The following is a 990,513-nucleotide window of genomic DNA, read 5'->3' as shown; positions in this document are numbered from 1 at the left end:
AGGACCCGATGGCGCCGCCCGCGGAGGCAGCGGGGAGGGGGTGGGGCGGCTCTCGGGCTTGATTTATTTTTCGTGTCTCCCTTTGCAGCCATGCCCCGAGGGCTGGGTGTTTACTCTCTTCCCTCCCGGCCTCCAGCTGTGAAGTAGCGGGGCCCCCCGCTCGCCCGCCAGAAAGGACGCCCTGCGCCCATGGCTGAGCGCGAAGGCCTCTCAGCATCCTGGCAGCGCAGCCCGACCCCCTGGAGTCCTGGGCTCCAAGCCAGCTATAATCGCAACGCGGCACTGATAAACCCGGCTTTAAAAAGCCCCTGTCCTGGAGCCCGCTCCGCTCAGGCTTTCACAGCAGCCACCTGCATTAATTGCAGAACCGCACCAGGAGCCTGAGCCCCGACGGCCGGACACCACGTCCGGTACCCAGGCGCCAGGCCCCAACCCGGAACTTGAGGTGCTGTACCTTCGCTTCCGGTCGGGTGGACACTGCCCGGGACCCCTACCTCCACGCGAGCGCCTCCTCCCGGCTTCCTCTGCCATCTTTGCCCTTTCAGTTTCCTCCGGGCCCTGCGGTCCTGAGTGGACGCAGGTGAAAACAGGGGCTAAAACGGGTACTGTTAGGTACCTTGATTTCAGGTGTGTGTGCATGCGTGTGCGTGCGTGTGCGTGTATACATTTCCCTAAGAAGCAAGATCAAAGAAGACTTCTGTAAGTGTCTAAAATTTGAGTCATTTCATTGCTAGGCGTACTTTCTACGCAACCCTATTTCCCCTGTCACTCATTATTGTGGACAGTATGTGTTGCAGTTTTATTTCAATCAGATAACGAATAATAAAGAAAATAGAAACTTTTGTGCGTGTGTGTGAGAATACATAAAATGCTCTATGGTAATAACCATGGGTTAGGATTAGTCATCCCTCGCCGATTAGTCATGGCTATCCCAATCTTGAAGCTTTCCCTCCACTTTTCTCTTCAGGGCATTAGAGCCAGCACACATATACTATAGGCTTCTCTGGTGGCTCAGACCCGTAAAGAATCCATCTACAATGCAGGAGAACCAGGTTCAATCCCTGGGTCTGGAAGATCCTCTGGAAAAGGGAATGGCTACCCACTCCAGTATTCTTGCCTGGAGAATTTCATGGACAGAGGAGCCTGGTGGGTACAGTCCCTGGGGTTGCAAAGAGTTGGACTAAGCAACTAGAATAATAGATATCAATAGGTAGATAGTTAGATATGTGTATGTCTCCATACACACAGATATAGGATGTGTGTATGGAGACACACACAATTAGATATGCGGATTTAGAAGAGCATACAGAAGATCCTTCTGTTCCTATGACTGTCCCCTAAGCATGAAAGCAATAAATTAAGTGATCTGTTGATTTGGGGGCAAACCAAGAAAAGCATTTCAGATGTAAGACTTTCAGCTAGGTATTATTCTCATCAAGAGATACAGGATATTTTTTAGCTTTTCTTAAAAAAATTATTTTTAATTGAAAGATGATTGCTTTACAATATTCATTGGTTTCTGCCATACATCAACAGAGATACAGGAATTTTGTTATTTATTCCCTTCAGCATTAAGTGGTGAAAACTTTACACATTTATCCCAAGAAACTTGGACCAGTTCCCCCAGTTTTTAGGCCTAGGAATCTGGGGGAGGTGGAGGAGAAAAATCTATTGTGATAGGTAATGTTAAGGAGATGACTTCAGTTCTTTCTTCCTTCATTTTCTTTTCTTTTGTTTTTTTCTCTCCTCTTTTTGTCTTACACAGTAACATCCTGAATACAGCTTACATTAAAACATGTACTTACTTTTATGAAGACTTTACGGTTTTCATTTACATCAAAAAGGATGTAAAACATTGACTTGCAGATATTCTGGATCTCTAATAAAGAGGTCTATGGGTAACACTAATCTTTAGATGAGTTATCAAACTCCAAATCTGTATTACAAATTGTCAAGGAATGGATGACTTCTCCCCTGCACCCTACCCCACATTTTATTAACTTATTAAAGAATGGATCTGAATCTTGGTGACCTAGACATTTACAGTGTGGTGTTATTTAAGTCACCTTTTATAGAGTCTCTTTTGTAACATCAAGTAGAGGTTTCATCTTCGTCCTCAATATGACATGCTAGTCCACACCTGGAGGACTGCTGTGCTTCCTTTGCTCATTACCACGTGTTTAGAAATACTGGGGAGAGAAAGGTATTTATACTGGCTAAGGATGGCAGTGCCTTAGATTTTACAGATTAACAATTTGAGTAAGAGTTTAACATAGCATGCATGACCAGAATAAGTTATATGTAGGTATAGCTATTTGGCGGAGAAGGCAATGGCACCCCACTCCAGTACTCCTGCCTGGAAAATCCCATGGACGGAGGAGCCTGGTAGGCTGCAGTCCATGGGGTTGCTGAGGGTCGGACACGACCGAGCGACTTCACTTTCACTTTTCACTTTCATGAATTGGAGAAGGAAATGGCAACCCACTCCAGTGTTCTTGCCTGGAGAATCCCAGGGACGGGGAGCCTGGTGGGCTGCCGTCTATGGGGTCGCACAGAGTCGGACACGACTGAAGCGACTTAGCAGCAGCAGCATAGCTATCTGGGAATTAATTTTTACAACATTTTGAGGACTTCAGAGTAAACACATTCTGGACTCAATGTAAGAACTATTCTGTGAGTAACAATGTGTTCAAAATAACCACCAAAAAAGCTTTAATTCCGACATATAAAGAATTATATGACTTCAGGTGAGCAGGGTGCCATAGGATGGATGAATTACTAAATAAAAAATATCATGATTTTCATGTAGGTATCTTCGATCATGAAGCAAAATTAGGAGGGAAGGAAATGTAAAGCATTTCAGTAGAAGTGAGAATTCAATGTTACCTATAGTGCAACCCCAGAGCATATTTTAGCCCAGAGATTCACTGCCTGGGACTCCAGTACATGGTAAGAGGAAAGATGGATTTTCTGTTTTCTATTCTACGCACCTGTGAGTTTACTCCCCTCAGAGTTTTCCCAAATCAAGTCCAGAATATATTTAAATGTAAGAACTGAAGAACTTCCACTTCTTGAGTTTATCAGTGTATTGGAGAAGCACTATATTTCAATGCAAGACATCTTGCCAACAGAATATTTTCTCTGATATTTTCGACTTACATTTTAAATGAGCTTCTTGGAAGATCCATTTTCATTCAGCCTTAAACCTTTTCAGATACTTGGATATTTATGTCTCTATTTATGTAACCAATCTATACACATTTACTTTCTCTAATTCTTGCCTAAGATTGGTCCAAATAAAGTGTCCCAGGTGAGAAAGCACCTTTAACAAGTATGAGCATTTGACTTTCTATTCTTAATACTGAAAGGGGAAAAATAAAGTTAAACCTCAGCAATTCCTTTCAATTATACCAGCATTATAAACAGGAAACTTGGTCCATTTGTGAATGCCATCCAAATCATGCAGCTACAGCATGCAGCTTCTTCATCTTTATGTATGACTATTGTAAGAAGTAGGCTTCCTGGTGGCTCAGTGGTAAAGAATCTGCCAATGCATGAGACATGGACTCAGTCCCTGGGTCAGGAATATCCCTGGAGAAGGAAACAGCAACCCACTCCAGTATTCTTGCCTGGGAAATCCCATGGACAGAGGAGCCTGGCGGGCTACGGTCCGTGGGGTTGCAAAAGAATTGGACACGACTTAGCAACTAAATAACAACAAATTGTAAGAGGTAAAAGAACTTCAGTTTCTCAAAACGTGTTAAGTTCTTAATTTATAAGAACAAAATCAAGAAACCAATCTGGAGGTTGGTTCATTTAAAAGAAATACTGTTCCTCGGACTAGAGAAAGTTTAGAGTATTTGTTAATCTGTGGTACACAGATTTACATGTGACCTACCAGGAATATATTATGTCAGAGTTTTCTTTAATAAAGACACTGAGGAAGTTCATTATTAAACTTCTAAAGAGAAGTTAAACTTTTAAATTTCACTTTCAGAGAATCCAGATTCTAGGTTCCCAAGGCTCTGAAGGAGTCACCACTTTCTCTACAGTGACCACTGCTCCATGCTTTGCCAAGAATTAACACTCCAGACTATACGTGTCTCTCAAGTTACAACATCTCTACTGAGTCAGGCAATTAGAAACGAGATACTTATTGAATTTGACTGATAATTCACTTTGGAAGTATAATCATAGTAAGAACAGATTGAGGGTTAAGTAGGGAGGAAAAAAATGAGAAATGAAAAATGATTTCTACTACATTCCACTCACCTCCATCATCTTATAAAATAGAATAGTGAAAGGGAAAATTGGAATTGTAATAAAAGTGAAAGGTTTTAAGGCCTGTGATGACTCAAAAAGTAACAGTAAGAAGTTGTGTAATAATATTATTATCTATGTAAATGTATTGAATGCAAAATTCCAATGATACCATCTTCTCCCAAGTTGTCTGTTGGTTTCTGAGATGGACAAGTTCTACCCAATTCTTGTTTCATATGGTATAACAAGTTACAGTGTTGGGTTTTATTTAAGTCTCTGGATTTGGTATAATCTTAAAAATATTTACATAGCCTTCTTAAATGAAGTGGGGTCTGCCTTTTTTTCAGGATATATTTAAAATCTCACATTCACTTAGAGTTGTTATCAGATGATGTGGTTTGTGAGAAAACCTTAGATTTTAATAATAAGCAGAAATTTACAGAGTACCATAGACCTTTTTCTTTTAGCCTTATCTTCAGCAACAGAAAGCATGATATAGTAGCCAGTGTCCAACCTGAAAAATTAAAAAAAAAAAATGTAGCACATAGTGAAATCCTTCTTGACTATACTCAAAACCCCCAGAATGGATTCCTCATGAGGGGTAATAAACATGACTACCATGCTGGGATCAAAGAAACAAATTTTTTTTTTTCTTAATGTTTGCAGTTCAGGAGGTAAACATGTTCTCAAGAGAAACAAGAAAATAGAGTGTCAGGAATGTGTGAGGGAAGAAAAGATAAGGGAAAGGGAGGAAGGGAGAGGTTCCATAGCTGAAAAAGCAAAGTACTGGGGCTTCTATTGACTCACAGACTAAGAGACCGAAGGAATAAGAGATGATATGGAGGCAAATTAATAGCTGGAGAGAGCCAGAGAGTGTGTGCTGAGGAAGGGCCAGGACTGAAAAGATTTTGTGTCGTCATAGCAACGGGCTCAGCCCTGCTCCCCCTGAAGCCCATTCAGCTCTGAGCTGCCGGAACACGTTTTTAATTAAAGCGTATAAAAGTTGTTTTGTAAGGACTTCTCCTCATCCGATAGATTTCAAAATGGTTAATCAGGCTTCATCTCCTTTTGATGCTCACAAGAGCATGGGCTCCTTCAAGCATAGAAACTGATGCTGCTGCCACTGCCCCTGAGTAAGTCATCTCCCAGTCGCACCTAATACTGCGAGTGAGCAAAACATCTAGCTATTTAGACGCACATAATCAGAGAATTCAAGAGGGAGTGGGGGGACCGTTTTATGATTATAAGTGCAAATGTTGATTTTCTTTGCTCTGGATACTATAGAATCCATCCTTCTGGATGATGGTCATCTCTGGTTGATGTTCTATTTAGCTTTGGAAAACAGCAAGCTTATCCCCCCCTTGGGAGCTACAGTCCAAAAACCAAAATTAAAAGTTACAAATTATTTGTGTCAAAAAATATTTAATCTCATATGGGTCTCCTATAAAAGAGTTTTGTTGTACCTTGTACATCTTGTGTAAAAAGATGTTAACCCATTCTTTTTTTTTCTTTTTAGGGAATAAAAGGGCTTTTACTTCTAAATCCTCTACCACTTCACAATACACAGCAACAGTTGCATTTTCTGTAGTAAAATGGATGACAATAGAAAGCAGCATCTTTTGTTGAGTCACTAAACAACTTCTTAGCAGATGACTCAAACCTTCTCCAAACTTTTCATCTCTTTTTCTCCAAACCCCTGGCAGATGATCTTATTTCTAATTTCACTGAAAAGGAAAAAAAAACAACAACAAAGATAATTTTGCCTGTCATCCATTCCTTCATCTACCCTATATTCCAGCTCAGCCTTTCTGTTCTGTACCAACACATTCTCTGCTGGTCCCGGAGGAGAAGAGTCCCGCCTCCCTTCCAGAGCAAACACATTCATTGAAGTTCTTAGTCCTAGACTGTCTTTTCCGTTTTTACTGTCACTGGATTTTTTTCTATGTCCAGGGAGTCTTCTCCTCAGCCTTGAATATGTTTTTCTATTTCTGGGGTGGGGAGGGGGAGTCCAATTGGTTTTTCAAAATCCTCTAGTTAACATTCCTTTGCTTTCTTTCTCACTGCCAAACTTTTCAAGTGAGTGGCCATCACCCACAGTCTCTACTTATCCACAGCCTTGCAGTGTGATCCCTGAAACTTCCTTCTTGAAGATCATCAGTGGTAGCTTGCTCAATTCTGTTTTTACTCTATTTCTTTTGCTAAGTCTCAACAGCCTCAAGAGTTCTGAATATTCTTAGCAGCGTTGAACGCTCTCCTTCCAGAGATCCCCTGGCACCAACCTATCCTTAATGTCTATTTCTTCTCAGCTGCCCTTCTGTTTCTATAACTGTCTTCCCTGTCTACTCAAACCTTCACTATAGTTCCCTGAGGCTAAGTATGTTAGCCTGAGACAGCAAAACAGACCCTCATGTTTGGAAACTGGCTTGACACTTCCGAGTAGCCTAGGATGTTCTTAGGAGTTGGTCTGGCACTCACAGATAGACCTAGGTGCTCTTCTGTCAAACATCAGCCACTTTACTGAACATCATGAGGAGACAAGGCCACCTTATAACTATAGAAAAAGTGAGACAAAAAGAAGACCACTTTATAACTTTTTCTAAGCACAGATATAAACAAAGTCACTACAAATCACAAAAATGGCAAACATTCCTTCCACGTGAGTTAGGATTGGTAACTGCTGCCTCTTTTTAAAGTACAGCTTGACTTTTTAGTCTTTCCTCCTTCTAGGTAAGATTTTTTTCTTTTTTTAAGCCTTTATTGAATTTGTTACAATACTGCTTCTGTTTTATGTTTTGATTGATGGCCCCAAGGCATGTGGGACCTTAACTCCCTGAGTGGGGATCAAACCTGTATACCCTGCATTGGAAAGTAAAGTTTTAACCATCAGACCGCCAGGGTAGTCCCAAGATTTCTTTTTTTTTTTAATTTAAATTTATTTATTTTAATTAGAGGCTAATTATTTTACAATATTATATTGGTTTTGCCATACATCGACATGAATCCGCCACAGGTGTACACGTGTTCCCAATCCTGAACCCCCCTCCCACTCCCCATACCATCCCTCTGGGTCATCTCAGTGCACCAGCCCCAAGCTTCCTGTATTCTGCATCGAACCTGGACTGGCGATTCGTTTCTTATATGATATACATGTTTCAATGCCATTCTCCCAAATCATCCCCCTCTCCCTCTCCCACCAAGATTTCTTAAGATACTCAACTGTAAAATTATCTTCAAAGCCTGACAGCATCCCACTTCACAGCCTGACGTCCCACTTTCTTGAACTCTCCCTTAAACCACCTAGCAGAAGCCCCAATACTCTAAGTCCTTTCTAACAACCCTCTTACTGAAATATCACACAGCCCTTAGGATGTGTGGTCTCTCTTGCTGGCAACAAGCAAGAAACTCAACTTGTTCAACTATAGGTATATCCCTGTACCAAGCTAAAACTCCATCCATATCTGTCCCCAACAAGATCTCCCATCTCATACCAACACCAGTTACGAGGTATTTCCATGAGTATTTAATCCATTTAAATGACAGCAACACAATTGTTTCAGTACCAACGCATGCCTCTTGATATCCATATTTCTCTCATTCTCTTTGTCACAGGCTTGAAAATTCATAGTCTTTGACTCATCCCTCTTATGGCCTATACATCTGTACTTAATTAATATGCTCTTTCAATAACCCCCATTCTCCAATCGTTTATTTCTTAACATTCTAAAGGTCACAACTTTCATACTAATGTCTAGTACCTGTTGAAATAGCCTCTGAATCTCTTTGCCTGTATACCGTTTCTAGCCTAATATTCCTGAGCAATACCTTTCAGTGAACCCAAGGAAGTCCTGCCTCTTGAGGCCAGAGTTTTAAGAGGTTAAATCGGGAATTACATATGAATGAGTAGCATGATTCCCCTCCCCCCTGCCCCTTATGAAAGATAAATGCCATCAGTGTACACAGGGAGGGATGGCAAGAATGCTCTGGTCGCCACAGAATCATTCCAGATCTATTCCAGATCTGATCTTTGAGAAATATTTGAAAAGTGAGGTGCAGTTAAAAGATTCTGGATTAGATGGGAACTGGACCATGCTTTGTGAAGGAATGTTGGATTGGGGCTGTTTGACCACAGAATAAAACTTTTCCATTACATTGGAGGATAATTTAGTTATTTCAAGCATGTGTGAAAGAAATTAGAATACATATTGCATATGTTTCTAGAAGGCAAAATTAGAGCCAGAAGGTGGCAATTTGAGAGCATTACAGATTATGCTGCTGCTAAGTCACTTCAGTCGTGTCCGACTCTGTGTGACCCCAGAGACGTCAGCCCACGAGGCTCCCCCGTCCCTGGGATTCTCCAGGCAAGAACACTGGAGTGGGTTGCCATTTCCTTCTCCAATGCAGGAAAGTGAAAAGTGGGAGTGAATTCGCTCAGTCGTGTCCGACTCTTAGCGACCCCATGGACTGCAGCCCACCAGGCTCCTTCGTCCATGGGATTTTCCAGGCAAGAGTACTGGAGTGGGGTGCCACTGCCTTCTCCAATTACAGAGTATAGCTCAATATAAAAACACGTGTAGCATGGGGACAGATAGAATAGGCTACCTCAGGAAATATTGAGCTTCTCAATGTTGAACATTCAGGGGTGGACTAGATGAACACTTGGGTAAACACGTCCCTCAAATTTGTGCTTTATTTATTTAGCTGTGAGCATTAGACTGTCAATTACAGTAGATTTATTTCTTTTAAACAAAATGGACTTTATATTACACGCATGCTCTTATTTCTTAAATAGCTAGCACGCACACGTTTACCCTGCCAGGTGCTGGTGTTCTTCCCAGTGTTCCTGCGATTCCATCTGTGATCACTTTTCATTTGCCTAATCAACTCCCTTGAAGATTTTTTTAAATTAGTGTTCTGCTTGTAACATTCTGTAATTTTTTCAGGAGCAATTAATTGTAGGTGTTTTTTGTTTGTTTGTTTGACTTTCAGCTCTTTAAAGATACTACTTCATTTTATTTTGGATTCTGTTTCTTAGAGAAGTTCTCTCTTATTGTTACCATTTTGAAATTAATATGTGCTTTTATTCTTTTTTTCCATCTTTTAAAAGTTTCTGATAATTTCAACATCTGGGTCATCACTAGATCTGGTTCCATCACCTATTTTATATTTTCACATGGCTCTTCTTTCTTTTTAGTGTGTCTTGTATTTTTTAAAAATTAAGTGCCAGATACTGTGTGTAAAGTCTTCCCAGGTGGCTCAGTGGTAAAGAATCCACCTGCCAATTCGGGAAACACAGGAGACGCAGGTTCCACCCCTGAGTTGGGAAGATCCCCTGGAGGAGGAAATGGCAACCTGCTCCAGTATTCTTGCCTGGAAAATCCCAAGGAGAGAGGAGCTTGGCGGGCTATAATCCATGGGGTCGCAGAGTCAGACATGACGGAGCATGCACATGCTACCCATTGTGTATAAAATAACATGGAACTGAGGTAAGTGCCCAAGATGAGAATAATTCGTTCACTAAAGGAGATCTGTTAACATTTGAAATGAGTTTGGTTTTGTGGTTGCTATAGTTTCCTTTAACATACCACAGATTTGAAATTCCCCCAATGATGAGCTCAGTTCAGTTCAGTTCAGTTGCTCAGTCGTGTCCAACTCTTTGCGACCCCATGAATCGCAGCACACCAGGCCTCCCTGTCCATCACCAACTCCCGGAGTTCACTGAGACTCATGTCCATCGAGTCAGTGATGCCATCCAGCCATCTCATCCTCTGTTGTCCCCTTCTCCTCCTGCCCCCAATCCCTCCCAGCATCAGGGTCTTTTCCAATGAGTCAACTCTTCACATGAGGTGGCCAAAGTACTGGAGTTTCAGCTTTAGCATCATTCCTTCCAAAGAAATCCCAGGGCTGATCTCCTTCAGAATGGACTGGCTGGATCTCCTTGCAGTCCAAGGGACCCTCAAGAGTCTTCTCCAACACCACAGTTCAAAAGCATCAATTCTTCGGTGCTCAGCCTTCTTCACAGTCCAACTCTCACATCCATATATGACCACAGGAAAAACCATAGCCTTGACTAGACAGACCTTTGTTGGCAAAGTAACGTCTCTGCTTTTGAATATGCTATCTAGGTTGGTCATAACTTTCCTTCCAAGGAGTAAGCGTCTTTTAATTTCACGGCTGTAGTCACCATCTGCAGTGATTTTGGAGCCTAGAAAAGTAAAGTCGGACACTGTTTCCACTGTTTCCCCATCTATTTCCCATGAAGTGATGGGACCGGATGCCATGATCTTCATTTTCTGAATGTTGAGCTTTAAGCCAACTTTTTCACTCTCCATTTTCACTTTCTTCAAGAGGCTTTTTAGTTCCTCTTCACTTTCTGCCATAAGGGTGGTGTCATCTGCATATCTGAGGTTATTGATATTTCTCCTAGCAATCTTGATTCCAGCTTGTGTTTCTTCCAGTCTAGCGTTTCTCATGATGTACTCTGCATATAAGTTAAATAAGCAGGGTGACAATATACAGCCTTGACATACTCCTTTTCCTATTTGGAACCAGTCTGTTGTTCCATGTCCAGTTCGAACTGTTGCTTCCTGACCTGCATACAGATTTCTCAAGAGGCAGGTCAGGTGGTCTGGGATTCCCATCTCTTTCAGAATTTTCCACAGTTTATTGTGATCCACACAGTCAAAGGCTTTGGCATAGTCAATAAAGTAGAAATAGATGTTTTTCTGGAACTCTCTTGCTTTTTCCATGATCTAGTGGATGTTGGCAATTTGATCTCTGGTTCCTCTGCCTTTTCTGAAACCAGCTTGAACATCAGGAAGTGTGAGCTGGATTTCCACTATTCTGGGTTTAGTGTAAGGCTTGGAGAACTGGAGGGTGGTTTTCTGTTTCCCTGCTCCACCCTAAGATTACAGCAGGATCTCTAGGCCGGCAACATTGAGACTGTCTCTTTCCATGTTTTTGATCCCCCCACCAGTACATGGCTATTATATGAACCAGTACAGGGCTTCCCTTGTGGCTCAGCTGGTAAAGAATCCACCTGTAATGCAGGAGACCTGGGTTCGATCCTTGGGTTCGGAAGATCCCCTGGAGAACAGAAAGGCTACACACTCCATTATTCTGGCCTGAAGAATTCCATGGACTGTATAGTCCATGGGATTGCAAAGAGTCAGACACGACTGAGAGACTTTCACATGGCTATTACCTGTTACAAGATACAAGTTTCACTGGGGCAGAGAAGGTTGCTCAGCTTTCCAGCTCCCATCTCCGTCTTAGGCAGGCTGTATGCACCTCCTCCAGCGGCGGACAGTCTCTGCCTCCTATTCAGCGCAGGGTCTAGAGCACAGGGAAGTTCCCAAATTCTACTTCAGTGTTGGTGGGACCATCTTAGGTGTGAGTGAGTTTGGGTAGATCAACCTGATACAGTTGAAGCTGGTCTATTTACCCTTTACCCTTACTTCTTTGGCAGAACTTTCCCAGAGTCTAAGTTAAAAGCTGAGTCTTTCCTCCTCTTTGGTGAGACTTCACCCCAATTTTTTGTCTCCTTAGCATCATAGGACTAATTCTCTTCTTAGTTATTTTTTAAATCTTCTTAGCAATTGTTTGTTTTTTTTTTTTAACTCGGTTTCTCTGTGTTTTGTCCTGAATTTAAGCCTCTAAGAAATCAGAAAATGCCTTTAGGGAAAAATTGTACACAGCACATTGGTCTCCAGTCTGTAGCTCTCTTCTCCTAATCATGGCTCCTCCTAGCATAGCTGTTTAATTAGTTCTAAACTCCATTTTTGTTTCTCCAGCTCAAACTGCCACAAACTGGAGAAGCTGCTTTTGCTATACTTCTGTGTCCCAAACCTTGACTAGGCAAACACCCTGAGGGAAAAACACAGCTGCGAAGGCAGGGCTCACCTCGTGTATTTTCCTTCTCTCCGGGACCCTGGCCCCTCGGGTCTCGCCTGCACTGGTTGTGCTTCAGTGCCTTCAGATTTTGTTTTGTTTGACTTTGCATTTTGTCCAAGTTTTGTAGTTATTCTCTTGATCTCATTCTATCAACTCTGTTACAGCCAGAAGTGAGACACGTTTCCTATTTATATTCTAAACCCTGGTCCCGAACGATCAAGTCTCGGTGAGTCTTATGAGACCCTCTTAATTATCTTGTGTTCAAGGCTCATATGCACCCTCTTACTCATAATTTGTGGATTGACGTATATTTGAGATCACATTATGGTAGCATTATTGTTCTGTAAATTTTGGTTGTTTAGACAAAAAAGATCATGTCATTATATATGGTAATTCTAGAAGAATTGAATATCTTGATATTATTTAATCTAGTATGTTTGTTTTACCAAAAGGGCAGAGAGCCACAGATTAACATCATCATGAAGAGCAAGCCTTCACACTTAAAATTCAGATCAGTGTACAGGATTCCTATTGGAGTTTAATTTACACTTTGAATAAGACAATGTCCTTAACAGAGGACACTCATGGAAAGTTAGATAAATACATAACTGATTTAAAGCAATACAGTAGTTGAACAATATATAGAAAATAAGTACAGTAATACTTGAATCTAGGTTAATCCAAAAATTCCCTTGAAAATGAATTTTAAGCTTGATTGCAGATAGCTGGAGTGATAGTAAACTGTGTTGGTGGAAGTGAATAGGTAGAATATTCCAGGGGTGAAGGACATTTTAAGCTAAAGACGGTTGGCAAATAGCAAGAAGATGAAACATTATGGTAGAAATGGAAGTGTATTAGTATTAAGCAGTTTTATAATGTCTACGGAAACAGGAAAGATATGAAAAGGCATATAATCTGAGTTTATATAAGCTAAGTCATGTAGGATGGACTGAAAGGAGGAAATGACTGATATTGAATGATCCTTTTAAGGGAGTTGTAGTATGGTCACCACCTAAATGAGGTAGTGATGTAGACAAAGTGGAAGGATTTAATTAATACTATTACTTGTGGACTCTTTCAGTGGAATGGATGGAGCTGAAGATAGGGAAGAGTTTAAGAGAATAAATATAAGGAAATCAAATACCATTTAAAAAAACGCTATTTAAGGTGGTTAAACTGAGGAAGTGACAAACTGTTCTTGCAGATAATATGGTAGGATGGAATTTCATGACAGGGAGGATAAAATATTTGGGTGCTGTCTTTGTCTAATTGAATTTCAGGGGGTGAGTCTCTGTTTGAGATTAATAATTAATTTTTGTTGAATAATTGCTACATGTAAAACATTGCAATAGTTATAGAGCTATTTCAGATCGTTTTTGGTCTCAAAGAATGTATAGTCTGATAGGAGTGATGAGATAAAACAGTTTCTCCACCATGGGAAAAAACAGTAGAAAATGACAATTTCAGTTCCTAGCACATAGTAGGTGGATGCTGAATAAAGGTTTGTTGAATGAATGAATGAAAGGCATAGAGAGGCACATATAAATACAAGAGTTGAGAAGAAAATCTATATTTGGGAAAATTTTAAGAAAGGCTTTTACACAGAATATGACAACCCAGACCATAAGTGTCTGACAGTATTTAGATAGATTTCAGGGAGAGGGTAGTTCCAAGTGGAAGTAACAGTGTCAGGAAATGGAAGATAGAAAGTTCAGAGTGCAGAGAGAGCAAGGTGAAGTTGAAGCCTGAGAGAGGAAGCTATGGGAATAAAAAGTTGAGAAAGTAGGCTGGCAAAAAAAGTCTGGAGGGCCTTGAATGCTCAAAAGAATTTGGAGTTTATTCAGTAGGTAATATTTGGTGTTAGAAAGATACTGTATAGACAGTAAAATATTTGAACTGCTTGAGGATATATGGTTAGAGGTATAAAGAAAAATTATATGAAAGATGGAAGAGAGGAAAGAAAGAAACAGTTTCATCCAGGTACACTTTGCAAATAAGAAGTTCCTGAAAAGAAAACAGGAATAGAATTAGGGATCAAAGACATTCATAATACAAAGGTATAGATATGACCCTCCTTCAGTGCTAAGACTCTTGCCAGAAGGATTGATGCTTGAGCTTGTACATGTGGAATGGAATTTATTTACTAACACAGAAAAAACTCCACTATATCACTAGCACTTAATTGTGCTATGCAATGTGAAATTCCTTATTGAATCTTTTCAGAGGTAGTAAGTAAGAAGAGTTAGGAGGTAATCCTGGCAAAAGTAGTCTATATTCACTGTCTATTTCTGGATTTTTCTCTCATTATAGTAGAAACTGCTCTCATTAAAGTCATCATGGACTCTTTAGTTGCCAATTCCAATGGCACTTAGCTCCAAACTATCTCCTCTGGGAAGCCTTCCCTAATCTCACAGAGAGGACAAGGTACCCTTTCACCTGTTCTACCAAAGCATCCTGAGCCTACCCCTGTTATGGTACCTATGATACTGTGTTGTAATTATTTAGTTTTGTCATTCTCTCTGGATGTGATTTCCATGATAGAAACTGTATCTTATTCTGTATCCTCAGTACCTAGGATGGTGTTGTTTGAATTAATGATAAAAAAATAAATAATAATGCCCCCTCTATTACCCATTTCAATTCTTTCATGAAGATATACTTTTAGAGAAATACTGAAACCTTCCAAATATAATCAGCAAAAATATCCTCTGAGAATACTACTTTTACCTTCACTTGTACTGTAAATTATGTGCATGATATTAAATAACTAATTTATTAACAGGGCTTAGATGTTTTACATTTTACAGTTGTCTCTTGTGATCTATCCCTTACCCATTGCCACAGTACATTATCCATAATTCTTGTGACTCTATCATGATTTCATTGGTTAAGGACATTTTAATTTTAGCTAAATACTTTAAGGGAGAAGGCAATGGCACCCCACTCCAGTACTGTTGCCTGGCCAGTCCATGGGGTCGCTAAGAGTCGGACACGACTGAGCGACTTCACTTTCACTTTCCACTTTCATGCACTGGAGAAGGAAATGGCAACCCACTCCAGTATTCTTGCCTGGAGAATCCCATGGATGGAGAAGCCTGGTAGGCTGCAGTCCATGGGGTTGCACCGAGTCGGACACGACTAAAGCGACTTAGCAGCAGCAAATACTTTAAAGTATCTCCTATGGTCAGTATGTTCTAATTGGTGCTGGATATAAGAAGATAAAATTAGAATTAATAAAAATTATACATTGCATGAACAAACTCATTATTATTTCTAATTTCATCAGACACGGCTTTTTTTCTAGAAATGGAGTTCATGGTCGGTAAAGACGCTCAGTATTTTATTATTTTGTTTTACCACACCCTTATACCATTAAAACATAATATGTGAAGACCATTCTTGTCTACATTTTTATAAATACAGACATGCACACAACCTTTTTAAATCCAATTTTGCAAATACTTTGGGATTCATCAAAATTGACACATGTGGCAGTTTGGAATTATCTTTGGTTCTTTCTCTTCCTTTTGCTCCTTTATTTTTGCCAAAGTGTTTCTCCTTATCATTTACAAAGTCCACACTTTTCATTGTTTTTTGTTTGTTTCTGGTTAACATCTGCCTCTTCAGTCTTATACTTCACTATTATCACTTCTCCCATGATCTTGTTTGTCTATCATTTTGACCATTTTACTGCTGTAGAAGATCTTTTGGCTGTCTTATGGTAGTAGTTTTTTGTTGTTTCATCACTAAGTCATGTCTGACTATATGAGACCCCATGGACTATTGGGTTGGCACTTCCTTCTCCAGGGGATCTTCCCAACCCAGGGACTGAACCCATGTCTCCTGCTTAGCAGGTGGATTCTTTACCACCAGGGAAGCCTGCATCTTATGGTACGACCATGAATAAATAATATACTATACAGGCATCTATATATGCCATGAAGAGGTGTAGCGCTATTATAAGAAAATTTGTATCAAACTAGTATCTAGTATTGGAGAAGGTAATGGCAACCCACTCCAGTACTCTTGCCTGGAGAGTCCCATGGGTAGAGGAACCTGGTAGGCTGCAGTCCATGGGGTCGCTAAGAGTCAGACACGACCGAGTGACTTCACTTTCACTTTCCACTTTCATACATTGGAGAAGGAAATGGCAACCCACTCCAGTGTTCTTGCCTGGAGAACCCCAGGGACGGCGGAGCCTGGTGGGCTGCCGTCTATGGGGTTGCACAGAGTCGGACACGACTGAAGTGACTTGGCAGCAGCAGCAGCAGCAGTATCTAATATAGTGTGAAGTCCAAGAGAAACAAGGATTTGAGTCTAAGAGGTAAATTAAAGTATTCCAGTTGTCCACTCATTATTATTCTGAGTTTATAATTTCCATGAAAAAGCAATAAAAATTACGAATTCAAATAGCAGTCATAGTATATAATCAAGTGCTAACAAGTGGTAGAAACTAAGCTTCAATAAATGTCATATGAGGGTTGGTTGGAACTAGTAAATGTAGGCAGGGCTGAGGAGGAGAACAATGATGGCTTGATTTGATATTACTTGTGATAAATGTCCTAACGCCCTAAATGTATTATTCATATATCCCATTTTTAAAAAAACATATTTATCAAACTAATTTCAATGTTATTGTTTAAATGAAACATACTATATAATAAGGAATGTGTGACTGCAGGAATCTGTAAATGTTTTGTTATTAATTTTTTGATAAGAAATTTTCAATTTAATAATGCTGAAGATAGTTATTTTAAGTAGAATTGAGCAATGTTAATTTAAAAATCTTATGTGTATATTTTAAATGAATATCTAAGTTTATATTCAAATTTAGTTTGTTATTTTTTTCTTAACTTAATAAAAGATAATGAAAGGGGACTTCCTGGTGGTCCAGTGGTTAAGACTCCGTGCTGCTAATGCAGGGGGCACAGGTTTGATTTCTGGTCGGGGAATTATGCTCCCATATGCAGTGTGGCATGGCCAAAGGATAAAAAAAAAAGAAGAAAAGTTATTTGAATAATTACAAGTTTGTTGGTAGATACTATCAAAGAAAATTTATGTATTCATATAAGCAGAATTTTTTAAAATGAAAACTTAATATTTAAAAGATACTCCCTTTGCTGCTTATAAACTCATCTGCATGAGGGTGGATAGCAGCTATGGAAGCTTTGCTTTTACTTTTAAAAAGCATTGGTGCATCTATGGATTTAAATACATTGAAAGCAATACCAGACTATGCAAACAGACTGAAGGAAAAGAGAGGTCGAAATTAGTTCTTTCAAATACATCTTCTCATCATTCCTAATGTACACTTTTCTTCTAATTATTCTTTACTTCGAATAAAGTATGAACAATGCATACATGACAATGCTTCCTAACAAGTGAACCTTAGAGAAGATTTTCAGGAAATAAAATATCCTTTACAATGTACCATTTGTTAAAACAACATAATGAACAATAAGACCTGCAAGCATAACTGGCTATATATTTAACATATTTAATTTTAAATATCAGAATTAATATATTACATAAAACCACTCATACCTAAAAAGGCATAATTGTTTGTCACAATTATTTGGATATACTTCTAAGATTAAGTTCAGGAAAGCAAGGTTTGGAATGTGAAGAGTTAAAAAACGCAGAGCAACAGTAACCCCATTTAGATAAGGGAATAGAGGGGTGGGGCAAAGGGAACAATGCACTAAAGTGCTTTTCTTTCACAGATCTTGGTTCAAATTAAGGTTAAATTCCACAGGAGGATATGTTTTCCCCATACGGAGTCTTAAAGGACGTGCCTTTGTTTCCAACTTCCCAGAGAAGATATATGTTAACACAAACAAAGCATTTCATAATAAATTTAACTTTTATAGAGTGACTAATGCCCTGTGGAGATAAGGTAGACTCTCAGTCACCTGTGTTTAATCCAGGCTGAAGAAATTACGCCAAGGGCACACTGAGAAAATTCTATTCCTTTGGAGAGAATGGCAGTAACTTGGTAGGGAGCAGAAAGGGTCTTGATTTTAAGTCTCATTGGAATGACTCTTCCTTCCTCACTGTGAACACAGTTTAGCATTTATGTACTTTGGAAGGACAAAGAGGTGAGGTAAGCCTGCCAAAATTTGAACCTGGATTTCTGGGAACCTGTTAGTAGGTCAGCTGTCATAAATGTAAGAGAAGCTGCGAAGGAGCGGCGGATCCTAGATAGTTGGAAGTTGGACTACAGCTTGGTTAAAGCCTGCATACTTTTTCTTCTTCTAGATCTCCAGTTAGGTGACATAGTGTTTAAAACGCCACGGAGGACCACTATCATTCAATCAAACCAGCCTTTGGTGAAGAGCTGGGGAAGAGGTGGAACAACAAAGAAACAAACAACTCTTTCTGCTAGAAATATTTATACTTAGCAGATAGAAAGAGGTTTTTCAAACATTAATTGGGGTCTTATTGACAATAATTTAGCAATCTATTTCTTCCAAGAAAGACAAACTATTTCTGTAAATAGTGCTTTTCTTTCATCTCCCATTTTCTTTCATCTGCACATTATTCTTTATTGACTAGATGCCTAATTCTTATCATTCTTGAAAATATCTCTGAATTTGTGTCTAGATAATTCCCTCATTGATATATCATCCCTTTCCCATGTGATTTCAATACTGACTTCAATTGAGGATGTAAAAATTAGTTCTATGGCATGTAAAAAAATTCCATTTTTCAGAGAGAGACGTGTCAAATATCATATTGTATACATTTATTTTTTATATTTATGAATTCATCCTTGATGAGAGGTTTAGGAAATCTATAGAAAATTTAAATAAAATGGAGTAACATTTTCCTCTAACATTAATCAAAAAAGGAGACATTCACATAGAAAAAATTTCATTTTAAGTTGCTTTATGAGAACCTTGGAAACATCTCTTTAGTTTATCAATCTGCAGGTCACTAATATAGATTCCAGACAAAGTTCTTATCATCATCTCTGATCATAGTTTCTTTATAGTGCTCAATTTCCTTCTTGTGCTCTAAATTAAATTTAAAAAATAAACTTCTTTAATCTTTGTATGTTAGCCAGTGACTAACAGAAGAAAAGTTTTCTGGTCTTAGAGTGTTGGACAAGAGTAAAGAGGTTTATCTTCTCAGGCTAAGTAATACCAAATCCAAATTTCAGAAATCAATTAAATTCAGAAAGGAATATTCAGAAAGGAATACCACAAGGGGGCAGGTGAATCCAGGCTAGGTCCTAGGTGAGAGGGTCTCAGTTTTAGGAATTCTGGTCAAAGGAGGGAGAGGATGAAATGAAAACCAGCAACAACTCTAAAGAGAATATTTCTCCAGGAACTTCAGCATTGTGTCTGTGTCGTCCAAGTAAAACTTTATTTAAAATGTATCCAGATACATTTTCTTATCATATACCAAGAAAATGAATTAAAGAAACCAAACCAATGTAGTCACACGCTGCAAGTGCCTGCTGTATACACAGAGGCCAATAGCATGCTTTTATCAAGAAGAGAAAAGTTATACACAAACTGAGAAGAAATCCAAAATTTACTACAGAGCAATTAGGGTATTCTTTGAAAATAAACTACAACCAGAGAAAATCTATCAAATTATTAAAAAGATATGAAAAGAAACTTTGCCTCAAAGTCATCTGAATGATCAACAATTTCATAACAGAGGCATAAACTTTGAATAATAGAGGAATACCAATTTTTTTCCCCCATAGAAAAATTGAGATATTAATTTCAGACATTTTAGGAAAAATAAAAGCTGCTGCTTAAAAGAATCTGCTTTGATTTTCATGAGAAACTAAACTTAGTCTACCAATAGGAAGCAAAATTAACAGAAAACTAGTTCTCCTAAACAAATATTTTTAAATTGACATTAGACATCTCCCATGAGAATGTCAATGACAATATCATCAGTCACCAACATATATATATATATATTAATATGTACCTTGTATGCAAAGTAGCCAGGATTAATTCTACTTGATAAAACTGGAACCTTTTACTAATAGTCTCCTTTTTATACTTCACATTTAGTTATTTGGTGGGGGTAGATAGTGGATTATTTTATCTTTTATAGATAGTAAAATGAAATGCATAGATCATTGTAGCATAAAATATAATATATAGCATAAAAGACTATAATATATAACATAGTATAAAGTATACAAGATTTATCTCATAACTGGTAGATTTATTTAGTTTCTGATAAAAAAGCTCTTTGAAGTGAGCTTTTAAGTAGCTTCTCTTATTTATGATAAAATTAACTTTATATTTAGGCCTCTACAGTAATTTTTTATAGTAACATTTTAGAAGTCACTTCTTCTATTACAAATCTATTGACTGATGAAGTCATCTCCTAATAGACTTTAGGGAAATCTAGGTGTTAGAACCTGGGGGGCCAAGTTGAGTAATCTTTCTGTTATGATTTATTTGGTTTTGTCCTACCATAGAACTTAACACTGGCCAAACTATTATTAAGCTTATTTTTATTTTTTATTTTTTTTCTTTTTTTAATTTAATTTTATTTTTAAACTTTACAACATTGTATTAGTTTTGCCAAACATCAAAATGAATCCGCCACAGGTATACCCGTGCTCCCCATCCTGAACTCTCTCAAATATAAATTTTTATGTCACCTTAACAAAGTCTATTTTTCTCAAATTCATTCTTCTCTTTGTGTGTATATACACATATACATAATACATGCTCATACACATAAACTCATAAACACACATACATACATGATGCAATCTGTTGGTGGTATTTTAGGTTATCCTTTCTTCTCTTCTCAGTCTGTCAATTAGCTTCCTCTTCCCCTCCTGTCTTCATCCTAAGTAATTGCAGGATCCTCAGAAGTTTTGTCACCTAAAGGACATGGAAGCAGCCTCTGCGATACTTAAAAATAATAATGCTTTGATTTGTCAATGTGAGAAGTTGGATGGCTTTTAAAAGCTGACCAGTCAGGGCTATTTGCACATAGTAGACATTCAATAAATATTTGTTGATTTGATTTATTCTAGGGTAAAGACTGGGTTACAACTCTTTTTTTTCTTCACTGATATGCTATGATTTAGCCTGTGTACAAATGAGTTTATGAGTAAACATTAATGGTCATGGTCATTGAAGATGTTTTAGAGGGAAAAAATTCTAGATCTGCAGGAGTTAGGAATAGCAATGATGGGAGTATGTTTAATAAAACACTCCAAGTAGTTATAGAATAGATGATAGACACCATAGATAGGTTCTAACTGAACTGCATTCTGACAAATTATTTGAAAACAAAGTAGCTACTTCATCATTTTTGACTCAATCACATGTTGAGGGTTTAAATTTTTGACTCTATACAATAAAGCAAAGGACCTTTTCATTAAAAAAAATTAGGGATAGTATTTTGGTGATGAAATTTAGTGAGCACATTAAAGCTGTGTAATATTTTCTTTGGTATATTCTCCTTTGTGAGAATCACAAAAGTGTTTATGCATGTTTTATTGACAACTGAGAGGTCGTAGAATAAAAAATGAGAACATTTCTCAAATTTCAAGTAACTTTTAAAGAGTTAAACTCTCTACTCCTATCCTTCAAAAGAGCATAATTGATTTCCTCTTTTGGTCACTAACAGCAAAAACTGTTTCTGAGCTTACAACATGTTAATTTTGGCTCAAGGCAAATGTACAACAGCAAGGTTTATGATAAAATCTGTCAAAACATTAACCATGATGGCACAAGCTTCAGCTCTTAACAGCAACAGGGAAGCAGAAGTTTAGGAATAGACACACAGTTGTACATCTAGCTCTGAAAATGCCTGCCTGTGTCACATTATGAAACTTATTCAATTCCTTTTTTCTCATTTCTAATGTGAAAGTTCTATAAGGTGATTATCTGTTTTAATTAACTGGTTTCAAAGAGATGAGAGATCCTAGGATTAAAGATATAAATCTAAGTAAAAAATTACTAAGAGGACTTCAGATGTTCAAGACAAAAGCCAAGATTCTATAGCATTTTCACTTCTTGTCTGATGAGTTTCATGAAAATTAAGTCTTAACATAAGTGGTGTCTTACCCTTTTTGCTACTTTAAGACAAAGATGATTCATTTGGCTATGTACCAGCATTTGAGCACTATAAATTTTTACTTTTTCAACATGGTAGACAATGTTGGTAGTTTGGGTTTACTATTCCTTGGTGAGGAAAGAAGCTGTATTTCCTAGAAAATTATGAACAAAATAATGTTATCAAAAGTGAGCCTCTCTGCTGACAGCCAATTATAACCAAGACAGTTAACTTTGTGTGTGAGGTATATATAAGAAACAATTTCAGAGAAGGGCATACTGTCTTGAAAAATGTAATTTGATTAGACACAGCTAGCAAAGATTTATGAAAGTCTTCTTTAGGGAATTCAAAGGTTTTCAGTGTGTTAATGTCATGGTCATACAAGTAGTATGCAGTGAATATTCTATGCTTAAGCATTTCAAAAAGCCTTTGATATAATTAACTTATTTATTGAAGAAAGGTAGGTATTTTTTAAGCTTTAGGATCTTCACTCAACAAGGTTCATGATGAAAATTGGTGGAGACTAGAGATAAAATTAGTAACTAAATATAAATTTTTGAAGCTCTAGCTTGTGGGTAATGTTCACACACAATTTAGTTTTGCTCTCAAAACTATATCTTAGAATAGGGCTTAGGTATTGAAAGAATAATAAAGCACCAGAAAATAAAACATCAGGAAAACTTAACAAAATAATTGGAATTCAGAAGACTTCAGTTACTTTTAGGAAATAAGGAATTATTGAATTTGAAATCATTATTTAAAGTAGTTTGAAGCAATATCAGAAAGCATCTGAGAATGCCCTGGTTTATACACTGCTTGCCTTCTTCTTTTTGCATTCTAACATACTTGGTTCCAGAAAACAACTTAGTTATTACTGTTGTTCAAAAAGATTTAAATGACCTCTCTTGTGGTCTGGAAATTTTGTGTAAACATCGCAAGACAATAAAACCTCATCTTCACTTTATCATGGAGTGAAATTTCAAATGTTGGATTGTATGGGACCAAAATTGAACAATAATGCAAGAAATTCTGATTAAAAAACAAATCTAACCAAATAAAACAAGCAAATACCCCTCCACCCCCAAAACTCTTCACTTTAAATCGATTATGATAAAAAGTTAAAATCTTCAGGTAAACCCAATGTCTCACCTGGTAATGGGGCTAGGTGTTAGATAATTTGACATAACAGTATATTTTATCAGCACTATTTTTTAAAAAGGTGCTCAAATCTTAATCTTCCATTGCATGTATTTTTTAGAAAGACAGATTACATAGATGTTTATAAAAACAAAAATATAGTTTGAAAATTTAGGCTTCATTATTAACAAAAATGATTAAGTATTTACCTGTGCAAAGAAATACAAGACTGAATTTTTGACTTCCAGAAGCTATATGCTAATGGGAGATAGTACAGGGATAATGAAACAAGATGAAACTTATTAACTGCCCTAATAGAGATGAAGGAAGACCTATAAATTATACAGAAAAGAGACTGACTTCTACTTGGTGGTGGGGTAGAAGCGGGGAATTAGGGAAAGCTTCATGTTAGGAGGTGGTATAAAAGTGTTCTTGAAAGATAAATTAGGTTAAACTTGTGAAGGTGACTTTGACTGAGCAGAGGACTAAAAATGGCAAATGAATTAAATAATAACAGTACAGAGTAGGAACTAGAATGGAGAGGAGCACAGGGTCTAAGGTATTAGTATGAATGAGTCACTTTCATTAATTTTATTGCTATCCAAAGAAAAACAAAATAACATATCAAAACTTTAAAGTATGATTTGGGCCCTTAGTTCTTTTAGAAAATCCAAAAATGGGTCCAGAAAACTTTCCTAAAACCTAAAAAAATAAAAAGCACACACATGCTCACTTCATTGCTTCTAGAAATGATAAAACCACTGTTTGTCTTATTGCAACTTAAAGACAATAATATCTGTAATATTTAGACTTACAGTACACAGGGTAGCTATAATTCTTGAAAAAGTTGTTACAATTTTTATAAAAGGAGAAATAAGTAATTATATGATATGCTTGAGGTCTTCATTGAAAGGAAGCTTCTGATTTCAAAAGATTGTCTTCACTTCTATTTCACAAACAACATTACATATTCACGTTCGTCTGTCATCTAAATAAAAGCAAGAATTACTCTTTGTAGTGTGACCACAACTTAAGAAGATAAGATGCAAAAAGCAAATCTAATTTTGTAAAGTGGGAAGACTATGATGTAAGACATTACTAATTAGTGTGCATACACATTCAAGCAGAGTGATTCTTCAAAGCAATAACACTGAGACATTTTATGTAAAATTATTATATCGCTGTTCAAACTATATTTGAATTTTCTCCTCTAGAATTATCTTCAGAACTTGTTTTTAAGTTGGAAAAAAAAATTCAGTCACCTGGCTTTTGTTTCAAAAAAAGTATGTTTAGAAGCAAAATGAAGCTTAGAGATTTAAAATCAAACCTGTCTTTAAGAAGCCAATGTGTACATAATCTATATAGTTTGAGAAACATTCTTTGTTTCAGGAGGATCTCCCTAAGCAACAAAAACTGTTGGCATGGAAGAAAAGTCCACACAAGACAAAGTCTATTTGACTGCTGCATTTGGCAGCTCTTACCTTTGCAAATATTATGTAATTTTGGTTTCTCAATTTTATGCAAAGTTCCTAAGTTTTAAAATAGGCATACATTTTGAAACTTCCATTTTTTTTTCTTTTAAATAAAAGCCACTTCTTAATTTAAGCTTCCTTAGGTGCTACCTTGGTTTATTTTTATTTTTTCATATATATCATAAAGGCTACTTTTGGGCGTGGTTCAGTTGGAATAGACAGGCAGTAGCATCTTACTTTCCTAAACACATAGCCTATGGTTTTATTTATAATGCCAGAAATGTTGACTGCTGCTGTTTTCTAAGTCTTACCTTACATGGAACCAGTGTTAAAAGTTCGTTAGCTAGAGCTTAACAACACAATGGCTGAAGGAATGGGGTTACCACACAAGTGTTTAAATTCCATGCCGGATCCCTAGCTACAACAGAGAAGAAAGTTCAAACAACAAAAACAGAGTTGCAAGGTCTGAACTTGTGTGTCACGGATACCTCTTACTCATCACCAGGCAGCTCTTATTCAGGGCAACCAAGCCCTCCCAAGCAACATGGTTAATTGAATAAGGATTCTGAACCTTTTGGCTGCAGATAAACCAAAGTGGCACATGGCTCATAACTCAAACGTTTCATTTTAGGCAGCTGTTAGTTTTCTTGCCCAGGCTAATTTGGATTATTCAATCATTTTCTTTTCTTTAATGAAAAACTGCTTGTAGTTACTGGTGGGGACAAAGAGCTGCAATTATGGATCTTGGAAGGTAAATTTATTACCTACTCATTTTAATCATGTATACAAGTGATACTAAATTCAGAACATTTTATTAGCAATATAATTATACCTGTGTGTGTGTGTGTGTGTGTAAATTTAATAACATTCAGCCCTGGCTACTGTTTCCTACTACGAAGGACCTGGAACCTCCCATACTGAACAACTAAAAATGTTGTACAGAAAATGAGAAACATCTTCTTAAATGCATCATTACATTGGCAAGTAGGTAAGGAATACATAGAGTAAATCTAAGTACAACTGGGAACCCTTAATGGTATGTGAAGCATGAAGGGCAAGGTTTTTACCTTAAGAGCATTTGACTTATGATCGAGGTGAGGTTGAGCTCTGGTTTTCCATGGCCTCCTAATGGAGCAGGGGACAAAGTCCAGGGCCCACACACGAAGAGAAATCTTAAACTCAGACTATGAATAGAAGATAGAAAAAAAAAATCCCTTATGAATTTTATCAACACAAGCTAGGCTTCATATGAATTTTCATCCCAAATTATTTAAGCAGCCCAATAAAATTCAAATTAAGCTCTTAAAGTATGCTAAGGCCTGTACTTATTCCCAGGCAGAAGCAAATGCAAAGCCTCTATGAAGGAATCTACCTTCAATTAAGGCGTGAAAACTCCCATAGGAACTAATTCTAAGACATATAAGCTCATATTCACGAATCAGTAAACATCAAAAGAGGCAAGTTAAATGTAGCTAGCAGAAATAATATTAAAATTGGAGCAATAAATATTTGAGATTGTAAAATAGTCAAAAGTATAGAATTGTTGTTCTTGTTTAGTTGCTAAGTTGTGTCTGAGCCTTTTGTGATCACATGGACTGCAGGCTTCCAGGCTGCTTTGTCCCTGCAGTTCTCCAGGCAAGAATCCTGGAGTGCGTTGCCATTTCCTTCTTCAGGGGATCCTCCCAACCCAGGGATTGAACCCATGTCTCCTCCATTGGCAGGTGGATTCTTTACCACTGACCCACCAGGGAAGCCCTAAGTATAGAATAAGCATGTTTAAAATGTACAAGAAAATTAAAAAGGGGTTGAAAATATGATAGAGAAACAAGAGACCACAAGAATGATCAAACAGATTTGGGGATGAACAAAATATAATTTCCTGAAATGAAAAATATAATAACAAAAATTAAAAACGCACTGGAATTCTGCTTCCAGACAGAACAGAGTCATTTGTGGCAGATCAATGCTTTGCAAGAACAACTAGTAAAGCTGGATGAAATACAAAACATATTTGTTTAAAAGTATCAGAGAAGGGCTGAAACAAAGACAGCTAGAGGAATGAAGACTCCAAAGGCGAGAGCTGAGAGGCAAGCTAATGGTCTGCAGCTGCTCTTCCCCTGGAAGCATTTGCTGGCGCTGGGTTTGTCCTGGCAGAAGGCTGCTGTTAGAGACAAGAAACCAGCAGAACTTTGGGAAACCTCTCAGGGTTGGAGTGAGAGCCCTAGAAAACCAAAGGGGCCTGAGACACACGCCTTGTTGTTTAGTTGCTAAGTTGTGCCTGACTCTCTGCAACCCCGTGGACAACAGCATGCCAGCCTTCCCGTTCCTTCCCTATCTGCTGGAGCTTGCTCAAACTCATGTCCCTTGAGTTGGTGATGCCATCCAACCATCTCATCCTCTGTCGTCCCCTTCTCCTCCTGCCCCAGCATCAGCGTCTTTTCTAATAAGTTTGCTCTTTGCATCAAGTATTGGCCAAAGTATTGGAACTTTATGCCTAGTTTCCCCTTCAAAGTATTTGGCAAATTCTGGGCTCTCCTAGGTGGAAGATTAAAAAAGCTCATATAAGAATATCTAAAGGACTCAAGTGAAGATATTACTTTCAGCACTGAAAGCCTAGTGAGCTACCCCATAGGAAAAGGGGCAAACCAGAGAAAACTGAGCCTTATTCAAACTGCAACTCAGCTTCAACTCAGCATACTTGACTGGATTAAGGTGGACGTCTACCCAATCTTTCCAATAGAGGAAAGATGAAGCTCTCTCTAGTGGAAAGCAAAAGTACCTGGCAGGCTCAGGATGTCTTATATTAAATAAACAATTAATAGGCATGCCAAGAGAGGACCATGGATCTAGACACCTAGAAATGAAACAGATATTAAGGACTCAGGGGTGATTCAGATATTGGAGTTAATAGGTATGGACTTTTAATTACTAATTTATAGAAACTAAGTTACTATAGTTTCTTATAGTTATAAGCAATGGGGAGACAATATATTTAGAAAGATGAGTATTTCACCAGAGAATTGAAATGCACCAAAAACACCAAGAGGAAGACTGTAAATTAAAAAACAAAATATCTGAAATTAAGAATTGAATAGATGGCTTTAACAGCAGAAAACAAGATTAGTGAAATAAAAGACAGGTAATTTTGAAAATTTAAAACTAATGCACATGAAAAAAAAAGGCAAACACAGAAGAGATATGTGGGAACAGTGAAAAAATATATATAGTTGGAGTCACAAAAGGAAGGAGAAAAATATACTAAGCAAAGATTTCCTAAAATTGACAACAGATATGAAGTCAGAGATTCAATAGGTCTACAAACTCAAGCAAAGACCATAAAAAAAAAAAAAACCTGCCAAACAAAATAAAACACCCTGTCCGCAAAACCCAACAATGAAAAAGATCTAAAAAACAATCAGAGAAAACAGACATTTTACTTTCAGAAGAACATTAAGACTGGATGGTTGATTTCTCAACAGGGGTGAGGGAAGCCAGACATTAAGAGGATGACATTTTAGAAAGAGTTATAGGAGAACGTATACTTCTGGTCATGATGGAATAACAGGGACCACGTTTACCCTCTCCACCTTAAAAAAAAAAAAAAAAGCAAATGACCAAACGACCAAATAACCAACCAACCAAACAAAAAACAAAAGAAAAATCCCCCAAACCTCAAAACAAAACAAAAAGACCCACCAAAAGCAAAACAACAACAAAAACAGGTGGAAATACGTGAATCAAAGTCTTTGTACTTGGGACAACAGGCAAACAGGACAGTGATCCCAGAGAGAAGGGGAAGAAAGGGAGTCCAAAGATGATTCCAGCGCATCACATGGTGAGTTTACCGAGCAGAGTGCAGGAGAAAGACCAAAACAGAGTCTGGGAGCTTCCCTGAATTGAGAAGATAGAGTTGAGACTTGGGGGAGGTCAAAGTGGTTAGAATTTGCAGTCAGAGTACTAGAGAGGGTAGATTCTGGAACAAAAATTGCTGTACAGAAAGAGAGTGAGAGCAAGTGGGCTCAGAAGAGCTACAGAGCATTCCTTGAGTCTTCCTCTGAGTATGGACCAGCAGACTTGCGTAAGTAAACTACCAAGGCTAAGGTTAGAACTTTAGAGAGGTGCAGGCAGAACGACGACCCAAACTCACACATAGGTGTGACTAGTCAGAGCAGAGTCAACTCACACTGCACAGGGCATCAGGTATTCAGAAGGGGATGGCCTAAGCGGAGGGGGAGAATGAGCCCTAGACTTAAGTTTCTCTGGTCCTACCGACTGAAGCTTAAAACCTACTAGCAAGGATCAAAACTGTTTCCAAATCATGTAACTGCATCCCTGAACACACTTCAAAATTTTTAATGAAAAACAAAAATATCTAACACCCAACAAGATAAAATTTACAATGACTTGCGTCTAAAACAAGTTATCAAGCATACAAAGCAGAAAAATACAACTCATGATTGTACAGCACAGGGAAATAGCTATTATTTTGTGTTAACTTTAAATGGAATATAATCTATAAAATATTGAACCACTATGATGTACACCTGAAACTAATATAATATTGTAAATCAACTAACAGTTCAGTTCAGTTTAGTTGTTCAGTCGTGTCCGACTCTTTGCGACCCCATGGACTGCAGCACACCAGGCTTCCCTGTTCATCACCAACTTCCAGAGTTTGCTCAAACTCCATGTCCATTGTGTCGGTGATGCCATCCAACCATCTCATCCTCTGTTGTCCCCTTCTCCTCCTGTCTTCAATCTTTCCCAGCATCAGGGTCTTTTCCAATGAGTCAGTTCTTTGCATCAGGTGGCCAAAGTATTGGAGTTTCAGCTCCAGCATCAGTCCTTCCAATGAATATTCAGGACTGATTTCCTTTAGGATGGACTGGTTGGATCTCCTTGCAGTTCAAGGGACTCTCAAGAGTCTTCTCCAACCCTACAGTTCAAAAACATCAATTCTTTGGCTCTCAGCCTTATTTATGGTTCAACTCTCACATCCATACATGACTACTAGAAATACCATAGCTTTGACTAGACTGAACTTTTTTTGCAAAGTAATATCTCTGCTTTTTAATATGCTGTTTAGGTTTGTCATATATTTTCTTCCAAGGAGCAAGCATCCTTTAATTTCATGGCTACAGTTACCATCTGCAGTGATTCTGGAACCCAAGAAAATAAAGTCTCTCACTGTTTCCATTGTTTTCCTGTCTATTTGCCATGAAGTGATGGGACCAGATGCCATGATCTTAGTTTTCTGAATGTTAAGTTTTAAGTCAATTTTTTCACTTTGCTCTTTCACTTTCATCAAGAGGCTCTTTTGTTCTTCTTCACTTTCTGCCATAAGGGTGGTGTCATCTATATATCTGAAGTTATTGATATTTCTTCTGCCAATCTTGATTCCAGCTTGTGCTTCATCCAGCCTGGCATTTCACATAATGTACTCTGCATGTAAGTTAAGTAAGCAGGGTGACAATATACAGCCTTGATGTACTCCTTTCCCGATTTGGAACCAATCCATTGTTCCATGTCCAGTTCTAACAGTTGCTTCTTGACCTGCATACAGACTTCTCAGGAGGTAGGTAAGCTGGTCTGCTATTCCCGTCTCTTTCAGAATTTTCCACAGTTTGCTGTGATCCACACAGTCAAAGGCTTTGGTGTAGTCAATAAAACAGAAATATATATTTTTCTGGAACTCTCTTGCTTTTTTGATGATCCAATGGATGTTGGCAATTTTGATCTCTGGTTCCTCGCCTTTTCTAAATCCAGCTTGAACATCTGGAAGTTCATGGTTCACATACTGTTGAAGCCTGGCTTGTATCAGGCTTCAACTATAAAGTATCAAATATACTTCAACTTTACTTCAATTAAAAAAAAAACAACTTATGATAAGGAAATCAATAGAAATAGACTTGGAAATAGAATAGATAATAGAATTAACAGACAAGCACAGTATTCCAGAAAATAGTTCGAAGCATGAAAAAATTAAGGAGATTTGAAAGACATTAAAAAGACCCCAATTTAAAATTTTAGAGATGAGAAGTATATTTGTGATGTAAAAGGCTCTAGGTGGAATTAAGAAGAGTAAATTAGATACTCCAAAAGAAAAGGTCGGTAACTTTAAAGACAAAATAATAGAAAGTATTCAAAATAAAACACCCAGAGGAAAAAGAAACACTCCTCTGCCACTGGCAAAATGAACGAAGAATGAATGAGCCGTAGGACAACCTCAAGTGGCCTAATATATATTTAGCAGTTCTAGAGGGGGAGGAAAGAGTTTGAGGACAAATGGTATTGGGGGAAAAAGCCAAAATTTAAAAAAATTGATGAAGATTATAAACTTATAGTCCAAGAAGTTCAACAAATATGCACAGGAACATGCAGAAATCTGTAACACATCACAATCAAGTGGGCTAAAACGAGTAATGAAGGTAAAATCCTTAAAGCAGCCAGAGGACATATGTGCAGAGAACAAAAATTAAAATGACAGTAGCCAGAGACGGTGGAATAACATCTTGAAAATATTTTCCCAAAAGGTTAACCTAGAATTCTATAACCAGAAAAAAAACTTTCTTCGCCCAACAAAATGAAGGCTAAAAAAAGACAGAGACATTTTCAAACATACAAAAGCTGAAAGAATTCATTATTTACAGCCCAGCGTTGTATAAAAGATACATACTTCAGGAAGGAAGAAAATGGTAGCAGGTGGAAACTTGGATCTACAAGAAGAGTACTAGAAATGTAAATACGTGGGTAAATAGAAAATAATGTTGTTCTTACTTTTTGAGTCACTTTAAAAGTAGTTAATTATTCAAAGCAAAAACAATAATTAAATTATTATTGTATACCTATGTAAAAGTAAAATGCATGACAACAATATCACAAAGGTCATACATGGTGAGACAATTTTTTTAAACAGCAATCTGACTGTTTAGATATTATCAGTTTATAGAAACTTCACCCCAACAATTCCTACTGCCCACCCCACCCTAGTCCTCTTGTAGCCATGCACCTTAAGCTTTAAATCCTAAGTTCACTACAGGTGACACTGTGTTACACAGTCTGCTTATATTTACCTTATCTTGATTGAATAACCAAACACAACAGAAGCAGTGTTCTTTGATTTCAGCTGTTGGCTACAGCAAAATTCCACATACGAATTTCAAAATTAGTAGAGGTGCTTTGTCATAGTTTCAAATCATTTTTTTATTAAGAGAATTTGATTGCCTGTCTTAGGTTCTTTCTAACCAAAATACAATTTCTTGATTAAAGACAATCTCTTTAACAAGTGGTGCTGGGAAAACTGGTCAACCACTTGTAAAAGAATGAAACTAGAACACTTTCTAACACCTTACACAAAAATAAACTCAAAATGGATTAAAGATCTAAACGTAAGACCAGAAACTATAAAACTCCTAGAGGAGAACATAGGCAAAACACTCTCCGACATACATCACAGCAGGATCCTCTATGACCCACCTCCCAGAATATTGGAAATAAAAGCAAAAATAAACAAATGGGACCTAATTAAACTTAAAAGCTTCTGCACAACAAAGGAAACTATTAGCAAGGTGAAAAGGCAGCCTTCAGAATGGGAGAAAATAATAACAAATGAAGCAACTGACAAAAAACTAATCTCAAAAATATACAAGCAACTCCTACAGCTCAACTCCAGAAAAATAAACGACCCAATCAAAAAATGGGCCAAAGAACTAAATAGACATTTCTCCAAAGAAGACATACAGATGGCTAACAAACACATGAAAAGATGCTCAACATCACTCATTATCAGAGAAATGCAAATCAAAACCACTATGAGGTACCATTTCACGCCAGTCAGAATGGCTGCGATCCAAAAGTCTACAAGCAATAAATGCTGGAGAGGGTGTGGAGAAAAGGCAACCCTCTTACACTGTTGGTGGGAATGCAAACTAGTACAGCCACTATGGAGAACAGTGTGGAGATTACTTAAAAAACTGGAAATAGAACTGCCTTATGATCCAGCAATCCCACTGCTGGGCATACACACTGAGGAAACCAGAAGGGAAAGAGACACGTGTACCCCAGTGTTCATCGCAGAACTGTTTATAATAGCCAGGACATGGAAGCAACCTAGATGCCCATCAGCAGATGAATGGATAAGAAAGCTGTGGTACATATACACAATGGAGTATTACTCAGCCATTAAAAAGAATACATTTGAATCAGTTCTAATGAGATGGATGAAACCGGAACCTATTATACAGAGTGAAGTAAGCCAGAAAGAAAAACACCAATACAGTATACTAACACATATATATGGAATTTAGAAAGATGGTAACAATAACCCTGTGTACGAGACAGCAAAAGAGACACTGATGTATAGATCAGTCTTATGGACTCTGTGGGAGAGGGAGAGGGTGGGGAGATTTGGGAGAATAGCATTGAAACATGTATAATATCGTGTATGAAATGAGTCGCCAGTCCAGGTTCGATGTACGGTACTGGATGCTTTGGGGCTGGTGCACTGGGACGACCTAGAGGGAGGGGAGGGGAGGGAGGAGGGAGGAGGGTTCAGGATGGGGAACGTGGGTATACCTGTGGCGGATTCATTTCGATATTTGGCAAAACTAATACAATATTGTAAAGTTTAAAAATAAAATAAAATTAAAAAAAAAAAACAAAAAAACAAAATACAATTTCTCTTTTATATTTTACTAGTGCCAGTAGTAAAGTACCTAATAAATCTGTCCTTAATGACTTTTAACTTTATTAAACTTGTAAGACAGTCAGACAGGTTGACAGTGGACGTCATCTGTTTCCTTACTGTCGTGTATTTTATAGGCATATTCCGTACAGTGCCTTCAGGACTGAACACTTATAAAAGCTTGATTAAATGTCTAAATAACTGTATTGAAATGTATAAAATTTGCAGTAGAGAGCTTATATGACTGAAAAGTAAATATATATTTCAGATTTTGGAGTTTGTGCATTAAAATACACCTTTCTTAATAATCTGACCATCAAGAAACTGGTCACATCGAAAGTACCAGCATTCTCCAAAACTATGTTGAGAAAACAGTAACATTAAAAATAAGTATATTTCAATGCATGATGCTGGATGCCTGGGGCTGGTGCACTGGGACGACCCAGAGGGATGGTATGGGGAGGGAGGAGGGTTCAGGATGGGGAACACATGTATAATTTGTTTTAATTAAAATTGAAAAAAAAAAAAGTATATTAAGATTTCTGCAAAGAAGTGTCAATAGTACACAATAATTTAATGAGTCTTAAAAATACACATTCATCACTGTCCAATTCTATTTATGAAATCCTACATTAAAAATAACTTCAACATTTATCGATTTAACTTAAAGTACATAACAAAAAAGAAAAGAAAACCTTTTCAAAGAAGGTTATTCTAGTAAAAGGATTACAAAAAATCTGGTAACCTGAGATGCTATTCTGGAACGTATGCTGCTAGTTCAAATGTGCAAGCTCCAACTTAACAAATGTTTAAAATATTTGAGTTTTTAAAACAGTGCCAAAATAAACCACATCTTTTCTAGAGATGACATATTTAGCTGAGCTCAAGCAATATAAATCTTTCAACCATTTCATGTATTTGTTTAAAAGCCTCAGAAACCACGTGCATTTGTAATAAAATGAACAAAATGCTGAAGTCACTGGAGCCTAACAATTGACTTATAAATCAATTTTTTAGAAAGGCAAATATATTTATATGCATATGTGTCTGTGTATTTATATATCTATATATCTCTCTTGATATTACTAGATAGATAGCATAGCTGTATATAGTAGTTATCAACACAATAATTGTCTTGCGAAAAATTTGGGTTCCATATAAACCATATGTGCGAAGACAAATGTATAGGACATGGCTATTTTATCATTATAATGCCTCACTTGTCAAGAGTATTTAATGATAGAAACTTCACTAATTATCTTTAAAAATATACTATCTATAAAAATGGCTTTTTATGCAATGTTAATCAATATTAAAACTATAAAATTTTAATATTCTAACATTTTTGTCCAATAAACTAATTCTATTGGTAAGTGATCTGATGAGAAGATTTATCCGTTTATTTGAATAAGGACATCTACAAAGGATCAAGTTTCTCACTGAAAAAGAAAGATATTTTAAATAATTTTAACACAATGGTTAAACATAATATAGAAGTAGAATGAGTTTCTCCCATATTATTAACTAATAACTTTGCTTTATACTTTGTTTATAACTTGCCTATAACTGGTTGTATCTTTAACAGATGCTCCAGGAGGTACAGTGAGCCTTTAAGTTTAGACTGTCATTTGCTAGAAATATATTGTCAGGTTCTAACATCAAGCCAAATTAAAGAGTACAGAAGAACTCTGGTTATTTTTAATCAACAATGAATTGTCACAATATTCCTAATTAGTGAAAGTAAGGCTAAGGTTGCTACTGTAACACTATAGAGAGGTAGTAATAATGTGATGCTGTTCACATATGCAGCTCACATTACTGTACTTAATTGAAAGATATGTGCAGAAAATTCATACATATATGCATAAAAGAAATGGCACAATAATAAAAGAAATTGCAACAGTTAGAATCTTTGATTTTTAATTTTTGTAAATGAAAGTTCTGGAGACCTGTGGTTGCATGGAGTTGAGTCATAAGACCTCAGCTGTAAGCCCTAGCCAGTTCTTGCCAAATTCCTAGTTCCATTGAGTGTGTTTCCTCATTTACAAAATGTATTACTAATACTACTACTAATGGTAATACTAAAACTACTAGCATCATTATCATTATTACGTGGTAGACAAAAATATTGGTATTATATTACTGTCCATAGAATCACATAAAAATGCAGATGAGAAAGGGCTTTGTTAATCAAGTGCTACACGTTTGTATGATCTTTTCTGCTTTTCCTCTGAACTACTTATTTTTAACAAGGAAAAGTAAATTATCATTTCACTGTAGGAATTAGACTTGATGTTTAAAGTAAACTCAAAGCAACCTCTTTTCTGAAGTGTGGAACACTTCAGAAGTTGCATTATAATTGAATATATAGAGAACTGATCTTCAGCAGGCAAGATTATTCCTTCACACCCCCTTGCCCTGTCCAAAAATAAGTACTACTTGACGCATCTGTAATTGTGCAGACAATTCATTTTCAAGGGGATGTGGTAATCTGGGGGAGATTACCTACACTGAGCAATAGTAGATGCTAGAACTATTTTGTAAATTTAATGTCAAGGTATCAAATTCTTTAAAGGTTCTGTATATTGATTATAGGAATTAGTTGTGCTAATCTGATTGGCTAGTTATAGAAAGAGATGTTTGGAAATTGTAAAATGCCTTTTTTCTACACTTTGTGTTTTACAAAACCTCAAGCAAAATAACTCAATAAATTTTGTCTGTTATTCAGGAATAAATTGAAAACTCAAGTTACTTGCAATTTATTTGAAGAGGTTTCAGGAATGGACTATTTTGTGATGAGAACTGTTTTTCTTCACTTACCTGCATGACTTAAAAGGGGCTGTTCCTTCACATAGGGAGCTGTTACATGTTAGAGAAAACTACATGCATGATGAAACTATTCTAAATTTCTATAGTAAGATAGTCGCAGTTTAGAGAGCCTATAATTCTCTTTAGGACTGTAGAATAAATCCAGTTAATTTTGAACCCCTATTCTTCCTTATTTTTCACATAGTTTAAGCAAAATTAAAAGCAGGCAACATGAGTAAATTCTAAATTTGAATCAATGGGATGATTCTGTCAGTTAATTCAACGGGGTTAATAAGAAACAAATAGAGCTTGCTTGCATCACAATTCTTTTGTCACCCTGTGATAAAGCACCTTACATTTTTCTGCAGAGTAAAAAAAATTCAAAAGCATAATTTCCAATGGTGTATGCAATAAATGATTCTGTACTTGTCCTGAAAATAGGCAATGGTAAATAATTTAGCTCAGTCTTAAAGATAAAAGATTATATGGACTTAGAAAATTTTTCACTTGCCTACTTAATTTTCACTAATTCCATCTCTACTTATCTATTTCATCCTATTCTGGTCATATTTATTTTCTATTTGCTTCTCATCTAGTCAATCTTAAAAAAAAGATTTTTTCCTGTAGCTAAATACATGAATCTTAGTTTTATCCATAAAATTTAAAAAAGTAGGTTTCCTGAACCAAATCACAGGTTTACTTTTTCCCCCAAGTCTTTATATTTTTACATTATAATTTTATTATATATTATAATTAGATTCCCATCTTCCATAACAAAAATTCAAATGACTGTCTAAATATAGGCATTAGAAAAAAGAATACTTCGTATGTTTCATGGGCACTTGCCTTTTCGTGTCATGGTGACACATGCTCATTTTCAAGCCAAAAGTATCCCACCTGAGTAGACAGACTTGGCAATTACTATGGCTCAAATAGAGTTTAGATCATTATTCAGACCCAACATTAAAAAATACCAACACCATGAATTTATAAGTACACATTAACAATACTTTCTTTTTATTGAAAACAGTGTGCATTATTTGTAGTGAAAAAAATCATGCTTTGATTAACGTTATTTTAATATGCCAAGCTCTTATTAAAGCAAATTATACATTTGATTCTTGGTATCCATACTTAATATTCTTTAATACTATAAAAGATTACATGTATGCATCGAAGGAAGACTATACATGCTTCTTATGTATGTGCTTCTCTCATTGGTTAAGAAATAAACTCTATATTGAAAAATGCATGTATTTGAAGTTTTGACCTAACACAGTGGATTAAGGTTTAGACAATATTTACTTTGCTGCATTTGACTCAGAAAGGGCCATATGTGAAGATATGATCCTGACCAACTTTACTATGTTTCTATAATGGTCTTCCAGCAAAAATATTTATATTAAATACAGTGAGATATAAAATAATTACAAATAAGCTGCAACTTTACAGCTATTCATTGGTAAAAGTCTGTAGTTAATACATTTGGATAAATAACTCAAGTCAGCAGCAAAGTGGTTAAACATTTGTGATTTGATTTTATCTCAGCTTGGAATGTGGTTGGAGTGTCCCACTTCTAACAACTGTTTGCTAAGTTAAGGCTTTAGTGTTTACACAGTGTTGAATGAAGCAGCCTGGTCACCAGATGTGATTGCTTCCCCAGACTGTCGTTTTTTTTTTTTTTTTCAGTTCAGATCACTGTCCTCATGGTCCCTGTTCCAACCTTCTTCCTCAGGACGTCCACCAGCCTTTCCAACCTAAGTTGAGGGCAGTGGGGTGGGAGGGGAAAAAAATAAAGAACACAGAAAGTGCAATTATTGTCAGGAATGTTTTGACTGAAAAAGGACAGTATTTACCTGTGATCAAGCACTTCTGGTCGTCATGTGAAGAAACAAAGCATGACTGGAAGTGAGAGACATGGGTGCAGAGTGCCAAGTATTTGAGGTTAAAAAAACAGCAAAAACATACACTTAAACCCAATCTTCAGATTACGGCAGTTTTAGAGGCTACATGAAAAACACAAGCTACTAGTTTTAATACATCTACCTACTTGCATCAAAGTTATGAATGAATCACTATTATGCCATGACAAGATGGCATATTAAATGTTGAGCAGTTTCAAACCGAATTTTCACCCAAGAAGTTCATTTTTCAATATAGAAATACTATAATTCTTAGACCTGTTACTGAGCTTAATAAGTGATATGTTGGTATACTGTATAATTGTTATGCATTACATTTCTTCTTTTTAAAGCCAGGTGTTAGGTGGCTAGGTTGGAAAAACGATGTCTCAGTGGCATCAAAACAATTTAAATATATATAAATGGTTTGATGCTAATAAAGCCAGATTTTCTGTACTACATTTTAAAAGTTTCTATTCCTGAGTAATATAAATAGGCTAGCACTGACTCTATATACTTCTGAGTCAAATATATGTGATTTTTCAGTTGATTAAAAATTCACCAACTAAACTGAAAATAGGAGTCCAAAGTTCAGAGGTCATTCTGTAGCGTTCTTAGACTGCTCTAAGGGAGAGAGATCCATTCATTGAATCAGTAAGGGTTTTGCGTCTCAAAAGATGATGGAATTAGATCATCAATTGCCTTTTTCTTACTATTTTATTCACAGTAAGCATAAAACCTCAACCAAAAATCTTGCTTGATGTCACACACACAGAAATCTTCTCTATAAGGGAAGCTCATACCCAGCAGCTTTCATATACACAATTCTCCCTCCTCAAAGACTGGTGAGCGACACAGTCTAGTCTGCTCCAGCTTTTCTCATTTATATGGATCCATGCATGAGGGTCCTTTGCAAATAAACACAGCACCGAGCCAGACACTAAAGGAATGAGGGTATTCTTAGAGTCATACACACTGGTTTAGATGGACTCATCAGCTGCATGCAACATTGAAAACAGCTCAAGTTAAATGGATGACTCTGCATATATCAAGAGTTTTGTTAATAGAAAGTAGGGACATGAAACAACTCGGGGCATAAAAAAATCTTTGCTTTGAGAAATGTAGTTATGATCTCATAGTGAAAAAGGAAAATCTTGCTTAAATTTATTACCACAAATTTCTCTAATGTAAATTTTACACAAGTATTATACATCCATTAAAACAGCTTTAAGCTAGTGATGCAAATACTTGAACTAGAAGATTTATTAGAAAATTCACTGTATTTACAGATGACTCTGTTGGACTTTCCCTAGTGATAAGAACCAGTGCTCTGTTATACTCTCTGAAGAGTATGATTCCTAGGATCGCATAGATTCTTTAAGACAAAGTTTTACTAAGGTTAACTGTGGAGGAAGGGGAGGAAAAATGTCACCGTGAAATTTTAACTGCATTGTAAAATATGCTAATAACCTGAATTAACAGCTAACAACTAGAAACCTTGTAGAAGCCAGTAGAAACCTTGATATGCCATTAATAGAATTTCTCAGCATAGACCGTAAAAAGCTAAGACAATACACATATTTTTGGCTGCATTGGGTCTTTCTTGCTGTGTGCAGGTTTCTCCAGTCGCCGTGCAGGGGCTTCTCCCGCTGTGAAGCATGGGTTCTAGAGAGTATGGTCTCAGTAGTTGCAGCGTGCAAGCTCTGTAGTTGTGGCATGCAGGGTTAGTTTCTCTGTGGCACGTGGGATCTTAGTTCCCTGACTAGGGATTGAACCCGCATCCCCTGCATTGGAAGGTAGATTCTCAACCAGTGGACCACCAACGAAGTCCCGAAAGTTAGAAAATAGTACTTTCAGGTTAGTTAACTATATCTCTCTCCCACAGTATCATTTGCTCTACTATTAAAAAAACTTCCTCATAATGTAAAAGTAAGCTCTACTTTGCACAGTTATTATCAGTATGAATTCTGAATCAGTGGAATGCTAAATTACTGAGATGAGTCTGTACTGTGCTTCTTTGGGTTTTTTCTTTACAGATGGACTCATCTTACTTTAGTTTCTTCATACATTAGGATATCTTTCCATTTAGAACTCTTACATCTTGTGAAGGCAAGAAGTTAGGAGGAAATACTTAAATATCATGTTTTGCAATGTCTTTATTATATTTCAACAACTACTAGATCAGCCACATTCTCAGTTTATCCAGGTTGAATGATTTATGAAAATTTGATCTCAGAAACGAGAAATATGTCAATTACATCGTTTTGTAAAAGCTTACTGACTTTTGAAACACAATGAAGCATCTATTCCTTCCTGTAAGGAATGGACTATACCTGCCAAACACGGACTGTGCTGACAGGAAGGTAGGTGTGTCTGTTGAACCACCTTGCAGGATCTGCCTGCAGGTTATTCTTTACTGTCCTAATCAATAATATCCTTAAAAAATTACATAGTTTAATAAAATAGGCTCCAACTGCTTTACATGTTGCTCAATGATAGCTTCTCACAAAATTCATGAAATAGGAAAAGAGTCAGATTAGAATTCTAGGATTAGAATTTCTCTCTTCTAAATGAAGAAACAGAAGCCCAGACAAGGAAATCCTTGTACAAGGTCCTAAGATAAGACAGTAACAAATGTGGGCCTGGTTTCCTTGTTCTTATTTCAGTTACTTCCACTAGAGTTTGGGCTAATAGAAAGCTACAGATTTTAGATTATAGGTTACTGTATTATTTGTCTTAATAAGTACATTAAACTGTTTCCTCGAGTTATTACTTAAGTCAAATTGGTAAGCATTTACTGGCATATTTTATCTGCTAGTTTAGTAACAATTATAGGAAAGTAAACTGATAATGCTGTATATAATTAGGAAATAAGACAGTTTATTTGCTATAACACAAATGTTTTGTCAACTTGAAAAATACATTTACAGCTATATTTTAGACAGAAATTCTAGCTTTTTCAAATAATACCACTTTTATATTTTCTTTATGTCTATATAAAGTGTACATACTACAATGAAATACATAGCTTTCCATCAAGTAGATGATCATAAGTTATTTACCAATTTTCTGAGTTGGTTTACTCTCATTTTTCACTCTTAATGAATATTTTGATACATTTTAAAAGGCAAGTAATACTTAATGAATACTGACTATGTGTCAGCATTCTGAGAAGTACTTTATGCACATATTTAATTTTCATTACAACTCCATGGAGTAGATATTATCATTAGATGACAAACCAAAGCATATAGAAGGTAATCTGACCAAAGTTGCACTGCTATTGAGTTCTGAAGCTGGCGTACGCTGCAAGGCGTAATTACCACATCCCTGATCTCTCTGATGATGTGTTCCACTGCTTCCAAAAATACTGTAACTTTTAAGGTTTAGTTTTGATTTTTTATGGCCTTGGACTACTCTTACTGACTAGATAATTTTTTTTGCAAAGTGAGAGAAAGGACTGAAAACAGAACAAATTCCTCATCTTCAGTTGAACTGTAGTGAAGCAAAAATTTCACTATAGATAAACAAGCTGTAGATTCCATTAAAAATTTTTTTTTTAGATTTCATTTTTTTTTTTTTTAGATTTCATTTTTGAGAGAGAGTTTTGTTTTATCTGTCAAGGTGAGAGAATTCTTATTAGCAGGAGAATTTCCTTTTTAGAAAAAAATTCCATTTCTACTATTTAGGCAACAAAATTATCTCATCCAACATATCTGGCTTCTTAATTATTATTTTTTTTCCCAAGGAGACAGAATCAGGGAAATTCAAGAGAGATGGATAAAAATCATCCTTCCAGTAGAGAAGACAGCAAAGCCACTAAAAATGCTTTGGGTTGGCCATTAGTGCCAAAGATCTTGCTCTCTTTAAACCACGGCAGCGGGACAAGAAAGAGATGTAGTTTTTTCTTTTACTATTATGGCTGTTCTTTCTATGCTAGTTCTTAAATGTTGTTTTATCACCTTTAAACACTTTTTCTGTTTTCCTAAAAGATGTTATTTGTTCCCCTGATTTCATTTAAATGCTTATGGTACAGATTATCATCCCAAAACTCTCCTCTGAGTTTCACCCTCATATATCCAACTGCCTTCAAGATAGCTCCTCTTGCTTATTTCACAGGCATATGACAGTGAGCATATCTAAAATAAAGCTTATTTTACCTCCCATGCATATTTCAGTATTTCTTATTCTGATTACTGTTGCCATTCATTAACCAACTTTAAGTTGAAAAAATTTAGAAAACCTTGGTTCATTGATTTTTTTTTCTCACTGCAGCTTGGATCTAAGAAAAGACTGTGATAAAACCACTAATGTAGACAGTGGGAAGCAATAAAAGGGTTTACCTCATCTAGTAACGTCATTTACATTTTAGAAAGATTCCCCCCTGGCAAGAATATAGAGATGAGATGGAGGTAAGTTGGCCTACAGGTAGGGAGTCCAGATAACTTCTTAGGAGCACAACAATGTGGATGTACTTATGGTCACAAAACTGCATACCTAAAAAGCTTGTGATACGGATTTTAGTTCAATCGACAAACATTTATTTAGTAATTCCTATGAACTAGTTACTATTCGAGGCATTGATTATTCAAAGACTAGGACATGGCTTGATCATAGGAGCAGTAAGATGGAGAAACATCTTTATATGGTAACTTCAATCAGTTATTGGTAAATGCTGTAATAAAAGGGTAAGCATGGATATTACACAGAACCTAGCTTGGGCAGGGAAAAAGAAGGGCCTGTAAAGGCTTTCTGATGATGCCTGAGTTAAGTTTTGAAGGATAAGAAGGAGACAGTCACCTCAAGAAAGGTGGGAATGGAGAGGGGGTAGGATGGGAATTTCAGACAAAGGAAATAATATGTGTACAGGCACTGAGGTATGAAAAGCATGATGTGTGTCAAGTCCTACCAGTAGGATGGTTTCGCAGGTTTCTCAGGATCATGGAGGATGTTGGGAAATGAGACTGCAGTGGTTGGTCATGACTAGGTCTTGCCCTAGGTGGTAACTAAAGCCACAGGAGTGGATGGAAATGCTAAGAGAGACATAAGAAAGGAGGAGCAGGGGGGATGGGGGGTGGGAAGAAGAAAGAACCAAAATGAAAACAAACACTTTAAGGAAAAGGACTGACAAAAGAATTTGAGAAAACAGTCGGGAAGCAAAAGACAAACCAAGCGTAGGTGCTGTCACAGAAAGTAGAGAAGAGAATTTCAGGAAGAGAGTCATCACCAGGGTTAAATACTTAAATAAGATGAAAGTGACAAATGAACATTAGGAAATGACAACCTTCTCTGTGCAGCTTTAATAGCATGATAGAAGTAGGATGATGTGAAAAAGTGAAGATGAAGTATAGGCTTGGTTAGAAAATATAAGATCTTGGGTAGAAACTAAAGAGGATTATAGTTGCAGGAAAACGTATGGCTGAGGAAGTCCTTAAAGAAATGGATGGCATGTGATTATGTTTATGGACTATAGAAGAGAAGACTACAGGAAGAAGCTAAAGTAAAAGGGAGGAAGACAATATATTTTAAGGAGGGTCTCAGAGAATGGAATTGTAAGCACAACTTGCAGCATTATCACTAAAAATATGACTGGAAAACTTTTCCTTGGAGATTAGAGGGTATAGAGGCGGGGGGAATAGAGCTGTGGATAACTCTGTAGAGGTGGAGCCATTTAACTGACAGAACTCATCATTGCTGGATTCAATTTTCCCCATTGAGTAAGAGGCCGAGTTCTCTACTGAGAGCACAGGGTAAAGAAAAAGGCTGGGAAGGGGGCGGGAAATAGTAAAGGTTTAATGGGACAAGAAAGGGAGGTGATATTGGACATGTAAAAGGAATGCTAGTGGGATTGATGGGCCACTGATATTGAAGTTTCTTAGCAGGGAAGGGGGAGCCTGGTGGGCTGCCATCTATGGGGTCACACAGAGTCGGACATGACTGAAGTGACTTAGCAGCAGCAGCATGAATGCAGAGGTTGGGTGGAGAGGAAGATACTGAACCAGGTACTTGAAATGCACATTAAAGGAACCTCAAGGATCTCACATTTATGGACATAAGTAGATATCACTGGAGAGGAGACAGACATAGTGATAATAAATTTGGATGATATAAATCCCAAAGAAGGGAGGGTTTTCATGTGGATGCAGAAGGTATGAAAATAGCAACAGGGAACCAGAGAACTCTTCTTTCTAGTCTACAGGGTATGGGGAAAAGACTGGTGTCTGATGGGCTACAAGCAAAGAAGTGTCCTTGGTAAATTCAAGTTTCAGGTAGAACGTATGTGTGAAACATTCAGTGCAGAAGTTGTGGAAAGATGCAATGTAGCAGGGCTTCCAAGGTGGTACACTGATAAAGAATCCTCCTGCCAACGACAGGAGGCACAAGACATGTATGTGGGTTTGATCCCTGGGTCAGGAAGATCCCTGGAGTAGGAAATGGCAACCCACTCCAGTATTCTAGCCTGGGAAATCCTGTGGACAGAGGAGCCTGGTGGGCTACAGTCCATGGGGTTGCAAAGAGTTGGACACGACTCTATGACTGAACAACAAAACCCACCCTCCCAGGCATAAATTGTAAACAATGAAACAAAAAGTTCTTTCTCAGTCTCAGGCACACTATGTAACTGAAAGATACAGATTAAAATACACACAGATGCGTTTAAAAAATATATATATATACACATTTATAAATCTGTAAAGACACAACATATAAATATGAACACACATATGTGCATAAAAGTACGTGTAAGAAATAAAGGAAGATCAATCAAAGAGAATAAAATGGAGAAAAGAAAGACTATTCACATATGAAATAGAATGGAAAAAGAAATTCTAAGTGAAAAGGTGAATGCAGAAGTATATGGGAGAGTGGGGTGAAAAGTCATGGTGAACACATTAATAATTTGAAAGATAAAAACCATATGATTATCTCAATAGATGCAGAGAAAGCCTTTGACAAAATTCAACATCCATTTATGATAAAAACCCTCCAGAAAGCAGGCATAGAAGGAACATACCTCAACATAATAAAAGCCATATATGATAAACCCACAGCAAACATTAACCTCAATGGTGAAAAATTGAAAGCACTTCCCCTAAAGTCAGGAACAAGACAAGGGTGCCCACTCTCACCACTACTATTCAACATAGTTTTGGAAGTTTTAGCCATAGCAATCAGAGAAGAAAAGGAAATAAAAGGAATCCAGATTGGAAAAGAAGAAGTAAACCTCTCACTGTTTACAGATGACATGATCCTCTACATAGAAAACCCTAAAGACTCTACCAGAAAATTACTAGAGCTAATCAATGTAGTAAAGTTTCAGGATATAAAATTCACACACAGAAATCCCTTGCATTCCTATACACTAACAATGAGAAAACAGAAAGAGAAATTAAGGAAACAATTCCATTCACCATTGCAATGAAAAGAATAAAATACTTAGGAATAAATCTACCTAAAGAAACAAAAGACCTATATATAGAAAACTATAAAACACTGATGAAAGAAATCAAAGATGACACAAATAGATGGAGAAATATACCATGTTCATGGATTGGAAGAATCAGTATAGTGAAAATGAGTATACTACCCAAAGCAATCTATAGATTCAATGCAATCCCTATCAAGCTACCAATGGTATTTTTCAGAGAACTAGAACAAATAATTTCCCAATTTGTACGGAAATACAAAAATCCTCGAATAGCCAAAGCAATCTTGAGAAAGAAGAATGGAACTGGAGAAATCAACCTGCCTGACATCAGACTATACTACAAAGCTACAGTCATCAAGACAGTACGGTACTGGCACAAAGACAGAAAAATAGATTAATTTAGCTCTTCAGATATGTCATTATATCAAGTACTATCATTCATTCATTCATAAATACTTCTTGAGTATTTATTTTGTGAATGCACCTTCTAAACAGTTGTGTTCAAAAGAGTTTTTAATGTGTCTACTGTAGGTGTTATATCAAGTTTTTTTTTTTAATACAAAATCCTCTGTAAAGATGTGCCATAAAAGGAATTTTCAGCTATGTCATGATATAATGAGTTCAGGCTATATCTTTTGCAAATAGTTCTAAGATTATAAGTATTGTGAACAAGAGGTGTATTAATTAGAAGATAATGAGAAAGTAGGAATAAGATGTTCTTAGACACCACAATTTTGGGTCATTTAATTTTCAGTACTTCATTTAGCTCCACTTTTAGATGTACATTAATAGTAAGAAACTGTTTTTTACCTTGAAATTAAATAATAAACTTGGATTTATCTTTGAGATAAAACAGAGCATAGAAAAAACTTAGTACATGTAAATACAACAGTGCTTAGATTAGATATATGACATTCCTTATTCAACGCCACTAATACATAAGATGAAGTGAAAAGTGAAGTGAAGTGAAAGTGAAAGTTGCTCAGTTGTATCTGACTCTGCGACCCCATAGACTATACAGTCCATGGAATTTTCCAGGCCAGAATACTGGAGTGGATAGCCTTTCCCTTCTCAAGGGGATCTTCCCAACCCAGGGATTGTAACCCAGGTCTATCGCATTGCAGGCGGATTCTTTACCAGATGAGCCACAAGGGAAGCCCAAGAATACTGGAGTGGGTAGCCTATCCCTTCTCCAGTGGATCTTCCTGACCCAGAAATCGAACCGGGGTCTCCTGCATTGCAGGCAGATTTTTTACCAACTGAGCTATCAGGGTAGACAAGGCAATGAAAAGTTACCTATATTTTAAACACAGACTAATATTTGCTATTTTCTATGTAACCTTGAAAAATTAGTTTCACTAAACAATCATTATAGCAATTAGCATCAATTTAGATGACTAATAAACATAAAAGTTGGAAATAAAACAACCAAATTACATAAAGCTTGGCCTTATTTTTATTTCATCCCACTTAAAAATTAAAACAGGGAGAAGAATTAAAGCTATATTTCCTTCTTTACAGGATCTCTAAGGTAATTCTACTTCAAGTTTTGGATTTTAAATTGATAATTTTGGTATAATTTTATCCAGGGCTTAATTAAGTTAGTAAGTTAGATGTCTAGATAGCCTGCTAGATTCCAACTGTCCAAAGCAGTGCTAGTGCAGTGGATGATACTATTAGGAAAGTACTTACTGAAGATAATAGAGTTATTTTGCTTAAGCCTCTAACTTAACATAATAAAGTGATTGAGATAATAGAATGAATTAAGATCAAGTGACAATTTTATTGGGCTCTTTAACTGTCTATCAGAGGATATTTAAACCACATGTAAGATTCCCAAGAAAACTCAACGCCAGTAACAACCTCATAAAGCTCCATGAGGGCTGGGACATTATGTGTTTTGTTCATAAATATATTTTTGTAACTAGCAGAACAGGCTCTCAAAAATCAACAGGACATTATTTGTTTGTGAATAAGTATTATACACACATGCATATGTTAAGGGTCTCTGCAGAAGCATACTGAATGATAAAATAGTTATTTGAAAAGAATGTAGGGAGTTTGGGGGCTTGGTGGGAAAGATGTTAAATGAAATTTCACTCTTAGTGAGAACCAAGGTTATGCTTTTTGTATCAGGAGGGATTTTGTCAATGTGATAAGAATAAATTATTAATTCCCCAAACCAGCAACTCCAGCTCTTCTTTTTGACTTCATAACTTACAAGGAGAAAAAACATGAAGCATACAAAGGAATAAAATTGCTATTGATGCACCTTCTATGCATCTTCTATGGGAGAAGCATCACAGTCAAAAACAAGCAGGTGCATGACAATGTAGGGATTGACAAACTGAAAATACGGTAAACCATTTTTAACTGTTCCATTAAAAACTCTTGATTTAGAAGAACTGAAAAAGGGATATGTTAGCGGTATTTTTAAAAAGAACACAAATTTCGGCCAGTTCCTTTTCTGATTCTTGTGTTTTGCCCCTGCTCTGCAGCTTCTAGGATAGTCCTAGTGATGGAACCAGATGCCATGATCTTAGTTTTTTGCATGTTGAATTTTAAGCCAGTTTTTTCACTCTCTTCTTTCACCTTCATCAAAAGATACTTCAGCTCCTCTTCACTTTCTGCCATTAGGGTGGAGTCATCTGCATATTGGAGAAGGAAATGGCAACCCACTCCAGTGTTCTTGCCTGGAGAATCCCAGGGACTGGGGAGCCTGGTGGGCTGCCCTCTATGGGGTCGCACAGAGTTGGACACGACTGAAGCGACTTAGCAAGCAAGTAGCAAGTATCTGCATATATGAGGTTACTGATATTTCTCCCAGCAGTCTTGACTCCAAATTGAGCTTCAACCAGCCCAGGAGTTCACATGAACTACTGTTCACAGATGTTTTTTTCTGGAACTCCTTTGCTTTCTCCAAGATCCAGCGAATGTTGGCAATTTGGATCTCTGATCCCTTTGCCTTTTCGAAACTCAGCTTGTATATCTAGAAGTTTTTGGTTTACATACTTCTGAAGATCAGCTTGAAGAATTTTGAGCATAATCTTGCTAGCATGTGAAATGATTGCAATTGTACGGTAATTTGGGCTTTCTTTGGCACTGCCTTTCTTTGGGACTGGAATGAAAACTGACCGTTTCCAGTCCTGTGGCTATTGCTGCGTTTTCCAAATTTTCTGACATATTGATTGCAGCACTTTAACAGCATCATCTTTTAGGATTTGAAATAGTTCAGTTGGATTTCCATCACCTCTATTAGCTTTGTTCATAGTAATGCATTCTAAGCCCCACTTGACTTCACACTCCAGGACGTCCAGCTATAGGTGAGTGATCACACTATTGTGATTATCTGGGTCATTAAGACCTTTTTTGTATAGCTCTTCAGTGAATTCTTGCCACCTCTTCCTAGTTTCTTCTTCTTCTGTTACGTCCTTATCATTTCTGTCCTTTATCATGCCCATCTTCACATGAAATGCTCCTTTGATATCTCCAGTTCCCCTGAAGAGATCGCTAGTCGTCTCCATTCTATTGTTTTCCTCTATTTCTTTGCATTGTTCATTTAGGATAGCCTTCTTATCTCTCTGTGCTACTCTCTGGAACTCTGCATTTGGCTGGGTATGTCTTTGCCTTTCTCCCTTGCTTTTTGCTTTTCTTCTCTCCTCAGCTGTGTGTAAAGCCTCCTCACACAGCCACTTTGCCTCTGTGCATTTCTTTTTCTTTGGGATGATTTTGGTCACTGCCTCCTGTACAATATTACAAACCTTCGTTCATAGTTCTTCAGGCACTCTGTCTACCAGATCGAATCCCCTGAAACCACTTGTCACTTCCACTGTATAGTAATAAGGGGTGTGATTTAGGTCATACCTGAATAGCGGTTTTCCCTACTTTCTTCAATTTAAGCTTGAATTTTGCATTAAGGAGCTCATGATCTTAGCCACAGTCAACTCCTGGCATTGTTTTTGCTGACTATATAGAGTTTCTCCATTTCAGCTGCAAAGTACATATCAATCTGGTTTCGGTACTCAGCATCTGGTGATGTCCATGTGTACAGTCATCTCCTGTGTTGTTGGAAGAGGGTGTTCGCTATGACCAGCGTGTTCTATTAACAGACGTTTTCTGTTAGCCTTTGCCCTGCTTTATTTTGTACACCAAGGTCAAACTGCCTGTTATTCCGGGTATCTCTTGACTTCCTACTTTTGCATTCCAATCCCCTATGATGCAAAGGACATCTTTTTTTTTGGTGCTGGGTCTAGAAGGTGTTGTAGGTCTTCCTAGAATTGGTGAACTTAAGCTTCTTTGGCATCAGTGGTTGGGGCACAGACTTAGATTACTATGATGGTGAATGGTGTGTCTTGGAAACAAAACCAAGATCATGCTGTTGTTTTTGAGACTGCATGCAGGTACTGTATTTTGGACATTTTTGGTTGACTATGAGGGTGTCTCCATTTCTTCTAAGGGATTCTTGTCCGAAATAATAGATATTGTGCTCATCTGAATTAAATTCACCCATTCCTATCCACTTTAGTTCAGTTCAGTTGCTCAGTCGTGTCCGACTCTTTGCAACCCCATGAATCACAGCACGTCAGGCCTCCCTGTCCATCACCAACTCCCGGAGCTCACTCAGACTCATGTCCATTGAGTCAGTGATGCCATCCAGTCATCGCATCCTCTGTCGTCCCCTTCTCCTCCTGCCCTCAATCCCTCCCAGCATCAGAGTCTTTTCCAATGAGTCAACTCTCCGCATGAGGTGGCCAAACTATTGGAGTTTCAGCTTTAGCATCAGTCCTTCCAAAGAACACCCAAGGCTGATCTCCTTTAGAACGGACTGGCTGGATCTCCTTGCAGTCCAAGGGACCCTCAAGAGTCTTCTCCAACACCACAGTTCAAAAGCATCAATTCTTCTTCGGCACTCAGCTTTCTTCACGGTCCAACTCTCACATCCATACATGACCACAGGAAAAACCATAGCCTTGACTAGACGGACCTTTGTTGGCAAAGTAATGTCTCTGCTTTTCAATATGCTATCTAGGTTGGTCATAACTTTCCTTCCAAGGAGTAAGCGTCTTTTAATTTCATGGCTACAGTCACCATCTGCAGTGATTTTGGAGTCCAAAAATATAAAGTCTGACACTGTTTCCACTGTTTCCCCATCTATTTCCCATGAAGTGATGGGACCAGATGCCACGATTTTCATTTTCTGAATGTTTAGCTTTAAGCCAACTTTTGCACTCTCCTCTTTCACTTTCATCAAGAGGTTTTTTAGTTCCTCTTCACTTTCTGCCATAAGGGTGGTGTCATCTGCATATCTGAGGTTATTGATATTTCTCCCGGCAATCTTGATTCCAGCTTGTGCTTCTTCCAGCCCAGCCTTTCTCATGATGTACTCTGCATAGAAGTTAAATAAGCAGGGTGATAATATACAGCCTTGACGTACTCCTTTTCCTATTTGGAACCAGTCTGTTGTTCCATGTCCAGTTCTAACTGTTGCTTCCTGACCTGCATATAGGTTTCTCAAGAGGCAGGTCAGGTGGTCTGGGATTCTCATCTCTTTCAGAATTTTCCACAGTTTCTTGTGATCCACACAGTCAAAGGCTTTGGTATAGTCAATAAAGCAGAAATAGATGTTTTTTCTGGAACTCTCTTGCTTTTTCGATGATCCAGCGGATGTTGGCAATTTGATCTCTGGTTCTTCTGCCTTTTCTAAAACCAGCTTGAACATCTGGACTTTAGTTCACTGATCCCTAAAATGAAAATATTGCCACCTCCTGCTTGACTATGTCCAATTTACCTTGATTCATGGACCGAACATTCCAGGTTCCTATGCAATATTGTTTTTTACAGCATCGGACTTTACTTTCACTACCAGACACATTCACAACTGAGAGTCGTTTCTGCTTTGGTCCAAATGCTACATTCTTTCTGGAGTTAGTAGTAACTGCCCTCCACTCTTCCCCTGTAGCATATTGGACACTTTCCATCCTGGGGGGCTCATCTTCTGGTGTAATATCTTTTTGCCTTTATATACTGTTCATGGGGTTTTCTAGGCAAGAATATTGGAGTGGGTGCCACTTTCTTCTCCAGCGGACCACATTTAGTCAGAGCTCTTTACTATCATCCATCTGTCCTGGGTGCCCCTGCACAGCATGGCTCGCAGCTTCATTGTTACGTAAGTGCCTTCACCATGACAAGGCCGTGATCCATGAAGGGGAAGGCACACAGAAGACCTTTATTTCTTTTAGATGAAAGACTACTGATTACATCACTCTTCTGTTTAAAATATCATAGTTTCACTATTTTTAGAGTGTCTTTTGTTAAAAATTAAGGATGTTAAGTCATTTTCTTCTTCAATACTGTTTTAAAAACTTCAATTATATTCTCCTAAAAGTTTTTTTTTTCCCCTATGAAGAAACTGATCCTTGGTTTCAAGATAAGGATACAGTAAATAAAAGTTTGAAGTTAATCTCATTCATGATATCATTAGATAGCTAGACAGTCACTGCTTCTGTCAGTTTAAAATTGTATGTTACAATACTTAGGTATTTTATATACAGTCTAATTTTAATATGAATGAGAAAAATTAATCTTTCTAAAATATCAAAATTTAGCTATGTAATATAATCATGAAAAAGAAGATTTCTCTGAAAAGTTTATGATGTATACTGGTCATAAAACATACACTATTTACTTAGAGTTGCCATGAGAACATATTAAAGGAAAATGTTTATAAAGATTTATACTAATACATATATAAAAGCGGTTTATATTTTCATCTATCTCAAAAGAGTGTCTATCCCAACCATATACACATTTTTTGGGTAATTTATGGATAAGGAATTCCGAATGCCTTCAAAGAGAGCATTTATAAGTTTCATTTCTTCCTGATTTTTGATTTTTATATGCCATTTGTAAATGTAATTACTATTCTTTAATATCCATTCACTTCACAGCTAATACTTTCAAGCACCAGAGAAGACAAAATTAAATTGCATGTATCTTTCTTTTACTTATTAAAGTGTTAGTTTTAACGATGAATGAACTTTATTCTCAGTATCTAGATTAGTCACTGGTGGCAAGTTAGTGACTTATATGCAGAGTACACCATGTGAAATGCGAGACTGGATGAATCACAAGTTAGAATCAAGATTGCTGGAAGAAATATCAACAACCTCAGATATGCAGATGATACCACTCTAATGGTAAAAAGTGAAGAGGAACTAAAGAGCCTTTTGATGAGGGTGAAAGAGGAGAGTGAAAAAGCTGGCTTGAAATTCAACATTCAAAAAACGAAGATCATGTCATCTGGTCCCATCACATCAAGGCAAACAGAAGGGGAAAAAGTAGAAGTATTTCTTGGCCTACAGACCTGGCCATGAAATTAAAAGACACTTGCTCCTTGGAACGAAAGCTATGGCAAACCTAAACAGCATACTAAAAAGCAGAGACATCATTTTGCTGACAAAGGTCTGCATAGTCAAAACTATGGTTTTTCCAGTAGTCAGGTATGGATGTAAGAGTTGAACCATAAAGAAAGCTGAAGGCTAAAGAACTGATGCTTTTGAACTGTGGTGCTGGAGAAGACTCTTGAGAGTCCCTTGGACAGCAAGGATATGAAATCAGTCAATACTAAAGGAAATCAACCCTGAATATTCATTGGAAGGCCTGTTGCTGAAGCTGATGCTTCAATACTTCAGTCACCTGATAGGGAGAGCTGACTCACTGGAAAAGACTCTGATGCTGGAAAAGACTGAAGGAAGAAGAGGGCAGCAGAGAATGAGATGGTTAGATAGCATCATTGACTCAATGGACATTAATTTGAGCAAACTCTGGAAGGTAGTGGAGAACAGAGGAGCCTGGTGTGCTACCTAGTCTAAGGGGTCTCAAAGAATTGGACACCACTTACTGACTGAACAACATCAATAAGTTAGTTATATAGACACACATCCACTCTTTCGAGCTGTGTCTGTGTCTGTGTGTGCTTAGTCACTCAGTCATGTCTAACTCTTTGGTATCCCATGGACTGTAGCCCACTAGGCTCCTCTGTCCCTGGGATTCTCCAGGCAAGAATACTGGAGTGGGTCGCCATTTCCCACTCCAGGGGATCTTCCCCACCCACAGATCTAACCTATGTCTCTTGTCTCTCCTGCATTGGCAGGTGGATTCCAGGTGGTGCTAGTGGTTAAAGAATCTGCCTGCCAGTGCAGGAGACCATAAAGGAAGTGGGTTTGATCCCTGGGTTGGGAAGATCCTGGTGGAGGAAGTGAGCTGACAGAACACTATTAAATTGTAACAGGGACTGAGTTACAAAGATCTGAAATGTGAATTGTTCTTATGTTCAGATTTGCTTACAATGAGTAATTCATTCACTGAGGTGGATTTTTTTTTACATAATTTTCTTTAGACTTGCAGTATTTGTAGTGTTAATAATACATACAGATTTTTATATTCTAGAAACTACCTTGAACTTGTCACAAATAACAACAAATAAGGCCTCATATATTTATAATGATTTTGATTTACAGAGTCTTAGAGGGAAATGTGGGCTTCCCAGGCAGTGCTAGTGGTAAAGAACCCACCTACCAATGCAGGAGACATAAGAAACATGGGTTTGATCCCTGGATCAGGAAGATCCCCTGGAGGAAGGCACGGCAACCCACTCCAGTATTCTTGCCTGGAGAATCCCAGGGACAGAGGAGCCTGGCAGGCTACATTCCATAGGATTGCAAAGAGTCAGAAGGACTGACTCGACTTAGCATACATGCATGCAGAGGGAAATTTGTATGGTCAGTAAAAACTATTCCCTTATCTTAATTGGTAGAGCAATTCCCATCTGGTTGTGAAGAGCTGATCCTTAAACCTGCCTTCTGATAAAGTCCTAAAGGTTTTTCTAATAGTCTATAAGATATCATACATGAAAAGTATCATTTGTTACTTTCCCTTAAACTAGGTTTGGGTAATACAGTAATGTTTATATCTTCTTGTGTGTGTTTTGTTACTTAAATTTAGTGGAACTACTTCTTTGAGTAAATAATCCAGCTGGTATTAATGAATAATTGCTGTAAATCTTTGCTAGTAGCCTGCCACCATCACATGCCTTTTAAAACAAAACAATTATAAAAATTCTTCTATATCTGCTTTCTGCCCCATATATCTGGACTTTTAAATATTCACCCACCAGCTCGGTTCAGACAGTTCTTCCCAATACTACCAGCTCAGGAACTGATCTGCTGTTTGCCCAGTAGAGGAGTTACATATTGCCTTTTGAAGAATGACACCTCAGACCACAGCCTTGACATCTGGCCTATCTTTGAATGGCTTCAGATTCAGCTCTTAAGAATAATCATTATCATCCGGAATGACTTTGGGCATTCTGACTTTTAGCACTAAACTCCACAGAAAGAGTTTAATTAGGTGGGAAAGTTATATAATTTAAACTGCTATCATTCTAAAGACATTCTCATGGGTATTTCTGCTCTTCCCAGAGATGATTCCTTAGAAGCCTTTTCCTTCCTTTGCTCTTCAGTTACTGGAAGCCAGTTTTGATGAGTTTTATATCTGCCATCTGACAGCACTGTTCTCAAACACTAGTTTTTCTCCTAAGTTTATAAGTTAGGGTTACACAAAAAGAAAATGAAATTCGTTTTCAGTGCTGAACTAAAGACATTCTATTAATGGCACTGTGTTGCTCCTATCTCTTGGGAAGAAAATCTTAAAATATCGACTACTTCTTTACCCTTCACATCTCTTCAGTCACCAAATTACATTGTTTTCCTCTGTGGTGTTCTTGCTATGAATTCCTTCCTCCTTCTCACTGCTACCAGCCCATATCAGCATATCAGTTCTCTATACTATTAAATTGTAGTGCTTCTTGGCTGGTACTCCTATCTCTAAAACCAACCTGCTGCCATTAATCTTCTACAATACTAAGCGGGACTGATGTTCTGAAATGCTAGTTCCATCACGTAACCTTTGCTGCTTTCAAAACTCTACAGCGGTTTCTTATTCCCTATCACCTGAAATCTAAATGCCTTTGCATACTTTTGAAGGCTCTCAGTAGTTCAGCCTTGCCTCGCCCACGTGACGTCATCCCACAGGAACCTCCGCTCCGGCGGGGCTGACCTTTAGACTGGCTGCTCTCCAGTACTCCACTCACACTTGTACCTTTGCTTCATTTATGCTCTTTCCTCTTTTACCCTTTCTTCTTTCCTCTCTGTTTATGTGTCTCCCACTCATTCCTCAGGTCTTCCTTTTCTCTGTATTATCTGCACTGAACAATTAACAAGCTCTTCCAAGTTCTTCGATACCAATGAAATAATAAAAAAGGGAAATAAATATATAAATATGTTATTAGCTTTATATACAGATGCAAGATGGCAGATACCCTCACAATTTCACGTCTAGGAATCTGTGCCCTCTCCAAGGCATTTAGCTATAAGGGCTTCCGTCATGGCTCAGTGGCAAAGAATCCAGCTGCCAAGCAGGAGACGCTGGTTCGATCCCTGGGTCGGGAAGATCCACTGGAGAAAGAAATTGCAACCCACTCTAGTACTCTTGCCTGGGAAATCCCAAGCAGAGGAGACTGGTGGGCTAAAGTCTGTGGGGTCGCAAAAGAGTCAGACACAACAGACAAGTCAGTCAGTCCTTAGCAACTGAACAACACCAACAATATATTCACTGCAGCAGCATTTGGAAACAACTTAAACAACTTAATACCAATGCTCTAAATGTCTTGTGGGCAAGAGCTGTACAGCATATTTTTCATTTATTCCACCAAATCTGAGCGGTAAATACAGAAAACAATTTTTTGGTGAGGTGTCTTTCTCTGTATCTTATAATAACGTGTGCTCAGTTGCTCAGCTGTGTTCACGGAATTTTCCAGGCAAGAATACTGGAGCGGGTTGCCATTTCCTACTCCAGGGGCTCTTCCCCACCCAGGGACTGAACCACATCTTTTGTATCTTCTCCCCTGGCAGGCTGATTCTTTACCACCGTGCCATCTGGGAAGCCCATATCCTGACAGTAACAGAGATGAAAATAAAATTCAAACTCATTGATTCCTCCCTATTACTGGTCTGTATTTCTCACTCAAATCCCATATCTTTACTTTCCAAGAAAAGATAAAATAATTTAAATTTCATATGGTAGTCTGACTAACAAGAAACACAAGAAACTATTTGCATTAATGCCTCAAGGAAATGGCTAGAAGAAAAAGTATTACCAGATATAAAGAAACAAGTTGAAAGAATTAATCTTACTCATAATTGTTATCTTCTCCAAAAAGTCCCCATAGGCAGCGTGCTTCTAATGCTATGTGCATGAGTGCATGCTCAGGCGCCAAGTCGTGTCTGACTCTTTGTGACCCCATGGACGCTAGGCTGCCAGGCTCCTCTGTCCATGGGATTTCCCAGGCAAGAACACCAGAGTGTGCTGCCATTTCCTTCTCCAGGGGAATGTTCCCAACCTAGGGACTGAACCCACGTCTCCTGCATTAGCAGGCAGATTCTTTACCACTGAGTCACCAGGGAAGCCTCTACTGATATGTATATACACTCAAAGACTTAAATCCCTCATATGTACCTGTCAAAAGTGCACTATTTTGACATGCTTACTGAGAACAGAGGATAACTTACTATCCTCAGAGCAAGCTAACTCCCGTCTGAACTTTCTCTCTCAATCTGAACTACTATAGGATGGCTCTTTGATGGGAAGCATACTCTGCCTTTTCCAACTTCACATTATCCTGCTCTATTACATGCCAGTGTCTCTGAAGGCTATATAAAGAGCCATATTAACAAAGTATAGATATTTTGAATAAAAAGATTCTCAGTCCTTTATCTGAAAATCTAGTTATCACTACATATGTGGGGCTTCCCTCATAACTCAGTCAGTAAAGAATCTACCTGCAATGCAGGAGACCCGGGTTCGAGTCTTAGGTTGGGAAGATCCCCTGGAGAAGGAAATGGCAACCCACTCCAGTACTCTTACCTGGAGAATCCCATGGACAGAGGAGCTTGGCAGGTTGCAGTCTATGGGGTCACAAGAGTTGGACATGACTTAGTGACTAAACCACCACCACCACATATACTTATGATTGTGCTTGGTTACTCAGTTGTGACTAACTCTGCAACATGCCAGGTCTGCAGGCACCTGGTCTGCAGCCTGCCAGAGTCCTCTGTCCATGGAATTTTCCAGGCAATAATACAAGAGTGGGGTGCCATTTTCTACTCCAGGCAATCTTCCCAACCCAGGGATTGAACCTGCATCTCTTGTGTCTCTTGCATTTGCAGGTGGGTTCTTTACCACAGTGTCCCCTGGAAAGCCCTGTATTCTCTTATATATAGCTTTTAAACAATTTAGGTTATCATTATAGTAGAAGGTATTAAAATGTGTTTTATAATTAGAGGGCAAGATGAAGTATTACCTGTATACTATTAAAAAAACCCTAGTACTATATTTCTCTTTTTGATACAACTGAAGAAATTTAAAATCTGCTGCTAGTCCTCAATGGCATCTCTACAAATGACCTAACTATATTCTTAATTAACAGAAACCTTTTCTAGCAATTCTAAACACTTTTAAATTCAACAATTCCACTTCTAGGAATTTATGTCTCCTACAATAACTACAGATATGTGCAAACATTTAGATGTGAGTAGGTTCACTGCAGCAGTACTTTAAAATAGTAACAACAGATTTAAAGTCATTTGAATTACTTAGTAAAACACTATGTATAATGACATAGAAAGTTAATCATGACATATCAAGTGAATCAGGTTACAAATCTGTATGTACTACATAAAAACATTTTTTAAAAATGTCAAGTTGTTTAGTAATATTTTAAAAATTGTCTAAAAATTAGTGTATATTAGTTTAGTAATTTATATATCTATATCTATATCTCATGGTTATAAAGCATTTAAAAATATTTGGCCTAAAACAATATCATGTAATATTTCTCTTGATAAAAATGACACATGTACTTAACTACTAAAATGAACAAGGGGTCATTAAAAAGCAAAAAAATGCAAACTGTCTCTATTTCCAGTCTTATTTTTTGTTGAGCTGTCCACAGGTTTGAGGATCCAATAAGGTTGACAGACAGCTTATGAGGCTTAAAAGTTACCTGTGGCTATAAAGTAGTTTTATTCAGTATGTATGTGTATTTTGCAGGTTTAAAAGTTTTACTTCTTACTAGCTAGACACTTCTCAGAAAAATAAATGAAGGGGACATAAGGTACACAAAGATGGAATAACTATTATTTCACTGTTTCTTAATGTCATAAATCAAGGTCATACAATTTTGCCAATTAAGTTTTTACAATATTTAAAAATATTATTTGAACTGAAGGAGACTTTTTTACATAGTCAAGGCTTCCTCAGGTACTTTCCTTTAATCTCCCACACCCAAATGAGGCCAATCCAGCAACTAAGAGCTCAAACCTCTCATTGTGTTTTGATCCTGTTTGTTCTATCCTTGCAGGATATTTGCTTTGGAAGAGGAGATTTATAGCTGAAGAACTATGACTTAAACAGCTTATTTGCTAAGATAAACCAACGTGCATTAGTATTAAGGTTAAAAAAAAAAACTATTACCTACTGGACTGCTAATTAATAAAAACAACCCTTTCTTTAAAAGAAAAAAAAAGTACACAGAGATCAAGTTTAAATAATTCTAATGCTTTTTCTAGACAGATAATCACAAGTAATAATTTAAAAAAATCCTCCAATAAACAAGATAATAAACCTGAACTGTAAAAGAAAAAAAAGTCTTTGTTAAAAAAAAAAATAAAAGCAAAGTTTTAAACAGAAAAATGTTCACTATACATATAATAAAAAGCTTATTTACTACCCAAAGAGTTCTTACACATCAATAAAAAGTGATTAACAGTTCAATATAAAAATAGGAAAAAGGTCATGAACAACAGTTAACATAAAAAGAAAAATAAACTTCAATAAATATTAAAATTTGCTTAACTTTATTCATAATTAATAGAAGACATATTAAAATGAGATATTTTTCATCTTTCAGAGTGGAAGGCTAAAAGCTTTGATAATACTAAATAGTGTATTAAATACACTATTTAAATACTAATTAGCTTAGGGAATAAGCATTCTCACAGATTATTAGTTGCTGACTTAACTTCTTAACAGAACAATTTGGCAATATTTAGAATTAAAAGGGGATGAGGGGGTGACAGAGGATGAGATGGTTGGATGGCATCACCAACTCGATGGACAGGAGTCTGAGCAAGCTCCGGGAGCTGGTGATGAACAGGGAAGCCTGGTGTGCTGCAGTCCATGGGGTCGCAAAGAGTTGGACACGACTGAGCGACTGAACTGACTGACTGAGTTAAAAAGGCACATTTTTTTAACCTTAAAATTTTGATTTCTAGAAATTTATCCTCTAAATCTAGCTAAAGGACTATACAGAAATCTGCTTAAGGAAGGCCGAACACTTGTAGCATAGTTTGTAACAGCAAATTTTAACAACTCAAGTAAACAAATTCAAATTCTTTTCTCACAGAAATTGCACCCTAGTCTACAAAAGACATATGTATACAGTAATTTTTTTTAAGCCTCAAAGTATTATTTCACAATGTTCTGTATTGGCTGGGAATTAGCAATTAATGTTTCTTTTTTGGAAAATCTGTAAGGAAGCTGATAATACTTTGGAGACTGAAAATTCAAAGTTAATTTATTTTTAGTACTAAGCAGAGACATTATTTTGCCAACAAAGGTCCGTCTAGTCAAGGCTATGGTTTTTCCTGTGGTCATGTATGGATGTGAGAGTTGGACTGTGAAGAAGGCTGAGCACCAAAGAATTGATGCTTTTGAACTGTGGTGTTGGAGAAGACTCTTGAGAGTCCCTTGGACTGCAAGATCTAACCAGTCCATTCTAAAGGAGATCAGCCCTGGGATTTCTTTGGAAGGAATGATGCTAAAGCTGAAACTCCAGTACTTTGGCCACCTCATGCGAAGAGTTGACTCATTGGAAAAGACTCTGATGCTGGGAGGGATTGGGGGCAGGAGGAGAAGGGGACGACAGAGGATGAGATGGCTGGATGGCATCACTGACTCGATGGACGTGAGTCTGAGTGAACTCTGGGAGTTGGTGATGGACAGGGAGGCCTGGCGTGCTGCGATTCATGGGGTCGCAGAGTCGGATACGACTGAGTGACTGAACTGAACTGAACTGAACTATTAAGATACATACATTTGCCTTTTTATTGGACACATCAGTATACATCCTTCTTCATGGGTAGGCAAAATGCTTTGCTTAAAACAGGGATCGTGTTCACAGAACTGCAGTGGAGAAGATCAAAACAACTTAAATATGGGCTCTTGTGAGAACTTGATGCTCTAAAATAATTTGAATTGTTTCTAGCTTCTCTTTTAGTAACTCAACCCTCAAAAGCTAGCTGGAGCTTGTAATAAAAGGACATCTTTTCCAGGGAAAACCACAGAACCCTGTTTCAAAAAAAATCCCTTAGGTGTGGCATTTGACTTTTTCTTTTTACTGAACCCAATAGGTGGTTATGCATCTCAGTAAACAAAAAACTTCACTGACTTGTAAGATTGCAGAAAAAAAATGAGCAACAAGGAATAAAGTCTTAGGAAAATGTTGAAATAAAGAAAGCTCCCACTTGTGACAAATCCTTCTCAATAAACTCAGCCTAGTTCACTAGGTTACCACATCATCTGATATTATAAAGATATATACAACTATCCTGACCAGAGGCCTGACATAAATATTAGCTTGGAGAAGCTAACATTTAATAAAGTTATTAAAACTTCTATTTAAAAATATTTATCACATTTTTGTGATTCTTATATCCCTAAAATTTAAACAACTTTGTCTATGATGCCATAATCTCTTAGAAATACTACTATTAAAGAAGTCAGTAGGAACAGTCACTTTTTCCCACTGATCCTTCCAATCACCGAGGGGTAGTCAATATACTATCATAGAGGAAGGAGTGTAATCTTTCCTTTAAATTTCAATAACTAATATTATGAGCACAAGCATAATGCAAAGTCTTCACTGGGTAACCTTTTGTTAATTTATCAATTCCAATTTTTTTTCTTATACAAAAGGAGGCTTCATTTATAATTCTTTAATGTGCAATTTGAAAACTGAGAAAGCTGAAAAACCAGAAGTATTTTTGTTTGTTGTAACTCTTGTAACAGCAAAACCTGAACAAGGGTGATAATTCATATATTTCACTGCAGAAATATTCATGCTTGATTACAGTATGTTTCTTTACAACAACTGAAGATATTAACTAATAAAGAGAATATACATCATATTACCTTTATGAAATTTGAAAAATTCTCAATTCTGAAACACTAATAGCCCCCAAGCAGGGTTAAATGAAGGGTGTGGATTTGATTAGATTCTGTTTTGTTATTTCTTTAGTAGGTGAATATAGTACATATGCTATAGCATATTCAATATTTAAAAATAAAAATTCGAGAAGGCCTAAATCTTAGACCTTTTTTTTGTGGCACGCTGTAACAGGTAACCAAGACCGCTAGCAACATAACCCACAAAATTAATGAAACATTATGCTTTCACAACTATGAAACCTCCCCTAATTGATCCAAGTCTGATAGAGTATCTTCCTTAAGTGTTCCCTGAGTACCTCAAACTTCTTCTTTAGAGCTGTTTACCTGTCAATATCCTTTGCTACATTGTAAGCTCAGTGATGGCTAGTACTGCTGTCTTTAATTTTATCTACCAGTGATGCTCAGTGTCTACCTCAATGCTTGGTGAATCATACGTACTTGATTAAAATAATAATTGAATTGAAGAGCAGAAAAGTTTCAAAGAATTTTCTAAAGGCCTCCACATGGTTCACTGGAAGTCTCTCAGTCGTGTCTGACTCTTTGTGACCCCTTGGACTATACAGTCCATGGAATTCTCTAGGCCAGAATACCAGAGTGGGTAGCCTTTCCCTTCTCCACGGGATCTTTCTAATCCAGGGATTGAACCCAGGTCTCCTGCACTGCAGGAGGATTCTTTACCAACTGAGCTATCAGGGAAGCCCCGACATAGTTCAAGATACTTAGAAATGGGCAGGCACTCTCTCATTCAACTTCTATCTTGTGTGTGTGTTCAGTCACTCAGTCATGTCCAACTCTTTGTGACCCCATGAACTGTAGCTACCCAGGCTTCTCTGTCCAAGGAATTCTCCAGGCAAGAATACTGGAGTGGGTTGTCATTTCCTACTCTAGGAGATCTTCCTGACCCAGAGAACGAACCTGAGTCTCCTGCATTGGCAGGCAGATCCTTTGCCATTGAGCCACCTGGGAAGCCCAACTTTTATCTTATCATTATTTAATAGTTCTTTTTCATCTTATTTTACCAAAATATTTTAACACCTATCCATTCACTGACATTTCTATTGTAGGACAATCATGTTTATTATTATTTTATTTATTTTTTGGTAATCTTTCATGTTAATGATTGCAATTACTTGTCTTTTTAAGTTAAATATTTTAAATACTTATATTTGGTAACTTAAATTTTTGCTGAATCTTCATTGCTATTGACTTTTTTTTAAACAGTGTACAATTATTAATAGGATCAATATCAACAATGAACAGATCTGAAGTCCTAATAACACTGCTACACTTCAGTATATAGTCAGCTGAGCATTCCCCTTTCCCATTATTTTATTTTTCTCATTTTTATCGGTAGGACTGGCTTAAATCTTGACTCAGATTCTCTGTATTCATTTATATTTGAAAGAGATAAAAATCTAACTCCTCTTTCCTTATTTCTTACACCAGCTAGTGGCACTTTGAAGTTTAAAATTCCTATTTCTAAAATAAGTAGGAACTGGGAGCACCATAGACAGATCGAGCTAACTGCCCTGTTTGTGATCTTTTATGTTTCTGAATATGCATGATTCCTGCTACTTAATTTTGGCTCAGGCTTTGGTTTCTTTAGAAGTTTTGACCTTGCCATGACCTTTGGTTTCTTTAAATAGGATTCTGTACATTTTCAGAGGATTGAGATGATTTCCTAAGGTCAGAATGTGGTTGGGCATTTTACCACTGCTCATGAAGCAATATGAGCAACTGAATGTCATCAGATCAGATCAGATCAGATCAGTTCCTCAGTCGTGTCTGACTCTCTGCAACCCCATGAATGGCAGCACCCCAGGCCTCCCTGTCCATCATCAACTCCCGGAGTTCACTGAGACTCACGTCCATCGAGTCAGTGATGCCATCCAGCCGTCTCATCCTCTGTCGTCCCCTTCTCCTCCTGCCCTCAATCCCTCCCAGCATCAGAGTCTTTTCCAATGAGTCAACTCTTCGCATGAGGTGGCCAAAGTACTGGAGTTTCAGCTTTAGCATCATTCCTTCCAAAGAACACCCAGGGCTGATCTGCTTCAGAATGGACTGGTTGGATCTCCTTGCAGTCCAAGGGACTCTCAAGAGTCTTCTTCAACACCACAGTTCAAAAGCATCAATTCTTTGGCGCTCAGCCTTCTTCACAGTCTAACTCTCACATCCATACATGACCACAGGAAAAACCATAGCCTTGACTAGACGAACCTTTGTTGGCAAAGTCATGTCTCTGCTTTTGAATATGCTATCTAGGTTGGTCATAACTTTCCTTCCAAGGAGTAAGCGTCTTTTAATTTCATGGCTGCAGTCACCATCTGTAGTGATTTTGGAGCCTAGAAAAATAAAGTCTGACACTGTTTCCACTGTTTCCCCATCTATTTCCCATGAACTGATGGGACCGGATGCCATGATCTTCGTTTTCTGAATGTTGAGCTTTAAGCCAACTTTTTCACTCTCCACTTTCACTTTCATCAAGAGGGTTTTTAGTTCCTCTTCACTTTCTGCCATAAGGGTGGTATAATCTGCATATCTGAGGTGATTGATATTTCTCCTGGCAATCTTGATTCCAGCTTGTGTTTCTTCCAGTCCACCGTTAACTGTTGCTTTCTGACCTGCATACAAATTTCTTAAGAGGCAGATCAGGTAGTCTGGTATTCCCATCTCTTTCAGAATTTTCCACAGTTTATTGTGATCCACACAGTCAAAGGCTTTGGCATAGTCAATAAAGCAGAAATAGATGTTTTTCTGGAACTCTCTTGCTTTTTCCATGATCCAGCAGATGTTGGCGATTTGATCTCTGGTTCCTCTGCCTTTTCTAAAACCAGCTTGAACATCTGGAAGTTCACGGTTCACGTACTCCTGAAGCCTGGCTTGGAGAATTTTGAGCACTACTTTATTAGCATGTGAGATGAGTGCAATTGTGCGGTAGTTTGAGCATTCTTTGGCATTGCCTTTCTTTGGGATTGGAATGAAAACTGACCTTTTCCAGTCCTGTGGCCACTGCTGAGTTTTCCAAATTTGCTGGCATATTGAATGCAATACTTTCACAGCATCATCTTTCAGGATTTGAAATAGCTCAACTGGAATTCCATCACCTCCACTAGCTTTGTTTGTAGTGATGCTTTCTAAGGCCCACTTGACTTCACATTCCAGGATGTCTGGCTATAGGTGAGTGATCATACCGTTGTGATTATCTTAGCTCCCTAAGGCCCAATAAAAATAACCTTCTGAAAACTTTGAGGAAGGTGGCTTCTGACACGGCTTCCAATGAGGCTTGCCTTCTGGTATTTATACCATTGTGTAATCCCCTCCCCATTGGTGGGGACTGGACCCAAGGATTTGGTTCTAACGAACAGAACATGGCAAAAGTGATGGAATGTCACTTCTAAGACTGCTAGAAAAGGCTGTGGCTTCCATTCTGCTAGTGTACTCTCTCTCTGTCTTCCTTGGCCATTCCAGTGAAGCTACCTGTCAAGTTCTGAGATGCTACATGGAGAGACCCACATAGCAAGGAACTAAAGAAAGCTGAGGCCTTGAGTGTGAGAAGAACTGAGTAGCTTTAGTTTAACAGCTTGTGAGATCCGAATCCTGACAACAACCATGTGGGTCACCTAGAAAGTAGATCCTTCCCAGTCAGGCCATGAGATTACTGCAGCTTGCGACACACCTGGAACCACAGGACTCAGCTAAGCTCTACTGAGGTCCTTTATCCAAAGAAATGAAAATAATAATGAAAGTGAAAAGAAAGTGTTAGTTGCTCAGTCATGTCTGACTCTTTGCGACCCCATGGACTGTATGTAGCCTGCCAGGCTCCTCTGTCCATGGAATTTTCCAGGCAAGAATACTGGAATGGATTGCCATTCCTTTCTCCAGGGGATCTTCCCAATCCAAGGATCAAACCAGCCTCCCACATTTCAGTTCGATTCTTTACCATTTGAGCCACAGGGAAGCCCAGGGTAATAATAATAGTTTTAAGCTATTACGTTTTGGAGTAATTTGTTAGAGAGAAGATGATAACTAGGCTAATATAAAACCTCAAAAGCAAAATATTTTTGTCTTACAAAATATGACAAAATTATGTTTTCAAATTATGTACCTAGCTGGTTAATATGTATCTTTTTTAAAAGGCACAGAGTGTGTAAGATGTTTTATTTATTTTTATTTTTTGGCTTGCAGGATCCTAGTTCCTCATCCATGGATGGAACCTGTGCAGTGGAAGTGTGTAGTCTTAACCACTGGACAACTAAGAAATTCCTTTGTCAATGTGTATTCATTATATCTTTTAATATGATACAAGTACATTATTAGCAGGAAATAAATATATATAGTAAGGAAGAGTTCTGGAACAAAATAGTGACACATATGTATAAGTAATGTAATTTTAACACTTAAAGTGATTCTTGGCAAGATGGTTCAATGAAAATTTTTGGATAAAAATGATATATTCTATGGGAAGGAAAAATATACTAACTAAATAATGTTCTTAGGTTATATCTGTTATTGTAGACATCAATCATATCACAGAATGTTATCTGGTCTCCTCATATAGCCTATTGGTATGATTATCATGCAAGAAAACTGCAGGTTATCCTCTTTTCATTAGAATTTTAAACTCACTTTTCATTAGAATTTTAAACTCTAAATATAACTGATCACTTAATATTTAAGGGACATAAATGTCAAATATTTTCTTAAATGGAGTGTGTATGCATGCTCAGTTGTGTCCAATTCTTTGCAACCCATGGACTGTAGCCCTCCAGGCTCCTCTGTCCATGGAATTTTCCAGGCAAGAATACTGGGGCAGGTTGCCATTTCCTACTCCAGGGGATCTTCCCAACCCAGGGCTTGAACCTGCATCTCTTGTATCTCCTGTATTGACAGGCAGATTCTTTACCAGCTGGACCACCTGGGAAGCCCTTCTTAAATGGACTAACAATTCTGAAGGATTATCTGTTAATAAGTGAAAGCCTCTTCCTTGAGAAATTAAGATCCCAAGATGGACAGCTATTAGGATGTCCTGCATACAACTCAAACTCTTAGAAATGTCCTTCTCTTTCATCTCTGTTCTTCCTCTGGTTTTGTCAATCTCAACAAAAGGTATTACTGTCTATCAGGTTGCTCAAGACAAAAGTTTGGGCATTCTCCAAAACACTCCACATCATTATACAGGAAGTTTATTGCTCGGATTTCATGTACATCTCAAGTTCCCACCGGTCCAAGTCATCACAGTGTCTCATGACTGCTATTTCTTCCTAGTGAGTCTCTCTCCTTCTTTTCTTATTCAAATTCATCCTCCACAGAGCATTCAGGGTTAATCTTTTAAATATGCAAATAAGAACATGTACTCTTATTAAAACAGATCAAGGAATTCTACTGTTTAAATTAAAAAATGGAAACTAACAGACAAAAACCTTGACGAGGGTTACAAGGTTCCTCAAGATCTGACTCTACAAGACTACTCCATCCTTCTTTTTTGTTCCAAGCTGCCCTCTGCTCACAAAGATCTTTCTTCAGTTTCTCCCACGCACCAATTTCTTTGCTTTGGCTTACACACAGAAGGGTTTCCCCCTGGCTAATTCCAATTTATACTTTCAGCCCCAGCTTAGTAAAACCATCCTCCCTTTAACACAAATCTGAATTAGATCTGTTTTATTCTCTTACGGTTTGTAGAGAATTTTCCCTCATCATATTAAGTACAAATTATAGCAATACACTTATTTGTATGCATGTTTACTACTATCTCTTCTGAAGGAAGGTTTGCTTCGTGAACTCAATGTACAGGTTGTCTTCGTTCACCCATGCCTGACACTATGTGCTTTTAAAATATTTGTAGAATAAAACACGAATAAAATTGTTCAAGATCTGGCTTATTATTATTGGTGAAATATTTAAATTACAGCCTTTCATCCATTAAGGAACTTTCTCATTTATCTTTTTATTTATAATAAAATGCATTAATTTCTGAGAAATGAAAAGATTCTAATATTTATATTGACATGACTATTCACTTCCTCAATCAATTCAGCTGTAATGATTTATATTTACTTTTTCACTTTACAGTAACTAATTAGGACGTCTATATCAACTAATTATGAATACAAATAATCCCTGTCTAATAGTCAAAAGGGCTATTTCTTAAAGTGACAAAATCTGTCAGGAAAAGAGTGTCAAAGCTATGTTTTATCATGAAAGTACAGTTTCTTTAAAGAATTGGACAACTGAATGGGTTAGCTATTTAAAACAACAAAATTTTAACAGGTAATGAAGCATTACGTTAAGCAGGAACTATTATATTAATTTGGCTGCACTGGCTCTTAGTTGCAGCATGCAGGATCTAGTTCCTTGACCAGGGATTGAACTTACACTCCTGCTTTTGGACTGTGAAGTCTTAGCCACTGGGCCACAAGGGAAGTCCCAGGAATTATTTTAAAATGAGCAAGACAACATGATTATAAAGGAACTTTTTTGATGCATTCATTTTATTCTCAGCTTTATAACACAGTTATTTAATCAATGTAGAGTTTACTGTGTTAAATTGTATTTAAATGTATTCAAAGTTTTTAATGCATTAAAAAAAATCCATTTTGGGGGCTTCCCTGTGGCTCAGATGGCCAAGAATTCACCTCCAATGCACGAGACCTGGGTTTGATCTCTGGGTTGGGAAGATCCTCTGGAGAAGGGAATGGCAACCCATTCTAGTATTCTTGCCTGGGAAATCCCATGGACAGAGGAGTCTAGTGGGCTACAGACTGTGGGGTTGCAAACAGTCAGACATGACTGAGCGACTAACACACTTTCAATGCATTTTTGCGATCTATTATAATATGATAATAGAAAATTTATGAAACCAATATAAAATTCAATGACTAAAGATAAAAATTTTATTAACAGGTGCCAGTTTCATTCCCTAAATAAGAAATATGATTCATTAATTTGCTTAAAGATCACTAATATGTAGCTTTTCAGAATACTTAAAATGTATTCCCATGATATAAACATTTTGTTTTACTATTAACTGGATTTATTATTCAAAAACTTATAATCAGTGCTACAACCAATTTATACCATACAATAAATGACGTATATTGTTAAAATCAAATGTTCTCAGAGTCAGTCTCATTGAAACATACCTTTTTGATTCATGCATTCACTTACAGTTTGCTTACAATTGCTTCATAGAGATAGGAATATGTACATTACAAGATTTTATTGATTTATTATAGAATATATTAAGCATACTCAGACTGAAAAAGCTAGCTGTGGGGCTAGTATCATGTAACAGCAAATTGCAGAGTATTTTAGAGCAAAATTAGTGTTGGCATAAAAGCTAAATGCATAAACTGGACCAGTAAAGATAATATTTAGTACGTTCACTAACAAATCAGGTCTTGGAGTTGTATACTTTGCTCATGATGAAAGGAATATTACATAAAATAATGAAAAAAAGAAAGTGAAAGTTGCTCAGTTGAGTCCTACTCTCTGAAACCCCATGGATTACAGTCCATGGAATTCTCCAGGCCAGAATACTGGAGTAGATAGCCATTCCATTCTTCAGGGGATCTTGGGGATCTTCCCAATTCAGGGATAGAACCCAGGTATCCTGCATTGCAGGAGGATTCTTTACCACTGAGCCACTGGGGAAGCCATAATATATAATAATATTTAATTTAGCTTTACATACATTGGAGTACAGACCCAAAACAATCATAATGTGCTACCTGTGGAAATATTTCAGCAAACAAAGGTTGAAAAACCACTGTTATTTCATTTTAAAAGTAAAATGCTAAGAATTTCAAATATTATCTCACAGGCAGTTATTTAATGCCATAAGACATTATGAAATTTTAATCTATTAATACTTCCTTATATGTATGTGAAATACCATGTGATGTTACATATGAATACTAAAGAGTGTACTTAACATAAAACTTAAAAAACAATCAATGCAAATTAACTTCTTTATCTTATACCAAGCAAGAAGGATACTTAAAACTCTGCCTAGTGAATATGTATTACTACTAAAGGGAATTAAGAGTCAAGAAAGGTTAGGAAACATTGCTATAACATTGCTGAGGTTTTTTGATCATTTTAAACCCAGAAAAGTTTCAATTAATGATGGAGGAAGTAAAGTCATTGATTTTTATACTGCCAAGTGAAATGCAGCAAGCTAGAATAACTGGTTAGTTTTATTAAGGTATCTTATTAAGATGGCTTATTAACTACTCACTATTGTTTTCACAGGGCTTTATGCTGATACTAAACTTTAAAATGTAGGATTCTTTCCTTCCTAACTTTCATGAAAGTCATATATAATTAGCACTGAATGAAATTTTCTAATGTCAACATTTCAAATTTTGATTAAGAGGGAATACAAATCAACCTTATTCAAGTTTAATTCAAAAGACTGGCAACATCCGTTGGGAGACTAGAAGAGATAATATATCAATGTACCTTCAAACTTCAGACTAAGCCAGGGGCCTACAAAGTAAAAGTAATATTCAACTTATTAAGCAGAATCAGCACAGTCATTTTCTCTATCCGATTTATCTTTGATTCATAAAAACCAAATATTCTCAAATTGAAATAAACAGGGGCTAGAATACAATCACAGCCTTACTGTTGATAGATATAATAACCCATCTACCCAGATGATTGAAATAAAGACAAAGCAACAGTTGAAAAAAGTGGTGCAGGTAATGACCATAAAGTAAGACACAGAAATTCAGAGAGTGGTAGGCTTACTGGACAGTATATAATTAAAAACCTGGTCAATTTCCACAGAATGGGAAGAACCACAGTTTTTCAGCTCCACTGTATGACTATTATTTCTGAACATGAAACACCATTCAATAGAAATCATACAAACTAGGAAAACTAAGTAAGCTGTTCTTATTTTTGAATAAGGGTAAACGAGAAGTGCACTCTGAGAGTGTCTTTTTCATCTATAGAGTATTCAGGGCTAAATCTAGGGAGAGGTGAATGGGACACTCAATTCAGATGAACAATTGAAAGAGGTGTAAAAACGCTCATTATGAAGATAAATAATATTTTAATGCAACATTTCAAAAAATAAAAAGTAACACAAAAACCCCATGATAAAAAAACCCCCAAAATTTAAATAAAAGATCAGTACCTAGTCTAAGATTGATAAAATCTCTAAGGCAAAACTTCTTTATAGTGAGTTTCTTTAAAAGATCAATTTTGATAAAAGGTTGAATGGTTTAGGTCTATCTTCTATGATTTACATAAGCACAGAATATTTGAGTAAGAAAAATTTCTAAAGTAAATTTTAATAATAAATCCCTAAATATTGTTTGAAGGCACTTGACATCTTAAATCCCCATGTCTAAGCCCTCTCTGATTTTTAAGCTCTAAACTCTTTGGTATATGCTAAGTAGGTTTCCCCAAACTAGACTGACTGACTCTAGTGCCAAAGTAGCTTCTTTTAACTCATTACATGGCTGATGGAATGGTCTTCGCTTGAATTAATTACAGTAGGGGTTACAAGATGGTAGTTTTCTGATTCTATTACTCCATGTTAACTCCCATTCTCCTTCCATGGGGCTTCCCAGGTGGTACGGTGGTAAAAGAATCCACCTGCCAAAACAGGAGACACAAGAGATGCAGGTTCAAGCCTTGGGTTGGGAAGATCCCCTGGAGTAGAAAATGGCAACCCACTCCAGTATTCTTGCTTGGAAAATTCCAAGGACAGAGGAGCCTGGCGGGCCACAGTCCACGCAGTCACAGAGTGGGACGCGACTGAGCACAATAGCACAGCACATTCTTCTTTACAAAAGGCATTCTTCCTTTCTAACTTCCATCTTTTTTTAAAAAAAAGTATCTTTATAGATCCTAAGTGTAACAATTAAGGATTTTATAATCAAATACACTTCTTTTGATGCATACATTGTTTCAATTTTGGTCTATGGGAACTTTGTCAAGCTGTTCCTGTGCCCTTTCTACATGACTCTATTAGTCTCTGAGCAAAACCCAGAAAGTTCTTGCTTTCTGGTACAAAATGATAATCTAGACTCACTGTACTTTCCATGATCCAGACCCAGAAGCTTTGATACCCTTTAATAAGAAATGTAGTCAGAAACCAAAATTTGGGTGTTTAGGTGTATCCCTTGCTTCTAAGGCCTTTTCAATAAATAAAGCTAAGGAAAAATATACATTTTTTTAAATCAAAATTCATACTGATAGTTTCAACTCAAATTGAGTATTACAGTTTCTTTTTCTTAATGCCATTTATTTTACAGTGTAAATTTTGGCTCCTAATAATATTTACATAGCTCCTTAGTCCAACAATATAAAGAAAAGTTTTAAGATTTTAATAACCAGTAGTACAACTAAGTATGAATATACTGAGCAAAGTTTAAGATTACTTTGCATTTCTTCTTGTCCTTAAAACATACGCCTTTAATGATGCATAGTCAGTCTAACAGTCAAAAGACACTTGAGTTAATTATTTTCTCTCTATAAGAATCTAACCAATCTGATATAGTCAGGTATATTTATTTCTATTTGTATTCGTTTTCATGGGTGCTTTTTAATTTTTTCATTTGATTTTAATTTCTAAATATTTAAAACACACACACGGTTCAAAAGTCAAACTATACAAAAAGACATAGTTCAAAAAGTTGCATTACCATCCTATGCCTGTGTCTCTTTCCTATCTACCTCCAAAGGATAAACATCCCTCCTGTTCTTTTTATCCTTATTTCTCACTTATATTATAAATACTTGATTTTTTTTCCAATTAGCAATATGTCAATCAATATTCATTTATAGACAGCTTCCTTACTATTTTCCCTGGTGGCTCAGACAGTAAAGCATCTGCCTATGATGTGGGAGATTCGGGTTCCATCCCTGGGTCAGGAAGATCCTCTGGAGAAGGAAATGGCAACCCACTCCAGTATTCTTACCTGGAAAATCCCGTGGATGGAGGAGCCTGGTAGGCTACAGTCCATGGGGTCGCAGAGTTGGAAATGACTGAGCAACTAAACTTTCACTTTCACTTACTATTGTATCTTTTTTTTACAGTTGCACTGTATCACACTAAGCACTACCCCAGGTGGTGCAGTGGTACAGAATCTGCCTGCAATGCAGGAGACTCAGGAGATGCAGGATTGATTCTTGGATCGGGAAGATCCCCTGGAGTAGGAAATGGCAACCCACTCCAGTGTGCTCGCCTGTAAAATTCCATGGACAGAGCCACCTGACAGGCCACAGTCATGGGGTTGCAAAGAGGCAGACATGACTAAGTAAGCACATGTATTACACTATGCAAATATATGCACGGTTTATTCATCTACTCTCCGATTTGGGTTGTTTCTGCTTGCTATTAAAAATAATACTGTAGGGGTTCTCTGATGGTCCATTGGTTAAGACTGTGCTTCCACTGCAGGGGGCACAGGTTTGATCCCTGATCAGTGAACTAGGATCTCACATGCCACTCAGTGCATTCACTAAATAACAGTAATGATGATAATAATACTACAGTTCTTAGGAGGAATTCCTTAGAAGGAATTCCTAAAAGTGATTTTCCTTAGTCAAAGGGCAAATGTAATTTTGTTGTGTGTGCGTGCTAAGTTGCTTCAGTAGCATCCAACTCTTTGTGACCCTATAGACTGCAGCCTGCCAGGTTTCCCGGTCCATGGGATTCTCCAGGCAAGAATACTGGAGTGGTTGCCATGTCTTCATCCAGGGGATCTTCCTGACCTTGGAATAAAACTGGCATCTCATATTTCTCCTGCATTGGTAGGCTATTTCTTTACCACTAGCGCCACCTGGGAATCCCGTGATTTTGTTAGATACCATCAAATTCTCCACCATAGGGCTTTTTTTTTTTCTCCCACTATTTTGCAATCCCACCTGTAATGTATGAGAAAGCACAGAATCCTCTTTACTTTTAGTTTCCAAGATCTGTATGGAGAATCACTTTTTCCAGTTACATGACATCTACAACATCTCTGAGGCTAAAATATTATTTTTCTAACTCACTCATTTCTGGTTCCAAAGAGGTAATAATAATTTTTAATCTAAAATGTATATTATAAGTAGAAGATATTCTTCAGTCTATGGCTTGCATTTATAAAGCGTATATTTTTCAAAGTACTTCTATATACATGCATATTATTTCATTCTCACAATTACGTTTAGAAGTAGTTACAGCAAGTCTATCAGCTCCATCTTCCAGATGAGGAAACTGAGAAGAAACACAATCTAATTAATTTGTACGCACCCAGTTAATGACAGCCAAGGGCCCTTAGTTTACTGGTATTTCTACTAAATACTTGGTTGCCTTCCTCTTAACTTTCAACTCTAGTATTTTATTATATGTTCAAATCAGATCAGATCAGATCAGTTGCTCAGTCGTGTCCGACTCTTTGCGACCCCATGAATCGCAGCATGCCATCACCAACTCCTGGAGTTCACTGAGACTCACTTCCATTGAGTCAGTGATGCCATCCAGCCATCTCATCCTCTGTCGTCCCCTTCTCCTCTTGCCCCCAATCCCTCCCATCATCAGAGTCTTTTCCAATGAGTCAACTCTTCGCATGAGGTGGCCAAAGTACTGGAGTTTCAGCTTTAGTATCATTCCTTCCAAAGAAATCCCAGGGCTGATCTCCTTCAGAATGGACTGGTTGGATCTCCTTGCAGTCCAAGGGACTCTCAAGAGTCTTCTCCAACACCACAGTTCAAAAGCATCAATTCTTCAGCGCTCAGCCTTCTTCACAGTCCAACTCTCACATCCATACATGACCACAGGGAAAACCATAGCCTTGACTAGACGAACCTTTCTTGGCAAAGTAATGTCTCTGCTTTTCAATATGCTATCTAGGTTGGTCCTAACTTTCCTTCTAAGGAGTAAGCGTCTTAATTTCATGGCTGCAGTCACCATCTGCAGTGATTTTGGAGCCCCCAAAATAAAGTCTGACACTGTTTCCACTGTTTCCCCATCTATTTCCCATGAACTGATGGGACTGGATGCCATGATCTTCGTTTTCTGAATGTTGGGCTTTAAGCCAACTTTTTCACTCTCCACTTTCACTTTCATCCAGAGGCTTTTTAGTTCCTCTTCACTTTCTGCCGTAAGGGTGGTGTCATCTGCCTATCTGAGGTTATTGATATTTCTCCTGGCAATCTTGATTCCAGCTTGTGCTTCTTCCAGCCCAGCCTTTCTCATGATGTACTCTGCATAGAAGTTAAATAAACAGGGTGACAACATACAGCCTTGACGTACTTCTTTTCCTATTTGGAACCAGTCTGTTGTTCCATGTCCAGTTCTAACTGTTGCTTCCTGACCTGCATATAGGTTTATCAAGAGGCAGGTCAGGTGGTCTGGGATTCCCATCTCTTTCAGAATTTTCCACAGTTTATTGTGATCCACACAAAGGTTTTGGCATAGTCAATAAAGCAGAAATAGATGTTTTTCTGGAACTCTCTTGCTTTTTCCATGATCCAGCGGATGTTGGCAATTTGATCTCTGGTTCCTCTGCCTTTTCTAAAACCAGCTTGAACATCTGGAAGTTCACGGTTCACGTACTCCTGAAGCCTGGCTTGGAGAATTTTGAGCATTAGTTTACTAGCGTGTGAGATGAGTGCAATTGTGCGGTAGTTTGAGCATTCTTTGGGACTGGAATGAAAACTGACCTTTTCCAGTCCTGTGGCCACTGCTGAGTTTTCCAAATTTGCTGGCATATTGAGTGCAGCACTTTCACAGCATCATCTTTCAGGATTTGGAATAGCTCAACTAGAATTCTATCACCTCCACTAGCTTTGTTCATAGTGATGCTTTCTAAGACCTACTTGACTTCACATTCCAGGATGTCTGGCTCTAGGTCAGTGATCACACCATCGTGATTATCTGGGTCGTGAAGATCTTTTTTGTACAGTTCTTCTGTGTATTCTTGCCATCTCTTCTTAATATCTTCTGCTTCTGTTAGGTGCATACCATTTCTGTCCTTTATCAAGCCCATCTTTGCATGAAATGTTCCTTTGGTATCTCTGATTTTCTTGAAGAGATCTCTCGTCTTTCCCATTCTGTTGTTTTCCTCTATTTCTTTGCATTGATCGCTGAAGAAGGCTTTCTTATCTCTTCTTTGGAACTCTGCATTCAGATGCTTATATCTTTCCTTTTCTCCTTTGCTTTTCACTTCTCTTCTTTTCACAGCTATTTGTAAGGCCTCCTCAGACAGCCATTTTGCTTTTTTGCATTTCTTTTCCATGGGCATGGTCTTGATCCCTATCTCCTGTACAATGTCACAAACCTCCGTCCATAGTTCATCAGGCACTCTATCTATCAGATCTAGGCCCTTAAATCTATTTCTCACTTCCACTGTAAGAGAAACCCAAGTAAGATGGTAGGTGTTGCAAGAGGGCATCAGAGGGAAACACACTGAAACCATACTCACAGGAAACTAGTCAATCTAATCACACTAGGACCACAACCTTGTCTAACTCAATGAAACTAAGCCATGCCCGTGGGGCAACCCAAGATGGGCGGGTCATGGTGGAGAGATCTGACAGGACGTGGTCCACTGGAGAAGGGAATGGCAAACCACTTCAGTATTCTTGCCTTGAGAACCCCATGAACAGTATGAAAAGACAAAATGATAGGATACTGAAAGAGAAACTCCCCAGGTCAGTAGGTGCCCAATATGCTACTGGAGATCAGTGGAGAAATAACTCCAGAAAGAATGAAGGGATAGAGCCAAAGCAAAAGAATAACCAGCTGTGGATGTGACTGGTGATAGAAGCAAGGTCCGATGCTGTGAAGAGCAATATTGCATAGGAACCTGGAATGTCAGGTCCATGAATCAGGGCAAATTGGAAGTGGTCAAACAAGAGATGGCAAGAGTGAATGTCGACATTCTAGGAGTCAGCGAACTGAAATGGACTGGAATGGGTGAATTTTATTACATGCTAGTGTCACTTATTAGATAAAAGTATTAGGAACACAGACTTATTCATTATATTTACTTCACATATAATAGAAATATGAAGGCTATTAATTAGTCATGTTCATCTTTTAAGCATATTTAAGAAAATAAAGCTTACTTGTTTGGGTTTAGCTCAAGACTTTTATAAACTGTAAAGTGCTGAACAAGTCTAGTAATAAAATTCGTTCTGGAAAAATACACCATATTTTAATTTAAAGTAAGATTCAGTTATGTAAGCATTAGTAACAGATGAGTATAGTGAATTACCTCTTGACTAAATATACAATTATGAACTTCTAAAATCTTACAAAATCAAATGCAAAGTACCTTTCAAGAATGCATTAAAGTTCAAAGCCTCCTTTGTACTAAACAATGTTTCTTTGCATTTTCTAAAAAGGCAATAAAAAAGTTCTATTCCAGTTGTAAAATATTTTGGCCTAAATTAATTAGACTGATTAATCCTTGAGAATGGCAACACAGATTTGCCCTATCAAGTGAGTTTCAAGAAAATATTAAAGGATGACATTAACAAATGTTATAAATTGAGAGTCCTCAAACGAAAGTAGTGAAATCAATGTGTAAATATAAACTCTGATTTTGGTCTGTTTCATAATGTAAACTGTTTTCCATAAAACACAATCTGTACATTTGTCATTTAGTTTTGAAGATAAATGTCATTTATTTTTGAAGTTGAAAAATAACAAAAAGACTTTAGACCCACATATAAAAGGTATTCTTTTTATCCTTTTCTGAGACGCTGACCTGTATATTCATTTAAAAATGAACACCACATCTTTACGTTATTAAATCTTTGTTTTGATCTATTAGTATTCACCAAAGTGCCATTTTATAAAACCTCACACTGAATAGACAAGGCTGGAGGTGACCATCTGCAGCTTTAGAGTCTGTGTTTGAATTGATGAAAAGAGCTTTGTGTTTTCATTGCCAAGTTTGATTCTTCCAGTCATTAGGCATTCCCCTCAGATCACATCAATGAAGCCGTACTCTCTTACACCCATGTGTTAAATTCTCTTCTCCTCATGGTTTCCTTTGCCAGCTCTACTCAAGAATGACTACTGGGCCTTAGCCACATTCTTCTCACAGCTGTGTCAAAAAGAGCATCAGAAAGTCTTCTTAAAACCCATATGTGTATCTGGTCAGTTCTCAGTCTTAGGGTCACCTCACATTGTGGTGTGATTATACCGAGATTCATTCTTGTTCTTGAACTGTGCTACTCCCATCATTCTGGGAAAGATTAGGCCCTCCAGTCAGTAGTAGAGAACTTCTTGGGACACTGATGTGAAATACACATAGCTCAGAAAGCAGATTAGTAAACTAAAGAAGGTGACATTTCAAGATTTTGAGCATGTTTATGTTATTTTTACCATTATGTAGCTTGTCAAATGGTGGAACACAAAAAGAAAGAAGACACACTTTCATTATGCTTTTGGATACTATTGTATGTGAAGGAAAAAGTTGAATGATGATGCTGTTCCAAGAACTATTAGTTTGAATGCTATACATGTCAAAGTAATTTAAAAAATTAAAATAGTTAAGTTCAGTAATAGGTTCCAAAATACTATTTACTATATAAAAATTTCACTTCTGGTTAGTCTTTCCATAGGAACACCTAATGAAGTAATCTATAGTAGCAAAATTATTCTTTTCTTTATACTTAGGTTAAGAACTGAAGAAAAAAATGATATTTGTTGAGTTGCTCAGGAATATATTAATAAAACAATATAAGAAAGAAAGGAGGAGGATTTTAGCTGCTATTATACACTATATTGCTACAGAATGCATTCTTTTCTCTGTAAATGTAAATGATGAAGAATGAAGTTTATGCGAGGACTGTGTTTATGATTTCACTATCAGACAGAGTTACCGTGAAAGAAACAATATTCTTTCATTTATAGAGGGCCAAATGTGCACTTGGGAAAAATCCTTTAGTGGGGGATATAGACAAACACGAAATAATGGGAAGAAAGAATCAAACATGGAATCTTACAATCCAAGTAAAATTTGTATTTCTAGTTGTTCTTGGGTTCAATTTAGAATTTTTCAATTATATTCTGGGAATAAATCCTATATCTAGTAAAGCAGTATACAGCAGGCTTTAGATGAATACACTGACAATTTATTAAAAAAAAAACAGACCTTGATTTATGCAAGCATGTAAACATTCTCTGTATCAATAGATAGATACATTATATCCAATCATCTGTGCTTTTAAGAATAGAGAAAGCAAAAGAGGAATTTCTGAATGAGTTTTCAAGTATAACCAGGTTGAGCAACATACAGGCAGGACGATGAAAACTTTAAAAAATCGAATTTCTACAATAGCTTCCTTTTTTTCCTTGAGTACAAAAGAAGTATGTAAAATATTTAGTGGTTGGTGATATTAAGTACCTTTCCTAGGAAGTTCAAATCACTTTATATATCTTATTTTTATCAATTCTAAAACTATTTTCAGGTAAGATAGATGAGTTCTCCTATCTTTATGAAGTACCCTGGGGTCAAGGGTTAAACAATTAAGAAGGCTTTTAACTGGAGCTAAGAATAGAAACCTAGGAAAATGGTACTGATTAGAGCATAAGACCACTCTAAGGAATTTACATTTCATGTATATGCATGAAAATCACAATAGGACATCTCTGCAGTGTAAGAACTCTCGTACTTTTTTCAGCTTGTCAAGTTTCAGTTAAAGTGTACTTGATCATCATTAAGTGTGTCCTATAATTTCTCTAATAAAGGTCCATATAGTCAAAGCTATGGTTTTTCCAGTAGTCATGTACAGACATGAGAGTTGGACCATAAAGAAGGCTGAGCATCAAAGAATTGATGCTTTCAAATTATGGAGCTTGAGGAGACTTTTGGGAGGCCCTTGGACAGCAAGGAGATTTAACCAGTCAATCCTAAAGGAAATCAACCCTGAATATTCATGGGAAGGACTGATGCTGGAGTTGAAGCTCCAATACTTTGGCTATCTGATGCAGAGCCAACTGACTGGAAAAGAGCCTGATGCTGAAGAAAAGACCTGAAGAAAAGACCCTGAAGGCAAAAGAAGCGGGCAGAAGAGGATGAGATGGTTAGATGCATCACTGACTCAATGGACATGAATTTGAGCAAACTCTGGGAGATAGTGGAAGACAGAGGAGCCTGGTGTACTGCAGTGCATGGGGTCGTAAAGAGTCAGACATGACTTAGTGACTGAACACTAATAAATAATTTCCCTAAAATAATAGGAACTCGTATTTTTTATTTCAATTACTGTAACACTGGGATTAATAAAAAACAATAAAAATTCCTGCATTTTAGTCTTAAAAAGAAACTATATGAGTCTCTTATTCAACAGTTCTAGTCTTTTTCTCTCATTCCTCTCATGATCACCTGAAACGTGTTTGATCTATCTTAGTAGGCTGAGATGAATACTAGTCCAACTCTAGATCACCTAGTGAAGACAGACTCCGAAATGAAGAAGCCAATTAAACGTAAGAAGTCATGTTGTGATTTAACTTTTTAGGCCCTACTTTCAGGCTGTTTATGATTCATTCCATAAAATTAACTATAAAAGGGAACTTAACAGGGACAGGGCAGATACTTAGGTTTAGAGAATCCCTCTTCTTCTTTACCCTGGATCTTTTACTTTCCACTTCATTGGAATTTCTCAATTTTAATAATCACAGATTAATCCTTCCCTGGTAGAAAGAAATGAGCTAGACAATTAAAACTATGTTTCTTTTTCATGTCAAAGTGAGACGTTCCTTGAAGATCAAGGTATAAGCCTCAATTCTCTAGTTTTATAAAGAAATGAATATAATCATATCACCTATCAAACATGGTAGGTATTTCTGTATATAATAAAAGTAGCTCTAAGGAAAGCTACTTTATGTACTCAGTGTGTAAGAGAGGGGATCACTATACAAATATATAATGGAATTAAAGTTTTTATAAAATACATACTTGTTTGATAGAGTACAAGATGTATTTCATAAGTTAAATAGGTATTTAATTTAAAAACATGTGTTATGATTAAAAAACCCAGAACATTAAATTCTTAAAAAGCATATCATGTGTTCAAGAATAAAAATTAAGCATGTTAGATCATGTATATTTTGTGATGACTGTTTAGGAAGCATCTGAGTCCATTTTCCATATATAAAGGACATTAAAAAAACTATATCTAATTACTTCTAGATTTAGAAGGTGTTGTCCAAAGCTGATGGGGGTGTTCAGTTGTACATAAACTATAAAATAAATTAACTATTTGACTTATTATTTGCTGAGGTACATATCATACTTCACAGAGCTTTTAAAATCTCAAATATAAAAACGATTGTGAAGAAATTTCCAGAAAAGTTTCAAATCCTCATTTACTAATAATACTAATAAATCCAAGTAAACTTTCAACATTTTATTAAATATGGATTTAAACCTTATGCTGAGTTGAGAATTTAAGAAGTGTACTCCTTGATTCAATTAACAAGTATCATATTTACAAAGCATTCACAGTACATCTAGTATTGCTTTGCAACTTGTAGTCCAACCAAGAATTTACAGGGAAAATAGCAAGATAAAGTTGGCAAGAAGTAGAATAATTTTAATGAAAACACAGTATTAATGCAACTATGTAAAAAATTCATTGACGCTTTTCACATTAAACTTTGTAAAACTATTTGAGCAGAATCACTTACCATTATAGTTAATATCAGATTCTGGAACTAGCAACAAAACTATAAAGTTTAGTGGTCTTTTGATGAAAATTGTAGGTTTTTTTTTTTTAAATAATAGTATGCTTTAAAAAAAAAAAAAAGTCAAGAAACTGGAAATGCTCTGTTCCCCTTCCCAGCGCCCAGAGTCATCTACCCTGTTTTATAATTCAACCTGCAAACAGATTAAGCAGCTAAGTTTGTGGAAAGTATGTTTGCTCTCCGCTAAGAACCGTTGTGTGACACTATGGCGACTCCCCTGATACCTCAAAGTGAACTACAGACTGCTCTCACTCATCAGCAGGGAAACCAGGCTGAGAATTCACAACTTCTTTGTAACTTCAACTTCTTCATAGAAATCAGTATTTGGCCAACGGCAGGAAAGACTTTTATTAGCTTTACATGCTCTTTTCTTTTCTTTTTTTAAATAGCATTCAAAAGCCACAGGATGCCCTATATTTCAGAAAGAAATGTTTTATGCTGATTTTTGAAATTTTAATTATGCAATTAAAAATTAGAATGCCTGCAAATGTTAAGTAACTGATTTTTTTAAAGTACAGAAAGAAAATTCTAAATAGTTGATACATTTTTCTTCTTGAAGATATATTAAAAGTTTACAATTTTAGTCCAACCTATTCATTATATAGTTATAGTTTATGAGGAAATAAACATCAGTGTAAATTTGGCCCACAGTAAAGATGGTACGTGATGAAAGTTATTTCATTTTAAAACCTAGATCTTTGAGAGGTTTTCTAACCACATCAGTCTGGCTGTAAATACTTTTAGGTAACTGTGTAGCTTAAATACGTTAATTACAGTAAAATATATTAAAAAATCCCTTTGGGAACTTTTGCTCTAGGCCAGAAGAAGCGTATCTGTAGATGGAAAGACAGGTGGAAAAATACAGCACAAAGAATCAGATTTTATAATCGCTTGTGATAAAAACATCATTTAGTGGACTAGTGCATCAGTTTTCTTTTAAATAAATGAGGACTATGGAAGGTCTAGGCAAAACTATTAAGAGAAGTTTTTTATAACAAAGATTTCATGTTCTTAACCTTTTTTTTAGCCTCCATGTAAATCTCTGCATCCAGGATTGGCAAAAAAAAAAAAAAAAAAAACCCTAAAAGGCAAATCACTATGTGCTCTTCTTCCACGAACACATACATTTAAAAGAGACCTACCTAAGGAGAGTAATGTTGAAGGCAAAGGAATGGATTTCCACTGGTGAAATTTTAGGTATCACCCAGATACCTGGGCCAAGAAGTTATTTTTGGTTTGTGAAGTCTGGCATTCATCACATTTTACCCTCTAAGTGACTATCTGCCTATAAATATTGGCTACTTTATGGATAGTAATTCTGTACAACTTTCCTTTCCAAATATACTCAGGTTAAAAAACTTAAGAAAAATATTTACTCAAACAAATAAAATATACATTTAAAATACAATTATTAGAAATAGTGGTCTCTCTGTCCTATTTACTGAAGATTTCAGGTCTTTTAAATGTAATTAAACTTGATGGAAGTCTGTGGTTAGAACAAGCTGATCACTAGCAAGTGTGTGTGCTCAATCACTCAGTTGTGTCTGACTCTTCTGTGACCCATGGACTGTAGCCTGCCAGGTGCCTCTGTCCATGGGATTCTCCAGATAAGAATACTGGAGTGGTTTCCATTTCCTCCTCTAGGAGATCTTCCTGATCCAGGGATCAAATAAATCCCTGTCTCTGTGTTTCCTGCATTGGCAGGTGGATTCTTTACTACTATGCTACCAGGGAAACCCTTTTCTGTCATTATATCAAACTATTAAATTGTTCTGGTCTAGCAAGCCACTCCAGTACTCTTGCCTAGAAAATCCCATGGATGGAGGAGCCTGGTAGGCTGCAGTCCATGGGGTCGCTACAAGTCGGATGCAACTGAGCGACTTCACTTTCACTTTTCACTTTCATGCATTGGAGAAGGAAATGGCAACCCACTCCAGTGTTCTTGCCTGGAGAATCCCAGGGACAGAGGAGCCTGGTGGGCTGCTGTCTATGGGGTTGCACAGAGTCAGACACGACTGAAGTGACTTAGCAGCAGCAGCAGTAGTCTATATGTTCATAAGCATTTATAGAGTATCCACTTAACAGCTGGCATCTGTGCCAAGTATTTGGAGGCAATGGGGATACAAAGATGAACAGAACACCATCTATGGCTTGGAAAAGCTCCATGATGACTAATTTTGCAGCGATCAGAGTAGATAGGATACAGATATAAAAAGCAATTTTAACACCTAGCTGATTAAGACTTCTAATAAGGGTATGGACTGAGTATTACGAAAGCATTAAAGAATGGAAATATAAAAAAGCATCATAGGGGTAACATCTAGATCAGAATTTAAGGAATAACAAAAATCTGGCAAGGCACTAAAAGGGAGGAATATTTTCTAAGAAGATGAAATGGCATGAGCAGAGATACTGTGGTAGGGCATCATGGGGGAAGATGATACTAAAACAATGGGAGAAGCCCAGTGATAGGCCTCCGGCACCCCACTCCAGTACTCTTCTTGCCTGGAAAATCCCATGGATGGAGGAGCCTGGTAGGCTGCAGTCCATGGGGTCGCTAGAGTCGGACATGACTGAGTGACTTCATTTTCACTTTTCACTTTCACGCATTGGAGAAGGAAATGGCAACCCAATCCAGTGTTCTTGTCTGGAGAATTCCAGGGATGGCGGAGCCTGGTGGGCTGCCGTCTATGGGATCGCACAGAGTCAGACATGACTGGAGCGACTTAGCAGCAGCAGCAGCATAACATGCTAAGTTGTTTACACTTTAACTTGCAGGGGTTGATGAGTCCCTGAAAGATTTAAAATAGGGAAATAATATAACCTGATTTGTGTTTTAGAAAAATTAACTCTGGTGGCGGTAAGGAAGACAAATTTTGAGAGAGCTACAGGCAGGTAAACTAGTTCTAAGATTATTTCAATAGTCTAGAGGAATAATTATTTCAACAGCCATGAGGGATGATGAGGGCCTGAATTAATGACATTAACAAGGGAAGAGTGGTGGGAATCAGAAGACACTTAGGCAGTAGACAACAGAGACTGATGGCAACGTGAACGTGAATGACAAGAAAGAGTGAGGGAAGAAGGAAAGGGCTGAAACTTTTGAGGACTATGATGGAGACAGGAAATACAGAATGGGAGGGCTTTCTTTTCAGAGGAGTAATTTTTCACCAAAAATATCTATGACACAGAAGACTGTGATTTAATTTTCTAGGATGTTGGAGAAGACTTGGTAGAGAAAAGGCAGTTGATGGGTTTGATAAATGTGGTGATACTAATGATATAATTTGCAGAATGCTACAGTAACTGATTACAAACTAGGCAATTTTACATACTATCCAGTTTATTCTTCACATACTCTCCCTGTGAAGTCAGTGTAACTGTCCAAATTTTTTCACTGAAAAAATTTTGCTTCAGGGGTTAAGTAATCTGCCCCAAATCTGACAGGAAATAAGTAGAAAAGCAGGGACTCAAACACAGGTCTGTCTGATTTGACTACAAATCTTGACTATCTTCTACACTGCAGCGAGTCTCATAGGACGAATACAGTTCTCATGAAGGAAAAGGGCCAAAGGCTCCAAGGAGAGAGGCCAACATATATAAAGGCATTTAGCCCTGAAAAGGTAGTGCCCTTCTGAAGAGTGAGACAGCGCAGTGTGAGTGAAATGACAAGTGGAGGGACTATGCAATACACATTGTTTTAAAAGCATCACATGTATTACCTCATCTAATTCTTACAACATTATGAGGTAGGAGTATTACTATCCACATTTTATTGTCCACATCAGCATAATGTTTTAAAATAAAATGTCCTAGTTCACATACCTATACATTCTGAATCCAGAGCCTGAGATTTTAGATTAACATGTTGAAGACGTATGAGCATTTTTACTTATTTTACCATGATCATATACTAGTTTTATAATAGTTAGGAATGAGCTGGTGAATTTAATATTTCGGAAATTACTGGTGATCTTAAGAAGAACAATTTTGGTATAAGAGCTAACCATAGTGTATTGAGTAGTAGACGAGCTAATGGGAATTGAAAAATTAGAGTGAATACAGATCAGCTATTTAAGAAATTTAGTTATGAAGGGAAAGGGAAAATGTGAACATTTTTAGTTTAAATTTTGATTATTGCCTCGAATACTGATATATTTACAAAGGACCTTCAAAAATAATTGCTAGTAACAGTAATTCAGATTATATAGAGGACACTAATACCATCTAATAACATCTTACAAGTTGGCTTCCTGGAAAGTTATCATCTTATATCCAATAAAATAGGCTGATGCCCACCATAATGTGATGAAGATACACTGCACACTTGAGGGCAACTAGAGATGAAAGACAGTGTGTAAAATATGAAAAGGAAAGCCTGATAATACTTCCTCTAGGTCTGATTGCTAGAAATCAGAATAAAAGATTTAACATTTAAATTAAAATTTAACGTTTAACTCTGGTAACTGACATAATTATTGCACTTAAACCCTGTCCATGGTTGGTGCCATTTCCAAGTCTTGATTTGTCTGTTGTTAAATGTGAAAAATAAGGGCAATATCACTAGTTTTTCAAAAGGTTAAGCATTATAAGAGAAAATGTTATTTCTACTTCTTGGGGTACAAAGTTATTTCTTTTTTTTTTTTTACTGTATTTTTTTAAATTTAAATTTATTTATTTTAATTAGAGGCTAATTACTTTACAATATTGTATTGGTTTTGCCATACATCAACATGAATCCGCCACGGGTGTACACATGTTCCCAATCCTGAACCCCCCTCCCACCTCCCTCCCCATACCATCCCTCTGGGTCATCCCAGTGCACCAGCCCCAAGCTTCCTGTATCCTGCATCAAACCTGGACTGGCGATTCGTTTCTTATATGATATTACACATGTTTCGGTGCCATTCTCCCAAATCATCCCCACCCCCCTCTCCCACAGAGTCCAAAAGACTGTTCTGTACATCTGTGTCTCTTTTGCTGTCTCACATACAGGGTTATCGTTACCATCTTTCTAAATTCCATATATATGCGTTACTATACTGTATTGGTGTTTTTCTTTCTGGCTTACTTCACTCTGTATAATCGGCTCTAGTTTCATCCACCTCTACAAAATAATAAGATAGCTGATGAGATTTAAAATGAAAGCTGACAACATTTCCAAATATTTTAGAAATCTAATGCTCTTTGGGAAACACAATTTTAGGGAATTTTAGTTATGTAAAGAAATTGAAGGATTGCATGTAAAGAAAACTTTGAAATTTAAAGTATTTGTAGCTTTTAAGCAAGTTGATCCAAAATAGATCTTGACTGTCAAAAGTTACTGATTTGTAATTGACAATGAAATGAGATAGACCTAAATATCTATCTTGGTGTTCTTAGAACATTAATATTTCATTGTGAATAATTATAGACAGTTGCTGGTCAAATATAAACTTAATCTTTAAACCTATAAAAATATAATATTATAAATCATAAGTTTCAAGGTAGAAGACATTGCTTTAAAGATTAATATGCAAAATTCCTAATCTGTTTTAAAAAAGTCTTGACTGCATATGTACCTGACCTTGGGCTATGAATCAAGATATAAGATATAATTTCAGGAGTGTGAGGGAAATGTTTGAGACCTATTTTCAAATAAGAAGTAGTGAGAAGAAAGAAATCTTGAAGTTAGCACTTACACTTCATACTGTAAAAATGAAAAAAACTGCTAAGGAAAAAGGTATGTTTTAGAACTCTTTGTCTTAGAATTTAGTGTCTTAGAATTGAATGCGACTAGGTGTGTAAATGATGCAATGCTGTTCGCAATACATAAAAAAAAGGCTCTGTTAAAATGACAAAGTTCTATTACTTTAAAGCTGCCTAAGAAAATTCTGCTACAGTGTTCAAGTCTCATCAATTAACAAGCGATTTCATTATATGGTAAGTTATTTGTTATCATTTTGCTAGCCATCATTAAAGACTGACTGATTATGCAGCTTTATTTAAATCTGAATAAAAATGCAAACATTATTTAAAATAAATATCATGCACTATGAAAGCTGTATTGAATTCTTCAGAGGAACAACACAAGAAAACGAATTTCACTGTACTGGATTCTATATATCTAGAGGTCTCAAACTGCAAGATCATAGAAAATTTCAGCTCAGGCAGGATTACTTTGATGCTAAATGAATAAAACTGGTAACTTGCCCATCTCTTCCCTTTGCTAATAACTTCATGTAGTACCTATGAAATGATTTTTATCGTATGGCCTCCATGAACTCACAAAGATCAATTACTAAGTTAAAAAAAGTTAAAAACAAACAAAAATAAAAGTTGTTTGCCCTAAACAGTAACCACGATTCCCAAGTAAATGACTTTTTGACCCCAAATTTAAATACAACACGTAGTCTAAACACGTGCATTTGGCTCAATCCACTTCTGTCTGAAACTATTAATAGCATGAATACATATTACTTAGTTGCCAAAACAAAGTGCTTTTGCCTCATTTTGTTTCGTACTTTTGAAATAATACAAGATCATTTTACTTACTTCTGAACTTTATCATTGGCCGTTCGGGAGGCCTCTACAGCATGCTGAAGCTCTAATTCCATGTTTGCTCGATCTGTCAGAGCTTGCTGCAGTTGGGTAGCCAGTTCCTCATTTTGTTGTTGAGTGATGGAAACAATGTTCTCTCTATTTTTTAAAGCTTCTTCATAGGTACTAAGTGTAAGATTAAACCGATCCTTCAGATTTTCTTCTTGGGATAAAGATTTGTGTAAACTGAGAAAATATAAAAATAAAAAAATTTAAACATAAATATGTAGGCTTACAGACCAATAATCTATTAAACAAAAAGCTCCAGTTAGAAAGATCCATTTCTAAAAATCAATAAAGGCACACTTAAATGGATAAATTAAAGTAATTTTTATATCATAATATTATACTTGATAATTATCCATTTCTCTGCTTCTAAGCTGAAAGCTACCCAGACAAATGATTATCTTTGCTACCAAAGCATACAAAAAGATGCTGTAAGATGTTAATTTAATTATATCAGTGTAAATATTACATTCAATTTTCTTTAAAAGGAATAGCAAAGAATTGGAAAATAAAGTATCTCTAGGTAAATAAAAGAATGTAATAAGCTGACTGCAAAGAAGTGAGAAGTAAGAGAATGGGCATCAGTTTAGTAGATCCAGGGTCTAATTCAGCTGAACACTTAATGAGAATGAATGAGGTTTGTACAAATACTGATCAGCCTTATACACAGCATTTTCTACTTGTCACAGTTGAGATATGAATGAGGTTAAGATTACCAGTCAGACCGCACAGAAATAATATGTATTCAGATATATTTTCTTTTTGTTAATGAATCTTACTCCAAATACACCCACTCATTAAGTCATACAGAGAAACAGCATATAAATTAAGACCAAATGAATGCAGAAGAAAACGCAGACAAATAGAATCCTAAAATGCTAAAGGTCAAATCTTTGATATGTCATTACATCTACCACCTGAGGTTATTTTGAAATGGCACCAAGCACCTCACTCAATTAAATAAAGACATTTTGAAAATATAAATATTTAATAAGGGGAAATTTAAAATCCACACAGGAGATGTTCTTTTTTTATTAAATAAAATCATTTCAGTATATGCATACAAAAGAAATGTCGATGGGAGACTCGAAGTAAAACAACCCAACTATATAATACAGATTGATAATGTTGAAAGAAAGTAATCTAATCCTTAAAGCTGCAGAAAGCTTGTCAGGGAACTTTAACTCTGGCTGAATATCTAGCCTAGTACTTTATCTAAAACTTTTCAAACTAAAGTAATTATAAATTTCTTCTTCTTGATTTCGCAACCTATACACCTCTCCAAGGTGCTCACTTTGGACAAGGTGTCACAAGGAAATAAGATGGACCTGAGGCAGGGACAGTTAGCACACCAAAAGAAATCATTCCAGAATTCAACTTAATCTGGAAGAGAGAATGCTGCTACACTGTGGTCTAATGATCGATTACTGTGTATGAATAGAAATGGTGCATGGTGCCAGATTGGCGGAGTGCAAGCAAAGTGCCTTCCTTTGTGCTTTTTCACCTCCTTATTTATGTATCTAACTCTTATTTCATTCTTCTTTCTACCAATCCATGTACTTAAAGACTTCTGTCTCTTGCTCATTTTCCTATTCTTTCTCTGTCCTCTCATACTTTCTACATTCTTCCAACTTCCAATTTCTTTCAATCCACTCTTTTTGTTTACTTGAAAGATCCAAGAAAGGAACTAAAAACAAAACAAAACCAAACCGCTAAAAGGTCTATGTTCTTTACTTTTAAATGTCAATTACATTTTAAATTATATACTGTGCACAAATCTAAAACATTCAGCTTTGACAAAATGTAAAGAACAAAACACAGAACAAATACAGAAGACTCCAGTCCTTACCGTTGATCCCCTTCCCAAAGGTAATCACTAATTCAACCTCTATCAAGATTAATATTGCCTGTTTTTGAACTTTTTGTCTGACTTACTTTAGCTAACATAAAGTTTATGAGATTCATCCTGTTGTTGCATGTAGTTCGCTTTTTTAAAAAATTCTATTAAGTTTTCTGTTACATAAATACACAGCAACTTATTTCACCACCCCACTGTTGCTGCCGTGAATAAGTTCTTGTACGTGTCTTTTGATGGACCTACGTACTTGCTTCTTCTTTGTTTTGGTTTTTGTTTCCAGGTTTACTGAGATATAAGTGACATAAGCACTCATACCTGGAACAGAATTTCTCCTTAGGGTATATGTATGTCCAGATTTAGCAGACACTGCAAAGTTTCCCAAAGTGGTCACGCCAGTGTATGCTCCCATCACAAGGGAGTTCCAGTTGCTCTATGTGCAACCTTAGAGTGGGACTACCAGTCCTTTAAACTGGCCATTTTAATAGGGGTACAGTGATATTTCATTCTCTTAATGTTGTCTTTTGATGAATACAAGTTCTTCATGCTAATGAAATCCAGTTTATTATTATTCCACTTATGGCAGTGTTTTCTTGTGTCCTATTTAAAAAAATCTTAGCCTATCCAGTTCCTTTGTATTTTAATCTTACATATATGTTCCTCATTTAAAACTTAAAGTCAGTCAGGTTATTTTGGGAATTCTGCATTTCTTTATGATACCTAAAACACTCTCTAGTATATTATAAACAATTAACTATTAAGAATCAATGACTCAGTTTTAAAAATTATACCATTATTAAAGTCAATGTTATCCCAATTTAATTCCCTAATCATTCATCATTTATTAGTCTTCTATCATTTAATTTTTTCCTTTTGGGGAGTAAGTTTATACTAGCAGATTTTAATTTTTCTCTCAGATGGACCTGTGACTGGGACCCTTTATTCTCAAGCTCAAAAAGCTACTCATCATTCAGTGTGTTTTGGAAACCTTTAAATCCCCATCAAGGGTTTCTCAGACTGAAGTAGTAGCTGGAGTGATCTCATAAAAAGATGAATTAGATAATGTCACTCAAAACCCTATAATAGTTCCTTGCTGAATTCAGAATAAATCTCTGATGATAATAATGAACTACATATTTTAACTAAACCTCACAACAACTTGGAAAGTCCTATTAAATATTACTTTTTTACTAATAAAAAAACTGAAGCAAAGACATAAGTAATATAATTAATCTCACCCCTAGCAGAGCCAGGATCTGGCTTTTACACCCATCACAGCCTTTTATGTGGGCTGGAATCCTCCCCTACTTGCCATGGGCTGCAAAGCCTTCTGTCACCTGGTCTCTCTACGCACCACCTTCTAGCAGACATTCCATTTCTCAGGTGCAGCAAGCTTTTCCTGCTTGAAGCATTTGTTTGGAATGCCTTTCTCGCCATGCTTCTGTGTGACTAAGCTCCTAGGGCTCAGCATAAGTACTGCTTTCTCAGATAAAACTTTTATGTCTCTTCATTTAAATTTATATGTTCCCTCATAGAACCTCTTTTCCTTCTTAGAACTTACAATACTTTGCAGTTTTTTTCAGTATCATATGATTTACTTTCTAATTCCAACATATTAACTTACATAGGGAAATTTTATGGGAAGAATATATTCATAAACTTCAATAAATCAGAATGTTTATAATTTAGGGAAATTTTCTTAGAGGAATAAAGGTGAAGTAGAGTGGATATATTCCTAGTGTGTATAAATCTATAACCACTGAAGTAAGTTTTTGTTTTAGTGCTGTTCTTCCGCGGCCCCATGGACTGTATCTCGCCAGGCTCCTCTGTCCTTGGGATTCTCCAGGCAAGAACACTGGATTGGATAGCCATTCCCTTCTCCAGGGGATCTTCCAGACCCAGGGATGGAACCCGGGTCTCCTGCACTGCAGGCAGATTCTTTACCATCTGAGTCACCAGGAAAGCCTGCACTAACACTTTTCTTCAGAAAGTTCTTCCCTAAATTGACAAGAGGGTCACATTGGTTAGTTTTCTTCAGAGTCTTATCACATTTAACCTCTGTTTCAAGTTGATTGAGATGCATTGCTTTTCAGATGCATCTTTTCCCATACAGCAGCATTACAATTTAATGGCACTTAAATGACATTGTACAGGAAAATATTTTAAGTCGCAGTAAGAATAAATGATAAAACAAGAGCAGAAAAGCTGTTAATCACCCCCAGAAAGAGTGTGGCTTACAGGGCATTAACACCGGAGGGTAACGAACCCTATTTATTATGAAGGTAATGAAGTAACATAAAAAATTAAATTAACTCTTTCAGTTTTGAAACTATGTAATTCTTAGCGAATGTCTCTATAGAAAGTGAGCCTTTAAAAATATTTTTACCAGCATTTAATGAGTAGAGGCCAGAGATGTTGCTAAACATCCTACATTGCAGAGGACAGATCCCCACGACAAAGAATTATCCGATCTAATACGTCAAGAACGTCAAATCTGGTAAACAAAAAGAGACTGGATTTGGATTTTGAAGAAGGAGATTCAAATTTCAGTCTTGCTGTTCACTCTGTCTGAAAAATACAGTACCCCTTTGACTGTTATCTTCAACTCTAAAATAATGAGAAAAACCTCATTAAGTTTATATGAGAAAAAATGAGGTAATCTATCTATATGAAAATATCTAGCACAACACCTGGAAGAAACCAGCTATTTATACACTATATAATTTTTTACATTATATAATTTTAAAGAAATAATTTATATCTAATTATTTTGTATAAGATATCATATAAGACTTAGATATTTTATAAATACTATGATTAAAAAAACCTACTTGTTGCTACAGATTTTTCATGAATTGGGAGAAGTAACTTAGTTTTCCTAACCTTATCACTCACTGATAACATTATTAAATCATTAAAAAAAAAAAAACAACAGGCAGGTTTGGCTTGTTTTACTGAATAAAAATAAATAAAGACAAAGCCAGTATGGAAAGCAGAAGTATGAGCTATGCTGTCCTAACTACATTTTCTGAGAAAACAGAGCCTCTTTTTTACTTCCCAGTTTATTTCATCAATTAATTTAATCTGAGTTGCTAACTTACTGTCAGTATCTTTTCTCTGAATAACTTCTTTTAACATTTCCTGCAAGGCAGGTGTTTTGGTGACAAGCTCCCTCAGGTTCTGTCTGTCTAAGAAAGTCTTTACTTCTCCTTCACTTTTGGAGGGTAAGTTCCCTGGATGTAGAATTCTAGGCTGATGTCCCAAGGTTTAGTCTGACAATTCAAGGTGCTCCAGAACTCTGTTCTGCTTTTCTTTTCAGGCTTCATCCTACCTATGCTATCAAAAATTTTTAATTCTAGTCAAATGGTAACATAAACTATTCTTTAAAAACACCCTCACACTTTTCACTATAGATTACTGCTCACACTGTTGCCTCTACTATGAATGCCTGATCACTACACTTTAAGACCCAGATGAATAGTCACAACCATCATGAAGTCACTCTCCCATATCCTGCCAAGGAGACACAACTTCATCACTTTCCACTATCTTTCATACCTACTTTATGCTTGTCTTATCTTTTCTACTTTAATACTTTTGCTCTTCTTTATTTCCTTCTATGGCCAAGCACAGTGGCTTTTCTGTAAGAGGCTGGCAAAAATTATCTATTGAACATTGTTGCTTAAATGCTCCATTTGAACAAGTGGACTCTAGCGTTCTACAAGAGTCATATCAGTTTTACTTCCCTTCCTTTTGTCCTTATGTTTGTGCGAAGCCTCATTCTCCACTGCATTCCCTCATCCCGACTCCATTCCACTTCATTTTTGAGGAATATTTAAAAAGTTACTTTTTTGTTTTGAGATAATTACACATTCATATGGAGTTGCAAGAAATAATACAGAAGATGCCTGGTATCCTTAACCACCTTCCTCCCAACAGTAACATTTTGTAAAATTATAGCATAATAGCACCACCAAGATGTTGACATGGATACAGACAAGATACAAAACAGTTATTTCACCACAAAGATTCCTTCTTTTTCCCTATTTCCTTACCACTCCACCCTCTCCTTAAATCTAATAACTACTAATCCGTTTACCATTTGTATAATGTCATTTCAAGAGGGTTATACAAATAGAAAGGTTTGGGGATTTTCTCTTTTCACACAGCATAGTGCCCCAGGAATTCATCCAGGTTGTTGCACGTATCAATAACGGAATAATAGTTTTTTCTGAGGAAATGGTCTGTCACTTCTAAGTTTCCATTTTTATGTATGTAAACTGCCGCACAATTGCCCTCATCTCACACATTAGTAAAGTAATGCTCAAAATTCTCCAAGCCAGGTTTGAGCAATATGTGAACCGTGAACTTCCAGATGTTCAAGCTGGTTTCAGAAAAGGCAGAGGGACCAGAGATCAAATTGCCAACATCTGCTGGATCATCGAAAAAGCAAGAGAGTTCCAGAAAAACATCTATTTCTGCTTTATTGACTATGCCAAAGCCTTTGACTGTGTGGATCACAATAAACTGTAGAAAATTCTGAAAGAGATGAGAATACCAGACCACCTGACCTGCCTCTTGAGAAATCTGTATGCAGGTCAGGAAGCAACAGTTAGAACTGGGCGTGGAACAACAGACTGGTTCCAAATAGGAAAAGAAGTACGTCAAGGCTGTATATATATGTCACCCTGCTTATTTAACTTCTATGCAGAGTACATTATGAGAAATGCTGGGCTGGAAGAAGCACAAGCTGGAATCAAATTGCTGGGAGAAATATCAATAACCTCAGATATGCAGATGACACCACCCTTATGGCAGCAAGTGAAGAGGAATTAAAGAGCCTCTTGATGAAAGTGAAAGAGGAAAGTGAAAAATTTGGCTTATAGCTCAACATTCAGAAAACGAAGATCATGGCATCTGGTCCCATCACTTCATGGGAAATAGATGGGGAAACAGTGTCAGACTTTATCTTTTGGGGCTCCAAAATCACTGCAGATGGTGATTACAGCCATGAAATTAAAAGACATTTACTCCTTGGAAGAAAAGTTACGACCAACCTAGACAGCATATTGAAAAGCAGAGACATTACTTTGCCAACAAAGGTCCATTTAGTCAAGGCTCTGGTTTTTCCAGTGGTCATGTATGGATGCGAGAGTTGAACTGTGAAGAAAGCTGAGCACTGAAGAATTGATGCTTTTGAACTGTGGTGTTGGAGAAGACTCTTGAGAGTCCCTTGGACTGCAAGGAGATCTAACCAGTCCATCCTGAAGGAGATCAGCCCTGGGTGTTCTTTGGAAGGAATGATGCTAAAGCTGAAACTCCAGTACTTTGGCCACCTCATGCGAAGAGTTGACTCATTGGAAAAGACTCTGATGCTGGGAGGGATTGGGGGCAGGAGGAGAAGGGGACAACAGAGGATGAGATGGCTGGATGGCGTCACCGACTCGATGGACATGAGTTTGAGTGAACTCCGGGAGATGGTGATGGACAGGGAGGCCTGGCGTGCTGCGATTCATGGGGTCGCAAAGAATCGGACACGACTGAATGATTGAACTGAACTGAACTGAGAGCTGTTCATAGTAATCTCTTATTGTTTTTATTTCTGGAAAGTCCATAATGATATCCTGTCATTCCTGATATCATCATGTGTCTTCTCTCTGCTCTTATGTGCTTCTTTCTGTTCCTATTTTTAATATTTCCTCCTTCTGCTTGGTTTGTATTTATTTTAATGTTCTTTTTCCATTTTCTTGAGGTAGGACCTTAGATTGTTAATTTGATACATTTCAAATTTCCCTAAGGTATGAATTTAGTGCTAAAAATTTCCCTCTCAGCATTGCCTTAGCTGTGTCTCAGAAATTTTGCTATGTTGCAGTTTTATTTTCATTCACTTCCACATGTGTGTGTATACATATATATACACACATATATACATACATATATATATTCTAATTTCCCTTGACATTCTCCTTTGACTTTTGATTATTTAGAAATGTGTTGTTTAGTTCCCAAGTGTTTGGAACTTTCTTGTATCTCCTTGCCACATAAGGTAACACTTAAAGGTTCCAGTGATTTAATGTGGATATCTTTGAGAAGAGGCATTTTTGGCCTATCGCAATTAATAAAATCAATAAACCTCTAGCCAGGCTAACCAAGAAAAAGAAGATAAAAATTACTAATAGCAAAATGAAAAAGAGGTCCTCACTGATCCCAGGCATGTTAAAAGTAACATTATGAACAACTCTATGTCCACAAATTTAATAACTTAGATAAAATGGACCAAATTCCTTGTAAGATACAAACTAACAAAACTCATACAAGGAGAAATAGACAGTTTGAATAAGTCTTTAGCTATTAAATGAATTAACAGTCAATGATATACCAAAAAAGAAAGCACAAGGCCCAGATGAATTAATTAAACATTTAAGGAAGAAGTGATACCAATTCTTTTTCTTTTGATATCAATTAGCTCTTCATAATCTCTTCCAGAAAGCACAAACAGAAGAAATATTTCCAAACTCAATCTATGAGTCCTGGGATTATCCCAAAACCAAAATCAGATAAAGATATCATGAGAAAAAAACCCCTACAGAATATTATCTCCCATGTATATAGATGCAACAATCTTCAGCAAAATATTAGTAAATCAACCCCAACACAGTACACAAAGAATTATGCACTCCAACACGTAAGATTTATTCTAGGTATAAAACATTAAAAAGTTGATTATTGTCATCCATCATAAAACAATCTAAGAAAAAAAATCATTTGATTATATCAATAAATGCAGAAGAAGCAATGGCAAAATCTAAGATCCATTCATAATAAAAAGTCTCAGCTAACTAGAGGGAGAAGAAATTACTTAACTTGATACAGAAATCTGCCAAAAAAACTCTAAAGCTAACATCATACTTAATGGTAAGAAATTAGATACTTTCTCCCAAAGATCACAGCAAAAGCAAACATATTTCTCCTTACCTCTCTGTTCAACACAGTACTGGAAGTTGTAGCTAATGCAGTTAGACAAGAAAATAAAATGTATACAGGTTAAGAAGGAAGAAATAAAACTCTCTTTGTTCACAGATGACATGATTGTCTATGTAGAAAATCTCAAAGACTCAACAGAAACAAAACAACAAAACTCCTGGAACTAATAAGTGACTATAACTAGGCTGCAGGATCGAAGGTTAATATAAAGTTGATTGCTTGCCTATCTTGCAGCAGTGAACAGTTCCAATTTAAAATGAAAACATACTACCACTTATATTACCACTCCCTCAAATGAAATATTTAGATACAAATCCAACAGGAAGAAAACTGGAATAAAAGAAATCAAAGACCTAAATAAATGGAGAGATATTCCATGTACATGATTAAAAAGACTCAATACCGTTCGTTAAATGTCAATTCTTCCTAACTTGTCCTATAGATTCAAAGAAATTCCAATCAAAGGACCAGAACATTATTTTATATATTGACAAACTGATTCTAAAGTTTACATGGTGAGGCAAAAGATTTAGGACCACCAACTCAATACTGAAGAATAGTCAGAAGAATGACATCACCCAACTTTAGGACTTAAAGCCACAGCAATCAAGACAGCATTATGCTGGCAAAAGAAGAGACAAACAGATCAGTGGAAGAGAACAGAAAGTCTTGAAATAGATTCATACAAACGTGGCCAACTGATCTTGACAAAAGAGGAAAGGCACTTCCATGGACAAGGAATAGCCTTTTCTCAAAGTGCTGGAACAAATGAACATTCAGACAAGAAAAGAATCTAGACAGAGAATTGACACCTTTCACAAAAAGTAACTAAAAATGTTTTATAGGCCTGAAGAGCAAAATGCAAAACAATATGTATCTAGAAGATAACATAAGAGAAAACATATAAGATCTTGGGTTTACCAATGAGCTTTTAGATACAACACCAAAGACATAATCCATGAAAAAAATAGACATAAAACCTTATTAAAATTAAAAATTGTATGCTGCAAGACACACGGTTAAGAGAATGAAAAGACAATCCACAGACTGAGAGAAAATCTTCACAGCAACATGGATGGACTAGAGCTGATCATATTTAACCATATTTTAGTAGGAATCCAAAGTGACACGAGAAAGGAATTAAAAAAAGGCAAGCATGGCCAGCCATGGCATAATATCCAAATCAGACCTAACCACACCTGAATTCAGCCATGTCTAAGTTATAAATCGAAGCACCTTATCAGGTAAGATAAGCCCTACCTGTGATCAGATATCATATTTATGTAGACACTAGATAACTAAGCTATTAGAAATGGTGTAGAAGAAATCCCTGCATAATGTAGAAGATTGGTGTCAGTCAGCTTTAGACAAGAGTGATCTCACAGTGCTGAGGCCTAATTAAATGTCAGTGATCATAATTTGTCATCCTCCTTCTACTGAGATGGGGCACTCTATCTACGAACTGTCACAAAGGAAGAGCATCACCCACATAAGGGTCAGTTCTAAACAAAAGGTTTTGAGGAGCCTGGCCACACTCTTACTAGCCTATTTCTTAGCAAATGGCTGAGAATTATGTTCAACTATTGAAAAGCTATGCTCCATACCATCTGCATGAATAAATCATTCTACTAAAAATGTAAAAACAGCAGACCAACTGTTCTTACATAGGATAAATATTTTTCAATTTTATTAATGATCCTAAATGACTCCCTTAGGAAAAGTAAATTAAGTCCTATTAGATATATAGTTTTATTTCACATTATAGAAAGCCTAGGATAAGCACTGATGCTGATCTCAGCTATGAAGTTTAAATAAATTCATTTTATGAGACCATTACAAAGGCACAGTGCTTGATACACAGCTGTTGCTGTACCGTTGTTTGTTTAATTGAGTTGTTGAGTAGGGTTCAGTCAGTACACACAGACTGGAAGCATGTGCTTTGCTTTACTTGGAATTGGGCGGCTGCATGGTGACATGTCAGGCCCTGCTTCCCCTCCTCACGTAAATGAATGACTAGTGTGTGCTGGGGCACTTTGCTAGAGCTAGAATAGTGACTAAACACACATTTCAAATGATTGCAAGTGCTATCAAGGAAGGAATGTGACATTTGAGTTGAAATTTAAAGGTAAGAGTAGCACTAACTAGAAGAGAGGTGATGGAAACATTTCAGGCACAGGTAAGAGCATATACCAAGGCTTCATAATAACACAATGCTCTTATTACATAGTAAGTAAGTAAGCAAGTAAGTAAGTGTTAGCCGCTCAGTCATGTCCGACTCTGCAATCTCATGGACTGTACCCCACCAGGTTCCTCTGACCATGAAATTCTCCAGACAAGAATACTGGAGTGGGTTGCCATTTCCTTCTCTTATTACATAAGGATATATTATATATTTATCTATTTATCTGTACTTTATATATATAATAAGGATGGCTGATGAGCTCAATGAAGCCCAGCTACAACCAGTGTTTGTATCACTGAACAAGTGGTTGGGACTAGATCACAGAGGGCCTTTTCAGAACATGAGGAGGATTTTGCTTCTTTTCCTAAGGCAAATGAGAAACTCCTGAAGGATTTTAAAGAGAGGGGAACAAGATTTACCTTTTAAAACAATTGCTCTAGTCTGGGTAGGGTGTGTTTTGTGTCTGTTCATTACCTTATATGACAAACAGCCTCTAACTGCTCAGATGCACCTTGCTTCTTCTCTGAGTGCAATTTCAAGGGCATGGAATTATATTGAGGCTTCCCTGGTGGCACAGACAGTAAAGCGTCTGCCTGCAACGCGGGAAACCCGGGTTCAATTTCTGGGTTGGGAAGATCCTCTGGAGAAGGAATGGCAATCCACTCCTGTATTCTTGCCTGGAAAATCCCACGGATGAAGGAGCCTCGTAGGCTACAGTCCATGTGGTAGCAAAGAGTCAGACACAACTGAGTGACTCCACTTTCTTTTCAAATCTGGGAAATAAAGTTCTAGAACTCACATTTTATTTATTTCCTTGGGCCAGATATTCCATTTATGAAGTTTTTTGTTTCGTTCTGTTTTCTACCAGAGATTTTGACTAAGTTCAAAGGTATGCTAGTTTGGTCTAAAAGATGAGATTTTTCTTGGACTTACTTTGGGATCATCTCATTTAGAATCAAACTGTCTGTGCTTCCTATCTTCACCTCAAATTCTATTCAAGGCTCTGCTATCTGCTCTATCCACAACTGCTCCAACGATGGTATTGCTCATTTTTCAATCTCTATGTTTTATTATCTAATAGAAGCCAAGTCTTTCTGAAAATGCTTTCTATAAAAATACACTTCGGCTCTTCTGCTTCATCAAAAGTATTTCTTGACACTTCTTAATCTCCTCTGGGAGCTTCTTTTTCTTTACCCAACTTTTAACTGTTGGTGTCTTCTCACTTCTAGTCACTCTCCCTTGATTTTAGCTCAGTCCCATGGTGTCACTCAATCATTTATTTTGCTAATGACTCCTAACTCAGAAGTCTTTCTCTCCAACTCAGATTTCTATCCTGAGCAGCAGATCTACACAACCACCTAGCAGACATCTTCACTTGGCCATCCTACAAATATCTACAACTCAGTATATCTAAAAACTAAACTCATGATCTCATTTTCTATTCCTCTACAAATCAGCCCTTTCTTTCCCTCTCCTCTCACTGGGTACTGCTTCTACTCAGTGCTCATGCTCAAAACCTATGCATCATCCTTGACATCTATTTCTCACACACAATCTAATCAATCCTTTTGACTTAAACTTAAATGTCCCTTGTATCTTTCCAGTATTTCTTTCTAGCCCCATTACCATTATCACAATTTAGCGTGTCTGCCATTATTTTCTTTAGTGGATTACTGCAGTAGTCTTCACTTGTTCTTTGCCTTGAGTGAGTTTTCTAAAGCACAAATGTGAATGTACGACTACATGGATTAAAACTCTTCAATGACTCCTCACTGCTCTGAGGGTAAAGTCCAAATTCCTTAAGCATCATTTACAAAGCTCCTCATGCCTCTCTTTCTAGCTCATTTCTCATTATTCACCTATTTAATCTCTATACTCCAGGCCAGAATGAACAACTTTCATATCTCCCAGAACACTGACCTTATTCTCTGTTACTTATCTAGCCCCTACTCATCCTTTAGATCTCAGCATGGATATGAGTTTCTCTAAGAAATCTGACCTGTTGTCCAGATTAGCTGATCCTCTCACGTGCTCCTATAGTACTCTGACCTTTCAACTGGATAGTTGTGAAGCAATTTTTTTCCCCACCATTTGATCTCTAGTGCCCAGAAAAGGATTTAATAAATATTTGTGGAACTGACGGCCTGCTTCATGTGGTTCTTAATTTTTTTTTTAATGTTTTAATGGCTGACTCGAATCTCTGTGATTGGTGTGTGCTCTGCAGAATCTAAGTTATGGATATGTACTGGTCTATAGTTAACCAATGTGGCTTCCAGGTTGATTGCTTTGTGAACACTAACAATAAGAAAAAGCCTAAGATTTAAAAAGAAAATGAAAGAAAGAAAAGCAAGCAAAAATAGCTCCAATGACTTACTCTCCTCCGGAGGGGGATTTCACCTGACTCTCATCTACTACGGTACCACTGTGGATTTCAGCAGTTTTCCTGGAATACCAGATACAGTGCTACTGGACTCCCCTCTGGTGGATGAGTGAATATTTGCTCATAATGAAATAATGTCTGAAAGGAGTCGTTCATTTAATAAATATTTATTGAGCAACTAAACATATAGAGTACCGAGTATACATTAAAAGCTTGGGGATATAATAGTAACCAAAGCAGATAAAAATGTCTGATCATACAGAGATTTTGCTCACTACCTTTATCTTTAGTATTGAATGTTGCTTAAGGCCTGCTTCTAATCTGAATCATTCTGCATTTTCTTGCATCTTAATGGCCTTGCATCCTAGATGAGGGATTATAAGGCAGATGCATAGAAAAGGAAGGAGGGCTGTAACACAATTCTTCTGGTGGGTAATCATTTTGTCTCCCTTACTTTCTTTTATATCTTTAATTTTGAAATCAATTTTACCATAATATAGCATAATCAACAAATGCTAGCTTGTGAAATTTAAAACAGTTCCCTTTATAATGAATAGAGTTATAAGAAAATATCTTTTTTCATAATTTTGCTGATGATTTTGGCTATGGTAACTGTAGAGAAATGTTACTCATATACAGGGCTTCCCAGGTGGCACAGTGGTAAAGAATATGCCTGGGAATGCAGGAAACACAAAAGATGTGGGTTCTATCCCTGGGTTGGGAAGATTCCCTGGAGTAGGAAATGGCAACCCACTCCAGTATTTCTGTCTGGGAAATTCCATGGACAGAGGACCTGGTGGGCATGGTCACAAAGAGTCGGACACGACTAGGTATGTGCATACTACACAGACTCACATACACCAGAATGATTCCCTTAATGTTATTAAATTACACATATGCTCTATTTAACTTATTTAAAAGGAAATCAATGTGGTAATTATTGTTATATTTTTAGCAGTTTCTCTGTACAATATGTGAAAATTGAAGACATGAATAAAATCAGTCCAAGCTATTATCAGACTGCTTTATCTACATGTTTTAGGGATTAGAGAGATAAATGTAAGGTTATTGTTCTTTGAGAGTTAAAGAACTCAGTAAAGCACTCATTCAGGTTTCTTCAGAAGGGAATATGTGATTTATCAGCAGTCCAATAAACACTAAACGTGCCTTATATCACATTTACAGGCATCAGAATTCTTTTTAAAAAAATGTAGCTAATAATCAGGTTGAATGTCATTTACTTTTGTTTTGGTCTCCAGGAAATATTGTTTACTTTGCTTTAAAATTTATGTGAGTCATTTTGGTTATATGCCTTTTTTAATTAGCTTGAAGGAAGCAATCACTGGGGAGAAAGCAGAAATCAATTCTGATCCGATATTGATAGCTACTGTGCTGTAAACTGTGTGTCCTTTCTAATTAAATGTAAACATGTTCAGTTCTAAAGTCCAGCGGCAATGACAACAGTCACTAGGAAAGATTGCCTAAGTACTTACTGCTCAACTGATTCGCCTGGCCTTTCTTTCTTTCATGGTTGTGCTTGTGCAATCATCGCTGGGGTGAATGCTGGTTGTAACTGACTTTTTTTAGGCCATCTTCAGAGAAAATATTTGACAAGAATGTAGAGTGCTCTGTAATACCTAAAGTTATTTATTAACTATGCCCTTCTGATAGCTAATCAATGGCATTGCACAGAGTCAAATCTGTTGCACCAAACTGCCTCCCTGCCCAAAGCTGAGTCTTGGTAAATATTTAATGGCAGTAGAGGTGTTTTGCTAGTTATCAAACTGATATGCTAAAGGACTCTTAAAAGCAACTTTATCTTGCCTTCTCTTCCATAAATGATTTGCTCAGCAATATAGTATGTAGGTGTAAAAGCATCTGGATTTCATTTTACTGGGTATCCTGCTCAGAAAAAAGACCAAATGAGAATATGAAAAAATGCTCATTTTAATCACTACTCTGTCACTTAAACATAAGAGGGGAAAACAAACCACCAACAAACTTCTCTCCTTGGGAAAATGCCAACTCAAAGCATAAAACCACCTAGCCCATTCATTGTAAACACTGCACCAGACTTTTTCAAAACTCATTGTAGGCTGCTGTCATCAGAAAATGTTATAAAGTTTCCGTTGCTACAGAGTTGCTATATGCCCTGTAAAAATCAGAAGGGATTTGGATTTTTGCTTTCTATTCAACACAATAAAGGTTGAGTTTTACACCTTTACCTTTTTAATTTCTGAATTCTTAGGCCCTCCTGTTTCACTTATTCTAACTTGTGGTTGGGCAAAAACAAACAAATAAACCCGATAACTTTTTTAAATTTGGAAGAAATCTTTGCAGGTTTAAATTTTATTGGAATATTGATAACTGTTTAGAATCTTTCTAGAAATGAGATTTCTAGAAATCTTTCTAAAAATTTTTATCAGTCTAAAAATTTGACACTAAATTTACTACTAAATACTGTTTTACGAAGTATGAATTTTAATAGTCTAACTACAGAAAGCCACAAATTATTCTCCTAAGTATCAAATAAGAACCTGTGACTCAAAGCATTGTATTAAATTAATGGCCTTTTAAGACGCATCCTACATCAAAAGGGTTAAAATTGAAAATAAAAAAGTGTGAAAGCAGAAAAAGTTTAAAGTTAAGCTTTAAAAATGAAAACATTTTACAAATGTGCCAGATTTGAGGTGGCAACACTGGGTTTAACAATACCTGGATGATCTGTTTATTTTACTTTGTGGTGGTCTGAAAGGAATGTTTATACATTTTTTTTTGGCCTGACATGGCTAGTGCATAGAACAGAAATAGCCACCTACTATCAGTGACATATGAAGTTAATTTTTAAAGATATTATTAGATGAACCAATTACTATGAAAGAAAGGTTTCTGAATCTTTTCTGAAACCGTTTCTAAGAGTTCTTTAATAATACGGTGCTTTAAGAGAGTAAGGTACTATTCAGTTCAGTTCATTTGCTCAGTTGTGTCCGACTCTTTGCGACCCCATGAACTGCAGCACGCCAGGCCTCCCTGTCCATCACCAACTCCTGGAGTACACCCAAATCCATGTCCATTGAGTGAGTGATGCCATCCAACCATCTTATCCTCTGTTGTCCCCTTCTCCTCCTGCCCTCAATCTTTCCCAGTATCAGGGTCTTCAAATGAGTCAGCTCTTCACATCAGGTGGCCAAAGTATTGGAGTTTCAGCTTCAACATTGGTCCTTCCAATGAACACCCAGGACTGATCTCCTTTAGGATGGACTGGATGGATCTCCTTGCAGTCCAAGGGACTCTCAACAGTCTTCTCCAACACCACAGTTCAAAAGCATCCATTCTTCGGTGCTCAGCTTTCTTTATAGTCCAACTCTCACATCCATACATACCACTGGAAAAACCATAGCCTTGACTAGATGGACCTATACTCCAACTATAAGGCACTATATTCCAACTTTAAAAGGAGTTCATTTTTACATTGCTAACCTCTATATATTACAGTTTGGAAAGATGGCATAGAATATGTATGCTTTAAAATTAGTATTTCTGTTTATGTCTCTTGAAAATATGTCTATATTCATTTTGATATACATTATGTGATATAATGGTATTGCCCTACTTCTCAGAATTTGGCCAGGGACGCAGATCAGACAAGAATTAGGGGCAGGCCAGTAGGTACACGTCATGGGCCTCAATTTTAAATGGTCACAAAAAACTCACTGGAATAAATTTAAAATATGGAGGTCATTAACTCAAGTTGCACAGGTGACCAATGACTCACATAAATGCAAAAAAGTAAACTGGGTTACTTCCCTAAATAGATGAGTAACTTACCTAGAAATTTAGAATATTTTTTTTTGCCAGCTCTGATACATAATTGCATATTATAAAGTATGATAAATAGCACCAATTACACTTCACCAGACAACTAACTTCTGAAACCAAAACATATGATGTGATGCCATTAAGGGATTCAATTCTAATATGTTCAAAACTGTCTGGTTGGGAAATTTAAAAAGACAAGAAGCTGTGGCAGTACCTAGTAGGGGCACCCAGCTCAGACAGACTGAAGGGTAGGGAGTATAGGAGCTTCTTAGAAGACATTGAGTCTTGAAAAAGGAATAGGATTTGTTTATTCAAACAAAGACCTATAGAGGATGTTGTAGCTAATGAAGGTTGTGTGTTTCAGCACACACTATGTGTGTATCATGGTGGTATGAGAGAAACTTTGTGGAAAATATTTAACTCATTACAGGCTTGCATAGTTGGCTAGTGCTAAAAAGAAACCGTCAGATCTTTGTAAAGTAGGTGAGGGAGAGACTATTTAGTGTTCTCTTACTGACAAGTGTTTTCTGAATCTAAGAGAGAGAATAACATGATCTGACTGCTGAAAGGCCAATGTGTGGAAACTCTGGTCTGGTTGAGGACAGGCTCGTTTTCAATGTCATCACTCATTCATTCAACAAACATTTATACAATATCTACTTTGTGCTAGACACAGTCCTAGGCACTATGGAGAGAGCAATGAATAAAACAGACCAAGATTCCTACTCTTCTGGAAAGTTTGAGAATGAAGTTTACTCAACTTTATTTAGCAAAGACACATCTGACAGCTGAGGTCCCTTTCTGGAGAACTAACCTACAGCCCTAGTCTGAGAGGCTCTTATCTCTCACCTATTTTCCACTCTATCCTCTATGTTAAGACTCCCCAGATACAAATTCTTCAGTTTTTAAAACTAATGCTTTATTTCAAATTTTATATTTTCATAATGAGTCCACTTTTTGTATTATATGTATCTCCAGAATACATTTTCAGTCAACAAAGTATACCTTATTGTAGTATTTTTTTTTATGGTAAAAGTATATGTAAATATTATGCAAATACACAAAAGAACATTAGTTACAATTTTTTTTTTATATTTTTATTTATTTATTTGGCTGTATCAGGTTGCAGATGTGGGATCTAGTTAGCTGACCAGGGATCAAACCCAGACCCCCTGCATTGGGAGTGCAAAATCTTAGTCACTGGACCACCAGGGAAGTCCCATTAGTCATAATTTTTAAGAATAATTCGACTGTAAAGACAATTCCTTGAAGGTAGCCTATAAAGAGAGTTTTCATATACTCATGCTTATTTTCAAAAAGATTTTATATTCTTATAAGACATTAGGATAAACTGAAATATTTTCAGATAATAAGAAAAGGTTTGAAATCATAAGTACTAGATTTTGTAGTACTTCAACAGCCATCTATATGCTGATAATCACTGCCTATAAGAGGTTTACTTTGGAGAGTGACAAATATAACTTCTAGATCTCTTTGAAGCAAGTAAATCATCAAAACAAACAAACCAACCAGTCCAACAAACTGCCAGTTAAATGACATAGCAGGGAAATTTTTATTGTCCTTACAATCCAATATTTAGCTAGCTTTGGATTGAAATAGTGGATTAGGATAAGATGTACTGCCGCTGAGTATACTATAACAAAGAATGTTAGGCTCCTTTCAATAAGCAAGATTGTATTTCCTTTATCTGAAAAATTCATAGCTGCAACATGCTTGTTTTTCATTTAATAAGTTTTCATTGTAGGTATGTATAGAACTTATCTGTAATACAAATATAAACACGGGCCTAACTATAATTTGTTCTTCACTTGGGGAATAAGTATCTGATCTTGTTCACTACTCAAGAAAATATCTGCTAACTGGAAAGCAGATTCAACTAGAAAAAAAATATAAAAAAGACTGATTTGGATGGGTAAAGGACTGAAAGCTGGTCTTCAGCTTATTTATTTTATTTAGTTTGTTTCCTGCTATGGGTATGATAAATTCATAAATGAAAAGCTACCAATATTAACATAATAGAGAAGAAACCTATATTTTCATCTACATGAGACAGGGCTTCTGCAATATTATCAGCATATGTTACTTTTTTATAATTTATTGAAACATGTAACAAAAGAGAATATAATAACAAATTATTATTTTAATGAAAAAATGACATGTATATGGATTAAATCTAACTTGGTAAACATGAATTACCAAATTTGACCTACTAAAGAGATCATTCACAACAAAATGAAATAAATTTAAAAACTTAAAAACATGTAGTTTTCAAGAACATGACATTTCTAAAAGCACGCCCATTTCAAAACTATCTGAGTGTCTGAAAGTAAAAAGTGAAAGTCGCTCAGTGGTGTCCGACTCTTTGCTACCCCATGGACTATACGGTCCATGGAATTCTCTAGGCTGGCACTGGAGTGGGTAGCCTTTCCCTTCTCCAGGGGATCTTCCCAACCCAGGGATCGAACCCAGGTCTCCCGCATTGCAGGAGGATTTTTTTTTACCAACTAGGCTATAAGGGAAGCCCAAATCTGAGTGTCTATAATATGCCAAATACACTATTAGCCCAAGTGTTATAAACTGCAGAGTGCAGTTGATAAGACAGATAATTACAATACGAATAGAGTGGAAGCACACCTAATTTGGCTCGTGAATGGGAGATGAGAATGGTAATAGATTTTTAAGAAGAGAACAATTCCTTAAAATAAAAAAAAAAAAAAGCATAAGCAAAAGCTTTTTGGGGAGAAAAAAGAATGGCATACGGGCAACTATAAGCAGTTGGTGTATATGCGGCCTCAGCTAAACAGCAGGGAAAGGGCAAAGATGAAGTGGAAGAGGCAGTCATGGGGGAGCTCCTGATGGAAGCCTTAAGAACTATGATGTTATCCTGTGGGAATGGAGGACTATTATTGAAAGGCTTTAAAAAGGGAAATGGCAGTCAGGAGTGGGGAATGAATCTGAAGATAACAAAACTGGCTACAGAGAAATTATTTAGGAGGCTATCACAGTAGTTCAGGGCTTCCCTGGTGGCTTGCTGCTGCTGCTAAGTCGCTTCAGTCATGTCCGACTCTGTGCGACCCCATAGACGGCAGCCCCCTGGCTCCCCCGTCCCTGGGATTCTCCAGCAAAAACACTGGAGTGGGTTGCCATTGCCTTCTCCAATGCATGAAAGTGAAAAGTGAAAGTGAAGTTGCTCAGTCGTGTCCGACTCATAGCGACCCCATGGACTGCAGCCCACCAGGCTCCTCCATCCATGGGACTTCCCAGGAAAGAGTACTGGAGTGGGGTGCCATTGTCCCTGGTGGCTTAGACATGGATTCAATCCCTGGGCCAGGAAGATCCTCTGGAGGAGGGAATGGCAACCTACTCCAGTATTCTTGCCTGGAGAATCCCATGGACAGAGGAACCTGATGGGCTACAGTCTGTGGGGTTGCAAAGAGTTGGACACGACTGAGCAACCAACACTTTCTCAGTAGTTCAAGTGAGATATAATGAGAGACTGAATAGGGTACTGGTAATCAAGATAAAGGGAGAAGGCAATGGCACCCCACTCCAGGACTCTTGCCTGGAAAATCCCATGGACGGAGGAGCCTGGTACGCTGAAGTCCATGGGGTTGCTGAGGGTCGGACATGACTGAGCGACTTCACTTTCACTTTTCACTTTCATGCATTGGAGAAGGAAATGGCAACCCACTCCAGTGTTCTTGCCTGGAGAATCCCAGGGATGGGGGAGCCTGGTGGGCTGCCGTCTACGGGGTCGCACAGAGTCGGACACGACTCAAGTGACTTAGCAGCAATCAAGATAAAAGAGAGGAAACAGATTCCAGAAGTATTTGAAGGGAAAGAGATAAATATGTTGACTCAGGCACTTAGAAGGAAGAGCAGTTTTTATTTTAAAGAAAGTTGTTGTCTTCAGTTTCAGAAGTTGGGATACCCATTCTGAATTGGAGTGCCCATGAAATATCATCTGGAAACGCCCAGCAGATAGTTTTCATACAATGACCGAAGCTGAGAAGTCTGGGCTGTGTATCTGCATTTAGGAGTCATCAGCATATACGTAGCAGCATATACGTAGGTGATAAAATCAGAGGAATAAGTGGAGGCAGTCCAGGAAAATGATTTATAGAATTGCTATCGCAAACAATGAAAAAATTGCTGAGAGACTTTTTCCCCTAGAAGAGACAGTGTCTTTTTCAATGATATTCTAAGTGAAATAATAATCAAAAAAATTTAGCGGCTATCTCCCATATGCTCAGTTTTGAGAGAAATAAAAGAACTGTAAGACTTACTCCTTAGTTAACACTGCCAATACTTTATTTCTCATATAGATTCGTATATAAGATGCTTCTTCCAGTAGCTTTCATATCCCAACATAATACTTTAACTGTACATTTTCATTCGGTTATTATATTGGTGCACTTTTGGTTATCTCGGGGCACCTGGGGTACAATTTGCCAGCAAAGGATCATAAGCAGTGATTGAGAGGTGAAAAGAGCATGGGGTTTGTGGTCAAAGGCCCTGGGCCCTTCTGTTCATGATTTACATGACTTTGGGCAAATTACTTAATTGAATTTCAGATTCCTCAATTGTAAGACAGACAATTTACGTACTTCACACAGTTGTTATGAGGATCAACTTAGATTATGGTTGTGAAAGAAACTCTGCCAAAAGTAAAGCTCTATGTAAGTATTAGCCAACATCATCACTACACCTCTGTGGTAGAACAGTTAGACAGCATGGGAAGTGAGGAGTGGAAGGTCCACATCACAGATGGCAAAGAAAACTGGTCCAGGAAAAGGTCAAACCTGGGGGGCACCCTGAAACCTATAATCCAGGAGGAGTAAGAGATCTAGAGCTCTGAACATTGTTCTGGTCTGAGAGCATGAAGTCCATGAAAAGCCAGCAGACAGAATACAAAGTGCCATGTATCAGCAGGTATCAGCAGGTATATTGGCAATTGTGACTAAGACTAGAAACTGTATGACTTAGAATAGAAACGTCTTATGTTATTTATTATAGGTCATGGCTAACTAGACTCATTTTCCAGATTCTAAAAACTGGCCGTTGAAAAAACTCTCTTGTTTCTAACAGAATTTGAAAGTATTTGTTTAAAAATAATAGGATTCTTTAAATCACACATACATGAAAAAAAAAATCTGGGTTTCTGGCCTTAATGACAGATATTCAAATCTTGAATTGTAGGGAAACGAAAGAAAGTGATGATACTATTGAGTAACATGCTGCTGTTGTTATTTTTGTGTCACTCAGTCATGACTGACTCTTTGCAACTCCATGGACTGTAGCCCCACCAGGCTCCTCTGCCCATGGGATTTCCCAGGCAAGAATACTGGAGTAGGTTGCCATTTCCTTCTCTAGGGGATCTTCCCAACCCAGGAATTGAACCTGTGTCTCCCGCACGTCTCCTGCATTGCAGGTGGCTTTATCATTGAGCCACCGGGGAAGACTCATTGAGTAACAGGAGTATCCACCAGTGAATAATCCTGACTAAAAAGACTGCTGCTGTTGCTGCTGCTGCTGCGAAGTCACTTCAGTCGTATCCGACTTTGTGCGACCCCATAGACGGCAGCCCAACAGGCTCCTCTGTCCCTGGGATTCTCCAGGCAAGAATACTGGACTGGGTTCCATAACAATTTCAATAATTAAGAGATAACATTGCATATGCAAAGAACACTGGATTTGGTTAGAGCACCTTGGTTCTAAACTCCATCCTTGCCACTAACAGGCCATGATACCTTGGTAAATTCTATTTTAACTTTTCTAGGACTGATTTCAAATCTTCAGATAAAAATGAACATGATGCCTATTGTTTTGAGTGCTTTCAACATGTATTTGGGCATTTTACATACACTATATCTAATTTACACAAAAAAGCTGAAAGGTAGTTATTATTTCCATTTAAAATGAGAAAATGGAGGGTAAAGAGGCTGAGTAATCTATCCAGGCTAGTAAATGGCTGAGTAAGGGTTCCAATCACAATATATGTTCCTCCAAAAATTATGTCATTTTTGTTTTCTAAAACGTGATTTTCTCAGGACTCTTTCCGGAGAAGGCAGTGGCACCCAACTCCAGTACTCTTGCCTGGAAAATCCCATGGACAGAGGAGCCTGGTAGGCTGCAGTCCATGGGGTTGTGAAGAATCGGACACCACTGAGCAACTTCACTTTCACCTTTCACTTTCATGCATTGGAGAAGGAAATGGCAACCCACTCCAGTGTTGCCTGGAGAATCCCAGGGACGGGGGAGCCTGGTGGGCTGCCGTCTATGGGGTCGTGCAGAGTCGGACACGACTGAAGCGACTTAGCAGCAGCAGCAGCAGGACTCTTCCAGGCTTACTATTTTATGAGACCAACGTTTAATCAAGTAAAATGAGTACAAGTATACATTCTAAGTCCTACTAGGTAGTATATCAAAGGTTAGTCCTGGGATCCAAAGAAACCATCAAGCATCTCCTTGTTTCACTTTCGAAACCATTTTTATATAGATAATAATTTATGATATCAATTATCTCACAAGAGGTGGGAAATAAAAACTGCTTATGACCTTGGAAGATACAAAGACCATGGATAATAACATTATAATTGCCTATCGTGTATCTAAGAAGCCTTTTCAAATTTTTTAAAAATAAAAATAAAGTCAGTTTTAATACTCTGTGTATGACTTAAAAGTTATCAGTTGAGGATTGAAGGAAATTTCTTCTAGTGGTAAGCAAAAATGTACATGCTAACAACATTCACTTTCCAACCCATTACTGCAACTTCTTAATACCACTCCCTGGTTTCTGAAATGGAATTCATTAGAAGGCCATTTCACCAAAAATACCTAAGGAATAAAGCTTAAGGAATAAAGAATGAACATCCTGCTACTTGACATTAATCACATTAACTCAGAGAACCTAACAGACAGCTATAGCATTACTCCTAACTGGAAGACACTGAAATTAGAGCGCAGGGCTTTAAAGTTAATGGGAGTTGCACAACAGAAATCACTGTATGTCAGCTTCACAATATGCCCCTAAGTTACTGTTCATGGATAGTGCCATTCCTCTGTTTAATCAAGAGTTAAAGCATGTGCAGCAATTCCCTATTTTCACAATATTCTTTCTGACAATAAAGATAACAACTACGAGAACAGTTTTCAGCTGGCTAAACCTGATGTACTGGTTCTGTTAATAAAAAATTCGTGACAATTAATGAAATGGATCTATTAAGACAGTCCCCCAAAGTAGCACAACTGCCCCACCTACAAATGAACTTCTCATGACCTATATTATTCAGAAAGAACTGTAGTAACTTGCTCTAAAAATTGTTACATACAAAAGGTTCAAATCAAATCAAAGCATTACTCAGAAGCTGGCAAGATAATTCAAGAGAAGAAATGTTTGATATGGCCACCTTTAATCAAGTTTTCATTTGCTGTTCATATTCATGAGACTATTTCTCTAATTAATGCTTTTCTACTATATTAAATTATAATAAATGCAAATCTACATTTAAAAATCATCCAAAGATATTAATAACTAACACTTGGCTGAATTCCAGATTTCATGCTTTGCTATTCCAACTGCACTGACAGACTATTGAGTAGCCGTATCTCTTTCTTTTCATCTCAAGCCCTTAGTGGTCAAGTGCCGGGCAAAGAGAACAGACAAAAGAACTTTAAGATTCATAATGATTTGCTTGATATGCTTTGACAAATACAACTCAGCAGAACATTTATTTCTTCGTTTTCCCCTTAAAAATAATCCTTTGCTTTAACTAAGTCATGCTTTGTGCTTAAAATCTATTGATTGTTAGTGCTTTTTCTAACACACACACATATGTATATGTGTATCTGTATACATCTTTCATTAGGAAAATTTATGACTATCAGGGAGATAATTCAGGAAGATCCCCTGGAGGAGGGCATGGCAACCCATTCCAGTGTTCTTGCCTGGAGAATCCCATGGACAGAGGAGCCTGGTGGGCTATGGTCCCTAGGGTTGCACAGAGTTGGAAACGACCAAAGGGACTTAGCTTGCAGCATGCAGGGAGATAATTAACTCCATTTCCATATACAAAAGTCCGAGTCTACACAATGAAGTTCACTGTACAAGAATGACAGATTTGTACAAAAAGGCAGGTGATGTCCACGATGAAGATATGGAAAGCTTATGACACACAATCTTTTCTAAACCAAAGAAGCCTCATCATATTTAATCTATCTTTAATTTAGAAATTAAAATTATTTAAAAATTTCTACTTATACAATAGTTAATGAAGTCCACATCGGATACTAAGCCTTTTGTTTTTAACTATGAAAAGACATATGACGAGAGCCACAGTATGAAAAAGAATAAAACAAGGTAAATAAACAGAAAACCTGATCCCTAAAAAAAAAAATAAAACAGTTTAATGCTAAAACAAAAAGAAATAAAAAAATATACACAGAGAGACATGACAAGACAAGACAATATGTTATCTTACAATATAGGATCGGGATGCTATGGAAAAGGAATAAAATGTAAGAAAGCAATTTTAGAGAATAAAGATTTCACTGACTAAATTAAAAGTAAGTAGAAAGATGTAATAGTACAATGTGACTGTATAATGCCACTGAATTGCCCAGTTAAAAAATGGTTAAAATGGTAAATTTTGTTATATATGTTTTATGACCAAAAAAATAAAAAAAAAAGAAAGTGTGAACTTTTATGTAGTTTAGTAAATGGGAGACTATTTTCCAGAAAAACTCCTTGTAGCCAATAGCTGTGGTGGAAATTTTGTACTACAAACAACTTATTTTTGTTCTTGGAAATGGAAAGCTACTTAAAGAAACAATGAGGAAGTAGACTGCATTGTTTATACAAATAAATGTTTTAAATCCACTGACAAAAAAGATAACCTGAAGTAAAGTTGGGGAAATTTCTAAAACTATGTATTAGAAAAAATATACAAAGAAAAACATGAGTCAGTCCAGAAAGTACAACATCTGGGAATTAGGAAAATAGAAAGAGACATCATAAAGAAACAAAAAAGAGAGGAAACTCTCAGATAATCTTAAGGAGCATTTCTCAGAGATGAAAGATAAGAATCTTCAAATTAAAAGCATCTATAAGTACAGAACACAATAAAAGAAAGAAGATCCACTCTCAGAACCTCCTTATGAGATTTCAGAACGCTAAGGTGAAAAAAATTAATATTTTTCATGAGAAAAAAATCTGCAAAGGAAGACTGATTTGAATCATCCTGGAATCAGTTACTAGAAACAGAAAAAGAGAAGAGAAATATCTTAAAAGTTTCAAAGGCATATAAACTTCAAATTTAAGTTCTACATTCAAAGAATGGCATATAAACTTCAAATTTAAGTTCTACATTCAAAGAACCTCTCTATCATCTACCCTTTGTTTGGAAGTTACTTGAACAGTCAATAAAGCAAGAAAGAAGACATGGAATCCTAGAAACAGTGAAACCAACCCAGATATGAAGAGAAATCTTAGGAAGACAGCTGCGAGGAAGCCTAGAGAGCAACCAACAGGTCTAATTATAGCAGGAGGACAGGGGGCTCTGGTGAAAAGGAAACTACAGAAAACAAAATGAGAGCATCAAGACGGACAAAGCTGAAATAATAAAGTACAAGATCCAAGAAAAAGAAAGGTAATTAGAAATTTCAGACAAGATGAAACAATTGTACAAGAAAGTCATGGCTTAAGTAAGAAAAAGACACAAAATATGGTATGATTTTAAGTACTTGATGGAGTATTTTTCTTTTTAATCCTTTTGTCTTGATCCAAAGAACATTCTCCTTTGGCACAGGGACTGAAAAATTCAACCCAACGAAAGGGACTATAATTCTTGAACATCACATGGCCAATACAGTCAATTACGTTGCTTTCTGTTTTTCAAACAGGAAAAATTTTAAATCTTAACATCAATCTGTGTATAAAGCAATAAACATTACTAATTCCACCGAAGGACAGGTGGAGAAAAGAGGAGAAAGTCAAATTCAGAGTCTTCACCTTCATCCAATTTGTTGAACAATTTTTAGGACAACTGTAACAATAAGAGTTCTTTACAGATCTATATATTTGCTATTTCAATGCCTTCTAGAAGTCTACATTTTGTCAATTTTTATACTGATAAATGGGCTTCCCAGGTGGTGCTAGTGGTAAAGAACTTGCCTGCCAATGCAGGAGACATAAGAGACACAGGCTCGATCCCTGCATCGGGAAGATCCCCTGGAGGAAGGCATGGTAACCCACTCCAGTATTACTGCCTGGAGAATCCCATGGACAGAGGAGCCTGGCAAGGCTAAGGTCCATATGGTAGCAAAGAGTCAGATACAACTGAATGGCTGAGCATGCATACTGATAAACATAATTATTCAAAACATAATCTGAGTTTATGTTTGTTTTAATATTTTAACAATTGTAGATTACCTCTGCCAAAGAGTCCTTTCATTTTTAAAACTGATAACATTAATAGTAGAGCCCATTAACAGGGAGATTAAAAGAAAATGAAGTAGAGCTCTTAATTGTTAGAGATGACTTTGACATGGCAAAAATTTCAGCAACCTGTCTGATCAAGTATCGATGTATGAAATAAGACAAATACTCCTCAGGTGATAAAAAGAAGAATGTGATCTTGCTGCTATTCCCTTCTTTGCTGGCATAAACCAGATCTCTTTTAAGATGGTCTTTGAGAATATCTATTAGAAAATAAATATGTAAGAATAAATACTTTGAGGAATAACTAAAGGAACACATCTGTCATGAAATTTGAACTTAGCATATATTAATAAATATGGACAAGTGATCTTCACATAACATTAAAGAGTCAGCAGGATATCGATTTTGACATCTGAGATCCTTTGGCTCTTTTAGTATAATAAGCAGTGTAAAGGAAGACCATCAGTTCTCTAAGATCCCTTTAGGAAGCTTTCTGCCCCTTGCACTCCTGATTAACCCCATCCCACTGATTTTAAAAGGCCACAGCATAGCAAACAATATTAACTTCCTTGGAAAGATTTTAAGACTATTCAATATGTAAGGGATAAAACGAACTAATAAGACTCTGGAAACTGCTAATGATTTTGCTGGCTGTTTTTAACAAGTATTTACTGGCAAATCAAACAATCTTTTAGAAAAAATGATCAATATAGTTCAGTCAAAAAGAATTTTGTGATGTATCAGAACTTATTCATAATGTCATCAACATCAATAACATAAAAATAACTTCTTGCCAGTGATACTATGGGCAGTTTAGTTTAAATAAACTACTATAATACTACATCTTAGACCAGTTTTAGAAAAGCAGCATGTATAGGACACCTTGACTCAACTTCCTGTTTCAGAACATAAGCTGCCTTCTGCGATGACACCTCTGTCATGCATCAGCCCACACTGCTTATTGCTGCTATTGCTGTAGAACAGAGTCTGTCCCCTTTAAAAGGAAGGTTTGGCAGTCTTGAAGTTATGAGGGACTATTAGGGCTTCCCTTGTGGCTCAGCTGGTAAAGAATCTGCTTGCAGTGTGTGAGACCTGGGTTTGAATCCTGGGTTGGGAAGATCCCCTGGAGAAGGGAAAGGCTACGCACTCCAGTATTCTGGCCTAGAGAAGTCCATGGACTGTATAGTCCGTGAGGTCACAAAGAGCTGGACATGACTGAACAATTTTCACTTCATTAGAACCTAATGGGTTTTCTCTCTTGTGAGTAATCGAAGTAGTATCCTTAAACATAGCTTTGAAGAGAAGTATTTATTTTTCTGTGGCTCAGACTATTTTTTGGTTTTGCTTTTAATTTAAGAGCATTCCCAGTTTGCAACCAAGTGATGAGGTATTCTATAATACAGCCTACTCCTTTAAGAATCATTTTATAAAATCAGCCATCAGGAGTCCTGAACTTTACCTGAGAGCTTTCTCTTTCATGTCAATGGTCAAGTTATCTTACTCTCTAGTTCATCTACCAACATTAGTCACTGATTATCTACCCATATATTGAAAGTATGGGTACCATTATCCTTTAATTTCTTTGAGCAAAAAATTAAGTCACACTGGATCTATATTATTTTTTTAAAGACAGCTCACTGGAATTAAATGTTAGCATAAATGAATATATCATGTTGACTCTAGCTGCCAGTGGGAGTAAAATTCAAGTCAGTAGCATCAACAAACAGTACTGAATTATCCATAGGCACATATCATTGTTCTGTTTCTTGTTACTTTAAGTTTAACAAGTTCTTATGCTTGCCACTTCTAATAAATACAAATGCAATGACACAAAGAAATATCTATAAAACTGTTAAACATTTCAGAGTCAGGTCAGTGTACCTGGAAGTTATGAAGGAAAGTTACCCAGACTGACTCAGTGAAATAAAGGAACTAGAATCTGGGTTATATCTTATTGAAACTGAGTTATAGCTTATTGAAGCTAAAACAAAGTTTGTATAGCCTTCCAAAAGTGTGGTAAACATCTCTCACTTAGAGTTAGAAACCAAGACAACTATTCTAATCATTTATTCATTACACAGGTAATTATTTAGCACCTATACTACCAGACAGATGGGCGTCCCTGGTAGCTTAGCTGGTAAAAGAATCTGCCTGCAATGCAGGAGACCCCAGTTCGATTCCTGGGTCGGGAAGATCCCCTGGAAAATGGATAGGCTACCCACTTTAGTATTCTTGGGCTTCCCTGGTGGCTCAGATGGTAAAGAATCCACTTGCAATGCAGGAGACCTGGGTTTGATCCCTGGGCTGGGAAGATCCCCTGGAGGAGGGCATGGCAAACCCCTCCAGTATTCATGCCTGGAGAACCCACATGGACAAAGGAGCCTGGTAGGCTACAGTCCATGGGATCGCAAAGAGTTGGACATGCCTGAGCAACTGAGTACAACAGACACACAGTACATAAGATGCTGGAATAAAACTTCATTACGTTGTTAACATGGTGAATTACATTGATTTTTAAATGTTAAATCAAACTTGCACTGCCAGCTGGTCACAATGTGGTGTCATTTTTATATACTGTTGGGTTTGAGTTTCTGATTTTTGTTAAAGATTTGGGCTGTGGATTGGTTTTTCATAATGCCTTCACCTGGTTTTTACAATAATATAAAACTGGCATCATCAACTAAATTAGAATGTAGTCCCATCTCTTACACTTTCTGAGAGTTTATGTTAAGATTGCTTACTGTTTTCCTTAAATGGCTGACAAAATTAACCGTTAAAACACTTGGGCCTAGCACTGTTTAAGCTATGAATGTTTTAAACTGTGAATTCAATGTCTTTAAAAGACATAAAATTTGGCCTTGGAATAGGGAATGAAGCAGGGCAAAGGCTAATAGAGTTTTGCCAAGAGAACGCACTGGTCATAGCAAACACCCTCTTCTAACAACACAAGAGAAGACTCTACACATGGACATCACCAGATAGTCAACACTGAAATTAGACTGATTATATTCTTTGCAGCCATAGATGGAGAAGCTCTATACAGTCAACAAAAACAAGACCGGGAGCTGACTGTGGCTCAGATCATGAGCTCCTTATTGCCAAATTCAGACTTAAACTGAAAGTAGGGAAAACCACTAGACCATTCAGGTATGACCTAAATCAAATCCCTTATGATTATACAGTGGAAGTGAGAAATAGATTTAAGGGCCTAGATCTGATAGATAGAGTGCCTGATGAACTATGGACTGAGGTTCGTGACACTGTACAGGAGACAGGTATCAAGACCATCCCCATGGAAAATAAACGCAAAAAGGAAAATGGCTGTCTAGGGAGGCCTTACAAATAGCTGTGAAAAGAAGAGAAGTGAAAAGCAAAGGAGAAAAGGAAAGATATAAGCATCTGAATGCAGAGTTCCAAAGAATAGCAAGGAGAGATAAGAAAGCCTTCCTCAGTGATCAATGCAAAGAAATAGAGGAAAATAACAGAATGGGAAAGACTAGAGATCTCTTCAAGAAAATGAGAGATACCAAGGGAACATTTCATGCAAAGATGGGCTCAATAAAGGACAGAAATGGTATGGACCTAACAGAAGCAGTAGATATTAAGGAGAGGTGGCAAGAATACACAGAAGAACTGTACAAAAAAGATCTTCACAACTAAGATAATTACGATGGTGTGATCATTCACCCAGAGCCAGACATCCTGGAATGTGAAGTCAAGTAGGCCTTAGAAAGCATCTCTACAAACAAAGCTAGTGGAGGTGATGGAATTTCAGTTGAGCTGTTTCAAATCCTGAAAGATAATGCTGTGAAAGTGCTGCACTCAACGTGCCAGCAAATTTGGAAAACTCAGCAGTGGCCACAGGACTGGAAAAGGTCAGTTTTCATTTCAATCCCAAAGAAAGGCAATGCCAAAGAATACTCAAACTACAGCACAGTTGCACTTATCTCACATGCCAGTAAAGTAATGCTCAAAATTCTCCAAGCCAGGCTTCAGCAATATGTGAACCGTGAACTTCCAGATGTTCAAGCTGGTTTTAGAAAAGGCAGAGGAACCAGAGATCAAATTGCCAACATCTGCTGGATCATTGAAAAAGCAAGAGAGTTCCAGAAAAACATCTATTTCTGCTTTATTGACTATGCCAAAGCCTTTGACTGTGTGGATCACAATAAACTGGAAAATTCTGAAAGAGATGGGAATACCAGACCACTTGACCTTCTTGAGAAACCTATATGCAGGTCAGGAAGCAACAGTTAGAACTGGACACGGAACAACAGACTGGTTCCAAATAGGAAAAGGAGTATGTCAAGGCTGTATATTGTCACCTTGCTTATTTAACTTCTATGCAGAGTACATCATGAGAAACACTGGGCTGGAAGAAGCACAAGCTGGAATCAAGATTGCCGGGAGAAATATCAATCACCTCAGATATGCAGATAACACCACCCTTATGGCAGCAAGTGAAGAGGAACTAAAAAGCCTCTTGATGAAAGTGAAAGAGGAGAGTGAAAAAGTTGACTTAAAGCTCAACATTCAGAAAATGAAGATCATGGCATCTGGTCCCATCACTTCATGGGAAATAAATGGGGAAACAGTGGAAACAGTGTCAGACTTTATTTTTGGGGCTCCAAAATCACTACAGATGGTGACCGCAGCCATGAAATTAAAAGATGTTTACTCCTTGGAAGGAAAGTTATGACCAACCTAGATAGCATACTGAAAAGCAGAGACATTACTTTGCCAACAAAGGTCTGTCTAGTTAAGGCTATGGTTTTTCCAGTGGTCATGTATGGATGTGAGAGTTGGACTATGAAGAAAGCTGAGTGCCGAAGAATTGATGCTTTTGAACTGTGGTGTTGGAGAAGACTCTTGAGAGTCCCTTGGACTGCAAGGACATCCAACCAGTCCATTCTAAAGATCAGTCCTGGGTGTTCTTTGGAAGGAATGATGCTAAAGCTGAGACTCCAGTACTTTGGCCACCTCATGAGAAGAGTTGACTCATTGGAAAAGACTCTGATGCTGGGAGGGATTGGGGGCAGGAGGAGAAGGGGACAACAGAGGATGAGATGGCTGGATGGCATCACCAACTTGATGGACTGAGTTTGAGTGGACTCTGCAAGTTGGTGATGGACAGGGAGGCCTGGCGTGCTGCAATTTATGGGGTCACAAAGAGTTGGACACGACCGAGCGACTGAACTGAACTGAAAAGACACAGGGCCATTCAGTTTTCGTTTCTTACTATGTCAAGTATGAGTTTACTTCTAGAGTCTCAATTCTGTTGAATATCTAGATATCTACTCTAATGCTAGTACCACAATCTTTTAACTAATGTAGCTTTGTAGTGAGTTTTAAAATCAGGAAGTGTGAGTTTGCCTACTTTGTTTTTTTCAAGACCGTTTTTACTATTCTTGTTCCTTGCCATTTGACATGCAATTTCAATACAGAAATCAAAATTCTGACAGGAATTATGTTGAGTCTGTATCCAGTCTGGGAAGTGTTACCAACTGCGTGGTAACATGGTAACAAATTACCAACTTCTTATCCCCGCAAATGGATGTTTTCCATTTATCTTCTTTAATTTCTTTTAAGAATGTTTTATAGTTTTCAAAGTATATGAAATACATTCCTAACTATATTACTCTCTTTGATGTTATTATAAATGTTATTTACTTGATTTCATTTTTGGATTGATCACTGCAAATAAGAAATACAATTAATTTCTACATATTGAGTTTGTGTTCTGTAACCTTACTAATCTTAGTTCTAACATCTTTTTAATGAATTTCAAATAATTTCCAAAATTATGATCATATAATGTGTACAGAGATACTTTTATGACTTATTTTCCAATCTGGAAGCCTTTTTATTATATTTTCCTGTCTAAATGCCCTTGCTACAACACACAGCACAATTTTAAGCAGAAGTGGTGAGAGTGGACATCTTTGTCTCGTTTGCGATTTGAGGGAGAAGGCAGCCAATCTTTCATTATTAAGTATGATGTTATCTGTGGGTTTTTCATAGATGCCCCTTTTCAGATTGAGAATATTCCTTTCTATACCTATTCTGTTGGAGTCTTTTTTTTTAAATCACAAAAAGTTGTTGGATATTGTCAAATGCTTTTTCTGCATCTACTGAGGTAATCACATGGGTTTGTTTTTTATTCATTTAACATTATTTTGTTTATATTTACTTTTATATTAATGCATATATATGTGGATATGATGGCTAACTTTACATGTCAACAGTGCTCAAATAGTTGATCAGACTTCCTAGGCTTTATGTAACAGTGGTTTCTGAATGAGACTAACATTTAAATTGGTTAGGTTTGAGTAAAAGCAGACCGCCTTCAATAATGTGGATGGGACTCACCCAATCAGGTGAAGGTCTTACTAGAACAAAGCAAGAAGGAATTCTAGCAGTAGATCACCTTTGGAACTAAACTGCAACCTTGACCTTTCCCTCGTTCTTTAGCCTAATGGCCTTTGTACTTGAATTGCAATATCAGCTCTTCCCTAGATCTCCAAACTACTGGGTCACCTGAAGATTCTGTATTTGTCTGTCTCCATAATCACATAATCCAATGAGCTTCCTTAAATTAAATCTTTCTATATATGTACATATTGTATTGGTTCTGTTTCTTTATAATTAATATAGATTTTGGTATCAGAATCTATAACTAATACAGATTTTGGTACCTAAAAATGTGGATGTGGCTTTGGAACCGGAAAAAAGGTGGAGGCTAAAAGAGTTTTGAGATGTTAAATAGAAAAACCTACATTGCTCTGAAGAGACAGTTGGAAAAAAACATGGATGTTAAAAGATGATTTTGGTGAGGTCTCAGATGGATTCGAAGAATGTGTCATTAGAAACTGGAAGAGAGTTGATCTTTGTTTTAAACTGGCAACCAACTTGGCTGAATTGCATTCTAATAACATGGAAAGTAAAAATTTTAAGTGGTGAACTTGGATATTTAATTAAAGATATTTCTAATACTGAAGGTGTGGCCTGGTTTCTCCTCACTACTTGGAGTAAAATATAAGAGGAATCAGTTGAAGAAATTGTTTAAGTAAAAGGCACCAGAACTTGAAGATTTAGAAAATTCACAGCCTATCCATACTGCTAAAACTGAGGAAGTGTCTTCTGGAGAGAACAATGAGATGGGACAGAAATGCCATAAAGTGATTACAGGTGTGACTCATGGTCTAATCAGCCACATCTGCAGAAGCCAGGAATAAACATGGGGTTACATCAGGAGAAACACTGTCAGTCTGGACTAAAGGGAACAGAGCCAAACAAAATGAAGTGTGGTGGTCGGACTTCTGGAACTCTGTAGGATGGGATAATAGATATATCCATCTTGCTGCACATGTGCCATCTTCAAGAAAGAGAAGAGTGACCCTGGAGGTGGTTCAGGTATCAGGACGGCCTCTACTTGCACCACAGGTCCAGGGCGCACCACTGTCTCCTCTTTAGCTTAGGGGGACCAGGTTCCCACCCAGGGTGAAGTGGTGACCTTGCCATCCTAGAGGGCCTGGAGGTTGGGCTGTTACTGCACTAGGCCTGAAGGATAGAGCACTGAGTCAAAGAAGATTCTTCTGGAGCCTCAAAGCCTGTTTTGGACTTAACTGGGACCCGTGATCCCCTTTCTTCTTTCAGGAATGGAAATGTCTACCTTATGCTTGTCCCACCACTGTATTTTGGAAGCAGATAACCTGTGTGTTTTCAGTTTCATAGCTGGAGAGGAATTTTGCCTTGGGCTGAATCATACCTCAAGTTTTGTTCACCATTGATTTATAAGAAGCTTAGAATGATGATGTAATGAGTTAAGACTTTGGGGCTATTGAGATGGGGATGAATGAGTTTTGAATGGGAGAAGAACAAATTTTGGAATGTGATGACTGAAATCTATACCCTCCAAATTCACATGTTGAAGCCCTAACTCCCACCAAACTTCCAATGCCTCAGAATGTGACTGTATGGGCGACAGAGTTTTTAATGAGATAATTATGATGAGGATGTTATGGTAGCCTCTAATATGACCTGACTGGTGACCTTATAAAAAGAGATCAGGACATACAGAGATAGACATCATGGATGTGAACAAAAGAGAAAGCCCATGTGAGAACTCAGCAAGGTGGACACTGCAAGTCAAGGAGGTAGAGCTCAGAAGAAATCAGACCTCTGACACCCTTATCCTAAACTTCTGGTCTCCAAAACTGACATAAAATAAATTTTCATTGTTTAAGCTACCTAACCTAAGGTACAGGAGAAGGAAATGGCAACCCACTCCAGTATTCTTGCCTAGAGAATCCTGTGGACAGAGGAGCCTGGTGGGCTGCTGTCCACAGGGTAGCACAGAGTCAGACACGATTGAAGTGACTTTGCATGCATGCACTGGAGAAGGAAATGGCAACCCACTCTAGTATTCTTGCTTGGAGAATCCCAGGGACAGAGAAGCCTGCCGTCCATGGGGTCACACAGAGTCGGACACGACTGAAGCGACTTAGCAGCAGCAGCAGCAGCAGCAACAACCTAAGGTATTTTGTTATGGCTGCTGCTGCTGCTGCTGCTGCTAAGTCACTTTAGTCGTGTCTGACTCTGTGCGACCTCATAGACGGCAGCCCACCAGGCTTCCCCGTCCCTGGGATTCTCCAGGCAAGAACACTGGAGTGGGTTGTATGGCAGTCCTACCAAAATAATAAAGCATATTCCATTTATCGATTTTCAAGTGTTAAACCAACTTTGCTTGTGTGTGTGTGTGTTAAGTTGCTTTAGTTGTGTCCGACTCTATGACCCTATGGTCCACCAGGCTCCTCTGTCCGTGGGATTCTCCTGATAAGAATACTAGAATGCCTTGCACCAGGAGGAGAGAACCTATGTTTCTTACGTCTCCTGCATCAGCAGGCGAGTTCTTTACCAGTAGCATCACCTGGGAAGCCCACCTTTGCTTGGTCATGATAAAGAATTCTTTTTATAGGTTGCTGGTTTCAGTCTGCGAGTGTTTGGGTTTTTCTTAGAACAAACATAACATGAAATACACTATTAGTGATATTTAGTATAGTCACAATGTTGTATAACCATCTCACTATTTAGTTCCAGAACACGTTTATCATCCCCAAGGAAATCCTGTACTCATTAAGCAGTTACTTTCCATTCCTCACTATTTCCAGTCCCACTCATCTGCTTTCTGGTTCCATAAATTTGGATAATTCTTGTCCAAAAAATTATGCAATGTGTACCTTAGTATGTGGCGTTCTTCACATAGCATATTCATTCATATTGTAGCATGTACCTGCATCCCATTCCTCTTTATGGCTGAAGAATATTGTATGGATATGCCACATACTGTCTATTAGGTGATGGACATTTCAGATGTTTCTACTCTTTGGCTATTGTGAACAATTCTGCTATATAAATTCACATACTAGCTTTTGTTTGACTATCTGTTTTCAATTATTTTGGGTATATACTCAGGAATACTGGGCAATATGCTAATTCTATAATCAACTTACTAAGCAACCACCCAACTATTTTCCAGTTGTTGTACCATTTTACATTCCTACTAACAAAGCATAAAAGGTGTTTTTTTCTGTATCCTTGCTAATATTTGTTATTTTCCATTAAAAAAATTATAGCCATCCTGGTGGCTATAAATGTTAACTTTAATGATAATTAAAACTTTGCTGTATTTTGAGTTAGTTTATTAGGAGTAATAGCTCTGTGGCTCTATAAACTTGGAGGGCCTAATTTCTATCTGTATATTCCCATGCCTGAAATGAATTCATTGTATTTATCTTTATGGCACATCTCAGAGATGATTATATGAAACCGTTCTATGATTCCATATTATAAGGAAACTTGTATGACAGTCTTGTGAATGGGAGCTAAGATATCTCTCTTATGTGATTCTAAACTCTAGTTTCAGTTCCTAGTGGATCAAATTTTAAATAGGTTTACTTTTTATCAACTGTGAGGAACATGAAAGAAGCTAAGAATTAGTGTTATTATACAGATCAAGATGTATGACAGAAGTAACAGATAATGTAAGAATTATAGTATAATATATACTGTAAGAAATTGGCATAGAAATATTAACTAAAACATTTTGAAAAAAAGTACTGTGTAGCTAGTGACAGGAGAAATGTTTAGAATTATACATTCCAAAATATGAAAAGAGTAGTGGAACTGAAGCTCACTTCTATTTTTATAGTTTTGGATTTTCTACTATAAATATTAGTAACCAATAAAAAGGAGCATGTGAAAACTGAAGTGAATGATTCATGTTCTAAAAAAACAGACAATATACATACACACATATTAAAAGTATAACAAATTGTAACTTCAAGAAAATTGGAGATATCAAGAGAACATTTCATGCACATTTGAGCACAATAAAGGACAGAAATGGCAAGGACCTAACAGAGCAGACGAGATTAAGAAGAGGTGGCAAGAATACACAGAAGAACTATACAAAAAATGTCTTAATGATCTGGATAACCATGATGGTGTGGTCACTCACCTAAAGCCAGACAGCCTGGAGTGCAAAGTCAAGTGGGCCTTAGGAAGCATCACTATGAACAAAGCTAGCAGAGGTGATGGAATTCCAGCTGAGCTATTTCAAATCCTAAAAGATGATGCTGTTAATGTGCTGCACTCAATATGTCAGCAAGTTTGGAAAACTCAGCAGTGGCCACAGAACTGGAAAAGGTCAGTTTTCATTCCAATTCCAAAGAAAGCAATGCCAAAGGATGTTAAAACTACTACACAATTGTACTCATTTCATGTGCTAGCAAGGTTAATGCCCCAAATCCTTCAATCTAGGCTTCAACAGCATGAACCCAGAACTTCCAGATGTAGAAGCAGGATTTAGAAAGGGCAGATGAACCAGAGATCAAATTGTCAACATCCATTGGATCATATAAAAAGCAATGGCATTCCAAAAACCCATCTACTTACTTCTGCTTTATTGACCATGTTAAAGCCTTTGACTGTGTGGATCACAACGAACTGTGGAAAATTCTGAAAGAGATGGAAACACCTTACCTGTACGCAGGACAAGAAGCAACAGTTAGAACCAGACATGGAGTAACAGATTGGTTCAAAATTGGGAAAGGAGTATGTCAAGGCTGTATATTGTCACCCTGCTTATTTTTCTTATAAGCAGAGTACATCATGCAAAATGCCGGTCTGGATGAAGCACAAGCTGAAATCAAGATTGAGGGAGAAGTATCAATAACCTCAGATATGCAGATGACACTACCCTTATGGTAAAAGTAAAGAGGAACTAAAGAGCCTCTTAATGAAAGTGAAATAGGAGAGTGAAAAAGCTGGCTGAAAACTCAACATTCAAAACACCAAGATCATGGTATCCGGTCCCATCACTTCATGGCAAATAGATGGGAAAACAATGGAAACAGTGAGAGACTTTATTTTCTTGGGCTCCAAAATCGCTGCAGATGCTGACTGCAGCCATGAAATTAAAAGACACTTTCTCCTTGGAAGAAAAGCTATGACAAACCTACACAGTATATTAAAAAGCAGAGACATTATTTTACTGAAAAAGGTCCTTCTAGTCAAAGCTATGGTTTTTCCAATAGTCATGTATGGATGTAAGAGCTGGGCTATAAAGAAAGCTGAGTGCCAAAGAACTGATACTTTTGAACTGTGGTGTTGGAGAAGATTCTTGAGAGTCCCTTGGACTCCAAGGAGATCAAATCAGTCAATCCTAAGGGAAATTAGTCCTGAATATTTATTGGAAGGATTGATGCTGAAGCTCCAATACTTTGGCCACCTGATGTGAAGAACTGACTCATTGGAAAAGACCCTGATGCTGGGAAAGATTGAAGGCAGGAGGAGGAGGGGACGGCAGAGGATGAGATGGTTGGATGGCATCATCGACTTTATGGACATCAGTTTGAGTAAGCTCCAGGAATTGGTGATGGACAGGGAGGCCTATGTGCTGCAGTCCATGGGGTTGCAAACAGTCGGACACGACTGAATGATGGAACTGAACTGAATGCTCATTACACCTTGTTCAGTTTTGCTTATACTGTTCTTCTAGGCTAGAATGCCCTTTTTCTTTCTCCTCTCCTTCTTTCAGAATCGTATTTATTCATATCTCAATTTCCAGACATTTCATAAAACTTCATTTTAGTCTGCAAAAATTTCTCACTTCACTTTCTATGGCAATGTCCAATCACTTTATTTAAAAGTTTATAATCCTATATGCTCATTTTCTTTTTTCTATCTAATTATATTTGTGGGTGATAATTGTATGTTACCCTTTGCTACTCTATTTATTATAGGAGACTACACAATCCTCTGAAGGATTTCAGTAGGGTCCTGAAACTGAAAATGACTATTTGGTTAATGTCAGTGATTGTGCTAGGGCTCTGATAAAATAACAATACCACAACATATAAATAAAAATAAATGTTTGGATAAAATTACTTTCAGGCACAGTATTACCTTTGTTGTCTGACATATGATATACTGCAAGAGCTTAAAGGTTCTCAAAAAAAAATTCAGAGGTAGTCTATTTATAAATCCAGACACTGACTGCGGTTGTAATTTGCAGAGTTTGGCTGAACACTGACAAAGACTGTTGAACTCCACAGCAGGTCAGGTTCTTTTACCATTTTAACGTGTCCTTAATGTGGGCTTTGAGGCATGTTTTATGTGATAAACATACCAAGCGTATCCAAATCAGAAAAATAATGCTGAAGTACCAGTTCTACCTTAGCATTATTTCTGAGAGGCAAGGGTGGGGGAAGCTGTCTGGCAGATAGTGCAGAGGCCCAAGTATAAGGTGGTTTATGTAATATTTATACTTCCATTACTGGCCCTGATGTGACCTAGGGCATGTTAGTTTATAGCTCTGTATTTCAGTTTCCTCATCTGTAAAAAGCAATAATACCTCACAAGGATGTTCAAGGGATTCAAGAATATAATGTTTGTATTGAACTCCAAGATACAAGATAGAATTAGGAACATAGCTTTAAAAGCACATCCTGATTATTTTCTGGAGTAGATTCTAAAACAGAAAACATGGTATATTTTGAATGTGTACTACATGAAATGTATGTTTTTAACAGAGTAGAAAAAATGAAAAAATTATTAAATTCTCAATAGATTTCTGAACTTTAAAATTCTGGAGACGGCTGGATGGCATCGCCGACACGATGGACGTGAGTTTGAGTGAACTTCAGGGAGTTGGTGATGGACAGGGAGGCCTGGCGTGCTGCGATTCATGGGGTCACAAACAGTCAGACACAGCTGAGGGGATGAACTGAACTGAAGTTTAAAATAAAGTTAATTAGGTTTACCTTTTAAGTAAAAAAATAAATAAATAAATAAAATTCTGTGTGAACAACACCTGAAAATAAACTGCTAATCAAAAAGGGCCAAATCTAAATTGAAACATAACACTTTGACTAAATATTTTTTAAATGTCCTGTAACGAAAAAAAAAATTAACCTTTTAATTCCAGTGAAAACTTGTTCCCAAAGAAAAAAACAAATAACTCCATACTGCAGTCAGAATATTGCATTTTGAGCCAAAACACTAAAAATATTTAATATCCATTAATAGATTCTCAAAGAAAAGTGAATGCTGGATCACTATAAACTCAGCATAGGCATCATAACAACAATCAGTTCAGTTCAGTCGCTCAGTTGTGTCTGACTCTTTGAGACCCCATGAACCACAGCACGCCAGGTCTCCCTGTCCATCACCAACTCCTGGAGTCCACCCAAACCCATGTCCATTGAGTCAGTGATGCCATCCAACCGTCTCATCCTCTGTCGTCCCCTTCTCCTCCTGCCCTCAACCTTTCCCAGCATCAGGGTCTTTCCAAATGAGTCAGCTCTTCGTATCAGGTGGCCAAAGTATTGGAATTTCAGCTTCAACATCAGTCCTTCCAATGAACACCCAGGGCTGATGTCCTTTAGGATGGATTGGTTAGATCTCCTTGCAGTCCAAGGGACTCTCAAGAGTCTTCTCCAACACCACAATTCAAAAGCATCAATTCTTCGGTGTTCAGTTTTCTTTATAGTCCAACTCTCACATCCATACATGACTACTGGAAAAATCATAGCTTTGACTAGACAGACCTTTGTTGACAAAGTGGTTCACACTTATTACTTAAAATCTGTACTCAGGTATGATACAAAGCATTTGACAACTATTATTTTATTTTGATTTTTCTCAAAAATAATATAAGCAGCTATTAGTATAATTTCAATTTTACAGGTCAGGAAATTGAGGCTTACAGAGGTTATTACCTATCAAAGGTCATCTTGGCTAGGAAGTCAGAATCTACACCATCTGTCTTATTACAGTGTTAGCTAGGAATTAAAACACTATTGTTGTACTAAAACAATAACTGCAAAACACAAACTTTACAAATAAAAAAGATAAACACGGGTCCAATTAACTGAGATTTAGAAATAAATGGTTTTCTTTATATAAATTATAATTGAAGTCAATTTATATCACCTTTTAGCATATTACCAATTATTAATGAAAACAAAAAAGCAAATATCCATTAAAGTCAGAAGTTAATCTTGACTCCCTGGTTTCACTTAGTTTTCAAGTAACAGAGTAGAATGAGTGATTATTTCAATTTCAAACCATATACAACAAAACAAAGAACAAATGAAACCAATCAGAAATGTATACTCCTCAATTATGAGCCAACAGTGTGACTTTCCAGATTAAAATCTCAATTCTCACATTTTTCCATATAATTGATATTTTAGAAAAATTTTATATTTTACAGTTCAGATTAGTTAACCAAGCCTGTTTGTAGCTGTTTAGTTGCTAAGTCATGTCTGACTCTTTTGTGACCCCATGGACTGTAGCACGCCAGGCTCCTCTCTCCATGGGATTTCCCAGGCAAGAATCCTGGAGTGGGTTTTACCATTTCCTTCTCCAGGGGATCTTCCTGGCCCAGGGAGGAACTCTGTCTACTGCATCAGCAGGCAGCTTCTTTACCACTGAGCCACCAGGGAAGCCCTAACCAAGCCTGACAGGACAGCTAAACTTTCTATGGATTAAAACAAATTTAAATACTTATCAGATCAATGATGTCTAATAAAACTAAATTTAAAAATATTAATACCTAGGATTTTGATTTCTTCCTTGTTTCATGAAATAACAGAATATTGTTTATTTCTGATCTAATCTGAACCAGTTATTTGGGGAAAAAATTGGAACTATGATAGAATACTGACAATAACATAACTATTAAAAGCCCAAAGGGAACAAGATACAGGGTATAACAACATTTAAAACTTAGCAACTAAAGCAAATAGTAAATTAGATCCTAATAAATTTGGAAGTTTCATGAATATCTGAAGTCTAAAATAGTAAAGGGAACAAAATATTTTAATATTGACCTGAGTTCATAAAACACATTTTGGCTTGGAATTACAGAAAAACATTCAATTGGGCCTTTTTTGACCTTTGCAAAGTTTTGGAACATCACCGTCAACTTCAGAGAACAACTACTTCATGCTATAAAGAGTGAAGACTCTAACTACTTCATATATATTTAAGACTGGAATATTTACACATTTAAATGCTTAACTGCAAGTAAACATTTGTCCTTTTGGGAGAGGCCCAGGTGGAAGGGCCCCATGGCAAAATGACAATGTAAGTCCCGGATATCTGACTGTACTGCCAGTGCCACCCAGTCTTAAAAGTATTGCCATATCATCATTATCATCCTCAGTCAATATTTACTAAGCTCTTTATGACAGCAGTGGCATTAGAAAGTTTATAAAAATCAAGAGTAGCTCAAAGATCTCAGTTTATTGTAACTGGTTATCATGTAAGTTAACCTTGATATTTGGGGGTTTTTTTGCAATTAATGAATCAAATTGTTTCTGAACAAAGGCCTTTGTTATTAGCTATTATTTCCATTTATTTTCAATATTTCAAAGTAGATTCAGTAAAACTTTAATACATTCAATAATATATATGTCACATGTAGTGAGAGAAAATGTTTATAATACAACTATGTTAAATTATGGAGAAGGAAATGGCAACCCACTCCAGTGTTCTTGCCTGGAGAATCCCAGGGATGGGGGAGCCAGGTGGAGGGGGCTGTCGCACAGAGTCGGACACAACTGAAGCTACTTAGCAGCAGCATGCTAAATTAATCTAATTGCACTGAGCAAAGTCTCTGGAAATATGAAGGAATTCTCTCCTTTCATTGTCATTTCTGGCCAGAACCCAATGTTCACAGGACTGAATTTTTTGAAAAGGTATCCTTTCCCTCACTAACTGTCCTGGGCCCCCACCTCTACCAAATGGCAGAAGAATGTTATAACAGGCTAATACTTCTTTTAAAATTGCTAATATTTTTTTCTTTTTTTTTTTTTTTTATAAAAGTGATTGAATTTCTGCAGTGTAAAGTACTTTAAAAATAGTTTAAAATATTTGGCAAACTTAAAACATAAGTGAGGTTATCGTGTATATACACATCTATTTCATAAGGTAAGTGAATCCACTTTGAGGTGTCATTCCCTTATATATCTCATTGTTTTTTAAAGCACAACACTAATAAACTAAAGAGATGAAATTCACTGATATAATAAATAAATTATACACACACATATGTATGTATTATAGACCTATTTTTCATAGAAGCTTATTTACTTCTGCTGCTGCTAAGTCGCTTCAGTCGTGTCCAACTCTGTGCGACCCCATAGACGGCAGCCCACCAGGCTCCCCCGTCCCTGGGATTCTCCAGGCAAGAACACTGGAGTGGGTTGCCATTTCCTTCTCCAATGCATGAAAATGAAAAATGAAAGTGAAGTTGCTCAGTCGTGTCTGACTCTTCTCGACCCCATGGACTGCAGCCCACCAGGCTCCTCCGCCCATGGGATTTTCCAGGCAAGAGTACTGGAGTGGGGTGCCATCGCCTTCTCCGTATTTACTTCTAGGCATCAAATTTAATTTGTGCAGGTTACTATGAATAAAGTTGCAAAACTTTATCAAATTTTGCAAACTCATTTTTATATAAAAGTAACACATATATACATAAAGAATTCAAACACTTAATTAGGTTATGAATGCAAGTTAAAATTTCCTTTCCTCTCATTCATCACATACATATAATAAACTTAACTGTTAAACATACTCCCACTTTCCAGAAAACATGCTGTTGAGTTTCCGGGGTATCAGAAAAATTTTTATTGACTCTTACAGATGCTCCAAGCACTGATTCAGGTACAAGATGCAGTGGTAAATAAACAAAATCCTTGTCCTTGCAGAACTTAATTTCTAGAGGACAATGCACAAATACAATTATAGTATCATGCAGGCTTGTCCATTATTAAGAAAAATATAGGAGAGTAACAAATAGTGTGATGCAGCAAGGAGGTAGACTATTTTAGATAATGTGGCCAGGAACATTTCAGCAGAAAGTTGAGCAAAGTGAACAGTTGACTCGTGACACTATAGTGGTGGTGGTGGGCTTATAGATTAGGCAGAGAAAAAAGAAAGTTGAGGTTTTGTGATGGGAGCATTCTTAGAATGTTGGCGATAATAAGAAATCTGGTGTGGCTGGACCAAAGCAAGAGTAGACACCTGTTAAGAAACAAAGTTGGAAAGGTAGCAGGGGCCGGTGCATATGTGTACAAACACTCCTTTTATAATTAAATAAGAAAGGACAAATATCTGGAGTCACTATATGATTTAGGCAGCTGTTGTTAAATGCATGAAGTAAGCAGGATACTGTTGACTCTTCAGTGTCCCGTGGGCAGCAAGGAGATCAAACCAGTCAATCCTAAAGGAAATCAACCCTGAATATTCATTGGAAAGACAATGCCAAAGCTGAAGCTCAAGACTTTGGTCACCTGATGGGAACGGACAACTCATTAAAAAAACACAAAAACCTGATGTTGTGAAAGACTGAGGGCAGGAAGAGAAGAGGGCAAGAGAGGATAAGATGGTTGGCTGGCATCACCGACTCAATGGACATGAGTTTGAGCAAACTCTGGGAGATACTGAAGGACAAGGAAGCCTGGCGTGCTGCAGTCCATTGGGTCACAAAGAGTCGGACATGACTGAGCAACAGAAAACAACAAAAGCAGGATGGAAAATGTGGTCAAATGGTAAATGCCAGCCCCTTTTAGGAAAGGTAGCCTCTACTCAGCCTCAGCTAACTGCTGAAAAGCAGAGGTATAATGGTTAATTTTATGTGTTAATGCAGCTAGACCATGGTGCTCAGCTGTTTGTTCATCGAGCGGTCTAGATATTGCTGTAAAGGTATATTTTATATATGATTAATATTTAGATCAGTAGGCTTTGAGGAAAGCAGATTAGTCTCCATAATACGGATGGGCCTCAGCCAATCAGTTGAAGGCTTTAAGAGAAAGACTGAGATCTCCCGAGGAAGAAGGAATTCTGCATCTTGGGACTTAAAACCACAACAACTTATTCCTGGTTCTCTAGCCAGCTGACTTGCCCTGCAGATTTTTGACTTACCAGTACCCACAATTGTATGAGCTACCAGTTGGCATTAGTGGTAAAGAATTCGCCTGCCAAGAGACATAAGAGATGGGGGTTTAATCCTTGGGTTGGGAAAATCCCCCAGAGGAGGGCATGGCAACCCACTCCAGTAGTCTTGCCTGGAGAATCCCATGGACAGAGGAACCTGGTAGGCTTACTGGTAGGCATAACTGAAGTGACTGAGTACAGCACACAATTCTTTAAAATAAATCTCCCTCCCTGTATATAAACAGTGTATTGGTTCTGTTTCTCTGGAGAACCCTAACACACTTGCCATGCTAAGGATCCCACATGGGCAGATCTTCAGCTTTTTTTTTTTCACCTTGGAAACAATGTTGCAAATGAATATGGAATAATGCTACTGTTTCCTACACATTTTTTTAATTGGACCTGTGAGAATTTAGTCAAGGAATATACACAGGTGCCAAATTTCTAGGTAATGGATAATGCTCTCCAGAATGGCTTTAGAAGTTTACACTCTTATTTCAATGCATGCAGGGTCTTCTCTATTTACAGTCTGCCTAAGCACCCCCCCTTTTTTTAATTCTAAATTTTAAGAAAGGTAAAATCCAAACAAATGCTACTGATAATTGTTTTCAAATTTGAACACTGTTGGCCTAAAAGAAAAGAAACTTTGTTGGCAGATAAGATACTTTATCATATAAAGACCTTGTTTTGCCTACAGCCCTACAAATCACTAACTGAAAAGCTGAACTAGGTCCATGTTATTTCCAATCAATTTACTCATCACTGAGTTCTTATTATGTGCATTGCACACACTATCACTCTACAGAAGAAAGTTTTAATCTGAAGAGACTTTCAATCTAGTGTTAAATTTGACTGCCTATTCATTTGCTTGGCAAATATTTACTGAAGGCTTGTAATATATAAAAAATACAAGCTTTAGAAGGGAAATTAAGAGAAATATTCATAAAGGTGTTATACCGGTGAGCATGAGGTATGTATGATGAGAGAGCACTACATATAATTACGGTAATGTTAGGTAGAATGAGATCACTTCTGGTTGAGAAGATCAGAAAAAGATTACCAGAATAGTTCTTAAATTGTGTTTTGAAGGCTCAGTAAGAATCTGATAGGCAGAGATTGGGAGAATTCCAGGAGTAAGATGTAATAAAAAGAAAGCAGTGAAGTGGGAAATTTGGGGTATGGCCAGGAAACAGTGAATAATTCATTTTGAAAGTATAAATAATAGTCAATTTAGTATAACAAATATTTGTTGGGTGCTTATTATGTGTGAGGTAGTGTACTAGCACCAGTGACACAAATATGAATGAAACCAGAAGATAAAAGGATGATTGGTGGAACACTAAACCAGAGATAGCTACTGCTACTGCTAAGTCACTTCAGTCATGTCCGACTCTGTGCGACCCCATAGACAGCAGCCTACCAGGCTCCCCCGTCCGTGAGATTCTCCAGGCAAGAACACTGGAGTGGGTTGCCATTTCCTTCTCCAATGCGTGAAAGTGAAAAGTGAAAGTGAAGTCACTTAGTCGTGTCCGACTCTGTGCGACCCCATGGACTGCTGCCTACCAGGCTCCTTTGTCCATGGGATTTTCCAGGCAAGAGTACTGGAGTGGGGTGCCATTGCCTTCTCCGAAACCAGAGATAGAGGTGGCAGCAATATCAAAGGTTCATAAGTGTTTTAGGTAAAAGGGTCTGGAATTTATTGTACAGGTAATATGGTATTTCCCAGGTGGTGCAGTGGTACAGAATCTGCCTGCTAATGCAAGAGGCGTAAGAGACAAGGGTTCGATCCCTGGGTTGGGAAGATCTTCTGGAGGAGGGCATGGGAACCCACTCCAGTATTCTTGTCTGGAAAATTCTATGGACAGAAGAGCCTGGTGGGTTGCAAAGAGTTGGACATGACTGAGTGCGTGCGCGCGCGCACACACACGCACACACACAATGTGGTATTATTAAATACTGCTGATATCTGATTTAGAGGTTGAGAATAATGTTTCAGGAGTCTTAAGAGGAGGGAGAAATGGAGACAAGTGGATGATGTAGCTAGAAAAACCTGGGCATGAAATTATACAAGACTGGTCTAAGGTAGGAATTTTGTAAAGGAAGGAGACATTGCAAGGAAAAATCTAGCAAAATTTGTTTACTAATTAAATTTTAAAAAGGGACAAATCAAAGATTACCTATGCAGAAGGCAACAAGCATATGCAGAACTCTAATAATAGTGTCAAGACCAAGAGAAACACTTTACTTTTTTATTTACTAAAATACAAAATTAATTTTTTCTCAAGCTGATGAAAATGATGTTAATAGATGGCAGACTCCAGGATCTATAATTAGCAGGCCCATTCTAAGTCTGGATCTTTTGCTATCCATGATAATTAAATGGCAAAATATTTTGTTAAATGCTCTTCAAAGAGGAAGCTGAACCATTTTACAGAATAAAAAGGAGCAGTTGAGAGCTATACATGTTGAACTTTCATGTTAAAATAAGGCACAGAAAACAGTGAAAGTAATGCAAAAAAAAAAAAAAAGTCTTTCTAAATTCAAAGTCATAGAAGACATAAAATATTTTGGTAGCCTCTGTAGTTATTTAATTGTCTTATATGTCAATAAAGCAAAAACATTTAAAGTATTTTGATCAATGATACTATTAATACATTTCTTTGGCACAGTACTTTATAGTTTTCAAAAACATTAAAAAAAAATCATCTCCCTAATTGTCATAGTAAGTGGCTTAGATTATTCACAAACAGGTGCAACTCACTGGTATAAGAAGCTAGTTCTTAATTCCAAATATTACTAAACAAAAAAATCTAATCTACTTCATACAAAATGGTTAGAAATGTCACAGAATATTAGAACTAGAGAAATCCCCAAGTCCAAGTTAAAGAACTTGAAGCCTAGAAAGCCTGGAGCTTGTCTATATCAGAAAAAAATTTGGTTAATGGCAAAGATGCTCTTTTGATTTTTTATTACTGTTTTGGCAGTATGGTTCCATAAAACAGTTCCACGAAAATTAATTCCAATAAAAATACAGATATAACAAAATGTTTGTGTCACTGGGTAGTCCAATTAGAACACAGAACTAAGAGTTCAGGATTGAGTGTTCAACTCCTCTTGATGAGGGATTTGCATTGAGAAAAATGTTGCTTCATGGCTAGAGTTTGCATGCCGTTGACTCTTATTGATGTATAGTTCTCACTACTGAATGAGAAACCATAACCATCACCATCACCATCACCATCACACACACACATCCCAAACCCAGCCAGAGCCTAGTGACAGTCAGTAATATTTCTGATTACGAAGGACAGGATATATAAAGACCAGAAAATATATATATAAGTAGTAAAAGGGACCCATACTAAATAAAATTTATAAAAAGAATGTAGGGAAAAAAAAAGCATCCCACCCTCTTTTTGAGTATATTTGACATGGTTTCTGCCTTTGTGGCTTTTATGACTTAGAAATGTAGTATATCATGAACCCAGTAAGTAGGATTTATTTTTAATCCAGTATTTACTATGCCAAACATTCAAGCATTCTATTTAATTTTTTACAAAAATACTATTACAATCAGAGGAAACATACCACCTTAAAATATGAAGCAGACTATTCAATATTTGTGATGTTGTAGAATGTCAAATCTGCCATGTTCTGAAAGGCATCACAACTTCTCACTTGGAATTGAACAAAACAACAAAAATTTAAAATATAATCTGCTGCTATTATGAGTATATTAAATCCTAGTCTACTGGCACTGAACAACAGGATCTAATTCCTATCTACACACTTGAATTTACACTTTTTTAAAGCAGAAGTAAATACAGAAGTACTATAAAATCAGCAAACATTGAAACTTAGGGTTTCTCTCGATTAGAAAACAGTTTGTTATTATTATGCCTCCTGAGCTTAGGAATGCAGCACTACAGGTTTAAAGAACAGGAAAAAATCATTACTAAATACAAATCTAACTCCTACAAGTTTAAGATTCTTCCCTGATGAAAATTTAGATTTACACTAATGAAGCTGTTAGATGAATTCAGTATTTGGCAGAAAGGAAGGCACTAACACTTTACTAATAGCACTTTTGTAATAATAACATTTATTTGAAACCTTCACATTGATTCCTCTCCTGCTATCCTCTCTGCTTTAATGTGAAGGAGCCATCACTTATACTGGTAAGTTTACTATCGCTACCCATTCACCTCACCTGCCCCGTCCCTAACTGTGCCAAAGGACACAGGCCAACATTTCCTTTTCTCAGTATTCAAAGTCTTCTAGGACTCAAAGGAAACAAACAGAATAGAAAAATCTCCTAATACATACTTCCATATTTCTATTCCCACTCGGGGAAATGAAACGCTTATAGTAAACAGTAGCTCTTGGTGTAACCCAGCTAAAAAAACAACTTTTTAGAAAAAAAATTAGAAAGAATAAGGTCAATATCTTATGGGCTTCCCTGGTGGCTTAGACGGTAAAGCGTCTGTCTGCAATGCAGGAGACCCGGTTCGATCCCTGGGTTGGGAAGATCCCCTGGAGAAGGAAATGGCAGCCCACTCCAGTATTCTTGCCTGGAAAATCCCACGGACGGCAGAGCCTGGTAGGCTACTGTCTATGGGGTCACAAGGAGTTGGGCACAACTGAGTGACTTCACTTCAAGGTCAGTATCAGGAAGAATAAAAGTCATTAGCATATTTTAATATGCCCCTAACACTAATGACTGATCACATATCCTCTATTGCTTTGGCTGACGGAAAGTTTAAGACAGAATTATTCTTGAGGCTTATTCTTTTGCCGTTTCATGGTAAATATGCAAGCTGACTTACTCCTGGCTCTAGCTTCTTGTCCTATTCCTATATTTTTCTTAGTGTATTTTTTCTTAGTTATTGATAAGCAACTTTCTTTGATATGACCATACACATGTATGTGTATATATATATGTATATATATTTATGTGTAAAACTGATTTGAATAACTAAAAGTGCATTTTTTCTTAAACTTTTTTTAAAAAATACATTACCTGTTATGACATACATATACACATGCAAACATACATGAAAACTAGAGTCAGTCTTAGCTTTCTTCACAATAAATAAGAAACTCTTCCCCCTGTCTTCTATAGCAGAGGAAACTTTGAAGAAAAAAAAAAAAGAGTACTACTTCTATGAGCTAGTTGTGTTTCATGTATGGATCTGTAACCACCATCTATTTGGGTGTGTAAGAAATACTGTTTACTTTCACCTAAATTAGAATCTGGGATTCCAGGAAATTTAAACTTTATTGTTTTTGGAAATTGCCTCTCTCTTCCTAGAGTTCTACATTCCAGGGATCTTATTCCTATTCTATTTAAAATAAATTCCTGAATATCCTCACAGAATGTTTTCTATACCTTGAAAAGGAAACTTAACTGTGAGCTTAAATTTATTTATATTCATAGCTATTCTTATCTCCTTTACTCCTGTCTATAAACACAAGGTGACCATCTTCCTGCTCAAGGCAAACCCTTCTACAGATTCTTAATTCCATCTCTTTTTAAATTTGGGGGGATGTTGTTCTAGAACAATTCTCTCTTGGCTCTTTCCAATGAGTCATAAACATGTTCAAATGTCTGCCATTTTTCAAAAATAAGAGACATAATCCTTAACCCACTTTCCTTTCTTCTTAGCTATAACATCTTTCTTATTCAGGTTTCTTCAAGGATCACTCAAACTGATAGTTCTTCTCTCCCTCAAGTCACTCTTGAACTTACAAAAAAATTGGCTTCTATACTTAATACTCTATTAAAACTACTCTTATAGATGTCAATAATGGCCACCTCGTTTCAAACAAAGGGGATACTTTTTGCTCATATCTTAACCATTTAGAAACATTTGACTTTTTAAAATTTTTTAAATTAAAATCTCCTTCCTTGGCTTCAGTGATATTGTTTTTAATTCTATTCTTACCTCACTGACCTCTTGTTGTAAAAAGAAATTTAACATTCAGTTCAGTTCAGTTCAGTCACTCAGTCATGTCCGACTCTTTGGAGCCCATGAATTGCAGCACGCCAGGCCTCCCTGTCCATCACCATCTCCCGGAACTCACCCAAACTCACGTCCATCGAGTCGGTGATGCCATCCAGCCATCTCATCCTCTGTCGTCCCTTTCTCCTCCTGCCCCCAATCCCTCCCAGCATCAGAGTCTTTTCCAATGAGTCAACTCTTCGCATGAAGTGGACAAAGTACTGGAGTTTCAGCTTTAGCATCATTCCTTCCAAGAACACCCAGGACTGATCTCCTTTAGAACAGATTGGTTGGATCTCCTTGCAGTCCAAGGGACTCTCAAGAGTCTTCTCCAACACCACAGTTCAAAACCATCAATTCTTCAATGCTCAGTTTTCTTCACACTCCAACTCTCACATCCATACACGACTATTGGAAAAACCATAGCCTTGCCTAGATGGACCTTTGTTGGCAAAGTAATGTCTCTGCTTTTGAATATGCTGTCTAGGTTGGTCATAACTTTCCTTCCAAGGAGTAAGCGTCTTTTAATTTCATGGCTGCAGTCACCATCTGCAGTGATTTTGGAGCCCCCCAAAATAAAGTCTGACACTGTTTCCACTGTTTCCTCGTCTATTTCCCATGAAGTGATGGGACCAGATGCCATGATCTTAGTTTTCTGAATTTAACATTGGTTGAACACTAATAATCAGCCAAACACTGTGTGAAGGGTTGCAAGTACTTAAAACAGTTCTAGAAAATTCCCTGGTGGTCCAGTGGTTAGAACTCTGTGCTTTCACTGATGAGGGCATGGGTTTGATCCCTGGTCAGGGAACTAAGATCCTGCAAGCTGTGTGGCCTGGCCATAAAAAATAAAACAACACAAAACCTCTATGTGGTAGGTACTATAATTCTCATTTTATAAAATGAAAATGGTATTGGAGAGGTTCATTTATATAAGGTTACACAAGGCAGGGCTGTCTAACTGAAAATCTCTGTAGCTTTACCACATTATCAGCAATTAAAAAAAAAAGTAGCAGTGAGAGGGGTCTTTGTGAAGCTTATCTTTGAGCCAATAATTGTTAACTATTTAAAAGAGGTTATGTAGCTCTGTTAGATTCATGTAGATTTTAAAAAGTCTTTGAAAGATAAATGTTTAATCCACATAATTTTCAAAAATCTTTCAATAATCCTCTGCAATTCAGCAAAGAGAAGGAGTATCAAGGTTTGTTTTTCAGTAAGTAAGGTCAACTTATGCAAGATTAGCACATCACCCTCAGCATTCTTGGACACTGTTGCTTTAACGACAGAACACCTGCTGACCTACCTCATGGCAGGAGAGGGTGCCATAAAAACTCTCCCTATCAATGGGGTGAAAAGACTACATACCATACACAACAGCCAAGGTCTAAGCACAAACCACACAGTATTCATAAGTCTTAATAAAGGCTTCTGTTATTCTCCCAAGAAGTAACCCTAACTTAATGCAGCTAACTGAAGTGTGCATTTAAACTGGCAGCCTTCAAACTTGGATGCACATGGGAATTTCTAAGGAGCTTTAAACACACCAAAGCAGAGTCTTACTCCAACAGACTCTGAAGTAATCAGTCAGGGATGGGATGGGGATCAGGATTTTTAGAGGCTCCTCAAGTGATCCTATTGCATAATTACAGCTGAGAATCCACTAGTGTAAAATATACAATTGTGTACTAAGTTGCTTCAGTTGTGCGACCCTATGGACTGTAGCCTGCCAGTCTCCTCTGTCCATGGGGACTCTACAGGCAAGAATACTGGAGTGGTTTGCCATTTCCTCCTCCAGGGGATCTTCCCAACCAGGGATCGGACCGGCATCTCTTATGTCTCTTGCATTGGCAGGCAGGTTCTTTACCCCTAGCACCACCTGGGAGGAAAGACTGTTATATTCATGCTCTTAAAAAAAAAAAATAAGGATTTGACATCTTCAACTACTACCAGGGTTCTGCTTGCCCACGTACCTACTGATTCTAATTGCAAGCAAATGATTCCCCACGGTCAGTCATCAACCAAACATACTTGGAATTTGGTAACTTAGTTTCCTGAGCTGCTGTAACAAAGTACCCAAACTAGGGGGCTTAAAACAACAGAAATTTATTGTCTCACAGTTCTGGAGGCTACAAGTCCAAAATCACGGTTTCAGCTGGATTGTGTTTTCCATGAAGGCTGTAAGGGAGAACCCTCCTGGTGCCTCTTCTGGCTTTGGGCGTTTGCTCCAATCCTTGGTATTCACGTGCTTGTAGATATCTCACATCTCCCCAAGCACAAGGCTGTGTTTGCCCTGGGTCTTCACATAGTCTTTCCTTTATGCCTGTGTCTCTGTGGCTAACTTTCTACTTTTTATAAAAACTTCAGTCATATTGGGTTAGAGCCCATGCTAATGATCTCATTTTAACTTGATTAGCTCTGTTAAACACCTTGCTGCTGCTGCTGCTGCTAAGTCGCTCAGTTGTGTCCAACTCTATGTGACCCCATAGACGGCAGCCCAACAGGCTCTCCCATCCCTGGGATTCTCCAGGCAAGAACACTGGAGTGGGTTGCCATTTCCTCCTCCAATGCATGAAAGTGAAAAGTGAAAGTGAAGTCGCTCAGTTGTGTCCGATTCTTAGCGACCCCATGGACTGCAGCCTACCAGGCTCCTCCATCCATGGGATTCTCCAGGCAAGAGTACTGGAGTGGGGTGCCATCGACTTCTCCGGTTAAACACCTTGCTGCTGCTGCTGCTGCTGCTATCGCTTCGGTCGTGTCCAACTCTGTGCGACCCCGTAGATGGCAGCCCACCAGGCTCCCCCGTCCCCGGGATTCTCCAGGCAAGAACACTGGAGTGGGTTGCCATTTCCTCCTCCAATGCATGAAAGTGAAAAGTGAAAGTGAAGTCGCTCAGTCGTGTCCGACTCTGTGCAACCCCATGGACTGCAGCCTACCAGGCTCCTCCGTCCATGGGATTTTCCAGGCAAGAGTACTGGAGTGGGGTGCCATTGCCTTCTCCATTAAACACCTTATTTAGACCCAAATAAGAGCACATTCTGAGGCACTAGGGGTTAAGACTTCAATATATTTTTGTGAGGAACACAATTCAACCCATAACAATAACCACTTAGCATTTACATCAAATAACACTGTTTCAAAGCATGGATTCTTAACATGAAGATGGGAAAAAATTTTTATCTTTATTTTTCACTCTTCATGTAAATACAGTATTTCTTATGATTATGAACACAGGCAATAATCTTCAGTAGTATTATTAGTGGTTCTTGAGACTTTGTGTCCATAGAAACCATTGGTATTTTCAGGTCACATTTCAGTGTTTGCAGTCATCTTCAAAATATTATTTATAGTTATCACTACTTAGAAATTACAGTTTTTAACAGACTTGCTGTTAGTTATTTACTGTGTTAGTGCATTAATATATCATGATGTAATACCTTCATAATTTTATTTCAATAAAACTGATTTTGATTTAATTGAATTTTATGCACTGAACGTTATCTTGAGAAGGGGATCAAAATTTAAAAAAAATCTTTCAATAACCTACAGCTCTAGTTAGTGAATTCTTCCATTTCATACTTGAGGATTTTTTAATCTTCATAAGTATTTAAAAATATGCAGTGCCTTGTACATCATTTTCAAACCTTTTACAAAAAAAAACTATGATCCACCATGAAAATATATATTTTACATGTAGCTCAAGACACAATCCGGAGAAGGCAATGGCACCCCACTCCAGTACTCTTGCCTGGAAAATCCCATGGGTGGAGGAGCCTGGTGGGCTGCAATCCATGGGGTTGCTAAGAGTCGGACATGACTGAGTGACTTCACTTTCACTTTTCACTTTCGTGCACTGGAGAAGGAAATGGCAACCCACTCCAGTGTTCTTGCCTGGAGAATCCCAGGGACGGGGGAGCCTGGTGGGCTGCCATCTATGGGGTTGCACAGAGTCGGACAGGACTGAAGTGACTTAGCAGCAAGACACAATCGTCTCTCTCACACACAACACAAAACTGAAACAAAAATGTCACAAAACAATATTTACCCTTACTGCACTCTTGACATTTTCTATTCTATCTCTATTCATTAAAAAATGCCAGTGTGACCTACTGAATTAATTTGACAACTAATCTTGGAGCATAAATTAGTCTTAAAAATCCTTTAGTGGAGTTCCTTTAGAAACTTCTTATACTGTGATAGTTGAAAGGCTGTTATTACAGGTATTCATGTACTATTTTAAAAATATATGCCTTCATTTCAGAGGTGCCATTTAGATGAGCAAATAATTCAAGAGCTAAGCAGGCTCCATTTAGACAACTGGTTTAGAGTTACATAAACTTTATAATTCCCATTTTATAATGGGAGGCTCAACTTAAACTTTACCAAATACCAGAAGGAAACAAGGTAGAATAATAAATATTTCATGCCTGAATCATTTTAAAATTACAAAAATGTCTTAAGTGTATGATGTTTAATTTCACTGAGGTATTTCCTCATTCACCACTATAAAATTGGGTAGAAACATTTTCCAAACTAACATTTATTTATGCCCAGGATAAAAAGAATTTTACCTGTAGTAAACTCGAAGTGTCTGGATTTCTTCTTCCAGTTTTTTGTACTGCTGAACTGCGGTTTCTCTGGCTTGTTGCATAGCTAACAACTTTGCCTGCAAGTAATTAACATTTTAAGAAATTTAATAGCAGTTTGGTACCTTTAAATACACTACTATAGTATGAATAGAAGTCTTTAATTTCTGGGAGTTTAAAAACCCATCAGTATTTTTAGTAGTGGTTCATAATTTCCCACAAAATAATTCGATTATATTAATAACAGAAATATTAAAGACATGAACATATTTAATTTACCAACTTCGCTCATTACTAAACTTCAATCTTATTCATCTGTATCATCAGATATATGCCTTTCTGCAATGTTTAACTTTACACACAGAATTCAGAATGTGGAACATGGGTTCAGAGCACTATCTAGAGTAGAGATAAGCACAATGGGTGTTTCACATATAAATTTTATGTGGCTCCACTGCCTGATCGCTAGATTTTCTTTTAACTTTATTAATAGAAACACCGAAAATTCTAAATATGTTAAGCCATATTTGATATGTAACATGAAAAAAATTGCACAAGACTACAACCTGATTTTTACAGATATGATTTAACCTCTTCAATTCCTTTTCTGCAGGGAAAAAAAAATCTCTAAAGGGAGAATGGCAGTAATTTTGAATGTTGGAGATATTTTACTCAAGGGTTGCTATTGTTCATCTTGGCTTATAATAATCAAATTTTAAAGAGTCTTAATCAGTTTTTCAATAGAGTTTAATAGTAATTTTAAAAGAATTGTACCTTCCAAACATCATTCCCAAAATTTCCAGCATAGTCAAAAAAAGTTATCAACCTGCCTTTTAAAGTATGGTACTGGTAAGTCAGACTTTAATTTTGCTTATTTAAAGCTTAATTTGCATGAAAAAGGCTGTCTTTTACTTTAAATGTGTTTGATAGATAACATGAAGCAAATTGTAATCATACATGTCACAAACTGCACTAACGGAAATAATTAAAAAGTAATCAAAAGTTGGAGGTTGAATGAAATTCATTAATTTTGCTGAACTCACATGATTTCACTGAAATTATTTTCTTGCATAAGAATGAAGTCATAAGATAAACTGTGAAATCTGATCATAGGAAAATTAATGAGTGTAATATAAATAAACATTAAACAGTGCCACTTTTCTATTTTAATAATGCAGAATTATAAAAAATAGCAGTTTAAATTTTTATATAAAAATTAAGCACCAAATTAATTAGCTATCTGCACTAGCAAATCCTAACAAAGAGTTACTTTTAATTAAATTTAAGATGTTCAAGTACTTGCTTTAACATGTCACATTCTAGAATTATGGATGAAATAGTCTCAAAAATTATTTTTAAAAAAGCATTTAAAGCTGGTTCTTGATGCCAATAATAACAGCTTTGCTAATTTTCAGTATACTATAAAATGTAATTGAAAGGGTAACTTGCATGACCGAATACCCACTGTGATTAATAAGAAACCAAAAAGAATTGCCCCCCAAATATTTCACATTCAACTTACAAAACATCAGATATCCTGTTGCATGTAATTTAAGAAATATCAACTATTTGACAGGTAATTGAGAATGTGATAAATAACAATGGGACAGTGTTAAGAACCTGAGATGATTATTTTTAAGCTTTTGTACCCGGTACTTCTGCAGAAAACCAAAAAACAAACCTAAACACAAAGCAAAAAACAAAACCAGCAATGTTGTAGCATGAAAAAGACATAACAAAGATTATGCCTAAGAAATTTTTGCAATGAAAATGGGATGTGAGAACTGTACTTAAATTCCCTTGCTTTGTGTAAAAATGAACATTTTATTCCTCTTCCTACACTCAGTTCACCATGAAGATTTGGTGTTGCTTCATGGCAACCCATTTGATTTATTACTTCCAAATGTCTGATCTTATATCTAGGCACTGGAGACTATGTTCAAAGCTATTATAAACCTTCTGGCCTTACAAGCTCCTTCCGCTACTTTATCAGATACACATTTATCTGGTCAACTTTTTTTAGGGGTGAGTAAATACCATTACCTTATGGCACAGTGATCCTGTTTGGCAGCTGGGATGAACTTCCTTTCCCACTACCTCAGGTACTCAATTATATGTGATCTAGAATTTTTTAAAAATATTTATTTATTTATTTAGTTGTGCCGGTCTTAGTTGCAGCACGCGGGATCTTTGACCTTCATTGCGACATGTGGGATCTTTTTTTTTTTTTTAAGCTTTGGTACACAGGATGTTTTAGCTGTGGCACGCAAAAGCTAGTTGCAGCATATGGGATCCAGTTCCTGACCAGGGATTGAACCCAGGTCCCCTGCACTGGGCATGTGCAGTCCCAGCCACTGGGCCACTGGAGGCGTCCTTATATGGTCTAGATTGTTCAAACAGAGTAGTCCATCCTGATAGCCCCAGAAGAAAACTGAACCTTGAAGACATCATTTGTATCCTGGTTCCCTGTACACCAGACAGATCCAGATTCATTTCTTGGACACATGAGTTTCTTCTTTTTTTGCACAGGCTCGTTTTGAGTTGGATTTATGGTATATGCAATGTAATGTCCCTGGTGGCTCAGAAGGTAAAGAATTTGCCTGCAAGCAGGAGACCTGGGTTCGATCCCTGGGTTGGGAAGATCCCCTGGAGAAGGGAATGGCTATCCACTCCAGTATTCTTGTCTGGAGAATTCCATGGACAGAGGAGCCTGGTGGGCTACAGTCCATGGGGTCACAAAGAGTATAAGCAATGTAAGAAAATTTAATTAATTTACATGTGCTGTTTATACCTATTGTATTTCCTAGTTTCATTATTGAAAGAAAAGTGAGTGTTAGTCACTCAGTCGTGTTGATTCTTTCCATCACATTGCAAGTCAAAAATATATTTAATCTCAAAAACAATAAAAATTAGCAAACATTTTTCCTGTTTCTCTGCCATTATATTTCCCATATTTCTGGTAATTACTTGTCAATCTCCCACCCCCAATCTTCAAACTACAAATATTCTGAGATTTCAAGTTACCTGTTTGTTGTATATCCTTCTAGAAATATATATACAAACATATATATATATATATTTACAACCAAATAAATCTATTTACAATATTGATGGTATCTTTATACACTATTAAAAACTTTGTTTTAGGTTTAAAAGAAGTTTTGCTATTTCGCTTTCTATTAAAAAAGAAATCTTTTATCCTAACCCATGTGTTGCACTCACTAATCACATTTCCTTCCTTCCCTCCAACCCCAAAGTGAAATATTTCCATGAATTTGGGTTCATCATTTTCAAGAGTATTTTATACTTTTACAATATAGTTACGTACTTACAGATAATGTATGTGATTGTTTATACATTTCTAAACTTTATATAACTCTGGGAGATAGCAGAAGACAGTGAAGCCTGGCATGATACAGTCCATGGGGTCACAAAGAGTCAGACACAACTTAGTGAGTGAACAACACAATGACAAGCTTTATATAAATGATACTCTCTACATTCACAGACAATTGCTAATAATTACCTTCACACATGGTGAACATACACTTTAAAATATATTTTTGAGCAAAGCCTACAGTGAGTCAAAATTTCTAAGTATTGCTGGCTCTCCCTATCTACAGGTTCCATATATGCAGATACTGGAGGGCCAATTAAGGAACTTGAACACTGCAGATTTTGGTATCTGTGGGGCTCCTAGAACTAATCTCTTCTGGATAACAAGGGACGATTATATGGTCATAGATTTAGACAAACATTGTACAAAAGTATAACATCTTTTTTAAACTTACATTTTCAGGTAAAAATTTTATTGAAGTAAAACATTCATAACATATACAAATTATACATACATGAATTTTTTAGGTGGGCTTGTTGAGTTATAATTGAGGCAAAGTAAAAATTCACCCATTTTTTTGGTGTACAGTTGTATACATTGTCAGAAGTTTATATAGTTATGTAATAACAATGACAATCAAGACACAGAATATTGTCATTATCCCAAAATGTTCCCTTGTGCAATAATGCAATCAATGTCCTTTCTTTACATGTAGTTCCTGGCAACCAGAGATGTGATTTTTATTTTTACTGCTATAGTCTTCCCATTTCTATAACATCATATAAATATTATATAGTCGACAGACTTTTGAATTTGGCTTCTTTTACTTAATGCTTTTAAAGATTCATTCATATTATTACCCGGATTAGTAGTTCATTCCTTTGTATCACTGAGCAGTACTCCATTGCATGGATGTACTATAATCTGTATATTCATTCACCAGTTGATGGACAGTTGGATTGTTTCCAGTTTTTGGTAGTTTTAATAAAGCTGCTATAAACATTTGTTTATAGATAATTTTGTGGAAATATGCTTTCATTTCTCTTACTTAGGTAAACACCATGGAGTGGAATTGCTGGGTCCCATGATAAGTGTGTGTGTTTATATACTTTAAAAGTTATGTACTCTATTAAGTTATATACATTATAAAGAAACTGCCAAACATGCTGCCTAAATTGATAAAACTTAAAAACATCTGTGCTTCAGCAAAGGAAACCATACGCAAAATGAAAATACAACCAACAGAATGGGAGAAAAGATTTGCAAACAATGTAACTGACAAAGGATTCATTTTCAAAATACACAAACAACTCATACAACTCAACAACAAAAAAAATCCCAAACAATTCAATCAAAAAATGGGCAGAAATAAATAGGCATTTCTCCAAAGAAGACATACAGATGACCAACAGGCATATGAAAAGATGCTCAACATCGCTAATTATCAGAGAAATGCAAATCAAAACCACAAAGAGGTATCACCACACATCAGTCAGATGGACCACCATTAAAAAGTCTACGAATAACAAATACTGGAGAGGGTGTGGAGAAAAGGGAATCCTCCTACACTGTTGGGAGGATAAACTGGTCCAACCATTATGGACAACAATATGGAGATTCCTCTAAAAACTAAAAATAGAGTTGACATATGATCCAGCAATCCTACTCCTGGGCATATACCCAGATAAAACTATAATTCAAAAAGACACACGTCCAAAGCAGCACTATTCACCATGGCCAAAACATGGAAACCTAAATGTCCATCAACAGATGAATAAAAAACAATGATGTGACACATACGTATAATACAATGCAATACTATTCAGTGATAAAACAGAACAAAATAATGCCATTTGTAGCAGCATGGATGGAACTAGAGATTATCACACTAAGTAAAGTAAATCAGAAAGAGAAAGACAAATACCATAATACCATATCGCTTATATGTGGAACCTGTAATGTGACATACACAAACTTATCTATGAAAGAGAAGCAGATTCACAGACATAGAAAACAGACTTGTGGTTGCCAAGATGGGGGCGTGTAGGGGAGGGACTGAGTGGGAGTTTGGGGTTTGCAGATGCAAACTATTAAATATACAGCATCAATAAACAACAAGGTCCTATTGTATAGCACAGAGAATTATATTCAATGTACTGAATATAAAAAAGATTGTGTTTGCGAGTGTGTGCGTGTGTATATATATATGAATCATTTTGCTACACAGCAGAATTTACCAGAACATTGTAAATCAACTAGATTTCAATAAAAAACAAAACAAAACCATCTGCGGTTAACCACAATAGCAATGCCATTTGTTGAATGCCCTCTATGGGTTGGACATTGTACTGAGTATTTGAAATGCCAGGCTGGATGAAGCACAAGCTGGAATCAAGATTACCAGGAGAAATATCAACAACCTCAGATATGCAGATGATACCACTCTGATGGAAGAAAGCAAAGAGAACTAAAGAGCCTCTTGATGAAAGTGAAAGAGGAGAGTGAAAAAGCTGGCTTAAAACTCAACATTCAAAAAACTAAGACCATGATATCTGGTCCCATTACTTCATGGCAAATAGATGGGGGAAAAGTGGAAACAGTGTCAGATTTCATTTTCTTGGGCTCCAAAATCACTGTGGACAGTGACTGTAGCCATGAAATTAAAAGATGCTTGCTCCTTGGAAGAAAAACTATTACAAACCTAGACAGCATATTAAAAAGCAGAGACATCACTTTGCTGACAAAGGTTGGTATATTCAAAGCTATGGTTTTTCCAGTAGTCAGGTACAGATGTAAGAGGTGGACCATAAAGAAGACTGAGCGCCAAACTGAGGCTTCTGAATTGTGGTTCTTGAGAAGATTCTCTTGAGAGTCCCTGGACTGCAAGGAGATCAAACCAGTCAATTCTAAAGGACATTGATCCTGAATATTCATTGTAAGGACTGATGCTGAAGCTGAAGCTGCAGTACTTTGGTCACCTGATGTGAAGAGCCAGCTCATTGGAAAAGACCCTGACAGTGGGAAAGATTGAGGGCAAGAGGAGAAGGGGGTAAAAGAAGATGAGATGTTTCGATGGCATCACTGACTCAATGGACATGAGTTTGAGCAAGCTCCAGGAGTGAGTGAAGGACAGGGAAACCTGGTGTGCTGCAGTTCATGGGGTCGCAAAGAGTCAGACATAACTTAGCGACTGAACAACAACTATATTCACACATCAGTGAGATAATTCCCAGTATCCCTATTTTACAGATGATTAAACTGAGGTCCATGAACATTAATCAACTTGTAAATGTAACAGAGCTAGTGACTGACAGAACTCAAGCACATATTCAAGCCTGTTTGGAACAAAATACATATTTCTCCCTTAAACCTCAACATACTAGCATTCTGGGCTGTGTGTGGGGTATCTTTTCTCTTTGTTTCCAGGTTTTAAAGTTATAACTGACTTATAACATTATATTAATTTTAGGTGTACAACATCATGATTTTATATATATATATACACACATATATATACACACATGGTGGTGGTTTAGTCACTAAGTTGTGTCCGACTCTTGCGACCCCATGGACTGCAGCCCACCAGGCTCCTCTGCCCGTGGGATTCTCCAGGCAAGAATACTGGAGTGGGTTGCCATTTCCTTCTCCAGGGGATCTTTTCAACCCAGGAATCAAACCCGGGACTCCTGCACCGCAAGCAGATTTTTTTTACCAATTGAGCTATGAGGGAAGTCCTATATATACATACTGCAAAATAAATACCACAGTAAGTTAACATCCATCACCTCACATGATCACATTTTTTTTTCCTGTGATGAGAAGTTTTAAGATTTACTCTCCCAGCAACTTTCAAATACATAATACGGTATTGTTACTATTCTGTACATTAGTACTTCTCCAGAACTTATTTACCTTAAGTGAAAACATGTTGGTTAATTAATGTTGCTGCTAAGCAACTTCAGTCGTGTCCGACTCTGTGCGACCCCATAGATGGCAGCCCACCAGGCTCCCCGTCCCTGGGATTCTCCAGGCAAGAACACTGGAGTGGGTTGCCATTTCCTTCTCCAATGCATGAAAGTGAAAAGTGAAGTGAAGTCACTCAGTCATGTCCGACTCTTCGCGACCCCATGGACCGCAGCCCACCAGGCTCCTCCGTCCATGGGATTTTCCAGGCAGGAGTACTGGAGTGGGGTGCCGTTGCCTTCTCCGTAATTAAAGTTAGGTTAACCTTAAAAGTATCTCATTAAACTGTATCTATCTTGAGCAATATCATCTAAACAAGACCACCGTTTGTACTATTAATGCTACTCTTCAAAATCAACTGCATTATTTCCTTAGAGTTTTATCTAATAATGTAGAATCACAAAGAAAAGCCTACACTTTTCACATCAGTGAACACTATTTGTATGGATATTGTGGAGAAACGACTTTTATCTTACCTTAAAATCTTGTTATGTTTGGTTTTGAATGTGTTTTAAATAGTAATAGTCTGATACAGTTAAACCTTTCTTTGGTAGCTCCAAGATCATAAAATGGAAATCTCCATAAATGGAGAACAGAGGCATCTGATCTTATGTACGATATCTACTAAAGAAAGAATATATAGTACAAATCAAATCATAGAACCAAATCCTGAAAAGGATTTCAGAGGTAATATAGTCCTCTACTTTTATAGGTGAGGAAATTGTTGTTAACATTATACAATATGTTTAGAGAAACATTTAGGAACTGTTTAAAGTTTCATGGCTGGTTAGAAGTTTGAACTAGCATAAAACTATTCAGAAAATATTGCTTATTTTTAACAAGCAATTAATATATATGTTATTTGTTTTAATATAAGTATTTTACAGAGTAAGCACAAATATATGGACTGTGCTATGTTATTAAACACATCTGTAAGGTACCTAATTAGAGATTTTCAAACAATATGTCTGATTGCACAATTGCTCAAACATAAATGAGCAATTTATGTTTGCTCATTTATATATGAGTATAACCATTCCAGTATTTGACTCTTTAAGCTCAGAAGCTTATTAAGAAGCTCGTAAAGAAACACTGCAAAAGGATATCTAAAAAATTAGAAGCTACTATATTAGAAAGATACAAATGACTGATTTTAATTACATCTCCCCTTGATAAGAAGACTGGGATTACAGCAGTATATTACTGGAGTGCATTGCTCTTTCAAAGGTTATTCCTCAGAGGTTATCTTTTGTCCTCATGTCAAATTTCTTAGGCCAAGCATCATCAGCATCTAGACTCAAAAGCAGTCGTAATGCACTGTCTAGTGATCTATGGTTTGAAATGGAAGCAGAAATAAAAATATATACAGGCAGAGAGTGATCTATGAGCAGTGAGAAGAAACCACAAAGCTGAGAAAGGAAGGGTAGAGAGAAGTATAGCAGAAAGAGAGCACAGCACATTGAGTAAGAATAAACTTGGGATTCACTTGCCGTAATTAGTGCTATGAATGAGTAAGTTACACCCTGTGAGCCTCTATTTTCTTTTTAGTAAAATAAGCATAATGCCACATCTCACAGGATTACGATACAATGATAAAATAAATTCCCATACAATATAGCCATATCAAAGTGAATAAATATATAAACTGCGCAATAACAACTGTTGAACTTTTGATGTGAAGTTACTGTGGAAAGAACTATGTCCGTAAGGAATAGCATTGTATAAAGTAACAGGTCAATAAGGTGAGAAGGAACTGGGCTTAAAGTACAAGTTCAAGCCATGTGGCCATCAAGAGAATGGTTGTTAAGAACTACAGTTCTTAAACATTTTAAAAATGTGAACTGTAAAGATCGTGTTGCAACTATTCAATTATTGTTGTAGAGTGAAAGCCGCCATAGACAATACAAATGAACAAGCATGGCTGTATTTTTTTGTATTGTTTTTATTATTATTTTTTTTTTACTTTACAATATTGTATTGGTTTTGCCATACATTAACATGAATCTGCCATCGGTGTACATGTGTTCCCCATCCTGAATCCCCCTCCCACCTCCCTCCCATCCCATCCCTCTGGGTCATCCCAGTGCACCAGCCCCGAGCACCCTGTATCATGCATCGAACCTGGACTGGCAATTTGTTTCACATATGATAATTTACATGTTTCAATGAGCATGGCTGTATTAAAAAAAAACCTTTATTTACAAAAAAAAAAAGGAGCCTGTCCAAAGGCCATTGTTTGCCAACTATGTATCTGGAAAGCCAGATACATAGAATCTAAAATATTTCTTGGTCTTTATAAGCTATTGGCTAATGCTGTCAGATACCTGGGGAAATGAAAGAAAATGTTGCCCTGTCTAGACGAACATGTTTCTGGGTGCAATGAAACAAAACACGTGAAATTCACAGTGTTCTAGACAGATTTGCCAGGACACATAACGATAGAAAGGAAAAAAGGAGTTAATGGTTGTATGGTGAACACTGTGTGCATAGGACACTGTGTTGTGACAGGAACCACTCTGTCAGTGAGCTTTGACGTCACCTACTGTATACCAAGCAAGACAAATGAAAAACCTTGCAGCTTCAAATTCTATTTTCCCTGATGTCAGTAGAGTTTTAATAGCATTCTTTTTATTAGTGTTTGCATGGCATATCTTTTTTATATCCTGTTAATGTCAATCTTTTTGACATGCCTAGGTTTAGATGTGACTACTGGAATCAGCATAAAGGCAGAACTCAGGTATTGCAAGTTCAGTTCCAGAGCACTGGAATAAAACGAAGACTGCAATGAACTGAGTGACATGAATTTTCTAGCTGCCCAGAATGTATGTGCTATGTTTATACTAGAGTGTAGTCTATTAAGTGTGCAATAGCAGTATGTCTATAAAATCAACGTGCTTATCTTAATTAAAAATACTTTATTGCTAAAAAATGTTAATCATCATATGAACCCTTAGTGAGTCATAATCCTTTTGTAATAGTAATATCAGAGATCCCTGATCACAGATAACCATAATAAAGAAAATGAAAAAGTTTGAAATAGTGAGAATTATTAAAATGTGAGAGACACACAGTGAACAAATGTTGTTGGAAGAACTGTACTGAAGACTTGCTTGACAAAGGGTTGCCACAAACCTCTTGTAAGAAACTCACTGAGAAGCACAATAAAGCGACATATGACAAAATGAGGTTTGCCTGTATTTTTTTCAGTCTAAAAATCTTTGTCTTTTAATTAGGACATTTTATCTCTTTACAATTAATGTAATTACCACTAGATTTGGGCTTAAGTATACATTCTTATTTCCTGGTGGCTCAGATCGTAAAGAATCTGTCTGCAAACAGGGAGACTGAAGTTTGATTCCTGGGTCGGGAAAAGCTCCTGGAAAAGGGAATGGCATCCCATTTCAGTATTCTTGTCTGGAGAATCCCATGGACAGAGGAGCTTGATGGGCTACAGTTCATGGGATTGCAAAGAGTCAGACACACTGAGCGATTAACACTTCCATATATTCTTATCTTGTGTTTTCTATTTGGCCTGTTAGCTCTGCTACATTTTTCTTTTAAAATCATCTTTTCTTGTTATATTTTGGGTTCTTGTATTACCCCATTTCTGCTTCTTCATCTAATGTAATAATTCTTTCACATTCTTTTAATGATTATCCCAGAAATTACAAGATTCAATTTGATTTAGCATAAATATAACATTAATCCTCCTGGACAATGAGAGGACCCATAACCCTTTAACCCTTTTTACTTTCATTCCAATTTATTTATTACTGTTTTTAAAAAGTATTATAATTCATCTTAGTTAGGTTTAATTCCCCCAAAACATTATTAATATTATTTTCTTGAGTAAATGTATATTTATATTTGTCACTTTTTTGTATTTCATTCCTTCCTCTTTGGGAAGTTCCTTACAGAATCACATTCCTTCTACCTAAACGCAGCTCTTGGAAGTTTATTTAATACAAGGCTGAAAATGACTAAAACAAGTTAGTTGTGAATTCATATCTTCCAGAAAGTTCAGTTCAGTTCAGTTCAGTCGCTCAGTCGTGTCCAACTCTTTGCGACCCCATGAATCGCAGCACGCCAGGCCTCCCTGTCCATCACAAACTCCCGGAGTTCACTCAGACTCATGTCCATCGAGTCAGTGATGCCATCCAGCCATCTCATCCTCTGTTGTCCCCTTCTCCTCCTGCCCCCAATCTCTCCCAGCATCAGAGTCTTTTCCAATGAGTCAACTCTTCGCATGAGATGGCCAAAGTACTGGAGTTTTCAGCTTTAGCACCACTCCTTCCAAAGAACACACAGGACTGATCTCCTTTAGGACGGACTGGTTGGATCTCCTTGCAGTCCAAGGGACTCTCAAGAGTCTTCTCCAACACCACAGTTCAAAACCATCAATTCTTTGGCACTCAGCTTTCTTCACACTCCAACTCTCACATCCATACATGACCACTGGAAAAACCATAGCCTTGACTAGATGGACCTTTGTTGGCAAAGTAATGTCTCTGCTTTTCAATATGCTATCTAGGTTGGTCATAACTTTCCTTCCAAGGAGTAAACGTCTTTTAATTTCATGGCTGCACTCACCATCTGCAGTGATTTGGGAGCCCCAAAAATAAAGTCTGACACTGTTTCCACTGTTTCCCCATTTATTTCCTATGAAGTGATGGGACCAGATGCCATGATCTTCGTTTTCTGAATGTTGAGCTTTAAGCCAACTTTTTCACTCTCCTCTTTCACTTTCATCAAGAGGCTTTTGAGTTCCTCTTCACTTTCTGCCATAAGGGTGGTGTCATCTGCATATCTGAGGTGATTGATATTCCTCCCGGCAATCTTGATTCCAGCTTGTGCTTCTTCCAGCCCAGCCTTTATCATGATGTACTCTGCATAGAAATTAAATAAGCAGGGTGACAACATACAGCCTTGATGTACTCCTTTTCCTATTTGGAACCAGTCTGTTGTTCCATGTCCAGTTCTAACTGTTGCTTCCTGACCTGCATATAGGTTTCTCAAGAGGCAGGTCAGGTGGTCTGGGATTCCCAGCTCTGTCAGAATTTTCCACAGTTTATTGTGATCCACACAGTCAAAGGCTTTGGCATAGTCAATAAAGCAGAAATACATGTTTTTCTGGAACTCTCTTGCTTTTTCAATGATTCAGCGAATGTTGGCAATTTGATCTCTGGTCCCTCTGCCTTTTCTGAAACCAGCTTGAACATCTGGAAGTTCATGGTTCACGTATTGCTGAAGCCTGGCTTGGAGAATTTTGAGTATTACTTGACTAGCGTGTGAGATGAGTGTAATTTATGGGAATTATGTTGGACTACATTGGCAATATCTTTCTCTGAGGAGAACTTGTGTCTGTTTCATTAGGGAGTCAGAGGAGACAATTCCTAGATAAAGTTCAAGAAGTCTAGATTAATATTGTTTCTGGCTCAGATGGGGATCCCAAGTGAAGATCAAAGTACTTCTATAGATGTCTGCCTCTGGTACTTCTGGGGACCATTGATTTGCCTATTTTTGGACAGGGGAATGTTTCTGGTTCAACTCTCAGTTTTTTGGTAAAGTAAAATCTTTGGAAAATTTCCTCTATTTTTTTGTGAGTCTAGCAATGCATGAATTAGATTTTGTCCAGAACTTAGCAGGTTGGAAGCAGAAGGGTCCCCATAGTATGTTTTTGTTACACTTCAAGAAGAAAAAGCCGATACTGAAATTTAACATGTATTATGCCATCAAAAATAGACTAAACTATTTTTATAATTTAATATTTGGAATTCTCAGATTTGGTACATTAACTAGACTTAATTATTTTAATAATTTAATAATTTTTTTGATTAGAAAAGATATAAGAGAAAGTTTCAGATCACCATCTGCAAGCTCTTCTCTGTGAACAGCCTGCTATGTGGAGGTCTAGTCTAAAATCCAAATACCTGAAACATAAAGTAAAATTTTGAACATAGTCATCCTAACAGTATTTCTAATATCATCACTTTTAAGCTGTATATTAACTACTGTATCATCATTAGTATCTTTTTTTTGCTTTCTGTTTAAAAACAACAGCTTCTCTGTTCTACAATAAACACATTGTAAGAATGAAAGCTATTTAAAACAGATTAATGGTCAATCACTATAGCAGCTAGTACGGTTCATGTTCATAGTTCATGCTAGCTGCTAGTTGAGTGATACATTGTGTCATAAGCTTGTCATGTCTGATCTCCAGTAACTGCCACATATTCTAATTAAACAAATAGAAATTATCATAGTCTCACTTATTTTAAAGGGAAAAGTATATATAAACTATTATTTAATTGATATTATTTTGAAAAGCAGAAATTGAAACATTCCCCTAACCACACTTAACAATGTGAATCCTTCTGGAAAAAAAATTCCTTGGGGTGGAAGAACTGCTTGTTAGGAAATTATTTACTTAAACCCTCTCAGTTTTTAAGGTTATAAATAAAGGTTAGTGTCAGAACCAGACTTTGAGTACAGAATTCTTAACTACCTATTCAATAAACAATGCTGAGTTTATGCATTAACTACTTTGTCAACCTCTTCTCCAACTTTAAAGAAGCCATTATATCCTATTGGGATGACAATAAAGAACATAGTTTACTCCAATTTCTCTCTTTTTCTGTTCACTGTCATTTAAAGTTGTTTTTTTTTGTATTTTTAATTTTAGTGTATGATATTATTCAATTTTAAAGCCATAAGTAATTCAACATATTTATTTTGAAGCATTTGTCCATGAATTCAGACTGTGGAGGCTCTATCTTTTCCACTGAATGAACTCTTAGAAGATACTACCTTGACCTTAAATTTGTTGCCAGTTAGATCCCATTAGATATCTGGCTCCCAGGACTTCCTGACCATACCTCTGAAAGTCATTTATACTGATACATACAAAACCACTGACCACCTCACTGGCTTCACTAAGAAATCTTTTCATCATTAAATGAGATTTGCTTTTTTAGAAAACAGGTTAATCAAGCAGTAGTCACAGTCTTCAGAGAATATCCACTAAATTATTGATTTCCTGTCTATCACACCACTTGTTCTTGAAGTTATTTTCTCTGGAAAAAAAATCTATATGCAAGGAAACACTTAAAGCATCAGCTGGAATGTGAGTTCCCTCCAAAACGTCCATTCTCCTTTTTCATGGCATGATACATTCCTTTCTCTAAGCTTGCTCTCTCTGGTACTACCTAAGAACATGAGCACACAGAGAAAATTAAATTCTTATTTAAACTCAAGAAGCAAACATTTCCCAAAATGACAGTGTTCTCCTCCTTTACAGATGAGTCGTAAACACTTTTCTACATGCCGCTGTTCTTCTACTTAGTTAGAACTTTAGTCAGCAGTATTTTGTTTATTTGTTCAGGATCATGTATGTTTTTTCACTACGTCTATAATACACTTCACCACCTGAACACCTGTTGAACTAATCTTAAACTTGTCTTGCCAGCAAAAAAGTTTGAAATTATGCAATCTGCAATTCAGTCCATTGCAAGCACTTAGATAGAATTTCTTCTATACCTTCCAACATACCTAATGACAATTAAAGAACTGCCTGCATAGAAATACTGCCAACTGAAAAGTCAGTGAAGTGAGTTTAACCAAGGGAACTTGAGCAACATTTTAGCTAAGGAATTTTCTGATACTCAAATAAGTACCATGATCACTGTCTATCAGATTAACCTTAACATTAAGTTAAAAGGTACATCAGTATGATTATGTAATCTCTAATTATTAAAAATAAAAACTTTACTCATTACAAAGTTTACACATATATAGACTATAAAGAAAGCATAAGACTATGGAAAAGCCTCTTGAAAAAATCAGCCATGATAACTGAAAAATATATTCTTACAAAGGAAAACAAGTTAATAAGCTACACTTTACATGGAAAATTTTAAGATATGAGAAAAGCAAATTTAAAAATATGTAAACATTAATCTATAACTAGCAAAAATTACAATGATAATACAAATATAAAGCTTTATAACTGAGGTTATATGGAATATATTTTTACTGAAATAGTTCATAATTAGAGTACTAAAATTTTTCAAATAAAAGAAATGCTAAATTTATAAGTCTTTCATTTGTGAAACCATTTTACTCAGATCTCTATCACTAAGCCAGTAAATTTCCAGTTCATCTTAAAAATCAACAAGAAATAACTGAAGTTATCTGATTAAAGGCAAAGTTTTTAAAAGACCAAACACGTTTTAAAGAAAAACAGATGAAGTAAGATTTCATATATAAATTAAAAGTTTTCTTAAATACTTTAAGTTAACATACAGGCATTAAACACAGCAACTAAAGTTGTTAAGAAATGACAAAACGAAGAGAAATCACTAAACTGGACTTCACTTGTGTTAATCAATAAAAACATGAATTTAAACAAAAATTCTGTAAATGAATGTGGAATTATTTGGGAGTTGTGTTTAAGCATGTGAAAAGCGTAAGAAAAGAGAATTCCCTGTTTCCTTTTGGATGCTGCAGACAACAGCAAAACAGCCCAGGGCACGCTGCTGCGGATTTTAACTGTTGTATGGAACTACTCAAAATGCTTTTGATCCATTTTATCTTGCAAGTTAGCAAAGAAATGTTGCAATAAGAAACACCAACAAAGATCTGAAAAAGTTAAGCTCTGGATTACCATATTGTGTTCTCCTGCCATTCAATGCTTCATACAAAGGCAGTGGTGTTCAAAGTAAGGGAAAAAAAGTGGAGGGAGAGAGAAAAGAGAAACTGGTCTCAGAGAGCGCAAAGCACAAAGTAAATAATATTCCTCTACATCCTTTCTTTTTCACAGATTGGATGTTAAAAGAGTTGCAGCAATTAGGCTTTTGTTAATTACCAGCTGTTGAAACAGATGTGTTGACTATCCTTATTAGCCAACAGCTGGGTGAGAAGAACAATTGATGCTCCCTAAAACCAACAGCCAGCTGCTCTGCAGTAATTATCTCCAATTAATAATACAGGTGATAAAGGCAAAAAGCTCCTATCCCTCTGTTTCAATAACTTTGGTAGTTTCAATAACTATGGCTTTACCATTACACAGTGATAGAGAATACATTTATTACAACAAATAAGGCTGTATATTTGACTCCCATTAATTCTTTGGTAGTTTCCATGATGCAATTCCTGGAGAAGGAATCAGACAAGTGCTAAAAGTAGAAGCAGACATTTGACAGGCTTTTATTTATCATATTTCAAATGACACTGCCAGCTTACTTCTCCAGTACTAACAATAATAGCTAAGTACTTAAGTTCTTTGAAAAGGAGAAGCATAACTAAAATCTGTTCTTTCTGATTTCCAGGTGTTTTCACTGATCGTGTTTTATATTCAGTTCACTGAAGAAATATATTTCCTCTTGGTATGCCTAAATATCAGTGTCTTGTTCCCTCGCTTACATTTCCTAGGTGACGAGTAGAAGCAATTTTACCAAACCCAAAAAGAATTTACTTCATAGCAGTAAACATTATTTTATGTACACAGAGATCAGCAAAGCAAACCACCAAGCAGGAAGTCAAAACAGAAAACCCTACTTTTATTTTGCCGTGATCATCTCATATGATATTCAAGTTTCTAATTGTGATGATGTTAAAAAAGAAAGATCACAATGGAGCATACTAATAAAAAAGGAATAATTATATGTATAAAGTTACTTTTCCTATTCTCCATTGTCAAATGTTCAATATCAAAATTTCACTTAAATGTAAAACAAAGATTTAAACAAGCCAGGCATCCATCTCTGTCCTACAAAAGAGGTGTCTACAAGAATTTACAACCATATCTATTCACTAATTAGAGAACACTTAAAGACACTGTCTTTCTGAAAACAAGGATTAGAGCAGGATGAATACACCCCTTTCACAAACCTTCCTCATGTCTCTGTTGGGTCATCATAAGCAGCTTGTTCCTCCAGCGTTAAATAGAAAAGCCTACTGATTATCAGTTCTGAAAGCCCTCAGTTAGGCATCAAGACAGTTAATAGGACAGAAACTTAAAAAAAAAACCATGTAAATAAATCACTTCACCAAAAAAGGCTGTAATAAAAAAAAATAATGAATAAAGGCAAACTTCCTACAGAAATATTTAGGTTTCCACTTGGGCACCCTGGCTTTCCAATATGAAAGATTGGAAGCTTACCACATTTCATAATCACAGTAACTTCAGTATTTATATAATTACAAACATGAGAGATAAATACATTACAAAAAAAAAAGAAAGATGGTCCATTTCCAGGAAACCAAATTCCCATGAGTGTTAGGACCCTTTCCCTCCGCACTAAGCTGGAAAACTGGAAAAGTACACAAGTGACATGATGATGCTCTTTCCTTTGCAAACCATCACTTCTATACTGGAAAGGTGTTAACATTTTCTCTTCCCCAACAGGTATTTTAGCCAGATATATCTATACATTCAACATATGTATATAAATTTATATAAGTAATAAAACATTTATTCTACCCCATCCTTGTGATATACTATCATTTTGATAACTTGAGTTTTTCTTTGGTTCAAGTGTTCAGTTCAGCCGCTCAGTCGTGTCCGACTCTGTGACCCCATGGACTGCAGCACGCCAGGCCTCCCTGTCTATCACCGACTCCCAGAGTTTAGTCAAACTCATGTCCACTGAGTCGGTGAGGCCATCCAACCACCTCATCCTCTGTCGACCCTTGGTTCAGGTGAGTTTTTGCCTGTTACTCTTTTGAATATGGTTTCCCTTACATCTACTCCTTTCATTTCTAAAAGTTACTCCTGTTTTCACACACTAGGTTTTGTCTAGCAGTTCACACCGTTCTTCATTTTCTCCTTTTGTTCTTCCAGATCACTAGAATTTTGTCCTTGATCATTCTGTTCAAATCTCCTATGCTATCTTTTTAAAAATGCAGGTCTATTTTGATCACTCCCTCAAAATATGCCTGACTAGCCATATGAAGTCTTATTTTCATTTAAAAATTTTCCTTTTGCACTACAACAGCTTCAGTTGGAGCCAATAGGGTAAATGGAATATGGCCTTTCTCCATGAAGCAATCAAATTCTCTAAATGACACTCTCAAGCCTATTCATATTAGCTCATATGGGTTCCCTTTAGTACATTTGAAAACTAATGTATTTGGACGAGTAGTGATGAGCAAGATTGAGTAGTAAGTAGTTTTATCATTAGGTAGATTGGCAAGTTTCTCATAGTGCATGATCATGAGTTGGACAGAGATAGCTTCTTTCCAAGATAAGAGGACATACTAGAGCTGTTATTCAGGGCAGAAACAACTTTTATTCCACCACTTCTTTTCCTATCATCCATTCAAACTTTTAAAAGTTATATGTTTTCCTTTTGTACAAATGGCAAATACTCTTTTTAAATCATAATATTTACTCCATAGGGAGTCAGTATTGATCCTGCTGCTGCTGCTGCTGTTAAGTCACTTCAGTCGTGTCTGACTCTGTGCGACCCCACAGATGGAAGCCCACCAGGCTCCGCTGTCCCTGGGATTCTCCAGACAAGAACACTGGAGTGGGTTGCCATTTCCTTCTCCAATGCATGAAAGTGAAAAGTGAAAGAGAAGTTGCTCACTCGTGTCCGACTCTTATCGACCCCATGGACTACAGCCTACCAGGCTCCTCCGTCCATGGGATTTTCCAGGCAGTGTTCACTAAACTTTGTCCTATCCTTATCAATGACCTCCAGTTCCAGTAATTTGAACTTATGTACTTCATTCATTGATGTGATCATCCAATTCACTGGAAAAGACCCTGATACTGGGAGACTGAAGGCAGGAGAAGGGGATGACAGAGAATGAGATGGTTGGATGGTATCACCAGTTCAGTGGACATGAACTTGGGCAAACTTCAGGAGATGGTGAGGGACAGAGAGGCCTGGCATGCCGCAGTCCATGGGGTCACAAAGTCGGACATGATATGGCAACTGAACAACAACATCATTCATGAAATACTTCAATAGCCTCCAAGTCAGTCTTTCCTACCTTCCTATACCTGCCCTGCTGCTGCTGCTAAGTCGCTTCAGTCATGTCCGACTCTGTGCGACCCCATAGATGGCAACCCACCAGGCTCCACCTTCCCTGGGATTCTCCAGGCAAGAACACTGGAGTGGGTTGCCATTTCCTTCTCTAATGCATGAAAGTGAAAAGTGAAAGTGAAGTCGCTCAGTTGTGTCCGACTCTTAGCAACCCCATGGACTGCAGCCTACCAGGTTCCTCCGTCCATGGGATTCTCCAGGCAAGAGTACTGGAGTGGGTTGCCATTACCTTTTCCAATACCTGCCCTAGTTAATTCAATTAAAACCAGTGAGATTACTTTCCTCCAACTCTGATATTATCAAGTCATACATTTTATCACTCCTCCAGAAAATGGACTTCAGAGTTTGCCAAATTTTTAACAGACCAAGTACAATCTCCTTTGTGTCACTTTCAAGAGCTCACTGTCTGACATCAGAGTTGTCCACAGAGTGACCAACCATTTTGGGAAACCACTCCATGTAATGTAAAATGTTCTGGTCTTTGGCAATGGGTATAGAAGTTTGGCAGGGGGAGTACAAACTCTTATGGTAGTCCAAAAAATAGGGCTCAAAGCAATACTGGTTTCAGTATCTGATGGATACAGCAAAATATCTGCCTGCTGCAATTGCTCTTTTTTCCTCTGGCCACTAACTTACAAGTGGTTCACAATCATGGATCGTTCATCACTGCATCCCTCCGAGTGATGCAACTTAAGTTCAACAAATATACACTGTCAGTGTTAAGAGTTAACAGTTCACCTCTGACTTTCTCTGTACACTAACTGTTGTGCTTTGTATCAAGACAGGGCTAGTTTAATGTTTACAACTGTGGATATTATGAACACGGTTTCTAAGAGTTTCAGATAATGAAAATGGTAATACTGACAAGACCAATGTCGGCATGACCCAGGTATCACAAAAAATGAAGGCTAAATGACAGGACACATATACAGGTGGATTATGCAGATAAATAATCAAAACAATATACAGCAAAATACATGGAGAATGTGTGGTTGGGCATGCTGGAGAGGGAGACGTGAAAGTACATATGGAAAGTGAATCTCCCAAGTCTGGGGTGAAACAGGCATGTGCTTCTGAACCAATCAAAGGGGGTGTTTTTGTTTCTTCACATCACACCAATGATAATAAATTACACCAGGCTGCACTAGCCTGGGCAAACTATACAGAACAGACAAAAATTAGTTTTGTTTCCTTGACTGTTCTATGAAACTGAGTAAAATTACCTATTTTGGCTCAGAGGTTACAACTATGGATAAACAAAAAGGGATTTTGATAAAGACTTGTGCTGGCCCCTTATAGTATACAGCTGACTCTGTCAGCACTTAAGAATAATAACATTTTTCAAAACATATCAAGCAATGTGCCAAATCAGAGCAACAAAAATCATTACCCTCTACCTATTAGGTACTTTCATTTGAAAAATGAGGTTTCAAATTGTTTTCTTGATTTCTATAAGGGTTTTAAACTGTAAAAAACATAAAACAAAAGAATGTTGATATTGTGTCCAAATATACATTAGACTTTTCTCATTTATCTGGATATTAGGCCAACAGTGCAAATAAAACTTAGGCGGTTTCTTTTCTATAAATTTCTTACCAAAGAAAATGAAATGTCTTGCACAGCTTGTATGCAATACTTCTAAGAAAGTGGTATGATCTGTTTACCTGTGATACTGAGGCTTTAATAATGAAAGTTTTTGTTCTACTTTTGACCCTCTCAAAACATGCAAAATTATTTAATGAGATATTTTTACTTTAAAAAATGGAGGTAGACAGCCTCCTCAGATATGAGCCTATGATGGCTATCATTGTTGCTCGTCATAGAAAAGATATTAAAAGGCTGGCCTACAATAAAATCATATTTTCAAAGTGCAGAACAAAAAGAATATCCTTCTGTGATTTGGAAACATAATGAGCATATTATATGCTTTTCTCTAAAACTGTTTGAAGATCACTGAGAAAACTATTAAGAAATCTAAGAATGACGAATAGCCTACCTGAGTTGTTTGATGTTATGTGTAGGTTGTGAAAAATATGTATACAACCCCAAAACAAACAAAGACTTATTTTTTGGAATAAAACCGTTTTGGAACTCAAAAAAAGTCACCAGAAAGTGGCAGTATATTACTGAGCCGGCCAAAAAATTCATTTGGGTTTTTCTGTAAGATGCTATGGAAAAACCTGAATGAATTTTCTGATAGTAGTTTCCTAGGACTACTAGAATGAATTACCAGAGACTGGGTGAGTTAAAACCACAGGAATTTATTCTCTCACAGTTCTGAGGCCAGAAGTTCAAAATCAAGGTGTGGATAGGGTTGTTTCCTTCCAGAAACTCTGTTTCATGCCTTTCTCCAGGCTTCTGGTGGTTGCTAGCAATCCTTAGCATCCCTTAGCTTGTGTACACATCACTCCAATCTCTGCCTCTGTCATTACATGGTCTTCTTTGAAGTGTCTCCTGCGTTTGTGTCCAAATTTTCCTTTTATAAGGACACCAGTCATTAGATTAGGGTCCACCTTTATGCAGTATAATCTCATTTTAACTTGATTACATTTGTGAAGATTTCCAAATAAGGTCACATTTATAGGTACTAGGGATTAGAACTTAAAGATCTTATTAGGAAGACGAAATTCTACCCACATTAGACAGATAAGTTAACTTCTGTAGTAACTTAAAATTATTTGGATCCAATTTTGAATCCATAAGTTCCAACTACCTCTGTGTCCAACTGATGCTGAAAAAGTCTTTGAGAAAATTCAACATCCATTCATAATAAAAACTCCATGGAAGGTCTTTGTTGTGATAAAGAGTATCTACAAAAAATCATAGCTAACAACATACTTAAAGATGAAAGACCGAATGCTTTTCCCCAAGATTGGGAATAAGGCAATGATGCCCTTCCTCACTTCTCTTATTCAGCACAGTGCTCAGAGTTCCAGTCAGCGCAATAAAGAAGGAAGAGGAAAGAAAAAGCATACATGGGTGAAAGGAAGACCTAGTAATGTCCCTATTTAGAGACAAATGATTGTCTATGTTGAAAATCCCAAGGAACTTTAAAACAACAATAACAACACTTGAACCAATAAGTGAATTCATGAAGGCTGCAGGAAACAAGACAAACAAATAGAAATAAACTGTATTTCTGTACACTGGTAACATACAACTGGAAAAACAAAATTAAAAACAATATTACTTACAATATTGATCATTAATACTTAAGTGTAAATCTAATAAAGCTTGTACAGGATCTGTATGCTCAAAACTCGAACTGCTATTAAAGGAATCAAAGAAACATAAATAAATGAAGACACATATCCTATTCATGGATTGTAAGATTCACCATTGTAAAGAAGTCAATTATCCTTTAATTGATCTATAAGTCGATTCCTATCAAAATCTCAGCAGGATCTCTTGTAGAAGTAGATAAGCTGATTTAAACATTTATACAAGGGAATGAAAGTAGAATAAAATAATAATGAAAATAAAGTTGGAGTAATCAAACTATTTAACTATAAGACTTCCTATAAAGCCACAGAAATCAAGATAGCCTGGTATTGGTGAAGGAATAGATAGATCAACAGAATAGATTGGTTTAGTCCATAAGTGGAGTCACACTAATGTGGTTAATTTTTTTCTTGATAAAGGCGCAAAGCAGTTCAACAGAGATAGTAGAGTCCTTTAACAAGTGGTTTTGGAACAACTGAACATCCATATGCAAAAAAAAAAAAAAAAGAAAAAAAGACTTCCACCTGAGTATCCTTGTTACACAAATAAATCAAAATGAATGTCTAAATGTAAAACTATGTAACTTTTAGAAGAATGCAGAATATCTTCATGACCTAGGGATATAGAGTTCTTAGGATGATGCCAAAAATACAATCCATTGATGAAACAATTAATTCAATAATTAATTCACTAATAATTGAATTCAAAAAAATTAAAAATATTTGCCCCACAAAAACACTAAAAAATACCTAATAGATCAAAATTCCATCCATCAAATGGTTCCCACAACTGATAACATATGAGAATCACCTGGAGAAGTTTTTAAAAACATGAATTTTCAGGTCCTATCATAGACCCACTGAATCAGATCCTCTGACGAAGGGGTTTAGAATCTGTACTTTTAAAAAAACTCTATAGGTAATTTTCGTACACAGCTGATCTAAAGACTATCATTTAGAAACAGCTGTTATAACAAGACAATACAGGAAATAAAGGCTTGCCAGCATAGCAAATGGAATAGTTCTTAATACAGAAGGAGGGAGGTCACTTCCTCTGAGAAAGCAAATAAGGATGAAGTAGACAGATCATACTTACTAGATCCATTTTCTCTGTGAAGCTTATCTCTGCAAGCTTATCTTCTCAGAGAGACAGGGGAAGAGCATCAGAGTAAGATCTCCAAAAGAACAGTAGAAGTTAAAAATGGTTGCTGTAAGAGATCATGCTGAAAGAATTGCTAGGAGGCACTGAAAAGTAATGCTGAAGATAAAGCCACAGTCATAGCAATTGACTCAACTGGGTAATTACTTTTTCTTCCTAAAGTAAAATCTTAAGAATATTTGCTTCTGGCCTTTTAGCTATTCTAATAAATATTTTAAGTATATCACTTTCCCTTCTATGGACTGAGTTGCAGTGGTCTCTATCATCCCCTTCTGACCTCCCACTGTGTGTATATTATATTGTTAACTATATGGTTCATCTTCTGTATCATTTCTGATTCGTTTGTTCTATTAATTACTGAGAAAGATGTGCTAAAACCTACCGCGTGATTTAAGTTTACCTAGTTCTTTCTGGTTCATCAATTTTTGCCATATATATTCTTAAACTAGTACTACAGCATATAGATTTAGAATTGCTATATCTTCTTTATATTTATCAGTGTTCAGTTCAGTTCAGTTCAGTCACTCAGTCGTGTCCGACTCTTTGCTACCCCATGGACTGCAGCACGCCAGGCCTCCCTGTCCATCGCCAACTCCCAGAATTTACTCAAACTCATGTCCATTGAGTCGGTGATGCGATCCAACTATCATATCCTCTGTTGTTCCCTTCTCTTCCTGCCTTCAATCCTTCCCAGCATTAGGGCTCTTTTCAAATGAGTCAGTTCTTCACATCAAGTGGCCAAAGTATTGGAGTTTCAGCTTCAGCAACAGTCCTTCCAATGAATATTCAGGACTGATGTCCTTTAGGATGGAAAGCTGGACCTCTTTGCCATCCAAGGCACTCTCAAGAGTCTTCTCCAACACCACAGTTCAAAAGCATCAATTCTTTGGCGCTCAGCTTTCTTTATAGTCCAACTCTCACATCCATACATGACTACTGGAAAAACCATAGCTTTGACTAGATGGACCTTTGTTGGCAAAGTCATGTCTCTACTTTTTAATTCTGTCTAGGTTGGTAATAACTTTTCTTTCAAGGACTAAGCATCTTTAAATTTCATGGCTGCAGTCACCATCTGCAGTGATTATGGAGCACAGAAAAATAAAGCCTCTCACTGTTTCCACTGTTTGCCCATCTATTTGCCATGAAGTGATGGGACCGGATGGCATGATGTTAGTTTTCTGAATGTTGAGTTTTAAGCCAACTTTTTCATTCTCCTCTTTCATTTTCATCAAGAGGATCTTTAGTTCTTCGCTTTCTGCATTAAGGGTGGAGCCATCTGCATATCTGAGGTTATTGATATTTCTCCGGGCAATCTTGATTCCAGCTTGTGCTTCATCCAGCCCAGAGTTTCTCATGATGTACTCTGCATAGAAGTTAAATAAGCAGGGTGACAACATACAGCCTTGATGTACTCCCTTCCCGATTTGGAAACTGTCTGTTGTTTCATGTCCAGTTCTAACTGTTGCTTCCTGACCTGCATATAGGTTTCTCAGGAGGCAGGTCAGGTGGTCTGGGAGTCCCATCTCTTTCAGAGTTTTGCACAGTCTGTTGTGATCCACACAAAGGTTTTGGCGTAGTCCATAAAGCAGAAATAGATGTTTATCTGGAACTCTCTTGCTTTTTCAATGATCCAGCGGATGTTAGCAATTTGATCTCTGATTCCTCTGCCTTTTCTAAATCCAGCTTGAACATCTGGAAGTTCACGGTTCACATACTGTTGAAGCCTGGCTTGGAGAATTTTGAGCATCACTTTGCTAGCATGTGAGATGAGTGAAATTGTGCGGGAGTTTGAGCATTCTTTGGCATTGCCTTTCTTTGGGATTGGAATGAAAACTGACCTTTTCCAGTCCTGTGGCCGCTGCTAAGTTTTCCAGATTTGCTGCCATATTGAGTGCAGCACTTTCACAGCATCATCTTTCAGGATGTGAAATAGCTCAACTGGAATTCCATCACCTCCACTAGCTTTGTTTGTACTGATGCTTCCTAAGGTCCACTTGACTTCGCATTCCAGGATGTCTGGCTCTAGGTGAGTGATCACACCATTGTGATTATCTGAGTCATGGAGATCTTTTTTTGTATAATTTTTTTGTGTATTCTTGCCACCTCTTCTTAATATCTTCTGCTTCAGTTAGATCCATACCATTTCTGTCCTTTATTGTGCCCATCTTTGCATGAAATGTTCCCTTGGTATCTCCAATTTTTTGAAGAGATCTCTAGTCTTTCTCATTTTACTGTTTTCCTCTATTTCTTTGCATTGATCACTGAGGAAGGCTTTCTTTTCTCTCCTTGCTATTCCTTGGAACTCTGCATTCAAATGGGTATATCTTTCCTTTTCTCCTTTTCCTTTCACTTCTCTTCTTTTCCACAGCTATCTGTAAGGCCTCCTGAGAGAACCATTTTTGCCTTTCTGGCATTTCTTTTTCTTGGGGATGGTCTTGATCATTGCCTCCTGTATAATGTCATGAACCTCATCCATAGTTCTTCAGGCACTCTATCAGATCTAATCCCTTGAATCTATTTCTCACTTCCACTGTATAATCATAAGGGATTTGATTTAGGTCATACCTGAATGGTCTAGTGGTTTTCCCTACTTCCTTCAATTTAAGTCTGAATTTGGTGATAAGGAGTCTGAGCCACAGTCACCTCCTGGTCTTGTTTTTGCTGACTGTATAGAGCTCCTCCATCTTATGCTGCAAAGAATATAATCAATCTGACTTCGGTATTGACTATCTGGTAACGTCCATGTGTAGAGTCTTCTCTTGTGTTGATGGAAGAGGGTGTTTGCTATGACCAGTATGTTCTCTTGGCAAAACGCTACTAGTCTTTGCCCTACTTTATTCTGTACTCAAGGCCAAATTTGCCTGTTATTCCAGGTATCTCTTGACTTCCTACTTTTGTATTCCAGTCCCCTGTAATGCAAAGGACATCTTTCTTGGGTGTTAGTTCTACAAGGCCTTGTAGGTCTTCATAGAACCATTCAGCTTCAGCTTCTTCAAGCCTGTGCCCCAACCAGTAATGCTGAAGAAGCTGAAGTTGAATGGTTCTATGAAGACCTACAAGATCTTCTAGAAATAAAACCCAAAAAAGTTATTATTGTGATACTGAATGTTTTGCCTTGGAAGCAACAGAGATCATTCTGTCGTTTTTGAGACTGCATCCTAGTACTGCATTTCAGAGTCTTTTGCTGACTATGATGGTTACTCCATTTCTTCTAAAGGATTCTTGCCCACAGTAGTAGATATAATGGTCATCTGAGTTAAATTCACCCATTCCAGTCCATTTTAGTTTGCTGATTCCTAAAATGTCGATGTTTATGCTTGCCATCTCCTATTTGACTACTTCCAATTTACCTTGATTCATGGACCTAACATTCCAGGTTCCTATGTAATATTGCTCTTTACAGCATCAGACTTGACTTCCATCACCAGTCACATCCACAACTGGGTGTTGTTTTTGCTTTGGGTCCATCTCTTCATTCTTTCTGGAGTTATTTCTCCACTGATCTCCAGTAGCATACTGGGCACCTACTGACCTGGGGAGTTCATCTTTCAGTGTCCTATGTTTTTGCCTTTTCATACTGTTCATGGGGTTCTCAAGGCAAGAATAGTGAACTGGTTTGCCATTCCTTTCTCCAGTACACCATGTTTTATCAGTGTTCAGTTCAGTTCAGTTGCTCAGTCATGTCCGACTCTTTGTGACCCCATGAATTGCAGCACACCAGGCCTCCCAGTCCATCACCAACTCCCGCAGTTCACTCAGACTCATGTCCATCGAGTCAGTGATGCCATCCAGCCATCTCATCCTCTGTTGTCCCCTTCTCCTCCTGCACCCAATCCGTCCCAGCATCAGAGTCTTTTCCAATGAGTCAACTCTTCGCATGAGGTGGCCAAAGTACTGGAGTTTCAGCTTTAGCATCATTCCTTCCAAAGAACACCCAGGGCTGATCTCCTTCAGAATAGTCTGGTTGGATTTCCCTGCAGTCCAAGGGACTCTCAAGAGTCTTCTCCAACACCACAGTTCAAAAGCATCAATTCTTCAGCGCTCAGTCTTCTTCACAGTCCAACTCTCACATCCATACATGACCACTGGAAAAACCATAGCCTTGACTAGACGGACCTTTGTTGAGAAAGTAATGTCTGCTTTTGAATATGCTATCTAATTTGGTCATAACTTTCCTTCCAAGGAGTAAGCGTCTTTTAATTTCATGGCTGCAGTCACCATCTGCAGTGATTTTGGAGCCCCAAAATATAAAGTCTGACACTGTTTCCCCATCTATTTCCCATGAAGTGATGGGACCGGATGCCATGATCTTTGTTTTCTGAATGTGGAGCTTTAAGCCAACTTTTTCACTCTCCTCTTTCACTTTCATCAAGAGGCTTTTGAGTTCCTCTTCACTTTCTGCCATAAGGGTGGTGTCATCTGCATATCTGAGGTGATTGATATTCCTCCTGGCAATCTTGATTCCAGCTTGTGCTTCTTCCAGCCCAGCCTTTCTCATGAGGTACTCTGCATAGAAGTTAAATAAGCAGGGTGATAATATACAGCCTTGATGTACTCCTTTTCCTATTTGGAACCAGTCTGTTGTTCCATGTCCAGTTCTAACTGTTGCTTCCTGACCTGCATATAGGTTTCTCAAGAGGCAGGTCAGGTGTTCTGGTATTTCCATCTCTTTCAGAATTTTCCACAGTTTATTGTGATCCACACAGTCAAAGGCTTTGGCATAGTCAAGAGATGTCCTGAAGGCACTACTAAATGTATGCTTGAGTCCCTCCTTCCCTCAACATCACCACCGAAAATCTGCTTGTTTTTCTGAGTCCTACCAATCACACTCCATGAGTATAAAGCTGGAATTTTCATATTTCTACCTGCAAATAATGAACAAATGCGTACAGAGTAAAAGTGACTGAAGAAATCAGTTTTCTTTTAGATTTTTTGCTACCACTATCTTGACCACTTTAGTTCTCATTTTCCTGGCAGTTCTCTTTTCCCTTGAAATTATTTTTTTTTTTTTCCAGTTGTTCTTGAAAGGAGTGCTGGGATGCTGCAAACCACTCAATCACACTCAGAAGCAGAAGTTAAAGCCTTTTATTTTATAACACACAGTATTTTTGTGAATAAATAACTCTCAAGAATAAAAAATCAAGGGTCAAAAGACAGAACATAGAAAATATACTATAAAAATAAATGAAAAAAAGAATAAAGAATGACCTATATTTCTAAGCTGTCAATGCTCCAATTAAAAAAACACAGATATAGCCCATGTAAATCATGTGATCAGCCTCAATAGGTATGTGTGTATATGCATAAATATATGAATGTAAACACACATGTGCTGTGCTGTTCTTAGTCGCTCAGTCATGTCCAACTCTTTGCAACCTCATGGACTGTAGCCCACCAGGCTCCTCTGTCCATGGGGATTCTCCAGGCAAGAATCCTGGAGTAGGTTGCCATACCCTCCTCCAGGGGATGTTTCCAACACAGGGATCCAACCCAGGTCTCCTGCACTGCAGATTCTTTACCAGCTAAGCTACTAGGGAAGCCCTTTAGTACAGTAAGCAAATATACTAATACATTTTTGAAAGATAGTTAACACTGGTGGAACAAAAGGACTTAAGATGCTTAGTGACTCAGCTTTTAAATAAAAACACAACTCTCCAATACTGCTGATTAAATCAAGTTTTATTTTTACTGATTTACTAAGTTTTTGGCAATACCACACAGCTTGCAGAACTTCCCTAACCAGGAATCAAACTTGTGTCTCCTGCATTGGGAGTGAGAGTCGTAACCACTGGATCACCAGGGAAGTCTTCAAGTTTTATTTTTAATCCTAAGAAGTGAGTCCAAGAAAGTTTCTTCAGGTGTTACATAGTTTCATAGTTGTTACTTAATGCTTTTCCTGATCATTGATTCAGTATTTTTTCTCTTCACGTTTACTTCAAAATTGAACATGAGATAATGTGTAATTCTCCAAATTATATTATATATTTGCATAGTTCTAAGCCATATCTCTGGCTTTCATTTCAGTTGTCTTAATTTCTATATTAAGTCTCATTTAATTTTTAGAAATCTTTTGGATCTTAAAGTTTTCCCATTTCCCCTTTAAAATTATATTGGAAAATATTAGTTGTAGAGAAATATGAATTTTAAAACACCCAGTGCTTTATAATAAAAACATTCTAAACACAGGACTGATAGCTTAAGATTCAGGAAGAGAGAGAGAGAGAGGGAGGCAGAGAGAGAATTGTGGTCTTAACAACTAGGGACGTTGGAAGTGTGCTTGAGACAGATACACACATAAAGTTTTTATTAAAGAATTATAAATCTTATATAATACAAAGAGTGGCTACACGTGAATTATGCTGAAACTTACGTCAGAGACAGGTAACTACTATCTAACAAGAACTACCACCAAGACAAACTGACACACCCAGTGGAAATCCTGTATCAAGTTTCAGGAGTTAAGTTAAGCAATTTGAGAGTTTCTGGAAACAAATGTACTTACAGCATTAAGAGAATCTTTTTTCCTTTTTACTTCCTTATCAGTAGTCACAGAAAATAAAAATAAAAGATTTTAAATAAAATTATCCTTTCTCTCAGCAGTTTTATCTGACCAAAACAGTTTTCCTGATCTAGGTAAAACCATACACAATACAGTCTTATTATAAATCATTATTAAAATATTTTAGTTATTTGTCATATAACTCACCAACTCAATGAACATGAATTAGAGCAAACTCTGGGAGACAGTGGAGGACAGAGGAGCCTGGCATGCTGCAGTCAACCCTGCCTGTGCTGGGTCAGAGTCAGACACAAGTTAGCGACTGAACACGTAACTTAACGCCACTTAAAATAACGTTGCTGCTTTTCCTCTGTTTCAAGCATTTTAAATTACCTCTTTCTGGATTCTTTCATATTTAACAACTCAATTATTAGTTATTTTCCTCAAGTTTTCATTATCTTTCAGGTGATACACACTATTACATGTATTCCTTTAGTATACTGTCTACAGCTAAGCATTAGCCACCTAGAGGGATGCCTACCCTTTTGAAGTACAGTATCATTTTTTTTTTTTTGCAGCTTTTATGTGATGATATTAGTTGACTTATCTTTCAGTAAAGTAATAGGTATATTGTGAACTGCTTATATCTATAAAAATGAGGCAATTATCATTTTTATTTTATCATTTTCCTGAGGTACTGGGATTAGGACATTAACATGTAGCCATCATAAGATTTGGAGTATATCATTAAAATACTATTTATATTTAAAGCTGGTAAAATCAATGTTTGCTTTATGTTTTTCAATTTCTAACATAGTGATTTGTACTAAGTACTTAATACTTTTCTGACTGTGATTCTCTGATATTCTGGGTTAACAACCGTCTATACCACTATCTAGAGAAAATAAGACCTAGAATAAGGTTCTTATCCAGGGGCACATGGATGGGGTTGGGTGAGAAATAAACTTGAACCTATATGCAAATTTCTGTGCATGCGTATTTTTCAAGGGAAAATATTCAAAACTGGCATTGGCTTCTCAAAAGGGTTTAAGTACATAAAATGTTAAAAACCAGTTATATGGAGAAACAAAGAACACCTATCTCTTACCAAAAGACAAAATTATTTCCTTTATACACTACTGAGGCTTGATATTAACTGTAATATCATGGAAATGTCTTGATACTACAATTAAGAAGTTGAATATTATAGGAATGCATCACAGAGTATATGATATCTGATAATTAAGTTTGAAAACAAAAAAATACTGAAACAAACAAAAAAATTTAAACTCTGTTAAATTAAATTCTCATAGTTAAGAATATCTCAATTGGAGAATAATAAAGATTATACAATATGTAGATGTCATTTGAAATACTACAAAATTATAAGAAATGTACAAAATCATTTAAAAAGCACATGTTCCTAAACTGGAAACAGTGACTAGCTAAGAAATGATGGGCAAATTGAAACATCAACCTATATTCAAACCACTAAAGATAAAAACAAAATAATGTAACACACATTAGGCCACATTCATTTCTCTCCAAAAAAGTATTTTCATGAACTTCTTTAAATCGTGAATGGAAATACAACTGTATAATATACTGAAGACTTTTTCGCCAACCTTTATCAATCAGTGAACAAAAAGCAAAACGTATCTATAAAAACAAATGGCTTTGATACAGTATAATCTATACATTATATAGATTATAAATCATGCATTATCTGCTGGACATCTGTAAGTATATGAAGGGATAAAATATATAAAATAAGAGAAGTAAATGCCAGGAACAGAACATCGAAGTATAAAGTGTAGTTCTGTTTCTGCATTATAAAAAACCCTAGCCATCATGAAGGCCTGCGCCATTCTTAGGCCACTTTCAGGCAGACTCTGAAAAGCTCTAAAGTAAACACAGGTGTTTTAAAACTAGAGCTGCTGTCACGGACAACCACAAACACCCTTAACTCTGATGTGGCAACGCCTCTTTCCCGCCCTCTGTTTTTTAAAGCAATGCCCGAAAAGAAAATGTCAAATGTTTCACCTTTCAACACCTCAAAATAAGTTAGAGCTTAAAGTATTGTTTTGCAAATCTCTAGCAAATAGATCATTTTTTTACTACTTTTAAATGTAGCCAATTAAACATTACTTGCATAAAATAAAAATAAAATTTCATAAAGAATGATCACCCTTCCTCACTTTAAACTGCTTCGCTACCATCATATTTCAGAGTACTTTAGTTTCTGAGAGCAAGATCTTTTGTTTGACCACATTAGAGAGTTTGTTCTGTTGTATAATTTTACAGAAAGTATGTGACCTTCTGTAAGGTTTAACAGACAAATCAGAAATAAATAAGAATCTTAAAAAAAAAAGTCAAGTATCTTTGGTACAAGGGAAGATTTTTCTTAAGAAATATTCAAAGCTTAAAAATCTGTATTCTCTTTTAGAAAATTGTCTTAATGGATATCTAAAAAGGGTAGATATTGTTTACAGAGAAAAACAGAAAGGAAAATAATTTCCAAACTGCTATAGATACGGAACTCTTATTCATAAAAGAAATAAATTTTCTAACACTGAAATATTTAGTATTAAAAGTCCCCCCATAATTGTATAAAAGAGACCCCAAAGCAAAGATAACACATTAAGAATTGATTAGCGACTACCTAACTACTGAATATAAAAATTAAGTGAATGCATTTTTACGTTTTACCATAATCATCAAGAAATAGGTGCTCTTAAAAGAGTGGCCTAGTTTCTATCACTTTCCAAATAAATCCTGGAGGTTACTTTGAGAGGTTTCGTTCTACTCTAGAAGTAGATATTCCACATATAATTCTTTTCTGCAACTCATATTAGAACTCTCTGTGAAATCATACTTGTATACTTGAGTATTTATAATAAAACACTAGTAGTTTCTCATCGCCCTAACAGAGAGATAGCTGCCTTTCAAGATGACAAGAAAATGATAAAAAGTAATCAATGGGAAAAAAATTAAGAATAAATAACATTTTTAAAATCAGTAACTACATTTTTTAAAAATGTCCTGATACTTTATAATTTTTTTATTACCTTTTTTCACAATTTAAAGAACTATATTAGAGCAGCATGATAATGGTTAATCAGAGGCAATCAACTGTAAATGAGAGAAAAGCAAACAAACTTTTCCATTTTGTTCAGATGCACCCATGCATTGCTTCATCTCACATGTGAAGGACATTATATAGTATTAAGGGACAAAATAATATTAAGTTGTGACATAAACCAACAAAGTAAAGAAATTTAGAATTATGTTTGACAGTTCTGAACTGAGTCCATGGTACTTTGGTATTACAACACATTCATGATATCTACAGCACAAAGGAGCAAGGAAAGGGCACTGTGTCAGCCTTAGAAGTTAATTTCCTTGCTTTTGTTGGTTTATATTACCATCTAATATTACGTAAACAATCTGTTTCTAGGCAATTTATTTTTCCCATGATGAGCTGAGCTCATTTGGACGCTACCTTCCAGCATATAAAAATCCAGTTTAATAGCAACAGCACAAAAGCCCACCATGGACTACTATTTAAAAATCAATTTACAAAAATATAAGATAAGCGATATCCCCTAACTGGAAAGAATACAATTATTTATATTTTACACACTTTCAAAAGGTAAAGGTAATTGACACAACATAATTTATTAAAAAATGATATAACTTAGAATACTTTAGGTTTATTAATAATTATCTCTTGGTCTTTATAAAGTAAATTGACTACTTGAAAACTTATAGATCTAGATAAATTCAACATAAGTGACAACTATCAGAAGATAGGTTCCAGAATCTTTTAAGAATAATAAGTAAATTCTTTAAGAGGGAACACAGAGTTAAAAGCTGATCACCACATAATGAAACAACAAATACAGGGGACAAATGTACTTTTTGATCACTGTAATCATGACTCCATTTCATTATCCTCTTATTATAATAAAAATGAATTGCTGTTCTATCTTTAAATGAGTAATTATGTATCAAAATTCAAATTTAAAAACTAGCACTTTTACCAAGAAGGACAGAAAAGCTCATATATAGTCAGAGTAAAATGCACAAAAATGATTCTGGACTTAATATAGCGAGTATCAAAAGAAGTAAAGATTTAACAAAATAGTTATAAACTACAAATAATACTGGAAATAGGACACTAGATTACATCGGAAAGACTTCTATGGAATATATAAAATCACACTGCATGATTTTGTGAAATTATTAAGGAAACAGAAATAAAAGAAAATATATGTCATTCAGATATAGTTATGGTTGTGCAATATTCAAAGTTAATATTTTCTAAAGAAAGGGTTACAAGTTTTCAAAACTTCTGAAGCTGCTATTTATCTAAAAATACTCGAGTTTTTTCAAGACTATGAAATATATATTAAAACACATATTTTAATATGAATATAAGAGAATATATGAATATGAATATATAATTTTGTATTGTATTCAACTTTAAACACTAAGCAATAAATTATGGATCTTTTAAATGTGTCTATGAGGCACTAGGCAAGAGTGATTCTTCAAGATGCTTTTTTTTTGTTTCAGTTAAAATTAAAATCCATGCTGTCTAATCCTTGGAGTCAATTTGTAATTAAGGGGATTTGATGAGAGACCAGGCACTGAATTAATGATAAAATTTAATATCTGTTTTAATGCATCAACATAACAGAAAAACTAGCCAACACTGAACAACACAATAAAGTTATTTTGATATAGAAGACATACTGTAGCTATGTCAATTTATATAAAATGTTAGTTTTTAAAATATTAGTAATAAGTTAAATATGCCAACATTCTGTAGCTGCATTACACTAAAAACTATGTGTCTAAAAACCACTCAAGCCAAAGATGCTAATACAATAACGATTTGCTTGGTACAGAAAACTACACTGTTAAAAATACTTATATTGAGAATTGTATGTAATCTCTCATGAAGGACTTAACTGCTTTCCAGCATCACGTCTGAAATTAGAAACAACTTCCTCTGTAGCCAGAGTACATTAATTCTATTTGATAATTTAATGTTTTAATATATATATATTCTAGTTTAGAAAGAACATGTAATACTGAAAATCCATCAAATTAAATTTCACAGTATTTAAAAAACCATCTGGATTTTTCACTACACTTTTCACAGTATTACTACACTGCAATTCACAAGAGAATCTAATAAGTCATTCATTTCAAATCACTATTAGGTACAATCTTGTGTAGAACTTGATTGCTGGAAATGCAAAAACTGAAACAGAAAAATTTTATTTGGCCAGCAGTCTCTCTGTAGTCTCATCTAGCTTATCCCTAAAATACCAAAAAACACATTTATAAAAGATATAAAACTGATAATGCCACAGAAACACTGATACCAGCCCAATCCTGAAATCAATTAGAAAATTAAACAGAACTAACATTAAACAAGAGCAGAAGGGGGCAACAGAGTATGAGATGGTTGGATGGCATCCCTGACTCAATGGACATGCTGCTGCTGCTGCTAAGTCGCTTCAGTCGTGTCCGACTCTGTGCGACCCCATAGACGGTAGCCCACCAGGCTCCTCCGTCCCTGGGATTCTCCAGGCAAGAACACTAGAGTGGGTTGCCATTGCCTTCTCCAAGGCATGAAAGTGAGAAATGAAAGTGAAGTCGCTCAGTCATGTCCGACTCCTAGCGACCCCATGGACTGCAGCCCACCAGACTCCTCCATCCGTGGGACTTTCCAGGCAAGAGCACTGGAGTGGGATGCCATTGCCTTCTCCTCAATGGACATGAGTTTGAGCAAATTCAGGGAGAAGATGAAGGAATGGAAGCCTGGCATGCTGCAGTTTATGGGGTTGCAAAGAGTCAGACACGACTTAGGGACTGACCAACAATGAACAACAACATTAAAACACACAATTGGTAGAAAATAAATACTATCTTCAGAAATAAAGAAATCCACAGGCATAAGAGAAGGTTGGGGAAATATTTTGTCCCTAGTTTATGTCTAAACACCAAGTCTATGACAGTAAGTTTTCAAACACCATGTAAGATATTCCAATTCAGCATGCTTTATGTCAGGCCCAGATTTAAATAACAACCATTTTTCTTATGATTCTGATACACGCCTCTGTTATGAACCTATACTCAGTACCAATTAACCTATACTCAGTACCTAACAGCCAATGAATAGGACCTTCATTGCCTTTAAAGGTACCCAGGGTACTGTTTCCAAGAAAGTACTGTGGACATCTGCTCTTTTACACCTTCTTGGTCACCGTAATACCAAAGGCCAATAGGTAAGGAAAAAAAGGGAGGAGATGATGAGGGAGAGCTGGGGACAAGGGGAAAGGAGGACTGCTGACGTGGACAGCCTTAGGAAAGACCGGGAAGGAAGTCCTGGGAGCCCTGAACGGTTTCTCACATATTACGTTTCTTTTCAGGTCAGTACTTATTCTGTTATTAAAACAATTTCATTCTACTACACATCCAGTCCCATCACTTGATGGCAAATAGATGGGGAAACAATGGAAACAGTGAGAGACTTAATTTTCTTGGGTGCCAAAATCACTGCAGATGGTGACTGCAGCCATGAAATTAAAGACGCTTGCTCCTTGGAAGAAAAGCTATGACCAACACAGCATACTAAAAAGCAGAGACATGACTTTGCTGACAAAGGTCCATCTAGTCAAAGCTCTGGTTTTTTCCAGTAGTCATGTATGGATGTGAGAGTTGGACTATAAAGAAAGTTGAGTGCCGAAGAATTGATGCTTTTGAACTGTGGTGTTGGAGAAGACTCTTGAGAGTCCCTTAGACAGAAAGGAGATCCAACCAGTCCTGAAATATTCAGGATATATATTCAGATCCAACCAGATATGAAAGGAAATCAGTCCTGAATATTCATTGGAAGGACTGACGCTGAAGCTGAAACTCCAATACTTTGGCCACCTGATGTGAAGAACTGACTCAATGGAAAAGACCCTGATGCTGGGAAAGATTGAGGGCAGGAGGAGAAGGGGACAACAGAGGATGAGATGGTTGGATGGCATTACCAACTTGATGGACATCACCAACTCCAAGAGTTGGTGAAAGACAGGGAAGCCTGGCGTGCTGCAGTCCATGGGGTTGCAAAGAGTCGGACCTGACTGAGCGACTGAACTGAACTGATTCTATTACCCAAATCTTTCTCCAGTTTGGCTACAGATAAGAGGACTGTGGCCAAACTGAAGTTGGTATGAGTAGGTATTATTTGGGCAAAGGAAATAGGGCAATAGGTGATGCAGAGCATTTTTTCAGTCAGGGAAATACTAGGTCCAAAGTCTGGAGAAAGACTCCAGGATCTATCTAAACCCAGCTCCCATAATGATGAGTCTGCCTGTGTGCCTAAAGTTCAGTCTTCTACTGAAAGTGTATGTCTTCACTCAAATGCTCATTTTGATTAATTTTTTTTATCATATTACAAAATGTATAAAACAATAGGAAAGCATGCAAGGTAATTTTATATTTCTATCATTTTTTGTCAAAATAATATCTTCAAATTGTTAAAATAGTACTATGAACATAAAAATTACAAAAACATTAGTAACCAATATTAGGAGCAATTAAATGTAAATATTTACAAGTATTATTTGGACAAGACTCTGATGCTGGGATGGATTGGGGGCAGGAGGAGAAGGGGACAACAGAGGATGAGATGGCTGGCATCACCGACTCGATGGACGTGAGTCTGAGTGAACTCCGGGAGTTAGGGATGGACAGGGAGGCCTGGTGTGGTATGATTCATGGGGTCACAAAGAGTCGGACATGACTGAGCGACTGAACTGAACTGAACTGAACAAGTATTATATTTGGGGTTTGCCTCTGACAAACTCCACAGAAGTTTCCCACAGTAATTCAGTATTCCTTTTATGGAAGAGGGAACAGTTCACAGTTGTTTCATCTGAATCTCATCAGTTTTATTGTGTCTTGGTGTACTTGATGAACTTACACAGGCTTTGATGATTTGGCTATACCTGGTGCAGTAATCCACAGAGTCACCCTTTAATGCAATCATTCCTTTCAGAGAGCCTATAATGAATGCATCATGGCAATTCTCCATTTGGCATGCAGACTTTAAACCCGGTCTAGCTGAGAGTCTTGCCCATTATAAAGAAAGAAAACATTTATTGTGTGGAAAAGAAAGCCTACATGGAAATAGAATACTATTAGGAACCAGGATAAAATCTATTTTCACCTCTCTTCTTCAGAATTTCATACTTTTTATTGACATATTGGCTCCAACTTTTCCAACTGTCTATTTCATAACTTCAGAGTACCCATGGCCTACAGCAGTCTGCTGCTGTTGCTGCGTAGCCACTTCAGGAGTGTCTGGCTCTGTGCAACCCTATGGACCTCAGCCTGCCAGCCTCCTCTGTCCATGGGATTCTCTAGGCAAGAATACTAGAGTGGGTAGCCATGCCCACCTCCAGGGGATCTTCTCTACCCGGGGATTGAACCCGGGTCTCCTGCACTGCAGGCAGATTCTTTACCGCTGAGCTACCAGGGAAGCGCACAGCAGTCTGCCTGGCCCTAAACCTACCTTGGGATCTTTTGGCTCAGATTTCAAAGCTCACTGTTGTGTTCTCTCTCAGTTTCCTGATTCCAAATGATTAAATTATCATCTAACCACTAGCAAAGTAACACTCAAAATTCTCCAAGCCAGGTTTCAACAGTACATGAACCATGAACTTCCAGATGTTCAAGATGGATTTAGAAAAGGCAGAGGAACCAGAGATCAAATTGCCAACATCCGCTGGATCATCAAAAAAGCAAGAGTTTCCAGAAAAACATCTACTTCTGCTTTATTGACTACGTCAAAACCTTTCACTGTGTGGATCACAACAAACTGTGGAAAATTCTGAAAGAGATGGGAATACCAGACCACCTGACCTGTATCCCAAGAAATCTGTATGCAGGTCAAGAAGCAACAGTTAGAACTGGGTATGGAACAACAGACTGGTTCCAAATCAGGAAAGGAGTACGTCAAAGCTGTATATTGCCTGCTTATTTAACTTATATGCAGAGTATATATCATGAGAAATGCTGGGCTGGATGAAGCACAAGCTGGAATCAAGATTGCCAGGAGAAATATCAATAACCTCAGGTATGCAGATGACACCAAACTTACGGTAGAATGTGAAGAAGAATTAAAGAGTCTCTTGATGAAAGTGAAAGAGGAAAGTGAAAAAGTTGGCTTAAAACTCAACATTCAGAAAACTAAGATCATGGCATCTGGTTGTATCACTTCATGGCAAACAGATGGGGAAACAAAGGAAACAGTGACAGACTTTATTTTTTTGGGCTCCAAAATCACTGCAGATGGTGACTGCAGTCATGAAATTAAAGACATTTGCTCCTTGGAAGAAAAGTTATGACCAACCTAGAAAGCATATTAAAAAGTAGAGACCTTGCCAACAAAAGTCCATCTAGTCAAAGCTATAGTTTTCCCAGTAGTCATGTATGGATGTGAGAGTTGGACTAGAAAGAAAGGTGAGCACTGAAGATGATGGTTTTAAACTGTGGTGTTTGAGAAGACTCCTGAGAGTCCCTTAGACGGCAAGGAGATCCAACCAGTCCATCCTAAAGGAAATCAGTCCTGAATATTCATTGGAAGGACTGATGCTGAAGCTGAAACTATAATACTTTGGCCACCTGATGGGAAGAGTTGACTCATTGGAAAAGACTCTGATGCTGGGAAAGATTGAAGGCAAGAGAAGGGGACAACAGAGGATGAGATGGTTGGATGGCATCACCAACTCGATGGACATGAGTTTGAGTAAGCTCCAGGAGTTGGTGAAAGACAGGGAAGCCTGGTGGGCTGCAGTCCATGGGGTTGCAAAGAGTCAGACACAACTGAGTGACTGAACTAAAGTGAACCTACCAATCTTTTTGAACTGGATGAGATGGTCAGATAGCATCAGCAAACTCTAGGAGATAGCTGAGGACAGAGGAGCCTGGGGTCACAGAGTAGGACACAACTTAGCAACTGAACAACAACAAATACAGATCATTATTAGCTAGCTTTGGGCTAGACAGGCACACATCAGATTTCTTATAAAAGGAGAATGCTTGAGGATATGTTAACTGATCTTCTCTCCATTCTTTAAATCTTCCTCCAGGTTATATTCATATAATCCTTACACTTACACTTCACAGAAAAGCTCCTCAAAAAATAATCTACCTTTTCCCCACTTTTAAATGTATTAACTGCAATTTACTAGATTGAAGGCTACCATCAGAACCACTGAACTGCAGCTGCAACAACAAAGGTACCATTGCCTTCCTAGTTGTCAGATCAAATGGACACTTGTGATTATATTTGACTTTGTAGAATTTGACCCTGTGAACTACTCCATACACAGAACTTTATTCTATTCTGAATCTATGATAACACAACCTCTTGGTAATCTTTCTGACTCGCTTCTCAGTCTCTTTTGTGAACCATTTATTTCTGTGCATCAGTAGTGAGATTCTGGAATACTCTTGTTTCATGTATCTTTTCTTCTAAATCTGACCTCTGAATACTCTCATATACTTCAGAGATTTGAACTGCAACCTGTACAAAATCTGGTATCATTCTCCCCCTTCTCCAGTAATTTCCTGCCACTATACTTCCCACAGTATGGTCACATGCTCTAAGAGAAAGATGTACATGTAAGAGTATTTTTCAAAGTTTTGCTTATGATATCGAATAGCTTGAATGAAGATGCTCTAAACAGAAGACAGAAAATTACAAGGTATGTATCAAGCACAGGGATTTATAGAGTCAACAAATTGATGATGCAGATCTGTACTTACAGAGGCAGAAAGATCTTTTTATTTGGTGAGTTACTTCATTTCTGTTTATATTAAATCCATAACAACACAGAGAAAAAAGGCCTGGAATGGAATCACTGGCTTTATGTGGTACACGTGCCTGATTCTGAAGCAACTGCTGTGGCCAGGAGAATCTGACATTCTGATCTGTCAGACCTGAGGCCACAGAGGTATTATCACCAGCCAAACTACATGCGAGGAATAAGGACAGTCTGTTTCTTACAAGAGAACAAAGGTTATAAAAATCAGGTGAAGGATGAAAAAATTCTGAGTAGCAAAATTACTGTTGAACACTACCATTACACTAGGCAAATGTAAAAACAAAAGAAAGAAAAACTAGTTGCTATGGTCTGAATTTCTGTCACTCCAAAATTTCAATGTTGAAATCTTAACCCTTAAAGATGATGGTATTAGAAAGGTGACCTTTGAAATGGGAGGTGATTAGGTCACGAGTATAGAGAGTTCATGGTATTGATGTAGACCCCACAGTGATCCCTTGCCCCTTTCACCACGAGAAGACACAGTGAGAGGTGCTAGCTACGAAGAAAAGAGAAGGCCCTTACCAGATCCTTACCATACCGGTATCTTGATCTTGGACTTTCCAGCCTCCAGAATTGTGAGAAATAAATATCTGCTATTTATAAGGTACTCGGTCTGTGATATTTTGGATATAGAAGTCGGAATGAACCAAGATAATGGCACTAATACATATATCAGAAAAGTATACTTAAAGGTATGAAGCTGTAAGCAGTCTGAAAAGGAACAGTATATAATAATGTAATGTATATGCATAGCCTGAGAGAGTTATAAATATCTATATAACAAAGAATAGAGCAGACAAATGTATAAAGCAAGAAATTCCTAGCAATATGAGAAAATTATAAGAATGGAATTATAGTGGAAGCATAAATTGAGTTCAACTGAATATATATTGACCTCATACACTGAACAGAGACTGTAATTTATTTATTTAGTCAATGATATCTTTCAAAGTGGATTATTTACATGGTAAGAAATAAAACATTAATATATTTTAAAATATAAGTGTTTAAATTATATTCTCTAAATTATCCTGGATCAAACAAAAAAAATCAAAACAGAACCAACTCGTGAAAAAAATGAACATTTGATCCCTCCCAAAACTATAGACATAGCTGGACTTATAGTCAAGAGTAAAGTGTATAGCCTTACAATTTTATTTTTTAAAAAAAGACTGAGATAAGCTAATTAACTTATAAAAATTAGAATAAAACAGAATAAAGAGTGAAAAGGGAAACAGAAATGGAAACTTTAGCAAGTTGAAAGGATATATAAAACCAAGAATTTATTAAAAGAAAATAAAATGCATAAAGCCCAGGAAAGACTTTATAAGAAAAAAGAGAAAGGGAGAGAGAAAGCAGATATATGCCACAATACAGATGAAAGAGTGAATACAGAGAAACAGAAGAAATTCAAAAACTGAGAAAATTATCTACAATTCTAAAATATCAAATCTGAGACGTGAAAAGGGTATTTCCTAGAAAAAAAATACAGACCAATAAAACTGACTTATGAAAAATAAAAATTAGATATAGTGAAACTACTGAAAAAGCAATTTACAAATTCACTGTAATAAAAAGTTACCAAGAGTACATGGTTTTAAAAATTGATTCTACTTAATACTTAAGGCAAGATCATTCTCATGCAATTTTAAAGCTGCCAAGATTTCTGCTGAAGGCAGTAATTTTGGTCATTCTCTAAGCTAGTAACATTAACATCAAAACAGGTGCAACCAAATAAGCCAAAACAAACTCGAGAATTCAGGTCTAGATGACATGCCTACTACAAAGCTAGTGATCAACAGAGTGGTACCATCATAGAGACAGATATGTTAGATCAATAGAACAGAACTAAGAGTCCTGAGCTAAACTCTCAAATTTATGATCACGGACTTTTGAGAAGGTGTCAAGATAATTCTGTAGGGAGGAAAACAGTCTTTCAAATAGTGCAGAGAAAACTGGATACACACATGTAGAAAAAGTATTTGGACTCCTACCTTATACAATACCTAAAAATTCATTAAAAATTGGTCAAAGGTCTAAATGTTTAACCTAAATGTCCATCAGCTAATAATCTGATAATCAGATTATAGTATATCTGTACAATGATTATGCATCAAAGAAAAAGGAAGGATGATACATGCTATAATATGAACAAACTTTGAAAATATTATGCAAAGTGAAAGAAGCCAGTCACAAAGAATCACATATCCTATAATTTCATTTATAAAAAATCTCCAGAATGGCACATCTATAGAGAGAGAAAGTAGCTTAGTGGTTGCTTGAGACTGAGGAGAGGATGTTAGCAGGAATGAGGAATGATAGTTAAAAATGTACAGGATGTTTTAGGTGAATGTTGAAATGTTCTAAAATTACGATTGTGGTTATGTTATGTCTGCACAAATATGCAAATACACCAAAAAACACGGAATTGTAAACTGTAAACAAGTGAATTTTATTGTATATGAAATACTTATCAATAAAGCTGTAAGATGCAAAACAAAACAAAACAGCACAAAACAAAACAAGACTGATGGACAAAGGACCAAAAGAAAGCAAAGAAAAACCAACAGAAAAAAAATGACAAAAAACATGAACAAATACACCTAATTATTTATATTCTCACATATAATCCCTTGGATATATGAAAAAAAATTTACACTCACTAACGAACAAACAAAACAGGTAATTTTCATTTATATTTGAGAACGTGAACTTTGGAGATCAATAGCCTTGGTTCAGACCTAAGGTACACCACTAACTACTCCTCCTAATATGGGTCACGTTAATTAACACATGTTGCTTAGTTTATTACCCTATAAAATTAGAAACAGCTGTACGTGCTATCTCAACGGTCTAAATACTTTACCACTGTAAGTAAATTCCTTACTACTATATGGAGTAAGAGTACCTGACACTCAGTTACGTACTACATGAGGGCAGACGATTATAACTTTTAAAATTCCCAGGAAAACAATGACAAAACAAATCCAACAGTTTATTCAAGGAGTTGTTCAACATCCAAGAACTCAATAAAATACATCTTACTAATAAGAACTTTTAAAAAATTCTAGAAAGAAGCTACTTAAATATGACAAAGCAATATCAAAGTCCAACAGTAGATGTAATGCTTATGCCTAGGTTGCAGAAAGCTGGAACAAGCTGTCACTCCACTTTGACAGTAAGAAAAGCTAAATAAGGCACAAAGCCATACCTTTTCTTGAGCTCATCAGACAACTAAGCTCAGCAGAAAACCAGTTTTAACTTCAAGGAGGGAGAAGCATGCAAAGCAAATGGGATACACAGTCTAGCTGACTGAGAGCAGACCACAGGAAGAAGGGTTAGCTATCTATCGCACAGAATCTTCGGAAATTCCTGACAAAAGGTGATTTGCAACTACGGGTAGATATTTCCCCATAGATCTCCATCAGGTGCTCATGAGAAATATTAAGGACCAGAAATATTAAGAAAACCAGAGAGAGCTTCCCTCAGTGATGTAGGCATGCAGGGGATGTGGGGGAGGGAACTGCTGCTATGGAAAGGAACAAACCACCCCACCCCTCTATCCCAACACCAGCCCTTTCTGTAAACAGATCAAAAGCCATATACAGCTAAAAGAAGGACAGTAAACTTCAGGACACAGGAAAAAAAAAAAACAAAACACACTCTGCATGGGAGTGGTAGAAGAAAGAACTCTTTCTATTCCTGGGTGAGCAGCAAGAAATAGATCCAGGCCCAGGATCCTACACCAATATCATTAGATAGGTAGATTCTACATTGAGAAAGGGGCATGAATGTCTCTCTTTTACAATACCTGTCACAGATACAAGTCAGAGTTTGGATTCCATGGAGAGGAATCCTGAGAAAGCCTGACCCCAAAGTCCAATCACAAAGGGACTGTGTAAGATAGAAGCAGAAAAACTCTTCAGTTCTTCAATACCAGATGGTAAAAATCAGCATCCAAATGCTAGACAAGCGCAGGAGTGTACAGTGAGACACCCTCGAGGTATAAGTACATAGGATCAACTGAAAATGAAGGGTGGAAGATGAACACTGAGAAAGTCCTCCAGCACTGCACCTCTATCCTTAGAAAAAGGCCAACAGCAATTCATTCTGAGAACAGCTGGAAACTTAGGATGCACTAACAGTGACCATAACAACAAAACCCAAATCCAGACCAACTCCTCAGTAGATCAACTCAATACTCACACTACTGGCCTGATAGAAGAAGCACCATTCTACCCACAATGTCTAGCATTTAAACAATAAAAAATTATGAGATACACGAAAAGCAAAAGCAAAACAACAAACATGTCAAAAGACAAAGCAACCACAAAACCAGACTCAGGGATGATCTATATATTGGAACTATTCAGTGAGACTCTAAATTATGAAAGGAAATATAAAATCCCATGGTAAGTATCACAACTAGTTGGTGTAATGTAGAATCCATTCTCATTAAAATTAGGTAAAAGTCAAGCAGGGTATCTATTGCAATTCCTAGTCAAGATTAATTTGGCAGGTCTAGAAACTGTGAGAGAGGAGAGGAAATATTATTAACATTTCATTTACATACCTTAGCACTTTTTCACTGGCTACAATGAACATATAAAATTTTTTAACAATGTATTATTTTGAAATAATTCAAGACCACAAAATCTTGCAGAGCAGGGAGGAAGAAGACAGTGGGATAAATGGAGAGAGTACATGGAAACATATACATGACCATATGTAAAATAGATAGCCAATGGGAATTTGCTATATGACTCAGGGAATTCAAACCAGGGCTCTGTAACAACCTAGAGGGGTGGGAGGTGGGAGGGAAGTTATAGAGAGAGGGGATATAGGTATATCAATGGCTGATTCATGTTGTTGTATGGCAGAAACCAAAACAGACAATGAAAAGCAAATGAAGTTCTTTTATTTATCCAATGATTATTTCACCCTTGTTTTCAACAGCTGCTTTCTCTCTGTATATTTAAGGAATTATTCCCCCTTTTGCTTTCAGTATATTTAAGATGATATACCATTATTACTGTCAGGAAGTCAGATAGCAAGAATTCAGGCAACAGGTGTGATCCTAAACCAGCTGTAAAGCTAACTGTAGAAGAATGAATTCTTGAGACTTTTTATGAGCTTCTCCACAGTAAGAAAATCAAGTTTTCTTACTTTCATATTTTGCATGAAGGGCTTGACTCTTGTTCACCTAAACAGTGATGGTGTGATCATCTAAGACACCAGCTTCAGGAAAAGATCTTCATTACATTCTGGTTTAAATAGGCCCTTGGCTCTGTTTTCTGTTTGTCTTGTCCTTGTAGTCCTTAAAATTCAAAGTTCAAATTCACCACCATTTGACAAACGCACTGAGGGGGCAAGATGACTTCAGGCAATCACTTATTTCCCATGTTTGTTCATTTGTTTTTCTATTTCCATGTTGCTTTAAGCCTTTTCAGATTCCTTGTCTTCTCAGTCATTTTGTAAAATATTCTTAAAGTAATAGGCAACCTTTTTATTGTTTTTATTAAGAAAGTTATTCAGAATATCTGTCTTCTTTCATTGCTGAAAATGTTAGACTTACTAAACGTTTTGGGGTAGAAAAGGGTCACTTGTGTTTTAGAATGACAGCTAATAGAAGTGTGACAATGATTACAAAGGTGAGAAACTGAGGGGGAAAAAGTTAGATTGGAAGGTACTATTACCTTCTAGATCATGAACTTGACATAGAGCCAAGGCATAATAATACAAAAGAGAGTAAAATAGAAAAGAAGTCACTGTTGCAGAATTGACAGGACTGGATGTTCTGTCACTGTGTAGTAGGTGAGAGTTTGAAAGGACATGAAGAGCATGTCAATTACATATTAGGCTACAAGTCTAGGAGATTGGGAATGCCATTAATTAAAAGATGTTAACTGACCAATAAGGAGAAGGCAATGGCACCCCACTCCAGTACTCTTGCCTGGGAAATCCCATGGATGGAGGAGCCTGGTAGGCTACAGTCCATGGGGTTGTGAAGAGTCGGATACGACTGAGTGACTTCACTTTCACTTTTCACTTTCATGGACTGGAGAAGAAAATGGCAACCCACTCCAGTATTGTTGCCTGGAGAATCCCAGGGACGGGAGCCTGGTGGGCTGCCATCTATGGGGTCGCACAGAGTCGGACACGACTGACGTGACTTAGCAGCAGATCAATAAAGTTAAGAGGAACTAAAGAACCTCTTGATGAAGGTGAAAGAGAAGAGTGAAAAAGCTAGCTTAAAACTCAACATTCAAAAAACTAAGACACTAGCATCAGGTCCCATCACTTTATGGCAAATAGACAGGAAAAATTGGAAACAGTGACAGACTTTATTTTCTTGGGCTCCAAAAATCACTGCAGATGGTGACTGCACCCTGGAAGTTAAAAGACACTTGCTCCTTGGAAGAAACACTATGATAAACCTAGACAGCATATGGAAAAAGCAGAGACATCACTTTGCTGAAAAAGGTCCATATAGTCAAAGTTATGGTTTTTCCAGTAGTCATATATGGATGTGAGAGTTGGACCATAAAGAAGGCTGAGCATCACAGAATTGACGTTTTTGAACTGTCGTACTGGAGAAGATGCTTGAGAGTCCCTTGAACAGCAAGGAGATCAAACCAGTCAATCCTAAAGGAAATCAACCCTGGTATTCATTGAAAGGACTGATGCTGACACTGAAGCTCCAATACTTTGGCCACCTGAAGTGAAGAGCCAACTCATCGGAAAAGACCCTCATGCTGGGAAAGATTGAGAGCAAAAGGAGGAGAAGAGGGTGATAGAGGATGAGATGTTGCATAGCATCATCAACTCAATGGACATGAGTTTGGGCAAACTCACAGAGATGGTGAAAGACAGGGAAGCCTGGTGTGCTGCAGTCCATGGGGTTGCAAAGAGTCACACATGACTGAACAACTAAACAACAACAAACTGATCAATTTGGAAGTAAATAGAAAATTGTTAAGAATGATTTAAAATATATAGCATTATGTCACTAGAAAAATAAGTCAGGGCATAGATGACCACATAGGGACTTAAAAGTTCTCCAAGTGGCTCACTTGCTAAAAGGCTCAATGATGTTAAAGGCCAGCTTCCCTGCTCATGCAGATAGTAAAGAATCTGCCTGCAAGGCAGGAGACCCAGTTTCACTCCCCGGGTTGGAAAGTTCCCCTGGAGAAGTATTTCCAAGAATAATCCAGTATTCTTGTCTGGAGAATTCCGCAGACAGAGGAGCCTGATGGGCTGTCATCCATGGGGGCGCAAAAGGTCAGACATGACTGATTAACATATTTTTCTCTTGGCATTTGTGTGTTTGTGTGTGAGAGTGCTCAGTTGCACATGTCCGACTCCTTGCGACTCCATGGACAGTAGCCCGCCAGGCTCCTCTGTCCATGGAATTTTTCAGGCAAGAATACTGGAGTGCGTTGCCATTCTGTACTCCAGGGCTCTTCCTGACCCAAGGATTGAACCCACATCTCTGTGTCTCCTGCATCAGCAGATGGATTCTTTACCACTGCATCACCTAGGAAGCCCCAACTTCACACCTATAAAATTGAGATTCTTCCTTCTTCTGTCATCCCCACTGTAGAATTCCTCTTATGTCTCACTGGCAAAAAGAAAAGCTTACAAAGTGTTTAACTTTTCCAGCTTCTATAAAGCTGTAAAGGTAAACAAAGGAGAATATAACTGAGAATAAATGTTAAGTTATAGAGTCAACAGAGTTTGGCTCAGGTCCTGACTTCCTCCCAGGTTGAAGAGAGGACTTAGGAAGTCAAATTCAGGGTTTCGTTTCAAGTTTACTGAAGTAAAGGAGACACTAAGATATCCAAGTGGAAGGGCAAAGCAGTCGTTAGGACACAAATGACAGATGATGTTGCAGGAACGGATGAAATTAGAAAAGACAAGCCTACAATAAACAAAACACCAAATGCTGGCAAGAATATGGAGCAACAAAAACTGTCATTCATAACTAGCAAATCCAAAATGGTACAGCCATTTGGGAAAACAGCTTGGCATCTCCTCAAAAATTAAATATACTTTTACCATACGATTCAGCAATCATGGTTCTTTGCATTTACTGAAATGAGTTGAAAACTTACATCCACAGAAAAACATGCATGTGGATGCTTACAGCAGATTTATTCATAAATAAATGCCCAAATTTGGAAGCAACCAAAAGATGCCTCAATAGGTGGGTGAATAAATAAATTGCAGTATATTCAAATAATGGAAATTTATTCAATACTAAAAAGGAATGTAGTATAAAGCCATCAAAAGATATGGATGAACTTTAAATGATTATTAAGTGAAAGAAACCTATGTGCACAGAACTACTACATGACATTCTAGAAAAGACAAAATTATGGACACACTAAAATGATTAATGGTTGGGTAGGTGCTGAGGTGAAGGAGAGATAAATAGGTGGAATGCAGAGGATTTTTAGAGTGAAACTCTTCTGTATACTTTTTCACAGTGAAACTCTTCTGTAATACTACAATCATATTAGTAAATATTTGTTATTTACATTTCTCAAAATCAACAGAATGTGCAACACTAAGTGAACCCTAATGTAAACTATAGACTGTGGGTTACACTGATGTAGGTTATGGATTGCAATAAATGTACCTTTCCTGTACTGGATGCTGGGGGCATCTGAACGTATGGAACACTGAGTGTGAAGGAGTTCTAGTTTGTTTGATTTTGCTGTGCAGCTAAAACGTCTCTAAAATAAAAAATCTGTTTTTTTGGGTTTTTTTTAAGAAACAAAAAGTAGGGGACTAATCACATAACTTAGGGGAATATTTACACTTTAGGAACTGGTAGAAAAAAGGCACAAGCTAAAGAATAACAATCAAAGAAAAGAAAAATGATGAGGATATGGAAGCAAAGAATTATAGGAAGGTAATTCATGAAGGCAGGGGCTAGTAAGATGAAAATGTGTTCCAGTTAGGCTTACCGGGATACTAAGCAGGATATGCAATGATAAGTTTCATGGGTTTAACCATCAGAGGTTACATATAATTTAAGAAAGAGTATGTTTCAATGGAATTACAGTGGTGAAGTCCAATTGTAGGAGGTTAAAGATATGTGATAAGGGAAGTAAATGAAATCAAACAGGAAAGAAAGGCAGTTTATATGACATTTCTTATTAAATCTAATGCCTGAATATTTATGCCTAATCTAAATTTACTTTAAAATCATTAGATGTTCAAAATTGTGTTCATTGAGAAATAAATTTAATAGTGGATAAAATTTATTTTAAATGAAGGAATGAACTATCTTTTTAATTTACGTAACTTTCAGGGTATAGATTAGTATCAGTATAAATTTAGCCTTTCATCCTATATGTATCACTGTGTTCTACTTATTATTAGGGAAAATTTTAAATATTGTAAAAGTAGGGAAACAGTGTCATGCTGCCAAATTTAACTAGTACGTATTCCATGCTTGGACTTCCCTTGTAGCTTAGTCATTAAGCAATCTTCCTGCAATGCAGGAGAACAGGGTTCGATCCCTGGATTGGGAAGATTCCCTAGAGAAGGAAATGGCAACCCACTCCAATATTCTTGCCTAGAGAATCCCATGGACAGAGGAGTCTGGCAGGCTATAGTCCTTGGGGTCGCAAGAGTTGGACACGAGTTGGTGACTAAACCACCACCATTCTATACTACTTCAAAAACAATGCATTTAAAGATCAACAAAATTCTTATTTTATGCTTTATCACAAAAAATAATTTACAAAGCATTTCCTGGTTATTAGGATAAACAAAGATATCATTCAAATGGCACTAGATTACTAAAAAGTATCCACATATAATGTATCCATGTATAATAATCATGTTATTTCCCACAGTCATCACTTTGGAAAGTTCTATGTAATGTAGAACCATTAACTTTGATTTTTTCCAACATACCTGTAGGACTGTTTCCTTTAAGAATTATAGCATAATGCAATGTAATAAAGCACAAAAACTTCAGCTATCATCCTATTCAAATTTATATTACCTTTATCAGTGATATTAATAATAGTACCACTTATGTTAAAATACTAGAAATATTATTGGCAGACTGAAATCTACTAGAGACAGATTCTGTTTAAAAATTCTTCCTCAACTTCATTAGATACTAGTCAAATATTTACAGTTAACATTTTTTTAAAATGACACCTATAAATGTATTTTAAGAGATAAGCATATTGCTTAGAAAGGAGAAAGTTTGTTCACCAAACAGCTTGGTAATAAACTTATTATTATCCATATCTTATATGGCAATTTAAAGACATGAAGTGTAATAATAAAAGGACTAAATAAAGAATAAAGACCCTGAAAGGTAAGAAAAATTTAAAAAAATGATTCAGAATAAAGCGGATATATTATAAATGACCTAATTTTAATAATAAACTTAAAGGTTTTCTATGAGGAATTATGGCACAAGATAACTAAAGAATGATTTTATGGGGGTTTATTTTTATTTTGTGTTGAATTTACAGGTTTCTTTTGGTCTACAATTTGCCTTCTAATTTTAATAATCTCTTGGAACTATGCATCTTTTTCTCTCTACACATAGTGGCTATCATTTAATTCAATTTAACATAAATACACAAACAAAAATGCCAGAATAAATATCATGCAATTATTATTAACTTAACAAACTAGAATTCTTATTTTAGGTCCTATTTTAAATACTGATAGCCATGTCAAACAGAGCACATAATACCTGTCCCTTAAGGCTGATAAACTAACACTCATGATGGAGGCTCTCTCTAAAAGAACTTTACCTTTGATTTGCAAATATACATCTAAGTAATTATATGCTTAATTTTACTCATACAATAGACAATTCCTTGGGTAACTGAAAAATAATCATAGCAATCTACAGTTCTTTTCTTTCTCATTTATTGTTCTGGTCTGTCTATAAATTCGAGAGAAAAAAGAAAAGTGCATTAAATAGTAATAGCAAAGTTATTACACACACACACTGCTGAGAACGAAGCTAAATACACTTTGTAGAAAATCCATCTTCAACCAAACCTCATACTTCATAAACAGATTAAAAATATTTCTACATCAAATGTCACCATTTTCCTCAACGTTGGTTGATGATTCTGGTTTACTGACTTACCCTTCTAATGACATGATGTTCTTTTGTAATCTGCAGCAAGAAACTAATTTAAGACAACAAGATACAATACAAACTTGACAGCACATCTTTCTTTAACTGTGCCATTAACAACAACGATGAACATTTTGTTTCCTGTGGCTATGCTGTGTTTTTATTTTTAACCCGTTAATGAGAACGTAAGCACCTTGAGGGCAGGGGCCTCTACTATGTCACAGGCATTATGCTAGGAACCAGGGCAAAGACAAAAAAGAGAATGAAAAGTATCTTAAGAAAAAAAGATAATTAGTTAAATTGAAATAATGTCCTTTTTCATAACTATAGGATCTATATTAAAATCAAACAGAATTTTTGTCATGATATATACTCTACTTGTTTCAAGTTCTAATAGAATATATTTTCTTTCTTTCATTTTTTGCTGTAGGTAACATTTTAAGTATTCTTTCAATTCCCAAACATATTCATGTACCTTTCAAGGAGCGTCAATTCTGTGGGTCACTAATAATATAAGTAATTTAGAAAATTACTGTAATAATTACTGATGCAAAGAAAAAGCCCATTATATATTTTTTTCTTTCAGAGTGGCCACTTTTTCTTAACTACTAAAGGTAACAACGTACTTTGAAATCACAATGAGCATGAACCTAAAGTTGTTAATATACCACTACTTGAAATTCAGAAAATCTGTTGTTTTCATGTACACATACACGAAATAAAATAATACCGTGACAGAAGGGTGCTGTATCTGTGTTTAAAGAGGGGGCTGTTGGCAAACACCACAGCTCACTTCTGCTGAAATGTACACAACCGATATATGCAGCACAGAAAGCTGGCACCAAGGGCTTACAGCCTTAATTTGCCTGCAAGAAGGAATGGAGATTTACCTTCAATGCACGTTCTTGATTGTTTTCAGCAGTCAGATGTCTCATGTTGTTTGCTGAAGTCTGCTTCTGCTCTTTCAGATGATGAAGCTCCTGCTCCAGCCGTTTGCACTGCCACAGGGAAAGAATCCCATTAAGTAAAGGAGTCACGGCATTTTTTTCACAAACCCACATGAATTGATGTAAATAATACCATCTTACTCTCCCAAAAAGTATCCTTTGCAATAAGAATAGTAAGTGAAAAGCACTGTTGAAAATGAACAAAATAATATTGCGTACAGTACTCTGGCACATTCAATTGCAATTTTCAGTTTTGATTTTTATTAATCTAAATGCTACCATATAAATTAGAAAAATACCCATTTCTTGTAAAATTAAGATTAAATTATTATTTTCTTCATTGACCAAATGATTTTCACTGTGTATCTGCTGGCTGAATTAAAAATATACTTCTAAAAATGATAGTAGGTTCTAAATAAACTATGATATAATACTCTGTGAGGAACTTTTATTAATTTTTAAAATAAAAATTATCATAAAAATATATATGAGATTTTCATATTTTTAGAAATATCTAAAGAAACAGTTGAGAAAAAACAACAGCTACAGAGTGCTACATGACTTGGAAACAACTAAGGAAACAATTGTTTTTAATCCTATTTTGACTAAACCTTACTTGTAAGTAAAACAAGTGATAAAATAGATGTGAAACGACATTGACCTATTGGGAATACATAAAAATGTAAGTAAAAAGGAAATGATAAAAGCATAAATGAACTAACAGAAGCATCTACATTCAAAAAAATCATTAAAATGTTATGTCATTTAAAAATGAGATTGTAATATAAATATGTCAAACATTTTCACAATGACTGTATAGGATATAAAACTGATATGCTGCATATTAAAACCATATGATGATACAAAGGTGATTTGTAAAGAAATAAATTACTAAATCTATTGTTCAGTAAAATATTTTAAAAAATCACTCCTTAGTTTATCTAGTTTTAAAGGAGGATATTTAATAACCAATAAGTAAGTACACCTATTAGTTTGAGAGTTAGACAGTTACTTCTGCATTACCCAGCAAGTGTTAGATGTCATAATGAATTAAAAATCATTATTATGATACAAAATCAAGATGCAGTCATAATCCAAATGAGTATTTCTTCTAATATTTTCTGCCTCTGATCTCAATATTATTCAGCAATCTGTATCAGTATTTCCCAACTTTGAGTAACATATAAATTCTTTTAAAAGAAAAAGTCTTACCAAACTCTTGATATTCACTTATTTACTGCTATTTATTAAGCACTTATCCTGTGCTAGGTTTAATTATAAATGGTGGGGGATATGGCATTTAACAAAATAGATAAAAATCCCTGCCCACATGGAACTCATATTCCAGATGGGAAAAGAGACAATAAAATAAATGAAATACATAGTATGATAGAAGGTGAAAATGTTATGGACAAAAATAAATATAGGGAATACCAAAAGAGTAGGAAGGAAATCTTTTATGACTTTAAATAGGAGAAATTTTAATTGAGAGAAAGATACTTGAATAAAGACACTAAGAAGACAAAGAAGTAAGTCTTCAGATCTTTGGAAGCAGTGGTTCAAGCAAAAGGAACAATTGAGTGCAAAGGCTCTGAAGTAGAAGCTTGTCTAGCATATTCGAGTTTTAACAAGGGGAAGAATACAGCAGGAGTGAAATAAGCAAGGGACAGAATACTGGGAGATGAGATCAGAAGAGCCTTGAGATATTATAGACCAGGGTTTTTACTCTGAGTGTGCGGGAAAGTTGCTGGAGGGCTTAGAACAAAGAAGTACCACGATTTGCCTCAATGTAGGCTCACTCCTTCTGCAATGTAAAGAATAGATTCTAAGGAAGGCAAGGACAGAAGCAGGAAGTCTCGCTGAGAGGCTACTGAGCAGTGCAGGAGAGAGATGATGTGTCTCAGACTAGGATGGTAGGGAGCAGTGGAGGTAGTGTGCAGCAGTTGGACTTTGGATGTATTTCAGATGTAGCCAGAAAAAAAAAAGTGGTGGTTATTCTTCCGCTCTTGCTCGTGACCTTAAAAGGAATGCTTCTATCATATAACCACTTAGACGAATTTTGTTACATATTATTTACATTCATGTGAATGTGTATATGCGTATGAAAATATATATGTTAAATGGGTTTCCAAGGATTTTATATTAATATATCAGATTGTGGGGTACATATTCTTAAATGAAACTGACCTGTATCTTTCCTTCTCTGGGCTATCCTTTCCAGTTTTGTTATCAAGGTTGGATTACTCTCACAAAGTTTCCTTATTTTATTTTTGGAAATAGCTTATATAAAATTATCTATTCATACAAGAATAGGTGTAAGTCCCCTATCAAACCCTCTGAGCTTTCCTTCTGGGTTCAAGTCCCTATTTGAAGAGGCATAGCTTTTAAAAATCTCTTAGTGAGACATTCTGCCTGAAAAGGTGATTATTTTGTTTTCATGACACTCTTTACTGGATAGAACTGTTACGACAAAAGTTGTATCTTCAGTACTCTGACGATGCTGTTGTGCCTCAGTCTGGCATCTATTGTTGCTAATGTGAGGTCAATATTAGTCTAATAATCATTCTTGTATACGTTTGTCTTTACTCAATGGTTGCTTTAAAATCTGTAGTTTAATTTTAGAGTTCAATTCTATAGTTGAAGAGATGGATTTATTTAAATCATTTAGATATTCTCTATGCTTCTCAAACCTGAAAAACTCATAGCTGTTATATCTTGAATTGTTACCCAGTTCCCATTTTGAAATTCTTATAGGTCATATATTGGGTTTATTCACTTTCCTTTCATATCTTTTAATATCCATTTCTCTGTGTGTGTGTGAATTCTGAGCGTCTATCATCCATTAGTGAATTGAGACTCCTGATTCTATCTCCAATTCTGTCTATATCTTTGTTCACTTATCTTTTAATGTCAATGACTAGTTTTCAGTTCTAAATATTTCCTTGTATGCTTCTTCAATTCTGTCCATCTACTTTTCATAGTGCTCTTCTTTTATATGTATTACTTGATGATGTCTCTGTTTAAACATGCAAGTGTCATACTCTTTCATTTTTTCCTATTATCTCAAATTCTAAATGGTCTAACTCTTTTAATTGTGTTTCATAGTAGACTGTTTCCTTACATGGAGAATTCTTTTTTGTAGAAGTTTTGTCCACCTGTGTGTGGAAGAACGTCCACACTGGTTTTGCATTTGTTTCTTGCAAGGTGACCCAAAGTTTTACTCAACTAGTGCAGACGTTTATCTAAATGTCTTAGTTTGTGAATTCTCATCATGATGGTTATTACGCTGAGTGTCCAACCCTTTGATTTCTCAGGATGCTTGAGCCCTTTGCTCAGTCAAGACCAAAGACAAACCTCCTTATCCTTTCCTAAACCAGTGAGTGGTTTTTTCCCCCTAGATTCTTTTTTACTAAAAAGAGGGTCTTTCTATGATTTTGGAAATACATGCAAGGGTCTGGTCCCATCACAAGTAGTTCAATCATCAACCCTTGTAAGGGCAATAAAATTGAAGTTTTTAGCCTTGGAGTTCTATACCTGGTCTTAGATCCCTAGTTAACTGGTATGTTTGTAACTATTTAGGTTTCCTTTCTTTCTTTTTCGGTTTCCTCTAAATTTTTATTCTTCATAGATTTTCCCACTTTCTGAAAAGACTGGGGAGGGGAGGGGAAGGGTACTTGTAGGCCAAAGTTTATATGAAAAACTGTAACCAAAACGATAAATATAATAAAGCTATTTTTGTGCTGAGGACATTTATTCACATTTTGTACCTGGGCTCAGCATTCACTGCCACGCAGTATAAGAGGGACAGAAGGTAAGGCCCAGGGACCACTCCATGTGGCAAGTGTCCCAAAGTGTTACACTTTCAGGTGTTAATAATTTTCCCTAATTTAATGAATGAAAAGAAACAAAACAAGTGCTAGGGAAGAAGAATGTCCCTAAATTAAGTAATACGTAATTTCTTCTATGGTTTTAGACAGCTTCATTTCGAACTGACACAATTAATAATAAATAACACAATATCTTCTCTGTTCATATTGTGCCAAACAATGTTCTTAAAAGTTCTAGTGCATAAATTAAGACCTAGGAGGATTTTTAAACATTTTTTTATACTTCAAATGTTTTAATACTTAAAAGGAACTTAATGAAATACTATCTGTATATTGTCACAGTTTCATTGCAGCACTATTGATAACAGCCAGGACATGGATACAACCTAAATGTCCATCGGCAGAGGAACGGATAAGGAAGTGCTGTGTATACACAAAGGAATATTACTCAGCCATAAAGAGGAATGAAACTGTGCCATTTGCAAAGACATGGATGGACCTAGCGATTATCATACAGAGCGAAGTCAGTCAGAAAGAGAAAAACAACTATTATATATTAACACATACATGTGGAATCCAGAAAAATGGTACAGATGAATTGATCTGTCAAACAGAAATAGAAACAGAAGTAAAGAACAAACATTTGGACACCTGGGGGGAAGCAGGGGCCGTTGAACTGGGAGATTGGGACTGACTTACACTGCTATATATAAAACAGATAACTAATGAGAACCTATTGTATAGTACAGAGAACTCTACTTAATGCTCTGTGGTGACCTAACTGGGAAGGAAATCCAAAAAAGAGGGGATATAAGTATACATATAGCTGATTTACTTCGCTGTACAGCAGAAACTAACACAACATTGTAAAGCAACTGTACTACAAAAAAAATTTAAGTCCTAAGAGTCAAGTCAATCATTTGCAACATGTGATTCTTATTTTAGATACAGATTCAAAACAAAGAGGAAAAGACTATTGGAATTTGAAAACTAATTGAATGTTTTACAATATTAAAGAACTGTTAATATTTTTGGTATGATAATTGTGCTGTAATTATGTTTTACACAAAAGTCCACATCTTTAGGGCTTTCCAGGTGGGGCATGAGATGCAGGTTCAATCGCTAGGTCAGGAAGATCCCCTGGAGTAGGAAATGGCAACCCACTCCAGTATTCTTGCCCAGAAAATTCCATGGACAGTGGAGTCTGGTGGACTACAGCCTGGTGGACAGACAGTTGGACACGCCTGAGTGACTGAGCATGCACTCATGTGCTTGGGTATATATGTGCCACATCTTTAAGAGATACACAATAAAAGTTATAGATGAAAAGGACATTATGTCTGGGATTCCCTGCAAGATAAAATGAGGAGGAGTAAATGAGTGGGGGATATAGATAAAAAAAGATGGACAGCTGTTGTAATAGGGTGAAATGATCTCAGAGGCTCATGATTCTATAGTATCACTAATAAAAAGAAAAGAATTAAATTTGCCACTGCAAACAAAACTAATTCTATACATAAGTGAACTAAAGACATAAAGTATATAAAAAATTAATGAAAAATTTTTATTAAAGGATTTGATCCATATTTACTATAAGACATTATATTCACCAGTAATTTCCTTTTACTCATTACCCCGAATTGTGAAGAATTGTATCAAACAGAAAATATATTGCTATGATTCTGTCTCACCTCATGTTTATTTCCTGAAAGAGTTTTTTTTTTTTTTTTTAAGAATTCTCTAATACTGTCTAGGTTTTTAACAGCTGCTGTTTCTCTTCCTGTACAATCTGCTTTCACTCACAAATCATGTTGATTGCATTACAATCAAACATCTTCCCACTTGGATGTTATACAACTCTTTCCCTTGCAGACAAAAAAATAATACCAGACTCTTCCAGTCAAAACAGAAATTACACTTTGGTGTCAATGTGAATTATGAACTTTGAGCTGTAGATGTTTGGAAGCACTTAGGATTATATAAATAACTTTATTCCTTTTCATTTAGGAGAATTTTAAAACAACACTTCATTTTGGATTTAAAAATAATAACTAGAATGCTTTTCTCACAGCAAAATAACTTGGAATAGTTTTCCAATTCAAAAAGGTAACTTGTTTCTTCTTCAAAGCCCTGGCAAAATATCAGCAGTTTGGTTAAATGAATAATGTATACAATACTCAGAGTTTAAAAAAAAAACAAAGATTAAAAAAAGAAAAACAATAATTATGTGAGTCTCTGAAAACACTTATGTTACAGGCGATACACACCTGTGTGCGTGCACACGCACATACACATACAGACGAATCATAAATTACTCAGTAAACACTCATCAAGCAATATACCGGCAATTACCAGGCAACATGCCAGACAGTGACATGTTTGTACATATTTATACATATATATCTTAATTATATTTACATGTAACATTTCAAAAACATGTGAAAGTAAATAAGGATTTAATAGCAAATACAGTAATTTATACTCATTTTAAACAACTAAATTGCTCAAAAAAGATTAAAATCACAATGTAAAAAGATTATTAGTAAACATAATAATTACTTAAAAAGATGTCAACATGTATATAGGTATTTAGTAAGCTATGCTATCAAAATATCATTTTTGTAATACTGGTTAAGATTATTTTGTTAGCTGTATTCATAAAACGTATTCATTTGAAAAATCATGATTTGCATCTCTGTTTCAAGATAAAGGTTAACACATGTTATTAATGATAGTCAACGAACCCTCAATGAGAAATCAGTATGTGCCAGAAACTTTACATGTATTAAATCAGTCAATCTTCATGTGGACCCTATAGATTATATATTTAACCATTTGACAGAGAAGGAAACAGAAACAGAGTAAAAATACCTCCTTTAAACTCATGCAACTAATAAGGAGGATTCAATTGCAGGCAGAATAAATGTTTATCAACAAAATTTATAATATATACACATAGGAAAATAGTAAAAGCAATGTAATAGCTAGAATTACAGAAAAAGTTAATGATGATGATGTTTTAGAATTTGAACTTTAAGTAAATATGTAACATAGATCAGAATGGAAGGTGAACTAGCTACCATTCAGGATTACTACATTTAACTCAGTTCATTGAACCTAAGCGAAACTGATAAAAACCTAGGCAATTATTTCTCAACTTTTAATAGCATATTCTAACAGTAACATTATATCTAAAATCATAATGTTCTCTTTAGGAATATAAAACAGAAAAATTGCTATTCTTTTATTAACATTGGAATTGTTTTAAATGAAGGCCTTATAAAAGCTACATACACATATATATGGATACATATATATATATATATACACATACATACACATATTTTTATACCTATGTTATATAACAAATATATTTATGTATGAATTTACAAAAAGATCTGAAATCATCAGGCCTTCACATGCAAATATCTATTTCTACTTTGTATAAACTGTAAACTCCAAGAAAGTAGAGCCCAAAGTCTCTGTTCATTGCTACATAGCAGGGTACCTAAAAATTAGGTGATATTAAATATGTATTTCCTATTTTACTGGATTCCCTGCTTATAAATGGCATTTAACCAATCATCCTTACTAAACCTGAAAGTCACCTTAAGCTTCCTCCTATCTTTATCCTAAAGTTGGAGGAAGTCTTAGTCCTTCAACATGCTTTATTTTTTATCCCCAATGTCATGCCTTTCATTCAGCTTCTGACTTTTTCATTAACTGTGAGAGCAAGTGTCACGTCTTCAGTCTCAAGTTCTTTCAAATTATCCTCTAATCTGGTAGTTCTCAAAGCAGACTGCAAATCAATATCATCAAGAGAGTTTAAAAAAGAATGTTCTAGTACCACACTGCTTTGATGACTATGTCTTTGCAGTATAGTCTGAAGTCTCAAGAACAGAAACATAGATCACTGGAACAGGGTACAAAGCCCAGAAATAAACCCATACGCTTACAGTCAATTAATCTATGACAAAGGAGGCAAGATCACACAGTAGAAGAGTCTCTTCAATAAATGGTGCTGGGAAAACTGGACAGCCACATGAAAAAAATGAAGTTAGAACACTCTAACACCATACACAAAAATAAACTCAAAATGGATTAATGACCTATATGTGACTGCATACTATAAAACTCTTAGAGGAAAACAAGGAAAATGTTCTCTGATATAAGTTGTAGCAGTATCTTTTTTCAGTCCATTTCCTAGAGTAATAAAAATAAAAATAAAAAAATGGGACCTAATTAAATTCAAACGTTTTTGGAAAGCAAAGGAAACCATAAATAAAACGAAAGGACAATCCAAAGAAAGGGAGAAAATACTTGCAAACGATGAGGTCAACAATGAATTAGTCTCTAAAATTTACAAATAGCACATGTGGCTCAATACCATAAAAACAAACAACCCAATAAAAAAATGGGCAGAAGACATAAATAGACATTTCTCCAAAGAAGTCATATAGATGGCTGAGGCATATCAAAAGATGCTCAACACTGCTAATTATTCAAGAAATGCAAATCAAAACTACAATGAGATCCCACCTCACACCAGTCAGAACGGTCACTATAGAAATATCTGCAAACAATAAATAGCAATGAGGATGTGGAAGAAAGGGAACCCTTCTACACTATTGGTGGGAATGTAAATTGGTAGAGCCACTACGAATAACAGTATGGATGGCCCTTAAGAAACTAAAAACAGACCTACCATATGATCCAACAATCCCACTCCTGGGAATATAGCTGGAGAAAACCATGGTTTGAAAGCATACATGCAACCTAAATGGAGGCAACCTATCTGCCTATCAACAGATGAATGGATAAGGAAGATGGGGTACATAAGTACAATGGAGTATTACTCAGCCATCAAAAAGAATGAAATAATGCCATTTGCAGCAACATGGATAAATCTGGAGATTATCATCCTAAGTGAAGTAAGTCATACAAAGACAAATATTATATGATACTACTTATATGTGGTATGTAAAAAAGTAAATACATATGAATTTATTTACAAAACAGAAAAAGACTCACAGACTTACAGAACAAACTTATAGTTATAGGTAGGGATGGCTGTAGGGAAGGATAGATTAGGAGTTTGGGATTAACATGTATGCACTGGTATATTTAAAATAGATAACCCGTAAGAACCTACTCTATGGCACAGGGGACTCTGCTTCAATATTCTGTAATAACCTAAATAGGAGAAGAACTTGAAAAAGAATAGACACATGTGTATATATATACCTAACTGAATCATTTTGCTATACACTTGAAACACAACATGGTTAATCAACTATACTCCAATGATAATAAAAAAAAAGAATGGCTATGTGTGCATGCACGTGTTTTCAGGCTGGATCTCAGAACTAACAAATACTCCAGAAAGGTGTTTCTAAAATACAACTCTAATCACACTAATTCCTACTTGCCCTATCTTGATATTGTATATTGGTTTTCTCATTGCTTAAAGAATTAAAATTAAGTGTCATATCTCATTCCTCAATTGTATACCTGCTCTAGTTCAGACATGATAAATTATCCACAGTCCCCAAGATATGAATATTCCTTTCAACTTTCATGCCTTTCAACACATTTTTGTACATATATGATTTATCCACACAACACCAGGCCCACTGGGAAGCCCTCTTGAGGAATACCATCCCCTCCTTCCCTCTCTGAATTCACTGGCCTTTATGTTCTCATCTACAACCATCTGCTTGTCATTCTCCCTCACAGCCACCTACAATCCCAGGGACAAATCCAGCACCTGCTTCACTGAAGCTATATAATACATGCTTAAGAATAAATGATGTGATTTTTTTTAAAAGAAATCTTATTTTTCTATATTAATTTTGATCTAAAATTAAAAGTATATACCAGTAATCAATATTTAGGCTATTGTATACATATAAGCATGAATGCAGCATAATATAAAAACTGAAAAAAATTATACTTAAAGAAAATAATTTTAAAATACAGGAATATACAAAATCTTTGGATGATGATATATAATATTTACATCACACCAGAGAGGTCTTGGTGCTCCCAATCTGTCGTTTCCTTCTCCAGGGGATCTTCCCAAAATAGGAACTGAACCCAGGTCTCCAGCATTGCAGGTGGATTCTTTACTATTTGAGCCACCAGGGAAGCCCATTCATAGCCATAGGCTACCATTGTTCTGATTTGTAGTATCTGAGGAGGTTGACAAGATAATGGAGGAGTAGGTGGACGTGGAGTACAACTCTCTCCATGGTGCATCAAGAATACATCTATAAATGCAGCAGTTCTCACAAACACCAGTTAAATACTGGCAGAAGTCCTTGACCAGTGGAAAAGAATATTTGGAATTTTCTTTAATACCATGAGTAATTTCACTTGTTTTTTAATTTTGTAAAAATACAATAAAATCTTTAGTTGCAATCCTTTGACTTCTTTCAATCAACATATGTATTTCAGAGTCACCTAAGCTTTTGTGTGCCTGAGTATGTCATTCTTTTCGTGTAAAATATTAATAATATTCCACTGTATGGAATTGTATGTATTTGTCCATATTCTTCCTAAGGAAATGACAGTTGAATTGTCTTTAGTATTTAAATATTACAAATGAGCTCCTATAAATGTTTCTCTAAAATTCTTACAGCATTATATATATATATATTTTTTTTCATTTTCCTTGGATAAATACATAGAAACGGACTTGCTAGGTCACAAAGTATATCTTGTTCAAGTGTCTAAGAAACTGTCAAGTAGTTTTCAAAACTGGTTGTTCCATTTTACATTCCAATTAGCAATGGGTCCTTGTTTCAGGTGCTATACACTCTCGCCAACATTTACTGTTGTTGGTCTTTTTAATTTCAGATGTCATTGTGTATGTGAGGTGGTATCACATTTAACTTTGTGTTTCCCTGTTCACAAATTATATCTTTTCGTGTGTTCACTGAACATCTGTGAAGCTTTTCTTCCAGTCTTTGGTCAATTTTTTTCTTGGGTTCTTTTTATTCACATGGAGAAGGCAATGGCACCCCACTCCGGTGCTCTTGCCTGGAAAGTCCCATGGATGGAGGAGCCTGGTGGGCTACAGTCTACGGGGTGGCTAAGAGTCGGACATGACTGAGCGACTTCACTTTCACTTTTCCCTTTCATGCATTGGAGAAGGAAATGGCACCCCACTCCAGTGTTCTTGCCTGGAGAATCCCAGGGACGGGGGAGCCTGGTGGGCTGCCGTCTATGGGGTCGCACAGAGTCGGACACGACTGAAGCGACTTAGCAGCAACAGCAGCGGTAATGCAAGTCCTGTGTCAGACACATGAATTGCAAATATTTTCTCCTAGGCTATGGCTTATCTTTTGTTGTTTGTTTACTTGGCTTTGGCAGGTGAACTCTTGGTTGCAGCATGTGGGATCTAGTCCCCTGACCAGGGACAGAACTAGGTCCTTGCATTGGAAGCACAAAAATCTCAGCCACTGGACCACCAGGGAAGTCCCACCTTTCATAGTCTTAAAGTTGGCTTTTGACAAGCATTAGCTTTTAATTCTGTCAAAGTTAAATTTATCACTTTTTTTTTGTTTTTGCTATGGTTGGAGCTCTTTCTGTCCTTTCTGACAAGTTTACCTCCCTTGAGGTAATAAAGATATTTACCCCTGGTGTCTTATAACATCTTTAAGGTTTAAGTTTTCTTGTGTAAGTTTATAATCCACCTTGACTTTATTTTTGAGTATGGTGTAAGGAGAGAGTTAAGGTTCCTTTTAATTCTAGTGATATTAATTCTTTTAATTAATAGTGATACTGAGCTGTTGTTCCACCATTACTTGCTGTAAATCTATCCTTCCACAGTGGACTGGCCTGATGCCTTGGTCAAATGTCAAGTGTGTCACAAGCAAAATAATAAAGTTAGACAACGTTCTTAGTACATACAGAAAAATTAACTTAGATTTGATCACAGATCTGAATGTAAGAAATAAAAGTATAAAAATCTTAGGGAAGAACAGGAGTAAATTTAGTGATATTGGGTTCAGCATAACCTTTTAAGCCTTCAAATAACAAAAGAAAAAAAATAAATGGGACTTGACTATGCTAAACAACTTGTGTGTTGCACATGGTTGCTCATATAATTAAGAGGGGAAAAGACAACCCACAGAAAGGGAAAAATATTTTATAAATGATGTATCTGATTAAAAAGAAAAATCTTGTATCTACAATACAAAAAGAATTCTTACTACTTAATAACAAAAGGAAGAATAAAAATGTAACTAAACAATGGGCAAAGGACCAAAATAGATATTTCTCAAAAAACATATATAAATGGCCAGTAAGCACAAGAAAAGATAGTCAATATCAGTAGCCATTAGGGAAATGTAAATCAAAATGACAATGAGCAGAATGACACCTGCAAGACGGTGGACAAATAAGCTCCTCAATGGAAACAAAAAGTAAACAACATATGGACTAAAGCTTTGTGGAAATTCTAGAAAACAATTACGGATCTACAGCAACCAAATGAACCCCCAACCAATTTGACACTCTCAATTGGTAGGAACATTCATGGCATATTTAGTTGACCTTCCTGGACTGTTTCCATGACTCACCACAATGACATCAGTTGGAAAGAGACGGCCACTTTTCAGTTATAGTTGCCATATGACACAGAAATTCCACTTCCAGATACATTCTCAAGAAAGTGAAAAAAAATACATTCACACAAAAAGTTGTAAATGAACAGAGAAGAATTATTTGCAATAACCACAAAGTAGAAATAAACTATCTATCAACTGACAAGCAAAATGTGATATATCCATATTATTATTTGGCAATTTAAAAAGGATTAATTTAGCTATAAAAGTACTGATACATGCTACCACATGGGTGAACTGTAAATGCATTGTATAAAGTCAAAGAAATTAGTCACTAAAGATCACAATTTGTGTGATTCCACTACATAAAATGTCCCAAAGAGTAAATCTATGGAGATAGACAATACATTAGAGGTTGCCTAGGGCTGGTGGAGGGGTGCTTTGCAGGACTGAATGGGAATAACTAATAATGGGTATAAAGTTTCTTCTGGGGTGATGAAAATGTTCCAAAATTTTGAGAACATACAATCCTGTGAAAACAATAAAAATGCTGAATTATAACTTTAAATGTATTTATGGCTTCCCTGGTGGCTCAGATGGTAAAGAATCTGCCTGCAGTGCGGGAGACCCAGGTTCAATTCTTGGGTTGGGAAGATCCTCTGGAGAAGGAAATGGCAACCCACTCCAGTATTCCTGCCTGGAAAATTTCATGGACACAGGAGCCTGGGAGGCTATAGTACATGGGGCTGCAAAGAGTCAGACACAACTGAGCGTGTCTACTGAGACTACTATTACTATGGCATGTAAGTCTCAATAAATCTATTAAAAATGTAAAAAAAAAATTAAGGAACTATACACAAGATCTGGGGCTTTCCTGGTAAAGAATTTGCCTGCAATGCAGGGAGACCCAGGTTCTATCCCTGGGCCAGGAAGATCCCCTGGAGAAGGAAATGGCTACCAACTCCAGTATTCTTGCCAGGAGAATTCCATGGACAGAGGAGCCTGGTGGGTTATACAGTCCATGGGGTTGCAAAGAGTTGGACATGACTGAGCAACTAACACTACACACAATAGACACCTGTTTCTGGGCTTGCTACACTCTTCTACTGATTTGTGCATGTGCAAAGCACGGTCTTGATTATTGTAGTTTTAGAGCAAGTCTTGAAATCAGATAGCACGAGTGCTCAAATTTCATTCTTTTACACTATTCAGCAATCATAATTGGTTCTAACTGCGAGACAATCTAGACAAAATCATTAACATTGTAGAAGGCTTGACTTTTACTTTTCATTGTTTGACCTAATACACATTCTTCTCAATGGAAAGAAAAAACTATGTGCTCAACCTTAAAATAGATCACAATAAATGTGAAAAGACTGAAATCATAGAGCATGTTTCTGCTCACAAGGGAACTAAATGAGAAATTAACAAGAATAAGATATCTAGAATATCCCTAAATATCTGGAAATTAAACATTGTTAGAATGCTTGATACTGTTCCACACATCACAGAGATTATATTCTTTTATAATCATTTTTTCCTTTTCTTCAGGTTAGATAAATTCTACTGATCTGTCTTCAAGCTCACCAATCTTTTACTGTACAGTCTCTAAACCACTATTAAGTATGTCCACCGAAGTTTTAATATCAGATGTTACAACTTTAGTTTTACAATTAAGTTCTTTCTAGAGTTTCGCTTCCTTGCTGATATTGCCCAGCAGTTCACACACTGGGAACACTTTTCTTTTAAGTCTTGGAAGAAAGTTAGAATAACTTCTTCAAAGCACTGTTCTGAACGTGTAATATATTGAGTATGTCAAGATTTGTTTCTGCTAACTATGTGTTCTCTGGACTGAGGCTCACATTTATCTACTTCTAGTATTTTTAATTATACGCTGGTCAATGTGGGTGGTTCACTGTAAGGTATCTATATTATGCTGTCTTTCTTTGAAGAGTGTGGATTTTTCCTCCAGAAAAGAGTGAAGTTATTGCTTAATTCCTTTGCACCTATCAAACTTATTTTTGTAATTTATTTTATCAGGTCTATTCCAGTTCTGAACTTAATCTGAGGTCCTGAATCTTTACCTAGAGCTGTTCTGACAGATATATAGACAGAAGGCATATGTGGCTATTCAGATTTAACTGTACATTAATTAAAATTAAATAAAATTTAAAATAAATTATTCTTTTGCACTAGCCACATTTAAAGTGCTCAGGAACCAAATGTAGTTCATGGCTACCAAACTGAACAATGTAGAAATATTTCCATTATTATAGAATATTGTATTAAATAGCACTGCATTCAGGCTTGGTCCTTAATCTAAGGAAGAATCAAGTGAATGTCCAAGGTTCTCATCAAGCTTTCTCTGCTTCAGGTAGACCAGATCTCCAACTTCTCCCTTTAACTCACAGTACTCTGGCAGTGCTTTTAAGCCACTTGCATGCAAGCCCTGCGCATGAATTGCCAAACTCTTGGATGAGGACTGAAAAGTCTAACTAAATGGAGAGTTTTGAAATCACCTTTTCTGGATTCTAACAGAACATATCTAGAAATGATTATTAACGTTGAGTTGTTAATAAAATAAGAAACTAAAAAAGATAAAAAATGCAAGTAATACTTCCCTGAATAGAAAAGTAAGCAAAAGCTAACTTATCATTTGTCCATTCAATCCATCCCTCTTTGATCTCTCTTCCCTACCATCCTAATTCTCAGTGTATTCTAACTGGCTGTGTATGGATTAGACACACACTGTTCTAGGAGTAAAAGACGAGAAGGGCAGGATGATAAATCAAGGGGAGTAATCTGAACAGGCTGCCCAAAAAAGAAGAGAAAAACAAAAGTCACAGAAACCCTTGATTTCAGCAGTATCTGTTGTATCCTGGGAAGAGGCACCACTTCCACTATGCCACAGCTTCTAAGGATCTCAATCTGTCGGTCCAGCCTTCAGGTCTAACAAGAAGAAAATGACAGTTTAACACTGAGGCTATTATATTTCACATCTAATGTATGAATCATTTATTTTATCAATGCTTATAATTATACTTACTACACTGATGCTGAATTATAAATATGTTTATATACAGTTTAAGAAAACTTAGTTTGCAATTTCCAGATTTTAGGATGATCACCTAAAATATTAAATAGATTTGAAATTATAATTCTAGCAGTTAAATTAAAAGCTACAGTTCAAACCTAATAACACTTCCTCTTCAATTTCATTAATAAAAACTATAGAACTGCTTTGAGTTTTTGTTATGAATTATATCAGAAAAGTATTGCATTTCAATAGTTTACTATGAACAATCAGAACTAATTAACAGTATAACAATATTTTACAACTGAAATAATTAAAATAAACTATAAAATTACTACATAAAACAGGTCTAATCTAGCTTATTCACTTTCTATAATCTCTTCAGTGCTGCAAAACCATTTATTTCTAAGATGATGACTTTACTTCTCTGGTTAATTCAACTACTAGGCTGTGGTACTCTGATCCTTTCTGTACAGTCATAACCTTGTAATGCTGAACCTTGTACTTAGCTAATGGTCAGGAACACAAAATTCAGTAAATAATACCATTGTAATGAATTGGTGCTTGAGTAAACTTCAGTGGATTTTCTCAAAATCCATAAACAAACAACAGTATAACCTAAATGTTAAGTTGACAGTTATTGCACAAAAGGATAGAGATGCTTCTTATACTATTGTAAGACACAAAGCAGAGTTCAGGAAATAGTATTAGTACTGACTGGATGACAGCCATGGTTTAATAGTTTATTAAGCTCTTTTTCAGTTATTGTATTCCTGGAATCACAGATGCCTCCTTCTCTTGGTTTGCAAACTTTGTTTGTTTGCTATTATAAATGTTGTAATCTCAATACAGCTGTCAATTACTTAAGTTCTCATTCTTAATTTTCTTATTGTATAATGTGTGTTGCCCAAACATAGTGATATCCTAACAGACAGCCACTTCAACTTCTAAGATTACAAGAGAAAAACTAAAAAATTGTGTGATAAATCAAAGTATCAACAAGTTGAGAAAGAGTCATTCTCTTGGAGAGATAAGACTCTAATTATTTTTGAACATGTAACTATAACTAGCATTCTCCAAAGGAAAGCAGTAAATTACTTGTGGTCTGATTTAGTGACTGCCATTTAGCAAACACTTTGTAAATTTAGGCACTTTCTAGTTTTTCAACAGAGTCAATCATTTCACCTATTTTTATTTATTTATTTGGCTGTACCACATGGCTTGCCAGATCTTAGTTCCCTGGCCAGGGATCAAACCCATGCCCCATGCGTAGAAGCACAACGTCTCAAACACTGGGCCAGGGAATTCTCTATTTCACCTATTTTTAAAAAAATATTTGTACATTTTTTATACTGTTTTCATTTTATACATATTCAGAACTTTCCTGGTGGCACAGTGGATAAGAATCCACCTGCCAATGCAGTAGATGTGGGTTCGACCCCTGGCCCGGAAAAATTTCACGTGCCATGGGGCAACTAAGTCCATAGACCACAACCTCTGAGTCTGCACTCTAGAGCCCATGAGCTGACTACTGAAGCCTGTATGCCCTAGAGCACATTCTTCACAAGAGAAGACACTGCAACGACAAGCCCACACACACACCACACTGAAGAGTAGTCCCTGCTCACCACAACTAGAGACTGCTAAGTAGCTTCAGTCATGTCCGACTCTGTATGACCCCACAGACAGCAGCCCATCACGCTCTACCGTCCCTGGGATTTTCCAGGCAAGAACACTGGAGTAGGTTGCCATTTCCTTCTCCAATGCATGAAAATGAAAAGTGAAAGTGAAGTCGCTCAGTTGTGTCCGACTCTTAGTGACCCCATGGACTGCAGCCTACCAGGCTCCTCCGTCCATGGGATTTTCCAGGCAAGAGTACTGGAGTGGGGTGCCATTGCCTTCTCCGACAACTAGAGAAAGCCCATGCAAAGCAAGGAAAACCCAGTGCAGCCAAAAATTAATTAATTAATTAAAAATAATATATATATGCAAACCCATGAACATCATCCAAACCATTTGACAGGAATCAAGAGCAATTTCAGTAGAAAAGTAAGTCAACACTGTATTTAGCTCCCTCAAGTCACCTAAAACTTGCATTCTCTCCTGCCTTAATTCTTTCTCTTACCTACCTTTCCTGCACTTTTGATGCTGGGGACTTTGGAAGTACTTTTCATTGCCAAAATACTTCCATACATTCTTAAGCTTAATCCCTTTATTTCCTCAGCTTGATAAAAAAAAAAAAAAAACTAGTCACTTCCAGTGACATCTTCATCTGCACCCTCTCTAGTAGAGCCTACTCTATGTTCAAATACTGTAATGTCAGACAGGAAAAAAGACCATGTAATTTTCCTGGTTCCCAACTGTTATTTCCAGTCCACTAATCCTTCATTAAACAACCCTTTCACTTTTGAAGTTTCTGTTATCCATTCAAAGTGTGTGGTCCATGGGCTAGTAGTGGTCCGAAACTGACACTGCCATGAAGCTGGTACTAAAATTCAGAAGGAACTAAATTCAGAAGGTACTAAAATTTTACAGGAATTTCACAGAGCAACTTTCATGGCTTTGAACTCATTAAAAGAATGTTTGCTTGAATTCTGCATGTCTATATATTTTTTATTTCATCTTTTGATAAGTCATTTTTATTGTATGTTAAAAAAGTAGTGGTCCATAACACATTGGAAAAATATTTTTTTAAAAACTAGTTTTCACCACAGACAGTTTGAGAAGCAATGATTTGGATGACTTGCTTCGTATCTGTAACACTGTGATGTGAAAACCAAGGTTATTTTCCCACATTAAAAAACATTTTTGCTTGCCAATATTCTAGAAAGAAGCAAGAATCACCCACACAACACTCTAGCTTTACAATTTCTTGACTCATTTATTCCAATAAAATTTACCTTCAAACAATATCCTCAGCCAGCATCTTGTTTTTAGTCCTCCTTAATCCTTAACTCTGAAATTCTACTCTTGGATCACAACCTTTCATTTTCCTACCTTCTTACTAAAACTACTCTTTACTCTTCTTACCAGAATACACACTTTGTCTGGATGTGGACTTGCCTTCTCTGAATGCAACGCTTCTGCAAAAACAGCAACCCATGAACTTATAGAAGGCCTCACATGAGATTCCACACAGCACTGTTCTTATGAAGGAATTCACTTCATAGCACATGAAACGTGGTACTGGGCTCATGCTCCTAAAAACTGATCTTACCAAGTTCCACAACATCATGAAGCAGCTGACTTGATACAACAGTGAAAACAGAATTTTGAAGACTTAAATATAGTGCCAGGTACCTGGCAATATCTTTTGGAGCTAGGATAAGGTTCTCTGTGACAATGTTTATGTTCCAAATCATAGTCCAACATATGGTACTTTTTCATTCACAGTCAATATTCATGGGTCTAGGAATCAAGGGGTTGATATGGGAATGGCTTTATTATTACCCAGGGTGATCCAATAGCAAGATTTTTGCTTCCCATCTTGGCAAACTGAGATTCTGCTAATCCACAGGTGGTAGTTCCAAAGGGGGAGAAAAATTCTACTTAGTGATCTAACAAAAATCCCATTATGCTGGAAGTTGAAACTGTTACCTGGCCATGTAGAGGTCCTCATGCCTCTCAATCAATATGTAAGGAAGGAGGTAAATGTACAGGCTACGGAAACTAATTCTGACTACCTTGGGGAAGCAGAGTTGCTATTATACATTGAGGGTAAGGAGGAATATATCCAGAATACAGGAGACCACTCACAACATCTCTCACAGACATCTTATTCATCACATCCACCAATACCCTTAAAAATGAGGGTGAAATAAAAATATATGGAGATAAATAAGAATGGAACTAAAGAAGAGCAGATGTATATTAGAGAAGAGAAAGAGAGAAAGAAAGGAAAAATGAAGGAACAAATGAAAGAAGTGAGAAAAGGAGAAAGGGCAGGGAGGGAAGGAAGAAAAGAAGAAAGGAGGTGTGGAAAGAAGAATGGAAGGAAAGAAAGAAGGGCTAAAAGATGTCATTTGGGTAAAGAAAAATAACAAATAAGGAAAATTCATTCCAACATGAACAAATAGGGAATACTGAAAATCAATAATGGACAGACATAGAGTTTATTTTTAATTCTCATAATTTCTTTTAAAAACAATTTATTTCAATCAAAATAAATAAAAATGTCAATACATTAAGAAGGGTGATAGTAAATGAAATTTTACTCTTTTAAGATTCTTCAATTTAAACCATGTAATACACTATTAATATCAAGAAGATTGTGAGAAATACCATGGATTAAAAAAAAACCTAAAAATTGTTAAGATGTCAATCTCCCTCCATTTCAATGATCTACTAATTCAACACAATCTAATTATAATCCCACCAGGCTTTTTATAGAAGCTGAAAATCTGGTTTTAATATTTATAGAAAAATACAAAGAATCTATAACAACAAAAACAATCTTAAAAAAAGAACAAAGTTGGAGGACAAGCAATGCCTGACATCACTGATTTACAGCAATCAGTGTAGTGTGCCACTGGCATAAGCATAGGAAAACATCATTAAAATAGAATAGTATGTTCATAAACAGGTACGAGGCAAAGAATTCGCCTGCCAATGCAGGAGATGCAAGAGACACGGGCTCAGTTCCTCGTCGGGAAGATCTGACAGAGGTAGAAATGACAACCCACTCCAGTATTCTTGCCTGGGAAATCCCATGAAAAGAGGAGTCTGGCGGGCTACAGTTCATGGAGTCACAAAGAGCTGGACACGTCTTAGCAATGGAGCACGCATGGATGGCCAATTAATTTTCAAAACACGTCACTAAAGCCATTCAACGGGGTAAAAAACACCTTTTCAACAAACAGTGCTGGAACAACTGAATATTAACCTGTTTAGAAAACGATCCTGAATCTAATATCATACACAATAGTTCACTCAAAGTAAATCACAGATAAGAAGTAAAAACTAAAATAATAAAGCTTGTAGAGGAAAACAGGACAATATCTTTGTAATTTGGGGTGAGGACACATTTCCTAGACAAGGTACATTAAAATATTGCTATACCATCATATATGAATGCATATATATGGAATATAGCCGATGGGGTTGCAAAGAGACATGACTAAGCAACAGAACAACAACACATGGGATCTAGAAAAATTGTACAGATGAATCTATTTGCAGGGTAGGAAGGAGAGGGTGGGAAGGACGGAGGACACTACCCTGTGTAAAACAGCTAGTGGCAAGCTACTGTATAACACAGGGAACTCAGCTAGGTGCTCTGCGATGACCTAAAGGGGGTGGAAAGGCGGGTGGGTTGAGAGGGAGCACCGAGAGGGAGGTGGCATATGTATACATATGGCTGATTCACGATGTTGTACAGTAGAGACTAACACAACAATGTAAAGCAATTCTATTCCAATAAAAAATATGGTATCTCAGATTTCATCAAAATTTAAAACTTGGTCCATCAAAGAACAGAATTAAGAAAATAAGCAATCAAGAGAAGACTAGGAATAAATATTTTTACTATATATATCAAATAACTGACTTTATATAGAATATACAAATCAATAAAAAAGTCAAATAAAAGATAGGTAAAAGACTTGAACACATGTTCAAAAAGGTAAGTATATAAATGCAATAAGCACATGAAAAACTGCTATTAGTCACTAAGAAATATGTAGTAGAACCACAATGATATACATATTATTGCACAACTAATAAAAGTTATAATTAAAAATACTGACAATTGTTGGTAAGTCTATAAATTGCTGCTGAGACTGTAAAATGATAGAGCAACTTCAGTGAGCAATTTGTGATCCCACAATTTCATTTTTAGATTTGTAACCAAGAGAATGAAAACTTACGTCCACAAAAAGGCTTATACAAGAATTCTCATAGTAGCCTTAATGATAATGAACAAAAACGGGACAAATCCAACTTTCCTGTTCCATCAACAGGAAAATGAATAAGAAATGCAAGATTATACACAATGGAATACTTATCAATAAAAAGGAAAGAAGTACTTGGTAGAAAGAGCAATATGAATGAATATAAATATTGTGCTGCCAATTGTGTAATTGTTTAATCTACTTGCACGAAGTTCTAGAATATGCAAAATAAATCTATGGTTAAAAACAGAAAAGTCTGTAGGGTGATACTTCGGGATCTTATGTTCCCCAAAGTGGTTTCCCTCAATGGTTTTGGGGTCCATGGATGGTCTGCACCTGAATTAATCATTACATTTTCCAATTCTATCTTTGCTTAGACATATCAGCTGGAATTATTCAGAAACAATGGTCCCCGGCCCTCAGTCATCTTTTTAAAAAATAATTAATTAATTTTGAAAAAACAAAAACAAAACAGAAAAGTCATTTGGGTGGGGCAGATGTGATTGGTAGGGAAGGGAAATAAATGAGGGGACTTTCCTGGGATATGGAAATGTTCCTATCTTCAGAGGGATGTGGTCATGTGGGTGAAAATATTTGTCACAACTTGTCAAATTGCTGATTTAATACTTAACGTATTTCATTTGTGTGTAAATTGCATTTGAAATAAAAATTGTAAATAAAAAGTAAATATATTAATAGCAAAAAACATTCCATTTTCAAGGATATCTAAACCAAAATAACACTCATGAAGATCTAGTAATATATTTATGACTTACAGACATATTTATTGAAAAAGTTTCCAGATGAATTATAACTTAGAAATATATTTCATTATATATTCTAACCTACTAATAAAGACTATGATAATTTTTTACTGCAACAGGTTAAATAATGTTAACAAGGAGTTAATATATAACTTCAGAATTTTTTTCTAGTTACAGGCTACTATTACTACTACTACTAAGTCACTTCAGTCGTGTCCGACTCTGTGCGACCTCATAGACGGCAGCCCATCAGGCTCCCCCATCCCTGGGATTCTCCAGGCAAGAACACTGGAGTGGGTTGCCATTTCCTTCTCCAACGCATGAAAGCGAAAAGTGAAAGGGAAGTCACTCAGTCGTGTCCGACTCTCCGAGACCCCATGGACTGCAGCCCACCAGGCTCCTCCATCCATGGGACTCTCCAGGCAAGAGTACTGGAGTGGGGTGCCATTGCCTTCTCCGACAGGCTACTAGTAACAGCAAAAACCATTATCCCCTGAATCATTGCAAGTATCAACATTAGATATTTAAATTAATTCTAGGAGGTGATTTGAGAATCTGATCTTTTGTGATCCCAGAGCTTAGTATTATGATAGATGAGTCAAGTAGCAATTAATCAAACAAACCTGTAGGTAAATGTACAGGCACAGCCACAGAGTCATTTTCAACAGTGAAGACCTTGATGTTGAGAAAGAAAGTTTTATTTTAAAAAGTGCCCTAATACTTTGGACTAAAGACTTACATTTTATAGTGAATGATACATTCAGGTATCTTTATGTTACTCCTGCACTACTTGTGTAAACAAGTCAAATAATTTTACTACATATTTGGTTGCATGTTCCTGTGTTTTTGAAAATAAAATTTAGCAGAAATATAATTAACCAAAATGCTAACTGAAAATTTTCCTTATGAAATCAGAGATGTAATGAAGAAACAAAATCACAGCAGTTTGAATTTCTGTGCCCAAATGGCAGTTTATGAAACTATAAAGTAGTTTTCCAAGATTACTACAAAATATGGGATTTTTAAAAATCATAAATTTATAACTTACACAAAAAATGTCACAAAGTCTTTAGAATAAAGATGCTTTCATGCTAAAACTTTATAATACAGGCTCCTCAAAACTTCTGCTAATTATCAAATGTGTTCATGGCTTAAATTCACACTCCCTTCAATCTTGCCTAACACTGCTTTTTCTGGAAAATAAGGATAGGTTTACTATTACACTAAACAACAATGTATCAGAGAAAATGGTACTGCACACTTAACATGGCCTATTCTATTTTAAAAAGTATTAGTTGCAAAGCTGGTGAAGACTAATTTTTAAGGAAATAATTTCAGTTTTTGATATTTTAAGATGGTAAAATTACATGTGGACCTTTAGGAATGATATGCTGAAATGCAGTTTTAACAGAATGACCCATAGGAATTAGCACAGAAAAAGAATAATAGAAATTCTAGATCTACTTCAAAAAAGATGAAGAAAATCTTAAAGAAAAAAAAAAATCAGTCCTCAACAGCAAGAGGCAAGCTTAGAAAAATATGTATTTTCTACCCAACAAGCTATATTGTGATCTCAAGCATATAACTTTCTAGAGAAAGTAAAACTAATTAATGATGTAAAAATACCAGATTGGTGATTGCTACTGGAGAACAGCAAGGGCATGGGTTAACTGAACAGAGAACGGGGGGAATTTCTGGAGTGATAACTAATGATATGCTGTGCTGAAGAATTCAGAGGACAAAGTACCAATGCCTGCCTTCACCTGAAATTCATAAAGTGAGTGAGGTGAACTGATGGATAGAGGAAAGGATGGATAATGCAGAGATAATATAACAAATCAAGCTTCAGTGGGTCTTGATATACGCAGAACTCCTGGAACCAGTCCCCTGTAAATACCCTCAGGATGACTGGAGTTGTCCCAGTTTGTGTGTAAAAATAAACTTTAGCAAATCTCCTTGAAGAGCAAACCCAGATTCCTGGCCAGTGATGTGACCATCAAAGGTAATGTTCCACATGAGCAGAGGAAAGTATAACCAAGTTTCCAGATTTCCCCATTGTTAAGTGTTGCTTTCACTTTGTAGCCCTTGTAATTCACATAACTAGCACCTAATAAATGCAAAATAATGATCTGTTAAATTATTAGAAGTTTGCCAAAAAACTCATACTTGAAAAGAAAATAAATCATAACATTTAGAGTTTCATTTTTCAAGAAAAGTAGGAGACATGTTTAACATTGTTATTGTGACTAAAAATTTTTATTAATTTTTTCCCCTGTCAGTTTGTTAATTTGCTTTCCTGTCTGTCATACAATTATTTGCCTGTGCATTTTTTCCAGTCCATCTTGCTGAAATTTATTGTTGATATTTGATCTGTTCTAATAACTTCCTTTCTTCTTATTACAACATTTTTACAACTTTTTGAAACTATAAATAACTTTGGACAAGTACAGATAAGCAAGAAGGGAAACACTCATGCACAGATCCTTTGTCTTATTTTCAATGCATATCAAATATACTACTTGATAACCTGATTTTTCACTTTGATTTTATATTTTGTCAGATATTTGTATATTTTTCTAAATGTTTATATTAAGATTTATTGAACTCATGCTGTTTGGGGAGGTAGTTATGTTTTTTCTCTTCTTTTCATACCAGGAGCATTTTTGTAGGTAAATTTTTATGTACATCCATGTTTATTTCCTTAGGGAAAATTCTCAGAAGTAGAAATACTAAATCAAAGAGTATAAACATTTTAAATAAATATAGATTTTTGTACTGCCTTCATAGAAAAATTGTACACAGAAATGTTGAGATTTCATCCAAGGGGAATTTGGATGAATAAAATACTCAGGAACTTAGACTTTATTTTCTAGGCAGTTGGGTCTCCTGAAATTTTTTTTAGTTTTCTGGTAATAAAGAAAGTACGTTCTTGAACAAGATTTCTGGACAGCACTGCATAAAGTAAATTATATACTATAAGTCCAAGGCTGAGGAAATAGTTGGGATCCTATTGTAATAATTCAGGCAAGAGATAATGAGGGTCGAAACAAGAAAAATGATAGAGGAATAGATATGAAAGCTAAACTTGCATTTAAAAGAAAAACAGTTTAAATCATGTATGACTTATAGGAAAGAACACACATCTTAAGTAAAAATTTGGTGGATATTGATCCCATTTTATAGTACAGAAGCAGCACTCCAGAGGGTTCCTCCATGCCTCTTCCTAATCAGAATTCCTTTCCAAGAGTAGTCATTACTCTCACTTCTAACACTGTCTAACTTCTAACACCTAGGTCATTTTGCATGTTTTAAACTTGATATAAAAGGAATCGTGCTATGTACTCTTTATCTTAATCTATAACCAATAGAGTTACAAAGCAACAGATCACCTGTACTTGTGGTAAACTGTTCAGCTGTCTTCTTAGAATTTTCTTCACTGTAATCCTGTACTGGATTCACATCTTCCTCTTAACTAGTTTATTTTTCATTTTGCTAGAGCTTCAGTTCAGTTCAGTTCAGTCACTCAGTCGTGTCCAACTTTTGGCGACCCCATGAATCCCAGCACGCCAGGCCTCCCTGTCGCTCACCAACTCCCGGAGTTCACTCAAACTCACGTCCATCGAGTCAGTGATGCCATCCAGCCATCTCATCCTCTGTCGTCCCCTTTTCCTCCTGCCCCCCAATCCCTCCCAGCATCAGAGTCTTTTCCAACAAGTCAACTCTTCGCATGAGTTGGCCAAAGTACTGGAGTTTCATCTTTAGCATCATTCCTTCCAAAGAAATCCCAGGGCTGATCTCCTTCAGAATGGACTGGTTAGTGCATGGTATATCAACAGCTTGCAAGCTATAGAGAAGGAGGAACCTGACTAGTGAAATGTTTAGCTGAATTTCTTTAATTACCCTGATATTTACTCCGTGGTCCTCCCTGCTTTTTATATTTGTCAACTGTGGACCTGAAAGATCTCAGGATCTATAGTTTTCATTACAGCATTTGACAGAAGTAAGTAACTATCAAAAAAAGATAAATTATATTTTGGGTAAAAGAGGCACATAAATGTTTTAAAAATATTTTCAACAACAAACACAATAAAGAAAAGTACACAGATGAAAAAGGGTTACTACTGAATTTAGGGATTTGGAATGACTCTTTTCCAGAAAACAGTGATGAGTTAAGATTCTCTGCATGGTGTTCAGGTAATAGAAATTTATGATCATTCAGCCTTGATAGGCCAAGATGGAAAATTAACAACTAGAAGACGACAAAGGAAAAGGAAGCTCAGGGAAAGGACTCGGAGACACTTCACCTGGGGAAAGAGAAAATAGTGCTAATTATGATGACATTTCTGTGGTATTCTTTCCAAAGACTCAAAATCTCATTCTAACCATAAGAAAAAGGTATAGTTTCAGCTTTAGTCCAAAGGCATGAAAACCAGGAAAGTCAATGATTTAAGATTCAGATGTTAATGTCATCCAGAAACACCCTCACAGACACAATCAGAAATAATGTCTAACCAAAAAGCTGGACACCCCATGGTCCAGTCAAGTTTTCACACAATTAGCATACTATTCCTTGGGGTTCTGGCTAAATTAGACTGGTTCTAGGATAGTTTTGATTTCCCAAGATACGCATAGATGGTTAGAGCCTCGAAGGAGAAGGCTTCAGGCCTCACTGATAGTTGTAGTCCATAGAATAATATCATATTTTCATTGATTGGAACTCAGCTGGTTCCCAGTGCAGTAGGTAAAGGGCCTAGCTTCTAAGCACTGAATAAGTAAGGACTGGGAATGAAGACTGGAGTATGGACTTTTGCCAAAAGGGTTACGGGGGTTGGTATATAAAATATATCCAAAACACAAAAGCAAAGACCTTATAATAAAGACTTGGAATATAGCAGGGATAAAGAAAGAAAGTGGTCAGTTCTTTATGTACATGGATGTTTTAGTTAACAAAATAAATGATTTCTAAAACATCCTAAGCTGGAGTTTATACCTGTAATTGTTGTTAAGCTCATAAAAATAGTTTTGACTCTCTCTTTAACAATATAGGGCTTCCCTGGTGGTTCACATAGTAAAGAATCTGCCTGCAATGCAGAAGACCTGGGTTTGATCCCTGAGCTAGGAAGATCCCCTGGAGAAGGGAATGCTACCCAGTACTCTTGCCTGCGGAATTCCATGGACAGAGGGGCCTGGCAGGCTACAATCCATGGGGTCACAAAGAGTCAGACACAACTGAGCCACTAACACTTCACTTTTTTTAAAACAATATGCTGAATGATCCAAGATTGAATACAATTGGTAGGGTACAAAATGCTAAAAAAAAAAAAAAAAAAAAAGTTGCTCATTTAAAAAGTTTAAATTAAACTTTTCCCAATTCTAATCTGAAGATAAATGATAAATGTCAGATTTCCACATTGAGATAGGATAGAATTGTTTGTGGCAGAACAGTGCTCCAGCCAAGAAAAAAGAAAGCTAGATTAAAATTTAAAAATCATGTTTAAGACAGCAGAAGACTGCTACTGCAACAATGACTTGAGCAGCTAGAATTCTGAAGAGGGTTTAGCTGGAGACAGGTGATTGGAAGACTGGAAGTTGTTTTTTTCCTCCTAAGTTTTAAAGGCTCAAGGAATGGGCAAGAGGCTGAGAAATCAGGCTGTGACTACATAGAAGACTCTGGCTGGAGAACAGAGAAGTCATCTAAGCCTCTGGCATTTATGCAGGGCTGAAGTGACAAAACTAGAGATTTGAGACTTGTTTCCATCTCAGATCATTTGCTAAATCCCAAACCTGTACAGGGCTCGAAGTTAAAGAGCTAAGCCCTAAGCCCTGTGAAAAGAATACTGGCATTTCCAACAGTCTTAAAATGCTGAGAAGACAAACAACAGACTAGAGGATTCTCCAGGAGTAGGTCCCTAGTGAATACTCAGCTCTCAGTTTAGGAAGCCTCCCCAAAAGCACAGGGGTAAACCACAGGTAGACCAAGATGTGCCAAAACTCACCCAGCCTTCAAGGATATAGTAAAGAATGTCAGATACTGGTAGAAATGAACTAATAGGAAATATTTTATGAAGTATAAAAGGCACAGCTGGTTAAGTGACAATCTGAAGCAAGCAAGAAAAGAGGTCCACTAGTGTGAAATAGAGCAGTTGTCCACTAACCGAAATATGTAAGAAAGATACAAAGTAGAAAAGGCGGAGTATATGGGTGCCACATGCAGGTAGGCCAGTCACTGATATGATGGAGACAAGCAGAAATTTCTCTTTCTATTGGTGAGAAGAGGTTGGATAGTTGCGGGGACAGGAAGAAGATAAAAAAGAGTCCTCCAGAGGGGGAGAGTGAGTGGACTAGCAAAAGGCAAGAAGGTTATCAGGCAACACCAGGGGTCTACTTGAAGACAACTGTCATGAACAGTTGAGGCATCAAATGTGTGATAGACTCTTGCCATATAAAGCTTTGAAGGTATACAACAGGCAGAAAGTTAAATTTATAAAACCTAGGTTTTGTTAGGTGAGCAGGACAAAGGAAGAGGGTCAGGACAACTGAGGTTATCTTACATGCAAGTAGGAGCTACTTACGGTGACCCAAGGAATCTAAGCTAGATAAAGAGAGAAGAGAGGACATGAAGGGGTTAAAGGAAAGGAAAAGAGGTGATAAGATCAATATAATCAGGCGCCAGTAGAGTTGAAAATTTGCTAGAATTTTAGAACAGGCTGGAAAGATAGTAAGTGGATGCTTGAAATTGAGACTGATAATGACCAAGAATAAGGTATGATCGTAGGGTGGATAGCAGAACAGGTAAAGAGCATCTGGAAGACTGGAGGAGAGAGATTCAGAGAGATGAGATGGCTATTGAAAGAATCATCCACACAGATATTTAAATCACCAAGAATTGTGACAGGAGTAAGCTAAAGAAAGAGACAGTAAAATAGATCCTAACATCTTTAAGAGATGAAGGAAGCTATATGGGAGTGTATATATGACTGCAACAGGAGTGTGTAATGGGTGGTACAATCTGATGCATGGGTCTCAAAGCTGGAGGTGTTTAGAGAGAAAAAAGGAAGAATGATTGAAACGCACTAATCGAACAAGCCTCCAAGGCCAGTGGCCCAACTGCTGGGGGAGGGAATACATTCACACTTGAGAGGACTGCAGTGGAAGCTGCATCCTCAGGGTGGTGATCAAGTTTCAGCTGGAGCAGGAAGGTGTAAGTAATGTTCAGAAAGGAATACCCTAATAATTTGATTCATTTATCCATGTTTACTAAAAGGCACTGAATTAGGCACTGGGAATAAAACAGTAATAAAGACATAATCTCAGCCCTCCCAAAACTGTGACTCAAGTAAGAAGTCTCATATAAAAGCGATTACTTTAAAGAATTGAACTAAATTTTTATAAAAAGCTAACAGTTTTATTAAGAAATGAGGATGCATATATTTGAAGAATGATATAACAAAATATGTGATTATCTTAATATAGCTAATCATTGTGGTATTAATTATAAGCTAAAAACTAATTTGAATTAAGAATAAGTGGGGGAAAGTCATTTTTTAATGTAAAGAAAGAGGGAAAAATGGTAGACAGCTTTTTATAGATACATGCAGGTACCTGAGACAAAGCAGCATCTCGTTCTTCAATCACTGCGTTCATTTCTTCTGCAGTTATTCTCTTTTTACATTCCTTGGTCTTGTAGATTCTATCCACAATTATAGCTCCATTCTTCTGAATAGCTACCCCTGTGTCTGCATTGTTTATTCTGTTCAGTAATTCCTGTAATGTCTACCAACACCATTATATGTTAGTCAGACATGAAGTTTTAATATATTTTATTTAATATAGGGTTTTAATTAATAGGCACATGTGAATTGTAAATTGACTGAGTGAAGTTATTGAATTTTCATATTGCAGCAAAGATGTACATTATTAGTGTGTCAATTCTTCTTTTTCCCACATCTTAGTTCTTGAAACCCACTCAATTGAACTTAAGCCTCTAAGATATAAGACTGACATCAAGAAATCTCCTCGGAGAATGGCTTACCATGTCATTTTCTTCAGGGTTAATATTTTCTAGCCTAGAAAAAAGGGACACAGAAAGCCTGATCAGTAGCATTTCCTTAGTGCAGCAAAATGAGTTCGCTTTTTAAATCTTTAGAACCTCAAGTAATTTCATTCGACTAGTCTTTAGAGTCAACCATGACACTGAACATATTAAAGTGCCACCTGCTCGACTCCATCTTTCAATAATGCTCCATATCTTCTGCACTGACTTCAGACTGTTAAGTTATTAATGTTTACTGCTATATATGACTACAAGGATCAATTGTTCATATGTGCTTAGATGAAGAAAGTTCCCCAGTGATAGAAGCACTCATTCTCATCATTATATTTATTTCTGGACTTTCAATTCTTACCAGAAACTGTATTTCCTCTCCTTTTTGGACATCATCACAAGTAAAACAAGGCAAGTATTTTTACTACAGAGTTAAACAATGTTCCCTCAAAAAGCAACAACAAATAATTACCACTAAATTTGACCTGACAATCTCCTGCTGCTACCTATTTGGTAAAACAAATATGCTGTATAGAAATGCTGACCAAAACTGGGCCACATTTTTAGATGTCTAATATTATTTTCTCTTCTGCATAACATAGATAGAATTATTCAAATTAAGGGCAAAAAAGGTAAACTGGTTCCCGTCATAAATGCATTTTTGTCTTACAAGAGTCATAGTGCTGGGGGAGGATGGGATGGGAGGTAGGAGGGAAGCTCAAGAGGGAGGGGACATATGTATACATATGTATACCAAAGTATACATATGTATACCATGTTGATGTATGGCAGAAAGTAACACAGTATTGTAAAAGCAATTATCCTCCAATTAAAAATAAATTTTAAAGAATGAAAAAAAAGAAAAGAGTCTTAGTGCTCACTGAAAAGTTTGCTGATGTTGGTAAACTGAAGAAATGCAGTAAAAGTAAAGAAAGAAGTTCTAAATCACATATTTAGAAAATATCTATTATATAACTTAGGCAATAATTAAATTTGGTAGATTAAATGAAACTTTATCATGGATACCAGTGAAATTACTTAGATTTTAGAAATGATTTCAATTATTTAAAAACTGTACTAGGGAATTCCCTGGTGGTCTAGTGGTTAGGGCTTTGTGCTTCCACTGAAGGGGGCATGGGTTCAATCCCTGGTCGGGGAACTAAGATCAGACATGATGTGCAGTGCAACCAAAAACAAAAGGTAAAATAAAAATTGGACTAAAAATTTTAGATATCCAAATTTGTTTTGATTTTTTCCCCTTGATTTCTTTACTCCTATGATTTAACATTTACCGCCAAAAAAAAAAAAAAAAAAGGATACTAGGAAAAAATAAAAGATACTTAATAAATTTATTACAAAATTGTTCCAAACTCCACAGTTCAAACTACTACATTCATAGAGAGGAAGTAAAGATGAACATATATAAAAAAACTATTCCTACCCATATTTAAATAGTATTTAAGTTAACAAGTAGGTGAAGCAATTTTGAATTATATGTATTTAATGTATTATATCTCAAACTGCTAATGTCCCCTTGGATTCACATTTCAATAAGGGTAAATATGTACTCTTTTATCTTTTTCTCCCAAAATCAATCCAAAGTTTTCAAATATTCTGCTTCATAGAAGCTTAGTTTATAAGAACTATGAAGATAATCACTTCTTTTACTCAATTAAAAAATACAGTGGAAAAGTATAAGATAAAATTCTTACACTTAAGATCATGTAAAAACATTTTAAAAACATGAGCAGCTTTAACCATCAGTTACTGGTTGGCTAAATATGATTTTTAGAAAGCCATAGGTGGTGAGAAATATTTACCTTAATATTGTTCTTTATAGATGAAATCAAACTAAGAGCTGATTAACGACAGTTTCCAAAGAAGCTTAAATTTTTATAAATTTAACAATTTATTAAACTTGATCATTTAAAATGGGAAAAGACACGTGGAAATTAAGTGTTTAGATTTACAGATTACTGGAAACAAAAAAATTTATTTCTCAGTATTACACATCTCCCTTTTTTTGTTTTGTTTTAAAGAATTACATATGGACAAAAAGAAAACGGCAGTAGAGACAGGTTAACGAATTCCTATGTTCCAAATAATCAACACAATAAAAAGTGCGTGGAATTCCTGTGTAATATCTGTACATTTTTTTCAGGCACTGCAAAGTGAAGAATTATTACTTTAAGGAAAATCAAATTAAGAGTTTAAATGATTTAAATTAACAGTTTTCAACAGGAAGGGTTAAGATAACTGTATCTAATCTCATATTAAATTCCCTGCTAACAACTAAAATTTAAGAAAAAATATTAAAATCAAATTTTCTTAGCAGATGTTATATACTGGATCCTCAGTATATGAATTCAGCATTCTGATTATAAATAACTTGTGTGGTTGTCTTTAAAACTCCATGACATACAGTGACTTATCACTTTCTGATAAATGAATCTGAACCATGTTTTAGTGAGTGAGTGTGTCAGGTCTGAAATGCAGGGGATAAGTGAGTGAGCCAAGTCAGCCACTTAGCATGTGAATCTCCATTTTGCTTTATTATGACCCTTTAAAACTGATATAAGTATAAAGATAAATGGCCACTAAGAGAAAAATAAAATGTGAAAAGAAAAACTTAAAAACTCTCGTATAAAACAACAACGAGGTATCACCTAATACCTGTTAGAATGGCTGTTATCAAAAGGACAAAACTATATTTGACACATTTTTCTGAGATGGATCATTCAATATCTACTTAAAGATTAAAAATCAACAAAAGTGGCTTCTAGAAGATTAAATATAGTTCTACGGTAAGTACATAATATACTGTATCACTAATGAAAACAAAAATTAAACAAACAACTTACCTTTAAAAAACTGAAGCAATCTGAAATAGTTATGTAAGACATTCAACTTTCTATGTAAAATGACTTTTTAGGCTTAGCAGCGTGTACAACATAAAAGTTTTATTTGCTTAATAAAGACAAAATAATAGTTGTCATATGAAATATATCTGACAAATTATACATTATATTTTAATAGGAAGTTTACAGTTAAACAAAAGAACCTCAACCTTTCATAAACTCTAAATTATTCCTATAACAGTCTAATTAGAGAGTCATGATAATCAGTAAGAATATTGCTGAAGTAAATGTCCATGGGCTCAAGTTTCAATTGATTTCCTATACCATGCAAATTCTGACTGACAACCTTGCACTCTAAGTGGAAAGACTCATGCACGAAATGTCACATTTCTTGATTTATCCCTAAATCAGTCAATATAACATCTTTTCCTTCTGAACCTGGAGTCATTTACCTTGTTCAATGGGAAGAAGCAAAACTTTGACCCCAAATGATAAAACTAATTAATGATCAGCTTATCAGAAAATCCTAAAGTATTTGCTTTTTTCTCTAAGTCTTATTTTTTACACAGTGCCACCTTTAATATGGTACAAAAAAATACACCAATAATAACAGATTGAAAAAAGATATCATGATCTCAAAAGCTGGAATGTTCATATGCACGCATGTCTATATTGGCATGCTACAAAAGTCATTTTACCTTGAATCCTTTTTATTTTTTCCTAGTTTTGGATAGAAGCAAAAGAGACAAAAAAGCATTAAAAATTCAGGGAGTAAGGGAAAGCAGAGAGACAAGACAAACATTATACAGAAAGATGCAAAGTAGATCAGAAGTGAAAATATGGTTAAGAGAAAAGAGAAGGAAAGAATTTCCAGATTACAGGAATCAAGAAATGAGGAATTAAAAAAGAAATGTTGGAGAAGGAAATGGAAATGGCAACCCACTCCAGTATTCTTGCCTAGGAAATTCCATGGACAGAGGAGTCTGCCATGCTACAGTTCATGGGGTCACAAAGAGTCAGACACAACTGAGCAACAGAGCATATACGCTATTATGAGACCAAAGGAAAGAGAAAGTTCAAATTGAGAATAACTATCATATCTCAATGATATGGGATAAATTATATGGGATACTTTGCTACACAAAGTAGAGCACTATCTCTCAAATCAAGGAAAAAGGTCGTTGTTTAGAGAAATAAAGATGTAAAACCCTTTTTAAAAAAGAGATGTAAAATAATTCATATATTTTCTTCTTATACACAATGCTTCTAAATATGCCTTTCAGTCAAGCAAAGCTCCGTTATAAATTGGTTCTATCTTAACAAAGATTTAGTCTAAAATGCACTATTGAGGTTCAGAGTTCATAGACCTCAGCTAACTAGAAAGGAACCTCCACAGCACCATAAAACTGTACTGGCATGCTATTTGTTGCTGCTGTTGTTCTTACTTCTTATGTATTTGTCCTGATCCCCTTACCTGAAACCCTAGAGTGTAATAAAGCAGGAACTGTCTATAAACTTTTCCTAGGAACTAACAATTCTTTATCACTTGAAATTATTTTAAATATTTATGTAATTATTTACTTGATGCTGATCTTAACTGAGACCATAATGCTGTGTTCCCAGCAACTAGCAGTGTACCTGACACTTAGCACATATTCAATAAGTATTTATTGAATGGATTAAGTAACTAAGAGAAGGCTTAGGATAGGACTGTTTTCCTTTACTCCCTTCCCCATTCTTCCCTCAATATGAACTCTACCTAGAACAAAATGAAAAAGGTTGTACCTCAAAGAAGCCTAATTTTCATGTATTGTAATAAAAACTATAACAAAACATATATACAAGTGAAAATAGACAACGGAGGCTAAAAAATTTAAAGAAGGTTCAATTTAGATCCATCTTTTAAAGAGACAAAATGAACTGACTATCTCCTAGTCCATAAAGCAAGTCATATTTCCAAGGGAAAAAAAGAGATAGAATGAACAAAACTAAGAGACCAATCTAAGAGGAATTCTGAGGAAGAAGTTCTGGTTTGGATATGTGGGAGAGTGGTTATGCCACTGATTGGTAGAGGGAATTAAGGAGAATCAGGTTTTAAAAATAAATTAATAATTCCATTTTTGGATATGATGAGTTTGAGTTGCCTGAAGAGATCTGAGGTATCTACAACATGTGACTTACTATGACTCCTTAGGCAGGTAGGCGATCACTCTTAAGTTTGCTCACCTATAAAGCTTGAATATCACCTACCTCAATGAGTTGTGACACTACATAAAAAATTGATTTGTAATCTTTGTCAGGCAAATTTCATTTCAAAAAACACTCAAATCTATTTATAAGCAAAATTCATGATTAAAATTGGTGATCTCCTGGAGGAGGAAACAGCAACCCACTCCAGTATTCTTGCCTGGAAAATTTCACGAACAGAGGAGTCTGGTGGGCTACAGTCCCTGGGGTCGCTGAGTTGGACATGATCGAGCACACACAGCAGAGCACATATGTGTATGTATAACAGATTCATTCTGCTGTACACCTGAAACTAACACAACATTGTAAATCAACAATGCACAAATAAAAATGATATAAAAAACTGATGATCAATCTACATAAAAGATTTATGGTCATAAATTATATGTGAAGTGTAATACTGTGAATGGTTGATAAGCTGAAGCTAATAATACTTACAAATCCCTAAAGAAGAGTTCTAAAGGTATTAATAGCTGCATTATTGAAATAAGAAAAAAGGTATCTATTTGAAGAGTATGTTTAAACACATTCGGCCCCAACAACTGTTTTTGTAGATAAAATCAAACTGATTCTGCAAGGTATATGGAAAGGCAAATGTACCAGAATAGTCAAAATAATTCTGTATAAAAAGAGCAAGGTTTAGAAGGATGCCATCTGATTTCAAGATTTAGCAATCAAGAATGTGTGGTACTGGCAATGACAGTGACAGACTCAGATCAATGGAACAGAAAAGAAAGTCCTGAAATTAACCCACATGAATACAGTCGATTGATTTTTGGCAAAGATGCAAAGGAAATTAGTGGAGAAATGATACCCTTTTCACAAATGGTGCTGGAATAAATAAATGTCCTGATGTAAAACTATATGTACCATGTACCACCTTACACAAAAATCAATTAAAAATGAATTATAGACCTACATGTAAAACATGAAATTTATAAATTCTAGAAGAAAACACAGGAGAAAATTTGGTGTGACCTAACATGTGGCACTGAGTTTTAGATTCAATACCAAAAGTACAAAACATAAAAGAAAAACCAATAAGTTGGATTTTATCAAAATTTAAACTTATATTCTGCTAAACACATTGTTGAGAGACCAGAAATATGGACTGCAAGAAAATATTTGAAAACCACCTATCTGAAAAAGGACTCACATACAGAATGCATAAAGAACACTTAAAATTAACAAAAGAAAACAATACAACTTCAAAAACTGGTCAAATATCTGAACAGACACTTTACCAAAGAAGATACACAGCTGGTAAATAAACATTTACCAGCTCAGTATCATCTGTTATTAGAGAATGGCTAAATGTCCAAAATAGGAAACCTAACCAAACAAAAAGGACAATTACAAATGCTGGCAAGGATGGTAAGCAATGAGAATTCTGACTCATTGCTGGGTGGGCACATCCCTTTCATAAAACATTTTATATGTTTTATAATGCTAGAAAGTAAGAAAATGTTCAAAAACCAAAAGGATGAGAACAAGCCAAAGGCATACAGGAATCACCTGAGAGAGTTTCCAATGTCAAAACTGGAACACCCCAAGAAACAGAATAACACAGAATTTGATTACAAGTCAAAGTATTAAATGAATGTCAATGAGTCCATACTGACATAACTAAACACATAAATGAGGGATAAAAATCTCCTATATTGAAGAATCACAAATAATTTATATAGATATTCTCCACTAAGAAAGGCAAACTCAATTAACCAGGACTTCCCTGGTGGTTCAGTGGTTAAGAATCTGCCTTCCAATGCAGGGCTGGATCCCTGGTCATGGCACTAAGACCCCACATGCTACGGTGCAACTAAGCCCATGCACCACAACCAGAGACGCCTGCACGCCGCAACAAGACCCAGCACAACCAAAGAAACTTAACCTCCTAGCCCACACTCTCCAGCCCCACCACTGAGTACAGGCTGCACTTTAGTGATCTGCTTCAAAGAGTTTAAAAGAGGAATAAAGGTATAAAAGAGGATAAAAGAGGAATGTGGGTAACTTTGCAGTAAAGAAACACAGCAAGCACTACCTTGACTGGGAGACCAAAATTAACATCCCCGGCTGCAAGTCACGTTGACAGAATATAATCTTGAAATGATGTGATTAAACATGGCATTTCACTTCTGTACTATCTGTCCCATAAAACCATTACATCAGTCTAATCATGAGAAAAACTTCAGAAAAACTGAAATTGAGGAACATTCTATAAAATACCTGACCAGTACTCCAAAAAACTGTCACATCATCAAAAACAAGGAAAGTCTGAGAAAATGTCACAGACCAGAGTAGGCAATGGAGACACAGTAACTAAATGCCTATGGAATCCTAGATAGGATCATGGAAAATAAAAAGGACATTAGAGAAAGTAGTGAAATCTGAATAAAGTATGAAGTGAAGTGAAGTCGCTCAGTCGTATCCGACTCTTTGTGACCCCATGGACTGTAGCCTACCAAGCTTCTCCGTCCATGGGATTTTCCAGGCAAGGGTACTGGAGTGGGTTGCCATTTCCTTCTCGAGGGGCTCTTCCTGACCCAGGAATTGAACCCGGGTCTCCTGCATTGCAGGCAAACGCTTCACCCTCTGAGCCACCAGGGAAGCCGATATGGCCTATAGTAAATAGTTCTATAACAATGTTGATTTCTCTCCTGTGACATATATATCATAGTAATACAAAAGGTAGCAATAAAAGAAACTGGGTGAGCTTTATATAAACTTTGCATTATCTTCACAACTTTTCTATAAATCTGAAAGTATTCTAAAATGAAAAGTTTATTATAAAAAAAGTCCAAGTAAAGACAGTGGAAATGGCACCCCACTCCAGTACTCTTGCCTGGAAAATCCCATGGATGGAGGAGCCTGGTGGGCTGCAGTCCATAAGGTCGCTAAGAGTCAGACATGACTGAGCAACTTCACTTTCACTTTTCACTTTCATGCACTGGAGAAGGAAATGGCAACCCACTCCAGTGTTCTTGCCTGGAGAATCCCAGGGACGGGGGAGCCTGGTGGGCTGCTGTCTATGAGGTCGCACAGAGTCGGACACAACTGAAGCGACTTAGCAGCAGCAAAGACAGTGGAGTGAAATCTGAACACAAATCCATCTACTCCATCACATACCACTTGAACAGAAGATAAAAATTAATCAAACTGTAGAGGAAGCAGGACATCATGTAGTAATTTTTTAAAGGAAGGACAAGGTGGAGGGTGGAAAAATGATTTTGAACTGGTTCAACTAACTTATCTTTTTACACATGAAAATAGGTATTGAGAAAAGACAGTGACCTTACCAAATCCTAGGAATTTTTCACTAATACCACACAGCTTAGAAATAACCTTAGAGACCAATGGGTTGAGTAGACAGCCCAAAGAAAAGTTAAGAAATCTTTCTGTATTACTAAGAATCTTTATAGATGAAGCAAAAATCACCAGGGCTGGCCATTTTGTTTGCCTGTTTCTTTTTACTACACTGGTGTAACAAATAAAAGCCCCAAAGTACTACTCCATGGAATCAGGATATTCACAAGAAGAGACAGAGTGGCCCCTCAGTGCAGCGCAAGACACCAAACAAAACTCCACAGCAGGGGACAGGATCTCAAACAAAATGTAGAAAGGTGGCCCAGAAGCAACACCTAACCAAGAGTCAGAGGAGAAGGCAAACAGGTGTCAAATAATATGAAATATTTATCAAGGAAAATTCATTTGCACCATATCAAAACAGATAAAAGTTCTTGACGATTTAAGTATGAGCAAGATAAAAGAGAAATGACAAGTCAACTATGAATTTACCACAAACACATGACCAAGTATCATGCAGATGAGATAAAGATCACAATATAACAGATAACACTGACCAAGAAGGAAGTTGACCCATTAATGGGTTGGCATTCTAGAAAAGCATAAAAACATGAATTCAATAAAACAAATTTCAAAGAGAAGATGCCAAAACAAAAGAGCAGATGAAGAGGAAAACTGAAAACTAAAGGACAGACCTGAAACTGATATAATTTTAAAAAGAAAGAAAAGAAAGCCTGAGGAAACATTGAGAATAAATAAACAGACAAATATTTAATAAATGAAGTAGAAAGAACAGGCGATGGGATTGTAAAACTGGAAGTACTAACATATAGGAAAGGCTTGAGACTGTCACAATGAATGCACAGGAAAAAAACAGAAATTAAAATAATTATTGAATTCATAATAGATGAGAACCAAAGTGCCTATAATAATAACCAAAGTCTCTAAAATAGAAAACCACAAAGCTAATGCTGCTGCTGCTGCTAAGTCACTTCAGTCGTGTCCGACTCTGTGCGACCCCATAGACGGCAGCCCACCAGGCTCTGCCATCCCTGGGATTCTCCAGGCAAGAACACTGGAGTGGGTTGCCATTTCCTTCTCCAATGCATGAAAGTGAAAAGTGAAAGGGAAGTCACTCAGTCGTGTCTGACTTCGCGACCTCATGGACCGAAGCCTACCAGGCTCCTCTGTCCATGGGATTTTCCAGGCAAGAGTACTGGAGTGGGTTGCCATTGCCTTTTCCAATAAAGCTAATACAATACTGTAAAATAATTAGCCTCCAATTAAAATAAATAAATTTATATTAAAAAATTAAAAAAAAAGAAAACCGAAAATAAAATAAAATTAAAAAATCTAAAATTTCCCTGAAATAAAGGAAGAATCAAATAATCTTAAGAAAAGGCATGCTGTGATTCTAAAAATATTATTACATAATAATCAACACAAACATCCTGATTAAGTTGTTCTACTTCAAGAATAAAGGAAAATCCTTCTGGTATCCAGGCAGGAAAAAATAAACTACCTTTAAGTGAGGAAAAAGGAATATGATTGACACTAGACTTCTTTTCAGACAAACTTGATGTCAGAAAAGTCAGTAACATTTTTTACAATGTTTAGAATGAAAAATACTTGAGCAAAGAATTTTATTCATAACCACTTTGAATATAAGGATAATAAACAGCCAGTCTGGAGCATATTAAAGTTTAGAATAAAGTATTTATAAACCCCTCCTTAAAAGACTATTTGAAAATGAAATCTGGTTACCCAGGAATTTCCCACAATAAAGAACTCAGGTGGTGGAGTTTCCTTGCTGTGGGTGGGGTTGTATCGGTCAAGGTTTCTTGGTTAGGGAAGTTTGTGTCGGGGTTCTGGTGGGTGGAGCTGGATTTCTTCTCTCTGGAGTGCAATGAAGTGTCTAGTAACGAGTTATGAGATGTCAATGGATTTGGAGTAACTTTGGGCAGCCTGTATATTGAAGCTCAGGGTTGTGTTCCTGTGTTGCTGGAGAATTTGCGTGGTATGCCTTGCTCTGGAACTTGTTGGCCTTTGGGTGGTGCTTGGTTTCAGTGCAGGTACGTTTGATGAGCTCCTATTGCTTAATGTTCCCTAGAGTCAGGTGTTCTATGACGTTCTCAGGATAAAAGCGAAAATAAACAAATGGGATCTAATTAAAATTAAAAGCTTCTGCACAACAAAAGAAACTATAAGCAAGGTGAAAAGACAGGCTTCAGAATGGGAGAAAATAATAGCAAATGAAGCAATTGATAAACAACTAATCTCAAAAATATACAAGCAACTCCTACACCTCAATTCCAGAAAAATAAATGACCCAATCAAAAAATGTGCCAAAGAACTAAATAGACATTTCTCCAAAGAAGACATACAGATGGCTAACAAACACATGAAAAGATGCTCAACACCACTCATTATCAGAGAAATGCAAATCAAAACCACAATGAGGTACCATTTCCTGCCAATGGCTACGATCCAAGTCTACAAGCAATAAATGCTGGAGAGGATGTGGAGTAAAGGGAACCCTCTTACACTGTTGGTGCGAATGCAAACTAGTACAGCCACTATGGAGAACAGTGTGGAGATTCCTTAAAAAACTGGACGTAGAACTGCCATACGACCCATCAATCCCACTGCTGGGCATACACACCGAGGAAACCAGAATTGAAAGAGACACGTGTATCCCAATGTTCATCGCAGCACTGTTTATAATAGCCAGGACATGGAAGCAACCTAGATGCCCATCAGCAGATGAATGGTACATATACAAATGGAGTATTACTCAGCCATTAAAAAGAATACATTTGCATCAGTTCTAATGAGGTGGATGAAACTGGAGCCTACTATACAGAGTGAAGTAAGCCAGAAAGAAAAACACCAATACAGTATGCTAACACATATATATGGAATTTAAAAAGATGGTAACGACAACCCTGTATGCGAGACAGCAAAAGAGACACAGATGTATAGAACTGTCTTTTGGACTCTGTGGAGTGGGGGGGGATGATTTGGGAGAATGGCATTAAAACATGTATAGTATCATATAAGAAATGAATCGCCAGTCCAGGTTCGATGCAGGATACAGGAGGCTTGGGGCTGGTGCACTGGGATGACCCGGAGGGATGGTATGGGGAGGGAGGTGGGAGGGGGGTTCAGGATGGGGAACACATGTACACCTGTGGAGGATGCATGTTGATGTATGGCAAAACCAACACAATATTGTAAAGTAAAAAAAAATAATAATAATAAAAATAAATAAAGAGAAAAATAAATAAAATAAAAAAAGAACTCAGGTGTAAAAATGCCACATATGATAAAAGTTTCAGCAATGATTCTTAATTCTTTAAACTAGAAAATTAAGGTTAAACCCAGAGAAGCACTTTGGCTATTGTATCCAATGTAACTTTATAAAATTTTGGAAAGTAGAATTCATAAAGAAAAAGAAAAAAAGGAGTTTAAAATTATTATTTCATAGCTGAGTCAAATAATATTGTTTAACTAAAACACTACATAAGAAATATTTATGAGAACGTTTTTCAGTCTCTTTTTTTAAATTTAAAAGGATCCTTAGGGAATTGATATATCTTAGTGAGAGAAAATGGGGCTTCCGTGGTGTCTCAGATGGTAAAGAATCTGCCTGCAATGCAGAAGACCTGGGTTCAATCTCTGGGAGAAAATAGTGCCTCAGGTTCAAAATTTTCTTCAGTTTCACAACTGATTATTATTCTTAAATTCAAGTAATATTTATACAGAACCGCTACAAGTACTTTTCAATACTTATTAAATCATTTAGTCCTCATAACAACCAATATAAAAACAGCCACTACTTCCACATTTTGTAGTTTCAGAAACCGAATAGTTTGTCCATGGTTGTACAGCTAGGAAGCAGAGTGAAAATTCAAAGGCAGGTAACTGGGTGTGGAATCTATGCTCCTCACCTTGATAATATAATGCCTCTCATGTAAAACAGAAAGTAGAAAATAACTAATTTTTATCAAATTAATTCTATTGGGCTTCCCTGGTTGCTCAGTGGTAAAGAATCTGCCTGTGATGCAGGAGACACAGGGGATACAGGTTCAATTCCTGGGTCAGGAAGATCCTCTGAAGAAGGAAATGGTAACCCACTCCAGTATTCTTGCATGGAGAATTACACGGACAGCAAGCCAGACGGGCTACAATCCATAGGGCTGCAAAGAGTTGGATACAACTTTAGGAACTTAGCATGTTGCAAGCATCTATTCAATTATCAACCATCTATCCTTCCAGACAGTAGTTTATATAAGCAAAGAAAAATGTTTGGAATAATGTTTCCCTATTGATAAAGATAGTTTTTTGGGAGTAGGCAGTGTAGAATTTACCTAATATTTTTTCCTTTATTTGACAGTGAATTTAATGTTTATAACGAGTCTATCTACTTTTTGAATGAGCCTTCAAAAAACATAAACAAAAAATAATATAAACAAAAACCAAATCATGCTATCTAGTCACAACCTGAGCACTGCAATATTAATTATTTAATGCTTGCTGTCAAATAAACCACCACTTTTTTTGTACCTTTTTGGCTTTTTCGTCCACACCATGTGGCTTGTGGGATCTTAGATCACCAACCAGGGATCAAACATGTGCCTCCTGCAGTGGAAGCATAGAGTCCTATCCACCAGACTGCTAGGGAACTTCCCCATGTTTTAATTAGTATTTGACTGTGATCCCTCAGAGAGTCTAGAACAACGCTGGGCAAAAGAAACATTCAATAAATATACGGAGGGATCAACATAAAATACTAGATTATTATAGTCTATAGATGCTCTAGGGCCTTTCTACCCAAAGTGGACTTCTTAGATTAGCATCATTTGCATGATCTGGGAGCTTGGCAAAGTTGCAGAATCTCAGGTCCTGCTCCAGACCTATCTATCAAGAATCTGCATTTTAACAATATTCCCCCATGATTGTAGGGCACATTAAAATTGAAGTACTTCTTTCCAGTGCACTGTTTCTCTAAAAAAGTGAAAGTTAGTTGCTAGGTCGTGTCTGACTCTTTGTGACCCTATGGACTATGGCCTGACAGGCTCCTCTGTCCATAGGATTCTCCAGGCAAGAATACTGGAGTGGGTAGCCATTCCCTTCTCCAGGGGATCTTCCTGACCCAAGTTTCTCTAAGTGTGGTCCAGTATTTATCTATATCAGAATCACCCGGATTGCCTGCTAAAAATGTAGATTCTCAGGCTCTACCCTATTTCAGGTGTCATTAAGTTTAAGACTCAGAACTGAAAGAAGTAAAAAGTACTGGAGACTATAAATGAGCACAATAAGCAGAAAACAGTAAAAAAAAAACCCCAGAGAGCTGAAATAAATTAAGAAGGAGATAATAAGGAGAGGAAGAAAAAAGGAGTCACAAAAGAAAGCAGAGTAAGGGCATCAACAACAGCACTGTGAAGAAATACAGTCACTTTACTGAATGTTTCCCTTTCTTCATCCCTCTCTGCTTTTCGTTTAGTGACTGAAAGCTACTAGCATGACAAAAGTCCTAGAGAAAGACCGGGGATATGGAATTTACCACTGTAATTATAACATTTTTGAACATGTAACCATCACATAATTCATGCACTTTATAAATGCTCCTGATGTCATATGTGGTTTTACAAGCATACGTACAATTTTAGAGACATTTCCATATGCTTGGCTCGTGCAATTGCTTCATCTCTCTCCTCATTGGCTAACTGCAGTCGAGACATAATAGCTTCATCACGTTCTTTCTGTGCAAGATACACCTCTTCAACCAGAGCTACCAAAATACATAATTCAAAATTAGAGAATACAGAAGAAAAAGCATACTTTTAGCAAAAATAAAAAAAATTTTTATTCAACTGAATTAGTGTCAATTAACCACTTGAGAAAACATTCTTTTAAAGCTACTGCAAAAGTGAGATACCATTTCATACGCATAAAATAAAAAATTAAAACATTAAATAATAAAAAATATTGAGCTTGTGAAATAACGGAAACACTCAACTATATTGCAGATAGGCGTATATATTTCTATAACCATCTGAAGAGCAATTTGGCAATGCTGAAGCTGTTCCTCGTTTATAACCTGGCTAATCTCCTCTTTGGTATGAAGCACATGAAAAATTCTTGCACATGAACGCAAGGAAAGAAGTATAAAAATGTTTAGGAAGCATGTATAAAAATGTTTATCTCAACATTATATAATAACAAAAACTTACAAATAACCTAATGTAGAATAATTGGAGCAGGAATAAATTTCTATGCATTAAAAGTGGAATACAATGCAGCATTTAAAATGAATGGGTTTAAAATGAGGGTTGCCATTTCCTTCTCCATACAATGAATTAACTATAGACAAATGGACAAATCTCAAAAATGAAAATCTGAAAAATACAAGAAGTTGCAAAATAAAGCAAATCTAACTATTGTGGATAGACACAATTAGTAAAAATATTCAAACGAACATGAAAATGATAAACACCAAGTTCAGGACAGTAGTTACCTCAGTAAGATGATAAAAGAAGAGGAAAGAGGTGAGGACATGGGTGCACACTAGTTTCGCACGGCACATCTCCAGAGGCACCATTTATATTGATTACGATACAAATGACTTCATTTAAATTTCTGCAGCACTATCGAAGGAGCTCATATGTTATCTGAAATTGTCATTTCTCAAGCTGAATTTCTACTTGAAATCTTACATAACTTAAAATATCACTGCAATTTTAGAAAGGGGCTCAAATACTTATATCACTGAAGCACATTTATTTATACTGTCAAACCACAAAATAAACTTAGGAAAGACATTTGAAACATTCCTTTAGGTCACAGAATACTGAGTTTTGTACCAAGATTTGTCATAGATTAATATACTTTTAACCAAGATAGTTACTTTTATATTACTTAAAATATAAGGGGTAAAAAAGAAACCCTGAGAAAAAAAGCAACTATATCTTTTCCATAATAGAGTGTAAAATGGAACATGCAATGGTAAAACAAAAGGCACAACCATTTCTAAGAAGCTGAGCCTGAGGCAAGATAAATATTCAATAAATTAATTAACTCATCAAATATTTATATAGTTCCTGTGGCAGTCATCAATCCAGTTTTAAGGAATATGAATATAGTGGTCCTAGAAGTCCTTATCACCCTGCAGTATACATTCCATTACAGGAAAACAGACAATAGTGAGAAAAACAGACCAAAAATTAGATAGGTAGGTATGGAGACATATTGCTTTAAAGGAAAATATATAGAAAAAGAGTGATGTGGTACATGTGGATTAGAGCAGACTATTTTAGAAAGAGTGGTCAGAAAAGATCTTTTTAAATAAGTGACATTTCAGTACATTCAAATAAAGGAAGAAAACCATATTTATATTTGAAAGTAGATGAAGTTGAAGAAAAACTGCGACTAAGGCCCTAGAATATTGGTGAAACAACATCAATATGACTGGAGCACAGTGAGAGAGGGTGAGAGTTCTTGGGGATCACACTGTAAGTCATAGCAGGGAATTCAGATCTGTTACAAAGCATTGGACATGACTTAGAGACTAAACAACAAAATATGACGGTAGCAATGGAGGTTTACGAGCAAGGAAATGACAGACTCACATATATGTTTAAAAAGGAATTCTGGCTTCTGGGTGAGAAATTGTTCATAGGTGGGGCAACATGGAAGCAGATTCCAGTAAAGAGACATAGGAGTGATCTATGAAAGAATTCACATCAATAACCCACAAGAATAACCCTTTCCCTGAAACTTAAAGCTCAGTTCAGTTCAGTTCAGTCGCTCAGTCGTGTCCGACTCTTTGTGACCCCATGAATCGCAGCACGCCAGGCCTCCCTGTCCATCACCAACTCCCGGAACTTAAAGCTACCCAGAAGTAAATATGCCACCCTAGAGAAATGACTTCTAGAAAAATAGGCACAAATTGATCAGATCTGTGTTTTAGAGGGAAAACCCAGAGATTAGCATTCAGAGTATCTGAAACAGCAATCAGAGAAAAGCTGTTGGATTGTACATGCCCCTTAATCCAACATTAGATTTTATGAGTCCAGGTGAGAAATAATGAAATCCCGAATTAAGGCAAGGGCAACAGAAAAGAGAAAGAAAACTGATTCAATTCATAACAAAAACTTAAGCACGTATCAAATTTTCAAGGAGAGAAAAATAGGACAGGTGACTTCACTAAGGTACCCCTCCATCTATCAAAAGATAATCTTCATAAAACTCTGAGGAAAACCGGTTACTCTTCTTCCTGCTGCCACATCGATTCCAAGGGGGACGGGGAGTCTTAGTCCAACATTTAAGGAAAACTGGAGTCTAGTTCTAGCCTACCTTCCTGCATCCTCTACCATTATATTTCTTCTAGGTCAGTAGTTCACAAAATATAGGATGTGAAATACATTTTTAATAGTTATATGTCATTTTAATGTATGTTATAAAAATATAACTAGCACATTAAACCTATACCTTATCCTTTATATGTGAAATCTAAAAAAAAATTCAATTTAATTCAATTAAGAATTTCCAATCTTCAAAGATGCTGATAAGGAAAAAAAAAAAGAGAGAAGCCACAGACTGGAAGAAAATAACTGCAAAGTATGTATATGATAAAAGACTTGCATCTAGAATGTAATTTTAAAAACTGTCAAAGTTCAATAACAAGGAAAAGAAACAAAATTGGGAAAAAAAACTTGAAGACTTTTTATCAGATATACTGATGGTAATAAGCACAAGAAAAGGTGTTCAACATGTTCAGTCATTAGAGAAAATTCAGCTACTCCATTCAAAAGTATTTACCCCCCAAAAAATTAAAGATTATGTCCATGCAAAGACTTAAACACAAATATTCACGGCATCTTTATTTATAATAGTAAAAACTCAGAAACACCTCAGACTTCTAGTAACAGATGAATGGATAAGCAAACTACATAACAAATTGTGCTAGAACAACTGGATATCCACATGCATAAAATTAAATGCTTTTAAACAACAGTTTAGATAAAGTTAAGAAATTCTTGCTATAAACATAGCTTTTGGAAGATCTACTACTTTTGAGTATAATTTTCATATAGTTTTTAAGTCTATATCATTTCTGTTAACTGCTTGTTTGTGGCCATACTATTCTGCTTGTATGCATCAATTCATCACGCTATTTTGAAAAAAACTTTTGCCTATAATATAGTACACAATAGTGAATTTTATTTCCCCCTGTTAGTTGTATATAATTTCTGGTTAGCTGTATACAATCTCCAGTTAGTTGTATACAATCCTAGAAAGGGATTAGAGAAAACAATATGAGATATTATGAAGAATATGGGCTTTGATTCAGATCCAAGGTGTTACCACTATAAAGTTAGGCAACGTGGCTTTTTTGTATTTCTTAAATTATTTTAGTCACAGTTCAGATGTATAAAATGAATAGAATATCATCATTTTATGGTTATTAGGGAAAATGAAATGAGATGATATATAAAAGCTCTTGGTCATATAAAATGGATTCTCAACAAACATATCCATGCCACCACTACCATCATCACCTTCAACCCACAGTCTCACAATTTAGCTTCATTTCTAGACACATTAAAAATGCAATTTTGATTAATTTGGATCATTGCTATCTATAATCATTTCAAAATTTCTTACTTTTTTGGCTTTTTCATTGATATAGAAAAAGTACAAATGGGAATTGAGTAAGATTTTATTCAGAACACATTCTATATTATACAATATACTATAAAATCACATTTGTACAAAATATGATACTCTATTTTTTAATTTTTACATTATAAAATACTTCTAATTTGTGGGTCAGATAAGATGAATAAAATGATGCTAAACAGTGACCTAGGTACCGATGAACATGTATGTTTTATTGCCCTGTAATATTCTGGCATATCAAAAGGTCAAAACACAATTTGTGTGTGTGTGAAGTCATTTCAGTCGTCTCCAACTCTTTGCCACCCTGTGGACTGTAGCCCGTCAGGCTCCTCAGTCCCTGGGATTCTCCAGCCAAGAGTACTGAAGCAGGCTGCCATGCCCTCCCCTCCAGGAGATCTTCCTGATGCAAGGATTGAACCTCTTTTGTCTCCTGCAGTGGCAGGCAGGTTCTTTACTACTTAGCTCCACCTGGAAAGTCCCAAAGCAGTATTTACTAAATTTTTAATGCAACAGGCTTCTATCACTTCTGTATAATGTGATGAGATCTTTATAAAGTGACATTTAATGTAAGCTGTGTTCTACTTTATATACAATAACACTTGATTGAAAAGGTAAGGCTGTGACTATTAAGGGCTTTTAATGTCTAGTTTGGAGAAGGAAATGGCAACCCACTCCAGTAGGCTTGCCTGGGAAATCCCATGGACAGAGGAGCCTGACGGACTACAGTCCAAGGGGTCACAAGAGTCAGACATGACTTAGTGACTAAATGACAACATGAAAACCCCAGAGTTCCAAAATATTAACTCTTATATTCAGCATCTGCATAGACTTACTTAACATACTTGGTTGCCTTATGACCATCAGAGTTCTTTCATGCCCACCTGTCTTTAGTTTGCTTCCTGATATTTGTGGCTTGCCTCAGCAATTCCCAACTTACTGTGACATTAGAACATTATTTCAGTGGCTTAATTCTACTTTATTAAAATTTAATGGGGTAAATAGCACACTTACTTAATACATTATTGGGCTTTCCTTGTGGCTCAGCTGGTAGAGAATCTGCCTGCAACGCAGGAGACCTGGGTTCGATCCCTGGGTTGGGAAGATCCCCTGGAGAAGAGAAAGGCTACCCACTCCAATATTCTGGCCTGGAGAATTCCATGGACTCTATAGTCCATGAGGTCGCAAAGAGTTGGACACAACTGAGTGACTTTCACTATCTCTATGCTTAAGGATAAATGCTTTACATCAAGAGTTTATTTGGTCCTATGTGATAAAGAGAAACCGTTTTTTTCCCTCTATAATGCTGTATCAATTCTAAATATATGAATAATGTGTGCATTTAAAGGAATATTCTAAGGTTAAAATTTAAAATACCATAAAACACACACGCACACAAAATCTGATTATGCATTTTATAAATGTTATGAAAAGTTTCCCAAAAGTATTACAAAATAATAATTTCAACAACTATACTAGTTTATATGTGAAATTTGTTGATTATGAAAAACCTGACTCTTTTTCTAGAATTCAGTACTTTTAAAGAATCAATATGCAACTCTCAAACATTTTTAGTAAAGAAAACTTAATTGTAAACACAGAGCTTTTCCAAGGTAGATGACTATTACAAAGTTCACTAGAAAATCAATATAGCATTTTAGTTGGAATTTGCTCATTAAACACCCACAGCTCTAATGCAAATTATGATGGAATGAATAAAGCAAATACGTATGCTTCTTTCTTTTTATTAAATGTAAAATCTACTGTTAATTGCATCTCGTATGTCATACAAACTTTTCTCCTTAACTATTAAATAGAAGCTTTAACAAAAGTCATTAGAGATTCTCTTTCTTTGACTTGAATAAATTTCAATATTTGTTCAGTAAAGGTTCACAGCAGTTAAATTACATTAACAAATATTATTAGCTACTATGTAAGCCAACCAAGTAAAATACTTGTATTGTAGGTAAAACAAATCATTGGGTGTTTACAATAATATTTGGATATCTCCATTTTTAAACATGGTTATCAAATATCCTATAATTCTTAGTCAAATGAGAAAGATTCAGAGAGGATCACCCCAGTCCCCACCCCTAAATACTCAAATTTGTTTAGTAAGCTAATTGTTTTCTAATATGGGCAAAAGTAAATATGAAGAAGCTGAACCAAACTAAGTATGAGTTTATTGAGTCAAGACAGAGTACATATTTTCTTAGTAGAACCCAAGTCTATTGACAAACCCATATTCTACACTTCTCAAACTACTTTTAAAATACAGTAGAAGACGGTTTATTGGAAAACATTCTAGTTTAAACATCAAATCATAATTTTCTAAATAACATAATTTGGAAGACAGACATTTCCCAAGAAAAAGAATCCATTTAACATCCTCAAGGTAGTTATTTAAATAGAAAAGGCTGAACTGCAGAGAGGGAATAAGAAATCATTAGGATTTGAATTTGAAACATATGAAATAATCACTGATTATAATTCAAATTCCAAAATTCTAAGCAATAAATATAGGTAATAGTTTGGTTAAAGATTACCAAATTTCATATTGTATGAATATTTTTTATTATTGCTTTACATGAGGTTACATGAATTCCTTGCAAATAATATTTAATGTTTTATGAAATCACAATATGTATACATTCCAGAACCACAAATATTACACTATATCTTAATTTCCTTAACATTTATAATTTCTCTTTCTTGGCATGAGTTGTTTATTGTAAATTAAACACAGGTGGTAAATATCACACACCACTAGGGAACTAACCAACATACTTCAAGTAGTTTGATGGTTCTGTTCTTGGCATTACATTGCTGAATTCAACTTATTTCTTCAGAATTTCTTTAATAAACCAGAATATTATTTTTCTAAAACTGGGATAAATGTTCAACATTTTACACGATTATTCTGTAAATAACCTTTTTTGATTGAAAAATAATACACTCACTGTAAAAATGTGGAGACAGAAATATTTTGCATAGTTTTGTAATTTTCTGTGTATATTTAAGATAAATAGAACATGTTTTCATATTCTTTAGTATTCATCAAAGGTATAAAATAGAGACTTTTATCATAAGGACATGACATATTTGACTGAACCAGGATGCTCCTAAAATAAGATTTTACACCATTTCCAATTATTCACTATATGAACCACAGTGTAATGACCATCTTTCTACACAAATCTTTATGTATGTACATAGACAGTGACTTAGGAAAATTCCTACAAGTATGATTACTACATTAAAAATCAGCTTTTTAAGCTTTTTACTATATTTTAAAATTTTCCTCTGTAAACTTGCTATAAATTTATACTTCCCAAGAGTATAGAAACTGCCAAAGATTAATTAGAAAATTATACAAAATACTAAGTTTAAGGAGCAAAACTATTAAAACAGCAACTTTCTGGCAAAACCTGCCATCATTACATACACGTATTTAGTACAAATAATGCCAAGACTATATAAAACACTTTCTAAAAATGTGATCTTTACATTCAAACCTTCAATATATCTGATATTAGCTATAATTTTTAATGTGAAAGAGATAAGCTTATCTCTGAAGTATTAAAATCAATTATTTTATGCACTTTTGAGATATAATTTTAAGGGGTATTTAACCTATTTTCTGCACAGAATATACACTTTAAATTTTAATAGATACCAATGGGAAAATTCTGTGAAATATAATTGTTACCTAAACATTTTCCTCTTTAGAATTAATTAAACATATGCAAAAAGTCAGGAATCATTTTTTGAGAAGTCTTTTGTTATTTTTGTTTTAAATACCCAAATTGCATGATAAGCTCTCAAATGCTTGATATCATGCTAAAGTCCATAGCATGCCATACCTAGTAAAATATTTCCAATTGTTGGTCATTGTTATGTATAATGGTTTTTGTTTTCTCATGTTCATTTTGTTGTTTCCAGAAAAATACAAACTTTTCTAGGGAGGGAGGTTATAAAATTGGCCGTACTCTACCTGTAAGCATTATCTGACCTACCTCTCATTACAATTTTAATACTCAAAGGATTCTACAGCCAAAGATAGTAATATAATTTGCATTCTATCAATATTTCTACTTGCTGCATTTCACAGATATGGACCTTTTTGTTTTAATCTGAAATAACTAGCCATATTCTTGAAATCCTTTTTTCTTCCAAATTAATAAATATGCAACAGAGATATATGTGGTGTTCGGTTCAGTTCAGTTAAGTTCAGTCATTCAGTCGTGTCTGACTCTTTGAGACCCCATGAATCGCAGCAGCCAGGCCTCCCTGTCCATCACCATCTCCCGGAGTTCACTCAGACTCATGTCCATTGAGTCAGTGATGTCATCCAGCCATCTCATCCTCTGTATCATTATATTAATACTGTTACAGCATTTAGGTTTTAGGTTAAAGGCTAGCATATTTTATTAATGCCCTATGCACACGTGCATGCTAAGTCGCTTTTGTCGTATCCAACTCTTTGTGAACCTATGGCGTGGAGACTGCCAGGCTCCTCTGTTCATGAGATTCTCCATGCAAAAATACTGCAGTGGGTTGTCATGCCTTCCTCCAGGGATCTTCCTGACCCAGGGACTGAACCTGCACCTCTTTCGTCTCCTGCATTGGCAGGTGGGTTCTTTACCTCTAGTGCCACCTGGGAAGTCCAATGCCCATTATATACACAGAGAAATGGAATTCCAATGTGTATTATTTCTTAAAAGTAAGAGTATGTTATTTACTGTTCTTCTGATATACCAAACTAAATGACTCTTGTTCTTCTTAATCATTATATGATCAGCATCATCAGAGATACGGTATATAGTAAATAATTTTTTTTACAAGAGAACAATGTACATATTTTCTTACAACAATTTTTATTTTTATGTGTTAATTAGTTGGGTATCTTAATATATTTGCTACAACAGTAGATGATATATCTACACTTTTAACATTTACATATTAGTCTGAATAGAAAAACATAAGTTACATATTTCAGGGATTCTATGTTCTGATGCTTTGGACAATAAACTTATTTTGTCTCTACCAAAAATAAATGAGAATTCTCTGTAATAAGAAAGACTTAATTGTTTTTACTAGCAGTCTAAATTTGGATGCACAGAAAAGAATTTGTTTACCAAGAAAAGGTGGATTAAATGCTTGCAGAATCAGTATGGTATGCTAACTAATAAGCAAACTACATAACCACCAAATTATATGTAAAATGTAACTAAGAAACAGATAGATTTATATAAGGAACTAAGGAGTTCTTTTGGCTAAAACCCAATATTGGCCTTATTTCAGTTTAATTGGAAGAGGATCTCAAATTCATCTTCTCCATGAGATATCAGGAACCTGGATTTCTCTTTGTACCAAAGGTTAATAAGAAATGTGTCTGCAAAAGTCAAACAGCATTAAATACCAAAAACTGATTATTATTCTACAGCAGTTGTTCTGTCATTCATAATCTCTCCATGCTCCAACCTTCCACAGCTAATCTTTAATGGATGACATGCAAGAAAGAAAAATAACATATAGAGGAAAGATTCTAAAGATAGGGTTTAAGAAATAGAAAAATAAGGCTTTTAAAGAAATATAAATATTCTAAATGTCACAAAAATAACTTAAAAAACTAAATAAATATTCTTTGTGCAAAAATTCACACATCATCTGTATACTATAAATGCAATAGGTTAATAAAAATTAAGATATTAAACACTAAAAAATGTCCACTGAGATTGTTTCAGAAAAATGAAAGGTTTATTAACAAATTATTTTTAAAAGTAATAACATCACTCACCTAAGAGAAATTAAATTAAGTGGATGCAAATAAGGTAATACAATACTATCTCTGTCAAAATCAATTTAAATAAATGAAATTTTGAAGTGTTTGTGATTTAATCACTTTTATTTAGATGAGAAAAGATACTTACTTAAAGGACAATGTTTTAGTTGTGCTTCTCTGAAATATCTCCTAGTATCTGAAGGTCATACACGCCAATAATTTACATCATATTATCCACATGTATAATTTAATGAATTAAAACACAGTAAGACCTATGTAGCATATATTTTCCTTTATTTTCTTCTTGGTAGAGATTTTAAAAATTTTCATATTTTCAAACTTTCCAAACAAATTTAATTCTGAAAAGTCAGGGAAAACTAAAATCTATGTGGATAAAATGAAGTAAGTAAAATATATATTTTTAACATGGAATATAAAAAACAAAACTATATATAAGTAACTATGAAATAGTTATTTATATTAGCTACACTTGATATGCCCCCTATTAGATCAAGAAGTCTTAAGGAAACAAGATGCTAATATCATCTCCTTATCATCATAATTACCACTTATTGAGTGCTTTCTAATGGGTTAACTACTTCATAAACATTATTTCACTTAAATGTCACAGCAACCTATTAAGTAGGTTTTAACCAAATCTTAGAGAGGCTGTCACTTACACATGATAAGTAGTAAAAAGATTAGAACAAAGGTCTGAATCCAAAGTCTAAGTAAGCATTTACCACCATCTACTACAATGACGTATTATGAATAAGAAGTGACTGCAAACAAAAAGACATGTCTGAAATACCAAATCTGTCTTATTTGCTGATGCATATTTAGTGCCTAGCACAGTGTCTAGTACATACAAACCCTTCAATAAATATTCCTTGTTTAACTTTTAAAGAAGTTAGCATAGTTCCAATTAAATGCCTACTAAAAGTATCAATGGCAGTGATGCTGCTGCTGCTGTCAAAAAAGAAGGGGAAGGTAAAAAGTCAACCATTTGAGATTTTATCGATACAGGATACAACTGCACTTCAAACTCATGAAATCACTTTACAATGATAGTACATTATTCACATGAAAAACTAACAGAGAAGCAAAGGAAACAGTAACAGTCTACATGAAGGTTTACCATAAGTATATATCAGATTAAAACCCAAAACTTGTGCATCCTATTTCATTTCAGATCCATATTTAAGTAAAATGTATTAGTGATAATACATTTTTCAGTAATTTTTCTCATCATCCAATCCTGGTTTCCAAACCTTCTTCTTTCACTTTTCTCTTTATTTCCCTCTTAAAATCTATTAATAGTAAACTATAAATTCTAACTGAAATCTAAACAGAATAAAAATATTATCATGACTTCTGACATTATCAAAGGTTTAAGAATTTCATAAAGATAAAAGTAACCAAATATTAATATTAGCTACAATTTACTGAGTACCAGTTATACTCTAGGTGCTTCTATACATTATCTCTAATCCTTAAAATAATCTGGTAAATTAGTTAATATTTACATCTGACATGGGAGAAAGTAAACCAGGAGAGGCTAATAAGTAACTTGCCCAAAGGCACATGGTTGGTATTAAGGGTCAAAGCTGTGATTTGAACCTTAGTCCATCTGATTTGAAAGCTTATAGTCTTCCTGTTGCTTCAGTCTGTCTCACAGAGTACTGGGAACGTTTTGCTTTTATATGGTTTTGACTATACAAGATTCTTATTCTTATGAATTATACTATCAACTGGGGGGGAGATAAGATGAACTAAAAAAATACATATATGTTACATAATAGAGACATAAAAATAAATAAGGGGAAAATCAGAAAGACAAGAAAAACAGCACAGGTAAAATGGCAAGATTTGATCAAAGCCATTACATGGATTTCATAGAATTTTGGTTTATATAATCTTTATGTGTCAAACCTATCGCAGGAATGATTTTAAGATTAGAGAGCAAGTAACAAAAAAAAAAAAATCACATCTTTTAAAAGTAACATTTACTTTTTCTAATAGTAAATCTAATCCACGCTCAATGCAAAAAACCTGAAAAGGCAGAAAACTGGTAACTGAAGCATTTACACATCCATTCACAAAACCAAAATTTGACTCTAATTTTATATTACATATATGTATATATAGTTTTTTTTAACAAAAATTATATCAAGAATACAGCTTACCCCTAATTTTCACTTAACTTTGAGTCATAAAGTTTTTCTCATATCATTAAATATTCTTCATAAATGGTTTTAAATTATTGCATGATGTCTCATACCATAAATGTACCTAAATTTATTGCTATCATAACTGATACTGATACAAATATTCTTATTTATATAAATATTTACAAATCATATACTTAAAGAAAATGGCTATTTCCTTAGAATATCACATATTTTAATTATCATTTTATTTGAAAAAACTATAGATGTACATTTTTGTATCCTATTTGCAATTTTCAATGTCCAGATGTTTTAGCATGTATTTCTTTTAATATGGAATATTTTGATTTAAAACAGTATTACTTAGCTCCAGAGAAACTATATAGCACTTTCATTTTCATCAACTTAGGACGTTATAGAAATATACTAAACATCTTTCAAACATTCAACATTAAAGTATTTTGTCATTAATGAGAAAATTTGATTAACAAGAATCATAAAGCAATCAAATTCTTTCCATCTTATGCAGGCATGACTCATACTGTTTAGTAATAGGGAATCCTTAAATATATACCAATAAATAAATATTTAAAGTATACGATTAGCTATACTATACAAAAGTTTAAAGAATAAATATGCTTAATCAGTTTTCCCCTCTAAGAGATAAATGAGCTATGTAGACATATTAATTCATGATTTTCAATAAATCACAATGGCTTAAACCTTAATAAATTATATCTGAAAGACATATACAAAGTTAAATTATAACGCAAACACTAAAAACAGATGTATTTCTTATAATACCATTCTAGCAATTAGTACACATATTTGATTATAAAAAGCCAAGAAACTTAAGTGTTCTAAATTTATATTTGAACTATCCATTTTAACATACTGTTAATTTTCCTTAAAATACATTACTTTCATATTTTCCCACTAAAAAAGAAACAAAAAATTCACAGTAGTTTAACATTAATCGAAAAACAAATATCTGGTATTTGGCTGGAATATTTATTTCTCATCATCTTTGTTATATTTTCTTAGTGATGTTCTACTTTGCACAGTAATGTTTTGAAGACATATTATACCTGTTAATTGTATCTCTGACCTAAAATACCAGAATTATTTCATATAAGGCAACCAGGGTAAGTGATTCATAAAGTGATTTAGGGAAGGAGAGAAAGCAAGAGAAAGAGTACATCAGAGATAATTGACCATATCTGTAACACATCACAGATACATTTAAAAAATTTTCTCCTCACAAAGACTCATGAATGAACATAGACTCCAAAACATATTTTAGGCAGTCATTTATAATCTTCAACTCAGGCAATCTTTTACTTTAATCTTTTCAGAGAATACATTATCTTCATCATCATCCATGTCATCAGATGAAAATTAAATTCACAAAACAGATTTTTGAATCAAATGTAGGTTTCCACTGGCAATGAATATATGACTATCTTCATACAAAGAAGTATTTCCTCTCAACAAGCTAAAACAATAAGTGGTATCTGAACCGCTGGGATGAAAGGTAGAGGCACTGGTAATCATTATTCCCCCTTGTTTGTTCAGGCCCTTCCAACAAAACAAACAACCTTTTTGTGATTGGATTGACATGGTGTTAACAATGCATTTAATGCCCAAATCAGTATGAATACAGGTAAAGCTCTCACTAATACCAGTACCAGGATGTTAAAGCCACCTATTTTCTAAGCAGCCCCCCCAAAAAAAAAAGAGCCAGAGCTTTCCCTCCTTTGGCAAATAAGTTAGCATGCTAGTATTCACCAAGCCACATCAGATAACAGCTTTGCGTATGATTTTTAATGCCATATGTTAATACTCATATGCAATACCTGCTGTCTTTTCAGCAATTTGAGCTTCTGTTGCTTTTTCTTGGAGTTCCAGTTTAAGCTTCAGTTTTCTATGTTCTTTATCTTCTTTACTCAGTTTTTCTTGAAGCTAAAAAACATTGAAAAAAACATGGATTCTTACAAATATATCCCTTGCACAAATATAATTAATCCCAGTGTTAATTTTTACTTTCTCTAAACCCTTATAGAATAACATATTAACTTTATGAATATATAACTCTTGGGAAAAAACAATCTTTAAGGTTTTAAGATAATTTACAAAATAGTAATTACCTGAAATGACATAATAATTATAAAAACATTTTAATATACACTTAATAGGCAAATTAAATTAAAGAAGGAACATTATTATTATTAAATATACTGTGACAAAAAGCAATCTGATAAATTCTTTTGTCTTAAAGCAAAAGGCTTGGAAGGGATCATTGTAATAAAATAAAGGATAGCACAAATTACAGCTTCTCTTAGTAATTCTAATATTTTGAAACAAAATTAATTAAGATAATAATCTTAATATTTGATACAAATCTCCCTTTGAGAATGCTATGCCATCAACTTCCATTTAAGTTGGCACTGGCACCTGATTCATAATTGGTATGCAATAAATAACTGCTAGATGAAAGTACAGAAAATATCTCATGCTTTCATATGGAGTCCTTCCAAATGTTTTATTTTTAATTTCTCCCTCAGCTTTTGTCGTTTGTGTTGTTTTCCATCAGACATGATCGACACTCCTAACATCATGTTTCAGTTTGATTAGGTCAAACAAATAGAATATTAGAATCAGAAAAGTATATAGAGGTTAAAAAAAAAAAACCAGCAAGCATAGAAAATGAACATTATTTAATAACATTACTTAAAGCTCAAAGGAATGTAACTAGAAAAAGAGTCAGAAGTGACATGATAAATTAGATTGGACAAAATACAGCAATATAAGATAACACAAGGTAAATGACAATATTTCCAAGCCTTGCTACTTTAAAGTTTACATATAGTACTGAGCACAGGGCACAGATACTACAAAGAAAAAAAGTTAAGAAAGTAACATGAAACCAATGAAGTAAAACTTGAATTTTATAGGCACCTATGCAAAGTACTACAGATTATGAAAAAGCGAGTGATATTGCAAGCCACCAAGGCAGGAAACAAAAGAAACTGCTCTTCATAGCCCATGTCTCAATTCAATCATACCCTGAATGGCATGGTATGGCAACGGCATAAAGCTACTGTTCCAGGATTAAAGTACACAATAAAACTGAATTATGATGAGTGACAGCAAACTTAGAAGGCCAATAACTAAAAGTATGCTCTACAATTATCAGACTTTCTATACTGTACCTTTTTATTGCTTGCTTTGAGAATGTTCAATTCTTTTAGAAGCAACGCTATTGTCTCCTCTTTACTGAAATCTGAAGTAACCTGACAAGGATTCGTACATTCGCAATGCAAATCATTACTTCTGTGGTCCATGATGCTGTAATGAAGAAAACTATTAAAACAATATACACATAATTTCCACTCTACAGGATCTGTACATTTTATACTTCAAACAGGGAAACAAGTTTAACAATAAATGTGTAAAATTACTTAATATAAAATTTCTCTTAAGAAAATACTATGGATGAAAAAGCATAAACATCACAAATTCACAGAGGTACTAATACACCAATCTCACAAGGAAGAGTTAAATCTGTGAAAAACATTTGGTAATAACTATAAAGATTCATGCAGGAGACCCAGGTTTGATCCCCGGGTCAGGAAGATCCGAGAGAGAAGGAAATGCCAACCCATTGCAGTACTCTTGCCTGGGAAATCCCACAGACAGAGGAGCCTGGAGTCTGTGGGGTAGCAAGAGTTGGACAAAACTTAGCGACTAAACCACCACCACCATAGAGATGCATACTACTACTACTGCTACTACTACTACTGCTACTACTACTACTACTACTACTACTTCTAAGTCACTTCAGTCATGTCCGACTCTGTGTGACCCCATAGACGGCAGCCCACCAGGCTCCTCCGTCCCTGGGATTCTCCAGGCAAGAACACTGGAGTGGGTTGCCATTTCCTTCTCCAATGCATGAAAGTGAAAAGTGAAAGTGAAGTTGCTCAGTCGTATCCGACTCTTAGCGACCCCATGGACTGCAGCCCACCAGGCTCCTCCATCCATGGGATTTTCCAGGCAAAAGTACTGGAGTGGGGTGCCATTGATGGTTCAGTACAATTAAAGAATTCAGTTTTTAATGGGTTATGAATATTAATTCAATTCGTACTTTTGGTCAGGACTCCAGATACATTCTTACTTTTCTGAAACTGGGAACAACAAATAATTTTTCATTATAAATGACAGAATATCATATTTTCATTATTAAAGTCACAGCATATTAAAAATGAAAACCTATTCCTGTGACACTTAGGGGTAAGCAAAATAAATTTTTGACAATGTGTATGCTATTTGAGAACAATAATTAACTTGTTAGCAAGTACTATAAAGGATGGGAAGGAAAAAGTAGATGACTTTAGCCCAGTCTCTACTATTTACCTTTCCTATGTGGTTATAAAGTTTATCACCTTTTCATTCATCCCTACTTCCCAAAAATATACTCCAATCTGTACTTTCATAAGACTATAACTGACTGCCAAGAGGGTGGAACATATTAACATTATCTACTTCATTATATATCAATATTCATTAACATACCTATTTCATAATTTTTAAGTAAATAGAAACAGGTATTCCTACATAAAACTCTGTTAAAAAGTATTCCATAAATATGACTTTGTCTAGACTGAAAATACAATATTTATATTTCAATATAATTATAAATTAGTCATTGAGAATCTTTAAATGTAGCAATATTTTCATAGTACATGACTAATTATCAAAGTATTTTACTCTTTTAAGGAAAAAGTCACAGGTGTCACAAATTCAAATCTCTTCATAAAATAGGTAGATAAAGTGAATGGGTATAAACTACAAAATGTAAAATATCAAGGAATGTAAACAGGAGAGTAGGTGACCCTTCTAAAAGAAGTCAAACTCATTTAAATGAAGAACAGTGCTGACCAAAAGCAAAACATATCTTTGGGCTTGTCTTTTCGTGGAGCTGCCACGTTATGGTTCTGATGAAAAATATACCATTTTCATCAATGTAATAGTTATTTCCAGATCCTTAATGAAAGGTCACTTAAAACAATACTCAACAAAATATAAAACCTCAGGACCAAACAAACAAAAACCAAACAATTACAAAAAAAATCCTCATGACCTTCATTCAGGCTCATCCTGTGCTTTTTCACTCAGTGACTTAGATACATTATATTAACGTAATGAAAATAGCAGAAAACTCCCCAAATTCTAATAAGTTAACCATACATCAAATTAGGGCCACATTAAAAAGAAAGGGAGCAACAGAGGGAAGAAGAGAGGAAGGAAAAGTTCTCCCAATTCTTACTTTCTAAATCTAAGGGTGCTAGCACTCACTTGGATTTTCCTGCAGTGCAGTAAGCTGTCTCGTCACCTGGATGAGGGCTGACGACTTGAAAATTCCTTGATCTCTGCTCTGGCAGTTCTGTGCTCTCATATGTAGCTTCATTAACTAATTCATTGGATTTCTGATGCATGCTTCCCTTAGAATTCACAGGCAGTTGCTCATCTGGCTGGGTATTTTTATTTCTGCCTGTAGTCTCTTGTTCAAGGTAACTATGGGTTATGTCTGCATTTAAAACAAAATAAAAACATGATATTTAAAACATCGTTACATATTAAACAGATCAAAAGAGTATTTTTCTGTAAATAAGTGGTCTCGTAGCTTTAAACATGCACTTACTAACCTTACTCCTATTGTAATCAGACAAACATGTACAGGGTGATCTTGCTATTAATGCTTCCATTTCCAGTCAGACAGCAGAGTAGGATGGTGGTTTACAACCTCAAGTGTACATCAGCTGCGTGTGTGTTTAGCCACTTGGTCGTGCCCAAATCTTTGCAACCCTATGAACTGTAGCCTCTGTCCATGGGATTTCCCAGGCAAGAAATACTGGAATGGGTTGCCATTCCCTTCTCCAGTGGATCTTCCTGATCCAGGGATTGAACTTGTGTCTCCTGCATTGCAGGCAAATTCTTTACCGGCTTAGCCAGCAGGGAAGTCTACATCAGCTGAAGAGTTTCTAAAAATCCTAAAGCTCAGGTTCACCTTATACTAACTAAATCAAGATCCCTGGGTGTGATCACAGGAGTCTAGTATAAAATCAAGGCTGGGAACCACTGATTTAGGTTATTATTTTATACATTACTTTTTTTTCTAGAATTTGAAAAACAGGATATGGTAAGTTAACTGATTACAGTGAAGTGATAATGTGCATGGGATTCTGGTGTCAGACTGAGTTAGAATCTCGTCTTTGCCAAACATATAACTTTGGGCAAGTTACTTTACCCATCTGTGCCTCAGACTTTGTTAAATGGAAACATAATACTGCTTACTTGAGTTGCTGCAAGGATTAACTGAATTAATGAAGACAAAGTACTTGGCCTACTGTTTGGCCCATCAATAAATGTTAGCTATTATTTTGATAATAAGCATCATCATATTAAAAGGGAAATAATACAAGGAGAATTATTTTTAACTTACCTTTCATCAGATATGTATAATAAATTACAGAATATTTTGAAAAGCTTGGCTATCTCATAAAAATGAGTTACCTCAAGCTGTAACTATTAAATAGCTATTCAAAGGAACAGTGTATATCTGATTTATAGTGAAATTCCGGGGAGAAAATGACACATAGACAAGTGAACAAAACAAACTCTCTTAACCAATAAATCAGATCAATGACCACAAATACTGATTGAAACCAGTACTTTATTATTTCCAATAGAAACAATTCGTCAATTTTAAAAAGCAGGTGAATCGCACCTGCTTGTTTATGATGCCTTCTTTAATTTGTCACACTTAAAATCCTTTTGAGGCAGAAGAGTAGTTTTACAATAAAAATAAAATAGAGAAACATAAATAAGGTACCCCTCACAAAGCACTCATTCTTCCAGAAGAAATTCTTTGCTTATATATATATATGCTGAAATTAGGTATAGCCAGTCATACACTCCAAGTCCTGGACATTGTCTATTGGTGGCTGAATGCTAAACCAGAAAATATTCATTTTTGGTCAATTACTCTTAAATTCACTGAGGGCATAAACTGGGAAAATATGCTATCATAATTACATATCTATGATATTTCATTATATTCTGTTTTAAACTTTAACAATTATATGTATCTGAAGGTTATTTGTTGGTTCTTGAAATTTCAAAACACCTGATCTGCTGTAGATGTTCATCATGCTACATTTCTAGAATAGGCTGGTATTAGTACCCCCAAATATGAAAGAGGTATTATAAAATTTTATAAATGGACACTATGGAATATCACTAGATAATATCATTAACAGACCAGGCTTTTTAGCACCTATGACTTTTTTTTTTAACTTTATTTTATTTTTAAACTTTACATAATTGTATTAGTTTTGCCAAATATCAAAATGAATCCACCACAGGTATACATGTGTTCCCCATCCTGAACACCTATGACTTTTAAAGTAATTTAAAGAAAATTACAGCTATAGAAAACAATATCAAAACAACAAAAATTGTCTCCAGAGGCATATCAGAAGACAACAATTTATATTAGGCCCTATGCTATTCTTCAGTTTATGAAGTACAAAGATTCTTCAACAGGTAAAAGGATAAGCCAAGGAGCATAGCCAGTAAGGAAAAGCCCCCAGTTCCCCACTGTTACTGTTGCTGTTCAGTCGCTCAGGTGCGTCCAACTCTTTGCGACCCCATGGATTGCAGCACACAAGGTTTCTGCGTGCCCCATGGCAACACCTTATCAATTGCTTCAGAATCTTAAGTCTTGACTCTCTGACCTGTTTTTGAGAACAAACATATCGTTATCTGCAACTTGTCCCAGGTTTTCACCTCTGTATTTCTGGATGTAATGTAACATCTCTCTTCATTTAGTTTTTATTTCTAACTCTGAGTGCTGACTTCACCTCATCCCTGATATCTATATTACTTTTCATTACCACATTTATAGCTCTCTTTCTTACTTCAGCTTCTCTCTCGTGTGCTCAGTCATGCACTGAGTACACAGGCACTCACAAGCACTCACTCTTTGCAACCCCACTGACTGTAGCCCACCAGCATCCTCTGTCCACAGAACTTTCCAGGCAAGAATACTGGAGCAGGTTGCCATTTCCTACTCCAGGGATTGAACCCATGTCTTCTGCACTGGCAGGTGGATTCTTTACCACTGTGCCACCTGGGAAGCCCCCACTTCAGCTTCAGTTCAGTTCAGTTCAATCGCTCAGTCATGTCCAACTCTTTGCGACCCCGTGATTCGCAGCACGCCAGGCCTTCCTGTCCATCACCAACTCCCGGAGATCACTCAGACTCATGTCCATCGAGTCAGTGATGCCATCCAGCCATCTCATCCTCTGGTGTCCCCTTTTCCTCCTGCCCCCAATCCCTCCCAGCATCAGAGTCCTGTCCAATGAGTCAACTCTTCGCATGAGGTGACCAAAGTACTGGAGTTTCAACTTTAGCACCATTCCTTCCAAAGAAATCCCAGGGCTGATCTCCTTCAGAATGGACTGGTTGCATCTCCTTGCAGTCCAAGGGACTCTCAAGAGTCTTCTCCAACACCACAGTTCAAAAACATCAATTCTTCGGCACTCAGCTTTCTTCACAGTCCAACTCTCACATTCATACATGACCATTGGAAAAACCATAGCCTTGACTAGACGACCTTTGTTGGCAAAGTAATGTCTCTGCCTTTCAATATGCTATCTAGGTTGGTCATAACTTTCCTTCCAAGCAGTAAGCGTCTTTTAATTTCTTGGTTGCAGTCACCATCTGCAGTGATTTTGGAGCCCAAAAAAATAAAGTCTGACACTATTTCCACTGTTTCCCCATCTATTTCCTATGAACTGATGGGACCAGATGCCACGATCTTTGTTTTCTGAATGTTGAACTTTAAGCCAACTTTTTCACTCTCCACTTTCACTTTCATCAAGAGGCTTTTGAGTTCCTCTTCACTTTCTGCCATAAGGGTGGTGTCATCTGCATATCTGAGGTGATTGATATTCCTCCCGGCAATCTTGATTCCAGCTTGTGCTTCTTCCAGCCCAGCCTTTATCATGATGTACTCTGCATAGAAGTTAAATAAGCAGGGTGACAATATACAGCCTTGACATACTCCTTTTCCTATTTGGAACCAGTCTGTTGTTCCGTGTCCAGTTCTAACTGTTGCTTCCTGACCTGCATGTAGGTTTCTCAAGAGGCAGGTCAGGTGGTCTGGGATTCCCATCTCTTTCAGAATTTTCCACAGTTTATTGTGATCCACAAAGTCAAAGGCTTTGGCATAGTCAATAAAGCAGAAATCGATGTTTTTCTGGAACTCTCTTGCTTTTTCCATGATCCAGTGGATGTTGGCAATTTGATCTCTGGTTCCTCTGCCTTTTCTAAAACCAGCTTGAACATCAGGAAGTTCACGGTTCACATATTGCTGAAGCCTGGCTTGGAGAATTTTGAGCATTACTTTACCAGTGTGTGAGATGAGTGCAATTGTGCGGTAGTTTGAGCATTCTTTGGCATTGCCTTTCTTTGGGATTGGAATGAAAACTGACCTTTTCCAGTCCTGTGGCCACTGCTGAGTTTTCCAAATTTGCTGGCATATTGAGTACAGCACTTTCAGAGCATCATCTTTCAGGATGTGAAATAGCTCAACTGGAATTCCATCACCTCCACTAGCTTTGTTCGTAGTGATGCTTTCTAAGGCCCACTTGACTTCACATTCCAGGATGTCTGGCTCTAGGTCAGTGATCACACCATCGTGCTTCTCTTGGTCATGAAGATCTTTTTTGTACAGTTCTTCTGTGTATTCCTGCCACCTCTTCTTAATATCTACTGCTTCTGTTAGGTCCATACCATTTCTGTCCTTTATCGAGCCCATCTTTGCATGAAATGTTCCCTTGTTATCTCTAATTTTCTTGAAGAGATCTCTAGTCTTTCCCATTCTGTTGTTTTCGTCTATTTCTTGGCACTGATCACTGAGGAAGGCTTTCTTATCTCTCCTTGATATTCTTTGGAACTCTGCATTGAGATGCTTGTATCTTTCCTTTTCTCCTTTGCTTTTCGCTTCTCTTCTTTTCACAGCTACTTGTAAGACCTCCTCAGACAGCCATTTTGCTTTTTTGCATTTCTTTTCCACTTCAGCTTACCTAACGTCAAATTTTGTGATCCCTGAACTCTTGGTAAATTAGGTCTTTTCACCTGTGAATGTGATATCTTCTTCAAACAGAGCAGACATGGAACCTTGCCAATAAGAGGGTTCTTGACTGATCCCTCCTGGATCCGAGTAATCATTAACTCTTGAAGTATTATCAAAATAAACTCATAAACTTCTAATGCACTTCTGGGTTTTAATTCTAAATGTTTAATACTTCTGAAGAATTCATACTATGTGATTTGGCTCTATTTCTGGATGTTTCTAATCTTGTTCTGTAGTAAAAGGTTTTAGATTCCTAACTGCAACTGTTCATCAGATATTTGGAGACTGATCTGAAACTATCCATATTCTTCTAATGAGAATTTAATTTTACTTTAAAGTAAACAAGGTGACTTATAAAATTTTCCTTCCTGTCTGCTTTTTACCTTTTTTTTTTTTTTCGGACAAACTATTTTAGCAAATCTTCCTTAAATCCTCTGAATGGTCTCAACAGTCCTGTACTCTGCCATACTGCATTACCTTATATCAGAATTTGATCATTTGTATAGAAAGTTTGACCCCATTATTTATTAATTAATGACTTCCCTGGTGGCTCAGATGGTAAAGCATCTGCCTACAATGTGGGAGACCTGGGTTCAATCCCTGGGTTGGGAAATCTCCTGGAGAAGGAAATGGCAACCCACTCCAGTATTCTTGCCTGGAAAATCCCATGGATGGAGGAGCCTGGTAGACTACAGTCTATGGGGTCGCAAAGAGTCGGACATGACTGGGTGACTTCACTTTCACTTAGTAATCATCCATGGAAATGCCACAGTGTGATATGTCCTGTGGTAAGTACTGGGAAAACAAAGACGGGTAAGAAACAGATTCTCCCCTCAAAGACTCTACAGTCCAGTGAAGAAGACAAACTGATCTAATAATTTGAAGACAATGTACTAAGGAGCATGCTAGGGCTACAAAGACCACAAACAAAACATACTAGACATCCTGATGCTCAGCTGGAAGACTGTGGGATGATTTCACAAAGGCATTTATTCCAAACCATGACAAACAGAAATATGCAAAGTAATGGACTATCAAGGGTTTGAGTTCAGTAAAGAAAAAGCGGACAGACTGTAAGAATAAGAGAACAGGAAGAACGAGTACAAAAGAGAAGGAATAGCTTTAGGAAAAACAAAGACATTTGGTGTTTTGAAAGGACTAGATGCTATAGTCGAGGAGTGAAAACTTGTAAAATGTGTAACATTGTAAAGACAAGATGTGGTAGATCTGGGAATGTGTTGATTAAATAGACTGATGATGAAGTACTTGGAGAGGAATAAATGAAGGTATCAAGGTACAGGGAATGCTACCTTTCAAGACACTGAAGTCATTCAGAAAAAAGGCAGGCAATGGAGACCAGAGATGAAAGACAAATGCAAAAGACTTCACTGGCTGCATAAACATGCTAAAGAAGACAGAACCTGATGAGAAAGCTGACTGATGGTAGACAATAGTCATGTCTTTCTACCTTTTTACTTTGAAATAATTCCAGTCTTATTAAAATGTTGCAAATATAGTACAAAGGGTTCCTATATAACCTTCATGCAGATTCCTCAAATGTTAACATTTTACCACACTTGCTTTATTATTTATTCTATGTCAGTCTACCTACACATATATATTTTTTTCTGAAACATTTCAAAGTAAGTTGCAGGCATAATTCACTTTGACTTTTCAGGTCAAATATCAAGATGGTGCTGTACCATACTTCAGTTTACCAAATTTTCTTTACCTTATTCAAAGGTCAACTTAAATTCAATTTCTGAGTTAATACCTTCACCAACCAAGAGAAAACTGCATTTAGTCACTCTAATTCAGTCTTCAGTTACTTTTCCTAAACTTTGCAGGCCCAACAGAAAAATTTTTACCAAGTAATAACAGGTTGATGCTACCAAAAACTTTAGTTGAGATGTTGTCTTACCCCCATCACTTGCAAAAAATATTGAATTAGCAATATATCAATAAAGTGTAGCAACAGTGAAGTTATGGGTCTGTTTCATACACTATTCAAGTTGAAAGATGAGATAAATGTTTAAAAGAACTCACTTCTGATTCAAATTTACCTCTAGGCAGATGAAAACACTCTATTCTGTTGATGCCTCTCTCTCATGGTCTGAAATGGAAACTCTATAACTTTCTTTAATAATTTGCTTCAGTGTTGAATCAACGTCATTGTCAATTGTTTCATCATTAGGACTAACAGAATTAAAACTATTTAAATTCATTTCTTCATATGAACTTAAGAATGTTACCAATCTTTTCTTCATAATTCATGTCTATGAAATCTAACTTTCCTCAAATAACATGAAATTTTTTGTGATGACTAATAAATCCCTTTATTTATTTGCTCTTCTGTGGGCATGCTGTATTAATTGGACATATGAATTTTAACTACTTAAAACAAATATATTCTCCAATTTTTACAATACAATATTTTTACATGCTACCTAATGTAATCACTGCCATGTAAACCTATCCTGTCACCATTGAAAATAATGCTATAGAAGATTATTACTCAGTATGCTTCAAATGCCACCTACTGCTATTGTTAGAGCCAGTTTATTCATCTGGGCAAACTGGGTGAATTTAGTAACAACTTTTTAAAACTCTTAATGCATGTGTGTTGGCCGGCTGTATGATATGGTGTGAAGACCCTGTATCTTCCTAGTGACTTTCATATTGTTTCAGTGGATCATTTTCATGATCTAACAAATTCTCCCCTTACCGCTGGAGGTATCGGTATTGTCAACTATTTCAGTGTTCGTATTGCTATCACATTCTCAACTCCTTAGTCTAGAAAATTAACAGCATCATACTATTTCCTAACCTAGAAAAGAACGCTTTGGGATCCCCTTTGACATCAGTTCTCCAGACAATTATACATTAATGTATAATATACTCAGCTACATTGATGCCATCCAAGAAATCATAACTCAGGGCCAAAAATAACTGTTACTTCACAACTACTATACAGAAGTGAGGAGGCAGTTAGAATCAAATAGGGATTCTTAGAGGCTGGGAAATTCCGTCCTGTCTGGCTTTGTAAATAGTTTGTGACAACTGGTATCTGTGTAAATGGATTTGATGGTCCCCTGGGGGGTCAATACTGTTTACAGAGCTGTTTCTTCAGAGTGGTTGAGCTAGAATTGTCTCTAGGGATCTTACAGGGGTTACTCAGAATAGCAACATCACAGGTACCTGAGAGCTCAGTGGCAGAAAAGAGAAAGAAGGATGGAAGTGTAACAGGCAAGTGCATTCAAATAAATGTATTTCTTGCTCCTTCACATGCAGGTGCTCCTCAAGGGCACTGACTATCTAAAATGAACCATAAAAGAAGCAATTTGTAATTATGTTGTCTGACACTTGCTAACATAATTGGTCATCACTTCTTTATACTCCATCTTTCTTTTTTTGAAAAGGTTGTTACTTTGATTGTAGCATTAGATTTTATAAATATAAAAAGAATGAAAATCTCATGTTTATCGCTTCTTTCTTTTGTATACTGTCACTACATTATGTAAAAACATCAAAATGATAAGATTTTTTTTTTTTACTGTTGAATAAGTATAAATGTGATTTCATGATGGATTTACTATAGTCCCACATTTTAAACAGAATATGTCTTTTTTTCCAATGGTTAAGAATTTTTCTAAACAAACATTAGTTTCAACATAGCCCCTAATAACTTCTATCAATTCCTTGGATAAATTACATGTAGATCATCTATCTCTATATGTATACAAATACTCTTTACTCCCTTTACTAAATATTTTGGACTATTTGCTTCCTATTATGTGTGGGGTGATTAGTTTTCCATATAGATGCATATATGAGCTTTTCTCTCCCCAGACATAAAAGACATCAGAAACTTCTGCCATATTATAGTAACTCCACTTAACATGAGTGAGTACAAGAGCAAAGTTCAGACCTTCCAAGTAGAATATTGGTGTATTTAGAGTTTCCAAGCAAAACCAGAGTGCATGGGCTCTGAAGACAGACCACAGAGTTTGAATTCCAGCTCTACAACATAGCTGTATGACCTTTACCAAATTAATAAACTTCTCATCAATTTCCCTATCAGTAAAAAGCACACAAAAAAAGCACCTACTCAAAAGGTTATTATGAGAATTAAATTATTTAAATTATATAATCTCTTAGAAAAGTATCAGCATAGAAAACACACAATAAATTTTAGCTATTATTATTTGCAAGTATCTACTTGGCTAAAAGCAAAATATTTTCTTATTAAACTGTAGTAAGAATACATAAAAATACAATTGAGAAAAAAATTTCTATTAAAATCAAAAGGCATCAACGTGGAAAATAAATAAAATGCTACTTTGTTCAATGAGATACATACAAATAAGAGAAAATACTTAACAAGCTTAATTACAACTTGTAGTTAATACATAATGGTTTAATAAAGTTTGTATGAGATTATAAAGCTGAAAAATTACAAAAATAACAGAACTTCAAAACTCAGAAATCCTGACATTAGGAAAAGATCCTGAAAGAAAAGTCCATCTCATAGCAAGAAAATTAAGAGGATATTTCTGTAAATGCACTCCCACAGCAGGAAAATAAGGAATTTAAATAGCATGTTTCTGTAACATAATTTGAACACTACTATACTGGCACATGAAATTAGATATGATCAGGACCATAGGTAATAGATCACAGGTACTTATTCTTCAGAGATTCTAATTTAGGAGTCACAAGAAATTAGGTAACTTCTGGATCTTTGGCTTAAAAACTGCAAACTTGTTACCTGCATATTGTATACTCTCTTGAGGTGTTTTTAATTTATTTTTTGGCTTAACCAGCCTTATGAAGAAGAAGAAGAAGATACTATAACTTTAATTTTCATTGTTTTGTATTCTAATTGCTCATATTTCAAGCATTCAAAGCACATGGAGCCATTGGCTATTATGTTGAAAAGCACAGATACACAGTTTTGTGTAATTCTAATAAGGTGTATCATATATACTGAGGGGAGGTCAAAAACATATGATGGGGGAGAGGCTGGACATAGCTCTAAGATTTTAAAATAAGGCTTCATAAAAGTTTATTAACCTGAAAAATCATGAAACCTAGGAATGTCACATAATTTATTCACTTGTACATGAATTCAAAATAAACTATGTCCTTTCATTCCATTACATGGTTGTATCTCTAAATAAACATGTCAAAAAGAACTAGTGAGGTTATTTCTTCTTTGATTAAGATAATTCAATGGCTTAGTATACCACATTTCAAGTTATCCAATGACTAGACATATAAATCACCTTACTGGAATTTTGCTTTATTATTTAAAAAAGCTTTTGAAGTGGTGGTCCTAAACAAATTTTTTAAAGTTTTTGTTTCAAGCCTGAAACAGTCATGAACACATCGATATTCATTCAACACATTTCTGCAAAAACTGTTCTATTATAGTATTTCAGCTTTTAAATTTTAACATTTTCACCATATGAAGACCATGAACACAGTACAATTACCTAAAGCTTATACTACCTAACTTATGAAACTATCACATAAATTAAAGCTTTGTAAAAATTATATCATCCTACTTAAACCATTGCAAATATTATTTAAGCTAAAATGATTGTGAAAACTATCATAAAATTAGATTAACTAGCAGAATAGTACTCTATATTCTCTTTATTCCCCCGTGACATGAACTATTTGGCTACTTACTATATTTCTAATCTTTTCAACCTTTTCAATTTTTCCTAAGAATAATTTATATAAAGTAATTAAATATATGAATCAACTAGGTAAGTCTTACATTTCTACCACTGCAAGTAAAATGGGTTTTTTAATTATATATTTTTTGTTTGCTAAGTATGAACACATACTAATTGTCTATGAATTCAACAATCCCATAAAGCATTTATGGAAGGTAACCTTTTTAATAGCAATTGTAAAAAGGAGAAAAAATGATTTCGTTACATGTGCCTTTCATTTTATTTAAGATCATCTTTAGATTTGGAAAATAAAACAGGAGAATCACCAGTCAGATACTAAGTGGAAATCACTGAAACACAATGTTAGTTCTAATGGATGGATGATTGTATTTGGTCTTTTGAAACTTTGAAGTATAGGTAAGTCTTGATCACACAAATTAATAAATCCTAAAGCTGGAGTTAACAATAACCATTACACCCAAATTCTGCAGCTTAGCCCAGCCAATTTTTCAAAAGGTCAGGTTGTGAACTGGAGAAGATCAGGGAGGTCCACCGCATAGCTTTGTTGCCAGGCATCTCTCGTCTGGATTGTTGCAGGCATTTATTAGTATTCGTCAGCAGACTCAACAGAGCAAACAAGAAATTCAAGCACGAATAATAAAATGAAATGCTGCTATATAACCCTTTGTCATTCAGCAAATATGGGACTTTTTAGCTACATTGTTCCTAAACCTGGGTTACTACTTTAATTTTTCTCCCCAGTGCTGACTGAATGAGTATGCATGTGTGTTAAATGCAGAGCTCCCCTAACAACTGCAGGACTGCCATTTAATCTGTTGGTAGATGGACCATTTCCTGTGGGAACCCTAGCTATGATTTCCAGATCCACCAAATAAATCTCAGATTAAGATTCCAAATGAAACCTGCCTTTGGCAGATAAAAAATGTCAAGATGGATATAAACAGTAAAATTATAAATTATCTAGGTGTTGCATGACAAACTAATGTTCATTTTTTTTGTTGACATGTGCCTAGATATCAAAACTATATGAGACATTCATCAAATGTCACACTTTCATAATATTGGAGGCATCATTAAAACTGTTTGACTAAGGACCTCAAAGTGTTTAAGCAGTAGCTCAAAAGTATATTTGTGCAAAGTAGAAGAATAAATTTACATATCAGCAGCAGCTCATAAGGGATGGGTAAATATTCTGTTTATCTCTCATTGTAATTCAGGTTACTTTAAATACAAGGTTTTAGGAAATCATTACACTCTATATGGCATCATTACATAACTTTCTATGCAAATGATGTATGTTTTATTCAAATTCACCATTTATTTGGTGGGGGAGGGAACAAAAGGAAAAGGTAGGGACTCTCATTTTATTAATCAACTGTGACTACTATACTAATGTACATCATCATCACCATCTTGTTAGTATTTTTTAACTTTTAAAAAAAGCATTAAATACCTGAGACAAAAAAAGCCTGAGAAAAGTAAGAATTATCTATGTATATAATCTATTCATTTCAAATGACTGTGGTGAGAGGCAGAGACTTTTAAAAAAGAAAAAGGTAAAGAAGGACCAATATAGAACCTATTAGAGACCAATGGTCTATTAAAAATGCAGAGGAAGTCTCCGACGCTAGTCTTCACTGCATTCTCAGGAGATCTAGGACTTCTTTTTTAACGAAAATTTTTGTTTTGTCTTCGCTCTTCTTACCTGGACTAATGCAGCACTGTCCTGATGCTGAAATATATCGACTGATTATAAAATAGAGACAATGAAGGTTTCTGAAAGGAAAAAAATCAGATTTGCTGAACCGAAATATTACTCTTTTTAACTTTAAACTCTTAAAAGCAATTGAATAAAAGCCTTCAGTGACTCCAAATTCTGCAACATTTGGTTTCCTGATAAAGATTCAAAAATCATTTAATCTACTTAAAATAACAATTCCTTGAAATTTGTAAAATCTTTACACTTAATTTAATCCATGGAAAGGATACAAAATAGTCTGCATTCCATACTCAAAATGCTAGAATTTATTCACAATCCTGATTCTTTCAGAATTATGGATTTCTCTAGTTCTTCCTATCAGATTTCCTCCAATACGTGTTGTGGATTCAAGGAAACTAAGGCTAAATAAACCTTACCTATCTTAATCTGTTAGGGATCAACATTAATCTGAAAATTAATCTGAAACAGAGAGGATAAAACTTAAATAGGATATTAAGGAAGGAAATAAGAGTATTTTTTGCTTAATTTTGAATATATTTCTAAACTCAAAATCAAAGAATGTTACCATGTTTTAGAGTACATCACATTATTTTAAGTATAGCCAGTGAAACTATTAAAAAAGAGTATTTGATTTTTAACTTCAAACATTTAATTTGCAAAAACTAACATATTCAGTATCTATACAAGTATAATTTTTACCAATGTGAACAGATTACTTTTAGCTTTTCATTCACTAGCATCCTGATTTTAAAGCACAGAAAAGTTTCAATATGTGAAGACAAAATAAATTAAAAATGAAGTCAAAATATAATTTTCTGAAATAATTACTTTTACCTTACATCTTATCAGCACAATTATACCATTTGGCAAAATTTATCAATTTTACCACAAAGCTACAGATTAGAATTTTTAATTCAATCATTCAGACTATGAAATAATCTATGCAACCAATTTCAAAATTTTATAGCTTGATCTTCTAAATATGTTTTTTATTCCCCAAGAAAAAACAAAGTCACAAAAGGCAAAACATGAAGAAAATTTGTATCTGAAACTTCCTCCCAGAAGATAATGATGTCTTACATGACAGGTAGTTTTGATTAAAACACAAATATATACACATACTAAACCCCAAATTTTATATTCAACTTCCAGATATATTTACAACCAAAAACAGAATAAATGTAGTCACATCAGTCCTACTCTACAGTCAGTCAGTCAACCTGAACCAACTGTGTAAATGGTCATAAATTCAGTCTATACACCACTGTATATTGATTCAGATCAACAAAATCAACAAAATGCCAATGCACACTCAGGACAATCATGCTAAGGTGACAAATGCAGCCACTATGGAGACCATAATAATCATCTTAAGTATGATCCACTGAAATTGCAATTTCTAAAAAATTTAAGATTCATAAAATAATAAAAAAAAAAAAAATAAAAAATTTAAGATTCAATAATATTATATTGAGATTTGTGTCATAAATATGTGTTCCAGGAAGTGCTCTGGTATGAAAGGGCCCTAACCAGAAATGAATGAGGACTTTTATCAAAGAGCTCAGATTCTTAAGAATGGAAAAGTTAAAGCCAAAAACTTTTGAAAAATTCAAGTAGTTTTTTTCTATTAAAAAAAATGTATTTTCATGGTCACAAATATATTTAAAACAGCTCTTTAAAAGCAGAATTGCATTTCCTTAAATCAAAGAAATAGTTCCAAGTTGTAAAAAGAGAGGATCATACTAATAGCATAGAAATGGAGAAGTAGTCCCATTAAAAAAAAATTACCATTTTTCATGCTTAGTCTTCTTAGTGATTATCATTTTTACAAAATGAAGGACTGAAAGGGTAGTAAGAATTCCATGTGAAGAGTATAGGCTGAAAAACACTCTAAAAGACTCTAAATTTAGTTTTAAAAAAAAGAAAGAAAGAAAAGAAATAAAGAGTCCTATTATCTCCCCAAATTTTCCCTCATTAGGAATTTATGGGCAGGTTTATCAACTCTAGCAAATGCACCACTATACTCAGCTGTTGTTGTGTGGGGTTAGGTAGTAGGGGTGCAATGGGAACTCTGTACTTTTTGCTCAGTTTTGCTGAGAACTTAAAGCTATTCTCCAAAATAAAGTCTTTTTAAAAAACTGCCCACTAAAGTAAAAAATATATATGACATATATTCATAAATGTGAATTACTAAGAGCAGAAATGATAAATCCCAAAACACGGTTTATAATAAACTTCATTACCAGCTAGAAGACTAAGTTGTCCTTAGAAAAATTTTTTGGTTTTCCATTACATTTTTCTAGTGAGGCCAGGAATCGTGACAGAATCATTCATATCAACCCTAAAAAACAAGGACACTCAGAATCTCATTTATTTTTATAAACTTATTTTTTTAAAAAAAGAAATTATTTTTTTTCTAAAAGAGTATAACCTCAATCATGCTTTTAAGGGTATCTTAGCATTTCCTCTGGAAATGAATCAATCCTTGTTGGCTCACTGCCAGCAGTCCTAAAACCACTTTCAAATATTCTCAATGGTCATGTGTAAGAAACCACCAGAACTCTATTAAGTTAGAACCTATGGAGATAAATAGTAAATTTAGGCAGACCTTGACATGCTCTTTTTTTAACCCTTCTATGGCAAAACAAAAATTAGAAATGCGTTCTTATATTCACCCTTGCCAAAAGAAAAAGGCAAATTGTATAATGTCACTAGTGTGAAGATTATTACTGCAATTGCAATTTCAATACAGACACAATTAGATTTTACCCTAAATGATTATTATTGATTTTATATTCTATTCTAAAAAATATAAATATACTAAATATAAACTATACTACTTTGAAAAATATCAAGTTTTTGATATTGTGAACATTATATCTAAAGAGAATAACTTCCTATAAAACTAATAATAACCATTTCAAATACTATTATTTGTGTTCTTAATACTTCCGAAACTTTTTTATAGACTATCTTTCACAGCTGGGTGGAAGAACAATGATGCAACCACCACCACTTATCTAGGCCCTATAAAAAATGTCAACAATCTATTTTTTAAGCATCTGTAAAGACTATTACTACCACTACATTATTGAAAATAATTGTTCTGGTATATGAAATTCATATAAAACTTGTTTCCTATTTCAGGTATTGTAGGTATATATGTGTGCTTTTACATACACAATCTCTCATCTTCCAAACTCTCCAAAAGGAAGTATCTCCCTGTTCCATAAACAAGAAAACTCTGGTTTGAAAATAATTATGAAACTTGCACCTAAGTCCAGGTAGGCAGTCAGTAGAAGATTGAAAAATTAAAACACAGGTCAATCTAGTTCCCAAACTTACATTCTTTCTACTATAACATGATATTAAAATTATTAAATGCATTGGTTCTCCAGTGTAATTTTCCTTTAAATTTAAACAAAATTAATAAAAACAAATTGTGTTACTCATTCAGGGAAAATAAACCATTACTAACTAGAATGACAATTATTAAGTACAATTCAAATCCTGTAATTCAACACAGAATAAATAATTATGTGGACAGTTCCAACACCTTGAATTTCAAGGAGTGTCTAATCATAATGTCTAGGGGATTCATTTTTTCCTACCAGCTATCTTGCTGGTAGAAATGGATGTCCATTTTACATAAGTTGCTGTTTCCTTCCTCTCTACTTTGAAACAGTTTATGAAGATGACATGAAATTCTAATATTTTTATCATAATGATCAAAGACATTTAAAAGCATCCGGGTTGTTTTTCTATAGATGTCTACTCTTATAAAATGTTTACAAATCATACAATAGTTTTAGACGTAAAAAACACATAAAAAGAACACATAATTTGTGAAAAGAGAGAAAGATAAAAGAACCAATAATAAAAGAGGTTGAAGGTGGCACATAGGTTCCAAATGCCAAGCAAAATTAAACAGTATTCTGACTCAAGAAGAAACTAACAAACTACTTATAGGTTACCTTTTGCTAGGTTTTAGTCCTTGTTATCTGACAGAAAAACCACAAAAATCATGGTAACAAAATCATGTCCTCTTTACATATAAAGAAGACAGTTGCTTTTTACTTAGAGCAGCAAGATAAAATTTTTAAAAATATTTGCTAACCTCCAATAAACTGCAACATGTAAGAAATCTATTGACTTAAGCAGTTCTAGAAGGCTTTCAACTCAAGTTTCAATTGAGACAATGATTTAGAATTATGCTCACTTTTTAAAATTATGCTTAAAATAGTTTTTAAAATGTGCTTCACATTTAAATTGAGATAATACATAAGTGAAAATAACTACTCTGTGTATAAAACAAATATTAAATATAACTCCTAAAATACAAAACCTAAAAATATTAAAGAAACTCATAAAATTGAAAGGTTTTTGTCTAAAAATTCTTCAAGCTGTATGATTCCTACCATTTCTTACCCTCAATTGGTAAGAAATATTTAAAACACAGCAGACAGTGTTTAATTTGGGTAGGCACAATAACCTTCTTTAACCTTTCTTAGGGAACACTGACCCCTAAAGGTTCTAAATTTAAACAAGTTTAACAATATTCTAAATTTAACTGGTATCCAGACCTCATTTTTACCATTACTGTAGGTATATATTCTTATGGCACACATGTTTATTCATAAATCACACTTAAAATTATTTCCAACAGACTGTTGTGCACTACAAAACAACCGTGTTTCTGCTAATTTAATAAAAATCACCAAAATTTAAGAACTATCCAGTAATTTAACATACTATTCCCAATAATTATTCATAAGAGATTTCTGATCCCCAAGACTTTTTTCTTAAATTGTTAAGTAAATAATAAGTAAATGCTTAAGACAGGCTAAACAGTCAATCTTATAGTAACTGGTTCTTTCTGAGGGTTAACTTTACATATGCCCTTTGACTGTGCCATTTCATTTTTTTCTTCAAAAGCAGGGAGGAAAAAGGAATATTGAAAAAGAGAAGGCTTTTCTGAAAGGACAAAAACATCATTTACTTCTTAAGTAAGCCAGAAGATGTTATCAATGTTCACTACACAACACACAAATGTTGTCACCTATTGCTTCCACAACCTAAAATTTCATTCATTCAGGGCAGGGTACAAAGAAGCTTGTACAGTCTATAGATGTCTTCACTTATCCTGCCTATCAATCTCAGCTTTACATTTTCTAAACTGAGAATAATGATAAAAACCAAGAAAAATGTAAAACATTTCACCAGTTAACATTGTTTACCTCATCAAATCTTTGATGTCAAATATTTCAGCAATGTTTCTAAAATAAAGCTAGGAAAAGAATAACCACTTCAGCATTCCTTATAATGAAACTTGTAAGATGATGCAAAGTATAATAAAAGTTATTAATTAGCTCCATTTCCTTAAAAATTAAGATAACTTTAAATAAAATAACTATAAGAATAGCCTAGCTTTGAAGCAATCTGTGCTTTATGAAAAATCCCATGAACCTTGATAACAAAAAAGTAACCATATGTTTAAATGTATTGGTTATCACAAAACTCAAAAGATACTCCATTTACCTGTTTAACTTTATTTGTTAATAATGTTTCATTAATAGGTCCTTAAGGAATGTCTTAGTCCTATTTCCACTGTCCAAAAAATGTCTGTAAAAATGCAAATTTTCTTAATGATGTTTCAGTCACGTCTCCTGCAGTCTGTGCCTGCTGCAAACTATTTATGCATCTGTCTTCAGCCCTAAAACCCTCCTCTCCACAAGTGTCCTAGAGCTTCAGCAGTTCCCTTCCTTAACATTTCTCATGGTTGTTTCACATTTATGAGAAGTATTTCCTCTACGGTCCCTACTCTTTAGAGATATTAAAAATAATTCCTTTGGCTCCTTAAAGATCCTTTGGTCTATAATGTGAACCACATGGCTTTCATAGCAATGTGACCTCTGAAAAGGGAACAAAAGCAAGAAGGGCATTGTTATTTACTTCCTCTTTTCTTATTTTGCACATACATTGAGTAAGAACTGCTTTGAGTTTTTCAAGAGTGTTTGCCTGCTTATCTGCATAAATGAATAAAAACAGCTACAACAAATAGTTTCCTGCTTCACACCAATACATCATTATCACAAGTTGAATATAAAGAGAGTAGACTAAAATCAAGTGCCACAAAATCCTTCCACTAAAGCTATTAACTTTTCATTAAAACCTTTAACTATATACATTACTCAGGTATTACTTGCTATTCCTTTATACACAATGCAATCGGTTACGTGGATTCTAAACTCAGAACAGTAGCCTAGAATCACAAATAGAAAGGTTGCTAATGGTACACATAAATGACAAGAAAATCGATAATAGTATAGAAATCAAAAACAAATGGAGAAATCAAAAAAGATATACTCAGTGCAGCATCTTTCTGTATCTCAAAAGAATGTGTAGCTATTAACTGATTTAGTTCAAGGATGACAGAAGAGTTCCCTCAGATGGCCTTTAACCTTCTGAAAAAGGTAACAGTGTGGTTGGTAAATGGTGAAGAAAGCCCTGTTGAAGGAGAGGGGAAAGAGAGATATGTGCAATGTTTCGATAATAAGTCTATTTGGAAAAATTCAAAGGACATAAAAATGACGAACATAAAATTTCAAGTTTTCAACTATATGTCATACTATATTCAGAATGATTTGTTATCCAAGCATTTCAGATTTGCAACTGTATCCAGATTTAGTGTAAAAGATCTCAAATAAAAACCAAACATTTTTAAAACCCGTCTGTGTGGTGCTTATTCTACCTTGCTCTACACACAGATGGGTGTCCTATACTTATCTACCTATGTTTGTACCCATCCATCCATCCATTCTTCCACTATTTCTCCCTTTGGCAGGACCTCTCTTTGTCTGTCTTTCAAACTGTATTTCTCTCTGACAGCTCTCTCCCTCTGCCTGTGCACATCTGTGCTTTTCTCTTTCTGTTTCTCTCCTTGTCTCTGACTCATTTCATGTCTCTGTCTCTTTTTCGAAGTATTTCTTCCGCTTTCCTCTACACACCTCTGCGAGTGTCTGTGGCTCTGACTCTAGGGAGAGTCCCCCTTTGACTATTCTTCTGTGGTTGTCTCTGAGTGTCTTTAGTGTACAAGTGTCTCTGTATGTCTCTGTGCCTGTATGTCTTTGTTTTTCTGTGTATGTGTCTCCTCTCCATACATGTCTGTCTGTGTCTGCATGTGTGTGTATCTTCTGTCTCTTTAACTTTGTGTCTCATCTCTGTCTCTGTCTGAGAGTGTCTGTGTGCACACAGGTGCCTCTCTCTCCGTATGTCTCTTTCCCGTCTCCGCCCAACCCTTCTCTCTCTGTCAGTCTGTCTGTCTCCTCATTGTGTTTCTCTTACTCTGGTACTTGTCCTCCATGAGTCTCAGGATGTGTGTCTTTTTGTGTGTATCTATGCATGCGTCTCTCTGTGTATGCCTCTATATATGTATCTGTGTCTTTTTCATTGAGTTTACCATCTCCCCCTTATATCTGTGTCTCCTTTCTCTGTTTGGGTTTCTTTCTCTGAGCTTACCTCTCGTATGCATTTCTCTACTAGTCGTTCTCTCAATCTCCTCTATCACTTTGTGGGTGTGTGTCTTTCTCTCTCTGTGTGTCTGCTTTCCTTTTTCTCTTCAGTATCTCTTGCTCTGTGCCTTTTTCTCTTTCTCCTTGTGTCTCTTATGCAGAATGTGGGTCTTTTTGTGTATACTTCCTTCCTTGTGTGTGTGCGTGCATGCATGTGTGCTTGTGCTTATCTGCTTCTGTCTAATACACTGGTTAGAACAAACACACTTCATTCAGTGCCTTAAAGGAGCACATCACCTGGGGTTTGGTATTAATACCTTAAAAGTCCTTACCTTTTGACCAGTCCTCCATTTGCACTTCTGTTCTTGTTTGCTCTGGCAATGTCTCTGGTTTTTGCGCCAAGATTTGAGGCTAAAATAAAGCCAACTCTAGATAAATAAACTTAAAACAATATATCAGAACACACCTAAATCTTACCTTTGTTTAACAGAGAATTTACAGGATAACTGGTTTTCTAAAACACTTATAATAGGACAATTAACTGTATATTTCAACACGTGAAATTAAATCTTTTTTCTCAGGAAAAAAGTTCTTTCATTCACACTTACATTTTAGTAAATACGGTTCAAGGGTAAGCGTCTAGACATTCTTGCTCCTTTGGTTAGGGAACTATTCAATTTATTTAACTTAAGTCTTTTCCAACTATTAACACAACTTCAACAATTTAAGAAAAATAAAAATTTTACTCTATTTGTCATAAGTTTATAGCAAAAATTTCAAACTTATTTATTTGAATGTATATTTTCACATAAATATTTCATAGTGTGTAATTTTAAAATGTTACTCTAATTTTTTAAAAGGTTATTTTCAGCTTGTGGAATTGTTGGTATTTCTCTCTTTTGTTTTCATAATAAATATGATCAAAACTATGCAAGTTCACTTTTTTGCATGCTTTTAAAGAGAATAATAAAATTAGATTCACCTCACAGCTAGAACTCTGCGTTCTTTAAAAAGTCCTCAAATAGAGCTGTAGCAAGCTTCTCCTATTCCAATTTTCTCTAAATATGTTGATCTGGAGTTGGCAATCTTTTTCTAAGTTCCTCATTTACTTTTGGATTAACTGAAAATATAGGAAGTTATTAATATCAAAGAAATATGTTCCAGTCAATGAAGCCATTTCCCTCCATATTGCCCAAAAAGGTTAATAATAATTGCACTCTTTTAATAAGAGATTCATATAGCAAGACATGTAGAAAATACAGTCTTTAATAACCTCTGGAGTATTTTAAAACATGCCTTACAGGCCTTAATGTGCTTAGTAATATACTATTTAAAACCATAATTTTATCCCTTTGCGATATACAGTCACTCTTCCTCATCATTTACCCAGCTAATGAATGCCAGCAATTAGTAAAATGTAATCCCATTGCACAATCATTTTAATGCTTTTAGCACTCAGAAAAGTAAACACCAAATTAATACTGCTCAAGCCATATCAGATCCTAGTTGGAAGCAAGCAATTATAGTTCAGCTCCTCAGGTGTAATTAAATGATTGGAATGATTTAGTTCCATAAATGCAAGTTAATTCATAAGCAAGCAACAAATATACTGGGAGTAATTACAAGAAACACTGACAGTCTAAGTAGGGCTAATTCTTTTATGAGACTGATATAGTAAAATGCTGCCCTCTCCTGGGCATATAAGTGAATTCTTCAGAGCCAAAAACAAAACATTTACCCCTACCCAAAATCTAAGTTTTAAAAGGACACTAAAAAGGGGAAAAAAAAAAAAAAAAATATATATATATATATATATATAAAAATTTATATATAAGTTTTATTTCATTCCTTAAGCAAAAATTTTTCATTTATGGCTTATTGTGATAATTTCTTCACGCCCTAGTAATTAGTGGTTTTGCCATTCAAGTTCTTTTTTTTTTTTTCCTTTGTTTTTTATTTTATTTTTTTTTATTTGCTATTTTATTTTTTTTTTAAGAAAATAAAGTTTTGCCAAAAATCAAAATGAATCCACCACAGGTATACATGTGCTCCCCATCCTGAACCCCGCTCCCCCCTCCCTCCCCACACCATCCCTCTACGAGTCCCAAAACATACCAGGCAATTCCTATAATCTAATGAAAGTAAATCATTCAGATAGGACACTGGTTGCAAGTGAAACTTCTAGTTCCCTCTTGGACTGTCAGACCAACACCTATATTCTCTCACTGGTAAACCCTAACTAGACTGCTAGAGATTTAAGCTATGTTTTTATAAGTACTAAAATGGATAAGAAAAATGATCTCTGATGGATATAAAACAAAACACTCAGTATTACTGTGACTATACAAAATGGTCTAAAACTAAATGTTTTTAATGAACTCCAATAACAACAACAAGAAAAAGACCTACAGCACTGGTATATCATTACAAGCACATTTTAAAACATAAAGAATAGCAGGCAGTACACAAAATAAAACACCCCAGTTTTACATAAGCCATTCCCAACTTTTTACTTTTTTAGGCTAACATTCAGAACAAATTTACTTGAATACTACCTGATGCGTATCAACTAAATTTCTTATACTAGACTTTTAGAAATGTATTTATTATATATTTAAGTTATGATATAATCAGTAAGACTGTTACACATATGTATTTGTATCACTAAGCCTATTCAGAATCATCTCTTTAACTTTCTGCAAAATTGAACATATTCTCAAATATAAACAATGGTATAACAAGTGGTTAATTAATTCTCCAATAAATGCAATAGATACTTGCAGGGGATAATGCTTAACAGTACCAATTTTTTTAGTCAGGGAGGGAACATTATTCCTTTCTACTATGTTTTCAAATGCAGTAAAATAACTATATTCTAAGTCACAGCCTATGCAAGCTATAAAAATAAAACGAAATATTAAAAAGTCCTGCCACTAAGTTTAAAATGTACAGCACATTTGCTTTGCCCTTGATGTCACAGTCTTATTTTTCAATTCATATCTTGTACACTGTAAGTTAATTGCTTTTGGAAAGTACTTATTATTCATGTAAAAATTAATGTGCCAATGTGTTTAAATCCTCTTAAATGACCATTCATGCATCTTTCTTCTTTAAGTACCAATGAAATCTGTCAAAAGACATCAATGCAAAATGGTCTTAAAGAAAGTTCTAATAGAGATTTTTTTTCTGCTAACACAAGATTTTCATATTCACCAACTTTACTTCAATTTCATTAATTTTTTAAGCTACTTTTAATAAATTCACCAAGTAAAATTTTTAGGCCCCATAGTCTGTCATTTGTGTTCCAGCTGACATTATGAATATTAATAACAGTGTTATCCTGATTAAATAGGCTTCATATGAAATCCCTGTGAATCCTATAGCTCAGACATCTCATTTTTCCAACTCTTTATGAATTTGGATTCAGACATTAAACTGGAAAAATCTTAAAAAACAGATTTAATGGCACATTTGCATATTGTCAAGCAAAAATTAGATGTTCTAATGATTCAAATAATTACAACTTATAGATCTACATATTGTAATAGAATAGAAGATTTTTGTAAACATGCAACATATTTTACACATCTATTCATTTTAGGACAAAGGATAAGACTAATAAGATTCTGATTCCTTTCCTCACACTCACCTTAAAGATGGATATCAAGAACTTGTTTAAATCAGAAATTATATCTTCATGTTAAAATTAGTGGGATGATTTCAGAGTAGATACATAAACTAGGCTACTTAATCAAAGTGCTAAATCATTATGTCACAGACAAAATATGTTAAATGCTTTACTATTACTAATGTTACCAGGTTCGAGCAACAAAGCAAAACCTAACTGAAGTTCATCTTTAAGTGATGTGGGAAAAAATTACCCGCATAAAAAAGAAAAATAAAATCTTCACTGTAACAGAACATATCATATCAGCATGTGTTAAAATGACATCTTCTCCATCACAGAGGCCTAACCTCATTCCTCCAAGTTGTTTTTAAGTCTTGGAATAAGTGAAAAAAGAAAAAACAAATTATAGTTAAGGAAACCACATACCACCTCTAACTACACTGGAATTTGAATGTATCTGCCTATATTTCCTACTTTCATGCTATCAAAAAATGGAGACTGAAAAAAATTAAACAAACATCTCCATGCTCTGAAATGGGACTTGACTCTCCTTGTTTACTCAGCAGTAAAACACTTGATGAAACAAAATTTGTTCTTTGACCAGTCTAAAATTTCTAATCTGCCTAAAAAAGAATGAGTAATTCTGACATTTATCCTTCAAAATGAAGCAATGCTTTTTGGATAGAAAGGCATTTAAAGATGGGACTTCACACCCCAAAGAAACAACACCCAGGATTTTTTAAAACATATTTTAAATAGGAGATATCTGTCTACTTTCTTCCACAAAAACCACACATGGCAAAGGTGTTCAGCTGACTTCGTTTAACGGCTTTGCTTTTTCATAATGTTTCCTTAGTTTAATCACAGATTTGTGTAATTTGAATCCAGAGTATAAAGCTAAGTATCATTTCTAACTATAACTTAAATTATATGCAACTATAACAATGCCAAATTTTGGATTTTCTAGATTGAGAAATGTTGATAATTTCTGCACTGGGATGGTTTCATTAAGTGGCTAAAGAAGAGCAGTGTATTTCTGAAAGCCAAATATTATATCAGGTAACTCAACACATACAATATATGCATATGTTCTACTGATGGATTTCCATCTTACTAGACAAAAGTCTCTCAAATATTCACGTTCTCTCACAAAAAAGAATTCCTTTCACTGACTATCTCACATCACAGCCCACTCCCTACCAGCTCCAGATAATCCAAGTTTCCCACAGCCTGGGTAATTAAGAAAAGGTTTAGGGAAAGGGAGAAAGGATAAAAGTAGCCAGATGCCATAGCTATCAAGATTTTAAATGCATATACTATTTGATCCCTCAGTCTACTACAAGTCTTTTAAAAACATGTAGAACATATTTTTATGTACAAAAGATACACCTTGAAGCAATATTTATTTGGTATGAGACAGTACTTATGCTCTAGTCATTCTGAACTTCTTCCTGTTCCTTGAACTCACTAAGCTTGTTCTTGCCTCAGAACTTTTATACTTCTCTTCTCTAGATTGCTAAACCATTTTTTCCCATCATTTAGGCCTTGCTCAAAATTCATCTCTTCAAAAGGTTTTGCCTGGCCATCCTATCTAAAGCAGAAACTCCTCTCTCATCACATTACCTGTGCTACTACTTTCATGAAGCCATCATTGTTTATGATATACATCCGCCAAGGAGGTATATGGAAGTTACATTCAGGCACAGCCCTTGTTTTTGTCTTTCATCTGTATCCTTAGAAGGGTGTTTGGCATAGAGTAAGTAAGTATTTCAGTATGTACTTGATGATCAGACAGGTGGACAGAAGATGTGCAGATTTTCTCAACAAGCATCTGTTATGCACCTATATATTATTTGTCAGTCAACCGTTTTAGGGATTAAATATAAAATAAATAGATAAGGCAAATAAATTTCCTACCCCAAATAAATTTTTAGCTAAAACAACATAGGTACAGAACATGGATAAATTAAAGACAGAAAAAACTGTAAAATTACACTCGTATATGCATACATGCTTGAATAGGATACACACAGCAATCACAGCAATCTATTATCAGCAGTTACTCTGAAGAAAGGGCCTAAGAGTTGAGGTAGAGAGACTGAGAAAATGAGGAAGAGAAGTATTTCTGTTTCATACCTACCTACCTGTATAATCTGATTTTTTCTTTTTACTATGTGCATGTATTCTTTTTTAACTTAATAACAAAATATTTATTAATAACCTTGGCATTTTACAAGAAACTCTGAAAGAAGTCACATTACATCAAAGAGATTCAAAATGAACTGAAAGAAAGCTTTATGACTCCCTTGAAACTCTGAACAAATAATTAGACTAATTAACTTTTATAATTATACTTTGTCATGGCTGTTTGCTTGCTTGGTTTATGCAGAGTGAAAAGTTCTAATTTAACTAATATATGGTAGAAATATATTTTAGTATAGAAAAATTTAAATGGATGAATTTCCTGAGAATTAAGCTTTTTTTTTTTTTTTTAAAAATCACATTTCTTTGTTCAATTAAGGACTATTTATAACAGTCATAGTGTTCAGGATTCTAATATTTAAGAGTTTATAACAGAAATTACTATCAAAAAAAGACTAATTACTTACATCATTTGATATCATGGAGGGTGTCAAATTAAAAGGAAATAAATATTTAATGTTTCAAATATATGGTTTTCATGCAACTAAGACCGGACATAGCCAAACAAATAAATATACCTGAACACTGCAACAGCTTTCACTGTCAGTTACAAATGACACTTTGACTATGAATCCTGTATTGCACAGCCTACTGATAAAATTTTAAAAAGAAAAACTTGAAAACTGGTTATTATTTTCAGAAGGTTAATCAGATACAGGATTTTCTAAAATAACCTGAAATGTTTTGCCCCAGGCCAAACCAAACTAAATCATTTAATCTAGGACAGAATATAAAAACAAAGTCATTTTATAGAATAGCTTCTCTAGGGAACAAACAGCATGTTTTCTTAAGATTCATGTGATTGCCAAGTTCTGATGCAATGACACACTCCTTCACACTAAGGCTTACATTTCCATACAACCAACTGAAGTTCTTGGCACATCAAAGGTAAAAAAGTATTAGAGCAAGTTAAATCGATCTGTAATGACAACTGGTATGACAAATAAAAGAACAGCTGTCAGAAAACGTCCTTCTAAAATAAAGTAAAAACTATAAGTTCTTAATTCATCACATATCATAATGCTTTACTAACAGATTTTATCCCCCCAAAATTGCTTAATAATTCTCTATAGTTTATACAGTTAAATTATAAGCAGTAATAGGGACACTAACAAATAACATCAATATATTCTAATGATAGCAGTTATGCTTTTGAACACTTTTAGTATGAATTTTTTTCCTTTTTTTGTTAACATAGTTGATTTACAATGTTGTGTTAGTTTATATTTTAAATACTAAATAACAATTCATGCATATAATTAGTATAAAGTTTATCTATGCAATTTGCTAAAATTATAGCACTTAATCATTCCCAGTGAACAGTATGCAACATGAAAGCTATGTATTTCACTTTTTAAACAGTAATGTTAAAGGTAACTAGGTTGTAAAATACAATTACTAGAAACAAAAACTTTGAAGAAAGTAAAGCAAATGTTAGGCTTACAGTTCTAACTCCTTATCCAATATTAAGAAAGTCACAGCCATCAGTTTCATTAATCTGAGGACCTACCAAAGCTCATTTAATTTCTTAAGAGTCATTCTTAATAAATGTATCTGTTAATAAAAAATATGTAATAAGACTATGATCCTAAAGTAGATAATCTATAACTGATGTAGAATAAAATACTATATGAAATGGAAAAATATAAGAAGCCAACTATATAGAGAAATTTCCTTCAATGATTGTATTCTTCCTGCATCTAAAATAAGATGTCAACTACAAATTATATGTAAGGATGGTACTAGCTCTTTTGTTCACCATACCATAAAGAGTTTCCTAAGATTTAGAAGTATATGTTCCCTAAAAATCTGTTTCAGGAAAGTTATTTTTTAAAACATATCAAGATGGCAAAATGACTGAGTTTAAAATATTATTAATACTTACAAAATTAATATTTAGTAAAACAACTGCACAGTGTTTCACAGTACTAAATTAAACAACATATGCTATAACTTTTAAGACATTTTCCATAAGAAAATACTCTTTCATTTTAAAAGAATTTTCTTTCTTTTAAGAAGCTGCATGGCTAGGATGTGTTGATTTATATTATAATCACGTTGAAGCTGGGTTATGAGTACATAGGGGCTCATTATTCCATTTCTCTACTCTTGTATGTTTGTAATTTTCCATAATAGCTTAAAATACATATTATAATATAAAAGAGTATATACACTATCATTTACTTTCACAGAACTAGCAATGAGTACTTCATTTTATAATAGAACATATCAAACTTTTATCAGTTTCATGCCTGATATATGTATCCACAAACATATTATGTAACAAATATTGCACATGGTTCACGAATATATCATACATACACACCTTACATGGATTCTATATTGCACGTCATTTAGCGAAAAGCCTAAAAGTTTTATCTTATCATATAGGAACTGAACAGAAAATATAATCTGCTGAGAAATATGTACTTTATTAAAATGCTTTGGAATTTTTCCCTGACCTTATACTTAATAACTTCCTGAAGCTAAGACCTTATGTTACCAATGACCTAGTGCATATGCTGAATAGGTACACTCTGTCACCTTTAGCAAACATTCTCCTCACCAGAGGCCAGCTGCTGCACCCTGAAGCAATATCCTAGTTAGTTACTGCTACAGACATGTGATATAAGTAACCAAGTTTATCATTTGTTGGAGTCAAAGCTACATGAATCTGAAACATTTCCTAATTTTATCTTACAAGATATGTATTTTCACTGATGGAAATATTTCTCATTTGTAGAACAGTGATAGTTCTTTGTATGTGCACAGTAATTATCTCTTAATTAACAAAGATGGTGATATAGAAGAATCATAAGCAGAAATAGTGACAATGACTTGTTTAGTTGCTAAGTTGTGTCTAACTCTTTTGCAACCCCATGTACTACAGCCCACCAGGCTCCTCTGTCCATGGGATTTCCCAGACAAGAATACCGGAGTGGGTTTCCATTTTCTTCTCCAGGGAATCTTCCCAACCCAGGTTTCCCGCATTGCCAGGCGGCTTCTTTACCAGCTGAGCCACAAGGGAAGCCAAAGTAGATTTCTTTTTGGAATTCCCTTGCTTTTTCTATGATCCAGCAGATGCTGGCAATTTGATCTCTGGCTCCTTCACCTTTTCTAAATTCAGCTTGCACATCTGGAATTTCTTGGCTCACATACTGCTGAAGCCTAGCTTGAAGGATTTTAAGCCTAACCTTGCTACCATGTGAAATGAGTGCAATTGTATGGTACTATGAACATTCTTTGGCGTTGCCTTTCTTTGGGACTGGAATGAAAACTGACCTTTTCCAATCCTGTGGACACTGCTGAGTTTTCCAAATTTGCTGTTATATTAAGTGCAGCACTTTAACAGCATCATCTTTTAGAATTTTAAATAGCTCAACTGGAATTCCATCACCTCCACTATCTTTGTTCATAGCAAAGCTTCCTAAGGCCCACTTGACTGCACTCCAAGATGTCTGCTCTAGGTGAGTGACACACCCTTTCCTCTTTTTCCAACCACTTGCTCAATATCTGAGCCAGACACAAGGCACCCACCAAATTAGGTAGAAAAGTGAACTACCTAAGATCAAAACCCAAAGTCTTTGCCATGGTGGGGCAAGGAATACAAACTTGTACTTAAGCCAATCAATTAATGTAAACTGGTTAGCAATCTGAGACTATACAGTCCAGCCAGAAATTTTAAAGAAAAAAAAAAAAAAAAGTTAGGTCACGAACTACATTTCTTTACAAGATAATTTCTTTTGAAAATACGCTCACAGCCACAAGAAAAACTATAACATATATCAAAGAATTTAACATAAAGAAAAGCAGTACAGGCATACGAAAGACAGAGGTGGAGATTCAGACTTGAACTAAAGAAAACTAGGCAACCTGAAATCAATCTTCACAACAGGTATAATTTTCAAACTGCCACATAGAGAAATCAATACAGCCCATTAAGTAAAAGCAATCAGTTTCTAAAGAAGCATAGATAGATATAAAAATGAATCAAGTAGAAATTATTCAGAAATAAGAAATGTTAATTCAAGTTGAAACTCTATAGATGAAGTAAAAACTATAAAACAGTTGAGCACAGAATTAAAGATTTGCAGGCAGAAAGGAAGATATTCCTCAGAATGCTGCATAGAATAATACTTTAAAAATATGAAAAAGAAGTCAAGCAACGTGGAAGATAAAATATTAATAAGATGTTCTAACACATGCCCAGTAAGGGACTGAGTAGGGGAAAAGCATAAAAAGAAATGAAAAGTAAATTAATTACATATACTCCAAATAGGACAGAAAATGTGTCCCTGGAAAAGAGTAACTGAATCAGAGTTCTATAGTATCAACATCCCATAATTCCCCTGGAGATGCAGTCCCAGCATCACATTCTGGCAGTGATCCTTCATTTTCTTCAAATTTCCTGAAATTTCGGCACAACTACATTATTTTGTTACCTGCAAATCACAGTGATGCATATACTACCCTTCATAATACCAAGAGATGTTTAAAAATACTAAGTCTGTTGATCTTTATCCTGGTTCCTCACCCTTTCCATCAAGGCACAAGGAGTCACCAATATAACTGCTTGTTAATATCCAATGCAATATTATTTCTTTATTTTTTTATAATCCAGCATTATCACTTACACATCTCCTGTCACCAACTTGGTCAAAACTGCTTGCCAAAAATCAAAATAAATGGCAGAATGCCAAGCCACACTTAAAGGCTGAGAGCATATAGTACAATCTGCAATCTTGGTTCTCATGGGCTAAAATGATGCTGCTGCTGCTACTGCTAAGTCACGTCAGTCGTGTCTGACTCTGTGCGACCCCAGAGACGGCAGCCCACCAACCTCCCCCGTCCCTGGGATTCTCCAGGCAAGAACACTGGAGTGGGTTGCCATTTCCTTCTCTCTGCTCTTGAAACATAGGAAAAATATGTATTAGCAATGTTCTACAAAGTTTTTCTTTATATACACAGAAATAAATACAATTCAAAAAATAAAACCACCTCGCCCTGTATCTATATTCTTTCTCAGAAAGCTAGCTAAGAATGTGCTCCATCAACGCGTGGGAGTAAAGTATGAAAGAGGTGAAAAGAATAACCATGGTCATGGCGAGAAAAATCACAGGATAATAGCTATACACCAGACATAGATAATAGCCATGCAAAGTTGACAGCATTAAGAAAACTTCAGGAGTAATTTGTTCAAGAAAGAGTAATTTGAGAAGAGATTGAAATAAATGAAAAGAGAGTTTGGAGTTGAATCAATAATAAATATACAGAAAATCAAGCAAATAAAGCAAAATAGCAGTAAAGTATGGAGGTGAGGGGGAGGAGAAAATAGTAAAAATATACTACATGTATTAATCGTGAATAGCATCCACATTACCATAACAACATAAAGACTATATATTTTTCCTTAACAAAGTTACAATATAGTTATACTGGAACAGAAAGGGAGCATGTGTGTTGGGACAGAGGTATCAAAGAGACCTATATCCTTGTCTTAGTTACCAGGACCTCCCTCATTTCAGTCTGCCTTTCTGTTTGAAATAGGTTAACATCTAGAACTTATATTTTCCAGTCTCTTTGCAGTTCATGTTTGAATGTAAAAAAAAAGTTCTACCAATGAGAAGTTCTCTAGTAAGATATGGAAGAAGAAAGGAAAGCAAAGGTTACCCATCTGCTTTCAGCATGTAAGGTCAGACAGACTTAAGTGTTTCTAGTGATAGAGACCCTGAAGTTTAATGAGGCGCATAAGCCTCCTAGATATGACAGCAAGTAGGGGTGCCAGCCACAAAAACAGCTTTCTGACCTCTAGATTGCAACAATATCACAATCCTGAACCATGGTCTAGAGGTAGTCCCTGACTACTGTTCCAGCACTTGGAGTAAGTTTGTAAGCTGTTAATTCCCTATATAAAGGACCTTTCTGCTTGAAACACCTAGAGTTGTTTTTTCCCGCCATCCCATAATGTAACTGATATCTTCATAAGTCCATGAATTATAACAAAACTGGGATGAGAATCAAGAAGTTGAAATATAAGCATGCCATACAGAAATATTTCAGATCTGTTCCTTTCATGGCCTCAACAAAGCTACAAATACATGCAGAGTAACTCTTCCTCAGTTCAGTTCAGTTCAGTTGCTCAGTCTTGTCCAGCTCTTTGCGACCCTATGAATCACAGCACGCCAGGCCTCCCTGTCCATCACCAATTCCCGGAGTTCACTCAAACTCATGTCCATCGAGTCCGTGATGCCATACAGCCATCTCATCCTCTGTCGTCCCCTTCTCCTCCTGCCCCCAATCCCTCCCAGCATCAGAGTCCTTTCCAATGAGTCAAATCTTCGTATGAGGTGGCCAAAGTACTGGAGTTTCAGCTTTAGCATCAGTCCTTCCAAAAACACCCAGGACTGATCTCCTTTAGGATGGACTGGTTGGATCTCCTTGCAGTCCAAGGGACTCTCAAGAGTCTTCTCCAACACCACAGTTCAAAAGCATCAATTCTTTGACGCTCAGCTTTCTACACAGTCCAACTCACATCCACACATGACCACTGGAAAAACCATAGCCTTGACTAGACGGACCTTTGTTGGCAAAGTAATATCTCTGCCTTTCAATATGCTATCTAGGTTGGTCGTAACTTTCCTTCCAAGGAGTAAGCTTCTTTTAATTTCATGGCTGCAATCACCATCTGCAGTGATTTGGGAGCCCAAAAAAATAAAGTCTGACACTGTTTCCACTGTTTGCCCATCTATTTCCCATGAAGTGATGGGACCGGATGCCATGATCTTCGTTTTCTGAATGTTGAGCTTTAAGCCAACTTTTTCACTCTCCTCTTTCACTTTCATTAAGAGGCTTTTTAGTTCCTCTTCACTTTCTGCCATAAGGGTGGTGACATCTGCATATCTGAGGTTATTGATATTTCTCCCAGCAATCTTCATTCCAGCTTGTGCTTCTTCCAGCCCAGCCTTTCTCATGATGTACTCTGCATAGAAGTTAAATAAGCAGGGTGACAATATACAGCCTTGACGTACTCCTTTTCCTATTTGGAACCAGTCTGTTGTTCCATGTCCAGTTCTAACTGTTGCTTCCTGACCTGCATATAGGTTTTTCAAGAGGCAGGCCAGGTGGTCTGATACTCCCATCTCTTTCAGAATTTTCCACAGTTTATTGTGATCCACACAGTCAAAGGCTTTGGCATAGTCAATAAAGCAGAAATAGCTGTTTTTCTGGAACTCTCTTGCTTTTCGGTGATCCATTGGATGTTGGCAATTTGATCTCTGGTTCCTCTGCCTTTTCTAAAACCAGCTTGAACATCTGGAAGTTCACAGTTAACGTATTGCTGAAGCCTGGCTTGGAGAATTGACTTCCCTAGTGGCTCAGATGGTAAAACTCTCCCTAACAGGAACCTAAAAGCTAGATGGACAGAGTCTCCACAACAAAAAGTAAAAAAGGACAACAACAAGGCAGGTAGGAGACGTAGAGATGGTTTCTGCAAGGGAAAGAAAACACATCGCAACTTCAGCCATCCACAGACAGGAGAGATTGCAAAGGTATACTTATTTCCCCTGGGAGCAGAGGAGTCAAGCTCCACATCAGGCACCCAACCTCCTAGATCCTGCACAAGAGAGATAAGCCTCCAACAGCTGGCTTTGAAAACCAATGAGGAATATGCCCAGGAAACCTACAGAACTGCAGAAAATGGAAAACCTGCTCTTAAAAGGCTTGAACACAGTCTCATTCCACACAAAAACACCAGGTTGAAAAGCACATGGAATGAAGTGTGAAGGGAATCCACCCACTAATCTTGAAGAGTGTGCTGGAGAGACAGGAACAGTTGGGATGCTCCCTGGGGCCTGAGAAACTGGCGAGAACAACTTTTGCAATCTCAGGCTACCTACAGATGCCATTGTGAAATTCTCCCTCTAGTCTGTTAGTTCCAGAGGGTACACCTTGTTGGGAGCCTTGCCCACCTCGGTCTCCACTGGGTTTCACAGCCAGAAGTGTGACTACTGCACCTGCCAGCTCACTGCAGCAGCCACCATCAGGTCCTGAAGTCAGTCAGAGGGCCAGCTCCACCCACCAACACTCCATAGCAACAGCCATAGCCCCACCCAACATGAAAGAACGCAAAAATACAAAGAACTGTAAGAGACTACTATGAACAATTATATACAAACAAATTGGACAACTTAGAAGAAATGGGTAAATTCCTAGAAGCATATAATCTTCCAGGAGTGAATCATGAAACAATAGAAAATCTGAATAGATCAATTACTAGCAAGTAGATGGAAACCATAATCAACAATTTCCCAAAAAAGCAAAAGCCCAGAACCAGACATTTCACAAGAAAATTCTATAAAACATTCAAAGAGGATTTAATACCTATTCTTTTCAAGCTCTTCCATTTGAAGAGGGAAATCTTCCAAAGACATTTTATAAAACCAGCATACCAAACCAGACACCACAACAAGAAAATATAATAGGCTAACATCCTTGATGATCATAGGTGCAAAAATCCTCAACAAAATACTGAATCCAATGATATATTAAAATGATCAAACACTAAAATCAAGTGGCATTTATTTCAGGGAATCAACGATGATTCAACATCTGCAAGTCAATCTACATGATACATCACATTTTAAAAAATGAAAAATAAAAATCATGATTATCTCAATGGATGTAGAAAATGCATTTGACAAAACCCAACATCCATTTATGATAAAAACTCTCAACAAAGTAGGTACAGAGGGAACAAACCTTAACGAAATGAAGGTCATATATGACAAATCCACAGCTGACATCGTTTTCAGTAGTTAAAAAATGAAAACTTTTCCTCCAAGACCAGAACAAGACAAGTATGCTCACTCTCACCACTTTCATTCAGTAGAGTACTGGACGTACTATTCACAGCAATTACACAAGAAAAAGAAATAAAAGGCATCCAAATCAGAAAGAAAGAAGTGTAAAACTGTCACTACTTGCTGATGACATGATACTATATATAGAAATTTATAAAGATTTCACCAAAAAATTGGTTAGAATAAATGAATAAAGTGTAGGATACAAATCAACATACAGAATCTGTGGCATTTCTATACACTAATAACAAACTATTAGAAAAGGCAAATTTAAAAAATCTCATTTACAGCTGCATCAAAAAGTTTAAAACACTTAGAAATAAATTTAACCAATGAGGTGAAAACCTGTACACTAAAAACTATAAGACACCGATAAAAGAAATTGAAGACACCAAAAAAAAAAAAAAAAAAAAAGGAAAGATATTCTGTACTGGTGGACTGGAAGAATTAAAACTGTTCAAATGTCCATACTTCCCAAAGAAATCTACAGATTCAGTGCAATCCCTATCAAAATCCCAATGGCATATTTAGCAGAACTTGGACATATAATTCTAAAATTTGTATGGAAGCACAAAAGATCCTGAGTCACAAAAGCAATCTTGAGAAAGAAAAACAAAGCTGGAGGTATCACACCCTCTGACTCCAAACTACAGTTAACCTTTTCAACAACTCAGGGTTTACGAGTATTGACCTCTCATGTAGCTGAAAACACATATATAAGTTTACAGTCAGTGCTCCATATCCAAGGGTTTGAATCTTTGGATTCAACCAACTGTGGATACTGTAGTACTGTAGTGTGTTTTTACTGAAAAAAATTCTGCTGTAATGGACATACTTAGATCAAATCCATGTTGTTCAAGGATCATTTGTATACTACAAAGTAATCAAAACAGTATGGTTTGGGCACAGAACCAGATATACAGATGAATGGAACAGAACTGAGAGCCCAAAATTAAGCCATACATATATGGAAAATTAATCTATAACAAAGGAATAAAGAACATACAATGGAGAAAGGACAGTCTTCTAAATCAGGAGCACGGGAACACTGGACAGCCACATGCAAAAGAATGACACTAGAGCACATCACACCATATACAAACATTGACTCAAAAGGATTAGAATTGAATGTAAGACCAGAAATCATAAAATTCCTAATAGAAAACAAAGGAAGTAAACCTACTGACATTGGCCTTAGGCAATGTTTTGTGGATGAAACCAAAAGGCAAGCGAAACAAAAGCAAAAATAAACAAACAGGACCACATCAAACTAAAAAGCATTTATACAGCAAAGTAAACCATAATCAAAATGAAAAGGCAACCTACTGAATGGAAGAATCTATTTGCAAACTATATATCTAATAAAGGGTTAATATCCAAAATATATAAAGACAACAACAACAAAATACAAACAACCTGATTTAAAAAGTGGACAGAGGGTCTGAGTAGATATTTTTCCAAAGAAGACACACAGATGGTAAAATAGAAAGAAATGATAGAGATCACTATTAATTGGGGAAATGCAAATCAAAACCAAAATGAGATATTATCTCATACCTGTTGGAATGGTTATTATTGAAAAGACAAGAAATAACAACATGTTGGAGAAGATATGAAGAAAAAGGGAAAAAGTGGAAGCAGTGCAGATTTTATTTTCTTGGGTTCCAAAATCACTGCGGACGGTGACTGCAGCCATGAAATTAAAAGACGCTTGCTCCTTGGAAGGAAAGCTATGACAAACCTAGACAGTGTATTAAAAAGCAAAGACATCACTTTGCCCACAAAGGTCTGTGTAGTCAAAGCTAAGGTCTTTTCAGTAGTCATGTACCAATGTGAAAGTTGGATCATAAAGAAGGCTGAGCGCCAAAGAACTGATGCCTTTGAATTGTGGTGCTGGAGAAGACTCTTGAAAGTCCCTTAGACAGCAAAGAGATCCAACCAGTCAATCCTAAAGGAAATCAACCCTGTATTTTCATTGGAAGGACTGATGCTGAAGCTGAGGTTCCAAAACTTTGGCCACCTGATACAAAGAGTCAATTCATTGCAAAGACCCTGATGCTGGGCAAGATTCAAGGCAAAAGGAGAAAGAGGCAGAGGATGAGATGGTTGGATAGAAGCACCGACTCAATGGACATAAATTTGAGCAAACTCTGGGAGACAGTGAAGGACAGGGGAGCCTGGCGTGCTGCAGTCCATGGGGTCGCCAAAGAACTGGACATGATTTAGTGACTGAACACCAACAATACAGACTGTTGGCAGGACTGTAAACTGGTACAGCCACTATGGAAAACAGTATGGAGAGTCCTCAAAAAACTACAAACAGAACTACCTTATAACCCAGCTATTCTATTTAATAGTAATTTAAATAGTAATCATGATTCTACATTCACTTTCTTTTCAGTGGCTTGGATAAAGCCATACACAAAATTCACCCGACTTTACCAACCCATACAGGTTCACATTTTATATTTACACTATAGTCCTATTCATAATATATAGTTGAAAATTTTGAGTTGCAGTAAGCACACTAGTATTTTTACCACTAAGAATTCGACTAAAACTTTATTTTCTTCACTTTAAAAATCAATTTTGAGGCATCCATTTCAACTCTACACTTGGTAAATTAAGTTTTAACAATTTTCTACAATGGTATAATTTTTAAAAATGCATTAAGGGACTTCCCTGGTGGTCCAGTGGTTAAGAATTCACCTTCCAATGCAAGGGGTGAGGGTTCAATCCCTGGTTGGGGAGCCAAGATCCCACATGCCTTGCAGCCAAGAAAACAACACATAAAACAAGCAACATTGTAACAAATTCAATAAAGACTTTAAAAAAAAAAGGTCCACATCCCCCCCCCAAAAAAAATCTTAAAAAAAAAAATTAAAAAGTTGTTCCTTTGCAATAGATCTAATCCAATCTTGCTCAATCCTGCTGCTGCTGCTGCTAAGTCGCTTCAGTCGTGTCCGACTCTGTGCGACCCCATAGATGGCAGCCCACCAGGCTCACCCGTCCCTGGGCTTCTCCAGACAAGCACACTGGAGTGGGTTGCCATTTCCTTCTCCAATGCTCAATCCTAGGCAAATACTAATATATGTTCCTTTACTATACAAATTCAATGCTACTTCTAGAATCTGTATGAATGGGATCAAACAATGTATACTTGAGGAACCCAGCTCCTGTGTGTGATTTTTCACATAAGCAATTACAACCATATTATGCTGTCAACCATAAGCAATTACAAAAGCTTTATCTGGCCGATGTCACAGAACAACACTGCGTTCCCCATACCAGACTTTGCACAACCGATGGACCGCAGTTTCTAAAGTGAGTTGCAGTCAAGGACTCAAGTCCCCCTGTCTAGCCAAGCTCTTATGTGTATCTTCATTCCAAGCCATTAAGAGGTCCCTTTATCTACAGCCTCCCTCAGAAGCAGACCTCCTTGGAGGTGGTGGGAGGAGAACACTTTTCTAAACTCTGAGTCACTAAACAGTACTTTTCCATTCCTAGCCCTTTACTCTCTCTGTCCTCCTTGCAGTACCCTTTAACCCCCAAACTAGGCCCAAAATAATGCAGTGACTTTTTGTTAGGGTTTCCCCAAGTAGTAAGATGACCCCCACATTTGTGCTGATTCACCTCACCCTCAGACTTCCCTGACAGTCCAGTGGTTAAGACTCGATGCTCCCAACATGAGTGGTGCAGGTTTGATCCCAGGTCAGAGAACTAGGATCCACATGACTCATCACACAGCCAAAAACAAACAAAAAGAAACACTCAATACGAGGAATGTCAGCAAAATGGCGGGCTAGAAAGTGCCAAGCTCTCATTACTGCAGAACAATTTTAAAAAGAAACAGGAACTGCCTAAGCCAACTTTGTTGAAGCTCTGGAAAACAGTCAAAAGTTAACACCAGCCAAGCAAACACCAAATCAAGAAAAAGTCATCTTTAAAATGGCAGAAGAGTTCTGTAGTATTTCCCCTCACTGTTCCCACCCCTTCTCCAATGTCAGCTCCTGAAGCAGCAACAGCAGCCTGGTTCCCAGTTTCCAGGGAACAGGGAAGACTTGATATGGAAATTATTATATAATTCTGTTCTAACCTGTCTGGAGGGTACCTGAAGGACTGACATAAGGCACTTGCCTTTTTATCACCTAGTTTGGAACTTCAGTACTTGGGAAAGCTACAAGAAAACTAGAGACCCACACCCAGGACAAACTACACCCAGGGCAAGAAAGATGGAGACATACACGAGACCATCTAAGGCCTGGAAGAGAAGCCGGAGAGACTCTGGGAAATTAACACAAGTAAAAGCAGTCAAAAATATGGGGGAATTTAGAGAGTGACCTAGGCTTTCCTGGTGGCTCAGGTAAAGAATCTGCCTGCTCTGCAAGAAGCATGGGTTTGATCCCTGGGTCAGGAAGATCCCCTGGAGGAAATGGCAACCCACTCCAGTACTCTTGCCTGGGAAATTCCATGGACAGAGGAACCTGGTGGGCTATAGCCCATGAGGTCGCCAAGAGTCCACATAACTTAGCAACTAAACCACCACCTCCACAGAAAGTTACCTGTATACTGAGAAAGGAAGACCTTAAGCTTTTACCTCAGGCTGAACACTATACTCAAAGAAGCCTAGCTAAGGGTTGAAGGAGTACCAAAGCACAGAGGTAATCTGCAAAGACTGGAAGAGCTAGCATTCAAGGAAGTATCTGTAAACTTATTAGCTGAGTAAGTGAATTAAAGGAACAGAGACTTCAGGAACCACACACAAAGAGGAACATTCTGCAAAAACAATTTGGAAAAGTCTCAAACTACTACAGTCTTCAAAAGTATATATAAAAAAAAAAGGACAAAGAATTTGAATAGACATTTCATCAAAGAAGAGACACAAGTTGCCCAAAAATACATAAAAAGATGTTCGGCATCACTAACCATTAGGAAAATCCAAATCAAAACTACTTTGCATATAACAGAATGGCTGGTATCAAAAAACTGAAAATACCAAGAGCAAGGACGTAGAGGAATTGGAACCCTGGCACACTGTAGGTAGAAATGTAAAATGATGCAACTGCTGTAGAAAACAGTTTGGCAGCTTCTCAGAGTTAGAATTACCCAAGGCTCAGCAACCCTACTACTAGGTATACATCCCAAAGAATTGACATCAGAGACTCAAACACGTACTTGTAAGCCAACATTCACAGCAGCATAATTTACAAAGCTAAAAGGTGGAGACAACCCAAGTGCCCACTGACAGATGAATGAATAAACAAAAAGTGGCATACATATACAATGGAATAACTTTTAATCTTAAAAAGAAGAGAATGTTAACACATGCTACAATGTGGATGAACCTGGAAGGCATGCTAATAAGCCAAACATAAAAGGACAAAAACTGTATGATCCCAGTTACATAAGGTACTGGAAGTAGGCAAATTCAGAGAGAGAGAAAGCAGAATAGAGATTACCAGGAGGTGGAGGAGGAGAGATTCAGGAGTTACTGTTTAATGCGTACAGAGTTTGTTTCTATTTGGGATGATGAAAGTTCTGGAAATGGGTAATGGTGATGATTACACAATACTGTGAATGTACTTAATGACACTGAAAGGTCAACTTAAAAATGGTTAATGAGCCATGTGGCAGGGATGTCTTCCTGGGTTTCTTCTTTACCCTTCTCCTCTCTGCCTGCATGCCCTTCCCAATAAAGTCTCTTGCTTTGTCAACATGTGTGTCTCCTTGGACAACACATTTCTGAGTGTTAGACAAGAGCCTACTCAGAGGCCCTGGAAGGGGTCCACTGCCCTGTAACAAAAATGTCACTATAACGGCATAAAAAAAAGATTGGGGAACTTCCACTTTAAGAATGCAGTTGTAAGTGGACAACACTAGAGCTCTACCAGTACTGCAGAGACCTACAAATGAGTCGTGACTGAAATTGACACTTATTTTTTTCTAGAATTTACTTTGTTATTGCTGTTCAGTCACCAAGTTGTGTCTGACTCTTTGCGACCCCATGGACTGCAGCACACTTTAACAAAAGTATTTAACAGGCAAAGATTTAATTAAAAGTTTGGAACAGAGAATCACTTATTAATTTGAACTGCCTGAATATGTTTCCACTGATTGTTACCTACGTACAAAGATGGGCAAAGAAATAAAATATTACATGGACAGGACACATTCCTTACCACTCTCAAAGTAATGATCTCATTAAAAATCGGAATGAGCAATTAAAATATGTTATTTAAAATGATAGGAGATAAGGAATCAAGATTGCCAGGAGAAATATCAATAACCTCAGATATGCAGATGACACCACCCTTATGGCAGAAAGTGAAGAGGAACTAAAAAGCCTCTTGATGAAAGTGAAAGAGGAGAGTGAAAAAGTTGGCTTAAAGCTCAACATTCAGAAAACGAAGATCAGGCATCTGGTCCCATCACTTCATAGGAAATAGATGGGGAAACAGTGGAAACAGTGTCAGACTTTATTTTGGGGGCCTCCAAAATCACTGCAGATGGTGATTGCAGCCATGAAATTAAAAGACGCTTACTCCTTGGAAGAAAAGTTATGACCAACCTAGATAGCATATTCAAAAGCAGAGACATTACTTTGCCAGCAAAGGTGCGTCTAGTCAAGGCTATTGTTTTTCCTGTGGTCATGTGTGGATATGAGAGTTGGACTGTGAAGAAGGCTGAGCACTGAAGAATTGATGCTTTTGAACTGTGGTGTTGGAGAAGACTCTTGAGAGTCCCTTGGACTGCAAGGAGATCCAAGCAGTCCATTCTGAAGGAGATCAGTCCTGGGTGTTCTTTGGAAGGACCGATGTTGAAGCTGAAACTCCAATACTCTGGCCACCTCATGCGGAGAGCTGACTCATTGGAAAAGACTCTGATGCTGGGAGGGATTAGGGGCAGGAGGAGAAGGGGACGACAGAGGATGAGATGGCTGGATGGCATCACGGACTCGATGGACATGAGTTTGAGTGAACTCTGGGAGTTGGTGATGGACAGGGAGGCCTGGCGTGCTGCGATTCACGGGGTCGCAGAGAGTCGGACACGACTGAGCGACTGAACTGAACTGAACTGAAGGCATTGAGGGCTCGCTAACTCAAGTTGGCCACTGGGTTAAAAGGTTAAATACGAGAGGAAGTAAGAGGGGACACCACCAGAAACATTTCTAATGTCAACTTAAAAAATATTTACAACCTTAAAGCTGAGTTGTTGTTGTTGTTCCGTTGTTCAGTCGTGTCCAACTCTTTGTGACCCCATGGACTGCAGCACGTCAGGCTTCCCTGTCCTTCACTGTCTCCTGGAGTTTGCTCAGACTCATGTCCATACAGTCAGTGATACCATCCAACCATCTCTTCCTCTGTTCCCCCTTCTCCTCCTGCCCTCAACCATTCCCAGCATCAGGGTCTTTTCCAGTGTTGGCTCTTTGCATCAGGTGGCCAAAATTTTGGAGCTTCAGCATCAGTCGTTCTAATGAATATTCAGAGTTTATTTCCTTTAAGATTGGAAATGCAAGAGTCTGGGCTCACTGAAATCATTCCTTTCAAATGCACCTCACCTATCTGGAGCCAGTAACCTATTTTCACATCCTGAGCTTCCTTTCCTCAGGGCTCACTACAGGGAGTGGCTGTAGTCTGATGGCTGCCGGATTAGCAGGCATGCTTCTCCTTCCTGAGTTCCCCTAGGGCTCATTGGCTCACATTGAAAGCTGCAATCCATGATGACGGTGACATCTTTGTTTACCAACACAGCAAGGAAATATTCCACTTCTCACTAGCAACTGGAGTGGCAGTTAAGGGGATGGTGGTGATGCAATTCACAATTTTCGGTATTTCTCACCTCACAAATTTTTCGTTCATCCTGCGAGACCCAGCTGTGCCAAGACCAGAAGAGCAGTGTCAACAGAGATGTTGCTGCACAGGACACATTGTCCATAATATACAATCTGATCGGACATATTCCTAAGGAATGGAGGAGGAAATGGCAACCCACTCCAGTATTTTAGTGTGGAGAAAACCCATGGAAAGAGGAGTCTGGTGGGCATGGGGTCGCAAAGAGTCAGACAGGGCTGAGGGACTAAGAACATTCCTAAGGAAACATATATAAATGTATTAATTTTTGGTTGTGCTGAGTCTTTGTTGTTGCACAGACTTTCTCTGGTTGCGGTGAGCTGGGGCCACTCCTCCTTGTGATGCACAGGCTTCTCACTGCAGTAGCTTCTCTTGTTGCGGAGCATAGATTCTGGGCACAGGTTCTCCAGTAGCTGCAGCACTCGGCCTAGGAGTTGTGGCACAGGGGCTTTAGTTGCCCGTGGCATGTGGAATCTTCCCAGACCAGGGATCAGACCCACGTTCCCTGCCTTGGCAGGCGGATTCTTGTCCACTGTACCGCCAGCAAAGTCCCCGAAGGGAACTTTTGACTTCACCCCATGTAGTTAAATTAAGATTAACTCTAAGTGCTCCTTCATTACTAAGAAGAAGACAGTCCTTTACTTCTTTGTCAAACTGCACAAAATTTTCCCAGGAATAAATAAAAAGCAGAGGTTCTGGCAAGGCTGCTGTAATTGCCTGCCACGTGGACAGGCATGGGGCCAAATCAGAGCACTGCACTAGAGGGGGAAAAGTGAGGTTAAAATGAATAATAAATGGAAGCCAAAATAAATATTGGCCAATAGTAAGGGAACAGAGAAATGGGGTATGACACAAGGAAAAATGCTATTTTTCTTTTTCCACAGGAATTTTTCAGAGCAAAGTAATAAGAATGACTGGGGCTGGGAAAAAGCAGTTAACCCATTATCTCTAGAGTATGAAAACTCAACTAATACTGACTGATGACAACTACCTCAAGTGATTTAGAGAAAGGATACCAAAGATAATCCTTTTAACGAATCACCTAAATGGGAGGACATCAGAATCATAATTGAAGTCACATTCTTGTTGGTAGTATTTTTATCACACTGGTTCCTTTGCAGTGCTTAACAAAAATTCTACCTTTCAACCAAGTGGAATGAATCATTAAGAGGCAGCAGATAACTGGGGTATTGTATTGCCCCCATCAAAATCACTCTGAGAAAACGACTTGGGTATGAGGGCAAAGTACTGCTGCTCCTTTGGTTACAAAAGGCATGAATACAAATGAAATAGCATCCATAGGATTAAAGTGGTCTCTAGAAGAGTGAGTCTGAAACATGATGGCTACTTATCACTCACAGATTCACCTCTGGAATTCAGAAAAGGGCTACTGCATTAAACCTTGTGGCTGACAAAGACTAAATTTAACCCGAAAGTGAAATGAATACGCTTTATTGACTATTTATTGGGACACAAAAAATATATTTGGGTGTGCACATTATATTTAAGTCACATTCAGACCACAGGTACTCAATGCCAACAGGTTTTATGGAGGCTCTATCAACACTGGCCCCGACAACCAAGAGGCAAGTGGGGAGCCTCAGGAACAAACTTGGATTACTGAACCAAGCCCAAAAGGGGCTCCGAGAAGCACTTCATCAGGTAAAACAACACTTGTTACCACGAAAAGGGACACTAGAGGGTGCTTTATTTCAGAAGATTGGTCAAGACTAGCAGTCAGATTAGAAAGCCAAAGCTATACATGAGTGAATCAGACACCTCACTAAGCCAGTAAAACAGTATACATCTCAGTTACACTAGAGAAGGCTTATACACCTACCTAGGAAGGACTAATCATCATGGAATCTGGCAGTTCTAAATTGGTCATGAGATTTTCATCTTTCAGCCATAGTAGTATGATATAACAATGAGATTATAGGTTCATTAACAGAATTAAATAAAATCACACATTTGAATTTCCAGGATTAAAAAAAAAAGAGGAGACAAGATTTAAGGTCCTCATTTGATACATTATTTACAGAAAATGGACCCAAAAAATAAGAGAATTTGGCTTTAGAAAAATTACGCATGGGCTTCCCAGGTGGCTCTAGTGGTAAAGAACCTGTCTGACAATGCAGAAGACGTAAGAGATGTGGGTTTGATCCATGGGTTGGGAAGATCCCCTGGAGAAGGGCATGACAACCCACTCCAATAATCTTGCCTGGACAATCCCATGGACAGGGAAGCCTGACAGGCTACAATCCATAGGGTTGCAAAGAGTTGGACATGACTGAAGCAAGCATACATGCACACACGCACACATGCAAGTAAATACTTCCATCAACACATATAAAAAGGTACAAGTATCTGTTGATGGAAGAGGAAAAAGAACAATCAAAAAGACAAGAGTATATTTTAAAAAACCTGTGAAGGATATAGCTGCAATTAATATATCTTGCAGAGCAAATTTCATTTCCCACTGGATGGCTCCTCCTGGTGATATCAGGATATTAGTGTGCTTCCCCTTTTATAAAGAGTGAACTTATGGTCAATGGTAGATAGATGAGAGGAAAGGATAGTTAGGAAGTTTGGGATGGACATGTACACACTGCTGTATTTTAAATGGATAACCAACAAGGACCTACTGTATAACATATGGAACTCTGCTCAATGAATGCTATGTGCAGTCTGGATGGGAGGGGAGGTGGATATTTGTATATGTATGGCTGAGTCCCTTCCATAGGACTCCTCCCTCCTAAGAAATGCCTGAGGCAATCATGACTTTAACCAGAACTACTTACAAACTACAGTGGACAGAATTTATTAGCTAAAAGAAATCTCTGGTCAGTAAGTGACTTTTTCTTTTAACTGTTCAATATTTATTTTCTAAGAATGCAGTTCAGTTCAGGCACTCAGTCATGTACGACTCTTTGCGACCCTATGGACTGCAGTATACCAGGCTTCCCTGTCCCTGACCAACAACTCCTTGAGTTTACTCAAACTCAAGTCCATTGAGTCAGAGATGCCATCCAACCACCTCATCCTCTGTCATCCCCTTTTCCTCCCGCCTTCAATCTTTCCCAGCATCAGGGTCTTTTCCAATGAGTAAGTTCTTCGCATCAGGTGGCCAAAGTATTGGAGTTTCAGCTTCAGCATCAGTCCTTCCAATGAATATTCAGGGTTTATTTCCTTTTGGATTGACTGGCTGGATTTCCTGGCAGTCCAAGGGACTCTCAAGAGTCTTCTCCAACACCACAGTTCAAAAGTTTCTAAGTAGTACCTGTATTCATAGTGTATTACAAAGCAGTACACATTAGGTACACTGTACAAGGTAGAATATTACATACTGTATATGTGTATGTATATGTATCAGTTCAGTTCAGTTGCTCAGTCGTGTCCGACTGACTCTGCGACCCCATGAATTGCAACACGCCAGGCCTCCCTGTCCATCACCAACTCCTGGAGTTCACCCAGACTCACGTCCATCGAGTCAGTGATGCCATCCAGCCATCTCATCCTCTGTCGTCCCCTTCTCCTCCTGCCCCCAATCCCTCCCAGCATCAAAGTCTTTTCCAATGAGTCAACTCTTCGCATGAGGTGGCCAAAGTACTGGAGTTTCAGCTTTAACATCATTCCTTCCAAAGAAATCCCAGGGCTGATCTCCTTCAGAATGGACTGGTTGGATCTCCTTGCAGTCCAAGGGACTCTCAAGAGTCTCCTCCAACACCTCAGTTCAAAAGCATCAATTCATCGGCGCTCAGCCTTCTTCACAGTCCAACTCTCACATCCATACACGACCACTGGAAAAACCATAGCCTTGACTAGATGGACCTTTGTTGGCAAAGTGATGTCTCTGCTTTTGAATATGCCATCTAGGTTGGACATAACTTTCCTTCCAAGGAGTAAGCGTCTTTTAATTTCATGGCTGCAGTCACCATCTGCAGTGATTTTGGAACCCAAAAAATAAAGTCTGACACTGTTTCCACTGTTTCTTCAAAAACTCAGCAGTGGCCACAGAACTGGAAAAGGTTAGTTTTCATTCCGATCCCAAAGAAAGGCAATGCCAAAGAATGCTCAAACTACCGCACAGTTGCACTTATCTCACATGCTAGTAAAGTAATGCTCAAAATTCTCCAAGCCAGGCTTCAGCAATACGTAAACCGTGAACTTCCTGATGTTCAAGCTGGTTTTAGAAAAGGCAGAGGAACCAGAGATCAAATCGCCAACATCTGCTGGATCATGGAAAAAGCAAGAGAGTTCCAGAAAAACATCTATTTCTGCTTTATTGACTATGTCAAGGCCTCTGACTGTGTGGATCACAATAAATTGTGGAAAATTCTGAAAGAGATGGGAATACCAGACCACCTGACCCGCCTCTTGAGAAATCTGTATGCAGGTCAGGAAGCAACAGTTAGAACTGGACATGGAACAACAGACTGGTTCCAAATAGGAAAAGGAGTATGTCAAGGGTGTATATTGTCACCCTGCTTATTTAACTTCTATGTAGAGTACATCATGAGAAATGCTGGACTGGAAGAAACACAAGCTGGAATCAAGATTGCCGGGAGAAATATCAATAACCTCAGATATGCAGATGACACCAGCCTTATGGCAGAAAGTGAAGAGGAACTAAAAAGCCTATGGATGAAAGTGAAAGTGGAGAGTAAAGAAGTTGGCTTAAAGCTCAACACTCAGAAAACGAAGATCATGGCATCTGGTCCCATCACTTCATGTATATGTATATAAATATATATTACATACCAAACTAATACATACATATACACTAATGAGTTCATTAGGAATTATATAATTAGGCATCAGTATTTTGGGCTTCCCTGGTGACTCAGATGGTAAAGAATCTGCTTGCAATGTAGGAGTTCGATCCCAAGTTCAATCCCTGAGTCAAGATTTCCCTGGAGAACGGAATGGCTACTCACTTCAGTATTCTTGACTGGAGAACTCTATGGACAGAGGAGTCTGGTGGGTCACAGTCCACGGGATCACAAAAAGTTGGACACGACTGAGCAACTTTCATTTCACTTTACATCAGTATTTTAAATGTCATACTATGATAACAACTATATATGATTATATAGATGTGGAAGAGTGTTTCAGTGATACTTAGAAAACGACTGGTTAGGGTTTGGGGATAAGCTCATAACAGTTCATTACTCTTCTATTTAACACAATGGAACATAGGTCTTCACAGTATCCAAAAAAAATCCCTATTTAATACATTTTCACGATGGAATTACACTGGCACAATAAAGATTCCTGTATTTATTAAATTGAAGGGAAAAAACCTCTGTATCACCTTCATTTTCTGGTCCATATATATATTCATTTTATTGCTATTGTTGTTTAGTCACTAAGTCGTGTCTGATTCTTTATGACTATAGCCCACCAGGCTCTTCTGTCCATGGGATTTCCCAGGCAAGAATACTGGAGTGGGTTTCCCATTTCTTTCTCCAGGGGATCTTCCTGACTCAAGGATAGAACCCACATCTAACACTTGGCAAGTGGATTCTTTACCACTGAGCCACCTGGTAACCCCACTTATTTTATACCTATTTTATATCTATATTATATATAGATATACTGATTATGTCATGTCCAACTCTTTGGTACCTTATGGACTGAAGCACACCAAGCTTCCCTGTCCATCACCATCCCCCGGAGCTTGCTCAAACTCACGTCCATTGAGTCAGTGATGCCATCCAACCATCTCATCTTCTGTCACCCCCTTCTCCTCCTGTTTTCAATTCTTCCCAGGATCAGGGTCTTTTTCAATGAGTTGGCTCTTCACATCAGGTGGCCAAAGTAATGGAGTTTCAGCTTCAGTATCAGTCCTTCCAGTGAATATTCAGGACTGATTGCCTTTAGGATGGACTGGTTGGATCTCCTTACTGTCCAAGGGACTCTCAAGAGTCTTCTCCAACACCACAATTCAAAAGCATCAATTCTTCGGCACTCAACTTTCTTTATGGTCCAACTCTCACATCCATACATGACTACTGGGAAAAATCATAGCTTTGACTAGACAGACCTTTGTTGGCAAAGTAATGTCTCTGCTTTTTAATATACTGTCTAAGTTGGTCATAGCTTTTCTTCCAAGGAGCAAGCATCTTTTAATTTCATGGCTGCAATCCCCATCTGCAGTGATTTTGGAGCCCAAGAAAAGAAAGTCTGTCACTGTTTCCATTGTTTCCCCATCTATTTGCCAAGAAGTGATGAGATTGGATGCCACGATCTTAGTTTTTTGAATGTTGAGTTTTAAACCAGCTTTTTCACTCTCCTCTTTCACTTTCATCAAAATGCTCTTCAGTTCCTCTTTACATTCTGCCATAAAGGTGATATTATCTGCATATCTGAGGTTGCTGATATTTCTCCCAGCAATCTTGATTCCAGCTTGTGCTTCATCCAGCCTGGCATTTCTCATGATGTACTCTGCATATAAGTTAAATAAGCAGGGTGACAATATACAACCTTGACATACTCCTTTCCCAATTTTGAACCAGTCCATTGTTCCATGTCCAGTTCTGTTGCTTCTTGACCTGCATTTATATTTGTATTTATTCTAAATATATATCTATATATATCTGTATTTATTATATACAAATATATATCTGTATTTATTCCAAATTCCTTTCAAAATCTTTGTGTTACACAGTTTCTCAGAACCTCAGAGTTAGAAAGATCCTCAAAAATCATTCGGTTATGTTCCTTCTTACAGAAAAAGAAACTTAGGGTTTAAGAAGAGAAAGCAATTTCCTCCAAAGTCAAAGAAACAAAGTCAAAGGTACATTAGAATTTCTGACTAGTTTCAGCATGTGAGTACTATATCAATTACTGGCCAATATCTAATACTCATCTAAAGCAGCAGTCAGCAAACGTTTTCTGTAATGAATGAGAGAATGAACAATTTAGGCCTTATTTGGAAGGAATGATGCTGAAGCTGAAACTCCAGTACTTTGGCCACCTCATGCGAAGAGTTGACTCATTGGAAAAGACTCTGATGCTGGGAGGGATTGGGGGCAGGAGGAGAAGGGGACGACAGAGGATGAGATGGCTGGATGGCATCACTGACTCGATGGACATGAGTCTGGGTGAACTCCGGGAGTTGGTGATGGACAGGGAGGCCTGGCGTGCTGCAATTCATGGGGTCGCAAAGAGTCGGACATGACTGAGCGACTGATCTGATCTGATCTGATCTCATATGCCACTGGTCTCTGTTGCAACTATTCAACTCTGCCACGATAGCAATAAAGTAGTCACAAACAACACATAAATGCACATGCTATGTTTCAGTAAAATTTTATTTACAAAAACAGACAGCAGGCCAGTTTCGTCCCATCAGCCAAAATTTACCAACTCCTGTTTAAAGACCTGACTCAGATACTAAGAAAAATATGACTCACAATAAATATGGAAATAAGGAAGGTTGTCCATACTGTAATCCTTCTAGAAAAGTTTAAAGATCCCAGAGAAAATAAATCTGTTGACTCCAAAGACAGAGATATTAATTATATTTACTAAATTATTATTATTTCAAAAGGTCCTTCATTTGCTAATAATTTATCTAAAAACCAAGAGACTCATGAGAGAAAAAAGTTACCCCATAAGAAATATCTTAAAAGAAAAGGCAAAGATTAGACCAGAATGCTAGAAGGTATCTGAAAGCCACTCTGTAAGTAAGTGGCTAAATAAAGTTTGGTACATCCGGAGCATATCATCATCATAATAACAGCAAATCATGGCCAGTATTTTCTGAGTGCCTGTTATATAAAAGGCAAAGTACTAACATAAAACAGATTATAAAAGTCATTCATTAAATTATATAGATCAATATGTATTGACATAAAAATATATCTATGATACAGTGAAAAATGAAATATCAGAAAAGTATTATAACATGACTGCATTTATTTTTTAAACTAAAAACTATACACATATATCGATATTCTATGTGTGTTTGAATAAGTGAATACACAGAAGTCAATCTGATAAAATACCCAGCTACTTTTAACAGGGATTAACATAAAAAGGAGGACTGAGATTGGCAATAAGGTAAAATGCAAAACACTTTTAAAAGGTGACAAATTTGGGTAGCTCAATAGACCACCTATTATTCTTTATGCTCTTCTGTATACATGATACACTTTGTAACAAAAACAGGAAATTAAAGAAATAATACCATATATAATAGCTAGAAAAAAATTAGGTAATACAGGATCTATGTGCTGAAAACAAACACTGATGAAAGAAAGCAAGGTCTACATAAATGGAAAGGCATATTCAACTCACAAAAGATGACTCAACATAGTAAAGATGTCAATTCTCCCCTAAAGTAACCAATGTATTTAATGCAATACCAATCAAAATCACAGCAAGATAGTTTACAGATAAAACATGATTCTAAAAATTAAATGAAAACTCAAAGGAATGAGAATTGCTAAAACAATTTTAAAAAGAAAGAACAAAACCGGAAAACATACACTACCCAACATTAAGATTTACTACGAAGGTAAAGTAACCATGATAGCATGGTATTAAACTCTAAATCAAAAGAAATAACTAGGGAGCCCAGAGATAAACCCAGAGATAAACAAACATGACCATTTGATCTCTACCTACCAAAGGTATACAAGCAATTCAAGAAAAGCTAATTTTTCAACAAACACTGTTGGAATGCCCAGATGTTTAAAAAAAAAAAATTTTTTTTAATCATAAAAGCTAAACCTACATCATATGCAAAGATTGGGTCATAGATGTAAATGAAAGCAGTAGGGACTTCCCTGGTGGCCCAATGCTTAAGACTCCATGCTTCCAATGCAGGGGGCACGGGTACTCCTGGTTGGGGAACTAAGATCCTACATGCCACATGACACAACACCCCCCCCAAAAAAAAGGCAGTAAATCTATAAAACGTTTAGAAGAAACATAAAAATATACCAGCAATGAACAATTATATTTGAAATTAGGCATACATCAAATAAAATATAGACAAGATATACAAGAGGAAAACTACAAAATTGTGGTTAAAAAAAAATCAAAGATCTAAATAAATGGAGAGATATTACATGCACACGGGAAAGAAGACTCAATATTTTCAAGATATCGGCTCCTTCAAACTTGATCTATAGATTCAATGTGATTTCAATCAAAACCCAAGCAAGTTTTGTTGCTGATACTAACAAACTATTCTAAAATTGAAAGAGACAAAAGATACAGAAGAGCAAACCCAATATTGAAGAGGAACAACGTCAGAATATTAACACTATACAATTTCAAGACTCAATATAAAGCTACTGCAATCAAGACAGCGTGGTATTAGCGAAAGAATAGACAAACAGGTCAATAGAAATAGACTTGGACCCACACAAACAGAGTCAACTGATCTTTGACAAAGGAGAAAAGGCAATTCAATGGAGAAAGAATAATCTTTTCAACAACTGGAACCTGACCAACTGGACATCCACATGCAAAAAATGAATCTAGACTGCATATCTTTCACTAAAGTTAACTCTAAACAGATCACAGATTTAAATGTAATACAAGATGTGATAAAAACTCCTATACTATAACATAGGTACAAGAGAATATTATTGTCTTAAAAAGGAATGAAATACTGATACATGCCACACATGCTTGAATCTTGAAAATGTTATACTAATAAAACAAGCCAAATACAAAAGGATACATACCGCATGGTCTACTTATACAAGATACCTAGAATATTCAGCTTCGTAGAGAAAGTACAGTAATAACCAGTGGTTGGGAGAGGGAAGACTAAGAGTTATTGCTTAATGAGTATAAACGTTCTGTTTGGAACAAGGGAAAAGTTACAGAGATAGATAGTGGTAATGGTTACTGTTGTTGTTTAGTCGCTAAGTTGTGTCTGACTCTTTGCAACCCCATGGACTGCAACACGCCAAGCTTCCCTGTCCTTCACTATCTTCTAGAGTTTGCTCAAACTCACATCCACTGAATCGATGATGCCATCCAACCATCTCATCCTCTGTTGACCCCTTCTCCTCCTGCCCTCAATCTTTACCGGCATCAGGGGCATGGTCCGTTGGAGAAGGGATTGGCAAACCACTTCAGTATTCTTGCCTTGACTGGTAATGGTGCATACTGTGAATGCAGCTCATGCTACTATATTGGCCGCATAAAACGGGTTAAAATTTTACATTAAACATACTTTTACATTAAGCACACTTTTTCTTGGTCCCAATATTTTTTTGGTCCCCAGCCTTGTGGGATCTTAGTTACCTTAGTAGGGATTAAACCTGGGCCCTTGGCCGTGAAACAGCTGAGTCTTAACCACTAAACTGCCAGGGAATTCCCTACACTTAACCACAATAAAAGTAATTCATAGGAACATACACAAATGAAAAAGAAGTCTTTTATATAATACTTTTAAATGTAAAGTTAAAAAGAAACTGTCAAACTTGACTTTTTGTAGTCTGTCTATATGTTGACTCACCCAAAATGAAGAGGATCAGAACAACAAAATGATGTAAATGTAAATATTAAGCAAACAATCTTAAGTTGCTATGCTGCTACTGCTGCTGCTAAGTCGCTTCAGTCGTGTCCGACTCTGTGCGACCCCATAGACGGCAGCCCACCAGGCTCCCCTGTCCCAAAACAGATTTTAAGCAGAAAGAAAGTCCCTTCATAATAAGTTTCAGTTTGCAAGGAAAATACAAAAATTCTAAGTGCATACAAGCCTAACAACATCCTCTACACATATGCAATGTAGAAACCAACAGAACTTTGAACAGAAAATGGATAAATCCACAATGATGGAACAACACCAGAAACTCAGTAAGAATACAGATTTACACAATGTCATTAACAAACCTGACCCAACAAATCTGAATAAATTAATAAATTAATGTTCTACAACATCCAGAATATGCACTCTTGCTAAGTACATACAATATCAACCATATTCTGGGAGCAAGTAGAATCAAATTTCAAAGAATTAAAACTCAATAGAGCACCTTCTCTAATCACAAAATAAGATTAGAAACAGGTAACAAAAAGAAAATTTTCGTATGTTTAAAATTTTAAATTCTTATATATTCAGAAATTAATATAGTTCCTATGTTTAGAAAGTAAGAAATAAGTCAGTGAAAATATCATGATTACATTTAGAAAATACTTTGAACTCTACAGTAACAAATTTCACAAAGCCAAACTGTGAGGTACAACTTAAGTACCACTTGGAGGCAACTTCATATCATAAAATCCACATATTAGGAAAGGAAACCGAAACTTAATGTGTTTGAGCTAAGAATCTAGAAAAAAACAATTAGAACTAAAGCAAAATAAGCTCAAAGATATAAGAAGGAAAAAAAGTAAGAGAAGAAATTAAATAGGAAATAAAACATCAACTGAGAGAATTAACAAAGCCAAAAGTTGGCTCTTTGAAGAGAATTAAAAACTGACAAATCTGGTAAAACTGATCAAGAAGAAAAGACAAAATATACAAATAAACAATTCAGGAATAATAATATAAATTGTATATGTGTATAATACAACACTATAAACCAACTATACTTCAAAAAAAGAAGAATAGAATATTATTGACATTTCTATGGCAATACATTTGAAAATTGAGATGCAGCAAATTCCCAGAAAAACATAAATTTCAAAACTGATTTAGTAGAATAAAAACTTGACTAATCCTATAATTTCAAAGAAATTAATCAGGAGTGGAAATATGCCTGGGAAGTAACATATTTCAGAAATTATTATTCCAATCTTATTTGGAATTATTCCAATCTTACTTTAAAATTTTCAGTGAGGAAAAAGACAGCAAAATCTTACAAGGGCAGCAGAATCTTGATAACCAACCCACACAGGAAAGTATAGGAAGACTCTTGGGACCCCATGGACTGTAGCCTGCCAGGCTTCTCTGTCCATAGGGTTCTGAAGGCAGAATACTGGAGCGGATTGCCATTTCCTTCTCCAGGGGAATCTTCCCAATTCAGGGATACAACCAGGGTCTCCTGCACTGCAGGCAGATTCTTTACCAACTGAGCTACGAGGGAAGCCCTAAAAAAAAGGCAAATCTCATTAATGAACACAGATGTAAAACTTATCAACAAAATACTAACAAGTAGAAACCAACAATATAGGAAAAGCAATAATGTACTGTGACTAAGTTGTGTTTATCTCAATATAGATTTATTCAATATTTGAAAAGAAATTAATGCATTCATTACTAACATCAAAGGACAGACAAACATCTATAGATAGATATGAAGCATCTGGTAATATTCAACAGCATTTCTTAAAATACTCTTTGCATTCTAAAAATATAATAACCTGATAACAGGTGTCTTAAAACAAACAACAAACAAGAAAAAAATCCTCTAAGAATGGTGAAACATTAAAAATTGTCCCCTTGCTACTGGAACAAATCAAGAATCTTGGCTATTCATGCTTCTTTCAACATCTATACTTAAGGTTCTTGCCATTACAACAATGCAAAATCCCGACGGAGAAAATAATACAAGTTTATTGAGAGATACAGATCTGTGGTCATGGACTGGAAAACTTAAAATTCTAAAGTGTCAATCTGTTCAAACTAAATGCAACAGAAAGCCAGTTAGGATACAAGGGCAGAGTGAATGGCTACGAGGGCCACTAAAACCTCACTGGAATGAATTAGAAGTATGATGTCAGTAAACTGGGGTTTCTGTATGTCACTCTTAACTGGAAGTTTTATAACATCCCTCAACAATACCTCCTACACGTGTAGTTAAACTGAGTTAAAAATTCAAACAGCACTTTTCTGGTGACTTACGTTACCCAATTTTGAAACTCAAATATGCTTCCCAAGAAGCAAACTGTTGGTTCAGAAGTGAAAAGAGCTATAGAAAACTGAAAAATATTTTACAAAATCTTTTTCAGAAATGTTTTCTTCAACGAGTGAAAGTTAACGCTTTCATTGTTTCCATATAATAGCTATAAGAAAAAAAAATCAGTTTTCCCTACACCAACAAAGTAAATGTTCAAACAGTACCTACAGGTTTAAAAGGGCTATCTCCTTGTCTCTTCCCAGTTCTATCCATACATAGCTTCATCAGAGCACTTGTCAACTTTTCAAAGTACATATTATTTACTTATGTGATCCTACCATTAAGCAATTTGATCAAAAGGAGGCTTATATTTCTCATTTTTGCCTGACTCATAATACTGAAGAAATGTGTGTTGAATTAATAAAATTACATTTTATAGATAAGGATCTAAGAAAGGTTAACTGACTGGGTTATAATCTTACAACTCATACGGAACACCAGAGAAGGTGATGGCACCCCACTCCAGTACCCTTGCCTGAAAAATCCCACGGACAGAGGAGCCTGGTAGGCTGCAGTCCATGGGGTCACAAAGAGTCGGACACAACTGAGCGACTTCACTTTCACTTTTCACTTTCATGCACTGGAGAAGGAAATGGCAATCCACTCCGGTATTCTTGCCTGAAGAATCCCAGGGATGGAGGAGCCTGGTGGGCTGCTGTCTATGGGGTCGCACAGAGTCAGACATGACTGAAGCGACTTAGCAGCACCAGCAGCTTGTGGAACATGCTACTCATTTATTATCTGTATTGAGCAAATATTTATTGTTCTAGGTCCTAAATTCTAGGACTAAAACCTAGATCTTCTGACTCCTAGAACAGTGTTCTTTTCAAAAAAAGTTGAAAAAAAATCTACCATTTCTCAGTAATGAAATTGCTCTCAGAGGATTATAGTGGGGAAGAAAAACCATATTATAGCCAAACTGACTCACCACTGAACTAAAACTGCCTCTTTTATATACCTGGAGGAAAACAATCCCTTCTTAGTTAAACATGAAGAGGCCAGAGAACTGAGGGACCAAAATTCAAACTTTTGGCTGAAAAACAATTCAGCAACAAATCATAAAATCTATAATTATAAAAAGACAGGATCTATACATTCACTCAACAGCAAGACTGCAAAGACTATGTTATTTGCAAAACTATCTTTCTGAAGCCTTTGATAAGTATTAATTTTCTCCTATCTAAACACATTGTTTTCTAATACCTTCTATGTAGATGTACCTTGGAGAAGGAAATGGCGGCCCACTCCAGTGTTCTTGCCTGGAGAATCCCAGGGACGGCAGAGCCTGGTGGGCTGCCATCTATGGGATCACACAGAGTCAGACACGACTGAAGTGACTTAGCAGATGTACCTAAATAACAATCACTTAAATCAACCATATAAACTATAGCAAGAGAGTAATATTAAGAGATAAACAAACTTTAAAATTATTAAGCACTTAAGTAAAGGCTTTAAATAATTTTCATCCAGGACATTCAACATCTTCAAGTAAAAACTTTGTGGAGAGTTATCTCTCAGTTGTAAGCATCAAAATGTGAAACTTCTACATTTGTAATCACTCTGTTAAATAAAAGCACCTTTAGTACAGAATTCACAGAATTCTAAGCATTCTTCTCTCCCATAAATAAGTGCATAATCTAAGTTTTTCGCATAGCTTCCTCACATCTATTTTGATAGTAATTTTTTTTTAGCAACTCACCTAACTTGAGTGGTGCTAAATGTTAACTTGGTTTTCTCAGGAAGAACATTTTTTATAAAGATATTTCCATTAGCTTACCTAGATTTCATTTAAATAATATGACAGAGATACAACTGGTATAAACAGGTTTGGGGACAAATACTAGTCATTCTTGGTATGTAAATAAATCAACTAAACTAGTAGGAGCAAAAACATCAACAAGAGATCAATACTAGTCCATGCATTAAGCATAGCACAGGCACCAGTTGGTATGTTTATACCAAAGGAAATGAAGAACTTTATTTATTCTGGAAAATCATCAAGTGGAAATCATTTAAGATCATTTCAACTGTATACTGAATTTTTAAAATATTTTTGGCCATTAAGATGCTGACAAAACATAAGGATAGACTAACAAAAAATCAGCAATCCTATCAAAAAAAATCAAAATTACACATTCCTCTCAGATGACTGCTAAATAACATTTTATATATAACAAAGTTATATTTTTCCCTTAGTTATACAACAAATAGATCAATTATTTATTTCTATTAATATACAGGCTGCTACTGCTGCTGCTGCTGCTGCTAAGTCGCTTCAATCCTGTCTGACTCTGTGCGACCCCATAGACGGCAGCCCACCAGGCTCCCCCGTCCCTGGGATTCTCCAGGCAAGAACACTGGAGTGGGCTGCCATTGCCTTCTCCGATATACAGGCTACTACAGTTTAACCTTAGTATTACGTGATCGGGTAACTGGCCTTGTTTGCTATAGAGAAATAACAAGTAAACAGCACCATCTAGTGGGAAAATAGACAAATGTTTCCAGAGCCTATGTTTCAGTCCTAATTTCACAATAAGTCTACCAAAATTGGCTTTTAAAAAGGCCAACTTTTCACTCATAGGCTTCCCTGGTGGCTCAGACCGTAAAGCGTCTGCCTGCAATGTGGGAGACCTGGGTTCGATCCCTGGGTCGGGAAGATCCCGTGGAGAAGGAAATGGCAACCCATCCAGTACAGTACTTTTGCCTGGAAAATCCCATGGATGGAGGAGCCTGGTAGGCTACAGTCCATGGGGTCGCAAAGAGTCGGACACGACTGAGTGACTTCACTTCTTCACTCATAACAAGTAATTACATACTTTTTCCTAATCAATATTCTAACCAACATTTTTGCATTTGATCAGTGATATTTATGAATATATGAGATTTCTTCAACATCTTCTAATGAAGTTTTCTATAGGAAGAAAAGAATAGTGACGACTGATTTTGCAAACAAAAAACTTAGAAATCCCTGTTCCTTTAAAGAGAATAAAACACACAAAAGTCATAACCGAAACATACAATTACTGAGTAATATTCTGCAAGCAAATACAAATGTAAAATGCTCTTCCAAGTTTCCATGGTCATAATAACAGGTAGAGAGATATGGACAAAACACCAGTAAGGTTTCTAAATACTTTTTTGACCTTTCCCCACTTTTAAATGGGCCTCCCTTGTGGCTCAGCTAGTAAAGAATCCGCCTGCAATGCAGGAGACCTGGGTTCGATCCTTGGGTTGGGAAGATCCCCTGGAGAAGGGAAAGGCTACCCACTTCAGTATTCTGGTCTGGAGAATTCGATGGACTATAGACCATGGGGTCGCAAAGAGTCGGACACAACTGAACAACTTTCACTTCACGCTATTAAATAACATAATAAAAAAAAATCATAATAACAAATCTGCTTTGCAAAAGCCCTTTCATTGTGCCCTAAGTAGAACAGAAAGTCTAAGTTATTCCTTACACCTTAAGAACATAATATTTCATATTAAATTTGAAGACTGACCAAGAGCCACATGGCACGGTAATTACATACACAATATAAGTACGTGGTTGAAATCATTAACAGGCTTTCATTTGCATTCACATCCTGGCCTCAACTCACCGGCTGCCTGACTCTTGCTATATTATCTAATTTCTCTAAGTCTCAGTGTTTTCATCTACGAAAGCCTGCTCCATATGGTACCTGCTCCATACCATTATTGTGTGAGTTAAATACTTGCTTGATGTGCCTGACACATAGTAGACCTTTTGGAAAAGTAATTGGTAGTAGTAATAATGAGAGTATAAATGGCTTAAATACTTCAATCACCAACTAAAAAAAAAAAAAAAATCTCACATGTTTTAAAAGTTTGATGCAAAATTTTAATGTTATAGCAATTTTAAAGAACTATGAAAATTCCTCCTTATTAAAGTTGTTAAACTACTTTAAATACATATATTTTCAAACTATAAAAACTTTCTAATCATTAATGTAACTAAACTCAAATCAAACTCAGTTATTTCTGAATCATGATGCAATGTATTTAACTTAATATAAAAGCCAACTATCAGGTACCAGGCATGAAGAGGTATACAAATGCAGTACTAACAGATCTAATACTCACTTCCACACCTCTGCATAAACTCAATACAGAATTTAACTGTACTTCTCTTTATGTTGTTGATTTTAACTAGAACTGTTTAGTCTATTACTCTGTGATGTTAATTCGTAAGAATAATATGGCTAGCAAACGTTAATCTCAGATGACACCACCCTTATGGCAGAAAGTGAAGAGGAACTCAAAAGCCTCTTGATGAAAGTGAAAGAGGAGAGTGAAAAAGTTGGCTTAAAGCTCAACATTCAGAAAATGAAGATCATGGCATCTGGTCCCATCACTTCATGGGAAATAGATGGGGAAACAGTGTCAGACTTTATTTTTTGGGGCTCCAAAATCACTGCAGATGGTGACTGCAGCCATGAAATCAAAAGACGCCTACTCCTTGGAAGGAAAATTATGACCAACCTAGATAGCATATTCAAAAGTAGAGACGTTACTTCGCCAACAAAGGTCCGTCTAGTCAAGGCTATGGTTTTTCCTGTGGTCATGTATGGATGTGAGAGTTGGACTGTGAAGAAGGCTGAGCGCCGAAGAAGTGATGCTTTTGAACTGTGGTGTTGGAGAAGACTCTTGAGAGTCCCTTGGACTGCAAGGAGATCCAACCAGTCCATTCTGAAGAAGATCAGCCCTGGGATTTCTTTGGAAGGAATGATGCTAAAGCTGAAACTCCAAGACTTTGGCCACCTCATGTGAAGAGTTGACTCATTGGAAAAGACTCTGATGCTGGGAGGGATTGGGGGCAGGAGGAGAAGGGGACAACAGAGGATGAGATGGCTGGATGGCATCAATGACTCGATGGACGTGAGTTTGAGTGAACTCCGGGAGTTGGTGATGGACAGGGAGACCTGGCGTGCTGCAATTCATGGGGTCGCAAAGAGTCGGACACGACTGAGCGACTGAACTGAAGGATTTAACACTGCCCTAATTCATATCTCCAGTGCCTGTTGAGCACAGAACCTAGCAGAAGAGTAAAATTATTCATATTTTAAATGAACAATCTAATATAAAGACTTTTTATGAGAATGTTGACTTATTTTAGGGAACCTTAACAACAACAACACTATCAATCTTTTAACTCTTCTTTATTGGTCAGGGTGATATTTTATCAAATCAAATTGCTTTAATATTTTCTTCCTTTTGGATGCCATGAGAGGCTAAAAATTTGAAGCAATGTAATTGCTTTGATAAACTGGCTTTAAAATTACTATTTCGGACCTCCAACCTGACCTGAGCAGGTGGGTAAGGATAGTATGAACAGTTAAAAGAAAGAATCCACTTGCTAAAACGGGAATCATATCCACAAATAACCTAATACAGAGTTTCCTGCTATCCTTGGTCAGGTCATTATCATCTAATAAACTTTTCCATAGGAAAAGTTCAGTTCAGTTCAGTTCAGTCATTCAGTTGTGTCTGACTCTCTGCGACCCCATGAATCACAGCACACCAGGCCTCCCTGTCCATAACCAACTCCTGGAGTTCACTCAGACTCAGGTCCATCCAGTTGGTGATGCCATCCAGCCATCTCATCCTCTGTCGTCCCCTTCTCCTCCTGCCCCAAATCCCTCCCAGCATCAGGGTCTTTCCAATGAGTCAACTAAAGTATTGGAGTTTCAGCTTCAGCATCAGTCCTTCCAGTGAACACCCAGGACTGATCTCCTTTAGGATGGACTGGTTGGATCTCCTTGTAGTCCAAGGGACTCTCAAAAGTCTTCTCCAACACCACAGTTCAAAGGCATCAATTCTTCAGTGCTCAGGTTTCTTCACAGTCCAACTCTCACATCCATACATGACCACTGGAAAAACCATAGCCTTGACTAAATGGACCTTTGTTGGCAAAGTTACTAGCTTATTAAAATTATCCTTTTACTTAGGTCCAAGGAATAAATTGTTTATTCTATTTATTATGAACAAAAAAATGAAACTGTTTCCTTATCAGTTAAGACGAGGTTCGAGTTTTTTCCCAAGGATGTTTTATTCAGAAATTAGGAAGGCTTCCAGTTGTTCAGAAACTAGGAAGGGCCGACACAGCAAACTATCAAGATTGCTGGCTCTCTTCCCCAAATCAACCTAGACAAACTAGAAAAGTAAGGGAATCAGGTACCTGAGGAACCAACCAAAACCTTCAAGAAATCCATGTCAGCTGCTTTGAAAGAAGACTAGGAAAGAGGACTATAGCCTTGGGTGAACAAAAAGACACTGATGATGCAGAAAGAATAGATGAGAGAAAAATTTACATGGTTCTAACCTCCCCCATGGCCTTTCCTGGTGCCTGAGCAGTAAACAATCCACCTGCAATGCAGGAGAAGCAGATTCGATCCCTGGGTCAGGAAGATCCCCTGGAGAAGGAAACGGCAACCCACTCCAGAATTCTTGCCTGGGAAATCCATGGACAGAGGAGTCTGGCGGCTTACAGTCCATGGGGCTGCAAAAGAGTCGGACATGACTCAGCAACTAAAGAACGACAACCACCCCATGCCGCATTAGAACAATTCTTGCCTGTTTCACCAACACAGAAATCAGCAGCAATAACCCAAGTTGCAAGTGCCATGGGGTAATCAGGCAGCACAGAAATTCCACTGGGTCAGGAAAAGAGATTTATCTTCGTCCATTTGGGCTGCTCCAACAAAAATAGTACAGACTGGATGGCTCACAAACAACAGAAATTTCTTTCCCACAGTTCCAGATGCTAGAAGTCTGAGATAAGGGTGTCAGCCAGCGTGGCTGAGTTCTGGTGCAAGTCCTCTTTTGGGCTGCAGATTACCAACTTCTCACTGTACTCACAAGGTAGAGAGCAGAGTGGGGAAGCAATTGTCAAGTGATTCTTATAAGGGAACTTATATAATCCCATTCACAAGGACATTGCCCCTGTTACCTTACTAAATCCTAATTACATCCCAAAGTACTCACCTGGCACACCATCACGTTTCAGAATAAAGTTTCAACATATGAATTTGGGGGACACAAATACATTCAGTTCATAACAAGAATTAAACATTATTTATTTACTTTTCTATCTTCTCCCCTTCCAAACGCTAGACTGGGTGGATTATAAACCACAGCACTTCCTATTCCTGAATATACAAGATAAGTGCATTTCCTAAACTTCTTTACATTTAGGTCATATAACTGAGTTGTAGCCAAAGCAGTGTAGGCAGAAGAGATACTCTAGCTTTCTCTTCCCCTCCTGCAAAAACCTTAAAAACCACATTTGAGATGGTGGCATCACAATACAGAAGGAACCTCGATCTCTAAGCCAAACTCTATATGGGCAAGAAATAAACTTGTGTTGTATTAAGTCACAATTTGACAGTTGTCAGTCCCTTCAACTGCAAGGAGAGCAAACCAGTCAATCCTAAAGGAAATCAACCCTGATTATTCACTGGAAGGACTGATGCTAAAGCTGACGCTCCAATACTTTGGCCACCTGATGCAAAGAGCCAACTCACAGGAAAAGACCCTGATGCTAGGAAAGATTGAAAGCAAATGGAGAAGGAGGAGGCAGAGGATGAGGTGACTAGATAGCATCACCGACTCAATGGATACGAATTTGTCACAAACTCTGGGAGACAGTGCAGGACAAGGGAGCCTGGCATGCTGAAGTTCATGGAGTCCCAAAGAGTCAGACATAACTAAACAACAACAAAATACAACAGAGCTCTCTTATCCTAATAAACAACTTAAGAGATTGCCACCCTCCCTCCTTCAATTCTCACCAAGGAGTTTCTTGGTGCAGTACCAACAAATGTCAACAGTGAATATACCCCAAACTCTTTCACTGCAAGCTCATCCAGTACCCTCTTCTGAAAATACACGCACACATACACTCACATTCTCTCTTCCTCTCACACGCATTTCATATTTTTAGATCATGGATATACCTGTTCAGCTCCATCACCATTTTCAACCCCCAGATATGAGGAGAGATAATAGACAGTGACTGTTTATTGGTTAAATGAAATAAATTGCACTAAATAAGTTCAAAGAACCAAATACATGATTAGACTATAAAATGTTAACCCTGATCACCTCCTTGGGGAAATCCATTTCAGTTGTTAAAAAGCAGGACTCCCTCTAAAGTAGGAAAAGAGGAAAAAAGAACCTCCCTTGGAGAGTCTACAAAGGAATGCAGTCCTAGTAACATCTTTTTAGGGCAGTGGGGATCATGCAAGATTTCTAACCTCCAGAACTGTGAGATAATAAATGTGTGTTGTTTTAAGCCACTAGATTTGTGCTGATTCGTTACAGCTGTTGCAGCAGCAATAGAAACTAAATACACACGTCTTGTTCGTCTCCTAGCGCTCATACCACCTATGTTTAGAGGCATTTTCAGCTTCTCTTACAGAACAAATTTAAAAGAGGAATCACAGTCATGAGTCAACTGGAAACTGAGTTCATAATTATCAGAGCCTGCCAAAAAGCATATCTCCCTCTCCCTAGATAGGTTGCTTCTCATACCATCCAGAAGAGAGTCCTAACTCAGTACAACCACATATTAGCTAAAGGCTAAAACACTTTCTAAACAGTGTTCACTTTCATGCAGTCACTTCTTGCAACTAATTTAGGGCTGATTATTATGGAATCATAAAATGAATGTTTAGACTCTGATGCTGTCACTCATTAATGCTGTAGCCTTTGACAAGTCACTTATTTTTTCTGTTTCAGGGAATCGAGAAATTAAGTGGTCACTAAAACATTTGATTTCACAGGCCAGTCAAGTTTCCAAAACAAAAATTGTTTCTAGACTTGTATTTTATAAAATAAAGAACATCTTAACGGAATGTATCTTCAAAACAGACAACCTTTTAAACTGAATAAATTTAACTTTGTGAGAAAACTAAGAACATTCTGGAAAGGCCATGGTAGAAGCTGCATAATTTTTGAATCTCTTCAAATATTTCCATAAAAACAGAAAGACCAGGAGAGCAAAAACAACCCCCCCCCCCCAAAAAAAGAGAGAGAGAGACAAAATATCAACCTCAAAACTAGGTAAACACAAAAAAACACCACAAATGACTATAAGACCTGCATGGTACTCAACATCTGTGCAGGAAGAGAGGGGAATGACATGGAGCAAAGTGGTATCTGAGAGCCACGAGCATCTCTCTGCACAGCAGTTATTCTCAGCAAGCAAAGGGCCTCAACAAGGTCTCAAGTGGGGGCCTAGAGCGGTCAAAGCCCTGTCAACTCTCAAAACATCTCGTAGTTTCTTGCACATGGAGAAACTGAAAACAGTCTAAATCAGTAGGGAAGATACAACATGGACAAAATAAAAACAAAAGTCCAGGAAATTCCCTGGCGGCACAGTGGTTAGGACTCTGCACTTCACTGTCCAGGGCCTAGGTTCAATTCCCAGTAGGGGAACTAAAATCCCACAAGTCATGTGGCAGAGCCAAAAACACTAAAAAATAAAGCAACATGGACAACACACAGAAATTAGTTAAAAAAAAAAAAAAGTATAGACAAAAGCTAGAGAAGGGAAGGTGACACACACAGATGATCTTAGAAAATTATTTCTCAAAAACAGGAAACAGTTTTCCAAATAATCACTTTAAAAAAATTTGACAGCTCATTTGGGAGATTTCAAAGGGCTTAAAAATCATTATATTCTTAAAACAAATACACTGGTTACAATCAACAATAATCTTTAGAAGTCAGGGTGAATCCAACACTAATGTTAAAAGATGCTGGATTCTTGATTTGGTAGAAATTACTGATAGAGAAAAAAAAATAGAGATAGAAATTCTAGCACTGCCCAAATGACCACATTCTATAAAAAAAATCCAGAATACACAAAAATAGGAAGAAGGAAAAAAGAGATAATCCCTTCCATTCAACAACAAAATATAAAATTAAAATTGTGTTTCGTCACTTTTGTTTTACATATTTATATATGTGCAACCAAAGGCTACAAATACTTGTTTTTCACAAATTATATCATAAGTATTTTTCTTCAAACTACTTCAATGGTTATTTAATTCCATTGGATGGCAGTATCATAATCTCCTGTTAGGGATATTACTAGAAGGAACAACGTTTTGGCAACTTAAAAGTCTCATTAAAATGAAATGTGGCGATATTAAAGAGCAGTCCAAATTTCTATCCACTAACAGGCAAATAATACAGTCTTTTGTTTCTCATAAAGTAATTCCTAATATTTTAAAGCATGTTTTAGAAGAAAAACGATTCCAAAAACTTCAGTGGAGAAAATAATTAATTTCTCTAATTTAAAGATATATTTAACAGGCAGGTCAAAAGCTTCCAAAGCTACCAAAACCAAGCAGTTAATAATCATGTAACAAAATATTTTAAAAGCGATCTTAATTCTAAGATGTCTAACAAACAAAAATATAGGCATTTTAAAGATGTGGATGAAGATTTTAAACTAAAATGAAAATTAATCATCTGCCAGAAATAAAGGCAATAGAAATTAAGCCACTGAAATCCTAAGCGGAGTTTCTGAACCAGTAAAGAATCACAAAGAAACTCAGACAATGAGTTTTTGTATACGAACTTCCTAAGTTCAGTTCACCTACCCAAATGAATTAGAATAATCTTGCCCACTGCGCCAGCTCATGCCACTGAATAAAATGTTCTACTTTGGGTTATCTTAAGCTACATCACACAGTATCTGCAGCTCCCATGCTGGTAACAAGCTGTTTGACATAAATTAAGGAAATAGCTTCGATTTACATTAAATTTCAAAGATAATAAAGTATTAAACTACTAATTAGTTTCAAGACATGCTGCTTAAAGAAGTCTGCCATACTTCAGAAAATATATCATTAAAAAAATGAATTATTTTTTTTAAATTTTCGGTTGTATGTTTATGATTGAGACAATGCAAAACAGCATTTCAACACCCAAACACAAATAGTATCTGTAAGAAATTACCATTTAAATTCCATCCGAGAATTAGAATAATAATGCAAAAATTTTTTCTAATTGTGTTTGAACACTTATATCCTTATACCTTAACATAAATTATCAATATATGATCTTACCAAAACATTATTTAAAATAAATACATAAATAACAAAATGCACTGTTGGAGTGAAAAACTTCCTTGATCCTCTTAGGATACCTGGCAGGGGTCTGAATATTAAACTGACGAAGACAGATTAACAAAAGAAAAGCAGACAAATTTAATTAATCTAAGTTTTACATGACAGGGGAGCCTTTACAAAGAAATGAAGATGTGAAGACAGGTCTAAGCATTCTTATACAAGGTATGATGAACAGTTGAGAGTCATGGAAAAAATGCCATAGGACAAAAGAGTATGAGCCAATGGGTAGTAAACTGGGAAAAACTTAGCAAGGCCTGTTCGTTCAGATTCCTCTTGGTATCCTCCAGCTCTGAAGACAAGGATGTTCCTTTCCTCCAGATTTAGGGAGGAGGGACCCTCTCACAGATCTTATGATCTGCTTTAGTGAAGAAAGGGGAGGGCTGAGAGTCCTTCCTGCACCTGCCATTTCTCAAAATCCTTCAGCTTTAAAATATTCAATATGCCAAGGGATCATATTTGGGGGGTAGTGCGTTCTAAACCCTGCCAATACAAAATGAAATATCCTGCAAATCACCCTTTCATAAACTATATGTTTAGGCTTCCCTGGTAGTTCAGCTGGTAAAGAATCTGCCTGCAATGCAGGAGACCCCAGTTCAATTCCTGGGTCGGGAAGATCCCCTGGAGAAGGGATAGGTTATGCACTCCAGTATTCTTGGGTTTCCCTGGTGGCTCAGATGGTAAGGAATCTGCCTGCAATGTGGGAGACCTGGGTTCAATTCTTGGGTTAGGAAGATCCCCTGGAGGAGGGCATGGCAACCCACTGCAGTATTCTTGCCTGGAGAATCCTCATGACAGAGGAGCCCAGCAGGCTACAGTCCATGGGGTTGCAAAAGTAGGACATGACTGAGCAACTAAGCACAGCACACAGCAAACCATGTTATTTAGGATAAAGGCCACAGTGGGAAAAAACAGGCAAATACTAATCAAAGGAAAGAGGAGTAGCTATATTAACATGAGACAAAGTGAAACAAGAAACATGACCAAGACTAAGGACATTGCAGGGTTTAGATCACTAATAAGACACAAATAATTTTAAATATGTAAGCACTTCACAACAAAATGTCAAAATAGAGGAGGTGAGAACTGATAAAAGGAATAACAGACAAATCCATGATTATACCTGAAAACTGAGGAATCAGGACAACAAATACTCAGAAAATCAGCAAAGATACAGAGGACTCAGTGTTATCAACCAACTTGACCTATTTGACATTCACAGACAACTCTACACAGCAGAGGAAAATACACAATCTTTTCAAGTGCACATGGCAGATTTACCATCAAAGACCCTACTCTGACCCATTAAAAAAAAGATCTCAACACATTGATGAGAACTGAAATCATACAATGCTATCTTATCACAACAAAATAAACCAGAAATCATTAACAGAAAGGTATCTTGAAAATGCCTAAAGACTTCTAAATAGTACATGATACAAAAAAGAAGAGTAAAGGGAAAATTTTAAATATTTCAAACTATATGCTTTTGAACTGTGGTATTGGAGAAGACTCTTGAGAGTCCTTTGGACTGCAAGGAGATCCAACCAGTCCATCCTAAAGGAAATCAGCCCTGGGTGTTCATCGGAAGGACTGATGTTGAAGGTGAAACTCCAATATTTTGGCCACCTGATGCAAAGAGCTGACTCATTTGAAAAGACCCTGATGTTGAGAAAGATTTAAGGCAGGAGGACAAGGGGACAATAGAGGATGAGATGGTTGGATGGCATCACTGACTCAATGGACATGAGTTTGGGTAAACTCCAGGAGTTGGTGATAGACAGGGAGGCCTGGCGTGCTAAGGTTCATGGGGTTGCAAAGAGTTGGACACGACTCAACGACTGAACTGAACGGATATAAAAATGGAAACACAACATACCAAAATTGGTGGGATGTGGCTAGATCAGCGTGGCTGTTGTTTAGTTGCTCAGTCATGTCCAACTCTTTTGTGACCCCATGAACTGTAGCCCACCAGGGTCCTCTGTCCATGGGATTTCCCAGGCAAGGATACCCGAGTGGGTTGCCATTTTCTTCTCCAAGGGATCTTTCTGACTCAGGGATCGAACCTGCGTCCCCTTCATTGGGAGGCAGATTCTTTACCACTGAGCCACAAGGGAAGACCAAGATCAGTGTTTAGAGGGAATTTATAGTATTAAACACATACATTAAAAAAGGGAGGTGGATTCCCTTCTCACCACACCCTCTCCAGCATTTATAGATTTTTTGATGTTGGCCATTCTGACTAGTGTGATGTAATACCTCATTGTAGTCTTGATGTGCATTTCTCAAATACTTAGTGATGTTGACCATCTTTTCATGTGCCTTTTGGCCATCTGTATGTCTTCTTTGGAGAAAAGTCTATTTTGATCTTCTGCCCATTTTTTGATTGGGTTATTTTTTTTTGGATACTGAGCTGCTCAAATTGTATATTTTGGAGATTAAATCCTTGTTGGTTGCTTCACTTGTAAATATTGGTGGAAATGTAAATTGGTGCAGCCACTATGGAGAACAATACAGATGTTCATTAGGGATAAAAGAACTTTATTCCTATAATTCTTAAAAACAACAACAACAACTTAGGAGCTTTTTTAGGGATTAAAAAAAACTAAAAACAGAACTACCATACCATACAACTACCATAACAATCCTATTCTTAGGCATACAGCTGAAGAAAACCATAACTTGAAAAGATATATGTACTTCAATGTCCACTGCAGCACTACTTACAATAGCCAGGACATGGAAGCAACCTAAATGTCCATCAACAGAGGAATGGATAAAGAGGATGTGGTACATATATACAATAAAATAATGTTGTTTGTTGTTGTTAAGTTGCTAAATTGTATCTGACTCTTTTGTGACCCCACAGACTGCAACCTGCAAGTTCCTCTGTCCACAGGATTTCCCAGGAAGGATACTGGAGTGGGTTGCCATTTGCTTCTCCAGGGAAATTTTCCCAACCCAGAGATCAAACCCACATCTCCTGCATTGGCAGGCAAATTCTTTACCACTGAGCCACTAGGGAAGCCCCAATGGAATATTACTCAGCTATCAAAAAAGAAAAAAATAATGCCATTTACAGTAAAATGGATGGACCTAGAGATCATCACTGGAGAAGGAAATGGCAACCCACTCTAGCGTTCTTGCCTTGAGAATCCCAGGGACAGGGGAGCCTGGTGGGTTGCTGTCTATGGGGTCGTACAGAGTTGGACACAACTGAATCGACTTAGCAGCAGCAGCAGCAGAGATCATCATACTGAGTGAAGTAAGTCAGACACAGAAAGACAAATTGATCATATAATATTGCTTATATGTGGACTCTAAGAAAACAAGGGTACAAGTGAATTTATTTACAAAACAGAAAAAGAATTACAGGTGTAGAAAACAAACTTATAGTTAGCAGGAGATAAGGAGAGGAGGGATAAACTGCGATAAACTGACATATGCAAACTATCAGCACAAGAAACTCGAGTCGGTACTCTGTACTGGCCTACATGGGAAAAGAACCTAAAAAAAAAAAAGGAGTGGATATATGTACATGTATGACAGCCTCTCATTAATACTTGCACCCTTAAAAAAGATGCAAAATTAAGAGAAAATTAAACAAAACGATGAAAATGGTAAAGAGCAAAAATTAACAAAACTGAAAATGTAAAATCAACATAGAAAAATCAATGAAACCAAAGGCTGGTTCTGAGAGCAATGAAACTGATAATCCCTTTGGCCAGACTAATCAAGATAAAAATAAAGATCCCATGCATTGCCAATATCAGAAAGAAGAGAAGGCTATTAAAACAATTACATATACATTAAAAAGACTAAAAGGGAATATTACAATTTAACACCTATAAATTCAACAAATTCTTTGAAAGATAAAATCTACCAAAGCTAACTCAGTAAGAACAGCTAATCAAAATAGGCCCATATCTATTAAAGAAATTGAATTCATAGATTAAAAAACTTTCCAACAGAGAAAACTCCAGCCCAGAGGATATCAGATCAGATCAGATCAGTCCCTCAGTCGTGTCCAACTCTTTGCAACCCCATGAATCGCAGCACGCCAGGCCTCCCTGTCCATCACCAACTCCCGGAATTCACTGAGACTCATGTCCATCGAGTCAGTGATGCCATCCAGCCATCTCATCCTCTGTCGTCCCCTTCTCCTCTTGCCCCCAATCCCTCCCAGCATCAGAGTCTTTTCCAGTGAGTCAACTCTTCGCATGAGGTGGCCAAAGTACTGGAGTTTCAGCTTCAGCGTCATTCCCTCCAAAGAAATCCTAGGACTGATCTCCTTCAGAATGGACTGGTTGGATTTCCTTGCAGTCCAGTGGACTCTCAAGAGTCTTCTCCAACACCACAGTTCAAAAGCATCAATTCTTCGGCACTCAGCCTTCTTCACAGTCCAACTCTCATATCCATAGGATCTCTTAAATCCCCATTTCTTTCCTGGAAACTTCCTATCTGAGGATTCTCTCAAATTGGACCATCTGCTCTCTAGGCCTGCTATATAGCCCTCCCACCTGGAACATCATTTCACTGTTCTCCTGGGTTGAATCTACTATTTCCTGCACCCCAGGTCTTTTTTTCACTTCTTTATTTTTCGACAGCAGGATTTCTGAGGCCTTTTCAGATCTGAAAACTTCTTTATTCTAACTTCCATGCTTTACATATTGTTAGTTAACTAGCCATTCTGCTGATCAAGAAGACTGATGCTGATATATTCAATTTTTTTTCTTATTAGGTTTTCTCTCTGGAAATCTTCAGAAAAATTTTTTTAATTCCTGGTGCTGTGAAATTTCGCAAACACATGCCTATGGCTAAGCTTTTTAATTTTTTTTTTTTTTAATTGAGCACTCCTAAGCCTCTTGATGAAAGAGAAAGAGGAGAGTGAAAAAGTTGGCTTAAAGCTCAACATTCAGAAAATGAAGATCATGGCATCTGGTCCCATCACTTCATGGGAAATAGATGGGGAAACAGTGTCAGACTTTATTTTTCGGGGCTCCAAAATCACTGCGGATGGTGACTGCAGCCATGAAATTAAAAGATGCTTACTCCTTGGAAGGAAAGTTATGACCAACCTAGATAGCATATTCAAAAGCAGAGACATTACTTTGCCAACAAAGGTCCATCTAGTCAAGGCTACGGTTTTTCCTGTGGTCATGTATGGATGTGAGAGTTGGACCATGAAGAAAGCTGAGCACCAAAGAATTAATGCTTTTGAACTGTGGTGTTGGAGAGGACTCTTGAGAGTCCCTTGGACTGCAAGGAGATCCAACCAGTCCATTCTGAAGGAGATCAGCCCTGGGTGTTCTTTGGAAGGAATGATGCTGAAGCTGAAACTCCAATACTTTGGCCACCTCATGCAAAGAGTTGACTCATTGGAAAAGACTCTGATGCTGGGAGGGATTGGGGGCAGGAGGAGAAGGGGATGACAGAGAATGAGATGGCTGGATGGCATCACGGACTCGATGGATGTGAGTCTGAGTGAACTCCGGGAGTTGGTGATGGACAGGGAGGCCTGGTGTGCTGCAATTCATGGGGTCGCAAAGAGTCGGACACAACTGAGTGACTGAACTGAACTGAACTGAAGGAACAGACACACAAAATGCTGTATACCTGGTTTTTAACGAAGGTTATTTTTGCTGGGATAGAATCTGGGGTAATGTTTTGCTGTCAACTTTTTATAGATTTATGTTGCTTGAAAGAGTTTATAACAATTATGCATTTATTTTTTTAATAAATGCAAAGAAGTAGTCATAAAATAATACAGTAGGACCATTGTTACATTAAGGGAAAAAAAGCAAACAAAGCAAAACTATGTGGTTGGGTACATATACAGACATAAGGAAATGCATTAAAATCTGAAAAGACGCATTCCAGGATTCTATAGTTTTTATAAGAGTCACTAAAAGAATTATAAGGCATGTATAATTTCCAAAATAACAGGGTAAAAAAAAAAACCCACAAAATACGAATGGATTAAATGATCCAACCACCAAATGCTCCAATTTTAAGACAAAGATGTCCCACTGGATTTTTAAAAACCAATTCTAAGTACACATTAACCAAAAAAAAAGGCTGATATAGTTAAACCAAAATCATAAAGAGGTCACAGATTGGATAAGACACAGTAAACATGACAACTAAATACAGTGTGGGATCTGGATTGAGTCCTGGAACAAAAAAAGAATACTACTGTTACGAGAAAACTAATGATAAACTATATAATTTAGTGACTAGCATTGTAACAATATTAATTTCTTGGCTTTGAGAATTATACTGATTATGCATCGTGTTAACATTAAAAGAAGATTGAAGAGTTTACAGAAACTCTCTGTGCTATTTTTGCAACTTTTCAGGAAGTCTAAAATTATTTCAAAAAGTTTTTAAAAAGTCAGATTAGACATTAAAACGAAGCGCATTACTAGGGATAAATAGGGACACTTTCATGGAACAAAAGTTCAATTCATAGGAAGACAGATAAGTTAGAAAATTGAATATGCTTCTAATAACATGACTTCAAAATAAATAAACCAAAAATTGGCAGAAAACTACTAGGAGAAAATAAAATCCAACATTACAAAGGGAGATATAACACACAGTAAATTATCAGTAACAGACAGGCAAGCACATGTGAGTGCACACACACACACACACACACACACACACACACACAAATCAATACGGAAAGAGAAGACTTTAACAAAAGCATTAACAAATTTCATGTAATAGACACAAAGTACTGTACCTGTTAACTGCAGAAGTTATTAAGACATCACTAACACAGTCACATAACACTTTAAAAAGGACATTTCAATGATTCTTCAATTCAGATATCTGATGGTAGTTACATAGATATTAACTTTTTATTTATTCATTGAACTGTCCATATATATTTACATACTTTTTTAACATGTATTAACTTTTGCAATAAATATTTTTTAAAGTTAACTGAACTATATCATTTAATTACATACTCTTTTATTTTTGAGTTTTTCAAAACTTGTTTTATCTTGAACAGCAGAAACCCCAAGATAAAACTATGAAGATGGAAAGCTCAAAAGCTCCAACAGAAAAATTAAAAAAAAAAAAAAGATTCAGGATAAGGGCTTCCAATAAAATCATCCCTGCTGTATTCTTAGTTTTCAAAACTTATAAACCAAGGAAGGGATACTACAGGCAATTCTCAAAAAAATATTTATAATGCTCAAATCACTCTAATGCAAAACTGCAGATAAATAAGAGCAGACTATCTGGCTATCTACATCCCAAGCAGCATAAAATCTAAATTAAAAACACCTTCAATACTGACAATATCTGAATCAGAGGTGCTCATACCAATTGCCAAAAGCAGTTCTATGGTAAGTGTCTCCCATGATTATCTAATTTAATGAAACCCCAAACCAACCTTCAAAATAATCATCTCTTTATGTTGCCATTTTTGAGATAAAACAAATACTCAGTAATTAAGATAAAACAATTACAGAAGAGTTAAATGGTTAATATTTTACTTTGCAAAAAAGTAAAAAGGGCAATGCCAAAGAATCCTCAAACTACTGTACAATTGTGCTTATTTCACATGCTAGCAAGGTTATGCTTAAAATCCGTCAAGTTAGGCTTCAGTAATATGTGAACAGAGAATTTTCAGATGTACAAGCTGGATTTAGAAAAGACAGAAGAACCAGAGATCAAATTCCCAACATTCACTGGATCATGGAGAAAGCAAGGGAATTACAGAAAAACACCTACACCTACATCATTGACTGTGCTAAAGTCTTTGACTATGTGGATCACAATATACTGTGAAAAATTTTTTAAGAGATGGGAGTACCAGACCACCTTACCTGTCTCCTGAGAAACCTGTATGTGGGTCAAGAAGCAAAAGAACCAGACATGAACAACTGACCAGCTCGAAATTGGGAAAAAGAGTATGACAAGGCTGTATACTGTCACCCTGCTTATGTAACTTACTGCAGAGTACATTATGGAAAAGGCTGGGCTGGATGAAACACAAGGTGGAATCAGTATTGCTGGGGGAAAAACCTGATGCCAAGAAAGATTGAAGGCAAAAGAAGAGGATGTCAGAGGAAGAGATGGTTAGATAGCATCACCGACTCAATGGACATGAATCTGAGCAAACACTGGAGACAGTAGAGGACAGAGGAGCCTGGAGTGCTACAGTCCACGGAGTCACAAAGAGTCAGACATGACTTAGCAACTGAACAACAACTGACACCTAACAAGTCACCCCAAAACTTAGCAGCTTAAAACAACGAACATTTATTATCTCAAAGTTTCTGATCAATTAGGTCCTCAGTTCAGAGTCTCTCAAAAGGCTGAGGCCACAGTGTTAACGGAGGGCGACAGTCATCTCAAAGTTTAACTGGAACATGATCTCCAACTTCCGTCAGTGGCTGTTGGGAGAATTCAGTTCTTAAGGGGTTTAGCTCGGTTCAGTCCCTCAGTCAAGTCTGACTCTTTGCGACCGCATGGACAGCAGCACTCCAGGCTTCCCTGTCCTTCACCAACCCCTGGAGTTTACTCAAATTCATGTCCATTGAGTCGGGGGTGCCATCCAACCATCACATCCTCTCTCGTCCCCTTCTCCCACCTTCAATCTTTCCCAGCATCAGGGTCTTTTCCAATGAGTCAGTTCTTTGCATCAGGTAACCACAGTACAGGAGTTTCAGCTTCAGCATCAGTCCTTCCAATGAATATTCGGACTGACTTCCTTTAGGGTGGACTGGTTGGATCCCCTTGCAGTCCAAGGGATTCTCAAGTCTTCTCCAACACCACAGTTCAAAAGCATCAATTCTTGGGAGCTCAGCTTTCTTCATAGTCCAACTCTCACATCCATACATGACCTCTGGAAAAACCATAGCCTTGACTAGGCAGATCTTTGTCGGCAAAGTAATGTCTCTGATTTTTAATATTTACTGTCTAAGTGGGTCATAACTTTTCTTCCAAGGAGTAAGCGTCTTTTAATTTCATGGCTGCAGTCACCATCTGCAGTGATTTTGGAGCCCCCCAAAATAAAGTCTGTCACTGTTTCCCCAATTATTTCCCATGAAGTGATGGGACCAGATGCCATGATCTTAGTTTTCTGAATGTTGAGTTTTAAGCCAACTTTTTCACTCTCCTCTTTCACTTTCATCAAGAGGCTCTTTAGTTCTTCTTTGCTTTCTGCCGTAAGGGTGGTGTCATCTGCATATCTGACGTTATTGATATTTCTCCCAGCAGTCTTGATTCCAACTTGTGCTTCATCCTGCCCAGCATTTCTCATGATGTATTCTGCATATAAGTTAAATAAGCAGGGTGACAATATGCAGCCTTGAAGTACTCCTTTCCCGGTTTGGAACCAGTCTGTTGTTCCATGTCCAGTTCTAACTGTTGCTTCCTGACCTGCATACAGATTTCTCAGGAGGCAGGTCAGGTGGTCTGGTATTCCCATCTCTCTTCAGAATTTTTCATAGTTTATCGTGATCCACACAGTCAAAGGCTTTGGCATAGTCAATAAAGCAGAAGTAGATGTTTTTCTGGAACTCCCTTGCTTTTTTGATGATCCAACGGATTTTGGCAATTTGATCTCTGGTTCCTCTGCCTGTTCTAAATCCAGCTTGAACATCTGGAAGTTCATGGCTCACATACTGTTGGAGCCTGGCTTGGAGAATTTTGAGTATTACTTTGCTATGAGTGTGAGATGAGTGCAATTGTGTGGTAGTTTGAGCATTGTTTGGCATTGCCTTTCTTTGGGATTGGAATAAAAACTGACCTTTTCTGGTCCTGTGACTGCTGAGTTTTCCAAATTTGCTGGCATATTGAGTGCAGCACTTTCATAGCATCATCTTGTAGGATTTGAAACAGCTCAACTGGAATTGCATCACCTCCACTACCTTTCTTTGTAGTGATGCTTCCTAAGGCCCACCTGACTTCACATTCTAGGATGTCTGGCTATAGGTGAGTGATCACACCATCGTGATTATCTGGGATGTGATGATCTTTTGTGTACGGTTCTTCCGTGTATTCTTGCCACCTCATCTTAATATCTTCTGCTTTTGTTACATCCATACCATTTCTGTCTTTATTGTGCCCATCTTTGCATAAAATGTTCCCTTATTGTCTCTAATGTTCTTGAAGAGATCTCTAGTGTTTCCCATTCTATTGTTTTCCTCTATTTCTTTGCACTGATCAATGAAGAAGGCTTTCTTATCTCTTCTTGCTATTCTTTGGAACTCTGTATTCAGATGTTTATATAGTTCCTTTTCTCCTTTGCCTTTAGCTTCTCTTCTTTTCACAGCTATTTGTAAGGCCTTCTCAGACAGCTTTTTGCTTTTTTGCATTTCTTTTTCTTGGGGATGGTCTTGTTCCCTGTCTCCTGTACAATGTCCTGATCCTTCATCCATAGTTTTTCGGGCACTCTGTATCAGATCTAATCCCTTGAATCTACTTGTCACTTCCACTGTATAATCTAAGGGATTTGATTTAGGTCGTACCTGAATGGTCTAGTGGTTTTCCCTATACTCTTCAATTTAAGTCTGAATTTGGGAATAAGGAATTCATGATCTGAGCCACAGTCAGCTCCTGGTCTTGTTTTTGCTGACTGTATAGAGCTTCTCCATCTTTGGATGCAAGGAATATAATCAGTCTAATTTCAGTATTGACCATCTGGTGATATCCATGTGTAGTCTTCTCATGTGTTTTTGGAGGAGGGTGTGTGCTATGACCAGTGTGTTCTCTTGGCAAAACTCTATTAGCATTTGCCCTGCTTCATTCTGTATTCCAAGGCCAAATTTTCCTGTTAGTCCAGGTGTTTCTTGACTTCCTACTTTTGAATTTCAGTCCCCTATAATGAAAAGGACATTTTTGGCGGGTTAGTTTTAGAAGGTCTTATAGGTCTTCATAGAACCATTCAACTTCAGCTTCTTCAGCATTACTGGTTGGGGCATAGACTTGGATTACTGTGATATTGAATTGCTTGCCTTGGAAGTGAATAGAGATTATTCTGCTGTTTTTGAGATTGCATCCAAGTACTGCATTTTGGACTCTTTTGTTGCCTTTGATGGCTACTCCATTTCTTCCAAGGGGTTCTTGTCCACAATGGTAGATGTAATAGTCATCTGAGTTAAATTCACCCATTCTAGTCCATTTTAGTTCCTTGATTCCTAAAATGTTCATTTTAGGATGTTCATTTTTGTTATCTCCTGTTTGACCACCTCTAATTTGCCTTGATTGATGGTCCTAACATTTCAGGTTCCTATGAAATATTACTGTTTATAGCATCAGACTTTGCTTATATCACTAGACACATCCACAACTGGGTGTTGTTTTTGCTTTGGCTCCATCTTTTCATTCTATCTGGAGTTATTTCTCCAGTGATCTCCAGTAGCATATTGGGCACCTACCAACCTGGGGAGTTCATCTTTCAGTGTCCTATCTTTTTGCCTTTTCATACTGTTCATGGCATTCTCAAGGCAAGAATACTGAAGTGGTTTGCCATTCCCTTCTCCAGTGGACCACATTTTGTTAGAACTCTCCACCATGACCTGTCTGTCTTGGATGGCCCTACATGGCATGGCTCATAGGTTCATTGAGTTAGACATCATTTGATGGGGCTATTTGTAAAAGTATACTTCCTGATGCTGAAGAAAAGCTCTGATACTTTGGCAACCTGATGCAAAGAGTCAACTCACTGGAAAAGACCTTGATGATGGGAAAGATTGAGGGCAGGAGGAAAAGGGGGCAGCAGACGATCAGATGGTTAGATGGCATCATTGATTCAACGGACATGAGTCTGAGGAAATTCTGGGAGATAATGAAGGACAGGGAAGCCTGGCATGCTATAGTCCATGTGGTCACAAAGAGTTGGACACGACTGAGCAACTGAACAATAGCAATGTGTGACTGTAATGTTTTGGTGTTAAATATCTCTTATTCCCTTTAAACCTGAGGAATAAAAGAGAGGAAAGAAGTGAGAAAAGAAAGGAAATACAACCTTTGTTGATTTACATAAAAGGCTATGAAAGAGATGGATATCCAGGCAGTTGTCGACATTGAGTAAAAAAAGTATCAAAAAGCATAAACTTTTTGCCATACTTTGAGATGGATATTGTCTTTTGAGCTGTTCCATCTTGGGAAGGCTTGGTTGAAACTTGTATCTACATGATTGAGTACACTCATAATATAGGAGGTAATTAATGATTACTTCCACAAGGGCTTCCCTTTTGGCTCTGCTGGTAAAGAATCTGCCTGCAATGCAGGAGACGTAGGTTCAATTCCTGGGTTGGGAAGATCCCCTGGAGAAGAGAAAGGCTACCTACTCCAGTATTCTGGCCTGGAGAATTCCATGGACTGTACAGTCCATAGGGTTGCAAAGAGTCGGACACGACTGAGAGACTTTCACTTTCAATTACCAATAACTTGGCCCATGAAACTCAACTGTGGCACCCCTCCCTGACTTCAAGGTCCTGTCTTCCTTAAATGCTTCATTGGGCTGTGCAGTTCATCTCTTATTTTTAGTCCCCTGCCTTTCACTTAGCACTAAAAATATAAAAAAAAAAAAAAAAAACTTTTTAAAAGTATGTTAACATATTTAGCTAACAACTCTTTTTTTAGGTGGTTTATAGAAGTGATTTAGGTATTTACTTGAATATATACTAATACTAACTCAGCAGTGGCCACAGGACCGGAAAAGGTCAGTTTTCATTGCAATCCCAAAAAAAGGCAATGCCAAACAATGCTCAAACTACCACACAATTGTACTCATCTCACACACTAGCAAAGTAATGCTCAAAATTCTCCAAGCCAGGCTCCAACAGTATGTGAGCCATGAACTTCCAGATGTTCAAGCTGGATTTAGAACAGGCAGAGGAACCAGATCAAATTGCCAACATCTGTTGGATCATCGAAAAAGCAAGAGAGTTCCAGAAAAACAGCTATTTCTGCTTTTTTGACTATGCCAAAGCCTTTGACTGTGTGGATCACAATAAACTGTGAAAAATTCTGAAGAGAGATGGGAATACCAGACCACCTGACCTGCCTCCTGAGAAATCTGTATGCAGGTCAGGAAGCAACAGTTAGAACTGGACATGGAACAACAGACTGATTCCCAATCGGGAAAGGAGTACATCAAGGCTGCATGTTGTCACCCTGCTTATTTAACTTATATGCAGAATACATCATGAGAAATGCTGGGCAGGATGAAGCACAAGTTGGAATCAAGACTGCTGGGAGAAATATCAATAACGTCAGATATGCAGATGACACCACCCTTATGGCAGAAAGCAAAGAAGAACTAAAGAGCCTCTTGATGAAAGTGAAAGAGGAGAGTGAAAAAGTTGGCTTAAAACTCAACATTCAGAAAACTAAGATCATGGCATCTGGTCCCATCACTTCATGGGAAATAATTGGGGAAACAGTGGCAACAGTGACAGACTTTATTTTGGGGGGCTCCAAAATCACTGCAGATGGTGACTGCAGCCATGAAATTAAAAGACGCTTACTCCTTGGAAGAAAAGTTATGACCCACTTAGACAGCAAATATTAAAAATCAGAGACATTACTTTGCCGACAAAGATCTGCCTAGTCAAGGCTATGGTTTTTCCAGAGGTCATGTATGGATGTGAGAGTTGTACTATGAAGAAAGCTGAGCTCCCAAGAATTGATGCTTTTGAACTGTGGTGTTGGAGAAGACTCTTGATAATCCCTTGGACTGCAAGGAGAGCCAACCAGTCAATCCTAAAGGAAATCAGTCTTGAATAGTCATTGGAAGGACTGATGCTAAAGCTGAAACTCCAATACTACTATGGTCATCTGATGCGAAGAACTGACTCATTGGAAAAGACCCTGATGCTGGGAAAGACTGAAGGCAGGAGAAGGGGACGACATAGGATAAGATGGTTGGATGGCATCACCAACTCAACAGACATGAGCTTGAGCAAGCTCCAGGAGTTGGTGATGAACAGGGAGGCCTGGCGTGCTGTAGTCCATGGGGTCGCAAAGAGTCGGACACGACTGAGTGACTGAACTGAACTGAATGATGTCATCATCAACAATGAGCAGGAGATCAAATGGTCATTTCAACACAGTAATGGTTAGTGAAGTACAAAGTGAAGGAAGGAAGGAAGGAGAAAAGAAAATTAAAGAGAAAAATGAGAGGGAGAGATGAAGGACGAAAAGGAGGGGAGAAAGGAGGTAAGGTAGACAGGGAAGCAAGCAAACAGGCAGGCAAAATAAGAAAGGAAAGAAGAAAATACAAACTATATGAAATAGACACTATGTGGCCTGCAAAACCTAAAATACAAGTAGTCCTAGCCTCACACAGTATTGCTTTAACTGAAACTCTACAAAGCAAGATGCCTCTATTAACTATCCAGCCCTTTACAGAAAATTTGATGACCCCTGCCACTGGAGATACCCAAATGGCCAACAGACATACAGAGAGGTGTAAATATTCATCAGCAGAGAAATTAGGGAAAAACCACAATGTGATATCACTACCCAACAGAATGGGTAAAATGAAAAGAATGATGCTAAATGTTTCAAGCATGTGGAAACTCATTTGAACAATTTTTTAGTAATGTATACCAGAAATGGCAGAAAGCAAATAAGAACAAAAGAGCCTCCTGATGAAGGTGAAAGAGGACAGTGAAAAGGCTGGCTTAAAACTCAACATTCAAAACTCTAAAATCATGGTATCCCTGTACCACCACTTCAGGACAAATAGATTGGGAAAAGTGGAAACAGTAACAGATTTTATTTTCTTGGGCTCCAAAGCCACTGCAGACAGTGACTGGAGACATGAAATTAAAAGATGCATGCTCCTTGGAAGAAAAGTTATAACCAACGTAGACAGCATATTAAAAAGTAGAGACATCACTTTGCCAACAAAGGTCCGTCTAGACAAAGCTATGGCTTTTCTAGTTGTCATGTATGGATGTAGGCGTTGAACAATAATTGATCCAACTGAGCATGGAAAAATTGATGCTTTTGAACTGTGCTGTTGGAGAAGACTCTTGAGAGTACCTTGGACTGCAAGGAGATCCAATCGGTCAAAAGGAAATCAGTCCTGAACATTCATTGGAAGGACTGATGCTGAAGCTCCAACACTTTGGCCACCTGATGCGAAAAACTGACTCATTAGATAAGACCCTGATGATAGGAAAGATTGAAGGCAGGAGGAGAAGGGGATGACAGAGGACAAAATGGTTGGATGGCATAACTGACTCAATGGACATGAGTTTGAGTAAGCTCCGGGAGTTGGTGATGGACGACAGGGAAGCATGGCATGCTGCAGGTCATAGGGTCACAAAGAGTCGGACAGGACTGAGCAACTGAACAACATACCAGAAATGGGTTTCCAGGTGGCTTAGTGGTAAAGAACCGGCCTGCCAATGCAAGAGATGTAGGTTCAATCCTTGCGTTGGGAAGATCCCATGGAGAATAGAATGGCAACCCACTCTAGTACTCTTGCCTGGGAAATCCCATGGACAGAGGAACCTGGCATGCTACAGTCTGTGGGGTGGCAAGAGTCGGACGCTACTTAGCTATTAAACAACAACAACAATATTAGAAAGACATATACGCATAGCCTATAATATAGTCATTTCACCAGTGGGTATATATCCAACAGAAATGTATACATACGTTCACCAAAATACTTACAAAAAAATGTTCACACCAGACCTATTAGTAATAGCCAAAAGCTGGATAAGATACTGCACAGCATTAAGAACAAACAACTGCTACATAACTTGTATAAATCCCGCAAATATTAAGCAAAAGTGAGACACAAAAGACTATACACTGTATGTTTCCATTTATATAAAGTCAATAATCAGTAAATTTATTGATGATGTCAGAAACTGAAAAGTGGGGCTTCTAGGATGTGAGTAACGCTCTTTCTTGGATATACACACTTGGTGAAAATTCAGTGAACTGTACACTTATGATTCATGCACTTTTCTGTGTGTCTATTAACCTTTAATAATTATCACAGCAAAAACGTTTCATATTTACAAACTCTATGCCTTTGAAGGAAAATTGTGTACATCTTCTGTTCACTTTTCTGATTTGCCATCCTTACAACTAGTGAGCTATCTTAACCCCTGTTATCTTACATAGAAGGTAGTTTTGTTTTAATTAATTCTCTTGGTGTGCTACTGCACAGGATACCCACATGTTTATGTAACTGTCATTTCAGGTTAGTTCCACAATAGATCCCAAGGAGAAACTTTGAAAAGCCAGTAACTTGTCATTGTTGTCAGAAAGTTGTCTGGGAAAGAAGGGGGGCGGGGGGAGCTCCTTAAAACGTACTTTTGTTTGGCCCTTTGTTTTGGCTCACCTTTATCTACTACCATTGTGATTTAATCTGCATAAAATGTTCAAAGGAGCCTTTCAAAAAGCCTCTTCTGGTGGAAAAGTTTTTTTCCCACGACATCCTAATAATGTTGTTATCTTGTGTTCATCCAGTTCCTTCCACCCACGGTGCTTAAAGTAAATACTTCACAAATAGCATCGGGTGGTGTCACCTTCCAGCCAGGACGAAAAATGTGGGCCCAGAGACACTACGAACTCAAAAATTTTTAACAGTATCTTTCTACAGCATGGCTCCGCCTACCGAAAGAATCACCGTATTCTTTGCCGAAACTTAAAGTGTGAGAACTGAAATACAAACCAGTGAGTGACTCTCAAGGGCACGGAATCAATCCTAGGTTGAGCCAGGACCTCCAACTCACTGCCTCTTAAGGGAAAAGCAAACCAACAACAACAACAAAAAAACCTCGAATAAAAAACTCAGCTGCAGCATTCTTGTAATAAGAAACAGGGCAAGATGCCGAAATCCTGCCGAGAAAGTAGACCAGGGGACCACACAAAGCTGACCTTCGAGGGAGCCCCATCATTCCCGGCCGCACGGGGCCAGCATTCACCCGGTGCAGCTCCTGGGGGGCCCCTTGCCGTTCTCCAACGAGGCTGCGGCCGGAAATTCCAGGGCTGGTCTCAACCCACCCCTCCTTTTCTCGGATTGCCCAAACCTCCCACCCTACCCGTTTACCTGAGATGCGCCCTGCACAGCCCCGGGAGCAGACTCTGCGCTCTCGCCCAGAGTTTCTCAGGCCAGACGCGCAGCCTCCACGTCAGCCAATCGCAGCTCGCTCGGAGCCTCCCAACCCCGGGTTCCTCTGTGCGAGGAGGTGCGCGCGCTCGTGAATGTCCCCGCGGGGCGCAACGGAGGAGGGGGCCAGACGCGCCCGGCGCGCGAGGATCCACGGCGATCAGGGGAGGAGCAGACGCCGGGCAGGGGCAGGCGGCGCGCACCGGGCATGCGCATTTCGCGCCACTGGGGCGGTGGGGCGGGGCCCCTGGGCAACAGAGCAAGCTTGGGAAATCTTCGCTGGAGTTTGGAGTAGACAGTTTTCGTAGTTAAGGTTGTCAGGTATGAGGTGAACGGCGCATTCTGTGAGACCAAATATTCCCCAGACAAAAGTTAATCTCGTTAGGGGAGGGAAACCACGTCCATAAAAACGTGTCTTGTGGCCTCAACTTGAGCGTTGTAGAGTTTCCACAGAAACTGGCGGAAATGGGATTTCCGGTTCTGTTTTTGTCTTGAGGTGAGAGGGAGAGTGGGGATGGGACTCCAGGGAGAGAAGAGGGACGTGTTGGGAAGGAATGGTTGAATGAAAAAAGCTGCAGTCGGACTCCAGTTGGGCTAGCAAAAACCAGTACCCACCTCTTAGACAAAGAACGCTTCAGACTAAAACTAGGAGGTACTTAAGAAAAAGATATGGATGCTTAACGTTCAATATATGGATTCTTTAAGACAAAAGGTTGAACTTTCCAGAATTAAAAAATTAAGTCCTCAATTCCTGTACCTCTGTGTTGAAACAAGAAAGGATTATAGCTGATAGTAATTCAAATGTGGTTTTCCTGTACCGCAGATAAGTGTTGCTTTTATAAATCTCACGTTAATTCCTTCAGACGCCACATAGTTCTTGAGAACATACCATGTGCCAGGTACTCCTCTGGGTTTGGATAATAAGCAATAGTGATGATTTCTTAAATATCCCCGAAGAATATGTATAAAATAAAGTCTTGACGGTCTCCTAAGTTAGTCGTTAAAGTTAATAAAAGAAACTTACACTTTAGTAAAAAAGAGGAGTGGGGGGAAAATTAAAAAAACAATGTTAATTAGTTGGAACACAGTTGTAATACAAGCTCCTGGTTATTACATTGTAATGAATGCACAGGGCTCTGAAGAAATTTTCTTTTTTTATAGCTTCAGCTTTGAAATCCATTTTTATTTACTTCAGTCAAGGTCTGAATCAGATATAGACGGACAAAAAGTACCATAAAAATATAGGAGGCAAAAAGGAGAACGGGTCAGAGTAGCTGGGAAGAGCACCCTAATCGGGAAAAAAGGTTTGACTTGTGAAAAGCTTTAAGGGCAACTCAAATTTATGTTATAAAAAAAAAAAAAAAGAGGGAGAGTTGGTTTTCCTAGCTAGAGTAGCAAGAAATAAGAGAGAATAGTTATCGTAACACTGAGAAAAGTCAAACCAAATAATGAATTTATAAGTTAAATTTAAAAACTGTGATTATGCTATTTTTCTTTGGCTAAGGGTACATTCAGTTCAGTTCAGTTGCTCAGTCCTGTCCAACTCTTTGCAACCCCATTAATTGCAGCATGACTCTTTGCAACCCCATGAATCGCAGCATGCCAGGCCTCCCTGTTCATCACCAACTCCTGGAATTCACTCAAACTCAGGTCCATCTAAGGCTTGAATAACACAATCAACCACAACAGTACTAACCAACTTATCTAATTGACATTTATAGAATAGCTATTAACAACAGGATACACTTTCTTTTCAAGTATGCATAAGATATTCCAAGACAGGCCATAATTTATATCATAAATACAAATTCATTGAAAAAGATTCAAATCAGGAGTGACATTAAGAAGATGGTGGAATAGGCAACCCCAGACTCTCCTTCTCCCATGGAGACACAAATTTAACAATAATACATGGGCCAATTGCCTTTATGAGAAATCCAGAAACGTTAAGTGTGTCCCGCACCCCAGGTTAATGTGAAACCAACTGCATCAGTACCCAGTAAGAAATCTTGTAGCACTCACTTGCAAGTGACTCACCCCCAATAAAGCATGATTGGGAGGAAACTCTCAACTCCCATCTTCTCACTGAGAAGAAAAAGGAGAACATATATTCAGTGATCTGAATTTTCAAGAAGGTGCCTGGGGGACTGGTTTCTATCTTCCTTGAATCTAAAAACTGACAGGAACGGGCAGCCAGTTTGGGGCTGCTAAGAACAAAAGCAATCAGTGTGCCCCAGAGTCCACTGTACTACAGGCAGAAGTTAGATGGGAGACAAGTACCACAGCTTACTACTGCATCACAGAGGCCACAATAAGGCAGAAAGATCCAAAAGGAGAGTCTCAGTAGAAATTGGCAAACCTCTTCAATTATTAGATTGCACACACAAGCCCAAAGTGCATGTGAGGCTTAAGATGTCTCTAGGATCTCTAGCCGGATTGATTATAGACAGTTCTTCCTGTATGAAGCCAGATCACAAAAACTGGGAGAGGTGGGTGATTTTGCAAATGTTGAAGTCCCAACAGAAGATGACAGGACATACAAAGAATAGGGAAACATTACCCATTGAAAGGAGCAAATTAAATTTGATACCTACCCTAAAGAAATGGAGATATATGAATTACAAAAAAATTCAAAATAACCATCATATGGATGCTCAGTGAATTAAGACAGCACAGATAGATAACTAGTGCAGTCAGGAAAACATTATGCTAACAAACAACAACACTAACAAAGATAAACTATGAAGAAGATCTAAACAGAAATTCTGAAATTGAATTCTTGACCAGAAAGAAGAAAGAATCAATGAAATTGAATACAGAACTTTCAGAATCACTCAGGCAAGAAGAAAAAGAAGGAAGAAAACTTAAGAGAGGCTAAGGGACTTATGGAACACCATCATGTGAAACAACATAAGCATAATGAGAGTTCCAGAAGGAAAAGAAAAAGAAAGCAGAGAGCCTATTTGAAGGAATAATGACTGTAAACTCACCAAATAGGAGGAGAGAAACTGACATAAAATTCAGCAGGCTCCAAAATTCTGGAAAAAGATTTTTCCAGATAAAGTAAATCTATAGGCTTTCATCACCATTACTCCTGCCCTTCAAAAAATGCTGAAGGGAACTCTTTAAGTTGAAATGAAAGAATGGTAAACAGCAATACAAAGCCATAAGAAAAAATAAAGCTCCCTGATAAAGGTAAATTGATAGACAAATATAGAATTCTATAGTATTTGTAATCTATATGCATGAATCGCTTTTAAATGTATAAAATTTAAAACACAAAAGCATGAAAACTACAAATCTGTTAATGGATTTGCAGCATAAAAAGTCATTTTTTATGTGTGTGTCATCAACATAAAGGGTAGGACAGATGTAACCAAAGGAAAATATATTCTATATATGCATATGCATAATGGGAAAGGAGAAAGGAATCAAAACAGTTCACTATGAAAAATCCATTGATTTAAAATTTAAAAGTGACAACAATAAAGAAAAGAATAGGAAGAAAAACTACACAGCATACAAAAAGCAGCTGAGAAAATGGCAATAGTAAATCTTATCCTGTCAGTAATAATTTTTTTTAACAATTACTTTAAACGTGATCAGATCAGATCAGATCAGTCGCTCAGTCGTGTCCAACTCTTTGCCACCCCATGAATCGCAGCACGCCAGGCCTCCCTGTCCATCACCAACTCCTGGAGTTCACTGAAACTCACGTCCATCGAGTCAGTGATGCCATCCAGCCATCTCATCCTCTGTCATCCCCTTCTCCTCCTGCCCCCAATCCCTCTCAGCATCAGAGTCTTTTCCAATGAGTCAACTCTTCGCATGAGGTGGCCAAAGTACTGGAGTTTCAGCTTTAGCATCATTCCTTCCAAAGAAATCCCAGGGCTGATCTCCTTCAGAATGGACTGATTGGATCTCATTGCAGTCCAAGGGACTCTCAAGAGTCTTCTCCAACACCACAGTTCAAAAGCATCAATTCTTCGGCGCTCAGCCTTCTTCACAGTCCAACTCTCACATCCATACATGCTGCTGCTGCTGCTGCTAAGTCGCTTCAGTCGTGTCCAACTCTGTGCGACCCCATAGACGGCAGTCCACCAGGCTCCCCCATCCCTGGGATTCTCCAGGCAAGAACACTGGAGTGGGTTGCCATTTCCTTCTCCATTGCATGAAAGGGAAAAGTGAAAGTGAAGTCGCTCAGTCGTGTCCGACTCTTCACGACCCCATGGTCTACAGCTTACCAGGCTCCTCTGTCCATGCAATTTTCCTGGCAAGAGTACTGGAGTGGGGTGCCATTGCCTTCTCCATACATGACCACAGGAAAAACCATAGCTTTGACTAGATGAAACTTTGTTGGCAAAGTAATGTCTCTGCTTTTGAATATGCTATCTAGGCTGGTCATAAGTTTCCTTCCAAGGGGTAAGCATCTTTTAATTTCATGGCTGCAGTCACCATCTGTAGTGATTTTGGAGCCCAGAAAAATAAAGTCTGACCCTGTTTCCACTGTTTCCCCATCTATTTCCCATGAAGTGGTGGGACCGGATGCCATGATCTTCGTTTTCTGAATGTTGAGCTTTAAGCCAACTTTTTCACTCTCCACTTTCACTTTCATCAAGAGGCTTTTGAGTTCCTCTTCACTTTCTGCCTTAAGGGCAGTGTCATCTGCATATCTGACGTTATTGATATTTCTCCCGGCAATCTTGATTCCAGCTTGTGTTTCTTCCAGTCCAGCGTTTCTCATGATGTACTCTGCATATAAGTTAAATAAACAGGGTGACAATATACAGCCTTGACGAACTCCTTTTCCTATTTGGAACCAGTCTGTTGTTCCATGTCCAGTTCTAACTGTTGCTTCCTGACCTGCATACAGATTTCTCAAGAGGCATGTCCAGTGGTCTGGTATTCCCATCTCTTTCAGAATTTTCCACAGTTTATTGTGATCCACACAGTCAAAGGCCTTGGCATAGTCAATAAAGCAGAAATAGATCTTTTTCTGGAACTCTCTTGCTTTTTCCATGATCCAGCAGATGTTGGCGATTTGATCTCTGGTTCCTCTGCCTTTTCTAAAACCAGCTTGAACATCAGGAAGTTCATGGTTCACGTATTGCTGAAGCCTGGCTTGGAGAATTTTGAGCATTACTTTACTAGCACGTGAGATGAGTGCAATTGTGCGGTAGTTTGAGCATTCTTTAGCATTGCCTTTATTTGGGATTGGAATGAAAACTGACCTTTTCCAGTCCTGTGGCCACTGCTGAGTTTTCCCAATTTGCTGGCATATTGAGTGCAGCTCTTTCACAGCATCATCATTCAGGATTTGGAATAGCTCAACTGGAATTCCATCACCTCCACTAGCTTTGTTCGTAGTGATGCTTTCTAAGGCGCACTTGACTTCATATTCCAGGATGTCTGGGTCTAGGTCAGTGATCACACCATCATGATTATCTGGGTTGGGAAGATCTTTTTTGTACAGTTCTTCTGTGTATTCTTGCCACCTCTTCTTAATATCTTCTGCTTCTGTTAGGTCCATACCATTTCTGTCCTTTATCGAGCTCATCTTTTCATGAAATGTTCCTTTGGTATCTCTGATTTTCTTAAAGAGATCCCTAGTCTTTCCCATTCTGTTGTTTTCTTCTATTTCTTTTATTGATCGCTGAAGAAGTCTGTCTTATCTCTTCTTGCTATTCTTTGGAACTCTGCATTCAGATGTTTATATCTTTCCTTTTCTCCTTTGCTTTTCGCTTCTCTATATTCAAATATGTAGATTGGCTAAGTGGATGAGGAAACAAGATCAACTATATGTTGCCTACAAGAGACTCCCTTTAGAGCTAAGGAAACATTAAAAGTGAAAGGAAGAGAAAAGATACTGCTTACAATCAGAACTTGCAGAGAGCAGGAATGGCAAACTTCTGTCCGATAAAATAGTTCTAAGACAGAAACTGTCACAAGAGACAAAGATGGACGTTGTATAATAATAAAAGTGTCAATTCACCAACAAGATTTAACAATTTATAAATATAAATTTGATCATCGAAAAAGCAAGAGAGTTCCTGTGGATGTTGGCAATTTGATCTCTGGTTCCTCTGCCCTTTCTAAATCCAGCTTGAACAACTGGAATTTCACAGTTCACGTACTGTAGAAGCCTGGCTTGAAGAATTTTGAGCATTACTTTGCTAGTGTGTGAGATGAGTGCAGTTGTGCAGTAATTTTAACATTCTTTGGCAGAGTTCCAGAAAAACATCTATTTCTGCTTTATTGACTATGCCAAGGCCTTTGACTGTGTGGATCACAATAAACTGTGGAAAATTCTGAAAGAGATGGGAATACCAGACCATTGGACATGCCTCTTGAGAAATCTGTATGCAGGTCAGGAAGCAACAGTTAGAACTGGACATGGAACAACAGACTGGTTCCAAATAGGAAAAGGAGTTCGTCAAGGCTGTATATTGTCACCCTGTTTATTTAACTTATATGCAGAGTACATCATGAGAAACGCTGGACTGGAAGAAACACAAACTGGAATCAAGATTGCCGGGAGAAATATCAATAACGTCAGATATGCAGATGACACCGCCCTTAAGGCAGAAAGTGAAGAGGAACTCAAAAGCCTCTTGATGAAAGTGAAAGTGGAGAGTGAAAAAGTTGGCTTAAAGCTCAACATTCAGAAAACGAAGATCATAGCATCCGGTCCCACCACTTCATGGGAAATAGATGGGGAAACAGTGGAAACAGGGTCAGACTTTATTTTTCTGGGCTCCAAAATCACTACAGATGGTGACTGCAGCCATGAAATTAAAAGATGCTTACCCCTTGAAAGGAAAGTTATGACCAGCCTAGATAGCATATTCAAAAGCAGAGACATTACTTTGCCAACAAAGGTCCATCTAGTCAAGGCTATGGTTTTTCCTGTGGTCATGTATGGATGTGAGAGTTGGACTGTGAAGAAGGCTGAGCACCGAAGAATTGATGCTTTTGAACTGTGGTGTTGGAGAAGACTCTTGAGAGTCCCTTGGACTGCAAGGAGATCCAACCAGTCCATTCTGAAGGAGATCAGCCCTGGGATTTCTTTGGAAGGAATGATGTTAAAGCTGAAACTCCAGTACTTTGGCCACCCCATGGGAAGAGTTGACTCATTGGAAAAGACTCTGATGCTGAGAGGGATTGGGGGCAGGAGGAGAAGGGGATGACAGAGGATGAGATGGCTGGATGGCATCACTGACTCGATGGATGTGAGTCTGAGTGAACTCCGGGAGTTGGTGATGGACAGGGAGGTCTGGCATGCTGCGATTCATGGGGTCACAGAGTCAGACACGACTGAGTGACTGAACTGAACTGAACTGAACTGAACCCCTATGGCAGAAAGCCATGAGGAACTAAAAAGCCTCTTGATGAAAGTGAAAGAGGAGAGTAAAATAGGTGGCTTAAAGCTCAACATTCGGAAAACTAAGATCATGACATCTGGTCCCATCACTTCATGGGAAATAGATGGGGAAACAGTGGAAACAGTGTCAGACTTTATTTTTGGGGGGCTCCAAAATTATTGCAGATGGTGACTGCAGCCATGAAATTAAAAGATGCTTACTCCTTGGAAGGAAAGTTATGACCAACCTAGATAGCATATTCAAAAGCAGAGCTATTACTTTGCCAACAAAGCTCCTTCTAGTCAAGGCTATTTTTTGTCCCGTGGTCATGTATGGATGTGAGAGTTGGACTGTGAAGAAAGCTGAGTGCCAAAAAATTGATGCTTTTGAACTGTGGTGTTGGAGAAGACTCTTGAGAGTCCCCTGGACTGCAAGGAGATCCAACCAGTCCATTCGAAAGGAGATCAGTCCTGAGTGTTCATTGGAAGGACTGATGCTAAAGCTGAAACTCCAATATCTTGGCCACCTCATGGGGAGAGTTGACTCATTGGAAAAGACTCTGATGCTGGGAGGAATTGAGATGGCTGGATGGCATCACCGACTTGATGGACGTGAGGGGGAGTTGGTGATGAACAGGGAGGCTTGGCGTGCTGCGATTCATGGGGTCGCAAAGAGTCAGGCACTACTGAGCGACTGAACTGAACTGAACTGAACATTAGAATGCCTTAATATATGCAGCAAACATTTATAGAACTGAAGGGAGAAATAGATTGCAATATAGTAATAGGAGACTTTAATGCCCAACTTTCAACTACAGGTAGGACAGCAAAACAGTAGATCAAATAAGGAAACAGAAAACAGAAAACTTGAACAACACTATAGACCAACCTAGAAGACATATGACGGAGAAGGCAATGGCACCCCACTCCAGTACTTTTGCCTGGAAAATTCTATGGACTGAGGAGCCTGGTAGGCTGCAGTCCATGGGGTCACAAAGAGTCGGACATGACTGAGGAACTTCACTTTCACTTTTCACTTTCATGCATTGGAGAAGGAAATGGCAACCCACTCCAGTGTTTTTGCCTGGAGAATCCCAGGGACGGGGGAGCCTGGTGGGCTGCCATCTATGGGGTCGCACAGAGTTGGACACGACTGAAGTGACTTAGCAGCAGCAGCAGCAGCAGACATATGAACAACATTATACCCAACAACGGGGCTTCCCTGGTGGCTCAGTGGTAAAGAGTTTGCCTGTTAATGCAGATGATTTGATCCCTGGTCCAGTAAGATCCCCTAGAGAAGGAAATGGCAACCTACTCCATCTTCTTGCCTGGAAAATCTCATGGACAGGGGAACCTGGCAGGCTTCAAGTCCATGGAGTCACAAAGAGTCAGAAATGTTCCATTTCCAAGATATGTTAAGTCAGAAAACAAGTCTTAATAAATTTAAGAAGTTTGAAATAAAGTACCTTCTCCAATCACAAATGAAGCTAGAAATCAACAACAAAGAAAATAGGAAAATCTGCAAAGTATGAACCACTTTTAAGTAAATCCCATGGACAGAGGAGCCTGGCAGGCTACAGTCCTGGAGTCAGACTTGACTGAAAGGACTGAGCATGAGCACAATACCAAAACTATGCGATGCTGCAAATGGAGTACTAATTGGGAAGTTTATAGTAGTAAATGCTTCCATCAAAAAAAACCCAAAAACCTCAAGTTGACAACCTAACTTTAGACCTCAGGGAACTAGGAAAATGAAGCCAAACTAAGTCCAAAGTTCAAAAAAGAGAAGAAATAATAAAGATTAGAACAAAGATAAATGAAATAGACTAGAAAGACAGCTTTTAAAAAAATCAATGAATCCAAAGTTGATTTTTTTTTAAAGATCAACAAAATTGATAAGCTTTTACCTAAACTCAGAAAGAAAAAAGAAGAGGACTCATAACTAAAATTAGAAATGAAATAGAAGACATTGCCACTGATGTGACAGAATTAAAAATGACCACAAGAGCTCATGGTTTCATTGGGGGGAAAAGGAGGAAGCAGGGAGAGGGGTGGTTGAGGGAGGACCTGCCGCAGCTTCTGCTACTGCTGCCCTAAATCCTGACCTGCAGCTGCGGTGGAGCCTCTGCGAGAAGGTTAGCGACGGGAAGGCGAAGGCGGATATAAATAAACTCAATATTGGTGGTAACATCTAACTGCTGCTGTAAGTGAGAGAGTCCAAGCCTAGTAAGAATGTCTAGCTACAGGAGAATGAAATCAGAGGACTGTGCTTAAAGTCCCAAGAGAGCTTTCTCAATCAGTCTTATCCTGCTAGAACTTGAAGCACCACTCAAGATACGTGGTGATATCCATGGGCAATACTACGATTTGCTTCGAGTTTTTGAGTAGAGTGGTGCCATCCGGCCAGAAAGCAATTACCTGTTTACTGGGGACTATGCACATAGGGGAAAGCAGTCATTGGAGACTATCAGCCTCTTGTTGGCTTACAAAATCAATTATCCTGAGAAATTTTTTCTTCTCAGGGGAAACCATGAATGTGCCAGCATCAATAGAATTTATGGATTTTATGGTGAGTGTAAAAGAAGATATAACATTAAACTATGGAAAACTTTCACAGCCTGCTTTAACTGTTTATTGATAGCAGACATTGCGGATGAGAAAATATTCTGCTGTCATGGAGGTTTATCACCAAATCTTCAATCCATGAAACAGATTTGGCGAATTATGTGACCAACTGATGTACAAGATCAAGGTCTTCTTTGTGATCTTTTGTGGTCTGACCCCGATAAAGATGTCTTAAGCTGGGGTGAAAATGACAGAGGAGTGTCCACATTTGATGCAGAAGTGGTTGTAAAATTTCTCCATAGGCATAATTTGGATCTTATATGTAAAGCCCATTAAGTGGTTGAAGATGGATATGAATTTTTTGCAAAGAGGCAGTTGGTCACTCTGTTTTCCGTGCCCAATTATTGTAGGGAGTTTGACAATGCAGGTACCATGATAAGTGTGGACGAAACACATCTGATGTGTTCTTTTCAGATTTTAAAGCCTACAGAGATGGCAACCCACTCCAGTACTCTTGCCTGGACAATCCCATGGACGGAGGAGCCTGGTAGGCTGCAGTCCATGGGGTCGCTAAGAGTTGGACATGACTAAGCATCTTCATTTTCACTTTTCACTTTCATAAATTGGAGAAGGAAATGGCAACCCACTCCAGTATTCTTGCCTGGAGAATCCCAGGGACGGGGGAGCCTGGTGGGCTGCCATCTATGGGGTCGCACAGAGTGGAACATGACTGAAGCGACTTAGCAGCAGCAGCAGCAGCAGCAGAGAAAAAGAAGCCAAATGCCACGAGACCCGTAACACCTCCAAGGGGTATGATCACAAAGCAAACAAAGAAATTGATGTCATTTTGACACTGCTTAGTTGGGACTTGTAACATATAGTATATAACCTTCATTTTTTAAAACTGTAATGTGTATTGGTCAACTTGCTCAAACAGTGTTTTGGGGGCCCCCCCTTCACCATTTTTTACTTAAGGAATGGTATTTGCTGGTTATAACAGCAAATGAAAGACTCTCCACTCCCAAGGAAAAATGTTTTGTTTTGTTTCTGTTCCTTTTGAAAACAACTTTAATGAGGGTGTAAAAGCTGTACACTTAGAACAGTGTACCCTAAGTGGTGAGTGTACAACTGATATTTTTTAATTCAGTACAGCCCCTGAATAATGTAAATGCTCATTTTCTTTAGGATATCAAGAGCTCTAGGGTGCTCAGTCTGTACATGTTACTGTCATAAAATGCATACTGTTGGATACAAACCACTGTGAACTTTTTTGTTTCAAAGGGACTGTTTTTTTTTTTTTTTTCCTTCTCATTGTCTTATCATGTAAAACTACTTTTTATAGCTATCAACATAAGGAGTAACTTTCAACTTGCCAGCATCACTGGTATGTATATTTAATTAAAGCACACTTTCCCCTGTGGTATACTTAAAATGACGGTTAAAGCCATTATTTTTTTTAAAATGACGGTAAGAGACAAATATGAACAGTTATGTGCCAACAAAATGGATAACCTAAAAGAAGTTGATAAATTCCTAGAAAAACACAACCTACCAAGATTGAATTATGAAGAAATAAAAAAATCTGAACAGATCTATAACTAGTAAGGAGATTGAAGCAGTAATCAAACCTCCACAAAGAAAAGTTCTGGACCAGAAGGCTTCACTGGAGAATTCTACTAAACATTTAAGAATTAGCACCAATCCTCCTCAAAATTCCAAAGAATAAAAGAGGAAGGAACACTTGCAAACTCATCCTGTTAGGCCAGAAGTACTTTGATACTAAAACTAGATAAAAAGAGGAAACAACAGGCTAACATCCCTAATGAACAATGATGAAAAAAATCCTCAGCAGAATACTCCCAAATTGAATCCAACAGCACATTAAAATGATTATTTACCATGACCACGTGGGATTTTTATCTGGAACAAAGGCTCTATTCAACATATCGAAATCAATCAACATTAACGAAAGACAAAAATCACATGAGTATCTCAACTGAAATGAGAGAAAGCATTTGACAAAACTTGACACTCTTTCATTATTTAAAAAAAGACAACAAACTAAGAATAGAAGAAAGTTATTTCAACATAATGGGCTTCCCAGATGACTCAGGGGTAAAGAATCAGCCTGCCAATGCAGGAGGCTCAGGAGACAGAGGTTCAATCCCAGTCAGGAGATCCCCTGGAGAAGGAAATGGCAACCACTCCACTATTATTGCCTTGAAAATGTCATGAACAGAGAAGCCTGTATAACTATAGTCCATGGGGTCACAAGGAGTCATATGTGACTGAACTTGCATGCACACATCTCAATATAATAAAAACCATGTATAAAAACCTGCAGCAAACATCATATTCAATGGTGAATACCTAAAAGCTTTTCCCTTAAGATCAGGAACACAGCAAGGATGCCCACTGTCACCATTACTATTCAACATAACATGGGATTCCTAGTCAGTTCAATTAGGCAGAAAAAATCAATATAGGCATTCAAATTGGAAATAAAGAGGTAAAATTAACTCTTTCTGTAGATGATATTATTTTAGATGAAAATCCTAAAAGTTCCACAATGAAATTACTACAGGTAATAAAAAATTTCAGCAAAGTTTCAGGATATTAAAATCAATGCACAGAAATCAGTTATATTTCTGTACACTACCATTCTAAAGGAGATCAGCCCTGGGTGTTCTTTGGAAGGAATGATCCTAAAGCTGAAACTCCAGTACTTGGCCACCTCATGCGAAGAGTTAATTCATTGGAAAAGACTGATGCTGGGAGGGATTGGGGGCAGGAGGAGAAGGGGACAACAGAGGATGAGATGGCTGGATGGCATCACCAACTCGATGGACATGAGTTTGAGTGAACTCCCGGAGTTGGTGATGGACAGGGAGGCCTGGCGTGCTGTGATTCATGGGGTTGCAAAGAGTCGGACATGACTGAGCAACTGAACTGAACTGAACAATGACCAACGTGAAAAGGAAATTAAGAAAATGATTGCACTTAGTATGGCATGAAAAAGGATAAAATAATTAGCAATAAACTTAGCTGAAGAGGTGAAAAACTTGTATACTGAAAACTGTAAGACATTTCTAAAGAAATTAAGAAGATGCAAATAAATGGAAAGACATTCATGTTTGTGAACTGGAAGACAGTACTGTTTAAATGTCCATACTACCCAAAGTGATATACAGATTCAGTTCAATCCTTATTAAAGTCCTATGACATTTTTTACAGAAGTAGGGAAAACCTAAAATTCATATGAAACCACAAAAACCTCTGAAGCAATCTTGAGAAAGAAGGACAAGGTAGAAGCCTCACACTTCCTGAACTCAAAGCATACTATAGACAACTGTAATTAAGTGGCATTGTCTGTGTCTCTTCACACAGTCTTCCTTCTATGCATGTCTTCCTGTGTCTAAATTTCCCCTTTTTATAAGAATACACATTGTACTAGGGTCATCCTAATGAGCTTATTTTAATTTGATTATTCTATAAATACCCCGTTTCCAAATGAGGTCATATTCTGAGGTACTTGGAGTTAGGGCTTCAATTCATCTTTTCTGGAGGAGACAATTCAGCCCATAACAATAACTTGAGAAACATCAAAATGAAAACACAACATGCCATGGTTATGGGATGCAACAAAAGCAGTGCTCAGGACATTCACAGCTGTAGATGACCATATTAAAAAAGAAAACATCTCCAATCAATAGCTTAACCTTACACCTTAGGAAATTAGAAAAAGGAGAGAAAACAAAACCAGCAGAAGGAAAGAAATATTATAGCAGAGGTGAATGAAATAGGGAATAGGGAAAATAATAGAATTGGCTAAACCAAAAGTTTGGTTCTTGGAAAATGTTTAAAAAATTTCAGAACTTTACCTACATTGACTAAGAAAAAGATAGAAGATGTTATTAAAATCAGAAATGAAAGTGAAAACATCAAAACTAGTTACATTGACTAAGAAAAAACCGATGTGATAAAATCAGAAATGAAAGTGGGGACATTATTACTGGCCTTACAGAAACTGAAAGAATTTTAAGGGAATATAATTGGCATACAATTGTATGCCAACAAATTAAATAATTTAGATGAAGTGAACACATTCATCAAAATATACACATTACCAAAACTTACTCTAGAATAGAAAATATCAACAGACCTATAATAAGTAAGCAAAGTGAATCAGTAATTAAAATCAATCCATTAAAACAAGTTCAAGACCAGATGGCTTCACAGGTGAATTCTACCAAATATTTAAAGAATCAACAGTGATTCTACTCAAACTTTTTCCAAAAATAGGAGAAAATACTTCCTAATACATTCTATGAGACCAACATTTCCTTGATACTAAAGCCAGAAAAAGATATCACAAGAAAAGTACAGACCAATATCCTTTATGATGCAAATATACTAGCAAACTAAATTCAAAAGCATATTAAAAGGAGTAAGCACCCTGAACAAACAGAATTTATCCCAGGAATAAAAAGGTGTTAAGACATGATAGAATCAATCCATATAGTACATTTCATATTAATATGACAAAGGAAAAATACCTACATGATTATCTTAATAGATGTAGAAAAAGCACCTGACAAAATTCCACCTCATTTCATGTTAAAACACTCAGCAAAATAGGAATAGAAGGAACACTTCCTTAACCTGATAAAAAGCACTTATGAAAATTTCACAGGTAACATATTCATGTCAGGAACAAGACAAGGACACCTAGTTTCATCACTGCTATTCAGCATTGTACTGGAATTCCTAGAGAGAACAATTATGTAAGAAAGAAATAAAAGTTCTCCAAATTGGAAGAGAAATAAAACTATTTCTATTTGCAAATGACATGATTCTATGTACGAAAAAAATCACAAAAAATCCACCAAAAATTAATATATGAATTCAGCAGAGTTGCAGGTTACAGGATCAAAATACAAAAATCAGTAGTGTTTCCATATACCAGCAGTGAATTATCCAAATAGGAAATTCTGAAAAATCCTCTTCCTACAGCATCCAAAATAATAAAATACCTAGTAATAAATTTAACCAAGGAAGTGAAAGGTGTGCATACTAAAGACTACAATGCAATGTTGAAAGAAACTAAAGACATAGTTAAATGGAAAGGCATCCCATATTCATAGATCATAAGATTTAATATTGTTAAAATGGCACTTCTGTCCAAAGTCATCTGCAGATTCAAAGCAATCCCTATCAAAATTCCAGTGGCCTTTCTTGCATAAATCAGTAAGCTGATCCTCAAGTTCATATAGAATTGCAAGGGGCCTCAAATAGTCAAGGCAATTTTGGAAAAGAAAAAGAAAGTTGGAGAACTTATGTGTTCTGATTTCAAAGCTTTCAAAGCTATATTAATTAAATAGTGAGGTTGGGGCATAAGAAGAGACATACTGACCAGCAGAAAGAATAGAGAATCCAGAAAGAAACCCAAGTATCTATGGCCAATTGATTTTCAACAAGCATTCCAGACCATATAATGATTATCTTCAACTCTTGGACTTCATCAAGATTAAAAACTTGTGCATCAAAGGATACTATCAAGAAAGTAAAAAATGGAAGAAACATTTGCAAATCATATATCAAATAGAGCTTAATATTCAGGATGCACAAACAACTCTTACAATTTAATAACAAAATACAAACAGTCCAACCAAAAAAATGAACAATGGGCTTTAATAGACTTTTTTTTTAAAAGACTTACACATGGCCAATAATCACATGAAAAGATGGCCAACTTCATCCATCATTGAAGAAAAGCAAATCAAAGCCACTATGTGATACCACTTCACATCCTCTGGCCTAGGATGACTACAATTTTTTTTCAAATGGAAAATAACAAGTTTGGGGAGGAATATAGAGGCATATATATGTATACTTAGGTTCTAATAATATCTAAAGTATTCAGAATGAATTCAGGCAAAAGTCACTTAACTTCTGTGCCAGAATTTCCTCATTTGTGAAAGTGAAAGTGTTAGTCGCTCAGTCGTGTGTCTGACTCCTTGCAACCCTGCCAGGCTCCTCTGTCCATGGGATTTCCCAGGCAAGAATACTCAAGTGGGTTGCCATTTCCTTCTCCAGAGTATCTTCCAGACCCAGGGATCGAACCCAGTTCTCTTGCATTGCAGGCAGATTCTTTACCATCTGAGTTACCAGGGAAGCCCAAAATGTATCTGAGAGTAAGCAACAGCTTTTCTAGGAATTATTTTTAAATTTATATTCATTATAAACAGCCCTGTGTGTGTGCTGTGTTCAGTCATATCTGACACTTGGTGATCCTCCTCATTTGTAAGATGAGAATATTTCAGGACTTCCCTCATGGCCAAATGCTTAAGAACCTGCCTGCCAATGCAGGGGACTCAGATTTCATCCTTAGTCCCATAAGACCCCACATGCTGCAGAACAACCAAGCCCACGTGCCTAGAGCTTGTGTTCCACCACAAGATAAGTCACTGCAATGAGAAGCCCAAGCACAGGGATAGTGTGAATGAGATAGTGGTTTGTAAAAATCTTAGCCTAGTGCCTTGCATAAGTAAGTATTACATGAATATTGTAATTACTACAATTTGCTAGGCAGTCTGACTATGGCCTGAAGGTTGCAGATTGCTCTTCACTTTTCTAGAATCTCCCTGATTTCCCTCTGGTCTATTCTCTTATTTATTTTTTCTAATTTGTTGTGAACCAAAATATTAGATGTCCATCCTATCAACCTTTCTAGAACTGGGTCTAAAATTAGTTCTAAGTGAAGGCCTGGGAAGCTTCCAGGTGCAAGTAAAAGGATTTCTGCATGTTGATGGCTCATAGGTTTTAACTGTACATTCACAGTTACCTCTTAAGTAACAGAACTCTGTAAATAAATGGCCTCTAAGTGTTGTTCTTATCATATTACAATAATATATTGAAAAAAGCTTCCCAAGTAATTATTTTGCTCATACAGCCCAGTTAAAGTCCCTTGGAACTTAGAACTGCTCTGTTAGGCGATAGAATAATCTAATGCATCAGAACCTAGGATCGGTCTTAAATAAAATGTTGCTTTGGTATCTGTAAACTATAAATCACTGAGGACTTAGAGCAGTGATACTCAGACCCGCAGATTTTAAAGCACCTTTCATTTGCACACAGCGTTTCTTTAATATTTCTGCAAAAGAATACCTGAGAATAATATAGGTCTTTTGAATCATTTGAGAGTTGAAATCTCTTCTACTGGTCAAGATTTCTTAACGTGGTATCCACAGAACATTCTTCCCAACTTCCCACCCCATTCCATGAATGGGCTCTATGCATGCCAAATTCTGCATTTGTATGTCTGTGTGTATATACAGTGTGTTTTAACATCTAAAGAAGAGTCTCTAGCCTACAATGTCTATGTATCTTTTAAGGAATAGTATTTGTAAATGTGGCTCCAGTCACAGTACATTGAATACCATGGGATTATATTGCATTTTCTAGTCAGAAACTGATGAAGGTAAACTTTAGACTTGAGGAAAACAGAATCTTTCAAACTGAGAAATACTATAATTTTAAAGTATAGCTCTTGGTTCCTAAACTTTTTCCCAAACTGTGGTTGACACTGCCAGTTGTTTAATGTTTTTCCCTTTTTCCCATAATAGTGTATAAATATATATATATATATATATATTTTTTCATAGACACATTGTCACCCAGCAAAATAAATACTACCTTTCCCAACCTCCCTCATACTTAGGCATAGCCCTTGTGGCCAAGTTCTAACCAATGAGATTTATGTAATTTGGAGGGTTTTCTTTATCCATTTTACTTTTTTCCTCTCTGCAGGCCTGAGCTTTATTTTGGCTTACAATTGTGTCATTACCTGAGAGGGAAATAAATTTCTATCTCATTTAAGTCACTATTATTTTGGCCTTGAACAGTAGCTGATCCTATGGCACAATACAAAAACTTTATTCCAAAAAGACATTGAAGAAATTGTCAGATACTTAAGTTCAGTATCTATTTTTTAATCTTTATTGAATTTGTCACAATATTATTTATGTTTTGGCCCCCAGGTGTATGGGATCCTGGCTCCCCGATCAGGGATGGAACCCTTACCCCCTTCATTGAAAGTCTTAATCACTGGACCATCAAGGAAGTCCCTTCAGTAAGTATTTTAAGGTTCCTAAAAGTTTAGTTTCTAGTCACTTGGCAAACTGATAAATCCATAATTTAGCTATGTAGTTCTCAACCAAGATCAAGTAAATAAATCAATAATTAAAAAATATAAGCTTGATACTTTGGCAGTTTTACTCTAATATCAGGACATTACACCATTATTTAAAATAATAATAGAAAGAGTAATGTGATGGATTGTGTCTAGGGAATCTGAAATGGTAGGTCAAGTAAACTTTGCTTTTCCCACTGCTAACCTCCCAGGGTTCCACTACTGGCCATGGGCAACTTTGGCTGCAGGTAAGAGCTACGCCCCATTATCAGAGCTCTGAGCATAGTGGGTACTTGTTGACTGTGGATTACCACTGGCTGACTCCTAAACTCCAGAATGTTCTTATACCCAGGTCCTATCTTCTCAGCTCATCTAGAGGTATAGGATTAGACCACCTGTGATATCAGGTCTTTTTTTACTCAAAGAAATCTATTCTAATGCAGAGAGGTTAAAAAGAGATAGCAATTTTCTAAAAGGATATTTGGAAAGAGAGAATCTGGGAGTCTCATGACTGAATCCTTGGGATCCTGAAAGATTGAGGTCTGAGTGAGACCTCAAACTTGCATCTACCTCCTCAAGGTAAAATATTCATAGATTATGATATTTATGAAAAAAAAAAAGATATTCATGGAAATGATGAATGATGTCAAAAAGCTGTCTTTAAATCTTGACCTGGGAGTACTGCTGTATTTCCTGAAATAATCTAGGGAAGGGAAAAATTTACTTACATTGCAACATGATGTGATCTCTTTCATTAGATTATATACTCTAGGGGGGATTTTAACTGTAATATTGTCAGAGCATAATGCTGACACGTAGAAAACTCTCAATGAATGAATGTAGGATTTGCTTCCCTGTGTGCCTTGGGGTTTAATAGTATGTAATAATCCAAAAAATTTATTTAATTGAAAAAATTATCTACTTATATACAAAATTAATTTTGGTAGCATTTAATTATTTTAGGTTTCAGTATGACCAAAGGTAATTTGGCCTGTGATTAACATTTAAATCTATAATCCCATGGCTCTTAGAAGAAGGAATCCTGGAATTGAATCCATCTATACCAATAACTTCTGGTGTGATCTTGGGAAACTTAGTTTCCTCAATGGAAAATGAGGGAAATATTTTCTCTGAACTCTGAAATTCTGATTTTAGTGCTTAGTATATAATAGGTTCTAAGTATTTACTGAATGAGTGATTCTATGTTATACTTAAGGCCTCATATTTAATTAGTAAGAAATTGAAACATTGCTTAAAAGCTTTTACTATATCTAAATAGCAAATATTTCTGAAAACTACTTCTTGGTAAGCATATTCAAACTAGGTAATTTTAATTAAATATGAGAAAATTTGTTTTTGTACATCTGACCACAGAAGTAATAAGTCTCTCCAATTGCTCACTGTCATTATTATCAGCTTTTAATAGTTCAACCTAAGAATTAAAGACAAAATATAAAACCAATTACTGTATTTTGTACATTTAATTGGAAATCATATATATTAAACCTTGTTACATATACTGATATTCAATGGCCTTCAAAAATAGCAATTTTATATGGTTCAAACTGAATATATTTAGTACTGAATACCGTGTTTAAGAAATAATATGACAAAAGGGTTCCAAAGTTTCTCCTCCCTTTTAGGCCTATCATTTCCTGCCTGTTAGGGGTGTGGCAGGTACTTTCCTAAAATTTGAGAATCTTGTCTCTCCTACATAGCATCAACTTGTGGTTTAAAAATAGTATATATATCCTAGTATTTTTGTTTTGCTAACTATCCTAAGGAGAAGGCAATGGCAACCCACTCCAGTACTTTTGCCTGGAAAATCCCATGGATGGAGCGGCCTGGTGGGCTGCAGTCCATGGGGTCGCTAGGAGTCGGACACGACTGAAGTCATTTAGCAGCAGCAGCAACTACCCTTAAAGGCTAGTATGAATAATTAATCGCTTTATAGAGAGAATATACTGGGAGTTCCTTAATGTTCCTTGATTATTTAGGTCAGTGGTTCACCAACTTTAGCATACATAATAATCATTGGAGAACTTATTCAAACAAAGTTTTCTGAGCCCTATACCACAGATTGTGATTCAGTGGGTCAGGACTGGAACATGAATCTGCTTTTCTTACACACACATTACACGGATGCTCACGGATATTAGGTATAGAAGCGACTTATTTGTAATAAGGCCTTCCCCCCACCCCTTTGGTCTTTCAGTAAATAAAACTCAAGTTGATGAGGTATGAGATAAATTCCCTTAAGCCAAAACCGCTTCTTAGAAAAGTACTACATTAACTCAATTGGAAGATAACCGTAAACTGGATTTATTTTGACTTAGTTGCTGTCAATTTCAGTTCTACAGTTTCAGGACAACTAACTCCAAGGAATTCAGTCACCTGTTCCTTCTTTAGAACTGCACTGTGTTCTGGCTTTCCAGAGGGCAAGGGTCGCCGGGGCCCTGCCGATGAAGTTCTAGGCCACAGTCACTTTTTTTACTTGCCTTATCAGAGGCAGAGCGTCCAGCTTGACAAACTCTGCAGAAGGCTCCCGATAGGGAAACCCGTGAGCGCCAATCTAGGAGACCAAACCGACCCGCTGCGGTCGACCAACCCAACCCCGGGGTCCCTGGGTCGTCCTCGGAGCCCAGAGAGACAGGAGTGGGGAGAGGGAGCCCCTGAAGGAGAGCCACAGGCAGGTCTCAACACGCCGGAGATCACGCTGCTAATCTGTGGTCCAAACCGCCCGCCGCCTCCGAGCAGTCGTCGGATTGCCGCCCCCCAGGGAGCCACTCGGCCCAAGAAGCAACACAGCCCCAGCTCTCTTGCTCCAGAGAGGCCCTGCAGGCCGGCATCGAGGCAGGCGAGCTCGCCCCGGCATCTCAGCCCACGCCGTGGTCCACTGTCTTGCGAAGATGTCGGCTAAGCCCTCTGTCGGCTTCGTGAACGAGGCTTCTCGGCAGATCCTGGCCGGTGGCTCTGCTGGTAAGGCCGCCCCGCCCGGCCGGGGGCTAGTCGCCTTTCCTTTCGCGTGTTCCGAAAAACCTTTCTCCGACAAGTCTCCCCACCATAGTAAACTTCTTCCTATGCCTTCCGCGCTCCGGGTTCAGAGCCTGAGTAGCCCGAGCCCGCGGAGCGCGGGAGTAAAGAAAACCGGGATCAGGCGGCGGGCCCCGGGTGTCCCAGGTCAAGTCGCCGCGGCGCCCGCGCCGGCCGCTCTCGAGTTCCCCGCATTCTGTGTTCCTAGCCTGGAAAGCAAGGTAGGCAGCAGTCCCGAGGCCTGCCGCTTTGAGGAGGTCTTTTAGCCTGGCTGGCTATTGTATTTGAAATGATTCAGTTTGCGTTAGACTGAGTGGTGCTGTCCACTATAGCCTCTTTTTCCCCCAGCTAACTCAGATCTTACAGATTTCTACCTCCCTCGTTAAAGTATGTGCCTCGGGACTCCACAGGTTTTCTTACTGCATCCTGTTTCTTGCTTGCAGCTATTCCTGCCTTAATAAGCATATTAAAATTAAATGAAAATGTTGACGCGTATAAACACCTTTGATATAATAGGCTCACAGTAATTTATGGAGAGTTATGCTGTAGGGAAGAATCTTTAGGAAGAAATCTGTTATAACTAATCATGGAAGTAATTACTAAGTGTGGCTAAGAGAAAGTTACTAACTCACTAGTTACATTATGTGAATGTATTTTAAAGATATTTTAAAATATGAATTATGAATTGATTGAAAATTTAATCTTACAAATTGTGATACATATTATTATGAATATATAAAATAATTACTGTAATTCACTCATCACCATAAGACATTTTTTAAAACGTACTTATTTATTTATTTAGCTGCTCTGGACCTTAGCTGCTGCATGTGAATCTTTAATTGTGGCAAGGGACTTCATTATTTGCAGCAAGTGAAACCTAATTCCCTGACCAGGCATGGGACTTGCGCCCCCTGCATTGGGAGCACCAAGTCTTAGCCACTGGACCACCAGGGAAGTCCTAAAACATTTTTATAAATGTAAATATCCCTTAATAAATTATGGTAATGCTAGTAAATCATATTAAGATGACTGAATGTCTAATATCTACCTTTGACTAGCAAATTTTATTTTCAAAAAAATTTGAACTTTGTATAAAGGACTGTTACAAATTATGACTATTTATCATCCTGTCACAAGTTCCTTGCATCTAGGAGGACCACAAGCAGATGTATCACTTACAATCCACACTTTTCTAACGATGACATTTCATTAATATGGCAATCAAGGCATTCATTTCTTATATGTTATTATACTGTGTCTATTCATTATGTTGTCAGTACCCCCACTTTCTACTTTTTAGTTGTTCCCGGTAGTGATAATGAATTTGCACCAATTTACTCACCATTTTGGTCAAATTCCACAATGTCCAAGACTGTCAGCTGTCCTTGATTTGCTTGATTCAGAGTCCACAACCCTTATTAAATAAAACTCAGCTGGCCCAGGAGAGAAATATAGTTAATTGGTGAACATCCTAACTTGTGACTAGTGATTCATACGTGCATTTGTGCATGCTCAGTTGCTTCAGTTGTGTCCAACTCTTTGCAACCCCACGGACTGTAGCCCGCCAGGCTCCTCTGTCCATGGGATTCTCCAGGCAAGGACACAGGAGTGGGTCGCCATGCCCTCCTCCAGGCGATCTTCCCTACCCAGGGATCGAATCTGGGTCTCCTGGGTCTTCTGCGTTGCAGGCGATTTCTTTACTACTCAGCCACCAGGGAAACAGGAGACTGACTTGCTTTTTTTCAATTCCAGTGTACGATGCTGGGGTGAGACTCAAAATAATCCAGTATTGGGTAGGGGCCCACCTCTGTACCAATCAGTTGTAGCCAATCCCCACTAGGAGGGGTGAGAATCTCAGGGCAAATTATTTTCCAAAGAAGTTGAAACACATCATGAGATGGGCAATTGGTGTCTTTTGTAATGATATATGTGTGTCTTTTGTTAAAAGATGTTTATAATATTTGCATTTAAAAAACCAAATGATGCACTGGCAGTTGCTTGGATAATACATATCTGAAGACTTGTCTTAAGTTTGTAGCTATAGCTATTATATTGTTACCAATGGCAACTTTGTTTTACATGATGAAAAGTGAAAGTGAAAGTGAAGTTGCTCAGTCCCGCCTGACTCTTTGCGACCCCATGGACTGTAACCTGTCAGGCTCCTCCATCCATGGATTTTCCAGGCAAGAGTGCTGGAGTGGACTGCCATTTCCTTCTCCAGGGGGGTCTTCCCGACCCAGGGATTGAACCCGGGTCTCCTGCACTGCGGGCAGATGCATTACCATCTGAGCCACCAGGGAAGCCCAGTGATGAAAGCTGTGCTCAAGACAGTATACACAGAGTAGGCTCCTAGTTTGCCTTCTCAGCTTCAAGTAATAGCCTAAAATTGAGGTGAGGGAATATAAGCCAGTGATGATAGCTTCAGGAAGATCAGCAAGGCTAACACTTCAGAGAGGTTAAGGATGAGATGGAGAAGAGGCCATTGGATTAGTATTCAAAGTGTGATCCATGGATGAGCAGGAAGGAGGAACCTGGTAGTACTTGGAAGCATGTTAAAAATGTAGGACCTCAGGCTAAGCTTATTGCAGACATACCATATCAGAAGCTGAGTTTTAGGAAAGTCCTCAAGTCACTAGTTTATTCTTTCAGGTTTTAGAAGCACTGCTTTAGAAGACTTGAAAAAAGAGATTCCATAGAGTTGGAGCCAGGTTGAAGTAGGTTGCAAGTTAAATCTTTCTTGGCTTTCATTGCTGACCGTAAAGAGAAGAACAAGTTCTGTCCTCCTTACTTGTGTGCTGTCAGTTTAGCTTTCAGTCTTATTTTCCTGTCCTCTGCCATACGTTCCATTTGGTTTCTGCTCAGTAGATCTGCTCACCATACTTGAATGCTGCCTATACCTTTGCACCTTTATTCCCAATGCCTGGAATGTCTTTTCCTAATTTTATCTACCTATTTAAACTCTGTGAAACTCTCTGACAGAATGTGGTCCACTGGAGAAGGGAATGGCAAACCACTTCAGTATTCTTGCCTTGAGAACCCCATGAACAGTATGAAAAGGCAAAATGATAGGATACTGAAAGAGGAACTCCCCAGGTCAGTAGGTGCCCAATATGTTACTGCAGATTAGTGAATAACTCCAGAAAGAATGAAGGGATGGAGCCAAAGCAAAAACAATACCCAGTTGTGGATGTGACTGGTGATAGAAGCAAGGTCCGATGCTGTAAAGAGCAATATTGCATAGGAACCTGGAATGTCAGGTCCACGAGTCAAGGCAAATTGGAAGTGGTCAAACAGGAGATGGCAAGAGTGAACGTCGACGTTCTAGGAATCAGTGAACTAAAATGGACTGGAATGGGTGAATTTAACTCAGATGACCATTATATCTACTACTGCAGGCAGGAATCCTAAAACTGAAACTCCGATACTTTGGCCATCTCACGCAAAGAGTTGACTCATTGGAAAAGACTCTGATGTTGGGAGGGGTTGGGGGCAGGAGGAGAAGGGGACAACAGAGGATGAGATGGCTGGATGGCATCACCGACTCGATGGACGTGAGTTTGAGTGAACTCCGGGAGATGTTGATGGACGGGGAGGCCTGGTGTGCTGCGATTCATGGGGTCGCAAAGAGTCAGACACGACTGAGCGACTGAACTGAACTGAACTGATTGAAACTCTGCCCATTTTCAAGGCCTGACTTGAAAATCATTTTCTGCATAAATGCTCCCAGATGGCCTTGAGGCCACATCCAGTTTTAACATTCTCATTAGCATTGAATGATACAAGTAATAAAAATAGCTAACATTTCTGGAATAAATACAAGGGCCATGCCCAATGTGAAGCTTTACATGTATCAACATTTTAAATCCTCACCACACCTTCAGAATGAAGAAACTGATACCCAGAGGGCATAATTCACTTGCCTGTGGTTGCACAAGCATGCAATCATTTCTAAAGGAATAGGATAAGAGAGGAACTAGGAAAATACTATTCTCACTGGCAGATATTTTTAGAAGTTGGAGAGATCAATTCTGCTATCCTTTATTATCTATCTTTTATTAGTTTACATCCCTTGAAACAACTTTTATCTACAAATACAATCCTTCTAGTCTTTCTGCTGCATCATAATATCTTGCTCTCTCCAAATAATTCCATGTGTACAGGCACAAGATTATCATTTCTCATTGCATTTAGGGCCTCTATGTGCAGTAGGGCAGATTGTGGCCTGAAAAAGGCTTTGTCCACTTGAGCAAGTGGGAGCTGAAATCGGGCCTGTGGTCTGAGTCATAATCTGTGTATCCAAGAGCAGAGATGAGCCCAGTCCCCTGGGGCCCCCATCATTCCATGGTTTGCTCCCAGTGTGGCTCTGGGAAGTTTCCCTTTTATCTCTTTTTTGAAGCCAGGAGCATGGTTCCATCTCAGACCTTCCCCTTTTCCCATGTGGGCACTTCCATGTGTTTCCAAAGCTTATGGGGTTTTTATTTCCCATGTCATGTGAGTGCCTTTTAGGCCCCCTCAAATGGGTATTCTACCCAAGTTCTCACAGGGCTCTGGCATTCAACTTTACAATTCTCCCAGATCTCTAACGAAGTCCCCTGGCCCCTGAGAAACCCTGCTCTTGCCCAGACCTATCAGGCTCCCCCCAGAGGGCACACCTAGATCCTGTCCACACTGAATTTTCTTCATGGTGGCATCACTAGGACCCTTCTCCTCCTGCCTCCCCAAATCTGACACTCATATTCCTTGACCTCTGCAGGTCTCACTCAGAATTCTTCTTAAGAATTCCTAAGTCTCCTCCATCTGTCTTTTACATGATCACCATTCCAGCAGAACCCTGATTTATTTCCCCAAATTTCCAGGCTGTTGTTTCTTCCTCTCCAGCATCATCCTAGTCCTCTGTATCTTGTAAGCAAACATCCTACCACAGCTTCAATCACTGTTTTTATTTTGTTCATCGTGCTGGAGATGTTTGAGTCAAATTGTTTAGTCAAAGTATCACAGAAATAAGTTTTCCAGTTTTGCACTAAACACAGTTCAACTACTTTGTGTAGTTTATCTCATTAATCATCTTCAAGGGATCAAGTGAGAAAATGAAATGAGAGACTTTTTCTGGAGGAGAGAAACCTGGGATTCATAGATAGACTCCTGGGAGATAAACTATTGAGCGTATATGTAAAATGTACTTTATATTGATGGAAGAGAGTTCAAGGCTTTCAACCCAAAAAGGTCACTAAAAAGGTAGAATAATTTCAAATCTTATTTTCAAAACTCCTAATCTTATATACCTTACATATCTCCATTTTCACAAGATTTCTACCTTTCTACCTTTCTACCCTAACCCCAAACAGTTAAAATACAGTTAAAAGAAATGCCTTAATAGGCAGTGTGTATACTAGTAGTTCTCTGGATTTTAATTTGGACTTGGTAATAAAAGGGCTGATGCACTGGGGGGGTAATCAAGGTTAAAATTTTGATCAAGGAGAATTCTTTTTCAGCATGGGTGCAAAGGGGATACACATGTGATTTGGATAAATGGCACCTTTGGAAATTCAGGATTTGGCAAACTGCATTTGCTTGATAATAAATAGCAGGTTGTAGAGAAACAGGTGAACCTTTATGACACATCAAAGGGAGGCTGGAACCCATTATCTGGGTAATTAGGGAGGAAAAATTCCCCTTATTTCAACCACATAGGAGGAAGCAACTCTATTGCTCAAATTAATTATGAAATACCTTTAAAGGATATGTTTTAATTGAAATATAGTCTGTCTCAAAGAAAATCTAGTTCTCAAAAATATGAACTTAAGAGCCAATAAAATATGAATTACATGGGACATTTCAGAGGGTTTATTTTACTGTCCTTCACTGAAACATGTTTTAAAACTATAAGTATTGTATGTGGGCACAAGTGATATAAGAACATAAAACAACTTTACACATTTTAGATACGCCTTGTTAACCAGGCCTTCCTCACCTCCCTGCCCCCCGCCCTGTGTCCCACCACTGTCTTGACGACAGCATCTCAGACCATTGAGAAGCTATGTTTTAGGTATAGTACAGTAGGTGCTCAGAAATGTTTGTTGACTGTATTAATGAATAGATATCAGAAGCCCAAGCCATAGAATATTATTCTTGGGGTCCTACTCTGAAGAAAGATAAGTATTCTGGGATTCTAATAATCAGACAACTGATATTGCAACAATATTTTCTTTCAACAATATTTTATTTTATAGTAGTTGTTTGATAAATGACGTGAAAACATTCAGGTCTGCACTCTCTGCCACCTTTTTTTTGGCTAAGAGGCCCATGATCACTTTTAATTTTTATTTATTTTATTTTTGTCTGTGTTGGGTCTTTGTTGCTTTGGATGGGCTTTATCTAGTTATGGCAAATGGGGGCTACTCTCTAGTTTGCAACTCTCTATAGTTGGCTGCTCTCTAGGGGCACTCTCTAGGGCTTCTTACTGTGATGGCTTCTCTTGTTGTTGAGCACAGGCTCTAGGTGGGAGGGCTTCTAGTTGTGGCTTGAGGGCTCAATGGTTACAGCTCGAGGGCTCTGGAGCACGGGCTCAGTAGTTGAGGCATAGGGTCTTAGTTGCTCCACAGCTTGTGGAATCTTCCCAGACCAGTCATGGAACCCGTGTGCCCAGATTCTTATTCTCTGCACTACCAAGGAAGTCCCGTGATCACTTTTAAAATTTATGTATCATCTTTCGTTTCAGGACCCCAAACTGAAAAGAGATGCACCAATCATTTTCAAACACCTTTATGATTTAAGTGTGCAGTATCTTAAAATGGCAATGAGTGAAACCAGGTTAAGGGACTTCTACAGGATTCTTTATAATTGTTTCAGATTTTAACTCTTTCTCCTTACCAGTTTTCTTTTGCTTTTAAACTATCATGTTTGTGTCAGTTATTTCCCTATTTTGATGTGATCATGATTTATACACCTTATAAATATTCTTGCCTGGGAAATTCCTTGGACAGAGGAGCCTGGTGGGCTACAGTCCATGGGGTTGCAAAGAGTTGGACAGAACTTAGAGACTAAACAACAACAGCAACAGCAGATACTCTAGTAGGTCTGTATCTTTGGATTGTTGTCAGTAGTTTTTGTTTATTAGTTTGCTAGCGGTTTGAATGATGTACCACGAACTGGGTGGCACAAAACACCGGCAATTCATGGTCGTGTGGTTCTGGAGGTTAGAAGTCTGAAATCAAAGTGTGGGCGGGGAATCTGAGAGAGAATCTGTTGTCTGCCTCTCACCTAGCTTCTGCAGTTGCCCACAGTCCTTGTGCTCTTTGACTGTTGTCACATCGCTTTCTCCCTATTTGCCTCAGTGTCTGTATCCAAATTTCTCTCTTGTTATAAGAACATCACTCATTGGATTGTGGCCCACTACATTCCATTATGACCTTATTTTAACTTGATAATGTTTGCAAAGATGCTATTTCCAAATAAGGTCACATTCTTAGGTACTAGGGGTTAGGATTTGAACATATCTTTTCAGGGGTGGGGGAACACAGTTCAAGTCACAACAAACAATCGATTGTATTTTTCTCTTCATATTGTGTTTCTCAAATTCAAGCTATGGTCCTGTATTTTTCTTCCTTTCATTGTCAACTTTTGTGAAAAGTTCCTCACTCAGTTTGACTACCCACTATAACTGGCATATCTGAATTTACCTTTTTGCTGGAACTGTTAACTACTGGCTTTTATTCCTAATTTTACCTAATCTTGGTGGAATTTCACATCTGTAACCAATTTTTCTCTTTAAAGTTGTCTCTGCTATTGATTTTCACCCCCTTCTCCATACATGATCACTTGTGTACCAGCAACAAAGAACTGCTGGTTCCTCTGTCTTTTTTCCATTTCTTCAAAAATTGATGTTCTGCAGGATTCTGAGTTCTCTACCCATTCCCACTCTGCTGTGTTCTTGCTCTCTGGCTTCTATACTATCCAGGTGCAGGTAACTCTCTGATCTGTATTTCTAACTTCTCTGTGCCCTGAAGACTTAAATTTCTAAATTATACAGTAAAAATAATGTGGAAATCAAGAGTCATGTGGATTCTAATGATTTAAAAAATATTTTGGAGCTAAAATTTGAAACTGATATTAGATCCTCAAATACCATTTTTCCTTTGTTATATAGTTGTGTCCATCCTTATTTTGAGTCTAGTTTTTCTCACTAATTCTGTTTGTTAAGAAGTTGCAAATGAATTTCTCTGGGTACTTGTTTAGGTTGGGTGGATCCTACGTAATTATCTAGTCAATAATTATAATAAGACAAACAGGAAATGCTAAGATACATCTTCAATGCTCTTGAATGCCTGCCTACTATGTGTATGCTGCTGCTGCTGCTGCTAAGTCGCTTCAGTCGTGTCCGACTCTGTGCGACCCCATAGACGGCAGCCCACCAGGCTCCCCCGTCCCTGGGATTCTCCAGACAAGAACACAGGAGTGGGTTGCCATTTCCTTCTCCAATGCATGAAAGTGAAAAGTGAAAGTGGAGTCGCTCAGTTGTGTCCGACTCTTCACGACCCCATGGACTGCAGCCCAACAGGCTCCTCCGTCCATGGGATTCTCCAGGCAAGAGTACTGGAGTGGGGTGCCATTGCCTTACTATTCAATATATCAATGCTTTACTTAAAATCCTTACTTTGGTTAAATCATCAATATTAATCTGTAACTTCTTGAGGATGAGGGAAATAAAGCTTAGAGAAATTAAGTAACTTGCTCAAGACCAGTGACAGAGTATAGGCTCAAGCTCTGTTCTCTTTGCTTTCAGAGTTTATATTCCTACCCACTATCCCACCCTGCCTTGTAATATACAGAATGAGATATCAGGTTATCAGCCCCATACAGAGTACTACCTTCATCAGGCCTCTTTTATTCCAGTTGGGTTAAATACTGTAGGTTGAGTATTGATGAACAAACAGAGTCTACCTTTGGTGCAACCAGCCATTTCTTGTTTTTGCTAGATCTTTAAGTGCTAGCCCCAGCACTTTATGAAATTCTCCATACTACCCACAGGGGGCTCAGCATCTTTGGGGCTACATCATTTCTGCCAGTCCCTACCAGCAATAATTAGGAATGATCTGACCCTCGGTGCTCAGGTTATCATTTATTCAACCCTTATACAATCACCTTAGGCTCTAGAATGACTCACTGGAGTGAGAGCGACCCCAGAGCCGACTGGACAAGCTTATCGTGAAGGAGGATATTTAAGTTGCATAAAACATTGATTTGTCTTGAGCCTTTTCCTTTGTTTGAGTCTGGTAGCCTTAGGTTAGACACAATGGTAAATTTAGTTGAATGTCTATAGAAACTAGAGTGGACTGTTATAAGGAGAAGATGTAACTTTGGAGAAAGAATAATTAAATATGTGTTTCAGTAGAATTCAGTGACACCTAAAATAGAATTGTCACCACAAAGTTTTACATTTTGTGTGTGTGTGAGTGTGTGTGTGTGTGTATTTGTGTGTGTGTGAGAGAGAGAGAGAGAGAGAGGGAGAGGAAAATGCCAGTGCCCTAATAGTTCCTGAAAACTTGCCTATTTATGAATCATCAAATCTATCAAAATCAAAATAATGCAATTATGGGAAACTTTGGTTTTAGTTCTTATTGCTGTGACTGTTGTTGTGATTATTACAATTATTATCCTGGAGGGTGGTTGTAGAGATAGAGTAAAATGCTTTGGAGAGTGTCAAGAATAAACAGGGTTATTTTGGAACTTCCTTCTGGGGTAGTACATTTGGTTGGCTACTGTATCACAGTGAGCAGTAACATCTAATAACTTCATTCTGTACCTGGGCAGACCTATAGATGGTGCTGTCTTCCTATAATTTTGGTGATTTGCTCAAAAAGGAAAAAAAAAAAAGTAAAACTTTCTGATGACAAGAGTTAGATGTAGAAGTGTCCTGACTTTTAATTAGATTCCACCATTGTAAAACACTTGCAACAGGTGTCTTGCATAGATTACAGAAGACCACATACTTGAAAAATATAGAGGACTGTACTTATAAAATTAATTTTTCCATTTAAGTATAATTCTTAGCTATATATGGAAAAACAGGTTGCTATACATAAGTAAATTCCTGTATTCTTGCCTGGGGAACCCCATAGACAGAGGAGCCTGGTGGGCTACAGTCCATGAGATCGCAAGAGTTGGATACAATTTAGTGACTAAATCACCACTACCATATATAAGAGGGATGGAAGAAAGTATTTCTGTTGCTATATTGTTTATTTTATCTGTGCTACTGCTGCTAAGTCACTTCAGTCGTGTCTGACTCTGTGCGACTCCATAGACGGCAGCCCACCAGGCTCCCCTGTCCCTGGGATTCTCCAGGCAAGAACACTGGAGTGGATTGCCATTTCATTCTCCGAGTTTATCTGTAGTGCTTTTGAATTTAGGGTCCTAGGTCCAAAAAAAAATTATTTATAAGCTTAGCATAAATGTCACATTAGTTGCTTGTAGGTCTTGGAGATTACTTTGTGAAACAGTGGTCCTAGATTCCATATTTTTGTTTCTCTAAATTCTCAGGGTTAGAGTGTGTGTTACACTGAAAGTGAAGGATCAACTACTGTGAGTAGGATCTAGAGGGCCAAATGCACATCTGAGGCTGCCACTCAAAATGCCATTTCTGCTTTAACTTAGTGGGATTTAACATAAGAAAGTGAGAGAGATGTACGAAAAGTATATTTTTCTTAAAGATAACTTCCAAACAGTAAATTATTTTTCTTTAGATTAATACATAATGTACTGTGGAGTTAATGGGAAATACCAGTAAGTCCTTGTTGTTGTAAATGAATCTTTAACCACAAGATGGCAGTATCACTTTCCCACGTCCTATAAGCTATTTCTAAAATGATGACTCAAATTATTTTTTAATGAGAAATGTATACAGCTATGAAATTTTAGGAAAATAATGAAGAAGGTGAATATTTAAAGTAAATTAATATAAGAAGTACTAAAGACTAGTTTTTTTTTTGTTTTGATTGAGCAAGTTTTCATTACATTTATTTTATATTCTTTTAAGTTGAAAGTAGGAATGTGATGATATAAAAATTGTAAAGTCATATCAGCAACTTTCTTTCACAGTGAAACATAGTCTCATGTTTGCCTGATGCTGCATCAAGAAATAAGACTTTTGTTTCCTTCATATTTTCGTGAAGATCTGCATTGGCCTATACCTTCTAGTCTTTCAACCACACATATACTAGAGATTAGAAGGCCAATAGAGAAGCAAAGGGAAAGAAAGGAATGAAAAGTAGAGATGTTGGCACTTAAGTATAAAAAGGCGGGACCCTTGCTGGATTTATATATTCTGTAGTCTAAAATTGTATCATCTTTCCATTCAACATTGGGTTTTTAAATAGTTATTATACGGTAGTATCTGTATTTTTAATGTTTTCATTGGTATGTTTATATATTATATAGTATTATGTTTCACCCTACATAGATCCTTTTCACAATTACTTTAGTTTTGTGTGTGATTAATTTAAAAGATTACACTGGGTCTATGTCTTGTTTTTTAAGTCTTACAAAGCACCTTTTAGGTAGAGACCCTCATAAAGAATCTCCTGCAATGCAGGAGACACTAGAGACGCAAGTTTGATCCCTGGGTGGGGAAGATCCCCTGGAGGTGGAAATGGCAACACACTCCATGATTCTTGCCTGAAAAATCTCATGGACAGAGGAGCCTGATGGGCTACAGTCCAAACGGTCGCACAGAGACACTGGGATCTATATATGGGTCCCTGTATATGTCGCACAGGGACACATACACTCAAGTCTTACTGATTTTATATCTCTAGGCCCACTACAGAGAAGGCGATGGCACCCCACTCCAGTACTCTTGCCTGGAAAATCCCATGGACAGAGGAGCCTGGTAGGCTGCAGTCCATGGGGTCGCTAACAGTCGGACACGGCTGAGCAACTTCACTTTCACTTTTCACTTTCATGCACTGGAGAAGGGAATGGCAACCCACTCCAGTGTTCTTGCCTGGAGAATCCCAGGGACGGGGGAGCCTGGTGGGCTGCCGTCTATGGGGTCACACAGAGTCGGACATGACTGAAGTGACTTAGCAGCAGCAGCAGCAGCAGCAGGCCCACTACAGTGGTTAGAATGTCATAGCCACTCAGTAAATCTGTTTTTCTTTAAATTGCATTTGCCACAAATCAGTACAATTCTGCTGAGATCTATTTTGCTTTTGTGCCTCTTGTGGCCTAAGTAGCCCTCAGTGTGGCAGAGGTAAAGAAAAGACCTTTTAGGGACTTCCTTGGTGGTCCAGTGGTTAAGACACTGCCCTTCCACTGCAGGGGGTGTGGGTCTGACCCCTGGTCAGGGAATTAAGATCCCCACATGCCATGTTCAGCACAGCCAAAAAAACCAAAAAAAAGACCTTTTAGAAGTCAAGTGATTTGAATTTTTTCATGATATCCTTCGTTTTCCCAGTGGTGGAGGGAATGTTCCTTGTAGTAGTGATAGTTTGTCAGGACAGCACTGAAAATAAACTTTTATGTTTTTTCTCCAAAGTGTCTAAATGATAATAGTCCTATGTGAACAGTATGATTTGCTTTCTGTAATGGCATATTTGACATTTAATCAGTATAAGTTGCATACTTGCTGCTTGTGCGTAGCTATATACAGAAATATTTTATATTGTAAACTCAAAAAGGAGGTCTGTTATTTCCCATTATTTACATAAGTTATAAATGGATGGCAAGTTTTTTTTCTTTTTTTTGAATGGCAAGTTTTTTGTTTTTTTTTTTTGAATGGCAAGTTTTAAGGGCAAGTTAAAATTTAAAAAGACAGTTATCATGTATGGGAAGAACATATAAATAGGCAAGAAAAGAAGAAATGCAGTTACCATGTTTGAGAAAATATAGAATTTCATGTAATACCCTAAATGTGTAGGTCATATTCCAAAAATTTATAATTTTTAAGTTAATTTTTTTGCAATAAGGTGCATTTCCTTCTAGAACAATGGTATGAAATTTGTAGGTGAGCCACAAAAATCCTTTTAAACCTGTAATAGGTGCGAGATATCACTATCAGGAGCCCTAGGATAGTTAGGAATTTTAAGCCCAAATACAGGATCCTGTGCCCTTCTGAGGTCCAAGGGCTATGTGCAGTAGGGAGTGAGAATGAGACAGTCATAAATGGAGACAGCCTGGTGGCCTCTTCTTAACAATGAGACAGAAATGTGCCAGCCGGATAAGGGGGGCCCTTGGAAGGCAGTTTCAAGTTCACGGAGGACCTTGTAAATGTAAACCTTTGGCATTCCTTTCAAATAAAGCTAGACATGAAGTCATTGCTTCTGTCATTGCGATTATGTTTTTTAAAAGCTTTACTCTGTGAAATTTAAGCATTTAAGATCAGCTATATTTTAATAACTCTGTTAGTTGCCATTTCTTTACTTTTTAATAAAGTAAACTGAGAGTCTCAAAAAAAAAAAAAAAAAAATAGAAGACCTTAGGTCTTTTTCACCTTCTGAGAAATTCTGATCCTAAAGGACAAGGGCAAGTGGATTCTAGAGGTTCTCACTTCAATTGTTTCTGGACATATTTGTGCAATAAATAAATAAATGGGTGGATAAATGGATTTTGAGTAGTTGGATAGCAGGGGAGGACCAAAGGGAAAGTGCAAACCAAAGAACTGTAATAAGGGAAGCTTCAAGATTGGAGTAAAATAAGTGTTGTTGTGGTCATTAATATGCATAGGTTGTTAGGACATTAGCTTTTTCTGCGTTGGAAAATGTCTGCATTTTTTTGTTATGATTTGTGCAGTCTATGTGAATTTATGTATGCTTGCATTTGAGTGAACATGAGGAAATCACACTTTTAATATATATTTTATTAACATTACATAGCTGGGAAGATAGCCATATATTAAATTAAAAGAAAATATCCTTTATATTTTATTGATCTGTAAGTAACATTGACATATTTATTCTTTATTTAAATGTAAGAATTTTTAATATTAATCATTAGATAAACTTGATGTAGAACAATGACATATTAAAACATGCTCTTATTTCTCTCAGGAAACAATAAGCTCCCTGAAGATAAGAATCTTGACTGTTTGGTATCCTGGTGTACCCCCAGGGCCTAAAATAAAATCTGGTACAGGATAGATACTCAGTGAACATTTGTTCACTGAATGAATAGATGACTGAATGAATGAATGTCACATTTATTTTGGTTTTCAATTTTGAATGTTAATTTGAAAAATTCTAAACGTGTCATCAAGATGCTAGAGTTTATATTGCTACTTAACGACCTGAAGGAGTTGGTTGAGTTCCTGCCAGGCCCAATACACGTCACTGATGGTGAGAAAAATCATTGCTGCTCTCCTGCCACCAAAGTGAGACATTACCCCAGGAACCATGCACTACCTAAGATGCACTGTTCCATTTTATTCCTAACAGCTGCAGAGGAAGAAAAAGGAAATCCAAGGAGGCTTAGTTTTCCTGCCCTGATTGCTGTAAGTAGGAGTCAATCTTGGAGGGACTTTAATCCTAGATACTGTAAATCCCATTGATTCTGGGATATGTGTCTTCCTGGATCTTGACTGTGCATAGGTGTAGACTGGTTTCTTCCCAATACCTGGTTTCCCAGGAATGACTATAACAAGTGTGGACTGTCTGATTGTTATTTACTTTTCGGAAGTTAGTTTGTTTTCTAAGCTCAAGGGCCGCTGTGTTGGTCGTGTTTTTCCAGTCAGTCTTCTCCCTACTTGTCCCACACTCCCTCAGGAACTGGTGAGTTACTCCCACATAATTTGTAGACACAGAGAGATGCATGGAGTCACATGACAGGGGATTTCTTCAGTGGGGTCAGAGCAAACTAATCTTAATTTTCTCTTCTGCTCTATTAAGTTTATACTCTCGTGTCCCAAAGAATTATTTGACACATTTGTGTGTGTGTGTGTGTTTATGAAATATATATTTGGAAAAAAATATATATGGAAACATCAATCTGCCTCACTTTTGTTGTTGGGTCTTTGTTTTGAAATTACATCATTTTCCAAAATTGATTACATAGATGGCAAACTTTTCGGTACACTATGGAAGGTACAACAAAAAGAAGAAAATAGGACACCCCATCAAGGGGCATCTGTTGTAAGGTTAGTGAACTTTACCTAATGAAGAGAGTAGAGGCAGTACTGGAAGGAAGTGCCTGTGGGGATTCCGATGCTTTACACCTGGCGTTAGATCCCAATTCGCATGCTCACTAGGTGTGTTACTGTGGGCAGGCAGTTTAACATGTCTGTGCTTCATCTATGAAATACAGAGCCATTGCAGTACTTCATAAGGCTGTTGGAAGGGTCAGATGGGCTGATCCCTGTCAAGTGCTTATAAATGTACTTAGCACTAAGTAAGCACTCTGTAAGTGTAGTTATTATTAATGGAGAGGGAATTCATGGAAGTATTTAGGTGAATTCTAAACATTTTAGAAACTCTTCATAGGTGAGTGACACATTATATGAATATATGCTAACTATAATTCTGTTCTACAATTTATAATGTAAACTCTATTTTTCTGTTTACCTTTTAGAAATCTAATCTTATTTTGCTTAACTCTACTGATTTGGGGGGATAGAGTTTTGTTCTCAAACCTGGATATCATTAACATAATCCTATTTTTCATCATATGAAGTGGTCTTTTTATTCCCCAGATGGAGTCATTAGGTTGCTTCTGGAAGTCTTTTTTCTAGTATTCCATAGTGGGCCTTCAGTTCAGTTCAGTCGCTCAGTCATATCCGACTCTTTGCAACCCCATGGGTGTAGAGGAGTGATTATTCTCAGTTCATAATCCAGTGGTCTCCTTATCAAATAGCTTGGGTTATTCCCTTATCCCAAGACTTACTTTTTTGTAAGAGAAGGGCATTTATATTTTTGTAGTTATTCTATTATATTTATCTTTCATAAAAACTTTGGCATCTTAAAATTGTATAGTAATGTTTGGAATAAATTTTGTCAAGCATTACTAATCAAGACAAGTAATAAAGACCTTGTCTTTAATGTAGTTATTTCCATATCCCACCAGTGATAAAGAGACCACCAGATCGACAACTCCCAACTTCTGATTTATAGGTTAATTAGGTTCTGTTAGTCATTTTCCCAGGAAACAGTATTGTCCAAGTTTGTAATTAATGGTTCTTTTCTCATTAGTTTCTGTGTTTTTTTCCAGTCCCTCAACTCCAAGGTTCAGTGTACTCACTCAGGGCCTGTCCAGGGCTTCCCATCAAATCTCCCTGTATTTTCTAACTCTCATCAATAGTGGCCTTATCTGACTTTTTAAAACCCTGGTTTTATTCTAGGAAAATTTTATTCTAGTAGCTAAGTTTAATTAACTGTGCTTTGTACCATGGGATAGTCTCCATACTGTGCCTTTGCCCCAGAAAACGTTTAACTTATGATAAGCCAAGCAGGGAAAGTGTTTTGAGCCACCTGTAAAATAAACCCACTCCATCTGCTTCTACAAAGCATAGATGGTGCCTTTCATAGAACCCCCAGTTTCTGATCCTTAATACTAATGGTTATGGAATTATTTAGTCAAATGCCTTCTCTTTTCAACTTTGTCTCTCCCAAAAAACAACACATAAACACACACACACACACACACACATACACACACACACAGAGGCAAATAAACATACACATCGGAATACTTTCTAGCTGGACTTTAAGCAGCTGTTCATTTACACACTGATATTATTATTATTCACTGTGTATATAATCTGCTGTTTAAGAATATTTTTTGAATTAGTTCTCCCTAGTGTCCATGAATTCATTCAGAAAACATCTCTTAAGTGTCTTATATATACCAGGCTCTGTGATAACAGGTACATGTGTCTGATCTGACTTTAACCATGAGGAGTGTGTGGCATAGAAAGGGTGGTAACAGTTAATTAACTGAGGACTTCCTTGGTGGCTCAGATGGTAAAGAATCTGCCTGCAGTACAGGAGACCCAGGTTCAATTCCTGGGTTAGGAAGATCCCCTGGAGAAGGGAATGGCAACCCACTCCTGTATTTGGCCTGATGAATTCCATGGACGGCAAAGCCTGGTGGGCCATAGTCCATGGAGGTTCAGAGTCAGACATGACTGAGCGACTAACACCATAACACTAACCGTTAACTGAATCCATTTACCAGAAGGCCAGAGCTTAGTTCACCAAGCGTCACTAAAATTTGATATTCTGCTTTTGCAAGCTGGTTAGAAGCTTTGCATTAAAATACTGCCAAATTTTGTCCCTTTATATCCAAACTTTTTTAACTTGCAAAAGGAATTTCAGTGTGTAAAACTTTCCATTATAAGGCCACCTGTAAACTTAAAACAGTCAAACTGTTTTTTCAGCTGCCTGCAGCTCTGTTTCTCAACTGACTAATACTGACAGATAAAGATGGCTTTCCCCTGAGAAGGATTGTTTTGTTTGTGGTTATTCTGTCACTACCAGGAGGGACAGCTCCCCTGATCCGCAGGGAGTACAGAGATGCAGTTTACAGACGGAATCATATGCTGACTAGCAACTGAAAAATAATCGTCAAATAATGATTTCATTGTTCCTTCTTGTGTCCATGACAACTGAGAGGTATGCAGCTAGATCAAGACACTGCCTGGGAGTGGTTTCTTTTTTCCCTTCAATACAACAATTTTGAGAACATTTTCAGTTTATTCTGACAATCAGGCTAAGGAGAAAAATGCACATTTTCAATATCTTGGTAATTTTACTGTTTTTATATCCTCAAAAGTAATTCTTCTGTCACTTCTTTTCACTAGTACTCTGACTTGATTCTTTAAAAGATCGGGTTTATGACAGTTTCTACCATGATAGTACTTCCCTCTCTGGATTTGGAGTTAAGGATAGCTGTCTTTGAGTTCTCTCTCAGTCAATTAACAGTGGTGGAACCTTGGGAGAGCTTCTTAATCTTTTTAATCTACATGTCCTTATTCATAAAGTAGGAATTAGTAACAGAATCTTTTCTTATTAGTTTGTTGTGAGTTAAATGAGATATTGCATATAAGAGCTTAGCCTGTTGCTTGTCACAAGGAAGCACCCCATACATGTGTTTGTTGCTGTTATTAGTAATCTCCCCTACAAGACTGTGAACTTCCAAAGCAGTGATTCTCAGCCCTTGATTACACATTAGAATCACCTGTGTAACCTTAAAAGCTCCTGATGCCAGGGCCACACACCCAGATAGACTAAATCAGCATCTTTGGGAGTTGAGACTAGGACTTATTAGCATTTTAAAAATTGCTTTCAGCTGATTTCAATGTGCAGTTAAAATTGAGAAATATGGTCCCTGAAATTCGGGACTGTGTCATATTAAAGAACTTAGATGAATGTTTGAAAATATTGCTAATATGGATATTTTGAAAAATAAAAGTCAGTATGATTTAGAAAAAAAAGACACATAGTACTTTGCATGAATTGAGTAACTGAATGCAGAAAAGCCAAATAAAGTGATTTTTCAAGGAGCCACTTACTAGCAACATCATTCTAGAGCAAATCTACTAAGAAAGAAATGGAAATTTATATGTAGGAACCTAAAGTTCAAATGTTAGAAAATTATACAAATAGAAACTATAGTGAGGCAAAATTATTTTTATACTTTAGTGTTTTTTTTAATGGAATTAACAGCAATGATTGTAAAGATAAGTCTGTGCTATTTTAATACAAAGATGAATGTAAATTCAAATTCTTCCCAGTTAGGTCACATCTGTGTTTGTTTAAATTTTGAAGAAAACCACTGGCAACATAAGAATTATAACTTTATATTGCTTATGCTGAATCAACATCTTTAGGCATCTATTATAGTATTAAACCTTTTGAATGAGAAGGCTAATATATAGGATAAACTCATTTGTATTAACTATATAAGAAAACCTGAATTTCTGGGTAATCCAGAAGACATTAATTATAAAGTTTTCAACATCCTATAAAGTTAAACAAAATGATACAAGGCAAATTTTCCCAAGGGATTTCTTAGCTCCCAGTTTTTAAACTGCATTTCTAAAGTGAATTTGTTTATATTTTGACATATCACATTATTTTGGTAAACAAATTATTTTAATTTTAGCCTTCAAAAAATCTTTGTTTTTATAAATACTCTATCTCACATTCAGTATCTGTTTCTCTGTGTATACAGTTTAAACCTACATAGATTGTTGAGAATCATCATAATAATTATACTTGTTTACTACTGTTAGTTCTGGGAATACTTTTGTATATATGTTTTTATTCAGTTCTCATAATACCTCATTGAGGGTCAAAAATTAGTGTTGTTTTATAGGTGGGAAAGCTAAGGCAGTTTATTATTAATAGAAGGCTGTTCCAGCTGACCCAGGGCAAAATTCTTGGTTTTTAGTCAGGTGTTCCTTTCATTAGCTAATTCATGCATTTACAAAGCATTGTCAAGCTGTATGTGTCTGATGAAGCTGTAGGCAGTGGGCATCCAAGATGAGTAAGACACACTTCTTGCCTTTAAGGAGTTCCACACACAGTGTCAAAAATGCATTTTAAAGTTCTTAGCCCATGCACCAAAGTAGAATACACAATCTGAAATTACCATGACGAAAGCTGTCAGCTTTTCTGAGACATAGGCAGGAAGAAGAAAAGAATTGTGGGAGTTCCAAAATCCATACCTACCGCCTTCTACATTTATATTTTGTCACAGCCTATTAGGTGCATGATCAGCCCGGACATTAACATCCTTTACATCCCTCGTGGCTGAATTTTTTCTAGTGATTTCTGCTACATTAAGGAAATGTTATAGTGCTTTTCTAAGAATGTATTATTCAGTGATGCTTCAATTTGCCTTTCTCCAGCTTTTCAAGTGCTAACATTCATTTTAGTTTTGGCAGAAACTGTTTTGAAGATTAAACATTTGGTTTATTTTTAATACTAATTCATCTGAAGTATTTATTGAATAGCTGGTTTTTAAAGTAATCCTGTTGCTGAATTAAAATACATAATCATGCTTACTAGACACAAATTCTACAATAAGGTATAGACTTTGTTTTAATTAAACTCTTTAAAATAATCCTTTTTTTCCTGCTAGTTGTAAAGTTTTGAAGGGAACTTTTTGCCTTGTCTTTTGTAATTAGACATATTCATTTTATTTTAATGTATAAAGTGTGAGTCAGTTAAATGGATAGACCTATTTTAGTCCTTTTTGAGGATTCATAGTTGCCCTAAAGGAAGAAAAGTTCAGAAAGAATATTATTAGTTTTTCAGTTACTGAGTGGAAACATTTTATGTCTTGAAAATTTTCCTTGAATATTTTGCAGTTAAAAATACATGAAGAGATAAAGGAACAGTGTATAATGTTGAAAAGTTAAAATATTAAGTATTGTTAAACAGAAAATAAATGAAATATACCTCTTTTGTATGAAACTATTTTAACTTAATGTCAATAAAGTTTAAATTAGTTCAGACTTTTCTTATTAGAATAAATGTTTCCTTTTAAAATGCATGATAATCATAATCAAGACAAAATTTGTCCTGTTATTTATTTTCAAAATGATTGTACATGTTTAGCAGACTTTTGATTTAAATCCCCAGTGATATATTGGAGACAGATGTTTAGATGACCTCATGTTTAAAGTAATGTTATATTTGGACACAAGATTAAATTTTCCTTAAAATCTTTCCTTATAAGTTAAACTGTGTGGTAGTATACAAAAACTAATCAATGATTTGCAGTGGATTAATGCAATTCCTGTATTTTAAATAAAATTTTCTATCTTTTATGGAATTCCACATAGTACAAAAGAGCTGATTATGAAACAGCTGTTTACAAATGAAAATATTGTTTTTGGCTGGTCAGCTAAATGGGAAACAGATTTGAAAAGTTCCATGAATTTGAATGCAAATTTACCATATCATTTATACTGAACCAAACAACGTACCATAGTTTACCAAAAAAAAAATTCGTTGAAGACTGTTTTGTAGAGTATTATATAAACATTTAAAATAGTTTTTCCTTTTTCAAAATCAAAATTATATTGAATACTTATGAAAATCAATGTAACTATAATATATAGCTAGTTTTGGGGGAAGATTTTTAAGGAGCTCGTAATATTTAACATTTCAATGAAGAGAAATTAGCAGAGGGAGCTACTAGAAATGTATAGGCAATTGAGTAGAATAAAATAGATAAAAGATAAGATATATTGTCTGAAGATAATAATGTATGTGACAAATATGTTTAAGGCAGAGCTATGTAGGAATAAGCATATTTTCATTTTTATCATCAGCTAGAATGTTATCCTGGAAATCACATTGCTGTGGACGTTATAATTTAAAAAACATGGTCTGCAATGAAAACCTTTACATTTCCCCTCAAATTTTAAACAGTTATTAAGGATTATTTCTTTTAGAAATTATTTTACAAATAAGTTAGATTTAAAGCCCTTATCATGTGAATTTTGAATATGACTCTTTTAAATGCCAAAGTATATAGTTGACTTGAGGTAGTTCATGAGTTAAAAATTCTAGAAGAACTATTGTTTCTTTTCTTTATCTTTTCTATTGTCTTTCTGCTTGTCTCAGTTTTCTGAAATTGAGACTATGCTGCTTCTATTGCTTTTTAAAAATCACATGGGCAATAAATGCCATTTTGGGGGTGGGATCTTATATCTGCTTTTTTGTCAGTGTAACAGAGTGGGTCTTATTTCCCTAAGTGGTTTATATTCACTTGAGAGAAAAGCAACTAGAATATGTGGAAACTATTTTAAGAAAAAAGTTTTGGGACAAAATGAAGACAAGAAGAATCTAGGAATGCAAGCATCATAAGTAAAAACACTTAAAGACTATTTTATTGACATTGATGAATAATACAATGAAAAAATAATGGAGGATCCATCTTTATCATCCTTGAATTGTTTTCTACATATTTTGTTGAGTGTCAATAGTTAATGAATATCTGTAAAATGAGTTCATTGACATATAGACATGTTAAACTATAGTAGACTGTAAGTTTACAGAAGGGTCAATGCCTGTGGACCCTTTAATGATGTAGCCTTTGTTTTCACTTTTGAGAATAGTGCTTGTAATTGCCACTTCCTAAATAAGGCAGACTACACGGTAGTGATAGCTTATACTACATCATACCATTGCTTTTGGCTTTACTTGTGATTCTGTAACATAGTGATGTATAAAAACCAGGCAGCTGACATCTCAAATGAAGATGCATTTGAGAGCCACTCATATTGAAAAGCAGAGACATTACTTTGCCAACAAAGGTCCGTCTAGTCAAGGCTATGGTTTTTCCAGTGGTCATGTATGGATGTGAGAGTTGGACTATGAAGAAAGCTGAGCGTCGAAGAATTGATGCATTTGAACTGTGGTGTTGGAGAAGACTCTTGAGAGTCCCTTGGACTGCAAGGAGATCCAACCAGTCCATCCTAAAGGAGATCAGTCCTGGGTGTTCTTTGGAAGGACTGATTCTAAAGCTGAAACTCCAGTACTTTGGCCACCTCATGCGAAGAGTTGACTCATTGGAAAAGACTCTGATGCTGGGAGGGATTGGGGGCAGGAGGAGAAGAGGATGACAGAGGATGAGATGGCTGGATGGCATCACGGACTCGATGGACGTGAGTTTGAGTGAACTCCAGGAGTTGGTGATGGACAGGGAGGCCTGGTGTGCTGCAATTCATGGGGTTGCAGAGTCAGGCACGACTGAGTGACTGAACTGAACTGAACTGAAAGGAAATTTTCTTATTTACTTGTATTTCAGCTTATATATATCCACACAGTTGACATTTTAAAGAAAATCAGCTGGTGTCTATTCTTGTAACAGGGAACTAAAATTGGGATTTTTGCCTATGGGTAAAATTAAATTTTGGGAAGAAATGTAAATGATACAGGTAAGTAAACAGTAATACTTAAACATAAATATAACCTTTTAAAACTGGTGTTTAAAAATTCATGCCATATTATGGATTTTGCCAATAATGTCATATATATCTACCATCACTGAACTGTACAGATAATTTCACTGCCCTAAAAATCCTGGAGAAGGAAATGGCAACCCACTCCAGTATTCTTGCCTGGAGAATCCCATGGACGGAGGAGCCTGGTGGGCTACAGTCCACGGGGTCGCAAAGAGTTGAACATGACTGAGCGAGTGACTTGACTTAACTTAAAAATCCCTTGTGTTCCACCTATTTATCCCTCCTTCTACAACCCGAGACAGTAGTGACCTTTTTATTATCTCTATAGTTTTTCCTTTTCAAGAATGTCATGTAGTTGGAATCATACAGTATATAGCCTTTGCAGACTGGCTTCTTTCAATAAGCTATATACAATTAAGTTTCCCCATATCTTTTCATGGATGGATATCCTTCATTGTATGGAGTGCACCACAGTTTCCTATGGAAGGACATCTTCGTTGCTTTCAAGTTTGACAGTTATGAATAAAGCTACTATAAATGTTTATGTGCAGATTTTTGTGTGAATAGACATTTTCAACTCATTTGTGTAGGAGTGTGATTTCTGAATAATTGAAGTATTTTTAAATGAATTTACCTGTAGCAATATCTCGATATATAAAAATATCCATATCTTTTTATTTTAAAACTTAATTAAAAATTATTTTTAATTGAAATAGAGTTGATTTACAATATTTCAGGTGTACAGCAAAATAATCCAGTTTTATATATATATATATATATATTCTTTTTTTTAAATTTTATTTTATTTTTAAACTTTACAATATTGTATTGGTTTTACCAAATATCGAAATGAATCTGCCACAGGTATACATGTGTTCCCCATCCTGAACCCTCCTCCCTCCTTCCTCCCCATACCATCCCTCTGGGTCATCCCAGTGCACTAGCCCCAAGCATCCAGTATCGTGCATCGAACCTGGACTGGCGACTCATTTCGTACATGATAGTATACGTGTTTCAATGCCATTCTCCCAAATCTTCCCACCCTCTCCCTCTCCCACAGAGTCCATAAGACTGTTCTATACATCAGTGTCTCTTTTGCTGTCTCATATACAGAGTTATTGTTACCATCTTTTAAATTCCATATATATGTGTTAGTATACTGTATTGGTGTTTTTCTTTCTGGCTTACTTCACTCTGTATAATAGGCTCCAGTTTCATCCATCTCATTAGAACTGATTCAAATGTATTCTTTTTAATGGCTGAGTAATACTCCATTGTGTATATGTACCACAGCTTTCTTATCCATTCATCTGCTGATGGACATCTAGGTCGCTTCCATGTCCTGGCTATTATAAACAGTGCTGCGATGAACATTGGGGTACACGTGTCTCTTTCCCTTCTGGTTTCCTTGGTGTGTATGCCCAGCAGTGGGATTGCTGGATCATAAGGCAGTTCTATTTCCAGTTTTTTAAGGAATCTCCACCTTGTTCTCCATAGTGGCTGTACTAGTTTGCATTCCCCCCGACAGTGTAAGAGGGTTCCCTTTTCTCCACACCCTCTCCAGCATTTATTGCTTGTAGACTTTTGGATCGCAGCCATTCTGACTGGTGGGAAATGGTACCTCATAGTGGTTTTGATTTGCATTTCTCTGATAATGAGTGATGTTGAGCATCTTTTCATGTGTTTGTTAGCCATCTGTATGTCTTCTTTGGAGAAATGTCGATTTAGTTCTTTGGCCCATTTTTTGATTGGGTCATTTATTTTTCTGGAATTGAGGTGTAGGAGTTGCTTGTATATTTTTGAGATTAGTTGTTTGTCAGTTGCTTCATTTGCTATTATTTTCTCCCATTCTGAAGGCTGTCTTTTCACCTTGCTGATAGTTTCCTTTGTTGTGCAGAAGCTTTTAAGTTTAATTAGGTCCCATTTGTTTATTTTTGCTTTTATTTCCAATATTCTGGGAGGTGGGTCATAGAGGATCCTGCTGTGATGTATGTCGGAGAGTGTTTTGCCTATGTTCTCCTCCAGGAGTTTTATAGTTTCTGGTCTTACGTTTAGATCTTTAATCCATTTTGAGTTTATTTTTGTGTATGGTGTTAGAAAGTGTTCTAGTTTCATTCTTTTACAAGTGGTTGACCAGTTTTCCCAGCACCACTTGTTAAAGAGACTGTCTTTAATCCATTGTATATTCTTGCCTCCTTTGTCAAAGATAAGGTGTCCATATGTGCGTGGATTAATCTCTGGGCTTTCTATTTTGTTTTTTTTTTTGTTTGTGTTGTCCCATTTATATATATATTCTTAAAAAATTTTTTTTTCCTTTTTAGGTTATTGCAAGATACTGAATATAGTCTCTTGTGCTATACAGTGGGCCCTTGTTGTTTCTGTTTTTTATATATAGGAGTATATATCTGTTAATCTCAAATTCCCAATTTATCCCTATCTTGGTAATCATAAGTTTGTTTTCTATGTCTATGGGTATATTTCTGTTTTGTAAATAAGTTCATTTGTATCATTTTTTTAGATTCTACATGTAAGTGATATCATATGATATTTGTCTTTCTCTGACTTACTTCACTTAGTATGATAATCTGTAGGTCCATCCATGTTGCTGCAAATGAAACACTTTTCTTCCTTTTTATGGCTGAGTAATATTCCACTGTATATATAAACTGTGTCTTTATCCTTTTGTTTGATGATGGGAACTTGAGTTGCTTGCATGTCTTGGTTATTGTAAATAGTGCTGGTATGAACATTGAGGAAGAATATATGTATATATTTTAAGCTAATATATTAGGAAAGATAAAAATGTATTTCCTGGATTCTTATAGTTGAATTCAGGATAAATAAATCTTCACTTTCTTCTTCCTGCATAGTATGCAGTAGGCATGAAAAGCTATTCAAATCCATGTTTGTTGATTTTTGATAAGATTTCAAGTTGAGATAAACTCATAATTTGATAAGACCATTAATTAACCCTTGAGGGTGGGTCATCTCAAAGACAGTGGAAAACATAGCCCATAAAAGATGAGAACTAGAATATAGTCAGGAGATTGGAGTGTCCCCCTTGGTTACTGATGGTCTGCTTCTAAATTAGTTATAGAATTTGATTCCATGCTAGGTATCATTCAAAACCTTTGATTGTATGTGCATCCTTCTACTTGGACCAACCAAGGACTTTTTAAGCTACAGTAGATAATATAAATACAAATATTCAAGGAGTATCACAACTGTATAAATGATATAACAATAGTTACCATCATAGTGCCTAGCACCGGGTGGCGCTCGTGGTAAAGAGTCAGCCTACCAGTGAAGGAGCACGAGATGTGGGTTCAATCCCTAGGTCAGGAAGATTCCCCTGGAGTAGGAAATGGCAACCCACTCCAGTATTCTTGCCTGGGAAATCCTATGGATAGAGGAGTGTGGCGGGCTACAGTCCATGGGGCTGCAAAGAGTCAGACACGACTGAGCACACACTACGCTACTAAGTGCCAGGTACTATTCTGAGATGAGAGCTGAATCAGATTTTGCCGGCACCTGTCAACAAAGTTCAACAACTTCATTTTACAAATAGGGAAACTGAGGAAGAGAGAAAGTTAAGTAACTCTTGCTCATGTTGTTAGTGGCAGCACTGGAAAGCAAACTCAGATGGTTTGGTTCCAGAGCTCTCACTCAGAAGCACAAAACATTACTATTTTGCCTGTTAAGCTAAGTTATTAAATTATGTGCAGAAAGAGTTAAGTATATATATTTTTTGAATCAGTGAAGAGGGTGCTATAAGATTCAAGCTTGGAGAAGGCTTTCAATTGGGAGGGAGGAGATCCAAAAAAATGATGTTGAGTAAATTTGCCAAGGGACAAAAGGGTAGGAATTATTAAATTTGATTATGAATCTCCCTTTCAAGGGAACTAACTGTTTGATAACTCCTTGTGCTTAGATATTTATTTCTGGACTATTCAGTTTTCAAGCTCAGAACATTAAGCTGATCTAAAGAGTCAGTGTACTACAGGTGGAAGAAATTTGGAATGTCAGGATGCTTGGTTTTTGGTAACATTCTGCCATTGAGGACCTCAGGAAAATTATTTTACCTAAGGATTCTCTTAACTCTAGGATTGAAATTTGAAAAATTTAAAACTTGAACATTAAAACAATTTATTTAGTTATTTATTTTGGTTGGCCTGGGTCTTCGTTGCTACATGGGCTTTTCTCTAGTTGCAACAAGCAAGGGCTACTCTCTCGTTGTGGTGCACAGGCTTCTCATTGCCATGGGGTCTCTAGTTTCAGAGCACAGGCTCTCGGGTGCATGGGCTTCAGTAGTTGTGGCTCCGGGGTTCTAGAGCACAGGCTCAATAGTTGCCAACGCATGGACTTAGTTGCTCTGCTATCATGTGGGACCTACCCGGATTAGGGAACGAACCTGTGTCTCCTGCATTGGCAGGTGGATTCTTTACTACTGAACCACCAAGGAAGCTCAAAACCATGAACATTTTTTCATATATTTTTCACATAAATTAAAATTGGATTTGGTGTGAAACCCATCAAAGGGAACAAAGTGTATTTCATCCTTTAATTTTTCTACTATTGCTGCTTTGTGCCCCCCTCATCAAAACTTTGCTAATCACTCTGGCTTACCTCCTCTCTATTTTGACCACTATTGTTTTGGTTTATTATAGTTTCTTGGCTAGATGACCTCAATAATTATTTAACTTCCTAGGTCAAATTTCTCAGGTCATGGTTTAATAAACATTGAGTGTACTGAGTGTCTGCCTGATGCCAGGTGCATTGCTTGGACATGAGAAAACAAATGAGTCCTCGGCTTGGAGGAGTACACCAGTTCTGTGAGACCTCAAAGAAGGAGCCAGGAACAATTTTACTGGGGAAGTAAATGATTATGTTGGGTATTGAAAGGTGAGTAGGAATTTTCTGTGAGAGCAAGGACATTCTAGGCAGAGGAAGTAGTAGTTGCAGTGGCATGGAAGCTTGAAGAATCAATTTTATTTAGTAGGAGATTGAAATGGGAAGACAAATGAGAAAAGGCCTCATGGTTATAGACTGGGTAAAGCTGATGTCTGATGCCATTAAAGATGATAGGGAATATCAGAAGAAGAACTCAGCAATAGTGAGCTATGTTTTATATATGTGAGGTTTGAATTATTCATGCAGTTGTTGGAAAATAGATGGGCTGTCTATGAAGTTTTGAGAGTTATCAGCATATTTATTATTCTTACATTGTGTGTATGTTGGGATGAAGAAAAGTGAAAGTGAAAGTCACTCAGTCATGTCCAACTCTTGTGACCCCATAGACTGTACAATTCATGAAATTCTCCAGGCCAGAATACTGGAGTGGGTAGCCTTTCCCTTCTCCAGGGGATCTTCCCAACCTAGGGATTAAACCCAGGTCTCCTGCATTGCAGGACGGATTCTTTACCAGCTGAGCCACAAGAGAAGCCCAAGAATACTGGAGTGGGTAGCCTATTCCTCCTCCTGGAATCTTCCTGACCCAGAAATCGAACTGGGGTCTCCTGCATTGCAGGTGGATTCTTTACCAACTGAGCTCTCAGGGAAGCTGTGTTGTATGTTGGGGTAGGGTATGTGTATCAGAATCACTTGAGGGGATTAAAAAGTACATCTCTTTTTTGAGATACTTAAAAATTCCATACCTCTGTGGCCACAACTATTAGAGAAGCCAGAAGATCGGAAGAGCAGTACATTCAGAAATCAGAGTAAGTGAACAAAGAGAGGAAGAGGAAAGGGCAGCAGCTGTATTAAACGAGTCTAAAGAAATGAATCATCAGAGAGATCGAAAGTGAACCAGAAGAGTGCCCTGAGAGCTAAAGAACTTTTCGAGGAAGTCAATAGTGTCAAATGCTCTTCCAATTAATCCAAAAATAGTTGCCTGAACATTTTTTTTTTACATTTCATTCCATGTGCATATGTCACCAGTAAGTTAAAATTCTGTGTCCTGGTGTTTAAAATTTTCATCTTTAAATTTGTACCTCCTACAACCCATACTCTACCAGCTCACTTGTGGGTATAGTGGAATGAAAGACAATCAGTGTCTGGCTTTGAATCCCAGCTTCTCCAATTATTGATGGATGACCTTGCCAAGTTCTACTTCACCAGGGTTCAGTTTTTGCATTTTGGGATTCAGTTCAGTTCAGTCGCTCAGTTGTGTCCAACTGTTTGCGACCCCATGAATTGCAGCATGCCAGGTCTCCCTGTCCGTCACCAACTCCTGGAGTTCACTCAGACTCACGTCCATCGAGTCCGTGATGCCATCCAGCCATCTCATCCTCTGTCGTCTCCTTCTTCTCCTGCCCCAAATCCCTCCCAGCATCAGGGTCTTTCCAATGAGTCAACTCTTCGCATGAGGTGGCCAAAGTACTGGAGTTTCAGCTTTAGCATCATTCCTTCCAAAGAAATCCCAGGGCTGATCTCCTTCAGAATAGACTGGTTGGATCTCCTTGCAGTCCAAGGGACTCTCAAGAGTCTTTTCCAACACCACAGTTCAAAAGCATCAATTCTTCAGCGCTCAGCCTTCTTCACAGTCCAACTCTCACATCCATACATGACCACAGGAAAAACCATAGCCTTGACTAGACGGACCTTTGTTGGCAAAGTAATGTCTCTGCTTTTGAATATGCTATCTAGGTTGGTCATAACTTTCCTTCCAAGGAGTAAGCGTCTTTTAATTTCATGGCTGCAGTCACCATTTGCAGTGATTTTGGAGCCCCCCAAAATAAAGTCTGACACTGTTTCCACTGTTTCCCCATCTATTTTGGGATTAGGATAGCTATCAGTCTCATAGGGCTGCTGTGAAGGTTACATGAGTTAATGCAATTAATGTGCCTGAGTCAATTATTTCTATGTGTCAAAACTAAAAACATTGGTAGAATGATATTGTCCTAAATACAATTAGCATGTACCAAAACACTTCACTAGCAACATAGTATCCTTAATATCTCCATCATTTAAGGCCGGGAAGAAAATAAAAGCACTATTCTGGACTAACATTGTGATTTTCCCTCTCAGAAATCACAGATAGCTACAACCAAGATGAATGATACTGGTCTTCCTAAGCCTAAATGGCTACTCCAAAAGAAACAAAAAGGAGTTCTTGTTTTTTTGTTACCCTAGGGCAGAAACTGCCTGAGACTTTGTGAACCACTGATTTAACCTGATCTTTCAATATGAACCTTTGTCTCAGGTCAAGTATGCTGGCTCTTCTGAATCACAGGACCTTTCTACTCATTCTCATGTTTCTCTACATGATGTTACTCTTACATGAAATGGCTTTGCAGTAGGCTATCAACCTACGTCCCAGCCTGAGCTGTAGTTTTCATCCTTGGCTTCACATTAGAATTGTCTGGAGAGTTCAAACCAGACCTATGGCTGAATCACACCCAAGACTAATTAAATCAGAATCTCTGGAGGTGGAACCGAAGCGTCAGTCTTTTTAAAAATTCCCCAGGTGATTCCACTGAGCAGCCAAGTTTAAGATCATTGTCCTAAACTAGTTAACTGAGATCTTCTTTGATTCAAGTAGTCTAAATGCTTAATCATTCTCCCATTAGCACTTAAAATCCATGTGAATCAGCAACTTGCTGATGTATTACTTATGGGGAAAAAAGATCAGTCATTTTTATTTCACTGTGGGCATAATATCTCTCTTACCAGTATAGGCAGTGCTATGCACCTCTGAGGTCTTCTACATAACGTCTGCTGGCTGACAACCGCATCAGTTAGTACCAAACAGTCAAACATAAAATTCTTGTGGAGTATGCACCAATGAACTTGGACTGATGCCACACCAAAAGGTTCACAACGGGACCTCAGAAGATGAAATGTCACCACAACGTGTGTCTAACTCAGTGACATGCCCTAGTGTTACATTAAACAAATTCCTTTCGTTGCTTCTTTCATAGAAACCCACGAAGATTCTGAGGTTAGTTGGTTTGACTCTCTGTTGAGGAGTGGGAGATGTTTTAACTTCTTTACATTTAAAATTTTTTTGTGTGTAACAGACACCCGTAGAAAAATACAAATTTTAAGAATAGAGCTTGACAAATCATTCAAAGTAAACACACTTGTGTAGCCAACACCCTAGTTGATAAATAGAATATCACCAGCAACCTAGAAGCCCCCTTACTCTTCCCTCCAATTACCTTCTTCCTCCCCTGCAACAGTAGGGCATTTAACTTTGGCTTTTCCTTTATAGTGGCCAGATCCCCTCAAACTTCTTTTTCAATGAGGTGTGTTTTGCTTGCCCATTAGGAGAACCCTTTTACAATCTGACCAAAGCCAGCAGCTTTTTTTCTATGATTATTTTCCCCATCTGTTTAGAATTCACATCCACATTGTATTGTTGCCTCATCTAATCAAGCGAGAGAATGTCTCAGGAGTATGTGCTCCATAAACTACTTAATTTTCTGAAATACTCACTGCCAGGGGCTTAATGAGAAACCACCAAATCTTCTTTGGCTGTAAGTTTCTCTCCGGACCCTTGTTTTTCAAAAGAGCCGTGCCGTGCACATGAACTGCTGTGAGTTAACTTTTTTTTTTTTCCTTTAATTTTTGCTTAGGTCAGAGTTCCCATCATATTTCTAGTTTTAGTGATATACTTTATTATTTTTCTTCAATTTATGCATTAAGCAATGTAACATATTGTAGTGCATATGCTTGTTATAAGTAGAAAAGTTAATAATTGGAGGATAGATCCAGCTTACATGTTAATGCGGAGCAAACATGTCTTGCTGCTGTTTCAGGATTTATATCATGAATCTCTGTGGACTCTTACTGGGGACAACCTGTTATAAAAATGGATCTTCTTGTTGTTGAGTTGCTAAGTTATATCCAACTCTTTTATGACCCCTTGGACTGTAGCCTGCCAGGCTTCTCTGTCCATAGGATTTCCTGGGCAAGAATACTGGAGTGGGTTGCTATATCCTTCTTCAGGGGATCTTCCCTAACCTGAGATTGAACCTGCATCTCCAGCATGGGAAGTGGATTCTATACCACTGCATCACATCGGAAGCCCATAAAATGGGTATGCTGCTGCTGCTGCTGCTAAGTTGCTTCAGTCGTGTCCAACTCTGTGCAACCCCATGGACTGCAGCCCACCAGGCTTCTCCGTCCATGGGATTCTCCAGGCAAGAACACTGGAGTGGGTTGCCATTTCCTTCTCCAATGCATGAAAAATGCATGAAAAATGGGTATAGACTGCCTTAATAGTAGGACTCAGCTTTGTTTTTAATCTTTGTCATTCTAGTAGGATACTATGTATGCTTAGTCCTTTTTTTTTTTTTTTTAAAGACTTTTAAAAGTTTTTGATACTGTCAAAGCAACTGGTCTTGAGAAAAATTACTGGAATAATTCTCAAGTGTATTTGGAGACTAATTTAGGCAAGAAATAAATATAGATTCCTTATATTTATGAGAATTTTGAAACTGTATAATGTAATTTAAAAAGACTACTTATTTCAAGAGCTACATGTAAGCACATTATGGAATATTGATTGTCTACTTTCTGGGTGGACTGTTCTGAGCACTCTTATGTAAAATGTATTTAACACATTGTTTCTATCTCAATGATAGAATATGGGACCTGGGGAAATGCACAGCTTTCCTGTATCCAAGATCAATCTTTTGTTATCTTGAGAGCTTACTGTGGTTTTTGAAAAGTGCAGGACTGTTGCTTGTGTAAATGTACTTCATAGTCACTTAGGAACGGTCCTGAAAAGAACACTGGGTGCGTCTGGGTTGTTGCTGAAGGGGTAGTGTCATGTTTTCCATTTTCTCACCCAGCTGCCTTCTAATCCAGACAAGTGGAACTGCACAGATAACTCTTGCCAACAGAAAGGTCAGGACAATAGCATCTCCAAACTAGATGTTGAGCTGCCACCGTGTATAATAAAGTGCCAGTTGTTGGGTTTCTCTAGGATGTAAATCCAGGAAAGTGATGTTTATGGGATTGTGGAGTATAGCTGTTGTTTGTGTGAGTGTTATGAAGTCAGTGTTGGATGCGAAGCCAGAAATTTCTTGAAACAGAAGCAGTGGCTGTCACAATGGTTCTCTATTCTCTGTCGCACTCTTCTCTACCAGCACCTTTTAGTGGATCTTTCTGTGCTGATGGAAATGTTCTATAATGTGCCATCCATTACAGTAGCGACCAGCCACAGGTGACTGTTGAACATTTGAAATGTGGCCAGTGGGATTGAAGAAATTCATTTTTAATTTTATTTAACTATAATTAGTTTATATTTAAATGGTTGTATGTGGTTTGCAGCTACTGTATTGTACAGCACCATTTAGGTTATGGGTTTGTGTAAACCAAAAGATAACATTTAAAATGTAAAAGAATGGACCATATTGATCTGTGTATTTACTTTGGAGTGGGAGGATTGTTTTGTGTTCACTTCAGTTCAGTTCAGTCGCTCAGTCGTGTCCAACTCTTTGCGACCCCATGAATCACAGCACGCCAGGCCTCCCTGTCCATCACCAATTCCCGGAGTTCACTCAGACTCATGTCCATCAGGTCAGTGATGCCATCCAGCCATCTCACCTCTATTGTCTCCTTCTCCTCCTGCCTCCAATCCCTCCCAGCATCAGAGTCTTTTCCAATGAGTCAACTCTTCGCATGAGGTGGCCAATGTACTGGAGTTTCAGCTTTAGCATAATTCCTTCCAAAGAAATCCCAGGGCTGATCTCCTTCAGAATGGACTTGTTGGATCTCCTTACAGTCCAAGGAACTCTCAAGAGTCTTCTCCAACACCACAGTTCAAAAGCATCAATTCTTTGGCACTCAGCCTTCTTCACAGTCCAACTCTCACATCCATACGTGACCACTGGAAGAACCATAGCCTTGACTAGACGGACCTTTGTTGGCAAAGTAACGTCTCTGCTTTTGAATATGCTATCTAGGTTGGTCATAACTTTCCTTCCAAAGAGTAAGCGTCTTTTAATTTCATGGCTGCAGTTACCTTCTGCAGTGACTTTGGAGACCCAAAAAATAAAGTCTGACACTGTTTCCACTGTTTCCCCATCTATTTCCCATGAAGTGATGGGACCCGATGCCATGATCTTCATTTTCTGAGCTTTAAGCCAACTTTTTCAGTCTCCACTTTCACTTTCATCAAGAGGCTTTTGAGTTCCTCTTCACTTTCTGCCTTAAGGATGGTGTCATCTGCATATCTGAGGTTATTGATATTTCTCCCAGCAATCTTGATTCCAGCTTGTGTTTCTTCCAGTCCAGCGTTTCTCATGATGTACTCTGCATATAAGTTAAATAAGCAGGGTGAGAATATACAGCCTTAATGTACTCCTTTTCCTATTTGGAACCAGTATGTTGTTCCATATCCAGTTCTAACTGTTACTTCCTGACCTGCATACAGATTTCTCAAGAGGCAGGTCAGGTGGTCTGATATTCCATCTCTTTCAGAATTTTCCACCGTTTATTATGATCCACACAGTCAAAGGCCTTGGCATAGTCAATAAAGCAGAAATAGATGTTTTTCTGGAACTCTCTTGCTTTTTCCATGATCCAGTGGATGTTGGCAATTTGATCTCTGGTTCCTCTGCCTTTTCTAAAACCAGCTTGAACATCAGGAAGTTCACGGTTCATGTATTGCTGAAGCCTGGCTTGGAGAATTTTGAGCATTACTTTACTAGCGTGTGAGATGAGTGCAATTGTGCGGTAGTTTGAGCATTCTTTGGCATTGCCTTTCTTTGGGATTAGCACATCAAAATGTTAATAGTTCAGTCTAACTTATGGTTCACTTTAAGAGATAAAATTCTTCCTAAACAACATAATGTTGTGGGGCTTAAAATAACAGATATGTATTGTCTCTTAGTTCTGGAAGCTAGAAGTTCAAAATCAAGGTGTCAGCAGGGTTAGTTCTTTGTGGGGGTTCTGAGGGAGAATCTAGCCTCTGTCTCCTAGCTTCTGGAAGTTGCTGATAGTGCTAGGCTTTCCTTGGCTTAAACAACACAATATTTTAAAATCTTTGTAGTGTGGGCATTTCTTAAAGATGAATGTCTGTTGACATGAGAATAAGGAGGTGATGAATGGGCATTTCTGTTTTTATAGGCATGGCTGTGTTTAGCACACAACAGACAAGAAAGCTGGCACCTAACTGTTAAATATAGATTGTAACATAACTTTTTTCTTGGAAAGTTTGTGTTTTGAATTCATAGGTCCCTTTGAGTCACATTATCATAGCATTTTGATTAATAGCAAAATATTTGGCTTTTCTTAGTTCTTAAAAATTTTAATAACCTCTTCTTATTTGACAGTTGGACATGGCCTTTACCAAGTGTCAATCTATCCCATCTTTACCAAAATAATTCCACCATCATTTGAAGTAAGAAATTATGTTGGTTTTAGGCTACTTCTAGCTTCCTCACCAGGTTTTTAGTTTTCCATATGTGTGTATTATTTGAGAAGAACAATTGAATGTAGCAGCTAGAGAACTGGTCTTTTTGCTTTTGAAGCTTTACTTTGCATTTGTTCAGTGAAGATACTGGATTTTAGGTTTGTACAAGTTAAAAAGAACAATTCGAGACCCACTCTGATTCTGTGCCAACAGTTAGTAATTACCACACCCTCTTTCAGGCTTTCTTCATTGAGAGAAAAAAGGTAGAAAAGCACTAGAAGTCAAAGACAAGATCTGGCTACAGAGGAGGGAAAAACTGAGAGGGTGCTGGAAATGCACTGTGCAGCACTTAGGTCAAGTTCAGGTCAAAGACATTTGTTTTGGCCAAATGGTAGATATCCAGTAGGTATTTATAGAGGTATCTCTCTGTGGAGGCAGCTGATGAAATTCCTGGTGTTTGAAGTGAGACATTCCTGGCTTAGAATCCTGGTTATGCCACTCTTCATTATGTGACCTCACACAGAATCCCCAAGGCCTTTGAGCCCTAGTTTCTCCATCTGCAAAACAAGGTTAAAAGTGCCCACTTTGCTGGGTTAGTAGGATAATGTTTGCAATGTACTTGGGACTTGATTGGCACTTATTAAATGATATTTATTATTAGTCCTGCCTAACCTAGGGCTGTCTTTTTATAAAAGCACTACCTTTATTATTCTCTTGTTTTTCTTTTTAGTTTTACCTTAATGGAATTTGGTGTTTTCAGAACAAGTATGGGCAAACAATATTCCTTTAATATTTAGTGTTTTGGAAACATGTGTTTCAGGAATTTCCAGTAGATCTTGCTATTTTCTTTCAAGTCATCAGTTGCATCTTCTGAAGAACAGGCCTGTAGCAAAACTATAATTCATTAACTTCCAGAAAAACCTCTTCCTGGGAACTCTGTTAAAGAATAAAAAGAAACATTAATTTTCTAGGACTTTCTTTATAAGGGAGATTAAAATGTCCTTATAAACTCCTTGAAGGCAGGGAGGTGATAACACATCTTGGATGTCGCTTTGTGCCCTGAATCCAGCAGCCATGAAAATGGTTGTTAAAGCCATGTAACAACCTTTGTAAATGCTTGTTAATTTGGATCAGACTGACATGTTCATATAATCTTTTTGCTGTAATTGAACTATCATGTTGAGATTATGGAAATCAACATGGTGACAAATAGCCTTTTATTTTTTACATTTCATTGCATGTGTCATATAATTTTGCCAAAAACATAAAATTATGCACGATCTTCCTTGGTGAATATTCTTTTTTATAGTCTCAATAACTTGTATGTGAAATGTAATCTGGTATTACAAATATGAAATGAAAGATGAATACTAATACATATTTGGGTTGGCCAGAAAGTTTTTTCTAGTTTTTCCATTATATAGAAAAACCCAATGAACTTCCTGGCTAACTCAATAGTATTAAATAAATTCTACAAATGAGTTTCCTTTTCCTCCTCTAATTTAGGTGTATAATGATAAGGGCATTGATACTGGTAATTCTGTTTCAGTGGTTCTAGTAAAGTACTCATGCTGCCAAACTGTGGCTGATGATTTTGTAATGATGTCTTGTTGAGCCAGAGTTAGTAAACTGCCACTTCTGTGGCAGTCAGAACAAGTAATGCTCACTTCAGTACTTATTACTACAAAGTTGTTCAGCTCCTGATTGTAGTATACACATAGCACATGTGTAGGGAAGAAAGCCATTGGCCAGGCCATGGTGGGAAAAATGCCCTGACTTATGATTAAAATAAAAATATAGACAGTATATTTAACCTAAGTGGTGTGTAGGTTAATAAGAGATGTGGTGAAAGACTGTAGGACCACATCTTTATATATTATCCATTTTTTAAAAAAAGTCATTTGTCAGACTCTAGGTTGAAAAATATAATTGCTCCTAATTTATATGAGCAAAGAATATTTCTTTTGAATTGTTAGGTACCCTGAGTTCCTTTTGACCCTCAATACAATGAGATCTTGCCACAGGATTTGGATAGCCTTCAAAGTAACAGAAATACTGTATGTCCCGGTTGACTCCTTCTCACTGTGATAGACCATAAACACATAATGGGTGTTTAATGGGTCCAAAGACTTGGAGTCTTTTGAAACAGAAAGGAAAGGGATTTCTAAACACTAGAATCCTCCACTTAAGGCCGCCTGTTTCTAGTCTGTCTTCACTCAAGTAGAACAATAGTAATTGTGACTTATATAGTAAATATGAAGTACTTTCTAGTTGCCAAAAAGTGTAAGATGGTTCTGCCTCCTGAAGCAAATTATTAGTATATATCAATATATAGAACTTATTTTCTGCCTCTTAACCTAATCATAATTGTTATGTTTTATTTTTTTTGTTTGTTTTTAATTAATTTATTTTAACTGGAGGCTAATTACTTTACAATATTGTGGTGGTTTTTGCCATACATATTTATTTTTTAAAATAATTTCTATCTTACCATCAACTAGTATGTTACTCCCACTGATCCCTCCACCAAATAACAGAATTAAAGAAAATCTAACCGGGTTTAGAAACAAGAAAGTTAGAGAGAATTTCAGTCCTTTTTTTTTTTTTTAACCTGTTTGTCTTCTCTAGACTCATATTTGAATTCCAAATGATAGATTTTAGAGGTTGAATGGAACTTAAAGATCATCTAGTCCCCTCACCTGAGTTTTGTAATGGCCTAAAGAGATTCCCTGGTGGTTCAGATGATGAAGAATCTGCTTGCAATGGAGGAGACTCAAGTTTGATCCTTGGGTTGGGAAGATCCCCTGAGAAGGAAATGGCAGCCCACTCCAGTGTTCTTGCCTGGAGAATCCCAGGGACAGCGGAGCCTGGTGGGTTGCCATCTATGGGGTTGTACAGAGTCAGACACAACTGAAGCGACTTAGCAGCAGCAGCAGCAGCAGCAGCAACATTTTCATTTTCAAAGAGATCATATGAATTTCAGAAAATCATACAGCTAGCTAGTGGCAGACCAGGAATTATAGATTCTGGACCACTAGAGAATCTCTTCATACCTGTTTGTATTGACCTAAGTGTCACCCTGTTCTGTAAGTGACTGTCTAGTGTTTATGCATTTGCAGCCCCCTTTTCAGCAGAGTCCTTCCTTGAACAAGTCAATTGTGTAATTCCGCAATTTTACACATGTGGAAACTGACACTTTAAGAAGTTGTGATTTGTCCAAGGGTCACATAGCTTTTTAGTAGCATAACCAGGACAGGAATCTTGATGTCCTGACTTAGTGCACAGCTCTTTCTGTTGGGCGGCCATCCATCCAGATCCCATTCAGAGTTTACCCTATATTTGCATATGAAAGTGAAAGTGAAACCTCAGTTGTGTCTGACTCTTTGAGACCCCATGGACTATGCAGTCCGTGGAATTCTCCAGGCCAGAATACTAGAGTGGGTAGCCATTCCCTTTTCCAGGGGATCTTTCCAACGCAGGGATCAAACCCATGTCTCCCACATTGCAGGTGGATTCTTTACCAGCTGAGCTACCAGGGAAGCCCATATATGCATATAAGTAACATCTATCTATAACCAAGAGGGGTCTTACTGATAATTTCAGCCTTGGAAATCAAACCCTTCAGCTTAAGAAAAGAATCAGTATAAGAAGATCATATGTTCAGGAGTTGATTTTTATCTTTGCTGCAGGTAACAATAATATACTGGGAAAGCCTGCATATAGTGTCATATATGCTTGGTAGGCTGCAGTCCATGGGGTCGCTAAGAGTCGGACACAACTAAGCGACTTCACTTTCACTTTTCGCTTTCATGAATTGGAGGAGGAAATGGCAACCCACTCCTCTGTTCTTGCCTGGAGAATCCCAGGGACGGCAAGGCCCAGTGGGCTGCCATCTATGGGGTCGCACAGAGTCAGACATGACTGAAGCGACTTAGCAGCAGCAGCAGCAGCCCTGTTATATAACCCTAGGTGTTCTTCTCAGATCTGCAGTCTTTAAGCCGAATACTCTATTTACAGGATTGTTGACAGATGTCCTTGGGCAAAGGTTATAAATGGAAAATTCTGTTATTGTTCAAAGTCCTAAGTCAGTGCCCCAGTAGAGAAATAAAATTAGAAGGAAGTATCTTTAAGAGACTATCATTATTTTTCTCTCTTTTAAAACCAATCGAACTTAATTTGGAGAATTTAAAAAATATTGAAAAATATAATGAAGAAAATGAAAATCACTAATAACTTTCCAACCCACTGATAATCATAGTTATCTTGATTTATTTCTTAATGGTCTTTTCTTTAGTTTCTTTTAGTTTGTGTTTATTATGATATATATAATATTCTCATGATATATTTTACAAAATTTTGTATTTTAATTTTAAGGACATTTCTGTCATTTTCTGAATGCAAATACTACTTTTTAATGTGGGCATTTCACAATTTATTTAATCAATCTCCCATTGTTGGCTATATGTTCTTTCTAGCTTTTTTACTGTTTACAAAGCACATCATTGTATTAAACAGGAAAATTTCAGAGTCTAGTCAGAGAGAGTGTCTCATGGGGCAACAGAATTAAGTGGCATGTTGATATGCAGAATTTGTTTTTTTTTTTTTTTTAGTTTTTAAAAATTGCTTCATAACAAGGAAAATCACATTCTTTACTTTGTATACACCTGAACATTCTTATTTGTTATATGTGCTTGTTTTCGTTTAGTTGTTAATGATTGAAAGTGAGAAATTGGAAGGATGGTCCAAAGCTGGCTCACCAAGCCTGGGTCTGTTTATCTACTTTAAAGGATTCTTGTGAGGATTAAATGACCTAAAACATAAAAAGTGCATGGACGATGTCTGGTACATGCTATATGCTCAATTAACGTAAGTTGTTATTTGTTTACTATTTGCTATACACTCTGGAAAACAGTGATTCACAGATAGTTGTTTGAGGGAGTTCTATAGGATTCTCTGACCTTGGTCTAGTCTTACTAAGTTGTTTTACTGATTATCTTTATTGGTGACTTCTCGGATGATTGTTTCTTCCACTGTACTTCTGTGCTGCTGCTGCTAAGTCGCTTCAGTCATGTCCGACTCTGTGTGACCCCAGAGATGACAGCCCACCAGGCTCCCCCGTCCCTGGGATTCTCCAGGCAAGAACACTGGAGTGGGTTGCCATTTCCTTCTCCAATGCATGAAAGTGAAAAGGGAAAGTGAAGTCACTCAGTTGTGTCCGACTCTTAGCGACCCCATGGACTGCAGCCTACCAGGCTCCTCCGTCCATGGGATTTTCCAGGCAAGAGTACTGGAGTGGGGTGCTATAGTATTGTGTTATTTTATATACTTGTCCTTTTATTTTCTCTTATATGTCTTCTTTTCTTATTTCTTATGGAAAGATTTTTAAGGGTATCAATGAAATGGAAGACAAATTCAAATGAGTGACAAAGATGATGAAGGATCTAGAAGCCATTTCTTTTGGGACACTGCGTTTAGTCTAGAAATAATACATACTGAAGGATTATACCATGACAGTTAGATTAGGCTTTTGTATAACTCTAGAATGTATAATTTGGACTTATAGGTAAGAGTTACAAAGTGATTTAACATAAGGAAGGACTTGTAAACAATTAAAGAATTCAACAAGAAATAAAAAATTATTTCTTATCACAAGAGACATTCTCAGAAATGTTAGGAAGGAGTTTGAAGACCTATTAGGGTAAGACATCATCCTAGTTGTCCTGGGGATAGCCAAGATGGCTAAGTTCTTCAAGAAAGAAAACAGTGCTCATCATAAGAAAAAAAATGCTTACTATGAGATGATGGGTATTAACTAAACTTACTGTGGTAATCATTCCATGATACATACATATATCAAATCACTGTGTTGTATACATTAAACTAATGCAATGTTACCTGTCAACTGTATCTCAATAAAATGGGAGAGACAAGGAAAGAAAACTGTAAGATATAGAACATGATAAGGGGAATAGAAAGACTATTTTCATTAGAGATCAGAAGAGTTTACCTTTGTTTCTGGGCTTTCAGGGACATGCTGAGGGCATGACCTTTGAGCTAATTTTTGAAAGAGATAAAAATTGGAACATGAGAGGAGATGGGGCATACGGAACGGTATCAACTTCTCTACCATGAATTTTCTTCTCATGGTGTTTAATGAAGTCAGTACTTTTTTAGTTAAAACAGATTGCATGCTGGTATTCATGTATTGCTTAATCATTATGTGCCTCTCTTACTTTTTTATTTTTTAAAATTTTATTTGTTTATTTATATTTGGCAGTCCTGGGTCTTTGTTGCTGTGTGGGCTTTTCTCCAATTGTGGCAAGTGGGGGCTACTCCCTCGTTGTGGTGCATGGGCTTCTCATTGCAGTGGGTCTCTCTTGTTGTGGAGCACAGGATCAATAGTTGTGGCTCTGAGGCTTAGTTGCTCCATGGCATGTAGGATCCTCCTGGATTAGGGGAAAATATCAGTAAGATTAAGAACACTGAATTAATTGAGCTCACATTCACACAACTTACCCCAAGGTAAAAATCATACCCCATTATGTAATCAGCCAAAAGAAAGGACCAAATAACTGAAGACATGATCAATCTCTCCAATAAGGATATCATGAACATTAAAGCTAATCTTTAATAATTTTGTTGAGCTGTATCTGAGAGAAAGTGAGGTTATTAAACTTTTTGCCCAGCACAAGGAGTCTGGGGTTCTGAAAAAGTTTGAAAATCACTTTTAAAGGGTATGTGGCCACCTGCTATGCCCTTTGGGTGTTCACTGAAGTCACTAAGGTTAAAAGACCTTGGCCAGGATACTTTTTGCAGAGAAATGTTTATTTGGCCCTTTTATAAGCTTCAGACTGTCCTGTCCTCATTTAACAGGGGACTTCAGTTCTGTAACACCACAACAGCTCTCTCAATTTTCCCTTTATGAAAGGAACTAATAAAAGGATGAGGCTGTTAGTGCTTATACTAATTAGAATATTTTCTCTCTTTGAGGTGTGGAACATATTTTTTCTACTAATTTATATATGGAAAGCTTCTGTGTAGTGTTGCTGGGCCTGCTGGAAATGCTGCCATGTAGTAACACCAAGAAGACAGCCTTAGAAAAAACATCACAGCTCTGAATGTTTTTCCTTGACAGTTTTTTTTTAATCCCCCAAATTGAGCCAACATACCTGGTAATGAAACTTAAGTAGGGATGGCAGACCTACTTTAGTGTGCAGCATCTTTTTATTCAAGAGGTCAAGGGAAAGTGGTCAGTGATGGTGCTCCTTGCTCTGCATCAGTGGCCTCACCTATCCTACAGAGATGGCGGTCGTGCTTGGTGTCCTTTGTTTCTAACTCTCGATGAAAAGAGAGAGGACTTAAAATTGACATTGCTTTCTCAGAGAACTAAAGGCAGTACTGGTGAAGTCCTTTTTGGTCATTTAAAAACATTTGTCATCAGGCTTCCCTGGTGGCTCAGTGGTAAAGAATCCGCCTGCCAATGCAGGAGACACGGATTTGACCCTTGGTCCGGGAAGATCCCACATGATGAGAAGCAGCTAAGCCTGTGTGCCGCAACTAATAAGCCTTCTAGAGCTGGAGAACTGCCACTAACGAGCCCATGTGACACAACTGCTGAAGCTTGCGCCCCCTAGAGCCTGTGTTCTGCAACGAGAAGCCACTGCAATGAGAAGCTGTGTACTGGAACGAAGAGTAGCCCCAGCTCACTGAAGCTAGAGGAAACCTCACACACCAATGAAGACCCAACACATCCAAAAATAAATAAATAATAATAAATAAACAATAAATATACATATATAATTTTATTTATTTATATAAATAAATTTATATTTATTATGCACACACACTTTCTGTAACACAAAGGCTTCCTAGATGGCTTATGGGTAAAGAATCCTCCTGCAATGCAGGAGCAGAGAAGGCAATGGCACCCCACTGCAGTACTCTTGCCTGGAAAATCCCATGGACAGAGGAGCCTGGTAGGCTGCAGTCCATGGGGTCGCCAAGAGTCAGACACGACTGAGCGACTTCACTTTCACGCATTGGAGAAGGAAATGGCAACCCACTCCGGTGTTATTGCCTAGAGAATCCCAGGGACGGGGGAGCCTGGTTGGCTTCCATCTATGGAATCGCACAGGGTCAGACACGACTGAAGCGACTTAGCAGCAGCAGCAGCAGCAAAGCAGGAGTCGCTGGAGACACTGGTTCGATCTCTGGGTTGGGAAGATCCCCTGGAGGAGGGCCTGGCAACCCACTCCAGTATTCTTGCCTGGAGAACTCCATGGACAGAGAAGCTTGGCAGGCTACAGTCCATAGGATTGCAAAGAGTCTGACATGACTGAAGTGACTGAGCATGCATGTAACACATTTTATAATAACTTTTCAAGACATTTTCTTTCCAAAGACATTATGCTAAGTTGCATCAGTCGTGTCCAACTCTGTGTGACCCCATAGATGGCACCCAACAGATTCCTCTGTCCCTGGGATTCTCCAGGCAAGAGTACTGGAGTGGGTTGCCCAAAGACATTAAATGCATGTAAAATATATGTTGTTGTTGTTTAGATGCTAAGTCATGTCTGATTCTTTTGTGACTCTATGGACTATAGCCCGCCAGGCTCCTTTCTCCTTGGGATTTCCCAGGCAAGAATACTGAAGGGTTGCCATTTCCTTCTCCAGGGGATCTTCCCAACCCAGGGATTCAGCTCATATCTCCTGTGTTGGTAGGCAGCTTCTTTACCACTGAGCTACCTGGGAAGTCCATGCTTCTTATCCAAAGGTCTAAAGCCTAGATGTTTAAAACACAGATTGATTGAACTTGGAGGTGGTAGATGAGGTAATAATTTGCTCCACCAACTTTTATGTAAAAATTCTAAGTTATTAGAAGAAGGGAAAACGTTTCTTTATTCTGATTCATTTCATAGCCAGTTTGTTTATAGAAAAACTTTCTTGAAATTTGAGTAATTAAATTTACAAGGTGTAAAAATATCTATTACTATATTTTTGTGGTTAAATTTTAATATAATTCTTATAGCTTACAGAAGTGTGTTCTTCATTGGATAGAGTCATGGCAATGTTTCTATCTTGTTTTCTACTTTCTTAATTTTGTATTTTTACTTTTGGCTGCGCCAAGAGTCTTGGTGGATCTTAGTTCCTCAACCAGGGATTGAACCTGCACCCTTAGCAGTGAAAGTGCAAGGTCCTCTTAATGACTGGACCACCAGGGAATTCCCCTTATTTTGTACTTTCTACTTCTTAGTCTCAACACTGAATCTCCTATTAGTTATGTATTAGAAGTAATACATTCTTCAGTAATAGTAATACTCCTTCTATGACATAGAGTATTGGTGTGTTATGACTACTTCAGTAAGAGTAAGCTCATCCTCTTTTTCCCCCTTGGGTCAATGGCCCTTCTTGAGCTTGAACCCCACCTTTGAGGATGTGGGCCTTTGGTGTGTCAGCCATGGCAACAGAGCTGTTCTGTCAGTGAGTAGCCTAACAGCTGACAAGATGGTAACTTACCTTGTCCTTTCTAGACATCTCTTGCAGATCTCAATATTCCAGAGGGAGAAAAGATATTTTTCTAGACAGGATAAGGGTACATATGGTGGAGCAGTGCCTTCTCCAAGCCTCTGAATCTCTCATGCTGGTTCTGAATATATTCAGTAATCTGTTCACTTTAGAAGGGAGAGATTCTAAATTATCATTTTTGTTCTTTTGAAAAAGATAAATTGCTCAAGAAGTTATTGATGGAACCAGTATGGTGCTTTAACATTTATTTTAGCTAAATACATTCTTTACCATTGTTAATTAAGGTTGTGTTGCATTTCATACTACATGGATTTTCCTTCTTATGTCCCATAAATGTGATACCTAAATAACTCCCTGAGAAGCACTCTTACCCTCAACCTTCCCATTCTATTTACTCTTCACCCACTTGCTTTGATAGTAGCCCCCCACTTGCCACAGAGGCCTCATCTCTTCTGCTAAACCCTACCCTTCAGAAGGATCTAAGACTAGGATAACCATATACTTTATCAAGTTTGATAAGGCAGAGTTTTAAATCATTACTGTAGGACAAGCGGTATCAACTGGTACTGTCTAGGAACTTAACTCTTACCCTGTGTGAGAACAATGCACAATAAGTTCTACGCACTTGATAATACTTTACAGTGAGCTCTTTGCATTTTCAGTTCAGTTCAGTTCAGTCACTCAGTCGTGTCCAACTCTTTGCGATCCCATGAATCACAGCACGCCAGGCCTCCATGTCCATCACCAACTCCCGGAGTTCACTCAGACTCATGTCCATCGAGTCAGTGATGACATCCAGCCATCTCATCCTCTGTCCCCTTCTCCTCCTGCCCCCAATCCCTCCCAGTATCACAGTCTTTTCCAATGAGTCAACTCTTCGCATGAGGTGGCCAAAGTACTGGAGTTTCAGCTTTAGCATCATTCCTTCCAAAGAAATCCCAGGGCTGATCTCCTTCAAAATAGACTGGTTGGATCTCCTTGCAGTCCAAGGGACTCTCAAGAGTCTTCTCCAACACCACAGTTCAAAAGCATTTTAGTAGAGCCCAAATCTTTAAGTTAAAAGAGCATCCTAATGGTAGATTTTCAGATATCAGTTTCTAAGTAAGGAGACTATTAGAGTCAAAGAAACCATAGTCAAAGAATAAGTAGGAAATTGTGTATGTGTTAGTCATTCAGTCATGTCTGACTCTTTGCGACCCCATGGATTGTAGCCCACCAGACTCCTCTGTCCGTGGGATTCTCCAGGTAAGAATACTGGAGTGGGTTGCCATTTCCTTCTCCAGGGTATCTGCCCAACCCAGGGATCGAACCCAGGTGTTCTGCTTTGCAGGTGGATGCTTTACTCTCTGAACTACGAGGAAGCTACTAGGGCAGTAGGAAATTACTCTGCCAACATTCAAGGCTGGCTTTATTGACTTCTTGGTAGTTGTCTCAATCCTTATCCTCAAAATAAGAAAAATAAGTTGGACTGTCATCAATAATAGGATGGATAAATTAATTGTATATACGGCCTTTTGGGCGGGGGGAATCCGCAAAACATTAGTCATTTTGTAGTTAAAAATGTTTGCTAATTTAGTAAAACGTATATACTATCTTTAGTGACTGAATCTTCCCTCCAAGATGCCAAGCATAAAAATTATGTATTTGGTGTGTTTTATGTGTTCATCGCTATTTCCTTTTGCTTTGTTATCCTGTATTTTTATCTTGAGATTGCTCCTTGTATTTCAACATTTAAGAAGGAGATGGCAGTATTGAGCCTTAGCTCTCTCTTAACATTTTTTGAAAGAGTTTAAAATTCTTCCTAAGAAGTATCACTTTAGCTAAATTCAGTTTCATCTCTTGGGATTTCATTTTCTACCCACATTCCCCTTTGTAATTCCATATGGAGAATGAAAGAGTACTCTAATATATGTTATATTAGGTCTGCATACAAAGACACTATTAAATTACTTATTCTCATTTCTGCACATCTAAGAACACTGATTTATGGGACACATAGAAACAACCTTCTTCCAAAATAAAACGAGGGCCAGCTCTTAAGTGCAAATATGTTTACAAAGTGCCTGTTTTCCTAAGGCTTTGACAGGAAGAATTAACTTTACATTTCCAGAACACAAAACCTTTGCTGAGCCACATCTTATGGTAAATAAACTGCTCTCTGTGAACAAATTTTTCACCATTTCTTTCTTTAGGGCAATAGGCTACTGCTAAGAAAATGACTTTTTTTTTTTTTTCAGGGCTGATGCCCTAAAAAAAAGTTTAGATGATGAGAGGAATTATTTGCTTAGTCTCCATTCACATCCACTGTTTTGCCTGCATTCCAGGTTTCAAAAGGGTGATTCATATACCTTTTAGCTCTATGTTGAAAAATAAAATGAGTAACAGTGCCCTTTGTCAATATCAAAAGCAATTTAACAGTGCATTTTCAGGTTATAAACTATGAGAAAGATAGAATGCTACCACAGAAAACTGGAATAAGTTGTTTTTAAAAGTATAAGCCAAGATTAGCAAACTAAGCTGCCATGTCAACGGATCTGAAACAGCAGTTGAAATGGCACCCAATACTACCAGTTATATTTTGAAAAGCTGTCCTGCCATGCTTAAAATATGTAAAAGCAATATTTTAACACATGAGATTATGTGGTTTTCTTTGAAATCTGGGTAATTAAGCCACATGCCAAAAGATGTGTAATTGTTGTTTGATTATCATTGATAGTGGGATTTTCTTTTGTGCCTTAATTTTTATATGCTTAAAATTATTGTTGAAATGTTACGTGACGAATAATTTATGGATATAACTAAGCCAACAAGCCTATTTGGTTTCCATTATAAGTGAAGGACCCAACAACAACATCTTCATTTCATATTGTTCCGATAAATTTAATGACATTATTATTTTTTTGAACCAAAAGGAAATTTCTTCTCAGCTGGATTCTTTCACTGTAGGTTGTAATCGCAAACTTTGAAAATGAGAACATAGCTATTATTTTTTATTAAAAGGATATGTTCTGGTTAGTTTGGAAAGGTCTGCTGAGTAAAGGCTTCCAATAACATGTCTAAGGACTTAAAATGTAATGCTAAAGTTAGAGGATGTAACATATATCTTTAGTACCAATGTGTCTTGTGTTTTGTAAGCTGTACAACACAGTGAATGCATAAGCCTAGTAAGGGAGTTTATATTAATACTACCCTCAGAACTCCAATTAAGAGTAGCCTACTTAAAGATTTGCTACTTTGGAAGGGCTAAGGTCTATACATTCAGTACCAAACCCATCCTGTGAGGTGGGTAGAAGTGACATATTGTATCTTGTGTGCCATGATACTTGAAACACAGTGTCTTAAGCATAACATGTGGTCACTTAATGTTTTCTGGCTGTTTTAAATTTTATGACTATTCTCTCTCAAAAATTTCAACTTTTTTTTTTAAAGCAGCTCCTTTAAAAAAAATCTTTTTGAACTTATCTTTTGTGTTACAGTAGGATCATTTTTCTAGACAAGTTCTATTTTAGATAAATAAATTTATGAGTTTCATTAAAATGTATTTCTACTACATGAATTTTTATGTTTTAATTTTTTTTTTGTCTGTACTGCATGGGTTACAGAATCTTAGTTTTCCCACCAGGAATTGAGCCCATACCCTCTGTAATGAGAGTGAGGAGTCCTCACTACTGGACCATGAGGGAATTCCTTTATATTTTAATTCTTCATGTACTTATTAAGTAGAAGAAACACTTGAAATCTTTAAATATTTTAGTTGAAGTGCTGAATAGCTACAGTTAGAATATCTGAAGCGTTCATTGGTTTTTAGGTCAATTAGAATGTGCTTTATACTTGCTAGATATGATATACTGATATACCATGAAGCAATTCACTGGAATTGATGTTTCAGTCATGCTTTAGTTGTCTCACCTGTATTATAATCTTTTATTTTATTTTTTAAAATTTTAATTGGAGGTTAATTACTGTACAATATTGTGTTGATTTTGCCATACATCAACATGAATCTGCCACAGGTATACATGTGTTCCCCATCCCAAACCCCCTCCCTCCTCCCTCCCCGTACCATCCCTCTGGGTGGTCCCAGTGCACCAGCCCCAAGCAACCAGTATCATTTGAGACTAAATGCTGTTATCAGGAGAATCTCCTTAACTTTTCCTAGCAAACTGAATAGACACAATGTTGTTATTGTTGGTGTTGTTTAGTCACTAAGTTGTGTCCAACTCTTTTGAAACCCAATGGACTGTAGCCCACCAGGATCCTCTGTCCATGGGATTTCCCAGGCAAGAATACTGGTGTGGTTTGCCATTTCCTTCTTCAGGGAATCTTCCCAGCCCAGGAATCGAACCTGCATCTCCTGCATTGCAGGTGGATTCTTTACTGAGCTATCAGGGAAGCCCTAAATGTCTTTTACATCCATGAAATTCTCCAGGCCCGAATACTGGAGTGGGTAGTCTTTCCCTTCTCCAGGGGATCTTCCCAACCCAGGGGTTGAACCAAGGTCTCCCACATTGCAGGAGAATTCTTTACCAACTGAGCCACCAGGGACCCAAGAATACTGGAGTGGGTAGCCTATCCCTTCTTCAGCAGATCTTCCCAACCCAGGCGTCAAACCGGGGTCTCTGGCGTGGCAGGTGGATTCTTTACCAGCTGAGCTACCAGGGAAGCCCAAATAGGTACAATATCAAAGTCAAATACATGCTCCTAACCCTAGATGGCGGAGAAGGCAATGGCACCCCACTCCAGTACTCTTGCCTGGAAAATCCCATATACGGAGGAACCTGGTGGGCTGTAGTCCATGGGATCGCTAAGAGTCAGACACAACTGAGTGACTCCACTTTCACTTTTCACTTTCATACATTAGAGAAGGAAATGGCAACCCACTCCAGTGTTCTTGCCTGGAGAATCCCAGGGACAGGGGAACCTGGTGGGCTCATGTCCGCACAGAGTCGGACATGACTGAAGCGACTTAGCAGCAGCAACCCTAGATGGATCTCTAAGAGGAATGCGAAGTGTTAGGAAAATGCTATGCACTGAATTGTTAGTGTTTCTACATAAGATGAAGAAGCCCTGAGGAGAGCCTTTCAGTACTTTGAAGTTATGTAGTAATGCAGTTAAGTAATTGATGCATGTTCTACTTTTCCTACCAGTCCTTCCGGTATCTTCCACACTAGGGCAGGCTTATATCCTTTGCTTGTGATGTGTGATCCTTATTTAAAATAATCCTCTTGATCTTTATTTATTCAAGTGTTCATCAGGCTTTTCTATAAACTAGTGATGCAGAGAGGAGAACTAAAAATGGTCCTGTCCTGTTTTCAATACGCTGTACAGTTCCTGGCAGACTTCAGTGGGGCCTTGGCAGTGCTGCCCTCACGGACATGTACTTCATTATGGTGTGTAAAGAGCCACCTCTCTTAGCCAGGCTTGTCAGGATATAGCCCAAGGGAGAAGACGCCAGAGAGTCTAGGACACTTGGTCTTAAAGAAACTCTCCTTGATTGAGTGGTCAGGGTCCATATATTAGCCAAAGACTTGATGATATGCTGGTATCTGGCCATCCCGCATTTGGAGCAGAATATTGTTCTGGATAGAAACATCATTATTTCAATCTCTTTGGAGCCAGAACAATTGTTATCTTCAGATGAAGTGCGTATTGTGTTTAGATATGTACCCAAAAGAACTCACTTGACATAATTTTACCAGAATACTGTAGAAACTTGATTTGGATACAAAGGAGAAAGCGTCAAAATTCAGTTTTTCTGAAAACAAAAGTGAAAATCAACAATACCCCCCACAATAAAAAGACATTCTGTTTAAGTTGTCCCACACTTCCTTACAGCTACTTCCTTTCATATGTGGCTAATTAGAATGAAATTCTGTGATATATTGATAATGTAAAATTAAATAGATTGTTTACTCACTCTTAAAAATAGCATGTTTTATTAGAACAACCTCAGAGGGCCATTAAAGAAACTTATTTAAGTATTATGCAGCAACAAATAATAGTGTCTAGTAAAATTGGTGTTTTTTTTTTTAACCTTCTAATATACTTGGTCTATTTAGAAAACAAATGTATTTAATTGTTTCCATCTCTTAAATATGTCTGGTGAGTTCACTTTTTAGTTGCTGTACAAATAAATTGGTCCTAGTTGCCTTGCTTTCTTTCAAACATCATTTCAAATTAGGGCTTAATGTGGTTTGAACATTTTGCCAGAACAGTCATCCTGCTTTTGTCTGAGGGTGGTTGATTACATCTATCTTTTCCCACTTATAAATGCCAATATATTTGGAAGAATGCAAACTCAACCCGGAGACCATTTGTCATCACACATGAATTGTAACTATGTTTTATTATCATACGTAGGAGGAAATAGTAAAGAGTCTGAGGAAAAATGTAATGTCAAGACATGCTAAATATTTTTATTACATCATCATGTTCAACCTATTTTCCTCTACCACTTTTAATGCTTAAGTCCCTGGATTATTAAAATATATATAAATACCTTTTAATGTTGGATTCAAAAATAGTTTTCATGTGTCTTAGTAGCAGATAGTCAAGCAGGTATAAAATATACTGAATGGAAGAGCAAAGTTTAGCATTATTATTTCAAAACAAAAGTTTCAGTAATTATATATGGTATTCTCCAAATAACTAGAGAAAAGGCTCTGAGGAAAGAAGGCAATGACAGTGATAAAATAACATATAATTGGTTTGTGCCTGCATATATTCTGGGTGCTGTGTCTGTATTCGCCCAGTTTGTATACACTCTCTATCACTGTTTTATTGTCACAAGGAATGGAATTAAAGAGTAAAAAGAGACTAGAAATATTTAGTCAGTTCCACCCCAAATCCATCCCTCAAAAAGGTACAGATGTTTGTGTGATAGGGAAAAAAAGGTGTGTTTTTAAGCACCTTGTAATAGGAAACTAGCAGACAGCCATAGTGAACATAGGAGCATGGTGAATGATTCTCCTGCTGAAGTATCTTTTGGTCTGTTGAAATTTGACCTAGCTGAAGTGTCCATGGAAACCCTCAAGTCACTTTACAAAGCTTTCTTAGGGTGACTTGACACTCTAGAAACTAAGACTCCTTGGTGATTTTAGCCCTCATAACATCAAGGCAGAGCCACTTGTTGGGTGTTATCTCTTTGCATCTATCCCTGTATTTTTGTTTCTGTTTTTTAATCATAACAAAGGAGAAGGAAATTACATTAATTAGAGTATATTCTAAGATGCTGTAACAAAGAGATTTTAAAATACAGAGACTCAAAAAGGAAGGCATACAGGAGTTTCTGTTCTGTAAGGTCAAGGAATATAGGTTACTTCATTTTTTCCTGGTTTCCTTAGAATATGATCCCTATCTGCATAGTAAAAGCATGATTACCAGCACTGTCTTCATCTCAGCCTGAACTGGTGATGGGGTGGTCATAAGTAAGGAGAAGAAGCAACTGCCTTAATAAAGATATGACCTGAATTACTTACATTACTTTCTTTCACATCCCATTGACTGGAACTTAGTCATATGGCCACTCCTAGCTGCAAAGGACTCTGGGAAGTGTAGTTGGAAATAGACAATTGTGTGTCCAGCTAAAAGTAAGTGGTAAAGGTGGGGTTTTCTGTTACCAAAAGGAAAGAAGAGTATATAGAATGAGTATTGGAGTGGTCTCTGTTAGAATGGTCTCTAACAGTTTTGATCTTCTCTAGTTCAGATTCCTGATTTTATTTCTTCTCCTCTTTACTTTTCTCTCTCCCTCTTTATTCTTTTTCTTCTTTGCTTATTGCTTCCTTTCCCTTATTTTAATCTACAGTAATGACAATGCTAATATTCAATGTAAATAGCTAGTGTTCATAAGTAGCCTGTGCTCTGTAAGAAGTTGGTAGAAAAGAAAAGAATTGAAAGAGAAAGAGAAAAACGGCAGGAGAGAGAGGAAGAAAGATGGAAATAAGAAAGAAGGAAGGAAGGAAAGATAGAGAAAAAGAGAAAAAGAAATAAAAAGAAAATTAAGGAAATGAGAATGTAAGCCTTAGGAAAACTGGAATTTTTGTCTGTTTTGTTCACAGCTATATCTCTACAATATGGAATATTGCCCAGCTCATTGTTAGTACTCAAAAAACTTTGTTAAATGAACAAATAAATGGGTTTATTTTTCCATCTCAGGATTTGTCTTCAGACTTCCAGCTTATCCAACATATGCACTAGTTTTCCATTTGAAAAATCTTTGCTGAGTGCAATGTAGTAGGAATTTACTGCCTGCAAATTCAACTTAGTATTGTCTTTAACTGCCACATAATAGTCAGACTTAACTTTGTTTTAGTTTGGATTTCATCTTTGAATAAGATTATAATCAGTTGTTTCTCTAAGGGATAGTTGACATAGAATTATTTTGTAAAAGAAAATGTACAGGAGGCAACCTGTACCTTAAACATAATTTGGCTTTTCTTTGACGGGAAGGTGGTTGGTAAAACTTGGGTTTCCTGCCCTCTTTTCAAGCAGAGCAGATTCACTCATCATTTTAGCAGATTGGGTTCATTAATAAATTTTCTTGAAAAAAAGTGGTCTTATTCTAACAAAAGTTTAGAGTCCTTCCATTGAACCCAACTTCCTTAATTTATAGCTGAAAACATAAAGGCCTAGAGAGAATTAATTTTTCAGAGATTTCTAAAGCAGAGCCTGGTCCAGAATTCAAGTCTCCTTACTCCTGGGCTGGATATCTTCCTACTGTGCAAGTTTTGGCTCCAAAATATCCTTATATCAGTGATTTAGCGACTTGGTTCAAAAAGTGAGTAGTTATCTTTTTTGGAATTATATGATGAAATTTGGCATAAAATAGGAAACCAAGTTCTTCCAATAGTTATTGTCTTGTAAAAACCAGATAACATGTATGATAAATATTGGTTCAAACATGTTATTCCTCCATTGTTTTATATTATCAATTATTATTATTATTGATGAATGGTTGTTTGAGAATGAAGTATTTTCATTGTCATGGCTTTAACTGACAATTTAAAAAAATATTTCTTTCTTTATTTCATTTGGCTGCACCAGGTCTTAGCTGTGGCAAGCAGAATCTCCCATCTTCATTGCAGCATGAGGGGTCGTTTGGTTGTGGTATTGCCTGGCAGTTGTTGAGTGCAGTATGGTGTAGTCCCTTATATCACTGAATCATGGTTCTGTAGAGGTTGTGTGGGTGGAGATGACCCAGGCCCAGCATAGGGACTGACCTCCAGAGAAATGAGTGGCCCCATCACTTTCTGTTCTGAACTCTTCAACCCAAGCAACAGGTACCTTCCTTGTGTCTTTATCATAGAAAATGATCTCCACATCCTGTGATTTGGGTTCTGAGAAATAAAAGATGAAGACTCCTTCATACTTTGAAGGCCCTGTTGTTTAGTTGCTAAGTCATGTCTGACTCTTCTGTGACCCAGTGGACTGTGACCTAGCAGGGTCCTTTGTCCATGGGATTTTCCAGGCAAAAATACTGGAGTGGGTTGCCATTTCCTTCTCCAGGGAATCTTCCTGACCCAGGGATCAAACTCATGTCTCCTGAATTACAGGTGGATTCTTTACCACAGATCCACCTGGGAAGCCCCTTGAAGGCCCTGCAAGTGCCGTATTTTGAATGGATGAACTTAATACTTCAGAATTGAATGACACTCACCTGTTCTCTATGAGCTTATTAGGTAATTTAGGCGTTAAATAAATGTGAAAGTTACCTTCATCCTACTATTTACTATTTGATTTTGCATTTAATAATAAAGCAAGTTCTCTAGGGACTAGTTTTCTGGCTAACTAATGCCTTTGCAAACCAATATAACCTCTTAACATAAAACATAAGTAATAGAACTTCAGAGGAAATGAGCTCTTGGATTCCCTGGAGCATGATTAGAAAGTCTGAAGTAGTGTTCACAAACTATTGTTTTACAGCAATTTTACATTTTTTTTTCACAAGTGTGAAAATGTTCTTCATGGAAAGCACAGGTCAACTTAAAGTCAGAAGTACTGGTTCTTGTAATATGATGTTATAAAGAAACCTCATAAGATATTTAATAAAATTGTAATAGTTTACTTCATTATATACATTTAAGCTGTTTTGATTTTAGACATGCAGTGTTAATTTTCACATGAGAAATCAAACTAGAAAAATATTATTTATCAAATTTTTGTTTTTATTTTCTTTTATAAAGACCTCAGATTATAAAAAGAATCAATTCTGTGGCAGTTTTGCAATGTGAAAAAAAATTGTGATGCACCAAAGGTATAATCCTTATCGTTATTTCCCTCTCTGAGAGATGCCTCAGGAACCATGACAAAATCCAGGCTGGAAAAAACCAAGTGACTTGGAAAGTTGGTTAGAAATAGAGCTGAGGCTAGCAGATGAGTTTCCTAACTAATGACATTGTTTACTTTCACAACCACTCTTTATGACAGGTAAAGATAAAACAATTTTTCAAAAAGCCAAAGTTGCATTTATGTATCTTGGCTTCATGTTCCACATGCTAATGACTAACAGATCATATTTCACTGGAGCAAAAAATTAAGGGAATGCCACAAATCTGACCCATGTTTTTATGTACCTAGAGGTTTTTTCCTCCCCTCCTTCTTTCCTGTTCTCTCTTCCTTTCTCCTTTCCTTCTTTCCCTTAGTCCTTTCTTTTTTCTGTTTAACCAGAGATTTATTGCTTAATTGAAGCAGAGTTAGTTGTTATGGCAATTTTTCTTCCCAAAGAAAGATAGAATAATTCACACCACTGTAATTTCTATCCTTGTCTCAGTTTGAAGCATTTATTAAACTCCCCCCACTCATGCAATATATTGTGAACTGCAAAGCTGTAAATGTCATGGGGATCAACTAAATGAAACATTTCAATTTATAGTTAAGGAAACTATAACCCAAACTCTGCTTTTACAAAGTGGGACAAAATGTAAGAAAAAAATACAATGAATATACTTATTTTCTTCCCTTATTTACAAAGAACTGAGTACATTTAGTGAGATAATAAAGAGGAGCAAAGGAAAGTGATAGACTGATAAAATGACCAATAAGTCAGAAAGTAGCATGTGGCAAAGTGAATGGATAGAAATCAGGGAACAAAAACTTGAAAACTGGGGAGAATTACAAAAAGATAAAAAGGATTTAATACCTTTATCCATTTTAGATGATTTTTCTCTTGTTTTTGTGAATTTCCATACCAAAAAGCCAGAACACAAAGGAATATGCTGTCTCTCTCCCCTTTCACACACATGATAGAACTCATATCTAATTAAAAATAGGTTAATTCCTCCTATGTGCGTTATTTTCCTGAATTTCAACTTATTTTTGTAGCAGCAAGGTCACAGTATACTTTTTCTTATTTTTAAAAAAACCATAGATTTTCTTTCTGATGAATTACTTAGCAGTACTAGCTTTTTAAACTGAATTTTAAATAACGAAACAGTTTATTCTTTTCTTCCGCTCATTTTTCTTGCTTATATGGGAATAATGAGTCAGCCATAAAGTGAATATTATATAATGAAATTAGCAAAGCTTCCTTTTCAAGTTTCTTGTCACAGTTTCCAGTTCAGTAATGATGGTTAAGAGTGACAATGGTTTGTTTGTACTCTATCCTGACACCAAGGTTTCTATCACAAATGTTTGTTTTATAAGAATAAAAAAGGCATTATGTACTCAAGGACAATGAGTCCTCTAACAAATCTAAAGCGTCTACCTTCATGCTCTGTTCATGATGGGAGTTCCACAGTTATAGAAACTCCCTAGGCAGCTCTCTGATGTCTGTAACACTGCAAAATATCTTACATTTATACTCTTATTATAATGCCTTCATAATATCATCTTGGGAGGCAAAAAAAGAGCATTCCCATTTTACAGATGGAATTATGGATATCAAAGCATAAGAGCCTTGCTTATGGAAGTGGAATAGGGCTTTTCTAAAAGTTTGACCCTATAGTTTATTGCCCAAACTTAGATACTATTGATAATGAAAGGATTACTATTAATAATTACTGAGACAATAGTTATGAGCTTGGACTGTCCTGAGGGACCTATCATCACTTTTACTAGGATCCAACACTGATTCTCACGTATGTCCATTTCTCAGTGTTTCTCAGACTTCCTCTCTGTTCTCACTAAGTATGTGCAAATAAATATAATAGTTACATTATGAGAGGGAATGGCAGAGTTTGAACTTCATTTAATAACTTGGGCTCTGGGTGTACCTTGAGCATCTTAGCATTTCTCTGCTTCAGTTTCTTCCTCAGTGAAATGGGGATGGTAATAATAATACTCACATTTTAGGGACGTTATATGGATTGAATGAGTAAAATTCTTGGACTAGTGTCTAGTACTTACTAAGTACCATGTTGTTGTTCAGTTTCTACATCGTTTCTGACTCTGTGACCCGATGGACTGTAGCACACCAGGCTCCCCTGTCCTCCACTATCTCCTAGAGTTTGCTCAAAGTCATGTCCATTGAGTTGGTGATGTTATCTAACCAACTTATCCCCTGCCATTCTCTTCTCCTTTTGCCTTCAATCTTTCCCAGCATCAGGGTCTTTTCAAATGAGTCAGCTGTTTGCATCAGGTGGCCAAAGTATTGGAGCTTCAGCTTCAGTATCAGTCTTTCCAATGAATATTCAGAGTTGATTTCCTTTAGTATTGACTGGTTTGATCTCCTTGCAGTCCAGTGGACTCTCAAGCGTCTTCTCCAACACCACAGTTCAAAAGCATCAGTTCTTTGGCACTCAGCCTTTTTATGGTTGAGTTCTTACATCTGTACATAACTACTAGAAAAACCATAGATTTGACTATACAGACCTTTGTTGGCAAGTGATGTCTCTGTTTTTTAATACACTGTCTAGATTGGTCATAGCTTTCCTTCCAAATAGATGGAAAGCATCTCTTATAATAATGCCGTAGCTGTAGTCACTGTCTGCAGTGATTTTGGAGCCCAAGAAAATAAAATCTGCCACTACTTCCACTTTTTCATCAAAATTACAATATATACAATACTTACACTATTTTGATCAGGAATATAAATAAATAATTGTAGTGATAAAAAAAGAAGATATACAGTGCAATATTTGGAGTTGGTCACACTTAGATTCTTATCAACTATATGATTTTTGCAAATTAATCTCTCAGAGCTTTGAATTCTGAATCTGGAAAAATAGGAAAAAAATATGCTTACTTCAATGTGAAGGTTAAAGAAGATACAGAGAAATTCCTAGTATAGAACCTGTCATTATTGATGCCCAGCAAATAGTAATTATTAACACCCTGATTATATAACTAAAAGAATGTAAAAAGCATCTTAGAACAAAACTTTCTTACCTAAGGGGAGGAAAAGAAGCCTGCAAGGTCTACCAAAATAAGTGAGGAATAATAAGGATAAAGCACTGTCCTTCTGGAGTTCAAATTCCATTTATGACTGTTGAACCGAGACTGCTAAGAATAAAAGGCCTTAAAAAGACTCGAGAGAATTCTTGGGACAACAAATGACTGTTACAACGGAATATTGTGATGTGTTAAGTGTAAATTACTGAGAAGCATATGGATTAAATTTCCTTTCAGCAATGCACTGGTTTCAACATTAATGGGAAAGAGAAATGAGAACAGGGTCCTCCCGAGTTAAGCAGTCTCTGATGTTTGCCCCAGCAGGGTTTTAGGTGGACTCACAAAGCAAAGACTGAGAAGTGCGTCCTGGGGAAGGTCAGGAATAGAAGAATCAAGGATGCACATTGTACCCTCAGCCCCAACTTTGGTGAAGTCCAAAGATTACATGTCAGTGTGGCCTCAACTCCAGCATATGAAAAACATTTTAAGTCCCATTAGGAGGAGTTTGGGAGAAGGAAATGGCAACCCACTCCAGTATTCTTGCCTAGAGAATCCCATGGACAGAGGAGCCTGGTGGGCTGCTGTCCTTGGGGTCTCAAAGAGTTGGACATGACTGAAGCGACTTAGCACGCATGCAGCATTGGAGAAGGAAATGGCAACCCACTCCAGTATTCTTGCCTGGAGAATCCCAGGGACAGAGGAGCCTCATGGGCTGCCATCTGTGGGGTCGCACAGAGTCAGACACGACTGAAGCGACTTAGCACGCATGCAGCATTGGAGAAGGAAATGGCAACCCACTCCAGTATTCTTGTCTGGAGAATCCCAGGGACAGAGGAGCCTCATGGGCTGCCATCTATGGGGTCGCACAGAGTCAGACACGACTGAAGCGACTTAGCAGCAGCAGCAGCAGGAGGAGTTTAGGTAATAGCCATCGGCCCAGAAGATGGTTGATCATCTTTTCTTCATGTGAATGGTAAAATTAAAAACTCTTCCTGTTAAAGAAGCTAGAGGATTCCCCAGATAGCCAAAAGCAAAGAGTTCCTATGAAACCTTTCCTAAGTGTTGTAAAGTGAAAGAAGCAATTACCTTAGGACACACCTTGCTAAAGGTTGCACACAAATAATTGAGATAAGGCTCAGATACTCACAGACACAACACTTCAAGGCTGAGTCTAGTTCCCTGGGAAGGAGCTTGGCGGTGACATTCTCCTCACTCGGGGGTGCTGTTACACTTCCTGCAAAACCAACGATGAATGCTATTTTTGCTTTTCATCTTTTTGAATAAAAGCAAAAGTCTTTGGATTTCTTTCAGTTAGCGAAAACAGGTACTGATATAGGTCTTTGATAATAGCGAAGACGAGTATTGAGGAAGTTTGAAAAGCAGGGGTTAATGGTAATGTCCTGAAAATCCAAACCTCTTTGCAGCAAAAATGAACTTGAAAAGAAATATGGTTGTGTTCTGTCCTTTTATAGATAAGAGATTTGAGACTCAAGTAGGTGAGATGGCATGCTTAATATTCCCCAGTTGATTAGTGACAGAGCTGTGACAAGAAACCAGGTCATCTAAGGAATTTCACAGTCAAGAAAATTACTTGACTTCATCAAGGCCACACCCAAGGTAAAGTGGGCACTGAGGGGATTTCAACCAACATCTGTCTGGCTCCAGAGACTACACACTTTCTATAACTCCACACTGTTGCTTTAGATTAATTAGATGCTAAAGCTGAAACTCCAGTACTTTGGCCACCTCATGCGAAGAGTTGACTCATTGGAAAAGACTCTGATGCTGGGAGGAATTGGGGGCAGGAGGAGAAGGGGACGACAGAGGATGAGATGGCTGGATGGCATCACTGACTTGATGGACATGAGTTTGGGTGAACTCTGGGAGTTGGTGATGGACAGGGAGGCCTGGCGTGCTGTGATTCATGGAGTCTCAAAGAGTCGGACACGACTGGGCGACTGAACTAAACTGATGACCAAGGTATCATATGTTCATGTTAAATTATGACAGTAGAGAAGCATACTAAATGAAAGCAGAGTCCTCCTCCTTTTCAGTGACCTTATGCTGTCTGTCCCCCCAAAGCCCTCTATTTACATGTCCTAGAGGTAAATGCATAAACATTTCTTAGTATTTACTTTCAGAAACTGTAAGTATATCTTTTAAAAATGTTTTTATTTGAAAAAAAGCTCAGACTTTCAAAAAAATTGCAAGAATGATAGAAATTTTATCCAGATTCAATGCGATTGACGTTTTGGCTAAGTTTCTTTATCATCTATTCTCTATGTCCATCTCTCAGTCTATCTGTCTACCTATTTATCTATCTATCTGTCCATCCATCCATCAACTGATACTATTTTTGTCTGAACCAATTGAGAGTAAGTAGTTAACACCCTGGCCCTTTACTTTCTGTCTTAGTCTGTTGGGTTGTTGTAACAGAATACCATAGACTAGGCGGCTTATAGATAACAGAAATTTATTTCTCACAATTCTGGAGCTGAAAAGTCCAAAATCAAAATGTCTGCTGATTCAGTGTCTGGTGAGGGCCTGCTTCCTGGTTCATAGATGATTTTCTGTCTTCTTACTCTGTCCTCACAAAGCAGGAAGGGATGAGGGAGTCCTCTGGATCTCTTTTGTAAGAGAACTGATCCCACTCATGAGAGCTCTGTCCTCATGACCTCCATCCTCATGACCTCTTCCCAAAGGCCACCAATGCAGAGACGCAAGTTCGATCTCTGGGTTGGGAAGATCCCTTGGAGGAGGACATGGCAACCCACTTCTGTATTCTTGCCTGGAGAATACCATGGACAGAGAAGTCTAGTGGGCTACAGCTCATGGGGTTGCAAAGTTGAACATGACTTAGCACACATGCGTGCACCATGCTGCTATAGCACCCTGCAATGTAGTATACTTATCTAGTTGCATGTGTGTGTGTGTATGTACATCTGTGCATATATATGAATGTTTGTGTGTATTTATGGTTATGTGTGAATGTTTCAGCAAGCATGTATATCTGTGTATAAACTTGTTTATCTGTGGAATAATTCCTTAAAAGAGAACTTATGAGTCAAACAAATTTGTTTTTTATGTTCTTACAGATGTTACGATTTCCCTCTTGTTTTTGTTTTCAGTGCAGTGTATTTTGTCTTCAGTATAGTGCTTATATCTCCCAGTCCTCATCAACTGGACACAGTCAAAGGTTTTCATATTTTCTATACTAGTAGGGATCATCTTAGGGCTTCCCTGATGGTCAGTGGTAAAGAATCTGCCTGCTAATACAGGAGATGCAAGAGACGCAGGTTCAATGTCTGCATTGGGAAGATCCCCTGGAATAGGAAATGGCAACCCACTCCAGTATTTTTGACTAGAAAATTTCACAGACAGAGGAACCTGGTGGGCTATAGTCCATGGGGTGGCAGAGTCCAATGCAACTGAGCATGTAGCATGTAGGGATCATCTCAGCTGGATGGCAATGAGGTGTATCCAGCTTTTTCCAAGTCTGGCATGTAAAGTATCTGTTTTGTTTGATTGTTGCAGTTCTACTAGTATTGTCCTTCATGAGACCTGCCTCTGGTGAATGGAGAGACTGATCACAAGGTGGTTACTTATATCTTTAGGGAAAAAATACCAAATCAGTTTCTCCTACCTTTATTGAGGTATAATTGACAAACAGAAATTGTACATACTTAAGATGTATGATGTAATGTTCTGATATATGTGAATGGTTACCACAATCATGCTAATGAACACATCTGCTACCTCACACAGTTAACTTTTTTTGTGTGTGAGAGTAACTGAGATCTACTCTCTTAGCAAATATCAAGTATTCAATACAATATTGTTAACTGTGTTCATCACGTTGTACATTAGAACTCCAAAACTTGTTTATGTTGCATATCTGAAGCTTTGTACCCTTTGAACATTTCCCCATTTCCCTCACCCTGTAGTCTCTGGAAACCACTTCTCTACTCCTAAGTGGTATACTTTTTTAGATTCCACTTATAAGTGAGAACATGCAGTATTTGTCTTTCTGTATCTGGCTTATTTCACTTAGTATAATGTCCTTCATGTTCATCCATGTTGTCACAAGTGACAAGATTTTCTCTTCTTAAAGGCTGGATATTATTCCATTGAGTATTATTCTATTCTTTTTAAAGGCTGAATATTATTCCATTCCATTTCACAATGGAATAATATATAATATGTCACATTTTCTTTATCCATTCATCTATTGATGAATGCTTAGGTTGTTTCCTTTTCTTAGCTATTTGAATAATACTGCAGTGAACATGGGTATTCAGATATCTCTTCAAGATACTGATTTCATTTCCTTTGGATATATACCCAGTGGTGGGATTGCTGGGTCATATGGTAGTTCTATTTTCAAGTTTTTAAGGAACTACCCTACTGTTTTCATAGCAGCATCATTTTGCATTCCCACCAACAGTGTACAGGGGTTCTAGTTTCTCTGCAATCTCACCAACACTTATCCTTTAATTTTTAAAATAATAGCCATTCTGATAGATGTAACGTGATATCTCATTGTGGTTTTGATTTGCACTTCTCTAATGAATACTAATGTTGAGCATTTTTTCATATACTTGTATCTTCCTTTGAGAAATATCTATTCAGATCATTTGCCCATATTTTAATTGGATTATTTGTTTTCTTGTTATTGAGTTCTTTGAGTTCCTTATATATCGGGTTAGTCAAAAAGTTCATTTGCAGTTTTTCCATAAGATGTTATAGGAAAAACTGCAAATGAACTATTTGGCCAACTCAATATTTTAGATATTGGTCTCCTATCAGATGGTTTACAGATATTTTCTCTCATTCCTTATATTGTCTTTTCACTTTGTTGTTTCCTTTGCTGTGCAAAGCTTTTTAGTTAGATTCAGTTCCATTTTTTATTTTTGCTTTTGTTGCCTGTGCTCAGGGGTTCATATTCAAAAAATGATTTCCTAGACCAATGTCAAGAAACTTTTTCTCTATATTTTCTAGTGGTTTTACAGTTTCAGTGCTTACATTTAAGTCTTTAATCCATTTTGAATTGATTTTTGTGCATGGTATGAAATGAGTCCAGTTTCATTCTTCTGCATATGAATATCCAGTTTTCTCAACACCATTTATTGAAGAGACGGTCCTTAACTTTCTGTGTGTTCTTGGCACCTTTGTCAAAGATTAGGTGACTGTAGATTTGTAGATTTGTTTTTAGGCTCTCTATTCTGTTCCATTGATGTACATAATCTATGTTTAGGCTCGTACCATACTGTTTTGATTACTATGACTTTGTAGTATGCATTGAAATCAGGCAGAAGAATAACGTCTCTAGCTTTGTTCTTGCTCAAGATTGCTTTGTCTAGTCAGGGTCCTCTCTGATACCATGTGAATTTTAGGATCGACTTTTCTGGTTTTATAAAAGAATGCTTTTAGAATTTTGTTAGGAATTGCATTGAATATGTAGATTGCTTTGGGTAGTATGAATATTTTAAACATGTAATTCTTGATTGAAGTCTGTTAGGAGAGAAATCTTTAAAATCTAAATTCCAGGACTTCTCTGATGGCTCAGTGGTAAAGAATCTACCTGCCGATGCAGGAGACATGAGATCGATCTCCAATCCTGGAGGAGTCCACATGCCACGAAGCAATTAAGCCTACGCACCAGAACTATTGACCCTGTGCTGTAGAGCCTGTGATCCACAACTACTGAGTCCATGTGCTGCAACTACTGAAGCTGATGTTTTCAAGAGCCTGTGCTCTGCAACAGGAGAAACTACTGCAATGAGAAGCCTCCACACTGCAACTGGAGAAAAGCCTGTGTACCAGCGAAGACCCAGCACAGCCAAAAGTAAAAATAAATAAATAAATTTTTAAAAAGCTAAATTCCCCTCTTGACTATGTTGTTGTGGTATGGGAATGTTATCTAGGATCTTGAGACATTTTAGTAGAAAGCTATGTATGGATGTGAGAGTTGGACTGTGAAGAAAGCTGAGTGCCGAAGAATTGATGCTTTTAAACTGTGGTGTTGGAGAAGACTCTTGAGAGTCCCTTGGACTGCAAGGAGATCCAACCGGTCCATTCTGAAGGAGATCAGCCCTGGGATTTCTTTGGAAAGAATGGTGCTAAAGCTGAAACTCCAGTACTTTGGCCACCTCATGCGAAGAGTTGACTCATTGGAAAAGACCCTGATGCTGGGAGGGATTGGGGGCAGGAGGAGAAGGGGACGACAGAGGATGAGATGGCTGGATGGTATCACTGACTCGATGGACGTGAGTCTGAGTGAACTTCGGGAGTTGGTAATGGACAGGGAGGCCTGGCATGCTGCAATTCATGGGGTCGCAAAGAGTCGGACATGACTGAGCGACTGAACTGAACTGAACTGAATGATATATAGTATAAACATAGATTAATAAAAAATGTACATTTAGATACAAATCTTTTATGGGCTATTGCTATATTCTGTGAAGAATGGGCTATAACAGAGTCTCCAAAACTGCTACAGTATCACTCAAACATTTCTGAGACATATAATAAACTCAAGAGGAAATATTTGTTCATGGCAAATGGCCTTATAATTATTTTAAATATTTAGCTAGATGGCTTGATTTCTTTTTAAAATTATTACTGAAGTTATTTTGGAAGAAGATGGTTAGGTAGAATTCCACCATCTTGGGAGAGAACTTCAGATTAATTTTTTTTTTTCATTGTTGAAGAAACCATTAATTTTTCCATTTATCCCTTAACCCTGCTTCCCCATACTGCCCACCCCCACCCCCAACGTGTAGTCCTCTTCCCTCCTTTCCTCCTCCAGAAAAGAGGTGTGGATATTTTGAAAAGGAAGCCTCTTTTTCCATGCCATGAATTTTGCCCACAATGGGCTAATTGCCAAAGCAGTTGGCCACCTGTGGGAGTAATTAGTCACTTGTCAGTCCTTCTGAGGTTAGTCAATTGCAGTTGCAATTTATTATATGCAGTTTTGCATCCACAAATAACCATGGCTGTTAAAACCACCCATAGAGAAAAAAAAAAGGTGGACAGAAATTTTTTTTTAAGTTGGCATTTTGCTTAGCATTTATGAATGAAGCTTGGGTAACATTCAGTCCTATTCATTTTATCCCAATCTTCAGAAACTGGAGTTAGGGAGACTGAAGAAAATGTATTCCAAAGTCCTATTGGGAGGGGTGGACAGGAAATATGATTGTGTTTCTTTGTAATTTTCCTTGATAAAGTTAAAAGGTGATTCTTGTTGGTTGTTTTAAGATTTTAGCCTTCTATGGTACAGATTGGAAAAGGCGATGGCACCCCACTCCAGTACTCTTGCCTGGAAAATCCCATGGACAGAGAAGCCTGGAAGGCTGCAGTCCATGGGGTCACTGAGTCAGACATGACAGCGACTTCACTTTCACTTTATACTTTCATGCATTGGAGAAGGAAATGGCAACCCACTCCAGTGTTCTTGCCTGGAGAATCCCAGGGATGGCGGAGCCTTGTAGGCTGCCGTCTGTGAGGTCGCACAGAGTCAGACACGACTGATGTGACTTAGCAGCAGCAGCAGCATGGTACAGATATGTATAATGTAAAGTGAATAACTTTATGTTTAAGGTGATCATAGCAAGAGCTCTGTTCTCATTGGTGAGCAGCAATGTGATGGCAGCCATCTTGGTTAACCATTGTGCAGTTAATGTGGTTTACTGGTGGGGGGAGAAGGAGATGACAGAGGATGAGATGGTTGGATGGCATCACCAACTCAATGGACATGCGTTTGAGTAAACTCTGGGAGTTGGTGATGGACGGGGAGGCCTGGAGTGCTGCAGTCCATGGGATTGCAGAGTTGGACGTGACTGAGTGAACTGAACTGTTATGATTATATCCATGGGAAGAATTCTCCATTCTAATAATTGAATTCTATATATTGAATTGTCATAAAAAGTACCTTATGTGTTCCATAACACCTTATGGAAAAATCGAAATGAATTTTTTGGGCAACCCAATATTTATCAATGGCTGCTATTATCAGTCATGATGCCAGGAAGTAAAGAGTATATGGAAAGATGAGCAAAAAATAATTCAGGTCACTAATGTTTCTGTGTGTGTGTGTGTGTGTGTGTGTGTGTGTGTGTGTGTATTAGGAGCAGGGGAAATAAAAAATAGCATGTAAAAATATCAGGATTCTTTTGGGTACCAGGAAAACAGAACCTCACCCAAGTTGTCTTAAACAATGAAGTATATTTTTAGTATTTATTAGTTATTGAATTGAAATGTTAAAAAATAGAGTGGGATAAATGTGAGACTTTTTTTCCAGGAGCACAACACTGTCACCAAGGACCCAGATTCTTTGCATTTCTCTGCTCTGCTTTTTGTAGTGCCTGCTTCATCCTGAGGCTGGTTCCCACCATGGCTATAACAGGAACTGTTTTTCCCAGATGAACTCAGCAAATATCTCCTTGTGTGTCATTAGCCCAGACTGAGTCATGTACTTATTCCTAAAGAAATTACTGTGGCCAAGGGGATGGATGCACTAACTGGCTTAAAGGCCAGTGTTCTAGTCCTAGAGACAACTCCACTTAAATATCAGTTCAGTTCAGTTCAGTCGCTCAGTCGTGTCCGACTCTTTGCAACCCCATGAACTGCAGCACGCCAGTCCTCCCTGTCCGTCACCAACTCCTGGAGTCCACCCAAACCCATGTCCATTGAGTTGGTGGTGCCATCCAACCATCTCATGCTTTGTTGTCCCCTTCTCCTCCTGCCTTCAATCTTTCCCAACATCATGGTCTTTTCCAGTGAGTCAGTTCTTCACATCAGGTGGCCAAAGTATTGGAGTTTCACCTTCAGCATCAGGCCTTCCAATGTATATTCAGGACTGATTTCCTTTAGGATGGACTGGTTGGATCTCCTTGCAGTACAAGGGACTCTCAAGAGACTTCTCCAACACCACAGTTCAAAAGCATCAGTTCTTCGGCGCTCAGTTTTCTTTATGGTCCAACTCTCACATCTATATATGACTACTGGAAAAGCCATACCTTTGACTAGATGAACCTTTGTTGGCAAAGTAGTGTCTCTGCTTTTTAATATGCTGTCTAGGTTGGTCGTAGCTTTTCTTTCAAGGAAGAAGCGTCTTTTAATTTCATGACTGCAGTCATCATCTGCAGTGATTTTGGAGTCCAAGAAAAGAACATCTGTCATTGTTTCCCCATCTATTTGCCATGAAGTGATGGGACCGGATGCCATGATCTTCATTTTTTGAATGTTGAGTTTTAAGCCAGCTTTTTCACTCTCCACTTTCACTTTCATCAAGACGCTCTTTAATTCCTGTTTGCTTTCTGCCATTAGGGTGGTGTCATCTGCATATCTGAGGTTATTGATATTTCTCCTGGCAATCTTAATTTCAGCTGTGCTTCATCCAGCCCAGCATTTCACATGATGTACTTTGCATGTAAGTTAAATAAGCAAGGTGACAATATACAGCCTTGTTGTACTCCTTTCCCAATTTGGAACCAGTCCATTGTTCCATGTCGGGTTCTATACTTCTATACTGTAGAAGTATCAGTTCAGTCCAGTTCAGTCGCTCAGTCGTGTCTGACTCTTTGCGACCCCATGAATTGCAGCACGCCAGGCCTCCCTGTCCATCACCAACTCCCAGAGTTCACTCAAACTCACGTGGTGCCATCAATATTCATGTTTCTATGATGCTAAAGAACAGAAACATATTTGAAAGGCTTTCTTGCTTATCATATAATTAGGAATGTGGCCACCTGCTCTATCAGTTAGCTCATGAAATGCTTTGCTTGACTTTAGGCTATGACTCTTGCTTACTAAGAGAAAAAAACTCAGAGACCTTCCGTGAGAAATCTGAAGATAAAAAAAGTGTATGAATGTATACACATTTGATCCTCATTATTTGCAGATTTAGTATTTGTGAATTTGTCTACTTGCTAAAATTTGTTTGGAACCTCAAAATCAGTGCTCGTGCTTTCACGGTCATTTGCAGACATGTGCAGCATGGTGAACAATCTGAGCCATCTGAAGCCCACGTTCCCAGCTGAGTCAAGTGAGAAGATACTCTGCCTTCCTGTTTCAGCTCTCGTGCTGTAAACACATGTCCCTTTCACAGTCTATTTAGTGCCACGTTCTTCACATTTTTTGTGCCTTTTTTTGGTGATTTCACTGTTTGAAATGGCCTCCAAGCATGGTGCTGAAGCGCTGTCTAGTGTTCCTAAATGCAAGAGGGCTGTGATGTGCCTTCTGAGAAAATACATCTGTTAGGTAAGCTGTGTTCAGGCATGAGTTATAATGCTGTTGGTTGTGAGGTCAATATTAATAAATCAACTGTATATTAAGTAAAGTGTGTTTAAACTGAGGCACACATAAAGTAATGTACTGATTGGTTGATGAAAAAGTTGTGATCCAAAGGCTCTCAGGAACTTAGCCTTGTTATTTCCCCTAGGAGTAATGGGTTCAGTATTCACTAATTCAGTGCTCACAGTGACTTTGTAGAATATAACTACTGCAAGCAATAAGGATTGACTGTATATATGTGATTTCATTTAAACAAATGAAGAAAATATCTTAGTCCAATATCCAGGCAAGGATTCAGTCACAGAATTCTAGTATGTAAAACACTTTATTTTTAATTCCTGTTAGTTAAAAGGAGAGTTCAGAGTTTCTAAGTAGTCCACTTGAGGAGACATACACAACCTATCTGCAATTTACGTTTCTCTCCACCTGGGCTCTTCTATCTGTGTCCTCTCTACCTTCTCTGAAATGCAAGGTCCTGATTTACAGGCTTCCACTGACCATAGTTTCAGCCTCATTCACTGGATGTAATGAACAATAACACATGATGAAATCCACTGTCTTGTCTAAGACTACCTTTGTTACCTTCCTTTCTCTAATGCTCCCAAACCAAACTTTGCAAAACTTTGTGCTGCCACTGGAGATCATGAGTTGAGGCCCACTAAGTCAGTTGTGATGGGTAGGATGAGGAGGTGTCCTCTGCATCTAGGATTCTGTGTGCATCATTCCGTTTGACTTTTGTTTCGCTCAAGCTTGGGCTGTGTTGCCAGCAGCAAGTATGCTGACTGAAAACTGTCACAACAGCGATCATTACAATCCGGGAGTTAAGTTTGACTGGAACATATGTCTTCAATTTTAATAGCTCAGCTTCCCAGATGCCCTAAAGGAGAATATTGCCTGAGAAGGAGCTTTTCATGTAAGAATAATTTGTGTTAAGTAGCTCAGTGATCTGTTTGTTAGGTTAGAGCTGACAGTTTGTTTATATTTCTAAAGGGGTATGATGAATGGGGGAGAAGTTGATGCTAATTAGCCTAAATTGTTCCTAAGAATGTAGAGGGCTTTGCCAGTTTCATTGTTTCTGTTTCTTTGCACATTTTAAATAATTGAATGGAGCTCAGACCATTCATCATAATTTCAGGCAAGATGGAAATAAATGAATTTAGCACGGGTCTGCATGTGTAATGGAAGATATCACTTTAAACGGCAATTAGATAAGACATCAACTTGGGACTAATGCAGACTATTCTAATCCATTTGCATAAAAATATCAAACATGAACGTTTTCGTTTATTCCATTAATTATCTCTGTCATCATAGGAGGATGCAGACTTTCTTTTTGAAAAATCCATCTATCTCCATTACAGAAATTGTGCTGTGGTATAAAATTGGGGCTCATGGCCTCTGAACAAAAGATCTGTGGCCATCTTGCTAAGAAAGTTCCTTCCCCTCCCCTGATGTCATCATACGCCTCTCTGAAACCTGTTTGAGGATGGACTCCATGCCCGGCCAGGTAGATAATGAAAAAGGCAGGAGAGAAATATTTTTGAAACTTAGGATTCATATAATGGTTTGAGTTCTACAGTAAGAGTTAATATACTAGTGGGGGAATATTTTCATTATTTCTCAGGAGTCCTCAAACATGTATTTCTCATGTGTGCTGGGTTACATAGTGATATGATGCTAAGCCTAAGCCTACAATGTAACTTCCTATCTGAGTCAATTCAGCATTTCCTCTAGGTAATAAGGTTAACATAAATCGATTATTTTGTAAGAGTATAGGAAAATATATATATTTTGTTAACACACATTTTGAGAGTTAAAATAAAAAATGAAACTAAATTTGGAAAGTCTATGATTTTTTTCAACCTTTTAATCCTCATTGGAGGCCATTCTTTTTTAATTTATGCACATAAAATACCACAGGAAGAGATGGTATAAATTTGTGGACTGTGGAGAATGAGTGAACATTTTTGAATCAGGATCTTTAAAAGGGGTGAAATTTGAGTATGATTAAGTTAGGAAAAAGCCTCGCTTACGGCGGAAGTCGGAGACTCTGTATACATTATGGGCATGTCATGGCTTTTAAAAAGTTATGTTAGACTTCTATACAAATTGTGAAGGAATTTGTATAACCCCAAACAAAATTCTGTGTGGTTCTGAACTTTTCCAAAGTTGAAAAAAAGAGAGAGAAATAATGCTGGTTATTATTCCTATCAGGAGCAAACCTTACTTTCGGTGGGCTGGTTGCTTATACTGCCTGGGTGTTTTCCTGGTCACTAGTTTTCTCGGAAGGAAATGATCCTCAAGCTTAGGCTAGCCACGTTTGTGCATATGTGCCCTATAATTGGCATTTATTAAGGAGACCTTCAGTTTGATGGATGACTGTCAGAGCTGAGCCTGCCGCTTTGAAGAGAGTTGACTCTGCCGAGTTTTGTTACATTAACTCATTAGAACTCTGCACTGCTTCAACCCGCTCTTTGTTTACTTTCTTATAATTAAGATTTTTGAGCAATCGATTTTCAGAGACTTGGCAGGGGCCCATTCCCAACTTGGAGACTTTGCCTGACAGAAAAGTATTCAACAGAACAAATATTCACAATAAGAACCTGAGGATTAAAAGTGAGGTTTTTGTATTCTCTTTAGTTAGCTGCCAGTTAATGAATTGCTTTTAAACATAAAAATGGTTTATTAAGTATCTATATTTCATTAACGGCATTATTCCTCAGCTTTAAAAAAAAGGGATTCCTACAAAAGCAACAGCTGTAGAAATATTTTCAAACCAGGGTATTAATAATTGCAGCTTGTATGTATTGTGATATTTTAGCAACAGCGTAAGCAAGTAATTAAGAAATAATTAGGGAAACAAAAAAAAGTAATCGGAATTTAAAGATATATTTTCAAGAGAAAAAATGTATCATAGGTGCATTTAAACATTTTACTGTGAATAATTAGTACATCCCAGTTGTGTTTTTTACTTTTATAATGTGAAAAATCCCCAAAGTTGTGATGACATGTTTAAACCTAAAACTGATGTTTCACTTTCTCTTTTGAAACTCCAAAGAAAGTACACATGAAAATGCTGAAAATGAGGATCTTTTCCAATGTGTGTTGGTGAGATGAACCATATTTCCCGTATGCTTGGTGTCCCACACATACATTATCTGGAGAGGCACAAAATCGTGATGTGGTGTTTGGTGTGCGTGTAGTTTGAAATCTTTTCAGTTGACATCTATAAAAACTAAACACTTGAGGAGAAAGGATGTGCTTTTACAAAAAGCAAACATAGTTGGAGAGTGTTTGCGCTAAGATTTCAGACTCATTCATGGTTGTCTCTCTTCTGACTTGTTATAACTAGTTGATAAGGTGATTATCTTTGAGGTCTCTTTACCAAAGATAATGACTTGAGGAGTATGCATTCATCATGCCGTCCCGATATCTAGATGAGTGAAAAAGGAAAATAATGAATGAATGAGGAAGGAAAAATAAACAGCATCTATTTATGAAAATGAAGACTGTGCTGGATCATAATTTATAGGCAGCTCTCTAATGAGTTCTTAGAGTAATTTTATGTGGAGCGCTACTGTGAAACAGTACTAGGTCACTTGACTGATGTTCACAGAAGGCAAGGGAAAATGAAACTTGGTTGTTTTTAGGTCACAGATAATTCAACTTTCTTTATTCTCTTAAAAGAACTTGAGTTAGCAGAAAATAGTTAGACTTCTTTGCCAATGAAGACAACCTTTTAAGTTTAGTGATGAAGTTGGTTCATTTGTATTTTATTCAGAGGATGGAAAATACAAGTAATTGACTCCTTATTTGGTCCACAATGTTCAGTTAATGTATTCAAAGTTATTACTAGATTAAAAAAATGAATTCACAGGTCAAAACTTCCTTTATTGTGGAGGAAACTGGCAGTCATCAAAAAGGCCATTAAAAACAGTTTAATGAAGAAATATGTGACTGTTTAAGAAAACCGTCTAGTCTAAACTTAGCAGGAGGGCCATGGGTCCTTTTCCTACTAGGCTGCAACAGTATAAGAAAATAATCTTGCATCTTTTAGGCTTCTGCATAAGTGTTCACTTCAGAAAGTTATTACTTTAGCTGAACAGATAAAATACAATTTTACATGGAAAACCTGAAGCTAAAATAAAGTTCCTGCTAATTTTATATTAAAATGTGTGGAATTATATTTTAAACTTTAAATGGATACTTTAGTGGTAACTAAGACTTTAAATGCTTTTCCCTTTCAACCTAAAAATGATGGTGTCCTGTGTCCTAAGCACAGTTCTAAGTACTATACATGATTAACATTTAATCATCATAGCCCCTTGAGGTGGGTGCTGTTATTACCTTCACTTTAAAGTTTATAAAACTGAGGTATAGAGAGGATAAGTAACTTGAGCAATGTCACACAGCTAAAAAGTAGTAGATTAGGGATTTGAACATAGGCATTCTGACTCCAGATTCAAGGCTCTTAACCATTCTGCAGTGCAGTCATTAGTTTAAGTTGTTGGAAGATCTATACACAAATATCTAAATCCACCAAATTTATTATTCAAAAGACTTCAGGAATGGTATTCCAAAGATTATTTCACTATGTTTGGAGAAACTGTTCCAGAGGAATATTATGTTAATATACTTATATACATAGTAATATCCTTTTTTCTTAGCTTTCATATCCCAGAACATGACTAACAAAAGGGTTATAGGCTTAACAGTGTGGTTAGGTTTTTACCATGTGTGGTTGTTGCATTTTGGGAGGGACAGAATTTGACTTATGGCCTACCCAAGCAGTTGTAATATTGAGCCATATTATAACAGGGTTCTGCTTTGTTTTAAAAACACAACTATTATTTTGAAAAGGAGATAGAAACAATAGTAAAAAAAAAAAAAAATCTAGGCTCTAAGAAGTAGTTGCTATAAAAATTTGCCAAGTTTTCAGAAGTGAGTGTTTTGAAGTCTGTTTAACAAAGTCCAGCAATATTTAGGTTCAATAAAGGAGACTGGTTTTTATCACTAAAGTTGAGTAATGAATTCTGGGATAATCTAAGCTGATTAAACTTAAAAAATTATACTTTTTTGATAACTTTAAGAAAGAACGTTGCAAATTTGGCTGAACTACAGCTCATAAACCTTGTTGAAGATAATTCAGAGGTATAAAATGCTATGTGTAATTTTGGGGAGATTTCAAATTCCTAGACAAAGAAATTTTGATTGCCAGACATCTCTGAATTATCTAGCAGAATACAATGTCCATATAGGAAATACTCTGATGAGGAGACTGGTGAGAACCAATGCTTTCATCTCAAAGTAAAAAACAGAAAGTGTGTACAAGGATAAAATGTATGTGAAGAAATTTAAGCAGTAGATAAAATTTTGTGTGTTTTTTTATTCACCAAAACTGATTGAATGTGTTCTGTGGTTTGAGTATGCAAGAGTGAGCAAGACAGAGGGGAACTAACATTCTAGTGAAGGAGACAGAAATAAACAAATAATATAATGTCAGATAATTTTAAGTTATAAAGAATGTAAAGTTGAGTAAGGGGAGAGAAAGTGATGTCTTTGGGGACATGCAGTGGACTCTTTTAAACAAAGTGGTTAGGAGAAGGCTTCCCTGAGATACAATTTGAGCAAAACTCTTAAGTAATCTAAATACATAGTACATTAGTGGCATTTGTCACCTAGGATAAGTAATTTTTAACATTTCTATCCTCTTTAGATAAAATTATTTTTAGTAATATTAATGTAATGAAAAGAATGATAATAATGGCTAGAGAAAACAGCAGACAATGAAAAAATGTTATCAAGCTTTATGGTAGTATCATGCCAGTAACAAATTAATTTAAAAAATAAAATAAACATACTGTAGAAAAGAGGGAGGGAATAATGGATTAGTACTTTTAAATTACATCATTGTATTTTTTCTGTAAAATGATAAAAATAGCATAACTATATCATATGCAGTTTGCACTGTTTCACATTATAAATCCTTTTTTGAACAGCTTTAGTGAGATACACGTGCCATAAAATTCGCCTATTTAAAATGTATAATTCAGTGGTTTTTAGTATACACATAGTGTTGTACAGTTATCTTCACCGTCAATGTTAGGACATTTTCATCACCCCAAAAGAAAAATCTCGTTCTCTTTAAAATCACCTCTTGTTTCCCTGTGTCACCACTTCTCCTGCCCAGGGGTAGGAAGGCACTAATCCACTTTTGGGGTCTATAGATTTGCTTGTTTTGGACTTTTCATATAAATGAAATCATAAATATGTTCTTTTGTGACCAGTTTCTTTTATTTTGCATCTTGTTTTTAATGTTCATCTATGTTATAGCATTTATTAATACTTCATTTTTTAAATTGCTGAATAATATATCATTGTATGGATATACCACATTTCATTTATCTATTTATCAGTTGATGGACATTTGATTTGTTTCTACTGTTTTTATATTACAAATGATGTTGATATGAATATTCATGTGCAATATTTTATTTGAACATATGTTTATATTTTGTGGAGTATATTCCTAGGGCTTCCCTGATAACTCAACTGGTAAAAAATCTGCCTGCAATGCAGGAGATCCTGGTTCAATTCCTGGTTTGGGAAGATCCACTGGAGAAGAGATAGGCTACCCACTCTAGTATTCTTGGACTTCCCTGGTGGCTCAGATGGTAAAGAATCTGCCTGCAATGTGGGAGACCTGGGTTTGATCCCTGGGTTGGGAAGATCCCCGGAGAAGGGAAAGGCTACCCACTCCAGTACTCTTGCCTGTAGAATTCCATGGACAGAGGAGCCTGGCAGGCTACAGTCCAGTGAATCACAAAGAGTAGGACATGACTGAGCGACCTTCATACTCACACATATTCCTAGGAGTGCAATAGTATCTGGTGGCTTACTGGTAAAGAATCCACCTGCAATGCAGGAGACGCAGATTCAATCCCTGGATCAGGAAGTTCCCTGGAGAAGGACATGGCAACTCACTCCAGTATTCTTGCCTGGAAAATCCCATGGACAGAGGAGTCTGGCGGGCTACAGTCCATGGGATCTCAAAAGAGTCAGACTCGACTTAGTGACTCGACAGCAACAACAACAACAGCATGGCAACTCTTATGTTGAGTCTTTTGAGGAGCTATCATACTGTTTTCCAAAGTGGCTGCATCAGTTTGCATACCCACTAGCAACGAATGAGGCATCTAACTTCTCCAGCACTCCTTGCCAACACGTTATTATCTAAAATTTTGATTCTGTCCTTCTTTGTGAGTGTGAGGTGGTAGTTATTTTGCAATTTTGATTTGTATTTCCCTAATGGCTAATGATGCTAACATCTTTTCATTTTTTTATTGGCTATTTGTATGTTTTCTTTGCCCATTAAATTTTTTAAATTTAATTTTTATTTGGAATATAATTGCTATACAATGTTGTGTTAGTTTATGCTGTACAACAACATGAATCAGCTATGACATATACAGATGTATACACAGGCATATACATATATCCCCTCCCTTTTGAGCCTCTCTCTCACCCATCCCCCGTCCCACCCACCATCCCACGCATCTCAGTCACCACAGAGTGCTCAGCTGAGCTCCCCAGGCTATATAGCAGCTTCTCACTAGCTATCTATTTTACACATGGTATTGTATATATGTCAATTCTACTCTCTCAATTTGTCCCACCCTCTCCTTCCCCCACTATGTCCACAAGTCCTTTCTCTACATCTGTGTCTCTATTCCTACCCTTCAAATAGGTTTGTCAGTACCATTTTTATAAATTCCATATATATGTGTTAATATACAATATTTGTTTTTCCTTTCTGACTTACATTCACTCTGTATGACAGACTTTAGGTTCATCCATGTCACTACAAATGACCCAATTTTGTTTCTTTTTATGGCTGAGTAATATTCCATTGTATATATGTACCACATCTTACTTATCCATTCCTCTGTTGAAGGATATTTAGTTGCTTCCATGTCCTGGGTATTGTAAATAGCGTAACAATGAACATTGGGGTACATGTATCTTTGAATTGTAGTTCAAATGCCCAGGAGCAGGATTGCTGGGTCATATGGCAGCTCTATTTTTAGTTTTTTTTCAGGACCTCCACTCCAGTGTTCTTGCCTGGAGAATCCCAGGGACTGGGGAACCTGGTGGCTTGCCATCTATGGGGTCGCACAGATTTGGACACAACGGAAGGACTTGGCAGCAGCAGCAGCAGCACATTGTCCTCCATAGTGGCTATACCAGTTTACATTCCCACCAACAGCATAGGAGGATTCCCTTCCCCCACACTCTCTGCAGCATTTATTGTTTGTAGATTTTTTGATGTTGGCCATTCTGACCAGTGTGAGCTGATACCTCATTGTAGTTTTGATTTGCATTGCTCTAATAATTAGTGATGTTGAGCATCATTTCCTGTGTTTGTTGGCCATCTGCTTCTTTTCTTTTTTTTTTCAATAGTTTGTTGTATTTTTTAGATTCCACAGATAGGTAATATAATATCATGTTTGTCTTTCTCTCTCTGATGTATTTCACTTGGCATAATGCCCTCCAAGTCCATCCATGTTGCTCCTGCTGCTGCTGCTAAGTCGCTTCAGTCGTGTCCGACTCTGTGCAACCCCATAGACGGCAGCCCACCAAGCTTCCCCGTCCCTGGGATTCTCCAGGCAAGAACACTGGAGTGGGTTGCCATTTCCTTCTCCAATGCATGAAAGTGAAAAGTGAAAGTGAAGTCGCTCAGTCGTGTCCGACTATAGCGACCCCATGGACTGCAGCCTACCAGGCTCCTCCGTCCATGGGATTTTCCAGGCAAAAGTACTGGAGTGGGGTGCCATTGCCTTCTCCGATCCATGTTGCTACAAATGGCAAAATTTTGTTCTTTTTTTTAAATGGCCAAATAGTATTTTATTATATATGTATTACCACATCTTCTTTATCCATTCATCTACTGATAGACACTTAGATTGTTTCCATACCTTGGAAATTATAAATAATACTGCTGTGAACATTGGGGCACATGTATCTTTTTGACTTGGTGTTTTGTTTGGATATATACCCAGGAGTAGAATTGCCGGGTCTGTTTTTAGTTTTCAGTTGTTTGAGAAACCTCCATATGGTAGTTCTGTTTTTAGTTGTTTGAAAAGCCTCCATACTGTTTTCACAGTTCTTTGCCCATTTTAATTGCTTTGTCTTTTTTCCACAAACTTTAAACTTTTTATTTTGCACTGGAGTATAGCTGAATAACAATGTTGTGGTAGTTTCAGGTGAATAGCAAAAGGATTCAGCCATGCATATACATGTATCCAGTCTCTGCCAAACACCCATCCCATCTGGAATTGCTTTGTCTTTTTATTATTGAGTTGTAAGAATTCTTTATATATTCTAGCTATGTCCTTTATCAGATTTGATTTGCAAATATTTTTTCACATGCTATGGGTTATCTTTTCATTTTCTTGATGGTTTCCTTTGAAGCACAAAAGTTTTTAATTTTGATGAAGTCCAGTTCCTAGTTTTCTTTTGTTGTTTGTGCTGTTGGCATTATCTAAAAAACTATGGCCTGATGTGGGCTTCCCTCATAGCTCAGTTGGTAAATAATCCACCTACAATGCAGAAGACCCTGGTTCAATTCCTGAGTCGGAAAGATCCGCTGGAGAAGGAATAGGCTACCCACTCCAGTATTTTGGGCTTCCCTTGTGGCTCAGCTGGTAAAGAATCTGCCTGCAATATGGGAGACCTGGGTTCCAAGATCCCTTGGAGAAGAGAAAGGCTACCCACTCCGGTATTCTGGCCTGGAGAATTCCATGGACTGTATGGTCCATGGGGTCGCAAAGAGTCAGACATGACTGAATGACTTAAAAAAAAAAAATGGATGATGCAAGTTTACAAAGACTTACACTTATATTTTTCCTACAAGTCTTACTGTTTCAGCTCTTGAACTTAGGTCCTTGGTACATTTTGAGTTAGTATCAGATGAGGGCTTAACTTTTTTCTTTTGCGTATGGATATCTAGTTGTCCTAACACCATGTATTAAAAAGGCTTTTTCCCCTACTGAATTGTTTTGGCACTTTTGTTGAAAGCTAACTGATTTAGAGGTGAACATTTATTTCTGGACTCTAGAGTGTATTTCACTGATATATGTGACTGTCCTTATGCCAGTACCAGACTGTCTTGATTACTGTATCTTTGCAGTGATTATTTAAGCTGAGGTGTGTGAAACCTTCATCTTTATTCTTTTTGAAGACTGCTTTGGCTACTCTGGCCCACTGAATTTCCCTATGCTTAAAATCTTAAATACAAATCAAAATTCCAGGAAACCAAATACGATGAAAATTGAAATGAGTCAAGTTCTATTTCTTCATCTTTATAATCATTACCACAATTTACTTCAAGTCTACTGTTTAAAGAAATATGTAGTAACACAGGATTTGGAAACACAAACTACCCCCAATAAACTATGACTGTCCTGAAACTATTAGGAATTTATTGTTGAAATGAATGCAAGATAAATATCTGTGTTTGTGTCTGTTGGGGGCCACCTATGTACCTGAGAGTTCTCCTTATTAACTTCGCTGTAGAATACAATGTTTATTAAAAGACAAATCACAAAGTATTTTTTGGGGAGAGTAGTGTTTTATCATTAACATTGTTTACAATTGCTGGTACATGGTGATAAATAAAAAGTAGGCTGACTTTTAGTTGGCTTTACTATTGTTTTAAAATTCTCAAAATTGCCTGTATGCGGTGCAGACTACTTTACCAGCCCACCCTCGGGATGCCACTGAGGAGGAACAAATTATTCTGAAATCTAGAGGAAGAGTCTTCCAGGAAGGGGAAACAAATGTTAAGGCCTTGCATGAGTTTGAGATCTCTAAGGAACTGAAAGAAGGCCATTACTGTAGCTAAAGAATAGAAGTTAGGGGTGAGGTTAGAGACACTGGCAGCCAGGGTAAGTAGTGTTTTATAGCTGGGACTGCCATGTGACTCAGAGAAGGCAATGGCACCCCACTCCAGTACTTTTGCCTGGAAAATCCATGGATGGAGGAGCCTGGAAGGCTGCAGTCCATGGGGTCGCTGAGGGTCGGACATGACTGAGCGACTTCACTTTTCACTTTCATGCACTGGAGAAGGAAATGGCAACCCACTCCAGTGTTCTTGCCTGGAGAATCCCAGGGATGGGGGAGCCTGGTGGGCTGCCGTCTATGGGGTCGCACAGAGTTGGACACGACTGAAGTGACTTAGCAGTAGCCACGGGACTTGTGGTCTGACCATAGCACTTCTGAGAGTGAAAGAGGCTGCTGTTAATTATATCATGACCACTGTTAATTAATGGGATTTTCCTAGGAGAATTAGGAGGAATCACCACTTTGCTTAAAGGATATGGCACAGAGTTGTTTTTCAACTACCCAAGAGAACACCTATGATGAGAGTTAAAAATTCTTAAATACAAGTGAGTAGTAATCTGACCTGATACCATTAGTGTACTGTGAATTAGGAAGACTGATAGTGGATTATGTAGTGGTTTAGAGTAATGTTTACCAAACTTTAGCATCGAGGGCTTATGCCCCGCTCCACCAAATTATGATCCAAATTATGATTGAGTAGTTTCTGTATTTCTGAGAAGCTCCCAGGTGCTGCTGATACTGCCAGTCCATGGAGGACCATACTTTGAGTAGCACTGGTTTAGACTTTAGGGAATGGATTCTAGTATCAGACAGACTTGGTTTGAATTTCAGATTTTTTGGTTACCAACTGGGTGGGCTTGGTAAGTTAAACATTATTTCCATAGCTCTTTTCTTCATCTGGTAAAATAAGGATTGTAATAATCCTTGTTTTTATATGAGTGTTGTGAAGAGTAAATGGCAACCCACTCCAGTACTCTTGCCTGGAAAATCCCATGGACGGAGGAGCCTGGTAGGCTTCAGTCCACAGGGTCATAAAGAGTCAGACACGACTGAGCGATTTCACTTTCACTTTCACTTTGTGAAGAGTAAATGGGATAAAGCACTTGTACTGTGTCTAACATTATTACAAGCACTTAGCATATGTTATTACTATAGTTAGAAAGAAGATAATACTCATGAGATAAAACTAGGAACGTGAATTAGTGCCACATTGTGAATCAGCACTAGAAGTATATACCTGCAACTGTATGTATACCCTATAACAGTGGCATATAGCAGCCTCTTCATAGTAGTTGGCTGGATAAACAAACTGTGAACCCATTTAACAGTACTGTGTGAACTGAAATAATTACTTCCATCCTGTCACACCTCTCTTGTTCTTAGAGTCTACCTTACCTGCTGCTAAGTGTAAGAATAAGAAACATAAGCATAAGAAAATAAGAAAACATAAGAAAATTCTGCCTCGTAGCTGCAAACAGTTTGACGTATTAAGCTAGTTAGGATAGATTTAAGCTTGAAATTGATGAGATATGTTGGGAGTTTCTTGGTATTTCGGTATACAATAAATTTTAGACTTATTATACTATCTTCAAATTAAAGGTAGTTGTAGAATTATATACTTTAAAATTAGTTTTATTTAGATTTTTGTGCAAAATTATAGCTGAGTTAAACACAAAAGTAAAAAATGCACCTCAACAATCCTATTTCTAGAGGACAAATGATAGATCAAATTACTGTGAAAAGATACCTAGAGAATAGGACCTGCTAATATCAGGTTGGAATGGTTTCTGTTTTGCTCAGTGACTGTGTGATTCCCACAGCATTAAGTAGGTACCTGAGTGTGGGTGGGGAAAGGAAGAAGGAAGGGAGCTAAATTTTTTGAATACTTGTTATTAGCCAGGTACTTCACCATGTGCTAGGAAATTTACATGTACTAATTCATTGCTTAGAGCTATTGTGTGAGATAGGTATCATTACTCCTTTTTCATTTCTGAGACCTGAAACTTTTAAAGAGACAAAAGGAGAAAAAGGTGGAGCCAAATTTCTTCTCCAGATGTCTCTATAAACACCGTTCTCTTTTTTTACTACTACCTTTGGAAAGGGTGCTTCTATAGAAAGTCACCGTATGGTTTTCCAACAAAGTTGCTGCATTGTCACAGTTTCCTGGCCTGTTTCTAACAATGACTGAAGTACTTCAGAGATTCTAGTACAGTAATTGAATAGCATTATTCTTGCTAAACCTTTATGGTTTATCCAGAGTTGATCTAATTCATTTCATTTCATTAGTTTTCTCTACTATGCAGCATCTTACTTTATGCAATACCCAGTGATGGGATTTGAAGCATGAGTTGAGGGGCTTCCCTGGTGGCTCAGATAGTTAAGAATCCACATGCAATGCAGGAGGCACCAGTTTGATTCCTGGGTTGGGAAGTTCCCCTGGAGAAGGAATAGGCTATCCACTCCAGTATTCTTACCTGGAGAATCCCCATGGACAGAGAAGCCTGACAGGCTGCAGTCCATGGGGTTGCAAAGAGTCAGGCATGACTGAGCGGCTAAGAAAAGCACAGCACAGCATTCTTGCTAAGCCTTTATGTTTATCCAGAGTTGATCTAATTCATTCTATTTCATAGTTTTCTATATGGCATCTTACTTTATGCAATATCCAGTGCTGGGGTTTGAAGCATGTCTTGCTGACTTGCAGAATTATAGAGACCACTGAAGATATTTTAATTTCTAATTATGATTGTATTTCATCACCCTAAGAAATTATAGAGTGATAAAACTGTCAAGCCAATAATGATTTTGACATAATGTAGCATTCTATCAGTAAACCTTAAGAATAAATAAGACAGTAAGAAATTCCTGTTTGGTGTAACACTGGAGAGACAGGGATCATTTCTTTGGAGAAGACAGCAGCAAGGAGCAGAACATAAGTGAACTGAGCCCTTGTCGTGAGGTGAGACACTGCAGGTGGCATACCTCTTGTTGGATCATGTCTTCTGTCCCAGCTTTGGCACAATTGTGTCATTTTCCACAATATATCACTAACATTGCATCTTCTGTCAGTTAAACTATCTCAAGAGATCATACCTGATATTTTATATGATATCAGGGGAAACATAGGCAAGGGTTAGAGAGAGTTAAAATGGCCCTTAAAAAATCTTCTTCTGATTGAGGTATCAGTGTAATACCTGTATAAACTCATGATTTTTCTCATATTCTCAGGGTTGAAGAAGTTCACAAGAGTGCCTTACTGGCAACATGCTCAGGGTCTAAGTGGTATTTGGAACTAAGTGGTCATTGGTAGTAACTATCAGTTGTACTCAGGGGATAGATAAAATATTCCTCCAGCTTAATAACATCTTGGGTTGCCATTTCCTTCTCTGTGAATAACTCCCTACTTTTCTCTAAACTAGGTGACAGGATCAAGGAGAATAAATAAAGGTAGTAATAACCATTTAACAACCTGATTTATTTATTTCACTCTTGACTTTTGAATTAGCCAAAGGTAAGCAAGTATTTGGGTCTGGCTAAGCAAGTGGGCCTTAGAAAGCATCACTATGAACAAAGCTAGTGGAGGTGATGGAATTCCAGTTGAGCTATTTCAAATCCTGAAAGATGATGCTGTGAAAGTGCTGCACTCAATGTGCCAGCAAATTTGGAAAACTCAGCAGTGGCCACAGGACTGGAAAAGGTCAGTTTTCATTCCAATCCCAAAGAAAGGCAATGCCAAAGAATGCTCAAACTACCGCACAATTGCACTCATCTCACACGCTAGTAAAGGAATGCTCAAAATTCTCCAAGCCAGGCTTCAGCAATACGTGAACCGTGAACTTCCTGATGTTCAAGCTGGTTTTAGAAAAGGTAGAGGAACCAGAGATCAAATTGCCAACATCCGCTGGATCATGGAAAAAGCAAGAGAGTTCCAGAAAAAGATCTATTTCTGCTTTATTGACTATGCCAAAGCCTTTGACTGTGTGGATCACAGTAAACTGTGGAAAATTCTGAAAGAGATGGGAATACCAGACCACCTGATCTGCCTCTTGAGAAATTTGTATGCAGGTCAGGAAGCAACAGTTAGAACTGGACATGGAACAACAGACTGGTTCCAAATAGGAAAAGGAGTACATCAAGGCTGTATATTGTCACCCTGCTTATTTAACTTATATGCAGAGTACATCATGAGAAATGCTGGACTGGAAGAAACACAAGCTGGAATCAAGACTGCCGGGAGAAATATCAATAACCTCAGATATGCAGATGACACCACCCTTATGGCAGAAAGTGAAGAGGAACTAAAGACCCTCTTGATGAAAGTGAAAGAGGAAAGTGAAAAAGTTGGTTTAAAGCTCAACATTCAGAAAACGAAGATCATGGCATCTGGTCCCATCACTTCATGGGAAATAGATGGGGAAACAGTGGAAACAGTGTCAGACTTTATTTTTCTGGGCTCCAAAATCACTGCAGATGGTGATTGCATCCATGAAATTCAAGGACGCTTACTCCTTGGAAAGAAAGTTATGACTAACCTAGATAGCATATTCAAAAGCAGAGACATTACTTTGCCAACAAAGGTCTGTCTAGTCAAGGTTATTGTTTTTCCAGTGGTCATGTATGGATGTGAGAGCTGGACTGTGAAGAAAGCTGAGCGCTGAAGAATTGATGCTTTTGAACTGTGGTGTTGGAGAAGACTCTTGAGAGTCCCTTGGACTGCAAGGAGATCCAACCAGTCCATTCTGAAGGAGATCAGCCCTAGGATTTCTTTGGAAGGAATGATGCTAAAGCTGAAACTCCAGTACTCTGGCCACCTCATGCGAAGAGTTGACTCATTGGAAAAGACTCTGATGCTGGGAGAGATTGGGGGCAAGAGGAGAAGGGGACGACAGAGGATGAGATGGCTGGATGGCATCGCCAACTCGATGAACTTGAGTTTGAGTGAACTCCGGGAGATGGTGATGGACAGGGAGGCCTGGCGTGCTGCGATTCATGGGGTCGCAAAGAGTCGGACACAACCGAGCGACTGAACTGAACTGAACTGAAGCTTAGATGAAACTGCTACTGTCCTATTAACTAGGCAGAATTTGGGGCAAGTGATACCTATAAATTCTATGTGATGTCTTGATTATGGAGCATCCTGGATATACGATGGTTCGTGCTCCCTTTGTGGTGAATGAGCCAGTCACTGGTAAGTTTATAGCAGGTAATGTGGCCTGATGTACCAATGAAGAAAGAAATATACATGTACATACATTCAATGAATATTTATTAAATAGCTTCCAAGTACCAGGTGCTGAGTAGTAATTAAGACAAATGTGGTCTCTGCCCTCAGGGAACATATAGTAACATGGAGGAGACATTGCTCAATATTAAATAGAATATGATGAATGTTGCACTAGAAGTTAGGGTGTTTTACCAACAAAGCTGGGTCCTGGATCTATTTTAGGTTAAGAATATGTCCCTAGGGAACTGACATTTGAATTAAAAATGGGCAGTGCAAACTACATGTTCCAACCGAAAACATGGTGGGTTCTAGGGACAAAAAGACGCTCAGTGTGACTGGAAGGAGAAGTGAAACTCTTCAGTGGAGAAGTAGAAATAGATTAGATAGTAAGAGTCTTTTACGTTAAGGTGTTTAGACTTGATTATAGGAATGATGAGAATTATTTGTGGATTTTAATCTGGTATGTATGATCATATTTGTGTCTTATGGGGACCACTTCAAGAAGGATTACTGAGGGCTGTGTAGAGGGAAAATGAACAGGGTAGGAGTAAATAGAGGTAAGGAGACTGGTTAGGATACTGTTTAAGCAAAATTTGTCAGAGATAACAATGACTTAGGGTTGTGGTAGAGATGGAGATAAAGGATATTAATGTGATACTGGGGAGGCATTTTGACAGGACTTTGTCTTTAGTTGGATGAGACAGAAGAGTTGGAGAGATCCTTGGATTAATTATATGGGCTCCCTGGGTAGACTCTAAAGCCACAGAGGAAAAGCTTAGAGAGCAAAGAAGAGCAATAACTTCATTTCTGAACGTGATGCACTGGAGGGCTTATGAGATACCACGTAGGCTGTTGTTCATCAGGCAGTTACATAAGTGAGTCCAAAGAGCAGCAGATATGAACTGAGATGAAATATAGGGGTGACCAGTACATGGATGCCAACTGAGGCTCTATAAGTTAATGCTTTTAGTTACGCAGACCTGGAATGGGAACAACGGAGGACCTATGATGGACCTTCAGAGAAACACTGACATTGACTGTTTCAAAATGTGATGGTTTAAAGATAACATTGGATAAAAACATCTTAAAAATGTTTTTAAAGAATAAAGGAAAGCTTGCAAGCCTGAGAGTTTTCTTTTTCAGAACTGATTTCCCGGTTTACTTGCACCTCAAGTGAAGTCATACAAATTCCAATCACAGTCTCTTCTGTTGTGGTTAAATTGATTCTTGAACACAAACCATTTTAAAACATGCAATGAAAAAAAATGAGAATAAAGTAAAATCAAAGCATCAAATTATCCATGGCTAAAACTTTTGAATTTAGCGCATAATGAAAGCAACCATAAAATGCAGTGTTGCCAACATTCAGTGATGGCCAAAGAAGAATCTTGCTTCCTTTCCCTCTTTTCACCACTGACTTACAGTATCTTGCCATTTTTTAAATCCTTTAGAGATATGGATCTTTTTGTATTCTCTCTCCCATCTTGATCTCATAGGTGTGTGGAAAAACCAAGAATAATGGCTCCCAACTTACTCTTTAACTGCTTGTAAAGGACCTTTGAGTAATTGGCAGAGACACTCTTCTTTTTTATGTGGACAAACCCATGTCCACAAAACTTTGATTTTTGGTAAGATTATAGTAGAACTCTTCCTCCTTCTTAAACACATGGTGGACGTATTCCTTATCCTGACATATCATCCAACTTTGTTTCTGTTTTCCCCTTTGGGGAAGATAATGTGGTTTACATTCTTTTAGAAGTCTTGGACACCAAGAATGTTGAGGTCAGCCTAACTGGGGAAGTGAAGGAAAGAATGTCAGTTAACCCAGCACTGAAACCTCAGGAGTGTGCTCCGTAAAGGCCATTTCTCCTTGTTTTTCTTTTTTCCTTTTGTATATTAAGCACAAATAACCCATAGCCTTTAAATCAGCTTCACAAAAAGCCACCAACAAATGTTTAAGGCATCTCAACAAGGTTTCCAAGAAAGTCTTAAATAAAATTGTGTTTGTATGATGAGCAATATATCAACTTCTTTTTTTTACCCACTGTCTCCTATTGATGCAAAATTTACTGAAATCTCAAATTTTAAGAAATCAGGGATGTAGCAGAATAAATCATTATATTTCTCTAAGGTAACTACTTTTAAATGAAATAAATGAATGTGTAGTTAGGGAAAGGTCAAGGAGTGAGAGACCTACATGCCCTCCAAAATAGTTGGATGCTAGTGTTTTTTATGGGCAATTCTCAGTCAGTATAGAGAAATACCTTTCTTTAAAAATAAATTAGAAAACATTTCTAAAATGTCTTTGGATTTAAGTTCTTTTAATTTGGGAAGAAGGAAAGCAAAAACCCAATGGAGTAGATTAACATTGAGGTTATTTTCCTGGCAGATTTTAGTGGCTTTTTTTTCCCCCCAAAACCTGTGGATTTACTGAATATTATATTAATACTTTTATTTAGATTTGGGGAAAACACACACACATACTCAAGTATACATATATATGTAAAAGTCCTTTCTTTTCCTTTAGGAAACAGTTTTAATATTATCCAGCAAAGATTATGAATGACATGTAAATAACCAATGTTGGATGGTATGAGAAAGAATAATACAGACTTTTGAATATTTTTATAGAGGGATCTGCTCCTGCACACCTGGTCTTTCTTCTGAGGCATATTTCCATGTAGTGTATTACATATTCTAAAATTCCTTTGTTATTCATGCCACAGAAATTTCCATGGGTTCATATACTGTGCCTGGATGTGTAATGTAGTATGGAGATAGTCAAGTAAAGGAATAGACAAAGAGAAAGCAAAGTAATTCACTTGAAATCCACAGACCTTTACAATGCTGAAAAGTAAGTAAAAGCAGATGTTGTAAAGTTTAGAAAATCAAGACATTATTTTCCTGTTTCCATTGAATTTTTTCTAAACACATTATGAGTAAGCTTTGAAGTAATACAAAGTCCTCTGTTTGTTTTGCTGATAGCATCTTTTGTAAAAAACTTTATCAATGCTTGTTTAAGTTGTAGACTAAATGATATCTCAGTTGGTGAAAGAACTGACTGTATCTCCTGGCAAATACAATACTGCAATGCTGAAATTACTTACAGTGTCTGAGTCACTCAGATATATAGATGATTAGATCTTTGGAGTTTAATGTTAAACAGTTCAGATACTTTGCTATGAAAGTACAAACATTGATCCCCAATATTTCATTATTCATACACTTTGCATTTTATATTTTATGGAGATATATAAAATATTTTATATTTTATGGAGACTTTGTTTTACTGTGTAATAGGGAGAACCTGCTTTGTGAATCTTTGGAATTATTCTGAAGGTGACCTCGGAATTTGAAAATAAGGCTATTTATGTCGCTCCCCTCCTCCCTTCTACTCTTCTCTAATGTGGACGCTTATTAAACTTTAAAAAGTCTTACAGTGTGGTCTCTAGATATGAAGGTTATTTCAAATGAACTGTCATCCTTCGATTTGGTTCTGAAACTTAATACCTAAAAGAGCCCGAGGGAGAGTTCATTGCCAGAGCAAGGTGCTTGCCAGCTCAGGGAAGCTCCAGGACAGGTGCCCATCCTCACATGCTCCCGGTGGCTCTCATCATTTGGAGTCACTGAATGTCTTCCAGCTGTTAGAGAATGTCCTGGGCTCAAAACAGCATCCCTGCTGAGGTTGTTTTCAGGGTCTAAGCCAATTCTGGAAATGACTGGCTGCTAAAATATGGAACGAGGGAAATCAGTTTCTATCAACAACATAAACCATCATCTGTCTGTTATTACATCCATTCAGCTGGGTCACATATGACTCAATAATCAAATTACCACCCTATATATCTTAAATCTGTATGTTCATTTGACCACCATATGGACGTGGAAAAGCAAAAATAATTTAGGCAGTCTTCTCTTTATTTTGTTTCTGCATATACAAGTAAAATGGCTGTAAAATTTTGAACATTATATAATATGAATAGCTAAAATCTCCAGTGGGGGCCTCCCCTCCTCCCTGTCACTTGACATGTTAACAGTTTGGTGTGTATCAACTACTTCTTAACCATTCATGGAATTTTCTATTGTTGATATTTTACTAATGCAATTTTGGCCTTTTAAAATTAATTTAAGTGAAAAATTAGCTGGATCAATCAATAAAGAACTTCAAAAGTAGATAAAATTTAAGTGGGAAAAAATAAAGCAGTTTGTTTTGTTTTGTTATTCATGCTTCAACTTTTTTCAAGAAGCATTTGAAACAGCTTACAATAAAAACCAGGGCAAAGGAAAATACAAGCAAGAACTACTCATAAAGTGTAAATAAGAGAAACAAAGGGGAAATAGAGAAGAGGGGAATGGTAAGTCAAAAAGTTGGAGTGGTAGAAAGCTGTGCTGCTTGATAAACAAAACAAAAAAAACATTGCCCAACGTTTCAAAGTGATCTTCCCAGTTCTTCCTGGGTTGCAATAGGAAACCAGTTCTTTCAAGATGAATTTGCATAGGAATCCACCTATGGTCAAAATATGACCCTCACAGGGTCCTTGTAATTAACAATGTCACTTTCAGGTAGGGACAATGCTTCATATAAATTTGTGTTTCTAGGACCTAGCACCCGAAGAAGGCAATGGCACCCCACTCCAGTATTCTTGCCTGGAAAATCCCATGGATGGAGGAGCCTGGTAGGCTGCAGTCCATGGGGTCGAGAAGAGTCGGACACGACTGAGTGACTTCACTTTCACTTTTCACTTTCATGCATTGGAGAAGGAAATGGCAACCCATTCCAGTGTTCTTGACTGGAGAATCCCAGGGACAGGGGAGCCTGGTGGGCTGCTATCTATGGGGTCGCACAGAATCAGACACAACTGAAGCGACTTAGTAGCAGCAGCAGCAGCAGCAGGACATAGCACCATGCTGTCCAATTGTTGTTTAGTGGCAAGTAATGCCCAACTCTTTTGTGACCTCATGAACTTTGGCACTGCCAGGTTCCTCTTGCTCATGGGCTTTCCAGGCAACCCCTGGAGTGGGTTGCCATTTCCTCTCCAGGGAATCTTCCCAACCCAGGGACTGAACCCAAGTCTCATGCGTTGGTAGGTGGATTCTTTACCACTGAGCCACTAGGGAAGTCCCTATGCCGTCTAATAGCAGACCCTAAACACATTTAATAGAACAGCAAATGAATGAAACAGTGAATGAAGCAATGAGAGAGTGACCACAGTACTTGTTAGCAGTTTATTTATAATGCATTTGTGTTCCACCTATGATTGTTTTGTGTTATTATGTCAGATCAGATTAGATCAGATCAGTCGCTCAGTCGTGTCTGACTCTTTGCGACCCCGTGAATTGCAGCACGCCAGGCCTCCCTGTCCGTCACCAACTCCCGGAGTTCACTCAGACTCACGTCCATCGAGTCAGTGATGCCATCCAGCCATCTCATCCTCTGTCGTCCCCTTCTCCTCTTGCCCCCAATCCCTCCCAGCATCAGAGTCTCCCAATGAGTCAACTCTTCGCATGAGGTGGCCAAAGTACTGGAGTTTCAGCTTTAGCATCATTCCTTCCAAAGAAATCCCAGGGCTGATCTCCTTCAGAATGGACTGGTTGGATCTCCTTGCAGTCCAAGGGACTCTCAAGAGTCTTCTCCAACACCACAGTTCAAAAGCATCAATTCTTCGGCGCTCAGCCTTCTTCACAGTCCAACTCTCACATCCATACATGACTACAGGAAAAACCATAGCCTTGACTAGACGAACCTTTGTTGGCAAAGGAATGTCTCTGCTTTTGAATATGCTATCTAGGTTGGTCATAACTTTCTTTCCAAGGAGTAAGCGTCTTTTAATTTCATGGCTGCAGTCACCATCTGCAGTGATTTTGGAGCCCAGAAAAATAAAGTCTGACATTGTTTCCACTGTTTCCCCATCTATTTGCCATGAAGTGATGGGACCAGATGCCATGATCTTCGTTTTCTGAATGTTGAGCTTTACACCAACTTTTTCACTCTCCACTTTCACTTTCATCAAGAGGCTTTTTAGTTCCTCTTCACTTTCTGCCATAAGGGTGGTGTCATCTGCATATCTGAGGTTATTGATATTTCTCCCGGCAGTCTTGATTCCAGCTTGTGTTTCTTCCAGTCCAGCATTTCTCATGATGTACTCTGCATATAAGTTAAATAAGCAGGGTGACAATATACAGCCTTGACGTACTCCTTTTCCTATTTGGAACCAGTCTGTTGTTCCATGTCCAATTCTAACTGTTGCTTCCTGACCTGCAAATTCAAAAGCATAATGTTCAGTTCATTCTTTTTTTTTTTTTTAAACAAGTATTAGCAGATGCCTAGTGGCATGATTTTAGAAGCTGTAAATTCTGAAGGAGATCAGCCCTGGGATTTCTTTGGAAGGAATGATGCTAAAGCTGAAACTCCAGTACTTTGGCCACCTCATGCGAAGAGTTGACTCATTGGGAAAGACTCTGATGCTGGGAGGGATTGGGGGCAAGAGGAGAAGGGGACGACAGAGGATGAGATGGCTGGATGGCATCACTGACTTGATGGACATGAGTCTGAGTGAACTCCGGGAGTTGGTGATGGACAGTGAGGCCTGGCGTGCTGCAATTCACGGGGTTGCAAAGAGTCGGACACGACTGAGTGACTGAACTGAACTGAGTGGCATAATTTTAGAAGCTGTAAATATTAAAGTGAGTTAAGACAGTTTGTGCTTTCACAGAGCTTATAATCAAATGGGGCAGATAGAGAAATAAAATTTAGAAGAAAAAAAAAAAGAGTTGCAATACAGAGAATCAGATAGATAAGTTCAGGATGCTGTGAGAGCCCACAGGAAGAATACCTATTGCAGACCAAAGAAATGGGAGAGATGAAATCCTTTGAGACCAGAACAGGGCTGTAGGGTGTGTACAGAGAGGCATGGTTGAGGTATGTAGCTGCCCTTTGATCTGGCCTAAAACAGGGGTAACACTTGGGCTCTTGAAGAGAGAGTGGTTAATATAGTCTATCCTCTTGACTGTCAGATATTTCAGGCAAGATTTGACAGTAAAAGAATAAAGCTCTTTTAATTTTTAAAAATTGAGATTATTAGCAAGTGTCTGAGGAAGAGATATCCTTAGCTTTAGACTGAAGGACAGAGGCACACTAAATGTTAGGTAGCATGGATTATTGTAAAAGCTGATGTGTCTGTTAAGTCCCAGCAGGAAATGGCTCATGGAAAAGGCATAATTGAAGAGAGATGAATGGAAGAACTATTGAAAAGACTGGGTACGTTTAAGGAAGGGAGAGTGAAGCACCAGGATTTGGCAACCATGGGACACCACTATCAACCCTGGCCATAGCTGAAGCAGGAGAAGGCTGCCTTATAGGCTTTCTGGCCTTAACCAGCAGAAACAGTTCTAAGTTAGGCTTGGAAAGGAGGAAGCTGGGAAAGAAATATTCAACTCTCTCTCCCCTCCTGCCTTTGAATTCTTATCAGTATCTCCCTTTGGTCGAACCTAACTGGATGTCAGAAGGCAAAAAGGAAGTACAGTTGATGTAGTTCTTAGAAATTAGCCTCTTGGGAAACAGGTGGAAAAGAGAGGAAGCAAAGGGGCAAATGAAGAATATGTAGCATAATTAAGATCTTGATTTCTAATTCAACAATGGGGCTCTGTCCAAATTCATTCAATAATGGATATAAGTTATGTGTTATGAAATATAGAAAACATTGGTTTCAACCTTGGAAAAGAATACCAAGTCAGTAGAAACAATGTTCTTTGTTTTAGAAAACACAGTTTTTCTTTTTTTTTTTGCAGCATATGAGATGTTTTGTTGTTGGCAATGCTACAGAAAAAATTAAATATTTATTAAATGAGTGATGTATTAAGTTGTCTTTGGAATAATTGCTCTTTCTTCTTTCCATTTTCTAAAGGAAGATGTTACCTGATTGATTTAGACAGAGGTCAACTGGGGAGATAAGGAGACTAGAGAGGATTGAAGGGCCAGATTTCTGAGCCTCTTTCTAGAACTTTCTAGGAATTTTATATCTCAGCTGCACAAACAGTTTTTTTTTTTTTAATGTAGAAGAAAGCCAGGAGGTGATTTGAATGCTATAGATATGCTTCAAGACTATATTGTTGTTTAGTTGCTAAGTTGTGTCCAACTCTTGTGACCACATGAACTGTAGCCTACCAGGCTCCTCTGTCCATGGGATTTTTGGGTAAGAATACTGGAGTGAGTTGCCATTCCCTTCTCCAGGGGATCTTCCCTACCCAGGGATTGAACCCACATCTGCTGTATTGGTAGGTGGATTCTTTACCACTGAGCCACCAGGAAAGCCCTAAAGTCTAGTGTAATGATTAAGTTCCATGGTCAACCAATAAGTAATGTGTTCCCAGGAGGCTGGGTTTTGCTCAACTAAGACAGGTTCGCACTTTATTCTGAACCCATGCCAGAGTGCACAGTAGCAGAGCATTTAACCTGGGCACTAAGAAAGCCTGTTGGCTTCAGGAACGATGCCAGGAGAGAGCCTGGGAAACAGGGACGGGCTGTATTGAATGAACCTGGGAACCAAGCTCAAGAATTATGCCTTGTCCCAGGACTAAGTTGTCACCTAAGTGTGTATGGTTTTTATTATTGTTGTTGGTATTTAAAGGTTATATACCTGATGGTGACTGTGTTTTCTACATATGCATGTGTGACTGGAAGGTCTACTTCATAAGCAAGGCTGCTAGACCATTTCCTGGCTTCTCATTTTAAACAGTATTTCCAGAAACTCTTCTTATGACTCTTGCTCTTTGGTTTGCAGTCAACCAGAATCCTTACCTCAAATAAAACCCTTGCTTGTCCCCTACTTATGACTGAGTGTGGGAGGCTACTGACAGTGCTGCCGTTTCCCAGAATTCACTAATTTGAAGCGGCCTTTAGGACAGCTTTGGAAATCAGAGCATGGGGCCTGGATGAAGAGTGCTCTCAAAATTTGGGACTGGTTTGAGAAAAATATGAAAATGAAAGTACTGTATTAAATAGATTTCAAGATACATTTCCCCCACACTGTAACAGCTCTGAAACTAGGGTATATTGTATAATTGCTGTAGCCTTACAAAGGGCTTCCCTGGTGTCTCAGCTGTAAAGAATCTGCCTGCCAATGCAGGAGACGTAAGAGAGGCAGGTTTGATCCCTAGGTCAAGGAAATCTCTGGAGAAGGAAATGGCAGCCCACTCCAGTAATCCCATGGACAGACGAGCCTGGCGGGCTACAGTCTGTGCGGTCTCGAAAGAGTCAGACTCGACTTAGCAACTAACCACCACCAACAACAAGCCTTACAAATACTTAGCAGTATTTTCCTTTTGCTACATAAAAACAATGGTGCATTTGATGATTGATGGCCTCTTAGAGTCCTTGAAAAACTGAGCCTTGGAAGGATGTTTGTAAATATAATTTGGGTATTTTTCTATCTTCAATAACTGGAATGTATCTCTGGCACTAAAATGTAACCCCCCAAAACAGTAACCTAGTAATAATTTTGTAATGATTACCAGAAATACTGAATTGAGACATTCTGAGACTGCATTCTGACTCAGAGCCTATGCCATTTATAAGGGTGGGGGTTAGAAAGATGGCTGCATATGAGCCAGGCATTTTTGTTCTTTCCTATAAAGTAATTGGAAAGGAATTGTCTACCTGGGGCTTATATTTAAAAGGAAATTGCAAATTGCTAGCTTATAACTGTTTATCTGGCATTGTCCAGGTCTCTGAAAAATAGTAGCTGATGGGCACAAGTTGTCTGTATCACTGTCATGATAGTGATGTATTCTGCAGTAGGATCAATGTAACATGCTTTTCCATTTTCATCAATACCGTGTAAACATCTTTGCTTTTATTCTCTACTTGCCAAGAAACCTTCTGAATTAGCTTTCCAGGGGATTTATGCCCTTGAAGATCTGTTGGACGTTTTATAAATGGGTAATCACTTTGGAATGTGGCTTAATATGAGCACGAACAGACAAATATCCTGGTACCTTTCTGCATGTATGGTACAGCACTTCATCTTGTCTTATAAAATTACTTGAAAGTTGTACTTTCAAGGCAACTCTTGATGTTTCAGAGCCTTGTGTGGAAAGGCCTTATCCTGGAGACATTGGTGTGATGGCTTGTCCAGTGAGTAAGGCAGCCCAGGATTAAGAGGTGGTGAGCCTGACAAGGGTAGCTTGCTTCCCCCCTCTGTGCCCTATCTTCACTGACAAGCACCATTTCACCCAAAGCCCTTCTTGATTCCAGTGTGGTGGTATGTGGTGATTCCACAAGTGTCTTAATCATTTCCAGGCTTGCTTATAAATTGTTTTAGAATAAACAATCTCTCTTTGTGCCTCATTATGCAGTGTACCAGGAACATGGTGTGCAGTTCTGGTGAGCAATTCTCAACGAAGATGTGATTAAAGCGAGCGGGTCCAGAGAAAATTAACTAACATGGGCAGAAGAATAGGCCTCTATATTGATTAATTAGCTTAAATTGGTGAATTCATTCACTAAATATTTTTCCACATGTAGCGTAAAAAGAGGAGGACTCTATGTACAAAAGAAGAAGGTTGAGATAGAAGATGTGATTAAAATCTATAAAATTATGAAAGCTATGCTTTCTTATTTATTGAATTCTGGTATACTAGGACTCAGAGCACTCTCAGAAACTTAAAAGAGGTCTACAATGAATAGAGACTTGTGGAATGCATTATCCCAGGATGTGGTGCAGATTGAAAATATAAATAGATTTATTAAAAGTTAGATAAGCTCATGAATAACAGATTGGGGAAACAATGACACTTTGGGGGTATGTCCACAACTCTTAAAAGGGATCAGACATACTCTTCTATTCTATGTCCCTGGTGTGCCCATCAGAGAAGGAATATCATGATGAAATGGACCATGGGGAATGTATATATAACAGTTGGTTTAGGCAGGTAAGACAACTGCAAAAATGTGGGTGAAATTGGGCTCATTAAATTATCCAGGTTCCAAAGACATGTAAATAAAAGAGCTGCCTATGAATTCTAGAGCATTTGGTGGTGGAAAACCTCTGTGAAAGAGTGTACTTTATATGCTAGGAGCATCTGATCTTTGTTATCAGAGGAGCGAACAATAATGTGCATATGTTGGACACAGGCAGAATTAGGGATCATGTAACCTTCTGTTTCATAGACCACCATGTTGCTTGTGTCAAGCCTCGTTTTGCAGAGAACTAAGATTTTGCCTGCAATTAATGCATAATAAATGAGACCCAGCCAAATATATATAAAAAAAGAAATGAAAGTTTCCTTTAAGCTATATCCTTTTAAAATGTTCCTGGAAGGGGGCCTCTATTCTTTTATTTAAAACAAAACGGGAAATGCGGTAGAAATATTTTTGTAGTATTTTTTTTTTTTTGCAAATAAATTTTATTGGCATTCTTTGTTGTCTCTCCCAGTATGAATTAGTTCCTTACATGATTTACTTCTGTTTTCAACAAAGAAGGCTGAAACTAATTTAAATTAAAACAGCCTGCAGTTCTATTAGGATGCATGTGGTACTGTTTCTCACCTTCTATCTTCACTGATGATAATAATGTATTTTTTCTTTAACCAATTTGCTGTCATGTTTTAAAAAAACATCTCCACATGTGTTCATAAGTACATATTTGTACATGCATGAAGGACAGAGGCATTTAAAAATTAGGAGGGCATAATCTGTTATTGCCACAGATAATGCTCTCAGCACTTTGTGTTATGAGATGGTGGATGCAGATAGATGCTATTGAAAGCCATATCCTTGAGTCTGAAAAATGATCAACTAATATGATCATAGAGTTAAGTATTAATAAGAGAAGCACATAAGTTTTTTTTTTTTTTTTTAAAGACTTGAAATGCTTGATTTAGCTCCTAATGTTTTGGTAGTCTCAAAAATTAAAAGAAAATTATGTTTACAGATCTTTTTCTGCTGTATTATTTCTTTATGGCCTTTGTATGTCTTTTACATGGGATATGCATGCTAGGTGTTAATAAGAAGTCAATGCCTAAACAATATATTTTTAAACAGAGGAGCATCATTTGTAACTGAACAGGCAAATAAATTACACTGGATATTAGCATCTGGAAGTATTTTTCCAGGCAAGTAACTATTGAGTTTAAGTCAATTAATACAGTTAAATTGCATCTAAAATTAGATGGTACTAAATGATTTCAATATAGCTATGTGATATTAATACAATATGTATTAGTATCAAAGAATGCAGGCCAAACTGAGAGAACAAAACATATATAACTCTTTGTGAAGCTTTCATTTAATGAAAATCTACTGCAAGTAAAAACATCATACCTTAATTTGTTATAGTGCTTTTACATTTAAGACACACTTTATTACACGTTATTTTATTTGGCCCACAAAATAACACTGTGTAAATTGTCACAGGGAAACTGGTCTCAGAGAAAGCACTTTAATCAACATCATAGAAGAAAATCTCCTAATGTCTCCCTTTTCTGACCTCTGTTCTTTTTACATCATGGCTACTAGAGTGACCTTTCTCCTGCTTAAATTCCTTTGAGTACTTGGCATTGCCTGTGTGTTTCTGTCCATATTGTAGTGACTTACGAGCCTATGCCTCCCTTGTACCCATCCGTATTCAAGCCCAGGGTTTGGAGACTTTCTGTAAGGGCCAGATAGCAAATATTTTCGACTTCATGGTCTATACAACAGTTGTTGCAGCATGAAAGCAATCAGGGATTATATGCAAACAAATGAGTATCACTGTGTTCCGATACAACTTTATTTACAAAAAAAGGTGATATCCCAGAATTTGGCCTGCAGGCTAGTTTGCCAACCCTGATTTTAGAATAAAAATGCCTCAGACTATAGGAAGAAATCATCAGAAAGTCTATTTATATTTTGTTTTTAATTCTATCCTTTAAAATTTTTTTTGTGTATAATTTATATTATACATAGTATATATATATTTAAATTATGTGTTGCTTTTTCATTTTCACTCATTATTATTAGTTTATTTTTTGGCTGTGCTGTGTGGCATACAAGATCCTAGTTCCCCAACCATAAGATACTGACTTTTAAAATTTAGGCTATTCATAGCACATGGTTGTTGTTGTTGTTGTTGTTATTTAGTCAGGAAGTCATGTCCGACTTTTGTGACCCCATGGACTGCAGCTTGCCAGCCTCCTCCATCCACGGGATTCTCCCAGCAAGAATACTGGAGCGGGTTGCCATTTCCTTCTCCACACACATGGTTAATATTTTTTACTGTAGGATTTGTATTTGGTAAATGTGAGAGATTAACTGTCTGCTCTACCAATCTACTCCAATGCTTCTGGCAATTTTCAGGACATACCAGACTGCTCTCTGCCTCTGTGCTTTTGTTCATGGTATCCTCTCGTGTATTTAGCAATCTTTTTACTTGTTATTCCTTCTTGCATCTCAGACCTTCCCCTCCAGGATCACATTCATTGACCTATATTCTTTATTTAAGTTGTTTTTTAATCGGAGGAAAATTGCTTTACAATGTTATGTTAATTTCTGCCATACAGCAACATAATTATACATATAATCAGCCATTATTATACATATCCCCACTCTCTTGAGCCTCCCTCCTCTCTCCCCTGAAATATATTCTTTTAAAATTCCTTTATCTGTGGTTTGCTAGAAGGAAAATTTCTTCATGTGCCTGAAAACATCTTTATACTAAAGATAATTTTGCTGTGTGTAGAACTCTAGGTTGGCAGTTTTCTCTCAGCACATTAAAGTTGTGATTCCATTGACTTTTGGACTTCAGTTTTGTTTTTGTGAAGTCAGCTGCCAAACTGCTGCTGTTTGGAAGTAATCTGTTATTTTTTTCCTCTGGCTGCTTTCACTTTTTTGGTGTAATGAAGTTCTACTCTGATGTTCCTTTAGGTGCATTTTATTTACCTGCTCAAGATTCATTATGATTCATGAATTAGGGTTGGTGGCTCTTATCACTTTACAAATATTAGTCATTACTTCTTCAATTTTGTCCCTGTTCCTGCCTCAGTATTTTTATCTTCTCTTTCAATTAAACTCCAGTTAACCATATATTTGCCCTCTTTCCTAAGCCCATGTATCCTAACCTCTCTTTTATATTTCTGTTTTTTCCCACTGTGATGTGATTCTGAATAATTTCTTCTTCCCTGCTTTCTAGTGTACTAAGTTTTCTCTTATCTAGATTGCAGTTGAATCTATTCATTGTGATTCATTTTTTACCTTTTTATTGGAAATAATTTCAAACATTTAAAACATATGGATAACTTGAAGAAAAAATAAAAACAGTACAAAGAACATCTGTTAACTCTTTGCCCAGATATGCCTATTATGATTGTACTCCATTTGCTTAATCATTTGTGCTCTGTTGCTCCATCTTTCTATGTATAATTGTATATATTATATAAATTAAAGGTATATATACATGATAAGTAATCATTTTATATAGATATACATATGTGCATATATGTATATATATATGTAAATATTTTTCTGAAGCGTTTTTCTATTCCCTCCGCCCACCAACAACCATGTTTGTTCTCTAAGTCTACAAGTCTCTCTGTTTTGTAAATAAGTTCATTTGTATTATGTCTTTTTAGATTTCACATATAAGGGGTGTCATACAATGTTTCTGCTTTTCTGACTTATTTCACTCAGAATGACAAATTCTAGGTTGCTAGATATTGCTTCATCTTTACTTTCTTTTGTTGGGTTTTTACATATTATATGCATTTTTGTAAGGCTCTTTAGTTTTCTTTAACAAGATGGAGTCCAAGTAAATTAAAAACAGTGCACAATCATCCAGGTACTGCGTGTTGTTCGATGCTTCCCTTTCATATGCGACATTGTATCAGTCTCCTGCTAGAGCTTTTCTTTCCTGAGATGCTGCAGGAATAGAAGCACCTGTAGCACTTGTATACATCATGGTCCTTTACCCCTGATTACTTCACTGTTTGTTTCTGAAGAATAAGGGTATTTTCATGTAACTACAGTAAAGTTATCAACTTCAGTAAATTTTGACATGGTAAATTTAAGTTCAACAATTAGAGTATTGGTACAGTGATTCCCTGGTGACTCAGATGGTAAAGAATCTGCCCCCAATGCAGGAGACCTGGGTTTGATTCCTGGGTCAAGAAGATCCCCTGGTGAAGGGAATGGCAACCCACTCCAGTATTCTTGCCTGGTGAATTCCATGGACAGAGTAGCCTGGTGGCCACAGTCCATGGGGTCGCAAAGAGTTGGACATGACTAAGTGACTAACACACACAGTGCTTTTTATTTAATCTACTGCTGTATTCCATTTTTCAGTTGACTCAAGTATGTCTTTGATAGCATTTTTTCTCCTCCATTTCAGTGTCCAGTCTAGAGTCAGGTATCGTATTCACTTGTCATGTCTGTTAAACCTTCTTTCATCTGAAACATTTCCTTAGTCTTTTATGATAGTTACATTTTGAAAGACTATAGCCCCTATACCCACCTTTAAAAAAAAGAATATTTCTAACTTGGGGTTTGTCTAATGTTCCTTCATAGTTAGAGTCAGGTTATGCATTCTTGGCAAGAATACTACATCAATGATGCCATTTCTTTCTCAGGGTATTATATCTGTAGGTAGTGATAGTAATTTTGATCAGTCAGTCAATTTATCTGATTGCTCCACTGTATAATTATTTTTCCCCCCTCTTGAAACTAATAAACAGTTTAAAGGGTAGCACTTTAAGATGATACAAATATTCTCACTCTGGGAAGGGGAAATGGGAAAGGGTTTCTGTTCAGTGAGTGATTTAAGTTATGCAGGGCGACCGTTCAAGAGATCTACTTTACAACATTGTGCCTATAGTTAACAATATTCTCTTGTGGACTTAAAATTTAAGAGGGTAAGTCTCATGTTAAGAGTTCTTACATCAATTAAAAAATGAACCCTTTGTCTGTAGAAGGTAATAAAATCAAGTAAATAAGTTAGCTGTGCAGGTAAAAACAAACAACAAAAACAACAAAACTAAATAGACTTCACCTTATGAAAATTTCCCCCTAGATTTGGCATTCACTGATGATTCTTGCCTGATCTAATCTTTATTGCAACTGTTGCAAAAACACTTTAAATTAGTTTTATTTTTCAACTGTATAAAATCTATTCTTTTCAGATTTGCTTAGGGTACATATTGATATTTTCTTTTTCCTTTTAAATTTTATTCTACTTTTCTCTAATTTCTTTTAATATAGTAAGATTAACTGTTTTATAATATATGTACAATGATTCACTATCTGAAGTCTGTTGAAGATCTGTTTCTGCATTTTACTCTTTCTCATGGTACTCATGGTACTTTTTTAAAGTGATGTAAGTTAGATCTTCACATTGACTCAAGGATCATTTTATGGTTGCAGCTTCTTAAGGACTTCCCTTCTAATCTGCTCAGTAAAGACATGTTTCTTTATAGTCCCCTGGGGTTGGGTATGAGATAGGGTGAATTTACTTCTAGTTCACCCTTTCCTTGAGCATATAGTCCTTTGGGGAAAGTGCTGAATGTAGGGATCTCTTTGATATGTCTCTCTACCTTAAAGGACCTGAGCTTTGATTTCTTCTCATCCCAAGAGGTCTACAAATAAAAACTCAAAGTTACCTAGCTGACAAATGTCCTGGAGCAAAATGAATTCCAGAGTTCTGCTCACCTCTCTGAGTTTCTGTTTCCCTTAGATTTTAGCCTGGTTATTCTATACGTGTTAGCTTTTTAATGGGTTTAAGATGTTTTTCTGCATTGACTAACATTGTTTTCAGTGGGAAGACAGGTTTGAATAACCCAAGATGTGGTATTCCCTCACACTATATTCTCTATACTGAGTGTTCTTCTTCATCTGTTCTGTCCCTCAAACACCTCCTTAGTTTTCACGTATCAGTTGAAGTGTCACCTCCTCCATAAAGATACCTCTGAACAAATCCCTCTCCTGAGGTACAATAGATTATTCTCTTGATCCAGTTTGCCTTCTTGTCTGTCTTTCCCAAAGAGACTATGAGTTCTTTGAGAGCAGGTATCATATCTTGTTCATTTTTGTACCCTTAGGACCTAGTACTGTGGCTGGCAGATTTTTGTGTTCCCAGTGATTAGTAGGTATCTAATGTTCCCAGATACATAGTAGGTATCTAATAATTATTTGTTGACAGAACTTTTTTGTCACCTTCGAATTGAGATAGACTATGGGACAGAATGACTAGGACAGAATACAGGACAGGTGACCTAAACAGGTTAATTCATAAGATGGGGTGTTCATGATGGTAGTAGCAGTGGTGGTAGAATTACTGTGAGTCTGGAAGGGATACAATCTGGTTTATCTAACTGAACAGAAGCAAATTTAGAATGTTTAGGGGTTTATAGTTCACAGTTGTTCAGACATACAGGCTAGGGAAGAGGATCAGTAGAAATCATAGTTCAAACAATTCCTGAACTTGGAAGTTAGATCATGACTGTCAGTGGCACAAGTGGAGGTGGTTTCAGCAAAGGCCTCTGGCTTGCATTCTGGCCTTGAGACTTGACTGTTGTGTGGGACTGTGGTGTGTATTGAGCAACACATGAGCTGCTCCTTAGGGTAAGGCAAACTTCTTTTGGGTTAGCTATTGCACTGAGGGCTAAATTCTCTGGAGAGAGATTTTACTTCCACCAGGCCTGCTTTTAAAACTTCAAAGTTTGGCTCCTTCTAGCCTGATTTACCTGGCACCTTTCCAATAAGTGCCAGTCAAGCTGAAGTATCCCAAAATCCATGGTAATTGCTGCTCCTGGCCATGCCTCCACAACAAATTCTCCAATTTTTGCCTTTGCTATATTATTTTCCCATTCTAGAATGCCTTTCTTTGTATCTGCTCATGGTTCAAAGCCCAACTAAAATTCCACCTCTCATAAGATATCCTCTCTATTATCTAGCCCATCGACCAAACTCCTATAAACTTATCTAAACTCTCAACATTCTGCATTTAATTATATTCAATTTTGTCATGCTTCTTAATTATTTAACTAGGGTTAATCCTCTTTCCCAGTCTTGATGGTTGACTCCTTAGAGACTATTGTATTCACCTGGTGGGCCATTCATCGCTCTAATTGTAGTACTGGTTATACACTCAAGAAATGCTTTTTGACTTGTTGAGTGTAGACAGAGAGCATCCCCATACCTCTCAAATCATCCTGTCCTGTATGTGATAGCATCCTAGAAAATTCTAGGAGTTGGATTGAATATTGGATCCTTTTTGTTTTGTTTTATACTCTTTGTTTTACAGATGTATAAGAGGGGATTATGTGATTTTCCCAGCTTCAGGCATTTAGAGATTCAAGTCTGGGAGTGGCATAGCCAGAATTACAGTCTAAGCATTGATTACTGCAGTTTAGGACTTACTCTTCTCCTGACTTTTCTGTGAGAGCACAGGCGTAGCATCTTTTACCCTCTAATAGGTAGTGTACCATGGAGATGTGGTGTTGTTTTCCTTTCCTGACTTCCAGTGTCTATAGAATTTGATTTAAATCAACACATTGGTGAAAGTTATACCAAGTGGATTTGTTTAATCCATATGTAGTTAAAATTAAAGAATCACCAAAACAAAGTATTTCATTACTTCTGTTCTGTTTACAGGTTCTTTTTAGTGTTTTATTTAGACTGTCACAGCTACTCTGTACATAGCAAAAGCTATCAGTGAATTATTGTACATGGAGTTTCTCCAGGGGGGCCATGCTGTTCGGACCATTTTCCCATGGAAAGCTCTGCCAGCCCGTACAGTGCCCTGGTGCTTTAAGTCTTCTTGTGGAGGTGGCCTCCCCTTAGGCGGTCATTCTGAAGAGCCTTTCAAGAACCTGAAATGTTGCCATTGGAGCGTTTCCCAGAAGGAAATTGAACCACAATTTTTTTGAAGTTCAGGGAACTCTCTACCAGGAGTATGTCATGTGTCTAGACATATTCTGATGTGTTTTTCATTACAATAATGCAATAACATGAGCTGCACCAAATGATAGGGTAAATTCATTAAGACTGTTTTCTTGTCCATTTCTTTCAAAACACTCAGCAAAAAGGACACTATGAACTACGAACTACCTACATGTAGCATCTGCTTTCTTTGTTTCTTTTCCCTTCTAATTGCTTTGTACTTAATTTTTCTCCCCTACATCCCCCCCCTTTTTTTTGCTTCTCACTTTTCTCTGAGTAGGAAAGTAAAAGTAAAAGCTTATCAATTCTGCTATATTTCTCAGCTGATTAGAGAGAAAAAAATCATCCTGAACTGACTAATAGAGAGTCAGGGAACTACAAATAAATCAGCAGTTGCATAAGGGAGGGAATGAAATTTAACTAAGGAAATTGGGATCTCTACTGCCATGAAGAAAATAAATGGGACAATGTAGAATCATTATAGGAAGACTGGGTGGTCTACAAGAAAGAGGGCAGATTGTGCAAACTGACATTTGAGGAATCGGCCTGAATGTTGTTGCTTGGGACCAGCGCTGTTCATTGATGTCATAGCAAAATGTGCTTAATTTGTAGAACACGTGAGGAACCCTGGCAGACAAGGCAGGCTCTGAAATATAGGAGGGCTTAACCTTCTTGTCTCTGAGGTGTGCTTCCTATTTAGAATAGAAAGTTCAGGGGCCCTAACCTAAGAATCTCCCTGGAATCCCAGCTGGACTGTCTCCGTTCCAGCAGGATCAGAGCACACCTGTAGGAAGAGAGCTTTCTCTTGCAACCACCCACATTGACTTCCTTGTGCATACCCTGGTTCCAGAGATGGCCACCACCCTCTCCCAGCTTCAGCTTACAGGGAGAAGAGAGGGCTCTATTGGGCAAAACATGCCCTGGCTCAGATTGTTCTCTGTGGTTTGGATTTCTGGTACTATTGTCTTAACCCACCGATCTTCCTAACTTCTGGGCTCTCTCCTGCTTTACATCCAGATCTCTCTTCCAAGGTTGTAACTGTGTGCCATGGGCCAAATCTGATCAACAGGTTTGATTGCCACATCTAGAGTTTATTTGCATCATGTGTGTGTTTTAATTGGATTGGTTGCTAATAATATTTTCAGAGCTGAAAACTTTCACCTTAAAATCTGGTGTCCCATGAAAAATTGAAAGATTTGGCAGCTGATGCCTGGAACGGTGTATGTTTCTCTCTTTAGTTCTCTGTAGTTCCCACCATTCCTGATTTTCTTGTGGTTATTATTATTTTTTAATATAGTAAAGAGAGAAATGGTATATTTTCTTTTATCCCAGTGTTTGTAAATGTTTTTCTAGCAAGATATCCTTCAATCCTGTTAGCTTCCTCATCCCTTAAAAGCATTGACTTGTGACCACTCCTTAGGCCTTGCCGGAATGGAACTTAGGAGGTGTCAGGCCCCAGTTTGGATCCAGACAGTGTTGCTTGATGCTACTCTAGTTTTGGCTGGCCCTCTTCCAGCGCCCTCACTTGGAAATCCCAGACTAGTTACCTTGGGGTGGCAGTATTTGACGATGCCAGATTCCATCCACACAGGACCCTGTTTATTTTTGTCAACTCTGTGAAGACTTCCGTTACAGACGTTGATGCTTGCAGGTTTGCCTTTGTGGTCGTTCTCTCCCGCTGTGTGCTCAGTCACTCAGTCTGACTCTCTCTGCGACCCCTGTAGCCCCCCAGACTCCTCTATGCATGGGATTCTCCAAGCAAGAATATGAAGTAGGTTGTCATTTCCTCCTCCAGTTTCTCCCAGTGGCAAATACCAAAAAATCTATTTCTCAAGCTTTTTTGTTTGTTTCAGTAAACCTTTCCGAAATGGAGTTAGAGCTGTTTTAAAAAGTGTGATTCTGGGAATTCCCTGGTGGCCCAGTGCTTTGGACTCTGTGCTCTCACTGTATACAGTGTTTGCCACTTATAAATGTAAGCTGTTACTGTTATTTGAATATCTTTTATGTGGTAGGCTCTTGTGTCAGATACAAAGATAAATAAGTCACGATCCTTACCCTGAAGAAGCTGATGGCTTAATATATGAGAATACACTTAAATAATGGTAATTTGTTATTTACCATTATGTAAATGTAATACCACAGATACATTCAGGTTAGAATAGTGACCAGGGAGGAAGGGACCCCTATCTGGAGAGATCATGGAAGGTTTCATGGAGATATTTAACCTTTCTTGAGAGAAGTATTTGAGGGAGAGGGAAGGAGTTGCCATTAGTTGAGACACCATGTACATTCATGTGATCTAAGAGTATAAGGCCAAGCAAGGCCCCTAGGGGCAGACTGACAACTGGTGCTAGTCTGCACACTCCTGCATGGAAAAGAGTCTGTCAATTTTAGCAAAACTTGACCACAAATGTGACAGGCCGTCAGCAGATCTTGCTATGGTCTTCAAACTCTAATGCCCCCAAAATTCAGTCAGTATTTCAGCTGTTGTTACAGTCCAAGTCATGCTCCTTCTAACCAGACAGACAAAAATCCAAGTACCCTAAAACTGGACAGGGTCTCAGACATCATCTGGTCTGATCCCTTCACCTTACAGCCAAGAATATCAAAATTCACAGAGGAAAAGTAACCTTTATAAAATGATTGATTACCTGGACAGCAGCCCTGGACCCAAAATAAATATTGAGATGCCTTGATTATTTCACAGAAGTGATATAAAACAAAGATAGCCACTGAAGTTCTGCTTGGCATACACAAGTTAGTCAAATGAGTTGCATCTTTACCAATTTAAAGTCTACCAGAAAAGCAAGGGTCACATTAATGGTAGTAGAGATATAAGGGCTTTGTTATGTAGTAAAGATTGTTTTTTTCATTATTAAATTTCTTACTCTGCTGTGCACTGTTGCTTCAGTCTTGTCTGACTCTTTGTGACTCTATGGACTGTAGCCCATCAGGCTCCTCTGTCCATGGAATTCTCCAGGCAAGAATACTGGAGTGTGTTGCCATACCCTCCTCCAGGGGATCTTCCCAACCCAAGGATCAAACTCATGGCTCTTATGTTGCCTGCACTGGCAGGTGGGTTCTTTTCCACTAGTGCCACCTGGGAGGCCCCAAATTTCTGGCGTTTAATAAATATTTGCTGACTTGATTTCAACAAATTTAATTAAATTGAGTGGCTCAGATGATTCAGTCCCTGGGTTGGGAAGATTCCTTGGAGAAGGGCATGGCAACCCATTCCAGTATTCTTGCCTGAAGAATCCCATGGACAGAGGAGCCTGGTGGGCTACAGTCCATGGGGTCGCAAAGAGTCAGATATGACTGAAGTGACTTAGCACACACAAATAGTACATATGGAGAATAATTTGCCATTTGTATGCTTTAATCATTTTTCAAATTATTTAATAGAATTTTGAAAGTTTTGGGTGAATATACTATAGTTCTTATGTGATTTGAATGTGGGAAAGTTCTGGCTATAGGATCCCATGAACATATTCCAAATTCAAAATCGCATGGCTATGATCAATGCTGTGTGGGTAGAAAACTGTTCATATGGAAAACATAAAAAAGCAAACCATTCCAGGCACTATGAGATTTAGGCTGAAGGTTCATCTGTGCAATCTGTGGGTATCTCGGTCTTTGATGTTAATTTGTTAATATATCAATGTTCTAGATCTTAATATGAATATGCTGTTAAAATGGAAAATGCACTCAAAACTCTGAAGGAAGCATCCACTGACAAGATAGAATTAAAACTCTTGGAATAAAATGTTTACCAAAGGAAAGCTTGTACTTGTATGAAAACTCAAGTTAACATAAAAAGTGACAACAATGTAGTTCATCATTATAAAGAAAAAAGGAGAATAAGATTGGGTTTACTTCCAGTTGTACATAGGTATTCATTGGACTCAGTCAATGCTATAAGCTTTTTATTGTTAAAGGATTATTATATTTTATCTTATTGTTACTAATGTCTATTGATTTAGCTGGGAGAATTTCACAAGATTTTAAAATCCAGTAACTTTTTGGCTGAGGATATGAAAAGGGAGCTAGAAAAATCAAAGGAAATTGCACAGTTTATATGAATATCCTCCATTTATAACAATTTGTCCTTTTTCTAGCTGAACTTGCTAAAACTTTCCTAACTTGAATTTATCATAAAATTGATTGGCCAGAAAAAAAAATACTTTGTAAAGGGCAAGTAACTCAAGACCCACCTGGAATACAGCTTTAGGTTCCAACTGTCATTGTATCACAGATGAAAGCAAAACAAAATTGCTTCGAAAAAAGAGCTGGGGTGAGGAATGTCAAGACTGCAAAAGTTAAATATAGTTAGGGAGCCTGTGACTAAAGGGAAGTTATTGTAGGCTTGTATACATATTTGAAAGTTCTAAATCCAAAGGGAAGAAAACGGTACTGTGTTACTTTAGATATAGTGGTAACAGTTTAGAGGAGGATCTAGATTAAATCTCAAATAAAAAATACATTTGTGAAATATATCTTAAATGGTCTTTTACTTTCTCTTGAGATATGGTTAAAAAATCCAGCTCTCAGTGTGTGGAAATTTATTTAAATGCTTCCAGGGAGGGGGATGAGAAATTTGAAATGTTTCTAGTCTTTATGGATTGAGGGTTAAAAATCGATATCATGTCTAGATAAAGATTTTCGGAAGTTTGTATGGGAGGAAGAAAAGCCTGATAGTTTGCAAAGGTGTGATGGATATGGATGAACGCTTGCCCCTCGTATGTAAAAATAAATTATCTTTCAGTGTTGACTTGGCTACAGACTCCGAGTCTGTAGTTGGAGGTCAGTGCACAGCAGGGTGGCCAGAATGGAAGGAAGAAAACTGTGCAGGTCCATTGTGTGAGGACATGGTGGGAAAGAGTGTGAGTCATTTCATAGATTTGGAGAATGCATAAATTACAGAGGTGTACACGTGTCACTTTATGGATGTACAGATTGGGTATTCTATTTTATAGAATTTATATAGTACTTGCTGAAGTTTCATAGTGTCTTCACTTAGGCTGTTACCTAATCTTTTAAAGAACAGAATGAGATAGGAATCTTTGTGTCTAGTCTATGGCTCTGGGCAGTGATTCATGTGTTTGGTGCATTGATGGGGATGGTTGAAAGGCTAGGCTTAGCTAGGACTGTCATTTGGAGAGCTTACTCCTTGCCCCTCTAGCAGAAAGATCTCTGAGTAGTTGGATTTTTATGTATGACAGGTTAGGTCTACCAACAAATGTTTCAAAAGGGCCAGATAGAAGCCCTGAGGCTTCTAAGTCATAGAAATTCTAAGGTGTCACTTTTACTGCATTCTTTAACCAAGCAAGCCACTAAAGTGAGTCCAGATTCAAGGAGGAAGACGTGAGATGCCACCTTTCAATGCGAGAGGCATTGAAGAATTTGTGGCTACTTCCCAGGTGGGGCTGAGCCTTCCCAGGTAGTACAGTGGTAAAGAATCCACCTGCCGATGCAGGAGATGCAAGAGATAAGGGGTTCAATCCCTGGGTTGGGAAGATCCCCTGGACTAGGAAATGGCAACCCACTCTAGTATTATGGCCTGGAAAATCCCATGGACAGAGGAGCCTGATGGGCTACAGTCCATGGGGTCACAAAGAGCTGGACAAGACTGGGTGACTGAGCACATGCACACACACACAATTTACTTCAGGCTACACTCCTACATTCCTACCAAGTGCAAAAGAGAGTTATCTTCTTCCCAGTTCCTCCAAATTCTCATCTCATTGTGGCCTCCTCTTTGAAGCCTAATACTCATCTGTTATAGACTGAATATGTCTATTCCAAAATTCTTATGTTGAAATCCTGACTCCCAGTGTGATGATATCAGGTTGTGGGGCCTTTGGGGGTTAATCGGGTCATGAAGGTAGAGCCCTCACGAATGGTATTTGTGCCCTTATAAGAAGAGACACTAGAAAGCTTGCTTTTTCCCTCTCTGCTCTTCTGTGTGGTGAAACAGCTAGAAGATGGCCATCTACAAACCAGAAAGTGAGTTCTTATCAGAACCAAATCTGCAAGCATGTTGACCTTAGACTTTCTAACCTCCAAAACTGTGGGAAACAAATGTTTGTTGTTTAAGCTACCCGGTCTATGGTAATTTGTTGTAACAGTCTGAACTAAGACATTATCTAAATCAGATCCAGATGCTAATGAAGTTACTTGTGTGTGATTTTCTCAGGTATAATGTCATTCCCTTTGATCTGAACATCTGTGAATTAGAGACAAATTTATCAAATCTTCCCGAACCTGAACCCCCTTCCCATATAGCTAACATACAGTATTGGCAAAGGTGCAAGATGTCTACAGTATACATTTCCATTCACAAAGGGATAAAACTGGAGGTGCATAGCCAAGAAGGTCTATGGCAATTCCGAATTCCAGCTAGGCAGATGTCACCAGTTCATTGATCAGGACTCAGTCCTTTCCCCTGGAAATGATTCTCTGTAGCTCTTGGCATGGACCTCCAGGATTTTGTTTTCACACTGAGTCATTTTTTCTTTTCCTTTCTCTTTGCAAAAGAACAACCTTTCCTAGTCTTGATTCCTGCCAGTAGAAGTTTGGGAATCAAATTCCTTTTTTTTTCCCCTCTCTTGGATTGTCTTTGTGCCTTTTGGTTGAAGCTGACACACTTTGTTAAAGCAATTTGTGGGCTTCCTGTGTATCAAATTACAATTTGCTTAATTAGTCAAAAGAAACATCTACATTTTATTCCAGAAACTTGCCCTTCTCAGTGTTGAGCTGAATGTCTGGGTGCTGTGTATGGGACAATGACTTTAAAACAGAAGCCTATCATCTAGTTGGAAAGGGCTGTAAGGCACACCTTTCAGATTCCTGGACACCAGATTGTCTAGCAGAGAGGGTCTAAGAAGCATACCTATATGATTCCTAGGCACTCTACTAGGCATACCCTTAAATGTTTTGGAGAGAGTTTTGGAGTCATACTTGACAGCTTTAATCTGAGACCAAGTTTTACTTATTGGACTCTGGATTTGATTTTTGCCCTAAAGTCATTTCTAACTTAAGAATATTTTGCTCGGAGAAAATAGAGATGAGAAACAGTTTTATTTAACCATAGAGAGTTCTAGATCTTCTTTTCCCCCACAAAACACTTCTTAAAAACCAAACAATTCTTCTTTTAATCTCTTTTGTATTCCACATTACTAAAGGCTGTAATATTGTCAAACTTCCACTGTATCAGGGTGCCCTCCTTTTCGAAACTCCCTAGCATTTTTTTCTCACTCTCCATTAAATCCTCCTTTAAAGTCTCTCTGAACTTTTTAGCTGTCATTGCTAGTCTCCCTGAAGCTCTTCCAGTTTCTGTGGTCCCCAAACCAATTTTTTTTAAAACACGTTTAGGTTTTTGTTACTGGAGATATAAAAATATGTTCCGTTTACCTATTAATGCATAACAAGCTACTCCAAAATTAGTGGCTTAAATTAAAAACTATTATATTACAGGATTTCGTAGGTCAGGAATTTTTGCAGCTCTTGGCCATGTGATTCTTTTTTTCCATGTGGCATCAACTAAGATTACTTCATGATATTTAGCTGTAGATGAGCTGGTTTGAGAGATCTAAGGTGCTATGTATGTGAGTTCATGTCTGATGATGGTCAGGATGGCTGGGAGGCTAGCCTTAGCTGGGAGTGTCACCTAGAATTGTCTAACTAATGACAACTCAGGGTTTCCAAAGAACGTTAGGACAAGATGGAAGTTGCAAATCTTATGTTGATCTAGGCTTTGAAATCTCAGAATGTAACTTCCATTCCATTTTATTGCATAGGCAAATTGCTAACACCAGCCCATATCAAGGGAAGAGTAACTCATAGGTTCTTTGTTACTCTTCTCACTGGGAACAGTGACAAAGATTTTGTAGTCATCTTAATCTACCATACTTATTATTCTAAGATGAACTTAAAAAAAATGGATCATTATCAATTCAGGTGTAAATATATTCAATGTGCTTCAATCCATCAAAGCTATTATTTTTTACTGATGTTCAAATTGTCTTATTTTTGACTAATATGAGCCTCCTCAAGTTGACTTCTGGATTCTTTTCACCTGATCCTAATACCATGTGATAGCTTCTGTGTTATCTATTAGATGACAAATGTTTCAGGCTTTAGATTTCTTCCCTAAACCTAGAGTCAGCCATTTATCTAAGACGTTTTGGTATGTTATAGTAGGAAATAATATTGTAAGACCACAAATTGGATGGTCCCACCAAAAGGATTATGAAAACAGTTAATAAAATGATTTTTACACTTGCTTTCCCCATTTCCTTAATTTGTAAAAAATACTGTATATACATTGTCAGATCATGTTGCCATTACATGTGTTTTTTAACCTTCCCTTTTCATCCTTCTTTGGTCTCAGTTCTGAAAATCACTTTATATTTAATGCCATGGGAGGAGGTGAATTCAGGAGTCTCCCATGTCACCATCTTGGATTGGAACCCCCAAAAGTCTTTTATTAAATCTTTATGTTTATTAATGATTTTACTGATTGATTTCAGAAATTTGAATAACAAATTATCTTTGATGAATACTTAATTTAAAACAGCACAAAAACAAGCATGGAAAAATAAAAACACTTTAAAAGAACCAAGATATTTAACATTTGAAAGGGACATTTAAAAACATTAGTTCTAAAAATCTGTGTGTCATAATCCCTCTCCTCTTCTGAAGAGTTAGAGTTCGGGGGAGTCAAGTGGGTAGATCCCAGAATCTTTAGTTTTAAAACACTCTTCAGGTGGTTTTTTTTTTTTTTACTATACCATACGCCTTGTTGAACCTGTTCCCCAACGAAGGATTAGAACCGGTTCTTGGCAGTGAGAGCACAGAGTCTAATCTAATGGGAGGTCCCAATGGGAAACCAGGGAGGAGAAAGCAAGGATGAAGTTAGAGTGTTTATCAACTGTCTCCCTCGCTACCTAGTCACAGTGGCTGGGCTCTGACCGCAGGAAAAAGACCACAGCTACTCTCAGCTGCGGATAGCCCTTCCCATGCAGCTGTCCTCTCAGGATCTGGCCCTCCTTGTCCTTTTAGGTTTTTGGGTGGAAATGACTTCACTTATCCCAGATGTACTACTGGAGGTCTCTGATAGTAAAGAGGTAAACAATTAGATGAACAAAGTAACAAAGATAGTAATACAGTCAGTGAAAAAGATGGAATAGCCTAAATTGGTAAGTGGAACTGTTATTTTAGATGAAGAAACCTGAAGAGTAAATATCTGTGTGTTGTCTGAAATAAGGTCAAAATACTTGAAAACTAGGCATATAGGTGGCTAACCAGATTTTTTGGTTAAGAATCTAAAATTCTGATTTGCCTTATGCCCAGAGAGTGAACCATTCAAACTTTCTACTGGTAGAGGCTTTGGGTTAATATTTACATAGGAAGTTACCTTGAATCTTAAAACTACTTGGTTGCCGCTTCAGCTCTGTATTACTGACTTTAGCAAGGAGGAGATGATTTTGGCTTGGAAGGTGTAGAAGTTGGGCCAGATTTGTCATCTACTTCTACCATAAATGAATTAATTCTAATAAAAGTGCTTATTTCTTGGGCTTCCCTGGTGGCTCAGTCAGTAAAGAATCTACCTGCAATATGGGAGACCTGTGTTCAATCTCTGGGTTGGGAAACTCCTCTGGAGGAGGGCATGGCAACCCACTCCAGTCTTCTTGCCTGGAGAATCTAATGGACAGAGGAGCCTGGCAGACTACAGTCCATAGAGTTGCACAGAGTTGCACACAACTGAAGCAACTTAGCATGCACACATGCATTGTACTAAATAAGACATGATATTAGAATTAATTGCATTTGGTTTTCTTTTTTTTTTTCAATGTGGCTACTAGAAAATTACAATTTACACATATGACTCACAGTTGTGTCTCACTGCATATCCTTTCCACAGCATTGGTCTAAATTTTAGAGTCAATATACAGCCTCGACGTACTCCTTTCCCAATTTTGAACCAGTCTGTTGTTCCATGTCCAATTCTAACTGATGCTTCTTGACCTGCATACAGGTTTCTCAAGAGGCAAGTAAGGTGGCCGGTATGCTCATCTCTTTAAGAATTTTCCACAGTTTCTTGTGATCCACATAGTCAAAGGCTTTAGAAGACAGCATTTTTTTCCTGAAGGTTTTCCTTGTCTTCCTTTCAGATATTATGTTAAGAAAGGAATGGAAGTAGTGGTTGTTTTTCAAAACAACCTAAATAGGTTCACAAACATTGTAAACAATGAAAGAACTTTGTGAGTGGACCTGAAAAGAAGTTTTTAAAGAATAATTTTCTTTGTAAAAAGGTATTCATTTTTTTTGTGTGATTGTGGTAAGTTAATTTTAAAGTTTGTTTATTTATTCACTGAAAAAAGGACAAGCCTATATATATTTATATTTCTTTTAGGAGTAGCATGAAATCCAGCACCTACAAGTCTGTGCTATTAATATATTCTTATTGTTTTTCCTGATAAGCCTGATAAAGTTAATTGGAAGCCTGACATGGAATGGGTGAAACATTGAAAACCACATTTACTTTGCGTGAAATTCAAGAAAGGTTTTGCTTTCTGTCTCCACATATGGATATCAATAAAACACTTTTATTTTTTAAGAGTAAAGCAAATCAAAAGCACAAGATTGCATTTTGGTTTTTAATCAATGTGAAGTTCTTTACTGCCCCATTTCAAAACTCTGCTGGGACTGATTTAATACTTCTTGTTATGTTACATATTTTCTTTGTTTCTGGAATGATCGTGTTGCTTGATAAATAATTACTCAGCATTCATTCATTTATTTTTACATTGCCATCTGGATTTGGTGAGACCCAGAGCCTCCTACTTTTGCCTCTTAGCAAAGTTCCAGCAATGGACCATGGTCTGCTCTTTGCTACATTGCCACTTAAGGTCATGTTTTTCTTTTTGCTCCCATACTTCTGACTTTGCTCTGGTTTCATGGCAGTTGACTCATATGGTTATCCTTGTGTTAGTGAACAAAATGTACACTTCAAAATATGTCTCAATTGCCTGGACCAAGTGTCTTATTTACATGTTCCAAGGGTCTGAACTTGACACCCAGACTTTATTTCCTCTAGCCTGCAGTGTGCTCTTCTTAATCTCACATGAATCGATTTCCAGATTGGTTTAGGGTTAATACAACCCCACCAGTATGTGTTTCCTTAGCCTCAATGCCTTTCCAAGTCCTTTGACTCACTGTGACTTTTGGAATTATTGAAGTCTGGGAAGGAAGACTCTAGTTAAATTATTTCATAGTTCCTGTAGGAGAGATCTCTTTGTGATTAGTGCAGCACAGTAGTTGCTTAGAGGCTTTTGAACTGTAATGTCTTAGAACAAACTGCAGTAAGGCCAAATGTTCCAGATACCATTGTCCTGTTTGGCTCCTGTTGAGGACAGACCCAGGGAATCTTGGGTGAGTAGGACCCAGGGGTGTCGTGTGGGGCAGGAATGATTCAGTGTTGCAGCTAGCTGTGATCAACAGGCAATACACTATCCGTTGTTTTTTTCACTGTCACTTTTTTTACACTATCAGTTGTTGTTTTCTCTTTTCTGCTGGGACCTAAGAATTCCCTATCCTGTACAATCTGATGATAGAACTTCTAATCAGGGGGGTAGGGGGGAGCAGTAAAGGCAGAACAGTGTCATGAATGCACACAGACTTTACAGAATCAATTCAACGTCTGCTTCATGGAAACTTGATCTGCAAGTTTCACTTTATCTTGTTGGTACTTTGATATTAATTGCAAAGTATCTCTAACAGAAAGTTCAGGATTTGCCATTATTATTAAAATGACTTTAACAAAATTTACAAGCCTGTTTTGTTCTAAATACAAACATTGAAAGATAGTCCAATTCAGTTTCAATGCCATTTTGAAGTTATTTAACCCTCCCTCAACTACCTGCATCCATAGTGGGAAAAAATGTAAGGCCAATATATGTCATAGTCTCTGACTGTGTGAGAGAAAATCTAGCTAATCTGATTCGACAGGCAATTAAGAGATGAGATATGCTCTAGCCTTCCTGTTCATTGCAGCAAATCTGGGGAAACCAGACAGCTTCTTTGGGGACGAGGTAGTGCAGCGTGAAGAGCAATACCTGCTCTAGAGCTCTGGCACCACCACTTACTAACTGTGTGACTTTAGGCAAGTTACTCAACTTCTTTATAATTTTGCTGCCTCATTTGCAAAATGAGGATTATAGTTTGTTTGTTTTTGTTCCTTTAGTCACTAGGTCATGTCCTACTCTTGTGACCCCGTGGATTGTAGCCATCCAGGCTCCTCTGTTCTTGGGATTTCCCAGGCAAGAATACTGGAGTGGATTTCCATTTCCTTCTCCAGGGGAATCTTCCTGACCCAGGGATTGAACCTGTGCCCCCTGCATTGGCAGGCAGATTCTTTACCACTGAGCCACCAGGAAGCAAAGGATTATAGTACACCTAAGTAATAGGGCTGTTGTGAGAATTGAGTTAATTTATGTAAGGAATTTAGAAAAGGTCCTGGCACAGAATAATCCCTCACTGATGTTGTTTTAGGTACTGAAGTGAAAAACATTGGTAATAAAATGTCAGCCTAACCTTGTTAAGCATATTTCCAAGTATTACTAGGAGACAGCATAATCTCTGTAATTCCTCCGTCATCCAGAGGGAAAAGATCGTTTCACAGATACTCTAGAGGGAAGAAACTATCACTCTTCAAAGACCCTAGGGGTGAGTCAATCACAGAATCAGATAGAGAACCCAGGTTTCCTAATTCCTGGTCAGGTGCTGGACCACGATCAGGATGAATGATGTTGAACAATGGCTCTGCTGTTCAGAGCCTGACCTTCCAGGTCCAAATGGAGACTCCAAAACAAACAAACATGAGGTCTTGTTTTTGTTACCCTGGGGTGGAAACTGCTTTCGACTTTGGGGAATTAAACTCATTACTTTGAGTTTCTGGATGTTTTGGGGTTTCTTCAAACTGAGTTCCTGTCATTATTTTGTGGTTCTCATTGAAACTCACTCTTTTCACTTTCCAATTTTGAAATATTAGTGACTTTTTTTCCTCCAACAGTTTGCCTTTCTCATTCAACTATATATGCCCTCATGGACTCCTTTAAATGATGGAAAGTATTAGATTAAAAAAATAATTACAGAAACATTATAGAACCCATTAATTCTATGATGATGATTTCCAGAGAGCTTTCCTTCCTAATTATAGTAGTTTACATCACACCTATATTATACCAAACACTTTCATATTCCCTAGAAAGTCCCAGCATAGAGATTTGATTATTTAGGCCTTCTTCTTTAGATAACTGCACACATAGAAATGTTTGTAAATTTTAGAATTGTGTAGCTTCAGATTTGAAAGGAGTCTTTGCAGCTCTCACAGACAAGTGGTTTTAAAGCTGTATTCCATCTAACTCTTGGCACTTGAGAAGCAACGTGCTGTGGAGCAAAGGGGCTAGGGAACAAGGGTATCTTCCTTTTTCATTTCCCCAACTGAATTTTGTAAATGTTTTTATATATTGGTCATCTCTGTAATATTTATTTTAAAGAAAGAAAAGACTTCTCAGTTGGAATCATGTTTGGGGAACATTGATCCAGCCGTTTCCCCATTTGCCCAGGAGGAAACAAATGGCAAGTAAGTACCTTAATTTTCAGATTTGGGGATTTTGCCACAAATTTGAAAACAATATCAACCAAAAATTGCAGGTCAGTTATTAATTTAAGTCAAGACAAATTTAGGAGAACTTTATTCAGTATGTAATTTCAAGATTTACTTTTCCTTTTTTCACAAGCTTGAAGTCTTCCTTGGATTTTAGTGCTTTGTGACTATACCTTACCTTATTTTAAAATAATTTTTATTTATTTATTTTTGGCTGTGTTGGGTCTTCGTTGCTGCTCAGGTTTTTTTTTTTTAATTTTATTTTATTTTTAAGCTTTACAAATTGTATTAGTTTTGCCAAATATCAAAATGAATCTGCCACAGGTATACATGTGTTCCCCATCCTGAACCCTCCTCCCTCCTCCCTCCCCATACCATCCCTCTGGGTCGTCCCAGTGCACTAGCCCCAAGCATCCAGTGTTGTGCATTGAACCTGGACTGGCATCTCGTTTCATACATGATATTATACATGTTTCAATGCCATTCTCACAAATCTTCCCACCCTCTCCCTCTGCAACAGAGTCCATAAGACTGTTCTATACATCAGTGTCTCTTTTGCTGTCTCGTACACAGGGTTATTGTTAGCATCTTTCTAAATTCCATATATATGTGTTAGTATACTGTATTGGTGTTTTCCTTTCTGGCTTACTTCACTCTGTATAATAGGCTCCAGTTTCATCCACCTCATTAGAACTGATTCAAATGTGTTCTTTTTAATGGCTGAGTAATACTCCATTGTGTATATGTACCACAGCTTTATTATCCATTCATCTGCTGATGGATATCTAGGTTGCTTCCATGTCCTGGCTATTATAAACAGTGCTGCGATGAACATTGGGGTATACGTGTCTCTTTCCCTTCTGGTTTCCTCAGTGTGTATGCCCAGCAGTGGGATTGCTGGATCATAAGGCAGTTCTATTTCCAGTTTTTTAAGGAATCTCCACACTGTTCTCCATAGTGGCTGTACTAGTTTGCATTCCCACCAACAGTGTGAGAGGGTTCCCTTTTCTCCACACCCTTTCCAGCATTTATTGCTTGTAGACTTTTGGATCGCAGCCATTCTGACTGGTGGGAAATGGTACCTCATAGTGGTTTTGATTTGCATTTCTCTGATAATGAGTGATGTTGAGCATCTTTTCATGTGTTTGTTAGCCATCTGTATGTCTTCTTTGGAGAAATGTCTATTTAGTTCTTTGGCTCATTTTTTGATTGGGTCATTTATTTTTCTGGAGTTGAGCTGTAGGAGTTGCTTCTATATTTTTGAGATTAGTTGTTTGTCAGTTGCTTCATTTGCTATTATTTTCTCCCATTCTGAAGGCTGCCTTTTCACCTTGCTAATAGTTTCCTTTGATGTGCAGAAGCTTTTAAGTTTAATTAGGTCCCATTTGTTTATTTTTGCTTTTATTTCCAGTATTCTGGGAGGTGGGTCATAGAGGATCCTGCTGTGATGTATGTCAGAGAGTGTTTTGCCTATGTTCTCCTCTAGGAGTTTTATAGTTTCTGGTCTTAGGTTTAGATCTTTAATCCAACTAAAGACCTATACATAGAAAACTATAAAACACTGGTGAAAGAAATCAAAGAGGACACTAATAGATGGAGAAATATACCATGTTCATGGATTGGAAGAATCAATATAGTGAAAATGAGTATACTACCCAAAACAATTTATAGATTCAATGCAATCCCTATCAAGCTACCAACGGTATTCTTCACAGAGCTAGAACAAATAATTTCACAAATTTGTATGGAAATACAAAAAACCTCGAATAGCCAAAGCTATCTTGAGAAAGAAGAATGGAACTGGAGGAATCAACTTACCTGACTTCAGGCTCTACTACAAAGCCACAGTTATCAAGACAGTATGGTACTGGCACAAAGTCAGAAATATAGATCAATGGAACAAAATAGAAAGCCCAGAGATAAATCCACGCACATATGGACACCTTATCTTTGACAAAGGAGGCAAGAATATACAATGGATTAATGACAATCTCTTTAACAAGTGGTGCTGGGAAATCTGGTCAACCACTTGTAAAAGAATGAAACTAGAACACTTTCTAACACCATACACAAAAATAAGCTGCTCAGGTTTTTTCCTCTAGATCTGAAGAGTGGGGCTATGCTCCTGTTGTGGTGCACAGGCTTCTCACTGCAGTGGCTTCTTTTGTTTTGGAGCATGGGCTCTATAGTGCACAGGCTCTGTAGTGCATGGGCTTCAGCAATTGTGGCACACAGGCTGAGATGCTCTCCACAGCATGTGGGCTCATCCCAGACTAGGGATCAAGCCAATGTCTTCTGCATTGGCGGGTGGATTCTTCACCACTGAGCCACTGGGGAAGCCCTGGACCTTACCTTAAGAAAACCCAATACTGTATATAGAAATTCAAGTTTCTAAAACTCAAAAGAAGGATTCATTGCATTAGACAAAGCCTGTGTTCCTATAAATAATAAAGTCAACATTCCAATGGTACATTCAAAGCTGGTAGTATTTCTAAAACTTGCTTAATCTTTCAGGATCTCTTTTATGTAATATATCAAAATATATTTGCAGTGAAATTTCTGTTGAATATGTGAGTGTTCAGTTCAGTCGCTCAGTCATGTCTGACTCTTTGTGACCCCATGGACTGCAACATGCCAGGCTTCCCTGTCCATCACCAACTCCTGGAGCTTGCTCAAACTCATGTCCATCAAGTTGGTGATGCCACCTAACTATCTTATCCTCTGTCGTCCCCTTTTCCTCCTGCCTTTACTCTTTCCCAGCATCAGCGTCTTTTCCAATGAGTGAGTTCTTCGCATCAGGTAGCCAAAGAATGGGAGCTTCAGCTTCAGCATCAGTCCTTCCAATGAATATTCAGGACTGATTTCCTTTAGGATTGACTGTTTTAATCTCCTTGCTGTCCAAGGGACTCTCAAGTCTTCTCCAACATGACAGTTCAAAAGTATCAATTCTTCAGCACTCAGCTTTCTTTATGGTCCAACTCTCACATTGTTGAGACAGCTCTCACATTGTCTAGGTTAGTCATAGCTTTTCTTCCAAGGAGCAAATGTCTTTTAATTTCATGGCTGCAGTCACCATCTGCAGTGATTTTGGAGCCCCCCAAAATAAAGTCTTTCACTGTTTCCATTGTCTCCCCATCATTTTGCCATGAAATGATGGAACCAGATACCATGATCTTAGTTTTATGAATGTTGAGTTTTAAGCCAGCTTTTTCACTCTCCTCTTTCACTTTCATCAAGAGGCTCCTTAGTTCCTCTTCAATTTCTGCTGTAAGGATGGTGTCATCTGCATATCGGAGGTTATAGATATTTTTCCTAGCAATCTTGATTCTAGCTGGTGCTTTATCCAGCCCAGCATTTCTCATGATGTACTCTGCATATAAGTTAAATAAGCAAGGTGACAATATACAGCCTTGACATACTCCTTTCCCAATTTTGAATCAGACTGTTGTTCCATGTCCAGTTCTAACTGTTACATACAGTTTTCTCATACATATATACCTGCATACAGATTTCTCAGGAGGCAGGTAAGGTGGTCTGGTATTCCCATCTCTTGAAGAATTTCCCACAGATTGTTGTGATCCACACAGTCAAAGTCTTTAGCGTAGTCAATAAAGAAGATGTAGATGTTTTTCTGAAATTCTCTTGTTCTGGCACATTAGGAGGAAATTAAATATATAAAGAGAAATAGAAGAGCATGATAGACTGAGTATCATAGACCCACTGTTATAAAAAATTCACACATGCCATGGATTATGCAATAAATGTGTTTTCCCAAAGACTGAGTGAACAAAACTTTTATAAATTAATTTTTAAGTTCTCCAGGGAGATTAGTATATTAATGGATCTTATAATGTGAAAAAACTTCTTAATACAATTAATATCTTCCTAATTTATCTTCTTTAGAAAGATTTTGCATAGAAATTTTCTTAAATCAAGTTGTATCCAAGGAATATTTCTTTAAGAGTTAGGAAATGTACTTACAACTCAAACTACATTGTTGTTTTCTACTTACAAAAAAGAAACTTTGGAAAAATGAGGGTCTGAGAAATTCCTTTGAGAATTGTTAGACATCTTTTGGAGATGGTCAAATTAAGTTTGTTGTTTTTATTTCACTTGTGAGGTTCTCCACCTAGAAGAAATTGGAGGGTATTTCAGAAACAAGTTTGATGATATCAAGAATAAGAATTTTTCTCCCTAAACATAACTTAATATTTTTGCTGTTCTTGGAAATCAGAATAGACACTTTGCTATGTCCTGAACACAGCTTCCAGCTAGCCATGTGGCAGCTCAAGCAAAAAAATTTCACATTCTGCACTCTGTTTGTTTGCCAGCTTTAAAAACATATCAACAAACTCAGAGTATCAAATTCACAAGTCTGTTTTTCTATGGCAAGTAAAGGTTACCCCTTAATGTATTATGGGGGAGAGATCATGGAGGAAAAATGCTACAGGGGAAGCACTTTCCCTAGCAGAAATTGCCTAAATCATAGCTTCTCCACTTGATGTGGTAGGAAAAATGAGGACTGATTCACTGAGGTTTTCCTGACCACCTTACACTCATTTACCTTGATTTAATCCAGTTTAAAGATACAATAATATTTGCAGTCTTTAGATTTAATTTGTATTAGGAAGACTTTCCCAGTTTTGGTGGAGGTGCTATTGAGAAAATTGGGATTCTTAATCGTTTATGCAAAAATGTATCCCAGGTTGTCACCTGCAAAATTCTGCATGATGTGCAAAAAATGGCAAAAGGAATGTTCAGTGTGTCATCTGATTTTTTATTTAGCTGTATATGTAAGCCCACTGCTGGACCTAACCATCATGGTTTGGCTTAAGTCACATTACTAGATTTGAAACTGGCAGCACTTTTTTCCTTTTACATATGTGGTTAAATATCAGAAAATTCTGTAACTAGCAATTTTTGTTCCTGCTCAACAGAAATAGACCACATCTAGGTGGTGGTGATAGCTCATGCCCAGGCATCATTAAATAATTGTTTTAGCATTTAGTATGCCAAATGGATTGATTTCTCAGAGACAGCTGGTTATAGAGTCAGACTGACTATGTTTCCAGTTTGTAAGTATGCAAATAATGAGTTCTGAACTCCTTTGTCACAGGGGCTGAGTTACTAAAAAGTTTAAGGCAAAGCCTGTTCCTTCAGGAATTTCTAAACTAATTAAGGAGCAGAAATAAATGTATGAGATACATGAGCTAATTTTCCATTTAACACTGCTAATAAAGGCAGTGTTTCTAAGAACTTCATTTTAAGCCTGTTGCTCTTTTTCATTCTTTATCTTTTTTGTCCCTCAAGTCTGTAAATATGAGGAAGTGTATCTCCATCTCCAAACTCCTGCACAGTCTAAACCTATGTTTATATCCTTCTAAGTTCTGTAATTCTTTTGAACTTTATCATCCTCCCAAACCCTATTGTCACTTCTTAATCGATTATTTATGTAGTTGCTCAAGCTTTAAATATGGGAATCTATTTAACTTTTCCCTATGCAGTTAATGAATCAACAGGTACTTAGAATACTATCACAGCATTGTTAATTGGCTATGCCCAACACAAAATGTTTTTGGTATTAAAAAAATTACAAAAATAAAAATAAAACAAGTACTTAGAATTCTATTTCCTTTGTCTTTTTTACTTTCTTTGTGGTCTGTCCACTTCCCCCAGTCTCTGCATCCACCACCTTAGCCTATACCTCCATCTCCTCTGATCTGGGGCTACTTTGATACCCTCTTAATTAGTCTTCCTATCTTTGGTCTTGTTTTCTTCTAGCTCATTCTACACAGTAAAAAGTAAATTTACTTATGAATTCAGTTGCTATTTAAATGACTTTAATACATCTCAATATAATTTAAGCTTCTTATCCAGCACATAAAGGTCCTTCTAAGGTGCTTCCTCTGCCCCAGCCATGCCAGGCACATAGAACTACTTGTAACTCTTTGGCCTCACTCTGTAACAAATTTCTGCATATCCACCAAAATCCACCTCAAGCACTAGTTCCATCAACAGTCTTTGCTGAACCTCTCTTCCTGAAGTCTAATTTTCATGGTCTTTTGCTGAGGCCTCAGAAGCCCTATGCTTATCTCCCATACACCAAAGATCACATTTTCCTATAACTATCAACTTTTTTCTCAGTCTCCATCTTAGATACCATGGGCTTCCCAGATGATGAGGTGGTAAATAACCTGTCTGCCAGTGTGGGAAACATAAAGGTGGGGGTTCAATCCTGGATCAGAAAAATCCCCTGGAGTAGGAAACGGCAACCCAATCCGGTATTCTTACTTGGGAAACCCCATGGACAGAGGAGCCTGGTGGTCTACAGTCCATGGGGTCTCAAAGAGTTGAACATGACTGAGCAACTGAGCACACACACAGATATTAGACACCAAATTAGATCCTTAAGAACTGATACCTAGACTTAAGTAACTCTATCTTCCAGTGTCTACCACAAAGAAGAGGCCCAATTAACACCTTTCAGATAGGTGTATCCTTGCAATGAAAGACTACTCAGCAATACAAATAAATATACTAATGATACATATAACAACATGGATGAATCTCCATATAATCATGCCAAGTGAAAGAAGTCAGAGGAAAAGGAGTACATACTATATGGTTCCATTTATGTAAAATCTAAAAAATACAAATTAATTTATAGTGGCTGAAGAGATAGGAATGTGAGGAAAGTGCAAGTAAAGGTCAGTTGTGTCTGACTCTTTGTGAGCCCATGGACTGTACAGTCCATGGAATTCTCCAGGGCAGAATACTGAAGTGGGTAGGTGTTCCTTTCTCCAGGGGATCTTCCCAACCCAGGAATCAAACCCAGGTCTCCCGCATTGCAGGTGGATTCTTTATAAGCTGAGCCACTAGGGAAGCCCAAGAATACTGGAGTGGGTAACCTATCCCTTTTCCAGTGGATCTTCCCAACCCAGGAATCAAACCAGGGTCTTCTGCATTGCAGGCAGATTCTTTTACCAGCTGAGCTCCCAAAGAATCTCTTGGGTTTACCAAGGGAATCCCTTGGGATTCAAAGGAGGATGAGGACACTCTTGAGGATGATGAATATATTCATTAATATCTTGATTTGTGGTAATGGTTTCACAGGTATATACAAATGTCAAAAATTATCAAGTTGTACTTTTAAAATATATACAGTTGATTGCATGTCAATTATACCTTAGTTAAAAACACTACCAATAAGACAGAGTCAATAAATACCTTTAAACTTTATTGGGATATGCAGTCAGGGACTTGACAGAAAGGCAGGATTGTGTCTGCTAATAACCATGGTGCTCTGGGCTGATGATTCCCACTCCGCACCTTACTGTCATTCTGCCTCATCTGATGACTACTTAGCAACTGTTCTCTGCTTCTAAGGCAGTGTCAGACTCCGGTTTTGGGTGGGTATTGGAAGTAACTAGAACTTCGGATCTTGGGATTATAGATAATATTTTAGAAGAAGCAAAGAGGGGGCTGGGGAAAGGCATATCCCATGTCCCTGTCATGGTGGGGGAGAGGAGTTGTGTGAATGGCAGTGATACTGGAAGACCCAGGCAGGTTGAGGTCTCAAGCCCCCTGGCATTTATGAGTCTTCTGGCACAGGAATCTTTGTCTTAAGCAAAGTGGAAAGGTAGAAACTATGCTAGTCTCTTACTAAGACTGGAATTAAATGCAGCACTGATTTGAGGGTCAAGGTGAAGACTCTATTCTACATCCTCCTCCCCCATAACATTCTTCTCACTTTCTGAGTGAGTAAGTGAGTGAAAGTCACTCAGTCATGTCTGACTCTTTGAGATCCCATGGACTATACAATCCATGGAATTCTCTAGGCCAGAATACTGGAGTGGGTAGCCTTTCCCTTCTCCAGGGGATCTTCCCAACCCAGGGATTGAACCCAGGTCTCCTGCATTGCATGCGGATTCTTTATCAGCTGAGCCACAAGGGAAGCCCTCTCACTTCCTAAACATTCTCTAAACTCCTCTCTCAGGAGATACTTTTTCAACAGGAAATGAGGCTTAAAATGGAAAATTCTTAAAAGAGTGAATATATTAAGATTGTGATAATTAATTTTAGGTAAAGTTAAAAAATACTACATCTTGCTGCTTTTATTTTGGAGAAGTTAGAATTTAAGGAGGCACTTAATATCTGAAATTGAGAAAGGAGAGAGGACTCTCACAAATGTCTAAAGGAAGGTTGGAAGCAAAAGAAAATTTTTCAAATGTTATTATTTTGCCAGCTCTATTTATTCTTCATTTTTGTACCAACAAATAGAAGGTGAGTACGCCCATGTCACTTCAGAAATCTTGAGTCCAGTGGATGTTACTAATAAGGGTACCTGATAACAAAGGACCATGAGTAAATATTATTTAAGAGATGCTTTGCTATCACAGGCCAAATAGCATGATAGCCAGAAAAGTAATTTCAGACTTCAGTCAGGTAACCACAGTTCTTGATTTTTCTCCATTATAATACAGTGAGCACTGAACTAAGAATTCTAGAAACACACAAAAAGTACTTGGTTATAAGATCATTCCATGCTTACAAGGAGCCTTGAGTTTCAGTAAGGATCAGAAGTTATATGCAAATGAAAGAAGAGTCATATAAAAAATATAAACATCTGCAGAATATAGAAACTTCTTTCTAGGCAACTTCTCCTGACATTGTGCAAACAGGATTGTTGAAGGGATTTAGTTGAGCAGAGCCCTATGGGGTTAGTTTAAGAGATGATTCCTGGCGGCATTCTGAAGAAGGAGGGACGTGAATTGACAGAGATGATCTGTGAAGACTGCTGGGCTGAGGGAATGTAGAGTTAGGAGCAAGAGACTAAAACTCTCTTGAAACATGAAAAATGACAAGAATCAGATACTGCTAAAATGTAGGCTAGAAATGTGTCAGGGGGACAAGGTCAAGAATAAGAAGAAAGAAGGGAAGAAGTCACCAAAATCACCTCTGGAAGTTTGGTGAAAAAATTGCCAAGTAATAAGACAAAAGAAAAGAAAAGATAGAGTATCATGAAAAGGGAGGAAAAAGAGATGGAACTCTAGCCTTAGTTGATAAATTGTCAAGTAATGACTTCTTCCATATGGAAGCAATGCTGGCGATTCTAGTCTTCCCTTTTGAGAAGATTCAGTAATACTAACTAAAAATCAAGTTAACTGCTTTTTAAAAAAAAATAAAATAATGATTATTATTTAGGAAAAGATCATGATAAGACTGTTCAGGGAACTCAGTGCTGCATACTAAAGAAGATCTTTCAAAAAATCTGTCTGTTACATTGCAGGAGGAACCAGAACTTAGAAGTCCTGCCAAAGAAGGAGACTGGGAAGGGAAGGTGTGCCAGGTTAAAGGGCAAAATGACTTATCTGTTAGCAAAACATTTGAAAAGCTGTAAATAATTTTGTTTCACCAAGAACTCAGCCAAGTTTTTTACCGTCCCCCTCATCCCACAACATTTAACTGCCTGCCCTACTTCTCCACATCTTTCTCCCCTTTTGAGATTCTCTCTGCCTTCTAACCTGTCATGATGCATGTACCAGGGCACATTGTAAAATAATTTGATGTTCATTTATGGAAAGGGAAAACATTTCCTAAATCTTCTTTCCAGGCCACCTGTAAACCAGAGACAGGGCTAGCTAAGTAAACAGGAAGGCCACCATCCTCTGCTTCAGAAACCAAACATTCACACAAGGTCTGATTCTCTGGATAGGTGGGTCAGTCAGGTCTGAACATCTGCTTTTCTTAGCCTTCCTCTGCTTTTCCCTCCCTTGATGTAGAATGTCTTTAACTTTATTCATGTGAAAAAAATTCCCTTAATAGAATGGAAGCAGGTTTACGTGACTTGTGCTTTAAATGGGGGAGAGGGTGGGAAGGAGGCTGAAGAGGAAAGGTATATATGTATACATATAGCCAAATCACTGTGTTGTACAGCAGAAACTAACACAATATTGTAAATCGATTACATTCCAGTAAAATATTTTTTTGGAAAGGATGGGGAAGGGGTAGAAAAAGAAACCAATCAGATTCATTGATTAAAGAGCATGCAGAAGGATACATTATAGAGAGATAGGCACATTGGATTTTTTTTTTTTAACTAAGAAGCAGTTTCATTTTGTTGGTAAGTGTTGGGTATGTATGATAACAGAGCAGGTGTATTTTAAAACTGCTGGCAGCAATGAGAAAGGCAGCTAGAAATCCACATAGTGCATGGGAAGAGTCTGCTTAAACCTCTGGATTTCACTCTGTGTTTCTGATGTGCAGTTGCTTTTGGATTGTAGCACAGCCTTGGCATAAAATTTCTACTTGCTCAAAGTGTTCCAGAAAAAAAGAATCTCTGGCATTTCCTGTTGGTTGGAAGCTGTTTGGCTTTCTGCATTACTATTTAGTGTTATCATTGGCCAAGCACCTTTGCTGGGTAGAAAAATACTGGTGCAAATTTTACTGGCGAGGTGGGAATAGAAGCCATAAAAATTCTCAATTTCCCTTTTAAAAACTTAACTCATTTGTCCAGGAGGAATGAATACAGAAGGACAGGAGATTTTAAACTTCCCGTACATCTGGGTACAGCAGTGTATTTTGACTCCAAGCACAATAAAACAACCTTACTTGCTGGTGGTATATGACATAATGACCCAAATATGTTTTTAAAAAATCATTTATTGCTGTACATAAACAGCGAAGTTAGCGCAAGGGATGATAAAATAACACGGGTAATTCTTCCTTTAGCTGGGAACCATTGGCGGCCCATTAGGATTCCAGATGTAGCTGTGTGTGCTTTTCCATTTGTTTTCCAATGTCTAGTGCTTATGCCCTTGGTACCTTGACGGTGCTTGTCAGGCATGTTGGCTTTTCAGCTTGAGGTCTTCCTTGGAGAAACACACTGATCAGGCTCTGGGCTATAAAGCACACTATTGTCTTGGGTCCAGTTTGTTGAGAATATAAGACCCAGGGCAGCCTCCTGCCAAAGGTCAAATACCAGCTTGACCAAAGTTCCTCAAGTCAACACTGGACCTCCCCAGACAAGAGACACTTCAACTCTTCCTGAAGAAAAAGTGTTGTTATATTTTTATCACTCTGTAAATAGCAGAGATTGTTTGAGTGCAATTAAGCTGAAATGCATTTTGATAAATATTTATTATTGTTACTCATAAAAAAAACAGCTTCTTGGATCAGATGCTAATAGATAAAATAAAAAATAAATTTTATTCCCATGTTTTGGGCATTAAAAAAAAGAGAAGCAATCTCCCAATCCAGGAAACAGTCTAATAAGTAGTGGAGAAGGGCACAGATGTAAAACTGTACAGATAGAATCATTGTATTTTAGGCAGAGAAAGAAAGCAGCCAAAAATAGAACTGTAGCTAATTTAGCTAGCACCCTCACTGCCAAAAATGCATGTCTGAAATCAGGTGGGTGTTTCTGTATGAGTCACTTAGCCAAATGTAAGATTTATAGTTCAGTCTTGTATATACTCTAGCAAAGATTCAGAGCATCAGTTTATTACAAGGCTACTATTAAGGATGCTTAAAATTCCCCAGCTTTACACTGCTCACCCCAGGGGTCTAGCTTTAGCTAGTTATGATTGGGCCTGGCCCAAATGCCCCTATTAGACAGGGATTTAAGTATTCAACAATACAGTTAGGCCTTTTCTGTGGAGCTGAATGCTCTTCCTCCAGGGGAGCTCAACTCACCCCTCCTGTGTCCAACAACAGCAACTTCCCTTTGCTTCTTACCACTTTTCACCTGTGCCCTGGCTTAGCCAATCGAAGGAAATAATGCTTAAAGAAAACAAAATAAATAGCAGATGGTCGAGTGTACTCTGGGATGAATAAATTACAGTTGCAAAGGGGCAAAGTGACTTAGTGGATGCACACTGCTGTATTTGTCGCTGACATACAGGATGCTCAGCATGCTGACCTCAACATGTATCAGGCCCACCACCATTAATCATTCCACATAATCCAAGCCAGAAATTTAATGAACCCAAGGGATCCATGACCCCTTGGAGTAGGAGCTGAGAAAGTGAACTAGAGGCAAAATATAAAATACAAAAATGGCTCCAGATAAGATGGCAGTGATTTTTCAGTGCCCAAGAAACTCAAGTGCTTTTGGATGGACTTTATCTATGTAGAATCAGGTGGCATATAATCATCTGAAGAACTATGTCCTCTATGGTAGGTTCATTATCTCTAATTAATAATAAAATAATTATTTCCCCCCCCATATCACGTTGTCATTCAGAAAAGTTTTCTAAGCGGTTAAAAGGAACCTTTTAGACATCAAATGGTTTAGCACATTCATCATCAAAATAAACCCTGGAGTACCTATACTACAAATTTTCTTTAAAAATTTGCAATTTACATGTAATTTTTATTAATCAGAAAAGTTTTAATCTGAAATATTTGGCACTCTCCCAGTCTTCATTGATCCATTTGTGATAATTTATTTTCTCAGTTTAGCTACATCTCTTACAGCTTTATCTCTTATTAAGGGACTAAAAACATATTTCTACACATCAACATCCTCTGAATAGTTCCATCAAGAAAGGGTACCAAAATAAAGAGAGGGGTAGAAAACAGAAGTCAATAAATAATAAATTTAGTTTCTTTTAGACCCACTGAATAATATCCATTAGATGTGCCCTGTTTCTTATAGTCCCTGGAGTGATGAAAATCAAGCGGCTAGACTTTGTTCCAGTAGTTGAATATGTATTCTTTCTTCTTGTTGCTTACTTGAATTTTTCTAACAGCAATTTTATTTCAGTTTCCTCAGAAAATATATTAACATGAATACTTTGAGGTGGAAGTAACCCAAATGTCCACTGACAGGTGAATGGACAAAAGATAAAATATAGCACATATCTACAATGGAATATTATTCAGCTTTAAAGAGGAAGAAAATCTTGTCTCATGGATGACATGCATGAATCTTGAGGACATTATGATAACTGAAATAAGCCTGTCACAAAGAGACAAATTCTATATGATCCCATTGCTTGAGATTTCTAAGGCAGTCAAATTCACAGAAACAGAAAGTAGTGGTTTCAAAGGGCTGAGGAAAGGGGAAATGGGGAGCTGTTGTTCAGTGGGTATACAGTTCCAGTTTTGTGAGGTGAAAAAGTTCTGGAGATCCATTGTACAACAATGTCAATATACCTAACACTATTAAAGGTCACTGAAAATGGGCAAGCTATTTAACTTCAAGTTATGTGTGTGTGTTTTTAAACACAATTAAAAGAAAAGATGAAGACATTGGCTGCATTCTCCTTTACCTTTTTTATTGTTGATTATAACAGTCCACTGGTCCACTGGTATACAGTCCAACAGTCCACTGGTATACATTGTGACCTGGTACTTTGTTAAGTTCTCTCAAAAGGAAGTATGTGGATTAATTTTTTAAATAAACACTTTATATTATCAAAAATTGTAATCATTCACTGAATAGAATAGTTCAATTCAGTTCAGTACAGTCACTCAGTCGTGTACGACTCTTTGAGACCCCATGGACTGCAGCATGCCCAGGCTTCCCTGTCCATCACCAACTCCCAGAGGCTACTCAAACTCATGTCTACTGAGTCGTTGATGCCATCCAACTATCCCATCCTCTGTTGTCCCCTTCTCTTCCTGCCTTATATCTTTCTCACATCAGGGTCCTTTCAAATAAGTCAGTTTTTCCCATCACGTGGCCAAAGTATTGGAGTTCAGTTTCAGCATCAGTCCTTCCAGTGAATATTCAGGATTGATTTCCTTTAGGATGGACTGGTTGGATCTCCTTGCAGTCCAAGGGACTCTCAAGAATCTTCTCCAACACCAGAGTTTAAAAGCATCACTTCTTCAGCACTCAGCTTTCTTTATAGTCCACCTCTCACATCCATATATGACTACTGGAAAAACCAAAGATTTGACTAGATGGACCTTTGTTGGCAAAGTAATGTCTCTGCTTTTTAATATGCCGTCTAGGTTGGTCATAATTTTTCTTTCAAGGAGCAAGCGGCTTTTAATTTCATGGCTGCATTCAACATCTGCAGTGATTTTGGTTGTGGTGGTGGTTTAGCCACTAAGTCGTGTCCGACTCTTGCGACCCCATGGACTATAGCCTGTCAGACCCCTCTGTCCATGGGATTCCCCAGGCAAGAATACTGGAATGGGTTGCTATTTCCTTCTCCAGGGGATCTTCCCGACGCAGTAATTGAACCCGGGTCTCCTGCATTGCAGGCAGATGATTTACCAACTGAGCTATGAGGGGAGCAGCAGTGATTTTGGAGCCTCCCAAAATAAAGTCTGTCTCTGTTTCCATTGTTTCCTCATCTATTTGCCATGAAGTGATGGGACCAGATGCCATGATCTTAGTTTTCTGAATGTTGAGTTTTAAGCCAGCTTTCTCACTCTCCCCTTTCACTTTTATCAAGAGGCTCTTTAGTTCTTCACTTTCTGATGTAAGTGTGGCATCATCTGCATATCTGAGGTTATTGATATTTCTCCTGGTAATCTTGATTCCAGCTTGTGCTTCATCCAGCCTGGCATTTCGCATGATGTACTCTGCATATAAGTTAAATGACCAGGGTGACAATATACAGACTTGACGTACACCTTTCCCGATTTGGAACCAGTCTGCTTTTCCATGTCCAGTTGTAACTATTGCCTCTTGACTTGCATACAGATTTCTCAGGAGGCAGTTCAGGTGGTCTGGTATTCCCATCTCTTTCAGAATTTTCCACAGTTTGTTGTGATCCACATGGTCAAAGGCATTGGTGTAGTCAATAAAGCAGAAGTAGATATTTTTCTGGAATTCTCTTGCTTTTTCGAATATCCAGCAGATGTTGGCAATTTGATCTCTGCTTCCTCTGCCTTTTCTGAATCCAGCTTGAACATCTGGAATTTCACATTTCACATACTGTTGAAGCCTGGTATGGAGAATTTTGAGCATTACTTTACTAGTGTGTGAAAGTGAAAGTGAAGTCGCTCAGTTGTGTCCGACTCTTTGTGACCCCGTGGACTGTAGCCCTCTAGGCTCCTCCGTCCATGGAATTCTCCAGGCAAGAATACTGGAGTGGGTTGCCATTTCCTTCTCCAGGGGATCTTCCCCACCCAGGTATCGAAGAGATGAGTGCAATTGTGCAGTTGTTTGAACTTTCTTTGGCATTGCCTTTCTTTGGAATTGGAATGAAAACTGACCTTTTCCAGTCCTGTGGCTACTGCTGAGTTTTCCAAATTTGCTGGCATATTAGTGCAGCACTTTCACAGCATCACCTTTTAGGATTTGAAATAGCTCAACTGGAATTCCATCACCTCCACTAGCTTTGTTTGTAGTGATGCTTCCTAAGGCCCACTTGACTTCGCATTCCAGGATGTCTGGCTCTAGTTGAGTGATCACACCATCGTGATTATCTGGGTCATGAAGATATTTTTTGTATAGTTCTTCTGTGTATTCTTGCCATCTCTTCTTAGTGTCTTCTACTTCTGTTAGGGTTAATATAATCAACCATATATATTCCACTTTAAAAATTTTTTTGTTTAATCACTAAGTCATGCCTGACTCTTTTGTGACCCCATGGACTGTAGCCTGCCAGGCTTCTCTGTCCATGGGATTTTCCAGGCAACAATACTGGAGTGGGTTGCCATTTTATTCTCCAGGGGATCTTGCTGACCCATGGATCAAACATGTGTCCCCTGCATTACCATTGAGCCATCCATTACCAATGATAATTTATGTTATAATTATAATTAAATTATAATTACAGTTGTAGTTTTTCCAATCTAGTTTCATCTATTTTTCCACCTTTTTTTCCTCCTGGAATATTTTGAATATTTTGAAACAATGAATAGATTAGGTTTTACTTATAGACTTGGCACTTATTTCAGAAACTCAGAGGGCATTGTTTAAAGATCTTGACATATAAAAATATTTGTTATTTAAATGTAATATTTTCTATTGTATCTTCAGTTCAGTTCAGTTCAGTCACTCAGTTGTGTCCGACTCTTTGCGACCCCATGAATTGCAGCAAGCCAGGCCTCCCTGTCCATTACCAACTCCCCCCAAGTTCACTCAAACCCATGTCCATCGAGCCAGTGATGCCATCTGCCATCCAGCCATCTCATCCTCTGTCGTCCCCTTCTCCTCCTGCCCCCAAACCCCCCAGCATCAGGGTCTTTTCCAATGAGTCAACTCTTCACATGAGGTGGCCAAAGTATTGGAGTTTCAGCTTCAGCATCAGTCCTTCCAATGAACACCCAGAACTCATCTGCTTAAGGATGGACTGGTTGGATCTCCTTGCAGTCCAAGGGACTCTCAAGAGTCTTCTCCAACACCACAGTTCAAAAATATCAATTCTTTGGCGCTCAGCTTTCTTTACAGTCCAACTTTCACATCCATACATGACCACTGGAAAAACCATAGCCTTGACTAGACGGACCTTTGTTGGCAAAGTAATATCTCTGCTTTTGAATATGTTATCTAGTTTGGTCATAAGTTGCCTTCCAAGGAGTTAGTGTCTTTTAATTTCATGGCTGCAGTCACCATCTGAAGTGATTTTGGAGCCCCCAAAAATAAAGTCTGACACTGTTTCCACTGTTTCCCCATCTATTTCCCATGAAGTGATGGGACCAGATGCCATGATCTTCATTTTCTGAATGAGGTTTAAGCTACCTTTTTCACTCTCCTCTTTCACTTTTATCAAGAGGCTTTTTAGTTCATCTTCACTTTCTGCCATAAGGGTGGTGTCATCTGCATATCTGAGGTTATTGATATTTCTCCCAACAATCTTGATTCCAGCGTGTGCTTCTTCTAGCCCAGCGTTTCTCATGATATACTCTGCATAGAAGTTAAATAAGCAGGGTGACAGTATACAGCCTTGACGAACTCCTTTTCCTATTTGGAACCAGCCTGTTGTTCCATGTCCAGTTCTAACTGTTGCTTCCTGACCTGCATATAGGTTTCTCAAGAGGCAGGTCAGGTGGTCTGGTAGTCCCATCTCTTGAAGAATTTTCCGCAATTTATTGTGGTCCACACAGTCAAAAGCTTTGGCATAGTCAATAAAGCAGAAATAGATGTTTTCTGGAACTCTCTTGCTTTTTCGATGATCCAGCGGATGTTGGCAATTTGATCTCTGGTTCCTCTGCCTTTTCTAAAACCAGCTTGAATATCTGGAAGTTCACGGTTCATGTACTGCTGAAGCCTGGCTTGGAGAATTTTGAGCATTACTTTACTAGTGTGTGAGATGAGTGCAATTGTGCAGTAGTTTGAGCATTCTTTGGCATTGCCTTTCTTTGGGATTGGAATGAAAACTGACCTTTTCCAGTCCTGTGGCCATTGCTGAGTTTTCCAAATTTGTACCGTAATTTCTTCAAATATAAAACTCAGATAGCTGTGCAGGAAAGACTGTGGGGGAAGGCTGTGATTACAAGAATAGGAATGTTGAACGGGAATGATCAAACCCTCATGACTTGAATTTGGCCCTGCTTTAGAAGTATGAAAGAGGACTAAAATATTAATTTTAGGAACTGGGAATTGTTTAAGAAGAATATCTATATATATTTTTGAATATAATATGAGGTAAAATCTTTTTAAAAAATATGTGTTTGTTTTACCACTCGTTCCCAGAGTGGAAGAAGGAGCTAGTCTGGGTTCATCCACCCATCAGTCCTGTGACCTTGGGTGATTTGCTTCATTTTTCAGGGGGCTTAATCCCTTCGTATGTAAAATGATGGCTTCCTTGGTGGTTAAGACAATAAGGAATCCGTCTGCAATGCAGGAGACCCAGGTTCCATCTCTGGGTCAGGATGATTCCCCTGGAGAAGGGAATGGCTACCCTGTCCAGTACTCTTGCCTGGAGAATCAGTGGATAGAGGAGCCTGGCTACAACCCAAGGGGACACAAAGAGTTGGATCTGACTAACACTTTCATTTTCATGTAAAAAGATGGCTTTGGAAAGAAGAGTTGGTAAGGGCTTTTCTAATTTAAGAATCCTATGATATGAGAGTAGTAGTGAATATTTTGCTATGGAGTGTTTCAATAGATTAAATTCATGCCTGAATTTACTCTAGTAAAGGCCCTACCTTTTGATGTGGTTGCCACTATTCACAGGTTATGTAAGTTGAGATGTCGTCTCATATCTTAGCCAAAATCAAGTGAAAAAATACCTATGATTCAAGGTAATCTATAAATTAGTGTAGAATAGTTGCCAAAACATTTTTTGTAAGATCTATGAAAGTTTTATTGAAGTTGATGTGATAAACATTATTTTATATTCTGTATTCATTTTGTTTCTAAATTATTAAAACTTCAAATGAAAATAATCTATAATGAAATAATTTGAAGCCTAACTGCGTAAGAGCTTACGTAGTTACTTTGAACCAAAGAATTTTTTAAAAGAGGAATTTTTTCATTAGAGAATTTAAGAGGAAAAGTAAAAATGTGTGGGAAAGCTGCTTTGAAATGGTTGGCTGTAAGGTGTAAGCCCTGTGACTGTAAAAAGTAATGTTCACTATTCAAGTGCCAATAGGCAGAAAGTCTTGCCGCCTTAGAAGGCTGTGGATTGTGGTAAACAGGCTTTTGCTGGAGTCCCAAGGAAAAGGAAGAAGAAGGCAAAGGGAGAGGCTTAGAGTATGTCAGTCTTTGGAAAATCCATTTCTCTTGAACAGTGGTGTCCTGCTCACCCTCAGAGTAAATGTGAATCATCAAAGAAGCAAAGGAAGTAGAAAAGAATATCAGGAGTAACTGAGAGCTAGAGGAAGATCAGGACTCCTCTCAAAGATGTACATATTTGAGAGTAAAATTTTCACGGAGGAAGAGTCTCTTTCCAGCATAAAGATTCTATCTGGAGGTACTGCTCTGACACTGCTTATGGAAACATGTCTGAGAACTAAAGAGAGTTTGACCTTATACTAAGCAGTTAAAGATGTACTGTTTAAGTAGCTCCATTTTCTTTATAAGTTTGAGTTAATGACATTTGCCTATCACTTCAGATTTACACAGTAACAACATCAGGCTTTGTGCTTCTTGAAAAGGAAACACCAACTATGCAAAAAATGGTGGGACCATCCGTCCATATTGCCCTCCTTGGATTGCAGACAGCGAAGAATGCAGACTGGCTTCTTGTGCCTTATCATTTCTGAAGATCGCAGTGGAATTTATGTTAACTGTCTGAAAAGGAAAAATTAAACCTTCCTTTTAAATATTGCTTTTCCCTGAGTTCCTCTCTAATCCTTCAGTAAACTGTACCCTGTTGCTCTAGTTCTACAGCACATTTTCTGAATGGAAACCCCAAACATGATATATTCTCTTATTTAAGGAATATCGACCCCGAAGAAGGATCATAATATGGAAACATTTTAGAGAAGTAACATATGTAACCCTGTTGTTTCTGTTATTCTGATATGCTGGAAACCACTAGTTAGAATAATTGGCAAGGGCTAGCAAGAAATACTATTCAGACTTAGGAAAGCTACAAAACTATCCCACTGGAAAGGTAAATATGTCATGTTTTGTGTCCAGCAATAATAATTGCAACAAGAACATCTGAGACATTTCCCTGGGCTTTACACCACCTAATTAATTTTCTTCAAAATATTTTCTCTCTCCCTCTGTCTGTGTTTTTTGTTGGGAATCAAATTGAATGTATCTAAATGAATTACAGTGCTCTAAAGATGTCACGTCATTGAAGAAATGTTATCCTATAATTTAAATAGTTGTTAGTATCAGAAAATATTTTAATGTTATGGGTTTTTTTCATACATTTAAGTATCCATTTAGTGATATAATGGAGATTGACTTAAAAATTAATAGTGGCCAAGACTTAAGTGTTTTCTTCAAGAACTTAACATCTGCATTAGACACCATTTAAAGCTTCTTTTAGTCATTTAAAAATAATTACTGGAGCATCATATTAAAAAACTACCAACAACCAACCATTGACTTGTCCTTTGTTATCATAGACAAGCTGAAGTAGAAATAAAGTGTGTAAGTAAGAGAGGAATAGCATTGATGATGATGATGATAGATGAATGAAAAGCAAAAGTCCACAAACAGGAAATGGTATTTGAAGTGACTTGAGTAATTTATCTTACTCGGAGTAGTACTAAACACAAAGCCTCTTCCTCAAGAATCTTCCTTTGCTGTGGTTCTTCACTGTAATTGTTTTTCTTTTCAACCACTATTGGTATGCAAAGGTTGAATTAAAAAAAATTAAAACTTTACACTATTAAAATAGACTTGTTTGGGGGCTCAAGAAGTAGTTATTCATTAGTTACTTTTTGTAAAATATCTATTCAGAAATGATCTTTACAGTTTTTTGACAATAGGGATATAATATATCACTTCAGTAAAACTTGAAAAACTTAGCATTTTAAATTTAAAATATTAAAATATTTTCTCAGCATAGATACTGAAAGTTATTACTATAATGTAATTATGTATTGTGTAATTATGTCTTGGAAGATTTAATCAATTGGTATTTGAAAAGGTTTATAGGTAAAGTTTTTAGAAGATTACGTTTCTGGAATTTTTTATACAGTGGAATTTCTGATGCTACAGTAAATTAAAAAGTTGGATGATTTTCATGTGATATCCTATTTCACTAATACAGAACAACCTTGAACCACACTAGAGCAATAATTACTTAACCTAAATCAGAGACCAAGCCAGGCCAAACAGCTGTTTTCATTTTGTTAGGAGATCCATTTGATTTACTCTTTTAGTCAGCTTTCATTACTGTAGAAGACAAAACTTCACTTGAGTTTTTAACCCTGAATTCTCTGCCTTGTTTGCTGCCTGCTGTAAAATTGCATGGTTGAGCTGCCACAGCCGCTGAGCACGCTCCGGAGCTACTGTAGTGTTGTAGGGAGGCTGCACTTCAGCTGGGAAAAGAGGAGCTTCACGAAAACAGATAAAATCTAGGTCCTCCTCGCTGCCTGTAAACAAACAAAACAAAACTCATCATCATTAGGCTGGCTGTAAAAGAAGGCTTTAGGAATGAGTTGATATGAGTTCAAATCAATGAACTGATTTTAGTTCCTATAGTAACTGTCTTAGAAACTAGAGAACAGAATGTTCCAGAGACACAGAGATAAGACATTTGAATTCAAATGAGTTACTTATAGCTAGATTCAGATGTATTAGATATTAAGTCATTACCCCTAAAATGGATCTATTATTTGCTGTAGTATGTCCTGTTTTAAATTGTGAAACCAGTTTTCCTATAATTTCTAAAAATGTGGATGCAGTATTTTGAGGTTTATATCATGCCATTTGTAATTCCATACCTATTCTGTTCCCACAATCCCCAGTGAAAATGTGAATAATACAGTAAGTCCCCTACATACAAAGAGATTCATTCCAAGAGCCTGTTCATAAGTCCAATTTGTTCTTAAGTCTACCAAAGTTAGCCTAGGTACCCAACTAACACAATCAGCTATTAGTACTATACTGTAATAGGTTTACAATGCTTTTCACACAAATAATACACAAAAACACAAAAGATAAAAAACACAAAATACACAAAAAACACAAAAGATAAAACATTTTAAATCTTATAGTACAGTACCTTGAAAGGTACAGTAAGTACAGTACCAGTTACATCACTGCTGCTTTTACCTTTGCTTCCAGACATCCTGGACTTGAAATAAAGATACTGTACTACTGTACTCTATACAGAACTGTACGTTAAAATACACAAAAGCACAACCATTTGTAGAGGATGCACATGACAGTGTACACCAGACACATAAATTAACTTACGTGATTGGACATATGAACACACATTTGCATCTTTGAAAGTTTGCAACTTGAAGGTTCCTATTGTGGGGGATTACTGTATTGGGACCTTGTGACATCATGGAAAAAGTAGCTTAAGCCATTTCTTGAGATTACTGTCACTTGGGAAAGAAAAAAGATTCCTTGGAACTGTTGGTGCTGATTAAATCTGTTTTTCTCTTCCCTCAAAGCAGTCTGTATCTACTCCTAAAATAAACAGAACCTGTCAAGACGGTGGGTTCCCTGTGGCTACACAGATTGGTGTAAATAGAATCAGCTACACAGAGACAACTCTTTGATGGTCATGATGAATTCTTTGACATATTTATGCCATATTACAGACCTGCATTTCTTAACCAATTTTATTCTAGAGTCTTCAGTTCAGTTCAATCGCTCAATTGTGTCTGACTCTTTGAGACCCCATGCACTGCAGTATGCCAAGCTTCCCTGTTCATCACCAACTCCCAGAGCTTGCTCAAACTCATGTCCATCAAGTTGATGATGCTATCCAACCATTTCATTCTCTGTTGTCCCCTTCTCCTCCTGCCTTCAATCGTTCCCAGCATCAGGGTCTTTTCAGATGAGTCAGCTCTTCACATCAGATGGCCAAAGCATTGGAATTTCATCTTCAGCATCAGTCCTTCCAATGAATATTCAGGATTGACTTCCTTTAGGATGGACTGGTTGAATCTCCTTGCAGTCCCAGGGACTCTCAAGAGTTTTCTCCAACACCACAGTTCAAAAGCATCAATTCTTGGGAGCTCAGCTTTCTTTATAGTCCAGTTCTCACATCCATACATAACTACTGGAAAAACTAAAGCTTTGACTAGACGGACCTTTGTTGGCAAAGTAATGTCTCTGCTTTTTAATACGCTGTCTAGGTTGGTCACAGCTTTTCTTCCAAGGAGCAAGCGGCTTTTAATTTCATGGCTGCAGTCACCACCTGCAGTGATTTTGGAGCCCCCCAAAATAAAGTCTGACACAGTTTCCACTGTTTCCCCATCTATTGCCATGAAGTGATGGGACCAGATGCCATGATCTTAGTTTTCTGAATGTTGAGTTTTAAGCCAGCTTTTTCACTCTCCTCTTTCACTTTCATCAAGAGGCTCTTTAGTTCTTCTTCGCTTTCTGCCATAAGAGTAGTGTCATCTACATATCTGAGGTTATTGATATTTCTCCTGGCAATCTTGATTCCAGCTTGTGCTTTATCCAGTCCTGCATTTCTCATGATGTACTCTGCATATAAGTTAAACAAGCAGGGTGACAATATACAGCCTTGACGTACTCCTTTCCCAATTTGGAACCAGTCTGATTTTCCATGTCCAGTTGTAACTATTGCTTCTTGACCTGCATACAGATTTCTCAGGAGGCAGGTCAGGTGGTCTGGTATTCCCATCTCTTTCAAAATTTTCCACAGTTTGTTGTGATCCACACGGTCAAAGGCATTGGTGTAGTCAATAAAGCAGAAATAGATATTTTTCTGGAACTCTCTTGCTTTTTCAGTGATCCAGCAGATGTTGGCAATTTGATTTCTGTTTCCTCTGCCTTTTCTAAATCCAGCTTGAATATCTGGAATTTCACGGTTCACGTACTGTCAAAGCCTGGAATGGAGACTTTTGAGCATTACTTTGCTAGTGTGTGAGATGAGTACAATTGTGCAGTAGTTTGAACATTCTTTGGCATTGCCTTTCTTTGGGATTGGAATGAAAACTGACTTTTTCCAGTCCTGTGGCCACTGCTGAGTTTTCCAAATTTGCTGGTATATTTAGTGCAGCACTTTCACAGCATCATCCTTTAGGATTTGAAAGAGCTCTGGAGTCTTAGAGTTCCCTGAAAAAGACTTTCATGGTCAAATAAATTTTGTAAACACTTCCATGCATGTGTGTTAGTTGCTCAGTCATGTCCGACTCTTTGGGACCCCATGGACTGTAGCCTGCAAGGCTCCTCTGTCCATGAAATTCTCCAGGCAAGAATACTGGAGTGGCAGCCATTCCCTTCTCCAGGGAATCTTCCCGACCCAGGGATCAAACCTGGGTCTCCCGCGTTGCAGGCAGTTTTTACCATTTGAGCCACTGGGGAAGCTCAAACACTTCCTTAGAAAATCACAATACATGATAGTATATTGTAGTTCTTAGAAATCCAGCAGGGAAAAAAACTTTTAAACCTAGTTTAATTCAGTGTTTCCCAAACTTATTTGAGTGTGAAACACTTTTTTTTTTTTTTCATGTGACACCACAATATTCCATAAAACAGTTTTGCTTTGGACACTAGTTTGCATTGGAGCATAGCCCTTTAAGTTCAGTTCAGTTCAGTCAGTCGCTCAGTCATGTCCAACTCTTTGCAACCCCATGAATTGCAGCACGCCAGGCCTCCCTGTCCATCACCAACTCCCGGAGTTCACTCAAACTCATGTGCATCGAGCGAGTTGGTGATGCCATCCAGCCATCTCATCCTCTGTCGTCCCCTTCTCCTCCTGCCCTCAATCCCTCCCAGCATCAGAGTCTTTTCCAATGAGTCAACTCTTCGCCGGAGAAGGCAATGGCACCCCACTCCAGTACTCTTGCCTGGAAAATCCCATGGATGGAGGAGTCTGGTAGGCTGCAGTCCATGGGGTCGCCAAGAGTTGGACACAACTGAGCAGCTTCACTTTCACTTTTCCCTTTCATGCATTGGAGAAGGAAATGGCAACCCACTCCAGTGTTCTTGCCTGGAGAATCCCAGGGACTGGGGAGCCTGGTGGGCTGCCGTCTATGGGGTCGCACAGAGTCGGACACAACTGAAGCGACTTAGCAGCAGCAGCAGCAGCAACTCTTCACATGAGGTGGCCAAATAGATATTATCTAATTATTTATTCAAATGCATAATATATGTAATTTAAAGTTGGTCAAAACAAGGAGCTCTTTTTTGGTGCTTATTTTTTGAATAACAAAATAATTTGGAGGTCTTGCTGCTGCTAGCTAAGAAAGACACTTGGAAGATTACTAGCTTGGTCAAGGCTCTTCATAAGAAACTTTATTAAAGGGTAATCATTTTGACAAAACCCAGAGAACTACAGTGATGCCTCTACCTTTTCCTAGCCAACTCATAATAGTTAGTGTTGGAGAAGAGTCTTATTGAAACTAATTGAGAACTGCTGATGTGTAGAAAAACAAAGATTATTTCCTGTGGTGCAACAGAGTCTTTACAAAGAGCCATAGATTATATCGCAGATGTTAGTACTTCACAAAGAGGAAAAGTTAGTTGAAGATTGCTTCTTTATTTAAGAAGTCTAGTCCTTTTTCAAGTCTCTCTTTATTGATTTATGGCTGCTCTGGGTCTTTGTTGCTGTTCACAGGCTTTCTCTGCTTGTGGGGAGCGGGGGCTACTCTAGTCGTCGTGCACAGCGTTCTCATTGTGGTGGCGTTTCGGTGGTTGCAGCAAGTGTGCTCAGTAGTTGTGGCACACGAGCTTAGTTGCCCTGCAGCACATGGGATCTTCCTGCACCAGGGATCAAACCCGTGTCCCCTGCTTTGGCAGGCGGATTCTTAACCACTGGACCACCAGGGGAGTCCGGGAAGTCTAGTCTTTAGGAAGATGGCTGGTGTCCTGTGGTGCTTTTCTGTTACCTAAGACATAGAAGATTGTGTCTGAGATAGTTCCTGACTCCCTTGGTGAAGTGTAAACGACTGCATATTCCACCTAGGGCTTCTTCACTGTAAGTTCTGATATCTACCACCTAGTTTTGTCCACTCCAGTTTGAATTTATGCACTAGTCCCTTTATCTCACTCCTTTTTGTTCCCCACCCCCTGTTCTTCCTTCTTTCTCCTTTTTTTTTTTTTGTTTCTTTTTTATTTTTAAGGAAACTTGAGCAGGAGTTGCTAAAACTGCATCTGCAACAAGCAAATCAAGGAAGCAGAAGACTGCAAATCTCTATCTGAAGTTTACTCTTTTCACAGTCAATTTAATAAAATATGATTGACAGTATTCTACACTTGTTAGTGTAGAGTGAAGAGGAAGCCAGGTGAGAAAAGGACTCTTCAATTGGAAGAAATATGAACTATAGTCTTTGTTTACTATTCTCAGTTTAGACTCTTATATGTTGTTTTCACTTGATGGTGAAACAAATATTTTGGCCTTGCAGCTGGTAGAATCTGAACAAAATTAATTTGCCATTATGATAATTGCATTAATTAACAGCAGAGCATTAGTGATACATCTGATGGCAAATGTCAGGCCATTACTACCATCACCACCAGCAATAGCCGTATGCCAAAATAATAAAAATAATGTCTTTATATTGTATAGCTTTCCATAGTTTTAAAATTACTTCCATTTATGTTATCTTACGTTCTTCAAGCAGCCTCGAGAATTAGATAATAGTGGAACTATTATTTTTGTTTTAGAAATAAGCAAAGTCAGGTTCAGAAAGTTTTAGTGACTTGCCCTCTGTTATGAAGTTAGGATGGGGAAATTGAGATTCATACTAGGGTTTTTCTGACATCAGTTCTTTCTACTTCTCTATACTGCCTAAAGTGTTGTCTTATTGTTCGTGCATACATGCTAAGTTGCTCCAGTTGTGTCTGACTCTTTGTGACCCTATGGACTGTAGCCCACTAGGATCTTCTGTACATCACATTCTCCGGGCAAGAATACTGGAGTGGGTTGCCATGCTATCCTCCAGAGGATCTTACCAACCGAAGGATCAAACCCGTGACTCTTGCGTCTCTTGCATTGGCAGGTGCGTTCTTTACCACTAATGCCACGTGGGAAGCCCCGTCTTACCATAATTTTCATTAAATATTTTGTCTGCCACTAAGTTTAAAGAGTACTCATCCTGCTTTTAAACCTTAAGGGTATATAAAAAAAGCACAGTCCTGTAAGTTTGACAGTGCTGATGTCAAATATAGTTATATTTTCAGTGTTGTTTTTTTTCCCCAGCTATTTGCAAAGTAAATAACTGCTTGCAAATTGAAAGATTTAAATTTACAAATGCAAAGTATTTTCTAAAAATTATGCTTCCTCATGAAACACACAAAAACTTTTCCACCATTTCTGAAGCTAGACACATGTACATAAGGAAATTAATTACAGGCACAGAATGACAAGATTAAAAGTATTTAAATTTTAATCTGTTACTTAGTTGTTTGAGTAACTTTGCTTTTCCTGCTTAGATCAAATACAAATTATCTGGGAAAGGAAAGATGCCAACAAATACATACAGTATAAATAACAAAGCTGTTGGTCTGTTTAAAAAGCCACATTATTTTCTTCCTCTAATAATCCTTCAAATCCAGTGATGTTTATCTTCATCCCAAAGTTAAATGTGTTGAGAGACCCACCTAACTTTTTGTCTAGAGGATTATGCAGAATTTGTTTGGAGAATCCATGTGCTAAAAGTTGAATCAGTTATGCAACTTGCTAACTTTAATATGTAGATACCAGTGACTCACTATATGTCAGTGGGGTGTGGTCTTTAAAGTGTGGGTTCAGTTGTGGGTTTCTCAGAACTAGCTATACTCTGACCTCAACTGGTCCTCTTTGGAACCAATGATGTTCTCATGAGACACTGGCAGGGATTAGGGTGTGATTTTTGTTGTGTGCCCAAGAAGTGTAGGATATGTTCAGCATCGATATAAAACAGGTGGCTGAATTATAACAGAAAGCACAGGAGAGAATAGGACTGCCCCCACAGAGGTCAGATTTCCATTAGCAAAGCTAAGCATTGGAATGAAATGATGGATTAGTTCAGTTAGGCAAAATCTTGCTTACTCACTTTGCCCAAATTAGCACATTTTTTTTTTTTTTGTCCTCAGTGATCTGGATAATTACTTCATTTCACTGCTATCCTCTGTATGTGGAAGCCTGGCCTTAACCAGTAATTAGCATGGCCTGAATTACAATTTGTCAGTCCAGTTCAATTCAGCAAATAAATTTATGGAGCACCTAGTACATGTTAATTACTATGCTGTGTTTTGAAATTCAGAGGTGACTAAAATGTGGTCTTGTCTCTCAGGAGTTCACAGACTGTGCTGGTAGGGAGGAAGTAAATTGTGGTATCCCCACTGTAATACAATGTGTTAAGTGCTGTGTTAGTGATGAGGGTCAGGGAGCCTATTCTCTGAAAGTACACATAGGAGAAATGTTAATCAGAAGTCAAGGAAGTACTGTTTGAAGTAAGTGTAAGGAGGAGTACAGGGTGGAAGAACGTTCTCATTATTTACATTTGAGATTGTAAATGCCAAATAAGTAGAGAATTAAAGCTCTTGCACACAAAGGCAAAGATAGTTTTAGAAGTTAATTTATTGATCAATCAATAGATGAAGAACAGAGAATCCATTGGTTTTTACTTTCTTTGCTGTTGCTAAGATAAGTTAGTTCTCCTAACAAGGGAAGTAACTGAACTCTTGACCAAAGGTGCAGAGAAATTGGGTTGTTTTAAACACTGATTTTTTTTTTTAAAGATTCCTCTTGAACTTTAGTGATGGAGCACCAATTTAAAAAAAAAAACATCATTTTTAAAGCAGTACATGGGTGCTCAATTGGGCCTAGGCTTTTTCTTCCATTTAAAAATTCAGTCTGAAGTTTCCTGGCAGCACAGACAAGTCTCCACATACTAATCCATGTTAAGGGAAATGTTGACTTTTGGAACACTTTGGGAGTAAATATTGACAGTGAGATGCCTTCCAGAAAACCAGCAGAATCAAAGATTGTTACAGGCTATCATTTGGGTTTTCACCGGAGGAGCAAAACAGTGCTGGAGGTATTCTCAGTCTGTTGGTAATCATAGCAATCAGAGGCAGTGTTTGAGAGTTGGGATGGTGACCTGGAGAAGTGATACTGCAAAACAGAAAGGATCCCTTAGGAAGTTAAATTGATAATCAGGGTTCCATTATACCTCTTCCAGTTTAATAATTACATGCTATTTTTTTTAATATACAAAGTGGGGAAATGTTGACTAACAGAAGCATGTGCTTGGAGTAGTTTGTCTAGAAGAGACTTGTCCCAATCCATTTATTTTATTATCCCTTTACATATGACATTAGATTTCAGCATAATTGGGCATAGTCAAAGTTGTTGTCTGCCACCACAGAACTAAGTAAAGGAAAATATTTCAGATTCCAGGTTTTATTAACTCATAATTGGAGTTTTAGGAAGATTAATTGGAGATGTGTGCAGAAGCTGAAGATCTGGTAAAATGTCAAAGCAAAGGAGTTTGGACAGAATGAAATAGTAGTAATCCAGGATAGAGGTGCTGAGACCTGGTACTAGGATAATAGTGGTAGAAAAACAGTAAAAAACAAAATAAGAGAAATACAAAAGGAAGGATGGGCAAGATTAAGTAACAATGGCATGTAGATAGACTAAATGATAGAGGGGTTGGAATGCTGGTCACAGAAATGGCCAAATGGAGAAGGTAAAAATTGAAAATAGGGACTTTGCTGGTGGCTCAGAGGTTAAGAATCCATCTTGCAATGCAGGGGATGTGGATTTGATCCCTTTCAGGGAACTAAGATTCCACATACTGAGGAGCGACTAAGTTCACATGCCACAAGCCACAGCTAGAGAGTCCGTGCACTGCAACTAAGATCCTGCCTGTGGCAGCTAAGACCCAGTGCAGCCAAATAAATGCTTTTGTTTTAAAAAGTGAAAATAATCTGAGGAGAAAAGAGAAAAAGTGTTGGTTAGGGCCAATTGGGGAAAGATTTGCTGAGATTACAAGAGTCAGAGAGAGAGAAGTCGGGCAGAGAGAGATCTATCTTATGTTATTGATAACAATAAAAGAGTAGTTTGTTAAACTCAAGTAATGGGGTCTTATATGGCACTGATCTTCAGAAACAGTTTGGTTTGGAATATTGAACTGGCTTCCCTGTCCCTATTCTTCTTCTTGTTCTATTTCAATAAACACTTGGTTCGTCTTGAACATAGTATTATTTTCTTAATCAGATCAGATCAGATCAGTCGCTCAGTCGTGTCCGACTCTTTGTGACCCCATGAATCGCAGCACGCCAGGCCTCCCTGTCCAACACCAACTCCTGGAGTTCACTGAGACTTACGTCCATCGAGTCAGTGATGCCATCCAGCCATCTCATCCTCTGTCGTCCCCTTCTCCTCTTGCCCCCAATCCCTCCCAGCATCAGAGTCTTTTCCAATGAGTCAACTCTTCGCATGAGGTGGCCAAAGTACTGGAGTTTCAGCTTTGGCATCATTCCTTCCAAAGAAATCCCAGGGCTGATCTCCTTTAGAATGGACTGGTTGGATCTCCTTGCAGTCCAAGGGACTCTCAAGAGTCTTCTCCAACACCACAGTTCAAAAGCATCAATTCTTTGATGCTCAGCCTTCTTCACAGTCCAACTCTCACATCCATACATGACCACAGGAAAAACCATAGCCTTGACTAGACGGACCTTTGTTGGCAAAGTAATGTCTCTGCTTTTGAATATGCTATCTAGGTTGGTCATAACTTTCCTTCCAAGGAGTAAGCGTCTTTTAATTTCATGCTTCTTAATATAAGCATTTAAAACCACAGCATGTTGGATTTTTAATGAAAATATCCAAAAGTCTATTTCCTAATGTGATCAGTGTTGGTATGTGCTACATGCTCAGTCCCTCAGTCATGTCTGACTCTTTGCAACTCCGTGGACTGTAGCTCACTAGACTCCTCTCCATGGGATTCTCTAGGCAAGAATTCTGGAGTGGGTTGCCATTTCCTATTCCAGGGGCTCTTCCTGACATAGATATCAAACCTACGTCTCTGTAGTCTCCTGCATTGGCAGGTGGCTTCTTTACCTCTGTGCCACCTGGGAAGCCCCAATGTTGGTATAATATGTCTAAGATTCTCTTATTATAAAATATGTTCTTATATAATTACCTATGCTTTACATCCTTGTTACAGTTATTAACCATTATTTTATGTGAGACTTACACTATACAAAAAATAATGGCAGTCTCTCAAATGTCTTCCGCCACATCAGTGGATTTCTAGAGAATTTTTCACTTTCTGAATAATAAAGGCATCAAAAGCCCTCTAGGAAAATAAATTCCCTATGAGCCATCTAATTCTTAGAGATTTGTTTTAAAAATAATCCCCACTACCATCTTTGTCATACAACTTCACTCTATCTTTTTAAGGTGCTCTATTCCATTCAGAAATCTTTATCTCTAAGGAGGCATTAGTCCAGCTTACTTTATGCTTCTGATACATCCTCTTGGGCTTGTTAGACTCTCCTGAGAATGCTCTGGGGAGAGACTCTCCTTTGCATGTTCTTTTTCAACCCCTAGTATTTCTGGACCTCCTGTGTTCTCTATCAAGGCACAATAGTTACTGGAGAAAGTTAACAAAAGTACAAGTTGTGTTACAAGTGCTTTTTCTGGGACTTATTCTGGTACCAAACTCTCCTTCCTCCCCCTAATTCCGGCCCTACCAATTTGCAAGTTGTCCCAGCCTTACTGAAGCAGGGATTTAAAATCTGTTAGAGAGCTCAGCTGTTGATTTACAGAGCTGAAGTCTGCACAGAGGAATCATCTGTAATGGGATTCTTTGCTCCCGGGAGAGACATTACATAGCAGAGCTGTAAATCACTGAAAAAATAGAGAAGGAGGAGGAAGGGGTGGGAAGAGGAGTATGCTCAGTAAAAATAGGATGTACGATTGATTAAAGCAGTTGTCTTTAACTTTTTATTTTTATTACCATAAAAGTAAGTGGTTGTCCCAAGGAAAGGAAGAGTGGATATTTAAGAAATTGAGTGTACTGTATTTGTTGTCCTAGATGTTTTGATTTGTTTGGTTTACCAGTTGTCTCTTTTTTTCCTCCTGGGATTTATTTTTGGGAATTCATTTTTTTTTTTTAATCTGTGTGACTGTGTATTTGAATCTGATTTATAGCCAGAAGATTTTATAATCAACCCTTTGCCCTCACTGCATTGTCCCTGAATCAAACTATAATACAGGTTTGATCAGGGTAATGTACAAGGTGTAGTGATATAAAGCTCTAAGTGGAAATGTCCTAAACACATTGCCAATGCAGTGAGACGAGCCAACAGAGAAATAGATGACCTCAGGAAATGTCTGGCTTAACAAACGCATATCTTTAAATTGGAAATCTAATTATTTGCCTTAGATTTGCACTGCTGGGAACCTAATGCAAGACCATGTTAAATAAACTTATTATTTCCGTTTTTCATTTAACCTGTGGGTTGTAGTATGACCAATCTGTTTTATATCCTCAATCAACAGATGATTGTATTTGGTAATAATTTATCAAGAATAAAAATCTGTTTTTGAAACTAATCACCTCATGTTAGGTCTGCCCTTTTTCAAACCCACCATCTGATATTCATTTTGTCTGCAAGACAAACACACTGATGAAAATGCATATACCACAGGATACAGCCAGTGGAATGAAGCATTTCCACTCTTTGTATATATTTAGAACATTTTCTGTTTTCCCAACAGATGGACCAAATTTTAGTATTAAAGAAAAAAATCAATTTTACATAGTACAAACAAATTGAACAAGTACATTGTGTATTTCTAATTACTTTGTAGCAGAATGTCCAGTGGAATTTGGGGTCAAATCAGGTCATATCTAAACTGTGTGTTTTATTTACTAAGTTTCCCCCCCCTAGATTACTGGATGAATCTCTAAATGGAAAACACTGAGTTTCATGTATTTTCCAATTAATTTATTTTTAATTTAATAACTTTTGCTTATGTACAAATATTTGACGTTATTTGTTTTTCTATAAGTCCAGCAACCTTACCATATAAGGTTTACCAAAGTGATACATGGATTATAATCCTCAAAAAATTTTTTTTCTTTTTAAATTAGGGCAAATTACTCTTCTCCTGTTCTTACAAACTAGCTACATTGACTGACTTTTATCCAGCACAGTTTTGCCACTGGGTCCTCTGGAAAATTAGCTGACATTCCTAAAACTGCATTACTTTAAAAAGAGTTAACTTTTAACAATAAATTTGAATTTATACCAAAAATATTACATGCATTTTTTCTTACTCAACTCTAATTAAAAACTGTACTTATTTCACCTTTCATATATTAGACATATTATATATCTTAATTTTGTTAATAAGAAGAGCTGGGGCTACAGATTTGTTTTTTAGAAGACACTCTGTAGTCTGTTCTCCATCTAAATCATAAATCTGATATTTTACTCTTCTTTTAAACTTCCTGTGGCTCCCCAGCGTTTATAGGACAAGAAAAGGCTCCTTAGTTCTTTACCATATGGTTGTACCTATCTTTTCAGCCTCAATGCCTTATTCCTCACTTTTCTCTTTAGGTCCCAAATATAGTTTTCTGGAATTTAAGTGCTTTTGCCACTCCAGTACTCTTGCCTGGAAAATCCCATGGACGGAGGAGCCTGGTAGGCTGCAGTACATGGGGTCTCGAAGAGTCAGACACGACTGAGGGACTTCACTTTCACTTTTCACTTTCATGCACTGGAGGAGGAAATGGCAACCCATTCCAGTATTCTTGCCTGGAGAATCCCAGGGACGGCCGAGCCTGGTGGGCTGCCGTCTATGGGATCGCACAGAGTCAGACACAACTGAAGCGACTTAGCAACAGCAGCAGCAGCAGCAAGTGCTTTTGCCCAGCTTCATCAATTGTCCTCTTGACCTCGAATGACCTTCTTCATTTCCTTTCTTACCACATTCCCTTAAGTTCAGGACTTAATGTCATATTCTAAGAAGTCCTCCATATTCACAGCTCCCCCTACCAATGCCTCTATCATGGGCTGTGTTGCACAGAATGTCCAGAGTATTGGGAAGACAGATGACAGAAAAGTAAACAATTTCAACTGTGTTAAGTGATGTAAAGGAAATTAGTATGGTGCTATGAAAAAGAAAAGTAGGATTAGGCTACTTAATGGTCAAGAAAGAGTCTTAAAAAGTGACATTTAAACTGAGACTGAAAATATAATGTTTTAGGCAGAGAGTCACATACAAAGCTCCAAAGTGAAGAGATTGGTGTACCTGAGCAACTAGAGATGAGGCCACTTGCCTCAAGTGATCAAGGGGATGATGGCACAAGATAAGGTTCGAGAGCTAAATGGAGGCCAGACCAGGTCAGTCTATACCACTGGAGGCTTTCTTTCTTCTTCTTTTTTTTTTAATGTCAGTAGACACACATTTTATTGTCCATTGCCAATAACAAATTACCCCAAAGTGAATGACCACTTATTACCTTTCATAGTTTCTTTGAGTCTGGAATTTAGGAATGTCTGGTTCTGGCTTGAGATATCTCATGAGAATACAGTCATCTGAAGGTTTGACTGGTATGGGAGGATACACTTTCATGGTGTTTTCCTTGTGTGATTCTCAAGTTCTTGATAAGGTAGACCTCACTTTCTTTTCATGTGGGCATCTCCAAAGGGCTGCTTGAGTTGATTTTTTTTTAATTTTTAATTAATTAATTTTAATTGGAGGCTAATTACTTTACAATATTGTAGTGGTTTTTGCTATACATTGACATGAATCAGCCATGGGTGTACATGTGTCCCCCATCCTGAATCCCCCACCCACCTCCCTCCTCATCCCATCTCTCAGCGTTGTTCCAGTGCACTGACTTTGAGTGCCCTGTTTCATGCATCAAACTTGGACTGGCGATATATTTCACATATGATGATATATATGTTTCAATGCTATTCTCTCAAATCATCCCACCCTTGCCTTCTCCCACAGAGTCCAAAAGTCTGTTCTTTATATATCTGTGTCTCTTTTGCTGTCTCGCATATTACTCAGCTATTGAAAAGAATGCATTTGAATCAGTTCTAATGAGGTGGATGAAACTGGAGTCTATTATACAGAGTGAAGTAAGTCAGAAGGAAAAACACCAATACAGTATATTAATGCATATATATGGAATTTAGAAAGTTGCTAACAATGACCCTATATGCGAGACACCACTGGAGGCTTTTAAGCAAAGGAATGTCATGCATATATTACCTTTCTTGATGCTGTTGCATAATAGATTGTAGGTGAGCAAGCATCTCAGGGGAACCAGCAAGTAGGCTATTGCACATGTTTGGGCTAGGGATAACTTTCAAACAGATGATCTTGAGATCCCACTATCTTCAGAATAGTTACTAATAGTTACAGTTGACCCTTGATCAACTTGGGTTTCTGCTATGTGGTCCCCTTACATTTGGATTATTTTCAGTTATTATGTATTAATACTACAGTACTACATCATCTGCCATCAGTTGAATTCAGGGATGCAAAATCACAAATAAAGAGGGCTGAGTGTAAAGATAGGTGGATTTTTAACTATTCAGGGGCCAACTATATGTCTCTTAAAAGTTCTTTTGAAACCCAAGTGAAGAATTATTGGGCAATATTATTATTGCTCTTGCAGTAATAAAGCCAGTGACTGAAGAAGTAGTCAGTGTTGAGGTAATGCAGGTGGCACAGGCCAAGGGAAAGAAAGTAGATTTTCTCCAAGCGCAAAGTGACACCATGGAGGGTTTTAGGCATGGAGTGACATGCTTCAGAATTTTTAAAGGTGTGTAAAAAGTAAATTATACAATTGCAAAAGCAGAAGATAACAAATATGATAGAAGACTTGTAAAAATCAGAGGAAATATGATGGAGGTATAGAGTAATGGCAATGCAAGATAGTGGGGAGTAGACAGATTCTCAGTGTTTAGGACTAGACTGGATGTGGGGCATATGAAACAGAAAGATGTCCCTGGTTTCTTGAATGAACAAGTAGATAGAGGTGTCAAGTAAATAGGGGACAGTGTTGGAGGCAAGATCAGTAGTTCAATTTTGGAGATATTAAATTTTAGACATTTGTGCCTAAATAAGATTTTTTTAAGTAGACAGCTAAATATATGGATTTGAAAGTAATATACATGTAAGTATTTACAAATTAAATGACGGAGAAGGTGATGGCACCCCACTCCAGTACTCTTGCCTGGAAAATCCCATGGACAGAGGGGCCTGGTAGGCTGCAGTCCATGGGGTCGCTAAGAGTCGGACATGACTGAGTGACTTCACTTTCACTTTTCACTTTCATGCATTGGAGAAGGAAATGGCAACCCACTCCAGTGTTCTTGCCTGGAGAATCCCAGGGACGGGGGAGCCTGGTGGGCTGCCGTTTATGGGATCTCACAGGGACGGACATGAGTGAAGCGACTTAGCAGCAGCAGCAGCAGCGTATTATGAATATAATTGTTTTTTTCATTAAAACCAAATTATGAGAATTCTTCCATATCTATAATATAGAACTACTTCATTATTTTTTTAAAGTTGCATGATAGTATAGCTATACTATAATTTAATCAAAATTTACATATGTGGTAATTATTATGTATATTATTACATAATTTTTCAAGTATTTCTATAGGATTTCAAGAAGTAGAATTTATCGATCAAAACATATACGCATTTTGAGTTCAGATAGAAACTGCTGCCCTTGAAAAGAACTGTACCGTTTAACCAGGTATTAGAGTGCCAATTTTCCTAACATTGGACTCATCAATTTATGTTATGCTTTACAGTCTGAAAGGGGAAAATGTAATCTCAGTGTTATTTTACTTTACTTTCTTGTTATCCATGATGTTGAGCATTTTTTCATGTTTATTAGCCATTCCATTTTTTGGTTTTCTGTAAAAAAGATATGAAATCATTCTAGAAATGAAAAAGCAAAGCAAAATAAAATTCAGATATTTAAGAGAAATAAAATGAGAAGTTAAAAAATGAAGGAAGAAAAGAGAGAAGAAAGGTAACAGGAAAGCATAAAGTAAAGAAGTAGAGGCGTAATTACCATTTGCTTTTTTGTTATAGTCTCATAAGGTGACTTATGAGAATTTTGAAGAGTGATTGGTTGGGGGAGGGTTAAATATTTTATGAAAATTGCGTTATGCTTTTGTGTATAAAAATATGTTAATAAAATACTAAAGGTAGGTTTTGGAAGGCATTTTAGAAATCAGTGTTGTTGTTATTGCTTTTTAATATTTATTTGTCTGGCTGCAGCAGGTCTTAGTTGCAGCATGTGGGATCTAGTTTCCTGACCAGGGAACGAACCTTGGCCCCCTGCATTGGGAGCGTGGAATCTTAGCCACTAAACCATCAGGGAAGTCCCTGGAAATCAATGTTTTAATGTCTGTTTTAGTTACCTAATAATATATATTATTACCTATATATTAAGAGACTTGAAAACACATCTGTAAATGCTCAAGAACTTTGATGGTTAAAATAGAGGATGATAATGAGGAGATCCATAAAGTATTTTTTTCCCTTGGAGTAGCCCAATGTACTTCGTAGAGCATCTGTTCTTTGCAGACTACTACTATAGTCAGAGCAAACCCAGTAAGAGGTCACCCACAGCCATGTGTATCCTGTTCTATTAATAAAGGAAATGTTGACTAGGACACTGGGGATTAGACACAACTACTTTTCTAAAATGTCATTGAATTGATCTTTATCTGTAAAGCCAACACAGACATACGAATATTTAAAATGAGCTCCTTGCCTCTCAGATTTCAGTAGGATAAAGCCTGGTGTTTCATTTCACACCCATGGAATAGTGTCTCTGAATGGCAAGAAGTCTTTAAAAATCATATTTGTTAAAGCTTTTATTTTCAAATACTACTACAATTATTAGGGTTCTTGGAGTATATATTTTAAATTACAAAGCAGTTTAACTTGTGTTTAACTAGACTCTGAGCATTATATTCTACAACTATCCCACCAAGCAGTCTGATACTATGCTCTCAGAGTTCCAAGTTCATGGTGGTTAGACCAAGTTGGCGTGTCCCCAGAGTACACTGGCCTTCTTTGGAGGCTATTTATGATCAAATCAGTTTTGTCATTTCAACAGTAGGAATGACAAGTTAAACATAGCCCAGCACTGTGGATTCTTTGTGATGATCCCTAACTTCAAGAGCAGTTGTTTTACACTGAATGTCCTAAGTGGTGGGTCTATTAGGAAAATTGAGTCCTTTAAGCCAAACAACTATTTTTATTATTTTTTAGTTTATTTTACTCTTTTAGCTGTGTTGGGTCTTTGTTGCTGTGCATAGGCTGTCTCGAGCGGTGATGAGCAGGGGCTACTCTTTGTTGTGGTGTGCAGCTTCTCATTGTACTGGTTTCTCTTCTCTGCCTGGCTTGTGGAACACAGGCTCTAGGGTGCATGGGCTTCAAGAGCTGCAGTACGCAGGCTCAGTAGTTGTGGCACGGGCTTAGTTGTTCTGCAGCATATGGAATCTTCCTGTACAGGGATCAAGCCTGTGTCCCCTGTATTGACAGGTGGATTCTTATCCACTGTACCACCAGGGAAGTCCCAAATAACTATTGTTAAAATTGGGAAATTTGGCTACCACACATGTGCAGACTCTGTTCTAAAAATGTTTTGTGTACTAAATGATGGAATCATGAACTAAATAAGAGTCAGAAGTTGACTAATATTTACCAATACTAAAGACAATATGAAATGTCTGTTAATGCCTTGAAACTGAGGTTAACTTTTAATGATAATTTAAAGTTATTTACTACATTCTGCATGTACAGCTTATATTACTTGTGGACATGATATTACTCGGCCATATAATTTAGCTTCTAATTTCCTAATCATCTTAAGGGTGGAAGAGGAAGAAGTTATAGTACTGAAGTTTTCTTATAGTAGGTTAATTGCAAGTGTGATGAAATATGTGAATTACATGTAAAAAGTATATAGCAAGATAACATAAGACATTTGATAGCAGCAGCTTTTAAACTTTAATCCTAAATATCACAGCTGTGTTCTCATTATGCAGTCTGTACATCATGCTATCTCCTAACTTCAGTGGTCATATACAATAATAGACCTTTGGATTTAATATCTTTGACTTCACTCTTCATGCATAGTCCCAAAGTCGTGATGGGTACTAATTTGTCACTTTGCTGAAGCATGGCTTTGCATTTCTTTTAAACTGGGTAGGAGCAAATCACTGTGGTTAGAAAGTAAGCCCAGCCAATTACAGTGTGAGAGCTTCTCAGGGCAATTTAGTTGTTCCAATTTGATCATCACTATATGGTAATTCTTGTGAAGAGTAAAGATTTGCTGTCTTTGTGAAAAGTAGTCCAGAAGAAAAAAAAATGAAGAGCCAAGTGGTGAGTATGATAAAAGTGAGAATGTAAAACCCTCTGAAAAGTGATGTTTATTTATTTCACCATGATTTAGGTGTATGAAGTGAGCTTATTATGCTCCACAGAGAAAGAGAAATGATTTATAAATCTATTCTGGGAATGCTGTAGCCAATATAAGAATTGCTCATCAAATAAGCATTTTTAGCAAAGTCGAAAAGGCCATTGACTTTTGGCATGATAAATATTCACCGTTTGGGGGAATAAATGGGTTCTTATCTATCAAGTACTTGAGACAGTATTTAGCACATAAAAACCATGCAAATATTATCTGCTGAGATCATGATGATTTTAATGATGATGTAATTCTGGATGAGACTGTGAGAGAAAACCAAAGACCTCTATAGGTATTTGCATACATCAGTTATCAAGGGTCTGCTGTGGTGTTTCCCAGTTAATAATAAGTATTCAAAAGTAAAATGCTTGATATGGTTTGATCAATTTATTCTCATCACTGCTTATTCCTTTAGAAGTTCTCATGAATCTCAAAAGCATAAATATCTCCATTACTTTAAAAATAATCTCAGTTAGAGTTTCTGGGGAAAAATGTGTACATCTGTGAGTGGTTTAATATGAACACATAAAAATTGAGAATTTGTTGTTGTTCAGTTGCTAAGTTGTGTCTGACTATTTGTGACCCCATGGAGTGCAGGACACTAGGCTCCCCTGTCCTTCACCATCTTCTGGAATTTGCTCAGATTCATGTCCATTGAGTCAGTGATGCTATCTAACCATCTCATCCTCTGTTGTCCCTTCAATCTTTCCTAGCACCAGGGTCTTTGCCAATGAATTGTCTCGTTGCATCAAGTGGCCAAAGAATTGAAGCTTCAGCATCAGTCATTCCAATGAATATTCAGGAGCTTATTTCTTTCAGGATTGACTGGTTCAATCACCTTGCAGTACAAATGACTCTCAAGAGTCTTCTCCAGCACCATAATTCAAAAGCATCAATTCTTCAGTGCTCAGCCTTCTTTATGATCCAACTCTCACATCCATGATCTCACATCTCACATACATGACTACTGGAAAAACCATAGCTTTGACTATACAGACCTTTGTTGGCAAAGTGATGTCTATGCTTTTTAATACCTTTTTTTCTTCACTTTAAATTTAGAATTTAAGCACCTTTAAAAGGAGCATTTTAAACATTTTAAAAATCGAGTTTAGATATTTCTCTAGGTTCTGTCTGAAAGACTTCCCCTTACTCTTGGATGCCTGGCAGATCCCTTTCCTGATCCTTAAGCCTGACCAAGTCCTGCTTCCTGCTGAAGCCTCCCAGGCTCCCCCAGGCTCATGGACTTCGTGCTGCCAGTGTACCACTCTCTGCCTTGCTGTGTTACATCCTGAATTCATAATTTGCATTTCTCATGCTAGATAGCAAGCCTGTTGACAAAGAAAGTAGGTCCTTACTAAATGTATGAATGAACCTCAAGTCATTTCACATGTAACAGAAGGAGATAAGAGAGACCTAATATTTCAAGCAAAGGATCTGGTAGGCTACAGTCCATGGGGTTGTAAAAGAGTTGGACATGACTTAGCAACTACTCAACAACAGCAATATTTCAAGCAATGCAGATGCCAGGCAGTGACCATATCAGAAAAACTGTAAGTTTCTCCCTATCCCCTGAAAAAAGATTTTAAATTTTCTTTAAAAAAAGAAATTAAATTATGTAAAAACAACTTTTATAAGAGAAGTCTTCATTCAGAAAAATCTAGAGAAGAGAAGAAATATAAAGAGGCTTTCATTTGTCCCTAAATGTTATATTAGCATCATTGGTGACATCGTTGAATTAGTGTGGTTAGTTTTTGTAAAAACAATTGAGTATCCACTGCATTTCAAGTACTATGCTATTGTTTCTCAATGTTTCATCTTACTCAACCCTCACAGCAATCTTGTTCTGTATGTCCTTGTATTTTCCCAATTTTCAGATAAGGAAATTAAGGCTAAGAGAAGCAGTACATCCAAAGTCACAGGTAATGAGTGGCAGACTAAAATTTGAACCAGATGTTCTGACTCAATTGGAGTTTTCTACCCACCATTCTGTTCAAATTTTAATTCTTACTCACCTAGACGATTATCTGAGCACCGGAGATATTTTTCACGTTATGTCAAGATGTCTTAAGTTGTTAAGACCTACAAAGGTATGATGTATTTCCCGAGCCCTGACTCTCCCACTATCTGCACCATGGATTTATGGTTGATTTTGCCTGTCCAATCCTGTGTTCTCAGCATTAACACCTGGAATAGTAGGACCACTGAGAGGACCATGTCAAGACATCAGTGTGTCTGTAACTTTCACTGAGCATTCTCTGGCTAGGTGTGCTTTTACTGGGGGGAAATTTGCTTAGAGGGCCACAAATGAGTCAGGGTTTTCATTATGTTTAGACACCAACACTAATTCAGAGATGTCACCAACAATGCTAAAATAACACTAAGGGACAAGTGGAAACCATTTTTTTTTCCCTTCTCTTATCCAGATTTTTCTGAACTAAGACTTCTAAACTAAATCCTTTATTCTTTACTTCCAAGGAAAAGCACCAAGCCTGTCATTGAGGTAAATGAATACATATGGGCGCTGATGGAGTGAGATTAAGAAAAAGGAAAGAGAGAAATGAGAACAGGTGTTGGAGAGACAAACTAAGAAAAGGCTTATATTTGCCCTGCTGTGCACTTGCCTACACCTGGGCCCTGGGTTCCTCTGACAGGTTTTATCTCCATGCACTTCTGTTTATAAAGAATTATTCTCCTGGACTAAGATTGTCTTCCATTTTCACTTGTTGTTTGCTGGATTCCTTTGGTTACACAGATGTTGTAATAGAAATAGGAAAACATATGTGCTGCCTCTTGATATAAAATTGTTTTTGTAAACAGTCCTTTAACTTGCCCATAAAATAACTGAGACATAAATCTTTGAGGAAAAAAACTTTGAAGAAGGAACAGAACATTAGCACTTAATCAAAGCCTCTCTTCCTTCTCCAATATCAACTCTTAATTGGGGATGGCCTGTACCTCTTTGTAAGGTTCTCTCTGCGTTACACCAGGTAGTTAAAATCATGGGATGCTGCTTTAGCAGGTGGACTGGGTAGATATGGTGAGTAATCACAAGATATAGTTTAAAACTCAATGGTAGAACAGAAAAATAAGATTTATATGTAAAAGTTTCAAGCTTGATTTCCATTACTTTGCTTTCAACTTTTCTATTTTTAATTTATGCAAACTAGTAACACCAATTTGGGTAAAACTGTATCAGATTTTTCCTTTTCAAATGTTACCTTTCTGTACAAATATCTCTTTAGAGTAAAATTAGGATTATATAAAATGGAAAAAAAAAATAGCAGAGGTGGGGCCTTTATATTGACATGGTTCCAGTTGATGCAGAAGACTATATGATCTTTGGGTACCACATCTATTACAATAGCTGAAACTCCATCCCCGCTACCCCCACCCCCATCCCAATCCCAGCCTCCTTTGTTGGGTTCTATAGGTACAGAGCAGCATCAAGATTATATATTTAACCTATAGCACTTTCCCACAAATGTGGATAAAGATAGTTAATGCAAGTGTCTAAAATTCTGTTCAGTAATTCAGCAGAATAAATTCTTGTTTTGGAGCAAAGAATACATGCAATGATTTTTGGAGCATTGACTAGCCTGGCAACTGGTTTGATCATCTCTTCCAGCGATCGGCTTTGAGCAATCTGAAAATCTGTACAGTCCTTTAAGCCTGATGGTTTACTTGAGTGTGGTGAGTGAGAAGTGATGTTGGGAGTTTGAGTAGCAATCGTAGAGACACATTCTTTAAAATAATTAGAAGTAAATGCAGAAACTTTGAGATGGTAGAGGTTTTAAATGGATCGGTATCTTTTTAAAATGTGATTGTCATACTTTGGTTGAAGAGATAAATGAATATTAAATGAATTAACTCTTCCCTTAAAGTGTGCCAGTAAAATCAAGGTAGATGAATGAGCACTTTTTTTTTTTTTTACCAAGAGAAATAGATTTCTTAGGCAAGTTATGGTGAGTGGTCTGAAAATCCTGGCTTTTTAATGCCAAAAAATAAGTTCCAGACTATTAGAGGTAATTTTTAGCCAAGGTTTTTGCATGAGTAGTTCTTGGAAGTGCTGCATGTAATCTGGCCAAGCTAGTGTAATGGCCAGTTCTTGGAATAAATAACAACGTGTCATCTCATAAGAGAGTCCTGCTGCAACAGATAATTCATACTGGTGATTTGACAACTAACCTCATTACTTTTCAGTAAGTTTTGGTCTGTATCATCTATCTTTCTAATCTGTAAATCACTCTCTGGTGTCTTCACTTTGGGAAGTGATAAAATGACTTGGCATTAGTCGCCGCTGTAGAAAAAAAATGTTAAAAAACATTGATTGGTTGCAGGATTATGCCGTTTCTTTATTTTGGGAGATTGTGAGAGCTCCACTTTGGGTAGGGTGAGTTGTAAATATAGCACATATTACTGGAAGAAATGGCAAATTAAAAAAATACTTACCTTAGAATTACCCTTGGTGAGTAATACTATATTTATTATATTTCTGTGATTCTCAACCTCTATCTCTTGTTGCATCTGACATCAAGTTAGTATAGTTATTTCCTTTTTAAAAGGAGAACTAACATAAAATATATATGTTCTTTGTAAGATAATCCCCATTTTAGAAACATTAAAATATGGGGAAAATAGGAATTAAGGAAATAATGTTGGCTAAGGTTTGTTTGAGATTCTGGCACAGTGTTTTAGGAAACTAATTGTTGATAATCTTGGACAGTATGTAATTTTGTTGGCTCTCTGTTTTTGCCACTCAGTAAAACAAATTGTTGAAAGATTTTGCTAGAGGTTTCCTTCTTGATTTTGTACTGTGTTGGTAAATCTTTTCACAGGGACCTTCTTTTAGCAAGTCGTTTAATAAATACATGAATATGCATGCTGTTTTACATACATATAATATTTTAAGAATGGGGTATGATTTGAGCTAAGGGGAGAAAATTGAGATATTATATTGGGTTGGCCAAAAAGTTTGTTCGAGTTTTCTGGTGGCATCCCCAAATGAACTTTTTGGTCATCCCGTACTTCAAAACAAAATACTAAAACTAATATAGCAAATTTTTCATGAACATTTGAAAATACTGCAAAAAGCTTAGAAAAGTAGGCCAATGACTGTTCTCTATCATTAGTGAGACAACAGTGGGGACAGCTACACTTGGCAAATGTGATACTCTGTATATTATTCAGTTATTTAAATGTAAACATGTTTATCTGAACAGTTTACATTGTTTTTCATATACTGGTATTTTTTTTTTTAACTTAAATATCTTTGGAATAATTGGTGGGCTAAAGCCCAGAACACAGTATGATTTCCATTACTTATAAGTTGTTTTTTTTTTTTTTAAGAAAATTACATTGTTATTTACTCAATAAGTGGATAATGGGCTTTATTTTTTAAGAAGAAAAAAGACAAAATATTCTAGGGATACAATGACTATATTTTATTTAGGCAAGGAACACACTGTCTGTGTTTTATGCTATAGTTCTTTTCATTTTGTGTGTAATGTGCTTTAATTTCACATGCACTGGTATGTCTAACTTTGAAAAATCTTAAATTTGAATCACATCATATATATATACATGAACGGCATACAGTATATTGATTTATAGGGGAAAGTAAATTTCAAAATGTACATAAAGCAAATCTAATCCATAAGTGCAGTATTTAAAAACTAAAATGTATGATAACTAGGTAAGTGAATTCAATTCTTAACAGATGCTGCATTATGTTTCATAGTTTTTTTTAAGAAAACTTTTGTGTATCATTCTACTACCCAATCATGGCTATTTAATAAAATATAATGGATGGATATTGACATAATTCTTAGGGTATAAATATGAGAAACTGAACAAGATACCATGTTGGCTATAGATGGGAACTAAGAACCAAAAACAAGAGGTTAATTTTGAAGAGCTGTCTGAGCTTCTTGTGGAAGTCAGTCAAAATGGGATTGAACCTGAAGACTTGCTTCTCTGACCTTTGCTGTCTCCAGAATTCTTTTTATTGTGGTGTGTGTGTGCATGCATGTGCGTGCATGCATGCATGTGCATGAGGTGCAGATGTATGAACGATGGCTACTTACATGAAATAATTGGGGAGGTAATATTCTGGAGGGCAGTATCCTTAGGGAATTTGGAAGTTCCACATACATGTGTCTCATGGAGTGCTGTCTCTGATCATATGGCTGGTTGAATCCAGAGCAGGGATTGGAAGGGATGGATATGGATCATAATTAATTTCTTGGTCTGGCCTCTGTCCTTATTCCTCTTTGTAAAACGAGGGCATAAAAAGGTGTTTTAAAATTAGGAAGCACTATAGTGTAATAGTTATGAGACTCAGCCACAGAATCAGCAAATTTGGTTTGAGCCCTGGCTCTGCCCATACCACGTTTCCACAGCAGGTGCCTCTGACTAATGAGCTATTTACTGGGCTCTGAAGGGAGGGAGGGAGCATGTGACCTCCCAGGGGCTCAGCAGCTGGTCCGTCTTCTGGAGGAACCCTCAGCAGGCTAATGGCTGCTCACGCCAGAGGCAAGAGGTGGTCAGAGAACGGGTGGAACAATTCTGGATCTTGTTTTTCTCAGAGGTGTTTACCTGATCATTAGCCATTTGGTGGCACAGAAAATGTTCAATCCATCCATCTTCCTGTCTAGTGGCTTTTTCAGTTACCCCATGAATTATACATTTTCACTGACTTAACACATAACTTTGGCCCAGGTGCCCTTAAATGCAGCACTAACATGAAATGCATGTGTTGGCTCTGTGGTCAGGTTTCAGGTTAGTAGATAAAACACTCTTGACATCTTTAATACCCTTTATAGGGTCTTGTATAAATAATAGTTGTCAGTTGATAGTTTTTTCTTCCAAGCATCGATGACATTTCAAAATAGAATTTGGTGGGTGGCTGCAGGTTGTTTTTGGAAAATAAGGACAAGCTATTTACTTGCTTTACCATCAAATGACTCTTTCATTATTTTGCCATTTAAAAATGTCTTAATGCCCCCTGGAACATGTGGCACCAATGAGCTAATCATAGTCAAAGAAAACATTGATTCTAAGAGTGGTTTGCAGCAATACTCTCTACTTGCATTATGCTTACAGAGGGAAAGATTATTAACACTTACGCTGGGTGGGTTCTCAGAATGCCTGGCCTTGGGTAGAGTGACACACAAAGCTAAGGAACATGTGGCCTGGGTGTTGGGACAGTGAGGGGAGGATAATGTTTTGTGGGGGGTATTTTCTTGGAATATAACATACATTAAGAAAAGTACATTTCTTAACTGTACAGTTTGATGAATATTTACCAATTGCCTATGACCAGCTAACTAGGAGCAAGAAACCGATGTTCAGTTCAGTTCAGTCGCTCAGTCGTGTCTGACTCTTTGCAACCCCGTGAATCACAGCACACCAGGCCTCCCTGTCCATCACCAACTCCTGGAGTTCACTCAAACTCATGTGCATCGAGTTGGTGATGCCATCCAGTCATCTCATCCTCTGTCGTCCCCTTCTCCTCCTGCCCCAGTCCCTCCCAGCATCAGGGTTTTTCCAATAAGTCAGCTCTTCACACGAGGTGGCCAAAGTATTGGAGTTTCAGCCTCAGCATCAGTCCTTCCAAAGAACACCCAGGACTGGTCTCCTTCAGAATGGACTGGTTGGATCTCCTTGCAGTCCAAGGGACTCGCGAGAGTCTTCTCCAACACCACAGTTCAAAAGCATCAATTCTTCAGCACTCAGCTTTCTTCACAGTCCAACTCTCACATCCATACATGACCACTGGAAAAACCATAGCCTTGACTAGATGGACCTTTGTTGGCAAAGTAATGTCTTTTCTTTTGAATATGCTATCTAGGTTGGTCATAACTTTCCTTCCAAGCAGTAAAGTGTCTTTTAATTTCATGGCTGCAATTACCATCTGCAGTGATTTTCGAGCCCAAAAAAGTGAAGTCTGACACTGTTTCTGCTGTTTCCCCATCTATTTCCCATGAAGTGATGGGACCAAATGCCATGATCTTAGATTTTTGAATATTCAGCTTTAAGCCAACTTTTTCACTCTCCTCTTTCACTTTCATCAAGAGGCTTTTGAGTTCCTCTTCACTTTCTGCCATAAGGGTGGTGTCATCTGCATTTCTGAGGTGATTGATATTTCTCCTGGCAATCTTCATTCCAGATTGTGTTTCTTCCAGCCCAGCGTTTCTCATGACGTACTCTGCATATAAGTTAAATAAGCAGGGTGACAATATACAGACTTGACGTACTCCTTTTCCTATTTGGAACCAGTCTGTTGTTCCATGTCCAGTTCTAACTGTTGCTTCCTGACCTGCATCCAGGTTTCTCAAGAAGCAGGTCAGGTGGTCTGGTATTCCCATCTCTTTCAGAATTTTCCACAGTTTATTGTGATCCACACAGTCAAAGGCTTTGGCATAGTCAATAAAGCAGAAGTAGATATTGTTTTGGAACTCTCTTGCTTTTTCCATGATCCAGCAGATGTTGGCAATTTGATCTCTGATTCCTCTGCCTTTTCTAAAACCAACTTGAACATCAGGAAGTTCACGGTTCACATATTGCTGAAGCCTGGCTTGGAGAATTTTGAGCATTCCTTTACTAGTGTGTGAGATGAGTGCAATTGTGCGGTAGTTTGAGCATTCTTTGGCATTGCCTTTCTTTGGGATTGGAATGAAAACTGCCCTTTCCAGTCCTGTGGCCACTGCTGAGTTTTCCAAATTTGCTGGCATATTGAGTGCAGCACTTTCATAGCATCATCTTTCAGGATTTGAAATAGCTCAACTGGAATTCCATCACCTCCACTAGCTTTGTTCATAGTGATGCTTTCTAAGGCCCACTTGACTTCACATTCCAGGATGTCTGGCTCTAGATGTTACTAGACCATTAAAAACACCCTTGTAACTCCTTCCAATTAGTATTAACATATCCCAAAGAAACCATTGTCCTAACTTTTAACTTCCTAGTATTGCTGCCTTTGAACTTGATTTTGATGCAAAGAGCATGCTTGCTTTTGTATCTGGCTTATTTGTTCAGCATTGTATCTGTTAAAGTCATTCATGTTGTTACATTCAATTGTGATCTGTTCATTATAACTAATGTCTAGTGTTGAATGAATAAACTACAGTTTACGTTGATGAGTATATGGTAGTGTCCAGTTTCTACTGATTATAAATAGTGGTGTTATGAATATTCTTATAAATGTCTTTTGGTGAACATGTGAACATTTCTGTAGGGTATATAATGATGAGGGTAAATTAACTAAGAATCATAGAAATGTTCAGCTTTAGTAGGTACTACCAATTTTTCATCATATGTATTACCATTTAAAAAATGCAAATAATCACTGCAGCTCTCTTGCTGCACCATGGTTTCTGAATTGTAGACCAATTGGAAGGACTGTACCAAAAGATTATGGACTAGTCTTTAACTCTAACGCAGACACGTTTGTACATAGACATATACTATATTCACTGCTGCTGCTGCTGCTAAGTCGCTTCAGTTGTGTCAGACTCTGTGCGACCCCATAGACGGCAGCCCACCAGGCTCCCCCGTCCCTGGGATTCTCCAGGCAAGAACACTGGAGTGGGTTGCCATTTCCTTCTCCAATGCATGAAAGGAAAAGTGAAAGTGAAGTCGCTCAGTCGTGTCCAACTCTTAGTGACCCCCTGGACTGCAGCGTACCAGGCTCCTCTGTCCGTGGGATTTTCCAGGCAAGAGTACTGGAGTGGGGTGCCATTGCCTTCTCCAACTATATTCACTATATGCACTATATTTACTAGTATTGTTATATACAGTTTGTAATAGTTTTATCTGAATATTGCTTTTTATCTAACTGCCTTCAGTTTTCTTCTTACTTTTTACCATGTTTGTACCCTCAGCACCATCACTATATTGTAGATACTCCTATTAAGCTCATTTTACAGACAAGGTACAGAGAAATAGCTTTCCCAAAATTCTATAGTAGGAAGTAGGGAAGAATATGTACTCTTTCTTTACATGTAACATCTTTAAAACAAGATCTTAAAAGTCTGACCAGGTATAATCCTGAAGACCAGACCTATATGCAGAGAAAGCTTATAAGCTCAGCAGAGCCATTAATAATTCTGTAGAAGACAAAGCATTTGGATAATTTACATTAAAACATCTGAGGTGAAATACTGTAAAGCAATTATATTTCAGTAAAAAATAATAACCTATTGAATGCTGAAAAAAAGATGAATGTTAGATGAACCTATTGTGGTAATCATTTTACAGCATGTAAACCATACTGTCATGCTGTATGCCTTAAATTTATACAGTGGTATATGCCAGTTATTTCTCAATAAAACTGGAAAAACATTTAAAAATATCAGATGAAAAATTTCTACCATATAATATTTACCAATGCTAAATCTATACCAACCTCAGTGAGCGTAGTTGAGAGCCATGATTAAGAATACAGGCCCCGGAACTGGGCTGTCTCCATTTAAATCCCCAATAGCCCATCCAGAGAACCTAGTTCTCTGCAGAAAATGCATGAGACCTTGCACTTCCCTTGTGATGCTTTCTGCTGAGGTCTTGTACTGCAGTTACTTATTTTTTTCCTGTGTCTCTCTACCTGACCACAAACTCACTAAGGAACAGGTGCTACATCATAGTTATTTTTAATCCCTCAGGGTGCCTAGTACATATCTTAATGATAAACATCAGTAAGTAATTGTTTCAGGAGCAGTAAGATACTTAGCATTTTATGACATTTACTATTTAAACTGCATCTACTTTCCGAAGAACTGGAAACAACTTGCAAGGAAAAAAATGCAAAATATGGTATTTACATGTTTTATGGCAATTGAGATAAGCAGAGTACACCATTTAGGCAATGACTGACTTAAATTTCTTGTAGTTTAATGCAAAGTGGAACATATGTTGAGTAAAATGGTTCCTATTTTCTAGGAGAAAATAAATACGTATCTTGGAATTATTTATTTATATGTCTTCCTTCTTTCTAGATAGGGCAGCTTGTTGTGAATGGGGAATGTGTCTTATTTAAATTTGTATCCCCAGAGCCAGTCAGTCACAGTGTTTAACATGTGGGCAGATGAATGAATGAATGAAAAAAAACAAAAGAAAAAAAGAGGAAAAAAGGAAGAGAGAAAAGACATTTCTGGGAATTTTCATAAGAATATTGGAATGACTGATACATGTTCGCCATAACAATGTAAGAGGATGTAGAACACAGAGGTGCAGAGCCAGAGCTGGTCTGTTTGGGTATAAATCTTGACTTTTTTCTTGGAGCAAGTTACTTAACTTCTCTGGGCATGAATTGCTTCATCTATAAAGTCGGTTAATAATATTAATAACTGACTCTGAAGAATCGTGAAATAGTGCTTTTAAAGGTCTTGGCATATAAGCACTTGACAAACATCAGCAATTAATTCATTTGGCATATTTTTATCAGGGCTACACTGTTCCAGGCACTATTCTGTGTGCCGAAGCTACAGAATTTAGCAAAACAGGTTTTATGGAGCTTATATTCAAGTAGGGTATGGAGACAGAGAACAAATAGCCATACAAAATCAGAGGCTGGTGAGAGCAATGAAACAAAAAAGGATAAAAGCACAGAAGGAATCATGGTGGTGAGGTGGCCTCTAGGAGAAATGGAGTGTGGATGTCCGAGGGAAGAAACCTAGGTGGAGAAGCAGTGAGTGTAGGCCTTGTAGTGTGGAGTGTGCCAGATGTAACCAGGAACAGCAAGGGGTCCAGTGAGCCTGGAGCAGCAATGAGCAATAAGTGAGATGGAAGGAGGCTTGTAGAGACTTGTATGGTTTGGAGCATAGGAGCAATGGAAGCTGATTTACAACTGTAGAGGATAACCTGGCTGCTATGTGAGATGAGATAGTATCAAGATGTCAGAGGAAACAAGGATAACAATCAGGAGGGTATTAAAATAGGCCAAACAAAAGTTGATGATGGCTTAGACTAGGGTGGTAGCAGTGGAGATGAGAAGAAGAGATTAGAATTGCAATACAGATAAATTTAGACTTGACTTGATTTGCTATTTGATTGGAAGAGGGTGAGCAAGAAAGAGAAGTAAAGGTAAACCCCACGATATTGGGATCCAAGGAACAAGGGCAACTGGAGATGTCATTAACTAAGATGGAAAAGATGAGGAAGATTTCTTCTGGGTGCTGGGAGTGATCAAAGGGTCTGATTTGAGTATAATCTTTTATTCATTCACTGTTTTATCAATCTCTGACTGGGTACCAGAGCCAGACACTGTTCTAGACTCTTGGGGTAGATCATTGGGAAAAAAATGAAATAGAAAAAAAAAAGAGCAAAACTCTCCTCTTTAGAAGTTTTCATTCAACTATGGGAAGATAATAATAAAATCATAAGTATTATAAATAATAAGTGAATTTGCCATTACCGATTCACTGCCCTGGTCAGCTCTGTCTGCTTCTAAAGGTGTTGATTTGAGTATAAGTGGAAAAGACACAACCTTTTCCATTGTGTCTGATGATACTTTCTTCCAATTTGCATTTTTCTCCTCATCCCTGTTCAGATGCAATAAATAGGGTTTTTTTTGTCACACAATTCATACCAATTACTATCTCTAGTGTTAATTTATGGAGAAGGCAATGGCACCCCACTCCAGTACTCTTCCCTGGAAAATCCCATGGACGGAGGAGCCTGGTAGGCTGCAGTCCAGGGGGTCTCGAAGAGTCGGACACGACTGAATGACTTCACTTTCACTTTTCCTCTCATGCATTGGAGAAGGAAATGGCAAACCACTCCAGTGTTCTTGCCTGGAGTATCCCAGGGACGGGGGAGCCTGGTGGGCTGCTGTCTATGGGGTCGCACAGAGTCGGACACGACTGAAGCAACTTAGCAGCAGCAGCAGCAGTGTTAATTTATATCTGAATTCTCCATAATGAAATATGCACATGCATACTTATCTAAACTGAGCATTGCATAGATATTTATGGGTGTGTGGTGGTCTAGTTTAGGGGCACCAGCTCCCTTCTGCTTAATCATAAGTTGTTCCAAGTAAGTAATTTATTCCAGAATCATCTTGTCATAGTTATTCTACATCAAATTTATATTTCTCTGCTCACACTAAAAACCTGTCTAACTTCTTGCTCGCTCTGGTGCAGCACTTTCTAGTGTGTTCCATATTACTCTAAATCCAAGAGATAGACCACAAGAAACGTGTTCCATGATAAAACAAGTTTAAGAAAAGCCACATTCCGCATCACAACCACTTGGAAATTCACATTGTACATGATCATTTTTAAGGCTCTGAGAAGTCTCACAGTACGAAACTGTTTAACTCCGTCCACTCAGCATATCCAACATTTCCTTTACTATGAGACAAAAACTTGCTAACATTCTGTAGAACTTGTGTGTCAGGCCTCGAACTTTGGGAAAATGCTGAGTGGGTTGACAGCATCATAGGCAAGAAATCCAGAGAAATATATTCCAGTGTTCAGGCTGGCTTTGTTTGTGCAACCTTAGACAAGGCAGTTAACCTCTCTGTTCCCTAGGTTTCCCATTTATAAAATGGTGATAACAACAGGCCTTCCTAGGCTTGCTTCAGGTTTTACTCAGTACCTCTAAACGTATAAAACATGAATGAAAGCACTTTGCACAAGTCTAAATGAAAGTACTTTGTATGAGTTTAAATAATGTAGTTTTAAATCTTATTTTTGTGTCTCTTCAAACATTTAATTTCCATCTCATGCATAGTCTGAAGTAATACTTATTTTTAACTTATATAGTAATTTTATTTCCAAGTTTATCTTACCAACAGTCTAATTTGTATATGCTTTGATCCAGGCTAAGTGTAAACTATCTCCTCCTATAGGAAGTCATCCTCAATTTGGCCTTCTTTCATTTGTCCCCCTTTACTCCTTTGGTCATTTATTGAGAAAGTCTGCCTCTCCTCTGGTTTGTAGCTCTGCAAGGGCACAGACCACATCTTCAGTACCTGGCCCATAGTAGGGGTTCCATTTATTGAGCTGAATCCTAGATTGTTCCATTTTTAAGAATTACATCATCCTGTTTTCAATTATGGTACCCACAAAGTTGGGGGAGGGGTACACTATTTCCTTCATCTTGAGTGTGTTTATCATCAGGATTCCCACAACATAATCCTTCACTGACTTTGCTTTGGTTCTAGTTCTGAGAACAAATTGTCCTGTGGTTCAGGGCATTGCCTGCTTCCCCACCGGGATTTGGGATGTTCTTTCTCATCCCTAACTTTTGCTTAGTGAAGTCAATCGCTCATCAGTAGAAGTAGGAACAACTCCAAAGCTTCCTTCTTTCTTCTTTCATTTGAATTAACAGCTCTTCATTTTGAACCTCTTTATCGGCTTTTCATATACTCTGTATTTGTAACCACCTTTCTGTTTGAAGACACTTTTAGGAGACAGAGCCCATGGCTTTGTCATTTCACCTGAGTCTTAAGAAAATGCTGACTTCTTGGCTAATTTCTGACCTTGTTCTCTCTCTTTAATCCCACTGTTTTCTCTTTTATTTCTTCATATGGTTGTTTTGGTTTCATTGCTTGTAAGTTCTCCACAATGCCATTTCCTCATACAGGCAGCAGTCTGTGAGAACTTAAGGAGAAGAGAGCAAACATCCTAACAGTATAAAGGAGGAGTAGGATGTACATAGCCAATGTGATTAATCAACTTCTATTCATTGCTCACAACAATGTATTATTATCCACATTTGCCACATGAGTAAATTAAGTCACAAAATAGTTAAGTAATTTGCCCAAGCCAGAATATAAAGAATCCAGGCTTTGAAACCTGGGCATCTGGCTCCAGAGGCCTGTCTTTTAACCACTGTATTATCCACTGTTATCATATACAGTATGTTATTAATATCTGATGCTGAGTATCTGTGAGGACCTAATTGAGGCTGGGTATGGCTTCGATATTATGATCAAGTGAAGCAGATAATTAAAACAATGAAATATAGTAGACCAGATGTAGGTTAGCTGAACAAGAATACTAGGTACAGAGATTTCTGATATTAATGAAGACATTAACCAAGAGATGACACAAGGGATGTGATCGACTGCGAGGGCAGGGAGAGTGGAAGCAGCTATAGCAATAACAGAAACAGAGAGTGGTTGGCAAGGTAGTACCATAGAATGGTGAAGAACTTTTGGAGGCATAGGTTGGAAACCAGGCTTTGCCAGTTTTAGTTGACTTTGTAGGTGGCCTACCTACAGTAATGCTCAAAATGCAGTGGTTGAACAACATATTGAACCTATATGTTGAACAAGATCTGAACAACATGTTGACTGTATATCATATATTACTTTTTAAGAGATTTTTCCAAGTGTTTAGAGTCTCTATGCAATTTTCTGATATACTTGGCAAGTATATCAGTGTATTTAGGACAGGATCATAAGCTAATAAAGCATCTCAGTTCTTGATGAGGAGGAAAGAGGTTTGGCATGGTTTGTAGTAGCTGGCATGGAACCTACATAAAAGTAAGTATCCTGTGTTCCTGTTCATAGTCCTACTCCAGGCAAATAGTCTCAAAATCTGACATTTAAGACATATTCTTTCTGTAGGTTTCAGCTCAATAAATACAAGTCTTTTAATGCTGTGTATGGCTCTAGTTTGCCTTTGGCTTGAGGTTTTTTTTTTTTTTTCTTATTCAAAGAGATGTATAAATTCTCTGCATATCTAAATCTCTGAGATAACAGATTACATGAATGAAGAGAAAAATCTGAAACAGGTTTTCAGATTTTACAAGGGGCATATGATGTAGGAACCATTTCACTCCCACCTGTCTCAAATTATAAAAGTGAAGTGGACTTGAAGGAAAAATAATTTAAAATATCAAAAGCTGGACTGAGAGCAGGAGCAGTTAGCTAGCTCTTCAGGGCACCAACACATGACTCTGTGTAGTAGTGTGGTCACGTCCATGAATGAGTTGCTTAGGGGGTGACCACAAAAGGTATGCAACAATAGTAGCAGACAGTTGCCATACAGCTTCCAAGGACAGTGGGTCCTATTCTCTGCAGGCCTTTGGTGTACAGATGGGGATCTGGTGGTCCTCCTTACCACCCTGCCCCACTGCTTCCTCATCTTCCTCTTCTTGCATCCCCCATATTTAGTTTACAACAGTGTTAGGTGAATAAATAGCATCAGTTTGAAGGGGCCAAATTATCAGCCTGCCTTGGGAATCCAGTGTCTTGGTCAGAGCTGTGCACTATTTAAGGGAATATATTAAATGAAAATGTTTATGTATTAACTTGGTATTGCAAAAATGTAAAACTGAACAGCTTGGCTCTTTATTATGACAAATTATGAAAAGGCAGCAATCACACAGACAAGAAAATATGATGAATAGTCAAGAGATTCAGGTTCCACTCCAGAGTCTGTCTCTAACCAACACTGAGCATTGGGCTCATGATCTGAACGTTTCATCAACTGCATTTTTTCATTTTAGTTTCTTTATCTCACTTACAATGCCTTCCTTAACAAATCCTAATGTCAGGAATATTAAGCAAATCAGTTTCTTTGGAACACCCTGAAAAGACATACACTTCCGGTAGAATATATACTGAAGAAGAATATAGTGCCACAAAAACTCACAGACTTAACTAAAGCAGATTTTTTTTTTTTGAAAATTTGAGGAATTTTATTGCCAAAAAGAATCTCTCAGTCCAATGTGCTTACTACACTGAGGCCTAGAGAAGTTACTAAAGGCTACAGAGCTTTGCCTTGATATTTAAAATTGCTGAATGTTTGGAAACCACCTTCTCAGAAAAGAAAATTGCTCATGAAATAGCATATGGGAGCAGAAGGAGAAAGTTTTATTCCTTTCGCCTAAAGTAGCCCTTTAGTTGTTTCCAGCTCCTTTTCTTTAAATATGAATTGAAGGAATGTGTTTCTGAGTTTTACTGCCTGAATTTTGCCTCAGTGTTTATTTCAAGTGAAATGTTGCAATCACAATTGTAATTCTCGCTACATATTTTTTCCCCAATGAGCTTGGCTCAAAAACCTACACTACTTCTTACACATTATATGTTATTTATTGGAGAAAAGGGAAACCTCAACACTGAACAAAAATAACTAGCTTGAACCAATAAAATTAATTTAAAAATTGTATCAGAGGCTTGGAAAGGCAGGTTGAAACTATATGACTTCCACTTAACTTGATCACAGCCAGATTTGATGCCCAAAGCAACTATAGGGGAATTGTGCTAGAATGTCCTCTTAGTAAGCATTCTCTGAACAGACACCAGACTGGGATTATATTATATATGCAAGGATTTTACCAGAAGACACTAGGGCCAGCCTCAGGCGGGGAGCTACCTAGCAGCTGCACAAGACCTTCCGTTTTAGAACAATTAATTCAATGCTCTGCTCTGCTGGTCTTAAAATTCATGATTTTTGAACAGAGTGCTCCACATTTTGATTTTGTACTCAAAATGATGTGGTTGGTCCTGGAGGAAACTGGTGTGAAAGTAAATGGGAAGGAAGCCGGGCGAGACCAGAGCAGCTCTGTCTGACCTCTCTGCAGAGCTGGCCTTTGAGGCAGGTGGAAGGAAGGGAAGGTAGTGGAAGCCTTTCAGCTTGCAGTGCAGTCTAAAAGGAATGTTCGGTAAAATCGTCACAAAATGGAGCCTCGCAATAGGCAGGCAAGCAGCTCGTTGTCTTCCGGAAGCCGCCTTCCTCAGCATGGCTGCCGGCCCTGTCGTGCATCTCACAGACCTCCAACTCCTTGGAGCCTGAACGACCTCTGCTGCTGCTCTGCACTCCGGTGTGGTATTGTGTAGAGGCCATGCTCCCCACCACCCTACAGCTGCTCCTGTCTCACGACAGGGCCAGCAGCCATGCTGCGGAAGGCGGGTTCCAGAAGGCGCCAATAATTAATTTGCATTTTTAGAAAACTGGAAGGTAAATAATGCTTTTGTCCATATTATCTCTTCCAAAGCCTTTACTATTACAGAAAACTAAAGGCCTTAGGAACAAAATAACTAACAGACCAATCAGATATTAAAATTGCACAAAGTAGGAAAATAATTCACAAATGGAAAATTTAGAATAAGCATATATATAATCCATAATTACAATTAAGAAACTGTGAGATATTTACTCTTTAGTAAAAGTTAGTGTTAAATTTCTAAGATCTTAAGATTTGCCAGCCACTATTACTTTAAGTTGAATTAAATAGCACACTTCAACACACTTTGGGAAATATAATGAGACATCAAAAAAAAAGAGATCCGAACAGAAGACCCAGGACAGAGTATCGACAGATACTTCGAGAGTATCATTTCAGACAAACTTGAGAAGCCATTTACCCAGCATTAGGGTAAATGGAAGGAGAACTTCAGTCATTTGCTTATGTAACTATTTTTAAAGACCTAATTAGTTCTATTGAATTATTGTGGTGGAGGAAGGATAGAAATATGAGAACTGGTACAAACTAAGAGGGAGAATAAAGGCAATAGTGACTCAATTTGAAAATTTCAAGAGCTACATAATGCTCAACACAAGGACCACTTGGTTTAATGGCTTGTTTCCTTTTATTTATTGCTGAACACTAAGCAGGAGGTCCATGGGCCCGCGTATGTAAGAGGTACTGGTAGGTTTGGTGTACCTGCCTTCACGGACCCAGTGCTGCTCAGGGTCAGCCGCAAGCAGATCTAGACAGGTAGGAGAGTGCTGGTCTCTGTGTCTGTTCCCAGACGATTCACCTTATGCCCCAGGCTCACATTCTGCCTCGTGTAAGGTGGATTTACACCTTGTTTCCAGTGTGTAAAGCTGCTTGGTCAGAGAACAGTGGGGATGAGTCAACTGCAGACAGAATATGGATACTTATCTTGTCCTCTTCAATGAACATGCACATGAAGAAACGAAATTCATTCTCCAACCATTTTATTGACGTCTTCACAAATTTCCAAGTTCCTTAGTAAGGACCAGTGAAAGGGAAATGTTGGGTTATTTCCCCCATTCTCGCAAAGAAATTGATTCTTCCCTTTCTCTGTGCCTTTTTTGCTTCCTTCCTCTCCTGAAGGAAATAAATAGAACAAGATGTGGAATCTTTGGGACCACCTTTAAGATATAATGCATTTTCTTTTTCTGAACTTCTTTCCATCCTGAGAAGCAGGTAACCTAACTTGGTTTGGAGAACAACATCTCCCCCACCCGGAAATGTCTGACCACTCAGGTTTAATTTATCAGTCAGTCATCACTCAGGGTATAACTAAGAGAAATCAGTTATTAGAAACTGAAATGTCCTCTTTGAACAGAGCTTGTTATCTATGAGGTTACTAATATTGTGTATGTCTCATTCATCATTATGTGTAAGTGAAAAGCTCTTCTGTTTACCAATTCAATGCAAAAACTCACCTCCTTCCAGTAAATGAAATGTTTTCCTTGTAGGCTTATTTTGTTGTTGTAATTCTCACGGACCATAGTCATTTTCTGGGCTTACCGTAAACTTCGGTGAAAGATTGTCAAGTGGTCACATTTGGGGGATTGATGAAGTGTTCCTGTTCTTCCTGACAAATTCACGCAGAGGGACACAAGTTTTCCAGGGAATGTTTTTTTTCATATAGAGAGTTGTATTAGTCCCACATTAGTTAGTATTTTTGATGAAAATGATAAAATTTATTGTCTGGAAATGAAAATATCAATCTTTCATACCCAATTTGTCTGTTGTGCTTTGGTACAACCTCAATCAAAATGGAGTTAATCAGGAGTGACCTCATAGGGTCACTAACTCTAAAATTAATTCTGGTTTTAATGATATATGTCTCTAATTTATACCTAAAAAGTGTGGACCACCTGTGTTGTTGACTGGTTGTGATCATCTTGAGACCTAAGGGATTTGTATCAGGAGAAAATCCAGACATGCAGGATACATGTTTCTTTAAAGTGATGCTATAAAAATTATTTTCTCAATTAAATCTGTGATTCACTTTTTATTTTGTAAAGCCATAAAACTTATGGCTTTGAAATGATTGAATGTATGTTTGTGATTTGTTTTCACTACCCTCTTTCCTTATTACCCTTCTCCAATGACACCATTCATGTAGCATAACCACAAGCCTTTTAAAGTATATTTCGTAGCCAGGGCCACATTTGGCACTGGGCTGTAGCTTGCAGTGACACAATTTTATAGAAAATAGCAGTATTAATTAGATATATTCTGGTGAGCTAGAAGTAAATGTTTCTGATTGTTGTCTGAAGCCAAACAGGAAAATGTAAGAGCAATAATAAGTATGTTCTCCCTCATTCTGATATACCAGCATAGGCAAATTTTTGGCTGGAAAAGCATAAGTGAGTAATTAGATAATTGCTGCCTTGATTGAGCTTAATAGGAAACATTTCAATTAGGCTAAAACTACATAGAAAGGAAGTGGGTTTTTTACAAAGGGAAACATTCCTTGTCATGCAACTGTCAGCTTGTGCCCACACTAAGAGATGGGATTAAGTGGATCTCTGCAAAGGAAACAAAAAAGAAATGATTGCGGTAATTAGACCTATACTTAAACATTGTGTCTTCTGATAGAATTTCTTGATGATTCTAGCTTCGATAACGCAGCCCCTAGAAATGTCTTGCCTGTAACAAATTACTGCCTTAAATCTGTGGCAAAACAAGTTCCTGGAAAAAAAAAAGTTATGATTTTCTCATACTACAAAAACTAACATTCTAGAATTGCAGTCCTCTTCTCCAAGCCACCTGCATGCTAGCAAGTAATCAGAAAAGCCATTTGGGGCTAGTTTGCATGGTTAATGGTTTCTCCTTAGCATACCTTGAGCTTATATAGCCAGTTGCTGACTCAGGGCTTGAACCAGATGTAAAAAAAAAAAAAAAAAAAAAAAGGCTCCTTTCTCAGAGTGTGACCAAGGAACAGAGCTATTCTTAATACCCTGGGAATAGAGGATATAACTTCTCTGGCCCATCAACATAGGGGTTTTATCCATGGGGAGGTAGATGGTTCCACCCACAGGTGGTTAGGTTTGTGAGGATCATATAATTATTGATGCCATTTCATTCCCCCAGTCTAAGGCCTCACGCATACATATGCTTAATAAATTGTCAATGTTTTCATATTGCTTTATATGAAAAAGAATCACTTGATCTCTTGCTACATGAGAAATGGAGAAACCACTGACAGAACACTCAACTACTATACCACTTCTGTAGAAATGAGATATGTTGCCCAGATCTTATAAGGATCTTGTCAAGTCAAACATAGGCCCCACTGAGTCCTGGGCACTGATGTTACTGAAACAACCCCCAAAGCAGTTGATTCTTTCTGTCTTTCCTGAGTGGGCATCCTTCTGTCTCAGTGTTTCTGCTGTATGAGGGAAGAGCCCAGGGTAGGAGACAGCACCTTGAAGAGACCGTTAACTTCCTTGTACTGTGTGGTGGTTAAGAGCCTGGACTTTGAAATAAGGTATGCCCAGTTTTAAATTCGAAGAAGGCAATGGCACCCCACTCCAGTACTCTTGCCTGGAGAATCCCATGGATGGAAGAGCCTGGTAGGCTGCAGACCATGGGATCGTGAAGAGTCGGACACGACTGAGCAACTTCACTTTCACTTTTCCCTTTCATGCATTGGAGAAGGAAATGGCAACCCACTCCAGTGTTCTTGCCTGGAGAATCCCAGGGACGGGGGAGCCTGGTGGGCTGCCGACTATGGGGTCGCACAGAGTTGGACACGACTGATGTGACTTAGCAGCAGTAGCAGCAGTTTTAAATTTGAGCCCTTCTGGCTGTGTGATCTTGGGGTACGCTACTTAACTTTTTCAAACCTTAGTTTCTTCCTCTGTAATAGTATTACTATTACTACTACTACTACTACTACTAAGTCGCTTCAGTTGTGTCTGACTCTGTGTGACCCCATAGACGGCAGCCCACCAGGCTCCCCCGTCCCTGGGATTCTCCAGGCAAGAACACTGGAGTGGGTTGCCATTTCCTTCTCCAGTGCATGAAAGTGAAAAGTGAAAGTGAAGTCACTCAGTCATATCCGACCCTCAGCGACCCCATGGACTGCAGCCTTTCAGGCTTCTCCGTCCATGGGATTTTCTAGGCAAGAGTACTGGAGTGGGGAATTACTATTACTATTAGGGAATAATAGTATTACTTCCCTTCCAGGGTGCTGTGATGAGGAATTAATGAAGTAATGCTGGTAAGGCCTTAGCACAATGAAGCACTCAAAAATTCTTGGTTCTTTTTATTACTAGAGGGTGAAGATTGTCATAATAGAGCAAAGTGCTTAAGAAATGCTTTCTGAAGTCAGTGGTGGCAAGGCATTGCTTCCATGTACCCTTCTCCAAACCAGCAGCCAAGGTCATAATGCCTTGTGTCAGGGCCACCTCTTGCCTGCTTCAGTCTCACAAACTACAAAGCTGGGTGTGAAGATGAGGAGCCAAAACTGAGATGAGCTGCGGCATTGCATCAAGCAGTCCCCATTAACAGTCTTCCCACTTCTGGTCAGTGTTTTTCAGCTATCTGATAGATGGCCTAACTCTCCAATTGTGGTCAACATCTCTGTATAGAAAGTAACCCTCCTTGCTCATACCCAGGTAAATCTGGCAGGTGTGTGATATTTTTTCAGTGCTAATGACTAAAAATGCTCATTTGACTGTTTACATTATTAGGACTTTTACATAAAACAGGCTTCAGATGGAGTTAGCTTTTTAAAAGAGTCCATTTGAAGGGAAAACTGTATGCTATTGTATAGAGTGATTTGCAGTGATTTGTTTTCCAGCACATGGGGATGAGAACTCCCATCCTACTGACCATAAAGTTAAAAAGCTTGGGACATGGCTGACTTTAGAGTCTTACAAATCAGTACTTTGCAGTTTGTACAGTGGCCATGGTAGGGAAGACTTCTTGGGGGATGAATCTGTAAGCATGTTGTGCCAAATACAGAATTATTTCTGTTTCATTCTTCTCTTTCCTCAAAACCAACCATGATCGGTTAAACAGAAAAGAATTTCAGGCTCTCATTTAGTGTGTAAAACCTTAATTAGTTTTTCTTTCTTTATGAAGGTGGCCTGCTAAATAAGTAAATAGAAAAGGATCCACCGATCGGTTCCGTGGAGAGAACTGGGGACTATTCCATGGAGTGCTGAAGACAGTGCACTTGGGGCTGGGAGGGCTTGTGTAGTTGGACAGGGCTTTGCTTTTCTTAAAGAATTGATAGTGATTTTCAGTGTCCCCATTGTTCTTAGACTGTTTATGAACAGTTGTCCTATGGGGAAGTGCCAGCCTGGAATCTCAGGTAACAAATCCCAGTTTTGTGACAAGACTCAGGTGCTGTGTGCCCTACCAGACAGAAACTGCTTGTCTTTTCTATTATACTTTCTCCTGTGTGGTTCTGCATGCAGTACTATGCCCTTTCTCTAAGAACCCCTTTCACTGAGAGTTCTATTTTATGACAGCAGTTTGACTTGCTGCCAAAGAAGCTGGAAATGAAGGAAGTTTAAGATAAATATCAACGGTGATTTTTTTTCTTGGTCACTCTCTCTTGCTTTTTTTTTTTTTTAAAGGAGAGTCATATGCTCATATCCTAACTTGTCCCAGTAGAGGGTCAATTACAACCAGTTGGCTGTAAATCCAATCCAAGAAAAACACTGCAAGAAGGAACTGTAGCACTAGATACCAAGGGTCTCTAGAATCACTCTAAATGTTAAGAACATGTCAGCTGTGAACTCAGGGCCTTTAAGCAATATTTTAGGACCCAGCTCTTCCCCACATGGCCCCAGAGGAATAAAAATTAGCAAGGCATTTTTGTATGGTTAGATGTTTTTTTCTGGAAACTGTTAAAAGTTAAAACAAAGCCATAGTTAAGACTTCATTAATGACGTGATTAAAAGTTCATTAGTAGGCTGTCCATAGTCAAAATTAAACTGTAAAAAAAAAAACTGGTTTGTTTAAGGCCTTTTACCACCCAAGTTCTTTAAGATCATCATACCTCCACTATTGCTGACCTAAGCAACAGTAAACATTCACCCTTTTCCCAATATCTAAAGAAGAAACAGTGTAAAGGGAGAGAGTCTTTACAGTGTTCATGGCAATAATAGCAATTACATTTTAGAAATTAAAATGAGTTTTGGAAATGGCAGCTCAAGGAGAACCTTTCTGACAACAGTTACACCTCAACCATTACAGTTTCAGCTTTAAAAAGGAACAGTTAAGAGAACTTAGTGCACTGAGGAGAACTAACAAAGATTCTGCATTGCAGCAACTGTTGCTCACTTCCTGGGGGAGAGCAAATGGCAAGGCAAGTGTTTTTTGGCCCTCTATCCAGGTGAGAACTGAGATCCAATTTCTTCATCCTGCACATACGTACAGTATGAAATATGATAATTTAAAAATGAGAGCAGTAACGACCCCTTGCCGAATGGCAGTAATTGCTTTCAAAAATTGATTTTTGCATTTTATGAGATGTTTGTCTTCTATCTAATAAGCTTCTTTAAGACATTCTGGCAATGTGCTAGAATTCTACATTTTCGTCCTGTTATTACCAAACTATGTGATATTTAGCAAGTAATTGAACCTCTGTAGGCCTTAGTTCCTAATCTATAAATCAAGGGTGTTTAATTAAAGGTTTAGATGACTATTTCCAGTTCTTTCATTCCAGAATCTATGAACCACGTTATCCATTAAACCTCAAGCTTGGCAGTGAATCAGAATCAGCTTAGGAGCTTTAAAAAAATGCAGATACCTGGGCTCCATCCCACAAAGTTCCACTTTAGTAGGTCTGGGTGAAGCTCTTAAAGCTTAAAAATAGTAGATGTACAACCATGGGTGAGATTGCAAAAACTAGTTAACTGCTTGCCATGTACTTCTGTATTTCTGGGTAGAGCAACCTGATCTGATCATTTAAAACATGATCAAGTATCTTGTGAAACCTTTCTATTTTGGCTTCTGTATCCTGGCTGCCTTCTCTCCTAGGCCAGTCCTTTCAAAGTTCCATGATTTCATGCTGTTACATTATAAAATGTAAGTATCCCATATATAAACTCACCTGTCATATATGTGGTAGAACGCTAGGTATACTAACTGATGTGTGGAGACTGTGACCTGTATAAGAAGCTTGTTCTATTTTATCTAGCTCATGAAATCGTCTTAAGGGTAGATATTCAAACTTGATGGGAAGGCATAATTAGGGGATAAAGAAGTAACAGGCAAATTTACCTTTAATCCTTGTAATCAGAAAGGCATCAATAGTCCATTCTACAGATAAGGAAAATAAGTCTCATTCAGGTTTTAGCTCTCTTAAGATTACACAGGTAGTAGGAATGGGACAGGTGTGTCTAACTCCAGAGCCTGTGGTCTCCCCATAAGATCTTGCTGCTGCTAAGGGAAGAAGGCCGTTCTGCATAAGCAGTGCTTTTCAGGTGCTCCAAGGTCATTCTTGCAAGGTATATCTAGTTGGAGGGCTATCCATGGTATCCCCAGGCTCCACTCCATAATTCAAGAACCCTTTAACTTGGAACTTTAGGAGAGTAATGAAAAAGAATGCTTGAAAATGGTCAAACCCATATAGAAGAACCATGGTTACGGACATGATAAGACCAGCTTTCTTAAACCCATAATTTGTAGTACAAATTGTTACTGTCTTTTTAGAAAGTAATTTGGCAGTATATATCAGGAATCTTAGTTACATTCACATCCTTTGACCTAGAACATCTGCTTCTAGGAATCTGTTTTTAGGGAATAATTATTGGTGTGAACTAATATTGAATAAAAATAATGTTCTTTAGAACATTATATATAATAGGAAAAAGGGGGACAATCTAAATATTTAGTGAAGGTGAATAGTTCACTATACTTAAGTACATCCATATGATGAAATATTATGTAGCATCAAAAATAATGCTTATGAAGAGATTTTAATGAGGTGAGGAAATTTTAATGATATGTGAAAAAAAGATGCAAAACTATATGGTATGATCTCAGCTATGAAAATAAAGGATGTAAGCATTAAAAACCCCTAAATGTTAACAGTATTTATCTCCAGGCAGTAGGATTATAAATAAGGTTTGAAATACTTTTTATGCATTTAATTTTTTTCTAAAATGATCATGTATTATTTTAGTAAGTGGGAAGCACATTAAAATATACTTTCAAAAATAATCATAGTTTCATTAAAAAAAATTGGACAGAAATAGATTAAGGATAGTAGACCAGAGTCCTGAGTTCCAAAGAAGTCTAAGCAAACTCACCAAAATGTCATTTCAGTTCAGTTCAGTTCAGTTGCTCAGTCGTGTCTGACTCTTTGCAACCCCATGGACTGCAGCATGCCAGGCTTCCCTGTCCAACACCAGCTCCTGGAGCTTATTCAAACTCATGTCCATCAAGTCTCTGATGCCATCCAACCATCTCATTCTCTGTCGTCTCCTTCTCCTGTCTTCAATCTTGCCCAGCATCAGGGTCCTTTCCAGTGAGTAAGTTCTTTGCATCAGGTGGCCAAGTATTGGAGTTTCAGCTTCAGCATCAGTCCTTCCAATGAATATCAGGACTGATTTCCTTTAGGATGGACTGGTTTGATCTCCTTGCAGTCCAAGGGATTCTCAAAAGTCTTCTCCAACACCAGAGTTCCAAAGCATTAATTCTTTGGTGCCCAGCTTTCTTTATAGTCCAACTCTCACATCCATACATGACCACTGGAAAAACCATAGCCTTGACTAGATGAACCTTTGTTGGCAAAGTAATGTCTCTGCTTTTTAATATGCTGTCTAGGTTGGTCGTAACTTTTCTTCCAGGGAGCAAGCATCTTTTAATTTCATGGCTGCAATCACCATCTGCCATGATTTTGGAGCCCCCCAAAATAAAGTTTCTCACTGTTTCCATGGTTTCTCCATATATTTGCGAAGTAATGGGATCAGATGCCATAATCTGAGTTTTTTGAATGTTGAGTGTTAAGCAAACTTTTTCACTTTCCTCTTTCACTTGCATCAAGAGGCTCTTTAGTTCTTTCACTCTCTGCCATAAGGGTGGTGTCGTCTGCGTGTCTGAGGTTATTGATATTTCTCCCGGCAATCTTGATTCCAGCTTGTGCTTCATCCAGACTGGCATTTTTCATGATGTACTCTACATATAAGTTAAATAAGCAGGGTGACAATATACTTTGGTAGAAATTCTTCCTGTCTATTTGGGCTACATTTTCCCTTTGTGTCAAATTAGGGGAATAGATCAAAGTAATGTTAATAATCTTTTTAAGATTTAATAAAAGACATTCTTAGCATAACCTTGCTGTAAAGAATCTCTGTTTTCTAATATGAACAAAAATAAAAGTGTTACCCAATAATTTCTCTTGTCTCACTTTTTTTTCCTGCACTGAAATAATAATTAGGCTATAGCAGAGATTCCCAAGGTGTTTCAAGGGCATTAATGGTTTTGAAACACAGGAAACGATCAACCCAGATAAGCATACGGACACATAAAGACAAATTATAGCTAAATGGAAACTCTGAAAGGCTCCACTACTTAGTACACCTGAATTTGGATAAAATAGAAGGCTAACTTTGAAAGCATTCCTGAGATTGCAAGAAGCCAATGGAAGTCTTTAAGGGTGAAAACAAAAGATAAGAAACAAAGATCACCTGAACAAACAAAAAGACAAATAACACAAAAACAAAACAAAAAATAAAATCAAAACAGCAAAGAGTCCCATACCCTCCAAAAGTCTTCCACCAAATACTCAGAGAACTGAAATTGGAAAGGAGAGCAGTAAATGGTGGGATAAGGAGACTTAGACTGAGGCTTGCTGCAGTATGAGATTGCTAACCTAAAGTTTCTGAATTAGCCAGGATTCTCAGTAGGGGAGTTTACATGATCTCACACTGGTTGTGCCCTAGGCTCCTGGGAGAAGTAAGTGCAAATCTTCTGTATAGGAAAGCAACCTCACTGTTGCCTTTAGGATTCCCACAGATTAAGTCCAATTAGATGTGAGATTATAAGGATCAACCAAGCAGATAAATGGGGGTAGAGGCCCAGGAGGGTCAGGACATTGGCTACATACAGGGGGGAATGAGCACATAAGTGGATGGATTGAGGATAATGGGAATAAAATGTCTTACTTTCGAAGATGGTTGTTATTAATATAAAAAGGGAGAATACAAAGTAAACCTTGTAGCATTGAGTTGGAACTGCAAATATTGATGTGAACTCATGACTTTCTATATTTATATAGATATAGGAATAAATATAAATCTAAAACTGTATGTATATAGATAAGTGTGTATACATACACATGCATATATGTGGTTGCTCTGTCCACTTGAGAGTGCCTGAGAGATCTCAGTAGTAAAGAGCACTGTGCTGTGTGCTTAGTTGCTGTCATGTTCGACTCTTTGTGACCCCATGGACTGTAGCCCACCAGGCTCCTCTGTCCATGGGGATGCGCCAGGTAAGAATGCTGGAGTGGGTTGCCATGCTGTCCTCCAGGGGATCTTCCCAACACAGGGATCGAACCCAGGCCTCCCACATTGCAGGCAGATTCTTTATCATCTGAGCCACCAAATAAAGAGCACACCTAATACCTAAATCTTGGTTTCTAAGTACTGCTCTCCACTAAAAGGAACTAGGGTTTTCTGGAGAAATGGTACATTTTCAGGGCATGGGGCAGGGATAGTATAAGAAAAGATTAGAATGTCTTATATCAAAAAGTAAGGACACACCCAAAGAATAATGGGGACATGTGAAAAGGACATATAACACAGTTTGAAGGGGCTCTTACTGGCCAAATCTGGGACAATTTGAGTGTTAAAATAATGATACTAATGAATTTTATCACATTGAATAGAACAGGAAGCCTGAGTCCTCACTGATATAAATAAATGAATGAATAAATACATAGAGACGAGAGAAAAAAAATTTTTATAGTAGAATGCTGACTATTAAGTGTAGAAGAAGTAATGCAATTAGAAAATTATAGCAACCATTATAGTAATAATTAATTCAGTCAAGAAATATCAATATATGTTAAAATTTGACATCATGTGCCTCTGATCTGTTTCTTTGAAGTAATGACATATTTAGAATCTGAGTCTTATCATGAGTAAGCATCATAAAAATCACAATTGAAATACAGTCTACAAACTCACCTTTAATCTTAAAAAATGATATATCATAAAGGTCAAGGAAGGACTGAAGAACTGCTTGAGATTGAAGGAGACTGGAGAGAGATAGGAATTAAGTGCATTGTGATCCTTGATTGTCTTCTTTGTTGTAGAGTGCGTAACTGGGGCACTTGGAGAAACTACTGGGATCTCTGGGTGAAGTATGTAAGGAAATTCTTTGTACTATTGCTATCCCTTCCTAAATTTGAACTTATTTCAAAATAAAACACTTAAAAAAAATCATGTTAAAAAATCATCAAATGAGGACTGAGAGTCAGTAGTAACAAAAAAAAGAGACGAATCTACAAAGTATTTAGGCATTTGAATTATAAAGATAAAAATATAAAGTACTGTTATAAAATACTTAAAGAACTAAAACGTGAAATTTAAGAAGTACATAAGGAAAAAAAGTCTTTCAAAGAACCATTAGGCAGAAGAAGTTTTAGAGGAGAACTAAATTTAACTTGTAAAAATGAAAGAAAAAAGTGTTCAATGCACAGGCCAAACAGAAGATGAAAGAGTTTAAAAGGATATTAGTTAGCTGGAAGAAAGAGCTAAAGATATCATCAGAATGTAACTCAAAGATGATTGAGAGTAGAATTGAGAAGTTAAGAGATTTGGAGAATGCAATGCCAAGGTCCCCTATACATTTAATAGAATCTCCAGATGATAGAGGAGCAGCAGTACTTTTTTAAAAAAAGTAATATTTAAAATAATATTTAGATAGCATCACTGACCCAATGGACATGAACTTGAGCAAACTCCAGAAGGTAGTGGAGGACAGAGGAGCCTGGAGTTGTACAGTCCATTAAGTTGCAAAGAATTGGACACAGCTTAGTGACTCAACAACAACAATATTTAAAACATGAAATACATTACAAATAAAGGTTGGCAGTACTGTATACCAAGCAGAAAAAAATTTTAAGTCTATGCGTGGACATATCATAATAAAACTACTAAACACCAAAGAGAAAGAGAAGAATTTACAAACAACCATAGAGAAAAGACAAATCATCTAAAAAGAAAGTTAGATAACAGTAGATTTCTCAATAGCAACAATGGAAGCCAAGAAATAGTAGAATAACATTTTTATAGTGTTGTTGTGTTTGGAGATAAGACCTTTAAAGAGGGAATTAAGTTAAAATTACGTCTTTAGAATGGACCCTAATCCAAACTGTCTGGTGTGCTTACATGAAGAGGGCACTGAAGCATACAAAAGACACCAGGGGTGCATATATATACACACATAGGGACAACCGTGTGAGGGCAAAACAGCCAGAAAGTAGCCATCTATCAGACAAGGAGAGACACTTCAGGAGACAGAGACATTGCCAGGACCTTGACTTTGGACTGCAAGCCTCTAGAACTGTGAGGTAATATTGATTGATGCATTTGTGTTGCTTAAGCAACCTGTTGTTGGGCATTTTGTTATGGTAACTCTAGAAAATTAATAGAGTTAGTCTTCCCATTTATCAAAAGCAGTGTTAGGCAATGTCACTCTTTCACCTCTCTTTGAGCTTGAACTATAGGTAAATGGGATCATTTCCACAGGACAAGTCACAATTGGGCATAGGCAAGCATAGTTTCTTTTAATATATAAGGATAGTCATCCTCATGCATGTTTTAACTCCATAGTCATCACTTGTTTGTGTAGGAGTTAAAATGCCTGGGTAGCATTTTAATTCTTACCCAGTTAAAATGCCTGGGTAAGACCCAGAGATAAAAGGAAATTTTAAAATGTGACAGTACCTTCCTTTGGGGGGCACATTATGTCATACTTTTTAGTTGGCATACTGTTTAGTTTCTATCTTTAAAACAATATTGTAAGCAATTTCACATAATACCAGTCATTGTAGTTCCTTGTTTACACCATGGTCCCTTAAATAGCCTTGATGAGGCAGATTAAAAAAAGAGATAATATTACAGAATCCAATTAATTTTGCCACTTTTCTGAGATTACTTGGAATGTATTACCCTTAAGTATATGGGATTAGAAAGACAGAGGTAATATAAACCTATGAGGATAGGGTTTTTTGTCTGTTTTGTTTACTGCTTTATATTAGCACCTATGCCAGCTGTGGAAAATTCTGAAAGAGATGGGAATACCAGACCACCTGATCTACCTCTTGAGAAATTTGTATGCAGGTCAGGAAGCAACAGTTAGAACTGGACATGGAACAACAGGAGTACATCAAGGCTGTATAGTGTCACCCTGCTTATTTAACCTCTATGCAGAGTACATCATGAGAAACGCTGGACTGGAAGAAACACAAGCTGGAATCAAGATTGCTGGGAGAAATATCAATAACCTCAGATATGGAGATGACACCACCCTTATGGCAGAAAGTGAAGAGGAACTAAAAAGCCTCTTGATGAAAGTGAAAGTGGAGAGTGAAAAAGTTGGCTTAAAGCTCAACATTCAGAAAACGAAGATCATGGCATCCGGTCCCATCACTTCATGGGAAATAGATGGGGAAACAGTGTCAGACTTTATTTTTTTGGGCTCCAAAATCACTGCAGATGGTACCTGCAGCCATAAAATTAAAAGACGCTTATTCCTTGAAAGGAAAATTATGACCAACCTAGATAGCATATTCAAAAGCAGAGACATTACTTTGCCAACAAAGGTCCATCTAGTCAAGGCTATGGTTTTTGCTGTGGTCATGTATGGATGTGAGAGTTGGACTGTGAAGAAGGCTGAGTGCCGAAGAATTGATGCTTTTGAACTGTGGTGTTGGAGAAGACTCTTGAGAGTCCCTTGGACTTCAAGGAGATCCAACCAGTCCATTCTGAAGGAGATCAGCCCTGGGATTTCTTTGGAAGAAATGATGCTAAAGCTGAAACTCCAGTACTTTAGCCACCTCATGCGAAGAGTTGACTCCTTGGAAAAGACTCTGATGCTAGGAGGGATTGGGGGCAGGAGGAGAAGGGGACGACAGAGGATGAGATGGCTGGATGGCATCACTGACTCAATGGACATGAGTCTGGGTGAACTCCGGGAGTTGGTGATGGACAGGGAGGCCTGGCGTGCTGCGATTCATGGGGTCGCAAAGAGTTGGACATGACTGAGCAACTGAACTGACTGATGCCAATGCCTGTAGTATAGTAGGCACACCAAAATATTTGTAAAATAAATAAATTAGAGCCGTACCAAGCAGACTATGTTTTTTTCTTCCAATGTCTAATTTTAGATTAAAAATAAGGGAAAGATGCAAAGTTATGAAAGTGAAACCGGCAATACAGACTATTCACTAAAAATCACTCAATAAGTATAAGCCATCTAGAAGACTTTTATACCATGTTTCAGAGTCTTATATTCAAGACTTTTAACTATCAACTGAAGAGCAAAATATCTTTCTTTTTAAAACTTTATAGATATTAAAGTAAGGATATTTAATATCAGATATTTATTTTGGAGCATATTCAGCCATACTTTATGATGGTTATTAGCCTTTCCTTTGGCCTATTTTGAAGAAAATTCAAAAGGAATTAATGTCTTTAATGCAGGCTTGGAAAAGTAAACAAAATATGTTTCCTTAAATATCTGTGTGTGTGTGCTCAGTTTTGTCTGACTTTTTGGGACCCATGTACTGTACCCTGCCGGGCTCCTATCTCTGTCCATGGAATTTTCCAGGCAAGAATACTTGCTGCTGCTGCTGCTAAGTCGGTTCAGTTGTGTCCGACTCTGTGCGACCCCATAGACAGCAGCCCACCAGGCTCCCCCATCCCTGGGATCCTCCAGGCAAGAACATTGGAGTGAGTTGCCATTTCCTTCTCCAATGCATGAAAGTGAAAAGTGAAAATGAAGCCAGCCGCTCAGTCGTTTCTGAATCTTAGTGACCCCAGGAACTGCAGCCTACCAGGCTTCTCCATCCATGGGATTTTCCAGGCAAGAGTTCTGGAGTGGGGTGCCATTTAATTTTCCAAGGGATCTTCTTGACCTAGGGATTGAACCTGCATCACTTGTGTCTCCTGCATTGGCAGGCAGATTCTTTACCACTGCGCCACCTGGGAAGTTCTTCCTTAAATAAGCGGAATGTTATTTAGTAAACTATATCTATATTAATCAATTTAAAATACCAATCTACTTTAAAATGTGCTAGACTCTAATGCCATTATTCATGTATTCCTGTGCTTTGTTTGTGTGTTAGCTTTTCCCCCCATGCTTCTTTTTAAAATTTTACTTTTCGTTTCATGTGTGCAAGCCCAACAAGATGAAAATAGAGTTACTGTGTTGTGATATTTGAGTAACATTTTCCTATTTTGGGACACTGGAAGTTTATTCACTCAGGAGTATTCACACTAAGGATGATACTATGAATAATACACAAAGAATAATTTAAATTCTTAAATGAGTCACGCTTTCTGTGATGTGTAATTATATGTTTGTGTGATATGTGATGTATATTTTTTTTTGTTTTTTTCCTTTTGGCCCTATCTCAGAGCATGTGGGATCTTAGTTCCATGATCAGGGATGGAACACATGCCTCCTGCAGTCGAAGTGGGGCTCTTAACCACTGGACTGCCGAGGAAGTCCCTGTGATGGTATATTTTAAGAGATCTTCCTATATGATATACAGTCTTTAAAAATGAGTTTAAAAGATTCCAAAATCAGTTCTAGGTTCAATTGGTGTTGAACTTTTACTGTTTTCTATAAGCAGTAAGATTACATAATGTTGACAGTAAGACATTCTCCATGTTTTACAAGCACTTTTCAGAATATTTGACTGTACTCTAAAAAGCACAAAATCATAAAGGTGGTCAGTAGAAAACGCAGAGTGTTGTTTTGTTGATTTTATTATTTAGTCGCTAAGTTGTACCTGACTCTTGTGACCCCATGGACTGTAGCCCGCCAGGCTCCTTTGTTCATGTGATTTCCCAGACAAGAATACTGGAGGGGGTTGCCATTTCCTTCTCCAGGGTATCTTCCCGACCCAGGGATGGAACTTGCATCTCCTGCCTTAGCACGTGGATTCTTTATCTCTGAGCCACCACCAGGGAAGCCCCAGGGTGTTCTTTACCTGACACCAAAACAATTGTTCAGTTCATGAAAAATGCAAAGAGTAAATTCAATTATAAAGAAGCCTGTTAGGTATTAAGTGAAGTAAATACTTAGCTCCGGAGAAGGCAATGGCAACCCACTCCAGTACTCTTGCCTAGAAAATCCCATGGATGGAGGAGCCTGGTAGGCTGCAGTCCATGGGGTTGCTAAGAATCAGACATGACTGAGCGACTTCACTTTCACTTTTCACTTTCATGCACTGGAGAAGGAAACGGCAACCCACTCCAGTGTTCTTGCCTGGAGAATCCCAGGGACGGTGGAGCCTGGTGGTCTGCCGTCTATGGGGTTGCACAGTTGGACATGACTGACGTGACTTAGCGTGACTTAGCAAATACTTAGCTCAGAATTTTTTTCTTTATAAGTAGTTATTTTTCACTCTATATACCCAGCATGCTGCTGCTGCTGCTGCTAAGTCACTTCAGTCATGTCCGACTCTGTGCGACCCCATGTTCTTGTTCCAGGTCATTGGAATGGGGTGGGGAGCCATTGCTGTCTCTGATATATCCAGCATACACTTTAGTAAATAAATAGAAGGTACAGAATAACCCCTTCTTCTGGGATGGTCTCATCCTTCAAGCCAGAAAGAAATGTCAGTGACCTTCCAATTGCTCCATAGATAACTACTGTGGGGTTAAAGCACTGGACTAGATCTCCTTGCAGGGTCCTCTTGTCCATGGGATTATCCCAGCAAAAATACTGGAGTGGATTGCCATTTCTTTCTCCAGGGTTTCTTCCTGGCCCAGGGATTCAGTCTGTGTCTCCTGCAGCTCCTGCATTGGCAGATGGATTCTTGACCATTGAATCACCTGGGAAGCCCATAGAGTAGGCCTGGAAGGAATATAATCAGAGCATACACTGTCTCTGCTGACTAGGATAGAGGCTATTTTTGAAAAGGAAATCTCATTGTTTAATGGAGAAATAGTTTCCAGGCCACAGGTTAGAATTTTTGCTTTCTTTATTGAATCACTGTAGCCTTCAGTTCAGTCAGTTCAGTCACTCAGTTGTGTCGGACTCTTTGCGACCCCATGGACTGCAGCATGCCAGGCCTCCCTGTCCATCACCAACTCCTGGAGTTTACTCAAACTTATGTCTGTGGCCTTAGAGCTTGCTGGATTATAGGTTTGCGTAAGCAAGTTTTAAAAAGTACTACCTTGGCAGGTTTTCAGATTATCTCACCATCTCCTGTATTAATTTTTACTGAAATTTTTGGTTGATTGTTTTCCAAAATAGTAATATAAGCTCTAAGGTAAAAGACTCCATATTCTACTTAGTTTGAATACCTCAGAGGACCAGGTGCTTGGCAAATTTGGGGGTTTTGAGGGTACCAGAATCATGATGTCTAACCTGGTAATGGCATAGTGCCGTCTTATGGGAAACTGTCTTTTAAAGACTAAGAATAGCTGCTTAATAGCAGTGACCACTAAGTTAGCTAACAAAGTGAGGATCCTAGCAATGTTGATGAATGGCTTAGGCACTGACATCATCTAACTCTCTGGGGAAGGGACATTCACTTCCAGTCTAGTGGAGAATAACTAAGGAAATGATGTACAATACACAAAACTCAATCTTTCAAGCCAAATAATTGTAATATTCTAGAGCATATTGCAAAGAAATAGAGGAACAATAGAATGGGAAAGACTAGAGATCTGTTCAAGAAAATTAGATATTCCAAGGGAACTTTTCATGCAAAGATGGGCACAATAAAGGACAGAAATGGTAGGGACCTAACAGAAGCAGAAGATATTAAGGAAAGATATAAGCATCTGAATGAACAGTTCCAAAGAATAGCAAGAATAGATAAGAAAGCCTTCTTCAGTGATCAATGCAAAGAAATAGAGGAAAACAACAGAATGGGAAAGACGAGAGATCTCTTCAAGAAAATGAGAGATACCAAGGGAACATTTCATGCAAAGATGGGCTCGATAGAGGACAGAAATGGTATGCACCTAACAGAAGCAGAAGATATTAAGAAGAGGTGGCAAGAATACACAGAAGAACTGTACAAAAAGATCTTCACGACCCAGATAATCACGATGGTGTGATCACTGACCTAGAGCCAGACATCCTGGAATGTGAAGTCAAGTGGGCCTTAGAAAGCATCACTACGAACAAAGCTAGTGGAGGTCATGGAATTCCAGTTGAGCTGTTTCAAATCCTGAAGGATGATGCTGTGAAAGTACTGCGTTCAATATGCCAGCAAATTTGGAAAAGTCAGCAGTGGCCACAGGACTGGAAAAGGTTAGTTTTCATTCCAATCCCAAAGAAAGGCAATGCCAAAGAATATTCAAACTACTGCACAATTGCACTCATCTCACGTGCTAGTAAAGTAATGCTCAAAATTCTCCAAGCCAGGCTTCAACAGTACACGAACCATGAACTTCCAGATGTTCAAGCTTGATTTAGGAAGACAGAATAACCAGAGATCAAATTGCCAACATTCATTGGATCACTGAAAAAGCAAAAGAGTTCCAGAAAATTGTCTACTTCTGCTTTTTTGACTATGCCAAAGCCTTTGACTGTGTGGATCACAATAAACTGTGGAAAATTCTTAAAGAGATGGGAATACCAGACCACCTGACCTGCCTCCTGAGAAATCTGTATGTAGGTCAAGAAGCAACAGTTAGAACTGACATGGAACAACAGACTGGTTTCAAATTGGTAAAGGAATACGTCAAGGCTGTATTTTGTCACCCTGCTTATATAACTTCTATGCAGAGTACATCATGAGAAATGCTGGGCTGGATAAAGCACAAGCTGGGATCAAGATTGTGGGGAGAAATATCAATAACCTCAGATATGCAGAGGTGTGTGTGTACATATATATATATATAAAATAAATATCAAAGAAATTATATATCTATCCTGGGATGGGCAGATGAGGGAGGGAGGTGTGTACGGGGCTCCTTACTCTTCCTGTTCCTCAGACCAGCGGGAAGAGGGGAGACGTCCTGAGGTCTTCCTCTTCCCCACGGCTCCCGCTCTTGGTCCCAGCTCCCGTCCAAGGACACAGCACCCCGTGCTGGTGGTCAGGAGAGACACCCAGGGAGAGGAGAAGCAGGGCGGGATCTGTCAGAGGAGGAGGGCGCCTCAGCCCCTTGACTGGTGGTGGTGGGGTGGTCAGAAGGGCTTGGCGGAGCTCCAGCAACAATACTGGGGTAGCCCCCCTTCTTGGGGGAGAGGGAGCAGAGTGGGCTTCTTTAGCGGGTCCCTCAAAGCCCTCCTCCCCCGTTCACATGGTTAACGTTATTTTTAAACCCAAGGCCGGGAAAGAAGAATCCAAAAAGCAATATTTTTCATCACATGCCAAAAAACGGGATGGAGAGAAGGAGCAGCAGGCCTAGGCCCCTCCAGCTGTCCCTTGGGGGTCCCCCCTGCCCACCTCAGTATGGTGCTGGGTAGAGGGGATACGTGGATTCTCACCTTCAAAAATAGGGGCGACCCCAGCTTCTAGACAGAGGCCCTTTTATTTTTTATTCTGATTAGCCATTTTAAACCAACAAGGAATAAAAAGAAATCCTGATCTAACCAAAAAAAAAACACACACCACCCTTATGGCAGAAAGAGAAGAAGAACTAAAGAGCCTCTTGATGAAAGTGAAAGAGGAGAATAAAAAATTTGGCTTAAAACTCAACATTCAGAAAACTAAAATCAGGTCCCATCACTTCATGGGAAATAGATGGGGAAACAGTGGAAACAGTGACAGACTTTATTTTGGGGGCTCCAAAATCACTGCAGATGGTGACTGTAGCCATGAAATTAAAAGACCTTTGCTCCTTGGAAGAAAAGTTATGACCAACCTAGACAGCATATTAAAAAGCAGAGACATGACTTTCCAACAGAGGTCCATCTAGTCAAAGCTATGGTTTTTCCAGTAGTCACGTATGGATGTGAGAGTTGGACTATAAAGAAAGCTGAGCACTAAAGAATTGATATTTTTGAACTGTGGTTTTGGAGAGGACTCTTGAGAGTCCCTTGGACTGCAAGGAGATCCAACCAGTCCATCCTAGAGGAAATCAGTCCTGATATTCATTGGAAGGACTGATGCTGAAGCTGAAACTCCAATACTTCGGCCACCTGATACGAAGAACTGACTCATTTGAAAAGACCCAGATGCTGGGCAAGATTGAAGGCGGGAAGAGAAGGGGACAACAGAGGATGAGATGGTTGGATGGCATCACCGACTCAATGGACATGAGTTTGGGTAAACTCCGGGAGTTGGTGACAGATAGGGAGGCCTGGTGTGCTGCAGTGCATGGGGTCGCAAAGAGTCAGACACAACTGATGACCCAACTGAAATGAACTGAGAGTGTACTGTAAGAGGGGGGTATTATATTTTATAATTTTATATTACATCAGATTTTATACTGTATTTTGGGGCATGAGCATCATCATGAAATATAATTTATTTATTTACGTATATGGATGAAAAATGCTGCCTGCTCTACCAGTAAAGAATCAGACACAATTGAGCAACTGACACACAGGTATCAGTAAACACAGGATGTTGTAGCCTTTAAGCCATCGGCCATTGCAGCCACCCCCGCTGTGCACCCTTAGGGGATTCAGGATCAGATACAGGGCGGTAGATAGTTACGGTGCTTGTCTAAGGAAAGATTTCGATCAGCTCAGACTCTTTCATCCTGCCAAACTTAGAAAAGCACTAAATTCATGAACTTGAGATGTCTTGTTTTCTTTAATTAATAGTAATCTTTTGATATTCTGACTACCTGGTTTTTTATTGCAAAACTTTTCTGTATCCTAGGCTTCTCCCTTCTCTCTTCAGAGCAGTCCCTCAGAGCTATCTGAGAAGCTGTCTTCCAGATTTAAGTTCTTAGTTTTGTCTGCCAAATAAAACATAATTCTCAACTTTTAGGTTGTGCATTTTTTTTCAGTTGACATATACAGGTATTTTTTCATATACATGTATGTTCATTGATTATTTACATACAGATTAAATATTATCCATCTAAATTGTCATATTAGAATTGTTGCTGCAGTTCTGCCACTGCTCAAAAAGATTTGTTATACTCTTGGAGTCGGGTTGAGTCACAGAAGACAACTAATCACTCATATAATACTTTACAAGCACACCTTGATTTTAACCAAATGGTAGCCAGCTTGACCATGTTATTGCCCATCATTGCCTCCAAATTTGAATATTTACAAAATCCAAATTAATTCCCAAAAGAAAAACTTTATGACCACTGAGGTGAATTGAAAAATTAAAAAGGAGAAGGAGATAAAAAGTTTTGAAAACATTCCCAAGAGAACTCTTAAAGTGCCCTGTGCAAAGGGAACGTTCATGATATGCATTTGCCTTAAGAAGACAACATCTTTGAAGGAGACAAAATCTATTTTACGTTTTGAAAATTAAATATTACCTTTATCTTTAATGTCTTCTATCCCTCTTTGGGAATGATGTGTGATATAAGTAATACTGTCGTATGCTGCTGCTGCCGTATAATTGATGGTATCTAAGAAAACAAACTTTATTAAAAGATCCCACTTGCATTAGAACATATAGAAAATCATTTTGTTTTAACATTTTCCTCCAAAAGCTGTCTTGCTGTAAGAGAGGAGAGCTATCAATAAATATTCTCTTTTCTCAAGAATTTGGGAGGAGGCGGAGAAGGCAATGGCACCCCACTCCAGCACTCTTGCCTGGCAAATCCTGTGGACGGAGGAGCCTGGTAGGCTGCAGTCACGGGGTCATGAAGAGTGGGACACGACTGAGTGACTTCACTTTCACTTTTCACTTTCATGCATTGGAGAAGGACATGGCAACCCACTCCAGCGTTCTTGCCTAGAGAATCTCAGGGATGGCAGAGCCTGGTGGGCTGCCGTCTATGGGGTTGCACAGAGTCTGACACGACTGAAGCAATTTAGCAGCAGCAGCAGCAGTGATAGCTATTCTAGACTTTAAGGTCCCCACCGGGGTCTAGACTTTAAGGTGTTTATGTTTCATTTTTAGGGAGAATATATTATTTCCAGTGGTTTTATTATATAGCAGACATTTTCAGTAAGCCCTCTCCTGGAAATCTTTTTTTTTTTTTTTTAATTTATCTAAGCACTTAGCATTTACCATATGCCAGTAGGTCTGCAGAGGAATGAAAATAAGACTGAATCCTCCTTCTCTGATCAGTCAAAATGCCTTATTTATATCAAGAAAAAGAAGAGAAAATGTTCATTTAAAAATGAGCCAAGTCTTCTCCTCCCCAAATGACAAAACCCAAACCTAAACTGTTGAGGAGAGATTAGGCAATCAATCACTAGGTCAGAAAAATAAACTAAGGAAAGAGAATGGAACAAATACTTAAATGAAAGTAGAAAAAAATCGGTGCCTTGAAAGCTAAGTCCTAAATACAAAAGTGTTACATGTTTGAGACGAAATACAGGTCATGTAAACATTTTGTCCTCCATGTGCACAAAGGGAAAATTTACGATTTTGAAAAATTGTGGATAACATTGAGTCCCAAGTACATGTGATCTGGTAAACAATTTGAGCAGCTGCATGATGATTAGCTGCTGGGGAAATGGTGTGCAGGGACTTGCATCCAGCAGGGAGGCAGGAAGAGACGACTGGTGCTTTTCACGCAAGGCTCTCAAAGCAAGAGGATGAACTCGACTAGGTAGCAGGTGTGGCCACAAAGCAAGGGGAGCACACCTGAGGTGCAAATCCTCAATGAAACTTGCTTCCTCCTGAAGCTGAGCCTCCTCTGTCCCACCTGGTGCCTGGCAAGTGACTCAGCAATTTCCAAGAGTCCTGGTTTGAATCAGCCTCACCCTGAGGGTGAGGTCCCTCTGGAGCTTGGGCTAGCAGGAGAGGTAAGATGCAAATCCTCTCACCATATCCTGACCCTACTTTTCACGGGCACTTTGCATTTGACTTTTTTTTTTTTTTTTCATCTACAGGCCATGGCTTGTTCTTAAGGAGCCGCTAGTCATTTAATTTCAGTGATGCCTAAAATGTGGGCTAAACAAAATCAAATGATATTGTAGGCAACAGCAGAGAGAAGTCTGGGGGGTAGCTGTGTAGCTATGAGCCTTGTGAAGATACTCTAAATAGGTTAGGGTTTGCCACTGAAGTTCCCCAGGGCCCTGGGGGACATTGCAGCCACTCCTTGCCCAATACTGATCTCACTTTTAGATGTTCTTATATGACATTTACACAAGGGGGCCCCCACCACTTGTTGGGGACCTGCCTACTATCATTTCATGGGCTCCATGCATGTTCCTTCTCTCCTGTGCTGCACGATTGGTGGTCTGCTGTAACTGCGCAGATGTTCTCCTGTGCTATTTCATGATTATTTTTCAAGTGGCCTCTTAGTCAAAGGATGGCAGGTCAGCACATGAAAACATCTGCTCTTACCATTTTTCTAAGCAAACAGCAGATGGCATTGCTGCTGTCCTTTTGATCTGGAGCAAAAATTCCCAAGGCTAAGGTGCTGGTTTACACTGACACTGCCTGATAAGGGACTGCCCAACGGTCTGCCTCCCCCAACAGTAGCACTGCCTTCAGCTGTCTTCTCTGCAACAGTTCTATTTAGTTTATTTCTTCCTGGGACTCTACTTCAGCAGGCTGTCTTAATCTTTGATTCTTCTTCCTGTGATTGTTGCCTGATCACCTCACTGGTATCAGCCACGGTCCCCAGGTTTCTTCCCGTTTGTCACCTGTTGGGGTTCTACTCCTGTTGCCAGTGAGGAGACAGTCTGGATCCCCTCAGGATTTGGACACTGGATATGTATGTGCCATGGACCAAACAAGGTTATCTGGGAAATTAGTTCAGTTGCTCAGTCGTGTCTGACTCTTTGCGACCCGGTGGACCGCAGCATGCCAGGCTTCCCTGTCTATCATCAAGCTTGCTCAAACTCATGTCCATTAAGTCTCTGATGCCATCCAACCATCTCATCCTCTGTCGTCCCCTTGTCCTCCTGCCTTCAATCTTTCCCAGCATCAGGGTCTTTTCTAGTGAGTCAGTTCTTCGCATCAGGTGGCCAAAGTACTGGCCAAAGTATCTGGGAAATAGCTGAACCTAAAACACCTAAGCTTTTTCTAGGTGTTTGTTAAGCCAAACAGACCATCTTAAAATTACATTTTTAACAGTTGGACTTGTAAAACTTTAATGTATATGTTCCTTTAAGTTTGTAACCCATTGAAGAACTGTTATCTTTACAGTGCAAAGATACAAAAGAAATTTCTTCAACTTTATTTTCTAGATTGAATGCTAATATGTTGGAAGAAAACAACCTTGCACTTTTTCCTTATTAAATTGGATTTTCAATATATATTTCATTGTAATATAACCTTAAGTCATCTGCTTCCTCATTCTCTAGCACCTTTCTTTGGCAGGGGTGTTTCTTCTTTGATGTCATCAGTCAAGTTCTTTATGTATGTCTTTACTTCTTCTTCCTAATCTTTTATATCCTGCCAAGAGTTCCGGGAAGCTTCGATTTCCTCATCTGTAAAATGGGGATAATTAAAGTATTTTCCTTATAGAATTATGAGGATTAGATGAGATAATGTACGCCTAGAGAGTGCTTTCAAAGTGGCACTCGTCATCATCTTCATCATCAGTACATCATTAGTAGGTCAAGGTGTCAGAAGACTCAGCTTGAGCGTTTCCTTGCTGAAATGTTGGGCACTCTTATTATCTCTTTTTTCTCAATGTAGGAGCCCATTTGATTGCCTTTTACTACTTGATATCTTATGTATTCCAGCTCTGCATTAATTGTTTTATATCTCTAGAGAACTATACTCAGATACAGTTCTTGAGCTGTTTTTGGTCGTATTTGATATAAATATTTATAGCTTTTTGAGTTAAGCATCCCCAGGTTTATATTATAATTTTAACATGGTATAGTAATTATCACATTTAAAGATTTATTTTGATCTTTGCCTTTGGTTGTTCACAAAAGAAAAAACTACAGTTGCACGGTTAAACCCTCACAGAGAGAGTGAAATATATTGAAACATGCTGAAGAGGGATCCCATGCCTTTCCATCTATTTCCAGTTTGCTACTTTCTCCTCAGAGTTCCACCCTCTCTGATCTGCACAGTCTGTGATGATTCAAAATGGCAGGTGTGCACGCATGCTTCATTGCTTCTCGTGTGTCAGATGGCCAGGTTGTAGTAGCTCCATTCAATTTAAATTTTATGCAGCTATGCAGCTACCAGTGTCTGTTATGGGCTTCCATTATGGCTCTGCGATAAAGACTCTGCCTGCAATGCAGGAGACCCAGGTTTGATCCCTGAGTCGGAAAGATCCCCTGGAGGAGGGCACGGCAACCCACTCCAGTATTCCTGCCTGGAGAATCCCATGGACAGAGGAGCCTGGTGGGCTGCAGTCCATAAGGTTGCACAGAGTCAGACACGATCGAAACAACTAAACAGCAACAGCAATGTCTATTGTATTCTTGCAGATCAGAATTCAGAATCGCCCAGGCTTTTAGGATATGTACTTTTTCACAGCAAAGTATTTGGAGGCTCAGGAAGTAAAAACTTTTAGAATACTTGGCAGGCACCTGAAGTGATTAGAAAAAAGAAATAATACATGTGCCTACTGTTTTTTTTTTTTAAGACAAGTTCTCAAAAGTAGAAGAGTTGTCAAAAATGAAGGTCTTGGTACATGCTACTCTTTCAGAATTGTATTAGCAAATAAAAAGGGAGGAGTAGAGGGGATATTTAAGAGAAAGTATGAGTCATATTCCTAACAAGAAAAGGCAGTCACCAACTTTGTGTGGAAACAGTCCAAAAGCACGTCTGTTAACGTCTAAGTCATTCTAGAAGTCGGGATTACCAAGAGTCAGTAAAGTTTAAATACCAGTGATTAGTTTACGTAACACTGGAAAAACAAATCTCCTTCTATCTTTCAAACAAATATTTCTGGTGAGCCCATCCCAGTGTCCTTTTATTTCACTTCCACTCAACTCTTTTGAAATTTGTCAAATCTTCTTATTCAAATGTTGCTCTTTTTTCCCCTCATGTGTAGCCTTAGGAATAAGGCTGTCCCCCAAAGAGGTTTACCTATCCTCAGCTAACTTCTTTCTTAATTTAGTACCACATTCGACTTTGTCCTTGCTAATTCTGATTTGAAAATTCAATTTGCCACACTTCCTTCTCTTGCCTGAGTTAGGCCTGATCTTCATCCTTTAAAGGAATTGTCTTGTGCTGTTTCCTTTCCCCTTTCCCCTGAATGCTCAGTTCATTTCTTCATTTACTTTGTTTCCTTCCAGCTTTACAACTTATTTTACAGTCCAGTTGGATCAATTTAACTACCTGTTACAATTTATTGTACTTTTAGTTTAATTTTCATGGTAAAAAAAAAAAAACTTTTCCTCTTATTAGTTATGTAACATTTCCTGAATCTACAAATTGTCAATTTTCTACTCAAGGAGGTTGACTCCAAAACTGACCCTGGCCTCTTCCTCAAACTCGAATCTGTCTTCCTCCTCGGCTACCTAACCTCAGTTGTATTGGTGTCCCTCCAGTGCTGTAAGCTCATCATGTTCCTGTGTTTGGTAATGGAGCCACTCAGTTAGCCTAACCCACAGATTTGGTGTTTTCTTAGGCTTCCTTTTCTTGTTTTGCATTCAACTGGGTACCACATCCTATAAGTCAGCTTCCGGTGTGTTTCTCTCATTGATGTGCTCAGTTCCATGCTTATATCACTGAGTTCCCTCGACCTTCACTGCTTTTCTCCTCCTGCATTGCTCCCAACTTACAACTCATGCCCCTGCCATTGCCACCACCCAACCACATGTCCCACCCTCAGCTTTCCTGCTTCCCACCACTTCCAATCCATCATACACACAGCTACCAGACTTCCTAATATTTGGCTCTAGTAGTTTATTTCTGCCCCAGACCTTTCAATGCCTCTCTGCCACCTACTACCTCCCTTTCCAATCCCTACTGCAAGGACACTGGTCATTTCTTCAAGACTTGCTCCAGGAAGCCATCCTTGGTTCTGCTATATTGCTTCCCAAGCCTGCTGGCCAGTCTTACTTTACTTATTCCTCTTTCCTCATCTGTCAACTTCTATCTCCTGTTACAGCCTACGGTATTTCTTTCTTTTTGACTAGAATTTAATACCCACAAAGGTGACAACCATTGCCTTAATTAGTTTTGTATTCTTCATGGTACTCAGCATGCTTGGTACTTGTTAAATATATGTTGAAAAAATATATATGTGTGTGTGTGTATAATTAAATATAATCTCCAATATCTTCATTTACTTGTTTCTTTTTTTTTTTAACATAATCTTCACAACTAGTGTGTCTTTATTGTTGTGATACTCCAAAATTCAAGACTTCCCCTTCCCAACCAGTACTTGTACTTTACAGAAGAAAGTGGGAAAGAATAAAAAAACAGTTATTGTCACATTTGGATAAATGCTGAAGGAACTCAGAAAGTTCATTTCAGTTTGCCTTGCCTGGAGAGCTTACATATTTACCTGAACTTTAAAAATCTTGAAGAGCTTTATTTGCTTATAAATTTATCTCCTCTACTAAGAAACCTTTGAATCCCTGCAGGCAGGGACTGATTGAATATATTCAATGTGTAAATGTTGAATATACAGATGAATGTATAAATATAAAAGAAGCTGGATGTTCTCACATTACTTCTTTTAAGAGCACTTCAGAGTAAAAGATTAGCAATGACTAATCTGTAGTTATTAGTTACCTTTATTTTTAGTCCAGCACAGGATAGCTGCATGAAAATATTAGTTTGAATTGTATGAAACTAGAGATGTTCGAGCATTTTAACAAAAACAGCAATTTCACATGGGTCAACCTATGTAGGTGTGGATTGGGACAAGTCTTGAATCTATAGAACTTAATGTTAGTACCTTGGGTCTGTATATATCTGGTTCTTTCTTCACTCTAAATTGGTTTGTTACTTTACTTTTGACTCAGCCTATGGAGATAAAGTGCTAATTAGTAATGCTAGTTGTTAGTCATTACTGGTAATTATTGGCTTAATTCTCTAGTTACAGGTTCATATTCATAATTAGTTGGTTTTATTATAGTAGTAATTAAAATATAAAATTAATTGAGTATTTTCTTTTCTTTCATGTTGGCCTAAAGGTATATACATGCCATGTCATGACTCTGACTCAGTAACTTTCATGCATGTTGGTGAATTATGCTCTTAGGCTCATCCCTTCATTGACTATTCCATCAGCAAGTGTTTCTTGAGCATCTACTCTGGGCATGCCACCTCAAATAGCATAGGGTTCCTGGCCTCAAGGAGAGATGGTATGAACAGTGCCTGGCCTATAATCTTTGCTCACTGAACAGTTGCTGTGATAATCATTATTATAACAATGGTCATAATCTCAAGTGATAGCAAGCTATACTTTAAGAATTGTTCTTCATAATAATAAAAAATTACTGTCATACTTTTTTTTTCCTTCTGACATTTTTGTGACTAAGGAGAGTGAGAAGAATCTAGAGGTGTCATCATTAAGTAAATGTTCTATTGTGACAATTTTATAGAAGTTTATTTGGATCTTTGCTCAACATCGGCAGAGACAATGGGATCTGAAGCCTTACTCCTGTTTGTGCTTTTCCCCTGTTGGGAGCTAAAGCACTGAGAAGCATTTCCCCTGCAAGAGCATGGCTCAAAACCTGTACCGCCAAAACAGCCCTGCTTGCATGAGCCTCTATTGCCTGCCTGGGATAGGCAGTCGGAAGTACAAAAGTGAGTGTCTAGGGCTTCTTTGACTCTACTGCTCAGCTTGGTTGGTGGTAATAAAAACTAGAGTGTGATTTCAGGCCCTCAAGTGTAAAGTAGTTTCAGTGTGACTCAGCCCTTCTTTGCACAACAGTCTTCCATAGCCCACAGAGGAAACCAGACTGTGAGACAGGATAGCAGGATCTAAACAAACCTATTCCCACTCCTGGGAAAGCAGCTCAGCCCACAAGCCCTAGAACAGGACCCTGGAACTTCAACCTTGGGTCTCAGAGGCCACATATTTTTTATTTCATTAATTAGTTTCTGCTTTGTACATAAGTCATGCTTCCCAAAATTTAATTGTAATTGTTTTGAGATTATTCAGAAGAAAAATGAAAGTGTTAGTCACTCAGTCATGTCCGACTTTTTGCGACTGTAGCCCGCTAGGCTCCTCTGCCCGTGGGGATTCTCCAGGCGAGAATACTGGAGTGGGATGCCATTTCCTTCTCCAGGGGATCTTCCCTACCCAGGGATTGAACCCAGGTCTCCCACATAGCAGGCAGATTCTTTACCACTGAGCCACCAGGGAAGCCCTCTTCAGAAGAGGAAAAAGCTAAATTTTTTTCTGATATGCTTTCTTATTTTTCATATTTTTTTTCTGATGCCATTCTTTGATTTTTATGTCTCTGCCACTTCATAATTTAAAAAAATCAAGACCAAATGAACTCTAAAAGCATGTGTTCTTATTAGACTTATTATTTCTGCTTTATTGAGAAGACTTGACCCCTTGGCTGCTTTATCTTGGGATCAGGCTGTATTTCACTGTATTTTCTTTGATATATGTACGGTAAAATACCAGATCCTAAAATAAAATCCCTTGCTGGGCTTCTTCTCCCTGGGAAAGAATACACTTTCTAGCCAGATGGAATGGCATCATGTCTCACTGTTGGGGTAGCACAGAAAAGACAACATCACTGAACGCTATCCATTCTCATTCGGTGGAGGCTCCTTAGTTTTGTCAGGTGCTGTAACTTGGACCCAACACTGAGCTGCAGCTCAGGAGACAAAACAGTTGGAAAACTTGGGGAAAGGCTCTAAGGGTCAGTGAAATTTACTGTGGGCAGCTGCTGCTTCAAAGCCACTCTCTGTGCAGAAGCCTATTAAGAAGTAGTAGGTTACGTTCCTGCCGTTTCCCCCAGCATGATGGATGATGCTCTGAAAAGAGAAAAGACTTCCTGTTCCATGGAGGTGGCTTTCCTCGAGGCTGCCTCGCCACGTTTCTCAGGCTCTCTCCGTTCCATTTCTAACCATTGAATTCACTGCTCCACTACATTTAATAATAACCTGGGTTTGTCAGGAATGACTGACTGTGACTCACCAGTGACTGCTTGTCCATCAGCAGGACCTCCCACTCTCAGACGAGGGGCTTAGTTGTGCTGTCGGTGCAGGGGAGAAGCTCTGTGAGGGAAAAGAACCAGGTTGCCAATGGTCAAATAACAGAAGTGACTTCAGAGTTTGCTTGACCTTTTTTGCCTTCAGAAGCATTTTCACTTTACCTCATGTTAAGACATTATTCCTCCCTGACTTTCTCTCAGGCCCTGGGACTTGCTAGCTCACTCCTACCACAGAGCTTCTGTACGTGCTGTTCCCTTGACTGTGCAGGCTTTTCCCTCCTTCATTTACTTCTTTCTTAACTGCTGCTCATCTTTCTATTCTCAGATTATGAGAGAAATATCCTCCTTACTTCCAGAACCCCTGCACTTCTTGCTTAAGTCAGAGCTTCCTGCTTGCGATGTCCTTAGGACAATGTCCCTTCTTTGGCAGCACAGTTTCAGTGACCATTCAATGGATGTCTTTCTCACATTCTACATTATTAAGTACCCTGTCTGTCTGTGTATCTCTCTCTCTGTCTCTCTCTCTCTCTCACACACACACACACTCACATGCACACGATTGCACAATGAATGCCTGTTCTCCTTGCTCCAGCTTCAGGTTTCTCAAGGACAGAAATTGTGGCTGTCAGTCTCCATCATTGTACTTCCATTGCCCACTACTCAATGCATATTTGTTACTGTTGGATATAGTGATGTTTAATTTCTCTATCATTAGGAAAGCAGAAACTTGTCATTATATCCTTTTTATAGGCATAAACAGATACACGGTACCTTTTAAGAGCAAAGCTGAGTTGTTTACTTAGTAACAAGTGTAACAACCCCTCTTTTTTGTGAATGAAGAGTCCAGTATTTTCAGATCAAATGAATATATATATTTTCAAATAAAGTTATCTCTTATTGACCCTATCAAACAATGGTCATCAAGTTCTGGTTATTATTCAGGACAGTCCTTTGCTCTTTTGACTGATACAGACAAAATGCCTGCTCTTCTGAGGCTTATTATCTAAATAAGAAACAGCAGATAAATACCAGGGGAGAAAAAGTTCACTTGTGGAAATGTGAAAGTGAAGTTGCTCAGTCGTGTCCAACTCTTTGTGACCCCATGTGACTTCCAGGCTCCTCTGTCCATGGGATTCTCCAGGCAAGAATACTGGAGTAGGTTGCCATTTCCTTCTCCAGGGGATCTTCCCAACCCAGGGATCAAACCCAGGTCTCCTGCATTGCTGGCAGATGCTTTATCCTCTGAGCCACCAGGGAAGACCTGGTGGAAATGTGAGAGAATCACAAATATGAAGAAAGTTGAATTCTCTCTCCTTTTACATGGTCAGATCTGTGGACTCAAGAAAGATAAAAATGTAACTGACCCTAGGTTAGTGGTGATTTGTTCAGATCTGCAACCCATAAATCTTGTGATTTCATTCTAAAATTAACCTGATATTCAAGAGGAAAAAAAAAATCAAGATTCCTTACAAGATTTTCGGGGTGGCAGCAGGTGTATTTTGTTGATGGTTGTGTTTTGACAGAGCAAAGGCATTAAGTATTTAGGGAAATAAAAATTCTCTTGGAGGTTTCCTCTTGCTGTCTAATTTAGAGGCTTTTCATTCCCTGAGAGGTCCCTGCAGAGGCTTCTGAAGGAGAGGTCAGGAAGGGAGGAACTCAAGGGATAAAGGTCTGGTCCCCCTGCCTCCCCCCACCAACAGTCCTTCAACCAGAAGGGCTCTGTGTTGAGACCTTCTTTTTAGAATTTTAAAATCTCATTAGAAGAAAGAGTTCTGCTGTCATGATTTGCGGACTTTTGTTTAAACTGCAGAATTCAAGAATTCTTGCTCAGGGCAGATGACAAAAGTCAGTGAATTTGAATGATGGAGGGGAACAATGTTAGCAGGGAAGTGTGAGTATAATGTGTCGACAAAAAGAGACATAGTCACATATCCTGTAAGAAAAGCAAGGAATTGATAAGATCGTAACACTGATCCACTGATCAGTGAGGACATTAGGTCAGGCTGTGCTGAATCTGCTCCAGGACACATAAGGGCTCTTCTTTGAGGTATCTGAGTTGACTAGAAAGAGACTCTTGAGCAATTCCTTTGATCAACTCAGGAATTTCCTCTAGCATGCCTTCATGTTGCTTAGAGGTTCATTCTCTTTGCTGGAAATAGTGGGAAGTTGTTGGAATGTCTGTAAAGTCATAGATCGCTGTGCTGATGGGAAACTCCCCTCTTTCCTTTTATGGACACTTTCTTGAAATGTTTCTTTAGAGATAGCAAATGAGGCAGAGAGCAGAGGAAAGAGAGAGGTCACTTTGAAAATGGAGATTCAGCTCTTTCTCATGACTGTGACACCTCTGTGCCATCCACTTTCTTGTTCTACGTGGTTCCTATCCCAAACCAAAAGCATATTTACAAATTGTTCTCAGATGATTAGGGCTGTCTTAGATACTCTGATTTATTTTTATGTTTAAATATTATATTAACTAGAAATTGAATTAAATGAAAATATATTTTAATAAAATGTTAATATAGTATTTTCATAAGAATATGAAATTTATTTGTCATAATTCATGAGAATCTGTTAGAGTGAGAAATAAATTCAGAAGGAAAATATTTCTGGTCTAGTGTACTCCAAAAAATATTGGACTTTCTCCAGAACATTTTGCTTTTATTTTTGATAGGAATAAATAGGAATGCTATAGTTCTTACTTGGAAAGTATGTCTATATATAGTTCATGTGTATTTATATACCAAAACCAAGTGAGATTATTCAAACATTGGAATGTTAGAGATTATAAAATTCTCTGTAAATTTCCGTATCTCATGGGGGTCTTTGTTCTTTGTGAAAAATTGAGAAATTTAATGTTCTATTGACAGTCTTTAAAAATAACAAATGTTTGAGTCTTAAACATATCAAAAATCATAACCAAGATTCAGCAATCTGGTTGAGGAGAGATTATTTTAAAAAGAATGAAGCCTAAGCTTTTAAATTTAGTGGAGTGGAAAAGATGGATAACTGTGGAATTATGAATTTATTATGTTTACATAATCATGGTGATTATGATATGAAATAATGATATCCTTTGATTAAAGCATAGATCTATTCCATAGGTCAGGATCAAAAGGGAGCATTTTCACCTTCAAATTAATAAATTCTGAGGACTCCAAAGGACCTTCCCTGGTGGCTCAGATGGTAAAGAATCTGCCTGCAATGTGAGAGACCCAGGTTCGATCCCTGGGTTGGGAAGATCCTCTGGAGAAGGGAATGGCTACCCACTCCAGTATTCTTTTTTTCTTTTTTTTCTTCTTAATGTTTTCTTTGTTGTTGTTGTTGTTTTTTAATTTTATTTTATTTTTAAACTTTACATAATTGTGTTAGTTTTGCCAAATATCAAAATGAATCCGCTACAGGCATACATGTGTTCCCCATCCTGAACCCTCCTCCCTCCTTCCTCCCCATACCATCCCTCTGGGTCGTCCCAGTGCACTAGCCCCAAGCATCCAGTATCGCGCATCGAAACAGAGGAGCCTTGAAGGCCTGTAGTCCATGGGGTCACAAAAAGTCAGATTCCAAAAGTGAATATAAATATAACAAATATTTGCAAAAATAAAAAAATCAAATGAGCACATCTACTGAAAGTAACCATGAACATTTAAAACGGACTGAATATGGAGTAGGTAATTGGAAGACAAAGTCAGATCCAACCAGAACCATTCCTTTAGGTAACTTAGAAAAGCCTTTTCTCCATCTATAGAACTATCCACATGGATAGAAAAAACTCACCTAATCATACAAATCAGAACTAAATTGATGAGACAGATATAAGCAAACTGTTACCCTCTCCATCACAAGCAAGTCTGTAATTCTGATATTGGAATAGATATGTCAATATAAATAGTTTATCTTCTTGAAATGCACTGCTAAATTATAGTTCTAGGTAAGTATACTGAGTGGGATTATGTGATTATACTGCAGGCGCTGATTCTACTTATATTTATATTCACTTTTACTTAATACCTGAGTGTATTGTTTGAGTGTTGACAAGGTACCAATAATGTTACTTTGTCCTTTTACTGCACCTCTCAAGAGAGGATCTTTAAGAGCTTTACTCACATTAGTGTGTTATTCCCAGGATTATTCTTCCTGGTTTATAACTGAGGAAACTGCTTCCCATGGATATAAGTAACTTGTTCAAAGTCTGCAAAAGAAGTCTCTAATGTAGCTACAAAGCCGCTCCTGATTCCAGGGCTTGACTGTTCCACCCTCGAGATTAACACTTGAAGGAGGCGTTCTGTGATGGCTCTCACCCAGAGAATGGTCATGTGGACTCCATTAAATTAATCAGCATTTGTGAACATGCACAAGTGATCCACTTTGTAGAGTCCATGCAGAAGGGGTTTGCTGAGCAAACAAAGTAATAGAAATGTAGAGAAAAAAATGGTTAACTTGCTGCATCAAGAGGTTGCCAAACACTTCATCTGCACTGGCTTATTCTCAATATGCTGATTATAAACAAGCTATTGATTCATAAATTAAATGCATATTCTTAGAAACATTTTATTGGCATTTGGTTTGAGTCTATCATAATTAGTATTTATGAGAAGGTGGAAAAGCTATATTAATTTAAAAATATATTTACTCATGTTGGTTTTTCATGGATTTATTTAGACTAGGAAATTATATATTTACATAAGAAGTCTTAGAAAACAAAAGCACTAAATAGTGTTTACAAATATAGCAAAAGTACAATTTCTAAAAGTGGTTTCAAGGGGGAGATGTGGAAGAGTATTGTGGAATTGTGAATACAAGCGATCCTGATAGACAAGAAAAGCCATTTTTCACGAAGTATTTTGAGTGTCCCTCCACTTTAGCTAGCAGCTTTCTTCACAAACAAAAAATTGGTGATGTTCTATCTATGATCCTTTAGGGTTGTGTCGTATAATGAGAGGTCACCAGGTGCTCCTGGCACTCTTAGAGCAGGCTTGCAGAGTTGGAGCAAGATTGGCCTGGCTTGAAATGGGCGTAGATGCACTTCTGTGCATATACCTTTGGCAGCTCATTTTGCAGGCAGGGTCAAAGTTTGTAGCAGCTCGATTTTCCACTGGTGAAGAGTCAAAACATGCCTTCTAATCAAGAGGGTGCAGAATACCAGGGAGAATGGCCTGCTTGGTCATGCACATTAATTCAGCTCTTTATTTTGATCACAGACCCATACGTGGTCTTGTATCTTTGTGCCGAAGGCAGATAGAGTTATTATGGTCCCTGCATGAATAATCTATTATTTTCAAATATAAGTTTTCCCATTACTCTGTCAGCCATAAATACCTTCTTTGCTAACATGCTGTTCAGAATCACCGTAATCTGGGGAGGGCCATTTTATAACTTCTGTTCACATGATCTAAGCAGCATTTTTGCGTGACTTAGGGGAATAAAACAGGAAAAGGGGGAAATTTTAAAAATAGAATAAGCTTAATGGCTTTTTCACTTATCGTTTCTTTAACCAGTTTACTATACTATGGGGGGATATGCACTAACCTTTGGTTGAGAGGGGGCCTATTTTGTAACCAAAAGAAAGTGGAAAATATTTCTGGAACATTTTGACTTTCTTTCAACCTCTTAAATGACTCAAAAGAAATATGGAATAATAAAATAAAAACTTGAAGACTGCCAACTCAGGTCTCACAATAACTTTTCTGCCAAAAACTAAAATTACTGCTATTCATATTCATAGTTGTACCCCAATACAGAAAGAAAATTTCTGGCTCAGTCAAAACTGCATATCTACTACCTCCAACTCAAATCCTAGAATCAAGGGAAGCAGTAAAATTATAAATTTTTAGAAATGAGTTTCATTGTGTTTATGTCTGACCCCTAAATGAGATTCATCCTTAGAGGCACAAGTGTACCTATGGCCAATTCATGTTGATGAGTGGCAAAACCATCACAATATTGTAAAGTAATTCAGTTCAGTTCGGTTCAGCTCACTCAGTCATGTCCGACTCTTTGCCACCCCATGAACAGCAGCAAGCCAGGTCTGCCTGTCCATCACCAACTCCTGGAGTTTACCTAAACTCATGTCCATTGAGTCGGTGATGCCGTCTAACCATCTCATCCAACATCATCCCCTTCTTCTCATGCCTTCAATCTTTCCCAACATCAGGGTCTTTTCAAATGAGTCAGCTCTTCGCATCAGGTGGCCAAAGTATCGGAGCTTCAGCTTCAGCACCAGTCCTTCCAATAAATATTCAGGGTTGATTTCCTTTAGGATGGACTGGTTGGATCTCCTTGCAGTCCAAAGGACTCTCAAGAGTCTTCTCCAACACCACAGTTCAAAAGCATCAATTCTGCAATGCTCAGCTTTCTTCACAGTCCAACTCTCACATCCATACATGACTACTGGAAAAAACACAGCCTTGACTAGATGGACCTTTGTTGGAAAGTAATGTCTCTGCTTTTGAATATGCTATCTAGGTTGGTAATAACTTTCCTTCCAAGGAGTAAGCATCTTTTAATTTCATGGCTGCAATCACCATCTGCAGTGATTTTGGAGCCCAGAAAGATAAAGTCTGACACTGTTTCCACTGTTTCCCCATCTATTTCCCATGAAGTGATGGGACCAGATGCCATGATCTTCGTTTTCTGAATGTTGAGCTTTAAGCCAACTTTTTCACTCTCCTCTTTCACTTTCATCAAGAGGCTGTTTAGTTCCTCTTCACTTTCTGCCATAAGGGTGGTGTCATCTGCATATCTGAGATTATTGATATTTCTCCCGGCAATCTTGATTCCAGATTGTGTTTCTTCCAGTCCAGCGTTTCTCATGATGTACTCTGCATATAAGTTAAATAAGCAGGGTGACAATATACAGCCTTGACATACTTCTGTTCCTATTTGGAACCAGTATGTTGTTCTATGTCCGGTTCTAACTGTTGCTTCCTGACCTACATACAGGTTTCTCAAGAGGCAGGTAAGGTGGTCTGGTATTCCCATCTCTTTCAGAATTTTCCACAGTTTATTGTGATCCACACAGTCAAAGGCTTTGGCATAGTCAAAAAAGCAGAAATAGATGTTTTTCTGGAGCTCTCTTGCTTTTTCCATGATCCAGCGAATGTTGGCAATTTGATCTCTGGTTCCTCTGCCTTTTCTAAAACCAATTTGACCATCTGGAAGTTCATGGTTCACGTATTGTTGAAGCCTGGCTTGGAGAATTTTGAGCATTACTTTACTAGCATGTGAAATGAGTGCAATTGTGTGGTAGTTTGAGCATTCTTTGGAATTGCCTTTCTTTGAGATTGGAATGAAAACTGACCTTTTCCAGTCCTATGGCCACTGCTGAGTTTTCCAAATTTGCTGGCATATTGAGTGCAGCACTTTCACAGCATCATCTTTTAGGATTTGAAATAGGTCAACTGGAATTCCATCACTTCCTTCAATTTAAATAAATTTAAATTTAAAAAGGTTGGATAGTTACATGGTATTCTATGATCTTTAATTCAACTTTTGAATAATTTCTTGATTCATTTCTGCATAAAACATATGCTATCGCTACCTTTTGTGGTTATTTTCTGTATATTTATGTTACTTATTTAAATTTGATGCTATTTGATTGTGTTTTAAAAACATTACACCAAGGAATAGCATGGAGCCTAATAGCCAGAAGCAAAATATTAACACTAGTAACAATTTTTATGTGAGACCAATAACTTTGATAGAAAAATAGAGAAAGGACAAGTGGTAGAGACAGGGGAGGCAGTGAGCCACCTTGAAAGTGGCTGCAATTGTCCAGACAAAGATGAGGAGATCTCACATCCAGACTGTGGAACTGGAGTTGAAATACTTCCAAGATGTGGCATCGTTTATAGGCTGACCGGGGTCTCTAATTCTCCTCTTTCATTGTTTGTATGGGAAATTATGTTTTAAGACATACAGGAAGGAGGGAACTTGCCTGTCCTGGAGGGAGCTCTCACAGTTGTGTCAGCATTTAGAGTAGGGATTCAGGGAATACCTCTTACCTGCCCAGCTCCAGGGAGAGGATGCACCTCTTCACTTCTTATGCAGCATTTGTGTGCTAAGGCATTTGTAAAACTCTTTTCCATCACTTGGAAGGACCTGTATTTCCTTTGCTCTTCCCCTGCACAGCTATAGCTTGGGAGTCCACTGGAGAGCCCACCTGCCTCTCTGTTCCTCATCAGCATTGGAGTGGGGATGGCAGGAAGAGGAATGACCCTGAGCTTGTGGGTCAAGACTGAGACTAGGGACAGTAAGGGATCAGCACCAGGCCTGGAGACAAAGTGACCCTCTTAAAAAATTTCCAGGCCTCATATAATAGTGGCCACTTTCTCAGCAAAGCCTTAGAACAATGTTTTTCAAAGTGTGGCCATTGGATGTTCTTTATCAGAACAACTAGGAAAGGCATGCTAAAGCTGTAATTTCCAGGTCTTATCTCAAACCTTCAGCATCAGACTTCCTGGGGGTGGATTTTTTCAAGCTCACTTGGATAGTTCTGCACCTGAAAGTTTGAGAACCATTGTCTAAAATTTGCTCGCCTTAACAGATGGTGATTAGTACTGGAGGACAGCAGCACTGTTGCTGTCAGAATTCCATTTGAGCAATTAGGCTATCATGTTCTACATTGTCTGAACCTTCCTTTTTCTGATTATTGGCAAAAAGCAAGAGTTACATATAATGAGAGTGGCTCCATGCTTGGGGTGGCTTGGAGAGTGGAATCACTGCTGCTGTTTAGATAGGTGTTCCCACGGACTTTCTTGCTTGTTTTGGCTGTGACTGTATTTGGTGCTGCTGAGAAGGGCTGTGCATAGAACTGCAGCCCATCGCTCTACATTTCTCACTCACGAGAGATTTGTTGGAAAGGTACAGGCCAGCCAAGAAACCAAATAATGGTGAGGCCATATTCAGGGAGAGTGGGTCAGAGAGCGAGGGAAGGAAAGGACTGAGGTGGCAGGTTGGGGCAAGGAGGAAAAAGGACAAAAGGAAAGAGACGGTGAGAGCATGACATTACAGAATCTGCATTGTAAGATAGGAAATTTATATGAGAAAGGCATTCTCACTCTTGCCTGGAGAATTCCATGGAGCTGGGCAGGCTACAGTCCATGGGATTGCAGAGTCAGACATGACCGTGCAACTAACTTTCACTTCTTCTTTTCATTCTCAATAAAAGAAATATTGATATTTTATGCTTTAAAAAACATAGTAGTTTATCTAATATTATCTCTATCCTCTTCCCTCTCTACTCTTTATCACATGAAGCCCTGAACATGAAAATCTAGTTCTGTTTTATGAAAACAGATTTTCTCAATCCTGGTTTATTCACCATTTTTATCCTAGAAATTCCACATAACTTTATTTTATTTTTCCTTTGCCTATTTAAAAAAAAAATATCTATGTAGCTGTGCTGTGTCTTAGTTGCTGCACATGGGATCTTTGATCTTTGTTGAAGCATGCAGGATCTTTTTTAGTTGCAGTTCATGGGATCTAGTTCCCTAACCAGGATTGAATCCTGGCCCCTTGCATCGGGAGCTCAGAATCTTTGCCATTGGACCACTAGCAAAGTCCTCCATATGGTTTTCTCAGTCACATGTCTATGTGTGGATAAGTGGTCAAACTACTAAAACGAAAAGGTGGAATTAGATAGGAATAAGATTCACAAGACTAGAAATAGGGATGGCATTAATTGGCCAGTGAAAATAGATCTTGGTTGTGTAAACAGCTTTGTGTATTTTGGATTAAATGATTAGATTCCCATTTTCCCATTTAAATTAAGAAAAAAAAAAAAAAAGACTACCCATGAATCTCTCCACATTAGGCTTTTGTGGGTTTCATACCCATCTCATCTCATTAATGCTCTGAACAGTCTGCAGAGAAGCAGGAAGTGAATTCTTGCCCAAATTGGAGAGGTGGAGAACCTGACAGCTAGAGAGCTTACGTGACCTGCTGGATATTTTATGATCAGCTCGTGGCCAAGGAGGACTCAAATCCATTTCTTTTGGCTCTGAGTTCAATGATCTTTCCAATGTGCTGCCTTCTCTTTTAAGATAGATGTTAAGATAGAAAAGAAAAGATAGATGTTAAGACTGCTTCTTGGCCACTGATTAAATTATTGCTAAATAGGTACTGCAACATCCATCATGAGTTGATCTGTTTATTAGGATCAGACTGAGGAATTGGGATCTAAATTGTGCAATCCAGATTTAGGAAATTCAAACAAAGACGTGAAGGTGGAAATGAGCCAAAAATTGGGTTGCCCTTCTTTCCTTTCATTGTTTTCTATATGTATTTCAGGTCAGCTGGTGGCCTGTGCCCTTTCTTCTCCATCTCTTTGGCTTTGTGGAGAGCTTTCCTTTCTAAAGGCCCTTAGAAACATAGGCAAAACTGGCCATGCTCGTGTTCAAATACCTTTTTCTCAGGTTGTAAAAGCAGGTGAAACACCACCTCCTCCACCTGCAGTCAGTGGGGAATTACAGGGAATTAGAACACTTAGAGACATTTCTTGGGGTTTGTTTTTAGAGACAGTAAAGAGAAGAATGTCCTGGTTTCAGTGAGTAGGATCAGATACAAAGGGCTTGGGATCTAGCAATTAAATCAGTTGATTCCACTTGCCCTCACTTCATCATAGGATTCTTTTTTTTTTTTTTTTTAAGATTTTTTTTAAAATTTTATTTTATTTTTAAACTTTACAATATTGTATTGGTTTTGCCAAATATCGAAATGAATCCGCCACAGGTATACATGTGTTCCCCATCCTGAACCCTCCTCCCTCCTCCCTCCCCATCATTATAGGATTCTTGGTGGAGGAGAGGAAGGGAGGAGTACAAGCTCCTGCACTGCTTGCTCCTACAAGTCCGCTGCCCCATGCTGTGTGTTCCGGCAGCGTGGGGCACATCTGTTGCAGCAGCAACACTGACTAATAGCAAAACTAAGCCTTAAGCTCATGCCACATACTCTGAATACCCTCGTAAGACATTTTCAACTTATATTCAAAGCAACCACAAGAAGTACATGACAGTGTTTACCCCACTCCATGTTTGTGTATAGCAGATTTATTTATTTATTGGTAACCTAAGAATTTGTGGGGTCAATATGCACTGTCTAGCAAGAAAGTTTAAACAAAGAAGCCTGAAGCAGCGTGTTATCAAATCTACCAAGAAGCTGGTTGCAGAAGCCAGGTTTGGAGTGTGGTCTTGTCTTTGGCGGTGTCCTTCAGGTGGGTTTGGCCCTTTCCGCTCCATTCTGACTCACTTGTGTGACAGCCCTGTGTAAACTCTTGAAAACCAAGTGGCTGCACTCTGTGTCCTCCCTCTGGCTCCTTTGTACACGCACGCGTGCGTACGTGCCTATGCACATGCGTGTGTGAGTCTGACAGTGTTATGTGGGTGGAGATTGTCAGTCTCCCATATCTGGGTAAGGCCTCAACACCTAGTAACAAGGCTAGTTTCCACACGGCACACTTAATGACTCTTAATATCTCCAATGACGGAAAGATTGTCTCTGAACTAGTGCTGTGTGTTCATTGCATAAAGGATCATAATGAAACATACCTGCAGGAAGACTTCAAAGGAGTTTAATCTTGGAGATTTCTAAGAGGAAAATTTCTTGAATGGTTTCCTAATTATGAAACTTTGTTCAGACTTATTTTAAATTTCATTATGTGAAATAAATGTGTGTGCTGATTACATAAGACAGAATGTAAAACTGAATGTTGCCCGAGCTGGAGTTGTCTGTGCTTCTGAATGTTTTCTGTCTTAGGCAGGAGAGCTGAGGAAGGTGGGCATGGTTACTCACTTGTGGCACACAGGCAATTAGGCAGAGTGGGGCAGTGGAGGAGTTTTGGCAGTTTGGCTGTTCTGAGCACATACACCTGGAAATGGCCTAGTTGCATTATCCTCAGGAGTTATATATGTGTATGACAGTAGCCTAATGGCTGGCTGAAATGAGCCTTAAAGAGTAATTTCTGAAGACCTTCTTCATTTATTCTCTGATAGCATGTAACCCAGTCATGACCTATGCTATTATGTATGTTCAAGTTAGTCAATACTGTATTTTATCACTTCCAATGGAAAGAGTAGACTCTTACCTAGAGTCACCCAGAAAAAAAATTATATATATACACACACACACAAACAATGAGACATAAACAAAATTGAATAGAAATGAATATCCTTAAAGAACAAGTTCTGTATATTAAATCCATTTTTCCTGACCTAGTCAGAAGTCTCTAATGCTAAGTGTTAGAGTGAACTTAATGCATTAAAGTTGAAAGAGAAATCAATTAGCAGGCACATTTTTCTCAACAGAAATATGCTGTTTCAGTGGGTATTTATACCGGCAGCTGTGTTTGAAATGCCAATCAAAGTTAAATTTTGTTCAGGCAATGTGATTGGTTTATAAGATTTTGAAGTTTTATGTCATTTTAGTTGGGGCTGATACAGGAGGCTTTCTGACTGTTGGTGGTTGTCTGGGAGTGGGGCATAGAACTGTGAAGCTGGAAGGATCTGTAAAGATTACCTGTGGTACCCCCACTGCCATACCCAACCACCTTATCTTGTGAGGAAATCAAAATCCATTGAGGTGTTCCCTTATATGGAATAGTAGTAGCATAGGAGTGACTGAACTAGGATGGGAACTCAGGATCCAGCCACAGTCAGCCTGGTTCACCCCTGCATCAGTTTTGAACACTTCCCTTAGGCATCCCAGTGAACACTGAAGAAGGCCCCTCTTATTCCAAGGGCCTCTGCAGGTTGCTGCCCTTCTTTGAGTTTCTGGATCTCTGCCAGCATCAGCAGCAGGCCTGGGAATGAGGAGGAAGCAAGAAATAAGAGGAGAAAAGAGGGAGGGGGAAGATGACCATAGAAGAGTGTCCCTGTTTCTAAACTAATAAGATGGACTTTCTCTAGTGACTGAAAAGGGTGTCTGATGGTCAAATCCAAGACAAGAGCCAGAAATGCTTTAAACAGTTGATAGCATCATTTGACTCTTCACCCAGCCTTTCAGTGTAGTGCCTTTCAAAAACAACAAAAATTTGGATGAAAAACTTTTATTTCATTTCTATTTGTTTGCATACACAGTCATGAACTTAGGGGTACCTAATAATTTTTTTGCATTATTTGTACGGGTTGCCATGTCCATGACCAAACCATGTAACATGATCTATAAATAAAGGTGTTTATTTTTGGCCACTCGAAAAACAGTTGTTAGATGATGGGCATTTAGCACAAAAATTTTATAAGTTTCAGGGCTTTTTTGCTTTCAGCTTCAGCAGATATCCCTATGATTAGTGACTTACTTCAGCTGAGACCCTTAGAGAACATGTAAATATTGATAAAAATGGTTTGAGTTTCCATATATTTAAAAACTAACATAATTCCTCTCCAGCTACATAAAATAGGCATGTGATAAATATTTTCTTTGTTGAAACAATGAATGAATGAGGCGATGCTAGGGAACTAAAAGTGGCTGACTAAATTAGAGATTGGGCTGCTTAAAAAAAATTTTGGCAACATTAGCCTAATGTTATTTGGTGGACAAAGTAAGGTACAGTATGCATTGCTAACCTCATTAAATTCCAAATAAAACTCTATCCTTTACACCATTTCTACAAGAGGTTTTATTAGATTTCCTTAACTGGTGTCATATTTTTTTGGCCAGGGCATTTTTAACCAGCTTCACATAAATAAAGTTCTATTTTGTCACCATGTCATAGTAAAATAAACTGCTTGTACTATGCATCCCTGCCAAAGCCAGAGCAGACGGGGCAGGGATATAAATGTGTCAGTATTCGGGGAGAGAAAACACATAAATGCACATGGCGACTCTCTTAACTCCGAGGCTCAGCGTGATACTAATTCATTTGGGTGACATTTAGAAAGCTACTCCCAACATAAATAATAGGTATATGGTGGGGGGTATCTCTGACAGACACACAGTTGAAAAAAAATGGCCTGAAAGAATGCACATCGGATTTTACAGGTGCTCAGAACATTAATGTACAGTGATGGATGATCTTTTTGCTGAAGGTTGACATAATGTTGAATGGAATGTTTTGTTTATATCTGGTACCAAGTTTATTGACCAGCACCAAAGGGTAGGACCAGGCTGGGATTTGAACAGTTCCCCCCCCCCTTTTTTTGTGGAAACTATTTTCTATGTCCCACCCCCTCACAGGCAATAGTTCTTAAGTTGTTTCACAGATATCATTCCACAAGATGGATTACTCTCTTTAAAAAAAAATCTTAAGCCTAAGTATTCATTACCAAAGGTGAAATTTTTGATGAGTAAATATGAAAAATTAGGCAGAGAAGATTTTTAACACATTTATCATACATCTTTAATCTGTCTGTCATCTCTAATGTGTCCACAGTTAAAATTCCCATTAATTAATAGTGTGTTGCTACCGAGAGTGCCTGTAGATAAAATCACGAGACCAACAAGTCAACCAGGCCATTTGAATGACAGCATAGACTTGTCCCCATGGTGCCCTTTCCCATATGGATGAAAACAGAATTAGAATAAAAAATAGGAAAAACTTTTAGTATCAGTCCAAGTGATAATTTCCTTTCACCACCAAGTAGGAAATTATCACTATACAAAAGTAATCCCTTTGGGAAAATTTTCCAAGTACTTAGCATAAATTATTTCTTTCATGATGTCAGCCATTATACTAGTTATTATAACCTCTTGAGCAATGCAGTACATTCTTTTTTCTTGATGGTTGCACCTTTCAAGTTAATTTTGCCATGACCATCTTTAGTCACTTTTAGTTTGTTTGCTCATTTGTTCATTCTTTCATTTATTCACTTTATTCAGTAAATATTTCTGAAGCCTATCCTGTGCCAGGTTTTTAGGAGGAGGAAAAATGCATCAGACAAGGGACTTCCAGTGGTTTAAAAAGCAGTAGAGTAAATAAGACAGGTGTGAAAATGCTCCAAATATAAGGTAGAACATGATACACGTCCTTAGATTGTTGCTGGCAGCACTGGGAGGTGAAGATGCAGGAATGACCATTAGTTCTTTCTGGAGGGCTCTGGAAAAACTTCCTAGAAATGGCAGTATTTGAGGTGGGCTTTAAAGGTTGCCTAGAATTTGCACCTCCAGAGAACAGGAAAGCCACAACAGACACAAGGAAAATGACGAAAGGTGCAGAGGAAAGGAAGGGAGGGAAAAGTGAAGAAACCGAAGAATGATGGGAACAGAAGATGGGACCAGATCACCAAAGACCTTGAGAGGCCAACTAAAGGGTTCAGGCCTTCTTCCTTAGTCAGTGGGAGGAATTCAAAGTCTTTAGCAGAAACAAACTTGATTAGCACTGTGCTTAGAAAAGCACTCTCCAGAATGGTGGTGGCTATTTTTTAGTCACTAAGTCATGACCTACTCTTTGCAACACCATGGACTGTAGCCCACCAGGCTCCTTTGTCCATGGGATTTCCCAGGCAAGAATACTGGATTGGGTTGCCATTTCTTTCCCCAGGGTATCTTCCTGACCCAGGGATTGAACCTGCGTCTCCTGCATCTCCTACATTGGCAGGCAGATTCTTTATTGCTGAGCCTCCAGAATGGGGTGGAGGATAAAGAGAAGAAGGTGAGGAGGCTAGTTGGATGAGTGGGAAAGAATTCCTGTGAATGAACATGGAGAGGAAGAGGTGGGCAGTGGAGTGGAAATATGAGGCAGAGGTCACATCAAAGGGTCAGAGACATATTTAGGGGACTGATGCATCAAGATCAACTTTCAGATTTCAGCTGAGGACTAGGGAAGTCAGTAAAAATGGGGGCAGGTTTCAGTTCAGTTCAGTCGCTCAGTCATGTCCGACTCTTTGGGACCCCATGAATTGCAGCACGCCAGGCCTCCCTGTCCATCACCAACTCCCAGAGTTCACTCACACTCACGTCCATCGAGTCGGTGATACCATCTAGCCATCTCATCCTCTGTTGTTCCCTTCTCCTCCTGCCCCCAATCCCTCCCAGCATCAGTCTTTTCCAATGAGTCAACTCTTCCCATGAGGTGGCCAAAGTACTGGAGTTTCAGCTTTAGCATCATTCCTTCCAAAGAAATCCCAGGGCTGATCTTCAGAATGGACAAGTTGGATCTCCTTGCAGTCCAAGGGACTCTCAAGAGTCTTCTCCAACACCACAGTTCAAAAGCATCAATTCTGCAATGCTCAGCTTTCTTCACAGTCCAACTCTCACATTCATACATGACCACTGGAAAAACCATAGCCTCGACTAGATGGACCTTTGTTGGCAAAGTAATGTCTCTGCTTTTGAATATGCTATCTAGGTTGGTCATAACTTTCTTTCCAAGGAGTAAGCATCTTTTAATTTCATGACTGCAATCACCATCTGCAGTAATTTTGGAACCCAAAAAATAAAGTCTGACACTGTTTCCACTGTTTCCCCATCTATTTCCCATGAAGTAATGGGACCAGCTGCCGTGATCTTCGTTTTCTGAATGTTGAACTTTAAGCCAACTTTTTCACTCTCCACTTTCACTTTCATCAAGAGGCTTTTTAGTTCCTCTTCACTTTCTGCCCAGAGAAGGCGATGGCACCCCACTCCAGTACTCTTGCCTGGAAAATCCCATGGGTGGAGGAGCCTGGTAGGCTTCAGTCCATGGGGTTGCTAAGAGTCGGACACGACTAAGCGACTTCACTTTCACTTTTCACTTTCATGCATTGGAGAAGGAAATGGCAACCCACTCCAGTGTTCTTGCCTGGAGAATCCCAGGGACGGGGAGCCTGGTGGGCTGCCGTCTATGGGATCACACAGAGTCGGACATGACTGAAGTGACTTAGCAGCAGCAGCAGCTCTTTCTGCCATAAGGGTGATGTCATCTGCATATCTGAGGTTATTGATATTTCTCCCGGCAATCTTGATTCCAGATTGTGCTTCTTTCAGCCCAGCGTTTCTCATGATGTACTCTGCATAGAAATTAAATAAGCAGGATGACAACATACAGCCTTCATGTACTCCTTTTCCTATTTGGAACCAGTCTGTTGTTCTATGTCCAGTTCTAACTGTTGCTTCCTGACCTGCATACAGGTTTCTCAAGAGGCAGGTCAGGTGGTCTGGTATTCCCATCTCTTGAAGAATTGTCCACAGTTTATTGTGATCCACACAGTCAAAGGCTTTGGCATAGTCAAAAAAGCAGAAATAGATGTTTTTCTGGAGCTCTCTTGCTTTTTCCATGATCCAGCGAATGTTGGCAATTTGATCTCTGGTTCCTCTGCCTTTTCTAAAACCAGCTTGAACATCAGGAAGTTCAGGGTTCACATATTGCTGAAGCCTGGCTTGGAGAATTTTGAGCATTACTTTACTAGCGTGTGAGATGAATGCAATTGTGCGGTAGTTTGAGCATTCTTTGGCATTGCCTTTCTTTGGGATTGGAATGAAAACTGACCTTTGCCAGTCCTGTGGCCACTGCAGAGGCATGTTTAGAAGCAGTAAACTGCCAAGTTCATTTCTGGACACCAGTATGATAATCTGGATCTACAGAATCATAGTATATGTATCTTTGAATCCCCAATTTCTAACAAACTGTGGATGCTGAATGAAGTTGAAATGTTATTTGACACACAGGTTATCTCATGTGAAGATGTCCAGTAGACAGTTGGAAAATCAGGCAAGTCATAATTTATTTTCTCTCTTCACAGTGCCTGGCTGTAGGATACAGTTAAATATCTAATAGGTTTTATTTCTTAACCAGGAGAGTGGCTAAAATACATAAACAGTAAATAAACATTTTTGAATGTTTCTTTCTTATTGTGTCAATTTCAAAAATGATATGTATACCCTTTTCCCAGTTAATACAAATCACAATATTTGAAATATGTGGTCTTATGCTGAGAAAAATTTTATGCCAAAAAACTTGGTGCCAATAGTGAAGTGTTCTCTACTCTGGCAGTAAAGGACACTTCTAGCCGTTTGCTTGCCAAACAAATAAAGACAGTTTTTCAAAAGTTTTCACCTCTGTTTGTTTTCCATCTATTGAATATTAATTTTAGCAGGCATGGATTTATATTTTTCAGTTTGGAGCTAACCACTTACAAACTTTTATATCCTATTTTGTTGTGTCTTGATTTTTCCTTGGTATTCCATATCCCCAACTTTACATATACTTTAAGATTTCCAACTTGATTTTGCACACCGTTTATGCTGTTTTCATGTTACAAACCTTATGGATTACAAAATAGAAATATTAATGCAATCTTTGTTATTTAGCCCAGCCTTCCATTTATACAAAGTAGCCCAGAAGTATCCCACTGTATTTATATTAAATTCAAGAGTTGATTAAGAAACCTCTTGAAGTTCAAGCACATTTCTGATTAGCAATAGCTTATATGTAGTATGTCATGTTATCATTAACCAAATATTTTCTGACATTCAAGCCCCGATAACCAAAAGCAGTGTTTAGACATGGACCACAATGCAGGCAATTGATACTTCAAAAGTAAATAAGTAGAGGTGGAGATAGAATAGCAAAATGATAAAAATCAAATTCCACAATACTGCTGAAGGGTTCAGTGAAGACTGGGTGGCCACAGCTTGATGATAGATGAGTAACCAGATCTAAATGTTCTGTAAATACCCAGCCATTTGAGCGAAGTCTTCTTGAATATCCCATTCTTCATACCTGAAACATGACAACTTGTAGACTAAGCCCAAACTCTAGAAGGTGTAGTCTTTTTTTCCAAGACCCCAGTCCCGTATACTGGATAAAAATGGGATTTGTTTGTATCGTGCTTTGGGGGTTTGTCTTTTTAGGATTTATTGTTATGATGTTAAGGCATCACTGTTTTTTGTTTTGTTTTTACGCTTTATTGTGTAAAACACAGAAAAAGCACAGACTTCCCAAAATTGTCTGTTTGAACTCTAAATATATGGAAATTGGTGAGACTTTATGATATCTAGACTTCGTTGGTTTATGAGTTGCTTCTAATCCTGATGTCACTTATTGTTACTGGGTCTTCCCTTGTAGCTCAATCAGTAAAGAATCTGCCTGCAATGCAGGAGACGTGGGTTTGAACCCTGGGTTGAGAAGATCCCCTGGAGAAGGAAGTGGCAATGCACTCCAGTATTCTTGCCTGGAGAATCCCATGGACAGAGGAGCATGGCAGGCTATAGTCCTTGGGGTCGCAGGTGTCAGACATGACTTCGTGACTAAACCACCACATAAAAATTTCACTATTTATTTAGGGAACAGTGGTATGTGATATATAGTAATAAAATTGAGAAAATAATTCCACCTTTCAAGAAATTTATCCACAGAGATAATAATAGTCATCAGATCAGATCAGATCAGTCACTCAGTCGTGTCCGACTCTTTGCGACCCCATGAATCGCAGCACACCAGGCCTGCCTGTCCATCACCAACTCCCGGAGTTTACTCAGACTCACGTCCATCGAGTCAGTGATGCCATCCAGCCATCTCATCCTCTGTCATCCCCTTCTCCTCCTGCCCCCAATCCCTCCCAGCATCAGGGTCTTTTCCAATGAGTCAACTCTTCGCATGAGGTGGCCAAAGTACTGGAGTTTCAGCCTTAGCACCATTCCTTCCAAAGAAATCCCAGGGCTGATCTCCTTCAGAATGGACTGGTTGCATCTCCTTGCAGTCCAAGGAACTCTCAAGAGTCTTCTCCAACACCACAGTTCAAAAGCATCAATTCTTCGGCGCTCAGCCTTCTTCACAGTCCAACTCTCACATCCATACATGACCACAGAAAAAACCATAGCCTTGACTAGACCGACCTTTGTTGGCAAAGTAATGTCTCTGCTTCTGAATATGCTATCTAGGTTGGTCATAACTTTCCTTCCAAGGAGTAAGCGTCTTTTAATTTCATGGCTGCAGTCACCATCTGTAGTGATTTTGGAGCCCAGAAAAATAAAGTCTGACACTGTTTCCACTGTTTCCCCATCTATTTTCCGTGAAGTGGTGGGACCGGATGCCATGATCTTCGTTTTCTGAATGTTGAGCTTTAAGCCAACTTTTTCACTCTCCACTAAAGTTCCTCTTCACTTTCTGCCATAAGGGTGGTGTCATCTGCATATCTGAGATTATTGGTATTTCTCCCGGCAATCTTGATTCCAGCTTGTGTTTCTTCCAGTCCAGCGTTTCTCATGATGTACTCTGCATATAAGTTAAATAAACAGGGTGACAATATACAGCCAATAATACTCATGGACACATATAAATATAGGAATTTTCAGAACATAAAATAATGGACACCCTCCCTGCAAAAAATTGGTATATTGTTTCCTGCTTCAATAGCTGTACTGCCAGGAACTGAAAAGAAGAAGATAATTGTTCATTCTACTGTGATTCTTTTTTTTTTTTTGGTTCAAGTTTACCCTGCATTCATTGTACCTGAAAAAAGACTATCTGAAGCATGAGCAAAACGAAGCTTTTGCAGGATTCCTCTGCTTAGGGTCTGTGTAACCAGTGAATCATTCTGTGGGGTTCCAGAATACAAAGTCTTAACTGGTGAAATCTCTGGAAAACCCCAAAGATTGTAATCAAAGCTCTGAATTGATTCAGTGTATTTGAGTGAAACTGTGCTATATATCCACAATGGCAGATCAAGATTGCTCTCTTAGTGATGTAGGAAATACCAGGATCTCTCAGCCATCTATTTCCCTAGTAGGGAAAAACAGGCTAACCCATGGAATTGAGAAAGTGTCTTCGGTGTGCCTGACTTTCATCCATTCATTTGTTTATTCCTTTACTGGTTTATTCTCTTTTTCATTCACTCAATCATTTGTTCATTTATAAAAAGACATCCAGAATGTGTTATCTTAGGCATTGAAGTCAGAAGATGAATAAAATGATTCTTAACCTTGTCTAGTGGGACACACAGAAATGAACAACTATATATTACAGTGTAACAACCATTCCATTTACTATAGTATGATCACTTCTTTTAATATAATAGAACTAATATGAGCACATTCTTAAGGGAAATGGAGAAAGAAAATACCCTGATAGAGTAGAAATAAGGAAAGGCTTTACAGTATGAATCAGTTATTCCCAAATAATTTTTTCCTAAAAGCATACCAATCCATAATGGAGTCTTTGTTGGTTTGTGTGAAATAAGAAAAGTAAAGAATACATCTTCATAATTAATTTTAATCAGTTTAAAGAACTGTCACTTTTAAGATTCTGCCCTTTCTACTTCTGTGGTATTAAAATGTCCTTTCTGTTTTGTGAAATAATGGTAAGAGTTGGTGATGGTAATCTAAAAATTTTTCTTGCTTGGCAAAGTGAAAACTTGGCAACCCAGTTATTCCTTATTTTTTTTTTTAATTTAGTGGTTTGTGAAGTCTGGTCATTTAAGAACCATGTGGACAATATTTGAGGTTAGCTTTTGCTTAGGTTTACCTATTGTCCAAATCCTGACAATAGTTAGAAGCTAGTAAATCCAGAAATATTGTATTTCTAATGGCAAGAGAATCTGAAAAGATCATTAGTTTCAAAGAGTGTAAAGTGTCCTCATGGGCAGTTCAAAAGAGACAGAGTCATCATTGAATAAGCTTTGTCCAGTGTTCCTTTCCTTGCCATTTTGTGAACTCATGGTTGTCAACCGTACTTTACCACAAAATTGACCCTGGTTCCATGTCAGAGACAGAAAATTCTGTAGCATGGACCAGTGTCTGTTTCAGTGAGATATAGTCTTATAATAACTGGATATGTTTGTGTTTCCACTATAATTATAAACACTCCAGATTTATCTGCTTCACTGATAAAGAACCGCTTAATTGGATGAGATTTCCAAACACCTACCACTTATCTGAAAAGCTAAGAGTTTTCCTCACTGTGATCTGCACCTGTGGCAGAACTCTGGAGGCACAACCAAATGGTTACGAGTCTTACATCCACAGCCTTGGTTTGTGCAGATAGTTAATGCCTAAACAGAAGGGCCAGGCCCCATAGCCCTACTTCTCTGAGTCCTGGGCATGTCCAGTACAGAACACTGGACAGAACAGGGGTTAAGAGCAGTTAATGTGTCCTGAATGTAATCATTTTACTTGGTCTGCATTGATACCAAATTGCCAATTCTTATGCAATCACAAGGCAGAGTATTTTAAAACAATGTGAGTATGTACAATAATATACAAAAATATATTAGCCATTTCTTATACAAGCACACAAATAGTTAGCTTGCACAAATCTCATACTCATTTCTCCCAAGAGATTGGCCTTGTCTCTATGCCTAGACAGAAAATAGAAACATACAGTTAGCATTGTTTTGCTTTTTCTTTCTATTTAAATAAAAACCAGCTCAATTGGATAGTTTTGCAATGGCTAAAAGTTAAGTAGAGCTAGCCTATTTTCTTAGAGAATCATGAGTTGGCTGAAATTTAGCACTGCAAAATATAAAAGGAATGGAGTCCTAAAGATAGCTTTTATAGTAAATTTTTTTCAAGAGATCATTTTTTATTCAGTAATGGCATTTGGGAATATTTTAGAGATCAAATAAACTTTTCCTTTCATTTTGAGTTTGAGGGAGCAGGCTCAGAGAGGATAAGTGACTTTTTCAAGAAGGATAGTCAGATCTAAGCTAGATCATTTTAATACCAATTGGCTTGTTTGAATATTACTATTAGGTTGATGTAAGTGTAATTGCAGTTTTTGCATCTTGAAATTTGCTGTTTAATATTGGAATACATTCTTAATAAATGTGGTTATGTTATACATCATATTTTAATGTGCATTTCTTGTTTTATGTTTTTTGCTAATGACTTACTACTTGCTGTTTATCATATTTTTGGGGGGCTATGGAAATATTGCTAGACAAAAAGCAAATTCAAATAATTTTCTTATCCAAGTTCAAAATGGCTCGTAAAGCAGTAGAGACAGCTCACAACATCAACAACACATTTGGCCCAGGAACTGCTAACAAATATACAGTGCAGCAGTGGTTCAAGAAGTTTTGCAAAGGAGAAGAAAGCCTTGAAGATGAGGAGCAGAGTGGCTGGCCATCAGAAGCTGATAATGACCAATTTGAGAGCCATCATCCTGGCTGATCCTCTTACGACTACACGAGAAGTTGCCGAAGAACTCAACGTCAACCATTCTATGGTTGTTCAGCATTTGCAGCAAACTGGAAAGGTGAAAAAGCTCGATAAGTGGGTGCCTCATGAGCTGACCACAAATCAAAAGACTCATCACTTTGAATTGTCATCTTCTCTTATTCTGCACAGCAACAACAAACCATTTCTTGATCTGATTGTATCATGAAACAGAAAGTAGATTTTATATGACAACCAGCGATGACCAACTCAGTGGTTGGACCAAGAAGAAGCTCCAAAGCACTTCCCAAAGCCAAACTTGCACCAAAAAAAGGTCATGGTCACTGTTTGGTGGTGTCTGATCCACTACAGCTTTCTGAATCCTGGCAAAACCATTATCTCTGAGAAGTATGCTCAGCAAATTGATGGGATGCACCAAAACTGCAATGACTGCAGCTAGCATTGGTCAACAGAAAGGGCCCACTTCTTCCCCATGACAACGTCAGACTGCATGTTGTACAACCAACACTGCAAAAGTTGAACCAATTGGGCTACAAAGTTTTGCCTCATCTGTCATATTCACATGACCTTTTGCCAACCATCTACCACTTCTTCAAACATCTCGACAACTTTTTGCAGGGAAAATCCTTCCACAACCAGCAGGATGTGGAAAATGCTTCCACCACCAGAAGGATGAACTTTCCAAGAGTTCGTTGAATCCTAAAGCATGGATTTTTATGCTATAGGAATAAATCAACTTATTTCTTGTTGGCAAAAATGTGTTGATTTTAATCGTCCCTATTTTGATTAATAAAGATGGTTTTAGTCAATTTATAATAACTTAAAATTCATGGTTTGATACTGGAATTACTTTTGGACCAACCTAATCATTTACTGTTGCAGTCCATGGATTGCAAACAGTCAGACACAACTTAGCGACTGAACAACAATACATTTTAATTGTTTGTTTATATTTTTGAAAAATAATTCTTTGCAAAAAAATCTATTTCCTGCACAAATATTTAGACAAAATAATTAACTCTGTCTGATGGATAGGTATGTAGATAGAGGAAAGTCCTATTTCTTTTATTTGATCCAGTCTCATAACTAGAGGGATTGACAAGGTCTGTGCCTTGGTTAGTAAGGAGCTTGGCATTTGAGATGCAGAGAGTTGCAAGGATTCAGAGCAGTGCAGTGGAAAAAGTGGTAGAAAAATGTAACTAATCAGTAGTCCCCAAATTTCCTAAGTTATATATTTTTGAATGTTATCACTATTTTAAGTTACTATGTTGTTTACACCATGTTTTGGAACACCATTATTGATTCCTCAAAAATAGGCTATTTGTCTTGGTAACTACTAGGGGTTTCTTTGCTTTGTTTCTTTGTTTTGTGATGACAAGAGAAAAGTCAAATTATTTCTCTTTTTGTGTAATTTTAAAGAAGGACATAGTTTATAGTGTGTGACTTGGTTACCAAAACTTTTCCCCTGAGACAAATAGAGAAGGCTGCATCTGTAGGCTGTGGATAGATGTGGTTGGCTTCAGATTGCCTCTTTTTTACTTTGTAGAGTCAAGGCAGAGAGTATCAACAATGTAATTTCAGCAACCATAGTGGAGGAAATCTTGGTGTTAGGATATGGAGCCTAGTGTTTGGTCTCTTAGAGAGCTGTTGAAGGGTGGGGTGGGAAGCATGGAATGTATATTCCTGGCTGCCTGGTTGAAATATCCTTCCATACTCCAAGACAAGGGTGCAGGGCTTAGGCTTTGATTCTTGGGATTCCAGGCTTTTCCAGAAAATGAGAGGGAATAAGAGGTCCAGTTGGCCCATTTCTTCAAGTAATAATTTATAAAACAAATCATTTGATTATCCTTTGAAATGAGAATGTGAGTTGGAGGTTGGGCTGTGGGGCAAGTTTTTGCTGATGCCAAGTCAAGTAATTTGACTTGGTCAAATTTGACTTAGTCTAACACCAGAAGATCCTCAGTGTTTCCCACACTGCCCTTTAACTAGAATGCAGACTTCCAGTGGCCAGGGACTATGCCTATTTATTAACCATGTGCACTTTCTAAAACATGGTAGGAGCTATGATTAGTCTGCTAAGGTGGCAGTAATAAAATAACCACAGACTGGGTGACTTGAACGAGAGAAATTTATTTCCTACAGTTCTAGAGACCAGAAGTTCATCAACAAGGTGCAGCCGAGTGGGTTTCTGGTGGGACATCACTTTCCAGCTTATAGACAGCTGTGCCCTGGCTGTGTCCTCACATGGCCTTTGGAAAGAGAAAGGGATCTCTGGTATCTCTTCTTTTTATAAGGACAGTAATCCCATCAGATGAGGAGCCCTCTTCATGAATTCATTTAACCTTAAAGAATCTTCCTGCAGTGCAGGAGACGCGGGTTCAGTCCCTGGGTCAGGAAGATCCTCTGGAGAAGGAAATGGTAACCCACTCCTATATTCTTGCCTGGGAAATCCCATGGTCAGAGGAGCCTGGTGGTCTACAGTACACAGGGTCATAAAAGAGTCAGACACAACTGAGTGACTGAACAACAGCAACAACTTCTTAATGTCCTTGTCTCCAAATATGATCGCATTGGGGATTAGGCTTCAATATATGAATTTGGAGGGGGATGTAATTCAATCCATAACAAGGCAATAAAAGTTTATTGGATAAATGAATTGATAAAACAAATGATAGTTATTCAGCAATAATACAAAGGTTAAGGGTGATATGTGATTTTGTAAAGTATCTTGCAGCAAATTCCATGGTCCAGGGTTTCCTCAAATGCATTCTATGGGATTCTAGTCTCTCAAGATGCTCTCTGAGAATAGGATTTACATGGTTTAAACACATTTGGAGAACTCTGTATACTATATCCCTCTCTTGGAGAGTCAGATTATACTTTAACATAATAAAACCTCTTCTATGTCAGAAAAGAGAACTGTTAACTGTATTTAGCCCAGACTTTCCTTCCACATATTGGATACAGAACCTTCCCTCCATTTTTTTTTTTTTTTTTTAAACTAGTGCAATGGCAACCCACTCCAGTACTCTTGCCTGGAAAATCCCATGGACGGAGGAGCCTGGGAGTCTGCAGTCCATGGGGTCGCTGAGGGTCGGACACAACTGAGCAACTTCACTTTCACTTTTCACTTTCATGCATTGGAGAAGGAAATGGCAACCAACTCCAGTGTTCTTGCCTGGAGAATCCCAGGGATGGCGGAGCCTGGTGGGCTGCCGTCTATGGGGTCATACAGAGTCGGACATGACTGAAGCGACTTAGCAAGCAAGTGCTATTTATTGCCCATTTTGAAAATGCTTCAAATCCTACTGAAGGGTAATATCTGTAGGCTCAGAATTGGAAGGGGAGGGGCAAATGGAGATTTCTAGTCTATCCTGTTTTCCATTTACCATTTCAACTCAACTTCAAACTCTTAGGACATTAGAATCTAGAAATAGATATTAATATATAAACTTAAACTTTGTAATATGGTAATAAAAATAAAAATTGTTTTATTAAGATAAAAAAATTATCTCCTAAATATGGGAGTGACTGTGAAAAAGAGAAGGCCCTTTGTATGGGTGTGTGGCCTGGAGGGATGGTAGAGGGGGGTGAGGGTACGTGTGTGCATGTTCAGTCACTTCAGTCGTGTCTGACTCATTGCAGCCCCATGGACTGTAGCCTGCCAGGCTCCTCTGTCCATGGAATTCTCCAGACAAGAATACTGGAGTGGGTTGCCATGCCCTCCTCCAGGGGATCTTCCCAACCCAGGGATCGAACCTGTGTCTCTGTGTTTCCTGTGTCTCCTGCATTGGCAGGTAGATTCTTTACCACTGAGTCATCTGGGAATCCCTGACATAACTTTTATTGTGCTTTAAAGACAAGTTTAAAGCATATTTTTAATTGGTTTGGCTTACAAACTTCTAGTTAATTTATGTTAGTTTATGACATGAATTAAAAATCTTCAGTGAAATGCATACTAATAATGGTACGTAAAAGGCATGTCTTGGGGTAAGTATAATTTAAAGTTCTTATATCATAGCTCAAAAAATGAGAAAAGGGTTTTGAACCTGTGTGAAAGCACTTTTGATTGAGAGACAAGTCAAGTTGTTATCTCTCCTTCATGATACTCTCATGAAGAGAATACTGGCCTGTGAAAGAATCTACAGCTCAATTTGGACTTAACCAGAACCCATCACTCTAAGCCTTGGTTTTCTTGTTTGTAAAATAGATTTGAACTAGGTGATTTGTAATTTCTCAGCCAATATTCACATGTTGTAACTTTATCCTTTAGATAGGTGTTGCAAACCATATATGTAAGTTCAAATTTTTCAGTAGCCACATTCTAAAAAGAAATTTATTTATTTACTTTTATTCTGGCCTCACTGGGTCTGTTTTGCCCTGCAACGTGTGGGATCTTAGCTCTCCTACCAGAGATCGAACCTCTGTCCCCTGCATTGGAAGGTGAATCTATAACCGCTGGACCAGCAGGGAAGTCCCGAATAGCCACATTTTTAAAAAGTCAAAAGAAACTGATGAGATTGGTTATATTATTTAATGTAATTAATTCAAAACATTAACCTATCAACATGGAATCCATTAAAAACATTACTGAGATTTTACATTATGTTTTTAGTACTGAATCTTTGAAACCTATGTGTATTCTACACTCACAGCACGTCTCAGCTCAGAGCAGCCTTATTTCACAGGCTCAGTTGCCACTTAGGCCTAGTGGCTCTCGTATTTGGCTGCACAGCTGTAGACTCAGGGCATTAGAAAGACAAACGTTTCATCATTATTTGGAACCAGAGAGTAACTTTTTCTGCTTCTCAATGTTTGTTGTTTTATTATGTACTTCTAGATGTCTAGTTACTGCCATTATTTTCAAGGAGGTTTTCATTAAATTATTGCTTACTAGGTTTTTCTCCTGCCTCTTTTCTGTTTTTCACTATGGAACAGTTTTCTTTGAGTGAAAACTTGTCGTTTATGCTAGACTCTGTGTTGGGTTTGTAACTTACCACTGCTGAGGATGACAAGCTTAACTGAATCCATTCATATTCTAATTTAGCGTCAGAACTCATGCTTCTGTAAATATCTTAGGAAAGTATATAAATCTATATGTATATAGCTAATTTTAAAAAATTATTGTTTTCTGACTTGTATTATTATACCAACTAATTAGGGTGGCAATTTTAACAAACTGGAGCCTATGACTTAGATATTCTACACGCCTACATATGTCATACATAAGGCAGTACTTATAACTGTGTATATAGTTGAATGTATGTATGATGTAGATTTAAAGTCATGATTGCACACTTAGGAACTGGCATTTCTAAAGTGATGTGTCCAAACTTCCATCAGAGTTAAAGCTCCTTCTTATTAATACTATATATTTTTCTGTGCTCTTATAAAATATTCATACTTTAGAGTAATGATGGTCCCTTCTTAGAGGAGAAATAAATATCTAGTTACTAATCCAACGTTCCCTGAGAAGCATTTGCTATTTATTTCCACATACACATCATTTAAAATATGCCTTAACTGTGTTTTGGGTGCAGTACTTCTAAGTCTTAAAAATAGTCCCTTCTAAAAGGAAAAATGAATCTCAGGTTACTAACCCAATAAAACCTGAGATGCTTTTGCTGTGTATGTTCACATATATATCGCTTAAAATAAAGTACACCCTAAAATTTGTTTTGAGTGTCACATTTGAGAGTGAAAATGTGTGCAGGTGACCAAAACTCTGGCTTTAGTGGCACAAAAGTAAATCAGACCTGAAATACCATCAGATGTGTGTGTCTGTATATGAGAGAGACCTTTCTGGAACAGTCTGGGTCATGCATTTCAGAGCAGACATGGTAAATCATCATAAGCTGAGGACCACCACTGTGTTTATGGAGCAAAAACCCAGCTTTTCTTTGCTGGATAATAAATGATCGCAGGGCTAGAAAGGAGTCATGTGCTTCAGACTGACCAAAGACAAACTATCTTTGAGTCTAGTCTTCTTAATTCACCTGTACACATCTCACATTATTACTCAGGTGCGAAGTAGAAGTGCTTTTTGTCTTCAAGGCTGAAAGACCCTTTAGTTTAAATTATGAACCTTCTCTGGTTTTCTTTGAGAAAGTAAAATAAATGCTATAGTGGTTGCTAGTTGTAAAAAGTTGTTAAAATACACAAGTTCTGCCCCATTTCCAGTGAAATGCTGTGACTTAAGAATGCCTGTTTATTGTTACTTGGTGTGCAGCTGAGCTATGCAGGTAGATGTAATTGGATTCTCTTTCTCGTTCCTTTATGCATTTCATTATCACTTATGGGCTGTTTCAAAAGGCAAGAGTTGAAACAGCCTAAAGATTAGAGAGCTAAATAACTTTTAGAAACTTTTGCTGAGCATGTGGGGTGGAGTGAGGAGGGTTGGAGGATATAGAATTAAGAAACTTCTCAGTATTAACAAATTTTTTACAAAAGAGAAATAGTTTCCAGAATGGGTTTGCTCCAAGACAGTCTGGATAAAAGTTGTAATTTTATGCCAAATAAACACATATAAAATACTAAAACATGGTCTGAGCATAGGTTGGTTTGTGTTAATAGCTCATTTCCATTATCTGTCAAGTTAGATTTCATGCTCGGGACATGACGCACTGACAGCCTAGAGGTATTAGTAAGATTATAGGGGTGGCCATCTTTCATAGGACTGCTAGGCCGGGCAGTTGTTGAGCAAAACCAACTGTTACTTGGATTTTAATTAATTGGACTTTTGAGAATTGTGACAACACATTTGAAGTCATGATTTATGGAAGAAAAATTTCACCTACTCGGTATTTAGAAGGTCTTTTTCTTAATATTGATTGTATCAGACAGGCAGATGCGTGTATAACATGGAAGTTTAAGGAGGCACATGTTAATGTTATTGAAAGATTTAAAAATGCAGACACTTAGCTTTTGTTAGAATTACCATTGCTGTTATTTACCTATGACCCTGTATATTTATTGGCATTAATAACTGACAAAATATGAGTTTATTTATGGTATACATAGTTAAATTCAATGAATTACATTTAAAGTAACCACACATGCTTCTTTCTTTTGCTTTGTTAAGGGCTAATGGCTAGTAAAGGACTTCCCTGGTGGTTTGGACAGTAAAAAATCTGCCTGCAATGCAGGAGACCCAGGTTCAATCCCCAGGTCTGGAAGATCCCCTGGAGAAGGGAATGACTACCAAATCCAGTATTCTTGCCTGGAGAATTCCATGGACAGAGGATCCTAGTGGGTTACAGTCCATGGGGTTGCAGAGTTAGACATGACTAAGTGACTAACATTTATTTAATGGCTTTAGTAAATACAGAATTTAGAAGGGAGAGGAGTTAATTCTTGAATACACTATAGTTTTAGAGTTGCCAAAGATTTTAACATTGTATTTTAATAATAAACTTTTACTATATTAGTACAATGTGAAACACAGGAGTAAATTGGCATTAGCAAATGTGTTTCATTGTGTTATTTATAATTATTTATAATAATAATTATATTTATTTATAATAATAAATCAGAGAAGGAAATGGCACCCCACTCCAATACTCTTGCCTGGAAAATCCCATGGACGGAGGAGCCTGGTGGGCTGTGGTCCATGGGGTCCCTAGGAGTCAGACACAACTGAGCGACTTCACTTTCACTTTTCACTTTCATGCATTGGAGAAGGAAATGGCAACCCACTCCAGTATTCTTGCCTGGAGAATCCCAGGGACTCAGGAGCCTGGTGGGCTGCCGTCTATGGGGTCGCACAGAGTCGGACACGACTGAAGCAACTTAGCAGCAGCATAATAATAAATGTATTATTTATAATAATAACATCATTCTCTTTATTTCTTGTTCTGAATCTAGTATTATCTGTATATTCACAACATTCTTGAGGTATTCGATCATTTGTCTGATACCTTTATCTTGTACTCATAGAAGTTTGAGTATCATCACTCTCAGCATGCATACATCACAGGAGTAGAGTGTATGGCTAGCTTGCTTACATACATATGTTCAAACTCCTCGAGTTTGAATGGTGAAACTTTTTTTGCCAGCTTTTAAAATTTAGGTATGTTTTTCACTATGATAAAATACATAACATAAAATTTGCCATCAGTAGCATTAAGTAATAATATATTCACATTGTTTTGCAATCATCACTACCATTCATCTCTAAAATTCTTCTTGTCTTACAAAACTGAAACTCTGTGTGCATTAAATAATTATTCATCACTCATTCCCCTCCTCCCAGCCCTGGGCAACCATCACTCTGCTTTCTATCTCTAGGAATTGAACTACTCTAGGTACCTCATATAAGTGTAATCATGTATCATTTGTCCTTTTGTGCCTGGCTTGTTTCATTTAGTGCAGTGTCCTCAAAGTTTATCCATGTTGTAGCGTGTATCAGAATTTCCTTCCTTTTTAAGGCTGCTGCTGCTAAGTCACTTCAGTCGCATTTGACTCTGTGCGACCCCATAGACGGCATCCCACGAGGCTCCTCTGTCTCTGGGATTCTCCAGGCAAGAATACTGGAGTGGGTTGCCATTTCCTTCTCCAATGCATGCATGCATGCATGCTAAGTCGCTTCAGTCGTGTCTGACTCTGTGCGACCCGATGGACAGCAGCCCAGGCTCCTCTGTCCACAGGATTCTCTAGACAAGAATATTGGAGTGGGTTGCCATTTCCTTCTCCATTTTAAGGCTGAATAAGATCCTGTTGTATGTATATACTACATTTTGTTCATCCATTCATCTGTTGATGAACAGTTGGGTTGTTTCCACCTTTTGGCTGCTGTGAATAGTGCTGCTGTGAACATGGATATAGAAATATTTCTTCTACTCCATGCTTTCAGCTCTTTGGGGCCTGTGCCCAGAAGCGGATTCACTGGATCATACTGTTGAAGTTTGTTTTGAATAGGCTACAAATGAGATATTATCACTTGACTACATGGTACCAATTCACATTTCTACTTCCTTTTGTAGCAATATTCTTAACTTCAAAGTTTCACTTTCTTCTTTAAATAAAGATAACTGTCCTCATTACCCAGTAGTTTTGAGATGATTATGGAAACATTTTAGAGGCAGAATGAATAACCATCTCCTCTTACGCTCACATGTAGTCCTTAAAAACTAAAAATAGCAATCTGGATCAAAAGGGAGAAGTTTTATTATTTGTTTTGATTTTGGTTGTCCTAAGAAGGTTGGCTGGGGAAGGCGCTCCTGGAGAAAGGAACCTGGAGAAACAAACATGATTTGGCATGTTCATGACAAAGCATGATATATTTCAGTTTGAAAATTAGAATTGATTCACACAGCAAAAATGAACAACGATGGGATAATCAGCTGCAGGCAATGGACCTCATTTTAGGACACTCAATTTTGGTTCTCTGTTTTGGCTTCTGAAGTAATGTTCATTATACTTGAAAATGACAGGAGATGCAATGGCCTGAAAAAAAGAGAGAAAAATGGAATTTATCATTGCTGTTGAGGCCACCAGTCAACTCAGTGGGCTTAGAAGTACGTTACCAATATGCAGTGGTTTTCTTGTGGATTAACTAGGGCAGCTGTAGTCACTTGTCCATGCCTGTGTCCGAATGGGCTGCTGGGAGCCCCACCCTTCTGATGTTGGAACAGATGGCTTTCTCCTCAGGCTGTCTGTCTGAGAGAGAAAGAAAATCCTGTCACCATCTGCCATGTAGCTTCAAACAAAGTGTGCTTTTCTCCACCATGATGGTTTCCCAAGTCCTAACCATATCTTATATCTCAGCCACTTCCTTCAGGAAGTCTTCCTTGATACCATCTTCCTCAAATCCCCTCCTTGAGCTGGAGGCAGGTTCCTTCCTCTGAATTTCTATGACAGACTATCTGTGCCCACTATGGCTATTGCTTTTTTTCTACTACTTGTCCCCATATCCTTCCCTCACATTCATGGCAGGCTCTTGATCTTTCATCCTTGTCCTTGTCACACAGCTGGGCCAAGATCCCAAATGTGGACAGGCTTCAGGACATGATCCTGGTAACTGATCTCTGGGGACAGAAACCTTTACCTCTGGTCACTCTTAGGCAAAGTCACCTGAAAAAGTACAGAGATGGCCACAAGACATGGTTCTGTGATGTGACTGGAGCAGGGTTAGGGAAGAAGTTGAATTTAGAATTTCTAAGGGATTTGGGGTGTCCTTCACAGGAAACTTTCCCTTGCCAGTGAACTTGACCATCCATGTGTCCATTTGGGGTCTGTCTGTCCATTCCCCTGTTGGCACTGTGCCCTTGGCTATCCCGAAGAGAAGGAGGACTCTACTATAGCTCCACCAGTAAACTTGTGTCTACCTGCAAAAAATTTCCAATGAATTTCTTATTTTTCTCATAAATTTAGTAGTGATCATATCAAACTTCATATAAAGAGTCAATGACTATTTATTTTCTCAATCAATTAATCACATTTGTTGCAAAGAGGTTTCCTAGTCAACCAAAGGACACTTGCTCGCTGGAAGGCCAAGTCGTATGGTCCAGGACATGAGTTCGGTTCTATGTTTTGAGAAACCACCCTGGCCTGATGTGGCAGAGCTCTGAGGTTAGGTAGTATATCCGTCATATGGAACCAGGGGAGTAATGCTGCTCTGAATGTGGATTGTCCAGCAGTTCCCTGCAATTTCAGGAGAAACCAGAATCACAAGGGGGTCACTGATCTTGTTCTCTCTAGTGTTGCAGCAGGGCAGAGAATGCCAGGGCAGTACCAACCCTCCAATAGTGTGATACACAGAATAGTTCATCCATGTGCTCTGAAATAAACGTCTAGATGTCTAAGACATAAGACAAACCAATTATGTTAGCCAAAGTATCAGTTTTTAAAGTTGAGCGTCAGTACAGTAATATAGGATAAGCCTTAGCGCCTCATTAGGTGCAAGATGTCATCAGGTTAATACAACAGGATGAAAACGGGTTGTTCTCCATGATTGAAAATGAGGGCAAAAGGTTATTAATAAGAAAGACTGTGTATGTAAATCTCTCTCATCATGTATTAGTTAAAAATTAAAATAGCTTCCTTAAACAGTATAAAACAAGGGCTTCCCTTGTGGCTCAGCAGGTAAAGAATCCACCTGCAGTGTAAGAGACCTGGGTTTGATCCCTGGGTTGGGAAGATCCCCTGAAGAAGGGAAAGGCTACCCACTCCAGTATTCTGGCCTGGAGAATTCCATGGACTGTATAATCCACGGGGTTGCAAAGAGTCGGACATGACTGAATGACTTTCACAAAACAGTGTAGCTGCTTGATAAAGCAAAGCCGACCTGGAGTAAATCATGGAGTACTTGCACTTTAGTAACCTAAGTTATGCAATTATGAAAAAGTTGACTCCTCACATACTGTAAGATCAGTCTTGATTTGAGTTTAGTATGATTTGATCATTCTTTGTCTTCATCATAAAATAATTACCAACCATTCCAAGAATAACAAAAAATAAGGAGATCAATGCAGTCCTTGGAATACTGATAGGGACAGTGAACTAAAATGAATTTCCTAGTGTAGAAAAATATAAGAAAATGTCTCCTTTTGGAAATCATAAAATCTCCCAACTGGAAGAGATCATTGATTCACTTGGGGAACTTAATTGATGTCTTACACTCCCTGGCAAGTTTTAGGAATTCTGCCTTTACTTGCTTGCATTGGATTGGGGAGCACATTGCCTTCTAAGGCAGAAGTTCTCCACCAGAAACATGCCGTACCTAGTTCCGAAAAATAAGAGAAGGTAGGACTCAAATTTAAATATGTCTTTCCCCTAAACATGCTGAGAAGGAAAAATAATTATAACTCTGCATGTAATACTGACATTTGAAAATTCCACATTTAATGTTAAGTAGTGTTTGGTGACTTATGTCCCAAATACAGACAGAACTTCACAAACAGCCTGTCACTTGAGTTCATAAAAATTCTTTGCTTGACAGAGAATAGACTAGTGTGACCAGGTTTGGCAGAATTTATCAAGGGAGAAGAAAATTGCACAATCCTTGTTTTTACTATGTTATATTTTTCACCACAGCTAGTCATATTCCATCCCGCCTCTCCAAAATTTTTTTAGTCCTTGCAGAAAATTAAAATTGTAACTTTTGGCTGTATACTTAAGTTGAATTAGCCCAGATACTTCTCATTTGTCTTTTCAGAGGTGTGTGGTAGAAGGCATAGATTGAAATAATTAACATGTGTTCTTTTCTCAGCCTGGTAAATGACTCTTCTACTGCCTTCTCCACTAGGTGCCAGCACAGCACCGCTCCCTGCTTGTGTTCATTTCTGGTTATTTCAGCGAATCCTCCAGACTCCTGAATAACGTGGATTTTGCATGTACGGTGTACTCTTGTTTGGTTGGTTTGGTTTAGGTAATTTTGACTAAATTGAAGCAAAAAGAGTCTCATTAGATTGGTTTTCTAAGCCCTAAGAATTTCACTTTCAAAAATTATTCAAGGTATGATGAATTTAAGTTGATACCAGCAGCAAGATCTTTTATTTTTAGTCTGAGCTCTTGCTTACAATCTCAGTATTAATTGTGGGAGAATAAATAATGGTCAAAATAATTAAAAACTAAGCAATCATATAATAAATAATTTTAAAGCTGGGTGGTATATATCTAAAGTAATAAAAATAAAATTTAGATGGTTACTGGTTTTGTTATTCAAGAAGTAGTTTTTAATTTGCTATAGTTATTCCTCTCAACGTTGTGTATGTAATTTAATGTGTCATTTGTTTTCTTTCATCCAATTACATGTTTAAAATTTATTTGAAGTAATTCTTACACATTCAGAATGAAGATAACACCATATGTACACTCATTCTTTTAAAGTAGTCTATGTATGTAACAAGCTTGAAAATTACGTATTTAAGCACATTATTGTTCACCTACTATCATAGAGTTCATTATTTTAAATTAAAAAAATAAAAACCTTGAATTTTTCAATAATTAGCAACTGTAATAATAGAAAGTAAAAACTATTCTATGAACAAAAGCAGTTATATTTCATTTTGTATATCCTAAGCTAGGGAAGGAAGCACAATAAAAAATTCCATGCCATAACTAAATATATACCACAGATCTTCTATCTAGAAAATATCATCAAAAGTGCACATTTTTAAAAATTTTATTTTTTATTGAAATATAGTTGATTTACAGTGTTGTATTAGCTTCAGGTATATAACAAAATGATTCAGTACTATATATGTGTGTGTGTATGTATATATGTATGTACATACACTTCTTTTTCAGGTTTTTTTCTGTTACAGGTTATTATGAAATATTGAGTATAATTCCCTGTACTGTATAATATGTCCTCACTGGTTATCTATAAAATGCAAATTAATGTGGTGAAAATATTTATTTAAATGTTGGAAACTATATGATTCAAGATTTATATCAAAATTATATTAATTTCAAATTTATTTGATGTAGTTATCTTGATAATGTAAGTTTAAGCTATAGTCAATACTATTGTTGCCATCATTCTTACTTTTTTCTAAATGTCAAATATATAGTCAAAACATTCTCTGTACAATTTTTTGCAACATGTTTGAAAATAATGAAAACCATAAAATGTTGACTGCCTACACTGTGTATTTAGGCTAATGGGGCAGTTGCATTTCTAAAATGTGAGATGATTTTTTTCCCTCCTGTTTTATGGTATATTATAGGATAGGATCACTGCTTTTACTGATCACACACATTGTAGAAAAGACCACTGTGTGATCCGAGAGTTTGGTTTGATACTGCTTAGTATCAATATTTTGAATAAAGCTTGAATTATTCAAATATCAGGAAGCTTCCAGACCTATGTAGGTATAATACATCCTGCATAATTCTGTATCTCCATTCTGATGGTTTCTTTTAATCTGTAGAAGTACTTTTGTGACAAGAAAAAAAGGAAAAGAAAAGCAATGAAATACTGTTTAATCTGAAACAGAGGTTCTTAAGTTCAGTCTCAGAAGCAAGATCAAATGTCCTATCCAGTCATTCTATATCTGTAATTCTTTCACAGTACTTTTCTTGAGTTTCTCAGATCAGCCCAAATCCTGGTTGGAATACTGTATTGTGTCCTTTTTTAGTATCAGACAATCATAGTATGTTCAGCGTCCTATCCAACTTCAAACATGGTCATCTGTAAGTTTGAAGTTCTTTGTTCCTGTGAAGTTCAATAAAAGATTTCAGTGTTGAATTCAACCCAGACCACAGAATGATTAAATTCATTGTTTTTGATATGTTTTTTTACATGGGAAGATATTATGTAATTGAGTTGCTTCCATCTTTGCAATTTATTTTCTTTAAAAAAAAAAAAAAAAAGGTTAGGCTATTAACTATATATGGCAATTAAAGGAAAGTGTACTGAATGTCCTGGCAACCCAGCACTTTTTTCTGTGTTTGATTTAGGCATCTGTAAAAGGACACCACTCATGCCTTTATAATTAAAATGCTGTCATTTCCACCATAAACTCCTATTTTTAGGAGTTTTGGTTTATAACTCAACCGTTTTAAAAAAAAAACTACATTCAGATTCGTGTATTTCTTCTTTTAATCTGAGAGAAAATTTTACTAAAAACTTGAAATCATGGCAGTTTCATCATTTTAAATTTGGAAGAAACCAAATGAAAAAAATGTCAGTGGTTTTGAATGCATTTTTTTTGTTCTTTTTCATTAGTTATATGGGAAAATATGTTTTAATATATTCATTCAAAGAGACTGCCAGGGTTAGTTTTTTTAAAGTTGTAAATATGAATTCTCTATCAAGCACATTTCCTTCTGTGAAGGGTTTCATGGCAATATGACTGAAAAGAATATATTCACATACGTTGATTTTAAAGTTTAAAAAATTTTTTAAATACTGAATTTGAGTATAATTATGAAACTTTTACAATAAATATTTTTGAGTATACATTTAAAAATTTCTTGTTAGTTTCTCTTTTTATAAAACCATGTGGGAAGGTAGGTATCTACAGAGCTAAGGTAATTTTTAAAGTCTGCTTGTGTACCCTGTGGAGAGCTATTGTAGATGACCCAGATTTCTTTAGGAAAGTCTGAAGTACAAAATGATACTAAGCATAAAAAAAGAAAATACAATAATCAGAAGCCAGACTTCCTTATTTCTTACAGTTCACGTTCTTAGTCACTAAAAGTGTCCATGTTTTCTGTTTATTCATTTACAATTCTAGGTAAATGTTGCTAACAGTGGCTGATCCTTTAAATTTCCTTGTGTCTTCTAAATCTGTTTTTTCCCTTTTGCTAAATCCATAAGCAAAGCTGTACGTATAAAACTTATTTATGTGTGTATGTAAATACTGAATATTTCCCCCTTGAGGAACCTATTAATCTATTTGCTATAAAATACATTTTCGTAAAATAGCTTCTTCTTCACATACAACAGTGGGAGGCAGATTATCGTGAAAGTGAGAGAAAGGAGAGAGACTGGATTGGTTTTGAAAGATCTGACAAAGCTCAGGTAACCTGGCGATAGTAAGTCAGAAAGATTTAGGTGGACAACAAGAAGATTATGGAGATGAGAAAGAGGGGCGTAAGTCATGTTTACTCAACAGAACCACTTAACAAAAATGCTGTCCTAACAATCAATGTACGTGAATATATTCTTTTCAATCAGATTGCCATGAAACCCTTCACAGAAGGAAATGAGCTTGATAGAGAATTCATATTTACATTTTCCTCCTCTGGATCCAACTTACTGGTTTAGGAAGAAACAAGCCGCCTTCCTTCGCTTCTTTGAAACACAGAAACATGGTTTTCTTATGTTTTTCCATAAATGAATCTGACAAATTTAGATATACTAAAAATTGTTACAAGTTATCTGGGAAACAGAATTTTGCAACCAAACTCACTATTAAACAAACTCTGTTATATGAAATTCCACCTGTACACAAGAGATGTGTTTGAAGGAATTTCATTGATTATACACAGATTCATAATTTAAGTAGTAAATTCTGTTAATGTATTTAAAACATGATTAGATTTGCAAAAATTTGGCTTACATAAAACTTTAGAAAGCTAAAAGTAGTGAACAAATCTATTATTATCTAAGCACAAGAACATTAAATCTGAATATAATATAGGTTGATCTATTTCTATGATGGAGTGAAAGAAATAAATTTATGTTTAAATAAATTTGTTTAACTCATCATATAAGCCATCTACATATGTATGTGTGTGTGTGTGTGTGTATATATATATACACACAACCCAACTTGACTGTTTTTCATCAGGTTCTTGTTTAGAAGTTTATGAGATTAACTGATTGTTTAAAGAGCCAAAAATTTCTTTATGGTTGATCCTGTTTGATCATTAAAATGAGTAAAATAACCAGATGTGATCTTTGTGATTAAATTGGATTGGCTGTGCAATGATCCCATTGATTGTTGGCAATCATTTATTATTATGTATTGAAAAATAAAAATCAATCAAGCAGAAGAAAGCCAATGTGATACCAAATTTAGATAAATGTTGAGTAGGATGCAGAATAGAAGGGGATGACACAGAGGTGCCGGGGATCCAACCCTCTGCTCCTCTAACACTATCCAGAGTCTGACAGTCTCCAATAAAGTACTTTGCCCCAATGCACAAACAAGGTGGTCTTGCCCTTGTGAAGAGATGTGTCATTTGGTATCAAGCAAACCTGGCTAATTAGAATCCTACATCAGTAGACTCCTGTGGAGTCTTGGTCAAAGCCCAGGGCACCATCCACCCTGTGCATAAAGATCTGATTTGTTGCCATCAATCTTTAAATCAGCTTGTAGGTATTGCCAGGAGAAGGCTTCTGTAAGAAAGATAAAGTGAAAAAAAACAACAACAATTTAACAGTCAGACCTATATATACAGTTTAACAACATGTTTTCAGGGGGGTTTGAGAAAATAAATCAGGAATAGAAGTATAGACTCATCACAGCAGTTTCCTGGGCTCTCAAAGGAAACAACAAGCCAGACATAATTGGTCCCTGGGGAAAAAAATTAATTCAAATAATCATAATAATAAAGTGTTCTCTCCAGAAAATTTCTGAAATAATAGGTTAATTTTAAACGTAAACATGTTAGTTAACCCATGCTTGGTTAGTATATAGTTTTATTTCTTGGCCATGCATTAGAAACTCAACCATTAAAACAATAATAAGAAAAAGTCTTTTTCCTCTGTGCCGAGTTTTCTGTTCTTTCTGACCGCATGGCCATTGGATTTGCTTTGCTCTCTGCCCGGATTGCTCCTCTGGCTCCTTGCATGACTAGCTCTTTTTCCATTTAATAGAGTGTTTTTATCTATGATAGTGTGTCCTCTCTCTGCCCCATTACTTTGTCATTTGTTTTTTGTTTGTTTTCTTCATGATTCAAAATGAAGTTAACATGGTTTCCTTTATTTTTTCCTACTCTCCACGCCTGTCCACTCCCAATTAGCTCAAGTGGGAATACCATGTCTTGGGAGGGGGGCTCTTTGGTGGCCCTGTCCTTCCTAGGAGCCCCCTACACCATGGGATGATGTGGGGCAAGGTGGGACAGTGTGCCTTCAGCATCCACCCAGTTTACTCAGACAGAGCAGTTTTTACAGTGCCACTGCAGGATTTTGTTCAGCAACAGGCATTCAATCAACTAGCAAAAGAAAACTTAGCAGTGCTCTGAGAAGGAAGCAAATATTTAGCAAATTCTCCTTGCCTTTTTTTTTTTTTTTTGTCTCTCAAGCTGAAATGTAATACGTATCTGTCCTTGTTGTACCAGAGAAAGAGTTCTGACTATGTCCTTGTACCTCCAGTTACACTGATATAAATGAACCCCAGGCAGCATGAAAATGCATGCAGCAGGACGAAGGGGAAGCATTATGCTTTGATCTCCCCCTCCTTTAAGCATTTATTTTGTTTCTACATGAAAATCAAAGTTTGTAATTTTTTTAGGATACCAGACTGAGAAATTGTATGATTTTTCTTTTGGATAATCTAAAAGGAGAAAGTGGAAAAAATAAAAGTGATATGAAAACTATCATAATGACACCCCCCCGCCCCCTGCAAAAAAAGCCTCGTATGTATACCTTTATTACTATTCCTGGTATTTCTGCTGATTAAAGAACAAGAAAAATAGATCTTGCCTTCCACATGTGCTTTGGACAGACCTATGGCTGAAAGTCCTTAGGAAAAGATTCCCAGAGAGTCTTTGGGTGATTTCCATTTATTCTGAGAAGTTCTGGTTTGTGATTGAGTTATCGCCTTACATTGTCAACACGTCTATCACAAAGCAATTCCCAAACATGGAAAAATTGTCAGAGGCTTTGGAAGCTAATGCAGAGTGGTAGTAATCATTTAAAGGGCTTATCTATCTGCCTTGAGCAACACAGAAACTGAGAAAAGGCAAACAGTACAAACGGTGGCCAGGGTATGGGAAATGGAGACGGGACATGGGAGGGGGGATCATGAAAAGCATTCCAGTCTGCTTGGTCCTTCACAAATCCTAATGAGATAATAGCTCATCCAGTCAAGCCCATTCCTTACTTTCAGGAAATGCCACACAGGTAAATGAAGAAATTATTTGAAGAGGGATCATGATGGGTGTGGACTGTTTGTGATTCAGCTTGGAAGACATGTAGATGCTAAAGATTTCTTTAAGCCTGACTAGGATTGATTTCCCCTGATGGGCTTCTCTCAACTTCTGTGATTGTTGGCCTGAGGTTTGCAAAACTGATGGTACCCATAGATAAAAACCCAGTACCAGTAGCTGAAGGAAATGTAGAGTAATTTACCCTAGAGTTACTATTCCACCATTTAAAGACAAATTGTCCCTTTCTTGATATCCAAACCAGGCAGAATTCTACTCTTTAAACTCTTAGGACTCTCGAAGGTGGCCCTTTTAAAAACAGAGGATCTAAATGTATTTGTCTTTTAAAAGGAAAGCTTAAAAGTGTTATTTTACAGACAGTCTGAAATTTAAAAATGAGAAAGATGAAAAATCTATGACCTTACTTTTTTTGGAGGGGCGTGGTTGGGAGCAGAATCTCAGAATTAGATATAAACCACATTTATTCTGATAGTACTTGAAGGGTGTCCTCCTGCTACTTCCAGTGTTCTTTACTAGGTTTGCAAACAGTGCTTTATTCTGTTTCAAATATACTGTAGTCTGATCTATTGCAGGGGATGGCAGTGAGGAAAGAAAGTGAAGGTCGCTTAGTCGTGTCTGACTCTTTGCAACGCCATGGACTATACAGTCCATGGAATTCTCCAGACCAGAATACTGGAGTGGGTAGCCTTTCTTTTCTCCAGAGGATCTTCCCAACCCAGTGATCGAACCCAGGTCTCCTGCTTTGTAGGCAGATTCTTTACCAGTTGAGCCACAAGGGAAGCCCAAGAATACTGGAGTGGGTAGCCTATCCCTTCTCCAGCAGATACCCCAGCCCAGGAATTGAACCAGGGTCTCCTGCATTGCAGGCAGATTCTTTACTGAGTTATGAGGGAAGCCCACAGTGAGGAAATTTGGAGTTAAATCCTCTAACCAATCAGACGTTAAAAAATGACAATAATGAAATAATGTGGATTTATTTCACTAAGATGTTGTGATGAATGTAGATATTAGATGCCTCCCATATGAGCCTGTTTGTGTTTACAAAATAATTTAGTTCTCAGGACTAACTGAGAAAGAAAATCATAGTGTGCACAGAGGCATCATATTTCACATAGTCCAGGTGAGAGAATCCTTTGAAAACAGTTACCATATTAGAGTCAGGGTTGGGGAACAGAGGGCCCTCTCGAGTCAGGCTCTCCGTTAGGTCCCACCCCCCCACCATTTGGCAACAGTTTGCTCCATGTCTGGATGAGTTGAAATGGAAAGATGTGAGGAACTGAAATTTAATTATGATTCAAAATTATCCTGTTAGGAGATATCTGTGAAACATTAAGGTGCTTAGCAAGAACATCATTTGAAATACTATGTAGGCAGCTAGAAAGTCTACACTAGTTCAAGACTTTAGGATCCTGAAAAGTTGTTTGGAGGTGTCGGTGGCAGAATATGGATTTTAGACTGAATTGAGAGCCTTCTGGGATCTCTTGAATTATCTTCCCTATTTAAAATTTGCTGATAGAGTCGAGTCTTGGTGATAGCACTCAGGAGAAAGAGAGGGGAGAACCATGAGGTTTTAGCTGCTGATATTTATTTATTCGGGCCTCCCTGTGGCTCAGATGGTAAAGAATCTGCCCACCCGGGTTTCATTCATTCGTCAGGGGTAGTGCCAGGTATGGTATGTTGTTTGAAGTATCTTGTGGAATGAAGCTCATAAAAGTGAAAAAGTAGCAAGGCTACTAAGATGGAAATAGTGCCAAGAAAATGTAGGAGGTGCTTTTGTTGTTGTTTAGTCACTAAGTTGTGTTCAACTCTTTTGTGATCAAATGGACTATAGTCCACCAGGCTCCTCTGTCCATGGGATTTCCCAGGCAAGAATACTGGAATGGGTTGCCATTTCCCTCTCCAGGGAATCTTCCTGACCCAGGGATAAAACCTGTGTCTCCTGGATTGCAGGCAGATTCTTTACCACTGAGCCACATAATAAATGTTAAATAAATCTTAAAGTTTTGGGGATAAAAGACACTAAGCATACAAAAAGTTTCAAAATCTTAGCTCCTCTACTGTGTGTGTGTGTGTTTGTGTAAAATCTAATTAGAGTGCAAGAGTGAGAATTTTAACAATTGTATTTTGTAAACTAAAAGTCAAATTGTGTTATCTTCTTTTCACCTTCTAAGTCTTGGAGAATTAGAAGTTAAGTGGAAATGGCATAGGGACTAATACCATTAATTTCAGTCAGTGGTTGGTAGCTGATGATTTATAGCTTTAATATAGAGGAAGAGTTAATATCCAAGGGATTTTATACTTTTAATATTTTTTATCTCCCAAGATAAAATAGATACAGATTTGTTGTAAGGGAGAATTTGAGTCTAAGAATTTTAAGACTCTAAGACTCTTTTTGTTACTCAGAAAGTTGTGTAACTCACTAGAATTTGTGGACTTGCTTTTGCTTATATACTTTAATTATTAGAGAATCACCTTTCTTAAGAGATTTATTCACCTTTGAAATAAAGTATGTGAGGTTCCCTGGATTGTATTTAATAGAAAAGGTATAGTTTTGCCCGAGATTTAGTCAGTGGTTCTCTACTTATTTCCTTAAAGATTAATAGCAGTGTAATTTCCACTTTTTATCCAAATAAGCCTCTTTTTAAAACAATTTTGGTTTAAACAAATATGAATTTGAAAAATACTCTTTCGGCGCTTAAAAAAAAATCTAGTTAAACTTTGGTATTTTTCTAACTAATATTTTCCCTTTATTTATTTTCCTGGAAAGCTAGCTTGTAGTCAAAAGCCATTTCTGAAGATTTGCTTTAAACGTTCAGCCATTCTTAGCATCAGAGAACCTAATGATGCTTAAATCTTAGGATCCAAATATCTCCTCACCCATCTCTTCTATTCATTTCCTCTTTAGGAAACTAAAAGAATTGTTGTGAGTAAGGTTAAAAGAAACTCCATTTCGCTCTCTTTTATCCTCTTACCTACAGCACAGAAGCAGAAAGAGAAAGAAATACTATGGTATTGCTAAATCCGTTATTTCCCTATTCATGAAGCTTTCCATCTTGGGACTTGAGGAGGGTACTGAATTGCATTCTGATTCCTCTTATTGAGCTTGAAGATAGTTCTAATGTGGAGGTGGATGAAGGTTTTATTAGTTTAGCTTCTCTGTTTGGTTTTAGTGCCTACCTTAGCTTTGGGTGTGTGCTAACTTGCTTCAGTCATGTCCGACTCTATGCAACCCTATGGATCATAGCCTACCAGGCTCCTTTGTCCATGGGATTCTCAAGGCAAGAATACTGGAGTGGGTTGCCATTCCCTTCTCCAGGGGATCTTCTCAACCCTTGGAGCAAACCTGCGTCTCTTATATCTCCTGCACTGGCAAGTGGGTTCTTTACCACTAGTGCCACATGGGAAGTTCTTAGCTTTGAGTGTATTAGCCAAAAAATGTTCATGAGAAATTGTCTTCTTCTAGGGACTGGTGACTCAGATGGTAAAGAATCTGCCTGCAATGCAGGACACCCAGGTTTGATCCCTGGGTTGGGAAGATCCCCTGGAGATGGGAATGGCAACCCACTCCAGTATTTCTGCCTGGAGAATTCCATGGACGGAAGAGCCTACAGTCCACTGGGTCACAAAAGAGTCGGACACAGCTGAGCGACTAACACACCTCCTAGGGTCTGGATATTTTATAATAGAACTTTTGAACAAAACCTAAGTAAGGCTTTTGAGCAGAGACAACTGATTTCCATTACAGTCAACCTCTCAAGATTAACAACTGGTTCTGCTGTTGAAGATGACACACATCAAATACCCTGGTGTGCAGGTGTCCCTGTTTTGTCATTGGAGAGCTGGTAGCATAATCTTTAGGGGATGTGTGATCCCCAACAATGAGGAGTTTCTCTGAAACCTGCCACCAGTTGAAGACTCATTTTTAAAATTCAAGAGTGGTCATCCCAGGTAGGGCTCATGCTTTCCTCTCCAGCTTTATAGGCACAAAGCAAACATCTTGTAAGCTCTGTCCTGTGCAAGAAACCATCTTTTATTAGTCATGCACTTTTAATTCCAGTTTTAATTTTAGTTTTTAACTATATCTGATTAGGGGTGTGTCCTGATTTTAGTTATTCAATTCACCTTGCTTTCATTTTGGGATTTAAACTTCCATTAGAATAACTACAGTAGGCTTTTAACTTTAATGTAATTTTATGTAATGCTACCAAATAACAATACCTAATATTTATTTAGTGCTCTTTCTTAAGGCTTGAAGTATTTAATGTGCTTTTACTTATTTAATCCTTATCCTGTGAAGAATATTAGAAGTAGGCCTTATTATCTCCATTTTATAGGTAAAGAAATGGAGTCATGAAGTAGGGAGTTTGTGGTGTTCTGAGTTCCAAGTGCACTTATGATGATTTTTCAGTTTCCCTGCCTTCCCTTCTCAGGGGACCTTGTTGCCTTGCAATATACTATAAATACATTATACAGTGTATAGTTTTACTATTCTCAGGCCCATCAAGTTTAATGGGGTAGCCTGGCATGGTTCCTAGAGCAGGATCGTGTACATGATAAATATTACTTTAGAAGTTGATGGATTTGGGCTCGAACATTCTTCACAGTTAACAAATGTAACAAAGGGAACATGTGCCATTTTGTTTTGTTTCTCTAGCACCTAATGTGGTGCCTGGCACATAGTAGGTACTCAACAAATATTTGTTCAATGAAAACACCTCATTAAAAAAGTAGCACGATAAAGAACCAGATTATTAAGACAAATAAAAGGAAGTACTACTTTACTCAGCAGGAAGTGCTTAAATAGGACAACCTATCTCCACCATAAATCCTTTGGTTCTTGTTGAGGATCAGCTGCTGATCTGGGTAGAATGTAGCTCCAACCAAGTGTTTTGACTTACGGAGTTATTGATCTTAGAGCTGAAAGGGCCATTTGAAATCATTTAAGCCTTCTCTTCAAAAAAAATTTTTAATAGAGGAGGAAATTGAGGTTGTATTTCATTTTGCCTTTTAGAAACAGAAATTACCAGACAAATTTACTTTTAAATTGTTTCATTGAGTTATCTGGGAGGCATATATTTTTTCTTACTTATATGGAAATTTTTGCTAGATTGAGGTGCAGAAAGTTTAATGACTCTTTGGGATTACATAGAGACTCTATGGCATAATCCAAAGGAATTCTATTTCTTGGCTATTTCATAGCAAATGGAGACTATTGTCAGAAACATCTCTTTCAAAATATCATGTCTCATATTACAAAACGTCTCTAATTAGCTCAAAATGCATGGTAAAATTCTCAAAAATCCTTGAAAATTAGTTTAACTTTAATTTGCCACCACCACAGAATGACACAGAGCAAAATTCTGAGAGCATTCTAGTTGCCACTCGTTATATACAGTTAACAAACCTTGTGAATTCTAATTCCATGTCTTTTAAATTTATCTGAATTACTGCATTAGACTCTTAGCCACACCTCTCTCCTTTCTATTTTCCTCCTTTAAACAATTTCCCACAACTAAGGTTTCTAGCATATAACCCCAGTGTTTCTTTTCTGGTTTATATCTTGTGATGACTCCCCATTGCCTACACAATTCAGTATAATGTCCTCTCAGAGCCTCCCATCTTCTGGCTTCTGACCATCATACCAGCCTCACATTCTGCTATTCAGAGTGTGAAGCATTCACCACATTGATTTATGTATGCTTCCTGAACTCTCTACTTCTGCATTTTTGCAAAAGCTTATCCATCTGCTAAGATACTTTTCTCTCCACTCTACCTGCCGGATTATCCTCATACTTGTTATGGTGACCTCTGACAAGCTTCTCATTTGCCTCTAGTTTGAACTGTGTGCCCCTCCTCAGAGAAACAGCTTTATACTCACAGTTGGAAGTAATATTTATGATTTTCACTGCATAAATGAAAATATCATGGCTTTCAATAACCCATTTATTTCCCTCTAGGAATGTGTTATTGAGGCCTGATATGTGTCAGGTGTCATCACAGTCTCCCTTGCTTTACATAAGGGACTCAGGAAATTAACTCAAGGTGCACTGAACTCACAAGTGGAAGAGCAAATGAGTCCATGGGAGTCTGAAGGAGAGATGTCAAAATTAGATAGACAAAACACTCTTTGCTGTTCACCTGAAACTATCACAACATTGTTCATCAGCTATATTCCAACATGAAATAAAAAGTTTAATAAAAAACAACAACAAAAATTCAAAATGATGAGAAAAATTAGATAGGCCAGTTCAGGGAAACCTTCCTAAAAAGAGGTGATTTTTGACCTGAATTTCAAAGAACAAGTAGGAGTCAGACAGCAGAGGGATGCATGTTATAAGCAGAATGCAAAGCATTTGGATAAATCAATGCAGAGGTACCTAACTCCCTCTGATGGCTACAAGAGGTTTAATTTGATAGGAGGGACATATGAGGAGATGGTAGGGGATGAGACTTGAGAGGCAGGAGGATGCCTGAACATAAAGACCCTCATGTGTTAGATTGAGGAATTTAAAATTCATGTAACTGTTATTAAGGATTTTAGGTAGAAAGATGAGAGGACTTTGCTGTAAAAAGATTATTAGGATAATAATGTGAAAGATAGATAGCTATGAAGTAAGTTTAGAGGGTCTGAGGGAAGTGATATTGTGTCATTTAGACGAGAAGTTCAAATGTCATATAAGGCAATTACAATGTGGATGAGGAGGAGTACTTAGAATCAGGTGATATTAGGAAGGTAAATTGGAGAACTTGGTGATTGGATGAGGGGCCTGAAAGAATGGGGAGGGTTTAACAAGACTCGGTCTTCTGATTTTAGCAACTTGTGGAAAGGTGAACATTAGTTTGGTTCCCACTTTATTCTAAAATCCCACTGTTTCTTTAAATGTTCAACAATAGAATAATGTTAAATGTTTTTCTGAAAACCTGACTATTGGTGGTTTTATGCTGTGTTTTTTAGTTTTTCAGAACTGAATGGCTTAAGACAACAATTTATTAATATTTCTTCTGTTTGGCAATGGTTTCATAAACTCAGCAAGGTGTTTCTCACTTGGGGTGCAGCTAGATGCAGGTAGGGCTAGAGTCATCTGAAGGCTTCTTAACTCACATATATGATTCCAGGCTGTAAGGACTGGTTGGACATTTCTCTCTCAAGAGGCCTCTGTGCGTGGCTGTGTTGGGTTTCTACACAGCATGGTACTCTGAACTTCTTACAGAGTGGTTGCTTCCTCCAGAAGTGATTGTTCTAAGAAGCCAAGTGAGAGCTGCAAGTCTTCTTAGAACTAATCTGAGAAGTTATATAGTGTTATATTCTATATTGATCATGGACCTATATATATATATATATATATATATATATATATATATACCAGCTGAGATTCAAAAGCATAGAAGAATTGACTCCAACTTTCAAAGAAGTAATGGTTACACATACATGGTTACCCATCTTGGAGAAAAGCTATGTTATAACCTCTTGTCATAGTTCTTTTTAAGTGAATCAAGGCTTTCCCTTGATTTACTTTCACCATTTCCCCTTAAATATTTTTTTTCTCTGTCCTAATGGTAAAGGAATTACAGAACCATTTTTTATTTAGAAACACAAAATGTTTTCCAGGATCCAGTGTTTACATGATGTTTATTCTGTTCAACATGATAGCCAAGCCTGCTAATTCTAACCTATACAATTCCTATCACTTTTCCATAGCCACACACCCCCAAATCTTCTTTTATCTAATATTCTCTAATTAGAAACAGACTTACCTTTTAAGAAGAAAAAAAAAAATTGCAATGTTTACTTTTCCCATTTTTCTCCAAGATAGGGATAATCAATGAACTAAAGCAATGAAAAACACATTGAAAACAGAATATCTCTATAAAAGGCTCTGTTTTAGCTACTTAAGGTGGGAGTCTAATTCTCTACCATTTTAATAGAAACAAAAGTCCCATGAACTGTGAGTGGAATATTTTGGTATTCATTTGACAAATATTTATTATAGGCCACTGTGTCCAGGCATCTTGTTTGGTAGAATTACTTACTCTTACAAGAATATTCAGAGAAGGCGATGGCACCCTACTCCAGTACTCTTGCCTGGAAAATCCCATGGACGGAGGAGCCTGGTAGGCTGCAGTCCATGGGGTCACTAAGAGTCGGGCACGACTGAGCGACTTCACTTTCACTATTCACTTTCATGCATTGGAGAAGGAAATGGCAACCCACTCCAGTGTTCTTGCCTGGAGAATCCCAGGGATGGGGGAGCCTGGTGGGCTGCCATCTACGGGTTCACACAGAGTTGGACACAACTGAAGTGATGCAGCAGCAGCAGCAGCAGCACAAGAATATTATTGCTTGTTTAGAGCAGTTTTTATTTTTTATGAAGACCTTACATGGTGTTAGGTACTAAATTACCATTACTTTGAAGTTTTTATAAAACATAATGATGCTAATATAGCTACTCCTGATATGTCAATGGAGTCATATGAGACTGTTTTATGGTGACTTCACATTTTGAAAAAATGCTCCAAAATAATAAATTCCATTTCCATTTTCTGTGTATAATTATTTCTAACAAACCTGCCATTATGCAGGATGAGGGAATTCTTTCTTCACTTCCATTTAAGTGCTGTTGATATTTATAGTGTTAGTTTTTCCTGCAAATAAACTCCTTGAACAACTGGGCAAACTGTTCACATTTCTCCAGAATGATTCTAGCCAGGAAAATGGGGTACATTTTAAGAAGAGGATTTTCTTTGCAGGGATTTTGTTCTGATTGAATAACCAGATGGAGAGTCACGGATTTGAAAATGTTTAGCTGAGTAGTTCAGCATTCTCGACTGGGTTCCACAGTAGGATGCCAAATAAAAATCACAATTTAAGCTGTTATGAATTAATGAGAGTCTGCAATACACATACCTACTCATTCTAACCCAGACCCTAAACACGCATGCATTGTGGATAAATACATTGGAGGATAAGCACGGATCCATAATGTACAACATTATCCTCCCATTAGTTAACCATGGTGAAGTTTGGAAAAGTGCTTCCATTATTTTTTAAAAAACACAACACTCTACTTACAAGCTTAATCCTACCATAAAAGTTGATTGAAATCTGGCAAAAAATAAAATAAATAGTAATCAAATTAACTGCATTTTATTTAAAAGCAAAACCATCACATTTAATGTTTCTGGCATTATTCCGTAAGTAAATTAGTCCTCTTTGGAGTACCTGTTTATTTTTCACATGTGACTTTTATAAATTCTTATGCTGTGACTGTTTCCAGGACTTAGGAATTACTCTGAGTTGTTTTAAAGATAAGGGTATCAACTCACTGTTGTCATAATGAGGCAAACTATATCAGGAGGGAAAACTGCTCCCTGGGAAAGATTAGATGCTTTAGGAAGTCAGCATTAATGCTTCTGGGTCTCTGAGGTGTCATTAAGAAGTCAGTGTTTTAGGACCTTAGCTTCAATTGCCTTAAGTTGTGTGCTGGGTCCCAATAATTCCTAATGAAGGCTGGTTTCTACACAATAGAAAAGAAACAAAAAGAAAATAGGAAGATTCACCCCGCCCCAAATATTTGCTCATACACCACTCCTGAGGCTATTAGCTGTTGAATCTGTGATTTCAGACACCAGAGAGTTCATTATTAATATTTTGGGGGACAGGCACAAAGCTGGATTCAAGTCAGTTTTGGTTGCTATTTCCACGATTAGGTAAGGATACTGTGGATACTGGAGAAGGAAATGGCAACCCACTCCAGCATCCTTGCCTGGAAAACCCGCTGGGCAGAGGAGCCTGGCAAGTTACAGTCCCTGGGGTCCCAGAGTCAGATTCAACTTAGTGACTGAACAATGACTGTGGATATAGAGAATTTGTTTTAAAAGGTTAAGTTTTTCTCCACATAAACTGTATCCTGGGCTGGTTCTCCATGGTACTAGAGTCGCCTGTTTCCTGATCATCTAGCTAGAGGTAGCATCAGAATCTATATATAAACAGAGACACAGTCAAACATTTCAAGTGAATGCTGTTGCTGCAGACTCCAGTGGGAAATTCCTAGCCTTGCTGCAGAATTGTCAATTTCCTTCATGTTGTCCAGGAAAGTAAAATAGAAAGAAACCCCTCTGTTTTCACCTACCCATCTTTAGACCTCCGGACATAAAGATGACCCTTGGAAGAGAGAATATGTGATTAAAAAAAAACAAAAACAATAGATTCGGGCTGTTTCTGGATTGATATGGCTAAAGAGCTATTGAAAATCTTCTAATTTATTCAAATGTCTAAAATATCTTATTAATTCAATAATTTTACATGCTTTAAAAAAAAAGTTGTTAGTGGCATCAATACAACCTAGGGATTTCTCTAATGTGTCAAACTGGAGAACTGAGACATTCCACAAGGGATTGGTTATTATAACTTTTCAGTTATATGGAATTACTACACAAGTATGCTCTTTAGATTTAGTTGAAAGCAGCAGATAGTCTTTATAGTTCACTTTTTTTTTTTGTAGGTGGGGGCACTACAGAAACATTATGACTGTATTCCAAAATATTTAATATATGAGTACCAGTGTAGTAAAGTATCTGCGCTGCTGTAGGAGCCAGTGTTCTAAGCTGTGATCTCTTCCAAGTCCACACTCTTGGTTCTCAGCCGGGTGCTCCTGCTCTTTCATGTGCTAATCTTAATGCATTTCATAACTAAGTTGCCCTCTCTGCTTTCTCTTTTACCTGACTTCTTGGTTTTATTATTTGGCATCTCAAGATAAATTCACTCCATCTGTATCCTTGGGTAGTTCTGAGAAGTTCCCTCCTACTGTCCTGCTTACCACCACTGGCTTAATCTTCTCCCTCTTCCAAGGGTTTTCTTTTGTTCTCCCTCAAATGTCTTTGTTTAAATTTGTTACCTTTTGTGTGTGTGTGTGTCCTAGCTAAGAAATTGTTGCCTATCCAAGGTCAAGTTTTGATACATTATGTTTTTGTTTTCATTGGGATAAAAATATTTCTAATTTCTGTTATGGTTTCTTCTTTGTGGCATATTTTGAATGGTGTTCTTTAATTCTAAAAAATTAGGAATTTTCTGCATATTTATCAATCACTCATTTTTATTTTAATTCAGTCCTGGTCAGAGAATGTACTCTTTTTGATTTCAATTTCATCAAAATTATTGAAACTAATTTTTATGGTCCGGCAAATAGGCCATTTAGTAATGTTTCTCATACACTTAAAAGACTATATATCCTGCAGTTGTTGAAATGGAGGGGTTTATAAATGTTAGTACAGTCAAGTTGGTTGATGATATTCACCTCATCAATATACTTACTGATTTCCTGTCTTCAGCTAACAAGTACATTTGTGAATTTGTCTGTTTCTTTTTTCAGTTTTGTCTGTCATTGCTCCATGCATTTTGAAGCTCTGTTATTAGGAATGCACATTTAGGATTCCTATGGGGGTTTTTTGTTGACACTTCTATTATTATAGAATGTCTTTCTTTATTCTGATAATATTCTTAAGTCTATATTGTCTAATATTATTAACATAGTCATTTCTGGTTTTTTGTAATAATTAGTGTTTGCATAATATATCTTTTTTGGTTTCTTTAACCTATCAGTGTTATTATATTTAAAGTTAATCTACCAGACAGCATATAATTGGAACTTACATTTTAATTTACTCTAAGTGGATAAAATCTACCATGTAATAGTTTAAACCTTCTGCATTTAATGTAATTATTGATGTAGTTGGATTGAAGATTACTATTCTACTTGTTTTCTTTTTGTTTCAGTTTAATTTGTTCCTTTATCTCTCTATCCTTGCCTCATTAGGATTATTTTTTACTATTGTACTGTATCATCTTTATCACCTCATTAGCTTTACATTCTTATTTTTATAGCTTTATTTGGTTTTAACTGATATAAACCACATATTTAATGCATACAATTTGATGGGTTTGAACATATACATATACCCATGCTATCATCACCATGGTATTAAATATATCCATAACCTCCAAAAGTTTCCTTGTGTGTGTGTAGTAAGAACACTTAACATGAGATCTACACTATTAACAAATTTCTGAGTGCACAAAACCACACTGTTAACTATAAGCACTAGGTTATTTAGCACATGTCTAGAACTTTTTCATTTAGCTAAACTGAAACTTTATTCCCACTGAACAACAACTCCCGGCTTCCCTCACCTGCCATTCCCTGACAACCACCAATCTATTTTCTGTTTCTATAAGGAAAAGATACTTTTTTAGATATTTTAGATACTTTGACTATTTTAGATCCTTCATATAAGTGGATCATGTACTATTTATCCTTAGGTGATTGACTTGTTTCACTGATCATAATGTCTTTCAGTTCCATGCAGGTTCTCACAAATGGTAGATTTTCTTCTTTTTGAAGTCAGAATAATATTCTAGTGTACATGTGTACTGCATTTCTTTATTCATCTGTCTCTTGAGGGACTGTTTGGTTGTTTGCATATTCTTGGCTATTGAGAATAATGGTAGAATGAGTATGTGAGTGCAGATAATCTCTTCGAGATCCTGATTCCCATTCTTGTGGATATATACTCAGAAGTGGGATTGCTGGATCATGTGGTAGTTCTATTTTTAATTTTCTGATGAACCTCCATACTGTTTTCCATAGCTGCTACACCATTTTATATTCCCATCAACAGTATATAAGGGATTTAGTTCCTCTACAATCTTGCCAACACTTACCTTTTTTTTTTTTTTTAAATAATAGCCATTCTAACAGGTAGGAAGTGATATCTCACTATGGTTTTGGTTTGCATTCCCAACATGATTAGTGACTTTCAGCACCTTTTCATATACCTACTGGCCATTTGCATATTTTCTTTGGAGAAATACCTATTCAAGGTCCTTTGCTAATTTTTAAATTGGGGGTTAATTTTTTTTGTTGTTGTTCTTGAATTGTATGAGTTCCTTATATATTTTGGAAATTAACCTCTTATCAGATACATGGTTTATAAATGTTGTCTTTCATTTTGTAGGTTGTCTTGCACTCTGTTGCTGGTCCTTGGCTGTGCAGAAACTTTTCAGTTTGTTTTAGTCCCATTTGATTATTTTTGCCTTCTGTTGCTGAACTTTTGGTGTCATATTTGTGAAGTCATTGCCAAGATCAATGTCATAAAGCTTTTCCATTATGTTTTCTTCTAGGAGTTTTATAATTTTAAGTCTTTTATTTAAATCTGTAATCTATTTTGAGTTGATTTTTTCTGTATGGTGTAAGATAAGTGTTCCATTTCATCCTTTTGCATTTGGATATCTAGTTTTTCCAATACCATTTGTTGAAGAAACTTATCTTTTCCTAATCATATATTCTTGGCGCCTTTGTTGAAGTTATATGAATGGATTTCTTTCTTGACTCTCTATTCTATTCCATTAGTCTCTCGACTCTCTATTCTATTCCATTAGTCTATATGTCTGTCTTTATGCCAACACCAGAATTTTTCATTACTATAACTTTGTAATAGTTTGAAATCAGAATATACGGTGTTTCCAGTTTTGGTCACTTTCTAAAGACCACTGGATCTTTTGTTGTTCCACATAAATTTCAGGACGTTTTTTCTATTTCTGTAAAAAAATGTCATCAGGAGTTTGGGAATAGCATTGAAATTGTAGATTGCTTCAATTTTTTTTTTGATAGCTTCAAGTGGTATGAACATTTTAACAATATTAAGTCTTCCAATTCATGAACTTGGGATGTCATCCTGTTTATATGTGTCTTCCTTAATTTCTGTAATCAATCCAAAGTCAAATAAGAACAGTTACAAAAAAGATTACAAGCAATATTCCTGATAAATATAGATACAAAAATCCTCACCAAAATACTAGCAAACCAAATTCAACAGTACAATGAAAGCATCAAACATCATGATCAAGAAGAGTTTATCCCTGGGATGCTAGAATGGCATAACATACACAAATCAGTAAATATGATACATCACATTAACAGAATGAAGGATAAAAATCATATAGTCACCTCAATAGATGCAGAAAATGCATTTGACAAGATTTTATACCCTTCTTGATAAAAATGATGAACAAATTAGCTATTGAAGGAATGTCCTTCAACATAATAAAGGTAGTACATGACAAGCCTACAGCTTGTGAAAAGCTGAAGGATTTTTCTCTAAATCATAAACAAAACAAGGATACTCACTGTTGCCAGTTCTATTACATGTAATACTGGAAGTACTAGCCAGAGTAAGGAAAAGAAATAAAAGGCATCCAGATCTGAAAGATAGAAGTAAATTATCTCTGTTTTCAGTTGACATGATCTTTTATAAGCAAACTCTAAAGACTATACCCCAAACTGTTAGAACTAATAAACAAATTCAGCAAAGTTTCAGGATACAAAATCAACGTATAAAAATCAGTTGCATTTCTATACACTAACAATGAACAATTTGAAAAGGACGTTGAGAAAAAAATCCCATTTACAATAGCATTAAAAGAATAAAATACATATGAATAAACTTTTTTTTACATATGAATAAACTTAACAAAAAAGGTGAAAGATTTACACACTGAAAACTATAATACATTGATGAAAGAAATTAACAAGACACAGATAAATAAAAAGGCATCCTATGTTTTTGAATTTGCTTTATTTTTTAAGTGCTTGCTTAAGGGTTTACAATATGTATTTTTTATCTTAATTTAGTCCACCTTCAACTAATATTGTACCACACTCCATACAAACCTCACTACAGAATGTTTCCACTTTTTGTGTTCTGTTCTTTGTGCTATTGTTGTCATGCACCTTAATTCTGCATATGTTATAAACCCCACAGGGCCTCCCCAGTGACTCAGTGGTAAAGAATACACCTGATATGCAGGAACTGCCAGAGATGATGGTTCAATCTCTGGGTCAGGAAGATCTTCTGGAGGCAGGTATGGCAGCCCACTCCAGTATTCTTGCCTGGAGGATCCCATGGACACAGGAGTCTGGCAGGCTACAGCCTATAGGGTTGAAAAGAGTCCAACATGACTGAAGTGGCATGCACGCATAAACCCCACAATACATTTAAACAGTCTGCTGCTGCTGCTGCTGCTAAGTCGCTTCAGTCGTGTCCGACTGTGCAACCCCATAGACGGCAGCCCACCAGGCTCCCCCATCCCTGGGATTCTCCAGGCAAGAACGCTGGAGTGGGTTGCCATTTCCTTCTCCAATACATGAAAGTGAAAAGTGAAAGTGAAGTCGCTCAGTTGTGTCAGACTCTTCGTGACCCCATGGACCACAGCCTACTAGGCTCCTCCATCCATGGGATTCTCCAGGCAAGAGTACCGGAGTGGGTTGCCATTGCCTTCACCTTTTAAACAGTCTGCTACTGCTAAGTTGCTTCAGTCGTGTCCGACTCTGTGCGACCCCAGAGATGGCAGCCCACCAGGCTCCCCCGTCCCTGGGATTCTCCAGGCAAGAACACTGGAGTGGGTTGCCATTTCCTTCTCCAGTGCATGAAAGTGAAAAGTGAAAGTGAAGTCGCTCAGTCGTGTCCGACTCTTCGAGACCCCATGGATTGCAGCCTACCAGGCTCCTCCATCCATGGGATTTTCCAGGCAAGAGTACTGGAGTGGGTTGTCACTGCCTACTGTTGTTTAAATAAATAAAGTTTTTTAAATTTATTTTTTAAAAGTTTAAAAATAAGAAAAATTATTTTACATTTACTCACACATTTATCATTTCTGATGTTCTTCATTTCCTTGTGGAGTTCCAAATTTCCATCTGGTATCATTTTCTTCCTGCCTATAGGACTTCGTTAATATTTCTTATAGTACAAAGAGGTGCAGGCAATGAATGCTCTAAAATTTTGTTTGGAAAAAATATTTACTTTACTTTTGCTTTTTAAAGATGTTTTTCTCTGAATGTGGAAAGCTAGGTTGTCATTTTTTCCTATCATTTTTTATCTTTGTTCTTCTTTATATAATGTCTTTTTTGGGAGATAAAGATTTTCTGTCATTGCTTTACAGGAATTTGAATATAATTTATCTTTTTTTTTTTTTTTTTTTTTATTCTTCCAATTTTATTTTATTTTTAAACTTTACATAATTGTATTAGTTTTGCCAAATATCAAAATGAATCCGCCACAGGTATACATGTGTTCCCCATCCCGAACCCTCCTCCCTCCTCCCTCCCCATACCATCCCTCTGGGCCGTCCCAGTGCACCAGCCCCAAGCATCCAGCATCATGCATCGAACCTGGACTGGCAACTCGTTTCCTACATGATATTTTACATGTTTCATTGCCATTCTCCCACATCTTCCCACCCTCTCCCTCTCCCACAGAGTCCATAAGACTGTTCTATACATCAGTGTCTCTTTTGCTGTCTCGTACACCGGGTTATTGTTACCATCTTTCTAAATTCCATATATATGCGTTAGTATACTGTATTTATGTTTTTCCTTCTGGCTTACTTCACTCTGTATAATAGGCTCCAGTTTCATCCACCTCATTAGAACTGATTCAAATGTATTCTTTTTAATGGCTGAGTAATACTCCATTGTGTATATGTACCACAGCTTTCTTATCCATTCATCTGCTGATGGACATCTAGGTTGCTTCCACGTCTTGGCTATTATAAACAGTGCTGCGATGAACATTGGAGTACACGTGTCTCTTTCCTTCTGGTTTCCTCAGTGTGTATGCCCAGCAGTGGGATTGCTGGGTCATAAGGCAGTTCTATTTCCAGTTTTTTAAGGAATCTCCACACTGTTCTCCATAGTGGCTGTACTAGTTTGCATTCCCACCAACAGTGTAAGAGGGTTCCCTTTTCTCCACACCCTCTCCAGCATTTATTATTTGTAGACTTTTGGATCGCAGCCATTCTGACTGGTGTGAAATGGTACCTCATAGTGGTTTTGATTTGCATTTCTCTGATAATGAGTGATGTTGAGCATCTTTTCATGTGTTTGTTAGCCATCTGTATGTCTTTTTTGGAGAAATGTCTATTTAGTTCTTTGGCCCATTTTTTGATTGGGTCGTTTATTTTTCTGGAGTTGAGCTGTAGGAGTTGCTTGTATATTTTTGAGATTAGTTGTTTGTCGGTTGCTTCATTTGCTATTATTTTCTCCCATTCTGAAGGCTGTCTTTTCACCTTGCTAATAGTTTCCTTTGATGTGCAGAAGCTTTTAAGGTTAATTAGGTCCCATTTGTTTATTTTTGCTTTTATTTCCAATATTCTGGGAGGTGGGTCATAGAGGATCCTGCTGTGATGTATGTCGGAGAGTGTTTTGCCTATGTTCTCCTCTAGGAGTTTTATAGTTTCTGGTCTTACGTTTAGATCTTTAATCCATTTTGAGTTTATTTTTGTGTATGGTGTTAGAAAGTGGTCCAGTTTCATTCTTTTACAAGTGGTTGACCAGATTTCCCAGCACCACTTGTTAAAGAGATTGTCTTTAATCCATTGTATATTCTTGCCTCCTTTGTCGAAGATAAGGTGTCCATATGTGCGTGGATTTATCTCTGGGCTTTCTATTTTATTCCATTGATCAATATTTCTGTCTTTGTGCCAGTACCATACTGTCTTGATAACTGTGGCTTTGTAGTAGAGCCTGAAGTCAGGTAAGTTGATTCCTCCAGTTCCATTCTTCTTTCTCAAGATCGCTTTGGCTATTCGAGGTTTTTTGTATTTCCATACAAATTGTGAAATTATTTGTTCTAGCTCTGTGAAGAATACTGTTGGTAGCTTGATAGGGATTGCGTTGAATCTATAAATTGCTTTGGGTAGTATACTCATTTTCACTATATTGATTCTTCCAATCCATGAACATGGTATATTTCTCCATCTATTAGTGTCCTCTTTGATTTCTTTCACCAGTGTTTTATAGTTTTCTATATATAGGTCTTTAGTTTCTTTAGGTAGATATATTCCTAAGTATTTTATTCTTTCCGTTGCAATGGTGAATGGAATTGTTTCCTTAATTTCTCTTTCTGTTTTCTCATTATTAGTGTATAGGAATGCAAGGGATTTCTGTGTGTTGATTTTATATCCTGCAACTTTACTGTAGTCATTGATTATTTCTAGTAATTTTCTGGTGGACTCTTTAGGGTTTTCTATGTAGAGGATCATGTCATCTGCAAATAGTGAGAGTTTTACTTCTTCTTTTCCAATTTGGATTCCTTTTATTTCTTTTTCTGCTCTGATTGCTGTGGCCAAAACTTCCAAAACTATGTTGAATAGTAATGGTGAAAGTGGGCACCCTTGTCTTGTTCCTGACTTTAGAGGAAATGCTTTCAATTTTTCACCATTGAGGATAATGTTTGCAGTGGGTTTGTCATATATAGCTTTTATTATGTTGAGGTATGTTCCTTCTATTCCTGCTTTCTGGAGAGTTTTTATCATAAATGGATGTTGAATTTTGTCAAAGGCTTTCTCTGCATCTATTGAGATAATCATATGGTTTTTATTTTTCAATTTGTTAATGTGGTGTATTACATTGATTGATTTGCGGATATTGAAGAATCCTTGCATCCCTGGGATAAAGCCCACTTGATCATGGTGTATGATCTTTTTAATGTGTTGTTGGATTCTGATTGCTAGAATTTTGTTAAGGATTTTTGCATCTATGTTCATCAGTGATATTGGCCTGTAGTTTTCTTTTTTTGTGGGATCTTTGTCAGGTTTTGGTATTAGGGTGATGGTGGCCTCATAGAATGAGTTTGGAAGTTTACCTTCCTCTGCAATTTTCTGGAAGAGTTTGAGCAGGATAGGTGTTAGCTCTTCTCTAAATTTTTGGTAGAATTCAGCTGTGAAGCCGTCTGGACCGGGGCTTTTGTTTGCTGGAAGATTTTTGATTACAGTTTCAATTTCCATGTTTGTGATGGGTCTGTTAAGATTTTCTATTTCTTCCTGGTCCAGTTTTGGAAAGTTGTACTTTTCTAAGAATTTGTCCATTTCTTCCACGTTGTCCATTTTATTGGCATATAATTGTTGATAGTAGTCTCTTATGATCCTTTGTATTTCTGTGTTGTCTGTTGTGATCTCTCCATTTTCGTTTCTAATTTTGTTGATTTGATTTTTCTCCCTTTGTTTCTTGATGAGTCTGGCTAATGGTTTGTCAATTTTATTTATCCTTTCAAAGAACCAGCTTTTGGTTTTGTTGATTTTTGCTATGGTCTCTTTTGTTTCTTTTGCATTTATTTCTGCTCTAATTTTTAAGATTTCTTTCCTTCTACTAACCCTGGGGTTCTTCATTTCTTCCTTTTCTAGTTGCTTTAGGTGTAGAGTTAGGTTATTTATTTGACTTTTTTCTTGTTTCTTGAGGTGTGCCTGTATTGCTATGAACTTTCCCCTTAGGACTGCTTTTACCGTGTCCCACAGGTTTTGGGTTGTTGTGTTTTCATTTTCATTCGTTTCTATGCAAATTTTGATTTCTTTTTTGATTTCTTCTGTGATTTGTTGGTTATTCAGCAGCGTGTTGTTCAGCCTCCATATGTTGGAATTTTTAATAGTTTTTCTCCTGTAATTGAGATCTAATCTTACTGCATTGTGGTCAGAAAAAATGCTTGGAATGATTTCTATTTTTTTGAATTTACCAAGGCTAGCTTTATGGCCCAGGATGTGATCTATCCTGGAGAAGGTTCCATGTGCGCTTGAGAAAAAGGTGAAATTCATTGTTTTGGGATGAAATGACCTATAGATATCAATTAGGTCTAACTGGTCTATTGTATCGTTTAAAGTTTGTGTTTCCTTGTTAATTTTCTGTTTAGTTGATCTATCCATAGGTGTAAGTGGGGTATTAAAGTCTCCCACTATTATTGTGTTATTGTTAATTTCTCCTTTCATACTTGTTAGCATTTGTCTTACGTACTGTGGTGCTCCCGTGTTGGGTGCATATATGTTTATAATTGTTATATCTTCTTCTTGGATTGATCCTTTGATCATTATGTAGTGACCTTCTTTGTCTCTTTTCACCGCCTTTGTTTTAAAGTCTATTTTATCTGATATGAGTATTGCTACTCCTGCTTTCTTTTGGTCCCTATTTGCATGGAAAATCTTTTTCCAGCCCTTCACTTTCAGTCTGTATGTGTCCCCTGTTTTGAGGTGGGTCTCTTGTAGACAACATATGTAGGGGTCTTGTTTTTGTATCCATTCAGCCAGTCTTTGTCTTTTGGTTGGGGCATTCAACCCATTTACATTTAAGGTAATTACTGATAAGTATGTTCCCGTTGCCATTTACTTTATTGTTTTGGGTTCGAGTTTATACACCGTTTTTGTGTTTCCTGTCTAGAGAATATCCTTTAGTATTTGTTGGAGAGCTGGTTTGGTGGTGCAGAATTCTCTCAGCTTTTGCTTGTCTGAAAAGCTTTTGATTTCTCCTTCATACTTGAATGAGATCCTTGCTGGGTACAATAATCTGGGCTGTAGGTTATTTTCTTTCATCATTTTAAGTATGTCTTGCCATTCCCTCCTGGCTTGAAGAGTTTCTATTGAAAGATCAGCTGTTATCCTTATGGGAATTCCCTTGTGTGTTATTTGTTGTTTTTCCCTTGCTGCTTTTAATATTTGCTCTTTGTGTTTGATCTTTGTTAATTTGATTAATATGTGTCTTGGGGTGTTTCTCCTTGGGTTTATCCTGTTTGGTACTCTCTGGGTTTCTTGGACTTGGGTGATTATTTCCTTCCCCATTTTAGGGAAGTTTTCCACTATTATCTCCTCAAGTATTTTCTCATGGTCTTTCTTTTTGTCTTCTTCTTCTGGAACCCCTATGATTCGAATGTTGTAGCGTTTAATATTGTCCTGGAGGTCTCTGAGATTGTCCTCATTTCTTTTAATTCGTTTTTCTTTTATCCTCTCTGATTCATTTATTTCTACCATTCTATCTTCTAATTCACTAATCCTGTCTTCTGCCTCTGTTATTCTACTATTTGTTGCCTCCAGAGTGTTTTTAATTTCACTTATTGCATTATTCATTATATATTGACTCTTTTTTATTTCTTCTAGGTCCTTGTTAAACCTTTCTTGCATCTTCTCAATCCTTGTCTCCAGGCTATTTATCTGTGATTCCATTTTAGTTTCAAGATTTTGGATCAATTTCACTATCATTATTCGGAATTCTTTATCAGGTAGATTCCCTATCTCTTCCTCTTTTGTTTGGTTTGGTGGGCATTTATCCTGTTCCTTTATCTGCTGAGTATTCCTCTGTCTCTTCATCTTGTTTAAATTGCTGAGTTTGGGGTGTCCTTTCTGTATTCTGGCAGTTTGTGGAGTTCTCTTTATTATGGCGTTTCCTCACTGTGTGTGGGTTTGTACAGGTGGCTTGTCAAGGTTTCCTGGTTAGGGAAGCTTGTGTCGGTGTTCTGGTGGGTGGAGCTGTATTTCTTCTCTCTGGAGTGCAATGAAATGTCCAGTAATGAGTTATGAGATGTCTATAGTTTTGGGGTGACTTTGGGCAGCCTGTATCTTGAAGCTCAGGACTGTGTTCCTTTGTTGCTGGAGAATTTGCTTGGTATGTCTTGCCCTGGAACTTATTGGCCCTTGTGTGGTGCTTGGTTTCAGTGTCGGTATGGAGGCATTTGATGAGCTCCTGTGAATGAATGTTCCTTGGAGTCAGGAGTTCCCTGGAGTCAGGGTTTGGACTTAAGTCTCCTGCTTCCGATTATCGGTCTTATTTTTACAGTAGTTTCAAAACTTCTCCTTCTATACAGCACCATTGATAAAACATCTACATTAAAGATGATAAGTTTCTCTACAGTGAGGGTCACTCAGAGAGGTTCACAGGGTTACATGGAGAAGAGAAGAGGGAGGAGGGAGTTAGAGGTGACCCAAATGAGATGAGGTGAATCAATAGTGGAGAGAGTGGGCTAGCCAGTAGTCACTTCCTTATGTGCACTCCACAACTGGACCACTCAGAGATGTTCACGGGGTTATACAGAGAAGAGAAGAAGGAGGAAGGTAACAAAGGTGGCCAGAAGGATAAAAGGGGGAATGAAAAGGAGGGAGACAGATCCAGCCAGTAATCAGTTCCCTAAGTGTTCTCCACCGTCTGGAACACTCAGAAATTCACAGAGTTGGGTAGAGTAGAGAGAGGTTAGGGAGGAGACACAGGCGACCTGGTGGAGAAAAAGGAGGGTCCAAAGGGAGAGAGAGCAGTCAAGCCAGTAATCTCACTCCCTAGTGAAAAATGGGTCCTGAAGATTGGGTCCTTAAAGGTACAAAATTGGTAACAAATACATAAAAGCAAAAATTAAAAATCTAGAGTAGAGTTTGGAATTTCAAAAATACGATGTTAAAGAAAAGAAGAAGGAAAAGAAAGAGAGAAAGAACGAACAAACAAAAACAAACAAGGTCGCAAAAATTATAAAGAAAGTACAGGTACAAAATTGATAACTAATACCAGAGAGCGAAAATTAAAAATCTAGAGTACAGTTTGGAATTTCAAAAATACGATGTTAAAGAAAAGAAGAAGGAAAAGAAAGAGAGAAAAAATGAACAAACAAAAACAAACAAGGTCGTGAAAATTATAAAGAAAGTACAGGTACAAAATTGATAACTAATACCAGAAAGCAAAAATTAAAAATCTAGAGTAGAGTTTGGTATTTCAAAAATACAATGTTAAAAAAAAAAAAAAAAAGAAGAAGAAAAATAAAGAGAGAAAACAAACAAACAAATACGAACAATGTCACAAAAATTATAAAGAAAATACAGGTACAAAATTGATATCAAATACCAAAAAGCATAAATTGAAAATTTAGAGTAAAGTTTGGAATTTCAGATATACAATGTTATATAAAAGAAGAAGAGAAAGAAACAGAGAAGAAGAAGAAAAAAAAAATCACAGAAATTATATAAAAAAAAACTATAGGTACAAAATTGATAACATATACCAAAAAGCGAAAATTAAAAATCTAGAGTAGAGTTTGGAATTTCAAAAATACAATGTTAAAGAAAACAAGAAAAAAACAAAAACCAACAACAAAAAAAACAAGGTCAAAAAATTATAAAATATATATATATGAAGTTTGATGAAGAAGAAAAAAATAGGGTCTTTTTTTTTTTTTTTTTGCAAAGTAATAGGTTATAAAAGTGAAAATTAAATGAACAATAGAGGACTTAAAAATTTTTTTTCTCTCTTAAAAAAAAAAAAAAGAAAGAATGATCGTAAAAATAATAAAATTATATCTAGGACTTTTTTGGGTTTTTTTGTGGGTGTTGTGGGTTCAGTTCATTTTTGGCTAGTTCCTTGGTCAGATTTATATTTCTCAAGATCAATAGGCCCCTTCCTATGTAGTCCGTAGTAACCACAGGGTTTTGATCTATTGCCTGTAGCTTCCAAGGCGCTTCCCTCTGTTATATCTTCTTCTGTTTGCTAGTCTCTTCAGTATCTGGTTTCCGCCCTGACTCAAAGGGCACGGTGGAGGACACTTTTTTTTTTTTTTTTTTTAGGCTTACTTGTTCAGTCGCGCTGTGGGGAGGGAGGGAGGGAGGGTGCAAACAAATAACACTGGCGTGGGCTCGCAGTGCCTCAGCCACCCTGGGTCTGCCCCCGCTCACTGCGCGTGTAGCCTCCCTGCCCACACTGCTCGGGCTCTAGGTTGTTCCGCCGGGAACAATCCGAGGCTGGTCCTGGGCTGCATGCACCTCCCAGGTCCAAGCCGCTCAGGTTCAGGCACTCGGGTAGTCCTCAGAGGCGCAGACTCAGTTGGGCCTGCGTTTTGTACTCTTCCCAGGTCCGAGCGCCAATTTGCTCTTCCCAGGCGAGCGCCAATGCTGCGACTTATTGCCTCCCCGCCACTCGGTTATCTGGATGTAAAACCGGCGCACCTTCTCAGGCAGATGTTGACCGTCCAGACCCCCAAGAAGTTTTAGTTAGCAAAGAAGCCTGCTTACAATTTTATAGATAATGTCTCTCTGGGGCTGCGATTGCCCCCTTCCGGCTCTGGCTGCCTGTCACCGGAGGGGGAAGATCTGCAGCCGGCTATCTCTGTTCAGTCCTTTGTTCCGTGCGCGGGCCTGGCGGTCTTAGGTTAGGGCTGGCTTTTCGCGTGGTAGGTATCCCACAGTCTGGTTTGCTAGCCCAAATTATTTCGCTCAGATAGCGCTCAGGGTATTCAGGCCAGATTCTTACTCTCAGCGATGCAGCCCACGCCGCGCCTCCCTGCCCAGCCCCGATTCGCTAATGGCGGATGCAGGCGTCTGCGCTGCTTCTCTGCTGGGGGAGTTACCGTAGGGCTCGCAATCTGCGAGTTTTAAATTGTTTATTTTTTTCTCCCTGTTATGTTGCCCTCTGTGCATCCAAAGCTCGGCACAGATTCGGCAGTGAGAAGGTTTCCTGATGTTTGGAAACTTCTCTCTTTTTAAGATTTCCTTCCCGGGACGGAACTCCGTCCCTCCCTCTTTTGTCTCTTTTTTTTTGTTTTTAATATTTTTTCCTACCTCCTTTCGAAGAGTTGGGTTGCTTTTCTGGGTGCCTGATGTCCTCTGCCGGCATTCAGAAGTTGTTTTGTGGAATTTACTCGACGTTTAAATGCTCTTTTGATGAATTTGTGGGGGAGAAAGTGTTCTCCCCGTCCTACTCCTCCGCCATCTTGGCTCCTCCCCCTATAATTTATCTTTGAATGATTTTTTTCTTTAGCCTACTTGAGATTTTTTGTGCTTCTTAAATACACAATTTATAGTTTTTCTTTAACCCTTGATGTGTTTATTATAACTGCTTTAAATTTTTGCTTATTTCATCATCTCTGTCATTTCTAGGTCTGTTTCTGTGGACTAATTTTTCTCCTGGATATGGGTCATATTTTCCCAGCCTCTTTGTTATTTTTGATGGGACAGTGAACATTGTAAATGTTACATTGTTGAGTGTCTGGATTTCACTGTTCTCCATTAAGGTGTTTTTCGTTTGTTTTTCAAGTAGTTAAGTTGCTTGCGGATCACCTTGATTCTTTCAAAGCTTGCTTTTAAATTACTTAGAATGGATCTAGAGTATCTTTTATCTTACCATTATTTTAGCCCTGCTACAAAGTTGTGACCCTTCTGGAGTCTGTACTCAATGTTCCCTGTTCTCACCATTCTGGCTGTTTAAAACATGTGAATATCTTCCAGCCCTATGTGAGCTCTAAGAATATTTTAACTCCAATTCCCTCATTGGAATTTGCTTGGTCTTGTAGAATTTTATTATGCATATATGCATGCTGTGCTCACAGCCAGAATTGAAAGTTTTCATACTGTAATTTTTTAAAGTGACTTTTAAAGTATGGTATGCATACAAGAAGTGCACAAATCATAAATATTTAGCCTAATAAAACTCACAAAGTGAACACACCTATATATCACAAAACATAATCAGCACCCAACTAGTCCCTCCTTTTCCCCCTTCAAGATACTACTTTCTCCCAAGAAAGGGTATCCACTATTCCAGAAGCTATTATTACCACCCTAGGTTAGTTTTGCCTTCTTTTGAACATTACTGAAGTGGACTCATATATTATGTATGGGTCTGTATTCTTTAATTCAATATTTAGAAGATTTATCCATTTTGTTTTACATAGCTATCATTCATTCATTTTAATTGCAGTGTACTATTATAGTATAAAATAATTTTACTCCTATGGTCTAATTTAAAGATGCTACATTTATGAACATTCTTATACTCAGCATTTGGTGAATATTTATCTTCCTGTTGGAAATATTCCTAGAATGGAACTGTTGTGTCTTAAAGCATGTCCATATTTGGCCATAGCAGATCTTGTCAGTTTTCCAAACTAGTTTTACCAGTTAATAGTCCAGCAATATATGGGAACTTCAGTTGTCCCACATCCTCAATGACACTTGGTAATGTTTGTGTGTGTGTTTATTCATTTTAGCCATTCCAGTGGGTGTATTGTGGGTCTAATTTGCATTTTCATGATGAATAATTACAGTGGAGAACTTTTTCATGTATTTGTTTATATGAAATAACTTGTAAGTCTGTACCCTTTTTGTCCCCTGGCTTTTTGTTGATATATATTCTGCAAATATCTTCCCCCACCTTGTGACTTTCCTTTTCACTCTTATGATTAATCTTTTGGTAAAAATTATGTAACAATTAATGTAGCCTAACTTATTCTTTCTTATATAACACTTTCTGTAACTTGTTTAATCTTATGTCCATCCAAAATTTCTGAAAATGATCTCTTATGGTTTTCCTTTAAAGTTTTATTGTTTTACTTTTGATGCTTAGATGTCCAATCCATCTGGAGTTGATTTTTGTATTTAATGTGATATAAGAATCAGGATTCCTTTTTTTTCCTATGTGGATATCCAATTGTCCCAGTGCCATTTATGGAAAAGACCTTCTTTTCCTTACAGTTCTTCACTGGTACATTAATTATAAATCCTGTGATCCTTTATGCATAGATGTCCTTGTCGATTTTAAAATTCTATTCCATTGGTCTATTTGTTTACTCGTTTGCCAGTGTCACATTATCTTACTATAGCTTTATCATACATCTTGATATGTGGTAGTATAAGTCCTCTAACTTTGTGTCTTATCACAGTAGACTTAGCTATTCTAAGCTTTTGCATTTTCATGTAAATTTTGCATCTTTGAGACAAGAATTAGCGTGTCAATTTCCATAAATATACTGTAATTTTTTCTACTATATTGTCATTTCATTGAGGGTAAAGGATTCTATTTACTTTTGTAACTTTAGAACCCAGTATGTGCCTTGCATGTAGAAAGTGCTCAGTGTATGTTCATTGAATGAACAAATGAAATATCACCCTCCTTAATGGAAAAATCATTAGTACCACTATTGTTTCCTTTGAGTATGGTCCATACTATGGCTAGGTGAATTTCACATAGAACAAGGGCAATTCACTGTTAGTCTAGGACAAAATTCACTGGGCTACAGTTTCTAGCTTGTGTGTTACTATCTAAGCAACCTTAAAGGAGAACTCAATTTTTAAGAATGCATTAGACCTAAAAGTCTATAAGCTGTATTGTGGAACAGTTGAAAGCAAACAGATCTACTTTCCTGTATGACTGACCGTAAATCATGAGTCAGTAATTATCAATGTAATTTGTTTTCCTAATACATGGGTAGTATGTAACCATATTTATTGTACAAAAATGAGCAAATAACTTTGGTTAATTTTAGAATTCCTTTTGGGTTGCTAGGTGCCATAATATTTCACATTAGAGCTATGGAATTGCTACTGCCTCTCTTTTTCTACTTTTGTAGTTTTTAACTACTATAATTGAAACCCAGACTGAAAAATAGAGGTGAAATACTAAATTTTTCATTTGGTATAGCATTACTACATAAAACATGTTGGTCTTTTCTCTCTCTTGGAGCACTTCTTCCAGGGACACTTAAAGGAGGTGTGATGAAGTCACTCCTTGAGAATGGCCCAAATCTTTTTAAGATATATGATACCTTCTCAGCATGTGGAGCCTCTCAAATAATATTTACATTAGTTTGTTTAGAGATTCTATTAGGGTAGCTTTCCTGATTATAAAGAATATTTAACCTGTCATGATTTTAAAATTATGTAAATATAAACATAGTTAAACTGACTTAAATTACAATATTAAAATATTATATCACATTCCTATAACGTATATGAACATAAAATTTTACAGGGAGCCTGTTTTATAATTCTAAATTTTCTGTGAAAATAAAGCTATAATTGATACCAAGAATTAGTTTACCTGAACCAATAGATTTTTCCCACATGTATCTCTGTAAGAGGATAGATATATTGTTAAAGAACACTTTTTTCCTGCCATAAATGTAACTAGAAAAAAAATTTCTTAAAATAAACATAGTATCTAGAAGAAAGGTTATCTGGTTTACTTGCTAAATACATAAAAACTTCTAAACTTGCTTCCTCAGCTACATTTTATGTATTTGTTTTATTTATTTGACTGATTTCCAGAGTTAAAATTAGTAATCAGAAAAGAAGGGGTTAGAGAACTGACAAAACAAAATATCTTCAGGACATCTCTACAGAATAAGAACTTTTCATGGTGGTGTAATTTCATTCACAGAGAATGAAATTCATTTGGCAAGATCTTTACTTTCATTCATCACCATTATTTGTCTTTGTGTTTAAATATGTGATATAATAATATGGTCTGTGGTCTTTATTAAGGAAACATTTTGATTGCAAATCAAGTGAGTGTATATCTCTGATTCAATCAAAATTCCTACTATCTGTTCTCCTGAATTACTATAAAAAAATTGGCCCTATGATATTTCAAGTCTTTGGGCTGAAATATATATATGTGTGTGTGTGTGTGTGTGTATGTATTAATATATATGTATGTATTGATGTATGTATGTATGTGTATATATGTACACATACATATATTTCTCCCATTCTATGAAAGGAATGTCAAGGAGAAACATCTTCATTTCAGGAGGTAGAGAAATTGCTTTGAACATAGAAAGTGCCATTATGAAGTTCTAACTTTGGGGTAATATGTTGTCCCAATGTCAATTTGCTATACCTTTCAACAAGTTTTCATACAAAGATTAAATTGTACTCAGAAATAATTCAGTGCTTCTAAAGATGGATTAGGAGTTTTTAACCTAAAAAGATGACTCCATAAACAAATCATATTCAAACATGGGTAAACAAACCTAATGAAGATATAACCTAATAAGCGGTTTCCTAATTCCTAGCATGGAATTAGGTTTAAATCTCATTGTAAAGCAGTTTAAAGTATTTTATCTGATGCCAAAGTGGATTTGGTAAAGAATTTTGGTTTCAAAAGATTTAGAGAGAACTATAGCATCTAAAGTTATAAGAATAAATTTATCTTATCTTTTGTGGGTGAATATTTCTAGGAGCAATGGGAAGAACATGAGCTCTGTTTTGGTTTCCATGGTTGGGCACTAACTCTTTTTACTGGCTTTTTCTTTCTGCTTTAGTTACTATCTAGAAGTTCTGACTGATCACATAAAACCTCCCTCCTCACCCCTTCCCACAGAAGAGGGCTGTTAAAAAAAGAGAAAAAGAAAAATTTATGTGTTTTACACTTAAAAGGATCTTCTGGGCTTTTCCTTTTACAGCTTCTCTCTTTTTTACCCCCATTTGATTTTTGTGTGTGTGTGTTACTGTTTTTCATTAGTTATTTTTAAAGGTAATAAAGATGTGTAACAAAGTTATAGCTTCTGCATTTTTTTCTACATTCAATGTTGTATTGGTTTCTGATCATTTATAATGACAAAGTATGAAATTTATATTAAATTGAAGATAATTTCTAAAAATGGCTCTAGATTTGCACAGTATTGTGGACAGTATTTCCATGCCCTTGATGAAATCCCTTTAAAGCCCTTCTCTGTGTTGGACTTTCTCATCCTGCAGTTCTGAAAACAATTCTGATTCAAGTCCAGCCAATTCCCTAGGTCCAAATCAGGAGTCTGTGGTAAATTTCATTTTTCAGGAAGGATTTAAATCAGCTTGAGGATGACAGCTTTTCAATAAGTTATTTAGGAAACTGGGGATATTTGAGAAATACTTGCTTATCTTGTTGAGTGTGGCATTTGGAGGAAAATCATGGCATCCCACAATCGTTCCTTGATCTCTGTAAAGACATGTGATTCTGGGATGGGTGACCCATGGGTCTGACTCAGTGTAACAGGGCTGTTTGTGGACATCTGGAGCTCAAAGTATTGTCTAACATCTGCTATACTGATGTTAAGATTTTCTGCAACTTTTTCAGCTCAATCTTTGTAGTAAGTCTTATGCAATAAGAAAGCTGGCCTGAGCTAAGGAACTTATGGGGCTTTCCATTTTATATTCCTTTTTAGGGAGTGTACTTCTGCATCACAGTCACTTAAGAAGTCTTTGTCCCTTTCCTGAGGCCTAATGCCTTGATCGCTTTAGGTATTCATACACAAAAAGTGATGCTAAGCCACAGACTTTGATGATAACACCTAATCATGAAATGGTTAAAAAAAAAAAAATAGGATTATGATGCCAATTTTTAGTTTTTCAGTTGAGAACTTTTAATTTGCCCTTAGGTTGTAGTTGACTGAAAATGAAATTCAGATTTCCTAAAACTTCACCTTTATCTGTAAATGTTTTTACTCTTTTCTACTAATGTTACAATACAAATGTAAGGGACCTCCTGGATTTTTATGTAATTAGCATTATGTTTCTTAATTAAGGAAACTTTATTTTCTTCCTTACAAACAATATTTCACTAATGTTTGATTGGGAACTATCAAATGCCATCAGTTTGCCTCTATATTTTCTGCCTTATTTATATAGCTTTGAATCCAATAATTGAAGCATCTTTCAGTACAAGCATTTATTTATCTACTCAACATTATTAAATTTCCTCCTATGCACCATATATTGTGATAGATGCTAAGACAGAAATCCGGGCAGTACATGGATTCTGTTTTCTAAGAAGTTCACAATTTGGTGGGGAAAGGAATAGATATGTACAAAATTATTATAAGAAGCAAGGCATAAACAAGGAACTGTGGGAACAGGATTCACTGTCTTTGGAGGTGCCTCAGTGGCATTCAGAAGGCAGACAAATAACTCAGGGCATTCGAACCCTTGATGTTCAGAGGACCAGGGTCAAATAGGACCTGCAGTTACTTTCTAGGGCCAAAACCAGGAAGCCCACTGAGGAGAGAGAGTTGAAGGTTATAGGCCAAGTCCCAGACAAAGAAATAGCATTTGGATGAGTCTTCGTCCTGTGAGTGGTGGGTAACCCCTGAGGTCATAGAATAGTAACATTAGAAATGCCTGAGGAGTAAAGAGAAACTTGAAGCAGAAAGAGCCCTAGTAGAGGATGTTGTTAAAGTCCAGTCAAGAAATAATGAAGGCCTGGCATTTGGTAAAGACAGTAGAAATGGAGAGAAAGGAAGAGATTTGAGAGAAGTCAAAGAAATCCCAGGACTTAAAGCCTGCTTGGAAATGAGAGGTAAAGGTATCTAGTATGAAGTCCAGTTTCTGATTTGAATTACTGCATGTAGAATATATGGGAAGGTCAAAGGAAGAGCAGATTGATGGTGGACTGGGAAGAGAGCTGAAGAATGTGTTCTGGTCACATGGGGATTTGGAAGCTCCAGAGGTATCTAGGTGGAGCTGGCTCAGGAGGCAATTTAAAAGCTGGGTCTGGGCCTTAGAGAGATCCAGTCTGTCAATAAATATTATAATATAGATCTGGAAGTCAACAGTTCAAAGGCAGTAGTTATAAGCTAATTATTTTTATACTTCCATCAGGCTCTGTGTCCATTTTATCAAACCTAATTTAACTTTAAATCTATACTAGTTGAACAAAATCAACAATGTACATCATATGGCCTGCAAGTGAATAGCATCTTTTTCAATGTTTTGCTTGACTCACCAGCATATTCACATTGCGTGCATGCATGCTAAGTCACTTCACTCTGTGTGACTCTACAAACTGTAGCCCACCTGGCTCCTCTGTCCATGGGATTCTCCAGGCAAGAATACTGGAGTGGGTTACCATGCCCTCCTCCAGGGGATATTCGTGATGCAGGGATCAAAACTGCATTTGTTACGTCTGTCTCTTGCATTGGCAGGTTATTTCTTTACCACTCATGCCACCTGGGAACCCCATATTTACATTATCCATAGTTAAAAAGTGAATTTAAATGAAACCTCAACCAAAAACTAGGTTGGAAATACATTGTTTTGTGCTAAAACAGCATGAGTAGCTCTGAACTATATAAGCACAAGAGAGAGTGAGAAATATTTATATTTATTCTCTTTGACAGTGAGGTGTTAAATTAGTTTTTGAGAGGACACACATAAATAGCCAAAATGAGAAGTTAACTCCTCAAGATACAACATATGATATCTTTTTCATGTCATTTTATGATTCCTGGGGTGCTGTTAGCATTGTCAGAGACCACTTGTATTGAAGACAATCCAGATCTTTAGATCTCTGTTCTTTTCTCAGTGAAATTTTCTGTTGTTTACAATCCAGGAAATGCTTTAATAGATTTTTTAAAAGTCTGAAAATGACCTTTTACTTCTTTGTTTTCTCAAATGTTTAAAATTTTTGAACATTTCTTTTTTGTTTCTATGATCTTTCCACAGAAATCTTTATGGATCCGCTTATCTGAGAAAGGTTTCAGATATGTGGGCAGCAAAGTCCCCCTAGGATATGACTCTCAACTTGACAGATTATTTAGAGATGCTGATTAGGTTACATGGGGGCCATGACCTTCAGGAGCTTGGCCGATTTGTCCTGTGGCTGCTGGTCATTTTTCAAGGTCAACAGGCATGGGGCAGTACTAAGAGGAGCCATCATATAGTGTGTAACTTGGCTAGGGGATAGAGTGTTGACCTCTTGTCATTAAAGGGGACATGGGGCAGATCACAGCCAAGGCTGATGCTTGAAAGTGTGATGATGCCTCTAGGATGTCACAGCAGGAACCTCAATAGCTGTTCAATTAGAGTCAGATGTTCCACAGAGGAAAGGATGTGGCATGCATCACAATAAGCTGAAGGGCATGATCCTTTCACTTTGGAGGGATCAAGACTCTTACTCAGATGGCCATGTGGTTCTTAATTAGAAGAGTTTATTCCCTGACAAGACAAACAGTATTGTTTTCTAGTTTCATAGTTAAATGTTCATGGTGGATTTTGCATGATTATCTTACCTTTTGGTTATAGAAGTGGCTAGCCTCTCCTCATCCAACCCTCTCCACTCCTTTCTGCTGCACTTCTGTTGTAATTAAGTTTTGAGAGAGAAGAAAGAGTGTGGGAGTTTGCCCCAGCTAAAGACAGGTTAATTCTAGACATGGCTTTACATGTTGACATTTCCCAGTTAGCTCACAGCTCATAGTAGAATTCTGTTGAAACTGTGCCATGATATACTGCCAGCAAGTGGGAGTGGTGAAAAATACTAGGAAGGCTAGTGACGGCTAAAATAACACAAAATAGTACTGCTGTCATCACCTGTTTCGACAACACAGATCTTAGCAAAAGTGCAACAAGAAGACCCCAACATATCTGATAGTATTTTAAGAAGGAATAGTTAGCTTGCATCATCCTGATCATTTTTAGAGTGAAAAAAATAGTACATTTTTTTTAAAGGAAACGAAATCATCTTATATTAAACAAGCTGGCCACCGGATGGTTTACCTACCCCCTTTATTTATTTTTATTTAAAATGCTTTGTCTCTATTACTCCATGCAGTCTGAAATCAACTTTCAGTTTCTTTCCTTCAGGGAAAAGACAATCATTTAGTCCTTTAAAGTTCTTGCTTTGTGTAATAGCCAAATTTTAGGGAAATATAAATTAAAACCACTTGCTATGATTAAATCTGAAACTAACAAATACTTTCATGCATGCAACATAACCACTTTTTTTACTGACATGATTATTTGGTGCAAGATACCCTATTTGTAAAATGTTTGCATTTGGCTCATCATAAAAGGTGTTTTCTTTTTTTTTTTTTCTCTGAAAAATACCAATTAGCCCTGATTATGTGTTGTCACTCACTTTATGTTCTTTTTCCAATGCAAAGAAAAAATAAACAAAACACAGAAGTTGGTCTTAAATATCAAAGATCAAACAAGATGAAGAAAAAAAAATCCATTACCCTATGGACTCTTGGAAATTAAAATATAAAAGTCTCCTGAAATAGCACTGCTTTATGTAATGTTGCTGTGAAGCACAGGCAAAAGTCTGTTTATATTAATCATCCTTTCCTGTAGCTTCCATTGGTAATCAACTGCTGCATTTCATCTGTAAGAGCTTACCTTACCAATGTTTTCTGTCACTGGATAGTACTGGAAAATGTTTTCACAAGCCTTGCATATACCAGATGGAGACTATACTGTCTCCTAGAGCACTGACAAATCATTTATTAATTATCATTATGGTGATTAAAACCAGTCAAGTATAAGGGATCTGGAAGCAAATTAAATATATTTATTCTAAGTTGGAAGATTTCCTTAAAGTTTTCCTGAGTTTTAGAAAGTTTATGTTCATTTGTTCCTATTCATCTTCCACCAACTGATGTTAATGTATTTAGCTTATAGGTCAAAGATCTGCCTTGGAGAAGTTGCTTGTTAAGGGGAATCCTTATAGAATTGCAACTGTACCATATTATGACTTGTTATTACATGACTTAGCAACAATCACATGTTGTAAAAGCCTAATATTTCTTGGAGTGTTTTGATCCTTCTTAGAAGACTCCTCAAATTTTGCTTTGCTGTGATAATGCAGAATATTATGATTTATCTGATTCCGAATTCCCATGTCTATCAAAGACATACTCATGTGCCACTTTTCATTCATGTTTAAACATTTAACTTGGTATATAAGATAATTAATGTTTAACATTTGCTGTGATTAATTTACTCTGATGACAATTAGATGATCCATAAAAGGTTCTTTGGACAACATACAATTTACTGTAGACTAGAGAAAGGACAAGGCAATGGCACCCCACTCCAGTACTCTTGCTTGGAAAATCCCATGGATGGAGGAGCCTGGTAGGCTGCAGTCCATGGGATCGTGAAGAGTCGGACACAACTGAGCGACTTCACTTTCACTTTTCACTTCCATGCATTGGAGAAGGAAATGGTAACCCATTCCAGTGTTCTTGCCTGGAGAATCCCAGGGATGGCAGAGCCTGGTGGGCTGCCGTCTGTGGGGTCACACAGAGTTGGACACGACTGAAGCGACTTAGCAGCAGCAGAGAAAGGACAAAGAGGGCAACAGAGGATGAGATGGTTGGATGGTATCACTGTCTCAGTGGACATGAATTTGAGCAAACTCCAGAAGATAGTGAAGGACAAGGAAGCCTGGCATGCTGCAATCCATGGGGTTGCAAAGAGTCAGACACAACTTAGCAACTGAACAACAACAAAAGAAATCTCTTCTCTTATACTTTCAAACCTTGGTTCTTCTATGGTGGAAGGGATTGTAAACATCAACTCATACAATTAACTCAATCTTGTCCTTTAAACATTCTTGTCCTTTGAACAGTATGAAAAGGCAAAAAGATAGGACACTGGAAGATGAACTCCCCGGGTGGGAAGGTGCCCAATATGCTACTGGAGATCAGTGGAGAAATAACTCCAGAGAGAATGAAGAGACGGAGCCAAAGAAAAAACAACACCCAGTTGTGGACGTGACTGGTGATAGAAACAAGGTCTGATGCTGTAAAGAGCAATATTGCATAGGAACCCGAAATGTTAGGTCCATGAATAATGGCAAATTGGAAGTGGTCAAACAGGAGATGGCAAGAGTGAACATCGACATTTCAGGAATCAGTGACTAAAATGGACTGGAATGGGTTAACTTAACTCAGATGACCATTATATCTACTACTGTGGGAAAGAATCCCTTAGAAGAAATGGAGTAGCCATCATGGTCAACAAAAGAGTCCAAAATGCAGTACTTGGATGCAATCTCAAAAGCAACAGAATGATCTCTGTTCATTTCCAAGGCAAACCATTCAATATCACAGTAATCCAAGTCTATGCCCCTTCAGTAATGCTGAAGAAGCTGAAGTTGAATGGTTCTATGAAGACCTAAAAGACCTTCTAGAACTAACACCAGAAAAAGATGTCCTTTTCATCACAGGAGACTGGAATGCAAAAGTAGGAAGTCAAGAGATATCTAGAGTGACAGGTAAATTTGGCCTTGGAGTACAAAATCAAGCAGGGCAAAGGCTAACAGAGTTTTGCCAAAAGAATGCACTGGTCATAGCAAACACCCTCTTCCAACAACACAAGAGAAGATGCTACACATGGACATCACCAGATGGTCAACACTGGAGTCACACTGATTATATTCTTTCCAGCGAAAGATGGAGAAGCTCTATTCAGTCAGCAAAAACAAGACCGGCAGCTGACTGTGGCTCAGATAATGAACTCCTTATTGCCAAGTTCAGACTTAAATTGAATAAAGTAGGGAAAACCACTAGACCATACAGGTATGAACTAAATCAAATCCCTTATGATTATATAGTGGAAGTGAGAAATAGATTTAAGGGACTAGATCTGATAGAGTGCGTGATGAACTATGGACAGAGGTTCATGACATTATACAGGAGACAGGGAACAAGACCATCCCCAAGAAAAAGAAATGCAAAAAAGCAAAATGGCTGTCTGAGGAGGACTTACAAATAGCTGTAAAAAGAACAGAAGCAAAAAGCAAAGGAGAAAAGGAAAGATATACCCATTTGAATGCAGAGTTCCAAAGAATAGCAAGGAGAGATAAGAAAGCCTTCATCAGTGATCAGTGCAAAGAAATAGAGGAAAGCAACAGAATGGGAAAGACCAGAGATCTCTTCAAGAAAATTAGAGATATCAAGGGAACATTTCATGCAAAGAGAGGCTCAATAAAGGACAAAAATGGTATGGACCTAAAAGAAGCAAAAGATATTAAGAGGAGGTGGCAAGAATACACAGAAGAATCATACAAAAAAGATCTTCATGACCCAGATAACCACGATGGTGTGATCACTCACCTAGAGCCAGACATCCTGGAATGTGAAGTGAAGTGGCCTTAGGAAGCATCACTATGAACAAAGCTAGTGGAGGTGATGGAATTCCAGTTGAGCTATTCCAAATCCTGGAAGATGATGCTGTGAAAGTGCTGCACACAATATGTGAGCAACTTTGGAAAACTCAGCAGTGGCCACAGGACTGGAAAAGGTCAGTTTTCATTCCAATCCCAAAGAAAGGCAATGCCAAAGAATGCTCAAACTACTGCACAGTTGCACTCATTTCACATGCTAGCAAAGTAATGCTCAAAATTCTCCAAGCCAAGCTTCAACAATACATGACCATGAACTTTCAGATCTTCAAGCTGGATTTAGAAAAGGCAGAGAAACCAGAGACCAAATTGCCAACATCCGCTGTATCATCAAAAATGCGAGAGTTCCAGAAAAACATCTACTTTTGCTTTATTGCTATGCCAAAGCCTTTGACTGTGTGGATCACAATAAACTGTGGAAAATTCTGAAAGAAATGGGAATAGCAGACCACATGACCTGCCTCTTGAGAAATCTGTATGCAGGTCAGGAAGCAACAGTTAGAACCGGACATGGAACAACAGACTGGTTCCAAATAGGAAAAGGAGTATGTCAAGGCTGTATATTGTCACCCTGCTTATTTAACTTATATGCAGAGTACATCATGAGAAACGCTGGGCTGGAAGAAGCACAAGCTGGAATGAAGATTGCCAGGAGAAATATCAATAACCTCAGATATGCAGATGACACTACCCTTATGGCAGAAAGTGAAGAGGAACTCAAAAGCCTCTTGATGAAAGTGAAAGAGGAGAGTGAAAAAGTTGGCTTAAAGCTAAACATTCAGAAAACTAAGATCATGGCATCTGGTCCCATCACTTTATGACAAATAGATGGGGAAACAGTGGTAAGATTGGCAGACTTTATCTTTTTGGGCTCCAAAATCACTGCAGATGGTGACTGCAGCCATGAAATTAAAATACCCTTACTCGAGTTGGACTGTGAAGAAAGGTGAGCGCTGAAGAATTGATGCTTTTGAACTGTGGTGTTGGAGAAGACTCTTGAGAGTCCCCTGGACTGCAAGGAGGTCCAACCAGTCCATTCTAAAGGAGATCAGTCTGGGTGTTCATTGGAAGGATTGATGCTGAAGCTGAAACTCCAGTACTTTGGCCACCTCCTGTGAAGAGTTGACTCATTGGAAAAGACCCTGATGCTGGGAGGGATTGGGGGCAGGAGGAGAAGGGGACGACAGAGGATGAGATGGCTGGATGGCATCACTGACTTGATGGACATGAGTTTGAGTAGACTCCGGGAGTTGGTGATGGACAAGGAGGCCTGGTGTGCTGTGATTCATGGGATCGCAAAGAGTCGGACACGACTGAGCGACTGAACTGAACTCCTTGGAAGGAAAGTTATGACCAACCTAGACAGCATATTAAAAAGTAGAGACATTACTTTGCCAACAAAGGTCCATCTGGTCAAGGCTATGGTTTTTCCAGTAGTCATGTATGGATGTGAGAGTTGGACTATAAAGAAAGCTGAGCACCTAAGAATTAGTGCTTTTGAACTGTGGTGTTGGAGAAGACTCTTGAGAGTCCCTTGGACTGCAAGGAGATCCAACCAGTCCATCCTAAAGGAGATCAGTCCTAAGTGTTCATTGGAAGGACTGATGTTGAAGCTGAAACTCCAATACTCTGCCACCTGATGTGAAGAGCTGACTCATTGGAAAAGACTCTGATGCTGGGAAAGATTGAAGGCAGGAGGAGAAGGGGATGACAGAGGATGAGATGGCTGGATGGCATCACTGACTCAATGGCCATGAGGTCGGGTAAACTCCGGGAGTTGGTGATAGACAGGGAGGCCTGGTGTGCTGCAGTCCACGGGTTCACGAAAAGTCCGACGTGACTGAGCACTGAACTGAACTGAACTGTCCTTTAAAATTCAGTTCAAACATTACTATTCTACCTTTGCCTTAAGGTGTTTTCCTTCACAGGATATGTTTTGGATTTTAATTATCTAAATACAGAGGCTCACACAGTAGCCTTTGTTAGGAATTTTCCTTTTTTTTTTCTTTTTAATATATCATTTTCTGAATATTAAACTCAAACTGTATAAGTTAAAATGTCTTTTGAAATGGAAAGGAAAAAAGTGACTTAAAATAATGAAATCTTTGTTTCATTATTACTTGAAGTTATGTTACTACTGTTATTTATCAATTAAATGAACAGATTTCCTCAACTGCTGGCCAGTAGAAGGGCAGCCCCAGTGGGTGGCTGCTGGGTAGAGGAATGGGAAATGGAGGAAGCCCTCTTTCTACCCTGGGATTTATTCTTTCACCAAAGATACTATGATAACATAGATTAAAAGATATATATTTTTCTTATTCTCAAAGTCCTCACAGTCCAGTGTGAGTGGGAGAGAATTAGCAAGTAGATTGGTGAATAGAGCACTAGAATTCACTATAAAACTACACATGACAAATAAGATTGCATCTGACTTGACTGGGGTAGTCCAAATTAGTTAGTTGCCTAAGTAGGAGAGGATGAGCTAATAATTTAAGCATTGATGTTAGCTGGGCAAAGAAAGTAGGGAAAACCACTAGACCATTCAGGTATGACTTAAATCAAATCCCTTATGATTATACAGTGGAAGTGAGAAGGAGATTTAAGGGCCTATATCTGATAGATAGAGTGCCTGATGAGCTATGGAATGAGGTTCGTGACATTGTACAAGAGACAGGGGTCAAGACCATCCCCATGGAAAAGAAATACAAAAAAGCAAAATGGCTGCCTGGGGAGGCCTTACAAATAGCTGTGAAAAGAAGAGAAGTGAAAAGCAAAGGAGAAAAGGGAAGATATAAACATCTGAATGCAGAGTTCCAAAGAATAGCAAGAAGAGATAAGAAAGCCTTCTTCAGTGATCAATGCAAAGAAATAGAGGAAAACAACAGAATGGGAAAGACTAGGGATCTCTTCAAGAAAATCAGAGATACCAAAGGAACATTTCATGCAAAGATGGGCTCGATAAAGGACAGAAATGGTATGGACCTAACAGAAGCAGAAGATATTAAGAAGAGATGGCAGGAATACACAGAAGAACTGTACAAACAAGATCTTCACGACCCAGATAATCACGATGGTGTGATCACTGACCTAGAGCCAGACAACCTGGAATGTGAAGTCAGGTGGGCCTTAGAAAGCATCACTACAAACAAAGCTAGTGGAGGTGATAGAATTCCAGTTGAGCTATTCCAAATCCTGGAAGATGATGCTGTGAAAGTGCTGCACTCAATATGCCAGCAAAATTGGAAAACTCAGCAGTGGCCACAGGACTGGAAAAGGTCAGTTTTCATTCCAATCCCAAAGAAAGGTAATGACAAGAATGCTCAAACTACTGCACAATTGCACTCATCTCACACGCTAGTAAAGTAATTCTTAAAATTCTCCAAGCCAGGCTTCAGCAATATGTGAACCGTGAACTTCCTGATGTTCAAGCTGGTTTTAGAAAAGGCAGAGGAACCAGAGATCAAATTGCCAACATCTGCTGGATCATGGGAAAAGCAAGAGAGTTCCAGAAAAACATCTATTTCTGCTTTTTTGACTATGCCAAAGCCTTTGACTGTGTGGATCACAATAAACTGTGGAAAATTCTGAAAGAGTTGGGAGTACCAGACCACCTGATCTGCCTCTTGAGAAATTTGTATGCAGGTCAGGAAGCAACAGTTAGAACTGGACATGGAACAACAGACTGGTTCCAAATAGGAAAAGGAGTACGTCAAGTCTGTATATTGTCACCCTGTTTATTTAACTTATATGCAGAGTACATCATGAGAAACGCTGGACTGGAAGAAACACAAGCTGGAATCAAGATTGCCGGGAGAAATATCTATAACCTCAGATATGCAGATGACACTACCCTTATGGCAGAAAGTGAAGAGGAACTCAAAAGCCTCTTGATGAAGGTGAAAGTGGAGAGTGAAAAAGTTGGCTTAAAGCTCAACATTCAGAAAACAAAGATCATGGCATCCGGTCCCATCACTTCATGGGAAATAGATGGGAAAACAGTGGAAACAGTGTCAGACTTTATTTTTCGGGGCTCCAAAATCACTGCAGATGGTGATTGCAGCCATGAAATTAAAAGACGCTTACTCCTTGGAAGGAAAGTTAGGACCAACCTAGATAGCATATTCAAAAGCAGAGACATTACTTTGCCAACAAAGGTTCGTCTAGTCAAGGCTATGATTTTTCCTGTGGTCATGTATGGATGTGAGAGTTGGACTGTGAAGAAGGCTGAGTGCCGAAGAATTGATGCTTTTGAACTGTGGTGTTGGAGAAGAGGACTGCAAGGAGATCCAACCAGTCCATTCTAAAGGAGATCAGCCCTGGGATTTCTTTGGAAGGAATGATGCTAAAGCTGAAACTCCAGTACTTTGGCCACCTCATGCGAAGAGTTGACTCATTGGAAAAGACTGTGATGCTGGGAGGGATTGGGGGCAGGAGGAGAAGGGGATGACAGAGGATGAGATGGCTGGATGGCATCACTGACTCGATGGACGTGAGTCTGGGTGAACTCCGGGAGTTGGTGATGGACAGGGAGGCCTGGCGTGCTGTGATTCATGGGATCGCAAAGAGTCGGACACGACTGAGCGACTGATCTGGGCAAAGTCTTAAAATCTTTGCAAATTAACATGTGAGTAAACTGTTAGCCACGAATAAGAGTTTTATGCATCAAACACTCAGCAATAAAGAATCCACCTTCCAATGATGCAGTAGATGTGGGTTTGATCCCTGGATGGGGAAGATTCCATGGAGAAGGAAATGGCAACCCACTCCAGTATGCTTGCCTGGGAAATCCCATGGACAGAAGAGCCTAGTGGGCTACCGTCCATGAGGTTGCAAAGAGTTGGATATGACTTAGCAATTAAACAACAATAGTAACAACAAATATTAATTTGAAGATAATCTGTTGACTTGTCTTAAATTATAGACTATATAATTTAAATGGAAGCTAAGAATAGGAACTTTTGAATGCTTTTCTCTTTTTTCAGCTGCACTGTATAGCATGCAAGATCTTCCCCAACCAGGGATCTAACCTGGGCCCCCTGCCTTAGGAGCACAGGGAATTAGATATTTTTAATGAAACAGGTTATTCAGTGATGCTTTCAGTCAGATTCTTAGTTGTCAGAATTTACAGGGCCTGTATGGCAGCGTAAAGTACAGCAAAATGTGAGAGAAGAGCTTGGACTCTAAAGTTAGATGGACTTGAGCCTTGACCCAGGCTCTGCCGCCTACCGGCTGTGACTTCAGACATGGTTCCTGGTACCCTCCCAGTTCTTGAACAACCTCATGGTTGTGAGGAGTGAATCTATGTAGACTGCTTAGCATGGTTACCAGCACATAATATTTGTGCAATAAATGTTAACTATTTGTTGAATGATTGAATATATGAGTGAATATTATGGTTATAAATTCTTAGAAGAGTTAGTGAAATAGATCTAATCCTTTCTGCAAATTAGTTCTTTTGGTAAAACTGAATGTTCTTGACAATGGACAGGTAGGTTGTTAGGTTTAATTCCCAGGATACATTTTGGATTTAAGATAGAAATTTATAATAAGTAATATAGTAGAATACAGAGAAGACAAATTTTATAAATGTGGATTTTAAATAAGTAGTTACGATAAGCATATAGTAAATACTCAAGTTATTTACATATATAATATATATTATATACATTTAGGTCTTTCAATATATATTCATATATTTTAAATGATTATTTAGGAACTTCAGCTCAGGATAGCAAAGTGGTTAAGAGCACAGATTTGGAGCCAAACTTGATTGGATTTTGCTTTGTCTTTCTATTACTGTATAAAAAGTCACCCTAAGATTTAGTAGCTTAAAACAACCATTGTTATCATCTCTCACAATTCAGTGGGTTGTGTGAACCCACATGGGCGGTGCTGCTGGTCTTGATTGGAGTATTTCATACAATTATAGTCAGGTGGTGGTTGGGGCTGTAGTGGCTGAGATGACTTCCTCACACTGCCGGCAATTGGTTCAGGCTGTTGGCTGGGACTGGAGAGGCTCTATCCTCTGCCAAGTGGCTGGGCTTTTCAGCACAAGGCAGTCCCAAAAAGAAGTATACCAGCTGAGCAAACACTGCACCAATGTGCAGGCCGCTTATCAGACCCCAGTTGCATGACACATGGTAATGCCTCATTGTTCAAAGCAAGTCACGTGACCAAGCTTGGTGTCAGTGCTAGAGGGCATTCCACCAGGGCAGGAATCCCTCGAGGTGTGGTTACTGGTGACTATCAAAGTAACAGTCTCCAACTGGGTTGCCCCTTACTAGCTGTGTGACTTTGGGCAAGTTATTTCTCCTCCCTGTGCCTTAGTTTTCTAATTAATAAAATAGGGAAAATAGCCCTACTGTCTTCAAAGTACTGTTGTATTAGCAATGAGTTCATGAATTAATACATGTAAAATTCATACAGCAGTTTCTGGTACATAAAAGCACTTAAAGTAAGCCACTTTTAGTAGTGATGGTGATGATAGTAGTAGTTATAAAAGGAGTAATAATAGCATTAGTAGTAGTAGTAGTGGCAGTAATAGGAGTATAGAAGAAATATCATCTTAGGAATCTTCTTGACAGCTGCTGATTTAGTTTCACTAGAGCTTTAAAAATATCTGATATGTTGTGCTGATTTATTTACACTAGAGCTTAAAAAAATATCTGATATGTTGATACTTAGAAAACTAACAGGTTGAGTTCAGTTCCACTGGATCATATTAAAGACTAATGAAATTTCTTCACAGTACAGGGAATAGAAAATACACCCTGAGAGATAGGTACAATTCATTTAGAGAAGCAAATCAGAATATAGAAAATACAATGAAAGGATCTTTGGTTTAAAGAATTAATTTAAAGAACTCTTCCTTGTTCAGTTAAGAGTTTTACAGATCATTAACTTCTTAACAGGCTGTTTAGTGAAGAAATAACTATAATTCCAAAATAAGTCACTAATGAGTGCTTAGCACTTCCATGCTACCCCTAGGGGAGTACCACAAATAGAGACTCAGAAATAATTAATATCTTTAGAGATATTTCCTGGGATCAAAAACATCTACACAATCCTCCCATATAATAACCTCAGAATTATTTCTCAATTTCCAAATCAACTTCTAAGTATCTTTCTGATTAATTTCTTTCACCCCATCCCCTCTGCCATACCCCTTTCTCAGTTTCAGGTATCAATCTTTTCTTATCCAAGTTAATGTAAAAACCTCCAGTCAGGAGGCTCACGAGGGCAGTCTCTCTGCCCTAATTCTGCTCCCAGTGCTCTCTCTCTGAGAACATGATTGAGATCCTATCACTGCCACACAATGCCTCATCTCCCAACACTCTGATGCCTTATTTTCTCATAGCCGTGAAGTCCAAACTGTTCAACATAATGCTCAAAACCGCTATACATACTAAATTCTTAATAAGAGGTTGCTAGATGAAATAGCCCAACATGGGATCTGTCATGATTTATTTATAATGTCAGTTGGGTTCTTGAAATAAGAATGACTCATAATAGTCCTAAGACTTATACTAAGTATACGTTTAGGAGAAACAGGACTGCGGTCCTGAAGGGCTGTTTTTATGTGGGAGCATCCGTATGCAGCCTGCCTGAATCTAATATTTTTGGTGTGAGGGCAGTTTTTAGTATGGATTCCTGTCATGTCTTTCCTTGGTGTGTGCTAGCCATTGTCCCATTGATGGGGGCTGTGACTGGTGTGGTGGTGACCACAGCCTACACTAAATGTCCAGCGGGGCCTCCTCTTCCCTCTGTGGTTGTCACAGTCCTGTTGGGGGCAGGGTCTGCTCTCTAGTTGTTGGAGTAGAAGCCCCCAGATCTGTTTATAAGTTGTGGTGTGAGGTAGGCAGGATTGGAATTCTCTCGCTGGGAGAGGAGCTACTGAGTATTCCTCCACAGGAGCTCTGTGAGGTTGCCTGCCACCTCTTGTGTGGGCTCAGAAACACACTGTTTTTGGCACTGCCCCCAGCCCCTCTTCAATTGTGGGAATGCAGGCGATCAGCCTGGATGTCCCACAGGTGCTGTGCTTGCAATGCCATCAGCATGGATTCGTTGGCACAGATCTGCTCAAGTCAGGCACTGGGATAGCCATAGCTGAGCACCTGGACCCGCTGTTGGAACTACAGCCCGGACTCTGGCTCTGCCTCCAAGAGTGACAAAGCCCACAGCTACTAACCTGGACCTGCCCTGTCCACAGGAGCACCAGTAATCCACTCAGATGTCCCACAGCCAGGCACTGAGCTCACAGAGCCCTGGGAGGCACGTAAATCTGGGAGTAGCACAGCTGCTGGGAGATGGCTCATCGGCTCAGATTTCAGCCCCATCTCAGCATGTGGGCAACCATGTCAGTGCCTGTGGGCTCCCAGAGCTCATATAGGCAGAGCCTTGTCCACTGTGAACACACCAGGAACGAGGCTGCTATGGCGGGCGCCCCACCTCCTCCATTTGCATGCGCCGAGCATCACTGCATACAGCCGGGTTGCCACTCGGTGTGCTTCCACTTTTAAAAATCAGTACATTCCCAAATTAGTTGTTTGTGCTTTATTTGATGGCTCGCCAGATATGGGAAGGGCACTGCACATTTGCTTAATAATAAATTTACAGGAGAGGGAAACACTTGTGGATTTTATTTTTTAAATAAAATTTTAATTTTAGAATAATTTTAGGTTTACAGAAAACTTCAAAGATACTACAGACCCATATATCCCTAAAGTTATTACCTTACCAGAGCACAACTAAGAAATCAACACTAGTGCATCACTATTAACTAAATTCCAGATTTTATTCATATTTCACTAGTTTTTTGTGGATTTTATTTTTGATGAATATATTACTAGCTTCTTTTAAAATATGGCTTAACTACGAAGAATATAGTCTTTTTTTACTAGTAATTTTTTTTTCTTTTACTAGTAATTTATTTTCTCTTCACGTTAGCATTCACTTTTTTTTTCTTTTTTGGGGATTTACTTTTTTTAAATTATCAATTTTTAAAATTTAATTGCAGGCTAATTACTTTACAATATTGTATTGGTTTTTGCCATACATCAACTTGAATCCACCATGGGTGTACATGTGTTCCCCATCCTGAACCACCCCCCTACATCCCTCCCCATCCCATCCCTCTGGGTCATCCCAGTGCACCGGCCCCGAGCACCCTGTATAACTCATGGAACCTGGACTGGCGATTCGTTTCACATATGATAATATACATGTTTCAGTGCCATTCTCCCAAATCGTCCCACCCTCGCCCTCTCCCACAGAGTCCAAAAGACTGTTTTATACATCTGTGTCTCTTTTGCTGTCTCGCATACAGGGTTATCGTTACCATCTTTCTAAATTCCATATATATGTGTTGCTGCTGCTGCTGCCGCCAAGTCACTTCAGTCGTGTCCGACTCTCTGTGACCCCATAGACGTCAGCCCACGAGGCTCCCTCATCCCTGGGATTCTCTAGGCAAGAACACTGGAGTGGGTTGCCATTTCCTTCTCCAATGCAGGAAAGTGAAAAGTGAGAGTGAAGTCCCTCAGTTGTGTCCGACTCTTAGCGACCCCATGGACTGCAGCCCACCAGGCTCCTCCATCCATGGGATTTTCCAGGCAAGAGTACTGGAGTGGGTTGCCATTGCCTTCTCCAGTATATGCGTTAGTATACTGTATTGGTGTTTTTCTTTCTGGCTTACTTCACTGTGTATAATAGGCATCAGTTTCATCCACCTCATTAGAACTGATTCAAATGTATTCTTTTTAGTGGCTGAGTAATACTCCATTGTGTATATGTACCACAGCTTTCTTAGCCATTCATCTGCTGATGGACATCTAGGTTGCTTCCATGTCCTGACTATTATAAACAGTGCTGCGATGAACATTAGGGTACATGTGTCTCTTTCAATTCTGGTTTCCTCAGTGTGTATGCCCAGCAATGGGATTGCTGAGTCATATGGCAGTTCTATTTTCAGTTTTTTAAGGAATCTCCACATTGTTCTCCATAGTGGCTATACTAGTTTGCATTCCCACCAACAGTGTAAGAGGATTCCCTTTTCTCCACACCCTCTCCAGCATTTATTGCTTGTAGACTTTTGGATTGCAGCCATTCTGACTGGCGTGAAATGGTACCTCATTGTGGTTTTGATTTGCATTTCTCTGATAATGAGTGATGAGCATCTTTTCATGTGTTTGTTAGCCATCTGTATGTTTTCTTTGGAGAAATGTCTATTTAGTTCTTTGGCCCATTTTTTGATTGGGTCGTTTATTTTTCTGGAATTGAGCTGCAGGAGTTGCTTGTGTATTTTTGAGATTAGTTGTTTGTCAGTTGCTTCATTTGCTATTATTTTCTCCCATTCTGAAGGCTGTCTTTTCACCTTGCTTATAGTTTCCTTTGTTGTGCACAAGCTTTTAATATTAATTAGGTCCCATTTGTTTATTTTTTCTTTTATTTCCAATATTCTGGGAGGTGGGTCATAGAGGATCCTGCTGTGATTTATGTTGGAGAATGTTTTGCCTATGTTCTCCTCTAGGAGTTTTATAGTTTCTGGTCTTATGTTTAGATCTTTAATCCATTTTAAGTTTATTTCTGTGTATGATGTTAGAAAGTGTTCTAGTTTCATTCTTTTATAAGTGGTTGACCAGTTTCCCCAGCACCACTTGTTAAAGAGATTGTCTTTTCTCCATTGTATATTCTTTCCTCCTTTGTCAAAGATAAGGTGTCCATAGGTGCGTGGATTTATCTCTGGGCTTTCTATTTTGTTCCATTGATCTATATTTCTGTCTTTGTGCCAGTACCATACTGTCTTGATGACTGTGGCTTTGTAGTAGAGCCTGAAGTCAGGCAGGTTGATTCCTCCAGTTCCTTTCTTCTTTTGGGGATTTACTTTTTTCAATCTGAAATTGTGTTCTGAATGAAACAAAAAATGTATTTAAGATAATACTTTTCATATGTCAGTGTGTCCTAAAAGGGGGGTTTTGGGGAGAAAGAATCTCAACCTGTTGAGAGAGAGCTGTGGAGTGCTGAGAGTGAGTGAGGGTTTTTATTTAAAAGACTCACAAGTACAGAGTAATATGGTTCACTACAGTATATAGGAATGAATAGGCAACTGACTTAAAGGAGAAGAATCACATCAGGGTATTGGTCTTGTTGGGGTTTTGTCCCAGGCCACTTTTCTCACTTTCAGACTCATTCCAGATGGTGGTATTCCCTCCCATGGCTTCTATCTGCATTTACATGCCTCCCAAGTGTGTATCATCCTGTTTGGGTGCCTAGCAGACCCCTCACTCAATGTGTCTCTACCTGGATTCATCTCCAAATCATGGCACCACCATCTACCATTCTTTTTCTGAAAAATAATAGTTGTTGGTATTTTACTTGTTTATTTATTTATGGCTGTGCTGGGTCTTTGTTGTGGCAAGGTCTTCAGTGCTGTGTGCTGGCTTTCTCTAGTTGCAGTGAGTGGGGGCTACTCATTGCTGTGGCTTCTCTTGTTGTAGAGCATAGGCTCTAGGGTACATGGGCTTCGATATTTGTGGCACACAGGCTTAGTTGCCCCACAGGCAGGTGGAATCTTAGTTCCTGCACTAAGGATCGAACCTGTGTCCCTTGCATTGGCAGGCAGATTCTTAACCACTGGACTACCAGGGAAGTCCCTCCATCTTCCATTCTTAAGCCTCATATATATGCATTCCTCTACCACTAATCCATCCTTTCCTCCACCTCTTAAATGTCCCTCAAGTCCCTCTATTTCTACCATTTTGTGTCATGACATCTCTTGCTTGGATTATCCAATAGCCTTTTCCCTGGTACCTTGCCTCCTAAGTAAATCATCATCCCAACCCTAATCTGTTCTTTCGCCTGTAGTTTGAGATCAGAAAGCAAATAATTTGATCATGTTAGTTCCCATCTCTCTTAAATCTTTTCACTGGCTTCTCATGTTCCTTAAGATGAATTTAATACTCTAACATAGCTGGAAGATCCTCTGATATCGAGTAATTTCCTATATAATTCCTATATATCTTCTATATAACTCTCCTCTTTATCCTCCATATAACTGTCCATCTGAGTCTCGCAGGACCGTCACTCCATGCCCTATCTCATGCTATTCAGTTTATCTGTGACCAATGTATGGCTATTTAGATTTAAATTAATTAAAAGTAAAAACAGAATGTCATTTCTTCAGTCTTACTAGCCACATTTCATGTGCTCGGTAGCTGCAGTAAGCTAGTGGCTACCATACTTGACAGCCCAGATTATAAAATATTTCCATCATTACAGAAAGTTCTGTTGGATAGGAATATGCATATTGAAATCCTTTTGTTTCCTGGAACTTTGCCTTTTTCTCTCATTTATAGTCTTTTAGGGGCTTCCCTCGGAGAAGGCAATGGCACCCCACTCTGGTACTCTTGCCTGGAAAATTCCATGGACGGAGGAGCCTGGTGGGCTGCAGTCCATGGGGTCGCTAAGAGATGGACACGACTGAGTGACTTCACTTTCATGCATTGGAGAAGGAAATGGCAACCCACTCCAGTGTTCTTGCCTGGAGAATCCCAGGGACAGGGGAGCCTGGTGTGCTGCTGTCTGTGGGGTCACACAGAGTCGGACACAACTGAAGTGACTTAGCAGCAGCAGCAGCAGGGGCTTCCCTGGTGGCTCAGATGGTAAAGCATCTGTCTGCAATGAAGGACACCCGGGTTCGATCCCTGGGTTGGGAAGATCCCCTGGAGAAGGAAATGGCAGCCCACTTCAGTATTCTTGCCTAGAAAATCCCGTGGACAGCGGAGCCTGGTAGGCTACCATCCATGGGATCACAAAGACTCGGACATGACTGAGCGACTTCACTTTCACTTTCATAGTCTTTTATCCTTTCCTTGGAATCCTTTCTAATTCGTCTTTCCTCACATTCCCCATTAATGCCTTGTGCTTTCCCACCATCATTTTTAAAATAGGTTTTATGTTTTAGAGTATAAATGAGGAGAAAACATATAGGATTCGCATATGCCTTCTGCCCATACACACACACAACACTTTCCACTTATCAACACACTCGGCAGAATGGTGTATTTGTTATGATTTGGTGATCCTACACTGACACATCATTATCATCCAAAGCCCATATTTATATTAGGTGGTGTACATCTGTGGTTTTTGACAAATGTATAAGGACGTGTATCCATCATTGTTGTATTATAAGGAATAGTTTCACTGCCACAAGAATCCTCGTACCCACCATCAATTTTTATACACCATTCCACCTCCCTGAGATTCACACTTCATCCACTCTCCCAATAATATCTTGTCTATCCTTCAGTAACATCAAACCCAAATTAGACTGTAAAGCTTGTCTATATCTTTCTCTTCTAAAGTCCTGTGCAACTGCAGAGTATAACTATAAAGTAACCAGGTTTTTGGTTTTTTTAATGAAGAAGAAATCACTGTTCACATTCATTTCATTTAATCCTGCCCTTGTAACTAGTAGCTTATTTTACGGCTATGGCTAAGTCACTTCAGTCGTGTCTGACTCTGTGCGACCCCATAGACAGCAGCCCACCAGGCTCACCCATCCCTGGGATTCTCCAGGCAAGAACACTGGAGTAGGTTGCCATTTCCTTCTCCAATGCATGAAAGTGAAAAGTGAAAGTGAAGTTGCTCAGTCATGTCCGACTCTTAGCGACCCCATGGACTGCAGCCTACCAGGCTCTTCCGCCCATGGGATTTTCCAGGCAAGAGTACTGGACTTGGGTGCCATAGCTTTAATCAAAATACTTTTTGAGACAGATACTCTAGGAATACTCTTCAGAAATACTATATCTTACATACAGTGATTAATTTCATTATTCTGTGGCCACCTGTTTTTGCTATCCAAGGTGGTATGATTTAGTGGTATGATAATTGATCACCTCTGCGTTCACCACTCTTGGTTCTGAATAATGCTTGGTTCTTTCCAGTAATTGGATCTATCTTCAAAATTATCATTTTAGGTTTTTAAAGGTTATATACCACAAGTTCAAGGGAATCTCATAAAGTTCAGAAATATTTCAGTAGCAATACTTTCTTAGTATACTTGTGGATGGTGAAGGTGATGGCTTCAAAAAGAATAATTCATTTGTGTTGGTTAGTACTGATGTTTGTTTTAGAAATAAAATCCAAAACCCATACTTGATTATCCCATCTCAGATTTTTACACTTCATTTGATGATTATCTGGCACATTGTAAGTTGAATCTATGTGTAAATTTTAACTAGTATTTTATTTGTTTATATATTGTACCTCTAGATATGTGATAAAAATTCCTAGAAGGTAAGTTCTTATTTATTTTTAGTGTTGTCCACCACACTTCAATTACTACTAATAATAGTTAATAAATAGTACTTTGCAATTCTGAATGCATTCCTGGAGATATGATCTCTTCTTTACATGACCTTTCCTGGTGGCTCAGAGGTAAAGAATTTGCCTGCCAATTCGGGAGACTCAGGTTCGATCCCTGAGTTGGGAAGATCCCCTGGAGAAGAAAATGGCAACTCACTCCAGTATTCATGCCTGGGAAATCCCATGGACAGAGAAGCCTGGCAGGCTACAGTCCATGAGGTCGCACAGAGTCAGACACAACTTAGTGACTAAACAACAACACGTTTCTTTATGTATTACTATGAAGTAGACATTTTCTCTATGATCTTTAATCTTCAGTTGAGAGAAAGTGGGAGTCAGGGTATGAAGCTTGCCATTCTGGGCCTATCGTATGTATGCCAACAGGCAGACCTAAAAGCTATCCAATCATTCTGGGGATTATAGAGGATACAATGGCTTTTCTTTTATCCATGCTGGAGATGGACTTTTAAGGGATCAATGCAAACCCTCACAGCTATTTTTCTAGTGTTGCTAGAGGTTAATGACTTGCCAGAACCCAAAGTTTCACTCCGTCATCCATGCTTTGTAGCCATCTTGGCCATCTACAAACACAGGTACTGTGCAACTTTACTGCAGTTTTTTATTAGTAGTATTCAATTTTTTTTCACTTGATTTAAATATAAATCATAATGAAATTCTCCCAGAGACTGTGTTTGGGGAGAATTTCATTTTCTTTCTTCCATGTGTCTGGGATTTTCTGAGTATATAGAGTAAATATACATTGCTTTCAAAAGTATAGAAATTAATTTTGTTCTATAATATAGAAATTATTGTTCTACTTGACCACTTTAGATTTTATAATGTTTAAAAAACTCAGAACAATTGTAATTTTTAAAAAAATTTAAATCCTTATTTAAACTTATTTAAATTTAAATAAGTATCAGAGGTATCAGAGTGTTATTAGTTCATTTTCTTTCAAATCATAGCAGAATAGCTATCACATGTCAAATGTTATCTTTTATAATCTGATTTATCTACCACTACCTTTTTATAACAAACCACTTTATTTTTACTGGGGGAAAGATTTTCTGCTTTCCAATGGAAACTCAGGTGACTTCTGCGTATTTCAGTTAACTTCACTTCCCTTTGTATTCTTCTTCCATATTACTTCCTCTTTCTTAAGCCACTCCCTGAACATTCCTCTCATTTTTCCATTTGTATATAATTTGAGAGGTATCCATTTCTCAGGTTTGGCGACAGTTCAGGACCAAGGGACAAGGTCACAGAGATTATAGACTGTTGAATGTGTGACAAGGCGGCTCATAAAGAATCTGGTCAGATGTCCTTCATTTGCCTTTAATTAACTACAGCTGCTTTTTATGTTGCACGCTGATCTTTGATCTGCTTTCCCCTTCAGACCTCTGCACACAAGGTAGTTAAAAACAAACTAGGAGGCCATTTTAAAGACAAAAAAAAAAAGAAAAAGAAAATCCCTCCGGGGTAATCAAGTGACAGTGGAAGCAGCCATAAGCTGTTAGCTTTATTCATTAGAGAACTTTAAACATGTCAAGAAATAGAATAATGTTCCTGCTGTTAGATCAGCCTCAACAATGAAGATTACAACAGCTTTGGGATGCATGAGTGGGCAAACTTCTTGTGAAAACAGATTTATTGAGGGGCATTTTACTACAGTGGCTCAGAATCTAGCTTACACAGTTTCATAGCAGGAATATTGGTTCAGTATGCATTGAGAATGTTGGTGCTCTAAGAATGGAAGATTTACAATGCACCTTTGCTCTAACCCAAATGGCCCCTGCAATTAGGTTTAGGAAAACTTCCTATGCTCTATACGGATGGAATGGACGGCCTCTGTTATACCATATCATCACTTTTGCTGAAGCATCTACTATGTATTAAGTAGAACATGATCCAACATAAATTTTACTTTGGTAGTGACTGTATAAATCTTGAAATCTTTCACAAATCAAGCTGATTGATGTAATCTTCATTGGAATGAAAATGCCAATATCAGCAGTTTTTTAAAAAGTAGAGTGTTCCTTAGAGTCAATAATCTTGAATAAGAGCTTAAGAACTATTCTGGAAAGGAGTCCATTCTAACCATATCTAAGTGGATTTCCTGTTGTCATTTTTTCTTCTTTATTATAACCCATAGCATCATTATTTGGGGGTCCTTGATAACATGAGAGAACATTTGATTTGAGGAAAGAAGATCAAGGACTTCCCAACCCTTCATTTTTCACTATGCATGTTCAATTTTTATAGGCGCTCTTCCTCCTTGTAAGTTTCAGAGAAAAGTCAGCCTTATGCAATCTCTTGTAACCTATGAAATTTGAGAAAAACACTATCCTATATTTCACAATTCTCTTACTTTAAAAAGTAACATTTTCACTCAGAATAAAACTAGGAGGCTCTCTTGAGTTGCTGATTCACTTTGAGTTTTCCCAAATAATATGTCAACAATCTATTTCTCTGTACCTATTGACTTGTGTATGGCCAAATTATGAGTCATGGTCCACACTTCCCCTTGGCTAAAATGGCTTTTCCTCAGTTGCATCACTTGCCTCTTTTTTTGGATCTTTTAATCACGTCATGGGTCTTGCCCTTCAATATTCCTGTTAGAGCCCATTCTTTCAAAGGACAAGAATTTACTAATAGAAAAAGCAGTGTGTTTGGAAATTATAGATATTTTGTCTTCAACTACCTGAATGTCTATCCTGACTATTCTATACTTGAAGTTTGAAAGGACTTAATAAGAACAAAAAAGGGAGCAGGAGGCACCTAATATATTTTAAAAGCAGAATGATTATGCTTGGTTAAGATTTAGAGTTAACATCTAAAGCCTAGGGATACTTATGATGTGGCCAGTCAGTCCAAAGAAAGGAACAGGAGAGCCAGATTCAACTCTGGGAGTGGTATGGGGTGGTGGCATATGTCCCTGTACTCAGCTCCAGCCACTTGCAGCCTTGCAGAAAGATGATTCAGAGCTGCCAGATATTTCAGTTTCTCAAATCACCTGGAAGTCTGATTTTCTTATATGTGAAAACTTCTGATAGGTAAATGTTGACAACCCAATTCATTTTAAGAAAGAACACTATGTGAACTGAACAAGGCACATCTGTAGACTATTTTCTGGAGGTAGTGCCTCAATCTTCTTTTCAGCGCTTACTGCTTGGGCAAACTATGACATGGCTTTCAAAAAGTACATGGAAGATTTTGAGTGGGTGACACCGTGTCATCAGAAATGGTAGCACAAACTGATTTAAAAAATAGTGACAGCAAAGTTAGGAAGAACAAATGCTTGTATGGTGATATCTTACTGTGTGCTTTCATACTCTCATTTAGAGGAGTCCTCGGGACAACCCTGCTGGGCTATAAGGACTATTATTTTTATTTCCATTTTACAGAGGAGGGTATTGAAGCTCAGTGAGAGGTTCTTAATCATTTTAAGGATGAAGAATCTTTGGAGAAATTGTTGAAAGTCACTGACTTCTCTTGCTATAAAATTGAACATTAAAATAAAAACTTAGCTCATAATTTCTGGGAGGTCATGCACACCTTCCTTATTCCAAAGTCCAACCACAGAACCCCTGGAATAAGTGTTCTGTGAAACTTGATACACAGTTCAAACCTAGGTCTTCAGAGCACTGTGTGTGTGTGTCTTTTTCTATTACCTGATGCTTTCCTCCTTAGAGAAGCAAATAATTGAGAGAGCAGCCACCAGAGTAGAGCCTGCCCAGGCTGAAGAATCATTTGCAAGCCACCACTGCTGGAATGTTTGGACTCCGAGATGAGGCTGGGACTGGGGAGGAAGACACCAGCAGTTAGAACCCTCCTCACCATAGTCTCTGGAAAACTTCTCAGTGTTCTCTAAGACATCTGAGAGTTACAAATAGTAATAGCAACAGTAAGAGTGGCCACTACTCACCCTATGCTTGTGATATGCCAGGCACTGTGTTGAGTGATGAAATCAGTACAGTTTTTACCTCCATTACACAGATTAAAGGAACTGCTAACCCAAGATGATCATCCTGACTCTGGCTCTGACACCATTAACCACTCTGCTGTACTGCTGTTCACTGTAGAGTGAGCAAATGAGGGAATGGAAGGTGCAGGGGAGGATGCTTTATTCTGTCATCATTCTTTAGATGTGTGTGTGTGTTAGTTGCTCAGTCATGTCTGACTCTTTGCGACCCCATGGACTGTAGCCCACCAGGCTCCTCTGTCCATGGAATTCTCTAGGCAAGAATACTGGAGTGGGTTGCCATTTCCTCATCCAAAGGGTCTTCCCAACCCTTGTCTCCTGCATTGCAGGCAGATTCTTTACTGAGTCATCAGGGAACCCCTCTTGAGATATATGACCGTACAAAAATTTCTGAAAGGTTGTTTTTCCTTTTAAGACACAATGATTTTTTTCCAGATAGCATGGACTTAAAGAAAAATTTTGTGCATTTAAGAAGATAAAGGAAAAACTTTAATTATACCCAGTCTGGTGGGAATTTTCATACACACACACACACACACACACACACACTGCTGTTCAGTCACTCAGTCATGTCCAGCTATTTGTGACCCCATGAACTGCAGTACGCCAGACTTCCCTGTTCTTCACCATCTCTCAGAGCTTGCTCAAACTCATGTCCATTGAGTCAGTGATGCCATCCAACCATCTCATCCTCTTTCATTCCCTGACATATATATAATCAGTCATTGCTAAACTCTGTTCAGCTGCCAAAATCAGTGATAAACTGTATTATCTTCAGTGTTCCTTAAAGGCCAGTGATACCAAATTCATTTACAACTGAACTGAGTATCCAGTATTTCTAAACGTTTGGGGAAATAATGCATATTAGATTTAATTTATTCCATTTTCATATATAGTGTTATATGAGTCATGTAAAATGGGATACTTGCCAAATTAAAGTGAGGAGATGCCAAGCATGAATAACTTACACAAGATACAGAGTTAATCATATTTTTATGTGGAAAACTTCATTACTCAAGAGTACATTGCCTTAAAAGAAGTGCATGGCTTTTACTGAGTTATATAAACCTCTGTTAAATGGATAATCTTGGAGTTTATGTAACTAGAATGATATTTGTTATACACAGAGTATATAGATTAATTTGCTATGTGGATGATATTTGAAATAGCAACTTAAGCTTCAAATAAACATCCAAAATGGAGAATTTGAATTAAAAAAAAATCTTTTATTGTTATTTAAATGATGGGAAACATAGTCAAATTTTTTGTACCTTTATATACTTGAGAGTAATTTTCACTTAAAAAAAAAATTTCACTTGGGAGTAAATTTCACTTAAAAGCAAGATTTTATATTGGGAATCCAGTTTAAGTTCAGCTAACTCTCTATTGACAATTGTTAAATATTACAATTCCCCATTAACTGGTACTCTAGGACTCAAAACTAAAATAAAAATTGATATTTTATGATTTCTTAAAACCTAGTGAGATTCTAAAAGTATGTGGTTTATCTTAGTATTATTAGTAATATTTTATAAAATTCTATTTATTTTTAAATACACAATTATGTGCAATGTATATGTTTATGAAATTAGTTTTAACAGTACATCTCATCCCCAACCTTTCTAGATAATAGTTTAGTATAATTCAAGTTAGCTCAAATACATTATTGTATTGCCTTTGTCCCATATTAGTTAAGATTACTAATCCTGTGTAATTTACACCACTATAAATGTTTGTTAGCCCTCACTTCTTACTTTTCACGTTTATTTAACTTCTGCTGCTTTTATGTTTATCCAACTTCCTTTGGATCATATAAAAGATTATCTCAATCTCAATTTTTTCTGAGAGAAAAGGCATGCAATGTATCTTTAGCTTATCACAGATCCATTTCTAAAACTTGCAAATTAACCTGTTTCCTTTCTTGTCATTCTTTCCTCTTCTCCCTGTTTCCTGCCTTAGTGGTCAGTGCCACCTACGTTTTTCTTTGGATTTCCATCTCATGATCTAATGCCTTAGGTGCTTTCTTTTTTCCATGAGGCAATGTTTGCACACAGCTGCTCTGTAATGTATAGCATATATTGGCTTGAGAATGGAAATTTCACTTCTGTAAAGTGGTTTGGGATACACTTTTGTGCAAGATGCTATGCCAAACTGAACTGTGGATTGTAACATGCAGCCAAAGTTACCTCTGTTTGCCCCTCCAGGAAGCAGTGTGCAGTTTTAATAACCATGATGCCCTATTGCAATGACTTCCAGAGTTATTATGTAAACCTTTCAAGCAGGGCTTATGTCTTCCCTATTTCTTCACAACTTTCCTGTACAATAAATACTTTCTAAATGACAGGTTTAGGTGAGCTGGGCCTTATCCACAAGTTAACATCTTATGCAGTATATGTATATTTAAAACTTGAGCCATTTCATTTTCTTTCCAAGTTTGCTAATCTCACAGGAATATAGAATAACCAAACCATAAACCTGGGCTCCTAATAGAAAAGTGTTTTTTGAAGTGAAGTGCAATTAATTAGTCCCAGTACTGTTGTTACTGGATGGTCAGCAGTGTGGAAAATAAGTCAGTTAATTAGGATTAAAACTTAATTATTTAGATAAAGAAGCAGCTAGAGTGTTGTTTAAACATTCCAAACCCACTCTTATTTTTCAAAGCACAAAGAAAAAGATGTTACAAAGAGATTTTAAAACTCTGAAATTCTCTTTTCTATAGCCCTCCATCCAGGGGTTCACATGTGACCAGATCCCCACCAATCAGATGTCCAAACCTCCTTCCCACAGCTATTGGCCCAGGGACTCACATGTGACTGAAGTGAGAGGTCTATCAGAGCCTTCCCAGGACCTTTCTGTTGGAGCCAGCAGGGAAGTGTCCTGCTTGCTTCCTGCATCTGAAAGGTGACAGGATGGGAATCAGGGGCTCTCAGAGGCAGTATACCTCTCTGTGTTAGGAAACCTCTGTAGCAGGAGTGAATAAAGACAAGCAGAGGCAAGCAGATGAGGGAAGGGGAGAGAAAGTCTTAGAGCCAAGCATCCCTGCCATTGCCGTCATTTCAATTATAAGCCAATGAATTCCCTTCTTGTGATTTATGTTGAATTTTGACTTAAACAATCAAAAGAGCCCTGACAAATGATTTTGGTTGGAACTGACTATCTGCATGAATAAAAAGCATTGTTTCTCTCACACCAACTCTCCTGCCTTTTCACTGGTAAGGTAAAACGGAAAATGTGAACTCTGTGTTTGTTCATCCTGGAAAACACCACTTTAAAACACAAATGACTCCTTGTAGGAGTATCTTTCAAACTGCGTGAAACAAATATTGAATAAATTAAACTGCAATGGAGAAAACAGTATTGCTTCATTTATTGAACAATGGCATTTTAGATTCTGTGCTCATTTTAATAATTGTACTGTGGTCTAATTGGACCCATATCTTCCATATTAACTTTTAATCTCATGCTCTTAAATTCATTTTCAATGACGAGTGCTCCAAAACCCATTCAAAGGCAAGAGAAAGCCTTAGGTGTAGCTTGAGTAAACCTGTAATTTCACTCGGCTTCCCAGGTGGCACAGTGGTAAGAATCTCCCTGACAATGAAGGAGATGAGGGTTCAATTCCTGCTTTGGGAAGATCCCCTGGTGTAGCAAATGGCAACCCATTCCAATATTCTTGACTGGAAAATTCCATGGATAGAGGAACCTGATGGGCTACAGTCCATGGGATTGCAAAGAGTCAGACACAACTTAGCATGGGCATGTGTGCACACACACACAGACACACACATACACACACTCTGTAATTTCACAGTGTTGGTCTTGAAACACTTCATAATATCATTTTTCTTTTTCCTTGGAAACAGGGAAATCCTCTCTCCTCGTTGGTTGTAAGCTGAATTTAGTTCAGAAAAGGTGCCATTTATGAATTCATAATATAGCTAGCAGCTATATTGATGTTGATGCTATTTGATTTGGCATTTGTATGTGTCAGGGCTTCCCCAGTGGCTGAGTGATAAAAAATCCGCCTGTAGTGCAAAAGATGCCAGAGACTCAGATTTGATCCTTGGGTTGCAAAGATCCTCTGGAGCAGAAAATAGCAACACACTCCAGTATTCTTGCCTGGAAAATCCCATGGACAGAGGAGCCTGCTGGGCTGCAGTTCATGGAGTCACGATTCAGACATGACTGAGTGACTTAAACCACCACAACCATATGTCAGGGTAAAGCTTAACTGCTGTATCAGAGAGACCCAACCATTCAGCAGCTTAAAGAAGGAACTATTTCTCTTTCATGTGACAGTTCTGATGGTAATAGTTCAGTTCATCAGGGAGTCTTTGCTCCTCATAGTCACTCTGGGACACAGGTCCCTTCCAGTGGTTGCTCTGCCATCCCCTAGGGCACTGTCTGGTCATCTGTAAGGTATAACTTCAGTTACTACCACCCTGAAGTTCTAATTAGTGGGAAGAGGAAATTAGGTAGGAGAGAGGCATACTCATGGTCTTATGCACTCTGCTTCTCACATGCCATGGATGAAGAATTTAGTCACATGGTCACACACAAAAGATGCTGGGAACTGCCATATTTATGAGATAGATGGATCATGGTATCAAGAAAGAGAAATTGGATTTTGGTGGAGCTCAGGTATTGTTTCCAGAGATATTTTACGTTTTTAGATTGTGCCACTGTTTCACATGTCCACTTATCACATGCATTACTTTGGTGCATAAGAAAAACAAATGAGGACATTGATCCTTGGAACACCAAAGTAGCACGTGAAGAAATTTTATTTGTCTGTTTTCAGACTTTTTAGACAACCTGAGAATTCCAGGGTAGATTGTCATGGTTTTAATTTTCATCCATCAAGAGATTCTTTTAGTGAGGATGCATTTTAAATTGCTTGGCAAAAAGTTAGGGACTGCCTTCTCTAAAAAAGATGATTCATTTTAAAAATCTTTCATTAATTGCTATGTAACTTTGCTTTTGAACTGTGGTGTTGGAGAAGACTCTTGAGAGTCCCTTGGACTGCAAGGAGATCCAACCAGTCCATCCTAAAGGAAATCAGTCCTAAATATTCATTGGAAGGATTGACACTGAAGCTGAAACTCCAATACTTTGGCCACCTGATGCAAAGAACTGACTCATTGGAAAAGATCCTGATGCTGGGAAAGATTGAAGGCAGAAGAAGGGGACAACAGAGGACGAGATGGTTGGATGGCATCACTGACTCGATGGACATGAGTTTGAGTAAGCTCTGGGAGTTGGTGTTGGACAGGGAAGCCTGGCATGCTGCAGTCCATGGGGTCACAAGGAGTCGGACATGACTTAGCGACTGAACTGAACTGAACTTTGCTTAAGAATAAGAATATGAATGTGTCCTTTTACTTTCTTTTTTTACTTTTTGTCCATTTTTACTTGAGGACTTAATACTGCAGATTCAAAATTTCTTAAAGTAGTTTTATTGGGTTCGTGACCCATCTTTAGAGGCCTATGTTTATTTGTATAATTATTTTAGTTGGTGTTTCCAATTTTCTACGTTTCTATATGATGTAATTTGGCCATTAAGTATATTAACTGCTTAAGGTATACACATTTTGGTACATTATTGGATCTTAGTTAAATATTTGCCAAACCATAAACCCAAGGAAACCTTGAAGATTAAAACTAAACAAAGAGAATATCTGCTGAATCTAGTTCAGGGAATAGTGAACATCCTTCAGTGTATTTGTTCTTTACATACTTGGTATTACTCAATAATATGACCAACAGTTTGTTCATTCAACATTTTTATTCCGTATATAGATAGTATACCATACCTTGTGCTAGATACTGGAGACACTGAGGAAGAAAAACAAGCTATTTAGTTACTATGTATTCATAAAAACAGGAACTTAGTAGTTATCTCAGTGTTAACTCCACCTCTTATCCCTCTAACGCTTTCCTCTAGTATCCTGACTCCAACAGGACTAGCAAGCCTATGCTCTTTCCACCATATCCTCATCCCCATTCATCTTCACTTCCCTCTACTCAGCTTAAGTTCCAGAGTCAACCATTATAATAATTTCCTGGCACACATTCTTTTCGTTGCCCTGTCACTTCCTCATATTCACTTGACAAAACCTCATTCTGGTTTGCCTATTCTGCCTGCACACACACAGCCAAAACGTGGCTATCGAAAATGACACTAAGTCATGACCTCTGACCTCAAGTGTACCCTTAGTGCTGCCTCGTAATCATACTACTATATGTTTCCCCATCCATCCCTTCCCTCACTCCTACTGACAACTATCTCATACCTTCTCTCTGCTTTCTCCAACATCCCCTTCCTTATTCTCACTCTCGGTTGATGACCTTGCTTCCTGAGAAAATGGAAAACGGAAGCAAGCAGAAGAGAACCAACACCTAGAACTATGCTAGGATAACTAACACAGTATGCACTCAGAAAAATTTGATGAATGAAAACCCTCCTGATCGTGTACTTGTCTGGCTCCCAGAAAACTGGGGTTAAGCGCATTTAATGTTATACAGTAGCAAAGACACATACCACAGTGCTTGTTTGGATGGAAGCCATGGAGGCAGATACTGTTTCTAGTGAGTTAGTAAGTTAAGCATATTAACTGATATCAAACATTGATTATTATTTAGATTATATTTCTGTGAGTAGTAATATATTCAGTGCTATTATAATTAAATATTTGTGTTATAAAATCTATCTGCCATCATGTTTATGTAATGTCTCACACTTCAGAATCTAAATATTGTTTTTCAGTTGATACTTATTTTGCTTGAAGGGCAGTTTCATTTTTGCAAGTTTTTCATGTGGAAGTAAAGATTAGCTTAACCCATACTTAGTGAAAATTCTGTGTGATTGAACTGTATGGCTGACTACATAACTGAAAATGAATCAGCTTTCTTCTTTGTTCCCCATAAGCCAGACCTTGATAAAGCACATGGGCTTCCCTTGTGGCTCAGATGGTAAAGAATCTGCCTGCAATGTGGGAGACTTGGGTTTGATCTCAGGGTTGGGAAGATTCACTAAAGAAGAGCATGGCAACCCACTCCAGTATTCTTGCCTGGAGAATCCCCATGGACAGAGGAGAGTGGCGGGCTGCAGTCCATGGGGTCACAAAGAGTTGGACATGACTGAGTGACTAAGCACATAGGGGGATTTATCTAAAATAAATCCCAGTAAGCTGGATTTCATAAAAGCATGGTACCAAGGCTGGTATGGAATAGAAGTTCAAAATAAATAATTTCTATAGCTATGGTTCTAGGTCATTTGGCAAATAAAAAGTTAAGAGCTATTACATAAAGGCAAGTGTGATTAAGTGCAAAACACTTGGCTATATATTAATTAAGGTAATAGTGGCACATATTTTAACAGTTCTAAGTCTCTTACTCTATCAAGATGAACAATGAGATTGCAAGAAGTAGTACTAATTCTTCCTGTTTCTGGACTCCTATCCAGTGACTGAGGCGAAACTGTCTTTAAAGTAACATTTTCCCTCCTCTCTTTTAAGATGCTCATACCCTTGGAGGAGGGCAGGGGAAAGAAGCTGTTTTCCTGGAAGACTGTTGCACTCATTACCAAATCTCTATGTGGTCTAAGTATTGGGAAAACAGCATTGTGAATCACATGCATGGTCAGTAGTTTGGTGGGTTGGATGGTTTTCTTGGGTATCAATTCCTAAGAATTTCTTTAAAAATTCTGGCATAATATCATAATTTTATTGTTAAATTATCATGAACAGAAAATATGGGCTAAAGGTTGATTTATGGAACCCTTGGAAATTTGTGACAAGCAGAGTTAAAGAAGTTGTTGCTGTTGTTTAGTCCCTAAGTCATGTCCGACTCTTTGCAACCCCATGGACTGTAACCCGCCAGGCTTCTGTGTCCATGGGGTTTCCCAGGCAAGAATATTGGAGTGGGTTGCCCTTTCTTCCTCCAGAGGATCTTCCCGACCCAAGGATCGAATCCAAGTCTCCTGCATTGGCGAGCGGATTCTTTACCACTGAGGCACCAGGGAAGCCCCTGAGTTAAAGAAGTACTGGTAATTAAAAACTCTCCATATACTATACTTTAAAACTCTCCATATACTATACTTTTAAAATTATTTGAACCTAATATAGATAACATTGGAGAAGAAAATGGCAGCCCACCCCAGTGTTCTTGCCTGGAGAACCCCATGGACTGAGGAGCCTCAAGGGCTGCAGTCCCTGGGGTCGCAAGGAGTTGGACACGACTGACCAACTAGGCAATAAAGGTAACAGACTTTGTAGTTGGATTTGGGCAATGTTGGTCTGGTAAGTGTTTAATAACTGGCTCTCTAGAAAACAAACAAAATCTCTGATTTGTACCTTTTGGTATTTTCCTTAGTGTAAATACTCCTACCATGGGCAGTTTCATGCTACCACCATGATGCCACTGAATGTGTGGTTGGGAAGAGAGGCTTAGCATCTGGCCGGTAAGGGTCAGCTTTACTACAGAACTGGAGGAGTGGGCAGGGAGGGCCTGAGCTCTGTTGCTGAGTCTTGTGACAAATAGAAAGATCCTTCTTTCCAGGCAGTTCAATAATAGAAGGAAGGAAGACCAACTGTGAGGAAGTTATCAAACTTTTTTTTTTTTTTAATTTTTTTCTTTTTTTTTCTTTATTTTTTTAAATTTTATTTTATTTTTAAACTTTACATAATTGTATTAGGTTTGCCAAATATCAAAATGAATCCGCCACAGGTATACATGTGTTCCCCATCCTGAACCCTCCTCCCTCCTCCCTCCCCATACCATCCCTCTGGGTCGTCCCAGTGCACTAGCCCCAAGCATCCAGTATCGTGCATCGAACCTGGACTGGCAACTCGTTTCTTACATGATATTTTACATGTTTCAATGTCATTCTCCCAAATCTTCCCACCCTCTCCCTCTCCCACAGAGTCCATAAGACTGTTCTATACATCAGTGTCTCTTTTGCTGTCTCGTACACTGGGTTATTGTTACCATCTTTCTAAATTCCATATATATGTGTTAGTATACTGTATTTATTTGAAGAGGCTGGAATTTAATTATTTCAACCACTAAAAATAAAGGATAATTATGTGATGTAAGTGCTAATTGTTGTTACAATGGCAGCCATATTAATTATAGTACATAAATGTATTAAATCAACAGGCTGTACACCTTAAATTTACATAATGTCATATGTCAAATATATTTCAATTTAAAGAAAAAAGAAATTCTGAGGCAAAGCAATATATCTTCTTTGTGACTGATAGAGAAGTCCCCAGAATTGGTCAAGTCTCTTTTGAATGGAAAGAGAGGTCCTGGTACTCAGCAGATAGAGTGGAGTCCTAATTTCTACAACTACCCTTCTGCATGTTGATAGACTTCCAATGTTGAAATGCTAGTCACAGTGAACATTTTTTTCACTCTGGATACACAAAATACATTGCAACTTTTTCCGAAGTGTATATATAGTATATACACATGCAATCGTGAAACAAGTGATACGTCTGTTTCTCTTCACATTTCCTTCACTTTAAAGACATTTTGTGTGTATGTGTGTGCTCAGTCACTTCAGTTGTGTCCAACTCTTTGCAACCCTACGGACTGTAGCATACCCTGGTCTTTTGTCCACGGGATTATCCAGGCAAAAATATTGGAGCAGGTTGCCATGCCCTCCTCCCAGGGATCGTCCCAACCCAGGGATTGAACCTGTGTCTCTTGTATCTACTGCATTAGCAAGTGGGTTCTTTACAACTAGCACCAACTGAGAAGCCCTTAAAGGCATTTAATACACTTCTTGAGGAATTTCTGAGAAATAACTCCAGAAAGAATAAAGAGACAGAGCCAAGGCAAAAACAATACCCAGTTGTGGATGTGGCTGGTGATAGAAGTCCAATGCTGTAAAGAGCAATATTGCATAGGAACCTACAGGTTATATCCATGAATCAAGGCATTGGAAGTGGTCAAACAGAAGATGGCAAGAGTAAATGTTGACATTTTAGGAATCAGCGAACTAAAATGGACTGGAATGGATGAATTTAAGTCAGATGACCATTATATCTACTACTGTGGGCAAGAATCCCTTAGAAGAAATGGAGTAGACATCATAGTCAACAAAAGAGTCCAAAATGCAGTACTTGGATGCAATTTCAAGGGTGACAAAATGATCTCTGTTCATTTCCAAGGTAAACCATTCAATATCACAGTAATCCAAGCCTATCCCCCTTCAGTAATGCTGAAGAAGCTGAAGTTGAATGGTTCTATGAAGACCTAAAAGATGTTCTAGAACTAACACCCCCAAAAGATGTCCTTCTCATCACAGGGGACTGGAATGCAAAAGTAGGAAGTCAAGAGATATCTAGAGTGACAGGCAAATTTGGCCTTGGAGTACAAAATCAAGCAGGGCAAAGGCTAACTGAGTTTGGTGAAGAGAATGCACTGGTCATAGCAAACACCCTCTTCCAACAACACAAGAGAAGACTCCACACATGGACATCACCAGATGGTCAATACTTAAGTCACATTTATTATATTCTTTGCATCCAAAGATGGAGAAGCTCTATCCAGTCAGCAAAAACAAAACCGGCAGCTGACTGTGGCTCAGATCATGGACTCCTTATTGCCAAATTCAGACTTAAATTGAAGAAATTAGGGGAAACCACTAGACCTCTCAGGTATGACCTAAATTAAATCTCTTACGATTATGCAGTGGAAGTGACAAATAGATTCAAGGGATTAAATCTGATAGAATGCCTGATGAACTATGGATGGAGTTTCATGACATTGTACGGGAGGCAGTGATCAAGACATCCCCAAGAAAAAGAAATGCAAAAAGGCAAAATGGTTGTCTGAGTAGGTCTTACAAATAGCTGTGAAAAGAAGAGAAACTAAAGGCAAAGAAGAAATGGAAAGATATACCCATTTGAATGCAGAGTTCCAAAGCATAGCAAGGAGAGAAAGGAAAGCCTTTCTCAGTGATCAGTGCAAAGAAATAGAGGAAAACAATAGAATGGTAAAGATGAGAGATCTTTTCAAGAAAATTAGAGATACCAAGAGAACATTTCATGGAAGATGGGCACAATAAAAGACAGAAATGGTATGGACCTAACAGAAGCAGAAGATATTAAGAAGAGGTGGCAAGAATACACAGAAGAACTGTACAAAAAAGATCTTCATGACCCAGAAACCACAATGGTGTGATCACTCACCTAGAGCCAGACATCCTGAAATGTGAAGTCAAGTGGGCCTTAGGAAGCATCACTACGAACAAAGCTAGTGGAGGTGATGGAATTCTAATTGAGCTATTTCACATCCTAAAAGATGATGCTGTGAAAGTGCTACACTCAATATGCCAGCAAATTTGGAAAAGTCAGCAGTGGCCACAGGACTAGAAAAGGTCAGTCTTCATTCAAATCCCAAAGAAAAGCCATGCCAAAGAATGCTCAAACTACTGCACAATTGCACTCATCACACGCTAACAAAGTAATGCTCAGAATTCTCCAAGCCAGGCTTCAGCAGTACGTGAACTATGAGCTTCCAGATGTTCAAGCTGGATTTAGAAAAGGCAGAGGAACCAGAGATCAAATTGCCAACATCCGTTGGATCATCAAAAAAGCAAGAGAGTTCCAGAAAAACATCTACTTCTGCTTTATTGACTACACCAAAGCCTTTGACTGTGTGGGTCACAACAAATTGTGGAAAACTCTTTAAGAGATGGGAGTACCAGACCACCTAACCTGCCTCCTGAGAAATCTGTATGTAGGTCAAGAAGCAACAGTTAGAAGCGGACATAGAAAAACAGACTGGTTCCAAATCAGGAAAGGAGTATGTTGAGGCTGCATATTGTAACCCTGCTTATTTAACTTATATATAGAGTACATCATGCGAAATGCCAGGCTGGATGAAGCACAAGCTGGAATCAAGATTGCCAGGATAAATATTAATAACCCCAGATATGCAGATGGCACCACCCTTATGGCAGAAAGCAAAAAAGAACTAAAGAGCCTCTTGATGAAAGTGAAAGAGAGTGAAAAAATTGGCTTAAAACTCAACATTCAGGAAACTAAAATCATGGCATCCGTTCAATCACTTCATGGCAAATAGATGGGAATTAGTGGAAACAGTGGCAGACTTTATTTTTGGGGGCTCCAAAATCACTGCAGATGGTGACTGCAGCCATTAAAAGATGCTCGCTCCTTGGAAGAAAAGCTATGACCAACCTAGACAGCATATTAAAAAGCAGAGACATTACTTTGCCGACAAAGGTCCATCTAGTCAAAGCTATGTTTTTTCCAGTAGTCATGTATAGACGTAAGAGTTGGACCATAAAGAAAGCTGAGCACTGAAGAATTGATGCTTTTGAACTGTGGTGTTGGAGAAGACTCTTGAGAGTCCCTTGGACTGCAAGGAAATCTAACCCGTCCATCCTAAAGGAAATCAGTCCTGAATATTGGAAGGACTGATGCTGAAGCTGAAATTCCAATACTTTGGCCACCTGATGCAAGGAACTGACTCACTAGAAAAGACCCTGATGCTGGGAAAAATTGAAGGTGGGAGGAGAAGACAACAGAGGATGAGATGGTTGGATGGCATCACTGACTTGATGGCCATGAGTTGAGTAAGCCCTGGAAGTTGGTAATGGACAGGGAGGCCTGGCGTGCTGCAGTCCATGGGGCCACAGAGTTGGAGAAGACTGAGCGACTTAACTGAACTGAACTGGGGTATTTTACCATCTGCCAGCCTAATCCACAGCTTGCTTTTCCCCTGGTGTTTCTCATTGCATTACTCATTGTATTAAGGCCCGTATATAGCAGTTAACTTTCCATAAAAGACCAACAATATATCTGAAAATTGAACCACTTACCTAAGTGCACTTGGAGCTTACTTGGGGTCTAATATAAAGTTTAATAGCAAGTAAAGGAAAATAAAAGGATAGCTTCCATTGAATTAAAAAAGCAAACAATAATTTTAAAATATATTACATTGAGCTGAAATTGAGTTTAGTAAAAACTTTGCTTACAAGTGAGATTTTCATTAGTTTAATAATTCTCAGCTTTTCTGTCCTTTCATTCAAAGTGTGCTTTTTAAAAACCCACTTGTTTTTAAGCTCTGCATCAACTTTTCTTCCTTCCTTGTACATTCTCTATCTATCATGATTTCATGCATAATGTATGTATATGTTTATAACTCTGAAATATATTTTCCTATATTCTGAAGTCGATGAAATAATAAACTTTATGAGAGCAAGAAGTTTATGCCAAGGAAGTTACTGCACTCCCTTTAGTTTTGTGCTAATGACCATTGCTTGGAGTTAGTTTCTTTAGAAAAATACAAACTAATAGTAAACTTCCATGATAATATTTGCTCAGAATTTTCAAGGAAGTCTGTGGCTTGCCCAAAAGCTTAACTTTTAACAACATCTTTCAAACCTGCGAAATTACACTGCCTATTTAGCCAATTCAGTGTGCATAATATTAATTTACTATGCCACAAAGGTAGTATGCTTTAACTGTTATTAGGGGAAAGTATTTATTTGATTTCCCTTTATGAGTCTCACATTGCTTATAATTCAGTAGGGCTACCACATTTTCTGGGCAGGCTATCAAATAGGATGTTGTAATGATTTGCTTGACTAGTAGAATAGATGAAAAAATATTAGTTCTGTCTGTAACTGTTCTATTTTTGAATTTCAGATTTGCACAGTTTGAGACCATTTATTCCTCGTGGTTTTCTTTAAAAATTTTTTTAAATTCCTTTATATTTTAAAGAGTTAAAGATGTCACACAAAATCAGGGTAATGGTTAGGGTACTATGATTTCAGAGGACAAAATAGAAGACAAGTTTTATTTTAAAATGCTTGGGCTATAGTACAATGCAAAATTTTTGGCTTTGGTGAAAGGAAAACATAGGTCTTACTTGTAACTGACATCTTGGGATGCTTGAATGCTTCAGCTCTCTCTCTGCATTACTATCCCTTTTCATCTTCATGAAGATGTTGAGATGTTTTCTGATTCATAAAAAGTTACTTAACAAAATTATCTTTGGAATAATCCATTCTACTTAGAGGATACATACAAACTCAGAGTGTTTCAGTAGACTAACTTCCTATATTATACATTATCATGGATTTCTTGAATAACTGGATGAAGTTCTCTTTATGTACGCTGAATTCTTAAAACTTCATCGTCTACATATTGTTGTAAAGGAGACCCATCATTGTGGCGGTTTATTATTTTATATAATCCGTTTCTTTTTTCAACAAATCTTTATCAAGCAACTACTAGGTTTCAGGTATATTTTAGGTACTTAGTGCATATTGGTGGACAATGCAGACAAAGATCTCTGCCCTGGTGAATCTTATATTCTACTGGAAAAGACAGGAAACAATAAATATAAAAAAGGAAGTAAATAATGTATTATGTTCGAAGTTGATAAGTACTTTGGCAAGAGGAAAAAACAGAGCAGCAAGACGTGTTTTTTTGTTTGTTTGTTTTTTGATTCTGGGATAGGAAAGAGCAGACCTCTGTATTAGAGTGGTCAGATTACTCAGTGACCACGTAAAGGAAGTTGGCCACGTAGAATCTGAGGGAGGAGTATTCCAGGCAGAGGGAATGGCTAGCACAAAGGCTGAAAGCTGAGACAGTCTTGGCATGTTTGGGAAACAGCAGAGACCACTGTGGCCAGAGTAGAATTAGTGAGGGGAGAATAGTAGGAGAGTTGCTGAGGGAAGTAGTGCAGGCCTGGATTATGCATGGCCTTTCTGTGAGTGAGATGGGGGTCGTTGCTGACCAGAGGGATGACGTGAAATGACTTACATGTTAAAAAGTATCACTCAGTCTGTTGGGTGAGAACAGATGGAAGGGGTCAAAGGTAGATGAAGGGAAACCTGTTAATGAGGTGCTGCAGTTAATCAGCTGAGAAATGATGACCATAACTTAACTAGAAGAGGGTCAAGAGTACAGGCAGTAGAGGAAGTGAGAGATGGTAGAAGTCTGTTTGTATTTTGAAGTAGAGCCAATGGATTAGAAGAGAATTTTGAGAGACAGAGGAGTCCACAGTGATTCTAAGGTTGAACAGGTTGGTTTTTGTTTTGTTTATTTTATTTTGTTTTATTGAATAGGGGTGTTGGGGAAGTTGTTCAGTTTTACTCATGTGAATTTTGAGAAAGTTGTTAGATATCTAAGCAGAGACATTAGATAGACAATCAGATACTTAAGTCTAGACTTTGAAAGAGAAGCCTGTACTGGACATGTATTGGGCAAGTTGTTAGCATATAGATGATAATTAAAACCATGAATTAGAATGAGATCACCAAGGGAGTGAGTGTAGATAGAGAACTTAAGAGTGAATTTCATGTATTTGGCATGATTTACTCAGTGGGCTTGTAAAGTTAAATACACCCTCTTCTCAAAAAACTCATGGTTTGTATTTGACTGTACATTTTCATAAATGCAGGAGATGCTATTCATATAGACTGTAGTGTCTGGAGATGAATATTGCAATGGCCAATATGGGGATGTGGGGAGCAGTGTGGAGAGTCAGTTCTGTATTTCTGTATGTTAGTGGCTATCAGTTCAGTTCAGTTCAGTCACTCAGTCGTGTCCAACTCTTTGTGACCCCATGAACCACAGCATGCCAGGCCTCCCTGTCCATCACCAACTCCCGGAGTTTACCCATACTCATGTCCATTGAGTCAGTGATGCCATCCAGTCATCTCATCCTCTGTCATCCCCGTCTCGTCCTGCCCTCAATCTTTTCCAGCATCAGGGTCTTTTCCAATGAGTCAGCTCTTCGCATCAGGTGGCCAAAGTATTGGAGTTTCAGCTTCAACATCAGCCCTTCCAATGAACACCCAGGACTGATCTCCTTTATGATGGACTGGTTGGATCTCCTTTCAGTCCAAGGGACTCTCAAGAGTCTTCTCCAACACCACAGTTCAAAAGCATCAATTCTTCAGTGCTCAGCTTTCTTTATAGTCCAACTCTCACATCCATACATGACCACTGGAAAAACCATAGCCTTGACTAGACATGTTAATGGCCATAACATGATACAATAAATGTTATTCTTGATATATGTAGTAGAGTTGTAATATAATATAATATTAATAATGTAAAATGTAATAGAATTGGTATATGTCATGGGATTGTAGAGAAAGGAAATGTGATTTGACTCAATGATAAGAAGGTGGAGTTAAATTTAGAAGACTCTGTTCTCAAACAATGTATCTTAGAACAGATTAATATATAATAACATTGTGTGTAGTTAAAATCAAAATTAAGACCTGAACTGAAGGATCACTTGACATTATCTTTTAATAACCTACATTCAGGTCCACCTTTGGGCACCTAGTTTGTCTTCCGAGATCCCCTATCCTATTGCTAAAAAGGCTACCAAAGCCCATTGCAGCATTGCTCATGGCTGAAGGCAGAGGTGGACGAGGAAGGAAGGCACAGGAATGACAACAGGACCACAGCATTCTAGCTTTCTATACGTGAGGATTCTGTTAGGAGTTAGCAGGGGTGCTATGTCCCATAATCAGTCCATCAATGTGGTCTTGCCCTTTCCATTGTCTCTTTTCTGTGGCTTAGGTTACAAAGGAATGGTTTTTAAAAGTGGATTTTCTACTTTCTGTTGTAAGCATTATAATCTCAAAAAAAAAAAAAAAAACCACTAAAAAAAAACATCTTTTCTGTGAAGTGATGCCTTTCTTTAATGTGATTTTCTGTTCCCAGCTCTAAGAATACTATTGAGTCATCCACCAGTGGTTACTGGCCAAGTAGGTGAGAATTCTAAAAAATGCTTCCAGGTGAAATACACACACACACACACACACACACACACACATATATGTGAAGTGAGTGAAGTGAAAGTTGCTCAGTCATGTCTGACTCTTTATGACCCGTTGGACTATACAGTTCATGGACTTCTCCAGGCCAGAATACTGGAGTGGGTAGTCTTTACCTTCTCCAGGGGATCTTCCCAACCCAGAGATCGAACCCAGGTCTCCTGTGTTGCAGGTGGACTCTTTACCAGCTGAGCTACCAGGGAAGCCCCGACTTTATGTAGGGGAATTTGCAAAATTCATACATATACACATACACACACACATACATATTCACACACATGTATATCTTTAACATTTTTAAGTGGTCTTTACCTCATGACATCAGCCTTGTATCCTACAAATAATCTCAGTTATAAAGCACATCTAAGCCACAACTGAATTAAAATTTTACTTAAAAATTATAAATATTTGGGACTGCCCTGGTGGTCTGGTGGCTCAGACTCCACACTCCCAATGCAGAGGGCCTGGGTTCAATGGAACAGTGATGGGGGTGTAAAGTAAATAAGGCAGATGGAATCTCTGTCCTTATGGAGCTTTTTGACAAGCAAACAGTTGCAGTGCCATGTAATAACACAAGTCCAGGGTACTGCAGGAGTGCATCAAAGGGCACCTGTATATATTAGAATTAGGTTCAAGGACAAGTGGCACAAAACCCAAATAGCAATAGTTTAAAAGAAATAGAAAAATTTTAACATGAATGTCTTGAGGTAGACCAGAACTCCATGATGTCAGACCTACTTCTGTCTTGTTGCTGTGCTGTGTGTGATCTCTAGGCCCCAGATCACCTCATTGTGCAAGGTGACTTCTCCTGCCCCAAATCCACATTCCACCAGAAGGAAGTAGGAAAAGAGAGGGGAGGAGCAGTCTCTGTAATTTTAAAAGACTTCCTAGAAATTGCTCAAACCACTTTCACTTACATTCCCATTGGCCAGAACTTGGTCATGTGGTGATCTAGCAGCAAGGGAGGCTGGGAAATGATGTATTTATTCTGGGCAACCAGGAAGAAAAAGAGGGTGAATGCTAGGGGACAACTAACAGTCTCTGCCTTAGGATTTCTGGGGAAATAATTGTCCAAATTGAGATCTGGGGTAAGTAGGATTCTCAGAAGTATATGTGTGTGTATCCTGACAGGAGGACAACATTCCAGAGAGAAGGAAAAGCTCAGGGAATTGAACACTGAAGAAACTGTTCTTTCACCAATCACAGTTAATCCTTGCATGATAGTGTTTGTGCTCTTCTTCTAGTTGGGCATTGGCTTTTCAGACTTAGAGGTGCTTGGGACTCCAGAACTTCCATGCTGTGATGAGAGAGATGGTGTATTTACCAAGGGGAGAGGATTGGAGCATCACCACTCATGTGTTGGCATGTTAATAAATGTAATTGGGAGCAGTGGAAGGGTTACTGGACAGATGATCAGATTGATAGGAGAACATAGTAAGAAGTTAGTATCACTCCTCTATTTAAAATCCCTGCTTGTGCCAGAGCACTTATAAAAATGTAGCTCAATGCTCTGTGATGACCTGGAGGGAGGCTCAAGGGGAAGGGATATATGCATACATAATCCTGTTGTACATAAAGGAACACTGTTGTACAGTAGAAACTAAGACAACATTGTAAAGCAATTATACTCCATTTTTTAAAAAACGTAGTCACATATCTTACTTCCATTGAAATAAAATTTTGTTGTACTTTAGCCTTTTGCTATTAGCCTCTGTTACCTGTCATGTCCAAAGGTCCAAGTGTTTTATTTGAATCTTCATACTTGAGAAACCAATACGTTCAAGAAAATAGGAGCCAGTCTTTGCATAAGTGTTTATTGGACTTTTCTTTATCATCTTTCAGGTCTTGTAGAAATTTGCCTGATGCACCCTCTCGATGTGGTGAAAACCAGGTAAGGTTCTGCATGAACAAGTTTTATTGACTTTGGCTGATATCCAAATTAAGATCTGTCAGAACACTAAATGCTAGAACTTGTCCTAGGCCGGTAGCTTCTCCCAATAATGGCATTTATATTTACTTCTTAAAGAAAATACTATTTGACAGATAAAATGTGAGCAGTGAAAAGCATTTCTCGATAGAGGTCATCTGAAGGTATATAATATTTTACTGCCGTCACATGACAACCATAAGGAATGATTTGTGACTTAACTGGTGAGCAAAGGAAATTTATCAAAATGATGTAAAAACGTAACTCTGTCTAGTAAATTATGACAGCAGACTTCCACTTGGCATTGCATATAGCAGATTGCTATTTAATAGTTAGCATTTTGGTGTGAAACTCCAAAATTTCAAGTAAACTTCTTTAATGGTGCTTAAAGAATTTATTCCTACATCTGTTTGCCAGTGCAGAGTGCCATATTTCCTGGAAAATGCATTTGCTCTTAAAGGGAGATACAAATCAGGGCAATGTATTAAGTCTGTTTACCAAGAGAAAACAAAACTTGTGGGTTTTAATATGATTTGGAGCATTTTTTTAGAAAAAATTAAATCTGTGACTAAATTACTGAACTCTATTTTTTCAAATTAAAAGCTCTGCAACTGTAGTGAAAGTTTCCATTTATTTGCATTGTGTCAATTCCAACAACATGCCTAGGATGGAGCTTAATAGCAGAAGTACCATCCAACAGTGATGGTCAAGCAAACCCTTACGACCACAGTTAGGGAATACTTGATGAGTGAGGCTGGTCATTGAATGGACATGTTGCTTAATTTACCTGAAGAGGCAACCGAATCTAGGCTGGTGGCTGAAAGCAAGGGAAGGTGTCTGTGACATGCAAATAATATTACATTTCTGATAGAGAAGATGAGAATGTGGCCTCTTTCATAGTCAGCTTTTGCACCTATAACAAAATTACATAGACTGGAGGCTGTTTTGGAGGGTGGAAAGCTCAAGATCAAGATGCCAATTTGATTCTTGGTGAGAACCCTCTTCCTGATTTGTAGACACTCACATTCTTGCTGTATCCTTTCTTGGTGATGGAGAGAGGAAACACCCATGTCTTTCTTCTTATAAGAACACAAATTTCATCATCATGGGATCCCCCATGACTTCATCTAAACCTATTTCCTCCCCACCCCCACCAAAGACCTCACCTCCAAATACAATCATACTGAGGGTTAGGGCCTCAATATGTGAATTCCGGGGGAGCCACAAACATTCAGTCTATAACAACCTCAAGTTACCAAACCCAAACACAGAAAGAAGGAAATCCAACTAATAGTCAAATGTAAGGTATGTGTAGGCTCCCTGTTGACTCAGTGGTGAAGAATCCACCTGCCAATGCAGGAGACATAGGTTCAATCCCTGGGTCAGAAAGATCCACTGGAGAAGGAAGTGGCAACCCTCTCTGATATTTTTGCCTGGGAAATCCCATGGACAGAAGAGCTTGAGGGGGCGTGGGTGGCTACAGTCCATGGAGTCACAAAGAATCAGACACGACTGAGCAACTAAACAATAAGGTGTGTGCACTCCCTGGACCATCTTTTATATAGAGTTCAGAAACTGAAGCAAAACTCGTCCTTTCCTTCCTAATTTTTATATTAACCTTCTTTGAAAAGCCAGAGTATTGTTATTAAACTCTCTGAGGAATATATAGTCTTTTTCATTTAATGCTAATTTCCTAAATTAGCATTGTGTTCAAATGAGCAAGGAGAAGTAAGAATGATTTAAATGAGACATGATATTGACATTATGGTTACTCATTCATTCCTGCAAGCCTTCATTCATTCATTTAGCAAAGTATATTGAGCATCTGGTGCATGTGGGTTCTAGGTTAGCTCTGCCCTCAAAGAGCTCACAATTTGACGAGTTAATAGGAATCTCATCACAGTGAATTAAAAAATGTCATTTCATGGAACTGGATTTGACTAGGGTATTTATTGAAATGTACCAATTCATTAGAACTTTGTCTTCTTTTTATATAGATATTTTTATGGAAAGGGAATTCACTGATTTAAATTTGTCAAGTGCTCTTACCTAACTTCCAGGGACCGTGAAAGAGAAGTCAGTGGGATAGTGGATGGTATTTGACCTACATGACAATAAAAACTATACTGAATACAGACTCACAATCATGAAATAAACTGAAAGCCCCAAACTCTTGCAGTTGACTGAATCAAAGTGGAATACACAAGATTGGAACCATGTGTCCGGGGGGCACTAACACACAAGTGACAGGGAGGGCACAGGACAGACTAAGTTATTGCTGAAATCATCACTGTTATATTGCACAGGAGATGACTATGCTTCTGAATAAGACAGACTGTAAACTATAAAGGATAAAACGTGAAACCACAGAGCATTAGTGATTTTACCAGGTTACTTTCCTTGATGAGAGTCAAGGGCATTGGGTTCTAAGTTGTTGCAAGCATTGTCAAAGTGGGCATGGGTTACACCAGGCCAAACCTCACGGCTTCAGTTTTTTGTGGGCTGTTTTTGCCTCTCATAGGATATTATTGCTTGAAGAATGGTACAGTGAATTAATCTGAGCATGGAAAGGCCTCATTTTCCCCAATATCCCAAGTGTTGTGAGTGAAGTCGCTGAGTCGTGTCTGACTCTTTGCGACCCCATAGACTGTAGCCTAACAGACTCCTCCGTCCATGGGATTTTTCAGGCAAGGGTACTGGACTGGGTTGCCATTTCCTTCTCCAGGGGATCTTCCTGACCCAGGGATCGAATCCAGGTCTCCTGCATAGTAGGCAGACGCTTTACCGTCTGGGATGTGGCAAAATCAATAAGTCTAGTTCTTTCTTTTTGGGTTCTGTTTGTACCTAATCCTTTTCTTTGTTGAATGAAAGATGACAGATTCTAAAAATGTATTTCCAAGTTCTTTCTTCACAGGAATTTTTTTCATTTTTTTTTTCACTCTGTAAATTACTGATTCTGTTACCCCTGGCTGGAGGGACGGGGGAGGTGGTAGTGTGACCTAAGCCCAAGGGTCAGGACTACCTGGCGATAGCTGGAGAACCGGAGTATATCCGTCTAGTGGTAGCTGGTCTCAGAGGAGCCTCAACCACTGCCAGATTCCCTGTCTGAGGCAGACAGGGAGAGGGAAGGTCTTCTGGCTTCTCTCTTCTCTCTACTGTCTCCTATCAGTGCTCCTAGATGCTAAACCCATGGAAGCCTGGGAGGCCCAGCTCAGCAGAAGGTGGTCCCTCTGAATAATAGAGCAGAGGACAAGGGAAGAGTGAGAAATGGTCTGCAGACAAACATTCAGAACTGACACACTGTCATTTTAGTGGGATTTGGAGAAAGAGCTGACATAAACATGCATTTTCTTCTTTTAAATTGAGATGTAATTGACATATTAGTTTCAGGTGTACATAATGATTCAATGTTTGTATATTTTGCAAAATAATCACAATAAGTCTAGTTAACATCCATTACCACACACAGTCACAATTTTCTTTTTATTGTGATGAGAACTTTTGAGATCTACTCTCTTAGCATCTTTCAAATGTACAATATAGTGTCCAGTTCAGTTCAGTCACTCAGTCGTGTCCGATCTTTGCAACCCCATGAATTGCAGCACGCCAGGCCTCCCTGTCCATCACCAACTCCCAGAGTTCACTCAAACTCATGTCCATTGAGTCGGTGAGGCCATCCAGCCATCTCATCCTCTGTTGTCCCCTTCTCCTCCTGTCCCCAATCCCTCCCAGCATCAGGGTCTTTTCCAATGAGTCAACTCTTCACATGAGGTGGCCAAAGTACTGGAGTTTCAGCTTCAGGATCAGTCCTTCCAATGAACACCCAAGACTGATCTCCTTTAGAATGGACTGGTTGGATCTCCTTGCAGTCCAAGGGACTCTCAAGAATCTTCTCCAACACCACAGTTCAAAAGCATCAATTCTTTGGCGCTCAGCTTTCTTCACAGTTCAACTCTCACATCCATACATGACCACTGGAAAAACCATAGCCTTGACTAGACGGACCTTTGTTCACAAAGTAGTATCTCTGCTTTTGAATATGCTATCTAGGTTGGTCCTAACTTTCCTTCCAAGGAGTACGCGTCTTTTAATTTCATGGCTGCAGTCACCATCTGCAGTGATTTTGGAGCCCAAAAACCTGAAGTCTGACAGTGTTTCCACTGTTTCCCCATCTATTTCCCATGAAGTGATGGGACCGGATGCCATGATCTTCATTTTCTGAATGTTGAGCTTTAAGCCAACTTTTTCACTCTCCACTTTCACTTTCATCAAGAGGCTTTTGAGTTCCTCTTCACTTTCTGCCATAAGGGTAGTGTCATCTGCATATCTGAGGTTATTGATATTTCTCCTGGCAATCTTGATTCCAGCTTGTGCTTTTTCAGCCCAGCCTTTCTCATGATGTACTCTGCATAGAAGTTAAATAAGCAGGGTGACAATATACAGCCTTGACGTACTCCTTTTCCTATTTGGAACCTGTCTGTTGTTCCATGTCCAGTTCGAACTGTTGCTTCCTGACCTGCATATAGGTTTCTCAAGAGGCAGGTCAGGTGGTCTGGTATTCCCATCTCTTTCAGAATTTCCCACAGTTTATTGTGATCCACACAGTCAAACGCTTTGGCATAGTCAATAAAGCAGATAGATGTTTTTCTGGACCTCTCTTGCTTTTTCCATGATCCAGTGGATGTTGGCAATTTGATCTCTGGTTCCTCTGCCTTTTCTGAAACCAGCTTGAACATCAGGAAGTTCATGGTTCACATATTGTTGAAGCCTGGCTCGGAGAATTTTGAGCATTACTTTACTAGCCTGTGAGATGAGTGCAATTGTGCAGTAGTTTGAGCATTCTTTGGCATTGCCTTTCTTTGGGAGTGGAATGAAAACTGACCTTTTCCAGTCCTGTGGGCACTGCTGACTTTTCCAAATTTGCTGGCATATTGAGTGCAGCACTTTCATAGCATCATCTTTCAGGATTTGAAATAGCTCAACTGGAATTCCATCACCTCCACTAGCTTTGTTCATAGTGATGCTTTCTAAGGCCCACTTAACTTCACGTTCCAGGATGTCTGGCTCCAGGTGAGTGATCACACCATCATGATTATCTGGGTCGTGAAGCTCTTTTTTGTACAGTTCTTCTGTGTATTCTTGCCTCCTCTTCTTAATATCTTCTGCTTCTGTTACTAACCATACATTACATCCACAGGACTTATTTTATAATGGAAGTTTATACCTTGTGACTATCTTCATCCATTTTCCTCAACCCCCACCCCTAGCCTCTGGCAACTACCAATGTTGTACTCAGCATCTATGAGTTTGATTTTTTATTTTTTAGGTTCCACATATAAGCGAGATCATATAGCATTTGTCCATCCTGCCTGATTTGTTTCACCTAGCCTAATGTTCTCAAATTCCATTCGTGTTGTTGCAAGTGGCAGTTTCCTTTTTTTATGGCTGTGTAGCATTCCATTGTCCCATGGACGGAGGAGCCTGGAAGGTTGCAGTCCATGGGGTCACTGAGGGTCGGACACGACTGAGCGAACTTCACTTTCACTTTTCACTTTCATGCACTGGAGAAGGAAATGGCAACCCACTCCAGTGTTCTTGCCTGGAGAATCCCAGGGATGGGGGAGCCTGGTGGGCTGCTGTCTATGGGGTCGCACAGAGTCAGACACGACTGAAGTGACTTAGAGCAGCAGCAGCAGCAGCATTCCGTTGTATATATATATGATGTATCACATTTTCTCCATCCACTGTCCAGTCATCCACTGATGGACCCTTAGGTTGCAAGCATGCATTTTCAATTCTGTTATGTTTAACAGAAACACGCTTTGCATTTTGAAAGATGATTAGAAATTGTAAGTAATAAATCCTTTATGGAAAGATTTTAGGCACTGTAGCACTTGGCTTTATGAGAAATCATTCATTTTCCTCCATATAAGTGTAGCTCTAGGGATAGACCTAATGTGAGCATAGGCTATCACATGAAAACAACCTTATTCTAAGTGTCCCCACCTGATCTGGCAGAGGAGATTTGGCTAAGATACTGTAAGCACAGCAGTTAAGTAGAATCAAGGTCTCCTTTGAGATTCTCCCCAGAGACATGCATGTACATTGTTTCATAGTTCTGTTTTTATACAAAGAACTTTGTGTACAATTGTTGTTGGACTCCCAGTTAAGAACCTGTAGCTACAAATGAGGAAAGACTTTATTTACTTGTATAACTAGGAAGACTAAAGGTAGTTTAGTTTCTGGCTTCTTATCCTCAAGATTTATATAAATAAAATAAAATAAGTAAAAATAAAATAATCAGTAATATCTCATACATTTCTCATGTTGTTTCTCAGTCTCTGTCTCTCCCTCTTTTCCTTGAGCTTTCCTTTCCCTACATGGGCTTCATTTTTGGTGTGGCTTTTCTCACTTGGCACCAGCTGGCCTCACCAGCTTCAAGCTTACATGTTCCTTGGTGCTTGTTTGTATTCTCTCCGATACAGGATTACCTAGTATTTAAGAACTCTGGCTCTAGAGTTAGGCTGCCTGGGTTTAAATTCTGCTTCTTTATTATCCATGTAACATCAGTTACTTCCCTGGGCTCAGTTTTTCATATCTTCACATAGAAACAGTAATAGTACCTACCTTACTGTAGGCAATAAATGACTATACATATGCATAGTCTTATATATAACATACATATTTATATATATGGGGCTTCCCAGGTGGCGCTAGTGGTGCAGGAGACGTAAGAGATGTGGGTTCAATCCCTGGGTTGGAAAGTTCCCCTGGAGGAGGACACGGCAACCCACTCCAGTATTCTTGCCTGGAGAATCCCATGGACAGAGAAGCCTGGCAGACTACAGTCCATAGGGTCGCAAAGAGTCAGACACAACTAAAGCGACTTAGCACACACACATGCATATATGTATATTTATTTATAGGAAATCATGGTGTTTAATACTGTGTCAGCAGAGGAAATGGGAACTGCAAAGACAAATGGAGTTTATAAGGTAGTCAGGGAAACACTATGGAGAATACAAAATGTGAGAGAGGGGAAATGTTTAATAGGGAGTCAGGAGGTTTCAGGTTTCCAAGTTGGAAGACTTGTGTTACGTGAGCACTGCATTTAAATCCTTCCTCAGAAGGGTGTTTGCAAGTGGAGAGTCCTCCTGGGTCTGAGGACAGGAGAGCATCAGTTTTATCTGTGAGTTCCTGTTGACGTTACTCTACACATCACCTTGGGTCTGTGCACTGACATCTTTAGGTAACCCCCGAGAGATGCACAGTGCCTGGCCTCCAGGAGGGGCCCACTGAATGCTGCTGAACAAACAAATGAATGAGTGTTGGGAAACAATCAGAAACGAGAGCCCTATGAGTTCTGTGGCCAAACTGGAATGTCTAGAAGTGAATAATATGCAACTGTTTTCTTCATTGAAAAACTGATGATTTCATGAAAGAGATATGGCAAATAAGGATCTGTTGAAATAAAAAGGGAGAGATTACTTGATAATGGTGGTGGGCAAAACGTTTCAAGCTTGTAGTGGAGGTTTGGAGATGGGACCGGATAACAAGGAGATGAGAGGGTTTCCAGGAGGCATGTCACGATGAGAGGTGGGTGGAGTGAGCCCGCACACAGCACTGAAGGCGCCGCTGGAGGACGGGTGACAAGCTTTGAGATGACAAGTAATTTCTTGGACTTCACCTAGGACAGCGCTGGCTACTTGAAATAAAATACATTCTAAAAGCTATATTTTTTAAAGTAAAACATTTTATAAAATTAATTTTAACAGTATATCTCACCTAACTATATCTCATCTGGAGAAGGCAATGGCACCCCACTCCAGTAATCTTGCCTGGAAAATCCCATGGACGGAGGAGCCTGGTAGACTGCAGTCCATGGGGTCGCTAAGAGTCAGACATGACTGAGCGACTTCACTTTCTCTTTTCACTTTCCTGCATTGGAGAAGGAAATGGCAACCCACTCCGGTGTTCTTGCCTGGAGAATCCCAGGGACGGGGGAGCCTGGTGGGCTGCCATCTATGGGGTCGCACAGAGTCAGATGCGACTGAAGTGACTTAGCATAGCAACTATATTTTAATTGACCTCATATATCTAAAACATTATCATAGCAATCATGTTAGTCTCTGGAAAAATGATTGAAATGTTTTGCGTTCTTTTTTTTATACTCAGTCCTTGAAATCTGATATCTGTTTTACACTTAGAATACATCTACTTATTGACAGTCACATTTCAAATGCTCAATAGCCATACATGGTTAGTGGTTATAGGATTAGACAGCACAAGCCTAGAGGGCAATGGGGAAAGGACTTCTTTATGGGGAAAGGGAGATGGTCCGGTGGTTCCTTAGTAAGAAAAATACTCTTGCTTAAAATAGGTTGACAGTTGCAAATAAGCAAGACCCTAGGTAGGAGGGAATTTTACTACATGTGCATTTGATGGTCTGTCCTGGTGTGGAAAGAGTGATATTCAAAACCCCACAGATTTATCGAAGTTACACTCCACGGGGGTTTTAGCTTACATCCCCTTCACACTTTTATTCCCAGGAAGGGAAATGGCTCATTGTGCTTCAGGAAGACAGAATTACTGAGATGTTCACTATTTTGCCCAGAGTCATTTTTCATCGTTTTTGTTTTGTTTCATTTTTGAATGGGACATAAATCAGTTGCAAATGAACTGAATTGGCCATCCTATAAAGACTGATCTTTGCAAACATGTCCTGTCAAAGAGATGTGCGGCACATCTTTTGGGGGTGCTGGGGAAGGCAGGGAGAAGTAGGGGTGAGGTGGCGTCCTCACAGTTTATTGCACAGGCACAGGTACAGGCTGCCGGTGAGTGGACAGGCCGATACACACCTCAGCTTTCATCTTCCTCACGTCAGGACTTAACTTGCACTGAGAAGTCTTATCATACTTCTCCTCAAACATATTAATCACTGTGTGAATTCTAAGGTCTCACATGGCTTGAAAATTTGGCAGCCATGTGTTGTTATATATGTGCTTATGGGGCTTTTACTCAAGCTGCTGAGATTGATTTACATTCTGTCTCTCTCTGAGGCTCCCAAACCTCAGACCCCCTGAATCCGAAACTCTGGGGGTGGGGCCTATGGATATTTATGTTTAACACCCTCCTGGGTGAATCTTAAGCCTGACTGGTCACTGGGTCAGCCTTTGGGAACCATGGCTGAACACCCTACAGGCAGTTCTGTAAAAAAAAGTCTTTATGTAAAGAATTCTTTTCGTGTGTGTGTGTGTGTGTGTGTGTGTGTGTATGTTAACTATCTCATTAACCTGTGGTTCTCATTGGTTTTATTTCTGTAAACTGCTTTGTTAGCAATGACGGGAAGTGGAAGGGCAGTTTCCTTGCGGAGCTCATTCTGTGGTTTGTGAGAGTGATATGGGAATATATTATCTCCAGCCAGAGAAAACACACTCTGTCCTACTGAGAGAGGTTACAGGGGCAAAAAATCAGTGCCAGGCAACAGGAGGGGAGTGAGTGTCGGTTGTTACAGAGGGAAGGTGAGCGGCCCTGATGAGTAAAAATGATTTAGAGGTATAAGCCCACCATAAACTTTATTAAAAAGAGAAATCTGAGGACAGGCTCTGGTGAGAGGCTGCTTGGTGGGGAGCCCAGCAGAGAGCGAGGGACTGGGCTGGGGACCATCCACAGCCTTCCTTTACAGGGGGAGGGGAGAACAGCAGTGAACTTGAAAATGAACACTTAATTTAGAGGTTGGAGAGGGGACGTTGAGCAGCCACTGAGGCCAACAGAACAGCAGGGTGGAAACAAGGAATGAAATTTTTTTTTCTCCCCAATAGATCCTTAAAAAAAAAGAAAAAGAAAGAAAAGAAAATCCTTTTATAATTGGGAGAGAACAGTGGAAAAAATTCAAGATGGAGTTTAAAGTCAAGGCAGTAGAGTCTATAGATCTAAAAAAAATTATGGAGCAGCTGAGAGGGTTATTTCCATATGTTAATGATTTGTCCGTGGTATAAAACATTAAGATCACATTCAGGGTTAGACCATGGTTATGCCTGATTTCTCACCATGCATAGAAATCTGGGGCTAGACCACTGTCATGGCTTGTTTCTAACCATGGAGAGAATGTGTCTGAAGTAAAGCAAGCAAGGAGTAGAACCACATTTTTATAAACTCTATTTTTGTTTCATCTTTGTCCTTTAGCTAAATCAATCAATGGCAACTTAAAATAGCACAAAATGGTTACAGAATCCTGAAAGGATCCTGAAAGTTGTGAGTAACTTCAACTTTGCTTTTGAAGTTGCATGAGCATATCAGGATTTTTCTGGGATTTGTTTTATTTAATTGAAATGTCTTTCTGTACTTCCTGAGCCAAAGCCAGAAAGTCCTGGGTGGTGGGCACACCACAGATTCACACAGATGCAGTGTGTCATTTTTTCCATGCAGTCATCATTTGAGATTTTATTTATTGACATAATCAAATAAAAACTGTGCACAGGATGGATAATATATTTGGAATGGGTAGAGGTGACAATTAATTATGTTCTCCTTGGCATATCGTAGGGCGGTAGTGAATATGTGTTAAGGGAATAAATGCTTTAAAATGCCATTTCCCCCCACCTAATTGCTTTATTACAAATTAAATTTGTCATTGCCAGTGAGTTCAGGCAAACTTTAAAAGGTCCTATGTTTGTATAGTGATTTAATTAAAAAGACTAGTATAACCTAAGCTTGACCCTAAAACAAGAGAAAGTAGTCCTATTTTGTGCACTGGTAGGAATGCTACCTGACATTCTAGACAGGTGTGGATTTCTGGAGAAAGACAGAATGGGGGATGAGAGCACGTAACCCCAGAAAGAAATTTCATTAATATTACTCTTGGGATTTTTACTTTGACAATGTTCTGCCTCTCTTTGGGAAACAAGGAACCCCATAAGCACATTATCTACACTGTGGAAAACTCAGGAGGGCCCACAGTAAATAGATTTGCCCCTCCCTCATGTTCAGTAGTCCTTCCCACTGAACATAAATCCAAGCCATTGGTTAAGAGTTTCCTAATCCATAGTGAATGCTACATGCATGTGGGCCTTTGCTGCTACTGGACAGTTTTAATCTTTTCTCCAGCAGCCCAATAATAATGAAGAGTAGATAGAAAGAGAGGCTGTCTAAGGACCCGGTGCTCTGAAACATTGAAGAAAAAATTTGTCTCAAAGATCTTATGTAGAATAATCTTGCTATCATAGGCTACAATTATTTTTCAGACTTATTGATAAGGGAAACAAATCCTTTCTTTAAAAAAAAAAAAAATCCACGGAAATTCCCTAGGGGATAAGAGTCCACACTCCCAATGTAGGGGGCCCAGGTTCAATCCCTGGTCAGGGATCTAGATCCTGCATGCCACAAAAAGACCTGGTGCAACCAAATAAATAAATAAATATATATATATATAATAAATATAAATATATTTAAATAATAAATAAATATAAATATATATCAGAACAGATCAGTCGCTCAGTATTCTCCGACTATTTGCAACCCCATGAATCGCAGCATGCCAGGCCTCCCTGTCCATCACCAACTCCCGGAGTTCACTCAGACTCATGTTCATCGAGTCAGTGACGCCATCCAGCCATCTCATCCTCTGTCATCCCCTTCTCCTCCTGTCCCCAATCCCTCCCAGCATCAGGGTCTTTTCCAATGAGTCAACTCTTCACATGAGGTGGCCAAAGTACTGGAGTTTCAGCTTTAGCATCATTCCTTCCAAAGAAATCCCAGGGCTGATCTCCTTCAGAATGGACTGGTTGGATCTCCTTGCAGTCCAAGGGACTCTCAAGAGTCTTCTTCAACACCACAGTTCAAAAGCATCAATTCTTCCACGCTCAGCTTTCTTCACAGTCCAACTCTCACATCCATACATGACCACAGGAAAAACCATAGCCTTGACTAGATGGACCTTTGTTGGCAAAGTAATGTCTCTGCTTTTGAATATGCTATCTAGGTTGGTCATAACTTTCCTTCCAAGGAGTACGCGTCTTTTAATTTCATAGCTGCAGTCACCATCTGCAGTGATTTTGGAACCCCAAAAATAAAGTCTGACACTGTTTCCACTGTTTCCCCATCTCTTTCCTATGAAGTGATGGGACCGGATGCCATGATCTTCGTTTTCTGAATGTTGAGCTTTAAGCCAATGGTAATGCATTTCATAATCTTGAAATATTATTTCTAATTTCTTTTCTTTTATCTATTTTGTAAATGGAGGTCTTTTTTAAATCACTCGCCAGAGGAGCATACTATTTTTATGACTCACATTGTGGAAATTTTGTAAAATGTTTCATTTCCCCTTAATTTATGTTTTTGTCTAAAAAAAAAATACAGATTTGGTATCTGTTTAAAGTACAGTAGCTATTATACCTCAACTAATGACATGGGCTTAGTTAGAAGATTCTCCCTTAGCTAACACGTAAGGACACGTCTCTCTTCTTTCTGCTTACCTGCAAAGGCTTTTCCTTCTATGAGGAGCCCAAGGAGGATGAGGCAAAGCATCTTTGGATTCTTCATGCCTGTCAATGGGCTTTTTCAGACATTCTTTTTTTTTTTTTTTTTAAGCTGAAAGGTTAAATTATTCTTAAATGGCTTTCTTATCTTTGTCATGGGAAAGTGAATTGCTTCTAAAGTGAGTATCAGCATGATGACTGCTTCCTCTGTTCACCTCCCCCATCCCACCCCTCAGTCCCCAACCAGGGTTTTATCTCAATAGCTTTAAAATTTTCAGCAACTTCATTAATCTACTTATTTAGCTAATACCTATGACAGGTTCCCCTGTCATAGGTATTAGCTAAATGAGATATTGCCTTAACCATGGTTTAGATTCCCATCTTGTATTATTAGAATATCATATGAGTATAAAGTATAGGATTAAAATAAACTGATTTGGGATTACTTTGATTTAAAAAACAAATGGGATTTTTAAAGTTTTTTTTTTTTTTTAATGCATTCATAAACTTTTCTCTATCATCTGTTTTAAGTACCGGTTTTGGGGGAAAGAGAGAATTTGGAACTAATAACCATGTCTATTTTCAGCAGCTATCCAAAGGCTATTTGAGAAAAGCTCTAACTCTAAATTCAAGAAGTACAGTAAAATTCAGAATGTTTGCTGTTTATTTGACTATAGCACTTATTTTAAATGATTTCTGGTTAAACCCTAAGCAACATTACCAGTGAAAATAAAATTGTCTTATCAGGGTTATTTGCTCCTCACCTGCATCTATAGTCTGTCATAGAGGACTGGAATATCCCTTAAAAGTCTTATGTCACGTAGAAAATATTTTAGTTACTTACTCGGGCTCTTCCTATATCATGAGAGAACCCTGAAAGCATTGAGAAGGAAGCTGCTTGAGAAGAGAAAGCACAACTGTGAGCTGACCCTTGAAACCTGGGGACCTGGCCATGGCAAAGCTCCTTTTGAGCTGAGCGTATAGTGGGAATGAAGAATGACATCAGAATTGCTGGGGTTGTAGCGCAGTTGAAAACTGTGGTTGTTGTGGACATGCTGGAAGATTGGTTTTCCTTTCCAAAAATAAAAAAAAATCAAAAATTTCTTTAGAAAAACTTAAATTCAAGGCTGATAATGTAATATCAGAACTGTGAACCTTGACCAAAAATTGATAAAATTGTTTAAACATTCCTGGAAAATCGATTAATTCTCAAAATACTCTTATTGAGATGGCTAAAATAGCCCGTATTGCTTTTTATTTGCAGTCAGGGCACAGTTGAGATTTAGTTTTGACATAATGAAGAAGTTTGCAAGATGATAAATAGAGCTGTATATTCTCTGGATTCAACTCTACATAGTCTGGGCCAAGTTCCTACAGAATAAAATTTTCCCATTTGGGGGTTATTGAATAATATTTTCTCCAGTTTTGAGTACTGAATACGTTACATACTTTTATAGGAAAAACAATCCAAAATTAAGCTGAATATCCTCAATTTTTGGTAATCAAACTCTATCTGGGAAATGCATTTCTCTTTTTTATAAAATAGATACAATATGGCAAATGTCTATCAGATCTAATTGAGTACTGCTGAAGTCTCAAGGAAAAAGAGTCTTTAGAATTTAAACTTCTATATTTGTGTCCTTTTAAAGTCTGCAAAGTAACCAATATACCTAAAAAAAAATTTTTTTTTCAGACGTCCTAAAGTGAGAACTGATTAGAATTCTGACTCATTTTCATCCTAAAAGGATAGATTGACAGAAACGATCCGCTGTAGACAGGCTTTAAGTGTCAGGCAAGAATGTGATTAACATTAGCTCAGAGAGACATCTAATGAAGCAGGAAGATGAATGCAGGAGCCCAGCATTTTAGTTCAACGCTGGTGGCTTGAGCAGCTGGAGTCAATGGAATGCTCTGGGACTTGTTTCTCACCTGGAGATTAACGCTATTCCCCTAAATGATCTTGGAGGCTTCTTCTAGTCTGATATTCTATGTTTCCAAAGTCAAGTCTTCATGGCTAAAAGTAGCGTGATCTTGGTACATGCCCAGCAGTGGGATTTCTCTATTCCTTGAACATGCCAAGCTTTCTCCTGTTTCAGAACCCATGTGCCTGCTATCCCTTCTCCTGAAATGACTGGCTCTATCTCAGCCTTCAGACCTTGGCTCACTTGTCATCTCCACTCAGAGTCCTCCCTGGCCACCTCATCTAAAGCGGCCTCTTGTGTTTCTCTCGCTCTCATTTCCCCATTTATCTTTGCTCTAGTCTTCTGATCTCATCATGTTGATTTCTGTGTGTACTTGTTAACTGTCCAGCTCCCTGGAATGTAGGCTGAGACCTTCTTTTGCTTACTGATGTATGTATGCAGTGTCTAGAAGAGTGTTGGCACAAAGTAGGTGCTCGATAAGTACTTATTGAATGAAGGTAGTTTAAAAATTGATGCATGTATATTTTTAAATTATGTATCTGGAAAAATAAAACAAACAAAAACACTAAACCTGTCTTTTGCTCCAATCATGAGCCAATCTTCACACAAGGGCAATTCACGTACTTTATGGAATTCACATATTTCTTTTGGCCACATAACCTGGGCATTTTATACAGCATATGCTGTATTTTCTTCAGTGCTCAACTTGTGGTTTATAGCTTTATATCACAGAGAATTAAAAATGATTTTCATATATTTACTCTGTGTCAGTGAATTTTCCAGGACCTCTGCACCAGCTGCTCCTTTACTACTCTTACACCAAGAAAGTTTCATCTAGACCCAGGAGAGCTGTGTCTCCCTCAGTCCTGTCCATTCTTCTCTGCCAAGGTCCAAGGGTCTTTTTTCCTTTCCAATGCAGGGATGACCCCACCCACTAGAGTATAAAGAGGACTCTCACGGGTGATGAGAAGATTGGTGAGAATGATGCTAGTGATGGGTGGGCTTCTAGCAGCCAGCCTGGACACTCCTTAAGGAAATGTTTTTAGTGCAGACAATATCATATTTTTACTTGCACAGTTCAAGAGGCTAGTTTTTTTGTTTGTTTGTTTTGCTTATTTCTAATGAATAATGCCAGATGGAGTAGGGAGAGATTATTGCATTGCTCAGTAAATTGGCATACCTCTTCTTGAATTAAAAAAACATAGAAATCTCTTTTCTATCAGGATTTGCTAGGTATCTTAAGCTTTTTCTTTTTTTAAGCAAACAGGATTAATAGAGCAGTAGTGTCAAGCATGGCTCTAGCTCCATTTCAAAACAAAAATTATGTGTGACTTCCAAAAGTAATATTTTCTAGTCTCTTCTTCTGGAATCTGAGAGAGGCAGGGAAGGGGAAGGGGAGGGTGGAGGAAGAGGGAGAGGGAGAGGGAGAGATTTATTAAGAAAATGTTAATCATTGCTTCTGAAGTAATAATCTTGGAATACGTTTTGGCCCTTTGCTATGCTTGGTCCTAAGAATCTCACATTAGCACTTCTGCTTCCTTTTTATTAGTACATACTGAAAATTTGAGTAGATTATTTATTTGACTTCTTTTTAGTACAAAACAGAGAAACTTTTAGGTTAAATAGGAAAAGAAAAAAGAAAAAGAAATGACCTCGAAATTTATCCTCAGGTTGAAAAATTAGAAAAGAACTGTTGTTTTACATTTTGATTTCCCAGAGTGTGAGAAAACTGTCCCTGTCCAGATGCTTGCCAAGTTCTGAGAGAACATTTAAGAGTGTTTTTGGGTAGCACAGGGAGATAGTCGGGGTCTTGTATGCGTGTGTTCCAGGTTTCAAACTGTAACAAGGGAACAGGAGAAAAGAAGGAAGCATTCCCAAATCAAACATAACTCTCAGGAAATGAGCCAGAACACCTGTGAGAGGTCAGGGGTCAGAAAAGACAAACTCAGGGTTCGCTATTTTGATCACATTACACAAAAGAAAATGGTCCTATATAGTGGACAGAAGAAAACCTGGAATTGTATGGAGATGTTAGGAACTAAGGATTCTGTCATTCTAAAACTCCTTTCTCCCATGACTCTATGATGTTTCAAAAAATATTTTCAGAATTGACACTGAAACTTTCTGGTGGTCTCTTGTTGCTTAAGCATCAGGTTGAGAAGTTATTTATCTCTTTCTCGTAACTCCCAGAGGCTCACTTCTGGGAACCCTTGGAGGCGGATTCTTTGGCCAGTGCTTACAAGGCTCTTGGCGGGGTGGGGGTCCAACAGTCAGAGATGGAGAGACATCAGAGCCCTGAATCATGGGCAGTTCACTTCTATGGGAAGAAAAGAGGTTTGCAAACGTTACTTCATGGGACCTCCTAGGGAAAAAGAGGGTGTTTTTTCCATTTCATTTCCCAGCTCCAAATTCTCCAAAATCTGCTTGATTTTTGCCAGGTGTCAAACTATAACCCTCCTTGTCAGCCGCAAATGACTAATGATTAGCCTAATGACTATGCAAAGTTTGAAGCTCACATTCACATTATAACTTACTGGCTACACTGTGTTTTCATAAATTGTGAAAAAAAAAAATTCTTGCCCCCAAAAGCCAATAAAAACAAAGTTTTAGAATCGAATTGCAATATTCATTTGCAGTTGTTGACCCCGTAGGTACTCAGGGAGAAACAAAGTGGGAGCTGGGGCAGCCCATCTTCAGGGCTGTTGTTGGCCAACTTGGCAAGTGATGCCAGTGCCCTTCTCCTGGGGAGAGTTAAGTGATGTCAGCACTGCTGGGCAGAGCAATATTTGACCCTTAAACTCCTTCATATACAGGCATCTGTTTTCCTCTTTTCACCATTTTTTGAAGGAAGCAGGAGGGCTGAAATATCTCATACATTTTTTTTTTCTTTTGCAAATTCCCCTACATAAAGTCGGGGCTTCCCTGGTAGCTCAGCTGGTAAAGAATCCGACTGCAATGCAGGAGACCCTGGTTCGATTCCTAGGTCTAGAAGGCACCCTGGAGAAGGGATAGGCTATCCGCTCCAATATTCATGGATTTCCCTGGTGGCTTAGATGGTAAAGAATCCGCCTACAATGCCGGAGGCAGGGGTTTGATCCCTGGGTTGGGAAGATCCCCCTGGAGGCGGGCATGGCTACCCACTCCAGTATTCTTGCCTGGAGAATCCCAATGGAGAGAGGAGCCTGGCAGGCTACAGTCCATGGGGTTTCAAAGAGTCGGACACAACTGAAGTACTGAGCACAGCACTGCTGCTGCTGCTGCTAAGTCGCTTCAGTCATGTCCGACTCTGTGCGACCCCATAGATAGCAGCTCAACAGGCTCCCTCGTCCCTGGGATTCTCCAGGCAAGAATACTGGAGTGGGTTGCCATTTCCTTCTCCAGTGTATGAAAGTGAAAAGTGAAAGTGAAGTTGCTCAGTCGTGTCCAACTCTTTGTGACCCCGTGGACTGCAGCCTACCAGGCTCCTCCATCCATGGGATTTTCCAGGCAAGAGTACTGGAGTGGGGTGCCATTGGCCACAGCACTACATAAAGTCAATTTAAAACTTTAATTGAATGATGACCACTTGGTTTGCTGGCCATTTACTTGTAGGTTGCTGTTCTCAAAAAAGCCTTTGCATCATGTTCTTTTCTTTACATTGTGTGTAAGAGGAGCGAGACCTCAACAAGTTTTCTCCATATTTACTCCTGGCCCCCCACATGTGCCCTGAGAGCCCATAAAAACAAATCTGCCTCTCAGCCGGCCAGTTGGTAATGGGATCTGGAGCCTTTCCCCACAAGGTCACCTGTTTAAATAGAGACTCCCAGGGTACTGCCTGAAAGGTGTTTCCATCCTCCAGCCTCATGCTTCCTGGCTCGGTGTCTTTTAGGAAGTGAGCCTTCCAGTGTTGGTCTGTTGCCCATCTCCATGGCAATAAGAAATCAGAAGACCCAAAGCCAGGCATCTCCAGACCTCAGGTGTAAGATAAACCACACTTTAGACTCTACAGGCAAACAGTTTCCTTTAAAATTAAAATAGAACTGTGTTCCATTTGGCTACTGGAGTGCATGATAGTTACATCAAACAGTGGTAAATGTGTAAAGACCCTGTGGAAATGTGAGGGCTGTAAAGATCATTGTGAAAAAAAGATGCCAAGAGTTGTTCACAGGAATGTAATGGCCTTTTGCACCAGCAGCAAGCTCTCTTGGATAGCACAGCAGACAAGCCTCCCCCACATTACATGAAAAGAAAGCAAGCCAAATATTTGTGACTCTCACTTGTTCTGATTCCACATTTTTGTGTGGGGGGGACATGTTTCCAACATCCAGCATTCCTTCTCCATAGATCTGTCTCCTTTTTTGCCCCTCTGTCCCACAATTAAGCCCCATTCCTGCCTCATTCAAATTCTAGCCAAGTTCACTCAATAAGTGGCTTGTGTGCCCGCCTCTGCTGTGTCACTCTGTGCCAAGGTGTGGGGATCCCAGGGCTGCTTTGCCATATGGATCACCTCCTGTGTCTGGCACAGCTCTCGCCAGCTTCCTATCTTTCCATTGTGGTGCTAGTGGCCCCCTTTTCACTGACTTTCCCCAAATTAAGAAAGGAGGGAATCTTGGCATCAGCAATTCAGGGAGGCTGTCCCTGCAGCGCCCACTAGCAGAACTAGCAGTCGCCAATAGTCTCCCTCTCTTTTTATAAGCCATGTCCAAGCAGCCAGGACACAAGGGGTATATTGAGATCCAGATCAGGACTGGCCTGACTGCTTTCAAATCAAAGAATGAAGTTGGGGTAGAAACAATATACAGAAGGACAAGCTCAAGAGAGGGAGAGCAAACAGAGCCAGCAGTTCCTGGTCAGGGTCATAAAGCTCCTACTTCCTTTACAGACCAACAATAAACAGAGTCAGTCATCAGTCAGTAAACATTCCTCACAGGCAAGTGGGGATTTGTGTTCGAAGACACCAGATTAGATACTGACTTCCCCACTTTGCTTTTCCTTCCCTCCCCCCTCCCCCCACCCCCCACTCCCGACGTAACAGGGATCCTCAAGAAACCTCTTTGTGAAGTTAACCAGGGTTTCTCAATCTCAGCTCTACTGACACTGTGCGCTGGTTGTTTCTTTGTTGTGTGGGGTCTGCCCTGGGCATTGTAAAATGTTTTATCAGCATCCATGGCTTCTACTCACTAGATGCCGGAAGCACCTTCTTCCCAGGGTGACAACCCAAAATGTCTTCAGACATTGTCTCATGTCCCTTAGGGAACCAAAAATCACCTTCCACCTCCTTCGAGAACCACTGGGTTAAACAAAGGAACAAATCTGTTGGTCTCATGCGTAATAAGCATAAACAGGCATAAATATTGATATGTGATAAATGTCACAAATACCAGAGGAGGCATCAGAATATGATTTCATGACTCAGAAGATATAGTACTGTGTTTAGGGAGTTGTTCCACAGATGGGGAGAGACCTGGAGGGCTGGCAGATGTCTTGGACTAACCCCAGAGTTACTAATTCAGCCATTCTGGGTGGGGTCCAGAAATGTGCATTCTTGACAAGGATGCTGCGGTTGATACTCTTGAAAACCACAAGCCTGGACCTTTCTGGATTGGCACCTGATCTATCAGTGGTGAGGTAGCTACAGGTGAGTGAGCTACATTATTTGATGTCTTCTCTGTGTCTGTGTCTTCCTCGTCATCGCCGCCATCCAGTGTCACTTGACTTCTTTTTCCAAGGGTCTGCTTGATGATGCCTCCCCCTTTGACCTTTTTTCCTTGGGAGATGCCCCTAATTTTTCTCAATTACTTGTTCCCATGAAAGCTTTCAGTCTGGCTGTTTGTTCCTCAGGTCTACTTCCTGCTCTGGAATTAACCCATACTCATGTGTCGGGAAATACTAATAGATACTTCTGGGTGCTTGATAATCCTCCTCAAATTTCACAAAACAAACTACCACACAGTGGCATTCCGAGAAGATGGCCCACCCAGCAAGGAAGAACATATTTTATCAGCGACATTGTTTCTAATTGCCAGAGCATGGTAATAATCGAAAGCAAGCCAAAGTACATTACCTTTTAAAAACTGCACAGACAATGTAATGCAATTACTATCATCACTTTACCTTGGTAGTTTCCAAGGATGGCCTCCCCAGCCTCATGCCCTAGAAAAGTACAAAAGATACTAATTACCTTCTTACACTGCAGGTGTCTATACACTGTAGGTTGCTTAGCAGGTGCTTGACTGAACTCTGTGACCAGTCATGGTCCCCCTTTGTTGATGAGATCAAATCCAGATTCCTTAGCATGACATATGAGGACTTTTGTGGAGAACCCCAACTTACCTTTTTCAGAATCCACTGTTTTCACTGACTCTGATGCATACATATGTTCTATCTGTGCCAAACTATCATTTATTATTCTCTAAACATGGCCGGTAACTACACGTAATAGTCGTAATAGTAATAAAAGTAACTAGCAAATATTTATTGAACATTTACCGTGTGCTATGTACTGTTCTTTACCATGTTGTCTATTTTAATCCTTCCAACAAGCCTGTGAATTATTATATTTTTACCATTTTTACCAATAGGAATCTGGAACTTAGGTCAAGAAATGAGTAAAGAAAAGAGTAAGGATTCAAACCCAGGCAGTCTGACTCTATACATTGGACCTTTCTGGATTGGTACTTTACCACCAATGGTGAAGTAGCTATAGATGAGGACGGCAATCACTTTAAGCCTTCTTTATTTCATCTTTAATTTTCTTTGTGAAGTACTATATGCACTATTTATTTTTGCAATTATTCAGTTTAGTTCAGTTCAGTCACTCAGTCATGTCCGACTCTTTGTGACCCCATGAACCACAGCACGCCAGGCCTCCCTGTCCATCACCAACTGCTGGAGTCTACCAAAATCCATGTCCATTGAGTCGGTGATGCCATCCAACCTCTGTCATCCCCTTCTCCTCCTGCCCTCAATCTTTCCCAGCATCAGGGTCTTTTCCAATGAGTCAGCTCTTCGCATCAGGTGGCCAAAGTATTGGAGTTTCAGCCTCAACGTCAATCCTTCCAATGAACACCCAGGACTGATCTCCTTTAGGATGGACTGATTGGATCTCCTTGCAGTCCAAGGGACTCTCAAGAGTCTTCTCCAACACCACAGTTCAAAAGCATCAATTCTTCGGCACTCAGCTTTCTTCACAGTCCAACTCTCACATCCATACATGACCACTGGAAAAACCATAGCCTTGACCAGACGAACCTTTGTTGGCAAAGTAATGTCTCTGCTTTTTAATATGCTGTCTAGGTTGGTCATAACTTTCCTTCCAAGGAGTAAGCGTCTTTTAATTTACTCTCACCCAACTTCTCCTTGGGCAAATTCTGTCGTATTTCAAAACTCAACTCAAATGTAGCTACTTCCATGAATTCTCTTCTGTATCTCCAAATGGCATGAACAGTTCCTTTCTCTGACACTGAATAAAATTCTGTACATGTGTATGTTGTGTGCATGAGGGCATGTGTGCCATGTGCACGTGTGTCTACAATATATGTAATACACATATTTCACATCATAGTGTTACTAGATTTTTGTAGTCCTCTCTTAAAATATGAGATCATGTCACATTTATATGTGTACTGCTAGCATCTGGCATTGTGCCTCGTGCCATATAGATATATGTACTAACTGAAGGAGTGAATAAGTAAAGGAATAGTATATCCCAACTTTAAATACTGCTTTCAATGTACACAGTCCACACCAATCTACCCATTGTCAAACCTGAGTTGAAATGAACAGTGAAACATATACTTATTATTTCTATAGTTTAAAAGATTTTCACCCTACCTACTCTTGTATAAAAGAGGAAAAAAAATAAGACAATATATTAACTGTGCTCTCTAATCCAAGTGGAACAAAAGTACTGGATGCATAATGCAGCAGTGTTTATTGGAGGGTCTCAGAGGACACCTAAGACCTCTGAAAAATACAGTGTTGGCTGATGAAAGTCTCAGGGATCAGACCATTAAAAAGCTGTGGCATTTGTCACTGGTCCAGCAGAACCCAGAGTAGCCAAGCCCGAGCAACTGCAGCCGTCACAGCATGTCCCCCTGTATAACCAGTTATTTATTGGAGTAAGTGCTAGTTTGCTTGTCCACATGGGTAGAGAAAGGCAGGCAGGCCTTGCGTAGAAACTAGGTTCTCTACTATCAACTATGACTTGGTAGTAGTCTTGAGAGATGAGAAATTAAGATGATCCTAGCACTACTTGGCATATTAGAAAATGACTTCTAAAAGTTAGAAATGAAAACTAAGATATAAAAACAGTGTGCCCTAGCCACACCGCACTTCAGAGAGGGCTAAGTGTTTGTTTATAAGAGAGTAATAAGTTGAAGTATGGAGTATTATGCTGAGAAGTGTTCAGACAATCTGCTGTGAAATGCTTTGAAAGTGTTAGTCTCTCATTCATGTCTGACTCCTTATGACCCCATAGACTATAAACTCACCAGGTGCCTCTGTCCGTGGGGATTCTCCAGGCAAGAATAGTGGAGTGGGTAGCCATTCCCTTCTCTAGGGGATCTTCCTGAGCCAGGGATTGAACCCTAGTCTCCTGCAATCCAGGCAGATTCTTTACCATCTGAGCCACCAGTGAAGCCCATGAAATGCTTTACTTGAATACAATATTCACTCACTTGGATCTCAGATTTTGCAATTTTAGGCTTGTCCCTGGGAGATTTTAATGGAAGCAGAGCTCTACCAAAACATTTATCTGGAATATGTGATTCATATCCTATCATTAGTTTTCAAAAGAACAATTTAATTAAACTGCTTTCCCCTGAACAATTGTTTTGTGCCAAATTCCTTTGTAATATTCTATTTTATTTTGGCTACTGAAATAATTGTACAGTATAAGTATTTTGCTGCATTCCTGGTTTTTACAATAAGAATGCCACAATTTACTAGCAGGAATATATGTTCTAATAGATTTACAATTTTCCTTTTTTTGGTGCTTGGAAGCAATTTGATCCCATTTCATGTTTATGATATTCATTATAGTCAAATTCGGTATATTTGGTTTCCGTGTAAGATTTTAGGAGTGTTTCCTGTATGGTTTTTTAATATATATATATTTAGAGCTGAATATGGTTAGCTGTGTGTTTGTCTTGGAAATATTAGAGTGACAATTTTCTTATCCAAAATTTCCTGTATTATGCCTAATGCATGATGGTAGACTCTCAAAGAATTCTAGGACCATGTTCTAAATGCACAAACAAAAAAAAAGCCAATAGGAATTTATAAATTTATGTGAAAGTCAACTTCAGTTTTTCCAAGTTTTTATAATCTTATGAAAATTACATATTTCACATAATATATGAATTTTGGGGCACTCCAAAAGATTCAAGTTTAGTTACATAATGCTAGGAAATCTAATTGTCCTTTCAGTTATTTTAGCCACATAATGCGCAAGAATTACATTGACACTTTAATATGCTGTCACTTTAAGATACACCATGAAGTGTGAACAGAGCGCAGGACAGGTGTAAGCAGCTGTGTCTAATTGTTCGCTTTCTTTTTTTCCCTAATAGCAATTGTATATTTAAGAAAAGACTAGAATCCAAGAAGATTGTTTCAGCACTAAAGCAAACTAACCAGGTTCGCTTTTGCTGGCTAGTGGAAACGGATTGGACCTTATCTTTGTTTTTGTTGCTGCTCTGGATGTAGGCAGTTTTGCTTGGTAGGTTCTTCCTGCTCTGTGCAGTAAAGGATAGGATCCACAACATACTCATTTGGATAGCAACAAGTGTGTTTTCAGTACTTTTGGCTTTGAGTTGAAGTCTGCAACTGCAAAAATAATCATACGGCTGAGGGGAGGTAAATCTATTTTATTATTAAAAAAATATGTAACTGTTTTCTCTAACTCTTCCAAATGTTTAATGTCCTTGGTATCCTTCCAGAGTACCATGTTCATTATTTAGGAATTAGGGAAACCTCCTTAAAGTAGCTGATCTGTCCCAGGAAAAGACTTTGTTTTTAGATGTGGTCATCATATTGGCAAACAAGAGAAAAGCAAACATTAGTATATATAAAACAGCGCTTTGTGGGGTTCTGGGGATTAACAACTCAGAGAAGACTCCTAGCTGCCCATGTGGAGAACATACATTAAAATGTAAGTCTTTCTCTTTATTTTTATAGGAGACACAGCTTTCTGAATACCCAGATATTATGCCATTGAGAGTAATAATTTCCATAGGTTTTCCTAGTTCCCATTTTTGTCATCTATCAGTTTATTTTATAACTGATAATGATCAACTGATTAATTCTCCTGACACCCAGAGTGAGCATGTTGTTACCCAGAAAATTATGTTATTCATGAAAAATAGTCCACCTTATCCCAAGCTAACAGGTGTCCCCACTCCTTAAAGTGACATGGCTGAGAGCTATTCCCTACTCCAAGGTGACTTGCTGTTCTGGGTTCTTAAATTGTTGCTGCTTGATTGTAGAAACTCATGGGTATTGACTTGTTAGCCAGGCCCTAGTTAAGGTAAAGGAATTCTGATCAATTTGCTGAGAATTGTCTCCAGCTGTGCAGGTTTCCGTCCTTGGTTGAACAGAAGCTGACCGAACTCTCCCTTAATTGCTTGCCTCTTTTTCTTCAGCCACTGAAATTAGGTGTGATTGGGCCCTAACAAATCATGTGACACATATGGTTCCCAGGTTATCTTGCATACTTTGTGCCTAGTCAAGGGTAAGTTTAATAAACTGCTAGTGACCTAGCACCCATGAGCTTGTTCAGAATTAGAATATTTTCCTTTCGAGATACCAAGCAAACCCCTGTACAGAGTATACCCTCTACTTTAAAACTTAAATTGTATATCTTATTAAAGAGGACTGTTGCTTGTCATAACCTTTAATCATCATTTTTACCACTGACATTTCTAGTAGAAGAAGGGAATAGGTAGAAAGCAGGAATCTTTGTCACCTGCCATGGTCCCTCTGTGTACTCTGTATTATGCATTAAATCTGAATTTCTAGCAGTGAATGAAGGAGTCCTATGGAGCATCATCAAGACCAAAATATTGCTTCCTAAATAGATGCTAAATCCCTGCTCTCCTTTTTCAGTGAACGGTGCTAAAATCCATTCAGAGTCTTTAGTTGGCTTTTGTGCCCTATGCTGCAGCTCTATTAGATGCCTGGAAAGTTCAGGTAATATGGAGAAAATAACACATTATAACAAAGCAATGAACCATCAGCCAATTTTTCAAGGCTGGTTACAAGATACTATGGTGAATATAATTTTTGAGAGGTTGGAAATAAAAAGTGTCAAATGTGACTTCTGATTAAATAGCTTTAATCATAAGCCTTTTTCTTAACAGAGACTGTAGATGGGACCTTGCTTTGCATCTTCTACTGCTTTCTGTAGCTGGCAAGCTGAGGTATGGAAGGAATTTCAGTTATAGAGCAAGACAGGCCTGGATTCAAATCCTGACTGAAACTTGGAGCATGAATTCACCAATTACTTAACTGATCCCCAGTTTTCTAATCTGCAAAATAGAGGTGGTGATACCTACCTACCTAATGAAATAGTCGTGTTCAATGCTGTGAAATATGTAAAATGCCATTCAGTTTCTGGCAAAGAGTCTGTTGCAGGTAGCAGGCGTTACTTCTCCGCAAACATGGATTGGTGTGATAGGAAGCCTACATGAATATCTTGTTTGCTTTGTAAGCAGGGCATCAGGATAACTCTATTTAAATAAAGTTTAGGCTCCTCTCTGATCCTCGTGGCTCAGATCCCCCTTACCCTCAGGATGAAGCCCACTTTCTTCAGTCCTATTTACAGGGCTGTCAAATCTTGCCCCTGTGACTTTTTCCTTCTCCTCTCCTGCCATTCTCCCATCCTGAACTCTGCTCCAAACACTTCTCTTGTTTTGCTCTGCCTTTGCACATGCTGGTTCCTCTGTCTCGAAAACTCTTCTCCCTCCTCCTCTTTCCTTCCCCTTCCCATGGATAATGCCCCATCCTTTAGGTCCTTGTTTACACATCACTTCCCCTGGAAGGCCTTCTCCCCCTGAGATGTTAGGGTCAGGTACCCACCTGCTACTCCCCACCCTCATCACCACACTTCATATGCAAAGTATTGCCAATTATCTGTTCACTTACCTGTATTCATGTGAGACTGAAAGTCCTGTGGCTATGGGAGCTGTATGTCAATTACAAAAATAAATGTGCCCAGAGATTGGCACATGGTTGGAGAACAATAAAGGTTTGAACTAATGGATAGATGAATTAATTAATTAACTGGCAATTTAACAAATAATTCAAAGTAAAAGAACTGCAACTGTTTACAAAACTCTAAGCTCTTGATTCTGCCTAGTTAAAAGAGCATGATAACAGATCCTAATTAGTCCATTACAGTTTTGGCATGAGTTTTAGCAGGAAATAAGCTCTGGGTAACTGAATTTTCAAGATCCATCAGAGATATATAGACAGACTGTCCCAAGTATTAGCATAGTCCAAAGCTTTAGATATGTCATTTCTATCTTTTTGCAGCTTGTATCACTCAGTTATTTGTACTAGATGGGCAATCCAGAAACTTTTACTTCATTGAATTGATATGAAAAATACCATGTTCTTGCTTTTCCCTTTAGAATGGTATTGGTAAAATAATTTTTGTCAGCTGGAGTCACATTGTTTTGAATTATTCTCAGACTGATCGTGTTAGTTCTTATTATGAAACAGATAAGCCCTTTTCATTGCTGTCATTTCCTTAACATGAGATTTGCTGAATTGGGGTGTCATTTCAAAAATGTGTAATTAATTCCCCTGCTATCCAGGAGAGTCATACTTTAAAAGTACTTATGGGAGCATCTCATAAAATTATTCCCCAAAGTCCTCTCCATATCAAATGAAAGGCGAACAAATACAAATGGACATATGGGGATGGGAGGAATGAGAGGAGGACTGCCCAGGGATGTACCTGAGTAGTACACAGCAAACTCAAATTCCTGTATTTTATCTTTAAAACTTACTTTAATGTTACATTGCACTTCACAATATATCAATTTTGGTATTATCTCAAATCTTAGAATAAATTAGAACCTCTAAGAATTGATTTTATGACTTCGCAAATTCCCTGCCTTCCTTAGTTGGAAAAGCACAAAATCACAGGAATATTTTGAAGGGTTTACTATGGGTCTGCAATGATCAGCTGGGCCTGAGCTAACAGGGAGAGAGAGAAAAAGTTAGAATTTGATCGGCTTACAAAAGTGACCCCTCAAAAACTCAAACTTAGATGAACAAAAGAAAACACAGAGTGGATTTGAGCACATGAAATTCCAAACAGCTTGATTTAATTCAACTCCATAATTGTTTATTGATATCTTAATATGTGAAAAAGAAATGGGGTTCTGTCTGAAACCACTGTGCCCTGATCAACTATTAAGGAAGCCACTACCAAAATTAGAAAACGTAATCTGAAATAGAAGCTGATTTTCTTGGGCAAAGGACTGGTATTGATTCCATTCACAGGTATCTTTTATAAGAAAGAGAAATTTGTTGACCATTTGGGGATAAGAATGCATTTCTGCTGCATTTCTACGAAGAGTAGATGAGACCCTGTTTGGGCCAAGTTCTGTTTTGGGGAATTGCATTCCACAAACCTACATGCTGCGGGGATTCCGTGGAGACCCTGCCTCCTCCCTCTTGTTCTGTCCCCGTGGCAGAGTGCTGCTGACAGCTGTTGGACAGCTGAGGCAATTCACCTCCAGAGTTGCATAATTTGGAAAGTGCTTTGGGATCCATTTGGTTGAAAGGTTGTTAATTATGATGATTTATGACACTGGAAACGAATCTGGTCCTTGACAGTATGGAGAATATACTGAATGTCTCCTTCTTCTGCTTGTCCCGCTAGAAAGTCTCTAAGTACAAAAAAGATTTTTTTTCATCTTATTGTGTCTTATGAATAGCATCCACAGTGGTGTAAAACAGAATATAATTGACCTTTTGAGGTAAGGTGATAAAAAAGGAGAACATCTGGGTGTTGATGGAAAATATTTGGCAAGCCCTTATGAGTGTCTTCAGTTATGGTGTTTTTCTCATTAGTATTCCAGGTTAGACACCCTGACGCTTCCTTCTTCCTCACTGTACCCATTGGTCACCACACCCTTTTGTATCTGCCTTGGAAATGTCTCTTAAATCTACCCTCCTGCCCTCACAGCCTTTGCCTTGTTTCAACCTTTATCACCTCCTCCCCAGGGCCTGCCTTCCACTCCTGGTCCATATTCAAACCTAACTTCATACTACTCCCAGCGTGATCTCTGTGAAACAATAAACGAAACAAAGCAAAAAGCTGAGAGTTTCACCCGCTTCCAGATCTGAAAATGTCCTGCAAAAACACATCTGTGCTCTTTCGCACAGCCCCAGACAGGCTGTCCTACGGCTCCAGTCTTTTCACCTCAGAGCTGCCTACCTGCTCTCCCCTGTGCTACCACCACGGTGACCTTCTGACCTTTTCCTCAAACAAGCCCTGTCTTTCTCGAATTCTGTGAGCTTTGAACATAGAAATCCACCTCCTGGAGGGTCCTCTCTTACTTCTGCTTAGAAAACAGCTACTCATCTTTCAACGCTCCTCAAATGTCACCCCCTCTGCCCATCCTCGCAGGCAGAAGAAGGTTGATTGTGGCATTTATCACAGTGCGTGACATTCTTCTGTTTTTATATCCATTTCCCTCACTGGATTATACGTCACAAAGACAAAGACTGTGCCTCATTCATTTTAGTCTCCTCAGCAAACCAAGGAGGTATAATAAATGAACCATTAAATATCAAATAACCTGGGTTTAGGTTGTAGACATTGCAAAAAGTATAAATCTACTGATGCCTAAGTATTTTAATGGCGTTATCAGATTTACCTGAAAAAAATAATTCTAAACATCTATTTGTTCACCCATTCGTCCATGCATCTATTCATTCACTTCTGGATGTTATGATATACAGACCTAAACTCCTTAATCAGAACTTTTGTACACTGTTTGTGGAAATGTAAGTTGGTAGAACCACAATGGAAAACAGTATAGAGGCTCATCAAAAAATTAAAAATATTATAGAATTACCATATGATCCACCAATTCCATTTCTGAGTAATTCCAAAAGAATTGAAATCAAGATCTTGAAGAGATATTGGCCCTCCTGTGTTCTTTGCAGCAATATTCACAATAGCTAGGATAAACAACCTAACTGTCCACCAACAGATAAATGGATGAATAAAATATGGTAGACACATACAGCAGACTATTATCAGCATTAAAAAAGAAGAAAATCCTGCTATTTGCAAAACATGGATGGGCCTGAAGGATATTATGCTAAGGGAAATAAGCCAGTCACAGAAGAACAAATCAGGCATCATTCCATCTATATGAGGAATATAAAATAGTCAAGCTCAGGATCAAAGACTACAATAGTAGTTGCCAGGGGCTAGAAGATGGAGGCAGTGGGGAGTTCTCCAACAGGTATGAAGCTTCAGTTTGCTAGGTGAATAAATTCTAGAGATCGGTACAACACAGTGCCTGCAGTTAATAATATAGTATTGTACATTTTAAATTTAAGAGGATAGATTTCGTGTTGTGTTCTTGTCACAAAAACAAAGGGACACAAGGAAACTCTATAGGTGTTGGATGCATCTAGTACCTTGATTGTGCTGATGACATCACGGGTTTACAGATGTCCAGATTCATCACGGTGTATACGTTAAACGTGTGAACGTGAAAGTGAAGTCGCTCAGTCGTGTCCAACTCTTGCAGCCCCATGGACTATAGCCTACCAGGCTCCTCTGTCCATGGGATTTTCCAGGCAAGAATACTGGAGTGGGTTGCCATTTCCTTCTTTGTATATCAATTATTCCTCAGTAAAACTGTCTTTAGAGAACTCTTAGGTACATATAACTTTGGAACTCCGGTATTTTTGTATTTTATAAAAATCGTAGGGTGCATTTACTTATCATGTGTACTACAAACACCTGGGTAGGATGCAGGCAGCACCCCATAATCAAATACAATAATTATGCAACTCAACATAAAACCATTCACACTGAATGGAAGAAAAACTACAGGTAGCCTCACTTCTTTTTAGGTGAGGTTTTGCCACTAAGTGAGTTTTCCATAAACGGGAAAACTATGGGTTTTGAATGTTTGGAGCATTGGAGTTTGGGAATTATGGTAGGGACTAGGACCTGTTTATGAATTTGCCTATTTGATTATTGTTCATCTCCTTCCCTGGAATATAAACTCATTGGGGCCACAGACTTTGTCTTGTTCACTCCTATATCACTAGTTCTAGAACTGTTTCTGATGTCTAGTATGTGCTCAATAAATTTTTGTCAAATGAATGAATGAGTAGTTATATATATGAATTAAACAAAACCCTGACTTAATATAGGTGTAACCCAAATAATGTAAAGTATTGTTTCTAAGCACTTTTTCATAGACTGTGAGTTCTCACTGGTCAGGATACTTTATTTTGTTCATATCTTATTCTTAGATGGTTTGTGTAGATTTAGTTAGTGCTGCCTTCATGTAAGGAATTATAAATTCCTTTCACAACTAGTAGTTTGAATTTTTTGAGAAAATGAAAATTCCTTTTAGAAGGTTCACTAGTTGCAAACAGAGTGATGTGGTTTAGGGGTTTAAAGGTAAACACTATCAGTCACTCTTCACTAGAGCTCTGGGTATAAAGAAGCAAATAAATATCCTAATCACCATGTTTTAGAAATATATTGCCTTACACTCCAGTTTACTATCCATGTCCAGTGCTGAACTATAAACTTTTATTTCCCTCAAACCAACCCCCAAACATTTATCACATTAAAAATGAATCATCTGTTATGCTCCAACCATAAACTGAATAATAAACAGAGGCAGGAATTATGATCTCTGAAAAACTGGAGAAGCACCGGTGTGCGATCACAATATCCCGCCCCATAAATCTTCAAATCCAGTATTTACATTGAATTCCCAGACTTGCCTGTCAAGAGAAGGTCTAAAATTCTGGCTAATTGTTTTGCAAGAATAGATGGAAACCAATAGCAAGACCTATTTCTTGAAAGAGGCATTTGAGGCAAATAGGATAATTTGGCCATCAGTTGGATCATACACTTCTACAGAAGTTTTATTTGAAATAGTTCAGTTTGAGGCTCTTTTAAATGTGGAAATGTTCTCTGCATTCCTGAAAATCCCAGTGCCTCATATATGGCTTGGCACATTTTAGACTTCTGCCATGTGTAAGCAAGAACATTCTTAGAATATGACTTGACTTATGGAATATCTATGTACTAGGTAACTGGAATATAATTTCTACTATATTTTAAAATGAATCTGAAGGATGTAAGGTTTGCATCTACCCCCCATCAAAGTAGCATTTGGTCTTTACATTTTTCTGTATGGCTTTTTCTTGTACTCTGAAAATGATGCATACTTTTTTTTTTTCTTCCCCTCCGAAAGCCATCCATTTCTGCATTACTCTTCTAACCAATTAAGACAGCTTTTTAAAAATAATGTAAAACAAATCCTTGTTTGCTTCCCTGGGAGATGTGAGTTTTTCTAGGATCAGTTTTCATGAAATTGTTAGTTTACCTTCCAGGCTTATGCCCCTAGAAAGATGCAGAAGCTGTTTAGCAGGCTGGCTTTATACAATGTTACATGATCGCAGTAGGTCAAATCTGACATGGCGTTGAAAGAAAGTTTCTGTTGCAGATAATTAATGAAATGCAGCACAAAGCATGCCATCACCTAATAAAAACATCAGCTTATGAGAAATGTTTACTGCCCTTTTCAGAAACTTCCCCTTGGATTGGGGCATATGGAATATTACCTTTCATGCACGACTCTGGCTTCCCATATAGCTTTTGAGTACTTCTGTCCCAGCTAAAGAAGAGATTCTATAAGGAAACTATTAGCCCTGGCCAGTCTCTCAGGCTCATGATTCAAAATGACCACTGTTCATTAAACTTTATTACCGAGCGGCATGAAGTTGCTTTGGATTAGGAGATGGCGTGACCCTCTGTCCAGGTTTTTGAATGCTGCTGAAGCTTTTCATTAACCTGGAAGCCTTCTATTTACATGGTTCACAGCCTGGCCTCAGCTCACTTGGAGGTAACAAAGGGTGTCGGGACAGGAGGGCAATGGGGGGTCCCACTCCTCTAAGGCTTCCATCTGACTCTGATCAGGCCAATGTTTTAACTCCTGCCTCATTAGGTGTAGAAAATGAAAATGAGTACTTGGGGGGATCATAGTTCAGATTTGGCTTCATCTCTTCTTCACACCTTCTCTGGGCAACACAGTTTTATGTGGGTTGCCGGGTTCACCCACTTGTTTGCAGCTGGCATTGCTGGTGTCTACCTGTCGCCAGCTTCTAGCAAGGGCACATGGAAGGGAAACTGTGCGATACTGTGTTCACATGTTGTCTGCAGCAGGAGCAGTTCTCCGTGACTGCAGACTTGTCAGAAATAAGAAAACATTCGTGTCTCTAATGAAGGGGAGTTGTAAATTTGGAAGGACATGTTCTTAAGATGTGACAAGAAAATAAAAGCTAAGTAAATCGTTAGTAACCTGGTTATTGCTAGATTAGCATCCTAATAGGTACGATGCCTTTGAAATCGCTGACTTCTTTAGTATTGCACAGTAGTAAAAGCTGTAGCTTTGCCTGCTTATAATGGGACAAATTGGCATTGTGTGCTTCCTGCTGTGACATATGAGAAGGACAGAACATCACCTGCGCTTGTATTTTTATCAAAAAATGAGAGCTATAGAGCTATAAGGAACCAGTCAGTCAAATAAGGAACCAGAGCTATAAGGAACCTAAAGAGCTATAAGGAACCAGTCAGTCAAATCCAAATTGTGGGACATTCTACAAATAGCTGGTCTATAGTCTGAAAGGTCGATATCTTAAAAGACCAAATAAAAGATCAGGGAACTCTCTTAGGTTAAGGGATACTAAAGAGACATGACAATTGAATATAATATGTGATACTGGCTGCAACAAGCGAACAAACTACAAATGATGTTATTGAGACCGTTGGGAAATTTGAATATTGATTGAATATTGGATAATATTATTATTGTTGTTGTTGTTATTTAGTCGCTAAGTCATGTCTGACTCTTTGCGACCCCCTGGACCGTAGCCTGCCAGGCTCCTCTGTCCATGAAATTTCCCAGACAAGAATACTAGAGTGGGTTGCCCTTTCCTTCTCCAGGGGATCTTCCTGACCCAGGGATAGAACCCACATCTCCTGCATAACAGGCTGATTTTTTACTGCTGTGCCACTGGGGAATACTTGAATGCACTAACCAATATTATTGTATCAATGGTGAATTTTGTGAATGAAATGATAGCATTTGGTTATGTTGGAGATGTCCTGGTTCTTAGGAGATACATTATATAGTATTTAGGGGTAAAGTGTCATGATGTCTTTGATTGAATATCAAGTGATTCAGTAAACATGTGTGGCAAAGTGTTGAAAACAGATAATTTTGGATGAGTTTTACAAATGAGGCATACAATATTTACCTCGTGGCATTGTTTTAACAATTAAATGAAAATTATGTAAGCAAAATGATTAGCACACTGATTAGCAAAATGCTGCTATTTCTAACAGTGTTAACAGTAAAGTCTTGATAGCCTGGCTTTCTTTAGCTCAGCTATGGAATTTCTGTCATACAATATCCTACCTGATTAGAATTCTCAGACAGCTACTGTGAATGTCTTACTTGACAGATGCATTTTTAAACCAAGGTTCTTTATAAAATTAGCCAGGCTCCAACACTTAGAGTACCAAACATGTCCCCAAGTGATTTGTTTCCTCTTAATACCCAGGGGTCAACCCTCTCAGGATAATGGATCATGGTGCGTCGAACCTGTAGTCCCAGTCTTCCTGCCTCCCTCAGTCTAGGTTTCTACTTATATAGCATCAGGATGGAGTGCCATATGGATGTACCCTTTGATATGCCATGTCTTTCTATCCAGGTTTTATACCCTTTCAACTTTGTTTTCCTACTTAGAGCAAGGATTGTGATTTTCTCCTCATTTTATACTACCTTGTACCAAGCCTCTTTTTCCTTTATTGACACCAAATTAATTAGGTGTTAATAGCTCTAAGTAATAGGAAGCCCTCTTTGCCAAATCAATCAGGAGTGTAGCCTTACAGTGTCATGTGGGGCCCAAGCTCCTTCTCTCTATGACTTCTCTCTCCTTTGCACCTTCCATCATTTTTGCAAAGTCACCTCATAGTGCAAAGTAGCTGCCAGAACTCTATCTATACATCCAGCTTCCAGGCAAAAAGACATGCTTCCCAGCTGAGTCAGCCCCATTCAAAGTAGTTTCTGGGGAGTCTTAGCTAAGAAATACTGCCAGCATCTTGCCAAGAAGTATAGATGGTTGAGAAATGTAGTCTTTCCCCTGGTCACATTGTTGCCCTAAAATCGGAAAACGTATCAGGAAGAAGAGGAGAAGGAACACTGGATAGGCAGCTAGCAACCTAATGTTCCAGCGTCTGAATCATTCTCTGAGTCAGACGTTTGAGTATAGCCTTTGAGCTGAGGGGGGAATGCATAAAAAATAGGACACATCTCCCACACCTCTTAATCCCTTGGAAACTTAGAAGAGGAGGCGAAAGGTGGGGGGAAATTAGAAGAAAATTTGGTGCTAATCTAAATGGAACTCAAAGAAAAGAAAGCCAAAGTCTTCAGGCAAGTTTTCTGAATTTGATTTAGATAAGAGACTTGGTAAGAGAATTTTCCTAAGGAAAGCAAGAGCACAAGTAAAGCACAGAGGAAGAACGAGCAGACTAGTTGGAGTGCAGTGCCTTGGTCTTGCTGCTGGACAGAGGACATGGTTTGGAGAAAAGCGGAAACTAAAGAGACAGGTGGAATGGGTATGGATTATGGAGGAGATTGAACCCAAGGCATGTGTTTGGTCCTGATGGACCAGGTACTAGGGAGCCATTGTATTAATAGGTCCTTGAGCAGGATATTATTGAGTGAAAGTGCCATTTGTAGGAAGTTGTTAGTTGCAAATAAAAGTAGGTGAAGAGGCTTGAGTTAGTAAATAAGTATAGTCTTGATTTACTATAGACCCTGTGTTAAGAAATCAATGGAAATTGAGAGGAAAAAAATAAACCTGAAAGATATTTGAAAGAAAAATTGAGCTGTAATGATGATCATTAAATAGAAGAAAGGAAAAAAATACAAGATGACTCTGAGGGGATAGTTGCAAATTCTGGACAATATTGTACATTTGAGGAAGAACTAACTGTAAGAGTGGGTGGAAGAGATATAGCAAACACCATTAAGTAATTCTTACACAATTGAAAGCCCCAAATGTATTTCTGAGAGTTAGCTGAGACCTGAGCTATGCTTCTGTGTTTAGCTATGTGTATTTCTAGTTAGAACATACCTAGTAGTTTGCGTTCTTTCTAAGAGTAAAGTCTTCAGAGAGAGAAAGAGTAGACAAAGATCATGTTGATACTTTGAATATACTTCAAAAAACACAAGGCTTACTATGTTAATTCTTCATAAAAAGGAAATCTCATTTACTTAAAATTCCTAAAAGGAAAATAATTAACATTTAATTTGTGCCACAATAATAACAATAAACTAAAATATAAATCAACATTAACACATTGCCAGACAATTTCATTTCAACCTCCAACACTCTTACATTTAGACTCAGAGCAGTAAGTGCTGTCCTCAGTTACACAGCTAAGCGGTCGAACTAGCATTCAAACCCCAAAACACTAAGGTCAAAGCTGCCACTCATTCTTTTCCGTACTATCCTGCTTGGCTCCTCAGTTCTTCTTCCCTCCTCTCTGACTCATCAGATCTTCAGATCTATTGAAAACCTGCTCATCTATGATTTCTGAAAGTCACAGCTTATTAACATTTAGAAAGATTTTGTAAACCTTGTGGGTTCCACAGTTCTATTTTATAATATTCTGTGGAAGAACTTTTGGAGAGCAACATTTGGTCATTCAAAGCCTAAGCTAAGGAAATTGATGCTATCACGCCATTTGAAAGGCGATACATTTCAAGAACGTTTATCTGAGTAAAGTCTGTCCAAAACAAATGGATTCTTCTGTTCTTATTAGTGAGGCTAGTCAGGAATTTGCTCAAGTTACTCATTTGGAGAGCTTATTTTTTAATGTTGTTGAGAACATGGAAATATTTGGTAGATAAAAGATCATTCCAACTAGGGATAGCATAACAGTTCTTTTGCTTGAGAAATTTGAAAGATAAAGGCAAACAAATATATTTGTGGTTGAAATAAACTCCTCCTTTCATTATCCATTAGAAAAGTTTCTTATCTCTAATCACAGAGGATGGACTCTCCTGAGTTTTCCATGGTGATTTCTTGGGTAATAACTTTTCTTTAAAAACTCCTGCTTTGACTTGGTGAATTCAGTTTTCCTTTGACATGTGGCAGTGAAGGCTATCAAAGAATGTTCTTCTGGACTTAGCTCGGTAAACCCCAGTTTCCCTCCTGGAAGGTCACCCCTGTGGTGCCACTGCGGGACGGTTAGGGCCTGAGTCATCAGGTTACAGTCCATTTCTCACCAGCTTTTGACCATCTCCCAGAAGCGAACAAGTTCCTCTAAATCTCTAGAGGATCTTTTCTTTTGCTTAGGAGCTTTGTATCCTAGTTATAATTGTCAACATTTGACTGGATTTGGGCAGACAGGGAAATTTGTTTCAGATATGTCATGTTAATGTTTCAGAGCAAAAGGGTGTCATTTGGAGTTAAGAGTGTGGCCTTTTACTAAACTGACCTCTAGGGAAGTTAATTTAGTTCCCTTTGATCAGTTCCATTTAAGCGATGGAGATGATTTACCTGCCAGTTATTATTTAAACAAAACTGATTGTTTTCATTCCCAGTTTTGTATACCTGGGAAAAAATACCCACCTCATAGTAAGTACCCAATGAATGTTTATTAAATTCCCCTAGTACAGTATGGGATTCTCTGGTCAGCTCAGCTGGTAAAGAATACACTTGCAATGCAGGAGACCCCGGTTGGTTTCCTGGGTTGGGAAGATCCCCTAGAGAAGAGATAGCCTACCCACTCCAGTATTCTTAGGCTCTCCTGGTGGCTCAGATGGTAAAGAATCTGCCTGCAATGAGGGAGACCAGGGTTCGATCCCTGGGTTGGGAAGATCCCCTGGAGGAGGGCATGGCAACCCACTTCAGTATTCTAGCCTGGAGAATCCCCATGGACAGAGGAGCCTGGCGGGCTACAGTTCATGGGGTTGAAAAGAGTTGGACCCAATTAAGTGACTAAGCACAGCACAGTACGGTACATACAAATGCAAATGATGTTTCTAGAATTTGGTTTGAGAGATGCGTTCATGTATTAAGACCATAGGGATTTATAATACAATTTGTCAATATAATTTAAATGAGAGCCTCTCATGGTTGACTGTAAATGCACTTTAATTAAGGTTTAATAACCTTCAGAAAATGGAAAATTAAGTAAGTGATTTTGGAAAAATTCCAGTGACTCTTTTAAAGGAGACATCAAATAAAAATATAGTAAATATATTTTATGTAGCAATTATGTAGATTAAAGAACTTCATTCAGCTGCATGCTTTTTGGCAGATTATAGAATGCACACTCCATGCAAGTGAGATGCTGAAAAAGTACTAGCCTTGTAACAACTTGAAGTTTCCATTGAGACTACTAGATGTGCTGGATATAATGTACTTAGCCAATTAAAATGCTTATTAAAAGGGAAAGGTGTGCTTCTTCTGGCAAGTACTGCCTACTAACAAATGAATAAGGCTTCCCACTCAACTTTAGAGATGAGCATTACTGTTTCACACTACCACGAACAGACAGGCTAGCTAATATCTCCCTATTACTGTAGCCTGGAATGTCAGTCAAAGGAATGTAAATTGCTTCTGACAAGGATCTTTCCCATCTTCCAGCCCCCCATAAATTTGCTTTTTCCCATCTAGAAAATTGATTTTCTGGAGACCAGGCCATCTTTCTGGGATGTCAAACTTATGATGTCATGTCCTGTTCTTTACACCTCGTCTGCATTACCTCAAGTCATGCTCTGTGAGTCTATATTATAGTTCTGATTTATGGAGCAAAAGCTACACAATCTGGTAGAAGAGAGGTGGACAGCCAGAGCAGGTGCAGTGTGTCCTGGTGTAGCTGCCCAAAGACCCTAACGGGGCTGTGCAGCTGCCAGGACTGGTGTTGGAGAAGGTACCGATATGCTGAACTGCAGCTCTTTTATAATTGGCACTATTTCATTCTTCCTGGAGCCAGTAGGACATCTTTACAGTCCTCTGGGCCTGTGTGTTTTCCATCTGAACTCCACATCAGCAGGTCCAAATCCTCACCCAGAGGAGAAAGCTGAGGGAGAGCCCTGGCAGCTGTGATCACTCTGCCTACCTCTGGCCATCCCCATTCCTTCACAGTCCTGCCTCTTGAGTCTGACATAATTCCCTCCACGAGTAACCTTGATGTCTGTGGTACCAGCTTAGTTTAAGAACCGTGATCATAAAAGCACTTGCCCACGTCAATCTTCCACCGGGAAAGCTGCGGCACACCTGGACCACTAATCCCTTCATAGACTTGATGATGACCTGGTTCCCAGTGCTTGTTGCTAGTGCAAACCTGGAGCCCATGTGCAGGCTCCACTGCCCAGGCATGGGGTGGGGGAGATAGTAACGGGCACTGGGTCACAGGACCAAAGAGCTCATTCACCAGGAAAATCAAGACAAGGCAGCAACAAACTGACATTGGAGGTCATAGTAGTGGGACATCTGGTGTGCTCAGGTCAAGCTTTAGCTCTATGGAGGAGTCACAGGACTGTGGTGTGGAGACAGAGAGCCCTGGAGCTGAGGATACCAAGGAACTATAAAACCAGGGTGACCTCATGCTCTTTGACCCTGGGTTAGGCCAACCGGAGGTCACCCTGAACTTGCTCCACTTCTAGCCACTGCTCACAGCCTCACCCACCTGCTCATCAGACACCCCCTCACTTCCTCTTTCTGTCTGTCTGGAGAAGGCTGCTCCTCCTGTTCTCAGTTCACACGAGGGCCTGGCATGTTCCTCACCTGCCATCGTCCTTGACCTTCACTCAGCATCTCTTTCATTCCTCGGTCGTTTACCAACTGGCCGGACATGGCTCCACAACCCTCCAGGACTCCAGAGATTCTTCTCTGATAGTATCAACCTCAGCACCACTAAACATTAAGCCTCAGTGCTCACAGTTCCTGCACCAAACCTGACCCTCCTCACCCTGCAGGTGGGGACAGGAAACTCAGCTCCCTAAGGTTAAATCTGAAATCCCCTCTCTTCTTGCTCTTCCACTGCTCCCTTCTCTGTGTGTGCTGCACTCCTTTTCATCCTATTCATGACTCTTGCCCTTCAACTCCTCCTTCTTCCTCATCTTCCACTCCCTCTGATTTCTCTTGGCTCTCCATATTCACACCCATAGTTGGCCTTTTCATGTGCATGGGACTCTAGGCTTCTGACTACTTTCTTTTTGAGTCTGCATCTCACTCCCACAACAGCCTCTCCAGGCTCCCTCCCACTGCACGGGCCTGCAGTTATTTCCCATCCCTCTCTGCAGGTGATCTTGCTTTCTCCTGAAGAAACTGGGAACCTCTGATATGATTTCCTTCAAAATCCCTCTATTCTGGCTCACACCTGAGTTGTTTCTCTTTATTACTGTTTCTAAGAGGATGTATGTATCTGGTCTTTTTTCTAAGATTAGTTCGTCCTGATTCTACTCCTCCTCTAGGATTTACTCCATCCCTCCTCTCTTTTGCTTCTTTAGTTTTCCCCTCTAACTACAAATATACTCATCTCTCCCATTGTTAAAAAAATTCTTCCTATTTATTTCTCTTGTTGCCCTCTCTTTTTTAAATTATAAACCTTTTTGACAAAGAATATTGTCTACATCTATTTTTCTCTGCCATCTGCTCATTTCTTATGCAGTTACTCTGATGCCCACCTCCACCAGTCTACAGAAGCTGCCTTCTCAAACATGGCTTCTAGAGTGTTTCACTCCAGCAGAGTTCAAGGGTCAAAGTTCAGATCCCTCCCTCTCCATTATATAATAATGCTTTCATGTTGGCATTAAATACAACCTGTGTTTAAGAGCTACCTACTGTATTAGTCTGAGAATATACATGAAATGCAATGAGAGCTTTCAGATCAGATCAGTCGCTCAGTCGTGTCTGACTCTTTGCGACCCCATGAATCGCAGCACGCCAGGCCTCCCGGTCCATCACCAACTCCCAGAGTTCACCCAGACTCATGTCCATCGAGTCAGTGATGCCATCCAGCCATCTCATCCTCTGTCGTCCCCTTCTCCTCCTGCCCCCAATCCCTCCCAGCATCAGAGTCTTTTCCAATGAGTCAGCTCTTTGCATGAGGTGGCCAAAGTACTGGAGTTTCAGCTTTAGCATCATTCCCTCCAAAGAAATCCCAGGGCTGATCTCCTTCAGAATGGACTGGTTGGATCTCCTTGCAGTCCAAGGGACTCTCAAGAGTCTTCTCCAGCACCACAGTTCAAAAGCATCAATTCTTTGATGCTCAGCCTTCTTCACAGTCCAACTCTCACATCCATACATGACCACAGGAAAAACCATAGCCTTGACTAGACGGACCTTTGTTGGCAAAGTAATGTCTCTGCTTTTGAATATGCTATTATGGGCCCAATTCTAAAGCCTTCAAGCTGGCAAATAAGAACATGAATGTATGTTGCTTTTGTTCAGTCACTAAGTTATGTCCGACTTTTTGTGGTCCCATAGACTACAGCACGCCAGGCTTCTCTGTCCTTCACTGTCTTCCAGAGTTTGTTCAAATTCATGTCCATTGAGTTGGTGATGCCATCCAACCATCTCATCCTCTGTCGTACTCTTCTCCTCCTGCCCTCGAGGGTCTTTTCCAATGAATGCATAGAAACATTATCTACTGTTCACAAGACCATATTTTGAACAGAGACCTGCTGATACATCATAAGAAAACTATATTGTGCTTTCCCATAAGGTTCATAGTTTGAACCAAGTAGCATTGTAGCAAACACCAGCGGGTGTCCTAGGCATTCCACATCTCCTCCTGCTACTTATTAGCAAGTTGCAGAGGTAGCAGGTCTCACTGTGGCAGCAGTTGGTCCATTCAACAACAGAACAGCTTCTTAACAAAAGCACTCTTAACTTATACTAAACACTCCCAAATTTTGACTTCGTAGATAACAGGAACCACATGTTCTGTGGATCCATTATATTTTCCTTTATCCAAACATTGTACAGTGGAATCAGGATATGGTCAAATGGCTGATACTAGTTAGATTCGATTTTGCCAGTAGGAGCTGTGTCCACTCTGTGAAGGTACTTGGTCAGACTCTGGAGGGAGGGGATGCAGAGGTAAATTGAGATGAACTCCCTACTCTAAGGGAGCTTATAGTCAAGTAGTAGAAACAAGACAAGTGCTTGGAAACCACGACTGAAAGGAGGCAATGGTAAGTGCCATTCAGAGGAGGGAGGGACCACTCCAAAAGAGGGGGGCCACTCTAACCCCTAGCAGGAGAAGATGATCCTCTGAGAATGAAGACTGAGAAAAGTCAACAGATTTGATGCCTCTGAATACACATACCTGTTATTTTTAAAAGGCTCTGTTGAGAAAAGGATACTTTTATCTGGAAAATCAGAAATCTCTCTGAACACATATTTTAACAAATGATAAGCTATTAAATTTGTATTTAGAAGATACTAGGTCCTTGTGAGTTTGTCAAGATTAAATTATGTCATTTGTGTTTTCCGGAGAGTGCCTTTTTTGTGGGCTAAATATTTGTGTTAAGACGTTCCTGCCTCTTGGCATTGTGTCTATTTAGAGGCTTTATGACCAAAATAAGGTTTCTGCAGGGAGGCAGGGGCCCTATGGAGATAAAAATGCCTTATGTTTCCCTGCGGGAGGTCAAGCTCTCTCAGACGAGTTTAATAGCCATTCATGCACTGAGAAGATCTTATCTCATGTCCTATTGGTTCAGGGTCACTTGCTGGCTCACATTATATTGAAATGTGGGCAGAGAGAGGGAGTAATTTGTTAATGTCATGTAGGATGAACTTGGTTAGAAAGGGAAGTGTACCCGCTTTATAATAACACAAGTGTTTCCTTGCTAATCCCTTGGCAGGTTCATTATCTGTGCAGCCCCGGGCAATGGTTAGCCTATCGTGAAAGTGAAATTTAACCCTCAGCATGAAATTAATCCTCAAAGACTTATGTCTGCTCAGTCTAAAAATAATACATTCTAAGTGATTTTATAATCCCTGATTCTTTCTTTATTGCATAGGTGCTAAATTGTTATCAAGATGTTATAGAGCACACTAGAAAGCTGATTTTTGTTTACTTGGGGAAACTGGACAAATCTATAACAAAGAGACTGATTTCCCAGTTCAAAGTTGCGGTTGTAAACCTGACATAGTTGGATGGGTGTATTTTTAGCCCTAATAGAGTTACCATTTGTTGGTGATCATACTCATGTTTGCTCTATGTTTTACCTAACATATGCAGGAATAAAGAATTTTTAAGAAATGTATCACTTGACGAGGAGGCTCTTTCCTTCAGCTTATTGACATTCAACATGGGAAAACTGGGAAACACTGGGAGGATGCCAAATAAGTGTGAAAGGTTCCTTGTGGAGTCAGGAAACCTTTAACAAGGGTTTAAGAGTGAAAGGAAGTAAGGCTGTGTCCCTTTTCCTGTTTCACAAGACAGGGCTTTATTCTTGGCGTTTTTGTGTATCTTTCTTTCCAAGGTGTATGGTCAGTTAGGGAGAGAGGGAGAAGAGAGATTAGGATTGAGAAGTGGTGGAAGGGAGCCAATATTTACTATGTAGAAATATACATACTGAGCATTTTACACACATTGTCTTATTTAATCCTCACTGCAAATGGCAAAGGTAGGTATCACTTTTCCAGATAAACAGAGAAGTTTACATTTCCTGCCCAGGTTTGTATAGTGGGTGACATAGTCAAAATTTGAATACAGGTCTGTACAACTCCAGAACCTTTTCTATTTCCACTGTATCACAGAAGCTGATTCTAAGAAATGATAAAAGATTTAGAAAATCAATGAAACCTTGCCTGATTGAAATTCAATCCGCTCCCCAAATATGAGATCCTTGAAGTTTACCTAGTTTTAGCCTAGAATACCAATGCCCCTCTCTGCTAAATTGTGATTTCTTTTAATGCAACATGATGACTTATTTTTACCATATTTATAAGTTGCTTACAACTCCATATACTGCATAACTACAAAATTAGTTCATACTTTCACTCATAACACTTTAAAAGGTGGTTGTGAGATAAATGCCCAAAAGGCTCAAGACTGGGGGATAGGTGCACATGAGAATTCACAGAATTCTCTATTCTTAGATATTTCAAAGACATCGAGGGTCTTCTGAAGTTAGGAACTACATGTTGTTTTAATTCAGGAAATTTCACAATTATTCAGTTAGATTCAATCGCTCACTCATGTCTGACTCTTTGCGACCCCGTGGACTGCAGCATGCCAGGCTTCCCTGTCCTTCACCAACTTCCAGAACTTGCTCAAACTCATGTCCATCGAGTTGGTGATGCCATCCAACCATCTCATCTTCTGTCAACCCCTTTTCCTCCTGCTCTCAATCTTTCCCAGGATCAGGTTCTTTTCAGATGAGTCAGTTCTTTGCATTAGGTGGCCAAAGTATTGGAGTTTCAGCTTCAGCATCAGTCCTTCCAATGAATATCAGGACTGATTTCCTTTAGGATGGACTGGTTGGATCTCCTTGCAGTCCAAGGGACTCTCAAGAGTCTTCTCCAACACCACAGTTCAAAAGCATCAGTTCTTCGGTGCTCAGCTTTCTTCACAGTCCAACTCTCACATCCATACATGACTACTGGAAAAACCATAGCTTTGACTAGATGGACTTTTGTCGGCAAAGTCATGTCTCTACTTTTTAATATGCTGTCTAGGTTTATCATAGCTTTTCCTCCGAGGAGCAAACATCTCTTAATTTCATGGCTGCAATCACCATCTGCAGTGATTTTGGAGCCCCCCAAAATAAAATCTGTCACTGATTCCACTGTTTCCCCATCTATTTCCCCTGAAGTGATGGGACCAGATGCCATGATCTTAGTTTTCTGAATGTTGAGCTTTAAGACAATTTTTTCACTCTCCTCTTTCACTTTCAACAAGAGGCTCTTTAGTTTTTCTTCGCTTTCTGCCATACAGGTGGTGTCATCTGCATATCTGAGGTTATTGATAATTCTCCCAGAAATCTTGATTGCAACTTGTGCTTCATCCAGCCTGGCATTTTGCATGATATACTCTGCACATAAGTTAAATAAGCAGGGTGACAGTATACAGCCTTGATGTACTCCTTTCCCAATTTGGAACCAGTCTGTTGTTCCATGTCCAGTTCTAACTGTTGCTTCTTGACCTGCATACAGATTTCTCAGGAGGCAGGTAAGGTGGTCTGGTATTCCCATCTCTCTCAGAATTTTCCACAGTTTGTTGTGATCAACACAGTCAAAGGCTTTGGCATAGTCAGTAAAGCAGAAATAGATGTTTTTCTGGAACTCTCTTGCTTTTTTGATGATCCAGTGGATATTGCCAATTTGAGCACAATTATTAGAAGTCCACCTTTGCTTCATTATCAACTGCCACAATTTTAAGTGATTTTACACAGGGTGGTGGACTTTTCAAAGAATTACAGCTATCCTTGTGTGTTCCTTACTTTGCCAATATATGTGTGTGTGCTTAGTTGTGTCCAACTCTGAGACCCTTATGGACTATAGCCCACCAGGCTTCTCTTTCCATGGGATTTTCCAGACAAGAACACTGAAGTTGCCATGCCCTCCTCCAGGGGATCTTCCAGACCCAAGGATCAAACCCACGTCTCCTGCACCTTCTGCATTGGCAGGCAGAATCTTTACCATTGAGCCCCCTGAAAAGCCCTTACTTTGCCAAATCCCTTATCAAATTTGTTTTCCAGATATTGGTTCTCTCATGCCTGGCCTATTTTAACATCCTGTTTTTGCTATTGCTTCCTGTTGGTTGACATTGCCTGTCACTCTGCTGTGGGAGGAAATGAAATTGGTCTGGCACAGTTTTCCCTTCACAGAGCCAAGTTCAGTGGACGCCAATGCCCTTTCCTAAGTAGACACAAATCAACTATTTGATAATTTACTCTCACTTCAGCTTATTGTTAGATACTTACTTCTTTCTGACTCTAATAAGTGTACCTTTTTGTAAATTTCTTAAACATTCCTCCTAAGCTTTCAAAATCATAAACTTAGTTCTTAGGAGAAAGTTATCGGCCCTTACCGGTATATACATCAGTTCAGTTCAGTTCAGTCACTCAGTCGTGTCCGACTCTTTGCAACCCCATGAATCACAGAACGCCATGCCTCCCTGTCCATCACCAACTCCCGAACTTCACTCAAACTCATGTCCATTGAGTCAGTGATGCCATCCAGCCATCTCATCCTCTGTTGTCCCCTTTTCCTCCTGCCCCCAATCCCTCCCACCATCAGGGTCTTTTCCAATGAGTCAACTCTTCACATTAGGTGGCCAAGTATTGGAATTTCAGCTTTAGCATCATTCCTTCCAATGAACACCCAGGACTGATCTCCTTTAGAATGGACTGGTTGGATCTCCTTTAAAAATTCTGACAGGCTCTTTTCTGTGCTGGTTTAACTTCCCATTTACCCATGGTATCACTTTGCTCATTGCCCAGAACTATCCTTCCCTACATTACAAGTTAACTGCTTCAAATAAGTTTTCTTCATTTAACCCCATATTTTCTGCAGCCCATCAACTCAATTTGTATATCCTATCTCCTTTAAGCATTCATTTATATTCTCTCTGTATAAAATTTATTTTAATAGTGCTGCTGACTGATTTTCAAACTTCCTTGTTTTTCATCTATTTTTAGTGTTCTTATGGCTGGTACAATTTGCTGTGCACTTTGTAGATGGATTGAAAATTTAACTTTGATAGACTTATAAGGAAGTTTTACATTTTAGTGAAATTAGTATTTTTTTTCTAATTTTAAGCAAAGTAAAGTTATTCAAACTCTAGTAAATGAGTATTTACTTTATTAGGGTTTATAGATTCTGATAAAATGTTCTTTATTGTTTAATCACACAAATAGAGAGTGGCATCCACTTTGCTTTCTGAAAGTTGTTTCATCATTGTGAGTGCCACAAGGTGTCCCTTTGAAGTGATGATTTTCATAAGGGTAGAAACAGTCATTTATAGTATTAAAGAAAAAAAAACCGTAAAAAAGCATAAAGCTGAAAATAGGCAGTAAAAATTTGTTGCAGATAGATTCTTTTGAGTACCCAAGAATGCCTTCTTGTTGGCATTTGTTTATAATTTTGTCTGTTTTTCTAAAATTACTTCCAAACTGTCAGCCTGCAGAAAAGCGTGAAAAAGTGTAATAATCACACTTCAGGTCCGTTAAGTTAATACAGAATATTGTGGAAAATTGTTTTAACTCTTGAAAATCCCTCTACAACTATAAAAGTGCAAATGAGATTGTCCCTGCTGTTTTAGACAGGCCTGTGAGGCTCAAAGCAATAGGATATTTATAAGAAAATTCCAGACATAGCAGTACTGCCATGATCCATATGACCCAAACTTTCCAGTTTTCGTCTCCTGTCCTGCCTAAGGAAAAACAAAGAGGCATTACATTTAAATTGGAAGTTCTCAAGTCATTGTTATGACTTGTAATGAAGATAAGTGTATTGTTTTATAGAGTCAGTTGATTTGGAAGAAAAAAGCACTTTTAATTTTCATTATACTCTGGTGATTTTCAAGTCACTATCTCTCTAAAAATAGCTCCAACTTCTCTCCAGCACTGTCCTAAGAAACTGGCTCTTTCTGTTTTTCAGTGAGGGATTTGGTTTTAAGTCTATGCTGACAGTTCCTTAAATTTAGAAGATTCTGATTACCTAGCAAAGACACAGCATGGAAATGACTTGAGCATATCTATGTATTGATCTTTCTCAAGTTTTATACTTGGAAAAGACTGTACTGGTATCTTCAGCTGGGACTCATATAGCTTGAAGGAAAAGAACATTGTGTATTTAAGAGTCTTTTCAATGTTTCTAATTTGATTTGGAATTTAATTCAGTAGATTCCAATTTGGATTTCTCAGAAAACATTTTTGCCAGCCTTATGTGGCTTCATTCTAAGGGTTGATGCATCTCATGAAAGATTGTTGGAGAAATATCAAGGAGACATTTTCATCTTTAACCAGTTCAAAATTGGCATAATAAAATTAAGTTGTGGTGGAAACTCATTTTACTTTAAACCTAGGTAAACAACTGAAGTAAGTGGGGGGACTATATACAACAAGTAACATTAAGCTTATAAGCAGAGAGTTGAATTTGAAATTCAGGATTTCTTCCCAATATCATACCCACTCTGCATATTAGAGATGGTCTCCCGATGAACTGATAATGCTACATATATTAGGATGCATGTGTGCATGTGTGTGCACTCAGTCGTGTCCGACACTGTAAGCCCATGGACTGTAACCTGCCAGGCTCATCTGTCCATGGAATTTTCCAGGCAAAAACACTGGAGCAGGTTAACATTCTCTTCTCCAGGGTGCAGCTGCATGCAAACAATAAACTAGCATTTTAACCTTAAGTGTTCACTTTTTAGCCAGAGCTTTCTGATGGAAATATAATACGGCCATACATATAATTTAAAATTTGCTATTAGCCGCATTTTAAAAGTAAAAACTGATTTTTACTACAGTGTATCTTTTGGGATCCAATAGTTAGAATGTAGTCCTACCAAAATGATGCAGTTGTGTTTAATGGGAAAATATTTAATACTTTTTGAGCTCTTAAATTTAAATCCAGATTAATTAAAATAAACCCATTTGCCCAGTTGCACTACCCACATTTCAACTGCTCAATAGCCATATGTGATTAGTGGCTATATTGAACAAGGTAATTTTAAAATCCACAAGCTTGTGGATTTTACTCAGAGTTCTAATGCTATTTTAATGATCTTTTTGTATGTAGTTACTGTTTAGAAGAAACATGATAAAACAAAGATAAATTGCTTTCTATATGTCCACTGGAAATCAGTGTAAATAAAATTCTTTTGTGCTGCACTGATTTCTAAGCACACATTTATTTCCCATGATTTTAGCTAGCCACTGCTTCTCTGTGTTGGAAGGCTTGCAAGGATGGAGGGACAGAAATTGTGGCCATGTTGTCAGTCTGTGACTCTTAAAACCACTTCTGAACCCCATCATGAAATTCTAGTAAACCTAAGCTTTCCCTTACATTTCAAGTAATGAAATTGATGATGTAGGATGCTGAGGAGGGGTTGGTGTGGGTTTTATCATGTATGGTAAAGAGCAGTGGTAACATTCCTTAAGAATACATTAATTTGGAAAAACATATATCTTACAATATTGACCTATTTTCATTCTATATAAGACATGCAACTTTAAAACTAAGTAGAGTGAAAATATGTATTTTCTCCCATTTTGTGTTTTCCCAGAGAAGTGCAAGTGCTTTCTAATTTCTCATTTCCTGAAATAAGAAAAAGGATACAACTGTTATCACCAAAGTCTTAACTAGCATCCTAGAATAAAATGAGACTTCATAGATGGCTCATAGGGTAAAAAATCTGCCTGCAATGCAGGAGACACAAGAGACACAGGTCTGATCCCTGGGTTGGGAAGATTCCCTGGAGAAAGAAATGGCAACCCACTCCAATATTCCTGTGTGAAAAATCCCAAGGAGAGAGGAACCAGCTGGCTACAGTCCAAGGGGTCACAAAGAGTCAGACATGGCTGAGCAACCAAGGACCAGGATAAAATATTTAGAGAAAAATAAGCCCTTCAAAGGGAATGTTTGGATTCTGTACCTGGATATTCACACAATCTTCATAATCCCTCAGGTTACATGCTTTACTGAGACTACCTGTCCCCCCACACCCATATGTGAGGCACTTTTCACACTGAATGGAAGTGATGAGATGTTTGGTTTAATAATAATACTTTCCCACTTGTTTTGATGCTTATGTAGCATCTTTTGCTGGGAACCAATGGCAGTAGAGGGGCTTCCCATGGGGCCTTAGTGGTAAAGAACCCACCTGCCGATGTAGGAGATATAAGAGATGCGGGTTCCATCCCTGGGTCGGGAAGATCTGCTGGAGGACGAAATGTCAACCCACCTCAGTATTCTTGTCTGGAGAATCCTGTGGACAGAGGAGCGTGGAGGACTACAGTCCATGGGGTTGCCAAGAGTTGGACACAACTGAAGTGACTGAGCACAATGGCAGTAAAACAATGTTCATGATACCAGAAAAATCTGAAAGAGAAAATTGTGATTAGATCTTTGGATGCAGATTCTGTATGACATATTCATAGCATATCCAAGTTGGTTACAAAGTTGGTTTTTTGTTTGTTTGTTGGTTTGTTTGTTTTGCCGTAAGAAGTAACATAGCAGTACTTCTGTGGTGATTTCTACTTTTTTCTCCCTTTTTGTTTTTATGAACATTTCTATTTTTAAATGTAAAGAATTGAATTCTAAATGGGGTCCTGGGAATATGCACTATTGAGCGTGCACAATCCTGTGAAAAGCAATGTGCTCTGTCAGTGGTGAAGCAGTCCAGTAGGGGAAAAAATGCAACAACAGATGATGGCAATCATGTAGCTGAAGAGGAGTGAGAAGAGGAAGGGAAACTTTTACCAGAAGAAATGAAGATGTACTATTTGGTAGACATGTTCTGGGGTTGCCTGCATGTTCCTCCTCTGCAATTTGCCATCACTCAATGGCTCTACTCATGGGGTGGGCTTGATGGCCATGTTTGTACAATAACTCCATCCCTTGGATGCAGCCAAGTGAGCCAGGGATAGATTGCTGACTCCCTAGAGAATATTATCTGCGATGTGAGATAATTTGCAGTGAGAGAACAACAGGAAGCAGAACTCTCAAATTGGGACAATTTGAAGAGGGTTTATAAATGGATTCATTATAAAGAGTATGGGCAGCATATAAGGAAATTACAAGGAAGAATTCAGGATTCTGGGGCTACCAGCAGGAGGAAGTAAAGCTGTTCCCTATGTCTAAATTCAAAGGTGTGTGTGAAGGGAAAGGTTACCAAAACTTGAAAGATGAAAGTCACAAAGAAAGAGCTCCTTGAGAGGAGCGGTGAACTTGTGTTGACAGAGACAAGCCTGAAGAAGTCTCACAGGAAGGAACCAGACAAATAAATGTCCCCAGTTCATTTTCCTCCCTTCTTGTTGTCACCTGCCAGGGCTTCTCATTGACCAAATCCAACTGGAAGGCAGAGAACATAGTAGTCTTTTGATGTAATCAGTTCAGATCACCTCTCAGGGCAATAAACAGGGTGGAGAAGAGTAGAGAGTGGGTATGAAGGAACAGACTGGAGAGATTTGGCACAAGTAGTGGCAGAGAACAGTAAGCAGTAGGCCCTGGGTTTGTGTCCTATTATACCAAGGCTGGGGCTGCTTCATCAAGGTCAGTGCTATGGAGAAGAAGGAAGTATGAGTAACCAGAAGGAGCTGTCTGCAGAGAGGACATGGAGAGAGACAGAGACAGTGCAGTGCTGATCTTTGGATCAGTTAAGGCAAATCTAGCTTCACTTTCACTTTTCACTTTCATGCATTGGAGAAGGAAATGGCAACCCACTCCAGTATTCTTGCCTGGAGAATCCCAGGGACAGAGGAGCCTAGTGGGCTGCTGTCTATGGGGTCGCACGGAGTTGGACATGACTGAAGCTACTTAGCAGCAGCAGCTGCAGTAACCAATAAACCAAATTTCAGTGGTTTACCCCCCACCAAGTATACTCATGCTGCTGCTGCAGCCTACCAGGCTCCTCCGTTCATGGGATTTTCCAGGCAAGAGTACTGGAGTGGGGTGCCATTGCCTTCTCCAAAGTATACTCATATAGTAGTCCAATTTAGGTTTCCTCAGTGTGTGATTTAATGATCCAGGCTCCTTCCATCTGGTGGCTCTGCACTCATTAGAGCTTGGGAGCTCTCTGCTTCCTTCTTGCAGGTGATACAGATTTGATGTAAGATGCAGGTAGTCTTGATGTAAAGGTATTTTGCAAGTGCCACTCAAAAGAAGCAATAAGATAGAGACTGGAGAAGCCCCACACTTCTTGAAAACCTCAGTCTGGAAGTACCATACATTACTTTTTCACTGAAAAGAACAAGTCAAATGACCTACACCAGGATGTACAGTGGGCTGGAGATGTACTTACTCTCTGGTTGTGTAGGTATCTCCTAGCATCAACTTTATACAAGGAATCACTTCCACAACAGCCCCTGATGGATTCCCACATCCCAGTCCCATTTCCCAGGAGACCAGGAGATTTCATGGCACCTCCTTAACACAGATGGTCTCTGTAGTAACCACTTCCCCCTGATATGACATGTGTCACGTGGCAGTCTTGGCAACCAAAGCCCTTGGTGAAGCCACATTCATTTAGCATAGGTATTGCAATATAAAAAAGGCATCTGTCAAAAAAAAAAAGGCATCTGTTTATTTCTTCAGATTTCTATAATGTTTAAATCGATATTTTAAAGAAAATTTTGTTTTTCTTCTTTGTATCTAAAAGTGTGATATCTCGATTGTATGCTTGTTTACCTGTACACATGTAAACTTTCATAAATTGTATAGCTTTTTAATTCTCATATAGTTAGCTTAAATTCAACCTGACCCAAGTAATATTAATATATATACATACATATTATAACATATTATACCATACATAGGGGCTTCCCTGATGGCTCAGAAGGTAAAGAAACTGCCTGCGATGCAGGAGACCTGGGTTCAATCCCCGGGTTAGAAAGATCCCTTAGAGAAGGGAATGACTACCTACTCCAGTATTCTTGCCTGGAAAATTCCATGGACAGAGAAGCCTGGCTGGCTACAGTCCATGAGATTGCAAAGAGGTAGACACACTGAGAAATCAACAGTTTCACTCCACTTTCATACATACATACATACATATATGTGTGTGTATATATATATATATATATATACGAGAACCAATCTTCATTGCAGAAAGTTCTCTTGGCATTGTATATTTAAAGTTGTGAATATACTGACTTCACCATTGAAAATGGTCATTTCTCTACTCCTTTTATTCAAAAAAGTTGTCTGCATTCAAGGGAATGAAAAAAAATAGGGACTACCTTCCATCTCTTCTATAAATTATATCAAGATTTCTTTTAATAGACATTTCAAAGTATGGAATTGCAGCTGTCCAGTGAGTTTTGCCAGAATCTGACCTAACACAAATGAGTAAGAGTGGGCTTAGCAGTTCCAGAAGTATTAGAAGTATTTGTACTGGGAAATACAGTATTTTACAGTGTTTTTTTCCCTTTCTTTTTTCCTTCCTTCCTCCCTCCCTCTATTTCTCTCTTTCTTTCTTTCTCTCCCCTTCCTTCTTTCTTCCTTCCTTTCCTCTTTCAAGTACCTCCTCTAGTACAGTATCAGTAGAGCCAACAGAAAACCATGGGAATTTGGCCAGATTTCTGAAAATATATATTTTTTAAAAAGAAGTTTTCAAGCTAAACATGCATCTGTGAGAGTCTAAATAACACACGCTACCAGTCTATAATGCAGAAATGGAAAACAAACATACAAAAAAACTAGAAGGGCATTTTATTTCAAGAAACAAACAAATGAAATCCACTAAACAAACAGGGAAGCAAAATGCAGAAGGAATCATTACGGCTGAGGTCAGCTGTGCAATGTGTCCTCATTGTGTTATAAATTAATTCTTGTTTGGCTTCCAGGAGCAATAGAACTCTTTATGAAGTCCTCAAAGTGGAGGAATCCCAAAGAAATAGGCACATGGCAGCAGGGCCATCCTTCCATCAGGAGGAGAGACTGTAGCTGCCTGCGGTGCTCTCCTTCAGTGTGACCCCAACACCAGGGAGAGATACCAGAGGAAATCAGAGGCTGGCTGTCCGTTCTTCCTCTCAGCACAGCTCATTCTCAAGGAAAGTTCAAACTCAGCCAGAGGCCACTTATCTCAAAACCTCAGCTCTGACACAGAATTGAGACACAGATACAGAAATGGTCACTGGACAGCCAGCTTGTGTGTTTTACAGGGAAGGTACTGATGTCCGTGGGCCTGATTCATAGTATGGCCCCTCCAGCTCTCACCGAGAGGCATGACCCAGCTGGTTTATCTGGTCCTTGGTTCACTGCTGGGTGTAAGTGGTGAATTAAAGGTCATGGGAGGAATCCATCAGAGAAAAGTGGGAGAAGGAGAGGGAAGCAAGGAGAGTGCTTAGGGGCAGACACACTGATGGGCAAGAAAAGATAGCTCAGTGCCTAGCAAGAAGGGAGTGAACAAAACCATGTCAGGAAAATCAAGAACTAGAAAAGCATTATGGGGCCATTAGTGCAATGACTAGCCTGCCAACACCTTGCAAGGCTTGATGAGATCATTGTGCAACAGGATGGGAGGGTGGTTTCTATTTAGAAGGTCCCTTCCAACCCCAGGCACTACAAAAATGATGTGTGTGGGGAGGGGTTCCCGGTGTGCTGTTCAAGGGAGCAAGCAAGAACACAACAAATCTGGGAATACTTGCCTGTTATTAATGTTTTAATGCTTCATGTTTGTCTCCTGTTAGAATGCAAACATCTGTAAGAAGGTCAGTGTCTAAGTTAAGCAGAGTCTCAAACCCAAGTGCCCCATACAGAATAGGCATTCTATAAGTGCTAGTTGGCTTGAATTCTCTGTAAATTTCACTGTATAAAAGAACACTTTTTTTATATATTCAGTTTTAAGATATCACTTGTGATGGGAGGGACTAAAACTCCAAATGTTTAAGTCTATTTTTCACACTTTAGAATTCATGATGATTAAATGAATGAGAGTGAGTGGAGTTTCACTGGAGACAACCAAAACGCACCCTAGCAAAATTCTGAAGGAGGGGTTTTAAACTCACATATTTACTATAGGTTTCTCACGTGGGTATTATTTTATGTGAATGTCTTATGTTTAGTCTTCAAGATTTTAGGGAGTCTAGATTAACCAAGATATCTGGTTATCTGAATCTTAAATTGTAGAACAGAGAGTTATTATTAAAAAAACTAATTGCTTTAAAAAGTGAAGTTAGCTTTATTTAGAAGCTGCTTAGTTGGAATTAGATCAGCATTTTATAAAATTAAATGACTTGCACTGTCTTGAAGTGCTTTGTTACCTGCCAAAGTACCCATCTATAATTCAACAAAAAGCACTGCTGCTGCTGCTAAGTCACGTCAGTCGTGTCCGACTCTGTGCGACCCCACAGACGGCAGCCCACCAGGCTCCCCCGTCCCTGGGATTCTCCAGGCAAGAACACTGGAGTGGGTTGCCATTTTATTAAACATTTGGTTAGTTAGTGAAACACAGATTTCTGTACAAGTTCTGTGAACAAGTTAGGCCTTCTCCTGGGTGGGAATAATTCACATATCTTTTCTGCTTCTAGCATTCTAAGTGATTATTAATTCTTTTTAGCATATTATTTGATGATGATAATGAAACCACATCCTTCCACAAGGGCACTCTCGAGCATGGGTTCATTGACATAATGGAGTGTTCATCCTTAAAAGTTATTAGTTGAGAGAAGGAGAAAGTGAGCAAAAGAATTTACAGAGTTAGTAGATAGTGGCCTTGACAATATTTTCCAGGCACATGTTGGGCACTTAAAACACTTGGAAATAAATCTCACAGAATAGATGCTAGATAAACATGGAAAGGGTTTTTTTGATCCAGAATCTATCAGTCCAGGTGTCTACAATGAGAGGGCTGAAAGGAATCACTTGATGTCTTTGCTCTTCAAATAGAACTGAAAATTTTCTACCAAAGATGCCCTGCCCACTTTCCCCAGGCAGAGATTTCTCTCCATCCATAGTGTACACCCCTGACACGGAGAGATTGAATTAAGTGGACTCAGTTGCCTTTCATTTGGTGATGTGCACGTAACATTATTCCCTTTTTAACAACTGAAAAAGCTTGGGTTCAGAATAGTGATTTTTAGTGATCTTTCACTGAGTTAGAGAGACAAATTTCTAGTACAACTGAGAGACTCCAGGGAAACCTACTCCCTCCAGTCTGATGCCTTTGTAGCTCCAGGCTGATACTTTTCTTTTTTTTTTTTTTTCATTTTTCAAGTGATTTTAACCCTATAAATAGAAGGAACTGTGAAACTCCACCCTGAGATGAGAAGAAAAATGTAAAAATGCAATCAGAGTTAAAAGTGGTTTATAAGTAAGCAGGATTATTACTATTTTGGGGTCATTTTCAGGTCCTGTCCACCTATGAAATGCTTTTGAAAACTGTGTCCTCATTTGGAATCAATAACTCACTCATATCTTGGTAACATATGAGGTCAATCTTGATATAAAAATATAAACTTCCCTTGAAATTTTCCTCAACTTTGATAAGCACATGCATGTTTTCTTCATTAATAGCCAAGTTTATTATCTCCATTCTTCAAATTTCTTTCTAGCATAAGCATTTATGCTTATGAACACAAAGAAACCACCCACACTTTTCATCTTTCTTTCTTTGACATTATTGAAAAGCAGCCTTTCTTATCAATACTAAGTAAACTATAAAATAGGCACATTTGATAAGTTAAAATAACAGGCATTGTGTATATTAGGTCTCTAGGGACATCTTCTCTGACATTCCCCCTCACTGGGACCCAGGCTTATGGTCTCTAATGCATAATTAATTTCTGACAAGTGGCTGTGTTCCCAGGGCCACCGAAAAGATTCTGGTAGATTTGACTGTTTTTTAATTCCCTGTTCTGGAAATCTTTTATGAAGGCTAGAAACCAAGAATTTCAGTACCATCCAGAGCAATGAGCCAAGGTTCAAGAATGCTGAGGTAAGAATGAAGTCGTGCGGTCTGCTGTCCTGAGGTGGTAGGTGCTATTGGTGAACATCAAGGAAAGTTGTGAACCCAAGTTGGGAGGGCTGGAAAGGGGAGGACCAGAGAGAGAAAAGACAGAGCTAACTTTTTTTTGGCGGGGAGCAGGGGGGTGTTCAAATTTTTTAAAACTGCTATTATTTTGGGACTATGGGGAAACTGTGATACGTATCATGACTGTGGTTATTTTAATATTTGATTGCTGAATTTGATGTAGCCCTCTCTGTGTTCATCACCTTGGTAATGGGTTTTATTTCCAATCTGTGATCCATCCCGCTTATTTCCCAAGTACAATTTGGTTTCATGCTAGTCAGCCACTGTAATGGCCAGCCTGGGTTAATGTGCTTGGGAAATATAGATAGGTGTGTTCGGGTGTGAGGTCATTTGTTGGCATTAAGAGTGAATTTTAATTCAATATAGATATGATACCTACACATATATGTCTTTTAAAAGAGTGGTAGCATTACAATCTGATATTAAGCATAGTTTTATAATGTGACGGGTAGTTTACAAAGCAAAATGACTGAAAGACATGCTAGTCAAACTTTTGTTTAATTGAGACCAGTTTATGCTTGGAGCATTTTAATCATATAGCTCTGTCAATTAGCCTGTTTTACTGCTTGTGGTTTAACATTATTAGATTTAGGTTGTAATCTCTAATGATCATTTGTCTCTGACTTGTTAACTAGCATATTTTCATTAAAATAAATTGTAGAATTATATTGTCAGCATACTTAGTTATTATCCCTTAAGTAATAAAAATAACTGGAAGAACTTGTGCCAGACGGTAGAATAAACTCTCTTATCATGATTCATTTTACAATGTCAAATTTTACCCAGGTCCAAAATAGTAAGAATACCTTATAATTGTGTAAGATGTATGAAACTAGATCTATTTCATCACATTAATCAGGACACATAGGTAAATGTTTATTGTAACAAAATTTGTGGTTAACAAAATGGTGAGCCATTTACTGGATATTTAAGTGTCCTGTCGAAGTGTGAATTGTACAATGTACAGTCACAGGCTATCAGGTTTTAAATCTCCCTGGCTTGTGAAAGGAGACTGCAATTAGAGGTGTCTTGGATCACAGGAAATCACCGAAAGTATAATCAGGCTATCTGGGTTGATCTGATATTTCAGAAAGATAATATTTTTGAGGCTTTGTTCAAAAACATGTTCAAAATTACATGGCACAGAAGATTTCCCTCACTTTTGTGGCCTTGCCAAGATGTTATTACCTTATCTGTAGTAATTATCTAGGTTGAATGAGCACTCCAGGTTACATGTTTCTTCAAAATTATAAACTGTTTTATAATAACACAGAGAAATTTATTGGTCTTCTTTACAATATCATAAACACTAAGCCAAAGCATAGCCCAACCCACATATTCCTAGTAAAGACATTCAGACTTTAAACAGACAAAGGACATCTTAATTTTTACCAGGGAAAGGCACCTGCTTCTTATATAAAGAGACTCTCTCTTAGATGACTGAGCAACCATCAGAAGAAGTATCTTTTCCCCCCAGAACTGTCAGGATAATCTGATGAGCAGCCAAATATGTGAGTACAGCTTTTGAACTTCAGTCAGTGATCACTGCTGAGGCAGAGCCAAACGCATGACCCTTGTGGATTTGTTAGCATTATTTTAGGGTGTTAATTGATGCCAGGCCTAGACTTTGACTAGATTGTGAACCCAGCAAGCAAAGGCAATGCTTAAACTGCAGATGGACTAAATTCCTAGAATCTCTATTAAATATTGTGTCCTGTCTTATTCTTATTTTATAACTAATTACTACATCTCCCTGTACCTGCCCCGCCGCCCACATGTATTCCATTCGTGAAAGCAGGACCTGTGGTTTTCATTGTTGGGTCTCCCAAACTCTTAACCTTGCCCCTTCTGCTGATGGAGGTCTCGGGAAAAGTTGAGACCAAAATCTGGATCTAGAACTGTAAACCACACCCTTCCAACATGATTAAAGGGCTCTTAATGGCACCCCACTCCAGTACTCTTGCCCGGAAAATCCCATGGACGGAGGAGCCTGGTAGGCTGCAGTCCATGGGGTCTCGAAGAGTCGGACACAACTGAGCGACTTCACTTTCACTTTTCACTTTCATTCATTGGAGGAGGAAATGGCAACCCACTCCAGTGTTCTTGCCTGGAGAATCCCAGGGACGGGGGAGCCTGGTGGGCTGCCATCTATGGGGTCGCACAGAGTCGGACACAACTGAAGCGACTTAGCAGCAGCAGCATGTTCATCATGGCTAAGGCAACGGTATGTGGATTTTTGTTATATTTAATCTGAAGTAAAACAAAATACCCATAGCTAAGATTTTTTAAAAATTACCATTCACCATCACCAGGGACTTAAGATTAGAACAAGAAGGCTATGGACAATAGAGAAATGTTAGAAAAAACCTTTTTCCTCATCACTTGCTAAAGAAGACTGACAGACTCATGTCCTAAGTCAGCAGCCTCAACTCTCCACCACCCGATGTGGTGACTGCAGGGATGACTTTGCAGGGATGACTGCAATGGCCCCTTCCCCCTTCAGTTCAATGGCTAGCCTTTCACGGGAAGGGGTATTCTCTTGGGGAAGCTTCAGTGTAGGGTAATTTTTCAGAGTACAGGAAACAACATACTTGGTGGGAATTTCTCTACAGATGTGCTTTATAGGGCCTTTCTCCAAAGTTTGTAAGGTAGGCATGCACACCTGAATTTCAAAGTCTCAGACGTGTCTTTGCGTGTTCAGTAATTTGGCCATGCTCAACCAACCAGTAAGCAAGCAAACATACTCTGTAGGAACAACGTCTTATTTCAGTAAGATAGGCTAATTACAGTGAATTAGAACCTTTATTTAATCTTCCTACAGTTATCCTTTTAATGTGTTCTGTAATTGCAAACCTTTAGTCTGTTAATCTCTGATTCATTAGTGGGTTTCTTAAGTGTTATTAAGGAGCACGTGTAACATTCTGGTAATTACTGATAATCTTTGTTCACAGCACATTTACAAAGATCTCTGCAGGGAGTTTCCTTAGGCTCATCACCACTTATTGTCAGTGTACAATTTTTATTAGCAGTCTCTCACCCTTATAAAATATGGAATTTGGGGTTTTACAAAGCAAAATGAAATGTTTCTTATCTCTTATGGCTAACAAAGTCCAGTGTTAAGTCAGTATGTCACTGTCCCTTCAAAGTCAAGTGTCGTCTAGTGTCTGTGGTGACATTTTACCACCGAGAAGAAAGGTCAAGAGGGATTCAATTATAGTTCTCACCAGTTTACACTATTTTTTGGCAGCAGCACTGGAAGCAAAACTCGTGTTTCCTAGTCAGTGTCTCAGTTTCCCAAGCACCGCATCTCCCTTAACACAAAGGTGTAGGTTTTATGGGGCAGTGCGTGATGATAGCATAAAAGTCCACTCAGGGAGAGGAGAACCACTAGGGGCTGTCTCTGGTGGTAAAGGTATCCATGCATCCCCACCCTAAACAAAACCGAATCTTTCTGCCTCTTCCTTGACACCTGAAACCCCTGTAACAGGGGACAAGTTCTGGAAGAGAGCATATCAAATTAAAAACCACAGTGTATGCGTGCTCAGTCACTTTGGTTGTGTCTGACTCTTTAAGACCCCATGGACTGTAGCCCACTAGGCTCCTCTGTCCATGGGATTTTCTTGGCAAGAATACTGGAGTGGGCTGCCATATCCTCCTCCATGGAATCTTCCTGACCCAGGGATTGAAGCTGCATCTCTTGCATCTCCTGCATTGCAGGTGGAATCTTTACCCACTGAGCCACCTGGGAAGCCCAAAAAGACACAATAAGGATAAATAATTGGTGTGAATGCTCTTCTAAGAGCAAGGTAGGAGAGAGCATTAGGATATTCCTGGACCAGAAAAGGATCTGGAGATGATGCTAAAAATAAAACCCACCTGTCTCACTGCTTTGCTTAGGATTGGTGGCAGTGCAAAAGAGATGAGTTAGGATGGCTTTTGCCCAACTTCCAAATCCTCTTTGTTTCCCAGCCCTAAAGCACCACAAACAATCATACAATCTAACTAAATGCAAAGTATATGCTATGCAAATATAGCTTCAGAACAAGTCTTATCGCCTACCCTAATCTGACTTTTGGCAACTCAATTGCCACCATTCATATAAGTATATAGATCACATATACCTGTATATATACATATATTTATGTGCATGTGTGTGTGCCCTGAAGCCTCCACTTCCCAATATAGACACTGTCGGCCAACAGTAGATGAAGATGATAGATATAAAATTTACTTTGAAAATAAAGGCATTGTATAAGTTTGAGATTTAGGAATTTTCAAAGAATTCATTCTACAGCTTTTAAGGCAGCAAAATTGTTGTATTTCTCAAGACGTATCTTTCTTGTGGTATCTTAGAAAGTGCTTAGACACTTTCTGAATGAATGCCTAAAGCAGCATTTCTAACCATGCTAAGAATCAGCAAGAGACTTTGGTATCACTAAGTCCACCAGTAAGTTAGAGGAAATACTGCAGTAATAGTTCTTGACCAGTTTAAAGAAAAATACTTTAGTGAGTGAGAACATTCTTTGGCTTTTAAAAATATGCTTATACACTTGCTTATGAACATCGAGCAGCTCTTCCTTGCCCTGTGGAAACTACAACAGTAACTTGCTTCATACTAACATCTATGGTGCAAGAGATGGTAGGGCCGTTTCCTTCCAACTCCAAGAGAGTGCAATACCAGGCTTCCTGGCCCCACAGCGCACGAGACCGCTAACTTCTAGGCAATGGAGCATATGGTCTGAGCCACACTCCTCTCCCTGTGTTTCATTCTGACCTGATATTATGCACTGAATATTTCTTAAGTATTACTCCATTGTCCAATTTGCCCATCTGGCAGCAAGTTTTCATTCTAATAAAAAGACGTTACTCAGATGGAGATTCCAGATGTGTCTAAGCTGCTTTTATTAGGACAATGGGAAAGTCCAATCTTTTCTTCTAAACACAATCAGGAGTAGTGTGGCTTTGCCTTTGTAATTTTACAAAGAGTTGTATTACGTAACTGGAAAATTGTCTCCCCGAGCATAGAGAGAATTTGTTAGCACAGAATGCAGCTTGGAAAATGCTGATGTAAAGCCTCAGTCCAAGAGAGAAACCTTTTAAGTTGCTGAAATGTAATGGAGAGGAAGAAGGAAATTGCTATTTTACATGATTGGCCAAAATGCACTGTAATTATATCGACTTGAAACAGAGTCCTTAGAAGAACTGATAACTCTGTGATCAGAATAAGTCATGTGTAGTGGAACTAAATGCAGCATGGACCTTCTCTGCAGAGAGTAGACATGCCAGTATGTGAGATGTGCCGTAGAAGAGACAGCTGTACTTGCCCTAGCCTGCTTACTGGGACCTCCAGCTGCTTCAGGAGAGTAAGGAATGGTGGGAGGTTTCATGGAAGAATTAGTATTTCCCATGTCTGCCCATCCTTTTGCACTGCTCTACAACGTAGCCTGTGGACTCTCCTCCTCATGTGATACTATTTTGATTTGCCACTCCTATTTGTAAGGATCACAGCATCACTCATCAGACAGATAGCTTCTAAATGGAACACTCCTCAAAGATTCCAGCAACTGTCCTTGCTGCCAGTTTTGAAGTGGGAGGATAAAGTTTAATCACAGGACTTCCCTGTAGCTCAACCGATAAAGAATCTGCCTGCAATGCAGGAGACCAGGGTTAAATCCCTAGGTCAGGAAGATCCTCTGGAGAAGGGAATGGCAGTCCACTCCAGTATTCTTGCCTGGAGAATCCCATGGACAGAGAAGCCTGGCAGGCTACAACCTGTGGGGTTGCAAAGAGTCGGACCCGACTGAGTGACTAAGACACACAAACACACAAAGTTTAATCACATATATTTAGCCCGAATATATACTCCTCATTTTCTCTTTTCCCTCTAATGTTTCTGTATAGTACTATAATATTTTCAGTTGGCCACAGATGGGAGATCATCTCTCCTAAGAGTAATACTAGTGTTTATTCAGCACTAGCAAAACTCATTGGCTGACATGTGATACTCCAAAATATATTCCTAAACATTCCTTGCATATGGTAATCATCTATTTGTATATCTCCTTCACTTAACTATAAGCTTCTAAAGGGCAGGATTATGTCTAATTTTCTTCAAAATGTCCCAAATAGTGGAGTAACTAATAGTAAGTATTCAGGAATTCATTAACTGAGAATAGTGTATTGGAAATATCTGTTTGGATACTGAAAAAAGAAAGAAATCGCAACCAGTGAGTGAAATACTAAACTTCCAATAACCAAGTGAGATAACTAGTTAATTAAGAAATAATTGTACCCTGTGTTTTATTTTTGCATAAGCTAAGAGAGCACCCACCTTGGTATTATTGGAACACGCAGACATCATAGACGAACCTGATATCTCTAACCCCATCAGTAAGAGAGGAGCTAAGGTCGATTTTCTTGCCATTAGGAGTCAGTTACTTTGGTCCTTCGGCTGACTCACAGTTCCCTCTAGGACCGACCACATGACTGTGAGATGGCCACAGAGTTAGCTGAAATGCTGAGAAGCAGGAATATTGGTTGCTGACTTGATCTCATAAACACCATCCTCTAACCTGCTCAAGTCTCCACCCATCATGGGCAGCTGAATGCCACCAGCAGGGTGCTGAAACATCCATCCTAAAGGAAATGCAGGAGGTTGTCATGGTAGGAAATCTTTTCCTTCACGTCTCTTAAGAGGACATCTTTTCCTCTCTCATTTCCCCACTGGAATGCTTCCTCTTTCTTACTCTTTTTGCCTCTCTGAATCCTACAGGAGCAGCTTCAATCCCTTCTGCTTCATCAGATCCTTCCTGACTCTGCAGAAAGCAGTAATTGCTCCCTCTGATGAACTCCTGGGCAACTTATGCTGATGCTACTTGACATTTTGGATAGTTTTCCTTATATTATCAGTTGTTTTTTTCTCGTGCTTCTCAAGAGTGAGGATAATTCCCTGGGTTTTTGTAAAATCCATAGCATCTTATTTCATATGGCAAATATTAAAAAAAAAATACTTGGTAATTTGGGAGAAAAGCATCTAGACAGGAATTTGACAAAGGTTAATGAACTTCAGGGATTCCCAGGTGGCTCAGTGATAAAGAATTCACCTGCCAATGCAGGAGGCATGGGTTTGATCCCTGGGTCAGGAAGATCCCCTGGAGAAGAAAACTGGAAACCACCTCCAGTATTGTTGCTTGGGAAATTCCGTGGACAGAGGAGCCTGGCAGGCTACAGTCCATAGGGTCAGAAACAGTCAGACACAACTGAGTGACTGAGCACACACAAATCTATGGAGTCAGAAAGAGTTGGACACAGCGGAGTGACTGAGCACACATGCATGCAAACTTTGGCAATACTAAATCTAGGAGTTACTATTGTTGCTTTCTGGGTTGATGAGGATCAAGAGAGGATCATGTTAAATGTATCACTTAAAAAAACAGTTTGATTTAAAGACAAAAAGGATCACCCAACAAGCTCACCTCTTTTATGACATTTCTCTTAACCTCCATTCATATTCTGGCATCGTTATCTTTACCCAGACTGTCATAATTACCTTCATCATTGTTCTGCCCTCCATACTCCCATTCTAATCCACCCAATCAGACAATAAATATTTTATTAGGAATTTGTATGTTTCAAGTAATCTACTGAAGAAAGATGAGAGCCAAAGAATTGATGTTTTTGAACTGTGGTGTTGGAGAAGACTCTTGAGAGTCCCCTTGGACTGCAAGGAGATCCAACCAATCCATCCTAAAGGAGATCAGTCCTGGGTGTTCATTGGAAGGACTGATGCTGAAGCTGAAACTACAATACTTTGGCCAACTGATGCAAAGAGTTGACTCATTGGAAAAGACCCTGATGCTGGGAGGGTTTGGGAGCAGGAGGAGAAGGGGACGACAGAGGATGAGATGGCTGGATGGCGTCACCGACTCGATGGACATGAGTTTGGGTAAATTCCGGGAGTTGGTGATGGACAGGGAGGCCTGGCGTGCTGCAATTCATGGGGTCGCAAAGAGTCGGACACGACTGAGCAACTGAACTGAACTGGAAGAATCAGTTCCCTCATCTTAGTATGGCAACTCTCCTGCACAATCACGTTCAGCAACTCTCCACTTTACAAAGTCAAATGTAATCCAGCCTCACTTGCCAGCCTTATCATGTACTGTTCTTTCCAACCACTTCAAGCAAAGCAAAATAGTCTCTCTTTTCTGTGATGTATATGTTAGTTTTCAGCTTAATTCCCTGGGGCCTAGAACTATAAAATAAATCACTCTCAGAGGTAGAAGTTGTGATCATGTCATAAATCCAACAATCTGAGAAAAGCATCTCAGAGTAGACACTATTAGAGGTATATCTGAGAATTTCTATTTTTAAAGGCTTGCTAAAACTGTGGAGGGATGTACAGAAGGGGGAAGGACCTTACCTTAGAGTTGGGACAAGGAAGTTAAACACAAGGGGTAGACAGACAGCAGCCTACCAGGCTTCTCCATCCATGGAATTTTCCAGGCAAGAGTACCGGAGTGGGATGCCATTGCCTTCTCCAGACAGACTAAAGAAAACCAAAAATGAAGAGCCAGGATATAGGGAAATGAGAGCACTTGTCATAAATCTCATTAAAAACAAACCCCCAGGTAAGATACCAAATAATAAGTCAAGACTTTCATACTGGAAACTTTCACATTTTGAAGGTTAGAATTCTGAGATGCACAATCATACCCAAAAAGAAGGGAAAAAAGAATTTTGTTTAAGCACACAAACTACATGTGGAGCCCTGTGCTTCTGTGCAAGTCCAGGCAATCTGAACTACTCCTAATAATCAACTCTGCTCCATCATGAAGTCTTGATAGTAAATGGTATCACGGTATGCCCTGAACTCTTGCTCCAAACAAGGGCTCCTGTCTGCCAGAATGAATTCCAAATTCATCATCAGGATCAAAGTTAGGCCATATTAGCTGCTCTGTATTTTTAACCTTTGTATTAAATTACCATCAAAGAGCACTAATTAAGATAAGAAATAGAGCTACTTATTTGTTTCATATGCATCTTCAGATTTCTGAATTATACATTAAAACAATCTATGACATATGCATGTGGTTTTCACAAAGGAAAAAAGCATAAATGCCTCAGGGTGCATCTGCCTAAGAAACAGATGGAAAAACACACTTTTTGCAGTTCCATTAAAGCATAGAGAAATATTATAATTTTAAAGGCTACAAAAATAAGGTAAAGATTATATGAGGCAAATAAATCAGTAAAATCTATAGTAAAAGCCAGAATATTTTAGGTTAATCTGAAAAGGCTGAGTCTCCTAAGACTTTGAAAAATGAGAAAAGCCATTTGGCGAAATCTTTAACTTGGATTTTTTTGTTTGTTTGATTTTGTTTCTAGGTTCCAGATTCAGAGATGTACAACTGATCCAAACAGTTATAAAAGCTTAGGAGACAGCTTTCGAATGATTTTCCGCACGGAAGGGTATGTAAGGTTCTTCACACAATCTCTGTGTTGATGTAGACATTTTAATATATTACTACATAAAACATTTTCTCATTTTGAATGATTTCTTTTCCTAGTCTTCGTAGGGAAAAATATTGAAAAGGGTGTTTTTCTATTTTTGTGCATATTTTTCCTGATGATACAGTTGAAAATTAAATATGTATATGATAGAAACTCCCTGGAGGAGGGCATGGCAACCCACTCCGGTATTCTTGCCTGGAGAATCCCATGGACAGAGGAGCCTGAGGGGCTACAGTCATGAGGTCACAGAGAGTCGAACATGATTGAAGTGACTCAGCACTCACGCATATATGATAACTACCTCAAAAAGGATATTAATAATATCCTTTATTAAAAATAATTTGATGACTGTAGGACAATTTTTAATTTGTGCTGTTAAAGCTTTTCAAAGTTCTTATAACTGGAAATGTCTAAATGTGATAGTTGTTTATTTTGTTTTTTAAATATAGTGCCCAAATGTGTTCCTTGTTTGCATTCTGGTTTATGAATATTCTATCAAAACATACTGTTGTCAAAAACTGATGTGTCAAGTTCATCATCCTGTCTAGTAGATGATCAGATAAATAGGATATTTTTGTTACATAAACTAAAATTGTCTTTGATGTATAGATTCAGTTAAAGATTCTGTCGAGCATAAATAATTTTACAAAGGATTTTAGATTTGCGTTTTGAAGTTATTTTCATAAGAGAATTGGTTGACAATAATAATTATACCAAAATGATAACAGTAATAATGCTGCTGCTGCTAAGTCACTTCAGTCATGTCCGACTCTACGCAACCCCATAGACGGCAGCCCACCAGGCTCCCCCATCCCTAGGATTTTCCAGGCAAGAACACTGGAGTGGGTTGCCATTTCCTTCTCCAACACATGAAAGTGAAAAGTGAAATTGAAGTCACTCAGTGGTGTCCGACTCTTAGCGACCACATGGACTGCAGCCTACCAGGCTCCTCCATCCATGGGATTTTCCAGGCAAGAGTACAGGAGTGGGGTGCCATTGCCTTCTCCAACAGTAATAATAACAACTAGTATATATTTAGCCTTTACTATGCACTAGGAATTTTCCATATAGCTCTTTGAGGTAGGTTCTGTGAGCATTCATTCAAGTTAGACAGATGAAGAAACCAAGATTCAGAAAAGTTAATTTTCACATATCTGGTAAATTATGAATCTTGGACTCAAATCAAGTCAACTTTCCCCCAAAGTCCATGTTCCTAACCTCTGTAGTTCACTATCTTTCTTAGCAGAATTTACTGGGGATACTGTTTTGCTAATTGTTCATTTCAGTTAAACGTATGTCATTGATGTTGTTCCACACCAATATGTTCTTTTGAACAACAGCATAGTAATTTATTTATCTACATACTGCAGCTTGTTAAATTAATCCCCTTTGGTGGCCCACTAGGTTGTTTCCAGATTTTTACTATTAAACAACAGTACAGTATATATTCTTATACTATTTTTTTACTTTTTTAATTTCTGTTTTTAAAAGTTGCTAGCTATGGACTTATCAAATGAGATGCACACCTTATATCACATATGTTGCCAAATTATCTTCCAAAATGTATGTACTGACTTAGAATTTGAGAGTTTTCACTTCTCCACACTCTCTCAAACACTGGACCATATCAATCATTATTTGATATATCTGTTACTCATGTGCATCTCCTGTTTATAATCTAACAGATAAAAAAGAAAACTGTCATAATAAAATTCTGTTGATGGGGTCGAGCATACTTTTATATCATTGTCATTTTTTCCATGAATTGCATATTTGTGTCCTTTGCCCATTTCTCTTAGGTTAGATATTTTTATTAATTTTTATTAATTTATTTAACTATTATGTAAATTATAAATTTCTCCTAACTTGCTCTTTGTCTTACAACTATAATATCTTAAACCTTTCAGAAGTTTGTGATCTTTGAAGATTGTGATTTTGTGATTAGATCTGTTTTCCTTTGTGATATCTGATGGCACATTAAAAAAGGACATCCTCAAACCCCAAGATCATAAACATTTACATTCGAATCTTTAATCTATCTGAAATTTGTTTTTAGTGTGCAGTGTGGCACATAGGAATCAAATTTATTATCAAATGGTTAGTCAACTGTCCAAATGCCACTGGTTAAAAATTCTATTCCTTATTCACTAATTAGAAATGCTAGTTTGTTTGTCTAATTAAACTTGCACATATTTATCATTTAAATTTTCTATTTGGTTTCTCCATTTTCTGTTCTGTTTCACTAATTTCTCTGTCTCTATGCAAGTGCCATACTATTTTAGTTATTTTATTTTTAGAGTATTTCAGGAATATGTAAAAACATGGCCTACAGGGTAAAGTCTAAACTTCTTATTAGGTGTGCAGAGCCCTTCCTAGGATGGCCTCCCTTCTTCTCCAGGCTCATTCCCCATGCACAGGTCTGTTATATAGCAGGCACCACCCTAATTTACTGAGCTTGTTTTCTATCTCTCCTCTCCCACCCTAAGAATACATTTCGCTAATAGCTATGTCTCACTTCCCTCGTATTCCCTATGCCCGCGTTTGGCACTAAGTAGAGATACTCGGTAAAGGTATGTTGAGCAAATGAATGAAAGTCATCACACCAACATCATGATGATGCAAAACGAAGAAAAAAGATGATAATTCTTGCTACTGACCACTTCCTCTGAAGCAATGAAGGCTGGTTAAATATTTTGAGGTCATCTAATGACAGAGAATCAGCAAATTCTTGCTGTTCCTCTGGAGATGTGGTACCTGTCATTGATAATATACCTGCATTTATGGTAATTAGGATCAAAATCATGTTCATTTTACCCAATAAATATATATAAAGTTAAAGAAACCATAGTGTATTATATAGTCAGTAAAAGTATCTCTTTCCTGTAAAACAATAATGTCAGCATTACCCAGTTCTGTAAACTGTAACAGATATCTCTGAATTGGATGTGGGAATTCCTTAGCCAGACTCTTCATTTCAAGTGTGTTTTAGGAAGAATTGAATGTTTCTGCTTTGATATCAAGTAATATAACAAACATACAGTATGTGTGGTCCTTGCATAGTAAAATTGGCCTTTTCCCTCGACTGTACGTTTAATTGCTTCTAAAGCAAATTGACATTCTTTCTGTAATCCTTTAGATCTGGACACGTTGTTAGCAAAAGTCAGAAAGCTCTTGTCTTAAAGATGGAAATATTTGTAAAGATACAAAAGAAAAAGCTGCTTTTTGATACAGAGCAAGAGCATTTCATAGCTTTAAGTTTAAAAAAAAAAAAGAAAGAAAAAAGAAAACCTTTTAACACATGCTGTGTTGAATTTTTTCCCTAGTAAAACAGTTCCTTTTTATTTTCTTAGTTAGCTCTTAGAGAACACTATGCTTTCAAAGATGATTTTTTCACTCAGGTGCATAGAGTCCAGTTTGGTCTATGGCCTACAGAGAGGCTAGTGCTAGTCAATTTGACTATTTACATAATTAGGAGAATTCATCTCTCTTCGCTCTTCTTATCTAACCCCTCACCCCAGCCCCTGCAAGTTAGAAGTTTTGAAAGCTAGTCCTTTTCTGTTGTTTAAAAACATTAAAGTCTGTTAATGCACTTAAAATCTGCACAGTCTCCCATTTCTCCACTCTAAGAAAGTGAATTGGTGTTTGTCACCATTCTTAGAGATGCAGTTCCCCACCTCTCAGACCAAAAAATTCACATTTCTAAGAGACAATAGCTAAATCTAAATCACATGGATCTGGATCCCTTTACTGCTTCTAAGATTTTTTTAAAGTATAAATACACTGTGCTATTATTAAAGGCATAGTTTTTCAACCCAGTTTTACAGAGGTGAAGTTAATTTGTTTTCTTTCAAAAAGCCTTCCAAATTCTAAGTAAGAATTTCTGTTATGTGGAATCATCGTATTCACTTCAGTTCAACCACTCAGTCAAGTCCAACTCTTTGCAACCCCATGGACTGTAGCACACCAGGCTTCTTGTCCTTCACCAACTCCTGGAGTCTGCTCAAATTCTTGTCCATCAGTCAATGATGCCACCCAATCATTTCATGCTCTGTAGTCCCCTTCTCCTTGCCTTCAGTCTTTCCCAGCAGCAGGGTCTTTTCCAATGAGTCAGTTCTTTCCATCAGGTGGCCAAAGTATTGGAACTTCAGCTTCAGCCTTAGTCCTTCCAATGAATATTCACAATAGATTTACTGTAGGATTGACTGGTTGGATCTCCTCTGAAGAGTCTTCTCCAACACCACAGTCAAAAGCATCAATTCTTCAACACTCAACCTTCTTTATGGTCCAACTCTCACATCCATACATGACTGCTGGGAGAACCACAGCTTTGACTAGACAGACTTTTGTCGGCAAAGTAATGTCTCTGCTTTTTAATATGCTGTCTAGGTTTTTACTTAGATTTTACCAAAAAGGCCATCATTGTAGAAAAGTCACAGGGAAGGAATTTGTCACTATTGAGAGCACCTCCATCTTCACCGTGATTTTTCATCTTTCTCTGGTTTGGCAAAATATACTAACAGGTCTATCTACTTTAATCATGAGCCCAGAAGACACAAAGGTTTAGCCTAGTTGATTAGGCGCCTTCAAAACCAATAATCTTCATTTTGTAAACTCCCCTGGAAAAGAGTAGCTGGTATCTCTATTTATCATGTGTTCAGGCATCATACCTAATTTCCTTTTGTTTCAAAGTATCTCATGAGAGTTCTTCTAGTCTTTGCTGTGCTTGTCATTCCTCTAAAGAGAGTGATTGAGATGTTTCCAGATAGGTGAAGGGATTATAAATTTTGCTTAAAAAAAAAAAACAAACAAACAAACAGGACTGCCTACCTCCTCACTCTTCTCTTAAAGTATTGCAGGAAAGGGGGACTACTTCCAAGGCCTGAGAGTGGGCTCTTGTCTAACACCCTGAAATGAATTGTCCGAAGAGATGCATTGCTGACAAAGCAAGAGACTTTATTGGGAAGGGGCACCAGGGTGGAGTGCAGCAGGGTCAGGGAACCTAAGAGAACTGCTCTTCCACGTGGCTCACAGTTTCAGGTTTTATGGTAATCAGGTTAGTTTTTGGTTTGTCTCTGGCCAATCACTCTGACTCAGGGTCATTCCTGGTGGCATGTGCATCACTCAGCCAAGATGGATTCCAGCAAGAAGGATTCTGGAAGGTTGGTAGGACATGTGGACCGGGGTCTACCCTCTCCTTTTAACCTTTCCCAAATTCTTCCAGTTGGTGGTAGTTTGTTAGTTCCACATTCCTTACCAGAACCTTTTCTTGTAAGATAACTCACGCAAATATTACTATGGTAACTGGTCAGGGCAGTCGGTTTCAGCCGGCAGTTCCCCTAACAAAAGCACCTAGTGGCCGTTCTCTCTGACATGAAGAGAAAAGGGAATTAAATGGAACTTAAGATAGTCTGGTGACATAGGTAAAGAAAGATGTGAAAATAATGTCTGTTTTCTTCGGTGTACCAGACACTGTGCTAGGGACTATTTTTATACATTTATTTCAACACAGCACTAGTCTCAACACAACTCAGCATCATTATGTATTTTTGTATTTTGTGTGAGATAACTGATCAGAGGAGTTAACTTCCCCAAAGTCAAACAGGTACTAGTGACATACCATGGTTTTTCCATTATACTGTATCACCTTTCACTAAACACCAAATTTTGTTGTTTATTAAATGAAAAGAAGACAATGTGGAAGTAGTGGCTGTAAACCTCTAATTTTTAAATAGCTTTTCTAAAACCTTTGATATTCCTACCCTCAAATCACATAGCAATTTAAAGCAGTTTTTATGTCTTCCTTCAAGTGAAGTATGACAGACCAGTAAATGTTCAGTCAACTAAATCCTATCGATTTTGAGACAGCACCGCAAACTTCTGACAACTCCAGACTCTTAATCTAATCATTGTGCCACCTTTTGCAGAGAGCGCCATATTTCTGATGAATTCATGGGTTTCCATCAGTCTGCTCTCCTTCTGCTTGTTCCTTAGTTTTCTTATGAGAAAAATTCTTGGGCATTGGTTTGCCCAAGGCAAATCACTAGGAAACAAGGAGGTCAGATTATGCTTAGTTTCAAATGAGAAACATGTTGATTGCTGGTGCCTTCAGAAATATGGTATTCCTCAGAAAGTATTACTGTAGAAAATATGTGGTTGCATTTGGGGGGCATTTGAACTGTGTTTTGTTTCACGATTTGTTTTCTGGTAACCACTGATGTTGCCCCAAGTATCATCTTACAATCAGACCACTTGGTGATTATAATATTTTCTAGTTAAATGACATTTAAGGCCTCGTTTTATGAGCTCCAGCGTAATTGGCTAATTTGGTAAACTCCAGATGTGTGAGACAATGTGCCACTCGTTTAAGTGCCTTTCAGACGGCATAAATGGCACAGCCCCAGGAGGTATAATCACTCCCTCTTGTTTTCATTAAGAAGGGGAGTGAGTGGCTTGTGACACAGACAAAGGAAGCGGGATGTCTACAGCTCGAAAGCAACGATAACCGAGTAAGACTTGGACATTTTCTTTTAACAAGCGGACTCACTCCAAGGTCTTTAGCTTAATTTGTTGTCAAGGTGAGTCTGCCGTTTATATGGTGGTTCACCTAGCCTAACAGGGCCAGGTGATTTTTAAAGGAACGCTGTAAATAGAAAGACTTGCTCCTATTGAAACCCTCTAAGTAAAATGGTGTCTGGAAACTGTCTCTCACTCGCACATAGAAATGAGGGGAAGCGTTAGATCTCAGGAGACAGTGGAGGAGATAACTCTTCCCACTACCAGAAACTGTAGTTATCTGAGCAATCAGTGTCCTCACCACCTCAGCCAACGTCACAAGGCCCAGTAGTTGCTGCTGCTTTTTCTCTCTCCTTTTGACCCCACTTCTCATCAGCAGAAACCCACTCCCCTACCCAGTGTGGCCAGCCTGGCGTGGAGCAGGGGATTCTTGGCCTCAGGTCTCTGGATCCTCAGGCTGGTCCCTCTTATCTGATGACAGATCCGGTGGAGGTCACACATCACTGTGGACTCACTGCCACTTAACAAATGCAGAATTTTCACTCAGATAAATAATTACGGACCATATCCCAGGGTCCTAAGCAGAGAATCCATAGTATAAATAAGTTGTGTGTAGGTCACCGGGTGTTGACTGGGTTTGCAAGCCCGATTTACCCGAGTGAATTCAGGTAAAGAGTACCCACCTCTTTGGTGGGTACTAGAAGTGCAGTGTGCCTTCTGTGATGAGTTTCCTGGTGCCTTTGAGTGCCTTCTCTTCTATCCTTTTTATTTTACCAAAGCAGCCCTTTCTGGCACCTACTGGACCTCCCTTGTTTTGTTTTCTTTTGTTGCTAGCTTTATTGAGATATATAATTGGTATATAAACTTTCATAAGTTTAAAGTATACAATGTGAGGGTTTGATACATGCATTTATTGCAAACTAATCACCACAATAGGGCTAGTTAAAACATCCATCACCTCACATAATTACCATTTTTATGTATGGTGAGAACATTAAAGACCTACTCTCCTAGCAGCTTCCAAGTGTACAGTACAATATTGTTGATTATAGTCACCATGCTGTATATTACATCCCTTCTCCCTTGTTTTTAAGTGGTGATGAGAGGGAAAGCAGACGGTCCCCATTGCTCTTGCCCCCACTTGTCAGAGTTCAGCCCTGGCCTGCCTGGGCTTCTTAATGATGGCAGAACAAGTGTCCTCTTTAGCTCAGAAAAAAAGGAAAACAAGAAAAAAACATAGCCAGTGAGAGTTTGGAGAGTAAAACTACAGCAGATCTCTCTGGCAAATCTTATAAGTGATCAACCCAGGTCCAGAATGTGGTGTTCAGTAGACTGAAGCCACTGTGTTCTTCCAAGCTTTCTCCTGTTTTAGAAAAAGAGAAAAGTGATGATCTCAATTCAGGCATGGGCCTGCTATTACTATCTTCTAATGATTCATGTTCCTTTTAAATATAATTTATCAAAGATTTAGTATATTATACTCACAAAATTTTAGTCATAAAGCATATATGTAATGACGAATCTAGACAGCGTATTAAAAAGCAGAGACATTACTTTGCCTACAAAGGTCCTTATAGTCAAAGCTATGGTTTTTCTAGTAGTCACGTACAGATGTGAGAGCTGGACAATAAAAAAGGCTGAGCCCCAAAGAACTGATGCCTTTGTGGTTCTGGAGAAGACTTGAGAGTCAGTCCCTTGGTTTGCAAGGAGATCCAACCAGCTAATCCTAGAAGAAATCAACCCTAAATACTCATTGGAAGAACTGATGCTGAAGCTGAAACTCCAATGCTTTTGCTACCTGATACAAAGAGCCTACTCATTAGGAAAGACTGAAGGCAGGAGGAGAAGGGGATGACAGAGGATGGGATGATTGGATGGCATCACTGACTCAATGGACATGAGTTTGAGCAAACTCTGAGAGTTGGTGAAGGACAGGGAAGCCTGGCATGCTGCATGCTGCAGTCCATGAGGCCGCCAAGAGTCGGACATGACTAAGCAACTGAACCAACAATATATGTAATAGCTTTTCACTGAAAACTTCTGCTAAGAATTTTAAACTCTATTTAGCAATTCAAGTTTGAAAATTTTTCAAAAAGTGAGGCGCTTCCCTGGTGGCTCCTGCCAATGCAGGAGACATGGGTTTGATCCCTGATCTGGGAAGATCCTACATGCTGCAGAGCAACTAAGTCCCTGTGCCACAACTGTTGAGCCTGTTCTAGGGAGCCCAGGAGCCACAACTACTGACGCCTCCATATGCCCGTGTGCCACGACAAGAGAAGCCACTGCAACAAAAAGCCTGCAAGCACTGCAGCTGCAGAGTAGCCCCCCACTTGCAGTACCTAGAGAGAAACCCATGCAGCAGTGAAGACCCAGCACAGCCAAGAATGAATAAATACATAAAATTATTTTTAAAAGGAAAGGTAAGGAGAAAGAATACTGCAAATCTTTTTAAAAAATAAAGATGTGATATTCATTAGAATACTACTCAGTCATTTAAAAAGATGAATGATTGCCATTTGCAACATGGATGGACCCTGAGGGTACTGTGCTAAGTGAAATAAGTCATACAGAGAAAAACAAACACTGTATGATTTCACTTATATGCGGAACATAAAAAACAAACAAAGTAAATAAATGAACAAACCAAACCAAAAACAAACATTCAGACACAGAGAACAGAATAGTGGTTACCGGAAGGGAAGGGACAGTGGGCAAGGCAAAAGGGGTAAAGGGAGTTGACTCTATGTTGATGGATGGGAACTGAGTTTTTGGTGGTGAGCATGCTGTGGTGTATACAGAAGTAGGAAAATAATGCACATATGACACATACAGTGTTATACATCAACGTTACCTCAAAAAAGTAAATTAAAAAAGCAGGCAGTTGAACCACTGATACATTCTTTGGCATTCCTATTTTACCAGATTATTTTACACTGCTGCTGAAGCAAATAGCTACTGGTTTAAGCTGTATCAGGTTGTTAAGTGGTCTTTGCAATCAAGGCATGGATAGTGAATTTTCAGAGGACTCAGACAGCAGCATCCTGATGCTTCTATGTCCCAGAATTCTGTTTCCTTTTCTAAATTAGAATCTTTTGTTCTGTACACTGAGTGACCTTTAAAGTGGTTTCAGCTCCTAAATTTCCCTCCTGTCATCACCATAGATTGCTAGCTGACAGTCACACACCCTCCTCCACCAGCCTCGCACTAACAATGCTTTCTGACTTACTGACTGGCCTTTGGCAAGGATTTAAGTGTTGCCAAAGAGTAAGTGAAAACGTTTGCAGTGATGTCAGCCCGTCATCAAGGTCTGATTAAGAGACCAAACACGGCCATTCTCAGCAAGCAGTGCTGACAAGTAGGAAAGGAGGACCAGTTGTTTGGGTGGAAGTAGTTGTCTTTTGGGAAGGTCAGTGTCTAAGTTCAGAGCCCTAGCAGATATTCTTCATGTTTTTATAGAGTGTTAATGGGGAGTGAGGGGATTTCATCATCAGTGGGAGATGTCCATTTGAAAATATTTCCAGCCCTTTATTTCAACTTGTTCTGGATTTCTGATGGGCTAGATGCATAGTCACCTTGGGAGGAAAAATATCTTTACAAAAACCAGCATCCTTTCTCTAGGTTGTTAAACTGAACATTTTCAGAGGAGAATGAGAAAGAAAATCTCCAAAAACTCTTCTACTTTTGTCTGATTTTCTTATTGTAGAAAACAACTTAGGTATTATTTGACATAGACAAGGTTAGAGTTAATATTTTATCTTCATCATTGATTTCAGCTAGTGTCTCTGACTTTATAGAATTACATCTTTCAATGTGCTATCTTTTTGGTAGGAAGTCTTCTATTCCTAACAATATGAATATTTAAGCTTATTTTATTTTTCTTAGAAAAAGGTGACATGGATTCTTAATAGTCTAGAACTCTGTTAAGAAGTAAAAGCATTGGCAAAATACCTACAGACATATGCACACATATATGCATTAAACTAAATTTAATTGCTTATAGATTGTTACATTTTATCTGTAAATCCCATGGTCAAATTCCATTGGAGAATCAATCAGTGTGAATTATGACAGGTTTTACTCAGTTGCTACTTAGGAATCTGTTTAGTTACCCAATTACAATGTTCTCAGCCTGTGAATTCTTCGTCTAGTCTCATGACTCTAGCTTTACATCTCCTCCAGCTCTTTCAGGTTGTTTAAAACTGGAAGAAAGGAAAAGGTTCAGGCTCTGCTGTCGTAACAGTGATTATATTCAAAATCACTGTTGCCATTTTTACACTTTTGTGAAAAGTGTCCATACATCTTACTTATCTTGATGCTCCACAAGAACCCAGCAGCTAGAAAGGTGGGGAATATGATGTTTCATTTTCTGGTCAGGAAACTGATAAGAGATGTTAAAAACCTTGCCCAGCATTTCATAGCTGGTGTTTGTTGGGGCAGGCATTCATCCAAGGTCTTCTGCATCCTGTATCATACTCCCCTTCTGTCAATAACTTAGTAGTAGTATTAGTAATAATAGAAGCAACATCTCAGATTTATACTGTTTCCATTATGAGTTCAAAGCATTGCCACATATCTCACTTGGATAAAGAGCATCTGGGAGAGATGGTATGGTTGGTTACATTCTACAAACCAGAAAATTTTGGCAGAAAGGAATTTATTGAGATTCCCAGAATAATAGCTTGGATCCTAAGATCAGTACTCAAAGAATACAAAGATTTGACTTTTTGAGGACATCTTAGGAAAATGAAATTAGAAAAATATATATTCTGAAGAGTGGTACCGTCATCCCATGAAACCACGATAAAGGCTGTCAACTCAGAACAGAGCCCTCTCCAAAAGGAAGTTACAGTATTAGTTTAGGATTAAGCCTCACTGCATAAACTAACTCTGTTATTTGACCTGTTGGTGACTTTGCCTAACTCAACTTGAATATTGAATAATAACCAGGAAAACCTCATGAAACATGAGATAAGGCATTTAACCAAAGTTCCTTGGATGAATTGTTAGATGGGGTGGAAATCATCATATGACTGCAAGATATGTTGAAATATGCGGTCACCAAAACCTAGAGCAGATGACAGCTGTATGCAGCAGCCTAGCTCTCCTGCTGATAAACACTATGTCCATAATTCTCCTCTGGCCATGGAGAGCTCATGGGAAAACAAAGCCCTAGTTAGCAGGAATTCTAATGTAGACAGAGCCTCAGTGGTAACAAAAAATGAGGTAAAGTGTGAGATGAATTTTGGAAACTGATAGAGTTCGTAAGTTTATGTTAAGTGAATGAGTCCTTTGCTTTCCTTACGTAAAGTTTTCCCTAAATTAGAAGAATCAAGAACCACAATAAGAGACAATGATGTGCTCTGGTGTCATTACCGTTTTGCATCCTTTAAGTTTTCAGTGAATAGCTCAACATGCATTTCAAAATTCAAATTAAATTCCCAGAAGTTGTCACGATTTACAAAAGAACCAAAATTAGAAGAGCATTGCAATGTGACCCACTAAGCAATAAGACATACCAATTATGAAAAATCTGAGTTCACATATAAAATAGAATATATATTAGATTACAAAACGTTTCATACCACGTGTTTGCTCCTTAATCCTCATGATCTGGCTTTTGTCTGCATCCATTTTTACAAACTGCTCTCTCAGAAGCCACAGGATTATTGTTGTTCGGTCACTCAGTCAGGTCTGACTCTTTGTGACCCCATGGACTGCAGCATACCAGGCTTCCCTGTCCATCATCAACTCCTGGAGCTTGTTCAAACTCATGTCCATCGAGTCGGTGATGCCATCCAACAATCTCATCCTCTTGCCCCCTTCTCCTCTTGTCCTCAATCTTTCCCAGCATCAAGGTCTTTTCCAGTGAGTTGGCTCTGTGCATCAGGTGGCCAAAGTATTGAAGCTTCAGCATCAGTCCTTCCAATGGAATATTCAAGGTTGATTTCCTTTAGGATGGACTGGTTTCATCTCCTTGCAGTCCAAGTGACTCTCAACAATCTTCTCCAACACCACAGTTCAAAAGCTTCACTTCTTCTGTGCTCAGCCTTCTTTATGGTGCTACTCTCACATTTGTACATGACTACTTGAAAAACCATAGCTTTGATTACAATGGACCTTTGTTGGCAAAGTGATGTCTCTGCTTTTTAATATGCTGCCTAGGTTTGCCGTAGCTTTTCTTCCAAGGAGCAAGCATCTTTTGATTTTATGGCTGCAGTCACTGACTGCATCTGTCACTGACTACAGTGATTTTCGGAGCCCAAGAAAATAAATTCTGTCACTGTTTTCACTTTCCCCCCATCTATTTGCCATGTAAGATGTGCTATTATTTTAGGTACAATTGGAAAGAAAATGGTTTAAATAACCATTAAACTCCTTAGAGTGATGTGGTGGCTGAAAGTAGAGGGTTAGATTCAAGGGACCCACTGCTGAGTGGTACTGGGGGGGAGGGGGTTAGTTAGGGAAATTGAAGGGCTGATGATCCAAGTGAAGGAAAACAATTTATTCCCGTTGCTTAGAAGGTGTCTGTGTCTACTACTGTACTTACGACACTGCCTGACTGAGGTTTAATAAGCATGGGGACCTAAAACAGTATAAATAAAAACAAGGGGGAACCGGGGGGGTGGGGAGGGATAAATTGGAAGATTGGGATTGACATATACACACTACTATATATAATATAAAATAGATAACTAATAAGGAAGAACGCTTCTCAATACTCTGTAATGTCCTATGTGGGAAAAGATCTAAAAATGAGTAGATAAATGTGTATGTGTAACTGATTCACTTTGCTATACAGCAGAACATACAACATTTGAAATCAACTGTACTCCAATAAAAATTTGAAAATTAAAAATAAAAACCAAATACTCAGGTCCATAAAAAGAGGAGTTAAAATGAAAGCAAAAGAATGTTTAGAACAGAATCAGAGGCAAATCAAGAGTTAGAATTTTAAAAGGCAATATTAACAGACTTTCGATTCCAACAACCACAGTAGCTTGTATTGGAACAGCTCTCCTGCTGAAAATGACTGTAGACTTTGGACAAAATACACAGACTACTTTTTTAAGACAATAGAGCATCTCCAAAGCAGGCAGAACTTGTGAGGAGCTATAAGACCTAAGAGAAGGAAGCCCATGTCATTGACCTCTACATTCACTCTGGCCTTTTCCATAAAGGTGTTGCTGAGTCATAAGCGGAAGGGTTGGGGGAGGCAGATGAGACCATATCTTAGGCAGGGAGAGTAGTTGGGGGTTGGTATTCAGGGCTGGCAAATGGCTGAGCCCTGAGGAGCAAAGAAAGAGAAAAGAAGAGGGAACTGCAGAGAAGTGAACCCAAAGATCTATAGGCAATTTCACCTGGAGGGATTTGCCAACTCCTAAGCTTCCTGTGAACAGGAAGAAACTCCAAGAAACCCAGTAAAAACAGACAAAAAATGAACAGAGATTTCAGCAGCCCCATGATTCTGGTGAGACCAGCCAGGTGGAAGAGTTCTTGTAAACACTGAGTTTTCAATTGAAATTTAAAATGTCCACTCTCAAGATAGGAATATACCTTAGGAGTAAAACACAAACATTGTTCCTAACAAAGCCTATATCCAGCCCTCAGAAAGATGAAGGTGACCTGCTAGATTCCATCTATCTGTTTGCTAAAAGAAGATTTATTCCTCTTTACAGAGAGATACCACCATCCAGAGGCTCTTTGATTTTTTTTAATGCACAATGTCCTGTATTCAATAAAAAATTGCAGTGTCTTGGGGGAAAATGACCAGATATCAAGAGAAACAGAGACAGCAAGTGAGTGACTCAAATTTTGGAATTATCAGATAGGGACTTTTAAATTAAACTTAATTTTTACTGTAGTAAAACATACATAAGATAAACTTTGCCATTTTAACCACGTTTAAGTGTACAGTTCAGTGGCATAAAGTATTTATATTTACATTGTTGTGAAACCATTACCACTATCCATCTCTAAAACTTTTTCATCTTCCCAAACTGAACTCTGTAACCATTAAATGATAGCTCTTCATTTTTCCTTCCTCACAGCCCTTGGCAAACACATTCTGCTTTCTGTATCTGTGAATTTGACTACTCTAGGTACTTCACAGGAGAAGGCAATGGCACCCCACTCTAGTACTCTTGCCTGGAGGATCCCACGGCGGAGGAGCCTGGTAGGCTGCAGTCCATGGGGTCTCGGAGAGTCCGACACGACTGAGGGACTTCACTTTCACTTTTCACTTTCACGCATTGGAGAAGGAAATGGCAACCCACTCCAGTGTTCTTGCCTGGAGAATCCCCAGGATGGCGGAGCCTGATGGGCTGCCGTCTATGGGGTCGCACAGAGTCGGACACGACTGAAGTGACTTAGCAGCAGCATCAGGTACTTCATATCGGAGAAGGCAATGGCAACCCACTCCAGCACTGTTGCCTGGGAAATCCCATGGACGGAGGACCCTGGTAGGTTGCAGTCCATGGGGTCGGGAAGAATCGGACACGACTGAGCGACTTCACTTTCACTTTCACTTTCACTTTTCACTTTCATGCATTGGAGAGGGAAATGGCAACCCACTCCAGTATTCTTGCCTGGAGAATCCCAAGGATGGCGGAGCCTGATGGGCTGCTGTCTATGGGGTCGCACAGAGTCCCACACGACTGAAGTGACTTAGCACACACACACACACGCTCATGTTCAGGTCATATTTTATTTATTTGTATGTCAGTGGACACTGGGTTGTTTTCACATTCTATTGTGAACAATGCTGCTATAAATAAAAGTGTACAAATATTAAAATATTAAAAAGACTGTTTAAAAAAATGTAATAAATATGTTCAAGAAAGTAAAAGACAAGATGGAGAATTTCACCAGAGATTTGAAATCTATTTTTTTAATAAAAGACTCACATGGAAATCTTGAAAAGTACTATAACAGAAAATAAGAATTCAGTAGGGGGATTTTCAGTCTGCATGTTACATTGTCAGCATGTAACTTGTTAACTGTTTTATTAGTTCTTAAATATTAAAGGGTATGTTTTATCCTACCAGTGTGCAGTGGTAAGTACTCAATTTTTACAACTACTTGATTAAATAAGTACAGAAATAATAATAATACATATACTTTTGATGAGGGAGATCACAAAATTTTTTGAAAACTCATTTTATGTAACCAAAAAGAAAGTTAAATTTACCAGAAGCCGGGCACTTTGCTAAGTGCTTTACATGCAGTAAATTGGTTAACTCTCACAGCAACCTATAGAGGGGAACTATCATTCTTCCCATTTTATAGATAAGACAACCAAGGCCAAAATCTTTGTATAACTTGTCTTAACATTTCACAGGTTAAAGAAATCTGAACCCAGGTGACCTGGATCCAGATCTTTACCTACATTATTTAAAAAGAGTTTTTTTAAAAAAGAAACATAGATTGTTCTGCTTTGGCTGATTGGGCTAGTTGCTAATGTTAGAAATAACTGAAAAATTGAGAAGCCAAATTGCATAGTGACATCTGCTAGGGCACTAAACTCTTTTTGTAATGTGACCTTTACGTTTTTTCAGATGTTCCTTCTGGACGACAGGGCACTACTTAATGTATTTTGGCATGAGCTCCGTCATGCATGTTTGACATATAAGAAACACCCGCCTAATGAACAGAATGTCCCTCTTTCTCCTGAAACTCCGCATTGCTCAGGGCCATAAGACACGAACTGTGGGTTTAAAGTTGACACTCTCAATTTCCTCCTTTCATGTTTGTGGATCTCATTTGCTGACATCTTACCTTTCCTGCATCCCTGTCGCCACTCGTTCCTCTACCCCATCATCTGTCTTAAACATTTAATCTTTTTGCTGCACCTAAGAGTATGTTGGCTTTTGATGGCAGATCTTTTCCCCAGTGATGGGACATTCCTTGGGGAAATCCATTTTCTTTCAGCCTTGGCAGGGAAGATCATGCATTTTGTACACAGAACAAAGGGAGTATTCATCAGGACCTTAAGATTCCTAATATATTTGCCTTCAGCTCTCTTTTCCTCAAACTCTTTGTTCTCCCAGGTTACACCTTTTAGTGCCCCACATCCTATTTTGATCCCTTATTTCGGACTGTCCAATATAAAAGATCTTTATCTCTCTCCCTTGCTTTCCTTTCTCTTTTTTTTACTTTCTTTCTAGAAAAAAGAACTACTCATTTCAGACAGAATTAAAGTAAATAGAATTAAAAGAACCACTTTTTTGTGATATTATCATATAGTATAATCATCATAATATAATATAATTATCATATAATATAATATAATCATATTAATAAGTATATATTAATTTCTCTCTGGTGTGAGGCCCAGTTCCCTAAAGTTTGCAAAGCTTTTTTATATAGGTGATGAACATTATGCAAGCTAAGAACCTACATCTTAGATATCTACATCTTTCTGTGTATGTGTACTCAGTCATGTCCCACTCTTTATAACCCCCTGGACTGTAGCCCCGCCAGGCTCCTCAGTCCATGGAATTTTCCAGGCAAAAATATTGGAGTGGGTTGCCATTTTCTTCTCCTGGGAATCCTCTTGAACCAGAGATCGCACCCACATCTCTTGCATCTCCTGCACTGCAGGCGGATTCTTTACCACTCTGCCACCCAGAACTTATGTTGTTTCTTTGCCAGCCTTAGAGTGACACTTGTAACCCACCAAGCAAATAGTATTTAGTGGCTGCCTATGTATACACAGCCCTCTGTTACGCAGCACACAGAGTACATAAAAAGAGACACAGCTTTGGCCTTCTGAAAGCTTAATTCTGCAGTGCAGTGACTGTAATGAACAAAAATTCTTGTCTCAGTCACATGACTCTATTAGCCTTTGTGAAAAAATTCTTCCGAAAGCATAAATAAACGATAGAGATTTGACCAGTTGGAAAGTCGGTTTGCATTTTCAATACCTCCGTATCTCATAACACTCTTAAAAAAACCATTCTCAATCACAGGGAAAAGACCCACGAAAGCTGTGAAGGGACTTTCCAGACAAAAGTAAACTGTCCCCATAGGAAATAAAAACCTTCAAAGTGTCCCTTTCATTGGATTTGTTTCTTTTCCTACAACAAATGGACACATCAGACATAAAATTTAATTGAGACACACTAAAGTAAGACCTGGCTTACCTGAATAGGAGAGGTCACAGCATTCCATTAAGGAGACAGCAAGGTGCTAACAACGCATTGACTACTTTATATCACAGTATATTCAACTTCTAATCACCACCAACTATTTAGGATTTCAACAGCCTCCCGTTAAACTCTGCTGCGTGATTCTATTTTACATTTCTCTTCCTGTGTGTTTGTTTTAATTTAAGAGCCAGTATGCATATTGACAATTCTTTGACAGCAAAGGTAAAACCACCAGGAGTGTATCTGTTTATTGAGGACTGACAGCTTTATAGCTAACATAAAAATAATCTAATGTTTATTGGGGCAAATGTTTGGATGGAGGATTAAGTGAAACTACTGAATAGAGAAAACCTTTTCATCCTATTCAGACTTTTCAAATAAGGTTTGGGATCAACTACATAAAAACTTTTTGTGTTGATTTCTTTGACGATCTTCCCTTAATTTGCCCCACTACTCAGTCTCCTCCACTTGGCTACCTCAAATGATGTTTTACAACAGGGGTTTTGAAGTGAATAAAACCTTGAAAGGGAGGATGCTACCGTGCAGAGGTTCCATGCCGTAGAATTTACATGAGCCATGCAAACTTGCAAGCTAACAGTAAAGCAAAATCTAAACCACATTGCTCATAATATAAACTTTTTCTACTATTTCCTATAAGTTACATATAGTAAGAACTCTAACTTTTTTTTTTCCGTGGTTTTTGTTATTTTGAATCATTGTTATTGGACAAAGGGAACAGAAATAACTTTAAACTGTTTGAAAGCTGGTTTTAAACTGTTAAGGAGTTGTTTTCAGTTTTGCCTTTAGCCGAGTATCAACATCATTAGATTGTTATCTTTATTTTAAATGAGACATTTGAAATGTTTTAAAAGTAAATTATTCTTTCTGTAAGTGGAAATATTACCCTTTTGGAAATAATCTATTTAATTGAAAGTAGTTCATCAAACTATTGTTAGATTAACAATGCTTGGCTTCAGGGGTTTTTTTTTTAGCTTGATGTTAATTATAATTTCCACTAATATCTCTTTTCCTAACATGTTTCCACCAAAAGATAAAGAAGAATTTTATACTCATTTAACTCACCCTAGTAGTGTGTTCACATCAGCTCTTACTACTCCTCTCTTCACTATGCTCTCCCCACCCTCACCCTCGCTTGGTCCTATTTTGCACTGAGGAAAATAAAAGGGAGAGAAAAATTAGGCAGCTTGTTAAAGGTTGCTTGCTAAGGAGTGGCTGCAGAGCTAGAAATGGAAACCAGGTTTACTGAGTCCAGAGCCCCGAGGCAATTAAATTGCGCCAGCTTTTTCCCTTTGAAAAATCTGCTTATCTCCTGACAAGGCTAATATGTGAACATACAAATAGCTCAGTTTTCAACTTTATCAACAAAACTAACTGTCTCCATAGATATGGGTAGGTCTTTGGGCAAGTGTGCTATATATCATATACACGAATAGACCAAAGAGATTAGGAGAATGTCAGAATCTTTCAGCGGCTGCCAGGTAGTTTTTTCAAGGAATCTTATACCAAGTACGCATCTAAGCTAATGAGCACATTACCGCCAGGCAGCAGGACACTGTTCAAGGGCCAGGGTCCTACTACACCATCTGGGTGTCCCTGGAACCCGACACGGTGCCTGAATCGGAGACAGAATTCAGCCAAATGCTTGTTGAGCTCCACTGAACCACATTATAATTTTTAACTCTGTTTAAAGATAGATTTGGCCCTTTTTTAAAAAAGAAAGAAACTAAAATACATTATTTAAAATTTACTAAGTGGAACACATAATTTATTCCTCAATAGGTTTAATTTATTCTTAATTCCTTTCTGTATCATGTCCATGGTGATGATGATTGCCTACATTTTAAAGCGTCCTAATGTCTTGCCTTGCAGAAGTTGCTAGTAGGTTGCTAGTTACAGTGTCTATGGAATTTTCATTTCATTCCCAGAGCATCAACACAAGACTGAGAGGCTTGTGGGCCCTTCTTTTGATTTACACTGTGTAGTATTTCGCTTTCTTAACAAATGAGGGAGGGCATCTCCTCCCCTGATCAGACACATTTATTACGTTTCCCATGACTCCAATGCCCTGGAGCAAGTCCTTCGCATTTAGCATATGCTTGTACTGAGAAGGTTATGCATATGCTCTGTTGCATGTATTGAATTCTGTTTCTCTTCCCAGTACTTTCCGGTGCTGCTACTGCTGCTAAGTTGCTTCAGTCATGTCCGACTCTGTGCGACCCCGTAGACGGCAGCCCACCAGGCTCCCGGGTCCCTGGGATTCTCCAGGCAAGAACACTGGAGTGGGTTGCCATTTTCCTTCTCCAATGCATGAAAGAGAAAAGTGAAAGTGAAGTCGCTCAGTCTTGTCCAACTCCTAGCGACCCCATGGACTGCAGCCCACCAGGCTCCTCCGTCCATGGCATTCTCCAGGCAAGAGTACTGGAGTGGGGTGCCATTGCCTTCTCCAAGTACCCTCTGGGCTGGTCTGCAATAACTGCCTATTACTTTTCAGGCTCAGCTCTGGGTACCGCCATGGTTCTTTAACTTACTCTGTGAGTTTGGTTCCTCTTTGGGGTTGGTGATAGGAATCTTGGCTTGGCAAACAGTCGGCTACCACGTATCGTCCCAGAAAGGGCTGATGGGCTTCATCATGGTGTGTGAGTCAAACTGCACAGACACTTCACATACCCACATGCAGTCTTGGGCTTCTGTGATTAGAAATCTAGAGGTTACCAGTAACCACTTGTAAATCCATTCTTCCTTTAAAACCCAAACCAGAAACCTCTAGCAACCTGCTAAGTCTGAACAATTTTCATTTTATTTTACACTTTCTTGAAGATGTCTGGACCTTCGTTAGAATCTGCTGGGCAAACAGAGTTGTGGTGCCAGGTATGCTGTACTCTCACCACATGAAGCTAGACTTCAGAACTGGACCTAAGGAGCCACGGAACACAGCAAAACTGCCCGGAGCAAAACTGTGCTCAGATTGGATTGGTTTGCTTGTAACAAATTGACCAAACTGACCACTTTATTTATGATCCTTAGGAACTAATAACAAAGTTAAAATCCATTTTCCAAGCTGTATACCACTCAGCAGCATTTTAAAATCATGCTCCAATTTTGTTTTTTAAAAAGCAGTTTCCCCGAAAGCCCCCATAACAAAAAGAACAGTTTAAATAGATTAATTTATGTTACTATATCTTTAAGGTATTATAATAAGCTGGAGTCATGTAGGGTGACCTGGGAATTTCCTCTTTTCCCTTTGTAATAAATAAACTTTTCACCAGAATGGTCCAGTGGCCTCCAATAATGTAAGCATGGTGTATGGTAAAAACAAATATAGCAAATGCATAAATTCATGCTAAAAGTAAAACTTAGGATTATTTGAAATTTATGAGATTTTTATACTGTTGATTTTTGGGTCAATTCTATGCACTGATCCACTGACATAAACATAGCTTTAGTTTTTACTACTTGATCAAGAGTCTTATTTTACTAATGTTTATATGCATCACCAATAAGCAGGTCTACAATTAAATTTTTGATTCATTACATAATCATATTTTCTAACCCTGTTTCAGTCTGAAACAAGCATGTTAGAATTTGGTATTGTGTGTCTGCTAGACGCATTGTGATTTATTAAATTTTATTAAAGGAGAAGTTTCATTTTCTTCTCCTTTCTTCTTTTGAGGAAATAAAAAACATTCTTGGGGAGAAATTAAAAAGTGAACATCACTAACTAGGAAATACTTCTTATTCCATCCTACACCCCTGTTGACACTCCGCACACCTGCCCTGATTGTATGCATGGTATTTTATCTCCACCAGACTTGGCCATAGACCTTTATTTTCACATGTTTGCCTTGATGCTTGGTGATTGACACCTTCGTCTCTATTAACTATTTATTTGCCTTTGAAGTTACATCATATTCACTTTCCAAGTCTGTATTTTTTTCATAGCCCAATAAAATAAATGTGTTTCATGAACTTCTTTGATTTGTTTCTTCTTGCCAAGTTTTTTCTAGTTCTTTGCTGAACTTCACAATGAGTATTTTACTCTGGTTCTCTTAAAGGTGTGTGTGAGTTGATGAAGTTCCATTGTATAAATAAAACCAAGCCAAAACTTGCCACTCAAAAGATAAAGCCAGGAAAGAATAAAGGCCGTATGTCAATACAGAGAAAGAGACTGACTGCAGCTCTTTTTTCCTGCTTGATGTTTATAGTTATTTCTATGGAAACTGCACGTGGCTTTCTGAGGGTTGAATCTGACCCTGGGGTACACAAGTAACTCTGAAAACAGTTGGTCCCTTAACTTTGAGTTCGTCATATACGTATGCTTATCCTTCTCCTTAATTCTTAACATGAGGTGGATGAGACCATCAAGGTATTCATGCTGGGGGATTTTGTGTGTGTCTTTGGGGTGGGGGGAGACAGCAGCCAGTAGAGCAATGTGGGAAGGCTTCTTCTCCTTCAGGCTGACTGGGAACAAATACAGAGTAATGTATTCATATTAGCTTCCTTGTTGCTTAGAATTAAGTACCTGAGGTTCTCCCACTGATTCTATTTGTTCAGATTTTCCTGTGAGTAACTTTGCCAAAACCCAAAGCAATTCGTCTGCCTACCTCCTCTATCCTTGTGCCTCCCTCCACACCTTACCACTGCTTTCTCTCAGTAAATAACTAATAGGAGATTCCAGGGGAATAATCAGCTCACAGTATCTTTGCCTATGTGTTGTCTATTTACATCCAGATCTTGTGCACGTGTATGTATGCTTAAGGATGATATTTTTATTTTACTCAGATTTGGAAAAAAGAACCGCAAAATTCAAGCCAGTATAAGACCCCATTTCAGAGGGTAAGGGCACTACAGGAAGACAAGGATTAGCAAATCGGAACATGAAAGAGGAGTTTTAGGAAGACAGAACCAGAGAGGACTGCCTTTAAGATGTGGAGACTAAGATGGGGAGGTTCTGTGATAGGGCAAAGATATTTTTCCTTCAGGGAAGTCTTGGTGGTGTTGGGCAGCTCGGCACCACTTCAGCATGCACGATACCAAAACTCAATCCTATGCGTTGTTTTTAGCTTTTTAATGAGAAAAGAAATGTTGAAAAAATGGAAGTGATAAATATTTTTGTGCTGGTGGACTAAACCTTAGAGTTTTAAATACCAAAATTCACCATAGAGCAAACATGAAAATTAAGCTTTTGTTCCATAACCGTTAATGTGTCCAGTGCTTGAGTTTTCAGGGGATCATTAGCTGGATGGTGTTCTTTACTTGCCCTGCGGTGGCCTAAATTTTGGACATTTCACAGTTTATTAGCAACTCAAACACAGAACAATTTTTCTATTTATGTAATACTTGGGTCCCTATTTTCATGGGAGAGGATATATTCCAACTCTTGACTGTGGGTTTTCAATTACCCACGTGGCCTGCCTCCCGTTAACAGGAATAATTGGAAACTGGATGTACAGAATACAGATTCACAGTCATAGAAAAACTCTGCTACAGGTGTGAATTTTACAAGCCTCTGTTAAAGTGTCTTCCAAAATCATGTTTTCGTGGAGACTTCCTATATGAGACCTCCGATATAATATGCCCTTTATCTCTCACACGTATTTTTCTCTCCTAAAATGTAAAATATTATCCTATTTTCCTTTTCTTTAGGACTAGCATGGGACTTATCACATAAGCCACTGACATAATTTTTAGTTTTAGTAATAGTTTCATGGGGGAATAATTGATAGTCCAACTGTACCTCAGAGTATTTATAAAAAGGAGAGTACTTATCTAATTACACTAACATTTTTTTCATACTGTCATTAAAACAGAAAGTATGCAATGTCTTTTTAAAACTTTTCATTGAAGTATAGCATAATACAGAAAGCACAGGTCTAGCTTCACTGAATTCTCACAAACTAGATATTCATGCATCCAGATCAAAACACAGCCCATTTTCCACTCCCAGAAGCCTCCTGGTGTCTGTCTGTATTCACTGTTGCACCCACCCCCACCATAGGTAAGGACCATCCTGATGTTGACCCTTTTTAATTTTCAAATATTACATCGTTTTCTCACCAGGCTTATTGGCTGATTTTTGTGGGAAAGCAAAGGGGGGTGGTTAATCCCCTATAGCTGACTTCTTTGCATTGTGGGATTTTCCTAGCTGTTAATTATTAACTTTTCCTTAAAATAAAACTTCCATTGTGTAAGGAGAAAAACTCCATGAGCACAGTACATGTGATATAAATCACTTTTATGTCTGTGAAACAGCTGAGTTTACATTTTTATTACATTGTTTGAAAAAGTATCTTTTCATCTGGAAAGAATCAGTTTAAAATGTGATTGTCAACACAACTAAACCAGTTTCTGTTTAAAATGGCTGCTGGTGGAGTTAACTATAATTAAGCCAGGTTTTTCTTCGTAGATATTGGTTGCTAAAACCTAGAAGTTTTCACTGAGATTTATCAAAGAAATTTCTAGACTTTAAAAGGCAGGTAAAGTGTTTTTGTTTAGATGGAGGAAGTAATAAGTAATGAATAAGAATATTAATGTTTCCCTGTGAAAGGTGATTTACTGGTGTAGTTTTAAGTTAGATGCAAAATAATATGTGCATTTATAAAATTTTGCCTCATAGAAATACTTCAGTTTGAAAAAATGGGCTTAATTATTAATTAACAACTTATAGCATAATTTTCTCTTTAAAAATTTTTAGGTATCAATAATTTTGAGAGGATCCTTTTAGAAATTTTCTATAGTTTAATTATATTAACCATTCTAATATAAACAGTAGTTTTAATGTCTGTAGTCATTTGCTTATGTTCACTAACTTCTTGCTATATATTTTGAAAAATTTAGAAAGTAAGGACAAATCTTTTGGTGGTATTTTTTGCTGCATTTAACTTTGAACTCTGTTATTAAATGAAAATTGATATATAGCATGTTCCTTTTATGGCTGAAATACTATCTTTGGAAGATGTGATATAGATTTTCGTTATACTTCCCCTGGTTTCCAGTACTGTGATGCCATTATATATGTAATTTTATAATAGTCCAACTTTCCCAAATCCCTGCTTTGAAAAGTTAATTTTTCAAAGTAAGGCAGTCATCATCAAGCGATTGGGTGTGCTGACTAACCTTTCATCTTAAACCAGAGTTCCCAAATCCCATTATTTTGTGGCTTTTCTAACAGAGGACTTATTTTTACACCCTCAAAAGTGTTGCAGACTTTTTTGGAGGACCACTTCTCAATAATCCATAATTTAATGAACTCTCTGTTTAAATATGAGCCAAACAGAGACCATTTTGAATATATAATATACGTTCTTCAGGGAAAGGATTTTGTGAATTCACAACACACAATCTATGGTTCTCTTTTTTTTAACTAGCTAAAGCAGAATAAGTTCAGCATTTTACCTGGCAAGAGCAGATGTAGTACAACTTCAAAGGCAGAAGGAGAGATATAGACAGTTTATAGATTTAAACAGAATATGGCACCGGCCCTCAAAAATTAGGCTTAGAAATAATTGGAATTTTTATATAGATCAGAAACACTGATGATGATTTATTTTGGTTTGGACATTTCCTTTGAGATAGTTAATAATTATTATTCTACCTATTACCTTTGAATTATCACTGTAAATATATTTATATCCTAAGATGCCACCATACTTTAGAAAGAAAATTTAACCTTAACAAAAACACCTGTAGATCCTGGGGCCAACAGATGTTAAATACCACTCCATGAAGCTGCAGAACTCACCTTGAACGCTCCTAAACAGTACTTTGTATATACCTTTATCTTTTTACCAATTATTAATTTAGATAGAGTGCTTTTCTCTACTAGAAAAAAATGTATATAAACCTAACTGTCGTAAGAAGATGAATTTTTATATGAACAAGACAAACATTTTTTTTTTCCTGCTTACCTTTTAGTTTTCTATATATTTTCTAACATATTTTTATCCGACTCTGCCTCATGTATGTTTGTGCCAAATGACAGATACAGGGTATATTGAGTGCTGCTCAGTTTCTTTAAGGAGGATTGATAGAATTAAATTTTTTCAGGAAGGAAAGGTGTTAGTAAAATGAACGCATAGTGACCACTTTAAATACATAGGTATATGAAACCCTCAGTGGTTTTCTCAAAACAAAATTTCATGTTCTTTTTTCACTCCAATACTTGTCCTTTCTTCTCTGAAGATATTTGCTTCCACCTCCTTGCCCCCACCACCTCAAAAAAACTATAAAATACTTTAAGGAAAACAGATTCCCAGTGGCAGAAATTCAAATGACTTCTGTTCATTTCACTGAATTTAATTCTTTATGAGATTATCACAGTAATACAATGTCAGTATTAACTCCCAATAATTCAACTTCCTATAATGTTTTTAAAATTTCTGTCAGAAAGTTAGTACTTTTTATTCCTGTCATAAAGTTAATATTTGCATGTATTATACTTATCAGCCCATTGTAATGAAATTTATTGAAAATGAACAAAGAAATCAAATGTTAATACATGATTGAAATAAAATACACTTAGAGAAGCAACAAAGAAACATTAGGTAAATATCTTTTTCTTGGAAATCTATAGATATTTTAGATATTTTGTTTGGTTTCTGAAACAGTAAAATGAGTAAAACCAAGTCTTCAAAAATCCTGTTTCCACCTGGAATTTGTAAATTTGACAAGTTCATTAAGCCATAAACCCTTGTGGTTGGAAAATTGATCTTTTCTAGGTAAGTAAAATAACTAAAGAGAAAGCAGTGACTTACTTTTCTTGAGGGCCAAACTGGTAAGACAAGTTTAGTTCTCAGGAATATGAGGTCCTCTTAGGAAAAGGAGAAGAAAGATAGATGACAGCAAAACGCATACTTTAAATATTGATAAAATCCAAAGATTTCCATCAGAATTCAAACATTAAACACAGACTCGTTCCTTAGTTGGTTGTGAAATTAAAGATGCAGTTAAAATGCTAAATATTTTATAGTGTTACGGGAGAATGTTTGGAGCCTTTTTGTTTTTTAACACATACAGATGTGGGAGCCCTGTTCTCAGTCGCCGTGGTCATCCACGACTAAAGCATGGTATCGTGCTTGGGCGCAAGTGATCCATAAAGGGGCTGGGCTAGGGAGGCAGTGTCCCTGGGCGCCTGCCTTGGTGGCTCAGCCTTCCATGACCGCGGCTCTTTGTTGAGAATTGTTGGCAATGGCAGCAGTTTGCAGCTTCAGATAAGAGCCGCCGTTCTCAGGTAGTGCCCTCCATCAGGGCCCTGATGACAGACTGTGGCGTGCACGTTTTTCCAGGTGCTCTGTTTGCTCAGTAATCCTTCAGTGCCAATCTCCCGCAAAGACTGAGCAGGACCCATCAGTAATGGACATCAGCCATTAAGCTTGTAATATTTGTCATATATCAGGTTTCTGCTTTGTTACCCTCAAGTGATGAATGCATGCTGTTATGCTCTAAGAAAATAAAGCAATGCTGTAAATACATCCAAACTTATAAAAATTGCTGCTCTATTTCTTCCATTTCTTGAGAAATAAAAGCTGAGTCCCCCAGAGCTGCTAGTCTTTTCCTTTCAAAGTACAGAGAGCAATATACTTTAAGTTAGTGTTTGTAGTTTGCTTAGGGTCCACATCAAATTACTCTCAGAGTGTCTACACCATGTTTCACCTTGATTTGATACAGCTAAGTTTATGCGTTGGGCAAGCATTCTGATTAAAACAGGCATGCTTGCAAAGGACTATTCAAAGAAACCATTTGTTCCTGCATGAAAAAACCCAAACAGGGAATTTAGGTGTTAAAATAGCATGAGGCCAAGGCAATTCTCCATCTTAGTTATTCCTATATTAGTCAGACATGTTTCTGCCTCACAGGAAGAAGTAATAATTTTTTAAAACATCTTGATATATTTCAAGAAGAAAATGTGTACAGAAAATAATATTGTTTTCAGCATTTTGTACCCAACATTTGCATCTGTCTTGTAAATATATGTATACAGTTATTTGGAATGATGTGATTTCAGTTTAGTATGGGCTAAACACAGTAGAAACGGGCTGTGTTTTCACTCTTTTCTATATTAGTGTCAATTTCACCATTAATTATTGAGGTTCTTCAAGAAAGTTTATCCTTTTTGAAAATATTCAGAAATTAAATTCCAGAATTGGCATACTAAGTATATTTAAACCCCTCAGATTTCTATCTATTGTTTTCGTGAATTTTTTGGAAAATGCCATTGGCCCCTTTGCAAAGAAAAGGAAAATCAATGGTGACAGTCCTGAGGTAATACTGTCATAAATGAGGATTTGGCCAGGATTAGAATCCATGACTGCTCACCCTTCCCACCATGCTTTTCATGGCATCTCAGGCTATTCTGGGACTTCCCTGATAACTCAGTTGGTAAAGAATCCACCTGCAATGCAGGAGACCCCAGTTCAATTCCTGGATCAGGAAGATCCCCTGAAGAAGGGAAAGGCCACCCACTCCAGTATTCTGGCCTGGAGAATTCCATGGACTGTGTAGTCCGTGGGGTCGCAAAGAATTGGACATGACTGAGTGACTTTCACTTTCAGGCTATTCTGAGGAAAGTGTATTGGGAGGGCTATTCCCTTGACTCTCTTTTGGTGGCCACTCTCCTCTCTACTGCTTTTGCCAACTTATGCAAAACTCCTTCGCATCACTGAGAGCAGGTCCCTGGAGTTATGTGTGACTCTGTCTCATCCAGGCCACTGCTGCTGCTAAGTCGCTTCAGTCGTGTCCGACTCTGTGAGACCCCATAGACGGCAGCCCACCAGGCTCCCCCATCCCTGGGATTCTCCAGGCAAGAACACTGGAGTGGGTTGCCATTTCCTTCTCCAATGCATGAAAGTGAAAAGTGAAAGTGAAGTCCCTCAGTCGTGTCGGACTCTTAGCGACCCCATGGACTGTAGCCTACCAGGCTCCTCCATCCATGGGATTTTCCAGGCAACAGTACTGGAGTGGGGTGCCATTGCCTTCTCCGCCAGGCCACTGAGTAAATGTGAAAGAACACCACCCCAGTCCCTGCCCTGACACTCTCTCATTATCAAGGCTTTCAGTGTCAACACTGCAGCCCTTGAGCAAGAAAACTTATAGCAGACAGGGGCTGCATGTGTTTATTACCACAGGCTTATAATTGTCAGAGAGGTGAGGGGCCTCACCTCCATCGGCTCTAATTGCTATGAGAGTCTGTGAGCCTCTACCAATGCCCACAACATGGCCCAGAGCATTTCCTGTACAAGGCTGGAGCCTGGGGTATGGGCGATATGCCAAGCTCCTTCAAAGTTTCCCCACCCCCATCTTCATGACATTTTTTTCAAGGGCCATTTAATAGGATGCAGGGCAGGGGGGCAGGTGTAGATCAGACCTCTGTGCTCCAAGAGAAAAGAATTGGAGTGATCTCAGGACTCAAAGGAAGAACTTTGCACAGACATAGTTAGAGGGATTAAACTGTCGAAGAATTTAAGCTCTGCCAGCAGAATGATGTCTCTGGGAATTTAGACACAAATTAGGAATCTCCTGGAATTCATTTAGTGCCGATTCTCCTGATTACTTTTCAAATGGGGCTGTTCTGATTTGTCCTAATTGCAGAAGTATTGCAGAACATCTCCTTTAGTGAGTTATCTTTAGAGAAGAAAAGCACCTCTGAATTGCTCAGCATTTACATTCAGGTATTCAAACTTAGGTATTTTTTATGTATAGTATATCGACTATATTTAAAGAACAGTATAGATGCTTGAAACATGCCAAACAGCAGGAAACAGGAGTAATCTTTAACAAGTGCCTGCTCCGGTGCTGGGTTCTTTGTACACAGTACAATAGGTGATCTCTGAGGTAGAGTTTATTGTCCCCATTTTATAAGTGAAAACCAAGGCGCCTGAGGTCCCATAGCTAATAAATAAATCCAGGCATGTCTGATCCCAGGGCCCACGCTCTTGCCTGTACACCAGGATGCCTCTTGAGCATCAAACCCATGGGCAGGGTCTTCAATGACCAGAAATCTCACATTTGTCCCCAAGATGAATGTCCTATGATTCCACATCTTTAGTTTCTATCAAAGTGCTTCACTTCTCAAAGCAAAATTTCAGTATCTGTTTCCAGCTGGTCCCAGGTCACATAATCTTCACATTAAGCATGTAATAAAGACTTGTAAGAGTCCCCCAACTTCACCGTGGTGGGACTTTTGTAAGATAAACATGCATTAAAGAAATGAGAGCTCAGACATCCATTTTGCACAGGTGTTACCTGTGCATGTCTGTTCTTGCTTCTTCATTATTCTTCTTACAGGGTGACTACATCTGGCCCCTTACATGTGCTTGCATCAAAAGAATGCTTTAGTATGGGACCTGAGCTTGCCAAGACAGCCAGCTTCAGATTGAACTTGAATTATGCTGGATGCTGACTGATCTACAGATCTTGCTCTTCACATTACTGTTTTAAACCACAGAACAATGGTAATGCTAATAATAATTTGTATTCCAGAAGCACCTTTTGATAAGAAGCTCAAATAGCTTTATGTTTATTATCTTGGTAATCCTCTCACCATCCCCCTGGGGCAGATGAGGGAAAATGTGTGTACATCTCTACTTCCCACGTGGAGGAAGTCAGGCACAGCAAGGTTACTCTCTAGATGAGAGACAGAGGGACGTGTCAGACTACTAAATGCATGTCAGTGAATCCAACACACACATACTATTGTTTGCTTGTTTGCAAGTTGATTTGACTTGGTTATCAAATCTAAGATTCAAATGGAATGAGTTCCACGGGAAAGAACATTGTGATTGGCTCTGCTCCCTATTCAGGAGCACCCAGCTTCTGGCCAGAAAGTGAGTTTCCCCTATCTGTACCTGTAGGAGGACTGAGTTAACATGTTCTTGAGTCAACTTTGCACCCCGTGAGAGCTGAGAAACTCGTTGAGACACTGTATTGGATATCTTTCCTTGGCTGCCAACCTTTCTGAGAGCCCCTCAGGTCAGGAATAGTGAGGAGAGATATCATTCCCAAAGCTTCCAAAAGTTCATTTTAGCTTTCAGTTCCCGTGTCACACCCTTCTGCTTCCCATATAAAACATTTTTTTTAAGACACAAACTGCCAAATATAGATAGTATAGTAAGCTTTTTTTATGTACTGGAACTCTGTTTCCTTATCTGTAAAGTGGGAATCATGGTAGCCGGCTCTCAGGGTAAGAAAGCAAGCGGTACCTGTAAGCACTAGAGTCCCGTTTGCATCCACATCTCTCCGTGCTCCTGTGCATGAAGGAAACACTGAGCTGATTCAGCCCCTTATTCTACTACTCTTGTTCTCATCTCCAGATGGTAGCTAAATGGCCTTAGCTTACAGATCTGTTTCTGAAAGGAAGGGATGTGCTCCTATCTGGGGAAACCTGAGGTTACAAACCCAGTCTAGCTTGTTCTGACTGGGAAGGGTGAGGGTAGTTCTAGAAAAAGACAGTTCTGCTTAGGGGAGGTCCCAGGCATCTCTCACATACAACTGTTGCCACCATTGACCTAACTCTCAAGATCTCCAGCCCAGAGAAGAGGAACAACTAGGGCCGATGTTCTGGTAGCACTTGGGTCATCCCGACTGCGTGAATGTAGTATATTTCTGTTGTTTCTATCGGGAATGTAAATGTTTCTGTTGGGAACTACTGACTTTCTTGCATAACGAGCCTAATTTCAGTTCCAGTAGCACTGGCACTGAAAGCTAAACTACCAGTTAGGAACACATGATCTCTTGTGCGAATAGGTGAATAGTCATGGAGCTCCAATGTGTCTTCTGGATTCTGTGCTGGAGAAGGCCCCACAGCTTGATTTAAACACTCCTCAAATCTGTCATTAAGAGCACGTCTATGGTACCTAGGCTCCTCCGCTAAGGACTAATAATAACTTTCATCAACAAAGTGTCTGACAATCTGAGTAATCTTTGGTGGTGCAGGGAGACTTTCAACCGAAAAAGGTGAAAAGAATGTCTAATCCCTTAAATATTCTTTCATATTTTGAGCTAACTCTCAATATTTTTTAAATTTACTCATCTCAGAAGCATGATACAAGTTTGGGCAGCGTGCCTCAGTGGCTGGTGAAGACTCTGGGGTTGGGAGGTGGAGAACAGAACCCAGGAGCTAGTTCTTGATTCTGTCAACTCCTTCTTCAGTCTGGGATTAGTTCTGGGCTCCCTTGGGCCTCCATTCTAATGGTAACGCTGTACACTTCCCCCGTCCAACCATGGTTTGAAAGTGTCTTTACTGAATCTGGTCTTCTCTGAACAATTAGAACTCATGATTTTAAGTAACACGGTGATGCTGAATTGATCTCCCCACCCACCCCCTGCCCCCAGTTTTAAGTTCATGCTCAATTTCACTTAAAATGATTGAGTACAATGGAGAAGGTTTTAGACACTGAAATAGTTTGCATCATCCAAGAGTCAATAAAGTTACCTAATCACTTAATTTCTACTTGTAACTGTTATCAGGTACGCACACACACACATACATAACTTGGCCCTGGAGGGCAATTTTGATGTGTGTAGGGAAACTAGATGAGCAATGCTGCTGCTGCTGCTGCTACTTAAACACACTTCTGTGCCTTTGCAAAGGCTTGTGACAAGTGACTGTCTCCTGTGAGAGCACCTTTAGATGATGCCAAGATCAGAAACCCTTGGAGTTTTGCATGGCCAGTAGAAATGCCGGTGGGCATTATTAATGCTGCTATTGTTGAGAACTCTGTAGGCACTGAAATGAAAACATGACTAATGATGAGATGCTGTTGCATTAAAAGCACATTCTGTGCAGGGCACCATGTGCTAAAGAGACACACATTCTCGGAGATGTTTTCAATGTGGGCATTTGATGTACATCCTGGAAACATTACCCATGTATTTATTTCACTCAATAAAACTTGGTAGAACTGACTAAACCGACTCCCTACGTCGGTGTCTGGTTTAGACTGGAAGTTGGTAAAGGGAGCAAGGATGCTGGTTTAATTTGGCGCACCCACACTGTCCTGTGGTTTCTCCCCCTGCTCCACTGGTCCTCCCAACTTCCAGGCTCTTTTCAGCTCCAGATCCTTGAGTCCATCCCTCACTGAATCCTGGTTCTGTTTCTGGAACGATTCTTCTCTGCCTCTCCAATTCCCACTGCTATCATTGTAGTTGCTTTGGCCAGCCTTTCTATTTCCAATACCCCTCGTTCTTCTTTTCTGTGTCCACTTGTCTGAACATCACTCTCATCATGTTTTCTCTGCTCAGAAACTTCCACAGGCTCCTCACTGCCTTCTCCATGCCAGGTCAGGTTTGATGCTGCCTTACCCTCTTACATCCCTCGCTCTGCTCAAGCATGCTGTTAGAGCTCCTTAAGTGGGTCACTTTGCTGTCTCCACATCATACCCTATTCATGCCTTTCTCCCTGCCTTGAACACCATTTTCCCCCTGCTTTCTCAATCCTAACCGTACCTGAAAATCTAGATCAAGCCCCACCTTAGTTGAGCCTTACCAAATGACTTCTTCCCTCGCTAACCTTCATATACAACGTAGCTTTTCAGTTTCATTCACTGAGGATGAGAGCAGGAAGTGGAGTGCACAGGTAGTAACCAACCAGCCTGGTTATCAATGCTCAGAAAGCAGGAATCTTAACTTAAGGTTCATGGACCTCAGCAGGTGTGAAGCTATCAGCCAGTTTTTGTATGTATATGTGTTTTTTCAGGAAGAATCCATAGTCTTCATTTCTCAAGGAAGATTCTCAAAATAGTCCTTGATTGTTGTTTAGTTGCCAAGTCGTGTCTGACTCTTGTGATCCATGGACTGTAGCACACCAGGCTTCTCTGTCCATGGGATTTCCCAGGCAAGAATACTGGAGTGGGTTGTTGTTTCCTTCTCCAGGATGTCTTCCCAACCCAGGGGATCAAACCTGTGTCTCCTGCATTGGCAGGTGGATTCTTTACCACTGAGCCACCAGGGAAACCCAGTCCTCAATAGGAGGGGGAAATAAATGAGGTTAGAAGCACTGCTGTTGTTCAAAGGTGTGAAGGAAATGGTAGTGTGCAGCCGCTGCCCTCAGAGCTGTGGATGTCTTAGTGAGAGCCACACTTATCCCCACATGGAAGAGTTGAATAGAGTTGTAATTTAGTGCTTGATTGGGTGGAGCTAAAGGCAGAGCCACAGTTCAGAGGCTTTTGCAGAAACTTAGGAGAGAAATCAGGTGGGCTGTGGTGGGTGCAGGTGCTGGGGGAGTGGGAGAGGGGCCTTATGAAGGAACATCAGGAAACAAGAAATTATGGGACTTGGGCAGGGAGGTGGCAGTTAATATGGATGAAGTGATAAAAGACAGAAATGAATCAGCTTTGTGATCCCAAGGGCTTCTCTTGGGATGACGAAGAGAAACATGGTGTCATCTAAGAGTAAAGAAAGCTTTGGGGAAAAAGCAAGTGTTAGATTGAGCTGGGGGAGAAAGGAGACATTAAAGTAGACATGTCGTCTGGGTTACCAGAAGCACAAAACAGGAAACTAAGGGAGAGATTTGGGCATTGCCCACGTCATCTTGCTTGGGTGTTTTAGTTATGCCCTAAAGAAATTTAAGGTCTTGATGAACAGACCCTTTTGCTTTTCTTGTTCCTGAATGTTGGGCTCAGTAATCCAAATCAGGGCTGCACCACTATGCGTGATCAAAAGCATGTTATTCACTCGAAGCCTCCATTTGTCTCTTTCTAAATAAGGGGGTACCTACCTTATCAGGTGACTGTGACATCAAATTGAATGGTATGCATTTGTCCACTTGGGATGTTGTAACAAAATACACAGATTGGATGGCTTAAACAACTGAAATTAATTTTTTTGCATTTCTAGAGTCTGGAAGTCCAAGACCAAGGTGCCAATACAATTGATTTCTGATGAGAGCTTTCTTCTTGGTTTGCAGATGGCAACCTTCTCACTCTGTGCCCACATGGCCTTTTCTCTGTGCAACACAGAGAGAGAACTCCCTGGTCTTCTGTCCTCTTAAAAGGACACTAATTCCATCAGAATTGGGTCCCACCATTATGGTATAATTTAACCTTAATTAAGTATCATCATATTGGAGGATAGGGTTTCAACATATGAATCTGGGGGAACACAACCATTTAGTCCATAACAGTATGTAAAAAGCTTAACTCGGTTCCTGGCTCAAAGTAAGCACTCAAAAAAACGGTACATCCCTCACTGTCCCTGTTCATCTATTCAACAGAGTTTTAATGAGTCATCTATGTGCGTGACACTGTGTTAAATGCTGGGCTAAAAATGTGAATCTGATAGTGTTCACCTCTAAGCCACTCCCAGTGTAACCTGGAGGTAGATACAGTACATTACTTAATGCTGTATGTTATGATGACTGTGTCACAGGAAAGATGGGTGAACTGTTAGTGAGGAGATGACACCTGAGCTGAGTCTTGACCAAATCATCGAAACAGCCAGGTGGGAAGAGGAGAAAGAGTGTTCTAGGCAGAGGGGAGACCACATGCAAAGGGGTGATATATGAGAAGACGTGGCATGTCCCAGGCCAGTAAGCGATCTGGGTGTGTTCAGGGGAAACCAAGGCTGGGGAGGAAGACAGGGGCGGATGATGAAATAGATTGCACTCTAATCCTGAAAGTCCTGGGCAGCCTCTGAGGGATTTAGGTCAAGATTGTGACACATTCAGATATATGTTCAAACCCCACTTCTTGTATTCAGATCCCAGCTCCATCACTGACGTTCTCTGGGACTCATGAAAGTTACTTAATCTCTCTCTGTCTCTCTGTCTCATTTTCCCACCTGTTAAATGGAGAAAATAGATAATGATACTTACCTCAGAGGGTTGCTGTGATGTGATTAAATTGTTCAGTGTGTGTAAAGCACTCAATGTCTGATACATTTGATATGCTCCACACTGTTTTCTATTATTACTATTTTAATAAGATCACAATGGCAACAATAAGGATTCAGAGTGGGAAGAGACCCACAGGGACAGGTCCTTTCAGAAGCAATTGCAATCATGCAGATGAGAGATTGTGACTTTCCCTGCCCACTGCACTCCAGACACTGTGGCCTCCTTCCTATTCTCACCCTACCAAACTCACTCCTACCTTTATCCTTTGTACTCAAAGTTCCTTCTACCCAGAATGTTCCTTCTGCCAGCTCTTTGCAAGGCTCTCTTCTCATCACTCAGCATTCAGCTCATATATAGCCTTTTCAGAGAGATACTCCCTGAGCATGCTAGTTGAAATACCCCTGTTCCTGATCATTCACTAATATATCAGTCTATTTTTCTTATCTTTTATGGAAGTCATTACTATCTGAAATTTTCCCTTGTATCTATTTGTTCATTTTCTTTTTCTTCCACTAGAGTGTAAGTTACCTTGTCTGTCTAGTGTTGCTAGAGCAGACCTGTTCATGGTAGTGCTCAATAAATATTTCTAGAGTGAATGAATGAGGAAATGAACCTGAGCTAAGGAGATGGGCAGGGGAAGAAGCTAATCTATGTTGAGTCGTCACTGGTACGACATACTTATCATGCCTTGGAGGCAACCCTATAAGTTGGTGGCCTCATCATTATATAAAGGACAAACCTGGAGCTCAGAGACATTTGTATGAATTAGTCTTTCTACACATCATCCTTTTCTGACTGCATGACAAAGTCTAGACATGACGTGTGCGTAGGAGATGGAGCCAGAATGCCTTGGAGAGTGAGAAGAGGCCAAGGAAGAAGCCCAGGTATGCTGAAATATAAGACAAAAAGGAGGGAAGTGAGTCCACTGAAGGGATCTAGAAGGAGCAACCAAAAAGTAGGAAGTACTACAGGGACAGGAGGTATCTTGGAAACCTGGGGAGAAGAGAGCTGTGAAGAATGAAGGAGGGGACCACAAACAGCAAGGGATGCAGCAGACAGCCCATTGAGGGGAGGACTGGGAGTTCCCATTAGATGTGGGTGGTGGAAGTTAATGTCTTTGGGGAGCACACTTCCAGTTTTACAGGCAGGGTAAGATATAGAGTATAAAAGCAATGACTCTTAGTAGGAAAGGAAAATCATGAAATCGTTGATAAGTAGCAGGGCTTGTGGAAGGGAGGGTGTATTTGTTGCCTAGGGCTGCTGTAACAACGACCACAGACTGCATCGCTTTAAACAACAGGAACGTGTTCTCTCTTGGTCTGGGAGCTAGAAGGCCATGATCAAGGTGTCTGCAGAGTCGGTTCCTTCTGGAGGCTCTGAGAGAGAGCCCACTCTGTGCCTAGCTCCTGGCTCCTGGCTCTTAGTGGCTGCCAGCAGTCCATGGCATTCCTTGGCTTGGGGCAGCAGAACCCCATGCTCTGCCTCCATCTTTATAGGACTTTCTGCTCTGTGTGTCTTCTCATTTTCTGTCTTTTCTAAGAACATCCATCATTGGATTTAGGACCCACTCAAATCCAGGAGGATGTCATTGCGAGATACTTAAGTTAATTATATCTTCCAAGACCCTATTTCCAAATCAGGTCACAGTCATAGGTGCTGGGAGTTAAGACTTGGACCTACATCTTTGGGCCACTACTCAGTCCACAAGAGAGGTCATTTTTTTTTTTTTAAGATGAGAGGGATTTATTCTAGGTTTTATGTGAGAAAGAGTTAATTTCCAGATCTAAACCTCTAGTGAGGCAGGAGTTGATGATGCTGGTAGATGAATACAATCTAACAGGATGAGCTGTCTCCAGTTTTCTGAGACAGGATGTGTGAAGGTAAATAGAGTTAAAGGTGGGGAGCTGGATGTTGACAGATATCCTCCCTGATAACCATTATTGACTCTGTGAAATGGAAGGCAAGATTATCTGCTGATAGTGAAGAGGGAACTTGAGAAAAGTGGTGTGAAGGTTAGAAATAGCACCTGTGAGAACAGAAAAAAGACCAGGAACTCATAGCAGTATTAAGAGTCATTGAGTTCCCAGTTGACATGGGGCATACATTCGAGGTGTCACCAATTTTCAGACCGTTTGATATTCTCCAGTGATACTAGAATCTGAGGACAGCAGCAAAGAAAGCAGTTGGTGGAAGTTCTTAGAAATGATGAATTGAGTGTGATTGCAAAAAGTAAAAGAACATACCAAGAGTAAGGAAAGAGGAGAACCCACTAGAAGTTTCATTAGACTGGAATCAGTGGGAGAGATGAAAGGAGCAGGTCCAGATGAGGTTGAAAGGCAGGTATTACTGAACCAAGGTGGGGAGAGGGGTGAGGCAAGGATGGAAAAATGGGCTGGTGACACTTAGTGTCTCCAGATGTCTCAATTCCAGGTGATGTAAAGCCCAGACCTTGGGAACAGGTTGCTAAAATGAGGTGGTGGTAAAAAAAAAAAAAAAAAAAATTAGAAATGAGGAAGTCAAAGAAATATTAGACCAGGGCATTTGTGTGCCAGCGGGGGGTGGTGAGAGAACTATTCAGTGTGATGGCTAGTATTAATGAGTGCGATGTGAAAGAACTTCAGTCCTCACTAGATGTGGGCCACTGGCACAGAGGTTACTCCCAGCCCTAAACAGTGGGAGAAAGCAGGACGAGTACTCCTCTGCTTGGGGACAGCCAAGAAACAGATATTTATTGGTTGTTTTATTATGGAGTAGAGAAGATTCTTTCTCTTTCAGTGGGTTTTATACACATCCAGTCTTCCAAACCTTGCCTACAATGTCTATGCTGGCAACTTTGGAGTACAGAACCCCTGGCTTAGCTAAATATATTGCCCTCCTAGAAACCCAGCTCTGGAAAGCAAGGTTTCTTTTTCCACATCCAGAGTTCACTGTTTTTGACTTTCAAAGGCCTTAAATATTTGACAATTTATAAAATTATACAAGTTAGCTGGGAATAGATCTTTGGCAGAGCTCTGTACAAACTTCACATCCCTGGTTCCTTTCAACCATTCTATGTTGAGTTTCAGGGGGTAAATCTATGAAAGTATTCTGGGACCCAAACTAATACATGGGTCTACTCTTCCCCTTTTCTGCTGTTGATTTCCTGAGTGGCAATTGTTCATCTTTCACTAAAACTGACATACTTCTTCTTACAAGTCATATGGGAATGAATTTCTATTCAAGCAGTTATTTGGAAATGAGCAACTGTAGACTGTTTCATAGGCAACTCTTGGCTGACGAGAGTAAAATCTTATGAGTGATAAGAATAAAGTATGTGAACTACTGTTGGTATATTTATAAAGTCTAGCAAAGGTGATTAAAATTATTGCACATGAGAACCATTGGGATCAATTTTAAATAATTTTAAATTTTCACGAAAATATTTTAAAGGTGGTGATTTCTGAAATTGAAACATCAGCTTTTCCCTTTAATTTGCAACTTTTTAAAAATTAAATAAGAGGATAATTGAGAAATTGTATATTATTAAAGAAAGAAAGGTTTCCAGAGTTAGTCAGTGTCCTCAAAGACAAACAGATAATGTGAGTTCTTACTGTACCTTTAAAATTTTTTTCCTTTAAACCTAGTCTTTTGGGACTTCCCTGGCAGTCCAGAAGTTAATACTTCACCGTCCTGTGCAGGGGGTGCAGGCGTTAGCTCCTGGTCGAGGAACTAAGATCCCATGTACCTAGTGACCATTAAAAAAAAAATGGGGAAAAGAAGAATCAGTATTGTAATAAGTTCAATAAAGACTTTAAAAAAAAGTATTTTAAAAAACTCAACCCTTGTTAGTAAGATGTATATAGTTGTCTGTTCATCTTAGAATTTGGAGTGTAGAATATATTGTTATCAAAATCTCTCTAGCAAGCTGTCAGTTCTTTTCCTTTTACTGGTTTACCTGAAGTAATCTCAAGAAAAATATGGAAAAAACTTTTCTGTTGCTTTCTGAATCTTTTTCCAATGTCACATGGAATAATATCTGATAACATGTAAATCAAAGCAATTTATAGAAACTAACAATATAAGCAAAGAAATCAAGAGCATCCATGAGGCGACTACTTCCTATACTTGCTGAGTAATGGATGAAACTGTTAGAATTTACAGATATCAAGTTGCTACTATATATAAAACACTTGAGAAATATTAAGAGAGCAGCCACATCCTTTTTGCTCAAGAGCTTATAGTCTAGTACAGAATTATAAATGGCAAAAAGGTGACATGCATTATTAGAAGAGAACAAAGGAAGACTCAGAAGATCTGCCATAGAGGAAAGGAGAAATTTGAGCTGGTATCTGGACGTTCCCCTCACCTGTTCAGTAGAGGTAGGCATATTAAACCAAGACATCTACCAGTACCCATCAGATGGACATTTAGTAAAGTTCATGTTCATTCATTACATAAAGCATCAGCAAGTAACAGTGACTCTTTACCTTGTCATAATTCTATTTTTCCCACTGTCATCTGTGCATGTATGTACATATGTATGTATGTATGTATCATGAAATGTTAAAAAACATGTGCTTTCAATTCAGAGACACCTGACTCAGCAAATTACTTAACTTCTCTAAGCCTCAGTTTTCTTGACCATAACCTTAGACGAGACAACCTTAGAACTGTTGACAGCCTTAGAATCCTCCACATAGGATTACTGTGACGATTAAATGAAATTGCACACCAGCAGCCATCTGGTAAGCATTCAATAAATGGCACTATTATATTTGCTGTTAGCGTGTTGCTTCTTATCAACACAATGAGATTCTGAGCTCCTTTAGGACAGGGACTGTATATTTTTCTTCTCTCATAACTTATTCCAAACAGCTACAGATTTCGAGTAAATACTTAATAGATGTACATTGTTTGGACTTTTAAACTCTGGAACATATTCCCTCTGAGCCCCATGCAATCTGAGGATGAGCCATGCAGGGCGTCTTTTTCCATCACATATTCTATTTCTGACTTTAGCGCTTATATGCCCATCAGGGGTCTTTCCAGAGGAACATGAAGTGATATGGCCTTTGTGGCATGGGTGCCTTTGAGGGTGAGCCTTGTAGCGCAGCAGTGTCTGGGAGGACTAACTCATCACTCACAGCTGGAAAGATGTAAACATTCCACACCATTGTTTAGCCACCCAGTGACTGGTAGGTGACTATTTTTCTTCTCAAAATCTGTCATCATGCATGCAACCAGGAAAAGTATTTTAAGTTTATTTTGAAAGAACATGAAATCCTCAAGAATGCTGGTAAATGTGAGATATTTTTTCTTTAGCCCAGTACCTCAGCACTAAAGAGACGTTTAACCAGCTTTTCCTTCTGAACAATGTTCAGCCATCTCCCAGTTTCTTAACTCATAATACTCATTTACCACCGTGCCAGTGCATAGTAAAAGCCAGCAAAGATCACGTTGGCAATCGGCATGGTAGTTTCTAAAAACATATTGCACTTGTGTTCTACTGTGCTTTGAATTGCAACAAAAGAAGATGTCGTTAGTGATCGTTACCATTCCAGCAGGAGCCTGGGTTTCTCACCCCAAATTATGTAACACTGAACTGCCAGAGAACTATGCAGGAGACCCTTGGAATTCACAGATTTAACACTCTAGGTTTTGAATATTTGCAATCGACCATGAAGGTTTGTGATGTGTTAATTGGCAGTTTTTCTGAGGTTCAAATTCGAATCACATGTACTTTGAAGCCAGTGTTGAGGGTGATTGAGGAGCTAGTAAGCTAGCCTCGTTGGCCACTGCAACCCTCTCCAGTCAGACTTTTTTCTTCTCTACTCCTGACCTACGCAGTAACTCTTGGGGTGATTAAAAACTTGGTTTTAGTGAAAAAGAGAATTAGTCATCATATGAAAGATAAACTAAGTAAATCTTTCAAAAGTTGCCTGGTTTCAGAAGATGATATGTTTTGGGAATAAATATGTGTCAAAAAACAAACAAACAAAATTCCCAAATTAATTCTTTAAAACATGAGGAACCTGTGCAAAAATCTTCATATTCACAGATTTGGAGGATTTTTTTTTTTTTTTTTTTTTGGTGTGTCTTAGGATTTATCCCTTGCAAATATCAAGAATTTCAAAACATGAAGTTTGGAAGGTCTGGATGATATTTTAAAATACTAAAAACAATTCCCTTGCTTTGCTTCTGGTACACTTGAAATATGAGTACTGAGTGCCAGGCTACAAGAGTTCTCTCTCTTTTCACAGCTCACAAAGGCTCTCAGTGGCATGACTTGCTCCTGAAGGAGCCCAGGCAGCATGTGAGCCTTGCTTTGTGGCCAAAGTGTGGCCTTGAAGTGGCACGTTCTGTGAAATGTTAGGGTTTTACAAGCTCTCCCTTCGCCTGGCTCTGAGGAAAGTGGTCCCCACCTGATGCTGCTTGTGGATTCAGACATCAGAGCATCAGTCAACAGCTCTTACCAGGGGATGACGAGGCCACTGGGCCCACACACCACGCTGTGTGTAATAAACTGTTCTCTGCTGGGTCACATCAGTCGTGTCCGACTCTGTGCGACCCCAGAGATGGCAGCCCACCAGGCTCCCCCGTCCCTGGGATTCTCCAGGCAAGAACACTGGAGTGGGTTGCCATTTCCTTCTCCAATGCAGGAAAGTGAAAAGTGAACGTGAAGTCTCTCAGTCGTGTCAGACTCTTAGCGACCCCATGGACTGCAGCCCACCAGGCTCCTCCGTCCATGGGATTTTCCAGGCAAGAGTGCTGGAGTGGGGTGCCATTGCCTTCTCCGAAACTGTTCTCTGGTACCCTGCAAAATAAGACAGAGATTTTGGTAAAGCTTAAATGTATTCAATTTTAAAAGGGTATCCTTTATTAATATTTTTATGTTAAAATGTTCTTTTTTAATAAAATGATAGAGATGGTAGTTTTTTTAGGTTTCTTTCTAAGGATGATTGAAAGTTGGCAGTTTTATCTGAGTCTCTGAACATTTTTTGAAATCTTACTTATCTGGAAAATCCAAAAGGCTAAATCTGGTTCTAAGGTTTATCAAGGAGGAAACTTCTCTAGAGAACACAAGTTTTTCTTCTCAATCAGGAATAGATTGTATAGATCAGGAATAGAATGTACAGCCTCTGGGCTTTCTGCGCAAGAGCATCTGAGTCTTTAGGTCACACCTGAATCCAGCTCTTCTGTGCAGTGTTTCATTGCTACTCAAGCTATTAGACCAGCTGTGTTTACATATCTTGAGCCATTCAGAGTGAGTGATCTTTGTTCTGGTAACAATGGAAGGAGTTGTACTTTGAATTCATAAGCTGCATCAAAAAAAAAAAAAATTCATTCTTGGCTATCATCCAAAAATGACAATTGCAAAAAATAAGATTGAATCAGTGATTTATTTTTGTATATTTTCTTTTTTTGTTGTTTTGGTTGTAGTGTTTCTGTTTTTGTAGAACTTATATAGTACTCAAAAAATGGTGAGATTTACAACTTAAGCAAAATTTTAGGTAGTAATTTTTTTAAGTTTATTAAAGATTTAAATATAGCAGCAGGCTGAAAACCAGATGGGCTGTCAGATAGCAAAAGTTGAGCTAACAAGAGATTATTCTTGAAGACCTACATCTTCACCTGTTGTTTATCACAGTGGAATGTTGACATATCTGTTGCTGCTCTGTGAAGTCAGAATCTGGCACTTAGACCTGATCCCCAATAAGGGCCTTTAAGTTTAAATTTGAGCATAAGGTGGACAGCAGAACATAAGGTAAACAGCATCTAAATAAAACAGATATGCAGAAAGTCAAAAGAGTTTCAGGAGAAATAGAATATAGCCAACCAATTCTTAAGACTGATTATATATATAATATAATTACATATGGCAAAATGAAACACAAGCAAATCTACCTATCCTCCCAGTAAAGGCAAGGTAAGTGGGAAAGACATAAGTCAAATCTGATTTCCTCATAGAAACTGTTATAATAGGGGATTATATGCCTCACCAAGAGCCTGAGGCCTGAAATTTTCTAGAAATCACCACAAATCATAAATAATCAACAACAAATGCTGTGTATACATGGTGTAATGCTTTCTGAAATAGATATAAACCAAGCAGGGCAATCCTTCAGGTCCCAGGCAGAGAGACAAGCTCTATCTGGACCAGAAGCCCTTGACTTGGAGGAGGATGAATTCTAGACAACTCTCTGAACACATGTAGCTGCTGTGTTGAGAGATAGTCTCTGACCTGACAGGAAATGTAGATTTTTTCATTCTTTAAACAAGGCACCATGCCAGGCCCTTTGAGGATGTGACACTAAATAAGATAGAAGACAAGGGTGGCCTCAGAAAAAGTCTGAGAGAGAGAGGTCTCCATTAAAAAGATGTAAACACAGCAATGACACAGCAGTTTACGTATTTCTGTGCCGCTTGCGGTTTTCTGCTGAGAGATGTGTTCAGTTTCTCTGTCATGAATTCTATTTTTGTGGGGGAAAAATGGGTCTACATATTTTGAAAAGAATTTTAAGCTACTAAGTTTAAAAATCTTCGTATACTCTTGGGAGAAGAAATATGTAAACATGAATCATCCAAAGATAATTGCCATCCTTGTTAATAAGTATTTGGATAATATGGAAATAATGTGATGAGAGCAGTGCTCTTTGGGATTTTTAGAAATTTAGTTCTGTTTTGTTATCACTGGTATTTTATTTTTTAATACTTTTCCAATGTTGATAGATGAAAAAATTTCCAAATTATGAATGACCTTCAAAAATGTATACAGTTTCAACAACAGTAATACTTGAAGGGCAATGGAAAACTCCTTTAAAGAATAATAATAACAAATAAATAAAGAAAGTAAGAAGAAAACTTTTTGGCAGTAATGGATATGTTTATGGCATAGATAGTAGAGATGGTTTCATGGCTGTATACTTGTCTCCAGACTCATCAAACATGTACAGCTTTCTGTATGTTGATCATACCTCAATAAAATGGTTTTAAAAAAGGAAAGAGAAAATAAAACTCCTTCAAAAACAATCTCTTCCCTTTGTGAGGATACTGAAGACAGAGGGAGTTTCTCTTGACAGAGAAACCAGAGATCAAATTGCCAGCATCCGCTGGATCATTGAAAAAGCAAAAGAGTTCCAGAAAAACATCTATTTCTGCTTTTTTGACTATGCCAAAGCCTTTGACTGTGTGGATCACAATAAACTGTGGAGAATTCTTCAAGAGATGGGAATACCAGACCACCTGACCTGCCTCTTGAGAAACCTATATGCAGAACTGGACATGGAACAACAGACTGGTTCCAAATAGGAAAAGGAGTACGTCAAGGCTGTATATTGTCACCCTGCTTATTTAACTTCTATGCAGAGTACATCATGAGAAACGCTGGGCTGGAAGAAGCACAAGCTGGAATCAAGATTGCCGGGAGAAATATCAATAACCTCAGATATGCAGATGACACCACCCTTATGGCAGAAAGTGAAGAGGAACTAAAAAGCCTCTTGATGAAAGTGAAAGAGGAAAGTGAAAAAGTTGGCTTCAAGCTCAACATTCAGAAAACGAAGATCATGGCATCTGGTCCCATCACTTCATGGCAAATAGATGGGGAAACAGTGAAAACAGTGTCAGACTTTATTTTTTGGGCTCCAAAATCACTGCAGATGGTGATTGCAGCCATGAAACTAAAAGACACTCCTTGGAAGGAAAGTTATGCCCAACCTAGATAGCTTATTGGAGAAGGCAATGGCAACCCACTCCAGTGTTCTTGCCTGGAGAATCCCAGGGATGGTGGAGCCTGATGGGCTGCCATCTGTGGGATCACACAGAGTCAAACATGACTGAAGCGACTTAGCAGCAGCAGCATCAGATAGCTTATTAAAAAGCAGAGACATTACTTTGCCAACAAAGGTCCATCTAGTCAAGGCTATGGTTTTTCCAGTGGTCATGTATGGATGTGAGAGTTGGACTGTGAAGAAAGCTGAGTGCCGAAGAATTGATGCTTTTGAACTGTGGTGTTGGAGAAGACTCTTAAGAGTCCCTTGGACTGCAAGGAGATCCAACCAGTCCATCCTAAAGGAGATCAGTCCTGGGTGTTCATTGGAAGGAATGATGCTGAAGCTGAAACTCCAATACTTTGGCCACTTCATGTGAAGAGTTGACTCATTGGAAAAGACTTTAATGCTGGGAGGGATTGGGGGCAGGAGGAGAAGGGGACAACAGAGGATGAGATGGCTGGATGGCATCACCGACTCGATGGACATGAGTTTGAGTGAACTCCAAGAGTTGGTGATGGACAGGGAGGCCTAGTGTGCTGCGACTCATGGGGTTGCAAAGAGTTGGACATGACTAAGCGACTGAACTGAACTGAACAATTGCCAGGGAGAGGAAAAATTTGTAATTGTTGGAAGTATGATAGAAATGTTAACTAGAACCAAGAAAGAAAATGAAGACAAAGGAATCTTGAGTCACATTATCTAAAGAGCCCCACTGTTACACTTCCAAGTGAATCTGTTTTATCCAGACATTTAGTAACACCCTGTCATCATGTTCCCCTTATCCTCAGCTGCAACAATGCCAGGGGACATCACATCAAGTGATACCACATTGCTTTGTGAAGAAACATAAAGAAAATCTAGCATGTAGGTTTTTATCACCTGGAGCAATCATAATACCTTGTTGTGTTAAGGTCCTGTCCAACTAAGTCCTGTCCAGCTCTTTGTAACCCCATGGACTGTAGCCCACCAGACTCCTCTGTCCATTGAATTCTCCAGGCAAGAATACAGGAGTGGGTTGCCATTTCCTTCTCCAAGAGATCTTCCTGACCCAGGGATTGAGATCACATCTCCTCCATCAGCAGGCAGATTCTTTACCACTGAGCTATCTGGGAAGCCCAATTATAATACTAGCTACCATTTGTTGGGTACTTCCCCAGGCATGGCACTAGGCTTGTCCTTTCATGATCTGTTTGTCTTCTAAACAATATTGTCTTCATATCTTCTAAATATGGTTTCTATGTATCTCATTTTGTAGACATGGAAGCTAAGATTTAGAGCAGTTAAGTGACCTTCCCATTATCATAGAATCTGGAAAGATTTGAACCCAGGTCTGTCTGAAAGCAGCTTTTGGTCAACTGAGAGCAATTTGTGTCTCCTTGCCGCAGCCAGAGGGACTAGGGGTGCTGGGCTTCCCTGGTGGCTCAGAGGGTAAAGAATCTGCCTGCAGTGAGGGAGACCTGGGTTCAATCCCCGAGTCAGGAAGATCCCCTGGAGAAGGGACTGGCTACCCACTCCAGTATTCTTGCCTGGAAAATTCCATGGACAGAGGAGCCTGGCAGTCTACATACAGTCCATGGGGTCACAAAGAGTCAGACGTGACTGAGCAACTAACAGAGATGCCACAGCCACAATTAGAGTGCTTGGGAAAGTGAGAAACAGTGACTGTGAAGTCAGAATAAAAGTCAGGCAGAGAAGGCAATGGCACCCCACTCCAGTACTCTTGCCTGGAAAATCGCATGGACAGAGGAGCCTGGTAGGCTGCAGTCCATGGGGTCACAAAGAGTCAGACACAACTGAGCGACTTCACTTTCCCTTCTCACTTTCATGCATTGGAGAAGGAAATGGCAACCCACTCCAGTGTTCTTGCCTGGAGAATCCCAGGGACAGGGCAGCCTGGTGGGCTGCCGTCTCTGGGGTCACACAGAGTCGGACACGACTGAGGTGACTTAGCAGCAGCAGCAGCAGCAGTGCTACTCTAAAAAAGAGGGGGTAGACATTAAGATCATTTTAATCATTAATTCCTTAAAATTAATTAACTGGTAGGTAAGCCCGAGTCAGTTTACTGATTCGGGTTTTCTCTTGGTGTTTTAAAGCCATCGGCACTAACAGGAAGAGACGTAATTGCTTCTCTCCTGGTTCATTTGGCCCCTAACACTGATGTTAGGTGCATCTCTCTTGCTCATTCTCACCCTGAGGCTGGCTCCTTTTCACCACCTTCTCTAGGTCAACAGCTTATTGGGCCCTTCCTTCTCTGATGCTTAAAATACAAAGCCCATCCCAAAAGCACTGAAGCCATTCAACAAAGGCTGTTGCTGGTGGGTGATTCCAGGGCCAGAGAAAGGTGAACAGTCAGTTGGAATCCTGAAAATTCTTAGAGTGCAGCTCTGCAGGCAGCTACATGTTTTTCCACACTGCAGATTTCAGAGAAACAGTGCCATGGTAGTGGGCCCAGATGTGCGTCAGGATCACAGCCGCTTCATTTCAGCGGTGTCTGCAGCACCAGATGTCCAGTAAAAAAGGGTTAAAACTTCAGATCCCAAGCCTGTTTTGCCACCTCCTCACAAAGTGCCCTGGCGAGACAATCCTTTGTGATTACCTCATTATTCATCACCTCCCAGCAGATACCAGCGGGCTTGATTTGCTGGGCTAGAAATCCTTGTGGGTGTCATGTGTCAGCTAAACAGGCTTAGTTACAATAGAGCCTGATTAGTTTTCACCTTGGCCTCATAAAATGTGGCATATGTATTAGCATAATGGATTAGGAGGAAAAGAGCATTCCCTGCAAGAAGTGAGTAAGTGCAGCCCTGGGATTCACACATTTGATCTTGGGTATATTTGACTCACTCCAACTTTTCAAGATTTGATGGCTCCTTTTTCTCCTAAAAACAAAACAAAACTAGTTTCAGATTCTCACACTTTTTACTTTTATACTGATTTTCCCAAAGTTTCACACAGAATTTATAGATTTGATGGTCATAGTTTCTAAGGCAAATTGTAATACCACAATCTATTGCTTACTCTAAGAAGAGGTACTCCTGGACATAGACTTTAAGTTTTATGTACATGCAACCATCCTGTGAGTTCGGAAGAAAATCAGAATAATCACTCTCAGTTGGTTTATGCAGGTCCCACATGCAGATATAGAAATTTTTTCTGGCCAGAATACAGCATGGTAACATTTCTGCTTCCAAGTCCATTCCATTTTTTTTTAATACTATCTGTATAAAAGCCATTTTACTAAAGCATTATAAGATACAGCAGATAGATTTTTTAAAATTCCTAATCTAGGAATATTAATTCCACTGAAAGGTTAACAAGCACAAGAATCACTGAATTTAAAACAATAAAATTAGAAAGAAAGCTTGGAGACCAAAAGAAAGAAACTAATATTTAAGTGTCTCCAATATTTGAGATTCTCCAATATGCCTGATGTTTTATTTGTTTATACTTATAACAATATAAGTGGTAGCTATATCATTAGAAGGGCTTCCCAAGTGGCATAGTGATAAAGAATCTGCCTGCCTGTGCAGGAGACACAAGAGATGCAGGTTCGATCCCTGGGTCAGGAAGATCCCCTGGAGTAGGAAATGGTAACCCACCCCAATATTCCAGCCTGGGAAATCCCATGGACAGAGGAACCTGGCAGACTACAGTCCATGAGGTCACAAAGAGTCAGACACAACTGAGCATAGCACGCATGTGCGCGTGCGCACACACACACACACACATGCATACCATTAGAAATATAAATATCATCACCCAGTATTGGCATGTTGAAGGCATAGACTCCCATTCAGAGATACCTACTGGCTGCCACATACTATGCTGAATGCATTGTGTGCTTTATTTCATATAATCTTCATGCTAATCCTACAAGGTCCCTCTTGTTGTTGTTTAGTCACTCAATTGTGTCCAACTCTTTTGCAACCCCATGGACTGTAGCCCACTGGGCTCCCCTGTCCATGGGATTCTCTAGGCAAGAATATTTGAGTGGGTTGCCATTTCCTTCTCCAGGGGATCTTCCTGACCCAGGGATCGAACCCACATCTCCTACAGGTGGAATCTTTACCGCTGAGCCACTGGGGCTTCCCCCAAGGTTGCAGTTAGAGATGAGGAAATTCAGCTTGAAGATTATATAACTTGCCCACAGAGTAAGTGACAGAACCTGAAGTCAATCTCTGGTTGGTGTGACTCCAAGGCCTGATCCTTTACAACAGACACTGAAATGTGGACTCACTGAAGTCAAGTCAACATGTGGGTATCTCAGAGAGTCTGGGGCAGGCAGAGGGAGCGAAGATTCAGAGGATGGAAAGCCCGGAGTAGATCTGAGGAACACATAACAGCCCACTCTGGGTCAGAGCTTGTGAAGACAAGCAGTAGGAGATACACTAGAAAAGGGCTTAGACCAAATCAGGAAGGTTGCGGAACCCAGAGTGAGAGTAGGCCCTTCCTGTGGTCAGCAATACTTTAGCCATCAAAGGCTTCTGAGGAGGAGAGCAACAGGACCAGATCTGTACTTTAGGAACATTAGTCTGAAAGGAATGTACAGTTCAGACCAATATCTTTCACTTTTCTTTGATCACAACCCATAGTAAGAAGTACATTTAGTATTGCAACCTAGTGCGTGTATATTTAAAACATATTTTAAAATGAAGCGAAATTGTGTTAAGATAAATATCTTTACCATATGCAAAACACTGACACTTTCTATTCTGTTGTATTATATTCTTTGTTTCTTTTTTAAAAAATAGTACTAGTTGTAATTGACTTTCATAACTCAGAGATGGGTTACAACTCACAGTAAGAAAAACAAGGGTTTAGATCATAGTTGGGAGAGATGGAACAAGGTGGGGAAACAGATGACAAATTCTGGCAGGGGTGGAGGCTAGACCCAGGGAAATGGGAGGGGCACCTAAAAAAGGATATTTCAGAAGGGAATGACTTGGCAATTCAAGAGGCTCTGAGGCTGCTGATCATGAACAGAAGTTGAAAAGATGGATGGAGAAACTGGCTTTGTGTGGGATGAGAATTTGATTTTGGATGTGCTGAGTTTCAGGTTCCAGGAGGTATCAAGCAGACAATTGAGTAAGAACCTATAGGCCAGGAGAGACTTTTAGGCTAAAGTATCCTGTATTGATGGAGAAGGCAATGGCACCCTACTCCAATACTCTTGCCTGGAAAATCCTATGGACAGAGGAGCCTGGTGGGCTGCAGTCCATGGGGTCGCTGGGAGTCGGGCACGACTGAGCGACTTCACTTTCACTTTTCACTGTCATGCATTGGAGAAGGAAACGGCAACCCACTCCAGTGTTCTTGCCTGGAGAATCCCAGGGACAGTGGAGCCTGGTGGGCTGCCGTCTCTGGGGTCGCACAGAGTCGGACACGACTGAAGCGACTTAGCAGCAGCAGCAGCAGCATCCTGTATGGAATGTTGTATGTTGAGTTTTATGTATCAAGTGTGGTATTTTGAGTCTTCTGTATTGAACATTGTATAATGAGTATTCTGTATTGAATGTTGTGTATTGTGTATTGCCATCTGTACAGAGGAGCAGTTAAATTTGAAGAGAGTAAATAGGGCTTCCCTGGTGGCTCAGTGGTAAAGAATCATTCTGCCAATGCAGGAGACATGGGTGCAATCCCTGATCCGGGAAGATTCCACATGCCAAGGGGCAACTAAACTCGTGCAGCACAACGACTGTGCTTAGGCTCTAGAGCCTGAGACCTGCAACTGCTGAGCCCATGTGGACCCGAAAGCCTGTGCTTTACAAGTAGAGAAGCCACAGCAATGAGAAGCTCATGCACCACCACTAGAGAAACAACTAGAGAAACAGCAACTAGAGAAAAATCTGCGAAGCGACAAAGACCCAGCAAGGCCAAAAAAAATAAAAAATAAAAATAAACGTTTAAAAAAGAGAGAGAGAGTAAATAATATCCAAGTGAAAGAAGGGAGAAGTCCAAGGACAGACTCTTTTGAGCACATACGTTTGGGGAGTAGCAGCGGAAAAGGATACACAAGAGGAACCAGAAAAGTTGAAACACAGGAAGAAAATTCAGACATTGCAGTTGGTGACTTCTTCCTGTTTTAGTTTTTTTTCTCTTTTCTAGTAGTCTGAGCTTTGACAGGCCACAGCAGACTGGACCCAAACAGTAAAGGATGATGAACAAAGTTGGCTTCTACTCTCTTGCATCTAACAGCGAAATCTTTGGTACTTGTACTTTTCCTTCAGCCCTCAGGTTCTAGTCATCTTCTGCTGTGGAACAAATTATTCCAAAACATTGGGGCTTAAAACAACCATGATATTTTCTTCGACCTTTTGCGAGCCATGAGTTTGGGAAGGATCCACCTGATCAACTGAGGGTTGGAGCTAGATGATTCTTTCCAAGATGGTTTATTCACTGGCAGGTCTGGTACCTCAGCATTTAACTCTCTCCACATGGGGTCTCATCCTCCAGGACCTCTCCTCAGAGCATGGTGGCCTCAAGTCATCAGACTTCTGACATGACAATGCAAGGTACCAAGAGCAACCATTTCAAACTACAGGAAGGGGAAGCTTCTAGTTGAATAAAGCCTGGGCTCCCAAACTGGTGCAACATCACGTCTACCATGTTGTATTGGTCACAGTAGTCACAGAACCCACCCGGAATGAAAGAGAAGGGACACAGACCCCCCTATTCAACTAGTTCCCAAAGTCTGTACAAAGGGTCTCAAATGTGCTTAAGAGCAAGATGGCCAGTTACTTTGTGGCCCACCACATTCTTCCTTTCTTCTTCAGGTTCCCTGCAACATGCAAAACCATGTGCGATGGCCTGTCACGGACCCTGCAGGGGGGCCTGCCATCAAAACAGTTCAACAGCGTTGTCGCCCATTACTGAGAAAGCTCTGGTCTCGGTTGCCCCTGCTGGCGGAGTGCTTTGTGTTAGGCCACTGCCTCAATTATTAGGGCTCCAGATACATCATAGCCATCTGGGTCCTGTGCCAGAGGAGTGTGTGTGTGTGTGTGTGTGTTGGAGTGTGCATCTGGAATCACTTTTGTTATTAATACTGTTACCTTGTTCTCCAAGCAGTGCAGCTCATGGACATTGTATATGAAAACCACTTTTCTTGGACTAACTTTTTTTCCCATCATTTAATAGGAGTCCCCAGGACTCACCCCCAGTTCCTGCCAGGGGCTGAACCTGGGAAGCAATCTCAATGAGAGACAGCACTGACCCAGGCTGGGGCATTGTTATTGGGCCAAGCAAAGGTTCCTAGGTGGCTGCTCCCTTGGGATGCCTTCAGTCCTTAGAGGCTCCACCATGTCTATGGTAGTGAATGTGATGGGGCTTCTTTTTCTGATCTCAATATGCCCCACTGTGTCTGGCTCCTACGTGAGCACCACTTTGAATCACTTTGACCACACCCCAACAGTGAGCATAGACTATTTCAAGCTTGCCACTCCTACCCAAGTACCTGAGGCGGTCTAGCAAGCATTTCTTATCCAGCACAAACAGCTCAAAGTTCTTCCTGGTCTCACCTCCAGTGGGGAATGACTAAGAGACATATAGTTCTCATTGAAAGCATTCATCACCTTTCTAATAAATCAGTTATTTGTTAATAACAGAATATCCTCTCCCTCCCAATGGACTATAAACCCTACAAGGGCAGGGGAAAAGCTCCTGTGATTCACCTCAGTATCTCCAGCACCACCCGAGCACAGCTTAGCAACACTCAATAAATATTTGTCACATGAACAAAAGAATGACTGAGTGAATGAACAAAAAAGCAAATGAATGTTCTCTCTGTCCTAAATATTTGCAGAGAAAAACCCAGACCTGGGCCTCTGCAGCCCTAATTCCATCTCATCCTAGAATCAGTATGCCCATTTTTTACTCTATGTTTGGAAGCCTATATTGAATATAATTTAATTAGCATGTCTCCCTTGTTTTATAAAATTACAGTGTTACTTTTTAAAATTCCCAGATCTAATCTCCTTGCTTTGCATGGTTTAATGCAGGCTTTTAAAACTTAGACAGAGATAAGTATCACATGGTGTTCACCTTATAGTAAGTTATAAACTCGTGTGTTTGCATTCACGTAACTATGAGGGTCTATGTAATTTAGGTAATGGGTTTATTTTGGCTACATTGTCTAAGTATGTTGGATTAATTCAGTGACATATTCTTAAACTCTACTTTATGCTACAGAGATGCAGTAATACTAACATTTATTAAGGGCTTACCATGAACCAGGCAAAGGTGTAAGCTCTTTATAAACATTATCTCAATCCCCATACCAGCTCAGTGAGACCAGAATAACATCTCATTTTACAGATGAAGAAGCTAAAGCTTAGAAAGATCCATGTCAAGGTTACACAGCTGCCAAGTATCAGAGCTAGGATTTGAACTAGGACCCTGTTACAAACTTTAAATGCTTGATAACCACATGTTAGATTAGAATTGATTAGAGTTGAGACTTTTCAAGCTGAGATGAGTCTGCAATATTCAGGGAAGTCTGAGCTTCCTAAATACCCCCTTGATTGTGGTGTTACACATGTAGTCTCACATTCTTGCTGTGTGTGTGACTTAGAACAAGCCTCAGAGCTGCCCTTCCCAGGACAGAGACCCAGTTTCCATTAAGGGCCAGGCCAGGCGAGCAATCTTCAGTGAAAGGCAGCACTCTGACCCAGGTACCCCTCTCTCTTCTCCACTGATACTGCTAACTGGGCTCCATTTCTTCAGCTGGTAAAAATGGAATTAAGAAAATCAAGTCTCTTACCATGAAAAATAGATGACATAATATGTATAAAATTACTAACTCAGTGCCTGATATGTAGTAAGCACTCCAATATGAATTTGTATTAATAGTATCACTTTTACTATTGAGATAAAAGTTTTCTGAATCTATTCTGTTCTGTCACTGGCAGAGAGAGCACACTGGTTCTGTAAGAAGTCTAACTAGCTGTTGCCTTTGCTAAGTTTATCACTCATGATACCTTCTTGCACATGCAAATATAGCTTTCATGTCATGGAAATCTACCTATAATCCCCTCTGAAACCTACATTTTGACAATAAAAATGAGCAGATTTGAGCTATACATTATCTATATGTCATTTTTTTCATCTTTTTAAAAATGTTTATTTATTTATTTATTTTGGGCTGTTTTGGGTCTTAGTTGCTGCATGTGGGATCGATCATGACAACACACAGCCTCTCTGTTTCATCGTGAGGGCTTCTGTCTGGTTGTGGCGAGTGGGCTCAGTGGTCATAGCACTTGAGCTTAGTTGCCCCACAGCATGTGGGATCCTAGTTCCCTGATCAGGGATTGAACCTGTGTCCCTTGCATTGCAATGTGGATTCTTAACCACTGGACCACGAGAGAAGTCCCCATATGCCATTTTAAAGTGATAGTATAAACAGACATCTGGCAGTAGGAAGAACAAAAAGAAAACAACAACAACAAAAATCCTAAAAAGTATCCATACAAGATGAATAGTTAGCACCTAATAACCAGAATTCACTATATCCTTGAATCCTGATCTGTTATGCATCGATCTGTATATCTTTGTAGATAACTTGACAATCTGATCAAACTACTAAATGCTGTTGTAGTTCATATTTTCATGTATCATTTCTATTTCTGTAGATCAATCCCATTTTAACCGTTAAGTCACTTCTGTGCAAACATACCCTAATGTTGGTATATCAGAAGAGTGATTCACAAACTAAGCTCTTAAACTGGCTCCTTTCCAATCAGCTGAGAAGTCAGTTAAGATCATTGGTTTGTTCCTTTATTTACACAATACAGCTTGTGATCTCCATGAACATTTGTGCAGATTAACTGATTTTCAATAGTTGTTGCAAATTATTTTAAAATACTCATTAGCAGGCTGTGCGACTTGATTGGGTCAGCTTTAAAATGAGTCAACTCTATAAAGACAGCAGCAGATATTTTCCTGGTTTGCCTCTCTTGAGAGAGAGGCACACAGTTTCTGCACCTTCAAGGAAGCTGTCTAAAGTGAATGCTGTCCTGAAGACACGTCTGGCACAAGGCAGGACACTAATGTGATGTGTGCTCAATAGGAGAACAAAAAAAGGATGAGAGAGAGTAGCAAAGTCACACCCTGTGGGCTGGCCGTGCCAACCTAAGCAAGAGAAAAATGCTGCAAGGCTTCTGTTTGGATGCACAAACTGAATGGTGACATGGCACATCTAACCTTTCAGAAGATGATGGCAAGGGCCAGAGCCGAGCCCCAGAAATGAGATGAAAGGGAAGAGGAACATCTCTGTGGCTGTAATTAAAGAGATGCCTTTAAGCCTGGTCTAGACATCTAGTTGGTTTTCAAGGAACAAACTCTGCAGTCTCTAAGAATGTGCCAGCAACTTTGGCAGCAGTGAAAAAATAATGAGGCAGAAACCATTTAATACACTTTTTTTTTTCTCTTTTCCTTTCTTTTCTGTCTCTTTTTTCTTTCTTTTTTTTCTCCCCCTTCATTTCTCATCTCTGTGATCATCCTTCCTCCATTCCTCTTTCCCTCTTTCTTTGGGAAGGAGCCGAGTATTCTCCAGAAGTGTTTTCTCCTACACACACACCCTGGCATTCCATGTCATTAGTAGGTATGGAAATGAGAGAGGGAGTTAGACGGGAGGTGAAAACATTTTCAAAAATTAACGAGATTTAAATGGGTTGGTGATATAACTTCAAAGTACATAAAACATAAATTGACAGACCTTAAAGGAGAAATAGGTAAATCCACAATCATAGATATTTTAACATTTTTTTTCCTTTGGCTGTGCTGGGTCTTTGTTTCAGCATGCTCTGGTTGTGGCACATAGGCTTCTCTAGTTGTGATGCATGGACTTAGTTGTCCTGAGGAATGAGGGATCTTAGCTGCCCCCTGCCCCCTGGGGATTGAACTCGTGTCCCATGCATTGGAAGGTGGATTCCTAACCACTGGACCACCACGGAATTAGAAACAATTTTAAAAAGAATAACTGGTATAATTAGTCACAAAAAGTTTAAATGAAATAGTTACCAGCAGAACCAGTGGCTTATAAATGAGATAAAATATCATGAACCTCAGTACAGTTCAGTTCAGTCGCTCAGTCGTGTCCGACTCTTTGCAACCCCATGAACCAGTAATTATTTAGTCGAACTTCCCAGCTGGCTCAGCAGTAAAAAATCCACCTGCCAGTGTGGGAGACATGGGTTCAATTCCTGGGTCAGGAAGATCTAGAGAAGGAAATGGCAACCCACTCCAGTATATTTGCCTGGGAAATCCCATGGGCAGAGCCTGGCGGGCTACAGTCCCCAGGGTCGCCAAAGAGTCGGACACGACTTAGCGACTAAACAATAACAGCAAAGTAGTTAGTCATGCCTAGTAAAATGTGAATTGGGCTGACTTGGCCATGGCTCGAGATTATGTGGAACAAGCATTGAGAAGGGTCCATCACCGGGGAGGCAGCCTTTGCTGCCCTGGATGTAGTGTCCACATCTCCCAGGTACATCAGTGGTGCATGAGTCCTCAGTAAGCGGCCAGTGAACAGCCAGGTTCTGTCCTCACTCATCCAGGTTGAACACATGCCTGGAAAGATATCCACTGAATTATTTACTGAAATGATGTAAGGAAGAACTTTCCCAGGCACTCAGCAATTTACTTTTGTAACTGCTCTGCTGCTGCTGCTTAGTCGCTTCAGTTGTGTCCAACTCTGTGCAAACCCTATGGACTGCAGCCCCGCCAGGCTCCTCTGTCCATGGGATTCTCTAGGCAAGAATGCTGGAGTGGGTTGCCATGCCCTCCTCCAGGGGATCTTCCCTGTCCAGGAATCGAGCCTGGGTCTCCTGCATTGCAGGCAGATTCTTTACTGCTGAGCCACTAGTCACTGTCATCTGGAGATGAGAGTTATATGCTATGAGAGGGAAATGAGCGATCTTTTTCTACCTGTACTAACCGAGTTGCTCTTTGATCCTGGCCTTTCCCCCTCTGGGATGTGATTTTCTCCCCGTAAGACGTAAATGAGGTCATCTTAAACCAAACAGCAGAGAGAGATCATGAGGGCTTATGGGGGCTCACTTGGAGCCAAGGGGTTATGTCAGCAGCGTGAAACATTTAGAGCCTATCTGTGGAGAGTTTTAGGGAATCAGGGAGATTGAAGACAGGAGTAAGCATTTCCATGTCAGTGCAACAAAATGTCCTTCTAAGAACTCTGAAATGGAGATGATGTTTACAAGGAAAGGGTCTTCTGCCTTTCTGAGAAGGAAACTAGATATGCATTTTAAAATACTTTCCCTGGATTTAGATGGCAACCTTACTTTCATACAAAAGAGGCTGAGAATAGGAAGGCTGCCCTTGCCAAAGTGCATGTTCGTAGGAAAAAGAAAACATTTCTGAAGGGATGTGTAAGGCAGGCCTGCTGGGGCAGGTTTCTGCTCAAAGGGATCTTTACAGGGTTTTCAAAAAAAATCCTACAGGAGCTGCACGTTAGGGGCTGGCAGGTCACAGAGGAAATGCCAGGCCCTGAGTCCTCTCCCAGTGCAGACGATGCCTGGGACTCAGGGTGTCTTCTCAGAGCCCAGACTGAATGGGGGTTCATAATGAGAATGTCCCCTTGTCTCTCGGTTGTTACCCAAAGCTGTCTTCTGCCTCCTTTGACATGTAGAACGCTCGGTCCAGAAGGGAAGTGGATCAGCCTTTGATGAAGCTCATGCATTCACTTGGTTGTTAGTCTGTATGCTTCTACTCAGGGCTGCTCTCCTCAGGACCATTGGAGGTTTTAGCAAAACCAAAGAATTAGGTCCCCTCACTGCCTCACAGTATGTGTTTAGTTCTCATGCAAGAGAGTGTCGGGTCTTGGGAGCCTTTGGGATATCCAAAATTATTTCTCTTCTTGACAGAAAACACAGAGGGAAGTTATTGCTGGATTTCCCCCATCTGGGTTAACCAAACCCAAGTGGATGAACTTCATGGTACAAGTCTAGAACCTCCTTTTCCTTTTGACCTGCTAACCTAGGAGAAAGGAAAACTTGTCTTTCTACTTGAGCAGTTTTGCCTTCAACGCAAAACCCTTTCCAGTAGCTCCATACATGCCCAGGGACCTGACATAATTGGCTGTGTTGGAGATATCTGAAATATAAACATCAAAAACACCCCGCCCGTCCCTGGGTCATGCCCTATGCCTGGAGCGAGAGTACTGGAGCCAAATGCTCAGGTTCCTCTTGACTAGACCTGCCTGCCTGGGAGTGTGGTTTACACACTCAAAGCTAACTGCTCCCACAATGGGCCACCTGAAGCCTGAGCAGCAATGTAGGAACTCAGGCAGGTAATCATGTGGAGCCCCAAATTCAGGGGAAAGACTGCCAGAGAGGAACTGGGCCCTAAGCTGAGGTTAGTCACCAGGCAGACCTCCCCTTCATACGGGCTTTCTGCTGAACTCTGAAATACCAAGTTAAGAACTGAGCATTAGCTGAGGGGCAGTAGTGTGCAGGACTCCCAAGGCAACCTGCATTCTTGTTGGATATTCACTTTTCTGCCACTCAGTGTAAAAGGCAAAGCCTTTCCATTAAAGTGTTCATTAGCATCGCCTTTAGTCTTGCAACCTCTGAAGAAGTTGCCTTATGCCATTGTTGTTCAGTCACTCAGTCATGTTTGACTCTTTGCAACCCCATGGACTGCCACATGCCAGGCTTCCCTGTCTTTCGCCATCTCCCAGAGTTTACTCAAATTCATGGCCATTGAGTCAGTGATGCCATCCAACCACCTCATCCTCTGTTGTCCCCTTCTCCTCCTGCCTTCAATCTTTTCCAGCATCAGGGTTTTTTCCAATGAATCAGATCTTTGCATCAGGTGGCCGATGTATTGGAGCTTCAACTTCAGCATCAGTCCTTACAATGAATAATCAGGGTTGATTTTCTTTAGGATGATCTCCTGGCTGTCCAGGGGACTCTCAAGAGTCTGTTCCAGCACCACAATTCAAAGGCATCGGTTCGTTGGCACTTAGCCTTTCTTATTGTCCAGCTCTCACATCTGTACATGAATACTGGAAAAACCATAGCTTTGACAATATAGACCTTTGTAGGCCAAGTAATTTCTCTGCTTTTTAATACCCTGTGGTGATAAATGCTTATTTGAGTCATTTCACCACCAATGTGACTCTCAAGAAGCCCAGCGAGCTGGTTTGAGGGAAAAGAACCTTTGGGCTGCAAGCAATTTTGCTTTTGCTCATAAAGTCTAAGTTCTAACAAATGCTAGTGGTGACACTGGCATCAAAAGGCATATGGAATTACCACCACGCTATTTCCGGGTCATGCCATCAAATTTTGACTATAAGCAAAATCTAGACACCATCTGCATGTCCATAAATATTGAGACTAGCTAAAAATAATTGTAATGCATTCATAATATTGAATGCCTGGCAGCCACAAAAAAGAGTGAGGTAGATTTTTTTAAGAACTAATATGAAAGATGTAAGAATATACTAAGTACAAAAGGCAAGTTATATATCAATATGTATACTATGACTCCTCTTATATTTAAAAACATATACCTGAATGTACATATATTTGATATGTGTAGAAATTTTTAAAAATCTCCAGTGGGAAATGAGTTGTCAAAGTGGGGTCCACAATTAGTATAGAAATTGAGAGGCCTTAAAAATGTTACAGCAAATTGATATTTTCACTACATACAAGTGTGTGATCTGTTGAACTTAAACTTTTTGGGGGGATGGGTTTGTACTTTATATGCCTTTGGGTGGTTTTTGGTAATTGTTCTAGTAATTCATTTTTATTGTGTTTTCAAAAGTATTGGTCCATGAGGATTGGAGATAAGGAAAATTTATTCCTTTACCTCAGAACATCTGGGAAGCACTGTTCTAGGAATGTGAGCAAGAAATCCTATTTACACGTTTACTTCACACTTGCCATATTTATGTATTGTTTGAGTAAAAAGTCAAACCTTGAATTACTTTTATGATTAAACATTTGGAAATGCTTAAATTTGGGTCTAAGAAATAATACCAGGTCCATGTTCTTATCTAGCACACCTTTCCCTGACATGTTCATCCTAAAGCTTCAATCATAGCAACTCTCAAGCCTTCCTCCTGTTCAGAAATTGCCCAGGCTTCAAAAGAAGCATTTCTTTGGCAGAAAGGCCAAAGGCTTCTAGGAGAAATGGGCAGGCAGTAACCAATCAAGAAAGACTGCCTGTATTTTACAAAAGAAGTTTTCCACATCCATGAGCACAGCTGGAGGGAGATCCTCTCTCACAGATGAGAGCACTAGGCTCATGTCTCATTAAAATCTCCTCACTGGATTATAGATCCGAAATCCTCTGGGGAGCCTTGTGAACCACGTAATGTTTCTTGCTTTGCATCTTCAATTATGCATCTTTGATTTAGCTGACAGATGTGAAGCAGTGTTCATAGCCAGGCAATCCCCTGGTGACCACACATGTGCGGAGGGAGGCGGCAAAGCGCTGTCTTGCAGCTCCATCTGGCACCGACCTCCAGTCACTCAGAGCTTTTCTTCATCCACTTTCCCCCAGCCCCCACCCTCCCCTCCTCTGCCCAGGCCCTGGCATGAATTGGGTGGACACACCCACTTTTACTCAAGCCCCTCTTCCTTTTGGAGGGGCTCCCAAGGCAAATGGAAATGGTATGCCAATCTGAAAGAACACTTCTTTTATTATGGGATGGCACCACCCCAGCATTCCATCAAGCTTTTCAGTATAGAAATCAGGCCAGATTCTGGCCTTATCCCAAGACATGGCTGCCAGGACCATATAGAGAAACATCTGGCTGGACAGTTGGAAGCCCTTGGCTCAGCTGTGCAGGAAATCCACTTTCAGCCCCAAGTTCCATGCTCTCATTTGCTGTCCCGGTAAAGATGCCAGGCCTCTATGCAGAATCTACTTGGTCTCCAAAAGGAGAGGGACATCTCTGAGGCCATCACCAAGAACATCAGCTGGTCGCTCTATAGAATAAGTGTGTTGCCAAGCAAGCTGCATGGGAGTGGGACGCATAGAGATCAGTGATCATCACCATACGGCACTGACAGAAATGGAGAGAAAAGACTCCCATGTGTGTGAGTGTGCCTATGTGTGTGCACACTGTGATTCATGGTATTGTTCTGTGTGCAAAATGCCCACTTTCTGAATACAGTATTGGTTTTTCATGATGGATGGTAACTGAATTCTACTCAGATATCACACTGTTGCTTCCTTCAATGAGCAAGAAACTTTGATGCCTATGGCTGGATGAAAACTGTTCAGTATCAGATTTTTCTAAAATGTAGTCAGATAGCAGATTTGTCCCCATTCATTATTAGTTACTGTGCTGCTGCTGCTAAGTCGCTTCAGTCGTGTCCAACTCTGTGCGACCCCATAGATGGAAGCCCACCAGGCTCCCCCGTCCCTGGGATTCTCCAGGCAAGAACACTGGAGTGGGTTGCCATTTCCTTCTCCAATGTAGGAAAGTGAAAAGTGAAAGTGAAGTCGCTCAGTCATGTCCGACTCTTTGCAACCCCATGGACTGCAGCCCACCAGGCTCCTCCGTCCATGGGATTTTCCAGGCAAGAGTGCTGGAGTGGGGTACCATTGCCTTCTTCTGTACATGGGTATGTTTTGGACTGCTTTTCAAGGGCCAAGACTAAATGACTTTCTCTTTTATTTCTGTTTTTTAAGAATTGTATATAGGAGTTCATAGTTTTATATTTAAAACCTTTGTTTTCCTACACTGTTGTTTCCCCAGCACTGATAGTTTTCGTCATAAATACCAATTTTAAAGTTAACAGTTACAAAATTGAGTGTGTATTTTTTTAAATTCAATTTCTTTTACCTCTTAGCTCACCTAGTAAACCTATAGTTATGCCTCCTTTGCTACACATTTTGCTATTGATGGTGAGAATTTTTCTAGGAAAATTATTGAATAGAATAGGAAAGTATATAAAGAACTAATAGATGAATTAGTAATATCTTTGCTACTAAATTTTTCCTTGCATTATAGTTTTCTTCCTTTTTTCCTCTTTGGGGTACTTTCTCTCATAGTTTCATGCCATCATCTTATATTACTCTGGAAATTATTTTAAGTGCCCACAATGTGCATACTATATGGTGTGAGGCAGCGGACAGCCCATTGGTTTCAGTATCGGAGCGTCCTGGGCTTCAACCCCATTTTAATTATTTCTTAACTATGAGGATGTGGATAAGTTACTTAGGCTCCAAGTGTCTATTGTTTCCCTTTCATCCGTAAATAAAGATAAAATAAGATTATGTATGTCAGACAACTCTTGTTAAATCTTATTTCACTCTGCTTTAATGTGCTTGGAACTTATTCATATCTTTATTCATCCCCCTTTCCTTCTATCATGACCTCAAGGAAGTAGAAGAGTGATAAGTTTACAGCAGTAGGTGGTATATACATGTATGTGCATTTGTGTTACACATATAAGCAACAGAATGACATGGATGAAACGAAGCTCAGTTGGACTTTTGCCATAGGAATATAACATGTAAAGCAAGGAGATGATGATCGTGCTCTCTTGTGCCCAGATAAGCCCACAGTAAATGTAGATTTTGGTTCAAGGAATCCAAGGTGGATTGATAAGAAGTCAGGAGCCTTACTGTATAAAGAACTGAGGTATTTTAGTTATTGAAGAGAGGCATCAGGGTGCTCAGTACCATCTTCAGATATTTGGCAGTTCCTCAAGAGGACTGGCATTAAACTTATTTTATATGACCTGGTGTGTTAGGATTCTCCAGAGAAACAAAATCAGTAGGATGAATGTATAGATGGACAGATAATAGATTATAAGGAATGGGCTCACAAGATTATGATATGTAAGTATCAAAATTGCAGAGCCAATGTCCCACTTTGAGTCCAAAGGCTGGAAACAGGAAGAGCTATTTCTCAGTGCAGAGGCCATCAAGCAGAAGAATTGTTTTTTTTGGGGGGGGGAGGCTCAGGCTTTTGTTCTCTTCATGCCTTCAACTGATTGAATGATGCCTACCCACATTATGGATGGCAATCTGCTTTACTCAATCTCTTCCTGGCCCAGTCAAGTTATACATAAAATTAACCATCTCACCTGCTGAATAGAATCAGATGAAGGTCACCTAAAAAATGGAATGGGGCTCTCCAACAGCAGAGTCATCCCAGGATCAGATGGACACTCTGAAAGGATGAAAGATTCTGGCATTTCATTCAGTTCAGTCGCTCAAATGTGTCCAATTCTTTGTGATCCCATGGACTGCAGCACGCCAGGCCTCCCTGTCCATCACCAACTCCTGGAGTTGACTCAAGCTAATGTCCATTGAGCCAGTCCTCATCCTCTGTCATCCCCTTCTTCTGCCTTCAATCTTTCCCAGCATCAGGGTCTTATCAAATGAGTCAGTTCTTCGCATCAGGTGGCCAAAATATTGGAGTTTCAGCTTCAACATCAGTCCTTCCAATGAACACCCAGGACTGATTTCTTTAGGATGCACTGGTTGGATCTCCTTGCTATCTGAGGGACTCTCAAGAATCTTCTCCAACACTACAGTTCAAAAGCATGAATTCTTTTGTGCTCAGCTTTCCTTATAGTCCAACTCTCACATCCATATATGACTACTGGAAAAGCCATAGCTTTGACTACATGGATCTTTGTTAGCAAAGTAATGTCATTTCAGTTCAGTTCAGTTGCTCAGTCGTGTCCAACTCTTTGTGACCCCATGAATCGCAGCATGCCAGGCCTCCCTGTCCATCACCAACTCCCAGAGTTCACTCAGACTCACGTCCATCGAGTCAGTGATGCCATCCAGCCATCTCATCCTCTGTCGTCCCCTTCTCCTCCTGCCCCCAATCCCTCCCAGCATCAGAGTCTTTTCCAATGAGTCAACTCTTCACATGAGGTGGCCAAAGTATTGGAGTTTCAGCTTTAGCATCATTCCTTCCAAAGAACACCCAGGACCAATCTCCTTTAGAATGGACTGGTTGGATCTCCTTGCAGTCCAAGGGACTCTCAAGAGTCTTCTCCAACACCACAGTTCAAAAGCATCAATTCTTCGGTGCTCAGCTTTCTTCACAGTCCAACTCTCACATCCATACATGATCACTGGAAAAACCATAGCCTTGACGTCTTAGATGGACCTTTGTTGGCAAAGTAACGTCTCTGCTTTTCAACATGCTATCTAGGTTGGTCATAACTTTTCTTCCAAGGAGTAAGCGTCTTTTAATTTCATGGCTGCAATCACCATCTGCAGTGATTTTGGAGCCCCAAAAAATAAAGTCTGACACTGTTTACACTGTTTCCCCATCTATTTCCCATGAAGTGATGGGACCAGATGCCATGATCTTCGTTTTCTGAATGTTGAGCTTGAAGCCAACTTTTTCACTCTCCTCTTTCACTTTCATCAAGAGGCTTTTTAGTTCCTCTTCACTTTCTGCCAAAAGGGTGATGTCATCTGCATATCTGAGGTTATTGATATTTCTCCCGGCAATCTTGATTCCAGCTTGTGCTTCTTCCAGCCCAGCGTTTCTCATGATGTACTGTGCATAGAAGTTAAATAAGCAGGGTGATAATATACAGCCTTGACATACTCCTTTTCCTATTTGGAAACAGTCTGTTGTTCCATGTCCAGTTCTAACTGTTGCTTCCTGACCTGCATACAGGTTTCTCAAGAGGCAGGTCAGGTGGTCTGGTATTCCCATCTCTTGAAGAATTCTCCACAGTTTATTGTGATCCACACAGTCAAAGGCTTTGGCATAGTCAATAAAGCAGAAGTAGATGTTTTTCTGGACCTCTCTTGCTTTTTTGATGATCCAGTGGATGTTGGCAATTTGATCTCTGGTTCCTCTGCCTTTTCTAAAGCCAGCTTGAACATCTGGAAGTTCACGGTTCACATATTGCTGAAACCTGGCTTGGAGACTTTTGAGCATTACTTTACTAGCGTGTGAGATGAGTGCAATTGTGCGGTAGTTTGAGCATTCTTTGGCATTGCCTTTCTTTGGGATTGGAAGGAAAACTGACCTTTTCCAGTCCTGTGGCCACTGCTGACTTTTCCAAATTTGCTGGCATATTGAGTGCAGCGCTAGCAGGGACATTGTAGCGAGAACTCCAACTTCAGAAGAGAAAGCTAATGGCTCTGAAGGGTCCTTTCTAGTTCAGATGCTGTGGTTCTGTAATTCCATACTCAACATTAGCTTTACTTCTGGAGGGTCTTCCCTAGTTATTTGGTTTTAAATCTTCAGTGCCATCACAGTGTACAATTCATATGCATGAAGTTCCCTATAGGGATAAGAATGGCTCTGAAGAGCAGGAACTATTTTTAAAATTAGTTTTTAGAACATCCCAAGAGACTACTTTGGAAATCAGGGCTTCTTTCATGATTACATGAAGAGTAAAGCAAAAGCTTGGGCTTCCCTGGTGGCTCAGTGGTAAATAATCCACCTGTCAATGCAGGAGACATGAGTTTGATCCCTGATCTGGGAAGATCCCACATGCCACGGAGCAACTAAACCTGTGAACCACAACTATTGAGCCTGTGCTCCAGAGCCCACAGGCCACAACTACTGATGCCCGTGCACCCGTGAGGCTGTACTCTGCAACAGGAGAAGCCACAGCAATGAGAAGCCTGTGCACTGCAATGAAGAGTAGCCCCTGGTTGCTGCAACCAGGTAACTAGAAAAAGCCTGTGCAGCAGCAAAACCCAGCACAGCCACAAATAAATAATAAATAAATAAATAAAATTGTTTTTTATAATAAAAATAATAAAGGGAAAGTTCATAAACTCCTGCCTTAAATTCTTTCCCAGAAGTTAGTGATTTTTCCCCCTAAAGCTCTCTATTTCTAAAAATTTCTCTCCCCTTCCAGTAGGTTGTACCTCTTCTAAATATAAGCCCTGTTAGCTTATCAGGTATCCTCTCAATGATGCCTTCCCTAGAGACCCATCCAGAATCCGTAGCCTCCTTCCAATCCATATAGCAACCAGTTACCCTCTTGTTTTACTTTCTTTATAACTTTCTACTCTCTGGCATCATATTTTTATTGTGGTAAAATATCCATAACATAAATTATGCTATTTTAATCATATTTAAGTGTATATTTCAGCAACATTAGGTATATTCATATTGTTGTGCAGCCATTACCACCATCTATCTCTATAACCCTTTTTATATTGCAGATGTCACACTCTGCCCATTAGATACTAACTCCCCATTCCCCACATCCCCTAGTCCCTGGGAACTACCTGTCTATTTTCTGTCTCTATGAATTTGACTACTCTAGTACCTCATAGAAGTGGAATCATAACAGTACTTGTCCTTTTTTGTGTCTGGCTTCAGTTAGCATAATAATATCCTCAAGATTCATCCATGTTGTCTCATGTATCAGAATTTGCTCCCTTTATAAGGTTGAATTATATTCCATTGTATTATATACTACGTTTTGTTTATCCATTCATCTATTGATGAATATTTGGGCCCTTGTAAATAATGCTGCTGTGGACATTGGTATACAAATAGCTGTTTGAGTCTCTGCTAGTAATTCCTTTGGGTATATATCCAGAAGTGGAATTGCTTGATCATGTGACAAATCTGTATTTAGCTTTTATGAAGAAAAAGCTAATGCTGTTTCCTGCCATGGCTGCACCATTTTACACCCCCATTAATAATGCACAAAGTTCTAGTTACTCTACATCCTCCCTAAGGTTTGCTATTTTCAGGCTTTTTTCATAACAGCCATCCTAGTGGGTGTGAAGTGGTATCTCACTATAGTTTTGATTTGCATTTCTCTAATGATTAGTGATACTCATCTGATGTCATTTTCTTCATTTGTTTGTTGCCTATTCATTGTCTGGCACCCTCAATAGGACATAGGCTCTGTGAGTCTGAGAATTGTATCTCACATGTTCATTGCCTTGTGTCTAACCCAGAGAGCCATGACTAGAACATAACAGACACTCAATTATTTGTTGAAAGAATGAAAAGATGGATTTACACGAGAGAAAAATACAACCTCCATATATAGAACCCAGATTAATCTTTAAGAACTCAATTTTTTGCCTGAGATAATAGTCAATGTCACCTTTCCATTATTCAGTGTTGCTTGGAAAATTGATCTCTCTATCTCATGCACTTGATACTTGACAAAATTATAGCATGTTTCCTGTTTCAATGACTAAATTCCATGTACTGTTGGTAATTAGTACTAGGCATATAGTAGGTGTTCAAGAAATACTTGCTGAGAAATAAGTGAATGGCCTTGAAAATGATAACTAAATAGTAACTAAAAGTCCTCAGTGATCAATGGAAAGAAATAGAGGAAAGCAATAGAATGGGAAAGACTAGAGATCCCTTCAAGAAAATTAAAGATACCAAGGGAATATTTCATGCAAAGATGGGCACAATAAAGGACAGAAATGATATGGACCTAACAGAAGCAGAAGATATTAAGAAGAGGTGACAAGAATACACAGAAGAACTGTGCAAACAAGATCTTCACGACCCAGATAATCACGATGGTGTGATCACAAACATAGAGCCAGACATCCTGGAATGCAAAAATCAAGTGGGCCTTAGGAAGCATCACTATGAACAAAGCTAGTGGAGGTGATGGAATTCTAGTTGAGCTATTTCAAATCCTAAAAGATGATTCTGTGAAAGTGCTGCACTCAATGTGCGAGCAAATTGGGAAAACTCAGCAGTGGCCACAGGACTGGAAAAGGTCAGTTTTCATTCCAGTCCCAAAGAAAGGCAATGCCAAAGAATGCTCAAACTACCGCACAATTGCAGTCATCTCATACGCTAGTAAAGTAATGCTCAAAATTCTCCAAACCAGGCTTTGACAGCATGTGAAACATGAATTTCCATATGTTCAAGCTGTATTTAGAAAAGACAGAGGAACCAGAGACCAAATTGCCAACATCCAATGGATCGTCAAAAAAGAGTTCCAGAAAAACATCTATTTCTGCTTTATTGACTATGCCAAAGCCTTTGACTGTGTGGACCACAACAAACTCTGGAAAATTCTTAAAGAGATGGGCATACCAGACTATCTGACTTGCTTCTTGAGAAATCTGTATGCAGGTCGGGAAGCAACAGTTAAAACTGGACATGGAACAATAGACTGGTTCCAAATAGGAAAAGGAGTACGTCAAGGCTGTATATTGTCACCCTGTTTATTTAACTTATATGCAGAGTACATCATGAGAAATGCAGGAGTGGAGAAAGCGCAAGCTAGAATCAAGGTTGCCAGGAGAAATATCAATAACCTCAGATATGCAGATGACACCACCCTTATGGCAGAAAGCAAAGAGCTAAAGAGCCTCTTGTTGAAAGTGAAAGAGGAGAGTGAAAAAGTTGGCTTAAAACTCAACATTCAGAAAACTAAGATCATGGCATCCAGTCCCACCACTTCATGGCAAATAGATGGGGAAACAGTGGAAATAGTGACAGACTTTATTTTTTGGGGCTCCAAAATCACTGCAGATGGTGAATGCAGCCATGAAATTAAAAGACGCTTGCTTCTTGGAAGAAAAGTTATGATCAACCTAGACAGCATGTTAAAAAGCGGAGACGTGACTTTGCCAACAAAGGTCCGTCTAGTCAAAGCTATGGTTTTTCCAATGATCGTGTATGAGTGTGAGAGTTGAACTATAAAGAAAGCTGAGCACAGAATAATTGATGCTTTTGAACTATGGTGTTGGAGAGTCCCTTGGACTGCAAGGAGATCCAACCAGACCAACCTAAAGGAAATCAGTCCTGAATATTCATTGGAAGGACTGATGTTGAAGCTGAAACTCCAATACTTCGGCCACCTGATCTGAAGAACTGACTCATTGGAAAAGACCCTGATGCTGGGAAAGACTGAGGGCAGGAGGAGAAGGGGACGACAGAGGATGAGATGGTTGGATGGCATCACCGACTCAATGGACATGAGTTTGAGTGAACTCCGGGAGTTGGTGATGGACAGGGAGGCCTGGCGTGCTGCAGTCCATGGGGTTGCAGGGAGTCGGACATGACTGAGTGAATGAACTGAACTGAAGAGATATGTAACTCTTTTGGACAAAAGAGCTCCAGACACTTAGGGGCTTTGGTGGAAATTATAAATGTCAAGGCTTTGATGGAAAATATAAACATCAAGTGAAGTGAAAGTCACTCAGTCATGTCCGATTCTTTTCGACCCCATGGACTATACAGTCCATGGAATTCTCCAGGCCAGAGTACTGGAGTGGGTAGCCTTTCCCTTCTCCAGGGGATCTTCCTGGTCCAGGGATGGAACCCAGGTCTCCCACATTGCAGGTAGATTCTTTACCAGCTGAGCCACAAGGGAAGCCCAAGAACACTGAAGTGGGTAGCCTATTCCTTCTCCAGTGGATCTTTTCCGACCCAGGAATCGAACCAGGGTCTCCTGCTTTGCAGGTGGATTCATTACCAGCTGAGTAATTCACAGGTTTTTCCTTCAAGTAAGTAATCAACTTAGAAGCTAAGTCTGTAGTCCCACTCTCCATGCAATGTCGCTTCTCTGAAAATCAGTTCCCCACAGAACCCAGAGAAGCCTGCATTCTTTGTTGGTTCATTCCCTAAAGCATAAGGAGAGCATTTTCCTACATTCTTCAGCTCAGACAGCCATAGGTGTGGTCCTGCTTGCTTTACACCAGGGGCTACTTCCTGTTGTACCTGTTCTACAGAATGCATTACTATTTGGGAATGAAAGAAAAGTACCCTCATTTGAATTTTGTTCTCATATTTAATCAGTGAAACACGCTTTTTGCCAACCAAGATTTCTGCAGGTCTTGTGGAAGGTGGAATGAAATATTAATCTCTTCTGAAAAGATGTGGGTAAGATAATAATCTGCTTTTTTGCATGTCTCAGTGTTGTTTCTAAATAAACCAAAGAGGAAACCAAGAGGTAAGAACAAAGTTCCTCTCAACTAAGCATATCTTGGAGGGAACGCAAGTTGGTCCCCTATTTAATGGTCACTGATGGTAAGAATATCTGTAGCTTCCTGGTGTTGGAGGCCAGAGATGGGGCACACCTGCAATTAACAGTCTTTGGCTCAAAAAATGAGTATATTCTAGATCCAAAAGCAGAGGAAAGTGAGGATGATTTCATGACCTTCCTGGGGGAATTACTTGATAATGGAAATGAGTATTTGGCTGGCTTCCTGAGAGATAACTGGGTAAGAACAGCCCAAGGTCATTAATCTTATAGGGAAGTTTTTTTTTTTTTTCTTTCTATTTTTCAATATGTAGTTCCTAGACCTTCTGCATCAGAATTGGGGGTGGTATTAAAAATTCAAATACCTGAACCTCAGCTCAGACCTACCAAATCCAAATTTCTAGAGGTGAGGCACAAGAATCCTATTTTTTTTTTTTAGAAAGGGAAAAAAATCCTCTCTCAAAAACCCCCTAAAGTTTTATTGGCTAAAATTAAGTTGCATGCTCATGTCTCATACTATTATGAGCCAGGAGAATAAGACCAGATGATTTACTCCATCATGGCAAGGTTGGAGAGACTTCCTTTTCCATAAGCACATGGCCTCAAAGGTGTGAACCCTAGAATTAGGTCCTGCCAGCATGGAGAGTGATGGAGTGGGTTTGGTGGGTAAAAATACCATTTGCTATCATGGCTTACAAGCTGATGAGGGATAATAACTCACATGAAGTCTAGGTTTCCTCAGTTACTGTTTCTTGAATTCTACTCATATTCACTAGATCAAATGCCCAAAACATTCCTCTTTGATAGCCATTTTGGTGAAGTCTGTGCTGTGCTTAGCCACTCAGTGTATCCAACTCTTTGTGATCCCATGGACTGTAGCCCACCAGGCAATAATACTGGAGTGCATTGCCATACCGTCCTCCAGGGGATTTTCCCAACCCAGGGACTGAACCCAGGTCTCCCACACGGCAGGCAGATTCTTTACCATCTGAGCCAGCAGGGAAGCTCTTTGGTGAAGTCTAAGTGACTCCAAAGAAATAGGAAAAAATTGACATTTGGTAGGAGAGTGAAAGAGATTGATCTTGGAAAAGATACATACACCCCAGTGTTCATTGCAGCACTATTTACAATAGCCAGGACATGGAAGCAACATAAATGTCCATCAACAGAGGAATGGATAAAGAAGATATGATACATATATACAATGGAATATTACTCAGCCATAAAAAGGAATGAAATTGGGTCATTTGTAGAGATGTGGATGGACCTAGAGAGTGAAGTAAGAGTGAAGTAAGTCAGAAAGAGAAAAACAAATATATATTAACACATATATGTGGAATCTGGAAAAGTGGTATAGGTGACCTTGTTTGCAAAGCAGAAATGGAGACACAGGTATAGGTAACAGATATATGGATACCAAGGGAGAATAGGGTTGGGAGGAAGTGGGAGATTGGGATTAATACATATACACTACTGATAATGTGTATAAAGATAATTACATAACATAAAGATAATATACTGTTTAGCTCAGGAAACTCTACTTAATGCACTGTGGTGACCTGAATGGGAAGGAAATCCAAAAATGAGGGGATATATGTATGTGTGTGGCTGCTTCATTTTTATGTATAGTAGAAACTGACAACATTGTAAAGTATCTATACTCCAATAAAAATTAATGACAAAAAAAAGAGAGAGAGAGATTGATCTTGAAATAGTGAAAAATGCCAGGTCCAGTTTTCTATTCACAACTCCACCACACTGGTCAGGAGGAATATAATGCATTTATTCTTTCATTCAACAATTATTTACTGAGCACCTGTTATATGTCAATTCCCATATTAAACTGGGGGATACAACAGTAAATAGACAAAAATGCCTGCCCGATCCTCATGAAGCTGGTATCTTGGTAGGAGCGACAGGCAGTAAATAAAACAAGCAGGTAAACCACAAACATGTTTGAAAGGGATAAATTCAATAAAGAAAAAGAAAGCAGGCTGAAAGAATAGGTAGTGTCCCAGTGAGGGTATTGCAGTTTCATCAATAAAGAGAAGAGAGGTGAGGTCAAGCCTCACTGAGACTGCAACATCTGTGCAGTTTAAGGAAGTGAGGAGTGAGACATAGGGATAAGTGGGGGAGAGGATCTCAGATGAGATGCTGCAAATGTAAACACCCTGGAGTAGGATCTTGCCTGCTCTGAGGATTAAGGTCAGCGGGCTGGAGGGGCGTGAACCAAGGAAGGCATAGCAGATGAGGTGAAACGTGTGACTCAGTGTGTAGGAGCAGACTGTCTGGGGCCTTTGAAGGGATTTTCATTTTGTTCTGAGGGAGATGGGCGGACACTGGCAGGATGGGAGCGAAGGAGTGACATGACCTACCTTTTATCCTAATGGGACTATTCTGTCATGGCTTTGAGTATATAGAGTATAGAGAAACTAGTTAGGAGACTAGCAGGTTCAAGTGCAATATGATTCGGGCTTGGGCCAGGGTAATAGCGATGAGTAAGAGAAAGACAGAACTCAAATGTGCTTTCGGAGTTTCTGGCCTGCGTGACTGAAAAGATGGACTTACCGGGAAGTGATTTGGAAAATATTGTGGGTGGAGCAAGTCTGTGGAGGAAGAATCAGGAGTTCCTTTTGAACATGCTAATTATGAGATGCCTCCTAGATATCCAAGTGGAGGTGCTGACTAGGTGACTGGATGAACTGGAGATGGATGGCAGTTAACAGCGTAAGGATGATAATTAAAGTCATATGGCTGGATGAAATCACCAGGGAGAGATAGATGAGGTCCAGAAACTAAGCCCCAGGGTTGGCTTCTGCACTGTTTTTCAAATGTCTTAAATTCTATGTAGTTTATCCAACTTGTAGTTTTCTAGAACATTGACTGAAAGAGTTAGTTAGGAAAATAGTTAACCCTTAACTATTCACTGACAATAATGTGATAGGAAGGAAACAGTTTTTCAAAGTGACCTGGAAGACTGTGGACATCCATAAAGTAAATCCAGAAAGTTCAGTTACTATCCATTCATCTTGTGTGTAAATCAGTTAAGTAAGAACTCAGGCCCTTTTTTAAAAAACTGGTGCAGAGGATTTTGGATGACAAAAGGGGCTGTAAACTCTGGCTCATCTGTTCCTTTGTTTAAAAGCCTGCACTTTAGCCCCTCTCAGGAGCCAAGCAGCACCTGGGGCCCAAGCACTGGAGACACAGGCGCAGAGAAACACGCGAGCCAGGGGACAGAATGACGTTGCTCACTGACCTGACTCTGACTCCGAGGACACGGGGAGTCAGGCACAGCATTCAGAGGCGGACTGTTTAGACTCAAGTAGACTTTCATTCTTATAGCGACTCTCCCACTTGGTGGTTTCAGTCACCAAGTTGTTTCCGACTCTGTGACCCCGTGGACTATAGCCCATAAGGCTCCTCTGTCCATGGGATTTTCCAGGCAAGAGTATTACAAGCTGTTTGACTAGTAGGAAAACTGCTTAACTTCATTAAGTCTCTGTGTCCTTCTCTATAAAATGAAAAGAGTAGAATCTATTTCATGTAAAGTTGAATGGGATAATTTTGTAAAGCATCAAGCACAGTAATTGCTGATTTTGTGTCTAAAGTTTCTGTCAGTAATCTCAATTCCATGAGCAGTCCAAGCTGTTAAAATACTATTCCTTTGGAGCCTCATTGGATGAACTGAACGTCTGCTAGATCAGACTATAATTTGTAATCTACAAAATGCTCTCGTCCAAGGCTTTGTTCTTTGGTAGGGTTTGGGCATAGAACTGACTGTTTCCAAATTGAGAAAGGAGTACAACGAGGCTGTATATTGTCACCCTGCTTATTTAACTTCTATGCAGAGTACATCATGTGAAATCCTGGGCTGGATGAATTACAAGCTGGAATTAAGATTGCCAGGAGAAATATCAACAACCTCAGATATGCAGATGATACCACTCTAATGGCAGAAAATAAAAAGGAACTAAAGATCTTTTAATGAGAGTGAAGGAGGAAAGTGAAAAAGTTGGCTTAAAACTCAATACTAAGAAAACCTAAGATCATAGCATCTGGTCCTATCACTTCATGACAGATAGAAGGGTGAAAAGTGGGAGCAGTGACAGATTTTATTTTCTTAGGCTTCAAAATCACTGCAGACAGTGACTGCATCCATGAAATTAAAAGACGCTTGCTCCTTGGAAAGAAAGCTATGACAAATGTAGACAGTGTATTAAAAAACAGAAACATCAATATGCTGAAAAAGGTCCATATAGTTATGGTTTTCCCAGTAGTCATTTACAGATGTGAGAGTTGGACCATAAAGAAAGCTGAGTGCCGAAGAACTGATGCTTGCAAACTGCGGTGCTGGAGAAGATTCCCTTCGACTACAAGGAGATCAAACCAGTCAATCCTCAAGGAAATCAGTCCTTAATATTCACTGGGAGGACTGATGCTGAAGCTGAAGCTCCAGTACTTTGACTACCTGATGGAAGAGCCAACTTATTGGAAAAGACCCTGATGCTGGGAAAGATTGAAGGCAAAAGGAAGACCGGCAGCAGAGGATGAGATGCTTAGATAGCACCACTGACTCAATGGACATGAATTTGAGCAGTCTGGGAGATAGTGGAGGACAGAGGAGCCTGGCGTGCTGTAGTCCATAGGGTCACAAAGAGTGGGACACCACATATGGACTGAACAGCAGCAGTGAGGGATGGGACAGCTGTTGAGTTGCATTTAACCCTGGTACCACTAGGGGGCACCTCAAAAAATTAATCTGGAGTCTACTGTAATAATTGGTGACTAAAAACAGTTAATGTTTCCCTTGTGGCTCAGATCGTAAAGAATCCTCCTGCAATGCTAGAGTCCTGGGTTCGATCCCTGGGTTGGGAAGATCCCCGGGAGAAGAGAAAGGCTACCCACTCCAGTATTCTGGCCTGGAGAATTCCATGGACTGTATAGTCCTTAGGGTTACAAAGAGTTGGGACACAACTGCGTGGCTTTCGAAAACAGTTAATGCATTTCCAAATATGACTTTTACTTTGGGAGCAGCCTACTTAGTGCACAGCATCTTTGGTCTCAAACGTGTATGCATTGGTGGTGGCAGAATTCCACAATGGGGTGTGAATTCTTGAGGCCCTAGGTCACACACTTAAGTAAGGTTCCATTTGGAAAGGACGTCTCTGAATTCTGAGGCTTTTTGCCCCAGCTGTGGTCATATGCAACCTTGCAGCTAGACCAAACTATAAAATCAGGCAACTTACAACAATGTCCTAACTTAGTTCCATAAGCAATTGTAGAGGGAGCTGGCATTGTAAAAAATCTCGATTCTGGCAGTTATCTTTTGGAATTAATTTACTCACCTTTTGTGCCAACAGTTTTTCATGCTACATCTACAGCTAACACATGACTGACCTAGCATTCCAACCCAAGGAGTGTGGCTCCAGAGCCCACATTCCTGCCCACTACATCACTTTGCCTTTCCTAACAGGTAGAATCAAATGAATGCTAAATGCTAGAGGTTGGTGATGAAGAACAGGAGTGACCATTGTCAAACAATTTATAACCTGGATTAAATATGGTAATCATGTGAATAATACATACTCTTGTTAAAAATATGTGAGTCATTCAGACTGTTGATATGGATACCGAGTCATGTCTGTGAATATGGACTATATATATATACACACATATATATACACATATGTATATGTATATACATGACTTTACCAGGTGGCTCAGTGGTAAAGAATCCGCCTGCCAATGCAGGAGATGCAGGTTCTATCTCTGGGTTGTGACGATCCCCTGGAGAAGGAAATGGCAACCCTCTCCAGTATTCTTGCCTGGGAAATCCCATGGACAGAGGCGCCTGGTGGGCTACAGTCCATGGGGTTGCAGAAGAGTTGGACACAACTTAGCAACTGAGCACGCATGCACGATATGTATAGACACATATGCATAAGTATATACATTTCTTATTTGAATGTCAGTGTATTCAATATAATGTTATCTGCATCTTGCTATGTGGCAAGCATGTATGAAGACAACATCTTGGTCAAATATTGCAAGCAGGCGCAATATCAAGCTTTTTGTCTACCATCTCAGAGAAGGCTTCATGGAAAAAGTTAAGGCCTTAGTTGATTCGGGGACAACAGAACTACTCTGTTATTAACATTTGACCCCAGAAAAAGGTGTTTAGCTTAGTGCTTGGAACAAAATATACTGAAAGAATAAATGAGTGAATAAATGAATGATGACTTCATGAGTGGGGACAACAGAAATTAGAAACAGAGGAAATAAGAAAAGGGGGATTGGTGAGAGGTTGGGGTGACTAGAATGAAGCAAGGAATTTTTTCAACAGGACTTGATTAGCAGAGAGCATGGAGCTGGCTGGCAAAGGACTTTTTGATTCCACAGTCGGGCCCTTTTTTCCTGGTTTTCAGTCCCCATTCAAGAAATAGAGTTGTTTTGGTTTTCTTTTCTTTTCTTTTCTTTTCTTTTTTTGAGTTTTTTCTCTCAGAGTTACCATCTGCATGAGTGAAAGGCTGCTCTTACACTCTTATTTTCTAATGGAAATGTGTTCATCTTTATAAGCAAGGTAATCTGCTGTCACTGAAAATTACTGTACTTTTTGCATATTCAGTTCTAAATAAGTCTCTTCACTTATAGATTAATGCAGCAATTAATACCACATTCTAGCCATATTATTTACCGTATTAGTTGCTTCTCAAATTATCTTTTTTGCTTTTTCTTTCCTTAGGGTTTTCCATCAGGGTTCTGGTTCTTATATCACGCTAATGCCTTCCCTGCGCAGCATGCTTGGTGCATTGAGCATCCTGCCAACTTTCCAGGGAATGGAGCCATGGACCTACCTCCTAAATGATACTGACAGCTAAACTAATTTTTTATATCTTAGAAAATCAAAGTTGTAGTTTATTTCAGACCCATCAGCAAAGTTTAATTGTGGTGGTAAAATCATACTGAAAGTTCGGTTAAAAACGTGTGTCGAGGAAAACTTTTAAAGAATTCCTCCGTATAGCATGTAATGAAAGTGGTATGGTTTGAGGTAACAAATAGACCCGAGGACCATATGCAGAAACTCAATTCACTTAATTCTCTGTAATGAAAAATAATAACTACATTGTTTGTGCCCGAAGACCTGATAGGAGTTGAAGCAAGGAAAACTTTGTTGACTTTTATGTTAGAATCTTAGCTGAAACTTTCTTTATGCTTCCTGCCCTTCTTCAAAGTTCAGTTGCTGCTTTTGAAAGAAGAATCTGTGTCACTTACTCTTTGTAAGCTGTTTTCCTTCTCCTTTGAAGACTATCTAGTTTTCCCTCTCTCCTTTGCCTAAATGAAAATGGCCCCAAGATGCATGCAATTTCGAGAACTTCAGATTGCAGATTCTACATAATTCAAATAACAGAGCCATGGAACTGCAGTCTTTCATTTGGATTCTGTGAACCGCTGAGACTTGCAGAGCGTAAATGATGTCAGAATTCTGCCCTAAAGGTGTAGTGTCAAGGCCAAAATTCTGCCCTGGGAGATGGGACCCGTCGAGCAATGGAAGCCATGCCCTCATAACCCAGGACTGAGTGCCACCCTCATTGTTTTAATTACAGAGCTATAGCATGTGGGTAAGAAACTTGGATTTGACAACAGCAGAAGAAAGAGGATATTGTATGCCTTCAATCAGCTTTGTATTAAAAGATCTTTAAAGGGGAAATTATGTGAAAGAAAGGGGGAGGAAGAAAACAAACTAGCAAGATCCCTATTTCAATATAATTTGGAGAAAATGACTGATTTGGGTTGGTCATGTTGCCAGAACAGATGACTCAAGGCTTCCAAACAAGAAATGGAAATCAAGAGGATGCCTGAAGCCTGAAAGAAGAACAAATTGTGAAGATATGATTGACTGTAAGGCTTCAAAATCAACTGTACCAAAGATGAGCTTGGATCATTGCCCAGAACAGAACTGAATGGTGATGTTCAGTTAGGTCCTGACTGTTGAAACGAAGTAAAATGTAGTAATTGTGCTCTGTTAGGTACACAGACACGTTAATGCTTTCCAATTTCCCCAACTGGGGATCTGGTGTCACTTTCCCTGTCTCTCCTATTTCATGCTTCACCGATGAGTATTATTGCTGCTCTGGACTTTTACTGAATGCCAGGTTTTTGGCAAAGAAGCGGGATCCAGGTGAAAACATCCGTCTCTTGCTGCATGTGAGTATGCTGCAGGTGGCTTTGAAAATGGCTTTTCAACTTTGAAGTCATTTCTTTAATTGGCTTTTTCAGGCTTGGATGAGGTGCACTGCTATCCTGGCTGCTTGACCCAGGTTATGAATCTCAGCAGTTTGGGCCCCCAAAACCCTTCATCTCCAACAACCAGGGAAAGCCTGGTTTCCCCAGGCAGCAGATTTGTACAGTGATCTTTTCCTCTCCTAGGAGGGAAAATAATTTATTCACCATTTCCTTACACTCATTTCTCAGTAATCTACCAGTTGAGTTTTATGATAACCTTTCTGATGGACAACATGGTGTGACTCCCTCTAAAGGTCACTGGTGAAGCAGCTGTGCTGTTTCCCTTTCTCCTTGGGAGCTGCAAAGAAGAAGAGCTTCCATGCTGTGGCTTCTAAGGCCAAAATCCTGCTTACCAGGCTGGCAACTTCAGAAATTTCCCAGCCTGCCTATAAGAGTAGTCCAGCTCTACAGTACAAATTACTTTCAAACAAACATTTTCTACATACTAAATTAGAAAAATAACAGCAAAACCAACAAAGAGGTGACTCAGAGGGAAAAAGGAGGGGCAGAGGGACATGTCATTTTTCCATTCCTTTCTGGCTTCTTTACCTGGGTTGAATTTTGAGTATGTTAAGCCCTATCCTGTCTTCCCACTATTAACCACAAAGTCTTCAGATTTCAGTAGCTGACTTAAAGCAGGTAACTTTTTTCAGCCATCCAAATGGACTAAAGATGTTGTCAGGTACAAGATGTTTCATTAAGGATCTATCTGGTCTCCTTGGGGGCAGGGATTCTAAAGTTTGGGCCCCAAAGAAGGTAACCTAAGATTGGTCCCTACTAATGAGAGACAGCAGGAAGGCTTCCTCCAGGGTTTGTAAATGAACCACCAACTGGAACTCAAAGAAAATTCTGCATTTCCTTGATTTGTACAATCAACATCTTTTTATTGGCTTGTCTACAACCTTGGAGCCACCCAGTATGTTAAATAACTTCACACTTTGAAAAAGTGGTGGGGGAAATGAGGGATAAAATTATTTTGTGGGGCTTGGCATAAATCTGTATTTCAAATAAGCTATGTGTGAGCTGTGTCTTTGAGAGGAACACGTGCAGTGCAGTTTTGATCTGCACTTTATAGATGTACATAAGTAATACAAGGCCTGTTTTGATCATACAATTAAAAACAAATGTGATCCAATGTTGTAATACTCTTTGTCTACTTATATTCCTGAACAACAACTCTCAATCAGGATGTGAACCATCATGATCTAATGGTTTCGAAGAACTGGAACCCCATCCTCATTTTTGCCTGTGAACTTTTCCACATTCTGTCTTTGGGGTGGGGGCTCTCTCATATGTAATCATTCTAATGGGATAGAGTTTTAGTGTATGATATGGTTCCTGAAAGAAATAATCTAAAAATATTTAAAAATTGGTTTTCACAGTCTCCTTCTAAGTGCTTTGCTTAACATTTAACAACTATCTTCATTATATTATGATTTAAGAATTTGGGACTTTTTCAAAATCAGGAATGTTAAAGCTATTTGTATCAGAATGCTTTTAGCTGTAGGTTAACAGAAGATATAACTGAAAGTGCTCAAATAATAAAGGTTTATTTTTAATTTCATGTAACCAGACCTCTGGAGGTAGGATGCCAGGACTGGTTCATTGAGCAGTCTGATGATGTCATCAAGATCAAGGTCTTTTCTTTTTGCTGGACATCCTCAGCTTGTGGGCACTGATATTTCACTTGACCGCAGTACACAGGGATATCATGCAGTGCGGACACCATCTAGTGAAAAAGAGGGCCTTTTCTTCCCATGTACTCTTTTCCTTAGGCCAGAAATTCAAGACTTCCAGCATGCTTCCCTCCCTCTTTGCTGGTCCAAGGGGCTAGGTTTGGGTTGTATATCCATGTTTAACCTCCTTGCTAGGAAGGGAATGGGACCACCATGATTGGCTTGAAGAACTCAGCTTCACCCCCTGGACTGGCAAAGGGCTCTCTTCCCAAAGTGCAGGGAATGGTGAATACCTGCACCTCCAGGAACAAAGACAGTTGAGGAGGGTATCTGTTAAGTCAACAGCTAAAAGTGACTTTTTGAACAACACTATTTTTATTTTAATATTTAGTATGAATATTTCATTGTTTTATCATATTGTGTTGTCTTTTCCCACACAGAATTATCCTGATATTTGTCTTAAGGGCAAAACTGTATCCTATGGGGAAAACATTTATCCTAGAGCCTAAGTTTTTTACTCATCTGATTCACCTAGAAAACATTTTATAAACAACTCAAAAGTTTTTCCAGAAAATGATCTTGTTCTTCTCAGTCCAGATCTATCAGGTATGCAGGAAGTGTTGCATATGACTTTAAAAGAGAATGGAAGTAGAATAAAAATCTGATTTTTAACTGCTTCTCCTAAAATAAGAAATGACAAGACATTTTTGCAATAGAAATAACTTGACTTTTCAAATGTGCTTGTAAAAATAGTTTTATTTTAAGAAAAACTGCAGTACCTCTACATCTCAGTGGACAAGCACCAAGGACTGTGGACAAGGACGAGAGACTGTGAGGACAGGGTTCATCTGCAACATAAAGAAAATAATCATTCCTGCTTCAAAGGAAGGATTGTTGTGACAGTTGAATGACATTAAAATATGTCCACATGCCTTCATATATTTATTCTTAACAGAGTGGCAAATCCACATTAAGCATTCACCAAATTTGACTATTTTTACTTATAACAGTATTAATAAAAGTTGATACACAACCAAGTTAACATTTTCCTACACAGGGTGGTTAACATCAAACTCATAATTTTTAGAAGTAACAGCTCTGAGAAACAAAATATGAGGTCTTCCATACTGTTCATACTGCAGTTTTATAGGAGGTCTTGAACTGGTGCTTGTGTCTCTTCTGAAGAGTTCCCCAGATGGCTTAATATGGGTCAAAACTTAAAACCATAGTAGTGGCTTTACTGTCTTCGCAGCAGACATTAGAATCTCACTTTCCATTCATTCAGGGAGTAGACGAAATGTGTCACTCTGGTTCTTGAGAAGTAAGCAGGTTGAAGCATGTTGATGTGAGTGCTGCAAATCTCTTAACTTCCTTGCTTATTGTCCTGATAAGCTACATGCCCTGTATTTCAAACCAAGACTACATGAGCACAGGAAAAAAACAAAACAAAACTGGCAGAATGAACAGTGCATGTGAGTATAAACATCAGTTTTTTAGCCAAAAAGAGTATCTTCTTCATAAGACATTACCAGTCCTTTTGTTTTTTAGAATCTGTATGTCATACTTTTACACTAGGAAAATTTCCAGTAATTATCAATCAAATCAAAAAAATAGGTCATCAGCTTAAGGCCTTGCCCACATTCTCTTGCTCAGACTTTAAAAAAAAAAATTGTTGAAGTATAGTGGTTTTACATTTCTGCTGTACAACATAGTGACTCAGTTACATATTTTTGTTTTCTTATTCTTTTCCATTCTGGCTTATCACAGGATATTGAATATAGATCCCTGTGCTATACAGTGAGATGTTGCTTATCCATCCTTTATATACCTGCTTGCATCTGCTAACCCCAAGCTCCCAGTGCTTCCATTCCTTACCCCCTTTCCCCTTTGGCAACCACAAGTCTGTTTTCTTTGTCTATGAATCTGTTTCCATTTCATAGATATATTCATTTGAGTCATATTTTCAGCCCCACATGTAAACAGTATCATATGGTATTTGTCTTTCTCTTTCTGATTTATTTCACTTAGCATGATAATCTCTGGGTCCATCCATATAGCTGCAAATGGCATTAGTTCATCCTTTTTTTGTGACTAAATAATATTCCATTGTATGTAGCACATCTTCCTTATCTGTTCATCTGTTGAGGACATTTAGGCTGTCTCCATGCCTTGGTTATTGTGAATAGTGCTGCTGTGAACATGGGGGTGCATGTATCTTTTCAAATTATAGATATGTCTGGATATACTGCTGGATCATATGGCAACTCTATCTTTATTTTTTTGAGGAAACTTCATACTGTTTTCCATAATGGCTGCACCAATTTACATCCCCACCAAGAGTGTAGGAGGATTCCCTTTTCTCCACATCCTTTCCAACATTTGTTATTTGTAGACTTGTTAATGATGGCCATCTGACTGGTGTGAGGTGGTAGCTCATTGTAGTTTTGATTTGCATTCTTGCTCACATTTTGGGTGCGACTCTTTGAATTGGCCCAAGTGCCACTCTTACCTGACCAAAGGCTCTTCATAGGAGAGGCCACAGTACAGAGGAACAGCAATAGTCACATTGACTGTAGAGGCCAATTTCTGGATCCAGGGCTTTGGTTTGTAAGTAAATAAAGGAAGTTATTATAGATATTACTGGGTATCTCAAAGAATCAAAAGCAAAGGGAAATGTCAGTATTCAAGAAGGGTCAAGATGTAACGAGGCTTAAAGAAATCCTGACCGCAGAATCACACTTACAGTACCAGAACTTCTGCATCCTGCTTCTTTGTTTTCCTGAATGATGGCTTCCTTCTTTCTTATCACTGCAGACTCACTTTCCCTGAATGACAGAAAACATGACTACTGTTAATATTCTAGCCTTATTATCTTAGAGCTTCAACCACACAGAGCAAGGCTGACCTTTTCAGTTCCAATTCCAAAATCCTGGAGAAAAACTCTACTTGGATCAGATTAACAGGAACAAAGAAATGGAGTACCATTTGGATCCATTCAGCAAGTTGCCTACAAGCAGTATCAGATTGTACTAATACATGGGTTCTAGTAGTTTAAAAAAATTGGGTGGGACAGTTCTCAACAGAAGAGTTGCCAGCCTGGCTATGCCATAGATACCCACTATTGCATGGATGTACTATAAAAATAATGCAAGGAAGTAGATGATTCTCACTTCTCATTTGTCAGCAACTGCTGCCTATGGTCCTTGAGAATTTCCCATTAAAGCTGTTCATTCACTGTTAGAGAGTTCAGGATGACGAGCTAGCTGGAGCTGGTGAGGGAGCAGAGATGACTGCACATGAAAGAGAGAGGGCACATAGCGGAAGCATCACCAACATGAAGCAGAGGGCTCTGGACCTCCCAGCTCTTTCCAGATTAAATCCTTATGGTTGCCCCAGCTGCCTCTCTTCCCTTCTGCCTTACACCTCTTTTTAATATTTTCTTTCATCATTTTTAAAATGAAGACTTTCTGCATTGCTTATAAGACTTCTGTCCTCCTTCAGCACAGTAGTGCTCCACTTTAGGCAAAAGTTTAAAGTAATGCAGAGTGTCTGTTTTCAGAAATGTGCTGTTCTGTGTTTTTTGTTCTTTCTCTTAGAATAACAAAATCTGAGGATTGGAGTAAACCCACCTTGAGACACATCAAGTCCTTCCACTGTTGTGCACATCCATCTCTGGCATCCATGCGGAGTGGTCATCCACACTGCTTGACCACATTCCAAAGGGAACACACCACTTTTCAGGAGAGTCTAGTCTATGTTTAGATAGGTCTGACCGTTAGAAGTACTTCCTTGTATCAAGCTCCTACTGAGCCACAAATGTGTCTTTCTCTGTTGCTTCCACCTGTTGGTCCTAGTTCTACCGCCTGGAAACAAACAGAAAAGTCTAATCTGTTTCCTACATGCTCACTTTTCAAAAGATTCATCAGATGTTCATCCCTAAGATCTTTCTCCTCCAGCTGAGCTACTGTTCGTCCTATATCTGTTCTCTGTTGCATGGGATTTCAAGTACCTCTATTAACAGGGACACTCTGTTCCAGAAGCTTTCCTTACTTAAATGTTCTTCATTCCTGCCCCCCGCCTCCGCCATAACCAGGCATAATCTTCCAGGTGTGAAAAAAGCAGCACAAAAAGAACAGAACTAATAATGTCTTTTGTTATAAATATAGAACTTCTATTGAAGAAAATCACATTTATCTTTTAGGAAGATCAAACCTAGGCAGAGTCATTCTCATGCTGAAAATTATATAATAATTTGTAATGAAATTCAAATTAGAAAGAGTATTAAAATTTTCCAAGTAAATTTCAGGCCTCAGTAGTTGAAATGGAAAGGAAGTGGGGGAATTCATGAATTCCCATAGTTCTTCAAAGCACGTCTGCTTTACTTCCTTTATATTAACACAAATGCTAGTGTTATTCATTAAGTCGAAAACAGCAGGCAGAGTAAGCCCGCATTAAGGGATCATTTGACTCTTTTCTTTCTCTTCATAAAATCTGTAATCTTAACAAATATTTGTGTCCTGTTTACATACACACATGCAGACACACACACACACACACACACACACACACACACACACACACACGACTCTGGGGTAAGCACTGTAGGGAACAGCAGCCCTCAAGGGACTAAGAATTAGAAGCTGTAAGACGAGCCTTTTGCTCCCTTCATTGGAAGGTGCTGTGTAAGCCAGTGTGTTGAGGAAGAGCAAGAGGTTGCCATGTTGGATTGAGTGCCACAGTAGGTTAGTCTGAATAAACTCTTAACTTTTTTGTTCCAGAGCACAGCTAGAAGCAGAACCCAACTTAAGAGTGCTGGAGTGAAGTTTGATGGGTTAATCAGAGTCCAGCCTTCTCTAGGATATTAAGTGGCTATCCTAAAATAGGGACTGGTTGAGTCCTACCTTTATCTATAGCCACTTACCAGATCACCAGGGGAATTGATTATCTCAGAAAATGATGCAGAATATTCTTTCTTATTGAAATATTTTCATACTACATATATATTTACACTATACACTCATGATAATTCAGTTTACTAAAAATCTGCCTGCAGTGCAGGAAACCCCGGTTCAAGTCCTGGGTTGGGAAGATCCGCTGGAGAAGGGATAGGCTACTCATTCCAGTGTTCTTGGGCTTCCCTTGTGGCTCAGCTGGTAAAGAATCCATGTGCAGTGTGGGAGACCTAGGTTTGATCCCTGGGTTTGGAAGATCCCCTCAAGGAAAGGCTACCCACTCCAGTGTTCTGGCCTGGAGAATTCTGTGGACTGTATAGTCCATGGGGTCACAAAGAGTTAGACACCGACTGAGCAACTTTCACTTTCATACCCTCATAACATATATATGTGTACATGAGTGTGTAAAGATTCCAGGGCAGACAAATTTAAGATTTTGAATAAATGGTGACTTTTTATAAAACTTATAGGCATAAGGCACTCATTCTTTTTTTTCCTAAAAATGTCTGAATATGTGACCACATGTCAATATTGAAAACGACAGCTGTCCCATGCCCTGTGAGACTGCACCTCAGCAGGAGAGTTTGGTGAGCTCCAGCCCATAGGGTCGCAGAGTCAGACACAACTGAGCATGCACACACCGCCTCCAGGAAAGTCTGATACTTCTACTGCCAGGAACATGTCTCTGTACTTAGCCCTCCCTGACCTTTCATCTCCATCAAGGAAGTTAAAAAAATTATGGCTGATTTGGGACAGGGCTAGGAGCCCTAGTTCCACAGCCGTATAGTTGGTTAGTTTCCCCTATGTTAGTAAAGCTAAAATGGAGGGTTTCCTCACCTGGTTAGCCTCTGAAGTTTTAGTCTAGTGGGCTCAGGTGTAGCCTTAACTTCATTTGGTGACCACAGGGAAGAGATACAAGATGGTAGAGAGCTCAACGCTAACAACCACACAACTTAGAAAATAAAGATTCCTTAGATTAAGGAGGGTTGAGTTTATTTTTAAGGTACAATTCATGATTATCTTTAGCAGCTTACCTAAGGGGTTCCAGTCTCAGCATCATTTATTCCTCTTCTGAATGTTATAGAACATATAAATGTAGAATTCATAGTCTCCCCGCTTTAGCATTAAAACAAAGGAAGATTTCGTGACTAATGAGCTATATTGAATAGTTGGGAATACTTTAAGTTGCTTTATCCATCTTAATTCCCTTACTTATATCTGTGTGCTTGCATAGTCACTCAGTCATATCCAACTGTTTGCAACCCCATGGACTATAGCCTGCCAGGCTCCTTTGTCCATGGCATTTTCCAGGCAAGAACACTGGGGGGAGCTGCCATTTCCTCTTCCAGGGGATCCTCCTGACCCAGGGACCCTCCTGCATTGGCAGGAGACCGTGCCACCCGGGAAGCCCTCCTTACTTACATAAATCTTTTCATTTCTCCAATAGGTTGTTCGGTTTTTACAAGGGGATTCTACCACCCATCTTGGCTGAAACACCAAAAAGAGCAGTAAAGGTAAACAACATATGCCTTCCCATCAAGTGAAAATGGGCTTCGTGCTTCAGCATTAGCACATCCCACAATAAGCTATGGGACATTAATGGGAATTAAATGTGAAATACTAAAATTTTTATATAGAAATCATATTTTTTATCATAATTAGACTTGGTCATTCTCTCAAATATTGCTATATTGGTTTGTGGATTTCTTTCTCCAGGTAAAAGCATTCCCTTCTAATGGTGAAATTACACAGAAAGCACAGTGGTAAATGAAATTCATGTAATCAAACCACAGCAGCCACAAAAGAGCTTGGACTTTTTCTCAAGGCAATTCATAAACTTGCCTTTGGAGCAATAACTAGTAAAGAGAGAGAGGAGAGGAGGGAGGAAAGGTAGATAAACCTTCCCTAAATCATTCTCATTTTATGAATAGAGTGAACTAATACAATATATTTCTTTGTGTGTGATTCTTATATAACACATTTATTTGGTGTGCTAACTTCGTTTTTCCACCCTGGTCTCCTCTGTTAAAATATTCTGTACTTGTTTTCACAAAATTACTATCAATGCTTCTACTACATTGATTTCCATTCTTTAACTACAGAACTATAGAGTTTTTTTAGGATTTTTTTTTTTAATGTGGTCCATTTTTAAAGTACTGGATCTGTTACAATATTACTTCTGTTTCCTGTTTTGGTGTTTTGACCACAAGGCATGTGGGATCTTAACTCCCTGACCAGGAATCAAACTCACAACCCCTGCATTGAAACGTGAAGTCTCAACCACTAGACCGCCAGGGAAATCCCACCTATGGAGGTTTATGTACTCCTTGCTGGTTCAGTATCTGGGTATGAACGTGGAGATCTAGCAGGACCTCCAGGGGAAAGTGAAAGTGAAAGTCACTCTGTCGTGTCCGACTCTTTGTGACCCCATGGACTGTATAGTCCATGGAATTCTCCAGGTCAGAATACTGGAGTGGGTAGCTGTTCCCTTCTCCAGAGGATCTTCTCAACCCAGGGATCGAACCCAGGTCTCCCACAATGCAGGCGGATTCTTTACCAGCTGAGCCACTGGGGAAGCATCCTGATCTAGCAGGACCTCCAAAGGAAGAAGAAATAAATCTGATCATGCTTTTTTCTAGGTTCTTTCAGACAGAAGTCCTGATCACAGTGACTCTGATGGCATTGCCCCCTCCCCCACACCACTGCCATCACCAAATACAGCTTTGTCTTTCCATAATAAAGATAACGTAAACTTAAAGACTTCCTTTCCAACTGATGACATAAAGCTTTTTCTCACACATTACTCAATTTGTATTCCCAACATTCCTGAAAGGTAAGAAAAAGCAGCTTATACTTTATACTCAGTTAATCAAGATGACTGGGTTAAAAATTATGATTAAAAAAAAAGCCAACATATATACACAGACACCAAAGTTTTACTCATGTGAAAATGGAGATTTAACAGGATTTAATTCTGGTCTAGAGTACAGAAAGCAAAGCTTTAAAACATTTTTCCTCTATAAATTCACCTCTTCATTGCCATAGTTTTTGTGATTTTATATTATTACTTCACTACAAATTTCATTATAAGGATCTGAATCGCAATAGAGAATCTGGAAAAAGTTCACCAAAGTACGCAAGAGGGCTGAATTGAATTATGAAATGGCTTCACTTGATAAAAGATTGCCCAAGTAAACAAACAGAGCATACTTCCTGTTCAAGGAAAGTCACTTTGTCTCCACGGGATAATATATTCATTTGTTCAGAGTTTTACATGTATAAATAAAGTAAACTGTAATTACAGTTTTTCCTGGAATATTTTTCCTTAATATTATATGTTAGAGACAATTTAAGCTTTTAGAGGATTAACATTTATCAATGTTGAGCAGTCTTTTATGGAAGAAAAAAAAAGTTGAGCTTTACAAAACTGAGCTAGTCTCTACTTTAAAAAAACAATGCTCCCTGCCAGAACAATGGTTAACAGATGAACTTTTGGGCAACTGGATATGGTGTATGTGTCCCAGACATCTTGTTTCAAGTGGATTTTACCTTAAAATTATTGAGACATATGGTAAGTATGTTGGCTTTTTAAGTATGACTTTGAGTTAAGTGTATCTTTGCCAGATGGATAGCACCAGTTTTTCAACACAATTTATGAAAACATTCCTTTTATAGATATTTATCTTAGGATTTGTGAGGAAAATGATCATCTGATTGCAACGATTTCATACATCATAAACTGCTTTATTGTATGCCATCACAGTTTACTTTGAAAAAATATTCAGGCCATAGATATATACACACATGTATACATATGTCTATATGGTCTCTGAAATTACGTCTATATATGTATATGTATATAGAAAGAAACAGACAATGTCTAGAAACATAATTTTTGTCTGTACTTTATTCTTTGAAATTAATTTCAGCATTAAAATAATAATATTCATTGATGCTAAGTAAGAAACTCCCCTTCACAAATAGAGACAGAATTAGTATTGCAATTAGCAAAAGGAAATGAAGACTTCTGAAAGAGACCAGTTGGTTGCTCAGAGACAGCAGGCAATGCATGCTGGATTCCAGGATCTAGTTTTGAGCATCACAGGTCCGGAAAGACCATCAGTTCATGGTCAGACTCTCAAGGACTGCTTAATGCCAACCAAACTCACAAAATATTATATATTGTGAAGTCTATTTGTTCACCACTGTATCCTTTATACTTATCACAGTGCCTACAAGTAGATGTTCCATGGATATTAGATGAATAAATGAAACATATGGAATGGGAACTTCCCTGGTGGCTCAGTGGTAAAGAATCCGCCTGCAATGCAGAAGACCAGGGTTCAATCCTGGGTTGGGAAGATCCTCTGGAGAAGGAAATGGCTAGCGACTCCAGTATTCTTGCCGTAGAATCCCATGGACAGAGGAGCCTGGAGGGCTACAGTCCATGTGGTCACAAAGAGTTGGACACAACTGAGCGAATAGTACTTTCACTTTCATGTAACAAGGAACAGAAAGAAAATTTATTACTTTATAACAGGAGAATTCCTGTCCTGTTCCCCCAAATTCCCACATCTACTATTCAGAGTTTCCGAAAGGCCGAGACTTCCATTTCCAGCCAAGATGAAGTCACAGGGACCAGATTTACTTTGCTGCCTGAAACAGCAAAAACAGAAAATGAACAAAATATATGAAACCAGAATATTTTTAAGACACTGGACATGAAACAAAGAGGGAGAGTCATACCTGAGATGCAAAACAGATGAGATGTGCCCTGCAAATTGCCGCAACTCACTGCCTTGGGTTCTCAGCTCAGGAATACACAGGAGAAATCCAGTTGACTGCCTCAACCAGTAGACTCCCTGGGTTGAGAAAGAGCTGAGAGGCTGGGAGGGAAAGACATCTAGAGTTCGCAGGACACAGCACCAGAGAAAGACAGATCTGCACAGAAAGAGACACCTAAGATCTGCAGAGGGACACCTCCAGTATCCCGCTGACCAGTGCACATGTGAGGAAACTAGCAAGGCCTGGAAAGTGTGGTCGAAAGGATTCGCAGGAACAGTGCCAGCAGTCACACAGGACTGGGAATAGTGCCTGTTACTACCCACCAAACTGGGAGGCTTCAAAATGTATAGGGCACTGAGAGCGGTACCCAGAAGGGTTTGCTTCTGTGATGGGGAATAGTCAGTCCTAGTCTGAGCACTTCTCAGGGCCTACTTGTTAAAAGTATGACCCAAATGGATCCGACTGTTTCCCTGTAATGTAACTGCCTCTCAGAACAGATGATCTGGGAGGTCAGCTTAATCATCAGATTGTTTAGTGAGCAATGAAAGTACCCTCCAGAGGGCTGGGTCACCCAGGAAAACCGTGCTCACCTCCCCTGTCCAACCACAGCTTGACACTTCTCCAGGGACCACACAGCTTGTCCTCCAGGTCCAACCCCTCTCCCAACCAGACTACCAATTTCAAGGTTCCAGTAGATAGATTATGTATACCATAGTAATTTGGATTCCAGATTTTATGTTCAAGATTCCCAAAGCCTTGACTGACTATAAAGGTTTTCAAAACTCTTTAGTACACATTTGCATGACTTTGAATAGGTAACATTACTACATGTTGTTGTCATTGTTCAGGTGCTAAATCACGTCCAACTCTTTGCAATGCCATGGACTGCAGCACTCCGGACTCCTCTGTCCTTCGCTATTTCCAGTGATGCCATCCACCCATCTCATCCTCTGTCAGGCCCTTCCCCTCCCGCCCTCAATCTTTCCAAGCATCAGGGTCTTTTCCAACGAGTAGCTCTTGACATTAGGTGGCCGAAGTATTGGAGCTTCAACATGTTGACTCTCCTAATTTCATCCTTGAAGAGTGTAATCTCATTTCTTATGTTATAGGGTAACTTTATCACTTCTTTGACTAAATATTATGAAGGCAATAAAGGATTAGTGCTGCATAGAAAGGAATTAAAATAACAACTAATCTACCAGTTCTTAAGAATATAGTCTAGTATAATATCTTTTAAGCTTTACATATGGGAGACATTCAATAAATATCTGTTGAATGAATGAATATTTTTAGCTAATAATGGGTTTCACATTCTAATGACATTACATTATTTTAATATTGTTGGAAATCCATTTTAAAATATTTTAACTTTTGCTTTCTTGAGATATTTTATTTTATATTCAGTAATTTAGACTTTGATTGCAAAGGTAGAAATTAAAACAAGTATTTTTTTTTAAGTTCAAAGCACTATTTATTAGAATATGTAATATATATTGTTCATTACTTTTGGATTTAATCTATTAGCAACTTATCACTGATCTAGGAGGCTTCTTTATTGCCAGGAACCTGAATCACTTCATCCCAGCCATAACCAGAATCTTCCAGGCAGACTGCTGATGAGTACCAACCAGCTAGTGGTAGCTTCTCTTTTTTTTTTTTTTTAACAGTTTTAGAGATGGGAAAATGAAAAGCCTAGAATTGCCCCAAAGTGTAGACTTGGAATTCCCTGTGAGAACTGCTTAGAGTTACAGGTCAAGTCCGGGATTCCCTGGTAGCTCAGCTGGTAAAGATTCCACCTGCAATGCAGGAGACCCTGGTTCAATTCCTGAATTGGGAAGATCCCCTGGAGAAGGGATAAGCTACCCACTCCAGTATTCTTGGGCTTCCCTGGTGGCTCAGTCAGTAAAGAATCAGCCTGCAGTGTAGGAGACCTGGGTTTTATCCCTGGGTTGGGAAGATTCCCTGGAGGAGGGCATGGAAGCCCACTCCAGCATTCTTACCTTGAGAATCCCCAAGGACAGAGGAGCCTGATGGGCCACAGTCCATGGGATCACAAAGAGTAGGACATGACTGAGCGACTAAGCACAGCCCAGCACATCAAGTCCACGTTCCCACACTTCTTCGAGATCTGTTTGGTCTATAATTTCTTTTCATGGCAGAAAGTCAGAAAGAAAAAATGCATACTCACACTGGAAGGGAACAAGGTAGTGAGGCATTCTGCGAGGTCCATCCTCTCCCAGAACTTTCCTGAACTCACATGGACCCCTTAGAGCATGTTTCCAAAATATAGGCCATGACCTGTGAGCTCTGAAATCAATTTAGTGGGTCACCAGAAAAAAATTTCTGATGAATAGAAAGAAACAGAATGTATTACACATAGTAAAGGGGTAAACATTGTTTTACAGCAGTGTTTTGTTTCAGTTATAAAGGTGAGTGTGTGCTACATGCATGTATGTACCTGAGTTGGGTAAATAATTTTTACCTAGTTTGTGGTCAGAAAAGTTTGAAATCTTCTGCCTTTAAGGAACTCAGCTTCCAGGGTCAGGGAAGGCAAGAAGATTTCAGCAGGAAGAAAATTCTAGCGCAGAGAATCTCTTCCCAAACCACTAAAAATCATGGCTCAGCAGTGAGCAGTGCAGTATAGTGGTTGAGAGCAAACTCAGGCTTTGGAGTCGGACGTAGTGAGAAACCTCAATCCTTTGACTCACTAGCTGCAGGACAGATATCTACAAATGGGAATCATGATTGCGCTATAACCTGTCATATGGATTAAATGCAGTAGCATGTGCAAAGGCCTTAGTATGTTTCCTGGACCACAGCAGGCTCTCGTGAATGATCCATGTCAATAAGGGATCTATGGTCCCTTTAGTCCCAAAGTGAAGAAAGGAAATGGAAACTAAGATTATCTGAAAGTCTCCAGTGTGCCAGGACTGTCAAGAAATCTTCCTCAGGTTCTTTTATTTAAGGACTACTCTAGAAGCGAAGTCTTGTGTCCTCTTCCAGAGCTAAGTCAGGATTCAAACCTAGGACTGCTCATGTCAAAATCCACATAAAGTGATTATCTAAGAATTGTTATGATGATGACCATGAGGAGAAAGAAAAACAAATTATTTTTTAAACCCAAGACCATAACCCTTTTCCTTTTAATCGTTTCTAGTACATCTCTCATTAACTGTGGTGGCTCCTGGTGTTACTAGTTGAACATCAGGATAGTTTCAGGGTATTTACCATCCACTAGAATGTTAAACCGAGAAGGCAGGGGTTTCTCCTTGTTTATGCTGCATCCCCAGTGTGTGAACCAAGAAATATTTGTCAAATCAGTGAAAGAATGAATTCCTGCTCTATGAAAGTCTACATCCATAGTTGATCTAAAGGGCCATAGCACAAAAATCATTCCTGAGTCTTTAAAAGAATCAATCTATCTGGTGACGTAAAGACCCTTGAATTGCCCGAAGATTCACGAGAGCCACGTCTACATGTAACTACCTCTTTCTAACAACAGAATATTATCTGGCTTTCAAATCTACATTTTTTTCTTGCTCCATTGTACTGGGTTATAAAGTAATAGAGTAGAAGACATTTAAGACCATAAAATGCCCATGCCATTTCTGTAGTCTTGAGAATCAGACCCTAGCAGGACCTAAGAGTGTGTTTTATCGGTGATTTTGGCAGGGTACCTAACAGAGAATCCAGGAGCAAAACATCATGTTCAACCAGATTGTTGTCCAAAATGCATAGCATAGAAAGAGAGGAGAAAAATTTATTGGGGGCATATTATACAAAGTGACTGATTAGATTTGCCTCCATAGAAATCTCTTCACAGAGAAAATTATATTAAACATCAACTATTGAAAGAACCAACAAAATCTTCATCATCATCATCATCAGATTTTAAAGGGAAGATTAAACAGCTGTCTTTCTTCATTCAGATTGAAGACAGTTTTACTTTCAGGCAGGGGACAGATTAGATGTGTCCTTGTTGGGTCCTTTCCTAGTTTATCATGGCATCTTCATCATTATTGTGTGTTTAGAAATCCCATGGAACAATAGAGATACACAGCAATATAAATGCGAGTTACAGCCGAGAAGTGGGTGTCTTTTATAAGGGGGTTAGAGAATTGGGCATTCACTGGGAAAGCAGGTCATAGAGAAAACATAAGAGACCTAAGACTTCAGGTCTCTATGCCTATAATTTTGAATCACTGCCATAAAAAAGAAGTCTATTGATGTCTAGGGAAACTGAAAATGGTCATGGTAAATGGCAGCTGTATGGTTCATTTACTGCTATAAAGGATTCCATCAGCTCTTCTGTAGGTTATTATAGCTGCATTTAAAAATGTGAATGTTCAAGTAAGATTCAATAGCAACTACCCGAGACTGGATTAAAAATTGTGTTCGATGGTTTATCATTTTTTAAGTTGCTAGTGAATATAATGATTTACTAAAGAAATTAGAGTCAATTTAAAGGTTTGTTGCAGGAAATTGTTATAAATCTCCGAGTTTGGTTTTGTTTCACAGTTTTTCACCTTTGAGCAGTACAAGAAATTGCTTGGATATGTGTCACTGTCACCAGCATTGGTAAGTGAGAGTATTTATTATACTTAAGTGTGTGTGTTATTTCATAAAGCAAAATCTGGAAACAAAAACCCTTTTGATTCCCCAAGCTCAGCTACTAAAATATGAATTTGAGTTATTCAATGTTCAGCTACTTGTTGAAAGCCATCTTCCTAATAACTCACAATTTGGCTATTTTATAGCTCCCAGTGATGAATTTATGATAATAATGATATGTGTGGAAAGGCCCATATGAGATATGGTCAAGAATATAAAATAAAGGGTACATTTGTCAAAGACTCCTTTAAACCCAAAAAATGCATGTGTTTACATACATACTACACGTATCTATTTATGTGAAAGTCAGTGTACCTAAAATTGTTTCCTAACAGGTCACTTTTCCAGCTTTTGCTCAAGCTGTAGTAAGTATAGGACTTCAGGTCACTCTGTGGTCAGATGCACACTGAGGGGCCCTTTATAGTTGGGGAGAATAGTGATCTTACAATGTCAGATCAACTATTACATAAAAGTCATTTGGTGATTTGAACATTTGTAGATACCACTCCTTTCTTTCTTAGTGATTTTGTTGCTTTTCACAAAACAAGTTAAATTATATTGGCCAAGTATGTTGTATCAATATCAGTGCAGCGAGAGCCCCAGAAAGAGCCAATGCAATAATTTCTCCTCAAAATCTGCAAAACAAGACTAAACTAAACTAAATCTACCTTGGCCCTCCTTGGTCCAAGTGACAACGTGCTTTCCAACCTCTATGAATGTACCTTACAATGTACCTTCCATCCTCCAGTTTACCTGATGGAATGCACCTCAGAACTCAGCCAAAGGGGTGGTGTTCTGAACTTCAGCTCTTTAATTACTTTGCATGCTTAGTCGCTTCAGCATCCAACTCTTGGTGACCCTATGAATCCTAGCCCACCAGGCTCCTCTGTCCATGGGATTCTCCAGGCAAGAATACTGGAGTGGGTTGCCATGTTCCAGGGGATCCTCTGGATCTAGGAATTCAAAACTGTGCCTCCCACAGCTTCTGTATTGCAGGGGGATTCTTTACCTCTGAGCCACCAGGGAAGCGGTAATTCACTGTGTTTCCCTGGTGGCTCAGCGGTAAGCTTGCAATGCAGGAGACGCGAGTTCTACCCCTGGGTCTGGAAGATCCCCTGGAGAAGGAAATGGCAACCCACTCCAGTATTCTTGCTTGGGAAATCCCATGGACGGAGGAGCCTGGCAGGCTATAGTCTGTGGGGTCGCAAAAAGTCAGACATGACTGAGGAACTAAACAACACCAAAGATTGATTAAGAATTAGCTGCTATTTAAAAAAAAAAAATCATACATGCTCCCTTTCTAGGAAGGCTCCAGTTAAGAAACCCAATAGTGTTGCTTTGTGTTACAACAAGGAAACCTCTGGTCCAGGCTCCTGCTTAAACAAGGGGGCTGTGAGGAGGCCTCTCGTGGAAGGAGAAGTAGTAGCATGAGTCCTAAAATTAGCTGAGATTTCTTGTTAATTCCTCACTGTCTTCCCTGAATGTCTCCCCTCACTTTGGAAACATCTTGTTAAAAAGAGGATGGTTTCCAGAAGGTCAGCTGGGTGTTCCTGGGTAGAGCATCTGTACCATGTGAGAGACCATGCTTCTTTCTTGATAACTCAAAAAGAAAAGCATTTGGCCACTCCAGATCCTCTCACTGAATTCATGCAAACTGTATACAGTTTTTCTTTTTTCTTGAACTCACTTATTTCAGTTTCTCTTTGATACAGCTAGACACTTAAACAGCTGTTAAATGTCCCTTGGTGCTCTCACATGAAAAGCCTGGGAGGCTGGGAACCTGACAGTTACCCCTGTCTCTGGAACAACCTGAGTAACACGATATGCTGATAGCTGATCAATTCTTTTGACAAGGGACTGCTGAACACTAGTTCTGACAGCAAATGTAGCTGAGTTTTATAGAAGAACAAAAAAGTGAATTACTTGGAAGGTTGCATGTAGTAATAAAAACCTGAACATCTGGATTTTAGCTTTTTTCAGTCAGAAGAGTTTGGGACTAGTATTTTTCTTCTTCTTCTGCTTTTGGCTTCCATGATGGGGGTCTGAGATAAATGAATAAAATATTTGGTCTGTTACCCTATACAGATATGTTTAAAATTGTGATGAAGGGGCATTAAAAGAAAACATTGTTAGTTATTCTCTCCTGAAATCTGTGTAAAATCTTGTTCTTCCTCTTTGTGCAACAGTAACAGTGGTTTTTAGTAACAGTAACAGCAATTTACAAGACTCTTTCCGCACATGATTTTGACCCTCATAATAATCTGATTAAATACAAAGATTAGATATTATAGTCTCCATTTTACAGTTGAGAAAACTGTGACATAAAAAATTCATTGTTTTTTTCCATGGAAAGGCATTTTATTTTAAATATAGTAAGATGGACAGGGAGGCCTGGCATGCTGCGGTTCATGGTCGCAAAGAGTCGAACACGACTGAGCGACTGAACTGAACTGAACTGAACTGAATGTGTACATGTCAATCCCAAACCCCTAAGTTATCTCTCCCCTCCTCCCTTCCCCTCTGGTAATAATGTTTGTTCTCTGAGTATGTGAATCTTTTTCTGTTTTGTAAATAAGTTCATTTGTATCATTTTTTTTTAGATTCCAAATATAAGTGATATTCTATGAGATTTGTCTTTGTTTGACACATTTCACTTAGTAGTAATTTCAAGGTCCATCCATGTTCCTGCAAATGGCATTATTTCATTCTTTTTAATGGCTGAGTCGTATTCCATTGTATGTACCACATTGTCTTTAAAAGATTCAGTTATTTCTATAGAGTTGCAGCTGACACACATGGTGTTTTTGTGTGAATTATGAAAAGGTGCTCCTTTCTCCTGACTAGTGACTTTCCAGAACTCCCACTTGGCAAATAGGGTGCAGGCTGATTTCAGCCTCCAGCTCTGGTCACACAGCCAATAAGATGGCAGAATCAGAACCTAAACCCAGATCCCCTGGCTCTGGATCCTGCCCTGGTTCCATCTTGCCTCCCCTTCTAAGGATGTAGAACATAGTTTTCTCCCTTTTCTCTTTTAGTCTCCTATTACAGACTCCTAATAAGAGCTTCTGTTCTTCACTCTTGATTGGCTTTTTTCTTCTCCTAGTTGTATAATAGTATAACTTCTCCTAGAGTTAGAGCTTCAGCACTAAAGAATTATTTTTTCCAGCATCTGTATGAAGGTTTGAGACATTGTTTTATTTTGTTTTCCTGCCAAGTGTGTGTGTTTTAATAGTTGTAGTTATTTAAGTTTCTGAAAAAAACCCTTCAGCATTCTATTCAGAAGAAAATTCTAAAAGTTGTTCTTTCCTAGTGCAGAAATTCTTAACAGGTAGAAAATAACCTGAGACACAGTTACCTTTTGCTGAATGTTCTAGATTTTATTTGAGCCCTTCAAGACAACCTAGCAACTTCTGACCTCAACCTTTATCCCTCAGCTTCTAGGTCTGGAAGAATAAGGCTCAATTTGAAAAAACAGATAAAGGATGAATTTTAAAATGATTTTTTTGTTTCTTAACTTCCTAGAATAGTGACTCTAAGAATGTGGCTATATATTTAAATATTTTCAACTATACTCTTTGTTTACCTGAAATTTAGCTTTTTATAAACATTTTATTTCTGGTTCTGCCCCTTGAATTTTTTATATGCTCACTAAATGTATTTAAGCAGTTGTTTAAAAACGAAGCTCTCCTTTTACTAAGTCACACTCTTAGTTGTTACATGTGCAGATGTTTTAGTATCCACCTTAAATACATAAAACAACCTTGCTTTTCATTAAAGGACAAAGTCATTGTTGATGGGGCTTTGACGTTTTATTTTGAATTGTTAGGATGTGGTTTGTGGCTTCTGTAATTTCTGCTTCATGAATTGTCAGCATCAAATCAAGATCTAAAGCTGTTTAGTAATGGTATATGGTGCATTTATGTGAGTTTCTCCATTCTCATCATAACATTCAGCTGCATAGTGTAATGAGTAAGATGTTTAACCTCATACACATGATAACTTGTTTTAAAGTATTGATTGACTTAATTTTTCTAGACATTTGCTGTTGCTGGACTGGGATCTGGACTAACAGAAGCCATCGTGGTCAACCCTTTTGAGGTAGTAAAAGTTGGCTTGCAAGCCAATCGGAACAGATTTACAGAGGTAATCATTTAACGTTTTCCTATTGTTGAGGGAATGTAAAAAATTATTTTTCAGTCTATAGTATAAAATTATGAACCCTTCTCCTAGCCACTTGTTAAAGCCATAGTAACTTATTGTTAAGGAAGTAGCATAAGAAAAAGTCAAATTCTTCCACAGGAAAGTGCTAACAAAAAAGCACTAAAGTCTGATGGACAAACATGTTTAGACATTTTTATTTTAGAGTTGTAATGTAATGTATAATGACTTATTTGGAAATATTTTCTCTACTTTTGGCAAAACCTCTATTTCACATTTTACTAGAATAGACTGTAGCAAAAAACCACTGGGGTGATAATATTGTTGTGCTTTTTTAAAAAAAATTATGAAATCATTTTTTCAAAATTACTTCACTCCATTCCCCACTCCACCCACTGCCTTCCCCCAAAGATTCTGATAATCTGTCAAGTTTGTCTTTTGGTTAAATCTGAATGAGCGGGTTACTAAACCTGTGTAGACGTCACCACTTGGACAATGATGGGTCTTGACATTTAATCACTGGTACATGATGTTCCATGAAGACAGATTCCCTTGGTCTGTGCTGCCTTCACTTCCTTCCAGTTGCCTAATAATTCCCTTTAAACCAACAAGTCCAATTGTTCTTCTTTTATTCTTTTGGGTGCCAAACCGAAGGTAGGAAAAAAATAAGGAGATTGGCAGTTCAGGTCCTTTCTTAGCATTTGAATTCTCTTCCACAACTGGGTAGCATGTGGTATAAATTGGTCTAGAGGATCTGCTGACCTGAATTTCTCCATAGAAAAGCTCCCCTGCCTACCACTTAAGCAGCTGCTAATGGGTGGAGACCCTGCTCACTCCCACCCCACTTCCTGTCTGCTGATACTGCCTGAGAGCTCTCTGGCAGCTTCCTGAGCAGAACTATGGGAAAGAGAGAGAGCCCTACTCACCTTAGCTGCCAAGGCCTACAGAGGACAGGGCTGGGCTGCTACAGCTCCTCAGATGAGGTCAGTCCTAATGAAGGGAGATTTTTTTTAAGTTTCAAAAGGTTGTGCTAATTGCAGAGATACACAGCACTTTAGAAAAGGCTGAAAATCCCTGTGTTGCCCTACTCTGTTTCTGTTTTGCTTTTTCTCTATTCTTCCTTGAATGATGGGAAAAGATGGCAGGGACCAGAAGGAAATAAAAAGAAACACTTCTCCAATGTCCTATCAATATGGAGCATTTAAGACAGCCCCCATGGAATCTGCTCAAGGAAAATTTGATTTGTTAGACTGGGAGAATTACCAGCTAGGAGAATTGGAGCTCCCCATTCAGTGTCCCATTTTACCTATTGGGAAGCATGTCTTGGGGCAGGAAGGAGTGAGCAAAAGAATACACAGGCCTTCCAACTGCAGTCCTTCATCAAGACAGCATGTAAGTAGAGAAACACAAAATGGGACAGAGCACCAAGAAGCATTCACAGGAGTGAAAATAACGAATTATCATAGCACCCCTACTCACGCCTAATGTTCTTTTTCTCTCCTCTGCCTTCAAGGAGGTTCTGCACTGAGGCCATGTAAGCGCTGGTTACGTTTTGCATGTGCCGAGGCCTTGCTAGAACACATTAAATGCCCCTGCAGCCCGACACAAGAATGCTGCATGTGCATGTGCTCCTAGTTCATTGACCCAGTGTGGTCTGTGTAAATTGTTGGTATATATGTAACTGGTTTTTTTAAGTTGGGGAGAGAGAGGAACTTGTTTGGTGTTGTTTCTTTTGCAGAATTGGCTAAACTGCATTCAGAATTCATTTACTTAGACAAAATACAATCTATTAGGTTCCTTATAAAATATTTGGCATATGACATCAACTAGTCAAAACTTAGTAACAGAGGGATCTCATAGGTCACAGGTGTCAGCATTTATTTCCAGCAGTTATCAGGAATCAGTAGCTGATCAGAGGTGACACTTTGTAGGCAATATTGATCAAATTGAAAAGTAATGCATAGTCACCCAACATAAAGTAATGGGGCTATGCCTATTACCAAAAAAAACCTGAAAGAAATGACATGATAAGAATAGCAAATTTCAGATTTAGTCATTTAAAACCATCTACCATTTCAGAGAAGGCAACGGCACCCCACTCCAGTACTCTTGCCTGGAAAATCCCATGGATGGAAGAGCCTGATAGGCTGCAGTCCATGAGGTCACTAAGAGTCGGACACGACTGAGCAACTTCACTTTCACTTTTCACTTTCATGTATTGGAGAAGGAAATGGCAACCCACTCCAGTGTTCTTGCCTGGAGAATCCCAGGGACAGGGGAGCCTGGTGAGCTGCCGTCTATGGGGTCGCACAGCTTAGCAGCACCATTTTTGGGCAAATGCAGATTGAGAGCAAGAGGAGAAGGGGATGACAGAGAATGAGATGGTTGGATGGCATCACCGACTCAATGGACATGAGTTTGAGCAAACTCCAGGAGATAGTGAAGGACAGGGTAGCCTGGTGTGCTGCAGTCCATGGGGTCACAAAGAGTCAGACACAACTTAGTAACTGAACAACAGCAAATGTGATAATATACACAAAGGTCTTAACAGAGTCTGGTACATTATAGGCACCCAACCAATAACAATTTCTAGATGTAAATTGATCCTATAAACCCTTAAGGTTTAAGAAATAGATCTATCTTGAGATATGTTCCAGTTAATAGTCACAGCCCACTCCAGTTGTGGGTGCAAAAACAGCTTACTGGGCAATGGTTCCCTTAGGTCATTCCCAACTGACAATACAATCCATTTAGCCTAAATTCTTAAGGGCAGGCAGCCCAGTTTCAGTACCTACTGAGGTCTTTAAACTCAAATGAGGTCTGTTATCATAAACAGTAGTAGTTGGCTATCTATTTACTGTAAATAACTTGCATGTAGCAGCAGAAGTTTGAGAGGAAACTAAAAACATTTGAAGCCACTTTGGAAAGAGTTCTACCTCAATCAAAATGTTCTTCCTTCAGAAGAGTCATATCAAGTAAGCACATATTCTTCATCAATTTTCATGGTCACCTCACCTGGAGGTTGTGAACAAAGCTCATTTTCAGCCTTTTCAGTCAATTACTAGCTGTGGCTAAAAAAAAAAAAAAAAAAATGAAGAAGAAGAAGATACCCCATGCCAAAGGCAAAGGAGAAGCCCCAGCAAGACAATAGGAGGGGTGAAATCACATTTATAATCAAACCCCATACCCACAAGAGAAGCTCGGAGGGCTTAAACAAAACCTTGTGCGTGCCAGGACCCAGACCCCACAGAGACTGAGCTAGACCTGCCTTTGAGTGTTTGAGTATCTCCCATGGAGGCACGGGTCATCAGTGGCTTGCCACATGGGCAGGGGCTCTGGGTGCAGCAGATCTGGGTGACACAGCATGTGGCCTCTTGGAGGAGGTCGCCATTAACCCCACCATAGAGCTGCCAAGCAGACGCCCCACAAACTGCAGAACAATTATACCAAATAAATTCTGGCACTGTTAAGAAAGTTCTAGGACCCACAGCAGATTTTTCAACCTGAGGATCTGGCAAAGGGACTGAGAATCCCCAGGGAATTTGACTTTGGAGGCCAGTGGGATTTGATTACAGTACAGGACTGGGAAAACAGACTCTTGGAGGGCAGAAACAAAACCTTTTACAAAGCAGGACCCAGGAGAAAGGAGCAATGACCCCACAAGAGACTGACCCAGGCTTGCCTGTGAGTGTCCAGGAGTCTCCAGCAGAGACATGGGTCGACAGTGGCCTGCTGCAGGGTCAGGGGCACTGAATACAAGAGTGTGTGCATAAGACCTTTTGAAGGAGGTCCCCACTATCTTCATTACCCCTACCACAGTTTGGTCTCAGGTCAAACAACAGGGAGGGAACACAGCCCCACCCATCAATAGAAAATTGGATTAAAGATATACTGAGCATGGCCCTGCCCATCAGAACAAACCCCAGTTTCCCACACAGTCAGACTCTCCCATCAGAAGCTTCCAAAGCCTCCTTATCCATCAGAGGGCAGAAAGAATGAAAACCACAATCACAGAAAACTAATCAAACTGAGCACTTGGACCACAGCCTTATCTAACTCAGTGAAACTATGAGCCATGCTGTGTAGGGCCACCCAAGATAAACGGGTCATGGTGGAGAGTTCTGACAAAACATGGTTCACTAGAGAAAGAAAGAAAGAAAGTGAAGTCGCTCAGTCATGTCCAACTCTTTGTGACCCCATGGACCGTACCCTACCACACTCCTCTGTCCATGGGATTTTCCAGGCAACAATACTGGAGTGGGTTGCCATTTCCTTCTCCAGAGGATCTTCCCAAACCAGGGATCGAACCTGGGTCTCCGACATTGTAGGCAGACACTTTACCATCTGAGCCACCAGGTCCACTGGAGAAGGGAATGGCAAACTACTTCACTTATTCTTCCCTTGAGAACCTCATGAACAGTATGAAAAGACAAAAAGATATGACACTGAATGATGAACTACCAGGTTGGTAGGTGCCCGATATGCTACTGGAGAAGAGTGAAGAAATAACTGCAGAAAGAATGAAGAGACAGAGCCAAAGCAAAAACGCCCAGTTGTGGATGTGACTGGTGATGGAAGTAAAGTCTGATGCTGTAAAGAACAATATTGCATAGGAACCTGGAATGTTAGGTCCATGAATCAAGGTCCATGAATCAAGGTCCATGAATCAATGTTAGGTCCATGAATTAGGTCCTGTGGAAGTGGTCAAACAGGAGATGGCAAGGGAGAACATTGACATTTTAGGAATCAGTGAACTAAAATGGATTGGAATGGATGAACTTAATTCAGATGACCATTGTATCTTCTACTGTGGGCAAGAATCCCTTAGAAGAAATGGAGTAGCCCTCATAGTAAACAAAAGAGTCCAAAATGCAGTACCTGGGTGCAATCTCAAAAACAACAGAATGATGTCTGTTTGTTTCCAAGGCAAACCATTCAGTAACATAGTAATCCAAGTCTATGCCCCAACCACTAATCCGAAGAAGCTGAAGCTGAACAGTTCTATGAAGACCTAAAGACCTTCTAGAACTAACACCCAAAAAAGATGTCCTTTTCCTCATAGGGGACTGGAATGCAAAAGTAGGAAGTCAAGAGATACTTGGAGTAACAGGCAAGTTTGGCCTTGGTATACAAAATGAAGCAGAGCAGAGGCTAACAGAGTTTGGCCAAGAGAACGCACTGGTCATAGCAAACACACTCTTCCAAAAACACAAGAGATAACTCTACATATGGACATCACCATATGGTCAATATCGAAATCAGATTGACTATATTCTTTGCAGCTGAAAATGGAGAAACTCTATACAGTCAACAAAAACAAGACCTAGAGCTGACTGTGGCTCAGATCATGAGCTCCTTATTGCAAAATTCAGACTTAAACTGAAGAAAGTATGGAAACCACTAGACCATTCAGGTATGACCTAAATCAAACCCCTTATGATTATATGGTGGAAGTGACAAATAGATTCAAGGGATTAGGTCTGATAGACAGAGTGCCTGAAGAACTATGGACAGTTTCATGACATTGTACAGGAGGCAGTGATCAAGAGCATCCCCAAGAAAAAGAAATGCAAAAAGGCAAAATGGTGTCTGAGGAGTCTTTACAAATAGCTGAGGAAAGAAGAGAAGCTAAAGGCAAAGGACAAGAGAAAAGATATACCCATTTGAATGCAGAGTTCCAAAGAATAGCAAGGAGAGATAAGAAACCCTTCCTCAGTGATCAATGCAAAGAAATAGAGGAAAACAATAGAATGGGAGAGACAGATCTCTTCAAGAAAATTGGAGATACCGAGGGAATGTTCCATGCAAAAAGAGGCACAATAAAGGACAGAAATGGTATGGACCTAACAGAAGCAGAAGATAAGAAGAGGTGGAAAGAATACACAGAAGAACTATACAAGAAAGATTTAATGACCCAGATAACCATGATGGTGTGATCACTCACCTAAGAGCCAGATATCCTGGAATGTGAAGTCAAGTGGGCCTTAGGCAGCATCACTAAGAACAAAGCTAGTGGAGGTGATGGAATTCCAGTTGAGCTATTTCAAATCCTAAAAGATAATGCTGTGAAAGTGCTGCACTCAATATGCCAGCAAATTTGGAAAACTCAGCAGTAGCCACAGAACTGGGAAAGGTCAGTTTTCATTTCAATCCCAAAGAAAGGCAATGCCAAAGAATGCTCAGACTACCACACAATTGCAGTCATCTTGCACGCTAGTAAAGTAATGCTCAAAATTCTCCAAGCCAGGCTTCAGCAGTACATGAACTGAGAACTTCCAGATGTTCAAGCTGGATTTAGAAAAGACAGAGAAACCAGAGATCAAATTGCCAACATCCGTTGGATCATAGAAAAAGCAAGAGAGTTCCAGAAAAACATCTACTTCTGCTTTATTGACTATGCCAAAGCCTTTGACTGTGTGGATCACAACAAACTGTGGGAAATTCTTAAAGAGATGTGAAAACCAGACCACTTTACCTGCGTCCTGAGAAATCTGTATGCAGGTCAAGAAGCAACAGTTAGAACCGGACATGGAACAATGGATTGGTTCCAAATTGGGAAAGGAGTACATCAAGGCTGTATATTGTCACCCTGCTTATTTAACTTCTATGCAGAGTACATCATGCGAAATGTGGGGCTGGATGACTCACAAGCTAGAATCAAGATTGCCAGGGGAAATATCAATAACCTCAGATATGCAGATGACACCACCCTTATGGCAGAAAGGTTAGAAGAACTAAAGAACCTCTTGATGAAAGTGAAAGATAAGAGTGAAAAAGTTGGCTTGAAACTCAACATTGAAAAAACTAAGATCATGGCATCCAGTCCCATCACTTCCTGGCAAGTAGATGGGGAAGCAGTGGAAACAGTGAGAGACTAATTTTGGGTGCTCCAAAATCACTGCAGATGGTGACTGAAGCCATGAAATATAAAGACACTTGCTTCTTGGAAGAAAAGCTATGACGAACCTAGACAGCATATTAAAAAGCAGAGACATTACTTTGCTAACAAAGGTCCATCTAGTCAAAGCTATAGTTTTTCCAGTAGTCATGTATGGATGTGAGAGTTGGACTATACAGAAAGCTAAGTGCCGAAGAATTAATGCTTTTGGACTGTGGTGCTGGAGAAGACTCTTGAGAGTCCCTTGGCCTGTGAGGAAATCCAACCAGTCCATCCTAAAGGAGATCAGTCCTGGGTTTTCATTGGAAGGACTGATGCTGAAGCTGAAACTCCAATACTTTGGCCACCTCTTGTGAAGAACTGACTCACTGGAAAGACTCTGACACTGGGAAATATTGAAGGTAGGAGGAGAAGGGGATGACAGAGGATGAGATGATTGGATGGTATTGCTGACTCGATGGATGTGAGTTTGAGCAAGCTCCAGGAGTTAGGGTTAGGGTTAGGGTTAAGCCTGGTGTGCTGCAGTCCATGGGGTTACAAAGAGTCAGACATGACTGAGCGACTGAACTGACTGACTGACCAGCTGTGGGGAAACACTAAATGGATGAGTTGCACGTGGAACTGCCAGAGGGCTTGACAACACCTTTACGAAAAGCAGAGCAGTTTCCCGGGAGGCTTATTTCACAGGAAGGTGACTCTTGCTGTTCCACCAATAGTGTGAGTTTCTCAGGCCTCAGTTCTGCGGCTCAGCCTTTCTACCTCCTTGCCTTATATTTTAACCACCATGCATTCTGACACAGGAATCATGAAATTTCCTAATTTGTCAGCCTAGGAAACGCGAGTCCACATGGTCCTTTAAACATAAAAATTTTCCCAGAAGTTGTCTGCAGTGGAAGACAACTTAGGGTAACAGTAGTCAGTATTACTCTTACTATTACACTGAAAGTCTTGTGGGCAATGGTAGAGTGATAAAGATGGAGCAAAAGGACTGCCATGGTCCCAGGTGTGCAGAGCATGGTCTAGAAGGAGCTTGTGGGATGTGGGTAGATGTCTACTTGGCCTTGTGGAGAGGACATGGCTGGCAAAGGGCCAGAATGGGCCCCCTGAAGCATGGGGTGCAGGAAAAGGGCCCCTCTTGCTGGGGTCCAAGGACAGTATTGGCTGAGAGCAGAGACTGCAAGCGCTGGGTTCTCAGAGCAATTGTAGGTACCCTGCTGGCTTCAGCTCCCTGTATTCTGCTCTCTGTGGTCTAGGGCTGGTTTTCTAGCCAACCAGAGGTATGTTATCCATAAAATATGCCTTCCCTCCCGGTTAGCCCTAAACTATTCTAGAAATTTCAAGGAAATTGTGGTTAATTCGGTTTCTGATATTTCCCTCATATCCTTCCAGCTTCTGTATAAACTATTTCAATAGGTGTGCTTGTCTTGCCTCCACTTTTAAAATTACCACCATATCAGTCAAAGACTATAATCCCTGCCACACTTCTTTCAATTCCAATACCAGAATCTTGGCCAGCATCTTAAAATTCACAGTGAATAAAGAAAACCGGTCTCTAATTTAAATATGCTTGACCTTCTGTGGGGAGCAAAGTAATCACAGCTTTGTCATGCTCTGGTTTGGTTCAGTGGGTGTAAAAACATGTTCAGATAAAATCAGGATAGACCCAAATTTCCCCCCGTCCTTCAAACTAAACCCAAGCAAAGTGTTGTTCTGGTTTGTAGTCTTTTTGGCTGAGGATTATACTTGCCAGAGGATTTCTCTATTGGAGAGGGTTTGTATACCCAGTCTTGCCAAAAGTGTGACTTTATAGCTTATTGTCCTTATAAGACCCTGCTCCCTCCTAACTAGTGTATCATTTTTTTTCTATACACATATAAGAAGTCCCCTATCACTTGTGCTAAGGCAAGTGGTGTTTGACTGGCGTGCTCTCTGCTAGCCTGGAAAATGTGAATTTCTCCCCAGGAGCAAAATCTTGTATGAATTGTTTCCTAGTTTTTCTCTCCACTTTGAAATCGACTTCAAAGTTATTATTTGGCTAACGGGTTATGTTTTCCTTCCCTTGAGGTCTATAGGATTTGCCTCTGATGTGTGGATGGGGCACAGGTTTTCCTTCTACTCTGTCATTTTTATCTATGTTACATATGAACATAATCATTCTCACCCCAAGTATGAAACTCAGCCTTTAGGAAATTGCAAAAGCCTGCTTCACCTCTATTTAGTCTTTGAAGATGTTCAGCTCAGGAAGAGAATAGTCTTCCACCTGAGCTCTATGATAAAAGTTCAGGATCAATGAACTAATAGCAAATGTGTCATCAATGATAGACTCTAAAGATAGGGATTTTTTTTTTAAATTAGTTCAGGGTTTGATTCTGGTTTGGGATAACACCATTAAATATAGCTCTATACACTGTATCCTGGGAACTTAATAATCTGCAGTTGTGGTTTAGTCTCTAAGCATATCTGTTGTTGAAACCCCATGGACTATATAGCCAACCAGGCTCCTCTGTCCTTGGGATTTCCCAGGCAACAATACTGGAGCGAGCTGCCATTTCCTTCTCCAGGGGATGTTCCCAATCCAGGATTGAGCCCGTGTTTCTTGCCCTGGCAGGCAGAGTCTTTACCACTGAGCTACCAGGGAAGCCTAGTTATCTATTAGAGACCAATTAGGTCAGGTACAGTGTCACAAATGGAGAAGGCAATGGCACCCCACTCCAGTACTCTTGCCCGGAAAATCCCATGGACGGAGGAGCCTGTAGGCTGCAGTCCATGGGGTCGCTGAGTCTGACATGACTGAGCGACTTCACTTTCACTTTTCACTTTCATGCATTGGAGGAGGAAATGGCAGCCTATTCCAGTGTTCTTGCCTGGAGAATCCCAGGGATGGGGGAGCCTGGTGGGCTGCCGTCTCTAGGGTCGCACAGAGTGGGACACAACTGAAGTGACTTAGTAGCAGCAGCAGCAGCAGTGTCACAAAGCTTAGTGATTATTTTCTTCGTAGGCAATGAACACATGCTTAAGCTTAGTTGTGTTATGTAGACACAACACAAAGCAAATAGGATGATACTTTGTGATCCTCGCTTTCAAGAAAGAGAGGAGTTGAGTTACATAGAGAGTGAACGTGTGGCTCTATTTTCAGATAGTGTGAGAAGCCAGCTTCAAGGGCATGTCAACATTCATGATGATGTATTGAGTTAAGTTCAAATTTTTCCTGCATTACTCTGTGAAATCCTGCCTGGAAGCTGTTCAGTACCTAAATTATTTCTTTCCAGTCTATGATTCTTGTGGGCAGAAAAGTGAATTATGTGTACGAATCCTTTCATATAGTTATCTTTCAGCAATACCTAAGGCAGCAGCCAAGTTGCCTCTCTATTTTCATTTACAGAAAATAGATCTCAGTCTTACATTCGGCTGTGCCAGAAACCCTAGGTTTTTGCTTTCAGAATTGAGACTTTGAAGTAATGATAATAGCTACCATTTACAGAACATGCATTAGATGCCAGATTCTGTGCTGGATGCCTCACGTGTTTCTTCCTTTATTTGAGTTTTAAAATTTATACAATTTTTATAAATTACCAAAGTAACTTTTTTCACAAATTACATAATACAGAGCTATATGGAGAAAAAATAATTGATGATTTCTGTCACTCCCACCCTCCAATCCAATCGCTCTGGTAAATTCTGTGGGTCCTTCTGCCTTTTCCAGTGCTCATACACACCTGATATCAAATCCTCCCATTGCCCTGTAAGGTTGGTGACTTTATAGGGAGTGGAAATAAAACCTAATCAGTTATTAGCTCCAATGAACTGAGCACTAACATAGACGTCTCCTTCAAGAAACAACACTGTTTTCATTGGGATAAAGAAATGTGGGTAATGAAGACGCTTAAGGGGAAATCACAAATGTTTGGGGAACCATGAAAAAGCAAACGGGTCCTTCCATGCTGCCAGGCACGTCTGTGCCCACAGTCCAGCCTCCTTCCCTCCTGCTCTCCCAGCGATGCTCGGGCAAAGCACAGGGTCAACATCTCATCACCTGGAGGCCCTGTGTTCCTCCAGACAGTTATTGGGCAGCAACGTGGTGTTGACGTAGCTCAGCATCTGGAAGAGTTTGTTTAAAGCAAATTATTTTCCACTCACAGATTGTTGAAAAATAGGCCTGCTCATCAAATCTAAATTCTAGAAAGAATATAATTACATTTTGGATGTCTTTTTGTCCATAATCATGCCCTAGTAAAATAAACTGCAGTGACGAATTAGTGTAATACCTAAGCAAAAAGAGATGTGTAACTGTGGGGTTTTTGAGCCCAATTTCTCTTCTTTTACATTTTGTTCTCAAATAAAAGGAAGGGGCTTTTTTTTTTCTTTAATTTATGAAAATGCTTCAAGACTTCGAGGAACAAAGGGCTTATGTGATCTATCTCCTAATTGAGCGAAGGTATTTTTCCTACCTAAGTGTAGCAACTGGATGTCCTCTTTTTAACAAAGCAGTATTTTTCTTAAGGCCAGATATGGACACTCACTTCTTTGTATAAAGATATCCGGTTTGCTTTCTAGTCATGTGATGAAGTCCAGTGCAACATCCTTATCCCATTGGCTCTAAAATGCACCCAAGTTCCCCTTGCCGTGGGAAGCAGGTAAAGAGATGCACGTGGAGCATGCTGTCTTTGGACATGGTGTGCCTAGCGCTCTTCTCTCACTTTAGAGAGAGAGGAAATCTCTCTCTGACACACACCCCATGCCTGTGCCTACTGGCCATGCTCTGATAACTATTTACCCAAGGAACAATGCCTGAAACCTCTGTCCGTGATCTCACAAGGTAATCAGAGCCAACTATGGCCAGTCCTTGATGGAAAAACTCCAGGAAAAATAGCTCGGGCTGCCATAAGTCATCTCAGTGATATGTTGGTGATTCTGGGTTCTCAGGAAGGAATCAGGGCCCTAGAGTGGTGCCAGGGAGCATTGTTTAAACACCAGATCTTCTCTTCTACTTTAGTCTTTTAAGAACTTTTAGGCTTCCCTCGTGGCTCAAATGGTAAAGAATCTGCCTGCAATACAGGTTCGATCCCTGAGTTGGGAAGATCCCTTGGAGGAGGGAATGGCTACCCACTCCACACTTTTCTTGCCTGGAGAATCCCCAAGGACAAAGGAGCCTGGCATTGCAGGCTCCATGTTACCATCCATGGCATTGCAAAAAGTTGGATGTGACTGAGCAACTAATACTTTCAAGGACTTTTAATTTTTAAAAGAATTTTTTATTGAAGCATATTGATTTCAAATATTTTTGTGCTTCAGGCGGGCAGCATAGTGATTTAATATTTTTGCAATTTATATTTCATGAAAAGTTACTACAAGATAATGGTTGTAATTCCCTGTGCTGTACAATACATCCTAGTTGCTTATGTATTTTATACATAGTAATTTGTATCTCTTAATCCTATATCCCTAATGTTACCCCTTCCCCTCCCCTCTCCCCATAGATACCCGTTGGTTTTTTCCTATATCTGTGAGTCTGTTTCTGTTTTGTTACATACATTCATTTGTATTATTTTTTTAATTCTACATTTAAGTAATATCATACATTATTTGTCTTTCTATGTCTGACTTATTTCACTAAGCACGATAATTTCTTTATCCATCTACATTGCTGCAAATGGCAGAATTTCAGTCTGCTTTATGGCTGAGTGATATTCCATTGTGTATGTATAGCACATCTTTTTTTAAACTGAGGTATAGTTGATGTACAATATAAATTGCAAGTATACAACATAGTGACTCACAATTTTTAAAGGTTATACTCCATTTATAGTTATTATAAAATATTGACTGTATTCCTTGTATTATACAATATATCCTTGTAGCTTATTTACCTTTTACACAATAGTTTATACCTCTTAATCCCCTACCTCTATCTTACCCTCCCCCAGCCCCTCCCCCACTGGTAACCACTAGATTGTTCTCTGTACCTGAGTCTGTTTCTTTTTTCTATGCTCACTTTTTTACTTTATTTTTCAGATTCCATATATAAGTGATAGCAACTTTCAATCTTTCTCATGGCTGAGTATTATTCCATTGCATCTGTTTATGTGTGTGTGTGTGTGTGTGTGTGTGCCATATCTTGTTTATGCATTCATTTGTTGATGGACACTTAGGTTGCTTACGAACCTTAGCTATTGTAAGTAATGCTGCTGTGTACAAGGGGTGCATGTGTCTATTAGAATTAGTGTTTTGTTTTTCTCAGATATATACCCAGGAGTAGAATTTCTGGGTCATGTGATAGTTCAATTTTTAGTTTTTCTGAGAAACATCCATACTGTTTTCCATACTGATAGCACCAATTTACATTCCCACCAACAGTTTATGAGGGTTCCTTTTTCTCCACATCCTCTCCAGTGTTTGCTATTTGTGTTCTATTTGATGTTAGCCATTCTGACAGGTATGAGGTGATTTCTCAGGGTATACCAAGTCTTATTTATCTACTATTAGTCTGTTGATGGATACAGGTTGCTTCCATATCTTGACTGTTATAAACAGTGCTGCTATAAATATTGGAGTGCCTGTATCTTTCAATTTTTTATTTTTATTTTTTCAGATAAATTCCCAGGAGTAGAATTGCTGGGTTATGTGGTAGTTCTATTTCTAGTTTTTTGAGGAAACTCCATACTGTTTTCCATAGTATTGCAACAATTACAGAAATTCTATTTCATAGTTCATAATCATTATAGAATATTCTCATGGATAGATATAATATTTTTCAGTATATCTCTCCAAATAAAAAGCAAGATAAAAATATTTTTGTTTCCAGAATATGAGCAAAGTACCGTACTAGATGGCTAATACAGTGTGTGGTACCTTGTCGGGCTCAGTAGGTGCTTGTTGAATAAATGAATGCATGAAGGAACAGGGAGTTCCCAGGATTAGCAATTGGCAATAGCTGACATCAGAGTTAGTCTCTGAGTTCCTTCACATGGAAGTACTTCTGGCAGGTACCAATGAACTGAAGAGTTTTCTAAACCAATGTGGAGAGCAGTGTGATATGGTAATATTAGCTACATTCTGACTCACTTATTCTTCCACACTCGAAGCTCTGGTGCAGTCAATGAAAAGTATATCTAGGAAACTTAGAATGCAATTTGGGCCACAGCCAGTAACTAAATATGAAAATTGTAGTGAATCTAAATATTGGGAGGAAACTGAATTGGTGGGTGACCTGCTGGGTTGGATAGTATTGGAATCATTTGGCTGATGATGCTAATCAGTCACCATTTTGTTTTGAAATGGAAGCCCAGTAATCAAATAAGTTTAGTAAAATTCCTTGTGTTTACAGAGATCTAGTCAAAATGATTCTATATTTTCCTATTTAAGCATCCTAGTGGAAGTCAGGTTTTGCCTTTCTAATTAAATATTTGCTTACATGTGTGATACAATGTCTCTGAATGAAGCAAAAAGGGCACTTCTATTTCTTATAAGAATTAGAGTTTAAATTTTTCTTTATCTCAAGGTCCCAAGTTGCCAGAAATACATATTTGTATTTTATCTATTACCTGCATCAGTTGGATTAGCAAACTCTGAAAATCTTACAGCATATGTATAACAAGAATGAGTCAACAAGGATGACAGCACCATTGGTTGAGATGTAGAATTCTGCTTAAGCCATTTTTCAGTCTTTTCCCCTTAAAATATTACTCAATTCTTGGTTTCTCACCTGTAAAATACAGAGAATATACCTGCTGCCCATCTTACAGATTGTTAAGAGGGGCAACCAGATATGTTCAGATGACAAAACCATGCAGAGTATTAAAACATGAACTTTGAGTCTGAGGAGCTTCAGTTTGAGTTCTGGAACCTCCACTTTGTGATCTTGAGCAAGTAGCTTAATTTCCTCATCTGTTAAGTGGAGGTAATGATAATACCCACCCCATACACTTGTTGAAAGGATTAAGTAAGACGATATATGTAAAGTATCAAACATCTGTGGTGATGGCTGACAGTAATGAGCAATTCTTGTGTTGCAGGTACCTGGTAACCTGCATGTATTGCCCTCTAGGGTGTAAATACACTGTGTGAGGTGGAGGACCAGTCAGTGTGCTTCTCCATTCTCAGAGTTTGCTCCCGTGTGATGGCCTTGCTTCTACTGTCCATAGACCTGTCCCGTGGACAGTTCTTACTGACGATGTTTACCAAGTGGTAGGGAAGAGACCAGTTTACAGGATCTTCCGCTTCCTGGGTTGAGGAACTATCCCTCGAAAGAGATCTCTACCCCAAGAGTAGGTATGGTTGGGTCTCAGAGGAAGCAGTCCTATGATCTTGCACTCTGGATACATTTCTGTAGGACCTTCTCACAAAGGTTCAGGGCTCTGCCAAAGGAAACAACAGCCAGAAGGAATGAGCAGGAAGAAGCCAGCTTCTCTCCCTCACATCAGCCTCCACCTTTTGGTTGTCACTGTCTTCAGCCACCAAAAGGAATTACCTGTTATTTTACTATGATAACTAGTTTTATTATTATCATAATTGCCATTATTATTAACAGCTAATGTATAGTAAATGCTTACACAGGGCAAAGTTCATTGACTTGTTTATCATCCCAACAATCCTATGAGGATGATTCTATTATTATCCTTATTTTACAGATGAGTAAAGTGAGAATAAACCAGAGAATTAAATACCTGCTTAACCTGGCAAATGGTATTGCTGGGACTCAAAGCTGGGACTGTCTGGCCCTGACCCCTATTTCTAACCACCCTCTGATTTGCGTAATTATTCACAACTGAGTTCAAATTCAGCAAAGCACTTGAGTCAAAATCCATGTGTTACATTTTCCCATGTCCACCAAACACCCAAACTGGTGGAAATCAGGCAGTTAGCCCTCAGTAAATGTTATTTGGATTGACATATCAACATTACTATTTATAAAATAGATAATAAGAACCTACTGTATAGCACTGGGAACTCTACTCAGTACTCTGTAATGACCTATATGGGAAAAGAATCTAAAAAAGAGTGGATATATGTATTGTTGATTCACTTTACTGTGTAACAGAAACTAGCACAATATTGTAAATCAACTATACTCCAATAAAAATTCATTTAAAAAAGACCTAATAGAAGTCCTCTCTTTTCATTTTGATGGTTTAGCACACTATAGTTTAAAATGATTAAAAACATCTTTGTTGTTTTTCAGTCGCTAAGTTGTGTCTGACTCTTTTTGACCCCATGGACTACAGCACACCAGGCTTCCCTTCCTTCACTGTCTCCTGAAGTTTGCCCAGATTGGTGTCCATTGAGGTGGTAAAGCTATCTAACCATCTCATCCTCTGCTACCGTCTTCTCCTTTTTGCCCTCAGTCTTTTCCATCATCAGGGTCTTTTCCGATGAGCCAGCTCTTTGCATCAGGTAGTCCCAGGGACAGGGGAGCCTGGTGGGCTGCCGTCTATGGGGTTGCACAGAGTCGGACACGACTGAAGCGACTTAGCAGCAGCAGCAGCAGCCAAAGTATTAGAGCTTCAGCTTCAGCATCAGTCCTTCCAATGAATATTCAAGGTTGATTTCCTTTAGGATTTATTGCTTGGATCTCCTTGCAGTCCAAGGAACTCTTCAAGAGTCTTCTCCAGCACCACAACTTGAAGACATCAATTCTTCGGCCCTCAGCCTTCTTTATGGTCCAATTCTCATATCCATACATGACTACTGGAAAAATCATAGCTTTGACTATATGGACCTTTGTTGGCAAAGTGATATCTCTGCTTTTTAATATGCTGTCTAGGTTTGTCGTAGCTTCCCTTCCAAGCAAGCATCTTTTAATTTCGGGCTTTGGTAACCATCTGCAGTAATTCTGGAGCCCAAGAAAATAAAATCTGTCACTGCTTACACTTTTTCCTCATCTATTTGCCATGAAGTGATGGGACTGGATGCCATGATCTTAGAAAACATGTTGATCTGTACTTTCAATTAAAGCCATTGGTTCCTCTGTTGCTGAAGAATCTAGATGATCTCTAAGCTCCCCGTCTCTCCTGCTCTCAGGTGCTGGGAGTGGGTGAGGATGTAGAGAAAGCTTAGGCCAGAAGCAGGAAGAGCTGGTGTTGGCCAGTGTGGACCCAGGCAGCCTCCCTTCTGCCCTGTTTCTCCCATCCCCAGGAAAACTGCCTCTCTGCTTTCCTCGGCCGTCTAGGCTGCCTTTCTCAGAACACAAGCACAGTGCCCAGAAGCCTGCTCAGCACCTTCGGAATCTTTCCAACAGAAATGAACTGTGGCTGAACTTGTCCTCAAGTCTCCTTTGAAAACCAAAATAAATAATTTAAGTTGATAGTTAATGTGCCAGAACAAAAACAACAACAACAACAACAAAATCTCATTTTGTAGCAGAGAGAATGAATTTTAACCTTCTGAGATTTTTTGTTTTCCTCTATGAAATGGCTTTTATTGTTTTAAGATGTGTTCCTATGTGTTTTTTTTCCTTCATGTCACAAAAAAGGGCTTTCTTAGGATTAATATATTGTCATTAATCCTCTTAAATGAAAAAAAGAAGTTGAGTGTAGAATTGTAGCTAGAGTTTCTAAAACATTTACCAGTAAAAGCTATAGGATTTTACTCTATAAACAAACTCATTTAAATGTATCAGGTTAATTACCTAAGCTACAAATACAAGTTGGATGAAAAGCCTTGATTGAATCTGTCCTGTTCTGTTTGGCTGACACAGCCTTAATTGCATATGGTAAGAAAACACTTTTAGTAAGTACATCAGACTGCCATGACCACTCCAGCAACCTGCTCCAGTGAAATTTCAAACAAATGTCATGTCAGTGCTTGCCTTATAGGGAAAAAAAAAAAAAGAAAATTAAACGCTGAACATTTCCCCTTATTTGCTATTCAGTATTCAAAATTTAAGAGGGAGAGATATCCTTTGTGCTGTACCTCCAAAAAAGGAAACAGTCACTCAACCTTATTTAAAAACTCATGTGAATTGTTGTAATTGTATTGTAATGAATTATAAACCTCAGAGCAAACTGCAGTGATTTCTTTAGCAATTTCCAAAAGGAGCATAGACTGGATTCTAGCAGTCAAGGTATTTCAACCTTGGGTAATCAGTCAAAGGCTAGAAAGAAGTAAATTAAAAGTAACCCAGTCCTCTCAACACCATTGATTTATCATTTATCACAGCAAGTGTTACACACACTAATTGCCCACTTTCTTGAGGAAATCTACAATCAACTGCTATTTATCCATGGCTGATTTCTAACCTAACGCCAGTTTAAACTATTGAGGCAATGGAATCAAGGCTAATTGTAACATTGGCTTTAGAAAAACATAATTAGGAAGGTAAATATACTGGATTCAGGAGCCAAATATACATTCCTTTTGGATTATGCACGGTTATGGATTTCTAGTTTATCTTCATGGCTAATCCCCTCCATTAGTGTGGATGATCCAGAATTGGATGCAACTATTGACATGTTGAAAATGATGCTAGTCATTATCTGACATTAGTTTCACTAATTCCACCAAAGGTATTTTTTCTTCACCAACAATCTTCCTTTTAAGTCCTGTTGTCATGCATGCAATTTTGTTTACATTTGGGGTTTCCTAATTTTAAAAAGCATGAATCTAGGCATGATAATTCATGTTTGGAAGAGGAGGTCCCTAAAAATTCTGGGCTTGAAGGGAAGCTGAAATGGTAATTTTCTCTGTTTCATGGTCCCAAAGATGACCTTTCTGGCTTTGCTCCTCTCTCCTTCAGCAACCATCCACCATGAGTTATGCAAGACACATCATTAAGAAGGAAGGTTTGGGACTCGGAGGCCTCAACAAAGGATTTACAGCAACTTTGGGACGTCATGGAGTTTTCAATATGGTTTATTTTGGCTTCTACTTCAATGTCAAAAACATTATTCCTGTCAATAAGGTAACTATTTCATAGGTTCAAATCCTGGAGGAAAAATCCTATCAATGATGGTAGCTACATAGGTAGTGTTTATCCTTCCAAGTCACTGTGCTGAACTCTTACATCTGTTACCTAGTTTGATCCTCACATCAGCCTTGTTCACTGAGTATTGTTATCTTTATTTTGAATTCAGAAACTAAAACTTAGTTAGAAAGATCAAGTAAATTGCCCAGAGTCCCATAATAAAGAGCAAAGCAGACCTCTGAAACCAAGTCTGACACCAAAATTATTCTTCTTGAAGAATACGCAATTATACCTGAATGTTTCACATTTATCACTAATAGGAATTTCTAGAAACTGTTATTACTTAATTTTTATCTCAGAAGTATAACTTTTTCAAAGTTGAAATTTTCATAGTCTAAATACGTTTTGAGTTTATGAAAGAAAGTTATCAGCCTAAAATTTAAATCTTATATAGATAGTAATTTTAAAATTTTCCTAAGTTAATTAGGGTAAGTATTAAATTAACTCTTCTAGGATCATTCACTTTTGACATGAAATAACAATAATAATTTTTAACAGTAACTCACGTATGTCAGCAGCCTTTCCACTTTGATAAAATAAAAGTAGCACATCATGTGATTTAAAATGAGCATCTTTCACTACAGCATCACAAACTTTTCTCCCACCATCATAGTGCTTGCTTGCAATCAAATATGTAATTCTGGAAGCACCAAATGGGGAAACATTTTTCACATGCAGGTATTTTCCCACAGGAGTTCAGTTCTTCATTTTGCCTAGTACAAAAATATTGAAGAACTTTTTATAAAGCATAAAAATATTCCTGATATGGCTGTCACCTGATTTGGTAAAGTAATGTTGGTTGTACTTGTTTTTTTCCAGTTAGCCCTTTTAATCTAGGTCAGTACTTATCTCAAAAAGTGAAAGTGAAAGTCACTCAGTTGTGTCTGACTCTTTGTGACCCCATGGACTATACAGTCCATGGAATTCTTCAAGCCAGACTATTGGAGTGGGTAGCCTTTCCCTTCTCCAAGGGATCTTCCAAGTAACAGCTAAATCCAAGGCATGTTCCCAATTAACTTTCCATTGACATTGTCTCACGCATTAGCCAAAATTGTTAACCAGAAATCTCACTTATTTAGCATAAGCTCATGTTTTGTTCATCTGAAATCAATGAATAACCACAGAATAGATAGATTTCCCCAATGAGTGACAGTTCTGACACTGGCGGTCCTCAGTGTCCTTCTCCTGTTGGGCTCATGAAATACAGAAATAGAGTGCAATAAATACTTTGGTCCTGGATGACATGAGAGAGTTCAACTTTCAATATATTAAAAAAATGCTTTTAGCAGAAACAGGCTAAATAATCCGTGGAACCCAGGGCAAAATGAAAACGTTCAAAAATTAAGTCCTTTTGGACTGGGTTGGAGAAGTCAATGGTGGGATGATTTGAGAGAATAGCATAGAAACATGTATATTATCATATGTGAAATAGATTGCCAGTCCAGGTTCGATGCATGAGACAGGGTGCACAGGGCCGGTGCACTGGGATGACCCTGAGGGATGGGATGGGGAGGGAGGAGGGAGGGGGCTTCAGGATGGGGAACACATGTACACCCATGGCTGATTCATATCAATGTATGGCAAAACCAATACAATATTGTAAAGTAATTAGCCTCCAATTAAAATAAATTAATTTTAAAAAACTAAGAATTTCAAGGGACTTCCCTGGCAGTCCAGTGGTTAAAACACTATGCTTTCACTGCAAGGGGCATGGGTTCTATCCCTGGTCAGGGAACTAAGATCCTGCATACTGGCATGGTAAGGTCAAAAAACAGAAAAAAAACAACCCAATTTTAAGACAGCAACCGTAGTGTCCCAGGTGGCGCTAGTGGTAAAGAATCTGCCTGCCAGTGCAGGAGATGCAAGAGACTGGTTTGATCCCTGGGTTGGGAAGATCCCCTGGAAGAGTAAAATAGCAACCCACTCCAGTATTCTTGCCTGAAAAATTTCATGGAGAGAGGAGCCTGGTGGCCTACAGTCCAGGGGATCGCAAAGAGCCAAACATGACTGAGCATGCATACAAAAAATTGTGGAGCAATAAACCAAGCATGGGGCTCCTCTAAGTGCAGGCTCTGGGCAACTGCACAAGCCACACACCCGTGAAGCTGATGTTTTTTTAAACTCTGAGCTGAGTGATTCATACAATGTGGGAGAAATGTCCATACCTCTTTCTCTAGCTATCCAAAGGCTTGAAGCAAATAGAAATTACACACAATGAAATGAATGATATAATTTACAAATATTATATAAATAATATATATCTCATTACATTTACTTGTGCATTATTTTAATGCATATATTATCATAATAATATGAATTTGGTTATATCTAAGGAAGAATTTCAGAAAGATCAATAAGATTTATATATGATTATGTGTTGTGTTGTTTAGTCATTCAGTTGTGTCTGACTCTTTGATACCCTGTGGACTGTAGCCTGCCGGGCTCCTCTGTCCATGGGATTTCCCAGGTAAAAATACCGGAGTGGGTTGCCATTTCCTTCTCTAGGATATCTTCCTAACCCAAAGATCAAACCCAAGTCTCCTGCATTGATGAGCACATTCTTTACCACTGAGCCATCTGGGAAGCCTGACTGTATGTTACTAATGCTTTAAAAAAGTCCACAAATACAAACTTCATTTAACAATTAATCAATACACTTAAGTTATTAAATTTTACACGTTGTGAAAAAAGCAGAAGCTTAAACATGTATTTATTAGTTAAAAGACATCATAGTATTCTGAAATTATGGAAAGAACTCATTTATCTTGCCAGTTCACAGGGTTCAGATTATATTGGCCCTTATAGGCCACACGAAGGATTCTTCTGTTTATCTGAAGAGCACTGGGAAGCCAACAGAAGATTTTAAGCAGGGGAATTATATGATAATTCTGGCTGCAGCGTGGAAAATGGGTAGAGTGGGGTAGTGAGCAAAAGACAGAGTATAACATGGAAATGATTGTTATATGCAATGCGGGGGTCATGAACTAGTATTCATGGTGAAGACAAGAAGAAGTGGGTCGATTTGAGCCAGAATCTGTAGGATGTGGTGATGGAGTCTGTGTGCGTGTTGATAAAAGAGTGGTGGGTGGGGATGATTCCTAGGTTTGGGGTTTGAACAACTAGAAGGATAATGGTGCCATTGATTGGGAAAGAATACCATTGAAAAAGAACAAATTTGGGGAAAAAATTATTTCCTGAGCCTGGAAAACTGATTTAACTACCTTTGAACTCCAAAGTACAGACATTGAGGCAGTGATTGCGTGTGGAATCTTGAGAGGAGGGCCCTAAGATGGAGACAGACAGCCAGACGTCATCGGTATACCCAAGGCGAGCATACTTTTTTTTTTTTTAATTTAGTTTTTATTGGAGTGTAGTTGCCCTACAGTGTTGTGTTAGTTTCTACTGTACAGCAAAGTGAATCAGCTATATGTATACATGTACCTCCTCTTTTTTGGATTTCTTTCCCGTTTAGGTCACCACAGAGCACTGAGTAGAGTTCCCTGTGCTATACAGGTTCTCATTAGTTAGCTATTTTATATCAATAGCGTGTATGTGTCAGTCCCAATCTCCCAATTCCTCTTTCCGTCCTTCCCCTTGGTATCCATATATATCATATATTAATGCATATATGTGGAATCTAGAAAAGTGGTATAGATGATCTTATTTGCAAAGCAGAAACAGAGGCACAGGCACTTGAACATTCATTTTCTGGAGAATGATCATGGGCCAATCACTGTAACGCTTTGAGCATCTGAGTATTTTAAATCTGTAAATTGAAAAGCAAAGAGTGTTCTTTCTACCTGACAAAATGGTTTTGAGGATTAAAATAAATAGCAAGCGAAGTTTGTGAATTTTAAGGTGCTGTGGAAGTGTTAGGCGTGGGGGCTGCTGCTGACAGGGACGGGGAGAAGTAGGGCAGCGAGGAGGGTAGTGGAGACAGTCAGCATGCAGAACAGTGTGAAGAGCTTTTCCCCAGAACTGTTCCTTTTGCACTTAAATGAACACTGTGGGGTTCGTTGTGGGTTTTGTTTTCTAGGGGTTTTTTGCCTAGAACAAAGTCATTGATTTTATGTGTTCTGTAATCTAAGCCTGATTCAGAACTGGGAAACCAGTATTCTTTAAATTTAAACCATAATAAATCAATGCTTTGTGCAGGGGAAGGTATGATAATCATTAAAACATGTTGAAGAACGTCATCAAGTTGTTAACCACGAGGAGGAGGTGGTGTTCCTTGAAGGCTTTTTTCCGTCTTCGCTCTAGGACGGCTCCAGCCATACACTCCGGACAGTTTGTTTACAGGATTGTTGTTTCAGTTTCCTCACCCAGAAATTGTTCATTCTGTTGTCCCAAGGGAATTTGAGATTTCACCAACTCTGACTGGCATGAGATAATTCTAGATTTTTCTTTAATATTTTCTAAACTTTATAAACTGTCTACCAATATTTTCCATTTTCAAAGTATTTGATTTTATAAGAAACTGTCCATATGATCATATCTGAGGAGTGGAAGTCAAGAGCCGTGTGCATGTGTGTGTGTGTGTTAAGTTGGCGGGGAGGGAAGTGTAAGAAAAAGCAGAGTGAAGGAAAAGTACTTTTTCTTTATAGCATTCTGAGCTGTTGGAAGCCTCTACAAGAAGCCTGTATAAATTTTATAATAGGAAATAAATCAGTGAAAATTTTAATATAATCTTATAGAGTACCTAGTTAACTTTTTCACATTTTATTCAACTCTGTGTCTACAGAGTTAAAATAAGAACTTGAAACAGTGAGTTCAGATAACTCAGGTCAGATATCCACCCTGAAGTTTTTAACTTTAGTTCTTCAGATTGATGATCTCTGGTAGATTCCTTTTTCATGTTTCGCTGAGATATCCTGACCTCCTATGCCATTCTGTACTACTAAAATCATTTTTGTAAACTCCATGATTTTGCCTGATCCTTGTCACAATGACTGACATTTTCAGGTGAGGAAATAGAAACAGTAAGTAAAGGCCCCAAGGTGAAGGTTACTGACATAATCCATCTGAAGGTATACAGCAGGGGGCGGAGAAGGTAATGGCAACCCACTCCAGTATTCTTGCCTGGAGAATCCCAGGGACAGAGGAGCCTGGTGGGCTGCCGTCTATGGGGTCGCACAGAGTCGGACATGACTGAAGTGACTTAGCAGCAGCAGCAGCATACAGCAGAGGGAAGGAAAGAACCGGAGGGAGAACTCGTTCTGCTATTCCTTGTAGTGCTACATCTGCATCTTACCTTGACTTGTGTCACACATAAACTGTCACTTTAAAATGGTTACTAAAATTTAAATAAGTGAACTTGGTAGACTATCCAGTCAGTGTAACCAGATTCCACTTTTACCCCATTCAGACCTGGAAACTGGTCCTCCCTTTTCACCTCCTTAGTCTCTGATCCATAGAAACAAAGAATTATAAGACATAACCCTGGAAGAGCTGGGCATTACCAGTTTGAAAACGTAGATGTTCCTATAAGATATTGAATAGATGGCTACAATAGAAATGTTTGCTTTGAATAGTAAGTGACCATGGAATTCATTTAATGGCGACATTCATTTTCATCTTTCAGTAAATGGAATGCAATGTCAGTATAAAGAATTATCCCTTCTCAGAAAGAGGCCATCACGTCTCAAAGTAAAGCCTTCTAGAAATACATATTGATTACTTTAAACACTGACATCTTTTTAAAATATTAATGAAGGTAAGCTTTCATTGCAAAACCAATTTATTTCATTTTCATTCCTAGATAGGGTGTTCAAAGCATTTTATTTGTGATGGTGGCACACAAATGGGAATCCTAAAACTTAAATGTTACATTGCTTTGATAACTTTTGTCTTCTAGTTCCATGTTTACTGCTTTTCCTATGTTTCCATAAGTAAAATAATGATAAGAGTAGAAACTGCTGTCTAAAGCACATGGCTGCCAACAGTATTAACTGCTTTTAGTTTGCATCCTAATTAAGCGTGTTTGCAGGTTGTTTTGCCAAAAACAATAGACCTTTTGTGTTGAATTCTGCCATAATATAAATTACATGTGTGGGTTAGAAATATTCTAGGAGAGAACAATTTTTCATAAGTTCAATCTTTCTTACTTAATAAACCATTTAGACCTGTCCCTGTGGTCGTTTTACTATGGACAGCATTAAGTCAAACACTTTATTTTCTCATAAGGTAATATTCAGAAAAGATTGCCTTTTAAGTAACACAAATGTTTCTCTTTTGATTTTTAACATTTTCTTTGTTTTGTAAATTCTGTAGAAAGTCTGAGGGTGGTGCCAGACACACTTCAGTTTATCAGAAGAAATGTGGGAATGTGTTGGTTTCATGATTTAGAGCTCTGTCCTTCCCTAAGGTGTGCACTGAGCAGAATGACAAATGCACCTTTGGGTTCCAGAGGAGAACTTAGACAGAGCTGTTTATATTTTGAAAAGAAGAATCTCAGTAGGATTAGATCATAGTAGGATTTAATTTATGACCATTTATTTTTCTGATTCTCTCTTACTTGATCATTAGTCTTACCAATCATCCGGTAATGGGAAGGCCAAGAGCATTAAAGTTTCATTAAGAACAACTCTCCTTTCTGGTAACCACTGGGGTAAAACTACAAGTATATATTATCTAGAAAATTCCAGGACATGTGACAAGATTCTGTGGTAAAAAGTGGTATCTTTCATTGGCAGTTTTCACAGACTCCCTTGGGGCGGGGTTGGGGGGGTGGCGGTGGTGCATGTGTTGTAGGGGGAGGAGGGCCTGGGGGAGGGGAGCAGGGCAGGGGTTCAGGCACTTTCTTAAATAAACCTCAGGCCCAAAAGTTTCCCGTCAGGTACCACCCAAGTGGATGGAAATGAGGTGCAAGTGGCTTTAGATTCTCAGTGGGTGCCTTCTATTCATTCATTCCAGAAGTATTCATGGCACATCTATCATTGGAGGCCGGGCACCATCTCACTGTCAGCTCTGCTCCTGCCTTAATGGGGTTTACATTCTAGTCAAGGAGACAGACAATAAACAAGTCATTATACAGGGAACTGAATTGTGGCAATTGTGATAAGTGCCATGAAAGACAACTATGAACCTGTGGGAATGTTCAACCAAAGATCCTAATTAGACCCATGGCAGGGTAGGGTGAGAATATAGGAAAGGCTTTCCTTCAAAAGAGATGTTTAGGCTGCAGCTCAAGGATGAGGCTTAGTCAGGCCAAGATGACGAAGATGAGCAGACACCAGAGAGAATAGAATATGTGAGTGCACAGAAGCAGAAAGAGGCATGGGGAGGAGGAGGGTGGCTGGTTTGGGGTGAACCAGGGGACGGAGGCAGTGGAAGCTGCAGAGGATAGCTGGCCAGAATGTTTGAGTCATGGTGGTAAGGCAGTTGAGTCCCCTTCAGTGATTTAACTGAGGGGGCATGTCATATTAGTGCAACTAAACGGGTATGGGAAAGTCTCATGTATAGAAGTCCAGAAGTAGAACCTCATGAAGTAAACTTGGTTCAAAGACATCTTCTTGATCATGTGCCCAACTCCACCTCAAAGCATCTCAGTGTGTCCTTGTCCTGACTTCTCAACATTTAGAATTTTGTTTTGGGATCCTGGTTTGTTAGTTTTCCTTGGTTTTCCTTTGGGTCAGTGTTTTTATTAAGGCAAGGAATAGAATACACAAAAACAGAAAAGTTCTACTGGGTTCCCAAGGAAACATATTAATACTTTCCTGCATTTTTTATGCTAATCCTCAGTGATATAATTGACTCTCAGAAGGTATTATCTCTCTACATTTATTTATTTATGAGAGATACTTATAAATAATAGATATTAGAGGTATGTATATATGTGTCTGTATATATATATATGAAATAATAAAGTGATAACTGTTATTCTTAAACCCAAACCCATTTTGACATTGTCTGTATCTTATAATTCTGGCTATGTGTGCAAGACCTTTATTTTACAATTATTTTACAAATCACAACCCTTTAAAAAACAATTATCTTAGGAGGGGAAAGGAATTTTCATGGCTATTTTCTGAATGGCTACAATCAGATGTTGAGTTAACAAGACTTTGATTTCATTCCAAAGCCCAGAGCCCTACAAGGATAGGATCTTGGGAATATTCCACATTCCTTAAAGAATGCTTATCAATTAAATCATCTCATTTTAATGACCTTCTGTGGAGTGAGGAGCTAGCATTTCCCCAAATTATCTCACATGAAGAAAAAACAAACACTGTAATAGATTCTTCTGATATCTGTGAATGGAAACAACTGTAACTTTTAATTAAGCTCAAATAGAGGTATTTTCACTGGGGGACAAGACACCCCAATACCATAACATCGGGGAAAAATGTTTTTGTCAAAGTTTATGAACTAAACAACAAAAGTTTATGAACAAAACAACAAAAGAGAGCCAAGATTAGAGAAAATGAAAGGTGCATACTGAGAGCTGACTTTAGTTGACTTGCATTCACTGAAACTAACAATATCTAACATGCAAATTTCTTCTTTAAAAAAAAAACAAAAAGGCAGTTCACTCTCACTCAGTCTGCCTTCTTGCTCAGTTACCAGGAGGCAACTATTTCGACATACCACATCATTTTCATGACAGCTGCAGCCAGCTGTGGGAAGGCAGTGCTAAGCTGCTATTATTTGCCTTGTGGTTGTGCAGGTGCCTTGTGTAGGTACCTCCTTTGCAATTTGCTTCTGAGACCTTGGTTCTTTGTGTATTATGTCTTTACAGAGGAGAGATACAGCATTTATTAGACACCTATGATGTGTCAGGTCCAGTATACCTGAATGAATGTGACATGGCACAGCCCCTTCCTTTAAGAGGCTCTGGGCTTTGGAGTGAAATTTATTACCAGACTGGGTTTTCTGCTGTTTCTTCTATGAGGATACATCATGAGCTTTATGTTTGTATTACCTCTTACTTGTGGCCTTGACAAACGAAGGACTCCATCACGATCACCCTTCAATTATTGATGATGATGTACTATGAAAGGGATGGAATTAAGCAGAAAATTAATGTGACCATCTGTAAAGTTATAGAAATAGTGAGATTGATATATTAAAATTGGTTTTGACCACGTTTATATGTAATCTAATCACTAATTAATTGATTTATTAAAATGTTCAATTCTTTTTGAATTGCTCTTGTTATGATCATAACATTCACATCATCAAAAAGTTTCCTTACCCACTGCAGGAGGAGGGAGGTGAATAAAAGAGTTCTTCAAAGAAATACTTTATGATACCCCAAAAATCATGCGACTCCTTGTAGGACTAGCATATTGTCTTTAATTTTCTTATCCAAAGCATTTTATAGCATTCTCTTTTAGTCACTTCTAAACAGTAATTTTAGTTCTTCAAATGGCAAACCCAGTTTAGCAATTTTTGACAAGCAACATGAAAGCCACTCTAGGATCATCCAAGGCCAGTCCTGAACAGAGAATGGTCCTGTCAGGGTGCTCATTCTAAGGTTGTCTGAGGAAGCAGGGTATAGTGACTTTAAGCTGGGTCGTTAGGAACTCTGTAAAAATGACTCAAAACTAAAATCAGAGAGGAATTCAGATTTGGTGTGGTACCAAGAGGAATTAAAGGGTAAGTGAATTGCAGCAAAGGAAATGTGATTTGGGTTGACATGAGGTAGGAGGATTCTAAGAGTGGACTTGAATGTATATATTCATGCTGAACTCCCTTAAATGAGAAGCCCATCACTGCAATTTGCTCAGCCTTGCCTTGTAGGAAGCAGCAGGCTTTCTGCCAGTCTCCCTCACCACCCCTAGTTCTCACTAGCTAACAAATCCTGCTTTTCCCATCTTCCTTAACCCCCTCCATCTGGCATACCTCTGTGTGGAATGTCTTCTTGAAGATGCCAGACCCTAATCATAAAGGCCTGTGAGATGGGTGAAGGTTCTCTGTTTATCAAGCAAGCAGCCAGTTGGCCAGTCACTAACCAAGGCATCAGAGTCCCTGCCAGGGAAGGTTAAAAAAGGAGGCACATGCTTCTCTTGATCAAGATATTTTTTGCCTCTCTGAATATTAACTCCTTAAGTGCCATTGCTTTAAATTATTGGTACAGTCTTTACTACTGTATGTTTGGATTAGATGGTTAAATTAGTTACAAATAGGTAGTGTGTTGATTGTTAACTATTTTGAGTCTTATGTTCCCACTTGGTTGTGGAACATTACTGCCACCAATGTTTAGGGATCGCTTAATTAGTGCCTCTTGATGAGAGTGAAAGAGGAGAGTGGAAAAGCTGGCTTGAAACTCAACATTCAAAAACTAAGATCATGGCATCTGGTCCCATCACTTCATGGCAAATAGAAGGGGAAAAAGCGGAAGCAGTGACAAATTTTATTTTCTTGGGCTCCAAGATCACTGCAGATGGTGACTGCAGCCATGAAACTAAAAGACACTGCTCCTTGAAAGGAAAGTTATCACAAACCTAGACAGTGTATTAAAAAGCAGAGACATCATTTTGCCAACAAAGGTCTGTATGGTCAAAGCTATGGTTTTTCCAGTAGTCATGTATGGATATGAGAGTTGGACCATAAAGAAGGCTGAGTGCCAAAGAATTAATGCTTTTGAACTGTGGTGTTGAAGAAGACTCTTAAGAATCCCTTGGACTCCAAGGAGATCCAACCAGTCCATCCTAAAGGAGATCAGGCCTGAGTGTTCATTGGAAGGACTGATGTTGAAGCTGAAGCTCCAATACTTTGGCCACCTCATGCAAAGAGGCAACTCGTTGGCAAAGACCCTGATGCTGGGAAAGACTGAAGGCAAAAAGAGAAGGGGATGGCAGAGGATGAGAAGGTTAGATAGCATTGTTGACTCAATGGACATGAATTTGAGCAAACTCTAGGAGACAGTGGAGCATAGAGGAGCCTGATGTGCTGCATTCCAGGGGTTGTAAAGAATCCGATATGAGCAACAACTAAACAACTAAATCAGTGTCTCTTGTCAAGCTGTGGAGTCTATAAACAGTATGTCCTGTTAGGAAAATTCATTGATCTTCCCAAACAGAGGCTGGTAAACATATTTCTTTAACTCTGCATTTAATCCAAGATTGCAATGTGAAGAAAACAGCCAGAGAATTCTAATAAGAGACCTGAATATAATTCCCAATTCTGATACTTACTAGTTAGCCATGTCTCTTTGACAAATTATACCTGTCTCTGTATCTCAGTTTTCTTATTTGTTAAATGAAATGTTATCATTATCCTTAAAAGGTTTGCAGGGGAATTAAATAATGTTTGAAAATTATGAATGTTGGACTTTGCATTGCTATCACAAAATGAAGTCAATGCGTATGATAGCCACTAACATGTGAGGCTACTCAGCTCCAGTTTAAAGTCCCATATTTTATGAGAAAATTAGAAAATATTTAGAGGAAAAAAATAAAACTCATCTATAGATAGGGAACTACTACTACTGCTCAAATATTTGAGAGGAAGTATAATTTTTAACCATGTGGAATAAAAGGTTATTGCAGTAATGGCTTTTAAGTCACGATGAATTACATTGAGAATGGTGACAGTTGATTGCCCTTGCAAGGGAGCAAAAAACTGGAGTAAAATAACTTAGGCATATGCATGAGGAATGTGGGTTAGGAACAAAGGAAGTTTACTGATTGATGAGAGTTGGAACAAATTATGGAAGTTAGTTGAAAATGTTTAGTAACAGAATAGATTTTTTATCAACATTAATATCCATTTACATAATTAATATGTGATCTATCAAAAATATTTTACTTAGGCTAGGTGACCTTTTTTACCATAATTTTTTTTAATTTACTTTATTATGGTAAAAACACCTAACATGATATCTACATACAACAAATTTTAAATGCTTAATTTATTATTGTTGTCTGTAGGTAGCGTTGTACAGCAGATCTCTAGAGCTTACTCACTCATCTTGCTTAGCTGAAACTTTATGCCTGTTGATTTGTAACTCATTTCCCCCTCCCCCACCCCCGGCAACCATTGTTCCATTCTTCGATTCTATGAATTTGACAATTTTAGGTATCTCATATAAGTGGAATCATGCAGTATTTGTCTGTGACTGGCTTATTTCACTTTACATGGTACCCTCAAGGTTCATCCATATTGTTATATATTGCAGAATTTCCTTCTTTGTAAAGATGAATAGTATTCCACTGGAAAAGGCAATGGCACCCCACTCCAGTACTCTCGCCTGGAAAATCCCATGGACAGAGGAGCCTGGTGGGCTGCAGTCCATGGTGTTGCTAAGAGTCGGACACGACTGAGTGACTTCACTTTCACTTTCCACTTTCATGCATTGGAGAAGGAAATGGCAACCCACTCCAGTGTTCTTGCCTAGAGAACCTCAGGGACGGGGGAGCCTGATGGCCTGCCGTCTGTGGGGTCGCATAGAGTCGGACACGACTGAAGCGACTTAGCAGCAGCAGTATATATATACCACATTTTTAATCCATTTATCTGTCAATGTGCATTTTGGTTGTATACGTATCTTGGCTGTTGTGAATACTGCTATGATGAATTTGTTGTTGTTGTTTAGTCACAAGCCATATCTGATTCTTTTGCAACCCCATGGACTGTAGCCTGCCAGGCTTCTCCGTCCGTGGGATTTCCCAGGCAAGAAGATTGGAATGGGTTGCCATTTCCTTCTCCAGGGGATCTTCCTGATTCAGGATCAAGCCCACATCTCCTGCATTGCAGGTGAATTCTTTACCACTGAGCCCCCAGGAAGCTCCAATGATGAATATAGGAGTACTAATATTACTCTGAGATTTTTATTTCATTTTGTTTGGAGAAATACTAAGAAGTGGGGTTGCTGGATTATATAATACTTCTATTTTTAATTTTTGAGAAACTTCTATACTGATTTCTATAAAGCTTACATCATTTTGCATTTCTGTCAACAATGTACAAGTGTTCCAGTGTTTCCACATTGGAGAGGTTGGTGAGGTTGGTGTTCTCACCAACACATGTCTTTTGTGTTTTTTTATAGTAGCCATCGTCACACATGTGAAATGAGATTTCACTGTATTTTTGATTTACATTTCCCAGATTATCTACATCTCCCAGACTATTAATGACGTTGAGCGTTTCTTCATATGCTTGCCAGCCATTTGTAAGTCTCCTTTGGAAAATGTCTATTCAAGTCCTTCACCCATCTTTAAATCTGGTTATTAGTTTTCTTGGTATTGAATTATAGGAGATCCTTATATATTTTAATAGTAACATCTCATCATATGTATGGCTTGCAAATATTTTCTCCCACTCCATAAGTTTTTATTTTACTCTTTTGTTTCCTTAGCTGTTCAGAAGTTTTTTGACATAGTCCCACATGTCTATGTGCTTTTGGTGTCATATTGATGAAATCATTGCTAAGGCCAATGGCACCTTTGTTGAAGATTAATTGACCATTTATGCTTGGATTTCCTGGTGGGAAATCCAAGCCCATGTATGCTTGGGCTTCCCTGGTGGCTCAGACAGTAAAGAATCTGCCTGCAGTCCAGGAGACCCAGGTTCCATCCCTGGGTTGGTAAGATCCCCTGGAGAAAGGAATGGCTACCCACTCCAGTGTTCTTGCCTAGAGAATTCCATGGACTTTGTGACCCTGGCAGGGTCACAAAGAGTTGACACAACTGAGTGATTAACATTTGCACTTACACTTACTACATGCTTGGATTTGTTTCTGGGCTTACTATTCTGTTCCATTGGTCTCTATGTCTGTCTTTGTGTCAGCACCATGCTATCTTAATTAACGTAGCTTTGCAATATATTTTGAAATTAGGAAATGTGTTCCTCTTTTATTCATCTTTCTCAAGGTTGATTTGGCTACTTTTGGTATTTTTGTGATTCCATATGAGTTGTATTTTTTTTAATTTCTATGAAAAATGCTATTGAAATATTTACAAGGAGAAATATCAATAACCTCAGATATGCAGATGACACCACACTTATGGCAGAAAGTGAAGAACTAAAGAGCCTCTTGATGAAAGTGAGAGAGGAGAGTAGAAAAGTTGGCTTAAAACTCAACATTCAGAAAACTAAGATCATGGCATCTTGTCCCATCACTTTATGGCAAATAGATGTGGAAACAGTGGAAACAGTGACAGACTTCATTTTTGGGGGCCCCAAAATCACTGAAGATGGTGACTGCAGCCATGAAATTAAAAGACATTTGCTCTTTGGAAGAGAAGTTATGACCAACCTAGACAGCATATTAAAAAGCAGAGACATTACTTTGCCAACAAATGTCCATCTAGTCAAAGCTATGGTTTTTCCAGTAGTCATGTATGGATGTGAGAGTTGGACTATAAAGAAAGCTGAGCACCGAAGAATTGATGCTTTTGAACTGTGGTGCTGCAGAAAACTCTTGAGAGTCCCCTGGACAGCAAGGAGATCAAAACAGTTAATCCTAAAGGAGATCAGTCCTGGGTGTTCATTGGAAGGACTGATGCTGAAGCTGAAACTCCAATACTTTGGCCACCTGATGCGAAGAACTGACTCACTTGAGAAGACCCTGATGCTGGGAAAGATTGAAGGCAGGAGGAGAAGGGGATGACAGAGGATGAGAGGGTTTGATGGCATCACTGACTCGATGGACATGAGTTTGAGCAAACTCCAGGAGTTGGTGATAGACAGGGAGACCTGGAATGCTGGAGTCTATGGGGTCGAAGAGTTGCACATGACTGAGCAAGTGAACTGAATTGAACTGAACAGGAATTGCATTGAATCTGAAGATCATTTAGGGTAGTATGGAAATTTTAACAACACTAAATCTTCCAATACCTGAACATGAACTATCTTTGTGTTTGTCTTTTAAAATTCTTCACCAATGTTTTGTAGTTTTCAGTATACAGGTCTTTCACCTTCTTAGGTAAGTTTATTGCTGCTAAGTCACTTCGTCGTGTCCGACTTTGTGTGACCCCAGAGACGGCAGCCCACCAGGCTCCCCGTCCCTGGGATTCTCCAGGCAAGAACACTGGAGCGGGTTGCCATTTCCTTCTCCAATGCAGGAAAGTGAAAAGTGAAAGGGAAGTCACTCAGTCGTGTCCGACTCTTAGCGACCCCATGGACTGCAGCCCACCAGGCTCCTCTGTCCATGGGATTTTCCAGGCAAGAGTGCTGGAGTGGGGTGCCATTGCCTTCTCCAAAGTTTATTGCTAAGTATTTTATTATTGTTGGTGCTATTGTAAATGGGATTACTTTTCTAATTTTCTTTTCAGATAGTTCACTGTTAGTAGAAACATGGGTGATTTTTATATGATGATTTTATATGATGATTTGTATCCTGCTGCTTTACTAATTTATTAGTTCTGAATGTTTGTTATAGAGTGTTTAGGTTTTTCTACATATAGTTTTTCTACATATAGTGAAAATGTTAGTCACTCAGTCATGTCCAATTCTTTGATACCCCATGGACTGTAGCCTGCCAGGCCCCTCTGTCCATGAAATTCTCCAGGTAAGAACATTGGAGTAGGTAGCCATTCCCTTCTCAAGGGGATCTTCCCAACCCAGGGATAGAACCTGGGTCTCCCACATAGTAGGCAGATTCTTTACCGTCTGAGCCACCAGGGAATCCTTTCTACATATAAGACCATGTCATATGTAACAGCAACAATTTTATTTCTCCTGACTTTGATGCCTTTTATTATTTTTTCTTGCATAATTTCTCTGATTAGGACTTCCATTACTATGTTACTATGATAAGAGCAGGCATCTTTGTGTTGTTACTTAGATCTTAGAGAAAAGGCTTTCAGTTTTTTACCAGTGAATATGATAATAGCTGTGGGCTTTACTTATGTTGGGACTTTATTACATTGAGGTACTTTCTTTCTGTTTCTATTTTCTTGAGAGTTTATCATGAAAACTTGCTGAATTTTATCAAGTGCATTTTCTACATGTATTGAGAGAATCATGTGATTTTTTAAAATCCTTTATTCTCTTAATGTGCTTTATCATAGTATCGATTCTCATATGTTGAACCATCCTTTTGTCCCAGGGATAAATCCCACTTTGTCATAATGTATGATCCTTTTAAAGTGCTGTTGGATTTGATTTGCTAGTGTTTTTTGAGAAATTTTACATCATATTCATCGGGGATTGTGTCCTATAGTTTTCTTGTCTTGTGGTGTCTTCAGCTTTGATATCAAGATAATGCTGGCTTCATAAAATGAGGTGGATGTGTTCCTTCCTCTTCAATTTTCTGTAAGAATTTAAGAAGCATTGGCATTAATAGAAGAATTAATGTTTAGTAGAATTCACCAGTGAAACTATCTAGTCCTGAGCATTCCTTTGTTGGGAGATTTTTGATTGTTAATGTAATTTCCATACTAGTTACAGGTCTATTCAGACTTTTTACTTCTTTGTGATTTAGTCTTGATAGGTTGTTTATTTCTAGGAATTTGTCCATTTCTTCTAGATTATCCAGTGTGTTCATATATAATTGTTCACAATAGCCTCTTATGATCATTTCCAATTCTGTGGCATCTGTTATAATGTCAGTTATAATTTCTCTTCTTTCATTTCTGATTTTGAGTCTTCTCTCTTTTTTTCTTAATTAGTTTTGCTAAGGGTTTGTCAGTTTTATCTTTTAAAAAACCCAACTCAATTTCATTTATTTTTCTATTGTTTTTCTAATGTTTATTTTATTTCCACTCTAATCTTAATATTTCCTTCCTCCTGCTAACTTTGGACTTAGTGTTCCTTTTAGTTCCTTGAGCTATAAAATTAGATTGTTTGAGATCTTCCTTTTTTAAAAAATATAGGTGTTTATCACTGTGAACCTCCCTCTTAGTACTCCTTTGCTGAATCTCATAAGTTAGGGTATGTTGTGTTTTCTTTTTCATTTGGCTTGAGGTATTTTCTAATTTTCTATTTTGGGCTTTGTACAATAGTCTCCCACAATCTCTTAGACTAGTTTTACTCTTTTTCCTTCCTTTTTCATTTTGCTCCTCTGACTGAATTACTTCCAATAGTCTCTGTCTTTGTGTTTGCTGATTCCTTCTGTTTGATCTAGTCTACTACCAAGTTCTTCTAGTGAATTTTTGATTCAATTATTGCATTTTTCAACTCCATGATTTCTGTCTGGTAATTTTTTATATTTTCTATCTCTTCATTGAAATTCTCACTTTATTCACACATGTTCCTTTGACCTCAGTGAGCATCTTTATGACAGTTTTTTTGAATTCTGTGTCAGGTAAATCATGTAATTCTCTTTCCTTATAGTTGGTTTCTGGAGCTATATCATGTTTCTTAATTTGGAACATCTTTGCCCGATTGTTCATTTTCCTTAACTCTCTTTGTTGGTGTCTGTGCAGACACCAACAAAGACAAGGCAGTCTTCATAGACTAGCCTCATGCAGGAGAAGACCCCCACAATTCAGACTGGCTAGAGATTCTGGGGACCTGTACTAACTCTTTCCCTCCTCAGGGAGAAGCAGGCAGCTGTCATTTTTGTCTTCTTACTCTGTACTGAGCAAGAGGAGAGATATGGCCTCTAGCAGTCCAACCCTTCATCTCAGTTCGCCCCACGGTGGCTAGACTCTACTGGAGCCATCAGAACTCCAAGATAGGCAAGAATATACCAGTTCTTTATACCAGTTCTTCTCATTCAGCCCCAGAGAAGGTGAACATGCAGATTAATCCCTTCCCTCCCCTAGGAGAAGCAGGAAGTTAGGGAGTCTTCCTGATTATATGGCAATACACTAGGGGCAGGGACTCTGGTGGGAGGGTGTGCTGAATCTCCCTACTGAATTCTATAACTCTGTTCATGTGGACCCAGGGTACAGGAATTTTCAACTAATTTCTTGATTTCTCACGCAGAGAATCTGTCCATGAATTGTTGGGTTTGTGTGAGAAAGGAGAATTCAAGTCTTCCTGCTCTGCCACCTTGCTGATGTCACTCTTTAGGTTAGGGGACCTTCTGAATTCACTTCCAGTCTTGTGATTTTATTTTCTACCACTTAAGTCTCTCTTGGACTGAGAGGTGATCTCCTTGACTGTTAAAGTGGAGTACAGTCCTGAGAGGCAAGGGTATGTCTCTAATTCTGCTGGTTGATATCTGGCAATCTCAGAGCTTCTCAGTATTTTGACTTCTTCACTTCCAAATAATAGAATCATGGCTCTTTTTTGGTTAATTTAACATTATACTCATTAGTAAGATAGATAGTTTCTGTAAGCTTCAGATGCCTCATCTACTCAGCAATGTTGTGAGGCTTAAATATACAGAAAGTGCTTAACATAGTGCCTAGCAGATTGTGTGTTATCATTATCATCAGCAGCTTTTTCCAATTTTTAATAAAATAAATGAGGCAGAATGACATCCCAAGTAATATGATAATCAAGCCAGAAGGCTGGGCATTCAGCTAATGCACAGCAACTTGTAACGTACAATAAATGTAGGTTGGATGAATATACAACAAATGAATGGTGAATGAGAGGCAATATAACATAGTGAATGAATTGAAATAAAGTGTAGCGGTTGGAAGTCTGAAGAACTTGAGTGTAAGTCCAACTTCGATCTCTTATAAGCAATGTGGTCTTGATCAACTGGCTTAATTCTCTAAGTTTCATGTCCTTATCTATAAAAAGGGGTTATGTACCTAATTCATAGGGTTCTTATATATGCTATATACATGTTTTTTTGCATATAAAATTGTCTAGAAATAAGTAACTATTATTAACAGTACCATTAATTCTCTTACTGAAAGTTATGAAAAATAACACAAATATCATAAGGTATATTATTTTATTACTTCTGTTTATTTTTACCATTTTATTGTTATTTCCTGTTGTGGTTATTGACAAGAATGATTTACTTATTGCCAGTACAGAATGACCCATTCAAACTACGTCATAGGTTTCACTCAGACCGAACAACTTCACAGATGTGCATTCTTCTTTGGATGGAGCTGGGGTCGGAAAAAGGTGGACAGAGTTAACAGTGTTGCATTCATTTATGCAGCCTTAAAGAAACAAAGACCTGTTTCCACCAAAGAAGGCTTTAAAATGCTCCACAGTACATCTAGATCCCTTTAGAGCATCACTTATCTAGCCAAGCTTCCCTGGTAGCTCGGCTGGTAGAGAATCTGCCTGCAATGCAGGAGACCGCAGTTCGATTCCTGGGTCGGGAAGATCCCCTGGAGAAGGTATAGACTACCCATTCCAGTATTCTTGGGCTTCGCTAGTGGCTCAGCTGGTAAAGAATTCATCTCCCTCATTGCAGGTGAATTCTTGCAGAAGAATTCACCTGCAATGAGGGAGACCTGGGTTCCATCCCTGGGTTGGGAAGATCCCCTAGAGAAGGAAACAGCTACCCACTCCAATATTCTGGCCTGGAGAATACCATGCATCCATCAGAATAATTTGGAAGACTTGTTTAAATAGATTGTGCTCCGTCCCTAGAGTTTTGGGTACTGTAGTCCTGATAAAGCCCAAATTTTCATTTCTAGTAAGTTCCCACATGATACTGATGGTGATGGTTCAAGGACTACACTTTGAGAACCATTGAGTTCACCGATAGTATGAGTAACCCGACTCCAGAGTGGGAATATTTGCAGAAATATTTTCACTACAGTGAATTGCCCGATAACTCCCATGAAAATGAGGGCTTCCTGTTTTCAACACTGCATTGTCCTTTCCTTACTTTATAAATTTATTGGTAGGAAAAATGATTTGATGAAGTTGTTTTTAACTTTTGTGAGCCTGATAAAATCTACTGATACTTTCTCCAGAAAAACCCAAATACACATACACAAATACAAGCATTGCTTGTAATTTCAGGAGGTTCTCAGGTACCTCCCCATACAGCCCACCTACCAACCCATAAGAGTATCAGTAGAAAAACTACCCCTTAAGGAAAAGTCTTGGGTTCACTTGGATGTAACAAAAATTTTCTTCTTATACTTGGATTTGCACTCAAGTTCTTCTTATACTTCTTCTATACCTTTCAGTTCACTCATTTGTAAAATAAAAGTAAAAATAATAGTCCTTACCTCAAAGAGTGATTAATTGATATAGCACACTGAAGAGCCTAATTTGAAAACGAAAACCACTAAATATTACCTTTTGCCCTCTCGTTATAGTCCTGCTACAACAATCCTCATTCTTGAGGCAAGTGGATGCCTCTCCTCAGTAGGGGAAAGATCAGGAAGTATAAGAAAGAAGAGCCCAAAGAGTAATATTTCAAGACTTTACTCTATGCTCATTGCATTCTTTTTCTAAAATCTGGTCACAGGTTGCCATATCATGGTTCTCTCTGTGAGTCACTGAGTAATGGGGTCTGGCAAGCCCAGGCCTGGCTCCATGACCTGAGAGTCTCAATTCATTTGCCTGGAAATACTCCACTTTGCAAACGTCCAATGCCTTGTCATGTCCCCATGTTAATGCTTTGTGGCAGAAAGACAGAAACGTGAAGTCCTAATAGGGGCTCATTTCCAGGGTAGAAGATAGTGAGCTTTGAGAAATAGTGATTAAGAGTAAAGCCTGATCCTCACTGTTTCTACCAAAAAAAAAAAAAAAAAAGTGCAGTGATAAGCTAATCAGCAGACATTTAGCACTTGCTGTGCACACCGTGCAGTAGGTGACACAAAGAGGAGTAATATATGCTCCTATGCGGTGTCAGCTCGCAGTCCAACAGGGGAGATGGCTACAAACAAAAACCAGACAAAGAGAAGCGTAGAACAATGATCGCGACAGTGCTTCAGGAGCACAGGAGAGGCAGAAATCAGCTTCAGTGGTCATCCACAGAGGTCTCCTGGGCAAGCTGGGATTTAAGCTGGACTGTAAAGAGTGGGGCTGCTGTCCACAAAGATGATGGTGAATGGTGTTCTAGGTTGTGTGAATTGTTTGAAAAAAGATGTGGAGTTAGAAAAGTATTTGGTAGAAAATTTGCATGATTATGATGTAACCAGTCTGACTATAGTATGGGTTGTGCATACAGGTGTAGAATTTGAGGCTCGAAAGGTTAAATTGGAAGCATATCATGGGAAAGAAAGCAAAGGCCAACAAGGAGCTTTGACCTTACTCTCCGTGGAGTGGGGAAGGGTTGAGGGCCTTTGAGTAGGGAGGCAAATCTGTTTTTTCAAAGAGAACCCTGTGCCACTGCAAAGAACAGGTGACAGAGGCAAGAAGAAAGCAAGACCTAGAAAGTCACAGGCATGAGCTAAAGCCAGAGAAGTGAGAGTAGCCAGAGGGGATGAAGGAGAGGGACATTTGAGGGGCTGCATTCATCCAAGGCTGGCTACGACATGCAGCAAATAAAGCAGAGGGGAGCTGGCCGGGCTCTCCTTGGCGTACCTGATTCCCAGCTGGGTTGCTGCCTCTTGCAGACCATAGGCTCAGAAGAAGAGGCTGAGAGGCCCAGAGGTCTTTGGTGAGGGGCACCTCCTGGCTATCTGCAAAGACTTCTCTCCTTCCTAGAATGCCTAGAGGGGTAGCAATTGGCCATCTGCTTTGCCTGTGTGGAATAGCAATCAAAATCAATGGTTCTCAGACATGGGCCCTCTGTCTGGCCAGGTGAGAAGTCCTAAAGTTCTTTTAAATCAACGTTCAGGCACTTTCCCAGGTGATTCTGATCTGGGAATCTAAGGTGGGTGTGAGGTGGGGCTGTGCATCCATATTTGGTAAAGCTCCCAGGTGACTCTGATGCACAGCTGGATTTGGGAACTAGTGTGGGACCTTACCGGAGAAGGCAATGGCACTCCACTCCAGTACTCTTGCCTGGAAAATCCCATGGACAGAGGAGCCTGGTAGGCTGCAGTCCATGGGGTCGCTAAGAGTCGGACACCACTGAGTGGCTTCACTTTCTCTTTTCACTTTCATGCATTGGAGAAGGAAATGGCAACCCACTCCAGTGTTCTTGCCTGGAGAATCCCAGGGATGGGGGAGCCTGGTGGGCTGCCGTCTCTGGGGTCGCACAGAGTCGGACACAACTGAAGAGACTTGGCAGACTGGTAGTGGCAGTGGGACCTTACTGCTGAGCTGGGAAATGTGTAGAAACCATGGATTCAATTAAGTTTGTGCTAGTGAACACTGTGATGGCTTGAAGACCTTAGCATTTGGTCCCCAGCACTGTCTCAAACACAATGACCCTCATTGAGTGTCTCAGCCACCCCTCCCTCCTCAACTCCAATCCTCAGCAAACACATCAGGAGCGGGGAAAGCTGTGTGCTTGACAGGATCCCCTGAATGTCCCAAAAGGTCTGTGTGCATACAAGTCATCACTTTCACCTGTCCTTGGCCATGTCACAGGAGCACCATGAGGGCCTCATTACAGGTGTTTTGAGACTTTAGAAAACAGGCTACATAAAAATACTATCCATTTTATGCCAGGCTCATACAGTATTGATAGCACTTTTATTATTGTTGTTTTTATTTTTCAGAGAAACCATACAGTACAAGAGTAGGGTAACAAGGGTAGATGTCAAACATGTCCCTTCTGTCCACTGGGCTCCACGGGATGCAGGGGCCAGTGCATGGTCAGACACCCAGAACTGGCCCTGAATCCACCACCCTCCTGAGCTCCAGTTTTGCTCCCGTGCCAGCATGGAGGAGGGTAACATAAAGGCATTTTTCTCTCCTTGTAAAAGAGAAGAAAATGGGGGAGGGGGAATTATTTAAACACACCTCACTCATGCTGCAATCACGGCATTGTTTTTCCTGTTGAAACACCCTGTTGGTTTTTAAATCCCTTTAAACCTACTCGGCACCTGTATGGCCCAGATCCAAGAATTATTATCGAACCCCTCGCTTTTTATATTTAAACACGTAGGAGTTTCTGTGATGGTATCTGGCTCTTGGTTTCATTGAAAATTTCAGAGTTTCCAGAATTTTTTTTCTTCCATCAAAGCTAGAAGCATGCAATTCTCAGTCCTGATTTTTTTTTTTTAATTAAGCAGAGAATGGTTCCCCCCTTAAGTTCTCCTGGTGTTGTTCCTCTCTGAAAAACTTTCTGAAGTACTAACCAAAAGAGAGGACAGGGGGAGGATGGGGGAGGTCTCTGTCAGCAACTTACGGTGTGTGAGATGGCCTTTCTTTAGGGTAAGGACTGAGGCTGAAAGTGAAATGAGAACTTCCCGGCAAATTCATTATAACACAGTATAATGTGAGCTCGCTGGGCACAGAAATAGGCTGAAGGAAAGCAACTTCAACATCAGACCTAATTAAATACTTTGATGTCAGAAAGCAGAGCAGGCAGGGGTGGAAAATCAAATCAGACCAAAGTGAAGGACCTAAATTCAAATGGAAAGAAGAAATATTTCTCCCTCTCTCTCTCTCCTTTTCTTCCTTTGCCATGAAGGAAGAATATGATTGAGGAACAATGGGCTATAAATTCTTCAGCCAATTAGTCCAGTGACTTACTACTGTTTCTAACGCACAGAATGTCACAGGCTGTTTTGCAGCCTCCCCAAGTTGGTTTGTTAATAACAGGAAGCTAGCACTTCTCAGTACAGTGGATCAGCTACACGTGAAAATAAATGCAAAAAACCTGGAGGGGAATAGCAGCAGACCGAGAGTAGCCTTGATTTAATTTAACATTTGGGGGTCCACACACAAATGAGCATTTTAGTAGGCTTCATGGTGGAAGTTGCTGTCATTTGTAAAATATTCTGGCCAATTAGCTAATAGTGTGCTTGGATTTCTCCTGTTTTGATACAGTAATACTAAGTACATTGTGAAGCCCAATTATACAAATCATCCCCATATGCCATACCAGTCTTTCTTTATGAACTGTGTTTATAAATCCTGTGTGAGGAAATGTGTACTTCAGCAATTTAGACCATGTGTAAAAACATAGCCAATGGGATTGTCAAGAAAACAAGTTCCAGCCTAGGAAATCCTAATGTGTTCCGCTGGAATAACAGGAGGGTGCCAGGCAGCGCAATGTCTGCTTAAATATATATTGCTTTATCGTGTTTAACCGATTTAGGGGCTTCCGCTTCGCTTTCTGTTATTTTATTCTTCTTTTCTTTTAGGATCCAACCTTGGAGTTTTTGAGAAAATTTGGGATTGGTCTTCTCTCAGGCACAATAGCCTCAGTCATTAACATCCCTTTTGATGTTGCCAAAAGTAGGATTCAAGGGCCTCAGCCAGTTCCTGGAGAGATCAAGTACAAAACCTGTTTTAAAACAATGGCCACGGTCTATCAGGAAGAAGGGTAACACATTCTTATTTTAATAAATGAGCAAAACTAAAGCATTGCTAAAACTGTATTGTACTTCCATTTCGACTAGGGCCATTAAGCCCTCCTGCATTGGGTCTGTGTCTGAGAAGCTTTCGGGAATAGATGAGGAACTTTGTGAGATAACACAGTAATGAGATGTTGGCAAAAACCTCCTTACACCAAGAAACATGAGCCACGATCATTCAGTATGCAGTGTGTTTGTCCTAGAATGCCAAGGTGAACTTTCCGCTTGACAGTTTGCATAAGACGCTATTGCATATAATATGCCTTGTTCCCACATGGGCAGGAGAATGAGTGTCCTCTCACTCTCCTAATCAAAATGTCACCTAATTATATTCTCCTGGGAGAGTTAAACATGAGAGTTTTGTGAAAGTAGTTTTCTTTTAAAGTATGTGCCTTTTTCTGCTGGTCTTTTTTTTTTAAGTCTTGTTTTTGTCTCTCCGCCCCTCACCAGGTCTCATTCTCAAGTAGGCAAGTAATGTTTTACGATTTTGATCTAAACTGCATCATATTTCTTTTTGTGAAGACTAAGTCTTTTAAACTCAATTACAAGAGTCATTTTGTCCATATACACAGCTGTCTTAAAAGTGAGGCCTGTCTTGAACACAAAAACTATCTCGCTGATAAAAATCCTATTTCTGATGGGACAAGATCAGCATACCTTGAGTAATAAAGAATTAACTCTTTCTCTCATCCAATTTGCTGCAGGGAATACTTGGCCAGATACTATCTGTTTGGAGATTTGAAAATTTTTTTTCAAATGACTTGTTTGGGTAAATGCTGGGTCAATATCTCAATAAAGTTGAGGTGCAAATCCATTGCATGTTCAGAATAAGAATGTTTGTGCTCCTTCTCTCCTGGTTCTAGCATTTTAGCTTTGTATAAAGGCCTGCTTCCCAAGATTATGAGGCTCGGACCAGGTAATGATGTTTTCATTACTTATATCCTTCCTTCTTTATTGTTCTAGTATCCCTTTTCTTTTTCTTATTTGTGTCTATCTGTAACACAATAAAAGTTTGTCACACTGTGAAACACGGAAACCTTAAGAATAAAAAGTTGCATAGCAGTAAGACACTAAGGGAATCCAATAGATGTGTTGGACTTGTGTTATAAGGTATTATTTATGGCCTTGCTGGAGCCTGATAGAAGCCAAAGCCCAGCTTAAGTCAATAGGAAAGGATCCACAGTCAGTTGGAGTTTGAGTGGCTTCTGGCTAAAGGCGAGGATTTTCACTGAGTAAGGGACCAGCCCAATAAACCTTTCCCTGGTTCTTCTAGTTCATTCTTGCTCCTGCCTCAACTTTGCTTGACAGAGAGAAAAGCAGGAGGACTACTCCATGAACAGCCAGGGCCACTCTCCTCACAGTCGCCTCTGGGGAGGGGAGCGGGGGAAGCTGCAGCCTGGCTCTCACCTTCCTGGCTCCTGTCGGCGTGATGGTGGAGGGGATTGGCTCGGGGCCTTACCTCAGGATGCCAGCCCACAAAAAGCCGGCTGCCATTCCCACAGGGAGAGTCAGCTGCCTCTATGTAAATAGATAAGAAAGCAACTGCTGCAGACTCTACCACCTGGGCAAATAGTCTTGGATTATAAGCAACCTTGTGAATAAGTACAGAAGTATGCACTAGACCACACAGATTTTTTTTACCAGGCCACACTCACCTACTTAGACATCCTGGTAATCTTCCCCCAAACCTTCCCCTGCTCCTCCCCCCTCTCCCTTTCCCCTTCTGTCTGTCCTCCCTTTGAACACCCGATGTGCCCCTCCCCTGCCACACTCACACACGTGCATATTTACGTTTAAATCTCAGCCTTTCTGCCAACCTGAGATATAGAACAGCAGTCTGTAAATTGAAGCTGGTGAACAGTTCATACTTTCATATATTTAGAAAACACTTTTACAATTCCCAGTCCATCTATCCCAGACTTCCTAGGCATTTAGCATGGATTTTTGCTTCACATTTGAGATTCAGACGTCTTACTGGTCCATGTATAAAAAGGAACTCAGTCATAAAGAATATTGGTGATTTTGTGGAACTCTCTCTGCAAGAATGTGGTGTTTTTCCTTCACCACACAGTAAAAACCTGCTCGTAGACCTAGTATTAGAGAAAATCATAGGACTGACCCTCCTCCAGCATTCTCAGGAGGCCATGGGCCTGAAAAGGGAGAGTGATCAGGGAGAGTTTAGCTAAAATGGTAATTGACTGGAACCTCAATCCAAAACTCTTAAATAATCTGACCCCAAGTTTTGTTAGAGGCTTACAAATGTTTGGTTGGCTTCTTAAATGTTTTTGCATGAGGTGTCCTGAGTTGCTATGGTGTTAAATCCAATGAAAAGGGTTGTTGTGAACATGGTGTCCAGGCTAAACAAAATTGTGAATAACTGGTCTCCACTGTCATCCCAAACATGCAAGTCCTACCAACCTCAAAGGAAAGAAAGTTGTAGAGAGGAAGGTAAGACTGAAAGATAAGAGTTTTGTTTTGTTTTTGAGAGAGAGAGAGACAGTAAAAAAGAAAAGCTGGATGAACCTGGAATTCTCATCCTTCATTCTGGAGAAACATCCCAACTTATATACAGTTGTAAAGGGTAAAACATCTTAGTTTTATAACAGTCTTAACAGCTCTCTGTGGCTAATGATCAGGATCTCCCAGGAAAGGAGAATCTTAAAGTCTGTGGTTCAGACGCCAAATGTCACTAGGCTGAAAACTTACTCAATTCTGTGTGTTCTTGTCTTACACTGCAAACGGTTAATAAGAGGAAATACAGCAATTACATACGTATGACAACCCTCTGTAGCGCATCCCTTTTTGTTTGCCAGAGCTCCAGGAGGGCTACAGCAGCCAAGATGGGGCTAATAGAGTATCTTCATGGGTTAAAAATGAAAATTACAGGCAGATAATTATCTTTGGCATAAGGTTACACAAACATGTGCAGCCTGTAGATTAAAAAAAAAGCATATGGCAGTGTGTACAAAATAAGATGAAAATCAAGTTCTCTTTCTTTCTGTCAGAAGTCAGTCTTCTGTTCACATAGCCAAGTCTTCTCTAAGATGTGCTCTGGATATTTGTCCACATTTTGATTTTGTAGTACTGTTCACATAGACACGAAAGGACAGAGAACATCTTAAAGGGCACAGGATGTGTGCTGTTTACCGCATCGGAGAGAACACAAAATCATTCACATACACGTGCTTCTAATGTCTAGGTATTCAGCAGCCTCAGTGTTTGTCTTCCTATATCGTATTCCTGTTGACATATTATATAGCAAGCGTTTTTGCAGCCAATTATATAACTCTTCCCTTCCCAGATAAATGATGGGTTTTATGACACCCAATACAACTACCAGATTTTCGAGTGCAATCCATATCTCTATTTGAGGCAGATGAAAGGAATGAAGGCAACAAAAGGAGGTTGAAAGCTGGCTACGTTTTGAAATACAGATTTTAGAAGGACTCAGAAGCTATTTTTCACATTACAATTCAGTTTGAAAGCTGTAAGAGAAAACCAGGCTCATCTATCAAGCACCATCTTAGAAATGTCCTTGTTGAATGCAGCTACAACAATGCTCATTATAAACTGGAAAAGATAAATCCTTTGCCTACATATGACAAATCTGAAGGTTTCTGTTCACAGGAAAGTCACATGCCCTTACATGACTAAATGTGTATTTATTTACTTTTAAAAATTAAAAGTGCCTGAAAAAGAATCTGATGAGAAATGATGAAGGTTACAGAAACTCATGGGGAAAAAATGTATTTGGAGGCTCAAGATGGTCTTGATTTTGCTCTGAGAATTTTCCACAGTAGTTTTCTGTCTATGTGTTGGAGCTTGAGAACTGATGATTCTGAATGGCTTCTGCCTGATAGGCTGCATAAGACTCCAGGGGATTCAGAAACCCAGTGGGAAAGACAACACAATTTCACAGGATTAAAAACTGCTCTTTTCTTTTCTAGGTGGTGCAGTGATGCTGCTGGTTTATGAATACACCTATTCATGGCTTCAGGAGAACTGGTGATTGCCTATGGTGTATTTTCCCCCCTTGTGAAAATGGATTTTCATTACACAGCACCATCAGGAGGCGAGAATATCTATCAGTTAAGCCCATACAACGATAAATTATAATTATACACTTAGATACAATTATAAAGGGTAAAACAGTGTGTTCAAGAACAAAACCTATTTTGATACTTCAAAAATTATATCTAGACAATGTGAAACTGTCGTTTTAATCATATCCTTAAAACTATGAGAAAATTAATACTGTGAAGCAATGAAATATATAAACTGAATATAGAAAAGTAGCATGGAAATTAGATATATTCCATAAAAACAATACAAATTTTATGACCTATGTTCCTCTTACATGGCTTTGCAATAAAAATTCATTGTATTGATGATTATTCTTTCCCAAAAGGTAAAGAAGTGCTTATAAGTGAAAAAAATATGCCAAAATGTAAAGTTTTTATAAGGAATTAAATGCTTCCATAAATAGTATTTAATCATATACATGGAAATGTTTCTGAAGGGTACTAAAATGGCCTTTTTAAAATTTCATGTTAAAATTTGAATTGTTGGTTTATATCTCATCTGTATTTTCCTAAACCTACTTTATATTTTGCACTGTTGATTAAAGCAGATCATATTTTTAAATTATGATATTTGAAGTCTTTTGTGACAAAGATAAAACATGAAACTATACTAAACTACTTTTCTTCACATAGTTCCCTTTGAAAACAAGTTTTAATGCTGAAATATGTTCATGTTGAATCCAAATCTGAACTGCTCCTTAGGCCTGTTTGTGCTGTCCGTATTTGCATCAGATACCTTTTCTCAGAATTCTTACCTATGCCATTTTTTTAAAAGGATGTTTAGAATAAACTACATTTCTAGTTTACTATTTTTAAGTGATGGTTTCAGATGTGAAGTCTACTAACTTCAATGTTAACATATGTATTATGAAGAAGAAAATGTTTCAAAAGAGAAGTACATTCTTGGCATTTGCAAAGATGCCTGTACTAACACGCACTCAAAAAAAATATCTCCTTGACGTTGATGTAACGAAGCTTAATTTTATATCTGCATCCTGAAGTGATGCTCCTTCAGTATCTTGAGTCAACAAAAATATCTGCCTGTTCTAGGATGACACCTGTTCTTAACTATAACCAGGAGATCTGTCTACCATGAAGCTGTGTCACTAAAACATTTTGAAAATAAAAAATGAAAGATAACATGGTAATTATTACTTTTTATTAATTTAGAGCATTTGAAGTATAAAAATAAAGGCTTTTGACATACTGTATATACATACACAGCCTTCACTTGTACATCCTTTCCAACGTGTTCTTTAATTTATATTTCAGCCCAATACTTAATAAGAGGGTCACTAAAAGTAGGACAAAACAAGAGAAGTAAAAATGTGTCTGTTGTCCAACTGCATTCTATCCTTGCAGGTGATTCTATCTCTTGCATCCTGTGAGAGAGAGCACTGCCTCCACAGAGGCCATGAAATTGAACCTTTAACCTCTCCAAGTGGATGGGATGGAAAAGGATCTCTGAAGAGTGCATTTGCCAGGTTAAAAACACTTTCACCCCCAAAGAAACAGAGGAAAAAAGTCAATGTTAACCAATAATAATAATGTTTTTAAAAATCGAACAACCTCATCTCCCCTCCCACTTTCCTTCTCTCTTTTTTAAAAGTAGTTTTAAATCATAGTGTGCTTTGAATAGCAAATTGTATTTGGGCTTTCTATTATCTTTTAAAATTTACTCCATGTGAGTTCACCATTGCTAAGAATGCTAAATTGCCTCCAGGGGAAAAAAGAAAAGGAAAACTTTTATAGTATTAATATTAGATTTTTAAAGATACAAGAATCAGGAAAAAATTATAAATAGCATATTAACAAGAGACTTCTTAATTTAGATAAGGAAAATAACAGTTGTATTTCCATACAAATTATTGATATTTTTTAAAGACTCCTAATAGCCTCCTAAAAATATCTGATAAGGAATAATTCTGTACCTTGTGTCAGTTTTCTGCATGGCAGGAGAGTCCTTGTACCGTATGGTTTTAAAGTTTCCACCAAATATCGGACTGGTATTTTATTCATTTGGTTTATAGTTCTATTTTCTCACCAGACTGGGAACTCCAGATGTCAATAGGAGTTTTACAAGATCAAAGGAAGACTATGGCCCTGAGAGTTCATCTGCTCCTTCTGCTTATTCTTCTCCTGAAGTTATAATCCTCTGTTTGTAGCACTGAATTTCGGTTGCTTTAGAAATAAATGCAGTTCAAAGCTCTTTACAAGATATCTGCTGCTTGAAAAAAGCAATTCCTCGAACATAACTTGTGTGTCAGAAATCTGCTTACTGTTTATATCATAGTGATTTGAAAACCTGGCTAATCTAGCCATCTGAGTTTTAAATGAGGCCATGAAACCAAAGTGACAGAAGTGGATTGCCCCGTGGGCTGTGCACAGCCCAGACAGGAAGAAATCAAAACCACCTAACATCCATATCTAGTGATGGGCTCTGTTAGTTATTGCACAGAATCAACACCAAAAAAAAAAAGCCCCACAATATATTAATTTTCCAATAGATGAATTGTACCAACATTTTAAAAACGTATTTTCAAGCCTATATTGCCAAGCAGGAAGAACTTTCTAAACAGAAGAGATTAAAACTGTAGATTTTTTCCCAAGAAAATCAGTTGTTTTAAAATATGAAACATAATCACAAATCACATGCTCTCTCTCACACACACACAAACATATACCCCCTCAGTTCTATTATTAACATTAAAGTGAAAAGATTGGTTTCAAAAGATCCATCAGTTAAACCATGTCCTGTAGCTCCAGAAATGAATAAAGGGAATTTTTAAAAATTAAATAGCATCTGTATTTCTAAAACCATCACCAGTTTACCTACACGAGACACATGCTTCTGTACAACAATGTAAACTTCACAGCAAGCCATTTTTACATTCATTAGAGCGGAATTTTCCATTTTCTTTAAATTACAATGTAATTTTGGGCTGCGATTGCTGAACACACAGGTAAGCCAACAATAACAGTACAATTTAGTTTCACAGTGGTTTTCTTTAACATAAAGTTCATTTTAAGTGTCTTTGCGAAGTATTTCACATTGAACTTAAGTTTCTAAGTGACTTCCTTTAGAGCCTCGTTCAGATATTTCCACCCTCCTGTCTTTATATGCTTGGCATGTGTGTTGTTTGGGATACAAAATGGGAGACTGGCTTGTTTTATCTGTATTTTTGAGTCCTCTGTTGTAGAAAGAAAATGTCCTTCATGAGATGTTGAAGCCTTCACTGCACACACAAAATCTGGGGCGAGTCCAGGCCCAGGAGCCTGAGCAGCCCACCACCAAACAGAGACAAAAATGTTGCCGGAAAGTCACCTTTGCAAAAAGAAAAGGAAAAAAAAAGAGAAGCAGGGGGAGTAGGGAGGGGGTTATCCCATGGAATGAAAACACAAATGCACCATCCAGAGTCCGTATTTACAAACTAATAGAAAATATAAACATTATTGTATTTGGAACCAAGTCAAAACACCAGAGGAGCTAAACTCAGATATTGCTTAAGTTATACATGTATTTTCCAACAAAATAGGTCATCTGTTAAAAATAAAGGATCACTCAAGTCAATTATTGATTGGTTTCCTAATGATGAATTAAGGCTTATTTTATTACCTTATTTGATTAGAGGGTGTAGCATAACTTTTTCTATATGTATTTTCTTTTATTGATTTTGCAGAATCTCAACAATTGCACGTCTCAGAAGTTCAGGTTGATTTAGAATAAATATACACATGTGGTTTTACCAAAGACTAGTTTGAAAAGTTCCTTAAGCCCTTTGAGGGGTGCAGGTTTCTACGTTAAAAACAGTGCGTGGGCAACACGAACGTCTCATTCAATCCTGAACATCGCTTCTGTTTTTTAAATCCTAAAGTCATGTCAGGTTTTCTGTGAGAGAGAAGTTATGGCGAGAAATATTTAAGTGTCATCAGCACAAAGGAGGTGAGTCCATAACGCCAGCTTTCCGGCAAAAGGATTGGAGAGTAGAGGGGTGGGATCCGAGACCAGGGAAGAGGGGGAGGGTGTGTTGAGAGGGAGACTCCTCGGGCGAAGCTGCTGCAGACGGCGAAGCTGCTGCAGACAGAATCTCCCATCAGAGCGCGGAAGCTGTGACAGAGTGGCTACCTTCTCGGGCTGCCTGCATTCCCTTGAACGCCAGCGATGCGGGAATGTCACAGTTGTGGGGGGAAAGTGGGGTGCCACTGGCATGTTGCCACCCATGTCCAGCAACATAACCAGAAGGAGCAGCGCTGTAGGTCATGTAGGGCGACACTTGGGCCGGGGTAGGATAAGGAGCCATGCTGGATGCTGACACAAAACTGCTTACAGCTGGGAGACCGTTTGGTGCCTAAAATGAGTCGGAAAAGAGAAGAGGTGAAAATAATCACATTAGAGTGGCTGACATTTCACCAGTGCTTAGAAAAACACAGAATGTTAGTTCTGAGTAGTAACTGACAATATTCTGACTCTACCTTCTAATTTCTTTTTTTTTAGATTTGACTCTGTTTATATTCTAAATGCATTCAGTCTTGCTACTTAAATGTATTTTTTCCACAAAGATTTTGAGGAGGCTAAAACCAGAAAATCCACAGTATTTGCTTTTGCTACTTGGAATTATAGGAAGGAAACACAAGGTGAGGAAAGAATTAATTGTGATTAAGTTCTCTTAGAATCCGTTCAGCTCTGTCTGTCTTTGTTGCTTTCCCCCACACTCCAGCTTTGTTTGGCTCTTTTGTTGAGATCTTTGTGAAGGGCCTGGTTGGTGTACTTTCATTTCCAGTAAAGAAGGGCAGAGTGTGGGCTGTCATTTTAGAAACTCAAAATGAGCATGACCTTTGTTGAATAAAACACGGCCATATTTTAAAACATCATGTTGAAAATGCCTGTTGGACAAAGGACATGCAAAGATCAGGCAGTTTGTCTATAAGGGTTTTTTAATGAAGATGAGGGGGGTATTTTTTCCAGAGTTATTTTATTAAAAAGGAAACTATCAGAATATGAAAGGATTATATATGCATGGTTTTGAAATTGGAAAATTTGCTTGCAAAAGTTTTACGGCTCTGTGATCTGAAGTTTTAGAAGCCACGTGGATAAATCTCTTGAAATGAATTTAAATGTAAAATCTTAGTTTGCAAACAAAACACAGCAACTCTGGCAGGCAAGTCTGCCTAGAAACCCTGGCATGCAATAAATTATTGTTGGTATCGTTACTATTAACAACACCAAAAACACCCTGATTTCTAATCCTGATTCTGGCATGAATACTCAGCACCCTTCTTCGAATAACTTAATTTTCCCCCTTCAATTTCTACATTGTTTAGAAATAAGGAAAATGCTATTTCCTGGTGGTGATCTGAATAAATAAACATATCACCATATTTCCTAATGAAAATATAATGTAAATAATAGAAATATAATTCATAAAACAAATTAATCCTTAGAGCTAAGAAAAGCAGACATATGTTTGATTCTATTTCCAATTCAATAGCAACATAGAAATTGTTTTCTACTGTAATTCATTTGGTTATTATTTTCACTTCCATGTCTATGAGATTGCAACAGTGGGGGTCTCAAAAATTATTTTCTCAATGTAGAATAATGCATGGAGTAAAATATATACATGGATGTGATTTAACACTGCTTGTGAATTTCTGTCAAAATGAGAATAAAAGTAGAGGAGTTAACTTTATGTGAGTGAGTGAGTGAAGTCGCTCAGTCGTGTCCGACTCTTTGCGACCCTGTGGACCGTAGCCTACCAGGCTTCTCCGTCCATGGGATTCTCCAGGCAAGAATACTAGAGTGGGGTGCCATTGCCTTCTCCAGGGGATCTTCCTGACCCAGGGATCGAACCCCAGTCTCCCGCATTGGAGGCAGACGCTTTAACCTCTGAGCCACCAGGGAAGCCCTCTGAGCCACCATAAAGCCTAACTTTATGTATTTGGTTCTGTAAGAACACATACCTCGTGTTCTCTTTTCTTGTCAGAGTGCTTGTTCTTTGAAAAATGGGGAAGAAGAAAGGAAACTGAGGTTTCCTGAATCTGTCCTATGTCTCAGGCACTAAGAAATACCCAACATATTTTATCAAATAATTAGAACTGATAAACTGTATCTCATTTTAACCTGAGTTTATAATAATTACAAGATAATTTACAATGAGTAATACTCTATGTTTAATTGCAACTAAAATGTGTTATAAAGGATGATGTTCTGATTTTTAAGAAAGAAACCACTGCACATCATTGTTGAATATAAATGAAATCTTATCCTCTTTATACAAGAGAATATAGATTAAGGAGTTTAGCCATTTGCCTTAGGTCAATCAATCAGCAAGTCCATGGCCATGTGTAAAAGAAGTTATCACCCCTTCTGATACAGGATTCTCTGTTTCTCCAGGACAATTAAAAGATATGATTTCATTTCAAACTAGAGCATCTTTTCTGGTAAAAGATTCTTTCCTCTTCTAGAACCTGACACTCAGTCTTAGGCCCTAATTCTGTTTCTTAACTTCTAAAAAAAACCCTCTTTTTCCTGCTTGAATGGCTCATTAGAAAATGGCTCAAAGGAGAAACACTTTAAGGCTCTCTCAGCAAATGAGTATGAAGATCAAGAACTGGCAACCTGCAGAAGAAATTTAGCATTGCACAGAGATTATATTTCTGATATTATCTAGAATCTTCCCAATAACCTAAAAGAAATTAGTTTGGAAAGGAATTGCTCCAGCTCAATTATGGAAAGGTGTCTCCATCTTTATCTGGTCTCTTCTATTCTAGCATTAATTAATATTTTATACACCAAGAATCATAAAATAAGAATGTTAAGACTAAAGTGTTATAGTTAAAATTACTTTAAAACTAATGAAAACTTTTGCTCAACATTTGACCAATACATGGGTTAGATATGTAGTATTATACAGAAACAACATATTATTTAGCAACACAGCAGAAAAAAATGTATTGGTGAATTCTATTTTTCATCACAGCTAAATTTTTCCTACTCATTCTTTTTTCTTTATATATTTTTTCTATCATTCAACTTTACAGATCTCTGTGAAACTTGCTTTATCATATTCCCCTTTTCCCTTTCCTTTCCTTACATCCTTGCTGCTAGAACCATTGCTTACTGATGTTACCCCTTTATTGGGGGCGCTTCAGCTCCTCAAATGTAATGTCTACAATCCCTGACGTGGGTCCACTTCTTTTTACCCAGAGATGTTCTCCTAAGAAGCCAGGCTGGAGTGGAATCTCATTTTAGATAATGCTCCTAGGATTTGTGGGAAGTCAAAACATTGGATTTAAGCTCAGGTTACCATCAGGTGCCTTATTTATTCCATAACTACATTTGTTCATCAACTGTAAAAAAAAAAAACACTAATAATTCTTTCCAGATTTGTCCATATTAAGGCACCAAATTTATTTTTTATGTTAAATATTTCAAAGTTCTCTAAAATCTGCAATATTTTTAGAGTCATTTTAGTGATGCAGGCCCAGCTCTACTGCAGAAAGGAAGGTTGGGAAGGGAACCTCGGAGAGGTTTGACCTCCTCATCGTTAGAAGGAGGCAAGGGAAGGCTCAAGAATTTGCTTTAAAAAAAACAAATCTTTAAACAGTATAGAAATAGCGCTTAGCTTTCACTCAGGTTAAATTATAACCTAGATCTGGGGTGAAAAAGTTTTGTCTTAATTTCCCTTTTTACTTTTAAAGTTCATATTTTAAAATTTCTTTTAAACGGCATAATCAAGATGAGAGAACAAATATGCTTTAAATAAAATGTACCTGCCACCATCACCATTCATTCTAGTGACCCAATAAACACAGCAATTTTCTCACTATTAATTTTGAAACATGACATTAGTAAAAGATATAAATCTCCACCAGGTAAAGTAATTGTTATTTATGAAGCAATAATTGAAAGAGTAAAATTTTCCACCATAAAGGAAAACAACTACAGGTAGCACTGATGTTTGTTTATTCCTTCCAGTAAAAGAGCACATGACTAAACTTCCCAAATCTGTTCAATGTTTTCAGTGAAGGGCATGTAATTAATCTGAAAAGCTGGTTAGGCTGAGTAGAGACTACCAAAGGTACACCATAAATATCATGGGAGCAAACATGCTAAATTACTCTATTTAATTGGATTGTAAATATGATTTATAAATCGACCAACATATGGAATCCCCAGGGAAGAGTAAACAAATTTTCCAAATGAAACCCCAGCAATGGGCATGTAATGGAAATCTCATTTCTGAAAATGACTTTACCTAAAGATTCCATAAATAAGACCTCAATCCATCAAACCCCTTTTCATGTGGATCATGTGGATCTTCCATGGAAGCCACGAGAATCCTTTCCTCTAAAGAACTGTACAAGGGTCTTCCCTAAGGCAAACTATCTTCAACCTAATTTTGAGAATGAGATTTACTAATACAAAGTAAAATAGACCAAATTGTATACCCTGGAAAAAGTAAGTTCCTTGTTTTGTTGAATGTTTCCAGAAAAAGACAGATTTTTATCCCACTGACATTAAACAAGAGTCCAGGAAAAAAATACGTTAATATGCAATGTAGTCTAGTTACGGTTATCACAAGAGTGAATCAAAGTATGACTTTTCATTGCGTTCTAAAATGTTACACAGATTTGCCAGTTTTTAAAAAGATTTTCAAATGACTATGTTGAGAAGCTGTATTGGCAGAGAGTTAGACTATAAACAGTCTGAGGACAGGGTCTTGCCTTTAATCATCTCACATCCCCACAAAATGGGACACATTATAGGTGTTTCATAATCACTTGTATACTTTAGTGCAGCCTTTTGAAAGCAAAAGATGTGATGCTCTTGCTTTTTAAAAACAAGAAAAAACAAAACAAACAAAAAAACTGGACACCCTTTACCACAGAATAAGCATTACATTTTAAGTAAGCAAAATGAGTAAAGCTGTTGAAAAGGTAAATAAAAGTTGTAACCTAGCTCTTTCATTATTTAATTTATGGTCATTGCATGTATCCCCCTCCCCCCACCACTGCCCCCAGAGAAAGGGGAAATGCATTAGTTTCCAAACACTCATGACCATGAAAAAAACTGGTATAACAACTGTCTGGCAACTAGAGGTTATAGACAATTCCTCAAACTCTGGGAGTTGTCTACTCAACGTTTTCTTTCTTGAAGAAAATGCAAATAGTAGTGCCAAGTCTTCAATCCACAATCTTTCATCCACTCATCAGCCCTACCTGGTCCTTCTCTTACGATAAAACGAGTTTACCCTGGCTTTATAATAAAGTATGTTCAGCCACACACAGCTGTGCTTCACCTAGAATTTCCACCTAGGTATCATAAGCAAGAAAAAGCTTCAGATCTGAAAATAAACAAGATTGTCTTTTTGTGTGTGCGTGAAGTCATTTTTCTGGCTGCTATTCTACCCTTCTTAATTCATTATGCAATAACCTAGTAAAATAAATCTGACAAAATGAAATGACAGTTGTAAATATGATTTCAACATCCATCCAAAAGGATCTTAATTATATTTAGTTATCACATTGCATATCTAATTGTCTCTAGGTAATGGAAAGCTGCTATTTTAAATGTTTTTCTAAATTTTATGTTTCCAAAATGTTATTAAAGTTGATGTAGCCTTGAAAAAAATTTAAATAGCTTTTTTTGGTATTTCATATGACATGTTTTACCAATACATAATTACTAATTTTAAAACACAGTTAAAAACTAGCCAGATCAAAGAATATTTTTCATAGTAGATAATATGAATTTCAAAGACTATTAACATTTGTCTGAAATTGATTCTCTATAAAATTATAAATTTAGCACAAAATAACTTTATTTAATATGAAGAAAAATCCAGGGCAACTTCATTTATATTTTCACAAGAACAGTATGTCTACAAGGACAGTCTGTTAAATAATGCACTAGAAAATTATACTCAGGAAATACTATATTTTAAATATAATGTACAAATGAATGTTTCATAAGAATTTCAGATTAATTTATGTCTCCAAATTAAACTCTTTTCACATCTCATTTAACTCTGAACTTTTTCTTATGTTCAAGTATTTATAGACTATTCTCCATTCCTGATATCTCAATTTGTAGCTAATTTTATATTAAACTTGCTGAGTTGATTTCACTACCCCAAAATAAAGATACTCAAAGCTTGTAAATCCACCATTCAGATTACTTGAATCAGAGTACCAGATATTCTTTTTTTTTTTCTTGAGAAAGTGTGCCTAATAATACAAAGAAAATTTCAACACCTATACAACTGCTTATGAACTCTTTAAAAAGAATGAGGCAGTAATTCACTAAGTACCATATAAAAGGGTAGATATATTCCAACCTCATGTTTCTCTATATGTTTTGTTTGTTGTTGGGTTTTTTTTGCCATGCAGTTGCATTCAAGAGAGTTTTATATTTTCAACTTAAAAGAACCAGCCATTAGGACCCAGAGAAACATTATTGTCATTGAGAGTTAGATGAGATTAAAGAGTTCGAGCCCAACATTAAATGTAGGTGAAAAAAGTAAAAATAAATATCCTTTTTCTTCTATCCTCAAAGATAGACAATAAGGATTTCTGAATGGCACTATAAAATATCAATTGCAGTATAACAGTAATGTGTACAACAAGTTTGAATATTCTAATGTTTTAAAAACAAGATAGATGTGTGCATAAGGTTCTAATTACTAGCAATCGGGCAACTTTCTTTGCAGTTTAAGCTGAAAACAGAAACTCTAGATTACAGTAATCAATAAAACCTATGATCAATTGTTGGTAATTTTACAGGTATATTCTGACAAAGGATTATGCTCTAAGTCCTATGATCCTGAACTCTCAATTTCCTCCTTTATTAACTAAAATGAAACTGAGATCATATAATAGTGCGCTATTTAATAACAACCATAAATACCATAAAAGTATTATGGGCAAAAATCTTAAGAATTTTTTTTTTTTGTCAAAGACTTTCAATTTTTGTTCATAACACAGAGAAAAGTGTTACCCAAGTTTATACTAGGATTGTAGAAACATACATATGCTGATAACATTTTGAAAAATAACCTTAAAAAATAAAATTACCCTTCAAATATTTGTAGGAGAAATGCATATACATATATGGAATACACACACACACAACACACCTTACATTTCCAAGTTTGTTGATGAGCAAATTTTAATGCATAACTTTACCCTCAAGGAAATTAATGTCTAAACTCCAAAACTGCTCACAAAATGATACATTCTAAGTATATGTGTCTAGTTAGCACATCTTCAGCATTAAGCACTATTTTGATAGTTAGAGTAGCTGCTGACTTAATTATGCATGGAAATTTTTCAAGTTTTGAAATTTTACATCATTTATATTATCTTACAACATGGCAATGCAGAAGGTTAGCAGATTGCCATTAAGAACTTTCCAAATGAAAGTCTGATACAAATGTCTTTTTCTTCAAAAAATTTTAATTTTTTCTCAAGCATTTAGAACAATACTTATTGGCCACTTGTTTAAATTACTCATTTTTATAAATCTGATAATTTAGTGATTTGATAGTCACTGCATAAAATGTAATGGATTTTTAAGTTCAGAAAATACAAAGTAGATTACTTAACACTGTTCTATTTTTATTTTAAATTGATTGGTTTCATTTTGAAGTGTGTGTATTAACTAACCATTTCTAAACAAGATTAAACACTAGGTCTATAATTCAAGAGAGTAAAAATAAAAGTAACCCTAAAGATTCTTGGATTATGACACTGCTTTATTTATTAACTAGGTTCATCAACTCTATGTGGGAGACTTTTTTTTTCAGCTCTGTACTTCACAATGTTATTTCAGGAAATGATGACCTAATAAACATTACTGAGCACCTAGTAAATGCTTACTACTCTATATGCTAGGTGCTTTATAGACACTCTATTGTTTGTAACAAAATACCTTGACACTTTCTGACTATGTATTCCCTGATCAAAGTAAACTGTGACAAAATAAAAAACTGCTTGATTTTAAGTCAATCTCTAAGTGCCATTTCTATCCATAGGCAATATTTAATGAAGACTTACTATGTGCCCCATGGTTGTATTATCACATTGAAATTTCACACTGCTTGAGGTTGGGCCTATTATTTCCGTGCTTCATAAATGAAAAAACAGAGACTCTAAAAGGTTAAATAACTTGCTTAAGTGGCAGTGGTGCCACTGAACATAAAGCCTCTTCTGTACTACTTGCTTTTTTGCAGAAGGTAGTGACAAACTTTCTTGTAATTTCTTGTTCACGTGCTTTGCAAATAGAGATTCAGGAAAGGGACCCTCCTTCCTTGCTGCTATTTTCTGTGATATTTGTCATGGGAGAGCTACTAATATATACGGGATTCTGTTTTAACAAAATAAAGGAGGGAAGAGAAAGTGGAAATGGTGTTTGTTAGAGAAAATAAAGACTAGGATTTTTTTTCCAAGTGAATAAAAGTTACAAGTTTCACTAAGCGGAAAAAACTGATTTTTACAGATATGAAAACATTGAAAGTTTTAAGATTTCAAAATAATAAAACGAAAACTGAGTATTTTGAGGCTCTGGAATAGGAGTTTGGCATGAATAAATTTGCAAACCTACATTAGGTCTGTTCAAAGAAGGTCCGGCTTTGTTGTTTGGTTTTTTGAGAGCTTTGAACTCCTGACTCCACCGTGGTGATGAATTTAGACTCAAAACTCTGGGGCTTTTGTTGTTATGGTTGTTTAGCTTTTCTCAAGGAAAAGAAAAAAAAAACAACAACACGGGGTGTTTTAAGTTTTCTTTTGGAGAGTCGAGGGAGGGACAGAGGGAAAGAAAAATTAAACGGTCGACAGCCAGTCCGTATAATTTGAGGTTTTCTCACTAACCTCCCTGGGGAGATGACGACGTGACCTTTAATCGGGGCGCGGGAACTGTCTGAAGTTTCTCTGGCTGCCCTCTACTCGCCGTCGCGGGACCCGCCACACGCGCCTGTGCCCCGGGAGCCGCGGGCCGTCAGTGCGGGAGGAGCCGCGGCGCCGCACCCTCGGGCGTACAGGCCGCTCGCCGAGCGCGCAGCTGGGAACCCACGGCCGCTCGCCTGGCCCCTCGGAGACGCCGTCCCAGGTGACTGTAGCCCCGACTCGAGCCGCGGAGAGGGCTGGGGCGCAAGCCGTTTGGCCAACAGGCCCCGAGGCGCTTCCAGGGCCGCCGCCCCGGGCCTCCAGCCGAGGGGTCGAGGCCTCACCCCGCCCTCGCGCGTCTGGGCGTTGTCCCAGCCCCGCCGCCCTGGCCTGGGGCTCGTGGCCGTCACGGGGAGGCGGCCAGGGCTTCTCCTCGGTCGAGGCTCCGAGAGGGGCCCGGGCCTCCGTCGCCCAAACCGCCGCGGCCCACCCGGCGGGGCCCCCGCCTCCTCACCTGCGCGTACTTGGCTTCCTGCTCCAAGGCCCCCTTCTCCAGCCCGTTGACCGCGTGCGGGGCGGCGGCGGGGAAGTTGCTGCGGCCCAGGCTGCTCCACTCCTCCACCTTGGGGCTGTGGTAGGGGGAGCTGTCGCTCACTCCTGAGGGGAGGAGGAGAGGCCGTCAGGCTGTAGGGCCGACCGCGCGCCCCCTCCTGAGACCCGCTCGGAACCCGCGACCCGCGAGAGCCAGGGCCGCGACCTCGGTCGGCCCCCTGCCCTCCGCCTCCCAGGGGCGCGGGGCCCACCTCTCCGGCCGGCAGCCCAGGCCCCGGCCCAGGTGACGCCTCGGAGTAGGCCTCTCCCCGCTCTCTGCCCCACGCCCGCGGGAAGACATTCCCCCCCCCCCACCTCCCCCGCAACGGCCTTTGATTACCTCCTCCGGTCCTCGCTCCCCTGGGAAACGAGTGGAAGGAATCCGAAAATTTTCCCCCGAATTTTCTCAAATCGGGGAAAGAACGCGTGAAACTGGACGCGCTGTTCTCCTCAGTCCTAACCCAGGGTCGACTGGGGGTTGACAAAAATCTGAGACTGGTGCGGGAGAAAGGGTCATGCTGGCCTAACTATGCCTGTTCTGGCGCTCAGAAACGTCCAGAAAGTGCTCACTGTGCTGTGGGGATCTAGTACTTAAGTCAACAGATGGAACAAAAGACCTGTAAAGTCTTTTGCAAACAAATGACTAAAGGATGCCCACAATATACATGCAAAGCAGAAGTGCATAGGTGTGTGACTACCCTCCGCGCTCTATCTCTACACGTTAAATACTGAGGTTATGTGCATATGACTCAAAAACAAATAGTACAATTACCACTGTAAGTGCCACCAGTGTCAGAGGTAAGGTCATAGGTTTACTTTTTCAATGAAACAAAAGGTTAGGAAAATTAAAGTGGAATTAAGTGTTTTGGAAAAGAGCTAAAGCTGTCAACTATCCTTTATTCTCTTTATAGAGACGCAAAGAAAATTATATGATGTAAACCGATTACCACAATACCAAGAGGTGTGCATGTTGAATCATCGGCATCTTTAAGTGAGCAAGTACAATTTTAAAGAGAAGATATTTGAAAACTAGGAGCAGTTTGTCTTTGGGACCCATGGGTGGAGGACTGAAGTTTGACAAAGCTACTACTACGATCTTAAAACACTTCCATCTGATACTGAGCTTCAAAGCAGGTCAATCATTTTGAGGAAAGATCATTGGTAGAAATAATCATTTTATATTCATAGATTTGTCAGAAAACAGGTTGTTTAAAGCTGGCACCCAGAATCAACCATATGTAGAACGAAGAGTTGCTTCTCTCCATAATCTAATACTTTTCCGACTGACATTTGGTCTGATTGTAGGCTCCCTAGGGAAGAAAGGTTTTCTTTTCAACTCTGTCAGTCTTTTTTCACTATGCCTCCCCCTCGCCAAAGAATTAAGATTGTGTTCCAATTTGCACCAGGAAATAGTATTTTGGCCCAGAACTGCCAGTCTTTCCCTGCCTTCCCAGACAAAAGGCAATCGGTGGGCACAAGCCTGAAGTTATCTTAAGAAATTGAGATCCCCCTGCGCGCCCCCATTTCTGCTGATCTCACACTTTCCCATGAACAGGGGCTTCCTTTAAATGTCAGTGAGGTCAGTTTATCCTATAAATCAAGGGCAAACTCTCTCCAACTAAAACTCCAGCCAGCTCCAAATAAGACAAAACTGGGCCCTTAGAAGGATCCTGTAAAGTCACAGTCAGAAAACAAGAAGATGAGAAATCAGGGCTATGGTTAATTATTTAAAAAGATAATTGTGCCAATGTGGTGGCAACTGAGAAAGGCAGGAAATAATTAAATGAACTATTTCCCCTTTTCCTATTTAATTTTTCCCCCCGCTCTTTTTAAAGTCTTGGCTGAGAAATTAAGAAGGTAGGCTCTTTATCTCTGTATTATTTAAATTCTGCGTCTAGGGCATTTTTGACTTTGTTTTCTCCCTACTGAGAAAGAAGTTAACGCTGTTTTATGTTTTGTTTTATTCTGTTTTAACAACGCAGTAAAAGAAAACAAACTCGGGTCTCCTGCGGAAGCCCGACTGAGCATAAGGGCGCGGGGAATCATCCTAAGCAGCAGAATAAGACATTCACAACACGCAAGGTCAAGGGTGAGAAAGGAAAGGAACGGTGGGGTGGCACCACTGAAAACGTGCAGGGACGGGATGTCCACTAGAATTCCCTGGGACTGTCGGACCCTAAAGGGAAGCGGCAGGCGCGGGGAAAACGGCAAAGAACAGAAGAGAGGACAGCGTGGAATCGCCGTGCATTTTCCCTTCATTTTAGTGGTGATTGGTGCCACTTCCTAGGATATATATGTGCTAAAATCTGTTAAGGTAGAAAGTGTCCGGTGGCGGGGAGGAGGAGAGCGGGAGAAAGAGAGAAATAAAGCAGAAAATTCGTCCCAGAATGAGCAATGCTCTAACATGCAAGTTACTAGTAGGAACTTCGGGACCTCCGTTTCCGAGGAAAATGAAGTGAAGCATAAGAATGAAACCAATTAGGTGACATTTGAACTTCCTGCCTGAGCAAATTTGGTCTGATTGCCAGAATGCAAGAAGAATACTGCAATTTCTACAGAGTCCCCGACTCCCCAAACAAGCCGCCCGAAGCCGTGTCTGCAGCCGGCAGCTCCACGCCCGCTCGGGCCTCTCGGGCTGCTCCCCAAGTCCGGCCCCGGCCGCGCTCTCCAAGTGAGCAGGCTGGTCCGAGGCTGCCGCGGCGCGAGAGGCGGGGGAGGGTGGAAAATGCGAACCATGTGTTGGGGATGGGGGATGTTATGGGTCTGGTAGTTTGAGATGAGGCAGTAGACTGTGTGTGGCAAGGAAACGAAGGGCATGAGTTTCACGTTAATGAGATCAGGACACCCCCTGGGAGGACTCTTGACGTTTCCAAAGGAAAAAGTCTCAGGTGGTGGGACAGACGCGGGCCCCTGGAGACGCAGATGCGGTAACCCCAGAGAGGTTGAGGAGGGAAGCTCTGCACAATCCCATATCCGGCCCCGTGCCCTTACCTTGGTCGGTGATGGAGCGAATGCCCAGGATGTCCGTGACGGAGTGCGAGGAGGGCCAGGTGCGCGGCATGGCCACTGAGCCGGGGATGGCGGGCACCCCCGGCGGCGTGGGCACCTTAGCGGCGGCCGCCGTGATGGGGCTGGGGTACGAGTAGATGTGGTTATAGGGTAGCGCCGGCTGAGGCGCCGGTTGGTGCTGCTTGTAGGAGTCGTAATGGCCCTGTTGGGCCAAGTTGCCGATCTTGTTGCGCAGTATGCGGCTGATGGAGCTCACCGAGGGCACGTTGTACTTGTCACACACGCCGTCCGCCAGTAGGCGGTCCCGTATCTCCCAGGCGAAGATGCCGGGGTCTCTCTGCTTGTAGGTCCGGATGTGCTTCACCACGGTGGGGGTGGTGACCCGAGGCTTGCTGCCCCCAATGGCTCCTGGCAAGATCGAGCCTGTCTCATTGTAGCGCGCCAGGATCTTGCTGACGCAGCCGTGCGAGACCCGTAGCTGGCGGCTGATGTCACACGGTCGGATGCCCAGTTGGGCCAGCTCCACTATGCGAAGCCGGATGGCGTTGGGCAGCGGCCTCCCGTTCACGAATACTCCTCCCAACTGGTTTACCTCCCCAAAGGCTGGCTCTGCAAAACGAACACACGGCGCGCGGGGACGCGCACCCACAGTTTGGGACAACCGCTTGCCACTCGGCCTCCGCGCGCGTCAGGGGGCAAGGCGGAGGCACCCGCCTGGGACTAAGGACCCGGGCTTTCACCAAACCATACGGTCCCCGAGCCTTGAGGAACGGCCTCAAATCACCGGGGTTGAGTCAGACCCTCCTCCCTCATTACCGCAGTGCCTGCGGCCGATACAAGCAAATAAAGTGGTGAGAGGCAGGGCCTCTCCGAGTGTTCAGAAGCCTCCGAAGCAGGCGAGGAAGTCGGTCTTGACGCCTACAAAGCGGCTCCTTCTCACCCACTCGGCGCTAATGTTCTTGGGCCGCTCCCCCTTGATCCCCAGCGCCCCGCCTAGGGACCTGCGCAATTAGACAAAGTCTAGTCTTTTTTTTTTCTTGGTTGGCTTTTGTACCCTGTGTACGCGAAACAAAATTTGGTCCGCCACCGGGGCGCGGGACTTGCTGATGCCACCGCTCCCTAGTCTTGAAATCAAAAAATGGCATCAACAGCAGCAACCCAGTAGCCAGCGTTCAGACTGAACTGCTGCGAGCCGCTGACCCTTAGCGTGTTCCTACAACTTGTAGGAACATGAGCAAAGTCAATAAGGAGAGTGTGAGCGCTCAGTGGTGCGCGCCCTCCCTCCCTCCCTCGCCCGCTCGCTCCCTCCCTCCTTTCCCGGCTCTGACAGCGTACCCTGCCGCCACTCACCCATTGCTCCGAGCAGTACACCAACCGGGCCCCAGTTCCGCGCTCCCAGAAAGAAACTCTTCGTGTGGCCTTAGTGGCCCGTCGTGCTGCTGCCCCGGGCCGCCGGTGCCTCCGCTTCTCCCCCGGAGGAGGCGGCGAGAGTGCAAAAGGAAGGAGTAAAAGGAAGTCTGTGCCCCGCTGAAAGAGGCTTGAGTTCTGCATTTCAATCTAAGCAGCAACGTGGGCTGGGCTGAGCGGGGCCGGGCGGCTCCGTCTATCACTCACTAGGGGCACGCCCCCAAAGAGGAGGGCCCGGAGGCAACCTGCGTGATGATTGGTTTGGCCCGTTGAGCGACAGCACAGTCCGGGAAAGTTCTTCCGCTGTCTCTCTCAATCTCGCTCTGCACCTGGGTGACTAAATACAATGAAAAGAGGTGTTTGACACCTTCCCAGGGGCAGCGCAAACAGCAAAATCAGGCTCTTAAAAATGCTGAATAAGCAAACGAAAGCTTTTGGTCTGAATACGAGAGACTTGAAGGGAGAAGGGGCCGAGAAGGCTTCTCTGGGGGGAAGGCAGACATCTCAGAATTTAAGTTAAAACTCTAGGTGGGAGGTGAGCGCCACCGTCTTTGATGGTGGCCATGGTGAGGGTTCTTAGAATAGCCTGTCAGGCAAGCTTCAAGAGGTTGTCAAGAGAGGATGTCTGTTACCAGCGGATCTTACAGCACTACATCCTACGCCGAGAGACCAGAGCGCAGGTGTGAGAAGGTAGGCCCGTTGGAGAGATGAGAATAGGGGAGACCTAGCCAAAGGTCGCAAAGAGTCGGACACGAAACTGAGCGACTAAACACGAGCAGGAGCCAGAGATGGAGGCCACTGTTACCTCCAAGTGGACACCAATCTCCTCGCCTCGTGACTAACTCCCCACAACAGTCTCTAGAGATTTCATCCAGGAACGCGGGGTCAAACATTAGCCTAGGCTCCAAGCAGGAACGTAATTACACGCGACTACAGCGAGCGCATAGCCAACTTCAACCATTGACAGGCACGGGGCACTCACTCTCTGCGGAACCCAGTGCGCTGGAGAGCTCAGCCATGTTGCTGGTTCGCTGGCCCTTGGTGCCAACGACGTTCGCCGGTTTTCCCCCACCAGTGAATCACTGCAAAGGGCTTGTGTTTAAATATGAAACAGACTCGTTCCTAAGAACGTGAACACCGAACCTGCACATGTATGTGATTCCCACATCTTCTCACTAGCTGCCAGAGGCCCTGCAGTTAAGCCTACCTTTCTAATTCACGCTAAGTCTAATGTAAAGTGTACAGTAGTCTTTTTAGCGGTCAAAGTTATTCACATTTTGAGTATGGGTTATGGAGAATGAGAATTAAAATTAAAAGCAAGGCGGGAAACATTTTTAATGAACCTGGGAGTTTGCCCTGCTTCAGGGTCGAGGCTATTGACACTGCCTCTTGACAGTCATAACGTTACCTCCTTCTGGTGCGCAAAAGTTTCAGTCCTGAGGGATGGGCTCTGGTTTACACATAAGGAAGCTGACTGGGCCCCAGTCTAGGCCAGTAAGTGACAAGAGCCCAGGAAAACTCATGATCAGCTGTGCTTTTTGAAATGAGCAGTCGTCTCCAGATCCTCACACTTCCATAGCAGGGGTGCATTCTCAGTTGAGATGTACAGGTATGAAGGATTTGAAAGATAAAGGAACAGTAAAGTCAAACATCCTTAATTCTTTACAACCAGCTTCTTGTGGAAAGCCCCACAACTAGACATACTTGAACTTGTCTGCCTTTGCGGTTGTTGTTTTTGTTTCAATTGTTTAAAATCTCCAAGTTTGACTTGACAGCGATTTCACCAGGGTCTGATCCCCCAATACCTGTTACATGGCATCTACATGTAATACAGGAATTCTACAACTCGGAGGGCCTTTGTGGATCCCAAATTTGAAAAGCAGCTAATTGCTGTTGGGGCAATTTGAGTCTGCGACATCTGAGGGGAGCATACGATTTTGCCTTAGGCTTGTGCGAAGGAATGAACGTGCTGGGCATCTTGATCCAGAGATTCTCTGACCCCTCTTCCCTCTCACTAATACACACTAAGTAGCGTCTCCTGCGCAGACTCTATGCCCCAGTCCAGCGAGGGCTTCTCGGACTTTTCTGGGCTGTAATGTTGATAAAAGGCCGATCGCCTTCTAACTGGCCAAGATCCCATGCCTCGGGGTGCTTCTTCACAGCTCTGTGAGGGCTTTAGCAGTTCTGCAGCACCAGCCTGGAGTGATCCAGAACTCGTATTGTTTTTTTGCTCTGGCTAGGAGGACCTCACACACCCTCTCGTTCGCCCCCAAATCCCTCAGTTTCCTCATATTTCCCCGGACTCTTCAACCGATTTGGGCTTCCCTGGTGGCTCAGATGATGAAGAATCTGCTCACAATGCGACAGACCTGGGTTCGATCCCTGGGTCAGGAAGATCCCCTGGAGAATAAAATGGCAACCCACGACAGTATTCTTGCCTGGAGAATTCTCCGGACAGAGGAGCTTGGCGGGCTACAGTCCATGAAGTCGCAAAGAGTCGGACACGACTGAGCGACTGACACACACGCCAACAGGTTTGCTGCTGCCTCTCCACTTCCACCTGTGGTCGCACGCGGTCTCGGCCCCCTGCTCCGCGTCTCTTTCGGCCCAACAGGCCCTCTAACGCTGGCGAGTGCGGGTCTTCGGCACTCTCAGCTCAGCGCATTCCCGAGAGCGAGAGAAGGATCTTGTTCGGGAGCACTAATTCTCAGCGGCAACCTGAGGCCGGGGCTCCGGGGGCTAGAGGAGTCGAAGCTTCAGGGGACAGACAGAGGCGCCCAACCCTAGATGAAGGGGCTGATGCAGACTCTCCCCCGCCACCTCCCTGCCAGGACGCACACTGAGCACTGTGGCCAGGTAGCCTGAGACCCGGCGAGAGACAGTGACCTAAAGCGGAAAAGGGGGGTTGGTGGTGTGGGGCGGGGGGAGAAAGAGAGAAACAGTAAGGGCCAATAAGCCTCGACAGATGGTGAGCGTAGGGATGCAGAGAAAAAGGAAGGGTCAGTTGAGGTCAGCGCCCCCTGGTTACTGCCCCCTCCGAACCCAGGAGATCACACAGAGATCGGAAGAATTTTAGCTAAAGAAATTTAAGACCAAAACACAAGTAAGTCCTGCAGCTGACATAGGCCGGGAAGAAGCCAAAACCCTTCCAAAGGCTCTGTCTAGTTCTCGGAGGAGCGACCCGTCCTCCGGGTAAATATTTACTCAGTGGGAGACTGGAAGCTGGCTGGACACGAGCTTGTGAAGGAGGGGGCTTCAAGGGGTGGAGAGACTCCGTACGCTCTACAGTGGCGGGGACAGACCTGTGCACGGGCCCGAGGGGAGTCGGGGCCCGGGGACTTCAGAGACGGCCGGGTCCCGGCGCGCGGCTGGGGAACTTAGCGCGCCCCTTTTTCTGGACTCCTTCCCTGCCCTTGCGGGCCTCGGCCAGATGCCGTAAAATCTTCATAAATCTGTCAGCGGTCCCAGTGCTTCGGGCGATCACCTGGGGCGTGCCCCTCCTGGCACCAGCGGGGTCTGGGAAGAGATGCGGGGAAGGAACTGGAATCTGGCTCCTTCAGAGGCCGCCCCCAGACCCAGGCGCCACAGGCTGTGCGGGGAGTGGGGACACCCCGGCTCTCCAACACGGACCGACGTCCCGGGCGGCTCCGCCTCGCGCCTGCTTCCCGGTCCTGCAGGTCAGCGACGACCGCAGATGGGACGGGAGCGCGAAGGTGGGTTGAGAGGGGTGTGTGTATGCGCGGGAGAGGGGTCCTGCTATTCTCAGGCGCTTTTAGGGAGACTAGAGTTGCCGACGACAATGTTAAGGAGCAGATTCCTCCAACTTGCCCCTCTGTCGGGAAAAGACAGGACCGACAGTGAGGCCCAGGCAACGACTGCCGCCTCTCGCCCTGCCCAGGGGAGTTTCGGGGATCGAAAGCAGCCAGAGTCTGAGCTCGGGGATGGGTTTTCAAAACACAGTTACTTCTTCCAGTCGTCTGAGGGAGAATACGGTAAAGGCAAGATCTCCGATCCTGTTCCCCCACGGAAGCTCCTCTTCCTGGTAAGTGAAGGATTGCACGCCTCGTAGAGAGAAAAGGAGGCCGGACTTCTGCGGTCCTCGCCAAACTGCGCTGCCAACGCCCGGGCCACGGGTTCCAACCCGGATCGGCCCGATGCTACGTTTCGGCCTGGTGGGGTCAGCGGCCGCCCCTCCGCCCACTGGACCTCCCAGTGTCTGCTGCCGCACGTGGCAGCCGGAAGCGCACCCGGTGCCTAAGGAGAGGGAGGGTCCACCCAGGGCCGCGGGCTGGACCCTATCTGCGCCGGGGACCGCGGGCGGGGTCGGAGGCAGCGGCTAGAGAGAAGAGCCAGGGGGTGTGGGAGAGACCGCCTGCCCGGGCGCTCAGCCTCAGCCAGGCCAGGGTAGTGGTGGTGGTGGTGGTGGTGGTGGTGAGGGGAGGGGGTGTCCAGGCACTGACCTGCCAGCCTGTACTTCGCCGGGCTGCGGACGCATCCGGACGCACCAGCCCAAGTAGAGGCCGCTGGGGCCCCCAAGAGGAACCTGGAAAATTCTCCGAAAGTCTCTAAGGTCTCCCTGCGTTCTCGCTGCCTTCCGGCTGCTGGTGCTCACGGTTCGAGACCTTTTCCCCAGAGGGCAGCAGCCCGCGGGGTCCTGCGGGAGCGCGGAAATCCCGCCGCTGGCCGTGGGATCCGCCCTGGGGCTGCGAGCGCTCCTCACCCGCTTTCTCCTTCCGAGGGCAGGGGAGGGGCTTGTTGCCGCCTGAAACCCGCTTTTAATTCTCCGCCTGCCTGTTTCCGATCACCCGGGGTTGGTTTTTCTGTTTGCACACTCCTTCTGTTACAATAAAAACAATCGACATTTCTTTTCAGTTTCCCCACATTAGCGTCACTCAGTAATTGTTCTCCACCCCCCTTCCCCCCGCTTTGAAGGCAAGCGGGATTGCTGGTGCCCTCGCATTGGAAAGTTCCCGGGTATATAAGCAAACCTTCCCTAAAGACTTTAAAGTAAAAATAAATAACGGCCCGGGAAATTGCTGTGACCCCAACATCACTTTCTGAACGCAAATTACACCCATTTTTCAGTTTTCAACAGCGGAATTGTTTTCAGAAGGACGGCGCGTTGCCCCCATGTGATATGGTTATATTTGTTTATTAAATCCACAAATGAAAGATAACACATTTGGGGGGCAAGGGGCAAAACTCTTGGCTGCATAGTGGCAAGTGCGATCAAGGATCGGATCCCGGCTAGGGGCAAGAGCAGGGCGGAGTCCAGCAGAGACGCCGGGCTGAGCGTCCTGCCCAAGGGACGCTTCGACCTGCCTGGTTCGAAGCATCTGTAGAAGCCACAGAGCTCGGTGACAAGGACACTGTCCGAGCTTACAGCCTTGAGCAGCGCTGGCTAAAGAGAATTGTTGCTGCCTGTGGGAAGAACAGGCTTTGGGGGTCTTTAAGAAGGCAGTGGGGCTGCCTCCTACTGAAGACCCGATTGGCCTAAAGGTCCCTAGAAAAGATAAACGAGAACCAGGCCGTGCCTGTAAGCCTAGGTTTTGGATCTCAAGCACAAAGAAACCCTCCGGGTCCCCCACCAGGGTCCAGGTTTTGTTGAACGCAGCGTGGTTGGAGTTGCCTGCTGGCTTCAAAGGACTGCAATCAATGTACGGGCCAGCCTTGGTGCTAAGCATCTGCGTTCCTCTTGTTTTCAGGGATGCGGAGAACCCGGACTCGCTCACTTCTCGGTCCTCTCGATGCTGGGGGCGGGGTGGGGGGGGGGGGTGCGGTGCGGGGGAGGTTGCAGTTGGCACAGTGTCCGCACGAATCGCCTCGGATCCCGCGCAGCTCCGTGAGTCCTCACACCCAGGCAATGGACAGGGTGATGGGACTGCCTGGAGCCGCGCAGTCGAGATGCGGGATTTCCAACCTGTCGCCTTCTCCAACCTAATTCTACCACTGATCAGCCCCGCGCTGAACTCGAGAACGAAGACTCATGCGACACTGTCCTCGCATTCTCTCTCCGAAAACAGGAATCCGGGTTTAAGAGCAGAAAGTTAGGGTCGGGTTCACGAAAAAATTCCGGCTTTCTTTGAGTCCCTGGCTACCTTTCTGCAGACAGTCGCCTCATCATAGCGCCACCTACAGGTGCAAATTTGATTGCGCTCGCGCAATTTTTACCACGATTGGGCAAGGTTGAAAATCCACGAAACTGTCATAGCCCGAAAATTCTAGTTCTCCCTTCCAATTCCTCCTCCACCCTCAACTCTCCACTGAGTTCCAAACCTCCGTACCTTTCCCCATCATGGTCCAAGGCAATCCTGAGCATCACTCTTGTCATGATTCACCGAGAGCCCATCTTGCACGGTTCGGGCTGGATCCTCTTGCCTTCCCCAGGAGGTACTCGGGGTCCTGGGCTGTGAACTGTCCGTGCACTTGGGCAGGAGAGCCTGAAACTGCAAACGACTCCGCGCCTCAAAAAGGGAGTGTTGGGACCACCCTTGCCCAACCCATCTTACTATTTGTTCAGGGCTCCCAACGTCCAAGCATTCACGATAAACTTACAAAGGCAGTATTACCGTCTTTCTTTTTTTCTTTTCTTTTCCTTTTTTTCAGGGAAATCAGAGACTTGGGTTATATAAGAGCATACAAGACACTTAAATGAGATCCCACGGTGTATAAATCCCACTGTGTCTCAGTGTCGTCGCTCTCCGAATGTCCCTCTTCTGCGGGTACAGTTCACGTCGAAGCCCCAAGAGAAGCCCGTTTACTGTAGGTGTCTGCCCCCTCCACGACCTCAAGGAGACACACCCGTCCCAGCCCGCAGGCACAGAGAGCCTGAGGGAAAGAGCACCCGCATGGATGACTCCTCTCTGTGGGCACCGACCCCGCGCCGGCCGAGGAGGTCGAGACTGACCGGGCGAGAGCGGGAGACCGGGATCAGGCTTGATGCGTACTCTGTTCCCCACCCCTGCCTCCGGCCCAGGCTAAAGCAGGGTTTGGAGGCGGAAACAGCAGCGACCGCGGGAATTCGCGGCGTCCCCGGGGACCGCCCGGGCGGAACCGCAGAGAGACGGGCACAGCGAGGTCCAGAAGAATGGGAAAAGAGCTGCTCTTCCCTGGGATTCGTTCCCCGGCTGCCAGGATGCTCCCATCTGGTTCCCCGTGCGCTCTCAAATCTATCTACAGGCAGAGAAATCCACGCTCGTCTTTCCTGGGAATTTATTCTGTCGTGTCCCTGTGGGTGTTTCTTTTAAAGACCACTATAGTGGGGAAAACCGGGAGGAGCTGAGATGCAATAAAATTAGAACTCGTAATTAACTAGTTGGGCCCAAGTGCGTGGAAAACAGACGTGGCAGCTCTTCTCGCTCGCTCGCGGGAGTTCGGGTTATAATTAGATTTTCCTTGCTCTGGAGTGCATCTTGGAGTCCGGCTCAACTCTTTTCGTCATCTTAGATAGAGTGGAGAAATAAATCAATTCATAAAAATGATCATGATAGAAGGATTTTAGCGCACATTAGGAAAGGTGGTAACCAGAAGAGAAAGCCCCCACGTTGTCATGGGCAGGGGTCATTTTTTACTAGCTTGGGGAAACGCTTTCTAGCTGTGGCCCTCACATAATTGCCTCTGCCTTTGTCCCTTGAGTGGGGATTAGACGCGCGGGGCCGGGGGCGGGGGGTGGTGGAGACGGACAGGGTGGACGCCTCCCAGCCACAGACCTGGTCTGCGAAATCCCTAGCTGGTGCTTTCAGGTTTTGGAAAGAAATTGCAATCCACACTAGGATCTGTCTTTGCTAGGATCACCAGAGCTCTACAGGCCAGGAGCCTATTCCTGCGGCAAGACCCGGTATTTCAGCAAATCTTCAGCGTGGGGCACGAAGGTCCTACACCGCAAATCTTCCTGGCTGTGCTGGGTCCTCCCCACTGGATAGGCTCAGGTAGGCTCCTCGACTCGAAGGCTGTTTGCAGCATCCGGGCGCTCTCTCGCTTCCTCCCTTTGCCAGTTTAGGGTCCAGTCAGTCTAAACACTCTACCCTCACCACGATCAGCGAAAAGACCCGGCTTCTCACCTCCTCCCCTATGGCAGTAGCATTTGAGACCAGTTTTGTGGGAAAAGGGAGGGTAACCACCTCTCTGCAGACAGGACTGCAGAGTAGTTCTTGGGAAATTGAGGAGCGATCTAACAACGTAGTTTTCGGTGAGTACCTAGAGGCTAAGGAAGAGAAAGCTAAAAAAGAAATAAAGGTAACCTCTCAAAAGCTCCTCTTTTCTAAGCTAAGAGATAAAATATCGTGCATCTTTGTAAACAAAAGATTTTTTTTCTGAGAAGAGAAGGGGGTAGGGAACTACTACCTTTATATGATTGACGTTTTCATTCAAATGATACATTTTAAAATTCATATAAATTAGTCCAAATTTTTTTCAAGAAAACCCAAGTAAGTGTTGTTGTACACAAGTATCCTATGTGCAAATGTGAAAAACAATGAAGGTTTTTTTTAAATGCTGTTAAGGAACTTGCACATTTAAAAGCTACTCACACATTTTAAAATGTGTGCAAAGATGTTTAAGCACCTATCTTATGCAGATGTATTTTGGTAGTGCACTTAATAAAAATCACTTTTTTGGTAGAGACTTTAACAAAAATTATTACAATTAGTAAGGATGGGCATAGGAGAAACAAAGGAGAAATAAATGAGGGGAGAATTTAGGCAAATAAAAAAGTTTTCAGATAATGCCAACCCACTGTATTTTATCCCAATCCCTACGATTTTGTGTTATTTCTGTCTGACCTATAAAGGCATTACAATTTTGGTTCTGTTGCTGAATCACATCCAGCATCTAGGAGTCTGGCGGGCAGGGGAGAGGACTGCACCAACCCGGGATTAACACCAGAAATGCTGTGATGTGAAGGCTTCAGGAGTGCACCTGCCATTCATGATGGATGGGTGTAGAAGGTTGGGAGAACAGGTGGGTTCCGTTTTCTGTAGGATCAAGAAGTGAGCCCATGACAGTGGCTGGGCTGGAAGCCACTTCTTAGAAGGATAGAAAGCCAAGGTCATGGCAATAAGGGACCTTTAAAAAGCCCCCAACCCCTTCCTGCAGGACCAGAGGTGTGAACTAGATGTTCTGGTGAGCTGACAGCATAAATTCCCTTGGGAGTTTTTATTGGTTGAGCAATCCCTGCATAGTTCCTTTTGGGAGTACATTCTGCCTAGCTGCATGGAGATACCCCTTTCAGTGGGGGGAGAAATAGTGATTCCATTACTCAATGTAAAAAAGCCTTCAATAATGACAGTTTAAGGCTAAAAATTTAAACCCCTGAAAGTCAAGAAATAAAAAGTTAAAATTCTTTTAGCTGGATTAACTCACCCTTGTTGTGCAGGCTTTCTAATACAGGGTACTTTTGCAAGCCTTCCCTGAAAGGTCAACCAAGCACTGCCACTGCTGTGTTTAAAGGAGAGTGTGGTACTTAACTGGGTAGATTTTCCATTTGTAATCTGAATGTTTCATGGCAGTAGGTTTCAGTGCTTACTTGGTAGGTGTAAGTGCTGCACAGCATGTGGTAATAAACGGATTTAAAGATTAAAGAAAGCAAACCAACTTGTAGGTAACAAAAAGCCAACTCAAAACAACAGAGAGAAAAGCTTCAAGTATCTACATACCTCTCAGATCTCCCAGATACTCAATCCAGAGAGTTTTATCATTCAAAACTAGCTCTCTACGTTTCTTCAACTCTGATACAAAATGAAGTCCTCAAGTGGTAACCTGTGTGAGTATGTATCGTTTCTTCAATATTTATTTTAGAACTGAAAGTGTGTATCCATCTTTTCCCCAAGAGAATATACAGTAGAAAGATGTGTCGTTTAAATTCTGTGCTGGAAGTTCAAACATTGCTAAGTTACATATGAATTATGACTTCCAGAGTCTTCTCTAAATTGTCCTCCTTCAATGAAGGTAAACAAAAAATATACTTTGAAATTAGACTTTTTATATTTTAACTGTGAAACCAAAAAAAGATTTTCTGTTTCTCAAGGGTTCCCTACGTCAAAAAGGACCAAAAAAAAAAGAGAGAGAGAAGGAGAAAAGTGAACAGAAACTCGAGAGTTAACTCCATAGAGTTGTATGTAAGATGAACCACAGCTTCTGGCCACACATGCACATGATCTGTGTGTTTCACCATCGAACTGCTAAGTCACATGAGGGTGTTGAGGAGAATAAAGGTATTAGGTACATGGAGGCATTATTATTCCTACTAGAGCAAATTAGTTTCATTGTGGAAAATATGCCCTTGGGGCAAGATATATTAAATTATATAAGAGGAATGAATGCTATTTGGATGATGCTACATAAAAGCTGTGCTTTTTCCTCATAAGGGAAAGTTTCTTGTGTCAATAGAAATGATGAGGGCAGAGCTATGCAGTCTGTACATGTCATCTGTACAGGACTCAAGGCATAATTGGGGATTTCACAATCCTACCACCCAGCTGTCCCCAAAACTTCAAACAAACATATTTATAAGCCCCCACCTTGCCACGCTGTTGAAGACATACTTCTCATTATGTAGTTAAACCTTAATGAACCAGATCACCTAGGAAAACAAGGGTGGGTGGAATTTGAAGGAGCACATAGCATCTTGGGAATGTTTTCTATTGACCTCTGTGTCTCTAAACAGAGGAGAATATAAGAAAAAGAACCGTGTGCATGGCGTGTTGTCCTTTTACAATTTTTTTGACATGAAAACTATTTTAAAAATCCTTGGGTAATTTCCGTGCCTTTTCCAGAATATGGTACAAGGGAGAGTTCAGAAAAGTGAGTCCAAATGGGTGCTTCTTTGGTAAATATGCTTAAACAGAGCTGAATGGAAATCATTTATATGAATGTGAAGATAGATGACATTACTCAAGAGAGTCGAAATGACCTTTTTGGGTGAAGAATAGTAGTTTTGAGAAGGAAGATAGGATAAGAGAGAAATATTTTTTATAAAAGATTAAAATAGATACTTTTCTCCTTTATATTAATATCAGTCTTTTAAGGCATCTAGGAAAAGCAAATGAATAATGGGATTAATAGCAAAGAAATATTAATACAAACATTATAAATTAAATTCATTGCTATTGTTGTTACAACACATATTGATAATACAGTACTGCATGTGTGTGTATCTCAACAAATAAATTTAATGAACTCAGTTATAAGAACAGTTTGTCAACTTATCTCTGAGTAAGTTATCTCTTGTAACTGCAGGAGTCTTTTGAAAATGTCCTAAGCTCCAAGATCTGAATTTAGATCTCTTATTTGCTTCTCAAGTCCAATAAAAACATCATGTTCAGCCTATGGACTGCTTTGTAGGTCCACAAGGTCATTTTCTTCTATTCTTCCTGGAAGTCATTGCTAAACTGGGAAAATAGAATCTTTCTTTTGATGCCTGGCATCACTATGCCTGAGAGTATGAAATGGTAACCCAAATTACTAGAACTTGTACCCACCAACAAGGGAAAGCTGTGGATACCAGGAAAATTTGCCCTTTAATTAGTACTGTATCCTATACTTCTCTCTCTAGCTCCACCTCTTTCCCTTTCTCTGATATATGACTTTTCTCTCTTAAACACACACATACACCCTATACACTCTCTAGAAGAAAGCAGCATTTTACATAAGATTTTTATTTTTAAAATGTTCTTTTCTAGTTAAAATTCCATGAAATCCCTGAAATATTTTAAGGCACACCAGGAAACTAAGCATAACATTACCAAGATGAGTTCCAGTGAGGTCATAAAGCAGTTAGCGTTGTTCATATTATATTCCTAAACCACCATAAATGCATATATGCCTGGATCTATCTTGGTGCTTATATTTTAAACAATCCATGAAAAGTATATCCAGACTGTTACATGTTTGGGGGAAATTAGCACACAGCTAACACAAGGTCAACGTTTGCCATCTGTGCATGCTCACAAATCTCTTTACCCTAAAAGCAGGTAGACTGACCTTAGTTATACAACATTAGGAGAATATCAGCCTCAGTCAATCCAAATTGGAATCTGGACAGATGAGAAACTATTCAAAATTATCACTGTTTTGTGGCTGATTCTTCCTCTGATCAGCAGTGTAAGCCTGGTACACTTGTACAGTTAGTATACTTTGTGGTACACTTACACAGTTGTATTGGAAACAATGATGACAGAACTTGAGCTAGCTACCTCCTGGAGCTTTCCTGGAGCACTACTTTGAGTTCTTTTCTGCAGTATAATTCAAATTGCTGATCTCAGTTAAAGTAGATGCATTCTTTTAAGCTCATGATTTTGTGGTGGGGAATTCATTATTCATCTGACCTTTCAGTAACTCTAAACACAAATTGATTGTTTTACACAATTCATTCTTCAGGTCACCTGCCAAATAATGTGTGGCTATTTGCTTCTTCTCCTCCCACCCAGAGCTCCCCTCCTCTCTCTTCTTTTTCAGCTACTGCTCCTTGTGTCGCTGGAATGTTATTTGTAAAACAGCAAAAACAGCCTAATCTGTACCCTCAATGTGGATTTGGCACTATTGGGGGGAAGACAAAAAAAAATTTTTATACTGAAATTTAGTTAACTTACACTGTTGTATTAGTTTCAGGTATACAACACAGTGATTCAATATTTTATATATTACCAGCTCATCACAATGATAAGTATAGTTACCTTCTGTCACCATAAAAAGTTATTACCATGTTACTGACTCTGTTCCCCATGCTGTACATTATATCCGTGTGACTTATTTATTTTATGACTGAGATTTTGTCATAATTTCCTTCCTTCACCAGTTTTGCCCATTCCCCTACTCATCTACCGTCTGGCAGCCAGCAATTTGTTCTCTCCAACAAAGAGTCTGTTTCTAGGTCTGTCCATGTTTTGCAAATGGCAAGATTTCCTTCTTTTTATGGATGATTAATATTCTACTATATATAATGGAGTTTTTATATAAACAAGATATGAGATGTATATATATCCATCTGTGGACATTTAGGTTGCTTCCATATCTTGGGTATTGTGACTACCGCTGCAATGAACATAGTGGCATATATATCTTTTTGAATAGTGTTTTGGGTTAGTGTTTTGAGGGGAGAAATAGCTTGACACAGAATAGCTGGGTGGTATGATAGTTCTATTTTTACTTTGTTTGAGGAAGCTCTATGTTGCTTCCCACAGGGGCTACCCTTAGGCTTCTCACGCCTAGGTTAGGGAGTAAATACACTTTAACAACTGTTAAAGGTATCTCACAAGGTCTTCCAAAGAGGAACAACTCTCCATCCTAACTAGAACCTGGATGTGTGCTAAAAACAGATGATTGAACAAAAACATTGCTATTATTATCATCTTTTCTACAATATTAGTCATAGAAAATAACAAAGTGTGAATTTCACTGCTTTGTTTGTGGGGATGAAGGTCAGAGTGTCAAACTGCAGACCTTGGGTCCTCAATAATGGGTCACTGTGTCTTGCCCCTCAATTTCTTTTCCCCACTTATAGGAAGGAACAAAATAAAATGTTTTGTGGAAGTTTATATTGAAATGAGGTCAGGTAAACTAATGACTGCTTGGTATTTTATGGCAGGTTTTATAACCTTGGAGTTGCCATAACTTTCAAACGATCATCAATAAAGTTTTATTGCGAAAGGGTCGCCATGTGTCTGAATGCTTTTGCACACAGTAAAGGCCGCTGCCCCATTGGCTTAGCTCGGCAGCCCCTTTTCACCCCGGTCGTAAAGTCCTCCTCTTTTTATTGAAGGTTGAAAAAGTCCTCAAGTCTGCTCTCCCCCATCAGCTGGCAGTTCAAGGACTACATGGACATTATTTATTCATGATGAAAATGATGTACAGAATAAACAACGTCTAAAATTAGATTTTAAACGGACAAGATAAATGGCAGTGGGATGTGTGTGTTTGTGTGTGTGTGTGTTGGGTGGGGGGAGTGGGGGGCTTTCTTTGGGTGCTACGCCATGGATATCTGCATACCCCAGAGAACAGACATTAAGTAGGTGCTTACAAATGGATAGTGGCTCTCAAAGACAAAGTAACTTGTTACTTGAGACTCCTCTGGCCGAGCAGAGGATCTTAATGGTTTAGGAGACCTCACATGTCGTCCTATTCTGAACTGTCCCAGAGGAGGGAAAGAGGGTTGAACCAGGACTCTTGCTTGCGGGACTGTCCCAAAACACATTCCCAGAAACGTTCCCGAAGGTCGAACCAAGAATTACAATCAAATTCACAGCGTCAGCTCTCAGGTTCAGGTTCAAGTCCGCCACTACTAGTGCTTCCTTGTCTGCTATCAACTATTCTGTGGACACGACACCGAGAGAAATGGCCTGGCATTTGGATGAAGAGAGCAGTAATGAAAAGTTGAAAACAAAGCGTCTGCTGTACTGCGCTCTTCAGACTGGTATTCTCCTTCATACGAGGGTGAGGGTTGTGACCCTGGGAGAGAGTGGCTGGAGTTTGATCAGAATGGTGACCAGAGGAGAGGCAAGATGAAACCTGGAAAATTGGCCGCACGCTTTTGTCCCATTCCGGGTCCCTTGTCTAGCAGGCCCCCGGGTGGGAAGGCCCTCGGCTCCATACTTTCGTTACCGACACGTGCAGGTCCTCCACCCCAGCCACCCCGCGTCCGCACCGTTGCTCTGGGGGGGAAGGGATTGGCGAATATCGCCCTCTCCCGGATCTCTGGAAACTCTCCAGCGCTCTGAATCGACTCCTCAGGCTCGGCGTCCCGCAGACGCAGCGGCGGGGGACCTCAAGCCCAAAGCGACCGCGCGAGTCCTCTTCCCGCGAGCCGAGGACGCCAGAGCCTCGGATCCCGGAACCGGATCCTGAACCGGATCTGCGGAGCTAAGAGGGCCCGAGCCCCTGCTGGAACCCGTAGCTTGGCCGCGGAGAGATGGTGGCCACACGCGTCTTTCCTCCGGGGGAAATGTGCCCCAAAGCTGCTCGGCATTTCGCTCACGGCCGCTGCTGCCGGACCGATGTCTAATTGCGCAGTAAGCGGGAAACTCCGTAGACTTTTAGGACTTAAGGACTGCTCCGAATCTCTAAAGATTTTTTTTTAATGGTGTTCGCGAGCGGATTTGGGGCTCCCCACGGCAGATGGATGTCGTGGGGGAATTGGTTCCCAGTCACCAACCGAGGTCATCCCTGGGCGCTCCCACCAAGGCATAAAGAGCAGCCGTGGCCTAACAAAAGGATCCTGGGTCATCAGGGCGGGAGCTGGCCCAAGTCGAGGGCTCGCGGGTCCCGGGCCCCTGCGCGCCCTCTGTGCGCTGGAGAGCCGCAGGGCGGGGTTCCGATCGCCACGCGCCAAAGCTCAGGGCGCCGGAGAAGCCGCGCTGCTGGGGTCCGGCCGCGGCACAGGCCCCGGCCACCGACTCGCTCCACCTGGTGTTTGCGCTGCCAGGGTTCCGCTGGGGAAAGGCGGGCAGCTGCGGCGCAGCGGCGGGCTGTGGCGCCACCTCCCGAGGAAACCTCCCAGGAAGTGCGGTTCCTGGATGGAGAGCGAGGGTCCTCCGCCTCCCAGTCAGCGCGCTTTCCCCTAATAACGCGCCGAAATGCCTCCAGAAACGCCTGCGGTAACAATTACCAAGCCGTGGGTCAGTGACCTCCGCAAACGGCGAAAGGCAGGTCCTAGCTCCACGGGATGCTCTACATAGGCTCACTCAGGCGCCCGGTTCCTGTGCCCCTGCCTGAGGAAGGCATAGAAGGCTGCAGCCTCCCGGGGAGGCGACGACCTTCTATCAGCTTCCAAGGGATATAGGACCCTCCTCACGTTCACCAGGGAGAAGGAAATGGCAACCCACTCCAGTATTCTCGCCTGGAGAATCCCATGGACAGAGGAGCCTGGTGGACTAGAGTCCATGGGGTCACAAAGGGTCGGACATGACTGAGTGACTAACAAGTCCACCAGAGTCGGGTCCTCAAGACTCCAGCCAGAATAGGAAGAGATGGCTCAAGGTGGGGGTGTTTGTGCCCCCCACCCCACCGCAAGGCACACACCAGGTTGCAGTGGGGTCCGGTTGTCTGGAAGAGATCCAGCTCTGCTCACGGGACTGGAGCAGAACCAGCCGGCTCCGCACCCTCCCAGCCTCTCTGCACCACCGCGGAAAAAGAGAAAGCGTTTCCTTTCCACTTCTACCAAGTTGGATAGGAATTTTTGAAAGTAATATTTTTTAAAAAAGAGATTAAGTCAGAAGATGGGAACAAAACATTGAGAAATAGAGAAAGAAGAGTTTTCAGAGTTAGGTTTCTGACGTCAGTTACACACACACACACACACCCCTTCCAGGGGCACACTCCTCCTGAGTTCCTTTTTCTAGCTTCATCCTTGACTTATTTTAAAAACGTGTTAGTCCTGGTCACTAGAACAGGACCACATCAGAGCAGTGGTAAGTTCTCTTTCAGTTCAGTTCAGTCGCTCAGTTGTGTCCGACTCTTTGCGACACCATGGACTGCAGCACACCAGGCCTTTCTGTCCATCACCAGCTCCCAGAATTTACTCAAACCCATGTCCATTGAGTCGGTGATGCCATCCAACCATCTCTTTCTCTGTCATCCCCTTCTCCTCCCGCTTTCAATTTTTTCCCAGCACCAGGGTCTTTTCAAATGAGTTAGGTCTTCAAATCAGGTGGCCGAAGTATTGGAGTTTCAGCTTCAGCATCAGCCCTTCCAATGAATACTCAGAACTGATTTCCTTTAAGATGGACTGGTTGGATCTCCTTGCTGTTCAAGGGACTCTCAAGAGTCTTCTCCAACACCACAGTTCAAAAGCATCAATTTCTTTTTACACATGAGCAATTAGCTACTGTACACCCACTGATTAAAATCAACCAAGGATGGCTGTGAAGGGAGAATCTCAAAGTGGAATCCCAGGCTGAATCTTCCTGTCCAGGTTTTCTCTGGTGAGCTGCTCTGGGTCATGTTCTTGGTGTAATGATCTTGCCATCTTATCACTGGCCTTGGGAGGTGTTGCTTCCCTTTTAAAGCTCTGGCCAAGGGGCCCCGGTGCCCATCATCATTAATGTAGAATGGCACACATGTATTCAACACATATTTATTGAGCATCTGCTCTGTGTCAGGCCTTGTGCTAGCTCTCAGGGGTACAATGACAAAGAAGAAAGACAAGGCCTCCTAACCAGACCATTTGGCTGATAAAATACTGCTCTCAGCTTGGGATTCTCTATAGGCCTGGCTCTTTTCTCCTGGAAAAGCAATTTTTTTTTTTTTCTCTCCAAGTGTCCTCAAATACAATTTTCCTCTTTGTAAGTCAAGGAGAGGGAGGCTGCAAGACAAGTGGCTTCTCCAGCCAAACTGAAACCTAGCTTTCAAATTCCCAAACCCAGGTGGCTGGGCATCTATGGCTTGTTTGGATGATTCAGCCAACATGATGTGGTCTTCTTTTTAATAACTTAGGTAAGACAAGTGGGCCTTAGGAAGCATCACTATGAACAAAGCTAGTGGAGCTGATGGAATTCCAGTTGAGCTATTTCAAATCCTAAAAGATGATGCTGTGAAAGTGCTGCACTCAATATGCCAGCAAATTTGGAAAACTCAGCAGTGGCCACAGGACTGGAAAAGGTCAGTTTTCATTCCAATCCCAAAGAAAGGCAATGCCAAAGAATGCTCAAACTACCGCACAATTGCACTCATCTCACACGCTAGTAGATTAATGCTCAAAATTCTCCAAGCCAGACTTCAGTAGTACGTGAACTGTGAACTTCCACATGTTCAAGCTGGTTTTAGAAAAGACAGAGGAACCAGAGTTCAAATTGCCAACATCCACTGGATCATCGAAAAAGCAAGAGAGTTCCAGAAAAACATCTACTTCTGCTTTATTGACTATGCCAAAGCCTTTGACTATGTGGATCACAATAAACTGTGGAAAATTCTGAAAGAGATGGGAATACCAGATCACCTGTCCTGCCTCTTGAGAAACCTATATGCAGGTCAGGAAGCAATAGTTAGAACTGGACATGGAACAACAGACTGGTTCCAAATAGGAAAAGGAGTACGTCAAGGCTGTTTATTGTCACCATGTGTATTTAACTTCTATGCAGAGTACATCATGAGAAACCCTGGGCTGGAGGAAGCACAAGATGGAATCAAGATTGCCAGGAGAAATATCAATAACCTCAGATATGCAGATGACACCACCCTTATGGCAGAAAGTGAAGAGGAACTCAAAAGCCTCTTGATGAAAGTGAAAGAGGAGAGTGAAAAAGTTGGCTTAAAGCTCAACATTCAGAAAACGAAGATCATGGCATCTGGTCCCATCACTTCATGGCAAATAGATGGGGAAACAGTGGAAGCAGTGAGAGACTTTATTTTTCTGGGCTCCAAAATCACTGCAGATGGTAATTGCAGCCATGAAATTAAAAGACACTTAATCCTTGGAAGGAAAGTTATGACCAGCCTAGATAGCATATTAAAAAGCAGAGACATTATTTTGCCAACAAAGGTCCATCTAGTCAAGGCTATGGTTTTTCCAGTGGTCATGTATGGATGTGAGAGTTGGACTATAAATAAAGCTGAGCGCCAAAGAATTGATGCTTTTGAACTGTGGTATTGGAGAAGACTCTTGAGAGTCCCTTGGACTGCAAGGAGATCCAACCAGTCCATCCTAAAGGAGATCAGTCTTGGATTTTCATTGGAAGGACTGATGTTGAAGCTGAAACTCTAATACTTTGGCCACCTGATGTGAAGAGCTGACTCAGTGGAAAAGATCCTGATGCTGGGAAAGATTGAGGGCAGGAGGAGAAGGGGACAATAGAGGATGAGATGGTTGGATGGCATCACTGACTCAATGGACATGAGTTTGAGTAAACTCTGGGAGTTGGTGTTGGACAGGGAGGCCTGGCGTTCATGGGGTCGCAGAGTCGGACACCACTGAGCGACTGAACTGAACTGAACTGAAGACAATAATATCAAAGGCAGTGAAATGCCCAGACAGAAAAAGAGATACCCCAGACGGTGGCCCATAGCTGGTGGCTCATGATATCCTTGTAATAGAACAGACCCTGCACATACAGGCACCCACTCAGCAGGGCAGGAGCACCTCCCTACTCCTCTCCCTGCTGTCCTCCCTTCCTTCTTTGCTAGGGCAGAGGACAGTTTCCCCATTCACACAGTGTAAACTTTGGTAGCTTACTAGAGATTTTCCACAGGCCCACCCAAACAAATATCTGCAGGAGACCTTCTCCGAACCCTTCAACATGGAATTCGGAAAAGCCCCCAAGACCAACCAAAAGGGAAGGCTACGGACAAGAGGCCACAGCTTTCCCGCAGAGCCCCAGGGAGCAGAAGGGTTGTGGTGGATTTGACTCCAGGCTTCATTCTTTGAACCTTTCCCTGCCTGTCTTTTAAGAGACCTCACTTCCTGCCCCTGAGTGGAAGCCACAAGCCACGAGCCCTCGCAAGGTCAGTAAGCATAATTTCCTTTTTTGATAAAGCTGCTGGAATGAGGGAATGCTTACATCTGACATTTGCACATTTAGCAGTTTTGTAAAGCACTTTTACATGTATTATTTCATTTATTAATCGTGATAACACTTTGATAGTCTGCATATGGGGAATGTGAGACTCAGAGAAACACTGCAATTTTTATCGAGAATGGAAGGTAGCAGAGTCAGTACAGCGATAGATTCGTATTCAATAAGGCATTTGACGAAGTTCTGTATGGCAGCCCTGGAGGCTAAGATAGAGAAATATAATTGGTTGAATGCATCATTCATTCATTCATTCTTCAAAACAAAAGAGTTTTAAGCATATTCTATATGTGAGGAGCTGGATCTGTATGTCAGGAGCTGGACTCAGTACTGGAAACACAAAGACAGAGAAGACCCTGTCCTTAGGGAATTCACAGTTAAGTGAGGAAAGAGACATGTCAGAATATAATGGGCAGTTAGACACAAAATGCTATGGGAATGCAAGAAGGCACCAGAGCTGATCTTCAGGCCTGTTGGCACGCTCTCATATTTGTTAAAAACACGACACGTAGAAAGAATAGAAATTTGAAAGAAGACACAATCTGTATATAAAAATACTTTACATTGACAGGAATAATTGACTATGACTAAGATTAACAAATGTAACGATAAAATTCTATGTTCAGATGCAAAATAATTGCATGGATGTATGAAGGGACTGTCAAGGATGGCAGCATAGTTAAACTCAGGGTCATATTAGCTGTTAGTTACAAGCTTGACATGAACCCAGAATTTAATGTTCTTGGCTTGTGCTGAAGAAGTAGAGTATCCAGCATAATGTTGATTATTCTGCTCCAGTGGGGTTGGAACATATCTCAGTTCTGGTCTCCACACACCTAAGAGGGATGTTGACCTGGCAGTGTCTGTGCACAGGAGACTCCTGGAGTGGTGAGAGGCCCTAAGCCGAGTCTAGTAATGGTTGACGGAAATGGGGTTATTGATAGAGACCAGAAGACTGCGGAAAGACAGCATAGTTGTCCTCAAATACCTGAAAGACTGTCATACAGAAAAGATGTTAAACTTATTCTTTTGAACTTATGTCAAAGGAATGCAGTCAAGGTTTTCTCAGTTGGGAATCCAGAGGTTGATGGAGCAAGCCATCCTCTATGAGTTTGACAGTTGTTTTTTGGTAGATACTCCATGAATGGGGACCGTGACTTTCTTACTCTCCTGGTAACTCCAGTCCCTTCCTTTTGAGGGCAGCCAAGGAAATTTTGTTGTAGGAACAAATGAATGAATTATTGCATGTGACTCAGAAGGACAGAGCTGAGATTCAAGGACAGAAGTGTCAAGTTGTGTGACAAATGAAGTCAATTGTTGTTACTGTTCAGTCGCCAAGTCATGTCTGACTCTCTGCGACCCCATGAACTGCAGCACACCAGACTTCCTTGTCCTTCACTATCTCCCTGAGTTTGCTCAAACTCATGTCCACTGAGTCAATGGTGCCATCCAACCATCTTATCCTCTATCACCCCCTTCTCCTCCTGCCCTCAATCTTTCCCAGCGTAAGGGTCTTTTCCAGTGAGTTGGCTCTTCGCATCAGGTGGCCAAAGTATTGGAGCTTCAGCATCAGTCCTTCCAATGAATATTCAGGGTTGATTTTTTTTAGGTTTGACTAGTTTGATCTCCTTGCTGTCCAAAGGACTTTTAAGAGTGTTCTTCAGTACCACCATTTGAAAGCATCCATTCTTTGACAGTCCGCCTTCTTTATGGTCCAACTCTCACATCCATACATGACAACTGGAAAAACTGTAGCTTTGACTACACAGACCTTTGTCGGCAAAGTGATGTCTCTGCTTTTTAATATGAAATCTACGTTTGACATAGTTTTTCTTCCAAGGATCAAGTGTCTTTTAATTTCATGGCTGCAGTCACCATCCGCAGAGATTTTGGAGCCCAAGAAAATAAAATATTTAACTGTTTCCACTTTTTCCCATCGATTTGCCATGAAGTGATGCCATGGTCCATGATCTTAATTTTCTGAATGTTGAGTTTTAAGTCAGCTTTTTCCCTCTCCTCTTTTACCCTCATCAAGGGGCTCTTTAGTTCCTCTTTGTGGTATCATCTGCATATCTGAGGTTGTTGGTATTTCTCCCAGCAGTCTTGATTCCAACTTGTGAGTCATCCAGCCCAGCATTTCATATGATGTTCTCTTCATATAAGTTAAATAAGCAGGGTGACAATATATACAGCCTTGACGTACTCCTTTCCCAATTTGGAACCAGTCCATTGTTGCATGTCCAGTTCTAACTGTTGCTTCTTGTCCTGCATACAGATTTCTCAGGAGACAGGTAAGGGTGGTCTGGTATTCCTATCTCTTTAAGAATTTTCCACAGCTTGCTGTGATCTACACAGTCAAAGGCTTTAGTGTAGTCAATGAAGCATATGTTTTTTCTTTTTTTTAATTCTCTTGCTTTCTCTATGATCCGGTGAATGCTGGCAATTTAATCTTTGGTTCCTCTGTCTTTTCTAAATCCAGCTTGTACATCTGGAAATTCTCAGTTAACATACTGCTGACGCCTAGCTTGAAGGATTTTGAGCATTATCTTGCTAGCATGTGAATTGAGTGCAATAGGGTGACAAATGAAGTCAATTAAATTGACTATTAGTTAGGATAATCAATGTAAGTAAAGATGCATGATTCAGATTTTTAATTTCAACCAGTACTCACCTGTTTGGAAAGGAAATTTTATTGTCATTAAATTTTTTCTTCATAAAGGATGTTAACTAAAGAATAGGTAAATGGCCTTACTGGCCCTTATTAGGCATTCTAGTTCCTTGATACTGGAGGACACACCATTATGTAGGTTCTTCCTGAGAATGGAAGGAACATAGGGAAGGCTTCGGTTAGTTTTCGTTTGATTTTAGCTGTAATTTCAACCTGTAAGTGGTGGTCCCAAGCATATATAGGTCCTTTAGGAAAAGAGTTGTTTAGGTTTGGCTTTGTTATCTGTTAATTCAGTGTATTAACCATTGACCATTTTCAAAGGGACAACTTGCATCTTGTATAGAAAAGATAGCAATAAATGCTGGTTGTGGAACCATACTCTTGCCTGGAAAATCCCATGGATGGAGGAGCCTGGAAGGCTGCAGTCCATGGGGTCGCTGAGGGTCAGACACGACTGAGTGACTTCACTTTCACTTTTCACTTTCATGCATTGGAGAAGGAAATGGCAACCCACTCCAGTGTTCTTGCCTGGAGAATCCCAGGGACGGCGGAGCCTGGTGGGCTGCCGTCTATGGGGTCGCACAGAGTCGGACACGACTGAAGTGACTCAGCAGCAGCAGCAGGGTTCTAGAGAATTCAGTCTGTAAACCACAGGCCTATTTTACCCCAGCTATTATGGCCATGTGCCTGACCAAACCACAGTATGAAATTCAGGTTGGGTGAAATGAACTTCTAGCTCTTATTAAACCTCAACCTGTCGATTTTATACTCATATGTTGCTACTTTCTCTATACTGGTCTTTATTCAGAGTTTTAGCAAATAGTATCTCCCTTAACCAAATATGTTGTAGTTGGCCAGTAGATCTTGGGGGCTTGCTAGTTCTTATGCTCATGAAGTCAGAGGAGGGGTGATGAGGAATGTTCCTCAGTTGCCAAGGAATGCCTAATCCCAGACTTACTTACTTTCTCCATCGTACCAAAGTCAAGAAATGTGTCCGACATCAGCTCCCCCACTGTCCGTCTCCTAAAGCAGCACCATTTTCTTTATATTGAGCATCTTGAAATGCTTGTGGATTAATATTACAGTTGAAGGAGAGAAAGAAAAGACATCAGTAGCTCCATTTTGCTGAGGATGAAGTATGTTATTGTCCTCTCCCTCCCATCTTCCCCAATGCACAGAATTAGTTATCAAAATAATTGCTTAGATGCTGTTTAACTATCTCAGTAATGAGAAGGCACACAGTAATAAAAGCTATAAATAGTAATAAAAGCTAATATAATTAGGATGTCCCCTGTGCCAGGCATTGTGCTAAGCACATAACATTTATTTAATCCTCACAACAAAGCCATGAGGGACAGACTCTGATGAACTTCTTGCTATAGATGAGGAAACTCAGATGCAGGAAAGCTAAGTAACTCATTTGAGGTGACATAGGTGTTACACAGGAGAAGGCAATGGCACCCCCACTCCAGTACTCTTGCCTGGAAAATCCCATGGATGGAGGAGCCTGGTAGGCTGCAGTCCATGAGGTCGCTAAGAGTCGGACACGACTGAGAGACTTCACTTTCACTTTCCACTTTCATGCATTGGAGAAGGAAATGGCAACCCACTCCAGTATTCTTGCCTGGAGAATCCCAGGGACAGAGGAGCCTGGTGGGCTGCCGTCTATGGGGTCGCACAGAGTTGGACACGACTGAAGTGACTTAGCAGCAGTAGCAGCAGCAGGTGTTACACGGTAGAGTAATAATTCAAAGTGTCTTCATCACCAGGTGAAGTTACCTTGTTTGTTATTCTTGACTGATGCTGGCATCATGGAGAGATGGAAAGCAAAGAAGTGCAACTTGTTTTTTAGCCATCATTTTATTTTTATTTAAAATTTTTTTGTTGTTAAAAGATACTTTTGCATAGTAGAGTTCATATTTTTTTCAGCTGGTTTCAATTACTCAGAGTAGAGGACGCATTCTATAATATGTAATTCTGTCCAGAGAGTGTTGGATGTGATGAAATAACATCCAGGCTGATCACATTTTGTATCTGTTTTCTGTCTCGGCGATCATCACAGAGTGTCAGTGGTCTTCAGACAGCCAAACTGCTTATTCTTCTGAATCCTAAAATCTGTGCCTTTGGTTTATTACTAATGGGAATAATAGCAATAATAGATAACACTTATGCAGTACTTACCTTATGCCAGGCACAACTCTCAGCACTTTATGTATTTAATCCTCAAAAAACCTACACAGTAGGTATGATCATTATTTAGTCTCATTTTACAGGTGAGAAAACAGAGGTGATAAAGATCAAATAGCTTAAGTTCACATAAGATACATCTTGGTACTTTAGGGATAAACCCAATTGTGTGTGGTGGGCTCAGGAGAGAGAGTTATTGCATTTTTAGAAATTAAATGAGGCAACTGCTAAACTCAGCCATTATTTACAACCAAATTATATAAATTTAAAATTAAATTGTTTAAAAACAGGTAATAAATGTTTAATATTTATTACTTTCTAATTATATTTTTGTACTTTACTATTATCACTGTTTGGGTGGTTATTTGTGTCCTCTATGCACATATGGTAGGAATACCATATAATAATTGATGTTAGTATAATGGTGTGCTACCATTTACCTCTTTCCAACTCTGTTCAGTGACATCATGTCAGTAGCTGTAAATTTGCTACGGTGAGGTATTTACACTACAGAAACCAGCAATTGGTTCAAACGGGGCTTTTCATCCCCCAGAGAGCCAGGTCTATATTATTGAATAGACCTCTAGGCCCAGTGGTACAAGCACAGAACCTGAGAAGTTGATGGAGAGATGAAGTAAAAGAATATTTTAGAAGTGTGGTTTCTGGTGACTGACTACCTGATTTGAATCATGGCTTGATCACTTATTGGCTGTAAAAAAAAAAAAAAAGCTAATTCATCGCCTCAGCATTTTGAAGTCCTACTCTGTGCTACAAGCTAGGCAGGGTAAAAGTTAAGGTAGTTTCAGTTCAGTTCAGTTGCTCAGTCGTGTCCGACTCTTTGCGACCCCATGAATCGCAGCACACCAGGCCTCCCTGTCCATCACCAACTCCCAGAGTTCACCCAGACTCACGTCCATCGAGTCGGTGATGCCATCCAGCCATCTCATCCTCTGTCGTCCCCTTCTCCTCCTGCCCCCAATCCCTCCCAGCATCAGTCTTAAAAAACATTTTACAGACCACAAGATAGAAAAAACTTGCAGTTGACAATTAACTACACCCTCTAGTTTTTAAATGCCAGTAGTTGCAAAATCTCTACTAAATCTTACCTATTTTAGAAGTATTTAAGTGGCAAAAACTTCAGGTTTTAAATTAGAGTCGTGTATTACATAATTTCTTGATGACTACAATAGATTGTCTTCTTGAAAAAGAAGAAAGAGCCATCCAAACACGTGACTGTGTTGGTTTACTTATTGATCTCATTTGTTCATTCTTTCTCCCCTGTGCAGGTATAAGAGGGCATAGAGATGGACTTGACAAATGCCTGTTGGTCAAGGCCTTACAGCACATGGAAAGAACAGCCATGCAAGCGGCTAATTACAAATAACGGAATGATGAGTGCAGACCTTTAGGATGATAAGGAATGCCAAGTTTACCCTGAAGAGACAAACAATATGCTAAACATTTCTATGAGAAGCTATAGAAAGGCATGATTAGTTCTGACAGGCTAAAATCAAAGGAGTCTATACATTAAGGATATTCTCACATTTAAGTATTTGTTGGTTACATATCATTGTGGCAGAATCTTATGACTGTTCTTAAGGGAAGGGTGTGTGTGAAGGGGCGTGCACTTCTTGGGATTTTCATTCATTTTTGTTTTGTTTGCATTGCTTTACTGAGAAGAGAACTAAATTAAGCATAATGTAAGATACCTGATCTGTAAGTGATCATGAACTGTGTGGGGTTCACTGTAAAGAGGTTTGGGCTTGGGATTTAAGAGAGCCGGATACAGGTCTGGATTTTGTCACCAATTACTTTGGGAAACCACATTCTCTTTCTGGATCATATGTAAAATCTGAGGCTTAAATAAATGATCCATAAGGACTCTCTAAGCTCCAATGCCTTGAGATTATCTTGGGAGAAAAATTGGGGGAAAGGAGATGTTTTGAAAGACATTTTTATCCTGTAAGGTCCCTAGATTTGACTACTAATGTCGAGAATGAAGGAAAATATGGAGATGTTGGCAATCAGGGTTACTATCCAGGCTATTGCTTAGGTGTTCCATCAAAAATCTTTTTTTGGATCTAGTTGTAATAGCCTGAATCAGGATGCACCTGAATCATGCTAAGACAGGGACACTATAAAAGAATCCAATGGTTAGCTGTATTTCAACTGAGTCCTAATTCTTTGGAATTGTACGTTACATTTGTACAGGAAGGCTATGGTATGAGCTCTTCTCTAAATGCAAGGATTTGGAAAACCTGTCTATTAAGTGATTTTCTCTTATTATCGCTTTTCTCACATAGAATGACTATTTTCACTTAGAGCTCAATTTTCTTAAAACTTTAAATGCATTCCTATCCTTTCTGTCCCTCCCAGCCCCCCGCCATCCAGCGCACACCTCCCAGGACTTGTGGTGTGTTGCTGCTTTCAGCTATGGGCTTTACTTACACACTTTCCCAGAAGACCAAACATTTGTGTGAACGATACAAAAGGTTGCCGATTACTCTTGTGATATTCCCCCTTTTTCTCCCCATGTGGAACTCTTATTGGCTTCAAAGAGTTATAAACACACCATTGTTCTTTGTGTCTTTTGTGAATACCTGGGAAAGAGCTGTTTCAAAAAAGTACACCCTTAACATCTCTGGTGTTGGAAATGCTTAGGGGTCAGAGTCAGGTGTGGGTGCACATGTGCAGCTCACACTGTGAGATGAGAAAGGCCTCTTACTAAGTGTCACGTGCCATTCAGAACTGGTGCTGTTTTCTCTGACAGAGGAAGCCTTAAGGTTTCCATCAGCTATTTGTCAGCAATAGCACAGAGATGTTAAAGTCCACCTTAACTCAGATGCATTGTTATAATCTGAGGCATGAATGTGCTGTGTCTTGACCTGCAGACATTCATTCATTTCGCATGGTGAAGTTGAGAAATCAAAAACGCAAGGCGTGCACGTGACATCTGAGTCTACCTAGACCAGTGTGCATTTGGAAGAATCCCAGTGGTGTGACTCATCAGCCTTAATTCTCCACGTTACTTATCTATATAGCCTTTGTATTTCCAAGAGTAAAATTGTTGACAGAGAGGAGGGAAGATATGGAGGGGAGGAGCCATTATGTTGTTTATGACTTAGATATTGATAGAGGAGAAAGGGAATCCAAGATCCAGGCTCAGGAAACAGAGACTGGAATTCTAAAATCAAGTCTCATTATTACAAAAGCAGTACATATGGTAACAAATTAGGAAATGAAAATAAACATAGATTTAAAAGTTAAAACACTATGTATAAAGTAGATAAGCAACAAGAATTCACTGTATCACACTGGGAACTATATTCAATATCTTGTGATAACCTATAATGAAAGTAACCTGAAACATATTATTATACATATATGCTATACATATAATATGTTTTAATAACATTATATATAAAATGTTTTAACAATGTATTATATATATAATGTTTTAATAATGTATTATATATATAACATGTTATTATACTTCGATTAACAAAAATACTATACTTCAATTAACAAAAATTAAAACATTCCTACCAGAGACAACCACTATCAACTTTCAGTGGTTGATATCAATGTTCAGTATATATTCTTCCAGATCTTTTTCCGTATGTCTCTGTGCATGTGTTTGCTAAATGAGGTCACACTGTACTTGCTGTTTTAGCCAACAATCTCTGCCTTCCTGGGCTTCCCAGTTGGCTCAGTGGTAAAGAACCCGCCTGCCTACACAGGAGACATAGGAAACCTGGCTTTGATTCCTAGGTCTGGAAGATCCCCTGCAGGAGGAAATGGCAACTCGCTCCAGTATTCTTACCTGAAAAATTCCATGGACAGAAGGAGCCTGGTGGTGTAAGCTACAGTCCATGGGGCTGCAAAGAATCGGACACGGCTGAGTGAGCACACACACATTTCAAACGTAAATATAAATGTGATCTCAATTATATCAGCAGGCTGGTAACATTTGGGTTACACCTGGAAAGATGCTGAAGATATATAACCATAAAGGTGGTGCATGCTCACGTTTTGTTTTGTGTTTTATCACACCACATAGGCATATTTAAAATAAAAAGTAAAATCTCCCTTTCCTTAATCCCCAGTGTCCTCCTATTCTACTAACAATTTCTGTTTCTGCTTCTAACAGTTTTCACTTTAATTTAAAAATATATAATTATTCTTCTATTTCTTATTTTTATCCAATTCAGGCATATACACTGGCTTTAAGGTAAAAAATGTGAGGAATTTGTAATGTGAATGTCTTCTATTTAACTCCTATTTTTAAATTGCATTAGTATTTATGCAATTTGTTGTTGTTCAGTTGCTAAGTTGTGTCCAGCTCTTTCTAACCCCATGGACCGCAGCACACCAGACTTCCCTGCCTTTCACTGTCTCCTGGACTTTACTCAAATTCACGACCATTAAGTTGGTGATACTATCTAACCATCTCATTCTCTGCCACCCACTTCTCCTCCTGCCTTCAATCTTTCCCAGCATCAGGATCTTTTCCAGTGAGTCGGCTGTTTGCATTAGGTGGCCAGAATATTGGAGCTTCAGCTTCAGCATCAATCCTTTCAATGAATATTCAGGGTTGATTGTCTTCAGGATTGATTGGTTTGATCTCCTGGCAGTCCAAATGACTCTCAGGAGTCTTCTCCAGCACTGCAATTCAAAAGCATGAATTTTTTGGCATTCAGCCTACTTCATGGTCCAACTCTCACATCCATACACAACTATTGGAAAAACCAAAGCTTTGAGTACATGGACCTTTGTCAGCAAAGTGAAGCTCTTAAACCATAACTTAGTCTTATGTCCTTTTTCAGAAGGCTGGTTATACTATTAAAACCAATGTGAAACATTTATAAAATTAATACCTGAGTACAAATCTCTCTGGGCATCCCTGGTGGCTCAGCGGTAAAATAGCCACCTGCCAATGCAGGAGATGAAGGTTCAATCCTTGGGTCAGAAAGATCCCCCAGAGAAGGAAATGGCACCCCACTCCAGTATTCTTGCCTGGGAAATCCCATGGACAGAGGAGCCTGGCGAACTACAGTCCATGGGGTCGCAAAAGAGTCAGAAACAACTTAGCGACTAAACCACCACCACCACCACAAATCTCTCTAGAGATGCAAATATAATCCTCAATTTTGAACATTTTTGTCCCTCAAACAAGAACCTTCTACACACCCTTGTCTAAGGGCTCACCTTTAATTTTCTTTTTCATGTCTGTAAACCTTCTTGGGTCATATCGGGTAGCTACAGCTTCTTATATCTCATGTTTTCTTCTTTCTTGGCTTATTTTTAGATTTTGCTGGGTTACCTCAGAAGTAATTTTTTCTTCCTGGCTGTGTGATTACTAAACATACTGAATTCTTACATAGTAGCAAGCGCCGTTCTCTAGCCCTCACACTTGAAATTTGGCCGAGTGTAGAAAGCTAGGTTCAAAATAGTTTCCCTGAGGACTTTGGAGACACTCCACCATTGCTGTCTGGAGCTCCCTGATGCTAGTGTGAGTCTGCAATTGGGTTGAGTCTGCAATTGTTCCTTGACAGTTGCCACAGGCAGGTGGGCTTTTCTGCAGGATGGAGGCCTTCAGAGTTATCCACTCCTGGGTGGCTCTGCCTCTTTTTTGAGCTGCTGTGAAAGTACAGATCTATCTCCAACTTGATGTTGCATTTGTTAGCCCCCATCTTGTTCGCCAGTAGCCCCTCCAGACCTACTCCCTCCTCCTCTGAAAGATAGAAGCGGCCTCATTAGCCATTCTATTTAGAGAAGGAAAGACACCACCCCAGCTGTCCCAAATGCAGCTCTTTAACATCCCAGACTAACTTGTCAATTTCAAATTAGAAGCATCTAAGGGACTCCTCCTTTGTGTCTGAATGTGGGCTTTTGTTGCCTCTAAGGTAACTCCTCCACTTACCATTTGCCTTTTCTTTTCTATTGATTAGAACCCTTCAAACTATTGAAGACCCTTGGTCTTATTTTCTTGTTTTTCATTGCTGTAATGGTTTCAATTTTAAAAAGAACCTTTTTATCATTTCAGTGGGACCTCTGAGAGGGTTGATGTGTGTAGAAATGCAAGACACGTGTTAACTGAAATATACCAAAGAGTGTGTACATACATGCACACACATACAGAAAATTATTGGAATAATAGTTTTGTGATTGAAACTTAACAGTGGGTATTCAGTAGTAGGAAAATACTTATTTAAATAAATTTAAAAAATAAATGCTTATTTATTTTTATTTTTTTTACAGTGAGCATGATTTCCTTTTGTAATGATAAAGAAAGTGAGGTGTGTGTGTGTGTGTTAAAGAAGGAAATGATCGTTTTGTCATATACAGATAGAGAGCAAGGGTATAAACCTACACAGGAATGGTGGTTTTCAGCTGGTGTGTAACTGTCCTTTTCCTCCCCTACAGTGCAGTGCAAGCTGATTGCAGCGCAAGCTGATTGCTCAGTCATGTTCAACTCTGCAACCCTATGGACTGTAGCCCACCAGGCTCCTCTGTCCATTGAATTTTCCAGGCAAGAATACTGGCTGCTGCTGCTGCTAAATCGCTTCAGTCGTGTCCGACTCTGTGCGATCCCATAGACGGCAGCCCACCCGGCTCTCCCGTCCCTGGGATTCTCCAGGCAAGAACACTGGAGTGGGTTGCCATTTCCTTCTCCAGTGCATGAAAGTGAAAAGTGAAAGTGAAGTCGCTCAGTCGTGTCCAACTCCTAGCGACCACACGGACTGCAGCCTACCAGGCTCCTCCGTCCGTGGGATTTTCCAGGCAAGAATACGGGAATGGATTGCCATTTCCTCCTCCCGCGGATCTTCCCAACCCACGGACGGAACCTGCGTCTCCTGCGTCTCTTGCGTCTTGTACGTCTGATGGGTCTCCTGCTTTGCAGGCAAATATTTTACCGCTAAGCCATCAGAGAAGCCCTCTCTAGCTGATTACAGGTATGTTAACTTTACATCAGTCCCTCAGCAAAATCAAATCAAGCATATGAAATATTTACTCTGCACAATGCTTGGCAATGCAGCCTAAAGGGGCTGCTCCAGATGAGGGTGGACCTCAGGAGGAAAGAGCAGCAAAGCAGCAAGGTCCAGCCTGCTTTGTACTAGAGGGTCCCCCAAGAGACCGGGTAAGTTCTGGGCCTCTTTCCAGGTGTTCTAATTTCTGAGACTATAAATGTCATGTTACCCATTTAATAGGATTCCAAAAGGGGTTCTTGGCAGAAAAATATGGGAACTACTGTGGCAGATCAACTACAAAGACAAACCAGTTTATTGGTTCAGGCTTCAGAAGAAACACTAGATGAAAATAAAATTTGCTGTAAGAAAAATGTGATAAATCTAGTATTACTTAAAAGCTTCTAAAGCATTGGCGAGTAATGATAATAAGTTGCATACCTCTTCCACATGCACAACTTCTGTCCTGCGACTTCAAAGAAGGCTCTTGGAGTCCAGGGAGAGATGCACTGCTCTGCTCAGGAGATATTTATGGGGCTGTTATGGCGCCTCGGATGTTCCTATTATGCTCACTATTCGAAGCTCCAGGTTTCCAGGACCACAGAAAATGAAAGACTTGAGACATTTTAAAATGGGATGTGCTTTTCCCTATGACACAGATGATTGGGTTTGCACTGTTGTCATTCAGTTTTGAGCTCGGCATTAATTCTACTCTCAGGATGCTTCACCCACGTTTAATACAGAGAGACCAAAGTGGAAAGGGCCTCTGAGCAGCCTTAAGTGGAGTAGCAAGCTGGTAACTATATGATTCATTTCATAAATGTCACCAGACAAAGAATAACATGTAGAACTTTCACAGTGGAGCTTAGCAGGATAAATGAAATTGGATGATAACCTGGTGTGGAACAGAGAGGGCCCTCCCTTCTGTACATCAAGTCTGGGGGATCCTCACAGCCATACTTTCTGACAAAAGGTCAGGGAGGGGCTGTGCTGCTGCAGGGAGCAATGTACAAAATGCCCAGAGGTGGTGGGTGAAGGAGAAAGTGGTGACATTGTTGTGGTGGGGGGAGCGCTGCCCAGTGTGTGACCACAGCAGGCCCTTCTCACTCTGCTCTCAGCCTGCGACAGTGCAGGGAAAAGTCCATAAGGAACACAATTTTGATCACTGAAAAGGTTGAGTAAATCAAGATCAGGATATTTTAAGGATACTTCCGGGGAACTTCTTGGAGAAGGCAATGGCACCCCACTCCAGTACTCTTGCCTGGAAAATCCCATGGACGGAGGAGCCTGGTAGGCTGCAGTCCACGGGATCACTAAGAGTCGGACACGACTGAGTGACTTCACTTTCATTTTTCACTTTCATGCACTGGAGAAGGAAATGGCAACCCACTCCAGTGTTCTTGCCTGGAGAATCCCAGGGACGGCGGAGCCTGGTGGGCTGCCGTCTATGGGGTTGCACAGAGTCAGACACGACTGAAGCGACTTAGCAGTAGCAGCAGCAGGGGAACTTCTAAGTTTACGAAGACATAAGGCTTCAAGATAAGTCTTGTCTTTTCCCAAGACTATTGGTGCTTCTGCTTTAAATTCTGAGAGTAGTCAGTGATTTCAGACATTAAAAAGAGAGACCCTTGGGGTGGAAGTAATGAATGCTGAGGTGGTTTGATATTTATCATGCAGGGAGACTACAGACGGCAGCTGCGTCCATAAATATAGGTGGATAATTTGTGGAGACTGTGCATGTAAGGCAAACTCTTCCACTTGTCACTCTATCAAAACCTGAATGCTATTTTGATATGATTCTCCTGGAAGCTGCTTCACACAAATAACAATAATGACATGTATTCTTTTTATTCTTTTTGATAATTATCCAAGTGTTTGATTCTAAGGCAAAGCGTCTCAAACTTTAATGACCATAAGACAACTGGAGATCTTGTTAATATGTACATTTCTTTTTGAAAATTGAGGTATAATTGATTTACTGATATTGGTTTCAGGCGTACAATGTAGTGATTCACAAATTTTAAAGATTATACTCCATTTAAAGTTATTATAAAATATTGGCTATATTCTCTATGCTGTGTAATATATCCTTGTAACTTATTTTATACATAGTGGTTTGTACCTTTTAATCTTCTACCCTGTCTTGCCCCTCCTCCTTCCCCCTCCCCACTGGTAACCACTAGTTTGTCCCCTGGGAGCTTGTTTTGTTGTTTTCATTCATTTATTTTCTTAGATTCCACATATAAGTGATAGCATACACTATCCGTCTTCCTCTAATTCCACTAAGCATAATACCCTCTAGATCCATCCATGTTGTTGCAAATGGCAACCTTCATTCTTTTTTTGAATGTCTGAGTAGTATTCCATTGTATATGTACCACATCTTCTTTATCCATTCATTTGCTGGTAGACATTTAGGTTGCTTCCTTCTCTTGGCTACTGTCAATAATGCTGCTGTGAACACTGGGGCACGTGTATCCTTTTGAATTAATGTTTTCACTTTCTTGAGATATACACCCAGCTGAGGAATTGAGTCACACGGCAGCACTGTGTTTAGTTTCTTGAGTCACCTCCATATGGTTTTCCATAGTTAACCAATTTACATTCCCACCAGCAGTGTGTGAGGGTTCCCTTTTCTCTACATCCTTGTCAATATTTGCTATTTGTACACTTTTTGATGGTAGCCAATCTGACAGGTGTGAAGTGATATCTCCTTTTGATTTGCATTTCTCTGATGATTAGCAGTGTTGATCATCTTTTCATGTGCTTGTTGGCCATCTGTATGTCTTCTTTGGAGAAGTGTTTGTTCAGGTCTTCTGCCCCTTTTTTAATCGTTTTTTATTTTTCGATAAAATGTTGATTCTAAATCATTAAGTCTGGGGTGGAGTCAGACCTGCTGCAGTTCTAACAAGCTCCCAGGTGATGCCAATACTGCTGGTGAAAAGACTATACTTGGAGTCATGACTATGTAAGACAATGCAAATTACCCTATGTCAGCAGCCAGTCAGTCCTGGATAAGCAAAGACATACATATGTCTAGTTTAAATATGCAAACTCAAAAAATGCATTACTAATTTTGATCTACTGAGTCAGAAGGCATTTGTGGAAGAATTTGACTACTTTTATCTTCCCCCAACAGCTTTGCAACCATACCAAAGCCAGATGTAGCGCTAGAAGCGCTCCTGTTTCCTCAACTACCCAAGTGGAGTCTAGCACCCATGACTTTAATGAAATCTTATCACAAAGAAGTAAGTTTGGAAACATTCTTTCCTATGTTCTTTCCCCACACCAAATTTAACACAAGTAATTAGGAAAGTATTTCCACCTGAATGAGTTTGGTAATATATTTTGTGTATCAGGTGAGAGAAAAAAATGAGTAATGCTGGCTGTAAGATCAGTCTGTATATGCACATGTTTGTGGAAGACTTTCGTTTCTTTTGTTATATAATTAACCTTTTGATTATTTAGTATTTTATTTTCTATAAGTCCAGGTGTTAAGCCATTTCATTCTTACATATGCTAAAAATCATGGGCCATTTCTTATAAACTCATATTGCTATTATCATACCTAACAATCATCAGTATTTCTGTGGTATCATCTAAAACTCAGACAATGTTCAAATTTCCACAGTTATTTCAGAAACTCTGTTACAGGTGGTTATTTAAAGTCTACATGTGATTTGGTTGTTATATCTCTCACGTGTCTTTTAATACCCCTTTCTTTCTTTTTTCCTTCATGCCATTGACTTGTTAAAGAAATCAGATCCATTGTCCAATAGTCTAATCTGTTAGATTTGGAATAAAGGCACCTACCCACTTAAGAGAATGCCTTTGAAGCACATAGACCCTGATTTCCTATTGATGGAAAAACAGGGGTACAAAGACTTTGACTGATGTAGCTTTAAAGATCTGAAACCAAATCCTCATCTCCTAATTTCTTATCTAGTTATTTTTCTACTAAATATTCTTGACTCTGTGTTAAAGTATATGTATGGTGAGATATTGTAAATATTTGTGGTTTAAAAATGTGGTCTTCTACTTTGCAAGTCATTTGCTTAAGAAACTTGACTAAAATCTTATGAGGATAAGGTCAGGTCTTATTCACCATAATATTTGTTGAGTGTGGCAGAACCTGATGTCGTTTAATGCTCAAGAATGATGTCTGTTGAATAAGTGAATGAATGAATGAGCATGTGTTGTGTTTCACCAAAGTGTAATGAAGCCTTGAGTTCGAGTAGCGCCTTATCCTCTACAAATCTCTAGTGGTTCTCATTTATTTATGCAACAACCACATAAGATAAATATTGCAACCCCCATTTAACAGATAGAGAGATGGACAGCATCTTTCTAGGTATATGTTAGGTATAAATAAAAGTGAAACTGGGATCCAGATTTTGACGAAATAAAAACTTTTCTTTCGTCAGCTGCCTCTTTATACAATGTCACCCACTCTGGTAGGGTAGGTACACAGAATACTTTGCAACTTGCAAAGCCTCTTAGCCCTCTTGGTCTCTTCACCAAGCATCCAAAATAGGAGCAATTATCACAAGATTGTAGATGAGGTAACTAAGCCTAAGCCACATGACTACTAACAGGAAAAGCCTAACTGGACCCCAGATTTTCTGACATCAACTTCAGTTTGTTTCTACTTTACAGCAGATTACACCCCTCGCCTGTCTGTCCACTGCCTCATTTCACTGTCAGACACAAGTCCGTCATCTTTTATGGCTCCCTGAGTCCATTACTATTCATACCTATCTGGGTGGCCAAGATATGCTATGGACTTGTTCATTTATCACATCTTCCTCCTATTTATCATTCTAACCAGTTTCCTATTATTGCCCTATTACCTCCTTTGATACAGAAGCAGAGTTTTCACCTTTATGTACCTAATTCTATCCTCTTAAGTAGATGAGGCCCAACAGCTGACTGCCCAGACACTGAACTGGTCAGTTTTCAGATGCCCCTTATTTCTAACAGGAATCCAGAAATGAATGAACTAGAGTGTTTTGCTATTTGTTTGGTGTAAAGTATTACGCATTTAAGGTGAGTAGCTGCTTGGGGGGACTGATAAAAAATAATTAATATTCCCAAAAAAAATAAAGGGGAAAAGTAGCATTAACAGTTTTCTTTTGTCATATAATTAACCTTTTAACCACGTAGATGTTAATTGTTTGGAGAATACATTCATCACTTTGGGCATCTACTTACACACACACACCCCTCCCTTTTATTTTTCCTTACAGTGAAACACACTGCTCACCAGCCATTTAAGATTATTTTTTTCAGGGCTCATTTCTAAGAGATTCTGTTTAAAGGGTTTGGATACATGAACTTCTTCAATTTGATCTTGAACTCAGGTCTCAGTAATATGAGAATATAGGATTTGGGGCATCTACCCCCACTACACCTTTAGAAAATTACTTTGAAACATTTGGAAATTTTGCATCAGTGGGTGGATGGGGGTGGGTGGGAGCAGTTTTATTATGCACGTCCTTTTATGGGTTGTGGCCAGATATTTTCAATGTGCTATTATCCTAGTTTTATGGAGTTCTTGGACCCTGTTGGTATAAACATCTGGGAATAAGTGGTTGAGTGCAAGCTGTATGCTGTTGTGCCTGGGAAGAAATACATTTGTGTTACATTTAAATTTTAATGAATTATTCACAAGGGAAGTAATAACTTAAGTGTACTAACTACGCATAAGCCAAAATGAGGGATTATTTTTTTAAAGATTTTCTACTGGCTAATATACAAATCTTTCTTTGGGTATTATCTATGTGCATATAATCAAATCATATAGATTCTTGTCTTCACAAATGCCAGGTCTACCTGGAGCTTTGGAGAAGGAGACTAGTGAATGAGGAAAGATTCTGCCGTTTATGTTCGTTCAGTGGGTAGACTGGGATGGAACTTGAAATTGAATTTCATGGTACTCACTCTTTGAGGGGAGAAAATCAATATGTCTATGATCAGTTCCTCTTTTGAAAATCTTCTTGATTCTGTTCTTTCTCAGACTTCAGTACTTTAATTACATAACTCTAAGAATGTTGTTAGTACTGAGTCCTTTTTTTCCTTTTAGCTTTGCTTTCTCCCTCTCCTACCTTTTTCTTTTCTCAAACTCTCTGTGGAAAGCTCTCATATGTCTCAGCTTGTAGGGACTGAAACCAGAGTCTCCCAGGTCCCTGCTGAGTCCCACATAGTCCACCAGTGTGAGTTCCAGCTCTGCCAACCAGCCTTATTTCTGAGTTGAATGTGAGCAGTGATCCTTTTCCTGGAGGCAGGATAATCCCTCTGGTCCCAGCTGCACTAATTGCCCGAGGAACAGTATTCTCCATGTTTGCACTTTGCCTGGGATAGGCTGTCTAGAAGCCTGTGAGGATGGGGCTGGAAGAAAGAGCTACTCCTCTCCCTGGTGGCTGCAGCTGTAACTGGGAGCTCTCATCACCTAACAGGTCCCAGGGTAACAGCAGTTCAGATGCTTGCGGCAGAATTGAGTCTGGGCTGTATCCAGTTTTGATTTTGCTCTTCAGATTAAAATAGATTCACGACTGAGGAAAGCAAGGAATGGCAGAGAGGGAAAAAAAAGAGGGGGCAAGGGGAGAGAAAGGAAAGGAGGGGAACACACGTGCATGTTCAAAACCCTAACAGGATTGGGTGAGAGCCATCAAGTACCTGGTCCGCTGCAATCGTAAAGTCTGCTTTCACCATCAGCGGTGGGGTTTGGCATCTGGAAGTGATTTCAGTCTGTGATTACCTTTGGACGGCAACGCTTGTTGGTTCTTTACTAACAAGCAAGCACAGACCCAGAGCAAGCCTTTCATGCTAACAAGCAAACAAGCCATCAGGCTGCAGATTTCAAAACCAGAGGCAGGAGGCAGATGTGAAGTGGGTCAAAATTCTGCGGCTCCTCAGAGGAAAAAAAGTTGAGAGAGAAAGGGGAAAAAGGGCCTTTGTCCTCCTTAGCCCCTTCCCAAAGCACATGGAAAAGTCAACAGTTATTTCATAGATCGTGTGTCCACCCATGTATTTCTAAACTTTTGGAATGCAACGAACACTGCCTGCGGCAAGCAGTAAAAGACACTTACTCTGCTCAAGTCCAGATTGTAACTTTGGTAAGCACAGTGGCTGTGGGCCATCTTCCATCTGAGACACTCCGGGCCTTGAACCCAAGTGACAAGATATTTTCTTTCTCTGTGTGGATTCACTCAGAAATCACCCATTCAAAATGCAGGCAAAGATTAAGGAGGTGAAATGTGAAAATTCAACTCCTCTTCTCCCAGTCTATAATGTTTTGTCTCCTAAAATTTCTGCAGTAACCTATTCTTGAGATGTTGTGTTTTTTTTTTTTTTTTGAAATGCTGTACTTTGATGCCAACTACCAGCATCAGATAGCCAAAGACTGTGATTATAACTTATACCTATTGGTGTCATCAAAAACTGCCCATGGGTTTTTAGCATTGACTAGCTTTTGTTAAATTTTAAAGGGAGCCAAACCAGGCTTTAAGAGCAGAAAGTCTGAAACAAAATACATTAGATTAAAGAATAGCAATGAAATAATAATGATGATAAGCCCAGGATTTCTTTAGTACATATCACGTGCCAGGCACAGTGCTGGGTCTTTATGTGTGTGCGTGTATGCTGTGCTCAGTTGTGTCTGACTCTTTGAGAACGATGGACTGTAGCCTGCCAAGCTCCTCTGTCCATGAGATTTTCCAGGCAAGAATATTGGAATGAGTTGCCATTTCTTCCTCCAGGAGATCTCCGACCCAGGGATCAAACCTGCATCTCCTGCATTGGCAAGCGGAGCCACCTGGGAAGCCCCTTTATATGTACAATTATTTTCATTTAATCCCACCCCAAACCCAGTGGCATGAATTCTATTATTACCCCTCTGTCCCTAGATGAGGAAATGGAGCTTCAAGGAAGTTACTTGCCCAGAGTCACACAGCTGGTATAAGGTAGAGCCAGAACTCAAACCCAGGGAGTCACAGGAGAATGTGGAGAAAATACACTGCATGTATGTTTCAGGCTCACTCTCCTCAACGAACTACAGTATAACTCAACTCTCCCCAGGATGTGTATTTGGTTTATGTCCATGGCGCAGGTGTGTAACTACATCAGTGCTTGCTTTTGTAGGAAGATGGTTGATACAATTATGTGTACTTTCCAACTTATTAAAAGAGATATACCAGAGTTATGTCCAGAGGCATATGACCATTACATCACTGCCTGTACCCCTGTGGGCCCCAAAAGGGGCCGGATTAAAACGTCCAAGGATCCTTGCTTTCTGGCATTCAAGCCCTGTGGATTTCCTTCCCCTTGTGTGTGAGATGGATCTGTTTCTAATACATAGGATACAGCACAATTGATGGGCCGTCACTACTGAGATTGGGTCACAGAGACTGGCTCTCTCGCTGGTTGACTTTGAAGGAAGCCCGCTACCATGCTGTGAGAGGCCCTAAGGAGAGACCCACTTGGCTAGCGAGTGATGTTTCTGGCCAACAGCCAGGAAATTCAGCTTGGAAGTAGATCCTCTCCCAGTTAAGCTTTGAGAAGGCTCCAGCCCCAGCTTTATATCTTGACCGCAGCCTTGTGAGACCTAAAATCGGAGGCACCCAGCTAAGCTGCTCCCAGATTCCCAACAATTAGAAACTCAGGTAGTAACTGTTTGTTGCTTTAGATCACTAAGTTTTGGAGTAGCTATCTACACGGATAACCATGTGTGCTTACTACAGGTGAAGGGAGGACATTAAGCCTGCCTCTTGTGAGTAGCCTCTGGGCGAACTAATCGAGAACCTTGGTCCAAGGAACGGGGCACAGAATGTTTTCTTCAGGCCATGTCCTGTCACTGGAACAGCAGCCCGGCTGGAGCCAGGATGTGGCTTCAGGAGCAGTCTACTCTCTTTGTCAATGGGTGGACGGCTCCGCTTTCTTCCAGCCTACTTATTATATCAGGACTGATTGTGCTGATTAGCCCAGGGGAAAGTGAAATTGAACTAAATTTGTAGCTCTTGAAAAAAGAACCAGGTCTAAGGCAGAGGACGGAGAAGGCAATGGCACCCCACTCCAGTACTCTTGCCTGGAAAATCCCATGGGCGGAGGAGCCTGGTAGGCTGCAGTCCATGGTGTCGCTAAGAGTTGGACACGACTGAGCGACTTCACTTTCACTTTTCACTTTCATGCATTGGAGAAGGAAATGGCAACTCACTCCAGTGTTCTTGCCTGGAGAACCCCAGGGATGGGGGAGCCTGGTGGATTGCCGTCTCTGGGGTCGCACAGAGTCGGACACGACTGAAGCGACTTAGCAGCAGCAGCAGCAGCAAGGCAGAGGAACTCACTCAGCAAATAGAAGCTTAACAGGCCCTCATCCTGCCCTCAGGTGGCTCACGGGCCCTCACGCACAGGTGTGAGTCATCCTGGCGAAGGCCTGCAGCCACGTGACCGTTCATGATGTGGAGGCAGCACAAAACAACAGGCTGCCAACCAAAGAACAGCCCAAAGGATTAGATTCTTTATTCAGTCTCTCGAGGTAACATCCAAGTGGGAAGTTCATTCTTTTCTTTTTAAAAGATTCAAATAATTTTATCATATTTGAAATTCAAAACTCCAAGACATTAAAACATATATATTGAGTCCCATTTTATAGGCAATCTATACTTATCTAGATGACTAGCCCAAGATTTCACACGTTTTCTCTTTTTAATTTACTTTATTGATGTAGAGTTGATTTACAATGTGTATTAGTTTCTGGCAATTCAGAAACTAATACACATTTATATATATATATATATATATATATATATATATATATAATAGTTTGGAGGAACAAGATGGCGGAGGAGTAGCTGGACGTGGGGTACTTCTCTCTCCACAGATACATCAGGAATACACCTTCAGACACAGAACTGCATGCAAAACACCAGCTGAGCATGGACAAGTGTTCCTGACCAGTGGAAAAGAATATGTAGAACCACGCAAAACTCGGTAGGGTGAAGAAACTAGGGGGAAAAACAGGAGTGTTAGTAGGACTGGGCCTGCCCTTCACGGGTGGGGGAACTGAAGCAGGGGTCCGATCCCCACAGTGGGGCAATTGTCTGAGTCAGAGGACAAACATCTAAGGCTGAGAGGGAAACAGCTGATCTGTGGAAGCCTAAATGGAACGAGTATCAGACAGTCCTTGCCACAGCCATACATACCCCGAACAGGAATACGGGTCTCCTAGAAGGCACAGCAGCTGGGAGCTGGAGTTTAGGGATTGTGGAGCAATCCCAGGGCGAAGGCTGCTGTTGACTGCAGAGAGACAAATTGAGGGGATGTGAGGGAGGAGAATGTTGACATTCTAGGAATCAGTGAACTAAAATGGACTGGAATGGATGAATTTAACTCAGATGACCATTGTATCTACTACTGTGGACAGGAATCCCTTAGAAGAAATGGAGTAGCCATCATGGTCAACAAAAGAGTCTGAAATGCAGTACTTGGATGCAATCTCAAAAATGACAGAATGATCTCTGTTCATTTCCAAGGCAAACCATTCAATATCACGGTAATCCAAGCCTATGCCCCGACAAGTAACACTGAAGAAGCTGAAGTTGAACGGTTCTATGCAGACCTACAAGACCTTTTAGAACTAACACCCAAAAAAAGATGTCCTGTTCATTATAGGGGACTGGAATGCAAAAGTAGGAAGTCAAGAAACACCTGGAGTAACAGGCAAATTTGGCCTTGGAGTATGGAATGAAGCAGGGCAAAGGCTAATAGAGTTTTGCCAAGAGAACACACTGGTCATAGCAAACACCCTCTTCCAAAAACACAAGAGAAGACTCTACACATGGACATCACCATATGGTCAACACTGAAATCAGATTGATCATATTCTTTGCAGCCAAAGATGGAGAAGCTCTATACACTCAGCAAAAAGAAGACTGGGAGCTGACTATAGCTCAGATCATGAACTCCTTATTGCCAAATTCAGACTTAAATTGAAGAAAGTAGGGAAAACCCCTAGACCATTCAGGTATGACCTAAATCAAATCCCTTATGATTATACAGTGGAAGTGACAAATAGATTTAAGGGAGTAGATCTCATAGACAAAGTGCCTGATAACTATGGATGGAGGTTTGAGACATTGTACAGGAAACAGGGATCAAGACCATCCCCATGGAAAAGAAATGCAAAAAAGAAAAATGGGTATCTGGGGAGGCCTTACAAATAGCTGTGAAAAGAAGAGAAGTGAAAAGCAAAGGAGAAAAGGAAAGATATAAGCATCTGAATGCAGAGTTCCAAAGAATAGCAAGGAGAGATGAGAAAGCCTTCCTCAGTGATCAACGCAAAGAAATAGAGGAAAACAACAGAATGGGAAAGACTAGAGATCTCTTCAAGAACAAAGAAGAGGAGGCAAGAGTACACAGAAGAACTGTAAAAAAAGATCCTTGGGACCCAGATAATCATGATGGTGTGATCACTCACCTAGAGCCAGACATCCTGGAATGTGAAGTCAAGTAGGCCTTAGAAAGCATCACTATGAACAAAGCTAGTGGAGCTGATGGAATTCCAGTTGAGCTATTCCAAATCCTGAATGATGATGCTGTGAATGTGTTGCATTCAATATGCCAGCAAATTTGGAAAAGTCAGCAGTGGCCACAGGACTGGAAAAGGTCAGTTTTCATTCCAATCCCAAAGAAAGGCAATGCCAAAGAATGCTCAAACTACTGCACAATTGCAGTCGTCTCACACGCTAGTAAAGTAATGCTCAAAATTCTCCAAGCCAGGCTTCAGCAATACGTGAACCATGAACTTCTAGATGTTCAAGCTGGTTTTAGAAAAGGCAGAGGAACCAGAGATCAAATTGCCAACATCTGCTGGATCATGAAAAAAAGAAGAGAGTTCCAGAAAAACATCTACTTTTGCTTTATTGACTATCCCAAAGCCTTTGACTATGTGGATCACAATAAACTGTGGAAAATTCTGAAAGAGATGGGAATACCAGACTACCTGATATGCCTCTTGAGAAATTTATATGCAGGTCAGGAAGCAACAGTTAGACCTGGACGTGGAACAACAGACTGGTTCCAAATAGGAAAAGGAGTTCTTCAAGGCTGTATATTGTCACCCTGTTTATTTAACTCCTATGCAGAGTACATCGTAAGAAACGCTGGACTGGAAGAAGCACAAGCTGGAATCAAGATTTCCAGGAGAAATCTCAGTAACCTCAGATATGCAGATGACACCACCCTTATGGCAGAAAGTGAATAGGAACTCAGAAGCCTCTTGATGAAAGTGAAAGTGGAGAGTGAAAAAGTTGGCTTAAAGCTCAACATTTAGAAAACGAAGATCATGGCATCTGGTCCCACCACTTCATGGGAAATAGATGGGGAAACAGTGTCAGACTTTATTTTTGGGGGACTCCAAAATCACTACAGATGGTGACTGCAGCCATGAAATTAAAAGACGCTTACTCCTTGGAAGGAAAGTTATGACCAACCTAGATAGCATACTCAAAAGCAGAGACATTACTTTGCCAACAAAGGTTCGTATAGTCAAGGCTATGGTTTTTCCAGTGGTCATGTATGGATGTGAGAGTTGGACTGTGAAGAAGGCTGAGTGCCGAAGAATTGATGCTTTTGAACTGTGGTGTTGGAGAAGACTCTTGAGAGTCCCTTGGACTACAAGGAGATCCAACCAGTCCATTCTGAAGGAGATCAGCCCTGGGATTTCTTTGGAAGGAATGATGCTAAAGCTGAAACTCCAGTACTTTGGCCACCTCATGCGAAGAGTTGACACATTGGAAAAGACTCTGATGCTGGGAGGGATTGGGGGCAAGAGGAGAAGGGGATGACAGAGGATGAGATGGCTGGATGGCATCACTGACTCGATGGACGTGAGTCTCAGTGAACTCCGGGAGTTGGTGATGGACAGGGAGGCCTGGCGTGCTGCGATTCATGGGGTCGCAAAGAGTCAGACACGACTGAGCAACTGATCTGATCTGATATTTTTTTCTGCATTTATTCCTTTGCCTTTCCTACTGTTCTTTTCCCCTTGCAGCTAATCTTTAATGCATATAAATCTTCTTCATCTACCTGTTTAACTTTGCATATCTATTCTTTCTTTTTTTCCATTCCTCTCAACATATGTGTTAGTTTTGTTTTCATTGCTTTATTCCCCACTTGGCATCTTACTTTAGTTTTGTTTTCCAGTTTGTGCTTTAGTTAGTTTTGTTCTTAACTGGTAAATAAAACTTTTTATTTCCTTTGTTCGCCAGATCAATCTATTGTGCTTTATTTTTGTTGAACTGTTTTGATTTTGCTTATGGGTATATATATCAATAACCTCAGATATGCAGATGACACCACCCTTATGGCAGAAAGTGAAGAGGAATTAAAAAGCCTCTTGATGAAAGTGAAAGTGGAGAGTAAAAAAGTTGGCTTAAAGCTCAACATTCAGAAAACAAAGATCATGGCATCCAGTCCCATCACTTCGTGGGAAATAGATGGGGAAACAGTGGAAACAGTGTCAGACTTTATTTTTCTGGGCTCCAAAACCACTGCAGATGGTGACTGCAGCCATGAAATCAATGGACATGAGTCTGGGTGAACTCTGGGAGTTGGTGATGGACAGGGAGGCCTGGTGTGCTGTGATTCATGGGGTCGCAAAGAGTCAGACATGACTGAGCGACTGATCTGATCTGATCTGATCTGATGGGTGTATATGTGTATACTCCATTATTTTAATTATTATTTGCTTGATTTTGTAACTGTCATTTGTCTGAGGTTCATCTTTGGTTTATTGTTTTGGGGTATTTATTTTAATCTCACTTAATACCATAACAAACCACTTGTGGAATCTTCCTTCCTGACCAGAGGTCAAGCCCTGAGCCTTTGGAGTAGGAGCACTGACTCCAAGACCCTAGACTCCCAGAGAACTAACCCTAGAGAGTATCAAATAGTGAGAACTCACACAAAGGAAACCACCTGAATACAAGACCCAGCATCACCCAACCACCAGTAGCACCCTGTGCAGGATGCCTCATCTAAACAACAGCAAAACAAAAATACAAACCCAATCACCAGCAGACAGGATTACCACCTCACTCAGCCTTGCCTATCAGAGGAAAAACAAATAAACCAACAACAACAACAACAACAAATTCAGCACAAATCTCACCCTATACGAAGCTTAAATAAACCACTGGACCAACCTTAGGAGAGCAGAAATCAAAAAGAAGAAAGAATTCAACCATGAAGGCTGGGAAAAGGAGACCTCAAACACAATAAATTAAAAAAAATAATAAAAGACAGAGAAACACTACACAAATGAAGAAGCAAACCAGAAACACAGAAGTCCAAATAAATGAAGAGGAAATAGGCAAGCTACCTGAAAAATAATTCAGAATAATGATAGTAAAAATGATCAAAAACCTTGAAAGAAAAATGGAGAAAATGCAAGAATCAATTAACAAAGACCTAGAAGAATTAAAGAATAAACATGCAGAGGCAAACAACACAATTACTGAAATTAAAAATACTCTAGAAGGAATCAATACCAGAATATCTGAAGCAGAAAAACGAATCAATGAGCTGGAAGATAAAATGGTGGAAATAACTTCTGAAGAGCAGAATAAAGATGAAAAGAACTGAAGATAGTCTCAGAGACCTCTAGGACAATATCAAATGCACCAGCGTTTGAATTATAGGGGTCCCAGAAGAAGAAGAGAAAAAGAAAGGGTATGAGAAAAATTTTGAAGAGATTATAGTTGAAAATTTCCCCAACATGGAAAAGGAAATGGTCAATCAAGTCCAAGAGGTACAAAGAGTCCCATACAGGATAAAACCCAAGGAGAAACATGCCAAGACACATACTAATCAAACTAACAGACTAAACACAAAGAGAGAATATTAAAAGCAGCAAAGGAGAAGCAACAAGTAACATACAATGGAAACCCCATATGCTTAACAGCTGATCTTTCATCAGAAACTCTGCAGGCCAGAAGGGAATGGCAGGATATATTTAAAGTACTGAAAGGGAAAAATCTACAACCAAGATTGCTGTACCCAGCAAGGATCACATTCAAAATTGATGGAGAAATAAAAAGCTTCTCAGACAAGCAGAAGTTAAGAGAATTCAGTATCACCAAACCAGCTTCACGACAAATGTTAAAGGGACTTACATAGTCAAGAAATACAAGAAAAGAAAAAAGATCTACAAAATCAACCCCAAATAAGAAAATGGCAATAGGAACATATATATCAATAATTACTTTACATGTAAATGGACTAAATGTGCCAAGGAAAAGACACAGACTAGCTGAATGGATACAAAAGCAAGACCCATATATATGCAGTCTACAAGAAACCCACTTCAGACCTAAAGACGCATATAGACTGAAAGTGAGAGGATGGACAAATATATTCCATGCAAATGGGAAGCAAAAGAAAGCTGGAGTAGCAACCCTCATATCAGACAAAATAGATCTTAAAGAAGACTACAAGAGATAAGGAAGAACACTATATAATGATCTAGGGATCAATCCAAGAGAAAGATATAACAATTGTAAATATCTATGCACCCAACATAGGAGCACCTCAATACATAAGACAAACACTGCAGCTGCTACAGCTAAGTCACTTCAGTCATGTCGAACCCTGTGTGACCCCATAGACGGCAGCCCACCAGGCTCCCCAGTTCCTGGGATTCTCCAGGCAAGAACACTGGAGTGGGTTGCCATTTCCTTCTCCAATGCATGAAAGTGAAAAGTGAAAGGGAAGTCGTTCAGTCGTGTCTGACTCTTCGCGACCCCATGGACTGCAGCCTACCAGGCTCCTCCATCCATGGGATTTTCCAGGCAAGAGTATTAGAGTGGGGTGCCATTGCCTTCTCTGAAGACAAACACTAACAGACATAAAAGGAGAAATTGACAGTAACACAATAATAGTAGACTTGAACACCCCACTCACACCAATAGACAGATCATCAAATCAGAAAACTAATAAGGAAACACAAGTCTTAAATGATACATTAGATGAGATGGATCACATTTATATCTTCAGGACATTCCATCCAAATGCAAAAGAGTGCACCTTCTTCTCAAGTGCACATGGAACATTCTCCAGGATAGACCATATCTTGGGTCACAAGTCAAACCTCAGTAAATTTAAGAAAATTGAAATCGTTATCAAGCATCTTCTCCAACCACAACACTATAAGACTAGATATCAATTACAAGAAAAAAAAAAAAACTGTAAGAAACACAAACACATGGAGATTAAACAACATGTGTCTAAATAACCAACAAGTTACTGAAGAAATCAAAAGGGAAATCAAAAAATTTCTAGAAACAAATGACAATGAAAGCACGGCAACTCAATACCTATGGGATGCAGCAAAAGCAGTTCTAAGAAGGAAGTTTATAGCAATACAATCCTACCTCAAGAAACAAGAAAAACATCGAATAGACAACCTAACTTTCCACCTAAAACAACTGGAAAAAGGAGAACAAAAAACCCACAAAGTTAGTAGAAGGAAAGAAATCATAAAAATCCAAGCAGAAATAAATGAAAAAGAAATGGAAGAAACAGTAGTAAAGATTAATAAAACTAAAAGCTGGTTCTTTGAGAAGATAAACAAAATTGACAAACCTTTAGCCAGACTCATCAAGAAAAAAAGAGAAGAATCAAATCAACAAAATTAGAAATGAAAAAGGAAAGGTTACAACAGACAACGCAGAAATGCAAAGGATTATAAGAGACTATTATGAACAACTATATGGCAATAAAATGGATAACCTGGAAGAAATGGACAGATTCTTAGAAAAGTTCAATCTTCCAAGACTGAACCAGGAAGAAATAGAAATTATGAACAACCCAATTACAAGCACTGAAATTGAAGTTGTGATAAAAAATCTCCCCAAAAACAAAAGCCCAAACCAGATGGCTTCACAGGAGAATCCTATTAAACATTTAAAGAAGAGCTAATACCTATCCTTCTGAAACTCGTTCAAAAAATTGCAGAGGAAGGGACACTTCCAAACTCTTTCTACGAGGCCACCATCACCCTGATATCAAAGCCAGACAATGACAACACAAAAAAAGAAAACTACAGGCCGATATCACTGATGAACATAGATGCAAAAATCCTCAACAAAATGTTAGCAAACAGAATTCAGCAACACATTAAAAAGCTCATACACCATGATCAAGTTGGGTTTATTCCAGGGATGCAAGGATTCTTCAATATACAGAAATCAATCAATGTGATATACCATATTAACAAACTGAAAGATAAAAAACATATGATCATCTCAATAGATGCAGAAAAAGCCTTCAGCAAATTTCAGGACCCATTTATGATTAAAACTCTTCAAAAAATGGGCATAGAAAGAACCTACCTCAACATAGTAAAGGCCATATATGATAAGCCTACAGCAAACATTATTCTCAGTGGTGAAAAACTGAAAGCATTCCTCCTAAGATCAGGAACAAGACAAAGGTGTCCAGTTTCACCACTATTATTCAACATAGTTCTGGAAGTCCTAGCTACAGCAATCAGAGAAGAAAAAGAAATAAAAGGAATCCAGGTCAGAAAAGAAGAAATAAAGCTCTCACTGTTTGCAGATGACAATACTGTACATAGAAAACCCTAAAGATAGTATCAGAAAATTACTAGAGCTATTCAGTGAATTTATCAAAGTTGCAGGGTACAAAATCAATACACAGAAATCATTTGCATTTCTGTATACTAACAATGAAAATTCAGAATGAGAAGTTAAGAAATCAATCCCATTCACCAAAAAGAATTGCAACAAAAAGAATTAAATGCAACAAATGAATTTAACAAATTTAATGCAACAAAAAGAATGAAATATCTAGGAATAAACTTACCTAAGGAGACAAAAGAACTGTAGACAGAGAATTATAAGACACTGATGAAAGAAATCAAAAGATGACATAAACAGATGGAGAGATATTCCATGTTCCTGGGTAGGAAGAATCAATATTATGAAAATGACTATACTACCAAATGTAATCTAAAACTCAATGCCACCCCTATCAAATAACCAATGGCATTTTTCACAGAACTAGAACAAAAAATTTCACAATTCATATGGAAACACAAAAGATCCCAAATAACCAAAGCAGTCTTGAGAAAGAAGAATGGAGCTGGAGGAATCAACATTTCTGACTTCAGATTATACTACCAACCTACAGTCATCAAGATAATATGGTACTGAAACAAAAATAGAAACATAGACCAATGGAACAAGATAGAAAGCCCAGAAAGAAACCCATGCACCTATGGGTATCTTATTTTTGACAAAGGAGGCAAGAATATACAATGGGACAAAGACAGCCTCTTCAATAAATGGTACTGGGAAAACTGGACAGCTACATGTCCAGAATGAAATTAGAATACGTCCTAATACTGTACACAAAGATAAACTCAAAATGGATTAAAGACTGAAATGTAAGACCAGAAACTATGAAACTCTTAGAGGAAAACACAGGCAGAACACTTCATGACATAAATCAAAGCAAGAACATCTATGACCCACCTCCTAGAGTAAGGGAAATAAAAACACAAGTAAACAAGTGGGACTGATTAAACTTAAAAGCTTTTGCACAGCAAAGGAAACTCTAAGCAAGGTGAAAAGACAGCCCTCAGAATGGGAGAAAATAATAGCAAATGAAACAACTGACAAAGGATTAATTTCCAAAATATACAAACAGCTTATGCAACTCAATACGAGAAAAACAACCAACCCCATCAAAAAGTGGGAAGAAGACCTAAACAGACACTTCTCCAAAGAAGACATACAGATGGCTAACAAACACATGAAAGATGCTCAACATCACTCATTATTAGAGACATGCACATCTAAACTACAATGAGATATCACCTCACACCAGTCAGAATGGCCATCATCAAAAAGTCTACAGACAATAAATGCTGGAGAGGGTGTGTAGGAAAAGGGAACACTCTTGCACTGTTGGTGGGAATGTAAATTGATACAGCCACTATGGAAGATGGTATGGAGATTCCTTAAAAAACTAGGAATAAAACCACCATATGACCCAGCAATCCTACTCCTAGGCATATACTCTGAGAAAACCAAAATGGAAAAAGACACACATATCCCATTGTTCATTGCAGCACTATTTACAATAGCTAGAACATGGAAGCAACCTAGATGTCCATCGACAGATGAATGGATTAAGAAGTTGTTTTACATATATACGATGGAATATACTCATCCATAAAATGGAACACATTTGAGTCAGTCCTAATGAGGTGAAGGAACCTAGAACCTATCATACAGAGTGAAGTAAGTCAGAAAGAGAAAGATAAATATCATATTCTAATGCATATATATGGAGAAGGCAATGGCAACCCACTCCAGTACTCTTGCCTGGAAAATCCCATGGATGGAGGAGCCTGGTGGGCTGCAATCCATGGGGTTGCGAAGAGTCGGACACGACTGAGCGACTTCACTTTCACTTTTCACTTTCATGCATTGGAGAAGGAAATGGCAACCCACTCCAGTGTTCTTGCCTGGAGAATCCCAGGGATGGGGGAGCCTGGTGGGCTGCCGTCTACGGGGTAGCACAGAGTCGGACACGACTGGAGTGACTTAGCAGCAGCAACGCATATATATGGAATCTAGAAAAATGGTACTGAAGAATTTATTTACAGGGCAGCAGTAGAGAAACAGACATAGAGAGTAGACTTATGGACATGGGGAGAGGGGAGGAGAGGGTGAGATGTATGGAAACAGTAACATGGAAACTTACATTACCATATGTAAAATGGATAACCAATGGGAATTTGCTGTATGTCTCAGGAAACTCCAACAGGGGCTCTGTATCAACCTAGAGGGGTGGGGTGTGGAGGGAAATGGGAGGGAGGTTCAAAAGGGAGGGAATATGTGTATACCTATGGCTGATTCATGTTGAAGTTTGACAGAAAACAACAAAATTCTGTAAAGCAATTATCTGTCAATTAAAAAATAATTTAAAATAATAGTTTGCATCTGCTCATCCCAATTCCCAATCTGTCTCTTTCTGTTGGCAACCGTGGGTATGTTCCCTATGCCTGTGAGTCTGTTTCTGGTTTGTAGATAAGTTCATTTGTACCACATTTTAAATCCCACGTACGTGATATCACGTTGTGTTTGTCTTTCTCTGACTGACTTCACTTAGTATGATAATCTCTAGGTCCATGTTGCTGCAAACGGCATCTGTTGATGGGCATTAACATTGTTTTCATGTTTTGACTATTGTAAATAGTCCTGCTATGAACATAGGACCGCATGTATCTTTTCAAATTATAGTTTTGTTTATATACATTATATATATATATATATAAGTCCAGGAGTTGGACTGCTAGGTCATATGTCAATTCAAGTTTTAGTTTTTTGAGGAACCTCCATACTGTTTTCCATAGTGGCTGCAGGAGTCCATTCTTAATGCACAGCAAAACATCTTTAGAATCGCCTCTCAGTTTCAGCCACTCTCAAATTCCTCCTCACTACTGGCAGCTGCTCCTCCTCATTCCCTCTCAACTCCCAATTTAGGACTTTGTTGTTTTTGCTTTTTAAAAACTTAAATATTTTCTTTTTTAAAAAAATTTATTTACTTTTGGCTGCACTGGGTCTTCACTGCTGCTTCCAAACTTTCTCTAGTTGTGGCCCTTGGGAGCTACTCTGTAGTTGTGGTGTGCAGGCTTCTCATTGCGGTGGCTTCTCTTGTTGCAGGGCACGGGCTCTAGAGCACGTGGGCTCAGCAGTTGCAGCTCCCATGCTCCAGACTGCAGAATTAGTAGCTGTGGCACAGAGGCTCAGCTGCCTCACATCATGTGAGCTCTTCCAGGACCAGGGATTGGACCCATGTCCCCTGCATTGGCAGTGGGTTCACCACTGGACCACCAAGGGAGGTCCTTAGGACTTTTTAAAACCAGCTTTTTACCATGCCCCATCCCCTTCATTCTTGTTTCTTTCTGATGGACATCTTCTTGTCCACAAGTCCCATGCTGGCAGGCGGGTAGGGCCACACTGCCTGTGGATTGTTCTGTTTGGCTTCTGCAACAATCCACATTTGGTTTAATTTGAGAAATGGTTAGATCTGACCACAAGGGGGCTCCCTTCTGGCCTGGCAGAGTGGAGTCCTGCATCTCACCTGCTTTTGCTTCACAGGCCCAACTCTCTGCTGCTTCTCCTCCGCCGCCGGCCTTGCCACTGCACCCCTGCCCTGCTCTGCCAGCATTTCGCTCTGTGCCTCTTGCTCCAGCTTCACACCCAGCTCCCCACGCTGACTCCGAGATGGAGGAGAAAGGAGTGTGCCCAGTGGACAAGCCAGGATTTTCTTTAGGGGGCAGAATGCAGGAAGGGAAAGAGGCAGAGAATATACACAGGATAAAAAAGCTTGTCCCTGTTAACATGTAAAATTGCAAACTCTCATAAATGCTGTGAAGGAAAAGAGCATAGATTCTTGCTCAGTTCCTGCCAACACCAAGACGATGCGGCATGGTCTCTGTGGAAGGAGTCCCATGGGCCTGGGCTGAAGGACACATGGGGTCTGCTGCACCCGTGTCAGCACTGCTCTGGTGACATGGGGAACCTGGCGAGGGCTGCTGTGGGCCTTCGCTCTGCGGAGTGTCGTGGCTCTGCTCTGTTTTAAGAAGGAAACCAGGAATGAGCTGATGGGTTTGTTCTGGCAGCAAGATGCGGAGCTCGCTTAGGAAAGGAAGACCAAGGTTTATTATGATTGGGTGAAGCCCTTAATTGCCACTTTGGATGAAGCTTAGTTTTAAAAATTCATATTCTGTAGCCAAAGGGCCTCTCCTCTTACAGAAGTACTATGGCTAATTAATGGCTGGGCATCTTGTAAGAGGCGGCTATTTATTTTTAGTAAAAGCTTCTTGGAATTTTCCTGACTTCTGCCTCCTTCCAGTGCCCTTGGCTGCCAGAGGGTGTTAACAGGCCTGAGTAGGGCTGAACTTTGCTCATGGCCAGTGAGCCTCTTCCTGGGATTCTTCTTTTTGGGGGAGGGAATGAGCATGGCTCTGGCTCCTCTCCGCCTGCCCCCAGCTGGTGGCCCAGCTGCTAAGGCAAGAGCCAGAACCCAGTGGTAGGCCCTCCGGTTCCCCTCCAGAGATGGTGAGCTTTACCTTCCCTGGCTTAGACGCCAAGAAGGGTGTGGAGAAGTCCATCAGCCCAGTGACAAGGGGCTGAGAAGTCAGGCAAGGCTCTGAGGTATACAGATATCCCTGGCTGTCTCGCCGTTGTCCATCCGGGTTCACTCCTTACCCCCCTCTTCCAGCTCAGGACCTGACAAGGCTCACCTGTGTGGACCGACCACAGCTCCCCCGCCCCCTGGCTTTCTGCCTTCCCTGGGGTTTGGCCAGTGTGGAACACCAGCAGGAGATGGAGGTGGGTGTATCATTCCCTGGCCCCGTGCCATGCGGCTACAGGTCTCGTCAGGAGAGCCTCTTCACACAGCTTGCTCCGTTCAGATTCCGGAAGCCAGGTTCAGCTCTTCCCATCAGAGCAGGGGCAGTAATGGAGCCCCACCACGGCTAGCCCATTGCTGCCCACACCTTGGCAAAGAGTTTGCTTACTCAACCCTCCATTAACCTTGTTTAGTGTGCCCTCTGTTTCCTGCAAGAACATGGACTGATAACCAGATCTTCCAGAATTGCCTTTCCTGGGGAGCAGTGAGAGTCAGCCAGGACTGGGGCCTAAACTGCCGTGTGCAGACAAGGCCTTGTGCAGGCCTGTGATTTTGCTCTCCTTCCCCTTCAGCCTTTCTCTCGTGATGCAGAAGGAGCCCCTGGAGGACTTGGGCCTCACGAGAAAAAGGCTGAAGGGAAAGGAGGGCAAAATCACAGGCCCTCACAAGGCCTTGTCTTCTTCCATCTTCTTGGATGGCTCTCTGTCACTTGTCTAGCTTCTGGCAAATTAGGAGACAACAGCAAAAACATATGGATTCTCAAAAGAACTGGCGTGTGTGTTTAAACCATGTTCAAATGTAGGTTCATTCCAGGCCTGAAGGGTTTGGGCTCACTGGAAGGTTTTGGATTTCAAGGCAGAAGGCTCTGGAGGGTAACATGAGTAGATGGAATAAGGAGAAGGTTAGCAAGGAGAAGCAAGGGGAAGGTTTTTACTTTGGCATTGTACACCCTTGCTTGCTTGAAGGAGTAGATTTTGGTGTCCTTTCCCTCTGCTAAGTAGCCATTGTCACGTGAGGCTGTCACACATGGGCCTTACGTTAGTTTCTTCCGATATGTAAAACACTCTTTCCTGTTTTCTCTCATGTGCTGTGTTGTGCTTAGGTGCTTAGTCGTGTCCAACTCTTTGCGACCCCATGGACTGTAGCCCACCAGGCTCCTCTATCCGTGGGAATCTCCAGTAGAATACTGGAGTAGGCTGCCATGCCCTCCCTCCTTCATGCCCTCCCTCCCTCCAGGGAATCTTCCCAACCCAGGTATTGAACCTAGGTCTCCTGCATTGTAGGCAGATTCTTTACCATCTGAGCCACCATAGTTCTTGGAAAGAAGCACAGGGACACATATATACATGACATTTTAAGGGCCTTTGAACCTTTCTGTGTGTAGTAAATCCTTGCCTTCTTAGTTCAATAAAGACAACTTTAAAGTAAGATGTTATAGGAATGAAATTTTAGTCCAATGCAATACTTCAAAGAATCATGTACAAAGGCCCTGAGGTGAGGCTAGAGGGTCAGGGGTAAAATAAATAGAAACAGATGCATTTAAAATTACTGGTTTCACAAACTCCTCCAGAAAATAGAAGAGGAATATTTTCCAACCCTTTTTATTAAGTCAGTATTACCCTGATCCCTGAACTAGACAAGAGCATTACAAGAAAACTACTGAACCAAAACCCTCATAAACGTATATGTAAAATCCTTAACAAAATACTGGTAAATCAAATTCAGTAATATATAAAAATAATAAATCAGGACTGTCAATGAAGGGAGATTTATCAAAGAAGTACAAGATTACTTCAACATCTGAAAATCAGTCAATGTAATTCACCATATCAGTAAGCTCAAAAAGAAAAATCATATTATTATCTGAAACAATGCAGGGTGCGGGGGGAAGCATTTTATGAAGTCCAAAATCTATTCATAATGGAAACTTTATATAGGCTTGCAATGGAAGGAGATGTATATACGGGTGGCACAGCGGTAAAGAATCCACCTGCCAATGCAGGAGATGGAGGTTCAATCCCTGGGTCAAGAAGATTCCCCTGGAGAAGGAAATGGCACCTCACTCCAGTGTTCTTGCTGGGATAATCCCATGGACAGCAGGAGCCTGGAGGGTCACAGTCCATGGGGTCACAAAGGGTCAGACACGACTGAGCGACTGAGCACACCCAAACCTGAAATAGGGAATCAACAAAAGGCTGTAGTTAACGCAGTACTTAGTGGTGAAATTCTGAATGTTTTACCTTAAAGGCTGGGAACAAAGTGGAGGTGTCTGCTCTCATCACTCATGGTCAACGTTGTCCTGGTGGTTCTAGCCAGTAGTAAGGGAAGAAAAATAAATAAGAGAGTCATATATCTTGGAAAGGAAAAAGGAAAACTATCTTGATTAGCAAATAACATAATTATCTACATAGAAAATCCCAAGAAATCATAACAATTACTTAACTGCTATGTGAATTTAGTGAGTTGAGACAACACATAGTCAATATAAAAGGTGAATTATATTTCTCCGTATTATCAATGAGCAATTGGAAATTGAAGCAAAAAATACAGCTTCTGATAGCATGAAAATGAAATGCTCAAAGAGAAATTCAACAAACTATTTATAATACCTGCACATTGCCGAGAAAAATCAGAGATCTGCAGAGATAGATCTATACACTATGCTTTTGGATTGAAATTCTCAATATTGTTTAAGATATCAGTTCTTCCTCAAATTGATCAACACGTTGAACAAGTCCCAGTGAAAATTCCAGGAAGCTGCTCCTTTTTAGAAATTGAAAAGCGGATTCTTAAATTTATATGGAAATGCAAAAGACCTAGAATAGCCAAAATAATTTTGAAAAAGAGGAACAAAGATGTGGTGTTCATAATATCAGATTTTAAGACATAATATAAAATTATGGTAATAAAGGCAGTATGGTATTGGTATAAAAAGGGACATGTATATCAATAGAAAGTTAGAAATATTTGATTGGCCAAAAGTTCGTTCAGGATTTTCTGTAAGATATTGTGGGAAAGCCAGAATGAATTTTTTGGCCAACCAGTAGAGCCACACACGTACGCACACTGAGTCACTCAGTCCAACTCTCTGCAACTCCATGGACTGTAGCCCGCCAGGCTCCTCTGTTCATGAGATTCTCCAGGCAAGAATACCAGAGTGAGTTGCCATGCCCTCCTCCAGGGGATCTTCCCGACCCAGGGATCGAACTGCGTCTCTTACCTATCCTGCATTGGCAGACGGGTTCTTTACCACCGGCCCCACCTGGGAAGCCCATAGTATAGTCAACTGAATTTTGACAAAGATACTAAGCTAATCGGGTGAAAAAAAGGACCTTTTAGAAAATTGTGCTGGACAGTTGAAAAAATTGGACATCCACATATAAAACCCACAAATTTCAACCCTTACCTTGCAGCATGTATAAAAGTCAACTTGGAAAGCATCATCCCACAAAGTGGACAGACTGACACAGAGAAGAGAGTAGGGGCCTTAGGGTCCTAAGTCAGACAGATCCCAGTCCTGGATCTGTCACTTACTAATCTTAGCTTTGAGCAAATACTTTAAACCTCCTGAGTCTTGGTTTCCTTTTCTGTAAAATAGGGACATGATACCTGCCTTGCAAGGGTGTCTGTAAATATTAAATGGGACCTATATTAACATGTCAAGAATCCAGCATGTAGAATTTCTCAACCAACAGTTGTTGTTATCATCATCATTATCAATTATTGTTGTTGGTGTTCAGTCACTCAGGTGTGTCTGACTCTTTGTGACCCCATGGACTGCAGCACACCAGGCCTCCCTGTCCTTCACCATCTCCCAGAACTTGCTCAGACTCGTATCCATCGAGTTGGTGATGCCATCCAACCATCTTGTCTTGTCCTCTGTCGTCCCCTTCCCCTCCTGCCTTCAATCATTCCCAGCATCAGGGTCTTTTCTAATGAGTCAGTTCTTCGCGTCAGGTGGCCAAAGTATTGAAGCTTCAGCTTTAGCATCAATTCTTCCAGTGAATATTCTGGGTTGATTTCCCTTAGGTTTGACTGGTTTGATCTTCTTGCAGTGCAAGGGACTCTCGAGAGTCTTCTCCAGCAAAACAGTTCAAAAACATAAATTCTTCCATGCTCAGCCTTCTTTATGGTCCAAATCTCACACCCAAACATGACTACTGGAAAAACCATAGCTTTGACTAGACGGACCTTTGTTGGCAAAGTAAATGTCTCTGTTTTTTAATATGCTTTCTAGATTTGTCATAACTTTTCTTCCAAGGAGCAAGCATCTTCTAATTTCATGGCTATAGTCATCATCCACGGTGATTTTGGAACCCAAGAAAATAAAATCTTTCACTGTTTCCATTGTTTCCACATCTATAAGTCATGAAGTGAAGGGACCAGATGCCACAATCTTAGTTTTTTGAATGTTGAGTTTTAAGCCAGCTTTTTCAGTCTCCTCTTTCACTTTCATCAAGAAGCTCTTTAGTTCCTCTTTGCTTTCTGTCATAAGAGTGGTGTCATCTACATATCTGAGTTATTGATATTTCTCCCATAAATCTTGAATTCCAGCTTGTGATTCATCCAGCCTATCATTTAGCATCATGTACTCTGTGTGTAAATTAAATAGGGTGACAATATTACAGCCTTGACACACTCCTTTCCTAGTTTTGAACCAGTCTGTTGTTCCATGTTCGGTTCTAACTATTGCTTCTTGATCTTTATACAGGTTTCTCAGGAGGTAGGTAAGGTGATCTGGTATTCCCATCTCTTGAAGAATTTTCCACAGTTTGTTGTGATCCACACAGTCAAAGGCTTTAGCATAGTCAAGGAACCAGAAGTAGATGTTTTTCTGGAATTCTCTTGCTTTTTCTGTGATCCAACGGATGTTGGCTATTTGATCTTTGGTTCCTCTGCCTTTTCTAAATCCAGCTTGTATGTCTAGATGTTCTCAGTTCACGTACTGGTGAAGCCTAGCTTGGAAAATTTTGAGCATGCTAGCATGTGAAATGAGCACAATTGTATGGTTTTGAACATTCTTTGGCATTGCCCCTCTTTGGGATTGGAATGAAAACTGACCTTTTCCATTCCTGTGGCCACTGTTGTTTTCCAAATTTGCTGGCATGTTGAGTGCAGCACTTTCACAGCATCATTTTTTAGGATTTGAAATAACTGAGCTGGAATTCCATCACCTCTACTAGGATTGTTAGTAGTGATGCTTCCTAAGGCCCATTTGACTTCACACTCCAGGATGTCTGGCTGTAAGTGAGTGATCACACCATCATGGTTATCTGAGTAATGAAGATCTTTTTGTATAGTTCTTCTGTGTATTCTTGCCACTTCTTCTTAATATCTTCTGCTCTGTTAGGTCCATACCATTTCTGTCCTTTATTATACCTTTATTATGTCCTTTATTATATATCATTGCATGAAATGTTCCCTTGGTATCTCTAATTTTCTTGAAGAGATCTCTAGTCTTTCCCATTCTATTGTTTTCCTCTATTTCTTTGTGTTGATCACTGAGGAAGGCTTTCTTATCTCTCCTTGCTGTTCTTTGGAACTCTGCATTCAGATGGGTATATCTTTCCTTTTCTCTTTCGCCTTTAGCTTCTCTTCTTTTCTCAGCTATTTGTACGGCCTTCTCAGACAACCATTTTGCTTTTTTGCATTTCTTTTTCTTGGAGATGGTCTTGATCACTGCCTCCTGTACAATGTCATGAACCTCTGTCCATAGTTCTTTAGTCACTCTGTCTATCAGATATATTCCCTTCAATCTATTTGTCACTTCCACTGTATAATCATAAGGGATTTGATTTAGGTCATACCTGAATGGCCTAGTGGTTTTCCTTACTTTCTTCAATTTAAGTTTGAATTTTGCAATAAAGAGTTCATGATCTGAGCCACAGTCAGCTCCTGCTCTTGTTTTTGCTGACTGTATAGAGCTTCTCCATCTTCGGCTGCAAAGAATATAATCAGTCTGATTTCAGTATTGACCATCTGGTGATGTCCATGTGTAGCCTAATTATTTAATTAGACTTGATTAGAAGTGCTCTAAAAAATCAGAATGTGTGGTTAGGCAAGGAAGAGGTCAACCTGAAGTTGATATGGCTATTTCATTTTATTTATAACTAAGCATTGTTCTATGATGGCTTTAAGGTAAATTATATATAAACAAAAGGATAAAAATAATCACAGGAGCCTATGACAAGGAAATGGGCAGAAAATTATAATATTAATATCAAGAAATGCATATTCTGAAGATCTTGATAGTTGCTATGGATGAGTCACAGTTTGGCTTTGATAATTCAACATAAAGAAGAAGATACACTGAGTTTCAAGATTCATTCTTTCCACCAGCTACAAACAAGCTAGGTGGTGAGCAAAATGCATAGCCTACGATCTTGGTATGTTGCTAGAGATAAGTCACTAATTTGACTTTGAAATTTTTAATAATTCAATGTAAAAAGGAAGATATGCTTAGCTTCAAGGTTCACACTTTCACTAACTACCAATAAGCTAGGTCATGAGAAGAAATACATATTTTCCTTACACCCCAGAGACCTCAAACAGAGGAAGCACAGTCGTGAAGTAGATGGTTTCCCAACCACAACCCCCATAACCTCAGAAGTGAGTTTCTTATAAAATCCTTCAGTATTGGCCAAATCACAGATCTACACCTCCGTAAAAAGCATGAGACTCACATGGTTTGAAGTAATCCTAAGGTAAAAATTTTAAATATCTAAAGAATGTTTGTGTGGTTTTTCAAGCCAGCCCTTCTAAATAGTTCTTGAAACTTTTGGTAAGTGTTGGAGAGCAGAGAGTTCAAAATTGTAATTTCTGGCAAGAATTTCAAAGGTGAATATTTTGCTAATTAAAAGAAAAGACAGTCACAGGCTAAGAGTAGAGTAAAGATCCTTTGGAAATTAAAGAGTCTAGCTGAAATCTACCTCTGCAGAGCAGTGGGGTAAGGGACAAACTACGGGCAGGGTAGAAAATACTCCCACAAAGCAGTCCCACGGCCTGCTCTGACACACGGGGGAACAGGCAATTGAGATCCAAAGTTCTAAGCTATAGTGTGAGGCTATAATGATTTTAGTCTGGAAAAATTTCAAAGCAGATGTTAGCAATCACCCACCATGGGCACTGAAAAAAATCTCAGTAAAATACACATAGCATTTCTAATTTTAAGCAGTGTAGGTTCTGGTCAAACACTTCAAGATGAATTAGTTGCAAATCAGATTCTCAGACAGTAAAATGATTTGACCAGTGGTAGAGAATTGCTGGATGTAAGCCACACGAAACACAGAGCACGTCTGCCAAGGATAATGAATTTGGTTTGGAGAAGTTGATCTTTCTTTCTGGTAACATTTAGATAACAGGGTTAAAAAAATTTTTTTTGAGACTACTTCTAGTACATGCTGGAAAAGTCTCTGGAAGGGAGCTGGACTGGGTCAATGGAGAGGGGCTCAGCCCAAAAAGGCTACCTGGAGGGGTGAGGCGACCCCAACAGACTCACACTGAAACTGGGAGCCGGAAGGAAAGCTGTTGGGCGACTTCACCTGGAGGAGGTATCACCCAAGTCAAGATTTCCAGTGGTGATCCGGAATCAAGAAGCACCAGGCAAGAGCAGCAAATCGCCTCTGGAAACTCCACACCCAGACGGTACTAACGTCCTGCTACAACTGTATCAGTTGTGGATGCTGTTGCGTGCTCTTGGATCCCTCTTTAAGGGCCAAGATGCTCATTCACCAGCTCACCGTTGAGTCCTTCTCCCGAAATTGCTCTCTGCAGGTTTTGTCCTCTCCTCGAAGCAGCCTGAGCTCTCTTCCTTTATAAGCAATGCTGGACCCTCGGGTATACCTGAAGACCATCCCAGCTTCACAACCCCCTGTGGGACTGGCTGAGACCTCTGTGTAACCAGACTTTGGTTTACCTTCTCCCTTTACATATGGACACAAAATTTCATGTAGAGTTTTTAATTTTTTTTGATTGTTTGGAATTTATTATCTTAAAAATGGTAACATTTGTTTAAAAAAATTAAAAACACAACACCTTGGATTCACAGTAACAGGAAAAACAGTTACACAATTAAATAAAAACAACTCACAAAGAAACACACCACAACTCACAACAGCACAGGCTAAAGGCAAACAGGAGGCTTCATGGAAGGAAGGCCGGGGGCAGACAAGTGGGATGTTCCTGGCACAGCTTTGGCCTCTATACCATGCCTGGGGACCCACTTGCCTGCCCCCCACCTTCTACCCCAAGTTTAACAGCCCAGGAAAAGTGGGATAAAAAACCCTTTAATTCACTGGTCAGGCCTTCAAGGCCATGCTGAGGACCCTTTCAGGAGAGGCTAAAGGCTTCCACCGTCCTACAGACAGACACCAAGAGCCAGCAGGAGGCTGTGGTGATGGACCCTGGGAGCCAGATACATGCCTGAAAGCAAAGCGTTCCTTGGGGGTCCCTGAGTGAGAGCCCTGCGCCCCTGGTTTCTGGGGTTGGGAGTGTGCACAGCTCACTTTCTAAGACACTTGCACCACCTCCACCAGGGTGCCTGGCTGCTCTGCTCCCTTATATAGAGTTTTGAAGGGGCCTTTGACTCCCTGAAGGTGAACTGAAGGTTAAGAACCTGTCTTACAAGGCAGAAAGGTAACTAAGATCCCTGATACAATGACCCTAACTAATTCTACCAGCAAGTGGGAATTGCTGGTAGAAGAGAAGTTACAGAAATCTTGGGAGAAGATGACCATGCTTTTTTATACATGTATGTATAATAGAGATTAAATTCACATAGCATAAAATTAGCCATAAGCCATTTCAGAATGTGCAATTCTGTGGCATTTAATACATTCATGATACAGATGCTTTATCCTCTGAGCCACCAGGGAAGCCCCATATCTAGTTATAAGAAACTTTAATTACTTCAAAATAACTCCTGCATCCATTAAGCAGTCCCTCCCTATTCTTCTTCCTCAGCCCCTGGCAACCACTGGACTGCTTTCTGTCTTTATAGATATAGCAATTCTGGATATTTCCTATAAATAGAATCATACAATATGTGATCTTTTGGTCACATATCTTGGTCTGGCTTCTTTCACATAAACTTGATGCTTTCAAGATTCATATACATTGTATCATGTATCAGTACTTCATTCCTTTCTGTGTCTGAATACTGTTCCACTCTATGGATTTTCGGCATTTGTTTATCCATTCATCAGTTGATGGACATTGGCATTGTTTATGGTTTTTGTGACTATTTCACGGATAGAATTGTTGGACTACTTGGTAACTCTATGTTTAACTTGTTGGGAAACTGCTGAACTGTTTCCCACCATGGCTGCACCATTTTAAATTCCTATCACCAATGAGTGAGCGTTCCAGTTCCTCCGTATCTTTGCCAAGACTTGTTATTTTCTGTTTTTCACTATGGCCAACCTGTGGGTATGAAGTCATATTTAACTGGATTTTGATTTGAATTTTCTTAATGACTAATGATATCGAGCATCTTTTCATATGGGATACCTGTATATTTGGAGAAAATGTCTAATCAAGTCATCTGCCCATTTTTAAATTGGATTGTTTGCCTTTTTGCTGTGAAGCAGTAGAAATTATTTATATGCTCTAGATACCAGACCCTTAGCAGATATATGGTTTGCAAATATTTTCTCTGATTCTGTGGGTTGTCTTTTCACTCTCTTGATAGTGTCCTTTAATGAGCAAAATTTTGTCAAAGTTCAACTTATCTGTTTTTTTGTTTTTTGGTTTTTTTTTTTTTTCCGCTTGTACTTCTGGTGTCATATCTCCCTTTGTGGTTCAGCTGGTAAAGAATCCACGTTTACCAGCCATGTGGGAGACCTGCATTCAATCCCTGGCTTGGGAAGGTCCTCTGGAGAATGGAAAGGCTACCCTCTCCAGTATTCTTGTATTCTGGCCTGGGGAATTCCATGGACTGTTTAGTCCATGGGGTCACAAACAGTCAGACATACCTGAGCGACTTTGACTTTCAATTTCACTTGGTATCATATCTAACAAACATTGCTAAATCCAAGGTCCTGAGGATTTACCATTACATTTTCTTCTAAGATATGCAATGGCAGAGCTAGAAAAGTTGATGTCCCAAATAAAGCAAGTCTTACAAAAAGTATTAAAGATAGCTAAAAGGGAAATTAATGTTGAGAGTAAGGAAATTAGCCTTAGAGCAAGAAAGAGTCAGGGTGATAGGCCAAACATTGGGTTGACCAAAATGTTCATTCAGGGTTTTCTCAAGATGTTACAAAAAATCGGAGTGAACCTTTTGACCAACTAAATATACAGCTTGTTGTTCTCATATTTATGAAGATCAGAGAGAAATATGAACTCCTGATTGTTTCCATCTCCCCCTAACAAGGAAAATGATGTTCAGACTGAAAAGACTGAATTTTCAGTAGCACAGAGGCATGTATCAGAAGGAGAGCCTGGATATGCTGCAATAACAAACAATGCCGAAAAGACCACAAAGGTTAAATTCTCATTTAGGGAAAGTCCTTTACAGGTTCGATCAGTTTTCTAGGCAGCTGCCCTCCATGTGTTGACTCAACATGACAGGTGACTTTGGTCCTGTGGCACTGTGACTTTGACCTGTGCTTCCACACAGGAGATGAAGGGCACAGGGATTCTCTGAAATATCTCCACATGGAAGTGGTGACAGTCTTCACTTCCTCTCACTTTGCCTTGGCAGTAGCAAGTCACGGGGCCCCTCGCTTTGAGGGAGTGGGAAGGGACAGTCCTCCTGAGCATGTGGAAAGAGAGGAGCTTAGAAATGTCAATGAGCAGCAGCCAATGCCCAGCATAAGGTGTCTCTACCTCCTTTCTCAGTTCTGCTACAAACCTGCATTTCCTGACACTTGGAACATGTACAGTAAGATATAGTAAACAGAGGGTTCTCATTTGACCCTGTAATTCTGAATGGATGGAAACTCTTCTGGAGCTGCTGTGGTTTGATTATTCCTCCACTTGGTCCCTGCCAGTGTCATGGTCTGTGTGGGTAGAATGAAAAGACCATGCCAGGGCAAAGGGGGCAGGTCTTGGGTGGGAGCAGGGAGGGACTCTGGGAGCTTAAAAACAGAACACATGGCCAGTAACAGAGAACAGGTTCTTTCTAACAGACTTAGTTATTTACTATTCTCTGTTCTCTGAGGATTTAAGAATGCTGTGCCTTGGCTAAACAATGGAAATCGCTATGTTGCTAGGTTGTCCCAGAAACTGTTTTATGGGTAACTAGAAAAGTCAGATTTATGGGCAGTGCTTTAAGAGTTTTAATACATACTAATAATCTCTTAAGATTAACCACTGGGATATCCTTTATGACTGTGAACAGTGAAGAAGATTTTGCAGCTCTACAAATCTCTCCCCAGTGCCCATCCACTTCCTGATACAGTAGTGCCCAAAAAGTTTTGTGGAGTCCCTACTGTGCCTGACTTCACACCCTGCAGAGGTCTGGAGCCTGAAGTGGATTAGACTTTGAACAAGGCTGTAAACCAAGTGAGGAGGGATCCTGGGTCTCCTCTGCAGCAGTAACCCTGAAAGGGCCATTGCATAACCTCCAGGAATCCTAGAACTGGCTTCATGGATTTTTGAGTTTATAATAAGTCACTATCAACACTTGGATTTCTGGCATAAATTTTGAAATACGTCACTCCTGTTTTATCAAGAGTGGCAGTCCCACTCAGGGTAAAATATATCAACTGAACTGGAACATTCTTGCCTTTAATGGAGATTTTGCCAGCGTTAAGATATAACTGGTAAGAGGCATTCTTTCCACTTTTCTCTAAGCTGCAGTCCACCAACTAGCAGACTGTGTGGATCGAAGATCGGCTGTAGTTCTGAAAAGAGTCAGAACTGAATTATAATTCTGAAACAAGACTGAAAATGGGGCTCCTTTGCTGACCCGGCTGGAGAACTCCCACTTAGTGGCCCCGTGTTTCCTTGGCACTTTCATAGCAGAATTCTCATGTTGTCAGCTCGGTAGCACTCTTGCTGCACAGGTTTCTTGGAAATGACACAAGAAAAGAGCCTGGGATTCTTTTTATAAGAATTGGCTGCAGAAATTAGAACCAATAATCCTCCCTGGTGTCACTGTACAACTTACTCAGAGGAGACACATCTATGGAATGGAGAATCCTTTAGATAGATTGGCCCCTTCTTCTAAAAAAAATGATGTGGGTTTAACTTCCAACAGCCAAAATCTATAAACAGGGAGAGTTGGGAAAGAATTCTGGAATAAATGGTTGAATTGAACTGAATCGTTTCAGAAGACGTATGAAACAAGAATGGAAAGAATGAATAAATATGTTGTCCCAAAAGACAAAAAACTGCAGGGATCTGGCAGGCTCTAAATCTCAAGCAGGCTGGGCCTTCATTTGGTGGGACTTTGGCATTAAATTCAGAGAAGGCGATGGCACCCCACTCCAGTACTCTTGCTTGGAAAATCCCATGGGCGGAGGAGCCTGGTAGGCTGCAGTCCATGGGGTCTCTAAGAGTTGGACACGACTGAGCGACTTCACTTTCCCTTTTCACTTTCATGCATTGGAGAAGGAAATGGCAACCCACTCCAGTGTTCTTGCCTGGAGAATCCCAGGGACGGGGAGCCTGGTGGGCTGCCGTCCATGGGGTCGCACAGAGTCGGACACAACTGAAGTGACTTGGCAGTAGCAGTTGCATTAAATTCATGCAGATTTCAGGTAGAGCTCTAGAGGGCAGCAGAGATATGGTTTCCTTGATGAAAAAGGTCACTTTCAAAAATGCAAGGTACTAACATTTTTTGGTGCCAAAAAATGTTATGGTGCCAATTTTTGTTTTTGACTGATGTGTGTGTGTGTGCTCAGTCACATCCAACTCTTTGCAACCCCATGGACTGTAGCCCACCAGGCTCCTCTGTCCATGGAATTTTCCAGGCAAGAATACTGGAGTGGGTTACCATTTCATACTCCAGGGGGTCTTCCCGGCCCAGGGATGGAATCCACATCTCTTGTGTCTTCTGCATTGGCAGGAGGCTTCTTTATCATTGTACCACAAGGAAGCCCCTTTTGACTGATGTCTGGGTTTAAATAGAGTCTAGACTATTATAGAAATATGGAAATTTAGGCCTTAGAAGGCTTGCAGTATTGTCAGGTTAGTTCAGTCCACTTATTTTACATAAGAGGACCTTGGCCCCCCCCAAGGGGTTAAGTGATTTTCCCCGGGCCATCTAGTGATAGCAGCAGTTAGGACTGTCCCTCGACAACCCCCCCCCGCCCCACCCCCCACACAAACTCACAAATGTGTTCTCTCTTACATTTAATCAAGGTTCTAGAAAGTATTTCTCCATTCTGAAATCCTCCAGGGCTTGAGTTCAAACATACATTCATGTCCTATTAAAAAAAGGACTGATGGACATTCCTAAGTCTGAAGCTGGTGCTTTTTAAGTGCTGTAATTAATTCAACTTAGATTTCTCCAAAGAGCCAGACCAGTTCAAATTTCCCCTGCCCATACTTCCAGGCTTTGGACTCTAGGTGGCAACATAGGACCTTTGGTTTGCTTTCCAGGAGCAGCGGCAGTCTAGATAAATTCTTTGAGGAAGAAACATGATTATTGTGGCTCTTCTTGACCCCGGTAGACTAATGGCATTTTCTCTTGGCTGAGCTGACGATCAGGGCTCAGATGTTCACTTCTTAGATGCTAAAATTATTTTCACTGTGATCCTCTGACAGTGACTTATTTAACAGGTCAGACTCCATTATGTCATCTGTTTGGCAGGGTCATATCTAGAGATTAGAGCATTTTCATTGATTTTTAAACTTCATAACATTCAGACGACTGCTGCCCCTCTTCACCGAACAGCCCCTGCCCCTTCCCCATTTTCCTCCGAGAAGTCATAGCTACCCCCTGCTCTCACCCTGGTGCCCTACCCAACGGTTTAACTCAGTGGAATCAGCTTTCAATGGGCATAAGGGACCGTCTTGAAAGAACAAAGTTTCAGAGAATGGTCTGAGTTGGGAGAGTGGCACTTCATGTATTTGTTTTCTGGATCTATAACATCCCTAAAGTAGGTTTTCTTGAGAAATGATCTCAGAACAACATGGATGGTTGGAGAAATGCAGAATTGCTGCGCCACACTCCGGCCCTGCTGTATCACAGTCTCTGGGGATGGCTCCTGGAACCTGTCTGTTAGCTCCTAAATAGACTGTGCAGTGGACCACAGCGGCAAAGAAGCTGCAGTTTGGGGCTGGGGGTGGGGTGGGGGAGGTTTCTGAACAGCTGGTGGCGCCATTTCCATCTCTTTTGCTGCCTCTGGTTTACTGGCCTGGTACCAGATTTTCACTGCTGAACTTGAAGGCTTAAAGTTCAGGAATAAAGATAGACCCCCGTTTCCCAGTACCTGCTCATCCCTTCTTTTCCCCTATCGTAACCTGACTCCATAACACCTGAGGACACATAACCAGAAAGGTGATGTAGGATGGAAAGAACATGAACTTTGGAGCCACAGACAACCAGGAGTGAATCTTGACTCAATTGTCAGATGATTTCCCTTGCAAGGGCTTCAGTTTCGTCAGTTAACACAGTCACAACCATTTGGATATAGCCAACTGTTAAGGTTTAAGGAATATTTTCTTCCAGTATTTTTTCTCATTTTCTTCCCTCACTTTAAGTTTTAAAAATATGATTTTAAATTTCATGATAAATATATTATTATTAAAGATACTCAAATGATACAGATGAGATTAAAGTCCCCTTTAACCTTCCCAATCCAAAAGCCTAACCAAGTAGGATTGTGCTCTGCATCGTTTCAAAACATGTTTTCATGAAGTGATGTCAGATTTTCGGAGTCTCTCCAAGTTAGCACATTTAGATCCATTTAGTCCTTTTGAACTGCTGCAGGGCACAGCATTTTCTCTAGGACTAGAGAGTCTTAAAAAATTGTACACATAATTTTGCACACTACTTTCTCCATTTCACATATGTCGTAAATATTTTCCTGTCTCATTATATGTTCCTCAGAAAATATGATTTTAATTATTTCATTGTAAAGTGTTAATCACTCAGTTGTGTCCAACTCTTTGTGATCCCATGAACTGTAACCTGTCGGGCTCCTCTGTCCATGGAGTTCTCCATGGTAAGAATACTAGAGTGGGTTGCCATTTCCTGCTCCAGGGGATCTTCCTGACCCACAGATTGAACCTGGGTCTCCCACATTGTAGGCAGATTCTTTATTGTCTGAGCCACCAGAGAAGCTCTGTACATTTAATTTTGCATATTACTTTTTCCATTTCAAATATGTGGTAAATATTTTTCCATCTTATTATATATACATTCTTCAGAAAACACAGTTTTAATCATTTCATAGCATTCCAGCATTAAACATACTAAAATTAATAATTCTCCAATTATCCGATATTTAGGTTGTGTTCAGTTTTTTTGGGGGGGGAGGGGCTGCACTGTGTCACATGTGGGATCTAGTTCTCCAAGCAGAGATAGAACCCATCCCCCCTGCATTGAAAATGCAGTCTTAACTGCTGGACCCCCAGGGAAATCCCATTTTCAATTTTTGATCAATTGTTCCTTTTTAAAGATCATCTCAGTGGCTCCTTACACTCATCGTTCCCACTGCTCCCTTACTTAGGGATTGTTTTTTTGTTGTAGCTGAATAATTGAGGTCCTTAAAAAGGGGCTGATGGGATCAAGGTCGTTTTGTAGTTTCTGCACTCACCTTAGGAACAAATTGCTCTATGAGTGAAGATGGATGTTGAATTTTAACTTCTTAAATTTCTGTTGAAACTCCACTCTCCTCAGCCAAATAACTGAAGCAAAATGAAGGTGTCTTTCCAGAACTGTTTACTTTGAGCAGGTGAGCATTTTCACAATTAGAAGGGAAGCTTGCAATCAGTTTCTTTAATGGAAAAGGCTCTCTTATAGAATTAATCCATGCATGGCTCAGAGGAAGTAAGACTCTCTGAAATTGATTGGATTAAAGGGGCTCCTTAAAATCAGAAATACTTGGCTCGTTCATCTCCTCGGCTGGGTGATTGACAGAGGTCTTCAAACCATCATCCTTCATGGGAGGTACTTGGCACAGGATCCATGTGATTTTAGAGCTTCTGGATTAGAATCAATTAAATCCATAAATAGAAATGAACCGCCATCATTATCCCCTGAATAACATCCCAACATCTTCATCTGGCCCACTCCAGTGTCAGGCAGGAGTTATAGACAGGCTTGCTGCCCCGGAAGGGAAAGCCTTACATACAAATACTGAGAGTAATGATCATGAGAAGAAGATGCACCGGGTTTTAAGTGAAACTTGAACTTGAATATCTGTTTTGCCCTTTGAAAAATACAGGAGGAGCAGAAGACAGCCTCTACCCTTGAGGACATGTTTGTCGAATATTACTCTACCACAACAACATCAAAAGCACCAAACTAGAAGGCTTTACAGGCTCAACAAAATGCAACAGTGACTAACAGCATTGCAGATTAAAATAACATTAGAAGGAAATGAATAGCATTGCTGTTTGCCAAATGTACAGATCATGTGAATATTCCAAGTATTCAGTGTTTCTCCTAGAATTTCAATGTTCTTTGACTCAGAAGAGCTTAGATAATTTGGGGCACGATTTAGGTTGTAGGATTTCCATTATTTAACATCTGCGGTTTAGGAGTGTGATTAGAGCCTTGGTTCTTGAGGCCGACAGGAGACTGGTCCTCTCTTTTATGTTTCTATGTCTCTGCCTCTTCCCCTCTCACCCTCGACAGACTCACCTGGTCCAAGGAAAAAGAAAACCAGGACTTCGGACACTCAGGAGTTATATAGCAGCATCACTCTTGGCTTCTGTGATTCTCTAACACCCTCCCTGGTGTTGGAAACAGGACTTGTCAGCTCCCTTTTACTGAGAGAAAGTGAGGCAGGAAAGGGTAAATGGCTCCCTGGCCACCCAGCAAGACCACAGCAAAGCCAGGATTAGGACACAGGCCTTTTGAATTCCACAGTGCCCCTTTCTCTTTGCCCCTCTTTTACATGTTGGGCCAAATGCTTGCTTTCTTTCTGGCTAAAAGCATCTCTTTCACCAGTTTTTAACCACAAGTCAAAAAACCTACCCTTTGGCCATCTCCTGGGTGGAACTTTGTTTTCAGTCATTCACTTCTAACTGCACGGGGTGATAAGACACTGGGTCTCCCAGGGAATTTGTGCTGGGAACCTGAGGGTGAAAGGTCATCCCCTTCTCCAGCCCCTGTTCTTCCTTTGGCGAGTTGTCAGGCAGCCTCTCAACCATTGATCAATCAACCCCGACGGCAGACTGCCTACTGCAGCCCTCGCTGACTCTCAAAATGGGAATCTTCCTCTTCAACCCATCTGGCCTCTCCCAGTACCTCCATGACTTTCCCACCATTCTTCTTCTTTCGTGTTTTCCTCCTTTTTTACTCCCTGGTCCTTACAGTCACACTGACTCTAATCTCAGGAATTAGTCACCAGCTTTTTGCTGACCAGGGGAGGTTTCCGTGGATTCGCACTCACACCTCCTCTAGTGCAGTCACATCACCCTATATATGGATTTTTGTGCACATGAGATAAACAGTGGATCAATCAATGGAAAAAGGCCATAGGCTTTTTAGAGCCAGGAGGGGATATAGAAGTCATCCGATTTAACAAACTTATTTTTACAGATAAAGAAACTTAGAAAGAGGTTAAATGACTCTCCTAGATTATGTAGTTACTGACACAAATACTATTAACCAGATCTTCTGATATCCAAATTTCTTTTTCCTCCCATGAAACCATCCAAACAATCCTTCTTCTACTTATTATAGCTCCTTTTTAATGATATTTGTCTAATTCCAATCATTTTTTAAATTTTAGAGATAATGGCCTATTTTTCATTTAATTAAGACATTAAGTATCATCTCTCAGATAGTAAAAACATGTTATATCTCATACAGTATTTTACCCCCCAAACATTAAAGTAATACATGCTCAATGTGTAAAACTTGGGAAATAAAGAAAGGATACCTATGGAACAAATAAAGAAAAAAAATTACCTAATTTTATCAATTGGAGATAAATCATTACTAATGTTTTAGTATATTTCTTTCTAGTTTCATATACTTCTTACACTGTTGAAATCATGCTGTACATGGAGTTTCATATTCTAAGATGTTTTGTTTGTTTACTTGTTTGACAGATCATAAGACTTGAATGTGTCATTAAAAATTCTTTGTGTAGATGCTATAAAAAGCTGCATGTAGTCTATCTTTGATGGTAATACAGTGCTCTTAAACATGGGACATCTAGGCGGTATCCCAGCTTTCTATATTTAAGGTAGTGTTGCAATATATTGGTATCCATACATGTTTCTATTTATATTTCTGATCTTTCCTTGGAAAAAACTGCTAAAAGTGGGTCAAAACCTATTTACATTTTTAAGGCCCATGATACATTTTACCCAATTACTTTTCAGGTAGGTGATGCCAACTGACACACCTACCAACAGGCTTCGTGGTACTTTTTAGGGTATTTTTCCAAAAATGTATCTCATTTTATTATCAATTCAGTCTGGACAGGTCCACAGTCAAAAGTAGTTGCTGCCAAACATCAGCTGTAAATTAAAATTGCCAGACTCCCAGCCCCCTCTATGACTGTTCCTTTTGGCTGTTGGGTCAGCAGCATCCCCACCCTGCTCTGCAAAGGGAAGTTGGCCGCTTTCTGACTGTGTACACGTTACTGTGTTAAATGTATCGGAAAGCATACTGAGTGACGGATGGTAGGCCATGTGTGTGTGCTCGAGGGCAGAGGTGAAAGACAGGGTTTGCGGCCTCGGGTAGTTCTAGGTGTGGAGGGGGAGACAGCCATGGAAGCCAGCAGGGAGAACAGAGTTTTAGATGCTGCTGCTATAAAGGATGTCTGCACCAGCTGGGTACAGCCCAGCCCAAGCGCACCAACTCACCCTTTGCAGGCACAGGCAGCATTTAAGAAGATACAGCACTTAGACTGTACCTTCAAGGGCAAAGAGGTGCCAGATGGGAGACCTGGGGTGTCAACAGTCTGCCCAGCGGGAATGTCCTGAAGCAAACTGCTCACGGTAGAGTCACCTTCAGAGACTGGTGACCTTGGGACAGTTACTTAACTTCTTTATACCTCAGATTCCTCATCTGTAAAGATAGCACTAATATAAACTACTTCATGGGGCTGTGAAGGACAACTGAGATAACATGGGTAGAAAACTTCTTGGTGCTTCGTCAGAGCCTCCGGAGATGTCATACCATCACCACGGTCATCATTCCGGGGGGAGCACTGAGGCATAATGAGGAGGGCACGGTGGGAGATATGGGGTTGGCAGAAGAAGGGTCAGTGCACAAAGGCCTTTCTACTGTTGCGAATAGCACAGTTTTTACCCCAACAGCTGTAATTCCCTCGTAGCTGTTTGGAGTTGACTATCTGAAAGCAGGAGGCTGAATGCATAATCTCCTTGGGTTCCTTCCAGCTCTGAGATGTGATTCCCACCCAAGACCAAACGAATTCAGTCTCAGTCCTGGGCACACCATCTCAAATAACACAACCCCCTCCACTTAGCTTATCAATAACCAAAGGAAGGTATCTTTCCTGACTTCTGGGCCTTTTAATGATTAACCTCTACCCAGTGGGAACAATTATTTTAATAATATCGAACTATTTAGTTAGAGAATAAATTCCTGGCAGTGGAGAATGTGTAAAAAAGATCCAGCCAAATTTTTTTTTCCCCCTGAAAAAGATCTTAGGGACTTTTACCCACTTTGTGGCTTGGTTTTACTGGAGGGAAATGTGAAACAAGATGGACTAATTTTGTCCAGAGAATAGAGCCTCTCTGCTCACTTTCCCTCTTTTCTCTTGCAGCTTAAATTTAAGCAGCAGGGCGACAGCCACGGTCTGGCTACCTGCCCCATCGGCAGCCCTGCCTCCCCAGTTGGGTTCATCTCAGATTACCTGGTTGGTCCATGAAGTCAGCCCAGGTACTGTTCTCTGTCCACTTCATTCCTGTCTGTCCACCCCCGCACCGCACCCCATTCACGCTCCTTAGCTATGCCAGCTTCTATGAGGGCAAATGTGTCACCAGAGATAGTACACTGTTTTCTCCTTGGACAGACAGTCTGGGAGCTGGAGAAAGGGAATAACCATGCCTCCCAGTCTGCACAGTTGTCCCAGCATAATTATCATAGTGCCTCTTTTCTTTCTCTCAGAAGTGTCATGTTTGGATAATAAATTATGTGCAAATTCTATGGTCACATATATATCAGACATTCAGTCCCTCAAGGTCAGGGACTGGGTCATTTGTTATTATTAAATCCCCAGCACACAGCCAAGGAGAGGCAGCTGATAGTCTTCTGTACTATCTGTAGTTTAACCTTGGATGACTGTCCTGCCCTCTTCAAGGCCCTGGGATCTGAACCTGTTTTTAAATGATCTGTACAATGGACATAATATTACTTACTTTCTAGAACTGCAAAAAGATAAAAGGAAACAGTGATTTTATGTCTTAGAAATTTTAAAACATTATGCAATGTCATTTTCTAGAACTTAACACAGCTTTTGTCACATAGTAAGCATTCCATAAGAGTTTGTTAGTTGAATGAATAGAATGAATAAACTTGTAATAAATTAGCAGCCCTCAGTGGGGAGAGGATCAATTCTACTTAAATTGTAATGCTGTACTTAGCAATCAAAACTGATTTACAACCCTACCCTGAAGCTGATCTATAGATACAATAGCAAAATGAATGTGTCCCATAGGCTTACTGTGAGGACTCATTGTTCAGTTGCTAAGCCGTGTCCAGTTCTTTGTGACCCCATGGACTGCAGCACGCTAGGCTTCCATGTCCTTCACTATCTCTTGGAGTTTGCTCAAACTTATGTCCATTGAGTCGGTGATGCCATCCAACCATCTCATCCTCTGTTGACTAGAAAGGAAATAAATAATTTAAAAATATTAGGGACGGTGGTAAATGAGACCAAAGCATGACTGAAGCTGACTGAAGGAGTCAGGTTCCTACAAACTGGCCCTCTCTGTAACTTCAGGATTGACCAGTAACTAGAGAGGGGTGGGACCTACTATACCTGGCTTTCTGGTAAAGGTGATAACCTTTACACAGTACTGAGCCAGGCTGGTGATTCAAAGTGGATTTCTTGATTCTTGCTTAACTTATGAGCAGTTAGGGCCCAAGGGAAATTCACTGCTTATGCCAGTGTGGAAATTCCTCTGCCTGGGTGCACTTTTATGACCTGACTTTTTCACCACTAATGTGAACTGATCTTTTTTTTCTGATTGGAGATAATCTAACTAGTTCTGATTATCTAATTCAAAATTTTGGTCTTGCTCACGGAAGTCTGTAACCTACTCCTGTGCGTGTACTTAGACTTTAGGGCTTGTTTTCTCACATCTGAACCACTGTCATGCCCTGATTTCTCTTGCTTTGATTTTCTCAGGGGACCAGTCAATAAAGGTCTTTTAAGAGATGATCTGTTCTTCTCTCTCCTGATCCAGGCAGGTTTCCAAGTTCTTAACTCAGTCATTTGGGCAATGCATCCTCCTAAGAATCAGAAGTCACTAATTAGTGTCACAGCAACATGGCAAAACCAGCCAAGCTGAAGCAGCACAGAAAACATTCCTGGACAGGTCTGGGAGCATGAGACAGCCAAGAAAGGGACAGCATGCATCCAGGCACACTGTGATATCGCTAAAGATCCATGGCAGAGGTACAGCGTTAGAGACACAATCATTCGGATTTGTGTCCTAGTTCTGTCACTTAATGGCTGCTTGATTTTGGACCCCGTCATGGTATCAGTATTTACATCTGTAATACAGGCATGTCATGAAATATAATTCCCAGGATTATGAGGTCTGAATGAGCTACATTTTGCAAAATGTTTAGCGCTATGCTTGACATACTTCTTTTCTGAAAGTGTGAAAAGAATTGCATACAGAAGGCAGTGATTGATCCCTCAACTCAAAGGGAGGCTGCAGAGAGAGATTTAATTCATCTGGGGGGACCTGCCCATACTTAGTGGTAAAGTAGTAGCGATAATGTCCTTGGAGAGAGTCTTAATATCAAGGAAAGACCATGAGTTTTCCCTTGTCACAAATAGTGGAAGAATGCAGTGTTTGGTTCACTGAATAATTTGGTTAAGAGACAGTTCTTATCACATTGTTCTTACATCATGGAAACTATAAATATTCCTTAAATATACTATATGATAATATGGTATATATCACAAATGAATTCTCAGTTTTTCAAATAATATAATATTCTGTCTGTCATATCAAAACCATGCAACATAAAAATCACTCGTAAAAGAAGGATAATTCAGATTATATTTCAAGACCTTTTCATTTTTACTGAAGGATGCTGGTATATGACTTTGCATATTAGCTTTCTTTGAGTGTAGTGAGCAAAGAATAAATTTCTGTTGTTATAAACCACTGAATTTGTGGTAACTGGTTATGGCAAGCCTAGACAGCTAATACATTAGGCAATACCTGAGTGGAAGTTTTGATGTCCACATTTTATTACTTGTTCTCATAAATATAGAAGTTATATTTTAAGGAGATATGAATTTTAGTCCACTTGGAAGCATACTCATTAAATAATTCTACACTTTAAAAATAATGATATATTATTGAAACGTTATATATATATCAAATTTTAGTACATAAAATAAAATGCTAAATACCTTGAAAGAATTCACCGTTAAACATCCATGTTCAGTGAAAACAGATAAGGCAAGTCATCATCCCTACATAGTAAATTTCCAGGAGTGAAAATAGCAGAGTAGTGTGACTTCTTCATTATTTCTGAGCCACTCACCTTCACTTTAAAACTCTTGCTCTTTTCTTATTAAACTAGCTATTATCTGGACCTGCTAGAACTAACAAACTTAAGTACCGTTTTGAACAAAATGCTTTTTTCTCCTATAATGTAAAAACTTAGCATAAAACTCTAAGCATGAGAAAGTTCAGGTTGCCTTTTATTTACAGTCTTTATGGAGCAAATAATATTCATATTTTGAATTATGCAAATAAGCATTTACATGATAAATCGTAATTGCTCTCAGACAGCTGTTTATAATTGGGTAAATGAGACACACTTTTAAATTGTCTAAATACATACTTACCCATGTTTACATATTTATACACTAGAGTATAACTGTTCTGAATCAGCTGGTATCCTCTATTGTGTCATATACAGACCAAGGGAAGAGAACTTTTCATACAAACAGTGAAATCCCCTTTAATTGGTCTGAGATCAGAACCAGCCCTCTTAAACTAAGCGTGACCTCTCTCCACATACCCCTAGCCTGTGGCATTCCGCAATACCTCAAGCAGGAAATTATTCTACATCACTTTGGTTGGGTGGGAAATGAATCCCGACTCAGATTCTTGTCCCATTAGATACACCTGTGGCAAAGAAGAAAGCTGTTCCTTCTAATGAAATGTTTCTAAACCTTAAAAGTCCAGTTGTCTAATAGTTAGCAGTGTATTCTGGTGTCCATTTAAAAACTCAAGTATTTCTTCTGAAAATACAGAAGAACTAGAGAGCAAGGTGCCTGTCCTGAAGA

The 990,513-nt window shown here is 38.6% G+C and overlaps 3 protein-coding genes and 1 pseudogene across 12 annotated transcripts; 2 read left to right on the top strand and 2 right to left on the bottom strand.

The window, feature by feature from the left end:
- Positions 1 to 37,096: 37,096 nt before the first annotated feature.
- Positions 37,097 to 343,252, bottom strand: MIPOL1 (mirror-image polydactyly 1). Of its 2 annotated transcripts, XM_061394947.1 has the most exons (13): positions 343,163 to 343,252; positions 280,529 to 280,666; positions 279,879 to 279,957; positions 259,765 to 259,996; positions 257,619 to 257,754; positions 256,263 to 256,368; positions 242,437 to 242,566; positions 228,353 to 228,386; positions 227,923 to 228,093; positions 198,181 to 198,288; positions 145,021 to 145,115; positions 88,214 to 88,444; positions 37,097 to 38,057 (listed from the first exon to the last, which is right to left on the bottom strand). In XM_061394947.1, exons 3-13 carry the CDS (start codon positions 279,895 to 279,897, stop codon positions 37,991 to 37,993), a joined length of 1,329 nt encoding a protein of 442 aa, XP_061250931.1. In that variant the 5' UTR covers positions 279,898 to 279,957; positions 280,529 to 280,666; positions 343,163 to 343,252; the 3' UTR covers positions 37,097 to 37,990. The 2 variants fall into 2 exon arrangements, with proteins under 2 accessions (XP_061250931.1, XP_061250932.1); XM_061394948.1 differs by lacking the exon at positions 280,529 to 280,666 and having other exon boundaries at positions 343,163 to 343,250.
- Positions 343,253 to 343,458: 206 nt separating this feature from the next.
- SLC25A21 (solute carrier family 25 member 21) lies at positions 343,459 to 896,636 on the top strand. Of its 7 annotated transcripts, XM_061394952.1 has the most exons (11): positions 343,459 to 343,543; positions 361,187 to 361,278; positions 683,767 to 683,815; positions 749,638 to 749,721; positions 836,269 to 836,335; positions 844,125 to 844,184; positions 848,253 to 848,360; positions 867,005 to 867,169; positions 891,202 to 891,383; positions 892,278 to 892,330; positions 895,362 to 896,636. In XM_061394952.1, the coding sequence occupies exons 3-11, from the start codon at positions 683,787 to 683,789 to the stop codon at positions 895,421 to 895,423; spliced, it is 810 nt and encodes a 269-aa protein (XP_061250936.1). In that variant the 5' UTR covers positions 343,459 to 343,543; positions 361,187 to 361,278; positions 683,767 to 683,786; the 3' UTR covers positions 895,424 to 896,636. The 7 variants fall into 7 exon arrangements, with proteins under 7 accessions (XP_061250936.1, XP_061250934.1, XP_061250935.1 ...); XM_061394950.1 differs by lacking the exons at positions 343,459 to 343,543; positions 361,187 to 361,278 and adding an exon at positions 363,770 to 364,317; XM_061394954.1 differs by lacking the exons at positions 343,459 to 343,543; positions 361,187 to 361,278 and adding an exon at positions 523,885 to 524,617.
- LOC133234020 (serine/threonine-protein phosphatase PP1-gamma catalytic subunit B-like) lies at positions 345,635 to 357,111 on the top strand (annotated as a pseudogene).
- Positions 896,637 to 896,640: 4 nt separating the features above from the next.
- On the bottom strand, positions 896,641 to 920,001 carry PAX9 (paired box 9). Of its 3 annotated transcripts, none has more exons than XM_061394958.1 (5): positions 919,673 to 920,001; positions 913,332 to 913,725; positions 911,964 to 912,590; positions 908,896 to 909,038; positions 896,641 to 899,845 (listed from the first exon to the last, which is right to left on the bottom strand). In XM_061394958.1, the coding sequence occupies exons 2-5, from the start codon at positions 913,333 to 913,335 to the stop codon at positions 899,591 to 899,593; spliced, it is 1,029 nt and encodes a 342-aa protein (XP_061250942.1). In that variant the 5' UTR covers positions 913,336 to 913,725; positions 919,673 to 920,001; the 3' UTR covers positions 896,641 to 899,590. The 3 variants fall into 3 exon arrangements, with proteins under 3 accessions (XP_061250942.1, XP_061250941.1, XP_061250943.1); XM_061394957.1 differs by lacking the exon at positions 919,673 to 920,001 and adding an exon at positions 917,849 to 918,451; XM_061394959.1 differs by lacking the exon at positions 919,673 to 920,001 and adding an exon at positions 916,691 to 916,775.
- Positions 920,002 to 990,513: the final 70,512 nt, after the last annotated feature.

Source organism: Bos javanicus, chromosome 21 (genome assembly GCF_032452875.1).
Source record: "Bos javanicus breed banteng chromosome 21, ARS-OSU_banteng_1.0, whole genome shotgun sequence".
Lineage (NCBI taxonomy): Eukaryota > Metazoa > Chordata > Mammalia > Artiodactyla > Bovidae > Bos > Bos javanicus.
The sequence above is the reverse complement of the archived record's forward strand: the minus strand, read 5'-3'. Positions and strand labels throughout refer to the sequence as shown.

Bases quoted from the DNA above. Each gene is read 5' to 3' on its own strand.
- SLC25A21 (XM_061394949.1), top strand. From the start codon at position 447,251: ATGAACAAAGCTAGTGGAGGTGATGGAATTCCAGTTGAGCTATTTCAA.
- MIPOL1 (XM_061394947.1), bottom strand. The intron at 242,567-256,262 runs GTATTGCATATG...GTATTTTGGTAG, and splicing joins AATTGCTGAAAAGACAGCAG to CTCTGGTTGAAGAGGTGTAT. The intron at 198,289-227,922 runs GTACCTGCATGT...TCCCTGTGGCAG, and splicing joins GAGATGCTGCTTTGTCTCAG to TGCAAACGGCTGGAGCAGGA.
- PAX9 (XM_061394958.1), bottom strand. The intron at 909,039-911,963 runs GTAAGGGCACGG...TCCTCCCCTCAG, and splicing joins TCGCTCCATCACCGACCAAG to GAGTGAGCGACAGCTCCCCC. The intron at 899,846-908,895 runs GTGAGGAGGCGG...GACTCATTTTAG, and splicing joins AGGAAGCCAAGTACGCGCAG to GCACCAAACGGTCTCCCAGC.